Here is a 1,033,842-nt window from a genome sequence, read left to right as displayed (position 1 = left end):
ATAAATAAATAAAATCTTTTTAAAAATGCCACATACTTAAAAAAAAAGAAATAACCCTCTGGCTATCTGACTCCAAGCCTCTTACTTCCTCTTACACAGACTAACTCACTACTGAATCACCTGCCGGTCAGGTAAGTGGTAGCAATGGAAAGACACAGGAGTTCCACTGCCTGAGGACCCAAAGTCAACTCCAGCAACTAACTCCCCAAGCAGTACTGACTCCCCCAGTTTCCTGGTTAGTGGCTGGCCTACAGCACCACGGTGAGTCAGGGTAGAGCTGAGTCTACCCTTGCTTCTGGTGCCTCATCCACTCTTCACAAAAGATAGACATACATTATGCAGGAAGAAATGAAGAAACAAGAAGAAACTGAGCAAAGGTGAAAAAAGAGATAAAAATGAAAGCAATTTGTATAGGAAGGAGCTTAATTTTGTAGAAGAAAAAGTGCCACTTACTGTTTGCCATGGAAAGACTAGAGAGGTCACTGTGCTGAGAAATTTGGCAATTCTGACTGTTATTTTCTTGGCCTCTTTAGATTTCATCCTCAGGGGAGATACATCTTTGAACTCAAATTCAATATTTGACCAAACAGTTAAAAATGTTAATTAAAAACAAACACACCAAAACCTAAATTTTATGAAAATTTCCTTTTGTGAATTAAATTCACTTGGTAGTAAGTTCATTCTTGGAGTTAGATGGTTTCTTTTTTTTTATGAAGGCTCTACAAGCTTTTATTGGGTTGGCGAAAAAGTTGTTTAGTTTTTTTCCATATGCTGGCACTAGCACTGCTTAGTTGTCTTTAGTTCATTCAAAACAATTTTGTTAGATGTATTGTGACAGCTGTCATCTCAGCGTGCATTTAAAAGAAAGCATCAAAATGGGTAAATTTTTGTGCAACCATTTTAAGATTGAAGATAGAAGAAAATATGCAACATTTTTGGCATATTGTGCTTTATTAAGAAAGGTATTGCATATAACATGGTGCGGATCCAGGACAGACTTTAGTACAGTTTTCTACACTATATTGTATCCCTTAAAATAGAACTCTTCATCAGAAAGGAACAAGACTGTCAGGACCTGAATATCAACTTAAGGGTCCTTACCCAAAATAAACTCAAGCGGCCTTTAAAAGTGCTTGAAATTTCTGCTTACTCCACGAGGTCAACACTGAAGGTGGCTACCGCCATCACTCAAAGTGCGATTTTTGTGCTAACACATGCATTATTCATACTGACTGTCTAAGCACTCTAAATTGTTTTAAAGTTAGGTAGGCAAGTTCAGAGTTTAGATGATAATAGAATTCCAGAAAATGTCTGGAGCACATAGAGAGGCCTGGGGGAGGTGGGGGAAGGTGTTGTGGCAGGAAAGAGCCACGGTGAACTAGAAGTCAGCATTGGGGCACTGGATACTGTGGGCAAAGATAATGATAAAGGAAAGTAACATTTACAAAAACTAACTACACACCAGGCAGTGAGCATATACTGACATATGAGATTGAGGAGGAAGGAGAATTTTTGTGCTTATTTACAGTCATTGAAGCTGTATTCAAACATATTTTGTCATTTTATTATGTTATTTAAAATGTTTTTTAAAAAGGAAGAAAGAAAAGCAATGTTTCCCTTTCTCTAGGAAAAAGTACTATTCCTCTTGGTCGAAAAACCTGTGGGCTAGAGACAAATTATCTGTGCCCCGCACACCCAATACCCATGGTGGGGTAAACGGGACAACCACTGTGGACTCTCTAGTTCAGAAACAGAGAAAACAAGGTGTGCAGCAGTCTCTGGTCCACAGCAAATCCGACAGGCACATGTTGCTAATTCCTCGATTAAGATTCACTTCTACAGCCTGCAGTGATTCTCATCAGCTCTTGGCTCCATCCTTGGAGCTATCCTTCCTATTCCATAAAATACACTCTATAATTTAAGGTCAATAGTTTGATAAGCCTGCTTTCTGCCTACACAGGTTTCAGGGTCTAAAAGCTTTTCATTTTGAAGCCATCTTGGCCTTATAGTCCAAGCTAGTAGTATTTTTACAAGTATAATTTTCTTAAAAGCTTTTAAGTGTCCTACCTTATTGATCTTATTAGACTTTACTTCATTAGATAATACAGTCACATCAACAAATCTTGTCTACCTGGGGCTCCCTGGAAAGCTGCAGTGGATCAATACCTTTATCAGTCTGAGAATTCCTTTGTTTAATGGAACTGGATCCTTTAGCTTTTGTCTGTTTGCAAGGATTCAGGAGGCACCACCCTAAGTCTTTCTGGGGCCTTGATACTTTTAAAATTATACACTTAGCTCTCTCTTTACCCTGAGAAGCTTTTGTGACAGGGTCATGAATTTGACTTTTGTCCTGACATCTTTTTTTACTTTGGGAATATTTTGCTGGGAGAGACTGATCATCAGAAAAAGATTTTATTTTCTAACCCAGCAAGTCCTGACTCCTTTATATTTTCTCTAAATTTTGCTTGAAAACAGAGTAATTTCTTCTAAAGCTCCTCATTATCTGTATGTTATATGATACACAGCTATGAGAAATCAAATGCAACTTTTACCCTTTAGCCTGAAAAATTTTCAGGCTGATCCATTAGGTATATTCTCCGTTTCCACATTATCACAGGCAATAGTTTGATTAACAAGGACTTTTCCTCCAGCTTTAATTTCTCCTTCACTCTCCTGAAGCCCCACTGAGAGAGAACCTCAAGAGCCATCAGACTTCGGCTACTAAAATCTTCAAGGCCCCTCCAACTTTTGCCTACAGCTCAATTCCAAAGCCACTACCCTATGTTTTAGGTTTTGTTCTGTTAATATTCCATTTCCAGGTCCCCAAATCAGTTCTGGTTATCTACTGCTATGTAACAAATCACCCCAAAACTTTGGCTTAAAACCACCACCACCACATTATGATCTCTCACAGTTCTGAGGCTTGACTAGACGGTTCTCGCTGCGGTGTCTCATGAGTTTGCAGCCAGACAGTGGCTGGCGCTGGACTCATCTGAAGGCTTGCTCACTAATGTGCCTAGTCTGGGAGGGCTGAACTAGCCACAGGCAGGAATAGCTGGGGTTCCTCAGACATCTCTCCCTATCTCTATGTGATCTCCCCGCACGCCCGTCTCTCCAGCATGTAAGATTCCGGGTATCTGCTATTACTTGGCAGCTCAGAACTCCCCAAGTATGTGTCACAAGTGAGAGGAGGAAAAGAAGGTGAATCTCTACCACCTTTTATGACCCTATCTAAGAAGCCACACAAGTGTCATTTCCATCACATTCGCATAAGCCACTTACTTAGGTTCAGGAGAAGGAAACATAGACTATTTTTTTAATGAGAAAAAAAGTGTCAAACAATTTGTGGACATGTTTTAAACTACCACAATTGGAAAAGGCAAAAGAAAGGAAGGCTTTTAAGCATTTTGTGGAAACTGTGCTTTGGTAGTTATGGTCACAAATCAGAGTGACGATGGTCAAAAGCAGGCCAGGAGTCACATATATTCAAATGTATTAAATTATTCAAACCTTTTATTCTCCAGGAAAGGCCTGGGCTTTTTTTTTTCTTTAGATATTTGAGAGAGAGAAAGGAGAGTGACAAAGTTTCATCAGGAAAGTTATGTTCTAAAACAGAGGTTAGCAAACTACAGCTTGCAGACCAAATCTAACATATGGTCTGTTTTTTGTGTGGCCCCTGAGGTGAGAATGATTTTATGTTTTCAAAGAGGAATGAGGAGAAGGGGAGAGGAAGAGAGAGGTGAGGGAAGGAGGTAGAGACACAGCAGCATATACTATAGAGACCACATGGGAACAGCAAAGCCTAAGATTAGTTACTATCTGCCCCTTTACAGAAAAACCTTTGTAGATTCCTGTTCTAAAGCACTTCCAAATGTGTTTTCAGATGATTACCATAGGTAAAGCAGCAAATATACCTCTGGGATGCTTTTAATACATAGATTTTCCTTGTATGATACAGTAGATACTATAGTAACACAGGACCTTGTCCTATCAATTACCCCTTTTCTATTACATTTTCAATCTCGAATCTCCATATTCCCTCTCATTACCCTCCATCCACCTACCAACATTCTCACTTCCTCATAATAAACAACCCTTCCTCCGGTATTCCTCCCTCAAGTTTTTTGTATGCAATTTTCTTTTCCCCTTGAATAACACTTCTCTCCTCAAAAGCCACAAAAGTGTCTCTTATTCCTAACCAACAGTCATAAATGCAATCAACTGCGGAAAAAGATATTTGCAAATCACATATCAATAAGAGGTTAATACATAAAGAATTCATACAATTCAACAGCACAAATGGAGATGGGGCAAGGATCCAAATAGTTATCTTCCTAAAGAAGACATACAGATGGCCAGGTCCACGAAGAGCTGGTCCCCATCACTAATCATCAGGGAGATGCAAATTAAACCACAGTGAGATGTCACCTCATACCTTTTACAATGTCTGTTATCAAAAAGACAAGAAATAAGTGTTGGGGAGGATGTGAAGAAAAGGGAACCCTCATGCACTGTTGGTGGGAATGTAAATTGGTGCAGCCACTATTGAAAATAGTATGAGGATTCCTCAAAAAATTAAAAATAGAACTATCATATGATTCAGCGATTTCATTTCTGGGTATTTGTCTGAAGGAAACAAAAACACTAACTCAAAAAGATACATGCTCCCACCACCTGGTTCACTGTAGCATTATTTACAATAGCCAAGACATGGAAGCAACCTAACTGTCCACTGATGGATGAACAAATAAAGAATGTGTGATACACCCACACACAGGAATATTAATCAGCCATAAAAAAGAATGAACTTGCCACTTGCAACAACATGGATGAAACTTAAGTGCATTTTGCTAAGTGAAATGTCAGAGAAGGACAAATACTGTATAGTCTCACTTACATGTGAAAGCTAAAAAGATAAGAACAGCAGAAAAACAAATTCACATATACAGAGGACAGATTGATGGCTGCATCACAAGAAAAAACTGGAACAATGTGTGGTGGTGGATGTTAATTGGATTTACTATGGTTATCATTTTGCATTATGTACATACATACACATATCAAATCATCATGTAGTGTACCTGAAACTAATAGTTATATTCAATTATATCCCAATAACAAAACAGTCAACACTCCTTACTCTTGTAGGTTACTCATGATCTAGCCCATAACCATACTCCCAGCCTTTGTCTGTACCACCATCCATACCCCTAACCTCAGACCCTATATAATACCTATGTTAGACAGACTACATGCTCCTGGAAAGTCCATGCCTTTTTGTGTACCCACACCTTCTCCCATGCTACTCTTATATCCAGAAATACCCATTCATTCATTCGTGTCAAAGTGAAAATATGTCTATTCCTCATGTGTTCTGGGCTGACCCCCGACCATGAGCATGATGGACACTGACTGCTCAGTGTTCTGCGCCCCATGGGAGATTGCTGCAGACAGATATATGAAGCACTTGTCTTATTGTTTTCAATGATTTTTATATATGCCTATTTCCTCAAATAGAAAAGCTCCCATTCATCTTGACATTTATTTAATAAATACACAAATTAACAATTGTTTTAAAAAATTAATGAGTGAGTGAATGATCCAAGATCCTCTTTCATTTTTCCTGCCCACGTTCATCTGGGGATGCAGCTCTGGTGTTCAAGTTGATCTCTCCTTTTTCTGCTCTTATGGCTTTTCTATTCCCAGCACTCCTAAAATTCTGGGAGAAATCAGTCTGTATTCTTTCTAAAAATTTTATGGCCCCAGTTTTGTTAAGTCATTTTCTTAGCACTTTGAAACCCCATCTATCCCCCAACATGACTTTCCATTTAGCCTAGCTTGATTGCATTCATTTCCTTGTCTCACTCCTTCCAACAGTTTGCACAGTGCACAAACCACATGAATACCTACAAGGTCACCACCTTAATTTTCTTGCTTATCTTTTCTTACATTAAAAAAATAGGTAATACCTGCAGTCTCATCACAACCACCTTTATACATCCAACTGAACATAATTTGGGGGGGAGGGGAATATTATTTTTACCACACAGAGAAAGACATAAAATTATTCTATTAATTGAAAATAAGAAAAAAAAAAGACATAAAGGGAAAAAGATGGACACCAGATCTTTTGCAAGGTCAGTTCCAAAAGGTCATTTTGGAACTTGCACGCTAACTTTTGGGATGAGGAGTTTTTCTTGGGTGTGTGATTTCCTGGGACTGGCAAAGGACCTTTCTGCTTCTCCAATTCCTGTTTATGGTCTGATTTGACTATTGGAGAATTCCTAACCTTGGAAATGGTGGCTTTAATTCCCTAAAATAAAATGGCTACAAGAAACTTAATTAACAAGGGAGGGGTCATACTGTAGAATCAAGAAAAGTTTAAGGAATATTTAGTCAATTCAAGTCTAATGAACTCCATAGGGTTCATGGACAGTCACCAGAGAACACTAAAGGTACTAGTAATTGTAATGTCTACACAACACTAATAATCTATAGTATTCCTCTAAGACAATTGAAGTCCCAGGATTAAAATAGAAGATGCTCCAGTGTGTCTCCTATTAAACATTGTGTGGTTTTATGTGGGTTGTTACTCTTTCCTTTGGTTCTCCGTCACAGGATCCTTTCTTTCTCTTGTTTTGTTCGATTACTGTTTTGGTGGGGTTTTTTTTAGTTTTTATCATGAAACATTCCACACACACACACACACACACACACACACAAAGGTAGAATAGTATTAAGAACACCCATATGGCCCTGACTGGCGTAGCTCAGTGGATTGAGCTTGGGCCTGTGAACCAAAGGGTAACTGGTTCAATTCCTGGTCGGGGCACATGCCTGGGTTGCAGGCCAGGTCCCCAGTAGGGGGCACATGAGAGGCAATCACACATTGATGTTTCGCTCCCTCTCTCCTTCCCTTCCCCTCTAAAGATAAATAAATAAAAATCTTTAAAAAAAGAACACCCATATGCCCATCACCCAGGCTCAACAAATACCAACACTGGGGCACTGTTTCATGTGCACATCCACCTGTGCACATGTCCCCTCCATCCTATGGGTTATTTTGAAGCATTTAGCAAATTCCACACATCATATCCTCTCATTGATAAATTTTTCAGTTTTTTAAAAAGATTTATTTATTTATTTTTAGACAGAGGAGCAAGGAGGGGAAAAGAGAGAGAAGCATCAATGTGTGGTCCCCCCTCACACACCCCCAACTATGGACCTGACCCACAACCCAGGCATGTGCCCCGACTGGGAATCAAACTGGTGACCCCTTGGTTCATAGACCCACACTCAATCCACTGAGCCACACCAGTCAGGGCCTTTCGTTGTTTTTTTTAAAAAAAAAACAATCATAAGCCCTCATGGACGTGGCTCAGTGGATTGAGTGTGGGCATGGATTGGTTGGGCATTGTACCACAAAAGGAAAGGTTGTTAGTCGGGGTGCTTCTGAGAGGTAACCAATCAATGTTTTTCTCTCACGTCAGTGTCTCCCTCCCTCTCTTTCTCCCTCCCTTCCTCTTTCTCTGAATAAACAAAATCTTTAAAAAACCAACCACAATATCATTATCAAAAATTAACAATTCTTTAACTTCAACTATTCAGTCAGTATTTAAATTACTCCAGAGGTCTCATGTATTTTTGCAGTTGGCTTTAATTAAATCAGGATACAAACAAGTTCTTCTCATGGCAATTGACTGCTAAGTCTAAGTCCATTTTAAGAAAATGAAAACACTAGCTCTAAAGGATACGTGCACCCCCACACCCCCATATTCATTGCAGCACTATTTACAATAGCCAAGATACAGAAGAAGCCTAAGTATCTATTGATGGATGAATGGAATAAAATATGCAATGTGTTTGTGTGTATAAAATGAAATTTTCAGTCATGAAAACGAGTATCAGCATTTGTGACAGCATGGATGGACCCGAGGGCATTATGCTAAGTGAAATAAGTCAGACAAAAACTGGTACCCTATGATCTCAGCCATATATGGAATCTTAAACAAACAAACCACCAGAGTTCAAAGATACAGACAGCAGGTCAGTGGTTGCCAAGAAGAGTTGGATTGGGGTGGATGGAAGTAAGTCAACAGGTACAACCTTCCGGTTATAACATAAGTCATGGAGACTTAAGGTACAGCACAATGACTATAATTAACGAGTTAGTTAATAATATAATATATAATACTGTATTACATATTTGAAAGTTGCTAAGAAATTCAATCTCAAAAGCTTCTAGCAAAAAAAGTGTTTATGCATGCTGATGGATGTTGACTGGACTTATTATGGTGATTTCACACTATATACAAATATCAAATCATTATGCTGTACAGCTGAAATATAATGGTATATGTCAATTATACCATGATTTGAAGATGAAAAGGCAAAACAGAATGGGCTGATTATATGAGGTGATACTAGACCTAATAAGATGTAGAGACAAAAATTAGTCATAATGGGTGAGATATTATTAAGAGAAAAGATGTGAAAGTAAGGTTGGAAATCTCTAGTGGTCCACTAGGTAATGATTTTGGGCCAGAATATCTTAGTTGTTTCCAAAGGTATCAGTTATGGGTATGAAAGAGCCAGATGTTGACAACAGCCATCTCTTTAATATGTCCCTTAATTCACAAAGGTTTTATTTAAACTATAAAGAAAAAAGTCTGTGTGGATATAGAGGGACTAGAAGAGAACGACTGGAGAATAAAGTACATCCTCCACATGTTGCCTCTTTAGGCTCTTATGATTTAATGTGACATGATGTTAATAATTATGCATTTCCTCAGTTGTAGGTACAGTTCACCCTTGGACATGGGGGTTAGAGGTGCCAACTCCTACACAGACCAAAATCCATGTATAACTCTTGACTCTGCCCCCTCAAATTTAATTGAAATTGTGCCTTGGTATCTGCAGATACCAAAATCTGCGGATGCTGAAGTCCTCTATATTAAAATGGCAAAGATCAATGCATATGGCTAACCCTCCCATCTGAGAATTCCCAATGGTGGATAGAAAATACTGTCTTCATCCACAGTTGGTTGGATCCACAGGTGGAAACTGGGAACAGAAGGCTGGTTGTAATTTGAAAAACATCCTGTATAAATGGGTTGTAACTCCATAGTTCAAACCCATGTTCTTCAAAGGTCAACTATGTATTAGAAAGCCACAGTGAATTATTACTAGAACTATATATTTTTTAAAAATGTTTAATCTCTTTAGGCTCCCCTTCTCTTTTTTCTTGGAAGTTTTAAAGATCAGGTCATTTGCTCTGTGGAATTTGCTAATTGTACCTGGTGGTGATTTAATGTGTTCATCTGTATCCTAAATTTCTTATAAACTGGTGTCAGATCTAGAAGCTTGGGAAGTTCAATGATTTGAACTTCATGAATGGTGTTCTGTACTTCTACTGCATTGCCTCAGGAGGACGAGAATCTCTAGTGGTCCGTTTTTGTGACATCAAGATTGATCAGTGGGTTCGGGTGTTGTCAGACTGACACACACACAAAATAGCTCCCCATCAGTATTCCACCTATTTTATCAGCCACTGAGGAAACCTAGCTTGATTATTTCATTGGCTGTTACAAAATGTCAATATCCTATTTCTATCATACTGTCTGTATTTTTTAAAAGATTTCATTTATTTATTTTTAGAGAGAGGGGAAAGGAGAGAGGGAGAAAGGTCAATGTGTGGTTGCCTCCTGTGTGCCCCTTACTGAGGACCTGGCCCGCAACCCAGGCACCCGCCCTGCAACCCAGGCACCCGCCCCAACTGGGAATCGAACCAGAGACACCCTGGCCCACAGGCCAGCACTCAATCCACCAAACCACACCAGCCAGGGCCTATATTTTTAAGCTGGAATTATTCTATGATGAGAAAATACCCCTCACAACTATTTAGTTACCCTGAGATGCAGTTTGTATAAAGCAGGATGAATACTTGATCCTCACCGTTATTCAGTCCTGCAAGGCTCCTAGTCAGTTCTCCATGGCTTGTACCACCACCGTACCCTAACACTGTTACTGTAGGGAGATGCATTTTATGAAGCCAGCTCGACACCATACTCATGGGCAGTCTTCCTTCCTCCTTGAAACTCTTAGCGATGTTTAGAATGTGAGTCATAAAATGTGATGTCTGACTGCCCTGTGAAGAAATCAAAAGACTGTGCATAGCCAGCATCATATTTTGTGATGCTCTACTGGGACTGAACTATTTCAATTTTTTTAATGTAGGTACAATGATAACAAAAATCAATGGTAAAAATGGCTTTTGCTAAAAACACAACCACAATACCAACAGTGGTTCTGGAGCAAGGGCTTTAGAGTAGAACACAGGTTTGCAAACAATCTAGGCAGCCCACACCTAGTGCTCAATACATGTGTTAGTATTACAGTAGACAAATGTGTTCCTGTTAGAATATTTTCCATTAAGAGCAGAGATTTGTTCAGTTTAGTTCACTGTGTAGCCCCTGGTTATATAGTAGGTACTCAATATACTTGTTAAAGAAAATTAATGAATTTATCTGGAACATATTTATTCTGTATGAGTTTCATTCACTAAAAAAGAAATTAAAGTCAGATTCTTATTTTCCCTGATAACTTACCTAACCTTATGAAATCACATGTAAATGTTCTTTAAAACAGAAAAATGTATTTCCGTTCTATTTGTTTTTAGTTTAGTCAGCTTTCTGCCATCTACTTGGACAACATTGAGTTACTGTTACCACTACAATTAGTCCATGCTATGTATCTATATAATGCATTTCTGTTTAATGAGGCCTTTTAAACAGACTGTGTACAGAATATTGAAATAGGAACCTCTGAATCTTAATTTTTGGTAGTTATGTTCTAAGTGGTATGAAACACACACAATCTGGATCATGCAACTGTAGTTGGTTACTCAACCAGACAGCAGTTGAGAGTCTTCATTCCTAACAGAACACAACGTTACAAATATATGACCTAAACTGCCAATGTCTGTAGACAGTTTTTAGTCCCTAATTTACTTGACTTTTCTGTGACATTTAACACTATATGGCCTTTTGAGAAACTCAGACCCTCACGATAAAACACCTACAATTATAATGGAGCTTCTGGTATTTGAAATATGACTAAAAGCAAATGGTGTTATTTTCAGAGTGTTTAGATAAGGAGAAGTAGAAACTCATCCTTTAAAATCAACACGACATCTTAGGTTTGTTCATAATTTAATATAAGACAAAATTTGTACTGTTGGGTGTCGATGGTGCAGCTTAGAAGGATCCTTCCTCTTCACTTCAGCAGCCAGAAATCTGTGTAGGCACAATTCCATTACATCTCAACAAAACAGTTCTTTTAAAGAAAGGTAGCTGAAATGACAACTTAACTGAATATTTATATATGTATATAAATACTTGTGTATATGTGTGTGTATATATATAAACATATATATATATTTGTTTATATACAACTCAACTTAAGATATGAAAGCACACTATCTGTATTCCACATGGAACTAGTCATACTGCTTTGGAATTCAGATACAACCCCAGCATATTAGTAGCACATAAAACAAATTTAACATGTAAGCCACCCAGAGTATCACCATCAAGGACAACTGTATTGCTCATCTCTAAGATCTCAATTCCACTTTTAGAATGACTACTGGAGGTTACAAACATCAAGATAGCTCTCCAAACTCCATGTCTAAGTGTTCCAAACTTCTCTCCCCTCAGCTTTCACCCATTTTTTCCTGCCAGGTCTCAAAGCTTTCCTTATCAGCCTATATTATGCTTCTTAAGCACTTCATGTTACACCATTTCTGTGTTCCTTTGGGGCAGTAACCTAACCATACAATTGTTGCTTTTTCCACGGTATCTAACAGTAATAATGTAACAAACACCTAATGAACTGCATTAATCGTTCAGGTGATTTTAATATTTTTGCCACAATTACCTACGTATCGTGGCAACTATGGCTGTTTAAGTTTTGTTACAATGGAAATAATTTTCTCTTGGGTATTACTGATCTGTCCTAACTCACTTTTGAAGACAACTGTCCTATTTTCCTTTTGTTGCAGAAATTATAGAGAAGTATTCAGTGGGGGAAGTAAAGTAATATTAACTCTTGTGTCAGATTTCTGTACTATGGAGGGGTGAAGTGTAATAAACAATAGGTGGAGAGAATGCAGTTATGAAGAAATCACAGCTTTCTTGTTTCTGCTGCCATGTTCCTCTGGCAGGAATTCTTTAAATTCTACTCCGAAACACACAGTATGCATACATCCTGCATGCACCTCTTCTGGTCAGTCTTGCCTATCTGCCAAAAGGTAATTTTATTTTAAAAAACCTTATAAAGTGTGCGTGCATGTGTGTACACACACATATAATTAACAACAGGAACCTCACTTTGAGGCATGGACAAAACTGTTCCCCAAGAATATTCTACAGGTGGCCCATATAGAGTAACATCTATATTTCCAATAATTGCAGGTGACATTCATTAAAATGTCACTAGCATAATCCAGCTTTCCTTTGGTCTGGTACTAATTGAAAAGGGCATCCAAAATACTGCAGTATTCTTTCCCATGAGCGGCCTTTTGCTAATATAAATTACTTAAATGCTTGACAACAGGTCTTTAACACAGAAAGTTAACTGTGCCAAATAAATGTGAAAAATACCAAGATTGTAAAGTTGTACTTTTGAGCCAATTCATCTTATAGCAAATTGTCAATGGTAAAAACATTCAGTAGGTAATTTTCACTAGTGTGTAAAATAATGTCAAAGTGAAAGGATGACACATTTTAAGATTTGAGATTAAAGCAGAAATAGAACCATGGTACCAAAAACAAGCTGGCAGTAGCAGTGCGTTTTTTGGTAACTCAGGAAACAGTAACATCGGAGTACCTTACATGTGAGTAGCAACAACTCAAAAATGTTCCTACTAGGTGGGCAATATAGTTTTGGATGAGATTTACTTTATTTCTTAAAAATATTTTATTTATTTATGTTTAGAGGGGAAGGGAAGGAGAGAGGAAGAGAAACATCAATCTATGGTTGCCTCTCATGCATCCCCTGCTGGGAACTGGCCTGCAACCCAGGCATGTGCCCTCACTGGGAATCAAACGTCGATCATCTGGTTCACAGGCCCACGCTCAATCCACTGAGCTACACCAGCCAGGGCTTGAGATTTACTTTAAAAGCCAAGTGTAAAACTATGCATACTTTATCTGTATAGTGGTTTCCTATCTACTGACTCATTAGTGTAAGTTTATTGGAATAATCTGTAATACTCTGAGGTACAAAATAACAACTGTTAAAATGTAGTGGGAAAGATGATCTCTGTTGGATGAGGATTACCTTAATTGGATGAATATTTTGGAAAATGAAAGTTATTACAATTCAATTAAAATTTGGTGATTATTTCTCCATAAATCTTCTTTCCAAAAAGATTTGAAATAGCACCGATATTTTCATCATATTTAAGAACTGGCACTTAGCCCTGGCTGGTGTAGCTCAGTGGATTGAGCGTGGGCCTGCGAACCACACGGTTGAGGTTCGATTCCCACTCAGGGCACATGCCTGGGTTGCAGGCCAGTTCCCGGCAGGGGACTGACGAGAGGCAACCATACATTGATATTTCTCTCCTTCCCTTCCCCTCTAAAGATAAATAAATAAAATATTAAAAAAAAAAAGAAATGAAACTTCTAATCTTACTTGAAAACTTAAAAAAAAAAACTGGCACCTAATAAAGTCCTGAATCTACTTTGCTCTCTTGTATTAATAAACGCAAGCTCATAGAGCCAACATTCAAGTACTTCCTACATTTTAAGATTCAACATAAGGGTCTTCTTCCCTTGAGGCAGTTCCATCCAGATGAGACAGACTAAGATAATGAATGGCTAAACGCTCAACTAAACCAAACCAAATCAAGGCACACTTATTAGATCACTTTTGAATTACAAAAGCATCAAACTCCTATTGAAGGGGATGGAAAGGACTCAGTTTTCAAAGTTTTTCTTTTTGTAATATATGTGCCTTCTTAGTAGAGGACTGCCTTTTTCAATTAAGCATCAAAAATTAAACCATGGAAAGTTATTTGTGATTACATTACATTTAAAGCTGTAAGTCTACACAAATCAAAACCAGGTCAGTTTAAGTACCAAAATTTACAACCAATGAATCTCAATGAAATTCAAATTAAAAAAATACAATTTTCTTCTTTTCCACCCGGACTCCAGAGTACTTAAAACATCAAGTAATTTAATTAGCTCTCCAAATTAAATTTCCTTTATAAAAATTGTATTTTCCTATTTGGAGTAGTGGTACCTCAGGAATCAAAATGGGCGTTAATTGGATTTTAAGCCCCAATATCCAGAAACCGTACTTTTTAACTCTTTGCTAGATTCTTTCCGCCCATTAAGTGCAATGCAGAAATAAAATTATATAAAAATTTATCATGTAACATGAGAATCAAAGGCCACCCCCCCAACCACAGCATCAGATTTTAGGCCCCCGAAGTTAAACTAAAAAAGAAAAAAAATACCACTCGCAGCACACTGTAGAAAGAATTTATTTGCTTCATTTTAAAAAAAAAATCTCAATAATGCATTTAACTATAAATGTAATCTCATTAAAGGAGTTGCAAAGTTTAAATAGAAACTTTTAACTGCTTCAGGTTTATATTTTTTAATCTCTTAAATTTCCCGAGGGAACGCATCAAAAAGCCAGATTTAAAATGTTATAAGGCATAAACTTTATAATTAATGGGTCCACTATTCTGCTCCCAATGCCAGTTCTGGACGAGGGCAGTTCTCCCTACTCCGACCCACAGCTAAAGCATGAAGTAAATAGGTGCAAACCAAATCCTGCATCAACCACTGAAAGCAGCGTCGAAATTAGGTTGGAAAAGTTTGTGTCACGATCTTGCACAATTTCACTCCTACTAGAGTAAAAAGCAAACCCAAGGCTTGGCTCTTACACCAGCTTTAAAAATGTCCCCGTCCACCCCTCTCCCTGCAACTCCCTCCCCGCTCCAGGAAAACGCACGACTAACGGTGTCCGCGGTGGCCGGGCCTCCGGGGGGCCGGCCCCGAGCCCCGGAAAACAAAGGGGATTCCCAGCCATTGTCCTCCGCCGCGCTGAGCATCACCAGCACTAGCAAGGCAGTAGCTTGCGCAGTTATCTCCACAGCGGGCAATGTCACAACCCGACCAACAGCACAAACTACTACCTCAGCCAGGGCCATGGTGTCGGGGAGGCACCAGACCACGCTGAGGGCGAGCGAAGCGGCTCCGGCGCTGCTCCGTCTTCCCTCCGTTGCCGACGTCGGCTGGCACCCCCGTCCTTCCCCGCCACCCGCCGAAGACCCCGCCCAGCGCCGCGCCGCGGGAGCGCCCCGAGAGCTCCGGGGATCACAGGAGGCGCCGGGACCGGACTTTAATATGCAACCGAACGCTCTCGAAACAGAGAAAGTGCGCCCGGGTCGTGGCGGGCGCAGTCGCTCCCTCCGCTGCCGAGGGGAGCTCGTCCCCCGGGCCACTCAAAAGCAGGAAATGGGCGGCCACAGCGCAGTCAGATGCCACCTGGATCCGACGGTCTCCTCCAGGCGACGAGCCGGGTTCCCGCGCTCCGGCCTCCCGGAGCTTCGGGCCGTTCCCGCCGCGCTCCGGCCACGTCTCCGAGCTGCGCCGCCCGCGCCCCTCCACGCCCCAAGCCCACAGTGGGGGCTGGGCGGCGGCCGGGGCCCCGGCAGCGCCACGGCTCCCCACATCCACCGCCCGGCCGGCTCTCAGCGCGGGTGAACGCCCAGGGCGCTTCCCGCAGAGGTGGACACCGGCTCCGGCGCCGCGGCAAGAAACCAAGGCACAGCCCGGAAGTCCCCAGCCACACGGTCCCCACGACCTTTAAGGGGTAATCCCGTACACCTCTGCAGGAGGCGACGAAAAAAACAAAAACGCCGAAAAACCGAAACCGAGCCAGATGGCGGACGGTGGTGTCGGCGGCGGCTCCGCACGCGCGGACACTAGACCGCCTCGCGCTCCGCTGCTCCAGTGCGCGGGGACGAACCATAGAGCTCCCTTAAGGAGGCTCGCGCGCTACTCCCCGACACGTGACCGCCCCCAACACTTCTCCCCCCCACCCGCCGCCTGCGCCGCCATCTTACATCCGGGACAGAAGCAGCGTCCCTTTCCCTGTCTTGGCAAGCTTCGACGTGTCACTAGAAATCAGCCCCGAAAGAGGGAACCCCAATTCCACGTCACGAGAGTGCTGAGGTCGCGGGCCGCGCACCCCAGTCCGCTTAACTGGACAAAGTGAGATCCCTAACTTCTCCCGGTCTTTGCCGGCAAGGAAAATGGCGGCACTTACCGCCGTCTAAGTGGACACGTTGTACTCTGACGGGGTTTAAAGTTTCCGGCACCTCCTTTCCCATCCGGCGGGGACACAGCTCTTGGCGCTCCACCCCGCGGCGTGGCCACGGTGCTACATTCCGCAGAAAACCGGCGGGAAAGCGGCTGCACAGCTCGCTTGAATGCGCAGGCTCCCGGGGCTTGTGGGTTGCCTTTTTTCTTAAAGGCCAAGATTGGGAGAAGACCGACTTCTACGACCTAGATCTGCTGTGGTCCCGGGCAAATTACTTTTGCCTCCCACATAGGAATTTTTTGGCGTAAATCATCTTAAAGAAAAAGCAGACAGGCCTTGTCATATAAAACCAGAACGTCCAATTAAGTTGAAGTTTCAGATAAGCGAATACTTCAGTATGTGTGTGTCCCGTATATTTAAAAAATAGATATCTTAACTTATGCTCTAACTGGGCGTCCGGTATTCTTATCTGCTAAACCTGGCAATCCCATTCGTCATCTCGCTCCAGGAAACCTAGACTACCTTTAAGAGAATAGAGGAATTAGAGAGTTCAGATTGAGATTAACTGTAGGCAAAGACTTTGATCTTTTCATGGATGCCGGAGGGCTAAAGTCCAGACGGCAAAATCTGGCAACAAGCCATCAAGGGGCACCCATGTGAAACTCCTCTTTGGAAAAATAAGATCCCCCCCCCCGCCCCGCCCTTTAACCAGCACAACAGCTAACAGATCCTCTCTGCCAACAGACTTGTTGGCAATTAAAGATCGCCTAATACTGTCTTTGCTTTGCTTCTCTATTCTATATGGTATTGGTGACGGAACAGTTTCTTGAAGAACAAGTTTTCAAATTAAAAGCATCCTGCCTAACATGTTTCAAAATAAATGCCATATGCATTTATGAAAAAATACGTACCCTCCAACACATTTCAATGTTATGCTTATGCTTATTTTAAAGCAACTCCTGAAGGTAGTTTGCTTGGGATGTCCATTCTGAACTATTTCCAGGTAACACTATTTATTTATTTTTGTGTGAACATAAGACAAACCTGCAATGAAATGCTTCATATACAAAACTGTGCATCACAAAGAGGCTTACCACTAGTCTATAGAAACTTCACCAGTAGTTTCATTATGATTCACACCACCTAGTCCTGATAAGCAATGACTGGACTGGCAAAATATCACCCTTCACTGTTTCTCTCACTGCACCGTGGACCACATTATCCTGCACCATAGCAAATGTCATTAAGCAGAATGGTACAGATTTTCAAATAGCCTTTAAACAGTTGTTTGGTTGGCACTGTACAGATATATTACAGCAATGAAGTTTCCAACTAAATGTAGTCATTACCCTACTTTAATTGTATAAGGTTAATTTCCACAATTAGCCTGTTTTTGACAGTGCTAACACCAATGCACTCATCACCCAGACACAATGTGCTACTAGCAACTTTTTCTCCACCTATAATATCCAGAAAAGTATCCTTTCCAAATGTGACTACCTGCAGCTAATCAATCCTTCATCATGACCTCGCAGGAAGAAAATCGCAACAGCCTTCTATCTTAGCTTTCCCTACTTATAGTCCCTCCACTCTATCTTGCTCATAACTGCAAGTTTATTTTCCCTAGTTTTATAATTTATTCCTAAAAATAATCACTCAAAACTCCTGCCATCTCAAATCTAAAGTATTTTGCTTGGGTTTCTAGGGATTTTATGAACGGACCTCAATTCTTCACCGGCAACCGTGCTTCACACCGCATAAGGACATGTACTATCAGTTTTCTCATAGCTCACATATGCCTTGCTCACATTATTTGTCTTTACCTGACATATCCTGCAATATCCTTTGGAACCATCCAAAACGACCTTGCCATCAGGGCCCATTTTAAGTTCTATCTTCACCTCTGAGCTTTTTCATTTCTTCATTGATTTTCTTTCGTAATACTAACAATAATAACCTGAACCACAGAGGACTAGGCTGAGGTTCACTATTTTATGATTCCCTATTAACTTGTATGGTACTTGTTTTCCACAGTACTTTGAACGCTTGTTTAAGGCCTTACATTCCCTGCAAAACTGTAAATTCTATGAGAGCAGATGGTAAAACAATGACTAACACATGATAGGAATTAAAATGTTAATGACAGAAGTACTGAATTATATACAATCTTGTATTTAGTATTATTTTATGTATGTGGTTTCTTCAACTAGCTATAAGTGCCTGAGCAAACCTAAGGACTTCTGTTGCATACAGCAAGGACACAGTTGCATATAGTAGACTCTTAACATGCAGTGCTTGTCCCAGTAAAAGGCAAGAAATTGGTCCCTTTACAAAAAAGTATAGGTCTTCTGCCCATCTTTAACTGATATGTACCAAAAGTGTATTTTTTTAAAGATTTTATTTATTTATCTTAGAGGGGAAGGGAAGGAAAGAAGGAGAGAAATATCAATGTATGGTTGCCTCTGGTGTGTCCCCTGCCGGGAACTGGCCTGCAACCCAGGCATGTGCCCTGACTGGGAATCGAACCGCGATCGTGTGGTTCGCAGGGCCGCGCTCAATCCACTGAGCTACACCAGCCAGGGCCCAAAAGTGTATTTTATTTATGTGACACCCACCTAGCAATTACCATGTGCCAGGGACAGTGCTTCGTCACACTTCTTTTAAAATCCTAATAAAGAACTCTATGAGTTCAACACTACTATTAATTCCATTTCACATGAATAAAACAAAACAGGTTAACTAATGTGCTCCGGGTCACACATCTAGGAAATGCCAGAGGTAGGATTTGAACTTAGGAAGTCTGGCCCCAGACTAGAGTCTTAACCACAATGCTTATAACATAACACACAAATCAGTAAGCTATTTTAAACTGTCCTGGACCAATAATAAAAACCCAATGCAGCTCCAGAGATCAGTCATTAGACAATTTTTTTTCTTCATAGTATTTGAAGTTCTTTGTTATGTTCGAGTGTGTTTGTTGCAACACCCATTCATAGAACTAGTAGTTGTATAAACAGTTTTTAACTTTAGATATTCTAGTAAGACTTTCAATGGAGACTAGCACGTAGTGCAGAGAACTGCTTTTGAAGCAAGACATGCTAATCTACACAGACTTTAGCTGTTTGACTCTAGGCAAGTTATCTCAGCCTCTAAACCCTGACTTCCTTCTCCATAAACTAAGTATAGTAACACCTACCTTGCAGGATTTCTCTGAGGATCATTATTCATTATAGGGCTAATATAGGTAAAGCCCTGGCTGATACATACTAGGTACTTCAGAAAGATTAAAATTAGAACTTACAAAAATTATTATAACTACACCTGAGGGCTGGAAATATTTTGTACAAATTTTTCAGTATCATGCATTTACTACACAATTCAGGTTCTCGGAAAAAGATAATTTAAAACAAATGATTTTTCTTTGCAAGGTGGAGGGATGGTCTAGCATTGCTAGACAGGCAATACTAAAATTAGCTTCACTAAATTAAAAATAAATAGGAATGCTTGTAAAGCAAAAGAAATAATTATAAGTGTCTAATCCACTAGAGGATTATGTTCTTGACCTGACCTAGAATTTTTTTTAAGCTTAACGTTTTTTGGCCTGGAATTTTAATACAAAGTTTTATATCCGCTTTCTTTACTAATGATAGAGATCTTTCATAATGTCCTTCTGTGTATTCTTTTATTTTTTCATTTTATATATTAATAGTTTCAACAAAGTTCTCAAAAACACACCTTATTCTATCTTATAAAACTTCTTTCCAAATTAACACCATATGTAACCCATCTTAAACATATTTAAATCATTACTAAATCTTTGTTAAACAGACTCAGTGATGTGGGGTATTACTAATGTGTTGAACTTATTGAGGATGAGAAAGCAAACACGAAGTATATTAAAGAAAAAGTGAATCATTTATCATATCTGAAAGTGAATTCTCAAAGTGGTTATGATATTGAATTATACTGAGAAAACTAGCACTGGTAGACCATAACTAAAAATCTAGAGTCATGCTGAGTGGTAACTGTAAAGCAAATTAAGGATCTATACAAACACAGCTATAACTATGCAGTTTTTGTGGAAAAACTATCCTTGGCCAAAAAGAAAATCTGTGTTTGAGGCCAAGAGACTTTCATGATTATAATACATAACTGATACATCTCAACAACATAAAAATTGCAGGAGAAAGTGTAACAACAGCAGTATTACTTTCAAGAACTGCATTGGGAGCTAAAAAAGAAACTCACAAAATTAGATAAATATATCCAGTCTGACATAAACACCATATGGGTAACTGCATTAACAGACAGGAGTTGTATGTTTTATGTTAGAATTATGACACAGAAGTAGTAAAGGCTGGGAAGCAAGTGCAATTTGCACAGTTGGATCTGAAGCCTAGTATTTTATTTTATTTTTCTAAATAAAAAAGTAAGTGTGTAATATTATAGCTTTGGAATTTTCCTCATATGTTGTAAACTTCATAGAAAGCAGAGTTGTTATATTGCAATAGTTTCCCAAGTAATGGCACGATTTTTATCTTTCCTGCTTGTACTATTTATTAAATGTTAGTTTAAAATAAAACAATATAACTAAATTTGCAGCAACTGAAAATGGTATCAAAATTCAAGGGTACAATAATTTTTTTTCTTATCTGAGAGGCTAGAATCAATCCACCCAACAGTGTAATTAAAATGTTTCAACTACCCATCTCTCTCTCACCGTAAGCACAGAGAGCACGGACACCAAAGGCACCCTAGAAAGACCTGGAAGGAGCACTGTTAAACTCTAGGTCTTCTGTCAGAACGCTGCTCTGTAACAGAAACACTGAGGCAGCCGAAAGACATGGGCAATACGTTGCTTCAAGTCCTCTTATTTAGAAAACACAAGTCTAAATTAGTTCAAAGCATCTGCCTCCAAAAACAAACAAAAGATAAAAAAAAAAGAACCCTGATGTAAACTGATTTTAAAGGCTCCCTTTTGAGAACACTGCTATGAGCTCTCTATCCACATAACAAAGACATGATTATTCCAAGTTTAGCTGCTGAATTCATCATACTCAGAGCAACCCCATCCTCAGTGCTGAATCCTGTGGCTTTGAAAGATAGTAGGAGCTCTAGCCACACATTACTTTACCTTGTTCAACTATTTTATGTCAGGGAGACTTCAACTTTGCAAAGAAAAGCAACAGTGGCTAAAACAGAATGTATTACCAGAGTTTCATTCAATAAGCAGTTGGCAGTGGTTCACCACTAACACGTGATATCTCTTGAATAAGGTGTTGGTGGAATTAGAGGAAGAGCTCAAAGAGGCAAAGAATGTGGGAGATGAATGAAAGGAGAAAATGAGAAAAAAAAGTAAACATATAAAAATGAAGGTAAGATAAACATAAAAAAACTTTTGAAGGAAACGAACTGATGAGATAACAAGGGAGAAAAATATATAGTCAACGGTCTTAATTAGGATATAGTGTTACACTTACAAAAAACGACTTGACCCACCATGCTCCCAGAACGGGCCTCCTCTTCTCTGGTTGCCCCCGCGCCTCCCCCGCCTACCACGCCCACCATTCAGCAACTGGTGGGAAGATAGCACTTAGTGGAGAGCAAAGGCTTCAATGAGTACCTGAAGGAACCAGGTGTGGGAAAGGCTCGGTGGAAAACGGATGCCATGGCCAAACCAGATTGTATCATTACTTTTGACAGCAAAAACCTCACTGTAAAAACTGAGAGCACGTTGAAAATGACACAGTTCTCATGCAACTTGGGAGAGGTTTGAAGAAACCACAGCTGATGGCAGGAAAACTCAGACCATCTGCAACTCTGTAAATGGCACATTGGTTCAACAACAGGAGTGGGATGGAAAGGAAAACCAGAGGCACACAGGGTGGAACCGAAGTGTCTGGCATCAAGGAGAGAGTTGGGGGACAACCTTCTCACAGACAGAAAGGCAGGCAGAGGCCATCATCCCTTTTCCGAACCCTCCCAGAACAGAGCCAAAGAACTGACAGGTGGTGCTGTACCTGAGATCCCATCAACGTGGCTAACACTGCCCCACCCTGGAGATCGACTGTCCCACCTAGTTTACCAGCCTACTCAAGCTGTTAGCAGTGGGTTTTCCATATGAATAGCTGGTCTCAGCTCAGGCTTTACAACTTTCTAAATCCTCTCAAAGAAGCAACAGCTGGCCTCGGTGGGCTCCCAGCCCCTGTACCTCTTGCTACATGGTCCCCAGCCTGGTACTAGGACCTTCACAGCTTGACTTTGCCTGGAAAACTCCAAGCCCAGAACCAGTAGCAGCCATCTCAGATTGCTTTATAGCCCAGGCAGAGTGTCTCCGGACAAAACAGAGGTGGGGGCTGACCTTGCCCTGCACCACTTGGGAAACCTCAGAGCCTGTGCATCCAGTGGACAGCTACAGACCACATCAGAGCACCACCACCCTGCTCCTGCACAGCTGATCCTTCACAGAATTCTAAGGTTGGTGGTCAGATGTCACAGCCAGTCCTTGCAACTGACTGGCCTGGGTAAACCCCTCCCAATGACCTGCCAACAGCAATCAAGACTCAACTATAAGAGAAGGGTGTACTCAGCCCACACTAAGGGTGCACCTTGAATACCCAGCTTGGATGATAGGGGAGGCTGTGCCACTGGACCCTACAGGATACCTACTACATTAGGCCATACTACCAAGACAGGGAGTCATAGCAGCTCTACATAATTGGTAGAAACAAACACAGGGAAGCTGCCAAAATGAGCAGACAAAGAAACATAGCCCGGTTGCAAAAACAGATCAAAACTCCAAAAAAAAGAACTAAACAAAATGGAGATAAGCAATCTATCAGATGCAGAATTTAAAACACTGTTATAAGAATGCTCAAGGAACCTAGTGAGGACCTCACCAGCATAAAAAAGAAAGAGTCAGAAATAAAGGATTCACTAATTGAAATAAAGAACAACTTACAAAGAAACAACAGTAGAGTAGATAAAGCCAAGAGTCAAATCAATGATTTGGAACATAAGGAAGTAAAAAACAACCAATCAGAAGAAGAAGAAAAAAGAATTTAAAAAAATGAGGATAGTATAAGCAGCCTCTGGAACAACTTCAAGTGTTCCAACATCCACATCATAGGGGTGCCAGAAGGAAAAGAGAAAGAGCAAAAAACCGGAAATCTATATGAAAAAATAATGAAAGAAAATTTCCCTAATTTAGTGAAGGAAATAGACATGCAAGTCCAGGAAGTACAGAGTCCCCCAAACAAGACGAATTCAAGAGACCCACTCCAAGACACATCATAATTAAAATGCCAAAAGTTAAAGAATTTTAAAAGCAGCATGAGAAATGTGGAGTTACCTACAAAGGAGCTCCCATTAGACTTCCAGCTGATTTCTCAAAAGAAACTTTGCAGGCAAGAAGAGATTGGAAAGAAGTATTCCAAAAGCAAGGACCTGCAACTTAGATTTCTCTATCCAGCAAAACTATCATTTAGAATGGAGGGGCAGATAAAGTGCTTCCCAGACAAGGTAAAGCTAAAGTAGTTCATCATCACCAAGCCATTATTATATGAAATGCCAAAGGGACTCATGTAAGAAAAAGAAGATCAAAACTATGAACATTAAAATGCCAATAAATACATAACTATCAACAACTGAATCTAAGAAATAAATAGAAACAGAATCACGAATATGGAGAACACTGGGATGGTGGCCAGTGGGGAGGGGCAGTCTGGGGCAATGAGGGAAAAGATGAATGGATTAATAAGTACAGATCGACAGTTACAGGACAGCCAATGGTATGTTAAAAGTATAGAAAATGGAGTTGTCAAATAACTTACATGCATGAACCAGGGAAAGGAACCAAAGAGGGGGGGAAATCACTGGAGGGAGTGGGGGGTGCTGGGTGGAGGGGGGCAAAGAGGGAAATTGGGATAAGCATAATAGCATACTCAATAAAAAATAAACAAAATACTTAAGAAAAAACAACTTGGACACTTACCTTAAGTATGTCATGAAATCAATTCTGAAATCAAACTATTTTTTCTCCAAGAATTTTGTGAGAACTCACTGATTGTCATGTTTTAAAGATTAGAAAACAAAGCCTCTGAAAAGTTAACATGCCTAAAGTTAAATAAGATGCAGAGCCTCTGTTCCTCACTGCCTCACAATTACTTAAGATTAATAGGAACAATTGCATTCACAGAAGGACTAACTTCATGCTCCTTTAAAAAAGGCCAACATTGCCAGTGCATTCAAAATTACTAGATATGTAATGAATTGATATTTAACTCCTCTGAAATACTTTTCATATAAATTAAGATGCAAAGACATTCTAAGCTTTCCCCCCAATCTATAAATACTTTTCATTCAAACTTAGCACCAGTGTACTTCCCAGAGATACAAAAAAATTTAATTCAAGTGCTTCTGAAGTATTAACCATTTTCCCATAATATATAAATTGGAATACACCATGTGCTATGAACTCTCCTTCCTTCATTCTACGAATGGAAATTTTTTTTTAAAAGCAAAAGTCACTATAATAATGTAGACTAATGCAACTCAAAACACTAAGTATACATAAAAGGTGGCACTTTACACAAGATCAGCATATCTACTAAAATGCCAAACCTACTTAAGTAGAAATCTAAAGAATATACAAGGTAATGCTTTCAGGAGACCATTTTTGTCCACATCTGTGGCAGTTTCCTATTAAAAAAAAAAACAACAGAAATTCACAATATTCTTGGTCTGGACATTGATTCACTCCTAAATCTCCACTATTAATTTCTTCAGCAGTCGCAGGTAGGTAATTCCCTGAAAGTATTCTGCCTTCGCCAGACAGACTTCACCTACAGCAGTCCATCTTCAAGAACCTGGTCGCCCATTTAAATTATTCTACATTTAGTAAGAACATATTAGTCATTATATAATAACTACACTGTCTTTCATTAACACAAGTGTAATTAATACTTTTGAGTTGTTTGTTTTCTAACATTATTCAATAATTTATACTGTTTCATTCTTAGTTTCTCAACTAACACTAGCCAAATGTTTACCTGGGACCAGTTGTGACGATGAACAAAATTCTCTAAATTTAGAAGACAAATAACTTAGTTGTTTTGTTATCAGCTTGTTACAAAATTATGTATATGCTATTCTTTTTAAAAAAACATTTACTTATTTTTTTGAGAGGAGAAAGGAGGGAGAGAGGGATAGCAACATGACTGGTTGCCTCTCACACGCCTCCGACCAGGCACATGGCCCGCAAGCCAGGCATTTGCCCTGACCAGTAATTGAACCAGTGACTCTCAGCTTGCCAGATGACACCCAACCCACTGAGCCAAGCCAGTCAGGGCAAGTACACATATGCTATTCTTCAGAATAAAATATATATGCTTAATTGTTCACCATTCCCTTCTGTGTAACATATAATTTAAAAAATATAGCAAGAGTTGAGTCAATAATCGTATGGGGGAAAAAGGTAAGAAACAATACAGCTGTTAATACAATAAAATAAAAAATGAAAGCAGGTGAACACTGGTTCTCGCTAAAGCAGACTTTTATGCATTTTCTTTTTCTTTTGGCACCTAAACAGGTTCCTAGTAAGTAAATGTTACAAATGTAATACAGTAAAACTAATAAAACGTTAACACTGATTACAAAGGAGTACTAAATAAGACACTACAAAATGACCTATTCTTTTTCTTTTTGGCAGTGGAAGCATTTAAAAAGCCTTAAAAGTAAGCTATTCTTCCCTGGCTGGGTAGCTCACTTGGTTAGAGCATCATCCTGATATGCCAAGGTCACAGGTTTGATCCCCGTCAGGGAACATAAAACAATCAACCAATGAACGCATAAATAAGTGGAACAACAATTATTCCCTTCCTTCCTCTCTCCTTCCATTCCTCTCTCTCTCCTTCCCTTCCTTCCTCTCTCTCCCTAAAACCAATAAATTTTAAAATGCCTTTAAAACAAAGAAAAGTAAGCTATTCCAAGTTAAAAATTCTAGTTTGTTTCCTTTGTAACTCAATAGAAAAGTTTAATCCAATTGTTAGCAGATGTTCTGTTGTCTAGCAATTTATATACCAGAAGGGACCCCAAAAACTTGGTATTTATTTATAAAAATGTATGTATTTTTTTAAAGATTTTATTTATTTATCTTTAGAGGGGAAGGGAAGGAGAGAGGGAGAGAAACATCAATGTATGGTTGCCTCTCCTGAGTCCCCTGCTGGGAATTGGCCTGCAACCCAGGCATGTGCCCTGACTGGGAGTCAAACCCCGATCCTTTCATTCACAAGCCCACGCTCAATTCACTGAGCTACACCAGCCACAGATGTATTTATTCTTATATGCTTAAACTTCAGTCACCTTCAAAGTACTCTCCATTCGATGCAATATACCTACTACGATTTTCTCACTGCTCAAAACAGTTTTTGAACTTTTGACTTTGATGCCTTCTGTGCTTCTGCCATTTTGTTTCACCTCTTTGTTGCATATTAGCAAAAAACACTTCCCTTTAAGGGGAAACAACAGAAGAGTTGCCAGGGGATGTGACTGGGTGAATAGGGAGGGTGGGGTATGGGGGGGTCATGCCATTTTTGGCCAAAAACTGTTGAACACTCAGTGTGGTGTGGGGTGGTGCATTCATAATAATCCACCATGAATGGGCAAATGTGTTGTGTCTTCAAAAAAATTCACTGAAGCCAAACACAGCCTCTCACAACAGTGCGAGCTGGTACACTGATACAGATGGGTTCCTACAATACTCACCTAGTAGAGGAATCCTATACTACAAGGGGCCTAGCTCCACAAGATTATTCTGGTTTTTTCTGTGGGGTGGTCCTCCTTCATATCAGATAAGCACTATTAGTGACAAAAGGTATTATGTGGAGGCTTAAAAGTTATGCCTGAAGGACATTAGTACTACTGTTTCGTGGACTAATCAGGGTCTCAACTGTCCTTCAAAATGATCTCAGCTTGGGCAGCTTCATTTCTGAATCTCCTACTATGTGGTAATCTCTGAGAGCCCAGTTCTTCTAGACACTAAAGAACTCAATTCATATCAACAAGACAAGGGCAACGTGTTAACCTCCCAGGTATCAGGATATTTTAGAAGATGTAGCCTAGAAGACTGCTTGACTCAAGGGAATAAATTACCAGTAGTGAGATATTCTAGGGGGAAACACCTGTCAAATTATACCACCAAGAGGGTGGCCCAGTTTGTCTGTCATTAAGACTGCCACTGATTACTACATTATACGGTATTTATGCATTCACCAAATTTATGTATTGAGCTGTAGGGTATGGTGCTGGTATTGAAAGCTAATCCAATATTAATAAACCACTCAATTTGTATAAATCTATGTACACACCTTTGACTCACATTCAACTTCCACTAGAGTATAATACTAATTGCAATTGATCTGTTATTTCTCAAGAATAGACATATTTTTACTTTATCTAAATTCTTGGCAGTATTTTAAACATGTTACTGAACTGGTATACTACCCTTGCTATTCTATTTCAATGCTTTATCAGTGATATGCATTTTTTCTAATTTCCAACTTAACATATCCAAATACAGTAAGTAAAGTAAATACACAGTTTGGGCAACTATTCTTTACAACTTTCTTTTTTTTAAAATTTTATTTATTTATTTATCTTTAGAGGGGAAGGAGAGAGGGAGAGAGACATCAATGTATGGTTGCCTTTCGTGCATCCCCTGCTGGGAGTTGGCCTGCAGGGAACTGGCCTGCAACCCAGGCATGTGCCCTGACTGGGAATCGAACCTCGATCCTCTGGTTCGCAGGCCTGTGCTCAATCCACTGAGCTATGCCAGCCAGGGCTCTTTACAACTTTCTTTAAGGAAAATGCTGAAGACAGAATCTAGGAAATCCCATATTTTACGTGAAACTATAAAATAGAAATTCATTAATTCATGTAAAAAAGTACTATCCCCTCAAAAAAAGATCCAACCATGTGTTTACAGATAATAGAGCAAATTATTACACAACTATGATAGCCTCAAAGTTTTATCTCATTCATTATTTAATTCTAATATCCTCTCATAGTTTTATAAATATGCTGGAGAGGCCTTATTATTAAAATCAAAGGCCTCCCAGCACACTAAAATGAAGAGACCATTATGATTTTTATGAAAAATAATTATTTTAAATGTCCTTGAGTCTTAAATGATTATGAAAATTTAACTCAGAAGAAAAACATATTAGCATAATCCATAAAATAGAAAATAGAATAAGCTAGGTCAGTTTTTTTAAGGACCAGTTCAGTCAATGTACTCAGGAGCAATTTTCTTCACTAGGGTAGGAAAGTAAAACAAAATTAGCATATTCCTCCATAACAAAGTTTACTGTACTTCTAAATGCTTCTCTATCTCCAAAAATACACTTCTTGTTGCTTTAAAATACATATTCATTTTATATTTGTTGGTTAGCACAGTTATTTTTCTTCTTGAGAAAACACTACAAAATGAAGCACTGAAATGAACAAAACCTTACAAGTAAAATTTTCAGAAATCTGAAATCATTTTGCCTAATTCATAATTCAAAGGCAGTGATAAATGTTTAGTTAGTGGGGAAAATCAGTAGAAATATAAAATATGAAAGTCTTAAAATCCAGACAGCAAATATAAAAACAGACAGACTTATGTAAAAGCTGGGAAAGATATTTAAAGAAATGAGGTATGATGAAATCATAGTGCTACAATATATCTCAGTGTATTAAGTTAACAACCTGTACTTCAAAGGTGCAAAATCAGCAAATCATAAATTATTTGCTGCTATATTTACATGGCCTTTCTGGTCAGATGTAGTCACTAGCAACTACATTTAAAATAATCATTAAGCTAACTGCACGATCATATGGTAAGCACATGTGCCACTGAAGAAGGCAAATTATAAGTAAAAATGTAAGCAAACAACTTTATATCAATAATAAATACAGCATAGCATTTAACATTCAGTATTTTAAAATTTTAAATAATAAATGCAACTATTTTATACAGAACTGTACCATTTATTATACACACAAGTATATCAGTTCCTTTTGTTTACAAAGGCTGGTTATAGATAATATGGAATGTTACAGTACCATCTTGCATAAAATTTTATTACACTTTTGTATTTGAAAAAGGGCACAAAAACACCAGCCTAATAAATCTGACTGAATGAAATATCTTTTCTTTCTTTTTAAAAAGTACATCATTAACACATACAACACAAACTGTACATAAGCTCACTTTTAAATCACCAGTCGAAGATACGGTAGCAAGTATGTTGTAGTAATAACTATCCCTTTCGTCAGTTCAATTTATTAAAGGCTTATACTGATACTCATTCAGAAACCTTTGTTGATAAGCTTGTAATATGAATTACTGAACTCAGGTAAGTGCAGGTTAACGGAGGCCAACAACAGCTGCCAAGAATTATTTGTAGTAAGAAATGTCTTCTCACAGAAGACTCGCTGAGGAGCAAACATTCATTAGATATCTTCTTTAAATTTATTGTAGCTGGTCAGGATTCTCCATTTTGAACTTTGGATGCTGGTGGCTGCATGAAATCCTTGAAGGGAACTAGTGCCTCTTTAAGTGCAGAGCAGACTTCTGAGGATGAGCAGGTGATGCATTCTACTAGAGTTGGGTATAAGGCAATTACTTGTGCCCACGTATTTCCATCAACTGTAATGCAAACAATATAAAAACCTCAAAAATGTGGATTAAATATCAGAGGTAATCCAATGAACATAAACACAATCCTTTACATTCAATGTAAAGAAAAAGATTCTAAGTTATATGGAGACTCCACAATCTTTTTTAATCTCTAGAACATTTCCTGCAATATTTGATAAAATATGGTCAGTGGGCAGATACATCAATACCAACAAATTTGTTGCATTTTAAATAACACTGCAATTTTTGAAGGCCTTGGAAGCTAACTCAAGTAACCTAGATAATTCAAACCTTAGTCATTTTCAATACAACTGCCAGAGAATATAGTGTACATTTCAAGAACAATTAGAAAACAGTTCATTTTTGCCCTGGCTGGTGTAGCTCTGTGGATTGAGCGTGGGCCTGCGAACCACACGATTGTGGTTCGATTCCCAGTCAGGGCACATGCCTGGGTTGCAGGCCAGTTCCCTGCAGGGGACTCACAAGAGGCAACCATACATTGATATTTCTCTCTCTCCCTCCTTCTCTTTCCATCTAAGGATAATTAAATAAAATTTTAAAAAATCTTAAAAAAAAAAAAGACCTGGAACTTAAAAAAAAAGAAAACAGTTCATTTTTATGTAGTTATGTGATAAATATAAGCATATTAAATGATTTTCCCTGTAATGTCCTTGATATTAATTTTAATTTAAATGACCACACAGAGATTCATTCTTGTGCTGTTTGATAATCTTTGATGTGTATCATTAGACTTAAGTTGTAGTGGGGAGGGACTATCACTAGTACAGCTGAATGATATTTACAGAATGGACAAAATTGTTATATCGCAATTAGTTTGTAACTTCCTTATATTCTGAGATCACATATTGCACTTCTATTTTCCTATAAGCATTATACATATTATTGAGAGTTTAATAATAAAACATGATACATTTTTCTTACTTATGTATATGACACTGTGGAACAACTCTAAGTTTGGGACACAATATAGTATGAAAGCAAGAATACTATACTGTGCTTCATGAGCTTTGATTTTATTTTCCCCTCCAGCTTACTGAGTGTCTAAAAACCTTTGTGAAATAAGGCAGTGCTGGGGATCCCTAATCAAGTCATATAATTTCTGTTTATAACAACTTCTGCTATAGAATAAAGGAATGTAAACCAGTGTTCTTAAAGTGACTTCTTAAAAAATTCATAGTCAAGTAAGTTTGGCAAATGTCTATATTGGGGATTCATAATTCACATGAATTTGTTAAAGGCTTCTAGTAAAAGAACAGCTCTAACTTTAATCTAGGGTTTCCAAAGTTAATTTGATTATGAATTTTTTTCATTCAATACCTACTGACATATTTATCACCATTAATATTCGTTCCTTAGTACATATCCTGGGAAATGCTGACCTGTTCATTTCCTCCCTTCTCCACCCAAACAGCAGCTTCCTTGGAGTAGGGGTGGGAAGAAGAGGGGAGTGGGACTGGTGGGTATAAATGAGGGAGGGGATATCAGGCCAAAGCTGTTCTGATTCCATCTGCTTATATGTTGGGAATCCATATCAGATTTCATTTATAAAACGAATTTTGCTGCTTAATAGAAAACAAACAAAATATTTAATAACCACTGGTCAAAAAATTGTTATCCAGTCTGCTCTAGCTGCCTTCTGTGAAACTTTCCATCACTAATTTAACAAAAGACTGCATAGAGAGGGTTCGGAGGAAATGGCAGAGCAGGAATTACCAGAAATCCGTCACTGACGGAATCTGTTTGATGCGACTATTATGAATGGAACTCTGAAGTCTACTGAGGGCTTGCAACTTCCAGAGGAAGACTTGCCCAGTTTATTGCAGTTAATTTTGGTCAGTGTCAGCTCTTAGCCTACCCAGCCCTCTCCCCAGCCATGTGGTAGGCAGCTGCACACATGTTCCTGAAGCACCTCGCCCACAGCTTCCAGGAGACCAATGTGGATGAAAAGGACCACCCCCCAGCCTCCAAATACCATGATTTCTGTGCTCTGACTGCTGCTTTCTGATCACAGCGATGCAGACACAGACTTCAACAATAAAAAAATCAAGTAACTCAATTAAAAAATGGACTCGAAATGACATTTCTCCAAAGGATTTATATAAATGGCCAATAAAGCACATAAACAGATGCTTGACATCACTAATCATCAGGGAAATGCAAATCAAAACTATAATAAGATACCACCTCATACTCATTAGAATTGCTATAAAAAACAGAAAAGAACAAGTGTTGGTAACAATATGAAGAATTTGGACCCTTATTCATTTTTGGTGGAAATATCAAATGGTATAGCTACTGTGGAAAACAGTATCCTGGTTACTCAAAAAATAAAAAATAAAATTACCAATAACCTAGCAATTCCACTTCTGGATATATATATATACCCAGAAGAATCGAAAGCAGGTTCTTGAAGAGATATCTGTGCACACGTTTATAGCAGCACTATTCACAACAGCCGAAGCATGGAAGCAACCCACGTGCCCACCAATGGACGAATGGATAAGGAAAATGCAGGGGGGCGGATGTGTACATACACACAATGTAATATTATTCAGCCTTAAAAGGAAGAAAATTCTGCACTTGCTACAATATAGATGAACCTTCATGACATTATGCTAAGTGAAATAAGCCAGTCACAAAAAAACTAGTAATGTATGACTCAACTTATATGAGATACTCAAGAGTAGTTAAAATCACTGAGACAGAAAATAAACTGGCCACTGCCAGATGGGAAGAAGAGGGAATGAGGAGTTACTGTTTAATAAGTACAGAGTTTCAGTTACAAGATAAAAAGAGTTAGAGATGGATAATGCTGATGGTTGCACATTATGAATGTATTTATACCACTAAACACTACACTTAATAATGGTTAAGATGATAAACTTGATGTGTATCTTACACAATAAAAAACTGAAAGGAAAAAAAACTGCACAGATTGAAACCTATCTAGATTGCCTCAACGGTTCATTACAGGAAAATACAGAAATACATCATTTAAGATAACATCTTAAACTCTGGATAAGCTACTCAAAATTTTTAAATTAAAATATTTTTTAAAAACTCACCATAGATACTGGTGGGGCACTTTGGACTTAACTATCAAAACAAAAATGAACAAGCTGTATGTATTGATATGAAAGCTTCTTTGTGATATTTTATGAAGTGAAAAAAGTTCTGAATAGTAGGTATAATATGGGGCATATTCATATGTGTTAAAAACTAGAGGCATATTGAAGCACATATTTTGTATTTATATAAATTTATAATAAACTTAAAAAGGATCCAAAAACTAATAAAAATGGTTGCCTATGGTGAGGTCAGATATAGAATAGGGGAAAGATCTTAAGACTTTTAAAATTTTTCCTTCTATATCTTTTCATATTTTTGAACCATGTGTATGTTTACTCCCTATTCAAACTTTTAAAGAAAGATCAACTAAAAATGAGTCCAACAAATGCATCTTCTTCCAGCAGAAAACCCTAAAACAAATAACCAATGTGCTAAACAGATGTTGGTTATACACTGGTTCCAACACTGTAGCCATCCTCCTGAATTCATTTTGAGCTGGTTATGAGCAGCCCAACATATTTCTGCTGAGAAGGCCTGGCTTTGCCTAAGTTATTTTCTTTTTTTTCTGTTCTTAATGAAGCTTATCATACCTTTTTATATGTTATTATATCATCTTCATCATTTATGGTTACATTTAAATTAAATTTTCATTTCCTATGCCTAGAGGCATAATTCAAACTCTCTTAAACAATTTTTAACATTAATGACTACAGTGCCCTATCCATGGCCCATTGAATTTGTTAAAAAAATAAGAAAGTTGCTGAGTCTTCTTTCCTTCCCTTTTCTTCCTTTACACAAATTCTCGTTAAATTCTTAACAACTGTCTAAAGAGCATACAAAACAATGAAAGTACTATTCACTGAAATATATTGGTTATATTTAACATATCTATCACAATAACATGGGAAATAGAAAATTTAGAGAATTTCCTGTTTATGAAAATTATGTATAATATATTTTAAATAATCAAATTGTATCTTGTAATCTAATAAAAATTTTGCTGATTTCTAGAACGTCAATGCATGGTTTCCCTCTCTGAAAAATCAACCAGATTCTTTAAAATAAGAATTCAAATTTGAAATGATGTGATGAATTCAGGACATTGCTCCAGGGTTTTTCTTAGAAATTCCATCCTTTCCTTTAGGTTGAATAAATGTAAGTCTATTGCCTCTTACCATTTCATATCACACTCACCCTTGCTAGGCCCAAGTTACCAATGGATAGATTTTGAAAACAAAAGAATATATATTTATTTTAATTATGTAAAAACTGACCAAAACAAATACCTTGTGACTCACTTATTAGGAACTTCCTTTTTTCTTGGGTATTAAAAGAAATGCTGCTTAAAGTGCCAGCGAGCTAAGGTGCCAAAATGTATGTCAATACACTTCCTTATTTAACAAAGTCTGGTTGTTAAATAAGAAGTTTATAAAGAAGTCAGCTGAACCAGTGTGTTCAGTGACACAGCTGACTTATATTTTGGTGCTAGCTCTTTACCTTGTCCTGGAACGGTAGCAGACTCTTAAGATCTGTGGCTGGTCCAATAAATCAGTTGTAGAGGATTTAAAATACTAGAACAAAACATGGTCCAAAAAGCCTCTTAAAAACTTTTCAATTTAAGGATAGTGAATCATGTATAACTGTAATACAAATAGAGTGCTTCCTTTAAGGATTAAAAACAGGTTCAAAAGTGGAGTAATATTTGAATTGGGTGGATGTAGGCAGAAGAATGAAATAAGCAAAGGGTTGGGAATACCTGGGCATTCAGAATTTCCCACTAGTCCTGATGTACCCTACTGGGAGAGTAGGGCACATGAGGTCTGGTGGGAAATCAAGCATTAATTAAGAATGGAATCAGACAGTACTCTTCACACATTTGGTAGGTAATGGTAGGTAAAAACAGATGTTTTTGTTTTATTTTACAAGAATGAGAAAATGAATGGTCAGATACATTTTTGGAAAAATCATTTCTGGCAATAATGTACAGAACAGATTGGATAGGAATGAGTAACAGAAAGAGAAAATAAACGAGAAAGAGCTATAAAAATGATTCATAGTTATACAGTTTATCTCTACACAGTAAATCAGTACAAATCTGGAATGGAAGCATCCCCCACCTTAAAAAATAAACTGTCCATGCAACACCCTAAATTCAGACCAATTTATTTAGAAAAAAATAAAGAAGCTAAAACATTACAAGTTAATTTTACTTACTTTACATCTTTTTTTTTTAGATTTTATTTACTTTTAGAGAGAGGGGAAAGGAGGGAGAAATAGAGGAAGAGAAACATCAATGTGTGAGAGATACACTGACAGGTTGCCTCTCTCAGGCCCCCAATTGGGGACCTGGCTGGCAACCCTGGCACATGCCCTAAACAGAAACCGAACCAGCAACCTTTCAGTTCACAGGCCTGAATTCAATCCATTGAGCCACACTAGCCAGGGCACTTAACTGACGTCTTAATGGACTTGATTCTTAGCTGTCATAAAGACTAGAAAAAAGAAAGTCTAAAAGCTGTCATTCTCCTAAAATTCAGTTAACTTAATAATAACACAAAAGTACACCACGAATTGAACATAAGTGTTATAAGTTTAGAATAACTGTTTCTAAACACTTACCATTCTCAGGCTGAGTTTTCTTAAGTGAGTCAATGAGAGTACTGACTGCTTTTAAAACAAATATGATTTCAGTTACTTGTTGCCTAAAAAAGAAATAGGAAAATGTTCCCATCAAGATTTTAAGGTACACTATACGTGTTTTTTTACTGTGTTTATACAAATAGATGGACTTTGGGAAAAACAGAGTGTAATGCAAACTTAATGTGAGTTTTAAATTCTTATAAAAGAAAAATAATTTTATTAACATATATACTTTAATGTATGTGTAAGATATATTCTAACCATTATCAATTTTAAAAAGGGGAGAGGCAATCCACTCATGTAAATCTAAATTTATTTGTAAGATATTTCATGTAACTACTTAAAATTAAAGCATTTTTATAATATATGCTTTTAAAAGTTCACCGCAAAAGGTTTTTTAAAAAAAATTTTTCTTAGCTAATTAGTACTAGACGGGCTTTCCTAAAGAATAAATGGAAATAAAAGCTACTATTACTTCCTAGTACATATTTTCATCTCCCTGTTTAAAAGTATGTTTAAAGTTACAATAGTGTTTTTATTTCACATTCTAACACACCAACATGTTCAAAATCAGTTCTAAGGTGACACTAATGGGAGACAATTGCAATGAAGAATGAACTTGCACTAAATTAAAGCACGAACAAGAGTAGCTTGAGTCCCCTGTTTCTTCCTACAGAAATAACGTTCTTCTGCCACAGTATAAACAGTGCTGGCCCCATCCCTGGGAGCATCAGCGCTGTAATTCTACAAATGAGATTTTCCTAATGCTACCAAAGGGTACAGTCTCAAGCCACCCTTTGTAAGCACTTAAGTATTTTATCCTGTTGCAATGGAGCTTTTTAGAAAATAATGTAATGGTGACCGCATCATAGTATTATACAATATAACACTTCATAGCACAACTATAAATAAGACTCAATTAAAAAATGATAGAATACAAAACACTTAAAAATGAAGGAAAAGTAATTTTTGAAATCAGATGTTATAAACTAATAAATATAAATATTCCAAGCAAAGCAACTTTATTACTTTTTATGCAAGTATACTTCAGATCAATTTTGATAAATCAATTTTCAATCACAACTATAACCAAGTTACTAGTCTTTGGAATGCTTTTGTATATAAATCTGAGTATGAGGTATAATTTTTATGCCCCAGAAATTCAAAATACAATGAATCCTAAAAAATATAATGACTAATAAGCACTGATAAGTCAAAAACAAAGTACAGCATGTTACTATTTTTCATTCATCAAATTTGAAAATGTAAATAAATGATACACTGGCAAATAATTTTAAAATGCTAAAAATAAAAGAAAGGGACATTCATATACTCCTTGGAATATCTTTGCTACTCACTTTACTCAGTAGGCAATTTGTAATACACATCAAAAGCTCCTATAATGTTTCTATCTTTTGACAAGTTGATTCCAACCCCAGAAATCTATTATAAGTAAATAAGAATGCATACAAGGATTTAGGGGCTAGTGATTTACCTCTCTAGGACTACATTAGGAAATCAGACCCACAGTGATTTTCCTCCTTCCTGACTTTAATAACTTGTCTTCCAATATTATTTTGGTTGCTTCATTTGTTTTGGTTCAATTTGTTTAAATTCTAGCGTCCACATTAACAAGTAGATTGGCAGTATAACCCTAATCTATGAATGCATTTTTATGACTCTTATCTTATATCCCAACTTTGACTAGCTTTGGTTTAAGCAGGAAGGCCAAAAGCCCATTCCACCGTTATAGTTTGGTTAAATGAGAAGCAAATCAGTTTAAGCGCAAGGACATAAGGAAATTAGATAAAAGATCTATGATATAACTAGCTAACTTACAGAGAAACCTAGAAATGAGTGTTAAAACAAACTAGGAAGTTCCTATAGTATAATTTATTGGTTTCTGTCCGGAGAGATATATAATCATGCACTCATACAAATCCATAAGCCCTTATCCAGAAATCCTTGTGAAAATAGTATATTTTATAATTATAAATAGCCTCAGGTGAAGTTCAGATCAGTTATGAAAACACTTGGTTTTCAGAGTGTTTTTTATTATTAATAACTATAGTAGTATATTTTATTCTTCAATAAAATACAGTATGTACCTTGGAAGGGGGCATTTACCACTTAATCTTTCATCTTCTATATAGCGATGTAGTACATCTTGTGACCTCTTTAAAAGCACCGAGAGTGCCATTCGTGAAATGTAGCCTTCTTGAGGTGTTGTGACTTTATTACTGAACGAAAACTGGAGCAATGTTTCAAAACACATTTTAGAAAATTCTTCTCTCAAACGGATATCAATCTCAGCTTCTGTAAAATAATTTTTGATGGTTAATAAGTTAAATTAATATACCTTAATGATAACTCTTAGAATAATATGTGTGTGCATATGTATATATATACACAAACACTTCCCCCTAGCAGGATCAAAAACAAGGCAAGACCATCCACTCTCATCTCTTCTACTCAACATTTTTCTTGTCATGGCCCTTTTATACCCTTCAACAGCACAGTAGAATACCTATCAATAATATTCTACATGGTCAAACTTGCAAAGGCCTGTTTCTTTCTTTCTTATTTTTTCTTCAGTAACATCATTCCTGGAGCCTGAATTCTGCTCGTCTGAACTAGTTGCTCTCTAGACATGCTGCACACCAGCTATATCCTGGAACTAGTCTTTGCCCTCACCCTGTGAATTGTTTTTACTCTCTCTTGTATTATATATCCTACTTCCTAGCTCTCATGCCTTCCCATTTCTTGGTTTACTCTTTTGTTTTCATGGAGCATATTCTGCAATAGTTGAGAAAGAGTAAATTCGAAGCAAAATTTTTGAGACCTTGTATTTCTAAAAATGTCATTATTTTACTGTGATACTCAAAGTGTGGTTTCTAGCAGCATCCACATCACAAGAGAACTTGTTAGAAATGTAGGTTCTCGTGTTCCGTACCAGACCTATTGGATCAGAAACTCTGGAGGCATAACCCAGCAACTACTCGCCCTCCACTTGATTGTAAAGCATTCTGACATTAGAGAGTTACTGTTCTACACTCATACTTGGCCACAGTAGGCCAAGGAATAAAGTTCTACATTAAAAATCCTTTCTATTTATAACTGAAACCACTGCCTCAATGTCTTTTAGCATCCAATGTGGCTACTGAGAATTCCGACATTATTTTGACACAACTCTTTTGTATGGAACTTTTTTCTTTTCTTTCAGAAATCTTTTAGGATCTTTTATTCCTGATGTTTTGATATTTCATGATGACATGCTTTACTGTGGGTCCTTTTTCTTTCATTGTTCAGGGTCCTGAATGACCATTTTTAATCTGGAGATTTATTTCTTCATGTTGTTTCTTTAAGAATTTCCTTTCCTAGCTCTTCTCTACTCTCTTTATGGAAGACTAGTGTCTGATGTTATATCCCTTTATTCATTTTATTTGTTTCTTCCCATATTGCCCACATTTTTGTCTTTGCTGTACTTTCTGGGTTATTTCATTGTTTTCTTACAACCCTTCATTGAACTTGTTATTTCATCTATTACATTTTTAGTTTCTATGACCTATTTTAATGTTCTAATTATTCCCTTTTAATAACATTTTTCTTGTTTCATGGATGTAAAGTTTTCTTTTTATCTTTTTGGGCATCCTAATTACATCAATTGTGCTTTTCTAAAATGTTTTCTATGACTGCATTATCTTTTCCCTCCCAGTTTCTTTCACCCCACCCCTTCCTTTGTTTTGGTCTTTATCTTTTATGTTGGAGGAATTCCTCAAATGTCTGTGAGTTTTGGCTGTCAGATCATACTTAAGAGCAGGAGACCAAAACGATCACTAGAACCTCTGTGTTTGCAGATTGGTCTGTGAAGAGAAAGGAAGGCTCTTTACATATATGTTTAAAGAACACTCAAAGTCAAAGTCACTGGAAGAATGTCCATGTACCTTCCTCATCAGGGTACATTTAATAGTGTAAATGGCAAGAGACACCGTCAGCATACTACTGAAGAAGTATGCATGGTAAGTCAGTAGTCCATATTTAGCCTACAATATTTTTGCATGTAGTAATGATAAATATTGTTCTTAATGTGTATCTTATAAAAATGCTATCTAAAATTTTTCATATACTCAATAATAAAAAGTTGACTATGTTAAGATAAATGGACTTTAGCCCCGGCTGGTGTAGCTTAGTAGATTTGAGTGGGGGCCTGTGAACCAAAGGATCGCGGTTCGATTCCAAGTCGGGGCACATGCCTGGGTTGCAGGCCAGTTCCCCGCAGGGGACACACGAGAGGCAACCAGACATTGATATTTCTCTCCCTCTCTCCTTCCCTTCCTCTCTAAAAAGATAAATAAATAAATAATCTTATTTTAAAAAAGATAAATGGACTTTAAGATCTTTTTCTCTGAGGTTCCCGTGTGTGTTAAATCTGCACAGTTTTAAAAACTGTCTGGGCTAGGAAAAAAAACTAGTTTGTGAAGTAAGCAATAGGAGAGACATCTAGTGATCAAACTGTGCACGTATATGCTCTTTAAAGGGTTGAGCACAGACCTGAGTGGTGAGGCTGAGTGGATTGAGTGTCAAACTGTGAACTGAAAGGTCACCAGTTCAATTCCCAGTCAGGGCACTTGCCTGGGTTGCAGGCCACTCCCCAGTTGGGGGAGTGCAAAAAGCAACCAATCAATGTCTCTCTCACAAATCAATGTCTCTCTCCTTTTTTCTCCCTCCCTTCCTCCTAAAAGTAAATAAATAGTTTAAAAAAAGGAAAAGTGGTAAGCGCAGCTTGGTAGAAGTCAGTCATGGCTCTGGTAAATTCTGGGGATTAAAGACAGGTACTGATGGCATGTATTAATAATTTTTAATCATCTAACAGAAAAATCACGTTATGATGCCACAGTTACATTAAACACTTAAGAACAGGTTTAGACAAAGAGAAATAACAACAAAAAGCAATTTATATTATCTCTCAATAAAGCAGCATGATATAATTAAAAGAAGTATGTAGTTCTTCTTAAGGATGAACTTTGGTTTCCAGCCTTAAGATTGTGGGCAGTTTTTTCAAGCTTTTTAAACCCATTTCCCCTTTTCTAATATGGTGAAACCTATTTTCACAGAAAGATGTGAGCAATGAGATTAATATTCTGGCATAAAACCCTACACATAGTAAGTATTCACTAAGTGTTAAGTTTCTCTAACTAATGTCAAGCTATCTTTTTGGTTTAAATGGACTAACTCTGCATTTATAGTCCAGAAAAGCTGGTATTAATATCTTCATCTTACAGATGACAAAACTCAGCAGCGTTAACCAACTACGAAGTGGCAGAACACACACTTATTACCTCCCAATAATCCATGACTTCACAAAACTGGTAATTTGTGTCACCCTGCAAGACTTAAGTAAATTCCTTAAGTGTTTTGCAATTTAATTCTTTGCATATAATTCACAGAATACTTACCACATTCTCCTCTTGTAAAGCTTAGTGTTCTAAATCACATTCTTAAAAATTACCTTACTGTTCTCCCACATACATTTACCACAATCAAGGAGTAAACATTTTTACATTTGGTGTCTTCAAAAGTATTTCAATACTTACTAACATTTTTAAAAAGTCACTGAAATAACATACCAGTAAATGAAGATGACTGAGAATGTATGGAGCCCTTATTAAGCATGGTCATTATCTGACCAACAAATTCCTTAGGAATAAAATTGGCATAAGGTAGTATCTCAGTGCTGATAAGTTGAACTACCTAAAACAAAAGAGGCAAATTCAAATGCATTTTTTTCTTGAAAAAAACTTATTCAAATGATCATTTCTAAAAAATCAGTTAAAGACTCTTCCTTAATAGAAGTACACCAAGAGTTTAATATTAATATAAAGGATGACTAGTCAAGTCTGCTTCCCCCACCAGTCTTAGTAAATAACTATCACAAAGTAGTCAATACTATAAACTGTTTACTATGCAACAATTTTAGTAAATGTTGATCTTCAACATGCAAATAGCAATCTAGAGAAAGAATCAGCATATGGAATTTATCCATGTTAGAATAAAATATCCGAAAGAGGATTAAAATAAGATTTATATCACCTTTTAGAACCATAAAAATGAGCTTTAAGAAAATGCAAAAGTTATATTCATTTTTGTCCAATAGTTTATTTCTAATACATAATGTACTATTTTTTCCTTTTGAAGAAAAAGAAGGAAATTTTGAAAGGTTTACAAGAGCTTTAATATAATAACTGGATAAAAGGCAGTATTTTGCATTTATATGACAATGCCTATGCTTCTTATGTACAACACTTTAAAGTTTTTGATTTGATTTACTTAAAAGTTCCCCTATCCCCACTTAAAGGAAAAACAAACCAATGATTTCCTCAAACAACAAAAAAATCCACAATCAAAAACTAATTTTTTAAACTCCATTTATATTCAACAAAATATATTCTTTAAAACTCATTTGATTCAAGAATTCTAGAGGTGCCCTGGCTGGTGTGGCTCAGTGGTTGAGTGCCAGCCTAGGAACCAAAGGGTTGCCAGTTCAATTCCTGGTCAGGGCACATGCCTGGGTTGTGAGCCAGGCCCCCAGTAGGGGGTGCATGAAAGGCAACCACACATTGATGTTTCTTTCCCTCTCTTTCTCCATCCCTTACCCTCTGTGTAAAATAAATAAATAAAATCTTCTAAAAAAGAAAAGAAGAATTCTAGAGGCCATTTTTATGGCTGGTTAAAAACAAAAAAAATCTAGGCAACTGATGGATTAATTTGAACTACAGACATCTGATTTATTAAACTGTAGAGTAAGCTCTTTAATACAGCACATACTTGCTAATGGATTTATTTTACTGAATCAATGCTATTTAAAATTATTAAATGGACACAACTAACTACCTAGAAAACATCATATAACACAAGCTAACAAATATAAGGAACTCATTTAAAAATTTTCAGAGCTTTACAATTAACCTTTAACCTTTATGAAAGTTTTAATGTTTTTGGTTCAAGCTTAACCTATTACTTCACTTTATTCTTTTAGCAATTTTATAGTTTCAACATTCTAGTATGTGGTTTTCACAAATGGTCAAAGGAAAATGTTTTAAATAGCTTCCTTACCTCAACATCAATACTTTCATTTCTCTGAAATTCTTGAATAGAGAGGTTATCTGGAGGTATGCTAAAAAAAAAACCAATAATAAAACACTTATTTTTAAAGCTAAAATATTCCCTGGAAATACAAATAGAAAATAAATAGTATTCAAGTGACAAAAAATTATATTTTCACCAGATTGGGAAATTACCATTTATTTAAAAGAATAGTATTTTTTAAATTTTTTATTGTATTTTTTCCATTACCATTTTAAAAGAACAGTATTTTTAATTAAAGTCATTAGTATAAATTACTTATGAACACGAAATTCCAGCTACAAAAATACTTGATCCAATCCTGAACCAAATAGAATTTGTAATACTAAACTTTAGGTACTATGAATGCAAAAACAAGAAAAAGTAGACATTATCATCTGCAGGTATAGCAAAAAGTACCACTGTGACAATAACTGAATTCCTTTATATTTCCAGTGATTTAAGAGAGCCTTGGTCAGGTTGCTGAATTATTCACACAGAAACTATCCATAAGTCATTAATTTCAACAGATCTAATGTAATAAAGATCTTTACAATAAAAGCTAGAGACATCTTAAAAGAAGAGGACTGATTTGGTTTTCTAAAGCAGAGAATTGTTCCAGCAAGATCAGAAGAAATTGATAGTTCTGAGAGAACCAAGGTGAATTCCAGACCTTGTGGTTCATATTAAGAATGAGCACTTTTACAATCACCATGATCAGGAAGCAGCCCAAGTGTCCATCAGTAGTTAAGTGGATAAAACAATTGAGACATTTACACAATGGAATGCAACTGGTCCATAAAAAAGAAAATTTTACCCTTCATGACAGTATAAATGGATGTGGAGAACATTATGCTAAATGAAATAAACCAGTCAGAGAAAAGATAAATGCCATATGATTTCACTCATGTGGAATCTAATGAAGAAACTGAACTAACAAGCAAAATAGAACAGACTCATAGTTAGAAAGCAGGATGACAGCTAAGGGATTGGGGAAGACGGCAGGGGAGGGACTGAGCAAAAAGGAAAAAGGATTCATGGACATGGACAACAGTGTGGTGACTGCTGGGGGAAGGGGGGTATAAGAGGACTAAATGGTAATGGAAAAATACAATAAAGATTAAATTTAAAAAGCACTGTTCACAACTCAACAACTATCAACAACCAAACCTAAAAAAACAAAGACAGAAACAAACCAGGCATATTCTAGAACAGGGACAGAATCACAGAAATGGAGATCACATGGAGGGTTATCAGAGGGGAATGAGGGGAATGGGGGAAAAAGTATAGAGAATAAGTAGCATAAATGGTAGGTACAAAATAGACAGCAGGAGGTTAAGAATAGTATAGGAAATGGAGAAGCCACAGAACTTGTATGTACGATCCATGGACATGAACTAAGTGGATAGGAATGCTGGTGGGAGAGGGATGCAGGGCGGAGAGGGATGCAGGGCAGAGAGGAATCAAAGAAAAGAAGAAAATAAAATAAAATACACACACACAAATACCAACTGACTGAATATCAATTTTTTAATAAAAGCTTATTAGGACCATACACTAAAATATTAATAAATTGGGATCATATACCAGAAATACTTCATTGCATTTTTAAAATATCTTGTAATGGGTAAGAGTAGTACACAAAGCTAAAACTGTACCATCCTCTTCTAATCTTAATAATCAATAAAAGCAGAAAATTATTCAATTGTGCATATGTTGCATTATCTATCCCGGAACCCAAACTAATGGTGATTTATTTTAACTTATAGTTAGTACCCTTACTCGATACTTTGAGCATATCAAAAACACTGGTTGAGCTTGGAAACACACTGATGATTAGCACAATTTACCTAAAAATTATAAAGGGAGATGGTCAATATTGCAGGTACAAATGAGCCACATAAGATTTTTTAATTCTATAAATTTGAGGTGTACAGGAGTAATTTTTAAAAATTCTTTTCATTAGTCTTTATTTGAAATTTAAAAAAGCCTTGAAATTGATGAAGCATTATTTATATTTTCTGTTGGTTCTCTCTGTGTGGCACATTAAATTTTTTATTGATATATAATTCTAGCACCATAAACTCACCCTTTTAAAGTGTGTAATTCAGTGCTGTTCAGTATATTCATAAAATTGTGCAATGATCATCTCTAATTCTAGTGACTTCTCATTGTAGTCTCTCCTTATTCTTCCCTCCTCCCATTTTTGGCAACCATTAATCTATTTTCTATCTCTATGGATTTGCCTATTTTGGACTTATTATATGAATGAGATTATATAATATATAGCCTTTTGTGTCTGGTTTGCTTTGCTTAACATTAATGTTTTCAATATTCATCTATGGTGTAGCATGTATCAACATTCCATTCCTTTCTATGGCCAAATAGTCTGTTCACCAGGCAATGAACTTGGGGACTGTTTTAATTTTTCGGCTATTATGATAATACTGCTATAGACATTAGTGTACAAGTTTTTGTGCAAACATGTTTCACTTCAATTATTTGGAGTAGTACTTAGTGATCTTTTAACTTGAGGTGCACAGACCATTAACTGTATGAAGTCGTACTAGCCCATATGTCTTCCAGAGGACAAGTACCAAGTTTGGTACTCAAGAGTCTGGATAAATGAATTCCTAATGGACCTCAAATGTCTACCAGATTACAGGCCTTATGTTTTACATCTTTAATTGTGTTTCTTTTACTCATTTAAAATACTTATAATAGTCCTCAATGATGTCCAAAGCCTTTCTTCTATTTGATTACAGTTTTATTTGTATTTTCTTCATAATTGTACCACCTTGCCAAAGCAGCCTGCAGACCGAAATAGTTGTGAAACATCACAAAGGAAGGTATTCAGGGTCTCAGAATATGTGTCAATCAGGTTTATAAACTTAAAAAACAAAAACAAGGCCTCAGAAAACTGAAAATGTGCATAGTTTTTAAGTTCTCTTAGTGAGCACTTCATTTTTAGTATCAATTAACAAATGAAAACTTTCAATTTGGCCCTTCAAGTATTTTTGGCCTAAGAAACAAAAACTAAACTGGCTTTATCCATACCATGTAAGCTTTTATAGTTAAAAACATTAAAACATTAAAGCAAAATATATAAAATTGTGAACCTTTACAATTAATCTAATCAATTATTTCTTCTTACAATTAAAGAAAATGATGCCTAGTGAGAGAAATGACCAATTCAAGGTCAACAGAAAGTGTGTGGCAGAGTCAGGAGTAGTCCACAGGTTCTTTCTCAATACGGGGTCTGTTCCTGCCACTCCATGTTGTAGACAGCTTAGATTAGTCATTAGGGTAACCACAACTTAGAACGGGATTCTGTGTTACAGGATAACAGAATTTCATACACTTATTTTCTCTAGCCAAATTTAGAGGTAAATTTCCTGATCCAAGTTATTTAGAGTTTTGGTCTTTAAATTTTTAGTTTAAAACATGGCTATTTCATGAGAAAAGACATGAACAATGTCAGTTTGCCATTGAAGAAAATTTCGTAAGGAAAAGAAATTACCATAAAGAGGGTAACAGTGGTAGAAAGCATTTTAAAAGCATTTCTGTTCCAGGAACTATTCTGAGCATTCATTTACTTTAAATGATTTAATTTTCACAATAACCCTGTGAGATAGGCAGCATTATTGTTCCTACTTAACAGATGAGGGAAATGAGTCACTGAGAGATAAAAATAACCTGTCCAAAACATCACAGTTACAAAGTATGGCTGAGATTTGAATCTGGGTAGTCTTGTTCTTGAGTCAGTGCTTTTACCCATATGTGAGCTGCTTCTTAGCCAATGTGATTTTTCAACACATCCAATATACTAAAACTTTTAAAAAAAATTTTTTAAATTTTTTTTTAAAATTTAATTCTTGTTCAAGTACAGTTTTCTGTCTTATATTCCCAGCCCTGTCCCCCGCCCCAGTGCTCCCCACCTCCCTCCCATTTCCGCCCCCCCACGTTAGTTATTGTCCATGTGTCCTTTATACTTGTTCATGTGAGTCCATCCCCTTTTCTCCTGTGATTCTCTCCCCTCTCCCCTCTGGTCCCTGTCAGCCTGTTCCGTTTTTCAGTGTCTTTGGTCATATTTTGCTTGCTTGTTTGTTTTGTTGTTTAGATTCCTGTTAAAGGTGAGATCATATGGTATTTGTTTTTCACTGCCTGGCTTATTTCACTCAGCATAATGCTTTCCAGTTCCATCCATGATGTTGCAAAAAGTAGGAGCTCCTTCTTCCTTTCTGCAGCATAGAATTCCATTGTGTAAATGTTCCATAATTTTTTGATCCAGTCATTTACTGATGGGCATCTAGGTTGCTTCCAACTCTTGTCTATTGCAAATTGTGCTGCTATGAACATCGGGGTGCACAGGTTCTTTTGGATTGGTGCTTCAGGGTTCTTAGGATATACTCCTAACAGTGGAATTGCTGGGTCAAAAGGCATGTTCATTTTTAGTTTTCTTAGAAAATTCCATACTGTTTTCCATAGTGGTTGTACCAGTCTGCAATCCCACCAACAGTAAACTAGGGTCCCCTTTTCCCCACAACCTCTCCAGCACTTGTTGTTTGTTTGTTTGTTTATGATGGCCATTCTGACTGGTGTAAAGCGGTATCTCATTTTGGTTTTAATTTGCATCTCTCTGATAGCTAGCAATGTTGAGCAGCTTTTCATGTGTCTCTGGATCCTCTGTATTGTCCTCCTTGGAGAAGTGTCTGTTCAAGTCCTTTGCCCATTTTTAAATTGGGTTGTTTGTCTTCTTAGAGCAGAGTCGTGTGAGTTCTTTGTATATTTTGGAGATTAAACCTTTGTCTGAGGTATCATTGGCAAATATGTTTTCCCAAACAGTTGCTTCTCTTTTTATTTTAATACTGTTTTCTTTATCGATCCAGAAGCTTTTTATTTTGATGAGATCCCACTTGTTTATTCTTTCCTTTATGTCCCTTGCTCTAGGGGACGTATCAGTAAAAATATTGCTGTGTGGAATATCTGAGATTTTCCTGCCGATGCTCTCCTCTAGGGCTTTAGTAGTTCCCCGGCTTATATTTAAGCCTTTTATCCACCTTGAATTTATTTTGGTGTATGGTGTAAGTTGGTGCCCGCGTTTCATTTTTTTGCATGTAGCTGTCCAGTTCTCCCAACACTATTTGTTGAAGAGGCTATCTTTACTCCATTTTATGTTATTGCCCCCTTTGTCAAATATTAATTGACTGTAGAGATTTGGGTTTATTTCTGGGCTCTCTGTTCTATTCCATTGGTCTATGTGCCTATTTTTATGCCAGTACTAGGCTGTTTTGATTACAGTGGCCTTGTAATACAGTTTGATATCAGGTATTGTGATCCCTCTTACTTTGTTCTTCTTTCTCAAAATTACGGCTGCTATTCGGGGTCTTTTATGCTTCCATATAAATTTTTGAAGTGTTTGTTCCATGTCTGTGAAATATGCCATTGGCATTTTAATAGGTATTGCATCAAACCTTTCTTTAATGTAAGGTTACCTTTAATGTAAGTAGAGTTTCAGGCAAAAGACTCTAATAAAATTAAACTACAACTGCATTAACACATATTATAGTAATGTAAATTCTCTATTACTGGGTCTTTGATTCTACTGCCTACTTTTCTGTACAAAAAGTATTTCAGAAAACTGAAAATATATATATATATATATAAATGAAAACATGCTTGGAAATTAAAGAATGTTCCACAGGAAACTCGAAAATAAGAAAGATGGTGGAAAGACAAAAAAGAAATTCTTAAGTTGTACTCTGCAAAAATACAAGAAACAAAACCTGTCTAAAAGCTTATACAGAGGTGAAATCAGCACTACGAAGAAGTAAAACATTCTCTTTTTCTCTCCCCTTTTATCTACAATTAGAGGAACATCTGTAACTCAGCAAAGATTCCTGTGTTCAACACAGTAGGATGCGTGAGAGACCCACATAACTGTACATCTTAAGGTGGTGGATTGGAATGTAGAGGATAGGCAAGAATGAAGGAATGGTAAGGATAGTGCCTGTAACCGGGGTCCCCAGCAAGTGGTGGTGGTGACCACAGCCCTGCTGAGCGCTGCAGAAGTGGTAGAGATAAGGCTGCAACTCCAGCACCTCTCACCAGCACACTGTGCGTGGAGCTAAAAGCAGCAGAGGTTGTACACACATCTCTGACTACCCAGTCCAAGCATGGCCACCCCCATGACCCTGACAGCGTTGCCTGCAACAGCAAGGAAACTTACAACTGCAGCCTCAAGGCACCAGCAACCCTAGAGTCACAAAAAGTGAGGAAGACCGCACATTTGACACTTCTGGCAGAGAATGTAGAAACTGTTCCTCTCAGGTATAACTAGAATCAGCTCAGTATGAGAAACCAAAAACTTGTGCTGTAGTGCCACCTACTGGTAAACTAAAGAGAGGACTCTAATTATCAACCTGCTGAATTGTTAAATTAAAACAGTACCTAAATAAGAAAGGTGATTCCTTCCTCAAATGCACCAGCAGAGGAACAATCCATAAGGCACCATGAATAATCATGGTAACACAGTATAATAAAAAGAAAAGGACAGTTCCCCATAAACCAAGAGCAAAGTCACAGAATACTGTGATCTAAAGGACAGAAAATTAAAACTAGTTGTCATGAAGAAACTAAACAAGATACAAAAAAAACTCAGAAAAGCAGTTGAATGGGCACAGGAATACAATGAACAGAAGAAGTACTTTACCAAAGAAAATGAAACTCTAAAAAAAGAACAAAACAGAAATTCTGGAGCTAAAGAATTCAATAAATGAGATGCAGAATGCACTGGAACCTTGATAGGTATGGCTCAGTTGGTTGGGCACCATCCCCCAAAATGAAAGGTTGCTGGTTCAATTCCTGGTCATGGCACATGCCTGGGTTGTGGGTTCAGTACCCAGGTGGGGCACGTGTGAGAAGCAACTGATCAATGTTTCTTTCCCTTTCTTTTTCCCTTTCTTCCCTTCTCTCTAAAAATAAAAATTTAAAAAGCCTTTTAAAAAAGTACATTAGAAAGCACTGGAAATAGAACAGACCATATGGTAGAGAGAATTAGTGAGCTTGAAGGTAGAAACCTATAAATGATTCAGGTGGAAGAGAACAGAGAACGAAGATTTTTTTTTAAATGTTTTATTTATTTATTTATCTTTAGAGGGGAAGGAGAGAGGGAGAGAAACATCAATGTATGGTTGCCTTTTGTGCGTCCCCTGCTGGGAGTTGGCCTGCAGGGAACTGGCCTGCAACCCAGGCATGTGCCCTGACTGGGAATCGAACCACGATCCTCTGGTTCGCAGGCCCGTGCTCAATCCACTGAGCTACACCAGCCAGGGCCCGAAGATTTTTAAAAAACTAACAAACGCTACAAGAACTATCTGAGTCTATTAGAAAGGGTAACATAGGATTATGGGTATCTCAGGAGGAGAAATGAAGGAGAAGGGAACAGAGACATTTAAGGAAATAACAGATGAGAACTTCTCAATCCTAGAAAAATGAACTGGACATACAAACGCAAGAAGCTAATATAATACCTAATTAGCTCAATGTAAAAGACCTTCTCCAAGACATGTTGTTATACTGAAACTGTCTAAAGTTGATGATTAAAAAAACAAGAGTTCTTAAAGCAGCCAGGGTAGAAAAGACAGCAACCTACAAATGAACCTCAGCAGACTAACATCAGATTTCCCAGCAGAAACACTGCAGGTCAGAGAGAGTGGAAGGACATATTCAAAATAATGAAAGATAAAAACTGCCAGACAAGAATATATTCAGCCAAGTTATCTTTTGGATATGAAGGAGAGATAAGGGCTCTCCCAAAGAAAAGGTGAAGGAGTTCAATTCCTTGCTTTACAAGAAATGTTGAAGGGACTTCCGGCCAAGATGGAGGCGTAGGTGGAAACACTGTGCCCCCTCCCACAACTAAATTTAAAAACAGTGAAGTTTTAGAAACAAAAACGCAGCCAAAACAGTGAAAATTGAACTGTACGGAAGTCCGGCAACAACGAACCACTCAGCCAGACCGGTAAGAGGGGCAGAGTCAGCAGCGGAGTGGGGTCAGGCTGGAAAGATCCTTCGGTCCAATCGACCCAGGAGTGGAGGCAGAGGTGGTTGGTGGATCCCAGACGTGGGGTGTCGAGGGGTGGACCCAGTGAGGGCGCAGGGCGGCTGACTGACTGTGGTCACACATTCGTGCGCAGATAAACCAAGCGAAGGAGCAAACAGAGAGACAGACCGCTCAGGCTAGGGCCCCAGGGAAGGGAATTAGAACCTGAAAGCACCAATTGGAAAGACTTTCTCAGGGTTGAGGGGCTGGGAGAGGCTCCCAGGCTCACTGACAGTTCACTGGAGAGACCCACAGAGTCCTGGAGAGAACACGGGCCCACATACCCGGGAACCACCACCAGAGGGGCCCAATTTGCTTGTGGGAAGCCACAGAGGGGACAGAAATCTGAGAGAGAGCGAAAATGGAGCAAAGCGCCATTTTTCTCCTCTCTGACCCCGCCCCCACATACTGCGTCACAACCCAGCAACTGGGGCACCCAGCAACTGGGGCGCCCAGCCCTGGTGAACACCTAGGGCTCCGCCCCTCAAATATAACAGATGTGAACAGACCAAACATTATGACTCAAGAACAGCTCAAACCCTAGAGCCTATAATTCTTTTTTTAAAAGATTTTATTTATTTATCTTTAGAGAGGAAGGGAAGGAGAGAAGGAGAGAAATATCAATGTATGGTTGCTTCTGTGAGTCCCCTGCTGGGAACTGGCCTGCATCCCAGGCATGTGCCCTGACTGGGAATCGAACAGAGCCTATAATTCTAAGTGACCAAGAAATAGCCAATCTTTCAGATGCACAGTTCAAAAACACTGGTGATCAGGATGCTCACAGAATTGGTTGATTTTAGTCACAAATTAGAGGAACATATGAAGGCTAAACTGATTGAAATGAAGGGAAATGTACAGGAAACCAACAGTGATGGAAAGGAAACTGGGACTCAAATCAAGGGAGTGGACCAGAAGGAAGAAAGAGACAACCAAACAGAAAAGAAGAAACAAGAATTCAAAAAAATGAGGAGAGGCTTAGGAACCTCCAGGACATCTTTAAATGTTCCAACATCTGAATTATAGGGGTACCAGAAGAGGAAGAGGAACAGCCACAAGTAGAAAACTTATTTGAACAAATAATAAAGGAGAACTTCCCCAGTCTGGCAAAGGAAATAGACTTCCAGGAAATCCAGGAAGCTCAGAGAGTTCCAAAGAAGTTGGACTCAAGGAGGAACACACCAAGGCACATCATAATTACATTAGCCAAGATTAAAATGAAGGAGAGAATCCTAGAAGCAGCAAGGGATAAGGGGACAGTCACCTACAAAGGAGTACCCATCAGACTGTCAGCGGATTTCTCAAAAGAGACCTTCCAGGCAAGAAGGGGCTGGAAAGAAGTATTCCAAGTCATGAAATCCAAAGACCTACATCTAAGATTGCTCTATCCAGCAAAGCTTTCATTTAGAATGGAAGGGCAGATAAAGTGCTTCTCAGATAAGGTCAAGTTCAAGGAGTTCATCATCACCAAGCCCTTATTATATGAAATGTTAAAGGGACTTATCTAAGAAAAAGATAAAAAATATGAACAGTGAAAGGACAGCAAACTCACAGTTATTAACAACCACACCTAAAACAAAAGCAAACTAAGAGGACAGCTAGATCGGGAGTGGAAACATAGAAATGGAGATCACAAGGAGGGTTAGCAACAGGGAAGTGGGAGGAGGAGAAGGGGGAAGAAGATACAGAGAATAAGTAGCATAGATGGTAGGTAGAAAATAGACAGGGGGAGGGCAGGAATAGTATGGGAAATACAGAATCTAAAGAACTTGTGACACATGGACATGAAGGAAAGGGGGGGAATGGTGGGGGAGGGGTGTGCAGGGTGGAGGGGAGTGAAGGGGGGAATGGGACAAGTGTAATGGCATAATCAATAAAATATAAGAAAAAATTTTAAAATTTTAAAAAATGTTGAAGGGATCTGTTCCACTGTAAATGAAAAAACAAAAGGATATAAAACTTCAAGTAAGGTGATAGAATCAGAAAATTCTATTAGAAACCAGAGTCTCAGACGCTTAATTACAGCATGAAGGCTAAAGGGAAAAACAAGCATTAAAAATAAGAATAAGTACTTCAATTTGGTAGCTAACATGTATCATAAAAAAAGGGGTAATTTGTGACAACAGAAACATAAAAGGCAAAGAGGAAAAGAGTAGAACTTGTATAGGCAAATGAAAATAACATGCTATCAGAAGGAAAAGACTCTTTTATCTACAAGATATTTTATACCAATCTCATGGTAACTACAAAACAAAAATCACACCATGATCAAGTACAATTTATTCCAGAGAACCAAAAACAGTTCAACGTCCACAAATCAATCAACATGATAAACCACATTGACAAAATGAAAGATAAAAATCACAATTATCTCAATATATGCAGAAAAAGCATCTTATAAGATTCAACATCCATTTGCAATAAAAAAACTTTCAATAACATGGGTATAGAATGAAAAGTATAATAGCTCAACAGAATAAAAGCTAATTACAAAAAACACAGCTAGCATCGTGGCAATGATGAAAAACTGAAAGCTTTTCCTTTAAGATCAAGAACAAGACAAAGATGCCCACTCTTGCAGTTTTGTTGAACACAGTATATTGAAAGGCTTAGCCAGAGCAATCAGACAATAGAAGAAATAAAAGACATCCAAATTTAAAAGAAGTGAAATTGTCACTATTTGTGGATGGAACGAGTTATATATAGAAAACCCTAAAGACTCTACCAACAACAACCAAAAAAATATTAGAAATACTAAATGAATATAGTAAAGACGAAGGGTACAAAATCAATTTGTGAACGTCTGTTGTGTTTCTATACACTAACAATCTATCAGAAAGAGAAATCAATAAAAGAATCTCATTTATAATCACAACAAAAAGAATCAAAACCAAAGAGTATGTTTAACATAGGAGGTGAAAGACTTGGACCCTGAAAATGCAAGATATGAATGAAAGAAATTGAAGATGACACAAAGAAATAGCAAAATATTCCACGCTCAGGAATTGGAAGAATTAACATGTTAAAATGTCCATATCACCCAAAGCAATCTATAGACTCAATAAAATCCCTATCAAAATCCCTGTGGCATTTTTGCAGTTATAGAACAAAAAATCCTCAAATTTGTATACAAGCACAAAAGACCCCAAATAGCCATAGGAATCCTAAGAAAAAAGAACAAAGCCAAAGGTATCATGCTCCCTGCTTTCAAACTATTTTACAAGTGATAGTAATCAAAACAGCATGGTAGTGGCAGAAAAACAGACATACAGACCAATGGAACAGAAGTGAGCCCAGAAATAAACCCACATGCACAGACAGCTAAATATAACAAAGGAGCCAACAACACAGAATGAAACCAGACCACTGACTATCATACACAAAAATTAACTCAAAATGGATTAAAAACTGATGTAAGTTTTTTACAAAACCATACACTACACAGAAGACAACAGAGGTCCCTAAGCTCCTAGACATCAGTTAGCAACATTTTTGTGGATGTGACCTCAAAAGAGAAACAAAAATAAAAATAAACAAAACTACATCAAACTGAAAGCTTCTACACAGCAAAGGAAACCATCAATAAAACAAAAAAGCAACCAACTGAATAAGAGAAGATATTTTCAAATTACATTTCTGATAAGGGGTTGATATGCAAAAATATGTATGAACTCATATAACTCAACAACAAATAAACAAAAACAACCTGGTTAAAAAATAGGCAAAGGATCAGAATAGACATTTTTTCAAGGAAGACAAACAGATGGCCAAAGTGTATGAAACGATGTCCAACATCACTAATTTTTAGGAAAGCGCAAATCAAAACCACAGTGATATATTACCTTATACCTGTTAAAATAGCTATTATCAAAAAGACAAGAAATAACAAGTGTTGGAGAGGCTGTGGAGAAAAAGGGAACCCTTATACCCTGTTACTGGAATTGTAAATTGGTACAGTCACTATGGAAAACAGTATGGAGGTTCCTCAAAAGATTAAGAATAGAACTATAATATGATCCAGCTATTCTACCCATGGATATTTTTCTAAAGAATATGAAAACACAAATTCAAAAAGATATAATATGCACCCCTTTGTTCATTGCAGATTTATTTACCATAGCTCAGATATCTAAATAAACTAAATGTTCATCAATGGATGACTAGATTTAAAAAAGCTGGGTATTCAGGAATAACCATAAAGGACACATGGACAAAACCAAGGGGGAGGAGGTGGAAGCAAGGAAGGGAGGTGGGGATGGCTGCAGTGGGGGTGGGGGAATTGGTGGTGGGTAAATGCAGACAACTGTAACTGAACAACAATAAAAAAAACGACTGGGCACACTCACACACCATGGACTACTATTCGGCCACAAAAAAGATGAAGTATTGCCATTTACAGCACAGATGGACGTGAGGGTATTATGCTAGGTAAAATAAGTCAGATAGAAAGGACAAAAATTGTATGATTTCACTCAAATGTGGAATATCAAGAAAAAGGAAAAACAACAAACAAAAATAAAAGCAAACTCTTAGATAAGAACAGACTGGTAGTTATCAGAGGGGCAGGAAGGTGGGGGAGGCAAAATGAATAAAAATGGTCAAATGTAAGGTAAGAGGGAAACCATACTTTTGATGGTGAACATGCTATTTATAATGTATGCAGATATCAAATATAATGTTGTATGCCTGAAATTTATATAATGTTATAAACCAATGTTACCTCAACTTTTAAAAACAGCTTATTCAATTTGTTACAGGAGCAACATTCATATACAGAAATAACTAGAGGAAAAGAAAAGGTCTGAATTTCTAAATCTATTTGCTTTACATAAATTAACATTGTCAAAGAAGCTCAAATTTTCAAGGTTATTTTAAAGATAAAAACACGATTTGTTTCTTGCTAATACAAAGAGTATGTTTGCACTAGTAACAATTACATTTTTAGTGATGAGGAATACATAAAAAAGCAAAACAAAGATCGTTTTCAGAAACAGAAGTTAGAAGCACATATCATTAGTTCCAATTCTGAAATATCAGAGAAGCTTTTACAGAGAAAAAAGTAAATTAACCCTTCCACACTCTATAACTTTTATTTTTCAGTTACAATTGACATTCAATATTATTTTCTATTACTTTCAGGTGTAAAGTACAGTGCTTAGACATTTATATACTTTCAGAATGATCCTCCACAGTTGTACTCATCTGGCACCATATGTAGTTATCACAACATTATCGACTACATTTCCTACGCTGTACTTTACGCACCCATATTGTGTAACTACCAATTTATACTTACTAACCTATTTTACCCAGTCCCTTAGCCCCCTTCCCATTTGGCAACCATCAGTTTGGTCTCCTTATCTATAAGGTTGTTTCTATTTACAACATTTTTTTTTATGGACTAACTAAACATTAGAAAGACAGAATCTCTTCAGTTAAATCATTCTGTTGTGCACTCATCTGGATCATTACCAATGTGCTAATGTAGGGTTTTTTTCCTCAAAGATACCAAATTCATAATGTAAGTAACTACAAACTAATAATTTTAAATGGTTATATTTTATAATTTTAACAATGATTAATGGGTAGAAAAATTGAAAAAACTTTGTTGTCACAGAATTTCATTACCGTAGCGCAAAAGAAAATTAGATTGTAGAACTGAAGACTACCCGGCATTCACAGCTATTAAAGTGCATCGTTACTAAAGTGTCTCATTTTAGATCAGGGCTCCCAAAGGAATTTTCTGTGATGATGGAAATGTTCAATAATCTGCACTGCCCAACATGGCAGACACTAGCCATACATGGTAATGAGAATTTGAAACCAGGCTAGTGAGAATAAACTGAGTTTTTAATTTTATTTGGTTAAAAATATAATTAATAACTGTTAGTGAGTGCTATATTGGATAGTACAACGTTGGATAAATGGCAGCAGATTCCTCACGAAAAAAATTTAGTCTGTGTTCTAATTATCCCATGCTCACTCGGTGAGGGGTCAAAAGAGAATCCTTAGCCTACACCCTCAGTTGGATATCATAAAATGACAATTCAATTTTTCTTTGCCAAACCTAAACATTATACTAACTGAAGTAAGCCAGGTGATGAAAAGCAAATACCATGTGATCTCACCTATAAGGGGAACTTAATCAACAAAACAAACAAGCCAGCAAAATATAACCAGTGACATTGAAATAAAGGACAAACTGACAGTGACCAGAGGGGACAGGGGCGGGAACAACGAGGGAAAGAAGGGAAAGGGTTGTCAAGGAACGTGTACAAAGGACCATGGACAAAGCGAAAGTGGGGAAGGACTGAGGGTGGGAGGTGGGGGAAGTGATGGCAGGAAAATGGAGACAACTGTACATGAACAACAATAAAAAATCATATTTCATCTAATTTTTATTTCAGTATATTATTGTAATCATTCTCGTTTATTATTAGCTATCACTGTTAATCTCGTATTGTGCCTAATTTATAAATTAAACTTCATCATGAGTATGCATGTACCAGACAAAACGTAGGGTTTCGTATTATCTGTGGTTTCAGGGGGTCATAGACTAACTGTATTTCTGTTTTTAATTACTTAAGGAACTTCCAAAGCTAAACATCTTAAAGAACTGATCATTATGTATTCTGATAAAACACTGATACGACCAATGACACTCAAATATGGAACAGGCTGACAGGGTCCAGAGGGGAGAGGGGAGAGAATCATAGGGGAAAAGGGAATGGACTCACATGAACAAGTATAAAGGACACATGGACAATAACTAAGGGTGGGGGGTGGAAAGGGGAGGGAGGCGGGGAGCATGGGGCAGGGGGTGGGCAGGGTTGGGAATATAAGACAGAAACCTGTACGTGAACAAGAATTAAATAAAAATTATATTAAAAAAAACAAAACAAAACAAAACAAACACTGATTTTCTGAAATTGCTTTCCTTGTGTAATGCCAAACGGGCATGGTTTTTAAAAATGGACCTCTCTGGCTTCATGCAGTTAAAACCATGGTTCTTTAATCATGATGCTCTCACACAGTCTTTATATAGAGTCCTGTCTTACAACCAAAACCACTATAAAGGGCACAGTCTCCACTGCTCACAGATGATGTACCAAATGGAAAAATGCCTAATCCAGTTGTACCCTGTATACAACCTAGGATTCCCAATAAGCAAAAACTCTGTTAATGAATAATTAAAAATACTGTTTTTAGAGCAATTACAGGTATAATGTATACTTCCTGAAAGACTGTCCTAACTGCAAAAATAAATGAGCTGACCTTTTAGTAAAGAGAAAGTCTTCAAAGGTGCTGGCTAGTTCTGGCCACATACTGTCAAATTTTCCTGAAGAAGCATGTTGCCGGGCAACAGGTAGCCCAATAGAAAGAACTTTGAGGAGAGAAGATACTGCTAGCTTCCATGTGCTTTCGGAAGGGCAGGAATACTTCAAACTGAGAGGAACCCTCAGGGTCTGTGAAAATAAAGACAGTTTAACATAAGTATTCATTAAAACATGTACACATGATTTTAATTATTTTAAAAAATGACAGCAGACAGAAAAAATAATAGCATAGGCATTTTCATTTAAAGAAGGATGTTATTTTCTAGAGAGATCAATTCTCAGTCATGGTCCTCAAATCCTACTGTCTCCATTTTATAACCAACGACCCTAAAAAAGTAACAACCTTGTTGAACCTCAGTTTCTTGTCATAAAAAATACAGATGTTATCTGAAAAGTTAACAGAAGGAGTAAGAAACTTTAAACTTTGCAGCTTCCCTCAGCCTAATATTGTGGAACTAGAACATTCTGCCACAGTTCTCCTATCAAAAAAATAACCTGATAGGCAGGGCCCTCCCATCCAAGAAATATCAATACTGCTTATGCTTCCCCTCTGATGGTGAGGGGGGAATAAACATAGCCTAAAGTATCAATAACTCGAAGTCCTGTTTTAGCTCTATAATTCTATAGGTTTTATATTATACTTTAACATTTTAATGTACTTCTTTATTTTCTAAAAGTTTTAGGAAAACTGGTCATTCAAGAAGATGGTTTACTTTATGTTTAACCCTTGAGGAGACAGGTGTAGAGCATCTGTGCTGTGCACAGTGACTAGGAAGTTCAGGCTTACTTTTTAATCGATCAACTTTGAGACAGGTTACTGTTAACTGCGAAAGGACTAATTTGGTTGGTTCAGACTTCTCTGGTCACAGGTCTGTCATGCAACTAGAAAATCAGACTGACATAACTACCAGAGTGAGCTATCGCAGAGCAGCACCAATTAACAGTGTCAGCATACTGCCAGCTAAATTTCTTTAGAGTGAAAATTCTGCTTTTATAAAACAAATCTAGTCAGAGAAAGATAAAGAACGAAGAGATAAATTTTCATACGTCAATGTAATGGCATGAATATAAAACCCATTTCATCATTCTCCATCCACAACAAATATTACTGAATGCACATGTGAACCACTACATATTAGAACGAAATGGGCCTCCTCTACTAATAGATAATAGCTTGTCCAGGATATATTTATCCCCTTCCTTGCTCCATGCACTTTAGGGGAAGCAAACTCCACTTCCAGTTGGGAATTGGGGTAAGGAGATGACTAGGTCATTAAACTAATCTACTCCATTTCCCTGGGCCAAGCACCTGTTCAAGAATAGACATGGGACTAACACTGGCCCACTTAAGGTTAATTTAAGAAACTCATAAATAATAATGTAATAGAACCACACACATCCCTCCTACTGGACACATAATTCCATTTTTAGCCTACCACTATGAGGAAGAACACAGTTAAGATACAGTCGACCCTTAGTAAGCAGAACAGAGAGAAAAAATTTGGTTTTTGGTGATACTGCTGAATCCCTGAATCAACCGATTCTAAAGCACCCTCACTCCCATCTCTGAATTTTCCAACTAAGGCTGCCAATAAATCTTTATAGTTAAAGGTAGTTACAGCCTATGTATGTCACTGGCAAACAAGAGAATACTACATTATACAAGGGACACATTCTGAATTAATATTTTATAACTCAAGGTTAGATAAAAAATTGGTTTACTACTACAATTAATATTTTACTGAAATCAAAGGAACGTTAAACAATGCAGATCTACTCAATTTACATACTAAAAAAATAAAGCAACTAATACAAGGATTGGAGTATAGTTCATACTCAGTAAATGGATGTGGGACTGGGAAATTCAATGCCTGCTGCCATAAAGCTCCCACTTTTTGAGAAAGACAGAGCCTTGTGTAATTAACCACAATACAATGTAGTAAATGGATCAACAAAGTGAGTACAGAAAGGAATTTAAATCTTTTAAATATGCCAAACTGATTCATTCTACTCTTAAAAGTTCAACACTTCAATGGTTAAAGAATAAAATAATTCCTTATGATGGGTTATAAAATCCAAAAGCACCTTTTCAGACTTATTCCAGGCCTTGTCATCTCCTGAAACTGAATTTCTCAACATTTCCTTAAAATATATCGTGATCTTTTACACTGTTTAGTTTACGTATAAAACCTACCTTTCCCTTTTTATCTACCAAAATCTACTACTCCTTCTTCAAGAGTCCCTTCCATTAATCCTCGCCAAAATCCCCTAGCCAGTTTAGTTACTTCTTTGTCTAGGGGGGGAACTAACGTTTTACTCTACAATGACTACTTGGCAAATACTATTAAATGCTGTATCTGAACTGATTCTCTTTTTAGTTAACACATATAAGTGGTATTGGTATTATCCTTCTTTCACAGACGAGAAGCACCCTTGGGCTAGTTCATTTGTCCAAAATCACAGAGGAGCAAGTTCACTAATCTAAACCAGGTCTATCTGAATGCAGAGGTGCCTCCACTTAGCACTTAACACATGGCATTGTTATTTGTTACCATTCTATATTCCTTATATTAAATTATTAATGTAAGAACTATCTTATTCATTTTTAATCTTTACTATTTAATTAGTACCTGGCAAGAAAGGTGCTTAAAAAATATTCTCAATGAATGAGGAGAGAGGGAGAATGTGACGGGGTAAGTGGTGAGGGACAAAAAGAAGTATAACAAAAATAAAGGCAAGAAAGAGTTTTTTAAGAGGTAAGGGCAGTACCACATTACAGGGAAGATAAAAAATTAGAAAAAGATTTAGGATGCGAAGATTTGATGTTCTGTAACTTTGAGTAAGTAGTTTCTGTAGCACAATATGGAAGTAAGCCAGCATGCAATAGGTTAAAAGTGACTGGTGGCTAGGTGAAGGCCACAAGCCATTTAATGCAGTTTAGAAGTAAAGGAGAGCTGAAAGAGGATGGCAATTTGAGTAGGAAGTAAATTGAAAGTTCTTATTAGGCTTCATCATCTTTCCAGGATAAAGTATAAGAGGCCAAAAGGAAAATGAAAGAATTACCAACAAAAAAAAAAGATGGGAAAAGGACTGACTGAACACAATGAGAGGGATGAATCTTGAACAGAGAAAGGCCTTCTTCTTCTAGGGAGGACTGTTTTTATTGGCCTGTATTCGTTCTGTACTTGCGCTAGGGAAAGAGCAAGTTTAAGTCTGTCCTTCAAAATGGAGGAAAAGACAAAAAATATGCTTTCGGAGGAATGTAACACAGTCAACAAGAGTTGAATTTTAAAATAATTGTCAATACTGGAAACTAACATAATAGTGTATGTCTACTGTATTTGAAAAATAAAATTAAAATAATTGTTAAAAGCACGCATGATCAGATGAATCAATGGGCTGCACTTTGAATTTCTCACTGAATGCTCATCAACTTCAAAGTACAAGAAGTACTATCCCAAGAAACAGGATCATCAACTCATTGTCTTATGTGGCAAAATTTAAGAACTGTAAAAAATCTAATGCATACTGACTTCAAAATATTTTTCATTAAAAAAACCTTCTCGCCCTGGCTGGTGTAGCTCAGTGGATTGAGCGCGGGCCTACAAACCAAACAGGTTCAATTCCCAGTCAGGGCACATGTCTGGGTTGCAGGCCAGTTCCCAGCAGGGGATGCACAAGAGGCAACCAATACATTGATATTTCTCTCCCTCTCTCCTTCCCTTCACCTTTAAAGATAAATAAATGAAATCTTAAAAAAAAACCTTCTCATACTTTATAAAAACAGGTTCCTAAGTATTACTCATGAACATTGGAAAAAAGCCACTATAAACAATAATATAAATTATATTTTCAATTTATCTTAATATATGATAAAATATTATCTAAAGAGTAATTTCAACAATATTGTCATCATCAAATAAAAGTATACAATTTTTTTAAAAAAGAAATACCTTAATAATATTCTGGAGTACTTTCTCATTCACCACTGCTTTGTGACAGGCTGTTTTTTGGTATAAATCCACAACTACTTCTAAAGATCTTTCAGCAAATGGTACATAATTCAAGGCTACCCATTCCGCCTAAAAAGTAATATTTTCACAAAGAGTTAAAAATAAATGAGAGTAAATTAAATTGATATTGTTTTCAAAGAAAAAGCTTCTTTGTCTTAAAGTTCAGGCCTTGGTATTAGGTAAGACTATATTACATGCAAAGTTTTCAAAGAGATATGTACTTCATGAAATAATGATTTTAGGCCAGGCAAAAATTAAAACTATCAGGAAAAGCACATAGAGCATTCTATCAAGAACTGGGAAAGATATACTTTGCTGCTATAGGTTAGGACAATTTTAGGAAATTTAACTCACCGGTGCAAATAGTTGGATCTATTGTGATTCCATTGTGTTGCAAGACAAATAGAATGAAAAACGTTAATACACATTAAAACTACTTTTCGGACCATGTAAAATTATAGTTTTTATGTTGTTTGAACAAAATCAGCATGTGCATGCATTCAGAAATTTACTTTTGTTGTAAGCCAAAACAAAGTTAAAATTGGCCAATTATGGCTATAAGAATCTTTTATGTAAAATCCAACTAAATTTCACACCAGTAGTAGACTTCTTATATAACACACACAGATGTCTTCATTTTGCATTTCAGGATTTTATGTAAGATTAGGGTTAGGGACTGAGAAGCCATTTTGTAGTGCGAAGGGCAGTCAAGAATGAACTTCACAGAAGGTGTCCTACAGAGTAACACAAAGGCCAAACTTCCTGGAGAACTGCTTGGGAAACGGAAATCATACACAAGAAAAAAAGAAACACAGAAAAGAGCTTCCAAACAGTATTTCTTTTCAGCTAAAACTGTTACCAGACATATGAAAGTTTATTTGTGAATGAAAAGTTTCTGAGATAATCAGAGTCCACTGTGAGTGGAACTGACTTATATTTATAAGCCATGAAATATTACAGCTTAAATATAATTTAGAATAAATTACCTGATTATATTTTGCATTTGCAATGTGCTTTGTTTCCAGCTGTCCATATTGTGGTGGTTTACAGGAAAATTCTACAAATGCCAGTAACTGGTCAAATATTGCTGGATACATTATCTGCATGTTCTCTGGTCCTACACAGATGGCCTATAGAAACAAAATATAAACGGTAGAATGCATAATCTTAACTCCATTAAGTTCTTTACAGTTGTATGCTCTTGTTTAACGATAATCCAAAATACTGTCGTATTTTATGGATCATACAATCTTTTATAAGCCTAGAAGGATATGTAAGCTATTTTAAACTATTACTGAATAAGGTACATGCTAAATATATTAACCAACTAAAAATAAATTTTTTAAACAAAAACTGTGGTATTTTACTTCACAGAATAGAAAAAAGTCAAGCAATTAAAGAGAAGTTCCAGGCAGTCTTGAGGTTCTACAATCTGATCATTTGTTCAGTAATATAGCCATTGGACTATTAAGAATGCTTCACAGGTCAAGATGATACTGACTTCTATTTAAGTGACGAGATGAGTTCACTGAAATGACAGAGGACTTCTGCACCATGGCTGGTCCACTGACTTTAACAAATAATTATGTGCATTACATTTGGGAAAATAAATCATGTAGGAAAATTGTTTCTAAAAGAAATCTATGTATCACTTTTAATAGAATATTATATCTGTAGAAATAACTAACATACCTTAATATATAGGTTTGATTTTTAAATACTAAAATATTTTAACAGAGAATTAAACTTATTGTTACAAATAATTTGATAAAATGGAATAAAATGCATATCTTCACACTGAAGATTTTAATTATCAATTCAAATATGTCAAACGTACTTAAAATAAATCTTATGTTTTTATTTTTTCTAGCCACAAATGGTGTTTTCTCCTCTCACACATCCATATTTCCCTGTTTCAGTGTTTATTTTTCTCTGTGGGAAAAATATTTAATGATATTACTCATAAAATGTCTGAAACATATCTGTGCTCTACAATACAAAACACATGGTCACTACACTTCAGGGACCCTCAAAATACTAAGTCAAAATTCAAACCATTGAAATTTTTAAGAAATTTCTTTTAAAAGATATTTACATTTATATTTTTATGTAATCTATGGCTTTTTACCTGTCAGATAACAGATTAGTTTTATTTTTTCTCTCAGAAAATGTAGCAACTTAGCTGTAACTTAAGTTGAGGTAAAACTGTCCTGAGATAGAAAACAGTAAGCATAGTGCTGCCCATACCTTAGTTAGACCATCTTATAACTACAATGTAACAAAAAAATGACACCATCTCTCAATATTTAGCTCTTTTTACCAGAAACAGTGAATGGTGAACCTGAATGATTAAAAAAAAAATCTCTCTACTGACTGCTTTTAATAGTTCCATTAAAAAATTTTTTTTTTATCCTCACCCAAGGACATTTTTTTCACTGCTTTTTTTAAAGAGAGGAGGGAAGAGAAAGAAACACTGATGCAAGAGAGAAGCACTGGCTAGTTGCCCCCTATGCGCCAGGATTGGGAATCGAATCCGCAGCCTAGGTGTGTGCCCTGACCAGAATCAAACCCACAACCTATCAGTTATGGGACAATTCTCCAACCAACTGAGCCATACCAGCCAGGGCTCACCTTCTTCTTTATTAACTTCTTGCCTAGTCTGTAAACAAGCAATAATTACTATGAAATGAGACAATTATCCTAAGTGAATCACTTTATTTTTAATGACTGCAAAAACAAAACAAAAACAAAAACAAAAAGCCTTTGTGGATACCTTAGAAAACTATGTAAGTTGTGTTTCCATCACAACTTCTCTGGAATTATCTTAGCAGCAAATAATGACTTTGACTATATGCTGTGATTTTCTGTGTTTTTTATAAAAAGAAAACATAAATAGTGTTATAGAGTATAAAGCTATTCTGGGATCTTAAAGTACACAATACGGAGTTGACTTTTTTTTTTAAACAACAAACTCCACCTAAAAATATTTTATTATTGGCTTTTCTCCTTCAGTATTCTGAAGTCTGTATATCACAAAAACCTACCATACAAACCTGACAACAGATTTGAGTCCAAAAGCTGAAAGTAAATAAGCAGTCTAAACAGTATTTCCTATTAGTCTTTGAAAACAGTGTATGTGAAAACAAGGGGAAAAAAACTGGACATCTAACCTTCAGATGGTTCAAGGTTTCTCTCACTGAGTCATGTACAATATTTCATTCAGTACCTACCATGTACTAAGACCTTTGCTAAAGAACTTGATACAGATAGTAACAACTAAAGTAACATTTTCTTAATGTTTAACTGAGCCAGGCACTGTCTTACAAATATTATCTCATTTAATAGGGAAAAAAGATGATTCGCTATTTTTATTTTATAGATGAGGAATCTGAAGTATAGAGAGATTCAGAAATTTGTCCTGTAAGTAGGAGACTTGGCTTCATTGCAAACTCCACTGACGCCACTTCACACACAATGTGACAGTGTCTCCTGGAGCGCCACTCAGCAACTGTGACGATGGAGGCAGACAGGGTATCTAGCTGTTTACCTTTAGGAAGTTGGGCAATAAATAAGATGCAGTCTCCTCCTCTCAGATAATAAAAACAGATAATCAGATTATCAGGTCCCCCATGCATATCAAAATATCTTGGGGAAAAAAAAAACCACATTAGCCTACATAACTAAGTCAATTTGGTTGGGAACTAGTGACTTGAGAACTAAGAGATGACTGTGACCCTAAATATAAGGGTAAACATGATATCAAAAGTGAGTTTTTCCTCTAGGAAGGAAAATAGCATTTCATCAATAAAATGCTTTGCTGAATAGGTATTAAAGTCCCAAAGCAAAAACACTTTCCAATACCCTTGGAAGAAAAATATAAAAGCACTCTTAAAGATAATAAAATGTTAATTTCTCTCTATTAGAAAATTAAAGACCCCATGTTGTATTACTTTCAAGTATTATGCAACATCATTTAGATAACCTCGTAAGTAATAAACGATGCATACAGTGAAAATTATTAATACAAAATATTAATTGATATAAATAGAAAACAGTAAAGCTTCTTAAGTTTCAAGTTGAAAGTAAATGCTGTTTTGAAAGCCATTAAAAGCTCAGGACAAATTCCTAGTTATCGGGATGAAAGAATCCACTTACTGTCTTGTCGCTAAAGCAGAAGGTTTTTTAAAAAATTATATGCTTTTTTCCCTTGAAAATAATTTTGGGCATCTGTTGTTTCTTCTTTATCATATTCTACTTATATATAAAAGTTTGAACCCAACATCTTAATGAGAGTTGTAAATTACAGGCATCCCACAAGGCCTGTGATTTTTCTTTTCTTCCCTGATGGAGTAACTTTCCCATTCCCTCTAGAGCAGTCTATAAGCAACTTATGAGCATGATCAATCGAGGGGAAAAAAGTAATTATTGAGAAGCTACTTTTCTCCCCACAGCAATTAAAAACAGCTATTTTGATTTCAATTGTGAAAAACTGATATCCCTACAATACACATTTTAAATGTCAGATTATCTTAAATTTTAAGTTTCTACATAATTTATTCTTTCTGTATAATAGGGTTAAAGAGATTAAAGAATTACTGCTCAGCTATACTTCCTCCAGAGGCAATGAAGAGGTACTATCATGTAGCAGAAATCACCATTCTTACTGTAAAAGTTTCCATCCTTCCAGCTGAATACATGCAATCCCTTTTGTAGAAAACCTGATCTACATGACACAAATGGTTACTGATCATATCTGTGTTCCAGGTTCTAGTTCCATTCTAATATTGTTAGAATGTCATAAATCGCTGGCTCTTCAGCTGGCTTTTTATTTTCCTTTAGCATGTTGGTTATTGTGAATTACATTAACAATTACCTTAACCTTTAAAGAATTCTTTGATTTTGATCTGGTGTCATTTGCTAATTGGGATTTACTCAATGATTTTCAGGTCTGTTCTAGTTCTAGTAATTCTTTTTGTTCAAATATTATTTATTTATTTACATATGTATGTATGTTTAGAGAGAGGACAAGGGAGGGAGAAAGGGAGAGAAACGTCAGTTTGTGGTTGCCTCTTGTGCTCCCCCACTGAGGACTGGGCCCACAACCCAGGCATGTGCCTTGACTGGGGATTGAACCAGAGACCCTTTGGTTCACAGGCTGGTACTCAAGCCACTGAGCCACACCAGACAGGGCTGTTTTAATAATGCTTTCTAGTAACAAAACATGCACAAGTAAAAATAGAGCTTTATAAAATTTCTCTGAAATACTTTGTAAGTTTATCCTTACTTTTAAAAAAATAATCTCCCAACAATTCCAGAGCTAAATCTAAATTTAAGTGCAGATTTAAAAAAACAGCAAAGTATAATACCATTGCTTATTAATTTTTTCTTTTTTAAAAGATTTTATTTATTTATCTTTAGAGGGGAAGGGAAGGAGAGAGGGAGAGAAACATCAATGTGTGGTTGCCTCTTACATGTTCCCTGCTGGGAACTGGCCTGCAACCCAGGCATGTGCCCTGACTGGGAATCGAACCACAATCGTGTGGTTCGCAGGCCCGTGCTCAATCCACTGAGCTATGCCAGCCAGGCCTGCTTATTAATTTTCTAATTATATAAGTACTTTACTGAAATTGTTATTCTAAAAAGTATTATCCTTTTATGAAGACATGCATGAACAAATTGAAAATGCTGGTGAATAAAAGCAGGATGCAGGCAGTTTCTTAAAGAGTCTCAAAACAAACCTGAACTACCTTTTAAAAATACTACAGAAAACCCCATTTTTAAAATAGCTAGGTCTTTACAACACTGAATTTAACCCAAAGTACACATACACAACAATCTTGATGATTCAGAATTCATCCCCTCAAAATATATAAAAAAGTAAAAAATCCCAGAGAACCAAATGCGTTATTGCTCAGAGAGCCACTAGAACTCAATTACCTTTTGGAGAACATCTAAAGCTGTAAGTACAGCTTCCTGTAAACTTGTTAAAACTGCTTCAGTATAAGACGGAAGAATGAAGGGGGATGCATCTGAACTTATTGGGACTGAACCAGCACTGTGCAATATCACCCCCAATTTTTGCAAGTCATCCATGTTGAAACCACTTTTTATGTGTTGGTAGAGAGCTGGAAATATTTGAATTAAAGCTGTAAGGAAAGGCTGGCTGGGAATAAAAGTCAGTTTATCAAAAGTAATAGGAGGCTTAGTGCTTTCGGATCCAATTCTATACCAGGTATTCCATGCAGCCCACCAGAGATTCAAATCTTCAAGCTCATCGGTAACTATGGGTGGCTCAGAGCTACTATATTTTCCAAGTCTTTCTCCAATGGAATCTGTTCTTACAAATGGCCTGTTCAGGCCAGAGCCTGTTATGGACCCTATAAGGACAGGCACAGGAACATTAACTGCAGGTGGTGTCTCAGGCTTATCTGAGTCCCTGACAGGGGACACAATCTGTAAAATTTCCTGAAAGCTTTTCAGCGCAGCCAGAGATACTTCATTGTTTTTGCTGAGTGCTGCTGATTGTATATGGTCAAGAAGAACATCCCATGCTTGTGAAAAGTCTCCTATATTAGGAAGAAAAAACATATATATCACAAAAGTGATCAAATTTTCTCTTAGACATTTTAAATTCTATTAGCATCATTTTTCTGCTTAAATTTCTATGGAAGTAGGAAAAAACTGCTTAAGTACTAGGATATTAACAATGTGAATTAGAATCATTACAACCTGAAAATCCACAAAACATTTTTTCAGATACAGGAACAAAGGGCACGACAAAGCGATTACATAATGGATGTATCAAACAATGTTTTGGTCTTAAAAACAAAAACTATAAAAGTGAGTATACATGTTTATACTACCTCCTAGTAGTTCTGCCAAAGGACAACTGAAAAAACACTTAAGAGAGTGAAAACAAAAGCTTTTCTGTCTCATCTTTAGTCTATCTACCTACCTTTATTAATGATTAAGTAAACTGTTATTCTTAAACAAATTATGCTGTTATGAAACAAGTCATAACAGCATAATATATGTTTTTATAGGTCTAAATGTTTAAAACAAACTATGTTGTATTCCATTAAACCTTAACTTTACACTTAAGTTTTCATATTTAAATAATTCATAGTTGCATAACTTTCTTAAACATTTTCACATGTAACAGTTATTAAGTGCCAGAATAAAATGCACCATAAAGAATAAATGGTCCTTTTACGGTGAATGTAAATTTGTTTCCTTCAAGTAAAACTGAGTCTGCTGATCCATCAGCAGCAGAGCATGGGCTGAATGGTAGTTGCTGGTTTCCACTGATCAATTCAATCTCTTGCTCTGCACTTGTGCAACTAACTGAACACATTCATAATAAAGCTCTCTATGGCCAGGTGTAATTTGTTCCTATGAAGCCCAACAAAGGTGACCGTATTCCTAAGCAATCTAGACCAACGGTTTTGTTAATAGCCATTTTGATTTTAAGAGCTGCTTTAATGCCTATATACTTGCATTTAAAAAGTACAAAAATCACAGAATTGATATTTTCCAAAGTAGGGTAACTTAAGTAGGTTATGAAATATATAAACAATCGAGGTTTAAAGTCTTCTACTTTGCAAAGGCTACAAATGACTTATTTATTTATTCATAATGATTACTTTTAAAATTGTTCAATTACAGTTGATTCAATATTATTTATAAAGTTTCAGATCTACAGCACAATGGTTAGACAAATATAACTTACAAAGTGATCTCCCCAATAAATCTAGCACCCACCTGGCACCATACTTGATTTTTTTAAAAACAGATGAACCCATATACCCAGGGAAGCATTCACTTAACAGGAAAAGCTAGAAGTAGGTCTGGTATGAAACAGTAAGTACTACTCTGCCTATAGAAGACAAATCATAACGCCTTCCCAGATATGCACCTCTTCTTCTCTATACTCATTTCTGTTATTAAAAATTAAGGTATACATGTCTAGTCTTCAAGTTATAAAAAATTATCAAAGCAACACAAACTACTTAAATGTCTTCATTTCTAAAAATCTAAATCTATATCTATTAGTTCTCAGGTTTTATTTATTTTTTTTAAAGATTTTATTTATTTATCTTTAGAGGGGAAGGGAAGGAGAGAGGGAGAGAAATATCAATGTATGGTTGCCTCTGTGAGTCCCCTGCTGGGAACTGGCCTGCAACCCAGGCATGTGCCCTGACTGGGAATCGAACTGTGGTTGTTTGGTTCACAGGCCCGCATTCAATCCACTGAGCTACACCAGCCAGGGCAGTTCTTAGCTTTTAAAATAAAGTAACTATTATGCAGGTATTAAAATGATGCTTATTTTGTCAAAATTCAGCAAGTGTACAGTTAAAATTGGTACATTTCATTGTACATACATTTTTCATAAGATTTAAAGATATATATGTATATATGTATGTACATATACGTATATATGCACGTGTATATACACACACACACACACACACACACACACACACATACACACAGTCAGGCACAAATAATGCCCCTCTTTTTTATTAGAAAATCATAAGCATGTAATTCTGTATCATAGCAATATCACACTCAAGCATACCATATGACATTTTAAGCAAGATGTTCAAATTAAAACTATAAAATATTACACCATTATTATTACCCTACCAAGCACACTCAACAGGCATTATTACTTCTGCCAGACTATATATATTTCCTGTGTATATATAGATAGATAAATAGATAGATACATCCTTAAAGTGCAAGAGAAATCAAGCACTATAAGTTATTTTTGAAAAAAAGGAAAACTACACATGTGAAGAACATACAAAAAGCCTAAGTAAAGAGTAAATATGCTTTTGCTTTAACATAAAAAAAGACAAACATAAATAAACTAAAAAATAAAATAGTATGTATAACATGCTCACAATTATGTACAAAAGTATTTGTTTACTTTTTTCTATTACCCCTATCACTATCAGAATTGATGGTACTATAACCTACAACAGGGTTTCTCAATCTCGGTACACAGACATTTTGGGTTGGGCATTTCTTTCCTGTGGGGGCTATTCCATGCATTGTAATATGTGCAACAGCATCCCATGCCTCTAGTCCCCAGATGCCAGCAGGGCGTGTCCCTCCCCAGTTGTGACAATGAAAAAAACCCCCCACATCTCTAGACATTACCAAATGTCTTGAGGGGAAGAGGGGCAGAAGAACACTAGCCCTGGTTGCAAGCCACTGATTTACACTAGCAGCTTCCTAACTAGTCTAATAGGGTCCTGCCATCCTTGCCTGCTGCCATTTCATACTTTCCAAAGTGATCTTTTAGAACTGCCTATCTGATCATGTCACATCATGAATAAAATCTTTTAGTGGATCTTCACTGCTCTTTGGATGAAGTCCCAACTCATGAACATGACCTCCAAAGTTTGGCATGGTTGGCCTCTCTCTAACTTTACAATCTGGAATCACACTTTCTCCTGTTCCCTTTATTCCAGACCTTCAAATATTCTAGGGTCTTCAATGTCCCCTTCTCAATTTTCTTCTCTTTTACATGTCATTTCTGCCTATCTGCTCTTCACTTTTCATTTAACCTTAGCTTGATGAGCTACTGTATACCCTTCAGATCTCAGGTAAAATAATGCTTTCATAGGGAAGCCTATCTGGACCTCACTGACCTGGTTAAATACCTATTATAAGCTCACCATATAGCACTCCTTTGTAGCATTTATAATTGTAGCAATTTTGCACTTTTAATGTAGTTATACTTTTCCTTCATGCCCATGACAGCAAGGATGATGTGTATTTTGCTCATCATCGTATCCACCTAGAGGCTAGCCCATAATAGGTACCCAATACATATTTTCTCAAATGAAAATGTGCATACTTATGCACACACTACACATCAACACAAAGACTGGCAGTTAAGATTATTCTTGGGAATAGCAATGTATCTGAATTTCAAAAAAAATCTGTGTTTTTCAAATTTTATTTAACATCAATTACTTGTATTAGCAGGAAAAAAAAATACACACATACCTAAAGGTTGCAGTAAATATCTTCTAGTGTTGAAGATTCTCGCTACTCCAGCCAATGTTAAAACCCATGTCTCAGCCCATTGCTTCTCTGCCGTGTCCCTTGAATGATGAATGAGAATATTGCCACCTCCAGATTCAATCTTTTCTTTGTCTGCAGTGGTAGAAGATTCTCGAACTCGGTCCAATAGATGAAAGAGAACCTAAATATTTACAAAATACATATAGAAAATAACTGATAACATAGCATAGGAAATTAGGAATTGTTACAAAAATTATACCTGACTATCTGATCAATCCCCATATATTAGAAGAAACTGAACTGAGGTACTCTCATATTCTTAACTTATCCTTAAGATAATGGAAAATTAAAATAAATTGGGTAGAACATTGTCTAAGGCTGTTGAAGTATCAGTGGAACATTTACGGAGTAATGTATAAAAAAAGAACAAAACTAATAAGAAAGGTCTAGGCAAAAAAAAATACAATTATGAGAGACATCTAAATAGAAGTTATAACTCACACTTCAGGATTAGATGAAGATATTTGGAAAAATGAAACAGGAAGTAGTTACAACTTGGAGAATGTTTACATTTAAAGGGTAGATTCAGAGCAAGGAATAGGAACAAAACAAAAAGTGAACAGACAAGCAGAAGCATGCTATGAAACAATCCAAGGAAAGAAATTTCAAAGAGAAACTAATCAGCAGTGTTAAATCCTACAAAAAGATGAGTATACCAAGAATTTGGCAGTTAGAAGACCACCTGTAACCTATGAACAACTTGTGTGGTTCTCAAATATGGCCTCAGAATCAACAGCATTAGCATCATCCAGAAGTTAATAGATGTGCAAATTCTCAGGCCCCATACTACGGAGAAAAAAGAAACGCAAAAGGATAGGGGTGGTGGCTCAGCAATCTGTGCTTTAATAACTCATCTAGGTGATTCTACTATTTGCTCCTAAGGTTTAAGAAACTCTGAAGTAGAAAAATATGGAAATCAAATCATAAGAGATAAAAGAGGACAGGGGAGGTGAGGAAGAAGTAAATGACTGAGAATTAGGAAGCAAGATTAAGAATGAAGTTTTTGGCCTGGCTGGTGTAGCTCAGTGGATTGAGCGTGGGCCTGCGAACCAGAGGATCGCGGTTCGATTCCCAGTCAGGGCACATGCCTGGGTTGCAGGCCAGTTCCCGGCAGGGGCCAGTTCCCAGCAGGGGATGCACGAGAAGCAACCATACATTGATATTCTCTTCCTCTCGCCTTCCCTTCCCCTCTAAAGATAAATAAATAAAATATTAAAAAAAAAAAAAAAAAGAATGAAGTTGTTTGTTTCACCCTGGCTGGTGTAGCTCAGTGGATTGAGTGCAGACCTGCGAACCAGGGGATCGAGGTTTGATTCCCAGTCAGGGCACATGCCTGGGTTGCAGGCCAGTTCCCAGCAGGGGATGCACAAGATGCAACCGTACATTGATATTTCTCTCCCTCTCTCCTCCCTTCCCCTGTAAAGATAAATAAATAAAATCTTTAAAAAATTTTTTTAAAAAAAGAATGAAGTTGTTTGAAAGGCAAATAGGAATCAGAAAAAGTATCAGTTTGCTTTAAACAGTAACAGAAACTTAAGCATTTTTGTGATCTGGGGAGCCAGGGGATACAGTTGAGACAAAAGACACAGGAGGGAGCAGGATTTTCATTTATTTTTACTGGGGAAGATACATTATTAATTTTAAGAAGACACTTAGAAGATGACATTTAATAAAACTCAGAATTTTTTATGAATAAAATTTATAAAATTCTATGAGTTTTATTAAAATGGAACAGATGGAGCAAAAAAGGAAAGCCTGTGCTCACTAATTGGAAATGCTCACTAATTGGCTGCTGACTCTGTAATGAAGTTTTAAAAAGAGGATAAAAGAGAAGAACAAAAAATTGTATATTTAACAAACAGACATGTAGAATTAATCAATTGAAAGCTACTTTTGTTTGGTGATTCTGCAAGTAAATTTCACTGCTGTTGATATTCTTTTATTCATAAAATTCTTATTTGATTATATTATATTATTTGAATTATGTGTAGTGGTTAGCAACTCCTATTTTTACTTGGGAAACAGGAAAAAAGGGAAGGGCAAAGACAGAAATCAGAGACAGAGGTAAGCAATGAAGACAGAAAAGAGAGATAAGGTTTAAAATATTTAATGTTCTGTGTAAGGTGCAATTTAAAATATGACAAAGCTAACATTTTCTGTTTTGTGAAGTGCACAAATGCATGGATATTCATCTTAAAAAATAATAGGAACAAGTTTAATTCAAAAAGTGTATGTGTATACCAATTAAGAGCTGGTAACTCAAGCTATTTGACAATACCTTCCAAATAACGGTGTGCCATGTTGAATGCTGTAATAAGGTTCCATGTGCACCGATAGTTGAAAACAGAGTTTGCCCTGCACTCTTCCTGACGGCAGGACGGGGGTCCACACACAGTTCACCCAGTTTTGCATACAGACACAACCACAGGCAATCAAACGGTGGTGCAGGGTGGAACGGCCGGTTTAAAACCACTCCTTTCTCTTCCGCCTGCTTTTGCTGTGCTGCCTCTTCTTTATTTAATTCTTTTTCAATAGTTTCCCCTCTTTGGAAAAAATAATCTGAAATATTCCACTAAAAAGCAAAATAGAAAAAATACTACTTTATTCAAGATTTTATTTTACATATATAAAGAAATATGCAACCTATTGTTGTTCTACCTTTCAGAATAAAACACCTAAAAATTACTTCAGAAATCTAGTAGAAGGAATTTAATGAAAACATCTCTTCCTCTGTCAAGTGTCTCTATCTGACTGCAGAAGACTATAGGGGAGAAATCTTTTGCTAACATTAATATTTTAACATATTTTATTATGAAAAATGTCAAGAACACACAAAAAGTAGGGAGAATATATCAGTATGTTGATATACCCACCACCTAGATATAAAAATTGTTAATATTTTGTCATATTTACTTTTATGCCTATTTTATAATCTCTATGAGAAAGGGGCTTTAAAAAACACTACCCTGATGCCATTATCACCCTAACGAAATTATTACTAATTCCTTATATCACTGAATAATATTTTATAATTTCATACAAGAGCAATTAGTGCCCCCAGACATATCTTATGACTTTATTCTCGACCCAGGAAGGTGTATGCAAATTAATGAGAACTATACCAATGGTAAAAATGGAGTCCAAAAACTATGAACATGAATATAAAATAAAGGAGGCAATATCTAGCAGAAATCAACAATGAATTAAAACCACTGTTTGGGAGCAATTATCTACATATATAATATGCCTGTTATTTCCCCATGTTATATTTTTCATAGTAAAGTATTAAGTTATTTACCTTGTGAGGGGATTTAAGTTTGACTTTCAAAACTTCTGAGTTATGATATACATTTTCAAGTGTCTAAGTAATTGCTTTTAAATAAATTTATATTGACAACTCTACATGTTTACTTTGTGTAATATTTAACAATACTCTTAGATTTTATTACTTTTACATTCAAAATAAGTAAAATGAAGCTCAGAAGGTCAATAATTTAACAAGAAGCAGACAGAATTAAAATACATATATGAAGTCTGTCTGGAATAAGTCCAGCCATTGGTAATATGAGAACGGTTTGTGTGACACTGATGTAACCTGGCAGCCAAGAGAGCATGTGTGAACAATGACGACTCCACTGTACTAGTCAGTGGGGGTGGTAGATGCCATTGAGTGAGTGTGTGTACTGTGTGGCCATTGTTTCAAAATGAATGAGTGAGTAGAACAACGAATTTGCAACAGATTTTGTGTTAAGCTTGAACATTACTATGTGGAAACTATTTGGGTGATTCAGGAGGCCACAGCTAGGGGAAAGTGGTGATTGGCAGCTTCTTCACAACAATGCACCTGCTCATGCATCATGTCTCATGCAGAGTTTTTTGGTGAAACCAAATCATCCAGATGACTCAGCCCCATACAGCCCAGATTTAGAGCCCTGTGACTTCTGGCTTTTCTCCAAACTAAAACAACTTTTGAAAGGGAAGAGATTTCAGACTGTTGATGATGACAGAACAGCTGACAGCAATTGGGAAAACTATGTGAGGTCCCAAGGTGCCTACTCTGAAAACGACTGAGGCATCAGTGTCCTATGCACAATGTTTCTCGTATATTGGATCTTCTTCAATAAATGTCTCTAGTTTTCATAGTACGTGGCTGGATACCTTCTGGATACCTTCTGGACACCTTCTGGACAGACCTCAGATCTGTTTCTACAGTCTAGGCTCTTCATCACATGCTATCTCCTTACAGCTAACAAAGCAGTGTTGACAAACTATAGGACTCTGTAAAGCCTTGTATGAAAGTTTTATTTACTATATAAGTAGTATACAAAAACTTCCAAAATACTATTGAAAATCCATTAACCTTTATACTAGAGTCAACTGGCTCTCTTGCATGTACTATTATTTGTTTACTAAATCCCCCCAAACTTCATAAAAGCCAAATTTCAGCTCAATATATCAAACTGTTCAAAATAGTCTGCTATGAATGAATTATTTCTTCCCATGTCCCCTTTTTTTTAAAGATCCCTCCCACTCATTCAGTTTCAGAGAGAGGGGAAAGGAGAGAGAAAAAGAAGCAGAGAAACATTAGTGTGTGACAGATAACATGCCGCTAAGGGGAGACTTGGCCCACAACCCAGGCATGTGGTCTGACTGGGAATTGAACCAGTGACCTTTAGGTTTGCAGGCTGGCACTCAATCTACTGAGCCACACCAGCCAGGGCTAATGAATTATTTCTTAAGTGATGTCATTTAATCCTTTATGCAAGATATGTTTGGTATTTTAGGGTCATTCAAATGACTCCTATAGAGCCAAAAGCAAATTTACTTAGCATTCACTCTCAACTGCATAGTGCTCTCTAGGTTATACACATCAGAAGAAAAGCAGTGGTACTTACCAATAAACCTATGGAAGTTAAACTAATATTAAGTTCTTGGTTATGAAGTCCAAAGCTACCTGCAACATCCACAACTATCTGCAGGCAAGTGCAAGGCATGGTCGGTAGAAAATCTGTCACAACCAACTGAAGACACTGAAATGCTGTTCGTATCAAGGATTCTCTGAAAACACAAAAAGAAATCTATACCCATGCATTTAAAAGAAATGTAAGGGAAAATACATGCCTTAAGTAATCTGTACCATGTAAAATTTAAACAACAAAATCTTCTCTAATACAGGTTATATAGTACAGTTCTTCAATATTTACAGAAATTTTAGAAAGATATACTTAGTTAAAATAATTCATTAAAAACTTTGCAGGTATAAGAAATAAATGTAGTGGACTAGAAAAAGGAAAGGAAAATGTGTATCAATGCCATATTATTTCTATTTATATTTTGCATCAACTAGCCCAAAAAACCTTAAGACACTGAATGAGAAAGAAAATTGCCTATAGCTCCTTTCTTACCGCTGTATCCCCAATATCTAGCATGCCTAGCACATGTAAATATACACAATGAAATAGTCACTGAATGAAAGTAGGCTCCTTAGTTTCTTTTATCTATAGTGTATCTTATTTAAAAATTCTAATCTAGTCTATAAAAGAGTAACCGAATTTCACACAAAAAGAATAAGTATTTTGTTTTTAAGATAAATTCTGGTGGTGAAAAATAATGATGAAAACAAATTATAATAGCTAACATATTGAGTGTTTACTATGTCAGGCACTTTCTAAGAGTTTTACACATACTGACTTCATCCTAACAACAACATCCTATCTTATAACTGCACTGTAGGTTGGAAGAAGAAACTTCAGCTTCATTTAAATTTTGGCTGATCTTTTTACTTTAATCATTGCAATATTTTGTAGGACATAAAGAAATTTACTACTACAAATAAATTTTAAAAATTAGATTTCCATAATAGTCTCAAGCAACTCAATCATGTAAAATTTCCAAATTAGTCATCAAAACAAGACATTGTGAATCCTGCAGAATTATACACAAACACATCCAAAAGTCTGCTAACTCCACTGCAATGGTCAATTTTAAACTAAACAAATCCATACATTTACTCCAAATGTGCATTCCCTATTTAGTCAATGATACTATCATCCACTGAGCTAAGTCAGAATGTCCTATTTCTTCCTTTTCCCCTCCAGTTAATCTGTTTAGTAGCTCCTCCTCTCTATTTCTAGAGAGCACTGCAGGCTTTCCCATCCACTCTTCCACGCTGCTTGATACAGCAACACGTCTCAAATGTACATCAGATCACATCACTCCTCTGATTAAAATCCTAAAATGCCTCACAAATGTATTGATAGTGAGTCCAAATAGTTTATGAAAGCATATAGTATCCTCCATAATTTTGGCTCTGCACTTCTCCGGGGGCACAGTCCCTCCCATGGGAGTCCTATTCTTCTGCAACAGAAGGAATTACTCTCTCACTACAATATCCTACTTACAGAACCTGTTCCCTTTCCATAGGGTTCTACTTTTACAGCAGGAACTACTGATCTGTGTCATCAGAATGACTAGCAAGCACAGTATTTAGAATACATTAGGCACAGAATAAATATTTAATAAATTAACAAATCAGTGAAAAGGGTCACTTAAAAGCAATTTCTTAGACTATTTAATATATGTAAAGAGGTTAAGCCTTAAATGCAAATATTTAACAAAAAAGCCCAATCTTTGTATGTGTTATACAATTTGTTAGATTGATATATTTATCTTATTATAAGAACCTTGTATTCTTGTATAAATATCAAGTAAACAGCATTTTTTCCATCCTTCCAAAACATAGGTGAGCCCTGATAACTCAATGTAGTCACTTGAGGGTAGTGCTAAGAAAAACTATAAATCTTGAACTTAAGCAGGTAGGGCATACATAAAAAATTACCACTACTATAAGAATCCCCTTTTATATTACTTTTTGGAGTTAATTTTAAACACTTACCCTTGATCATTTCTGATTGCTCCCATGACTCCAAGCACTAATGGCCATCCAGGCCCAAGACTATCTCCCTGACTTTGAAGAATCTGCAACACACATTCTAACTGCTTGAGTCGAATATCTGGATGGTTAATACTGGACATCTCTTTTAATGGGTTCAGTAAAAGCAACTGGAGCCTCTGAAAAAAGGGCAAGACACTAATTAGGAAAAGAAACCCCAAAAGACAGAAAAGACTCTACTGTTGCTTTTTCCCCCCTGATTTTATTTATCTTTAGAGAGGAAGGGAAGGAAAGAAGGAGAGATATATCAATGTATGGTTGCCTCTCATGCATCTCCTGCTGGGAACTGGTCTGCAACCCAGGCATGTGCCCTGACTGGGGATCGAACCATGATCCCTTAGTTCGCAGGCCTGAGCTCAATCCACTGAGCTACACCAGCCAGGGCTGTGCTTTTTAAGTTTAAATTCACCTTCACTCAGACTGTAATGGTAAATAGAAATTTTTTTTAGTAAAGTAAACATTGATTATAATTTCTCTAACACTAATCATTAGAGGTTATTTTGTCATCTACATCTTTTTTAAATAAAAGAAAATAAAATTGATCTTTAAGATCTTAAAAGACCCATATAGAAATGAATCTCACAGATCCATATAGAAATGAATCTCACAAAAAGAAATATATCTAAACAATATCTAGCTCTTTTTGGAGAAAGGAAAACAATTTCCAATTCTAAAATTGCCTTTCATTTACTCTATGAATGTATACCATATATACTTAATTTTAAAATTCTCAATACTCCTAAAAAATGAATAACTGGTAAACAAAGATGACAGATAAGCACAAAATCTGCTGGAGAGTTAAAAAGAGGAAGGTAGGCAGGCAGGCAGGCACTCCATTCTAACGTGCAGCATCTGAAAGCACATGCTTCATTTTTTTTATCTTCACCTGAGGACATTTTTTTTTATTGCTTTTAGAGAGAGGAAGGGAGAGAGAGAAACATGGACTGGTTGCCTCCTACACATGCCCAGAATGGGGATGGAATCCACAACTCAGGCATGTGCCCTGACTGGGAATAAAACCCACAACCATTAGGTATAGGATGATGCTCTAACTGAATGATCCACACCGGCCAATGCGCACTGCTTCATTTTCAACTTTCTTCTCTCCAAAGAATCATTTATTTAGTTCATTGAATGCCACTTGATCATGGTATATGATCTTTTTGATGTATTGCTGGATTGCCAATATTTTGTTGAGGATTTTAGCCTGTAGTTTTCTTTCTTTGTTGTATCTTTACCCGGTTTTGGAATTAGGATTATACTGACCTCGTAAAGAGTTTAGGAGTCTCCCCTAAACAAGGGTTTTCTTTAAAAAAAAAATTAAATTGCAGTAGGCAAAAAAATGTGAGATTGCTAAAATAAAACCTCTATAAAAAATGTAGAACTTTTCTGTTTTGTTCATTATTTTATTCCAAAAGCTGAAATATTACCTGGCATACAGTATATGTTCAATAAGTACTTGATGAGTAAATTGGCAGAATGCCATTACAATACAGTAAGCTAATGAGGGCAATGGGAATAGTTATTAAATGCCACAATCCTAATCAATGTTCAAACAACAAAACTGGGGTATTTTTGAAAAACTGTGTGATGATTAGGTACATACATGTGAATGATTAGGTAAGTCCGGACAAAGGACTCAAGACTAATGTAAATGCTGAAAGTATAAAATAATTTTTCTGAAATCACTGAAAAATAAAAATCTATTTCACTGTGTTTACCTCCTCTATCATTTGTTTTCTCCCCATAAAAGAGTGATGACTGAGAAAAAAATCAGAGACAGGTAATCACCAAAGGAAAAGACTAATAATGTAGGGCATCAAAATGAGGCCTGAGCACTGAAACTTGTAGACTGAGAGAGCATTCTAGGTAGCTTATTAACTTAGTTCAATATCATACACAAGAAAGTTTTTACAGTTTTAGAAAAATGTAACCCCCCCAAATTAGGCATATCAACCTACCATAAGGGCTGCATAGCCTACATATAATAATAGATTATTAAGCAACAAAACCCACTTATAGAATATCAGCCATTTGACAGATTAAGAAAAAAAATGATTTCATATTAAATATTCTTTTTAAATAAGATTTTTTTCTACCTGGTTTTGTGAAAGTGGAGGTTCATGGTTAAATGTTAATCCTGCTTTAATAAGTGAAGTTAAAGCTTCTGCTCCCCATTCTCTCATTCGAGAATTTGGATGCTGGCAGACCTGCACGTAAATACATGGACCAAAAATTAAATATATAACATGTATACTTAAGCGCCCATATCAATTTGTGAAAAGAAAAGTGAAAACAATACATTTTCTATTCCTTCGCACTTAAAACATTACATCAAATATTCACCAATAACAGCTGAAGAAAATATTATATCCAAAATACAAGTAGGCTTACCTTCTGAATAATGGGCAAGAGGAAGCAATAGAGAGACAGAAGATAAAAGATGAAACTAAACAAGTCACAAAAAACAGAAGAATTCATAAAAGTAAATGACGTCATCAGAGTAAACAAAAGAAACGGGTACTTTTATCCCTAATTAGGTCCACCCTCATAAATAATGTGTTATAATTTGAAAAACATATTTTTGCCTATTGAGAATGTTCATAATAAAGAAATATGCGTATGACCTTTAATAGCTCATAAAAGTAATCCCAATAAAATGAAAAAAAGGAAAAGCATGGTACATTTGTTTTTCTTATTAAGAATAATACCTTTCTTTGGTTAGTAAACTAGTATAAAATGATCACAGCATCCTAAACCTAAACTGCACATACACATGTACACTGACAGGAGGAGCTGTTATTAAGCAGCAGCTAATTATTAAGAATCACCCTAACTTGAATACAAGAGCAAACAAATCCAAACCTAATCCCTTGGCATTATCTATCATTAGTTCATCAGTGACACTATACAGATTTTTCCCTTTGTAGAAGATCTCGAACATAATAATATGAAAAGCTGTAAAGGAGCAGAGTTTACTACTAAGTCAGCCCCAACTGCCTTGAAGTTTCAGAACTGATAATGAGGTTAGCAAAAGATTATAAAATAAAAGGGATCTCAATAGCTGAAGGAAAATGCAGAGATTTCATTGCTATATGGCCCATTTCCAGTCAAAAAGAAAAGGAACCTATTCCTTTACAAGGCAATGAACTTCATTTAGTCCCTGATATAGACACAAGTACAGGAACAAAGATAATTCTGATTTTCATATGGTTATCCAGAGTCACTAGCTCATTGTTTATGTCTTTATTCTTAAAAAACAAATATAATAATTTTTAAAAAGAGGTTACCTCAAGTAGATGGCCAGTTAGAGGTCTCCATAGAATTTCTATTCGGTGCATGTTAACTAGACCAGTTTCTAACAATTTAGCAACAGCAAAAAGAGATGGCTCCTAGAGTGAAAACATATTTTCATTTTAACATTAGAGAATCTGGGTAAATAAAACTGAGAGAGACTACGCTAAAGAGCATGACTATAATTAATGTACAATTAGCTAGCATAAAGTTAGCAATAAATATAACAAAACCTCAGCTATCATGAGACAAGTCTTTCTACCCACCTTAAGTATCTAGAATAGCTCCTAATCGGAAAATTTGTTGGAAAGAGGCTGCTTTAGTGAGGAGAAAGTAAATTCAAAAATTATACCAGAGACAGAGAATGGCTAGTCTTCTGACTAGAAGAATTCTGCTATGGGCGGAAATCTGTGCCCCTAAAACTGCTATGTCCAAACTCTGATGCCCAGTGTGACGGTATTTGGAGATAGAGCCTATAAGGAGATAATTAACATTAAATGAGGTCATAAGGATGAAGCCCTGATGCAAGAGGATTAGTGTCCTTAGAAGAGATACCAAAGAGCTGTACAAAAGAATGTATAGATATCCAGGCCTCTTACTCAAAGATTCTTACTCAGGAAGCCTAGAACGTGGCCCTGACATGTGTATTTTTAAAAAATCCCATAGCTGACTTTGATGCACACAGCAGTTACAGCCACGAGTGAAGTGGTTAAGAATGGAGCTCTGGAATAAGACATATATGGGTTCAAATTCAGCTTCACCAATTACAAAATACATGATCTCAGGCAGAGTACTTAAACTATCTCATCTATAAAATAGAGATACAACTGCTGAACCTTACAGAATTCAGTAAGAGAACATGATTAAGACAACTTACAGAGTTATCTTAAACAATTAAATAACATAATGTAAGTTAGTGTCTGACATATAGTCAACTGTTATTCTGCTTTATTATTACATATTATGCTTTATTCCTTTTGCTGTGTTATTTTTGTTACTGTTATGAGCATGGTAATATGCCTGCACTAGTATAATCAACATCACCTCCTTCTAAAAGAATTTACAGGCTTTACCACCAGCTACTTCCTCAATACATTAGCATAAATTCCTGAAATGAGGACCAAAATGAGATGACTGGTCACTTTGAAGCCACCACGAAATAACACTGATATATACATCCTTACTACCCATAATATTTAACTTACTCAAACAACTGATACTGATAAACTTTTTAAAATGTAGAAAAATGGAGAAGTTTCTATTTAAGTACCTGCATATTTATAATAATATTTTTACAAAAAGCACAGTTGAATAATAAATTCTCCTATGCCGCCACCAAAAAACATTTTTATAAACTTGACACTTGAATATTTTTAATTCCTTCCAGTAATTAGCAGTCTATTTTGCAAAATTAAAGCCTAAAATGCAGAGATGTAAACACATTCTCATGGAAGTCATCCCTATTCCAGTGTCCATTTTCTCACCATTTGTTCTCTCCAAGGACCTCTGAAATATGACACCTACTCCTACCACTCTAGGTTAATAATAAACTAATAATAATCAAATCTCATATTTTTTCATTTGTTATTGATCTTGACTCCTTTTTTTTTAAGGTTTTTGAAAATTGATTTCAGAGAGAGAGAAAGCTGGGACAAGAGAAGAGAGTGAGTGAGAGAGAGAAAAAGTGAGAGAGAGAAACACTAATTGTTGTTCCACTTATTTAGGCATTCACTGGTTGATTCTCGTGTGTGCCCTGACTTGGAATCAATCTCACAATCCCAGCATATCAGGATGATGCCCCAACCAACTGAGCAACCCAGTCAGGGCTGAGCTTGACTTCTTGCAACATTTTTCTCTTTTGATTTCCATTATACTGCCCTATCCTATCTATCTAAATCCTACCATTCTTTCAATGTCCAGCTCTAATTCATCTTGATAAATCTTAGTTTGGTTTAGTAGAAATGTGTACCAAAAATGTCTAAAATGGTAATAAGGATTCAGAGAATTAGTGTTACATCACTTAATACTATACTGTTTATTTGGACTGTTGCACCTTAAGTGCCACTTAACCATGAGCCAAGTAATTAATATGCTCTTTGAAAGTAGAAATCTTGTATTTTCTAGCAGTGTCATGTACATACTAAGCACTGTGCTGAGTGAATGCATAAATTCTTAAGACTCATCATATAAACTGGCTAAAATTTCATTAAAATAGTTTAAGATATTAAAAATACTTTACTTTTGTTTTAAGAATTACTCTTAAAGATATAGAATTATTAAGGATAACAAGAAACTTATTACTTCACTGTATTTTATAGTATCCTTGCCTTGATCTGGAGTAAACTATAATACATATTTTCAAACACCTGGATGTCTATGTCATTCTCTAGTGGTGTGCTATAAAACACTGCCTTACTAAGACCCTACTGGCTAATCTTTAAATGAGCCACGATGACAAGCCATAGTATACAGAATTATAATTAAGGACTGGACAAAATTATAATTAAGAGACACATGAAACACAGTTTATTTTTCTATTATTATTTTCCATACGAAGAACTATAAGCCTTCTTCTGCCTCATCCTGTAAATACTGGGACATATCATAAGCGAAATCATGTTCTCTTCACTACTCCCTCAGCAAATCACAATCCTAAATGATAAAAATGCAACAGAGTAGCATTAGCCTACAAGGTATTACTTACTAATGTCCCACTAGTAAAACATGACATCATAGTGAGTATACACCTTATTTACAATAACTAAATAATGTACCATATTTAAAACAAAAAGGTAGAATATCACACCTTATTATTTCCATAGGCCATATCCATTGCTTCTAGGGATAAGGAGCAAAGTGCATTTATTAAATGATGCAATGATACGTCATCAAGGTATCTGAAATAAAAAAATAAAATAAGTCATTCTGATCAAAATATACACCTAATAATAATGTTTCTATCAATTTAAAAACCTGATTCTTACTGTGAGCTTTCAAACAATCTGGAAAGGATGTTGGAAATCACTGGTAAATCTGTCATCACTGCTGTTGTTAGAACCTAAGAGGAAAATAAAATTAAATGTAATATGTAAACATTATGGAAAGCACTCATTGAGTAAGAATGACTAGAACTTACTGTACTGGGTCCTTCTACAGCTCTCCCAGGTTTCAGGGCACCACCACTACTAGGCTTTAATCCCAGAATCCATACAAGATGCTGAAAAAAATTTTTAAAAATCAAAGTTAATTTATAAACACAAAAATCCTAATAACTAAAATTAAAACCCAGTAGTAACTTTGCATAACTAAAATTAAAAACAGTGCTAGACTTCTAAAAACTAAATTTTAAATCAGTAATTAATGTATCTATAAAATATCTATTACATCAAGCATAAGCAGTAGAACTTAGGCCATTTTGAGAAGTGTTCCATTACTTCATATAATACAAACCATGTCTGCTTTCCTTTCCAACTTCTCTTTTTTCATATTTACTACCTATTCCTTCAGCCTGTTCAAAGTACCAATGGGCACTGCTTAGTTTATTGTTAGCTCTTAGATAGAAAAAGAATACTGACTTCTGACCTGGAGATTACGACGTACCTGTAGAGTTGCCAAGACAAGTTGCCATGATGTTCCAAGAACAGCCCCATGACAGTGTGCCAAGTTAAGTAAAGTCCTCATACACTGGATATTTTTGGAAGTTAACTATATTTTAAAAAGATAGAACTGTTATGCATTCTTGAAAATTAAAAGCTTGTAAAGAAGCATTAACATACTCAAACTGTTAAAAAATAAAAATATTAAGAAAATAGGTTTGGATGGTTTTATACAGAACAAATTCATTTACTTAAAGTTGGCTGTTTGATGGTTATGATAATGTCAACTGCATATTCATCTAATTTTTTCTAAGGATAACACCCAGGTTAAAGAAAGTAAATAAGTACAGAAACTAGTATAAAGGAGACATGGAGAACAACTAAGGGGGGTAGAAATGGGAGGGAGGTGGGGAGCACGGCGGGGGGTGAGCTGGGATGGGAGTAGGGGACGGAAAACTGTACTTGAACAAGAATTAAATGAAAAAAAAACTATGTTTTAAAAACAAAATAAAAAACAAGACTGAGAAAGCTCTAAAAAAAAAAAGAAAGTAAATAAGTATAAATTTTGGCAAACATACAACCACAGGTACAAAAGTTTCCCTGAAAGTTAATTGGTAACCAAAAAAAGAGCAAATACTTGACCATTACTGTTCCTTGAGGCTGGACTGCTAGGGGCTGACCCACGGCCACAACTTGCTGGTGAGATTCACTTGACGGACTTATCATCATAACATTTTGGCCCTGAATGGAATATGCTACACCAGAAAGAATAGCAAAATAATTCAAAAATACTTTTTATGTTGCATTCAAAATAATGTTTTATTTTAAATATTAACTTGATTGAACTAAGTTCAACTATGACACTTAATTCCCTATATACAAACATTTGTAAAACTCAGGAAGTGCAGAAACAAAGACAAATTAGGCAAATATTAAGTAATTTTCTATGTAACTATAACAATTAACAAAATTTTGGTAGATTTCTTTAAAAGCACTTAGAATACGACACTAATTTAAACATGTATTCTCAGTAAACTTTTCAATTAGAGACCAAAATTCACATTTTCAGTATAGAAACTGAATTATCATATTGAAAAAAATTTATATTGCATGTAACAAAGTAAAAGGTACATAATGAACTTGGTCATAGACCAGTATCTGCAATTTGTAAGGGACTACTCTAAATATAACAGAAAACTGTATAATATTGGCCTGATGCAAGAGATTAGCAGTTTGGGTCAAATGTACCCTCTGCATTTCCTAGTTTTCAGAGTAATTCTCAAATATACATATCACATCCGTATATAGGTAAATGTTATGTGTCAACAGGTTTTTTTGTAATCTAAAGCTTCCTTTTTTTAGCTTCAAACGGGGTCTCAACATTTACCCAAATCCTGAAAATTAACAAACTAATACCATATTAACATCCCAGGGTTCTCTTCCACTCAAGTGACAAATCTTTTCATTTCAGTTCAATACCCAGATGCCAAAATAATAATATTTATGGAAACCCCAGGAGTGTTGTGAAATAATCAATCAATCAGGCTCCCAGGTTAAAAGCAAATTAATTGATTGTACTTTTTATGAATTTGATTCTTCAGATTCCTAGGGAAGGCAGAACAGGGAGAGGGATCCTTTTGGAATACTCAGAGAACATAGTTTCTTCCCACAGCTGGCTACAAAGACCACTGGTGATTCCCAAGGCAACAACACTGTGAAGAAAAACCTCAGCACCCCTTCCACACCCCCCCCCCATCAATACTGCAAAGAAAAATCCCATAAATACTGCAAAGAAAAATCTCAGCCCCGCTATCAATAAGGCAAAGAAAAATGTTAATGCCCCCACCCAAATACCCCCATCACCCCCCTGCAACTCAATAGTAACTGTTAGGATGGTCCGGGTAGAATTGAATATGAAAAAAGAAATGTAAACCTTTGTGTTCTTATTTAAAGTATTTAACAACTGAGTTTCCTTTTCCACATAGTTAACAAAAGAACTATATTGATAAGGCAGGAGATGGAAAACTTTCAAAACATCACACAATTTTACAAAAGACAGTCTTACAAACTCCAATTATTTGTCAGCAATCACTTTTCATACCTGATGATATTCCCATAAATTTATGTGAAGACACTATGTGGCATAGAAGTATTCAACTTTTTATAAAATATTTTCATATATTTTATTGATTTTTTAAAATTTCACTGTTTAATACTTTCTACTAACAAGACACCTGGATCTGGGGTTTCATTATTTGGGCAGCAGCTATACATAAAAAATAAATAAAAATTTGTAAAACAAATAGTTTGAAAGTATCCCTCAAGAAAAAAATTTTCTGAATATCAACGTAATCTAAGTGGTTGCCAACATCACTGTTCTACAAACCACCGTTTCAAGCATATGTTATAATTTAAAAAGGATTTCCAGAGATCTTCTTTTATCCTCCCAATTATTTTTTTGAAGATTTTATTTGCTTATTTTTGGAGAGAGGGGAAGGGAGGGAGGAAAAGGACAGAAATATCAATGTGTGGCTGCCTCTTGTTCGCCCCTACCAGGGACCTAGCCAGCAACACAGGCATGTGCCTTGGACTGGGAATCCATCTGGTAATCCTTTGGTTCACAGGCTGGCACTCGATCCACTGAACCACACCAGCCAGGGCTTCTCCCAATTATTGTTTAAAATTGGTATTATTCTCCTCTACCCTCATTTCCACTATTTTAAAAAGATGAAAGAAGTTGAAGTTCGGGGACATTAACTTCTCACAGAGGTCACAGAGTCTATGAGTAGAAAAGCAGAAGCTTGAACTCAGAATTTCTATAATCTTTTCTCTATGCTATGTACCCCCCCCCCGACTAGATGAACAGAGCTCTGAGTAAACTGAAGACTTACATTTGTTGGAAAGTGTGGCTGCAGTGGTGGTATTCAATACTGTAAGAGCATAATGGGGAGGCAGGGAACCTTTGCATATTGCAGTTATAAAGGCATCTCTTGAAGTTACTAGACCCAATCTTCCACAAAGAGCAGCCATAGTCAGTTCAGCTTTTAAAATATTCTCAGTAGCAGCTTCATCTGTGCTGAAAAAAAAAGTATTTTATGTAATATGACTAATACGATTTTTAATGATAGGACAAACATTATGGGGAATTAGGTATTCAGTGAAATTTTAAGAAAATCTATTAATAATTGTCAAAATCAATATATTTGAAAGAAGAATTTTAACTAATATATTGGTCAACATTAAAAATATCAAGCATTTTAAAATAAGTGAATTCTGAGATTTTGAAGAAAAACATCAAAGAAATTGAAAAACTAATTATCATAACTATAAAGCAGCAGTTAGGCTTGAAATAATTTTAGTGTTGTTTACTTTTCCATTAAAATAGTCACAACAGTTCTGGTAGGGAGCAGGGCAAGAACAGGATGGGGGACAAGAATCAAAACAAAGAATAGCCCTGACTGGTGTGGCTCAGTGGGTTGGGTGTCATCCAGCAAATTGAAAGGTTGTAGGTTCGATTCCTGTCAGGGCACATGCCTGGGTTGCGGGGCAGGACTCGGGACGCTCTGGTGGGGTGCGAGACGTGACTGATGGATGTTTCTCTTCCACTCTTCCTCCCTCCCTTCCCCTCTTTTTAAAAATAAATAAAATCTTTTAAAAAAACACAAAGAATAATATTATACACAAATAAAACACTAAAATTAGAAAGGAGTTCATTTTCCCCTCTTTTTTAGGGAAAATTTAGGTAAACCATTTTAGTGGGGATGTTTTGTTCATTGTGACATGAAAAATAAAACTTATAGAGACTTAATACCTGGCATCAAGAAGTAGTGAGAGAGCAGCAAGTAGACCACACCAGCAAGCATTCACCATTTCTTCCCAAACAGCTCTATTAACTTAAAAAAAAAAAACCACAACACAATATTCGATGATAATTATGGATGATACCATACTTCACAATATTTCAAATTCTAAAATCTCCCTGGTCATGTGATAATATAGCAAATATTCCATCAACAACTCAATTATTCAATACTAAAGCTCTTACACTTAAAATATATCTGAATAAATGAAAACATAGAAAGCACATTATAGTTTCAGAATTCAATGTCTTAAAACAAAGTTATTTTAAAATGTCAATGGCAAGATCTTTTTGTATACTGATTAAGTTAACTGATACCGTGTATATGTAAAACAAAACCACTATTTCAAGCATATAATTTACAAAGGATTTCCAGACATCTTCTTTTACCCTCTCCATTATTGTTTAAAATTGGTATTTTTCTCCCCTACCCTCATTTCCACTATTTTAAAAAGATGGAAGAAATTGAAGTTCAGGGACATTAACTTCTCACTGAGGAAGTTATATACTAGATCAATTCCTATTCCCTTTCCCTTAATTGGGCCAAACTTTCACCCTATGCGAACAGCTGGGAGTGTCAATGTAATAAGCTGGTTCAGCTAGAAGATTGGTTACATACATTGGGAATTGAGCAAATAAGTAAACACATCGAGTAAAAGAGGACGAAATTTCTCACTGTGGAAGAAGGGGATTACAAATATGGAAAGTAAAATAAAAACCTTGACATATTAAACTGTAACTGGAAAAAATGTTGTCATCTCTTGGTGTTTAACATAAAATAATATTTTTTAATGTAGAGAGATGTGTGCTTATGTATGTGTATGTATGTGTATGTATGTGTATTTTCTTTTTTAAATGTATTTTATTGATTATGCTACTACAGTCATCCCATTTTCTCCCCCCTTATTCCCCTCTGCCCTCTAAACCCCCTCCCAACTGCATCGCCCCCTCCCCCACCCTAGTTCATGTCCATGAGTCATACATATAAGATCTTTGGCTTCTACATCTCCAATACTATTCTTAACCTCCCCGTCTATTTTTTACCTACCATGTATGCTAATTATTCCCTATATATTTTCCTCCATTTGCCCCCTCCCCCTGCCAGCTGATAACCCTCCATTTGATCTCTATTTCTGTAATACTATTCCAGTTCTAGTTCTTTGCTTTTTTTTAGGTTCAGTTTTTAACAGTTGTGAATTTGTTGCCATTTTACTGTTCACATTTTTGATCATCATCTTTTTCTTAGATAAGTCCCTTTAACATTTCATATAGTAAGGGCTTGGTGATGTAAGGCCTTTAACTTGATCTTATCTGGGAAGTACTTTATCTGACCTTCCATTCTAAATGAAAGCTTTGCTAGACAGAGCAATCTTGGATGTAGGTCCTTGCCCTTCATGACTTGGAATACTCTTTCCAGCCTCTTCCTGCCTGCAAGGTTTCTTTTGAGAAATGAGATGACAGTCTTAAGGGAACTCCTTTGTAAGTAACTGTCTCCTTTTCTCTTGCTGCTTTTAAGATTCTTTATCTTTAATCTTGAGTAATATAATTATGATGTGCCTTGGTGTGTGCTTCCTAGGGTCCAACTTCTTTGGGACTCTGAGCCTCCTGGACTTCCTAGAAGTCTAGTTCCTTCGCCAGATTGGGAAAGTTCTATATTTTTATTTTTTCAAATAAGTTTTCAATTTTTTCCTCTTTCCCTCTCTTCTCCTTCTGGCACCCCTATCATTGGGATGTTGGAACATTTAAAGTTGTCCTGGAGGTTCCTAACCCTCCCCTCATATTTTTTTAATTCTTGTTTCTTCATTCTGTTGTGGTTGAATATTTCTTTCTTTCTTCTAGTACAAACCACTGATGTGAGTCCTGGTTTCCTTCCCTTCACTGTTGGTTCCCTTCATTTCACTCTTCAAAGCCTTTACTTTTTCCTCTATTTTGCAACCATACTCAACCAATTCTGTGAGCATCCTAATCACCATTGTTTTGAACTGTACATTTGATAGGTTGGCTATCTCTTGGTCACTTAAAAGTACTGGCTCTGGGGCTCTGATTTGTTCTTCAGGTTGAGCCACTTTGGTCAGATCGTGCCTGTTACATACGAGTGGCGGAGCCTTAGGTGTTCACCAAGGCAGGGCAACCCAGCTGCTGGGTTGTGATGCTATATGTGGGGGGCAGGGTCAGAGAGGGAGCTTGCTCCACTCTCTCTCAGATTTCTGTCCCCTCTGTTGCTTCCTACAAGCAAATTGGGCCCTTCTGGTGCTAATTCTGGGAGGGCAAGTTTCTATACTTCTAACACCCTGTGGGTCTGTCCAATGAACTCTCCTGTGAGGCCAGGAGTTTCTCCCATCGCCACAACCCCCACAGATTCTTCCAGTCAGAGGTTTTGAGGCTTTATTTCCTCATGCTGGAACCCTGGGTTGTCTGGCTCAGTCCCCAGTTGTTCCTCCTGGTTTATCTGCATGCAAATGTGGGACCACTGCTCCATCAGCTGCCACCTTGCCCACTCCCATCCTCCAGCCACCACCTTGCCATGAGTCCTCTCTGCCCCGGCTGCCTGTCTCTGCTCCTCTTACCGGTCTGGATGAATATTTCCTCAATTCCTTGGTTTGGGGACTTATATATGGTTCAATTTTATTTCTGTTCTGGTTGTTTTTTGCTTTTAAATTCATTGTTGTCCTTCTTTTGGTTGTGCAAGGAAGCACAGTGTGTCTACCTATGCCTCTAGCCTGGCCAGAAGTCGTGTGTGTGTGTATGTATGTGTGTGTGTGTGTGTATTTTCTATGCAGGTACCAGAAAGCATACCTAGTGCCCCTTGTTAATTTCTAAATACTGTTCTGCACTAAAAGGAACAAGGGCTCCTGGAAAAAATAAGTGGGCAAGAAATATCCAAGATGAGCTCAGAAAATTTGTTGTATCACTCAGTAAAAGCATGTTCAAAAAATTTAAAAAAGAGCACAAGGATAGATTAAAAGGGCAAACAGGCTAGCTTGGGAAGAGTCCTCACTGGCCATGTCAAGGACAACTTGAGTGTCACACCAAGTAATGATATTCACAAAGTATAACCCTTTGAATAAAATAGGAATACAAGAATTCATACTAATATAAATAAATAAGTGAAAAAAATGAGGAAGAGGGGAAAGCTCTTTTATAGTAGAGGTCTCAAAGTATTTCTCCACATAAAGTTAAAACTTATCTTTACATTGAAGAAACATGGTGGACATATTAACCAAATAATAAAAGTTAACTTCACCAATAATGTGACATACTGATACTGTATATCTCCTGATATGTGGAACACAGTAAGAACAGCAGAGCAATATTTCTGCCAAAAGTGATTGAATTGAATTACAAAAAAACAGAAGACAAACCCAAACTGACTGGCCTATACTGTTAAAAAATGTCAAGGCCATATAAAACAAGAAGGAATTAAGAAAATTTTCAAGGAATTAAGAAAATTTAACTCTATACCGTTAAAGGACGGTATAGAGTCACAGAACTAAATTCAATATATGATCCCAGACCATAAGGATGTTACTGAGGCAACTGGAAAAATTTAAATGGGGTCTGGGATTAGATGGTAATATTAGATTGATGCTTAATTCTAACGGTGACTATACTCTGGTTATCTAGGAAACTGCCCTTATTTTTAGAAAATACACATTAAAGTATTAAGGGGCCTCAGGTCTCCAACTTACTCTAAAATGGTTCAAAAAAAAAAGGACAGTGACCTATATATAAACGGAGAGAATGATAATGCAAATAGGGTGTTGTTAACTACTGTGAAATGAGGGTGAAGAATACATAGGAACTCTATTATTTTTGCAACCTCTCTGTAAATTTCAAATTATTTCAAATTAGTAATTAAAAATATAGATCATAATAATATACCTCTTTCCTTATCCATTTGGTCTGATGTTGACTGTAATTCTGGCTGCTCTGATGACTGTGTTGGTGAAGAAGCTGCTTCACTGGTGGTCTGACATTCTGTTTCAATCTCTCCTAGCTCTCCTTCAATCATACTAGTGATTCCACGTACAAGGTCTAGCAAGCAATGGAATGCCACAGACATGGCATAACCTTCTGGTATAGTTGGGGGCTCGACTTTGTCCAACATCTCTAGGCTGAAATTATGAAAAAACCAGAACACTGTTAGAAGTCTCAGTGATAAAAATATATTAAACTATTACTATAATCTGTAGATTACAGAAATAAATTTTATTTGCTATTAACAGAATAGCAAAAGTAAATGAACGTTACTGAGTTTGTTTCCTCCTCCTTCATGGTATTCTAAGAAACTCATAGAAAAGTTATAGCCTGACCACTGCCATAACTGATGATTTTAATAATTTACTTTTTTGTCTCTCCTCAAATTGTGCCAATATTTTCGTGAATTGTTGATATTTAAAAAATCTTTTTTTGTCTCTCCTCAAATTGTGCCAATATTTTTGTGAATTGTTGATATTTAAAAAACCAAGATTTACATACAATGTAGAGTAAGGCTTATAGCAATCATAAAACATCTCAAACACCGACTTGGAGCTTTTTAAAAAAGGTGCTATCAAATCAAATCTCTTATAAAAAAGCAGATGCTTTCACACTGGGGAAAAAGTACTTATCATTGTGAGATATCAAGCTCACTTATCCCTGATACAATCTGCCAACATGTTAAGAATAACACTTAGAGTATCAATGTGTCAAGTTCAAATTTTAGAGGAATTTCTACCCATGGTTAGGACAAAGCTTAAAAAAAAGACATCAAATATTTTGTCTTAAATCGTGGCAAATAGGGAATTATGTTTTTAATTTCCCTAATTTCATAATATGTTGAGATAATTCACTGTAGAAAGAACAATTCAATGAGGAAAGAATTAATGGTGCTAGAACAACTGGATATGCACATATAAAAAAGTGATATTGGAATCCTATATTAAACGAAAATGTACACAAAATGAATCATTGATCTAAACATAAGAGGTAAAACTAAAACTTCTTAGAAGAAAACCTGGGCAAAAACAACCCCCGGGATAACTACAACCAAAAGACAGACAATGACAAGCATTGTTGAGGATGTGGAGAAATTTAAACTCCCATACATTGTTGCTGGGAATGTAAAACGGTGTGGTCACTTGAGAAAACAGTATGGCGGTTCCTCAAAAAGTTATACATACAGTAACTACATGACCCAATTATGTCACTTCTAGGTATGCATCCAAGAGAAATGAAAACCTATGTCTATGCAAAAACTTGTAGACAAATGCTCATACCAGCATTATTTATTGCCAAAAAGTGGAAACAATCCAAATGTCTATCATTAATAAAGAGATAAACAAAATGATATCATACATCAGAATATTATTCAGCCATAAAAAGACGTGAAGAACCTACAACATAGATGAACTTTAAAAACATTATGCTGAATGAAAGAAGCATGACACAAAAGAATATTTCTTGTGTGATTCCATATATACAGAATAATACACAGACCAGGCAAATCAACAGAGACAGAAAGTAGATTAGTGATTGCTTGGGGGTGGGGAAAGGGAGATTGGAGAATGAATGCTAGTGAATATGAGGTTTCTTTCTGGGACAAAAAAGTTCTGGAATTAGATGGTGGTTATGACTGCATAACTTTTGAGTATAACAAAACCATAAATTGTACATGGTAACAGGGTGAATTTTATGGTATATGAATTATATATCAAAAACAAAATTAAAATCACTACAAAAAGTTAATGAAAGTTGCTCAGTATTTCAAATTCTAAAAGTCCCTGAATCATAATCAAGACTAGATAAGGCAGAATGTTTATTAAAAAATGTAAAACTTTAAATAAAAAATAAAAACACCTATGAATAGCTATCATTTATTGACTCTCAACCTGGGACTCCTCAAGTTTTTTGTATATATTCTCATTTAACTCCTCATAAAAACTCTGAGAGACAGATGATGAAACTGAGGACTAAGGCAATAGTTAGTTACTAATCAGTTTTTAACACAAGTCACACTTAAAGCCTATCAATTTAACCTAAGCATTTAAAAAATTAGGTAATAAATTAAAAATATATTTACATTATTATTCAAGAAGTATAAGCTCAAATGGAGAGGTAAAATTTCTGGGTCTAATTTTTACCTGGGTAATTAGCCTTATAGAGCCATATACAAACTAGTAAGTGTTAAGCATCTTGTTAGACAAATCTCTATTTTTAAAGAACATATGATCTATTGGGAAACTACATTTGTAACAGATAAAATAATTCTAAATATCAGAAACTCTAATTCCCAAATTCTGTGGTATAGACTACAAGTGCTAAAACAGTTAAGAGACAAAGGTAATTTATACTTTTTATTTATACCACAAATGTAAAACAAAGCACACTTTCTGACCTCAATGTTTCAGTGCTATTTTATTAGAATTATGACATAATTCCATTTTTATAAAACATAACACACTTATTTAAATATTTAAAAGTTAAGGTCAAGTTGCAAAAACTGTTACAAGCTAGACTTTGAAAGCAGTCATCATTGGCTGAAAGAATATAGGACTTCTAGTCAAGATGGAGGCATAGGCAGATATGCTTTGCTTCCTTGCATGACCAAAAGAAGGACAGCAACAAATTTAAAAACAAAATACCAGACGGCCAGAAAATCAAACAACATGGAAGTTTGACAACCCAAGGAATTAAAGAAGAAACATTTATCTAGACCGGTAGAAGGGACAGAAATGGACAGCCAAGGTGGACTGGATATGCAGTAAGGCAGCAGCTGGAGGACAGGCAGTCCCATATTGGCACGGGGATAAATTGGGAGGCAAAACTGGAGAGCAAGACAGACAGCACAACCCAGGGTTCCATCGCAGGGAAATAGAGCCTCAAAACCTCTGGCTGTAAAAACCTGTAGGAGCTGCATGGGTGGAAGAAACTCCGTTTCTTAGCAGAGTCTAAGAAAGGAGGGACCCATGGGGTCCTAGAACATACACAAACCCACCTACCTGGGAATCAGCACTAGAAGGGGCCGATTTCCTTGTGGGCAGCTGAGGAAGTGACTGAAAGCCAGTGGAGAACCCAGCAAGCGAAGCAGCATTGTTCTCTCTTGGATTTCTCCACCACATACAGTAACACAAGGCAGTAACCTGGGTTGCCTCACCCTGGTGAATATCTAAAACTCTGCCCTTTACAAGAGAACAGGTATGCTGAGACAAAGAAATGAAGCCCAAATGAAAGAACAGATCAAAACTCCAAAAAAAGAACTATGCAACAGATGATAACTAACATATCACATGCAGAGTTCAAAACATTGGTAAACAGTATATTCACAGAAATGATTGCATATGGATGCAAATTAAAAGAAGTGAAGATTATATAAAGTGAAATAGAGAAAAATATACAGGGAACCAACAGTGAAGAGAAGGAAATGATGCGTAAATTAACAATATGAAACAGAAGGAAGAAATAAATATTTAACCAGAACAGAATGAAGAAACAAGAACTCAAAAAAATGAAGACAGGCTTAGAAGTCTCTGGGGAAACTTGAAATGTTCCAACATCCAAATAATAGGGGTACCAGAAGGAGAAGAGGAAGAGGAAGAAACTGAAAACTTACTTGAAAAAACAATGAAGAAAAACTTCCCCAATCTGGCAAAAGAAATAGACACACAAGTCCAAGAAGCTCACAAAGTCTCAAAGAAATCAGACCCAAGAAATCTCACCAAGACACATCATAATTAAATTACCCAAGATTAAAGATAAAGAATCTTAAAAGCAGCAAGAGAAAAGGAGACAGTTACCTACAAAGGAGTTCCCATAAGACAGTTGATTTCTTAATAGAAGCCTGGCTGGCAAGAAGGAGCTGGAAAGAAGTATTTGAAGTCATGAAAGGCAAGGACCTACAACCTAGATTACTCTATCCAGCAAAGCTATCATTTAGAATGGAAGGGAAGATAAAATGCTTCCCAGATAAGGTCAAGTTAAAGGAGTTCATCATCACCAAACTCTTACTATATGAAATGTTAAAGGGACTTATCTAAGAAAAAGAAGAAAATGAAAACTATGAACAGTAAAATGACAACTATCAACAACTGAATCTAAAAAACAAAAATGAAAACAAACTAAGCAAACAACTAGAATAGGAACAGATTCCCAGAAATGGAGACCATATGGAGGATTATCAGTGGGAAGAGGGAGAATAGGGGGAAAGGTACAAGGAATAAGTAGCATACATGGTAGGTAAAAAATAGACAGGGGAAGGTTAAGAATGACAGAAGAAATGGAGAAGCCAAAGAACTTAAATGTATGACCCATGGACATGAACTAAGAGGGGGAATTCTGGAGGCAGTGAGGCGCAGGGCAGAGGGGAACAAAAGGGGAGAAAAATAATGGGAAAACTGTAATAACACAATCAATAAAATATACTTTAAAAAAGAATATAATGTTATAATACTTATGTTGAGACTACTGTGTATATACCAGTTAACTTTTAAAATGATAACACATTTAAGAGTCTAAAAAGAACAGAATACACAATTAAGATTTATATGTGAGGCTTTAAGAAAGTAATGAAAATAATTTTACACTGAACTTCACAATGAATTAATGAAATACAACACTCAACAGGGAAGCTCCAACATGAACTTGCTAATTAATCCATGCGCAAAAGAACACCCAATGTTTTCTGGCTAAAAAGTTGATATATCATGCTCTCTTTTTATAGAAAAGGAAAATAAAATTTTAAAAAGTGAACTAATTTGCTGAAGGTAACTCAGTACTATTAGAAAACCTAAGTTTACAGGATCTGAAATCAAGCCATACACTTAAATCAAAACACCATATAAAATAGCTGAATAGGTCCCCAGGTAAAAAGTCACAATTTGTTTTATAATGCTGTTAATCTCCAAATAGTACAAAAAAAAAAAGGCCAGTCCTACCTAAGTTTCTCAAAATACAAGAAAATCAGTTCTAAAAATGTGTTAGAAATACTAGGTCTAAAATTTAAAATATAATAGAGTAACATTTTAGGACACAATATCATCCCCAACAATACCAATTTTTACAAAATAGTGCTACTACTACTTACTAGGTTGCTTTAGCACTGCCTTGCACTGTTATAGTCAGAATAGGTATCCAAGTTCCTCTATATTCAAATGCTGGTAGTAAAGTAACACCTCCACCAATCCCCAACATTCCTGAGTTAGCTGGTGCTGAGACAGTGCCACCTGCATTATTGTTTCCTATTATACAAGGGGAAGACAACAAAGATACCATTTCAGTACTTAATTACAAATCACTAGTAATCAAAGACCTGGTCAATTTTGGAAAGCAGTGTTATAGGCATGGGCCTTCGAACCAAAGCATCACCGGTTTGATTTCCATTCAGGGCACATGCTCAGGTTGCAGGCCATATCCCCAGTAGGGGGTGTGCAAGAGGCAACCACACACTGGTGTTTAATTCCCTCTTATTCCCTCCCTTTCCCTCTGTCTAAAAATAAATAAATAAAATCTTAAAAAAATACTATGCTATAATGAAATTTAACAATCCTATTAGAGACTCTACAGACAAACTTTGTAATACATCTTTCATCAGTCATTTTCTATTAGAGGTGGAGAATAAAGAATATAAAGCCACCAATCAGAAAATAAAAAGTAGGAGAAAAAGAAGGTAAAGGGAAACGAGGAGACATTGATTTCCAAAGTTAAATCAAGTTCACCTGTTTTGTTAAAAGAACAACTAAAAGATCTCCTGACATAGTAACTAGACTTTTTAAAAGAGAGGCAACAAATGAGGTTTCTTCTAAATAAAGATTAGCATCTAAACTTTTATTATTAGAGAAACTGAAAATATATCAGAAAAGAAAGCATATTCTGGAGAGGAAAACACAGTTGATTCAGTGAGATCAAATTATTCTTTAAATGTTAAGTCTTTACACTTATATATAAAGTAGAAAATATTATAAATAAATATTACATGTTATAAAGCAGATATAATACATTTAGGTAATCCAAATTTGTCTAGTCACAGGATTTCTATAAAACATCTGCTAGGACTAGTGAATATTGTAAATTATGACAGAAGATAAAAATACGAATAAGCCTTACCAGCTTGGTTTGCCGTAGCTGGATTTCCAGTAGGAGGGACAAGAAACAATGACTGGATAAAAGATCCCAGTGCATTCACAATATCACGAAAAACCTTGGTAGAATGTTGTTTCATATCATAGGACTGACAAAATGACCTGTAAAATAATTTAAAATGTTTCTGGGGAAAATATTTAGACATATTTAACATTTTGGACTTTTTTATATCAAGTAATGTTAATAAGTCAGTCTTAGTGCTATACTTAAAACTTCATACTCAAGTGATTTTACTAATTTAGTAAAATTAGGTTCAGACTGAGGCTAATGTTCTAAAAAAATTGTCTTGGCCACAATTTTCTGGTCAATGTTTACTGTTAACTCAGTAAATTCCGCCAATGGCTCTCACTAGCCACACTTTATGCCACTTTCTAGTTCTTTCCACACCCACACCCCTACCCTTCCCCCAAATGTACATAATATACATTTTTTCAGAAATCACTAAATATTTGGGAATAAATACTTAAACTCTTCCTACAGGCATAAATATGAACCTATACGTTTAACAAACTGTTGCTGAGGTTTACCTTAACAGCTGAGGCTGCACACAGAGTCTGTGTATTGATTCTACCGCAACAGCCCGGAGCCACTGTGGTTTATCTGCATCCAGAAATCTCACCAGAAGTGACAGAAATATCTCACATTCCGTTACCTAAAGAGTGTAAGATTTTAAATAATATTTCTTTAAATTTAAGTATTATAAATTGCATTCTTACTTTTAACTTGGTCCTATAGACAAATAAAATCTTTTAATTTTAAATAAAAATTCTGAATGGGGAGTAGACAAAAAAAGAAAAAAGTAGTTGTATATGGAAAAGCTAACAGTAAAAAAACAAAGAAAAAATAGTGTCTCTCTAAATATATCCCTAAAAACACACAATAGTGATCTGCTAATGTGATTAATTTATTATCCTTTTTCTTTAGAAAGTACTATGCACCATCATGCCACCCTCACTCCTGGCTGGTAAGTTGTTGATAGGGTATGCTCTACCCTTTTAATAATACCACATAGTTTTTCCATGTATTATTTTGCTGTTTAAAAACAAACAGAAAATAAGCCAAGGCACCTTTAGTGTATGTTTTCTAGTAGAAAAACAAAAAAGAACCTTCAGCAGTTGACTGGTATAAGATACATGAAATACCTAGAACAAAGCTTGGTACATATTTATTAAACATGTTATCATTACCTTTATTAATAACACAAACCATCTGTTCTGCAAGCTGTTTGTATATAAATAATGTTTAAAGCCCATTTCTCAACATTATTCATTAAATGTCTGATGACTAAATGAGTGAACAAAATGTAACCAATCTATCTGAGTTTAGAGGATTGTTTCTATTACATACTAGTTGAGGACAGACAGGACCTCTGGGAGGTAAGAATTAACCTGACATCTGTGATCACTAGGCTGAACTGAATCTTCCTTCTGTTCTAAGTGTGACAAGTTTTCAGGTGTTTTACCTAGGGGTGCCCTGAAATCAGTGAGTATACAAGGTCTGTCCTGAAAAAGTCCAGCCATTGGTTTGAGTGTCATGGATGCAACCTGTCAGCTCAGGAAGCGTGGACTGGAATGCACATGTGTGAATAATGAAGACTTCACTGTAGTAGTCAGTAGGAGCAGTAGACACCATTGATGAACATGTGTACTGTGTGGCCATCACATTCAAAATGACTGAAGAAGTACAGCCAAAAAATCTGCATCAAATTTTGCATTAGGTTTGAACATTCCTCCATGGAAACTATTCAGATGATTCAGAAGGTTGCAGCTATGGGCAACTGGTGACTGGCAGCTTCATGAGGACAACATGCCCACACATGAATCACCTCTCCTACAGTTTTTTTGGGAAACATCAAGTCACCTGCCCCCCCCTAGAGCCCAGATAAGGTGCCCTACAACTTCTGACTTTTCCCAAACTAAAATTACCTTTGAAAGGAAAGAGATGTCAAACTGTCAATGAGACAGGAAAATATAACGGGGCCGCTGATGATGGTTGGGAGAACTGTGTGAGGTTCTCATAGTTCTCTATCTGGCTTTGGAATTAGGGTGATGCTGGCTTCATAAAAAGAGTTGGGGAGTTTTCCCTACTTTTGGATTTTCTGAAATAGTCTGTGAAGAATAGGGGTTAGCTCTTCCTTCAAAGTTTTGTAGAATTCTCCTGTGAAACCATCTGGTCCAGGGCTTTTGTGTGATGGGAGTTTTTTGATTACTGCTTCAATTTCATCTGCTGTTATTGGCCTGTTCAGGTTTTCTGTTTCTTTTTCATCGAGTTTTGGAAGATTATATTTTTCTAGAAATTTGTCCATTTCACCTAGGTTTTCAAATTTCTTGGCATACAGTTCTGCATAGTAATTTCTTACAATCCCTTCTATTTCTGCAGTATCAGTTGTAATCTCTCCTCTTTCATTTCTGATTGTGTTTATTTGGGTCCTCTCTCTTCTTTTCTTGATGAGCCTGCTTAAAGGCTTGTCTATTTTATTTATCTTTTGAAAAAACGAACTCCTAGATTCACTGATCCTTAGAATTGTGCTTTTAGTCTCTATGTCATTTAATTCTGCTCTGATCTTGGTTATTTCCTTCCTTCTACTTGCTCTGGGCTGTCTTTGTTGTTCCTCGAGTTCTTGCAGGCGTCGGGTTAGGTTGTTTGTTTGAAATGTTTCTATCTTCTTTAAGTAAGCCTGTATCGCTATGAACTTTCCTCTCAGGACTGCCTTCACTGTGTCCCATAAGTTTTGGGTTGTGGTGAGTTCATTTTCATTTGTTTCCAGAAACTTTTTTATTTCTTCCCTAATTTCAATCTTGACCCATTCGTTGTTTAATAGCATACCATTCAGTCTCCATGATTTTGGGTGTTTTGGTTTTTTCCTGTGGGGTTAGTTTCCAATTTCAGTCCCTCGTGATCAGAGAAAATGCTTGGTATGATTTCTATTTTCCTGAATTTTTTGAGACTCGTTTTGTGTCCTATCATGTGAAAATGTTCCATGTGCACTTGAAAAGAATGTGTATTTAGCTTCTTTGGGATGAAGGGCTCTATATAGCCCTCAGAATTTTAGCCCAAAGTCTTAGCAGTTGGTAATCTTTTTAAAAAGATTTTATTTACGGAGAGAGGGGAAGGGCAAGAGAAAGACTGAGGGAGAAACAATGCACAGCAACAGACTGGTTGCCTCCCAAAGGCCCTCTGTTGAGGACCAGGCCTGAAACCCAGACATGTGCCCTGCCTGGGAACTGAACCAGCAACCTTTTGGTTCACAGGCTGGCACTCAATCCACTGAGCCATACCAGCCAGGGCAGCAATTCGTCATTTTTAACACCTTTCCATATTTTGAAATGGATGCTTAAAAGTAGGACATTATCATGAGGATAAAGAATGAGGGATAATTAAACCAACTTTATCCTTAGACTGCTCTGACTGGGGAAGTCATAAGGTTTGTCACTGTCCTAAACATGATGTAGTTGACAAGCAGATCCGAAGTCGGATGGCTCAGCTTTTGTAAACACCAACTTTGTGGATGACAACAAGCTAGGTAACCTTCTTTTAAAGGACCTACACCTTCCTGAGAAATAATATGAGAAAAATATGTTTTCAAACAAAGTGGCATGCAAATACAGAATGCATAATTTTTTTTTTTTTTTTTAAAGATTTTATTTATTTATTTACCTTTAGAGGGGAAGGGGAGAGGGAGAGAAACATCAATGTATGGTTGCCTCCTGTGTGTCCCCTGCTGGGAGTTGGCCTGCAGGGAACTGGCCTGCAACCCAGGCATGTGCCCTGACTGGGAATCGAACTGCGATCCTCTAGTTCGCAGGCCTGTGCTCAATCCACTGAGCTACACCAGCCAGGGCCAGAATGCATAATTTTTTTAAATGAAATTACCCTCTTTTGGTGAATAACTCTTAAAGAATCATGGGCAACAGTTATATATATGAGAGAATTTTACATTAGTAGGTCTTTCAAATTGTACTCTATTTGCTTTAGAGTGGAAGTGAAATATAAGCAAGGTGATATAATTGACAGCTTATCAGTTAGGTTTTCAGTCCAGAAAACAAAGGCTCTCAGAATCATTAAGTGTATCACAGCCAAAGAAATTACTAACCTTACAAAATTTGCCTTAAAGAGTGCATCATCTCTTCTGACAGAGTGACTCCAATTCAAATCAAATAATTACTCAATTTATGCTATAGCCACTGAAATACTGTGATCTGAGTAAAAGAGAGAGCTCGTTTCCTGAAGTCTAGAACTTTGCTCTCCCTTCCTTCTTGCCAAGTGTGAAAGTCTAATCAGAGAACTAGTGTTGAGGACACTGAATTGTTCTCAAGGGCATCAATGAAAGAACCCTATTTTGCAACTCTTAAACCTTTCCCCCTAGAGGTTGCAGTCATAGGGAAACAGGTATCAAGTTTAGTACCTATGGCTTAACTCCAATTGTGGTATGAAGATACTTCACGAACTCCATTATACACTAGCATGAAGGGTGATGAATGTTTCTGAATTTTTATAGTCCTTTGCTACTGGATAACAGTCAATAAATAATGGATATTTAAGATGAGTCAAAGTCATCCTGGTGGAAATACTATTAAATGCCTAATAAGGACTCATGTATATAAGATAACTGTTGGTCTATGAGAGGTTGAAGGAAGCAGGTGGAATATTTAAAGGCAGGAGTCATGGCATTACTAGTGATAAGATCTTCCGTTGGAGAAATATATGTGCATTAGAAAATGAGGTTGGACAAGTCAATTTAGCCCCTTTTATTCCTTTTCAGAAGCAGTAAGTCAAATTCAGAGAAGAGATATACTAGGTCTTTTAAACTGCTCTATTTCCTTTAGAGTGGAAGTAAAATACAAATGTGATGATATAATTGATGGCTCATCAGTTATAATTATGTTTCATAAATCCCTTAAAAATATCTTCCTTAAAAAGATATCTGGGCACAAAGCCTAAGCAATTCAGCCGGCAGAGAAGAATCTAGCTTAGATGTTAGAAAGGGTAAGACTATGGTTCAGTTGATGTTTCATCTGTACCTAATTGGCTGGGACATTCTAACTTCCTCTAGGCAATCTAGATATGTCAACAGTACTAACTTTTGAAGAGCAGTTGTCTTCAACTCTGAGCTACTCAACAGAACACAGTATGCTGATGAATACTGTGGAGGAACGCTGATTCTCTAGTGCAGGGGTGTCAAACTCATTTTCACCGGGGACCACATCAGCCTCTCAGTTGCCTTCAAAGGGCTGAATGTAATTTTAGGGCTGTATAAATGTAACTACTCCTTAACAGTTGAGCAAGAGCTTGGTGCTGCCCCCAGGTAGAAATGGGGTGCCAGGTCTGATAAAACAAGGTGGAGGGCTGGATTTGGCCTGTGGGCCTTGTGTTTGCCACAGTTGTTACCCCGCAATATTCATCAGCATATTGTTTATCAAGTAGCTCAAAGTTGAAGATAACTAATCTTCAAAAGTTAGTACTGTTAACATATCTAGATTGCCTAGGGAAATTTAGAATGCCCCAGTGGTTTAGTAAGTTGTGCTCTAGTGCACTGGTTCTCACAAGGAAGAGGGAGAGAACACAAGGTCTCCAGTGTCTCTTTCTGTAAGGGAACTAATCCCACCATGAGGGTCCTACTCTCCTGACCTCATATAAACCTAATTATCTTCCAAAGACCCCATCTCAAATACCACTGTATTGGAGGGGACACAATTTAGCACCAAGTTTTATGAAAATAGAAGATAATCTGGCAATTCCTGGTTTGGGAACAGAAATAAAATGTGAATTCTGCATTTGTTATGATGAAGATGTAAACATGTTACATTATTGCCGAGAACAGAAGACTTGGTTGCCATGACTGACTAGTGGAAACGAAAAGGAACATGAGGTCCTGGCAGGGTGGCCCAGTTGAGTGGAGTGTCAGCACATACACCAAAAGGCTGCAGGTTCAATCACCACACAGGGCACATACCTAAGTTGTTGGTTCAATTCCCACTTGGGGAGTGTGTGGGAGGTAACCACTCAATGTTTCTCTCTCTCCCCGTTCTAAAATCAATAAACATATCCTCAGCTGAGAATTTTTTTAAAAAGAAAAAGGAGGAATGACCTCTCTTTCTATAGCCTCATGTTAATTAGTTAAAGCAGCATTTTAGAGAGGGAAGAGAAAAATGTCTTCCTAAGACAACTTTGATAATATTTAAGGAATACCATATTTTGCTGTGCATAATAAACACTTTTTGCCCAAATTTTGAGGGGAAAATAAGGAAACACATCATACATGGGTAGTACTAATTCTCTATCTATAGAAATGTATCTAATTCTTTTATTTAGGTTTAGGTTTATGCATTAAAAGTGTAGCTACACAGGAAGAAGTATAAAGGACACATGTCAAAAAGTAAGGGGGGTGGAAATGGGAGGGAGCTGGGGAGCACTGGGGTGGTGAGATGGGAGTAAAAGACAGAAAACTGTACCTGAACAATATTAAATTTTAAAAATGCTTAAAAAAGTGTAACTCTAGAAAGTAATAATGATATCCATACACAAAACAATACCTTGGAATACAATAATCAGTTCTGTTTCTAAATACACATTAAAAATTTGAACTAAAAAATTAAAAGAAAAAATATTTTCCTGGAAGTTTGAGCCAAAAATATGGATCCACATTATACATCGAAGCATACTATATGCAGCAAAATACAATAAGTAGGGAAGTGACATATATTTGGCCTAGTCACAGACAATAAACTCTCTTAGTTTTTGTTTATCTGGGGAAGTCTTAATTTTACCTTCACTTTTGGAGGAAGGTTTTGCTGAATATAATATTCTTAGATGACCGCTCCCCTCCCCACCCCAGTACTTTGAGTATGTCATTCCATTCCCTTCTGGCTGAAGAGATTTCTGCTGAGAAATCTGATTAGTATCTTCTGAGAGTGCCCTTGCACTTGAAGAATTGCTTTTCTTTTGCTGCTTTAAAGACTCTTGTGACTTCTGACAGCTTGATTATGTATTAGAATAAACCTATTTGGATTAATTCTAGTTTGAATTTTTTTAAAGATTTTATTTATTTATTTTAGAGAGAGGAGAAGGGAGGGAGGAAGAATGGGAGAGAAATATCAATGTGTGGTTGTCTCTCACGCACCTCCTACTGGGGATGTAGCCCGAAACCCAGGCATGTGCCCTGACTGGGAATTGAACCAACAACCCTTTGGTTTGCAGACTGGTGTTCAACCCACTGAGCCACACCAGCCAGGGCTCTAGTTTGAATTTTTTAAGCTTCATGAATTTGTATTTCTCCTTCCTCAAATTTGAGAAATTTTCAGCCATTACTTCTTCAAATAGGCTCTCTGCCCCTTTCTCTCCTAGTCTCCCTAATGCATCTTGAAATTACAGGATATTATACAGATAGATCTCTGCACCAGACACAGAACTCCTAAAACCCTTTTACACAGGGTTCTAATATTTGGTCCTTGATGTTCAATTCCTGACAAAGATCACCCAAAATGCAGTTTCCTAAGTGATAGGAGCATCTGGCAGAGCTCCTAAATCTCTTGGATCTCCTGGGTGTTCGGAGCATCTTTTGTTCCAATGAGGTAACTTTCAGTGGAAGCCAGGATAGGGGTGTTTACCGCAAAGACCAAGCCATGATTAGAAGATTAGTACTTTTAGGACTACCCCCAATTCTCTGGGGAGAGAAGTGGACATTGAGTTAATTGATGCCTCCATGATAAAACCTCCATAAAAATCCCAAAAGTATGAAGTTTGGGGAGTTTCCAGGTTGGCAAGTATATCAACATGTTAGGAGGATGGCACGCTTCAACTTCATGAGGACAAAAGCTCCAGCTTTCAGGACCCTTCCAGACTATACCTTATGTACCTCTCCATCCGCCTGGTTATCAGTATTCTTTAAAATATCCTTTGTAATAAATCAGCAATACAGGTTACCCCCACTATCTAAAGTAGAGCATTCCTAAGAAAGTATTAGTAAGCCAAAATGGAGTAAAATTGAGTACCCCTACTTACCAATAGTTTGTATCACACAATTTTGCTTTCACAAAAGACCAACATTAGTACAGCAACAACATTTTTGATGAAATCAAAAATCCATTATATATTTCTTTCAGTTAACCAAAACAGGCACTAATGTATGGTCTCAGAAAAGTGAAGTAGCTTAACACAAACCTTCAGAAGGTAGGGGTATGCCTCTAACAAGTAAAATGTTTTCCTAGGTTCTATGAACCACTTTAGTAAATTATTTAAACCAGAGTATCACAGGAACCTCCCATTTGTAACCAAGTTAGACAGAAGTTCTGGGTTACCTGGTTACCCACTTTTATGGAATTGAAATGTAGGATATGCAGCTGTCAGAGGTTGGTAAGTGCAGGAAAAAAATCTCCACATCTGGTGTCAGAGGTATTGTATGAGTAGATCACAGTTCTTTTCTCTTAGACATGCATATATTGATCTGCTCCCATAAGTCCCTTAGGGTCTCTTAATTTTTTTCTTTTTGCTCCTCTGACTTGACAATTTCAATGCCCTTTCAAATCTTTAAATCTGTCAATTCTTTCTTCTGCTTGATCCAGTCCACTGTTGACCTGATCTGGTAAGTTTTTCACAACTGTTACTGTATTCTTTAGCTTCAGAATTGGCTTTTTTAAAAATACAGTTTCTATGATTTTGTTAATATTCTCATTTTGTTCATACACAATTTTCCTGATGTCATTTATTTGTCTGTGTTCCCTTTTAGCTCACTGAGCATCTTTATGGTAGTTATTTTAAATTCTTTCCAGGTAACTAGTGGTGTTCCCTTTCTTTAGGGCCAGTTTCTGAAGATTTATTTTGTTCCTTTGATTGTACCATGTTTTCCCTTTTATTTGTATGCAGCATTTTCTGTTTAAATTGGGTGTTTGAGAATACAGTCAACTCTGTTATTCTTTATGGATTAGTTTTATACAGAAAAGATCTTCACCAATCAATCCAGGTAGAGAATTTTGGGATCCTCACAAACCTTTTCTGCTGATGTGTCTCCTCTGGGTTTGTATGTATAATTTCAGACCTCAAGAGGTTTGCCTGTTTCTACTCAGGAGCTCCCCTGGTGTATGTGTGGAGTATTGCAGTCTGTGGTACTGTACCAAGCCTTGGGGCTTGCCTTTGTTTTCAACAGGCCCCCAGCATTCAAGGGTGCTTGCCACCTTTCCTGTCAGTGCTCCAAGAATTAGCCAAAACGAAACCCAGTCCCTTGGGTAGTACTGCAAAAAGTCAGAATGTTGGTTACACATTTTATCCTTTTTCTCCCACCTGAAGGAGAAGCCATAAATTTCAAACTTTCTCTTGATCATGCCTGTGCTGTGCTGTGCTTGTTCTGTGCTGTGCCAGGAATTGCAGGAGGTATAGCAAGTAAATGCAATGGGCTTTCCTACCTACTATAATGACCCTCTTTTCTTGCCCTTGCACTTGCATGGGGTGCTGTATTCTCTCAACTGGTTTCTGAAGTTGTCACAAACGCAACCTGGTACATATACACCTCTGTTAAATCAGTGTCTCCACGGGAAACAAATGGCCTGGAGCTTCCTATTCCACCATCTTGCTGATGTAACTCTGATTTACATGTTTTAAAAGTTTCTTTGTGTAATGAAACACACTATAAATAAATATAATACAGAAAATATAATAGCTGACATGTGTAATAGCCGAAAAAAAGCTTTTAATCTTTGGAGAAACTAAGCTATTTTTTATTTATTTTCAGCAAATTCTAACTCAACTTTAAAAGTTTCTAAGAGTTTTCAATGTAAAGACTCACAGAATTTCTCCTCCATTAAAAAAATATTTTTCCATTACATTTTATATTTAATATTACTTTTTATTTAGTTTCAGGTATACAGCATAGTGGTTAGATAATGATATACTTTACAAAGTGCTACCCTGATATTTCAAGTATCATACATAACTATTATAATATTATTGACTACATTCCCTATGCTGTACTTTATATCTCTGTGACTATTTTGTGACTACCAATTTGTAGCTGTTAATCTCTTCACCTTTTTCACCAAGCCCTCTAATCCTCGCTCCCTGCTCACAACCATAACTGTGTTCTCTGTATCTATGAGTCTGATTCTATTTTGTTTTGTTCTTCAGATTACACATTTAAGTGAAATCATATGTCTGAGTTATTTCACCTAGCACAATACTCTTTAGGTTCATCCATACTGTTGCAAATGGTAAACTTTCATTCCTTTTTATGACCAAGCAATATTCCATTGTGTGTATATACCACCACTATAATTCACTAATCTACTGATGGCACTTGGTTTGCTTCCATATTTTGGCCATTGTAAATAACATTGCCTTGAACATAGGGGTGTCTGTATTTTTTTGAATTAGTGTTTTGGGTTTCTTATTCTCCTCCATTTTAATTGTACATAATTACACAACAAAACCTTGGTTTTTAAAATCAATATAATTACTAGAAATTATATAAAGTACCTTATGTATTACAGGGAGTATAGATTATAATTTTTAAAAAGTTAATCTTTACAGAGAAAGATGGAGCTATGAACTAAGTTCATAAACTTATGTACCTACAGTTCATTTATAAATTGTTAATTTTGGTAGAACAAAAGTGCCCACCCAACAATTTTGAGTATACGAAAAGACTATTAAACCCTTGGCACCAAACCCTGGTAACTTACAGTATCCCTAAATAGCAACACATTGTAAAATGATTTGATTTTCTACAGATATTTCTAAACAATGCATTAGATACATCAACAGGAATTACAGATATATCCTGTGTGACTAGAAATACTATAAGTGCTTATAAAGATTCTTTCTAGATTCATTTTACGTAAATGGATTTGGAATATGAAAAGAAAATTTCTAACAAGTATACTGTAAATATAGAAAAAACTTTAAAGAGCTCTCCTTAGAATTTAGTATAAAAACTATCTACACTACCCATTAGCTTGTAATGTTGCTTATCTCTAACATTTAGTACGATCACTGCTCACAGTGGGTGATAAACCAATTATTTTTGTAAATTAAAATGAAAAATATAAATGCTAAAAAATTATACAATGCTAAATCTGACTAACCATAAAATTTAAAAAATATAATACACAATTTTCTCTGACAAATATTTTTAAATGTTTAAGAGTAAGCCATTATATTGATACAAATATGATCAGAAATATCACAACATATTCTGCACCCATAAATTTATGTGAAACAGGTACAATATGAACTGGAAGTCAAAACTTATGTCTAATCCTGGAGTTCACCAAATCTTTAACTTCTTAATTTGTTTATATACATGAAATAGTGTAAATGAAAACAGAGTAAGTTGAAGATACTGTATTTTAATTTTCATCAAATTATTTGCTTTCAGATAATAGGCCATGACTCTCCTTAATGTATATTAAAAATACTACATAAATATATTGATAGAAAGATTTAAGAAAGAAGAGAATGAACTTTTATACTCTCCCAGAGAATACCTATAGAAGAATACTTTTATGAAGAGAATACCTCAGAAAAGTCTGCTTAATAAAGTGAAACAGTTATATACACTATAACAGATCATCTTCAAAAAGAGCACTGCCTGCAATTACACACAAAAATGCATATGAAAATTTGCACTTACCAAAAGACTGTAAAATTGCTTAATCAGAACAGATACAACTCTCAGCAAACGCATGCAGATAGGAAAATATGGTTTTTCAACTGGTGCTGGAGAAGATGAAGTGTTGGAACCTTGTCTGAACTTTATATTTGGAGAAAAGAGCTTTATCACAAGAGGACATACTCTTTCTTTCAAGAGGAAGCTAAATTCCTGGTGCTATTTGCAAAAGAAATTTTTAAAAAGGAGAAAAAAGTAATTAACTTAGTTTGTACTTAATGCTAAAACAGTTTCACTGTTAAAGAAAACTTCTTAATAGTCTGTATAGTTAAGCTCTATTATATATTTATTATACTTTTTATTGTTTACAAGCAATTCTGAAATTAATATTGCTGTTTAAAAGTGTAAGAAAAATGACAATATTTCAATAGTTTCTTTTTTTAAGAATCTAAATTGAAAACATTTAATGACTGGATTTAGTGATGCTTGTTGCTAGGAATTTCAATTTTAGGACACTAACAATTAAAAAAATAAAGAACAGAAGAAAGAAAATAAATTACACCAACTCAGATAAAGCTTTTAAAATAGGAAGCTGAGAGAAACCTTGATAAATAAAGTAAATATAAAAGGCTATACAATTTATTGATTCTTTTGTGCAAAACTAATTATATTCATGCACGAATGCATTAATTAACATAGTACTTGATTCTACTTAGACTCCTTATACAGAACACAATAAGCTGATAAAAATACAATTTTTTAATCTAAAAAAAATCTTGCAAAGACTTCATACGTTTTATATATACTCATGGTATAGTAAGCAGAAAACCTCCCTTAACCTGTTAATTCCCTATGTAAGTAATACCATTTTACTGACAATATAAGGCCCAGTGGACATTTAATGTCTAACCTCAAATGCATATTATTTTGTTGTTTTAGTCATTCAAATGTTGTTGAGGCTAAGAACAAAGACTCAATCATAAATATCATTCATTCTAAAATATCATTCATTCTAATCTTTTATTTTTTTAAGATTTTATTTATTTATCTTTAGAGGGGAAGGGAAGGAGAGAGGGAGAGAATATCAATGTATGGTTGCCTCTGGTGGGTCCCCTGCTGGGAACTTGCCTGCAACCCAGGTATGTGCCCTGACTGGAAACTGAACCATGATCCTCTGGTTCCCAGGCCCACGCTCAATCCACTGAGCTACAACAGCCAGGGCTCAATCTAATCTTTTAATCTTACAAAAAGAGAATAAGGCACAGAGGAAAACCACAAAATTTTTTGCTCAGAATCACAAACTTTTTGCCCTGGTTGATGTAGCTCAGTGGATTGAGCACAGGCCTGCAAACGAAAGGGTCACCAGTAGGATTCCCAGGCAGGGCACAAGCCTGGGTTGTGGGTCAGGTCCCCAGTAGGGGGCGTGTGAGAGACAACCACACATTGATGTTTCTCTCCCTCTCTTTCTCCTTTCCTTCCCCTCTCTCTAAAAATAAATAAATAAAATCTTTTCAAGAAATCACAAAATTTTTAATGTATTTAAAAAATCAGATTCATTCAAGGAAAACGATCAGAGGGAAAAATCAGATTCATCTGAGGAAAAAATATGGATACGATAAAAAGCCTTGTATAATTTTACTTCCTGGAGAAAAATTAAGTTAGTCACTTTTAATTCAAATTCATTATTTCCAGACTTTTATATTCATTTTAATGTACTTTCTAATTCTCTCCACCCAAAATAGGATCTTAAGAGTTTAGTGATTTGAAATTCTACGCTCATATCTACAGTTAGTTTCTTTGACTGCCAAAATTAATGGCATATTGAAGGTCATTTTCACACTTTGCTAAATAATTTTATGTATTGGTTAATTTATGAATATTACAGACAACTCTTAAAGTCTTATCTATTCACTTTTATCCCTCACCATTCAACTGATTACAACTGATTTCCTCTGTAATCACCACGAACCACTCCAACTTCACTGAAATCATTCTCATTACATTCATCATGATATCTGTGGACCAAGAAACCTAGCCTTTACAGTCTTCATCTTACCAGATCTCTCCAAAGCACCTGACTTAACTGATTACTTGGTTCATCTCAAAGCTTTCTTTGCCTTTGTGTTTTATATGTATCGCTGTCTCAGATGCACTCACGTCTTTTTGGCCTTATGTTCTTGGTCTCTTTTACGGTCTTATCCTTTTATGCCTAACCATTTAACACTGAGATTCCTCAGAGCTCCAGAGTAGCAGGCCCTGGCTTCTTAGTCTATGCCATCAACATGGGTGATGTTATTCACTCCCATGTCTTACTATAGGCCACTGACATTTAAATTTACTGTATAACTTCAGCCCAAAACCTGAGCTCGAGATGCATAAATTCAACTAATACACTGCAGTATCTCTTTCTGAAGTATCCAAGTGTGTTTAAAACTGAATAGTTTATGCTTTGTAATGAAAATTTTACCCACAGATTTATTCCACCTTAGCAAGCAATTCACTGCTTAAGCCAGAAAGCTAGAAGTCATATTTGATTCATAAAGTATAGTAAGTTATATAATTCTCTGATTTTTTATCTTGAAGATGGAAAAAAACTGGCTTTTTCCTCATCTACCACATTTCATTGATTTATTCAGCAATTACTGGCTTACTGCTTAATATATATCAAAATCTGTGCTAGGGAAAGGGGTTCAGGGTTAAGTTTAATTTTGTCCCTATCCTTATTGAGCTTATTGTCTAGACACAGATCCTTTTTCAGGGTCAGTGCTCTGGAGTATTCTTTTCCTATTCTACCTATTTCTCCCAGCTAACTACTCCTCATCCTTCAGGTAAAAGCTTCATATATTTGATTCATCACCAACTCCCTACGAGGTTCGGTAGCTATGTTACTCATTCCCATAGCAGTTTTTATACTTTCCCCTCACAGCATTCATCACATCTTATCATTCAGTTAACATTTTCCTACAAATTAGACTTTTAATCACCATAGGGCCAAAATTTTATCTGTCATTTAATCTCTGTATCCTTGGCACAGAACACATAGACCAGCACACTCTTTAAGTGTTTGGTAAATTCTGGTTGAATTGAGTAAATGATGTGTGAAAGAAAACAAATATTTCTCCCTCAATGAAAACTTTACAAGAGTAAATTCTAGGATCTTACACAGAATAATTCTTCCCCCCACCCCCTGCATTACAACAGAAAGAATAAAACAGAGTGAAGAATTGTGTGGGCACAATAAATCTGAAATGTAAATCAATTTCAATTTTTCAAATCTTTTCCTACAAAATCAGGAAACACAATCCCAAGTACAAAAATTTCTAATTAGATTTATTTACCAACACATTCATTTGTTCATTCATTCATTCATTCATGTTTATCAAAGACCTGACATATGCCAAGCACTTTTACAAGCATCTGTAAAACAGAGAACTTCCTGCCTCATACAGCTTACTTTCCTATAGAGAAAGAGAGAAATTTAATGTACAAATACATATATGTCAGGAGGTAACACTGCTGAAAAGAAAAATAAAGAGGAGTGAGAAAGATAAGGATATTGGCATGAATAAAAAGTTGTCATTTTATACAAAGTGGTTGGGGGCGTTTTGTCTGCTAAGTTTAACATTGAGCAAAGACCTCAAAAAAGTAATAGAACAAGCCATATGGGAGAAAAGCATTCTGGACCCAGAGAACAGCACAAAGGCCTGAAGCAAGAGTCCACCTGGATCACTTAAGAAATAGCAAGAATCAGAGTGCTTTTAAAAAGTAATGGCATAGGGAAGACTGAAAAAAGATAAGACAAAAGAATTTTGGGGACTGATCATTAAAGGTTCCATACACCATTACTAGGACGTCCTCTTTTACTCTGGGCAAAAATGACATTTACAGAAACAAGTTTACAAAAGACTGAAGAGATCTGACTTGTTTTAAAAGACCATTATGGATGTGGTACGATAAGCAACTACAACAGAAATGGGCTAGTACAGGTGCAAAGAAACCAGTTAGTAAGCTAATGCAATAATTTAGGTAATCTGTGAAAAAAATTAAAGATTAATTTTGTTGCAAGATACTACAAGTAGCTTACTTGTAAAAAGACTTGTGGAAAATCATTCAGGACTGACTCAAGTAATTCAAGGCCAAATGTTCGAGTCATTTCTGTCATGCCTACTAGCCAGTAAGGAGCATCAGCATTAACCAACTGACAAAGGTCCTGGGAAAATAAGTCAAATAATAAACAATAAATAAAGAAAACACTCATATGCTGGAATAAAAGATGCTTTTCCAAACTCATAGTTCATAAAATTTTTAAATGTTATTTCTTCTTATACAATTGTTAGTTGTTTTATTACTCTTTAGAAACAAAGCATCGGTAATTCAAATTTCGACAAATTGGATTATGTAAGAAAACTTTTTAAAGAATCACGTAACTATCAACAATATAGTACAAAAAAATGAATCATTTAATTATTGACAATATATAGAATATACAAATAAACAAATAATATATTTGTACAATATATCTAAAGTACAAAGACAAATGGTTAATCTAATGTTCATTTAATAAAAATCCAGTTAACATGGCCTTTGATCAAAATCAATGAAACTTTCAGTACAGATGAATTTTATTTTACTTAAAAGATTTATTCATGACAAATAATGCAAAAATCAAGTATTTGTATATCAAATTATATTAAGTAGACCACTTATTACTTAGATTTTCTTATTAAAGAAATTATTTTATGTCTACTCATCTTTAATTTACCTATTTGCCAATTGTATATTTAACTTATTTCCTTAAAGTGAAACATAACATTTTATTATGTTAGTTACCTATATAAATGCTCTTTAAAGTTTTAAACTTTTTTGAAGTACTACTTTTGACACTTTAAAATTTGACAATTTAAAAAATTTACCCTTAAAAAAAAAGACATATAAAATTCCAAAATAAAAATTCAAAATTATATTCTATAATGAAAATTACTTCTATTAACTGAAATACCTGGAAAAGCATATATGCATCTTTAGCACAAGGTTTGAGGGTACTGACAGATCTTCTGTTACTATTTGCTTGGACCAGTACTGGTTGTTCTATAACATCTGCAATCAAAATAAAAGAGGTTTTAGGGCTTTATAATGACCTTTAATAAATGGATTATTGCCCTGGCTAGTGTGGCTCAGTGGATTGAGTGCCGGACTGCAAGCCAAAGGGTCACTGGTTCAATTCCCAGTCAGGGCACATAGCTGGGTTGCAGGCCAGGTAACCAGTAGGGGGAGTGTAAGAGGCAGCCACAGGATGTTTCTCTCCCTCTCTCTCTCCCTTCCTTTCTAAAAATAAGTAAAATCTTTAAAAATAAATAAAATGAGAGGGGGGAGCACGGGGGGGGGGGATGGGATGGGAGTAATAGAAAACTGTACCTGAAAAATAATTAAATAAATTAAAAATAAATAAATCAATTACTGCATCCTATTTAAAAGGTATGTTTAAAGAGAAATGTATACTTTAATTAAAAGTTCAGAACTATGCCTCCAAAATGAAAAAAAAAAAGGCAATCTATTTTTATACAAAGTGCCATAAAAATCACTGTTTACTGCCTTACATTCATTTTAATAAGTTTAGTATCTTTATCCATACATTTGATTTTCCCATTCTCCCATTATGCAGCCCCTTAATTCATAAATTTGAAATTTACACGATCTTTGAATGTGCCTTTAAATATCAAATATATAAAAGTTTACAACCACAGTTAACACCTATATCATCTTATCTTCACAAGAATTAACTGCTTGATCGGCCCCAATTACTATGGCAGTTTTAGGTGTTAACTAGTTAAAGTCAGTTGGCTTCCCAACTCAGCATTTCTTTGAATACTAATATCATTCACTATAAATATGAGAAGCATTTTTGAATAACTGTTGACTAAATAACTACTTGAAATATGTTCTATCTTATTAGAAAACATTAAATGAGATATTCATCTTTAGCGACAAATGAAAGTACCAATCTAGAAATTATATTGAAATTATGAATATATATGATATTCACATTGGAGAACTGCCCTGTTTTATCCTTAAACTTTAATTTCCTAATATTTCAAACTGCCAGAATTCCAACTATATTTCCTACACTAAAAATGCTGAAAAATCAAAATATCAAAGGCAGTGAAAATATTCTAATAAACCAACAAATTGAGAATACCTGAAACTAAATGTGAAAAAATATGACCAATGGTTCATTTCAGAAGAAGTGAAGTAATTATTAGAAAAGGCAGTATTACCAATACTTCACTAATACCTCCAACATTACCGGTATTAACAAAAAAATTAAGTAAAGGCCTGGCTGGTGTAGCTCAGTGGATTGAGCACCGGCCTGCGAACCAGAGGATCACAGTTTGATTCCCAGTCAGGGCACATGCCTGGGTTGCAGGCCAGTTCCTGGCAGGGGACACACGATACATTGTGTGTCCTTGGCAGAGGCAACCATACATTGATATTTCTCTCCCTCTCTTCCCCTCTAAAGATAAATAAATAAAAATATTTAAAAAAAAATAAGTAAAATGAAATATTGCATGATATCAACAGTTTAAGAAAAAAACAATATGTAAAGGAAAAAGTAGTTTAATCTTTTATTTCCTGACAACATAAAGCAGAAAAATTGCACCTTAATGTTACAACATAATGGTAGCACCTTATGATCTTTCAACTAATCATAAAAAAATCAGCTAATAAGGATGATATGTGAAAAAATAAAAATTTCTATAGCTAAAAGTCACCAAATTACAAAAGCTGGAATAAAGAGTTTATCTGTCAGCTTTTTGAAAGGACATGTTTCTAAAATTTTAGGAAATTTTTTAAGTTACATAAAACGATAAAAAATCACAATAGAAATATTTGATGAAAATAGAAAATGATTAATCTTTACAGTATATAAATATTCTGTATTAATACATATTAACAGGCAGACAAAAATTCACGAGGAAGTCCACTCTTGTGATTTACACTAAAAAAAACCTCAAATGGAAACAATATATATGAGACAGTAAATACTAATATGTCAAATACAATGTAAGTATATACTAACAAACTACTTCTTTAAATTACAGAATAACAACAAAAATAAGAGTAATATGAAAAATATGTTTAATGTAATGTTTGGCTAAAAATACATATGATGTTATGTCTGGTATAAAATGTGAAATTATCTTTATTATGAAATCATGCATATATTAGAAATGTAAATTAAAGAGTTGATTTCTGAGGTGACAAAATTGTGGGGGATTTATTTTTTGAATTTCTATTACCAATATAATAATGTTGCTAAAATAAATACTTTTTAAAGTATTCTCATTTTTAGGTAGCCTAGGTTCACAGGAATAAAGCTGAAAATTAATAAAAGAGAAATTATGGATATAAAAATCACCCATGGTCAAAAGAAAACAACTTTTGTCACTTTACCTCTGTACCGTTCATCTTCAGCAACCATCCTCTCAAAAACAACAGTAACAACTTGTCGCACTGTAGCAGCAGCTGTATTATTGGTAATATTATCTTTTGTGAAGTGTAGTCGAAAACAAAGAACAATTGCCTAAAAAAAAATTCATTTAGTGTGAAATAAGACAGAAGAACATGACTACTATATTTTATCTGAGGTAACTCAAAATTAAATAATTTATGTTCAGCTATCTTAGTCATAGATACTAAAAGTACTACCCTTTCGTACAATAAAATTACAAAAACCCTTCTATTTTTTAAAAAAGATGTATTTATTTGTTTGTTTGTTTGTTTTTAGAGAGAAGAGAAGGAAGTGAGAAAGAAAGGGAGAGAACCATCAATATGTGGTCACCTCTCACATACCCCCAACTGGGGACTTGGCTCGCAACCCAGACACATGCCCTGACTGAGAATCGAAGTGGCAACCCCTTGGTTCACAGTGCAGAGCTCAATCCACTGAGCCACACCTTCTACACCTTCCACAGCCACGCAGCCTTCTATTTTGAAATACTTCAAACTCTTAATAAATACAGAGCCACATAAGGTTACCTAAGGTTATGTGAAATACATCATTTACAATTTGGTTCTTTTAACATTTATATAATAACATGCTATGCTATATTACCCCAGAATGACTTGCTTTTGCAAATAACAAGTACTCAAAGTTTCTTATATCACTAAACCATCTGGAGAAATACTATATAGATTTGTTAAGCATATAAGCAGATAAAACTATAATTTTTTAAAGCAATCATTCTTCTTAAAATCAACTTCATTAAAGTATAACTTATATACAATGAACCATATCTCTTCTAAAATTAATAGTTGATGAGTTCTGACTGCTTATTCACCCCTGAAACTACTGCCACAATTGAGATATGAGACATTTCCCTCACCCTGACAGTTGCTTTGTATTCTTTTATAGTCCATGTTTATCTCTTTGACAGGCCATTTTTCCACTGCCCTTGGCCCCAGACAACTCACCCATCTGCTTTTTTCACTATAGATCAGCTGGCATTTTCTATAAATAGAATCATTCAATATGTACTCCTTTGTGTCTGGGTTCTTTCACTTGTAATACTTGTGATAATCATACATATTGTTCTTTGTATCAGTAGTTTGTACTTTTTATTCTTGAGTAGTATTCTATGGCATGGGTTTATACATTCTTGCTTATCCATTCACCTGTTGATGGCCACTTGAGATGTATCCATTTTATGGCTATTGTGAATAAAGCTGTATGAACCTTCATATACAAGGCTCTGTGAAGACAAGTCTTTCTATTTACCTTGGTTAAATAAATAAATATCTAGTAGTGAAATGGCTGGATTATATCATAAGTATTGGTTAAACTTTTAAAGAAACAGCTAGTTTTCCAAAATGGCTTTATAATTTTATATTCCCTCCAGCAGTATGTGTGACTTCATAACTATTCTACACCCTGAACACTTGATATGGTCATTCTTTTAAAATTTTAGCTATTCTAACGGATGTGTAATGGTATTTCCTTATGGTTTTAATTTGCTTTTCCCTGACACATATTGCTGCTGAGCCAATTTCCATCTTTTCCCTGACACATACAGCTGCTAAGCCAATTTCCATCCATTCTTTAGCCATTTGAATATCTTATATTCTGAAGTGTCTGTTGAAATCATTTGTCCATTTTTACTGGGTGTACAAATGAGTTGTAAGAATTTTTTATAAACTCTAGATAAAACTCTTTTGTCAGATATTTTAAAACATTTTCCTCCATTCTGTGACTTATTTAATGATTCATGGATTTTTGCTCTACCTAAGATATGTCTGTCTACCTAAGGTACAGTCTCCTCTATGTATTCTTCTAGATGTTTCATAGTTTTAAAAGAAACATTTTTGAACAAATGATGATAGTTTAAATTCTATACCTATTATATTAATTATATTAAAAGCTTCTAAGGAAACAAATAGCCTATCACTATCACTCTTTAAATTCCAAATGTATGAAAGCTTTCATATTACTCAATTTTGTATTATTTCTTTATCCTGATTATTTCTTTGGAACATTTTATTCCAAAATATTATATTTCTAAATTAGCCAACATACTAAAACTAATGTTAATATTTCTTTATAAAACTATAATCAGTTCTTATTGCTTTGATAGGTCAGATAATCTTTTACAAAATTAAAAAAGATTACATATATCTCAGAACAATAATCTGACAGCCAAAATGAAGAGGAACTACAACAATAAAATTATATACAGTATGTGGCAAAAGGAGATTTACAGTTATTTGTATGGCAAATAATACAGTAATTGATAAATAATAACACAAAAATAAACTCTGTTTCATATACAACTACAAATCTAATTTTGTCCAATCCTCTTTTAAAAATACATATTTTATAGAGCAGGTAGAGCTTAAAACAATAAACTACTTGTAATTAAATAAAACTTCATTATGGCTTAAGCACATCAAAAAATTACAAGAAATATATACTCTCTAGTGATTGTATATATAACCTAATCTGACAGTATGTTTTTCTACTTGGTAACCCATGCATTCTTAAAGGCATGCTAATTTTAACACAACTATTAGTAAAAGTTCAACAAATTCCTTAAACAATAAACCATTAATTGAAGACTGTTCTTTATGTTACTCTCTGTACTTTCTGTTCTTCAGACATATTTAATAATTTTCCAAAAGGTTTTAAAGAACAAAACAAATAGCCCTGGCTGGTGTAGCTCTGTGGATTGAGCGCGGGCCTGCGAACCAGAGGATCGCGGTTCGATTCCCAGCCAGGGCACATGCCTGGGTTGCAGGCTGGTTCCCTGTAGGCCAACTCCCAGCAGGGGACACATGAAAGGCAACCATACATTGATATCTCTCTCCCTCTCTCCTTCCTCTCTGAAGATAAATAAATAAAATCTTTAAAAAAAAAAGAACAAAACAAATAATAGACTAGCAATTATATATTCCAAAGAAGGTGGGAGTAGTAAGAAATGAGAAATACCTATCATACATGCAGCTTTATGTAGTATAAAACAGACAAAAGGACACATTCCAGCTATTTAATGGACAGTTTTAAACTACCTGGCTTACATATCATATATATGTGAAATTATTTTTAAAAAGGGGAAGGGAGCCCTGACCAATGCGGTATCATTCTGCAAAGCAGGGCACATGCCTGGGTTGTAGGTTTGGTCCCTTGTGAGGGTGCATGCAAAAGGCAACCAATTGATGTTTCTCTCTCCCTCTCCAGGTCCCTCCCTCCCTCTCTCTCTAAAAATAAATAAAATTTAGCCCTAGTTGGTGTAGCTCAGTGGACTGAGCTCAGGCCTGCGAACCAAACAACCGCGGTTTGATTCCCAGTCAGGGCACATGCCTGGGTTGCTGGCCAGTTCCCAGCAGGGGATGCACAAGAGGCAACCGTACATTGATATTTTTCTCCCTCTCTCCTTCCCTTCCCCTCTGAGGATAAATAAATAAAATCTTTAAAAAATAACAAGTAAAAATAAATAAATTTTTTTAAAAAGGGGAAGAGGGATAAGAGAGAGCTATCAGAGAACATACTCAGTTGTGGACAACACTGATACCTCAAAACACATTTTTCCCCTGTTACTTTCCTCTTTCTCTATTTTTATTCCAGTGCTATTTTTCCATTTCCCACTTATAACTAACCCTGTCATCTACACTCAAATGGCTTTTGCTTTGTCACCTTACCCTGATTTTAACTCTAATCTGAGGAAAATGAGGCACTGATAGTTTTTAACCTGCAATATCCTTTATCACAACTACAGGGAAGCTGCCTTTGGTTCAAATCAGGCTTTTCTCTTTCAGCCAGCTTATTCAAGTACTGTCTCAAAGCACTTATGAACTTGGTCAAACAGGATTCCTACCTTAGAGAGGGCCTCATCATGAACCACTGTATTAGTTGTTAAAAGAACAAGAACTGTTTGAAGTAGCTTAAGTTCTTCAAGACTATTTTCCATTAGCTGCCAAAGCATGTTAATTATATTTCCAGCTGCGGTCTGTAAAATAATTATTTAATTACTGTTAACAAATAAAACGTCAGTGCTTAAGTCCCTAATTAGGAAAGGTATACAAATATTACCTTACCTGGAGAGAATTTCTTGATCACAATAACAAAGCCCATGTTTCTATATACACAGATCCAAACACATGTCTCTCGACTAATTTGAGACAAAACCAATTACATTTCTTCTCAAAAAATGAATTTCTTTAAAATATAATGTACCACTTGAACATTTGCAAATAACAGAATGAAATTCTGAAATACCTAGTCAAAATCAAAGCTCATGTCTACAACAATAATTCATTTGTACACAAATATGGACATACGCAAATTACCTATGTGTCTGCTACAGCTTCTTATTTTTATTTCATCTACAATACCTGCCATTTAATTAACAACATACTTATAATCTCAATTAAACCTAACAGTATTTGGAATGCTACACTAAAAACAAAAAAACTTACCACTTCTATTAAAGTACCGTATGAAGTACAAAGTTAATAGCATTACATTTAAAAACAGAATGCAGATTCATAGTGGCAAAATGTTTTTCCTTGTTTTACCATCATAAGATTAGATACAACAATACACTTAATTAATGAACAACAAATATCACTGCAGATCATCTAGGAAACAGTCACGATTTTCCTTCCGACCTTTAAAATTTTTTATGCCTTGTATTCTTTGCAATGATATTAAAAATTTGCTTGTTAAAGTTGCAAATTATCATCTATATTACTGAACTGTGACTACTTAATAAATGATTTGAAGAAAATGCACTTTATCTTTTTATTTATGAGTGCTTAATAATGAAATAAGTTGCTAATCTTTTAAAATTAAGCCACATCCTTCAAGTACATTGCTAGTCATAAAACTGTTTTACATTAAATATCAGGTATGTTTCATTCTCCCCTATAAAAACTCCTGATTTGATTCTTAGGTACATAGTTCAGATAAAATCTTCACATTACCTCAGACACAACTTCATGTGACATGAGTCTTTGAATGGCGGCCAAACATAGCTGAGTGATCTTCGGTTCTTTGGTTCCACAACCCATGAGAAAAGGCTGAACAACTTCTGAGCTGTTCTCTTTCAATGCTTTATTTAGAACACATATAAAATAAATTATTAAATCTAATTCATAAACAGCACTACATTTTTATACTATTACAACTAGTAAAAACAATGAAAAAACACTTCATATAAGATAAACACCAAAATAAAAATCAAATATAAGAGTTAAAGTATTTCAAATAGATGATACAAACACAGTATCTAAACTATACCCCTTAACTACAGCTTTGCCATGCCTTTCTCCTGGCACTCTATCCTTTGGTTATTCTATCTTCTTTAAGGTCAACTTAAAGACTTAAGTTGAGAAGTTTCTCAGAAGTTCTGTGCTGCTTCAGAGAAGCATACTATTTCTTCAACAATGCAGAAGGAAAACTTGATAAAAATTCATATTATAGAGCAGAAAAAGTGATTTAAAATAGAATACACATCATCCCACCACACTTCTGAATGTTCAGAAACTCCCCATAACTTTATAATGTGCCTTGAATTTACATAACCTTAATTTCTTTAAGAAATAAGCTCATTAAAAACAACAACATGACTCCTTTTATTAATGAAATATTACTTTAAATTAATTGGGTACACATGCTATAATTCCAGATCTTACTTCAACTCCTTCTATCAAGCCAATTTCTTCAGCAATTTTAAAGTAGCAACAAAAAATGTAAAAGGACCGAAAAATGCATAAAGTGAATATACAGTTTATACATACATTGTTACCACAGACAGTCAGATAACACCATGGAGTCTTCCCCCATTGGCCAAGACAGCACAGGGGGAGGAGGTTCTTAGACGGAGCACACCAAAAGCTAGAAAGGACCTGAGTACACAAGCTAGCAGGAGGACTGGATAGAGAAAGCAAGCCCTCCTCTCCCTATCCCTACAAGAACTGCAGGCTTGAGCAGGAATATGAGGTGGTCTTTGATATGGGAATCCACCATTCTCCCAGGTCAGAAACTGAATAAACCTCTTTCATTTTGCACCAGCACCTGTCTCTGGAGTTTTCACTGCCACGCAGCCAAAACCACCTTGTTCAGTTTGAATATAATTAAGTGTATAAAATAAAATTAAATCAATACACATCGAATGGCTACACAAAGATGGATAAGAAAGGTCTGTCATCCTCAGGGAATATGAATAAATAATATGAAATTCTGAATCAAGAACTTATTAAACATGCATTTGGTATATGCTTTCAAAGGTGCTATACCCAGCAATTATTTTTTGAGGTCAAGACTTCTGATAAAGCATACAAATCTGAATTGTAGCATATTTTTCAAAAGAAATTCTGAGAATGTCATCCAGAATAGCCATTTGACAGTATGAAAACAATGTTAATGTTAATTTTATCACTTAAATCCCTACCTTTCTGTTCCCAAGCCTCCCTTTATGGCAGGAATGTCAAACTCATTTTCACTGGGGGCCACATAAGCCTCACTGTTGCCTTCAAAGGGCCAAACGTAATTTTAAGACTGTATAAATATAACTGCTCCTTAACAGTTACATGAGAGCTCAGCGCTGCTGGTACAAACAAGGTGCCAGGCCGGATAAAACAAGATGGAGGGCCGGGTTCAGCCCACAGGCCTTGTGTTTGAAAGCTACATTTTATGGTATGGCAAATTAAGACTACAGTTTCTTATAGCGTGCCTGTAAAGTCCCTCAGTATGACAATACAAATTACTGAGTTAGAACACCTAAAAGATGGCAAATATGACTTCCAAAGAAGTTTCCAAAAGGGCTCCTTTGCCTTATTTCCTTGCTTTCTTGTGCATAAAGGTTTTGACTCAAATACAGAGATATAAATTTTCAATAACAATGTTTCAAATCATTTATGAATTATTAAAAGACATCGATAAACTTCTAAAGCATTAAATATCCTGCCATATTCAATCTTGCCAAAATCACTGAAATATGAATCTAACCCTAACTCTGCTGAACATATTTTTTTCAAGTTGTGGTTTTCTTTAATTAAACAGAATCTTGTATCACATATGCCAGCATGGAGTTTGTTACTCAGACTTCACAGGCATCTCTCCATAGTGCGATTAGCTCTGCACCAAGCACAAGACAGGCAGTGGTGATGATGATGATGATAATATTATTATTAATAATAATATCAGGCCCATTTGCCACTATGATACAAATGGGAAGAATAAATCAGGGAAGCTTCCACTGGTCCGAGCCCCAGAATATTCCCACCAAGACAGCAACTCTCTTTTCAAAGGAACTGGAGTACAAGGTGGGTCTAGATTTAAAGAACTACAAATACAAGTTTCAGATTCTGCGTGTGACCCTCAGCAGAGCCCAGGTTCGAGGCCCTGCCCAGTCCCACCCCAGCCTTCAAATGGCCTTGAACTTGTTCATGCACTGCTTGGTATTGCCCCACTAAATCTGCCTCATGTTCTCATTGTGGAGTTATGGGTCCTCTTATTCTTGACTCTGGCCTGGGACAGCTCACTGGACAGAGTCATCAGCTGCTGCTGCACACGCTCGTTCTTCTCAGCCTTGGTGATCCGCTTCTCCTCATTGTGGTCATCCAGGATGCCCTAGCCCCATGCTATAGCCTGTGTACTCTGTGCCCTCCTCCAACGGTTCTCCTGGATACGGTAGCCCACAGGCTGGTGGGGGAGAGGGGGCGGGGATGTTGAGCAGATGGGGCAGGGGCACTGTCACCACAGGTACAGCTTCTCCTTGGTCTTTACCAGGTCATCCTGGACTTCCTTGGCCCAGAGTGAGGCCACTCCTCTATCTCATTCTCACTGTGCCTGCGCAGATCCTCCAAGAAGGTGATCTTGGCAGTGCACTCTGAGAGCTCTAGAGCCAGCTGCTCCCAGCTCTTTATCTGATCTGCCACCTGCCTCTCCAGCTCTTCCTTGGGACATAGCGTGGCCAGGCAGTCAGTCTCCAGGCCTTCAGTCCCCCCCTGGTGCCACTTCCACTCCTCTTCCAGCTGCAAGGCCCTCTGAATCCAGTCCTGGAGCTCCTTCTCTTAGTTTTCTCCTCATAGTTCTGGAGCCTGAGCATCAGCTCCTCCTCCTCCTGCATAATCTGCTCTTTCTCCAGTGTCTTGCCTCTTCTCATTTTCCAGCTGTTGCTGCTGCTCCAGCTACTTCTGGTGCTTCTTCCAAGCCTGGGTCTTCATCTGCTGCGCCTTGATGGTGCCCAGCTTCCTGCGGTGCATGTGTACAACTCGTGGTTCTCCGTGGAGAGCTGCAGTATTCTCCTACTGATGCGCAGGTGGAAGACACAGAACACAAAGTCAGGTGCCTTCTTATTGATGGGCTTAATGACAAACTTTTTGTCATTGAAAGAGATGCTCCTGCCCTGGCTGGTATAGCTCAGTGGATTGAGCTCGGGCCTGCGAACCACATGATCTCATTCGATTCCCAGTCAGGGCACATGCTTGGGTTGCAGGCCAGTTCCCAACAGGGGACTCACGAGAGGCAACCATACATTGATATTTCTCTCCTTCTCTCCTTCCCTTCCTCTCTAAAGATAAATAAATAAAATATTTAAAAATATATAAATAAATAAAATCTTAAAAAAAAGAGATGTTCCTGATTTCACTCCATGGGAAGCCAATCTTTGGGGCCAATTTATCATCTTTCCTATAAATATTTAGTCCAAGGGCATCCACCCCAAGCCAAAGGTCTGTTCCTCTCTCATTATTTTATCTCAAAATAGCTGATTCTGTACATTTCCAGGCCTTGAGCAATCTTCAGATATTCCAGCACTGCACTGTCTTTGAGCATATTGTGGTGCTTGCCATGCCACACCTGGATCCAGTCCTCCCAGTGGTCTCTGGTGAGCTTGTGCTGGTTCATGACTAGCTTCGGGATCAGCCACTCTGAGCTGAGGTACTTGGACTTGTGAGTTTCTTTGCTACAGTCTCCAAATTTGGCTTGCACCGCATAGAAGCCGAGGACCACCGTGGCCTTGGGAGGGCAGTAGATCTCATGGCTGAGAATACCATCCTTCACTTGGAGGAAGAAGAGCTTCTGTGTGATGTCCTGGATAAGCTCTGCAGACACATCTTCAAGGAAGAATTTGGTCCTGAACTTGAACTGGAGAGAGGATTCTCCTTCCTGACCCCTCCTAGGCTTACACATTTTTTATCAAGTTTCAACCAGGTAGGAAATCCTTTATTAACTACACACTGGAGGCCAAAGAACCACACTTCACGCAGGCCTACAGTCTTAACCACCTGATGAGAAAGTTGTTTTCCTGCTGTATTTGACTGGACAGCGAACTCCAGCTCCGCATCCATGACAGTAACTTGGGCATTGATTGTTTTCAGCATTTTCAGTTCCTGGTGGGTTTTCCTCAGTCCTCTGCAAACACAAGTTGCCAGTGGCAGCTGAAGCAGCTCAGCTCTCGGGACCTGCAGAGAACCGCTGTGTGCCTGACTATCAGTGTGTTGGTGCTGCGTGCCTGCTTGAAAATTTTTAATTATTAAATGTTGTTCAGACAAATAAAAGTTTTCAATAGTAACAAGTTACATCTATACTTTTTATGAATGTTAACATGTGTTTCTCATTTGAGTATCACAATATTGAAATAAAGTTAAAAGTGCATCACTTGCCCCAACCAACAGATAAGTATGTGGTATGGCCAGAATTTGAAACTATGTCTTGTAACTCCTGGTTCACTATTTTCCCCCACATTTTGTTGCCACTCCCTAAAGTAAATACAACTTGATACAAATGAAAATAACAAGTGTTAAAAGTATTTAAGAAGAACCAGTGATGTGCACTTTAAAGTTGTCTGCATTAAATCTTCAAATAAACAAATGAAAGGGCTCCTGTCTTTACAAAAGGAAAAGCAATGTACTTTCATTGAGTCACTACCGACAATAATTGTAAGGCACATCCATAATACAAACACAAGAAAGAAAATCAGTGCCAATTAAACGATGTTACAATGCTTACTAATCACTTAGAATTTTCATTTCAATTTCATCATCTAGGCCGGAGGTCCCCAACTCCCAGGCCTGTACCAGTAAAAGTCCATAGCCTGTTAGGAACCGGGACAGACAGCAGGAGGTGCGCAGCAGCAAGTGAGTAAAACTTCACTCACATTACAGCCTGGGCTCTGCATGCTGTCTGCCCCCTTCCCCACCCCCACCGAGTGTAGAAAAATTGTCTTCCACAAACCAGTCCCTGGCACCAAAAAGGTTGGGCTGCTGCTCTAGGCCATCAAGAGCATTGGCAATGCCTCATTTCGAGAAAGAGTACTTCACTACTGTCTCTGAGATCTTCTAAACCAATGACACCCATGTTTTGATGTTGGTGCTCTTTTTTACTTATCATAAGACATTAACAGAAAGTTTTGTGCAACAAATAAGATAACATTTTAAACAGCAAATTTAGGTGACATCAGAGATGCACATAAGCTGATATGAACAACTATGAAGAAGTTCAAGCCCTGGCTGGTGTAGCTCAGTGGATTGAGCGTGGGCATGCGAACCAAAGGATAGAGGTTCGATTCCCAGTCAGGGAACATGCCTGGGTTGCAGGCCAGCTCCCAGCAAGGGACTCATGAGAGGCAACCATACATTGATATTCCTCTCCCTCTCTCCTTCCCTCCTCCTCTAAAGATAAATAAATAAAATCTAAACAAACAAATAAATAAATAATCTTAAAAAAAAAAGGAGTTCACACATGCACTGACAAAAACAACTACAACACTACTTGGCCCACAGTGATTCTTAGATGCCATCAATTGTATAAAGCATACTAATTTGGAAAACATTAAAATGTGAAAAAAAAACTACATCCTCAAATGAGTAGAATAAGGTGAGTAATAATGAAATGTTATATATAGATCAGTCACAGTTATCCAGGTCTATAAAGCTGAGATAAACTTAAGATAGTAATAAAAACAATTTTTAAAACTTTATTTTAATGTAATTCAAAGGAATTGAACATCTATCTCTTGTCTCCTTCCCACATTTTTCCTCCGGTTTATATGAAAATATAATGGTCAACAGGGAAGTTTCTATATTATACGGAATAATTGATAAACAAAAAAATAAGTAAACCTATTGATCTATTCTGTCTTTTGAAGTATAGTGTGAACAAAAATATATCCTTCATATCCAAATCACAGTGGAGTAAGATAAAGATCACCAGGAAAAAACTACTGATTTTTTCTTCTTTGAAAAATAATAGCTGTTCTAAGAAGAAATTAATTTTACTCTTCTATATGAGAGATAGGTGCTCTACTTTTGTATACAGTAATTTTAATGACATACTATGGAATACTTAAATGTAGTTTTATATAAAAGCCTTACAGTTTTAGGCTCTAGAAATCACATGCAAGAAAAGGCTGTACAGCAATATAAAGACACCTAGCTTGTTTTAACCACTGTTTTTATCATCCCAGGAAAAAAGAAAATATCAACTTTTTAAAATCAAAATTCTCAATTTCAATATCCATTGAAATATAAGGATAGCTTTTGGGGGATAAAAAAGGGTTATTTTCTACTTAAGTCCCTTAATAAGCATAACTCCTTCAACAAATAACACTAGGTATTTGCTAAATATATTTTATTTCCAAATTTTATAGCTGTGAGATTAAATGATGCACTTTCACACACCTGAAAGAGGTCCAGCAGGTCCCCATATCCTAGGGGTTTCCTTGCTCTGAGGAGTTTCACTGCATAATTGCAGTTTTTATCCTGGAAAAAAAGAATTAAACTAGGATACCCCACTATAAATCACATTTATAGGGGCTAATAAAGGTTTTATTATGATAAATTTTAATGATCATTAAATAATGAACTACAGTTCTTGTGAAAGTAATATAATGTGGAAACAACTGCTATCCTCAAAACCCTTAAAACCTACTTAGGGAAAAGACTGACATTCCCAAATTAAAAAAAAAAAATTAATGGTTCAAAAAGGTCTGAAAATGTTTTAAATAACTTAATAATTGAAGGACAAATAAAAATATGGTCCATCTCATGTTAAAATATATATTACTTTTAAAGGAAGGATTATTCAACAACTGATGTAGGTACGGTTAGTAATTTTGCAAAGGAAAAAGTATAGATACTCAAGTTTTCCTATACATTATTTTAAAATAATTAAGCTGTAAAAAACTAGAAAAAAATTTTAAAATGACTATCAACTATGTGGTAGGAGATGGGCTCCCTAAATGGAGAGCAACAAATCGAAAAATTAGATTATGTAAAAATAAAAGGAATCAAGATAAAAAATTAAAAAGTGACTGACTTTCCAAAAATACGATATACACAATGGGAATTTATTATCTGCTCGATATAAACAACTCAAACAATTTGATGAGATACAAAAACTCCAACAAGTGTAAAATAAAAAAATAACTTAATCGGAGAAAAATAATCAACATGAAAAAGAAATGTTGATTAAAATGAGAAGTTATCTGTCCAATTACCAAAAAGATTTTTTTAAATAATAATCTGGCAAGGATGTTATTAAAATATATATTGTTGGTAAAAGCATAAAGGTTTATCTTTTAAGAAAGCAAAGTGGTGACATGTTCCAAGATCATGTTCATACCCTTTAAATAAATAATTTCATTTCTAGAAATTAATCTTAAAAAAGTATAAATAATGAAACATGCCTAACACAAAGGAATGATTAAATAAACTACAATTGCTTACTGAAATATTATAGAGCAACTTAAAAAGAATAGAAAATATGACATCAAAGAAAAGTACTTATGATATAATAAAAGGCAGGATACAAATTAAAATTTTAAAAAGTAAAAAAAAAAAAAAGAAAAAGAAAAAGTAATGCATAAGAACACACTATATCGTAGAGAAACTCTAGCCCATGAGGGCAAATTGTGAGCATGGCATTAGTTAAAGCCCCCTGTGTTTTCTAGCCTGGGTGATAAGAATAGCCTACCAACAGACTTCTGCCTTAGTGATGGTTCACGGAAACATATCTTCTGAACTGAGGTCAGAGTAATTTATATAAAAATATCAGTATGAATGTGTCACGTCTATGATGTCACACAATGGCAATACTTGAATCGTATATCCCAACAGACCAAGCTCAGGATGTTACACAATGGCAGCACTTGAATAGTGTACTCCAATAGACCAAGCTTTCTTATACCTCATGTATTTAAGTAATCTCCTTTACTTTTCTCTACTATACCTTATTTGCCTGTCTGTCTCCTTTTCAAGCTTCAAAACTCACCATCAGATTCTCAGGATGGATTAAGTACCCTCCCTAACTTCCCATAACAAGCCTGTCTCTATTTCCATCTGGGCACATACTACATAGTGCTAGAATTCTCTGTTTAAGGTCTATCTCCTTCATTATTCTGTTATCTGGCTAAAATAAACTAAATACAAAATTCGTGTACTTAAGTAATCATAACATAAAATTGAAGAGGTAGGAAAACATACTAGAGGCAGCACTAAGACTTATCTACAATTTTGGAGTGACTCAAGCATTAGCCTACATCTAATGAGGGATTACTTCACCAGAAATGTTCTAACTACTAGTAATATAAAGAAGAGTAAGATATTGATCCTGACCTCAGGAAACAAATCATCTGGAAGGGAGAATTTCTGGCAAAGGATTTCAAAAAGTAGGCAAGACAAACAGCATAAATGGCTCAAACATACTGTTCAAGTGTATTTCCTGTATTTCCATATAGATTGTAGGTGAACTATATTAACCATCTTTGTATCTCCCCTGGTGATTCTTACATAATTATTTCCTACTAAGAATATGCTGTATGATATTCTGTAAATGTTTATGAAATATCACAAGTACATGTACTGATAAAATAGAATATACTAAATAAAATCCGCAGATAAATTACCTTTTAATGTTTATACATTATTTAGTATATTCTATTTTTTAGTATATTCTATTTTACTCTTCTTGTTTTCTTATATACTTACTTATACTTACTATATATCTTACTCTTCTTGTTTTCTATTTGGGGGAAGTTCCAAACTATATTTACTCAAATTACTTAGAGACCTTTTAGTAATAAGACCATGTAAAAATGAAAAAGGTGAGGGAAACTGTGTGAGAAAAAAACACAAATTAAATATAATGACTATCTATGTAAAAACTCTATATGTATACTGACAGTAGTTGAAAGTAGCCATAGGTAGATGTAATCATTATGGTTTGGTATAGGGGTTAAATATACAGTTTTAAAATATATCACAACTTCATTGATTTCATTGTTTCAAAATATTTGCTCAAAAAGCAGATTCTTTGTTTATGTAATTTGTATAGAACAAGCCTGCTCAATTTCAAGTATATTGTAACATGGTAGTCAAATATAAGATTAAGGCATTCCGCCTCATAAACAAAAAAACTTTATGTTGCTACCTCTCACTTAACAGTTTTATCTTTAAAGAAAAAGGAAATTTTGAGAAAATGATCTGTATATTTGAATCAATGCTGACATTACCTGGCATAGCATTCCCACTTATGTCAGCATTCATGACAGCAGTGAAAACAAAGAAAAGTAAACATTAAAGGAGAATGCTTAAAAGAAGGGGAGATGTAAAGCAAAGATTTATTCTGCAATGTAAATAACCTTCCCTTGGAAAATAAATCTAAGGAAACTAAAGTTGGCTAGAAATTTATGCTGAGTATCATTAATCAGAATGATCCTAATTAAGTGTTCTTATTTATAGCAACCCTTTATGTTTTCTGAATATGCAGAGATATCTGAGAATTCAATATCTCATCTAATTTAAGACTCCTCATTGTATATCTTTCATTCATTACAGCATAAAATAGTAACTGATAGGAAATAAAAAAATATCAAGCTAAAATTTTTTCTCAGTATTAATTAAATGTATTCCAAATTAAGTAATTTAGAAAGTATATATTGACAAATTTAAACTCTGTTCTTAAAAGCCTTTAATTTTTCAAGATGACAATGGTCTAAAAATAACTAAAATTTGAGGTATCAATTGTTATAAATACTTGGTAAAAAAATACCAGGAGAAAGTTTAAATGCTAAAACAGCTGATCAGATACATGGATGGCTCTAGATACTATTGATATTAGAGCATGAACAATTAATTGCATATGCATAAAAATTGGTTCTACCTTGATTTGAATAAAGCTAATTGCATAGCCTAATAAAAGCTAATAAAGCTAATAGCCTACATATATACTAAACTCATACCGACTGAGACAAAATTTTTCTTACTCATCCTTAAGATTCACTAATTAGATATTTTACTTAGTATGCAAGTCTGTAATAGATATTGATCCTCAAAAAAATCAGTCTTTTAAAAATATCTTCCATCAACTACAGACCCAATGAAAACTTTTATTAATGGAGAATAATTAAGGACTTACCATAATATCAGCAATGATAGTAGCAAAAATAAATATTTACAATGATATTCTAATATATTTGGCCTGTCATGTCACCAACTTAAAAATATCCAGGTCATAATTTTTCTTTAAACATTGATTTTCTCACAGTAACCAATCCACCCAACATGCATCTTCCAAAATCCACTTGACCAACCTCCCACTCCAACAATACATGCCTTTGTCTTTACTTATCACTTTCACTATACATGCACACAGAGCATTACTCAGTGCTGTGAATAATGTTAGAAAACTATGTGGTGTTTTGACAGAATGTTCAAAATCAGAAAAGAGGCTGTGAGAAACAAGTGTAACTTAGGAAAGCTAACTTTAAGGGCAAATTTTCAGCAAGCTGAAGAGCCTAAATGAAATCCACTCTTACCTCCCAGCCTTAAGCTGTCCCCAAAAGTCTTCATTTCATTTGTAATACTCTTTGAAATTCTACCAATTAGGGATTTACTGGTATCCTTTTTTTTTCAAAATGTACAGAGATTTATGAGAATTAAAGAGATTCTTTACTAGTATTTAGACTTTGTGTAAATAAACTTATAGGACTGTTTTTCTCCCACAACTAGCTGAGACCAACAGCACTATTGGAACTGGAGGAGCAAAATGAATCAGTGAAGTAAGCAATGGTTAAGTAGAAACACTGGGGGCCAGGGGTGGGGGAGTAGCTGGTGTAGAAACCTCACAATACCGTGGGAGCACAATGCAGCAGGAAGAACTTAGCGCTGAAAAGCCCTGTATTTGAATCTGGTTCAACCACCTACCATGTGACCATAGGCAAATAACTTAATCTCTTTGCATCTCAACTTGCTCTTCTATAAAGAGTATTTCCCAACAAGGTTGTCTTATATAAAAAGAGTGGCACAAATACCTGACATATAACAAATTCTCAAAAATGTCAGTTTTCTTCTTTTCCATGTCATTATTGAGGCAAGAATAGGGAGGCACCAAAGAAAAGGAAGAAGTAAACTGTATCAAAATGGTGCCAAAGAGAAACTCTTAAAATTCCTTCTTGAACACCAGGTTCAATCAAGAAAATGTAAGAAAACACTTTTTTTCTTTTCTTTACCCCACTCCTATTCTTTCTTCATGACTATATTGTCTTAGCGTCAGAACTCAAAACTCATATAGTAGCACTAAATTTATTATAATACATTATGACTTGTTTATATTAAAGATAAAATAGATCTTAGAAGGTGGACTGAGAACCAATCTACCTTTCAACTCAATACAACAAATATGAATTGAATGTCCCACACAGGTAAGGTGTGTCTTAGGTGATTGACAAAAAGATGGAGAATGAAAAGATGAGTAAGAAAAATCCTGCCTTTAAGGAGTTGGTAGTTTTACGCTTTTGATTTCAGAGAATTTAAAGCATTCATCTCTGGGAAACCCAGTTAGTTAATAAGTTTTAGAAACTCTATGCTACAGAAAACTGTTTGTTTTTAAAGATTCTATTTCTATTAGTGAAATTTTCATTAATTGTTGAATTTTTAATGCAAAAAATTACCTGCCAAAATTTCGGTGTTTCGTGCAGCTATTGTTTTAACTTTTATTATTCCTGATTCAGCAGCCTGTAAGAATAAAAATAATTAGAACACAAACTTACTATCAACATGAATTATCTAGGGAAAATAAATCATATATAATAGAAAAATCTAGAGCACAATCACTATTGTTTGTTATTTCCAAAACTCCAGACACTAAAGCCTAGCAGTGATATATATATGTATATATATCTATACACACACATACATACATATATACACACACACATATATAGTAATATAATATCATTAATTTAATTGTTCACATGCAAGCTCTGCACTACAGCATGTTGCTTTCTCTGTGTTAAGGCACATCTGGAATACCCTAATTCCTCACAAATTCCAATGTTCAGAAAATAAAAAACAATAAAAGCAAAGCCTAATGAAAAAAAATATTTCTCTTCCCCCCACTATAAAAATGGCATAACACTACAATATCAAATAAAACTGTTTTGGATTAGAAGAGAATGGATAACCAAGCACTTGCTATACTTTTAAATTACATTTCTTTTAAAGAGCCAGGTTTCATAAGGTGACTAAACACCTCATCATAATTATATTTAGCTAGCAATACTCAGAAATCATATAGCATTTTATAAACCACCACCTAACTGTGATATCCAATACAACAGCCATCGGCTGTTGAGTCCAGGACATTGAGTTCTGACCAGGAATCAAACCAGTGACCTTTCAGTTTATGGGATGATGATGCCCAACCCACTGAGCCATACCAGTCGGGGATCTAAGTTTAAAATACAAACTAGATTTTTTTGAAGACTTAGTATAATAAAAAAAATGTAAACTAACTCTTAAATATTTATATTGAATGTTAAAGTGGCAATATTATAAATCTACTGGGTTATATGTTATTAAAATTATTTTTTTACTTTTTAAAAGCAATTTAAAATTATATATTTGGATTACACTTATGGCTCACATTATTTTTCTATTGGACAATGTTATAATATTGATATATAACTTCCATCAGAGAAACTCAGAACATTTTAACTATCAAGAAACATGCCTATTTTCCACATATACTGGTCTCTACACCTTGAAAAATAATACATAAATACTTGCAAGTTATAGGTCCAAGTTTCCCTATTAATTTTTTGCTACTAACTCATTTATTTTGTTACTTGCTAAGGGACATGTTGGTAGCATGCTGTATATGTCTAAAAACAATTGTGAAAGAATACCACTGTCCTATGGGTTCTTAGTTTGGGGACAACTGAATTAATATACAAACTGAATAACACTGTTGGCTATACTCTATGTGGTAGACCTTGTCATTTTTTCTGGCTTCCAACCAAGCCTTTGCCTGTGTTTGGAGAATTCCCAACTTCATGAGTTTTGATGCAAGACAGAGCCTATCTTGCACTATTGAAAACTGAAAATGCCAGATATGTACTTACTTCCCACATGCCCTAGCAGCTTACGCTTTTCTAATACATGCGTCTACCAAATGGAGACTAGTTCACAGAAAATGCAGAGAAAGAGAATTCTTTCTCAAAACAGCCATAGTGAAGGCAACATGTGCTTTCCGAGAGCAGTGGTGGCATGAACTAGTCAGGGCAATCAGTGGGGCAATGTGAGGCATCGAGTCACCGTGTCCCCGTTCAGCAGAAACAGCAGTAATGGTCTCACTGGCACGGTGTGCCATGGTTCTAGCTGTTCAGACTCCCTTTGTTCCTGTACTTTTGCTAAGGGTAGCTCCATCCAGCCTTCTACAAATTTCTTTCAGCTTAAATCAGCTAGCGTCAGCTTTCACTGCTAATAACTAAGGAGACTAATGGATACACTTAGGACTTAGTAAGTGGAAATGTCCCAAATTAAAAGACCATAGCTACTACAGAAATATAGTAAAAGTAAGGGATTATTTAAAATAAATAAAAATAAAATATAAAGGGTCTGCCTTAGGAAAGAGAACTTATTTTTCTGATTATTTGGGGGGCACTGCGTATTAGAAACACCAAGGTTTAAAAAAAAATCCTGATGTACAGGTTACAAACCCATTCCAATTAAATCAGAATGACTGCCAGTAAAAGCCAGGAATAAGAATTTTCTAAATCTTCAAATGATTTCAACAGGCAGCAATATTTAAGAGGCTATAACAGTAATATAAGCAAGAGATGATGATGGACAAGCCAGAGGTGATAGTGATTGAAATAGTAAAAAGTGGTCAGGTTCTGGATGTACTTTGAAGATGTACACAACAGCAAATTTACTACTGTAAAAACTAAAGAACACTGAAATTATTATGTATACTTTACATAATCATGTACACAAACATACCCCATCTCAAACTCTCTTGGGTAAATTTCTTACTAGACCAGTTGAAATTAATCTGCAGTCACTGAAACTTCTTCCACCATCATTTTCAAATGTTCAACCTCTTCCCCTTCTAACCACGGCCCTACATACCCCGTATATGCTCAAATTACATGTTTCATTCTGCTTCAGTCAAAAGACCATCAAACTGAACCATTATAAATGCCAATGTAATTTGTCCTAGTTTTCTGAATTCTAGTCATTATGACCTTTCTAAATCCCTGAAGTTCCCAAAAATCAGTCCTGTAGCATGCTAGATGTCAAATTTGCCAGACACTATTTTGATTTCCTAAGACAAATAAGAGTAGACTCATATATGTGTCATAAATAAATACCAATAAATCAAGTTATAAGTAAGTATACAATATATTTAACATATTTTTACAGATACACATAATAAGGAGTGGTTTTTTTTAAGTAGTTCCAAAGTAGTGTTTTTAAAGATGTATAACTGGTATTTTCATTCCTAAACTCAAGAACTATCCAAAGGACTGTTTATAGCCTTAGATATAATTAGACCTATCTCATAGCTGCTCATTTTTTACCCCCATACTCTGATTGTCAAATTTGAAACTGTAACACCATATTTTCATAGGCACCCTGTGTTGCTGAAAAGTTGAACTATCAATGTTTACTGACAACACCTATATATCAGGCCCCCCCCCCCCCTGCAGTCTAACTTCGTATCTAGGCCTCGTCCACATCTTCAAGTGTAGCCTCTATAAGGCTCTGGCAGGGTAGCTCAGTTGGTTAGAGAGTCGTCTTGATAGGCCAAGCTCGTGGGTTCAATCCCTAGTTAGGGCACATACAAGAAACAACAAATGATGCATAAATAAGTGAAATAACAAACTGATGATGTCTCTGTCTCTACCCCCTTCTCTCTCCCTCCCCCTACTCTTTAAAATCAAATTTTTTAAAAAAGAGTTATCTGTATAAACGGAAGTATTCAGATTCAGGCACACATGAACTAATTACTAAAACTCTACGGCACACCAAAAAATGTCTTTTCCTGACTAAAAAATTACATATAATTTTGATTCATTCACACTGGACAGCTGCTGTTGTGTTGACCATTGTAATTTCTGTATTTGACAATCTAAGTGGAAAGAGGTCAGTACCCCTGACTACGTAGCCAGGGATTGCATGCTTTAAAAATTCTTTTCCACTGGTTGAAAATCGCTGCCCTATGGCATAAAACTTGAAAGAAAGGATCCTGCTAGCAGCACCATGGAGTCTGGATCCACTAGACCGTTTCCAGTTTGCTTGGGGGTAGCAGGTAATCAAAGATGTCCGCTCTGTGATTCAGCGTGAACCATGCAGTCTTCATGACGAAGCACCTGAAAAACCGTTGATGCTGTCTAGCAGTTGTGTTTGACATCATTATTTTTCACCTTTTGAGCCCGAAAAAAAGAGTTCTAAGTTGATTCAATGGCAACAGTAAATTTGCCATTGAAACTTGTTCACTAACCCTACATCACCAACATGTCTGTGTCAAACCTGTGGCCACTCTGTATGCACTTTGTTTACTCTTTATACAAATAACTATACAATAGACTTCAAAAAAAGGGACATATTCAGATTCAGACTTCCTCATATTTGTCAAGGATTATGTGTGTGAAAGAGTCTTTTAACTTCTTGCTTTAAAAATATCCCTTATTCTGATCAGATATGTTGTAGACCCATAGGGAAATTACATAATTGTAAAAATAAGTATTTTCTTTTTTTTTAAATATACTTTATTGATTATACCATTACAGTTGTTCTATTCCCCCCCTTCATTCCCCTCCACCTGCACACTCCCTCCCCCACCATTCTCCCCCCCTTAGTTTATAACCACGTGTCTCAAGTTCTTTAGATTCTATATTTTCCCCACTATTTTGCCCTCCCCCTATCTATTTTCTACCTACCATCTATGCTATTTTCTGTGCCTTCTCCCCCCTTCTCCTCCTCCCACCCCCCTGTTGCTAACCCTCCATGTGTTCTTCATTTCTATGGTTCCACTCCTGATCTAGCTGTCCTCTTGGTTTGCTTTTGTTTTAGGTGTGGTTGTTAATAACTGTGTGTTTGCTGTCCTTTCACTGTTCATATTTTTCATCTTCTTTTTCTTATATAAGTCCCTTTAGCATTTCATATAATAAGGGCTTGGTGATGATGAACTCCTTGAACTTGACCTTATCTGAGAAGCACTTTATCTGTCCTTCCATTCTAAATGAAAGTTTTGCTGGATAGAGCAATCTTGGCTGTAGGTCTTTGGATTTCATGACTTGGAATACTTCTTTCCAGCCCCTTCTTGCCTGGAAGGTCTCTTTTGAGAAATCCACTGACAGTCTGATGGGTACTCCTTTGTAGGTGACTGTCCCCTTATCTCTTGCTGCTTCTAGGATTCTCTCCTTCATTTTCATCTTGGCTAATGTAATTATGATGTGCCTTGGTGTGTTCCTTCTTGGGTCCAACTTCTTTGGGACTCTCTGAACTTCCTGGATTTCCTGGAAGTCTATTGCCTTTGCCAGACTGGGGAAGTTCTCCTTTATTATGTGTTCAAATAAGTTTTCCACTCGTGGCTGTTTCTTTCCCCCTTCTGGTACCCCTATAATCCGGATGTTGGAACGTTTAAATATGTCCTGGAGGTTCCTAAGCCTCTTCTCATTTTTTTGAATTCTCATTTCTTCATTCCTTTCTGGTTGGATGTTTTGTTCCTCCTTCTGGTCCATTCCATTGATTTGAGTCCCAGTTTCCTTTCCATCGCTATTGGATTCCTGGACATCTCCCTTCATTTTAATTAGTTTAGCCTTCATATGTTCCTCTAATTTGTGACTATAATCAACCAGTTCTGTGAGCATCCTGATAAACAGTGTCTTGAATTGTGCTTCTGAGAGGCTGGCAATTTCTCGGTCACTTAGAGTTATCGGCTCTGGGACATTGAGTTCTTCTTGCGCCATCTTTTGGGCTGTTCGTGCCTGTTAAGTAGCAGGATCGGATCCCTAGGTGTTCATCAGAGCAGGGCAACTCAGTGGCTGGGTTGTGACGTTGTATGTGGGGGTAGGGTCAAAGAGGAACAATGGCGTCCCATCTGCCGCCTCCCAGGCCACAGCCACAGGTGCCGCAGCTGCCACCGTCACCGCTGCACGTAAGTGTGCCACCGCTGTCAGCCCTTGCCCCCTGGGGCCTGCGTGGTCCGTCTCACTATGCGCGAATGTGCAACCACGGTCAGTCTGCCCCGCACCCTGACTGGGTCCGGGCTACCTGCTTGCCTAGGTCTGGGGATCTGTCCTGCCTGACCCTGCTCCGCTACTGGCTCCGCCTCTCTTACCGTCCCCGTTGAACAGTTCCTCGTTGTCGGACTTCCGTATTATTCAATTTTCTGTTTTTTGGCTGTGTCTTTGTTCTCCAAATGTTTGTTGTATTCAAACTTGGTTGTGGGAGAAAGCACAGTGTTTCCAGCTATGCCTCCATCTTGGCAGAAGTCCAATAATTATTTTCTCTGAACTGACCCTCCTGGGGGGAAAAAAGCCCCATTCTGCAGACTTGGATAGAGTAAGTTAAGGTGAGCAGTTTCATATCTCTATTCCAGGGGGCAATATGCGAGTTGGGGGAGGCAAAAGTCTTAAATACACTGTAGTATTTAATCCTTGTTACTCTTAAAATTAATCTCTTGACAAATATTTTTAAACACATTTTATTGATTATGCCATTACAGTTGTCCTATTTCCCCTCTTCGTTCCCCTCCACTCTCCACATCCCCTCCCCCAACAATCCTCCCCCTTTAGTTTATGTCTACATGTCTCAAGTTCTTTAGATTCTGTATTTCCCATACTATTCTTGCCCCCCCCGACATATTTTCTACCTACCGTCTACGGTACTTATTCTCTGTACCTTCTCCCCCTTTCTCCTCCTCCCACTTCCCTGCTGCTAACCCTCCTTGTGATCTCCATTTCTATGGTTCCGCTCCTGATCTAGCTGTCCTCTTGGTTTGCTTTTGTTTTAGGTGTGGTTGTTAATAACTGTGAGTTTGCTGTCCTTTCACTGTTCATATTTTTTATCTTCTTTTTCTTAGATAAGTCCCTTTAACATTTCATAGAATAAGGGCTTGGTGATGATGAACTCCTTGAATTTGCCCTTATCTGAGAAGCACTTTATCTGTCCTTCCATTCTAAATGAAAGTTTTGCTGGATAGAGCAATCTTGGCTGTAGGTCTTTGGATTTCAGGACAGAATACTTCTTTCCAGCCCCTTCTTGCCTATAAGGTTTCTTTTGAGAAATCCACTGACAGTCTGATGGGAACTCCTTTGTAGGTGACTGTCCCCTTATCTCTTGCTGCTTCTAGGATTCTCTCCTTCATTTTCATCTTGGCTAATGTAATTATGATGTGCCTTGGTGTGTTCCTTCTTGGGTCCAAATTCTTTGGAACTCTCTGAGCTTCCTGGATTTCCTGGAAGTCTATTGCCTTTGCCAGATTGGGGAAGTTCTCCTTTATTATTTGTTCAAATAAGTTTTCCACTTGTTGTTCTTCCTCTTCCCCCTCTGGTATGTTGGAACATTTAAAGATGTCCTGGAGGTTCCTAGGCCACTCCTCATTTTTTTGAGTTTTTGTTTCTTCATACTTTTCTGTTTGGTCATTTTTTCCTTCCTTCTGGTCCACTCCCTTGAGTTGAGTCCCAGTTTCCTTTCCATCACTATTGGTTTCCTGTGCATTTCCCTTCATTTCAATTAGTTTAGCCTTCATTTGTTCCTCTAATTTGTGACTAAAATCAACCAGTTCTGTGAGCATCCTGATCATCAGTGTTTTGAACTGTGCATCTGAAAGGCTGGCTATTTCTTGGTCACTTAGAGTTATTGACTCTGGGGCTTTGAGTTCTTCTTGAGCCCTGATGTTTTGGTCTGTTCATGCCTGTTACATATGAGGGGCAGAGCCCTAGGTGTTCACCAGGGCGGGGCAACTCTGTCACTGGGTCCTGACGCCGTACGTGGGGGAGGGGTCAAAGAGGGGTATGGGCGGTCCCCTCTGCTGCTTCCCACCGCTGGGGCCTGCACGGTCCATCTCACTGCTTGCTCCTTCGCCTGGGTTTATCTGCACATGAATGTGTGACCACAGTCAGCCTGCTGCCTTGAGCCCTCACTGGGTCCGCCTGTTGCTACCCCACCCCACACCTGGGATCCGCCAACAGCTGCCTGCGTGCCTGGGTTGGTCCAGCGGATCTTTCCTGCCTGACCCTGCTCCACCACTGGCTCTGCCCCTCTTGCCAGTCTGGCTGAACAGTTCGTTGTTGTTGGACTTCCATATAGTTCAATTTTCTGTGTTTTGGTTGCGTTTTTGTTACTAAAACTTTGTTGTCTATAAACTTGATTGTGCAAGGAGGCACAGTGTTTCCACCTACGCCTCCCTCTTGGCCAGAAGTCTAATATTTTTTCTCTTTCTCAATATCCTTTGCTTACCAAAACAGACACACCCACCAGGGAATCTGAATAAAGAGGCCAGAGACACAGAAGAACAGCAAGGGGAGAGAATGCTGATTCCTCTTCCAAAACTACCTGGAATATCCCAGGCCTCACTTCTCACTAAATAAAATTTTCCTGGGCAAACTCACAATTCCGTGGTTTGAACTCTCTAAATTATGAAGACTCATAAATTATACTCCTCTTCCCTACCTATCTACTAAACTATAGGACTTTTTAACCTAGATGCTTGAAAAACATCATAAATTCAAAATATTCAAAACAGATGTCATCTCTCTTAAACACACCTACACCAACTTCTACCTCAGCACCAGAAAAAACACTGCTTTTTCTGCCCATAATCTTTATTTCTCTGAGCAGCAGCAGCAGCATCTATCAGATGTCACTGACCAGGACTATGGGGTTTCTCTCTCATCCTACAAATCTTATCAGCCAAGAGGGCCATGTAGTGAACATATATCTTATGTTCTTTTTCTTCTCAAATTCCATTTCTAACCCTTCAAATTTATTTTCTCACTAACCTAAACAAAGAGATTTCTCCACTTATAATCTCATCTTCCATCCATCCACTGTCTCAATTCAATGGTTCCCAGCACTCAGCCCTACTCATGTTTCTCGAAATTAAGTAGTGAAAGGACATCTTTTAAAAACTAAAAAAATCTAATGGATCTACCCAGTCACTGACAAATTTAAGTATGTATAAATCAAACTTAAAATAAACTCCTTATTTTTATAGTTCTTAAATTACAAAGCCAACAAATTTACAAATTAAATACAAATACAAATGAACACTAATTTAATGTAGAAAATAATGTTTTGCTGAAATTAAACCAATGCTAAAATTATGAAGACAGCTATAGAGTTCTAGTGCAGGTTCTTCTGACGTTGGCACTCTTACAGAACCATAAGCAGTGACAGAAGCCACTTCTTCCATCACTTTATTCTATGGTTACTACTGAAAAGACTTTACATCTTGTGGGCTTTCCATGGTTTGTCCCTGTAACATTTTATCCCATTCATATTACATACCTTTTTCTCAATTCTAGCTGCAAGCCCCATGAGGATAAAAAACATATTTCATTCATTCCTCCATATTACTAATGCCTATCACAGTGCCTATTAAACAGTTGCTACATAATAAACGTTTCTAAACAAATAAATGAAAATTTCTAAATAGAAGAGACTTTACTGCCCACTAATTGAAAAATCCAGGGGAAATTTGATCCAGAAACTCCCAATGCCATCAGGCCTAAAGTTTCACTTCTATGCCATTCTCTTGGTTCTCTGCTAGTCCATGGGCAAAAGTTCATCCTCAGGCTGCTTCCAATCTGAGCAATACAATTGGCTGTAGTTATTCTACACCTCACAATTTAATCTGACACGATCTAGAAGGAGAGAAAGTGCCTTCTGTAGTAGTTCTCAAGGAAGAAAAACAAAACTTTCCTTTTCCAAGAGCGCTTACTGGCTATATGTGCCTTGGACAGAAATTAAGGTGAAAAATGAAGAACAGAAATGACGTACTTAAATGAAATCAAACTAATCTAGGTACCCTGGAGCAAGAAATGAGATTAATGCATTTAAATCCAAAACGCTGAAAATGAAAGAAGTCTACCACTGAAGGAAGCAAGAGGGAATAAAGCTAGGCAGGGAATTAAAGCTAGGCAGGGAATTGAAACAAGCTAAGCATGTTTTAAATGCATGTGCAGCATGATATAATGGGAAAAAGGAGAGGAGTTAGAGATGGGTGGATGCACATGAACTCACATTCCAGTTCTTCCATCTTTTAGCTTCTAGTCCACTACTAAAACTATGTACACATTTATGCATATGAAAAAATTAAATGCTGCTTCCCTTTACCAAAGCTCCTATGGTAAGTTTTTTAAAATACATACATTTTTTCACATCTATGAGAATAGTCTCAAAATTAGAACAAATTTACCAAAGGACCAAATTAATTATTCAGAGGAACAGGATGAAAAAAGAGCTAAAGAAGAAATGTAAATTTCAATTTAGTAACAATTTGGATAGAAAAATGTACTCATGTGGCACCAGGGAGGTAGGATGCTGCCTGAAAACCTATGATTGCATATGGCAGGTGAAATCAAAAGACCTAAAGTCAAGCCCACACCTGGGAACACTTAACAGAGCTAGAACACCCTCTAGAGGACAATATACTCATAAAACGATTACTACACTGAAACTAGTAAGATTTTTTACTGTAAAATGCAATTAGTTTACAATCCCAAAGCCTTGAAAAATATTTACATAACAACAGCTGACAAAATAGAAAAAAAGGATAGGTGTGTTAGAAATTGCAGAGCTGAAAGGGACAGCTGACGATGAATAAAGGAGAGCTGAGCGAGAGAAGATAGCCAACTATGACTGAGGTAAGCAATAGTGATAAATACCATTTAACAGAACAAGTGAAATGGGAAGAAAGGGCACATTTTAAGAAAATAATTATAAGAAGTTCTACCTGAAGTATGTGAGACATACTGGAAATACAGGTTTACAGTTAGTGAAGTGGATTTAGGAGTCAACAGCATTGTGGTTAAAGCCAGAAGCAATGGGAGTAGATGACAGTGCAAAGGGGATGAGCAGGAAGAAAGAAGAGGTCTGAGGACAGGACGTGGGATACACTTATACGTAAAGAAAAGAAGAAGGAATACTGAGAGAGAGAAGAAATAGGGAGGTAGAGTGTTCCAAAAGTCAAAATGGAAGAATTCTAAGATGGAAAGAATGGCTTTTTGTCTTCAAATAATGAAGCAAGACATTGCTACAAATGAGAACAATGATAAAAACAAGCTAAGCATGTTTTAAATGCATGTGCAGCATGATATAATGGGAAAAAGGAGAGGAGTTAGAGATGCGTGGATGCACATGAATTCACATTCCAGTTCTTCCATCTTCTAGCTTTACTAACCACCTTATGCAAATTACTAAACCTCTCTAAACCACATGTGAAACTGAAATGGCATGTTGCAATAGAGTCAAGGATGCAAAGTCCCTAGCTTAGTGGAAAGACAATGTTAAACTCAACTTTGAGCTACCTTCATGAAGATAAAGGCATTTTCTCATTCATTTCTGTATTTCCCGCCATGCCTTACACTTAGGAAACTAATAAATTTTTATTAAATCATAATAGTTGCTTCAAAAAGAACAGCTGATAAAATCTGTGCTCCAAACCTTCCTCTCTTGCTGGAAACAAGGGGAAGTTATACACAACCATATTTCAAGGAGGTAAATACTGCTTCACAGATTCCAGTAGTTATTTTCAAAATGCACGAGGACTTTTTTCTTTTTGAGAGTCAATAACTCATAAGGAAAAAAAAGGAAAGTTATAGAAATTTATCAGCAACATTATCAATATTAGCAAGAGAAAATTGGAAACAAGCATTGTGAATGATGTTAAGTAAATTACTGTGCATGAACTATGATGAAAGATATGGCATTCATTGAAATGGTAATTAGAAGGACTTATATACATGGAAAATGTTTAAGCTAAAGTATCAAGTGAGAGAAAAACCACCAAATGTATGGACATGGTGATTGCAGGTCTATCAGTATAACTGGATAGATGGATGCCAACTGCAAGAGGAGGCAAAAATGAAAATAACAGTTGTGCAGAATCAGCTGGATTAAAGCAGGGGTCATAAGACCATCTTGGAATACACCTCGTGGGAACAGACCAAAGAGTTTTTCTGAACTGATAGCCTAGGAGCAAGCAGGGCATCAGAAGTTGGCTTAAGGGAACCCATAAATTGTCCTAACTGGAATCACATAATTTGACTATGATTTTTCCCCTTTGTTCAACATAACTTCAACCTGAAGAAGCAGCATGAAGGAACAGAAATAGGGCAAGGAGTCTGGGTTTAATCTCTGGGTTTAAACTCTGGTTTCATCCTTGCTCTGTCATTTATAAACTGAGTGAATTCAATTTTGTCATAGGTAAAATGGGCTTATCCTGGGATTTGAACAAGTCACTAACTGATGATTTTCTCCTCCTCCAAATAAGAATGTGAATAAAATTTAAATAGATGTGGGGGAAAAAATTACCCAGCTCTCATTCTTCACAGTCATAAGGTCCTGAAAATGAGATCTTCTCCCTACCAGAAGAGCCAACTGACTTGGGCCTCAGTCCCCAAAACAGTTGGCTTAAGGGAGAATCCTGTCATGGTAAGTAGAAGGCATCTTTTTCACCAAACAACCCCCTCAGCTAATTAGCACTGGACACTGAGGAACTCTAGCACAGGACTTTTTTTAAAGGTAAAACTCCCTGCCAACCAACTTTTATCAGGACTGAATGGGCAAGAGGAAACTTAGAGCACACAGCCTAGGAAGACTACTTGTACTTTTTCATTACTTACACTCTTACCAAGTCCACTTCATTAAAAGAAAAAAACATGTAAAACCCCATTTCTGACCACCTCAACTCAAATGACCTTCATTCCCTTTGCTCTTCTACCATCCACTCCCTGGACTTCATCATCCTCTAGGGCAGTAAGAACTACTTGGTATTCTAAAACCCAACATCCCCACTACTGCCCCAACCCCTATCCTTCTAGCTCTTTCCCCATCTCCACTGATCTTTGAACTAATTTGTGCTGCTAGTCCCTTAACCCTTCCATCTTCTTCCAACCAATCAAAGTTCTGATGCATTTCCTTCTTCAGGAATCCAACCTATATTTTATGATCCATCATCACTCAACCACTTTCCCTGTCAAGACTCTTAAGTATTCCAATAAATTTCTTCTCTAAAGTTACCCAGTGTTCCTCTCAAACTTCCTATCACTTTTTCCATCACTAATTAATCATAGCAATAAGCTTCTTTCCCTTTCTTACGAAGAAAAGAGGTCACAGGTCAAACTGTCCACAATTCCCCTCTCCATTATGCCCCTTATACAAATTTATCACATTCAAACCCATTTTTTCTTTTTCCCTTCCTCTGTCAGAGGAGAATATGTCCTGTCTCAACTTGAAAGCCAGTTCATACATTTATGCTCCTACAACTCCAGCTTTCTCAGGGAACTTGCTATAGCAAGTATTCCCTTTCTCTCCCATATCTTTAACCTTAGTCTACCCAGCTCTGTCCCTTTAATGCTTCTGTTTCCCTTTTTCAGCCCATCTCTCACATATACACTCTTCCTGGCCCATCTCATCTATTCCTATTGCTTCTACTATAACATATAAACCGATACTCCTAAATCTGAAATTCTAGACCTTCCTCTTCAGTACCAAACCATCATTTTCAAATACCTACTGGTCAGTTCCACTTAGATGTCACACATAAATCTTAATATATTCGTGACTACTTATTTCCCCCCAATATTCCCTCCTAAATTCTTTCTCTTCATGATCCACTCAGTTTCCCAAGCCAGAAACCAGAGAGGTATCATAGATTTCTCTCTCCACATATACAAAAGGTCACTCACTATACCTGACAAATCTCTTTAATCCATACTCTCTCTTTCACCCAGGTCTACCACAATGCACGCAACTTCCTGTCTACCTCAACTGTTACCTTATTGCGGCCAATCATCACTTTTAAAAATCTGCTCTCTCTGCCTCATTCTCGATCCCCTTTAATTCCTCCCTCCAATACTCTTACAGTCATGTTATTAAATATGAATTTGATCATACGCTCCTCTTAAAAAGCAAAAACAAAGATTAATGGCTCCTAATCACTTTAAGCATCACATTTATTTTACATGGAAGACAAACACGTCCTGTTTTCTCTGCCTACAATGACCCCCCCCCCACCTTCTTCTGTTGGCTATCTTCCACTCATGCTATAAAGACTCAGCTCAAGCTCTGACTGGTGTGGCTCAGTGGGTTGGACGTCGTTGGCTAGTGGCATGTAAGAGGCAACCAATAGATGTTTCTCTCCCTTCTTTTCTCCCTCACTTCCCGTCTTTCTAAAATAAATAGTCTTAAAAATAAAGAGACCCAGCTCAAGATTTACAAACTCTGACCAAGCTTCCACACTCAGTTAGAGCCCCCTCATCTGTTTCCACAGAGTTGTGCCTGCAAATAAGAAATGACCAAAAAGTTTTTACTCATTAAATACATAAACATAAAGCTTTAGAGGTTGCTGTTTCTGAAGGTCATTGAATACTGATTACATAGAAGTCGTTTTATAAAAGCTTTAAAGTGATTTTTAAGAGAAAAAACTTTCATGCAAATAGTCCAAAACAAATTAGCTAGTATATCTTTGCAATTAAAAAAAAAGTTACACTGCTGAAGTATGAAAGTTTACATTTAAGAACTAAGGAAAATAAGCAGGGCAAAAAAGGGGAAGGAATATATTACTGTTGTTATTTAACTCCTCCCCTTATTATAAAATGACAGAATCAATACTATTTAATATGCGAAGGATAGAGTTACAAATGAAAACAATTAAGATAGAGAAAACTATGTAGAAAATCCAAAGATAAGTAATACCAGTGAATAAGACACTATTCTTCACCAACACCCTTTTTCTTCTGTTTTCCCATCAGATTTGAAATTTTAAAAATATCCAGCTTACCATTAATTTAAATATATATATAAGCAAGCACTGTGGCCAAAAAAATAGAAATTACTAAAAACTTAAAGGACTAAATGCAGAATGCATTTCATTCTACCGTGTTTAAACAGCATTGGAGAAGGAGATACCTCTTCCAAAGCACATATGCGATTACCATACTAAGTTCGTGAGCAGCCTAATAAGCAATCCTAACAAGTATTTTCAGGTAATACATGTGAAGATACTGGGAGAGTGTAAACTAGCAAACTAGTATGCACGTGGAAATGCTTCTTATATAAAGAAAGGCTTTGTTTTAGAATCTGTCAAGCACCACTAACACACCCCCCAAAACAAGTAAAACTAGAAAATTTTCAGTTCCTTAAAGAACAAAAGCCAAAAGGTGGACTGCTATTAAATTCCAGGAAAAATTTAATTCAACCAAACTTATATAGTGTCTTGAAAGCTAAGCTCACTCCTAAAAAATCATCACTATCAAGCTAATTACATCATTCTTGTTTCAAACTTGTGACACAAAGTCATTTTTCAATTCCTAAAGTAGAGCCTTAATTGTATTAGAAATGCCATTGGTTAAGGAGCATAAATTCTTACAGAGCATGTACTATTTATGAAATTATGTATCAGAGATAATCACATTTACTTTTGCCATTACCTCAACACTAGGTGCAATTACTAACAGTCTCTTTTGCCAATGCTGAAGTAAAAAAGCTAATGAGCTCTTTTGAAAGTTCCTATATTAGAAATGAACAGAGTTCTGGAACTTGGTAAGTTACCTGTTTGGAAATCTGAATGCTTTTTCAAAAAGAAATAATGAAAAAGAAATTCCCAAACTAGAGGCCTACAATATAGAGGAAGCACACAGTTTTATATTAGTTATGAGAAGAATCAGTTCTATACATTATTGTTAAAATTATAAAATAGAACTTGACATTTTCTAAATAAGAGCATTTCTCTTATAACTGGAATAGCCTAATTTTAAAAATTACTTGTTATTACTTTCAACAGAAGATGATACAGAGAAAATGTAAAGCAGTATCAAAATGAATTACTGAATATCTGAAATAAAATCTATCATAATGGTCATCTTTCCCAAAGTGGTACATCTGGTTCCCATCACTGAGTACTATTTGCTTTAGTAAGCAAATAGTAAGTAAATACTAGATGGTGTTTGTTAAAAACTGATGAGACCAAAGCTCTTACAGAATGTTAAGGTTCCTTGGAAGCCTAAAATCCAAACTTTGGGTGGTAAGTTCTGACTTCAGACTCTTTATAATAAAGACAAAACATTTAAATAATTATTAAACTATTACACAACTCCTTGGTGAACGTTTAGGACAATTAGTAAACGAAATTGCAGGTATACCAGACCACATTAAACAGAAATAAAAATAATTGCCTCGACAAAAATGTCACTGAACTATTTCAAAAATGAGGAAAGGTATTGAAAAGTATTTTTCTTTTAAAGTTTAAGAGAAATTAAATGACAGCTTAATAGAAAGAGCCAACAATGACTAAATGTTAAAATTTTCAATTCAGGAAATATTTGCAGAATTTAATTCGTATATATTGATAACCTGAGCCTCTTTAGTAATAATATTTTTGCTCTGACATCTTAATCTTATCTATCCTATCATAATCTAATAAATCCACTCTTTGACCCTGTTTTGCGACTGAAATAAAACTGAAGCTCAAAGAGGTTGTATTCCCAGCACAAGCTCCCCACCACAGTACTGCTCATAACAAGGTTTAACATGGTTCTGCGGGTTTATCAATACATGTTGTAAGTTAGGTGTTTCTGGATAACTTATCAATGCTTCATGAATTGATACAGAATTAAACTGCATGACAAGATCACCAGGAAAGCTACTTCCAACTGGGTAACACACGATAAAGGTGAGGAGCACAGATTTCACCACACGATGAACATTAGCTTTTAGAAGCAACAATTTTCAGTCCTGGCTTGGCTTTTCCGAGTTTGAAAACGGCCAGAAAAGGCGAGGCCAGAAAGGGCTGAATCGGTTCACACCGCGAACTTCACTCCTAACTTCGGAGAACAGGAGAGTATAGAAAATCAAAGTGCCTCAGACCAAAGAAAACTATAAAAAGCGCTTGGGGAACAACCCACCGACTTGCAAACCCGGACAGGTGAAGGCCAAATGAAAATTAGGGCTGGAGGATGGCTGTGAAGAACTGGACTGGGTCAACCGGACCCGGCAAGTTCACCGTGCCTTCTCCAGACGTCGCCCGAAACTTACCTCCTTGACAGGTGGAAATTTCTTTTTGCATTCCAGGGACAAGGCCCTTAAGTCGCTCTGCATATTCTCCAGCAGCTTCTTCACCGCCTCGGGGCTGTTGGTGCCGGACATTATCCACCACGCTCCGAGACAATTTCAGAGCGGCGGGCGCAAACTCCGGCACTGTCAGGTCCTTGGGGCGTCAGGCAACTCCCTCCACGCACCTCTGGACCTTCAGGAGCCCGCTTCTGGGGCTCCGCGGGTACTCCGCTGGGCCTGGGATGCCAACCCAAGCGAGACCGAGCGGCCCCCGCAGCCTCCCCGCAAATCCCCCGATTCCTCTCCGCGGCGCCCCCGCAGTCTTCCCGCACTGCTAGGCCCCGCTGGCTCCGGCCGAGGAGCCTACTACGCGGGCAGGTCCCTCCCGCTGCCGCGGGGCCCAGCCACACCGGTTGTCAGAAGCCAGCCCGGCCAGAAGCCTCAGCGCTAGCTCCTCAAACCCCACGGAATCGCCAACGCCATTAGCCGAGTCGCCCACAATTCCGAGCGCTGCCGGGACACGTCAGCAGCACTTCCGGGCACCGCGGACACCGCCCCCGCCTTGGCCTACCGGGGCCGGCGAGCTGCCGGCGGGGCGTGGCCTGGGGCGTGGCCGGGCTCCCGGCAGGCTGGGTTCCGGAAGGGGGCGACAGCAACGGAGAGGGCTTAGTGCAGTTTGCCTAAGCAAGATTTGCTTCCTTTCGGTGAAAAGTGTCTGAACGGATTACCGGGTATTTCTTGTCGTATCTCTGTGCATATGTTTGTGTTAAGTTATAGCTCGGCGTAAACAGTTTGTTTCCTTTTNCCAGCCCGGCCAGAAGCCTCAGCGCTAGCTCCTCAAACCCCACGGAATCGCCAACGCCATTAGCCGAGTCGCCCACAATTCCGAGCGCTGCCGGGACACGTCAGCAGCACTTCCGGGCACCGCGGACACCGCCCCCGCCTTGGCCTACCGGGGCCGGCGAGCCGCCGGCGGGGCGTGGCCTGGGGCGTGGCCGGGCTCCCGGCAGGCTGGGTTCCGGAAGGGGGTGACAGCAACAGAGAGGGCTTAGTGCTGTTTGCCTAAGTAAGATTTGCTTCCTTTGGGTGAAAAGTGTCCGAACGGATTACCGGGTATTTCTTGTCGTATCTCTGAGCATATGTTTGTGTTAAGTTATAGCTCGGCGTAAACAGTTTGTTTCCTTTTGGATTTATCTTCATTTTCTTGTCCTTCGTTTATGCCCTCAAATCTCCGGGTTAGTGGCCCTAAATCAGCACCTACCTGCTTTTATTTTTTGGTGTATTTTTTTTTTTACCTCCGTAAGCATCGCCCTTACTGCATAATAGCCCCACTTATTTCTCTTATCTGGAGATAAATCTTCCAGACCCTTCGCTGGCTTTACATTTCACCCAAAGTAAAGGCGAAAATTCTTGATTTTTGCAGACCTGGCGCTGCGCGATCTGCCCCTCCCCCTTCACCGCCTATCCGCCTCCCTGCTAAAATGAAAGTTTTAGAAGCATTCGGATTTTTTGTTTGTTTCCTGCTGTATTTAGAGAGCCTTGGCACACAGTAGATAATCAATAAATACGTGTTGAACGAATGACTACCCTACTAAAAACAGAGTTTTGATGCTCAAATAAGGTATGATGTAAGTCTGCAGTGCCAAGTACGCGTGAGGCAAAGATAAACATAAAGTCGTCTGTGCTTCTCCGAAGATCCAGGTCAATATGCTTTTGTCCAAGACATTTGAGTAGGAAGTAGAGAGAGGTAGTGTGAAACCCTGAACCAGGGTACAGGTAGGAGATGAAGAAATAAACACCTTTAGACAACTGAGTTGTTGACACCTTTACAGAATGGAAGACTGAGATTGTCAGTGCGAGGCAGTGTTCAGCTGTAAAATAAGGACTTGCACCACAATTACTTTGTAAACAAAATTTTTTTTTTCTGAGAAGCAGCAAAGTAAAAATGGATGAAGGTAGCGCATGAGGTACGAGTAGTAAGCTCCTAGAAGAGGAATGTGGATCATTTGTGCCTATTACACAGCTCCCATGATAAAAGTTTTATATAGTAAAAACTGAATTTAGAAAAAAAAAGCTTAGGTGGAATACGTGGCAGGCATTATTCTTGAGGCCTCAAGGAGTTTTTTTAAAAAAAGATCTTATGTATTTCTTTTTAGAGAAAGAGAGGGAAAGAAACATCAGTGTGTGGTTCCTTCTCACTCCCCAACTGGGGACCTGGCCTGCAACCCAGACATGTGCCTTGACTGGGAATGGAACCAGCAACTCTGTGGTTCCCAGACCACCAATCAGTACACTGAGATCCACCAGCCAGGGCTCAAGGAGCTTTTAAAAATGATTTTCTGGTCCTGCCCGTTGTGGCGGATTCTCACAAAGACCGTATGTTGCTTCCCAATCAGGGCATCTACCCAGGTTACCGGTCTAATCCACAGTCAGGGTGCCTATGAGAGGGCCACTAAGCAATGCTTCTCTCTCTCTTTCTCTCTAAAAGCAATGAAAAATGTCCTTAGATGATGACTTTTTTTTTAAACTAAAAATTTTTTTTAATGATCTAATAATTGGCCCAGTAATCTAGGATCAAGTGTTTGCCCAGTGTCTTTCCCTATGTAACCACTTTTTCTTTTAAAATTTAATTTTTTATTAGTAGTAATTTTGGCATTATTGACTCAAAATCAACTTCCTTAGAGTCTTTTACATCTCTATTATATACAGTTGAAGGATTGCAATTGGAATTCATTCATTAAAAACAATATTTTCTTTTTTTCAAAAAATACATTTTATTGATTATACCATTACAGTTGTTCTATTCCCCCCCTTCGTTCCCCTCCACCTGCACACTCCCTCCCCCACCCTTCTCCCCCCTCTTAGTTTATAACCACATGTCTCAAGTTCTTTTGATTCTATATTTCCCCTACTATTCTTGCCCTCCCCCCTATCTATTTTCTACCTACTGTCTATGCTATTTTCTGTACCTTCTCCCCCCTTCTCCTCCTCCCACTCCCCTGTTGCTAGCAAAGGAAATAGCTTCCAGGAAATCCAGGAAGCTCAGAGAGTCCCAAAGAAGTTGGACCCAAGAAGGAACACACCAAGGCACATCATAATTACATTAGCCAAGATTAAAATGAAGGAGAGAATCCTAGAAGCAGCAAGAGATAAGGAGACAGTCACCTACAAAGGAGTTCCCATCAGACTGTCAGCTGATTTCTCAAAAGAGACCTTACAGTCAAGAAGGAGCTGGAAGGAAGTATTCCAAGTCATGAAATCCAAAGACCTACATCCAAGATTGCTCTATCCAGCAAAGCTTTCATTTAGAATGGAAGGGCAGATAAAGTGCTTCTCAGATAAGATCAAATTCAAGGAGTTCATCATCACCAAGCCCTTATTATATGAATGTTAAAGGGACTTATATAAGAAAGAGAAGATAAAAAATATGAATAGCGAAAGGACAGCAAACTCACAGTTATTAACAACCACACCTAAAACAAAAGCAAACCAAGAGGACAGCTAGATCAGGAGTGGAACCATAGAAATAAAAACAATATTTTCAATGATTGAAAAAAAATATTTACTTAAGGTGAAATTATTACCTATACCTAGTATTCTGTAAATTTATTTTTAAAAATAGTTTTCTACATACATATGCCCAGAGAGATGGTCCTACCCCAGAAACAATGCATGGTTTTATCCCAAAACCAAGCAAATTAGCAAAGGTAAAAACAGTTTTTGGTTTTATAATTTATGAAATGAGCTAAATTCAGTAGTTAGCATTCTAAAAACACAACCATGTCTCTTTTAGTAGCAGAAACAAAATTCAAATACATAGTATTCGTAAGTACTCCAAGAAGTACTTTCTTTTTTTAATTTAATCTTTATTATATTTTTCCTGTTACCATTTAGTCCCCTTAAAACCCCCATCCCCCCAATAGTCCCCACACTGTTGTCCATGTCCATGAGTCCTTTTTCCTTTTTTGCTCCATCCCGCCACCCCCTAACCTCCCTTCCAATAGCTGTTGTCTGCTCTCCATCTATGAGTCTGTCTCTGTTTTGTTTGTTCATTCAGTTTGATCATTAGATTCCATGTATGAGTGCAATCATACGGTATTTGGCTTTCCCTAACTGGCTTACTTCACTTAGGCTAATGTTCTCTAGGTCCATCCATACCGTCACAAAAGAAGTACTTTCAAAATCAAAACACACTTATAAATGTTGGTGTGAGTGTAGAATGGTCTTCTGTGGCTACAAAACCTTTCTTCATTGAAAATTACCTTAATAAATGCCTAATAAGCTTAATCTTGTCTTACTATAAGTAATGCTTTTATGACATTATCAAGTACTAGTTAAGCCTCAGGCCCTGAAGTCAAAAACTCTCAGTTTGAATCTCAGCCCTGTTAGTTACCTGGGTGATTCTAGCAATTTATTTAACCTCTCTAATCTTCAGTTTCCGCATCAATAAAAGAAGACGATACAAGTGCTTTCCTCTAAATGAGATATTGCTGGTAAGGTACACTGCCTGGCACACATTAATTAAGTATTGCAAGTATTGTGTATATGTTGTAAGTAGGTAGTAGAAAAGGATAACTTGTTGCAATCATTATTTACTCTCTCTTTTATTAACTTCTAACTAGACTTAATTATCAGCAAGATTTAACCCTCTAGTTGAAAATTCAGAAACCCATGTATATTTCTGAGCCTTTGGTATGAATCTTTTAGAAAATTTCTATAGCCCTGGCTGGTGTGGCTCAGTGGATTAAGTGTGGGCCTATAAACCAAAAGGTTCCTGATTGATTCACTTCCCAGTCAGGGCACATGCCTGGGTTGCGGGCCAGGTCCCCAGTGGGGGACACATGAGAGGCAACCACATACAGATGTTTCCCTCCCTCTCTCCCTCCCTTCCCCCTCTCTAAAAAAATAAAATAAATACAACCTTAAAAAATGTATTTTACCATGAGCAAGTGTTCATGTGTAACAAGAAAACTTGTCTAACATCTATGTCAGCTCAATGATGAAATACAAATATTACCCAGTCACCTTTCTAAGTTCTTCAGTCCGTCAGTTCTCACCATCATTCATTTACTCTCCTCTTGGGCTTTTCTCTCTTCTACCTACTCCTTGGATATTAGCATTTCCTAGAATTCCATTCTCTGCTTTCCTTCTTTCATTCGTCATCCCAGAGTGATCTTATGTACACTAGTGGCTCGATGATTGCCAGTCTATTGATAGCCCCCTGTATAACCTCCATATTGACAAATGCCAACAGAGTGTTCAGATTAACAGAGATACCACAACAGAGACACCACTTGGGTTTACTAATCTAAGGGACACAGAAAGGAATTTAGATGCAATATCTGCTAAGAGATAAAAATTAAAGCTTCCAAGCCTTCCAAATATTCAAACTTTCTGGAATATGTAACATCAGACCTGGAAACTTCACTTACCCCTCTGGTCCCAGCCTTACATACACAAAGGTAGCTTGGTGCTATACATAGCATTCTCTAGAAATCACCTCATCTAGGCAAGGTAGCTCATCAGTCTTATATTATATAATGCCCAACATAATAGCTATGTTGTAGTACAGAGGATATTCAGACATAAACAAATCCTTTATTCTCAGCTTCCCTAGACTAACACAGCCTAGTCCAACTATGTTCCTGGACTATGGGACTTAAACAAGAAACTGTTGCCAGATACCTAAAAAATCATAATATTACCACCCTGGCTGGAGTAGCTCAGTGGATTGAGTGCTGGACTGCAACCTAAAGTGTTGCCGGTTTGATTCCCAGTCAGGGCACATGCCTGGGTTGTGGCCAGGTCCCCAGCAGGGGGCATGGGAGAGGAAACCACACACTGATGTTTCTCTCCCCCTCTCCCTTCCTTCCCCCTCTTTAAGAATAAATAAATAAAATCTTTAAAATAAATAAATAATCATGATATCAAGTTCTTAAACACAAACTTACAACTTCAGAACTGTTACGAGAGATCCAGACATTGCCTACTCTACACCTTCACCTGCAAGTCTCATTGGCACACCCAACACTCTTCCCAGCAAATGGAGTTAGTCCTCTCTGTACACTACCAATGAAAGGCATCATCACCCACTGGCTGCCCAAACCAGGAAGCTAAGAATCAAATTGGACTTTTCCAGTTCCCTCAACCACTGCCTCTAAGGGGAATCAGTTCTGTTCATTCATCGAATTTTTCCCATTCTCAACTAGCTTGATTCAGGCCACCATCATCTCTTGTTTAAAACAAGTTTCCAAAGTACAATTCCTACCTCTAAGTCCATTTTCAATTTATTTTCCACACTGATCACAGAGTCCTCTTTCTGAAATGAAAATACAAAGCTCTTTTATGGTTTTCTATTATTTTCACAATAAAAGTTCAAACTCCTTTACATGGTGTACCCCTACTGCTAAAAGAATCTGACTTTTTAGCAGTAGGGGTACACCATGTAAAGTTAGACATATAGTCTAACTTTTAGGTATACAATCTCACTTTTAGATTCTTTTCGCATTAAGGGTTCAAAAAAATAATACATGAGAAAACAGAGGAAAGGAATTTCACAAAGCCAGGCCCTATGGGAATACAGAAAACCTTAGCATTACTAACTGCTTGATTAATCTCAGTGGTAGATATGCTTATGCTTGCTTTCTTCTCCCTTCTCTAGTACTTAAGTACCACCAAGACACATCTACTCTATGTCGCTGCTAAGATTCTCCTACTTCTGATAACCAATTACCTCACTCTTAATTTTATATGTATGGAGATTCTACTTTCCCATAGCTTCTGCTTCTTCATGTCTTTGGCTACCTCATGGCCTCTGCTGTTTTTTTTTCTTTCTCTGTGTCTATTTAACTTCTATCTCACTATCCTACCAACTATATACTTTGTCTTTATGTATTACATTTAGGTTTCTAAAGAAAAAGAATCTAAATAATTCAGAAAATAAAATATAGATGGTGTACTCTGTTGTGCTATGCTCTTTGCTAGACTACCTCCGAAGTCACTGACAAGAATACAGATTAACTGTCCTTGAAACATGGGACACCGTGGCTCAAACCATTGTCGGAAGGTCAATTGGTTTATGTGGTCAGGATAAGGGGGTCACATAGTACAGAACACAAGCATCTATAGTGAAGAAAATGTAACCGAGATCTGTAGTTGAATGAATTAATAAGAAATATCAAATGTGTTTACAGATGTTTTCTTACCCACTTTTTGAGTAATTATATTTTAAGTATTATTCTGTTTTTATGATTGAAGATTAAAACTGTTAAACTCATAATTAATAGGTACTATGAATTTAACTTTAGATTCACTTTAGTTAGTCTCATTGTATTATTTTTTCTTTGTCATCATTCTTTCTCTCTCTGATTTACCTTTCCTGAAATTAATTCATTTCACGGTTTTCTTTTTCAAAGAATTTTACTTAGTCCAGAAATGATTAGTCTTTAATACCTCTTGGTATATGCTGTCCATGTACTTCCTAAAATTTGTTCTCAAAGAATCCCTAAAACTTTAGTATTCAGAATTAGAAGTTATAACTTACTAACTGGTTTAAATTACATACTGACTGGAGATTTCTTTACGGAATAAAGAAATGATAACACAAGACAAATTAGGAGAACCTAAAATTTACTATTTCAAACTCTGTGTTCCTAGATGTAACAATAAGTTGTTTATATGTTTCTTATAGCTACTCTCCAAAATGATTTTGTAAACATTTTATTTCCTGCCTTTATCAGCACTGCTTTCAGGACATAAAAATGATTCTTGTATGTGGTACATCAGAGTCTGTTTTGCATTGGGTGGAATGACAGTAACAGTGAGGTGACAAAGAACTGGTTTACACTGCCTCCCTGTCTAGAGTATGTCCTACAGCCTCCGTTTAATCTGTTCTCCTATGACTGGTTCTTCCTGTTTCTCCACCTATTGCTTTTTCACCAAATGGGCACATACAGTTTCATACTCTCATCCTTCCTAGTTAGGCCTATCTTAATGCAGTTAACACATCTATGTCCAGCTGCTTGACTAGACACCTCAAAATGTGATTTCGAGTTAAAAGACATCCCATAAAGGCACTTCCAGAGGCAGGAAGTCATGTTGTCTTAGCTCAGTATTTCCTAACTGGCAAAATCAGGAGAGAGATGGTCTGTGCAAAGCAGCCTAAGTCCTCCTCTAAGTCTGAAGAGAGTTGCCATTTATGGAGCAACTGAGTGAGAAGCTCTCTGCTAAATGCATTTACTATTTCATTTAATTTAATCTTTGCAAAAAAAAAAAAGCCCTGTGAATTAAGAATCACTGTCTATTTTACAGATGGGGAAACACAGGCTCAGAGAGACTAATTCACTTGTTAAAGGTCCTGTATCTAGGGAGTGTGAGTCCGAATTCCACCTCAGGATTTTGAATCTAAATCATATTCTCCTGCTTTGGTATTTTAGAAGTGACAAGTTGTCCCATGAAAAATCTGGTGAAGCTTGAAGCCTGTCTCCTCCCTTAGTCTGTTTCCTGATTCTCTTACCGATTGGAATCTGTCTTTCAGATTGATTATTTGGTTAGAAGGAAAAAAAATGTAGGTTTTTCATAAAATTCAATACATTTCTCTATGTGGAATTACATATATCCCGTTTAACCGTCAGCTTATTTTTCTGTCTTCCGTGGAAAGGCCCTTGTTATTTACAGCTATATTCCTGGCAATTGGCATATATATACTCCAGTATATATTTGCTTTAGTTATATAGGTTCTCATCCTCAATCATAGAGGCACAAAGGTACTGAGAAGTTATTCAGACAAGGATGCAAGTAAAGGAAAACAAAGTAAAGGACTAGGGTATACACACTGGGCAGCTGCTCCCACCGAAAAGACTGGGGCGAGTCTGGTGGAGTGAAGGCTGCCATGTACCTGCCACCACACACCTTTCCCAAAAAGCTGCTTTCTTCCCTCAAGAAACATCGGTTAAGTGGCTGAGTGAATGAGTGATTGAGTAAGTAAATGACTGCTGTGACAGGGACGAGGTTTCTTCATTCAAATCTTCAGACCTCAACCGTTAAAATACCTGACCATTGTAAAAACAACCGTACGTAGCATATGGTGTGTGCCGGAAGTAAGTGTCTCAAGTCTTTGAAATAAAACCTGAGTAACACCCCAGAATTCTTCTGTGATCAACAAAAACATTGTAGATTCTTGACCAAGACTTGTTTGGTTTACATGCAGTAGTACATGAATTTTGTTGTCTAACTCCCCTCTCCCTCTAACTTCTCCCCATTCCCCCACCTGCAGTCCTCAATACCCCAGGACATGTTATCTGCTCGGCACAGCACAAGGAAAGAAAAGGAAATAAAAACGGGAATTTAATGGGGTGTGGTTTGGGGGGGTTCTCTTCCCAGCAGTCCTGCTTCTTGGCTGCCTGCCTTTTCAGCCTGCCTCCACCGTTAGCCAGATCTACCGCTTCAGAGTCATCCATATTAAAACAGGTACAGCACTGCATTTACTTCCCCCCGATTGATCCCTCCTTTTTTTTTCTTTTCAATGGTAAATGTACTCTGGTTCTTTTCAAGAAACAATACAAGATCTTTTTCGAGTTACGAGGGATTAGAGGTAGAAAGGATGTTAGAGATCATCTAACCCACTTGTTTTACAGAAGTGCCCAAGGCCGCAGATGACCCAAGCTAGTCAGTTATCATAAATGTAAAATTCCTAGCACATTGCTTGCAATAGGACTGGTGCTCAAAAACCCAGAACTCTGTGTCCTCTTAATACATAGCCAAGACTAGCCAGTGACTGTTTCCCCTAATTACATGTATGCACTGAATTGCACATTTTTATTGTGAGACACCTGTGGGCAGCTGGTTTTATTTTTTAAAAATTATTGGCAAGGCCAAGTAGGGAGCTCCCAGGGCCTATGCCTTCACAGAAACATCAAAAAATAAAAATAAAAAAGAATAAAACTCTCAGGATCACCTTTGCCAGAACTCTGAGAAGTAGTCAGAGTTTTATAGCAACCAACAGAATCCTGAACGAAGAGAAAAGTGACTTAAAGCAGCAGGAGAGTTGTGCGGAATTTTGGTTTAGCCTTGTCGCACCTACTTGCCCAGTTTAGCTGGAGGTCTTCTACATGGCAGTCAGTGTGCCTGGTGCCAGAGAGAGTGGAGGGGCCTCGTCCCCAAGGAACTGTGTTTGTCTGCGCTGATCTGTCTGGGAGGACTGGCCAACGCAGCTGCCTTTGTTTCACCCGACTCGGAACTCTTTCAGGGCGGAAGAACTGCCGAGCAAGGGCATTCTTTGAAAACATTGAAAGGCAAATGAACAAACTTAGCAATCTCTCTGTTGAATATTTAATATAGTCTAAATATTTATATGTCTACACATGTAAATATATGTCTATAAATTATATATATAGACTACAGATATAAAATATGTAGATATGCCCTGGCTGGTGTAGCTCAGTGGATTGAGTGCGGGCCTGCGAACCAGAGCATTGCAGTTCGATTCCCAGTCAGGGCACATGCTTGGGTTGCAGGCCAGTTCCCAGCAGGGGATGCACGAGAGGCAACCATACATGGATATTCTCTCCATCTCTCCTTCCTTTCCCCTCTAAAGATAAATAAATAAAATCTTTTAAAAAATAAATAAATAGATAGATATAATTTCCATATGTATTTAGACTGTATTTACATATATATGAACATAGAAGTATTTAGGCCACGAACTGCCAGCTGCGTTACAGGGTGGGTGAAGGAATCTGATCTTTCACCAGCAGCACATGAGGGTTCCGGTATCTCCACCTTCCCACTAACACTTCATGTTATTGGATTTTTTACCAGTTTGATGGGTTTAAAGTCTTGTCTCGCAGTTTTAATTTGTGTTTATCTTAGTAATGGTTTTTGTACATCCCTTTGTGCACTTATTGGATTTGTCCATGTTTCTATTGGGTTTCCTCATTTGTCTCCTTGACTAGGAGACCTTTCTCACATATTCTAGATGTTAAGCATCTCACCAGTATTGGACAGTGTAAGTGAGATCTTCAAATTTGCTGTATGTGTGTTAACTTTGTTCACAAGGTTCTTTGGTGAAAATAAATCCTTAATTTTGATAAAGTCCAACTTCATCCAGGTCTTGGCTGAGGAATTCTCCTTATTTTTTGTCATTACTTTAACTTAAGGTTTGTCCTCTCTGATGGTCCATTCTAACCTTCTATTTTTTTCAAATTACTTAAGCTGAAGAGCCATGAGCTTGCATGATGTGGATTTAAATGTACCAGCCCATGCATGGATTTTGGGAAAAGGAGCATTCTACCAATTAATATTGACATTCTAGAATAGGTTTTCAAAGTTCTGCAAAGCTCATTAACAAAACTGGTGACTAGAGTGGGCAGTATGTGGTCATCAGGATTAGGCCCGGGTAATCCTCCCAGATGTTTCCTAATAATATAATAGATACACCTGCAATATATCTAGTAGATAATTAAAACATACTTCTTTCTTTGTTATCTGTACTCTTGAATCCTTGACCAGTCCATTTTAAATGGGAAGGCCATAGGGGTGGAATCTAAGAGTTATTCTTTACTCTCCCTAACTGTATGATTGACCTAGGTTTTATTTTGATTTAATGAGGAGTCTTTGTTGATCTTTTCATACCAGAAGGAGGCATCTGCAGGACCCCCGGCACATTTGACTAATTGATAAAGGTCAGAAAGTCCAGGAGAATATGCCTCTAAAACAAGTCTGAACTGTGCAAATTATTGTTTGTTTTTGCATGGTTCAGGGAAGTCCTTTATCATATAAGGCAGATTGAGACCAGTACATAAGAAGACTTGTTGAGGAGGGACAATTGCGGGTCTTTGACTTTCCTTCCGTCCGGTCCAAGTACCAGAGGAGGCAGCTCAGCGTCTTGAGAACCTACAGAAAACTGGAGAATCAGCAAAGTAGGAACAAGTCTGGGGAAGGGTGGGGAGATACAAGGAGGGTCAGGCCATGGTCGAAGGGCAGACAGGAAGGACATACAGACCGATGAGGAGGGGAAAGGAGGCAGGTGTGAATGCCTTTGAGGCTGGGATAGATAAAGGAGTGATGGTCGAGGAGGACAAGTGGATCCTCCAGGGATTAAATAGCTAAAGGTGAAGCCGATTGAGTTTGTTGAATGGCATGATAAAAGTAAGACTGAGAAAGCCACTTTTTAGTTTCTTCATATCAAGAGAAATAAGTAGATCATCATTAAGAGGGGGTTCAGATACTTAGGATGCAAGGGCCTCCCATAAATGAACCTACCTTGGGAGAGCCCAAGAACCCCAGGAAGAGGACACAGTAGCTCCAAACTATCCTTTGTAACATTTTAACATTTTTGGACATGTTAGACTGGGTCAGTGCCACAGTGATGGAGCATATAGTCAGGAGGAGAGGAACACAGTGGAGTGAGAATTGCTCATGGAATCAGGCTGGTATTCAAATAAATAGGAGACCTCACAAAAGATCTAGGAGGGTTCCGACCTAACAGGAAAAAGCCAGGAAGAATTCCATTCAACAGAAAAAGCCAGGGATTGGGCCTACACTTCAAAAACAAAAACAAAAAGAAACCAAAACAAAGTAAAAAACACAAAAACCCAAGATGACTTTCATTCAGGAAAATTCTCAAACAGAGAAGAGCCAGGAAGAATTTCTCTCCAGGATTAAATCCCTACTCAAAAAGTGCTGAGATGTTTCTAAGGAGAAGTACAGCAGTTACTCAAAAAATTAAAAATAGAATTGCCATATAACCCAGCAATTCCACTTCTGGGCATATATCCAAAAGAACTGAAAGCAGGGTTTCAAACCTCTTTGAACTTATATACTTATTTGTACTTATCTGTACTTATATATTCATAGCAACATTATTTATAATAGCCAAAAATGTGGGAAAACCCCGCATGTTTATTGACAGATAAATTCATATTTGTACTTATTTGTACTTATATATTCATAGCAACATTATTTATAATAGCCAAAAATGTGGGGAAAACCCGCATGTTTATTGACAGATAAATGGATAAACAAAATGTGGTATATGCATACCGTGGAATATTATTAGCCCTTAAAAAAGGAAATTCTGACACATGCTACAACATGGATGAGACCTTTGAGGACATTATGCTGAGGAAACGAAGGCACTACAAAACAACGAACTCCGTATGACCCCACTTATGTGAGGTACCTAGAGCAGTCAAACCCACAGAAGCATGAAGTAGAATGGTGGTTGCCAGGGGCCGGGGAGGGGGGGAGGCTATGGAGAGCTATTGTTTAATTGGGATGAGTTTCAGTGTTTCAAGACAAAAAAGTTCTCAAGATTGGTTGCACAACAATGTGAATATTCTTAATACTTAAGTAGATTAAGCATATTAACCTATACTTAAAATGGTTCAATGGTAAATTTTATGTCATATACATTATACCAAAATTAAATTTCTTTTTAAATTCCTAAAAAAAAAAAAGATGACTTTTGTCCAGGAAGATTCTTGGCCAAACAGAAAAGAATCAAGAAGAGCCCCACTCAATAGAATCAAAGTAATTCATTATTGTGTTACAAGAGACAAATGTCTGAATGACCAAATTAGGAGCTGTAATTTACCACTGTGTTATTGGGCCAAATTTTTTCCCTTCAAAATTCCTGTGTTGAAGTTCTAACTCTCTGTATCTCAAAACGTGATGATATGAAGAAAAGGCCTTTAAAAAGGTAATTAAGGTAAAATAAAGTCCCATGGGCATGCCCTAATCCAGTTAGACTGGCATCCTTATAAAAGAAGAGGTTAAGACACTAACCCAACTGAAGGACAACCATTTCAGGACCCAGTGAGGAGGTGACCATCTTGTGGGCCTCGGATAGCAGTCTCAGAAGAAACCAAACCTGTGCATACCTTGATGTCGAACTTCCCAGCCTCCATTGAGAAAATAAATTTCTGTTGTTTAAGCACCCAGTTTGTGTTATTTTGTTATGGCAGCCCTAGTTGACTGAGGATTTCAATATCCTCAATAATACATCGTGAATGTCAAGTTCCCCAGCCTAGAAGGAAACAAACGACTTGAGGATCCAGCACAAATACGTGGTAAGAATAATTCTTCAAAGTCTCATTCATAGTATTATACTTTTTTTTTACTTATTGATCCATCTTCTCATTCAACTTTGCATTTCTGACCCCCCTCACCTTTTCACTACAATTTCTTACTTCATTAGGAGAAGTATCAGTTTCCAACTAAATAATCCACAATGCCCTGGAATAATGTTGCAAATTAGTAGCTGCCTCCTTTATACTTGCCATAACCTGGTAATCTTTTTGGTTTGAGGGGTGGGAGGGATGACTATGCCCCTTGAAGAACTTGCAGACTGGTATGTGATCATTTTCTGCCGCCTGGCTTTACATGTAGCTTTGCAATCTGGATTTGTATGTAGTTGTTATTGTTCACTACTTTAAGACCACTGTGTCTACTTGTCACTGTACAAACAATTCTGAGGGCTAATATAAATTTTATTAATACAAAAATAGTACTGTGAGAACTTGGTCGCTGGAGAAATAAAACAAATTGACAAAAAACATTGTCTGTCAAATATAAACCAAACTATCAACCAGTTATTTTTTCTTTTATTAAAAAAAAAGTCTTACAGCCAAGTTTGTGCAGCAAAAATACTTGCAGCAAAGATGTTTCAGGTGAAATTACCTAGAACCCCAGGTAAAAACCCCTCCGGGGTGACACCTACCACTGTTCTATTTGACAGCTGTTTGACAAGAGATGCCTGCAGAGTCCCAGCACCACTCACTGCTCTGTCCTCTTCTCCCTCATTTTCTTCCTTTCTCATTCCACCCTTATTTCACAACGCCCTCTGCCCTTACATCTTGGCTTTCATATCCGCCACCAGCCTTAATCCTACTTCTTGCAGGCCCTCTGACCCTGGCCCCATATTCATACTCCTGTCAACAGTCTTGTCTCCTCTGCTTCAAAGGTATCCCTTGCCACGTAGCTCTGTTCATTTTCCACTTATATTATCTCCTGCACCAGTTCTCATCTTTGCCACTAGAATCCTGTCATTAGACCCTGATTCCCTCCATTTCTATCTTTTCTCTTTCTTGAATGTGGGCTTCTCTCTGACACCTGAGCATTTGTTGCCTCTGGACCTGACAATGCTCTCACTTTCCTTACTTTTATCCTTAACTCTGGAAACTACTCTTACAACAGAAGTGTGTGGGTTTTTTTTTTTTTACTTTTGCCCCAGATTATACATTTGTAATAGACGTTCATTTACCTTCACAGCCTGCCTCTCCACCTTTCCCATGAAAACACACTCAGATTCTTGACCCTTCCCTCCTGAGACCTCACTTTGTAAACTATATCTTCTCACCTGCTGGAACCCTCTCTCAGAACACAGACATCTACCAGTCATGGTCCAACCTATGAATCCTGGTGATTCATTGATCTTCCCCAACCACTGATCCTTTCTACGCCATCACCAGCAGCTTCAACTTCCACTGTGGCTCAATCTGAGTTAACCCTCCCTGTTACATGGTGGTCAGCTCCACCAGCCCTGCTGACTGGCCTCTTCTCTCCCAACCATCTCAGGCATTGAGGGTTCAAGCCCGCTGTTTACAGCCCCACAAAGAAGGGAAGCATTCCCTCTGAGTTCAGTTTTTATGTCTGGAAGAAGTTGGTGGAGATGGCTTTAGATATTCTATTATGATCAAAGAGTCTGGGGGAAAAGTTGGAGAAAAGACCCCCGTGTTTCTTGGCCACAATCCTAGGGATCCCAAGCTGATGATCTGGAAAACTCAAAGAAGAAGGAGAAGAGGAGAAAGCAGAAGGAACAGAGGAAGAAGTAGTAGTTCTGAGTATATATGATGAGGCCTGTCCGGAAAAAGTCCAGCCGCTATTAATATAACAAGAATGGTTTGCACGACACTAATGTAACCTGGCAGACAAGGAGAGTGAACTGGAATGCACATGGGTGAACAATTATGACTTCGCTGTACTAGTTAGTCAGTGGATGTAGTGGATGCTGTTGAGTGAGCATGTGTACTGTGTGGCTGTTACATTCAAAGTGACTGAGTGAGTAGAGCAACAAATCTGCATCAAATTTTCTGTTGATCTTGAACATTCCTCCATTGAAACTATTCAGATGATTCAGAAGGCCACAGCTATGGGTGACTGGTGACTGGCAGCTTCATCACGAAAACATGCCCGCTCATGCGTCACATCTCCTGCAAACGTTTTAAAGGAAACATCATGTCACCCAGGTCACTCAGTCCTGCTACAGCCCAGATTTGGTGCCCTGAGACTTCTGGCTTTTCCCAAAACTAAAACCACCTTTGTAAGGGAAGAAATTTCAGACTGTTGATGAGAGCCAGGAAAACATGATGGGGCAGTTGATGGCAACTGGGAGAACTGTGCAAGGTCCCAAGGTGCCTACATTGAATGGGACTGAGGCATCGTTGCCATATGTACAATGTTTCTTGTATCTTGTTCAATAAATGTCTCTATTTTCCATATTACATGGATGGATACTTTCTAGACAGACCTCATATAGAGTTCTGAAACTAAGGACTTCTTCTCACCTCAAAGATTGTGGGCTTACCTTCATCCAGCACAGCCATGTCTCCACAAACATTGAGTTTTTTCTTTAGGGACAAAAATGTTAGCAAGAAAATTAGGGATTTCAGGGGTTAAAGAGACCCAGGAAATAGCCCTGGCTGATGTGGCTCAGTGGATTGAGTGCTGGCCTGCAAACCAGAATTGATTCCCAATCTAGGGAACTGCCTGGGTTGCGGGCCAGGGCCCCAGTAGGGGGTGTGCAAGAAGCAACCACACACTGATGTTTCTCTCACTTTCTCCCTCCCTTCTCTAAAAATAAGTAAATACATTTAAAAATCTTTTTTTAAGAGAGACCCAGGAAATAGTCAAGTCCAAATAGCCCCTTGTTTCTTAACAACTCACAGGAGACTGTAAAAACTAGTGACCTGGGAAATAATCATATGATAGATAGGCATCTATGTGGTCCAGGGGCTTCAGTAAGCAAGGAATTCCCCACACCACTAAGCACATTGATTGCCCAAGATCCACATTCAGGATAGCCATGCTTTAAAGAGCAGCTTCCTGGTGATATTGGACACAGAGCCGGAGAACCAGTCCAGGCCGAACCAGCCCAGGCCTGTTCGCATTGCCCCTACTTTCAGATAGTTTGGCTTCTGGATCTCTGAGTGTCATCTCAGAGTGGGGGCAGTAGCAGGGCCATTAGAGACTTAGCAGCTTCCCAGGTGCTTGCCATTGACAGGGAGGCCAGAGAGAGCAACTTATGCTTGTGGGAGCATACTCAACTTTAGGCTGCAAGAAAGAGCCAGAAGAAGAATGCAATCCCGATGGCGGAGGAGGGTGTGTCTGGGGTGGAAAGGATTGAAGGATTCCCAAACTCAGAGGGAAGAAGCAACCTGCCCAGGCCAGATCTCACCAGTTCTGCCATAGGCCAGACAGGGTCCTTACAAAGGAAAATGGAAAAATAACAAGTTATTTTCAGTGACTTTGGTTCCATAAAAAAGGCAAGGGGCAAGAAGGCCTACTGCGAAAAACCCAGTCAGTACCAGCTACTATGCAGAGCAAAAGTTCAGATGAAAGTAGAGCTGACATTATGGGCTTTCAAGATCCCGAAGCTTAAGAGGCACATGCAAAGTCTTGGGGTTAAATCATGGAAAGAAAGGGTCTTAGGTAGAACTTTACAGCATTTGAGAAAAGTCGGAACAATGAGGAATTCCAGTTCCAGGCATGGTTTTCACGTGGGAAATCCTGTGTCTACAAGGCCCTTATCCAGATCAAAGGAAAAGGGACAAGTGCCGAATCAAGCAGGCTCTGAGGATGGGGGTAGTCCTAGTAGGGACAGGGGTGACAATAACCCTGAGGGACATCCTGTTTCAACAGTCAAACAAAGGGAGAAGAGGTAAGTTTCCTGGAAAAACACAAAAAATCTGACTTTTTAACACAGTTGAGCTGAATCTGATTTCTGGGAGTGCCTGGCCCTTTGTTATAATGGTTGTGAGTGCAGAAAGCCAGGTGGTCAGAGAGCAAGGTCATACCCTTGCTTAGCCCTTCATTGTCAACTAGTCAGGTCCTCATAATGTCCATGGTCCTTGAAGGGTGTGGCTCCCTGGGTAGTCCTACATCACCTTTACTCCAGACTTTTCAAACTTCTTAAGCAAAACTCAGGGCAGCGAAATATCAAGCCCAAGGTTGCGGGGCTGGTGAGGCCTGATGCCTTGAGAGTATATGGTTTTCCTTCCAGCTCCTCCTCAGTTGGGAATATATGCTGAATGCCAAGGTAGAAAATTTTGTTCTTTGGAGTTCCCAGGAGAAGCCAAATCATTCTTTTGGGGAAAACAAAATGGACAGTCATAGCAGTAGAAACTCCAATTTACCTGTTTTAGCATGACAGTAGAAAGGTTCACTTTTGCTATGCATCAATTATACAGCTTAAAAAGTAAAAGATTTCACATATTTAATTAGGAGCACTTTTTTAATGTAGGTCTTGGAAAAATCGGAATAAATGCAGTAATTTCTACAGCTGGACACTCCTGCCCTCTGCTGGCTAGAATTGACTGCGACCAGACTATCTTGGTTTAATTGTACTAACAAAGTAATTCTTTTTTTAAATACTTTTTTATTTTTATTTTTTAAAAGATTTTACTTATTTATCTTTAGAGGGGAAGGGAAGGAGAGAGGGAGAGAAATATCAATGTATGGTTGCCTCTCATGCATCCCCTGCTGGGAACTGGCCCCTGCAGAGAACTGGCCTGCAACCCAGGCATGTGCCCTGGCTGGGAATCGAACTGCGATCGTGTGGTTTGCAGGCCCGCGCTCAATCCACTGAGCTATACCAGCCAGGGCTAACATAGTAATTCTTGATACCTGTCAACTTCTCTCAGAGAAGATAGCTAGTTCTTCCTCTATGTTGACCAGGAAATTTCTTAGTTTATTTCCTTCAAGAGCCGTATGTGGAGACAGAAAGAGAAATATTGAATTGATAGATAGGGAATAATTGGCATTTCTGCCTTCCCCTCCCCTCTCTCCACCTTATTGCATTGTCATAGACTGCTCAAATACTGATTTGTTTCATTATATTGTAATAAGACAGAAACAATGCTTTTTTGATTCAAAATATAATAGACCTAACATAGTACCTGGTATGTAAGACAGTGCTCAGTAAATTTATGTTGAATAAATGAGTGGCAGCCAGAGAGAAAACTGGAGAGAGGTTGAGAGAAAGGAAGAAAAGAGACAGGACCTATTATTTCAAGGACTCTTCCCACCTATCTTTGAGAGAAAGGTTTAATTCATAAATACTAATATCATACTTAGTATGGTCTAGGCATAGAACATAGAAACCCAATTAAGTTGGCACACATACACATTTGAAAAGTATTCTTCTATGGTCCCTATAATAACCCTATAAAATAAACACTATTATATTCATTTTACAGATGAGGAGACTCAAGGGGGAAGAAGTTAAGGTAAATTTTCTAAGCTAAATAGTTACTAAGTGATGTGGCTGGGATTTGAACCCAGGAAGTTTGGCTCCACAGCTCACACTTTCAACCAGCAGGATGGCGCCTCTCTAAAGGATGTGACAAAGAGGGGAGAGCGAGACAAAGAAGAAACATAGCTTCAGGAGTACTGTACCAATGTTTCCATGTAACTCACCGGTCGGCTGCAACATATTTATATCAGAGATGACATCACTATAGAGAGAATCAAATTAATCAATTCAGTGCTTCTCACACTTGATCACAAAAGGGGAATTATCACACAGGTGGGTAAAGCATCCATGGACTGGAGATTTGGAGGACCCACAGCAGTCTAATGGGAGAAATTTCTTAGTAGTTTTTGTGCTATAAATTAAAAACTTATTAAATCTTTTCACTTCTCACAATGGCTAGATCATCCAGACAGAAAAATCAGTGAAGAAACACTGGACTTAAACCACACGTCAGACCAGAAGGCCCTAGGAGACACTTACCGTACGTTTCACTCAGTAGCAGCAGAGCACACGCTCTTCTCGAGTGCACATGGGTCCCCTCCAGGCTAGATCTTAGGCCACAGAAGAAGTCTTAATCTATCCAAGACTGAAATCATATCAATGATCTTTTCTGACTACAGTGATACGAAACTAGAAATTGAATATGAGTGGAAAACGGAAAAATTCAAAAATATGCAGAGATGAAGCAACATGCTTCTGAAACATCAAGGGTCAAAAAAGAAATAAAAAGAAAAGTCACAAATATCTTCAGACAAAGGAAAATGGAAACACAGCACACTAAACTCATGGGATGCAGCATAACAGTCCTGAGAGGGAAGTTCATGTGACGAATGCCTTTTTTAGAGAAAAAGAATCCCAATGAACAACCTGTTTACACCTCAAGGAACAACAATGAAAACAATAGTCTAGGCCCAAAGTTAATACAATGAAGGAAATAAAATCAGAGTAGAAATAAATGAAATTGAGAATAAAAAGTTTGTGTACAATTAGTATTATTTCTTAAGTGTGTGGCAAAGAATTTAACAGTGAAACTTCGCTCTGGTCTTAGCACCATGGTCTTGGAAGTCTCCACACCATGAGAACCAAGTGGAGGAAGAACCAAATGCACAGGCCGAAGCACTAAAGAAGAAAGATGAGGCAGAGGTGCAAGTAAACTGCTAGCTTGTGTACCCATGGAAACCAAGGAGCAGAAATAAGGGAAGCCAGAGGCCAGGGACACTGGTACGACTGCAGACACTGTGGACTGCATGCCTGCTAGCTAGGACTGCTCAATGAGTCTAGAACATACATGCCACGTGATCAATGCGACCACCTTTTGAAAGACCCACCTACTCTTCCAAAAACAGTCCCTCCTGGTCCTATGCCCCGCACCTGTGACATTCTCGACTGGATCTGTTCTCGGTTGTGGCTGAATGTAGTGTGTACAAAAATAGACTCTTCTGTCTTAGCTGAAGGAAAAAACAGTGAAACTTCTTCAAAGCTGGCTCTTTTTTGGGGGGAGAGTTTTAAAAAAATTAGGTATTACATACAGTAAAATTAACAATATGTTGGTATATAGTACTATAAATTCAATGAACCAATAAATTAATTATGCTTTCATTTCTTTCAGGTAACTACCTAGAAGTGGGATTACTGGGTGCCATGGTTAATATCCCACTTTTTTTTTTTTATAAAAAAGCCAAATTCTTTGCTGAAGTGGCTATACTATTTTACATTGCCACTAGTAATGTATGCAAGTTTGAGTTGCTACACATCCTCACTGAAACTTAGCTTTTTTTTTTCTTTTTAATTTTAGCCATTCAGGTCGGTGTATAGTGCTATTACTTTGTGGTTTTAATCTGCATTTCTTTAATGACAAAATGTTGAGCATCTTTTCATATGTTTATGTTCCATCCATATATCTTTTTTGGTGAAATGCCTGTTCAAATCTTTCTTATTTTTATTTATTTATTTATTTATTTAATTTAAAAATATTTTATTTATTTATTTTTAGAGAGAGGGGAAGGGAAGGAGAAAGAGTGGGAGAGAAACATCAATGTGTGGTTGCCTCTCATGTGTCCCCTACTGGGGACCTGGCCTGCAACCCAGGCATGTGCCCTGACTGGGAATTGAACCAGCGACCCTTTGCTTCACAGGCCTGTGCTCAATCCACTGAGCTACACCAGCCAGGGAAATTTTTTATTTATTTTTGATTTAAAAATTTTTATTGTATTTTTCTATTACCATTTAGCCCTCTTATACCTCCCTACCCCCACAATCAGCACACTCTTGTCCATGAGTCCTTTTTCCTTTTTGCTCAATCCCTCCACCCTGTAACCAACCCCCACCCCAGCAGCATCACCCTGCTCTCCATCTATGAGTCTGCCTCTAGTTTGCTTATTAGTTCAATTTGTTCATAAGATTCCACATATGAGTAAAATCATATGCTTCTTTCCTTTCTGACTGGCTTATTCCACTTAGTATAATGTTCTTCATGTCCATCCATGTTGCTGCAAAGGGTAAAATTTTCTTCTTTTTATGGCTGAGTAGTATTCCATGGTGTAAATGTCCCACAGTTGTTTTATCCACTCATCTACTGATGGACACTTGGGCTGCTTCTGTATCTTGGCAATTGCAAATAATGCTGCTTATGTTATTTTGAATTAGTGTCCTGAGTTTCTTTGGATATATTGCCGGAAGTGGGACCCCCTGGTCAAAAGGTAGACCCACTTTAAATATTTTGAAGTATCTCCATACTGCTTTCCACAGTAGCTACACCAACAGTCTGCATTTTCACCAACAGTGTAAAAGTCTTCCCCCTTTTCCACATCCTCACTAGCACTTGATGTTTGCTGATTTATTGATGATAGCTACTCTGACAGGTATGAGATGGTATCTCATTGTGGTTTTAATTTGGAGTTCTTTTTTTAAAAATATTTTCTATTTATTTATATTTAGAGGGGAAGTGAAGGAGAGAGGAAGAGAAACATCAATGTATGGTTGCTTCTTGTGCATCCCCTCCTGGGAACTGGCCCCTGCTGGGAACTGGCCTGCAACCCAGGAATGTGCCCTGACTGGGAATCGAACTGCGATTGTCTGGTTCACAGGCCCACGCTCAATCCACTGAGCTACACCAGCCAGGGCCTTTAATTTGAAGTTCTTGATGATCAGTGACATTGAGCATCTTTTCATATATCTACTGGCCATCTATAGGTCCAGTTGGGAGGAAAGTTTATTCAGGTCCTTTGCCCATTTTTTTCATTGTATTGTTTATTTGGTCTGCTGTGTGTGTTGAGTTTTATAAGTTCTTTATAAATTTAGGATATTGACCCCTTATCAGATGTATCAGTGAATATGTTCTTCTATTCTGTGGGTTGTCTTTTTATTTTGTTGATGTTTTCCTTTGCAAACACATTTTAGTTTGATGAAGTCCCATTTCTTTTTCTTTTGTTGTCCTTGCCTTGGGAGGTATATCAGATAAAATACTGCTACAAGAAATGTCCGAGGTTTTACTGCCTATATTTTCACCTAGGATTTTTATGGTTTGGGGTTTTAATATTTAAGTCTTTATTTTAAAATTGTATTTGTGTATGGTATGAGAAGGTGGTCTAGTTTTATTTTTCTGTACATATCTGTCCAATTTTCTGAACACCATTTATTGGATAGACTATCTTTAGCTCAATAGTATGTGCATGCTTCCTCTGTTGAATATTAACTTGTGATAAAGTTGTAGGTTTACTTCTGAGCTCTCTATTCTGTTCCCTTGATTTAAGTGTCTGTTTTTATGCCAGTACCATGCTGTTTTGATTAATTGCTTCAAAAGTATTAAATACCTAGGAAATATTCTAACCAAGGATAAAAAAGACCTGTACTCAGAAAATTATAAGACACTGAAGAAAGAAATTGAAGAGGATACAAATAGATGGAAGCACACACTGTGTTCATGGATAGGTAGAATTAACATCATTAAAAAGTCCATACTACCCCAATAATCTATAGTTTCAATACAATTTCTATTAAGATTCCAATATTTCACAGAACTAGAATAAATATTTCAGAAATTTATATGGAACCACAAAAGGCCCTACCTAGAAACAGTGATTCTGAGAAAGAAGAACAAAGTTGGAGAAATCATCCTACCTAATAACAAATTATACTATAAGGCCATCATTTTAAAGGACTATGATATTTCCTATTGTTAATTATTTAGTTATTTTTATATTTCTGGGTACAAGTCCTTTACCAGGTATATCAGTTGCAAAGACTTTTCTCCCAGTCTGTCATTTGTCTTTTAATTCTTTCATATTTTTTTTGCAAAAAAGTCTTGCAATTTTCATAGTCTAAAGCAATAAATTTTTAAAAATTTCTTTATTTTTTAAAAGATTTTATTTATTTATCTTTAGAGGGGAAGGGAAGGAGAGAAGGAGAAAAATATCAATGTATGGTTGCCTCTCATGGGTCCCCTGCCGAGAGCTGGCCTGCAACCCAGGCATGTACCCTGACTGGGAATTGAACCATGATTGTGTGGTTCACAGAATCAATCCACTGAGCTACACCAGCCAGGGCTAAAGTGATAAATTTTTGTATCATGCTTTTGGTGTCATAACTATGATTATTTTTTGCCTAACTCATAGCAACAAAGATTTTCTTTTTTTGCTAGAAATTTAGAGTCTAATCAGTATTATTTCTAAATGTTTGTTAAAACTCACCAGTGGAGCTATTTGGATCTGAGGTTTTCTCTGTTGGGAGACTTGCTACTAATTCAATTCTTCGGGTAGCTATGGGACTGTTCAAGTTATCTATTTTGTCTTGAGTGAGGCTTTTTAGTTTTCCTTGCTGCGGTATTTGTTCTTTTCTTTAAACTTGTCAAATTTAAAGTTGTCTGTAGCATTCTTTTATTCTTGCAATATCTGTGTATTTGTAGTGATGTCTCCTCTCAATTCTATATTGGTCATTATTGTCTTCTCTTTTTCTTCATCACTGTTGTTAGAGGTTTATCAATTTTATTGAATAAGAATCAGCTTTTGGTTTTCTTTTCTCAATTGGTTTTGTTTTTCATTTTAGTAATCTCTGCTCTTAGTACTTCTTTCGTTCTGCTTCCTTTAACTTCAATTTTTCTTTCTAAACATTTTTTATTTTATTTTTGGTTTTTTAATCCTCACCCAAGGATATGTTTATTGATTTTGAAAGAGAGGAGTGGTGGGAGGGAAAGAGAACATTTCATATATATATATATCCTCTATCTATCTATATATCCTCTATCATATATATATATCTTCTATCTAGATCTAGATCTAGATCTAGATAGAGAGAAACATTGATGTGAAATAATTGATCGGTTGTCTCCCATACACACTCTGACCAAGGATTGCACCTGCAAGCCCTTGGTATGATAGAAGATGCTCCAACCAAGTGAGTCACCCACCCAGGGCAACTCTATTTTATACAATCGACTTTTAAAGTAGAATCTTAGATGACTTGACACGGCTCTTCTTTTATAAGCACTTAATGTTATAAACTTTTCCTAAGCCCTGCTTTAGGTATATCACCCATAATTTGGTATGTTGTGCTCTTTCATTTTCTTTCAATTTAATATATTCTCTAATTTATTTTTTAAAATGATCCTGTTTCTGTTCTCTTCTGTTTAGAATCAGTTGTTGATAGATACGTATTCATTGCCATTGTATTAATATTTTTGATCTTCTTAAAGAAGACCATTTAACATTTCATATAATACTGGTTTGGTGGTGATGAACTCCTTTAGCTTTCTATTGTCTGGAAGCTGTTTATCTGTCCTTCAATTCTAAATGATAGTTTTGCTGGGCAATCTTGGTTGGACCTACAGGCCCTCGGTTTTCATCACTTTGAGTATTTCTTGACAAAGTTTCTTTTGAGAAATCAGCTGACAGTCTTATGGGAGCTCCCTTGTAAGTAATTAACTGCTTTTCTCTTGCTGCTTTTAAGATTCTCTCTTTAGTTTTAACAGTTGGCACTTTAATAAGATGTGTCTTGGTGTGGGCGTCTTTGAGTTTATCTTGTTTGAGGCTTTCTGTGCTTCCTGGATTTGTGCATCTGTTTCCTTCACTAAGTGAGGGAAGTTTTCTGTCATCATTTTTTTTATCATTTTTAAAAATAGGTTTCCAATTTCTTGGTCTGTCTTCTTCCAACATCCCCATAATATGGATATTAGTACATTTGAAGTTGTCCCAGAGGCTCCTTACATTATGCTCATTTTAAAAAATGCTTTTCTTCTTCTTGCTCTTCTGACTAGTTGTTTTTGCTTCCTTACATTTCAAGTCAGTGATTTGGTTCTTGGTGTTATCTAGTCTACTCTTGATACCCTGTAAATTGTTCTTTACTTTAATTAATGTGTCCTTTGTTTCAGACCAGAATTTTTTGTGTGCTGTTGAGGACCTCACTAAATTCCTTAAGCATTTTTATAACCCGTGCTTTGAATTTTGCATCTGGTGGATTGCTTCTCTCCACTTTGTTTAGTTTTTTTCTTGGAGTTTTGTTCAGTTCTTTCATTTGGGCCATGTTTCTTTGTCTCCTCATTTTGGTAGCCTCCTTGTGTTTGTTTCTAAGTATTAGGTAGAGCTGCTGCATCTCCCAGGCTTGGTAGAGTGGCCTACGTAGTAGATGTGCTAAATGGTCCAGTGGCACAGCCTCCATTTACTCAAGCTGGGTACTGAAGGTATGGCCTTGCGTGGGCTACAAGAGTACATCCTCCTTTTATAGTTGAGCTTTGATTGTTGTTGGCCCATCCACATCAACCAGACTGTGCTCAGTTTGGGGTCACTCAGCATAAGCTACAAAGCAATCTGCAGATGACTGTTACTTGTGCTGGGCTTAGAGGTGCCCAAGTGAAGCCAAGCTCTGGACCAAGGCTGGCTGCTGGTAGTGCTGGACCTGGAGCAACTCAGCAAGAGGTATGAGGCTCACTGAAGCCAGATGCTACTTGTTTGAATAAATAGGAAAATCTGAAAAATGGGCCAAGACAAGTCACTTATGTGGGAAAGCACTGGAAACAGCTTGGGTGGGCTCAAAAGTGGAGGGGGAGGACAGTCCTCAGGGAATCACCAGGCTGGTGGAGTCTCAGATATGGTGCTGCCTGTCAGCTCTGTGGCTTCGTATAGAGAGGGCTCAGAAATGGTCTCTGCCAGCTATTTTAACTGGTAGAAAGCTGCCTCCCAGGTCTTGCCCTGATGCTGGGTGATTCATTTCCTCCCCGTAAGGCTATGATGCCTTTCAACCTGCTGCTCCCATGCTAGGACTCAGAGGGAATGAGTCCGTCAGTCTGTGCATAAGCCCTTTAAGAGGAACTGCCTGAGACTCCAGCAGTTTATCTCCCACAGCCTTAATCCCTGCTGGTGTTCTACAGCCAGAATTTATGGGGACCTATCATTCTGGGACTGGAACCCTGGGCTAGGGAGCCTAATGTGGGGCTGGAACCCCTTGCTCCTGAAATATCCCTCCTGATTCTTATCCGCTACCAGTGGGAGTGGTACCACCCTGTTCTGTGTCTCTACCCTTCCTACCAGTCTCAATGTAGTTTCTTCTTCAATTTTGTAGTGTAGGACTTCCATTCAGCTCAATTTCTAATGTTTCTGAATGATGGTTGTTTTATAGTTTAGCTGTGATTGTTTTTTAATTAAAAAAATTGTATAGGGGAAGGGAGGGAGAAAGAGATGGAGAGAAACATCAATTGGTTGTCTCTCACCTGCCCCCCAACTGGGGGCCTGGCCTGCAACCCAGGCATGTGGCCTGACCGGAAATTGAACTGGTGGCATTTTAGATCGCAGTGCAATGGCCAACCCACTGAGCCACGTCAGCCAAGGCTAGTTGTAATTTTGATGTGGTTGTGTAAGGAGGTCAGTCATACTTACCTACCCCTTAAGTCTATTTTCTAGTGTCCTTTGTTACTGCCTCTTAGACCCTTAGGTTATTTAGAAGTGTGTTATAAAATTTCTAAAATTTTAAAGTATTTTAAATACTTTTTATTGACTTCTAGTTTAATTATATTATGTTCAGAAAACATACCTGGTATGATTTAAATTTCAGAAAGTCACTTAAGGTTGTTTTAGGGACCAATATGTGGATTATCTTGGTGAATATTCTATGTGCACTTGAGAAGAATGTATATTTGACTGTTAGGTGGAATATTCTAAAACTATGAATTAAGTTGGTTGATAGTGTTACATTTATATTCTTATTAACCTCCAGGGTACTTGTTCTGTCAGTTACAAGAGAGGCATCATGGTATCTCTAATTATAGATTTGTGCACTTTTGATATAACTATAGTTACCCTGGTTTTCTCTCAAATAGTTATTTGCACAGTATATTTTTTCCCTGACATTTCACCTACTTAAAAATATTTTATTTTCAGAGATGGGGCAGGGAAAAGAAAGGGAGAGAAGGATCAAGTGGTTGCCCCTTGCATGCCCGCAACCCAGGCATGTGCCCTGACTGGCAATCAAACCGGTGACCTCTTGGTTCCCAGGCTGGCACTCAACCCACTGAACGGCACCAGTCAGGGCTCACCTATTTATGTGTGTATATTTAAGGCAAATTTCTCATAGGAAACTTACAGGGTTAGGACTTCATTTATTATCTATGATTTGATCCTTGATGGGTTGAATTGTGCCCCCTCCCCCCAAATTCATGTTGGTATCCTAACTAGTATCTCAGAATGTTACCATATCTGAAATAGGTTAATTGCAGATGTAATTGGTTAAAATAATGTCAAATTTTATACATAATACTGAATTTAGAATGTTATTTATTTTAAACATATTTGTCTAATGCCCAATCACAAATCAAACTGACTTTTAAGTCTTTAAAAATATGTACTCAGTGATATATCTGGCATGAAACAAAATCACAATAAACACAGGGTGGGGTGAAAGGTTTATAGTTGTTCATATGGAAAATAACACAATAAATAAATAATAACACAAGAACAAATTGCTTCACATAGTCACAGATGTAAACCAGCTTTTGCCCCATTCACCCTGCAGTGATGTTTCAGATACTGAGCAGATGTTTCAGATCTGTATATTTAATACAGATGTTAAGTTTCTTCATTTAATAACGAGCACATACCATGCCCATTTTGCCATCTATAAACAAGATTTTTCCACTGTATCATTTAGTCTGATGGGGGAAAACAGATGCAAAAATTATATCCCAAAGTGGCAACTGGTGTCAGGAAGACCAAGAAAGTATGTGTTGAAATAGGTCTTGAAGAATGTGTACAGGAGTTTGCCAAGTGAGATAAGACCGGTCATAAAAAACTGAATACCATGTGAGAAAACCGAGCCATCAAACTGTATGGTACAAATTTGAGGGAAGATGAGGAGTTGGGTAAGGGAGCACCAGTTGAACAGGCAATCTGGGTGAACTGTTAGCATACTCTTAGCTCACTTGCTCAAGAAGACTTATTAGCACTTGAGTGTGAATGATATTGAAGAGTGACCATTGCTGTCATTTGTAAAGAGAACAATTATTCCCACACTTGGGTTCTTCTTTATTCATAATAATACCTGCTGCATTCTTCAAAACGCTCCAGACATCATTTAAACCTCTCATTTTGAAGGTAGGAAATACTCAGTGCCAGGAGTGGGTGGCTCAGGTGGATGGGGTGTTTCTTAACAACCCTCCACAATTTAACTGTTCATTCTGAGAAAAATCATGGCTTGCTAAGCAAATACACAGCTGTAACAGAGTCTCACACTTCCTTCTAATCAGACAGTTCATTCCAAGCCCTCCTAGAAGGAAATCCTGGAGGTGCTCTAGTTTGTGAAACAGAGAAGAAAGAATCAGAGAGGTAACATGATGTGCAGAAAACTGGTACACCCAGAACGCAGGTGGTTTAACTCCTGAGTCTATGAGCCAAACTGCTCTGTTTTTATTCATGGAGTGGTTACAGGACTTCAAGCTAAAGAGAGGAATAGAATCTATTTTTCAAAAGATGGACATCACACTGGCTGAAGAATAGGCAATGGACTGAAGGAGGAAGGCACTGGTGGCCAGAAGACACAATCCTGGTGAGTGGATCCGATTGTATATTTTTCGAAAAGGGATGCCACATCTTCGTCTGCCATGGCATAGAGACTTACTTACTACTAGTTAAATTAAAATACCTATTATTACTACTCAGTATATCCAAACACAATAAAAGCCATCATCTCTGGAGTTTGGATTATTTCATATAATTTTAGATGATGACTTATGAAATTGGGGAAAAAGATAACAAAATCAATGTATGCTGAAGGCAGAGAAAAGAATCTAAATGTAAAAGCAGTGAAGTTAGGCTCATAAATACCTTTAAAAATCGTATTTGTTAGCATATAACTAGATTCTATTGCCCATGAAGAAATTTCAATTTTCAAGCTTACCAGCATACCAAGACTTCTGCTCCAAGTCTTTCATAGGAGCTAGGAGAAAAATGTACACAAACAAACAAATATTAATTTGACTCATACTACTGATTCTCTTGCTAAAAACATATATACTTTAATAATAACTTTAAAAGCTGGATCTGAGCCTTCCATTGAAGTCTTTTATGGGCAATAACACAGTCTTCAAGCTGTCCATGCTAGAAAACACTGCCTTATTTTGCAAAGCCTGGAAGTTCCTGCCTCCACATTCATTAACTCACTTAATCCTCACAAAAAACTAGTGTCATGGTTGAGAAAATTCAACCAAGAAATTCAGAAGCAAATGTCTTCTTTATAGCTAGCTGTGGTGACATGGTTCTAAATGTAAAACGTTTGCTACAGTATCTCACTGCCTCTCAGCAAACACTACCCAAGTGTCTACGATTACTGATGTCCACTGTTTGTTTGGATCTGCAGGATTATTTCAACTCACACAATAGAAACATGGCTCAAAACTCAACATAACTCTGAGTTTTATAGATTGAAGAGTTTTATCCTACTAGAGCCACTTGATATTTGAAAGTCCTGTAAGAATTACATTTTAAATTTTTTAAAATTGTAATTTTTCATATTTAACACTTATTTGGGTTTTCCCTAAATGAGAGCAACTCTAAAATAATCCATGTTTGTAGGTTATTTTATCTTAGTAATTTTCAGGACACTGCTAATTCACCACATGAATTCGGAAGTTCAGGGGATGAACCATTAATGACCTGGGCATCTTGAGCTTCTTGCAGGAAATGAGTTAAAAGGACATGATGGGATTAATTCTGTTGAACTCATAAAATTAAAAAAATTGCCCAGTTGATATAAATAGAAAGGTGGTTCTCACTAGGAAAAAAAATAAACTACTTTCACTACTTACAGAAAGAGGTCAAGGGCAGAAGCAAGCAGGCCTTGTGAGAGAGTGAAGGCATGCACCTAAGGCCAGACATAAGCAGAGCACAAGCTGAATTATTTAAAGCCTAGTGCCCCTAAGAGTCACTTCGGAGGAGGAATAAGGAGTTACAATGTCTGTTAACCTCCAGTGTTCCTTTATGGTTTAAAGGAGAAGTACTATAAAAGTTTTAATGTGACTTCCGTTTAACATGTTACAAAGTTTAGGAATCCTGAAAGACTTTAAATAAGAATTAAGAAGCAAGGTAACATTCAAGGTTTAAAACAACAGTTCAGAAAGTGTTAAGAATTTGTCATTACTGAGAAAAATGTTAAGAATAAACATGATGGGAAAAACCTGTTGGGATGTTGCCATATTTATTGTTTTACTTTTATTTGTATAAATTCCATTCCTTCACCCAACTATATAGAACAAGTCAAAAGTTCCCAATGAGGGAAAATTTTGAGCAAAATGAGCACCAACTTCGACCATGATTTTCTATAGCAGAACATAGTTAATTAGCAATACAACAGAAACACTTAAACGATTTGATTTTGTGCATATTAAAAATGTGCAGTCTTACTTTTCAGCATTTCCATTTAAAAGAACAATTTTCAAATAGTTGCATTTTTAGCTGCTTTGTATAGACATTTCTAGGAAAAAAAAGACATTAAATACATCTGACTGATTTTCTCTGTCCTTTGACAGTCTAGTCCAAAATATTACGTCAAATTTTGATTTTAACAGTTAATTCACTTTCTGGATTCCCTTAATAACCTGGAGTTTTTCCCTTTCACAACCCTGGCAATTTCCAGGCTCCCAAAGACAGAGTTGAGATAGAATATAATTAGCCCACGTATGATGTGGGATGAGAATGCATATATTTGTCAAAAATAACTTTTGTACTATTTCATATTATCCATTTTAAAATTCCTTTCCTCATTACTAGTGCAATGTTTTGAATATTGCACTAATATTAAAAAGTATTTGAATATTCAAGTATTTGAGTTCTTACCATGCACATTTTTTCTTCCCAATTCTGATATTTAGAAACCTATTCTGTGCATCTTATAAAAAATTGAATATACTAATCCAGTTTTGTTACCTGAGCTTTTTGAAAATTCCTTTGCTTAATACATAGTAAATATCAACTAAACACATGCAAAACATGCAAACTGAATTGAAATGTTCCCCAAGCTAGAATAATGCTCACAAAAAATTATATGTATTTTTCATTAGAAAAACCTGATAACAAAACAATATAACATAGCTCTGCAACTTAATACAGCAGGATATAAACCAACTTTTTTTCTTTTTCTGTCGTCTGGCACTTAGAAGAATTGTCAGTTATCAAAAAATTGTATTTTCAAGAGAAGTTATTTTTAAAAAGTTTATTTTATTGTAGAGTAAAAAATATGAATAAAGATTTCCAATATTCTTCCTTGGCTTTAAAAATGAAATTTTGCCTTCCTTCTCATTCTTCTGAGATTTTAGAAAACTTACTATTCCTTCCCCTAATGTACACGAATTCTTCACATTTCTACCTTAAAAACTAAACTGGAGAGAATGTGCTCATCTACATTGTACAAGCAAAGACCAGAAGCATACCAAGTAGGGGGTGGACGGAAAGCAAGCAATAAATGAAACGCCTCATCTGTAAGGAACTTAAATAGACTAAAACTTGGCCTGCTTTTGATTATCACAATGCACCAGTAATGTACATTCCTGGGGTTGAAGACTCCTACCATAATGGGCCCCCCCAGCTCCCTGAGACACCCCTCATCTTCTGAGTCTCCCTGTTTCCTTCTTATGTCATTGCCTCAGTGACATTGGTTGATGAAAAATCAGTTTTCATACCATACCAACGGCTTTAATGCTTACTGATCTTCATGCCCAAATCAGTATTTTGTGTCGTTTTCCTACCTACTTGCCAGGAAAGCAAAGATTAAAACAGGACTACTATGCAGATTATAGGAGAAGGCAAAATATTTGAGCAGCTTCTTTATAGAGTTTAATTAAAACTAAAGTACAGGTGCAGAAAAAGTCATGAAAGTCAGGGTTACATTTGGGGACATGTAAAGAAGGGTCAGGTGAACGCTTCCTTACATTTCGATGAACCCTTAGGTTAGATGAACAAGATAAGGAAAAAATGCCATATAACATTTAAATTATAATAAATAGGGAAAGGTTAATCAATATTTCAGCTGGTATCTTTCTTACTCAATACTCAAATATACTGAACTGCAGATAAAATCACTAAACTTCAAGATGACTTTCCATTTTAGACTGAAGAAATGAGGAATGAGTATACTGCATAGTTCCCAAAGCACCTTCCCCATAAACTACACGAGCTAATTTGAGCTTTCAACAACCCTGTGAGGCTGTCAACAGTGGGAGGTATTACATACATATGAGGACAAATTATTGGCTCCTCCACAGAGTCATCATGTGAGAACTTAGAGTTTACTTAACTGCTGTGTACCTTGGTTTCTCCATACGAAAAATGGGGATGGTGACTGTCCCTACCTCACAGCTATTGCGGCAAATGAGATAATACATATAGCATTTTAACATACTACCTGATCTGTGGTGAGTGCTCAATAAATGCTGCTCTTACTGTTATCATTATTTTACATGTAACGAAACAGACTAAGAGATTAAGTTTGAAGTCATATGACTACTAGGCAGCAAAGCCAGAAGTAGAATTCTGGATATATTCTACTGAATATATTATTACCACCCTGTATTACCATTGAATATCTACTTTTGGATTATAGATTAGCCTTTTGCAAGACTTTTACAGTTTATTTTTTGCAGTTGATAATGTCATTTTGGTTTGACAAATCCAATGGCATTAACATCATTTCCAATGGAAAAACACTTCTTTTAGTGGGAATGGAATTAAGGGCATTAAAAAAGAATGGTCTTTATAGATAATTAGGGTGGAAATTGGAATCTAGGGCTAGAAAAAGTTAATTTTGGCCTTTCTGTAAACCTCAGAAAAATGGAAAGACAGGTTATTCGCTGGTAGACAGCGGAAGACTGCAAGCTCTGTGACTGCAGCAATGTTTGTTTACTCAAGATGGCAGAAGATTAGTAGGTGCACAAACATCAGTTTACTGAATGTTTCAATTAAAAAAAATCAGCTTTAAAACATGTCCTTAACCACTAGGATTCACTGCTCTGATATGCCTTCTTTTCCATTTTTAATGACATGATAACTATAAAGTCTAGCATATAGTCAGTCATCTACCCATTTTATTCAAAAGATTCAGAGTAAGAAATAAAAGACTAAATAAGGCCTTGAATAGCTTTATTGAAATCTGTATAAATAAACATGCACATTTCAAATGTAAACTCAAGTGAACTCAAGTGCAGACAAAATTTTAACCTCTGTCATGCTGGAGGTTAGTTTACATTAAAAAAAAAAGAAAGAAAGAAAAAGAAAAGAAAAAAAACAAACAAACCCAAAGCAGCTTTTAAAATACCAGGATGAAAAACCAGCTTTAATATCAAGGTATAAAGCAAAGCCATGATCAACATATCTCATTTATTTATTATCCTGGTCAAATGCATTATTTTTTAAACTTTAAATGCTAACATAAATAAATAATTTACCAAAATGTGCACTCACAGAGTGAACTTTTATTTACAATACACAATTTATAATCTATTGTATTTGATTAGTTCAAGTGAAGAACATTATACTTTTTGCTTTAATAACAGTGGGACACAAAGCAATTTCTCAGGTAGTCGATATGTGAAATGTGCCCCAGCATTTAGATTTTCTATTAAAGGCAGTATCGTATGCCAATTGACAATACATTCTTTTGAACTAGATCAAAGGGAAAAAGCAGCGAATGAAAAATGTTTCAAATGTTCACACATATTTTTGGCATCCTGGATCCTTAAATGTGGTGAACTAAAATCAAATTCAAGGTTTGTATACTTTATATATTGTACAGGTTCTAACTCTGGAACATGCAAATGCCAATTCTCTTATAGCAAGTTACCTTCTGAGAAATGCTGTAAGGCTATGGTGAATTCCATCAGGAACACACAAAGAAAGTTAACAGACCTACCTTTAAAGCCAATTGTCCATTAATGATTTAAAGGCCAGTATATGAAAAAATTTCTCATCCTAACCTTGATGTAATTATTACTATGGATACAGAATACTATTAAGTCTGTCCTTACATTACAATAATTGGGAAAGCTAAAAGTTGCCAAATTACCAAAAAAAATGGGGTAGAGAAAAACAGACAGCAAAAATTTTAATTTTGAACACCAGATTAAAGATATGCATTTTAAAACATGTAAAGAATTTGAATATCTAAGGAATAGATCCCAATAGCTATAAAAAAACTTACATTGAACTGAAAAATTACTTTAGATGGGGTATGAAATCTAGAACCTGTTTCCACAGTAAGATGATATTTAGTAATACTACAAAAGGATATAACTTTTTAAAGATTGTTTCTTATATCATGATTTGTTTTTTTAATAGGCCCACACTGATTACCAGGGATAGTTTGAAAATTTGGTTTTCCAAGAATACTACTGCAGTATTTATGCCACATTGATACTGCAGTTAAATATCATAGTAGTATATGTGGCAGCCTAATGCACATGAACTAGATTATCCAAAAACTAAGTTCAGCCATAGTTTTCTTGCAGTATTATTAGAGCAAAATGACCAACATCCACAAATTTAACATTTGTCATCAATTAACTCACATCCAAAAAATTAAAGAAAACATAATTCATCAAAACAGCAGCAAACTTAAAAGGGATTTATTTGTGATTTCCTATATATATTTAGCTTGTAAATACAAGACTGTAAATGTATTAAGAGACAATTTCTGTTAAAGTTTTCATTGTGTTTCACTTCAAGTACTGCACAAGTTAAAATCTGATAAAGGATTTACATTCGGTTATCTGAAACGCCCCATCTCAGACTTTTGTTTAATGTGGTGGATGACTTCATTTCAATAGATACCACCAGCAGGAAAGTCTCTTTTATGGCTTCTAGGACTTTCATTAGTTAGTGTGCATACAGTTTTCATTTTCTATATCATTGTCATTATCATTGCTATCTTCATCACTTTCTAACGGGATGCCTGTGGCAGCTGAAGCACCTTTAGTTTCTCGATCAAGAGGGAAAAAGCCAGTTCCACTGAAAGTGTCTTGCCTCTGGTAGAAGAGTACATATGCTGCTTTGGACTGTCAAAACAAACAAAGGGTGTTAAAAAGGTCATGATTCTCAAAGGTCACATTAAATATAGTAGGGATTTTTAGCTGGTACCCAATTTTGGGGATAGGGCATACAATCAAATTAAAAAAACACACAAAGTCAGATGGAAGTTATGAACACTGACTAAATATAAGAGGACTTCTACTTATAAATGAAGAATGGTCACTGGAATTTTAACATTTTTATTCTCTTCTAAATTAGTTGGACAGATAAATAAATGCAACTATATTACAGATTAACCCAGTTATTCTATCATGGCATAGAATTCTATGCCTCCTTCTCTCCTGTCTCTAAGGAAAAGATAAGCTTTTTAAAATTCTAATCATAACATTCTATGTTTGCTCTTGAGTCCAACTTTCCTTCAGGCATCACTCTGTACCTTCATTGAGTCCTTATCTTCTAGAATTAAGTCTTTCTCACAGCCCGGCTTGTAGTCTATTATTCATCATTCACTCTTCTGCACACTCCTCAATTCAATATGACCTAACTGTTGCACCAACCATTTTAATGAAATAGTTTTCACGAGGGTCAATAATCTCCTATAAACAAATTAAATAAACGCCTTTTTAAAAGTTCTTTTAGTCCATCTCTCTATAGCATTTCATGTTTTACTACTCCTCTTTCCTACATCCAATGATTTTTGGCTTCTGTGATAGCACTTTTCCCTAGGTCTTCTATCTCTATGGTTTCTTCTAACTTCTCTGTGGGCTCATTAAATCCTGCACTTTAAAAAATCATCCTTAGCCTATCACTCTTCTCACTGTGTATCTTCTTAGTAGGCAACTCATTCAACCTATGACTTCAACTGCTACCTAAAGACCTACAACTCAAACTTACAGAATTTGGAACTCTAGTCCAACTACTTAAGGAAAATTTCCATTCACATAGCTGTCGCACAGGTATCTCAAACTTCAACAACAAATTTTTCCTATAGTTCATATTTCGGTGAATTGTGAAGTAAGAGTTTTCTTTAACTTTTTCCTCTTTGCATCTTTATATCTGTATCTTCATTTATATCGAAGCTTAATCAAGTTCTTTTAATCCTATCTAGTAAGTTTCATAAGTCCAGTCTCCATTTACTACCACTGCTTTAAATTTAGTGTTATTATTACTTAAAATGTTTTTCTTTTTCAATTACAGTTAACATACAATATTCTATGAGTTTCAGGTGTACAACATAGTAAATTTGGAAGTCCTTAACTGCTTAAAGTACATGACAGTGTCCTTTCTTTGGGGGCAGACTATGATGGCCTTTTTTGCCTTTCTCAGTGCCTTCCAATATATTTTCTAGTGTTCTCAGATAGATGTTAAGACAAAAATTTAATAATGTTCTTCTGTTGCTTAACAATCTATGCTTCTCAGATTAAAAAAAAAAGGTATAAGTAACCAAGAATGTCATCTTTCTTGATCTGAGTTCCAAATTTAGCTAATTTCTGCCCCATATCCCTAACAAGAGTCTTTTCTTTCAGTAATACCAAATTATTTGCCTCTCCCCTAAATGACATGGTCTGTCATGCCTCCTTACTTTTGTAGGTACTGTTCTTTTTGTATAGAGTATTTTGCTTCTTTTGTCTAACTTACTCCTCCTATTTGTTTCAGACTCAAGTTAAACACTACTTTCTCTATGTAAACTTCTGCTTTAACCCCAAATCAGATGTTTAATAGTGTTTATCATATATAATTGTTAATTTGCTTGTCTGAAATCTTTACATTATAAGTCTCTTAAAATCAGATATTTGTCTTTTAACCTTGAAAAAGTTCTAAATGTAGAAGGTGCTCAAATACTTGTTGACTAAATGAAGGAACACTGTTAAGATAGAAGTAACATATAATTCATATAGTATATATAAACAAGATATATTACTTATTGGAAGGCAAGTTAGGACAGTGCTGTCAAAGAGAATCTTTGAAGAAGGACAATTGGCTATTTTAAAATGTTTTGGTTGGGAGACTAAACAGGAAACAGAATTGAAAAGTGAGAAATATAACTTTAAATTAGAAGTCTTAGACAAATTGGAAATGTAGTAAATTTGGGCATATGCACATTTTAAAAAATATTAAGAGTTCAAGTCTGTTCTTTTTATAGCTATAAGGAGATAAGCAACAGTACAAAGTTTATATGTATATACATAGATTAAAAAATTTGTAGAAAAAAATGCAAAATTATGTCTGTTCAGCCAATGACAGATTAAAACCATGCCAATAAATGGGCTCAGAAGTTTATTAGTTTCTAAAGTTGAACAATTTAATGTGAAGGGTTTTAAAGGATTATAAACTAAAACAAATGCTAGTCTCTGTGCTCAAGGGTTATATAATTTAAACTTAGGGGGAAAAAGTAAAACAGTCAGTACTTCCCACATTAACAGACAATAGAAAATATCCCATGAGCAAATATTATAGTTCTCACTCTTTCTAATACTGTGATCAGTAAGTAAAACTTATAGAAAGGCCAAATTCATAGAAAAATAAACTATCAAGCAAGTCTTAACTTTGTTCTTAGAATATACTAGCCATCTTTTTTTATTAATCAATACCTTAAAAAATTTTTTTATTTAGTTATTTTTTAGAGAAAGGGTAAGGGAAGGAGAAAGAGAGGGAGAAAAACATTAATGGGACAGAGGAAACACTGATCAGTTGCCTCTCATATGTGCCCTGACCAGGGACCAAACCTGCAACCTAGGAGTGAGCTCTGACAGGGAATTAAACTGGAAACCCAATTAACTGAGCTACATCAGCCAAGGTAATCAATATCTTATAATAAAAAACTGCTCGAATGGGAAGCAAAACAAACACCAATATTTTGGCTGTGCCTGTGGCTGATAAACTGATGCAAGTGTGAATGAATGTAACTTCCTTATTTCTTTACTATTTAGAAAATATCAAAGTAACAAATACACAGGGTTATTTTTAAAACAAACCTATAATCTTTTAAAAAATATTTTATTTATTTATTTTTAGAGGGGGGAAGGGAGGGAAAAAGAGAGGTAGAGAAACATCAATGTGTGGTTGCCTCTCACGTGACCCCCACTGGGGACCTGGCCTGCAACCCAGGCATGTGCCCTGACTGGGAATTGAAGCAGCAATTCTGGTTCACAGGCCTGTGCTCACTCCATTGAGCTACACCAGCCAGGGCGAACAAATCTATAATCTTCTATATAATGTCATTTTGAGTTTAAGTGTTTAACTGTCATAAAGGATAAGACTTTATTTTTAAAATCACATACATGGTAAGGCCCTTAAAACTTTTTCAAAAAATCCTCACCTGAGGATATGTTTATTGATTTATTTGGGGGGTGGTAGGAAGAGAGGGGAAGGGGGAGGGGAGATGGAGGGGGGCAGAGAGAGAGAGAGAGAGACAGATATCAGTTGCCCATTGTACATACCCTGAATGAGGACCAAACCTGTAACCTAGGTATCTTAGGTATGTGCCCTGACTGGGAATTGAAACTACAACATTTTTTGGTGTATGAGAGAATATTCCAATCAACCGATCCACCCAACAGGGCAAAAATATTTTTTCTATATTAGCATTCTGATTTTAAGTAGTCAATGTCTAGATATATCTGAGCCTACTCTTGGAGGAAAATTTTTATTATAAAATAATTTGTTATTTTTTGTAGAAAACTCCAGTTTCCATGTTGAAAAATACTAGGAAAATTTCCATACTGCAGTTTATACTTTTGTTAGTGGGCAAATTCAGAAAACAAATTTCTACTTAGGGGACAACGTTACATTTTTAAAAATCAGAGCAAGTGTCTCTCAGCTATTAGAGTTGTTAGAATATGGACTATAGTGTCTTTTATGGGCTCCTTTTAACACTGGGTTCCTTGATTTTAGGAAATAAAAGACACACTTACCACAATCTGGTCTTCAGATGCAGTTGAGACACTACTGTCATCAAAGTAGTACCATTTTCCATCATCTTTATTTTTTGCAAAAGCAGTATCTAATGAAAAAATATAACCACTTCTATAACTGCAATTATTTATGGTTTCTTGGGGGGGGACCCTAAAATCTTAAAATCATCTCTGTGAGGAATACTTATTAAAATCATATGAGAATCATCTACACAAGGCCTATCTATTATTACCCATTCAACTGAGTCCATTGATTAAAGGTTTTTTGAATAATTTTCCACAATCTACAAGCCTAAAATACTTTTCATGTAAGATAACTTATGACTTTTTCATCCCAGTGATAAACAAAACCAATTTATTATTTTTTAATTCACAGGATAATATTAATGATAATAAATAGTAATTAACATTTATCATGTACCGGGCACAGTGCCATGCAATTTACATGCATTATTTATAATGAAGGTATTATTATTATCATTATTACAATTTTAGAGATGGGAAAGTGAGGCATTAAGAAGTTTAATTTGTCCAATAGCGCAGCTGTTACATAGCAGAGTTAGGATTCAAACCTAGGTATGTCTCTGACTCCAAAGTTTGAAACTTCAACAACAGTTTAAAGTTTCTATGACAAATGTTTTTGCAAAAATTCTATCTCACTAATTTGTATGGTTTTTACACCAAAATCATTTCAGTCTTAAACAAAAGTACAGAGCAAGAGAAAGGTACAAAGCAATTAATTAATTTCCACAGTTATTAAAGATTTGCTTCATCTTTAAGGTAAAAATCCAGCCCTTTTCCTATTCCATGTTCTATATAATATACCTAGGAACTGAGAAAACAAAGTAGCAAAATGTTTCCCAAACAATTATCTGCTGTCAATAGCTCCTAAAAAATGACACTTGATGCCTATCAAGTGTCAAGTGATGCCTATCTTCTAAATAATTCTAGCACACACACACATATACACCCCACACAAAGTTACTGGTCTTCTGGGTGAATGCTACTGTGGGCTGTAAGTCTGTCAATATGAACTCATGACTGCTGCTGCACTTACAAATTAAAAGAAACATTGTTAGACTGAATAAAAAGACAAAATCTAATAGCAATATGGTTTATAGACAATAAATCCTACAAAAAGGCTCATAGAGTTGGCAAAATAAATGATATCAAGAGAAAGCTAGACTGATGTTTATAATTTTGAGAAGACCAAAAGGGAAAAACAAAGGTCAACTCCTGGTAAAAGGAATAACAGAGAAAGAAAAGGTACCCATTATAAACAAAAATGCAACAAATACTGCCAAAAAAACTAGTAAAACTGTTAAAAGAAAGAGATAAATCAACACTTCCAATGGAAACCCTGACAAATTCCCCTCAGAAATGGAATGAACATGAAAAATGATCAGACAGTAATAATTTGAATTGATAAGGTTAAACTATTAGAGCAATATAGAACTCTGAATAGATAATACCTGTTTTTCAAGCACACAAACATTAAGAAACGGACTATTTATTAACCCACATGGATTAATAAAATACAGACAATGCCTTCTAATAAGTAAACAAGCAACAAAGGAAAGGTTTATTAAAGCCATTTAGAAAAGCATATAATTGAAAATTAACTACACTCCAAGTTTTATGGCATACAGATAAAGAAATATTTAGAAGGAAATTTAGAACTTTTACTATAGCCTTCAAAAAAGGGGGGAAAAAGCAAAAAACATTCCACCCCAAAAGTTGGGAAAAGAACAACAGAACAAACCAAAAGTAACAAGAAGAAAAAATACCAAAGGGAAGAGAAGAAATCAATAAAATAGAATACATACATGTAATAACAAATAGGAAAATTAATATAACAGAAAGCTAATTCTTTCAAGAGTAATAAGACACACCTGAGGAGATCAATTAAAAAAGATAAAAGGTAAAGAAAAATAGCATAAGAGTATCATAAACGGTTATTCTAAAAAATTGGAAAATATAGGTATATTTTTAGAAAAAATAGAAAATGCCATAATGTGTACATTTTGGAAAAAGAAAATTGAATAGACTTCAAAAGCATAACATAAATAGAAAAGTTTAAGGCTGTAGAGCCCAAGTAGGTGAATTTTTAAAGGTTAATTCGCCTAGACTTTCATGAATAGTTAATTCCTACACAATGCTCTGCTGCTTCAGGAAACATAGAGAATCTTAGCCCATTTTATTAGAGTAGACATTGCACTTAGACATTAATTGCAATAACCCTAGATAAAATTAATTAACCAAATCCAACTGGGCATATAAAAATACTAAAAGATAAGTAGGATTTTCCAGGAATGCAAAGATGGTTCAATAAAAAAATCAACTGAAGAGCGTGGACTGGTATAACCATCCTAGATAGCCATGGGGCAGTACTCAGGTACTCAGGCACCCAGCAATCTCACTTCTGGGAGCGTAGCTCAAAGAAATTCTCACAAAGGGGACCATAAACAATGATGTTTATCAGTCTTGTGGTAGGAAGTTAAAGGCAATTTGGATGTCCACCTTAATTTAGTAGAGAGATAATATATGATATATCTGAGTCATGAGTTTAGAAGCAACAGAATATATTGACACATGTTAAGTGTTAAGAGAAAAAGTTAAGATTTATAGCACAGAACCAATCGTGTAATTTAACAATGATGCATGATTTATAAGAGAGATACACACATGTTAACCACATTAGAGAGAGAAGGGGAAGGAGAATGGAGAAGAACAGGAGCCCTGAATAGACATGTAATATTCTTGTTCTTTTAAATAAGCAGTATGAATAACTCAATACTGTAATTCTGATGTCAAAGAACATTCAAACGCAGATTCATTCATTAATCAACATTTATTGAACAACTACTATACAATCAGATACATCTCACGTTTTCCTTTAAGAAGTAATAGATACCTTAAGGAAAAAAGTTTGCAGTTATCAGAACATCATAATTTTAGTAAAAAGAGAAACTGTCAACTTACAGTGTCCTCCTCCCATCCCTCCATAGTGGTTGGAAACAGCAATCAAATTATAGCGACAAGGACCTGCATTTGGATTAATTAGGAATTCCGACATATCCAAGTCACTGTTTTAAAAACAGATCAAGTTAGTTTTGTTTTCTCTAAATGTAATGCATTCTGTTTCCTACTATCAGTGTTGTTTGATATATATATACATATATATATATGTGTGTACACATGCGTGCAACCAGCTATTTATAATTTGTCATTCATGGAACTGGAACATGCCCACCTTCTAGCTTACGATTACTTCTTGTTATTCTTTTTGTACTTGCCTCATTAAAAAGCAATAATGAGTCTGAACTTCTAATGCATCTCTAATAAGTTCTACCTTATCATTACTTCCAGTTCTTCTTATAATTATATTGTCAAAATGTTATTTTCTTGGGAACTTTGAGGGTGCACAATTTTGCTAAAGAGAAAATTTTCATTTTTTGGCTCCATAGTTGCAAAACAACTTCAACTTCAAATTTATAATCACCAATTAGAATAAGCAATCCACAGAATGTTTTTAATATTATAGTAATTATTCCCTTACAATCACCTTCAGCATTTGTCTATCAACGTCCTTTTAGCAACATGGGAAAGTATGGACTTCTTGTTGCAAAATTTTGTTTGATAAAGTCCTTCCTGGACTACACAAATGAGAACACAATATTCCCTTTTGGTCCTTCTGAATTCTCGGTTATGCTTAATGAAAGCTTTAAAAAAGGACTACAAACATGTTATCTCCAGACTGCTTTCTACCTTCCTACAGCTATGATGTCATACTCCCAACAATGCTATAAGAAAACTAATGGGTGGTGACACAATAACACTACTGTTATTTTTCTAAGCAATTCCATTTCTCTGGTTTTATATATTACTTTAGTTATTTTTTAAAAAGAATACTTAGGCCCTGGCTGGTGTGGCTCAGTGAACTGAGCACCAGCCTGCAAACTGACAAGTCACTAGTTCCATTCCCAGTGAGGGCACATGCCTGGGTTGTGTGCCAGGTCTCCACAGGAGGGAGTGTGAGAGGCAACAGATCGATGTATCTCTCACACACTGGTGTCTCTCTCCCTCTTTTTCTCCTTCCCTTCTCCTCTCTCAAAGAGTAAATTAAAAAATTGTTTAAAAAAAGCGTATTTAGGAATGGTTGATGATTAATTATCAGGAAAAAAAATCACTAAGGTCCCATGAATATCTCTAGATTTATAAACAAGGTCAATGAGCCCATAATAATGTTTACAAGTATGTTTTCTTTTTGTTCTTTGGAAAAAAATCTCTTAAGTAGAAATAAAAATTGTTACTGATCCTTACAGATTGTCAGAATTACTGAAATATCCACTCAAAACCTGAAACTGGGCCCAATGCTACCTAACGTCTACAAAAAGTTAGAGTTGTCCAATGTCTAGGAAGTATAACCAAAACTTACTTGACAGGAAAATCAACTAAGGTATCCAACTTGTCTCTCATGTATCGACTGTAAGAAAATCGCTTGAGATGTACCACAAGTACTGGAGGCAGGGACCACAAATCCAATTTCTTTGTGGCTTGCTGATGTTCTTTACAATTTGGGCAATACCTAAAAATAAAAAGAAACATTTAAAGCTTGGTAGAGGCAATTAAAACACTATATATAAAAAAGTTTAAAAAGTTCTACTTTGTTTCAGTGAGCAGTTATTGTATGCCTAATACACACCAGACTGAAAGGAATTCCTGTTATTATCTTCAATACATTTTCCAAATAGATTTAACTGTTATAAACTAGTATGTAAGTAAGCAAATAAATGATTAGGGCTAGATTATTTACATTTCAGTATGTTAAAAAGATGTGGGTGCATCACAAAGTTGTGCTGAGTTAGATATATTAAAAAAATCTCAAAGTTTCTGGGCTCTAATGGAATAATATCACAAAACATATTATAATTTTCCTAAAACAGTCTCTCTTAAAATGGCAGCACAGCTAAAAATTCTCCAGAAAAAGTCACTCAAATGAATTATTCATAGTAAAATGGATATTACTTGAAATATAGTAATGGGTTTAAAGTAATGTTTATACTTTCATAAACATCCTCATCCCTCGTAATAGAGTATTATCATAAAGGAAGTACTTAGTATTTAAAATATGAAAGAGAATTTAGTAATCACCTTTCTAACTCCATGTAGCACATACCTCAGTATAAATTCTTTAAAAATATTAGAAGCAATTATTTATTTAACTTTGTTTCTTACCAAGGATCTTCAGCACCTAGCTTTTCTTTTGTTGTAAAAAGCTCAATGCAATCTTTTAATTTCACAAAGGGTTTTTTAGGCGGTTTATATTCCACACTTTCATGTTTTTCGAAATCCTAAAGAGAAGTATTTCTTGAGTTAAGAAAACAAATGAAACAAAACTCATTTTAGTGATACCATCTTACTATGAATAGTAATGAAAAACTCCTAAACTTTCTCAAGAGTCATAAAGCTTATTTCAGCTGAGATTTACACCACCCTTCTAAATAACTCTTGTATGTACACCTAAAAACAATTAGAAAGTATAAAAAGAAAGCATGTTCAAAACTAACACGTCTTTTCTAGTATATAACTAACCAAGTTTATACTGGCAAAATAAACACATCTGGTAGAAGCCAAAGAATGTTACAGAACAGTGGTGATCAACATGGAAAAAAAAAGAGTACGTGATGACTTACCTCAGCGGCATTTTCATCAAAGTATCTTTTTTTCAAATCAGGATCCCAATCCAAAGCAAGAAAAGATCTTTCTAAGGTAGAAAACATATTTTTTCTTTAAAATTTAATATGCCTTAATGTTAAAATCAGTGTATTTTAATGTTAAGATATATATAAGAATAAACAAATAGCAGTCATGCTTATTTTTATTAGATGATCAGGGCAGTTTCCAAGCCATTAAAATAGTTTAGGAGTTAAAAAAATAAAACAAAACCTAATAAAACACGTGTTTTAATATACAGAGAAATTAAGGCTTTTAAGATTTTAGACAGATATGTAAATATTAAAATTCATGTGTTGAATTTTGTGGTTTTCACCTAAAAAAAGGTAATGTACTTTGCTCAAATGCAGTGTTCTATCAAGCCATTTTTCACAAACACTTACCATCTAGCCTAAGCTGCCTATCATCAAATCTTATATGCCTGGTATCATCTTTGATGTAGTTGATATCAGTATTGCCTAAGTTGTTAAACTGGAATGTAAACAATCGTTTTTTGTGTCCTGTGAGTTGACCTTTGCAAGTTTCTTCAGTACATAATCCATTTTCAGAATCATTATCTCCTCCAACTGAATCTTCAGACTGACTGTTTTCATTCTCAGAGGGAAGTTCTTGATCTTGGCTGGATTCATCATCTGGTTCATCTGTTTCCATTTCACCTAATTTTAGATATTAGAAATCTTTAAATAATTTCATTTAAAAACTATTAATACTAGCATTATTTTTCTCAGGCTTGCAGATACTTTTTAGTTCCTCAATCCCCAACCTCTCAACTTTTCTCTGAGGCAATAATCCAAGTGAAGAGTTTTTACAGTTTAATGGGGAAGTCTTACTCGGTGAGCCTTCCTCATGGATGCCATTTGGGCCATTCCCATTAATATTTTGGTCCTTACAGCAGTGCAGGGATCCTTCAGTGTCTTCGGTTTCAGTAGATATTTTGACATATCGGCTTAAATAAAATTAGAAATCAAACAAGTTCAGTTCTGTAAAGGTAAGAACTTGAAAAAGTTTTCTTTCAATAAAACAAAACGTTTTAACACACTAACAGTGGTCATTTAGTAGACTCAAGGATAAGTTCGGTCATGATAAAATTCCACAAGTACAACTGACTAATCATTTCTTTTGATTGTCTTTATAAAAATTAATTTGTTGTTCTTGCATTTTAACATGTTTTTATGTGTTAAAATATGTGGCAAATATTTCCTCAGTTTAAAAAAGTATTGTACAAAAATCCTTATTTAGATGAAATATATATTATTGTAAGATCATTTATTGTCATATGATGCAATTTTTATGGGTTATATAGGACTATGATGATTAAAATAGGTATCTAAGAATACTAAATACATCAGCTATAAAGGATCAAGTGACATTCAAATCAAGGTTCAAATCAAGGTTTAACTTAAGATTCAAATCAAGGTTTTTGGAAGACAAACAGCAGTTGCCTTACAATACTATCAACCATGAAAATTTATCCTTTTAAATAAAACTATTTATTTGCATGCACTTTTGAACTAGCAGTCGGTATAAAGAAATAAAACATCTGATACTAGGATTTCAGTGTATACATAATAAACTTTTACTTTTTCCAATTGTTAACTTTTTGTGTAGAACAGCTACAAGAATTCATGCTTTGGGGCTTTGAAATTACCTTAGCAATGTTTTACATGATCGAGAATCTGGATCAGAGTATACTTGGGTTTTTTTCATTGCTATCTGTCCAAACCAAGTTAAGACAGTACAGACTTATCTGATTATATTTTGATAGTAGTTTGCACTATCTTTACCTATTACTATCTAGTACCTTTACTTTCTTTACCTATTTTATATTGTTAACGTAGAATCATCTGACACTTACCACATTCTCAAAAGTAGGAGATTATAAAGTTTATCTTCGGTATTGTTTCGTGGTACAGCCATAAGAAAAGGCTGACCAAAAAGTGAAGAACCAGTATGGTGGGTATAACTTGAGTGTCTAAATTTTTCTCTTAGGCAAACAGGAATAATCACATGCTCTGTATCTTCTGTCCTATTGATGTTAATTTCAAACCTACAAGGACAAAACTACCATAAATTCTGAAAACTTTTATGTTATTCTTTTGAATTTTCCTCAAGTAATATTTTACACAATGAATTTTATACTTACACATAAATTTCATCCCGCTCTATAATACTACTAAGGTTTTCATCCATTGCGAATATTCTGTGAAATCTATGATTGAATATATCAGTAACTATCATCTAAAAAAAAACAACATATTTCTATTGAGCTGGTTTTACAACACTGCAAAACTGAACTCAAACTTATGTACTTCAAACCCAGAAACATCTTACCTTATCTGCGGGTACTCCTGATAAAGCAGACAATGCTGTACAAAGATCAAGTATGTTTCCAATTTTGGGCACAACCACTTTGTACTAAAACACAAAAAAATTATAATGAATTGGTTACTTTGCAAAAAAAAGCTCAGTAGGTGAGAATGCCTCAAGTTTGCTTCCTCACATTCACTATGCAGTTGGCTCAGTGTCTCCAATCTTACCACCACCCTTGGTGACAAGGTCCATATGGGTTATTTGTACCTTATGTTCTCAGTTTTCCAGTCCAGCAAACTTGGCATCATCTTTGAATACTCTTCAACATTTTCACCTCCTATGTTCAACTGATTCACCTTAATGTTAAGAGTTCAAGCCCTTATCATCTGTCATCTGATCATAGCAAAAACCTCTTCCCTGGTCTTAGCCCACCCGATCTAAGCCTTTCCAATCCAATCTTTGCACTTGCCAGTCTTCCTTCTCAAATATAAATCTGGCCACTTAATCTCTCTACTTCATGATCCTTAATGGCTCCCTTAATCTTTAGGGTAAAGTCCAAACTTCTGACCATGACATCAAGGTTCTTTGTGATGGAGCTTCTGCTCACACTATTATTTACCATTTTCCAAAAGTGAGTCATGTCCTCTCTCTTTTGCCATCAGCTCTTTGTACATGCCTCCTTCTTGGTCTATAATGCTTGGATTTCTACCTTTCATGTGCTTAAAACCTAATCATCCTTCAGGATTCATACAGGAATCATCATCAGTTTGGGTAGGTTATTCTTTGTGTGTACTCACATAGCACCTAGTCATAGCCCTTTTACCACTGTATGAAAAACTTTTTGAGAACAAAGACTAAGAACACCTTTGTATTTCTAGCACCTTGCAAGTACAGCGTTTACTATATAATAAATATTCAATACAATGAACTTCAATGACCTAAAAAAACTCCAGTGATGGAAAAACACACGTTTTCCAAATTAGCTAACTCAGCTAATTTCCCTTTCCTCTCTAGCAGGTTGAAGCACAGGACTACGAGGCTGTCATTTGTATTTGTGTTGTTACTACTTCAAAGTGGAAAAAAATCCTAATTCATCTAGGCTGTCCATGGCTTTAACCTCCACAAATTTATATTTTTGGCCATCAAGTAAGAAAACAGGTAACTTAATGAAGTCCACATTGCTGAAAATATAATCCATAAATATAAATAAATCAAGTTACACTCACCTTACAGGATAATATGTAACTTGAATGTAATCTATATAATATAGATTATTTTATATTATTGGCATAGGAGAGTATGGCCTTTAACAAAGGTACTGTAGAGAAAGAATATCTACATTTATTTTTTTGGTGTTGTTAATAAAATTTTTACTCATTGTTTTATATTTTTCTTATTCTATTACACTTATTGGCATATATTTGTAAATTACAAATGAGAGGGGCAAGGGTGCAGTTTAGTATTGCTACAGTTTTTCTGCATTGAAAAATGGGTTAACAACCTTATACACATGTGAATAAATGTGAACACATCCCCTGGTGGGAAAAAAACAATAACCCAGGTCTCTACTGGCCCTGCTCATGGACAAGGGCAAGGGCCAGTCTCTCTTGCTCTCCACAACACTTTCAGCACTGCTGGATGAAATACTGACATGAGGGTACCAAATTTAATGAGTTCAGGAAGGAAACAAAAAGCTGCAGCAAAAGAAATGGGTGAAATTTGCTTTACTGAGTAAATAACTAGTCTCTACTAAACTTTAATTACTTTTAATGAAAAGACCATATTTTTATAAACATTTCATACACTGTACCCTTGCTGACAGTAAATCCAAACAGTTCCACTAAATGAATGATAACATCAAATTTGTTCAAAGTTTACCTTTTGAATAGATTTCATGAATATTGCTATGGGCTTAATTGTGTCCCCTCAATATTTCTATGTTGCCCTTGCCAGATGGCTCAGTTGGTTGAAGCACTATCCCGTACACCAAAAGGTTGCGGGTTTGACCTCTAGTCAGGGCACATACTTATTAGGTTGTGGGTTCAATCCCTGGTTGGGGCGCACACGAAGTCAAATGAATGATGTTTCTCTCTCATATAGATGTTCTTCTACCTCTGTTTCTCTCTCTCCCTCTCTTCCTTTCTCTCTAAAATTAATAAACATATACTCAGGGAGGATTAAAAAATACAAAACAACAGAGCTTGTGTATGTGCTTTCTCTCTCCTTGTTGTGTGAGGACACACTGAGGAAGCAGCTGTCTATAGACCGGGAAGAGAGTGCACTAGACATCAACCATGTTGGCTCTCTTATCGTAGTCTTCTAGGCTTCAGAACTGTGAGAAAACGAATTTCTGTTGTTTAAACTACTTAGTCTATGGTAATTTGTTATGGCATCCTGAGTACATTAATACAATTATTATGTTCCAGCAAACTGTACTATCTGGCTGGAAGCCTACACTGAGGATCTTTAGTAAACAATCTTCTGTATTAGGAAGCACATTGCTTTGTTTACCAGAGCTTTATACTAAGCAGGTGTCCAATACATAGATGAATGAATAAATTTTTTGAACACTACTACTGCAACGGAACTCCGATCATGAGGGCTGGAAATACAAAGATTTACAAAGTCCAGATATAATTACATATCTTCAAAGAACTCATGGTCTAGAGGAGAAAAGATCAAAGTATAAACCACAGTCATAATGACATTTGATAAATGCTCTAATAAGAATTTAGGGGAACAGAGGTAGAAGAAGGAACTACTTTTATAGGGTGGGTCAAGTGTCAGAAACAAATTAGCTGATAACTAAAAGAAGACAATACAGTGCTTTGCTCCACAAAATGTAAAATAATCCAATTATAACACTAGGAAATGAAATCAGGCAGACAATTGATATTAAGCCCTAGCATAGGGCTCTTGAATAAACAATATTTGATATTTCAAACTATTAAAAGATTAGTCAATTATTGAAGGGTGTATTTTTAGTCTATATTTCTACTTCTCTTCCAAGTTCTTAAGATATATAAAAAGTACATGTATTTAAATTTACCATTATTTTATATAATGAATCAAAATAGGAATTAGTTCTACTTCCAATAACAACTAGGAAAAATTATACCTAACATTAAAGAAATTTAAAGCTGGGAAATAATACTATGTTAATAATCTTTGTAAGCTAATGTTCACACTAACATTGTAAAATCAAACCACTTCCCATTTTTCTTTGATAAGAAAAAACCTTTGAGAATTTTGTTTGTACATGACAAATAATGATACTTTGCATATTGCTCACCCTTTCAAGTTTCTAAGAAGTTGTACTAATTTCCAAAATATCTACCTTATAAAATCTTACACAAACTTATTATTATTAGACTGTGCTGTGGCATAAGAAATAAATACTAATTTTTTATAAAAAATAGCAAATGCAAAAAAATAATCATTACGTACCTGCATAGGCTTGGTAAGTGGGTCCATTCTAACTAAATAAACTTCCAAGGTACGTTCTTTTTTCATGGGTAATGGAAGTGTCAAGTAACAAAAAGGATCAAATGTGACTGAAATCTTAGCACATTCAGGACAAACTAGAGTTGATTTAAAAAGGCCATGAAATATATCTACTATGATAGAATCATTTCTTTTTAAATGGTTTTCCCAGGCTTCTTCAGCAACTACCTATGAAGAAAACACACACATATTACACAGAGATATCACATTATTAAAACAATGGTGACAAGATCATTACATTTACCTTATCTGGCCTTCCATCAGCATCTTTTAATTGTATATATGGTTTTTTCCTAATTCTATTCAAATCCTCATGTAGCCCATCTAATAGGAAAGCTAACAGTTCCTGACAGTCCTGCTGCTGGTATCCAGAGAACTGAGGTGCAAAACGTCCTACTTGTGTCTGTAAGAAAAGCAAAACTATGAAATCAGATCCGGGGACAAGACTGATTAAAAACAAAGCAAAACAAAATACGTAGTCAATTCTCATTATTCATGAATTCCACATTTGTGAATTACCTTCTTGCTAAAATGTATTTAAACTCAAAATCAACTAATGGCATTTTTACAGTCATTTGCAGATATATTAACTATATAAATACATATAATTGTATAACTAAAAATATTTTTAAATAACTAATATGTTAGAAATGCTGACCTGAGGAAAGAATAAGGAAAGCATATAGTAAAGGTTCTTTATACAAATAATTGGCAACCACTATAAGATTAAAATTCAATAATATTTTTGGGTAACTAGAAAAAAGTTACAAAGATCTCATTCAGATTCTGTGTATAAAAAGAGGATGAATCCAACAGAGATAACAGGAATATTCATGTTGGCATATAATGTCCCTAGTCTTTGCAGCACTATGTATATTTTTAATGAGACTAAAAAACTGTGGGAGAAAAAAAGTCACATATCAAAAGCAAATTCACACAATTTAAAAAAAACAAAATCTAGCAAAATGAAACTCATGAAACTAATCATGGGTAAGGGTTGAGAAATGGTTTGTCTGAACTAGTTTGTCCAAAGTTTAGAAAGTTATGCAGAAATTTCTTTATTGTTGTTTTTTATTTTTAAAGAACCAATAGTTAATAAAATGTTATGTAGATGTTCTATATGAATGTCATTTAAGATGTTTGTATAAAATGGCTGAAAAATGCTTATGCTCTTCAAAATTTTAATGATGTTAAGCTACTTGAGATTTTATTGATTCTAAGAAGTAACCACTTTGAAAATTAGAATAAACTTAAAAGTTGAAGAATTATACATAACATTTGATAATTTTTCATTATATCATCCCTTTCCTTCCTACTCCCCAGAGACTTTTAAAGACATTTTAAAACTAATCATCTGTCCCATAGCCCGGCTAGAAATTTAATACCACAAATAATACTGTTTATCTACTTACGTGCTACAAAACCACTGCAGGGCTACAAACCACTGTAATAGCTATGACTGTTTACCCTTTCCCCCCAAAGCCATTTTTGTCCTCTTGGGGGTGATATAGCCATCTCTGAAAATATAATTTACTAACCTTAAAGGCTCTAGGTGTGACGTAGCTAAATTTTCCAGACCACATTTGCTTGATTAATTCAGCGTAAGATTTAGCTATTTCACCTCTCATTCCTAAGGGATTGTCAAAATTCAGTTCTTCTTGATACTTATCATTGAGGAAATATTCAGTAAGTGGAGGTGTATTGCTCAAACACTGCAAAGAATAAAATGTATTTTCAAGTCAAAGTAACCACATGTTAAACATGTTAAAAATTGAGAGAAACAAATTGATTTGCTATTACAGAGAAAAATTTAAGTGATAGCCTCTTGCACTAATAAGTAACTGATCATATAAATGCTCAAATGATGCACTCAACTATTCATTTCCCAAATTTCAAATCAATTATTTATAATAAATGATAATGCTAATATTTGTTGCTGTAAATTCTGCATTAATTTTAACCACAGCAAACTACCTGTTAACTGGGAGGGAAGCTCAGAGTTTTCTTTCCTTCTTTTACTTGATTGGTAGAAATTATGGATTGTCTACTCATCCCAGGCACCTGCAAATTAGCCTCAGTAGGTAAAAACTGAGATAGAGTGCAAGCACGAAATTAACTTAAAAAAGTATTCACTGCTTTCATTGTTAATTCCTTATCATAAAAGAGCAGCTTTTAAATTTTCCATTTGGTCTACCACTTTTAGATGAAATAGTACACATTAGATGAACCTAAGAAAATAAACTTTTGTTATGTGAATTCTGGCTGTGTTCTTAATTCTTCAAGCTCTTCTTCAATATCATAATCCAATTTTCCTTTATGGCAAGATTAAAACTATAAGCTACTTCTCCAACTCTTTTCCATTTTGAGTTAAATAATCTAGGATTTAAAATAAACAGAAGTACAGTTTTTCTACAATATTTTATTTTGGTTTTTAAATTTAATCTTTATTGTTTTTTTTCCATTATCATGTAGTCCCCTTATACCACCCTCCCCCCAGCAATCCCCACACTGTTGCCCATGTCCATGAGTCCTTTTTCCTTTTCCCTCAATCCCTCTAGCCACTAACGGCTCCCCTCCACCACCACTAGCTGTCATCTGGTCTCCATTTATTAGTCTGTCTCTGTTTTGCTTCTTAGTTTGGTTTGTTCATCAGATTCTACATTATGAGTGAAATCACATGGTACTTGTCTTTCTCTGACTGGCTTATTCCACTTAGCTTAATGTTCTCCAGGTCCATCCACATTATTGCAAAGGGTAAAATTTTCTCTTTTATGGCTCAGTAGAATTTCACTGTATTTCAAGATGGGATAATTTAAAGTTGATAATAACATACAATATAAATCCACTATAACTTTATCATTTAGAGGTCTAGAGTCATTAAGTGGAATATATAATGAATGACATAGACATACAGTCATATAGGTAACTTATGGTTTGCTGCAGGAAGGTATCTATCTTAGAGTCAGGTGGCAAAGTACTTTAAGTAAAGCTGGTTGTAGGTAGAGTAGTAGAAACCCACTCTTATGAGAACTTGAATTTACATGAATGGAAATCAGAGGTTTTCAGAGATTGCTCACCACTCATTTGGATTAACTTACATAATCTTGATAGCTATGAAAGGTTCAGCCCACTGAGTTCATGCTGATAACTGGGATGCTATGAGCTCTGACTATATACCATGTACTGTTTGGCTAAACATCTGAAATTAAGCATACTCAATTTTTTGAAATAAATTATTGCATTCTATTTTGTGGCTTCAATTATAAATCAGTTTATGTTTACTCAATTAACCATAATATCTATTTTGGTTTTTTTTATATCATAAAAATAACACTGTCCAAATTGGTAGTCGGGTCCCTATGTCAAGGCAAAAGGGAAGGGTGTTTATAATATGAAATTTGTTGTATAATTCTTAAGCTATGAAAATAACATAAACAGTTAAAAATATTTGGGGCAGGCTATATAAGCTTTAAAATCATTAACATGACATTTTCAGCAGAAAAAAATTTATGAGAGCAAGTAGAGGTAGGTTACAATACAGGAGGCAATTAGGGAAAGGGTACTTTTCTGTTTTCTTAATTCCTTTTAAACCTCAACCTTTCATAATGTTACATGCCCCCTGAGTTTCATTTTCACTTTTCCTTTTGATTGTTCTCTTATAAACCTAGCACTACAGATAGGGCCAGACAACCAAGAATATACCATGGCTACCCAGGATATAAATACCATCACTTAGAAGTATTATCTGATTTAATATAAAGAGGATCAAAACTAATAGTCAATGAAGCAAAGGGGAGGTCAGACAGCATTTCCAACAATCATCAATTCATTTTTCAAATCCTTACACTTGATCACAGCTCAGGGTTATACTAAGAATATTCCACTACTGTCTGTAACACAGTTATACAAAGAACTCAATTTATGGCTTTACAAAACACCTCAAAGAACCTAGTTGTGCAAAAATAATTCTTGAATGTCATTTTCACTTATTCACATGTATCCTTATCTTGCAAAGAGTTTCCAAATATAATTAAAATTTTCTTAGTTTTCTAGTAGCATCCAGAGTGATATTTCTAAAATTTACATCTAATCATGTTCTTTGCCATAAACCCTTTAATAGCAATTTCAGATTAAAACCCAGCTCTTTAGAAGAGTCTATCTTTTCCCACCCCTCATCCCAAGCCTCATCTCGTCAATACTTTCATTTTTAAAAACTCCATCCCAGCCTTAGTTGATTACTTGTGGCTCCATGGCTCCATGCATTCTTAAGTTTGCAACATTACTCTATGTAAAATGTCCCTTCTTTGTCTTGCTTCTACTTAGCCATCAAGATTCATGTATCCTGTCTGGAAGCCTTCCTTGACCCCCTTACAGTACTTCCTCCTGTATGTTTCCACATTGCTTAGCACTCACTTTCATTACATCATTTATTTTATAATACACTGTAACTTCAGTTTTTAGTTTGTCTGTCTTGCCAAATGGACTGAGACCTTCATGAGAGCAGAAATCATGATATACTTTATGTCTTCAGCACTGAGCACCCATGTCCCTTGGCATTTAGCATGTGCACAATAAATGTATGCTTGATAAAAATGTTTTTGCCTGTATTTACTAATGTATTTATCCTCTTGGTTTTTTTACTCTCTTCTTTCAGTGTTTGGCACAGAGTACGCTAATACTAAGTGAGGCAATAACGTATTTGCTTATAATAAATAATAGCAAGTTTCTTCAAGCCTGTCTATTTGAACACTATACCAAGAGAAGAACAGCACCTATTACCCCCCTTTGTTTGACTTTCATTCAATTCCCTATCATCTCTGTAGTGTGTCCACTTGGATTTTTAAAATGTCCCTGACACAGAGACTAGAGTTTATTTTCATAGTGACACATGCCAGTTTGTAAGTGAATATAATTACAAGCAAAACAACAACATAACACAAATAGTTTTAATGATAAATAAATTCCCATCAAGATATCATAACCAATATATTTTGAGATAAATCTTATATTTAAACTGCTAAGTCCTAAATGGCCCCCAAAAGCACACTATTTGAACATGTTTCAAGAAATTCACAAGGTACATTTTCTAAAAATGTATACAAATACTTATATAAATACAGAACTTCAACAGACAGTTTAATTGTTCTACTAATGCAGAGATCATAATAGTTTAACAAGTTAACTGATGTCAGACTGTTCTTCCTCATCTTGAAAATACCATTTTCTTCTTGAAAATAGCATTATTTTGTGGTTAGCACACAATGCAATGTGCAGATCTTGTATCACAGAAATGTACATTTGAGATGAGTTACTATATTCTTGAAATTATATAAAGACCAATTAAAATATTAAAAATTCTCTTATAATTTTTGACATAAATTTCATGGTATAATTGGAATATAGTTAAAACAACTAAAATATTTCCGTGCCCCAGGTGATATCAGTATTAAATATCATCACTCTGGTAGAAGAAGGAAGGCAGTTTCTTACAGTTGTTCATGAAGCTTTATTTGTAATTTATGTAACTCATTATTCAATATTTTAATATGAGGCTGTCTTAGAAAAACAGTTTTGACAAATATAAGATTATTGGATATGTAGCCTGTTGCCATTAAATATATTTAAGAGTAATTTTCATTAGTTCAATAATAAAAATCATGACCAGAGTTTGAAGCATCTCTCTCAAAGATTCTTCTACTATAAAAAATATCACTTTTCTATCTAGGACTATTTCCCAAACAATTCCTTTCTTAAGACATACTTATATCAAAATTCATACATGTGTGGACACAAGAACTTTCCTTTTTAACTTTGTGAGATATTTTGCTGAGTAATATAATATGGACTAGAAATCAGATGCAACGTGTTTTGCCTATGCAGATCTATCTCTTATTCTCAATGCTTCTTAAAACTGTAAATAGAACAAAACTCATCCATTCTTAACATGTGTTTTTTCTTAGCAAAAACTGAGAATAGACATGAATGTATCACAGAAACAAAATAAATTATGTAAACGTTATTAATGTTATTTTTGTAGCTACTTATGAGTTTTGTGACACTCCATGGGTCACTTATCATTTTGAACTTCTCCTTTGTTAATTCATTTGATTTCAACTGCCTGACACTGACAAATGCTAACTCTTCAATATTATAGGGAGAACTAGCTCTTATAATTCATCATGAAAAAAAATCCCATCCACATATGAATTAATATGCCCGATCATGCAATACACTACCTTACACTACCCATTTTGTTTATATCATAGTTAGGCCTAGAATTGGTCCTAAAATTGAGTGGAATTTGGTCAAATACCATGTTAAAAGTAAAGCAATAATCAGTTTAAAGAAAAAGATTCTGTACCAGTTGTTATAATTCTTAACGTAAAAGACAAAAAAATTACATTAATGAACAGTAAAATATACTCTTTAACTAGGCTAAATATTTCTTTTTTATTTTTTTATTTTTATTTATTTTTATTTTTAATTTTTTAAATATGTTTTATTTAATTCTTGTTCAAGTACAGCTTTCTGTCTTATATTCCCAACCCTGCCCTGCCCTCCGCCCCATGCTCCCCACCTCCCTCCCCTTTCCACCTCCCCCCCTTAGTTATTGCCCATGTGTCCTTTATACTTGTTCATGTGAGTCCATTCCCTTTTCCCCTATGATTCTCTCCCCTCCCCCCCCGGACTCTGTTAAATATTTCTATATTTAAATATTTTTATGATCCCTAGGTAGGTTAATAATGTACAAAACTGAAAAGAGCATTTGAAGATCTAAGAATTAAAAAACTAAATTTCATATTTATTATATGGTAGACTTTTGGCATTCATTCATTTAGCCTTCGTGATTTAACAACTAGTTGCATAACTGGAAGGTTCAGGATGTAAGATGTTATGAAAAGTTGCTGATTCATAAGAAATGATGAGAGGGCTGGTATATATGTGAGCCAATCATTTTGTGAGCAGACATGACTGCTAAGTGTTCTTCAAAGTGGCTTCATGGTTCTCTACTTGTGTTTATACATGCATATAAAATAGAAACTCTAAGTAATGAGTATTCTTTTTTTAATATAGAAGCCCCACCCTCTTTTTTAAAAAAGATTTCATTTATTTATCTTTAGAGGGGAAGGGAAGGAGAGAGGGAGAGAAATATCAATGTATGGTTGCCTCTCCTGTGTCCCCTGCTGAGAACTGGCCTACAACCCAGGCATGTGCCCTGACTGGGAATCGAACTGCGATCCTCTGGTTCACAGGCCTGTGCTCAATCCACTGAGCTACACAATCCAGGGCAGTAATGAGTATTCTTAAATGTTGATTTGAATTAGGATCTGAAGACATATTCTTTGGTTTAATGTATTAAGACTGAGCCTTAATGTACTCCTCCCCTTATTACAATGTGCTTATTCCTTTTTTAAAAAGAGTTTATTTATTTATTTATCTTTAGAGGGGAGGGAGAGAAACATCAATGTATGGTTGCCTTTCCCCTGCTGGGAACTGGCCTACAGGGAACGGGCCTGCAACCCAGGTATGTGCCCTGACTGGGAATCAAACTGCGATCCTCTGGTTCAAAGGCCTGTGCTCAATCCACTGAGCTACACAAGCCAGGGCACAATGTACTTACTCTTTTAACACTCATCACAGCACCTCTTATAAATGTTACCTCTTAGCACCTCAAGGAAGAACTAATACTCCTTCCTCTGGGGAAACTCTATATCTTGAACTCACTTATACTGAATTTATCTTAAGAGCAGAGTCCATGTCTTATTCTCCTTTGTACCTCAGGATCTAGCTACAGTGCCTGGCACATACCTCGGTAAAGTACTGAATGAATGAAAACTTGTATGGTATGAAAGGTTAGAAGCAGTCCTTTCAAGAGACTGAGAGCAGAAGGAAAACACTTGACTGAAGAAATTTGAATTGAACCCTGTTATATAATTATAACCTATCTAAAAGCTCTCCAATTCAAAATTAAAAGTCCAAATAATGCCAGAAGAGGCTTACCTAATAAGGAAAATAACTAGTATTGTGAATGCCTCCAAAACTGTCAAGATAAATCCATGTAAATAAAAGATATGTCAAGAAAAAATAGAAATATATTTTTATGGAGATTCTTTCCCCCAAATCTTCAATCTGGAACAAAACATAAAAATTCTAAGGAGAATTCTTTTAAATAACAAATGTCTCATTGAGCAGACGTTCTGCTATATAGTTCAATGTATACAGACCTTTAACCACTGCTACCATGAGAATTTTTAAATGTATACGCCATTCCACTATTTTGTAATGTTTTAATTCTCTATGAGAAACTCTCTAGTTATAAATTTTCATCTTTAACCCCTCTTAAAGTTAGAATATTGTACAAAATAAAATTCTCTTTCATTCTTTAATTACTTGGAAAAGCTACAGTGCTTTGCACATAACCTTTCCTTATACACACATGCACAGATCCCGCTGCTGGTACATTATTTTCAAAAACTGCCCTATTAAATAATCTTCATCAATAAAACCGATGTTTCTAGAGCTCTCTGAAAAAAGTGACCCATAGTCTTAATTTTGTATTTCACGATAAAGTTCTACATAGTTTTTTTTAAAAACTAATGAAGTGAAATAAAGTTCTACCATATTGTCAAATCTCAAGTTGGTAATCAACATGTTTTAGGAAATGAATAATTAGTAGCCATCCCAATAATTTGTAATGAATCTGGAATTTCCCCAGTACCTGGAAAATAGCCAAAGTAATCCCCTTCAAAAAGAGAAAGTTGTCTTTTGTAATGCTGAATTTGAACCACTCCCTTTCTGTTCAGGTGCTCCAGAAGCCCAATTTTCAAGTGATCATGTATGCTCACTATTTTAGTAAACCGGTAACTAGAACAGGAAAGAAAACAAACTTAATTTTTTGATTACCTAAAGCCTTTGAGTTGCATAACTCATTCTGTAACTGATCCAAATGTAATGCCCCTCAAAACTTTTTAATAAAAAGTAGCTACACCTCCAACTAATCAATACTAAAAATAAAAACCCATTATAAAATGAGGAAAACATTTTATTATGATTTAAAAAATAAAACCTGAAGTAATCCATGGTTCAAGTAACCTCAGAATATCCAAAATGATTATTTCTAGATTTTAAGATTAGATGAATAAAGAATTCTCATATTTGCCATGTTACTCTTTTTCAATTTGTCACAATGACTGTAAAAATATTCTGAACAAGATCTATATGATCCTGAAGCATTCTGTTAATATGGGGATACTGGCTATAGTTCTGTAATTAAATAGACGAAGCAGGAAACTATATAAAGACTTTTACAATGAAGAACTACAAATAGAAGCCTGGCCCTTCATCAAGAAGAATTTAAAAATGAGTTCTTTTTAAGACATCTGTTTTATCTTTTGTTACTTTTTTCCCTCAGAAAGGCAAATCTCAATATATTTGTGAGATCAATCCAGAAGCTTCACCACCTATTTTGAGAGAGCAAATAAAACCATAGCCCTGGTTTTCTATTTTGCACGGCCAAATCTCTCTTCAAGTTTTCTTTAAAGAACATATTTAGGTAAATAAAATATGTGAACATAAATATCCTTTTACTTATTTATTAAAATATATTTTATTGATTAGGCTATTACAGTGGTCCCATTTTTCTCCCCTTTATTCTCCACCACCCTGAACCCCCCCGCCAACCAGCATTCGCACCCTTAGTTCATGTCCATGGGTCACACATGTAAGCTATTTGGATTCTACATTTCCTATGCTATTCTCAACTTTCCCCTGTCTACTTTGTTCCTTATTTTAACTATGTTTACCCCTCCTCCGACTAGTCGGTGAAAAGAGAACTGCATATATTCTACTTAAAATACTGGAATTTTATATAAAGTAGTTTTAAATGCAGCATTTTTGAACTGAACAGGAATGTTGTAACATTATAAAATATATCATTAATATGGTCAATATATATAAGGCATGAATAAAATTAAACTTCATTTAAAGTTCCTGCTGTCACCCTCCTCTTCAAAGTCTACGGAATTTCTTCTCTACGCAAAACTTGAATTCAATAAAGAACATTATAAAAACTCTAGAAAATATGAGAACTAATAGGAAATGTTTTGTTGCCCAGCAAAGAAATGCCAGTGTTCCCTGCCCCCCTTCATCTAAAGAACTGAGGAAGGAGGATTCTAGGTATGTCGAAAAGACTAGTCTGTTCTTTGTCATGGGTACATCATGTAACTAGAGATATCGGTGTTAAAAAGCCACATTATGTAAAGACCACTGATTTCATTTTAAAACCTAAATGAAGAAACTGGACAGAAGAACCACTTTCAATACAGATAAATCTGAAAGCTTCTATGAATAATGATTACACCAACGACAGTGCTATAAAGTTTCTGGTATGTGTATTTCAATAAGGTTTTAAAATTACTAAACTATAACAGCAATTGTCTACTTTCTTTCCTTTTTTCCAGTAATGGGGTATTTAATGAGGGATTTTAAGTTTAGATATTCACTTCATGGGAAGCTGCTAAAACCAAATGGTCCTAATAATATTAATAAACATCAGTGTAAGTTATATTTATTTTAAAATCTAAAGCTTATGAATTCAATTTTAATGTTTAGTATCTTATCTACTGTCCCATTAATAATGCAAAACTGGCTAATAGTGAAATGAATGTCAATATTTTAGGTAGGCAAGATAGTCAAAAAGTTTAAGAAAAAACAACAGTTCCCCATCAGGATGGAAGCACAGGATGGAACCCCTACTTCCTGGCACAACCAACAGGAGGATAACAACCAATCTAAAATCTATAAATAACCAAAAACGCCAGAAAATCAAACTGCATGGAACTTTGACAACCAAGGAATTAAAGAAAAAATCATCCAGAACAACTAGATTGGTAAGGCAGCAGACTGTGTGGGCGGGGCTGGATGAAAGCAAAACTGAGACTCAGAGCTGACTGTGGACTTCGGGCAGTTGCCATGGTGGGAGAAACTCCCAGTGTCACACAAGAGTTGAAAAGTGGGCTAGAGCCGACAGGTGGGCCAAAGTAATGTGGCCCAAATGAAAGAACAGAGCAAAGCCTCAGAAAGAAAGCTAAGTGATAAGGACATAGCCACCCTATCTGATGGAGAATTTTAAAGCCCTGGTAATCAAAATGCTCATAGAACTGATTGAGCTTGGTGGAAAAATGAAAAAACAAATGAAGGATACCCAAAGTGAAATAAAGCAAAATATTCAGGGAACCAATAGTGACAGGAAGAACACCAGGACTCAAAGCAATGATTTGGAACAAAAGCAAGAATATAAACATCCAAACAGAACAGAATGAAGAAACAAGAATCCAAAGAAATGAAGAGAGGCTGAGGAATCTCTGGGACAAGGTGAAATGCTGCAATATCTGAATTACAGGGGCACCAGGAAGAGAGGAAGAGCAAGAAATTGAAAACTTATTTGAAAAAATAAAGAAGGAAAACTTCCCCAATCTGGCAAAGAAAACAGACTTCCAGGAACTCCAGGAAGCCCAGAGAGTCCCTAAGAAGTTGGACCCAAAGAGGAACACACGAAGGCACATCATCATTAAGTTACCCAAGATTAAAGATAAAGAAAGAATCTTAAAAGCAGCAAGAGGAAAGGAGAGAGTTACCTACAAAGGAGTTCCCAAAAAGCTCTCAGCTGATTTCTCAAAAGAAACCTTGCAGGCAAGAAGGGGCTGGAATGAAGTATTTGAAGTCATGAAAGGCAAAGACCTACATCCAAGATTATGCTATCCAGAAAAGCTTTCATTTAGAATGGAAGGGCAGATAAACGGCTTCCCAGAGAAGATCAAGTTAAAGGAGTTCATCATCACCAAGCCCTTATTATATGAAATGTTAAAGGGACTTATCTAAGAAAAAGAAGATCAAAACTATGAACAGCAAAATGACAACAAACTCACAACTATCAACAAAGGAACATAAAAGAAAAACAATGAAAACAAAAACTGAGCAAACAACTAGAACAGGAACAGAATCAGAGAAATGGATATTACACAGAAGGATTTCAGTGAGAAGGGGTAACGGGGGAATAAGGGAGAAGCGGTACAGGGAAGAAGTGGCATAATTAGTAAGCATAAAATAGATGGGGAGAGATAAAAATGGTATAGGAAACAGAAGACTCGAGTTATATGCACAACCCAAGGACATGAATTAGGGGTGGGGATTGCTGGAGGGTTGAAGGGGCAGGGTGGAAGGGGAATAAAGGGAGAAAAATTGGGAACTATAATAGCATAATCAATAAAAATACTTAAAAATAAGGAAAAAACAATAGTTCTTTATAATTTTGTGTGTTCAGTCTCTTGCCCTTAATATTCAGTAAAAAAAATTTTAAATAAATGACTATTAAGAATTGTGTGATTTGTTAATCTTTTAGTTCTCCTGTAGAGGCATGCAGGAGGAAAAAGCTTTTTTTAAGATTTTATTTACATGCTTTTAGAGAGAGGGGAAGGGAGGAAGAAAGAGAGGGAGAGAAATATCAATGTGTGGTTGCCTCTCATGGGCCCCCAACCGGGGACCTGGCCTACAACCCAGGCATGTGCCCTGACTGGGAATCAAATTGGTGACCCTTTGGTTCACAGGCCCATGCTCAATCCACTGAGCCACACCAGTCAGGGCATTAAAAGATTTTTAAAAGTTTAAGTGTTTTATCACATTCTTTAAGAGAAATCACTAAGTCACACACAGTTCTCTATCATTTCATTACCCTAGGCCTATATGCAATAAATAGTTAAGGTGAGTTGAAAAGGAAATTTAAAGACCATCTATATGAACAGCATGAACCATAAAGTCTCTTGATTAATTTCACAATCAAAAATAACTTTAAATTTATCTAAATAATCACTCAACAAATATTAAGAACAAAAGATTATTTCAAGAGTCTCAAGAAATACAGAAGTAATGTTCTTAATTTTTTTCCGTTCCATTCACTGAACTCATTCAAGGAACTATTTGCACGGCTGTGGTGGAGTATGCTGTGTGAAGCTGTTATTGATGCAGCAGCCCAATCCATGTGCTATAGGTCAGTTACACTGGTGGAACCTCAACTGTAGTATTTCTTGGACTTTATATGTATTGGTAGGTCTCTGACCCTTCAGTTGCAGTAAGTAAATATATATATTATGTGCTATAATTCTTTTTAGAATTAATGTGCTCCTCTGGAGTTTAAGAAAGCTCCAGAAATACCATTAATCTGGTACTGGTCAAGCTATAAACATTGCTGGCAAGTTTTTCTAATGCAGTATTTCTCGAACCATTTCTATGTGGAAGTACCTTTTGTTTTAAAAATTTCCAAATTGTCAAGACTGAGATACTTCAGTAAAAACAGTAACAATGAATCACTAGAGAAATAAAATAATAAAAAATACCCCCCCAAAGCTCCATTTTTAAAATTAGATTTAATAGATGTAAAATTATCCTGTCAAACTGTTATAAAAGTTTTGGATCACTTATCTTAATTTCTATACTTATTTTATTTCTGACAAGCACTGTCTCATTCATAGACACATTGTGAGAAACAATGTTCTAATATACTTACTATTATCTGAGAGAACACCGATCATTGGGGTTATAAAATAAAACCAAAGACAGTCTCTACTTTCATGATTCTCACTAAGGAATAAATATTTGTCAATAAAACGAGAGAGAAAAGGGTGGGGTGGGGGAAATGTAGGGAATTAAACTAATGAAGAGGAGACACTATACATAAAGAGGCTTGAAACTTAATTCCAAAAATATTCAGTTTTGGCTAAAGAGGTGAATAGCGTTTAGTTTGAATTTTATACTTTAGGTGATGTGAATGGGTTTTAAACAAGGAAGTAACATAATCATGTTTTCATTTGAAAGCAATGACTCAAAGCAGTCTTCTAAATGGAAGGGTGCAAGATAAATGATGGAACAAAGAGGTGATTTCTAGGTGTATTTCAATAGTTCACATCAAAGATGCTCAGGTATTCAAACAGTGTACTGACAGGAGAGGAGAAAATAAATGGAAGTGATATTTAAGAGGCGGTAGAATGAGCAGGACTTGCACCAGTAAGTCTCAGGTTTTTGACATGAGTCACTGGGTGGATGGTTGTACGTACAAGGGAATGTAACAAAAGAATGAGGTCTCTGTGGAAATATGCTCAGTCTTACTGAGTTCCAGTAACTAAGGAGAGAGAATTATGGTTGAGACAGATTTGTGACTTGTCAGTTCTAAGTAGACGTCAGCTTCTCAAAGGTAAAGAACCCAGCAAACAGTAGGTCAAAAGTAACCTTATAAAAAGCAATTTCTACGAGGTGGTATGACAGTCACAGTGATAACATAACAGCAGTTAACAGTTGTGTCCTGCTTACTGCGTGCCAAGTGCTTTACTCTCATTTAACATGAGGAGACTGAGAAGCATCACATCCAAAATCACACAACTAGTAAGTGACAGAACTAGGATCTGAACCCAAGCTGTCAGTACTACACTTAGTAACACAGTACACCTATCTTGTTGTTAACGATTTCCTTCTAAATTACTAGTGACATTTTGTCCAACATTTCTTTTTTTTTTCTTTTGAAAACAGTTACTGAAATCCTTCTTCTGGCCAAGTATATAATGCTCAGAAAAGCCCTGGTCAATTGCTAAATATTGATTTATAATACCTCAACTATATACCAAATCTGTAAAAATAGACACACACACATTCATGCATATATGAGGAAACCAAAACCCCCAGAATTTATTTATAAAAAATTGTGTATTTATTCACACTAGTTTATGGAAGCATCTTGTTTTATGGGAGCCATATATTTAGCATAAACTTAAAAATGATTTTCATGTTCACATGACAATGTTATTAAACTAAATCTCAACAAACTATACACTTAAAAATGGTTAAAATGGTAAATTTTGTTATGTACATTTAACCAAAATAAAACATTTTAAAGCATTTTTTGTAAGTTGATTAGTATAATTTTGAAGATCGGTTTTCTAAGAATGTTCTGAATAACAACCCAGTTTTAACTCATTAATTAACTTGTCTTAGTGAATAATTAAGTCACTTAAACTTCTCTTGCCTCAATTTCTTTATGAGTGAAACAAAGATACCTTATGCCCTTACTCAAACACTGCTGTGAAGAGAAATTAAGAAACAGCAATATGAGAAACTGTGCACTATGAAAAGAAGGGTACTGTTATTATCAGAGGCCACAGGTCCGTTACTGAGCTGTTAATATTTTCATGAGTTTATGAGAGTTAGTAACTTATTTTAAATATTATTAATTAAAGCAATGGTTTTCAGTAACCAAGTCACTGACCCGTACCTCTGCCCAGTATAGTTTACAAATTATTGTACGGAGGTGACTGCTAGCAGTGAGCAATGAATTTCCATATATGTACTACTAACAGAATATTGAACTAATCATTCATTATTGGCAAAGTGACAATACTGATAAAGTTAATCATGGGCGATATGCATCACCATAAACTATTTCTACTCACAGTCTAAAATATAAAGAAGATGATCTTAAGATAAATGACATTAAAGAAATACAATAGATGAGGGACTTTTAGTAATATATATAGCACCTTCAACTGGCTGAGATTTAAATTTATGTATCAATTTACATAAATGTGTGTTAAAACAAATACATAAAAGACAACAAAACAAGCCCTTAATGGGGATTTAGCATGGTTTTCTCTTTTTTTAAAGGCTTGATTAGACCAATATTCTGTATTTTCTAGTGCTGTCATTCAATAATACCAATTTAAAATTTAGACTATAAGACTGACACACTTTAGAAGGGTTCAATAATAAAATGTTAATGATGTTAGTATAGATTTTAATGAAGGAGGAAAACAGTAGATTTTGACATCCAAGAAAACAGCTCTGATTTTTAGGTAATAAAAGTAAATCCTGACCACTTTTTCATTCCCTTTGGTTTTTCGGAAGAGGGCAAATTTGCAGTTGCTATTATAAATTACAGATTTACACTTCTCATGTCTTCCTTTCAATTAAAAATCATTTGAATTATTAAAATTAACATAAAATACTTGTCTAATCATTTCAATAACTGTTATATGATTACTGTAATCCTAATAAGTGTATTTACATTAAATTAGTATTGACCTTTTGCAGCCAGAGGAATGTAAAACAGTTCTGTATTAGAACCATATGCATTTATTTACAACTCCTTGAAATAACTCCTCTATTTCCCTGTATTCTATACTCACGCCATTTCCTATTATAGAATTGGGGTCAGACAAAATATTTAAAAGCCACTATTATCAGAAAAAGAAGCATTAATCCTAGAGAAATTTGTATATTAATTCAGAAGAATGTGAAGAGCTCACAAAAAAGATTGTTTGCCCCTATATCTGAGGTTAAGAAAAGCATGTTTCCATGACAACAAAAATTATTACCCAAGTTACACGGGTGCAAGGCATTCTTTTAGAGACACAATTTCTCCCCTAGTTATAAAAATAAATACTTACAGAGTTATGCTATATAAACTCTTCCCCAAAATAATCTGCCTGAGAATTCAGATTCTCTTTTATCACTCCTATATCCCTTTTAAATCGATCCTCCTCCCTTACCCTACTTTAAACAATGGGAAAAGTAAAAACATTGGTATTTGTATTGAGAAACTGAATGATTCTAATACAAGTAAGGTAGTTTCCCTGTATTTTATCAAAATGGAAAGAAGACCTGATCAAGTTGTCATCTGACTCTAATTTAACATATTTTTGATGATAGTATACCATGTAATTTTTGGCACATGATATGGAAGAACTCAAATAACTGAGTTTAATTTTTTGGATTAGATCAAAATCTGCCTTTGGAAAAAATACTTAAAATTTTTAGCCAGCCACATTCTCAGTTTACCAGAAGGAGCAATTTTCTTCAAGATCCTGTTTTAAAATTCTTACATCTCAGGGTTTAAATGTTTCCTTTTTTTTGATGGAAACTATACTCATTTATTTAACTACAAGTTTGGTTAATTTGAATAAAATTAGAAAGCTTCATGTTAAACTGGCTTTCCAAGAATTTGTTCCAATAAATACAAAAAGAATGTCTTAAGGTGAGAGTAGAAAAGCATTACATTAAACATATTCAAAGCTATGAAGTACTGGAACACAGAAATAGTAGCTTTAATAATGATTTTCTCAGTTTTTACAATAAAATGAGAACCTAGTTTCTTAAAAGAATGTTATTTCTCTGTAGTATTATTCACTCTCTTTAATTAAGTTTTTAAAAAACTTTAAAACTTTCTATTTAACATTCTTCTGAATTTACTGAATAATTTTTTTCCTAATCCAAGAGCCCAGAGGAAAAAAGTGACTTTAAAAAATGCTTGATCCCAAGCATTTTACATTGTATGACAGGATAGGTCCTTGATTACAATCATTTTTTTTCAGTGACTTTCTAGAGTCTATTTAAGAAACATTATTAATTCCAAGTAAAAAGCTTGAAAAAACCCATCTTACGCCATGCTGGTTTCCAGTAGAAAAGACCTATCACTCCCCTGCTTCAAATCCATTTGAAGATTTGCCTCTTCCAGGAAGCCAATCATAAGCCTTGTAGGTCTTGACAATGAAAGGACAAGGCTGGAGTGCTTCATAATCTATTCAACTAATGCTAATTAGAATTACATCCAATTAGAAAGAACTAGACATTTTCTCAATGGAGTAATACATTTAGGGCACTAGAAAACTATTTTGTGAACTGTACCATGGGGACATGGCGGTGTGTGCCTGCAATCATAACTGCTCGGGAAGCTGATTGCAAAAAACCCCTGAACTCAAGAATTTTGAGTTCCTTGTAGACTGAATATTCATACACAGTTCCTTGTTATTATATCTCTTGCCTATCAGTTTACCTAGGGAGAACTAAACTAATACAGTTCAGAAAATTTATCATCTGATAAATACCATTGTTGAATAATACTAAGTGAAAAGAATTAAAAGTACATTCAAGTCTTTCTTCATTAAGTCCAGCCAAAGTGGAATAAGACCTGTAGGAAAGAATATATATAGGGGCTACGGAATTTAGAATTTTTCCAGAGTCACTCTGCTTAACTCCTTGAGTTTAAAAACACAAAATAATAACAACCTAATACATACCTAATTCTTTACGAGGTGCCAGTCACTATCCTAGCACCTTCATATGCATCAACTTACTTACCCACAAAACCCTTAAGGTATAGGTACTATTATTTTCCTCACAGGAAAAATGAGTTATAAAAATAACTCGTGTAGGATAACACAGCTAGTAAGTAGGAGAGACATGTGTTTAATCCAGGCAGTGTAATTTCATAGTCTGTGCTCCTAACCTGTATTATTAATTTTTGATGTGTTTTCTTTTTTTTAGTCAGAATATGGTTTTTAAACTATTCTTTAGAGAAGTGAGATCCCATGAGAATGCTTCTTGGGCCATTAAGTAATAGAAAGCAGATGGGACTCTGGGCACTTCACCCAACCAAAGCAATTTCACTACTTCTGTTTAAATATAGATGATACAAATAAACTTCTCACAGTAATAATTAAGAATCTTTGTAAATGAGAATCTATTGTCCAAAAGCATCTCACATTTTTACCTTAAATATTAACTTAATAAATTGAAACTATATGACAGTACTATACTCATCAGAGAAACAATACAAATACCATTATATCAGAGAAAATCTTAAGCACCAATAAAATTAAACTGAATAATAACATCCAAATGTAATGAGATTGGTGTTGTTTAGTTTTTAACAATGAGTGATCAAAGATTTCATTACTTTAAGGCTATTGATGGGTTAAGCATAACCTGTTGTCACATAAAAAATAAACTTACTCTTTATATTCGTTTATTTTTAGATATACCAATACATTCTGATATACTAAAATGTCCAGTCACATTTTTAGGATTTCTAAATTAACTTAAAAAATTACATTAAAATTTAAATTACCAGTATAAATGTTACTTCTTAATATTTTCTGATGTTCATTAACTGTCTTCTATTTCACAGAAGTTATAAAAAGCAAGGGGAAAAAACTACTCTATTAGTTATCTTTTATCATTTTCATCTGCTGACCTAAGAACGTGTGTTTATAAAACAAAAAAAGTCCACTACCACCATTTTATATTCCCTCTTATTTTCATTTTACATGTAAATCAATTAAAAATCATAGAAGATTTAAGAAAATAAAACTGAAGTACTGATTTTTCTAATTCTGGACTTTGATTAAAAGTCAAAAGTAGCAAATATAAAAACTCATATTTTCTCTTCTCCAATTGCTTGGAGAGTTTTATTTTAGAAAAATAAAATTTCCAACCAAGACACAGACATAAAATATATCTACTGCTCGAAATACTTTACTGAAATTTCATTAAAATTTTTTTTACTTTATGATTATTGCCAGAAAAGAACAAACTACCAGCCCAACAATCCTCACCCTCATGGTGATCTCTCAGCTGAAATAGCACTTGTGAAGGTGAAACATATTGAGAGCAAGGGATGGCATTACCTCTACCACTTATTGTACTGAACTTGCTGTGAACAGAGGCAAAGACTAATAAAATGAAGTCTGATATCTTTTTATACTCTTGTATAAAAGATGTACAAGAGGCCCTGGTTGAGTAGCTCAGCTGTCAGATCACCATCCTACTATGACAAAACTGTGCGTTTGATCCCTGGTCAGGGCACATAGGATGAGATGCAACCAAAGAATGCATAAATAAGTTCAATGACAAATTGATTTCTCTCTTTTTTCTCTCCCCCTTACTCTTTCTCTGTAAAATCAATAATAATAAAAAAATTGAAAAGGAAGTTAAATGCCAAACCTATCTCAATATAGCTGATTAGATGATTTAATTTCAAAATATTTATAATTCTATTTAATTATTTATTTAGAGAGAGGAAAGGAGGGAGGAGGAGAGTGGGAGAAACATCAGGTGAGAAACATCAATTGGCCTCTCACATGTGCTCAGACAGGGGCCTTAACATACACCCCAGACACATGCCACAATCTGTAATTGAACTGGTGACCTCTGGCTCTGTGGGACAATGCCCAAGCAACTGAGCCACACCAGTTAGGGTGGATATTTAACTTTAATACTTATTTTTAAAAATTACAGTTAACCATATGGAAACCAACAGTACATGGACTATATCAAAGGGACAGGAAACTAGAATGCAGTACTGCCTTAGAATGTAAGCTAGAGCGTCCCATGAATGATTAGCATGAATACCCTTGTTTTCTTCTGAAAGACTCAAGTATTTATTGCCTATGCTGTTAAAATATTTTCCTAATCTCTATGAAAAAGCACCAAAATTGGTTTTCTATACTAGAATACTAAACATAAACTCTCTAGGACCAAAGTAACTTTGACCATTTACATAAAACATCTTACAGAGATGGTACTAAAGATGATTTTCAGTGATCGGGCTGAGTAGTCCAACAGACAGATATAAAAAAAAAATTACAACTTGCCTGACCCATCCCTATCCCTGAAGTCTCAATACCAATGCCTTCACATTGTTATCTAAGTATAACTATAAGGATAATTTGCTTTGGCTTGCTCTTCTCAGATGAGTTCCCTTTCTCCTCTTCCAGAAAAATACAAATAAAAAAGTAATTATTTAATTAGTGCTAGGATCCTAGAAAAAACAATTCTGAATAAAATAACTCACATTGAGGTACAGACAATATTACTCATCAAAGAAAGTTTAAAGAAAGAGTTTATTAATGTACATAGTATATCCTGAACAGATAGGCTATTCCATGAGTGGTTCAACTGTAAACCAAGAAATCAAAAAATAATTATGATCACATTTTTTTTTGCATTTGGTAAACACTTATATTTCTTGTTGTACTAATAAGCTTTTCCTGTGTAACAAACTTTTCCTAAAACTATTTTTTCTTTTTTTTTAATTTGTTTAATTCTTTTTCAAGTACAGTTTTCTGTTTATTACTCCCATCCCATCCCATCCCATCCCCGTGTTCCTCCCGTCCCTCCCATTTCCACCCTTCTCAGTTGTTGTCCATGTATCCTTTATGTTCGTTCCTCTAAATCCCTCCCCTATTTCCCCTGAAATTCCCTCCCCTCTCCCCTCTGGTCACTGTCAGCCTGTTCTCCATTTCAGTGTCTTTGGTTATATTTTTGCTTGCTTGTTTGCTTTGTTGTTTAGTTTCCTGTTAAAGGTGAGATATGATTACATTTTTAAAAGACTGCTAACCCCAGGTCTGCAGAGTTATGACAGTTTAATTCTAATTTCCCAAGAATGCTACAAGGACAATGGTTAACTTACGGAACAACTGGATTAATAATAATGTAAAAAAGATTTACTTCAAATTCTTGATGGTGAACAGTCCTTTACTTTTCTCAGTCAGAAAGTTATGCAATAATGTCCTTATAATCCATACTCTGTACTTTATCTTTTTTAATATATAATCTTTATCATATATTTATTTTTCCCAGTGCCATTTAGTCCCATTATACTCCATTCCTCCCAGGAATCACCACACTGTTGTCCATGTCCCTGAGTCCTTGCTCCTTTTTGCTCAATCCCTCCATCCCCTAACTGCACCCCCCCACTAGCTGTCATCTGTTCTCCACCTATGAGTCTGCCTCCTAGGCATAGGAGATTCAGTACTAAATATGAATAAAGAAAGAAAAATAGCAAATTTAGAAATAAAAATTCAGAAAGAAAGAGAAGACTTAATAGAAAAAAATTTAAATATCAGAATCAGTATATCTTTATTTGAGGCTTTTGAAAAATAATTTTATTTGTGAAATGTGTAGTAAATAACCAGCTCTAATTTTATACATAGTGACAGTGATATTAAAATATATATGGATCTTGTTACTTCAAAATCCATCAAAGACATAAATATTTAACAAGTTAAGTTGGAAGAGGGTATAGACAGCAAGAAAAAAGGGAGGTTCCATGGAGAGACAAAGGGAAAAATAGGCAGTGATCTCTTATACCCCCCAAATTAAGGATCTCTAAGAGAAAGTGATATGTTAAAACGTGTAGATAAAAAGAGGTTCATAAAATTTTCTCATTTTTAAAATCTTAATTTCACAGTATGATAAAAAAGATTTAAAATAATTTTACTTAGAGGGCTGGTGACCATAAAATATTTATTCTCTAACATTCCCACCAATGTCCAAAAATACCCAACAGACTTCTATTCAATATGCAGATATCTCACTAGCTTTCTTTTCAGAGAGTCTAAGTTTTCTGTTTGGAATTACGTTTTTGCATGAACTGATATTTAGTCTTCTATTATGTGGTAATCGATCATATGCCACCTAATTGAGGAAGAAGTTGCTGATATTCTCCTACCAGCACTAGAATGAATGAGTCAAATGTGTATGCTTAAATATTCCACATAAAAAGAAACTCTCAAAGCACATATAATACTCATAATGTGACATGTAAAACCCAACTATACTCTTCTTATATCCCTGATTTCCACGAAACACACACGTTTCATATTGTTTGGAAATACCTACCTGAATAGCTGAGTTCATGAAACACGTGTTTCCCAAGTTACTTAGGCCACAGAGGCCTGGCTGCTCATTGTTTCTTCCAGGTTCTGAATAATCATAATTCTTATAAGTAGTATATGATGGGAGACAATAATTTGAGTTTTTCACACTGAAAGAAAACAAAAATATTTTTCATAATACACCCAATTATTTAGTATAGGTATAATGAACAGAGTATTTTAAACATATTGAGGTAGGTGGTCAGTCATTAAACTTTTTATAAATCACTTAACTCAAGGTCTTCTTAAGACATGAACCTAAATCAAAATACTCTATTAAGATATTACTCATGCAATCAACAAAATTACTGTGTCATATACCACACCAACCAAAACAAACCACTATTATATCTTTCTACCCTTGATTAACTGGAGCAGCTTCATAGCTTGCCCCATTCTTCATTGCTCCATCAAATTGAAAACATTCAGATTTTAAACACCACCCGCAGCAATAAATCATCTCATTTATGTCCCTTTTACATCCTGCTACCGTAAGAGAACAGTAGAAACATGAGGAGTTGTACTTTAGTTACAGGTGAGAGCAGAATTTACAAGGCCTCTGTGACATCACTGTTGTGCAGATTCTATTTATAGTTTCTATGCTAGATTAGCAAAATCTAGTATTCAAATGTGGAAAAAAGCCAGGGGAGATCAGGAATGCAAAAATAAAATGATTCTAAGCAAGTACATTACAGTATTACTTGGCTTTTCTTTCTATTAATTAGAATAATGCAGTTCATCTAACTAGATAAATAAAACCTCAGGATAAGGTTTTGTACTATCAGTATAATAAATACTGATCTTAAAAAACATACAATCTTCAATCTTAGTGAATGAAGGTAATTTTAGAAAAAAATAAGAAAAGTTAATCAATAAGTGAAATATTTTTTCTTTTCTTTCTTAAAAATATTCTATTTATTTATTTTTAGAGAGGGGAAGGGAGGGAGAGAGATGAAGAGAAACATCCATCGGTGGCTGGGCCTACACCCCAGGCTTATGTCCTAACTGGGAACTGAACCAGCAACGACTTTCTGCTTTGAAGGATGATGCCCAACCAACTGAGTCACACAGTTCAGGGCCCCTCTTTCTTTTTACATGTAAAAAAAATAATTTCCTGGAAAAGTATGGATTCTCCCTTAACTTTTAACAGATTATCTTATAAAATATTTATGATGGATACTTTGTATATAATTCAAAAACATACTTTCAATTTTTTTTATTTCATTAGTACAAACCTGAACAAGACTCAGTGAGGTCATTCGCTAAAAGCAAATGATTATGTAAATAAAAAGCAAAAAATATTACAAACAAACATGACAATCTCAATTTTTCCCAATGTATTTTCACAATTTGTTTATGACAGTTTTTAAAAGTTGTTTTTACTTTTAATTTCAAATTGTGCTGTAGCTTCTATACTCCCACTTCATTGTTTTAACAGCTTAAGTGGACTGTGCCACAGCTGTTCTAACAAAGCCTCTAGTCAACACACACACACACACAAACTCACCCCAACAAGCTAAACAGGTAAAACACACAAAACCACATCAACCAAAATTACACGCTCAATGCTAGCCCACTATTATTTTTGCATTAAAGAAAACATACCCCTCCATTAAAAACAAAAAGACTGACTCCCTGACTAAAAAAACAATCCACCCTGGGATTAACAAAAATAGCAGTATCCAAAGAAATACAACCTTGATCATGCAATTCAGAATTGCTAGTCTTGCAGCCAGATAGATGTACAAGTTTTTTAAACTTAAAAAAAAGTATGAAACAAATAGTACACAAGCATCTTCTGGTTTTTACAAATCATTAGACTTGTAATTAATATTTTATTTTATATTTCCAGTAATGAATAAGGTACAAGGCAACTATTAGCAATTCCAAATATGTTCACTCAATGACTGATGACTGAATTCTTGCATCTAACTTCAAAGACATGCAACAAAAAACTGAATCCTATTTTTTTAAAAAAAATTCTCTAACTGCTAAAAATCAAGGTCTGCTATATACTAACAAAGAGGCAAGGCCTATATTTTGTACACACTCTACACATTAAAAACACATAATTCTGAGTATTAAAATATAAAATTTAAGCAGTCTACAAGTATACAGGGAAGGTATGCCCCAGTGAATGCTCATGCCTATACCTACATACATGTATGCACACACATGCACATACACAGGTGCAAGTAAAAAGACTGAAAGCACTTTTTATTTTTAAAAAATAAATACTTATTCCATAAGTATATATTGAGTTATCTGTCTCTCTCACACATAACAAAAATGGGTGCTGGAAACTATATTATTCTTGTTTCATCCTGTGGCAACAGGATGTGATTTGCTGTAATTCCTTTTCCTATTTATTGAGAAATGAAAAAAAAACTTATTTACAAACGCAGTTTTTGCTTTTGTATTTTAAAACCTGAATCCTTAACGAATTTCTACATTTTAGTTTAAGTGACAGGGTAAGTCGGAGCGATTCCCAAAGATTCAGATTGTCTAGCTACACAATGACAAAAATTGATGAACTTAAAATACTTTAATACTATCTTGATTGGTCACTTACAACCTACATTATATGTGCTTTCTAAATCAAGTATTAAAGTATGTAATGGGAAATTACCAAAACCGGCAGTTCTTTAAATACTTTGCAAAGTACATGGAAACTTAGGCTTGAAAGACAGATTCTATTTTTTTCATGACTATTTCTGCTTTTTTCCTAAATAAAAGTATACAAGTCCTCCATCCTATAAAGCTATGCTACTTCAAAAATAAATACAATTGCCATTAATCTTAACAGAAATTTAAATACTATACTAGATTAATTCTATCACCTTAAATAAAAATTAAAAGTGTAACCTTTTTTTGTAAAATTGAGCCCTTATCATTCTATAAAAATTTCAGAGTGACTTTTCAATTAACACTTACATTTGACATTATAAATATTATACATCTATAATTTAATCCTCATAACTGTAATTATGCTCACTTTGCAGTTAATGAAATGACACTTGCAGCAAGTAGCTTGTTAAGAGCCAGATGGCTAGCTAATCCTGGCACTCCCCGAAATCCATGTCCTTTTCCTGGCTTAATTTCTTACAGGGAGTCATTTCCATTTCAAATAAGAGCTTTAAATGAATTAACAGAAAAATAGAAATGTGTTCTGATGTGGAATACTAAGAGTTGAGGCAATGACAACATTAAGAAGATTTTTTAAAGGCAGTATTGTTTTGAGGCAAATGTAGCAAAAGAGAAAAATGCAGGAAACAAAAAAAGAGAATGAATTTGGTACATATTAAAGATGTTCTTAAATTATAATTAGGGCAAGAACAAATGCTGTATGAACTAACAGGTAAAACAACTCCATAGGGTAAACAAACAATAGTCCAGCAACTTTTCTTCAGAATGTTAGTCCTTAATAAAATCTTTATTAAACATAAATAATTCCAAGTTTACTTTGTTATTACCTTTACAACCAATATTTTTATTTCTGGAAATGAAAGTGGCCTATCTCAGTATTGTATCAGTTTAATTCAAATCTTAAGTTTATAAATACATTTCATATAAATGTATTAAAACTACTAACTTTAATATATACTTTTACTTGTAGAATATCTCCACATACATAATTTAAAAAATACCCATAATCTAAAAAGGTCACTACTCATTTTACATATTTTTAATTAAAGAAACGATGCCATTTCCATTTGAAGTCTTAAGCTGCTACTTATTTCCACAAATTGACAGAAAATTAAGAAATAAATTTTAGGTGAAATAACTGTTTAGATATTTATGATAACATTTTTTGAAAATGGAAAAAATACTTTGCATATTATAAATATTTAAATTTTGCTCCTTATTTTAAAAGGCAAGTATAACTTTTAAACATGGTGATACCTCAGGAGCTACTTGCTTAAGGTTTCCTAATATGAAAGAACTATTTTAGTGCCTAAAATAGACAAATATAAAAAGTTAAAAATATAATCTATTCATAGGAGTAGAGTCATTAGTTAATCATGGTTTAAAAAATAAGAAGAAACACTCCAATTCTTAATATTTTCTGCAGAGTGGTTCTGAGATCAGATTTTACTCTCATAGTTTTCCTATGAGAGGGAAGTAAGACAAAACGGAAACACACCAGACCACATATACTAACACAGCGACTCTAGTCAAAACACAGTCCCTGTTCAATAGTCTATATACGTTAAAAATCTCTCTAAAGAGTAACTATAAATACATGCTATACCTGGAACTGAATTATTTTACAGTAAATACAGGAGACATCCACAATAGTAGAAACACAAGTAATATTTTATCTTCTACATAAAATTATTTTTGATAAATTTAATCATAAAATGTAGACCAGATTAAAGGAAAATATTCCTTTTTAGTCTTTTATCTGTGGCTAAACATTTTTAAATGGAAAAGAACACACTATACTACAATTCTGGATATTCACAGTGTTTTCATATTTCATTATTATACTACAATATATTGTTTATTATTACACTATGATGCACATATCTTTTTATGAATTACTGAAATAAGGGAATGAATGTTTCAAATCTTAACACACATGGCAAACTCTTCTCTAGAAAAGCTGAACTAGTACTTCAACCAAACAATCCTTATATAGATATGAATCACTTAATTTTCCCAATGAGATTGAGGAGGGAGAAAGTGGATAGAGATCTCTATGGTTTTAATTTGCATATCTTTAGTTACCAATGAATTAGAACATTTAAATTGTTTATACTTAATTCTTTTATTTTTGTTGCCCAGCTGTATCATTTCCCCATTTCTCTAATTGTCTTAGAAAATTTCTCACTGGTTTTTATGAACTTTATATATTAAGAATTTAACCCTTAGTATTTCATTTGCAGCAAGTATTTTTTCCATTTATTTGCCTTTTAATTTTTCTGTATTTGATGAAGAATAATTTAATTTAAAGTTTCAAAGGAAAGTTCCCAAGAGTGATTCAATTTTCCCTACACTTCCTGGTTAACTTGCTCTATTCTCCATCAGTCTTAGAATGTTTTCTGATTACATTAAACTCACTTATATATAAAGGTCTATTTCTGGACAGTCTTTTCTAGTCTACTTATCTGTAAGTGTACTAGTGGGTCAAGAGTATGCAGTTAGAGTTCTGGTATCTTTATAACAGGTTGTGATATATAGTAAGATGACTCCTTTGTCATAGTTCCTTTCCAAATTATTTGGGCTATTCTTATTATATATTTATAATCCAGATGCATATTAAAATAATTTTGTCAATTATCTCCATGGTCCCCCTAAATATGAATTTTATGGGAAAACTAATTAAACCTACACATTAAATTAATGGTGTTACTATAAAGATTATTCGTCCAATAGTTTAGTCTTTTGGAATTTACTCTTTGGGATAATCAGATGCCATTTATGAACTGGATAAGCAGTATAGATATTTAACTACGTAAATACTGTTAATACATAAATCACAATGTACTTAACCAAGAAATAAAAAGAGAACAGTCATGTCTGGATTCAAGTTCTTCCCATAATTTGACTAGACTAATTAAAATAAAGCCTTCTTTTTATCCTTTTCTATAAAATAAAAACCATGTCAATTTTCTAAGTAACACACCCATGTCAGAGGATCTGGTAAGGTCCAAGTGATTTTCAACTTTTTTTAATTTCAGCAATAAAGCACACACTTCCACCAACTTTTATAAATTCCAAGATTGTGAATATTATTCAGGATGGGGCAAGGAACCTGTTTCTCTGAATGTTTTAAAAGAAAAAGTGATTGCCTTTATGATGAACATAAAAACTTGTGTATGCTTTACAGTTGTAAATCACTGATAAACACTTTTTAAAAATGCTATATATTGCAGGTGATTACATATCTAGTTCTAAAATGACATCTGAAATTTACACTCCTAAAAAACTGAATTCTAGCAGATTTCTATAGGTATTTCAGTAAGTGTTTAGAATGTAAAATTCTAAAAGTGCTTTATTTCTTTTAGTAAATTACTGTATTAAATCAAGGGAAAGTTTATAATGTGTTCTTCCTTTAGAAGTTAGTACTAGAATATCTGACCAGTAATTTAAAAAAATCAGTTTTAATGCATTAAGACTTTTATCCTAAATTTTAGATACATGAGATTTTTTTGCAACCACAATAGGGCGATCAATTAAACAAAGAGTTCTTAAGATTCAGTGCTTACTTTCTGTTGTTGATGTTGTTATAATTATTTGACAGAGATGAAGGAGAGATCTTTGGTAAAGTTGAAAAATTGGATGCACCTGGGGACCTTTAAAAATATGAAAATGTTAAATTAGATAAAAAATGCGGAATTTTAAAATTAATTATGAAATAAAGAAAAGAACCAATAGATGACAATGTATGTAGTAAATGAATGCTGGAAAACAGATTTATGAGTAAAATCACTATATATCTTTTGGTTTTCAATTTCCAATGTATTTCTTATATAAAAAATAATAGTACAAAGGGAAGTACTTTCAAAAGGAATTTATGATATTAAATATACAACTTGATATTATTCCCAAAGAATTACTAACCCAATAACACTATGAGTTCAGGTAACCACAATGAATATACTACAATCAATAATTTCCTTACATGAGTAGAATTGAAATATTAGTATTTAAGGAAACATAAATAAAATGCATTTTATGTCTCAGTAGGTGCCATGACATTCTAATTATATATATCAGCACAGAGATACCTCTGATATACCAATTCTTTACAATGTAGGGAACAGAAAGAGAACAGCATAAGAATTCAAAACATAATCCCAGAAGTAATATTTGGCCAAAGTTAGTTCGGCAAACACAGAAGAGACATAAATATGACTGTATGTTGCATACCTCACTAATTCAGAATCTTTTTGGAGATATATCAGTTGTTAGCTTTTAATCAACTAATGCTTTAAAGGCATTAATTTAAAATCAACAAACCCCATTCACAAATCAGTAAATGTAATACACCACATAAACAAAAGCAAAAACAAAAAACACATGACCATATCAATAGATATGGAAAAACCATTTGATAAGGTACAATACCCATTTATGATAAAAACGCTCGGTGAAGTAAGAATAAAGGGAAAGTTCATCAACATAATAAAGGCCAGATATGAGAGACCTAGAGCCAACATCATACTCAATGGGCAAAAACTAAAAGCTTTTCCACTAAGATCAAGAACAAGACAAGGTTATCCACTTTTACCACTTCTATTCAATATAGTATTAGAAGTCCTAGCCACAGCAATCAGACAAGAAAAGGAAATAAAAGGCATCCATATCAGAAAGGAGGGAACAAAACTGTCATTGTTTGCAGATGACATGATAGTACACATAGAAAATCCTCCTATAGACTCCACCCAAAAACTACTCGACCTAATAAATGAATTCGGCAAAACAGCAGGATTCAAAGTCAATATCCAGAAATCAAAATCAAAGGCGTTTTTGTATACCAACAATGAAACAGGAGAAGCAGAAATCAAGAAAAAAATCCCATTCGATATAGCAAAAACAAAAATAAAATACCTGGGAATAAACCTAACCAAGAAGGTAAAAGACCTATATGCAGAAAACTACACAACACTGAAGAAAGAAATTAAGGAAGACACAAACAAATGGAAACATATACCATGTTCATGGATCGGAAGAATTAACATCATCAAAATGCCCATACTATCCAAAGCAATTTACAGATTCAATGCAATACCTATTAAAGTACCAATGGCGTATTTCACAGATATAGAACAAACACTTCAAAATTTATATGGAACCATAAACGACCCTGAGTAGCAGTTGCAATTTTGAGAAAGAAGAGCAAAGTAGGAGGGATCACAATACCTAATACCAAACTGTATTATAAGGCCACTGTAATCAAAACAGCCTGGTATTGGCATAAAAACAAACACATGGTCCAACAAAACAGAACAGAGAGCCCTGAAATAAACCCAAGTCTCTACAGTCAATTAATATTTGACAAAGGGGGCAGCAACATAAAATGGAGTAAAAATAGCTTTACTCTACTGGTGTTGGGAGAACTGGACAGCTATGTGCAAAAAAATGAAACTCAAGCACCAACTTACACCATACATCAAAATAAATTCAAGGTGGATAAAAGATTTAAATATAAGCCATGACACCATTAAAGTCCTAGGGGAGAACATTGGCAGGAAAATCTCAGATATTTCACACAGCAACATTTTTACTGATATGTCCCCTAGAGCAACGGACATAAAAGAAAGAATAAACAAATGGGATCTCATCAAAATACAAAACTTTTGCACAGCTAAAGGAAACAGTATTAAAATAAAAAGAGAACCAACTGTAAGTGAAAACATATTTGCCAATGATAACTCAGACAAGGGGTTAATCTCCAAAATATATAAAGAACTTACATGACTCCACTCTAAGAAGACAAGCAATCTAATTATAAGATGGGCAAAGGATTTGAACAGACACTTCTGCAAGGAGGACATACAGAGGATCCAGAGACACATGAAAAGATGCTAAATATTGCTAGCTATCAGAAAGATGCAAATTAAAACCACAATGAGATACCACAGTCAGAATGGCCGTCATAAACAAAGCAACAAACAACAAGTGTTGGAGAGGTTGTAGGAGAAAAGGGACCCTAGTTCACTGTTTGTGGGATTGCAGACTGGTACAACCACTATGGAAAAAAACAGTATGGAATTTTCTCAGAAAACTGAAAATGAACATGCCTTTTGACCCAGCACTTCCACTCTTAGGAGTATATCCTAAGAACCCTGAAATACCAATCCAAAAGAACCTATGCACCCCAATGTTCATAGCAGCATGATTTACAAGAGCCAAGTGCTGGAAGCAACCTAGGTGCCCATTGGTAAATGATTGGATCAAAAAACTATGGTATATTTACAAAATGGAATTCTATGCAGCAGAAAAAAAGAAGGAGCTCCTACCCTTTGCAATAGCATGGATGGAACTGGAAAGCATTATGCTAAGCAAAATAAGCCAGGTGGTGAAAGACAAATACCATATGCTCTCACCTTTAACAGGAACCTAAGCAACAAAACAAACGAGCAAAATATAACCAAGACACTGAAATGGAGAACAGGCTGACAGTGTCCAGAGGGGAGAGGGGAGGGAATTTCAGGAAAAAGGGGAAGGGTTTACAGGAACAAGTATAAAAGACATATTGACAAAAACTAGCGAGAGGAAATGGGAGGGAGGCAGGGAGGGTTGGGTGGGTGGGCTGGGATGGGAGTAAAAGACAGAAAACTGTACTTGAACAATGATTACAAAAATAAATTTAAAAAATCAACAAACCCACTATAAAGTACTTAAAAGTCAATAAAGGTTTAATTTCCATTTTAATTTTATAAACAATTTAAATTTTCCAGGCAACATTTAGCCATGGTCTGTAAAAAGACAACTTTTAGTCCAGTATCTCAGTTATCATAAATTTTAAATTGGTGAGGCCCAAAGTGATTAGTTTTTTAAAAATTATTTTATTTCCTCTACTCAGGTGCTAATGAACAATGAATGAAATGGCCCAAGGGCAGGAAAGTACAGCTTTCAGCAAACTGGATTTCTTTAAATTTACATACTTGGAATACATTATGCAGAATAATGGTGGGTAATACAATTTCTTACATATAAAATTTTTAATTTAATTTTTGACATTTTATATATTATAAAATCTTTGTAAAATTTTTTCTTCCTTTTAAAGGAGATTCTTTTTGTTGATGCAGGCTGTATATAGGTAGATTACATTGAGACATCTATTTAGGTGCCTTTTGGAAAAGAAGACCCTTACAACCAACCAAATTTTAATATAAAACAAGTTAGAAGACCTATTTAAAAGGTCATTTAATAATCTTAATATTTTAAGGTATGCTAGTTTTAAAATATTAATAAAAATATAGGAGTATCCAGGCAGTTTTCTTTTATGTTTGGAATGCTAAATTAGAAAAACACCCTACATTTATCAGACATTGAGGTATAATAAATTAAGGAGGTTCATTTTTCAAAATGTGACATGTTAGGCTTTATTTTAATTTAATTCATTACAACTTTTGAGGAACAAACATATAAACCAAAATGTATCCAGGGATTTTACTTATAGCAAAAATTATGAAAATAAAGATAAATCACATCATCTAATAAAGTGGCTGAGGTACATATACAGGGCAAAAGTAGGTTTTCAGTTGTTCATACAGAAAATAATACAATAATTAGTAATATAAGACTAAACTGTCTTGTGTACTCAAAGTTGTAAACCTACTTTTGCCTCACCCTGTATGTTATTTTTTTCCTGTCCATCTGTGGCCTTTTAACTGTTCGTTAACTACTCTATCAAAGAACAGTATTAGAAGTTTCAATGAAGTTAATTAAAACATTCAAGCACTGATTAAATAATTACCAAGACTTCACCCTTGGTAAGTGGTAGGAATACAAAGACAGACATTCTGACCTCAAAAAGCTTGCAAATTAATGAAAGAAAATGACACATAGGCAAAATAACTATGGAACAGTATAAAAACTATGACAAATTTTATAATTATAACAGAATATAAAATTTTGTGGGCAGTGACATGCAGTAATTTTAAAATTATGTGCACGGAGGGGTAGGGGGAGCTGAGAGTGTTTCAGGTAGAAAGGACAGCACATGCAAATATAGGGAACTAGAGATATTATAAGGTGTTTAAGGAGTTAATAAATTTAGCTTGGCTGAAAGAGTAGGAAGAATGTAGTGACAGGAACAGAAGTTAGGAAGGAAGGTATGATAACAAAGAACCTTTCATGTTCTATGAAGGAATTTGGATTTTATCCAATTGTGCTAGGGGAAGTAGAAAGATTTTAATAGAGAATCAAGGTAATCAGATTTGTGTTCTAGAAAGGTAACTCCTGGGGAAAAGAAAGGCTTAAGACTGAAAGATCATTTAGGAGACCATAACAAATAATAAAGGTAAGAATTAATAAAGGCTGGGGCTAAGAGAATAGAGTGGCAAGGGCCTTAAATGTTCAGGAAATGCTTCTCAAAGTACAGTCCAGGACGGTGTAAGATCCTTTCTGGGTGTCCATCTATGAGGTCAAAACTATTTTCATAACAATACCAAAACATTAGTTAAATGTTATCTGACCTTTTTCGCTGGGTGAATAATTGCAATGACAATATAAAAAATACTGGGTGAACTGCTGGTATATTAGCATGAATTGAAGCAGCAGCACCAGACTATATACTAGAATCAATGTATTCTTCACTACATCCCCAGCCCTGGAGTAGAAAATGCAGTTTCACTTAATTATACACATGTTGAAAAATAAAAATGATTCATTTTGTTAAATCATGACTCTCATCTTCTTTTAATATTGTATAACAAATTAGGAAGTTTTCAAAAAGCACATCTGCTAGATACTGAAGTAACACAGTTGTCATGAAAAGTAGTGTGATTACCTGAATTTCAAGCAAACTAGCCCTTCTCATGACACCACTCTTTCCCCTGTTTTACATAAAAGGTTATCTGGCAGACATTTTCTCAAAAATACAGGACGGGGGCCTGTAACTACAAGGAAAACAGCTTAAAAGTGTTTGTTGCCATGATCAAATTCAAATGTTCAACCAAAAAAAACCAGATCTTTGGAAAAGCTGACTTGGCCACAGTGAGCTTGATAGCTTCCCACTACTCAAACTTGTCTCATAAAATTGGTGATGTTATAACCAGTGTGATTTTTAAAATATATTGTATAATGAAATACATCATTTGGAATACCTGTGTTTCCCAGTGAATCAACATTCTCCACTGCATGAAGATTTTAACAGTATAAAAAGTTCACTGACATGACTTTAAATTCCACATTGTAATTAACCTTTCATCATTAAACCACCACCAGCTGAGTTCTGACGTGGTATCAATCATCTGAGAAACTTCTCCCTGTACCACCCATATATTTCTCTGAGGCTAGATACATAACCCAAAATATATATATCTCAATAAACTGAATGCAGAAGCACTGAAGAGAATTTAGCTATCTTCTATTCAGTAAGGTATTAAAGAAATCTGCAAAAAGGTAAAGCAATTCTGTTGTCCTCAGAAGATCTTTTCAAAAAAAGTTATTTTTACAAAATATGTCAAAATGTAATAGTTTTGTATTATTTATAAATACATATTTAAAAACTTATTTTGAATTTCTAAAATATATGTATCAACAGATATAAACCACATGACGGAAGTTCTTTGGGTCCTGAATTTTTAAGAATGTAAAAGGGTACTGAGATCAAAACATCTGAAAACTTTAGGTTTAGGAGGTAGAATCTGTAAGACTTGGTGATTAATCAAATAAGAGAAACAAGGTTAAAGGAAGAACTCAAGATGGTATATGAAATACAGAAGACGGGATATGGATACAGTTTAGGTTGAGGGGGTGGGCGAATGCAGGTTAAAAAGATTTCGAGTTCAATCTGACATGGTAAGTCCTACAGGACATTTAGGAAAAATCTGAAATTCAGAAGAGAGCTCCGCTGGAAATTTAGAAAGACACATCTGTGTCAGTTTGAGTTGCACAGGATTAGTGCACAGTCCATCTGCTGATTCTGACTGTGTTACGGTATGAAAGGAGAGGCTCTCAGATGGAAATTTGTGGAGTATCAATTCATTTAAAGCGTGAGAAGAGCTGCTGCATATGGTCAGTGAAACTGTATAATGCACACTGCCAAGGAAAGTCTTTCACACAGATTGCAATGCAAACAGTGCCCTCGAGAGCTGTGTAGTATACAACCTGTACAACTAAACATAGCAGCCCAGGCAGGAAGAAAGCCAGCCAGCCAGAGGATTGGTCAGAGAGGTGAAAATACTACTTGAAAAACTGTGGTATAGTGTATTCAAATTAAGAGAAATTCTTTAGAGGATAGTTACCAAAAGGAAGTTTTAAAGAGAAGTACAATATATTAGGTTTTAAAAAAAGGCCTAATATGGAATAGTTAAGTATGGACTTTTTTAAAGAAACTGGCTGTCAAAACAAAAACTTAAGAATGGAAGAATGGTATTTGAGGAAAATTTATGGGATTTTTTAAAAAAGATGGGAGACATCTGTTTGCATTTATAGGCCAGGGGAAGATGACTTTGGAAAAGAAACAAGAATAAGTGAGCATTATTTGACTGCCTACTATACTGTAGTATACCTATACTAAGCATTTGTATAGGTATGAGAGAAAAAGAAAAAGCAAAGTCTAGGAAGCACTGGATTGGGATAAATAACTGGTGGGGAGATCACTGTCAAGTATCATGGAGATTAGAGAGAGGAGAGCTGTGGTCCACAGGTCACTTTAAAATATGGTAACACTTTTTAAATGCTGTTGCAGATATTACTGATCATTTAGTTACTCTGATTTTCACTTCTGACCTACTACACATAGCCCAATCTACCTTTTAGTTTTTTTTAGGGGCTGACGAGTCAGTCTACAGATTATAATCTGAGCCTTTTAGCTCTCTTCCTTTGATGTAATTTGGATTATATCATTAAGAATTCTGCTCTAGTAGCTTTCTAAAGAGAAGATACAAAAATGTTTAGAATATTACACATAGCTATTAAGCCATAGATTAGATACTAAATTTAACTAACCTAGTGTTAAACTAATTTTTGCTAGTTTGAGGCAGATGTTAATATAAGGTGGTGACTTACTTCTTAACAAGACAAAAAAAGGTAAAACATAAATGTAGCTAAAATAATTTCATAGAGAAAATTAAACTTTATCCTTGACAACTGAACACACTATTTCAATTTCCCTATTCTCAATGTTTCAATGAAAAGCATGCAATTCAACACTAAGTTAAACTTCTTACTTCAAAAGAAAAATACAGCTTATTCTTGGTAAATTAACTGAATATTTAACATACTACTAAATCTAATACCATGCTGAGGAACCAAGAAACAAAAAAACAAAAAAAAAGAGAGAGAGAGAGTTTAAGTCCGAAAGCTGACACAGCAAAAACAAGTATTTAAAGTTTTTTATAGTTACTTTCAAATCTGACATAACAACTCAACTTTGTAAAATCTAACAATTATAAAACAAAATTATCTTTAAAAAACCAAGCACATTGAGCGCGGGCCTGCGAACCAGACGATTGTGGTTCGATTCCCAGTCAGGGCACATGCCTGGGTTGCAGGCCAGTTCCCGGCAGGGGCCAGTTCCCAGCAGGGGATGCACGAGAAGCAACCATACATTGATGTTTCTGTTCCTCTCTCCTTCCCTTCCCCTCTAAAGATAATAAATAAATATTTAAAAAAACAAGAGCAACTTGAAACTTTCCCAGTTATTAACAATTATGCTATGATAAATTCTTGGAGAAAAAATTACATTTCTTAAAAAATTAAACACTTTTACTGCTGTGAGATACAGATTAATTCAGTTCAATAAGCAGTTGCTACATTTGTCTCTGCTAATGTCAGAAAGGGTGTTAGGAAGTTAAAGATAAACAAAAGTGAGTTGAAGGGAATTTATATATAAATTGCTTCTTATAACTTTATTTTTGTTTATTTTTTGACTGCTAGTTACGGCATTTTTATTTTCAACTTATTATAGAAATTTCCAAACATACACAAGCCCTCATATACCCTGTATCAGTCACTCAGCTTCAAAAATCAACACTCTGTTACTCTTGTTTATAATCTCCTTAGCCTCCCTTCCCCCATGTCTTTGCTGGAATATTTTAAAGCAAATCTCAGGCATTCATAATTTCACCTGTAAACACTATAGTATTCAACTATAGGTAACAGATCTTTTTTTTAATACTGTTTGTTGGTCCCAATCTAATAGTCAGCTCATGTTCAATTTTATCCCAATTTTCTCAAAGTATCTTGTCTCCTGAAACTGGTTACTTTGAATCAGAATCTTTAAAAAGTGCATACATTTGCAGATTAGCTATATCTTCCAAAGCTCTTACTGCTCCTGTCAACCAAATTCTCCTCTGGCTTCATCTTATTGTGACTATGTTCATTTTCCATTTGTCCTGATTTCTGTATCTATTTCTATAATTAACTTTGACTTACACAGGTTACTGTAAATTGTTCATTTCCTTTTTTGAACAAATCTGGAGAGAAAGGAAGAAATAACATAGCCAAGAATTATCTGTGAGTACTTGTGAATATCAAGCATCTATGTGAGAAATGTGCACTTATATTACATTCACTCATAAAGTAACTGACTAAATTTTCTAACTTCAATTAAATTTGGAAATGACCTTTTTAAAAAAGATTTTATCCATTTTATTTTTAGAGAGAGGGGAAGGGAGGAAGAAAGAGAGGGAGAGAAATATCAATGTGTGGTTGCCTCTCATGGGCCCCCAACTGTGGACCTGGCCTACAACCCAGGCATTTGCCCTGACTGGGAATCAAAGTTGGTGACCCCTTGGTTCACAGGCCAGCACTCAATCCACTGAGCCACACCAGTCAGGGCCAAATTTATGTACTTTCATAGAAAAATTAAGAGTGTGATTTCTATGAATTATACCTCTTTTAGTATCAAAAACAGAACTGCATAACTAAATTTACTAATGTTCCAAATAAGCAGAGGCCATCATGCTTATAAATACTTAAAATGTCTCAGTATAATTTCTGTTAAAAAGAAAACAATACATGAGAGAAGTTTCCTTATATTTAATAATTTTCAATCAAATAGGTCTATCTACTATTTCTAAATCCATTTCTACAGTTATCTAGTAATTATGTATGCAAATTGGATTTAATTACTCTAAAAATTCTAAAGCATGGGGTAAGTTTTTCTATTCGTGCTTAAACAGGCATTGTACTATACGGAAACAGATAGTGTAAAAAAAAAACAAAACCCAAAACCAGAAACAATATTGCAGAGTCACCTAGGTGGTTATTATTTATCCTAACCCAAAGTAGTATGCAATGGTTTTATTTATAAAGTGCTCCCTCTCTCCAGGCACTCAGGGACAGAGTGCTGCAAAAATACTTAATGGCACTAGATACAGTTTATAGTTTATAGTTAGTGTTTCAGTCACCAAATTGGAATTCTGTTAATCAGGACAACACAGATGGTAGAGGGAGAAAGTGTGACTAAGACATTGGCTTAGTTTTCCATTTGATTTTTTCAGCCTCATGTCTTATCTGGTTGATTGGGTTTCTTTGTTTGTTTTCTAGCCCACAAAAACTGCCTTTTTACAATTAACAATGACCCTCACCTTTTTTTCACCAGATACTCAATAATGTATTTTGTCAATATTTTTGACCAATTAATGAAGATGTCTGAACTAAATCAACTTTCTATGATACTCTCACAAGAGGAATTTTTACTTATTCCAGAAAACCAGCAACATTTGCAATTTTTCTATAATGTTAATACTCTTTAAGGCATTCTTTGAAGTAACTATATCTAACTGAAACATAAGAAAAATAGTATAATTTAGTCAAAATTTATTAAAGTTTTACCTTAGTTAAAAATTATAGCTAAGGAAGAAGAAGGTGTTAACATTCAACAAATTTTTAGGAATGCTATTTAGTAAGGGATAATCTATTGATTAGTTTCTCCTCTATTTAATACCATCCAGTCTTCTACAACTATTCCACTTTAAAATAATGTTTTAGAAATACAATTTACTCTAGCTACACATCCCCAAGGAGGTTATCACCTGGTAACAAAATCTTTGGAAAATGGTCATACTTTAACAGAAAAGAAAAGCAACTTCAGAGGATTTAAAATTTTTCTAAGGTGTCATTAGAAATTCTGAGTGATTTTGAGAACTTATAAGAAATTACACACTTCAAAGTAGATTAGAAATGAAAGTTCTGGAAAAAACTAATCACTTGAGTATTTTTTAAATATAACTTAAATATAAAGATAAAAATTTCAAGTAACATTTTGATATCTAGCAGAAAAATCCAGACAGGAAACTTTTGAGTTTTTTTAAGGTAGGTTTTAGATTTCTAGTAAGATTTTTAGTTTTTTAGGTTATATACATTTTTAAAAGTTCAGGACATGTTTTAAACAAAATTATAGTCAACCCTAAACATTTAAAAATATGCAGCACTTATTCTCAGTTAAGTAGTCCAAAAATTTGTGCTTCAACTAAGGAGACATGATCAAAATGGGCCTAGTATACAACTTTAGTACCTTCAAAGCACTTAAGTTACTCTGTTTCCAGCAGTATAAAAAAGTCAGACAATTAAGATACTAACATACTTTCTCTTAAGCTTACTGTAGTGGTGTTCTTACATTTTGTTGTTCATAGTAGCACCTAAAATGCAGATTCCTGGGCCCATGAACAATTAATATTCTGCTGGTCAGGGGTGAGGACCGTGGAAGCTGCTGTCTATGGTGGTTTACATATCACACATTAAAAAACACTGCCTACAGAATTTCTACCAAATAAGAAATGCTTGGGATGGGTCTAGAAAACTGTGTTTTAACCAACTCAACAGGTGATGAGTTTCTTCTTTCACCATATTACAGCTTTTAATAACTTTTCTTCAACATTTGAAAAAGATTTTATTTATTTATTTTAGAGGGAAAGGAGAAAGAGAAGGAAACACCAGTGTGCTAGAGAAACATCGATAGGTTGCCTCTTGCATGCCCACAACCAGGGACCTCGCCTGCAACCCAGAGATGTGCCCTGCCTGGGAATCAAACCAGTAACCTCTCCATTTGTGAAATAAGGCCCAACCCACTGAACTACACCAGTCAGAGCAATTTTTCCTCAACTTGTGATGCTCTGTGTAGGAACTGGTTATGTGCTAAGCCATATGAGCACCCAACAGATCCCAGGTTAGGGATGTTTTATTGGAATTAGTGTCTCCACACCGTATTAAGGACAAGGAGTTGTCTCCTGACAGATATGGTAGAAATTTTGAGTGTACAAAACAGCCTGTTTTGTATCTCAGTATCTTAAAATTACTTTCTTGAGGGCCTAAAATTAAATGCCTTATGCTGGAGCTGAATTTGTCTAAATTACATGGGTTTATAATGTGACTTCAATAAATATACAGAATTCCACTTTTTTTTGAAACAGGTATTCATCCATAAAAAAAAAATTTGCATGCTTACCTCAATTATATACATATAAACAAAAAAAGTGACAATTCCTCAACCTTTTTCTTCTTTTTCTAACCATTACTCCAATTTTTCTCCACTTTAAGTGCTATTTCTATATTTTTAAACATTTTTATACAATATGTTCTATTCTTTAACATAAATGTACAGAAATGGCACTATATTAAACTTAAATTTACATAAATGGTATTAAATTAAAATCTCATGTTGTTCTTATTTTTTCCTCTCAATTGTACGTTTTAAAACCCATCCAGTTTTAAAGATTACACCGTTAGTACTTCTACCTGCTACACTGGTATCCAAAGTACACCACCATTCTTCTTTTATTGAATTAATTGGGTTGGCATTATTTCACAATACCATACAGGTTTCAAGTGTACAACTTAACAAAACATCATTTGTGCACTGCATCTTAATCACTATCAGTGACAGATACTTAAGCTAAATTATTTCCAAATTCCACCTACCACTAACACAAACAATACAGGTACAAAGACCATGCCATCGGGGACCTGTGTAAAAATTGCACTGAGTGCTGGGTCAGAGGGATTAAGCGTTCCTGATTTGACTGAACACTGAGTGATTTACAGAATGGTGGTACTAGTTTATATTCCCACCATTATACAGAGGACTTCTCTTACAACCCTCTAAACACTTTGTGTTGGCTATCTTTTAAATTTGTGTCATTCTGATGACCGTTGGGTTGTATCTCACACTTTATTTTAATTTTTCTAATAATGAGTGAATTTGTATATATCCTCATTTACCTGTTAGCACTTGGACTTCCTTTTATTTAAACTGTCTATTGCTATCTTTTACTTTTTATTTTTAATATATATGTTTTAGATTTTATTTATTTTTTAGAAGGAGGGAAAGGAAGTGAGAAGAGGGACAGAAACATCAACATGCAAGAGATACATCAATCGGATGCCTCCCGCCCGCCTCCAACTGGGAACTCTGCCTGAAACCCAGGCATGTAAACTGACTAGGAATCAAACCAGTGACCCTTTGGTTTGCAGGCTGGCACTCAACCCACTGAGCCATCCTAGCCAGGGTACTATCTTTTATTTTTTAAAAAAGTTTTTTTTTTTCTCTTTTTCTCTGTTGATTTATAGCAGTTCTTATATATTGTAAGTATTATTCCCTTGCAGATTTTAAATTTTTCAAAACTGACATTTCACTTTTAATTCTGTGTATGGTACCTTTAACGGAAATACTTAATTTTGATGTAATCTAATCCATCAGCTTTCACATTTGGTGCTGTGACCCCTAAGACATAGCTGGTCTCCAAATTTTCTTATCAGCTTTAAAGTTTTACGTTTCTTCTTTGACTCTTTATTCCTTCTGCAGTCTGTCTTAGTATATAATGTCTAAGATACTGATCCTGCTTTCTTTTTTTCCACTTTTAATAAAATCTAAGTACCTACCTGCTTTAGGAACCTGTTTCGAATTGCCCAGTAGTACAACTTATCAAGTTCTCATACACACACATAAGTTCCTCTGAGCTAACTAGTTTGTTCCAGTCTACTTGTCTTTTGCTAGCAGAAGACAAGTAGACTTTTATTGCTATAGCTTCATAGCGTTTCTTATTATCTAGTGGGTCTAGTACTTCCTCCTCTTTAGTCAAAATTTCCTTGGCTATTCCTGGACCTTTAAGGTGTATCTTAATTTCAAAACGCATGTGTCAAGTTTAAAAAAAATTAAGTTAGAATTTTGAATAGGAGGCACTGACACGACAGATTTAGAGAACAGGCATTACTAGGTTAGTGGGCAAAGGGCCTGAATAGACACTTCTCCAAGGAGGACATACAGAGGGCCCATAGGTATATGAAAGGATGCTCAGCATCACTGACCATCAGAGAAATGCAAGTTAAAACTACAATGAGATACCACTTCACACTGGTCAGAATGGCCTTCACAAACAAATCAACAAACAACAAGTGCGGGAGAGGTTGTGGAGAAAAGGGAACCCAAGTACACTGTTGGGAATGCAGACTGGTGCAGCTACTGCAGAAAACAGTATGAAATTTCCTCAGAAAACTAAAAATGGAACTATATTTTGACCCAGCAATTCCACTGATGGAATTATACTCTAAGAATTCTGAAATGCCAACTCAAAAGGACCTATGTACCCCAATGTTCAGGGCAGCACAATTTATAATACCCAAAAGGTAGAAGCAACCTAAGTGCCCATTGATAATTGGATCAAAAAACTGTGGTACATTTAACACAACGGAATACTACACAGCAGAAAGAAAGAAGGAGCTCCTACCCTTTGCAACAGCATGGATGGAACTGGAGAGCATTATGCTAAGTGAAAGAAGCCAGGTGGTGAAAGACAAATAACCATATAATTTCACCTGTATGGAATCTAATCAACAAAACAAGCAAGAAAATATAACCAGAGACAATGTCAAAAAGAACAAGCTGACAGTAACCAGAGAGGTAGGGGTAGAGGTATAATGGGGAAAGGAAGGGAGAGCGCCTAGTCAAGGAACATGTATAAAGGAGCCATGGACAAAGCCAAAGGGGGGTAAAATTGAGGGTGGGGGTGGGTGGTTTGGGGGAAAATGAAGACCACTGTATTTGAACAATAAAAAAGAAAAACATATATAATAATGCTTTTTAAAAAGGCATATAGTACATAATATTTTGTCTTTTAATAAAGTTAGACATTTTCCCCATGAAGATTTTACACATTTCTAATTAGGTTAATTTTCATTTTACTATTTTCTAAGTGGATTACTAATGGTATTTGCCAGAGATCAGAAATCGGTGGCAAGCCAAACTGAGTTTGCCACATGGTTTTGTAAAAAAATTTTACTGGAACACAGCCATACCCATTTGTTGACATAATATCTATGGCTGCTTTAAAGCCCTATTAGCAGAGTTATAGTTGAATCAGAGATCATATGATTCACAAAGCTGAAAATATTTACTATCTGGTTCTTTATATAAAAGATTGCTAACTTCTGTATAGAAAACGCCTATTAATTTTTACAGTATAACCTTATGTTAGAGTATCTTGCTAAATTTTCTTAGTTCTAGTCTGCTGACTGTATTTGGATTTTACATACTATAAACCTTTTATATACTATAGTAGTTTTTACATACTACTCACATAATATGTAAGTAGTAAATTTTATTATTTTAATTTCCAGTCTCATTTGGCTTGTGTTCAAAATTTCTCAATTATATACAATGTTTACTATATACTTTGGGCATTCAGGCTTTATCAAATGAGCAAAATTCCCTTTTATCCTTAGTTTTCTTAGAGTCTGCTCATACACAAATGATAATTTCAAAATTTTTTTATATTCTAACAAACTCATTTGACAATGACATATTGTTATATGGTATTTCTCATATTTTATAGTGAATGAATACTTAACTTTTCATATTTTAATATTTGGGTTCCCTATTAAACTGGTAATTCAGTGAATGGGACTTAAGTGTACTTTTGTGAATCTCTAGTGTAGTACACCTTCTTTTGCCATTATTTATTGCACATGTATTGTGTGTTGAGTATTATTTAAGAAATTGTGTAGTTTCTTAAATAACATTTTAGAAATATTCTTCTAGAAGTTTTATGGATATGGGCTGTATTTTTAAATCTTTAAGCCACATATCTGGTAAAGAATATCCAAAAAATGTAAGAAACTCCTACAATTCAATAGCAAAAGAAACCAAATAACCAGATTCAAAAAAGGGCCTATGACTTGAATAGACATTTCTCCAAAGAAGGCACACAGTCAACAGGTACATGAAAAGATGGTTAATGTCAGCAATCACTGCAGAAATTCTTATCAAAACCAGGAGATATCCCTGCACATCTATTAGGGTGCTATTATCAAAAGAACGAAAGATATGTGCTAGCAAGAATGTGGAGAAATTGGAATTCTTACTGTTGATGAAAATGGAAAATAATGTAGTTGCTATGAAAAACAGTAGAAAGTTACTAAAAAGTAAATAAAAATAGAAATACAGTATGATCCAGAAATCTCACTTCTAGGTATTTATCCAGAGGAACCAAAATCAGTATCTCATAGAGATATCTTCACTCCCATGTTCACTGCAGAACAATTTATAACAGTTAAGATACGAAAACAACCTAAGTGTCCATCAACAAATTAATGGTTGTAGAAAATGTGGTACATACATAGACTGGAATATTATTCAACCTGCTATGCGTGATAACAAGGATGAATCTCGGATATACTATGCTAGGTAAAATTAGCTTGTCACATTAGGACAAATACTGTGTGATTCTACTTACATGAAGTATCTAAACTAGTTAAACTCATAGAAACAAAGTAAAACAGTGGTTATTGGCAGAAGGAAGAAAGGAAAAGTTAGTGCTCAATAGGAACAGTTTCAATTATACAAGATGAACAAATTCTAAAGATCTGCTGTACAATGATGTGCTTAGAGTTAACAATGCTGTATTGTAAACTTAAAAATTTGTTAAGACGGTAGATTTCAAGTGTTCTTACCACAATTTTAAAAAAGTTAAAAGGATTTCTAATTTTTTCGCCCCTCATTTACTATCAAAAGCAATCCTTATACTCTTGTTCTTTAATTGTGCTTTTACATTCTAAAACATTTATTTTAATAAATACAATATTACTTTCACAGCAGAATCATTATGATAAAGAATGTTTTTTAACAGACACTTGAGAATATCACAAACTTAAAACAAAATATTAAACAAAATGTTTAATAGTGATTTAACTGTATTAGACAATGTGACATAACATTTATAACCCTTATACTGTACCTCAATCTTTAAGAAATTTGAACTGGAAGCCTTTTTAGTAATAGAATATTAATTAGGTAGAAATTTAGATAACTCCTATACTGAAAATAAAATATTAAAATATAACGAATATATGTACAGTACACAATTAGATTCTATCATTCTGGATTTCATCATCTCAGATCAAAGGCTTCTAAATCATGCAATATACCATAAAAAGTGGAAGCACTTACTTAGGAGCAGAAGGACCCCTTGGCCATGTTCCATCTTCATTTTTCTGTTCTATCACTAACACCTAAAAATATGACACAATAAAAGAGTGTTTTTCTTAACCCCAATGTTAAAAGAGTTTTAGAAGATTAGCTGGATTCACTGAGAAACTAAAGTAACCCTGTTGATTAATTAAAGGACACAGTAGACAAACTGAAGAGACATTTGCATTTTGGTTCCAAAGCTGGGCAAAGGAGACAAAAATTTTAGGAGTCAATTATAAGACGCAAGGAATTGCAAACACCCACAAAGAGATACACACACACAAGGAAGAGAAATAAGGGTCAGTCATTTTGGGAGGCAAACTCTTCAATAATATATTTTTGGTTTGACTCCCTAATAAGAATACTTACAATTTTAGTAAAAAAAATTAAAAAATCCAGGACAGTGTTTATTTTATTCATCATTACTCAAAAAGCAACTTATAAAATCTGGAAAACTTAATGCACATTTTGGGAAATGTTCCTATTTCAAAATCTGGTAAATGCATTCCTAGCAGGAAGATCAAATTATCTAAATTCCCAAAGCCTCAGTTTTCTAATGTACATGATAAAAATAATAATAGCCATTACATAAGATCAATCACTGAAAAGAGTTAAAGAAATAATACTATATATTTCAAATTGTACTGAGCTACCTCAAGGCCTGCTGAATGGATAACCAAGGAGAAAGATTTATGTCTATTGGCAGCCAAGAGAGAGAGAGCTGGCTGGCAAAAGGGGAGTGTGGACTAACCAGTCATGTTCCAAGTTCCTAACTTCAGCTTCAGTGAAGCAACTTTCCTTTGAATTGCAAAACATATTAAACTACATTGGAGCACCAGGCTCTGTGTTAAGTACTAAAAATAATAAAAACAAAAATAAATAAGAAAGTCCAATCAAAACCAATGCCTTATAGTCTAGTAGGGGAGCTCAATACATAAATAACTGCAGTCCATAATGATAAAAAAGACATACATAAATTATTATGGAAGTTAAGGGAATAACTTTTCCTCCAAACTAGAAAAATCCTATACCTTAAATAGATATTGATAAAAATAGATCAGAAAGGCTGAAGAGATGATTTTACATCTAAGCTAGAAATGAAGGACTAATAATCTGGTTACAGTGCATGACAGAACTAATGATTAATATGAATATTTTGATGGTTAAAAAACTGACTGCTGATTGGATGCAGGGATTAGGAAGAAGGCCTCTGAAACAATAGGTAGGAATGCACAAGAGGATGAACAACACAGTAATGTTGAGGGCACAAGTGGTTAAGTTTGGTTTTGTTAGTGTAAATCACAAAACAAGGATAATCTAAAGGTGATGTAAGATTGGCAAAAGGTCAAACCATAACCTACAAGCTGTGTTACAGTGCTTGGACTTTATTCTGTAGTTGTTAAGGAGCTAGGAAAGGTTTATGAAAAGAAAATAATAAGGTTTACATTTTAGAAAGAGGATTCTGACAGAGATACGGAATATTGAGAGTGGACATGCAAAACACCAGAGGCAGAGGGATCTGTTAAGAAAGACAGGGTCTGGGAATGACACAGATTAACTCAACAGACAATCAGAAGATAGAATCAGTAGGACTTGCTGATTTCTCAACACATTCATTATTTGGATTATATCATAAAGAAAGAAGAAGAGGTTGATACCTTCCCTGGGAGGTGGTAAACTACAGTTCACTGAGCTCACTGACTGCCTTTAGAAATAGTTTGTTGGAACATAGCCATTTCCTTGTTTACATACCCTCTCTTAATGGCTATTTTCCTGCCACCTCAACAGCAGAGTTGTAGTTGTGACAGAGGTCATATGGACAGCAGAGGGAAAAATATGTACTATTTGATTCTTTACAGAAAGTTTGTTGATCTATCTTATCTGCTGTTTTTTTTCCTTTTTAATGGAACATGATTTATTTTTTATATTCAAGTTCAAGAAGGGAAACGAAAGGTATGGCTAGTGTCCAGCAGGGAAAGAGAAGAAATGAGTTAGAAAAAGGAAGCCAGAGCCAGTAGATTATCAGGATAATACAGAACCCCATACAGATTATCAGGATATCCAAAAAAAGTTTGTGACTCCAGAAAGTTTCATGTATGATATGCTTAAGACAAATAGCACTGCTAAACAATACCTGTCCTTGGTATAACCCAGCATCCTGAATGGTGCTGTCTGGTTTATTCAGAGGTTCAAACGTATTACTCATGTATTTGTTCCACAATCTGGTCTCCTTTTCATCTGGAATATTGAAGATTTTTCTTATTTCCTTTTCAATTGTATCTAGATTTAAGGAGAAAAGATATGTAAATATAATAAACCTTTAAATATATACAAAGTATATATAAATATAAAATATATTTAAATTTTATAAAACAGAGCTAAGTGTTCACCAGCACAAAAATCCTAAATTTAAAATACTGATATGATAGTAAAAATAGATGAACAAATATGTAAAAAGAATACATAACAACCAATAAAGAAGGTGTGCTTTTTAAAGAATAAAATAATAATCATAATTCTGACAGATGATTACTTGGGGAAATTGAGATCTCAAAAGGTATAGGACTTCAATCATATAACATCACACTTTATGTCACACAAGACAAACTTTAAAATTATACACATTATAATAAATTTGTACTTTTATAATAAAGCAACATAATTTTTCTGATGATATATAGGAGTTAGAGGAAAATAAAGTATGATTCAGAGATGGTACAAATGAAAAATATTTTTAATTATAATCAATTTCAGAACAATTAATATTAAATTGACTATAACTTACAGTTTAAATAGCTAGCTAAAAATAGAATATATGGCCACAAAAGAAAGGGCCTTCTTTGACGGGATGTCTGTATTGGTCAAAATTCCTTGTTTTGAAGGTAAAACCATGTATTTTACTTATTTATGAATCAATTATCTAAGTGGAAAAAGTCTTTTTTTTTTTAAACTGGAGCAGCTTAACCTACTATAAAATAAGACAGGAATCTACATATGTGAGAGTACAAGTGCAATTAAGCTTCGGTACCATACAGTTAAATAAATCTTAAAAAAATTTAAGCATAAGAAAGAGATATTAGAAAATACTATTAAATCTATTGAATTCTGGTCAATAATTCCTTGACTTAGACTCAAGTATACTAATTAAAATATGAAATATGAAGAAATAGAAAATACCTCTAAATTTAAAAATACCTAATTAGTTTTGAAAAAAATTTTTTTACAAAATACTAAATCCACATTTTCTCTGAAGAAATATAAATAACTCTGCCTACTTTACATAATTAAATTTAGTCCAATGATACTGTTTATGTTCCACTTAGCAGTTAATAGTCTTATAGTCAATGAGATTTTGACTAGGGCATTAAATTAGCAGTAAATCTTATAGTGTAACTTAGAGCACATTAGTCAGAACATTTAAATAATTACATAAATATACTGCATGTTATTTTGGGGGAGGGGGTAATTTTTTTTATTAAAGTATAAATGTATACAGAAAAATACACAAAGTTATCAGTGTATTATGAAAAACTTCCAAAGTGGACACACAATGTAAACAGCACCTGAATCAAGGAACAGAACATTATGTAGGAAGGAGGATGTAGGAGAAAGCTGAGGAAGGGAAGTCACTGCAGTCTTTCTATAAAACTGAATACTTTTTCCTTACTGGAGAAATAATTCTTTTTTTTTAAATATTTTATTTATTTATCTTAGAGGGGAAGGGAAGGAGAGAGAGAGAGAAATATCAATGTATGGTTGCCTCTCGTGCGTCCCCCGCCAGGAATCGGGAACTGGCCTGCAACCCAGGCATGTGCCCTGACTGGGAATCGAACCGCGATCGTGTGGTTCGCAGGCCCGCGCTCAACCACTGAGCTACACCAGCCAGGGCTGGAGAAATAATTCTTGATCAGTACAAAACTCAGAAAATACAAATACATAGAAGTAAAATGTTTACCTAAAGATAAGTACTTATCTTACCTAAAGCTAAGTACTGTTAACATTTTAGTATTTCTTCTTTCAGACATTTTTATTAACACACAGATATTTATACACATCATATAAATGCACAAACATACTAGAATTTTTTCTTCAGGGAATTCAGCAATCTACTCATACATAAAGAACATTATAGGCAGAAGGTGTAATGCAAAGGCCCTGAGGTGGGAATGCATTTGGCATTTTTTAGAACAGCTTTGTGCACAAATGTGACTAAGTGAGAAAAGCAAGGTAAAAATGTGAACATAAAGGTACTCATGTAGGGTCATATAGAACCTTGTGAGGTATGAAATTATCCTACTTTCTCTGAGTAGAAGGAAAGCTGCTGCAGAGCTTTGATCAAAGTAGGGAAATGTTCTACTGACATTTTAAATGTTCATTTTGCTGTGAGTGAAGAACAAACTGGAGTACAGATATCAAGGGGGAGACATTAGGCTACTGCAGCAATCCTAACCAAGGAGGTAGTGGTGGGAGCAGTAGAAGCAATGTTAAGTGGTCAGACTAAGACTAGGTTCTGAAAGAACTGCTAAAAAAACATGCTCCTAGATTACAGGCAGAGTGAAAAATAAAAGAGTTTAATTTCATATTTACTTGGGGATTCTTGTAAGACACAAGTGAAGATATGGAATTATGGGAAAGTTTTGGATAGAAGACATACATTTAAAAGACATCAATATGCAGAAAATTATTTAAAGCCAGCAGATTGGAGGAAATAACCAAGAAAAACAGGGGAGATTCAAGGACAAAGCGGGAGACACTGTCTTGAGATCAGGACTATACACTATATATCTCACAATGGACCCTGAGAAGACGCAGCTAGTGAGAACATATGCCCTGGAAGCCACATGAACAGAAAGTGTTTATAGATGGCATGATGAGTATGTTAATTTCCCTGGCAGATTATACAGACATGGAAGACTCTGAAATTACTATGGCATTTATTAATGCAGAGGTATTAAAAATTATCACAGAAACAGGACCAAGGGAGTGGTAGGCTTGAATATTTGATGTATTAAGTTCAAAAGAGAATGGCAGCAGTGGAAGTGGGAGCCAGAAAGCAGAATGCACAAATTAAGATTTGACAAGTGCACCTTTACATAGTGACAGTCTATGGGAATTGGTGTCTGAGTCTGGGTGCAGATCAAGATCACTGGAGGGTGATTTCATTCATAGTTGGGATATAAAACTGAAACTGATAGATACAGATAATAGTATGGTGGTTACTAAAGGGTTCGGGGTTGGAGGAGCAGTGAAGAAAAAGGGGGTCAAATATATGGCGATGGAAGATGATTTGACTTTGGGTGGTAGGCACGCAATGCAATATACAGACCATGTATCAAAGAATGCACACTTGAAACCTATATAATCTTATTAGCCAATGTCACCCAATAAATTCAATAAAAATGACTATCAAGGCATTGAGAACAGGTGTATATTTTCCCCATATATTAATCTGATTGCATTAGGCAGTTCATAAAAAGCATACAGAGGCAGAAAAATATTAACACAGATAAGAGAAAACTGTGACAACTATTTCTAGCAAAAACATTTGATGTTAAAGTTAGGCAATTCTATTATTAAATCTGGTAAACATAAAGCATTTTTCAAGAAGTTTTATAACAATAATTATTTTTTAGTGTTATTCTTAAAGAAAAAAATAAAGCCCAAATTTATCTTTCTTATTGGAACATTCAATACACAAATATATTAATTTAGGAAGAAAAATATTCAAAGGCAAAGTATTTTGGTTCTGAGTGTAGTAAATTAATTAGATTCTGCTATGGCTACCATCATTTTAATTATAAATCAATATAGATAGTACCAGCTGAAAAAGGAACATTTTATTAATTAGGTAAAAACAAAAAACAGGTATTTATATTTCTTAATTCTATTTATATATTTATATAGCTATATTTTATGTACATAGCTATTTTGATCATTTTTAACCACAATGTTTAAAAAAGACTACAAAGAAAATAATACATTCCATGTTTTCTTTCTTACTATCCAAATTCTTTATTGTTTCAAAACTCACTTCAGAAAAACAAAATCAGCCAAATTAAAACTTGCACAAATGGTGTACAGCAGCAATTAAGACACAAGGTTCTGGTATAAAACCCCTCATTATGGAATTAAAATACTGGCTCTATCACTTAGAACCAGGGTGAACGTAAGTATGTTACACAACCTTCGGAAGCCTTAGCTTTACCACCCTGTAAGATGACAATACAGCGTTGTTGAAATTTAAATAAAAAACTTAATTTAAATTTCACTCTGAAGTTAAAACTCTGAAGTTCTGGAGTAAGTATTCAATAACTGCTAAGTACTATGATAACTATAACCATAAAATCTCTAAAATTCCCGACTGGGTTAACTTTAATAATTTTTACAAAACTTTTTGCACAGAAAGCAAAGTTGCTGTAATCTAGACTTTTAAACTTTTAAAACTAAGACTTCCGGGACGAATTTGTGACGTAGTATTCACATACACATATTGATTTTTCTATTGCAATATTTTCTATTCCAATCTCTTTACTTCACAATTTAATCACTAAGTATTAATAATGCAGTTTGAAACTATTGTGCTAATAACAAAAATATTTTACCTACAAAAATTCAGCTCATATACAATTTTAAGGCATATATTCAATATATGTAGTATTGAAAAATATTAGTAAATGTAAACCACACTGATTAAATCTATAAAAATCAAACTTTTTATTTATATATTTTATCCACACCCAAGGATAATGCTATTTGATTTTATACAGAGGGGAAAGAAAGGAAAGAGAGGGAGAGAAACATCAATGTGAGAGAGAAACACTGACTGGCTGCCTTTTCTACACACCCCTATCAAGACCAAACCCACAACCTAGACATGTGCCCTGACTGGGAATTAAATCTACAACTTTCGGTTTGCAGGACATTGCCCAGCCAAGCCACACTGGGTAGGGCCAAATCATAAACATTTCGACGCAGAAATTCTTTACAAATTGCATATTTCCTTAATAAATTCTTACTTAGAACTTAATATGAGAACTCAGCTTGTTCTGAATTTAGAAATCAAATTGCTAATTTTCATGTAAGTTTTAAAACATTATTGAGTAAACTAATGTTCTAAACTAAGGTTCTGATGATCTCATTTTAGATATAATTTTCCTACAGAAATGAGGTAAGAGGAGAAGAAAATATTAAATTTCAAAGACAGCTAAAAAACATTATTTGTATCAAGTATTTTAAGAGGTAGCTTCTCATTTATACTCCAATTGGCTGAACATTTCAGAGATTAGTCTCTGAATTAATTTTAATAGACTATTCTCCTTGGTAGACTTAGATTCTTATAGTGCACATTTTCATATCATGTTTAATGTAATTTCATATACAGTAGTCCCCTCCTTATCTATAATTTTGCTTTCTGCAGTCTGAAAATGTTAAGTGGAGAATTACGAAAATACGCAATTCTTAAGTTTTAGATTGCACGAGTTCTGAGTAGCATGATCAAATCTCATGCTGTCTGCTCTGTCCTGCCTAGAACGCGAATCATTCCTTGTCTGGCACATCCTTCCAGGATATGCTACCTGATGTCCAGTCGCTCCCCAGTTGTCTTAGTTATCGGATCAACTGCTATGGTAGTGCAATGCTTGTGTTTAAATAACCCTTGTTTTACTTAATAATGGTCCCAAAGCACAGGAGTAGTGATGCTGGAAATTTGGAATGCCAAAGAGAGCCCATAAAGTGCTGCCTTTAAGTAAAAAGGTGAATATAATACCATTAAATATTTTGAGAGAGACCACATTCACACAACTTTTATTACAGTATATTGTTATAGCTATTCTATTAGTTGCTACTGTTATTAATAATCCCTTACTGTGCCTAATTTATAAATTAAACTTTATCATAGGTAGGTATGTACAGGAGGAAACACAGTACAAGGATACATAGGGTTCAGTATTATCCCTGGTTTCAGGCTTCTACTCGGGTACTCAGAACATACGCCCCACGGATAAGGCGACACTACTGTATTATGCTGAAAACTTTCAGTATTTAGTATGTGCAAAAGTTTTCTTTTCCTAAATATGTTCCACATATCTAGAAGTTGAAAACTTATTTTTTCATTATAATATGATAGTTATATATGGAATGCCTAATATTTTAAAAGCATTCATTTAAAAAAGATGACTGAGTATATTGAAATTGCATCTCAAACTTATAAATGTGCTAAGATAAAAAAGATGGAGACAAAAAATTCATACATGACATTTTATTTGGTGAAAACATCAGGATTAACCAAGCACTGGGTATTGAAGGATGATATGAATTTTACGAACAATACAGGTGAAAAGTACTTTCCTGCTGTGAAATAGGTAAGTGGTAAAAAGTCATTTAAATGACTTACGAAAATTCATATATACATTTATTTTATTTTAATCAAAGTGTACTTAATGAGTGGTTCCACCAAGGGAAACTACACAGTGCTATAATTCATCAATGTGCTAACCTCGCTTCCTCACTCAGGTGTGCTGCATTAAGAGTTATCACCACTGTACATTTACAATTTCCAACGAGATGAAATTATTACCATCAATCTTGTTTTCCAGTAACTACCTCTTGTAATTTTTATTTTAGGATATTTTTATCAAAAAGTACTATAATTTTATTATTAAATTACTAAACACTTATTTAAAAATCTTTTTATTCAATATATTCTTGATCTGAAATTAAAACATAACTTTTAAATAGAATAAAAAATTTATGCATATTCCATTTACACATGTAGATATATGAATATATATAGATATATAGACACATAAATATAAAAAGGGAGCTAGGTACACTTATATTTGAGAGTGTAATTCCCCAATCTACTCCCTATAAAAGTTCTACTTTAATGTACAATCCTGTCACAAGCAAAATGCACATTTCCAATGCTAAACTAAAATTATTTGATTTTTTGAAAGTAAAATAGCATAGATGTTAAATTCATCTAATAATGTAAAACAGATTTAGAAACTATAAAAATTTCAACTCTAAGCTAACATATATTGCATCAGGCTTGGAAATCTAGAATGTTACATATAGACCCTTAAAATCATCACCATACTGGTAGAATACAATAAACAGAATTATAATTAAATTTCTAATAGCAATGATCTAACAGAGAGGATCTTGCTTTACCTATTGTGTCAGCTTTGCTAAATCTTCGGGTTACAACATTGTTCATGTTTCCATTTTCACAGAGCTTCAATTCTGTGAGATATACTTCTACTTTGCAGTGCTTGACAAACATACCCTGTTCGACCACCTAAAAAAACAAAACAAAACAGCGTCAGCTACAGTGCACTACAATTTCATTGTCTCTAACAGAATACATTTCTCTAAAGAGGCTATAGGAAAAAAATATAGATCTCCAACAAAAAACAGTAACTAGTAAAATATACCAATATAAGATAAAATATACTGAATATTTGAAAAAGAAACATTTTCAGGAAATTTAACATTTAACAGAATATGAATACTCATATTAAACACCAATAGTTTAGAAAGATATTCAACTGACTGAACATACTTAGGTGCATAATGAATACATTCAGTATTTATGATGAAAAAGTCTACTCAAAATATAAATATAGCTCTGATTAAAGATAGAGATATAACTTACAGCTTTTCATAAGTTATAAGTTTGATTTTACACAAAAAAACCTTGTAAAATTAGGTTTTATATAATTTAAGTTAGCAATAGTTGTATCACTCTTTATGGTGAAATATTTTAAAATAACTCCAAATTACTGCTGGCAAAATATTCATCTATGCCCTGTAACTGATATGTTAGTTTTTCATCCTAAGATGACTTTGTTTGACCTTTAAATGTACACTTAGTAGTTCTATGCAACACATTAAAAAAAAAGCTGCTAAGCATGCAAACAATAAAGCAGAAATACAGAAAATATGCATATATCAGGGTCACCTTTTTAATAAGTATATTTCCTTTTGATCTTCTAAAGGTTAACTGTAGGATTCAGTCATGAATACTGTTGCTGAAAATAGTCATCAGCCTGATATGTGATACATTAGACAAATATGGCAAAAGGGAGGCTCCAAACAACTCTCGTCCTCACAAGCTTAGCACTGATTTAGTAAGCAACTTAAAAATTTCTCTTTTACTTGTAGGGAAACTGTTTAAGATCAAAACATTCAAATTTAGTTTATTTAGCACTTAATGTTCAACTCAACACAATTTTTATGATACTTTGCCATATATATTCTCCTATTTCACTTCTAAAACATGTTAACAGCCTGTACCTCTCCTTCTATTAATTAACTTAATTCACATTTCACAAACCAATATGTAAATCATTTCTCTTAACTAATGTAATGTTTTATCTCTTATGCTCATTTATTTTTAAGTTAAGAACGTAGCAAAAGATATTGCTTGTAACTATATTTAAGTAGATAAACTAGAAATCAAATATTAGCATCAATCAAAAATTTCTCCTCTAAGAATCAATATCTGAGTAGCAATCCTAAAATATTATTATATTAAGATAGCTACTAATCTTTGACGAGTTGCTAAAAACTACAGGACTAATTTTTATGGGAAAAAATGAAATTAGCAACAACAGGTCAGGTAATGAAATAAAGAAACAGGATAAAATAACAATATGAAAATCCCACATAATGATTTATATTGAGGTATACAAAATATTTTTAAGACAATTTTCATAACACTAACAGATATTTTCCTGAAAAATACCTGATGATTTAACTGTCAGAAAGGCATTGTAAACAGTGAAAAAAACCCATCAGGATTTCAAAATCTATACTTCATTGAAATTCAGAATTTTTCCATTTTTTCTTCTCTGTAGCAATATCTTACATTACTAAACACTCATTATCACTACTTGGAATACTAACATATTTACTATATTACTACTTCTAGAAGTAGTGTATTAAAAAGCTGTTCTTTTAAAGAAAATATCTTTGTCCTCCAACTATTTCCATTTGAAATGGCCATACTATATGGATGACTGAAGCTTGAATACAATGGCACCATAACACAGAAAATAATCATCATATTTATGTATTAGTGTTACAGTTTTATTTAATTATTTGCTTATATATAATACCTCCTTTGTTTACATAAAGTCTCCTATGTTCATTAAAAATGTTTGCACTGAAAATAATCATTTAAAATAAAGTCAATGAAGACTAACAGAAAGAAACAGGCATACACAAATAGGAGATAAAGTTATATTTATCTATTATTATAATCTTTAAAATAATACATTTGAAATTCAAGACTAAAGGTGAATATTAAAATAGTTATGTTTCAGAATTAAAATGTTTTTTATAAGTGAATTAAAATTTATATTCCTACAAACAAGGAACAAGCACAAGATGAAATAGCTCCCTGTCCAAAATATAAGACTTATGGCTATATAAAAATATTTCCATTAATTTAAGGCCTGCATTCTAAGTGCCTATTTGTTCTCTTTTGGAAACAGAAAAGATTTTCTAAAGAAATATGTTACTCTGCAACAATTTAATAACACTAGGCCTAATGGACACATTTACTATCTTTGAGGAATTAGCTACATTCATTTCTGCAGCCCTTACGAAGCATCTATACTTAGTGCTAGGCATAACAGGTGCATTAGACCTAGGCTCTGGAGTCAGAGTGAGAGCACCTAGTGGTAAAGACAGAAAAGCACAGAAGATGTGCTTTTTTTTAATAACACAAAGATGAAATAATGGTTTTCAATGCATAACAAACCCTACATATTATTTTCTATCCACAAATATTACAGGGTGTGTTTTATTTTTCAAAAACAAGGACTGAAACATAACTATAATAGCATTATCACAACTAAAATAATTCAATTGAATCTCCTAATAATCAAATATATAGTCAATGTTTAAACTGTCTCTTGTCTCATTTTAATATACTGTTTCAATCAGGACCCAAATAAAGCCTACACATTACAAATAATGGATAAAGTCATTTAAATAGAGAACTGAACAGTTGATCATCCATCTCTGTATTCTTGCAATTTTTATTAAGGCTACTTCATAGATGGTAAAATATATTCTAAAGACGACACGGATGATATCTAGTTACCCCTTTTTTGTGATGGTGGTAGGCATAAATTAAACAGTGCATAGATCAAGGTGGGCAAACTACGACCCACAAACTAAATCTGACTCACCATCTACTTTTTTAAAATAACATTTTATTGGAACACAACCACACCCATTCATTTATGTATGGTCTATGGCTGCTTTTGCACCCCAAACAGTAGAGATGAGTAATTTCCGCACAGACTATTTTGGCCCACAAAGCTGAAAATATTTACCATCTGTCCCCTCACAGAAAAAAGTTTGGGGACTCCTCTGGCCATTAATTCAGTAGGTCTTTTTAAATTTGCTCTGTAACATTTTATAATTTTCAGTGTAGAAAAGTTGTTTTTGTTGGTTTATTCCTAAGTATTTTGATCTGTTGTAAACATAACTTCAAAATTCAACTTTATTTGCTGGTTATATCCACCTACCTGCTAAACTTAATTCTAATTGTGTATCGGTACAATTCTGAAATTCTGAATCAGTACAATTTCAGCAATTCTGAAACCCACCTGGGCAAATACTAAAAAGATCCTTTAATAGGACTCACTTCATAACACTAGGTTCTGCTTTCTGGGTCATGTCTTTTTCATAAAAAGCTAATACATATTTGCAGTTGAGTACATTCTTTGTCTGATTTCTGTTCGTATAAGTGTGGGAGGTCAAAAGCCTCTTTCATTTTACATTGCCTCTGTAGTTCAAGAGGGCAGTGGTTCTTGAAAACACTGTAGGTTTCCAGTGGCTCTCACTGGAGTTCATTCCATTAGACAAAAGTCATACACATAGAAGTCCTCTCTACCTGGAGTTTATGCTCACGACCACAAAGCCTTTAAGCTTCTTATGAGCCTTATTGTTCCTAGAAGCCCGAATGTTGAGAGATGGGTGAAATATACTCTGAAATTCTGTTTTTCTTCTACCAATCATGCAGCCTAGTTTATTCCATAAATAAAATGCAAGATGGGAGAAAAGGTGGGAAGGAAGCTGTAGATTAAAACAGACTTAAAATTAGGCATTTATATATATTTACCAATACTAAGTACCTTCATTACTAGCAATGTTTTTAAATTAAATTTATTGGGGTGACACTAATACTACTATGTAAGTTTCAAGTGTACAATTCTGTAATACCTAATCTGGAACTGCATGGTGTGCTCATCATCCACAGTTTAGTCTTCCTCTATCACCATATAGTTTACCCCCTTCTCCCTTTTCTTCTCCCCCACCCCACTTCCCCTCTGGTAACCTTCATATTGTTGTATGTGCCCATAAGTCTGTTTTGTTCATTTGTTGCTTTCTTCTGTAAAAAAACTAAGTGATATAAAGATTTACTCAAGGATCTTACAAACTGAGAAAACAGCTAGACAAAAACCCAGAAGTGTTCTGAAGAAGAAAGTTAAGAGTTCTTATAGTAAAAAGTACACTCGAAGGAAATTATCATTCTCGCATTCTTAGCTCTAGGGTTGGTCCAGGATGATTATCAAGTCAGATATCTGAAGGTCTAGTCATGTCCAGTGGTCTGGATAATAGATGCCAGAGGGGTGTCAGATGGCTTGGATACCTGAGTCCTTCTGAGGGTAATAAGAAGTTTATTTGAAGGTTAGTTTATGCCCAGATGTATATCTAAGTATTGATGCAGCATAGCTGTGTGCACTGTGACAAATCACTCCACCTTTGTGAGCCACAGTCGTCCCATCCAATGACATGCTCAAAGGTGACCAGAGCAGGCCTTAACCTGGAGAACTCAGGTGAGGTGTTCTCTCTTGCTCAGTTTCAGATCTCATATACAAGTGAAATCATATGTGTCTTGTCCTTTTCTTTCTGATTCATTTTGCTTAACATAATACTCTCAAGATCCATCCATGTTGTCACAAATGGCAGTATTTCATCCTTTTGTATCGCTGAGTAGTATTCCATTGAATATCTATACCACAACTTCTTTATCTAATCATCTATCAAAGGACTTAAGTTGTGTCCATGTCTTGGCTACTGTGAATAATGCTGCAATGAACAGAGAGGGGTACATATATCTTTATGAATATGTTTTCAAATATTTAGGTAGATACCCAGAAATGGAACTGCTGGGTCATTTGGTAACTATATTCTTAATATTTTGAGGAATCTTCATACTGTTTCCATAGTGGCTATTTCAGTTTCCATTCCCACCAGCAGTGTGTGAGGATCCCTTTTTCTCTATATTCTCCTCAACTCCTGTTATTTCTTGTCTTATTGATAAAAGCTATTCTAACAGGTGTGAGATGGTATCACATGTTTTTAAAATTTTTTTATTTACTTACTTTTAGAGAGTGGGGAAGGAAGGGGGAAAGAGGGAGAGAAACAGCAATGTGTCAGAGATACATCAGTCAGTTGCCTCTAGCACACCCCCAACCAGGGACATGGTCCACAACCCAGGCATGTACCCTGATCAGGAATCAAACCACACATTGGTTGGCAGGCCGATGCTCAATCCACTGAGCCATTCCAGCCAGTTCCACACTATGGTTTTCATTTGCACTTCTCTTTTAGCTAGTTAAGTTTAGCATCTTTTCAACTTCACTAGATAAAGGGGAAAGGCCTTTTGTTTGAATAGAGTTGTAAGGCACCATAACCAACTTTTCTGAGTCTTGTTTTTTTAATACTTTATTCATTTATTTTTAAAGAGAGGGTAAGGGAGGGAGCAGGAGAGGGAGAGAAACATCAATGTGTGGCTGCCTCTCTTGTGTACCTACTGGGGACCTGGCCTGAAGCCCAGGCATGTGCCCTGACTGGGAATCGAACCGGTCACCCTTTCATTTGCAGGCTAGCACTAAATTCACTGAGCCACACCAGCCAGGGCTGACTTTTCTGAGGTCTTAACAACGAGTTTTAAAATCACACCTAGGCTTCGACTTTAGACCATACTTTCCTGAAAGTGACTTGAGTTTAATCTTTGCTCAGAGAACTTCTTAGTTTTAGCAGTCTGTCTTCTGGATAGGCTAGAAATCTTCAAAACTAGGAGGTCTTTGTTCCTTTTTATTTACAGTCCTTTCTTTAGCTTCTCTCTCTTTTCTGACATCTGAATATAGCAGCAGAAGAGGAAACCGGGCAGTACTTGCAACATTTTGGCAGATTGTTCAGTTCATTAGATATATTTTTTTTACCTTTCAATTTATTACAATTATCATGTGGCTAAACTTTCTGCCACCTTATAACAGAGATCACTTTCTTCTAGGTTTTAATAAGACTTGTCTCATTTTCTTTTAAGTCCTCATTGGCACCTTCCTCCAATTCTGAAATTCTATTACCAATTAATTCAAGGCTCTTCAGGCTTTCATTAACACTCTTGTAAGTTCTAATGGCTTTTATCCACTGCCCAGTTCCAAAACCATCACATTCCAAGTTACATAGGCAGCACACTACTTCTACTTACCAAAATCTGTATTGCCTATCTATTGCTGCATAACAAGTTATCCCCCAACTTAGTGGCTTCACAAAGCATACATGTCACATAGTTTCTCAGGTCAAGAATCTGGAGCAGTTTAGTTGGGTTGTTCTGGCTTTGGGTTTCTCGTGAGATTATTGTCAAGCTGTGTGTGGGCTGGGGCTTCAATTATTTGGAAGCTTGAATTAGATAGGAGGATTCACTTCCAAGGTCATTCATGAATGTTGGTAGGCCTCTGTTGCCTTCTTGTCCAGTGATTTCATTTCCTTACCAGATAAGGCCCTCCACAGGCTGAGTGTGCAGATGAATTTTCCATATTGAAAAATGAGAGAGAGCATGAGGGTGTAAGCCAAGGTATCTTTTATAATCTTTTCTTTTTAAATAAGGTACAACTGACATAAAATATTGTTAGTTTCAAGTGTACAACATAGATTTGATATTTGTATATATTGCAAAATGATCATCACAGTAATTCTAGTTAACATCTGTCACCATGCAAAGAATTTTTTCCTGTGATGAGAACTTTGAAGATCTACTCTCTCAACAACTTTCAAATAAGAAATATAGTGTTTTTAACTACAGTTACCATACTGCACACTACTACATCCCCATGACTTTTTTGTAACTGGAAGTCTGTTTCTTTTTATCCCCTTCATTCTAAAAATCTACCCCTGACAGTGATATGCCATAACATCCTGCTACATGGTACTGGCTACACAGATCAACACAATACCAAGACCCTGGTACAGTGTTAAAGGGAACCACCCAAGGATGTGGACATGAGGAAGACAGGAGGTGAAGATCACCAGGGGTCATCTTGGAAACTACTATATTAGCTTATATGCTACAGTTGTTATGTACTTAGACTTTATATATATTTTCATCCCTGTAAGAAATTACTATTTTAAACAGGCTGCCTTAAGATTTACTCACAATATTTACTTTTATCAGTCTGCATTCTTCCTGTGTCTCCAAGCTTCCATATAAAGTAGTTTTCCTTCCATTCTGGAGACTGTTTTGTATTTCCTTAATTCAGGTCCCCTGGTAACAAATTCTATCAATCTGTCTATCTAAAAATGGCTTTTTCTAAAGGATCTTTTCTTTAGTCATAGAATTCTAGGTTACTGGTTATTTTTTCTCAGTGTGTTGAAAATTTTTTGCTTTCATTTCTCTTAAGAAATCATTTCTTTGCCATATCCTTACTTTGAAGGTAAATATTTAATGTATCTTTTTGCTGGCTACTAGAGAAATTCTTTTTCTCCTTCTCATTGAATTTATTGGGTGACACTGGTTAATAAAATTATACAGGTTTCAGGTGCACAATCCTACAACACGTCATCTGTATACTGTATTGTGTGTTCATTGCTCCAAGTAAGTCTCCTGTACATCACCTTTAATCTGCCCCTCCCCTCCTCCACCTCTTCACCTCCTCCCAGCAATCACCATACTGTTGTCCATGTCCATGAGTTTTTTCACTTTTCTTTCTTTTTTGCTCAAGTTCTCCACTTCTTGCAATCCAGCCACCTTCCTGACAAAAATACCTTTCTACCTTTGCTGGCTATGACTATGTTTATATTTACTGGCTGTGGTTTTATTTATATTTTTTTCAGTTCAGAATTCACAGAATTTAAGTCTTTAGCATGATAACCTTCATCTGTTTGGAAAAATTCTCAACTATCATTACCTCCAGGACTACTTCTACCCAATTCTTTACTCTCTTACTAAGAGTTCACTTATATGTATGTTAAACTTATTCACTGTATTCCCTGTGCCTTTGCCTTTTTAAATATTTTCCATTCTCTAGTCTCTCTAAGCTTTAGTCTGTATATTTTAAACTGATATTACCATTTACTTTACAAATCTGTCTTTGGTTCTGTTTAATTTAGTATTCTACCTAAATGTTGTCCTTAATTCTTAATTTTTTCACACCATTCAGTTTTAGAATTATACATGGTTCCTAACAGTTCTGTCCCTCTTTTCAACTCTTTTATATTTTTAAATGCAATATATACAGCATTTTAAAGTCTCTGTCTGATAACTCCATTATCTGGATTCTTATGAGTCTGTTTCTGTTGTCTACAGTTTCTCTTGGATTTTAATTTCATTGTATTTCCTGCACATTTGTCTTTTTTTAAAAATTGACTGTATGACATTAGAAATGGAACATTTTAGAGATGATTTGAAGCCCAAGAAGATGATTAACTTGTTTCTGCATAACAGCAAGGGGTATTACCAACCCTAGATTCCAATTAGAGACTAGTAAAAGTCAAAGTTGAGCTTCAGACCCCGTCCGAAAGCCAGTCTATTCTTTAACTAGTTCCACTAGCATCACAGTCATGAGGGGCATACTGTAAATGGAAATTCCCAGAATTATTGGTTTAATTTTGGAGGAAGACACATTTTAATAAAAACTCCAGGTAATTTTATGCACACTAAAGTTTGAAAATTACTTAACAGGTTGAGTAAATTTCACCTACTTTAAAAAAAAATGTATGATCTCCTAGCAGACTTGTTAGACGTTTTTCTTTCTACTTGTGTGAAGCTTTCATGATTCTTTTTCTTTTTTTGCTTAACTTTTCTTATCAGACACAGATCTCAAGAAATGCTAATAAAACCTATTTGAAAACGTAATGCCAATGAAGTTGTGGTTGATTTATTTACCATTAATAATAATGATTTGTACTATAGTATGCTACATTTATTTAGAAAAAAATGTATCATTCAGGTTAAAAGTAATGCAGTTTAAAACACATGAAGAAGATATTTCAGACACAGGTTTTCCTTTACCCCAGAAGTGAAGTTCTTCTAGACAGTTTTACAGCTAATTAGTTTATCCTTCCGATGTTCAAACACTCAATTCCCCAGCAATATAGATGAAACTACAGACCTTTCTATACGTATAAGGCTAGTACTCCTAAAAGAGAGGAATCCTAATTTTGAAATGACTACAAGAAAAGGCTGAATAAAATTAAGGAAGTAAACTAAATCAAAGGCATATTCTACTTATAAAACAACATTTGATCTTAACCTAAAGCATAAATATACAAATACAAATAGAAATAATTACTATAGCAATTTTGTAGCAGCAGTTCCTAATAAATCCAAATGTGGTTTGGTCTATCAGAAGTTTATACCTATATGTTACATAATTCATCTTTTAAATTGTTTCCATGTAGGGGGAAAACCCCAAATAACTATGTTCAGAGATTCTGGTTCTCCCTCCCACTTTTCCCGTCACTCCCCTCCTCACCCAAGTACATTACCAAACACTTGTGTAATGTTGGCAGATCTACTTTAAGCATTTGGTATTCTTTTACTATTGTAATACCCTCACTTTCACAGATGACTTTTTAGATCCAAAAAGTAAAGAAAATCATTCCTTTTAAAATCTTCTAGACTATAATTGTAAAGCTTTAAAATACAGAATGACAAAGATATATGTATTTTCAAGTTTTTTTAAAAAAATTATGCTGTAATATTTTTCTTCAAGTTTTAGTTTCTTATTTTCTAATTGTTTAATCAAAAAAGCTGTGCTGCCCTGGCCACTATGGCTCAGTTGGTTGGAACCTTGTCCCACATACCAAAAGGCTGGGGGTTAGACTCCAGGTTAGGGTGCAACCCTAGGTTGCTGGTTTGATCCCTGGTAGGAACAAGTATGAGAAGCAATCAATCAAGGTTTCTCTCTTACATCAATATTGCTCACTCTCTCCCCTAAATCAATATAAAAATCAATATATATTGAATTATCTCTAAAATCAATATATATATTTTATGCCCTGGCTGGCGTAGCTCAGTGGATTGAGTGTGGGCCTGCAAACCAGAGGATCACAGTTCAATTCCCAGTCAGGGCACATGCCTGGGTTGCAGGCCAGTTCCCAGAAGGGGACGCACGAGAGGCAACCATACATTGATATGTCTCTCCCTCTCTCCTTCCTTTCCCCTCTAGAGATAAATAAATAAAATCTTTAAAAGGTCTGTATGTTTAAAAAGAAATATATATATATATATATATTTAAAGTAGTGCTGAACAGTGGTTAAGAAAAGAGTCAGGTTGCCTTATGTGATTTTCTAAAAGGCCCTGAATCTCTCTACTTCCCTCATTTCCTCATCTATAAAATGGAGACAATAATACTAACTTCATAGGTTTTCTGTGAGAATAAATTAAATTAATAATGTATACAGTAGTCCCCTATTATCCAAGGGGGAAACATTCCAGGACCCCCCCATGGATGCCTGAAATCACTACTAGTACTGAACTTATACATACTACGTTTTTTACTATACATATGTACACACCTATGATAAAGTTTATTTATAAACTAGGCAAAATAAGAGATTAACAATAACCAATATAAAATAGAAAAAACAACATACTGAAATGGACATGTGAATGTGGTCTCTCTCTCTCTTAACCAATCTAATGACTGAAAGGCTACTAAGAGAGTAACAGGTAGGCAGCAAATACAGCAGGGTTATGCTGAACAAAGGGATGGTTCACATCCCAGGCAGAATGGAGTGATGATGTAAAATTTCAACATGCTACGTAGAATGGTATGTAACTTAAAACTTATGAATTAATTCTGAAAATTTTCTATTTAATACTTTTTAAAGATTTTGTTTGTTTTTAGATAGAGTAGAAGGGAGGGAGAAAGAGAGGGAGAGAAACATCAATGTGTGGTTGCCTCTCACACACTCTCACTGGGACCTGGCCGGAAACCCAGGCATGTGCCCTGACTGGGAATTGAACCAGCAACCATTTAGTCCACAGGTCAGCGCTCAATACGCTGTGCTAAACCAGCCAGCGCCCCTTTAATATTGTTGGATTGTGATTGACTGCAGATAACTAAAACCATGTAAAGTAAAATTGTGAATAAGGAAGGACTACTTTTATATGCTTATAATAGTGGATGGTAAATAGTAATCCCTCTATATGTGTTAGCTGTTACACAGTGTATGGTAACATTTTGATAATCTTTATCTCAGATATAATCGGCAGTGCATCAAAAGTCAGTGAATTAACAATGAAATGTGAATTATTTAAAAAACTTTTAATCAGTTATTTTTATTATATACCTTTCTTGCTATTGGTTCCTGACCTTCCATCAATGTGTACCAGCTGACAAGTTTATTCCAGCCCTCAGTTGGCAATAGTATGTAATCCAATTCATCAATAAGATGCTCCTTAAGTGACTGGGCATCACCATCTACAAAAGAAAAAACAAATTCAATATATAAAAAGAAACAATGGTACATACTTCTAAATACTCTGGTTACAGACATCACAAATTACTTAAATTTATGAATACTAATTTAAATATTTAAAAATAAATTTTGAAAAAAGCACACTGAAAAGATTCATATCTAACTTTACATATTCCAAAATAAACTGTTGCTTTCAAAAATTACAGTGGTTAGCATTAGTCAAGCAAGAGTTTAAAAACATAATTTTTCTTGTATTAGGCTCTTAAAAATATAATAAAGTGTAATTGTTACCCAAGCAACCTTGAAAAAGAGTGTTTCCCAAATATTTTAAGTATCAGAGAACCCTGATGTGGTAATAGTGGTCATTCCAGCATTAGCTGATGAAGGAAGCTCAAAACAAGTCAATATCCTATCACACTGACTCCAAAGCACGTGGAGCTGGAAACCATGATGGAAATCACAAAAGGACTTCTTGTGAACCAACTTATTATTCCAGAAGGCCCATAATCTAGACTTGTCCCCAGGGCTAAAGTGGAAGTAGTTTTTCAGATGTGGTTCTAATTCTATGATCCATTTTCAAAATGCTGTTTAAACTAAAAAATTAATACAGGGCAGGACAGAGATCTTGAATTATACTATAACTATATCAAAGTCCTAATCCAAGATTCATTTATTATAATCTAGTTCTTTACTTCAATTTCAAAAGTACATACACAGAAGTAGCTTATTAAGTTACATAAAACACAAAGGAGGTTTTCTCATTCTGAGACAGTCTTAAATTATCCAACATGGTAAAACAAATTGTTTTTGGTAGTATTTCAATAATAAGACCATACTATACTTATTAGACATAAAAATATAAATTAAGAAGGAAGAAAAATGCTGAAAGGATTAAGAGAAAGTTATTCATCTATGATTAAGTATAGTATGGTCACAGATTTATACTATACTTTGAGAAAATAGGTTTGTTTCATTTATAGCAGAAATGGGAAATCTCTGAATTTTATCATATGTACTTCAACAATGGATGCAAATGAAGCATCAAACTTTAAGCTCATGGGATTTCTGGCCAAGATGGACGCATAGATAGACACACTGTGCCTCTTCCCACAACCAAAGGAAGGACAACAATGATTTAAAAACAAAAACCAACCAGAACTGACAGAAAATCAAACTGTATGGAAGTCCGACTACCAAGGAGTTAGAGAAGAAACATTCATCCAGACTAGTAGGAGGGGCAGAGATGGGCAGCCAGGCAGAAAGGACTCACAGCAAGGCAGTGGCTGGAGGACCCAGTGAGGTGGTGGATTATGAAGTGGTGGTCCCACATTTGAGTGCAGATAAACCGGGAGGAACAACTGGGGAGCGAGGCAGACCACGCAACCCAGGGTTCTAGATGGGGGAATAAAGTCTCAAACCTCTGACTGAAAATATCGGTGGAAGTTGAGGCAGCAGAAGAAACTTCCAGCCTCACAGAAGAGTTTGTTGAAGAGATCCATAGAGTACCAGGACATACAAAAACCCACACACCCAGGAATCAGCACCAGAAGGGACCAACTTGATTGTGGGTAGCATGTGAAGTGACTGAAATTCAGCAGAGAGGGGAGCAAGCGCCATTGTTCCCTCTCTGACTCCTCCCCCCATATACAGTGTCACAGCTCAGCCATGTGGGTTGCCTCATCTTGGTGAACACGTAAGGCTCTGCCCCTTATATGTAACAGACATGCCAGGACAAAAAAAAAAAGGCTCAAATGAAAGAACGGATTAAAGCTCCAAAACAAACACTAAGCAATGACCAGATAGCCAACCTATCAGATGCACAGTTCAAAACACTGGTAATTAGGATGCTCACAGAATTGATTGAATCTGGTTGCAAATTAGATGAACAAATGAGGCTAAGCTAGGAGAAATACAGAAAAATGTACAGGGAACCAACAGTGATGGGAAGGAAACTGGGACTCAAAACAACGGTGAGTACCAGAAGGAAGAAAGAAACATTCAACCAGAAAAGAATGAAGAAACAAGAATTCAAAAAAATGAGGACAGGCTTAAGAACCTCCAGGACATCTTTAAACATTCCAAAAATAGAATTATAGAGGTACCAGAAGGAGATGAGGAAGAACAACAAATTATAAGTTTTCAAACAAATAATGAAGGAGAACTTCCCCAGTCTGGCAAAGGAAAGACTTCCAGGAAGTCCAGGAAGCTCAGAGAGTCCCAAAGAAGTTGAACCCAAGGAAAAACACACCAAGGCACATAATAATTACATTACCAAAGATTAAAGATAAGGAGAGAATCTTAAAAGCAGCAAGAAAAAAAGGAGACCGTTTGTAGACAGCTACCTACAAAGGAGTTCCCATCAGGCTGTAAATTGATTTCTCAAAAGAAACCTTGCAGGCAAGAAGGGGCTGGAAAGAAGTATCCAAGTCATGAAAGGCAAGGACCTACAGCCAAGATTAATCTATCCAGCAAAGCTTTCATTTAGAGTGGAAGGGCAGATAACATGCTTCTCAGATAAGGTCAAGTTAAAGGAGTTCATCATCACTAAGCTCTTATTTTATGAAATGTTAAAGGGACTTATTCAAGAAAAAGAAAATAAAAAATATGAACAGTAAAATGACAACAAACTCAGTTAACCACTGAACCTAAAACAAAAACAAAAACTAAGCAAACAACTAGAGCAAGAACAGAATCACAGAAATCGAGATCACATGGAGGGTTATTAACAGGCAAGTGGGAGGGGGACAGAGGGGGAAAGATACCGAGAATAAGTAGCATAAATGGTAGTTAGAAAACAGAGAGGGGAGGTTAAGAACAGTATAGGAAATGTAGAAGCCAAAGAACTTATATGTATGATCCATGGACATGAACTAAAGGGGGAAATGTGGATGGGAAGGGGTGTGGGGTGCAGAGGGGAATAAAGGGGAGAAAATGGGACAACTGTAATAGCATAATCAATAAAATATATTTAATAATATTTTAAGCTCAGTTTTTAAAAACCTTAGTTGTAATTTTTTAATTGTTGATGAAAACACAATTTGCAATATATTTTTAGGATGTTCTGAAGGTGGAAGAAACTTAAATATCCCAAACCCTTGTATGAGTAAATGTACTATGAGACATGATACAACAGATAACCATGTTGTCCCAGTCAATCATCAGAACAATCCTATAAAGTAGGTATCTCCATTTTAGATTAGAAAACTATATTCAGGGAAACTGAGTAACTTGCCCAAGATCATACATACAGAAAATTGCAGGTACAGAAAAAGATATTATTACAGAAAATAAACCATTATCTCAATTGATTTTTAAAACAAAAATTACTACTATGAAGTAATTATCTCCACTTCTATTAGTAAACAGATTCATGTATTGATCAACTTGCCCAAGGTTACACAGACAGAAAATTAAACAGAAAATTATGTTTAAATTGAAATACAAATTGTTTTACTCTAATATCCATTTTTTTGTTTTTACTTAATTGTTGTTCAAGTACAGTTTTCTGTCTTTTACTCCCATTCCAGCCCAACCACCAGTGCTCCCCACCTCCCTCCCATTTCCACCCACCTTAGTTTTTGTCTATATGTTCTTTATACTTGTTCCTGTAAACCCTTCTTCCCTTTTCCCCCTGAAATTCCCTCCCCTCTCCCCTTCTGGTCACTGTCAGCCTGTTCTCTATTTCAGTGTCTTTAGTTATATTTTGCTTGCTTGTTTGTTTTGTTGTTTAAGTACCTGTTAAAGGTGAGATCATATTGTATTCATCTTTCACCACCTGGCTTATTTTACTCAGCATAATGCTTTCCAGTTCCACCCATGCTGTTGCAAAGGGTAGGAGCTCCTTCTTTCTTTCTGCTGCATAGAATTCCATTGTGTACATGTACCATAGTTTTTTATCCATTCATTTACTGATGGGCACCTAGGTTCCTTACAGCACTTGGCTATTGTGAATTGGGCTGCAATGGACATTGGGGTGCATAGGTTCTTTTGGATTGATGTTTCAGGGTTCTTAGGATATAATCCTAGCAGTGGAATTGCTGGGTCAAAAGGCAGATCCATTTTTAGTTTTCTGAGAAAATTCCATACTGTTTTCCATAGTGGTTGTACCAGTCTGCAATCCCACTAACAGTGAACTAGGGTCCCCTTTTCTCTACAACCTCTCCAACACTTGTTGTTTGTTACTTTGTTTATGATGGTCATTCTGACTGGTGTTAAGTAGTACCTCATTGTGGTTTTAATTTGCATCTTTCTGATAGCTAGCGATATTGAGTATCTTTTCATGTGTCTCCGGATCCTCTGTATGTCCTCCTTGGAGAAGTGTCTGTTCAAGTCCTTTGCCCACTTTTTAATTGAGTTGCTTGTCTTAAGTGGAGTTGTGTAAGTTCATTGTATATTTTGGAGATTAACCCCTTATCTGAGGTATTGGCAAATATGTTTTCCCATACAGTTGGTTCTCTTTTTATTTTAATACTGTTTCCATTAGCCATGCAGAAGCTTTTTATTTTAATGAGAACCCATTTGTTTATTCTTTCTTTTATGTTCCTTGCTCTAGGGTACATATTAGTAAAAATGTTGCTGCATGAAATATCTGATTTTCCTGCTTATGCTCTCCTATAGGACTTTAATGGTGTCATAGCTTATATTTAAGTCTTTTATCCACCTTGAATTTATTTTTGTGTATAGTGTAAGTTGGTGCTCAAATTTCATTTTCTGGCACATGGCTGTCCAGTTCTCACAACACCATTTGTTGAAGAGGCTATTTTTACTCCATTTTATGTTGCTGCCCCCTTTGTTGAATATTAATTGACCATAGAGACCCGAGTTTATTTCTGGGCTCTCTGTTCTGTTCCATTGGTCTATGTGCCTGTTCTGATCTTTTTTTTTCACTATAACAGTATGACTTGGGACTTCTGGCCAAGATGGAGGTGTAGATACACTCACTGTGCCTCTTCACACAACCAAAATAAGGACAACAAAAATTTAGAAACAAAATAACAACCAGAGCTGACAAATAATTGAACTGTATGGAAGTCGGATGGCCAAGGAGCTGAAATAGACACATTCATCCAGATTGGTAGGTGGGGTAGAGTTGCGCAGCCGAGTGGAGAGGGGTTGTGGCACAGGAAGCCATGACACTGGACGCGCAAGGCACCCTGGGTATGCAAGACAGCACTGGGCATACCCTGGGTATGGGGTGGCAACAGGCAGACCCAGCAAGGCAGTGACTAAGAAGCAGGGCATCATGCACAAGGCAGTTTGCTGACTAGGCAGCAGTCCCACATTTGTGAGCAGATAACTGGGCAGTGAGACAGATCAAGCAACTCAGGGTCCAAATGCCGGGAAACAAATCCTCAAAACACTGATTGAAAATACCTGTAGGGGTTGAGGCCCAGGGAGAGACTCCCAACCTCACAGGAGAGTTTGAGGGAGAGACCCACAGGGTCCTAGCACTTACACAAGCCCACACACCCTGGAACCAGTACTAGAAGGGACCAATTTGCTTAGGGGAAGAGGCGGAAGGGACTGAGGTCTAACAGAGAGTGGAGTAAGTGCCACTGTTCCCTCTTGGACCCTGCCCCGACATACAGCGTCTCAACCCACCAACTGGGTTGCCCTGCCCGGGTGAACACCTAAGGCTCCACCCCTCATAAGTAAACAGGTGTGACAAGACAAAAAAAAAATGGCCCAAATGGGAGAACAGATCAAAGTTCCAGAAATAATACAATTAAGCGACCAAGAGATAGCCAACCTATCAGATGCACAGTTCAAAACACTGGTAATCAGGATGCTCACAGAATTGGTTGAATTTGGTCGGAAATTAGATGAACAAATGAAGGCTACACTAAGTGAAATGAAGGGAAATGCACAGGGAACCAATAGTGATGGGAAGGAAACTGGGACTCAAATCAATGGAGCGGACCAGAAGGAAGAAAGAAATAACCAAATAGAAAAGAATGAAGAAACAAGAATTCAAAAAATGAGGAGAGGCTTAGGAACCTCCAGGACATCTTTAAACGTTCCAACATCCAAATTACAGGGGTACCAGAAGGGACAGAGGTAGAGCAACAAATGGAAAAGTTATCTGAACAAATAATGAAGAAGAACTTCCCCAACCTGGCAATAGTGTTCCAGGAAGAACGAAAATAGTGTTCCAGGAAGTCTAGGAAGCTCAGAGAGTCAAAAAGAAGTTGAACCCAAGAAGAAACACACCAAGGCACATCAAAATTATATTAGCCAAGACTAAAGTGAAGGAGAGAATCCTAGAAGCAGCAAGGGATAAGGGGACAGTCACCTACAAAGGAGTACCCATCAGACTGTCAGTGGATTTCTCAAAAGAAACCTTACAGGCAAGAAGGGGCTGGAAAGAAGTATTCCAAGTCATGAAATCCAAAGACCTACATCCAAGATTGCTCTATCCAGCAAAGCTTTCATTTAGAATGGAAGGACAGATAAAGTGCTTCTCAGATAAGATCAAATTCAAGGAGTTCATCATCACCAATCCCTTATTCTATGAAATGTTAAAGGGACTTATCTAAGAAAAAGAAGATAAAAAATATGAACAGTGAAAGGACAGCAAACTCACCGTTATTAACAACCACACCTGAAACAAAAACAAACTAAGGAAACAACTAGAACAGGAACAGAACCACAGAAACGGAGATCACATGGAGGGTTAGCAACAGGGGAGTGGGAGGAAGAAAAAGGGGGAGAAGGTAAGTAGCCACACAAAGTAGCCACTTCTATGCTCTTTTCCATAATAAGTAGCATAGACAGTAGGTAGAAAATAGACAGGAGGGAGGGCAAGAATAATATCAAAAATGTAAAAGCTAAAGAACTTAAGACACATGGACATGAACTAAAGGGGGGAATGTGGGTGGGAGAGGGTGTGCAGGGTGGAGAGGAATGAAGGGGGGGAATGGGTCAACTGTAACAGCATAATCAATAAGATATATTTTAAAAAGCCTCAAAAAAATAAAATGAAGTTTAAAATTAAGACTTCTATGCTCTTTTTCATAATAAAAGTTTGAATAAGTGATTTTATTGTATACCAGAATCTAAATAGTTATTTGTATCCAGTGGACAAAATAACTTATTTTAAGGGGGGAAAACACCCATAAACTAAACATTGAACGTCTGACATTTGTTACTTTTGTGTTTACAGATATACAAATAAACTACACATATTTAAAATACAGCTTGGTAAGTTTTGACATATTGACACCAGTGTGAAACCATCACTACTCCCCAAATTATGAACATATCCATCACACACAGAGACATCCTGTGGCCTTTTAAACCTCTCCTTTCTGCCCATCCGGGTCTACCATCCTATTGCCAGAAAACCACTTACCTGTGTTTTACAACTACAGATTATTTTGCATGTTTTAGAATTTTATATGAAAATTTTGTCTGCTGTTAACTATAGGCAAAACTGCAGTTTCTATAGTCTTAGATGAAAATAATATGTACCGCTTTGTGTGGCTTCATTTATGCCGTATCATCATCTTAAGGTCCACTCATGTTTTTATGAATCAATAGTTCATTCCTTTCAATTGGTGAGTAGGATTTCATTATATATATATACTATAATCTGTTCATCCATTTGGCTGTTCATGGGCATTTTGGGTTGTTTCCAATTTTCTCTATTACAAATAGCACTGCTATGAACATTTGTGTACAAGTTTTCATATGGATATGTGTTTTCATTTTTCTTGGGGGAATGCCTAGGAGTGGAATGGCTGGCTCCTATGGTAATATGTTCAGCATTTTAGGAAACTGCTAGTGTATTTCATTCCCATAAACAATGTATGAAAGTTCCACTTGCTCCACATCCTTAACACTTGGTATGGGTCAGTCTTTTAAATTTTAATAATTTTAATACATGTATAATGGTACTTCATTGTGCTTTTAATCTTTATTTAATAACTTTATTTAATAATAAACTTTATTTAATAATGAGGTCGAGTATCTTTGCATATGCTTTTTGAAAACTTCTCAGTTGGTCATTTGTTCAAATCCTTTGCCCACATTTTCCATTGGACTTTATTAATGAAAAGAGTCAAGTATACATATCAGTGCTCCCTAACATAAATAAAAAATGTTGTATCCATGAGAAAAAACAATGTACAACAAGCACAACATTCCTCCTAAATAATAAGACAGTGCTTTCTAATTTACATTCTCCACTTGAAGGTTTAAATAATAAACCTTTATTACATCATAAATGAAAAAAATTTGTTACAGTACCAACTAATTTTGACAGAATAATTTGAGTTCACTGGGTCAAATCTAAAATACAAAGAAATGTCTAATTATTGATTTATCTATATTAATATTTTCTATATTACATGCATTGACTATAACATTGAAATGAACACATTACAACTTCACTGAAAGAAGCAAATAATACCTTTGAGAAGTCCAGAGTTATCAATGGGTCCAGGATACACATTTTGATCTCCCATCTGGTATTTGTCCCAACTGTCAAAGCCAACATATTTTTTCCACTGTTTGAACCAGCGACTATCAACCAGGTACCTAAAAAAACAAAAATCAGTAAAGGAAAATGAGAAACTATAGAACAGCACTGAAGCTATTTCTGATATTTCATTTTATATTAAAGTATGTGACTACTTTTAAGAGAATAATTTCAATGTCACAATATTTGAAAGGAAAATATTTTCACTTGTATAAAGTATTATTTCTATAAATATCTGCTACTAGAAGACAGGTAGTAACATACACATTCAAAAAAATTACTTATTAGTACTTTTAAATATGCAAGTAACAGTTCTTCATTAAAATAAGACAGTTCTTCCTTCATCTGCAAATTGAACAAAAATTCCAAAGATAATCATATAAAATCAAATTTTAAAATGCAATGTGATAAAATATTAAAAAATATTTTAATAAAGAAAGAAAGAGGACTTCCGCCAAGATGGAGGCATAGGTGGAAACCCTGTGCCTTCTCCCACAACCAAGTTTGAATACAACTAAGGTCTGGAGAAACAAAGACACAGCCAAAGGACAGAAAATTGAATTATAAGGAAGTCCGACTACATCTAACTGTTCAACGGGACGGTAAGAGGGGCGGAGCCAGCAGCGAGCAGGGTCGGGCAGGACAGGTCCCCCGACCTAGGCACGCAGGGCAGCCCGGAACCAGTCGGGGTGCGGGGCAGACTGACCACGGTTGCACATTCGCACACAGTGAGACAGACCACGCAGGCCCCAGGGGGCGAGGGCTGATGGCGGTGGCACACTCGTGTGCAGTGGGACGAAACGAGTGGGCCCGGTGACGGCAGCAGCTGCGGCACCGGTGAGGGCCACGGCGGCAGGCGGCAGAAGGGACACCATAGTCCCTCTTTGACCCCGCCCCCAAATACAATATCACAACCCAGTGACTTAGTTGCCCTGCTCTAGTGAACACCTTAGGGCTCCGATCCTGCTATGGAACAGGCATGAACAGCTCAAAAGATGGCACAAGAAGAACTCAAAGCCCCAGAGCCCATAACTCTCAGCGACCAAGAAATTGCCAGCCTCTCCGAAGCACAATTCAAGACACTGTTTATCAGGATGCTAACAGAACTGGTTGATTATAGCCACAAATTAGAGGAACATATGAAGGCTAAACTAATTGAAATGAAGGGAGATGCACAGGAAACCAATAGTGATGGAAAGGAAACTGGGACTCAAATCAATGGAATGGACCAGAAGGAAGAACAAAACATCCCACCAGAAAGGAATGAAGAAATGAGAATTCAAAAAAATGAGGAGAGGCTTAGGAACCTCCAGGACATCTTTAAACGTTCCAACATCCGGATTATAGGGGTACCAGAAGGGGGAAAGAAACAGCCACGAGTGGAAAACTTATTTGAACAAATAATAAAGGAGAACTTCCCCAGTCTGGCAAAGGAAATAGACTTCCAGGAAATCCAGGAAGCTCAGAGAGTCCCAAAGAAGTTGGACCCAAGAAGGAACACACCAAGGCACATCATAATTACATTAGCCAAGACTAAAATGAAGGAGAGAATCCTAGAAGCAGCAAGGGATAAGGGGACAGTCACCTACAAAGGAGTACCCATCAGACTGTCAGCGGATTTCTCAAAAGAGACCTTACAGGCAAGAAGGGGCTGGAAAGAAGTATTCCAAGTCATGAAATCCAAAGACCTACAGCCAAGATTGCTTTATCCAGCAAAACTTTCATTTAGAATGGAAGGACAGATAAAGTGCTTCTCAGATAAGGTCAAGTTCAAGGAGTTCATCATCACCAAGCCCTTATTATATGAAATGCTAAAGGGACTTATATAAGAAAAAGAAGATGAAAAATATGAACAGTGAAAGGACAGCAAACTCACAGTTATTAACAACCACACCTAAAACAAAAGCAAACCAAGAGGACAGCTAGATCAGGAGTGGAACCATAGAAATGAAGAACACATGGAGGGTTAGCAACAGGGGAGTGGGAGGAGGAGAAGGGGGGAGAAGGTACAGAAAATAGCATAGACAGTAGGTAGAAAATAGATAGGGGGGAGGGCAAGAATAGTGGGGGAAATATAGAATCTAAAGAACTTGAGACACATGGTTATAAACTAAGGGGGGAGAATGGTGGGGGAGGGAGTGTGCGGGGCGAGGGGAATGAAAGGGGGGAATAGAACAACTGTAATGGTATAATCAATAAAATATATTTAAAAAAAAAGAAAGAAAGAAATGTTTTAATAAAGAAATATTTTAATAAAGAAAAATGTCTCCTTTGCAAAAAGTTACAAATACAGTATATTAATTTATATTTTACTGTATCTTTTTTGGAGTAAGAAAAGCAATTACTAGAGGTTTGCAAGAGTGATTATAATAATTACCATCAACGTTTTTAAAAAATAACTTTAAAAATAATTAGCTTCCTTATCAAAAAATGTTAATAGCAATAATACTGTATCTAACTGTTTCTCCTACAGTAGTAAATCTAGGACAAGCATTTCTGACTGATTTCAAAAGTATTTACACCGAGCATTTTAAGCATTAATGAAACAATATTCATATTATTTTCAAATACCTAGGTTTAGTTTTTCATCAAATGACCAGTGACAGAAAAAGTAAAACAATGGTTCTTTAGCAAAGAGAACATTTAAAAAATCATAAATGTAAAGAACTTTAGCTCTGGCTGGTGTGGTTCAGTGGACTGAGCATTGGCCTGTGGACCAAAAGGTTGCTGGTTTGATTCCCAGTCAGGGCATACACCCAAGTTGCAGACCAGGTCCCCACTTAGGAGTATGCAAGAGGCAACCAATTGATGTTTCTCTTGCACATCAATGTTTCTTTCCCTTTTTCTCCCCCCTTTCCCCTCTCACTAAAAATAGATATAAACTCTTTTAAAAAACCTTAATAAATTTCATTTATTCCAAATACACTATATCTACTATGAAATACTACTTTGTTACTAGTTCATAATTATTTCAATTCTTTTCCAGAAACATTTCCCCATATTGAACCAAGTTTAATAAATGAAATGAAAGTTTTGATTACAAAATCAAAAGTAAAGTTTAATAAGATGTGTATAGCCCATATGTATTAATAACACAGGTAACCAAGGTTTTAGATCACCATTCTGATGTTCCTGTGCTCAATACACACAGCACTATAGGAATAATGCTATAATTATCTCTGAAAGTCTCTGAGGCAAATACATCAACCTAACAAAAACCCCAAGTTCTTACAGAATATTCATTAACTGTTTAGTTCCCTAAAAGTGGACATGGCAGAATTTCTATACCTGAGTACCCCAAACCCACTATTACAGATATGCAACTGAAAGCCCTCAAATTATAAAATCTGAGATTTATGAGGAAAAAAATTGAGAGACTAAGTCATAAGAAAACTCTGTTTCTAAAATAAAATAGTTTGGTCCAAACTATTTTAGTCCAAACTATTTTTGGATATATAACATATATATCAATTTAACATATAAGTTTATATATTAAATTGATAATGAAGAAAATTTTGCTAAGTTGTATTTCACCCACCAAAAATGTTTTACTTTCTCCACTGCAATTTAAACAAACTATTCAGACATTTCATCTGCTTTCTTTGCAAATAAATATCATACTAAGCAGACTTTCCCCTATTTCATTCATCTTCTTTTCTATCAGTGTTCTGATTTCATAGTCTTAATTACTTTAACCCTGATATTTTTCAGGGCAACTTCCCTCTGCTTGTTGTGTTGCAAATTGTCTTAACTATCTTTGTCCATTTGCTCTTACACATGAATTTTAGAAACAGTGTATCAAGTTCCACACAAACACACACACACACACACACAAAACAGCTTACGATTTTGATTGGAATTGTGTTAATTTATAGATTAACAATAATATGATTTAAAACGTCATTTATAAAACTTACCTTAAAAACTATTAGAGGTATACCATCAAAATTCTATTTTTATTTATTTAAAAGATATTTCTAAATGATGAGACTTTACCTCCCAAAGTATTTAATAATTCACAGTTATAGTGGATATTTGCATTAGGCAGTATACATCTGATGCCGTAACGTGATACCACTATTAAACTCTTCCCTCTGATGAATATTTAGCTGCTTTCAACACTACCTGTGATGGCAAAGGGGCATTGTACTTGTATTACAGGCCACCTATATCTCACTTGTGGAATTTTGTGGCATGGACATATGAAGGAAGTAGAAAATATAGGAGCATCTATTACAGAAATAATGTTTAGTTTTCTTATATTTACTCATGAAAGACAACTATAAGTAGACAAATACAACCTTTTATTTCAAGACATTAATACATAGATATGCTGACCTATAAAAACACTACCCCTAATCCATGAATCTGCCACAATCCCAATTCTTTATTTTTTAAATCCTCATCCAAGGATATGTTTATTGATTTGAGAGAGAAAGGAAGGGGGTTGGGGAGGAATAATAAGGTGAAAGGGGGAGGGAAGCAGGGAGAAAAGCAGGGAAGGAAGCAGGGAAAGAGGGAGAGAGAGGAGAAAGGGGAGGGGAGAAAAAAAGAGGGAGGAAGAGGAAGAGAAGAAGAGAGAGAAACATTGATTAGTTGTCTCCCAGACATGTCCTCACTAGGGATTGAACCCACAACCTTTTGGTGTATGGGACAATGCTCCAAAAGACTAAGCCAACTCTCCAGGGCCCAATTCTTCAATTAAAACTAATAAAAGCCTTAGAACAGAATCAATAGCTCACCAAGATGGCAAATGAGTGAACAGAGACCTGAATTTATACATTATCAATAGTACTTTTAATCTTTGGTTATGTTCTTAGGGTCCAGATAAGCTCAATTTTAGCTTGAGTTTCTCTTTTGGAAAAGTTGTAACTATTTGTGAAGACTGATATTTCATGTCTTTTATTCTTCACCAATTGTAATAATTATGATTAAGATGAAAGCTGAATTCTTAATATTGCCTAGTAAGTCTTACATGATCTGTCCCTGCCTACCTTTCTAGTCTCAGCTGGTACCATTTGTCTTTGTGGGGAGACTTAGCTATAAGAGCCTTCTTTCAATTTCTGGACAATGTCCTGCCATATGGCTCCTGCCAAGAATATTCTTCTATTGCTTTCAACACCTAGTTAACTCCTATCATCTTCTAGATAGCTTAAATGTCACTTTCTTGGGGCATCCTTCCACAAGCCTCTCCCTGTTTCCTTTCCATTTGAAGAAAACAAAACAAACAAACAAACCAAAAAAACCCCCACAAAGTGGCAATCTCGGTTTACTAGATATCAAGACTTTTATTAAATGACAGAAATTACTTACTAACATCTGACCTTTACTCTTGGGCCAGGCACATATTTCTAAGTATTTAACTATACTGTCTCATTTACTCTATCCAATGAGGTAGGCATTTTAAGAATTTCACAGGCACATAGAAATTAATTTTCCCAAGGCTACAAAGTTAGTGCCAGGTCTGTAATTAAGAAAATGTGATATTGGCATAGGGAAAAGTAAAAGTACCATTAAAAACAAAGAAACAAGAACCAGGCTCATATATGTGGAACTAAATGATGTACAACAAAGGCATCATTACAAACTAGTGGGGAAAGATCTGGCTATGTACATGGGAAAAAATTAGAGCTCTACCTTGCACATGTAGTCAGCTCTACTCTAATGCTTGTTTCAAACACTTGAATGTTTTAAAAGTGATTAACGTATTAGGGTGTACCAACACAAATTTCAGTGTTTCCTTAACCACTGTTTCATCCACAAGGAGGGATAGGATTAAGGTGAGGCAAGGAAGACAGATGTATGCCTAGGGGTCCTAACAAGTGTCTCCTTAAATTGTACACCCTAGGTGCTTTCCTTGCCATCCCCTAATCTCAACTCTGAAACAAAACTTAGGTGAATATACAAAACTACTAGGTGTACTGAGCCACACATGAATGCATAAAGCACACACACTTCAATCATCTACCTAAATTCACATGCATTATGAGCCACACACTCCACAACTGCAGTTAACAACTCCTTGACAGATTTCAGATAAACTTATCTCCACCAGTTCACAACTTACAAGCTGCAAACCTTTTGAATCCCACTTCCACAAACAAGCTTTATCTTTTTCAAAAATAAAATATATTTTTGAGGTACTTATGGTTTTAACCATTTAACATAATATATGTAAAACGGTGCCACCATTTTTAAGTATATATTATTTAATGTGTCATTGAAAAAAATTTTGGGTGTTGTGCACCAACCCCACTTTCCCCATATGCCCTGTGGCTTTTATTGCGTGATTTTGTATATATATATAATATGGAGATTTTTAGGAACACATGTTGTGTTACAGAAAAACTATGTAAAAATAAATTATAGTAGGATTAAAAAACATGAATGTGAAAGCAAAAGTATAATTTTTTTAAAAGATATAGGAGAAAGTCCTTGTTACTTCAAAAGAGATGAAGAGTCAAGACAAAAAGCAAAATGCCTTATACATAGTCTGAGAAACTTGCCAAGGTTAAACTGAAAAGATTCCTTTCAGCAAATACAACATCAAGCAGAGACAAGACACAGGAAGATACTTAACATCACACGTAACCAACAAAGGATTAGACTACACGAACTCCTTAATTTAAAAAAAAAGAAGGAAAAAAAGAGCAATTTGCAGAGCAGGGAAACAGAATGGCCTCTATACATATGAGATGTTCAATCTCATTATCAATAGGAAAAATACAAATTAACATAATACTGTATCATGCTCACGAAATTAGTGAACAGGCACATGCATGCACATGCATTAACAGTAAGAGTGAAAAAACGTGTAGGAACAGAAATGCATATACTGTCAATGGGAATATCAATTACCCTCACTTGAGAGAATAATTTGGCAATATCTTGATAGAATAATTTGGCAATATCTTGTAAAAGTTAAGATGTGCATACCATATAATCATGTATTGCTACTGCTAAGATTCATCCTACAGAAACTCTTGCACTTATTTACATGAGTACAACTATAAGAATATATACTGCAGAATAATTTGTAAGAATAAAAAATTGAGAAAAACCTAATACTCATTATTCATACCCAGAAATATTACACAAAAACTGAAATGAAAAATACAATTACATGTACTAACATGAATAAACTCTCATGTCATAAATAATACATATTATTTACAGATCCATGTATGTTAGAAGTATAAAATAAATAAAATAATAAAAATCAGTTTCAGGGTAGTGGCTTCCTCTGTCAGTGGGGGAGGGGATGGGATTAGGGAAACATAAAAAGATTCAACTGTATCTTATTGTTTTCTTTTAAACTAAGGTACACAGAGATATTTTGTTATACTTTTCATTGTACTCTTCTGTCTTTGTGAAATATAATATCACGTTATTGTTTTTTTAAACTAAGACATATACATATTTTGTTGTACTGTCTTTTGTACTCTTGTCTTTGAATATGACATTAAATATGATTAAGATTTTCTATTTAACATACAATAATGGTACATATATATCTTCACATACATGCACACATGTACACAGTATCAATAATGTTGAGGCCAATAAAACTGATAGAGTTAAGCGACAGTGAACAAATGAAGAGAAATATAAAGCATAAAATAAGTAAAATAACTATAAACACAGCTTAGGTTTTTTTAAACTGGGATAAAAGTATGTAGAGCAAAATATATAAAATGCATAGCTTTAGATTGACTTTATTTTGGAAATTTTCATAATTTTACATTACCTCATACTTATTTTTTATAATAAATTCTGTCTTCCAAACAGCTGAATTTGCATTAAGTTTTAATAAAAATTTACATAAGCCTTGAAGAATTTCCTTCGGAAAAGCATGATCTATCTGACTCTTTCTCAATGTATCAAATTATGATTCTGATGTATACTAATATATTCATTTTCAAGGAATCTTTTTTGGGAACTAGAGCAACCAGTAGTAAGCCAGAATAGTAAAAATACCTGGATGACATATCACAAGAAAAGCAAAGCATATAAAGTACAGGAAGTAGATTATTACTCTTGATATTTGGGAAAATAATATAAGCAAAACAATCATTCAAAAAAAAATCCCAAAACTGACATGGTAATTTTAGGCTGATCAACCTTTAGTACCAAATATAAGATAAACTATAGACTTGCAGCCATCTAAAATTCACCTAAATACTCATGTGCAAACATTTAGATGGCTTGAAACACAAAGTAGTAATTAACTACTTTATACAAATAGGCAACTTTTTTTTGCACAAAAGAAATCTATACTTTATGGATGAGACTAAAGGTGAAATATTTCTGAATAACACTGAGCCACCTCACTATGTCCCCAGTATAAAAAAAGCTATGAAGTAAATGTACTAAAATATGATCAAGATCACTTTATGACTGAGGCCTCTGGGTATGGCTTAATCAGTACCACTTCTCTTTGTTTCAGTGATTTGCAAGATTTTATGAGGGTGCCTCACACTTGATCATTACTTATGATCCCCATATAACAGTATATCAATATAAAAAGTTTTCTTATGTTAATATTATCTGAGTTCAAAAATTACTAAGGGAAATCTCATGGACATTAAAGATCTATAGTTTTCAACCTCTAAATTCCTTCAAAGATGACCCGTAATCCTTTAGCATATGTCCAGTAGAGCCTTCTCTACTTTATGCCTACTTTTCAAGGAAGTCAGAAGCCTCAACTTTTTTCATGTTCCACAACTTAATATTAACAATCTTACCTGATTCCCTTGTATATCAGTGCAGGATATAATTCTCCTTAAATCCAACACTAATAATTTTTGTTCCAATGCTCTGAATCTGATTTCCTTCTACCTTCTTGAAAACTTACCACAATTAACAGCCCCTACCTATTGTCTATCCCAGTATCTATTGGAAGTCCCTCCCACCCTCCCTTCCTCTCTTCACTCCTTCCTTCTCTCTTTCTCTCTCTTCCACCAGCATAAAAAAACAACCATCTACTTTCTCCTTCCTTCCAAACCACCTTCCATCTCACATACTTACTTCCTCCTCTATTTACTCCCATTTTTCTGACTTGTCCTTGCAGCCAAGTTTATCTTTTCTCAACCCTCCCTCTTCAGTGGTGTATGATAGGTCTTTCTACCTCAGTGGGCCCTCAAAAAGGCTCTCATAGCCCTGACTGTGTGGTTGATGCCCAATTGGTTGGGCGTCATTCTGCAAAGCGAAAGGTTGCAGGTTTGATCTGGGCACAAAGGAGAGGCAACCAATCAATGTTTCTCTCTCATATCCAGGTTTCCCTCTCTTTCTCCCTCGCCTCCTTTCTCTCTAAAAAATAAAATCCTTTTAAAAAAAAGGTACTCACAAAGCCACCAACTACTGCCCTAACAAATCCAAAGGAGCCATAATTTTATGTACCTTGTCAATCCTTTTAAAAAAGTGATTCCTGAGCAAAACAGGGATGTCTGTTTTCAAGCTCTTACTCAACATAGTACTGGAAGTCTTAGCCACAGCAATCAGACAGGGAGAAAAGTAAAAGGCATCCAAATTGGAAAGGAGGAAGTCATACTATCATTATTTACAGACAACATGATATTGTACATAGAAAACCCTAAAGACTACAGGAAAAAGCTGTAAGAATGAAGAGAAAGAAAACAACCCCACATACTACTGCAACAACAAAAAACAAGGTACCTAGGTATAAATTTAACCAAGGAGGTAAAAAACCTGTACTCAGAAAACTACAGGACAATGAAGAAAGAAACTGAGGAAGATACAAATAAGTGGAATCATATACCATGTTCATGGATTGGAAGAAGTAACATCATTTGAATGTCCATACTACTCAAAGCAATCTACAGGATTCAATTCAATTCCTATTAAAATACTAATGGTATATTTCACAGAGCTAAAACAAATATTTCAAAAATTTACATGGAACCAAAAGACCCTCAATAACCTCAGCAATCTTGACAAAGAAGAACAAAGTTGGAGGTATCACAATACTATCAAACTATACTACAAGACCACCGTGATCAAAACAGCATGAGAAAAGGGATAGAAATAGTAGGAACAGAACAGAGATCCCAGAAATCAATTCACACCTATATGGTTAATTAATATTTGACAAAGGAAACAAGAAGATACAACAGGATAAAGACAGTCTCCTCAATAAATGATGTTGGGAAAATTGGACAAATACATGCAGAAAAATGAAACTAGATCATTAACATGCACCATACACAAGAATAAACTAAAAAATGGATAAAAAATCTATTTAAATGTAAGTCATGAAACCATAAAAATCCTGGAAGAAAACATAGGCTGTAAAATCTCAGGCATACCTTGGAGCAATATTTTTTCGGATAAATCTCTTAGGACAATGAAAAAAATGGCAATACAGCAAAATGAAAAGAGTCTGAAAAGGGAACCCACTCTATGGGAGAACATACTTGCCAATGATACATCTGGAAAAGGGTTAACACCCAACATATATAAAGAACTTCTACAACTCAACACTAGGAAGACAAGCAATCAATTTTAAAAATGGGCAAAGGTCCTGAATAGACATTTCTCCAAAGAGGACACACAGATTGCCAAAAGATACTGAAAAAATGTTCAATGTCACTAAGCAGCAGCGAGATACGAATTAAAACCACAATGAAATATCACCTAACACCCCTGAGAATGGCTACCAGAAATAAAACAACAAACAAGTGCTGGTGAGGATGTGGAGAAAAGGGAACCCTAGTGCACTGTTGGTGGGAATGCACACTATTGTAGCCACTGTAAAAGGAAATAGTATGGAATTTCCTAAAAAGATTAAAAACTGAACTGCCTTTTGACCCAGTGATCCCACTGCTGGGAATATATCCTAAGAATCTCCAAACACCAATTTGAAAGGATATATACACTCCTGTGTTCCTTGCAGAGTTATTTACAATATCTAAGATCTGGAAACAGTCCAAGTGCCTTATCAGCAGGTGAATGGATAAAAAAAGGTGTGGTACACTTATACAATGGAACACTACACAGCTGTAAAAAAGAAGGAAATCTTACCTTTTATGACAGCATGCACTGACCTGGAGATTATTATGCTAAGTGAAATAAGCCAGTCAGGGAGACAAATAAGATGATCTCACTTATACATGGAATCCAACAAACAAAATAAACTGATGAACATGATAAAAACAGAGGCATGAGACCTGGAACAGATGAAGAGCTATCAGATGGAGGGCAGAGAAGGGGGCCAGATAAAAGAAGGTGAAAAGATTAGCAAAAGAACATATACATATAACCCCCAGACACAGGCAATAGTGTGGTGATGGCCAGAAGAAAGGGGGAGCTAGGGCTGAGAGGAGGAGGGAATAGTGGGGGGGAATGGGGAGATCTGCAACATCAGTGTCAAAAATAAAAATAAAGGAAAAAAGTAATTTCACTTTTTTTGAGGGGATGCTTTTTAAAAAACATTCTCTTCGTGTTTAAATGTTAGTAGATGTTCTTTAATTTCCTCTTCTTTTAAAGTCTATATTCTACAATAATACTGTAATTCATATCAGTAATTCCAAAATCTGTGTCCCCAGGCCAGTCCCCAAGTTCTTGAACCATATTTCCAATTTCTACTAATCCATGTCAACTTGGAATTTTCAGACATTTCAACCTTGAATCATCAGTGATCTTCCTACTTTCAAATGTACTTCTCTAGTATTCCTTTAATAAGTGGTGTTATAAGTAATTGAACATCCCTAGCCAGAAATCAGAAATATTCTATATTCCTCTCTCACCTCACAACACCTAGTAACTAAATCTGTCTCTTTCCTCTTCACTCTCAGAAAAGCACCTTAGTTTTGTATCTGCCCTTCCTCATTATTATTTATTTATTTATTTTTCAAATACAGTTTTCTGTCTATTACTCCCATCCCATCCCACCCACCATGCTCCCCTCTCCCTCCCATTTTCACCCTTCTTAGTTGTTGTCCATGTATCCTTTATATTTGTTCCTCTAAATCCCTCCCCCATTTCCCCTGAAATTCCCTCCCCTCTCCTCTCTGGTCACTGTCTTCCTGTTCTCTATTTCAGTGTCTTTGGTTATATTTTTCTTGCTTATTTGTTTTGGTGTTTAGCTTTCTGTTAAAGGTGAGATCATACGGTATTTGTCCTTCAACACCTGGCTTATTCCTTCCTCATTATTAATGGCATAAATTACTGTAGCAGCTGCCCAACTTGTCTCTGTTTAAGTTTGCCTTCTTCTAATTGGTTCTCCATTCTGATACATTTTATTTTATTATTATATTTTTTTAATCACAAGTTGCCAACAGCACTTCATTTTTTGTTTTCAACATCCTGTTCTGCAGCTTCCTTGGCTCTTTTTGCCTGGATTCCAAAGAATCAGGCATAGGTATAGGTCATGCAGAAACTGGCTAAACAGTTTCAAGTTCTCTTCTGTGATGACCCTGGCTTTCTCCTTGTAGACATTCCCTGTGGTCATGACTGGTCCTGTCAGCTAGGTGGCCAACCTGAGGTCTTTAGGAGAACTATTTTCCTTGTTGGGGCCATGGGCTCTCTGGAGAAGAGGATGAATAGAGCAATACTCCCTCAGCTGCTGTGCACTGGCCTGCAGGGACTTGGGTCTCCTTCGGCCTCCTCGGATCCAAAGAGATCCCAACGGTCTGGGTCACTGTTTTGTGGATGCCAATCACCCTCAACAGAGGCTGAAGCTCCTGCTGCTAGCACTTTAGTGTGGTACCTCAGCATCTCACTATGGACCAGATGGGTCCTGCCCCAGGGTGCACAGGACGATGGGCTCCTGGCTTGCCTGGCCTTGTGCCTGCAGACCTTCTGCACAGGCTGGTTAAACTACATGGCAATGAGCCATGGCCGGTCCTTGTGGAAGTGGGGTTTCAGGATCATGCTGTTTCATCTGGGTGCCATGGCTGCTGTCTACTTGCCTTCCAGAAGGACAACAGCCACCACCAGAAAAGCCACAAACATTTTAAAAAGAAGTATCAGTCCTCTATGTAAGTTAAAATTCTAGTATCACATAACTATACATGGTTTATATTTATATAAAGTTTTTCTCTATAGAGTGCTTTCACATTAATTACTTTATCATTAGAATAACTTTTACTAAGGTCACACGACACCACTGGGTGAGTATACAGGGCCAGTTTTCAGTACGTACTCTAGTTTTCAGATTCTAAGATTCATGCTCTTTCTACTGTATTCAACTTTATTTTAAATCCCATATATTTAGCAAAGACTAGAGGTATAACAGATGCTTGGTAAAAATCAGACATCACATCCCCTCTTTATTAAATGCTAAGGGTCCTTTTTATAAAGTAAAGTAGCAGAAAAAATACAATGTTATCAACAAGTTATAAATAAGAATGGACATACTTAATTAAAAGAAGTAGTCTAGAAATTTTTATCCATTTAACTTAAGAACAAAATAAGTATTTTCAAAGAGGGCCTATCAGGAACTCAGCAGTAAAGCCTGATTTGACAGTCATGTTTTCACCTCAATTAAGACTACATGAAAAAAACACTGTAAGAGTTTTTTTGAGTTGTGGTAAACACTAAATTTCAGATCAATTTTTTCACACCCATCTCCAATTTGTAGTCATAATTATTTTTTGCTTCTAAGTATCTTAACTGCTGAAATCAGACTTCAATAGATAGGAACTCCAAATTTACTGTAGAAAAGTACTGCACCAAAATTCTTCCTCTGACATTACTTGCTGTGAGATCTTAAAGGAAGTTACTCAGCACTAAAACCTCCAGATTGTGTATCTTAGAAATGGAAATTCATTCACTCTAAAAATATTTACCGGAGGTCTAATATGCTATTCCATACAAATAGGTGGTTATCAAAATAGCCCAGGTCCCTGTGTTCATGGAATTCAGAATCCAGGGGAGAAACAGTATGTTATTAAGATATATAGTAAAATACCATTGTAAATGCTGTGAACAAAATAGGAGCACAAAAAAGAGCTCCTATTTAGAAGGAAAGAAAGTCTCTTTGAGGAGACTTTAGCATATGAATAGGAGTTATTTCAGGAAGAGTAAGGGGAAAAATGTCTATACTGAAGGAACACTATGTGCTTGGGCCAGCACAACTTTGGGAATTTGGTATTTGGAGGAATTTACTAAATAAGGTTGGCGTTTATAGCCAGGGGAGGAAAAATCCTAGGCTGGAGAAGTGGTCTGGGGATAGACTATATACATAGTGCCCTTTAAGGTAATAATAAGGATTTTTTTTTATCCTAAACGTAATGAGAAAAGATTGAAGGGTTTTTAGAAGGGAAGAGATATGATTTGACTTGCATTTCACAAAGACCATTAGGAATATTTTATGTGATTGTTGAGAGGATCAAATACATGTGAAATGATTAATAAATAAAAATTCACATAAAGTTATATTATGAATAGTCTAAAAGGTCTAAATTGTATGGTGCTAAATACTCTGAAGGCATCAAGAAAGACAATTTTAGTGCAGTATGTATAGAATGATTAAATGGCTCCTGAGAGGCAAGGTCAATTTTAGTACTCCGAATAAATCTGAGTTAAGTTTTAGACAGTCTTCAAATGCAGAAAACTATGTTAAAAACTAAAAAGGCCAAATGTGGGAGGGGAGGGGAGGGGTGGGGGGGAAGACAAGAGAGTTTCAAAAGTTGTTTAATGTTTTTAGATACACTAGAAGCAAATTTAAGAAAGATATATAGGGACCAATAAGAAATGATTCAGAAATAGTCCTTGATACAGTTTAAAAGTAGACAGGGAAATGAGTAAATCCCAATAGCAGAATTTAGGAAACCACAGTTTTATTATTAGTATTATATTATTAGTATTATTATTATTATTAAGTATATGTTCACATGGATAACTTTCAGATAAGAAGTCCACAATGCTTAACTACCTAATATTGACATAAAATATAACATTGTTTACTTTTTAAAAATCCTACCTTCCTCTTAGCAAAGTAGGCATAAGATGGTCATTCTTTTACAACAAAAAAAATCCACAAAATTATCAACCTAACCCAATGTACCACACTTAATCTCAGAACAATATATATATAACTTTCTTATGCAAAATTAATGGCATAAACAATTCTGTATGTTATTTTGTTAATTCACTCTATGACTAATATTCTCATTTAATGAAATACTGTGTAAATTAAATTTGAGTAGTAATAGCATTAAACCATTTTTAATAAAGACATCAATAATATCTAGAATTTTACCAAATATTTCATAAAATTTTCTTTTAGTACCACAAACTAAAACTAAGATTTTCACTGTTTCAGTAAAACTTAACCAAAGAAATCCATGAAGTTATTTTAAATAAGCAAATGGCTTAGTCAATCATCCCTTCATATCTTAAGTTTTAGATTCCAAGCATTTCCAACCTATTTCCTGCTCTGCACATTAAATTCATGAATTAGCAAGAACTCATTTTTATGACCTCTTTTCTTCTTACATCTAAACTAAAACAGGAATAAGGAACTCTAGAAGGAGGCCAAGTAAGATTGTGAAAGTGAAAAGAAAGCCCATAGATAAAGAAGGAATTTTGCAATCATCCATTGGGTAATGAACTTGTATTTAGAATCTGTAAAGTAGTCTTGAAACTCAATAATACAACGACAAATAACTAATTTTAAAAATGGACAAAGGATCTAGACAGATATTTTGCCAAAGATATACAAATGGCCAATAAGCACACATGAACAGATGTGCAACATCATCAGCCATTACAGAAATGCAATTCAAAACAGCAATGAGAAACTATTACACACACACACACTAAGATGGCTATAATCAAAAAGACAGTAACATGCTTCCAAGGATGTGGAGAAGCCAGAAAGAAGCCTCATGCACTACTGGTGGCAATGTAAAATGCTGCAGTCACTTTGGAAGTCTGTTAGCTCCTCAAAACATTAAATATAGGGACTCAGCAATTCCACTCCTAAGTATATAACCAAGAAAAATTAAAACTATGACCACACAAAAACTTGCACACAAATGTTCGCAGCCAAAAAATGTAAACAACTCAAAGGTCCATCAATTCATGAAGGGAAAAATTCAATGTGCTCTCTCTGTACAATGAAATGTTTGGCAATAAACAGAAATGAAATATTGATACATACTACAACATGGATAGACCTAAAAAACATTATGTTAAATGAATGAAGCCAGACACAAAACTCACACAATTCCATTTATATGAAATACTCAGAATAGGTAAAGCTACGGAAGAGAATGTAGATTAATAAGTTGCTTAGACTAGAGCTGAGGGAGTAACGGAGAAGTTGGAGGACTACTAGTAAGTAGGGGTATCTTTCAGAGATGATAATATTCCAAAATTGATTGTGGTGATGGGTGCATGACTCTGTGAATATATCCAAACCTAGTGAATTGTACAAAAATTGTATGGTATGTGAGTTATATCATAATAAAGCTGTTATACATCTTTTCAAAGGGTAGGATTATTAAAAATGATTTTACAGAGATTAGTTTTGAGTAGGTTTTGAGGTTGGGAATTGGTAAAATGTATACAAAATAATATGAATGATGTATAAGGCAAGAATAAGTAAATAATTTGCAGGAAACAGGAACCACCATCTGTATATAATAAACTAGAGCTATATTAGTTAGAAATGAAACTATTAACACTAGAATGCTAACCCAAGGAGATCCAGAAAATTCTATAGGTTCCTCATATGAGTAACAGGTGAACATACTGTTTTACTAAATAACAAAGCTGTCACTTGATTTTAATACTTCCAAGTATTCATCCATCCAAAGCTGCTTCGGTAATATGGGTATGGCTCTATCACTCATATGCAGGTGGCACGGCTGAAAATGCAGGCTTTTAGAGTTGACTGGCTAAGTTAGAATCCCTGCTCTACCACTGACTGAGTATATGGCCATGTGTACTGAAATCTGTACCCCAGTTTCTGCAACTGCAAAATGAGAATACTCACTTATTTGATATATATAAAAAGCTGTTAACATAGTAAATGAGTGGTAGCCATAGCTGAAACTATATGGTCCATATAATACTTAGCTATACTTCCCCTGAGACTCAAGTTTCCTCAGCTTGAATTCCATTCAAATTTATGAATATAAGCTTTCTACCTATAAAGATAAATATCTTGATTAAACTGTTAAACTTTGTCATGCTGTTCAAGTATACTGTTAAATAATATAAAGCAATCCGAATGATCGTCTTTTTTTTTTTTACCACAATCACTTCACCCTTATCATTCCTAATCATTTTGTTTTCCACTAAAGGAACCTGATATTCTTTTCACTCAAGTAATTAATTTTGTCTTTAATGCTCTCAGGTTTTGATTTAACCAACTCTCTAAAACTTAGAATAGTCTTGCCTCAAAGCCACTCTTAGACTGGCTTGTAAGTCTTTGACTTCCTTCACAAAGGAAGGAAGCCAAAGCCTTTCTATGGCTACTTCTGCTAAACAATTTTCCCTAACAGCAAGGAATTATCCGATAATATCTGAATCTTCTCAGAGCTAAAAGGAAGGGGGCATCAGCATTCTTAGCTCCCCATACGGAAAAGAAGAGGTAGTTATTACCCTCCTTTTCTTTCTGGAGAGCTATAAGGAAAGAAATCTTCATGCACAATTGCACTGACAGAAGCAGAAGTGTTCTACGCATAAGGAAATACAGGTTTATCCTACAGGTTTTCTGCTTATGTTACAAGATGACCTCTTTACTTCTTTTTGAGGTAACATTTTCCACATTCTCTCAATACATCATTTTAATCTGTATCCAAAACTGAGGTCACTTAACAACAGTCTTATTCTAGGTTTCTTTAGTAGTGACTTCTATGTAACCTGGAAGATAAAATAAAAGGAACTACATTCTTGTTTCAAGAATAGATGGAGAAAGAATCAGGAGAAACTGCTTCAAAGGAATAAATTTAAGGTAGAATATGAATTACAGTGGTAAGTGAAGAAATGAAAATAAAAGGCACAAACTGAACTGCTATTACTCAAGGAAGAAAAAAAAACTAGCAACTGTTGAAAATTTCTATGTGGGGACTAACAAGGAACTAGTTCATTACTAGTTTAATGACTTAATGAAATACTGTTTGAGTTACATTTGAGTACTGACAAGCATGAAACATTTTTAATACTGAGATGTTAAATACCTAGTGTTTTAAATCACTATAAACTATGTACTTAAACCTAAACGAGCTCTGAAATTATCAAATAGCTACAAATAAGGGCACTTACTTCAAAGGCTACATAGTATAAAGCATTTAGTACAGTGGCTGGCACAGAGTAAGCATTCAATAAATGTTCTGTAGTGGCACAGAGTAAGCATTCAATAAATGTTCTGTAGTGGTGGTTTTATCACTTGCAAACCACATGTTAAACCTCCTGATTTCTCTCAGTTCAGATTCCTTATCTAAAAGAAAGGACACTTGACACTTATTTTGAGGATCAAATCAAATATTGCATATAAACACACTTCTCAACCATCCCTCCCCTTATCTCCCTGCCAATATAGCTAATGGTTTCAATTCACTTTTATAAAAACCATGGTTTATTAATAAAGGGATTCTCAAAATGAAAAGAAAATCAGTAAATTCATGTAATAAAATAGATATATCTAATGACTAAGGTGGAAAAACTGACTGTTCTACTAGCAGTAATGCTACTCAGAATGTCAGTTTTCCACAAGTATTAAAGAGGTATCAATAAAGTCATGTACCTTCTACTGTCTTAATTCAAGTGTCTTTTACTTTGAGAATTTACTCAAAATTACTTCTGAATAAAATCAGTTGGTAAACATGGAACATAAAATGCCATTCATACTTGCATTTTCTGGCTGGGCTGTTCCTCTGGACTCAACAGCCCAAAAAGAGAGACTTACTTTCAAAATAAGGGAAAGTACCAAAACAATATCCAAGTCCTTATTAACTGCTTGATATGTTATTTCTGTAAAACTATATAAGAAGGAGCCATGGGGTCCCTAACAAAAGCTTATGATTACTGATAAACAATTAACACCCAAAATCTCAATCACAAATGATATACAAGTGCAGTTTAAATGCACTTTTGGATCAAAATGACATTCATTCTACACATGCAGTTAGTCACCTATTAACCTTTTTAAAAAAAATATTTTATTTATTTATTTTTAGAGAGAGGAGAAGGGAAAGAGGAGGGAGAGAAACATCAATGTGTGGTTGCCTCTCGTGTGCCCCTCACAGGCGACCTGGCCTGCAACCCAGGTATGTGCCCTGACAGAATCAAACCGGTGACCCTTTGGCTCACAGGTCTGTGTGCAAGCCACTGAGCTACACCAGCTGGGGCACACCTATCAATCTTTAAACATACTTTAATTTCAAGAAGCAAGATATTAAGATTCTCTCTACATTCCGTCATACATAAAGTGAAGATTCACAGAAGATGAGCTAGAGACAGAATGGTAGAATTGTGCCACTAAACTAAGAGACTCCACTTACAGAGAAAGAAATAGTGACTTTTTTCTTTTCAAAGTGAAACTATATTTTAAAATGCATCTTGAAAATAAGAGGCAGTGTAGTACAGTGATTTTAGGGCCTGAATTAAAGTCCTAGACTAAGTACTTGGGTTCAAATCTCAGGTATATCACTGTGTGAACACCTCTCTTGAGCCTAGGATTCCTATTCTGTTAAATGTGAACTGTGGCACATTCACATTCTAGTGCACTAGAATTGTGGTTCTAAGTGAGTTAACATGTGTAGGTACTTAAAACAGTATGTAGAATGTTTTTAAATGTAATATTGTAGGCCAGGCCAGACAAACTTTTTCTTCTTATACTTATGTACAAGCTAGATTGTTAGCACAAAACCATTTTGTTAAAAGACCATTTATTTAATAACTTGCATGTGCTAATGGGACACGGTACAATGTAGAAAAAAAATTAAGTCTAGATGTCACTAAACAGATAAATAAAATCACTAGCTAAAGCTCTGGATCATCTTGGCACACAGCATATATTAATCTTGGATTCACGAACAATTCAGAAGTGATTTTAAAAATATATGAAAATTAAATTTAAAAAATGCTTTTCTCAATTTTAAGAAACTAAAATTTGAAAAATATGCTTTACTATCACTTTTTCTGCCCTTACTTTCAATAATTTACTAACACTAAGTTAGTTTTGCTTTCTGGTTTCATTTCCTGAAAATCATGTAATCAACAGTAATGTAAAAATTTCTTCAGTTCGTACTGATTAACAGTGTCAATTTACATTATTAAGTGATGTGATTATAGGTTGTTTTCTGTTAGTGTAAATCAAAGTTGTGGAACATAAGGGACCATATAAAATAAAGCCTCAAAGATTTCTAAGTAGAAGAGTATGAATGGAAGGAAAGTTCTAAAAATGAAATCAATGTCTCCTATCTGAAAACCTCATTGATCTGATGGACTATTCCTTGGCAATTTACTGAAACAAAAATATCATACAAATTTTAAATGACTCAATATAAATTACAGTTACTCTCAGACATGTAAAATTTAATTTGTAAAGTTAGCTATGTGCTATCACTGAACATACTTGCACATAAAAATTAGTGGAAATAATTGGTAAATGAATGACATTTAATAAAAGTGGGGAAATAAAGCAGAGATTTGGATGATTTGTAGTTATCTGTTTATTTACACATAATAGATGTTTTAAAAGATACCTCCAAAGAAATTATTCCATAACCCCCAATTTGTCTTTGAAACTCACTTATTTAATTACCATCCCTTTAACAATGTTCCTGTATCCCTAATATACTTACATAGAATTTTTTTTATGTACTTTAAACAAATTTTCCTTTTGTCTCATGAGGAAAAACCTCCAAGTATCTGAAGATTAAGTTATCTTATATTCATCCTAAACTAAATAACTCTAGACCCTTTACCATTTTTCTATAGTTCTTAAACCCTAACAATCTTGTTTATGGTAGCTGAAACCCAGATCAAGGAACAGCATTATGAGACTACTGCTTTACTCCTTCTAGTGGAAATTAGTGTTACTTTCATACCTTACCTTTTTAAGGTAACAATTTTGACTTTTTTGTCACTACAGAGTCTAGTATCAAGCACATCATAAAATTTGTTCTTCATCTCAGACCCCTGGAACGTATTTTCAGCTTTAGAAAGTCGGTTTTCAGATAAACATCATTCACTATTTACAAATAAACAAACTCCAAAATCAATTAATAAATTCTTTATTTACCCTTGCCCAGGTGTTAGTTTCCAGGGTATTACTAGACAGTCCTTATTTGCAAAGTACTCACAATGTAATAATAAAATGTATTCATTTTAATAATGTGACTATAACATCAAACATCAGTAATAAACTTTCAAGAATAAACTTATGGTAAAAGTACCCTTTTTTCTCAACAGTCCAAGCAGTCTTTCCAAAATGGTTATATACATATACCAAGGGGCATACAGCCCATTTCAGGTTAAAAAAATAACACAGGATTTGCCCAAATACCCATGAAAGACTATTTCAAAGAATGAAAAAATGTTAAAAAAAGAAATAATTTTTAATGTGTTAAATACTCATTTTAATGAGTTCCAAAAACATGAGCCCAAGTAACAACTAAATTATAAATATCTTTATCAGTTCTGTATTTGTGGATAATTAAATTATTCACCTTAAAACTCTGAATCAAACTTCTGTTCTACCTTAGTTTCTTGTTTTGATAGGTTTCATCTGCTAATTGCAAGTAAACTGGCTCACATGTAAACCACACCGGCCTCTGCAACTCCCCAGTATCATCTTGCTCCTGCATTTTTTCCCCTTCAAATATGTAGGGAAATCAGAGTGAGGATGTTACATACCCAGCACTAAAATTTATGGATTTATTTTATTTACTGTTTAAAATTATTTACTGTAACTCTGTCAAAAAACAAAAATACTTTATTTTAAGAATACCAAATTCCATCTCAGATGAGTAGATAAACAAGCTGTGGTACATTTACACAGTGGAATACTACTTGGCTGTAAAAAAAAAAAAAAAGACATCTTACCCTTCGCAATAGCATGGATGGACCTAGAGAGCATTATGCTAAGTGAAATAAGCCAGGAAGAGAAAGACAAGTACTACACGATTTCACTCATATGTGGAATCTAATGAACACAACGAACTAACAAGCAAAACAGGGACAGACTCATAGAGAGCAGGCTGACAGCTGACCATGGGAAGGTGGGGCTGGGGATGGAGCAATTGAGCAAAAAAAAAAGAAAAAACTCACAGACATGGACAACAGTGTGGTTATTGGGGGAGATGTGCGGGAGGTGGAGAAGGGTATGGGGGCATAAATGGTAATGCTCCCATACTTCTTAACTTGTAGTAGTGAACACACAATACTGTGTACAGATGATCTGTTGTAGAATTGTGCACCTGAAACCTGTGTAATTCTGTTAACCAGTGTCACCTCAATAAATTCAATAATAAAATTAAAATACCAAACTTTAAAAAGTTTAATGCTCACATATATTGCTATCATCTTGCAGTGCCAATAACAATTTTTAGTATTAACAAAAACATTGCATTAAAGAGAAGTAATAGACATATAATATTCATATTTTAAATTACAGATTTCTATTTTATGGAAATTCATGTTCATCTTTTTATGAGGTGGTAATAGTCCAGGTGAACTAAGAATTTTTAAGTGTTCTTTAACAAGCAATAGGAAGCAAGGACTGATTTAATCTTTAACAATCCACAGGCCAAGGTGTTTCATTAATGTCCTAGAAAATGTCCAATTTCCCCACAGTAATAAACATCTTAGGAACACTCCAATATAAGTAACAATTATTAAATTATATTTGTTGCAGCAATGCAACAAGGATATGTGTACATCCTTGGGAGATTTGTACATCCTTTGTACACACATCCTTGGGATATGTGTACATCCTTGGGAGATTTAAATAAATATAGTATGAAGGCTGACTAAATAAGAAAAAAAGTATCAAGACTTAGGTCAAAGTACTTAAATTTGAGTCCCAAGTCTGCCACCTACCAGCTTACTTAAAAATGATACTACAACCATAGCATTGTATCAAAAGTAAATGGCAGTAATAACAATGTAACTAAAATTTAATCTTATCTCATAAATATAACAAATCATGTTTTAAAATACTTCACTGAATCAAGGTTAAACCCATATAATGAAATTATGATAGTCCATTTTCACAGGTGAAGATACTTTAAGTGTAATGATTTAAGCTAACTTTCCTCAAAGTCATACTGCAAGTTAGGTGGTGGAACGAATTCGGGTCTAAATCTAATGCTGCTTCCACTAAGCCATACTGGGGTACACGAAAAAACTCTGTAAATTAAACACCACTCCTATGGTGAAAATGCAAAGTGAAAACAATTTTTAAAGAGGCACATTATCTTTCCTAATAAACACCACTTTCCGTTTATGTTACACATTCATATATTTGTTATTTTGGATATCACTTGATATAGCTGACAAGTATTAAAATCTCCACCATACTTCCCTCAGTATATTAAGTATATCCTTTGGTATTTCACAAGTTTGTATACTAGTAAGTGACTTAAGCCTCAAGTGCACTTATCTACTTTTTGCAGGCCCACGCTATGTTTCAAAAGGGAGGGAAGGGCTGCACTTCTAAGAAATGCTGCCAGTTTCTATCAAGCCTCTCCTAAAGCTCACGACCACGTGGTATCTCTCCGAAGCTTGAGGTTTCCTACTCCTTCCTCTCCTTCTTGACAAGGAATGAGAAACTAAGGTTTCCTTCTCTTCAGTGATGCCCTGACACATGCCACCTGTGTAGTACGAACCGCAAACATCCTGCAGCCTGCCTCCCGGAAGAATGAGAATAATAAGCAACTTGGATACCGACAATGCCGGGAAAGGAAATGACTGGAGAAGTACAGCGGGTGAGATGGTGATAAACCGCAGGATCAGGACCTGTCAAACATTTAGAGATTCACGCCGAACGCCTGTAACCTGTCGTTCGGGAAGGCCCGAAGTGGGAGCGGCACTACCCGAGGAAGGAGGGCGAAGGGAACTACACGAGCCTGAGCTACCGCCGCCGTTCCTGCCGCCGCCGCCGCCGCCGCTCCCTACCAGCTTCTCAGCCTGTCGGTACAAGCCAGGAACCCTGGCCCTCATCTTGGGTCCAATCTTTGCCCCAACATTTCCGGAGTGGCCAAAACCCTCTGCCCAGGGCGCCGCCGCCGGACCTGTCCGCACCTGTCACTAGCGAAAGATACCAGCCCTCAGTTCCCGCCCAGCTATCCACCATCCTCCGGCAACCGCAGCCACCTCAACCCTTTTCCCTCACCAGGTGTCCCCTTTCCGGAGCGAGGTTTTGAGCAGCGTCGCGATGTCAGACCGCTGGATGTCCAGATCTGCCGCTCCGCCTTCCGCCATCTTCTTCCACTAGCGGTAGCGGAGGCGGCAGCGACGGCGGCACGCCCCAGAGCATTGTGGGAATGGCGTCCCGCGGCCCCTCCCAGTCGGCAGGTCGAAACCAAAAGAGACGTAAGGGGGTGGTGCGACTCGGTTTCAGAGCTAGCCTTGGGAGCGAGTTGAGTGCAGTACTTTGGCCTGCTGCCCCCCTCGCCCGCCCCGGGCCTCGCCTGCCCGGCATTTCGCTTTGGCTCCTTCCCTATCGGGACCACTAGGTTTTAACTCTTGGTGGGGACCTTTGTCCTCTCTCTTTTGACCGGTGACCCTGCCCCGGTCCATCCTCGACTTCTGCCTTCTCATACCTTTTTACATCAGACGCCTGAAAACCCTTATTTGCGCATAGGGGAGGGTAGAGTCGGGGGGCGTGGAGACGGCTGAGCTATGCAAAAATTTGAACAGCTCCATAGCTAATCTTTTTGTTGCCGGTCACAGAACCTAAACTCGATTTGGCCCAAGCAAAAAACAATCCGAAACCAAACGCTTGGCCCCTTCCTGGGCTCCTTCCTGTCGTAGGTGGAGAGCTTTTATAGGCTCTTTGTGCCGCCTCTCCAGGCACACCCAGACAGCTAAGCTGCAGTGAAAAACATGTTCCAGTTGCTCCGCGAACACGGCGTAAAATATGTATCGAATAATGCCAGGCAGTAAAGGGGAAGAAAACATCTAAGAAACACTATCACCTGGATGTCACAAGTAACGTTTTCTTTGCCACACCTTCCCATGGTGTGTGTACACCTGAAAAGAGAATACCAACTTTTATTTGAAGTCAGTGGTGTTACAAATGAGGAAATCGAGTCTCTCAAAAATTTAATGCAAAGGTCACAAAGTAGAGGCAAGGTTTTAACCCAAGTTACAAAGCCCACGTGCTGTATATCCACTATAGCACACTCACTATTTCTTAGAAAAACTGAACTAAAATATAAACTGGGCTGCACTGGCTTTGTCTTTTTTTACCTAGGGGCTACCACAGAGCTGCCTAACATACCAACCACTTAAGTATTTGTTTAATGAATGAATCGTGGCAAAACTTTATCTCCAAACATAAAGATATACAGATATTTTACTTTAAGATAATAAAAATGATGTGAAAACTCAAAAGATGGATAAGAATTCTTGTATGATCTATATGTTTTTCTATTTCTAATGTCTACACCAACTCATTTGGAGGGAATGCAGTAAAGGTGGGTGGGTGTATTTATGCTAGTAAGATGTACTGAACTGGTTTAAATGAAAGCAGTGTATATAGAGAGGCATTACGATTTGTGCGTAACAGCATTATGATTACTTATTTTCTTCATAATAATAGTTTGCTTTATCATGTCATTCTTGATTTGAGGGTCTGAAAACAGCTTCCAGTTACTGTTATTTCTTATATTATTTGACTTTTCTTTTGACAGGTTAGAAAATTAGACTTTCTCTAACCAGGAGTACCACCAAAGAGTCACATTTCTTGCTTCCCCACCCCCCCACCTTCTTTCCCAGCCAAACTCTGAAAGATAGGTAAGTAAATTTCCAAAGAGGGACAATGTGATATGAGAAGAATATTGGACTCATGAACATGAGTTCAATTCTCACCTCATCCTCTACCTGCAAAGTACTTACTGTAACTTTTATTTCAGTCATAAAATCGAGGATAGTAATACCTACCTTACAGGATTTTTATGAAGATTAAATGAATCATGTATATTTATTGTACTATCTGGGACATAGTAGCCAGTCAATTAACATTTATATTGTTTACTGATGACAGGATGAATTACAACATACAGTATATAAATTATATCACAATAAAGCTGTTGAAAAAATCATTACCGACTTTGAAGGCAAAACCATGCTATCATTTTATAATCATAACTGAGAAGTGATGCCTTATGTACACTCTGCTGTCCAATTTCCTTTCAGAGAAAATGCATATTTGAAGTGCTGAAGCCTGTATCCATGCAACAAGATAAAATAACCTTTCCTTCATTTGTACCATGTTCAAGGCACAGTTACCTGGGTATAGATATGCAAGTTCAATGTCAATTTCAATTATACATCAGATTTATGAGGTCATTTTGTAGACCTATCTAATTATTTTCAGAGTCAGGAAAGACTCTGAAAAACAAAGTATTTTATCAATAAACACCTAACAAATAGCAACCCTATGAAGTATTATTATTATTCCCATTCTGTAATGAATCATTGAAGCAAATGGCAGAACCCAACTTTGAAACCAAGCAGTCTAGCTCCAGATTCTAGCAGTTTTTTTTTTCTACTGACCTTTATGATCTTTATTATAGCACTAAACTTGCTAATAATTTCAGGTTACTAATTTTTGGAAATTCTACTTATTTGACTTATGCTTCTTCTGTTGTCAATTATAAAAAGAAATAAGATATTGTTCATAAATACTAAATTGTTTAAGGTCCACATCTCTTAAGGAATAACTAAGTAAATTATTGATTAGGAATATGATTGTCCTTTGAATCACAAGGATAATTGAATATAAGCCAGAGGTTACATCTGCTTATTTGGAATGAGTGCCTTTTTTGATGCTTACCTTAGTAATTTTATAAGAACATGTTATTTGCTTGGTGACTGTCCTTACCTTCTCAGTCTCAGACTCTTGGTACCCTTCTTGATTATTAAAAATCTAGCCTATGGCTTTGAGAAAAGGAGCATGCCGAGTTCTTTAGAAATTGGCTTGATATGAGCAAAGTGCACCTTGCATAAAAAGATAGGATAGATTTTGAAATTAGAGGTGCTCTGGGAAGGATTCCTTGGTTTTCCAATTATTCCCCTCTTTGCTTACCATTGTTTAGCTTCCTTTCACAGAGGTTCTTGTACTCAAAAACTAAGAGGTTGGACTTCCATGTGAACACTCCAGGAGAGAGTAACGCTTAAAACTAAGGTGGCACATAGACCAATGGAACATATTAGAGAGCCCAGAGATAAACCCAAGTCTCTATGGTCAATTAATATTTGACAAAGGGGGCAGCAACATAAAATGGAGCAAAAATAGCCTCTTCAACAAATGGTGCTGGGAGAGCTGGACAACTATGTGCAAAAAACTAAACTTGATCACTAAATTATATCATACACAAAAATAAATTCAAAGTGAATAAAAGCCTTAAATGTACGTTGTGACACCATAAAAGTCCTAGAAGAGAACATGGGCAGGAAAATCTCAGATATTCAATGCAGCAATATTTTCAACAATTTGTCCTCTAAAGCAAGGAATAAATAAATGGGATCTCATCAAAATAAAAAACTTCTGCATGGCAAAAGAAAACTGCGTTAAGATGAAAAAAAAACCCCAGCCATATGGGAAAACATTTGCCAATGATACCTCAGACAAAGTCTTGATCTCCAAAATATATAACAAGCTCACATGACTCCACTCCAAGAAGACAAGCAACCCAATTAAAAAGTGGGCAAAGGACTTGAACAGACATTTCTCCAAGGAGGACATACAGAGGATCCAGAGACACATGAAAAGATGCTCAGCTAGCTATCAGAGAGATGCAAATTAAAACCACAATGAGGTACCACTTCACACCAGTTAGAATGCCCATCATCAATCAACAAACAACAAGTGTTGGAGAGGTTGTGAAGAAAAGGGAACCCTAGTGTACTGTTGATGGGAATGCAGACTGTTGCAGCCACTGTGGAAAACTGTATGGAATTTCCTCAGAAAATTAAAAATGGAACTGCCTTTTCACCCAGTGATCCCACTGCTGGGACTATATCCCAAGAATCCCGAAACACCAATCCAAAAGAACCTGTGCACCCCAATGTTCATAGCAGCACAATTTACAATAGCCAAGTGCTGGAAGCAACCTAAGTGCCCATCAGTATATGAGTGGATCAAAAATCCATGGTACATTTACGCAATGGAATACTATACAGCAGAAAGAAAAAAGGAATTCCTACCCATTGCAACAGCATGGATGGAACTGGAGAGCATTATGCTGAGTGAAGTAAGCCAGGTGGTGAAAGACAAATACCATATGATCTCACCTATAAGTGGAACCTAATCAACAAAACAAACAAGCAAGCAAAATATAACCAGAGATGCTGAAATAAAGAACAAACTGACAATAACCAGAGGGAAGGTGGGAGAGGATAATGGGTGGAAAAGGGGGAAGGGTTTTTCAGGAGCATCTCTAAAGGACAGATGAACAAAACCAAAGGGGGTAGGATCAGAGGTGGAAAGTGGGGGTTGCTGGGGTGGGGGGAGTGGTGGGGGCAAAATGGAGACAACTGTACTTGAACAGCAATGAAAAATAAACAAAAAACCCTGAGGTGTCAAATGAGAGCCACTTTTCAGCCTGGGATGGATGAGAGAAAGAAAAAAAGCACTGCATTTTTTTAGTGGCATTGAATGGAAGAATGTACAAAGAATTCCAGGACATGCTTTGCCTCCCTCACAATTTGGTTCGGTGCTGGTTACATTAGCCTAGGGAAGAATCTGCCGAATCAGCACAGCCCCTGAGGAACAATGATTGATGACCTAGCTGTCTATTTCTCAACTCTGCCTAACGTTGGTCTGCAGAATCCGCTGTTTCGCTTTTTCCTCCCACCTTGTGCTTTCTCTACGGTTATTGTCTCTGATAACTCCCTCATCCCCTAAATTTTATTCACCACTCCACAGTCTTCATTCTTTCCTCTTTTGTGATTGTATAACTCCTTTCTCCCTTAAACTCTCTGAACAACAAAAGGCAGTGGAAAGATGGGGGAGCAGTGCAAACACCAAAACAGCATGGAGTGCGATGCTAAATCCGGCAATGATATTTTGAAACGAGATAGGAATAAAATTCAGTGTTACCATGCAGTATTTAAAACTTACAAAAAAATACAGAGGCTCCTTATTTTAGACAAAGTCTAGATCCTGATAAAGAGGGAAAAAAAGCCGTGAAATGAATGCAGTGTCTTGTACAAAGGGCCAGTATACTTGGATTTTGACTCTGGCACAGTGCCACTAACTAGCTGGGTAGTGTTGGCCAAATTATTTAATCTCTGTTAGCATTAGTTTTTTTATTGAAAATAAGGTGATTAGACTCTTGCAGGGCTGAAACTTACATGTCTGCAAGGGTTAGATATAGTTAACATAAATGGGTGAAGCAAATCCATTGTAAGATGATAAGGAGTTGTGGGGACTCTGATGAACTGTCTGTCCCAACTAAAGCTTTATAAACTACAAAATAATAACAACATAAATGATATGTTTTTATCCTAAAGGACCTGGGAAGTTTCATTTTAACATGGCCATGAATTCTGCAAATTGATTCATCTGAGCTGTTCCATGATATTCTCTTGTTTTGGAAGCACATGCGAAATGCTATGGAAGGCGACACCACTCTGAAGGTTGATGTCAGTCTGCTCCATGGTGGATATTCACTGAATGGTAGTAGAAGTAAACTGAATTGAATGAAAGAATAAATCAAACAGTCTTATTGGTTTAGGATTATAGCAAAAAATTCCTTAACAGACAGTACATTTTTGGATCCTTGATATTTAAAATGAAATGTATTTGTACAGTGGGAAACTTTTCCAAGAGTTTGGATGTCCTATCCAACCAAGGGTGGTATATATAGATGAAATCAAGGTTGATAGTAGGAAAAATATACATGTTATATTTTTGTTATTTGTTTTACATATTATTGACAGATTTCAAGGTTAAATATATTATTTATACTTACTGACAAATTTCAAGGTTGATAAGAACCACTTCATGAAAAAAGAACGAGTATTAAGCAGCCTCTGGGTCCTTTCCTAAACTTTGTAATAATAGATGGACTTTAGAAAACTAAATTGTTTCAAACATGCTGACCTTTTGTTTTAAAGGACAAGTTAAATTACACAAAATGTTGATCTTAACTTTACACACTTGATCATTGTTACTTAACCTAGTTTCATGCAAGAGTTAAAATATTTTTTTAACGTTCTTGGATCCTGGAAATCTACACATCAAAGTGAAGTAGAGAGTTGTGCAACGATCTAGTAATTCTGCAACTATACAGATTCCAGAGAGATTAACTTGGTTTTCTTCCAAGAGTAGACTGAATTATTCAGGTTTTCTTTTTGGACACTCCTTCTCTTCATTTTCGCTTAGACAGCCTGAAGATTAAACTGCTTACAAAGAGTTTTAGAACAATATAAGAGCAGGGCTTAACATCTAACTGTATGTTCTGGGAGTGATGTAAACACTGAATGCGAAATTTTTTCACGATGTTATCTTCCAGGTATCTCTAAGCAGTAGGATGCTGCAGACCCTATTAAAGGGCTGTTAGAAGATGTCAGAAATGAAGATAAAACGAGTCTAGTGATTTCATAAATATATTTACCAATGCTTTTTGTTGCTAACCAGTATGATTCTTTTTAGGCCTTGTGAACTATGTCAATTATAGATTTATGATTTATTAGTGGTCCAATGATACTATGTGATACATGGGACCTAGTTTTTATAGTAAGGGATTCATGAGATGTGTAGGAAATAGTGATATACTTCTATCTATAATTTAAATTACTTAATGTTTATGGAAATTTAATAGAATATGGTGGAAAGATTATACATTTTAGAATCAGAAAGACCTATAGTTGAATGCCTCACTCTGCTTGCTAGTTGCAAAGCAACTAGCTGCTTTGTGATACTGAAAACTTTAGTTTTTTCATCTTTATAATGGGAATTATAGGCTTATTTTATAGGATTCAGTCAAAAGAGAATGAAATACTGAGTGTGAAACTCATAATAGAGCTAATGTAAAGTAGCAATAGTCAGTTCTTAATGGAACAACTTCTATGCCCAGCCCTCTAGGATTTTTTAATTTTAGTAAATTAAATGTACAGACTCTCATATAACTCTCAGGTACTGTAACTGGCATCACTTTATCTAAGATTTTTTTGTTATTAAAAATTATGATAATTTCTTCAGTAAAGATGCTGACATATCAGTGGATTGGTTACATATTCAATAATTTCTTCAATTTGATATTTCCACATTTGTTTATAGTCCATCGGGCTTCTTTTTTTTTAGTAGATAAACTGTATTTCTGTTAAAACACACAAACACAAAACACTAAGAACTGTATTTGATTGATGATAAATTTTTTTAGTAAAAGTACTTAATTTTTCTGAAAGAGAAGTACTGCCTATATAAAACACCTAATTTAAGATTTGTTAAGCTATTAGTGTTTAAATATATCATACAAATATATACTATAGCATATAGATTTTTATAATTAGAGATAACCCTTAAGCAGAGGGAATTAAATAATTGTATCATGTACCACACATATTTCCCTATGACAATTTAAATGTGTAATAATTTGCAGACTATCAAAATCTGTTCACTTTATATTTTTTAAGATCAGAATCTTTTTTTTCATTTTTTGTATTCACCCGAGGACATGCTTATTGACTTTAGAGAGAGGAGAAGAAAGGGAGAAACAGAGGAAATATCAATGTGAAAGAGAAACATCTATCAGCTACCTCTTGTGTGTGTACCAACTAGTACCAACTTGAGACTGAACCTGCAACCCAGGCATGTGCCGTGACCAGGGATTGAACCTTTGACCTTTCAGTTTACTGGCTTTTGCTCCACCCAACTAAGCCACACCAGCCAGGGCAAGCATCACAGTCTTTATTACTGCATTTAGGGATCTCCACACTAGAAAATATTACTATTAAATTTTATTTTATTTTGAAAACAATAAAAAGAGGAAAATATTTTTTTAGGCTACTGTCATGCTCAAACTTTAGTTACATAAGAATCAAGCCCTTACTATATGAAATATTAAAGGGACTTACCTAAGAAAAAGATCAAAACTATGGACAGTAAAATGACAGCAAACTCACAACTATCAACAACTGAACCTGAAAACAAAAATGAAAACAAGCTAAGGAAACAACTAGAACAGGAACAGAATCACAGAAATGGAGATCTCATGGAGGGTTATCGGCGGGGAGAAAGAGTGGGGAGAATGGATGAAAAGGTACAGGAAATAAGTAGCATAAATGGTAGGTACAAAATAGACAGCAGGAGGTTAAGAATAATATAGGAAATGGAAACGCTGAAGAACTTATATGGACATGAACTAAGTGGGAGGAATGTTGGAGGGAGGGGTGTGAAGGGTGGAGGGGCATAAAGGGGAGAAAATAGGACAACTGTAACAGTGTAATCAATAAAATATACTTAAAACATTAAAAATATAAATAAATACATTTCTATTGTTCAAAAGCCCCCCCCCAAAAAATACAGAAGGCATATGTAGAAACAGCACATTCTTGGGTACCTTCCCAAATCAGAAAATCAGGAGGCCAAAATTAGGAATTTTTAGTGTCAAAAGCTCCCTAGATGATTTTATGCAGTTAAGTAGTCCTCTGAGAAAGCTTGACTTTTATAGAGCAAGACTACAACATGTTTAAGTGAAAGCATAGGTAGTTATTCTTTTTGTGATGGTGGATCCTACCCCTATTCAACTTCAGAATGAGCTTAAATGGTCTTTTCTTCCTGGGCTCATGTTTCTTCTGTTAGCACAACATGCCTAAGGACCATCTTGGAGACCCACGGGATAGAAAACATGACTTTCCTGAAAAGTACTGAAAGTTCTTTTTTTTTAATATTTTATTTATTTATCTTTAGAGGGGAAGGGAAGGAGAGAGGGAGAGAAATATCAATGTATGGTTGCCTCTCGTGAGTCCCCTGCTGGGAACCAGTCTGCAACCCAGGCATGTGCCCTGACTGGGAATCGAACCACGATCGTGTGGTTCGCAGGCCCGCGCTCAATCCACTGAGCTACACCAGCCAGGGCTGAAAGTTCTTATGTATTGTTTATAAAACTAACTCGTTTGGAGCCTCATATTTTGACAGGTGAGAAAGGATGTGACATGAGAATCAAAGGAGTCTTGAGTAAACAAACTATTGGATAACACACAGAGACTATGGCAATATGAAGATGGCTTTTAAACTAAGAATGATTAAATATAATTAAGTTTAAGGGAAAAAAATCTAGAAAAATGCTATTTGGAGTTGCATGTCCCTTAACTGGAGACAGAAGGAATTGAAGGAATTTGGTTAGCAATAATTAAGATTTCCTGTTTGGGAGTTACTGCCAAAGAATTCAGGGAATCTCCTTTATTAATATATTTAAAATTGTAGTTGAATGTTTTCTTGTTTAAAGTCAGGGCTTTGGATTTGTCATCCTGATATCTAATTTACCCCTAATTGTCCATAATAAATGTTGAGGAGATAAACTCTCATTCACTTTTAGTACCTCGAATTGTAAAGGGCAAACTTTTGAAAGGACAAAGAAAATTAAGGATCAACTATTTGAAAATACGAAGTAAATATTATTTAGACAATATTTTAAATGGCTGATATACATGAAGGAGGCTAAAGGGGACAGTCTAAACAAATGCTTGATTATTGAAATTACAAATAAGGAGGAGAAAGATTCTTTGAAAACATAAATTTGTAGAGTCAGAGTCAAATGATCTTGGAACTCAATGGACCTACAGCAATTATCTTGTTTAATCTTTACCTTTTGGGTGAGCAATTTAATACCTAGAGAGATTGTTACTTACCAAGGTCGTAAAGCTAGTACAAGGTAGAGTGAAGAATAGCATTCAGATAACTTGGCTCTTATTTCATTGCCTTTACGGCAATATCACACTGATTCAGTCACTCTATATATGAGCATTCTTAATGTGATGTGATTAGCTACTAAATCGGAAACTGTACTGACCATGTTATCAGTGATAGTACCCCCTGTGGCGAAGATGTCTTACTTTCACTCTGTCTTGCATAGCAATAGGAATTTCAGCTAAACAACATGGCCCACATAAACACACACTATAGATTTAAACAACCATACATTTGACTCAATGTATACAATCTAATGCCTTTTAGTATATTCACAAAGCTGCACATCCATCACAACAGTCTATTTTAGAATATTGTCATTGCTCTCTCCCCAAACCCTAAATTGCTTAGCTGTAACCCCAAGCCCCTTTGACCCCAGTCCCGAATAACAACAAATTCATTTTCTTTCTCTGTAGATTTGTCTATTGTGGATGCTTCGTGTAAATAGAATCATCCATTATGTGTTACTTTGTGATTGGCCTCCTTGATTTAGCATAATATTTTCAATGTTCATCCAAGTTGTAGTATATGTCAGCACTTCATTAATTTAAATGTTGAAGCATAATAATAATCTCATTGCATAGATGTATATATCACATTTAATTTACCTGCAATTGATGAACATTTGACTTGTTTCCACTTTTGGTGTACTATGAAAAATGCTGCTATGACCATTTGTGTACAAGTGTTTGTGTGAACATATGTTTTCATTTCTCTTGGGTATGTACCTGGGAGTGGGATTGCTGGGTCAAATGGTCCCTCTATATTTGGTCATTTGAAGAATTGTCAGACTGGTTTCTAAAGTGGCTGCATCATTTTACATTGCCACTAATAGTCTGCAAGGGTTCCAAATTCTCCACATCCTCAGCAACGCTTGTTACTACATCTTTTTGATCATAGGCAACCTGGTGTGTGTGAAGTGGTAGTTCACTGTGGTGTTGATTTGCATTTCCTTGATAGCTAATGATATTGAGCATGTTTTCATTTGCTTATAGGCCATCTGTGTGTGCATCTCCCTCGGAGAAATGTCTATCCAGGTCTTTGGAGAAATGGAAATGTCCATTTTACAATTGGGTTATTTATTTATTTTTTGTTGCTGAGTTCTAAGTGCTGTTTATACAATTTAGATACTAACCCTTTTTAAATAGATGACCTGTAAAATTTTTCTTCCATTCCATAAGTTATCTGTTTACTTTTTTGTTGGTCCTAAAAGCAAAAAGTTATAATTTTGATGTCTAGTTTTACTTTTTGTTGTTCTTCTTGTGTACTATCTAAGACACCATTGTTTCATTCGAGGTCCTAAAGACTTATACCTACATTTTCTTCTCTGTGTTTTTTAGATTGGAATCTTAACATTCAGTGTTTGATCCACTTTGCATTAATTTTTGTACGTGCTGTGAAGGAAAAGCCCAATTTAACTGTTTTCTATTGTAGAAATCAGTTGTTTTAGCACCTTTTAATGAAGATATTATTTTTTCACCCATTTAATTGTCTCAGCACTCTTTTTGAAAGTCCATTAACCATAACTGTGGGTGCTTTTAATTCCATTCCATTCATCTCTATTTGTTATCCTTATGGCAGTGTCACGTTGCCATGATCACTCTAGCTTTGTAGTACGTTACGGAATTGAGAAGTGTTATTCTTTTAACTTTGTTCTACTCTGGCAAGATTGTTTTAGTCATTCTGGGGCCCCTTCCAATTGCAAGTGAACGTTAGAATGAGATTCTTAATTTTTGTGAAGAAGTCATCTTGGATTTGGAGAAAGATGACTTGGAATTTGTAGATCAGTTTGGTTGGTATTGTCATCTTAATGAAGTTTTCTTCCAATTCATGAACATGGGATGACCCCATGGTTTTGTAGTCTCCCTTGCAAGTATATGTGGCCACGATCTGGGTTACGTTTAATAGAATGTAGGTGAAAGTGACGTGAAACTTATTGTTCATGCTCTTAAAAGGAAAGATCATGTTTATCACATCCCCATTCCCTTTCCCCCTTTCTGCTGACTGAAAATCAAAGACAGTCATGGAAGCTAGAGAGTTGCCATCTTTTCCTGTACATTGGAAGCCCCCTATTGATAATGACAGAGCGTCCAGCTGCGCTGAACCCTGTGCCCCCAACTGTGTACATGGACTTCTAGGTCAAAGAGCAGTTTCTGTCTTGCTTAAGACACAATATTCTGGGTCATTTTTTTTACTGTAGCCTAACCTGTGTCCTACCTAATATATTCTCTTAAAAAAACACTCTTTGCTATAAGAGTGTCTCATTTCCATGTAAATTTAAATACAAATAATATTTTTAAAAGTGTAGTGGTTTATGATTTTCAAATTGTCTATAGATATTCATCTTATTTGATTTTAACTGTAACTTTGTAAAGTGTGAAGGAGTGATACTTTTGCATTTCATAGATGAGGAAAATGAGGCTTGAAGAGGTTCAGTGGCCTGTTGTAAGTCATTTAGCTATTAAGCATAAAGAACTACAATCTAGGTTTTCTGCTACTGTAATGCACTTTCCACCCTATCATACTTAGTTTTCTATAACAACTATATTATGTATAAAAAGAGAAATATTTATTCAATCAACAAATATTTTTGAATACCTGTTACTCGCTTTGAGTCCTAAGTCAACTATAATTCCTTAAACACAGAATTTCAAAGTAACATTAAAGTAATATTTACTTACTGATGTGTTCTGCATTGTTATTATTTGTTACCTTATTCATTTATCAATTAGATATATTATTCATTTATCAATTAGACCACTTTAATAGACCTTTATACTTGTCATTGGTGCTTAGATGATCAGTTATCTGTTTGCAACTTTCCTTTCTCAGTCATTCTAGAGAAGTGCTGTTTTCTTCCAAACATTCATTTACAACATAGAACTGAAGTAATATTCTAAGTCATAGTGCTGGTGCAGCGCTGTAATGCCTAAAATATCTGATTAAATAAACAATTCTCATACAAGAATCTGGAAATCTGGAAACTTTTGTCAACACAGTTTATCTAATCCATGTTGAACCAATAGAAGTGGTAGATGAGATTAGATCTAAAATCATTCAGTTATGAAAAAACCAGGTATCGTAAATCAAAACAAAAATAAAATATAAAGAATAATAGGCATGAACTATCATTATATAAGACCATTATACATGTATGGGGAAAGGATACAGATCAGAATGTAGAATCTGCTGAATGGAGGTTGTTAACCTGATGATACAGGAATAAGACAAAAGCAAGTGAGAACCACAAATACCAACATAATTGTACTCTAGCTCTCATGGAATACCATAGAAAAAATACCATCTAGATAACAGAAAATAATATAAAAACTTACAGTGTACTAGGAAAAAAACAACCACTTAAGAGTCAGCATACCCAACAAGAAAATTAGTATCCTAAAAACTGTAATGCAAAACCTGAAAGAGTCTATATAAATAAACACATTTAAAGTTATTATAAATGAAAGAATAGAAACTACAGTAAAAGAAAAGAATGTGAAAAAATGAAAACACAAAGTAAAATAACGAACCTCTAGACTTATAAAATATAGTTAATAAAATTAAAATCTCAATGAGTAGGAACCTTAGTCAGCTTGGGCTGCTGTAACAAAAATCCCAGAGACTGGGTGATTTCAACAACAGATGTTTTTTTACAGTTTTGGAGGTTTGAAGTCAAGATCAGGGTGGTCATGTCCTACTAAGGGCCCTGTTCTGGTTTGCAGGTGCCACCTTCTGCCTGTGTGCTCACACTGCTGGAAAGAGCCCTCCTGTCTCTTCCTCTTTTTACAATGACATTAATCCTATCATGAGCCCTTCATGAATTAATCTAGCCCTAATTACTTCTTAAAGGTCCCACCTCTAAATCCCATAAGAGTGGGGATTAAGGGTTCAACAGACAAATGGGGCACACTAACTTTTAGTCCATAGCACAGGTTAAGTTACAAATAAGATTCAATGAAGAAAACATTCATGTATCAAATCTTGATCTGAGAAAATTTTTCTCTGCTAATTGGCTTCTGCTGTTCAACCAACCATCCATATACTTGGTGGTATTCAGCAATTAAACATTCATTTATTTCTTATGCATCTATTGCAACTAGAAATAAGCAGATCTAGTTTAGACTCAACTGGCTTTGACTCTAAGATGCAAGTTGAATCCAAGTATGGTCTACATTTCTGTCATTACAAGGACTGGTGGCTGCCTGATGCATATTCTTCTGATGGGAAAAAATGGGGTGCAAGGGAGAAGGCCTGGCCATGCAGCACATCACAAGCCTTTGGTCCTGTCATGTCCATCAACATCCTACCAGGCAAGGATGTTATGTGGCCAAGCCCCAAATCTAATAGTGGTGAAGTATATTCCTCTTTGGAAAGGGGTAAAAATGACTATTTGTTGAACTGTGTTTTAAATCTAATCTACTACAGTCTGTCCTTTTAGTTGCAAATATTTGTTCATCAACCATATGTAAAATACACTTATTCCCATTTCAAGACACCCCCAACGTCACGTTCAATTATGACATCAGATTTAAACTTTAGAATCACATAATTTATACACAGTTTAGAGTAGTATCTTCTTGTGACTCAGAATGTAAAGGATAAAACATCTGCTTGCACACATTCTGTATATGACGGAACAAGCATATAGTAAACACTACCATTTTAAAAGGAGAAGAACTAATTAAATGCAAATTAAAACCACAGTGAGGTGTCACTTCACACCTGTCAGAACAGCTATCATCATAAATCAACAACAAGTGCTGGAGACATTGTGGAGAAAATGGAACTCTAGTGCACTGTTGATGGGAATGCAGACTGGTGCAGCCACTGTGGAAAACTGTATGGAATTTCCTCAGAAAACTAAAAATGGAACTGTCTTTTGACCCAGCAATTCCACTGCTGGGAATTTACCTTAAGAATCCTGAAACCCCAGTTCAGAAGAACCTATGTACCCCAATGTTCATAGCAGCACTATTTGTAATAGCCAAGTGCTGGAAGTGACCTAAGCACCCATCAGTAAATGAGTGAGTGAAAAAACTGGTACATTTACACAATGGAACACTGTGCAGCAGAAAGAAAGAAGGAGCTCCTACCCTTTGCAACAGCAAAGGATGGAACTGGAGAGCATTATGCTAAGTGAAATAAGCCAGGCAGTGAAAGACAAGTACCATACAATCTCACCTATGAGTGGAACCTAATCAACAAAACAAACAAGCAAAATATAACCAGAGATGCTGAAATAAAGAACAAACTGACAGTAACCAGAGGGGAAAGGGATAATGGGGGAAGATAGGTGATGGGTCATTAAGGAACATGTATAGAGGACCCATGGACAAGACCGAAGGGGGTAGGCCACAGGGCATGAGGCAGTGATGGGTGGGGTGGGAGAGCATAGTGGGGTGCAAATGGAGATAACTGTACTTGAACAACAAAATAAATAAATAAATAAATAAATAGAAAAAAGAAAAGGCAGGGATATTTTATAAAATGAGTAGAATGCTGCCAATGTGCAATAAGTACTAAATAATAGTTATAATGATGAAGAGAAGATTGCTACCTAGCCACCATCAATTTTCTGGATTTACACAGTGTAGTTAGTTTTTGCGAGTTCAAGTTCCTGGCATTTAATCACACAACCAAACAGATGATCAGCCCAGGAACGTTAACCTTTACAAACAATCATGGGTTTATACTGTTGCTTGGTTTAGTTGACTGAATGGTGTTCAAAAAAATCGCTTCATTTACTTGATAAACTGAAATGGTTATAGGGTTTCTTTCCAGCCTAAAGGTACGTGATATGCATTTGTAAATAAGGAATCATGCAGTTCTTAAAGCCAAATTTGCTAGTGCTACCTTGCAGGTCCAGCATCATAAGTACAAAAGCATATTCTTGCTATGCTTCCTTTGTCAGTAATATTACTAAGTGGAGCAGCTTCACATTCAAATGTAGTCTCTATATGAAAATATATAACGAAAATTGATCTCCTGGTAGTCTTTCTTATTATGTAAATTTTTCATAACTTTGAGTGTTTTTATTTTCTTAATATCTTAGTATTTATAATTTGAATAACTTATTTAAAATCTGAATAATTTAGCTTATAGTTTCCAAACAATTTTATGTAAAGCACGTATTTGTTATCTACTTTTCAGGTCACTGACTCATTAAAAAGGACTTTTAAATGAAAATGGCTCTTGAGAAGAAAGTGACTTATTTTTAAACAATAAGTTTTTGATGAGAGTTTTACAAGGTGGTTAGTTCTTGCTGCTTATAGATTATGTTCACATAGGATATGTAAATTTCAGTTTATGTGAACTTTGCTCCAATCAAAGTATTATATTCTCTCACACTAAGAAGACTTTGTTTTGCAGATTTGTAGTCACAGACAAGGTGGTTGTAATATTAAATTTTAAAGTTGAAAATATTTTAAAGATATAGGGAATTATACAAAGTAATTAAACATACACCTATGAAATGACTACAAAGAATCCTGAGTAATTAACATTTTGTCATATTTGCTTTCTTTTTATGATATAGTGACTAAAACACTGAGGGTAAGTTAAAGTCTTTGGCCCCCAATTCACTCCCATTTCCTTCCCCATTCCCCATAAAATTAATGTATGTTCTTCTGTTAAAATGTTGTTGTTTTACACATATAAAAATGTATTCAGATAAAATATATAATATTGTTTTATGTTTGAAACTTTACATAAATGAATTTATCCTGCGTAAGTGATTTTGTATTTAACCAGCATTGTGATATATTCATGTTATTATATATATATGTGTGTGTGTGTGTGTGTGTAATTAATGGATTGTTTTTATTTGCTATATGATATTCTGTCATTTATTTATTTATTTATTTTAGATTTTATTTATTTATCTTTAGAGGGGGAGAGAAGGAGAGAAATATCAATGTATGGTTGCCTCTCGTGAGTCCCCTGCTGGGAATTGGCCTGCAACCCAGGCATGTGCCCTGACTGGGAATCGAACTGCGTGGTTTGCAGGCCCGCGCTCAATCCACTGAGCTACACCAGCCAGGGCTCTGATGTTCTGTCATTTAAACGTACCATGTTTTATTTATTTATTCTCCTTATGCTGGATATTTCAGTTTTGGCCAATATTTTGCTTTTACAAACAATACTGTAATGAACATACTTACATATATTCCCTTGTAAACATGAATGAGTGTAGAGTATGAATCTAAAAGTAGAAATGTTCATGTTAACCTCCCTGACCCCCATTTACTTATTTCAAAAGTATTATACCCATATAATATAGTTAAAAATGAACATTGTTAAGAATATATTATAATAATTCAATTCTTTTTTTCTACTTTTTTCTGCTTCTCCCCAGAAGCCACCACTTTCAACTGTTTTCAGAGTTGATTCTGATATTTATTTCCATTAAATATTGGGTTGGCCAAAAAGTTCCTTTAGTTTTTTCCATACGATGGCTCAGGTAGTGCTCAGTTGTCTTTAACTTCATTCAAAACAATTTTGTTAGCTTATGTTGTGACAGCTGTCATATCAGCGTGCATTTAAATAAACATCAAAATTAGTGAATTTTTGAGCAGCCATTTTAATATTAAAGACTGAAGAAAATATGCGACATTTTTGGTATATTATGCTTTATTAATTCAAGAAAGTCAAGAACACCACTGAAAAAGCAAAAAGAGACCTGTGCAGTGTATGGAGAAGGTACTAGACTAAATGAATATGTCAAAACCATAAAGTGGTTTTTGAAGTTTCTTGGTACTACTGACATTTTGGCCAAATAATTCTTTGCTGTGGGCTGTCTTATGCATTGGAAGATGTTTAGCAGCACCCCTGACCTCTACCTGCTAGAAGCCAATAGTGGGAGACAGTCAACATACTTAAAATATCCAAATAAATAAAGTTATTGGTGAAAATGAAAAATGTGTCTTTTATTTTATAGACAAAACTAAACAGACTTTGTGGCCAACTCAGTATAATATGCACATACTGGCATTGCTTGATTATTAATTCTGGAGATTAATTGTCTTCTTGTTTAGGGACATAAAGACTTTAGTTCATTTACAGCTTCTCATTTCTTCCTTCTACTCTGCTATACAATTTTGTATCTCAACTTTGGATATTAAATTTCTACCTGTATAGAAATTTTTTGACTATGTAAATATTGATCACTACTGAGCTAAGTGTTAAACGATGCTTTTATTTCTATGTTGTCCTTCCCCCTCTTTCTCTGGAGTTAATAATTGCTTGATTTCTCATTTTCATTCATTGGTTTTCTTTGAAAATTTGGCCAATTGTTTCCCATAGAACCAAAATCTCCATAAAATATATCTCAATACCATTTTTGTTAGGCCTACACTTTTAACACAGTTTATTTGCTGTATTTTCAATGAACACATCTGCTGTCCTGCTAACTAGAATTGGCTGCAGTCTCTGCTTTGATGTTCACTGTTGCCTTGAAACTTCTCTTTGTCACCATTTTTGGAAATGCTCTTTGCTTTCCTTTCATCTTTGTTCTGGAGCTGGACAGAGAAAGGAGGAACAGGATCCCGCTGCTCAGTTTGAATTCTTTCCATCACCTTCACCTATGCCTGATAACCTTCAAATTGATACGTCTGTGTTTCCAGAAAACAAACACATTTCTCTCTAGGGACTGGGGAAGCCAGTCTGGCTTGGCTTGGCTTCCTTGAAGAAGAGGACATGGGGGTCTAATTACTAGCTGTACAGTCTCAGAGACAAACCTGTGTTTTCAGCTCCTTCTTTGCATCACTGCCTCCGATTCTTGAGTATCTCTGGGGTTCTGAAGGTAAGGCAGCTTACCTCTCTGCTTCTACCAGTATATGCAAGGATGTACTTTCTGTTTCTGTCTTTTGTTCTCTTTGTTGCTTTTGGTAATTTTCAAATGGGGAAGGAGAAACATCTTCCCTTCTTTCTGCCGTGGTATATTGGTTCTTCTAAGGACTGGGAAGTTGGACTTACATATTCCAAATAACTACTGTGACAACAGTTGGTGGAACCAAATTAGGAACTTGACTGAGACATCATTAAATTAGACTTGAAATTACCTGAAAACAACAAAAAACCCAAAGAAAATTTCTGTATCAGGCAGGATAAGGACATAATGTTGAAAAATTAAATGAGTGTAAAAATAAATAAAAGTATAATTGCTTTTCAAGATGAAAAAGACATTTCTGACTTCTACTTTTGAAAAGTCACCTCAAAACAACAAAGAGAAGAAAAACAATAAAACCCAACCTTTATCTTTGATGCAACTAAGAGACATTGGTATTTCCAAACTACAGTAAATGAAGACAGGAAGTAGGTCAAATCTAAGTGCTTTCAGTGGAAGTACCAACGGGCGGCAAGTTTGCTGGATGAGATGACCCCAATTTAATTTTACAAGTTTATATTTCATTACTTTCATACATGTCCTTCATGTTTAAACCAAAGTGGACCCTTCAGTTTCCCAGACTATGTTTTTATTTCATATCTTCATGCTATACAATAGCAGATGCTATTCTTACTGCATAGAATAATGATTTTTCAACCTTGGCTTGTGTGTTTTGGATGTGGGGGTGTTGAGAATTGAATATCCTTCTGGTGATCTAATATACACCGAGGATTCAAAACCACTGGTCTGAAATGTCCTCACCATTCCTTTTCTCTTCTCCCTACAGGCTTCTCTGTAGACAAATTCTACTCATTGTTTCTGGTCATCTCAAGAACAACCTCAAACTCTTCTGGCTCCTCCTCACCCTCCATTGCCCTATTCAGGTATTATTTCCTTCTCCACTGATGCTCTGTATCTCCTCACTTGGATGCTTCTTAAGGCAGACAGTGTGTTCTTCCACATGGAGGAATTATACTTACTCTCCATTTCTGTCATCTCCATCCTGTAGATCCTTGAACAGACTGAGCATTTATCTATTCATTTTTACATCTCTCAAAGCATCTAGCCCAGGGACTTACGTATAAATGGGTCCTCAATAAACATCTGTTGCATTGAGTAATTCAAATCCTTTTGATGAGGTGCTTGTTTTAAACTGAGAAAACGGAGATTTGAAGTCTCTGGGATGTGATAATAAGGGTGCAATCAGTGGCAGGTCAGATGCATGATTAATTCATGTCTGAATGTACAAGTTAAAATATTAAGAGTCTGGCTAGCTGTAATGCTTCCAACACAAAGCTACCTAATATACAAATCTTGAAGAGTTTACCCAAGTCTACAATTTCTAATTTCCTATGTTGGAAAACAACTCTCAAATGAGAACCACCTTTAATTATGATAGATTTCCACAGCCAATAATTAGAGAACCTATTAAGTAGTATTTGCTGACTAAAAAATTTCACACCATTGAAAACAGGAAATGATTCTGCAATGTATCAAAGCAATAGTCTCATTATTCATACTTCTTGAGCAAGCCAGCCTTTGCCTGTTGAGTCCATTTGGGCTGAGGGTTAGCTAAAAGCTTCCTGAATCTGAGAATTATGCTTGGCCTCTACTGGAGGTATACTTGGTGCTATAATGGTCATACTTTCCTTTGATTAGCATTCAAGACAAATTAGTCTTATAACATCACATTGGTCATAGTGATAGTTACAGTTAAATAACAATGACCAGCACTCTCAGTCTTCACTGCTTCTTTGTCCTCACTTGGTCCCAGGCTCCCTAGATCTTCACCAGTGTGCTGACCCTGATCGGCGTGCTGAAGAGGAAGCACAATCAGTTCCACTTTGCTGCCTGGTGCTGGCGGACACCAAACCGCAAATCGGACATCCTTCCTCAAGGCGCTTATCTAACACAGGGCATGGGTAGACAGAATAAATCTTTATAAGATACATTTTATAATGGATACACCCACTTTAAAGGCCAAAATTTGAACAAAATGATCAAATGAGATCTACCCAATTCACATGTCTATTTATCACAATTGCTAAAGGCTTTATTTTATCTCAGTAGTTAATGATAGTAATAAAAGTGACACTAACAATAATAATACATTGTAGTAAATTAAAAGCTTATGTGAGAGCATTACCATTCTAAACTATGGAATAAGCTACTTTAAATTTGCTATGCAGTAAATATATATATATTAAAATGTGTATATAAATATATAATATATATTAAATATATAAACACATATTTATTGCATATTGTATATTGTATATTATAGCTATTTACTACATATATATGTAATATGCATATATAATATACATGACTGGAAACTTTTTTTATAATCCTATCTTTTATGGAGAGTAGATCTTTAGTGTTGTTGAGACAAACATTAGATAATCGTCTTGGTTACTTTTTTCTGTGTAACAAAGCACCCCAAATCTGGTGGCTTAAAACAACAACTGCCGTTTATTTTATTCTTGAGTCTGCAACTTGGGCAGGACGCAGTGGGGGTGTCTGCCTCACACGCAGATACCTGCCGCCCGTCTGGGTGGCTTGAGCACTTCAGTGGCAGGGAATGCAAATCCTCTGAAGATGCTCTCACTCGTATATCTGACAGTTGACACTGGCTGTTGTCTGGGACTTCAGTTAGGGCTCTTGGTTAGAAGGATCGTTTACATATGCCCTCTCTATGCGACTGTTACTGAACGGCAAGTTGAGTCCTGCTGCCCACCACTACCCTCTAGGCAAACTTCTGGAGGCAAAGGTTTGGTGATAAAGGAAAGGAGTCTTTATTCAAAAGTTACCGTTTTGGAATAACAGCTTTCTACATGCATTAGTCACTTAGGCCTATCAATTTACTAAACTCTTTAACTCTTTAGTTAAACTTTAATCACTTAAACTTTTCAATTAAGGCTTAACTCTGGAACACCTGAGTTTTCCTGTTTCCCTCCCCGTTGGCTTTAATTATCTTACTTCTATAAGATTAGTTTACAAATAAAACAACATAAGATACAAAAGCAACATAATTTTAGAGGAATGGCAGGCTTCTTCCTCAGAGCCCATCCCTTCTAAAACACCCAAACAAGAATAACCCTGCCACCCTATGCCAGACCAGCCGGACCCTAGGCTGTGCGTGGTGGTTCTTCTCCCACCCAAAATCCATCCAAAATACCATCCTTTGAGACATGATGGTAGCTACAAAATAATCATCTAGGCATCCTTAAGGAAGAGACCCCCAGAGCCTGTCTCTGCCCTTCTTTTGTTTTAAATCTTCTTGCCTGTAATTCCATGCACTCTGGAGGCATTCAGTTTCTCATCCAATCCTGTTGTAGACTGTTTACCTTTGTCTTGAGCAACCTCTTCCTAGAGCCCCTCTCTACTTCTCTGGGGCGATCTGATCAGATCTCTCTGTGTCATGACTGCTTAATCTCCTCACAGCATTGTGGCCGGATTCAGAGAGAAAGGACTTCAAGAGGGCAAAGGGGGAATGCATATCATTTTTTAAAAATATATTTTATTGATTATGCTATTACAGTTGTCCTGTTTTCCCCCTTCATTCCCCTCTACCCTGCACACCTTCTCCCACCCACATTCCTTCCCTTTAGTTCATGTCTGTGTCATAAGTTCTTTAGCTTCTACATTTCCCATACTATTCTTGCCCTCCCCCATCTATTTTCTATCTACCGTCTATGCTACTTATTCTCTGTATCTTTTCTTCTTCTTTCCTCCTCCCACTCCCCTGTTGCTAACCCTCCATGTGATCTCCATTTCTATGGTTCTGTTCCAGTTCTAGTAGTTTGTTTTTGTTTTAGGTGTGGTTGTTAATAATTGTGAGTTGCTGTCATTTTACTATACATGTTTTTGTGTTCTTTTTCATAGATAAGTCCCTTTAACATTTCATAAAATAAGGGCTTGGTGATGATCAACTTCTTTAACTTGACCTTGTCTGAGAAGCACTTTATCTGCCCTTCCATTCTAAATGAAAGCTTTGCTGGATAGAGCAATCTTGGATGTAGGTCTTTGGATTTCATGACTTGGAATACTTCTTTCCAGCCCCTTCTTGCCTGTAAGGTCTCTTTTGAGAAATCAACTGACAGTCTGATGGGAACTCCTTTGTAGGTAACTGCCTCCTTATCTCTTGCTGCTTCTAGGATTCTCTCCTTCATTTTAATCTTGGCTAATGTAATTATGATGTGCCGTGATGTGTTTCTCCTTGGGTCCAACTTCTTTGGGACTCTCTGAGCTTCCTGGACTCCCTGGAAGTCTATTTCCTTTGCCAGATTGGGGAAGTTCTCCTTCATTTTTTGTTCAAATAAGTTTTCCACTTGTTGCTCTTACTCTTCCCCTTCTGGTACCCCTATAATTTGGATGTTGGAATGTTTAAAGATGTCCTGGAGGTTCCTAAGCCTCTCCTCATTTTTTTGAATACTTGTTTCTTCATTCTTTTCTGTTTAGTTGTTTATTTCTTCCTTCTGGTCCACTCCATTGATTTGAATTCCAGTTTTTTTTCCATCCCTATTAGTTCCCTGTGCATTCCTTTCATTTCACTTAGTGTAGCCTTGTTCATTTAATTTGTGACCAAATCAACCAATTCTATGAGCATCCTTCCTGATCACCAGTGCTTTGAACTATGCATCTGACAGGTTAGCTATCTCCATGTCGCTTAGTTTTATTTGCTCTGGAGCTTTGATCTGTTCTTCTGTTTGGGCCATTTTTTAAAATCTTGTCACACCTGTTTACCTGTGAGGGGTGGAGCCTTAAGTGTTCACCAGTGCAGGGCAACCAAGTTGCTGGGTTGTGACGCTGTGTGGGGGTGGGGTCCAAGAGGGAACGATGGCATTTGTTCAGCTCTCTGTCAGATTTCAGTCCCTTCTGATGCTTCCCACAAGCAAATTGGGCCCTTCTGGTGCTGGTTCTCGGGTGGGTGGGCTTGTGTACATTCTAGGACCCTGTGGGTCTCTCCAAAAAACTCTCCTGTGAGGGTGAGAATCTCTCCTGATACCTCAGCCCCCACAGGTGTTTTCAACTGGTGTTTTAAGGCTTTATTTCCACAAGCTAGTACCTTGGGTTGCATGGTTTGTCTTGTTTCTCAGTTTTACCTGGTTTATCTGTGCGCGAATGTGGGACCATTGTCTGGTCAGTCAGCTGCCTTGTGCGCCATGCCCTGCTTCACAATTGCAGCGTCACTGGGTCTGCGGATCGCCACCCTGCACCCGGGATCTGCCAGCTACTGCCTGTGCACCCAGGGTCCTCTTGCTTCAGTCTTGTGTTTGTAGGGTTTTTCAACTGCTGCCTTGCTCACCCGGTGACACTGCTTTTTTTTTTGTCGAGACCCTTTTCCACCCTGCTGCCACACTCTGCCCCTCCTACTGGTCTGGATGAATGTGTCTATTTTGACTCCTTGGTTGTCAGACTGCCATGCAGTTCCATTTTCTGTCAGTTCTGTTTGTTATTTTGTTTCTAAATTGTTGTTGTCCTTATTTTGGTTGTGCGAGGGGGCACAGTGCGTCTATCTCTGCCTCCATCTTGGCCAGAAGTCTCAGAATGCACATCATTTTGTGATCTAGCCTGGAGAGTCACACAGCATCACTCCCACTACACCCTATTGACTGAAGTGGTCATAACTATCCACTGAGTCAAACGAAGGGCTATTCCTTGATGAGAGGAATGTTGGTGTGATTCCATAATAAGATTTGCATAAAAGTGTGTAAAAGTTTGAAGATGAGAATCAGTGCTGAGGATTGGGGGTAATTAGCTTGCTGATGAGGCTCAGAGAGTAGATGGGATTGCTTAAGAAGATTTTATCAAGAAAAAGATGTGCATCAACAATGAACCCCAGAGCACAATGGTACTTAAGGGGTGGACTTCTGGGATAGAATATACAGGGGTGGGCAAAGTAGTTAATAATAATAAATAATGCAATATTAACTAATAAATAATAATGCAAGAATAGACTGGTTTGTGTACTCACAACTGTAGACCTACTTTTGCCAACCGCTGTATTGTGGTGGCACTCTTTGGAAAATGCAATCTGCCACAGTGAGGATGGAAGTTGAAGAAGGCTAAAGAACCACACTTCTCTCCAAGGTAGATTTAATAGTCAGGGAGAAGACTCTGGAGGGAGAGGTGACTGAAGTTGATACAGGGGGAGAAAAAGAACTGACAGGTCAGCTGCTGTGGAAGGAAAAAGCCTGAGAAATTTTTGAGGTTTTTAAAGTTAATTTGAAAAAGTTTCACTCTTCTGTTTCATAAAAACCTCTCTCTATAATGCCACTGGAATTGAAGTTTTATTTCGTGAATACTATGTATGTAGTTCTGCTATAAACTTCCAAATACAACTCATGAGAGATGGATTTAGATCAACAGACATTTAAAAGATAATTAGAATGTTCAGACAATGCTAGTGCCAGGTCTACTGGCAACTATAAAGATGAATAAAACATAATTCCTGTTCTAAATGTAGTAAGATGATCTTATTTATAAATTGGAATTTTCAATTAAAATCCTTGGAGATTTAAAGTTTGATTGGATTTTAGAGTTAAATGCCTGACTCTGGGCAAGTTGCTTCTCTCTCTTAAGCCTCCTCAGTCAGGTTCGTCATCTATAAAATGGGGAAGTACTATTTTCTACCTCAGCATGAAGTTGGGATGGTTAAATGAGATAGTGCAGGTAAAATGCTTAGGGCAGTGTCCAGTACATGAATATTGCTCACAAAAATAAATGATTGCTATATAATATGGTAAAATGATAAGAGTTAAGATGTCTACAAGTGTCCATGAGGACACAGAGGATCGGACACTTAAAGCGCTGAGTTAGTCTATGTTCAGAACTGGTGCAAGATGTAAATGTGGGGCCCTTGTTAAAAAATATTATGAATTAAACAAGGTGACCTCAGAGCATTAGACCAAGCCTGGGACCCTTCTAAGTCCGGGGTCTTGAACAGCCAGATAAGCTACATACCCATGAAGCTTGTTCTGCCCGTGTGGTACTTTTATGATAATTAGAAAAAGGTGCCCCTTCCACCAGGTAGTTGTCTGGCCCGACTTGTCTCCTCAGCCAGGAACGTCAGAGCAGTGCCTGAACTGCACAACTGTATACAGTAGGGCTGGACACTTGTTCCCACCAAGAGTTTCAGAGCAGGCTTCTGGGAGACATAATGATTGACTTGTGTCTTAAAAGATGAATAAGGTACCCTGGCTGGTGTAGCTCAGTGGATTGAGTGTGGGCCTGGGAACCAAATACCACAGTTATTTCAAGAAATCAGGAGGACTTATATTTGGAAGGGGGTGGCATAAATAGTTGGCATTTTCTTCTTCTGTTTCTAAAAACCATCTGAAAGCAATAAGGAGAATGAGAAAATAAAAGAACACAAACCAGGAGATAGCGAAAACTCCAATCCACAAAATAAATGGAAATGATGGCAAAAGCTTCAGAAATTGAGCAAAGTTATCTGTGAGAGGAATCAGAGACAACACTGTGAACATCCTGGAAAGAGCCAGCAAAGTAAACTCCTTGAAGGCAATAGTTGTAGCCTGGGGACCAAAATCTGAATAACTTGTTTGGGAATGGAGTGCATCCTGGTTGTCTGAAATCATCTGCTTGCAGGACAAGTTGCTACAAGTGGGATTGCTGAATCAAAATGCAGGAGCCTGGAAAATTTTGATAAGTATTGCCAAACTGTTCTCCACAGATTTTAAATCATTTACAGACCAACCACTAATGTATAAAAACACCTGCTTCTCTACATTCTTGCCAAGAATGTATTGTTACACTTTTTGACCCTTGCCAAACTTAAAAATGAAACTTGATATTTCAGTGTATTTATATGTTTTTTTCTTGTGATAAAATCTGTGCATCTTTTCATATTATTTTCCAATAGCTCATTTTTTTCATATTATTTCTATAAATCTGATTTGGAGAAACTTTAAATATAAAAGGGAATTAATAATTTTTCTGTGAATAAGTTGTAACTGTTTTCTTGGTTTGTTCTTTTAAAAATTTTTGGTAGGGTTTTTCATGTATTTAAAATAATTTTAGTCAAATTAATCAATCTTTTCTTTTATGGCTTTTCAATCTGGAAAGCACACTTAGAATTTCCTCATTTCGAGATCAGAAATTACTTACATGACTGCCTACGTGTTCACCTATCCAGCATTTGATACCACCCAACATATCCTGGACCAGCTATTGACTAGGAGCTGCTCAAGAAGGTGGTTCTCTTTTTCTTCCTGGGCTCCATCTGCTCTCAGGGGGATGAAAGAAGCTTGGAGCACCTGGCATCCATGATCTTTGCCATCTTCATGTAATTTAACAACGTGGTAACTGAGTCATCACCACTTACCTCGGGGACTCAAGTTTGACTGCTCAGGACAGGCTGGTGGCACTCTGGATCAAAGTTGCCAAGGAGTGCTGAGTCCCCTGAAACTTCTCACTTTACTCCATCCTCTGTTTTCTGAAGAGCTACTCAATTCATCGTTTGAAAAAGACATAGGGATAATTGTCCTGGTGCGTATGTCTTTCTCCATCAGAGCACCATAGTGACCACAGACAACTGCCACTATGGGGCTGGCAGTGTCCCCTCAGTGGTCTGGGACCTCCTGGGAGGCAGCAGACTGAGGACATGGATGGACAGACCTGATTGGGGGTCTCTGGCTCTTCTTGGGACTTTAGGTCAGTGGTTCCGCTTCAGGAATCAGCTGCATTAAATGTCTGACCTTGAGTTGATCTAAATTGGAGGTTTTAAAGTGTCTCCTTTGCAGCAGGAGAACTCTATCCAGGGGACCAACACTGGTCAAAACAGATCTGCTGAGTAGAAATGGAAATGGAGGTTCCAGGAAACTGTGGAAGAGCCCTCCCTAGTCTTATGAGAACTCATGGCTGTAGGACCAACTGAAAACACTCATGCAGGCTCTTTGGATCTTCAGGGTTCTCAAATGGGATTTCCCTCAACCTCTCCCCCCAAAAAAAAGACTTAAATGAAGAAGCAGAGCACACTTTTGGTTAGAAAGAGTAAACATATTAGTATAAATTTAATGTCACCCCATAAAAAATACTAACAAGATTTTTTGGAGAAAACTACGATTTTGTTGGATTTTTTTTTTGCATTACTGTTTATTCCCTTTCTACACACTTCTCCTCTGCAATCACCACACTGTTGTCCATGTCCATGAGTCCTTTTCTCTTTTTGCGCAATCCTTCCTCCACCTAACTGCCCACCTCCAGGGTTGTCAGCCTTATCTCTATCTATGAGTCTGTCTCTATTTTGCATGTTAGTTCAGTTTGTTCATTAGATTCCACATATGAGTAAAATCATATGATATTTGTCTTTCTCTGACTGGCTTATTTCACTTAGCATAATATACTCCAGGCCCAGCCATGGTGTTGCAAAGGGTAAAATTTCCTTCACTTTGTACATGTCCCATAGTTTTATCCATTCATCTACTGATGGACACTTGAGCTGCCTCCATACTTTGGTGATTGTAAGTAACACTTCAATGAATATGGTGGTTCTTACGTCCTTTTGAATGACTGTCTCAGGTTTCTCTAGATAAACTCCCAGAAATGGGATTGCTTGGTCATAAGACAGATCCATTTTTAATTTTTTGAGCTATCTCTGTACTGCCTTCCACAGTGGCTGCACCAATCTGCATTTTCACCAACAGTGCAAAAGGGTTCCCCTTTCTCCACATCCTCGCCAGCACTTGTTGTTTGTTGATTTGTTGATGATAGCTGTTCTGACCAGTGTGAGATGATAGCTCACTGTGGTTTAAATTTGCATCTCTCTGATGATTAGTGACATGGATCAATTTTCATATGTCTGTTGGCTATCTCAATGTCCTCTTTGGAGTTAGTTTTCATCTCACATTCTCTGATCACTAGGTTTAAAAAAATGTAAGTCTGTAGGTTAGCTTGTTGAGTAATTCCTGTGTTTTATATTTAACATGCTAGAAGTCATGGGGGTGTAAAGTACAGCATAAAAACATGGTCAATGATATTGGAATAACTACTTGGTGCTGGGTAGGGATCACTTCATAAGGTACATAAATGCCCAGTTGAGCGTCCAAGATGGCAGAGTAAGTGGAACTGCACTCACCTCCTACCATGATCACGTTAAAATTAAAACTAGATTATAGAACAACCAACCTAAATAACTGACTGAAGACTAGCTGAACAGAAGTCATATAACCAAGGATTTGCAGAAGAAGCCATGTTGAGACTGGTAGGAGGGGCAGACGTGCAAAATGGCCTGGCTCTCTATACCTATGTGTTATGGTTGAAAACCTGGAGACATATCTCAGCTACAGAAGTTCCCCCTGAGAAGGAGGGATCTCAGCCCCATGCTGAGCTCCCCAACTTGGAGCACTAGTGATGGAAAGAGGAGCCTGCATAACATCTGGCTGTGAAAACCGGCGGGGATTCTGTCTGCCTAGGTGAGGCAAAAAGTTGCTTTAAGAGGACAGGTGTCCTCTTTAAAAGGCTGCACACAAACTCTCACTCCTAGGCCCTCACCCTGGGCTTTGGTGAGGGACGGTGGCTCTGAGCGTGTCAGAATTGTATAGGGAGAGACTCAAGTACGTGACTTCAGGGCAAAGACTGGAGGGACATCCTCCAATACCACTGTATAGAGTCTTCCTGCTGCATGTCCCACAAATGCCATCTTTCCTCGGTTAAGCACTCTCCACACAGGGCATTATCCTAGTAACATAAACTAACTTCACCCTGATAACAGCTGGAGTCTGGCCCTGGCCAATTCACTCATGGCCGAGTTCTGTTAATGGCAGCCAGCCTGGGCCCAAGTTTCAGTCTTCCTTGAAAAGCTCGTGAGGAATTTCAGCAAGCTCAGGGAGTGCCAGAGACACACAAGGAGGAACTGAGTCTTACGGCTTCAGGGTGCCATCCTCCCACACAGACAACAGGCTTCACTCTTCCTGTGTTAAATCCTCGCTCTGCGAGGCCCAATATTAATCTGCCTTAGCCTGGCGAACTCTACTAGCTCCATCCTGAAGACTCCCTGAGGCCCTGCCCCACTGCAAAAGCTCCAGGTGGGTGGCGGCTGGCCTAGGTTTACCCTGAGACTTTTGCCGAGTGGCCTCAGAACCAGCACTGGTACTGGCTTTGAAACTGTATTAACCTGATGAATACCTCTTGCCCCTACCTGGTGACTCCCTGAGAACCTGTCACGTGCTACTTTCGTACTGCCTGAGACTTTCAGTGGCTGAGGCTAATGGCCAGCTGGCAGGTGGCAGTGGGTCTTGGGTGCCCTGAGCCTTTTGCTGACCTGCTCTAGGCTTAGTATGGGTGGCAGCCAGATGTCACCATGACAAAAAACCAAAAAGACAATGTACTGAATGGGAAAATATATTTGTCAATGATACATCTACTGAGGGGTTAAGAAGCACAATTTATAAAGAATTCATGTAACTTAACACCAAAAAAGAAACAATCCAATTTAAAAAGTGGACAGAGGACCTGAATAGACATTTCTTCAGAGAGGACCTATAGATGGCCGATAGACATATGAAAAGACAACGTCACTAAGCATCAGAGATACGAAAATTAAAACTGCAATGAGATATCATCTCACATCTGTCAAAGTAAATCAACAGATAACCAATGTTGGTGAGGAAGTGGAGAAAAGGAAACCCTCCTGCACTGCTGGTGAGGGTTTAGATGGGTGTTGCCACTATGGAAATCAGTTTACAGGTTCCTCAGAAGAGTGAAAAAGGAACCGACTTATGACCCAGTGATTCTGCTTCTGGGTATACAAGATCTGTCTGGAAAAGTCCAGCCATTGTTAATATGATGAGAATCGGTATATTAACAATGTAACCTGACAGCCAAGGACAGTGGACTAGAATGCACATACATGAACAAAGATGACTTTACTGCCCTGGTCAGTGGGAATGGGAGATGCCATTGAGTGGGCATGTGTACTATGTGGGCATCTTATTCAGACCGACTGAGCAAGTAGAGCAATGAATCTGCATCAAATTTTGTGTTAAGTTTGAACACCCCTCCGCAGAAACTATTTTGATGATTCAGAGGCTGTAGCTATGGGCAACTGGTAATTGGCAGCTTCATCACCAATGTTCCTGCTCACGCACTGCATCTCCTGCAGAATTTTGGGGGGACACATCAAATCACCCAGGTGACTCAGAGCCCAGATTTGGTGCCCTGCAACTTCTGGCTTTTCCCCAAACTGAAATCACCTTCTAAAGGGAAGAGATTTCAGACTGTCAATGAGATTCAGGAAAACCTGGTGGGGCAGCTGATGGAGATTGGGAGAACTGTGTGAGATCCCAAGGTGCCTACTTTGAAGGGGACTGAGGCATCATTGTCCTATGTACAATGTTTCTTGTATCTTGTATTTTCTTCAATAAATATCTCTATTTTGCATAGTATATGACCGGATACTTTCTGGACAGAACTTGTCATATATCTGAAAAAACCTGAAACATTAATTCTAAAGAATATATGCACCCTTACGTTCATTGCAAAGTTATTTATAACAGCCAAGATATGGAAGCAATCTAAGTGCCCATTAATAGATGAGTGGATAAAAAAGTAGTAGTATATATACACAATGGAATCTTATCATTTGTGACAGCATGGATGTACCTAGAGGGCATTATGCTAAATGAAGCAAGTCAGAGAAAGACAAAGACCATATGATCTCCCTTACACGTGGACTCTAAAGAACAAAGTAAACAAAGAGAAACATAATTGCAGAGAACAACCTGATAGTTGCCAGAGGGAAGAGGGATTGGGCAGGGGCAGTAAAAAAAGGTGACAAGCATTCAGCAGTACAAATCGGTAGTTACAAAATTGTCATGGGGATTTAAAGTTCAGCATGGGTAATATAGTCAATAATATTTTAATAACTATGTATAGTGCCAGGCATGTACTTGATTATCGGTGGGATAATTTTGTGAATTATGTAATTGTCTAACCACTATGGTGCATACCTGAAACTAATATAAAACAATATTAAATGTCCAACTGTTGTAGGAGACTGTTCTGCGTGGTGTGGACCCAGCAACTGAAAAAAAAAGTAAAACATAAAAAATAAAGTTAGCCCTGGCTGGTGTAGCTCAGTGGACTGAGTGTAGGCCTGTGAACCAGAGGGTTGCTGGTTTGATTCCCAGTCGGGGCATGTGCCTGGGTTGCGGGCCAGGTCCCCAGCTGGGGACACATGAGGGGCAATTTCTCTCCTTCTCTTCCTCCTTCCCTTCCCCTCTCTCTAAGTAAATCAATACAACCTTTAAAAATAAATTGAAAAAATAAAGTTAATATGTTAAAATTATTCATTTATTTTAATAATGTACTCAAAGAGACGACCCTCAGATGTAGATCTAACTTAGTGGGAAGAGTCACAGTATTTATGTACAGGGTGGTTCGTTTATAATATGAGCAGTGACGTTAATAGTAATTTGATTATCGAAAGTTTGGGGAGCAAATTCAACCCCCATGACAAATGCTGCTTACAACTTGAGGTGAAGAGAAGTTTTTGTTAGGAAATCTCAAATATTTCAAGTCAACAGTACTGGGAATTTACTATTAAATTAACTTTGAATATTTTAGAACAACTTTTTGTCCTTGGTACATGGAAATTCAGGTTTATATTGGTTTAGATTAAGTTTAGATTTAATTTATTTTGCAGTTGCTGTGTGTAAATATTCTCTAACCTTCTTCTGTATCCAATGCTTTGCATTTTCAAAAGCACTTGTGTTAATGACCTCTTCAAGTTTTCTATAAAATAAAACTGTGACCTATGGTGTCACTTATGATTTTCACTAAAGCTAATTTTTCATTCCCACTCTTCACATAACCAGATTAACTTCTTTTATTTCTGTATTTGAATTCTTATACATTAATGTACATATTTATTTTCAGAGCTGGAGCATATTTTCACACAGCAGTTTACATAGATATGTTAACAAGAGGAACTTTTACACTGTATTTTTCAAAAATGTTTCCCAGTGAAATTTTTCTTTTACTATACTCACTTTCACATATTCATTGTCAGTAATTAAAACGTTATTTTGTCCTCATCTTTTCTCAGTCACCAAAATCACAGTTTTCATGTCATCATTTAATCCCATCATCTCAAATCCAAAATGCCAAAATGTCTAGCTACTTTGCAAGTATGATATTATTGAATGTCCTATGTAAATGGGAAACTTCTTGGAAAATTGTCCTTCAGAATCTCTTTGGTACCTAGGAAACTATTCTAATTTCAATGTCCTTTTGGTATCTACTTTGATTACCATTGTGTTGCTGACTTTGACTTATAAAAAGGAACCCACAACATGTAAAAGGGAAGAGAATAAGTATGTAGGAACAACATAGGAACAGCGTTATATTCAAGAATATTTGAAGCATCTGTTTGATTCATAGATTTATTAGTGTACACAAAACTAACAGTACTATAATACAAAATATAGAATAGTACTTGATCTACTATAAGGTGCTAAATAAATATTTATTAAGTGAATAAATGAAATTCATATTTTCACTGAAGGTTAAAAACAAGTACAGTTTGGGTTAACATATTTAGCTTCTCTGATGAATAGCAAATGGTAGTACTTCTCTGAACAAATATTATCCTCCACTTTAGTAACTTGGGCAGTGGAAGCCTACCCAGTTGCCTATGTACATTTCAAGTGACAGGAGATGTGTCCATCAAGTGAGGGGGGCGGAGTCTCCTTTACCCTTCCTGTACTTCCCTCTCTTCCTTTCTTCCACTAATTTTTTTATAAATTGGAAATCAATTCAATTCAGATTAATTATGAGAAATCCAGAAGTAAAGCTTCTTTGTTCTCCTCCCACACTTTTGCCTAAGTCCACAGAGTTTTGATATGTATCTTTTAGGTAGGTTTGCTTTGGGAAAAGATTCTCAAAGGCAGGTTGGTTTGCAAGAAGTCTAAAGAAGAATGTCTTTGGGATCAATTCATATGGAGGAGCAAAGGAAGTAAGGACAACAAGGGAGGAGTTGAGCTGTGATGCAGCTGTGACCGTGGCCTCAGCCATTTCAAGGGGATCCCTGGGACAAGTACAGCTGTTCAGAGTTGCTCCACTTTCAAGGTAGTGCTGGGCCTTTACACCTGCTATCCCTGGTGGTAGGGAGGTCTCCTGAAAAGGGGCTTGATCTCACCCGGACGGTTCTCCTGAGCTGACAGAACCCCTCTCGTAACCATCGGTCTGGCCCACGGATTGCTTCATCTCCCATGGTCCGGTTCTCTGTTTCTACTAAGGTCCAGAAGCATTCCAGAGAGGGATTTTTTTTTTTAAATGGTGCATGACTCACTGCTGCAGATGGTAATAGTGTGATCCAGAACCCTGGGAGTCTACATTGTGAGTTTACTGTGGGGGCTTGCCATAAACTCTGCATAGTGTCTTTTTTCCATTGTGAATACTTTGAGTATTGAAGGGGCTTCCCGATCATATGATCCAAGCACTGAAACCTGAACTTACTGCAAGTCTCTTCCCTGCTTTGGGTCCCACTCAGACTTTCACGCTGCCAGGTAAGTTGGTCAGGGCAGTATCTGCAGGTGTGCAACACGTTGCTCCATAACCCAAATAGTAACACAAGGCGCTGTGCTTCTTTCTTTGCAGGGAGATACAAAGTATAATAATTTGTTCTTTGATTTAGAAAGGATGTCATGGCTTGTCCCAGACTGCTGGACCTCTCTCTTTATATGTTGCTTTATGCTATTTCCATGAGTCTTCATGGGATTTAACTTCCACTCTCTTGAACTAACATGTTATACGAACACTTGTTATAAATATTCTACTTCTTTTTCATAAAGTCCAATTAGCATGGTACTGGCAGTAAGGTGAGCAAACATGATATTTTGCCTTATGACCAGGTCAGGTTTCTCTCGACTATAAGTCAGTGGGTGAAAGAATTACCTTAGCTCTAGTTAAGACTGGACATATACAGGGTGGGGCAAAAATAGGTTTATAGTTGTGAGTATGTGAAACACAAGAGTTTATTCTTATATTCTTATTTATTAATTATTGTATTATTTTCCATACATACAACTGTAAACCTATTTTTGCCCCACCCTGTATACACATCTACTTCAAGTGAATTCAAACAATTTCTGATCTTTGTAATAGAGATGGAAAATGACATGTTCATCAGATCAGTGGTATGCACCATGCACCTGAGGCCATGATAATCTGCCCTAGCGAAGAGGCCACATCTGGCACAGCAGCTGCAATTGGATTACTTTCTAATTGAGGTTACTTCAGTTTACTGTCATTCTCCAAAATATGTCTGTTTTTGTCTAGGTTCCAGGCTGGTTAATTGAATGGGGATATGATGAGAATCATGGACCACACATCTTTAAGATCATTAAAAGAGGCACTAATCTCTTTCACTCCTCTTACTTACCACCGTCCCCCATCTAGAGATTAAAATATTTTTTAAAATTTATAATTTTGTGGGAGGGGCAGTTTCAGAAGCTTTTACCTCGCTTTCTCTACTACCTAGGTCTTATCCCACAATCCAAGGAACCAATAGAGGTTCTTCTGATTAACAGGTAGGCCCATTGTAGCTATAAGTTAGGGACAGGGTAATCGACTACTGGGTAGCTCTGTGGACCCACCGTTAGTAGGAATTTGGCCAGGCCTCCGTGCACTACTTCACCTGCATGTACTGGCGTTCTGATGGGGAACATGATGATACTTCACTGTCACCTCAAACCCTGTGCCCAAAAGCACTTGAAATATGTGGGCATTTTCTTAGCTGAGTAAAGGCCTTAGGTCATGTCCCTTTGGGGAAAGATTGAGGGAATTTTTAACTCATTCACTTGCCATAGTGAGACAGGTGCTGGGGACTCCCTCTTTCAATGGTTAAAGCTTGCTGGTCTTTACAAATAACAGTTCTGTTATAATTGCCTTTTGTGCTCTCTACCATCTTGTCATTAGGATAGCTGCTGTTACAATGACACCTTCACTCTACATTTAAGAAAACAGGGTTCAGGGACTTAAGGCTACACAAATAGTCTGTTATAAAACCTGTATTTGTATTGTGAAGTGATGTTCTCTCTCTTAAGCAAAATACTATCCTGGAAAGTCTCTGTCTGTGTAAATTTGCCCTGAGTAAGATTGTGTTCAGATAACTCTCTGTGCCTGAAAGTAAAGCCTAAGGGTGAAAGAAGAGGTGAAAATGTCATTACATCCCTAGGCTATGAGATGTGCTGGAAATTTTCTTACTCTTCTATTCTATAACCTGGTCTTTTTCTGATACAGAGTATTCTTATTGTTAGGGCAGCTACTGAGACAGGAAATCCTGAATGATGTAGCTAGAGAACACACAAGGATTCTTTTGGTGACTGCAGACCAATAAATACTTTATGAAAAACTGACTTATTGATAACTCCAAATGTGAGCAGGTGGAAACTGCCTTTTGTTTCCCAGTTCAGAAACCCAAGGGTATGATTGTCTTGGAAATTTTCATCCTCCTATGTGAATATAAAAGATACTTATGTGAAAATAATGATTTAGTTTTTTACTAATCTGTCTCCAGTGAGAGTTGTACGAATTCCTTCCCTTTCTAGATATGCCCATGTTTTGTCTTGAGTCAGGAGAGTAGGTCTAAGAACTGGTGCTGTGGTGAGAATGGGCATCCTTGTCTTGTTCCTGATCCTGGAATAAAGGGTTTTAACTTTTTACCATTGAGTATGGCATTAGCTTTTGGCTTATTGTAGATGGCCTTAATTACACTGAGGTACCTTCCTTCTATACCTAATTTGTTGAGAGTTTTTATTATGAAAGGGTACTGATATTTGTCAAATGCTTTTGCTGCTTCTTTGGAGATGATCACACCATGTTTATCCTTCATTCTGTAAATGTGATATATCACATTTATTGATTTGCTTATATTGCATCCTAGGGATAAATCCACCTTGATTATGGTGTGTGATCTTTTTAATGTGCTGATGAACTCGGTCTGCTTGTATTTTGTTGAGCAGTAGTCCCCAGTCTTTTTGGCACCAGGGACTGGATTTATGGAAGACAGCAGGGGTGGGTGGGAGACAGAAGGCAGAGCTCAGGTAGTAATGCCGGCGGTGTCCACAGACCTACCGGGAGGATGGGGGTTGGAGACCCCTGTTGTTGAGGGGTTTTGCATCTATATTTATCAGGATAGTGACCTGTGATTTTCTTTTCTTGTAGAGTCCTTGTTTGGCTTTGATATCAGGTAATGTTGATCTCATAAAATGAATTTGATGAAATTCAATGAGAGGAGGGTTACCTCCTTTTCATTTTTTTTGGAAGAGTTTGGGAAGGATTGATATTAATTCTTGAATGTTGGGGTAGAGTTCACTGGTGAAGTTGTCTTTTCTTTGTTCTTAGCTTCTCCTAGGTCCTCTAACTATGCCGGTTGCTTCGGCACTCTGAGTGAGGTGAGAGAGAATAAGTTCTTTAGGGATGCTGGAGGGCCTCTTCAATTCTTCTTTCTCCTGAGGGAGGATTTGCAGGCTGAGTGGATTTCTTTCAGTTCTGAACTGGGTGGCTTGAGGGAAGGGTTGACATGGATCCAATGACTCTCTTATTCATTTCAAAGATTGTCTTGGGTTTGTGCTCCACTGGGGTGTTGAAAGTTTTTAACTGGATTCTGGACATTTCGTAAAGGTAATTTGACACAAGCATTGTTTCATCAATGTCTCTATAGGGGAACAATGGCTGGGACTTCCTATTCTACCATTTTGCTGATGTCATTCAAACATCTAGATCAGCCCTCTTTAGCCGGTGTGCCAGGGTGGTTCAGGGGATCACTGCAGTCCTTGGAATAGGTTTTGGAATTTTAGGAGTATGAGCTTTCATCTGATTCTCAATGCTTCCCCCAAATGTTAAGAGTACAAATGGTGTTTATATACCAGTAGTGATGTCAATTGGGAACTTGATTCAGTATCTCTGAGTTTAATAGGGTTTTTTTCTGTTTAATTTTGGTACACAGATCTGGGTACCTCGTATCTATTTTAATTGTTGATTCCATGGGCTGGTAACATTCAGATTCCAAATAACATATGTAATCTTGAAAGACATCCCATTTGTGAATTGAAGCTGCCTACAGTTCGGATGAAAGATAATTGAGTTTAAGGATTTCAGTGTCTGACAACCATTTTTATTCTTTAGATTGAAATATAAATTCTAAAAGACCAGACCATGTGTGTATTAACAGAGCACAGTACCACACAAAGGTACTTAAATGGCAACTTGTACTTATAGTAATTATTAAATAAATTGATCTTATTCAAATTGTTCAAGTAATCATCCATAAAACTAGACAAATTGGCCATAAACAGAGTACAACCAGGGACTTCTCTGAATTCTAAAGCAACTCCTCCTTTCTACCATTTCCATGACTACATCCCTTACCCACATGAGGAGGGACTGAAGGATGTGTGGTGACAAGCAGCTGCCTGGTTGAAATCCAGAAGAGGAGCCAGATGTTTATAGTGGCTCCTGAATATAGGAACTGAGTCTGAAACAGGGCCTGGCCTCCAGACCTCCTGGGTTGCTGGTATAGGTTCTACTAATACAGTTATTTCACAGCTTTCAATATAATTATTTCCACCAAAGAGAACAAAACACATCATCTGGGGCCTTTGTTTTATATAATTCCATGGTTGTATGTTTTCTAGATTTAAAAAATTTTCAGGTATCTTTAGGCGCTCAACAGTAAGTTTAAATCTTCTGTAATTTTGGCTTTGAAATTTACATCTCTTGGACCCAAGCAGTTAAGTGTATTTTTTATTCTCCTTGACATAACTCAACAGTTAAGAAACCTATTGCATCTTCACAGTTGCAATTTATTTTTTCTATTGAGAGTTGGATCACACCTTTGATATTTTAGAGTGCCAAATGAATAAACAAGAAAGCATTTCAAATATCTCATTTTTATTAGTAGTTATTTTTTGAGGACATGGCATATCTCAACTACCCTGACAAGCTTTTAAAGGAAAGCAATTACATCTGCCAGAGAGAAGAACTGATGTTTAGAGAATGGTTATTAAGCAGAGAGAAGTAAAGTGGCCTCCTCTACAGGTGTCAGAGGACTTGCGTAGGCTCAGGTTGAATATCTTGTCAACTTTCAAAGTGTTTAATGGTGGCAGAGAGGTGTCCTAGAGGGTATGCTTGGACAATATCAAACTTGATAATAAGAGATGGAGACTTTTTTAAAAAAGATTTTATTTATTTATTTGTAGAGGGGAAGGGAAGGAGAGAGGGAGAGAAATATCAATGCATGGTTGCCTCTCATGCGCCCCTTGTTAGGAACTGGCCTGCAACCCAGGCATGTGCCCTGACTGGGAATCGAACCACGATCATCGGGTTTGCAGGCCCATGCTCAATCCACTGAGCTACACCAGCCAGGGCAGATGGAGGCTATCTTATTCAAACCTCACAAAAGAAAAAAAACCTAAAGAAATAAGTTCATTGTGAAACAGAGGGCTCAACCCAGCACCTCCCAGTGGTTTCTTGGAGAGATTGTTGGATTTCCATTACTGAATATTATAAAATAAGAGACAGGTTTGGGGTCTGAGACAGTTTCAAGGAAAACTTTTAGAATCAAATGAAAACTGAAAACTTTTGAAAACTTCCTTTCTAATTTCTATGATAAGTATATACCAAATCTTTTTCTATCCTTTTTTTTTCTGATTTGTTATATACCTTAAACCACAGGAGGTCCTTAAATGATGATCTTTAACAATATTTATTGTTTGACAACTGACTTCATACAATTGGATTGTTTATTATGAAGCAGGCTATTAATAACAAAGTTGCTACTAATAAAGCACTGAACTCAGGGAAGTATTTATTTTGAAATCCAAACTGGAAAAGTTATTCCTCTAACTATCTTTCATAATTGCCTTTTTCACTCACTTGTATTAGGTATGCTTTTGTCAAAGGATTTATAGGGAAGAAGCCAACATTTTTGAATAACCCTGATATATTTGTGAGAATGTTTTTTATTGTGCACATGGAAACTAATCAAAATGGTGAGGCCACTGATCTGTGCTACAGCCTTGTGCCCTGTGTGGGGGCTGCCACCAGAACAGGAATAGGGTTTCACAATGTTACCGAACAGCAACTGGGGTCCTGCTGCACACCGAGCCCTCTGGGCCAAATTCCAGAAGCAACGGTTTGGTGATAAAGGAAAGGAGTTTTATTCAAAAGCTGCACAATTTTGGAAGAGTAGCTTTCTGCTCACATTAGTCACTTAAGCCTATCAATTAAGGCTAAACTCTTTAACACCCGAGTACTATCATTCCCCTTTGTTTTAATGATCTTATTTCTCTAGGGTTAGTTTACAAACTAAAACAGCATAAAATACAGAAGCTACACAATTTTGGAAGAATGGCAGGCTTTGCCTCAGAGCCTGTCCCCTCTAGAACAACCAGAGAATAACGCTGCCACCCTCTGCCAGGCCAGCCTGATCCTGGGCTGGGCCCAGAGTTCTTCCCACACAAAGCACGGTCCCATCCTTTGGGAAATGCAGACCCCTGCAGCGGGATCACCTAGGCATCCTCAAGGAAGAGGGCTCACGAGCCAGAGGAAGCCAACGCCCACCCTGCTGGGAGTCCTTTTATTTCAAATCTTCTTGCCCATGACTCTGTGTGCTCTGGAGGCTCTCAGCTTGTCAGCCAGTCTCATCCCAGATGGTTTGCTATTTGCCTCAGCAAACTCCCCCTACAGCCTCTTCCTACTCTGATCAGACCTCTCCGTATCAACAATAGACGTCACCCCGGAGAGCCCAAGCACCGAGGCTGAATAATTATGAAAGAAGACACATTACCATTAAAGATCTTCCTTATATTCAGAATTCGATGTTTTTTAAACCTTTTAAATTAAAAATAAACATATACTCTATATTCCATCTCTAAAAAACACTCCTCTTTGCCATTCGTGTTATTGGATGAACAAACCAATAGCTTTATTTTGTGGGGATGTCTTCATTTTTGATTAATTAGATGGTGCGGTCTAAAGAGCAGGTGCTATCTATGTACAATTAAGTGTGTAGTAAATCCACAAAAGTGATGATCTCGTTCTAACACTGGCCCTTCCGGATCTCTTTCTGCACACTATTCACATTGGTTTGTCATTACCACTTGGCGGAGTTTGATTTCTATAGGTTTCCCATTGGTCGTCTAGCTAGGGATTTCGCTGAATACCTACCATCAACAGCAGCAATTCCACTAATTCTTTCTGTGGCGTATTATACTGTCTAATTAGCCTCTACATTAAAAAATGTGTAAAAACCCCTGAATGATTTCTTATGTAGAATTACATTTTATTATCTAATTTCTTTTTTCCTTTTTTATTTTTTAGCATTTTGGAACAGCACATCTTTATTCATGCTATTTAAATGTTTCTTTTAACAATCTTGGTTTCTCATTTTCATACACTTCTTTCTGTTGTGGGAATAACTTCTATGTGTATAAGACTTACCCCCCAGAGACTCTGGAACCCCTGTCGTGATTTATTTTCATTGTTGTGAAATAGGCCATATCTGGCTCATCTGTAGAACCATTTAGCATCTTGCCTGCAGTTGCTCTGTTTTGCCTCAGGATGGCCAAAATGCAGAGAGAAGTTGAATCTGGGTTAAACTTCCGTAGGCACTGTTTTGATCACATTGGATGGCAGAAATCATCCTATATCATATTAAAAATGGGAGAAGATTTTGAACAGGACTCCAAAGAAAGTTTGACTAAAGGAATTTTAGGGTTTGAGAGTCTGGAAATAATTAAATCAGAATAATATGTAGAGTGAAAAGAACACTCTAATATGGTCTGGGAAGTGGGCGACATGAGTTCTTGCTTACGCTCTCTAGTAAAAAGAAAAACCTAATTATAATTCTGGCTGCCCTCACTTTTTTAATGTAATTACTTGGACAAGTTAAACTTAACTTCCAAGCTTCAGTTTATGAGTCATAAAATCAGATAATATCTACTTTACACATACTATTTATAGTCTTAACTAATATCTTACATAACTGTTATCAGAAGAGATATGTTAGTTTTTTTAACCTATTTTGATACTTTATTTTTAATTAAAAATGTAAAACATTGCCCTCTACTTAGCTTTAGTTAAAAAATACTTTTTGATGTGTGGTTGGTTAGTTAGTAGATCTCATTCCTCTCCATTTTTGTCCACATTCTGTTGCTAAACAAAATTGTGGATTATTATTATCTATTTAGTTAGCAAATAATAGAGTGAGATGGGATTTTGAGTAAAAGGCTTGGGAGACCTAGTCTCTTAATTATGGTACTGAAAACTCACTTTCCTTCATCTTGGTCTTTACCTTCAGAATATATCTTGCTATGTGAAACGATTGGTTCCCTGCTAAAGAGACTGTCTGTTTCTACAATCATGCATTAGGGAAGTGGGAGAAGGAAAGGGGGCAAAAGGGACTGAGATTCCAAATGCAATCTAATAACCTGATAAACTAGGCAGGAAAAATGAGGACTAGAAGACGTGTAGGCTGTAAATGGTCATTACAAGTGTGAGAGTCAAGAGGGATCATCTGGAGCTGGTAGTGTTGGCAGTGGGTTCTGAAGGGGGCCAGTTCTGGGTAACTGTCACGAAAATCTCATGAATGAGGACAGACAATGAATTAAATGAGGCAAAGTTGTTGAAGACCCTGTACTTCCCACCTCACAGCAATGGATATTTTTATTTCTCATGGAGGAACAGAATGGTTATTAAGACAGTATCTTCAGTCCTGATGATCATGCCCTCTAGTCTATACTGCTGAGACTGGCATATTCATTATCTGGACCATTCATTTCTCATAGGTCTGGAGTCTGTCGCTTTTTGCCCAGAACTAGCCCCACGTTAGCTGTTCAGAATGATTCTATAGCAATGTCTGTAAATAGTTTTTCAGTGCTTCATACTACAACACTGAAATGTCCCAAAGGCAATATTCGTAGAACCTAATGTTTAGTCTGTTAAAAAATGGGTATGAACCATTAAATGCAACCAAGAAATAGTTTTATTTTTCTGTCAGTGCCTTGATGTCTCAGGCTACTATCTTGTGTAATGGCCACTTGGTCACTTGGTCAATATGTCTTTGGCCCATGAAATGATAGATTTTCCTCCTTTATCAGATGTCCCATTTTTTTTACACTACTGTTCTTGGCCAGTTCAGCTAGACTCCCACTTTTGGAATTTTTAGACAAAAAGAGGCACTTCTCTGTAATTTCATATTTTCCCCCCAGATCCTGGGAAACACATAGTACATTCCCTGAAGGGCTCTTTTTCTTGCTGGTCTCTGCAGGCATCCTGCCAGGATGTGACACCAGGATTCCCCATCTCACCGCATCACTTCCTGTGGCCAACCTTCATGTTTGCAAGGGACAGGATGTCCAGGTCCTAGACACCTGGGCTGGATACCATATGTAAGTTGTCCCAGGGAAGAACTTGTACTGTGTTCAGCATGAAGCTGATACTGGGTCTCTTCCTTACCTAGCTATTCTGGCAATGTAGCCACACCTTGGGAAAAAGGTCTATGTGCCTGCAACTTAAGAGTTAGTTGTGAAAATCTGGGGCTCCTGGAGTCCAGTGCTATTTTTTTCCTTGATCTGGGACTGAGTAAAACACTATGGAGAAGTGAAATTTCCCTTGTATCCTAGGAACCGCTGTTCATCTCTTGGAGCAAATCGGACTTCAGTTACTATTCTGAAATGGGGCTTAGAGCTGAAATGTGGAAGTAGCTAAATGTAGGAAACAGAAACAAGCAGGCAGGGCTCTGGAGGTCAGCAGGTCAGGAGAGACCTCGAGGAGTGCATTGGAGCTTCTTGTCTCTGGTGTGTGCATCTGTGCATGCACACTGCAGTAAAGAAGGCTAATTTCATAGACCATGGCAGCATTTTTCAGGATTGCCAGAGTCACTTGAGAATCTAATGTTTAGATACAGGTAATTCTTGTGGTCAGCAGGATGGAGGCTTGAGATCATTATTGTTGGATATTTAAATAATTGTGACCATATGTTATTCCACGGTCTTGTGAATTGACATAGTGATTACTCATCTATCCACTCATTCATGCCCGCAGCTTTACTAGATTAAAAAATATATACATATTGTATAAATAAATAAATAAATAAATATATATATATGACTGCATACTTTCGAGAGGTATATAGTCTAACGTGGGACAATCTATAAGACAACGAATCAATTACAACACAATGTGATCACTATTCAGATGGAGAGAAACATCAGGTATTTGAGAGCACAGGAAAAACAGCTAGTACAGTGGATTAAGAAAATTGTGATGATTTCTTAGAGGAGATACCATATTTTGCCATGTACGATATGCACATTTTTGCCCAAATTTTTGAGGGAAAAATATGGATGTGCATTTTACACAAGTAGTACTAATTCTGTATCTATATAAATGTTTTTAATTCTTTTATTTATGCTTATGCATTAAAAGTGCAACTCTAGAAAGCAATAACGATGTCTGTACACAAAATAATACCCTAGAATATGATAATTAGTTTTGTTTCTAAATGTAAATAAATAAAAAATTGAAATCAAAGGTTTTTTCCCTGAAAGTTTGGGTCAAAAATGGGGGTGCACATTATTCATGGAAGCGTATTATACATGGCAAAATACAGTAACTCTTGAGGATATCCTTAGAGGGAATAAATGAATGAGTTGGAATTAACTAGGTAAAGATTACTCACCGACATGGTGTGGTGGTGCCAAGGGTTTCCATCAAGTCCATTTGGGAAGCCATTGATAAGAGGTGTTATTTATCTCAACTCTTTGGCACATGGTAAAAAAATCAAGAAGTAAGCAAATAAAGTCTCTGACACAAACAGACGATGTCGTGTCAGTGCACTATAACACAATCACTGCCGTGTGAAAGTTGCTAGTCAGGTGGTATAATACCCATAAATCAGAACTGTAAATTGAAGACCTGGATTAATTCAATGACTGATGTGGCAGTATATCCAGTTCATGCTGTCTAGTGAGGTAAAGAATCACAAAGATACTTTCTACTGTGTTGGTGAGAGCTGTTGGATGGAGGGCTTTCAGGAGCATCCATAAAGGACAGATGGACAAAACCAAAGAGGGTAGGATCAAGGGTGGGAAGTAGGGATGGCTGGAGTGGGGGAAAAATGGAGACAATTGTATTGAACAACAATTTAAAAAGTAAAAAAAAAAACTGATAAAGGGAGGGAGTCCAGAGACTTGATCATCTGAATGAACTTCTTGTTCTTACCCAAGATGCATGTCCTTTAATCTGTAATGGGAATGTTCTGCTTCTCACAGGTCAGCTTGCAAGACACCTTGGTGGGTTAAGGCTACTGTGCAAAATACTGTTCTAAACTGCAGAAACCAAAACAAATTCCTTCCCTTTCCCAGGTTATTGAATGTGTTCTTACTGCTCTACTCATTAGGAAATGGAGTCTTTCTTCCCTGCTTGAGCATGTGCTGGCCCGGTGAGCTCTGTAGCCAAGGGGGCTGTAGCAGACACCGTGTCACCAGAGACTTGGAAAGTGCTTGGGTAATGAGGCTTCTCCTATTACTACTTTTGGAACATTGTGACTGCCACTATGTTAAAAAGCTAGGCAAGCCTGTTAGATGATCAGGGACATGTGGTCTAGTTAGCCCCCAATTCTCCAGGGCACAGTCTGCCAAAATGTGAGGGAGGCACTGCACTGCCCCTCGAGCACAGATACGTCAGTAAGCTCAGCTGCGTCTGGAGGAACTGCCCAGCTGAGCCTAGCTGAGCTCAACCCAAATTGCCAATCCATAGAAATGTGAACTAAACAAATGTTCTTTAAGCCACTAAATTTGGGGGTGGTTTTTGCCATTGTCTACACTACCTGGTACTTACAAGACAGTTTTCTTGCCTCTTTTCTTTCTCATATTGCTCTGTTCAGTAGTTCTCTTGATTTATTTCCACGATGTGCGTCTGCTCTCTTGACTTGTTTGGTTTCCTAATTACTGACCATAAAGTATTTATTATAGAGTATTTATGGTGTGTTAGGTACTATGCTACGTGATGGGGATACTAAAAGTTAATAACATGCCACCTTCGGTTATATGGAGTGAATTCTGCGCTTCCTTCTATTCACCTAATTACTTGGAAAACACTTAAAAGATGAGTGGCAGAAGTAATACTGAAAAAGATTCTTTGTGCCAAAGAAGCAAAACAAGAGGAGACAAGTGGGACTGAGTAGCTTATGTGTAGTACTCTTCTTCCCTTATGCCCTAGAAATCAGATTTTTGTTAATTTGTTTTAATATCCTACACCTTGGCAGAATGCTATAAGGAGCTGCCATTAATATTTTTCTCTACTAATAACTAACAACTTTTTTTCTATTATGAATGGACCCAGGTCCTCTGGCAAAGGCTTTTCCACATTCAGCTGTACATCGTTTCCAATTCCCTGGAATACAGAAGATAGCGTGTTTTAGCCATGGTGCTGGGGAAGGCAGAGGAAAACCAAAGCCAAAACCAAGCCAAATCAATCAAACTGATTTTAGATTTAGGTACATCTGGTTTGAATCCCTGTGCTGCCACTTAATGACAGTGAAATTGTCTCAATATTTTTCCTCTGTAACATGGGGTTATGTCATCTACTTTATGTGATGTTGTGGGAAATTGAAGGAAGGATTTGCGGCCACACAGAAAACCCCTAGCAGAAAGCTTGAAGCGCCCCAAAGTGACATTTGAGTAAGCCCTCGGAACACGGAGGGCTACATGTGGAGTTGCAATCCAGCGAAGTTTAGCATCCAATGCAACAATTTTTTACTGCTTAGACAGGAGGAGGCAGAGAAGTATTATCTCAAGATTTCTGTTAAACTAGGGAGGCATTTGCCATTTTTTTCCTTTGGGAGGGAAGAAAAGATTTTGTTTTAAAGTGTAGGAGGTGCCAGGAACAGGAATACCTTGATCTGAAATCATTGGGAATTACTTATTTGAATATTTCTAAAGAAATACAAAGATTATCAAAGAATTTTAGTACCACAAGACTTTGAATAATAAATTCTAATATGCTTTGCAATTAATTTATACATTCGTTACCTTTATTAACTTTTTATCATGTTTTGTACAAACAGACTGGATGTAATTAGAAAAATTTTATTTTAGATTTTGTAATCTTTACCCGAATATATATATATATATATATATATATATATATATATATATATATATAGACATACATACATACATATATTTTGCTTTTAGAGAGAGAGGAACAGAGAGAGAAACATCTATGCAAAAGAGAAGCATGGATTGGTTGCCTCCCAAACATGAGGGCGCTGGGGATCATTTGCATCCAGACTAGGAGTTGCATGAGCCTTCGCAAGAACTGGGGATCAAACCCATAACATAGGTATGTGCCTTGACCTGGAATTGAACCTGCAATCTCTTGATTACGGGCTCATGCTCTGCCAACTAAAGCCACACCAGCCAGGACCAGAAATAAATTTTTAACAATATGATAAAACTGTAGTTTTCCCACAACCACAGAAAGCCAATGAATTAGAAGCTAGGAGAATTACAATGTATGCTTTATATTTCTTATGAGAAAGGAAGGCCAGCATTCTAAAGTGATTTTTCTAAGTGTAACCACTTAGAATATTCTTCCCTGCACAGGGCCCAGGTTTCCAATGGTCATTCCTTTTTGGACTTCATCCCACTACTTAACATAGCAGACAGAGAATTACTATGAAATTTGCAATGAAATAGTAGTGCTAGGTGTTCTAAAATGTAAACTTTGCTCTCTGGGGAAATAAGTTAAGTGGGGATGGGGGGAAAATCTCTGATCACAAATCTTTTGAAAGAGATCATTTAAAGGAATCTCAAATGATAGCCATGTGCTAACCTGATTTAACTGTAGCACTGGACCCCTGATTTAACTGTACTATAGTACAACTAAAACAGTATAACTCACATAATATACTTTTGGCTCCTTGTTTTAAATTATTTCAGTCAGTCTCAGTTATTTCCTTATAAATTCTTTTCTTTCTTTAAGTCTATACTAAGATAGATTATCAGGCTAAAATAGAACAACCTCAAAAATTCAGAGTGAATGGTGAATGGGAAGGAGTTTAATCACAACTTTAATAGATATTTTATACTTTATAAACATATAGAAACACCTTGAAAGTAAAATCTAAATGTTGAAGTTATAGATGGGACCTAGATTGAACTTGACTAAAGTAACAACACATTATAAAATCTGTGGCACCACCTTTTATTAAAACAACCACCAATCTAGATAAAATATTTGGTGTCTTTTAGATATAAAGTATGGTTGAATTACATAGCATGTTAAGATAAAATCACTAACAAGGGAAACATATAGTACATATTTCTTTGTAAATATGATACCTAGTATTACTTTTATTTTCTAGCTGCTGGAGAGAACATGTGATACCTGTTTCATCAATGATTTCAGTGAATCAGAGCCATAAAAGCATAATACTTTAGAGCTGGAGAAATTTAGTTATTTTGACACTTACTAGTCTAGTTGAATAAGTGGTTTGAACATTGGGTCCAAAGCGAGATATTTGAGATATCCTTACTTGTAAGGGAACTGTAAGATTTCCTGGATCAGTATCCTATTTCTTGGCTTCAGATACTCTTTTCTTTTTCTAAAGCCATTGTTAGTACTTACTCATTTTGCATAATCTTCTAATCACTAGATTAAGGTTTTGCTCATTGCCAAAGCTGATCAAAGTGAGCCAAAAGAAGATTCTTTCTTCTTTTCTTTAATTTCTTTTTAATTTTAATTGTTGTTCAAGTACAGTTTTCTGTCTTTTACTCCCATCCCAGCCCACCCACCCAACCCCCCCTCACAGTTCCACCCCCCTAGTTATTGCCCATGTGTCCTTTACACTTGTTCCTGTAAACCCTTCCCTTTTTCCCCTGAAATTTCCTCCCCTCTCACCTCTGGACACTGTCAGCCTGTTCTCTCTTTCAGTGTCTTTGGTTATATTTTGCTTGCTTGTTTGTTTCGGTTTCTGTTAAAGGTGAGATCATGTGGTATTTGTCTTTCACCACCTGGCTTATTTTGCTTAGCATAATGCTTTCCAGTTCCATCCATGCTGTTGCAATGGGTAGGAGCTCCTTTCTTTTTGCTGCATAGAATTCCGCTGTGTAAACAGTACCATAGTTTTTGGATCCATTCATTTACTGATGGGCACCTAGGCTGCTTCCAGCACTTGGCTATTGTAAATTGTGCTGCTAAACACTGGGGTGCATAGGTTCTCTTTTTTAATATTTTATTTATTTATCTTTAGAGGGGAAGGGAAGGAGAGAAATATCAATGTATGGTTGCCTCTCATGAGTCCCCTGCTGGGGACTGGCCTGCAACCCAGGTATGTGCCCTGACTGGGAATCGAACCGCGATCGTGTGGTTCGCAGGCCCTCGATCAATCAATCCACTGAGCTACACCAGCCAGGGTTGTGCATAGGTTCTTTTGGATTGGTGTTTCGGGGTTCTTAGGATATAATCCTAGCTGTGGAATTGCCAGGTTAAAAGGCAAATCCACTTTTAGTTTTCTGAGAAAATTCCATACTGCTTTCCATAGTGGTTGTATCAATCTGCAATCCCACCAACAGTGCACTAGGGTCCCCTTTTCTCCACAAGCTCTCCAACGTTCGTTGTTTGTTGCTTTGTTTATGACAACCATTCTGACTGTGATATCTCATTGTGGTTTTAATTTGCATCTCTCTGATAGCTAGCAATATTGAGCATCTTTTCATGTGTCTCTGGATCCTGTGTATGTCCTCCTAGGAGAAGTGTCTGTTCAAGTTCTTCGCCCAATTTTTAATTGGGTTGCTTGAAGAATACTCTTTCTTTGAGCTCAAACGCAAACAGCTTAAACCAATACCCAATTTGGTCTAACCTGTAAGGACACGACCTTCCAGGGTCTTGCTATTACATTTCTGTAAACAGTACAAGGTCCTTTTACCAAGGACTCTGGTTACATAGGGCTGCAATGCAAATCGTTTCTATAAATCCATTACAGGTTGGAATTGGTAAAAATGCAAAATTCTCTGAAACCAGACACTTTTCTTGTTCTTTGTGGATAAATTGCCATCGTAGTTTCAGCCAGTTCTTTCTAACCTCGTTCTCCCTCTAGAGGGAGACATAGTCCAGCTCTTATGCCAATTGCCGCCCTCTCATCTTTTACTGTGTCTTTTTCTGCAGGACCACAGCTTGCTTTCGGCAGCGGCTGCGGCTGCTAACAAAACTGGCTGTTGAAAGGGAGGGGAGGGAGGCAACGCCCCCTGGACCTGCAGTCCCATTTTACTGCTTAACTCAGCTCGTAGTGTTGGGATCTTTTCTCTCCCTGTGTCCACCTTCCACAGTACGGGGAGGCCAGCCACTCTGCACTCCCTTGGGCAGCCAGGCTGAGTGGAATAAGGGGTGTGGGTGGAACAGCGGGTTCTGCCCTTTACGGTGACTTTTAAAAAGATATCACCGTTGTCTTTTGATAGTATAGGGCTGAGGAGAGGAGACTGATTATCAAACCTCTTTTTATTTTTCCTTCGGTAATTTGGATTTGTTTCCTCAGCCCCCTCCCTCGCCCCTCTTCCTCCCCTCTCGCCTTTAGCGAAGTGACCCGGTGACACTCGCTCGCTCTTGTTGGATGTTGGAAGCAGCACCTCGGTGGGTGACGTTGTCAGGTACTGGGGAAAGGTGGACGGCAGCAGTTGCCCTTCCTTCCAGCCCGCGATGCCTAGAGGGGCAGCGGCCGGGCAGCGTGGGGCTCTGCCAGCAGCACTTCTAGGAGGGTTTGAGGGGCTGCAGCTGGCTAAGAGTTGCTGCTAATTGGACTCGGCACAAAGTCCCGGAGAAGGCACCAGCTGGGACCTATCTGCTAACCGCCGGAACACGGGCGCCTGAACCGAGGAACTCGGGCACCTTGCGGGAGGAAGACTGCGGAGCTCAGAGCCTCTCCTCCTTCCTGCTCCTAACCTCCCCAGCCACTCCTCAACGTCGGAGACCCGGGACCTGCGAGAGCCACGGAACAGGAGAAGTGCGTGTAGGAGGCTGCTTTCCTGAAGGTGAATCATTCCGACCAATTGCCTTTCCCCAGAGAGCAAAAGGGAGGGCTGCTGGAGAGAAGCAACGGAGGATGTGTGAGTGTGCGTGAGAGGGAGAGACGGCGCGAGGCGAGAGGAAAAGTCTGTACTCGGCGTTAAAAGCAAACAAATCAGAGATGGAGTAAGGGCGGTAATTGCTGCAAGACCGCCTTGATTCTCCAAGTGGGGGGAGCTGAGCGCACCGCGCGCGTCCGGCGAGGACAGCGGGCGACCGCGGGCGCTGGCACGGGCTGTGGGACTTGGGCTTGTCCTCGGAAAACAAATCTTTCGATTACTTTGACACTGTGGAATAAAGAGGGGGGGAAGAAGAGACGAGGCTCACACGCTCCACCTTCCACCCGCTTTAAGGGGATTCTAGTGTGAATGTCAAGGGACTCCTGAGCTCCCTTTGCCATCGGAGGAGGAAATACACGCGCGCGCACACACGCACGCTCCGGGCCTCACTCACCAGCGCCCCCCGCCCCCCCACGAGCCCACACCACCGACTTCGGTTCCCTATGCCCCTGAACGGGGACGGCGGATTGGCATCTCGGAAGCGATGCGAGAGCGATAAGGCTGGCGCGGGCCCGCGGAAGCTGCTGGAGCATCGCTAGGTGTTGCCGCCACCGGGAAGCCGGGCTGCAGGTAAGTGCGAGCGGCGTCCCCCGCGGGCTCTGGGGACTCGGGCGGCAGCTGGAGCCCCCGGGGCCCGAAAGCCTCCCCTCCCCGCGGGCCCGGGGCTGTAGGGGCTCCTTGGGGGCGGGGTGGGGGAAGAGAGGTGAGAGCAGGTGCTGGTCGGGCAGCCGGCGCCTCCCTAGCAGGCGGTCGGGGTAGGGGCGGGGGTCGAGGGGCGCCGAGAGGGGATCGCAGCACTTGGAAGCGGTTCTGAGAGCGGCGCCCTCCCTCCTTTTCTGCCCCATTTCTTCTAACACCGCGAGCGACCCGGCCGACGATTAAAGTGGGTTTTAACTCGATCCCTCAACCAAACCCATCTGGCTTCGTAACCATTTTGAACTCCTAACAAACAGTTGTTGGGGGTCGCGTTCGAGGCAGGATCAATGTGACAGATGTGTCAGGTCGCCTTTCTGAAATCCCTACTTTCTGTCCACTTCTGATTAGCCAATTCTCGGGCCTGTCTGCAAACAGTGGGCGTTTCAAGGAGGCTCTTGATTTCTCCACCTCTAACTATTTTCATGAAGAATCATCTTGATAGGTTCCGGGGTCCCATCTATTTAAAGGTTTATTTCCAGTAAGGAACGGACGCTTTAATAAAGGTTACTACAAGAGAGCTTTAGGAAGAAGATCATTCATTCTACGAAGTGTTCAAAAAAGAAAAAAACAGCTTTGAGAAACTGATGGGTTTTCATTTCTTTCCAGGTAGAAGCCTCCCCAGATCTTGCTAATAGTGCACGGTTTTTCTGTCCCATTGCTTTAATGTCCCTTCGCCCCCCTGTTCCCAAAGGCAGGGCTCCTATCTAGAGGCGTTTTCTTTAAGCTACCGATCTTCACTTTCGTGTGGAGAACGTGTTGTTTCCAGAAACTGCTCCTGCAAAGGAAAGTTTGAGGTCCGCCGCCGGATTTCTATCTCCTAGGACCGCAGGCTGAGCTATCTAGCTCGTACTGGAAAAGGAGGAGCTGGGAGCGCTGGCAAAGCCCCTGGGGAGCCGCGACGCTTTCGCGTGCGGTACTTCCCTTCCTGACCGAGTGTTAAACAATTGCCTGAAGCGCTTGAAATCTAATGTGCAGTTACTACAGTGGCTGGCTGGCCTTTTTCCATCTTGTGCTGAGTGAGTTTGGCTTGTGGCAATGAAACAGCCAAGAAAATATCTTCCTTTTCTGAGTGATAAATCTCCTCTTGCATTTCGGAGAAATCTTTTTTTTTTTTTTTAACGAAAACAAACCTGTATGCAACTTGACTCTCAAAAGTACCTCCAAAGCAGCCAGTATAAGAGTCCTTCACTCGGGACAGAATGTATTTCAATAACAATTGACTGAATGATAGTTATCTGGTTCCTGTCTTCCCAACTAGATTGTTGGAGATGCTAACGTTAAGATCTATCAATTGGCACATTAAAACTGTGCTATTAAGCAATGTCAGTTAAGGCAATTGAGTAATCAGTTTTAGATATCTGTGTAAAGTGCTAAATGGCAATAACCGGCAGAAGAAATTGAAAACACTTCTAACGCCTTTCAAAACCAGAGCATTAAGATTATTTGTATTTATTCCAGCCTTTCTCTGTTTCCGTGTGTATCCTCAGATGGGTGAATCTTTTGCAATTTCAAATTTGGCACCTAAGAACCTTAAAAATAATCAGACACATGTAATTTAGTATTTTCTTTTCCTACTTTATTTTTTTATTTAATTCTTGTTCAAGTACAGTTTTCTGTCTTATATTCCGCCCCCCCCCCCCCAGTGTTCTGGTTCTCATCCTGGCTCAATTGTTTACATACTGACCTCTTTGGCGTGCTGATTTTCAACACCATCAATAGCCACGGAAAGTCCTTTGGTAACTACTACACTGGGACTTGTTCTATTTTGAAAAAATGAGATTGTGTCATTTATAGATATCATGCCATGAGAGCAGTGTCACAGCAGCTGAGAGCCCAGGCACGCTCTTTGGGGAGGCACAGCACATTTTTAGCATGTTGCTTTTTATTAGACAGTTTTTTGAGGTCAAAATTTTTATTCTTTTTTGCACCTTTAATCAAATTGTGTAGTTTAGGATGCTTAAATTTATATATTAATAATAGTGCTATGAGTGCTATGATATGTGTCTGTTAAAGAAGAACCCAAAACCTTGGCATTAATGCTACAAGTTGTGCTAAAAGGAATTGGAAGTTTCTGAGTTTGTGTGATTTTGAATCTGAACAATGTTAGCTATTTCAACAGTTGACAAATTGGGGAATGAAGATTTATTGAGATGCCCATGGATCTAAGTCAAAAGTGATATGTATTGCTTAGAGACAGCACTGTAATATTTACTAACCACCAAGTTATAAAATGAGATGACACAGCTGTACAAAGTTCTGTTTTTAGCCATAGTTACTTTTCCTTCTAAAAAATTTATGAGGTAATGAAACTTTGGTGGTAATACAACATTTCACTAAAATTGTTTTGTATATTGTTAGAAAAGTTTAGATGTTTTGGATCAGCATCTTCAATGTAGTATTTTAAGAAATTATTCTTTTGCAATGCGTTTTTGAACACTGAAGTGCCAAAAGTGTATTTTAAGGTTGATTTATCACTAATTGCATGTTATGTATTACCAGGTACAGGTAGAGTAAAATGCGTCTTTCCAGCATTTTCTAGGCATTTCTTATCATGGGCCCTAATAGAAGGCACTGTCAGATTCTGCCTAAGTTCAGCTGTGGCTACAAACTGATGAACATTTGCCTCTCTAATGCATGTCTTAAAGTAGGAATGTTCCAAAGCGTCATCAGTTATTTCTAATATATTTGAGAAGATGAAACAACCATAGTGCAAACAGTTCAGTGCCCAGGCTTTTATTTCTCCAGTATTTTATTAGGGATGCCTCATTAAGTCACATTATTCTGCAGCTGTTTTGTTCATTAAAGATTCAAGTAGAAATAAGGAACTTTACTGTGCAACGCAGTTTTGTGTTGTTGGCAAAAACCTGTAATTTGAAGTAAAAATAAGCATCTAACAGTCCCCTTTGATCTATGCCTGACATTTGCAAATGCAATTCATCAACCTGTTATTAGTAAGGCTCTATTGAAACCCAGAGAAGAAACATATTAACACAGATGCTGGTAGATATCAAGGCCAAACTAGCTGAATCAACCTCATATTTGGTCCACACACTTGTACAGTATTTCACATGATCTTGCTTATGAAGCATCGTTTTCATTTTTTAATGCTGTGTAATATGGTGAGTTTGCCATTTTGTTCAAAAATTCTCGGGTTAGCTTTATTTTGAACGATAATATTTGGAGCATGTTGAACTAAACCACTGGAAGAGGAGGGATGATTCAACAAGGAGTTTCTGTTAAGCCTTTTTAGAAAACTGTTTTCCTTTAAGTTTGGAGCACAGGCTGAAAGGGGAGATGGAAGATGGGCCTGGCAAACAGAGACCTAGAAGTTTGTCATTGACCACTGATTTATTTGGTAATTTTTAGAAAGTCTGATTCTATTCATTTGGCACAGGAATTCAATGTCCTTGACAGTGAAATAGAACTCACACTCTTCTACTTACTTTTAACGGAAATTTTAAGAATGTATAGATTTATTGGAACATGAAGGAAATGGCTATTTAAATACATTTCTCTATCTAATCTCCATATCTATACATATGTATGCACATGCATACCTATGTACAAATGCTTTTAATGGCACCTATACAAAATGCTGCTTTTGTATCGAAGGGGATGAGAACAATTTTTTAAAAATGTCTGCATTTTTAGGTACATAGTTTTTCACTATTTTACATGATATGACCAACAGTGTAGCTGTATCCGTGTTTTAACAAGGTCATTTATAATTGAGCTTTACTGTTTGAGCCCATGTTACATGCAGTACAGTTTTCCTCTTTAGTTTTTCTTTTGAAGGTATTTTTGTTAATGGTGAAACAGCCCTACAATGTTACTGGACTAGATTGGTTCAGCAACTTCAGTATTTTAGTTCTGGCCAAGAAAAATATTCAGACTCAAATACGAGCAAAGCTGGTTTAGAAAGTCATAGAGGTAGAGGAAGTGAGCAGTGGGAGAAGGAAAGAGTGAGCCAGCTGGGCTGGGTGGGCTCAGGAAATAAGTTACAGAAGCAAAAAAAAAGGGGGGATGGTTCTTGGAGCTTAAGACAAGGAAAGCAAGGATGTGTGTGCCTGGGGGAAGAAGAGGGTGAGAAGTCCCGGTGTTCTCCAAAGAGGGCAGGCACTGGGGAAGGAAGAGGGTAGGGAAAGGGTTGGAGTCATGGTCCCCACTGATTGGTAGGCACCAGGGCAGAGGGTCATTAGTCATTGAAGCTGGTCCTGATGCCATCCATGCTGGAGCCCCATCTGGCCTTACTGGTCTTCTAGGCCTGTAGCTGAGACACTGCTGAGGACTCGATGTTATCTGAAGTTTGACTAAAACTCTGACTCTGTGGTCAACAGACCTGAGGCATTGTTCCTAAGATTTCTTGATTCAAGTCAGAACCTCATTGTCCTGAGGGCTTAAGGCATAAAGGTGTGGTCATGCAAAGGGTTGTTTGGGAGTCATGTGAAGCTATTCTCTGGCTCCCTTGTTCTTTTAAGGGGCTCTGCAACATGACTAGTGACATGCAAGGGGAGAAGAGGTCTGGGGAAGGACCCAGCTGCATGACCAGTGATATAAGAGGTCAAGGGGTCTAAACTGAATGACCAGCAATATACTAGGGGAGGAAAGGTCACCTTGGGGGCAGAGCCCCACCCTATAGGCACCCCAGGTTTTCTGCCTGGGCGCCCACCGTCCTTGCTTTTCTAATGCCTGTCTAACTGCGTACTTCATTTATAGTTGTTAGGCTACAATTGCAAAAATAAACCAGTTTTGTCCTCTATGTAGGGATGCTTTGGGATGTGTTTATTGCCACTCTGACTGGGAATTTCAGCACATTTAAAACACTGAGTATATCTGTGTGCCGTCTTTATTAAATTTGCGCCTCCACAGTCCCAACATAAACCATGCATTACATTAGAGCATACTATTCTGGCTTACAAACGACATCTACACATTTTTCAGAAACATATTGATATTATACTCCAAATTTGTGTTAGATTTCCAAAACCCACCCACTTCCAGTGCGTATCCCACATGTATATGTTGGATTCCATTCTGTGTTGCAATGATAGGCAATCTAGTCCTTGAAATCAGTGAAAATCTGTCCTAGTTAGGCAATTAATTGTTATTGACCTTTGGAAAATAATATACTACTTTCAGGTTCCTGGGGATTTAGATGAAAAGTAAATGTATTAGCTGTAAGGAGAACATTCTATTTTGTTCACAGTGATCCATATGGGGTCTGAGAAATAACTAAGGAATCAGAGCTGATAGTACACTTTTATTAGATAAAACCCTTTTAATCACCTCCTTCAATCTCCTGAATTACTCCATAGTAGCTGTAATTGTTTTATGGTTTCCTCTGAATGACCAGTTAGTGAAGGTAAGTCTGTCTTCCTTTCCCCTAGCAATAGCACAAACATAGTCATTCAATTAAGTTTATCTTTGTTTTTGAAACTCTTTACTGAGAGATTGATGCTGTGATAATGTTGTATTCTTAGCAATCATGGTGGTAGTACGAATTTGGTATTTTGGTAAAGGGGGGACAAGCTGCCAGACAGGTCTCCTTTGCTTTCTATCTCCTTGTACTCTCTGAAGCTAATTCTTCAGGTAAAGCCCGGAGAGTGCAAAGTAGCTTTGGATGAATGCAAGGTTTGTTTTACTAAATATTTTTATGGTTTTATCCTGCTATGAACCAGTCACTGTATAATTGCACGCATGCGAAGGGGCAACTGTGTTGACCTTTAAAGGTCATGCAAAAATTCTAAACCTTTCCATTTACAGTGTTAATTGCCCATGGCCTCCTGTTGCTGCGTATGGAGCTTTCTGTTGAGTTTAATAACACAGAGTAATACTTTGGCTTTCTGGGGAGGATTATGCAGGTCTTTATAAGCACATTTATGAAGGTTTCCATAGTGGGAACTATGATACAAGATTTTGGAAAAGTGTATTTGTGCTTTGGAACTAAAGTTTTTAAGCTAGAATGGCCTGGGCTATGAGGAGATAGACAGAATCTTTCTGGGACAAAAGATCCATCATTCAAAATTATTATTTATATGTAAACATTGTGCATAGTGTTATTTCATTCTGGCTGAGTTTTTCTTCTTTAATGTCCTTCTTGGAAACTCCAGTGCGAATTGTACTTAGATATTGGAGGAAGGACATATGCTTGCTGTCCCCTGCTCCATTATGGAAAAGACTGTCCATCTGAGAGAAACAAGCGTGCCGTCTCTTCCACACTGCTTTTCCTTGGCTTCAGGTTCTTTGTCTTTATGGGTTGTAAAGTAAGTGAAAGAAAGGAAGTGAAAAAGGGTCACTTGGTCGTTGGAATCTTTTTTTTTTAAGATTTAATTTATTTATTTTCAGAGAGAGGGGAAGGGTGAAAGAGAGGGAAACATCAGTGAGAGAGAGAGACATCAATTTGTTGCTTCTTGCACACCCCCAACTGGGGACCTGGCCCATAACCCTGGCTTGTGCACTAACCTGGAACCAAACCAGTGATCTTTTGCTTTGTGAGAAGTTGCCCAACCCACTGAGCCACACTGGTCAGGGCTTAGAAATTTTAATAAAACCTCAAGCTAGTAGTAATTGAGCAGAGACTTTGTTAGAATGTATTTATCGTTTGAGAAGACAGTTTTTCTACAGCTCTAAAACTTGGTTCCCTCAAACAATACAGCTCTGTGTACTGATGCAGTGAATTTGTCACTGCTCAGATCCATCAAGAATTCAAATAGCCAATAAAAACCACTTGGGGGAAACAACATAAACACTTATATTTTTAATATGTATTAATTTGTGGACAGTTCCAAATTCATTTAAGGTGGAAAAAGTTGGTTATTTTTACCCTTTCTTTCTTACTTTAGTTTTACTTTGTTATAGGTGTATAGTGAATGCATGCTCAAGTTTGTTGGTATTGGAGAGTTCAATAAATTTCTTTTTAGAATGACTGTCAGACATATTAATATCAATGACCTGGTCCTGCTTTTGTTTGTACAAAGTCTGCCCAGAAAAAGTTCAGCCCAGCCATTGTAAATATAACGAGAATGGTTTGTGCCACATGGATATAACATGGCAGCCAAGGAGAGTGGACTGGAAAGCGCATGTGTGAACAATGATGACTTCACTGCACTAGTCAGAAGGGGTGGTAGATACTGTTGAGTGAGCATGTGTACTGTGTAGCTGCCGCATTCAAAATGACAGAGTGGGTAGAGCAATGAATTTGCATCACATTTTGTGTTAAGCCTGAACATTCCTCTGTGCAAACTATTCAGATGATTCAGAAGGCTACGCTATGGGCAACTGGTGACTGGCAGCTTCATCATGACCACATGCCCGCTCATTCATCACGTCTCGTGCAGAGTTTTTTTGGCAAAACTTTAAATCAGCCAGGTGACTCAGCCCCTCTATAGCACAGGCTTGGTGCCCTGTGATTTTTGGCTTTTCCCAGAAGTAAAATCACCTTTGAAGGGGAAGAGGTGTCAGGCAGCTGATGGCATTTGGGAGAACGTGTGGTCCCAAGGTGCCTACATTGAAGGGGACTGTGGCATCAGTGTTCTATGAACAATGTTTCTTGTATCTTCTTCAACAAATGTCTCTAGTTTTCATAGTACACAGCTGGATACTTTCTGGACAAACCTGCTATTTCCTCAGGAAGTTGAGTTTAGTTGAGCGAAAGAGCTTCAACTTTAATTCTCTTTTTTGGTGTATAAGGAGAAAGGAGGTAGATGCTCTCCCTTTCAGTCGGGTGATCAAAAGGCCAAGGGCATAGTGAAAGGGCACTTATAGTCTCAGACTCCATCAAACCTAATTGGGTAGTTTTAAGTTCAAGAAAAATTTTTAACCAAAATTTTTTCAGTTTTCTTAAAATGTTATATCACAGTGGTTTCCTGTTAAGATACATATTTAGTATTGTTGAAATCACCTTTTAGATTGATTGTTGATGTGTTTATAAATATACCAGAATTGCAGCCACATTTAGGTTTTGTTATTTGACTCTGCATTTGTTCATCCCATCATTTGCTGAGTGGTTACAATTCATTGGTTGGCATTTTGGCTAGCAGATAAATTTTGAAAGTGACTATTTTGACACCAGCATGATACAGTGGGGAGAGCTCTGGAGATGCTTTCGTAGTTCTACCAATAAAGTACCTGTAACCACAAGAAAATCACTTTATTTCTTTGTGCCTCAGATTCTCAGCAATATATTTTTCAGTCAAATCTTTAAGACAATTAAGAATTAAATTTTTTCTCCCTTGTATTCAGACCTATCAAGCAAACATCATGGCATGAGAGGTACAGTTACAGTACTGTAAGACGTACTTTTCAGTTGGGAAGTCAGGGACATCAGGCACATCAGGAAATGTTCCGTAAGTGCTTTTTAATAAGTGATTTGTAAAAGTTGTCCAGCTTTACAAGATTAGGATGATGACGATGATGAGAATGATGATTCTGGTGATGACTAAAGACTGTAGACATGGGGACATAAAATTGAGTCAGACTAAATCTTATAGTTCATTTTAGCCATTTTGTCTAGATAATATCATACTGTCTTGTTGCAAAACAAGCTGTAGTAAGCCATGGAATAGGCCATGGAATGGGCTTGTTAGGGTTACATATGTTTTCATAGTTGCTGAAATAAAATGAACAACCAAAAGTAGAGCTAGACTATCAAATGAATACAACCTTCATATACCTGTTGATGATTAAATACGTTCATTTAAAAGCTGTGTATGAATTCTTGAGAATTTATAATTCCTGGTAAAAGTTCATTTATTTATTCAATAAGTATTTATTAAAAATTTTCTGGGGGATTGGGAATCTGCCAGTCAATAAAAAACACAAAGATACCTGTCTTCATAGAATTTACCATTTCAGTATATTACTTGGAGTTTTGAAATGAATCTGGAGGAGTGGTTTAAGAATGTATTGGGCTGTGTCTGCTGCAGCTACTAATTCTTGTTTATGACTGTGAAGTACAGTATAGTTCTTACAATTTAACCATAAGATAGTTAAAATGTCTAAGTTGTAATGAGTTGTGTAGCAAAATAGCATATTTATTTAAAGTGAAGTAGTATGTATTTCAGTGGATCGATAAATTTAACCGTTAAATGGTTAAAATGTCTAAGTTGTAATGAGTTGTGTAGCAAAATAGCATAATATTTATTTAAAGTGAAGTAGTATGTATTTCAGTGGATTGGTTCCAGCTCAAAAGGTCTATGATCAAACCAAAGGTAACCAAACAGTAGCTCCTTTTCCTGAATTGCACATATGAAAGGATAAATTCAGAGAGGCTGAATGATTAGAGATCAGTGATGTGCTGCACCTTGGAGCCTCTTAAAAAGGTTGCAAATTCAAATGCCTGTGGGGTCTGGCTGGGAATGTGAATGAGTGAAGCAGACCAAATGGAAGATGACAAATGGCAACTGACACTCCGCCTCAGCTCCAGTGTTGGGGAGACCATAGGGAGTGGTGGAGATTCTGGCCAACATCTGAGTGGGACAGCTGAGCCTTGGCTCCACTTATTGCCATGCCCAGAACGCAGGTCTGATGTTGCCAGATTTTCTCATTTGTAGAAGGGAAGTTGGATGTGCAGATTATTTGATGCAAAAGTTCCAGATTTATAAATGATGGTAATGAACTCAAAATTAAAAATACTATGTGGGCCAACAGACATATCTGCAGTCCATATGCAGGCTAAGGGGCATGAGCTGTTGACAGGGATATGTGAGAACAGCTAGTTAGGGAGATATGTGTATGCCTGCCCTCTGCCATCTCTCACTGTAATCCTCCAACCCCTTGGCATCTCCGGTCAGGCTGGTTGCCAGTAAAGGGCTCAGCTGGAGCAGCTGAATGATAATGAGGAGTGCTTCAATCCCATCTCTCTGTTTACTTTTCTTCGTACTGACTCACTGGTACAGTTAATGCTGAACTCACCTCGAAGTTGGTGGTATTTTGTAGGGTTTAAGAGAGCTGCCGGGAATGCAGAAGTTTGAATTTATGCTGAATATTTGGAATGTGCTTTATAGTTCTCTTTTCCTTATTCCTTTAGATTATTGCGTCTTAAACTTCAAAATGCTCACAAGTCTTCTAGGGGAATTTTGCTAAAATGCAGGTTCTAGGGGAGGGTCTGAGATTCTGCATTTCTAACATGCTCCCAGGCCGAGCTCATGCTGTTGGCCTCTGCAGTGCAGTTGAGTTGAGAAGCTTTAGAGAGCTTTTTACCCTTAATTCCCATCCATGCATGCTGAAAAGTAGGATGCGTCCTACTCTGATGTCTCTGAGAGGTTTCTCCTTGTAGTAACAGCCCAAACCTGGCCACTGCCGCTCAACGCTTTTCTCAAAGGCTCTGTAATCTGAGCAGAGAATTTGTAAGTGATTTGCTCATTTTTTTTAGCTTTTTACTTAGAATACATGCTTTTCCCCCAAAGTATCACCAGAAATTGTCTGTTCCTCATATATTAATGTACGTTTGATTTACTTCCTATATGTTGAAGGAATAAGTTTTACTTCTTAAGTAGGACATTATAATGTACATGAATATATTCTGACATGCAAAATCAACTTTAGCTCCCTAAATCAGTTTTGGAATTTCAACAGTATTTCCTTCCTTTTAGGACTTCAGTGTAAAAGTTTTGGCCACAATGTGTAGATTTTTTTGTTCTGTTGAAGTAGTTGTTGTGAGTAGGTAAAAGGAAACACTTGAAAACCGGTGGTTTCCTATGCTTATTGGCCTTACAACTTTAGAGTGAGTATCTCTTTTTTTTGCTCTGTTAATCCTACCTGCCTTCCCACAGTGCTCTCTTTTGAATTGAAGACATAATGACTTACCTAGGGAGTTTAACTTCTTCATATGTCAGCAGTATTTTTTTTCTTAGACCAGTTTTACTAATGCCAAGTGTCATTGTTAGGCTTGTGGCTCCATTGTACTGTGGTATGGCCTGGACCTCATGTCACAATCTTATTTTACTGGGTGAACAATATTGTTGACAGTTTTATCAATGCTCTGGAAATTCTTATGTTTCCTATGCTGGCATATTAATTAGAAACTGAGATTGGATTTAGACATGTCAGTCTGAGGGAGTGAAGCAATTTGTTTTCTTGCAAGTTGTATGATTAATAGAGTTTGCAATAGTAATGCTATTAAAGCTTACTCAATTTCTCTCATTTAAGCATTTAGAAGTTTCTACTATATAAAATAGCTTTGCTTAAAGCTGAGTAACAGTATAAATTCATTTTACTCTGTTGGACTGACTGTGAGCTCTGTGAGGAAGAGCTGTGTATATCATCTTTCTGTTGATTCCCAGTGCTTAGCACAGTGTCTGGCACATAATAGATACTTCATAAATTTAATGGGAAGTTGATCAAGAGTTCATATTGATAAAATGTCTTTTTGTGTATTTCTTCAATGTGTAAGGATTTTGTGAAACATTGTCATTTATTCTGAGTGTTTATGTTGTGAGTGTGTGTGAGAGAACTTAGTGGAAAAGAGAGCGAGGTGGAGAGGATATTTATTTTGACCTGCCCTTGAAAGGTATTTTAGCATTGAAAACACATGCATTCTAGGCAAAACATGAACAAAAATAATATAAGCATGTTGACTGATATTCCATGATTTATTGTAACCTGGAGGTTTAGAAACTACATATGCTTGTAATTCTACTGTTGTATAAATTAAATAATGTTTGTCAATGTCAAATTTAAGTGTTGTTAATCACATATGGGACATACTTTGATTGCTCTTGTCAGTGACTGGACTCATCATTCATTAGGGAATTTAAAGCCATTTAGTCTTATCTACATAATTACCATTTTCATAATTTACTATGAACCAGATTTGCTTTTATTCACCTTCAGGAACACTTGTGACTGTGATACCATTGTTCTTGGCGTTAATAATATTTAAAATTATTGGTGTTATAAATTTGAAATGCTATTTAGTATGGATAGTATGCATTCAAATATTTTATTTGAGTCTTTCTGGGTCAAGTAAAGCTTTAAATGCTTACTGCCATAGAAGATTTTACAAAATTAAAACTCTTTGACTATATTTGATTATTAAGGGAACCCGTGTGTATTATATAACTAAAAAAGTCAACTCATTAGATCACAAAAAACTTAGTTGAATTTTTTGCGTCAACTTTATTTTAAAAGATTGAGTTAAACTGTATAAGCATCCCTATATGCTTAAAAAGTTTTAAAAAACCCTTTAATATTGTCTTCTTTGAAGTATTAAAGGTATTTTTGGAACTCCTCAATGAGTCAGAAGATAGGTTTTGAATTGAATGAACCCGTTTTTCCCTGTACTGTCCCAGAACACTGAGGAGCACACGATTAAGGCCTAAGGTTATTGGGCTAGGGCTGCTGTGGAACTCACTGCAAAAGATCTGGCTGTGTGCTGCCCTTTTGTGGCACCCACCCGCCCACCATGGTTTCTATCAGGAAGCAGCAGCAGCAGCAGCAGCAGCAGCTCTACTTTAAAGAGAGGTTTTGTGCATATTTATCCTAAAGCTTACAGTTGGAATTTTAAATAATTCATTCTGGACTTCTGGTCAAGATGGAGGCATAGGTAGACACACTTTGTCTTTTTGTACAAGCACAGGAAGGATCACAACTAACCTCAAAAGAAAAAACACCCAGAACTGCCAGAAAATTGAATTGCATGGAAGTCCAGCAATCAAGTATTTAAAGAAGCCATCTTCATCCAGACAGGTAGGAGGGGTGGAGATAGGGACTGAGGCACAGAGGATGGAGTGTGGCAGTGGCATGGTGGTGGAGGTGATGGGTAGAATGGGCAGTGCCACGTCCACATGTGGTGGATAAAAATCAGGAGGGACACGTTGGGAACAAGTGATCCCAGTCCCAGGCCAGACTGCATAGCACAGTGTTCCAGAGCCAGAAAATAAAGCCTCATAACGTCTGGCTGTAAAAACCAGTGGGGGGTTGGAGCAGTGGAAGAAACTGCCAGTCTCTCAGGAGAGTCTGTTTAAAGGGCCTGCGTGGTCCTAGAACATATGCAAACCTGCCAACTCTGGGAACGACCACGGGGGCAGCAGCTAGAGGGGCAGCGGTTGCAAAAGGGATGGGTTCAAGTGATAGAAATGAGGCAAGTACTGAGCAAGCCTCCAGCAGCCAGCAGCCAGCAGCATTACTCTTCTCTGAACCCTCCCTGACCCGGCCCACATACAGAGCCACAAAGAGGTGAAGCGAGTTGCTCTGCCCTGGTAAATACCTAAGGCTCTGCCCTGTATAACTCAACAGGTGCTAAGTCAGGGAGTCAAAGCAGCTCTACCTAATATACAGAAATAAACACAGGGAGGCTTCCAAATTGAGACAAAGAAACACGGCCCAAATGAAAGAACAGAACAAAACCCCAGAAAATGGAGATAGACAACCTGTCAGATGCATAGTTCAAAACACTGGTCATAAGGATGTTCAGAGAACTCCTTGAGTTGGGCAGAGGCATGAAGGAAGAAGTGAAGGCTGCATTAAGTGAAATAAACAAAAATCCACTGGGAACCACAGTGGTGGGAAGGAAGTCAGGGTTCAAATCAACAATTTGGACCATAAGAAAGAAATAAACAGTCAAACAGAATACAATGAAAAAACAAGAATTCAAAAAAATGAGAGAATAAGAAGACTTATTCTCTCTGTGGAGAGAAGTGGGGGAAGTGACCGAAATCTGGTAGCAGAGAGCAGAGCAAGCGCCATTGCTCCCTCTTGGACCCCTCCCCCACAGACAGCATCAGAACACAGCCACGTGGGTTGCACCGCCCTGGTGAACACCTAAGGCTCCGCCACTCACTATGTAACAGGTGCACTGAGAAAAAAAAAAGACCCAAATGAAAAACAGATCAAAGCTCCAGAAAAAATACAACTAAGCAATGAAGAGATAGTCAACCTATCAGATGCACAGTTCAAAACCATGGTAATCAGGATGCTCACAGAATTGATTGAATTTGGCTGCAAATTAGATGAAAAAATGAAGGTTATGCTAGTGAAACAAAGTTAAATGTACAGAGAGCCAACAGTGATGGGAAGGAAACTGGGACTCATATCAATGGAGTAGACTGGAAGGAAGAAAGAAATGACCAAACAGAAAAGAACAGAGAAACAAGAATTCAAAAAAAATGAGGAGAGTCTTAGAAACCTCCAGGACATCTTTAAATGTTCCAACATCTGAATTATAGGGGTACTAGAAGGAGAAAAAGAACAACACATTGAAAACTTATTTGAACAAATAATGAAGGAGAACTTCTCCAATCTGGCAAAGGAAATAGACTTCCAGGAAGTCCCTCCCGGAAGCTCAGAGAGTCCCAAAGAAGTTGGATTCAAGGAGGAACACATCAAGGCACATCATAATTACATTACCCAAGATTAAAAATAAGGAGAGAATCTTAGAAGCAGCAAGAGAAAAGGAGACAATTACCTACAAATGAGTTCCCATCAGACTGTCAGCTGATTTCTCAAAAGTAACCTTGCAGGCAAGAAGGGGCTGCAAAGAAGTATTCCAAGTCATGAAAGACAAGGACCTGTACCCAAGATTACTTTATCCAGCAAAGCTTTCATTTAGAATGGAAGGGCAGATAAAGTGCTTCTCAGGTAAGGTCAAGTTAAAGGAGTTCATCATCACTAAGCTTTTATTATATGAAATGTTAAAGGGATTTATCCAAGAAAAAGAAGATGAAAAATCTTTTATCTGATTGAACAGTAAAATGTGAACAGTAAAATGACAGCAAATTCACAGTTAATAACAACCACACCTAAAACAAAAGCAAAAGCAAACTAAGCAAACAACTAGAACCGGAGCAGGACCACAGAAATAAAGATCACATGGAGGGTTATTAACAGGGGAGGAGGAGGGAGGGAGGGGAAAAAGGTACACACAGAATAAGTAGCATAGATGGTAGGTACAAAATAGACAAGGGAGGGTAAGAATAGTATAGGAAATGTAGAAGCCAAAGAACTTATATGTATGGCCCATGGACATAAACTGAAAAGGTGGAAATGGTGGGAGGGGGTGTGCAGGGCGGAGGGGAATAAAGGGGGGAAAATGGGACAACTGTAATAGCATAATCAGTAAAATATATTAAAAAAAGAAAAAACAAAGTAATTAAAATGATCAAGGAAAAAATATACACACACACACACAATTTATTTCGATTAAAAAAAATATGAGATCATGTGGTATTTGTCTTTCACCACTTGGCTTATTTCACTCAGCATAATGCTTTCCAGTTCCATCCATGCTGTTGCAAAGGGTAGGAGCGCCTTTCTTTCTTTCTGCCGCATAGAATTCCATTGTGTAAATGTACCATAATTTTTGGATCCATTCATTTACTGATGGGCACGTAGGTTGCTTCCAACTCTTGGCTGCTGCTATGAACACTGGTGTGCATAGGTTCTTTCGGGTTGGTGTTTCAGGGTTCTTAGTGTATAATCCTAGCAGTGGAATTGCTGGGTCAAAAGGCAGATCCACTTTTAGTTTTCTGAGAAAATTCCATACTATTTTCCATAGTGGTTGTACCAGTCTGCAATCCCACCAACAGTGCACTAGGGTCCCCTTTTCTCCACATCCTCTCCAACACTTGTTGTTGGTTGCTTTGTTTATGATGGCCATTCTCACCGGTGTAAAGTGATATCTCATTGTGGTTTTAATTTGCATCTCTCTGATAGCCAGTGATATTGCGCATCTTTTCATGTGTCTCTGGATCTTCAGCAAAAAAGCAAGCAAAATATAACCAAATACACTGAAATAGAGAACAGGCAGTGACCAGAGGCGAGAGGGGAGGGAATTTCAAGGGAAAATGGGAAGGATTTATGGGAACAAGTATAAAGGACACATGGACAACAACTAAGGGGGGTGGAAGTGGGAGAACGGTGGGGAGCACTGGGGGGTGGGCTGGGATGGGAGTAAAAGATAGAAAAATGTATTTGAACAGCAATTAAATAAATTTAAAAAAATAAAGGTTAAAAAAGATTACCAAAAAGAAAAAGAAAAAAGATCTCTTTGTTTTTCAACTAAATCCCAAGTATACAATTAATAAAAAATTAAAGGACTTTAAAGAACTGAAAGACTTTCAGAATCAATAGATTTAAAGTCAAGCTTATTGTATATTGGTAAATTTTACCTTGGAGCAAAGTTTGTGTTACAGCTCTGGGAAGACTGGGTGAGCTATGTTCCCCCCCCCCAACCCCACCCCAGCCCCCAGTGTCTTTTCCTAGCAGCTAATTACATCTAGTCTTTAAGGTGGACTTCAGGGTTTGTGACTAATACTTCACTTTGTATTTTGAGAAATCTGCTTTCAGGTTCACTGGGTAGATGGTATGGAAGACTGGAGTGAAATTAAAGAAAAAAGACGACAATAACTGGCAGTCAGGGATTGAGGAGGTTTGCATTTTGTAGAATGCAAAATATGGATGGGAAGAGGAATTAGGTAGGGGTCAGATGGAGTGAAAATAGAGGTCAGAAGGGAAGTTTCTTCTAGCTAGCACTTTCATACAAAGGAAAGAGGAAACACTTGAGCTTTGAGAGAGGTTAGAAGTTATATGAAGAATAAGTGCAGTGCAATTGTTGGGGAACAAAGAGGTAAAGTGTCAAGGAATGGAAGTAATGCAATGTAGAGAAAAATGCCTGGCTCCAAACCAAGATTGCCCCTGGGTCTTAGAAAAACTCTATCCCAGGATAAGAAATTCTGTTCAGGGTACTTTACCAAACTAAAAGTCGGAAAGAATGTTACCGAACATTTTTGTCATTAGTTTCTCATTGATAAATTGGATTGAATGATTACTTAAATCCCTCCTAGCTCTGTAAGTCAGTGGTGACCCTAGGTCATCCTCCTATGCTTCTCTTCTGTCACACTAACATGCCTTGAACACTGTCCTTTCTCTCTGCTTCTTCCCTATGCTGTGAAATCCTAGAGGGCAAGGAATGGGTCTTACTCTTTGCTCTGTACCTCCCAAGCCTAATCTAGAATGGATTCAGACATTTCATGTTGATTTTATTAATTGACCTTTAATTTTTTGTTCCAAAATTTCAAATTATTTTCATCTTTCATTTCCATAATAAAAAACAAAGTGTGTTCCAGAGACACACATAATAAGTACATTTGCGTAGTGCTGTGTTGTTTACAAAGGTACGTTTACACACTGATTTCACTTGATATTGTAAAATAGTTTGGGGTTAGGGGTAAGGGATACCTTCACCTTTGGGTGAAGAAACTCTCATAGAGAGTGATAAAAATAATACAGCTACTGAGTGCCAGGAGGCTGGTTTGAATTAAAGCCTCTTTGCTGGGAGACACTTCTCCATGGGTCTCTTAAGACATTAACTGCCCTTTTCTTCCATAATATCTTTTTAAGGATGTTTAAAAGTGACCTGTCTTGGAAGATAATGTTTCCCTCTGAATCACAAGGCAAATTTGCTTACTGTCCAGTGTAACAAAAATGTCTCCCTCTAGGACAAAGGAAGGTCTGCTTTAGCCCATTATAAAATATTTGGGTTCACTTAGCTCAAGGTTCCACAAAGCAAGTAGACGTGACATGCACATGGGCTGGTTTGCATCATGCCTCTGGGACTTGAGGTCAAGGGAACCAACTAAAATATGATGTTCACGTTACTTGCTGTGCAGTGAGTAATAAAGGCTTTTTGTCTCTGACCCAGGAGTCTCATGTCTTCTGCCAGCAACCATAAATTATGGTGGGCTAACTTGTAAGAATGCAGGTAGGGTAAAAATCTCAAACCCTTCATAGTCCTTGACAGTGCAGTTTTCTGTCACATTGAATGATATCTCTTTTTCTTTGCCTAGTTCATGCCCACTTTCACAGCTATTCTAAAGTTGGAGCAAAAGTGAGTGACCTATATTACTGGTGGCAGCCTTTTAGTAGTGCCCCCCTGGGATCTCTCCTGAGGCCCATTTTTCCTCTGAAACTTAGACCCCTTAGTGGCAGTGTGGAGAACAGGTTCCATGGGGGTGAGGCAGAATAGGAAGGCAGGGAGACCAGCTATAGAGGTATCTTAGTGATTCTAGTGAGAACTGGAAAGAGTCTGAAGAAAAAGAATTAAGGGGGGAAAGAAGACACAATTTAGAGGTGGAAGATGGAACCAAGTGGTCTTAGAGACAGTGTGTGGGAGAGAGAAGGAAAAAAAAAATCAAGAATAGGTCCTGGCTTAGGTAGCTGGTGTTGTTTAGACAAGAAAATCCCAAAATCCACTGTAGTCTATCTGGATGAAGACAGCAGCTTTTATTTTAGGCATTTTGAGTTTGAAGTGCCCTTGGGTTATTGAAGAGGAAATCTAAATACATGGTGGTAAGTTTGAGTCTGGAGTTCAGGATAGAGGTTCGGGAGTGATCAGTGTACATGTGGCAGTCAAAACCTTCTAACTGGATAAGCCCTCCAGGAAGAGTGTGTAGAAAACACCAAGGAGAGACCCCCGGGGAACAATAATATATATGAAAGAATTTCTGCTCTACTTATTGTCAGCAGGAGGAGTTACCTTTCTCTCTGTTGTTCTCTCCTTCTCTCTGAGTTTTTGCCTCATTTGCAGCAACTTGACCCCATAAACCATGGACACCTGCAATCATCTGCCCGGAGAAGCTGATGATAGTAGGAAGAGAGAGCAACGGAGGAGGATGGGCAGCATGTTCAGAGTTCCCTATTTGCTTTTTCCCTCTGCTATGCCCTGAATACTTTATGTACCAAGGCTGCATCCCTGCATAGCTCTCACAGACAAGAACACTGTGAGGAGACAGAGATGGTTTCCCTGTATTCTTTGTAGACATCTATAGACATTTACAGAATTTAAAACTCAAGCCTTTACAGTGTGCCAGCCAGTGCTAAGCACTTTACATGAATTATCTCACTCAATTCACACAGTAATTCCAGAGAAAGGCACTACTGTTATCTATATTTTTATAAACAAGTAGCTTGACCAAGGTCACACAGATTGTAAGAAGTAAAGACAAGTTTTGTATTGCATACCCTCCCTTCAGACCTGAGTTTTAATCATACAGTACTGCAACGCAATCATACTGGTTGGAAAATGAGGCTCATTCCGCTTAACAGAAGTCTAGTTAGAGAATTGTCTTGGTTCAGATTATTTATATCTAGACATCCTAAGTGTGTCCTATTTCTTCAAGTTTAAAATTATAAACTACATTATAACATCCATAGCATTTTTGAATATGGCACAGACTTTCCATAAGTGACTTTTTAGGACTGTCCTATTTCATTTGATGAAAAATTTTAAGAAATGAGATATACATCTAGTATTCAAGAAAATTTGAAAAATTACCTACTCAAATATTTATTCCTTTGAGTTGAAAAACAAAACAAAACAACAATTCCAACTCCTCATCAAACATGAGCTAAAGTGTCTCTTTCAGGAATTTAAATTCAGACTGAAATATTCTATTCTATTTATCTTCCTGAAATCTCTCTTGGGCTCTTTGCTGTGTGGGAAATGGGGTCTTGGGGGCAGGGTGGGAACAGCTCTGCTGCAGCCCTGTTTGCAGCTCTCAGTTGCATTGGTAGAACCTCCGTGTGAGACTGAGTAGATGCTCAATGCTCAGTGCGTACTGAACATGGCAGTGTTCTAATTTTCTGATTAATGACAAAGCCTCACGAAAACATGAATCATATTGAAAGGATTTCAGAAGATCCCTTTTTGGAGTAAACAGTAAATATATCTGTAAAGAGACATTTTCCCTAATAATATTGTAATGCAGAAAGCAGACATTCTGTGGTAATGTGAATAGCAGGTTCCTTTATAGATGTTTTAACAATGATGACAACATCAGAGGAGGAGTACTGTGTTTACTGCCACATTGTCTTCTTTTGACTCTGTTCCTAGAACTCAGTGTTGGAAAAGAATAGGAACAGATTGAATCTATTTTCTTTTCCTTAAAAATGTTCAGTATAATGCAATATCTCTGAATATATATTGAGAATATATATATATATATATATAAAATATAATTTATATGTGTGTGTGTGTGCTTTTTGTATATGAGTCACTTTCTTGGTCTGAATTATCGTTGCTGCTTGTAGAATGGAGTAGTAATAGGCAATAATTTCCCTTAATTGCCAGTAGGTTAAGTGTTGCTATAGACTGTGCTCTAAAATTATACATGGAAACAAAACTTTCTAGATGGGGCTAAGAGAAAGGCCTTTGTGAAGCATAAGATTTAAAATCCACAAACAGGTGTAGTTTCATTTGAGAGTCCTCTTTGTTGAAGATGGCAGGACAGGTTGTTTTTTAAATGACTAAGGGCATGGCAAAATGAAAATGTGGTATAAAAGGAACTTATTGTAAATTAACAATAACTAGAACAAGAGAAAATGGGAAGTTTGAAGAAATAATATAATTAGAGCAGTAAGTAGGCATTTCAAATTTTTTTCTTTACACATTTTATTGTAACATTTATACTTGATTTCTCCCAACCCAATAATCTTAATTTTAAACCAGGAAAAGTCTTTGGGGTATATAGAATTCAAAAGCCTCACTCTATAAGTAAGGTCCCAAGGTCCAGAAAAGTAGCCCAGTTTGCTGAAGGGCAAAGAAATTGTGGCAGGCCTAGATCCGGAACCCAGGTTTCCTCACTTCCCAATGGAACGTTTGTCAGCTTTGCATAGAATCAAACTTGTGGAAGGGAGTTTGAGAGGCACCTGATCTGTCTTGCTTTCTTACACTGATTTAGAAAGTTGTGTGGATATTGGTCCAGTTAAGGGAAGAAGCCACAGAGAAAGGAATGGTAAAATTTCATTTGATAGTTTATTCTAAAGTTTAAAACTGTTTTCANAGGCCTAGATCTGGAACCCAGGTTTCCTCACTTCCCAATGGAACGTTTGTCAGCTTTGCATAGAATCAAACTTGTGGAAGGGAGTTTGAGAGGCACCTGATCTGTCTTGCTTTCTTACACTGATTTAGAAAGTTGTGTGGATATTGGTCCAGTTAAGGGAAGAAGCCACAGAGAAAGGAATGGTAAAATTTCATTTGATAGTTTATTCTAAAGTTTAAAACTCTTGTCAATATCTGTATTCATTTCATCATTATTTATGGAGCACCTACTATGTGCCAGCCATGGTGCTGTATACTGAATATACTTAGTCAAGCAGAGAGTGTCCCTCTTGGATTTCATAATCCAATGGGGGAGATAGTCAATAAAAACTATGTATTTAAAGTTTTTCATACACATTTTATTGTTGTTCAAGTACAGTTGTCTCCATGTTCCCACCACCAGTTTCTTCCACCCCACCCACCCCCACATCACACCCTCAATCCTTGCCCCCTTTGGCTTTGTCCATGTGCCCTTTATACACGTTCCTTGACTACCCTTCCCCTTCTTTCCCCTGTTATCCCCCTTTCCCCTCCCCTCTGGTTACTGTCAACTTGTTCTTTATTTCAGTGTCTCAGGTTATGTTTTCAGTGGCTTGTTTGTTTTGTTGATTAGGTTCTACTTGTAGGTGAGATCACATGGTATTCATCTTTCACCACCTGACTTGCTTCACTTAGCATAATGTTCTCCAGATCCATCTATGATGTCGTGAAGGGTAGGAACCCCTTCCTTCCTTCCTTCCTTCCTTCCTTCTTTCCTTCCTTCTTTCCTCCCTCCCTCCCTCCCTCCCTCCCTCCCTCCCTCCCTTCCTCTCTCTTTTAGCTGCATGGTATTCCATTGTGTAAATGTGCCATAGTTTGTTGATCCACTCATTTATTAGTGGGCACTTAGGTCGCTTCCAGCACTTGGCTATTTTAAATTGTGCTACTAGGAACATTGGGGTGCATAGGTTCTTTTGAATTTGTATATAAGGATTCTTATGTTAAGAAGCTTCTGCATGGCTAAAGAAAACATCAGCAAAATGAAAAAGGGAACCAACCATCTGGGAAAATATATTTCCCAGGGAGACCTCAGACAAGGGTTTGATCTCCAAAATATATAAAGAACTCACACATCTTCATTCCAAAAAGACAAACACTCCAATTAAAAAATGGGCAAAGGACCAGAATAGATACTTCTCCAAGGAGCGCATACGGAAGGCCCAGAGACATATGAAAGGATGCTCAGCATCACTAGCCTTCAGAGAGATGCAAATTAAAACCACAGTGAGATACTACTTTGCACCAGACAAAACAGCCATCATAAACAAAGCAACAAACAATAAGTGCCAGCGAGGTTGTGGAGGAAATAGAACCATAGTGCACTGTTGGTGGGAACGCAGACTGGTGCAGCCACTGTGGAAAACAGTATGGAATTTCCTTAAAAAACTAAAAGTAGAACTCCCATTTGACCTGGCAATTCCACTGCTGAGATTATACCATAAGAATGCATGTTCATCTAGCTTTGAGTGTGTAATCGGTATGCATTAGGCACCTACTTTGTGTTTATACTGAGCATTAGATGCAGGACAAAGATGAAGTTGGCCCTTGGCTTGAAAGAGCTTTTAACATATTGCCCACAGTCTTACTGAGCATGCTGTCCAGTTTATCATGAAGGTTGTGGAATAATATTTTAAACTACTCTGGATCTAAAATTAATACCTATAGTACCTCATTTTTTCTGCTGAATTGTAGTTACATGATTTTGTGAACTTCTTTTTGGTGCAGTGGTGAATCTATCATGCAGGTAATGCCAAGAGGGTCTCCTGTCTGGATGGAGCTGTTGGTGCCTTCTTTGGCCACTCACACAACTTTAGCTTACAGCTGTTCATGTAGCCAGCTTTTGTAATGGAATTACTTCTTTGTTTGCTTTAGTCACTAAATATGACTCTTGAGGGCAGGGACTGTCCTTTTTTTTTTTTCGTGGCACGTTGTCCCTTAGTAAATGCTTGTTGCGGATGAAGGAAGAAGGGAAGGAAGAAAAGCATCCTTGTCTTCTATTTCTTGAACGTATAATTTTGTCAAAGAAGAATATTAAAATTGTCTGAAATGTTTTCTTTTTTAAAGTATCATTTTACTGTATGATCTATGCCATTTTTCTTTTTGACAAAGACATTTTGGGATTTGTTTCAGTATATTTCCATTAAAGTATGTAAGAGAAACAATACAGTTGTATTCTGATCATCTTCCTAATTTTCCATGATTTTAAAAAAATGATAGATGTGGGCCTGTGGCCAATTTCTTAGTATTAAATAGACTTATATATTTATATTTTACTTGATCTTAGCATTACCAGTGTGCAGTGCATTAAAGTGGAAGGAAAGAGGTCTTGTAAAGTATCTTATGAAATTTTTGTCTTTTGGGGTGTGCCTTTTCTCGATGACTCATTACCTAGGGAATATCATGCAGCAGAAGTTTCTTGTTGTTGCTCCAACTTGGTTCTAGTCACAGCTGTAATTTTCTTTCAGTGCCCATCAAAGTACAGGGCCTATGTTTCAAATTTTGAATTTTTTGGAATGTAAAATTTTAGCAGAGAGGAGCTCAAAAATTGCACTTTGAGGATTTACTTATGTTTTCTCTCTCTTTTTTTTTCTGGTCAGATACTGTAGACCATCTGCATCAATCAGCTATCTGTAGAGGATGATGATTAATGTTAAAAATAATAGCAGTGATTAATACTCAAATCATAACAGCAGTAATACTACATATTGTTAAAGAGACTATGTGTTACCTTAAATGTTGCGGGCCACAGCAAAGTGAATAATAGAAAGTTGCTAGGTTGCAAACCACTTACTAGTTCCAAAGTATCAATCAAGAAATGCCATAGCAGCCTAATGATTTAACTAAGAATAAACAGTTTAAAAATCATGTGTATATATAAATGGTCTTAGGTGGAGCCACAATAATGGCCCCACAGCCAAGATAGTCTGCTACCTGATAAAACACACATTGCACTTGGGGTTTACAGCTCTCGATGGCCCCCATTTAGAAAACCCTATAGAGAAGTAATGAACAAATACATAACCCTGGTAGAGCAAATGTGGAAACAGAAGAACATAAAAGCAGAGTGATCTATCTCGGGAACCTGGCTGACTTGATGTGCAAGTTGGACAAGTTTCAAAACCAGTATTTCTTTCATGCCTTGGCTGCATTTCAGAGGGAGGTACATCTTGACACTAGCTATATCACTAGGAAATGTCTTTCCTCAAAGAGATGGTCTAAAGTACTCACCCAGTGTGAGGCTAATGCCTTAATGTAAGAGTCACCTGACTTAAAAATATCTCTACTTAGAATTACAGTGATGACTCTGGACTCGAACATATAGTGTCCTTTGGTGTTTTAAAAAGGGATAGCAATTATTTTAGGCCTCGAGGGTACCGTTAAGTCTTGCCCTGGGATCCCTGAGACTGCAGTTTTCTCTTCTGGTTTCCATAAATCACTGGCAAAACAAGACAGTTATGGTTCATGTATAGGAGTTAGAGAGCCATACAAGCTATGCATTGTTTTAAATTTTAATTTACTTTTTTTTAGATATGTGCTTATATTGTAAGCTCATTTTCATTATACATCTCAGACTCATTTCTACTATATAAATCTTATCTATTATAAATAGAATATATTAATAAAAACATTTATTTAAAAAACCTAGTATTTATTTAAAAACATCTATTTCTTGTGCTGTTTTCTAATTTACCACTCATCTGGTTAGCTTCATTCTTTATTATAGTCCACATACACTTATAAAACTTTTACTAAATGCATATTTAAGGCACAGAAAACCCTGCAAAGCTAACACACTAATACTTGTAGTGCAGGTAATGATTAATTTACAAATGGTCTGTGTGGTGATTTGAGAAATATCTCAGTGTATCAAATAGTTCATAGACTTTGGAACTAGACAACTAAGACTGGAGTTTTAGCTCTCTTGCCTTACTAGCTGTATGATAGTGTCCAAATCACCCAGCTACCACAAAACCTAAAGCTTTGGAGTTCCCATGCTCTGGGTACATGAGGAGGGAAGGAGAAGGTAACACAGAAGGAGTAACTAGAGAGCTAGGAGTTGGGTTGACGTGGTACCCCTCAGGTAGAGGTGATGGTGGTAAATGTAGCAGCAGAGAGGCTAACCGGAGATGAGACAAAGAATATGAGAAAAAGGCGGTCCATTCTGAAATCACAAGTTCAGAACAGGAACCAAGATGGCTTTCTACCTGGAGATAAGTGAGGCTTGGCTCTTCTCTGTGAAGATATTTTATATGACAAAGCAGCTCATTATAATTGATAAAAATATTTTCCCCGAAGTATTGGGAAACAGTAATAGACTTTTTGGGGGCTTGTGTTCTCACTGTAGCTCTGCCACTAGTGAGCTTTGTTCGTAATCTTGGGCAAATCATTTGATTTCCCCGGGCCTTGTCTGTAAAATAAACTGTTGGGTGAGGACAAGGGTGTATGATTACAACTGTTAATAGTCACTAATCGTCTATTAAATTGCCAGCTATTTTTTATTGAGTGCCTGGTGCTTGGCCATGTGCTAATTACTTTATACCTATTCTTTTATTGATGTGATATTTGACGTTGCTTTTATCTAGAATTTCATAATTTAAATAGGAATGTTCAGAAGCATGCACAGTGGAAACTACTCTGAATTAACTGAGATTATGTCTAATTTTTTTTCTGATTACTTTTTCTGATTTCCAATTGATTAATGACTGGATGGATTTAAAAAAATGATGATTTTAAAACTTGAGTGAATCATGTGTGTATTAATGTATAAGACCTGACCCATGGCTAAATTTTAAAGTTATGGATTCCCATGGGAAGCAGCACTTGTATTTTTAGGCATGTCCCTCTCACAAAGGTCAGACATGCTCAATAAGAAACTGAATGACAGTAGTCTAACCAGGCGGCACCTGGGAAAGTGACCGTGGCACAGCTCTTCCAACAAAGGCGCCATTGTGGTGATACTTATGAGTCGACTTTGCAAAGACCATCATCCAGGTGGGCTCTGTTGCTTCTACTTTTCACTTGTTCTCCTTCATTCTTTTCTCCTTGGTTACCCTAAAAAAATTGCTCAGATAGATGATTCCATACTTATTGTTTTCTTACAGTCCTCCTTAAACTGCAGACATTTGAAGTTATTACACGGCTGATACTCTCTTTCTGGGGAATCTGGACTCTGAGTCCTGAGAAATGAACATTGTAAGGGAGAAGGAAAGGAGATGATCAAAAGAATAGAGAGTTTCTGCATTAGATTTCAGTGTCCGCCAATTGCCAGTACCATCTTCGTGACCAATCATCAACATCCGAACCTGTAGAGAACTTTAATGAGCTTATTTGAGCCAAACTGGTGGCAAAAAAAGAACTAAATGAAGTATTTCTTTAAAAAGAACTCAGTGCCTCAATAAGTCTACCTAGCTTTTGTCCTCAAGTTCCAGCACATTGATGTCTTGAGTATAAAAATGTATCTTAAGTTCTTTAGGAACAAGATAGATGTTCTCAGGTTTGAGAGAGAGAATTGTTAAAAAACCAAGTGAAACTTTGGCTGCCCTTCAAAAACCTCAAGTTTACCAGATCACAGATCAATGGACTCAGTTTTTACTGAAACTTCTGAGAGCCAATACGGAAGGATCCATGGCATGAGCACAGATGTTCTTTGAACTGTGCTTGTGAAAAACAAATCAAATATGAGATTTCTTGTTCCACTTTCTTTGATTGCCTGAAATAAGGCTATTCATAACATTTTTTATTTTCTCTGCTTTCCAAAAATAAATTAAATCTCAGCTCCTCTTATAGAAACATCTGTTGAAGTGAAAATTCTTTTAATGAAGTCATGGTAAAGAGTTAAAATGCAAACTTCTCCCCCATTCCTCCTTGTTCCAGTCCGTGTGTTTTTAATATACCCATAAAAAGAAATATGACATGTTAATACAAATGATTATTGCTGATGTCCATTTCTCACTTGCCCAGCTTTTTGCAGATCCACTACAATTATGTTAGGCCACTGAGAGATTTACATTCCTTGGAAAACAAACAAATATATTTGCCTTACTTAAATAACAGCCTCTCTCTAACAACATCTGTCTTTGAAAGCAGATTTTACAAATGAAAGAGGACATTCTGTGGGTTCTTACATTTCCGTGATTGCTCACTTGGTTTCAACAAATCATCTTTAAATAGGCGAGACACCTCCCTGAAGATGAGAAGGAAGGTCAAAATGAAACTAGAACCACTGTCCTTAGCCACTGTGTGCATCAGCATCAGAAAAATGACAGCAATGATTGCTTCTGGCCCCGAAGTTGAGGAGTGGAGAACAGAAAAATGGTTGTTTTATTTGTTGTATTTTATTTTAAAAAATATTTTATTAAAACATTTTAAACAATTTATTTATTTTTAGAGGGGAAAGGAGGGAGAAAGGGAGAGAAAGATCAATGTGTAGTTGCTTTTCATGCACCCCCTACTGAGGACCTGGCCTGCCACCCAGGCATGTGCCCTGACGGGGAATTGAATTAGCAACCCTTTGCCTTATAGGCCGGCACTCAATCCATTGAGCCACACCCGCCAGGGCAAAAAAGCAGTTCTTTTAAATAGTCATGCCATCTTAATAACACCCCAATCTGCTGTTAGCTGGTATGGAGATAAAATAGATAATTGTGGTCAGATAAAAGACCATCTCCTAAGAAGTACAAGAAGATGTGATTCATGTTTTCTACTCATGTTTAGAGATTTGAGTGGAATGGAGGCTCTTGTGTACAGCATTGGAAAGGAGGGTGTAGCACTGAGCACACTCATTCATTTTTTCATGAAAGATCCTTGATAATTCATATATGTTGCTCCATTCAGAGACAAGCTAGGTAGCATTTTAACCATCTTTTTAAATATTTTAAACTGTTTTGTCTAGCATTGAGATATCTGCACTATTGTCCTCACTTCCATTACTGGCTCTGTCTTTCAAGCCCCTACACAGGCTGGACATTTTAATGGGATTAGACGTCTCAGTTTTCTTCACTCTTTGTTTCTCCTTCCCTGTGCTTTGTTCAACCTGTGTTTTCTATTGAAATGCCATTTTTTAAATTTCCATCTTTGGAGAAATCTTCCTCTTTCTTGGACCTTATAAAAGCAGGGCGCTTTTTTTGGTATAATGCCACATAGATTCATGTAGTCGGTGTAGAATTCTGTTAGTTGACACCTAAATTCCTTTCAAATGATTAGATTTCATTATTTATAACTTCAGAGACCAAGGAGGAATCCCAGCCAGAGGCACAAGCCAAATTTGCTGGGATAAGAGACAGGCTGCAATGGACAGGGCATTCCAGTGCCCATAGTTCACTCAGCATACTGTTGAGGAAATGTAATTAAAAACAACATCTCCTCTCAACAAACAAGAGAAAGAAAACAGTTTTGTTACTGAACGAGCATTAAATCAGAATTTAAAGTGCATCACGGGCAATCTGCAAAGATAGAAAGAGATCTCACTCTTGTGAGATAGCCAAGCAGATAGCAAATCACTGTGTGCATCTCCTCCAGATAAATGGTAACTAGTCTTACAAGTAAGAGGACTTGACAGCACCACTTGTCCACATGGTTCATCCTGTATTCACCTGGAATTGGGGTGAGCATCTGTGTTAGCTAATTGGCTATATTCGGAGGGGAAATAAACTTCTCATCTTCTTGACAGGAGGTGGTTTTCCAGCTTGACATATGGCTCCCACCAAATGTGCTTCCTGCCTTCTCCCACACTCTGGGAGAAAGGGCACGCTCTGTTCCTTGATATCAGTTAACATTTCAGGGAGAGGGCTCCCAGGTACTTGACAATGGTAGGTACTCCTGGATGGTAAAGCCAGCAAGAGGCGTATGTAGCTTTTAAAAGAGTTCTATGCACTGGGCCCGGCAGAAGTAATACCATTGAGTGTGGTTGGTAGGGTCCCTGAGTGTCTCTCACGAGATGGACAGCAGTTTGAACATTTCCCCTGAAACATCATATGGTGTGCCTGAGTGTGATATTGTTATGTTATGGAATCACATGCTTATGATTTTGCAATACAAGATTTTTATGTAATAAAAGGGGCATTATTTGTGCTAAACCTTGTATTTTGAAGAGACAAAAAGAAGTTGCAATGACAAGGTTTCTTAAGTAAATAAGAAAAGGATGGTGTGGGGGGGAAGATGTCTCTCCCCTTATTTTCTTCTATTTTTTTATAATTCAAAGATTTAAAACTTTGTTTAATTTACAGAAGAGTTATCCTTTGATTATTCTATTGCTGTATATACACATTCAGACATTCTTCATTCACAAGTAATTTTCTTTTCCAGTATACCTGGAAAAGAATGCTTTCCAGTATGCTTTTTTTTCTTTTATACCTGAGAATGTTGAATTTTTTTATTGTGGTAAAATATACAAATCATTAAACTTACTACCTTAACCATTTTAAAGGGTACAATTCAACGGTATCAAGTGTATTCATATCACCACCATTCATCTCCAGAATTGTTTTTTCATCTTGTGAAACTGAAATTCTGTACCTATTAAATACTAATTCCCATAATCCCTGCCTCCTAGCCCCTGAAACCCACCATTCCGCTTTCTCTTTTTCCTTCTCCCTTTTCTTTTTTTAAGTCTTCAGTTTCTCCCCATGGCCCAGATCCTGGTAACAACTATTCCACATTCTGTTCTATGAGTTTGGTGCATATATATATATATATATATATATAATTCACATTCCACATATGAGCATATATATGTCATATTCATAATCTCTATATAAGTAAGATCATGCAGCAATTTTCTTTCTCTGATTTATTTCACTTAGCATGATGCCCTCCAAACTTATCCATGTTATCACAAAAGGCAGAATTTTTTTCTTCCTTAAGGCTGAATAATATTCCATTGTGTGTGTATATGTGTATATGTACAATCTATATTTTCTCCATCCTTCCATCCCACATTTTCTTTATCCCTTTATCTATCAATGAACACTTAGGTTGTTTCCACAGCTTGACTGTTTTAAATAATACTGCAATGAGTGTGGGAGTACAGATATCTCTTTGAGATAGTGATTAAGGCTCTTATTTCAAATTTTTAGTTTCCCCTACAATATCACCCTGAGCACAAAAAGACACACTTTAGACCCCTTTCACAGTTGAGTAAGGGACACAGAATGGGTTAGGGTCACACCTACAAGAGACAGACCTGCTTCCCTACTTGTTCATGAACACTTGCAGCTGGTCATACCGAATATGTCAGAAACTGGCAGTAAGAACTTACAGCTTTCTCTTAAGACGCATTGCTTTCTGTCGTGTGTTAGAGCTACTCATGTGCATGCCTCATCTCCTTTGTATGACTTGAAGCCCACGGATGGTAGGGAGAAAACAATTTCTTATTTTTGAACTCATTTATGTTTAGTAATATCTATGTATGTGTATGTAAGGCTAGGGGTACAGAGATGAATATGGAGAAATCATAATTTATTAGAAGACACCCAGTAATTGCAATGCAACTGGCCAAGGCTTTTAAGAGAAGTATGAAAAAATGTTCTGAGACCTCAAAGGAAAGAATGAGTTATTCTGGAAAGATTCTTTTAGGAGTTGTGATCATTAATTTTATGTGTCAATTTTAAGTGAGCCATGGGTACCCAAATTAAGCATTGTTTCTGGGTGTGTCTGTGATGGTTTTTCTAGGTGAGATTAGCATTTGAATCTGTACTCATAAAGTGTGTTGCCCTCTCCTGTGTGGGTGGGGTGGGCATTATCCAGTCTTGGGACCTGAACAGAACAAAAGGCAGAGGAAGGAGGAATTTGAACCCCTGCCTTTTCCTGCCTCACTGCTCGATCACTTGATCTAGAACATAACATCTCCTGCTGTCAGACTGGGATTTATCTCATTGGCTCCACTAGTTCTCAGGCCTTTGGACCGGCCCAAATTATACCAATGGCATTCCTGGAATTCCTGGGTCTCCAGTTTGCAGCTTGCGTAGATCATGGGACTTCTCAGCCTTCATGATTGTGGAAGCCAATTCATCTATTAAATTGCCAGCTATTAAATCTCCTTTTATGCCCTAAAAGGACAAATCCCCTTTTATATTCTATTGGTTCTGTTTCTCTGGAGCACGGTGACTAATCTAGGAGGGTACATTGAACCTTGGTAGAAATCGCTATAGGCTGCCTACAAGCACACTCAGACATAATGACTTTCTTGTACTTAATCATCTTCTGGGTTCATAGTGCTAGTAGGAGAGAAAAAAAGACCAAGAGAGACCCTGGTGGGGGAAAAGACATTGCAGGGTTGAGATCCCAAAGGATTTTCAAAAGGAACATTAGATACAACCTCAATACCAACAGCTTTGCTTTTCTGAGTGCTAAAAACACAGGACTTGTTTCAGACCTGGCACACACAGGTTGTTTGGTACTTATTTCTTGGACTGAATGATGCAGGGAAGGATGGAGAGGTGGTGATAGGAAAAGCTTGATAGGCAAGGGGTGAGAGGCACAGAACTCCCCGGCAGGCATCCCAGGAGTGCAGAACAGTGGAAGCTAAGAGCATCCAACACTGTCTCTCTCTATTACTATCCTTTGATCACACTGGGCTTAGCTCAAAAGCTGGGATTTGATAGCAAATGCAAGCATTCAGATTCCACCATAAAATATTTATGGTTGCTTTCTATTAAAACAACTTGGAGTCTCACACTCAGAGGAGCAGACTGTTCCTTTTAAAAGATGTCCTTCAGAGTTGTAATTCCTGGTTGGGGAAAATGCATCTTACAAGATAACTCAAGAGTTTTATGATTTTCAGTGATTCACCATAGTCTACCCTGTTTATGGTGGCAGTTCAGCTGGTAGCTTGAATATTTTTTATTAATGGCTATCACATCGAATGTTAGTGTCTTCAGAATTATTAAAATCCTTTGCTTGGTTGTTTTGTTTCTTTTTTATTCATCCTCAATCCCACTTTTTGGTGAATGATTGACTATAGCACCATATGGGCCAATATGTTAAGGAAACAAGTTGAGCATTAAAAGTGTCTTTTATCCACATATAACACATTTAAAGAAACAGAGGCATTCTTCAGTGCTATGTCAAATTACACTGTGAGACAGGAAGAAATTATATTTCTTCTGTAATGAATCTTTTGACAGCCTGAACTCTAACAATTTCTTTTAGAATTCCATATTGAATTAAGAATTCAGTTGTCATACCTGTATAATGTGTAAAGTTATTACCTTTTACTTTTAAACTGTAGTATTCAATTAAAGATGAACATCTCCTTTTTCTTGCATTAAATGCATTGAATGAGGAATCTCATGTGTCTCTCACAATGCCTTTTCCTTTTCATTTGTTCTCGGTCTTTAGACTGTGTTTGGAGTCATGTGAACCTTGTTGAAGTGATGGAGGCAATGAAGGAGATGTACTTTCTGTTTTGCTTCTATTTTTAAAATGTACTTTATTGGTTATGTTATTACAGTTGTCCCAATTTTCCCCTCTCTGCCCCCCTCTGCCCAGTACCCACATTCCCTCTAGCAATCCCCTCTTAATTCGTGCCCATGGGTCATACATATAAGTTCTTTGGCTTCTACATTTCCTATACTATACTTACCCTCCCCCTGTCTGTTTTGTACCTACCAATTATGCTTCTTATTCCCTGTACCTTTCCCCCCATTCTTCCCCTCTTCCCTCCCAGCTGATAACCCTCCAGGTGATCTCCATACCTATGATTCTGTTCCTGTTCTGCTTGTTTGCATGGTTTGTTTTTTTAGATTCAGTTGTTGATAGTTGTGAATGTGTTGTGATTCTAATGTTCATCATTTTGATCTTTTTCTTAAATAAGTCCTTTTAATATTTCATATAATAGTGGCTTGGTGATGATGAACTCCTTTAGCTTTACCTTCTCTGGGAAGCACTTTACCTGCCCTTCCATTCTAAATGACAGCTTTGCTGGATAGAGTAATCTTGGATGTAGGTCCTTGCCTTTCATCACTTTAAATACTTCTTGCCAGTCCTCTCTGGCCTGCACAATTTCTTTTGAGAAATCAAAAGAAATTGCTGACAGATTTATGGGAACTCCTTTGTAGGTAACTCTCCGCTTTTCTCTTGCAGCATTTAACATTCTTTATCTTTAGTCTTCGGCATTTTAATTATGATGTGCCTTGGTGTTGTCCTCTTTGGGTCCAACTTGTTTGGGGTTCTTTGTGTTTTCCAGATTTGTATGTCTTTCCTTTGGCAAATTAGGGAAGTTTTCTTTCACTCATTTTTCAAGTAAGTTTTCAATTTCTAGCCCTTTCTCTTCTCCTTCTGGCATCTTTATGATTTGGATGTTGGCACTTTTGAAGATGTCCCAGAGGCTTGTTATTCTCTCCTCATTTTTTTGAATTCTTTTTTCTTCTTACTGTTCTGATTGAATTTTTTCTTTCTAACATTTCAAATTGTTGATTTGATTCTGTTTCATTCCCTCCACTATGGTTCCCTGTAGATTTTTCTTTACTTCATTTAATGTAACCTTCACTTCTGCCTGGGTCTTTTTTATGCTGTTACCATACTTAATGAATTCTTTGAGCATCCTGATAACCAGTGTTTTGAACTCTGCATCTGATAGGTTGGTTATCTTCGTTTCATTTAAATCTTTTTCTGGAGTTTTGTTCTGTTCTTTCATTTGGGCCATATTTCTTTGTCTCCTCAATTTGGCAGCCTCCCTGTGTTTGTTTCTGTGTATTAGGTAGAGCTGCTTTGACACCCTGTCTTAGTAGCATGGCCTATTAGAGAAGAGAAGGCCTGAAAATTGTGTGGGGCAGAGCCTTATGTGATTGCCAGGGTGGGGCAACCCGTTTCATTGCTTTGTGGCTCTATGTGGGGGGGGGGGGGGCGGGGTGAGGCTTAGAGAGGGAACAGTGCTGCTTCCTGGCTTCTGAAGGTTTGCCTGGGAGGAAGCTGCCTCCAGGCACTTTCCCTGTTGTCAGTCACTTCACTTTCTCCCCATATGCTGCTTGTGCCCTTCCAGTTGTTATCTTGGTATTGAATCCTAGAGGAGGTGTTTGTACATAAGTTTCAGTTGCATGTGGGCCCTTTAAGAGGAGACTCCTGATAATCCAGCAGTTTTTTCCACCCCCTTCAACCCCCAAATGCTACTGGTTTTTATAGCCAGAAATTATGGGAATTTATCTTCCTTGTTCTGGAACCCTAGGCTACTGGGTGGTCTGGTTTGGGGCTGGAATCCCTCGCCTCCAAGGTATTGCTCCCCATTTTTATCCACCATACATAAATGTGGGGCCATCCATTCTGCCAACTCTGCACCACTTCTGCTACCCCAGGCCTCTGTGCACCTCTCCACCTCTCTCTGCATCTCTGCCCTTCCTACCCATCTGGAGGAATGTGATTTCTTTAAATCCTTGGTTGTCAGACTTCTACACAGCTTTATTATCTGATGGTTCTTGGTGATATTTGTTGTGTAGTTTAGTTGTAATTTTGTCTGTAGTTGTGTGAAACAGTGAAGCATGTTTACCTACTCCTCCATCTTGACCAGAAGTCTAGTTTTTAAAACCAGAAGTTTGCTTTTAACTAGATATCTTACCTTTAACATCTTGTCTCAGAAACGAAATGACTATTCTCCCAAGAATAGTCATTTGTTGTTAAAAAAAGAAACGTCCAAAATAAGGTGTTCTATTATCCCAGTCACTTCTTCATAATTGTGCTGGGTAGGAAGGAACTGGATCGGAAGAACAGAGACCTTTGTCTAAGATGTGAGATGCAGATATAAGGGGACACAGCAATCTAAGAGTCTTCAGTCTAAGGAATTTAACTTAGAAATCCAAGAAGATTTACTTTTTACTTTGTTCCCATGGAGAGTTGACAGTCTCTGGAAAAATATGTCCTTATGTGCTCATAAATTGTGAGGAACTCACCAGAAGAATGTCTAGGTTAGCTCTTTACTTGTTTCCTTGAGGTAATTAGAATCCTTCTCTCAGCACACTAATACAGTTAGAATATTTTAATGAAATATGTGAAGAAAATTTACATTTATGGTTTGAGATACTGCCTACTATGCATACCTGTGTATAGCAGCTTAGTCCTTTCCAAGTGTCTTTGGTACTTTTCATATTTACAGATTAAATATAAAGTTTGAATTAATGCAATTCAGCTAATTGAGATCTACTATGTGTCAGATTCTGCCTGTTTGGATTATAGTAATTATAAAATACTGCTTGTAGCTTAAATAACTTATTTAGGATAAACCTTAAAAGTGTTGATTTTTTTCCAGAAAAGTTTATAGGGAATACATTTTAATCCATCAGACCATCAGAGCTACCATATATATTTTTCACTCAACAAACACTCATGGAGCACTTGCTTTGTGATGAACCCTGTTCAGGGTACTGGAGACAGAGCAATAAACAAGACAGTCCATGTTCCTGCTTTTGTGGAGCTTATATTCTAGTCTAGTGGGAAGGCACAGGAGAAACAATGAAATATGTCAGGTAATTGTAAATGCAATGAAGAAATGAAAGCAAGGTGATGTGACTTTAAAGGTGAGTGACTTTTAAGGTCAGGATGTTCAGAGAAGGCATCTCTATGGAGGTGACATTTGAATCAGCACCAGAATAGTGGGGAGGCAGCCATGGGAAAAACTGGGGAGGTGACAGCTAGTGCAAGCACCCTGGGAAGAGAGTGAGTTGGTGAGTTGATTCAGGGAAGCAGAGGTGTAATGATAGAAGTCAAGGGCAGGACTTGGCCACAGGGGTCTTCTTGGCCATGGTAAAGGTGTAGGTAGATTTAACTTTAGGTAAATGGAAGGTATTTTCTGAGGCTTTCCAAATAATTGGCTCCTTAGCATCACTGTTTTAATGTCTCTCTCTGCTCTAATATTCAACAAAAAGCAAGTTACTGTGCTAACTGCTTCTTCACGAGGCACAGTTATTATGTTGTCACTGAGACAGAATATTTTCCTGATTCCTCTTTCTTGAGTTGACTTTTTAATTAAAAAAAAACCCTTCTTTTTCCAAACTACTTATAGGATATGAAAAAAATTCACAGACTCTTGAGCGAAAAAAAAAGTGTCTATTTTATGTTCTTGACTACTGAACATAAAATTTTAAAATATGTGCTTAAAAATTTTTACAGTTCTTTCCATTTATTTTTTGAAGAAAAGCATAGTATTTCAAGGCATTTTAATTCAAAAACTACATGATTACCATTTTATTTTACCACATGTAAATAAGGTAAAGTCATATATATCCCATGTTAAGGAAATAAATAGTAAAAAGCTTTTATAATTTGCCTTAATATTATAAGTCATAATTGACTCACATGTTTTAAATTTATATTGTCTCAAATATACAAGAGGAAGAAACTCATTCCTCCTGTTTACTTCAGGGTATGTGTGCATGTGTGTGTGGTGAGCAAACTAACATAGTTTATATTAGGTAATATAGCCATCCATTGGTTAAACTATAATATATATTTTAATCTCAAGGTCTTTTTTCCATGATACTGTATGTGTGTGAAGATAGTATAACATTAATTGCACTTAAAAATCAAGATTATTTAGCTTTATGGTTAACAAAACACTTTCAAATGAGCTACATCATATAATCCTTATCACCTACTCTTTGAGAATATTGAGGGATGCGTTGCTAGTTACATATTCATCCTGTTTTCCTTTTCTTCACTAACATAACCCCGATTTTGACTGGACTGGCAATGTGTCCTGCTTTAAAAAAACCCTATGTTTTCTAACTGCCCTCTCCGTCAGTGGCATGTGCCACCACTCTAGTTAATGAACTACAAACACAAGTCTTACTTGGGTCTAGAGAGCTTTGTCTCTTCCAATAAAGTCTCTGCCCCGTTCACCTGTTCCCCTTCCTCCTTTTATCGCAGACATAATCATCAGAGCTGTCACAGGTTTCTTGGGACCAATGGAAAGGCCAAGAGAACCCTAGTGACCATGTCCCTGACATTGTGAAAACAAATAACCGCCGCAGTTTCTCTGCATGTACTATATTACTAATAAAACTATATTACCAGTATTCTCACGTTAGAGTTTCAGGGACTAAGGGCACGCAGCCCCAATTGGCAGTCTTGGGATTAAACATTAGTCTTTATACTCTAACACAGACTCTTTTTCACGATGCTTTGTTGTCAAATTAGAAACCTTGTCTAATTAGATGAGTATATTTTCTGGACGAGAGACTAACGTTCTTCTTTACCTGATACAATGAGGGGATGTAATCGCCTGGGGTCAGTGTGCCAAACATATGCAGCGATAGCGGGTGAATCTGTTTCTGCTGTAGTCGCCCCTCTGCTTTGGACAGCTACCACCCGCCACCTGTCTGAAGGACCAGTTGCCCGTCTGAGGACCCTTTACCTTCAAACTCACCTTTCTAATTGAAATTGTAGAAATTAGTGGCTGTCTGCATGCATTGTACATCAAATTATTGAATACCAAAGAAATATTAATAGATTATTACTACAGTATATGTTATTAGCATCTCTCCTTGGTTTGTCTGGATAGACATCAGTATATCATGGCACTTCGGCGGTTTTTGCCCTACAACAAGGTTTCCATACATTCTTGGAGCTTGATTAAAATTAAAACATGAATATTTTCTGGAGAACTGGCTCTATTGTAATATAGTTTGACACTTCAATGACCTTTAAGTCTGTATCTTTGGAGCCACAATTATGCTGTTGATTTGGGCAAAAGTAATTACCCATGCAAGTAGCTGCAGCTGTGTACAAATAGCCTAAAATTATGCACTGGCCCTGTCAGAGCTCCATGTCTCACTTCTGTAGGAGAGGAGCCCTGGATTTAAGGATAAATCCACACAGACCTTTACATAGAAGATGAGTTATTGTGCCAAGGAGAACATGGTCAGAATGTTCATATCTGTCCTTCATTTCCAGGTTAGACAATTTTGGATTCCAAGTTTTCAGAGAACTTAAGGCCTCTTTATGCCAGAGGCAATCAGCAAATGAGTACATAAACTCTTGAAACAGTGAATAGTTAGTTACATTTTATTGCCATCATTTGGGTGAAGAGTGAATTCTTGAGTTTGAGGAGCGTCCATGTGCCTCGCCTTCCTGGGGATCTTCTGACTCCTACACTTACACAGATTACCTGTGTCAGGCACTGACATCAGTTCACCTTTTCCCAGTAGTTTGCAGCAAATCATATTCAGTTTAAGTCTTTCCTGTTCTTTATTCTCTGTGTATACAAATCAGTAATCTGAGAATGTGAGTGTCATTAAAAATGCTCTCTAATGAGTGTGTGGCAGGAAAAACCTTCCAGATGTCATCTCCTTCCCCTGCAGATGCACTCGACTGCAGGTACAGGTGTCTGTGCATTTTCCAAAGCAGGATCATTCTGCTGTGTGTTTCACCAATAGGCCTGCTGTTCCAGAGGAATGTACTAAATCAGAAACGTCTGCTTTATTGAAAATATTTTGCACTGCAGCCTTGCATTGTGTTTTCTATTTCTCTCTAGAACCATAAACATCTTAAAGGCTAACATCACTTTGTTTCACTTGTTCACTGGCTAACTCCAAATGAAACATAACTGAAGAATTTATTTCTTGAGTCTTGTTAGTATTCCTAACTCTATAAATACACTTCTCTAAATAATAGTCTATTCTAATGTATGGCATAGAAGCCCCGTTGGGCTCAAGGGTGTGGAGAAATAGAGATTTCTACTCTATGTACAAGATACACAAATCTGCAAGAGAAAGAAATTAGCTTACTAACACTTTTATGGCTAGAAAAGTGAAAAACTGCAGTCAAAATCGGAGTAAACTGGGCAAAGAATTTTCCTCTTCAAGGCAATATATAATTGCATTACGAAATTCCTGCTAATGTCTTGCCATAAAGTGTCAGGTCTTTTGTACATGACACTAAGTATCTATACACATATCAGATATTGCAAACGGGACATATATAATGTCATTCTGGGTGATCTTCTGCATTTAAAGTAAGGAAGACCTTCCTTTTTATAGAGGGCACATTTTAGGCTTCTCTGCTTCTCTCTAAAATCCAGGAACACTATTTTTCTCTGTAGAGGCTTTCAGTTAAGGACTAAACTGCAAGAAGCGGTAAGAAGGATGCACTGATGGGTGGAGGACAGTCACCGGGCACTGCCTTCAACGCTGGCTCATGGGTCTGCGGTGTGCTTCATGGAGGCACTGTGGAAGGGTGCTGATTGGCTGCCAACCCTTGGACCTTGGTTTGCTAAGGGTGAGTTTGTAAAGGGTAAAAAGAATACCTTTCCTGCCTAAAGGAAGGAGGCCCATCTGTATCTCAGGGCAACTCCTGGAGCCCCTCTGGCTTTAGGAGTCAGATTTTGGGCACATTTGAAACCACAAATTGGAAAATGCAAATCAGTCCTCCCCTCTCCCTTTGGTGGTAGTGGTGACCTGAATGTGAACAAACCTGTGAAATAAAGTGAATAATCTACATGGTGGTTATACTAGATCCCAGAAGGGTAACAGGTAAGTGGAGCTGCAGGTGAAAGCATGCAAGGCCCCTGGGACTTGAGTGTGCCTATTTTAGTCTGGGAGTGGGTTACCCAATTCTGTGTCCCCCCATATACCCACATGGGGGGGGGACACAGAATTTGGGCAAGTTCCATTTTCTTTGAGACAAACGACCTCTGACTTGCAACTTTAAAAAATTTTTATTTTGAAGGCAATCTCTGTGGTGTGGCAATTAATATTTTTGAGTACACGAGTGACCGGATCGGCCTACCAGAAAAATTAATCTTATGATTGTGGGGTGGGTTTGGAGAGAGGGTCAGTCTGTAAAGTGATTTATTTAGACGGCTAAGTGAGAAGAATATAATGTTTTCTGCCTCTCTAGGCAAATTTAAATCAATGGTTTCTCCTTCCAGAACATACTAATTCAATTCATTTATTTACCCATAATACCATATCTGTTTTCAAAAACAAACATAAGACAGGTTAGAAATAAACATAGATATACAGAGAGATCATGAAAATTAAAAAAAAAAGAACACGAGGAATTTAACTGAGGTCTCTTCTAGGAAAAGTACCATGTTTTAGTAAGCTTGGTGTGTACATACTACAGGGCTTGGCATGGAAGTACTCAATGGATGTTGTCTGAATTTAATAGAGAGTGGGTGATAATTGATAATTGGGTTAGAAAACAGAGCATCTTGCATATAGGTCCTTTCCCCCAACCTTGTGCCTTTGAACACCAAATTTAACTTTCAGTTTACTAGCAGCTAAAAGCAAAACTAAATTACAAGTTCCTTGGCATCTTAAACAATGAAAATGTAAAAGATTTTTCTGTCTTTCTAAGGGGGAATTTATTGAATGTATTATTATGTAAGGGGCGTAGGCAATATCTTTCACAAACAAGGCAGAAGTATTTGTAATTGTGGTTCCTTATGTTGACCTCTATGATAAAGACCAAGGCATAATATTAAATTACAGTTTTGTGAAGCCATTTCTATGACTGAGTGACCGTTGAAGGAGGTTATTAAGTGTAGCTGGATACTAAAGAGTGAACCTCAGAAACGACTGTATTTTGGCATAGTTATTAACATACCGTTTTTTTGTGATCATGCTGTTATTGGTAAAAAGTTGAGTTGTTCCTTCAGGTAGCTTTTCTTCTTGTTTGGAAGGGCAGGAGGATATTCAGTTCATCAAGAAATTCATATAGCAAATATTTATTTTTTTGGCAGCGAAACTATTTTTTCCTCATAGAAAATCTTAAGCCTATTATACAAAGCAGATGAAATCCGATCTGCTTTGGTCGATAGTGTGTGAGAGAGAGTGGAGAGAGCCACACTTCCGAATCTCCCACCAACATGAAGCCTTCTGTGAGACCTCTATGTAATCTCAAGGCTCTGCAGAATCTGGTTTTATAACCTCTTTCTAAAAGTGTTAGAAACTTGCTTAGACCAATGTCTTATTCCTGTTCTTTTCCATTTATAGGACCAAATTTCAACTCTCAGGAGCCATTTTCTACACAAGCTGATTCTTCAGAAGTTGTAATAAAGAACTCAAAAGAATATTCCTGGGATTTAATGTCAAGAACACCTAGTGGGTTCATGTGTATTTTTGTCTTTGAATCAAAAGAAATGATAACAAAGGTTGTAAGTCTGTGCTAAGGATCAGGCTGAGGGTGTGTCTATTCTAGCTGAGGTTCATGAATTAGGCATGGTCTAGAAAAGAATCCCAAGTAACTCTGAGATTGTAATATCAGTTCATGGGATTATAGAAAATACGAATTTGGAAGACTCTCAGATTCAGGTGACTAGGTAACTTATGAACAGCTCGATAGGGAAAGCCCAGCATATACACTGATATTAGTTGATCATCTTTTATTGGGGAGGGGGCCATACTGGCATTCGAAGGAATGATTTCTCACTGGATGTGTCAGATAACCATGAAAAGTCCCTCTAACACTAACCACGATCAGTGAGACAACCCTCTACTGTCCCTACATGGCCTCGTGGTCCTATTTTAACAAGGGACGTAGACTTTTCCAAGAGAGAATCACACTCCAGATCTCAGGCTCTGAATAAACAATGGAGTTTTGGAGTTTTAAAGCTCCCAGAAGAAGATAATCAGGTCAGAGTCTGTATTTGATTTTCCTTTTGTTAATCCTGTGACATCTTAAAAATTTTTATTCTCTATCAGATAAATTCTAGAGAACTTTCAGGATGATGGAAAAGGCAGCCCTTTGCCTTTTACAGCCTTGGATCATGCTTCTACATGTAAGAGGATGTTGAGCGTCACTATTTCTTTCATCTGGGATGTAGGGGCTGGATCTCAAAGCTAGGGTCAGGAAGGTTAAGCTTCTCGTTCTTAAGAGAGCCACCGTAGTTGGGACCCAGATGCTTCACTTGGGCCTACGGGGCAGAAGTGTTGCTACCCCCAGCCCTAGCACTCTGCCCGCTCCAGTCTGTAGAGGAAGGTGGGATGGGAGAAGGGGGAGATTTGCAGACACACGGAGTAGCAGCCTTAGGTATGCAGAGCTGTGATGGTAGGAGAATGGTGCCAGGCTGAAATAAGGTACTTCAGCTTCTCAAGGTGGAATGAGAGGGACTCTGAAAAACTTCTTTTAGAGACTGGAGAGCAGGGAGGTGCTTGCAAGGAGGGAGAATGTTACTCCCTGTTAGATTTGACGAAGAGCTTTTTTGTATATCCCTGTGCTTATATTAGTAGAGGAAAGAAAAACGGGAGGGAAATATTAAGGCAGAGAGGAGGCAGACAGGGAATAGCCGTCATTCCCACTATGAGGCATGGCAAAGATGGGAGCATGAATTTCTCGTTGGTCACATAGATATCAAAGAGTAGCTAGGCTTAAGCTGTCTTCCCATACCTCACAGAACAAGAGGCATCCTCCAAGCAAAGGGCTTTGGGCCATACCATTGGTGGCAGGAGTTGAGAGCAGGCCAGCAATGAGGTCAGGCTGGAACTGTACAGTGAGGACACCTTGCAGAGTCAGCTAAGAATTCAGATTAGTGTTTCCTGGGAGTGAGGAGTTGAATAGTGTCTCCAGCTTGGCCATTTGTGGCCATACAGTTGGAGCCACTAGTGCCATACAAGTAAGTGACTCCTGCCCCTTACAACAGAAGAGGTAGAGACCCAGTAGGGGAGGGGAACGTTCCAGAGGGAGACCACTGATGTTCACTCCAAGGTAAAAGAGGAAGATGAGCTAAAGAATACATTTTCTCCACTCCTTGCAGTTTCCTTCTACCACAAACTGAGCAGTGATGGGAGCAGGAAAAGCTCTGAATCTGATAGAAGGTTAGAAATCAGACGGGTCAGCTGTTGCTGCAAAATGAGGTTAAGAAGTTATGGAGCCTGCCCAGGATACTGTTAAATGATCTGCTACACTAGGGAAGGGAGGAGACACTTAGGAGGCTTTGGAGAGAAAGAAAAATTATATTATGTGTATACCCTTCCAAAAAGAGGCTTTTTAACAAACTGGTACATGTAGTTGATGATTTACTAACACTCCCAAGTTAGACATCAAGGCCAAGTCCATGGAGCTGAGGCATAACTACCAGACAGTTTTCTTGTGAAATGAGAATATAGGCCTCCTTGACCAGCTTGTTATGAGAGGACTATGACTTAGTGAAAAACTACCAGCCACGAGCAATGACATCCAGGGACACTGCATGTAGGTGGGGCTCTACTTGGGGGTCTGGGATACTGTTTTAGATGATGCCAGATATTAATGGTATCTCATCTGGGGCTAATCTTAATGTACTTTTCGAATTAAGAAAAAGAAACAAATGTAGGACACCCACCCAGAGATGTAAATCAGTAAAGGATTATTCTTCTGCTTCTTTGTTCTGGGTCTAAAGCAATATCACACATTTATATATTACCACATTGGCAACAGTTCTCTTTGTGAGTTCTTTTTCTTAATTTTCCTAAAAATGTCCAACCAGATTGGGACCTGTTCCTTTTTTTTTTATTTGGTGGGGGAGGAAGAGGGACATTCTTTCATAGGGCATCAGTGATCTTAACTATTTGTTGGACTCTCCTGAACAGAAGTGATTGGCAGGAATAACATCCAATCATGATTACATGCCTCAATAGAGGTGGTTCCAGAGGCAGGCTTCTTTCCACTTTTTAAAAGTAGTAGCAATATCAAACACGAAGCTGGTATAATATTGGACAGAGATGTGTCTTACAGGAGCCTGGCTAGCATCTCATTCTCTCTGTATTAAAATGTATATTCCAGAGAATGACACAGGCCCGTCACTGAAGAACCACAAACAGCAGTCATGATCTGCCAGTTCCATTCGTTTCCCATGGGAGAGGAAAAAATGGTCAATTGTATAGTAAACATAAGGGAACTTTAGAAGTTTAAAGGACAGTTTGACTCAGGGTGTCCAAGAAGCAGATACCATCAAGAGGAGACTTGGTAAATGAGAGTGCGGGGCAGGCGGAGAAAACTGTCATTAAATTATGATGAGATGTGTGGGACTGCTGCTCACAGTGGCTCCAGGCGTGTGCCACCTGCCCAGGCAGCTCCCTTTTACGTAGACCGTGTGCATAGCGCCGGGTGGAGTGGTGCCCTGTGGCGGCTCTAGGGATCTCAACAGATTTTACAGAAGAAAAAAATGTTCTTAGTCCAGTACTTTTGGGCTGGTCAGATTCTTTGAGAAATTCAGCAGGTGAAAAAATTCCCCTATATGGTTTCCTTCTAAGGTCTAAGCTCTGCGTATCGATGATTTGCTTGGTAGAGGTCAGGCATGCCTTTAGTAATACCTGTTTCTTTCCTAAGTAAGTTTGTAAAGCAGTTAGATGGCTTTCTTCAGATGAAAAGTCATGTATGGGAGATTCTTCTACACAAGGGCTTTAGTATTTTGTGGGAGGTCTCGTCTTGGAAGACTGTGGGATTGTATGAGAGGGGAATGGGAGGCAACCCAAAATGGTGTGGCTCTCTCTTGTCGAAAAATGTTATTAGGTACAGTTTTAAACTGAACCTCTTCTTTGGTTGCTTTAACATCAAGAGAATCTGGAAAGACGGATCTAGAGAGATTGTATGGCAAGTGGTCTCTGGGGTTGGAATGCCTGGGGTTAGGTCTCGGCTGAGCCCTTAGTCCCCGTATAACTTGGAACATGTTCCTTGACCTTTTTTGTGTTTCACTTTTTTCTGCTGGGAAATGGAGATAATAGCAGAACCTGTGTACTATGGCTATGATGAGTATTAACGATGTTAATCCGTATGAAGTGGTTAAGACATTGCCAAAAAAACAGTTACAATTCAATAAATCTAAACGATTTAAAAATTATCTCAGGAATTCTGCCTTGACAAAAGGTAGATATGTTTAATTGGCTATCTTTGAGAATCTACCGGAAATGTAAGAGGGATTCTAATAATTTAGTTATAGACTGTTACGGCTTCTTCCGGCAAGTATCCTAGGTCAAACTGAGAATTTTGGTGAATGGTCTAACTTGCGTAGAACTTTTCCTCTACTTCCTTCTCAGCTGCTCTGCAGTCCTGGGTAGTCATGCGTGGGAGGCACTCTGAAGTTTCTTTGTGGAAGGTCTTCAGTTAGGATCGAACTTTTTCTGGAAGCATAACAGTGCCCTTATCGGAAACCTGACCCAGTGAAGTGAAAGGAACTTGGCATTTGGAGACTGAGAGACAAAGTTTGAATTCCTCGCCTGCTACCATCCATTGTGTAACTCTGGGTAATAATAATAGAGCCACCATCTGGCACGGAATGTCCTAGTTGGTGTTCCTATGGTATTTCCAATTCTCCTGACATTTAAGCCTAGTGACTTTCATTTATTCAACAAATCTTAATTGGGGGCCTAGTGTAGGCCAGTGAGAGCACCAGGCTCTGGGAGTTATTACTTTTTCCATTTTACACACACCAGAATTGGCTCGAGTAGGTTAAATAGCTTCCCTAAGATCATAAGCTTATAAAGTGGCAAGTTACTTAAACTTCAAATGCCCCAGTTCCTTCTTTTTATAAAAAGAAAAAAATAATACCAACCATAGCTAGTGCATATTTAGATTAAAATGCCTGTTTGGTTGGGTAATGAGGATAGTTCTAAAGTCTGGCTTTCATGGGCACTCAGTGAGTGCTTGGTGATAACAACAGAAACAACGGTGAAGGCATTTCCGTAGGAAACTTCACTTTACTAATCTTCTAAATGAACAGGATCAGGGGTTAGCATGGCTCTGACAGTCTGTCTGAGCTGACTGAATGTAGTGGTTACTAATGCTTGCCTAGGAATCCCCTTAAGGATATAGTGAAGTTTTGTGCAGAACTAACTATAGAAAATAAGCGATCAGTTTTTCCTGTTTGGGGCACTGCTCTCCTCAAAGTTGCTTTGCTTGCATTATTTTATTTGTATAGTTAAAAAGATTAAAAAAAACCCCAGATAATATAAGGCCAAATCAGAGATTATTCATGGGAAAAAAACAAAACCATGAAAATGCAACACATAGTCAAATTTAGTAAATATCAAAGCAGCAGTCAAAGGATGAGGCCAAGTTTCCTTGTTCCAATGCTGTGGTAGCGCGTCTTCAGTTTATCTGCTAAGTGGGGAGTAGAGGTGTGGAAGATTTCGGGGAAAGGTTCTGAAAGTCGAGGCTGGCTGAGAGCCCATTCACAGTGCTGGAAGCCGGATCCTTCCAGGCAGGCACCAACAACACTGAACCACTTCAGAGAAAAGCATCCTCATTAGCGGAGGTAAGTCAGCCCCGCTGCCTGCAGTGAACCTGGTCAGGCCAAACGGAACACACAGGCCTCAGCCTTCTCTGGATTTTCCATCAGCAGAGATGCTCAGGGGCTTTACACCTGCCTTTTGTGGGTGAGATGAGAAACTTTGTTCATTGTCAAAGGAATGTCAGGCATCGATGATGAAGTTCATGACCGTGGACGATTTATTCAGCTTCTCTGAGACTGTTTTCAAAACTGTAAAACCGGGACGATGAAAACCTACATGAGAAACTGATCACGACCAAACATGGACAGAGGGTTCTTGCCCGGTACCTTCCCATCAGGAGTCCGTCTGTTCTTTCTATAGTCGAGGCTGTTTTCACTCAGCCCCACGTGCTAACTTTTGATCTGGTAGAGCAGTGCCTATAGTCGTTGATTAGCTGGTCCCAAATGTCCTCGTTCCTATAGTGAATAGCCTATTTCTGATATTAGTCATACACAGTCATCAGGGGGAAATTGGTATGCTGGGAACTGGGCACACCAGAAGGGCCTGAGCTCTGGGGAAGCCGTGTTCTGCAGTTGAGGAGGATGTGAAGGAATGGAGAGCTGGACTTTTCCTTCATGTTGGGCAAGAGGAAGTCCCTGGAATTTCTACCACATATTCTTTAACGAAGAAAGCCATCATTCCTATTGCAGCCGCTTCCACACAAAACTGCTTATAATCTGCAGACATCAGCCTGTGGAGGCTGGGATAAAAATTTAATCCCACAAGTAAATAATAGGAAACTGCTAAAATATTTACAGTAAAATCTGCCAACCTCCTAGGACAAATCTCCTCATAAAACACATTTACCCAAGAGCACATCATGCTCTGGGGAAATAAACTACACATCGCTGCTCTGGTATTGTCTTTCTAAACTCTTTATATTAAGAAATACAAATAAACAATAACAAATGACAGTGTCCTTTTTGTCTTTCCTCCTGCTGCTTAAAGGAAAGGAAAACCAATATTTATTGAGTACCCACAATGTAGTGAAAAGGTGATTGGATTTGGGGTTAGGAGACTCTATTTCAGTCCTGGCTCAGTCACCGCATGACCTTGGGCGAGTCACTCAAATCCAAACCTTAATTATCTTGTCTGTGGAATGGCAACATTGGGCTGGATCCATCCCAGTTCTGGTAAGCTTATTATGACTTTTAAGTAATAAGAAAGCTTCTTCCCAAAGTGTTGGGTCCTTAGTCATTTTATGACATGCTTTATGATAAAGCATTTTATCTCATGCTACGTGTCAAGCAATGCTTGTTACTATGATGTATGTCACTGGTATCAACATTGGCTGACGTTTGCCTCTTCTCGTCCCCAACCAAGAGAAAACACATTAATGAATTCTTTCAAATGCTATGTTTGCTTTTTTGTTGAATCAGTGTGTGAACTGTAAAGTAGTAGGCATAATCCGTCATAAAATTTTGTATTTTGTTTTTCCAGTAAGAACAACTTATAGTGATGATACTCTGGGGTAGAACGCTTGTTTATCCCACTTTTTTTGTAAATCACCACCCCTAAGTATGGGAAATGAATCCTACAAAGTACTTAAGAATTTTATGACACTCAGCAATTTAATAAAGAGTATTCATTTTACAATGTTGGCTCCATAGGTTGTGGTAGCACTGAGTAATTATGATAATGACTATCTTGCTCACAATTAGTTTATTCAGAAGTATTAAAACATATGTACTTATTTGTATTTATTTTATTTCCCTTAAGCCCATCTTTTAACAAGAGATTGACAAGGCCTCTGCCTAAGTTCATATGAGAAGTAAACAGGTTTGAGAGAGGCCCCCCCCAAACCTACTGTTTAAGCACATCTAACAGTTTCATAAAATCATGTGATTTCTTTATTTATATGTCAAGTTGCTCCATGGGCAAGGACAGAAATTATATTTTCACCCCATTGCTTGTCTTTGGGTGGCATGGAATGTATGAGTTCTTTTGGCACTCATTACTGAAGTATGGATTCGGTTGGCATGCCTGTTTAAAATGTAGAGCTCACACCTCCTCTGAAAAAGGTTATTTTAAATTGAAATGAGCATTTCTGTTTCTATTGTTTTAGATGTCTTAAAGGGTGCACTGAACTGAAAAGAGGATGTGAAGCAGACGTTTGGTTGTACCAGGGGAAGCCAAACTTTGCTGAGCCCTGCGTACACACTCAAAGCCTCCATTTAATTGGCATGCAGTGGAGTGAGGCGAGACAGCCCTCCCAGTACAGCCGCCGTCATCCAAGTTGGGGTTAGGAGACCACAGGGTTCGCTGTCTTCTGTTGGTCTTTCTTTTTTTTTTTTCTCAATTTTTTTATTTAATTATTTTTCAAGTACAGTTTTCTGTCTATTACTCCCATCCCGTCCCACCCCCCATCCTCCCCCCTCCCTCCCATTTCCACCCTTCTCAGTTGTTGTCCATGTATCCTTTATATAGGTTCCTCTAAATCCCTCCCTTATTTCCCCTGAAATTCCCTCCCCTCTCCCCTCCGGTCACTGTCAGCCTGTTCTCTATTTCAGTGTCTTTGGTTATATTTTGCTTGCTTGTTTTCTTTGTTGTTTAGCTTCCTGTTAGAGGTGAGATCATATGGTATTTGTCCTTCAACACCTGGCTTATTTCACTCAGCATAATGCTTTCCAGTTCCATCCATGTTGTTGCACAAGGTAGGAGTTCCTTCTTTCTTTCTGCAGCATAAAATTCCATTGTGTATATGTACCATAGTTTTTTGATCCATTCATTTACTGACGGGCACCTAGGTTCTTTCGACTGAGACTGAAAGTGCCAGTAACCATTTATTTATTCATTCACTTATCAAATGGTGATTGTGCACCTACTAAGTGTCTGGCATCATCCTAGGAACTAGAGCTCCTAGTTCCAAGGCATTTCTTGCCTTGACGTGGACTCGACTTGAATATCTCATACTTCTGGTGCTTGGATCTTGGGCTCCCCAGGTTCCAGACCTATGAGAAATAAATTTCTATTGTTTATAAAGTACCCAGTCTGTGGTAGTTTGTAATAGCAGCCAGAATGGACTCAGACAGGGAATAATAACTAACTTCCAGGGTTTTTCTAAATAAAGATTTAATGTGGTAACATGGTGAAAACAACTTGTAGAGGGCTTAGCATATCTAAATGCTTCACAAGTATTAGTTCTCTTCAATGTATCATTAGCTTAGAGATGGTCATTTACAAAGTAAATTCATTAGATTGTGGCTTCTTTGTCCACAAACTATGAATTTGTTCCTCTGATTCTTTGGGCAGAATCTGTGCAGGCATTTCCCAGTACATCTGTCCTTGAGGAAGCAGGGTGAGTAATAGGAACTTGTCAAATAGCTGCAACTGTATTGAAGACAAATTTCTAATACATTGCCTTTTTCCCCTTTAAGTTTCAGCCCCATGTTTCAGGTGAGGGCCCTCTCCAAAGCAGAGGCTTCTCCTGAGGGACGAAGGGGGTATGCAAGGCGAGGCTTAGGGGCTGAAGGCATTCTCTCAAATTTTATGAAAATTTTACGCTTTAGCATGTTTTTTCTGGAACTAAGAAATGGAAGATTATAAGATTCTCAGAAGTTCATGAGCCTTAAAAGATTATCAATCTCTGTTCTATACAGTTTTACTGTGTTGTAAACGTCCCCCCATCTCCCCTCCCCCCTCATCATAAGAGAAATTGTTGCCTACTCTTGCTAAGTCTCTTAACAAATATTTCACCACAAAACACTTTGTGGTTAGAAGATGTTATCCTGGCTTCTTATATTTCTCAGTCCGTCAATATCTTCTGTCTTCAACTCCCCATCCACTGCTAATTATAAACCTCTGCATACCTACTGTTTACAGAAAAGGCTTAGGATGCCTTTATACTTTATACTTAGTGTTGTGAATTACAAGGATAGCTCCTTTTTTTTCCTGTGCACCATTCCCCCAAGCCCCGGGAGGGGGGTTCATATTCTGAAAAGATTTGTCCTCTAGTATTTGTATTTGTTTTCTTTTTAAAGATTTTATTTATTTATTTATCTTTAGAGGGGAAGGAGAGAGGGAGAGAAACATCAATGTATGGTTGCCTTTTTGCGTCCCCTGCTGGTAGTTAGCCTGCAAGGAACCAGCCTGCAACCCAGGCATGTGCCCTGACTGGGAATCGAACCGCGATCGTCTGGTTCGCAGGCCTGCGCTCAATCCACTGAACTACGCCAGCCAGGGCCTATATTTTTTGAATATTGGAATGAAGCAGTTTAAAGAAGGGAAAAAGCAGGTATCTTTTTTGAAAATTATCAGGGTTGAGGGAAGAATCACAGAGGAGACAAAAACTGCCACATGTTGTCTGACTCTGGATTTGTATCTAATCCATCTGTATCCATATTTATATTAAGTGATTCATAACAATTGTGGATTACTGCATTAAATAAAATAGGCCTTAAGATTCGTGGAGCTTCTAAATTGATGAAAAGGAATATGTTTTCTTCTCCTAACAGAAATCTCTGTAATTTAAAAACAAAAACCTGTCCACTTGGTAACTAGGAATCCTATTCCAAATACTGCTGTTTGCAAGCCAGTGAATTTATAAAGTTGAAAAGGTGCATGCAGAGTAAGTGTCTAGGCAATGATGAGTCAAATGTGGTCTCATCAGCATTCATCAATGCACCTCCGGCATGAAAAAGGGCATTCTTCTCCTGAGACACATGGGAAGCAGAGCGAAGTCAGTCAGGGTGAAGAGGCCACGGGTTCCTTCTGTCCGTACATGACTTCTCCGGAGATTTACATTGTATACAGTTCACAGACTGAGTAAAATCCTCATTCTTTAACTGGCAATTTAGCAGTCGACTTAAGCTTTTCTAATAGCACTTTATTTGTCCTTGCACTTTATCATAGAACTCAAGCTTTGTTACTAACTTAAATGAGCCAATGGTATCCATAAGTGGAATAATTCAGAGGTGGTCAATCAGCCTCTAGACTTCGTTACTTAAAAATAAAAGCTTATTTTATTGTTTAATTTGGTTGATTTACAATGATGTATAAAATCTATTTTTTACCTTTTTTTCTGATGTTTATTTTTATTTTCAAATAACCCTCCATTTTGTATCTGTAATAAATGTTTCAAATTTTACCTCATAGTAGTAAAACTCCTCTGGCTCTATAACCCTATGCTGAATATATTTTTACTTTTGTTGAGAAGTTGAGTTTCCAAAGCATAAATTGGATAATATTCTTGTGACACCTGTCACTGGGGCATTAAGCAATATATTGAACTGCCCAGTTCTTCAAAAGTGGCATTTTGTTTGATTTTGAGCTACATGAGTCGGATTTTGCTAGGAACGTGGCTTCCCTTGGGTCATTCGGAAAACAGCTGACTCTTTTTTTGTAATAGTCTCTGACTCACAACCTCAGATACCATACCAGCCTTACTGGAGTAGGAAAGGGTACATAGGCTTTGTTGAGTGACTACTATGTGCATTCAGCTGTGCCCAGGGTATAGTTCTTCCTTCCATAGAGCTCATAATTTACCAGGGAAAGAAGATAAATTATCATCATGGTACATGTGATTACTACTATCCCATGGCATTATTGCATTGGACAGTAGGAGTCTTAGTTTAGTATTTGGGGCCAGAAAAGGCCTCCTGGGTGAGAATGATGTTAAGACCTGACAGAACAGTAGAAATCAGACAGAAAGAGAAAGAGTATTCCAACCAGGACTAATCTTTGTGAAGAGTGTCTGGAAAGAGTGTGAGATGTTTGAGGCTCTGCAAAGAGGCATGTGTGGCTAAAACACAATAAACTAGGGGTAGTGTATTGTGAGATGAAGATGGGGAGGTGAGCAGGCAGAACTCTTTCCTCCATTTTACAGGTAAGGAATCTGAGAGGCAATTTGCCCAAGGTAACCCCAGGTAGTAAATGGCAAAGCTATGAAGGCAGTGCAGGCCTACAGACTCTGTGTTTGTTGCCCCGGCCTATGTTGATTTATTCATTCAACTAATTAACGTTTATTGGCAAGCCAGGAACATGCTGTGCTCAAGGGACACAATAATATTGTATTAGATAGTCCAGATCCTTGCCTTCCTGGGGCTGTCTTGCTTTTTTCCCTGAGTCATGTTGCATCCTTAGAGGGCGAGGGAAAAACAAGAGAGCTTCCATTTGTAAGTAGTAGGAAAACAAAAATCAACATGGCTTACATATTAAAGGAGAATTGCTTGCTTATATAACTGAAATAAGGCTTCAGGATGATTGAGTAAATCTCCATCTCTATTTTTCTTCCCTTTTCTTCAAGCAGTTTTGCCCAGTTCCAGATTTTGTATCCACATACTGCACTGTCCAAAAGGAGAAAGGGTTCCAGGATTTCCATCATAAGTCCTGTGTTTTGTGTTGACTGGGTTGACCTCAATAGAACCAGGAGAATGTTCATGCTGATTGGCTTCCATATTTATCCTTGAACTAAGTGTGCAGTAAGGATATTCTTACTGGGGAGTGGTATCGACCCTTGGGTGTGTGTGTGCATGGAAAATGAAGGAAAAGTATGTGGAGAAGAGTGTTGTGTTGTCACAGTGAAGGAAGGAGCAAAACTGACATTTAGTGGACAAGGGCCAGGGATGTAAGAGGCCCTTAATGCATAGGACAGGCACATACCACAAAGAATTGCCCCACATTCTGTCCACCGTTTGGATGTACTTTTGCACAAGATATCGGTGTGAAATTTTATGTGATCATTGGAACCTAGAACTTAACCGTTTCACATTTAAACACAGTGGGGCTTGGGGAGCACAATTATAATACATACTGAATTTTCAATAATGTAGGTGTTGTGTGTATTGCGCGAATATTGGACACTATGCAGAATTTTCCCAGGATTTGCTCACCAATTTGAAAAAAATCATGTAACAGCTGGGATGCTGCTTGGGTATATGAGTTGTGCATGTAATGCACTTCATTACTTGCATCCGTAGGTGCCTCATTCACGGTGATTCCATATAGAGGCATAGGCATTTGACTACATTATTGTGCCTGAATATTTACCTATTGAAATATATTTGTTTTATAAATTACTTTTATTTCTGCTTTATGTTTTGTTTTGACCACTATATCGTGTTTTGAAATTATATATGGCAATAATTATATTTACTTATGAATGCCACTGTAGTAGAGGAATCAACATTACAAAATATTTATTGCCTCAGGGGGCTGTTGGGTCTGACTGGGTTGAAATGACCGTGTGGGCCCCTCAGCACCCACCCCTGGAGTTGCGGGTGGGGTCAGTATCTGTACAGTGTGGTTCATGTAACAGATGTGAACCTTTCCCTGACAAGGGAAAAGGCGCAGTGGAGAGGGGGAGTTTCCACAATATGCCGGATACTCGGTTCATTTTTAAACATCAGCTTTTCTTAAGACAGAAGTGATTAAAACGTAATATGTTTCATGTTAGATGTACTCCGAGGAGAAATCCAGGTTAAAGTAACTTCCTGTCCATATGGGCTCACAGTATTTATTTTAGAAAGCAAGTTAACCTTTGATGAAATGCGATAGAAATTTTATTTCATGTTGCAGATTATATCAAGGTAGACTTGAGATCCTCTTTTCACTTACTTCATTTTTGTGTGGTCATCTCTCATCTATTCACTGTTTCAACACACCCCTACCCATCTTCATATTGTGAACTAAACACACATGTAAAAGCTGACCTGTCCATGAAGTTGTGAATAGGAATGGCTGAAATACTAATTCCCGGTAAAAGAACCAATGTTTCTATCCATCATAGAAACAATGAAAGGATAAAAATGGAAGGTAGCAAATGAAAAAAAAAAATGGGAAATAGTGGTTTGGTTAATTTAGCTGGCTAAATTGTTGGCATTGTAATTAACATTGGAGTTAAATGAACGTATCTGGTTCATTTAAAGCAGAGTTTAAAAAAGAACACTGGAAAAATGGCCATTTTAAATAATGGGACTAGATGGTTTCCCGCTGCTTTGAAATTCACACACTGAAAACCCTTTGTCTGTTTCCTTGAACTAAATGAAAAACCCAAAGGTGTTCCTACAGCTTTGGTCATCATTTGTCTGGTTCTGGGCGCATGTACCACTGGGGTGCTCCAGGAGTCCTAATGAGAGTCGTTGCCTTTTACAGAGGGATTTATGGGTAGCTACTAGGTGACAGTCCCAAAGCCCTTTATTTCCAGGACTTACCACTCAGTTTCTATTACATAACCGACCGGCACACCAAACCTCCTTTGAACAGGCAGGGAGCTACCTGCCTATTGCTGGTGGGTCAGCCAAAGTGCATGGAGAAAGTGCAAATGTTGCCTCTTTTTGCTTTCTGCCCATGGGTGGATGCCACCCGGAGTCCATACAGTTTAAGGGGTGGCAGGAGATCTCTTTATGTTGCAATTACTTACTGGAGAGCTGCTCTGACATTTTGCTTTTGTCCCCTAAATTTCCAGCTCCTCTGGTGAACTGCATTACACGCTTTTTCACTGCTTCCTGTGTGATATTTTTTTCCACAAAGCCAATGAGCTACACAGTGTTTTTCCTTTTCATTAGTGAGGTTTTCCATTTTTAACATGTTATTTTTTATCAGCTGGCCTTTTTTGCTTTTTGTTTTTTCCCCCCATCAGCATTTGTAATCAGCTAATGTTTTGTTCAGCAGTTTGTTGATGGTTATCACTTGTCAGGTTTTCAATTTGCTAACGGCTGACATGGTTTTCCCTTTTTTGTTCAGAAAAGGATTTTTACAGCCTAATAAAATGTTACCAAACATAGCATTTTCCCTCCATTCTCTTTTCCCTTTTTTCTTGACCCTAGTTTACCAGTAGGCACATCTCTCTCAAAGAAAACATGTATGTGAGACTCTGAATAACTAAAGCATATCAAATACGAGTCCATGGATGTCTAGTTCCACTTAGAGAAGACCATTATGTAGAGGGTGTCACACATCCGTGTAGGGAAGCTGTTGACCCCCTAGCATAGTGACTGCCACTTAGTGGCCTCTGAAAATGTCAACCGAGAGGAAATGAGGGACACATGCAAATAACCACTTTCTAAGTTTAAGTAATAAGAAACTCTAATTTTCACTCATTTTCCTACCACAGTATATCCTAGGGAGTGGGTTGGCCAGTAAAATGTCAAAAAGTGTGTTATTTTATTGGCAATATTAGTTTACATATTCACTTTATTCTGCATCTCTTTAACTTGTGTGTTTCATTTTTCTCACTTTAATTTTGAATTAAAATGTAATGTTTTTTTTCCTCCTTCATGAATTTGAGCAACAGCAGGAAAAACTCTGAAGGCTTCTTGATAGCAGTTGAAAAGTTAAAAATTACCATGTTAACTGAGAGTAAAAGAAAAGTTAAGGGGGTATTGTGCATGGCTGCAGCCGGGGTTGTGAGTCCTGCGGGCCTCCCAGCCACTTGGGACAGTGGGGCACTTTACCATGAGAACTCTCCCTTGTCTTCTGATTAAAAATAAACGCTAAAATAGAAGAAAGTTCATAAATAGTTAGCACTTTGGATTTATGTTTATCATTTTTTATGACATGGAAATGGGATTTATGGGTCCATTTAACATGTTGGTTAGTAGATTGTTACTAAAGCATAACACAGAGACTTCTGGTTTATCCAGAACGATTAGAAAGGGCAATATTATAGTATTCTGGATCTTTAAGAGTTGCCATACATCACACCCTTTATAGCAGTGGTTCTCATTTGGGCCAATTTTGCCCCCTAGGGGACATTTGACAATGCCTGGAAACATTTCTGTTTGTCCAGGGGGTGGAGGAAGAGGTGCTACTAGCTCTTAGGGAGTAGAAGTCCAAGGATAGTGCTCAGCATCCTACGGTGCCCGGGGAAGTCCTCACAGCAGAGGATCATCTGGTCCAATATGGCTGCGGTTCTGAGTTCAAGAAACTCTGCTCTGTAGGTTAGCGCTTTCTATCAACTTAGAATTTGAGAAAGTTCAGTTAAACTTAAAGATGACATCAAGCGTTTCTGGTGATTTAGATGATAATTTGGCATCTTAGAAAGATTCAATGTCTTTATCAATACTAAGTACCACTCAGTCGGTTGGGTGTAGAGGTGCAGACTACTGGTTGTAGGTAAAGATGCTATGCTGTGGTATCGTCGTCTGCAGGGGCTCCGCTGATTCTTACGTCGTAACAGTCATTTGAGTTGGAATTGCTACTGTTAGTTATAGAGAGGATTATATACTTTTTATATTACAATGGAATTGAAATATAACTTGATCTTTGTTCGTGAGCTTTAAATATACTTTAAAAGTAATAAATGACATTGTTTTGGAATATTTCAATCAGCATAGCTGTTATCACAATACCCAACGCATTTTCTTTAAGCCCACTGGGGAACATAGGAAAGAAGAAAGATTTTCCTTCTATTATTTGGGTAAAGTTTATTTGTGTGAACAATCCAAGAAAAACAGCCCCCTCTGGATAGAAAAACAGGAACCTGTTTATTTATTAGTTACTAAATTAAATATTTATTGAGGACTGTCTCATTCACATTCTGGGGCTAGTACAGTAAGTAAAGTAGAAGTTTTTATGATGTTGTTGACTGAATTATTTGTAAAATAAAAGTTGAGAGCATGAGACTAAATTTAGTTTTATATGTTTGTGGTAACTTCATGCACACACAAATTCAGATACAATGTGTGGTATTTACAACTATAGAGACTTAAATAACCAAAGCCTCCTATTGTGTGATCAGAATTTTATCCTTCGAACCAGTCTTTGAGTTATGGCGTGATTAAGTAGCTTATCGTTAGTAAGTGGGTTTATTCAATCAATGATTCCTTTTTCACTGAGCACATATTAAATACCCAACATGTGCGATGCTATTCTAGGAAGAAGGGACATGCGCATGAATCAGAAATAGTCCCTGCCCTTCTGTGCAGCTGCAGGAGGAGGAGGCGGGGCCGGGGGATGGAGAGGTAGAGAGGGGCCTACTCAGCGTGTTGAGTGGGATGGGAGCAGTGAGGAGCTGGGTCATGGGAATAGTCGTGTTTTGTAAGCAATAACAGATGATAAACAGAGCACGAAAGGCCTACAACCTGTACCGACCTTCTGGATGTATTTGTTTTTAACCCTTTCTCGCAGACACTTCTCTCTCTCACCTACGTTGCATGGCTAGCCTTGGAAAGGGCAGGGTAAACAAAGCTTAATTTACATCTGTTTTGCAACCTCTGAGTTTCCAAGGAAGTGAATTATTGGTGGACAAACTTGGTGCATTGATTTAGTCACACTTAACAATAACAGGGATGTGGCTTCCGGGGCCATTTCTCTGAATAGATTAACATTGAATAGGTGGTAAAAATGATTGAGCCTGCATATTTTGCAGTTTCTATTTCAAAGCATAATCCTAATTCAACTTTTAAATATTTTTTGTCTTGTTTTAGAAGAGAGTGATAAAAGGGGCCTGCACAGACTGCTGCGATAGAAGAAATAAGAATGTAACTCGGGCACCTTAATCTCAACATGTCCAAAGCAGAATGCATTATTTTCCATCATATTCTTGCTTCTTCCTCCCTACTCATTTTTCTTGCCTTGATTGTGCCTCCAGTATATTTCTTTTTTGTCGGTCTTGATACCTTCTAATATGTTCTCCACATTGCTGTCAGAGTGACGTACATAAACCACACATACGAAGGGGGTAATAATAATATTAGCAGATAACATTTAACTGAGTACTTACCATGTACTTGGCCTTCTTCTATATACAGTGATCAATATATAGTACATCTTTCAATTTTCATAATTGTATGATATCAGAAAAGAAACCTATTATACAGACAAGAACACTAAGGCAGCAGAGGCGGCTTTCTCCAGGTGACATGTGTATGGTAGTGCCGGCACGTAACCCCGGGTTTCTGACTTAGGAGCAGTGGGTCCTAACTGCTATGCTCTGTGCTCCTGGTGAGGACGTTTATTGTCTCCTCTGAGCCTACGGCAAAATGCAAAGTGCCTTACCTCTTCTTTAGTGACTAACTTGTTTAAAACCAAAAAACCCCATTGCTAAATAAAAGCTAAAAGTAAAAAAAAAAAACCTATTTTAATGAGAAAAATGATCATGAGTGCCATCCCAGCATAAGATACCTAAACACTCTTCTCAGGTAGAAAAGATAGCAACTGAACAACAAAAACAATTTTATATAAATAAAAAACAACACTTTGGAAGTGCCATCCCAACATAAGATACCTAAACACTCTTCTCAGGTAGAAAAGATAGCAACTGAACAACAAAAACAATTTTATATAAATAAAAAACAACACTTTGGAAGTAAGGAAATTCAATCCTTTCACAAAATGAAGGTGTATTAAACTCAGCAAAGGAGGAAGAAAGACTTGGGAGTGGGTAGTGGATGGTAAACGCAGAGGGAAATGGAATCAGTCTTCGGGAGTCTGATCTTCTTTCTGTACCATTTTCCTCACCGTTCTTCAAATTTTTCGGACGTATGATTATCTTGTACCTGAGATAATCATATAAGTGATAGCACAGAGGAACACCTCTAGGGCAAATGAAAGGCTAAACCCAAGACCACACCTAATACAGGAACCCATGATGGCACTAGTGCAGGCTTACACGCAGCAGACCCACGCTTTCTCTTCATCTCTATCAAAAAATGTTGGGGTTCATCCAAATGTGGCACTTAATCCAGACGTATTCAACAAGAGACTTGCTGATTAAAAACTTACTAGTCAAGGAAGTTGGTGAGTGGGTCTCCATAAAACAGTCACATCTATATATCGTGTCATACAGTGTATTTATTTGGTGGATTTTGGAACGCAAATGTTGCTTTATTAAAAAGAAAAACTCATTAAAAAATGGCATAACTTTCAAGAGCCACAATGGTGAAAAATCATTAGACAAACAGTCATCATGACGTAAGTTTATACGTGGCACACGAAGTCCCCCAAGGCTCCGGCCTCGCATAGCTCCCCAACCTCGCCATTCCCCACTGCCTGTTTCCAGCCTACTTATTGGCATTATTTATACTTGTGCATTCATATGCTGCTGTTTCATACCTTGGTTCCCTCTGCGTGAAATATCCACTTTCCCCTTCTGTACACGCGCAGTGGGTTTGGGGCACAATGAAAGAATTCCAAGCGTTGGAAACCTCAAGTCTTTGAAAAGGGCTGCTAACAAAGCTGCCCAGATGTTGCCCTGCAGAGACACATTATCTTCATTTTTCTGGTCATAAGGCACATTTGCCCTCTGCCGTGGAGAGAGACACTATCTTCCCAAGTGGTTTGGTACACAAGCATTCCTGAAAATTTAGTCTGAAACCAGGGGTCTGGGAAGGCCTTTGCTCAGCAGGTGAAGGAACAGGAGAGATTTGTGGGAATTGTCCCCCAGAGGTCATGGTGATTGGCACAGGGTATTAAGATTTTCCATTTAGGTGTCTGTTTGGTGAACTCGCTTACAGCAGAAATTAAATGAATAAATAAATGCCTTTAAAATTCTGGAGCACATGAGCTATACCAAAAGGTATTTTGTATAAAACAATTCATTAAACTAGACTAAGGACAACTGAATACTAAATACTAGGTAGCTCATAAACAATCAGCTTGTTTTTCCAGACTGATCCAGACTCTAATACATATGAAAATTTTCTTATATAATGCTAATATCAAATTTAACATTTATTTTGTGCCAAGCACTGTGTTAAACTCTTTAAGAGTGATGCTTCGATATATTTCCATAACAAACCCGATGAAGTAGTACTGTTATCGGGTATTGGAAACAAAGACTCGGAAAGCTGAAACAATTGTTCAGAGTCACACAGCTGCTCAGTGGTAGAGATGGGATTTGAACCCAGGCGGTTTGACTCTGGCAGTTGTGTTTTGTAACCACTTGTTACATAGCCCCTCACAGGAAAGGGAAAAAAAAATCTGCATGAGTGTAGGGGAGTCAGCCAGGCTCCCTCACGGGCCAGACAAGCAGCATTCCTATAACCTTGAGGAGGCCCACCTGTGCAGTCATGCTCTGTTACATAATATCGTGGCACCCTGCGGCATTATGTGTAGTTAGTATATAAGGGCGTTGGGACTCCCTGCTGGAGAGACATGTGGCTTGCAGCGTGGGCAGATCGCCCCACCCTAGGACAAAGGCGTGTCAGACATCCCGAAGCCTGGAATCTGTCCGGCCTTGAGAGGCTGCAAGAGAATGAGTTATCTTAGGTTCTCTCGACAGATGCTCTGTCTCTAAAACCGCATTTGGATAGACAACAAAATGTGCCCTGTTACCTAACAGGTTCCAGTAGGCATTTGAGGAACTAAACTGAGCCATGTTTGTTTTAGTGAAGATGTCTCTGTCTAGCCAAGGAGATTTTGTGAGAAAAGTGAGAGGATGTTAACGTTTTTGCCTGTGAGTGCAGGGAATGAAGGACCCATGAAGACATTACTGCTGACCTCTAGCCGAGCCAGGGCTGGAGCAGGCCAGCTTCATGGGTGTGTGACCTCCGTAGTCACGTGGGCCCTGCATTTAGAGGGGCTGTGCTTAGAAGGGTTTGTGTGGTTGGTTTCCTGCTCTGCTGTCACTGTCCTGAAATTTTTTTAAAAGATTTTATTTATTTATCTTTAGAGGGGTAGGGAAGGAGAGAGGGAGAGAAACATCAATGTATGGTTGCCTTTTGTGTGTCCCCTGCTGGGAACTGGCCTGCAACCCAGGCATGTGCCCTGACCGGGAATCGAACCACCATCTCTTGGTTCTCAGGCCCGTGCTCAATCCACTGAGCTACACCAGCCAGGCAGTCCTGAAATTTTTCATGCTGTCTGAATAATGTGCTGCTCAGATTTTGTAACTGGTCATGCGCTGAAGTCCTACTTAACCCTTGATGGCATCTGATTACCTGACAGTGGAGAAGGAAGATGAACTGGCAACACCAGAAGTGCTACTGGCAAAGGTCTTTAGTTAACCTGGGGTTCTGCCTGTGTCCACACTGGACTCTGGAGAGAGATGCTCTGGTCTCGAATTTCTAGGCTGCAGAATATCCGATTTCTGGATTATTTTGTGATTCTATAAAATCACCATGGGATTGATTTAAGATTGTTGTTGCAGAATACTAGTGTATTGTAAAGGCAAACAAAATATATTACAGACAGTGTTTTCCAGATTCTTAAAAATCTTAGGTCTATTTTCATTCTTATCCTGGTCTAATGGTTTATTTTAGGTCAATTTAACCATTCTCTTCTATAATAAGCAACAAATCAGTGAAATAAGAAACAATATTTCCTTTTAATAGGAAACACTATCTACCGTTTTTGTTTTGATATATGCATTGTGTTTCTATCGTCCTTGGTAAATGTGAATGCGCGTTGTGATTTGGGGGGGTGGTGTGGGTGCAAGTCTTCTGTGGCGTCAGGTTTGCTGGTGTGTAGTTCCCGTAATGGTGATGTTATCGACAGCCTTGATTTTTAATACTTTACTGATAATGACCTAGCTGCTGCTGTTTTTTCTTTATTCCCTCAGAAACCTCACTTTGAGACTTTATGTGGCCTTTCGTCATATTCAGCTGTGTTTGCTCCTGACAAACATGTACGTAATTCAGATCTTATTTATGTGAGTATTTTCTTTTGCGTAGTTTCACTGTCCTTTTTGCAGTCTTTGAGGTCTTCTGAGTTCTACCGTTCTACCACCAATAAAAAAAAGCAGGAGAAAAAACACTGATTTGTGTAGCAGTTTCTGAAAAACCACTCATCTTGATTTATTGTTACTATATTTTGTTGGGTATTGAGTTTAATTTTAGTTGAAACAGAAATTCTAGGGGAATGAGTTCTATAACCTCCAATTCTACAGAGTTGCATGTTTTACTGCTGCAGGCCCAGCAGAGGGAGCTCCAGTTAATGAAGGAATCGGGAGGTGTTTTGATGGCTCAGAACCAGTAATTCACAGTCCAAAGGTGACTGGGGGTGTGGGCTGGGTTGGGGTAGGGGGAAGTCAGGATATGTGGGTGTGTGTGTATGTAACTGTGTTAGAGAGGGAGTAGAAGGAAGAGATAAACTAGAAGGTGAAAGACATGTACGTTTTAAGGTGTACTTAAAATGGGGGAGATATATTACGTCTTCTGAAGGAAAATGACAGAAATGATGGAAAGAAGCATTTGATTTTCAGATCCTGAGAAGCACTTCAAGGCTAAATGTATAAATGACTTTCTTTTACTTACTTCTCCAGTTAGCCAATTCGCCCTTTAAAATTTTTTTTTTAGATTGAATCCTGATACATTTCCATTTCTCGCGATTTTTATACTTAGAGTAATTTCCCAGTAAAAGCTTTTTAAGTTTCCTTCTTCAGTCTGTTAGCTCTCTGGCCTGCATGTTGCGTGTGCACCCCTGTCTAAGCACAGAAAATCATGGAGGCTGTTGAAGTTTAGGCACATATTTATTCAATAGATTAATCAATTAGTTGGCCAACTATCCAAACAGTGTTTATTGAACTGCTGGTGCTATATGAAGTGCAGGGTGTCTGTGTGTGTGTATGGAGGAGGGTGTGTGCAGCCAGGAGGGAGAATCAAACTGCTCTCTGTTCTCAATGAACTTACACACAGCTGAATAAAAAAATATGTTCGGTAAAAACAAAGCATTATGCCACCAAATGCTAAGCAGTAGTTCAAAGTGACCCCCAAATAAACTGAACCTAAAGTAGGTGTTCCTAGAAGAGAGATGCATGCAGAATCTTGAGGTAGCCAGAAGAGCCCAGAAAGACTTCAAGGAGGACATGGCTGAGCCTGAATGAGGAGTGGTTTGTGAATGGTGAGAGGAGAAGGGAGGAGAAGACAGGGCTTTCCTCGGTGGAGAGGCAACATGAGAAAGACTGTGCGCAAGGAAGTATGGTTCATGGTGGAAATACGGGTCACTGTGTGGCAGTGTGCATTCTGGTACCCCTGAGGACAGCCATTCCTATCAAGTCTCTGTCAGGCTCTGTCACCTCCTGGAGGTCCCCAGTGCCTTGGAGTGAGCGCTGGGGTGCCTGTTATGTTGAACAGTGGTTCCTCATCCTTTGTGTGTTGAACCATCAATCACTGAGAGGGATCTATGAAGAGGCAGTAGAGCACGGTGGGTACAGAATGGACTGCGAACTCAGGCAGTCTGGATTTGAATCCTGGGCACCTCAGAAAGTAGATGGGTGACCCGGGATACATTTCTTAACCTCCGTAGGCCTCATTTCCCTCATCTATATAATGGCAAGATAATAAATGAGCTTACTGCCTGGAGTTGTAATAGTTTTAAATGAGGCAGAATGTCATCTGCTTAAAACAGTGCCTAAAGCCTAGTGAGCCCTAAGTTAAAGTGCCTGTTATTATCCAAGAGCTAATGTGTCACTCAAGCAGAAAAGAAAGCAAATATCCTATTTTTAAGTGTAGAAATTTGAAAATTCTGGGTCTCATCTAGACTACTTTGTCTTTTGCTTGGTGAGAATGAAGTAAATTACATGTTGAAGATTGTGCTGGTTTTGCAGGCTGATTTATGGAAACAAATCAGGTAGGATGGCCTTTGTTTCTGTAAAAAACAAAGATGACACCCTTCTGAGTAAGAGTGATACTCACCCAGGAATTTGGTGCTCGCAGTGTGTCCACATTTTCCAGCTGCTTTGAACCATGGACAGAATCGAAGCTCCATGAGGTCACGGCTGTACCTCCTGTGCCTAGCATTGACTCTTTTTTTTAAATGAATGTGTCATTGATTGAATGGAGGTAGGATTTTAAAAATGGCCCCTATCTGCTCCTATACATTTATTGGCAGTGCTATTCCTAGTGTAGGTGGAGCAGGCATGTCTGCAGAATGTCTGAAGGGGTGTCTAATTAAATGTCTTCTCTGCTGGCTTATCATTGCCAGAAAGTTAAAGTCTCTTCTATGTCAGATCACTTTATAGTATACAAATACTCTTATATTTCATGACTTTCCTACAGCATTCATGTGAATTTGTTATTATGCCTTCCATTTAATGGATTGAGTAGCTAAGCCTCAGTAGAGTTCAATGACTGGTTCAGTCTCATACACACATTATTTTGGACTTTGGACTTGATCTGAGGTCCCTTGACTGAAGATTTCCTTTAGGTTTTAATGGCACCATACTTTTTTTCTACCTGAAATGAAAGCCTCGTGATATATTTACTCCCCAAGGAAGGGTGGCGTCTACGTTTCTCATATTCATGTACATTATGTGTGAAATTAGGTTAGGATTGCTTTGGAAGATACCCTGAAGCTCACAGGGGTTGTGATACTGGCCAGAACCATCAGGTGGGAAAAACAGTGGGCCGAGTTAGAGTTTACCTTGAGTAGTTCATAGAAATTGTGATGCATCCATTGGACCTGGAAGGCCTGGATGGGATCTGTATATTTTATACAGAACTAATGGTTCTGGATAAGAGCAGTGAGAGTACGGAAGACATACAAGATAGGGAAGAGTGGAACATGGGGGACATAGAGCAGGCATTAAAAATCTTCGTAGTCTTATGTGGAGCTGATCATGCAGTTGGGTCAGGTGGAAACCTAAAGGCAAAACCTGAGCAGGCTGGCACTGGCTGGCCACGGGCACTCTGGGAGGGGAGAACGTGGAAAGACTCTGCTCTTCGTGCTTCCTCTTCCCTCTTGGCTTTGGACAACATCAAATATGTTGGCTACATTTATCATCTTTTTTATTATTGAAAAATTTTCCAATTACAGTTTATATTCAATATTATTTTGTATTAGTGTCAGGCATACAGCATAGCATCATCTTCCATGTCTGTGTTTATGTTCCCGTCTGAGGTACCCTCACAGATGGATTTTGCTTACCAAATTTTACTACTGTTGACTGTTTCAATTCTAAATGTCCAACATCATGAAATTACTAAGTAGACTCTTCAGAAAGAAATAAAAAATGCCTATGTAATGAGACCATTGAAACATACAATGCCATATTCTCTTAGGGGCTTAGTCATTATAAATATAATTGAATTCAGTCAACATTTGTGGGTACTTCTACTATAGAACTTATCACAGTCCCATTTTCAATTTATTTTTGGCTCCCTGATTGTATTAGAAAGCAAATTTATGTTCTTTCTATTATCTAGTGCAATGCTTTGTTCATAGTGGATGTTTAGTAGATGTTTGTTAAATGCACTGGAAGTTAAGCCCTTTTACTTGTATAGAATATAATGGTGGAGAAACAGAGAAATAAGAGCTCCTCTGAGATAATGGATATTTGGCATTAATTTACATTTTGGTGTGCCAGTTCTTCATTTGTGAACCAGTTATGTATAAGGTAGAGGTTAATTCAATTTTATTTTAGAGCAAAATTCAAAACACTATTATAAAAACGATTGTAAAACAAATTAAGTCATAGTAGGAATATGAAATGGAAATGGAAGTTGATGATGTGAAGCAATGACTGTGCTTGCCTTTTCTTCACTGGCCTTGTTTTCTGTGTATGGTGTGTGTGTGAGAATTTCAATTAGTCACACAGAATTTTAAATTGCAGCGGCGAGGGGATTGGAGACTTGGTCATCAGAAAAATCATCTTCATGTTTCTTTCCTTTTTATGGTCATTCCTACTATATACGATGGAATTAGCAACTTCGATCTCTATTGTGCCAGATTTTCTTTCATTTATAAAAGTATTGTGTAAGTAATTCACATCAGATTTTTGGGATCATTTGTTTTAGAATCATGTAATAAAAATTTTCTATAACTAGAGATCAATAATGACTATTGAAGAATAGTTCATTAAGTGTCAAAAACATGAAGTTACATCCTTACTTCACACTATATGTAAAAAAGCAACTACAGATGGATTAAATATTTAAATGTCAAAAGCAAAGCATTGAAAATTTAGTAACAAATTTAGATGAATGTATTTTAGGCCCAGGAGTAGGAAAGTATTGCTTAAAGAAGATGTAAAACATGATGTCTATAAAAGATAAGAAATAAGTTTTACTATATTTAAATTAAAAACTTTATCAGGAGACCACTTAAAGAAAATGAAAAGTCCTATCACAGACTAGGGGGAGATATTCACAACATACAAGAGTGTAAAATATCTCCTGCAAATCAGTGAGAAAAATGGGCCAAAATCCTTAACAGACATTTCATAGAAGAAAACCTCATGACCAGCAAAAATATGAAGAGATGTTCATTACACCACATCATACACTTTAGTGACCATGGAAATGCAAATAAAGATAATAATATATTATAACTTCATACTCTTGTAAAAACTTAAAAGCCTGATAATATAAATTGTTGAAAAAGATACAGATCCACTAGATGTTGATTGCTGGTCAGAATGCGTGTTGGTGCCATCACTTTAGGAAGTGAACATTTTAGAACAAAATTGCATCGTCATACATCCTGTGACTCTGGAATTCCACTGCTAGGTATTCAGTAAAACTCATTTACAGTTACAATAGAAAATGTGTACAAAGTTGTTTATTTTCATTCTATTTAAGCAACTACCTGGGCACAGTCCAAATGCATACCAGTAGCAGGTAGATGAATACACTGTGACATATTCACAATAAAATGTAACACAATAGTTGGATGAAGTACAGCATTTACAAAAAAGGTGAACCTTGGAAATATTATACTAAGTAAAAACAAAGCAAGCTCAAAAATTATTTGCAAATTGTCATTTTTATAAAGTTAAAACAACTAAAATATGTCTTAAAATACAGGTAGATATAATAATTCTGTACAAAGGGTTAAGCACATGATGACTACGGAATGCAGTGTGGTTATTGCCTCATGTCTGGGAAGTGAAAAGCATGTCACATAGGTGACCACGTAGCTGCACATGTGTGATATGTGATCAGAGTCCTTGTATTCCTTTTGGGTGGAGAACCTGATGGTTTCTTATTACATTATTAAAAATGAATAAATGAATAATAAAAGTGGGTCATGCAGTTATCAGTGATGAGAGTTTGTTTTGAGCCAAGGACTATGATTAATCCAACTTTGTGTACCTGAGGTACAAAGAGAAAAACAAAGGTGAACTAATTCCCAAAATATATGAGTATTTAGGAAATTCAGTATTTAACCGTATTTTAAGAGTTGACATAGGAGGCTACATTATATTGCTATTTGTTGTAATATTTATAAATGCAATTTTATATTATGTTTCATGAAAAACATTTTTAAGTTTATTTCCAGATTATCTGTATCTATCTCCTAAAAAGGAAACATAAGAATTATTCTATTTTCTTGATGCTTATTTTGATTATATTTTATCTACTTTTTAAAGAAAATCAAGACAATATCTGACCAATTTTTGCTGCAAAAGTATTTAAACCTTGTAAAGATGAGATAGTGGGAACATTGGAAGTGCTAAGCATTTAAATAATCAGCCTAAACATATCTGATAGAAAGATGTGGGGTCTTAGGCTGAATACTCTGGGTTAGTATGTGGAATATCAAAGGTAAACATTTTATTTCCTAAAACACATTTCCTAAATATATACAGATTTATTACATTTATAAAACAAAACCGAAAGCATCTTAGAATAGCAAAATTAAATCTATTGTGAATTATTGTAGATCTTATACAATACAAATAGGTGGCACATGCGAGATTCAAAACAAACATAAGAAGGAATCAGTAAAAGCGATAGGAATTTCAGCTTACAGAAATAACGGGCAGTTTTAAAAACAGGCAATCGTATTTTGTAATGAAACTCAAAATACTTACTCGTATTTTTATTAGTTTGCTAGGGCAACCATAAGAAGATATTACAGACTGGATAGCTTAAATAACAGAAATTAATTTTTTGCATAGTTCTGGAGTCTAGAAGTCCAAGAAGAAAGTGTTGGCAGGTTTGGTTTCTTTTGAGGCTTTCTCCTTGGCTTGCAGATGGCCACCTTCTCTTTGTGCCCTCATAGGGTCTGACCACTGTGTGGCCACATCTCGAATGTCTTTTCTTCTCCTTTTAGGGACACCGGTCTTATTAGATTAGGACCTCAATCCCACTGGCCAATTTTAACTTAATTGCCACTTCAAACAACTGATATCCAAATAAGGTTACCTTCTGGGGTATTGGAGTTGGGATTTCAACCCATGAATTTTGGGAGAACACTGTTTAACCTGTAACAACATGCTTCCCTGAGATAGTTAGTCTCGTAGTGAGTACCTGCTGTTTTCTAGGCCCTCTTCTAGGTGTTGGGTGTAGCTGTAAACCATAGTCTCCTCACAATGGCTGTAAGAAAGCAGCAAGGAGTGTAAATTAGAGGAAAAAATTTTAGGATATTAAATTTGCAAATGCTATTATTATCCCCAAATCCCTGTCATTTTTATTAAGGACTATAGGCTCTACCTCCTTAATTGTTTGGAAGAATCAACCACTCTTAAATATGTAAAGAAATCCAGGTTGCTCCTCGATCTGGAGACTAGAGCATGCTTTGTGGAGTTAAGCACATGGGAGCAGCCTAATTGCATAACACTTATGATTAGGGGCATCTGTCCTTGCAACAAGTGGTGTGGACTCATACTGGGAACCAGTGAGTTTTCTCTGCTGATGGACAGGTCATGCTTCATGCCTGAGGTGTGACTCTTCTAATTGTGGTCATGTGGACCTTCTTGACCCTGGTGTCGGATACTCTAGAAGATGACTGCTTATCTCTTTGGAGGCCAGCCTCTGTCCCTCAGAGGAAAATTTGGTTAAGCTGCATGGCACAGGTTCGAAATCAGAGTCTCAAGTATACCCTTCAATCTTTTTAAAGACTAACTTTAAGATTCTTGTGTCATATTTCCCAAACTAAAACCTTACTATACTTGTTTGACAACATAGGTCATTTTAAGACAGGAGATAGATGATGTTGCAGAAACGGAGACAAGTGGCTTGGACAAAACAGAAGCTTTTCTCCCACCTAATAGTGAAGTGCAAGCAGTCTAGGGCTGGCAGGGGAAGGGGCGCTGAGGGCTGCGTTCTCCCCTCACCCCCTAGCCTTACCCCCAAACTAAGAGAGCCAGTTTGAGCATCACAGAAGCATGGGACTAAATCCAATCTATGGTTAATTCAGTCACTTGCTTTTGGCTGTAAATGCTTGTTTAGAATGGCCAAGCAGTTTAGCAAAACATTGAATTACTTCATTTTGTCAAGAATGACCAGAGTCTTGGTGGCATCTCTGTGAAGTCACGAAGCATCCCACCTCTTTCCTCCCCTCTGCTCTGCCTTCTTCGTCACATCTATGGTTGGTCCTTGGACTTGCCACTTTATATTAAAAGAAGGCCCCAGATATCATATCCTCACACCAGTGTCCCAAACAGGGAGAATGGTCCTTTTCCTTTTATGTCATCCCTCCCTCCCTCCCTCCCTCCCTCCCTCCCTTCCTTTTTTAAAATGGGCACAAAAGTTTCCCTGAGACTCTTCAGAAAACCTCTGCTTGCAATGTTTGTTTTTTAATTCAATTTATTTAAGCTAAAAACAAAACAAGCACAGTTCACCCATTTTTCATCACTCACACCCCCACCTTTGGCAACCATCAGTTTGTTCTTTCTATCTGTGAGCTTGGTGCCTGCCTTCCTTCCTCTCTCTCCCCCTTTCTCTCTCTCTTTCTTTATTTCATTAGTTTCACATATAAAAAAGATCATATGATATTTGTCTTTCTCTGCCTGACAGTTCATTTAATGTAATGCTCTTGCAGTCTGTCCATGTTGTTGCAAATGACAAGATTTTGTTCTTTTTTTATGGCCAAATAATATTCCACTGTGTTTGCGTGTATCACAGTTTCTTTATTCATTCATCCATCAGTGGACACTAAGGTTGTTTCCATGTCTTGGCTATTGTAAATAGTGCTGCAATGAGTATGGGGTGTAGACATTTTCTGAGTTAACATTTTTGTTTTCTTCAGATGAATACCCAGAAGTAGAATTGCTGGGTAGGTTGGTAGTTCTATTTTTAATTTTTTGAGGAATCTTGATACTGTTTTTCATACTGACTGCAGAAATTTACATTCCCACCAAGAGCACAAATGTTCCCTTTTCTCTACATCCTCACCGATACTATTTTCTAGTTTTTTGGAAGACTCATTGTGATTTTGATTTGCGTTTTCCTCCTGATTAGTTATGTTGATTGTTTTTTCATGAACCTCTTATCCATTTGTGTGTCTTCTTTGGAAAGATATCTATTCAGATATTCTGCTCATTTTTAACTGGTTTAGGTGATTTTTATTTATTTTGGATATTAGCCCCTTATTAGATATATGATTTGCAAATAGTTGCCTTTTTTTGTTAGTGGTTTCCTTTGCTATGCAGAAGCTGTTTAATTTAGTGCAATCCCACTTGTTTATTTTTGCTTTTGTTGCTGTTACTTTTGGTGTCAGTTCAAAAATCATTGCCAAGACTGTTGAGGACCTTACCGTCTATATTTTCTTCTATGAGCTTTATGCTTTCAGGTCTTATATTCATGTCTTTAATCCATTTGTGTTAATTTTTGCCTGTGGTGTAAGATAATGGTCCAGTTTCACTCTTTTGCATGTGGCTATCCAATTTTTTCAACAATGTTTATTGAAGAGAGTGTCCTCTTCTAGTTGTATATTCTTAACTCCTTTGTCATATTAGCTGACCATATATGTGTGGGTTTATTTCTGGGCTCTCTATTCTGTTCCAATGATCTATGTGTATGTTTTTATGTCACTATCATACTTTTTAAATTGCCCTAGCTTTGTAATATAGTTTGAAATCAGGACTTCTGATACCCTCAGCCTTTTTTTTTTTTTAAGATTGCTTTGGCTACTTGGGGTCTTTTATGGTTCTATACAAATTAAGGATTGTTCTATTTCTGTGAAAAATGCCATTGGAATACTTCCCAAATTTTGTGAAAATTGGCTCAATTATTTTCATTTTTGGAAACAATGACAAAAACACTAATCTTTAATTTTACTTAAAAATGTGGTTGGCTGTTATTTTCCTAGATTAGTTAATGCATGCTTCTTCTCTCCATACTGTTTTTGTTTGGCCTATCCTATATTTGGGAGGCTAGACCATGAAAGAATGCAGAAAAAAATAAAGTCAAAAGATGTTGAAATTGGGGCCTCTAGAAGTGATGGGGCTCTTGTGGATGAACATAAAGGAATACCTGGCAATAACCTGTTTAGGCCAATGACCAAGGACAAGAAAAGAAATTGGATGTCTGAATGGATACCATTGCAGATAAATGACATTTGAGGGTCAGAATCATTTCCTCTTTCCTGGGTTGTGGTACAATTAGGTTCTCTCCACAGGGTAAAAATCAGACATAACCCTGGGAAACCAGGACTGTGGGGGAGGGTACATGAGGGTAGATGAGGGGATGCATCTTTAAATTTAACAAGGTGACATTTTCATCCATGCTTAAAGAACCATCCATATACAAAAAGTGGTATTCCTGGATCTCCTGAGTTTATTGTCTGTAATTTGGACATGGTGCTGTACTTTCCTTATACTTTTGTTTAGTTACAACAGCCTCTGCTAACAAGGACTGAAAAAGATTGAGCTGCACTATGGCTTGATCCAAGGCTAGAGACTCATGAACTGTAAAAATCTTACCATAGCACTTGTAATATGCTGTCATAACTTGAAAAAAATCAGTACAGTGTGAAATACTGGCCTTCTGCAGCAGCATAAAGATGATTTTATATATCAGCTTGGAAAATGGGGGCTTGGGGAGAAAAGCATGCATAGTCTTAGTGTAAATGGGAAGCTAAGTCTTGATGTTTTTCAGATTGGTGACATTCCATCAGAATGAATTTATTAGTTTTTCTTTTAGATTTGAAATTAAAAAATAGAAATGGAAAATAGCCAAATTATAGGAGAGGAATTATTCAAAGGAGGTCAATATTTTGAGAACATAGGTAAAAAGAAAGGTGTTGTGTTAGCTTTAGAAGTTTGCCTAAATGACCCAATTCACACTGCATTTCAACCAATCCATAATTAGATCAGCTCATGTCCAATTAAATGATGTCCTTGAATTAGAACGCACCCTGTATCACCACTATGACAAAATTATTAATATAAATAAAGTTCTTAGAGGTCTTTGGGGACTCTTAGAGTCATGAATCATGCCAAATAAAACAATATATACAATTGCAATCATGACAATTGATATAACTATACCTGGTAATATTAAGTAATGGTTAAAGTCCTGGGCTTTGGATTCCCATCCACACTGATTCAAAAGCTGCTCTACTATTGAGTGTTTATGTTACCCTGGGCAATGTACTTTGCCTTTCTGTAAAATGGGAGTACATTTTATAATTCCATAGTATTATTATAGATGTTAAATATGATTACATAGTTAATGTGCTTGACAATTGTCATAATTTATATTATTATTAAAAATTTTACTAATTGGAGGTATTTCTAGTAGCCAGACCTATGATATAAAATATTGTTCTTTGTTGGTTTAACCATATATGTTTAACTATTGAAACATTATAATTTTTGCATTTCCTAAATAATTTAATTTTGTTACACATTAGAAATTTTTTCTATTCAGAAGCAAAGTTTTACTTATTTACTTATTTTTGAACCCTGAAACACCAATCCAAAGGAACCTATGCACCCCAATGTTCATAGCAGCACAATTTATAATAGCCAAGTGTTGGAAGCAACCTATATGGCTATCAATAAATGAATGGATCAAAATACTGTGTATCCTTTACACATTAGACATTAATAATACATGATAAAAGCTTTCCTATGGCATTTCACAAAGTATGGCCAAAAATCCATGAAAAGACAGTGAATAAAACAATGAGATTTTTAGGCAATATTCTTTATGGCTTCTTAAACAACAGAGAGAAAAAAGAAAATTTTAATGGTGTCTAGCAGATATTAATGATAATAATAATGTAATAAATATTACAGTAATTCGTATTCTATTTGGTAGCATTCTTATTCCTTTCATCCAGGAGATTTTAACAAAATAAACTGGTGAGCTTTTGTATACTAAGTGAGGAAAAAGGAGGGTGTTGTTATGAATTTGCTCTGAGGGAACTATAAATGCAGAAGAATTAAGAATTATAGTAATGTCATCCTAATGAAATAATTCTTCTTTCAGACCTCCTATCTCAGTTTCCTCTTCAAATAAAAGACTTACTTGTAAAACTAATTTAAATTTCATTAAATCAGAATTCTGAAAATGTCAAGGTCCATAGACTAAACTGAAGAAAACTTGGCTTTATACATTTTTTAGAATTCACTTTTGAGACAGAATATGGTTTATTTGGAAAAATAATGCAAACAAAACTAGGATTCTGGTAACATTTATTTGAGGTTCTCTTTGGTTATTTTTCATCATTGCCTTTTGTCATTTTGAAGAAATAATTTCTATCTTTTTTTTCTATTAACTCTGGTGCCCATTCTTAACACTTTTATTATTTTTAACTCATAGATGCAAAAACAAATGGATGGCCTGTAGGTAGGAAGAGGTTGGGAGGCTGGGGGGAAAAAGGAAAAGTGGTTTAGAAGTACAAATGGCAGTCATAAAAATAATCATTGGGATGTAAAATATAATGGATGGAATATGGTCAATAATATTTTAATAACTATGTATTGTATTAGAATGTTATGAGATCTAAGATGGTGGAGGAGTAAGTGAAAGTAATATTAACCACCTCCCAGGACCAATCTGAATTACAACTAAATTGTAGAGAAATTATCCTGAATAACCAACTGAACATTAGCTGGAGAGAAGCCTTATAACCATGGACAGACAGAAGAAACCTCTTCACCACGATGTAGCATGTATGGAGGAGAGCTTAGAAACATTTTGGACAACATGAGGTGTAACAATGTCCACATTAGTGGAAACCAGAAGGACAATAGAGCAAGCAAGGGATCAAGAATCTATTTGAAGAAATAATGACTGAAAAATTCCCTAGTCTAGCGAAGAAAAAAAGACACACAAGTCCAGGAAGCTCAGAGAGTCCCAAACATGTTGGCCGCAAAGAGGCCTACACTGAGACACATTATAATTAAAACGACAAAGCTTGAATACAAGGAGAGAATTCTAAAAGCCACAAGAGAAAAGCAGGTAGTTACCTACAAAGGAGCACCAATTAGACTGTCATCTGAATACTCAATGGAAACATTGCAGGCCATAAGGGAGTGGTGAGAAATAGTCAAGGTGCTGAAAAGCAAGAACCTATATCCAAGGCTACTTTACCCAGCAAGGCTATCATTTAAAATTGAAGGAGAAATAAGGAGCTTCCCAGACAAGAAAAAAAGCTAAAGGAGTTTGTAAACACCAAGTGAGCACTGCAACAAATGTTGAAGGGCTTGGTTTAAGAGAAGAAGGAAATGAGAAAGAAAAAAAAAGGAGAAAAACATTTAGCAGTAAAATGGCACTACATATGTATCTATCAATAATCTATCAATAAACCCAATAATGTAAATGGGTTTATCAGGGTGTTCAAACTGCAGCCTGTGGGCTGTGAATGTGGTCCAACACAAAATCATAAATTTACTTAAAACATTATGAGATTTTGTTGTGATTACATGTTGCAATGTATTTAATGTGTCACCCAAGGTGACAATTCTTCCAGTGTGGTGCAGAAGTGCCAAAAGGTTGGACGCCTTGGGTTACAGGATGTAACCAAAAGACATAGGGTAGCTGAATGGATAAGAAAACATATATGCTACTTCCAAGAGACTCATCTCAGATGGAAAGATACACTCAGACTAAAAGTAAAGGGATGGAAAAAGATATTTCATGCAAATGGAAGGAAAAGTAAAGCTGGGGTAGCAGTACTCAGCCTGACAAAATAGACTTAAAAATGCTATAGTAAGAGACAAAGAAACACACTACATATTGATAAAGGGGATCATCCAATAAGAGGATATAACCCTAGTAAATATTTGCACGCCAACATAGGAGTAATAAATATGTGAAACAAATCTTGATGGACATAAAGGGAGAGATGGACAGAAACAGTTATTGTTGGGGATTATAACAACCCCCAACAATGACTTCAGTGAATAGATGTTTCAGGCAGAAAATCAACAAGGAGATAGTGGCCTTAAATGATACACTAGATCAAATAAATTTAATTGATATCTTCAGAGCATTTTACTCCAAAGCAACAGAATATACATAGTTTTCAAGTGCACATGGAGCATTTTCTAGGATAGACCACCTGTTATGACATAAAATAAGTCTCAGTAAATTTAAGAAGATTGAAATCATATCATGCATCTTCTCTGACCACAATGCTATAAAACTAAAAATCAATCACAAGAACACTGAAAAACACACAAAGACACAGAAGCTAAATAACATGCTATTAAACAATGAATGGGTCAACAACAAGATCAAGGAAGAAATCAAAAGGTACCTTGAAACAAAAGAAAATGAGAACACAACAATTCAAAATCTGTGGGACACAGTGAAAGCAACCCTAAGAGGGGAATTAATAGCATTACAGTCCTATCTCAAAAACAAACAAACAAAAGCTCAAATAAACAATCATCATACTTAGAAGAATTTGAAGAACAGCAAAAAAAGTAAACAGAAAGAAGGACATGATAAAGATCAGAGCAGAGATAAACAAAATAGAGTCTGAAGAAATGATAGAGAAGATCAATGAATCCAAGAGCTGGTTCTTTGAAAAGATAAACAGGATTGACAAATCTTTAACCAGACTCATCAAGAAAAAGAGAAAGAACCCAAATAAATAAAATCAGAAATGAAAGAAGAGAAAGAATAACTGACACCAAAGAAAAGAGGGAAGGGTTTTCAGGAACATGTATAAAGGACACATGGACAAAACCAAAGGGGGTAGGATCAAGGGTGGAAAGTGGGGATGGCTGGGGTGGAGGGGAGTGGTGGGGAGAAAATGGAGACAACTGTACTTGAACAACAATAAAAAAAGTGAAAAAAAGAAATACAAAGGATTTTAAGAAAATATTATGAACAACTGTATGCCATCAAACTGGACAACCAGGAGGAAATGGATAAATTCCTAGAAACATACAATCTTCCAAAACTAAATCAGGAAGAATCAGAGAATCTGAATAAACAGATTACACCTAGTGAAATTGAAGCAGTGATCAAAAAAGAATCCCAACAAACAGAAGCCCTGAACAGGATGGCTTCATAGGTGAATTTTAACAAACAATCAAAGAAGAACTAACACCTTTCCTTCTCATACCATTTTATAAAATTCAGGAGGAGGGAAGGCTCCCAAACTCATTTTATGAGGCAAGCATTATCTTAATTCCAAAACTAGATAAAAACATTACAAAGAAAGAACATTATAGGCCAATATCACTGATGAACATAGATGCTAAAATCCTCAACAAAATATTAGCAAGTCAAATACAGCAGTGCATCAAAAACATCATATACCACGATCAAGTGGGATTTATTCCAGGAATGCAAGATTGGTACAACATTTGCAAATCAATAAATGTCATTCAGCACATAAACAAAATGAAGTTCAGCACATAAACATCTACATCATAGATGCAGAAAAAGCATTTGATAAGCCAGCACCTATTTATGATAAAAACAGCAAGATGGGATCAGAGGGAACATATGAAGGCCATAATGCAGGCCATATATGACAAATCCACTGCCAGCACCGTACTTCATGGGTAAAAACTCCATTCCCACTAAGATTAGGAATAAGACAGGGACTTCTGCTTTCACCTCTTTTATTCAACACCGTACTGGGCATCCTAGCTACAAAAATCAGACAAGAAGCAATAAGAGGCATCCAAATTGGAAAGGAAGAAGTAAAACTGTCATTGTTTGTAAGGTAACCATGACAGTGTATGTAGAGAACCCCAAAGATTCCATCAAAAAAACTACTAGAATTGATAAATGAATTCAGCAAAGTAGCAGGGTACAACATAAATATGCAGAAATGAGTTGCATTTTTATATGCCAATAACAAACTAATGGGAATTGAGAAAACAATCCCACTGAGAACTGCTTCAAAAAGAATAAAATACCTAGGAATAAATCTAGCCAAGCATATAAAAGACTTGCATATGGAAAATTATGACACTGAAGAAAAAAATGGAAGCAGATATAAATAAGTAGAAGCACATACAATGTTCATGGATAGGAAGAATTAACATCATTAAAGTATCCATACTATCTAAAGCAATCTACAGGATTCAGTGCAATTCCTATCAAGATTCCAATGATATATTTCACAGAACTAGAATAAATATTTGAAAAATTTATATGGAACCACAAAAGACCTTGCATAGCAACAGCAATTCTGAGAAAGAAGAACAAAGTTGGAGAAATGCTACCTAGTATCAAACTATACTTATAAGGCCATAGTGTTCAAAATTGCATGGTTTTGGCATAAAAACAGACACATTGATTAACAGAACAGAATAGAGAATCCAGAAATAAACCCACACCTTTATAGTCAAATAATATTTGACAGGGGAAGTAAGCACATACAATGAACTAAAGATAGTTCATTCAGTAAATGGTGTTGGGAAAATTGGGCAGATAAANCACATACAATGTTCATGGATAGGAAGAATTAACACCATTAAAGTATCCATACTATCTAAAGCAATCTACAGGATTCAGTGCAATTCCTATCAAGATTCCAATGATATATTTCACAGAACTAGAATAAATATTTAAAAAATTTATATGGAACCACAAAAGACCTTGCATAGCAACAGCAATTCTGAGAAAGAAGAACAAAGTTGGAGAAATGCTACCTAGTATCAAACTATACTTATAAGGCTATAGTATTCAAAATTGCATGGTTTTGGCATAAAAGCAGACACATTGATCAACAGAACAGAATAGAGAATCCAGAAATAAACCCACACCTTTATAGTCACATAATATTTGACAGGGGAAGTAAGCACATACAATGAACTAAAGACAGTTCATTCAATAAATGGTGTTGGGAAAACTGGGCAGATAAATTCAGAAGAATGAAAGGCACAATAGACCAAGCCATCCATCAAGCGCAATTAAAGACTAGATTCATATCATGTCCACTGGCTAAATCAACGTGGCCAAAGTCAACATCAAAGGGGTCAGGAAGTACATGCCACCTTCTCCAGGAAAAGGTACTGCAAAGTCACATGACAAAGTGTACAACTGTGTAATTCCACCACATGGCAGGAGTGAAGGTTTAGGACAGTAGCCCAATATACCACAGATGGCTGCTGGGTATGAGCTGCTATGTGGTGGACCTTCTTCTTATACCACCTTCTTATACCACACACAAAAATGAATTCAAAGTGGGTCAGACTTAAATGTGAGACCCCAAACCATAAAAATCCTAGAAGAAAACCTGGGCAGCAAAATCTCAGACATTGCTCATAGCAATTTTTTGTCAAATATATCTCCCTTGAAAGGGAAACAAAAAAAACACTAAACAAATGGGATTACATCAAACTAAAAAGTTTTTGCATGGCAAAGGAAAACATCAACAAAACAAAAAGACAACCGGAAGAATGGGAGAATTATATTTGTTAATATACTATATTAACCCCTTAACATCTGATAAGGGGTTAATATCCAAAGTTTGTAAAGGACTTACAAAACTCAAGACCAGAAAAAACAAGCAACTTAATTAAAAGTGGGCAAGGGACCTGAATATATCTTTCTCCAAAGAGGATATGCAGATGGCCCATAGATATATAAAAAGATGCTCAATGTCACTAATCATCAGAGAAATGCAAATTAAAACCGCAATGTGATACCATCTCACACCTGTCAGAATGGCTATCATCAAAAATTAGCAGACAGCAAGTGCTGGGGAGGATGCGGACATAGGGGAACCCTTTTGCACTGTGGGTGGGAATGCAGATTGGTGCAGCCACTGTGGAAAGATGTATGGGGTTGCTTCAAAAAATTAAAAATGGATCTGCCTTTTGACTGTGATCCCACTTCTGGGAATATATCCTAAGGATCCCAAAATACTAATTCAAAAGGACATAACCACCCCTGTGTTCATTGCAGTGTTATTGATAATCACTAAGATATGGAAACAGCCCAAGTGTCCATCAGTAGGTGAGTGGATAAAATAGCTATGGAACATTTACACAATGGAATACGACTTGGCCATAAAAAAGAAGAAAATTTTACCCTTTGCAAAAGTATGAATGGACCTGAGAACATTATGCTAAGTGAAATAAGCCGGTCAGAGAAAGACAAATACCATACGATTTCACTCATATGTGGAATCTAATGAACCAAGTGAATTAACAAGCAAAACAGAGACAGACTCATAGATGGAGAGCAGGGTGACAGCTAGTGGTGGGGGGCGGGGAAGGGAGTGAGGTTGGAGGGTAGGGGGATTGAGCAAAAAGAAAAAGAACTCGTGAACATGGTCATCAGTGTGGTGATTGCAGGGGGGCAGGAAAGTGTAATGGGACTAAATGGTAATAGAAAAAATACAATAAAGATTAAATTGTAAAAAGAGAATGTTAATGGTCAATTGCACCAGATGTTAGGCCTCAGTCCTTGAACTTTGTCTAAGAAAGAATTCAGAACCAAGACTGAAATACAAGAGTTTATTTAGAAAGTCACAGAGGTAGAAGTGAGTCGTGGACAAAGAAGTGGCACAGCTGTGCACGGTGGACTTGGGAGACAAGTTACAGAGGTGAAAGAAGGGCCCTTGGAGTTTAGGAGAGAGGGAGCAAAGGCACATACCTTGAGGGAAGAAAGGGGGAGGAGAGGTGTGGGTAGGAAAGAGAGGGGGGGCAGATGGGGGAGAGAGAGGGAGAGGAAGGGTGGGAGAAGAGAGACACAGATTGAGAGAGAGCATACTTGGTTCTTTGTCTTTCATGCTTTTGTCTGGAGTCTCTGAAGGATCTCAAAATAATATTCATCAGCTTTTTTCAGGTGTGTCTCTTCAGGGTTATGGTTTCTGCTGATTGGTTGGGGCCAGGCAGGGGATCTTCAGTCATTGCCGCTGGTCCTGATGTCAGCCATAGTGTTGCCCTACCTGGCCTTGCTGCCTTGCTGGGTCTGGAGCTGAACTGAGGTCAGGAGTTATCTCTAGGGCTTAATGCTTTGCTTAAGGGAGGGGTCATGCACAGGCTTGTATGGGAGTTGTATGAGGCTCTTCTCTGGCCCGCTTGTTTCTCCTCTAAGGGGGTCTGCCGCGTGACTACAACATGCCAGGGAGGTAGGGTCAGGAGAGGATCCAAACCACCTGACGAGTGATATGAAAGGTCAGGAGTTCTAAACTGAATGACCTATGCTAGGGGAGGAAAGGTCAGTCTGGGGGCATGGTCCCAGCCGTTTTGCCTGTTGCTAGGCACCTTGGGCTTTCTGCTCTGGTGACTAGGTATGCTTGGCTTATCCTTCCTACTCTGTTCTTGTCTAAATGCCTACTACATCAAGATGGGTACTAGACTTATCAGTATGATCAGTTCACAAGGTATATAAATGTTTAATCACTATGTTGTATACCTGAGGCTAATAAAATATTGCATGCCAACTGTAATTAAACATAAATTAAAACAAAAAGAAAATACCAGAGCTATTTTACACTTTTGCCTGAACTGCAGAGTGACCAAAATTTTTCTCTTGCTGTATACTTTTTATGAATTAGTTTTATTATTGGTGGATCTTAACAGTATAAGAATGTGAAAGCAAAAGTCAATGCATGAGGAGCATTAAAAAGTCGAATGCTTCTTGTTAGGGATTTTGTCATGGCCTTGGTCAATAAGGAGAGCAGCAGGGAGGGAGAGAGTGAGTTAGTAAAGACAGGGTATCGTTTCTTGAGTCTTTTCTGGAGTCAAAGGGTAGTGGTGATCCTTGGAAAGTAGAACTCTACTGCAGTAAATGAGGCTCTTTTTACAAGCCCCCTCATTGCTGCTGTTATGCCTGACAGTGAAGCTATTTTAACTTTTAATTTGCTGAAAGGTAAATAAGGCAGCTGTCTTCACAGTAGGAAGTTAGGGGTGAGGGTTGGAGAAACAGCTTCTCCTTTCATATAAATTAGAGGAGAATGTACTGGAGAAAAGCTCACTGTTAACTCTGCAGACTCTCAGCAAGCAGGCCAGAGTGTCTTCTTTTGTGATTCTCTTACTGCTTTTAACTTGCCAAAAACACCTGAGAGCTGAGGGCAGATTTTAGATCAGCAGCTTTGTAACTTCCCTTCCCTTTTGTCTCTTTCTCCGCCTCCCCAGACACCGAAAACCAGAAGACTTTTTGGATGATGTCTGAATGTGGGATTCTATTTAGTGTTTTCATTAAACCTTTATTCTTTTCTTTATGACATTGGTTTTTATCAAGGCATTTGCAGGAATTGAAGCATATGTAACAAGAACCAAGATCCCACCTGTTTTCCACTGAGTAGCGGCCGTGTTAGCATCTTTGTGAGGGACGCATGTGATCTACTAATGGCCGCAGCTTCTGGATGGTTCCTTTTGATGTTGCCCTCTAAGGTCTCATCAGAGAGCATTACTCTCTGCATTTTCCCCTTCTGACTTCTGGTGGTTTTGTTTTATTTGGCTATTGATTGGTATTACACATCCCTCTTAATGCTAACATTAGTTCATGCTCTATAGGAGCACTTAGTGGAAAATTACTGTATATAGGTAGAAAGTTCATGAGATAGTTTGAACTACGTGTCTGGGATGCATTATCTGCCAAATATATATTCTAACTATAGGGCTGATTGGGAATTTTAGTAAGTTGATTCATTTAACCTATCTGTGCTACACTTTTTGTCTTTTGTAGGGTAGCATGCATTATTAGATCAATGCAAAACTCCCCTTTGTACTCAATATAATACATTTTTAATGACTAATGATCGCGTAGATAATCTCACACAGGGGAGCAAAAGTGTTTCTCTTTGGTTATCATTATAAATTTACTCCTGAGCAAATTAAAAATGAAATCATCATTCCTGTCAGAAATCAGTGGGGAAACAAAGGCTTACTAGGAATTCGCTTTCCCCTTGGTGAAATATATTACCAATAATCATTGCAGTCCATAATGCATGTAGTTTGGTATCGATTTGTGTGGATTTAATGATTTAGGAACCATTTTTGTTTTACTCTCTTTGATCTTTCCTTCCGGGGACTTGCAGTCACGTACCTGTGTGAACAAGTTTGCATTATGGTAATCATGCCGAACCTGTACTGTGTCTGGACAAATACAATAGGAGGCTGGGCTCTCCCTGTTGAAAATAAGGGGAGAGATTTCTCCCAACATTTTCCTAGGACATTTGCTTTAGCAAACTTGTCATTGTTAAGCACTTTCTCTGTCTTTCAAATGTATATGAATCCTGAAGACTGGATAGGCCCCTCCTCAGTTTATGGCCCAGGCATATTTTTCTCAAGGACCTGGGAGCCCTCTGTCCCCCAGTGCGTGGGGGAGGGCAGGAGCCACATTTGGTGGAAGGCTTGTGCCTCTCAAGTTGCAAAACTACTGTTTGTCATAAAGATATGAGAAGTTTGTTTTTCCTCCGGATAAAACCAATTACCAGGTAAATTTAAGATGAACTGTGCGTGACAAATGATGCTGTCATGTCCTCTTACTTGAGGACTGGTTATTGTTTATCTTGAAAATAGGTATGTAAGGATTTGTATCTGCTTGGCTGTATTAAAAAATGGGATTTACTTCCATCTTTTCAATCTCTTAGCAGATTGCATGTAATGACATGACATTCTGGTTTAATTCTTCTTCAGAACTAGAAGCTTTTCCTCTCTATTGCCTTCGTGGGGAGGATTCCTGTGTTGTGAGAAGATTTTATTTTTAGTTGTATTTCCCCAACAGTGGTCATGAGCTATTATAGAAAGTTAACATTTGACCAGTTTGTGCCTTTGGTTGTGCTGTGTCTTTTCTTTCTTAAGCAGATGTTCAATTCAGAGAGAACCTTCTTGGTTAAAAGCCCTGAGGACTAAACAGTATTATATACAAAGAAAACAAGACATTTATTAGCATTTTTTTTTGCAAAAGAACAGCCTCCCAAATTCCGCAGTGAAAGCTATTGTGCAGAGAGCATTAGCTAAATGGCACGTTTGTCACTTTGTCTTTTAATTATTACTTAATTCTCTCAAACAATCTATTTTAGGCTAATTTTATTCTATTCAAGTTATTGCTATTCATTTTAAATATCACTTGCTTTCAGTTATACAGTTTGTAGTATCCTGCAAAATGTTAAACTTGGCATTGCTAACTCAAAGGTGACTTGCAGCACAGGAATGATTTATGCCCGTGGAATTGCAGAGGTCTAAAAATAGGGCTTGATGTTACATTAATATGTACTGCGGTACGCAGGCACAATAGGGTTAGAGGAGGATGGAGTTTCATCCCTGACTCTCAGTTTGCTTGCTTTTGTCTCCACGTCTGAGCAGCACTGGAATAATTAGACATTGCTCATTTGTCATTTGTATCATTTCCTATCAGTGCACACCATCCTGCCCTGCCAGCTCCCTGGTGTTTACAAGGGAGCATGTAGCCCGTGAAGAACCATTCTGCACAACTCTAGTTGCTGTCTTAATTTGAAGATATCATTTGTAAATCGGACTGGACAATAACAGCCCATGGCTGCTGGGTTCTGATGGGGTAAGTACATGACTTTGACCTTAGGGTGAGATCAGAAATGAAAGTGTCCAGCTAGATATACAAGAAATATTATAGATTCCAGAAAGATGTTTCTGTTAGCAAGGTGAATGCCAGCAGTTCTGGACAAGCAGCATTTCTGAGTGGATGACAAACATTTTAGTCAATGTTTCCTCTGGTTAGATGCTTCTGATTTCAGATGTAATGAGTGTTAGATGATAGTGTTGACAGATGCTTCCCTTCAACTTTTCTGAGGATGAACTCTGATTAGATGTGAGGAAGTCATGTGACTGAGTTCACCCATCTTTGTTAACAGGGCTATAGGTTGCATTGACATAAGCGTGTCCTGTAGAGAAAGAAATCAAGGCTAGTACCACCCAGAATATATATGGGTGACTTAGGAATTGGATAGTTTCTCTCTTTGTTGGATGGACTATTAACAAGACAAAAAGATGGAGAAGAAACTGAGCTCAGGATACCCACGGAGCCTTCTTCAGTGAAATCTATGAGGATTGAACATGGTAGCTATGAATTTGCTTAAATATTATGAGTTGCTGGCTTAGTTTTTCTCTGGGTATATTTAATTATCTTTAAGCTACTGAGGCAGTTGGGTCCAGGATATATTACTGTCCCATAATAAAATAGTCGCTTAGATTTCGGTGGTAACCCTGGAATTCTGTAAAGCTGTGGTAATTTAGAACATTTCTGACACTGTTGTTTAGTAGGTGGCTCAGCTCTTGGTGTTTACTGGAAAAGATCACCATCCCAGCAATAATTTTCCATTTTTGTAATGCTTCTGTGTTGCTGTGCTGTAACCACGTGGAACAAGCCGTACTAGTCACCAGTTGCCAATTTGAATACAATTGGAAGATTAATCTAATTTTCAGGGAGTATTAACTTGATTTGAGTAAATGTTAATGCTTCATTTAATTGTGACCTGTAAATTATACTTTTTGAAGAAAAAAGTCATGTTTTCATGACATGAGCCATTGAAAAATCATGATAATGCAGCTGTTTTTTAAAGTGGACTGAGAAAAATATTTTAAATATAGCAGTAGTTTCTGAATCCAGACTGTTCCATTTTAATCTAAATAAAAACCCAGTTGATCTGTTCTGATTACCTACTTCATGCTCAAAAAGACACATAATCAGAGAAGGACAAAGCACTGGTTACAGTGAGAGCAGGTCACTATACTCTTACTCTTACAGTTAATTATACAGTGAGAAGAAGCTTGCTCCCAACAGCTTTACCTCCGCTTCTTAACTAGGCAAACTCCTACTTGTTCTTCAAGACCCATTAGTCATGTTGGCTTTTCTCCTCCTTGTGACTCTCTTCCCAACCTCCTATTCTATCCCCAGGCACAGATGATTACTCTCTCAGGTCTTTGTTCGTATTTTGTTAGCACTGCTATTTTATGTATGCTTTAGAATTTATCTATGTCTTTTCCTCCTTCCCTTGACTATGAGTTCCTTGAGGACATGGACTATTTCTTATTTATTCTAATATACTGTTGTCTAATGCTAAATCTCATATTAGACCTGGAGTAGGTACTCAATAAGTATTTAGTAAAAAATGAGGAATATAAATGGACTCCCAAACAGACTTCCAAAATGACCCGTCCTCGCTGTGTTGGAGTGAAACTTTCTGTGGAGGGTGGTGATGGTGTCTGCCTTCCCCGTGGTGGACTGCTCTCATGAAAGCTGCACCTAGGCGCCTGCAGCCCATCAGCTGTAGATCTACCTCGGAACCCACTTGCATTTTACAGTGCTTTGCCTTTCAGGAAAAGAGCCAGGTCTGGGTTTATAGCAGAACCAACTCTCAATCTAAGGAAACTTGATAACCAGCTGTTGCACGATGAGCGTGCATTCCAGGTAAATGCAATACTGTTAATATCAGTTCAAGTTTGTGATAAAGCATGATTATGGATCAAAGATGTTTCATTTTTTTTGCAACTTTAGATTAATTTAGGAGGTGGTGTGATAATCTGGTGTCAGCCATGACACTGTATGGGTCAAGTCCATGAGTTAAGTATGTACTGGCTCTTGGGGAACCTCAGGTGAACCTGGGTTATTGGTCAAGAAACCTAGATTGTAGCGTGCTGGCTTCTTAAGCTGCCCTATAATACAAAGAATCTCTGGAGTCCTTAGGACTGTCCTGTGCCTTGGTTAATTCTGGAGCACTCTTGAAAATCAGGCTCTGATCACAATTGTTATTGGATAACCCACCATTTTTGCATTGTGTTTGCACATGTGTATCTGAGTTTCTGCATGTATGAGTGTTGTCGTAAGTCACATTAGGCTTCCATTACAAAATATCATAGACTCGATGGCTTCAACAACAGGCATTTATTTCTCACAATTCTGGAGCCTGGACAGCTGATATCTGGTTGCCAGTGTGGTCTGTCTGGTTCTTGGTAATGACTCTCCTTTTTTGGTTTAGTCTTCTGGTGGTGTCTTCATATGGCAAAGGGAGAGAGAGAGTGAGTGAGAATGCAAAGTATTGTCTTTCTTCCTAAAAGGACACGAATTCCATTTATAAGGGCTCTACCTTCACACCTTAATTACTTCCTAAATACCTCACCTTCTAGCAGCATCACAGTGGAGGTTAGAATTTCAAGATAAACATTTTGGGAAGGGGGACACAAACATTCAGTCCATAATAGGTATGTCTTAAAGTGTCACAATGAAAAAGTATTCCATAGGAAACTGTAGGATGTAGGTTACCATGGTGATTAAGATCTCTTGTTTTGATTTATCCGTACCATTTACAAACTTTTCTAAACCTCATTTCCTCAGTTTCTGTAATAATGGTAATAAAGTACCTACCTTTAGGCCGCTGCATGAGTTTAGCATTGTCCGTCCTCAAGGATGATCATTCGTATTGTAGTTTATGTGATTAGCATCCTGATGTTTGAAGAAAACAATGAGTACAGCCACTAGCAGAAGACCTGCTTGGTTATGAGAATCAATGGCTCACTGCATGTCGAGGGCTCAGCGCCATGTAGGGCATTCAAAAAGCACACAACAAATGATTGCTTTCATCATTGCAGGAAGGTCCTCATTGTTCTTTTAAGAAGGTGGGGTAGGCATTTATGATAAAGGTACTCAGCAAAGTGGGAATAGAGGGAACATTCCTTAATATAATAAAGGCCATATATGAAAGACCTACAGCAACATCATACTCAATGGGCAAAAACTAAAAGCTTTTCCACTAAGATCAGGAACAAGACAAGGTTGTCCACTTTCACCACTTCTATTCAATATAGTATTGGGAGTTCTAGCCACAGTGATCAGACAAGAAAAGGAAATAAAAGGCATCCAAATCGGAAAGGAGGAAACAAAACTGTCATTGTTTGCAGATGACATGATAGTGTACATGGAAAATCCTATAGACTCTACCAAAAAACTGCTCGAACTAATAAATGAATTTGGCAAAACAGCGGGATACAAAGTCAATATCCAGAAATCAAAGGCATTTCTGTATACTAACAATGAATCAGCAGAAGCAGAAATCAAGAAAAAAATCCCATTCGATATAGCAAAAACAAAAATAAAATATCTGGGAATAAATCTAACCAAGGAGGTAAAAGACCTGTATGCAGAAAACTACACAACACTGAAGAAAGAAATCAAGGAAGACACAAACAAATGGAGACGTATACCGTGTTCATGGATTGGAAGAATTAACATCATCAAAATGTCCATACTACCCAAAGCAATTTACAGATTCAATGCAATACCTATTAAAGTACCAATGGCATATTTCACAGACATAGAACAAACACTTCAAAAATTTATATGGAACCATAAAAGACCCCGAATAGCAGCTGCAATGTTAAGAAAGAAGAACAAAGTAGGAGGGATCACAATACCTGATATCAAACTGTATTACAAGGCCACTGTAATCAAAACAGCCTGGTACTGGCATAAAAACAGGCACATAGACCAATGGAACAGAATAGAGAACCCAGAAATAAACCCAACTCTCTACAGTCAATTAATATTCGACAAAGGGGGCAGTAACATAAAATGGGGTAAAGATAGCCTCTTCAACAAATGGTGTTGGGAGAACTGGACAGCTACATGCAAAAAAATGAAACTCGAGCACCAACTTACATCATACACCAAAATAAATTCAAGGTGGATAAAAGACTTAAATATAAGCCATGACACCATTAAAGTCCTAGAGGAGAACATTGGCAGGAAAATCTCAGATATTTCACGCAGCAACATTTTTACTGATATGTCCCCTAGAGCAAGGACTATAAAGGAAAGAATAAACAAATGGGATCTCATCAAAATAAAAAGCTTCTGCGCAGCTAAAGAAAACAGCATTAAAATAAAAAGACAACCAACTGTATGGGAAAACATATTTGCCAATGATACCTCAGACAAAGGTTTAATCTCCAAAATATACAAAGAACTCACACGACTTCACTCTAAGAAGACAACTAACCCAATTAAAAAATGGGGAAAGGACTTGAACAGACACTTCTGCAAGGAGGACATACAGAGGATCCAGAGACACATGAAAAGATGCTCAATATCACTAGCTATCAGAGAGATGCAAATTAAAACTACAATGAGATACCACTTTACACCGGTGAGAATGGCTATCATAAACAAAGCAATAAACAACAAATGTTGGAGAGGGTGTGGGGAAAAGGGGACTCTGGTCCACTGTTGGTGGGATTGCAGACTGGTACAACCATTATGGAAAACAGTATGGAATTTTCTCAGAAAACTAAAATTGGACTTGCCTTTTGACCCAGCAATTCCACTGCTGGGATTGTATCCTAAGAACCCTAAAACACCAATCCCAAAGAACCTATGCACCCCAATGTTCATAGCAGCACAATTTACAATAGCCAAGAGTTGGAAGCAACCTAGGTGCCTGTCAGTAAATGAATGGATCCAAAAACTATGGTACATATACACAATGGAATTTTATGCTGCAGAAAGAAAGAAGGAGCTCCTACCTTTTGCAACAGCATGGATGGAACTGGAAAGCATTATGCTGAGTGAAATAAGCCAGGTGTTGAAGGACAAATACCATATGATCTCACCTTTAACAGGAAGCTAAACAGCAAAACAAACAAGCAAGCAAAATATAACCAAAGACACTGAAATAGAGAACAGGCTGACAGTGACCAGAGGGGAGAGGGGAGGGAATTTCAGGGGAAATAAGGGAGGGATTTAGAGGAACCTATATAAAGGATACATGGACAACAACTGAGAAGGGTGGAAATGGGAGGGAGGGGGGAACATGGGGGTGGGATGGGATGGGAGTAATAGACAGAAAACTGTACTTGAAAAATAATTAAATAAAAATATTGGGAAAAAAAAGGAAAAAAAAAGAAGGTAGGCTAGGATGAGAGGTATGACCTGGGCTATCACAAATAACATTTTAAAGTGATGCTAACAGGTAAGTAAGGGATTGAAAATATTCATTTTGTAATCACGGCTAGAGTGTATGTTTAGAAGTCAGCTTGTTTGCTAGGAATCGCACACCAAACTGTTAAAATATATAATTATAGCTGCATTTTATGTATTTGGGTGTGATTTTCTATCTCTAATCCTGCTTTCTGAGATGTCACTCCTTTAGAGTACAACTTTTACTAGTAGTGAGAAAGTAAACCAAGGCCTCTAAAAGAATGATTTTTAAAGTCCTTACTATGAAGACATAGAATTGACTTTGAGTTCTTCCAGAATTTTAATGACTCTCAATAAAGTTACAGTTTTTAAACAACATGGTCATCTTGTTTCCTGGCCATAGCAGATTGGAAGGGCAAACCTTCAGGGGGTGTTGTGTGTGTTTGTGCGTGCATGCGTATGTGTGTGGGGGGAGCTAGTATTCTGAAGAGGCAGTGCGTGCGGTGCACGCCCTATGCAGTGACAGCAAGTGGAGTCATCAAAAGCTTGAGGGGTAAAAAAGAAAATTTAAAAAAACACTCCATATTGGTAATTATCCCTGAGACGTTAAGAAAATGTGTTCAGTAGTTTCTATTTTAAAAGGAAATTCACATCTAAAATTCATTCTCATGTTATGACCATTGATTATCTAAAACATGATCTACATGAGAAAAATCTGGTAGCTGAGAGGAGGCAGAATGGTACAGTGAACACAGGAGTTGGGGTTGGACTGGATTGGCGTTTCATTGAGATTCATCTCTTCTGCGTAAAGGGTGTGGGCGTGTTACTTAATGCTGTGATCTTGGCTTTCTTATCTTTCTTGTCTGTAAAGTGGAAGTCATACTTCCCACCACGAAGGGGTGCTGTGAGGCTAGGATGACATTATATTGTCAAGTGAAGGCAGTAAGGGCCTGGCATATTGCTTCCTCTCAATATACTATGTGCCTCCTTATTTGCTTGGTGAAATGTATTTACCTGAAACACCCCATTCTCACTAAGATTTCACTACATTGCTGTTTCTCTGACTGGAGATTAGATTTATAATACACATCTCAAACAATAACTGGTCGTTGAACTCAGTAATTATGAACTTTGAATGATTTAGATATTGCTAAAAGCCTGCAGAGATGAGTTTGTAAAGTGCTAGGGTGGTTACGAGTGTTAAGAGTATGTGTTTTGTCATTTTGTGAAGTTTCTGGAATGTTATGACTTTCTAGTATGAAGAAGGAAAGATGAATTTTATTTATTGCCAGTACTACCGAAGTTAAGGAGACCGATCACATTCTTGGGTTAAATGCACTTTTAATATAGTTCGAGTAATGGTGTTGTGTTCGAAACTGGGCTGTGTTACAATTCAGTTTTCTTTTGTCATTCACTCTTTGGTGCTTCTTGTCATTATTATATATTTTATTGATTTGGAGGATATTCTGGAGACTTACACTATTGATTAGGCAGAATGTTTCTCTATTTTGTGACTTAGCAGTTTTGCTCTTTTTATTATTATTGCCACTAGAATCAAATTGAAAAGACCCACAGAGCCTTTTGTATCATGGAATTTTTAGTCCTTTATGACATATACAGGATTAAAGAATTTTATAAAAGCTGTCTAATTCCTTCAAATTTATCTAAAATATGCCATCTGCTTTGTAACCTCAAGTGTTCTTATGGTTTATTAGATTTATTATGCAAACATTTAATGTGTAAATGTAATTTAATAAGCTTCCCACAGGTGTCTAATTAAGCTTTAATTTCTGCCACTAGAATTAAATGCAGCAAAGTGTGTGTAGTTTTCTAAGTCATAGTGATATCTCTTAATGTTAACTGGTCAAATATGAATTTGTAACTTGGTTTAATTCTAATTTTAATATCTTTAAGTCCCTGGTGGATTTTGATATCAGATTACTACATTAAAGTGATTCTTTAGCTGTTGGGGGTATTTCTACAGCTAGGACTAATTCTGTTGCAAGTGACTGAGATGTCCAACTCCAACTAGCTTAACAACAACAAAAAAATTGATCAGCTCAAGTAGCTTGAGTGAATACTTGGAATTGGAGCAAGAGAAGGAAGAGCTGGGGCTGTAATGAGTGGATTTAATGAAGGAAGAAAGCTTTCTATACCTATTTTTTACTCATGATTTTATTTCTTTCTACATTTGTGCTATTTGGAAGGATTTTTTTCCCATAAGGCTGGGGCATGGCCATTGCAGCTCAAGCTTAGCAACTCCAGAGCAAAAACAACTTCTTTCCCTTCATGTTCATTTGCCGGGGCCAGGGAAGACTCTGATTGGCCAGACCTTGGCTGTGTGCCCATGGCCCTGAGAGGAAAGTTTGCTAGGCACAGGTAGGTTAACCTCATTCTTACACTTGGAACTTACTGAAAATCTTATGAGTATTAAAGACCTCTGCAGGAAAATCTCTAAGCACAAATGGACCTAAGTATTTGCGTATTCTTGCAGGAAGCTACTTTATAGTTTCTCTTTAGAGGTTTATGGGCTTCAAGTTAAGGACACTATGATAAAATGTTAAATGTGATTCATCACTGAAATGCAATTTTGGTACATGCATTTTTATGTCTTATATAGTAAATTCTTTCTGTTTGAAACAAAGTGTGTGTGTATCTCCAATAGCCTCAAGGAAATAACGCCTTGTCATATAAAGGCATCTATAGACACTGTCATCTGGGGATCAGCTGCAGAAGCTTAAAACATCTTTACGTTGTAATGACAAAGCTGCTTCTAAGAACAGTGAACACAGCTGAGAAGAACAAGAACTGATTATCTGATTTGCCACATAGAAGAAAATAGGGATTTCAGTGTCTCTAATAATTCAAGCTTTTTCATGAAAAATCAGAGTAGGGCATAAGTGCCTGGAGAAGATAGAAGAAACTCACTGCAAAGAAGTGGGGTCCACCTGGACTACTGTGTGCCCCTGTAATTGGTCTACTATCTTTCACTCTTGCCTTCTTGTCAATCATGTCAATACTTTTCACTGGCCAATCCTTGTGCTGAAAACACTTGACCCCTATAAACCATGATCTGGCTCCTGCTGCTTTCCCCACCTCATCGTATGCCAGCTTCACCTTCAGCATTGACTGGTCTTCTTTCTAGTCCTTACATGCACTAGCCTCTCTTGTCCTTCGACCTTTGCCTATGTTAAATCTTATTCCTTGAATGTATCTTCTCTACTCTTTTCTTGTCTCTGTCCTACTTAAGCTTTAGGTCTTGGTTTAATGATTACTTCCAAGGTCTTCTGGAACCGCTATCTAAATAAACTCCTGTCCTTCCCCCAGTGGTGTTGTATTACTGCAAATTGTAAGGATATATACATGTTTGTTTAATATCTCTCTTCTTTTTGCATTATAAGCACTATGCAATTTGGTATCATGTCTGTTTTGTTTGCTTAGTGCCTAACACAGTGCTTGGGATGTAATTCTAACTAAGTAAATGCTTTTGAATAATCAGTGAAGAAACAGAAAGGTAATAGAGGGGGTTAGAAACAGTTGTAACAGCAGAACATGAAGCTCAGAAATAGCGAGGGTGGGGTTAAACAACAGTAGACATTCTGATGGTGGAGTCTAAGAGAGCAATACATGTAAAACGCCCACAGAACAGCATTGTTGTCTGGACATGGCTTTGGGATTTCAGGCATGTGACCCAGGAGGACATGCACAGGCACATGTGCTTGCTGCTGAACCGCCCCTAAGCGACTCAGTGTGACATTGGGAGGCCTAGTAGGAAGTACAGCTTAGCAGCCTGGGGAAGAGTTTGCACCCTGCTTGTAAGAGATAAGCTGAGCCATTTGTGTTCGTAGTTCCACACAAGCCCCACTGCTAATTTGACTTTATTTGTAACATTGAGTTTTCATTATTGAAATATTGGAAATTGCCTTGTACACTTTAGAGGTATTTTCATTAACAATAATTTACCTTATGGGAATGTGGACAAAGGGAAAGACTCAGTTGTGTGTGTGGGCTCTGCCCACAGGGCCCCCTCAGCCATCACGGATGAGAATAAGTCTACCAAGACATGATCTGCTTGGGGAGGAAAGGTGGCCCATCTCTCAAAGGAGAAGGACAAAGAGCCTTTTCCCCAATGGGCTTTTATTGGGTTCAATTTGCACAGGAATACAGGTAAAGCTCATTGATCATTGTCAGGCAGTAAGAATCAAACAATAGATAACATTAAAAGAACTACGAGGCTTATTCAGAGTCAGGGTCAGTTAGCTAAGGGGCTATAAAACTTGGGAAACAAATCCATTTCCTGCTCAGACCTTTATCAGGAAATTGAGAACATTCTTAACAAAGCAGGCTTCACAGGATTTTATGCATTCTTTCTTGGGCCTGATTGCCCCAGAGAACCCACCTTTTTCAGCACAGGAGTCTCTCATTGTTTCAGGTTTAAGTCAGGCAGGGGAAGTAAGGCAGCCAAGAGATTAGGAAACTTCTTGCAGGCAGAATGAAGATTCAGAGTATGTCAAAACCCAGGGGCGAGGGTCCATTAGCCCCTTTTACAGTAGCCTCCCAAGTCCTTCCCTGGAGGCCCCTTCATGACTATGCCTGTCTTAGGTTGTTCCTCTCTTGAGGAATCTTACCCATCATTGGCTAACCAGTCAGGCTCAGGGCCAAGCAGGGTGAAGTAAGGGGGGCAGAGGTGGTTCCCCTGCCAGTGAGATAAGCTTTGTCTCCTTAGTAGCTTATGGTCCCAAGGTCTCTCACTCAGCCTTAGCCATAGTGGGGGTTACAGCTACTGAATCCAAGTAGGGCCGTTCCCAACACAGTTCTAATCAGGATTTATAATCCTAGATTCTGAATTATAATAATGATAAATTATTACTTATAATCATCACCTTATTCAGTAAACCCTTTTAAATAAAATTTATTCCCTGCTTTTCAGTTAATGTTTTGCATTTCTTTATCTATGAATAGGATCACATTGTGATTGGGTTATGTTTTTTTATGTCAGCTTTTAAAAGCAATTTTAAAAAAATTTTTAGAAAACATTTTTCAATTACAATTGACATACAATATTATATTAGTTTTAGCAGTACAACATAGTGAGTGATTAGGCATCATTAAATGAAGTAATCACCCCATAAGTCTAGTACACCTGGCAAGTATTACAATATTATTGATTATACTGCTTATGCCGTACTTTATACTCCATGACTGGTTTTACAACTGGCAATTTGTACACCTTAATTTCTTTCCCTTTTCCGCCATCCTCCCAGGTCCCCTCCCATCCTGAAACTACTAATTTGTTTTCCGTACCTATGAGTTTGTTTCCATTTTGTTTGTCCTAAATGGTTTCATTTTGATTCAGATATAGTTAGAGCAGGGCTCCCTCACCTTCCCCTGTCTTCTATATAATGCTTATATGATTTTAGTGTTTGCATTATCAGTGATATGTCAGTACTTGACTTTTGAGAGAGCACTACTCGATGTAAGCAACCTGTTTAACATCAAGGAATTTCCAAGTCCATATGGGGAATTGGGCTGTGCTTAAAGGTATTAAGACCCCACCAGATGATAAGATTCTCAAAGAAGAGACCCAAAGTTATCCCTCTGCTTCTTTTGATAACAGCCTCCCCATCATACTGTGGGATGCCTGCTTCGTGGTAGTAGGTTATGGTAATGTAAAAAGGTATTAAGAAAGATATGGCAGCATGAGAGACATTTTTCTAAGATCAGTTTTGCAAAAGTTTACTCTTTGAACCAGATCTGTAATGCTCTTTTTCTTGGGGATTTGCATAACTGGCTCATTGTCATCCTTTAGATTTCAGTTTAAATATCACATCCTCAGAGAGGCTTTCTGAGGTTGGCTCCTTCTCAAAGCCCTGCTTCATACTTGAGGATTGGCAGAAAAGGGTTCTTTACCACTGAGCAATGTTAGCATTTTTTTGCATTACCATGAGTAAGAAAATGACCATTGCAAAGGTGTCCATGATTTTAACAACTCAAGGGTGAGGATGTTTGCAGATTCCTGAGTAATAGAGCCTCACCCCAAGTTTAATACTGTAGAATCAAAGGTACTTTCAGTAAGGGGGATTTTTGGCCCTTTAACCATTTTTAGACTATGTGAGCTTTGGGCACCTCAACTCACAGGGATCTGCCTCATTAAAGGTGGTTTGTTTGAGCTGTGCCAACCAGAGGTGAATAGTGGAGTCACAACTTTTTCTTGCTGTGGCTTTTCTGCATTGTGTTTACTGCTGTGCCATCTGACCTTAGGGTTTCAGTGTGTTGGGCTTGACAGTGTTCTTCTAGACCTTTCCTAATCATCCTCTTCACTCTCTGCCACAGTGGCATGTTCACGTGCCTCATCAATGTGAGTAACATTTATGTAACTGGTTTACCTGTTTCTTGACTGTGGACCCCTCAAGATGTCAACTACAGCAGGGGGGCAATTATATCCCTTCTCTCAGGGGCAGCCTAAGTGCCCAGCCTAGTGTCTGACACTTAAGGACCTTACATTTCAGACTCCCATTGTATAAGGCTTATGATGCTTTTGTGATTGTATCAGGAGGTAGGGAAGTTTGCTGAGAGTATGCAAGCCAGATGCCTTCACTGTTTCACTCAGATACTTTAATGAGGTCTTGTGTATGAAGTCTGGGACATAGGATCTGTGGTTATGCAGGTATAACGATACTATTAGAAACATCCTTAGCATTTGCAAAACTAGGCCATCAAGGAGAATTTGTCGATGACTGATGTTTTATTGTCTCTCTGTATTCTTGCAAATTTTAGTACCTCTGAAACATGTATTTACTAGTTTGTCATGACAATTTGGCCAATATTCTAAGTAATATAGCACTGTAGTTCAGAGGTCAGGGCAGGATTGAATCCCCTGTCTTCCTTTCCTGGCTCTACATCTTTTGAGCTATGTGATGTTTAGTGGTTTCTTAATCTCTCTGATCTTAGTTTCTTCATTTTTAAAAGTGAAGCTAATTATAGAATGTATATTATAAGATTCTTGTAAAGATGAAGTGAATTAATATGTTCAATGTGTTTAGAACAGTATCTGGAAGAGAGTAAGCATTCAATTTTAGCCAAAATAAGTAAATAGATAGATAATGCAGGGATAAAAATTTAGATTTGCATTTGTTCTATTTTTCCCCCTATGTTATACGTCCCTTGGAAATTCTAAAAGGTAAATATATTTCTTTCTAAAATTCTTTCTTACTAAAGCCAAGAGCCACCCTAGACAATGATATAGATATATTTAAATTGGGAGACCAACCCTGAGAAAGATGGGGAAGGTTGGCTCTTAGGTACCTGAATCTACAAATAGCCACAGGAAGGAATTTTAAAAACACGTAAGTTCCTGAATGTGTAATCAAACTGATGGATCGCTCCCAAAGCATTCATCCCTGGAGGCTGCACACGTTTCATCCCTGTTGCAGTCGCTCAGTATGTGTTAAAATCTCCGCATTGGGACCTGCCTTCAGAACAAACTTACAATCTTTACGAAGACATCTGCCTTTTTATTTTGTAGTTAAATCTTGTTTTAGATTCAAGATGGTATTACTCGGTTTTGTCATTTACCTGATTTATTGGACTTGACACCAGATAATTTTGGTTCTCAAAAAAAATTCCAAAGTATGAACATGTGGGTCTCTGAAAACAATTAAGAGAGAGCGATGTGGACTTGAGTGATGTTTCTGAAGATGGAGTTCCAAAAATGATCTGAGCACATGGCACTATCACTGGATTATGGTACAGCCTTGCAAGATGACCACTTTGAGGAGAACAGCATCTATTTGAAATTTGGATGTATAAGTTCTAGTAATTATTATCTTTATAATTAAAATTTGTAATTAAAATGGAGAATCCCCAGAGGGTCTTGTTGTTCTTTGTTTTTAAGACACATAACAACTCTGAAGCCAAAATTCATTTGAGTGTGGGAATTCTATTAGTTTTTTTAAAAATTATATTAGTTTAAACAAATCTCTAGCAACCAATATGCAATCTAAATTTTGTCATTGTTGGATCTTACCATGAAACATTTGTCATTTTAATTACATGTTTGAAATCTTCGTTTTCCTAATCAATACTACCTTGATAAACCCATAGCACACACACAGAGTGGCTTATGTTAAAAACATAAAAATGCTTTCAGTCATTGATTTACATCACAACACTTTCTTGAAAATGGTTCTATAAAACAGACAATATTTTCCTAAAGGAGCAATACTGCTGGAGGTTTTTGGCTTCCAGCTGATGACAGAAAATCAAATAAAGCAGAGATGTAGCAATAATGCATTATAAATGCAAAATTATAACAGCCAAGCCCTTGATAATACCCTAAAATATTAAAATTGTGTACTAAGTTCTACCTGATGTCTAAAAATTTGCTGGATATATTGATTATAAAGAGGATATAAATGGACTATCAAGTTATTATATTGGAAAGAAAACCTCCATTGATGTGTATAATTGACTGGAAACAGATGTCTGGCCAATAATAAATAGTAATTATTTATTTAATTATAATAGTTTAAAATGGTATATAAGATTTGGAGGGAGATGATTTGCAGGACCCAAGTCTCTGAACCATCTAAGGAAATTTTAACATTATACATTTTTTCTGTTGATAGAATATTCCTGCAAACAGGTAGATATGTTGAAGAAAATCACACCATTAATCTTGGAGCCATTTCCTAACCTACTTTAGTAGATTTTCAATACATTTGTTAATGAGATTGACTGTTTGATTGATGGGTTTGATTCAAGAGATATATATTAGACATCCTCATATCCTGGGCTCTGTCTAGACCAGCAATTTTTAACCTTTTTCATCTCACATAAACTAATGACTAAAATTCTGTGGCGCACCAAAAAATATATTTTTTGCCAGTGTGACACAAATAGGTCTGATTTTGATTCATTCACACTGAATGGCTATTGTTGTGTTAGCTGTTGTCATTTTTTAAAATTTGATAATCTAAGGAAAGAGAGGTCAGTAACTCTGACTAAATAGTTAGGCATTTTATGTTTTAAAAAATTCTTGCAGCGCATTGGTTGTAAATTACTGTTTGTGACATGGGGGAGTTGAACAGGAATCAGTAAAGGAGGCTGAGGATGAGTTGAAGGAAAACCAGGTGAGTACTGTGTTGGGGAATTCAGAATGATACTTTGAGGGAACTGAGATAATTATTTGTGTCAAGTAATATGGAGAGTGAAAACTGACCATGGAATTGATCAAGATAGAGAGTCATTTATTGCCTTGAAATGGGTGGTTTCAGAGGGAATGAAAGGCTGATTGGGGAGCACGGGAGGCGGGACTCTGGAGAGAGGAGTTTGAACGACTCCTTTAGGGAGGTTTGCTGTCAAGGGTTGGCAAGAAATGAGGTGATGAGGAGATGGAGGTACCAGGGAATGGACTTGAGAAAGCTTTTTAAAAATTTAAATGAAATGGGAGAAATCACAGTCTGTTGGCATGTCTGTGGTAGTGATCTAATAGAAGGACAGCTCGCTCCTGTACGAGTGAGGGAGGAAGGGCTGGGTCCATGTTTCTGAGTAGGTGCGGGTGGGGGTGGGACTGGTGTGCCAATGGACAGTAGGTCGTAGCTGGAAGCACAGACTGGTCCTTGTTATCAAGAAAGAAGGTAGAGTCTGATACCAACAGGAGGGTAGTTGTAGCAGTGGGTATTATTTATCCTTTTAAAAATGATTTTAAATGTTCAAAGGACTCAGTGTTTTGGCCCGGTATCGCACCAGATAATGATCAGTTGACAATAATGTGTCACTCAACTTGATAGTCTGTTGACCGTGGTTAGAATGCTTTACACTACGTTGGAAACTCCCTAAAACACTTACTAGCAGCTCTTCAAATCTCCTTCCTGTAGAGCAAGCAGGTCTGAGACAGTTATGGAGAAGTATTGTGGTTGAGCTTGCTCTTTGCCTTCAGTTTGACAGTCTTTGAATATGAATAGGGAGGGACTGGAATCACCTAGGTGTGGCTGTTAACCTGGGCCCTTCACATTATATTGCACTGGAGATAGGCATAATGAGAAAAGATCTGAATTACTGGGTCAGACTTCCAGTAATTGCAGATCTATCTGTTCTTTATGGGTAGTTTGGCAATCCTCCTCTTCTCTACCCGTTAGTCATAAGAAGATTGTAAAGTGCTCAGCATAAAAACATGAAGACCTGTGTCTGGAGAATCATTATATAATGGATTTTCATGTGTTTGTATATAATTATGTTAAAGAGGGAGGCAAATTAACATACATCTTCTCTGAGCTAAGCCTGTACCAACCTCTGTAATGATGTTATTTAATGTCAAATGGACATTCACTGCCTTGAATTAAAATGAGAAATATAGACATTAAAGTTATAGTTGCTTAGAAAAAGGGAAAAAAATCACTATGGACTGGAATAGTTGCAGAAAATGTGGATGAGAAACATGGAACTTATTCTGGGACTTCAAGCCAAGTCTTTGTCTTGGCACCTGAGATAAGAAAAGGACGTGTCTGCACCTAGCAAAATGCTTGGCACATATTAAGCACTTAACAATGCCTGTTTGATTAATTTTGGTATACTACATACATGAATATTTAAATTTTTTGTTCAGATTTTCTGAAAATGTCAAAGTAATGGGGAATAGGCACAAATATCTGTATGTATGTATATATATATATAGTAATGAATCCAGCTTGGCTAGCATTATCCAGTCTTAATTATACATTGAATTCAGGCCCAAACTGGCTATCTTCTGAAGGATTTATGAAATGTTTAAAGAAAAGTGGCAGATTTCTGGAAAGGATTAAACAACAAAAGAAGAGATACCTTTGCTCATTCATCTTGCTCTCACTGAGAATATTTTCTCTGGAAAATGAAGGTTGCAATGGGATTGCATTTTTTTTTAAGAAAAAATATTTGTTCAACAAGAAAGAAAAGGGAATGATTAAATGGTTGTGGAAAAGAGGTAGGGAATAGACTAGTTTTTCAGTTGACCTTGTGGCTCTAGCACTTGGATTAGTGGTGACTCTACTTCAGCCTCCACTTTTTTGATTGTCCAAGGAAATTGTCTTATTCTCAGTCCTGAGGCAAGCTCTTTCTCTTTCTGAATCAGCAGATTGCTTAACGTGATGCTGACTGTTCTGCTTAAAAACCCCACTATTCTTTAAACTGTAAAGGTCTCTATTTTCCAAACTAGAAATGTATTTCATTTTCTGTTTTCTTTGATTTTGCAGTAAAATCTCGGTAACTTTGTGGTGGCATTTGAACATTTTCTATCAGATTATGCCTGTAGAAATGCCTGCCAGGAGATTTTGTTCAGAGTCCACATTCCTATAGCTAATCACTCATTTGTAGAGAAAGCTTTCAAATCAGTCCATTAATTGACATTTTTGAATTCTCCAGGAGTTTAACTCCTCTGGACTAGAGGTTAGAGCCTATTTTGAAGTCATGTTGAAATTTAATGCACTGAAAAAGGCAATGTGAACTGAATGGGAAACTAGGGAAGACTCTAACGTTAAGTAAAATGAGCAGTCACTGCAAGGGCCTGAAGGTAACTTTGAGTGGAACATAATATTCAGACAGTCTTGTGAAAACTGCTATTATTTAGGTAGGACATAACTCATAGAAAATAACATCTAAAAGATATCTGGCTTAATTTGGAGTCAGGATACAATGATGAGTGAGGTTTGATGGGTCTGTGGAAATATCTGTGGTTGAAGAACTCTGCTAAGGGAATAAAAGCAAAGGATGGTGCAAGATGAATAGTATTTGCATAGACAAAAGCCTAATCCAGCGTTACCCACAGCTGTTGATCTTGAAAACCTGAACAAACAGTGCACTTCACGTCACCTTCAGTTTTAATGATTCTTTAGCAATTACTTCATTCAGCTTAGTGGTGTTTAAAGATCATTCAGATACTTCTGTGAACCATATATATTTGAAAGATTGGAACAAGTCAACAGGAATATAGAATAGATTCAATTGGCCCAAAGGGATTCATATTATCTCTCCTTCCTTCCTTCCTCCTCGTGATGTTACAGCTGAATTTAGACTCTAGTTAGGTCCTGCTGCTCTTCATATCCTGTTTGGCTCATCCTGAGGCTATTAACCGACAAAACCAATTACCAAAATTAAAAAAAAATCAGCATCAAGCCCTCGGGCACTGCTAGGATTCTTCCATTTAGGGTAATACAGGAAACCCTAGCATGTGGATAGTTCATGAAATTGAGGCTTAAATAGCCTAGAAATTACGGGCAGCAGGGGAAGTACAGTTTCCTTTGAAACACTGATTTCTCTATTTGCTTTTTTACCCAGGTCATGTGAGCTGCGAGCCTCCAGTCAGTTATCCATCCCGTAAAAAATATGTTGGTTCATTTTGTAGTAAGAGGCTTTAGTCTTAACTAACTGGCTTTCAAATATTAGTAAAGGGAAGTGGTTCTAGTGGTGAGCTTTGGTGTTAATTTGGTTCAACAACTATTTCAGGGTTGGTTTGAAATTCTATTTTGGCCTTGAGGAAATCTGTGGAACTTTAGAATTAAGGAAAAACTTCAGGGGATTTTTTTTTTCATTGCTGCTGCTTTCCTTTGCATAAAGGGTAGAAAAAGCAGCACTGTTTTATAAGGGTTTTATCTTTTTGTGTGTGAGGAGGCTAGAGAGTGGGCAATCCCCTCAGGCCACATCAACCTGGATTTTTTCCCAGAATGCAAAATCATAATGAACCTGACATGCATTGACAACTTATATTTATCCATACATATTTCTTGACTTCTAACTTACACAGGATTTTATCCATCATGTTTAATTATCTAGATATAAGGTGTTCCTGTGCCATGATCCTCCTTCAGAAAAAGAATTCTTCTGTAGCCCTAGTTCCTTACTTTTTTCTAAAAAAGATTTTATTTATTTACCTTTAGAGGGGAAGAGAAGGAGAGAAATATCAATGTATGGTTGCCTCTCGTGAGTCCCCTGCTGGGAACTGGCCTGCAACCCAGGCATGTGCCCCAACTGGGAATCGAACCTCGATCCTATGGTTCGCGGGCCCACGCTCAATCCACTGAGCTACACCAGCCAGGGCCCTAGTTCCTTACTTTTGATGTTTTTGTTTATCCATTGCCAGTGCCATTTTCTGTGGAATAAAAAGTCTCTGTTTAGGGTTATTTTCCCTGAGATTTTTCTTGAGAGTCTTTCCTTCGACTACATTTAGTGGCATAAACCCATTGTGGGCTCCAGGTTCCAGGTTAGAGCTTATTCTACCACAGCCTTACCAGAGGAAAGGTGACTGTCCATGAATGTTGTCACTGCAGGAGCAGGAGGACAAGTGGGCATAGTGACAGCTACTCCTGTGTGTGCTGCTCCCTTCTGAAAGTTGCTCTGTTTTTTTTTATTTTCCAGTCAGTTATTTGAACTATCATTTACTTGGCTAATTTAATTTGCCTTACTTTTTTTTTCATCTGAAGTTCTCAGATGCATACATATCTACTGCATTGGAATAGAAGGCGAAGCATGGGATTGATGAACGACTGGACAAATATGGCTCATGAATGTAACAAATGACATATAAAGTTTTACCTATATTTTTCCTTCATTAATGATGTTGTTAACACACCATTTTGAAACACCAACACCATAAACTTCTTGTCAGTCAAGCAGAAGAGTCATTTTTGAGTCTTTTGTATTTAATGCCCCATAGCTAGGGCAACTATGTGGTTTATTGTCTAAACTGGGGTAAGGTTGAGAATAAAGAGGCCTAACTGTGCAGGGCACTGGGATAATGGGCAGACATCAGTTTTGTCACAGGTGGACAGGCAGTGTACACATATGACTACACTATCTATAAATAATTAAGCAAGACTTGTTGGCTTTGCAATCAAAACATGTGTCAGATGTATGTATTAGTCTCCATTTCCACTGCTATCTATTGCAAGATATCATCATCTTACTCTGTACTAACTCTGAGGGAATTTGCTTTGTTCTTGCCCTCCTATGATTTATTTTCTACACAATGGCCCAAATAATCTTTTTAAAAAAATTTATTTATTTCTAGAGAGAGGGGAAAGGAAGGAGAAAGAGTGGGAGAGAAACATCAATGTGTGGTTGCCTCTCATGTGTCCCCTACCAGGGACTGGGCCTGCAACCCAGGCATGTGCCCTGACTGGGAATCGAACCGGTGACCCTTTGTTTCATAGGCCCATGCTCAGTCCACTGAGCTACACCAGCCAGGGCTCAAACAATCTTTCACCAACTATTAGATCACATAATTCTATTTCTCCCAAACCTCCTAAGGTTTCAGGGTCCTTAGAAGAAAATTCACACGCCTTTTCTGGCCCTATGATGCTTACCTAGTAGGCCATCCCCTATCAGAATATTCCTGGGATTCCTTCCACTGTGCCTTCTTCCTAGTTCTTCAAATGCAGACCTCATGCATTTGCTCTTCTGTCTGCCTGAAATGCTACCCCTCCACCCCAGGTCTTCGGATTTTATCATTCAGTTCTCAAAAAAATGTCACCTCTTCTGAGTACTCTAACTCATTTGAATGCTGTCTCCATCCTTGTTCTTATCACTTTGCCCTGATTAGCCTTTCTCAATATCTGAAATTATCTTACTCTATTTTTAAAAGTCATGTTAAAATATACATGACATAAAATTTACAATGTTAATCACTTTAAAGCATGCAGTTCAGTAGCATTAAGTACATTCACTTTGTGCGGCCATAACCATCCATCCATCTCTAGAACTTTTTTCGTTTTCCTAGACTGAAATTCTTTTTTTTTAAATTTAGCTCTTGTTCAAGTACAGTTTTCTTTCTTGTATTCCCAGCCCTGGCCCACCCCCCACCAGTGCTCCCCACCTCCCTCCCATCTCTGCCCCCCACCTTAGTTATTGTCCATGTGTCCTTTATACTTGTTCATGTGAGTCCTTCCCCTTTTCCCCTGTGATTCTCTCCCCTCTCCCCTCTGGACCCTGTCAGCATGTTCTGTATTTCAGTGTCTTTGGTTACATTTTGCTTGCTTGTTTGTTTTGTTGTTTAGATTCCTGTTAAAGGTGATATCATATGGTATTTGTCTTTCACTGCCTGGCTTATTTCGCTCAGCATAATGCTTTCCAGTTCCATCCATGATGTTGCAAAAGGTAGGAGCTCCTTCTTCCTTTCTGCAGCATAGAATTCCATTGTGTAAATGTACCATAGTTTTTTGATCCAGTCATTGACCGATGGGCATTTAGGTTGCTTCCAACTCTTGGCTCGTGAATTGTGCTGCTATGAACATCAGGTTCATAGGTTCTTTTGGATTGGTGTTTCAGGGTTCTTAGGATATACTCCTAACAGTGGAATTGCTGGGTCAAAAAGGCACGTCCGTTTTTAGTTTTCTTAGAAAATTCCATACTGCTTTCCATAGTGGTTGTACCAGTCTGCAATCCCACCAACAGTGAACTAGAGTCCCCTTTCCCCCCACAACCTCTCCAACACTTGTTGTTTGTTGCTTTGTTCATGGTAGCCATTCTGACTGGCGTTAAGTGGTATCTCATTGTGGTTTTGATTTGCATCTCTCTGATAGGTAGTGATGTTGAGCATCTTTTCATGTGTCTCTGTATCCTCTGTATGTCCTCCTTGGCAAAGTGTCTGTTCAAGTCCTTTGCCCATTTTTTAATTGGGTTGCTCGTCTTCTTTGAGTAGCCAGACTGAAATTCTTTACCAATTTATTTTCTTGCCTTTGACTATTATTTTTCCCCTTTCTGGGGAGCTGAATTTCTCTCATAAAAATTGTTGAAGTCTCATGTCCAAACATTGCTCTCAGGTTTTGGCCAGCATTTTAAACTATGTGTTAGTAAACATGCCAAGAGATCCCTCTCACTTCTTGTGAATATGATTTTGTTCTGTTCTCTTCAGCATCATTTGTATCATGTCTCTACATTGGTACTGTACTATTACAATAAGAAAACAGCAAATGGAAACATGCTAATAATTGTCATAATTGGGTTCATTATTTAAACAAGTATTAGATAAGCTGTTAGATATTTAAGTATTAAGCATATAATGGGGGAGTGGTTTTGTGCGTTACAAAAGCTCTCCGTAAACTTGACTTGAACTTTACTGCAGGGGATGGCCTAGAGAAAAGTGAGAGAAAATATTGGAAGAATGTAGTGCAGTTGCTAGATGATTTTGTCTTTCTTTGCACACCTAGTAGAGATTCTGATGAAAGGTTGGCTTTTTTGAAAATATACTGTGTACTCATACTTAAGCCATAAATCTCTTGCATTTGGAGTTCAGTTTAGGAACAGCAGAGGAATACTGATGCATCTCTTCTTATACATATCTGTTGAAGTACACACATGAGAATAAAGCATTCTCCAAGTAACAGTCAGCAGTGTGGGAAGAATTGAAATTAGATGGTAAAAATGAAAAAATATCACATTCATGCTAAGGCTATTGAAACTTTTAATGCTCTAGATATTCTAATGACCAAGATAATCTTTTGAGACTCTAGTGTACTAAAGATACATCTATACTAGTTTATACACTGTCTGTCTGGCCATTGGTACGTAAAAAGTGTGTTTTAAAACATGTAAGACATACTTTTGTGCTTTATGCTAAAACTGTGGGAGACTGCCCTGATGAGTATGGCTTGGTTGGTTGGGCATTGTCCTGCAAGGTGAAAGGTCACCATTTCCATTCTGGTCAGGACCCATGCCTGGGTGGTGGGTATGGTCCCTGTCAGTGTGTAGGAAAGGCAACTGATCAGTGCTCTCCTCCCCTTTGTCTAAAAATAAATAAATGCAATTTTTAACAGAAACTGTGGGAGACAAACCAAAGTTATTAATGGCAGAATAAAATTTTATTTGTGAGGAATGTACAAGTCTTTGCAGTCAAATATGATTTCAGTTTACCACTATAAAAACTATTGTTCAGACTCCGATGTCTAAGTTTGTTTTGCACTGATGGTGGGGAAGAGAGGTATTATTCAAAGAGTTTGCCAAAGGTAAGAACCTGCTCTGTTTACCATGTACCCCAGAGAAATATTTAATTGTATTGTGAGTTGGGGGGTTGTCCAGTAAGCATTTTTCTACTTTCTGTAACTCCTGTACAAATAAAAACTTTCTTCTGATAACAGGAGTGTTAGTTAGAAGGAGGAAGTATTCACTGTCATCATGAAAGTTGTAACAACTGTAGCAGCGCATTCACTACCCAAAGAGATGATTCAGGTCAGATTGTATCATAGTCAGATAAGATTGCTGCTTCAGTTTGTACTAACCATTAATAACAAACATAAAAAATAAATGCCCAGTGCCTGGAGTTTAGAAGACACTCAACACATGTTTATTGAGGCAATAGAGTCCACCACTGCTTATGGACTTTGATTCTGGAACCACATTTTAAGAGTTTAAATTTCAGCTCTATTACTTATGCTGTGTGATTTTGGGCATTTTCCCCCTTTAGTTTCCTCACTTGAAAAATGAGGTTAATAATAGCACCTACCCTTAAAGGGTTGTTGCAGGGTTTCATGGGAAAAAAAAGCTGTAGAACACAGTGAACCCACAGTTACTGTTAGGTGTCAATTTCTTTTAGCGAGTGAGTAAATGACACATTATTCTTACTGACTGTATTACAAAATTATATTGGATATTCTTCAGAAGTCAAATGAAATGTTCCACTGTGATGAGTTTATGACGGGTTATTTTGATACATGATGTAATCACTGTCTCTAACTTGGTAGCCCATGCCAAGACTCTGTTCATGGGGCTTCAGGTTCTCTCTAGAGACCGAGTCAGAAATCACTCTTCTCAAAAGTCACGCCTGACCTTGATAAGCTTCACAAAGGCCAGGCTGTGTCTAGCATTGAGGTAGCCCCAGCGCTTCAGCCTGAAACTCTGCTTGGCACCCGGCAGTGTTCAGGATCCATAGCATCAGCAGGCGCTGCCTGTGCGAGGCCCTGTGCAAAGCCAGGTAAACAGAATATGATGTTTGTACACTTAAAAATAAGGCCGTTGCTTACTAACAAAGATGATGGAGCAGTGGTGGAATAGGAAGTGCCTCAGGCCAGATGAAAAGTAAATCGAAATCTGCTCTTCGTTCTGTTTCTAACTTTTAGAGGAAAAATCCTTTAACCTTTCCCAAATGTAGGCTTCTTTTTTCCCACCTGTGTAATGAGAAATGTAATATATGCTCTACGTGTTTTACATGGATTTTTTTAAATTGTAAAATTAATGTGACAGTAATTGTAGAGGTAACCAGAAAAGTTAAAATGATTAAATAATTGCAAAGACGTTATAATAATTCTATAAATACAAGCACTGTGTAGGGTAAGGCTTTGATGCTAAGAGCAAATAGACCATCTATCAAAGGTGTAGGACACTGCCTTTTCATGAGCTGTAGAGGTTGTAGAGGCTACTCTTTGTGAACATTAATATAAAGATGAGACCATTTTTTCTTTTCTGGTACTAGGTAAATTTTATAATATAAACATGTCATGTGTGAATGTATGGTCATACAAAGTGGAAGTCATTGTTTTATGAATTATGAAACTGGGCCAGAAAAATTCAGTTTTAATAGATCCACACTGAATGATGTATAGAGTATAACAAACATAAAATGATGTAAATCTAATGATGTATAGATTTTAGATTTTTTTAAAGTTCAGATATGTGGCAAATCAACAAAGCTGTAATAGTAGCACGGATTCTTCTCCCCTGTTCCTATGATTCCTGTTTCTGTTTTCTCCTGTGTCCTTGCCCAGGAGGTAATTCAATCTAGTTCATGCTTATGGGATAGAGGTTACATATCACATATATGTAATGTGATAGAACTGTTATAAGTAGGAAGGGTAATGTAGTAGACAGAATTTTAAGGTGTCGCACAAGATTTCTACCCTCCAGGCACATTGTTATGAAATCCCATCTCTTTAAATGTGGGCCTGAGCTGTGAATATAACAGGCTTTCAGGAAGGTAGATTACCTACCGTGGGCCTGACCTCATCAGGTGAGTCTTTAAAGAGCAACTGGATTTTTTCTAGAAAATAAAGTTCAGAGTGAGTCAAAATTGTTTTTTTTTTTTGACTTTTTGACACAAGAGAGACTATTTGTTGCTTGTTTTGAATATGGAGAGGGCCACATGGAAAGGAATGTGGGTGGCTCTTAGGAGAACAACCTCTAGCTGAGAGCCAGCAAAGAAATAGGGAACACAATCCTACAACTTCAAGGAACTGAATTCGGCCACATCTACATGGTCTTGGAAGAGCAGCCGAGCTCCAAATGATGGCGCAGGCGGGCTGACACCTTGATTTCAGTCTGCGAGGCCTGAGCACTGAAACCAGTGTCTTTGTGCTTGGACTTCCGACCTAGAGAACTGCGAGCTAATCAACCGGTAGTGTTTTAAGTGGCCAAGTTTGTGGTAATTTGTGATGTAGCAGTAAAAAATTAATGCAGGGAGATTAAGTCATTGGCTTTGTCGTTAGTGGCTACTTGATTTACTTTTTTATGAGCAGCTTCTTCTGAAGAAAGTGATTCAATTGGACCAGATTAATCTGAATATCCCAGAATTCATTTGAGTCAGGAATACTGATTGTCGATCATAGATTTAGTAACAACATGCTGTTAAACATTTACCAAACTGCAATACTAACTTTAACCCCACAGAACTTTCAGATTTTAAATAATTTGAAATTAATTGATAAAGTATATTTTTGTAAACTTTGACATTTTTAATTCATGCTCCTTTGCTTATGTCAGTGTATTGCCTCTGCAACAGAGATGCAGGTGAGTGAGAGATGATGGGACATGCAGACTTTGAGTTTGCAGATGTGTGTGTGGGTGGTGTGTGTGGATAGTGGAGAAGCGGCAGAGATCTCAAATATGTTTGAGACCAGCAGTTTGTCTAGGCTTCTGTTTGCATGAATAGGCTTTTTTGGAGAAAGTGTGGTTCCTGGAGAGCTGATCTTGGTGAGAGGGCAGTTGCAAATGACAACCTGACATTGGGAACAGAGTCTGAATCAGACTACCTGACTCAGCAGAAAGACTATAGTTGGAACTTTAGGAATTGTTTTCAAGAAAAGCTTGTGAAACATGCACATAAACCGGGCTTCATAGATCTCCAGAGGCCAGAGTGAATTGCAGTGGGGGATTTTAGGGTTCTTGCCTCTTCCTTGTGAAGCATGGCCTTGCTCTGGTGATGGGAAGGCTGAGGTACTCGCGAATGTACCCAGAATACTAAAGGAGAAGACTGAAACCAGTGGTTGAGAGAGAGAACACAGCAGGGCTAACATTATTTGTGTGTGTGGAGGTGGGGGGTAGAGACAATAAATTTGCAACATATCAATTTTGAGGTCCTTGAAATATAGAAGTAGAGGTTTTAAAAACATGCACTAGGCCACTAGCTGGTGTGGCTCAGTGGATTGGATGCCCACCTGCAAATCAAAAGGTCACTGGTTCGATTCTTGGTTAGGGCACATCCCTGGGTTTCAGGCCAGGTCCCTAGTTGGGGACATGTAAGAGGTAACCTGTTGATTTTTCTCTCCTTCTGTCTCTCCCTCCCTTACCCTCTCTCTAAGAATAATAACCTAAGAATAAATTATTCATTATTTAATAATAAATAAAAGATCTAAGAATCTTTAAAAAAATTCTTCCCCTTAAAAATATGGGCTGGGAGCCCTGGCTGGTGTAGCTCAGTGGATGGAGCGCAGGCCTGGAAACCACACGATCGTGGTTCGATTCCCAGTCAGGGCACATGCCTGGGTTGCAGGCCAGTTCCCAGCAGGGGACCCACAAGAGGCAACCGTACATTGATATTTCTATCCTTCTCTCCATCTCTTCCCCTGTAAAAATAAATAAATAAAAATCTTTAAAAAATATGGGCTGGGAAGTTAGAATGAGGTTTGTGTTGAAGATATGAATTTTGACAGTCAGCATATTGATGGCAGCTGAATTCATGGATGCAGATGAGACCATGGTGAGGAAGTACATAGGACAATCAGGAAAAGGTATGGAAACAAGACAGGCCATACTGAAAAGTACTGATAAGTTGTCAGAGTTTAGAAGAATTGGAAAAAGTAGGATCCTGCCAGCTAAGGGAGAAATGAGGTTGTATATCTTTATAAAGTCTCCTCAAGCTTCATAACATCTATTGCATAACATTGGAAGGATTTAGTGATCCAGTCCTTAAAATAAACTTCTTCTCAGAAATGAGCCACACTTATTGCTGATCCTCATTTCCTCACCAACACTATTATTTTCCTTTAACAATCCAGAAAGGAGTTAGCAAGCATTTCCTCTTTTGTAATTAAACAATCATTACTTGCTAATTTAAGAGTCAACTTTAAATTTTAATTTACTCTTGTGTAAAGATAGCTTATGCAATGACTTTGATCCAAAATATCAGTGAATATTTCTTCAATTAATGAAAGCAAATCACAGAGTAAAAGCATCTCCTTCAACCATGTACATATGTTTTGTAGCTTCTGAAATCACTAGTGTCAAATTAATTCAAAGAAATGTCTTTAAACTGTTGGTTTTAAGGAGAGACTTAGTCGACTCAGCCAACAATAATTCTCTAGGTTGCTAAGTAATGAATTTAATAATTTATCTAGTGTTGAATAATTCCTTTTATAGTTGATGGATTCATAAATAATTATCTAGGATTTGAAGAATATGCAATATTTTCATTTATATTAAATGTTTCAGAAAGTTAATCACCTAAATCTCGACTAATCTACTGCAGGAATCTGAAATTCCAGGAGGCTTCATTTCTGTCAGAATTCCACTTTTGAGCTCTTTTCTCCACTTTGGAGATTCCAGTTTCATATTATTTTTTCCCAGAGACTTTGATGTTGCCCTGAGCAGCTATTTACATCTTCAGGGCCTTCAGGAAAACTGTCTTATCTGAATTCTAGCCCACAGGGATACTTCTGGGGATAAAAAATAAATTATATCTTTATTCCTTCTGCTTTTTGTTCCATATAACACTAGAATAGCTGGTTAATATTGGTAGAAGTTGTTGTTTTCTTTCTTTTGAGAGATAGAGGGAATATTGTTTAAAAATGATGTGAGATTGGTGAAGAATGCTTCTGGAAGGTTCTGCACACATGGAATTATATACGGCATCCAACTGTAGCAAAGAATTTGGAGGAGTTGTGAGGAGAATATTAGATTTTATTGAGGGAGATATCTTAGAAAGTAGAAAAATATAACTGTCCCAACTGTCATGTTAATAATATAACTTTTCTGAAATCTAGGACAGAAATGTGATTTTCAAAAAAGTTATACAGATTTTTCATTGGAAATATTTATGTGTTTATTTAAGAAATCAATTTCTACTTCTACTACCTTAAATCTCGCTGTGTTACACTGTTAAAAAACCTAAAGATAATTTGGAGACTTTTTCCTAAAAGATTTTAAACTGTAAAATTACTTTTTTTGTCTGTTGCTCTACATTGGTCACTTGGATTTCAGAATAATACAAGTCGTAGACACAGACAACAGTGTGGTGGTTACTGGAAGGAAGGGGCTGGGGAGGGGAGTAAAGGGGCTCAAATATAGGGGTCAAATGGGTGGTGGGCACACAATGCAACAAACAGATCATGTATCATAGAAATGTACACTAGAAACCTATATAGTCCCATTAACCAATGTCATCCAATAAATTTAATTAAAAAAAGAAGACCACAAAGACATCAGACATACTCAAATATATGGAAGTAGGAAAGTCTGATTTAGCTAATTTTTAATTTAAAAACCAACTTCTTTGGGACCCTCTGAGCTTCCTGGACTTCCTGGAAGTCTATTTTCTTTGCCAGACTGGGGAAGTTCTCCTTTATTATTTGTTCAAATACGCTTTCCACTCGTGGCTGTTTCTTTCCCCCTTCTGGTACCCCTATAATTTGGATGTTGGAATGTTTAAAGATGCCCTGGAGGTTCCTAAGCCTCTCCTCATATTTTTGAATTCTTGTTTCTTTATTCTTTTCTGTTTGGTTGTTTTTTTTCTTCCTTTTGGTCCACTCAATTGATTTTAATGTGCATTTCCTTCCCATCACTATTGGTTCCCTGTGCATTTTGCTTCATTTCACTTAGTGTAGCCTTCATTTGTTCATCTAATTTGTGACTAAAATCAACCAGGAGGAACACACAAGTCACATCATAATTACATTAGCCAAGATAAAAATGAAGGAGAGAATCCTAGAAGCAGCAAGAGATGAGGAGACAGTTACCTACAAAGGAGTACCCATCAGACTGTCAGCTGATTTCTCAAAAGAGACCTTACAGGCAAGAAGGGGCTGGAAAGAAATATTCCAAGTCATGAAATCCAAAGACCTACAGCCAAGATTGCTCTATCCAGCAAAGCTTTCATTTAGAATGGAAGGGTAGATGAAGTGCTTCTCAGATAAGGTCAAGTTCAAGGAGTTCATCATCACCAAGCCCTTATTATATGAAATGTTAAAGGGACTTATCTAAGAAAAAGAAGGTAAAAATATGAACAGTAAAAGGACAGCAAACTCACAGTTATTAACAGCCACACCTAAAACAAAAGCAAACCAAGAGGACAGCTAGGTCAGGAGTGAAACCATAGAAATGGAGATCACATGGATCAGGGGAGTGGAAGGAGGAGAAGGGGAGAGAATGTACAGAGAATAAGTAGTGTAAATGGTGGGTAGAAAATAGACAGTGGGGAGAGCAAGAATAGTATGGGAAATATAGAATCTAAAGAACTTGAGACACGTGGACATAAACTAAAGTGGGGGAAGAGGGGAGAAGGGGTGTGGAGGATAGAGGGGAATGAAGGGGGGAAATGGGACAACTGTAATGGCATAATCAATAAAACATATTTAAATTTTTTTTTTAAAAGCCACCAGAAAAATTCACTTCTTTTGAAATGAACAGTTCAGATTAGGTGGATTTACCAGTGCAAATGTTAGAAATACTGGACCAAACAGGCTGTAGGTAGAGTGTGGTCTGAAGAGCCCAGATTCTGGTTGAGGGCCTCCTGTGTCGCGTCAGGGCTGTGTACTATCTGGCAAGTCACTTAACTGCTCTGAATTTTATTTTGTCTACAAAGTAAAAGAAGTATAATGAGGATCAAATGAAAATGTTATTGAAGTATTTTGTAAACTATAAAATTTTAGCTCAAGACTGTATAATTACATTATTTATCATTAATGATGCAATAATCAGAAAACAATAGTTTTATTTGTAGTTCATGTGGGTGTTCTTGGTAGTCTGGTCTGTACTCACTCTTATAGAACTTATAAAACCTGCAAAAGTAAAAGTAAAAGCCCCAGGTGGTTATTGACTACAAAACATACACATATATATACATGTGGGAGTGTATATACATACATACCTATGACCATATGTGTGTGTATGATCTATTAACTAGGGTAGGCTAAGCTGCTGCAACAAATGGACGTGAAAATAGTGGTTAACTAACAGCCGTAAATGTTCTTATTTGGCTGGAAGTTCTGCTGCTTACTTAGGAACAGGGCTGAAATGGCACCATAGCTTTAAGAAGGGGGAGAATCTAATCTTGGTCTACTGATTTCTACTCACATATTGGGGTGGGATTTGCACACATTGCTTCTATTTACATTCCATGTGAATTTAACTGCAAGGGAGCCTGGGCATATACAGTGTCTATGTTGGCATCTGTACACATTTAGGATTGAGAACAACTGATTTCACTGGACAGCTAGCATGTCCACCACGATGGCCACTGCTTTTTCCTTATTTCTCTTCTAATGGAATACCTAGTACATTAAATGATTGACAGTATACATAATACACCATGTAGGTAGTACATTTGTGTCTGGCGTATAGTAAGTACTCAAGTGATAGATAGCTGCTGTCATTACACAAACATTTCATTAACGATAATGAGCAAGACTGTTGTACTGTTGCTACAGGGCTTGGTAACTGAAAATATAATGGCACATGTCCATCTTTTATGTTTGACAAGCTTCCTGTAGACACTGAATACTTAAGATTATGCAAATGAAAGGATTCTGGATGCACTAGATGTGACTATTGCATATGCAAGCTTGCGTAGTGCTATCTGTCTGTGAAAACAAAGTGATGAGTGAAATATGTGACTTCAAAAGCAAGAGGAAAATAGAATTTCTTATTTTCTATGGATTTGTTAGTGATGACAGAACTTTGACACTTACTATTTTGAAAAATATTATTTATTTATTTATTTTTAGAGAGAGGGGAAGGGAGGGAGAAAGAGAGGGAGAGAAACATCAACGTGTGGTTGCCTTTCCTGCGTGCCCGCACTGCAACCCAGGCAAGTGCCCTGACTGGGGATGGAACCTGTGACCTTTCAGTTCGCAGACCAGTGCTCAATCCACTGAGCCATACCAGCAGAACTTTGATATTTATCATGTGTTACTACAAATGCTCCCAAATTAACATTTATCACCATCTATGAATATTCATGATATGCGTAAGTTCATAGGACATATCATTTCCCAAACAATTAAATTGCATTAGAGGCTGGAATTTGAAGGGATTAAAATTGTTTTTCCTTTTACATGAAGTCTTCTATTTCAAGATTAGGCAACTGTGAGTAGGAGAATTTTTGCAGTGCAAAAATATTCACTTAATAACGTATGCTGAAAAATCTCTCTGCGTGTGCTGTCCTGCTGACTGGAATGCCATGGTGCCTGGTGGTCTATATACTGCCCAGGCACAAAACTCTGTAGTTAATCTGGGCTTTGCCACACGGTCTCTCTCCCCGTCTCTTTCTCTCAAGTGGGGGAAATAAATTGGGCAGTAACACATAGACTTAAATCATTGTTGCATCTGCTAGTTATTGTACATTTAATGAAAGTAGACGTTACAAAATGCTCTGTTAGCCCAGTCCGTCAAATGAAAACAACTTCGAATGCACCAACCCAACCTCAGATTCAGCACACTTACTTTAAAAACATGTCTATCATAAACATGTGACATTGTTAGGACATAAAGAGATCTAATGTGTTTCAGCAATATGCAAATGTGTGGGCTGGTTCATATCACTATAAACAGTCCTTGCTTTCTCACCATTTTATAGGAAAATTCATGCTTGTCTGTATAGTCACCACACTGAAAGGTCTCAGTGCCGTCTGAGTCCACCTGCCACTCTCTAATGGCAGATAACTTAAGATGTGCTGTGTGCCTACTGTGTCATCAGAAATGTGTCTAGTGAATTATTAAAAAATAGCAAGGTACTGACATGAATTTTGAAGTTAAACAGACTTAAAGTGAAACCCTGGCTCAATCACTTACTGTGCAGTGCTATACATTACCTTCTCTGATCGTGAGTTTTCTCATCTACTGTATGATAATAATACCTACCTCACAGAGCTGATGTGAAGATGAAATGCAAGAAGACTAACTTTGAAAAATGTCTAGTATACAGAAGGAAGCAATACTGGAGTAATAGTGAAATCTTCCAGCAGGAGTGTTTAGCATAAGGTATTTGTAGCATTTCTTTTTCAGATTTCAGTTTCTCCCTCTCTCCCCCTCTCCCCCTGTCCCTCTGTCCCTCTGTCCCTCTCTATCTCTCTCTCTCTCTCTCTCTCTCACACACACACACACACACACACACACACATGCACACACAATTCGTCTGCGTATATCCTTTGAAGTTCACTTTTTAAAAAGAGCCAGTTCTATCAGTGTTTGAAAGAGATTAAGAAAATCTCTTCGCNACTAACTTTGAAAAATGTCTGGTATACAGAAGGAAACAATACTGGAGTAATAGTGAAATCTTCCAGCAGGAATGTTTAGCATAAGGTATTTGTAGCATTTCTTTTTCAGATTTCAGTTTCTCTCTCTCTCCCCCTCTCTCCCCCTCTCCCTCTCTCCCTCTCTCTCTCTCTCTCACACACACACACACACACACACATGCACACACAATTCGTCTGCATATATCCTTTGAAGTTCGCTTTTTAAAAAGAGCCAGTTCTATCAGTGTTTGAAAGAGATTAAGAAAATCTCTTTGCCATCCATTGCTAATTCTTATGCTTTATCGAATATACCTTTTAAACTCAAATTTCCAAACAATATTCTAAAAAATAAAGCAGCACAAGAAATAATACCTTAAAAAGAAAGAAAATTGACTTCCGTATCTTTGGGAGTCCCTCTAGTTTCTTGCTGAGAGCTAGCATCAGATGGCTCATAAAAGAATGAGTGAACAGAAAAATTGGTGTGCCTCCAAGACTAGCAAGTGAGTGTGTAAATGTCCTCAACAGGGAAGGCCACCTTGCGACGTTACAAGTATTAGAAAGAACTCAACATATATGCCACAATAAGCATGGCATGTAATCCAAAAAATTGTGTTTTAAGTGTGGTAGCACATCTTCACAACGCTAATGGGGAATGCTGCGGACATGCACATAGAAGCCGAAGCACCGTGCATGGTCACTGTTGTGTGGTTCCGGACATGTGGCCGAACTAGAATTCTGACAGCCGAGGGTAGCAATTGAGTCCAGAGTAGTGAAATATTATTTGTTTCCCTTTTTTGGGGGTATAAGAAACAAATACTTGGATGCCACATATATATGTTTACACATTTACCCAGCACTTACTTAGGAACTAGTGCCGTTATGTGATTTAAGGCATTTCTTCTTTATTGTTTGTGTTCCTGTGGATGTTTGTTCATGCTATTAAAATATACTTTGGGGCAGGCAGCTTCTGAAAGTGGCTATCTATTTAAGCCCAGGAAGGCTCTAGTTCAGTGTGCTGTTACTTTCGCTGTTGGGTGTATATAGAATAAAGAATCTGTTGCTCTCCCTGTCCCCTTGGGCTCATAATAAGAACACCAGAACAGTGATTTCCAGGAAATAAACAAAACACACCTTTAGAGTGGCCTCTGTTTTGGTTATTTCTTGCCCCTGTGCCACTAAGGATTTTGTTATGGTCCAAGTTGTATTACAAAGAGTGACAGGCTGTGATGGGACAAAAAAGGAGACAGCCTGGAGAGCAGGGGACCAGTGTGGAGCCTGGAAGTCACTTAATGGTGGCTTCCAATAACATAAGCTAATCTGTTCTGTGGAAATGGTGATACATAATTACTTTGCTTCTTTTGTGATTGAGGTTTTCAAGCTGGCTTTGTTCACTTCCAGAAAGTACGTGCTTTGTGATGTCCCCACACAGAAACTTTTCACACGTGGAGAAAATTGGTGACATTCAGGCTCACAGTTTCTGTGTAGCATCGGTGTATTTGTGTGGGTGCTGCTGTTGGGAACACTGACGAGTTCAATCAGTAAGAATTCATTATTTCTCTTTTTAAATGATTACCGACGAACATCAATACTTCTGATGGATGCAATCATGAGGACTGCAGGTTCACATTTCCCGGTGGTTCTTAACAATGAGTAGTGCACAATACCGGAAATCTTCTTTGTAAAGTCAAAGATAACATTTGGCTTGGTGGGGGAGAAATCCTCTAAATTCAATTTTTTGAATAATATTTGAAGCCTGTGAATTTTTTCATTTCCATATTCTAATGGAAAGTGAGCCCATCTGATTATATGACTGGCATGATATAGCAGTATGAGCCCCTGCTTACTATTGTGAGGCCTATTCCAAGGAGGCAGGTGGACGATGAGATAATTTCTTGTAAGGTGCCAGCATAAAAAGAGCTTAGCTTTGATATTTTGCAGCTTTTCAAAAGCGAGCAGAGGTGAGGTTATAGAGAGAATTCCAGCTCATCTCTTTTTCCTGCTGCCTCCCCGTACAACTTTGTTCGCGCCAAGACACCTGTGTGGTGGGTTTGCGCAGGTGACTGAGGATGTGCCCTTGGATTACACAGAGGCCACTGAGAGAACAAGTCGGCTCGTGTGGGGGTGTTTGTAATGTAACATTTCTTGAAGCTTCACTCTTGTAGTTTCTAGTTCCCTCCTTTCAATTGTATTTGTAAGGGCATCTCATTTGTTCATCACAATACTCCCTGTATTAGAAAGAAATTAAAGTTCACACAGAGATGTGCTCTGAATTACATCGATGTTTGTGTTTTCAAAGTGAGAGAAGGACATAAGCCTTATTACTTCTATTTCTGTAGAAACCAAGGGAATAGGAATTATAGTCCAGTGTCTATAGAATTGAGTCACTGTGGGACTGTGGAGTCTGCAGCGTTGAAGAGCTGATGCTGATCTTCCTTTATATTCAGAAGAACCTAAACAAATCAAAAAGTAACCCAAACGTTATTAAAAAGGAAAGTAAAAAAGAGACACATAGGTCGGTTGAAATGAATCAAGTAATATCATTAAGATGCAAATCTAACCGTGAAGTGTGAAGTTTGCTTTGCCTTTTTAATGATGCCTGGATACTTAGAAGACACCTGAATATTTCTGGAAAGTTCCTTTTGATATTCTAAGGAGAGCAAGCTCTTGTCTTATACTTTACTATTTAAAAAAACTAGGATATTTCAGGGAAAGAAGGGATCATCAGCCATTATTTGTATGGAGAATTCTCCTGTTTTCACTTTTCAGTTATAATTGGCAGTATCCTTTCTTTGTGAAAAATTAATTCCTAGTCTCACAGAAAGGACAGGATTTTTTCTCAAGCTTTTCCTACATGTATCGGTGCTCTCTAGATTACAGTGACATTAATACTTGCAGCCAACTGTTGTATAAAGTGGTGCTGTCTGTGGCTGTTGGTGTGTATGTTACTGACATGCAACAAAAAACTTGTTTTCTTTGATCATTTTGTGGATGGCAAAGTTGAACACTGGTGTAAAGATTATATTTAAGGTGAAATCTTGTATGTGCATAACTCAGAGTTCTAGGTTCACCCATATTGATCATATTTAATACACAGGCAGACAGATTTTTAAAAGCCAGTGTACATAATGCTTCTTTCTTAGTCAAACTGTATGATTTTAAACACTGGCCACACCTGATGATCTTTTGGATGACACAGAGGCCAAGAGAGTAATGGGCCTGGGGTCTAAGGGGACAACTGTAACTGAACAACAATAAAAAAACCCTAAAAAAATGAATGAAGTTTTGTAACACATAGCCTCTGGGCCTTTACCCAGATAGAACGGCACAACTTTCAGTCTGAATACTGCTTTTGCAAGTCTGGGTAGGATTTGGACTTTTCAGCGGCACCCGTCTTCAACATTGTCATGGCATTTTCATTGGGAAGACTATGCTGCAAAACAAGAGCCTTTTCCATTATGATCAGTGATTGTTTCTTTACAGAACTTTAGCCTGGAACATCTTTCTGGTTATTTGATTTTTTTTTAATTTGGAAATTTCTATTCCTGTTTACTTCCCATGTAAATATTGTTGATATTTTGACTGCTGTATGGTTTTTCCTGTAAATGAAGTGTATCACTTTAATGAGGTTTTCTTAAAGACATATGTTTTGTATTACTTTCTGATTTCATGCAAAGCTTGTACTCATTATGAAAATAACTTGCAGAAAATGCTTGTATCGTGATTGGATTTGGGAACTAAATTCCTTGGAGAAATAACAAGGCTGCATGATTTATTAATCTTGAGGGAGTGCTTCGAGGCATAGTGTTAAAAGATAGCAAATACAGCTATTTAAAGTAATATATGTAGCATTCAATTGTGGCATTGAATATTGTTAGTTAAAATAGTAAAATTAATATTGATGACAGAAAAATATAGACAACAGAAATTAGACTTCTAGTTCATATTGTGCAAAGTCAATAGAAGGCTTACTAGGAGGATTATCAGTTGTATTCCTACGGTCATAGTTATTGGAAGGCCTGTGAATTATATGGAAATCATGCACACTTAATAGTTGTAATTTACCACCACTGTTTCAAATTTACAGATGGATCGATATATAGTGAATGGATAGGTATCTTAATATCATTTATTAGGGAATACAATTTGGTGATATGAGTCAATGTTTTCCTAAAATTGTATTGTTTGTGAAACAAATGGAAAACTTAATGATTATATTGAATGAAAACATACTTTTATTTTATTTGGATAGTTATTTTTGGAATTGGCATTCTCTCTGTTGAATTCACCAAACGCACATTTGAAAAAAGAGTCCTATAGATTTGGGTGCTGCATATTTTTTCTTTTATTCCCCTTCTATTTTTTGGCTCCCAGGCTGACTCTGGGCTCTCTCTCAATGTGGTACTGGCAATATGTTAATAAGAAAGCGTAGGTAAGTTGTTTATTGTCTGACAGCTACAGTTTTTTAAAGTGACATATGAGCCTTTTTATGGCTATGTATACAGTGACACACATGTCAAAATTGTCTTTGTGTTCCAAAAGTATTCAAAATAAAAGTATCTTTCCCTCCAAATTTAAAAGATATTAGTGTTTCCAACTGTCAGTAAAATTTGTATAAATTTTAGAAATATCGTGAACTTTGAATTCAGACTCAGATTCAAAAGTCCCCGCTCTAATACTTGTTGGTTATTTGACTTAAAGCAAGTTTTAGAAATTGCCTCTGTACTTTAGTTTCCTCATTTCCAAAATGGCCATGCCACATAAATATCACAGGAGTTGTAAGGAATGTATCAGTGACATATATTAAGCATGTAGTGCTATCTCAGGTGCAGAGCAAGTGGGCAATAGCTCTCATTGTTTTCCATTGTTTTTCTGCAGAGTTGATCCTCTTGCTCTTATTGCAGCCGTCTAGTCCACATTGTGTGCGTCCAGCCACTGCTCCCAGGTGTGACCACCAAACACTATTGGCTTTTTTTGTATTTGGATTCATTTCTAGAAATATCTATGTGATTAACAATGATTAAACATTTTCCTAAAGGTTTTGATTATGGGGAATCTACATGATGCATCAAGCTAATATTTGATATATCAAAATAACTTATTCTTATTTGAATAACAAATAATTTTCTATGTGAATAGCATCCATTGGCCGAATAGACAGAAAAATAGAATCTGTTTAGCCCTTAGGATGAACATTTCATTGCTTCTGTATTTGTCTTTCTATCAAAGGTGCATTTTCTGGGTCTGCATTCTGAATGGTTTTCATTGCCATAAAAAGGTCCCAGGGGCACTGACTGAAAGTTAATCCTAGCTACACACGGTATGCATGTTGCCATTTACTCAGATAAGCTTTAGCAGGTAACTGAATAAGAATGATATGGTAAGATGTATCTCCTGGATTTATTCCTAACACAAAGTAGATACATAAATATCCCAATTATTATATTGACTTAGATTAGTGACAAAAATGCAGAAATATTTTGTGTTAAGATTTGGAAAAACCTTTAATAGTCAGAGATTATAACCAATTTTACCTTATAGAAAGCTACTCTCATAAGAAGACCAAAATGACTAAATAATACTCAGAAAGAAATTGATCTTCTAAGGGGTATAAGTAAATGTGCTCTGAAATCACAAAGAGCAATTCTTAATTTGCTATTTTGGGTTAAATTGATGGAAAACACTTATATCACAAAAAAAAAGTACAAGTATCCTGAAGTCACAAAGAACCACAAGCATACCCTTAGAGAAAGAAAAAAAACAAATGTGTTGTCATTATTCCAGTTTTTGTGGAACTAATATTTCCCTATTGTAACATGGTTAGGTATTATAGATTTGGATTCTTATTGTTTCATAAAGAATTTTAATGATATGTAGTGGGAACTTAGTATACATAGCTTGCAAAGTTATTGGTAGCTATGTATCTCAAAATAAGGGTACCCCAATAAAAGTTCTGTTCTGGTCACTTTAATTAGGAAGTTTATTTTTCTCTTGAAACTTCCTAAAATCAATTTTATATTACAGTTAATAAGTTAATTATAGCAATTATTTGAAACCTCCCATTTTGTACTATGCATGACCAAAAGAGACCATTAACAAAACTTTTGTCTTTTCATCCCAGCCCCTGTTTATAGCCAATGTATGTAACATTTCTGCTTAAGGACCACGGTGGAGCTGAGTCACTGGGGCTTGTGTAGTAGCAGAGTAACAGGCCCCTGAAGGCGTCTGTGTCCTGATACTCAGAATTGGTGAATACCTCGCCTTACGTGCCTTAGTCAGTTTGGGCTGCGATAGCAGAATAGCAGAGTGGGGGTTGTGGGGGTGGCTTATATATAACAGAAATTTATTTCTCACAGTTCTGGAAGCTGGAATTCTGAGATCAGGGTGCCAACATGGTTAGATTCTGGTGAGGACTCTTCCAAGTTTCCAATAACCATTTTCTTGTGTCCTTACACAGTGAAGGTGAGACAGAGCTTTCTGTAGCCTTCTCCTCCCACCCACCCCCTTAAAAAAATAAGGGCATTAATCCTATTCATGAGTCTGTACTCTCATGATCTCATTACCTCTCAAAGCCCCCCCCCCCCCTTAATACTGTTACACTGGCAGGTAGAATTTCAACATGAATTTTAAGGGGACATAGACATTCAGTCAATAACAATGGCAAAAAGAGGCTTTGAAGATGCGATCAAGGGTAAAGACACTGGGATAGGAGATTTCATTGGGTCACCTAGGTGGGCGCAGTCTAATTACATAAGTCCTTAAGAGTGCAGCAGCGCCCTGGCTGGTGTGGCTCAGTGGATTGTGTGTTGGTCTCGGAACCATAAAAGTGTTGCCAGTTAGATTCCCAGTCTAGGACACATGCCTGGGTTGTGGGCCAGGTCCCCAGTAGGGGGCGCATGTGAGGCAACCACACATTGATGTTTCCTTCTCTTTCTCCCTCCCTTCCCCTCTCTAACAAATAAACAAATAAAATCTTAAAAACAAAAAAAGAGTGTAGCAGACTGATGAGACAGACGCAGGGGGAGGAAAGCTTCCTAATGTGAGAGGGCCTTGACCCACTGTTGCTGGTCCTGAAGGCAGGGGAAGGGGCCAGGAGCTAAGGAAGTGGTGGTCTTTAAAAACTGGGAAAGGCCTTTACTTTACCAGCAGGAAATGAAGACTTGAGTTTTGCAAATGCAAGAAACTAAATTTTGTCAATGAGCAAGAAATGGCTTTTCCCTTAAGATGTTTCAGAAAAGAATGTAGCCTACCAGCACCTTGGTTTTGATATGTTGAGCTACAGAATTGTAAGGCGTTAAATTTTTGTTGTAAGAAGACACTATGTTTGTGGTAATTTGTTACAGCAACAAAGGAAATTAATACAGGTGGTTTTACATCTACATACCATTCCAAGCACAGGGCAGGTGATTTGTACTTGATTCAATTTAACTTCAGGCTGGAAAAAGCTAAGTTGGCCCGGAACCTTTATTGAATTCTTGATCATGAGGAAATTGGCAGATGAGATACTTTGATGTAATAACTCCTTTTGTTATTATAAATTTTGGCTTTAATCCACTGGCCCTTAAATTGGATTGAATTGCACATGAACTTCCAGCATCCCATGTTCTTCTGATGTAAAGCCTGGACGGAAAGCAATGTCCTAGTTCTCCTTGGCCATTTCCCCCAGTTGTGCACTTTGAACTACCCTTGAGGTCTTACTCCTAAGATGGTAAGATTAAGTAGGGAAAGGTGAACCCAAAGAAAAAGGTGTCATACTTTCTCCTGAAATTTAGAACAGGAATGGTCCAGCTGGCCCACTCACAGGTGCCCTCAGAGTGGAGTGGGGAGAGACCGTCCTAGCTAGGCAGTTTGCAGACTGCCTTTCCACTCCCACTGCATTGTAGCAAACACTTCAAAGTAAGACCAACAGTCAAAAGAGAAATAATAGTAAAAAAAGAAAGTGTTAAGAGGAAACTCCATGCACAGGAGAAAAGCTCTCTAACTTATGTCACATTGTAAGTCTATCTCCTAGTATTATTATTGCTATTATTTAACTTAATTTATTTAAATTACGTAACCCCCACAAAAAACAGCTCACCCATTTATCCTACCCTCCATCCTCCCATCTCTGGCCACCACCAACCTATTCTCTGTGTCTCTGTGCTTTAAAATTTTTTTTTTTAGATTCCTCATCTAAGAGAGAACATAGGGTATTTTTTCTTCTCTGTGTGATTTATTTCACTTAGCATAATGCCCTGGAGGGCCATCCATGTTATTGCAAATGGTAAGATTTCATTCTTTTTTGTGGCTGAATTATATTCCATTGTGTGTATAGGTGTGTGTGGCTGTGTATGACACACCAGAGTTTTCTTTATTCATTCATCTGTTAATGGACACTTAAGTTGTTTTCGTATATTGGCTAATGTAGATAACTCTGCAGTGAACATGGGGTGCATGTATCTTTTTTGAGTCACCTTTTCTTTGGATACTCAGAAGTGTAATAGCTGGATTGTTTGGTAGTTTTATTTTTAATTTTTTGAAAAAACTCTGTACAGTTTTCCCGAAAGTGGTTGCGTCAATAATTATTGTCACCAGTGGTGGGTAAGGGTTCCCTTTCCTCAACAACCTTGCCAACACTTATTATTTCCTGTCTTTGATAGCATCATTCAAACAGATGTGAGGTGACCTCATTGTGGTTTTGATTTGCGTCTCCCTGATGATTAATAGAGTAGAGCGCCTTTTCATGTACTTGCTGGCCATCTGTAGGTCTTCTTTGGAAAAATGTCTGTTCAGACCTTCTGCCCACTTTTAATCAAATTGTTTGTTTTTTTTTCCTATTGAGTTGTGTGATTTTTTTATACATTAGCTCCTTATCAGATGTGTCATATGCTATGATTTCTCCTATTCAGGAGGACACCTTTTCATTTTATTGATGGTTTCCCTTGCTGTACAGAAGCTTTTTAATTTGATTTAGTTCCACTTCTTTATTTTCCCTTCTGTTGCTTTTGTTTTTGGTGTTAGAGTTAAAAATTCACTGCCAAAACCTTTGTCAAAGAGCTTAGTGCCTATGTAGTTTTATGGTTTATAGCAGTTTTATGTTTTCATGTTTTATGTTTACGTCTTTAATTCACTTTGAGTCAATTTTTGTGTATGCTGTAGGATGGTGGTTCAGTATCATTCTTTTGCATGCGGCTGTCCAATTTTCTCAACACTATTTATTGGAGAGATCATTCTTTTCCCATTGGTATATTCTTGGCTCCTTTGTCCTGAATTAAATGACCATATATGCATAGGTTTATTTCTGAGCTCTGTGTTGTGTTCATTTGTCAGAGGAGATGAGAATTTAATCTTCTTATCCTTCAGTGCTCCCCACCCAGGGGCACGAAGCTTGAGTTTCCCCTCCAGGACATAGTGTGTTATTAACAGACTCAGCAAGCATTTTCAGATAACAGATTTGATTTTGAAAATGAAAGGTCAGATCTGATTCTAAGTGTCAAATAGGAGGATTTTGTGTTTTTATTTCATTTTTTTGAGCCTTCTTTGGGCTTCTTGGTATCACGTCTTTCCCACCATTACAAGAAATAGCTTAATGTCCTCAGGCCTACTAAAGTTTTCACTAGAATGTAAATTTCCTGTGGGCAAGGAAGTTTGTCATTTACATCTATTAAAATGTCACCAAAAGCTAGAGAATTGTCTGATCTGATGCCTTGTAGGTGCTCAATAAATACTTGTCAAATAAAATGAATGAATGACGAGAGGAAAGATGGCAGCTAGGTAAGAGGGAGTGAATTCCACTCCCCCCTACACACGGGAGAAAAACCTGGCCCATTTATGGAGGAACAGAGCAGACAGCCACCAGTACCACAGCATGTATGAAAATAGGCTATCAAAAATTGTAGCGGACATTGAAGAACCAGATGGTAAAGAGAGTGCTTCAGGACAATCAGGGCCGAGGGATCAGTGTGGGGACCAGGGAGGCTGCAGCCCCAGGTCCGGTGCCTGCTGGGCTCTTGGGAGAGAGCTGGGTTGCTGCTCCACAGCCAAACAGAGTTTGGGCAGCACCAGGACAGACCTGGTTGCTTGCAGTTGCAAAGAGGGGAGTAAGGACTGTGCGGCAAACACACAGGGGCTGTGAGCACCCACACATAGCCCTGGGAAGAGTGCATGCCCAAGCCTGTGTGACCTGAGGTGGCCTGACCAGGGGAGAGAGAGCTTTGTGGAACACCGGGGACCATACCTGGGGACCCAGAGAGAGCGCACCTCCACAAAATGCCTGGAGCTCATACCTGTGAACCCAAAGAGAGCACCTGTGCTCCTTGGGAGACCCAGAGCCTATTCCCAGGACCCTGCAGAGGGGCACCAGGCTAACTCTGGGGAGAGTGCGTGTACAAGAACTCGAGGAACAACAACAAAGACAGTCCAGAACTAGTAGAAGGAAGGAAATAACAAAGATCAGAGCAGAATTAAATGACATAGAGACAAAAAGCACAATTCTAAAGATCAATGAATCCAGGAGCTGGTTCTTTAAAAAGATGAACAAAATTGAGAAGCCTTTAAGCAGGTTCATCATGAAAAGAAGAGAGAGGACCCAAATAAACACAATCAGAAATGAAAGAAGAGAGATTACAACTGACACCACAGAAATACAAAGGATTGTAAGAAATTACTATGAAGAACTGTGTGCCAAGAAATTTGAAAACCTAGGTGCAATGGACAAATTTCTAGAAAAAATATTATCTTCCAAAACTAAATGAAGAAGAAGAAAACCTGAGCAGACCAATACCAGCAGAAGAAATTGAAGTAGTAATCAAAAAACTCCTGTCACACAAAAGCCCTGGACCACATGGTTTCACAGGAGAATTCTACAAAATATCTAAGGAAGGAAGAGCTAACCCCTATTGTTCACAAACTATTCCAAAAAATTTAAAATGATGGATGACTCTCAAACTCTTTTTATGAAGCCAATATCATCCCAATCTTAAAACCAGATAAAGGCACAACAAAGAAAGAAAACTTCAGGCCAATATTGCTGATGAACATAGACACTAAAATCCTCACCAAAATATTAGCAAACTGCATCCAAAAATACATTAAAAAGATCATATAGCATGACCAAGTGGGATTCATCCCAGGGATGCAAGGATGGTTCAACATTTGCAAATCAGTAAATGTAATGCACTACATAAACTAAAGCAAAGACAAAGAACACATGATCATATCAATAGATGCATAAAAAGCATTTGATAAGGTACAGCACCCATTTATGATAAAAACACTTAGAAAAGTGGGAATAGAGGGAGCATTCCTTAACATAATAAAGGGCATATATGAGAGACCTACAGCCAACATCATACTCAATGGGCAAAAACTAAAAGCTTTCCACTAAGATCGGGAACAGACAAGGCTGTCCACTTTCACCACTTCTATTCAACATAGTAGTGGAAGTCTTAGCCACAATCAAACAAGTAAAGGAAATAAAAGGCATCCAAATTGGAAAGGAGGAAAGAAAAATGTCATTGTTTGTAGATGACATGATAGTGTACATAGAAAATCCTATAGACTCCACCCAAAAACTGCTTGATCTAATAAATGAACTTGGCAAAACAGCGGGTTACAAAGTCAATATCCAGAAATCAAAGGCATTTTTGTATACCAACAATGAAACAGTATAAGCAGAAATCAAGAAAAAAAATCCCATTCGATATAGGAAAAAGAAAATAAAATACCTAGAAATAAACCTAACCAAAGAGGTAAAAGACCTATATGTAGAAAACCACATAACACTAAAGAAAGAAATCAAGAAAGACACAAACAAATGGAAGCATATACCATGTTCATGGATTGGAAGAATTAGCATCATCAAAATGTCCATACTACCCAAAGCAATTTACAGATTCAATGCAATACCTATTAAAGTACCAATGACATACTTTACAGACATAGAACAAACACTTCAAAAATTTATATGGGACCCTAAATGACCCTGAATAGCAGCTGCAATTTTGAGAAAGAAGAACAAATACCTGATACCAAAATGTATTTTACAAGGCCACTGTAATCAAAACAGCCTGGTACTGGCACAGAAACAGGCACATAGACCAATGGAACAGAACAGAGAGCCCAGAAATAAACCCAAGTCTCTACAGTCAATTAATATTTGACAAAGGGGGCAGCAAGATAAAATGGAGTAAAGATAGCCTCTTCAACAAATGGTGTTGGGAGAACTGGACAGCTATGTGCAAAAAAATGAAACTCCAGCACCAACTTACACCATACACCAAAATAAATTCAAGATGGATAAAAGACTTAAATATAAGCTGTGACACCACTAAAGCCCTAGAGGAGAACATTGGCAAGAAAGCCTCGGATATTTCACGCAGCAACACTTTTGTTGATATGTTCCCCAGAGCAAGGGACATAAAGGAAAGAATAAACAAGTGGGATCTCATCAAAATAAAAAGCTTCTGCATGGCTAAAGAAAACAGTATTAAAATAAAAAGAGAACCAACCATATGGGAAAACATATTTGCCAATGATACCTCAGACAAGGGTTTAATCTTCAAAATATATAAAGAATTTATAGGAGTCTACTCTAAGAAGACAAGCAACCCAATTAAAAATGGGCAAAGGACTTGAACAGACACTTCTCCAAGGAGGACATACAGAGGATCCAGAAACACATGAAAGGTGCTCAATATCGCTAGCTATCAGAGAGTTGCAAATTAAAATCACAATGATATACCACTTTGCACCAGTCAGAATGGTCATCATAAACAAAGCAACAAACAACAAATGTTGGAGAGGTTGTGGGGAGAAGGGACCCTAGTTCACTGTTTGTGGGATTGCAGACTGGTACAACCACTATGGAAAACAGTATGGAATTTTCTCAGAAAACAAAATGAATCTGCCTTTTGACTCAGCAATCCCACTGCTAGGATTATATCCTAAGAACCCCAAAACACCAATCCAAAAGAACCTATGCACCCCAATGTTCATAGCAGCACAATTTACAATAGCCAAGTGTTGGAAGCAACCTAGGTGTCCATCAGTAAATGAATGGATCTGAAAACTATGGTACATTCACACAGTGGAATTTTATGCATCAAAAAGAAAGGAGCTCCTACCCTTTGCAACAGCATGAATGGAACTGGAAAGCATTATGCTGAGCAAAATAAGCCAGTTGGTATAAGACAAATACCATATGATCTCACCTTTAACAGGAACCTAAACAACAAAACAAACAAACAAGTAAAATATAACCAAAGGCACTGAAATGGAGAATGGGCAGACAGAGTCCAGAGGGGCGAGGGGAGGGAAGTTCAGGGGAAAAGAGAAAGGGTTTACAGGAACAAGCATAAAAGACACATGGACAAAAACTAGGGGAGGGTGGAAATGGGAGGGAGTAGGAGAGGGCTGGTTGGGTGGGCTGGGCTGGGGGTAAAAGACAGAAAATGGTACTTAAACAACAATTAAAATAAAAAAAATTAAAAAATGAATGAATGATGGTGTCATCTTCCTTTATTTTCAGACCTTATCCCTTTTCAATTCCTGTGGTGTCTCCAGTTTCCAAAATTAATCCTTGTACTTTGTACTATAAGTAACTTCCTAGTGATGATCTGATTAAATTCTATTAAAAGATTATACTAAAATGTAGCAGTTTTTCTCCCTCACAATTTATGACTGCCCTTTCACCACCCCACTGTAGGATGTATTTAATACTATCACATTGTTAGAGGCAGCTGCCCATGGGAGATTCCATTTGATGGCATCCTAGGGCAGAGAAGAGGAGACACAGGCTAAGGCCCACCCACAGTGGGTAGTTTTAGAAACCAAAGCACTGCATCCTTGGTGAAACAGGAAACCAGTGGAAACCCACTGTGCAGAAGGACAAAGCAAGAAAATAAGCTTGTCTTGACATTGTTGTGGGGTCAAGAAGACAAAAAATCCTTCCTGAGAATTTGTAAAAACAACATGGCCCTCAGATGAGTTTGAAATTTGAATTCTTGCTACTCATATGGTTCTTAAAAATCCTTAGCCAGAAGCAAATTTCAACATGTTTTCAATGAAGTTTTTCCTAAGAAAGGATAGAAGCAAAGCTGTATCTTCTCTAGAGCTTTCTTCTATCTGTGTCTCTAAGAATTTCCTTAAACAAGGTAAATACAATGACAACCACAAAACCCTTAAAATTGAAACAGGGCCTCATGGAGAGAACCAGCTGAATCAACAGAAAACAGAATCAGACCAATGGAAGGCATTCTCTAGTGTGGCCTTGTGATTCTTGCTTCTCAATATTCACATCCTTGTATGTAGCCTTCTCTCCTTGAGCATGGGTGGGACCTTTGACTCTTAGTAAGATATAACAAAAGGAATGACAGATTATTATTTCTGTGATTATGGTACATAATATGATATTGCATATATTTTGAGGAGACTCTCTCCCTTGGTGGATTTGAAGAAGCAAGTTGCTGTGTGGTGAGCTATTCTGTGGAGAAGGCCACAGGGCAGGAACCTGAGGGCAGTCTCTAGCCATCATCCAGCAAGAAAGTGAGACCCTCAGTCTGGAAGACTATATAAGGAACTGGATGCTGCTAGTTACCCTGCGAGTCTGGAAGTGGATCCTTCCATAAATTGAGCCTCAGATGAGATCAGAGCCCTGGTTAACAGCTTGATTGCAGCTTGGGGAGACCCTGAGCAAAGAACTCAGCCAGGCCATGCCCAGAGTCCTAGCCCGCAGAAACTGTGAGATAACAAATGTGTTTTACTTGAAGTTGCTATGTTTGTGGTAATACTGTTAAGCAACAATAAATAACCCTCAAAACTTTAGATATTAAATTTGTCAGGTGCAAAATATATAATAAGTATGTTTATAATCTAGTTTGAAGCAATAAAGAATGGAATTAAAATATGAGCAAAGAACAGGAGACTATCAAATGATGGAAGATTTAAAAAGTAAATAGAACTTCTAAATAAAAAATATGAAAATTAGTCTTAACACTTTAGTGGACAGCCTAAATAATAGACATAGCTAAAAATGCAATTGGTGTCCCAGAAGAGAGAGCTGAGGAAATTATTCAGAATAAATTTACCTTGGCTCTTGCTCTTTCTCTGCCTGGAATTCATTCCTTCAGGTGAGTACATGGCTGCTGCTTCACATCTTTCAGGTTCTTGCTCAGGTGACACCTTACCTAGGAAGCCTTCCCCCCCACCCCCATCCCTGGCAGAAGAGCACCCATGCTTGCTCCTGCATATATGATATCTCTTGCCATGTTTCATTTTTCTTCATAGTATGCATTACTCAGTGACATATTACTTACCAACTTATTTGTTTGTTGTCTGTCTCCTCATATCCCACACAATACACTAATCTTTATATTTAGTACAGCAACCCTGGGCCCTAAAATAATGCTTGTCCCATAGTAGATGATCAAAATTTCTTGTGGAATGAATGAATAAATGAATGAAAGGGGCACAGAGGGTAAAAGAGATGACAACCCATGAAAGGTAGACCACAAGGTAAAAACAGGACTGTAAGACATACAATAAAGTACTTTTATTGACAGTTTATCTCATTTTATTTTTAGTAAATTTTATTGATTATGTTGTTACAGTTGTTCCACTTTCTCCACCTTTGCCCCCTCTGCCTGGTACCCCACATTTCTCTAGCACTCCTCACCCTTAGTTCATGTTTATGGGTCATGCATAAAAGTTCTTTGGCTTCTCCACTTCCTGTAATATTCTTAACACCCCCCTGTCAATTTTGTACCTATCAATTATACTTTTTTCCAATTTTTTAATTTAATTATTTTTCAAGTACAATTTTCTGTCTATTACTCCCATCCCATCCCACCCCCATGTTCCCCCCTCCCTCCCATTTCCACCCTCAATTATGCTTTTGAATCCCTGTACCTCTTCCCCGATTCTCCTCTTTCTTCCTTCTAGCTGATAACCCACCAAATGATCTCCACACCTACGATTCTGTTCCTGTTCTACTTGTTTGCTTAATTTCCCCCCCCGCCTCAGTTGTTGATAGCTGTGAATTTGTTGCCTTGTTAATGTTCATTGTTTTGATGTACTTTTTCTTTTTAAAAAAATTTTATTTTTATTTAATTCTTGTTCAAGTACAGTTTTCTGTCTTATATTCCCAGCCCTGCTGATGTACTTTTTCTTAGATAAGTCCCTAATAATGGATTGGAGATGATGAACTCCTTTAGCTTTACCTTCTCTGGGAAGCACTTTATCTGCCCTTCCATTCTAAATGATAGCTTTGCTGGATAGAGTAATCTTGGATGTAGGTTCCTGCTTTTCATCACTTTGAATACTTCTTGCCAGTCCTTTCAGGCCTGCAAAGTTTCTTTTGAGAAATCAGCTGCCAGTCTTGTGGAAACTCCTTTGTAGGTAACTCTGTGCTTTTCTCTTGCTGCATTTAACATTCTTTCTTTATCTTAAACCTTTGGCATTTTAATTTTGATATATCTTGGTGTTGTCCTCTTTGGGTCCAACTTGTTTGGGATTCTCTGTGCTTTCTGGACTTGTATGTCTTTTCTTCATCAAATTAGGGAAGTTTTCTTTCATTATTTTTCAAATACATTTATTTTAAGTTTCTTGACCTTCTCCTTCTGCCATCCCTATGATTCTGATGTTGGCACATTTGGAGAAGTCCCAGAGTCTTTTTATTCTCTTTTTATTTTCTCAAATTCTTGTTTCTTCATTCAGTTCTGGTTGAATGTTTATTTCTTCCTTATGTTTCAAATCTTTCATTTGAATTTTGGCTTCCTTCCCTTCACTGTTGATTACCTATAGATTTTTCTTTATTTCACTTAATGTAGCCTTCATTTCTTTCTTTAGATTATTTCCATACTCAGTGAGTTCTTTGAGCATTCTGATCACATGTTTTGAACTCTGTGTCTGATAAGTTGGGTACCTCCATTTTGTTTAGTTTTTTTCCCCTGCAGTTTTGTTCTGTTTTTTCATCTGGGCCATGTTTTTTTGTCTCCTCAATTTGGCAGCCTTCCTGTGTTTGTTTCCGCATTAGATAAAACTATCTTGACTTTCTGTAAAAGGTACCAATGAATTATGTGGGGTGGAGACTTAGGTAACCTAAGCTAAGATGGGACAACCTGCTTTACTACTTTGTGGCTCTGTGTGGTGGGAGGGCTCAGAGAGGGCATTGTGCCACTTCTTGGCGTTTGGAGGCTTGCTCACTACTCATCCTGTTTCCAGTCACTTCACCTCTTTCGGTGACTGGTGACCCTCTAGCTGCTGCCCTGGTGGTGTTTCCTTGAGTGGGTGGGTTTAATTTCATTCTGGGACTGTGTGGACCCTTTAAACAGATTCTCCCAAGAGACTGACAGTTTCTTCCAGCAGCCCAATGTCCACTGGTTTGTTACCATCAGAGGCAATAGGGTTTATCTTCCCAGTGCTAGAACCCTGGGCTGTGCGGTCTGGCCTCTGGCTGGGATCACTCGTTTCCCAAGGTGTCCCTATCCCCCCAATTTTTTTCCATCACATATTAATGTGAGACCACCCCAACCCATTAGCCACCTCTGATGCCTCTCCATGCCATCCTATGTCTCCTCACCTCCCTGCCCTGTCTCCACATCACCACCCCTTCTCCCTATTGGGATGAATGTTGCTTCTTTAAATCCTTGGTTGTTGGACTTCTGTACAGTTTGGTTTTCTCATGGTTCTGGGTTTTGTTTTGAGATTTAGTTGTAATTTCTTTTTGTGGTTCTGAAAGGAGGTGAAGTGTATCTACCTACACCTCCATTTTGACCAGAAGTCCTTTCTATAATGTGCTTATTAATTTACTGTCTGCCTTGATCTCTGAAACTTCTAAGGGCTTTGACTGTGTCGTTCTCTGCAGTATTCCTGGTGCCTAAATTAGTGTCTGACACCTAGTGAGCACTCTCTATGTATTGTTGAATAAAATAATCAGTGAAAGGTCTAACATCTATCTAGTCAGAGTTTTGGGAGGAGGGTAGAGAGAGAGTGAGGGAGAGGCAAAATCTGAAGAGTAATGGGAATTTTTCATAACTGATAAAAGATACTAATTGTTAGGTTTAGGAATCTATCAATTCCATGCCTGAGACCCATCCATTATACTGAGAGTGCAAATGTCTTATAATCAGTTCAGTGACAGGACAGAGTCCCAACAAGATAATGACATGGTTGAATTTCCAACAGCCAAGGATGGAAGCCAGAGAACAGTAGAATAAGAAATTATTAACAGGAAACAATTGTGTATAATTTTATATTCAGGAAATTACTCTTTCAAGAATAAGGGCCAAAAAATAGATATTCTTAAGCAATTAAAGAGGGATCTTTTCATCAACAGATTCTTTACTGAAGAAAATTCTAAAGGATTTAATTTAAAATTATTCATTAAGAGAGATTTGAATGCAGGTAGGAATGGTGACCAAAGAAAATCAGAAACTGTGGTTATAGCTAAACTGACTCAACATGAATCAATAAAAACAATGTCTAACGAGTAAGGATAAAATAATAGAACTAAAATATTTGGCAATAGCATTTAATTGAGGGTAGAATATGACAAGTTGAAGTATTCTAAGTTTTTAACATTTTTAGAATGGAGAGTAATAATACTGATTTACTGATTAATTTTAGATTTTTTAAAAGTGTACATAATAAACTTTTAAGAGTAAGACTCAAAGAAAATGGTCAGAGTATGTAATTTCCAAACTAGTTAACTAAAAAAAATGGAACAAGAAAGAATGTTTTTTTTTTAAATGTTAGGTTTTTTTTTTTTAGATTTTATTTATTTATTTATTTATCTTTAGAGGGGAAGGAGAGAGGGGGAGAAACATCAATGTATGGTTGCCTTTTGTGCATCCCCTGCTGGTAGTTAGCCTGCAAGGAACCGGCCTGCAACCCAGGCATGTGCCCTGACTGGGAATCGAACCGCGACTGTCTGGTTCGCAGGCCCGCGCTCAATCCACTGAGCTATGCCAGCCAGGGACGAAAGAATCTTAATAGTTTAAAATAAGGCAAGAAAGGAAGAAAGCACAGAAAATAAAAGGAAAATAGGAGGCACATTATAACATAGTAGGAATATACCTAAATATAATCACAATTCAGATAAGAAAACATTGTTTGAGATAGGATCAATACAGTTAAAAATTGTTTCTTTGAAAAGACTATTAATTAGAAGATACCTAGCAAGATGGATTGAGAGAATAAGAGAGAGCAAGAATAAAAATTATTAGGAATAAAAAAGGGGGACACAATTTTCTTAATTGTGTCTAATTTTCTCAATTAACAAGATGAGAAAAATATGCATAATTTAGTGGTAGTAAATTTGAAAACTTAGACAAAATTGAAAAATACTTTTTAGAAAATCACTTTCCACCAAAACTTGAAAAGAAATAGGAAAACTTAAAGAAATATATAAGCCTTGAAATAATTAAATTAATTCATAAAAATCTTCACACAAATAAAATACCAGGCTCTGATGGAATTATAGGTAAATTTGTCTTAATGTTCAAGGAATAAGTAATTCCAATATTCCACCACAGACTTTCTAGAGAATACCGGTGGGAAGTGTAGTGTTGCTATTGACAATAAATTGGGAAGGGGACAGTGTGAGGAAAGAAAATTGAGGTCGGGTCTTTCTCTCTCAGGAACTAGAAAGAAAGGTCTTAAACAAAAGGTCTTAGCTAATTTTATTTTGAGAAAGAATTAGAAACCACCCCATCCACCTTCTTCCAGTCCCCCTTCTAAGAAGCAGACTTTGCTTTTCGTTTTCGTTTTCATGTCTGGAGGTTGCATTAGAGGTTTAGCCTTCTAGGGGGGAGCCTGCGAATCAGTGGCTCCGAGGAAGGTCTTGATTTTCGTTTTTCCCTGGATGGCCAAACATTTGTGACCTCAGTGTTTTGGGGAGATCCTGCTTAAAGTGTCTGTTCATCATCCTCAGGTATTAAGATCTATATCAGAGCCAAAGTCTCCCGTGGTGGCCTTAAGTCAGCCCTCCAGACATGTAGATTGCGGAGATAGGGCTCCAGGAGAATGGGCATGTTGTGAGGGAAGTGAGGTTGCTAGGGGAGCCCATGGGCCACAAAATCCTAAGTCCTAAAGGTTTTAGGGCAACTTTTTTTCTGCTCATATGCTGTCACTGTGACTGGTTAGACCAGGTACTACTACTAATTATTATTATTATTATTACTATTATTATTTACTAATTATTATATGCCACATATCAGGGTAACTTTTGTAAGCTATGTTCAGGGATACTGGTTAATTACTTCGATAAAATAATACTTTGTACCCATTTTTGGGTACAGAGAGAATATCGATAATTATAAAAGCATATTGGTGATTTGAAGAAGGGAATGCTTTAAACTTCTAGGAAGCAAACAAGCAAACTAAACTGACATGTGGGTTGCCTTGTGCTACTTAACTTTAAACATCCCCTTCCTCCACCACCACCAAAATAAAAAAAAAGAAGTTAGGAAAGGGGAAGAGAAATAAAAATAAAGGCTTTATTTCAAGTTTACAAAAATGTAAATCATAATATTAGCAATGGAAATTTGAACTTTAATGCATAGAATTATTTTTCTACATTTGTTAGAACTTTAGATATTGTGGAAGTGTATTAAATTCTTGAGTTGAAATGGGAAATGAACTATACAGATAAATAGGCAAGAGTCAAGAGTTTTACATTTTACTTTTATACTTGTATTCGTGCATAATCATTCTCTACTAATTTACAAAGCTTTTTGGCAGTCACCTGTAAGAACAAATAGATTTTAATGGCAACTGAATATGAACACAAACACTCCTATAAGTGAAAAAGACATTTTATGAAAAGCTTTATTATTCATGTGATAGACTTAGTATTTCCATTCTTTTCTATTTTATTCTGTTCTGCCACTTAAGTTAAAAATGCAGGGTGTGAACTACGAAATTGACTTGGGGACACACTAATAGGTCACAATCTGCAGTTTTAAATATACTATCTAAAATATAATTAGATTGCTAATATCCATTTCTTTAGATAACTCTTGATCTTTATTATTGAAAAATATTTAGATACAGTCATTTTCTTTGCAATCTTTCTAGTTTCTCACTGAGATGGTGGCAGAACAGTAATTGTGACCTGAATAACACATAATCATCTTTGGTAGGTTTAATTCTGCTGCTGGAGGTTGAAATTAATGCCATTGGTAGTTGGAAGTGGAATTACCCATACTTACCACTGTAGTGAGTGGTCTGTGGTACGTTCATATAGACAGGCTCTTTTCTATTGTAGGAATATTTTATTATTCTAGAATATATAGGTTAAATAATAATTGGTACAGTGATCCAGGACAACTAATTATATGTGTGAAAGTAACTTTTGAAGCTTAAATATGTTTAGATGATGAAAGTGCTATTTAAAAATGAGGTTGTGTGGAAACCATGTTTTCATGCCTTAAATTGTGACACTTTTGTAATTTAGTTATGGTACCACTAATAAATGCTGTCCAGAAAACAGTGCATTTTAAAATGCCATGAAGTGTATCCAAGTGATACACATTTAGAACCCTGCTTTAAACAATAGAATGTTGTTTTATGTAAAGTAGGAGCTTTCACATTTCTAGTGTGTGGAAGAGCTTTATAAAGCAGTAAGTGTGAACTGCTCATTTTTATTCAAAGTTTATGAGATTCCAGAAGTACCATTATATTGCCTTTGCTTTAAAATGCAATTCACAGTAAAGTACATATTCCCTTCCTTTTTAAGGAAGGTTGAGTGAGCTACAGCTGCAAGCGACTCTCACCTTGTACGCGTATCTTTTCTGCCGAAGACACTGAGGTGACTTACATTTTGCACAGTCTGAAACTTAGACTTAAATGTTCAGGAAGTTTATTTTTGAAACGTTACTTTGATGCCAGCACAACGGGAAAGTCTTTATATTAAATCTCAGACATTAATGGTGACGAAGATTGAAAAGGCAAAGGATCAATCTTTTATTCTCATGACCATATTGGAGTTTGTATGCACGCACGCATGTTCTCTGTGTTTGAGATGGGGTTGTTAACCATAGAAACTGTCACTGCAGACACTTTGCTTTTTTGGCGTCTGGTCCGCTTGCTGTTTCTGGCTCCAGACTGCGCTGGGACCCTGCCTGCCCTGCACCAGGCCCGCCTGGAAGCCCCGCTACTTCCCAGAAGCCCACTGCTGTATTGAAGAGGTCGGGCTGTGAGGTCGGGCTGTGAGGTCGGACTCCGGTCCAAACTGCTGGGCACCAGTTTTCTTTTCTTTCTTTCTAGGCAGCTACAGACTTTTGTCCTTTGTGAGGACAAATTTTAGTAAATGAAATGATACAGAACCAAGAAAAATGAGCACATTATTGATAGCTAACATTTATTCAACATTTTCTATGTATTAAGCACTGTTTATAGTGGATCACAAATTATCTTGGATAAGTATTACATCAATCTTATGAGATAGGTTCAAATATTATTCCCATTTCACAACAGAGCAGATTGAGAACTAGAGAGGGTCTCATGCCAAAATCCCTTCAGTTACTAAGCGATGGAGGCAGAATTTGCAGTGGGGAATCTTGGTCTGCTCCACGGTGCCGTTTCTCAAGTTGCAAAAAGTGGAAAAAGGTAAAGAGCCCCTTCAACACGAATTGAGTTATGAAAGTATTTTTTGGCATTGTGAGTGTTTTGCTTTATTTTCTGTTAAAATATATTTTTATTAAATAGTATTTTAGATAGAATCATATTGAATAGTTTAAATTACAATTTTTTAGCTTGCTTACCAATTGGTTTCATTTCAAAGTTAGTAAATTATCCATGTTTATATCCATAAAGTGACCTTACAAGTTAGTTTCTCTACACAGAGCTTTTTCAGTTTCCCTACATGTAAGGGTACTCTTTCAAACTCACAATAAAAGGATAACTAAGAGTAGTCTGAAACATATGTATTTAAGGCAGCATCTTTACCTTTCAAACGTGTAAACATCTGCCACTGAGGAAATGCTAATCAGGTGTAGGGATCTACATGATGCTGGGAGAAAGGAACAATTGCTTGGGAAAAATGTGCTGTTTACTTTCTATAGGCTTTCATTGTTTTGATTTAAATGACAGCGAATTAAATTAACTCTCATTTTGGAAGTCTTGGTGGTACCACCAATAATGTATTTCCTAACTCCAGGAGATTAAATTTTGGATCTTGCAACATCTTGGTTTATTGCTCGATTCAGAAGTTTCTGTGCAATAAAAGGGAACACTGAACTTCCAACCCCTTCTTTTCTCCATCACCTTTTACTTCTTTTTTTCCAAAGATTTTATTTATTTATTTTTAGAGAGGAAGGGAAGGAGAGAGGGAGAGAAATATCAATGTATGGTTGCCTCTTGTATGTCCCCTGCTGGTAACTGGCCTGCAACCCAGGCATGTGCCCTAACTGGGAATCAAACCGTGATCCTTTGGTTCACAGGCCTGAGCTCAATCCACTGAGCTACACCAGCTAGGGCACCTTTTACTTCTTAAAGGAGCCAATGCTGGTTTGCTTAATTTATGAAGAAGTCATAATCAACTCAGTAAGCTTTCTCAGTAAACTTTCACATAGTATCCAAATATTCGATACCTAAAATAATTGCCTATTTTTGTTAATTATTATTAAATTTAATAATAAGTTCCCTCCTAAATAAGATTTGCATTAGCTTTTGACAAGAACATGATCAAACAGCTAATATGCTATTATAAATATCAAAAGTTGAACTAGACCCTTAAAAATATTTTTCTTGTTGTTCAGTTACAGTTGTCCCCATTTCCCTCCATTACTCTCCCCTTCTCTACCTATGTGCTGCCTCCCACATTCAATCCTCCCCCTTAACTGTTGTCTGTTAGCAAACCATAACCATCAGTGCTTGGGTACAATCTTCATTTGTAACTAATATCTCCCTGTAATTTTTCTTAAATACTACTTTTGCATTTATGTCTTGATTCAGACTCTGAAGTTCTTTTTTTTTTTGGAACAGACTTCTATTTATTTATTTATTTATTTATTTATTATTTTTAAAAAATTTATTTAATTCTTATTCAAGTACAGTTTTCTGTTTTATATTCCCTGCCCCCCCCCCAGTGCTCCCCACCTCCCTCCCATTTCTGCCCCCCACCTTAGTTATTGTCCATGTGTCCTTTATACTTATTCATGTGAGTCCCTCCCCTTTTCCCCTGTGATTCTCTCCCTTCTCCTCTCTGGACCCGGTCAGCCTGTTCCGTATTTCAGACCCTGAAGTTCTGAGTCAATAACAAGTGAGGTAGAGCAGCTTTCATCATTTTAATGGACTGATAGAACCAATTGCCTATACTGAAGACCTACTTTTTGCCTTTTCATTGCCACGTGCTAAGAAGACTGATAGAGGGTGAGAAAGTAGACTTTAAAATATTAATGTATGAAAGAGTCTAATCACCACTTATTTAGAGAGCATGTTAAGACAGTCTTCCTTGAATAAAGAGATGATGAAAAGGAAGGAGATATTTGTAAATGTCATAGACAACTATGAAGAGGTTTAAGTGAACTCAATTTTTAAAATTGAAATTGGGGTTGGCAAAGTATGGCCTATGGACCACTTCCAGCCCACTACCTGTCTTTGTAAATAAAGTTTTATTGGACCTTGGCACACTCAGTAATTTGTGTATTTTCTGTGGCTGCTTTCTTACTACAAAGGCAGAGTTAGTTGCAACAAAGACCGTATGGACTGCAAAGCCTAAAATATTTACTATCTGGTCCTTTTAAGGAAATATATGCTGACTCCTGGTCTAAATTATATGTGAAAATTACTTGCAGGGTTCATTCTAGATATCATATGTGTACATATAAATTAATGTAATTATCCTGTAGCTTGAGTATTGTGATTTAGAATGAAATCTTTAAAAATGTTATACTGAGTAATTGTTAAATTGTTTATGACATGAGAAGATATGCTCAGAAGCTATCTTTAGAAAAATGTATTTCATATTACTATAATTGTTTTAAGAACATATTCTGGTGTATTACTTTGGATGAAATGAACTTCTATTTTGTATAGAGATTCAATTCTTATCAATTGGTATTTTGATTGTCTTAATGTAAGTTGGAAAATTAGCATAGTTTCTTTTTATTTTGCTTATTGTATTTGTTAATGGGAGTTGGTATATATCAGTTTTCTCATTTACAGTAGATTTTCATTTATAATAAATTGCAAGATATCAATTGAACACTGCTTTGCCTTGGTAACAATCTGTGACTTGAAGGTGTGATGTAGGTAAGTTTATTGTTATATGACAGTCATTAACATTATAACAGACATCTAGTGGTTGAAAAAGAAGTGTTTGTTGGCCTAATTGATTCATCTTTTTTGAAGGGGGCAGAGAATTATTTTTGAGAGGATGCTAGTTTGGATATGTTTGGTTTTATTTAGTCTGGTTAAATATTTTTTTCTGGCCATATGTGATATAGTTCTAAGAACTGCTGAGTGGCCTCTTATAGGCAGCTCACTGTGTAGTGTAACTTCACTGATTGCATGTTCGCCTCTCACTGGGTTTCCATATCCTCAGGAACAGGGGGCAGGTATACGCCGTGCCTGGTTCCCTGGGGTCATTGGGCAAATGAATTGCATGGAGTTTAAGTAGCCATGCAATAAGAAGTTATACACTTTTGAAATTCTTCTGGAATTCCAAAATATTCTTTGCTGTTCCTCCTCTTATTTAAAATACAGTGGGAAGCAGCTACGCGTGTGCCTGTTTGCCACTGTATCTTGCCACTCGATCTTGCAACCTGACAAAAGGAGGGACTGTGCTAGATCCATCTATGTATTGCCCTCACCTGGCACAGGGCATGGAGGATATATTTGTGTAGCAGGGTTATTAGTAATATGAGTGGCATTCCATATCACAAACAAATTGGGCATCTGTCTCAGGATATGGATGAAGTCCTTCTGCACGAAGTAGGTAGGAGTAAGTATGCCTCACTGGGCTGAGGTCTGAATAGTCAAGGATTGCTGAATGGATGAATGGGAGAGTGGTAATTAGACTCCTAGCTGTCAGGAAGCAAGGATCTGAAATATTAGACAGGTACCAAAAGCTGATTTAGCAAAAAATTTTTTTTCCTGTGGTGTAATTTAGCAACGCTAAGGATGCTGCTCAGGTGTATTTCCTTAGAGAGAGTGAACTTTCTCACTTGAAAATGTTGGCAATTTGGAAGTCCTGGAGAACTCTTCCAGACAGAGAAGGGAAGGGATCCAAGTCTGCTTTTTATAGCCCTAAGGAAAGGGTACTATGGCAGTTAGAGGCTGATAAAGGTTTAACAACTGCTTTCTAGAAGGGGACAAAGACTTTGATTTGTAGTATTTTCCAGTTTCTGTGGTGTAAATACTCCCACCACGACTGATTTAATTTTTACTGACTTGGTATTACCGAACATGGAGTTGTAAAGAAATATACAAATCGACTCTTGGGAGTCAGCTCTCTAGTACAAAGCTCCTCTAAAGTAACTCAGCTCTTTGTTATAGGGGGGCGTTTACTGCAGGATCCCAGGAGCTAGATGGCAGTGTTTCACGTTATTAACAGTAAGTAGATGTGACTGTTTGCTTTACATACACGGGTGAATGTGGAATTGTGAAAAGTTTGTAATAAAGTTTCATTCGTTTTATCTTTGTGACTTATTGGCAAGAGATGGAATTATATTTTCAAAATTTATATCTCGGAAGGAGAAGAGGGCATGGTCTCAGGCATTTTTCTTGGCCCTTCAGTAGTGGTAACAGTAAAGACATTTTATCATTGTCTTTCCATAAGAATGGACTATCTTGAAGGTACGAGAAATAGATGGCTTTGGGAATTTTTGCTGTATTCCCAAGTGAGCCAGAACTGTGCGTTTGCTCTAGCCAGCATTAGTCTGGTTTTACACTTGTGAATCTACCTACACCTTATCTGAGGGTAATTCACACTTAACTGATGATTCATTTTTGACATTCAGGTGCCATCTTGAATGTTTTTCAAGACTGTTTTCTTTTACAGTTACAGGCAACTGGTAGCAAAGTTCCCCTCCAGCACCGGTTTGTGTGTTAGGTACGGAGAGTTTGTCTTTGTACTGTAGTTTCTTGGTAAGATTCTGACTTACCAATATTCTTTTTGTTTTTTAATATATCACTCAATAAACTTAATAGCATATGTGCATAATGTATATAAATCGACTTCATGTTGACAACCTGGTTTTCACATTCTCATATTTAACCTATATATGTTGACTTTCTTCTAAGGTTACTTATGACAATTGGAGATAATTTATTTTTTTGATTCAATTACTTATTTATATTTAGAAACAAAACCAATGATCATATTCCAGGGTATTATTTTGCATGTGGATATCGTTATCGCTTTTTAGAGTTACACTTTTATTTTCTCCATTAGGTTCTTTTTTTAATAGTTGTTCAATTATAGTTGCCCCACATTTTTCCCTTTGCTCTTCCCTGCTCCGCCAACCCCTGCCCCGCCCCAGCTCCCACAGTCAATCCCCACACCAATGTCCATGCCGATGGGTCCTCTATACATTTTTTCCTTGACTTGACCTTTCTCCTTATTTTCTCTGTTATCTTTCCCCCATCCCCCTGGTCACTGTCAGTTCTTTATATCGATGTCTCTGGTTCTATTTTGCTCATTTCTTTGTTTTGTTGATTAGGTTCCACTTATGGGTGAGATTATATGGTATTTGTCTTGTACTGCCTGGCTTATTTCACTTAGTATAATCCTCTGTAGTTCCACCTATGCTGTCATGAAGGGTAGGAAGTCCTTTCTGCTGTGTAATATTCCACTGTAAATATATGTAAGTTTCTTGTTACATGACAGTCTAACATTATAACAGACATCTAGTGGCTGAAAAAGAAGTGTTTGTTGGTATAATTGATTCACTTTTTTTGAAGAGGGCATAGTTTTTTGATCCACTCATTTACTGATGGGTGCACTCAGGTTGCTTCCAACACTAGGCTATTGTAAATTGTGCTGCTATGCACTTTGCGGTACATAGGTTCTTTTGAATTGGTGTTTCAGGATTCTTAGAGTATAATCCCTGCAGTAGGATTGCCAGGTACATTCATCTCCTTTGGCCTGTGTATGTTCATTATGCATATAGTACTCAGTTGAAATATTCTAGGCCTGGCTGGTGTAGCTCAGTGGATTGAGCTCGGGCCTGCGAACCACACGATCGCGGTTTGATTCCCAGTCAGGGCACATGCCTGGGTTGCAGGCCAGTTCCCAGCAGGGGACTCACGAGAGGCAACCGTACATTGATATTTCTCTCCTTCCCTCCCCCTCTAAAGATAAATAAAATAAAATCTTAAAAAAAAAAGAAAGAAATATTCACACGTTAGTGGGTGCTATCCTTTACTATGAAATAACTCAATTATGATAACAAGTTTAAGGCCTTGAGTTATGGAAATCATTTAGTTCTCTGTTTTTCTATTTCTGTTATTTGGATAATTTGCTTATTGTGTTTATGCATAATCAAGCTTATTTATAACAGTAAAATGAAACTAGTAAGGGCAAAAGTAATAATGAATTTGATATAAATAGCATTATGATTAGAGGTCAAGCAGTAAATAAAGGGTAGCTGATGACAAGTGAAGATTCAGAAATTTGGGAAATGTAACTAGAACAAAGTGAACTGCTAGGGAGTGTTTTACTTTTCAGTGTCCTTAGGGTATTGCTGCTGTCTTATATTTGCTTTTACTCAGACTATCCAATGCAGACATTTGAGATCTAATATTTCTTATTAGAAGCAATCTCCATTTTAAAGTGATCACAAAAGTCATTTGAAAAAATTTGCTTCAGGGATCACTTTATCAGAACACATTGTTTTATATAAAGCAGGACTGTGGGTGGTTTGAGTTTTTCATTTTTCCTGTGATATTTTGAAGAACTACACTTTAAGGACTCATGAAGAGGTTCTGTTCAGGAACTTTCAGACTGAAAAAGTAGCTGGATGTTTTCCAATTTAACTTCTTAGTATTTCAGAAAATCCAGAACTAGATGAATCTTGAAGACCAGGGGACTAAGTGGGGACGAATGGATTATTATTTATTTATTTTAAACAATCTTATTTAATTAGTAAAATGACAGTTTCTTTGCATTTGGGCTGTGTGTATTTTTTCTCAAGGAAAAAATTAATTTATTAGTTATCTGGTTAAATTAAGTTTTTCTGTTTAATAGGTATTTATAAAAATGCCAACTAATACACACTTTGAATAAATGTTTGAAAAATCTACATTGGAAATTGAATTAATGAAACTTAACAGTACTCTGTGATCAAATAAACCCAGCACCTAATCAAATATATTCTTCATTATTTCTTATTGCTTCCTCTCTTGATATGAATATTGGCAGTAAAAATAAATTTATATTATATAGGGCTTTATCATTGGTAAAATAATGTCACCAACACCATCTAATTTAATCACTGTTACGTTCCTGGAACATAAATGAAGCTTATATATTAAGAAAAAATTGAGGTTTAGAGAGATTATGACTTGCCACATACTATACAGTTTATCAGTGGCGGATCTAAAATCCAGGTATTCTGATACCTGGCCTTCCTTCATTCCTTCCTTTCTCCCTCCCACCCCCCATTCCTGCCTTATTTCCATCTTAAAGATATTGCTACAACTGCGATGCCGAGTAGTCATCAGAATTGATTAAAATCTCTTGCTGTGAAAATGTTCATCACCTATTAATAAATCAGCACATCTGTTGCTGCTTCAATTTCTGAACTAATTTTTATTATTACTCTTTTACCTCACTAACTAGAAGCTAATCTTAGTTTTCTTACATGCATTTTCTTTTTGTGTTAGCCTAAGGAGTAAAAATAAAAATATAATTTAAAATTCTCGGGAGTTTGCAAATGCTACATTGAAATATTAACATTCTCTAATAAACAGGCAGTAGTAAACAGGGAAGTATTAACATTCTCTAATAGAGCAGTATTCTGCCCCACCCTGTATATATGTTTTAAAGGATGAAGTATCAAAGCAAGACAAATCCCTCAATCCACATGGTGTTGGTTTTTCATGTTTTGATCCTGGCCAGTGTTCTTGCTGATTTTCATAAGGCATTGGCAATTAGAATGAGGTGGGACAAATAACAATTATAGTAATAATATTTACTCAAATTTGTGCAGTATTTTAATACTTATTTAAGTATTTTTATTTAAATAAGAATCTTTTAATATTGGATATGATTGCTATATGTAGGTAGGCAAAATAAGGGCATTTTAACCTTCATTTAAAAAGTATTTTTATCAGTTAGATAACAATACACCGAAATTGAGAAGAACCATTTTTAAATAGTAACATTTGTTTTTTTCCTTTACCACTGTAGTGATTTATAACCCACACTAAATTAGGTTCTGCATATCTTTGGGTACAGTCAGTTTCAGTAGAAGATTGGAGAAGTGTTAGCCTTTATAGTATTTTTTCTCTTTAATCTTTGTTTCTGATCAGTGAGCCGAGAGCTTCCTAATTGGATTGCAATAAATCAGCACAGGAACTGACTTATCTTGACTCATTTTTCTAACTCTGATATATAACAAACAAAGGAACAGATTGAATTTGGGGGTCAAATAGTATCAGAAACACACTGTAATTTTTTAGATCCAGTCTTAGTTTCTAAAGAGCAAATTATAGAATTGTTGCTTTCTGCATCCATCATTATGGCCATGGGCAACTTTGACCCTGTCTATCTGGGGCCTCTTATTTCTCTAGCTAGTTTTCTTCCTTTAAGATTTCACTGTTCATCCTGTTTTTCCTCAGATGTTCTTTGGATTAAAGTCCTTACTCTTAAATTCTTGGTTAGCTCTCAGATCCCTTGCTTTGGTTTTTCTTACTATAGGCAGTTTGCATTCTTTCCTGTCTTTTTTTTTGACTTGTTTGGGAAGCCTTCTTGCTGTCTGCTCGATAGGATGGTACAAAAGTAGGTTTACAGTTGTTTGTATGGATAAATAGCAATAGAAGACTAAACTGTGTTTTATGTACTCCCAACTGTACACCTCCTTTTGCCCCACCCTGTATATATGTTTTAAAGGATGAAGTTTCTCTCATGCTGTTCTGGTGGCCACTGTAATTTGATTAGTTTTGGAAAGGAGAAAGGAAAAGGAAAAAAATTATCATATTAGATCTTTTCATATGTAATTTCTCTAAATGTTTAAAAACAGGAACATTTAAAATAGCCCCAGGGTAATAGCTCACACCTCAGCATAGATTGCTCTTTTCTAATCGAAGACATGGCAGAAGTTTGTAGAGCATAATTTTGAAAGCATTATATCTTTACCCATAAATATTTTTTGAATATTTGATTTTTGGCTGAAATTTTCAGAATCTATATTGCTTTTGTAACTGGAAAAGACACTGGCATTTAGGCTGCTTGTCACTACCAAACCCAATAAACAATAACAGCAATTGAATCTTTTTGTTTATTTATTTAAAAAAAAATATTTTATTTATTTATTTTTAGAGAGAGGGGAAGGGAAGGAGAAACAGAGGGAGAGAAACATCAATGTGTGGTTGCCTCTCATGCTTCCCCTACTGGGGACCTGGCCTGCAACCCAGGCATGTGCCCTGACTGGGAATCAAACCAGTGAACCTTTGCTTCACAGGCCCGTGCTCAATCCACCGAGCTACACCAGCCAGGGCAGCAATTGAATCTTCGATGGGCATTTTATTCAGATGGCCAGCAATCTGAGAAGATGGTGGGTTCATACCCTAGCAGAACATCTTGCCTTCTCTTTTTAGGCCAGACCTTTTATAAGTGGGGGGAAAATAAACAAGGTGTGATGAGGGCTTTGAGATTCAGAAGCTGCAACATTCCTGTCCTGGGCAGTTAGAACACACAACTAACTTGTGTGTTCTGAGGTTGGTCCTCTGCTCTCCCTGGAACACACAAGGCCCAGATGCCTCCAACTTGTCCCCAGGCAGTAATCTCCACCAGTGTCCAAGGAAGTCGGCTGTTTTTCCAGGAGCTAGGATGGGCCTCATCTGTAGTGTCTGAAACAAAAGCTTTAACATACACATTACTTGCTAGACTTATAACTTTTTACCTTAAGCTAAAATTTTCCAAGTCTTGAGTCCTCTATAACTTTGAAAGAAAGTGATGAGCAGCTTCGTTTGAATGGTAACATCTCTCTGAGGAGTAAAATTGTGTACTCTGTGCATTGTGTAATGATATTTGTATTTGTCTCTCATAAGTTATTACTAGGGGAGCAAGAAATTTTATTACTTGGTTATATTTCAGCTAAAAGCTGTAGTATTTGATAATAACTAATACAGATAATTAACAGATTAAGAAAATGTGTGAGCCCAAGCATGAAGAGAGAGGTTGGAAAGGAGGTTATCAGCATTAAAAAAAAAAAAGTTGGAAATGAACAGGACAGCTAGAGCATGAATGAAATCAATTTAATTTGTGGGAACTTATATTTCTTTAGAATTACTATATATTCTTATTTCTTACTCTGTGTGACTTAGGCTGTGTCCACATTAAGTAAAGGGTATCTGTGTCTCTGATGTCCGCCAGATGGGCTTGTTAAGTTTCTCAAAAAAGAAACACATTGCAATATTGGAGGAATGGCTCATTCTGTTCTTCCCTCAAAAGAATTGTCGTCTCTGGTATGCAGGGTCTTAAAACATCAGGCATGGTGATTTTCAAAGGGCTCAAGGAACACAGATGCAGATCCTTTTCTGCCAAATGTGAGAATCAGAAACCACTCACCATCCTACGTCTTGTTCTGTTCTCACCTGGTTTAGAAGCTTGAAGGAGATTGAGTGCTGGCTGTCTTTCCGTTATACCTGGGAGAGATTTTTAGGCTCAGTTGATCAACTGGCATTTGTGTAGCAATACTTCAAAAACATGAAAGGTAGGGGTAAAAGACTCCATTTCTCACTGACCTTTCTAAAACCAATTGGCCCCCAAGATGTTTGGCGCGTAGAAAAATGTCTGCTAAAGACTGTTGATTTACTAGCAGGTAGGTAGCAGACATTGGAGCCAGACAAACGAAAGGTCAGGTCTGAGCTGAAAATAACTTGCCGGCTCCATGTTTATTAATGCCTGGTCTGTTGGCATGTGCGATGAAGATGCCCACCTGGTGTGAGCCAGGAGCCAGCTGTTCAGGCTTTCTCCACTCATGGCAAGTGTGAGTAATTGGCCTTGTTTCGTCCCCAGAATCTGGTGGTAGCCTTTCTTCCTTTTTGGTGGCACCTTCCCCGAGATCAGGTTTCTGGTATCCTCATGATCCATTTCCTCTGAGCAGTTTATTTCTACCTATAAAGCTTTTGTTACTCTAGATTATATAGAAACGATGGCAGCTTTAAAGTGTTAAAATTCTCAGATTATTGCCAGTTATACTAGTATTAAGAACAGAGACTAAAAAGCTTTGAGCAATTCAAACAATAGGAAATATAGGAGGAGGGGAACAAGTTTTGGGATCTGAGATTTCCTGCCACCTCAAAGAAGAAAGGAAAAAAGAAAAACCACAGCTCCTTAACACCTGCTCTCTTCAGAAGGAAGGAATCTCCGTCCTCATTCTAAGATCACACTGTGAGTGTGTCATCAAGTAACTGTAGCTGTGTCTGAAAGGATGCATTTCAAAGATAGAAGTTTTGCAAATTGTGTAGAACGCTATAAGTCTCATGAAAAATTAAAAGAAGATTTTTGAATTGAAGAGGGTTGCCTGGGCTTTAGAATGTCAGAACAAGTGCCGCTTGTAATTTTTTAGTGCTTTACTTTGTTCACTTTGTTTTTCCAAGGTAATTTTCATAATTGTTAGTACAACATTTAATTGTATGGCAGCAAAACATGTACAAATTTTGATAATGCCCCAGTACATGGTTTAGATCAATGTGTAGGGGTTTATAGATTTAGAATAGGATGGCACTATCAAGTTATAGGCAAGACAATGTAGTCCTTTGCTTTGAAGAACTTAAGACTCCCTGAAAACTACTTAATACATGATATATTTCCAAAATTATCTGAGGCAAAACAAAGTACCAACAAGTAAAATGAAAAAACTATGTGTAATTATTGAGATTACATTTTCATAATTTTAATTAATTGCAAATATTTATTCATCTGAAATAAGACAGGATTTAAAACATATGTTATAATATTATTAATTAAAAATGGCACATTTTAAATTTCTATTTTTGGAATGAGAACCAGACTACTTATAAATATTTGTTACTTCTATCTTTGTAATTTATGGCAGATAGCTTTATCTCCTTTTTTCTTTTTTTGAGGATCTAATTTTTACTAAATGATTGCAATCAGCAGAAATTATGAAGTTTTGAAGATGAGGACCCTCAAGAAGGGGAGGAAAGACAAGGTGCTGAGGGTTCTGCATTTGGGTGGACCCAAGAAGTGGTCACCACGAGAGATTGTGCTCAGGACTGAACTGGATATAGCACCAGCTAATTCTCCTTGGCAGAGCCGACTATACTTAAAGGCTACAGTACATTAATGGGGTTCAACACAGTTAATGAGGTGCAGAGCCCATTATCAAAAAGTATGGGCTCATCAGGGAGTTATAAGTGTTTTCACAGGTAAGATAAATTAGTATAATACAAATACTTAGGAGTCCAGGCAGACACGTAGGCTGGTAGGACTGGAGAAACCTTATTCAGCTGGTTGTAAGTTTTCAACCACTCTAGAATTCACGGCAAAACTCTGTTCCAGCCGGAAGACTGGCTAGATGAAGACAAAGTCACCATTCTGGAGGAATCCAGGCACTGTGTATAGTTCTGTAGAAAGACATGAGTGCAGGCACTAGAACTAAATCCAGCTGATCAAAATTGGGGTGTAAGCCCTGGAACTGAGATAGCCTCCAGGGAAACTTATGCTGATTCTGTTTGAACCTAAGTCTGGGGCTAAAGTTGTTCATAATGTTCCTCTATGAGATCAGGATTGGCCTGAACTCTGGGCAAACTGGAGTCTTCATGTGCTTTTGGTTGTGGGAAGGAGAGAGCTTGGGGACAGGTGGGACATCCCATGAACGACTCCCTTCTGTGCTGGAGATTCCCACTCAGACATGGAGTGGATGCCCCTGTTGAGGCAGCCCTCGTAGAGACTCTCCGTCTTGATCATTATTTAAAATACATTTACAGAAGGTCTTACGACTACAAGGATAAGTTAAATGCCTCTTGGACATCCCTTATAAGTCTGTGATTTCCAAAAACATTTCATATTAAAGAGAAAGCTATAGCATTTGCTCTTCTAGATTCTTGGACTTTAAGCAATATTGGAGTCTTCTTTCAGAACTTAAAGATAAAAAAAAGAGCCTTAAATGAAGTAGGATAATATTTGAAAACAACTTTCTAGGTCCTGTGAGAAATCTATATTAAACCATAAAGCTTTATTTAATCTTGGTAAGAAGCATAGTAAGAAAACATGCTGTTATTAAAAATGCTTAAAATTTATGCTTTATTAATGTACCATATGTTTTTTTCTCTTGGCCTGATTTTTTACTCTCTTTTAAGGAGAAGAATAAGTGAGGATATGTATACATGATTCTGATAGCAACCTCCAACTTCTACTTTGAGATTCCCTACCTACATAGCCAGTTGAAGGTGTTCACCTGACCAGAGAGGGCCTTTAATACACATGGGTGGGAAATATATTTTATTTTGAGAGCAATACACTCTAATTACTTCCAGGTGAACACTTTCTTCAGCTACTTTATGCATAAGGTTCTTTCAGATAAGAGAAAATATCTTTTAACTATTTCTATGCAGTTAAAAAGCTATAGTTTAATACACCCACTTTCTGTACTGCCGCATTTTCATAACTATTTCATGAAGCTCAGCCATCCACACGAGGGCAGTTATGGAGCAGGAGAAACAACCTGAGTTTTGGAGGCACCAGATATGAAGCTGAATGCATTTTTTTAAAAACCTCTTACCGGCTCTGGTCGTGGATAATTTACCTGCATTTGTTTGTTTCCTGACCTGTGAAAGATGGATAAGACACTTCCCTCTAATATGAAGAGACACATAATATGAAGAGGGTTGTTGTGGATACTCAATAAGGAAACCCTTAACATAATGGCTGCACATTTTAAAATTTCACTTAAAGTTTAGGGTTTTTTTTCAGCTTAGGCTTCTATTTACACTACATAGACAATACCTCCCTCGTCAGATTGTTTTCAGAACCAATGATAAAAATTGTTTTGGATAATAAGGCCCTATGGACATGTAAGTGGTCATTGTTATTCATTGCAGCTAACAACTGGGGTCTCAAAAGTGTGAGATTTCTTAATCATGAGACCAAAGTTGTTCACCTGACCAGAAAAGTCATTTCAGAGGGAAAACAGTTGTTTAGGTAATTTCTGTGAAAGTCTTACTTATTTCTCTTCAATCTGAATTCAATTTGGCCTCTTTCCCCTTTGGCCCTCGGGCACAGCAGTCCTCCCCCTGTGACCATGGCCTCTTAGCCTCCTTGGCTGGTGTTTCATTTTGTTCCAGTCAGGGGTGTCCAACTTTTTGGCGTCTGTGGGCCACGCTGGAAGAAAGGTTGTCTTGGGCCACACATTAAATACATTGTGACATGTAATCACAAAGTAATTTCATAATGTTTTTTAAAAATTTCATAATGTTTTAAGTAAATGTACCATTTTGTGTTGGGCTGCATTCATAGCCATTCTGGGTTGATGGCCTGTGGGACACAGGCTGGGCACCCTGGGTGCTGGTGCCCTAGGAACACTATAAAAAAAAACCCCAAACTGGGTGGCATAAAACAGTAGAAATTTATTGTCTCACAGTTGTAGTCACTAGAAGTCCAAAATCAAGATGTGTGCACTGCCTGCTGTCTCTGAAGGCTCTGGAGGAGACTTCTTCCTTTCCTTTTCTACCTTTTAGCAATGTTTGGTGTTCCTTACCTGGTAAATGCCATTATTTCAGTATGTGGCCACCTTCTCCCTGTGTGTCTTTATAATGTGTCCTCTTTGTGAATGTTGCCTCTGCATGCCCCTTTTTGTTTTTATTTTATTTTTTAAAATTTTCTTTAGTTTTTTTTAAATGATTTTATTTATTTATTTTTAGAGAAGGTAACGGAGGGAGAAAGAGAGGGAGAGAAACATCAATGTGTGGTTGCCTCTCATGTGGCCTGGCCTGCAACCCACGCATGTGCCCTGACTGGGAATTGAACCAGTGACCCTTTGATTTGAAGGCCTGCACTCAATCCACTGAGCTCCACCAGCCAGGGCAGATTTCCCCTTTTTATAATGAAACCATTTATATTGAATGAGGGCCCATCCTAATGATCTCTTTTTACCTTATCACCTTTGTAAAGACTGTTTCCTAATAAAGTCACATTCTGAATGACTGGGGTTAGGGCTTTGACTTATCTTATTTTGAAGGAACACAGCTCAACTCACAGCAAATGGTATTTCCAAAGGTTCTGGCCTCAGCCTCTTTTGGCTCCTCTTTTTCTCTGTAAGCAGTTTCATCTCATGGCTTTGACAACAACTGGGGTATAATAGGATAGACATGGTCTTTGGAATCAGACTGTATTACATTGGATCCTTATATTTCGCTTTCTAGTGAGACTAGCAATCTAGACATCGTATTTGTAGGGGTCTCTTGAGTGGCATTTTCCTATCAGGGTTTCTCCTGGGGAAATGCAGTCTGGAGTGCTATAATACAGGCTGGCACCTGGTGAGTTTGTCTTTAGCGTTCTTAGCTCATTAAGTTAATATGAAGACCTAGAAACAACCCTGAAATGTAAGAGCAGTCATAGAAAATCACTTGAAGCAATGTTAGCATTTGCATCACTGGGAGATTTGGAAATGCAGAAGCTTGGGCCCCATCTCAGACTACTGAATCAGAATTCTACAGGTGAGTTTCAGGTATCTGTTTTAAGAAGTTCTGTAGGTGATTCTTACTCATTTTTCAAGTTGAAAAATAGTCAATTTGACTGTTACAGGACTCTGTGGCTATGAGCCGTGGTGATGATAGTGGGCCTTATGGGTGATTGCACAAGGGTACATACTTGCATCTCAGAACTGTTTAAGCCACAGGTAGTGGGGCCACCCCTCTCCTGTAACCTCCCTTTCCTTGAGTCCTTAGCAGCCTTTCTAGGCATACTAATGGCAAAGATGGCATTGATATCAGGGCAATGTAACATTTATTTCATCTGAGTTACTTTTAAAAGTCCTATTCAAAGCTCCATTTAGCAACTGATCTCTCTTAACATTACTTAATGCCCTGCTCTCAACCATCAAGTTTCTGTTTTACAGCTGCTTGTCCAGAGTGACCAAGAATCCAGTAAAAGGCATTTCTTTTTTTTTTGAGGAAGCATGTTATGCGCATCAGCCTCTTATTATCCTCTCCAAAGGAAAATGTGCAACATATATTATAGTGATGTATTAGGAAAGAAGAACCTATTCTAGTGCCCTTACTCAGCAGTTTTCATGGAGTGCTCTGGAAGTAGAAAAACATTTGTCATTTTTGGACAGATTTAGAATAAATAAAATAGAGAACTAGTGCAAGGTGCATAGAGTTTACAATCAAAATATTTGAAATAATGTTATGTGGTTGCCAATATACACGATGTGGTTAGACTTGGGATGATTGCATCTGTGCTGAATATGTACAGACTATTTTTTCTTGTCATTTTTTTCACTAAAAATATAGTGGAACAGCTATTTACATAGCATTTGCATTGTTTTAAATGTTGTAAGTAACCTAGAGATGATTTGAAGTATATGGGAGAATTGGGCAGGTTATATGCAAGTACTATGCCCATGTATACAAGGGACTTGAGCATCTGGGGGTTTTAGTATCTGTTAGTATTTAGTATTAGTTCCAGGGGTCCTGGAACTAATACCCCTCTGATATGGAGGGATGCCTGTAATCTAATATCTTCCTGGGAGTTTTGTGTATTTTATGTATAACATGGTTTATTTTTATTTCTTTTAATAACTGAGACTTAAAATGCACTTGGGGTGGACAAAATGGGTAACAGGGATGCACATTTTCTTCCTAGAAACCTGGTATATTGCACTTTCATGCGTAGTATTTCCAAGGGATTGAATAAAGTAAAGCTCCTGGCATTTCATTTTTGTCTCTTCCTTTGGGTTTGTCTAGAAGTACTTATGTAAAAAATAAAATAAGAAGCCTGATTAAAGTGGATATTTTTGTATGTATACCTGTGTGCATGTGTTTATCTAAAACTCACTGAGAATTTGCTGTCTAACTGGATGTGGGGTACAAAGGTGATTAAGTCATTTTGTTTCCTCCAAAGAAATTTTAGTCTAGTAGAATAGACTGTGAAATCATCTGGGGTAAGAGAGTTTATCTTGTAAATTATAGTTCTCTAACTCTGAGCATTTAGTAATTAATTGTATAACTATTACTGATTTTTGCTCTAGTTTATAAAGTAGTTACTCTTGAGTTTTGGTGCACATCAGAACTTAATGTGCAGGTTCTCTTGGGGATCTGATGAAATTACAGATGGTCTGCCCTGTCTCTGTTTGCTCATGTTCTGTAAGTCTGTAGTATGGCCCAGCTATGTGTATTTGTAAAGAGCAGCATGGGCAATTCTGTGTACCAAAGCTCACGAACCTTTGCTCCAGGTGCTTAGGAGCAGGACTGATATACATTATTTACTTGTGGATTAAGAATAATGTGGTTTTATTCTTAATCCACAAGGAAATGGGAGGGAGGGGGGAGCATGGGGGGTGGGATAGGATGGGAGTAATAGACAGAAAACTGTACTTGAAAAATAATTAAATAAATTTAAAAAAAAGAATAATGTGGTTTTTGTAACACTCAGGAAATTGCCTGGAACTTTGAGTCAGCAGAACTCAAGTGAGGGCAGTTTAATGACAGATTTGGCTGTTGAGGCTTAACCTGCCTCATGGGTCAGAGCAACTCCACTGGCAGTGTTTTTCCATTCCAGCACGCTTGAGGACATTGGCGCTAGCTCCTTGGTTACGGGTTTTAATGGAACTCATCCTGCACAGATGGGCCATGGTTTGTGAGGACAGATGGAGAAGGAACTGTAAGTTCACTGGCAGAGCCAGCACGTGGGAAAGAGCAAGAGAGAAAAAGACAAGGGCTGGAGGTAGAGCGCTAAACAAAATGAACACTCACCTGGTCATTGTAGGAAATGCTTCCTTCTCTTAATGAATCTTAATAAGGGTGTACATAGCAGGTCTTTTAGAAATTCACCCAGATTTACCTTATATATGGCCTTTAAAATTACATAGTAAGTACTCCCAAGCATTCATTGAAATAAAAATAACTAACAATGCAGCAGAATTGAGGCCCCCCCCCCGAAAAACAACACAGTGACAAATTACACATTTTTCCTAAAGAGCAGAAGGAACTGAGTTAAGAAGGATGGAAATAGGTGACTAATTTTCTATTCTTACCAATAAAGTGCTCAAGTTAGTGTAGCCATGGACTTCTAAAAAAATAATGACTGATTCTGGTGGCACAACTTCTTCATTTTCAGCATTTCATGTTTGCTTTGGTTTTGGTATTTGATTATTTTAGTTGTGTGCTAAAAAATAGGCATATGAGGATATGTACTCAAAGGAGCATGAAGTATAATCATTGCTGCATATTTCATATTTTATACTCTTCATCTACACTTTATTCTCCATACTATTTTTTAAAAATCTAACTCCCATACTCTCCCCAGGATGCATTTGGAATTCCAACAATTCTTCAACAGATGTTTTATTTAGCAAACACAGTGTAGAGCATTACTGCCAGGCTGTATGGTGAAGGGTCTGCACAAATACAGATGCACAAATGACCCTTAAGTCTAAGTGATCCAGATAAATAAATACACGTGGGGGACGTATATGACAAGTGGTGTTGTTCCCATTTCCAAGGAGGCAGCTCACCTAATTCAGAACATTTTGGGAGTGGTTGACCTCTTCTGTAGGCCTGGAGAGCTGTCATTTCTCTGGCAGCTGTAGAATTTCACTCTTTTAATTAATTTCCTCTTGCCCTATACAGATTGTTTAAAAAATTAGTCATTTGCATACACTATTCAGTATCTTCTTTTAGGACAAAGGCCAGACTTATTAACATCACCTATAAGGCCCTGTGGCAGTGGTTCTTAATTGGAGATGAATTAGTGCTCAAGAGGACATTTGGCAAGGAGACATGGAGTGGAGACATGTCAAGGAGACATGTTTTGTTTACACAGGGTATCTAGGGGTGGGTCATGGGGCTATTGGTAACGAGTGTGTAGAGGCCAGAGATGCTGTTAAACATCCTATAAAGTATAGGTCAGATTCCCAAAACAAAGAATTATTGACCCCAAAAGTCAATAGCATTGAGGTTCAGAATTTTTGCCCTGTGGATTCTGGCCTCTCTTTCCTTCACCAGCCTCACCCTTGCTTGGGTCACCCTTTATGTGCTCTCTCCACTCCCAGCACATTAGCTCCTTTTCACTTCTTTGCATAGCCTCCCCATGCTTTTGTATTTCTAGGGATTTTGTATTTGTGGCTTGCTGTACCCGGACTCAGTTCCCACTCCTTTCATTTGATTAATGGGAGTTAACTGTGAATCCTTAAGAGCTCAGCTAATAACACTCCTCAAAGATGCCATCCGTATCTCTCCCGCTAGGTTAGACTGCCTTATGCTGGAAGAGCACCATGTATTCCTGTGCCTTTGACCTTATTAATACTCTAATGAATAATTTACGCTGTAATTGGTTGTTCACCTCTTACCGCTCCTATTAAAAGATAATCTCAAGAAGGCAGGGCCTATTCACTGGCATATCCTTAGGGCTAGCTAGCATAGCACTTTGTACTTAGTAGTCATTCAATAAACATCACTTGAATGAATGAGTTATCAAATAAGATGAAGACAGTGATTTATCAAGAATAAGACTCATGGCTATTTTTGACACATCATCTGGAAGTGATCTCTGACCTCTAAATCTATAAGGAATTTTTATTTAAACCAATATCTGATATTAACCATATATGGTTTTGTGTAATAGGTACAGGCAAAGTAGAATCCATTGGTTGTGGCTTTTTAGATGTCATTGCTTCCATGCAAGTGCAAAGTCACTCTCTTCTTTATCACTGTCTCTTGCTCTCTTTATTCTACTCCTCTCATTCCAATTATAGCTGACTTTCAATTTCTACTTCATTTTTACATTATTTAATATTTTAAAAAATTAATGAGTCTTACTTTTATGTTAAAAAAGATGGTTAAAATTTTAAAATTCTATTGGAATTGGACTGGATTCTAAGATTGTATCACCCAATTCCCCAAACTATAATTTAATAGGACTCTAATAATAATATTAAAATAACACATGGGTACTATTGACGAGGGGGAAATCTGTGGGAAATTTAATTAAAGATTAACAATGCAATTTGAGGTTGAGAATAAGGGGTCATACTGTGATTCAACATCCTGCTTGACTCACTGTGTAATAGATACTTAGTCAAGTACAGTTAGCATAATTAGGCAGCCTACACAAAGCAGAGATGTTCATCCTCTAGATTTTTCAAATGGAAAATGGACTGGATATCCTTATTAAATTGATTAATCTACTTATTACCTGAAACTAATTTGAATGAACATTACAGTTAAACAGAGTAATAAGAAAATTTGGATTATAGATCATTGTGTGTATGAATACATTCATAGAGAATGAGCTGACTGTGGTCCTTCCGGATGTAGGCAAGTCTAGTGAACACTTGCTCACATTCATGCGGTTTGTGTACTGAGTGATGCCTAACCTTCCTCCTGCCCCTACTCGGGGTGCAGAGCTGGTGAAGGGGGTTGGGCTCAGAGAGAGGTGAGGATGTGTACTGCCTATAGTGCTTGGTAATTTAGGAATGTGTGGCTTGTTTTTAGCTGCATTTTAGTCAATATGCATCAAATTGTTGCTTATAATACATGTTTGTGTGTTAACTGGATGTGATGATCTGTGAATACAAGGACTTTGTTCCCAACTTTCTTCTATCTCATGCTATTCAGTTAATTTTTAAAAATAAATTTATCATGTTGAAACATTTAAATTATCAATATTCAACTGCTTTTGGCCTATAAAGATGACATTTTTATATAGTTTAAGCGAAAGAATAAATGAAGTTCGAGTTCATTTTCCCCTGGAAACAGTGTTCTAATTAAGAGTGAAACAAATTTGAAATAGTACTATTTGTATTCTGGGTACATAGTGGTTCAACCAGATTTTTATAGGCAAGCCAGAAAACCTACCTATAATTGAAACCATTGATTCTGTAGGAAATGCATGTCAACCACAAACTCAACTTAAATATGGATGTTTGGTACACAGTTTATTCATAGATTGATTTCTTAAATCATCACACCTGTAGGAGTTACCTTTATATTCGGAAAGGATAGTTGATAGAAACTTCTTTCCTAGTCGTCTGGTTTAGGACTAGCTGTTAGGGATGGGTAGAGAACTAGGTCATGCTGTCCGAGTTGTTGGAGTCTGTGTCCTCTTCTTGGGGCATTAACTGACTAATAAAAAGCTTTGTCACTAGGGAACAGGAAATCTGCTGAAATGTAGGGAAGATGTGCAGAATTATACAAAGCAACCCGATTTCCTAGGGTCTGATATATTCTGTATCAGTGATCTTCAATGAATGAAGGTCATTTTTTATCATGAATTATTTTCTGATCTTGGAGTTTTGAGAATTCTTTAGCTCATGGACTTTCAGTTCTCCAGACACGCAGGGATGTATGTGTTTTCATGAAAAACCTCATGGTGTGAGTGGGCATCAGGTGGGGTTTCATAAAGAGACAGAGGAAGGGTGATATTTCTTCCAAAGAATGATGTAACCCACCATAATGTCAGTCTTGGAAAAGCAAGGGCAACAGCAGAGCTCATCCTGCTCCACGGGTAGGCTGAATAATTGTCTGGGTGCCGGTTTGCCGTGGCTGTGGGGGCGGGGGGGTGCGGCCATCTACGGACGTGTTTTTTTTTAGAGCAGGTTTTCAGTTGGGGGAGAGGAAGAGATAAAAATTTGGATCATAAACTTTTATTTACTTTTTAAATCCCCTGAAGATACAATAATAACACCATCAAAAAATAATAAAAATAATAAAAAACCATGAAGAAATAGGAATTATTGCTGAGGGAGAGGATATACTCAGGTGAGAATGTTCATTTCATTTCTGATTTTATTTTTTAGATAAATTGAGGACTAGGGGAGCTTCCACATATTCTGTTTCTGTTTGTCTGATTAATACAAAGCAAGAGAAGCTAACCACACTCTTGATGCTCATAAATATAAGGAGATACGAGCAGCTTTGTTAAAAAAGAGACCTAGAGATTTTTAATTAATGCATCAAGAAATCTTATATGAGAGGTTTTAAAAAGCAAGCAAGCAAACAAACAAACTATTAATGCCATGGAACTTAAACCATTAAAAAACAGATAATGAATAATACAATTGCAAATAAATGCCAGGGGTTCTTGAGTTTGTAAGCAGTTGATACTGGTCAGATTAGAAATAGTACTGAGGTTATTACTATCACTATGAATACAATTATTAATATAAACACAATGCTTTTTACTCCTTGTAGCCCTTTCACATACATTTGATGTGCAAAATAGTTCTCAGAACTGTTGTCATAGATATTGGCACAGTCTGATTAAATCAGTGTGCATGTGTTATCAATGTCAATATGGATTACTGGATAACAGCAGTGAAAGTTTGGGCCGAGTGAAATTGGGACAGGCCATATTACTGAATGAAGTTTTGTTCTATACCTTCTATCAGATGTGGTTCCCCCTCAAGTCCCTCCCCTAATTCTAGCTGTATCCTTTGGTTCATGTGTTCAACATTATTTTATTTGTTAAAATTACCAACAGAGATGTTCATAGTTGATTGTTCACCACTGATCTCTTGAACTAACACTTGCTTTGCATGTACAGGTTAGTATTATGCCATCACAACTGCATTTAGTACACTTCCCAGCCAACTTTTCAATGTTACTTAGATTATGGAATGGATTTTCCCAATCTGACAATAGAAGGCAAGCAGGGTCTAATTAAAATCCTTGCAAAAAAAAAAATCCTTGCTTGTCCCCTAGAGCAAGGGATATAAAGGAAAGAATACACAAATGGGATCTCATCAAAATTAAAAGCTTCTGCATGGCCAAGGAAAACAGTATCAAGCTAAAAAGAGAAGCAACTGTTTGGGAAAACATATTTGCCAATGATACCTCAGACAAAGGTTTAATCTCCAAAATATACAAAGAACTCACTCAACTCCACTCAAAGAAGACAAGCAACCCGATTAAAAAATGGACAGAGGACTTGAACAGACATTTCTCCAAGGAGGACATACAGAGGATCCAGAGACACATGAAAAGGTGCTCGATATCGCTAGCTATCAGAGAGATGCAAATTGAAACCATAATGAGATACCACTTAACACCAGTCAGAATGGCTATCATAAACAAAGAAACAAACAACAAGTGCTGGAGAGGTTGTGGGGAAAAGGGGACCCTAGTTCACTGTTGGTGGGATTGCAGACTGGTACAACCACTATGGAAAGCAGTATGGAATTTTCTCAGAAAACTAAAAATGGACGTGCCTTTTGACCCAGCAATTCCACTGCTTAGGAGTATATCCTAAGAACCCTGAAACACCAATCCAAAAGAACCTATGCACCCCGATGTTCATAGCAGCACAATTTACAATAGCCAAGAGTTGGAAGCAACCTAAATGCCCATCAGTCAATGACTGGATCAAAAAACGATGGCACATTTACACAATGGAATTCTATGCTGCAGAAAGGAAGAAGGAGCTCCTACCTTTTGCAACATCATGGATGGAACTGGAAAGCATTATGCTGAGCGAAATAAGCCAGGCAGTGAAAGACAAATACCATATGATATCACCTTTAACAGGAATCTGAACAACAAAACAAACAAGCAAGCAAAATGTAACCAAAGACACTGAAATACAGAACATGCTGACAGGGTCCAGAGAGAAGAGGGGAGAGAAGCACAGAGTAAAAGGGGATGGACCCACATGAATAAGTATGAAGGACACATGGACAATAACTAATATGGGGGGCGGAGATGGGAGGGGGGTGGGGAGCACTGGGGGGGGCAGGGCTGGGAATACAAGAAAGAAAACTGTACTTGAACAAAAGTTAAATAAAAAAAAATTAAAAAAAATCCTTGCTTAATGTTAAGAAGAATTCACTTCGGATTCTTCATAATATTCCTCATACTACATCCACTATGTTTTTTATCAGATAAGAAATTAAATTGGCCTGGAAAATCCATTCTGAAAATATTAGGATGCAGTTGAAAGTAAATAAGATTAACAATAAAGTTGGCCACCATACATATTTGAATTACAATCCAAGTGATACAAAATCTGTATCCCCCCCAAGTGACACTGTTTTGGGACATGAAGATCTTTGTGCTTTTGTTGAAGGAGCAAAACTAGTGCTATAGATGACCACTGAACTTTTGCTTCCCAAGCTCACAAGGTGTATATATGCAGGCCATGCGCATTATTCAGAACTTCCCGTGGATTTATCTGGCCTCCAGGACCTTCTTGGTAGCCAAGAAGATCTTGTCTCAATTACAGTTCCCACCCCTTGATCTTCCCCCTTTGCAACTACCTCTGTGTGAGTACAGATCCTTTCTCCCTAAAGCAGAGAAATGATACCCCATGGCTCGTTTGTTCTGGAGCTTTAAGGATAAAGTAGAGTTACCTCTGTTTCCCATTAGTAGTAAAATGGGAATGATAGTAGTACCTTGTACCTAGGTTCTTTGTGGGGGCTGGATGCGCACTGAGACTAAGCCCAGATCTCCCTAGTCCTTCCCTCTGTATCACTGAGGGTGGAGAGGCACCGGAAAGACCCGTCCTTCCTACCTGCCACACTCATAGCTTCACTTTCACCGTGTACTTTGAATCCATAGCGACACATCTTTTGTTCTTGATCTTGTTTAAGACAGTCACAGGAAGAACATTTTGTCTCCCAGGTCACCTCCCACCTTGTCCCATACTCTAATGATTTCAGCGTCTGTACATCCTCTATCCTGTCTCCTTATGATACCCTTCCCTGTCTTTTAAAATCCTTTTCTCATGTGTTCTAGATCCCATAGACTGTTATTAGCAAAATCTGTGATAGTTTCGGATTTTTCTCTGAATATTTCTTTTCCCTTGTTGTTCTGACAATTGGTTTCCCCCGAGGTTGCTGCTTTCACCGCAGGCCTGCCAGGAGGTGGCTGCTTGTCTCCTAGACCTCTGCTTCGGACCAGGCTGGGGGTGGGGTGGAGGCCTTCCTTGTGCCATTTTCAGACCGTGCTCCTGCCCTTAAGCTCCTTTAAACTACTCTTTCTTGTTTCTTTTGCCAACCTGTCCTTGAGTCTTCTTTCCCTCTTTCTCAAGAACTTCCTCCCCTATCTCTCTCAGCTGTTGATGGGTCTTTCAATATCCTTGATGCTTATTTTCTAGGAATCTATTTATCCACGTTCTTATCTTTGAATCTCAACCAATCCCTTCCACACTCACAACCAAGACTTTGTCTTTTCCTGTAATTATAACTCCTCCTTAGTCGTCAGATCCCTAAGGATTTGACCCAATCTGAGCTTCTCCTTTACAACAGTGAATAATGAAAGTGAAGGCATGGTGGGATTGAGCATTGTGAATCCATCCTGTAGGTTAAATTGGGTGCCTTTATGTTGCTAAAACACACCTAGGAGACACCATGGAGGAATTGTTGGGATGATTCTTTGTATGAAGGGTCAGATGAGACCTCAGGGGGAGGTAAGTGTAATGGCGCAAGTGGTGCCCTGTGTCAATTCTGAGGCCATTTTCATTTTTTTCAGAAAATGCTGAGCTGCTGCTGTTGCTATGTTTACGCTGATTCTCTGGAAACGTTTCTAGAATTTTGCATGGTGTATGTGTGTCTGTGCATTTGCAAGAAAGAGGTGGGGAGGGAGGGAGTGGAGAGAGAGTAAGAGAGAAGACCTCTATCCTCTTGAGGTTCATTTATGTGGCCATAATCATGCCGGGGCTGGAGTCAACTTTACTCACCTGTGTTCATTGTTGTTCCAGAGAAATCCCGACCTCTGCTCAAGTAGTGAGGTGATATAGACATACACAGTGATTGTACTTTCTCTTGACTTTTCAGTCCACATTTCTGTGCTTTGTTTTTTTTTGGGGGGGGGCAGGTAGGTGAGGGGGAAGAATAGTTTGTTAGTTTTGTTAATTTGGGATGTTCCGCCACATTGTCTGATACTTAGTCACTTTCTCATGAATATGAGTTTTCAGATATAGGACATAGAAACCATATAATGCTTATTGGAGTTTATTGGAGTTGGAAACTTTGCAAGTAGAAGTCCTGCTAATTATTCTCTGTATGACCTTAAATGAGTTGCTAACCGCTCAGACATATAACTTTGTAGCTGTAAATGGCTATGATAATACCTCCCTGTCAAGCATACTATTAGTGGTAAAAACCCTATATAGGTCAACCTGTCTAGCACATCAGAAACATGCTAGGTTTTCCATAATTTAATAGTTTTCTTTCTTTCTGTCATCAGCCAATTGCAACTGTGCCATTCCTGGGTGTTTCTCGTCTAGATTAGAAACCCTAACTGAATGGCTGAGATCATTGGTCTGCTTTCACTTGAAATAAACATACAGAAGGATTGTTTAAAAGCAATTAATTAAAAAGTTCTTAATTAAAAAGGACATTAACAAGTTCTTTACCTAACTTTTAATTTAAAAATTAAATACATTGACAGTATTTTTTCATTTTCAATGTGTAACATGTTATTTGGTCTTTTAAAATATTTGTCTTTATAAATTTTCTAATGCATATTTATTAATTGCACATTAAGTACACACATTTAAAAAGGCAATAATTATGCTTCAGTAGCGCGTCATGGTTATCAGACTGTGAATACACTGTCAGAGACTAATACAGTCTAAATATAGTGAATACAGAACGTGAGTACTAGGTGTCAGAGACTGCGTATTAGACAGAAGGGAGGGGTGAATGGAAGCAACCAGGGACTGGTAAGTAGTTTGGTCTATAGTTTGTCCTGTGTGGGGGTTATACTGGCCGCTGTGGCAGATGTCCCTTTTCCTGGTTAATAAACAAAGTGGATTTTGCTCACATTTGTTCTTGGCTTCTGCCTCACAACAGGTGGCCCAGTCAGCCTGTAGTTGATTCTGCAACTGCTGGCTGTCAGGAGCTTTGAGAACCTTCTGCTATGATTAAAGCAATAGTTTAGGAGAAACTTAGGAAAATTACCGGAGCTTACACAATTCGTGTAAACTTACCTGTGACTAAGGTGGATTCCAGCGACTCACGTGATGCTTTTATTATGCTGTGTTGACATGTTTGGCCATGGAGAACACTGGAATTCAGTCGTTGGCTCCAAAGGAGGGATACATACAGCTAGAATTGGGGTCATTAGGAAACATTATTACATAAATGTCTGTGCCTTGAGCTTCTGACCGAAGAGGTCTTTGTCTAAGATCTAGTGGATTTCTTTTCATGCAGATAGAGAAATACAGTTCAGAGGTTCAAGATGGGCAGAGAAAGGGTGACTCATTGTGAAGGAGCAAATGAACTGTGTCCCTGCTTTTTTTCCGGTCCAGCTCTTGGTAGGTAAACTAGGTCTTTGAGCCCCAGCCATCTCGCCGTAGCAGAAGGCCAGATTAAATCCATGGAGAACAAGTATGAATACTTGCTTTTGTACACATTCCTTGAGAACTTGATATGGTGCTAGATTAGCATACAAATATTTTGGGAGTTTTCCCCCTTACACAAATGAAAACATGAGGGAGATTGTTTTTTTTCCATCCATAACATGGGAATTGAACCCAGCCAGTCTGGCAACAGATCCTGCCTCTACAGAAGATGAGCTAGTAACTCCAGAGCTGGTCTTATAGTTCTAAGGGATTGGTACTGGAAAAGCATTAGAACATGGTGATTAAGCCCATGAATTCTACAGCCAGACACCTGGGTTAGAATCACTGCATTACCATTTTCTACCTTTGACAAGGAGGCAAATTAATTCGCCTTGTGTACTTCCATTTCTTTATCTTGAAAATGGAAATAGTATCTGCTGCACAGAAAACTTAGACTACACTTCAACCTAGGGCTGGCATTTGGCAAAGTACCACACGTGAGGTTAATTTTTTAGGGGAGGGGGTAGAATCACTTTCTATAAAGTAGGATAACATTGATGTTTTGTGCAAGAAAAACATCATTAGAATGTTCTGGGATTCTTATGATGAAAAGTGATGCACAATTATAAATGTTATTTATCATAACCCTAACAAAAAGAAAGTATGAGTATTTTTGTATTTGCTTGTTGCAATAAATTTCATTTTCTTAGAAATTTTACATTTATGTAACTTTTCTTGAAGATATTTTTTCTAGTAGCTTTTTTTCCTTTCCTGCTCAAATGCTCCATGGACAACATTTTCAGTTATTGACTTGTTTGAGTGTAAGTATTGTCCTCTTAGTCCCTATCCTGTGTCGAGGGCCATTCCAAAAGCCTGCGTGCTTCCTGCTCATTCTTTGTCTTGCAATCACACAAAATTCAGTTCAGGATAGTAACTTATATGCAAGTCTTTGGTCCAGCCTAGAAACTTTTTATTTACATTCTTCTAATTAGCCTGGTTTCACTTCAATGGTTTTGTCTAATTTTATAGTTATGAGCATGTGACTGATATGCCAGAAACCTATGTAATTATATTAACAAATGTCACTCCAATAAATTTAATAAAAATTTAAAAAATTAAAAAATATGTGGCTTATGTTACTTAGCTAAATTGAACCATTAGACATAATTATCGTAGAAATAGTGCTTTTATAAATGTCAATCTGTGAACCATGGGAGAGTTATTATTCAAAGAGAGAAGAGAATTCCTTGGAAAAAATGTGAGTGTTGGAGCTATTGGTTTTTAGAGAAAATACCCTAAAATTATTATGAAATCAGATCAAATAGAACTGTAATTTCAAGCTGTGTTCTGATTCATCTCATGCTGTTTGATATTGCCACATAAGTGATGCCAGCGTGGTCAAGCGTTTAAATGAAAATTTATAATTCTAAATGCTTTTCTATGTTGAAGCCATTTTCTTTAAGCTTGAAATCCCCAAAGGATGTATCATGATTTTGAGTACTTTCTGAAATGGAAAGATTTGATTAAAATAGAAGATACAGAGAATAAGCTGAGTAATAGCATTATTCAGCAAATTCAGAACCTAGACCATCTCCCAGGCTCCGCAAACCAAAACAGTTAGAAAAAATGGCGACTGCCTGCCAGATGATATGGGCATGAGCCTTGCTCATTATGAGACAAACGAGGAAGTGTGCAACTTGAAAGGTCAAGGCAAGCTGGAGCTAGAAGAAAGAAAAAATCAGATCAATAAGCAGATCAGCCTGTTCTAGTGACAAGTCTCTAGGCTTTGCCAAGAGACTGGAAATTCACCTTAGCAAGAAGGGAGAAAAATCTTTCACAAGTTCACCTTGGTGCTAATTGTGGGGAGGCCAGAGGGCATATACATACATTTCTTTCTTCTCTGTCTGCCTTCTTTGAATGGCTATATCCATCTACTTAGCATTCAAGAAAGGCTCACAGAGAAGAAGAAACCTTGAAACAAGTGAGCAATGAAAATCACACAAATGGAATACCTAGGCAACCATCCCATTTCACCAGTGATTTATCAGAGGGTTAGAAGAAAGGCAATGGATTACATTTAATGAATCCTTTTCATGGTTAGGGCTTATGGTTACCTAAAAAGGATGATGTGAGCTTCTCCCAATGATTATACTTAGTAGATTTTTTCCCTTTGGAATATAATTTATTAGTGATCCTCATTGAATGGGTTCCTGCATGTACTGAAATGTGCACTGTATTTTAAAAATGAAGTAGGATTAATTGTTTGCGAAGTTAATATGTCTTACCAGTTAATTTAGAGTCTTGACTAAACTACTTATTTATCTTGGGTTCTCTGCAGTACACCATAGTAGGTGTTCAATTTTTTAATTAGTTTTTCTTTAGGTAAAAACTCTAGTTTACATTGTAATCAAGATGAAACAACCCATTTTTAAAAAACAGAGCTAGAAAACGAAATTTAAATTAGGCTATAATTTGTCTCATAAAAATATATTTATTACTAGATGCCTTTCAAATTCAATGTTTCTTATGCTTCACTAAGTATGATACAAAGCAAATTAAAAACATATATATATATATTTACAGTAAACAACAGCAATAAAATGTTCTGTCTAAACTGTACCTGTTTATTTGGATATGGATGATGAATTTTATGTAGAAACTCTTTCCTTTATGTAAAAGCAGTCCACAGTAACATTTTTGGATTTATGCCATACTGAGAGAAAGCGATCAAATATTAGCTTGTCATGGTGTGGAAATCAGAATGGTTTCTCGTATGGAACATTAACTCTAGCTGCCAAGTAAGAGTGATCCACGGAGGCTGTGCCATGCTCAAGCAGTGGGCCCCGTGAACACCATCACAGAGTCATTTTAGAGGCAGTCATGTATGGTGAGACCCATGTCTCTTTCTAGACAATCATTCGTCTAGCTCTCCATGACTATTCATTTTTTATTAACATACTACAGTCAGGTTACTTAGGCTGTGGGTTTTGGAAGGTTGTATTTCCAGTGGTAGGTACCAGGTCTTTGCAGAAAGCTGAGCGTGAATGCTGAGATCAGGGAGCTGTTGATTGACTTTCCCAGTGGAACCAAGGATGATTATACCAGATTTATGGTGTGGGGAGGGGCCGGGGTGGGGTCGGAAGGAGGGATCTGCCTGACACCAAAATTCTCTCCACATCAGAGGCGGCCAGGAGAAATAGGGACAAAGAGTCTCTTCAAGCTGTAGAGCTAAGACGGCTGATCCTCATATTGGAAAACCTTTTACCGCATCAGACACAAAAAGACACTTTAGCACTCATCCTCACTTCTGACTTTTCACAACCTTAACAAATGTCTACTTAACTCTTTATAAACTTTCTAATAAGGTGACAGGTTAGTCACCCTCTGGCAATGAACATGATAATGTGCTGTGAAGAAAGAAAAAACGAGTGAGAGGTAACTATTGGTGGGAAGCTTGGAGAAGAGACCTGCAGTTTTCTCTACTAGAATTTTATCTTTCTTCCCCCCACTCCCATTTTAGAGCAGGTTCAGACTAGGAGGAGTGGATGTAGTAGTAGAGCTGTCCATCTGTATTGGAAAAGTAGAGATGGATTGGAAGAGTAGGGTGAATTGAAAAAGCACAGAGGTACGCAATGCTGGCATTCCTGCTCGGTGTTGTTCTCCAGTGCATCCGAAAGGTATGTGGATGGCATAGGGAACTGAGAAAAAAATAAGATACACGTCAGCCTTTTGGTTACAAAGTCATGGTTTCTAACCATAGTCTCGGTTTCTAAATCCTGTGCTGTGTGGGTAGTGCTTCAATAAAACAGTGACTTCCTTGTTTGTTATCTGACTTTATCTACTTTATTCATAAAGGGGTTGAGCTTATAAAACATTTGTTCTATAGCCTACATGTACTTATAATTATGAATTTAGATCTGAATTGGAAGGCAAATTAATTTAACAAAAGTGAAATAGTAGAGGTTCTTCCCTTTTTTTTGTATAAATGAAGGTAAATGCTGCGTGTGACCAGAGGGAGGTCTGCCTCTTGTTCATGCTGCCACGGTCACCCTTTTCTCCCCATGCCCATTCCCCTCTGTTCCTAAGACAGTTGCCCCACATAATAGTTCTTGTTATGTCATCACTATGTTGCTGGGAAACGGGCCCAAAATACCATGTATGATGTGTTGATTTCTGGTTTTTTTTTGCTTTGTCCTCATCACCAGTGCTTGTTAATTCTTTGTCTCTTTCTCAGTCTCTATCTGCCTCTCTCTCCCCCTCTCTTCCCCTTACCAGAACATCTACCCATGAAACTACATAGAAGGTGGATGCTTTAATGAAGGATTTTAGGGATCAGGTGAATCCGACAGTGTAATCCTGGGCCGATGAACGGCTGAGGTTGGGGGTGTGTTTGTTTTCCCACCCAGCCGTCTCCACCGTGGGAATGGGAACTACTTGCTAGTGCACACCCTGCCTGCCCAGCGGAGTTCTTGATCCATGACAGATAGTACACAGTTGTAGTGGATGAATTAGTGATTACTTAAATCCCTGCCTTGCTTGACAAAGGGATTTAAAGTTATACTATACCTGTTCAGTATATTCACCTAGGAGCAGAACACTCCTTTAAACACTGTCATGAGTGTCTTCATCCAGAAGAGGGTTAAATCTAACAATATTGTTCTATGTTTCAAGTTCACCAAGACTTACCTGAACAGGTCGTGTGAGTGAGGACTGAATTACTTCATACGTCCAAAGCACTTAGCAAGTGCTCGGCCCAGTAACACTCAAAAAGTAGCAGTTATCGTTGTTATTATTTTGTTAAGAGAAACAAAATAAGAAAAATGCTTACCTCAGAAGAATGTTCACCAGTTCTTCTCAGAATATATAATCCTTACGTCCCAGGGTTGTGTTCACTGTGCCAGAAAGCGCACCAAGTGAACGTAGATACCTTTCCATCAGGACTGCTGTTTTAAAAATACAAGACTGGCCATGTCACAGGCTCCCTGAGTCCCCGGAGAAGGCTTACCATTGTAGTTAGATTTGAAGTTTTCAGCATAATGGGTAAGGCTCCTTATGGTTTGATCTCTCAATTTAATCTAATTTCATAAGCCCTTCACAGTCTCTTGACACAGGCTGGCTTGTGTGCCTTAGCTATGCACTCCTACGATATTCTGAGATGTTTTGTACCTCAGGACTTATCATACTGAATTGTGTAGGTTGGCTTCCTTCGTCTCCACAATTAGACCTCATTATGTGTAGCTATTGTCTAGAAAAGGGATCAGGAAGCTTTTTGTCATTTGGTAAATTCTGTCTGTTGCGACTACTCAGTTCTGTTATTGTAGGTCAAAAGCAGCCACAGACAACATGCAAAGGAATGAACGTGACTGTGTTCTAAGAGAACTTTATTTGTGGACAATCAGATTTGAATTTACCATAATTTCTGTATCTCATGGACATAGTATTTTTTCTCTTGATTTTTTCATCCATTTAAAAGAGAAAAGTTATCCTTCATTTTCTACTTCAAAAACAGGCAGTAGGGACAATTTGGCCTCTGTCATATTTGCTGATCCCGGGTCCAGCAAAATGCCTGGCGCAGCAACGAGTGAGTGAGTAAAGGGTCTGTTTTCGTGAAGGTCACTTCCAAAGGGAACATAATCGGGGGATCAACTGCTGCCTCTGTTAGAGTCTAAACTCCTCAGCGGGCGCGGCACTGAAGAATCTTTACAGTCTGGTGGGTAGGCAGCTCATCTCCACTTTCATCTTACTTACCTGCCTGCCCCGTATGTCCCCTTCCCAGTGTCATCTATGCTGCATCTCACTGACACAAACGATTGACATTCTCTGAAACGATTTCGCCTGTCCCTACCTCTAAGCCATGTGTCTTGCATCTTTCTTTGTTGGGAAGGTCCTTTCCTGTTTGTTGTCTGCTGGAATCTTCTGCTGTTAGCTAGTGGTTCTTCCTCACGTATGGGGAGTGTCACTAGGGCACATTCCTCTGTGCTTCTGTGGAGCTCTGGGTGGATCACTAGTGTCACACTTTCACACTGTCGTGTGCGATGCTTGTCTTTGTGTGTGTTGCTCTTCCCCACCATGATCTGGAGTCGTATTCTGTGCTATGACCAGCATGGAACTTGGCACTGATTGTCGTTTGGTAACAATTAAATACAATATCTTCAAACGAAAGTACATTCCCAATATCCCATTAGACTGCTTGGCGTCAGTCTAATCCACAGTGATGACTGCCTTTCGTTATTTATAATGAGGTGCCCCCAGTGTTCACATTGGAATAAATACAAGTAAAGAATAAAAATGTAAGTATAAGGAAATAGAAAATAATTATATTGGAAACGCAAGAACTAAAAGCATTATGTGTGATACAAAGCATCAGTTTTATTTATTTTAACTTCAAGCTTAGTTGAATTGAAATCTCTAGATGTATTTAAAAATACTGTCGTTAAGCCTTTGCTTGGCTCTGTGTGGATACATGGTGATATCATTTATATATATATGTACTGCAATTCTTTCTTAGAAAGATGAAGGACGGTGGTAGTACCGGAGAGTTCATGGTGAAATGTAATGGATTTTGACTAGTGATTATGTTATTTCAGCAAGGTAACTGCTTTCACAACTTTTCTTTGATGGCGTTTACCTGGAAGCGATAGGAGGCTTTTTGCAACATACCTTATTTACTGTGTCAGATAATCTGTTAGCATAAATTATCCCAGACATTTTATACATGCTCAGTGCTTATTTACTGCAGGGACACCTAGGATCTTATATCATATATCATGCTATTTCCCTGGGGAAATTTCCTGCTTTCTCCCAGATTATACGATTTTCAATTGAGATCAGTGTTCTGGGTAGATTTCACCTTAGGTATCTTGGGAAATCTCACCAGGAATTGAAAGCACATTGCCATGTGAGACAAATAAGAAGCTTTTCCTTTATCAATCATTTATTTTCATTCATTCTGTGAATTATAACAGATAATACTGAGTTTGAGTGATAGTTTGGGTTGTCATTATAAACGGAATGTCTGAATGCTGGCTGCTTGTCTTTTACTGAGAGGATTGCATACCAGTGATTGGAAATCAGCATGTGTACAGTTGGTGCAGCTGTTTATAAAATATATGCCATATTAATGCGGAAAACGAGCAACCACGCTTGGGTGAACTTACTTGGTGTTTAACTTACATAAAGTCATATTTCACAGGGAAAAAGTTATCTGTCAGTTATGGGACAAAACAGTGATGGAAATTGTAACAGAATATACTCCTTAATGGGGCAACTCACACTGAGTCCCAATCCTTAGGCCATTGATTAGCTGACTTAATTTTCAAATAGAATATATTTTCTGATAAATTCACTAGGTTACCAACACCTTAATGTTAGGCACTTTGTCCTGTATTTTTGTCTACATTGAAGTGCCTGGTATTGTGTCTTATATATAACCAGAACACATATTTGCTAAATTAAATTGCATTTATAAACAGTTCAGACAGTATAATTTTAAAAAGTAGTGATGTCTAAAATGCTCCCTAGGGATAACTTTTCTAAATGTGTGCTTTTTCTATAAACATATAACAAGCAATGTTATCAGCCTTCTTAGTTATTTTTTACACATTAACTCTTTTAATTTTCCAAACAATGGTATGAGGTTGGTATTAATCCCTTTTCTCCCCAAGGAAACTGAGGCAGAGGGAAATTAAATAACTTGAGTTTTTGTGTAAAATAATAATATGTATAGAGTTTGTGAGGATGAACAGAGATGGATCATAGACCAAACTTCCTGGTGTGTGGTGAGCCTTCAGTGATTTAGCTATCATGATCAAGGTCATGCAGCTAAAAAATTGTAGAGGTGGGAACTGTCATGGATCTGTCTCCCCCCAGAGCCCATGCTTTTCTCATCATTTCATTCCAATGCCCTGGCCAAAATGTGCATCATATAAATCCTGGTGCTTCCTATTATGAGCTCCTGAAGGGCAAAGGAGGACTTTTTCTTTTGTGTCCTCTAGTGCCCTGTACACGTGATAATAAATGTTGTTGACAACTTGACTGGCTTGGTGGTAATACGCTGGTGTTTCTTCCCAGGTGAGTGATTGGTAGGATGGTTGATTCTGAGGAGAACTCAGAGGAATGTTACAGAGTGCCTTACATTTTATATAAAAAAAGGGTTTGTTTTCCCTCTCCGACCCCTCTCCCCCATACATTGCCGTAAAGCAGTGAAGCAGGTTGCCCTACCCTGGGGAATACTTAAGGCTCTGACTCATACAACTTAATGAGTACATTAAGACAGGGAATCAAAGCAGCTCTACCTAATGCACAGAAACAAATACAGGGAGGCTGCCAAATTGAGGAGGCAAAGAAATATGGCCCAAATGAAAGAACAGAACAGAATGCCAGAAAAAGAACTAAATGAAATGGAGATAGCCAACTTATCAGATGCAGAGTTCAAAACACTGGTTATTAGGATGCTCAGAGAACTCATTGAGTATGGCAACAAGAAACAGGAAGAAGTGAAGGTTACACTACGTGAAATAAAGAAAAATCCACAGTGGGCCAATAATGAAGGGAAAGAATCTGGGATTCAAATCAACAATTTGGAACATAATGAAGAAATAGCAATTTAAAAAAATGAGGAGAGTACAAGAAGACTCTGGGACACCACCAAACCTGCTAACATCCGAATCATAGCAGTGCCAGAGGAGAAGAGGAAGAGCAAGAAATTGAAAACTTATTTGAAAACATGATGAAAGAAAACTTTTCTAATTTGGTGAAGGAAATACATACAAGCCAGGAAAGCACAGAGAGTCCCAAACAAGTTGGACCCAAATAGGACCAGACTGAGGTACATCATAATTAAAATGCCAGAGGTTAAAAGTAAAGAGAGAATCTTAAAAGCAGCAAGAGAAAAGCAGAGAGTTACCTACAAAGGAGTTCCTATTTGACTATCAGCTGATTCCTTAAAAGAAACGTTGCAGGCAAGAAAGGACTGGCAGGATGTATTCAAAGTGATAAAACGTAAGGACGTACAGTGTAGATTATTCTATCCAGCAAAGCTATCATTTAGAATGGAAGGGCAGATAAAGTGCTTCCCAGACAAGGTAAAGCTAAAGGAGTCCATCATCACCAAGCCACTATTGCATGAAATATTAAAATAACTTATTTAAGAAAAAGATCAAAACGATGAACATTAAAATGGCCACAAATTCACAACTCTCAACAATTGAATCTAAAAAAACAAAAAAATAAAATCAAAAACAAATGAAGCAAACAACTGGAACAGGAATGGAATCATAGATACAGAGATCACTCAGAGCGTTATCAGCTGGGAGTGGAGAAAGGTAAAGGGATTAAGAAGTATAATTGGCAAGTACAAAATAGACAGGGGAAGGTTAAGAACATTATAGGAAATGGAGACGCCAAAGAACTTATTATATGCATGAGCCATGGACATGAACTAAGGGGGGAGGGGATTGGTAGAGGGAAGGGAGTTACCTGGTACAGGGAGGCAGAGGGAAAACGTTGGGACAACTGTAGTAGCATAATAAATAAAAGAAATTTAAAAATAAAGGTTTATTTCTTTTCCTCACTAATAATATCACCTGCATCTTGATTCTAAATTCTGTTGTCCTTGTGCCCGTGTGAACAAGGGACAGGGAGCCGTTAGAGGAGTGTTCAGGCAGAGTCACCATTTCTCATTTAGCTTTGCCAGTGTTTCCCCTTTTCATCCTGAAGCCATTCCTGGTGGTTAGGTCCTGAGAGTTTTCCAAAGTAAGGCTTTTTCACTTGAGGAGTGAAACTTTGTGTTTTAGAGGTGAGAGATTTTAAAAAAAATTGTTGAGTCTCCTAGCTCTGGAGAACTTTCCTGAAAGGGAATTAGAGTAAAAAATGAGCTGTCAGTGTCCTTGAGGTTTTTTGCTACTTGCATAATATGTATCATTTGTCAAATGTAGTTGTCTTTCTTCATTTGAAGAGCCTGCTGTTGGTGGTATTCCTCCAAACTGGTGCATGTGTAACTCAATAAAAAACTCAGGGCTAGTGGTTTTGCAAAGGGGTGCTGAATGACCACTATGCTATTAAAAGGTGTAGCTGTGCTGCGTGATTCAGGATTTTTTTTTTTTTTTAGATTTTTATTATGGTAAAGTATACCTGTCATAAAATCTATCTTGACTATTTTTCAGTGTACCGTTCAGTGGCAATACGTACACTAACATTATTGTGCAACCATCACCACAACCCATCCCCAGAAGTCTTCATCCTTCCAAACTGAAATCCTGTGCCCATTCAAGGAAGACTAATCTTTCCGCTTCCCACTCGGCTCCTGGCAGCCCCACTCTGAATTTGACTGCTTGTGTTGCAATAACTCCATGATTATTGCTTTAAATTGAGGTCTACTACCTTCTTTTTTCCCTGTTCTGGTTATTATCCAATTACTGGGATGATGTCCCACTGCTAGATCTCTGTGAGCAGGTGAGCTTAATGCAATTCTTTTACAGTGGATATTCTACTTTGCTTCTCTGTATAGTAACCCCTTAAATTTTATTAGCATGAGGGCGAGAACTGTGTCTCTTCTGCTGACCGCTCTATCACCAGTGTCTAGTACTTGTCTGCACTTTGTAGAAGGACGTGTGTATAGGCTAAACAAATGCTGTTGGTCTTTATCTTCATCACTAGAAAAATTATTTATGTAACAAGCCATTGAAACATTTTACTGAGATATTCTGTTATGTAGGCAACCAGCTAAAACAGGAACTTACTCTTCTTCTGTAACTCTCTCTCTGAAAATAAGTTATGGTGATCTAAACTAAATGACTGTAGACTTACTGTTACTCCTCCCCCAATAGTGTGTTTCTTTTTAAATGTGCTCATCTTTCAAATGTTTATTGAGTACCTGCCATATTTTAGGTGCTGGCTGTGCCATGAAGCAAAAAATGGCCATGACCCTTGAACTCATGGAGAAAAGCTATAAAAAAGTGAACACACCAATGACATAGCCATTGTAAATTATGGGAAGGAAGAAGTCTGGGGTGCTACCAGAAAGCTTGATCCTGGGCGAACAACTTTAAATTGGGGGGAGTTGAGATATGATAACTATTTTCATGTTTGTGGTGATGTGGTCTCATGCAGGAGAGCAGGAAGGCTTGTTTGACTCAAAGAGGTACTGTGATAGACATTCTTAGAGCATTCCTAGAACCCAGATTTTGGTTGCTGTGGAATGATCTGCTGATAGAGCTCTTCAGAGGTAACATGCATGGCCTTTTTCAGGTTTTCTGTCCACCACTGGGGCTAGCTGGACAGAGCTTTGTGAAGATGTTCTACTTAATCACCAGCAGGTTGTTTTCCAGACCTGGTTGGTCATCAGAATCACCAGTTTATGTGTGCAGGTCCAGCCCAGTGCTTGGTATTTAATAGTTCTGCTTAATAAATGTTAGTACAGTCTGACTTTGAGTTGCTTTATGGTACATTTAAGTAAGGCAGTCAAGATTAAAGTGACTGAAAACTGGAATTGGTTTTAAATTATTTTCAGCTCACAAACACAAAATTAATTACTCAGCAGCATTGGTTAATGTACTGTCTGATTAGGTCTGAACGCTGAAATCTTGCTGTCAAATTTAGTCCACTACTGTGCAAGGTTACACAGTAACCTTGAGATGTAGCTTTCTAATTATTTGCCTCTTGGTGCCTAGCAGAATCAAGATATGTGATGCTAATAGGGTCTTCCAACTTAATGTGCGTTTATAGAACCTAGTGGAGTAATATGCATGTTAAAGATTTGGTTAATTTGTTTCACAGTAGCTCTCTAAGGTATTTAGTCAATAATCAGATATCAAGTATTTAAGGAGCATCCACCGTGTCCCAGGCACTACTCATAAAACCTAGATCTAAGATCGGTAATTTCCAGTGTGCCTGTATTGATGAGACCCACTGGGTAGGCTTTGTAAGATGGAACCTGTTGACGTTGTATTGATTATTGTGCAAGTGTAATGGTGTTGTGGCATTTTATTATATTTGAAGGTGATTTTACATTATTGCTTAACTTACAACTAATTTATCATAATTACGTATTAAATCTTCAACAATGCCTACCTGTACGTGGTCCAGATTTGAAGACAGAAGAGGTGAGTGAATCAGGTAGGCTATCCAATGGGACAACTTGGCTTCAACGCATTTCACTGAAAAGCAATTTCATGTTACTGCAGTTCACTGAGTGATCCTACACAACTTACAGTACAGTTCATTATTCGCGCTGCACTACTAGGCTAATAATAAGGGTGATTTTTGCAGTAGAATAAGTCCCACAGAGCTACCACGCTGTGCAAGGATGATGTGTGTGGTGCTAAATGCCTAGGTGTAGTGTTTGCCTGAAGAATTAGATACTGGAATTTTAGATGCACTATGAACTGAAGCCCCACATGGCACCCTTGAGCAACCAGGAGTCTTCTCTTTCTTGTTGTGTGTTTATTAACATACATACTTTTAAAATGCATTAGCCAGGAAAATTGGGTTCTACTTGATCCTGCGTTAGTTCACAACTATGAATGTGCTATGATTAGAGACTTGTGGGAGAGTAGTGTGGGCATTGATTTCTATTGTGCCACACTTACCAGGTATGCCCATAGTGCTAAGCCACAGAGCTTGAATTTATCTCACTGATTTTCATGTAGAAAAATTCGACTTCATTTATAGTCTGGTAATCTAATCCTTCCAAAGAGGCCTATTCCACTGAATTTACTGATGTTTTTGTCCACAAAAATGCTTAATAATATGCTAAATTCGCATGACAGCATCTGCAGATAATCTAAATGTTCCCTTTGTGAACCTGCAGGATTTTAAATACAGGACCATGAATGGCTCTTGGGCAAGGCATTAATTCCCAGCATTCTAATGAGGAGGATGGGTAAGTGTAAGTGTGCGCTGAGGCTCTGAACTCCTTTGTTAACGGGGCCAATTTCAGGGCAGTGTTCGTCTGCAGCATGAGTGCACTCACATTATTTTCTGCAAACTACATTCCTCCAGTGTTGAGATTTAAGAGATTTTTTTTCCCCTAACCTAGCAGTAACTGGCAAAAGCAGATTTTCTTTTTTGCTCTTCTGAGTGCATTTTATTGTGCAATATTTAGCAGTATTAAAGTACCAAAACATACTGATCCTCTGTTATTGATGAGTTAAATTTCCAGCACTGTGTTTGAGAATGAATTCTCATTTCTCTGTAAATTTCTATATATCTGTTTGTTTAGAAAAATCACAGGAATAAGACAAAGAAAGGCTGAGTTGTTATAGTTTGGGTACAGTTTCAGTCCTACAGAGATTTTTCTACATTTGTGTTTTGAGAAAATCCAATAAGCGTAAAAATTATGGAAATTTGAAGGTATAATAAAAATGGGAAATATCTCCTTTTTGACCACGGGCACCTTCAAGCCTTCACAAAGAGTCTGCAGACATTAAAACAAGAGCAACAACAATGCTCTTATAAACCAATGGTTGGTTTTGGAGATGCGGAGATGTGGGGACGATGGCATCTGCGCCTCCCACTGGTTTCAACACGCTGCATCTGCTTAATGGAATAAAAATGAGTTGTTTTAATGTACAAAATGTTTTAGTTTTTTAATTCTTGCCTTAAGAGAAGTATAGATTTATTAGCTTTTAATTATATGACAGTCAGATAATTGATGTTCATTGGTGGTTCTCTGCACCCTGATATCTATCAGGTGGATTTTTGTTACTACTGCTAAACCACCTTTATTTAATGCCTGCTGGATAGTAGGCCTTTGAAATCCTAGATTTCTACAGATTCTAACTGCAGTATTGAGCATGCACTTAAACTATACACTGATGTGTGGTTCGTTTAGCATTCATGTACTGTGAGCTCAACTACGCATTCTACAAATGCGGTAGTGGGTACGAACGCCATTGCACAGATGAGGCAAGCTGAGGGTTAGTGAAGAGCTTGGCAGCGTTTCTCAGGTTTTAACTCCGGTCTACCTAATGTAAGCCCAAGAGCACACTGGCGCTCTTAGACTACAGTTTCAAATGCTGGAAAAATATGCTAGGACTATCCAAAAATAAGGGAGAATTAATGTGTTTCTGAGAATGTTACGAGGAGGCTGCTACCTTAATTGGCCAGCTGTCTTTAGTTTTCTATGGCCCTGGAGAGGTATTTGGGGGCAGTTTCCAAAGTTCATTGACTTACTTTAACATGCAACGCTTTGCCACTCAGGAATTCCCCTCAGTGTTTGAAGAGGGCAGTGGAAGGAAGATTAGTTTATTCTATATGGGAAGAGAAATCATTATAACAGGAAAACCCGTGGACTAGGAGCTGGCAGACAGGAGGTCAGGCCTAAGATCTGCCCAGTGTTTGGTATGTCGCAGTTTTCAGAGTGTTGGTTTCCTAATCTGCAAAGCGAGGCACATACTTCTTTTATTACTTTCCAGGGGTGACACATGGGTGGGATAACATAATGTATCCCTTCTGATGACTTAGTCATTTGAAATAATAGCAGTGTTTCACAGGGTTGTATTTTTAAAAATCTCGAGTGGCCAGATGAACTGCTCCATATCTAACACTTAGTGTCCGTTTGAGTTTTCTCTGAGAGCCCTTCACGATGGCGATGTCCCCAAATGAGAAGTCCTCTCCGCTGTGTTATTGCTTCCCAAGGGTTGAGAATGCATATAGCCTTTATATTCCCAGCAGCTGTTAGTTCCTGACACCTAGTAGGCACTGATGATATGTTTATTAACCAGGCAATGAAAGACCAATACCATATGATCTCACCTATAAGTGGAACCTAATCAACAAAACAAATAAGGGAGCAAACTAGAACCAGAGGCATGGAAATAAAGAACAAACTGACAGTGACCAGGGGGGACGGGGGAAGGGGATAACAGGGAAGGAGGGGGAAGCGTCAAATCAAGGAATGTGTATAAAGGACCCATGGGCAAAGAAAAGACAAGAGGCGGGGGAGGGGAGGATTGAATGCGGGAGGTGGGAGTGGGGAGGGCGGGGGAGATTAATGGGGGGGAAATGGGTATAACTGTAATCGAACAGAAATAAAAAATAAAATAAAAATTTTATTAAGTGAAAAACTGAGGAAATATGTATCTAGGGAATTTAAGTGTTTTCCCCTTGCTTTTTATATGTATATAAGAAAGATGGGTACCAGTGAACATGAAGATTTCAGGACCGAGGGGGCCTCTTGGTCTTTTGATATTCCTAAAATGTATTTAATTGATTTTAAGTAATTTGTTACTTCGTGAAATAGGACAAGGATCTGAAATGCGCATTCAATACGATTTCTCTACAAGTTGCTAGATACCGAAGCTCCCTGGGCTTTGCCTTTTTTTTCTTTAAAAGCTGGCTATCCATGCTCCAGGATTCCCCCTCATGCAATAAATACTTGTACGGGAGATTGCTACTGAGGAGTGTGATTAAATAACAGAAGTTTACTGGCTAGGAAGGCTGTTCATTTGAGAAGATGATTCGAGTGCGATTGCGACAACAGTCCCTTCTATGTATTTCCGTCGTTTTCTGTCTCTCTGTTCGACCCCGCAATTTTCTTTCAAAGGTCAGTTCTCTCATCGTGTACAATCTGGAGCCTAAAGTGTTGGCAATAGGATGGATAGTGTCAGGCGTTTTTCAAAACACCAAATGACTGCAATCATTTTGCTTGTGTGTAATCCCGACGCATCTAGACAGACAGCACTGCCGGAAAACCAGCCAGGAATGTTTGGACAGGTTGACGATTTCCTCATTTTGACTGCAGGCATATTTTTGATAACGTACAATATTTCTTTAAGATAATTCTAAGCGTATTATTTTTGAATGGATTCAGAAGCTATTATAGAGTGTCCTAGTGTGTTAAAATACTTCTGTTTTAATAAGGTTTGGCAGGGTCACAGTAGAAGTAGGTACTAGTGTATGCTTACACATTGAAATTTTATATCTGTATATATTCTGTGTTACAGTGTTTCCTTTTTTGTTCTTGAGAAGCATTATTCTATTATATACTTCATTTTAAGGAGTAGAAATTGTGTGAAACAGTTAACATTTAACTGCTTCACTGTTTTGAGGGATGTGCTATTTTTATGGCTATTTTTGGTTGCTGTGCTTTGTCTTCAAATGCTTGATCAAACAGAAAAGACAATAATCCAGAAGGAAAATATTTTACGTGGTAGTGCGTTTACATTATGAGGACTTCTGAAAGTATTCTTCCAGTAACCAATAGGAAGCGCCGGGGGTCTCTTTAAGTGAGATTTTTTTTAGTATTTTATTTATTTATTTTTAGAGAAAGAGAGGGAGAAGGAGAGCGAGGGAAACATCAATGTGTGGATACCTCTCACACATCCCCATCTGGGGACCTGGCCCGCAACTCAGGCATGTGCCCTAACTGGGAATGGAACTGGTGACCCTTTGGGTCTCAGGCCAGCACTCAGTCCACTGAGCCACACCAGCCAGGGCTGAGGTGATATTTCTTTATAAAATCACAGGATGGGGCTCTAGAAGTCATTAGACCACTCTCCCATCCAAAGCAGCAATGATCTCTGTAGTAACCCTCATAAGTTCATTTATTTATTCATTCAGCAAATATTAACTGATTACCTACTATGAACCAGGTGCTCTTGTAGTCATTGTAAACAGAGAAGTGAACCAAGCAGGTAACATTCCAGCCTTGCGGAGCTTGCCTCCTTGTGGGAAGCTGTGGACTATAAACAAAACGAAATCTCAGTAATGAGAGGAAGTGATAAATGCTAGGAAAAAAAGCAGGTTAAAGGAATTGGATTTTGTACATGGTGATCAGGGGAGATCTCTCTGACGTGGCGCAGAGCCCGAAGTGCACTAACTACAGGAACAGGCTGAGCGGCCACATTAAAGCCACTGCAGTCATAGGGGTCCGCGAGTGCCAGGGCCCGGGGGACACGGGGTGCTTAGCAGAGGTTCAGAGTCTGTAGCAGGGGAGAATGGTAGGAGACATGGTCAGGTGACAGGTCACATAGGACAGTCATCATCATGCTTCAGGGGCAAGACCTGTTTCTCAATAAGGAACGCATATAGGGTGGGCAAATGTAGGTTTATAGTTGTCAGTATGTGAAGCAGAGTTTGTCCTTGTATCATCATTTGTTATTTATCGTGTTATTTTTCCATATGAACAACTGCAAACCTACATTTACCCCACCCTGTGTTGTCCATTTAGGTCCACAAAACTACCTAGGAAAGAAGGAATATTATTTTAAGTTTATAGTTGTCAGTTTAAGTAACTTTCCCTGAGTCCAGAGCATAAACTTATAATGAACACTGCGTGGCCAGCTGGGATCTCTCTCTTTTTGCCTTGCAAGCAGATATTAGAAAGGCTGACGGGGAGATATTATTGAAGAACGATGACAGAAAATGGGTGGGGAGGAGATGGACCTTGGTGACTTCCATTAAATGACAGTGTCAGTGCTTGCGGTTGTTATTTTGCAATGGTAAGCAAGTGACAGTTTGCTTGGCAAAACATGATGAAAACCAGGAGTGGCTCCCTACCCGAGAGTGATTTCACTTTCTCTTCCTAGCTGTGGCCTCTGGTAGGCTTTATTTAGTAGTAAAGCAAAAGTAAAATGTCAAAATAAATGTAAATCTGTCATTCAATTTCAGTTTCCATGTCTTATAAATCAGTTATTTCCTTTCCAAGTTTAAGTGCCTGTATTATAACGTGATGATTATTTTAAGAGTCATTTATGCGTAACCTCATCCATTTTAGAGCTTGAGGTCACAGCAGTTATTTACGTAATTCACAGACTCTCTCTGGTTTGAAGTATGACAACTTTCCTCTTTTTGCCAGCAGAGGGCACACTCCACAACCCTGTTCGCCTTGGCCAACGAAAAGCACAGATGAGTTAGGAAGGTTCATCAAAAGACAGAACCTTTGGAAAACGATCACCTTTCAAATCCTCTCTACATTGTTTACAGAACAAATGGAAGGGAATTTGGGACCTAGTCAGTACTCCTATTATCAGGCTAGATGTTATACTGTTCCAAATTGTTTTTATAAATCAAAAGAAGAAAAATACAATAAATAATCTCTGCTATGAATCTTACTAGTATTAAAGAATAAACAGGTTAATTTTGCTAAATAGAGCTGGATATTAAAATAATAAATGAAAACTTTAATAAATTGAAAATTGGGGGGCAGATAGTGCAAGATTTGGTGGCTTCGAAGTTGTTCCTTTTCTGCCTGGCTGCCTTAGGTGGAGTGGGGGTGGGCATCAGAAAGAGCATCAGACTCTTGTCAGCCTAGGACCTCTGCCCTGTCCACACCTCAGGTTCCTTATTTGTGAAATGCACATAGTGATGCCTGAGTGACTGGCTTGTGTGGATTCCTTCCTGGAGAGGAAGTGGGATGGGCGGGGAGGGGAACTGCATTTTAGGCCCACTTTGTGACCTGAGGCAAATCATTGGCCACCTCTGGACTCATTTTCCTGCTCTTAAAATGAACAGTTGGGACCAGATTATCTATAATATAGGTGGTATGTGGTCCCTGAAAGCACTTTCACACCAAAATTTCACATCAAAATGGCTAATAAACTGGAAAGTGCTATATAAATGTCACTGAATAAAAAGCCTGCATTTCCCAATATTTAAAATTAAATTACATTGTGTGTACATTTCCAGCAACATATCTGAACTCTGAAGCCACAATGATCTGTATTTAAGATCCAATTGGAAAGAGAGAAAGAAGCAAGTCTAACACAGAGACAGTGCAGATACAACTAGAACCCTTAAAAGGTAGCCAGTGTGACTGGCCATCAGGAAATATAACACTTATCCCCAGGCACTTCCCTTCCAAGTGAAAGCAACCCTTGAATTATACATTCATGACTTATGAACTCATTTACTCATTTATTGACTCATTAATTGAACACTTATCTTGCTCATCCTGCTTATCCGGAAGACAATTTACACAGTGTTACATTTCCTACCAACTCGGAAACACTGGATTTCATTTTTCCCCCTTTCTGCTCATGTCTGAGCTGAGAGGATATGCTCCCTTCTCATTTATAATACACGTATTTTCAGCTAAAATATGTTTTCTTCTTTTCAACACCTTTTTGTTTGCCCCCTTCCAGCTGGTGCCTACTAATAACAGAAACACCTGCTCTCCTTCACTCTTTCCAACTCTTTTTATTTCATTTCAATGAGTCGAAAAGAATGTGGACTAGAAAGTAGAAGGGCAGTGCTGGTGATCCACTTGTAACAGGGATAAGGGAAACCACACTTTGAAGTAAAAATAGACATAGTAACACAGACTACAGTTCTGATAGCCTTGAAAGAGGTTATTAAATGGGGTTCAAAAGTTTCATCTTTCTTCTTACTTTCTTTAATTAAATATGGCTGCTCTTAAGTGTTGGTACTAAAGAGAAGTCTTTTCATTAGTTATTTGTTTTGTTTTCTTAAAAATAGCTTTATTGAGATACAATTGATATGCAAAGCCCGCACATATTTAATGTGTCCAGTTGATAAATTTGCATATGAGCATATTCCTGCGATGCCATAGCCACAGTCCAGGTAGTAGACACAGCCATCACTTCCAGAATTTTCCTGTGTTTTGTATCCCTGCTTAATTAATTGGTATTGAGATGGTTTAACTAGTTGTCATCCTTTATAATAGATAATATTTTAGGTAACTATAAATTAAATATAATTTTATAGACTGACTTGTGGGTTGACAATTAAAATATTCATTACTTATGGGAGGGAAAACATAGAAGTCAACTTTTTGAGAGTACCTCATGGGCCAATTAGGAACTATATATATTGTTTTTGAGCTCACTTCCTGTAGAAAGATTGCAAATGAGGAATCTGAGAGTTTTTACTCAAATCTGATTTTGGTTCTACTGAAATCTATCAAGTCACACATAGAGAAATATTTATGTTTATTTTATTTTAAAAAGTCTCTTGTGAATCTACCACGTACGAGGCTGTAGGTACTTGGCATGTGCACACGAACAAGACAGATCAAAACCCTCATCTCTCATGGAGCCTAAATTCTGGTGGTGAAGGTGGCAAGAGGAAGGTAACAACCATAGTAGTCAAATTATATAATATAGGAAATTATGGTGAAAAATACAGCAGGGCGTATAGGATTGTGAGTGCTAGGCTGTGGGGATTTGTCATTTTTAAATGAGATTTCAGAGTAAGTCTTATGTTAGAAGCTGAGACTTTTGCAAAACTTGAAGGCAAAGGAGGATGTCATAGTGATATCTAGGACATGAGCATGCTAGGTAGGGGAGATAGTGCAAAGGTCCTGAGGCAGGGGATTAGCTAGTGGGTTTGAGGGACAGTGAGGGGACTAGTGTTTTTTTTCTGGGAGTGAGAGAAAAGATTAGTGGGAGGCAAAGTCAGAGATAAGGGGCTTGGGCTATGCATAGGCTTGTAAGGGAACCGGTTAGAAGACTAAGACAATAATCCATGTGAGAGACAATGGTGAAGAGAGAGGAAAAGAATCAAGTATATATGCAAAGAGTGATTGTAATGATTGCCATGAAATTTCAATTGAGTAAGGGAGAGACATTGGGAGAATGGAGAGAGATGGAAAGGCTGAAGAGCAGTAAAAATTAGTAGGATCAGTGTTCTGTAAGTCCCTGTGGGGTTAAGCATTATTGGAGGGAATTCAGGTACTAGAAGGAATGAGCTTGAAGAAGGAAGTGGTCAGGAAGTGGATGTGTGAAATTTAGATTATGGAGGGTGTGTAGGTGGTAACGAGTTAAGTGACATGACTTAAGAGCAAGTGGCTAGGATAAGGTGTAGGGCATGATTAGTAGAGGAGAGAAATTCAAGAGGCCGGGGTGTTGGAAGGCCCATCTACATAGGAATTAAAATAGCCAAAACTTAGGATAGGAGTTGTGCTTTACAAAGTCATAGTGAAGTAGGAGCTACAGTTGTCAAACAGGGAGTGGGCAGGACTCAAGTATCAGTAGACGATACCAACAATGAAGGCTTGCTGATAGCTGATGAGATCCCAAGCTGGGGAATTTTATGGAGGAGAGAGGGAGAATGTAGTTTCATATAAGGAGAATGTAGTATGAGTGGGAAGCTGCAATGAGAAGCCCGGAGGACCTCATCTCCAGGCCCAGCTGTGTGAAGGTTGTAAGGGAGAGACCATACTTGAGACAGATGCAGGGGAGGAGCCAGGGTTTCTGCTGGAGAAAGTAGGTGAAGATTAGAGGAAGGAGAAACCAAGGCATGTCTATTATGAATGAAATGTATGCTTCATAGAAAACTTCCTTTTTTATCCCAAGAAATCAAATCCACAAGTATTAATACGTAACACCTGAAATATGTAAGTACTGTATTCAGTGCTCTGTGCAAATTCAATGATGTGTGAGCCAGTGCAAGACTTCATTGCTGTGACCTGCCCTACAATATCACTGTCAGTTCCCGACAGTGTTTCCCATTGGCTGGGTAACAGGGCACGTGATGTGGTCCTACAGGAGATGGAGAGGTTGGAGGACTGAGGGTGCTGTGGGCTGATGATAAAACCATCTGGCTTCAAGTTTTCTGGTAACCCTGTTCTGTTCATGGCATGACGGGATTGATGGGATCTTTTGATTCCAAGTTCTATTTGGATTAAAACCTCTTTACAATATCATCACTTAACAGCTAATTATAGCTCTTCCACAGTTTCTTCTGATGTTTAAATTGTTTTTAATTAGCTGTAATTATAATTTTGTTTTAAGTTTTAAATACAGTGTGAGTCACTCTATGCTGTGCTGCCTCGGGGATAAAAGAGATCACTATTTTTTGGCAGGTGAGGGAGCTCAGCAAAGTTTAGCCACTTCATAGTTCAAGGAAGCAATGAAACCCCGAAGAACATAGGCCAATGTTTTTTGCTAGAAGAGGGATGTTAAACTCGTTTTCATTGGGGCCCACATTAGCCTTGTGGCTGCCTTCAAAGGGCCAAATGTAATTTTAGGAATGTATAAATGTAACTACTCCTTAACAGTTAAGCGAGAGTTCGGCGCTGCCGCCAGGTAGAAACACGGTGCTGGCAGGATAAAACCAGGTGGAGGGTCCGATTTGGTCCTCAGGCCTTGTGTTTGCCCCCTGTGCTCCAGAATGTTCATACATCACTCTGCGGTAGGTAGAGGGAGAAAACAGTGGAGTACAGTGATGCTGGTCCTGAGGCTTTTATTCACAAAAGCATTTTTTTATTACTTGTATTCCAGGAGTCCCTCCTGTGTTTCTTTCCTTGTTAAATGCATAAAACTTTCTGAGAATATGCCCCTCTATCAACATGGAGGTGTAGGAAGAATCGATATCAGCCAAGATGCTACCTCTTTCCATACATGTGCCATCCAAGCCCCTTCTCCACCCTGTGGTGAGAGGAACTCAACCATTAGTAGACTGCTCTAATTGGGACGTTTTATTTTTGTATTTGTTAGATTCCTTTGTCCAGGCATTGTGCTCAATGCTGACATGCAATATACCATTTAATCTTCTCAGTAATACTGGGATATAGGTACTAGTATTAGCCTCATTGTATAGATGAGGAAACTGGTGTAAGGTGGTTAAGTAACTTGCTTGGGAGTTTCAAATGATTCTCTGTGGAGCTCTGTTGATTAGCATGGAAATGGGCACATGTCAGGTTTTTTGGTAATTGGTTCACTTTCAATGGACAAATGAATGGTCTGCTCTGGACTTTTATGGCGCCATAACCGCACACCTTCTCCACACTTCACCTACCTCTGTGATCCTATGCAAGGCATCTAAGTTCTCTGTCCTTTAGCTCCTTTCACTAGCCAATGAGGATACTGACAGGTGTTAAGTCTTCTTAGTTGGATTCTCATGAGGTTAAATATGGATACCGTAAGATAGCAGGCATTATTTATTAAAAAAAAGTCACCAAATTGTTTTTTTTGTGTGTGTTAAAGCTATTGCACAAATTGTTCGGAAATGTTTGGGAAGATTTCTTGGAATGAGAGTCTTAAGGCCACTTCTGAGGAAGAGAGCATGCTTCTGTAAATGGTATTTTGAATGGTATTTGTCATTCACTTAAGTTGGAGGAGAAAAAAACCCCCCTAGAATTAAATAAAATTGTTTCCTCTTCTATTAAGATCCTCTTATGGTAAGGGTATTTTTCAGTCTTTGCTGAAATCCCCTAGAATAAGAAGTAAGCAAGCCTCGTATTTGAAACCAGACCTTGCACACGCAGCTGAGTAAAAATCCGGCTTCTTTGGCACAAGGCCCTGGTATTACTTACTACAAGGGAGATGAATGCCTGGCTGCCACACGGGAAGAAAATCCTCCGAATATGAGCTGCTGCCTGTGATATACGAGGTGAATCGCACTTCAGGTGAGACGCTTGGCAGGACGAGAAGATGTCACTTATATGGGGAGATGCGTGTCCCCAGACCCACCCTCCTTTTCTCCAAACAGCGTCTGCCCGGTGCTGCTGCTTTCCCCTCCCGAGCAAGCTGCCATCTCTCCAGTGCGCTAGGAGGTGGTGTGTGCGGTGGTGGAGAACACAGGGCCAGGCTGCCTGCGTTTGAATGCTGGCTTCCAGCTGGGAGGCCCAGGCTAACATGTTTAACTCCCTTTGGGCCTGAGTTTCTTCATCTGCAACATGGGACAAATAATGCCTAATATAGTTGTGAGGATGAAGTGCTTTCATGGATGTGAAACACTTAGATGAGAGTTTAGCGCATAGTAAGTACTATGTATATGTTGGCCATTAACATACGGAGTTTTGTTTGTTAATGAGAGAAAAAGGCACCTACCTGGGCCATAAAAAAGTATTGTTTGCATTTTGACATCTGGGTTCAATCTTCACAAAAGCACTGTCATTTTTTTAAGATATAAGGGGAGTAGATGAGATAAATAAAGCAAAGGGTATTTTTAAAATACATTCTCTGGGCTCGGGCTGGTGTAGCTCAGTGGGTTGAGCATGGGCCTGTGAACCAAAGGATCACGGTTCGATTCCCTGTCAGGGCACATGCCTGGGTTGCGGGCCAGTCCCCAGCAGGGGCCAGTTCCCAGCAGGGGACACACAAGAAGCAACCATACATTGATGTTTCTCTTCCTCTCTCTTTCCCTTCCCTTCTAAAGATAAATAGAATATAAAAATAAATAAATAAAAGTATTTAAAAAAATAAAATACATTCCCTGGGAATATTTTAAAAATATGCTATTTACGATTATTTTAAAAATCTGAGGATCTGAAATCTTATTATTTTAGTTGAAACCTCAGATCCCCCTCATACCGATGTCCTGAATGACAGGAATTGGCAGTCATACTCTTAAGAAAAATTTCCACTCTCCTTTTCCTTGTGCTGGTTTACCTCTTAAATTCCTTAATTAAATGTATTCATTTAATTCCTTTAAATTTTTAATCTATAAAATAGCCTAGGATTTTTTCACTCTCCTGATTTGCATAATTGACATCTGACTTTTGATTTCTTATGGATTGTGATTGAGGGAGGTCTGCTCTAAATTCTCTCCTTAAATTAAGTGCTTAAAAATAAGACTTTGCTTTTTTTTGGGTAGTAGTATAAACACCATGTCATATTGCAGAACAGTTTTATCCTTTCTTATTTAAAAATTCATTTAAAGTTTGCTTTGGTTAAATACAGACAGTGTTTTATCAAAATGTTCGTTTGCAATAAAAACAGTGCTTGAGCAGGACTAACATGTTCATTTGTCTTCTAGGGGCTTCGTTCATTCGAATGCTTTCTCCTTCCCTCTGTCAGCAGCTGTTCTCTCTCGGACAACTGTGATAGCTTACAGACCCCCTGCTTCCGTCTCTGCGCTCCCACAGCCAGTTCCCCTCACAAGAGCTAGGATAATCTTACAGAAGTGTAAATTCAACCATGTCTGCCCCCTTTGCAATGCTCTCCAGTGCCTTCCTTTAGCTTTCAGAATAAAATCTACCGTCTGTCCCTTGGCCTTCAAGAGCCTCCCTGGCTATTTACTGCCATTCCCCTCCATGCTGCTCCAGCTCCAGCTATACTGCCTTCTCACTCTCCCTTGAACATGTCAAGTTCATTTCTAACCGCAGGTCTTTGCCCTTGCTGCTCCATTAGCCTGAGATGTTTTCTCCATAGTTTCAGGAGTCACTTTATTTCTTCATTCAGATCTCTGCTCAAATATCACTTTTTCAGAGATTCTTTCTCTGGTTATAACCTCTCCACTTCATTTGTTACCACTTTAGTCTATTTTATGTTTTATTATACCACTTATCACCACCTGGCCTATCATATATTTACTTGTTTATTATTATTTTTTCCTACTAGAATATTACCTCCAGAGAGTGTAGATCCTGTGTCTAGTGCTATATTTCTAGACCTTAGAAGAGAAACTGATTTGTAGTGGACAATCAGTATATGATGATGGAATGAATGACTTGTTGAATGAATTACCTTGTGTGTAGACCTGAGCAGAATGTATGGCTATCTTATATGATGGACATTATCCATGCTTTGGATGAAGGAGATTTGGTTCATCTTGGTTAGGTGATGAGAATGGAGAATAGACTTTGTGAATTGCTTGAAGAGACCCTCTCCCTTCCCAAAAGCAGAGCCTAAAACAGGGCTTTCACCAGGTAATAATGTGTGTATGTTGGAAAATGACCCCGGGATGAAGAAGTGGAGCACTTGGAAAAGAGAAGGATGAAAGAAATAACAGTATATCCAGTGTGCATTTCTAAGCTGTTCACTGCTGTGAGCAACTATGACTCTATCCCACTGGGCAAACTTTGAGAAGTGGTGCATGAAACACCTGAGAATTGTGCGTCTAAGATACAGAAGCATGGAGATGTAGACATTGGCTCCCAGGTGGTCCAGGATTGTGCTGGTTGTTACTTCCTACCTGCTGCAGGTTTGTACCATGTGTTTGAATGGCTGAGGAGTTGGTAGGTTACATCTGTATACTCCAGGTAGTAGCAGAGGGAGTATATGGATGTAACCTACTCCATGCGGTTGTAAACGCCAGCTGGAGGAAAGCGGTAGAGGAGGATGGGAGGTGGGTTTCTGATGCAGCGATCATCATTGTTTCTCTCTTAATCAACTTAGTCTGCATTGAATTGGCTCTTTGAACTCTTTAAGGGTGGGGTTAAGGCACTTTTCTTTTTGTTTACCTGTAATATCTTGCATGGTTTATAGTAGATACTGAATAAATACATCTCTACTCTTTGACTTCCTTGTTAGCATCGCCCCACATTCATTTAATTTTGACAGGACTCTTAAGTACTATAAAAACAAATAAAATATAGGGTGGTATACACTATTTTTCAGCATGTAAAAAAACAAATCAGTTAACCAGTGGATTAATCAAATGTATTCTTTTGATGGGGGGAGGAAACAGCGTCATTGGTATATGACTCATATATTATACAATCCGCCTATTTAAAGAGTACAATATAATGATTTTTGTATGTGTGAAGAGTCATGCAACCGCCAGCACAGTCCATTTGAGCACATTTTAATTGGCTCGCAGAAAAATCCTGGACTCTCTAGCAGCCGTCCTTCCCTCACCTACCTGCAGCCCCAGGCAGCCACTTGCCTCCTTTCTGTTTCTATTGATGTGCCTGTTCCGGATAGTCCAGATAAATGGAATCTTATGTAATCAAGTGAGCTCTCAAATGCACATCCACGTTCACTGACTATTAAACATGTATTTCCTGAGTTCCCACGATGAACCAGGCACCGTACTAGGCACTGGGCAGTCACAATGTTGAAAAAGGCAGATCTGGTCTAACACTACGTTCTAGTAGAGAGGACAGACAGGAACCAACAACCCAAACCTAAACAAACACATGAAGAATTGCTGAGTTAAACTGTAGTAAAAACAACATAGTATACAAGTAGAGGAAACTGATGATGGGGAAGGTCGTTTGATGGAATTGTGAAGTCATGAAAAAACGTAGCTAAGCAGGTGACCTTTCTCCTGAACTTGAAGGAACCAGCCATATGGAGATGGTGCAGGCTGGTCTGTGGAGATGAGCAGCATTTGTAAAGGCTCTGATACAGGAAAGAACATAGATTATTTGAGGAACTGAGAGTAAGCCTATTGTGACTAACAGAGCACAGATCTGTTAGTGTTATATGCAGATCATACCTAATTGAATCACCTAGAGAGGAGCAGATTTGTTGGTCTGGAGTCTTAGTTGCAAAGTGGTGGGCCATCCGTTTGCAGAGAGCAGGACTCAGTTGTGAGATGTCTTCCATGCCAGACAGAGAGGAGTAGACTTCATTCCCTGGGTAGCGAGGAGTGGTGCAGGGTTTCACAGCAGGGGAGTGATGTCAGGGTAGCGGTGTTTAAGGAACATGAATTTTTCATTTGCTTTCGGTGGAGATTGGAGATGAACAGAATGGAATCACTCAAGAGGCAAACAAACATTCTCTTAACACACATACTTTAGTTTCTCGTTAGAGAATTATTTAAGATCTACTTCAGTCATTTGTACCTACTCGTGATCATTTGTGGAGTGTTCTCAATTTACAGGTGAGGAAACAGGTTTAGCAGGACTGGAAAGGAAAATCCTGATCTATGAGATTTCCGTTTGTCTGAGCAATGGCTATCTATTCTGTGCTATTATGTCCTATGATAGGACTGTTTGAATGGCAACAATGAGGTGTGTAGCTTCTGACATCCAGGTACCTTGTACTCTTTTACATATTTGCGTGTCTCCAGGTTCATCCAGCCATCATTTGGGAACATCCTCAGTGGCTAATATATGAGGCAGAAAGACATTTTAATGAAATAGGTTTCAAAATAAGGTCTTGAATTGTATTTATTTGGGCAGATAAGGATAACACAAACATGTAGACAACTATGGAAAAACATATACACTTGAGAGCACTACAGTACTTCATAAACTTTAAGTGTTTTAATTTTAAGAATGGAGACAATGATACGAATTGGAATGATTCATATACATGAGTGGGGCAATGGAAAAAGAAATTACTTATACAAGGTCGGTTTGTAGTAGAAATCTGAAATCTAGGGTTGGGAGAAGGCTTTCCATGTATGGTAAGAACACAAGTGAGTAATAGAAATGACCGTGGACTACTTACTGAGCAGAGAGGCCTTGGGAAGAGAGCTCAGACTCTTCTTGTTAAAGCCTCAGTACTGCTTCTCTCCAGCCGTGTGATCTGGGATGTGAAATATAGCCTTCTGGGATTCAGCTTCCTCATCTGCATAATAGGGATAATAACGCTTATCTCTAGAGTTTTCATTGAAGGTTTGACATAGTGGAGGCATTGGACTTGACATTCAGTGTGTAGGCAATATTATTTATAGAACAACAGAGAGATTCATTAGTAATTCATTCTATTTTTTCAATGAATATGTGAATGTGCTAGATACTGTTCTTGGTTCAAAGGACACAGCACTTTATAAAACACGCAAGTTTTCACTCCCATGGAACTTACAGTCTTGTGGATGGATGTATGATGGGAGAAAGAAAGGAGCAATGTACTGAAGCTGGAAAGAAGGTTGAAAGAGTTGGTGAGGAATGATGGGTGAGGCCAGAGAGGAAGCAGCGGCCAGATCACGTAGGACCTTAGTGAGGGCTCTGGGGGCGGGGGCTGTAGTGGAGGTACTGGGTTTAACTGAGTGAAATGGGAAGCCGTTGAGATATTTTGAGGGGAGTGGTGTCATAGTTTGACTTACGTTAAATGCTCACTCTCACTGCTCTGTAGGAACAAACCAGAGGGAAATAAGGGCAGAAGCATGAAGGGTCTTGCAAGAAGTCCAGGTGAGAGGCAATGGGCTTTTGGGTTAGGTATTGGTGATCCATTTGAATGGATAGGTTACCAACAAGGAGTTGACATAATTTGCTGATGGATGGAACATAAAGTGTGAGGAAAAAGGATAATTAAGGAAGATTTCTTGTGAATGGAGTTTTCATTTACTGAAATTAGGGAGATGGAAGTAATAGCAGGTATGGGAAGAATAATCAAATTCTGAAGGACACAATAACTCCAGATTTTTTAGGCTTCCAAATGGAACCACTAACAGAAGCTGGATGTGTGCCTAGATTTTTGGAGACAAATCTGCACTTAGATAATATATATATATACATATATATATATATATATATATATGTGTGTGTATATATATATATATATATATTATTTAATTCTTGTTCAAGTATAGTTTTCTGTTTTATATTCCCAGCCCTGCCCCCCCCCGCTCCCCCCAGTGCTCCCCACCTCCCTCCCATTTCCACCCTCCACCTTGGTTATTGTCCATGTGTTTTTTATACTTGTTCATGTGAGTCCTTCCCCTTTTCCCCTATTATTCTCTCCCCTCTCCCCTCTGGACCCTGTCAGCCTGTTCTGTATTTGAGTGTTATTGGTCATATTTTGCTTGCTTGTTTGTTTTGTTGTTTAGATTCCTGTTAACGGTGATATCATATGGTATTTGTCTTTCACCACCTGGCTTATTTTGCTCAGCATAATGCTAAAAATTTAGTTATATTAGGTTCAAGAGAGAATGTAACAGGAGATTGAGACAGCAAGCACAAATAATTTTTTCAAGGGGTTTTGCTGTAAAAGAGAACAAAAAGAAATGAATTAAGATCAAGAAAAAATTTTTAAAGCTGCACAGCGGGAGGTGAGCTTGAATGTAATGCTCTTGAATTATTCTGAAACCATCCCCTGACCCTGGTCCTTGAAAAAATTTTCATCCATGAAACCAATCTTTGTTGCCAAAAAGGTTGGAGACTGCTGTTCTAAAATACAAATTTCTATGGGCTCCATTTATAGTTATTGCATGAGTGTTTTTAAAAGTTTACTATTTCCCTCACCTAAGTAGTCTGCCTCTCCATTTCTATTCTACAAATTATATTTTATTTGCTATAACGCAAATACATCATAACACACATGCCAGTGTGCATAATTCACACTCTGTACACACAAATTCTGCTTATTCACCTGTGCATCCCATTGATGTGGTGGTCAGGTGCAGATTGGGGCATATTACAGTGCTTTTTCAATGACAGTCACTTCAGGACTAATTGCATAGTACTTTATTGTTTAGTACAAAGCATCACATAAACAATTTCATTGATTTCTCATAACAACCCTGTATGTTAGAATAGATACAAATATTGTCCTTTAAATAAATGAAGTATCACAGCTGATGGGAAATGGCACAGTGCTTAGCTCAGAGTAAACACTTAATAAATAGTGGAATAAAAGAATAAATGAACAAATGGTCCATAGTCGTAGACACAGAGTTCAGGAGAACAGAGCAGAAGTCGAAAGCTGAGACTCCCGACCGCCAGTCTAGGGCTTTTCTCATTATACTGCTGTTGTCTCAAATTTTTCTAATCCTCATTTTTAAATAAAAGACTTTGGCTTCCAAGTACTAGCAGTTAAAATATAATCAAAGTGATGAGATGGGATTCTTAACTTGCTGCATCTCAGTTTAGAGGTTGTTTTTGATTGGATAGTTGTAGTGATTCCACAGGTAGCAGACGTTTCTCTGGGTCGATATTCAATTAATTTCTCTGCAGATTGCTAATAGAGACTGAATTGTGGGGAGTGCTGTTTTGGAGGTGAAGTGAATGATGAAAAGATGATTCTCAATTACTGAAATCATTGAAATATTGAGGGTAATGATTTACACATTTAGGGTGTATTAGTTGTTTGGACTTGGGCACACTCCAGCCTTGGATAATTGGTAGTTTTCCTTTGCGTGTCCTTTTCTCCATTTATTTTAATTGACTGTGAGGGCAGTACGCTTTCTGGCAGTCTATTTTGGAGCACTTCTATACATTTGCTTCAAATGAGTGGATCTGCCAGGTGCCACTCTTGAACTGTGTCTGTTCTGGGAGTGGGCAGAGGAGTGTAGCTTCTCCTGCCTCCCTTCGGACACAGCTGTGAGTTGGCTCTGGGTTCTCCTCTCTGAGAAGGTGGGCTGTGACGCTCTTTCTGGATGAGGAAGGCATTTCAGGGGTGGTGCTGAGGAGCTTGGGAAAGAGTTAGAAAGTGGGGAGCACATATTTTTATATTCCTGGTTAGCCAGGAGTGAGTTCACATAGCCAAGTAACTGTTGGAATGTTACAGGCATTTCCAAAGCCAATGTCATGTACAATTCTTAAAGTTTTGCTCTGTGGAGAAAAGTTAATGGGAGGACCTGTTTTATCAACAAGCCTTAGGCATAAGCCTTTTTTGGGGGAGGAGAGATAACAGCTCATTTTTCTGTGGTGTACACATTATTATTATCTTTCTCTATGGACAGCCAGGCATTTTTCCACATCTGGAGGAGAGGGCACACACAACTCGGTGTGAGAATCCTTTGCTGTGGCACCGAACCAGTGAGCACAGACTGAGCGCCTTCTTACAGCTCACTCATCTTGGTGCAGAGCGTCAAGATGGAATGTTCCTCAAAATTTGTCACAGGAAAGAGCACACGAATACACAATACTATTAACAAATATACACCTTTTCTTCTGGGCAAATACATCTGTCATGTACTATACGCAAATCACTGGAGTAGTTGAAAATATCCTCAGTTTTGAGAAAAAATCTGGTTCTGTCCAGACTCCTCAGCACCCATCCCTATACCAAGGTGAGACTGTTTCCTTCGAAACAAGGATGAAAGCTGTATCCCTAAGTGTTAAAGAAAAATGTCTCCATCAATTAAAGACTTAGCCTTTCACTTCCCGCGGTGCTCAGCAGAGAGCCTTGCTGGCGTAGACTGCCCCCTGCTGAAGGATGTCTGCAACGGTATTTGAGGACCATTGCTGTTCGGACATGTGTCGACTCTTCCATAAATACCGAATAGTTTCTAAATGCTGCTGCTAGGGCCAAATTGAATCACCAGAGTACAATATTCCTGGCTATAACCTTAGTTTTCTGGTAGAATGTATTTTGATGAGTATAATGAAATGTTCTGTCCTTGGCTTTGGTCAGACACCATGTTAAGAAACTGTTGTTTAAAGAATATTTCTGAAGCAAGAGTGCAGTGTACGTAGCAGGTGCTTTCAATAAGGAGGTGTTGGATTAATGAATGATTGGAAGACGTGGGATAGATCTTCGATGTGTTCTGCTTCTTAAGGTTCTCCCCAGCAAGCGTTACATGAAAAACTCCTCTAAGGGCTTATTACCAGGAGAGTTTATCTTTCCATATGGATTCACATGCTGCTTTTGATTTCATTACTCCCCAAATGGTTTCTGATCCACTTTAATTTTTAACTTAGTTGTTTGATGTGTTTTAGTATTATCGAGTTCTCTGGACTCTAAATCTTGGAGCATTTTAGAATTCATTTAGTCTATTTGACTGTCCGCTGTTTGGAATGCCTCAAATCCCATTGGGGAATGAAGATGGCATCTTATGATAATAAAAGAAAAACCAATGATAAAATAATTTCCCCCAGACAGCTCCTTCAGGAGAGAGAGAAAAGGAGGGTGCTTAGTTCAGTCTGGGGCACAGGACTGGGCCGTGCTGGCACCCACATATAACCCCCCCCCCAGAATGTGGGCACTGCCAGGGCACCCCCACAACCTGGCCGTAACTAGTGTGTCCATCAGAAGCACCAACTCAGTCACCATGGAAGAATCCTGAATGAAGAAGTGTTTATTATGATGATGATTTATAATCTTTGACTTATTTTCTTGTGATTTAAGCCTTAGGGAAATTTATTGATTTTCATTTGGTTCAGCAAACATTTGTGGAGGGTCTCAATTTGCGCTGGGCAATATGCAAGAGCCGGTTTTCCTCCGGAGCTTTCTGAGTACACTCTGTTATGGGGCAACATTTCCGTGTTTGTTCACTTCCTGCCTCCAGAGAGACCCTTCATAAGATGTCACATTATTTTATGTACCTATTTTGATCATTTACTTTAGGTGGAGGAGCAGCCTGAATAATTTTAGTGCTTTTAGATTAGCATATGTTGGGTTTAGATAGTATTGTGTTCATAGAAGTACAGCTTCCAACAGGTCACCTGCTTTTTTCAGGAAGGTGCAGACTTTCTTGGGTTCTGCAGGTTAGTAGCTTGCAGAGGACAATAATTCTAAGCAAGGCGATCTGCACTTTGAAAAGGCAAAATCCAAACTGTGCATGATACTTGTGATACTTTGAAAAGGCAAAACCCAAACTGTGCAACAGTGGGGCCCGGCCCAGAGACGAGTACGTTTGCTCAGTGATGATATGACCAGAACCATTCATTCCTTTGTCCTGGGCCTTGATGAATGACGGGCTTGAAATGCAGGCAGAGATCTGTAGAAACAGTGCTCATGCTAACAGAAACCAGTGGGACAATTGCTCATCCCTTATTACCTTTTTAAATTCAGCTACATGTAAAGAGGACACTGCAAGGGATCACATTGTGATTTATGTGTTGTGGAGCCTGCTGCCCTAAGATTCTTAAAACCATATTGCAAGCTTGTTTCCTTTGAATTTTGAAAAGAAAAAGCAGTATTTCTGTCCCCATTTATGAAACTGGGTGCTTAAAATGATAGCAAAATTATGATCATGATGACTTAGTTTATATTTGAAAGAGGAAATTCAGCTACATAAGATGAATTTCTGAAAGGAAATAATGTGTATGTTTTGTTTTAAAATATTCCCCATGGTGTGGGTCTTCTGCATTTTATTTTCCTGACCAGGACAATCACTTTGCAGCAGAGGATGGCTTTAGCACTGGGAAAGTTAGCCCATGACCTTGAACACCTTTTCCTCTTCTCCCTGCCTCAGCTTCTGTCAAGACTAGTTTATATAATGTCATATTATCATGTAATTATTCAAAATTGAAGGACTATAGTTTTCAAACATCAAAGGAAATTGGTATGCTTTTGACTCATACATTTATAAATGTTTCTTAGCATTTAAAAATTTCTTTAAAAATCTCTCTTGTACATACCCTCCTCCTAGAAGTCTGAGGGAAACGACTGTGCTGAGGGGGAGGTGAAAATTACTGCTACATTTGTAGCAACTTGTTTCCCCAGAGCATTGTTTTATAAAGACTGTATTTGACGTCTGCTCGGATGAATATCACATACTGAAGGTCTAATTACTTTCGTGATTTTATCACCACTGGTCAAGTAACTACACACACATTCTTTCCTACTATATAGAAATGACTTTTATCTGAGGCAATGACCTCTGTTGAGAAGGCAGGGTGAGTTTTACCATTGAAGAGGTTAAGTGATTTTTCCCCAGGTCTCATGACCACTGAGTGATGGATTTTCTTACAGACCGTAGAATCTAAGGCTTAGATCATTTATTTGACTTGGGTCCTGTCGCTCGCTCAGCCAGGAAATACACTGAACACGATACAAAAGATGGAGCGCCACAGGGCCACTGTGTGTGGACTGTTTAGTTAGTGGTTACCAGGGAAAGCCACTTGACTATTATTATTACTACCAAATTAGTTTTTCCCCTCAAGAGTTTAGGATTAGAAGACCACTGCCTAACACTTTGCCTTTACGGTTCCCAGGAGCTGAAGTGTACACTGGGCAAAATCAACTTCTAGTGAAGACTATTTGCAAAATATTTCAGTGTTCCTTTATTCACTCATCTTTAGTCTGCATTATACAAGTCAAAATAAGCCCAGTATTCCCCGCAACCCTGGGGCATGGACCCCTACACTCTCGATGTGGGAGCTCATCTGTCTGTGTGAGTTTCTCTCCCTCGACAGCATTGTCAGTCAGCAGGGGCAATAGGTTCCTTCTGGAGAGTAAATTGTGTGATCAGTCAAACTTCACATTCAAAGCCATGTTTGCCCTCTCCCTCAAAGGCCAGGACAGTGTTAAAAATTTCAGTTCCTTTCACTTTCCTCAAGTTTAGTCAAGGAGAGTCTGGTTTAAAATACAAATAGAGTATTCAATTCTGCTCCACTGCACATGGACTGAAGGTGTATATTCTAGCTTGCTTGCTCAACATGGTCACAATTCTAATATGACTTGGTAGATACTGCTTTCATTCTGTTGGAAAACAAGCATCATGACTTAATGAGGACAAGTCATAACCACTGAAGCATGTCCAAATGCTCAGTTCTGTACGCATTGTTAAACGACATCAAGTTATGTATATGTGTAAATTTATGTACATTGAATAAATTGCTCCTGTAATAATTTATTTAAAACCTAAGTAATATTCCGTGTATAAACCAATATAACCAAAGTTATGGCAACCAGTACAGTTGAGAGTTCAATGTCAAGTCCTGAAGATGCCACCCAAAGGAAAAAGTGATTCTGGAAAAGGCGGAAGTCGGAATGCAGCCTTGGGAGTGACAGTTCTGATAAGGAGCCCTGGGGTCCCAGAGGTGGTGGCAATGCTTTCAGACACATTCTGTGTGAAAAACACGGAGGAGTCAGGAAAGCCTTGGGAAAGTGAGAGTCTGGAGTGAGAGTCAGTGAAGTGGCTACCCCACACAGTGGAGACAAAGCCAGGCCGGGATGGGGCGCCAGGCTGGATGACCAGAGGGTCCGAGGTGGGACCATTTGAAGAAGCAGCCTTCGCCTCACCTGTAGGTGGGCTGGACGGGCCTGTGTTTGCAGACACTCCGGTTAAGAAGAAATTTGGGTATCATATTGTTATGGTTGAAGGGAGAAAATAAAATTGTATAGAAGACTGAAAAAAAAACAAGTGAAAATGCTTTTAGAATGCTGCAGTCTGTGAAGAGTCTTCGTGGCTACTTCCCCTTTTGTGGCCTCTAATCTGAATGGGTCTCTAAAAACACACGGAAAGGCTTTAAAGATACAGGACAGGGGAAAGGCAAGTAGCTCACACCTTTCTTTTCTCATGGTTGCTACTGTCTTCCCTTAGCTACCACTAAGTAACCGAACCCCAGCTTTTGTACCTCGTTCAGATGCAGCGCTCAGTCGGGAGACTTGAGCTTTGCGATCCTCACAGCCTATGAGTCTGTTTCCCCCGTGACAGTATGAGCTTTGTGAGGTCAGGGACTAGGCTGCCTTTTCATGATTTGATCTTCAACACCTATCATAATCTAAATTGATTGGATCCACTGATGTTTAATACCTTCTTTGGGCCAGGCTTTGTTCTAGATGCTGGTGATGGCACGGTGAAAGAAACTAATAAAGTCCAGCTGGGGCGGGGGGAGAGAGGCAGACAACTGTACTTGAACGACAATTTAAAAAAAAAAGAGACTAACAAAATTCTTGCTTTGATGGAAGTTACACTCTGGTGGGAAGATCTATGTGATTAAGTGTTTGGATGGATAGTGTAGCAGAGTGTGAAGGAGCTACAAAGATCGGTGGGGAGGCCCTTTCTGCTAAACCGACACTTGAGCCACACGGGGATGAGCTGTGTGAGTACGTGGAGAGAGGGAGTTCAAGGCAGAGTAAGAAGCAGGGGACCCTGGGATGGTTGACGTGGTCACAGAACAGTAACAATAATAAACATAAACAAAATGAGCACACCTGAGATCAGAGAGGTGTTTGTGTTAGTATTTGGGGCTATTAGCTTTATGCGTTTAATAGTGGCTTTGAGCTTGTTTTCAGCCTCTGAACGGGATATTGCCCTGACTTTGCTGGTTCTTGTGGGGCAGGGGCTTCACACTGCTTTCTAGAGAGCTGATCATTAATCCTAGGGACCTGGGACCTAACCCTTCACTCTCCCCAACTTTTATTACCTGGTGATAATGGCAGAAGGTGTCCCAGGCAGAGAATCAGTGGATATTTGAATTGCAGCTTTTGTTTGTGTTCTGCCCCAAGGGTGTCATTTTGGATCACATAGGGTATAAATGGCAGAGTGAATTTATGACAAGTGTAAGTTCTTGTAAAGGAAAAAATAGGGGGTCCCACAGAAGATGCACCATACTCCCGCATTGTGTCTTGAGCTTCCCATTGTCTATTCCAAGGCTGAGCCTTTGCAAACTATAGCATTTTTTAAATCTCTACTCCACCCAAATTACTGCATTCCCGCTGTTGACCTTGAGCTTTCTGAAATAAGCCTTTCTTCCGTCTTCTTTACCTGATTTGAAGAGTGTTAATCCACAGGGTGGGAAATATAGGTAAAGAACTTATAAATATGGAAATATTTAATATAAATATATGGAAAGTACCGAGGACAGAAAAACAAAATGAGACAATCAACCCACCCTTATTTCTCCCCCAATCACTGCTGGGGAATGTAGTCACGTTGTAAAGCAGTCTGATAGTATTTAGTGAAATTATGTGAGCACACACCCATGACTTCTCACCCAGGCCTAGGTGTACCCTATAGAAAATTCTAACAAAGGTAAAGGAATATACTTGAGGATTATCTTTCTCTCTCATCTATCTATTTTGGTAATGTTGGGAATAGTATTTGAGAATTAGAGGCAACAAGTGTCTATAACTAGGGAACTGAAGGAGTAGAATGTACAAGGTGTATTCTTAACAAGGGCACTTCGGCGCAACAAACTAGATATAAAGAAAGCAACATGAATAGGTATTAAGAAGTGGGAAAGGTATTACGAAATTAAGAAAAAAATGAGATGCACAGTCTAACATACGTTTGTAAATTAAACACATTCGTATAAACTCACTGTCTTTATAGAGAGATGGGCATATTTTAGGACATATCGCAAGCAGTTTAGGGATGGGGGTACTGGGACAAGGGAGGATTAGAAACAAGTTGGAAATTAAACTAACGCAACAATGATGACAGTGTTCTATAAACTGAGGAATATGATTAACTCACTTCCTTGCAGCTAAGTTTCAAAAAACAAGGGAAAATTGTGCTCCACTATTTGGAAATAGAAGAGTCTTTTCTGAATCTCCTGTACAGTATTATGATTCCAAGGGCATATTCCTATGGGGGAAAGAGTGTCTGGAGGTAATTCACAATTCGTTAGCATGAACTACGATGTAAAGATAACACATCTGAAGGAAAATAACGTTGTTTTCTATAGCCTATGCTTCTAGTCAGTGTGGCATGTAAAATATTTCTGCACAAAACAAAGGGCTGGTAAGGCTTGACTATGGGATATGGGGTGGGGAATAAACATAGAGGGCTGTTAACTTTTCCTTCCTTTTTATTTCTTTTTTTCCATGATGCTTCCTTGGTGGGATTTCCATTCTAGTCTAGTTCCCCACGTCTTCATCTTGGCTTCCTTCTGGGTGCCTTTACTGCAGTGATGGAACTGGCCTGCTGGGGGCACTGCTGTGCTCTTGCTAGTGCTTTTCATTTGAGATTATTTTCTTTTTTTTTTTTACATTAATACAATTTTTCTTTATTCTGAACATTTTTCTTTTTTTCTAAAACTGTATTTTAAAAAGCATGGTACTAATTTTTTGTAGAAGTTTTTAACTCAGAAATATAATCTTTTTCATGATCTACAAATTTTTTTAAAATTTATTTAATTATTTTTCAAGTACAGTTTGTTCTCACCTTTAACAGGAAGCTAAACAACAAAACAAACAAGCAAGCAAAATATAACCAAAGACCCTGAAATAGAGAACAGGCTGACAGTGACCAGAGGGAAGAGGGGAGGGAATTTACATGGACAACAACTGAGAAGGGTGGAAATGAGAGGGGGGGGGGCACGGGGGTGGGATGGGATGGGAGTATGAGATTATTTTCTTTTCTTTATTTCCTCTCACTTTCTTTACTATATCCTTAATGTTCTTTGAATGAATTGTGCTTGCTTTTCCAACTTCAGTGACACTTTACCCAATTCAGGACGTTTATGGGCAGTACTTCAGTGAGTTGCTAGAACATTTATTAATTACTTCCTTTTGCATCCTTCCTATGCCCTAGCTATATAAACTCACGTGGATTTTAGCATTTTTAAAATAGAAAGGGGGAACTGGTGGTGCTAGCTTTAAGTTCTGAAATGACGATACAGTAGATGATTCACCATTTCACTAAATTTTCTCTCTTTGACTTTGCTCCTTTTTTATTCGGGTGACACAATCTAAAACCCAGGACTCTTGAGATGTTCTTCAGTGGCTTAGTGTATAAGTCCTTCATTGAAGATCTGCTTTCTGTGTTTCTCCAGTAAGACAGTGATTACCTTTACCATCCACTAATTCTGCTTAGTTATTGGTTCCTCAACTGGTAATTACTGTTTATCTAATTATGTGGAAAGTGCTGTGTGGTGGCAGGGTGGTTAAACAATGTACCACTACAAAGTAACTGCAGTATTTTTGAGGAGTTTGTTTGACCAGAATTTATTTTAATGATAATTCATTTGATACTGAAAGAGAACAGCATCAAGTTATTTGTAGGAAAACGGCAAATGTTATTTAGTTTCACATTATATAACCTATTATAGTTTGGCGATGAAGAGGTGAAGTGTATTCTCCTGTGAAAATGAATTTGACACACTTTCCTGGTTACTGGAGACACCAGGCTCTAGGTTTTTCTGATGCGGAGGCAGTTGCACGTGTTGAGTGAGGAAGTGTCGATCTCCTCCGGGTGTGTCTTGAGGGGCAGCTGTAGGCAAGAACAGGCCAGCTCTAACAAGCACCGCTAATGCGCACTTGGGACATCGGTGTGTGGTTTCCTGCACCATGGCACACAGACTGTGGAGTCAGTCACAGCGGGGACTTTGAGCAGGAGGGGGTTCTTGTCGAATGTCAGTTTCTGGGATCTACCACCTCCTCCCCTCCAGAGGTTCTAATTCAGTAGGTCTAGGCTGAGGCCCCCAAATCTGCCCTCTATCCATGTAGACTTAAATGCTCTCCAAGTGAAATCAGGGCCTCTTTACTGTGAGAGACACCAAGCACCATGAGGACATTCGGGCCTAATGTGTGTGGCTGTGTTTGGACACCTGTGGCTGTTTCTTCTTCACTCACCCCTCCCCCAGAGTACTGCTGTCTGACGCAGGTGTTTGCCATTCCACCCTTGTTTCTTATGTAGGAACCTGTGTCATTTCTTTTCAATTTCCAAATGCATTTTCATTTTGGAAATTATTAAGCCCCTCAGTTAGAGTATTTGTCGCAAAATATTGAGACATTAATGGGTATATATCTTGGAATGTGGGGTGTGATGTATGTTATAAATGTAGATAAGGGTATTGGATTCACCAAATTCTTTTTGGAAGACATTTGGAGAGGATGGTAGGTCTTTTGGAGATCTTCATTCAATTCTGCTTTCCAAGTAAAGGTTAACTTTATTGGGCAATTACTCAGGTAGGTGAAGTGTTTTATATACATTGTCCCTTTTAATCCAACAACCTCCTGTAGAGAAGAAACATGACTATACTCATTTTCACATGGGAAAATATGGCACAGAGAAGCTAAGTAACTTTTCCAAAGTCACACAGCTCTAAACAAAATCTGGGTAATTCTGCTGTGGGGGAGGAAGAATAATTCTTTCTCTTCCTTAACAGGTTGTCGGCTCAGACACCTCCTGTAAAAAAAGATGAATTTACAGGAGAGAAACAAATAGAAATTTAATAAGATGTATACCTCCTGTATTCATGGGAGATACGCAGAAAAATAATAACTGCCCAAAGTGGCTCAAGCCGTCACTTCAAGTACTATCTCTAGCTAAAGACCAAAGAAAATGTTGGGGGAGTGGGGGACCCCAGTTATGGGAAGTTACCAGGCAAAGCACAGCAATCGAGGGTACGTTTGTTATGCAGATTTAAGTCCATGCCTTCTCCATTGATAAGAATTTCTAGAAATTTAGAGTCTTCCACTTCCAATACGGAAAGGGAGGCATTCTTACAAGTGAAGATTTCCCTTGTGAATGCAGTTTCTCAGTCTTCACAGCTTTTCTCTGTGCTGTTTCTTGACATTAATCAACCAAAATAATCCCTGGGCCAAAGACACAGCCCTCGGGGCAAAGTCTGCCCCCCTTCATGGCTCGGAGCACCTCGACCACTGCCAGAGTTGTGGGAATGTTTTTATGATTCTTATGAAAAAGAGTTCTTAGTCTGAAAGAAGGCAAATCCGTAACCTCCTGAAATCTGTGCTACAATTTCCTTCCTTTCCTCTTTGAGTCTCCCTCCCCCTCACCCCAGTCAGAGGGTGTCTGAGGCCTGATCAAAAGAATGGGGACACTGCTATGTGTGCATTGTCGGAGGCTGGCTGGAAGAAAGACAGCTGTCCTCAAAAGTGGCTCTTTTGCATTGATTTCTCTTGTGGTGAGAGAAACAAAGTAACAGAACGGCTGCATATTCCAGGCAAGGACAAAGACCTCTAGAATTAAGTGAATGCAACCAAGAGAAAACTAGGCTTTTAAAAAAGAGTGATGGTTTTCCTTCATTGGTCTACCAGCTGTAAGACATACAAATGTAACTGTATTCTTTTTAGAGGCAGGTACAGGTTACCGAGCGAGTTCCACAGAAGAGGGGTGTCAGTGAGAGAGGCCTTGCCGACAGCAGCGTGCCCATTATCCGGGCTTCCCCATGGAAGCCACCGAAATCAGTGCGTGCTTGCAGAGCAACACGGGACAGGAAAGTCAAACAATGAGGTATTTTTGTTTCATGATTTGTGAGAACTCTGTATAATCTTTTTAGCATGGATGTGAAAAACACAGACCATCTTTCAGGGAATGAGGTATTTAATATTAACGGTACTTATTCAGTATTAGCCACTTGGAACCATTTTAAAATTTAGAGAACAAATATTTTATTTATCCAAAGTTCTTGTTAAGAGCAGAATTGAAATGCTGATCACATCAACCATTTAATAAGGCTTAGGCAAAAAATTTTACTTGAGTCCTTCATTTGGGATTAAAGTATACTTAGTTTATAATGCAAATTTGTATGAAAAGTTGCAAAATGTTTTGTGCTTATAATGATTTTTAAATTGTGTCATTTACTTTACAATTGGCTTATAATACACATTGCTGACCAGTGTGAGGGGGAAGAAAAATTTCCTTGTTTTCCCTCCTAGTTTTTCTAGCTGGTGTAATGTTCAAATGAACATGATACAGATTAACAGGAGAGAATAACCCAATTATTCACATATGCGCATACAGGGTTCCACAAGAACTTGGGGTCTAAGGGCAATTAGGCTCATGCCATTCTGTGTGGGGAGAGGAAGGCAGAGGTCTGGGACTTCAGAGGAAAGCAGGCAATCCACAGGTAGGTGATAAAGAGCAAACAAACCCTTACTGGGTCACACAGACAGTGGAGCACAGAAGGGAATTGAGTGAACAGACTTTATACCTTTGTCCCTGTCTCCTGCCCGCCCTTAGTTCACTTTAGACTAAGGTGGCAGCTGCCTTCTAGGAGCAGGTTTTTCTACCTACAGTCCTTTAGCCAGGTAAGGGGGAGATGAAAAGCTCTTCTTGAGTTTGTTGGGCTTTAATGGTCTTCAGCTTGAAATAATCTGCATGCCATAGAAGCCCATTCTTGGGAAATTTCGTTCTGAACCCCTTCAGTTTCTTAAAAATAACTGATCAGCTTTAAATAATCAACATCCCCCAAACTCTGCTTTTCCTGACCAGATTCAAAGTAAAAGTTTCTTTAGTTGATTTCGGTGTGATTCTTTACATCTGCTAGGAGGGTACACTTGAAACTTGTTTCCATGATTTTCTTATTTTCAGAGTTATGTTAAAAGATAAGCTGAGCATGTTAAAACCTATGAGTTTAACTAAGCGAAACTTGATTCCAATCTGGCAGTGCCACACTGGAAATGGTTAGGAGCCGTCTACCTATAGGAACCAGGGAAAAGGCTTAGAGTGAAGGCGTGGAAACAAAGAAAGGAAATTACTTGGTTGGTTACAGCTTCTTGCCTAGTTAGCTGTTCGTGATTGGCTCTCCTTAGGTTTTGAATTCATGACCTCCAGGTATTTACAAGCTTAGATTTGAGTTTGCTTACTTAGCTCACTGTAGCCTTTGAGCCCCTCACTCTGATGGCCTCCTTGTTTGATTAATTTAGCAGCAACAACTCAGGTTGTTGGGAAGAGGCATTGTCTTTTGGTTGGTTAACTGGTGAGTGCAATGGTGGATCAATGAAGAAGCTGAAAAGACACACCACCTTTAACTTGTTTCACTGTAACAGATACTTCTGAGTCAGCGAAGGGGGCCCTGATTTTTAAAGGCTTGTCTTGATTCCCTCTTGGTGTTTCAGGGTAGGACTAGCAATGTCTAGAATTGCCCCTACCTCTGCATGAGAAACTGTGCGGTTTAAAAATTTGTTGGTTAGCCTGGCTTCGGCCTGGAGGTTTGCATTTGTAATAACTGTTGAATCCTCCCAATGTGATTCACTCTCTAGATGCTTTCACAAAACATTGTCTGAAGCACACTCTGTCATTTGGTAGTGCATGCTTAGCTGTTACTTAGATGAACCGGTGATAATGGATGCTTTTTCTTTTCTTTTAAGCAGGCAGTCGATTTGCAAAAGTTAAAAAAAGAAAAAGACCTTTCCCCCATTTATGTGGCATACAGATTTTTTCCCCAATGATTAATAATTTAAGTGCTAGGCTCCCTGCAAGTCTTTCATCACGTGCACTGTAGAGACTGGATTACATTCTGCTGTGAGCATTGCTACTGTAACAGTGTGAATTGCACTTTTAATTTTTCTTCCCATCTGACAGCATATCTAATTACACTTTGCAAAATCTGTTTTAAATGATACTTAAATCAGATCTAAGCTACTGTGAATGATATGACTATGAACATAGGGGTGCATATATTCTTTCAAATTGGTGTTTTGGGATTCTTAGGACATATTCCCAGAAGTGGGATCATTGGATCAAAAGGCAGCTCCATTTTTAATTTTTTGAGGAAACTCCATACTGTTTTCCACAGTGGCCGTGCCAGTCCACATTCCCCACAACAATGCATAAGGGTTCCCTTTTCTCCACATTCTTGCCAGCGCTTGTTAGTTGATTTATTGATGGTAACCATTCTGGCAGGTGTGAGGTGATAGCTCATTGTGGTTTTAATTTGCATCTCTCTGATGATTAGTGACGTTGAGCATTGTTTTCATATGTCTACGGGGCCATCTGTATGCCCTCTTACGGGGAGTATTTATTCAGATCCTTTGCCCATTTTTCTAATTGGGTTGTTTGTCTTCCTGGTGTTGAGTTGTGTAAGTTCTTTATATATTTTGGAAATTAACCCCTTATTAGACATGTATCATTCGCAAATATGTTCGCCTGTACAGTGGGTTCCCTTTTCATTTTGTGGGTGGTATCTTTTGCTGTGCAGAAGCTTTTTAGTTTGATGTTGTCTCATTTGTTTATTTTCCTTTTGTTTTCCTTGTCATATGAGATATATTAGCAAAAATATTGCTATGAGAGATGTCTGGAGTTTTATTGCCTATGTTTTTTTAAAAAATATATTTTATTGATTATACCATTACAGTTGTTCTATTCCCCCCTTTCATTCCCCTCCACCCGCACACTCCCTCCCCCACCATTCTCCCCCCCTTAGTTTATAACCATGTGTCTCAAGTTCTTTGGATTCTATATTTCCCCCACTATTCTCGCCCTCCCCCCCTATCTATTTTCTACCTACCATCTGTGCTATTTTCTGTGCCTTCTCCCCACTTCTCCCCCTCCCACCCCCCTGTTTCTAACCCTCCATGTGTTCTTCATTTCTATGGTTCCACTCCTGATCTAGCTGTCCTCTTGATTTGCTTTTGTTTTAGGTGTGGTTGTTAATAACTGTATGTTTGCTGTCCTTTCACTGTTAATATTTTTCATCTTATTTTTCTTAGATAAGTCCCTTTAGCATTTCATATAATAAGGGCTTGGTGCTGATGAACTCCTTGAACTTGACCTTATCTGAGAAGCACTTTATCTGTCCTTCCATTCTAAATGAAAGTTTTGCTGGATAAAGCAATCTTGGCTGTAGGTCTTTGGATTTCATGACTTGGAATACTTCTTTCCAGCCCCTTCTTGCCTGGAAGGTCTCTTTTGAGAAATCTGCTGACAGTCTGATGGGTACTTCTTTGTAGGTGACTGACCCCTTATCCCTTGATGCTTCTAGGATTCTATCCTTCATTTTGGTCTTGGCTAATGTAATTATGATGTGCCTTGGTGTGTTCCTTCTTGGGTCCAACTTCTTTGGCACTCTCTGAGCTTCCTGGATTTCCTGGAAGTCTATGTCCTTTGCCAGACTGGGGAAGTTCTCCTTTATTATTTGTTCAAATAAGTTTTCCACTCGTGGCTGTTTCTTTCCCCCTTCTGGTACCCCTATAATTCGGATGTTGGAACATTTAAAGGTGTCCAGGAGGTTCCTAAGCCTCTCCTCATTGTTTTGAATTCTAATTTCTTCATTCCTTTCTGGTTGGATGTTTCGTTCTTCCTTCTGGTCCATTCCATTGATTTGAGTCCCAGTTTCCTTTCCATCACTATTGGTTTCCTGTGCATCTCCCTTCATTTCAATTAGTTTAGCCTTCATATGTTCCTCTAATTTGTGACTACATTCCTCTAATTTGTGACTATAATCTACCAGTTCTGTGAGCATCCTGATAAATAGTGTCTTGAATTGTGCTTCTGAGAGGCTGGCAATTTCTCGGTCGCTTAGTTATTGCCTATGTTTTCTTCTAGGATTTTTATGGTTTTGTGACTTACATTTAAGTCTTTTATTCATTTTGAGTTTAATCTTGTGTATGCCCAAGGTCCCATTAGTAAATGAGTGGATAAAAAACTGTGCTACATTTATACAACATGGTACTATATGGCTGTAAAAAAGGAGGAAATCTTACCTTTTTTGACAGTGTGGATGGACCCAGGGATTATTGTGCAAAGCGAAATAAGCCAGTTAGAGAAGACAAATAGCATATGATCTCATTATTTGTGGAATTGAATGAATAAAATATATACACATTTCCAAACAAAATAGAAACAGAAGCATGGATACACAGAACAGACTGGCAGCTGTCAGAGGGGAGGGAGGAGGAAGTGAATGGATGAAAGAAGGTGAAGGGATGAGCTAAAGATCATATATGTGTACTCATAGACGCAGGCAATAGTGTGGTGAAGGCCAGAGGGAAGAGAGGGGAGTGGGGTGGCTGTGGGCAAAGGGGAGGGGAGGGGGACATCTGTAATTGTGTCAACAATAAAAATAAAGTTAAAAAAACAATACTTTAACCACTGAAAAATACTTACAAAAAAGCAAAGATTAAATAGACACTGCAAATTGTATCATCAAATCATCTTAATTCAACCACTTTTTTTCGCTGCATTTGAAATGTAATACATGTTTTGTTCTGACTGAGCTAATCTTCAACAAACCTGGAGTGACCAGGAACTTGGGATTAGAATGTTCGTGAGAGATGAGAGAAGGCCTTTTCGTGCTTTGAAGGTATTCAGTCACTTCATTTACATATCTGAGTACTTGGAAATGTTTTTCTACCACTGACATTCCTTTTGAATTTTCTTAGACTTACACATTTGGCAATAGTAGTGAGTAGGAAAGGAGAATATTCTGTTAATTACACAGAGATTGAAAGATTCAGTCACACATCTCTTAATGGCAATAGGTCGCATTTCTTTTTCGCCCTTTGTCTTGCTTGGTCCTTTTCTCTTTCTGCCCTCATTTTTTTTTTTTTTATACAGAGGGTAAGGGAGGGAGAGAGGCAGAGAAATGTGAATGTGTGGTTGCCTCTCATGTGTCCCCTACTGGGGACCTGGCCCACAACCCAGGCGTGTGCCCCGACTGGGAATTGAACCAGTGACTGTTCTGCAGTCCAGTGCTCCTCCATCCACTGAGCCACACCAGCTTAGATGTTTCTGCCCTAATTCTTAATATTGTTAATGTAATAGCTGGTCTACTCACTAGAGCTTCATTATCCTTACATACCTACTCCACATTCTGTTGTTTTCTCCCTTTTTTATTTTGGAGCATTCTAACAAGCATTTTTATTATATCAGTGGAAGGTCTTCTTCCAGACACCTAATGATTTTGATGACTATTACAAACTGTCCTGTAGGGTAACACATTGGTTTTCAAAGCTGATTGTACATTTGGAGCTTTAAGTAATGACTGATGGCTGGCTCCAGACCCTCCGAGATGATAATTTAATTAGTGTGGGGTTCAACTAAGGTTGGGGGTCCTTAGAACTGCTCAGATGACTCTGAGAGGTAGCAAAGTGTGAGAACTGCAGGGCTAATCTAAAGGGCTAATCAGGCTTTCTTTAAGGTAGTGGTGTCAAATACATTTTCATGGGGGGTGGGGCACATCGGTCTTGTGGTTGCCTTCAAAGGGCTGAAATCATTTTAGGTCTATGTAACTGTAATTACTCCTTAACTGTTAAGGAGTTGAAATTACATTTGGCCCTTTGAGGGCAACCATAAGGCTGATGTGGCCCCCGGTGGAAATGAGTTTGTCACCCTTGCTTTAAGGAATTCTCTGTTAACACGGTGGTTTCTAACTTGCCTGCCCATGGGGATCACCTGGGAGCTTCAAAAAAATAATACTGCCTGTGCCTCACTCACAGAGGTTGTAATTTAATTGTCTGGATTTGGAGCTTTAAACAATTCCCATGCGATTCTTATGTAAAGACAAGTTTGGGAAACACTGTGTTATTCTATAATTTAAAAAAGTCTAAATGATATTTGCGAAGGAAATCAGAGCTTATATGTGTTTGCAACATGTACTCTTGGAGGATGTGAACTTGATTAAAACAAGATATGCAACATTCTCCTAGACTGCTAGTGATATATAAGTAAGAAGATTGGAGGCACTTGGAACTCATAACACTTTTGTAGGGCACTTTTAATTTGCACTCATATGTATGTTCCTCAGTGGAGAAATGGACCCCAATGAACTTTTTTCTTGGTCTTTTTATACTTTATTATTATTATTTTAATTTTAATTGTTGTTCAAGTACAGTTTTCTGCCCTTTATCCCCATCCCAGCCCATCCCCCAGCCCTCCCAGATGCCCTCCCATTTCCACCCCCCTAGTTTTTGCCCATGTATCTTTTATACTTATTCCTGTAAACCCTTCCCCTTTCCCCCTGAAATTCCCTCCCCTCTCCCCTCTGGACACTGTCAGCCTGTTCTCTATCTCAGTGTCTTTGGCTATATTTTGCTTGCTTGTTTGCTTTGTTGTTTAGGTTCCTGTTAAAGGTGAGATCATATGGTTATTTGTTTTTCACCACCTGGCTTATTTCACTCAGCATAATGCTTTCCAGTTCCACCCATGCTGTTGCAAAGGGTAGGAGCTCCTTTCTGCTCCACAGAATTCCATTGTGTAAAAACCATGTACCATGGGTTTTTGATGCACTCATATACTGATGGGCACCTAGGTTGCTTCCAGCACTTGGCTATTGTAAATTGTGCTGCTATGAACATCGGGGTGCATAGGTTCTTTTGGATTGGTATTTCAGGGTTCTTAGGATATAATCCTAGCAGTGGAATTGCTGGGTCAAAAGGCAAATCTATTTTTAGTTTTCTGAGAAAATTCCATACTATTTTCTATAGTGGTTGTACCAGTTTGCAATCCCACCAACAATGAACTAGGGTCCCCTTTTCCCCACACCCTCTCCAACATTTGTTGTTTGTTGCTTTGTTTATGATGGCCATTCTGACTGGTGTAAAGTGGTACCTCATTGTGATTTTAATTTGCATCTCTCTGATAGCTAGCGATACTGAGCATCTTTTCATGTGTCTCTGGATCCTTTATATTGGACCCCAGTGACTTTTACTAACAGTATCTATACTTTATCTTTGATAGATGTGTAAAAACAAGCACTTTTAAAAATGGGTTTATGGGTTTGAAATGGAAGGAACAAATTGTTCTTTTCTACAGTTTATGTGATTATTTTTATCTGGGGTGGTAACAGAGTAAGGGTTCTGTTTTCTGGCGTTAGTGTTGGAATGGGATATTGAGGTATGCGGGAAAATCCTTTCTAAAGTCTGGGTGATTTGATTTGGGTCCCTAGGTTTCTGCGTCAGGCAGATTCTTTAGTTCCTAATCATGTTTTAAACTCTCTGCAATCCAGTTGACCCCAGTTTCCTGCTCACCTCTGTTATAAAAAAACAAAATCCAAGTGAGTAAATTTAAAGATCAAAGTGGCTTTATTTCAGTGATTCAGGAATTGGGCAGCCTTTCATAGTCAGAAGGGGGCAGCACAAGGAAGGAGAGGGTCACCTCGCTTTCCTGAGGCAGATGAGCAGGGGTCTGTCTGGCAGATGACCTCCCTAGGGCCGACCGGTGACGATTATACTGCTGAAGAGGCTGAGCCTGCACTTCGGTTGGTCTTGGTTTGGTGATTTGGTCTTAGAACAGGTGACTCCATTTGGCACCCTGTTACTTTTTTTAATAACTTCTACTTTCCTGAGATATTTGCTTCTCTCTTTTGAAAGGTCATCTGCTGCTGCCCAGCTGCTTCTCCAGATGACGTGCTGCTGCCATTAATCTGTTTCCAATGACCAGATTTTTTTTTTAGGGTACCGGTCCTTTGATCTTTGAAAAGAGGTCATTCTACTTGTTTTTCCTCTATTACAGGTTCTTCTGTCCCCCCTCTCCCCCTGCCCATTCCTTTCCCATTTCTAGCTTCCTTGAGTTATTCAGACCTAATTCTTTTATACCATGTTTGTCAGACATGGTTTAAGCAAAAAACCAGAATTCACTCTGAATTTCTAAGTATGAAGACATTGGTACAAGAAGGTAGGACTCATACAACTTTGGGAGGGCTGGAAAGGTGAAATGATCACCACTTGGGTGTATCTGCTGGTTAAACCAGCTTGAGGTTTTCCCTTCTCTCCTTTTCCTTCTTTATAGGCAATGCCGATGCCCTAGTCCAGCTGTTTAACCTTTCATTGAATCACCTTCTATTCCCCTATTAATTTCTTTTATCATAACAACAAATAGCACCAACAGACTTTGAATAGATTCAGAGTATTGTATAGTTTACCACACTCTGTGTGTCTATCTGCTTCCTTCCCATCATTCAAGACCCAGATACTCCCTCCAGCATTTTTCCCCCCAGGAGGACTCTGATCACCTTTGCCCATGTGATTTTAGAATGAGTGTTGTATAGCCATTGTGTTTGTGCCTTTGATTTCCACTCCTTATTTTCCTCTGCTTTTTATACCCCCCTATTTTCTTTTCTTCTTTTAAGTTTATAATGGCATGTTTAGCTATATCCAAAGAATTTTTTTCTATTTTCATTTATGTAGAACTAATGGGTCATGAGACATTGTGGGTTACTCTCTCATTTTTGAAATGCAGATATGCAAGAGAATATTCTTTAGCCTGCTGTTTTTAACCTATATATAATGAATCAGTGAGGACTATTTTTTCATCTCTTCAAATGCTCTTTGAGTTCTTTTCTCTCCATTCCCACTGCCAGCATTCTACACCTGGTGTTCATGATGATTTTTGCAAAAATTTGCTAACTGGTGACTCTTGTCTCTGCAACCACATCTCAATAACTCCTCTCTTCTGGTCCATGACAGTCATTTAATGCATGTTTGTTAACCAGTGAATTATAATAACTAATGAATAGTGCTTCTATTATATCATTTTCTTGTGGTAAAATGTAGTTTTTGTTACTGCCAAACTTTGACAGTTATAAAGTTCCTCAGACTCTGTGTTTCATCTGCCATTTAATTCTGTTTCTTTAAACTGATTTTACTTATTTATTGAAAGAGGGGAAGAGGGGGAGAAAGAGAGGGAGAGAAACATGATGTGAGGGACGAACATTGATCAGCTGCCTCTTGTATGCATCCTGATCGGGGTCTGAACCCATGACCCCGGCATGCGCCCTGTCTGGGAACTGAATCGGTGGCCTTTTGCTTTGTGAGAGGATGACCAACCAACTGAGCCACACTGGGTTGCCATTTAATTCTTAGCACCAGAACTTTTTTTGGCTCAGTTCGTTTATTTCTTATATTCAAGATGTGTTAACCCTCCTTTGTTGACTTAAATTTTGCCTGTGCTTTTCAGCCAGTTTTGTTCTTACCACATTTAACAAATTACAGCTTCTGACACTATATTTTTTCTGAGGTAGCTATTATTTCTAGCAAGTGTAGAATCTGGGAAACAAAAAATGTTCAGATGTAATAAATTTTACTAAGATCATTGGATTCTTCCATCAATTTGAAGTACCTAGCAGTTTTAGCTGCTGTCAGTTCTAGTCTGTTTGGTTGATACCTACCAGTGATCTCTACTATTATCAATTAAATCCTTGATTTTTAAATTATGTATTCTTTATTCTTAGCATCAAAATAAAAAGAAAGGACATTTTATCTCATATATATGTTTATATACACACACACACACACACACACAAAGAGAGGAATTTGTGTACCTAGGGTTAACATAGCAGAATAAAAATATTCTCAGGGTTGAAATGGTAGGGTCAAAACTTCTGTTTTGACTCTATGCTCCTAGCTTGGCTGTTAAGGTCTTTAACAGTCTGTATGTTCCCTTCCTGTCCTATCTCTGACCATATATCTTTATTTGCCCCTTGCTTTAGCTATATTGGATTTATTGATATCTTGTGAACGTATTACAACCTAATTTTCATGCATTTGTGCCTTTGGTCTGACAATTCCCTCTGTATGAAACATCCCTTTGTCTTGTTTGCCTTGTGAATTGTACTCTTCTACAAGCAAGGCCAAGATCAAATGTGTATTGAGTTCTTGATCCCTCAAGCTCAGTGAATATTGCCTTCATTTGTGCTGTTATATTGTCATTTTTGTATCCTTTAAGAAGTATTCACCACATTTTGTTATACATCTTTTCTCTATTAGACTGAGTTAATCGCAGTATGTCTTGATTTATTTTCCACTAAGTACCTAGTAGATCTTTTACTAGAGATGCTTTCAGATGTATGTCTTTTATGCGTTGCCCTGTTACACAACACATAAAATCAGAGTTTGGCAAGCAGACCAGGTCCCGTATTTTTAAACTAGTCTAACAGCCACAAACTGGCTTAGGATTCTCCTCTGTAGTCATTGGGTATGTCTCCAGACTGCCTATGTCAAGTAGTTACTTTTCGTATCTTTTGTATAGTCTCATTAATGGACAGTAGAAGATTTGAAATTTGAGAAGAGGAAAGAGTCTAAAGTAGCTCTTTAAAAAGGGATCTTTTTTAACCTTAAAACTGGTTAGTACATGAATATATCTTTTTTTCTTAATAATAAGAAATGTGTATTGTTCAGTCATAAAGCACTTATTGATTATTTATGGTAGCATTATTATACTAGAAACCCTAGAATACACCATCGCCATCAAGATATTTCTTGAGTTGAAGGGCATCTAATTCACCTAGAAGGAGAGGAGAAAAGAGATAACAGTTGACAAGCATTTCCTGTGCGATAGTTACTGTCTTTTGTATTTCATATACAGAGTTATTGTTAAAACTCACAACCATACTATTTCATTGATGAACAAACGTGCTTCACAGTAGTTAATGAACTCACTCAGGGCAGCCCAGCTAGTGAGGGGTGGAGAGAGAAGTTGAAGTTAGCCAGTTTTATGTGTCTCTAAAGCCAACACTCCGTTTCCAGATATCATCTCCAGTAAATGTGAGAGCGTATAAAGATAAGAATTTTAGGGCAAATTTTTTTAACTTCTTTTTCCCTATCAGTTTCCTAATATAGCTAGTTGAACTAATTATCTTCACCCAAGCATTGTTTCAGTGATTGACTAACATAATATGTGAAAAATGATTAGCATAGTGATTGGGACAGAGTAAACTTCTCTAAATCGGAAGCTACTGTAATTATTACCATGATTAATCACACTACATCTGAGAAACTAAAAGAGTAAAGCAGACCTATATAGAGCCAGACAAGCACAATGAGCTGATTGTGGGGTTTGAAACCGTGGTGCTGAGGTTGAGGCCTGTGTTCTGTGTCTCGTGTCTCTGTTTTGTGTAGTGGCCTACAGGAGCAAGCAGCTTTACTGTGCATGATTAAGGAGGATAAAAATGTAGCCGAAGCACAAGTTTAATTTACCACAATATATGTGTAGAGCACTAAGGGGGCTCAGAGGAGGTGGTCCTTGGCTTGAGGAATGGCATGAGTTAGGGAACATCAGGGATACCAACAGGGTCATTGTGTAAGTGCTGCTAGAAGGCTTATGGAAAATATGCCGTGTAGGTAAATGAGAGGCCCAGGAATTGGAGCAAGTTGTATATGGAAGAAGAAAATGAGGTCGGCACATCATAAATGAGGTTTTTAAAAATTTTACTTTCTAAGTTTTAGCCCTCTGTACTTCCACCTGGAGGAGCAGCTAATGTGGAAAGGAGATACAGGGAGCATGTTTTGAACATGTTTTAAACATGTTTTAAATGATAACAGGGTGCCCACTAAGTGAGGGATACACGTTGAACCCACAAGGCAATCTTATTATTCAATGCTCGACCCCCATGGCATTACCAGGCCAGGACTTAGATTGCAAAAATATGGGACTGCAGACCTGTTTATGGGTTTCATCGCTTGTGTGTGTATCATAGACGGACTCTTCTTTATTGGAGAATAGATGACAGTGGTGAATAAATCATCTTTATCTTCTCTCCCCATTGATATAATACTACTCAGAAGCAGGAACTCCATAAATTCTGACTTATCAGTTTACTTTTTTTCTGAGATATATTTACTCCTCTTGTCACTTCTAGATTGCTTTTCAAGTTTTCAATGGAAATATTTGGCATTTTAAAGGACCACACTTCTGTGAACATTGCTTTGAATAAATGAAGGAGTCGGGCCATCTTTTACTTCAGTTTCTAGCACCTTGCACTCTTACAGGGGGGAAGAGCTGTGCCATCCTGCGGGTGCTTCTTGGTGTGATGTAGGTTGCGTGCTGGGCATGTTTCGTTCACCGATGGAAGGAACAATGGCGGGCTGGTGTGTCTTCTGGCATCAAATGATCACACTAGATACATTTGGATGGTTCTTAGATTCCCTTTAACTTATCTTTTACAGTTACATTATTGCATTTGAGAACTTTGAACTTCCTCTGGTAGAGGACCTCTGTAGAATATGGGTGTTATTCTCAGTCTTTGTCACTCCTCGGGAACAAGCCAAGTTCTTGCATTTTTCTTTATAACCCAATGGGCCTAGCATAGTATTTAGGTTTAGCAGGTGATTAATTGGTGTCTCTTGATTGAGTTAGTGCTAGTTATAGTACACATGCTGTTCTAAATACTTAATAGAATATACGTACAGAGAAAAGGTACACTTAAATGTCACCTTCTCACTGACACCGAGATCAAGACCCCTGTTAATACAGCCCCTTAGCAATTCTCCCTTTCAATTTGAAGCAATGTGAAATTTATTTGTAATATGTAAATTTTTTCTCCATGTCCACAGAGGTATTATTTTTCTACATGTCTACTGATCACATGTAAACTTAATGAACAGAATATATGCATAGCAAAAGATACACATAGAAGAGTGACCGTTTCTTTGACTGGCAAAACACTAGGGATTACAACTTATTTTTGAAATTTCCCACTGTCATGTTGTGAATGTGTCCAGATAGTTTAAAACACTTCGGATGAATGAGAAAGTAGGAAGATAGAAGTTGTGTTAGCATAACTGCACACGAGAACAAAATGAGCTCCATTCCAAGCATCCTCGAGATGGAACTACACCATGCAACATGCATTAGTTTCCTCGGATGCTACTGGGCTGAGCTCTTTTCCAGTTAAATTCCATGAATATTTATTGCACATTTGCTCTATGCTCAGCCATGGACTTTCTGATGTGGATTATTAACTCACAGCCATTAGATTAAAAAACCCCAGAAAATAGCAAGTGTTGGTGAGCACGAGGAGAAATTGGAATGCTTGAGCGCTGTTGGTGGGAGTGTAAAATGGTGCAGCTGTTATGGAAGACAGTATGGTAGTTTCACAAAAAATTAAAAATATAATTATCGTGTGATCCAGTGATTGTACTTTTTGGTATATATCAAAAAATTTTGAAAGCAGGGTCTTGAGATTTTGTACACTGTGTTCATAGCAGCATTATTTATAATAGTCAAAAGGTAAAAATAATCTGTGTCCATCCATCGATGAATAAACAAAAATATGGTATATACAGTGGAATATGGTTAAGCCTTAAAAAGGAAGGAAATTCTGACATATGCTACAACATGGGTAAACCTGGAGGTCATTATGGTAAGTAAAATGCACTAGTCACACACAAACACATGAGAACTAATACTTCAATTTCACTTAAATGAGGTACTTAGAGTTGTAAAAGTCATGGATGTAGAGAGCAGACAGGTAGTTGTCAGAGGCCTGGAGGAGAAGGGAATGGGTATTTATTCATTTGTTTATTTGTTATTGTTCAATTACAGGTATCCTAATGTTTCTGCCATTGCTCTCCCCTGCCTTACTCACCACCCCCAGCCCCGCTCCCTCAGTCAGTCCCCCCCACCCTGTTGTCCATTACCGTGGATCCTTTATACATGTTTCTTGACTAGACTCTTCCCCTTCTTTCCTCCTTATTCCCCTCCCCAGTCCCCTCTGGTCACTGTCAGTTTGTTCTTTACTTCAGTGTCACTGGTTCTATTTTGCTTGCGTGTTTTGTTTATTCGGTTCTGCATATAGGTGAGATCATATGTTATTTGTCTTTTACCACCTGGCTTGTTTCACTTAGCATAATAATCTCCAGTTCCATCCATGCTGCTGTGAAGGGTGAGATTTCCATCTTCCTTTCTGATGGGTAGTACCCCACTGTGTAAATGTACTATAGTTGTTTGATCCACTCATTTAATGATGGGCACTTAGGCTGCTTCCAGCACCTGGCTCATGTAAATAATGCTGCTATGAATATAGGGGTGCATAAGTTCTTTTGAACTTGTGATTCAGGATTCTTAGGGTATATTCCCAGCAGTGGGACCACTGGATCCATAGGCAGTTCCATTTTTTGGTTTTCGAGAAAATTCAATATTGTTTTCCACAGTGGCTGCGCCAGTCTGCATTCCCACCAACAGTGCACTGGGGTTCCCTTTTCTCCACAGCCTCACCAGCACTTGTATAAATTGGTGGTTGAGTTTCATTTTTTGCATTAGTTGTCCAGCTCTCCCAGCACCATTTATCGAAGAGGCTATTTTTACTCCAACATGTCCCCTTTGTTGAATATTTTTTAAGACTTTATTTATCTTTTAGAGAGGAAGGAAAGGAGAGAAGGAGAGAAATATCAATGTATGGTTGCCTCTCATGGTTGCCTCTCAGCTGGCCTGCAACCCAGGTATGTACCCTGACTGGGAATCGAACCAAGATCATGTGGTTCACAGGCCTGTGCTCAATCCACTGAGCTACACCAGTCAGGGCCCCTTTGTTGAATATTAATTGACCGTAGATACATGGGTTTATTTCTGGGCTCTCTACTCAGGTCTATTGATCCATGTGTCTGTTATTATGCCAGTACCAGGATATTTTGATTATAGGGTAGTTGTTATTTAATGAGCCTGAAATTTCAGTTTTTCAAGATGGGAAGTTCTGGAGATTGGTTATAGAACAAAGTGAACATACTTAACACTGATGAACTGTATGCTTAAAAATGACTAAGGTGGAAAAATGTGTATTTTGTATATTTTACTGCCTCCCCAGATGATTAAGAAACAGTTCTACCCTCAAGTGTTTTGCAGTCTTTTTCTGGTGATGAACTGAATGAGGTTTTACTTATTTGAGCGGAAAACTAAAGGAAGAGTAGGAGCTAGCTGAATACAAAGAGGAGAAGAAAAATGCACTATTGACCACTTTACATGGAGAAACTAGATGCTTGGGTGGCCAAAGCTCAGAGAATGAGCCAGGCAGACACTGGTGTCAGGTGCACCGTGAAAGGAAGGTGGGTTCCCTGTTGTTCAGAAATTGCTAGGGCACATTATGAATTTTAGCCTTCAACCCAAAGACTTGTATTTATTGAGTGTAATTGAATATATCTCTGATGTGGTGTTCTAGGCATTGCACAATTTCATGCCACTCTCAGCTTCCCATAGTTGGGGCCACTGACCTCCTGCTTGCAACCTCAGTTTTGTTACTTCACGGGCCCCTTCTGCCTGGGTAAGGAGTAATAATTCCGTGATGTGTCAAAAGGCTCTTGGAAGTAGTCCATCCCTGATAATTGAATTTACTTGTTGCTCTGAGTTTCAGACCCATTCTGGATTCTAGTGTTTTCTCCCCCCACCAGTTTTATTGGTGTAAAATGGACAAATAAAATATTTAAAATGTATAATGTGATATATAGATATATATGTATGTATGTATATATATGGTGAAAAGATTTCCCCATTGAGTTAATTAACACATTCTTCATTCCACATATTTATATTTTTGTGAGAAGGTGTAAGTTCTAAAATCTTAGAACATTTTAATTACACAATACTGTGATATTAACTATAGTCACCATGTTAAACATTAGCTCCTCAACCTTATTCATCTTAAAACTGAAGTTTGTACACATGTAAATGATACCATACAGTGTTTTTCTTTCTCCTATTTTCCTGAAGATTCACCCATGTTGCAAATGGCAGGATTTTCCTTCTTTTTTTTTAAGACTGACGAATATTGGATTGGGTGTGTGTGTGTATGTACAGTGTGTATGCACATCTGTATTTCACACTTTCTTTATCCATTCACCCACCGATGGACACCTGGCTTGTGGCCGTGTCTTGGCTGTTGTGACTCATGCTGCTGTGAATGTGAGGCTAGAGCTCTCTCTCTGAGATCTTTATTTCAGTTGTTTTGGACATGCATTCAGAAGTGGGGCTGCTGGATCGTATGGTAGTTCTCTGTTTAGTTTCTCGAGGAAATTGCATATTGTTTTCTGTAGCGGCTGCACCAGTTCACACTCTCACCAAGAGTGTATGAGGGTCTCCTCTTCTATGCATCCTTGGCAGCATCTGTCCCCCCCCCGCCGTGTTTAATAATAGTCATCCTAACAGCTGTGCGGTGGTCTTTCATTGGGGTTTTGATTTGCTTCCCTGATAATTAGTGAAGACCGGCACCCTTTGATGTACCTGTTGGCCATACGTATGTCTTCTTTGAAAAGATGTCTATTAAGGTTTTCTGCCCATTTTGAAATTGGACTATTTGTGTGTTTTATTTGTGTGTTTTTCTGTTAAATTTTCTAACTTTCTTATATATTTTAGGTGTTCACCCCTTATTAACCCCTTATTGGATGTGTGGCTTACAAATATTTTCTCTCTTTCTGTAGGTTGCCTTTCGTTTTGTTGATGGTTTCATCTGCTGTACAGAAGCTTATTTGCATGACATATAATAGTTGTACTTGTTTATTTTGTTTTCGTGGGCTTAAGTATTTGAAATAAATTTGCTGGCATACTATTGTACAGCAACTTTTTTTAATACATAAAAGAGTAATCTCTAAAATAGTGATTAAGAGTATAGTAAGTCCATAAGCCAGTAGCAGTTGTTTGTTATCAGTTATTATGTACTGGTTATAGTGAGAAGTGCTCTATTTTGGTATGACTGGCAGGACAGTAGGTTTGTTTACACCAGCATCCCCTTAAACACGTGAGTAATGTGTTGTGCTTTATACCACTACAGTGGCTACCACTGCACTAGGTGATATGAAGGTTTCAGCCTCATTATGGTATTATGGGAGCACAGTCCAAGGGGAATGTCCTTTGGAGCACTGGACTGTGTGCTATAGGGGAGGAGAGGGCTGTTTAGCATGTGGTGAACTGAGGTCCTGGGGCACACCTCATAGAGGTTAGGGCATTCCGATAGCTCAGTGTGATCAGCTTACGGAAAGGAGATCTCTCACAAAGGAAAGAGAGTGGGAGAGAAGTAATAAAAGATGACCAGATCAAGATTTATGTGTAAAACTAAAAAATATTTCAGGGAGATAACTTACTCTCTTTGAATTGTGCTTTGATTAAACTCTGAAGCAGGTACTTAAATTACTTTTCAGGGATTTGGGTTAAAATATAAAGAGAAACAGGAATTCCTGCAAATTCTATATTAACTATAAAGCACATAATCTTTAATAGTAACCAATGAATGAATGAAGAATGAATGTGGCATTTCGTTGGTTTGAACGTAAGTCAATATAAGTAGTAAAAGTATTATGCTTATAATCAACAAAGTTCAATTATTGAATTCTAGTGAAAGAGAAAACTAGGAAATAGCTAAATATTATGCTGGGTAAAGGAATTAAGTATTCTGAAATCAAAGTGGAGTGAGTGCTAGAGCCCACTTGTTTGTGGTGCTGGAGTTGAGTGCTAGAGCCCACTTGTTTGTGGTGCTGGAGTTGAGTGCTAGAGCCCACTTGTTTGTGGTGCTGGAGTTGAGTGCTAGAGCCCACTTGTTTGTGGTGATGGAGTTGAGTGCTAGAGCCCACTTGTTTGTGGTGATGGAGTTGAGTGCTAGAGCCCACTTGTTTGTGGTGAAAGCACTAGATCTACTTATGTCAAGCAGGTAACAGATAAAACCAATTAGGGGAATCTTTCTAAGCAAAGCCTTATTGCTATAAAAGAGTTTCAAGCAAACATGGGAAGCTAGATACAAGACATTATCCTCAAAATAAATAAACAAAATCAAATATAGAGAGAACCTGAAATATGAGGTCTGTCCAGAAAAAGTCCAGCCGTTATTAATATAACAAGAATCGTTTGTGTGACAGTGATGTGACTTGGCAGCCAAGGAGAGTGAGGACTGGAATGTGCATATGTGAACAATGATGACTTCACTGTACTGGTCAGTGGGGGCAGTAGATGCCATTGAGTGAGCATGTGTGCTGTGTGGTTGTCACATTCAAAACAACTGAGTAGATCAGTGAATCTGCATCAAATTTTGTGTTGACCTTGGACATTCCTCGTGGAGACTATTGGATGATTCAGAAGGCCACAGCTCTGGGCAACTGGTGACTGGCAGCTTCATCACAATAACATGTGCGCTCATGCATCACATCTTGTGCAGAATTTTTTGGTGAAACATTAAATCACCCAGATGACTCAGATCCCTACAGCCCAGATATGGTGCCCTGAAGCTTGTGGCTTTTTCTAAACTAAAGTCACCTTTGAAAGGGAAGAGATTTCAGACCATTGATGAGAGTCCGAAAAATACGACAGGGCAGCTGATGGTGATTGGGAGAACTGTGTGAGGTATCAAGCTGCTTGCTTTGAAGAGGACAGAGGCATCATTGTCCTATGTACAATGTTTCTTTTTTAAAAATTTTACTTATTTATCTTTAGAGGGGAAGGGAAAGAGAGAGGGAGAGAAACATCAATGTATGGTTGCCTCTCATGCATCCCCTGCTGGGAACCGGCCTGCAACCCAGGCATGTGCCCTGACTGGGAATTGGACCGCAGTTGTTTGGTTCGCAGGCCCACACTCAATCTGTTGAGCTACACCAGCCAGGGCTGTTTCTTGTTTCTTGTTTCTTGTATCTTCTTCGGTCAATGTCTGTTTTTCACAATACATGGCTGGGTACATTCTGGACAGGCCTCGTATACCTTAGTACGTGTTGGGGAAGTAAAAGGAATCACTTGCTGAAATTCATGTCACAGGATCTGGTACTTTCATACTTACTCTGCTACTCAGTGTGATTGTGACCTTGAATGAGATGCTTATCCTTTGTAGACCATAATGTCTTACCCTGTGAAAACCACTGATGTTAAATTTATATAAAAACACTACAGAATATAAGCAATAATATTCAACTAAAAGTTCCCAGGAAACAAAGGTGAAACTTTAACTCTAGAATACAATTTTAATTAGATATCATATAATCTCATCAACCAAAATGGCCACAGTTACATAACATTAAGTCTTGGACAGTATATGTGCAAATAAAAATTATTGATCTGCTCTGGCTGGTGTAGCTCAGTGGATTGAGCACAGGCCTGCGAACTAAAGCATTGCTGGTTTGATTCCCAGTCAGGGCACATGCCTGGGTTGCAGGCCATATCCCCAGTATGGGGTGTGCTAGAGGCAACCATACATTGATGTTTCACTCCCTCTCTTTCTCCCTCCCTTTCTTCCTCCCTTCCCCATCTCTCTAAAATAAATAAATACAATCTTCAAAAAATTATTGCTCTAAGTTGGTAGTAAATACAAATAGGTAAAAGGTTCTATTTTGTTTCCTTTTTCATCAGGCTGTACATGCTTGTGAGATGTTCCTTAAGTAAAAGGCACAGGGTAGTGTTTAAAAAGCGGACTAGTGGTATAATTGGCACAATCATACCACCGATTAAATAGCCACACCCCGATTTCTAATTGGAGGGTGCACTGCTGTAATCACGTGGGTAACTGCAGTAAGCACATGGGAGGGGAAGTGGAAGACGAGGCTCCCGTCCTTATACAGTCATTCTCTGAGCTGCCCAGAGTCTGTTGCCTCATCTGAGAAATGACAATAATAAAACATTTCGTACAGGGTAGTTGTGGGGATAAACTGAATCAATGTAAATTAAGTGAACCATAAAACTCTAGTTAACAAACCTATTCAGTATTAAAAAGTGTCTAGCCTTGTGATAGTTATTGGGGATATAATAATAACTGAACATAGCTGCTTTCTTAAGAAGATGCAACGCAATGGCCTTGGCCAGTGATTTTCAGCCTACTTCATCTCACGGCACACATAAATTAATTACTAACATTCTGCAACATGCCAAAACTGTATCTTTTATTAATATGACTAAAATGTAGGTATACTTTTGATACATTCATACCAGACAGCTATTGTTGTGTTGGCTGTTGTCATTTTTTAAATTTGACATTCTAAGGGAAAAGAGGTCAGTGCCCCTGAACAACCCCTGTTGAAAATTGCTGGCCCAGGCACCTTATTATTGGTCTTAATGAAATCCTTGGCTGAGGACATTTTTATTGATTTTAGAGAGAGAAGGAGGGAGGAAGGAAGCAAAAGGGAGAGAGAACGTGGATGTGAGAGAGAAACATGGTGGGTTGCTTTTCCTCCATGTTCCCACTGGCAATGGAACCTGCCACCTGAGTGTGTGCCTTGACCAAAGATGGAACCCGCAACCTTTGGCGTATGGGACAACGCTCCAGTCAGCTGAGCCCCCTGGTTAGGGCTTGCTGCCACTTAATCAGAGATGTGTGCGAAGCGATCTTTGGGCAAAGGAAAGAGATTGTTGAAACCAAGAATATTTTCTAGAGAACAATCTGGAAGATAGAATCATAGTATAAGGTACTGTACAGATTTTAGTTATTAAGATTTATATCCATAGACTTCAGATGGTAAGGTAAATGATATTTGAATGTGAACTTTTAAATGTGAAATTGAAAATTAAATCAACAAATTCCAGCACATAAAGCAGCCATATTATTATTGTAGAGAAAAGTAATGCACTGAAACTTTTAATTTATGAAATCATTCCAAATGTTTAAAGAAAAAAACAGAAATTTTCATTTTTGGCTAAGGAAAAAAATGTGGGTAAAAACTGAGAAATAATACCTAAAATTAGTTTAATCAATCTACATATTTATTACATGTCTCAGAGTAGACGTTGTATTTCATCCACACAAAGGGATAATGGTTAGTGTCAATGTGATGGACACACACTCAGGATCAGTGCCAGGGCCTACACTGTCACTTCACTCCTTTGCTCACTAATGCACATCTCTAGACATATATTTGTACTGAATAAAAAGAACTGATAGAATTAATGTCAAAATTTGGTAAGTTGGCCAGTTTTGTACCACAGAAACAAAAGAAGTTGATTTTCTTATTTTAGCAAGACATACCTGTAAACACTACCTTTATAACAATTACAAAAGTATAAAATACTTAGAAGTAAATTCAACCAGGAGAGTAACAGACATATACATGTAGCATAATAGTATCTAATTAAAACTATAAAGCAAAATCTGAATATAGGCATAGATATATTCTTGGGTGGGGGAGGCAATGTCATGAGAATGTCAACTTTCTCCAAATTAACAGATTTTAAAAATTGTATAAAATGCTCTACATAGTGTATATGTTTTCTGATAGAAATAGCTTCTTTGAAAAGTCTCTGGAAAAATTGAAAATTGCCTTTTTGGGGAACTTATACCATGGAAATCATCTACATATAAGAAAATATTTACTATGGCAGTTTGTTCTTTTGAAAATCAGAAAATGAAGCACCCATCCGTAGGGTGCTTTGGAACACTATGCAGCCATTAAAAAGGAAATATTATATTTAACTGGATAATTTAGAGAGATTTCCATTAGGTGTTACTGTGTGAGAAAGAGGAGTTTAATAATGTGATTCAACTCTAATAAAACAATGAAAAGCAAATTGCATGTATTTATCTGTACACATACTTTCATGCACGGGCATCAGTACAGGATTACATGACAGGAAAGGGCAACCGGAAAGGGCACATAGCAGTTTGTGCTAATTGTAGGCTAGCTGAGGAGCAAGGCTGGGGCCCTATTGTAGATGCAGGCTGGTGAAGATGAGTAAAGGATAAGGGGACATGGGAATATAAGCTAAAAGGAAAATGAGAAAAAGAAATTTGCCCTTCTCGAAAGTGTGAACCATATTTGTGCATTCCTGTGTGTATATATGCATAATTTAAGTTAAAAGCATTAACAAACTAAAGAAGAAATTATCCAAATGTGAGTGAGAGAATGGTACTAACAGGTAACTGTTAATTTGCCTACATTCGCAAAAGAAGTCATTTGTCAATCTACTATTTTATTTTAAGTCACTTCAATTTGAGGAAGTGACATGGGGCATTTATCCTCGTAAGTTTGGGACTTACATTTAACTTCCATCACTGCCAGTGATATACCTGGGAAGTCAGTAAAATGAAGCTTGTAAAACTTTCTACCTACATATTTTATAGAAGTATTTGTGCAGTTTAATTAGCCAATGGTTGTAAAGTGATTTGAAGAAAGTTACTGCAAGTACATAATGCTTGGTTAGATAATGTGCGAGTAATTTCACAAAATCTGGGTAACTGTCAAGTAATTAAAGGCAAATGCACGGTAGATGCTGTTATGTGAGCTCCATTAGTGTTCATCAGAGGTTGACACACCCATTGAGGAAAAAAGCAGACCTCATGCTGTTCTGAAATGGTTTTTGAAAAATCCTTACTCCTCTTCAAATCACTCTCACCATCTGCTGGTGGAAGAATCGAGATGGCTGCCTGTGAATTTAGCAATTACATGTGCTAATACAGTAGCAGGAGAAAATGATTATCACACCTGTTTTTTGAAAAAACAACAACAAACAAAACAAAATTCTATTACCACCCCCAAACCAAAAACACCATCTGGTTTTCTGTGAAAACAAAACTTCAGATTCTTTAAAAAAAAATCAACTACTTTTTCAGGTATTGTTATGTGTACTGGAAATTTAGTCATTTCACCCTTCTTAATTCTTGGAAAAATTGAGGTTTTGAGGCAATGGGTTGTCTAACCAATATTTTTGTATCTTTTCATACCTTCTTTTGGATTTTGAGAAGATGGTGGAAGGGAAGAAAAATGAATGTGAAAGAGTTACTGTATTTCACTTTGCCAGTGAAATCCTAATCTACCTACAAAAGACAGGGTTATTTATTTGTCTCCATTTAAGAAGTATTAGTGTGTGAAAATTAACATGTAAAGCCAATAAAATGATATATTGCTAAAGAATCCTTTACCAAAGAATCTGCTGAGACAGAACACAGTGAAGTGGAGTCCTCTGACCCTGAGAGAGGTTACTAAAAATCTCTAGCATATGTAGGACCAAAATATTTTAAAAATTTAACTAGCTAGCATTTAATAGTGAGTGGGCCACTAGAACCTGGCTTTCTAATAAATGTTATTAATGTGTTATCATCCACAAAAATCTCATGTTCTCATCTTAACAGAGAAGTCATAGTTGAGACTAAATTTAAACATTTATGTGTATCATTAAGCTATTAAATTTTATTGTTACTAAAATTACATTATGAAATTGGGGACATTATGAGAGTTTCCTGATACCAGGGAAATTGTTATAAATAAAATCACCATAATTGTATTCACCACTGCATTGTCACTGAAACAAAGTAAATTAAGCAGTTTGTGAGATTCATGGATTTCCAATATTGTAGACCTTTGCAGAAAAACTCAGCCTTCCTCTTGACTATGTATTAAATTTGAAGTTAATTTGATTAAACTTATTTTTTCTAGAAACACCTATTGTATGAAGGTAAACATGGGATGATATTTTGCTCTGGTTTTTCATCTGAATAATGTAGTAAACATTATGTGCCTAACCAGTGTTAGTTAATACTGTCTCCAAATTAAGCAGTAAATATCAGCTAGCAAGTTTATAGCCCAGATATTGTTTTATTACTCCAATAATATGAAGAATTTAAGACACTATTTTTAGTAAAACCAATCTTATTTCTAAATAGTACAGTCTACTACATCAAAACATTCAAGATATACTTTACAAAGTTGATGAAATGTGCATATTCAGGATGGGTTATATTACCTTAGTACCTGGTAAGCTCCTAAGAATTATAACCTAAATGAAGACTTCAGGTTAATAAATCTCTTCCATGGTTTAATGATTTCATGTAGGTCAACAAACTCCAAAATAGGGCTTGCTATGAAAAAAAGTTCCTAAGTTGAAATATCTGTGTGGTAATGTCAAAGTTAGCGACTTCTTTTGGCTTGTTCTTGTTTCAAATAAAGTTGCTTGATGTCATTCCTTTACATATTTCTCTTTTTGCACAGAATTAAAAATTACACTGAACGTTGTAATAAGTTCACTGTTGGGAACTGCTCTCCCTGGTTTCAGGAATTGTAACTGCCTCCCAGGGCTAAGGATGAGTGAGCGACCTCCGGAATGTGAGCCACAAGGAGACAAAGCTTGTCTCTGGTAGCAAACGCTGCCTCTGCTTCTTCCCCCTGCCCCCAAAGCATGGTTGGATAGTCCATGATGGGTAAGACCCCTCAGAGGAGGGGCAACCTAAGCCAGACACGGTCACTTGGGAGGCCATCATGGAAAGACTCGGGGGGCTGCAACAAAGAGGGAGTGATGAACCCTCACCCCCCGGCTATTCTGACATAGCCCGAGTCCCCATGTCCTCTGGGAGAAGTGCTTCCTGGCTCCAGACCACTTAAGCCTGAAAAGCTATGATGGGAAAGGCGGTGCATCCCTTTGTTGGCTAGAGCAGGAGCCGGGAGATCAAGCATAAGAATGATCAGGCATGACTCTTTCACTCATATGTTAAGGGTCTGAGCAGGAAATGAGTATGTCTCCCAAAGTTTCTGCAATCCCCTTTCCTGACAGACACTGACTCAGACTAAGCCCTCAGATTTCTTTGATATGCTATCTACTGTTTGATCCTTACCACCTGTATTCCTGTGTGTTACAACCCAATAAAAGTCTCTTGNCAAGGAGACAAAGCTTGTCTCTGGTAGCAAACGCTGCCTCTGCTTCTTCCCCCTGCCCCCAAAGCATGGTTGGATAGTCCATGATGGGTAAGACCCCTCAGAGGAGGGGCAACCTAAGCCAGACACGGTCACTTGGGAGGCCATCATGGAAAGACTCGGGGGGCTGCAACAAAGAGGGAGTGATGAACCCTCACCCCCCGGCTATTCTGACATAGCCCGAGTCCCCATGTCCTCTGGGAGAAGTGCTTCCTGGTTCCAGTCCACTTAAGCCTGAAAACCTATGATGGGAAAGGCAGTGCATCCCTTTGTTGGCTAGAGCAGGAGCCGGGGGATCAAGCATAAGAACGATCAGGCATGACTCTTTCACTCATATGTTAAGGGTCTGAGCAGGAAATGAGCATGTCTCCCAAAGTTTCTGCAATCCCCTTTCCTGACAGACACTGACTCAGACTAAGCCCTCAGATTTCTTTGGAATGCTATCTACTGTTTGATCCTTACCGCCTGTATTCCTGTGTGTTACAACCCAATAAAAGTCTCTTGAGGAAGGGACTCCTGGCCTTTCTCCTCTGAGAGATTGGCCGCCTCTCCTCCCCAAGCAGATCATGTCTTGGTAGCGTTACTTTCATCAGTGGTGGATGGGGGACTTGGCGGGCAAAGTTGCCCCCACAGTTCGCCCAAATAGAATTGAGCACCTTTTGGACAAAGTGCCATAAAGAATGCTGATTACCTTCCTGTCCACTTTGCTGCCCAGAGTCATATTGTCTTATCAGCTCAGCCCACCTCACCCACCGATCCCTGAGCAGTGATACCAGGGCGACTTTTCCTATGTGTTTCAAGGTCTCTCACTGCAGGAAGGTGGTAGATGGGCTGGGTGAGAACGAGAGTAGCATCCCGAGACTGCTCTTCAGGGGAAGGGATCAAGGAACAAGTAGCGGCGGTCTTCTGGGTTGAGTTTAAGACACCTGAAGCTGCTGGGAGAAACAGCTGGCCCCAAGAAGGTGCAAGGGAAGGGGTGCCTTACAGTTGCTATAGCCTTAGACCTTGGAGGATGTGGGCCTGAGGCCTGTGGGTTGTGCAAGCTGAGACTGGCTCTCCCAGAGTCTTTCAGCCCTTGGAAGGCTATAGAGGCTATTGATTTTCTGCTGACACATGTACAGTCCAGTCTCTGTTATCTGGCTTTCATTCTGCCTCTCCTATGCTGCCTTTGGGCCACAGACCCTTCCCCAACTTGGCAGGTGCTCTAGGGTGAGTGTGGCAGTAAGATGTCCATGAGCACCGGGGTCTGAGTGATGGGTGGTGTGAGCCAGAGTCCTTATGGGCGAGTCTGGGATGAGGGAACTGCAGCCCCTGAGCACCCAGGTGTTTCTCTTCCCAGGACTCTGCTCCAGGTCCCTTAGATCTCCGGAGGCCCTTAAAGATGGGGCTTGTCCTGGGAAATGCGGCCAAGCCTACAGAGCTTTGGCCAACTCTGCCCTTTTCTGAGTCCCCCTGATGTTCAGTGCACCCCAGTCCATTCTCTCCTGGACCCTTCATCAGGACACAAAAAAGCAAAAGCAAACTTTATTATTATGTTAAACTAGGAATCTCATGTATATAGAAAAAATGTTAATAGGCAGTAGCCAAATCTATGCTCTATGTCTGAGAGGACTCTTATTTTTTAAAAGGAAAAGAAATGAACTCAAATTTAAACTTATGTATTACAAACTCCAAATGCTACATGATATGGATTATGTATTTGTCTCAATTTAAGAAGATTAGCAGAGTATGAAAATTATGATATAAAGCCAATAAAGGGATACATTGCTGAAGAATTCTTTATTTTACAAAAGACTCTGCTAAAACATGATGCAGTTAAGTGGAGTCCTTTGACCCTCCCCCTCCCTTCTACTCCAAAGATGAATGTTCTTCCTAGAATCTCTAGTGGACTTTATTTACTTTTAATTTTTTTAAAAGATTTTATTTATTTATTTTCAGAGATAGGGGAAGGAAGGGAGGGAGAAAGAGAGAAAGAGAAACATGAATGTGTCGGAGAAACATTGGTTGCCTCTTGCAGGCCCCCAACCTGGTGCCTGGCCTGCAAACCCAGGGATGTGCCCTGCCTGGGAATCGAACTGGGAAACTTTTGGTCTGCAGGATGATGCCCAACCCACTCAGCTACCCCAGTCAGAGCTGGACTTTGTTTTTCACACTGTTCTTATTAGTAGCTCTGTAGTTGCTTTAAAGTTATACTTTAACTTTAGCATTTCAGTTAAGCAGACATTTAAACCCTTGTTCCTAAATCTATTAAGGTAATGGTAGACTTCACTAAAATATGTACCCTTTTAATATGCTTTTCAAAAAATGCCTATGAATGACGTGTCATCGGGGAAATGCCTTATCTCTGTGCCTAGTTTGTCATACTTTACTCTGTCTTCTCTGTGTCCTTGTGATGGGTGGAAGGATGACTTTGTACAGCCATGCCCTGGTGGGTTTTTTTTAGATTTTATTTATTTATCTTTAGAGGGGAAGGGAAGGAGAGAGAGAGAGAGAAATATCAATGTACGGTTGCTTCTCGTGTGTCCTCTGCCAGGAACCGGGAACTGGCCTGCAACCCAGGCATGTGCCCTGGCTGGGAATCGAACCTTGATCGTGTGGTTCACAGGCCCACGCTCAATCCACTGAGCTACACCAGCCATGCCCTGGTGTTTTTTGAATGAAGTACTTCCAGGTTGAGGGGAGGCACAGAGGTAGGCTCCCCAGTTATACAAAAATCGTGAATCTTATGCCCTGTGTGTTGCTGACAAACATCTTCTTAGCTGGAGCCACTCTGCTTATTAATCACACAGTATTTTTTGTATAGGCTAAAATCCCACAAAATTGTAGCAAAAAATGATGATGAAAGCTGTAAAAAGTGAATCACTCAGTGATTGGCCATAGTTAATAGTTGCAGGGAAAAGCTGAATCATAGCTACATTCATTTGTTCTTATCCTATGATGTAACTTCACTGAAATTACACCTTTTCTGAGTTACTAATACTCAATTATTTTCCTGATTTAAAAGCTAATGCTGGCTTGTACTTATTTTGCAATAGATTGGTATTTTTTTTGTATCTAGCTTCTTATTACACAAATCTGTAGTTCAACTGAATTAAGCACCTGAGAAATACAGACTAGGTAGATGGTAGTAAGACAAAGTGTTAGGGCTTTTTTAATGGAAATGCCATTTTTTCATTTGGAATATGCAAGCAATGCCTTTGCACTGTGCTCCCAGGAGGAGACAGTGGGTTCTCAGGACAATGGGCTGGCTAACTCATTTGTCACTTGTCTTGACCTCCAGAAGGGTCTCATTGCTTCATGGAAAAAGTGGTAAAAAGCAGGAGATGTTATACAGAAGAGGAGATGAGATAAAGGTACACTTTATAGGTTTGCTTTGAGTAAGTTTCTGTGGCTCCTACGGACTATTAAAGTCTAGGTAGGCATTGGTCTTGCCTTGCATGCCCTGATACTATAAGTTCCAGCTGAAGTCCTGTTCCCAGCCCACCAATACACTCAGTGCTTCCAGTACATCTTTGCCTTGGTTTATGCTGTCGTTGGCATGTAGCATTTCCCCTACTGTTTTCACTTGTCACAATTCTTCTTACCCTGCGAGACCCATTTAAAATATCACCTCCTATATGAATCTCTTCTGATCATCTTTGCCAGGTACGTTCTTTCTTTCTCATTTGGGCTCCTATGATGATTTATTTGTGCCTCTTATGAACACGTATATTTCTCCTTATCTGCTGTTTATTTCTACTCCTGCCTCATCCCTCCCGATGAAATACTGCAGAATTCCTGAAAACAGAGGCCTTGTGTTATTCCTAGTTAAGTACCCAACTGACGGGAACCAAAGGCGTGGTCACCAAAGTGAAAATTGTGCATAGATGCATGCATCTAATAATGCCAGAAGATTCCTGCACACTAACCATTTGTGTCTAAAACTCACTCTCACTGAAGTAAGGTTACTTGGGAAAGACATAGCCTTGTGCTTTTCAGAATGAAATGGCACACTTAAAAATTGGCCTCGGTTTTCTGGGCTCTTTTTACAGATCATATCTTTCTATTTTTACAAAATATGAAAGAGGAGAAATGATCTAAAAAAGTTCATCTTGGGTGCAGAAACGGGCACTTGGTTCTTTACATGGCCACATAAATAATTCTATCTATAAAATCACATGTTTAGTCGGGTAGCTCACCTGATTCTGAGACATGGCAATGATTTCTCTTAAACTCTCATCCATCTCATATATTTTCTATAGCTTTAGATATGCAATTTTTAAGACAGTAAAAAGAATCCTAAAGATTAACCAATCGTAAGACCATGGTAATAGATACATGAGTTTTAAATGTATATGTAGAAATAAAACTGTCAGCTGCTTTTTCTTTTCTATAAATAGTCAAGTGCAAGTATTGTGTTTCTGAAAGCCTTTCTATTTACAACAGGCTCGTCTTTGTTAGTTCTTGAAGCTGTGTGTGTGTGTGTGTGTGTGTGTGTGTGTTGACACCAGGAAGGTAAGTATTTAACTACTAGAAATCTAAGAATAACAGTTAATTTGCATTAATTTAAATAACCACAAAAACAAGGAAAAATATATAAACCCCCTGAAAGGGGCATGCACTTTTAGTATTTAAATTTTACTTTTTTATAGTCCTGTTTTCACTGAAAGTCTCGTGGGTTCTTTAGCGTTATTAGAGAAAAATAATTGTCTGTGAAAACGTTGCAATATTGACTGACAGGTGGGGCATTTCTACGTTGGAGACTCTGTGGTGGAAAGTGGGTAGCACAGATACGTGCCTGGCTCTGTCTGACTGCTTTCCTGTCAATCACCAGCTCAACAGATGGAAGCATTTGCAGAGGCTCAGCACTAGGGATGTGCACACAAGAAAAGAAGTGGAAAAATATGTAGGGGTAGCAATGAGAAATCTTTTTTGACAGTCTGTATTCCTCACCACTGAGTCATCGGTAACACCAGGAAGATGTCAGGTTGCTGCTCTGGGTTTGGCCATTTGGGGTAATACAGCGGTCAAAGGGCTTTTCTCAAGTGTGTATCAGTTGAACTGTATTTAACTTTTTTCTTTATAAGATGCATTTTGCAGCTTCCAGAAATGTCAGACTGAAGCCTTAAACAATAAGATAAACTGGTTTCCATTGTAGGTACACCCTGGGATTGGTACAGCAGAGTTATACCTTACTAATTCCTGCATTTTGAAACTGGGATGATGGTTCTGTAAATCAGGATCCTAGGTTGTGGCATATTTGAAGTAGGAGAATTGCTGAAAGACTGTTTGGAGATGGTGACAAATGACAAAGTTGGAAAAGCAGTGACGTAACAAGGTGATAACCCAGAAGATGAACAAACTGGCCGTACCCACATAGTATGGCCGGAAGTGGCCTGGGTCTGCCTCTGGTGAAACTGCTGCGGGACCTACAGCAAACAGCTTAAGTTCTCTGAGTCTGTTTCTTTCTCTGCCACATGAGGGAGGTGTAAATGGCTTCTAGGGCCCCCTTTCTTTCTAAAATTCTGTGAATTGGGGGTCTGGGCAATTACACTGCAGGAGCAGGGGGGTGAATTTGGGGAGGTGGACAGCGGAAGGTACTTTGGAGTTCAAGATCCCTTTCTCCTTAAACTGCACCAGTGAAGATTATTCCAGCATCCTGCTTAAGGCAGATTTTATTTCCTTTGGACAGTAGAGCCTAGTTTTTATTAACCATTATTTTGTCTTAACATATACAGTTACAACTTAGGGTTTTATCTTAACCCCTACAGTTAGAGCTTGAGCTAAATCTTAAAAAGAGTGTTATAATCTGAACATCTTTCTTATGTTCAGATTCAAAGTTTACGCCTAGCAGAGAGCACCTCGGTGTAACTTGAAGTTTGTGTGGTTGGTGCCTTCTCTCTTCATTGCTACTCAGTCTGCCCCGCACTTAAACACACGGTAGCAAAGTTAACCAGTTTATTTCAACAGTCAGCCCAGAGACTCCTCATTTACAAAATTAGACAAGCCAAACTCTAAAGATTCATTTAAAGTTAATTTATTTTTGGCAAACAAAAGAATTTGTTCTATTGTAAAACCATGATCTCAGAGAGAGAACTAGTAAAATCTGCATAGCATTTTGTCAGGGCTCTGCTGCCCATTTTTAAATAGATATTTTAATCAATAAGCAATATTCTGAGAAAAGTGAAAGCAATTTACATATAATACACACACTTTCCATATGCCAGGCACTGTTTTAAGCATCTTATATATGTTACCTTATTTCATATTTACTTCAGATATGAAGTCTCTTTGCCAATTTACTTGCACATACATCTATTATTGAATTGATTTTAAGAAACACTTTTATTTTTAGCTAGTATTTTTCTCTGTGTCTTTCTGGGTGTACCTGATATATGGTACAGGTACTCAATGTAATTTATCTGAGCAGGTATTTTATTAAGAGAAAATAAGCTATAACAATGATTGACATGATTATATGTTACTACCAAGATTCCCTGTGGCTCCACACCCTATTCATTCACTGGGTGTCCTCACCTTGTATAAACCTGAAGAAGTGGGGTGTCTTTGTAGATCATCCTTTAAGGGTGCCTTAGGTGGCATTATTGACAGTCCAGACTCATGAATGAAAGGACGGCACATTTTTAGCTGTGTGTATTGACTTCTGGGCCTATTTTGAAATTCGTAGCATATACCTCAGTGTCTTCTGGAGAAGGAAAAAAGAATAAACCACATTTCCTTTGTGACACAACCTTTACCTTTCTCTTCCCTTCTGCACCCTTCATCTCCATCCCCTCTATAGCTTTTGTTTTCCAGACATGAGTCGCCAAGGCTTTCCCATGGGCTTCTGCCCTCCTCACCGCTCTGATGGTTTGTTCAATGTTTATTTCACATCTAGCAGTCAGCTGTATGATGAGAGCTACCATGCTAATACCTCCCTGTGTACTTTTATCGCAGAGATGCTCGTTAATGCTTTGTTTGTTATTTTCAGTCCATAATATATTCTGGGTGGGGAATAGCCCACGTTGCTGGTATTTCTCCTTTTTAAAATATCAGACTTCTTATATTTAATCATTTTGTTACAAAATCTTTTCTCAAATAAATCATATAATACATGTGAAGACAATGTAATTTAACCTTTTCTTGGTTAAATTACAAATGTTTGCAGAAATCACTCTTGCTCTGTGCAGTTCTTGAGGAAACCCACATGTGTGAGGCTGCCTTCTCCTGCATCAAATCTCCTGTCTGCTATTGACTTGATTCTAGTGCCTTCCTTTTTGTTTATTCCCACTTCAGCAAGCCTTATTCTTTAACAGCTTTCTTTGCTCTAATTTTAAGTATCTAATTGGCAGTGCTGGACACCTGGGGCAAAACTGTAAGTGTAGGAAAGGCCAGATGAACATGCCTGCTGAAGTGTGCAGCCAATAAGAAGTCAGCAGGCTGCAGTCCAAAGGCCATCCCACCTGTCTTATGAGTGACTGCTGGTGGTAGGAAGCTGGCTCAGAGCTCATGTCTACTCTCCTAGCTCTGTGGCATGCATTTATTCTTTGATTTTCAGTTCCCATTGGCTGGCTGCCTATCTATTGGTCATTGTAGTAGATTTTGGTTGTATAGTAGAGAAGAAATAGACATAGTTACTTTGTAGAACTCCCAGTAGTACAGAAACACCCAGAAACAATAAAGTTATCACTCACAAAAACAAAATAAATCACTTACCTAATAAAAATTAATATTCAAACTATATAGAGAACTCCTATAACTCAACAATAAAAATTCCAATAATCCAAATAAAAATGGGCAAAGGATGTGCATAGATATTTTTCCAAAAATGGTATGCAAGTGGCCAGGAAGCATATGAAAAGGGTCTTGACGTTTCTAATTATCAGAGAAATGTGAAACAAAACCACAGTGAAGTTATTACCTGACACTTATTCTGTTCATCACTAGGCTACAATAAAAAATAGGAAATAAGCATTGCGGATTTCTAGAAATTAGAAATTTTGTGCACTACTGGTGGGATTATAAAAAGGTGCAACTGCCATGGAAAATAGTGTGGAGGTTCCTCAAATTAAAGATAGGACTACCTTATGATCTAGCAACTCCATTTTGGGTATGTACCCAAAACAATTGAAAGTGGGGTCTCAAAGAGGGATTTGGACACCCATGTTCATAGCACTATTTATCATGGTCTGGAGTGTTGAGAACCGCCCTGCCTGCTTTCAGAAGATGTAACCCCTCATGGCTAAGGCTGAGTAAAGAGACCTTGGGACCATAAGCCATTAAAGACACAAAATTTATGTTCCTTGTAGAGGTGCAGCCTAAGAAAGAATGCATAAGATGCTGTGAAGCCTGCTTTGCTAAGATTACCCTCAATTTAAATGATAAGCGTCCAAGTATAGAATGAGTTTGTTTCCCCAAACTTTTATGGCCCTTTAGCTCTCTGACCCTGACTCAGAATAAGCTCTCATAGTTCTCTGAATGTCATGTGTTGTTTGATCATTGCTGCTTGACAATGATTGATGAACTTTACACATATATGTATGTATACATGTATGTACACATGTGTATATGTGTGTATATATGTATATGTGTATACAGAGGATTCCTAATATAAACATTTACAAATCCGAAAGCCAAAATAAACCAACTAGAGGTAAATCTTCTCCATAGAAGAAGCATACACAAGCAAAAACAAGACACCCCAAGAGACCTTGGAAATAAGGTAAAGATGATCAAGACATGGAAGTTTGCTTTAAAGACTGGTGAATATATTCAGAACGGGCCCATTCATACAAAGCACAAAACCTAACGAACAAAGCTACATTGCTTCATCATTCATAGTTAAATTATAAAAATATAAAATCAAGCAAATGACTGTCACAAATGACAGGATAATGGTTTCCCCTTAGGAAAAGGGAATTTACTGTAACCCCGGGGAGCTTCAGGGGTATTATAAATGACCTCTCTATTGACCTGGGTGGAACAACACATATTCGGTTGTTTGCATTGCAATTCTTAGTTAAATTCTCCATAAGTTTCATGCAAGGGAAACAAAGATAGTGGCACCTGCGCATCTTAGCTCTCATATTGGTCCTCTGATATGCCAGTGGGGGGAGGGGAGCAGAAGTTCGGTAACTGCCTGGCCCCACAGCTGAGTCCTGCTCATCACGCCTGTCTCACCTTAAATATCATCTCCCCACTTAAGCCTCTCTAATCCAGTTAAGTTGTCCCTCTCTGTCTTTTTTACCATCATGTACTGCTCAGCACTTATGATGGTTAAGTCTATGTCACCTTGACTGGGCCACAGAGTACCAGGATATTTGGTCAAATGTTACCTGGCTATGCCTGTGAGAGTACTTTTGGATGAGATTCACATGTGAATCTAAGGAAAGCAAACCCTAATGTGGGTGGGTCTCATCTAATCAGTCGAATCGGACTGAATAAAAAAACAACAGTGAGTCTTCCTCAAGAAGGAGGGACCTTCTTCCTGGCTCACTAAGCTAGAGATTGGTCTTTCCCTGTGTACAGATTCGAACTGAAGGATCAGCTCCTCTTGGGCCTCCAGACGGCCAGCTATCAGTGGAACTCACACCATCAGCTTTCCAGGACCCCGGGTCTTTGATGCATGCTGCAACTACACCATCAGCTCCACTTGGCCTTCCGTGTTAAGTGTACACTTCAGTAGTGTGAATTTACATTAAAGACCCATTATTTATTTATATCCATTAAATAACAAAGTGCCCTCCCCTCTCCCCAGCCCTTGGTAACCACACCATTCTGCTTTCTGCTCCTATGAATTTCACAACTTTAGATACCTCTCATTTAAGTTCTGTAATATAGTATTTGTCTTTTAGTGATTGTATTATTTCACTTACTATAATGTCCTTGAGGTCCACTCATGTTTCAACAGGGTTTCCTTCCTTTTGAAGATAGGACTATTTTATTACATGTATATGGCACATCTTATTTGTCCAGTCATCTGTTAATGGACATTTGGGTTATCTTCTCCTCCAGTGTGGGGGGGCTCCCCCCACCCCATCTACCACAGATGAGAATAAGTCTACTAAGATATGATCTGCTTGGGGAGGAAAGGTAGCTGATCTCTCAAAGGAGAAGGGCCAGGAGCCTGTTCCTCAGTGGGCTTTTATTGGGTTTGATTTCATAGGAATACTGGGCATGTATGTATAGATGTATATATGTGTATATGTGTATATATATATATATATATATATAACAAACTTGAATAGAGTTAGAGAGGCTTAAGTGGGGAGATGATATTTAAGGTGAGACAGGCGTGATGAGCAGGACTCAGCTGTGGGGCCAGGCAGTTACCAAACTTCTGCTCCCCTCCCCCCACTGGCATATCAGAGAACCAATATGAGAGCTAAGATGCGCAGGTGCCACTATCTTTGTTTCCCTTGCATGAAACTTATGGAGAATTTAACTAAGAATTGCAATGCAAACAACCGAATATGTGTTGTTCCACCCAGGTCAATAGAGAGGTCATTTATAACACCCCTGAAGCTCCCCGGGGTTACAGTAAATTCCCTTTTCCTAAGGGGAAACCATTATCCTGTCATTTGTGACAGTCATTTGCTTGATTTTATATTTTTATAATTTAACTATGAATGATGAAGCAATGTAGCTTTGTTCGTTAGGTTTTGTGCTTTGTATGAATGGGCCCGTTCTGAATATATTCACCAGTCTTTAAAGCAAACTTCCATGTCTTGATCATCTTTACCTTATTTCCAAGGTCTCTTGGGGTGTCTTGTTTTTGCTTGTGTATGCTTCTTCTATGGAGAAGATTTACCTCTAGTTGGTTTATTTTGGCTTTCAGATTTGTAAATGTTTGTATTAGGAGTCCTTTGCATTAAGGTTATACTTCAGATTTCAAATATTAGGGATTGCTTGGATTTTAATCTTGGCTTTGACACTTATTAGCTGTGTAATCTTGTGCAAGTTACTTTTTTGCTGTGTGGAGTGAGGGTTATGATAAAACAATACCATAGGGTTGTGAGGATAGAAAATGTTAATACATGTAATATGCTTACCACAATGCCTGCAAGTAATAACATTCAATAACTGTTAGAAGTTATTATAACAGCGAAGAGTTCTTGTGTAGACAAAATGAAAAAACTTTGTCAGGGTGCCTGTCTAGCACATAATAGGTACTTATTCATTCTTAGCCTAGTTTCTCTGTCTTCTTTTAGATTCTGTGGCTGCCTTTTAGATATTTGAGGTTTCTGTAAGTCTGACAGTTGTTCAAATGAGAGTTCCCCTAAAGTATGCTTGTATTTATATACTTATATATCTGTATTATCATCACACCCTGTTTACACTTTTTTATTCAACAGGTATTTTGGAGGCTTACCATGGGTCAGAAGGCAGGTTAAGCTCTCGAGACCCCCAAACGAATGATAGGCCCTTGCTTTGAAGTCAGGGAGTCCTGTAGGGCCCACAGTGACGAAAGTTGAATGTGCTAGTGCCGTCATCTGTGTACCGAGGTGACAGGGAGAAACTTGACTTCCAGGGGTCACACTGTAATTTACCTTCTTGGATCCTATACTGCTGGGGCAGAATTCTGCAGGGTGGATGGACACTGGCCCGGCGGACGCAGGCGGGGTCTTTCCCATGAGTGAGAAGAGCACACGTAGAGCAGCTCCATGCGGCCTCTGTGCATCACTGTTTTCCACCTGACGGAGAGAAGCCTGTGAGGAAATAGGAAACAAAGTTCTTAATTTTGGCAAAACTTTATTTTGTCTGCATTGTTGTATTAGATTGGTAATGGGCAATAAGTCACAATGTGAGCCAATGCTTAATTAAAAAATTCTAGTAGCCACATTAAAGAAGTAAAAATAGTTGAAATGTATTTTAATGATATATTTTATTTACCCAACATCTCTAAAACATTATCATTTTAACATGTAATCACTGTAAAATTATCAATGTTATATTTTAAGTTCTTTTTTGGTACTAAGTCTTCAAAAATTAACATCTTCAATTCAGACTCTAAATTTTCCTAGAAAATACTTGGTCTGAATTTAAATTTCATAAAATCACAGTTCAAATATAGATTCGTGTATACAGCTTGTTCAAGCATACATAAAATACTTTAAATAACTAAATAATTTAGAATGTAAATAATTACATTTAAATAAAATTAAAAATTCAGTTCCTAACTCACAAGAGTCATGTTTCTGGTATTGGATGGCCACACACCTAGTGGCTGCTGCCATCTTGGACAGCTCGGTTTTAAACTGTAGTCCCTTTGATTAATAAATAGTTTCCTTTAATGTAGCCAAGTGATAGTTTACCACTATAGTATTCTACGGGCTTTAATAGGTCATTTACAGATACGATCCGTTTTTCATGCTTCCTTTCTTCTGAAGTTACCATATTCGCCACCACTTATGGAGGCTCTACTCTCGCTTCCGTACGTCTGTCTCCAAAGTAACTCTCAGTCACCTTCCTGCCTGACCTCCGTGCAGCCGGTGATGCAGTGCTCTGTTCCCTCTCCCAAGCACGTTTTCCTGGTATCTGCGCCATCACACCCTCCTAAGTTTTCCGGTAACCTCACTAGTTAGTCCTCCTCAGTTTTCTGCTCCTCTTTAGTTTACTGACCTCTCACCTGTGGGAGGTTCAGGTTTCAGTCCTTGGACTGTTCCAGCCCTCATTCTTTGGTGCTCCTGTCCAGTCTCATCACTGTAAATGTCGTTAACATCTTGATGCCTCCCAAGTTTGAATCTCTAACACAGACCTTTCCCTGAACACCAGTCTACTCCACCACCTGGTGTGATGTCTCATCCACAGCTGCAGCATGATGCATCTAAATTTTTGATTTTCCCTCAAGTTCTGCCAGTTTTCTCTATGTTGTTAAACAGTAACTCTGTCTTTTCAGTTGCTCTGGGTAGGAACCTTGTCATCATTCTTGCCACCTCTTTTTCTTGTACACCCTCAAATAAATCTATCAGCAAATCCTACTGGCGTCATTTAAAAAATACATCCAAACTCTAACCGTTTTTTTTTTCTCGTGTTACTATCAGTTTTTTCATGTTACTCATCAGTTTTTTCCTGTTACTGCCCTGGTCTAGGCTACTGTCACCCCTATCTAGATAGTTAGAGTGGCCTCCCAATCGCGCTCTGCACTCTCACCCCTGCCCAATTTAGTTTATTCTCAGCCCAGAATCCACAAGATGATACTTTGTGCAAATCTCCAATGGCTTTCCTTGTCTGAAGGGAAACCCCAGTTCTGATAATGACCTACAATTCTATGTGCTTCCCTGACCTGTTCCTGTCTCCTGTCCCCCTTTCTGGGCTTATTTCGCCTCCAGGCTATTCCAGGAACCTGAGCCGGGCCGCTGTAGCCAGGCCTTTGCATTCACGGTTCCCTTAGTGTGGCTTCCTTGTTCTCTATTATGCACAACTGACGAGCTCCTCTTTTAGACCTTCACTTAACTGTCACCCTTTCAGGGAGGCATTCCCTGACCAGCTGGTCCGTTGCTAGCTAAACTGACACCTCTGTGTAAATAAGGAAGTGGCACCCACCTGGGGACATGGCTCTGTGATTCAGAGATGGACAAGTAGGGGATCCATCGAAAGATACTGGGAGCATATTATAATCTATGTGATTGCCGTGTCTAGAGCAGTGTGCCCAGAGCCATTTTTGGGCAAAGAAAAAGGACCCTTTCCTCTGGGCAGTTTTCAGCCCCCACTAGCTCCCTGAGCTGGACACCTTTGTGTAGTGCTGGAAATGCTGAGGCCCTCGTGACTCTTCTTCCCACCTCCCATGACACATCTCCCTATCTCCCTTCTCATTTTACTTTTCTCCATAGTGTCTACCACTGTCTGGGAAATGCAAACATGAGGCCCCTTGTTCAAAAGTATGAAGAATTTCAAGACCGTAACAACAGAGCACGTAAGGGAGCACAGGTCCTTCTGAGTTCGGGGCCCTGTGCAACTGCACAAGTTTGTGCCCAGGAAGCTGGCACTGCCGACATTTGAAAGACTATATGTTTTACTCATTTATTCTGTTAATTGTCTGTCTTCCTAGACTTGAATGTAAACTCAATGGGGCCTATGATTTTCCTGTTCGGTTCTGTTCTATCTGTGGCAACTGGAACAGATTATTTGTTGAAGAAATGAGTGGGCTAAGCGCTAGGCGATAGGCCTTAAATATATTATCTCCGAAGCCAATGTTACAGATGAGAAAGCAGAGTGAGACAACACTGTTAAATCTGCTGTCATAGGTCTGTGTGGGTGGGGGCAGGTAAGCTGTGCCATTTAAAAAGAATGAGATACTAAGGTTCAGGGAAACATCGTAACTGCCCAGGAGTGAACGTTTCAGTGCCAGAGTTTCGCTCTTTTCCCCTGGATCCTACTTCAGGCAACAGCTTATTTTTGGCTCTGTTGCTTAGAGTCGGTGAAGGGAACAGCCGCTCAAGGAGAAGCAGCCAACAGATGAGTTTTGCTGTTTATCTCCTTTTACTTGAAAATGCCCTTGATAATAACATGGCACGCTTTTTCTGGTCATCTCATAACTTATGTCTGTTCCACAAAAATGTCTGTGAAATAGAACTCGTTTGTTTCAAGTTTTTACTTTATAGATGTGGAATCTGAAAATCATAATGGCTAAGATCACCTGCCTTTAGTGAAGAGTGGGGCTGTCAAGACCCAAGTATTTTCTTATCTCTGTGTCTCTCTGTTTTGATCAAAGGTAGATTAAAAAAAAAAACAGATTCTTTTAATAGCAAATTTCTGTTATTGGTAAATGTTTACTATTTTTGTATTTCTATGGCATGAATATGCTACCAAATCTTATTACTTTTCTTACAACAGTGGTTTGTGTTAAGCTTGTGTAAACCTCATAATGAAAGTAAGTGTGTATCAAGAATTAGCGTTTCTGATACATGGGATGGAGCTGAACATTGGTGTGGTGTAGCACATCCACTTGATAAGGTGCTTATAAACTTGAAAACAGCTAGATGAACTATTTCACTGATTCAAGGATTAAATGGCAATTCACTCTGATGGCTTCTGATGAATTAGAGCAAGCTGAGGTTTTCTGAAGAACTATGATATAGGCAATTGCTTATGACCAATTTCTATCGATTGAGAAACAGATTGTATTTCTGGGAAAGATATCTTGAAATATTTCTGATCATTTTGGAACTTGGGTGTCTTTGCATTCACTACTGAGCAATTTTGGATAATGTCAGAAACCAGACATTCTAAAAATAAAACATGCTCTCATAAAATTAACACATTTTTTCAGAGGACGGAATGCTAGTAAAACATAGCACTTTGCAGCTCTGTTTCTCATCCTGATTCAGCTGATGGTGCTATCCAGTCAGTAATTAGTGATTCCATGCACTCGTGGCAGGCTTAGTTGGTGTTTATGAATTCAGCCAAGTGAACTCATTTTTTGCAAAATGATCTGAGACACGTAAGAGCTCTTTGTTTTTTAAGTGATGTGTATTTCCTCCAAAGGTCTAACTATGTACACAGAATCACATATTATATGTCCTAAGAAAGTGGTTATTTAAAGAAGTCCTTCTAAGAAGCTGAGAATCTTGCAAGATCAGTTTGTTTATTTAGAGTTTGGTCTAGCAGTTCTCTTATTACTTTCTTGAGTTGGATTCGCCCTGTGCTAACTGGCAAGGGTGAGAGTGTGGAAGGCTCCTCCGAGAGCAACTCTCGCCCAGCTGCAGTCTTTGAGAGGCAGCCTCCGGGATGCGGTCAAGTGTCTCTGTCAAGTGTCACGACAGAATGAGGAAATGGGAGAACATGAGGTCACTTGATCTCTGCTGTGAGGCAGGGTTTTCCCAGGCAAATAAGCATTTAGTTGGTATGTATTTGGTGGTCCCAAGGGTTTGTCTTATATCACATCTCAGAGTTCAGTGTAGTATGATAAAAAAAGTAAGTGCAGGAAGTGGCTTATCCTCCTCAGGTAAGAATTCGGTTCTTCTCTGAGGCATTGAATGGGACTTTTGTTGGCGTTTGAGCTCAACGTTAATTCCTGATGAGAAGGTTGCTGACCGTCAGAACTTACTTTAGTTCTCTAATTAGCATCCTCAGTGGTAGGAGGGTTAGGCTTTGTTCCTCAGTTCTGAGTTTCTGAGCTCTGCTGACAGGAGCCTTTGTGACCTTGGGTCTCCATCAGCCTACCTCTTGAGAACTTTCCGGTGAGTCTGCAGGCGCTGGTTTTCTCCTCTCTTGTAGGTATGGTATGACTGAAGCCCACTCCATGGGTTTTTGGTTAGGAGGGGTCTAGGAACGGTACCCATCTGCCAGTCTTGGAGTATGTAGCAACAGGATTCAAGGTGGTGAGTTTGTTTGGATTTAATCTACTTGGATTCCAAGGATTTCTTTTACTTTTAGGTTTTGGGATACGTGGTATAAACCAGGGAAAACTATTATATTTAAAATGAGCTCTGAGCAGTTCTTAGCTGTCAGAGCTTGGAGGAGTTACTAACTGTCCTCAAGTCAAATTTGATGCTCATTTGTCTGGTGGAGCCCTGACTCAAATCAAGGAATGGAATCTTCGGTACCTGTTGTTTTCTCCTCATTGTATGTGCCACTTAGTGGGGAGGCTTTTTATTAAATAACCATCATATTATAGGGTGTTTTAACGAGATTTAGAAATACTGTGTAATAGTTAGCATGGTTGCTGGCATATAGAGTTTCAATAAAAGGTCATTTTTATTGTTCATTTTATGTCTGCTTCTATAACAATGGCTGCTATCACTAAATTATTTTGAAGAGTTTTAGACCAATAAAGATGGGTGCTTGGATGAAAGTTCTGCACTGGGAACTTTATATACATTATTTTATTTGATCCTCACAACAAACTGATGAGGTAGGTCACTTCCCCATTACATACATATGGAAATGAGGGTTCAGTGCTACGAAGAATATTTTTGTTAAAAACTTTCAAGAAATGAAACTGGAATTTGAGCTCAGTCTGTTTGACCCCAAATTCTGTGTTCCTTCCTGTACCGCGAGCACCTGAGGTAAAGCTAGAAATGAAACACATTCAGGTCAGCAGACAGATTCCTTCCGGCATGGGCATGAATATTTGCACTTGACCTCCATGAGTCCTCTCACCTTGTAAAACTGGTTTGGGGCTCAGCTGGATAAACTCAATTTTCTGTCACTTTTATGCTTGTCTTTAACCTAGTTCAGCTTTCATAGTTTCCAAGTCCCAGCAGAGAGCAGTTTGTAGCCCAGGGAAGCCTCCATTTAATGTATCACTTGGTGGCTCCATGATGCAGCAAAAAGTCTATCACACACAATAATTTCCAATGGATGTTCATAAAATACTAAGGAATCCGCTCTCTGCCAGAAAGTGGAAGAATATGGAAGGTTAATGGAGCCACTTGGTTGCAGAAAATCTAGAGCCCTATTGAATAGCACAGAATTGCTTTGGGGGTCTGTTCTCGGGCATTGAAAGATGTAGGGCGTGCCTGATGTCTGTCCTGTCCTCTGTGGGCCTCCTCCACCTGCTTTTCACTTTTCACCTCTCCAGCCACTTCATTTCCCCGCCTCAGAAAGCACTTGTTATTCCCACTCTCACTCATGGCTCGCTGCCTTAAAGTATCCCTTCAAAACTGGAACCTGGGTGGAAAAGGAAAATCCCATGGCATCATGTGCATTGCAGACCTTGTCTTTTGCTGTTCAGGGTACCATCCTTGATGGGTCCTGGGGACAGCATTCATGGTGGCCCTTTAGCGACCACTGTCCATGCAGGAAAGTCTGCAGACTGTCATCCTCCCTTTCAGATACCACTGGGGTGCTTTTTGTGTGCGTATACTAATAATATACTTTATTTTACCTCCTTGGGTAAGAGAATGTGTTTTCTTGCACAAAATTTAATTTGAAATGATTCAATGTTATTTGATATAGCTAAGGTAAAGAAATAAAAGTATGAGGTGAAGGAGAAAATTTATGCTTAGGTATAATATTTGCAAGGAATAAAAACATTGGTGAAGCAACATTATCTTCAAATATATTTTTTGGAGCAACAGTCCTGTATACAGAATTTCAATTATCTATGGAAATTTCCTGGCACAAGCCTGGTACAAAAAAATGGTTTGCTGTATATTACTTTTTGCATTCCAGAAGATTTCCCAAAGAAGATAATTAATCTGATAAAGTTGCTATTTAAGCCCACTGTACAGTTTAATGCAAAAACCCTTGTTAATGAAAAAAAAATGTCAGTGACCACCAGGAACATACGCAGCTAGAGTGAAACAGGACCTTCCATACTCGAGATTAAAAGGGCTTGATTCTCTTCAGTTTTTGAGGTTCCTGAGAGAAGCCAAGCAGATCCAAGTTTTTTTTTTTGTGTGTGTGTGTGTGTCGTTTGCTCTTACAAAAGGCTGCAGGTAAGCTGCAACAGAAGTTCCCTGGTAGAAGCATCTATTTCTCAGTCACAGTATTCATATAATATGCTGATAGCAGAAAGGCATTAAAAGTAGCCAATTTCACAGCAGCTGGGCAGTGCTAAGTGCCCCACCCCCAAGCATAAGTTCAGGCATTGTGCCCTCTTCATTACATTGATTAAAATGGGACAATTACAGTATTTGCCTCAAAAGTTAAAGTAAGTATTTTTATGTATAAGATGAGCCAAGGTTTCTAAGACTTCAGTCATACAGCTGAAGGATTAATTGTGGTGTGTTTATAGCAGGAATTAACTTTGAGAGCGGAAAAACAGCACACAGAATGGGTTGGAGTGTCTGCTAATGCTACAGTGGAAAAAATGGTAATACACTTGAATCGGAAGGCCTTATGAAAAAGTGTAGCTATTTATGGTAATGATTACACAGATGGTGGCAAGAGGAGCAAACCATATTGAACAGTACAATTTCTTTAAAGCTACTTGGGCATGTAGTGAGAGGAAATACAGCAGTCCTCTCACCCACAGGGGCTACATTCCGAGACCCCCAGTGGGGCCCTGAAACTGCAGACAGTGTTGAACCTTATGTACACTGTGCTTTTTCCTATGGGTATATACCTTTGATGAAGTTTAACTTACAAATTAGGCACAGTAAGAGATTAACAACAGCAACCGATTGATATAAAATAGAATAATTATACTGTCATAAAAGTTACGTGAATATGGTCCCTTTCTCTGTCTCCAAAGACTCTGTGTACAGCATGAATGTGCTGGACAAAGGGGTGATCACGTCCTGGGTGAGGCAGAGCAGGCCGGGACAAGATAATAACACGCTACTCAGAATGGCGCATAATCGAAAGCTTATGAATTGTTTATTTTTGGACCACGGTGGATCACAGTTTGCCACAAGTAACCAAAACTGTGGATAGGGGGGACTGTTGTCCTTGATCCCTCCTCTGTCTGTGTAGGTATTTATTTTATCAAACTATCACTAGCTGGAAGTGGGAGGCAAGTTCTCAGTGTATTCACCACACTGCTTGTCATGGAATCCTCTTAGGATTTAGTGCCAAGGCTACGGAAGGCAGTCCGTGCTGCCACATGGACCATCGTGCCTCTCGGCTCCTGACACACTGGATTCGGGACATTGCTGCTCTGTGCATTACTTCCTTCCTACATCATGGAAAGTACTATTATCAGAGGGGACTTAAAATTTTTGAAAATATTTTCCAAGGTCTTGAGGAATTTAAATGTGGTGGAAAAATAAGACTTTAGGAAATATCCACTGAGTCTAATGGCCAATGGTAATGTCCTAAAATGTTGACGATATAAATGGTTTGCTGTGCTAGGCCGAGGCTGTACTAATGTTGATTAAGGTCAAGGACTTTGTATCCGGCAGTTTAAATCTTGGTTTTGCCCCCGAGTAGGTATGCGTTTTCATCTTTCTTGTTTGCAAAATAGAGCAAGTAATAGTGTTTACTCACAGGGTTTGTGAAGAGGAATGTGATGCTCCTTGGAAACTGTTCAGCGCTATGTGAATGTTTCTTACTATGATGGGAGTGGCTTGTAGCACGCACGGAGTGCAAAGATGTAAGCTTCTGTGTGTTTCCTTTCTGAACTTCGCTTAGCTCTAGAGGGTCTGTTTTTACTCTAGGGTAGGAGACTTGACCTTGCTGGTTTAAGGTTGTTCAGTGACTTCTGTTTTAAAACTGAAATCCATTTTGGCTGAATAGTAAGCTTCAAATTTCCTCTCCTCTCCCTCTCCCAATACCAATCCTAAACTTCAAGGGGCTTGTGGATGGTTTTGGCCACAAGGAAATATTAAATGGTGTGTGTTGCTTTTTATTTGCTATCTGCTGCTGCTGTTTTGATATTTTATTGGCCGTTCTATGTGGAACTTGTATGGTGACTTGGCCTGGCTTTGGGCCTCGATACTGAATTGCCCACCCAGTTCTACTGGCCTGTTGACCCCATAGCCCTCGCAGGTTGTGCTTAATGAGATTATCTTTGTCATTATGACTATTAATGATTCTACTCTTCCAAAAGACTATGCTAGAGATTAGAATAACACACACTGAATGAGGGTGCTAACAGGCAGCCGTGTAACCATAAATCTCTTTAGAGTCATGGTGGTCAGTGGGCAGTTGGTGATGAAATCTGTGAAAATAGGTTTGATTAAAAATTCCTATAGCTGGAATTTAACCTCAACTGCCTAATTCCAAATCCCATGTTCCTTTCACTGTTGCCATCACCACCTCAATTTTTTAAAGAAGATATACTTGTATTTGTACTAATTTCGACTGAATTTTAAAGGGGAACCTGAATTCCACCAACAGGAGGGCTAAGAGCACTGTGTTAACCAGACCTCCTCACTTCCACCTCAGGGCGAAGAGAGAACCCTAGACTCTTTCCCACTTCGCAAACACTCAGCCTCACGATCACGTTCTGCCTTGAGCTCATCAAGACTGGCTTCATTTGCCCTTTATTCCTTTAATGTTATTTCCCGCAAGAGATTCCAGATCTCTCCCACATTCTGATTTTCTTAGGTTTGCCTGTCTCCCATTTTGTCTCCTCTCACCCTTCCCTATTTTCCAAAGCTTTTCTACTGGGTCCTTCAAGGTCCATCGAAAGCGCCCTGAACCCCATATCCTCTGAACAGTTCCTTCACCATCTTGTACTAATGTTATCCTAGCTCTTCAGAGGAGCTTGCTTCCTCTGCGGATATCTTAAGTGGTGTCTTTTCTCATCCAGGAGCCCTCCTGACATAAAAGCTGGAAGTGGGGAAGATTTCCTGGCTTTTCATTGCCACTTTAGGATTATTCCCCCTTTGGTTTCCCCAAAATACCCTACTGTTGAATCTCACGTGGATAGACTCTGTTATAGTCTATCTTAAATAGGGGTGTCAAACTCATTTTCACTGGGGGCCACATCAGCCTTGGGGGTGCCTTCAAAGGGCTGGTTGTAATTCTAGGAATGCATAAATGTAATTACTCCTTAACCAGGGGCAAGGACTCGGCACTGCTGCTGAGGAGAAACAAGGTGCCAGGCTGGATAAAACAAGGTGGAGGGCCGGATTCGGCCTGCGGGCCTTGTGTTTGCCACCTGTAGATGTGATCCTCTCTCTCTGTGTTCTTATCAACTGATCCCTATCCTCTTGCATATTTCTTGATGATTTCAGCTCCTGACACTATCCATTACTATTCTTGTTTCAATTCATAGCAATTTTAATATACATGCACATAAAAGGGGGGCTGCCCCCCCAAACACAATTATTTTCTGGAGGGTAGGTGCCTTGTAGTACAGGATTCCCCTACCAGGTAAATGTTCTTAGGAACCCATCTGTATCAGTGTACCAGCTGGCACTGTTGTGAGAAGCTGCATTTGGCTTCACTGAATGTTTTTGAAGACTCTTTCAATGCATTTGCCCATTTTATGATGGAGGATATATGAGCACACCTGTTCCTCACCCTCTATTCATCTGATATCACCCCCGGCAACTTTTTTTGTTTGTTTCCCTGGGTGAAAAAACTCCTCAGAGGGAAAAGTTTTTGCCAATGTGGAAGAGGTGAAACAAAAAATGGCAGAAGCACTAAAAGGCATCAAAACCACAAGTTCAAAAGCTGTTTTGAGCAATGAAAAAAATAATAGGTATATTGCATCAAATGGACAGTACTGTGAAGGTGGACTGAAGTTTAAACATGTAAGAATAAAATACACATTTTTAAAATAAATAAATTCCATTTTTTGCACCACCCCCCCCCNCCCCCCCCCCCCCCCCCCCGCCGTCCCCGGAATCCTTACAATACCTTGGCAACTCCGCTCCTTGACCTCGCCTTCTCCGGTAGCCTTGTCCTGCTTCCTGCCTCAGCCACTCGATCCCATAGTGATCTTCTGGCCTTTGCGTCACTGATACCTGTAACCCATACGCAATTCCAATTTCAGCTGCAGCTGCTCTCTGACTGCCATTTATGCCTTTCTAACTGAAATCCTTTCACTATCCCAACATCCTTCTAATATTCTTTATTAATCCTTCAACCTCCGAAGGACCTTCAACCCATTAATCCTATCTTTTTTTAAACTATCCTTCAGCTTTTTTATTCTCTCAATCTTCTTTTCCTAATTTTAATCCCACAGGCAATCATTATTCTCACTGCCTTGCATACATTCCTGGCTCACTTGCCTTTCTTTCACAAAAGAATACTTATACTTTATACTTAGCTTGGAGAAACATAATCCTCTTTAAATCCAACTCCTCTGTCTGCACTTGTGCAGCTGATTGAGGCTAAAGTAAAATGGTTGGTGTAACTTTAATTCTGTAGCCATGTACCTCAAATGGGTCTGGAAGGCCTCTGTGTCATCATGCCGTTCTCTGCTGGCTTTATTCCTCTACTCTTGGAGTGCCCATTCATTTCTCCTCTCTCCTCAAAGCCCAGCACTTCTTCCTCATCATCACCCTTCCCTGGTGGCCTTTCTCCTGGTACACTGAGAAAACTGAAGGATCGACAGAGACCTGCCTGTGGCACATTGACCCGCCAGCAGCATCCTGTCCTCTTCCAAGCAGCGGTGGTTCTCTCCCCTGCAGACACAGTGGAATCACCTGGGAATTTTATATTCTACTGATGCCTCAGCTCCTGCACCGGAACAGTTAAATCAGAACCTATTGGTTGGGACCTGAGTATTGTATTTTAAGAGGCTTCCCTAGAGAAATTTCTGTCTGGCCAGCCTTTTGAACCATTTCCATAGAAGTATCCCTGTTCCTATCAAAAGCCAATCCCTCCACTTTGTTCATTGGATCCCTTTTCTCTCACCTGGAGGACGTGACTCTGGTGGTTCTCCCTCCTCTTTCCATCATCAGTTCTTCACTTCTCCGGCAGGTCATTTTCACCAGTGTACAAACATCATCTTCCCCGATGTTTTCTGAAAAGTTCTTTTCACTGCATTTTTCCCTTCAGTTCCATGATCACTTCTGTTATTTTATACCCCCTTTTCCCCTTCTCTCTTACAGTACATTTCATCTGTGTCACCGCTTTGCTAAGCCTGCTCTCATTAGAATAAGAAGACTTCCACTGGGCCAAGTCTAATACTCAGTTCTTCATCCCTGTCTTGATCTATGAGCAGCATTTGGCAGAGCTGATCACATACTTTTCCTTGATAAACTTTATTGCCCCTGACCTCTCAGTGTTGGCAGAGTCTTGAGTTTGGTCTTTAATTCCTTTCATATTTCTATATACTCAACCGTAGTCATACCATCTAGTCCTATGTCTTTAAATAACATCAACATGCTAATGGTTTCAAAACTGCTATTTGTATCCAGATCTTATCCTTAACTCTTCACTTATATATTTGAATTGCTTCATTCCACAATTTCACAGAGACCTGATAGATGTATAGGTTTTTCCATCTTAGATAGTGGTAATTCGGTCCTGCCATTGCTCGGCCCCCAAACCTTGGACTCATCCTTGAGACACCCTTTTTCTTTTCTTTTTGTTTCAAAATTGTATTGAGTTCATTGGGGGTGATATTGGTTAATACACTCATACAGGTTTCAGGTCCACAATTCTGTAATACGTCATCTGTATATCGTATTGTGTGTTCATCACCCAGAGTCAAGTCTCTTTCTGTCACCATTTATCCCCCTTTATCCTCTTCCATCTCGTCCCATTACCCTTTTCTCTGGTAATCACCATACTTTTGTCTGTGGCTGTGAGATGATTTTTTTTTGCTTATTCCCTTCATCTTTTCACCCAGCCCTGTACACCCTCTCCCCTCTATCACCTGTCAGTCTGTTTTCTGTATCTATGAATCACTTTTTATTTTGTTTGTTTCACTTGTTCATTAGATTTCATATGTAAGTGAAATCATATGGTATTTGTCTTTGTCTGACTGACTTACTTCACTTAGCATAATGATCTCTAAGATAAAATTTCCTTCTTTTTTATGGCCAAGTAGTATTTCATTGTGTAAATGTACCAGGGCTTTTTTAATCCACTCCTCTGCTGATGGACACACATTTTTTTCTCATACTCACATTCAATTCATCAGTGATTCTTATTGTATTTCCAAATTGTATCCTGTTTGTGGCCACTTCTCACCACCTCCACTGTTGTCACTCTGGCCTAAGTCACCAGTATTTTGGCCTGGATTATAGTGGTCCCCTGCTGTCTCCTCTCCCCTGTATAGCTTAATCAAGCATCCTGAGTGATTAACTTACCACCTAAGTCAGTTCTCATCAACCCTCTCTGCTCAAATACTCCTGTAGCTCTTTGTCACTCAGTAAGAGCCAATTCCTGGTAAATGGCCCGTAACTCCCCTTATGACTTGGCCCAGCGTTTTCTTTCCAGGTTGGCTCCTCTTTCCTTTTCTCCTGTTCTTCTGCTGCCACTCTGGTTTCTGCCTCTCGGCTTTCGCACTGGCATTTCGAGAGGGAATTTTGTCCTAAATATGGACATGGCTGCGCCCTTGTCTCGTTGTAGTCTGTATCCTGTCAATGAGGACTTCTCTGACAACTTTTCCTTTATTTTTTCATAGCATCTTAACATTACCACCTAATGATCTATGTAGGATGTTTATTATTAAATTATTAGAATGTTATTATACTATGTAGCATACTAATTAATAATTCAGTTATCAATGAAAAGAATGTATTTTTCCCAATTTACTGTCTCATTTAGTGTCTAAATTAATGCTGACTTATTATATCAGTTCTACATTGTAGTAACACTATAGATATTTTAATTTCAGTGCTTGATGATGCTTCAAGTACCACTTCAAATTGACTTTGTGATTATTACTTTATTTTAAAATTTTACGCATAATATTTCACATTTGTAATTAATTAATGAGACTGAGAAATTTTGTCATGTGTCAACATCAAGAAAGTAAAGTGGAAGATTGAGGCTATTATACTGATAAGCTGGGCCAAAAATGCAGTTGCCTGAATTAAGCAATCGAAACAGAATTTACAGTTTGGGGTTGAATGATTGACTGCCATTTATTGCCCCATTTCCTCATTTCCTCCTCTTACTGCAGATTTAGGCTTGATCAAATAAGAGAAGTGAAGAAATTGACCATTATACAATTCAAAAACAAAATACAGTCATCAGAAAGATTGCATCGGGGAGGTGCTGGTTAATCTGAGTGCTTCACAGATGGAAATTATTGAACAATTTAGAAAGGCAGAAGGACTTTCTAGGCAAAACATGCAGCATTGGCAGAAGGCTTGTACAAGAGAAATGGCAGTGAGAATACAGAGGTGGTTCTGGGAAAGGAGAAGTTGAATGAAGAAAGAGTTGAATAAGAAAGAATGAATAGTAAGTTAACAGGTCTTCTGTTAATTCCTCTATGCCCTATTTCCAGAGGTATCATCTGAATTTTAAACAGAGTATCAGAAAAAGGAAGCCAAGAGGGAAGTGTGGTCTTGAAAGCATAAATTCCCTGAGGGAAAATGGAAATCAATGCATTGTAATAATAAAAAGTAAAATAGTAATTGCTACAAATTACTTATTAGGCCATTATAGGTAGTGTGCTTTAGGCTTTACACCTGTTTTGTTATTTGATGCTTGTAACAACCTAAAGACAGTGCAGCTATGATCCTCATCTCCATTTTACTGAAGAGGGAATACGGGTGGTACTGGCAAACCCAGGTACTAACTGGAGTCTCTCAATCAGAGCTTTTAACCATGGCCCCAGTATTTTCCCAGGAGCCTCCCCTTGCTGAATCTGAAGACTTCTGGGCCGAACACCAGAGGTACTGAATTAGAATCGCCAAGAATGGAGCCGAATAGTCTGCATTTTAAATGGGCATGGTTCTTACACCCAGTAGAATTTGAGAATCCCCGAACTACCCAGTATGCCTGTCTGGAATCACATATGTTCGTAAGATTCCCAGAGCTCCTGAACAAAGAGTTGCCCTTGTTTCCAAATGTGGTTATCGATTCTGTTTCATGGGGCTAGACTCTGCTTGCCTGTTGTTCAAGTATTCAAGGATTTTTTTCCACATGGTTTCTTGGGCCTTTCTGTATATGCCTAACATGTGCCTTTGATAGACTTGTACCCAGGTGACAAACATATTTATCCTTTCTTTGGAAAGGAAGGACTTTTTTCCCCTATGGAAATAAGTGGCCTTGCTTAGTTTGACAGCAGGGTAAAATGCACTGTCCCCCCAAATCCGCCAGCTCCTCCCCTCAGTCTCCAACCTGCTGAGCTTTCTGATAGGTCGTTCTAGAGAGAACAGGCCAACGGTCTGAGTGGAGGGGTTCTGGAAGGTATAGTGATCGATTGAATAAAAGGAAGAAATGTTTAACCAGAAGAGATCTTCATCAATGGAATACTCTCCTTTGGGAGGTAGTGAGTTCCTCACCGGTGGACATAATCAAACAGAGTCTGGTCTAGATGCTTAATTGTCAGGGATACTGTACACAAAACTGGATTTGACTTTGTCCTTATGAAAGTAAACTAAATAGTTAATTTCTGATAGGTAAAAATTATGAAAAAAAAGCAATCCTTTTAGAATGCTGTCTAGATTTTGATTTGTAGGGGACAGTTTTATGCTTTTTCTTATTATTTTATTATGTCATAAGTGCTTTCCTAGTCAAAACAAAGTCTCCACGTCCAGTGACTTCAGATCTGTGGTGTTAAGGTAGTCCTGCAGGTTCTGCTGACAGTTAACCCTTGTGATCTTGCATCTCATCTTCCTTTCCCTCTCTTGTCCTGTATATTCCAATGGCAGAACTTGGGGCGGGGAGATCCATGTGACTCACTCTTTTTGCCTCACGCAAGTGTTCACTGCTCCCAGCTGGGCATTTAGGTTAATTGGACATGAATGACAATGATGTGAGTGAACTTATCATAGTTAATGCACCTATTAAGAATACATTTCCATGCAGCATCTGTACATAATTTGGATAAGGAAGCATAAAACCTGAAATATATCCTTCCTTAATTATTTTTCAAGCAGAAATGGAGAGCATCTGATATTAATTTGGAATTTTCACTGTGATTCTGTCAATTGGGAATAAGTGACTCATCTTGAACCCACACTGAAGATTTATTGTGACACATGGCTCAGGTGTGTTTGACTCAGAAATTTTTTCGAAATAAAAGTGGGATGAGAGTGAAAGCCAGAGGTGGGTGAGTCACCAAGGCAAGAAATCAGAGAATTAAAAAAAAAACTAAAAGCATAGAATTGCAACTAAAATGTGAAAAATGGGAGTCTTCAAGTAAATTTTACATGACTTTGGAGATGACTTGACAGTCATGCTCTAATTTGGGTCAGTCGGATTTCAGCTGGAGAGTAAAAGCAATAAACTATAAAAACCACTGCCCATTTATTAAACCCTTACTATGTATCCAATATCATACGGAGTATTATATGTTCTATATTACATTTAATCCTTACAATCAAGCTTTAAGGAATATAATGGGACATGCTGATCTCTAGTACAGGGAAGATTAGTTGAGGAAACAGACTCAGAGAGGTTAATTAACTTGCTGAAGGTCAAACAGCAGGCAGTTTTAGAGCTGGGATTCGAATACAAATATATCAGACTACAGGCCCATTTCAAAAATGATTATGGTACACATTCTCCCTTTGTTGTGGTTAGTTCTGGGTCTCAGGTTTCAATGGGGATGGAGACAAACTGGACCCTGTTCGGAAGAGAGTGACCTCAATGACAAAAAGAGTTTTATGTCATTTCATATGAGGAAGGATCAAAGGCCCTGGGATGGCAGACCGAGTGGTCGGGGGAAAGACGAGAGATATCCTCTGGTGTTTAAAAGTGTATGTATGAGGAATCTGAATTCACACGATGTAGGACCAGGGTCTACTGGGAAAATTTGTTCTGACTGGCGGGAGTGAGTTCCTTTTCACGGGTTATTTGGAGAAGGTGTGGGGCAGCCGCTTGGTGGGGCTCTTGTGGAGAAGACTGGATTGGAGGTCTGGGCTCCGAGTGTTTGCGGCCCCTTCCAAACCTTAACCACATCAATCTAGGCAATACAATGGGAAGCAAGTTATAAGTCATGTTCATCCTGTGACACGGCACTTTCCTATGCTACATGTATAAAAGAAAGTTTTGTGGGTTTTTTTTACCGTCTATCTTTACAACCAGAAAACAGCTTCTTGGAGAATAAAAACCTGTCTGTCTAATTCCTTGTTTACTCCAGATCTTTTGCCTCTCACACAACACATACTGAAATGCTTATCGAATAGTTCAGTGAATGGTATGTGAGAATATAATATAATGTCAGGACCTAGCAATGAGATATGTTTTAGAAATCTTTCTGAAGAGATTTGTCTAATGTTTTCTGTTACGTAATCTTTCCTTATTGACGAACCAATAGAGAGGCTTTAACTGAAATAGCACTAATCATTTTCATGGGACTTAGAGTGACTCATAATTTTAAATAACAAGGATGTCTAAATCAAGCATTTTCAACCTTATGGACCTTCAAGGAGATTGCTCAGTCTCCCGCACTTTTGGCCCTCTGAGCAAGCCTGGGTGGGAGGGGGCCCTGTGGTCAATGTAATACCTTATTTTGGGGCTCCTTCTCACTTCCAGAGTGAGGCTAGCTTTAGGCTCTTTACAGAAATTTTTATTTGATCCTAAGAAAGGAATGGACCATGGAAAAATTGTAAAGTCAATGAAGTTTGTCTTCAGTGTCTTCCAGCTGAACTTTTAACATTGTTTTCTCCTTATACTGCCTGGAATTCTACCCTTATTGTCATCACTTAGAGTAAAGATAGGGAACAAGTCTCCACATCACAGAATCTTAGAATGTTAGAGTTTTTTTTTTTTTTTTAAGATTTTATTTATTTATCTTTAGAGAGGAAGGGAAGGAGAGAAGGAGAGAAATATCAATGTATGGTTGCCTCTCCTGAGTCCCCTGCTGGGAACTGGCCTGTAACCCAGGCATGTGCCCTGACTGGGAATCGAACCATGATCGTGTGGTTCGCAGGCCCGGGCTCAATCCACTGAGCTACACCAGCCAGGGCAGAATGTTAGAGTTTTTAGGGATTTGAGTGACTGCCTAGTCTAACTCCACTAAGGTTAAGGGTCCTGCCTCTGCCAGAGGTTAACGGGAGTGGCGATGTAGGCGGGTCTTCTAAGCCTGTGCTTGTGTGATTACATACCACAATCACTTTCAAAGGTTCTTAATTAAAGTAGATATTTCTTTAGTTACTTCCATTCTGAATACGATGAAACCACAGCTCTTGTGGCTCAGATGTTCAGTTCTTATGAAGGGTTGTAAGGATGTGGCATCTAATTTCTTCCATCACCTGACTGCCTTAAGGTCTTGTTTCATAGCTACCTTAGAGGTGCATGTTCTTCTTTGACCAGATCATGACTTTCTTGCAGGAAGGATGTGGGCTCCTATAATTGCTCGCCTCATCCATTGGCTTCAGAATTGAATTACTGATAAAGCAAAAAGCACAACAAATATTAATACGAAATGTTACAAATACTTGGAAGTCAGAATCATGATCCCTCTACAGTTGCCCCCAGCAATGCACATCCTCCTGACTTTTGTCCCATGAAACAGAAAGAAATGAGGTCCATAGACTGTGGCCAGAATTGTAGTCAGGATTTCAAAGTGCCAGCTTACATAATGCAACTCTGAGTAAACTTCTTCCCCAATAACTCCCAGGGTTTTTCTTTGTTAACAAAAGCTGTTGAATTAGCATTACCTCCAGGTATGATTGGGCATAATAATCAATGCATACTAATAAAGTCTTTTGAGAGATGTTAGAGGCTTTATATTATAAATATCAATTGATGATGCAGACTTCTTGGATCCTATGTAGATGGGCACTTTATTTAGTAATCAGGACCATTTTATGTTCAGTTTCCTTTCTTTACACTTTCTTTTCAAGTGTTTTCTTACTTGGTTCCTTCTTAACTTTGCTTCACTCAGTGTAGTAAAGCCTACAGCCTCAAAACTGGGAGAAAGGGTTTTTCATGGTTACCTCCTCAGCAATTATTGCAGAATGTTTTTAAGATTTTCAAATTGTATACCTTTAGACAGGTATCACCTATTTACCATATCCACCCCCTATCTATTGTGCTACAGCAGAACCACCTCTCTTATTTATATAAGAGATAAAGAGTGTATAAGTGTTTAATTTTGTGACCACATGTGGCAAGAGGCACATATTGGACAGCATCTCTCTAGAAAGAGAAAGCAAAATGTTTATACATTTTATCCTTCCTTAATTATTTTTCAAGCAGAAATGGAGAGCAAAATGTATAAGCATTTTGCTGTGTATAAACATCAGTATAACAGCATATATGTAGAGAAATGAGCACTTTGAATCCCAACTCTGGCTCTTACTACAGGGGACTTTAAGGCAGTTACTTTACTTTTCTGAACCTTGGATTTCTCGTGCATAAAATAGATGCCTGAATTCATAAATGCCTAGACAGTTGTTTGGGGGTTTTAATAAGAATGTATGTGAAGTGCTTGGCCGGTTCTTGACAAGTAACTATCAGTACCATTATATCCCACTGGGGAGTCTGGGTAAAATTTTCTTTTTTCCTTTTCCTTTTGCTGAGAGAGAGAGAGAGAGAGAGAGAGAGAGAGGGAGGGAGGGAGGGAGGGAGGGAGGGGAATGTGCTGTTCTGCTCATTTATGCATTCATTGGTTGTTTCTTGTATGTGTTCTGACAAGGGTTTGAATGTGCAATTTTGGTTTATCGGGATGATGCTCTAACCAACCAGGGCTGCAGGAGAGTTCTGAGTAATCTCTTCAGTCTGGTTCCTCTTTTTTGAGGTTTTCTACATCCCAGTCAGTGTCCTATGTTGTTTGCATTTTGATCTCTCCCTTCCTTCATTACTTCCTGGCAGTTATTCCGATGTTTCACCTTTCAAGTTCTTGACATTTGCCACTTAGACTCTTGGTAATCAATCCTGCTTTTCACCCCCAATTCTATTTGTGACTCACCGTCTAGGCCTGATGCAGGCTTTCCACTTCCCTGGCACTGGCCCCGGGTTTTTTCTTGCTCTTCTCCAGAAAATAAACTGGGAGCGATAACCCTGCCCACTGACTGCATGAGAAGAAGTGTGGGCTTTCTCAAGACGGGCACTGTTCAGTCCCTTTACCTGAACCTGACATTGAAATCCTAATGGGATTTAATTTGGTAGCTAAGGCAAACTGATTTAAGTGCTGCGTGAATGTAAAATGGCATGGTTTAATTCAGACACGCAAAGAGTTAAACACAATTTAGCTTGGTGGTGCATGGAACTTGCTTGATGAGGAATAATAACAAATGTAAGAGAAACACTGACTGAGTGTTTGGAGGATTGGGCCAGTCCTCCTGCCCCTTTGCTGGGAACGCTGCCCTGGGCCTGGGGGAAGGTGGGAATGCAGAGTAGAGAATCTGGGAAGGGAACTTCCTGATGCTGAGTGACTATGACAGTGCTAATTATGCTAAATTGCTACGGTCTGCTGGTTTTTTTTTTAACGTAAAAGTTTAAACTCAAAGAAGCTTTCCAATCCAATCTTAAATGAATGGCTTCAGAAAGTACCACATAAAGTAAATATGGCTATTTTCTTCTGAAAATTCAGATGACAAGATACCAATAAATGCCACTTTGGTGAACATGTGTACATGATGTAACTCCTCAGCCAGGCAGGGAGCTTGTAGACAAATTACTTGTCCTATTTTTGCGGGTCCTAAAGACAAAGAAGCAGTCAAACATCTGATCTTTGAACAAATGCCTCCTAAAATAGAGCTGCCCTAATCATTGGCAGCATTAGGCCTGCTAGTTATGCGCTTTGGAGAAACACAGATGGCTCAGAGTTGCACAGGGCAAGTTTATCCACAGTAATGACAGAGAGGGCCCTAATCAGGATGGGGCCAGCTATTTTCTGCTGTGCTGTGTGGAGTCTTGACCTTTTCCTGGTTTTAAGACCCAGCATAATTCCTGCCTCTTCAACAGCTTTCCCTTAAACCCATTCTTTCTTGTTTGATTTTGTCTCTACTTTGTCTCCTCTTTTATATTCCAGACTATAGAATGAATTTGGCAAGAATTATGCACAACCCTGAACCAGCTCCTCTCTAGTTGTCCTGACCAGCTCATAAAATGTGTTATTTAAGGCTTCTCATGGTCATGTTTTATTTTCCAGTGAAATTGGAAGCTCCTTGAGGAAAGAGACTATTCCTTATGCCACTCTACCTCCGAGCCCTGCCCAAAGCGGGTGTGTTGATTGTGTTTTCCCTAGAGGCTGACTCTGGGGAAATGCCCACCACGTTGAGAGACAGGCCGTTCCAGCCTTTCAGCCGCGGGGGCTCCTTCAGCATCAATTGTCCTCAGCTGACTGGACTCTGTGCACGTCGGGAGTGAGGGACCCCTTCTAGCATCTCAAGTTACTTATGGAAGTTATGTACTAACATTCAAAGTATAATATCAATGAATAACATAGCAAAATATTTCAAGTTGTGATTTGTACCCTTAATTTTTATGAAGCATTTTATTTGTTCATGTCTTGTGTCCCGAGGGACTGAAAGAGAAAGGGGTGTGGATGGAAGAACAGAACTACCAGAACCCCCCCAACACACACCATACATACCACACATGCTTGCAGAGGACACACACCACACATGTGTGTACCACACACATACTACATGCAACACAGCACACATACACACACCACATAGGTGTACACACATACAAAATTCAAAATTCTTGTGACACTTTTTGGGGCCCTGTTTTGCATTATATTGGAAAAATATTTACACAATTGAATTAAAAAAATTTTTTTAAAAAATTTTATTTATTTATTTATCTTTAGAGGGGAAGGAGAGAGGGGGAGAGACATCAATGTATGGTTGCCTTTTGTGCGTCCCCTGCTGGGAGTTGGCCTGCAGGGAACTGGCCTGCAACCCAGGCATGTGCCCTACTGGAAATCGAACCGCAATCCTCTGGTTCGCAGGCCTGTGCTCAATCCACTGAGCTACGCCAGCCAGGGCTACACAACTGAATTTTTGTTGTCAGATCAGAGATTTGTCTTATGTTTCTTGTGCTTTCCCATAATACCCTTAAAAAGTATTTGTTGGATAAGTGTGGCATCTTTACATATTTAAATGGCAGTAAGTATATCATTTTTTCTTTTCAGTAGCCTAGGAAATTTTTCCTTAAGTACTATGCACTCAGTGAATATGCTAGAATTTCACCACTCTCTTCAAGACCATACTCAAAATTTCCACTTAGATTTTTCACAGTTTACTGTGCCTTTTAAGTTATGGGAAACTAGAAGCCATTAGGTGTGACCCCTCCCAAGTCCCCTTTCTTCCTTGTTCTATCGATATTTAGTGAGTGGTTTTCAGTCTCTTGGCTGCATTTGCCACTGCTATTTAATTCCTTCCCATGTGACTCTCTGTCCCCTTGACTCCATAGGTGGCTTAAACCTTGTGCCTTCCTGGCACTTCTCATGCCCCCGTGTCATTGGTGGGCATATTTTTCCTTTGCTTCTTCTAAATACTGGCAGTTTTCTGGAGATTTGTCTTGTACACCTCTGCTAACAATGAACTCTTCCCTGGTTGATCCCTTCATACTCTTAGTCCTAACTATCCTCAAACCCATGCTGTGACCCTCAAATGTGTATTTCTAAGGTAGATGCCTCTCCCTGAGACTCAGAACCTCACATAAAAACATCCTGCCAGTCCGCCATTCCCATGAGGAGGGCCTGTGTTTTACTTTTCCATGCACCCGAGGCACTTGTAGGATGCTCTGAAATTGCGTGATTTTTCTCACACTTTGGTAACTCACCTTCATTTTTACAAACAAGAAAATAAAACTTTGAGAATGTTGTAACTTCAAGGTCAAGATGCTTGTGATAGTTTTCGAATTTGTGACTGATGACTTACCCTGTGCAGAGCCGTGAATGCCTTCCTCTCCAGATTTCCTGATCTGTGACCATCCTTCCCTGCATGTATGGGAATACAAGAAATCGTCCTCTCTGCTGATGCACTGACCGTGGAAAGCAGGCACCCTCATGCAGAGCTTGCCTTCTGAAATCGTACCATAACACCTTAGGCCAGGGAAGAAACTGACTTTGGGGAAAGGTAGTGTCCGTTTGGCTTAGGTTTGCAAAGAATACAACATTCTGATCATACAGTGAACATAGGGGCTTGGAAAGACCGTGTATATTATCTAGTTTATGTCCTTATTCTCAGATATTGGCAAAACTAGGGTTACGTTGCTCTGTATAGAGATTTCCTTACATTTTCATGGAATAGGTTCATGTTCTTTAGTAATACTGTGTTCAGTGGATTATCCTTTGGTGTGCTATTTTGGGTAGCTGGGCCTATGCTTCCTGGAAGACTTGAAGTTCCAGGACTTTCTAGCACCAGATATCACTGGCTTAACACTTTCAAAATCCATATTCGTTGTATTTTCCAGAGCCTCCCCAGAATAAATATCCATATAGTAGGGTTTATGACATCCCCATAACCTGCGGACAGTGATATTCTGTAATGTGGTAGAATATAGATGACTCTTCTGTATTTCGAAGTTAACGTCCAGTGTTCAGAATAGTTACACTTGTTTCTGACAGCTCTTCAGGGACCGACTTCATGTCTCTGCTGTTACTCTGAAGCAGGGAGGATACTTTCTTTGTTAAAAGGGAGATCCAGCCCTGGCTGCTGTAGCTCAGTGGATTGAGCGCGGGCCTGTGAACCACACGATCGAGGTTCGATTCCCAGTCAGGGCACATGCCTGGGTTGCAGGCCAGTTCCCAGCAGGGGACTCATGAGAGGCAACCATACATTGATATTTCTTTTCTTCTCTCCTTCCCTTCCCCTCTAAAGATAAATAAATTAAATTTAAAAGAGGGATATCCAAGGTGGTCAGGATGTATGTTAACAACACGATTACTGCGTTTCGGCTTCCTGCATGCATTCTTAGGCAGACTGCTACAGCATGGAGAAAGGAGGAGCTTTGGGGCCTGTGTGTGCGAGATCTGAGTGCCTGGTAGCAGTACACAGACGTCAGAGGCATTTTGTTCAGAGACTTAGTAAAATGAGTACCTGCCTTTCAGTAATTTTCAAAATGCTATTACCCCTGTGTAAGAGAAAGGAATTTTGCATTATGATTTGCTTTCTTAACTGAGGAGGACAAAGAAGCCTTATTTATCTAGTTAAAAATCTCATTTCATACTAATTTGATATGAGGAAATTATTTTTCTGGAGACCTCAGTGATCTTTAGTATATGTGACAATGACCTCTCTGGCAATACTGAGACTGACTGGTCGTACTGATTCTACACATTTACTTCCTGCACTGCGGTTTGCATTTCCACTGAAGGCACAGTATCAAACTCTACCCTCAATGTTAATGAAATGATATCAAGACCACTTTACTTTTTGAGAGGTTAGCAATAAGTTTATTTTCTTTCATTTGGATCATTATTATTATCATAGCAATTTATAACTCTAAATTAGTATCTTAGTGTTAAGGTAATAGTAATGCTGGATTACTGAACTATAGTGTTAAAAGAACTGACAATGTATTGCTCTTTCATTTGTGGTATGTCTCATGCGATTTCAAGTAATTAGCAAACTTATCAGAAGACCTGGTACTGACAGGCTTTTGAACAATAGTCTCTTACTCCATGGGAAGACAAGAGACTGCCTTTTAAAGATACTCATAAAATAGTTCTATTGCCCTGTGAGAGTCCCCTCTACTGCTGAATTAGATGCATTAATTCTCTGCGAAGCAGAGTAACACCTCTTGGCTGTTTCCTAGATGCAACCAATTAATTGTCATGAAATGGAGAACTGTAAAGTGAAAAAAAAACCTCTTGAATCTTTCATAGGTCCTGAGTTCATACTTTTATCAGACTTCTTTTTAGTGTCTAATTTTTGATGGCAACCTACTGAAGATATTACATGAAAAAAAAACTTGGTAAATAAAATAAACATGGTAGATTTTTGTACTTTTCATTGAATCCAAGAATCGAGGCCAAAAGAAACATTTATTCCATAAACCTTTAGGCACACTAAGAATTTGTAAGTACAGCTTTTTTAGTAGTATTTATTAGGCTCAGGCCAATAGTTATATGTATGTGTCCTTGCCAATGGGATTGAATGAGTCTAAATTTTTATTCCAGATGTGTACCATTACTCACTAGGAGAAATCATGTAGGCCATGGATTGGTGTAACCTGGTTGAAAACGACACACATTAGAAGTTATTTATTGAAGTGTTTTGTGCGGAGGATGTTGCCTGCTTTATCTTGGTTGATGACTAGGTGGTTTATTGTCATTCTTGCTTTATCTAGGAGAACGTGCAGGCTCTGAACTAGGTCTATAAACTACTGCACGTGCTCACATGTAGGCCTGGCACCTAGTTCAGCCTCTGGCAGAACGAGTGCTCAGTGACTATTTGATGAAGGAAGGATATGGAATGTGCTCACGTGCAAACCGGTAAGAGGCACAGGCAGATTTTAACCTTACATCTTGAACTTCTCTACACTCTTACCCTTCTACTCTGTCTCTTACATACCTGGATTTTGGGGAGAATGTTTCCCTTTAGGAGAAAAAAACCAGTAGGATTTTTTTATTCAAATGTCCATACTTCTATTTGGAGATTGTTTACCTTTCAGTGGATATGGTGGCTGGAAAGCCAAGGGGCTCTTTGTGTGTGCTGTGTCTTTAGTTCATCACCATTAAATTGCCAGAGTGCATTCATACTCATCAAGTTTATTTTTCTTTCTCTTATTAGAAATAGAGTTGATATAGAAAGGCGCTTTGAAGTTCCCACTTATAACTTCTATAACATTGTGTCAGAATTTTTGGATCCCCGAAGCATGGCTTTGAGGACACAGAAGAAGTCTTTAGTAATTTCTGATGATGGGTCTTAAAAGAATAGCAGGACTTGGCAAAAGTAAGACATTTTTTAAAATCACTTAAACTATTATTATGCCATTGTCTGAGAGACAGATAATTTTATTGAGAGCAAATTACAATAGACTTCATGGAGAAGAGCTTTTGCTTTTGAATTTCTTTAGAAGTAAAAAGAAAGTAAAAATTTTGACTTTGGGAGTGCAATTGTATTTTTGACTCTTGTCATAGTTGACATACAGAGAAACAAGAGATTTTAAATGTTTCTTAAGACTAGAAAGTAACACACAAATCAAGCAATTTCTCCAAGACTATTAAATTTAACATGACAATAAAAAGAATTCAGGGCCTTATGACAGGTGGTGGTTATTGGGTACCAGGAGGAGGAGACTTTATAAAATGCATTTCTTTAATAAACATTTATTGAGTGCCCACTGTGAGCCAGCCACTGTTCCGGACCCAGGTGCTTGGAACACAGTGATGAACGAGACAGGAAAGGCCCCCCCGTGGAGCTTAGATGCTAGTAGTAGCAGCCGGGAAATAGACAGACAAGTATGTTGTTACTGATATTGATGTTCTTTGGATGGAAATAAACCAGATGTTAAGCTGTGTGTTATAGTCAGAAAATCCTCTCTGAAAATATTTAATTTGAACAGAAATCTAAAGAATGAAGGGAAACTTTCGGGCAGAGGAACTAAATACTCTAAAGGACCTGAGGACTTAAGTGTGGCATTTTTAGAAACAAGGTACGAGTGGAAGGGAGAAGGATAAGCAATGTAATGCAGAGGTGGGATGAGTCAGACCACTAATGGCCTACTAGGTCAGGGTCAGGAGATGGGCTTTTGTTCTGATAACAGTATATCGGTCGCGCATTGGAAACTTTTAAGTGGTGCAGTGGTAAGATTGGCATGTCAGAAGGAAATTGTGGCTGTCTGTGGTTTTGGGAGAAAAATGCTATGGTGGAAGCAGGGAGATCCAATAGGAGGTCATTGTGTAGCGAAGGCCAGGTGTGGACAAGAATGGAGGCAGAAAAAATGGGTGGATTTAATGTGCATTTAAGGTGTCGAGCATAGGATGTGCTGAAAGCTTAGAAGAGGGGGTCAGTGGAAGGGAGGAATCAAAAGTGACTTCTGAATTTTTATTTTTTGATTTTAATTGTTGTTCAAGTACAGTTTTCTGCCTTTTACCCCCATCCTAGCCCACCCCTAGACATCCCTCTTGTTTCCGTCTCCCCTAGTTTTTGTCCATGTGTCCTTTATACCTGTTCCTGCAAACCCTTCCCCTTTTCCCCTGAAATTCTCTCCCCTCTCCCCTGACTTCTAAATTTTTTGCTTCATTGGGTAGTGGCACAATAAAGAATGGGCCGGGAATAGTCAGCTGGAGAGAAGGAAGGAAATACATCGACCTAGCTTTTAAACTTGAGATATCGATTAGCCATCTAATTAAAGATGCCAAATTCTCAGTTGCATAGGAAAGTCTGGCTCAGGTAAGATGTCAGGGTTGGAGGAAAATGTTGTGAATTAACAGTGAGGAGATCATATTAATGCCAAGAGTCTGGATGAGACCATCTGGGGAGCAAGGGTGAACGGAGGCTTCAGCAGAGCTCTGAGATGCTGCGATGGCCATTCAGAGGTGAGTGGGGAGAGCAAGCCTCAGCAGGGCACCCTGAGGCTGAGAGGCCAGTAAGGAGAACAAGGCGAGCAGAGTGTTCAGTTCCTCAGTCCCAGAAGAGAGAATGGTGCTTCAAAAAGAAGGGTGTGCTCAGCTGTGTTCATGTTAGAGGCTGAGAAGGAGGAGGACAGTGAAGTTACCTGTAGCACAGGAGGTAGCTTCTGTGCTATTGTTTGAACTGTGTGTTGATGGATGCCATTTCTAGCTTTGCATTGGATGAGTATATAGAACGTACTCATGGTATTGATACAGTATTTTAAAGAGGGTAACAACTGGTCAGTGTTTTATAAGTACAGGTGTTACTGAAGTAATATAAAGGGATGAGCAAAAGTAAGTTTACAGTTGTTCGTATGGAAGAAGAAATGCAAGTTGTGATTATTACGTTAGCTTTATTAACTGAAAAGAATGTCACAGGGGCACAGCGCACTTTGGTACAGTCTTGTAAGTGCTCAAATTGCCAAGCTTCATTACTTACGTATTCATGTAGTCTTTGGAAATCAGCCAACACACCTGAATTTCAGTGACCTGGTTGGGTTAGCCCCACTGACCATGAGGTGGCTGAATTGAAACCTAGTTTGGCTACCCCTGTATATGTCCCAACTCTCACAGTTGAGCTAGAATTTTTCAATTGCTTTATTTTGTAGATTTAATAGGTTTTCAAGAGGCTGGGTTCCTATAGTACCATACCAGAAAAACACAGGTTCTTGAATGTTAGTGCCCCATGGCTCACTCAGTATGTTGTAATGAAAGAGTCTATTTAATTGCAGGGCTGCAGAGCTGGCAGCCCTATCCACAGCCCTAAAAAGGTAAAGTCATAGTTGCATTGTATTTCATAGAAGGTGTACTGTTATCCTTGTCATGTCAAGAAATAAGAAAAAGGTGCCTATTGATGAAAATATTAAAAAAGCAGACCCATTCTCAGAAATGGTGACAGAGCAGATCCCTGGCAGGAGGTGTGACAATGAAATCATCCTCATTAATGGACGTGGTTTAAGCATTTCGAATGCTCCCTCCATGCTGTGGGAGACACAAAACAACAAGACTGTGCAGACCCAAAATGTTGAACATTTCATCAGTGTGGCACCTTCAACCTTAAATCTCATTCTGTTTATTCTGCTCTTACGTGAGAAAATAATCAATTTTTATAGGCCATTGCACGTGCTTTCTCTAATGGCCTTTTGAAAAAATCAAGGTTTTTGTACTCTAATCACATGCCTTCTACTCAACGTTTAGTCTCATTCTGTTTATTCTGATCTTATCTGAGAAAAGTGATTTTCCCAGGCCAAGTACATACACTTTCTTCATATGGCTTTCTGAGAAAAAGCAAGGTGTTTGCACTGTAATCACATTGTTTATGTCTGTGTCTACTACGGGAGGGCCATGTATTTGTTTTGCCACATTTAGCAAGTGATAATAAAAATTTGAGAAGTTTTTACATTTCAAATGGGGGAAAATAGAATTGAAAATTATTTTAAAAGGTGAAATTGAAGAGCTAAAACTTGGAAAACAAGTTTGGCAGCACTCAAAAAACTCTACTTAGGAAATTGGCTAAATTCTCGGTAAAACTCTTAGTCCAACAGACACATAGGTAGGCATAGGCGTTACAAAGGTCGTGGGAGACCACACTTGCAGGGCTCGTTTCTATAGTTTGTTTTAGAGACCACGGGAAAGTGGCAGCAGTTCCTTAAGAGGAAACCTAGCATATACGTCAACTAGAAACTGGTAATCACATTCACAACTCAAAACCCCAAACTGGCTGGCTAATTTAATGAAAAACTGGATTAAATCTTGGTTCTTCAGTGGTGAAAACAAAGGAATGATAGTGGTGGTTTACTTGAAAATCTGGTAATTGTTCAGAAATTAATGGATACCAATGAAAGTCATGACATTAAAGACATTGGCTCATATAATGTTATATGTCAATCATATCTCAGTCTTTAAAAAAGCAAAGATATCCATCTTCAGTTGCAAGCAGGGGAATGCAAATTAGCACCAAGAATGGATACTCACTAGAATGCCAAAATGTAGAAGCCTTTCTATATTAAATGTTGGCAAGTATATGGGGTAATGGAAACCCCTACACTGCTGCTAATGGGAACGTAAACTAGGACAGCTGCTTTGTAGAAGCAGTCCCATATTACCTTGTAAAGTTAAACACATGCATGCCCTATGACCAACAATTTCTTTCTGATGTATTATATAAGTACTGGAGAAATCCTTAACACATATGAATCAGGAGACACATATAAGAATATTTGTAGCTGTATTATTTGCAGTGGTACAATACCTAGAAATAACTCACAGGATCATTGACAAGAAATGGATGAGTGTATTTTACTAAAATCACAGAAGAGATTAAACAAGTGTGAAAATGAATGAACTACAACTGGATGCAAACACATCTTAGAAATGTAATGTTGAGTGAAAAAAAATGTTTTATGGGATTACACATAATATAATAATACATTTATAAAGCTCAACCAAGCAAATTGAAATGATACATTGATTAAGGATGCCTACATGTGTTGTAAATTATTTTTCAAAAAGGAAAGTTAGTAAGTACTTTCAGATGAAGAGAAGCAGGTAGATAGCTCGGAAGGAGCACAAAGTAGATAGCTTTAAGAGCAGGGACAATGTTTTGTTCTTGAGGTGGTGATGGTTCACAATTATTTTATTATTGTGCTTCCTGACTGTGTATACATGACTTGTTTTTACATGTATGAAGTAGTATGGAAAAGTAATATTTCATTAAATCGATTACTGTTGGGATCATCTTTACTGATCTAAGGTGTTCACAGGTACCTCTGCCCTTCCTTTGCTATATATATCGCAATAGCCTGATGGCAAGCAAAAGGGAAGAACCCAGATAATCCACAGTTTCATCTCACTGTGAAAGCTTAGCTCAGGTTCGGAGGTCTCACAGAAATCAGAACGTATATTTACCATTTTTGTGGAAAACGAGACATGTTGTTCAATGCCTGCTGAGCCCTCTTTCTTTATTCTTTTATTAAATTTTAGAAGTGCTGGCGAGATAACAAAATCCAATGAATCATCTGGTAAAAGGCTCACCTGTAAAGTGTAGGCGGACAGTGTGGGAGTACTGATTAAAATAAGCAGATCAAAGCCCCGATAACCTAACTCTCTCCGAAGCAGGAAGATTGGCAAAGGAGGAGCGTCCAGCAGTTGAAGTGGCCCCCAACTACCAGGAACAATGGTGTGAATGTGAGTCCAAGCCCTGCTGAGTGCTGTGTGCTTAACTGAAGAGATAATTGTATGCAAGTCTATGGAATCCCTGGGAAGATGAAAAACATAGAGTTTAGTAGATGAATAAATATTTCATAATGTTTTTTTACTTTCATGAAAGTATAGTATAATTAGGTCTTGGCTTAGTTTTTGCTTTCGACTGCCATTGTTTTCTTTTTTTTCATTCCAGAATTTTATTAACTCCCCGCCCCAGAGTCATTACTTTCCTGTGCACTTTATATTTAGCTTTGGCAAAGTTTAAGGCTCCAATTTCTGTAAAAAGAAAGATGCAAAAAGTAAAATAAAGAACTGGCTCCTTTTGCCTCATCTATGAGCATAGACTCTCGGTACCATCCTTCTTAAATTATTTTTTATTGAGGTAAAATTGTTATATAATATTATATTAGTTTCAGGTGTTACAACATCATAGACGTTTGCATACAGCACAAAGTGACCACCACAGTGAGTCACTGTCCATCACCATCCTATTAACCCTCCTTACCTATTTGGCTCAACTCCCTTCCCCTCTGATAACTACCAATCTATTCTCTATAGCTGGGTTTTGTTTATTTAGATTCCACATGTGAGTGAATTTATATAGTATTTGTCTTTCTCTATCTGACCTATTTTACTTAGAATACTACCCTCAAGGTCCAGCCATGTTGTCACAGGTGGTAAGATTTCCTTTTTCATGGCTGAGTGGTATTTCACTGTACATATACCATATCTTCTTTATTCTTTCACCTATCTATAGACATTTTAAGCCATTTCCATATTTTGGCTATTGTAAATAATGCTGCAATGAACATAGGGTACATATATTTTGTACTTTTGTTTTCTTCATAAATGCTCAGAAGTAGAATAGCTGCAGAATGTGGTAATTTAATTTTTAATGTTTTTTTGAGGAAACTCAATATTGTTTTTGATAGTGGTTGTATGAATTTACATCCCACCAACAGTGTAGGTGGGTTCACCTTTCCCCACATTCTTTCCAGCAGTTGTTTCTTGTTCACTTGATAATAGCCATTTTGATTTGTATTTTCCTGATGATTAGTAAATCTTTGCATGTGCCTGTTGGCCATCTGAGTGTTTTCTTTTGAAAAATTGATATTTAGATCCTCTGCCATTTTTGAATCAACTTTTATTTGTTTTTTTTTTTTGCTCTTGAGTTGCTTGAGTATTTAAAAATATATTTTGGATATTAACCCCTTATCAGATATATGGTTTGCAACTTACCCATTTGGTAAGTTGCCTTTTTATTTTGTTACTGTTTTCCTTTGCTGTGCAGAAGTTTTTTAGTTTGATGTAGTCCCACTTGTTTATTTATGCTTTTGCTTCCTTTGCTTTTGGAGTCATATCCAAAACTTTAGTGCCATCACCAATGTCAAGGAATTTACCACCTATATTTTCTTCTTCTGTATGGTTTCAGGTACCACATTCAAGTATTTAGCCCATTTTTCAGTTAATTTTTGTGTATGATTTAGGGTAGTGATCTAATTTGTGGCTGTTCAGTTTTTCCAACCCCATTTATTGAAGAGACTGTTCTGTCTCCAGTGCATATTCTTGACTCTTTTTTCATATATTAATTGCCTATATATGTGCAGGTTTATTTCTTCTGTTCATTGAGCTATGTATCTGTTTTTTCTGCTAACACCATACTGTTTTAATTACTACAGCATTGTAATATGGTTGGAAATTAAGGAGCATGATACCTCCAGCTTTGTTTGTCTTACAATAGTGTGGTTATTCAGGCTCTTTTGTAGTTCCATATAAATTTTAAGATATTTTTTCTATTTCTGTGGAAAAATGCCAGTGGGATTTTTATAAGGATTGTGTTACATCTGTACATCACTTTGCATAGTATGGATATTTTGACAATGTTAATTTTTTCAATCTATGAGCATGGAATATTTCCCCATATATTTGCAAATTGCTTTCATCAGTGTCATAGTCTTCAGTGTACAGATCTTTCACCTACTTGGTTTAGATTTATTCCTAGGTATTTTATTCTTTCTGATGCAATTAAAAATGGAACTATTTTTCTTAATTTTTATTTCTGGTGGTTCATTATTAGTTTGTTGAAAACCAACTGATTTTTGTATAATGAAAGTTTATTGAATTCTTTTATTCTCATTTTTTAGGTGGAGTTTTTAGAGTTTTCTGTATATACTATCACATCTTCTGCTAATAGAGATAGTTTTACTTCTTCCTTTCTGACTTGGATGTCTCATTTCTTTTCTTGCCTACTTGCTCTGGCTAGGACTTCAATACTGTGTTGAATAAAAGTGGCAAGAGTGGCATCCTTGTCTTGTTCCTGGTTTTAGAGGGAAAGATTTCAGCTTTTCACCACTAAGTATGATATTTGCCTGTAGAAACAAAGAGGAGATTGGTGGTTGCCAGGGACTGGTGGTGGATGGGGGAAGTCAAAAGATTTTGGTCAAGTGTAAAAACTTCCAGTTATAAGATGAGTAAGTTCTGGGTGTGTAATATATACCATGGTGACTATAGTTAACAACACTGTATTATATACTTGAAAGGTACTATGAGGGTAAATCCTAAACGTTCTCATCACACACATAGTAACGTGCATGGGCACACACACAGAGGTAATTACATGAGGAGATGGGTGTGCTAACTTGTTTAATTGTGGAAATCATTTTTTAATATATATTTATATCAAATCACCCCCTTGCACTCCATAAACTTACACAATGTTATATATCAATTGTATCTCAAATCCCAGGGGGAAAATCTATCACCAGAGACTAGTGTATTATTGGGGTTTGGTGAGATGTTTTACTTTCTGAGTGTGTGAGTGGATAGATTTGGAGACGGAGAGTATATCCCTTACAGGGTGGAAGGATATAAAAGGACTAGGGTTTTTAAATGGAATTAAGATATTTGTCACTAACTTGTGGCTTTAGGGATGACAGCTAGTTTTTGAGAATAGTTGATATATCTCATTTTTCTCACTTGATTAAAAAACTGTATATTTGGGATCTCTTGACTGTCTGACTAAATTTCATAGCTTTGCTCCCCCATAGTTCTCTGGCCACCCATCCACACACCCACCCATCCACCCATCCACCCATCCACCCATCCACCCATCCATATTTTCTGAGTGCCTCTTGTTACCAGACACCGGGCAGTGTACATAAGGCCTCTCTATTTATTGAGTTTAGATTTTGCTCTGTCTCTGCTTCTCATGTTCATATAGGGAAACTGAGAAAAATATTTTCCAAAAATAGTAAAGTTGCCATTTGAAATTGTAGTAAACATGCCAAGAAAGAGGCATGTTCAATGTGGAAGGTATTGGCAATAAATAACTATATGTTAGTTGGTTTAATAATTATGATTTTTTTCTGCACCCATATTTTACCATTTCCAATACTAGTATCAGTTTGCTTTCAAATCCAGGATATGGATAGGAGACATATTTCTTTAAATATTCAAAAGGGTTGCATTTGCTGTGAGCTTTGTGTTAAAAATAACAGGAACCATGCAGACAGCCCTGGAATAAGCCAGGAAATTTTGCTTGCCAGACTGTCACTCTTCTGTTAATAAGAACATGAAGTGTTGTGGGCAAATATTTGTGTTCATTTACAGACATCATCAGGGCCTCAGGTAACTGACAAATGACTGCATGATACTTAGAAAAATGTTCTAAATGTATTATATCTATTTAAAAAATGTCTTTACTGTTTTCCTCTGTGCTCCCCAAAATGCAACACTGTCGCTTTGCTGCTGAGCTACACTTATAGCTGTATCATTGAGTACCTAATTTTTATTTTGGAGTAGATCTGATGCAAATGTCCACATTAATGCAACACATGCAAAGGTCAGAAGGTCCAAAATGTGGTTCCCACAGCAACTGACTTTTGTTTCTCTGGGGCTAGGCATATTTGCTTTCACTCTGGTTTGGATAAACTTTTCTATTAAATGATGTATGGGTGGAGCAGTTGTGGGACATGTTATTTAGGGATGTCTGATTTCCATCAGAAAAACTTCACTTTTGATGTTATAAAAGTCTAGAGGCTATTTTGTACTTCCCATATTCTTGAAAAATGAGGCAACCATGGGAAAGTAAAAGTGAACACTTTTTTGCTAAACAGCTATCTAACAACTGATTTAGCTATCACAGTCTTAAACCAAACCACTAATTTTGATTATGTTTATATGGGTATAAAATGGCTGGGCCATTTTCAGCAAACTAAAGTACAAGAAAAAGATTTTATTACAAGTGAAATGTTTCTGTGTAAATGTTTATGAATAGTCATTGATAAAACTTGAAACCAACAGAAACCACACTCATACTCACTATCTTCTTCCTGTTGAAATGGAAGAATTGTTTTCGCCACTGTCAAAAGTCAACACATTCAGCATGGTTTGCGTCTCCTTTCCTCCTAAGGGCGTTGGTGCCCCCATCTCCCCCTCTCACTCTCGACTCACGAAGCTTTCCCGCTGCACCAGATCATTCCCATCAGCATCCACACATCTTCCGGCATCTCTCCCTGACTCTGTGTCCTTGTAGCTACCGCCCTATTTTCTACATTCACTGTCTCCAGTTCTTCATCTCTTTATTCCAGTCCAGGGGGGCTTCTGTTCCTTTACTTCACTGCAGCTGCTGCTTTCAAGCTCAGCAAGGCTTGCTTCTCTGATGCCGAATGTCACAGTTACTTGTTGAGCTCATGTTATCCAACTCCTAAAGCACGGTACAAATTTCGAACTCAGTTGAGCACTTCTTTTTTCTTGGGGCACCTTTTTCTTTTGGTGCCTGTGACACCAGACTCTTCTTACTGCTTTTTTCTAAGGCTCCTTACAAATGCTTCCTAAACCCTTCTTCCTCTGATGTACTTATGCTGTAGCAGTCTGGAGTACACCCAGTCTTGGTCTTCCCTATTTAAAATACCGTTCTGACTTAGGGTTGCCAGATTTAGCAAATAAAAATATACAATGCTCAGTTCAACTTGACTTTCATATAACCTTTTTTTGTGTGTTGTGTGTTTCACATAACACACACATATTTACCTGTGTATCATCTATTCGTCTCATAAACTATTGGGATATATTTTAGTACAACTATGTTCTGTGCATATTCATGACATACTTATACTAAAAATTATTCATTGTATCTGAAATTCAAATTTAACTAGAGTTCCTGTATTTCTACTGTAACCTTACACAAGGTAAGCTTATTTAGTTGCTCAGAATTTAATGCTACTTCTATGCCCAGAATTTATCTCTCATTAAGTTCTAGCTTTGTGCTCTCAGCTTCCAAAGTAATATCTTGGATATATGTCTTCTCAAACTTATTATGTCCAAATGAGAATTACTTATTTTTACCCCCTCTTCATCTTACTAATGACACCAATGTTCTTTTTGCCAGCCTTTCATTACATCTTTGGGCAGGTCCCAAGGTTTATATGTTCAAAACGTATCAGAAGTATGAGTACTTTTGTTCATTTCTACTGATACTTCCTAGGTCAAGTCATGATGATAACTTGCCTGGACTTTAACTCCCGCTTCCTCACTGTTCCTCCTGCTTCTACTACATCTACTCCCCACAACTATTTATCTGTGCAAAGACACTCTTAAAGAAACTCTTTTTTTTCCAATTTTTTTATTTAATTATTTTTCAAGTACAGTTTTCTGTCTATTACTCCCATCCTATCCCACCCCCCATCCTCCCCCCTCCCTCCCATTTCCACCCTTCTCAGTTGTTGTCCATGTATCCTTTATATAGTTTCCTCTAAATCCCTCCCTTATTTCCCCTGAAATTCCCTCCCCTCTCCCCTCTGGTCACTGTTAAATAATGTCTGAGTGTGTCATTAGCTGTTTCAAAGCTCCCTCTACCTTCCATTTCCAGTGGCTTCTCACTGCCCTTTGAAGAAACCCAAATTCCTGGTTACAGCCGAGAAGGTCTCTGTAATCTGACTCTTGCTAGTATCGGTCTTCAGACTCATGCTTACCTGTTCCAGCCCTACTGACTACTGTGTTTCACTACTTCCCTACTTTTATTCCCCCTTTTTTCTCCCAGAGCATGCTTTCCCCTCTTTTTCTCTTGGTTTGATCCTTTGGATAATACCCTTCTTACCATTCTATCTGATGCTGATTTATAACTTCTATTCCTCCCATCACTGTCTCTCATATTACTCATTTTTTTATTTATCACAGTACTAATCAATACTTGAAATTGTCACATTGGTGTTTTTAAGTATTCATTTATTTTTTTCTCTTCTGGATCATAAATTCCAGGAGGAGAGGCACCTTGTTTATTTTTTTTAGTTATTTTATATCTACAGCTCCAAGAATAGAACATATTCTGTTAGACATATGGATGCCCAATAGTAGATACGCAATAAATATTTGGTGACATTGAATTAGTGGTTTTCTAAAATAGATTTGAGCTGTAGCGTGTCATGAAAACCCCTGCATCTTACCCTTCCTCAGCTTTGAAGGTACCTGTAGAATGAAAATATCTCTACTGCTTTTTCCCCACTGTATGCTGTGATGCTGAGTTGGAAATGTTGATGAGAAAACAGTAATCGCCTCCAATGCAAACACGGAAATGATTTCATCAGCTGGTATGAGCTGGCTCTGCCCCTGAGGAGAAGGCTGACATATTACAGCTGGTCAGGATCCTGCAATGGATTGTCTTTCAAAGTCAAATTTGAACCTGTCAAGAGGTGGAGAAAATGATTTGTGACCTGGAAAGATGGTAGATTAATATTTCTGAAATGCTGTGCACTAAACCCCCTGTAGCTACTTGTTTGTTCCACTATTAAGACTTCCCTCCCTCTGGTACAGGAAATGCTTTGCCAGAAACAGCGTCTTTGCTTTGTGTATAGACATTTCCTTTGCCCCAAGATGGGGTTTCCCAGTGAGGTGTAACATTCATTAGCCCCTTTGGACAATGCACTTGCTGAAACAGACTGTGTCTTTATCTCACAGCTGCGTTTTAGAGTCCAGAGGCACTGGATGTGGGGGGGAAGCTGTGATGTATGGCGCAGAAAGCAGATTGATTTTCCACAAGCTACCTTGTACCTGGAGTAATGAGAGTGGCAAATTACTTGCTCAGTGAGCAAACATGACAGGAATGTCATAAAGCAAATTTATATTTATGCAAACACACTGAGGTCACAGAGGTGGAACTTCCACAAGGTCACCTTATCCTCTGGAAGATGGCCCTCAAAATCACCACCTCGTCCTGGGAAGGCTATGCTTAGCAAAAGCTGCATAATAGCTGCTTAAGAAACAAATACTTCTAATGAATAATGGAATGCACACAGTACAGTAAGAAATAGGATAAATTGCCATGCCATTTTAAAATGAGAGTCTTCAGCGCACAGGCTATTTCTGGTGTTCATCTTGGATTTTGTGGCAGTGGAACATAAAGCATCTACTTTAATAGAGTAAAGGAAATGGAGTGATTTATCCTAGTCATGGTAGGCCTTTAGACCTCTCATTTGGTAATGGGAAAAAATCAGTGGTTGGTGGGGAAGCAGATAATTTTTCTATCTTTAGGCAGTCCAATGCGCAGCGAGCACACACGCATCTCAGAACATTTGGAACAGACAAAAGAATTTGAAAAGTCTTTAAGCGACAGAAGGGAATGGTGGTAATATTCGGTTGAAACATTTTAAGATTTCCATCTTAACGGCTTACACAATTTAAGAGGCAGTGCTGATGCTTTTAGCTGTAAGCTATTAAAAAAGAATGTTAAAATGATAATTTTGTTTTGTCAATGATTTCAGAAGTCTGCTGATTTTAAGAAGTAGTCCTGGAGTTAGAATAGTTTTTTTCCTTGTTTGATACTCAATTTGTTAATCTTTCATCATTTATTTTTTGGGATGAAGGTCTGTGCCTGGCTGTAAGTTACATGTAAGGTATAACAGAGATCAAAGGAACCATTCAGGTTCTCAAGCAGTTCATTCCTAGTAACCCGGATTGTAATGCAAAATAAATTCAGAGAAAATGAACCTTGTTAAGCTTAGTTGTGGAGACTGAGCACTGGCAAACACAACATTCTAATGTGTTTTTATCTTCTTTTGCCCCCACTGATTCCTATAATCTGGATTAGAATAGTCTGTGGGGTCTAGTTCATCAAGATAATTATAAATAACAAATGATTATGTCCTTTAACTTGATACCTTATGTGCACAATGGAATGTATATTTTCTATGTGTTGTGCACTGTCCTCAGTGTTTCATTTGTGGTGGCGAATTTAATAATCATGCTACTCCTCTTGGGTAGATTCCAGCATTCCAGCATTAGGTCCACTTTGCAGGCAAGGAGATGATTAGAGAGTGAGATGAGACCTTCGGCAAGGTCACACAGGTAGTTAGCAGAGAAGGCCGGTCTACCTGGCAGCCTCCAATAACCACAGGGAGTTGCATCAGAGGAGGAGGGGGATCAGAGGACCATTGGTTGAAAGTGACTGAATCTACATTTGAAGTAAGAAATATACTCTACCATAGGGGCCAGAACTCTGGCCTCAAAGCTTCCTTTCTTGGGCGCAAAATTTGAAGATTGATTGTTGTAATTGCCAAAGTTATTATAGCTTCTGCTACTTCCAAAACTGCTTCCATCATTACCAAATCCATTATAGCCATCCCCACTGCCACCGTATCCACCACCACCATGGCTGCCACCAGAGTTACCTCAACCACTGAAGTTTCCTCCATGACCAAACTCCACTGAAGTTTCCTCCATGACCAAAGCTGTCCTTCCCACCAACACCACCTCCACAACCAAAACCCAAGTTTCCAGAACCACTTCGACCTCTTTGGCTGGGTGAAGCCCTAGCCATTTCTTACTTAGATAGGGCTTTCCTCACTTCACAGTTGTGACCATTCACAATGTGATATTTCTGAAGGACAATCTTGTCTACAGAGTCAGGCTCATCCAAGGTTATAAAAGGGAAGCCTCTCTTCTTGCCGCTGTCTCGGTCAGTCAGGATTTCAATCACCTCAGGGTTCCCATACTGTTCAAAATAACCTCGCAGGTGATGTTCTTCAGTGTCTTCTCTAATACCACCCACAGCAATCTTTTTCACAGTGTTGTGGGCACCAGGTCTCTGAGAATCTTCTCTTGAGACAGGCCTCTTTGGTTCCACAAGTCTTATGTCCACCTCGTGTGGCCTTGCTTTTATGGCTGCAGCTACCTCCTCCGCAGTGGCGAACATGACAAACCCAAAGCCTCCGGAGCGCTTGGTGTTTGGCTCTCTCATCCCCACGCAGTGTGGGAGCGTTCCTCATTGATCATCATTGCTCCTCAGACTCTCGTGGGTTGTTTCAAAACTCAAACCTCAGATAAAGAGATTTTGCAGCTATTTGGGCTCTTTGGGAGACTCTGACTTTGACAGGACGACTGCAGGAGGGAAGACTTCAGCGATGCTTACTCGTCCACGGCCACTGGCAGAAAGGCTGTGGCGGTGGCAGAAGGTTTTAATTGCTGCCAGGAAACACAGCTTAGCAGGAGAGGAGCCGGAGAAGTGACAGGGAAGCTCCAGGTTACAACAGATTTGTGACAAGCCCAGTGGTGGCAGGGCCTAGCTTCTACAAAGAAGACATGATGTAGGCAATACTTGTGTGCATGGGCAAGAACACCCATGCACTCGAGGACTGCATTTGTGACTACTTGTATTACAGGTTATCTTAGATTCTGTTCTGCGGAAAGTGTAAAGCATTCCAACAGAGGGTTTTAATGTACAATTTTTTTTACACCCATGTTGTTAATTCGTGAGTGCAGTAGTCTGATCATGACACTGAATAAATGTGTCTTTTACAAAAAGGAAAGAAATATACTCTAGGTTTTAGTATGTGGCTGACTAAGACATTTTTATGTACAATTACAAGTGATACAGAGTGGAAGTTGGGGTTTCATCTCGGACCTAGGCACTGAGGATCCGGTAATACCCGCACCTCGGTTCACTCCGAAATTCTTGCTTTGGGTTCTTTTGATGATCTTTTGGGTCCGCTTTGTTCTTGCCTCATGCCAGTGTATGTCGGATTGTTGCATTTGTGCTTGGGGCCCCTAGTTTTTCTTCCAAGAGTCTTTTTAACCATTTGATCCTTTAAGGTGCAGGCTGTCACCGCATTTCTAAGGAAGATAGTGTCCCTTAAAAACTTTGTGAAGTGTGAGTTGCTATATGTACTTGTTGCCGTGTGAGGGAGGATGTGGCTCTGATTGCTTCCTTCTGATCCGAGTGGCCTTTCCATGGGGTGTGCTTTTCAGGCTGCAATTAAGATTTGAATTGACTTGAGGTGGGAAAAGACCTGATCGGACCGTAACTAACGACAAACTGCCCATTCGTCAGGAACATGGACAACTCAGGGCTCTAATCCCTTAGGGACATTCTGATTTCATCATTTCATCTCTCTGTTGTGTGGGTCACACAGTAATAGAAATTAGCTAACACTTAAGTGTTTTCTATGTGTCAGGCACCCTTTTGTAGGTGCTTTATAGGTCTTAACTAACTTAGTAACAAGTTCAATGCTATTGGATAGGAAACACTATTTTCTGCATTTAACAGATAAAGAACTTCCACACAGGTAGTAAGCTGTCAAGGCTGACCTAGTGCTGCAGACCTGCCTGCTAGACAGTTCCTGGTATATTGAAGGCAAATCCAGCTGGACCTGGGGAGGGCCGTAGAAGTCTTTGTTGATAGAGTTAACAGTCGATGTTGGTATAGCAATGATTTTTGTATTTGATCTTCTCTATGACTCTTGTAATTATGTGTTAGATATGGTAGCCAGTATTTAATAGTTCAGCATTTAGTATGAGTGAGGCCTTATTGTAAGAATGTCATATCTATCAATGCATTTAATAATCTTTACAACTCTTGAGAAAGGAATTGTTGTGTCCACATTGCATAGTGGAAGAAATTGAGGTATTTGTTAATTTTGTCCAATGACCCAACGTTGGTAAATGTCAAAGCTTGGGTTGGAATGCTGGAGATCTGGCTCCGGAGTCATGTACCTGCTATTCAGGACTGCAATTACTGTCAATGTCAAATGAGGTGGCCAGCATTATGGCTGGATAATGTATACCAGCTCATGGGCCACACTGTTTTATTCTTTGATGTTTTAGATGTCTGTAAGAGCTAACCATATAAAATAAGGAAAGAACTAGTCTTTTCCCAGGAGTTTTTTAAAAATCTACATTTCTTTTAATTAGACTATAAACCTCAAGTGATCAATACCAGCAAACTGACACAGATGGGGACATTTGGTACCCAGAACTCAACCTTGTCACTAGGGGGACCTGATAATAGAATTAGGCTCAGTTTAGGTCCTGAGGGAGGGTCCATTCTGGTAGGTGAGGCATGGTATTTAGGCAGTAAGACAAGAGCAATAGAGCCCAGAGCAGTCTTGTTGAGGCAGGAGAAATGTAAGTGAACAGTCAAGGTGAGAGAAGACTGTTAGGAGGTAGTAAAGACTAGGGCTGAATTTCAGGGCAGGCACTCTGGGTGTGTGTGGTGAGGGTGGGAGGCAAGAACCAAGTGAAGTCTTTTATAGTGGTCTGGAAGGAGGCAGTCCTGGGAAAATGGTAGAAGCTCAGGTTCTAGTACTGGGGCACCACAAGAGAGCCAGACTGTCAAATGTCATCTTAGTCCCATGGTATTGGGCCATATCTCTTTAAAAATTCATATTCCAACTACTAAGGCTTAGCCTAATTACTGGGAGGAGGTCTGCACCTAAGGAAGGGGGAGGCTTTGGAAAAAAAGTGATTTCTCCTCTATCAAGGGGAAGCCTTATGATATCCTCTTTCAAACGTTAACCAATTATTTTTCATAACTATGGCAATTATTTCTAGATTTAGGTACATTCCCTTGGTTGTGTTTACAAGGTTCCAAATTGGTTCTTGAGGCAGAGTGAAGACAGTATTCCTGGACATACTGTCTGCTTACGCAGAAATAAAAATTCTGAAAGGAGAGAAAAGTCATTTGTATCAGTAGTAGTATTCATTATCGGAGGTTGTCATTTAGTCGGGTTGGACATGGCATAACATCAGTGATCCGGATGCAGGCATGAACGGAGCAGAAGAGGGATGCGTGTGAGCCCAGACAGCAGGGAGTCCACAATGATTGCTCTTTGCCACCGGGGACCATTATGTGGTTTTCCAGCATACCCTTAACCCTTACATTCCTGAACCCTTACAAAAGAAAGAGTGAATGAATAAGTCAGGTGAACAACAAAGGCGAACTGAGGTGGAGGACACATGTTCCCCTGATAATTCACAATGCGCTAATGGCCCCAAGTAGACTAAAACCATTTTACGATCCCACACATTTGGTGTTCGTACGCACCCTGGTTCTGCATCATCCTTCCCTTGGACAAAATGGCAACTGATGTGAAAGCTGGGACCTCTTTCTATATTGTTCATCTCGTGCATGACACATCCACAAATGTTGCTGTAGGATGGTGATGTGATGGAAGGAACAAGGAATTTGTAATCAGAGGACCTGACTATGGGTGCTAAAGCTATTGCTTAGGGATGTGTCTCCAGTGGGCGAGTCCCTTCACCACTCTGAGCTTCAGTTTTCTTATTTTTGAAATGCCTGTTCCAGATGTAAGTCATTACTCTGTTCCAGAGTTTAGGATGAAGCCAAATGAGTCTGCTTGCTTTCCCTACTCCCTGTGTGTCCCAGTGTCTTTTTCAGACTGTTCCTTTGACATAGTGTACCTTTCTTTTTAATCATCTCTGCTTATTAAATCTTACCCATGCGTCAAGGCTTAGTTCAATTATTTCCTACTTCAGACTCAGGTCTAACACTAATTGAGTGTTTTCTTAAGGGGCAGGAGTAGTGAGCTGCTTCACATATTTTACCAAATACAACGACCGAGACTGTGCAGTAAATGATATTTAGATACATCTGTTTATTCTACCCTGAGTTTTTCAAAAAGGATTTGAGAAGACCAGAAGGGCCAGAGGTCAGTAATGTTTTATTTTATTTTTTCATTTTGTAGATAGTAAAACTGGGTTGAAACAATTTGTAGAACAAGAGTTAGGTAAAGGCATGATTAGATTCCACCTCAGAATTTTGACTACTGGTCCAGCTTTGTCGTATTTGTCAAAGTTTTATGAAGGTAGCTGACTCCTTAAGTTTGGTCTGTCTTTCTGTACTACCGTAATCCTTTAATACTCATGCATTGCTCTCTTATTTACATGATCTTACAAATCTTACTTGATGCCTCTCTCACAAGTCCTTTGAAGGAAGGAAGGAGAACTGGGGCTTGAGGATCTTAGTATTATAATGCCCCCCACAGAGACTTGCATAAAATAAACACTCAATAATAGCTGCTTTTCATGAATACCTGGTACTTCCCCAAGCCAAACTTTGAGTAAGCAGCAGCCATTTCCCCCACGTTTGTCTGATAGCAAGTGCATCCGTGCCCACGGTTTGGTAATCACTGTATACCAATGACACATATATAGTAAATAATACTTTATGTAATTTCAGGCTCAGTGTCTTCTGAATCTGATTAAGCTGTGCCATTACATTCTTTTCTTTCTGGAAATTAATGGAAAATAAGCAATACATTATCCTAAACTTTTTAAAAATTAGTTTGTTAGCTGAAAGATGAATTTTTTTGTTTATGATGTTATTGTCAACACTTGAATTAAGAATGTACGATATTAATCAGAATGTAGGAGCTATGTGTGTAGGGATCTTGCCTGTCATTTTCAGAGCTATATCACCAGTATTTGTAGTAATAGTAGATGTTTGAATGGGCGATGAGGCTGTAGTTTTCATCGGACGATGAACTATTTTTTAAATTTAGGATTTTATTTTTTTAGAGAGAGAGGAGGGAGAACAAAAGAGAGGGAAAGACACACTGATGTGTAAGAGAAACATCAATCCATCACCACCAATCTGCCCCCAACCAGGGACCTGGCCTACAACCCAGGCATGTGCCCCGACAGGAAGTCAAACCGGTGACATTTTGGTTTGTGGAATGATGCCCAACCCACTGAGCCACACCCCTTTGACTCTTTTGATAATATATTAGGATTAAATTTTATAAGAGACTATCATATAGGTTACATCTTTTGATCTACACAACCCTGTAAGTTACTTAAGAATTTTATTACTTTCATTTTACCAAAAAAAAAAGCTGAGACTCAAAGAGATGAAATGACTCCAGAAACCATCTACCTAAGCAGTAGCATGTGAACAAGACTTGAATACAAGTATTCTTTCTGCAAATTCAGCATTCTTTCCGTGTTTCACATAATTGGTAAAGAATATAAACATAGCATAGAATGTTGGCCAGGGCAGTCATGTCAGATACCTTTGTAAAGGCTAGAAAGCTACACATAATAAATTGAAGTGACTTTAGCATCTGAAAGATGGCACCCCTGAAGGAAGCAGTGCTATGGAGTTTGGTAAGAGAGCCTGGATTTGAGGCAATTCTGAATGGTCCTTTCAGCCTTACGCTAGGAGAAAAACTCAGTACAGCAACTTAATTCTTCACATTCTTCCTTTGCCCCTTATTTTCCAGCTTGTCTGAACCATAGGCTATTTAAAGCTTCCGATTTTTACCAGTCTTCTCAATGTCCTTTTGTTCTCTGTAGTTTTTATTCTTACCAGCTGAAAAGAACCAGCTGACTTCTTTGGTATTTTTATACCTTTGTGCTTTAGTGTTTTCTTCCAGCGGTTTCCAACTGCTGCCCAACTGCGTGTGCTGTGACTGCTGCTTCTAGCTGGAGACATCTGCTTCTCAGGAGGTTCTTTTCTTCCTCTCATTCCCAGTTATAATCTTTATGTGCCACTGCCAATGTACAGCGTCAGATCTTGTCCCTGGGAGAATGAAGGCTCTGTTTTCAGCCTCTGAATTCTCCCATGGAAGGTAATGTGAGTTTTAAGTTGCATTCATATATTAGATATCTTCAAGTCTAAGGTCCTTAATTACTCATAAAGCACAGTTGTTCGAGACCTAGCCAGGTGTCTCAGTTGGTTCGAGCATTGTCTTGTACTCCAAAAAGTTGTGGGTTCAGTTCTCTGTCAGGGCACATACCTGGTTGTGGGTTTGATCCTCAGTGGGGACATGTATGGGAGGCAACTGATGGATGTCTCTCTCTTCTCCCCATTGTCCCCCTTTACCCCCTCTCTCCCCCTTCCTCTCTCTAAAAGCAATGAAAAAATGTCTTTGGATGAAAATTAAAACAAAATAAAGCACAATTATGTTATAAAAGCACTCATTTGAAGCCCTATAAAGTCTAGGAATAATTGTCTATGGGGGTAAAGAAAAAACAGGGGAAAAATACTGGAAATAACTATTTCCTGTAAAGTCATTTTTGGCTTTACATGCTCCCTTCCTGCTTTTTTCTTCTGATCCAAGTCAGAGTTCACACAGCCCGTGACTGGACAGCACTGTCTCTTCTACAGCCTACCCAGAGGAATGATGGCTTGGATTGGACCAGCATCCACAACTGGCTGCCTGCAGGCTGTATTTGGCATGGATAATGTGCTAAAATAATGGAATTAACTGAGAAAATTTAAAGAGTGCGAGATTTCGGATATGATTCTGAGTTTCTGGCTTTTTAGAGAAAAGGGAAGGTATGGTGGAACATGGCTCACATTTTCATGTGTCATCAGTGCGCTGGGGCTGTACGGGTTCTGGGGGTGAACTGGAGGGTGGAATTGAACCCTCTCTGCACTTACATGCCTGACTGTCCCTACGGGCTCCCTCAGAGAGCTCCAAACAGCTAGTAGCTTCCTCCATTCCTACCTGTCTTCCTCCTTCCCCTTAGTATTATATTGGCCAATAGTTAGCTAAATTTATTTTCAGACATGTATAATTTGCCTCTTTTTGAGCATTACTAAAAACACCCATGGTCAAGGTATCTTTCACTATAAGCCCAGAAAAAATATAGAAGGAAATATTTTAAAGTGTTCTATTTTAAATTATGGAAAATATGGCATTAGCATCATTGTTTTCATTATCAAACTTTTAATGGAAGGAATTTTTGACCTGGAGCTAGAAGACCTGGTTTTGAGTTCTGGATTTTTCTACTTAACTACCTTTGACCTTGAGGAAGTCATTTAACTTCTCTGAACTTGTTTCCTAATCTTTGCAATGGGGATGTTTATGTGTGCCAGCCTCATGGTCATGTATATCACACATGATTATGGGTATGAAAGTTCTTAGTATGCCATAGGGCACTTTGCAAAGGTGAAATATTTTATGGAGAAGTGGAGCAACAGCACTTGGTTTCTTTGGGAGCTTGGAGTTTGGTTGCAGACACAGGACTTACATACAAAGTAGATAACAGCCGAAAGTATCCTTCTGCCTACAAAGTACGAAGGCATTAAATGTTATCAGACCTGAGAAAAAAAGTGCACAATTATGCACTTAAAATTAAAAAGACATGTATATTATTCCTTCTATTTATTAATTCATTTACTCCACAAACATTTCTTCTACATTTACTCTGTGACAATAAGGCATACTAAGTGCTGGAGATAAAGTATTGAAATGGAAAGCCTAGGCTCCTGCTATTATAGAAATTTATTCTAGTAGGGGGAGAGAGGGATAATAAACAGGTCAGTATAATTTCAAATATTGTTAAGTTTCATGAAGAAAATAAATATAGGTTTTATGACAGAGCTGATGAGCAGAGCCATTCTCATTATGTCTCATGCCATGTTGCTTTTTAAATTTTTATCATGATAAAATGCACATAACATAAAATTTATCATTTTAATAGTTTCAGTGGAATTCATTACATTCATAATATTGTGCAATCACAACACTGTACATTTTGAGAACTTTTTTGTTATCCCAAACAGAAACTCTATACCCATCAAACAATAATGCTCTGGTTCTTTCCCTCAGCTCCTAGTGATCTCTATTCTATTTTTCTGTCTCTATTATAGAGACAGAAATTTGTCTATTATAAATATCTCATATAAGTGGAGTAATACAACATTTTTACTTTTGTGCCTGACTTATTTCACCTATCACGTTTTCAAGGTTTATCCATGTTGTAACCTGTATCAGAATTTTATTCATTCTTAACACTGAATAATATACTGCACATACACATCATGGTGCTTATCTGTTCACAATATTACCTATTTTAGTATGATTTGGTAATAAGTCTAATTTGTGGAATACTTTACAGAGCACCAAAATATCCATTATACGTGCATGGCAAGAACAGTGCTAACTGAGGGGTTGTTGGTAAATTGTCACAAAACTGTGGTGGCATCCGATACAGCTGTTTTATATAGCGTTCTCTCTGATAAATCCTGAAATCTGGCTACCATCAGTGACGTAAGAGCATATGCATAGGGGAGAAGTAAGTTCAGTGGTTTCCAGCAGACATGAAGTGACAGTGGCTACAGTGTGGGCCACTCCTACCTGTCCTCCTACTGCAGGACTTTCTTCTACTTGAGGTATTTTTTGAATGTTTTTTTTCTAAAAAGATTTAGGTTCCATATACATTTTTCGAATATTTGTTCTAGATCTGTGAAATATGCCATTGGCATTTTTAATAGGAATTGTGTTGAATCTATAGATTGCTTTGGGTGGTATGGATATTTTAATGATATTAATTCTTCTTTTCCATGAACATGGTACATGCTTCCACTTATTTGTATCTTCCTCAGTTTCTTTCTTCAGTGTCCTATAGTTTTCCAAGTATAGTTCTTTTACCCTCTTGGTTACATTTATTCTTATCAATGGAACAGAACAGAGAGCCCAGAAATCAACCCATCCTATATGGCCAATAAATATTTGACAAAGGAGGCAAGAGCATACAATGGAGTAAAGACAGTCTCTTCAATAAATGATGTTGGGAAAATTGGACAGGTACATGCATAAAAACGAAACTAGAATACTCACTTGTACCATACACAAGAATAAACCCAAAATGGATAAAACACATACATGTAAGTCATAAAACCATAAAAATTTTAGAGGAAAAATAGGCAGTAAAATCGCAGACAGCTCTTGTAGCAATATTTTTGCTGATAGGTCTCCTAGGGCAAAGGAAATAAAAGAAAAAAAAACCAAATGGGACTATATCAAATTACAAAGTTTTTGCACAGCAAAGGAAATCACCAGCAAGTAAAAGACAACCCACTGTATGGGAGAACATGTTCACCAGTGGTGCATCTGAAAGTGATTAATTCCCAAAATGTACAAAGAACTTATAAAACTCCACTCCAGGAAGAAAAACAACCCAATTAAAAAATGGGAAAAAGACTTGAAAAGATGCTTCTCCAAAGAGGACATATAGAGGGCCCATAGACATATGAAAAAATGCTTAACATCACTAATTATCAGAAAGATGCAAATTAAAACCACAATGAGATATTATCTCAGACATGTCAGAATGTCCATCATCAATAAATCAACAAAGAACAACTACCTGTGAGGATGTGGAGAAAAGGGAACCCTAGTGCACTGTTGGTGGGAATTCAGGCTTGTACAACCACTGTGGGAAACAGTTTGGAGTTACTTCAAACAATTAAAAATGGAACTGCCTTTTGACCCAGTGGCCCTATTTCTGGAAATATATCCTAAGAACCCCAAAACACCCAAAGAATATATGCAATCCTAAGTTCATAGCAGTATTATTTACAATGGCCAAGATCTGGAAATAGCCCAAGTGCCCAAGTAGATGAGTGTATTAAAGAAACTGTGGTGCATTTACACAATGGAATATTAGGCAGCCATAAAAATGAAGGAGATCTTACATTTTGTGAGAGTATGAGTGGACCTGGATATTGCTATGCTAAGTGAAATAAGTCAGCCAGGAAATATATACCATATGATCTCACTTACATGTGGAATCTAATGAACAAAATAAGCTAATGAACAGAATAGAAACAAAGGTATGGGTACATGGAACAAACTGACAGCTGTAAGAAGGGAGAGGGAAGAGGGGACTGGATGAAAGAAGGTGAAGGGACTAGCCAAAGCTCATATATGCATAACCCATAGTCACAGACAATAGTGTGGCGATGGCCAGAGAGAAGGAGGGCTGGGGTCTGGGTGGAGGTGAGCAAAGGATGGAGGAACATGGGAACACCTGTAATAGTGTCAACAAAAAAATAAAGAAAAATAAAATAGATAATAGGCTTCTACTACCACCATGGGACATAATTTCACAGTTTAATCAATATTACCATTGGGAAAATTTCTTAAAGTTGCACAGATAACCACTTGAGTGCTACTTTGCAGCGTGATTGCTTACTGTTGGAAAATACTGGGTTGGCCAAAAAGTTTGTTTAGTTTTTTCCATAAAATAAAATACACATTTCATTTTCACCAATAACTTTATTGATTTGGATATTTTGAGTATGTGAGCTATCTCCCACGTGGCGTAATATTAATTGTTCTCAATTAATGTCTTGATTTTATTGCTGTCAACTTCAACTGGTCTGGAAAATCGTGGAGCATCATCCAGCAAGAAATCTCCAGCGCAAAACTTTGCAAACCACTTTTGACACATTCAGTCACAGCACCATCTACATACACTGCACAAATCTTTTTTTTCTTTTTTGCGTTTCACTTGTGTTTTTACTTTTCTTGAAATAATAAAGTGTGATATGCCAAAATGTTATATATTTCCTTCCATCTTCAGTATTAAAATGATTATATTAAAATTCACCAAATATGACACATTTTTTAAAAAAATGCATGCTGGTATGACAGCTGTCACAATACAATCTAACAAATTTGTTTTGAATGAAGTTAAAGACAAGCACTACTAGAGCCATTTTGCATAAAAAAACAAACAAACATTTTTTGGCCACCATAATACCTGCTTTTTGACTGAGGCAGCCAAGTTCATTCATAAACAAAATATTAGGAGTGGAAAGAAACAGTTGATGGCAAAGAGAAGGTAGAGTTGGTGTATACAATAGGCCCTCAAATAACATCTTTTCATTCAAGGTCATTTCCTTATAATGCTGATGAGATGCCATAGCTAATTGATTGTTCATATCAATTAGCCTTTGGTAAAATTGGTTTTGTTATATGTCATTAAGCTTAGTGTCACAGAACTTACCGCCTATGTCAGGTGAGGACTTACTGTATTTTGTGATTGATTTTATTCAGGATAGAAAGTCCCAGATGTTGGAAAGGGTTGAAAAAGTGAGATTTTGATAAGGACCTGCCATCTTGTTGCAAAGGAACAGGCTGAAAGAATATATTACAGAACTTTCTGTGGACCTGGGTTTATAGCACATAGTGGTTGCCACTTTTCTTCTTAGTTTAGCTCTGAGTTGCTTAAGCTATTAACTGAGAATTGGTTATAGTACTTCACTATGTTAGACAGTGATAATGTTCCATTTTTGCTCACAAGGAACTCAATGTATATGAGATTATGTACAAATATCAAATACATAAAAGAATGTGTGTAAATTATAGTTATAAAAACACAGGTGTCAGCATCATGCATTGTGAAGCTGTACTCGGAGGTTAATGCTGGTACACGTGGCTGTCCCAAAACATTACTTAAACTATTATTCTTAGAACAAAGTGCAGGCAGATTCTAATGAACTAGATTAAGCAGCCTCTTCTTGAACCTCTTTTTATTGGTTTCTTTTTATTTCCTCTATGTCTGAGGACATAGAATGGCACATCTTTAACATGTGGGTGTCGTTGTCCTTTCATGTCTCATTTGCTTTTATAATTTTTGATGGTAAGGTGGAATGGATTAATGTTTGTGCCTTTTGGGGCCTGAGGGGAAACCTTCATATTTTAGCCTTTCAGTTCACTTACCTCTGAGAAGGCTGTGTGTGGAGGAGAGGTAAGTTATTTGTGATGGTTTATTGGTAAAGGTGTCTTGTCTCCTGATTTCATGCTGTTACCTAGTTAGTGTCTGATGGCATACTGGCCATACTGGATGACTGACTTGATGGAGGGAAGAATCCCTCATACCTGTAGCTGTAGCCACAGTGAGAATAGGTATCCTTCTTGGACCACAAATTTTATTCTAATAAAGAACCCTTAGTCCTAGCTGGTGTAGCTCAGTGGATTGAGCATGGGCCTGCAAACCATACGATCATGGTTTCATTCCCAGTCAGGGCACATGCCTGGGTTGCAGGCCAGTTCCCAGCAGGGGACTCATGAGAGGCAACCATACATTGATATTTCTCTCCCTCTCTCCTTCCCTTCCCCTCTAAATATAAATAAATAAAATATTTTTTAAAACCCGTAAAGATTAATTTTTTTCATTCTCATTTATTCTCATTCTCATTCTCATTTATTCTTTGGCTCCTTTGCTATCATGAAGGAAAAGTGCTGGGGTGGAGTGGGTGTCTTTCGTGGTCTCATTTCCCAAGAAAATACGTGCTCTAAAGTAAAAGGAAGAAAAATATGTAACCAGTGACAGTGGTAATAAAGTAGATAAATATTTAGAATTGATTTCATGACTGTAAGTTATTTGCTTTAATAACTATAAAAGTTTTATTTAAAAAGGAAAGAAAATGTTTCATTATGGACCCTGTCTGTGGAACTTAGATATTGTGTGCAGAGCTAGCTCTGTTTTTTTTTTTTTGCCATAAGAATCACAAAATTCAATGCTAGGATTATGATTTAGCTACCTATATAAGGGTCCATAGGACTAAAAGTTTTCTTTCTTATTCTATTCAGCGGTACTCCATCCAGCCAAGAGTTGTGAAATGCAGCCATCTCTGTATCAGTCAGGAGTGGGTGCTTTGTGGGTTGTCTACACGTTGCCTGTCTCCTACCGCCTGTCACTGGCCACTGTGTGTGACAGAGCATCACTGATGCTGTAAGAGGGTAGGACCAAGTAAATCCAGATTGTTGTAGCTGTGGACATTGTGCCTGAAGTTTTTATAGGAGAGGAGATAGAATTGTATACACTAGGTTTCTTTCAATTAAATCACTTTATTACTTTTTAAATTTGAGTTTCATTACACTAAAATTAGCTTATGACTTATAGTTTGACATCATACATTGCTTGTAACAAGGGGCTTAGTATGAAATCTCATTTTGATTATACCACATAATCATACTATCTTTTTTTTTCCTTGGGGAAGAACAGATTTAGATCCTGGAAGCAATAGTTAATAATTAAAAAGAAAAAAGCAAATGGTAAGGATAGGGGCACTGAATACAAGACAAATACAGAGAAAGACTATAGTTTAAGGTTAATATTTTGAAGTGCAAAAAGATATAAAATTTAAACCTGAGAGATAAACTACCCTCAAACTACCTGCAATTATTTGGAAAGTAATGAAATGACTCAGCAGGGAATATATGAATGAAGAATGAGATTTGTGTTGTCTCCGTGATGCCTTGTAGTTCTTATAAGATAAAAACGGAGATCAGTCAACTGGTTATTCCTTATCGAATAAAGAAGGTTATCACAGAATAATTTTAAATAACTTCCCATTCAGAGCTAGCATTTCTAGATTGCTTACTATGTGTCAGGATCTGTGCTTAAAACTTCAAAATAAATTAACTCATTTAACAGCCCAACACCTCTCTGAGGCAGGTATTGTTATTATCCACATACAATGGAAGAAACTGAGGCTTTGGAAAATTAAACAGCATGTCCCTAACAGCTAGTATGTAGTGAAATCTTGACATTCAGTGGCTGAATTCAAATCTCATGGTGTTAATTGCCATACTAGACTAAATCTGCTACATTTTCAATCAGAATATACAATTTAGGATCTTCAAAATTAGCCAGCAGAATTGCAGGCAAATTGAAGACGTAGCTTTCAGACATCTCTTCTTGGACCTACTTGTAGAAGATACTCAACCATGAAATAAAGGAAGATTTCATTGTAGTCTCTACTGTTTTCTATGAAATTTTAAGCTTATTTTTCTCTAGATAAGCATGTTTCAATATAGAAGTCAATGTTTCTTGCTTAATATAATATAGTTGAAAACTAGAGTAGAGTTGACAGATTTGGCAACTAAAATTATAGGACACCTAGTTAAATGTGAATTTCAGATAAATTGAAGAAGGGGGTAATTTGTAAAGTATATAAGGAACTTCTAGAACCTAATAGCAAGGGAAAAATTTGAAAAGAATAGACATCTTTCCAAACAAGACATGCAGGTGGTCATTAGGTGCATGAAAATGTGCTCCCATCACAAATCACCAGGGAAATGCAAATCCAAACGACGAGGAGCAATCACCTCACACCTATCAGGATAGTTATTATTAAAAAAAAACCAAACATGTGTTAAAAGATAACACATGTTAATGAAGATGTGGGGGATACCAACTCCTTAGACTCTGCAGGAATGTAAAATGATGCAGCCACTAAGGAAAACAGTATGTAAATTTATCAAAAAATTAAAAATAGAACTACCATATGATCCAGAAGAATTGAAATCAAGATCTTAAAGAGATATTTGTACTCCCATGTTCACTGCACCATTATTAGCAGTAACTGAGATATGAAAACCGTCCAAATGTCTGTTGATAGATGAATGGATAAAGAAAATGTAGTATATACTTACAATGGAATATTATGCAGCTGTAACAAAGAAGGAAATCCTGCCATTTGTGATAACATGGATGAACCTGGAAGACATGCAAAGTGAAATGAATCAATCATAAAGGAAGAACACTACATGATTCCCCTTATATGAGATCTCTAAAATAGTCAAAGTTAGAGAAGAAGAAAATGGAATGGAGGTTGCCAGGGGATAAGGGGAGGAAGAAATGGGCAGTTGTTCGATGGGTATGAAGTTACAATTATAAAAGATGGATGGGTTCTAGAGATCTGCTGTACAACCTTGTGTGTGTAGTTAATAATGTGGTGTATACTTCAAAATGTGTTAAGAGTGTAGATGTCATGTTAAATGTTCTTAACTCTCCCCCTCCCTCTGCCACCCGCCACCCACCAACACACAGACAACAAAGGGATGCATAGAAGCTTTTGGAGGTGATTGATATCTGTGTGATATCTGATATGTGTGTGTATGCCTTGACTGTGGTGGTGGTACCATGGGTGTTTGCATCCTAAGACATTGACTTGTATATATTAAATATGTACAGTGTTTTTGCATGCCAATTATATCTCACTGAACCTATAGCAAAAGGTAGATTCCAATTTAAATGGGCATTCTGTGTTTTATCTGACAACCCTGTCTGAGGTTGCCACTTCGGCTGTAGCAGTTCCATTAGGTCTGATTTCAACAGGCTGTTGTCTGGTACACAATGGACACTCGGTTATAGATATTTCAACTCTTTACCAGATTATGCAGTGTGTATACATGGTAAAAGGCATGCCATTTAAAAAATAATCGCACCCTGGCTGGTGTAGCTCAGTGGATTGAGCTCAGGCCTGCAAACCAAGGGATCGCAGTTCAATTCCCAGTCAGGGCTCATGCCTGGGTTGCAGGCTAGTTCCCAGCAGGGGATACATGAGGGGCAACCATACATTGATATTTCTCTCCCTCTCTCCTTCCCTTTTCCTCTAAAGAGAAATAAATAAAATCTTAAAAAAAGAGATCACTATATAGTCCACAGGGCACAGTAATGAGATGCAATAGTATTTCCTTTGTCCAGTAACTTGGCAATTTTCTTTTGATAATTTTAGATAATTAAAAATTAGAATTTCATTTTAGCCTTTTTAAGTGCACACCTGTAAAAATACATCCCATACCTTTGGGACCCATCACAGAGTAGGCAAAGCATTTTCTAACCACTGTTGTGATGAGACCTGAGCCAATGGGCAGAAGATTTAGACTCAAGACTCTCCTCTGCCTCTTATTACTTGTCTCCAAATTATTTTTGCAGATTCTATATGTGATCTGGGAGTATTAATACAAACAGAACTTACTTTTATGAGAATTATTAAGAGCTATTATGAGGATTCAATGATATATTGAATGGACGAGTACAGTTTAGGCCAGTACATTTGAAACTATAAAAACATAAATAGTAATATTAATAACTTTGGTTATCATGCTGTGCTCTACATATCTCTAGAGGCATTTGAGCAATATTTGTTCTTATACTTAATGATTCTAGAATGCTGTACATTTATAGATTTGATGTCTATTCTGATATCCAAGTATCAATGTTCACTTTGCAGAGCCATCAGAGTACTGTTAAATAATCTTATTTCTTTTTTACCTTGTTGCTTCACATTCTTAGCTGCTAATTCAATAGACTTAGAATAGATTCATAAAAGTAGGTTCATTTTTCACTCATGATGAAAACACATGAGCTCTTTTATTTGTTGTTCAAAGACTTTTTATTCCCTACTCACGCCTAGCCAGGAGGCTGTGTTCCAGATATTGCTAATACTATATAATAACAGTTACAGTGTAAGTGTATATTCTGGCTTTGTGTTAAAGGCTTTATACACATTGTATTTATTCCTTACAACAGTCCTACCAGTGTAATAGTATTAATGCATTCCATGTGTGAGCATGAAGGCTCAAGTTGTTAAGCAAACTTGACCAAGCTAGGATCACACTCAGGCAGCTATTTTTGGCTCACAAGCCCATGGTCTAATAGGAGGACCTTTGAAGGAAGAGTGACACCTCTGATTTACCATATGTCTTCTATTAAGTCCGAACTGTCACATGACTTCTTGTTAATTATAATGACATTCCTCTATGAGAAAATAGGTAACATTCCCATTTTAGGGATAAAGAAGGAGGGTAAATGGTTCGGCAGTGATAACAACGCACAGCGCTGAGGTTTAGTTCAGCCCTGATCGTTTCAGCTGTTTTCCTAGTGCTCTCCTAATCTCAAATGATTGCTTTATTCTGCTTATGATGTTTTGTCTGTTTGGGGTATTAGCGCTTAGGGTTTTAGAATATTGTATGCTTCTGGAGAAATCATTTAAATGACAATACATTTCTATTTCCTATTATTATAGTCTGTAGGTGGCAAGGGCATTTGTATAAAATCAGCACTTTGACTGTACATTGCTGAGCATAAAGGAAAAGCACCCCGGGGCTTTTGTACTCACCCAAAGTGCAGTATTGTGGGGAAATAAATGGAAATATAAAATTTGGGTTAAGAAAGGAGGCAATTGTGGTTCTTAAATGAGAGTTATATTCGCTGCCGGTCAATCTTTAGAAATCAATGGAGATTTCTTGGCTAAATCTCCAGGGTTAACTTTTTAACAAAATGGAACCCGAAAAGTAGATTTATCATGAAACGATGTTGTATCAAAAAAGATGAGAATTTTAAAACAGTTGTTTCAATTCAGGAAAATTTCGACAAGTGATTTAGTTTTCAATCTTTGCTCTAAAGCTACCCAAGAAAATATGAACTAAGTGCTTTAATCAGATGGCTGACATATAAAAATCCAACTCCATAAACTTTTAATGATAATTTATAAGATGGGAAGTCCAGATTCAAATTGTTCAACAGGAAGATTCTAATTCAAATAATGTACATGATTAAGTGTGGTGTGGAATACTATAATGTGATGATATTGGGTGTATAATGTAAACTAAAAACAAAATGAATAAATGTAATAAAAATGACTAGACTTGATCACCTCAGCTTTTGTATAATATAACACACAATGTAGGATTATTGGTAGGGTTACATGATTATCTCTTAAATTTGTTACTGTGTGTTCTTACATATACAAAATACATACATACATGAGCCCCTTATATTTTGATACATATCTATCTCCACTTAACATCTACCTAATAACATCTACCTATCTAATACCATACTGATATTGCTGTCTACTTCAAAGATAATTGTTATTTCAGTAAATAACTTGGATGTATTAGATGAAGTCACAATCTCTATAATAAAGTAATAATCCAGTTGGATGTTATTATTGGATAAAATGAACAATGTAGTAAAACTTGTGGTTCTAGGTGTCCTATTTAGTAAGATTATTCTAATAACCTACCAGCAAATAAGGAATGATTTAGTTTTGGAAGATACACTTGTTTCTTTATAAAATGTGGAAATTAAAAGTAATAATAAAAATAACTTATTATAGAAGTAATAATAATGTAGATTTGTAGAATATAAATGCTTACAAAACCTTTTAATCTTCATAGTCTATTCTCACTTTGGAACCCTCACCTTCTCTCTTCCTTCTGGCTTTCCCCCATCATCTTGTTAAAATTTCTCCAGCTACCACTCTACCTTTGCTTCCCTTCCCTGCATGTTTCTTGAAAGATTATTCTAGACTTTTCCGTTTTCTCATCCCCCGCTCACTCCTCTTCTCACTTCATATTGTATCACTGCACCAATATGTGCACTGTTCTTGATGTTGTCATTCCTAGCTGATGAGTATAATAGAAATTTAATTGTTTAAATTAAAAGAAGTAACAAAACTTCAATATTAAAAACGATTCTATTCTGTTATGATTATATATTCAACACACACATGTCTTCATTGAAGATGTGGTACTGTTCTGCATTGTAAATACTGTTCTGTTGCTGGAACAGTGATAAATGGACAAGGGCTGCTCTCATGGAAGTTACCTTTTAGTGGAAAAAAAAAGGAAACAGCCCTGTCTGATGTGGCTAAGTGGATTGAGTGTCAGCCTGCAAACCAAAGGGTTGCAGGTTCGATTCCTAGTCAGGGCACATGCTGGAGTTGCAGGCCAGGTCCCCAGTAGAGGGCACACAAGTGCAACCACACATTGATGTTTCTTTTCTCTCCTTCTCTTTTTCCTTCCTTTCCCCTCTGTCTAAAAATAAAGAAAATCTTTTTAAAAAAGAAAAAACGCTTAAATATATAATATGTAAATAATGTAATTTCATGTTGTAATGAAGTACTCTGGGATATAAGGAGAAAGAAAGGTAGTGGAGTCGGTGTCTTTCGATGCTGGAGGGCAGGTGGTCAGGAGGTGCTGTCCGTGGAGGCAATCACAGACAGAAGCTCACCATGCAAAGAGCAAAGAGAGAGCCTTCAAGGCAGAGCTGAAATTTAGTGTAAGGTTTAGATCAAGCTTGGCACGAGGGACGGAAGGCAGGCCAGTGGGGAACAAGGGGGACAGGGATGTAAAGTGAGGTCAGAGAGGAGGGAGGTTGAGCCTTTCTGTCCAGTAAGAAATTTATAGTTTACTCTCATTTAAGTGGGTAGGTAAATTTTGGAGTTTTAAGCAGGCGTGAGGTAGGGTCATGTGATCTTATTTAAATTTTGTAAAGATCATTCTGGTCCCTGTGAAGACAGAAGGAACACACCTTAGGAAGTGAAGTGGGATGGATTCCCGTGCTAGTGTTGGTTGTTGAAACCCATGCCATTGTAATTAATTTTTTTATTGATTTGAGAGGGGGAAGAGAGAGAGAGAGAGAACAAACGAGAGAGAACTAATTGTTCCACTTACACATTCGTTTGTTGTTTCTTGTGTGTGCCCTGACCAGAGAGCGAACCCACAACTTTGGCATATGGGGACCACGTTCCAACCAACTGAGATACCCAGCCAGGGCATGCCATTGTACTTAGTTAACATAGGGTTGGTCTGACTGTTAGATCAATGTAAAGAAGTGTCCTAAAAAGACTTTTATATATATTGCCTTTTGTGACCTTTATTTTCACAGAAGTGCTTTAAGCTCAAGGGGAGGCCACGTGGTTGGATTCTAGCCCCAGCTTTTATCTCCTTTCTACATGAGTTTCTTCCCTATTTCCTTTCCACTTTCTCTTCTTTAGACCAGTTAAACTTGCTTTCTGTTTTTATGGGAAATGGCTTTTCTAGTCGCATAATAGAGTTCCAGTTCTTGTTTATTTACAACTAAATGCCCTTTTAGAATTGGTGGGGAGGGGAAGGGTTTCACTATATCCATAAGTCTAAATCTCAGTGAGTATAACTGAAACACAACACAGAAGAGTGGGAGGAAGTCTGGAGATTTAATTGTCAGCCCTCTGCTTTGACAACTTTTCACTTCAGCATCCTTCACTGCCAAGGTTACCATTTCTCAATTACCCTGTGTCCCTTGTGCTCCTTGCAGGCTGCAGGCCGCTGCTGCTGCGTGGGGAGCAATTTCAAGGTTTCTTTCTCTGTGTGTATTTATTCTTCAGTTTCCTGTTTCTTTTCTCCTCAGTTTTTGCTGTTAAAAATTTACTTAAATTTTGCTGTTTTTACAGAGGAATGTGACAGTTCTGAAAGTTCATTGGGCCCTTGACTCTGGTGGGAAATTTTGAACTGACCTGGGGGGTAGCATACTGCACGGAAGTGCAGCCCCTCATTCTGTGCCCCACTACAAGGTCAAGGGAAATGTGCCATTCAGCTTTGTCTTCCTTTGGGCTTTCTTCTTTGATATTGTCTTTTTTCAAAAATCCTCCATCATTTCATTATACTTCATTTTGCTCAAGCTTGATTGGTATTTAAAAATCAGAATAAAACTCATTAAACTGGATTTCTTCCTTATTTTATTTTCCAGTTTGCCTTTCTTGTGTCCCTTTTCCTACCTGTTTCTTATCTCTTGTTTTTCCTTTTGTAATTCTACCCTAAAGGAATGACACATACTCCTTTCTCCTCACAGTGACTACACAGTGTATTTGGTTCCAAGGCATGACAGATACTCATTTACCAGTGAATAAGCTCAACTTTGCAGGCCCTCAGTAGCCCCAAATGTATTGGGCACAGTCCCCATCTCTATGAATCTTAGAGTTGGAAATGGAGAGAAGTAAATAGAAAATTATAACACTGTGTGGTGAGTGGCTATTGTACATGAAGAAGGGTGATCAACGTGGTTTGGGGCAAATCCTGTGGGAGGAACTCTAACCTGCCCCCTGACCAATGAAGACAAGTTAGCATTTCGAAAAGTGGATGGGGGGTGGGGGGGTGGCTGATACCTTTCAAAGGTGAGACATGCTGGAAAGCACTGAGGACATTTGGTAGAGCTGAAATAGAGTGAAGGGTAGGAACGGCATAAAGTCAAATCAGAGACATAAAGAGTCAAATCATTTTTTTAACCCTGATACAGCATTTTAAAAAAGATTTTATTTTTTTATTTTTAGAGAGGGGAAGGGAGGAAGCAAGAGAGAAAAACATCAATGCTTGGATGCCGATCGTGCGCCCCCTACTGGGGAACTTGGCCTAGAACCCAGACATGGGCCCTAGACTGGGAATCGGACCTGTGACCCCTTTGCTTGACAGGGGTCAACCCACTGAGTCNTTCTTCCTTATTTTATTTTCCAGTTTGCCTTTCTTGTCTCCCTTTTCCTACCTCTTTCTTATCTCTTGTTTTTCCTTTTGTAATTCTACCCTAAAGGAATGACACATACTCCTTTCTCCTCACAGTGACTACACAGTGTATTTGGTTCCAAGGCATGACAGATACTCATTTACCAGTGAATAAGCTCAACTTTGCAGGCCCTCAGTAGCCCCAAATGTATTGGGCACAGTCCCCATCTCTATGAATCTTAGAGTTGGAAATGGAGAGAAGTAAATAGAAAATTATAACACTGTGTGGTGAGTGGCTATTGTACATGAAGAAGGGTGATCAACGTGGTTTGGGGCAAATCCTGTGGGAGGAACTCTAACCTGCCCCCTGACCAATGAAGACAAGTTAGCATTTTGAAAAGTGGATGGGGGGTGGGGGGGTGGCTGATACCGTTCAAAGGTGGAAAGCACTGAGGACATTTGGTAGAGTTGAAATAGAGTGAAGGGTAGGAACGGCATAAAGTCAAATCAGAGACATAAAGAGTCAAATCATTTTTTAACCCTGATACAGTATTTTTTTAAAGATTTTATTATATTTTTTATTTTTAGAGAGGGGAAGGGAGGAAGCAAGAGAGAAAAACATCAATGCTTGGATGACGATCGTGCGCCCCCTACTGGGGAACTTGGCCTAGAACCCAGACATGGGCCCTAGACTGGGAATCGGACCTGTGACCCCTTTGATGACAGGGGTCAACCCACTGAGACACACCAGTGACTTATATATATATATATTACAGGTTTTCCACTGAGTCACACTCAATCCACTGAGTCACACCAGCCAGGGCCTTATATATATGTTATAGGTTTTTATATCTTGTTATGGGTTTTGGCCTTTTCTTCACTCTGAATGTAGGGAATCACGTGGAGGTTTTATTCTTATGAAGGATATCTCATGATGATAACTATGTATTTGGCTACAGCGTAGAGAATGCCTTACATTCAGTCAACAGTATTTCAGTGCTTACAAAGTTCTAAATGCTGCAAATATAGTCATGAAAAAGGCAGACACTGACCCTGCCTTTAGTGCCCAAGGACAGCAACATTGGCGGCAGGAAGTCCAGGTAGGAGGCTGTGGCTGTGAGAAATATTGGTGATCTGAACTTCAGTGTTGCCATAGGGATGCAAAGAAATGATTACAGTTTAGGAGGAAAGGTTGAGGAAGTATTAAGTGAAGATGGTAACTGGCTGGTTGGGGATTGGGTTGGTTTGAGACAATGAAGGCAGGTGTCTTTAGACACTTCCAAATGTTGACCTTCATTCTGCTTCTTTTTCTAGTTTGACAGCCTGGTGACATTGTGGGTACTTCCATTGCCATACGTCTAGGTACCAGTTTGACCAGCTGTCAGTTTTGTCATCCCATTTGGTGGGTGCACACTGAGATGGCAAATACAATGGCCATTGACCTTGAAGCCGAGGCCATTTGCTATGGGAGATCTATTACCAAGAATTATGCTAAGCAGCTCTTCTTGTCAGATGAGTTTTCCCAAACTGCTCCTTCTTTTAGGTGATAGGTAGTACACAAAGGAGCAGGAATTGGATGCAGAAGGGGAGGTAGGGCGGTTGAAAAAATGTGCAAAAATAGTCTCATAGCAAAGCAAGTAGGAAGAAAGCTGAGGGGAAACAAAGGCAATAGGATGGAAGATTTCAAGTGGGCATTTGTCTGCCGAGCCGAAATATTAAACTGGGTGATTTCCCTTAAGAGGCTTCCTGAGGACACTAGCATCCTGTGTTACTCGGGAGGAAGTGTTCTGCAAAACTCGATATGCCTCCCATTAGAAAAGTCTGGTTAAATTTGGTGAACCTAGAATTTTACAAATATATTTGCCCCCACGTGTTCCACTAATACTCGATTAACAGTCTGTGGACCTGGTGTCTTACCAGGCACGCCTGGGGAAGTGCTGGCTAACTAAATTATGATCACAGTGAGGCTCAGCGTTTGTTATCTTCTGGCATTGTGTTAAGCCCTTTACATGAATTACCATATTTAGTCTTCATACTATGAGGTAGATATTATTATTATCCTAATTTTAATGACAACAAAAATACCGAGTTTTTAAATAAGTTGTCCAAAGTTATATAGTCAGTAGACAGGGAGCTCGGTTTTAAAACAAACAATCTAGTCTAAAAGGTCAGGCACCCCTTGACCTTGTACGTACGTAGAAAGGGGTACGTACAAAGGTAGGTACCTCTTTGTATATTGTTTCAACATGTCACTAGGGTAAGGTCCACAGAGGACTTCCAGCTGTTGATGCCACTGAAACTTCCTTCCTTCATCATGTAAATGGACTGTCCTCCCATGCTCTCGAGGAGTGAACATAACACCCCAGTGACTGAACATTCTCTAATCTCAGAGTCATTGATTCCTTATACATGCAACCCATAGGTCAGGCATTTTGATTCCACGATGCAGAAGAAGAAACTGAAGCAGGACATCCAGAAACCCACCCAAGACCACACAATTAGAAGCATGTAAAGCCTGGACTCAAATCCAGACAGCTAGACTCAAGAATGAATCTGCATTCTTAATTGTACAAAATTGCTTTATCGACATTTGAATGAGTGTTCATAACTTCCCTGGGCTAAGAAATGTTAGCATATATTGATTTTAAATATGCATAATCTACTAATTTATTTTTTCATGCATTTGTCAGTATGAAAGTCTCCTTTTTGAAATTGTATAGCCATCATTACTATCACTGAATCATGGTTTTGGAGTTGGAATCATTGGAAACGAAGGTGTGAGGAAAACGCTAACTTAGAGAGCCAAGGAGTAATCAGACTAGGTCAGGAAGTGATCTTACGATCTTGCCTGCAGTAGAACCAAGGCAAGAAGAAGGCACTGAGTGATGGACATATTTTTTATCTCCCTCAAACATGCATGTAGAATAATTATATTTTATATCAGTTTTGCTTACCTCTTAGCAATGTAGAAATGTAAAGATTTTAGCAGTAGGCAATTCTGGGTTTGAATTTTTATTCAACTGTTAAGTGGTACCTCAGGCAAACTTCCAAATTTCATCATCTGTGAAATGGGGATAGATATACCCACATCCCCACTTTGTTCTGAAGAGCAGTTGAAATGATATTCTATGAAGTGCTAGAGAAAGTAGGTCTTGAACTTTTGTTATAAGTAGCTATTATTTTATTATAACCTTGCTTTCCTGGGTTTTGTGGGCTCCACTTGAAAATGTTAACTTGGTATTTTTCTATCTGGTTTTCCATTTTTCTCCTGCTTTTGATAAGTACAGCACAGTGGAGTCTGTCAGTATTAAAGTGCCTGCCTGTGCACCTTCACAGTAGTGATGTTCTACCAGGTGATTTTTAAAAGCATGTTAGGAATAATAGATTTGAAGGGACTATATTCTGTGTAGAAATTCAGCTCATTTTGTCTAAACTGTTTAACCCGACCATTTGACTTGGCATTGAGGAAGGACTCTTTAGAAAGAAAGTAAAATAAGTCACTATTTAAAGGTGATTCGAATAACTGTGATTTTTGTGAATACGTTAAATTTCTGTTTATGTGTATGGAGAGAAAAATAGTACTCCTTTGCAACTGATTTAAGCTATTGTTAAGGGAATGAAGACTGACTGAGGGAGAACCTCTTTTATCTCTTGCATCGTGTGAAAGTACTTTGTTTGGAACCCTTTTATTTTGTTTCTCTTCCTAATTTATATGTAGTGAGCAGCATTTTAAATATAAAAAATGCATTTTTCAGGGGTTTAAATGAGTTATGGTGTCATGCAAAGCTTTCGATGTAGCAAGATTATGATGGAAAACCTGCCGTTTCACATACTTAGGATTTTATTTATTTATTTTTGCAGGATGAGTAAGAGATACTTACAGAAAGCAACAAAAGGAAAACTGCTAATAATAATATTTATCGTAACCTTGTGGGGGAAAGTTGTATCCAGTTCAAACCATCATAAAGGTAAGCTCTGTTTTCTTTCTCACTTATCTGTAGAAGGTGACTCTTCAACACAGACCATTGTGATCCGCCTTTACTAGGGTGTTCATTTCACTGGATATGTCCCCCAACCCCTGACAGTGATTCTCATTAAGTGAACATGCAGAGATGGTTATCCTTAATGTGGCTTTGATAGGGGAAGCATGAGTATTTAAATGTTTCCAGGATAATTGCCATTTCTGCAAATAGTTTTCAAAGAGTATGGAGTGGTGACTCTGACTTTCTCCTGTCATTTACGTTTTAAAGATAGTGATGTGAAAATGTCAAATTGACATGTAATAAAGATGAGTTTCAGATTGCAGCCATCCTGGTAATGAAAGCCTGTTTAATGATAAGTATCTTAATAATACATGTATATGAAAAATTTCCTTCAGTGCTTTTTGTAAATCATATTTCTTCAGGCGAGAGTACCTCTGTAAGCACCGTTTGGGCTCTGCACCTTGTGTGATGTTTAGCAGGCTCAGTTCTGCTATAGAACAGAGTGAGGATATTTGTTTTACACATCTCTTAGGCTTGACAGCTCCAAATTATGCCCTGCCTGGGCTCTTTCCTGAGCATCGTACTCAGAATGAATAATCGCGTCCTTCCAAATGAATTAAATGGGGCTCTTTCTGAACTGTCCCCACCATAATTGTGTATTTACAACCTGGGGTGTCAATTTAGATTTTTCTGTGAAATATGATTTTACAGTTAAATTCTCAGCTTCCCATAAATTCTAGAGGCTAGCAGCTTATTTTATTTGGGGGGCAAAAGGGTAGTTAAGACTGTCTTGAATTCCGGAACCCTGACATTAGTTACACACGTGCATTTAATTAGCATTACATGGACCATCAGCACCAGGGAGAGGAAGCTGTGGTGTGAAGCAGGTGCCCATGAGTCTATTCCCCCTGTGTTTGCACCGGAGCATCATCTTTCCAAGAATGACTTTTATAAAGAGGGTCTTCATATGTCATTGTCCTGCTGCTGTCCCTCTGTTTTATTGTAATTTTGAGAAGTTTCTTTCATACTCTACAGTGATCCACAAATCAAACTTTTAAATTCTCCTTAATAATTGTTATTAGTGTAAAATTAAAGAGATGTTGAGTAGGATGTCATTCTAAATTGACAGCAATGAACCAACCTTAAAAACGCAGAGTAGTATTAAATACTCACCTGTTAGAGAGAATTGAAAACCATGGGGCCCAGGCCTCATGCCTTGGGCTTAACAGAAGAAGACATGCCGTCTGTACTGTCCAGAGGGGTGGGCACCCTAGTGCCTCATCCCAGCTTAAAATAATCACCAAGAGAAGATGGGGCGACTCCCAGTAAATGTGGGCATCAGCCTTGTGAGGGAAGGGTTTGTGGAAAAAGATGCTTTTCATCTCCAGAGCTAAGTGATGAGGTTTCTAAGAGAACCATGCATGAAAACTGGCCCCCTGGTGAATATTACATACCATTTTTAAAGCTACTTTTGAAAATTTTTAAATTGTGTTATGGTCTATGCTAACTCCAAAAGTAAGATCTTGCTTTGACTTTTTGCCAAGAAAATACTTCTTGATCACAGAGGATTACGCATTGTCCCAGAAAACCTACTTAAAGTGCCAAACCCTGTCTATTGTACAAGGTAGAATTTTGTGCTTTTTTTGGCATTTCATTTCCACCCTGCCACTGGTATTTTGGATGAAGATTTTAGGAAAGATCATTCCATACCTTCCCCTTTTCCTCCTTCCCTTCTTCCTTTCTTTCTTTTGTACTTTTTATATAAAACATCCCTTTTGTTTAAAGTATTTTAAACTTAATAGTAAATATAATCCATATGTGCATTTCAGGGCACATCCAGAAAATGACCAGGAGTGTGCCCACCATCCAGCTGAGACATGTAACGTTTCTAATACTCTTTACACTGGTGGTGCGTCCCACTCTGCTTTTATTTCTTTGCCTCCATACCCTAGGTAATCACTATTCTAGATTTTGTGATTATAATTTCTTTGCTTTTGTTTAAAATCTCACCATGTACATATATATATATATATCTCCAAAATGGCATATTGCTTCATTTGGGTTATTATCTAATTTACATAATAGCATTATAAATGCATTTTTCTACTTGGCCCAATGGTATATTTGTGATATTTATTATAGTTGATGGCACATAGCTATAGTTTGTTCATTTAAAAAATTATTGCTCCATATTTTATTGTATGAGTCACCTCNAATGACCACGAGTGTGCCCACCATCCAGCTGAGAAATGTAACGTTTCTAATACTCTTTACACTGGTGGTGCGTCCCACTCTGCTTTTATTTCTTTGCCTCCGTACCCTAGGTAATCACTATTCTAGATTTTGTGATTATAATTTCTTTGCTTTTGTTTAAAATCTCACCATGTACATATATATATCTCCAAAATGGCATATTGCTTCATTTGGGTTGTTATCTAATTTACATAATAGCATTATAAATGCATTTTTCTACTTGGCCCAATGGTATATTTGTGATATTTATTATAGTTGATGGCACATAGCTATAGTTTGTTCATTTAAAAAATTATTGCTCCATATTTTATTGTATGAGTCACCTCAATTTATGTGTCTGTTCTCTGGTACGGAAACATTAGGTGTCCTATTTTCTGGTCATTATGAACAGTGTTTCTATGAACATTCTTGTGCTTGCCTCCTAGTGCTCACTGTATGAGGGTCTCTCAAGAGCACATTCTGAGGAGCAAAATTGCGGGGTCACTGGGTGTGCAGATAGTCCGTCTTACCAGGTTAGGCCGAATGCTTTTCCAAATGGTAGGACTTCCCGAGTTGTTCACGGTATTTTCCTGCTCTCTCTGTCATCGGCTGTCTCTGCAGTTCCATCTCCTGCTTCTGTCTGAGGAGTGCTCGTTTGGGTCCTATCTTTGTTCCCGATTAGTCTCCCCAGAGTTGGTTAATTGTATTACTTTTCGAAGGACCAACTTTTGTGTTTATTGATTCTCTCACTTGAATCTTCTTGTATCTCATTACTTTTTGCTCTTACCTAAATTTTACTTTTATTTATATAAAAACCACTGAAGTTGCACTTAGTAATACATACGAAGCACTTGTGCAGAAGTGAGACTTCCCTGGATTTCTCAGTGCTGTTGTAGGAAGCCCCAGCCCCCTGAGTCTTTACAAATACCACGTGGTTAGATCTATAGTAATTTGTGTCATTACTTGTTTTGATTCAAAAGGAGAATAAAGCTCATCTCCCCCTGAGGCCTAACTGGTTACAGATTGGATCAGACCCCTAGGTTGCGTTCTCAAGGTGCCAGAAAGGTTGGGGCACTGACTGCCTAGGTATAGAAGCCCCTGCCTTGAAGACCCTTGGGCGTTGTCTGGTTCTTGGAAAGATGTATTCATATTCCACAAGGTCAGAGAGATACCTAGTATCTTTTCCATCCCATTTCAAAGAAGCCACAGATTGTTTTCTCCTTTCGGAAGAGAGTGACTCTGTCTCTGGCATGTAAGTGGAAAAAATCGGTTCTCCGACACACTCCTGTAAAGTGTTCAGCTACTTGTGTAGGCCATCTGAGTAAGGCTTTCCATTCTGAGTAAGGCTTTAGGGCAAGGGATGGCTTTCACTTTTTTTAATCGTGAAATAATTAATGAGAAATCTGTCTCTGATCCAGAGCACCTTATGTGAGCATTCCAGATAAAAGTAATAAAGATGGGTAATAAAAACCAACAGCTTTATTCTAACAGTTTTGCAGACATCAACTCATTTAACCCTCATAACCATTTGTAAGGTTGGTACTGTTATTATTAAACCTATGTCACAGATCAGAAGTGTTTGCAAAGAAAGTTTAAATTGTCTGTCCCAGGTTCCCTAACTACTGGAGGCAGGAATCAAGTCTTGCTCCATAAAACATGATATGTATCTAGTTGTGAATTTCTTCTTATTTATATTCTTCGATATTAGTTGAGTTCCTGAGTCTGTGGATTGGTGTCTTTCATGAACTTAGGTGTATGCCAGCTTTCTCTTTTTTTTTCTCTGTGTATTTTAACCTTTATATTTTCCACCTTCAAGTCTCGCTGAAATTCTTCTGGGGTATTTGTCCAGATCTTCTTTCTACCACACTAATTCTGTGTTCTCTTGGGATTAATCTGTTTTTAATCCATACGGATTTTAATTTTATCCATTACATGCTACTAAAATTAGTTTTTTCTGTAAATTGAGTTGGCTATTGACATATTTTTGTTCTCATGTTTTCATTTCCTCTTTTTATACATTATATATATTGTTATGTGTATTACATATATAATAATATGATTGATACTATATAACATATGTATAATTGGATTTGTTGATTTTATGAGATTTTTGCATTTCCTCCCTGGCAAACGTCACTCATGATACTTTGCTTTAGAGTTGGTGATTTTTAAAAATCTAAGCGCTAATGTGTATTGTAATTATATTGAATTTTAAAGGCTTGTGCTTAGGACGCATTCTTCCAGAGGTGATTTGCGAATGCCATGTGCCCCAGGGGAGGTTCTCTAGGAGCAGAGCCACGTCAGGGGTTCTTGTTTATGTTATTTATTAAAAGAGTGCCTCAGGAAGAGACCGGGGGCAGCAGGCCACAGCAGGAGACAAAGCACAAGCAGAGTCTCAGCCAGAGCACAGCCTGGCCAGGTCCTGCGGAGGCTCTGAAGCAGGACCTGCTCCACAGAACTAGTCTCCCCTTGGGGTGAGATGGGCAGCCTCTTCTACCCTTGTGTCCACTTATCACTGGCTGTGGATCTGTTACCCACGGTCCAGGGGAGTCTCCCTGGGCAAGTGGCTACTCTTTAGCAAGAGTGAGTCTCCGAACAAGGGGGGAGCTGTGAATTTCGATCTGCTAACGTTCCCAGCAAGTGGAAGGAAGGTGCACGGCGGACAGAGAGGATCCTGGTAACAAACTGGCCTGTGTTCCATGGTGGTCTACTCCTTGTGCACCTCAGATCTGCTGCTTCTCACTTAAGTTCACTCCATTCAGGCAAAGCTTATGAAAGATTCAAATTGGTTGTAATCTCACAAAAAATGTATCCGAGGAAAAGTGGGGTCCCCACTAGTGCAGTTGTATGAGGGCCATTCCTAACATTCATCATCTGTTCGCATCCCTAGCCCTTTGGATTCCCGCTTCCTTCAGCTAGCACGCCTCTGCTCACTCTGGAGGCGTGCCTGGTGTTTTATACAGACTGCAGAACTGAGGGTTCTGGTCCCTGGGTTATCGTGCTCTTAGCCGTGGTTATGGTACTTACACATACATAATTATATGTGAGTTAGTCACGGAGATGCCAAGAAATGACCAATGGATCATTTGCGAGCCCAGCACCTTCTTCCCCAACCCAGTGCCCAGCAGCTACCCTCTTCTTTGTGATCATCAGGGTCCTTTACCCATCAATATCTGACTCCTTTTTTCCTTTCTGTCTGTGGGGTGACCAGCAGCAGCTGCAGCTTCTTCCTGTGTAGAGGGCTCTCACTCACTCTCACCCCTGGTAAAAGCAGCCCCTTTCTGGGAAGTAGTACTCCTAGACTCACAAGGTCTATTGGTAGTTTTTACAGAAAGATTTTAGACTGGAAAAACTTTTAAGTACCTACAATAAGGGCTGAGAGTATAGTAGAACATAAAAGAAGCAAACATTTTTGTCTTTATGGTGTTTTTGTCCTAGAGGTGTGAAGATAGATACCAAAGAGAAAAATAAGTTTTACAGTATATATGCTGTAGAAAAAATGAAGGAATAAAGAGGGATAAGAAGTGTTCAGGAGGGACTGTAATTTTAAATAAAGACTTTGGGTAAGACATAAAGTTTTCAGTTGAGCTCACCATAAATATATTTGGGAGAAGGATGGTCCAGGCAGAGCAGCAAGAAGTATGAATGCTTTCAAGTAGGAGCATTCTTGCAGACAATGAGAAATGGCGAGAAGGGTGGTATGAACAGAACAGAGAATGTAAGGATGAGAGGTAAGAGATTAGGTCATTACAGAACCGGTGAATGTAGGAGATGAAGGGACGAAATAAATAGCTCTTCAAAACACCGGCACATCAGCATTGTGCTTGCAAGAGCAACCCAGTGCAGAACTGTGTTCTTCTGATTTTTAAACATGATGTAGAAACACTTGTAGAAATTGAGAGCATCTGGATTGGAAAAATAATACATCTAAAAGCCAGAAAATGTCATCTCTGTAATACAATCTTCTGAGGTTCAGGAGCTAAAAATACCCTACACAGATGAATTAGTTTACTGTTCAAACAAAACACCACAGAAATTTGGCCCTGAGTTCTCACAATTGTTTTGAGCTGGGCATTTTGGAGGGATGGCGATTCACTCAGAGCAGTGTGACAGCTGGTCAGAAAGGATAAGCAGTATTTCCGCCTTGGAAGCAATTATATCAGATACAGCTTCAGATTCTGGGGATCAGAGAGGAAACAGTTCAGTTTAGAACTCCAAGTTCTCAATAGAATAATACTGTCATTAATCTTAGAAGGCTGATATGTTTTCTTGCCTTTTCTTCCTGTATCCATCATATCCAAATTAAATCTAAAAATCAGGAGCCATCATTGGATATTTGGGTTGGAAAAGGATCTGTGTTTAGTGTGTAAGACATGAACAGGTGAGAGTTCTACACAAAGAGAAAGCAAAAAAAAAAAAAAAACCCACCTTATTTTGATTAGCTGAGATTGAATATATATTCTTCTCATTTTCATACAAGGTAATTACTAATCTAAGTTACAACTTTTGAATGTAATTTTTTTCAGAGAAAAACAATTCAAAATCAATTCAACAATCAAAATCTTTGATTTTTAGTTCAAAGCCTAGATAAGAGAGCAGCCATTTAAATTTTTTTCATAACTCTTTATTTGCCTGTTGGTTCATTTGATAATTTACTCATTTATCCAACCAACTACTGAGTAAACAAACTATGTACTGTCTGTTTAGTGTTGGGCGTCAGGTCCAGTTCCCGAGACATTAAAGTGACCAAACCAACACAGTCCATGCCCTGTTGCAGCATACAGTATAGTTGGGAAGGAAAAACATTAATCTGATAATCAGACAAATGTTTACTCTTAAATGGTATTCAAATGCTGTAAAGATGAAATTTCCAAGATAAGAATTTATAGACGGTAAAATGGATGGAGAGGTATCAGGAAGTCTCTTCCAGGGAAGGGGCAGTGGAGCTGAGGTCTGAGTGGGGAGGGGGAGGGAAGGAGACAGAATGCTCTGGCTCTGGAAGTCACTGGAGGGCGGAAAAGAAGGACTGGGAGAGGGGCTGGGGCAGATCCGCTGGGGCCATATTCAGAGTGCTGGTTTGCTTACAGTTAAAATTCTTTGACCTAATTTAGGTAGGGTATTAACGGGTTCTCTTGGGCTGCTTTGTAGCTGACTATGATGCACATCAAAGTTTAAAAATCCTGATTTATAATTTACACTGTTTTAGGCACCTTTTTTATGAAAACAGTCAGATTAATGGCCTAAGAGAGAGGAAAATGGCCATAACATAAGCTTACTCATTTTTGGACTTTTAACAACAACATATTTTATAGCACATTTTATTAAATTTTCAAATTGATACCTGTTTATTTCAGTACTTTATAAGAAAGAGAAATATCAAGAAAAGAAATCAAGTCACCCATAATTTTTCCACATAGTAATAAGATGGCATTTGAGCATATTTTTTCTGTTTTAAGTTATGAGCATATTAAATGTATTAGGGATCTTGGTGTTCATTTGCTTATTTAATTATTCATACATTTATTGAGAAAGACTAGGTGTGTGAGAGACAGTGTTGCTCTGAGTTGGCGATTCTGCTTTAAGTTATGCAAACAGAGTGTCTGTTTCCTGGAGTTTATCCTTCCACATTTTTATTTTTTTCTTCTCTTTTTTTATTTTAAGATATCTTGTGCTTACAGGATAGTGCATGAAACCCATATGTGTACTCAAAAGAATAATTGTGTGGCAAACAACTGTGCAACTAAGAACCAGAACAAGAAATACAATATTATCAGCCCCTCAAAGCTCTTTATGCTTCTGCCTGATTACAGCCCCTCCTCCCTCAGAGGTCTGCTTTTCTGACTTGGTATCCTAGAGAGCAGATAATTGTTTTGTCTTTTTAAAAGATTTGGTAAAAGTAGAATTCTACCATGGGCATTTTTTCAGTGTGATTTTCTTCTTACCATCAACATCTTCTCTTGAGATTCATCTATGTTGTGACATAAGATTCCATTGTATGGACAGACAGTGATATATTTCTCACTTGTTGTTGAAGGTTTGGGCCTTTCCAGTTCGTCGTTGTTATTGACAGTGTTGCTGTGGACATGATTGTACGTGTATTTTCATTCATGTGCGTGAAATATCCCCAAGGTATATTTTAAGAATGAAATTTTATGGGTCATATGTTAAGTACATATTCAACTTTAATTTTTCCCATTTAAATGATGTTACTTTCTTACACTACATCTACAGACTATCCATTAACACATTTTAAATTGGAACATGAAAAAACATTATAGTAACATACTCTAAATTAGTTTTAAGAATCTTCGTTACGAGATGTTTTGAGATTATTTTATATGTTAATACTAATATGAAAATATTTGGACAATAGTTTTTGTTTGCATTTAATATTAAATTTATCAGTACATTCTGTTCATATTCAATTTCTTTATATACTCAACGCAAATGAGAATATTTGAGGTCAAAAAGATTGAAAGGGTGAAGTTTGTGTTGTTGAACATTCACTCAGGAAAAAGCAAATCACACTAGGGCAGTTTAGGGAATTTGTTATAAAAGTATTACAAGGGCTGGAGGAGGAACCAAGGAATAGCGATACTACAGCAGACACTGGTGACTGCAGACAGCTATCATTGTGCCTGGACCTGGAGGAGCAAAAAGAAAAGCAGTGGTACCCAGCCATCCGGATTGTGTTTGCTGCTGAGTTTGCAGAAGCACCACTTGCACCAGCACTGAGCAGGAAGCCTGGAATCGAGTCTTTGAAACTATAAGAGCTCGAGGGGCCACAGACCCTCTGCTAACTGCTAATGCCTACAGGCACCCACATCATCCCTCTTCGTACTTCTGAAGCCAGAACAAATGGATGGTCTTCTTCCCAGAAGCAGACTCCAAGAGGAAATTAAATGTGCAAGAAATGTTGGAAGAGAACCCTTTTGAAGTACAAAGTGGGAGGGAGCAACCATAGGTGGGGGGAGCCTTCAGATAGTAAGGAAGCTCTGACATCTATAAGAGATGAGAGAGTAGGAATGGAGAAGGGCTGAGTAGGAAGAGTCTAACACTTCAGTACAGTTCTGAAAAAGTCTTGGCCAGGCAAGTCTGGAGCCCTTGAACAAAGGTTGCCCATTGGAGAAAATCCCATAATGGGCAAAAAGGGCCAGGCTGTAGTTTCACTGCCAGGCTCCATCACTGACTGGTGGCCACACAGGGAAGGGCTGGCCACAGTGGGGTCCTGTGATGGGTCCAAAGGAGACCATCAGTCAGCTTTGTTCTTTACAGAATCCTTTGGCAAAAGATCTAAGCACACATCTTTGTAGTTGCCACACTTCATGGACAGAATCTGACCAGAAACCAGCTGGCAAGGGAATCTTAAAAATGTAGTACCTAAGCTTCTAGCCCTCTTCAATACAGAGAGGAATATAGAAAGATCAATGTTGGGGGACAATGACCAATATCTGTCACAGGAATACTTTCACATATTGTCGAATTACTTTATATTCCCACTCAGAGGTACACAAACTTTTCATCTCTCCACTCTGAAAATATTGGCTACTCATTTTCCATCCACATCTGTATCCTGTTGGAATTCTGTTCTCATAATGTAGGTAGAACATTCTGAAAATATGGCTGGTTCCATCAATCCTGGACTGGTTTCTTCTTAGTGTTTGTGGAAGCTGCCTAGATAGGCACTAGATACACGCATCTAATATTAGATTTGGTGCGGCTTCTTTTCTCAATATCTAAGACATTTCCACCATCTTCCAGATCCTGCTGCCTGTGAAGGCAAAGGAGAACACCATCGTCCTGTTGGTTTTCTGTTTGGCCTCTCAGAACAGCTGCTGTTTAGTTCTGAAGGCAGTGAAGGAATTCATGACAGCGTGCTCCCACGCCACAGCTTGCTCTGCTCCCTTCCCAGCTGTTGGAGCCAGAATCTTTGGAATCATGCTTGACGTCTTTCTTGCCACGTCTACTTGTATTCAATCCAGTGAACTGTAAAATCCTATTTGTTTAATTCCTAATTGTCTTTTAAATCTGAACATTGTTCTCCATCTCCATATCCTTTATTTCCTCTGAACCATTGCAATTTTCTGCTCATCCAAAATTTCCTGAGTGTAATCAGTTCTCCGTACAGTTGCTGAAGTGAGTTTCTAAAAATGAATACTTGATAACTTTTACTTCTGTACTTAGGACCCTTAAGATAAAGTTCAAAATTTATAAGATGCTTGACAAAGCCCTTTGTGATTTGTTGCTTGTCCTCTTCTATACGCACATTTCTCTCACTCATTGTGGTCCAGACACATTGTCTTTGGCAGTTTCTTGAAGGCCTGGTTCCCCTCAATGTCACACTTGTCTTGTGCCTTTTGCATTTTCTTGTTTTATTTGTCTAGCTGAGTGCAAGCCTTCAGTCGTATCTACTCTCGCCCTCAGGAAGCTTTTCTTATTCCTCTAGGTTAGTTTCTCTGTTACCTGATGACATAGCAGCTGGTGCCCTTTACATGTAGTATAATTGTAACTCATTGATTATTTGTATAATAATTTGTTAGTACTTACTTTTCTTCTTAGCTGAAGGTAGATTCAGGCACTTCCTGCTTGGCATCTCTTGTTCTTAACAGTATCTAGCATAAATAGAAAAAGGACATGGTCTTTTCCTTTAAATATGCTCTTAATTTAGATTTCATATTTCTTATTGAACAGATGTTGCTACAGAATTTGAGAAATCGATGGCTTTAGCAGGTATCCTTGTTATCTTCCTTCCAGTTTAAATGATAGTTGGTCTAATGTTCTGGTATTAAGCATAATGTTGACCTTTAAAAATAGTTTAACCTAGCTGGTGTAACTCAGTGGATAGAGCGAGGGCCTGCAAACCGCATGATCGTGGTTTGATTCCCAGTCAGGGCACATGCCTGGGTTGCAGGCCAGTTCCCAGCAGGGGACTCACGAGAGGCAACAATACAGTGATATCTCTCTCCCTCTCTCCTTTCCTCCTCCTCTAAAGATAAATACATTAAAAATCTTTAAAAAATAGTTCAAAAGTTACACCTAAGAAGTTTTTTCCACTATATATTCTCTAATTAGGTAAGTGATTGAGATTTGTTTTCAGCATAGAATATATTTGCTGGTATAGAATTAAGGAAATTCTGAATATTTAATGTTAAAACAATTGAAGTAACCCTGCTTGTTCCTCATAGGACTTCGGATACCTACTTTATTTATTTGGGTATGAAAGGGATATTCTTTCACTGTGGTCCCTCTGCCATTCATTCATTTGGGGGGGGCAGTAATGAATCCAAAGCAGAACAGGTCTGTTATGAATGGAGTGAATCTTACTATCTCAGAAAACTGCATCGGGTTTCTGGTACCGGTGGGTTTGACAGGTGTCGCGTGAAGCTGTGTCATTATTGCATATGTGCATGCCTTAAAAACAGAGGTAAAATCATAAAGCATTTCTTCCCCTGTGACTGCAAACAATTCCTTCATTGAAATACACTTAGTAATTTTTCACCATATACTGGTACTGTGAGCTATCATCAAGCGTTCCAGAACTTATTTGGGAGGATATATTTAATGTATTCCTGTGAGTGATCCTCATCACCTCACAATAATGAAAGGAAATAAAAGAAGTCTTGGATTTATTTAACTTAGGGTAGAATTTGATAATATGTGTTTGACTAGAGCTACATTTCTCAGCAGTTTTTCCATGCTTTTCTCTAAGGGGCTTTTTAGATATTTTTTTCTAATTGACCTCTACTGTCTTGAAGTTTTAATACTACAAATATACTGTATATCTGTTAATGTGCTGTATGTATCTGTGATTTATAGGTAAAGAAAAGCATTTTTCACTTCCCCAAACCAATTTTCACCACTTTATAGGGTAATATCACCCTTGTTGAAAATGTATAACCCATATATAGGTCAATTTTTGTTACCATGTAGTACCTGTTTCTTAGTTCTACCATTGCTTTGGGCCATTAGTCATCATTTAGAAAAGTCCCTAATAGCATATCAAAGAATAGACCTTAAGGACTTTAAGGAACTAATACAATCTACTAGATCAATAATCTGATTTTAATGAGTTCACATGACAAAATACTATTAAAAGCACTATCAATTCACATTTTGAAATTATATATATATAAGTATTATATAATTACATATTATATCATATTTGTTTTCTATATTATGATATATAAATATATTTATATAATTATGTCTGTGATGTGTTTATGTAATTATATATATATCTATAGATAGATATCTATATATATCTATATAGATAGATATCTCTCTCTATATATATATAGAGAGAGAGAGAGAGAAGAGCGAGAGCACGAGCCCAGATTGGGCATCTACACCCTTTTGGAAATATTAAACTTCAGCTAAAGAACAACAGTCAATCTTGAAAAATGGCAGTTTTAGGGCTGATCTGTATAGTAAGATCCTCAGTTACATTCATAGGTGCTCAAATTGCATGTTTGGAATACCAGATGAATAGACTGTTTTTCTGTATTTATGACTATATTATAAACATGATTGTGGCTTGACACGTTAGCATACTTTCTTCAAATTATTAATATTTGGGGCTCAATTTTTATTTCGGTCAAACAAATACACACCTTCATCTCTACCAGCATTTTTCTAAATGGTTAGTTCTACGTTAGAAATGCTTTTGAAAATTGAGAGAATCATTCTAATACTTCTGCCAAGGTGATACAGCATTTTTGTTAATGAGAAAAAATTTCAAAGCTTGCTGAGAACTCTGAACTCTGATAAACAAGATCACACCCCCAAAACAATTCAAGGGAGAAAACCATGAAGGAAAACTGTTTTAAATGTATCCATGATATAATGTTGACTTGATTAGAGCTATTGTCTTGGATTATGTAATTTGAATATTATTTCAATTAAAATTGAGACTTGATTTCTAATTAAATGAGAACTCTAATCACAACCTAAAACAACTGCTTGATTGAAGACAGCTCTGAGAGTGACAATTACAGTTTAGAAATTATTTATTGATTTTAGAGAGGAGAGAGAGGGAGAGAGAGAAACACCAATGTGTTATTTCACTTATTTATGCATTCACTGGTTGATTCTCACATGTGCCCTCATGGAGAAAGAAACTCACAACCTTGGCCTATCAGAATGACACTCTAACCTACTGAGCACTCGGCCAGGGTGACAATCACATTTTTGATAGATGTATTTAATTTTTTCCATAAAAAATACAAGGAGATTTTAACAACTGCTAAGTTAAAGCAGTGAAAGTTCTGCAATTTCAAAATTTGAGCTGTTACTCTAGGAAAACTGAAAACTTCCAGTTCATCTCCCAGGGGTATTTCATCAAACAAGTAATTGGTAAGCATAGCTTGCAGTTATTCTTCCCTTCTTACTTCCCACACAGATTTCTCAGACTGAGCCTAGCTGCCGTTCAGCCACCTATGCTTCCCCTCCCATTCAAGTCCTTTATTTATCCAGTCACCACATGTCATCCCCTTCATTTGCTGATCCTCTCAGGCTGACACATGTTCATATGCTTTCTAGTAATTTTACTTTTTTCCACATTAAGATGGTCTTATCGCTATAATTTCTTCTGTTGTTGGTATTATACATATGTACACATGCATTGTCCTTATCTGTTAGTGAATAATATCTTATTACATATTATGTTCATTCTTATTTCATGAGTTTGTGGTTATATTTTTAGTCATTGAGTTCTTTGAGAGCAAAATGATCTAATTTATTATGATGGTGTCTTAGTGCCTAAGTAGTATCTGGCATATAATAAAGGCTCAGCACATATTTGTTAAATAAAAGGATGATAAGTAATAACTAGGAAAAATATTTGAAAAGAAAGAAACCAAGAGAATTTGACATTATTTCAGAAACTTCATTGTATTCAATATTTGTCATGTATAAATTATTTTGAAAAAGTCTGTAATATGTGAAATGTATAACAGAAGTATAAGTTTGGATATAATTTTTCACATGTAACATGACTGACATAGGAAGAGTGAATTTAAAAAAACTTTAAATGAATTCATTTGCAGAGTTCAGTTAACATTAATTTAGGCTATATCTATATATCTAAGAAAAACATGCTGTGCCTGTCTTTGACCTCAATGTCTCCCAGTACCAGCATTCTAGAGAAGTGTTTGTACACTGTTTCAGAACAATGTTAGAGCAGCATATGTTTGTTAAACAAGAAGAGCAGTAGGGCGACTTTGTTCATGTAACATGTATTTTGAGATAAGTCACTAGCAGAGTAAGAAAAATAACAGATAGGCTGGAACTACTACACAAATAACCTAATAATAAATCTTCTATTAGTGGGGCTGTCACTTTTATCTATAGTTGACTTCCATTTCTCTTTATAACTCTAATGCAATTTGTTTCACATTAGGACAAAATTTTCAATTGATTGATTTTTTTCAACATTAATCTTCCAGTGAACTGGAAGATTATATAACTTGAAAATACAGTATTTTCAAGATTATGTAACTTGAAAATACTGGAAGATTTTATAACTTGAAAATACAGTATAAAACAGCTTTATTCTTTTACTACTAACAGGTAACATGCAATTTTCAAAGTGCCCCCATAGATACACATTTGCAAAAACATGTTAATTTCATGTATAGAACAAAATTAAGGGGCTAGTTATTATATGTATTACCGTATTTTTCAGGTCATAAGATGCACCTAGGTTTTAGAAGAGGAAAATAGGAAAAAAATTTGAAGCAAAAAATGTGGTAAAATATTTAATAACATAAATAACATAATATTTCACCAATGTAAATGTAAACACAACCCACCAGCAGCATTCACAACCAGTATTCCTCCAAAATTTGGGGGGAAGAAAAGGGAAGAAAAAAGCGTCTTATAGTCTGAAAAATATGGTATATTATATTTCAAAAAAGCAAGAAATTGTTTCCTAAATGACTCAAACTTTAATTTTATTTCACAAGAAATGCCTTTCAAAACTATCAATGTTTATAAAAAGTGCTATCAGTAAATTTTAATTTTTTGCATGTAGTAGAAACTATAATTTACATTTTATGGCTCTTTAAAAGAAATTTCATGTGTCTTACCATTTTTTCTATCACCACACCTAGCCAGTGTAGAAAAATGAGCACCTGTTATTCCCATTTTACGAAGAAACTAAATTTCAGAAGCGACCCTTTTACCCAAGGGCATCAAGCTTCAACCTTAAATTCTGCTGACTTCAGTTTGTCTTCTCTTTTCACCACTCTGATCAGATAAGTGTTTTAAATACCAGTTCAAATCAGTCTTTCCATTTGTGTCTCCTACAAATGCCATCTCCCACACTCATTGTGAAGTTTTACAGGGGTGGGCAAACGTAGGTTTACAGTTCATTTGAAAAATAATGCAATAATTAATAATAATAATACAAGAGTAAAAGAATAAACTCTTTTGCATAGTTATAACTATGAATCTACTTTTGCCAACCCCTGTATTTGAGGGAAAAAGTTCTTTCATATCTTACAGTTTATTTTATTCTTATTTTTTCTCAAGTATCATTAAGAAAAGATCATGACCTACTGAAGTTCTTAAAGTTATGTTCAGTCACACCAGCCTTTTAGTCTTCGTCCCGTGGAGGCCTTTGTTACCAAGTCAACAAACCGTAGTGTTCTGTAAGTTTTACAATAATACATGGTTAGGCCACTGGAAAACAGTTGTATTTTTTTTCTTTTTTTTAAAAATTTAATTATTTTTCAAGTACAGTTTTCTGTCTATTACTCCCCTCCCATCCCACCCCACATGCTCCCCCTCCCTCCCATTTCCACCCTTCTCAGTTGTTGTCCATGTATCTTTTATATAGGTTCCTCTAAATCCCTCCCTTATTTCCCCTGAAATTCCCTCCCCTCTCCCCTCTGGTCACTGTCAGCCTGTTCTCTATTTCAGTGTCTTTGGTTATATTTTGCTTGTTTGTTTGTTTTGTTGTTTAGCTTCCTGTTAAAGGTGAGATCATATGGTATTTGTCCTTCAACACCTGGCTTATTTCACTCAGCATAATGCTTTCCAGTTCCATCCATGCTGTTGCAAAAGGTAGGAGCTCCTTCTTTCTTTCTGCAGCATAAAATTCCATTGTGTATATGTACCATAGTTTTTTGATCCATTCATTTACTGATGGGCACCTAGGTTGCTTCCAACTCTTGGCTATTATAAATTGTGCTGCTATGAACATTGGGGTGCATAGGTTCTTTGGGATTGGTGTTTTAGGGTTCTTAGGATACAATCTTAGCAGTGGAATTGCTGGGTCAAAAGGCAAGTCCAATTTTAGTTTTCTGAGAAAATTCCATACTGTTTTCCATAATGGTTGTACCAGTCTGCAATCCCACCAACAGTGGACCAGAGTCCCCTTTTCCCCACACCCTCTCCAACATTTGTTGTTTATTGCTTTGTTTATGATAGCCATTTTCACCGGTGTAAAGTGGTATCTCATTGTAATTTTAATTTGCATCTCTCTGATAGCTAGCAATATTGAGCATCTCTTCATGTGTCTCTGGATCCTCTGTATTTCAATATTTCCTATAGTTTCTACTTTTTCTTACTGAGAGTTCCGTTTCTGTATCGTGAATGTACTGGATGTCTCTATAGTAGGAAGTCATTTACTTAGTAATTCAAATCTGGTGATGATATTTGGATGTTAATAAAATAAAAGAGGACACAAGACTAGATATTAAATTACCAAACAAAATGACTACTTAGCTAATCACTTGTGATGAACATATCTACTTCCCCATTAAATTGCTTACAGGGGTGAGCAAAAGTAAGTTCATAGTTGTTCCTGTGGAAAAATACACAATACAAGAGTAAACTGTTTTGTGTTCTCATACAAACTGTTTTGTGTACTTGACAGCTATGAAGCTGTAAACCTACATTTTGCTGACCCCATATTATCTTTGAAAGTAGAACAAAAGCTTATTTTATGTAATGAATCCTGTGGTTAGTTCAACACAACCATTTCATCGTAGTGTTAGTAAAGGGATTATAGTCTCATAAAATGGGATTAGGCAAATATTTATGTATTCTATCACTAGGAACATCCTGGACTCTTTCCATGTGGTATATTGTACGTTTTGTGATTTTATAGAACCTTGTTTTGTGGATTCTTTCTATGAGTGCTATTGACAAAGAACTTTAGAGTTATCAGTTGATTGCTTATGCCTCTGGTCACAACGGGGAACTTTGAATTGGGTACTCCTCCCACAAGGGTACTGACCTATCGCATTTCTCTAGGGAATTTTCTTTGTCTCAAATCTGGCTTTTCTCGAAGCCTTAATAGCAACTTTCCGTAGGGAAAATTTTGGCCACAAAGATCCTGTTCTTGTGAATAAATCAAAGGTTGATTGGAAAGTCACAATGCTTCTTGATATGGTGTTTCAAGGTCTCTGTGTCACTTGTTCTGTCCCTACAAGACAATTAGAAGCTTTGGGTCTAGGACACAGGTGGCAAACATAAGGCCTGTGGGCTGAATCCAGCCCTCTGTCTTGTTTTCTCCAGCCTGGCGCCTTGTTTCTACCCAGTGGCAGTGCTGAGCTCTTGCTTAACTGTTAAGGGTAGTTACATGTACACAGTCCTAAAATTATATTCAGCCCTTTGAAGGCAACCGTGAGGCTGATGTGGCCCCCGGTGAAAATGAGTTTGATACCACTGGTAGGATATTAGGAGCCAGAATCTGGGGTTGACCAAGTTCTGGTGCAAATTTAGAGTCTCCATATGCATTTCCTTTCTTCGAGAGACAATGTTTCTGACTGAGTAAGCAAGGTAACCTAGGTAAAAACTATTAAGAATAATGTGAATTAAAATTTAAACATTTATAAATTTTAGTCGTCTCACTGGATGGCCTGTATCACAATAAAGAGACTTCGGTAATTTTGTCAGCGCTGCCACTGCTGTGGATGTGATCGGCTGGGTCTCGCTCAGACACCAGAAGTTTAAACATTAACTCAACTATCTGAAAACTTTTTAGAACATCATTCAACTTTCTTCTCTTCAGGAAGTACCTTGGCTCCCTACTACTGGCTTTCCCAGGAACTCATAGCCACCGTGTGGCAAGCAGAGCATTTCACGGTGCTTCATTCCTCGTGACTTAGACTCATTTCTGTAGCTGATCCTGAGCTCAATGTGATAACAACTTTCTTTGAATTTCAGATACGTCTGTCTGTATTGTATTAACACATAAATACACACTGTGTGCTTACTTCTGAGTTTTGTGACACCGCCAGGGGTGGCTGCTTTGCGGAATGTTTTCACAGCAGGCAACAATATACCGTCTGGAGCTGAGAAAACATCCAGTTACCTCTCATAGACAAAGATGATTTTCTGTGAGCTAATAGGGGATTCTCATGGCTGGTCATTGTTCATGAGTCATGCTTTCTAGCCAATTTGTTATTCTCTTTGTAACTGTGTTTTGCGGTATCTTATTGAAACACAATGACTTCTTATTTTAGCAGAACAAAATTATTTCTGTTTACTTTCATTTCAAATTAGATCATAATGGAAATCTTTGGGTGTAATGAGGTTTAAAAACTAATTTCTACAAAAATGATCCATTTTAACCTAAATAATAAAGACCTTAATCTTGGTAATATAAATTTCTGTACTACAAAGAAATAATAACCATTTGAAAATATGTAGAAAATCCTGCCCACTTTTGTGCTATTATAACAATAAAGTAAGCTTTCCCTTCCATTTGAACAAGTGACTCCGTAGGTACAGTTCTGAATGTTGAAACACTGAAACTCTACTTGACCAGATTGTAGTCTTGCTAAAAATGCCTTGAAATATTTCTCACAAAACTTCTTAGATAAGAATATTTTCAAGCTGGGGTTGCTTGCCATTCTCAGTGTCAACCTTAAGCCTCAAAGCTGAAGTATTTTTTTATTGGCTAGAATTTAGAAACAATTTAAAGTAGAATTCTCATGAAGTTTCATTTGGTTGTCCCATGTACACACACATACAAGTGATGAGAAAATACAAGTTTCTAAAACCCCATGTTGTAAAGCACCGCCTGCCTCAATAATCTTCATTTATGCACAAATTATTAAACACTTTTAGGACTACCTCTTATAAGCCATACATGTGTTATTGTTCCAGTATTAGTAAAACTGAACATTTTTTCTTCCCAGGTAGCCAGTTAATCCAAAACTTCAGGATTAAAAAAAAATACTTAAAGATGACACACCTGTAATCACTGGTCAATGCGTGACTCCTGCCTATAAACTCCTGAGCAGTCTTCAGCCTTTCCTCTGTGTCATCACAGCTCACTCCTTCACAAGTCCGCCTGCTCCATTTTTTGAAAGATCAAATTGTCTGAACTTGTTTGAAAGTTCTGTCTCACATCTTTATATATTTACACACTTGTTTACCTATTTATATGTGTATATGTGCACTACTTCCAGAATGAGAAGTAATAACTTTGGCTGCAAACTTCAACCAATAGGAAATATCGACAGGTAAAAGGCATCACATGACAATTCTTTCTGTGTAATGGTCTTTGAAGTATTTTCAGACACCTATCTTGTTTTGGACCTATGTGTTGTCACAAGTAACATACCCCAATTTTTTCAATTAATCTTTAAAAATAGGTTTTTACCTTTAAGGCTCTTTAAGGATTTATCTCTATGTTTTACAGATTAGCTATGGATTACTGAAAACAGAGTAAAATGGGAAAAACAGTGTTCCGATTTTTTTAATCTATGGCTTTTTCTGCAATTGTTCAGTCAACCTCACTTTTCCACTTCTCTAAATATAATTTCCTCAGTATCCAGACTACTACTGCTTCCTAAACAGTATGCCAACTTTGTTTTAAGAACAGGAAGTAGAGCAATTCAGTAAAAAACTCAGTGGTCTCTGATCTGTAGGAAAAGAAAGAAAAGGCTGCTTCTACTCTTTTTAAAAGAAAAACCTTCTGAAATGATGATTCATGATTGCCATCTTCTTCCTCAAGTGCTTTTAGTGAGGTAAATTTGTTCTCAAGTTTGTCTCCATTCTGCAAGGCCTAAAGAATATACTCATATACAAAGGCAGGCAGCCATCCCCTTAGTCTCTCTCTCTCTCTCTACATGGTGACTAATCTCAGCTCGCCTCTGCATTTCTGGTCCTTCTTCCTTCTGTGAATCTGCTATGCCTCTCCATACATATGGCCACCCATCATCTCTGAAGTTTATACAGTATCCGCTGCAGCCACACACTGTGGCTTACATTTAACTATGACTTGTGTAGGGCATTTCAAAGGGAAAGAAAGTCTTCCTCAATGCTGAATAGGTCTTTGATTTGTCCCTGTTTTTCAGTTTGTGGCTTTTATTTTGTAGTTTTCACTTTTGATGATATTAAAATGTCATAAAATATTTAGGACTGCTCATGCTTTGAGGTATTGGAAACATTACATTTTCTGGACATAGAATGTATGCTTCAGTTTGACTTCTAGAAAGTATTTGGCTGAGCCCGGTGGGTCTTGATGTGGGAATCCTCTCAAAGGGCTCATTATAAACAGTCTCACAAACCTGCCTAAATTCAGGTTCTTAACTTGGCCTTTTGTTCTTCATACAAATTTATGCAATCCATTGTTTGTAAACTGAAAATGTCAGACAGTTCAGAGGATTCGTACCTTATATTGTGAAGGAAAACAGGCTTCAACTAAAAAAGATGCCAAGGACACACTGTGCCAAAATAGCCATTAGAATGAGGGTACTTAGCTGCACTTGATATAGGCCATTCGACCTCCCCCAAATAAAGAGCAAGTTTCCCCATGTTTGAGAAGGTTGTTGATTGAGCAAACTAGACAATATTATGTTTTCTTCTTTGTGTCCGTATGTGCTTAGTAAACCCATGCAGGTGGCTGAGAAGATTTGTGATATAGTGCTAAGTATAATTATTATCTATACCTTGCGAAAAACAAAACAAAACAAAACCCAAAACTTCCTATAACTATGCTATTAAAATCCCTGGTACTTTTCTTAAAGCTTAAGCTGTGTCTGGCACTGACTAGTCTTTAAGTTGAGGGCAAGAAACCTCAAACCATGACTTGGTGGACTGGGCTCTGTTGGCCCTTCCACCTCTCCGTGTTGTCTTTCTTGACCAATTTGGAAACCCTACTTATCAGCCAGTTGGCGTTTAAACTTTCTGCTCTTTGAATCAGGTTCATTCTGATTTGAATCAGTATATAGAAATATACTGGTTTGAAACAGGTTCTTCTACAATCTGTTTATTTTAGGGGAAAGCCTACTGTGACCGTTCACATTTTGAGTAAGGGGGGAGAGCCTCTGCTGTAATATAATGCATCTGATCTGCTGGGGTCAGCTTCCCTCTCGTCATGCGCTGTCCACGGCAGGCATAGTGCTCGTGGACCAGTCTACACTGAGCCTCACCTACTAGTCCAGACCGTGGCCTGCCTTATCTCGGGTGTTGACTCTTGTTCCAGCTAGGAACACAGATGTGCATGGTGCCTTGTGTGAGCTGGGGATTCCGTCAGTTTTTGCTGAGTAAATTGAAGAGACTTTGGGCCAATATAAAATCCTTTTTACAGCTGGGATCTGGACTCTTTCTTGATAATGGGTGACCTTGCTCAGCCTTGATTTCTGACACCTCTGTAATTTTTGGCTTCTGACTTCTGGTCTTGACCTTACCGCATTTTTCGAACTATAAGACCCTCCCCCCCTCCACTGCCCAAATTTGGGGGGAATGCTGGTCGTTAATGCTGCTGCTGAGTTCTGTGTATATTTACATTGGTGAAATATTATGTTATTTATGTTATTAAATATTTTACCACATTTTTTGCTTAAAATTTTTTTTCCTATTTTCCTCCTCTAAAACCTAGGTGCGTCTTATGGTCTGAAAAATATGGTAGGCTCTCCATCTCCCTCACGATTCCTGCTCATGTGTCTGTCTGTCTACCACAGCCTCACCTTCCCACTGTCCCGGTGTGACAATCTCAGAAGAGAACCTGAATTAAACCTTCATAGAAAAGAAACAGGTCGTTATTTTCCTTTGCTTCTGTCCTAGAAAGCTGGTGATGAAAATAGTAAAATTTTTGTTTACCTGGAGATTTTGAATATCTAAAAAGAGTGAAAAAACTTTAAGAAAAGAAAAAGCTTGAACAACTTTTAAGGTGTAGTAGATACTTAAGACAACAAGCTGTACTGGCAGTTACCTTAGGGACAGATAATTCTGTGGCAACTGGTTGTTTTGCTCTGTACTTGATATTTTTTTGGCCCGCTCATTTGTTCTGTCATCTCCGAACCAGACCCTTTTAAAAAGTAAGACTTTTCTTACAATCTGTGTGGCTTGTGTGTCTGCTCTCCGGTTGAAGGGTGTATCCTTGCAAATTAACATGTATATAAAATTGAAGGAAGGTTTGTCAAGGAACAATGGAGGTAGGTGTTTAATACATAGGGCCTTATAACCAAAGTGAATTTCAGAAGTTTTAAAATATGCGAGGTTGCTTCCTTGTCTCAGTCAAGCTGATTGGTTGTGAAACATGCCAAATAACATTATCGCTGATTTATCACACTCTAGATATAAATATGCAGGCGCAGTGAAATATAGCACTCTGGCACTTCAGGCACATATATAAAAATAGACTTGAAGCATATTAAGTCAGAATTAACCTAAAAATGCCACTGCTTCCGTCTTCACAACTCGGCCAGTCACAACTCGGCTTTGTTAACTTGTCTGCCGCAGCCTTGCACTCAGGCTTGAATTGCTGCCCCTCTGAGCACAGCAAGGACTTGCACAGCAAGGACTTACGCCCCCAGCATCATCTCTATTAGCCTTGCCTGTTCCTGAGCTGCTTCAGACAGCCTGAGAGCCTGACCAGGGACACTCCATATGCTCTCACAGCTCCAGATCTTTGCATATGAGGCTCCTTATACTTGAAATCTTCCCCCAAGTCTATGTCAACTTTGCCTTACTAATTCCTTCTCATTCTTCTGATACTGATACTGATACTGATGCTGATCCATCTCATCTCTTATTAGGCAGCAACTAAGACATCCCTTCCCAAGAAATTGTTCCTTGATCCCCTCAGACTGGGTTAGATATTCCCTGCATTGTCCCACAGGACAATGGTATGTTAGCATTTACAGCGTTGCTTTGTTCATGTGTCCCCCCACTAGACTGTAAGTTCCTGGAGGGCAAGAGGTTGAGTGCATCAGTGCCCCAGAGACATAGGCAGGTTTTGACCTCTGGCAGAACAAGCCTGAGGGAAATTCCTACTCTGTTATTTTCTCTCCAGTTCTGATCATCTTGGTATCACCTGGTTTTCTCTAAGGCTGGGTTTCTCAACCTTGCCAGTATTGATACTTGGGGACGGATAATTCTTTGTTGTGGGGCCATGTCCTGTGCACCGTAGGGTTTTAGCAGCATCCCTGATCTCAGCCATTAGATACAAGCTGCCACCCTCCAGGTGTGACAACCAGAAATGTATCCAGACATTGCCAAATATGCCTGTGGGCTGGGAGCTGGGCTTTTCCCCAGTTAAGAATCGCTGCTCTAAGATTATTTTCATAATCCTTATAAATGTATATTTCTTCAGAATTATTGGAAAATGTGCATTTCACACAATGTTTTCAGGGGAGTCAAAGGCTTTCATTCTTCTTGCAGCCCTGACCCCCTGCTCTGCTTCTGTAGCATCAGACGTATAGTAGGCACTCCAAAATGTTTGCAGACAGTGTTAAAGAGTGCTTGGGAAGCACACATTTATCAGTCATTGAATGACTTTTTGTTTGCTTCTTTTTCTGCTTCGGTTGGAACACTGTGAAAGTCCCCTATGGCCCGTAAGGCCCCACATGATTCCATCTCTTTCTATCCGACTAGTCTCATCTCTGATGATTTTTCTTTCCCATCTTGAAGGGTTCCCTCAGTGTGTCAGTCTTTTATCTGCTTCAAGCCTTGGTGTACGTTGTCTTCTTTGTCCGGGATGCACTTTCCTCCTTTCACTCACCTGCTAATGTGAATTAGTGTGCCTGTGTTGAAAGTTATAGAAATTAATATTCAACAAGCTTTGAAAACAAACTTTGAAAAAGAGGGTAAAAAGTTCCCCTCATGTCATTTTAAGAAAAGCAGGAGAGATCCAGGTTTTGCAGGCAATTGGCACAGGAAACTTAAACACTGCCTGCATCCCCTTTCTGTCTCTGCCTCCTCTCTGATGTCATAATTTCTGTAAAAATTATTTTACTTCGATGAGGGTGGGGACAGGGAAACATTGATTTGTTTTTCCACCTCTTTATGCATTTAAGGGTTGATTCTTTTATGGACCCTGACCGGGGATGGAATGTGTAATCTCGGCATATTTGGAATGATGCTCTAACCAACTGAGCAACCCGACCGGGTCTGAAATAATGTAATTTTCTTCTCCTACAACTTGTTTCTTCATGGGCAGAGAACAGAGGCACAACAATGTGCCAAGTCTCCCTCCATTGTTGACTGTTCTGTTACCAGAGAGGCATAGGTTCTCTTCTCCTAAGTTTAGTCCCCAGAACTAGCTCAAATGTACATGCATGTTTCAGTCACTTCTGGCTATGGGCTAAATTCACATATGACAGATGCAGCAATACCAAGTTACTTCCGAATTTTGTGAGCCACCCAGCCAACTCAGATGTTGTCTACTCTGCTGGCTAATTATTTCCAATCCTTCCACACAAATTTCTGATATCATTGCTTCAAATAACCCTAATTACAAGCTCTTATAGCACTTTGCACTTCTTCATAACACTTACTGAAATTATGATTACTTTTTTATTGGCATAATTTGTTTGCCATCTCTCTCTCCCACTAGAATGCAAGCTTTAGAAATGCAATAACCACGTCTGTCTGTTCTGTGTTATTTTCAGCAATTAGCACAGTCTTGCTAAGAGTACATATCTCATTAGTGGTATTGAATATAGAAATGAATTCCTGGACTCAGTCACAGAATACTGAACCTAGCAGATTAGACAGATAAGTGATGCAGTAGAGAAGAAATGTTAAACTATTTCAAATTATATTAAAGAAATATATATATTAGTGATTTCAAATAATACATATACTGTCTTCACCCAAATTATGACTCATATTTAAATACTATTTCTAAGGTGACTATATGTCAGAAGTGCTTTGCAATTTATGTAGGTGTAAGGTAGCACCAGTGGTTTAAGGGTTATAATGAGAATAAACAGCGACATTTATTTTTATTTTTGTGAGGAGACATGTTCAGCAGTAGAGACGGAATTACCTATGGAAATAGAAAGGTGTGCCATATCAGCTTTGGTTGTTGCAAACTCAAAGGAGTAATAATAAAGGAAAAAGGAAATAAAAAGAAATGAAAAGGGCTCTAAGAACAGAAAATCAATTGCAGTTCCTATCAAATCTGCTGGTTGTGACATCATTCACAAGATAAGTTAGGCTTAGAGATGAAAGACAGGGAATGATCGATATGAGTATATGAAAATTAAAAACTTTGGTCAGTTAATAAAATACCACAAATAAAATTAAAATACAAGAAACAGGCTTCAGAAATGTTTGTGACAGATAAAAGGGTAATAGCTTAAATACACTGAGAATCTTTGACATCAGTAAGAAAAAACCACAAACACTTTTATAGGTTAGCTGGAAATTCACAAAGGAAGGGATACAAATTTTTAATTAATATATAAACATATAAAATCGGTTCCATTTCACTATTAATTTGCTAAAAGCGTAACAGTGATATATATGTATAATTAGCAAAGATTCTGAATACTAAGTGCTAGCTAATTTATGGTAAAAAGACACTTTTGAACTAGTTTTGAAGGATATAATTAATTAGAATAGCTTTCAAAGAAGCAATTTGGCACTGTTTTGTAAAAGCTTTGCTTTTGTTAGGGAATAATTTACTAACTCAGTGTCACTGAGGCCAGCAGTGGTTTGGAAAACCACTTAGTCCAACAGCTGGTAAGGAGGAAGTTGTAAAATTACAAAGAAATATATGCTAATTCATTCAGCTGTTATGAAGGAATAAGGAGTTTCCTTTGAGGTGGGTCCTCTGAACAGAGTTTGGTTTTATCACCCCTGTCTGAACAACACATGGAGAGCATCATCTAAATTTCCAGGTTGGAGTTCAAGAATCTAAGACGCTGGCAGAATGATCTGTGTAGAATCTTTTCAGACGTCATTTTCCCCAATCTTTTGTGTTTTTTTCCTCTCTCACCTAACGCCTCAGAACTATGTATTTTAGTTATTTTCCTTTCTTGAATTTTACCAAAGCTTTCATTCAAACAGCATCAGTTTCATAATGGTCAATAAAATTATAAACATGCAGTAACAAGTACAATACAACTGATATAAAATGTTTGGGGGCACACAATTGATTTTTGGTAAGTACACAGTATAACCTGTAGGGTCAAGTAGCCATTATCCATCAAGCTACTCTTGATGTTGGGGGATCCATGAATCAAAGGCTGGGAACTGAGGACGTCAGATGATCCGCAGCTGCCTATGTGGAATGTAGAGGAATGTCTGCAGTACTTACCGTGATTTCAATACTGAAGATGGTAAGTACAACTCTCCAGTCACTGTGACATCTCCTGCTGGATTGTAGGCCCCTTAAGGAGGTGCTGCATCTTTTCCACAGCTGCGTTTCTAGGCAGGGGCTGGCACAAAAGAGGTGTGAAGCACTGCATTTTTAGCTGGAACAAAAAGGAGAAATAGAATGGTTGTGCTCTTTTATTCAGTACTTTAATTCTAGAACTTGTTCTTAGGAAAAATTCAGACCAGTATGAAAGATTTATGTTTAAGAATGATTATTCAAAGTTCTTTTTGACAGTTTAAAAATTACTGCAGGGTTATTCATTGAAGCATTGTTTGTAGTAGTAAAAGATGGAAAATATCCTAAACATGCAACAGGATGAAAAGAAGTAAATTCATTATGGTGTGCCTGGTAAAATATTATCTATTATTAAAAATATGTTTTTTTAAGTGTTAAAAGTCTCCTTTTTCAAAATATATGGGAAGTGCTCAAAATTTTATGTTTTTCAATATTCACAGTAAAAACTATGTAGAGCATTATTCTAATTTTCTAATTAATGTAGTTATTTATATCTATAAATGTCAAAGTCTGGAAAGAAAAACATGTTACTGTTAATAGTGGCTCAGTTTGGGTTGTATGTAATTTTTATTTTCTTCTTGATGCCTGTTCACAGATTTTATGTATTATTTTATAGTCAGAAGAAGAAAGTAAAGTTTGAGGTGAAACTGATTCTTTTCCCTTAGGCAACGAAGGAGAAGAAATGGATTAGCATTTAGTTAGAAATGCAGAAAACAGTCAAGACAGCAGCTGACACAACAAAAGCAATTACAGAGGATCATAGTCAACAGAGAAAGAAAAATTAGAAAATGACAGGTTAAAAAAAAGATCGTGCTCCAAAAATTGAGTTTAGAGTGACTAGAACCATGCAAGAAATAAATTATGTGATTTGATGTAAAGAATTATTGCTGTGGCTTTGATAAGTTATACAGCATTACTGCTTTTATTGGATAGGGAATGATAATAAAGAAAAATGGCTGTCACTTAACCCAGAAAGAATAAGAAACCAGTCAAATGACAAAATCAACTGATGGTAGGATTTTAAAGCTGGATATTTCTTGCAGGTTTTTTTTCCCACTTAATTTTTATCTACAGCATTTGTTCACTATTTGAAGTTCTAATTAGGATGGTCCCTCATGAATTTATGTCTTTCCCAAGAAGAGACTTGGGAAAACATGCAGGGTCCTCTTAGTAAAATATTGTACAAAGCTGCGTACACCAGGTCACTATACAACTGTGTAGACTTATGACCTGTGGGTGTGCTCTGTTGGAAATGGAGCTGCAGACTGGCCTGAAGGCACTGTCAGTCTGCCTGGTTTCCCTGTGCAGATGCCAAAGTCATTGGTGCAGGCTAAGGTCAACATTGTGAGTCAGAGGAGTCATTCATTGCTGAAATAAGAGTTGATGTGCGGGTAAGAAATCCAGCAACAAGGCACAACACCAGGCAGCCTGATGCTATTAATTTTACTGACTTCCTGCTCATGCTGCCAAATTCCCATTTCTCTTGAGTGGAAAGACGCCAGAGATCTCTATAAGCTGGACACATGTCTGCAGATGGGCCCAGGAGCAAAACCATGAGAGTAGAGAAAAAGCAGTATCGAAGCTATGCTGATTTATGATGAGGATTAAGTGAGCTAATGTGTACGAAAGCATTAAGATCACTGCCCAGCATATGGAATAAACACAGTGTAAGTGAGAAAGAGAATGATGAATTTTGGTGAGAAGGGGTAATGGTAAAGAGACATTCCCTGGATCTTGAAGGGTGAGTAGAATTTTAATGGGCTTGGTAAGTACAGTGATTTCCATCCTTGGTTTAGGGACTGACTTTGGCCGTGTAAGAATCACATGGGAAACTTACTGAGAATAGAAAATCTCTAGGCTGTACCCTAGATCTTGCAATAGGAGATCCATAATGTATATTTTCAACCTCTGCAAATTATTCTGATGCACAGCCAGGTTTGAGATCATTGCAGTTGGAGCCGTAGATGGAGTGTGAGGGCATAATGAAATGCAAGGGGCTGTACAGGTCTGTGTGATGTTTGGGGTAGGGAGTCACCCCAGTTATTTTCTCTTGGAGACTCTCTTTCTTAGTTCTCTTCTAATTCTATTCATCACCCTTCCTCAGTCTTTTTGACGGATCCTTCTCATCTTTCTAGCTCAGTCCTTGGACCTCTTTTTTTCTATTTCTAGACTTCCATGGTGTGGTCAGTCTCATGGCTTTGAATACTATTTATACAATCATGACTTCTAATTTTTAAAAATCTCTAGCTCCAACTTTCCCCTTATTTATTGGGTCGGCCAAAATTTTATTTGTTTATTTTTTTCCATAAAATGGCTCTAGTAGTGCTGGGTTGTCTTTAACTTCATTCAAAACAATTTTGTTAGATTGTATTGTGACAGCTGTCATATCAACATACATTTTAAAAAACATCAAAACTGGTGAATTTTTGTGTAGCCATTTTAATATTGAAGCTGGAAGAAAATATGTAACATTTTCAGCATGTTATGCTTTGTTATTTCAAGAAAGGTAAAAATGCAACTGAAACACAAAAATAAAGATTTTTGCAATGTATGGAAAAGGTGCTGTGACTGATTGAATGTGTCAGAAATGTTTTGAAAAGTTTCATACTGAAGATGTCTTGTTGGACGATGCTCCACGGTTGAGCAGAGCAGTTGATAATGATCAAATCAAGACATTAATCGATAACAGTCAATTTTATAGCACATGGGAGATAGCTGACATATGGGAGATTAGCCTTCCATAATCAAAATACCCAAATCAATAAAGTTATTGGTGTAAGTGAAAAATGTGTCTTTTATTTTATGAAAAAAAAACCATACAGACTTTTTGGCCAACTGAACACATAGTCACATATTTAAGTGACTTTTTTAAGTCACATATTTAAGTCCTTAAGTGACTTTCCCCATAAGTGACATCTAATATACATTTCAAACCAAAGTTTTCTAATAATATATTTGACTTCCTTATCTCCTGACTGTATTTTCCCTCAGTTTTCCCCGTCTCCACTCTCTGGTTGCTAAGATAAAACATTGGAATTATCCTTGACACCACTCTGTCTTACACTCAACATTCAATCTATCAGCATATCCTTCGATATTTTCAAAAGATGTTCTTAAATTTTTACCACCTGTACAGCTACCATTTGATTTTACCAAGACAGTCCTATTTCATGACTTTCAATAGCGTTTTCTTTTATTCTCAAAGGTGCCCTAATTTGGACACGGGTCATCTTAGTTACCACCTTAACACATTTCACTATCCTCTCTCAGACTTCTGCAATGGATTCTCACTGTCCTCTCTGCTTTTAGTCTTCTTTTCCTTAGTCTATTATTCACAAAATAGCCAATATGAGTGTATCAACATAGGTTATCAACTCACTTTTTGGCCCAAGCCCTCCAGTGCCTTTTATCCTTAGTGAATTGAAGACAGGCTAGATTATACTAATGAGATACATCCTGGTGGTGAACTTTCCCAAAGGATCTCACTCTCATACAACAGGCCCATTGTGTGTCTGGGGACCCAAGCGCATAGAGACTCGACCTTGTTGTAGCTCAGCCAACTGGAATATACACCCTTCTTGGTTGTTCAGGCAGGTGCAGAAGATACAGGCTGAAGAATCCTGCATGATATTTTTACTGCCTTAGCTCAAAAGTAACATGTGACTCTCACTCATATTTCATCGGTCACATCTAGTCAAAGGGTCTTACCCAAATGCAAAGTGTAATGTTCTGTGATCCCAAAGGAAGAGGAGAACTAGAGATCCATGAGCATATACAATGTGTCCAACATTATCTTACTCAGATAAAACCCAAAGCCTCTGTGACAGCCAAAAGATCCCATATAGTCTGCTTCCTGGATAACTCTAAGGCTACATCTTTTACCACTATTTTAATTCCTCACTCTGTTCCAGCTGCTCCTGCACCTTGCTGGTTTTGGACACTATGATTACATACCTCTAACTGGAATGATCTCTATGAAAGTAGGACTAGCTCCCTATTTTATATAGGTCTCTGACTAAAGATGTCTTTTATAGAATATCTTCCATTACCATTCTCAAAACAGTACTCCTCTGTCCTTTTCACCCTGCTTTATATTTCTTCATAGCACTTCATTCTTCTTGGGCTATTAAATCATATGGTAATTTATTTATTTTCTGTCTATTCTTACTATAATATATGCACCATCATAAGAAGAATGTTGTCTGGTGCACAGCTTTACATAATACAGTTCATAGGTGCTCAATAAATATTTATTGAATAAATGAAGGGATAATTTAAATCCTAACAGTAGCTGAGCTACTCAAGAAGAGATAGGGAAGAGGGCTAAAGAAATGACCTCTGGGAATGCCTTCCCTTGAGAGGTTGCTAGAGGAAATGAATCTGCCAAAAAAGAATGAGGTAGGGAAAGAAGAAAAATTTACTGTGTCAGGAATGTAAAGGTCAGGCTTAGATTTGAAGATGGGGAGCTTGCAAGGTTTGAAGAGGATGGAAAATTAGTAAGGGATATTGGTTTTAGTAAGTAATAAAGCCATGAATGTCCTGGTGATCTGTTGCTGCACGATCAGTCATTTCAATATTAGTGGCTAAAAAACCCCACCCTTTTGTTGTGCTTGTGAATTCCTTGGATCAGGAATTTGAATGAGACTTAGTGGGGATGACTTATTTGGGCTCTCATCTGGAAACACTGATTGGTGTGGAGCGGTTTGAAGATTGGGGCTGGAATCACCTGGAGACCTTTTTCCACATGCCCGGCTCCTGGTCTGGCATAACTTAAAAATAAGGTTCAGCTGGTACTGTTAACCCGCGTACCTATAGGTGACCCTTCCGTTGTCTGGGGCTTGTCACAACTAGGTGCTAGGGTCGTTCTGAGTGGGAGTGTCCAGAGAGGGAACATCCCATAAGTGAGCTTTCTAAGGGAAGCAGATGTAAGCTGTATGGCCTTCACTGATCTAGCTTAGGAAATCACACCATGTCATTCTGTTGCTGCCTGGTGTATGATGTTGGGTACAAGCAGGTGACTAAGACCAGAAGAGAGGATAATTAGAATCAAAGGTGAGGGGAATTAGATGCCATCTCTGGATTGGTGAGTGTCAAGGTCACACAGTAAAAAAAGAGCATGTGGGAAGGGAGATTTTATGGCTACCATCTTTGAAAACACCATTTGCCACAACTTATAATGTTTGCCAGAGCAGTTTATGTATGTATGTAGATTTCTCTTCAAGAAGTTTGGTGGTAAAATAAAATGAAGATGGAATAGATTAGAATTCAATGGAATATTTCAAACTTCTCATTTTTAAATAAAACAAAAACCAAGGAGTTTAACCAACCAAGTTAAGGGACCTACACAATGGCCTATACAATTTGGGGGGAAACTAGCTTCCAGAAATCGGTGCTGTGAAGTCCTTGTGCTTTCTGCTTTCTCCTCTACAACAGTAACCTGGAATTATGCAGGCATGGCTTGATCCAGAACCCTTGGTGCTCAGGGTAAAGGGGAGAGGAACAGGTTGATTCAGGGCCCTCTGTGGGTCTGCTTAGACCAGAGAAGCTCTGACTTCATTAGGTTTATATTGGGGTTCTATGTGAAATTTTATTTTGAAAATGAGTTTTACTGCTAAAAAATTTAAAAACCATAAAGCAGCCCTGGCTGGCATGGCTCAGTGGATTGAACACGGGCCTGCGAACCAGAGGATCACGGTTTGATTCCCAGTCAGGGCACATGCCTGGGTTGCAGGCCAGTTCCCAGCAGGGGACACATGAGAGGCAACGATACACTGATATTTCTCTCCCTCTCTCCTTCCCTTCCCCTCTAAAGATAAATAAGTAAAATCTAAAAAAATAAAAACCATAAAGCAGTTGTATTCAAGTTTCCCTTACATTTGCAACTTTCTATGTTTGTTTTTGTAATTTGGGGGGCCCAAAAAACTGACAATGACAGCAATTCCAAACATTAAATTCATAGGCAGAGAGAAGAAGAGTGTGGACAGTACCAATTATTGCAAATCTCTACATATTGAGCAACTGACGTCCGATGCTTAACATGTGGGAATCTCATTAAATCCTTTCACAGCTGCAAAGTGAATATTATTGTCTATAAATTAGAAGAAACCAAGCCTCGAATAATTTAAATTGCTTGTCTAGGGTCACTTGGTAACTCAAAACTAAAGTGTTTAGTTCACAAAGACTGTGTTCTAACAAAAATGGAGTTCAAAGCATTTTAAGAGCCAATTTGGAAAATATATGTGTGGACTGGAACTGATTGCTATGAATAAATACTTGTCTATATGTGAAACCTTTTTTTCTTTTTTAAAATTGTTCAAGTATAGTTGTTTCCATTTTCCTGCCATGGCTTTCCCCCTCCCTACTCACTCCCGCCCTCAATCTTTCCCCCCTGGTCTTTGTCCATGCGTCCTTTATCCATGTTCCCTGAGGACCCTTCTTCTTGTTTCCCCTGTTATTCTTATGTTTTACAGATGTGCCCTAGATACATAGTGGGCCCAGTGAAGCGAGGACAAAAGTTAAATTTCACAGTCAGAGAATAAAATTCTGAAATCTTATCAAATCTGAAGTTTTATAAATTTTGAAATTATTAAATTTTATGATTAAAATATCAAGCTCACAAAGTATCAAGCACACAGGGTCGGTGTTTAAATGTTCGACGTTAAGGCTCGGGAACGATAACTTCTCTGGACTCTCATTTTTCAGGAGGCTTCTGCAGACACTCTGCTGCATTACTTGTGATAGAAGGTAGATCCTCACCACCTCCCAAAGTAGGGGAGGGGAGCAGGATGTTTGGGGGTACTCCATTTTTCTCTCAAACCTTCCTCTTTGTACTCTGCGATATTTGTATTTGGGTGAATGATTTAAAATAATTGAAGATTTTTAATGTTATCAATGTTTATGAACTAGTTTCAGAGAGCTTAGAAGTATAATATAATTCTTATTATTCTACCTTTTTATTTATATTTTAAAAAACCTTCTGGTGTGACTCAGTTGGCTGCCCACCATCCTGTAATCCAAAGGGTTCGATTACTTGGCGGGGCACATGCCTGGGTTGCCAGTTCCGTCCCTGGAATGGGAGGTAATGGGTCAATGTTTCTCTCTCATGATGCTTCTCTCTCTGTCTTCCCTCCCTCCCCTTCTCTATAAGCTCTCGCTCCCTTCCTCTCCTTCTAAAAGTAATGGAAAAATGTCCTCAGGTGGAGATTTAAAAGAGATTTTTGGATCCTAAAGATGTGTTTTTCCTAAAGTTATCTAGCTAATATTTTTTCTTAATATCTACTAAATACATGTATTTTCCTATTTATTTAACACTTTAGATATCTTTGATCATTTTGACATAAAATTATCAGCTTCAACTATTAAATATTAGTTATTATAGCATTTTACTCTTACAAAAATAAATTTGCATTAGTGACTGGAATAATTTTTTACATATTACACAAGGAGATTTTCTCCAAGTTACATGTTTGTGTATTAACAACAGATCCAAATGACTCGTTGTCCTTCTTTAATTTATGTTAACATCATGATTAGAAACTATAAGTAATCTACCCATTGCATGCTTATTGAACACATACAATTTCATCCCACATGGCATCAAGTAGGCTTTGACCACTTGGCCTTCTCCGGGCCATGTGTGAACCAGGCGCAATAGCAAGTTTGAGCTTACTACCAAGGCTGGAGCCGGCCTGTGGCTCAGCCCTGTGAAGTGCCCATCTCCTTGCAGAAATCTAAGTGTCAACAAACAGTTCAAGGACCGAATGTATCCTGAGATCTTTTTAGTTTTAAGTAGAATTAATACTCACAAATATCTTACCAATGGGATGACATTTGAATGAGTTTAATTTGAACTTGTTACCGTGAAAATAAACATGAACATTATTAATCTCTTCAAGAGTATATTTGTCTTTAGAATCAAGTGGTCCATGTGGAGTCGTTCAACAGCTATTCAACAGTTTACATATTACTCAGTGCTCAGTGAAGTTACTATCAACTCCCTTTAATTAAACTTCTGATATTTAATTTTGAGAGCTACTATGGTGAGGCCCAGGAGGTGCGATTAAAATAATTTTGATTGTTTAAGCTTATTGAATGCAACTTTAAAGAAATCTTAGAACTTTCATATTTGGTTAATTTATGAAAATGTAGCAAACTGATTGAAAACAACTTGGTCACAAACAAATTGGCTAAACAACAATTTAATTTAAAAAATGGTCAAAACAATTTATATACACTTTTAAAAATATTGGTTATCTTGGTGAAAACAGTTTTTTTTAAAAGATTTTATTTATTCATCTTTAGAGGGGAAGGGAAGAAGAGAGGGAAAGAAACATCAATGTATGGTTCCCTCTCATGTGTCTCCCCCTGGGAACTGGCCTGCAACCCAGGCATGTGCCCTGACTGGGAATTGAACCGTGATCCTTTGGTTCGCAGGCCTGAGCTCAATCCACTGAGCTACACCAGCCAGGGTGAAAACAGTTTTTAATTTTATAGTTAGTAAGCTACTGCTACCCTACATATTACAATGTATGTTTGTATAAATAAACTTAGTTATAGTGTAATGCTACCATTTTGGTAGATTCACCTTATTTTTACATTTCTAAAAAATTATATGTCATCATGACTAATGAAAAATTAATGTGGCCCCTACACATATGGATTTGTGATCATGTAATAAGGTGATTATTATTGTTATTTTTAATTGTATAGTTTTCATTCCCTTTTAACACCCTTCTACTCCCCTCTCCCTCCTCCCCAGCAATGATTATTGATTAGTAGAGTGGATGTGGAAGACTAAATGTCAGTTTTAGTTATATACTGTATTTTTCTGTTCATAGGATGCACCTAGGTTTTAGAGGAGGAAAATAGGAAAAAAAACCTTTGAAGCAAAAAAATGTGGTAAAATATTTAATAACATAAATAACATGATATTTCACCAATGTAAATATAAACAGAACTCAACAGCATCATTAACAGCCATTATTCCTCACAAATTTGGGGGAGGAGAAGTGCATCTTATAGTCCAAAAAAGAAGTAATTTTTTGGCTTTGAATTTCTTGCATTTCTAGTCAAATGGCAAGTGATGAATGGCTAATCATGTTGGTTATCAGAAAATAATTAACTTTCTTTCAGTGATATTTGCTACATTATCAGATGATTGAGTGAAAGCAAGTTTTACTCAGTTTTCTCCTACCTCTCTGACGTGTGGAACTGAAATGATTTGATACCGCACTGCTCAAGGGAAATTGAAACACTAGGTAGATGGAGTATGAGTATCTTCCAGTGGGTTCATTGAACTTTCAGGTGCCATCACTAAACTGGGAAATAATCCTTAATACATTTTGGCAAAGGGGACTGAAGTCCAACAGGTGAACATGTACACATTTAATAGTACTAATTAATATCCACCTCAATTAATGTCCTTAGTTTCAAAAGTGAAAAGTTGGTGAAATGAGTCATCCTTTGAAGTAGCGAGTTTACCATTATTGGAATGTATCTAAGCCTGAATTGAAGAACTGTTTGTAGTAGGGACTTATGCATTATACAGTGATTTAAAATTCTACAAAGACTGATCCACAGAACAGTAATTATAAAGCATGTTTATATATTGTGTTTAAAATCTTTCTATGTTCCATTGCTAGAGGAAAAAGTTAACATCCTTCTTTTATTTTAGGAATACTCGTAGTTTTGATATGCTAATTTGGCCTATAAATCTTAAAAAGAATAAATTGTAGGCGTTTTTCAGAACTTTGCTTGCTTTGATGTCCTGTGTTCATATCTCATGGGACTACTGCCTAGCCAATTAAATTCACATCAGAAAACATCAGATTATATTTTACAGCTCTGGATTATTTGAATAAAATCATTTTTCAAAGTGGAACTTAAATGAGGAACTTAAATGAAAGGAAACTTAAATAAGCATGATATCCAAGAACAAATAATGGTGGAAGACCTCCTGTTATACAAAATTCTTTTGAAATCACAAGGATATAAGTTCAGCAACATGACAATATCCAAAATAGTACTGCTTTAAACAAGATTAAAGACCATTTCTTTCTCATGAAATTCTGAAATTGTATTGGAGGTCTTTGGCAAGAATTTATCAAGACAGAATTCTCCCCTCTTGTTGCTCTGGGCTCCTAGTGTAACCCCTTCATCCCTGTGGTTCAAGGTGGCAGAGGAGGGGAAGGTGAGGACAAGCTACTCTCCTATGGACACAATTTATCAATTACACACAATAGTTCTACAGACACGCCTTTCCCCCAAACCGAGTCCTACAGCTACCTGCACCCGCAGCTGGCTGCGCTTGATTTTTCCTGAGTGTGTGCCCAGCTAAAGAGTGAACATTTTCTTACTACAAAAGAAAGAAAACACAGATAACTGGAGAAGAACCTGCCATCTCTGCTGTATGCCATATTGTCAGTGCAGTTACTTCTGATGGCATATTTGTAGGAAACGTTGCCTCTAGAAATTAAGACCTCATTTCTTTACTGACCCTCTCTTACTCCTTTAAGTATGTATTATAAGATCCACGATCTTATAATAATTCTAGTAAGGTATACATAATAAGGTGGGGGATGAGGGGTAGAGAGAGAGAGAGAGAGAAGGAAGAAGAAGAGGGGAAGGAAGAGCACAGAAGGAGAAGACAGGGAACTTATGGTGGAATGAGGAGGAGAAAACAAGCTAGACCACACGTGATGGATCTTGCTGTGAATCAAAGCTGAGGGAAGTATTTTGCTTTTGGGGTGGGGTTCCCTGGCCACTGGGAAATGAATATGCACTGTGCCAAAAAGGCACATGGGCTGCCTGACTCATAGCCGTTCAGATATTCTTAAGCGATTTGCTTTTTGATGATGTTAACGTTTTGTATTTTTACATAGTATACGATTCTAAGATTAGAATTATTTCCCAAATTTCTTTTTTTTATTTCTAACCTTTTCTGTTATTCAACACTTCTAAGATTGCATGCTTTTTAAGTATTTGATGAGCAATCACTCGGCCAGCCATCTGACATTCATTTTCTCATTTCATACACAAATTCAAATTTATACATATATCTCTATGTATTTACAAATATTTCTAAATAGTTACAAGCACCTTCTCTGCAGATAGCTATGCTAAATGCTGTGGAAGATGTGAGAAAGGTTAGCCCTAAGTTACTGTTAGGTTTTGTGCCACACATATTTTAAAAATACAAATGATAGAAAACAAGGCAAATTTGTAAAACAAAATTATAGGACTAGTGGGCATGATGTTATCTGCTTGTCTGGATCTAACACTCATCATCAAGAAATAACTCGCTTTTTGTAGCTGAAAACATAGGTGTCATAATCCTGTATCTAAATGTAATTGCTCCAACTCAGAATGCTGGACTAAGAAATAGAAAGCCTGTCAGAAAACTGCCCAAAGAATATATTTATGAAATAACAATGTTTCTCTGAGCTTCCATCAGTCCTTTCACACTCATCACACTCATCACACTCATCAGAGACTTGCACTACATTCAGAATAGGAAGAGAGGGTCTTTTATTCCCTTTAATTTTCCCTAACAGAAAAAAAGAAGTTACTATGTTCCAGAGGGCGTGTGTGCCCAAAGCAACAATTATATTTTAAGTCTGTGCTTTGTGTATTTCTATGGATTGTTATTTCAAAACAATAAATACACTTCTTGTTTTGAAAATGTGCAAACCAGAGTGCTCCTTTTGAGCTGTAGTAAGAGAGATACCCTGAAAAGCATTTCAGTAACTCCAATTGCTTTCAAAATTCTCCATGTTTTTATTCAAGACCCTTGTTGTTTTGCCACCTTGAAAAGGTGCTATGAGTCACTGTGTCCACTTTACCGATACCAGCTTAGTTCTTGACATTCAACTGTAACTACAGTTGTACAAGGTTCCTCAGTCCTGGACCTCACTCTCCTCACCTTTCTTCTCAGTCCTCTCCTCTCACTCGCCCGTTAAATACAACATGCACCAAATGTAATCATTTCCTCCTCAGAAACCAATGCTCCCTCTTAACCCTCCTCATTCTGTTAATGATGCTTCTTTCTCCCCTCATGCATGGTTGGAGCTTCATTTTCTTTTTCTTTTTTTAAGTGTATTTTACTGATTATGCTATTACAGTTGTCCCAATTTTTCCTCCTTGCCCTCCTCCACCTGGTACCTTCCTTCCCTCCAGCAATCTCCCTGCCCCTCTTAGTTCATGTCCATGGGTTGTGCATGTAAATTCTTTGGCTTCTTCATTTTCTATGCTATTCTTAACATCCCCTGTCTATTCCGTACCTACCATTTATGCTTTTTAATCCCTGCACCATGTCCCCCCATTATTCCCCTTCCCACTCCCTGCTGATAACCCTCCAAATGATCTCCATACCTATGATTCTGTTTGGGTTTTGGTTGTTCGCTTAGCTTTTTATTTATTTGTTTGTTTCTTTATTTTTAAATATTTATTTTTAGAGAGAGGGGAAGGGAAGGAGACAGTGGGAGAGAAACATCAATATGTGGTTGCCTCCCAGGTATCCCCTACTGGGGACTTGGCCTGCAAGCCATGCATTTGCCTTGACCGGGAATTGAACCAGCGACCCCTTGCTTCACAGGCCTGCGCTCAATCCACTGAGCTATACCAGCCAGGGCAGGTTTTTATTTTTTTTATATATATATTCCATTGTTGATAGATATGAATTTGCCACCTTTTTAATGTTCATGATTTTGATTTTCTTCTTTTTATTGGATAAGTCTCTTTAACATTTCATATAATAAGGGCTTGGTGACGATGAGCCCCTTTTACTTTACCTGGTATGGGGAGCATTTGGTCTCTCCTTTAATTCTAAACGATAGCGTTTCTGGATAGAGTAATCTAGGTTGTAGGTCCTTGCTTTTCATCACTTTGAATACTTCCTGCCAATCCCTTTTAGCCTGAAAAGTTTCTTTTGAGAAATCAGCTGACAGTTTTATGGGAACTCCTTTGTAGATAACTCTCTGCTTTTCTCTTGCTGCTTTTAAGATTCTCATTCTATCTTTAGCCTTTGACATTTTAATTATGATTTATCTTAGTGTGGTGCCCTTTGGGTACAATTTGTGCTTCCTGGACTTATATGTCTATTACCCTCACCAAATTAGGGAAGTTTTCTTTCATTATATTTTCAAACAAGTTTTCAATTTCTTGCTCTTCCTCTTCTTCTTCTGGCAATTCTATGTTTTGGAGGTTGACACCTTTGGAGATGTCCCAGAGGTTCCTAAGCCTATCCTCACTTTTTTGAATTCTTGTTTCTTTTTTCTGTTCTGGTTGGAGGTTTGTTTCTTCCTTATGTTCAAATCATTGGTTTGAATGCCAGCTTCCTTCCCTTCTCTGTTGGTTCCCTGTGGATTTTTCTTTGTTTCACTTAGTGTAACCTTCACTTCTTCCTTTAGGTTGTTGCCATAGTCAATGAGTTCTCTGATTATCCTGATCACCAGCATTTTGAACTCGGCATCTTATAGTTTGGCTATCTCCATTTTGTTTAGTTTTTTTTTTCTGGGGTTTTGTTCTGTTCTTTCATTTGGGTCATATTTCCTTGTCTCTTCAATTTGGTAGTCTCCTTGTGTTTGTTTTTGTGTATCAGTTAGAGCTGTTTTTACTACCTGTCTTAGTAGCGTGGTCTATTGTAGAAAAGGCACCCGTGTGGGGTGGAGCCTTAGGTAATTGCCAGGGTGAAGCTACCTGGTTCACTGCTTTGTGACTCTATATATATTGGGGAGGACTTGAAGAAGGGACAGTGCTGCTGCCTGGCTTCTGGAGGTTTCCCCAGCACATGCTTCCTTTCTGGTTACTTCACCCATTTCCTGTACATGACTGGCACCCTTCCAGCTGCTGCCCTGGGGGTGTAACCCAGAGTAGGTGGGTTTGCATACATTCTAAGTCTGTGTGGGCCCTTTAAGTGGTGAAAATCAAGCAGTAGGCTTAACCCCCACTGCTTTTTACAGCCAGAGGTAATGAGGATTTATCTTCCTGCTGCTGGGACCCTGGACTGTGTGGTCTGGCCTGGGGTTGGGCTTGCTTGCTCCCAATGTATCCCTCCTGATTTTTATCCACCATACGTGACTGTGGGACTGTCCAATCCTCCACCACTGCTGCCTCTCTGCAAATATTTGTAACTCTGCCCTTTGTACCTGTCTGGATGAATGTGGTCTCTTTAAATCCTTGATTTTTGAACTTCCACACAGCTCAATTTTCTGATGGTTCTGGGTGTTAGTTTTGATTTGGTTGTATTTTTTGTCTGGTTATGCAAGGAGGTAAAGCATGTCTATCTATGCCTCCATCTTGACCAGAAGTCCTCTGAAACTTCCTTTTCAATTTCTCTCTCTCTATCATCTGTCTCATGCAGTCAGTTAACCTGCTTATTCTAGGGTTCACATCCACAAGGTCTTTCTTTTCTGTCTGGATCTTCTGTTCCATTCCAGTTTGGTTCAGGCTATCATTACTTTTTAATTGACAATATATTCTGTGTTCTTGCTTTTTTCAATGAGCTATGATGCCTGCCAAGACACAAATCCCTTGTTCTTTGAATATGCTGCCCCTTATTCTTACCTCTGAGAGCCTTCATTCACTGTTTTCTTCCATAGAATGTTCTCTTCCATAAATCCAGTTTTTGAAATATTACCCATCCATAAGACTCATGGTCATTTATCAGGAACCAGCATTTTGCCTTGGCTGGTATAGCTCCGTGAATTGAGCATAGGCCTGTGAACCAAAGGGTTACCAGTTTGATTCTCAGTCAGGGCACATGCCTGGGTGGCAGGCCGAGTCCCCAGTTGGGGGCATGTGAGGGCCAACCACACATTGATGTTTCTCTCCCTCTCTTTCTCCTTCCCTTCTCTTGTCTTTAAAAAAATAAATAAATGAAATCTTAAAAAAATAAAACAACTTAAAAAAATAAAGATGTTATAGATGGGTTCATACAAGCAATTTTATTTTGCTAAATGAATTTATATTTCTCTGTTCTAAAACTATCATCCTTTAGGATACATACTGTACTATACATAATTTAAACTCTTTCACTTGGATAACATTCTCAAAACTTAGTGTAACAAAGTTGTAACCTCTTTTAGGGTATAGCCATGTCTTATTCATACATGTATTCCCTATAACACTTATCACAGAGTGCATGAGTTTAAGACTTGTTACTATCAGTAGTAGTTGTCCCTAAATGTAAAGAATGGCCAAAGACCTAATAAGTTACTTTGAGAACAGGAAGTTCCTCATTCAATACTTAAGGTGTGCTTTATTTCAATTTTCTGGAAGAATAAAGGAGTATGACTTTTTTTGGAAATAAAATAGCTATATCGATTGTTTTGCTAGACACAATAAAATGGATCAGTATGATTGCACTACCCAAGTGTAAGGCACTAATGAACATCCTACACAAAATGCAGACATGAAAAGACCAAAATGACATTCACAGTTGTATTAGTGATCTATTGATTCATAACACTTCACCATAGCATAAAACAATGTGCTTTTATTATTTATTGATGCATAACACTTTAGCAGCATAAAACAATGTGCTCCCTTCCTTTCTTTTATTATTTCATGGTTTCGTGGATCTGGAGTCCAGACACAGTATAACTGGGTTCACTGCTTCAGGACCCCACTGGGCTACAATCCTGCTGCTGCCTGGGGCTGCAGTCTCATCAGAGGCTCAACTGGGTATAAATTTGTTTCCAAACTAACTCATGTTATTGGCAACTTCATCTCCTTGAAACCTAGGACTGAGGCTGCCCTCTGCACCTTGAGGCTACTAGCAGTTACCTGCAGCATGGGTTTCTATTTTGTATCAGCTTGCTTCTTTACAGCTAGCAAGGAAGAGAGACTCTAGAGCCATTCTGCTAGTAAGACGGACAGTCTTATATAACATAAGCATGAAGTGACATCCTGTCATTTTTGCCACTTTTTACTGGTTAGGAAGCAATCACAAGTCTTACCCATAGTCAGAAGGAGAGAAATCAAAGGCATGGACACCAGTAGCTGGTATCTAAGGGGCCAACTCAGTCTCACCGTGATGATGGCTTTTGGCATGTGGTTCCTGTTTGTCCTACCTTGGGTCTGATGTACATATTATTCTAGGAATCATCTCTTTTACCTCTTATTTTTTACTTTCATGTCTAAATTCTCACTGATAGGATAGAAACATCAAAGGACCTGATGCATTTTGAGGGGAAAGAAAGAGCTTTATTTGCTGTTGTTTCTAGTACTGAAACCACTGCAGGGTTTATATACAGATTCCTGAGGTGGAGTTAGACCAACACAGGATGCCATGAGCAGGACTGACATGCCAGGTCGTCTGGTTACAAGCACTCATCCTACTGGCTTGGAAGCAGAAGAGCTCAGAGGTGGAGTGATTTGCCCAGGATTGAATCTGAATATGTGACCTACCTGGAGACCCTGAGCTCCTAGATAGCAGTTAATGAGCTCCTGCACTGAAATGAATTCAGTTAAATATAGTTTACAGACATTGGCTTTGATTCAAGGAGCAGGTTTTGGAACATTTTAATAAACATTTTACAACTGGTATAATAGAGTGAAAACCATACAGATATTTTTATTTTGATATGCAAAGAATGAAATCAAAAGACTGTTTTATACAATTTTAAATGAATCTTTCATGCATGTGCTAGCCGTTAGATTATTTATTCTGTAAAAAATAACTACTATGGTATTTACTAACAGATATAGGAGAGGGTAACCCCCCAAACTGAAATTTATTTATAAAAAATTGTGCATTTATTATATGTTTACATTTCATTCAACTTCACAGTACTCCCCATTTGATGTAATACATCTATCAAGATGTTTTTTCCAGTGCTCAGAACAGTTTTTTACCTTGACAATTCTGATGCCTTTTAGTGCTTCTGCCATTTTTTGTTTCACATCTTCCACATTGACAACACATTTCTTTTTGAGGACTTTTTACATTTAGGGGAACACAAATAAGCAACTGGGGACAAGATTGGATGAATAGGGAGGGTGGGGTATGGGAGTCATGTTGTTTTGGGTCAAAAACTGCTGAACAATCTTATGGTGTAGGCAGGTGTGCCCGTAAATTACCCATCATTAAATGGGTACATGTGTTGAAAGAGTCTTTGAAAAAATTCACTGAAGTTGAACACAGCCCTTCACCACAATACCATCTGGTACACTGATACACATGGGTTCTTAGAACACTCACCTAGCAAGGAAAGCCTATGCTACAAGGGACCCATCATCAGAAGATAATTTCTGTTTTCTTTTGGGGGGTCCCCCTTGTATAACTCCAGAGAATGCATACAGAGTGAATGAAGAGTGAAAATCATCGATCATAAATACAGGAAACACCTTGATCTGCCCCTTGACTGTAGTCCCAATTCTTTTTCTGATCCTGGTTAGGCTCTACTCAGTGAATATGTTTGTGTTTCCCCCAGTGTGAATCATTCATTCATTTACTTAATTACATATATATATATATATATATTAAATATTTATTTATTTATTAGAGAGAGGGGACAAGGAGAAAGAGTGGGAGAGAAACATCAGTGTGTGGTTGCCTCTCATGTGTCCTCCACTGGGGACCTGGCCTACAACCCAGGCATGTGCCCTGACTGGGAATTGAACCAGTGACCCTTTGTTTCACAGGCCCGTGCTCAATCCACTGAGCTACACCAGCCAGGCTACTTAATTACATATTGGTGCAGTGTGTACCATATACTAGACGTTATATTGGCCCTAGGAATACCAAGGTCAAGTCTTAGTACTTTTAAGTATATCATGGAAGGAAGCATAAAGAAAACTATCATGCAATATACCAAGAGTGTGGTGGTATGACCTAATTGTTGAACAAATCCACAGGAAAGAACAGGTTCTGTGTCTGAAGAGTGGGAAATATCTTTGGATAAGTGATATTTCATACCAGGAAGGTGCACAATGAACAAATATGTTGTCCTCCCTACTAGTTCCTCGGTTTTCTGGAAATTTTACCTTATTTGCTTTTTGAGTCTTCACAGTTGCATTTTTATTCTGATGTAGGTGGCTTTGAAGTTCTGCTAGATTGGAGTTGGGGGCAGGGATGAAAGCAACATCATTCACTTGCTTTACTACTTGATACTTTTCATGATTTAATGCTATACACCACCTCATAGCAAATGGGCATGTGCGATGATAACTGTCTAATAGGTAGGTGGTTTATTTTAGATCGGTGGTGCTCAAGTCTGAAGATTTAGGAGGTGAGACAACCATTTCTCATTATCTTGAATTCATGTTTCCTTATTATCAGTGAAGAATAACAACATTTTTTTGCCAATAGTAGCCACGGATTGAATGGGTAGGCAAATTAATTTTATCATTTGGTACAAATGATTCCTTCAGATTGAATAAGAAATATTTGCATAGTACATTCCAGAGAGATTTTCCATGAAATCTATCATAAGTTTCCTTCATTTATTGCTCTATATTGATTTTCAGTTCTAATTCATTTTTTAATTAATTCATTTAGTCACTTGTAATTGGTTATCTGTAAAATGGGGCTAAAATGTCAATTTAATTCATAGGTGGGTTGTGAAACTCAGAAGAGAGAACATATAACAATTTCACATAAATTGAAAGCTCTACAGAAATGAAAAAACATTTAAAATTTGAAAAATTGAGCTTTGAATTTTTATCTAAGTTTGGAAACAAGTTTTTCTCTGAATTTAAATCTCATCAAATCAGTTTACATTTTTTATAATTAATGTTAGAGAAGCGCTGATAGAATTTTAAGGATGGAGGAGAAATACGTTCTTATTAGAATTCTTGCAAATTTATGTTATATGAGCCACAGTTCAAATGACACACAGACTTCCCTAGAACCGCTCTGAAGTCACACTTGTTCCGGAGGGTCTCTTTCTCTCCCCCCTTCATCCTCCTCTCCTCTCCCTTCCTTCCTTGTTTTCTTCTTCTCTTTCTTCCTGGCAATCCACTTTATTAAAAGATAATACTCCATAGAATCTCTAAAGGTGAAAACTCCAATTTAGGTTCTGAAGATGACTTTTTAAAATTTAACTGTAGGTATATTTTTGTTTTCTTTTATTTCCTAACCACTTCCTAGATTACCTATTAAAATGAACAAATAAAAACAGATTCTATCTAATAAAATTTGAAAATTTCAAACCGTATATTATAAATAATCACCACTATGAATATATCAACATTTTACCCTCCAGCTAGAGAAAATAAATTAGGAGATATGTTTGTCTTAATAGCAGTTTAGTTCAAATTACAATGAGATGTTTCACTATTTAATTGCATGGTGTGTATGTAAATCCAGATCAAATGATTGTCAACCAGTATAAGTGCACCTCCCTCCTTTCCTCCCTCCCTCCTTTTCTTCCTCCCTCCTTTTAGTATTACTTACTGTGATGGATATTATTCTGGATATTGGGAGTTCCTAAAACTCACAGTTTAGAAGATGATAGATAGATAGATAGATATGATAGATAGGTAGATAGATGGGAAGAAAGGGAGAGATGTAGGGGAGGAGAGAGGGAAGGAGGAAGGAAGAAGAAAAGGAAGGAAGGAAGGAAGGGAAGGAGGAAGAAAACATATTGCTTATTAGAGTTAACTAAGAATCATTGAGGGCTCTGGCCTGGTGCCTAGTTGGCTGGAGCATCATCTGCTTCACTGAAAGGTTTCGGGTTAACAGTCGGAATGCTCACCTAGATTGTAGGTTTTATCCCCAGCTGGTGCTGGGGCCTGGAAGGGAGGCAACAGATCAATGTTTCTCTCCCACCCTGAAGTTTCTTTTTCTTCATCTAGCTGTCTCTACTTCCCCTTCCTCTCTTTCTCTAAAATTAAAAAAAAATACCTTTGGGTGAGGATTAAAACAAAAATCAATGAGAAACCTAAATGTTATAGTTAACTTAAGCTTATATTTTCCATAGTTTGGGGGGGCATGCGAGAGAGATTTAGCACCGGTGGCCAGGCATTTGAACTGTCTGTGTCCACACTGCCATCTCATGAATCCCTGTGCACTATCACGATGGCATGATTGAGCTGCAGCGTAATGGAATTCCTTGACACAGTGAGGGGTGTTGGCAACTGTCATGGCATGAGCAACTGATGCAAATCCAGTTTACAAACTCAACAGTGACTAGGAAGGCTGTGTAAACTTGTTTCTTTCTTCACATTTTCTGTATAGGGTAGAGTATCTCTCTTTTACGAGACGAGAGTATCACTCATCTCTTTTTAGGATGAGCTAAACTTTCAACAAAGAGATTAAATGAAGTTTTATTATTATTCCACAAATTTGCCCACGGATTTTGGAAAGAAAAATGTACAATGATTTTGAAGCTTAAAACTTTGGAGGGAAAGTTTTTCTCTTTCCAGATGTTTGGAGCATTTATAAAATTTAATAAAAACTCATGAAAACGTGCATTGAAAAATGCCTTCCGGGACATTTGTCAGATTCCCAGTATTGACTCATGAAATGGAAACCAGAAGCTGTTCTGCGCTGTAGTCATTATATAATAGATAGTAAGCATGTGTTTTTGACAAGTGAATAGTTAGCAAATTAGGCATCTGGATGAAGTGGAATTTTGGATTCTAAATTGCATAATTCACCCCTGAACATCTGCCAGAGGAAAAAGAGCAAAGATAACACAGAATGGGAGGGAAGATGTGAGCTGATAAACGGAGAATGATAAGGCAGTATTTAAGTTTTTGAGTTCACTTCCCTAGTATGTCTTCCACAACTGTACTATTTTGGTAATTATCAAGGGATATTTGGATTTGCATAAGAGGTGTTCTGAGGACTTGGAATACATCTGTTTATATAGGAAGAAATCTGCTTGTCTTTACATTTCCCCGTTGGAAAGCTTTTGTAAGTGCTAGAAATCCACTATATTCTATGAACCTGAATGTATATCCTTTGAAATAATATTTTCAGGTTATCACAATTCTCTAAGACATTCTAAAGTCTAGGTTTGGAAAATGCTAACTTTATAAATGTATCAACACTATCTCTTCTGTTTTTCTTCTTAAGTCAAAGACATTATTTTTTTAGTGCTCTGCACAAATCTACTCCTTCTTGTTACTCTGTTTTTCACTAGGATAAGTAAATACAAAGAGCCATCATTGGTTACATGCTAAACACCTTGACAATAAAATATGTAAGAGAACATGATTAATCAGAGATGATGACTGGATGAGGACTAGGTGAGGAAGAGATGGTGTGGTTTAGCAGCAATAGACAAAAATGGAAAAAGCAAGGGTTGGACTCCCATCCCAGCCTATTCCAAATACGTAAAGTTAAATATGTTACTATCTCGGAGTCTCTGAGTCAGTTAAAAGTGACTGTGGTAGCATTATGGGGTGGGGGGGAGACGGTTGTGGATTGAATGAGATGTGGCATTTCAGTAAAACTAAAATTGACAATCAACAATATTATAGTTTCCTTGCCACTCAGTCTTTCCTTGCTATATAACGGTGTTGAATAGAATTGGCGAATATTAGAGCTAGAAAGGGACTTACTGATCACTTCGTTCAGTGATGTCATGTATTTCTTGGAGTCCTGTGTGTTAGAAATATCTGAGGAGCCACCATAAGAAAAGGTAACAACCCATCACAGGAACAGGGCTCCAGAATTCCATTCCAACCTGGATCAGCTGGTGCTCCATTTGGGGAGATTTGTTCTGTACATTGGTACACAATAGCATCTTAAGAAAGAATCTCACTATTTCATAAAAATCAAAATCCACTAATTTTAGCCCACCTGACCCCAACTTTACTGATGAGGAGATTGGGACGCAGGGAGGTTATATTACTCACCCAAAGTGAATAATTGTTTTTGGCACATTACTTATTAATCACAGTTTAAAGAATGTGAGCAGTGAAACACACAATTTTAATGGAATGGGGTTTAGCAGATTCTGTTTGGTCAAGGGAAAGAGATATGACAATACAGAACAGAGAGAATGAGTTGATTTAATGACGGATAAGGAAGAGAAAGAGAAATCGGGACCTTCAGAACAGTGATCGGAGTTAATGGGTTGAAGGTCCCAGTGGAAGAAGCTGTGGATTCCATTCTCACAGTGAGGATGGCAGACGTTCTGTGGATGATGAAGAAGAATGGACAGCTGGTGGGTGGACAGCTGAGCGCGTCTGTCTGGGCTCATTGGCAGTCCTGGGTGCTGCTGGAGGATGATGGAAGCAAGAAATGAAGGTAACTGAAACCAGAGGCTCCCCAGAGCCATCGTTGTGATTTAGAGCCTCTGAGAATGGAGTTTGGATCTTTTGAGGGAAAAAAATGCCTGGAGGAAGGCAGAAGTTGGTTGAGTGGACCACACAATTGTGTCAATATGTCATTTTGTGGTGTCTGATTTATGTTTATATTGACCATTTTATATATCACTGTTATTGCTTTTTGCTAAAATTTGCTCATTGTGGCCTTTTTATGGCTGCTCTGTGCTGCGCTAATCTGCATTAGAACTTGGAAGAGTTATAGCACCAGTCTTTAAAGACCCAGGGCGTGCCTGCTTTCCGCTTTAACAAAGAAAACAACTTTAAAGCACTAACTTTAAGATGACCTTTGGAGTAGGAAAAAATAAAAATCTTTCTCAGGGGAAAGAATTCTTGTCTAGGAATTGATTGTGTGTTTAAGATTTCCAGTAAGTCAAAGCTATATAATATACATTTTTAATATATTTTCTATTTCTAAAGTGTATTTCAGCACTTGAGTTTTTAATAATGTTTTCCTAATAACAATGAAAATATGCTATCCTAATTTGTTTTATTTTTACTATTATTAAAATGATTATCTTATTTTCATTTGTGCCTGATTTAGCCTTGTCACATGCAGATTAGGAAATTACGCCTCAGGAGTTGAGTTACTTGTCAAGGTCTCTATGTGCAAGGTCTGGTTTAAGATTTTTATCTTCTTACTGAGAGACACTTAGCCCTCACTTTGTGAGGGTGTCGTTGCATAGTAGTATATAATGGGGCAGTACAGGTCATGCTGCTTGAGGAATTTTTACCTTCTCAGTCACTGCGTTAGTATAGTCTCTTCAAATGGATTGTGAGTTATTGGAATGAGTGACAAAATCTTTTTTATTTCTCTCTGTCTTTGAAACCTAATAAACAGCAAATACTATTGCTTATAATTTTTGAAGACAGACATATTGTAATACACTTCATAACAATAGATATCTCAGTGCCAACTCTGCATACAAAAAAAATAGGCAATATGTTCGTCCAAGTGCATAGTCAGATGGGAGAAGACAGAGTGTCCAACAATGAGTGTGGCTGCTTACTTGTCATTCAAGTCTCAGCTAAACACTCTCTTCATGAAGACTTCTCTGTCCCCAGTATAAGGATGCTCCCTTCCCTAAATTCTAGTATGTCTTGTCAGTTCCTGTGCAAGAACTTTTCCAACTTCTTTATTTAAAATAGCCCTGAGACCCACACCGTCTTGTTTTATTTTCATGATAACACTTAGTCCAACTTATATTTTCATAAATTCATTTGGTTTATGATATATCTCTTTTCACTGGAATAAAATGAGAGGAAGGATGGTTTTTGTCTTGTTCACTGCTGTACTTCCCGATGTAGAAAGCAGATGGTTATTAAATATTTAGTGCGTGAAGGAATCATTTCATTTAGCCTCATAGTTGTAGATATCAGATATCTAACAACTGATGACTCACAAATTCTAAGTAAAATTTATATCTCCATCTCTTCTCCACTGAACCTCAGATGAATATATTCAGTTGCTTCTTATCCCCCCTCTTGACTGTCTAATCTGCATCTGAAACTTAATACTTTCAAAATAAAATGTTTTTCTTTCTTCTTCCTTGCCCACAGTGTTTCTTCTACCATTTTCTCAATTTAATACATGTCTTTGTTATCTATTTACTTGTTCAAGTCAAAACTCAAAGAACCAATTCAATGACTATCCTATCAGATCTGCCTAGAAAATATACAGATTTATCCATTCTGGGCTATTTACTGCCACTGCCACTTCTACTGTATTACACTGTCATCTTCCACATTAATGACTTAATGTAGAAGTCTTATGTATTAGTTTTCTATTGCAGCTATAACAAATGGTCACACACTTAGTAACACAGAACAACACAAATTAGTTATCCTGAAATTTTGGAGGTCAGAAATTCAAAATGGATCTCACAGGGCTAAAGCCAAGGTGTTGGCAAGGTTTTGTTCCTTTAGGAGGCTCTAGGGGAGAAACCATTTCCTTGTCTTTTCTACCTTCTGGAAGCCGTCTGCATTCCTTGGCTGCCGATCCCATCTTTTATCTCCAAAGCTATCGGTATAGCATCCTCTACGCTCTTTCTTCGTGTTTTAGTTGTCGTGTTACCTTTTATGACTCTGACCTTCCATCTCACTCTGGTATACACCTTTTGATTACACTGGAGCAACAAAGATAATCCAGAATAATCTCTCCATCTGAAGATCCTTGATCATATCTTCATAGTCTCCTTTGCCATGTAGTGTAACATAGTCCCAGATCCTGGGACTTAGAATGTGGACATCTTTCTGGGAGAAGTATTACTCTATTATTCATCATAGTTATTAATGATAGTTAGTAATGAATACCAAGTAATTTTCTAATAATGAGTATTGTTTGATACATTATTATCTAGTCAAATGATGGACTACTATACAACCACGATGTTTATGAGGGGTTAAAAGTAGGTTATTGAACAGTTAGTGTTGTTTGATGCTATTTTTGCAAAGCATTTTTCTGTGCATTTTTTTCAAAGGAAAATTAGGGAAGGAGATAATAGCAAACAAGTTATGAGGTTATGTTTTTGTTTCTTATTCATCTGTATTTTTGGATTTTTTTCAGTAAATATCTATTGAAAAGAAAGGCAAACATTAAAAAATAGCCATTACACTAACCCAGGGATAAAAAGATGACACTCTTTGTGTTCTAATTCCCCAGCCCAATTCATGCTCCATCCCTAGAATTCTCTGTCCAGTATAGAATGCTGCTAATGGCTTTTGACATATGCTTAATAAAGTCAAAGCTTATCTCAATATTCAAGATTCACTGTACAGTGATTCCAATGTATCTTTCTAGCTCTTATCCATTTTCTGTTTTTGATCATGCCGTGTTTTTGTCCACTTGAAAGGCTCTTTTTTCTCTATCTGTTGAACTGTACCCTCTCACAAAGGGCCTGATTAAGTACTTCAAAGCATGTGCTCTGCTAAAGTTATCTTTCTCATTTAAGCTCTCATAACATTCTGCAATATTATGCTGACATTTACCATCTACTGTATTTTATTAAAGTTATTTTTGTACATGGTTTACATACCCAACTAGTTTTTAATATGCTTCATATGATTCCTGTCCTTTACATATTCTTATTTCCCACAGTCATTAAATATCATTATGCCCTATAAATAAACACTTTCTTTTTTTTAAAGATTTTATGTATTTATTTTTAGAGAGGAAGGGAAGGAGAGAAGGAGAGAAATATTAATGTATGGTTGCCTCTCGTGAATCCCCTGCTGGGAACTGGCCTGCAACCCAGGCATGTGCTCTGACTGGGAATTGAACCGTGATCGTGTGGTTCGCAGGCTCGAGCTCAATCCACTGAGCTACACCAGCCAGGGCTAAATAAACACTTTCTAATTGAATGAACAGTAAAGTTATCAATTGGCTTTATGATTATTGGCTTGTGTTTCTTAATATTCTCTTTATTTACTAGTCTCATAATTGTTTTTCAATTAACGGGTATTTTAAATCGCTCCTCTACCAAACACACATAATCTTGGGCAAGTTGCTTAACTGTTCATGTTTTATATTTCTCAATGGTAGGATTTTTCAGAATTAAATGCGATAATGCATGTGGAATGGCACATTGTATGCAATCAAAAAATATTAGACAAATTATAAAAATAATATTAATGTGTGTTTGTGAAAAATAATTGTGTATTAATGTTTGCATTGCCAATCATTTAGAAATCTCCCTTTGAGATAAATGTTTGTTTTCACTCATATGTAAATTATATAGCTTTAATATAATTTTCATTTACTGTGTAGTAATTTGACTACATGGACTAGTTAAAGTTACTCTAGTTATGGTAGAAAATAAACCATGAAATCTCAATAGGTTAAGTCAATACAAGTTTATTCGCATCCACTGATAGTGGCAGGAATGCTGGTGGGTTGGTCTTTACTTCCACCCAATCTTTTTGAAGCCTCGGCTGGCTGAGGGGAGAAGAGAGAAAAATCCCTGAGGACTGTGCAGGAGATTCTTATGCTCCAGGGCTGGAAGTGCGAAACCTCCCTTCTGTCCTGATTCCGTAATGGCAATTTAGTCACATGGCCCCACCAAGACTCAAAGGAAGCTGGGAGAGGCAATATATTCTCTAGCCACAACTCCGAAATGAGGAAGGGAGCACTTGGGAGATAACTGGCTTTTTAGATAATGAAGCTATTTCTGCCATATAATTTAAACTTGATTAATGCTTAGATATTATTACCGCAGCCACGTTGTAGTGCTAGGAATCACATTATGTGAAGCAGCAATTCTAATCTGCTCTTGACTGTCAGCACTGCCTTCCTAATCATCCCGTCTTTATCTGAGGCTACATTTATTCTCCTTAAATGTGTTTCAGTATAAGTGGAAATATGGATATTTAAGACACAGGGTTCATGATTAAAAGTTATGTGTTTTTTTTAAAGAAACTCTAAATGATGGTTATAAGTCCTTTAAAACACTTTTTTTTTCTCCACTGGAGAAAAAGTAGAACTCATTTTTGGAAACTAGGTTTAAGTCTGACACACTGAAAATCAGAGGCAGACTTTCTTAAAGTATTAGGCAGGGCTTATTTCAAGGAAGAATACATGGGTGGGAAAAGTAAGTTCACAGTTGTGAGTACAAAACAAGAGTTTGTTCTTGTCTTATTAATTATAGCATAATTTCCATATGAACAACGATAAACCTGCTTTTGTCAACCCCTGTATTATAGTGTTTATTCACCAATATTTGGATAAATTATAAATGATAAAATAATAGGAACAGGATATCTGTATTTATTTCTTATAGAAAGGAAGTCTTTGATTAGATGGCAAAAGGCGACAGGAGAGAAAGTGTGGTTCCCAAGAACACTCTGACCCTCTCCTGTAATTCTCTGTGGACCCTGTTATTTCCACCATGATAATGGGGATGGCCTCTTATGTCTACAGGAAGCACTGTGGGATTGTGATGTTGTATGGAGTTAACATCTCAGAATGTTTGAGCTTATCGAATTTAAGTCACCTGTGCTTACAGGTCTTTCAATATGTCTTTCTGTGGTAGAGGTAACTATTAAAGCTGAGGAAATCTTTGTACTTTCTTTTGGTGACAACAGGGTACAGTAAGTTCAGAAACTTAACTCCAATAAACTTTTCTATACTCAACCATAGGTAAAAGTTAGATTTCCTCTAGTATAAAAAATTATAAAACTAGGAAGAAAATTTTTAGTTGAAATGTTTTTTATTTGGAAAAAACTTGTAATCAGCCCTGGCCGGTGTGGCTCAGTTGGTTCAGTGTCATCCCACAAAGTGAAGGGTCGGTGGTTTGATTCCCAGTCAGGGCACATCCCTGGGTTGTGGGTTCCATTCCTGGCTGGGGCATGTACAAGAGGCAACCAATTGATGTTTCTTTCTCACACGTATGTTTCTCTCTCCCTCTGTCTCCCTCCCTTCTTCTCTCACTAAAAATAAATACATTTAAAAATTATAAATATGATACTTGTTACTACCATGGGTTAGATAATGATGAGCTACATATAACACACTTTTTATTATGACAAATGTTCTGAGGCTTAGTAAACTGTCCCTGAACTACATGTGAAAAAACTACTTCCACATGAATTTAGTTCTGTGAATAAGAAGATAAATAGCCTCAAGAACAGTAACTAACATTTATTGACGCTTACTATGGATAAGACAGTTTGCTACGTGCTTTACTTTTATTGTTCCAACTAATCTCATAACTATCATTATAATGTCATTTTAAAGGTAAAGATGTAGTATCACTATCAGTATTTTCGGCATAAGAAAACCAAGGCTCACAGTAAGTAAAAAACATGCCCAAGGTTAGCTAACAAGTACAGTAATCCCCCCTAATCCAGTTTTCCTTTCTGTGGTTTCTGTTACCTGTGATCAGCTGCACTCTGAATATTAAATAGAAAGTTCCAGAAACAAACAATTTACAAGTTTTAAATTGGGCGCTGTTCTGAGCAGCAGGATGAAATCTCCCAGGGTTCTGCTCCATTCTGCTTAGGATGGGAATTACTTTTGTTGGGCTTCTCCACCTGGAGGCGCTCCTCACCCCTTAGCACTTTTAGTAGCCCTCTCAGTTATCAGATCAACAATCTCAGTATTGCAGTGCTTCTATTCAAATAACCCTTATTTTACTTAATAATGGCCCCAAAGTGCAAGAGAAGTGAGGCTGGAAATTAGAATGCACCAAAGAGAAGCCACAAAGTGTTTCCTTCAAGTGAAAGGTAAAAGGTTTTGACATAAGGGAAGAAAAAAATTGTATGCTGAGATTGCTAAGATTTACATAAGAATGAATCATCTATCTGTGACATTGTAAAGAAGGAAAAACAAATTCCTGCTAGTTTTGCTGTCAGGCTCAAGCAGAAAAATTTATGGCCACAGTGCGGGATAAGTGCTTAGTTAAGATACAAAAGGCATTAAATCTGTGGGTGGAAGACATGTTCAGAAAATGCGTTCTGATTGATTGCATCATGTTGCACCAGGAAACACCCAGCCTATACAGACTTCAGCACATGATCCCCAGGCAAGAGTGAGCACATACACAGAACTTCTACTACAGTATACTGTTTTAATTCTATAATATTGTGTTATTGTTGTTGATCTCTTATTGTTCCTAATTGATAAGTTAAACTTTGTCATAGGTATATATGTATATGTAGGAAAAAACCATAGTATATCTAGGATTTGGTACTGTCCACAGTTTCAGACGTCCACTGGAGGTCTTGGAACAGTTCCCCCAGGGATAAGGGGCCCAACTGTGTTAGGGCTGCTGTATGAGCCAGGCAGCCTGACCTTAGAGGTTGCCCACTGAACGCCGTGCCCTCTGCCTCTCCATAGTTGTGGTCTCACACACACACCTTTTCAAACTGTGTGCCTTCACATAGCTCCAGACTTGGGTGTTATCTGGGATTCATCTATTTTTTTTGTAACCACTATTTCTAGATGTTTTTATCAGACCCCTTTTCCATTTTAATGTGATGGTTCTTTCACGTATGCCTTCATTCAATAAACATTTACTAATTGCATATTTTGCTTCAGGCACTATGTAAAAATCGAGGCTTCTGTGGACATCGATCTGTTGACTTCAGTCTTACCTGTAACTCATCCTGCATTACTTGTTACAGGCCAACTGTCCTTCATTGTTGTTTTCAGCTGGGAAATAGAAAGTCTTATGTTTAATCTTAAAGGGTTTTAAAAATGTTGATCTAATATACTAAACTACATGTCCTTTCCTCTCATTCCTACCTCCATGGCTCTACACATTGCTTTGCTCCTCTGCTTATTTAAATCCTAATCATCTCTCAAGGCTAGTTTTCCCATGGGGTTACTGGTCCCCATGGAATGAGGAATGCACACGCACGCATATAATTATATACTATTTTTCTTATTGGTATACATTTACACAAAAAGTGTAAAATGCAGAAATAAGAATCAATAGGTGTTCATTGCAAAAATACAGCACAATGTGGGGAATTCAGGTAGCTCCTTTGATTTCTCCACTTCTAACACTCAGTCTTCCTTCCTTTCCTCTGTGTCTCAATTGTTGGGACGATATTGTAATGGGTTTGCAGTTAGTGCTCTAGATTTCTGAGTACACAGTAACAAATAATTTAACCTCTTAATTTGTTAAGTGCATCAAAATGAAACTATCAGAAACAGGGTAAAATCCCATCTCAGCCCTGGAGTCTGTGAACAGATTATTGTTATACTAAAACTACATTAATGAGTTCTGCTTATTGGTATATCTGTACTTTCAAAAGGTAAAGTTAAGTAAGTGACTGTTTGCACATGTGGTGAGTCAGTGCCTTACTTCTGCAGGTCTCTCTTAATTCTGGAAATCCAAGCAGCATTGCCTAGGGCATCTTGATGGGCACATCCTGGACAAAGTAATTACTGAACATGTAATTCTCTGAACATGGTGATAAAGCTGCCTCGATCTTCTCCCCTGCAGTATTAAATATTAAACAGTGTTTAATATTTGGGCCATACACAGAGAACCTTTTAAAAAATATGTGCTAGCTCTGGCCGATGTGGCCCGTTGGTTGGAGCATCATCCTGTATAACAAAAGGTCGTCATCATCCTATATAACAAAAGGGTTCGATTCCTGTTCAGAGCATGTATCTGGGTTGTGGGTTTGATCCCCTGTCAGGGTGCATGTAGGAGACAAGTGATCTATGTTTCTCTCTCACATTGATACATTGATGATTCTCTCTCTCTCTGTTTCCTCTGTTTCTAAAAGCAGTGAAAAATGTTTTGCCCTGGCTGATGTAGCTCAGTGGACTGAGCGCAGGCCTGTGAACCAGGCGATCACGGTTCGATTCCCAGTCAGGGCACATGCCTGGGTTGCCAGCCAGTTCCGGCAGGGGCCAGTTCCCAGCAGGGCATGCACAAGAAGCAACCATACATTAATGTTTCTCTTCCTCTCTCCTTCCCTCCCCTTCTAAAGATAAATAAATAAAATATTTTTAAAAAATGTTTTGGGGTGAGGATATACATACATTTGCCAAAATTGGGTGAGGATATACATACATTTGCCAAAAATGCACTTTAAGTGCATTTTTGTTTAAAATTAATAAATATACTATTCTAAGTGTAATATGTCATCTAATATGTAGTCCTAACACTTATTGCTGTTGGAGCTTTTGAATTAAAACTGGATGTTTCCACATACAGTCATGAATGCGGCAAGGTATGAAATCTCACTACTTTGTGCTACAGGTCTCATTTACTGAAAGAAACCAGTTGTTAGAAACGACAACTGTTAATTTGTCTTGAAAAGTGAGTATTTATTTAGTTTTATTAAGTGTCTAAATATCATGGCCAAATGTTATATATTACAAAGCGGTTTTTCCTTTATTCTATCCATTTGGTTTCTTCAAATACCATTTATTTTAATTTTTGAGTAATCTTTAACATAAAATTTCGATCATAGTATATGTTATCTATATCTCTAGATAGGTAAGTATAAGGCATACGCATTTTATGGGTATAGATATAAGACATATACATTTTATGGGTAGATAAAAATAGAATTGTTGGTTTTGTCCAAGGAATAATCTTAGCTTTCATGCTGTATGATAATAATGCTTTTAGGCTTAATTGGTCACATGTGAATGGTCATAGTAAGGCTTACCTTGCTCTCTGGTTTCCATGCCAGACCATTTTTATGGAGAAATAGGAATGCTGTAATAATTATATATGAAACTTTCTAAGTACCTCGGGAATTTTGAAATTTTGTTAATCTGGGTCTTGGTTCTTCCAGTTATGAGCTGTGTAATTTTATGTATGCTACCTCAGTTTCCTCATTTGAAAAGTGGAAATAGTAATAGGTGTAAGTGTGACAAGTTAATGTAAGGTTTACACGCAATAATGGACATAAAGCAGTTTGAAGAATGGGATGTAGAAAGTGCTTCAAAGTAGTTGGACTGTATTAATTGTTAAAACACTTCTGGGGATAATGATTCCACCAAGTGCTAGTTGTAGAAGCTTGTTTCCTACAAATTTAACTCGGCTCAACAACCTTGGCCCAAACATGTCTAAGAATTGTTGTAATACAAAATACAATTCCTGACTCAATTTTCTGCTCCAACTTCAATGCAATCTATTTCCTGGGTATTTTCATTAGCACAAGTTTGTATGTAGGGACTAGTTGAAGGACCTTTCTCCTGCCTTTCTCTCTTGGAGGAGTTCAGAGAGAGTTTGTCTGCTGAAGTAATTCAAGTCTTCCTGAATTTGAGGTGGTGGGAAGTGGGCAGCATACACCACATGGCTTTAATAGCAAGTTCTTGACAGATATGCTTGTGAATGTTTATAAGCAGTGGCATGTATCTGAAGATGGAGATAACCTTACATTAGCAGCATTATTAGGGAATTGGACACACTATTAATTGCTTGTTAAATATTGAAAGCTTACAACAGAGAAATATGAGTCATAAGCCTTCTAATTCAGATTGTGCAAAGCCATTGTATTGTAGTCCTGACAAGGACGGATGGGAACTGTGGATGGGAACTCCAGGTCTCAGAAGAATTCACGTTGTCAGTGTTATCTTTCTTACTTAGTTTGCCTAGTGAATAACAATGGATTTAGCAATAATACTTTTCTTATAGGCTTATTATGAGTACTAAAGAGTTAATATATGTAAGAGGCATGAGGTTACATTTGGTAGATCAGGATATGTACACCATAGCTATTGTTACTGGCATTATTCTGGAGTGTGTACTGTATTTTTGTTACTTCAGGGGTTTACAGTATAAATCTATTGAGAACTCACTTGACTGGCCATACATGAATAAGCTGTTATACTTTAGATTTTAAAAGTTATTAACATATTAATTAAATCGATCAATGAACTATAGCTATTTATTAAAATTGAGTAAAATTTAGAAAAAAATTGTGTTTATGTTCAACTCCGTATGCCAGAATAAGGGTGACCAATGTAACATATGTATCAGGGGATTTAGACTGACTTGTTATCAGTGAGATGTACAATTATTAACATAGTTTGTTGCTTTGAATCATAGAACATTCTTATTTAGTGTGTGTAGATAGAACAGAACATCAGTACTTAAAGCTGGACACAATGTTGGCTGCAGAATCTGAATGAAATCCACCCCATGTGAAATCAGACTTGTTCTGTGTTGAGAGTTGACTTTATATCTTTGCCATTAGTGAATCTTCTCTTATGATTTCTATTTGATCGCATGATAAACAAAACTTTCAGGTAACTTCTCCCTAGTCAGAGTCTTGGAACTAACAGAAACTAATCAGTCTTGCCAGCCATTTTATATACCCTTTGTTCTTATCAATTGGTTTGTCTTATAACATTTGTAGTCCATGGATAAAAGAATTGATCACATCTATATTCCACAAGCAGAAAAATATTAAATAGTTATTTTACTGATGGTATCCATTCTTTAAAAATGGAATATATCAAACTCAAAAACTGCTATTAAGGGGAGTTTGGAATTTTAAGTTACAAGGCTTGCAGTGTGGGACAATGTACTCATGGAGCTCTCTGAGACGGAACAGCCAGCTCAGTGCCTTTATAATTACATGTACTACAGTGACCCTGGCTGCTTTTACAGTGGCTAACACTGAAAGGGTGATCAATGGCATCTCATTAACTTTTATCTCTTTTGCTCTATGTGGAGTCTCTCTCTGACCCCATGATCTGTAAGTGTTCTCTTAAAGGTCAGCAAAGGGCATTTTGCCATAAGGGTCCCCCTTAGCCTTTCTAAGGTATTGGACACAGTTGCCCACAACCTCCTTTTTGAATCTTTCTTCCATTTCCTTCTCTACCTGGCCTCACCCTGCTTCCCCTGTGTCTCTGAACATTCCTTTTCTTTTGCTGCTCATTCTCCTTCCTTTCTAAAATTTAGCCTGCTGAGCCCTTATCATTGCTCATGCCCTCTATACTCCTAAAACTTCAGTGATTTCACTATGAGAGCAAAAGACTGCCCAGCTCACTTCCCAGGCCGATCAAGTTCCTGAATTGTCCATTCCCAAGTTCTTGATGAATTTTTCCAATATTGGGCTGCCAACCACTAATTCGATGTGCCCAAACCAAGTCCTCTCATGTTTTCCTGAGAGGAAAGTTTCTCACCTGCAGCTTCCTCCTAATAAATTGAATAAAGCTGTCAAATTTATCTTTTCAAAGCAGGTTTCCAATCATGCAGTTTTTTTTTCTTCAGGAAGTTTTAAACTAGGATACAGAGTTCCCAGCCAAGAATATTAACCACCTTCTTAGGGTTGTGGAGAGGATTAGAAGAGACACCGTGGGTAAAGGTGACTAACATTGTACTTGGCACGTAGGTAAATATTCAGAGTGTTATTATTCATGACTATGGCTAATTATATCACCTTCAGATCACTCATTGTATTACTTCAAAGGTATTTTTCTCTTTAAGTGTATTTTGATTAATTATAGGATATCTTCAGTTATCATTTACATAAAATCATCCATTATATACCATTCCAAATAGTAAGACTTATTTGTGAACAGTCTAACTTACTAAATGCTTTACAGTCTTACACTATAAAAAATAGGAAGATTAATACTTTCCAAGAGGGAAAGAAACTGCTAGAAACACAACACCTTTGTATTTGCCCCGCTCCTACACTTGGCTAAATCGCTTTACCTTCTGGATCCTTAGTTTTTTTACTTCTAAATTGTAGACATGAATATATCATTTAATTTATAGAGTAGATATGAATATATTTTTTACGTTATGGTGTTGAGGAGAGCCTTGGATAGCATAGTGGTCCTCCCTCCAGGGCTCTGGTTCCTTTGCCCCCATGGCAGTACTCTGTCTTTGGCCTCAGTTCTCATTCAAGCCCCTGATATTATAGCATGAAATCCCAATCGCAGAATAAGACCAACATCCTTAATGATGAAGTCTGAAGTATTGAGACTACTTATTATGTGACTTCTTCCCAAAAGTTGAAATGACAATGATGATTATACACTTCTATGCAGTGAAATATGAACAGCATGTTATTTTTTACAAGAAGATAAAGAGCAACAAACATATGCTGTGAGAATCACAAGTGGATTCTGTAATACTTTTTTCTCTCCTCAAAGTATTATTATCTGTCACATGAATTTAAAAGTGGAAAGTGTGTTTTACTCAAACGTTTTGTAATAAAGAGTATTTGCAAATTTGGTACAAGTTTTATAGAACCCAGTGGAGTTGAGAATGAAAGAAGCTATATTTCCTATCTACTACTTTTGTTTCTTGGTTGAAAGCTGTTCTAGGATATGACTTGCTGCTTCTTGCTGAGTCCAGACTATTGGCATTCGGCCCTGTGAAGGACAGGTAGGAATAAAAATCGCTAATGCTCAGTGTTCCCTCTGAAAGATCATATAATCCATTGTCTTAGATAGCATTCTAAAGACTATTTTAAATATCTAGATCTAGATGTATCTAGATCTCTGTATCACTGATCTTTACTATCTCTTTATAAGGCATTCAAAAATATAAGTTTGAGGCATTTGCATTTTGATGATAGATCTATTAGACCCTTATTCCTGTTTCATGTAAGCACCACACTTTAACAATGAACCACATATACCTAGACTAGAAAGTAGAAAGATGGTTGCCAAGGGTTTTAGAGGAGGGGGAAGGGAATGACAAATTATTTTTAACGAGTACCGACATTCGGTTTGGGAAGAGGAGAAAGTTCTGGAAATACGGGGTGCTGATGGTCACAACAGTATGAATGCACTTACCGCTACTCAGCTGTGCACTTGAAATGACTGAAATATTAAATTTTATATTATGTATCTTTTACCAGAATAAAAAAAACTCAATGTCAAGGGCAGTGTTTTTCAAACTGCAAGCCATGATACATTAGCTGGTCATGAAAGCAACTCCGTAGGTCCTGATCAGCATTTAAACAAACAAAAGAGAACAGAACAGAACACGTGGCTGCACTGCTCATAGTAAGCATTGTTTAGACTTGTGTTTCATGGTAATCTAGCCAGGTGGAGTCGGTATGGTGGTAATGGGTTGAATTGGCTGATGTCTTCGCCTCTTTGGTTGGTGCCCTGTTCTGATAGGATGATGCCTGTGATACACTGGTTGTTAAATATTTGGAAAATTACCTGTTTGTGTAGTATACACTGGATCATGATATAAAATGTATTTCTTCTTGTGCTTAAAAGTCAAAAAAATTGAAAGACAAAAATTTCAGATGGGAGGAAGTCTAATTAATTGACTAGCATGAGACTCTCGTGTCAACTACAAGTCCAGGGAACTGGAGTTCAGTACATGCCTGCAGCTTTAATTGCAGCATTAGCAAAAGAGGGGGTGGGTCCTGACTTTGGAGTGGTGTTGACTTTGTGGAAGATGATGTCATCTTTCAGGGAAACGTGCTTTTACTAGTGCTCAAGCACTGAATGAATGAAATGGGTCCCTGTAAATCCAGGAGGCTCAAATCTAATGGCTGAAAACTGGCTGGATCCTAGAGTTTCTACACAGAGGATTCCATCTGTGGTTTTATGGTTTTTTTTTAATAGATTTTTATGCCCAGCTGAGTCTAGGCCAATTTGCCATGTAATTTGTGTAAACTTTTTCCTGACCCAGCAGTTGTAAATTCATCCATCTCTCCATTGTATCCCTGGTAGTATTTGGGCTTAGCATCCCTGGATCTTCAGTGTATAACTCCCTCAATAATGCTTTCATTTTAGTTTTCCTTGATTTTTTTTTTAAGAGGAAAAGTCTTTCAAGATAGATGGTGGTTCCTGGTGGCTGATAGGCAAGCAGTGGATAGGAGCTTTTTACATCGGCACTGGGCGGGGATGCGTGCTCTGCAGTGGCGAACCATTCCTCAGCCTCGCCTTTCAGGGCTACTGAAGATGCTGTTGTGCCAGATGCTGTGTGAATGCTGCTGGGCATTCCACATGCAACTGGACTCAGTAGGTTAGTAGTTCAGTGGAATCAGCTCTTCCAGTTAGCTGGCCAACACCTCTGGAGTAAACACTAAGAATTATTCTTGTAAAGCCACAAATGCTCTGGCTGAGTTTTGTAACAGTTGCTTGAAGGAGGTATGACGAAGCATGTCCTCTTACCTAAACTACATATTAGTTGTTAGACATGTTACTGCATTTGTATTTATGTTAAACTTAGCAGTCAGAAAATTTCAGACCCACACAGGTCCTTGTCTTTTCTCATACTCTGGGAACCAGGAGATGCCGCTCGGCATTGTTTCGCACTACAGTTAAGACAAGTTTAAGGATAAGTTCATTTTGTCACCTACTCATCCCAAAGACTAAGAGCTGGACTTAAAACTGATAAGCACTCCTGACTTTTCCAGTCAAACCACACTTTTAATAGTAACAACTTTCAAATCTCATGTCTTGATTTTTTTCCATTTGAATAAGCAATTCCTTTTTTAGATTATGAGAATAATGTCATAATTTTTTACTTGTATTCTTAAAAATAATCTCTTCTCCCTGCCCCTTCCTACCTCATCATAGTTCCCAAGTCCCAGGCAACCACACACCTGCTTTCTGTCAGTATAAATTAGTTCGCATTTTTCTACAACTTGATATAAGTAGAATGATATAATACATACTCATTAAATCTGGCTTTTTTTCATTCACCATAATTATTTGGGATACATCATGTTGTTGCTTGTATCACTATTACTCAGGAGTACTATAATATGTGGTTATACAACAATTATTTATTTACTCACCTGTTGATGGCCATTGGGTTATTTTAAGCTTTTAATTTGAGTGTGTGTGGGTGTGTGTTTCTGCTCTAAATATTTATTTACAAGTCTTTGTATAGGCTTATGCTTTCATTTCTTTTAGGAAAATATTAGCGGAATAACTGGGTCATATGGTATATTACACACTTTAAGAAATTGTCCAACTACTTTCCAAAGCTGTTCTATTTTACATTCTCACTAGGGGTTTTTGAAATCTACTTCTTCCATTTTCTTCACATCATCACCAGTACTTGGTTTAGTCTTTTTAGTTTTAGCAATGCTAATAGGTATGTAATGATATTTCATTATTGTTTTGTTGAAATATTCCTAATGACAGTGATGTCGAACATGCTTTATATGCGTATTTGCCACCCATCTTTTTTGTGGTTGAATTGTGCATTTTGCATGCTGATAACTAATTTTCTAGCACTATTTATTGAAAGGATTCTCTTTTCTCCACTGAATTGCCTGTGCATTTTTGTTTTAAAATCAATTGCCTATATAGGTGTGGATGTTTTTGAACTCTGTTTTGTTCCTTTCATCTCTGCCTATCTTGACATCAGTACTACATAGTCTTGATTATTCCGGCTTTATAATAAACTGATGTCAGGAAGTATTAGTTATCCAACTTTGGTTTTCTTTTTCATAATTATATCCTAGGTTCTTTTCATTTCAGTAGGAATTTTAGAAGTTGCTTATAAAATTCTACAAAGTCTCTTGCTAGGCTTTTAGTACCAAATAGAACTGCAGTGAATGTAAAGGTAAATATAGAGAGTATTTATATCTTAATAATTTTTTTTAGTTTACGTTCTGCCAAAGTGAGCACTTGACAGTGTTGTTTTGATTCTTGACCAAGATACATCTCTCCATTTACTGATCTTTAGTTTTTATCAGCAATGTTTTGCAATTTTCTGTACAGGTCTTGCATATCTCTTCTCAGGTTTTGAAATCCCTAAAGTATTTCAAAAATTTGAAGCTATTACTTTTTTTTAATTTTGAATTGTTTGTCATATATACAAATACAATTTATTTTCGTATGTTATGTTGTATTTACAACTTTGTGAAACTCACTTAGCTTGAGTATCTTTTTTGTAGATTATATAGGGCTTTTTACAAAAGTGGCCGTGTTAGCAAATATAGTTTTAATAGTTTTCCAATCTGGATGACTTTTACTTCTTTATCTTGCCTGATTGAGCTATCTAAAACTTTCAGTAAAATATTAATAGAAGTGGTGAGAATGGGCATCTTTGTCTTACTCCTAATACTAGGGAGAAAATCTTCAGTATCTTACAATTCTATATGGTAGTTGTAAGTTTTCCATAAATATTTTTATCAAGTTTAGAAGGTTTTTTATTTCTAATTTGCTGAGAGCTTTTATTATGAATAAATGCTAGATTTTGTCAAATGTTTGTTCTGTATTTATTGAAATCATTTTCTAGTTTATTAATATGGCAGATTACACTGACTGATTTTCAGATCAATGCATTCCTAGGATAAACCCTACTTGGTCACTGTGTTGTCATTTTATATATTGTTAGATTTTTTTTGCTAAACAAATCTAGTATTTTGTTTAGAGTATTTTGTTTAGAATTCATAGAATTATGTTTATAAGGGATATTTTTCTGTAGTTTTTTCCTTGTAATGTGTTTGCTGTTTTTAACAGTGTAATGAGAACCTGAGAGGATAAGCTGAGAAACAACATCCTCCCTTTGATTTTCTGAAAGAATTTGGGTACAAGTGACATTTTTCTTTCTTAAAATTTTTATGGAATTAACAAGTGAAGCTATGTAGGCCTAGAATTTTCATTGTGGGAAGGTTGTTAGCTAAAAATTGGATTTATTTGATGATTATGAGCTATTTAGGTTATCCAGCTCTTCTTAAGTGAAATTTAATATTTTGTTTTTCAAGGAATTTGTCCATTTCATCTAAATTATTAAAATTATTGGCACAAAGTCATTATATTTATTTTTTCCTTTTTAGTATCTATAAAATATGTAATGATGTCACATTTCTCATTCTTATTATGCTTATTATTTTCTCCTAACATGTGTTCCTTATAACCAGGCTAGAGGTTTATGGATTTAATTGAACTTCTCAAAGATTTTATTGATATTCTCAATTGTTTTTCTATTCTCTAGTTCATTAATCTTTATCACTAATCTCTTATCTCTAATCTTCATTTCCTCTCTTTTGCTTACTTTGGGTTTAATTTCCCCTTTTGTAGTTTCTTTAAAAATTTTATTAATTAAAAAAATTTTATTGATGTTTGAATACAGTTGTCTCCATTTTCCCACCAGTACTTTCCCCTGCCCTACCCGCCCCCACCCTCAATCCTACCCCCCCTTTGGCTTTATCCATGGGTCCTTTATACATGTTTATTTACAACCCTTTCCCTTCTTTCCCACATATAATGTAGTTTCTTATGATGAAAGCTGAAGCAATTGATTTGAGATCCTTATTCTAAATAATATAGGTGCTTATTGCTATGTTTCCCACAATCCCACAAATTTTGATAAAATTATATTTTTATTTTTGTTTAAAATTTCAATCAAAAACAAGTTTTATTTTCCTTTTTGATATCCTCTTTGGACAATTTCTAAATATCTCTCTATTGTTGACTTCTAGATTTTTTTTGAAAAAAAAATTATTTTAATTGCGGTTCAAGTAGTTTTCTCTTTTACTCCCAGCCCAGCCCACCCACCCAGCCCTTCCCAACTCCCTCTCATTTCCACCCACCCTAGCTTTTGTCCATGTGTCTTTTATACTTGTTCCTATAAACCCTTCCCCTTTTCCCCTGAAATTCCCTCCCCTCTCCTCTCTGGACACTGTCAGCCTGTTTTGTATTTTAGTGTCTTTGGTTATATTTTGTTTGTTTGTTTGTTGTTTAGGTTCCTATTAAAGGTGAGATCATATGGTGTGTGCCTTTCACCAGCTGGCTTATTTCACTTAGCACAATGCTTTCCAGTTCCATCCATACTGTTGCAAAGGGTAGGAGCTCCTTCTTTCTTTCTGCAGTGTAGAATTCCATTGTGTAAATGTACCATAGTTTTTGAATCCATTCATTTATTGATGGGCACCTAGGTTGCTTCCAGCATTTGGCTATTATAAATTGTGCTGCTATGAACATTGGGGTCCACAGGTTCTTGTGGATTGGTGTTTCAGGGTTCTTAGGGTATAATCCTAGCAGTGGAATTGCTGTGTCAAAAGGAAGATCCTTTTTTGGTTTCTGAGAAAATTCCATACTGTTTTCCATTGTGGTTATACCAGTCTGCAATCCCACCAACAGTGCACTAGGGTTTCCTTTTCTCCACAACCTCTCCAACACTTCTTGTTTGTTGGTTTGTTTATGATAGCCATTCTGACTGGTGTGAAGTGGTATCTCATTGTGGCTTTAATTTGCATCTCTCTGAGAGCTAGCAATATTGAGTATCTTTTCATGTGTCTCTGGGTCCTCTGTATGTCCTCCTTGGAGAATTGTCTGTTCAAGTCTCTTGCCCATTTTTTAATTGGGTTGTTTGTCTTCTTAGAGTAGAGTCATGTAAGTTCTTTGTATATTTTGGAGATTAAACCCTTGTCTAAGGTATCATTGGCAAATATGTTTTCTCATACAGTTGGTTCTCTTTTTATTTTAATACTGTTTTCTTTAGCCTTGCAGAAGCTTTTTTTTTTTGATGAGATCCCATTTGTTTATTCTTTCCTTTATGTCCCTTGCTCCAGGGGACATATCAGTAAAAGTGTTGCTGCATGAAATATCTGAGATTTTCTTGCCTAGTTCTCCTCTAGGACTTTAATGGTGTCATGGCTTATATTTAAATCTTTTATCTGCCTTGAATTTATTTTGGTGTATGGTGTAAGTTGGTGCTCGAGTTTCATTTTTTTGCACGTGGCCGTCTAGTTCTCTCAACACCATTTGTTGAAGAGCCTATTTTTACTCCATTTTATGTTACTGCCCCCTTTGTCGAATATTAATTGACCGTAGAGACTTGGGTTTATTTCTGAGCCCTTTGTTCTGTTCCACTCATTCATGTGTCTGTTTTTATGCCAGTACCAGGCTGTTTTGATTACAGTGGCCTTGTAATATAGTTTGGTGTCAGGTATTGTGATCCCTCCTACTTTGTTCTTCTTCCTCAAAACTGCAGCAGCTATTTGGGGTCATTTATGGTTCCTATTGTTGACTTCTAATTTAATTCCATTATGGCCAGAAAATATGCTTTGTATAACTTGATTGTTATAGACTCTCTGTTATCGACTCCTTTTCCCTGTTTGTATTATTTTTATCACTGTTAATATTCTTTGCACTGAAATCAACTTTATCTAAAATTAATATTCATACTAGCTTTTTTGATGAGTATTTACATGGTGTATCTTTTTCATCCTATTATTTACACCTATTTGAGTCTTCATATTTATAGTTGAATTTCCATAGGCAGAAAATAGTTGCATCTTGGTGTTTAATTTAATTTGATTATTTATACATTTTAATTGGGGTGTACAGACTTTTTCATTTAATTTGATAATTTATATGGTTAAGTACAAATTACCCATCTTTCTTTTTGTTTTCTATTTTTTCTATCTGTTCATTTATTTTTTATTTTTTTATTTTTCTGATTTCTCTCAGAATTACAGTAAATTTTATGATTCATCTGTATCTTAATTGGTTTAGTAGCTATAACATTTTGTTACTGTAGTGGATGCTTTGGCATATGCAGTGCATGTCTTTAAATTTATATAACAGTGTACCTTCTATAGTGTTAAAATCTTATGATAGTTGTACTTCCATTTCTCTTTTCTTGTTTTTGTGCTGTCTATTGCTGTCACACATTTCAACTTTACATTTGTTATAAACTTCAAACTACATTGTTGTTATTTTAAGAAGTCTATTATTTTTTACAGAAAATTAAATTATCAGAAGAATCTTATAGACTTTTCCAAATATGACATCCAGAACTCTTCATTCCTTTGGATAGATCTATCTGTTCATCTGATGTCTTTCTCCCATCTAAAGGACTTTCTTTAATATTTCTTGTGTGTGGCTCTGCTAGAGATGAATTACTTCAGCTACTGTGTGTGTGAAGATGTCTTTATTTTACCTACAGTTTTAAAAAATATTTTTGCTGGGCAAAGAATTATGGCTTACAGTTTTTATCCTTCAGCCTTGAAAAGATATTCTACTGCTTCTCACTTGCATTGTTTCCAATGAGAAATCTGCTGTCAACCTGATCTTTGTTCCTTTGCACCTGGCAGTATTTCTTCTCTGGCAGCTTTTGTGATTTTCTTCTTTTCTCAAAATAATATGATTATAATGTTCCTTGATGCATTTTTTTCATGTTTCTTGTGCTTGGGGTGTTTTGGAACTTTTTTGGATTTTTACATTTAAATTCTTTTATCAATCTGGGGACATTTTATCCATTATTTCTTCAAATATTATTTATTCTTTCCCAGCTTCTCTTCTTTCCTCCAAAAACTCCAATTATTCATATTTTAGTCCCACAACTCAATGATCCTCTGTTTCTTTATTTTTTTTTAGTCTTTTTGCTCTGCTTTATTTGGAATATTTTAAATTACTAGATCTTCATATTTACTAGTATTTTTCTACAGTGTCTAAATCACTGTTAATCCTGTCCAGCATACTGGTACATCTCAGACATTGTTGTTTTCATTTCTCAGAGTTCGATTTGAATTCTTTTTATATTTTCCTTTCTGTACTTAACATGTTTATTTTCCTCCCCTCACCAACCTCTTAAACATATGGAATATAGGTACAATAGCTGATTTAATCTTTGTCTCTTAATTTTAATGTCTGGATCAATTCTGAATCAGTTTTAATTATTTCATTGTGTTTTTTCTTCATTATAGATTCTATTTTCCTGCTTCTTTGCATGTTTGGTAATTTTTGACTGAGTGAAAGTTTTTGTTGATTTTACTTTTTCAGGTGTTGGATTAAAAAAATTAATATAAATATTTTTAAGCTTTGTTCTGGCATATGCTTACTATTTTTCATACCATAAGATGCACCTAGGTTTTAGAGGTGAACAATAGGAAAAAATTGAAGCGAAAATAAAATATTTATTAACACAAATAACACAATATTTCACCAGTGTTAATGTAAACAGAAATCAGCAGCATCGACAACCATTATTCCTCCCAAATTGGGGGGAGGGGGCGGTGCATCTTGTAGTATGAAAAACACAGTAAGTTACCTGGAAATAGTTGTATCCTCTTTGGGTCTTGCTTTTAAGAGTAGTCAGGCAGGATCAGAGCAGCATTTAACCTAGAGCTAATTATCCACTCCTGAAGCAAGGCCCTTTGGAGCACTCTGTGCAGTGCCCCATGAATTACAAGGCTTTCCAGTCTGCACTGTTCCCAGGCTTGTGTGATCACTGGCTAGTGTTTCCTTTACTCCTTTGGGGCTGTTTCCTTCCCTTGCCTCAAGTAGTTTCCTCATTAGCATGTGCTGCTCAGCACTCTAACTGAATACTCAAGTTCTCCTCTCCTTTGTGGTAAACTTTTTCTTGACTCAAGCTGCTTTTTGTTTTTTTTTTTCCCTCCAGACTCACAACTCTGTCTCCTCCATTTGAGGAATCAATCAGGCTACATCTAGATTCTTCCTTACTATTTTTTAAAGTTTAATACTTCACTTGGTATGTGAAACTATCCAAAATAATTAGATTATGACTTTTCCTTCTCTCCTACTTCCTCTAGAGAAGGCTTTTCCCTTTTCCAGTGAAGGCTTCAGTCTCACAGGGGAAAGTGTGGCCACCCAAACAAACCTAGATGACAAGAATGTATTATTTTTATCATGTAGTTGTGATGTTCTTATGCCTTTGACTTCTATTTAATTTTCCACTTATATATAATCTAAAATTGATGGTCTGGGTTACTTAAGTAAAAATATCAGTGTATTAACCTCCTCTGACTAAATGAAATATTAGTAAAAGCCTTTAAATGGAACATAAATTCATATGAATATTTAAAGGACATGCTTCTTTCTCTTCTTAATAACATCGAATTTTCTTTTTTAAAAATATAAATATAGGATGCTGAATTCTGAAGTTTTCAGTGGGGTCTTATTGTTGATTTTGCTTGGAACTTAAGAGTCACAATGAACTAAATATAAAATAATTTAAAATTATTGCTTTGCTACTTTAAATCTTTTTGCCAACTTCCCTTTTCTAAATTCATTTTCTATTAATGAAATAATATGTCTGGGATAGTAACTGAAGACTGTTTTGTTAGCTTCCTGTGTGGCATATCCTTAGTGTTTATTATTTCCAATTCAATAAAGGTTTACTGGACTCTGTGCCAAATTTAAGAGGTCCTTGTCTTGGAGGATTTCAATTCAAAAGGAGACAGCTTCTTACAATGAAGTTTGATAAGTACATATATTGGTGGAACAAAAGAGAAGTTTTCACAAACTCTTAATTTTATTATCAGAAATAAACTTTATTCTTTCATGCATAGTCAGACGTGTGAAATCAAAGTGCATTCTTATTGCCAGGTGTCTCAGTTGGTTGGAGCATTGTCCCATACACCAAAAGATTTCAGGTTAAATTCCTGATCAGAGCACATACCTTAGGCTGGGATCCCACCCCTGGTCAGGGCACATATCTAGCTTGGTTTCAGGTTTGATCCTTGTTTGGGGCTGTTCGGGAGGCAACTGATCTATGTTGATCTCTCTTTCTCTCAAATCAATAAACGTATCGTGGGGTGAGTTTTAAGAAAAAAAAAGCAGCCTACTCACAATAATTTGTCTCAACCAAAATAGGGAGGCATTAAAAAATAATTCCATGTGAAATGAATGCTAATTTCTGCATTCCTTATAATATGCCTTTATAGCTTTGTTTCCATATTTCTGATTGATCCTCTGTGGCCTCCAAGCATTTGAAACTTCCTTGCCTGAGGCTGTCCATCAGATAGTTAATGATCTGTAACCAGTGTTTTATGTAATTAGTTTTCAAACAAGTTATTTACCCTTTGATATAAAAGTATTGAAAACTAAATATGTTAAGTATTTTAACATAAATTCTCCAAGAATAAATATTTTCCTGAAGCTTTAAGATTAAATCCTGGAAATTCTTGGGAAAAAATATAAATGTCAACTGTATTCTTTATTATTAAGAAATAAAAGAGCTCTTTGGAATGCTCCTAGGGGAAACACATTTCAACGCTTTGCTAGATACCTTAAATAAATAGGAAATAAATATATTTGCTTTACCTAAGCTCATAAATACTACATTACATAAGATGTCGACTTTAGTTAAAATCTCTTCCAAACAGTTCCTGAATTACTGAGGAGCTTGAACCGTATCAAATAACAAAAAAAGGTGGCAGAGGGGGTGGAGAGGGGAGCATCTTTGCATGCTTATTTTTTTAAGGCCTAGAATTTAAACTTATACCTGTGGGCTTAAGTATTTACATGGAAACACACTTTTTAACCGTCACTTACACCACCATGTGTAACACGTGCTCGCTCCTGGCCCCCAGCCCTACCGTTTCCTGAGGGAGACCCCAGTTTAGGGGGTACAAGAAAAGATGGGGTACACAAACATGTAGAACAGTTTTGTAGGCTTTATTGATTGGCAAATGGCATGAAATCTCATACATTTTTATTTTTATTGTTTTTTAGCAACTATCCCTAAGAAAAATGAAACTTTCCTGCTCTCTTTGATTTTTAATTATAGTTATTGTTGTTTTAGTTCAATTATTATGTTGGTGGTAGGTTAGGTTATTTAATAAAATAATTTTTGTAGCGATATATATTTGCATGACAATATTTATTTCCTACAAGACTCATTAATAACTTTAAGATATGTATATATTTATGATTCATTTCTAACATTCTTATCACTGAGGGGTGGTTTTGTTTCTTCTTTATAAATAGCATTATCTGTGATGGAGGAGAATCGGTAATGTTTGCTTTGCCTGAGGCTATAGCGTATATACATGTGCATGCACGCACATGCTCATTTGATGCATGCCATAGAAAGAAAAGTGGGAAAACAATGTCAGATTTCAAGTACCGTGATATTCTAAAATCTAAGCTACTTTACAAGTGTGGGGGCAACTTTGCCAGCAAGTCCCCCGGTCCGCCACAGATGAAAGTGAAACTGCCAAGACATGATCTGCTTGGGGAGGAGAGGTGGCCAATCTCTCAGAGGAGAAAGGCCCAGAGCCCCTTCCTCAACAGCTTTTATTGGGTTGTAATACACAGGAATACAGGCAGTAAGGATCAAACAGTAGATAACAGTTCAAAGAAATCTGAAAGCTTAGTCAGAGTCAGTGTCTGTCAGGAAAGGGGGTTGCAGAAACTTTGGGAGACATACTCATTTCCTGTTCAGACCCTTATCATATAAATGAAAGCCCTCTTAGCAAAGCAGGCTTCACAGGACTTTTAGGAATTCTTTCTTATGCCTGATCACCCTGGATCCTGCTTTAGCTGGGCAAGGGGCTGCACCGCCTCCCCCATCACAGGTTTTCAGGCTTAAGTGGATTAGAGTCAGGAAGCACTTCTCCCAGAGGACATGGGAACTTGAGCCATGCCAAAATAGCCAAGGGGCGAGGGTCCATCACTCCTTCTTTGTTGCAGCCCCCCGAGTCTTTCCATGACGGCCTCCCAAGTGATCATGTCTGGCTTAGGTTGCCTGCCCCTCTGAGGGGTCTTACCCGTCTCTGACTAAACTGACCAAGCCTTGGGGGCAGGGGATGAAGCAGAGGCAGCGCTGCTGCCAGAAACAAGCTTTGTCTCCTTAGTGGCTCGCAGACTGGAGGTCGCTCACTCAGTCTTAGCCATGGGGGGCAGTTACAACCCCTGAAATCAGGCAGAGCGGTTCCCAACATACAAGGAGTCAGAAGTGTTTAATAAAACAAACCCTGGACAAATTCATTAGTCAGGCCAAGTGTATCTTGTGTGTGCACCTGCGTGGCAAAAACACCTCAGCCCCAGCTTCCTTTTATCCCAGCCCTGTGGGAGGTAGATGAGGCAGACTCCAGGCAATGTGGCAAATCCTGTGACATTTGTCTTCACCCTCATTTGTCTGCTTTTTTTCTTCTCTACTTCCTCTCTGTCCTATTCTTTTCCTGCTCCTCAATCCAAACAGGAAAGGCTCTTATAATGACCCATTTATTCCTGTTATTATTTCCTCTGCAAGCTGGTGAAATTGTTTTTGGAAAATGTGGTAGGAGGAGGTCCTTTGGAGCTCCAGAACTCAGTTGTCCTAGTCAGGCAAATTTAATTTAGACCTTCTAATGTTTTAACAGTTGCTCTCCGGGAAGCCCCTGTGAAAGAATGACTGTACTGGACACTGGTTAAAAATGGCAAGGGAGACTTTATTCAAGACTGAGGCAAAAGAGAGATTGAACTCAACTCCATTGGAATAAAAGGCAGAAGGATTTTTAAACACTGGGCTGAGTTAGTGCAAAGGTCCTAGGGGACACTGTGAAGAGACTGGTCATGGTGATTAGATCATCTGAGCTTGCTAATAGGTGCCTATCAAACTGAGGCTCCACCCCTCCCAAAGAGGCTGGAAGGTGGTCTTTTTTGATGGTCCCATTTCACAGGGTTGGCTCTGGGGTGCTTGAGAAAGACATTCCTGGGTTTTAAGACTGGCAAGGGACTGAAAGAAGATTTACACGTCAGAAGGGAAGAGAAATTTTATGATTGCAGAATTTCTAAAGTAAATGCTATAAGACAAGGTAGGTCAAGGACCTATAGTTTTAAAAAAGGTGATCTCAACTTTAGTCAAACTGAGACCTTTAAGGCCCTCTTGCTTGTCCACTTCCTGCACTCTTTCCCTTTCTAACTGCACCAGCAAGCTCTCTGGTTCATTGAAAACGTTATGACTGTTTCTGGTTCTTACTGAATTTGGTGAAGTTGCCCTGATGTCCCCGCAATTTCAGCTTCTTCCGTTTGTGACAAATGCCCTGCCTAGCACAGACAGGCCTGTTGGCATTTGTCCCCTCATTGTGCCTTGTGTGTCCTCTCTCTTGATTTTAATCTGTTCTCTGTCACCTCTTCCATATGCCTTGTGGCTTGGAATCACATACATTTTGTTCTGGAATATTTGACATTGTTTTCATTTCATTTAATGATTTTTTCATATTGTAACATGCCTTATCTGATGTGCTGAGACACAACTCTAAGCACAATATTATTTATACCCCTGGCTATGGAGTTTTGCCTAAAATCAATACAGTTTGGGCTGCATTCCTTTTATTAATAGAGATGTTATCACAGTGAGGAATAATATTTGTAGTTGCAAAACAGAGGAAAATAACAGATCCAGTACAAAGACATCACAGATACAGCAGCATTGCCTTCTGAGAGTGAGAGGAAACCACATGCGTTGTATCTGGGCAAGCTCAAGCTATATACCGTATGCTATATAGACTTTTCAGAGAACGTGGAGGCCACGGATTTTTCAGAGTGCAAAATTGGTATCACCACTTAGGAAAACCTGTTCTCTACCAACTGACGTTAGTCTCCTCTAGGATTTTAGTTTCCCCTTATCCCCACCAGGATAGAAGTTCATAAGACTTAACTTATACAGCGTATTTTCAAAAGCCTGGGTATTTAGCCCAGAATAAGACCATAGTTAGTAAGAGCAGGCTTTACTAGAACAGTTTGGGGTGAGCATTGATGTGAACTACATGTTCCAATTTACATCCAGAGCAGTTAACTTCCATTATTGCAGCATAATTATTTATAGCAAGCTCTTTTACTCTTAAATGGGTTCTGATTTGCATAATAAATTGTATGGACATGAGCTTGAGCTTGGTCACTCCAAGTTTTTATCTCTTTTGAGGGTCCTCCACCAGTGTACGGTGAAGATACACCTTCACCGTACACTCTATTTAGCATTCAGATGTGTAGTTATTGGACTGAACTCTCTCGTGCTTATATTCTCTCTTCCCTGCTCTCTCCTCACACATACATATACAAATACTAGTAACTCCAGGGAAAAATGTAGTTCTCAGACCGACTACCTTTTCAGCATAATTTAAGAAGAAATTTGTTTGCCTTAAGTGCAATGTAATGTGCAAAGCTGCCCGCCTGCAGTGAACACACAGCTTTGAATTATGATGCTAAGCATGGTTCAGTCTCCAGGGACACTCATGGTTTTATTTTCAGAAAACAGAGATGAGGCCGTGGCCTTTTATTTACAGAAAGATCATCCAAAGCTCTGATTTTTTTCCTTTGTAACAGATCACATTTTAAAGCCAGCGATCCTTTCCCATCAGTCTTTGTAGGCAGAGGGTAACTGGTAAAATGATTTATTTTCTTTCTTTGGAAAAGGGGTCTAGAGCAAATTTCCAGAGGCAGGTAGGGAGTGGATGGTGATGGAGGAGGGTTATTTGTCTAGATGCAAGTGGATATTGGTTATTCACATTTCCCAACAGCAGAAATTACATATTCTCACCCTAGGTGAAAAGCCAGTTAGGCCCTGGGGAATAGATATAATGAGGTAGAAAGGCTTAAGAGTTGGGGTTTGGTGGCAAAGTAGTTTTACAGATGTTTCAGAGCAACTTCCTTGCCCCTTAGGCTAGAGGGACAGTGCAGGGCAATGGTCAGGATGTGGGCTCCAATTCAGGTTGGAGGGCTCAACACTTAGGTGGAGCCTTTACAGAAATCCTTACAAGTATGGAGGTAATCAGCTGCTTTCCACTCAGGATCCCATTTCAAACTTACAATGGTTTTGGGTGGATACTGCTGTTCCCGTTTTATGACTGAGTCACCTGACACTTTGGAGTGAAATGATCTGAATAAGGTCATGCCCAGGAGGTCAGCCTTCTAATTTGGGTCTTTCTGACCCTGGAGAATTAGCTCTCCATTTCCTTTTTCCTCTGGAGGGCTTTAGGAGAGTGCTTTTACCACTGAGGTAAGAAGTTACCATCAAGCCCACTTTGATGACATCACCTCCTACACCTCCGAAGGTGTTACGTGAAGTGTTATTTCTTCTTTTTTTAAAGATTCCTTTATTTACTTTTAAAGATGTATTTATTTTTTAGAGAGAGGGGAAGAGAGGGCGCGAGAGACATTGATGGGTTGCCCCCAACCAGGGACCTGGCTCACAGCTCAGGCATGTGCCCGGACTGAGAGTCAAACCAGCGAACTTTCGGTTTGCAGGCTGGCACTCAGTCCACTGAGCCACACCAGCCAGGGCATGCAGTGTTATTTCTATCAATAGCAAACATTTACAGAATATTTATTGTCACCAGATATTATTGCAAGTGCTTTATATATAATATATTAATTAATTAAATCCTTACAACACTGCTACGAGGCAGATACATTGCTTTTTCCTATTTTTACAGATGAGGAGACTAAGACAGAGTCAGGTTAAGGAATTTGTCAAAGGTTATGCAGTAAGTGGTGGATCTGTGTTTTGAATCCATTAGTATTTGTATTCCCATCTACTGTGCAAGTGTTTGTTATCTACTGACTCAGATAAAAAGATAACTTGCTGAGGATGTTCCATAAGTTAGTTTCCCTGAAAACCAATGCCAGCTGTCACGCCTCTCCTCCTGAAGAATGTTTTGGCAAGGATAAGAGTTCCTGGATTTGTAAGAATAATGATAATAATATCCAATAATCACTAAGCACTGTCTACATGCTCAACACAGTGCTAAGACCTTTACCTGATTTCTGTTAATCTGCTCAATAAGAAAACAAACTAGGTTTACCATTCTTGTTTCTCAGATGAGGAAACTGCAGCGTGGGTGTAATGAACTTGCTCAAAGTCACACAGCTACCAAGAGCTGTGTAAAAGCCTGCTTCTGTTTGATTTCCTGTGGTAACCACCAGACCCTCTGCGGCCTCCCTCCAGAGGCTGCTTTAGTCTTTGATTCATTAATTAGGTTTGCTGGATGGTGTCCATTGTACGCCGCCTAGGAGGGCATGTTACTGTACATGCTCACTTCACTTTCAAGAGAAAAAGGCAAATTACCAAAAGAACAAAGTAACACCAGGGACCTTTTCAAGATAATAAAATCCCAGGATGAAATGTGGTCAGGATCCACTTACTGCTACATTTCACACCATGTCTTGTTTGTTTTGTGCCTCTGCATAAAGCTACACTTCCAGCACGCTTCCAGGGCCAGGTGCTTCTAATCATGTCCAAGATTAATGCCTAAATGTCGAATGATATTTAAAGAAGCACGATAAGTCTTTTAAAAGCTTTATATTAGAAGTATTTTAGACCCTGGCTGGGTAGCTCAGTTGCTTAGACCATCATCCCTATTTGCCAAGGTTGCTAGTTCGATCCCTGGTCAGGGCACATTCGAGAATTGATGAATAAATGTATAAATAAATGGAACAAATGGATCTATTTCTCTCTTCCCCTCTCACCCTCCTTTCTTTCTTTATGAAATCAACAAATAAAAACATAAAGAAATATTTTAATGCAGGGTTTTGAGTAATGTATGAACAAAACACAAACATGTAACTTTCTCTATTGTTATTAAAGATGTGTGCAAAATTATAAAACTTTAGAACCAGAAGGGAAGTTAGAGGTCATCTAGTCCAGATCCTGAGACCGAGGCCAATGTGACTCAGCACACTTTCGGCCACCTTGCAAAATCCAGACTATATACCATGTTCTTTATGAATTCTTTCCTGATCTCTCTTCTTGTACCTGCCCCTCGCTGGGTGAACAATGACTTCTTGTTTAGTCTTGTTTTAAATCTTGGCATTTTGGGCAGTTATTTGCATCACGGCTCCTGTATCACTTTTACTTTTCTGTGCATGGCTCTCTTCCTGAACTGCCTTCTAAGCTCCTTGGAAGCAGGGATGGTCATTCCTTCAGCTTTATATTCTCAGGAGATAGCACAATGCCTGCATAGGGCCTCAAGTACATTAATATTTCCTCCCACCTTATAAGATCTGGCTTGGCTGATTTCCAAACTAACAAAGAGAAGATTAACAGGAGAAAAATCAAAGTTTAAGACACATGCGTGGGGAATTCACAAAGACATGATCACACCACGAAAATTTCAAAGACAGTGAAGCACTATTAGGCATTTAATACATTTTTGGACAAAAAAGGAAGGGCAAGGGGACATGGTATTATAGTACATACATGAGAATGAGCGACGTGCAGGTAGTTAAGGAACGGCGAACACACCTGGCAGACGAATTCTTAAGAGGCGACTGCAGAACAAAGGCGACTCTGTCCCCAAAGGCAGAATTTTGGTTCCTTTACCTCGTCCTTACTCAGTGATAGCTAGATCGTCAACCTGCGAGTGAGTTGGCAGGTGCCAAGGACGACAGATTTCGAACTTGCCAGTAACCAATGATCTTCCTACCGCACTTTGCTATTTGTCTGTTCCCATTTGATTTTCACATCATAAATGAATTATGAAGTTATTTTTAAAGAGGACATTTTCAGAAGCTATCAGCAACAAGAAAAACTTAATTGATATCACAGCATAAAATTCCTATGCAGTGAATGGGTGCTACAGAATATAGTTTCTCAAAAAAAAAAAAAAAACCCTACTAATATCTTTCTTCTAAAAACAAAAAAAACAAAACTTCCTCTAGGCTTCCTTAATAAGTTGACTTAGGATTTATATGCTCTTGATCTAGAGTGACACTCGGAACCCAGATACCTTTTACTGAAATTGCTGAGTGTAGAGGAAAGATAACCTATTTGCTTTTGATGTCAATCATGGGGTATGAAGCAAACTTTCCATGTGTGAAAAAATGTTGAAAGGCAGTGATTTCCTTCATTCTTGAATAATACTGATTTATTCTGTTTATAGGTGTCTTACTAGCTTCAAAGAATACCCCAGGTGGAGAAAACCTCTTACTACACAGAAAAGTATGGAATTATGAATCTGCACAATTAGATATGGGAAACAGAAGTTCATTCTTCCTTCAGGGGGTAATTATTTCCTAGAAGTAAATGACCCTAGTGCCTCTATCCATCTAGATTTGTACATAGCACACCGTATAATATATTCTTGGAGTGGGAAGGGAAACTTACAAGACCCTTCTAACTTTGTAGTTGAGGAGATTAAAGTTCAAATAACTAAAATGATTTAAAAAAGTTGTCCTGACCAATCTGGGGCCAAAAGCAAGATCCCCTGGGTCAGATTATAATGTCACAGTGCTTCTGTGATGGATGCGCTGTCATTGATACTCTCAGGCTTTTATCACAACGGACAAATGTTACTGGCTGAAATATTTTTAGCTGACATTACATTTTTTCTTTACTATGTGATGTTATATGTTCTCCTATCATATGTGACCAACTTTCTTATTGTAGAGATGATAGATTGTGATTTAGGGAGATTAACCGATTTACTAAAGATTAAATGGTCCATTCGTGGTGGTACTAGAAATAGAACTGAGGGCTTCTGATGTCTTAGTCCAGGGCTCACTGAATGTCTCTCTTCTCCTGAAGCCATCCTTGGCTCTGGGAGTGAACAAGTGAAGCACACATACACAGATATCCACAAAATTGCAAAGTCAAAATTTTTTTATGGCTTCCAGTAAGTTCATCTATGCCTGGACTTGAAATATAATTACTGGGTTTTTTTTTTTTTTTGAGAACTCTTGTAGCAAACCATTTGCTTATTCATTTATTCATTAAGCATATTGATTTTTCTTTGTGCCTCAAGCAGGGGAGTCAGAGATAAATAATCATGAACTTGGGCCTCACAATTTAATAGAGGGAAATAAAGAGCAAAATAGTAAACTATGACTGATATTGTAGAAAAATTAAGAAAATGTTAATTAGAGAAGAACGGCCCAGTCTACCCAAAAGTTGATCAATAGCTTCATAGAGTAGTCGGTGGTGCAATGTTTGAAACTGAAGGATGGGGTTCAAGAGAGAGAGAGAGAGATCACCTAAGCAAAGCTATAGAAAGGTTCTATTATAAAAGCTGTTTATATGACTTGAGTGTAGGAAAGTGAGGCTGTTAAAGTCAGAGATGGGCTGGTAGAGGCATGCTTGGGCCATGCCTGAAAATTTAACTTTATTCTGGGAACAATGAAGAGCCAAGAATAATTGTATACCCTGGGTTTAATTCTTTAAAAATAATTACCTTGGTAGCATGTGTGTTTATATGCATGTAAGGGAACAAGCTAGTAAGTAGGGAGACCAGTCAGGGGCCCCTCATGACTGTGCTAGGGAAAGTCACTAAGGATGCTCAGATTAAGTCAGTAGAGGAGGAGGGAAATTAAGTTGAATGGGAAGCAGAATGAGAGGAATTTGGTGAACAAAGTGATGTGGGAGTAGTTATGAAAGTAACACTGGGAATTAAGAGAGCTGAGTTCTAATTATGGGCCTTCCATATTCTTAACTCTGTGGTTTTGAATTAGTGAATATTCTAGATGTCTTCTAACCATCAATTTCTTTTTTTGTAAAATGGCAGAATAGGACTTTATTCTTTTTTAAATCTCTAAAAGTCAATGATTCTGAGGTAGCTGCATTCTATAAATAGATCCAAGGGTCTAAGTAAGGTTTTCTTAGTTGCCATAGTAATCATGGCTACCATTTACTCTATCAGATGCAAGCATCATTATGAGTGTTAACCCCATCAATCCTTATTTCATCCCTTTATAATAGGTAATACTGTAATTCCTATTTTACTGACGAGAAGTTGAAGCATAAAGAGGCAAAATAATTTTTCAAATTACATCCTTTTTGTTCTTGGCATGTCTTAGTCTGTTCAAGCTGCCATGACAAAAGACCAAACCCTGGGTGGCCTACAAATGAAGGATATTTATTTCTCATAGTTTTGGAGGCTGAAGTTAAAGAACAGGTGGAGCATGGTTGAGTCTGGGCCATCTTCTGGGTTGTAGACTTCATGTTGTGTCCTCACGTTGCAGAAGGTGTGAGTCTACCCCAAGGGGCCTCTTTTATGAGGATTCTAAACCTGATGGCTTTTCCAAGATCCTGCCTCTTAATATCATCACTTTGGTCACTAGGCTTTTATCATATGAGTGATGGAGAGACGCAAACATCCAGAGCATAGCACTGCATTTTCTCCTCAATGCGTAATTTCCCTTAGGAAACACTTAGACAGTATCTGATTCCTTCCTAGGTCCATTAATATGAATATTATTGCATGTTACATAATGTACATATACATTTATTTTTATTGGCTTAACAAAGCCTGAGTTTATTTCTGGTGTATATGAAACCAATTAATGTCAGGTGATGGATCTGTCCTCTTCACAGTCATTCAGGGACTGAAATTGATTGTGGCTTTTCAAGGTCACCATTGGCACTGACATCTAAGTTAAAGGGGAAGGGAGAATAGCTGATGGAGTGGGATTTTATAGGCCTGGTTTCCAAGAAAAAGTTATTGGGCAGTTTACTGTTGAGTAAATAGTAAACTTCCCCAATATCAGTTCTCATTTGACATGAGGGTGTACAAGATGTTCGTGTTTAAACTGAACTGAATCTAAAATTCTCAGAGGAAAAAATCTGTTCTGCCTCTTACTCTTAAAATAGACTGAGGGCATCTCTGCGGAGAGTTCACATTTATGAATAGAGACACTATTGTTATTAGGGTTATTCTTTAGTGGCAATCTGTCTTGTCCCAATAATTTTATTTTTTCCATATAAAATTGGAGAAGTTTCAGAAAATAGACTTTGTAAAAATGTCACCTGTATGTGACTATTTCCTTCCTGATTGCCCTGACTTCATAAATTATGCAATTTTTTTGAAATCTTATTGAGCTATTTTAAATGACCGTTTCTTTTAATGAGATTGCTTCACCAGAAGTCTAAAAATGTGCCCTATTTTCTCATTCTAATGAATTAAAGTGAGAAATTAGCTGTCTCAAAAAGTTTTTGTTTCAGCACATTTTTTCCATTCAAAGTGATTTACAGCAACCTAAATCCATTAACTAGCTTGCATTTTAGATGCTTATTTTGGTGCACATAGATGATACTTTATTTCTGCTTAGAGGATATACTGCAGACTCTCTAGGGAGCTAGTCAAATTGGGGTAAAAACTATTCGGTAGGAGTGTATGGAGACAAACAAAAATTCAGAATCAATGAGACAAATCAGAATGTAAATAAGAACTGAAATTCAATGGAGAGGAAACCCAATAGGTGCAAATTCACAACTTAAAGCTAAATTTACCCTCTCTGTAGCTTAAGTGTCAGACTCAATTGTTTTTACATATATCTTATGTCAACCCAAATACACAGATTTTTTGAAACATTAAAACTTTTTAATAAAATGTAGGTAACTTTCCCTAACAGCTGTCTTTGTAGTTTACATATGCTGCATCACTTTCATATTCATTGATTACTTTAAAAGTGAAAATTAAGATTAAATTTCAGTTGTTAAGCAATTGAAAAGTAGTTTCACACACATGTGCCATTTAGTCTTCATAGGGTCCCCGGGGAGTGATTTTAGGCATGAACGAAACAGTTCGTTGAAGGTGAATGGACTCGTTTAAAGGTTCATTCAGTATAGTACCGGTGAAAATAGGCTGGGACTGAGGTATTTTAGTTCCAGAGTCCCTGTCCTTTCGAGGCTACCAAGCATTGTATGTGGGGACAGCAGTACACTTCCTGCATTCCTCTACATCTTTGGGAACTGCAGTCTGTTGCACGTGAGGAACTCGATACAAAAGTCACTAGACAGTAGTGTTTCAGGTCCTGGTCTGCGAAAGCAAACTGCCCGGCTCTCACCTCTGGTTCCTGTCTGTTACTGGCTATGTTGTCTTGGGCGAGCTACTTCACATTGCTGTGGCTTGGTTTCTGCATCTGTAGGTTGAGGATAATTGTAGCTTCCCCTTTAATGGTTGCTGTGATGATAAAATAGAAACACGCTTGGCATACAGTGAAAACTCAATGAATGTTAGTAATTACCATTATTCCACACATTGTTCCCGAAGTGAATGAATTATTCTTATGTACAGAATGTGATATGCATAACTTTGCTCTTATTCACCTGAGGCCAGCAACCTCTACTCAAGGTGAATGCTTTGCATAAATATTATTCTGTTGTGAATTCATTTTGCATAATGGTATTTATAGAGGAATAAAATGTAACCATATTAACATATATAAACATGTATGTATACATACAATTATGTGTAGATAAATTATTTTAAAATTACGCATGCTTATAAATGAAATGCTATTTAACTCGGATTTTTCCCCTTATGGAGAAGTTCTTATCAGTAGGTAAAAAGTCATTTGGAAACAAAAAAGCACTTGGAAAAAATGCCTTATAGGACTTCACATGAGAATATAGTAGTCATAATAGCTTTGCAAAACATTTAGGAATCTTAAGATATGGTTTAAGCGGCAGTCTCCTAAGGCTTTATAGGGCTGGTAATCGCATCATTGAAATAAAGCATAAGTGTAATAAGCTCTGAAAGCACAATTAGGGCTGGATAAGACTCGGTATCCCTATATTTGTAAGAATTCCACTCATGTGTCTCTAGCGTCATTTTACCAAAGTGAAGGTGGCGACTTTGCGTTTACGCATCTCATCCAGAGAGGGCAAAGGAGCAGAATAACAAAAAGTTGTTTATTTTTTAACTTGGGAATTCTGACTTAAAAGACAAATTTGTTTGTTCTTTTTTTTTTCATTTAAATCTTCTCCGGTGAACCTTGCATCATTTTATTGTGATGCTAACAGATTGTCTGTGAAGCCTATTTTGTCAATTTGGAAAGCTCTAATCATCTATTTAGGTTAGTCTATCATGAGCTCCGTCTGAATCTGTGTAGACAATTCTAGTAACTGCCTAAATTTCTTACAGTCTCATTAACCTTTTGAAGGAAAACCACAGAAATCAGAAATTACTTTCACCTTCTTAAATTGTTTGCCATCTATTAAACACATAGATGTTTAGACTGAGCAGTTTACAGGAAAAAACTAGTCTTTGTCTACAAGAATTGAGTTATCATAAGAAGTTAAGATGCACACCAGACAAATGAGAAAACTATATCGTATGTCTACACATGCCATGCTTAGGTGAACTAAATTCTGCTAGAAGATCCCTTTTCCTGTTTTGGGGTATCTCACTCCCCTTGGCTTGTCTACCAGCAGATATGAATACTGGAACAGTCAATATTCCCCCTACCTGTGCCTTCAAACTCCATCAAGATCATCCATCTCTCCCTCCATCCATCCACCTACCTATCATCTATTCTGGTTTTAAAAGATTTATTATCCCTCTCAATAAGCTTTACAGCTCAGTTTTAATAAGAACAACAAAGGCTGAGAGATATTTTTCACAGGATTCCATTTACTAGAAAACAATATCTGTGTCTGAGTATTTTATTTATAAGCAATGATGAGAAAATTTGGGGCAGAAAAGCCTGGTGTCTGTCAGACCTGCTTTTCCTTGTCACTTTAGTTATTAGCCTCTTAATATTTAGTTCCATATTTTCTGAAGGGGGCTCATCTCTCTGTTTTCCCAGCATAGCTCCTCCCCATTCTTCTGTTCATTATACCGCATGGGCATCAGTTCACTTCCTTTCGTCTCCAGGAAGACGGAAGCACACTTTCTTCACCAGAGCTCTGACATACCAAACTTAGCCAGTACATTTATCCAGTTGTGGAATAATTATACTCCTTTGAAGTATATAGTTAAACAACTCTTTCTTTTTCACATTTATTCCTAATTGACTCAAATAAGGTTGAATGATCCAGGTTTTGAGAGTGCATACTTAACCGAATTATCCTCCAAGTAATGTATTTGAGAAATATACTGAACCATCTAGAAGGAGTAGAAAGTACTACTGCATAGCCAAGGTAGGCCAAGTTTGGGGGCAGTAACAAACAACCTCCAAATTTTAGTGGCTTGTAACAGAAATAAACAACAGAAGGTTTATTTCTCATGTCTAGGTCCCTAGTGCTTAGTGGGGACACTGTTCCATATCTTTCCACTTGGGGACTCACCTCCGTATAATCTCCATTATCATGACATGATTGGTTGCTCTGGCTGGTAAGGAGATCTGTGGTAAATTTCTACTTTTTTTGGTTTTAATTTTTTAAATTTATTTATCTTTAGAGGGGGAGAGAAATATCAATGTATGGTTGCCTCTCATGTGTTCCTCACTGGGAACTGGCCTGCAACCCAGGCATGTGCCCTGACTGGGAATTGAACTGTGATCCTTTGGTTCGCAGGCCCATGCTCAACCCACTGAGCTACACCAGCCAGGGCTTATTTTTACTTTTTAGTTACAGTTGACATACAATATTATATTAGTTTCAGGGGTGCAAATAAATTCCATACAGAATTTTGTAGTAAATGGAATCTTGTGAAAAATATCTCTCAGCCTTTGTTGTTCTTATTAAAACTGAGCTGTAAAGCTTATTGAGAGGGATAATAAATCTTTTAAAACCAGAATAGATGATAGGTAGGTGGATGGATGGAGGGAGAGATGGATGATCTTGATGGAGTTTGAAGGCACAGGTAGGGGGAATATTGACTGTTCCAGTATTCATATCTGCTGGTAGACAGGCCAAGGGGAGTGAGATACCCCAAAACAGGAAAAGGGATCTTCTAGCAGAATTTAGTTCACCTAAGCATGGCATGTGTAGACATACGATATAGTTTTCTCATTTGTCTAGTGATTATACATTTATATAATTCATGAAGTGATCCCCCGATAAGTCTAGGATCCACCTGACACCTATACAGTCATTACAGTATTGACGACTGTGTTCCCTATGCTGTACTTTACATTCCTGTGACTATTCTGTATCTACCAATTTGTACTCCTTAATCCCTCCACCTTTTTTACCCAGCACCCCTAACACCCATCCCATTTGGCAACTATCAACTTGTTCTCTGTAGTTATGAGCTTATTTTTTTGCTTACTTTTAATTTTTTTAGATTCCACTCATAAGTTAAATTATATGGTATTTTTTCTGACTTATTTCACTTAGCACAGTAACTTCCAGGTCTATCCATGTTCTTGCAAAAGGTAAGATTTCCTTCTTTTCATGACTGAGTCTATTCCACTGTCTATATGGTCCCTACCTTCGTAAGTTGGATACTTAGGTTGTTTCCATATCTTGGCTAGTGTAAATAATGCTGCAATAAACATAGGAGTGTGTATATCTTTTCAAATTAGCACTTTGGATTTCTTTGGATGAATACCCAGAAGTGGGATAGCTGGGTCAAGGCAGTTCTATTTTTTTTTTTTCTGAGGAAGCTACATTCAGTTCTGCAGTGACTGTACTGATTTATAATCCCATAAACAGTGAATGAAGATTCCCTTTTCTCCACATCCTTACCTACACTCGTTTGTTGATTTATTGATGGCAGCCATCTTACAAGTGTGAGGTGAAATGTCATTGTGGTTTTGATTAGCATTTCTCTGATGATTGGCGATGTTGAACATATTTTCATATGTGTATTGGCCATCTGTATGTCTTCTTGGGAGAAATGTCTATTTGGATCCTCTGCTTATTTTTTATTCAGACGGTGGTTTTTTGGTGTTAAGTTGTATGAGTTTCTTATGTATCCAAAATATTAATCCCTTATTGGATGTATCATTGGTGAATATATTCTCCCATTCATTGGGTTGTCTTTTCCTTTTGTTGATGATTTCCTTCACTGTGTGAATATTTTTTAGTTTGATATAGTCCCAGTTGTTTTTCATTTTTCCCTTATTTGAGAGAGAATATTTTTTTAAACAAACATTTCTAAAAGCTATGTCAAAGAATTTACTGCCTACATTTTCTTCTGGGAGTTTATGGTTTAAGGTGCAAACGCAGGGCCCATGGGCTGAATCCGGCCCTCCACCTTGTTTCTAGGTGGCAGCACCAAGCTCCTTGCCCATAGTAGCTAAGGAGTAGTTATATTTCTACAGTCCTAAAATTACATTTGGCTCTTTGAAGGCCACTGTGAGGCTGATGTGGCCCCCGGTGAAAATGAGTTTGACACCCCTGGTTGAAGGTGTTACACTTAAGTTTTTAATCCATTTTACATGTATTTTTGTATATGATGTAAGAAAATGTGTGGTTTCATTTTTTGCCTGTGTCTATCCAATTTTCCTAACACCATTTATTGAAGAGACTATTCACCCCATTGTATAGTCTTGCTTCCTTTGTCGTAGATTAATTGTGCACATAGACTGATATTTTTTGCTTCTTCTCATGAGTGATTCATGTTACTTATCTTTCATTTCATTGGCCTAAGCAAGTCATATCACTGCACTCTAAGCTCAATGGGGTGGAGAAATACAGAACTACCATGTAGCTAGAAAGGAGAGAGCCATAAACATTTGGTCAACAGCACTCGTGACCACTACAATCACTTTATCCTCTTAATTTTTTTCTTGTCAAATTTTGATGTTGGCATTGGGACAAAAAATCAGATAAAATGTTTTAACCTGTGATTCTTTTCCAATGTATGATAAAATCTTTCTCATAACGAAGTTGGTAAAATGACCTTGGTGCTGAAACGATGCCTTCTGCACTGTGTGCTCCTGGTCGCCGTAGCACTGTGGAAGACGGCAGAGCCCTGTGCCCCATCAGACTCTCTCTCTGAAGCTGTCTCAGCTCAGTGCACTGCCTAACAGCTTCACTATCTGAAGGAGCCTGAATAATATCTCATCTCCACCTGGCTTCCATTCAAAGACTTGCAGGATTAATCTCCTCATGATTAACATCTCTGTTTCCCTAAATCACTATAAAAAACCTAAGCATCCCAAGTAATGTGTCATCGCGGAGATGTTTGTCCCCATGCTGCTCTGTGGTTGCACCCCGTCTCCCACTCCACTGCGTCCTCTGCACTACACAGAGCACAGGTTACATCCTGTTCTATACTAAACATACTTCAATCATGACTATTTTCAATCAGGCCACTGAAAGGATTTTTGCTAAGTTCAAATGCTAGCGGTGGTAAAAGCCAACACAGTGCCTACTAAGAGGCAGGAAGTGTTCTAAATATTTTATACATGATAAAGCATTTACTTCTCATATGGGCCCTGTGAAGATTGTGCTGTTTTTATCCCTCTTTTAGACATGAAAAACTACTACTCAGAGCTATTGGGTAACTTGCCAATGTCACTCAGCTGCTGGGAGGAGCTTAGATTTGAACCCAGCTGCCCTGGTCATAAAGTCTATGTTCTTGACCACTAGATATTACTTTAAGAGATTATCATTTCTCTTTATTTATTGAAGCTTTCAGCAGCTTTTGACATAGCCAATCAATCCCTCCTGCTTGAAACATTTTATTCTTTGCTTTTCCATGTCTCTATTTGGGGTTCGTACCTCATGTGTAGCTCATCTCTTTTTTTTTTTTTTTTGCCACTTGTACCATTGCAGATCTAGGTTTCAGACATTCTTTGTTGGTAACCTTTCCACGGTAATTTGGTTTAGTCCATGGCTTGAAATATCACCTGTTGGTTAGACTGCCTGCGTGTGTATCTGCAGCCCATTTTTTCCCCCGAAGCTCTGTTTCATAAAGGATGTTGCCTGATTTATTTCTCTGCTTGAGTGTCTTTGAAAAATCTCACAGTTCACACAGGCAGAAGAGAACTATAGATATCCTAGCCCAACCTATCTTTTATCAAATTCCCCGTTCCCCAAGATTTCTCTATCTACCTGCACCACCAACCTCTAATTGCTCAGGGCAAACTTAGAAATAATCCTCAATTCCTTTTTCCCCTCACAGCTCACATTCTATCTCTTAGCAAGTCAAACCAACTGTGCACTGAAATACCCCTAACCTGCCACTTCTCCGCAAGTCTGCTGCTGTTAGTCTAGTCCAAGTTCCATCTTTTACCACTTAGACTCCAGCAATCTCTTTATAATTGGTTTCCCTGATTCCATTCTTTCTTTCTTCAGTCCTCTCTCGACAGGGCAGCCTGAGAAAACTTCTGAAGCCTTGAGGAGATAATACCATTTCTACCCAAAGACTTTCCTTTGCAATGAGAATAAATCCTATCGCCTTACTGTGGCACACTAGCCCCTACATCTGACGTTTTCCTCAACCTCTCAATTGTGCAAACACACTGGTCATCTTGCTCTCCTGAAAACATACCATGCTTTCCCCCATTTTGGTACCTTGTCATTGCTGCTCCTTCACTTTGGAATGCTCTTTCTTTCCTAGAGATTCATCATGGATGCTTCCTTCTCTTCACTGAGCTCATCATTTATGCACCTCCTTAGAAAGGTCTTCCTTAAGACTCTTGCTAAAATATACATTCTATCTTTGCATAGTTACTCTCAATAAACATACTGTATTTCCTTTAAGGTGCTTAAAAAACCTAATACTGTCCTATGAATTCATTAACTTAGGTATTTATTATTTGTTTTCTCCAGAGGAATATGAGCTCTTTGAGGACAGGGTCTATGTCCCTCGTGTTCACTGGTGCAGTCCCAGGACTTAGAATTATGCCTGATGTGTGGTATTGACCCAATTAAAATGTGACTAAGTACCCTATAGTAAGCAGGGTACTGAGTTGTGTAACACAAAACATTCAATGAATTAAAACAAATGGAACCATCCTTAGATAAACTATTTTCCAGAGCACGAGAGGACAGGAGCAGAAGTCTGACTTTTAAATATTTAGCTTTTGCAGCCATAGCTTTGTGTTTGAATCAAACATAGAAAAATTTCCATGTATACACAGTGGCAGAAAAATCTTTGACCTTGGAAATGGTACTTGCTTCCTGAAAGTTCTTTTGAGAATTACATGTCAAAACTATATGTCATACCTGAGTTTCTTGGACTTACATGGAGGTATGAGTTGGACAATATGTTTGATATACTCTCTCGGCCAAGAAAAATCTAAACAAGTGAGCTAACCTGAATTATTACAGAGAGTTTCCTCATCTCCCAGGGGAAGATAATAGAAATGCATAATGTGTTGATTTCATTTACAGTGGGTTTCAGTATGTTTATAACATTAAAAAATTCCAGATCTCTACTTTATTCTATTTAAATTTCTATTTTTATAGCAATCATGGTTTCAAAATTTCTGAAAGGATAGTGTTTCAACAAATGTTTGATTCAAAGCTATTTTTTATTTTTAGCAGGTGAAACTTTTGCTTTTTCACTTCACAGTAGGATTAATACTTTGAAGAAGAAATGCTGAAAAAAATAATGGTGACAGCAAACTGGAACCTTTTCCTCATGTGATAAGTCAGGTCCAAAAATTTTGATCACCCAAAATTTCACCTTCACAACCATCTTGCAAGGTGAATGAAAGGGGCAGGGAAACTCACAGCTTTTTTGGACTGGGTCTCTAGGCTAGGCATAAAGCCACCCAAGTTCTGGCTGTGCTTGATGCCATTTGGTGGCAGAAAGGATGATATTTGGGTCTGGAAACTGGCTGAAACTTTTGGGGAAATGATAGCAATTTAAAGAATCAACCAATTAGTTCATTTCCAGGGAAACTGTGCAGATGAATACCAAGGTTGAGGATTTGCCCCTTCATCATCATGTCTTGAAAATTGGTGTCCTGCCTAACCTTATACTCACCCCCAGAAGAACATAACCTTTATATCAACCCTTTGTAGTGTACCTTGCTCAAGGATTTAACTTACTTTGTTTAACATGTTGAACCAAAAGCTGTAAAAAGAAGTCACATGTGAATAAATAGGGTTTTTGATGGCACCAAATATTGCCTCCATATTTCAGAGCCTTCTAACAGCTTATTTTAATCTAGTCACTAATTGTTCCTGCTTCACCAAGCATTTACTGACAGAAATGGTCCTGCCACATTTAACAAAGAAATAAAATCTGCATTATGGAGCCAGCATCCTTGTATTTCCAGTTTCATGCATGGTGGGCCCCTTATAGAGCTATATGTAATGCACGTCTAATTAAAAAGAGGGAGGAAGTGTCTAATGCTTTCTCAGTGTTGTCTCATCTTTTGTTTTTGTTTGTACAGCTCACCATGTTAAAACGGGCACTTGCGAGGTGGTGGCTCTCCACAGATGCTGTAATAAGAACAAGATAGAAGAACGGTCACAAACGGTCAAGTGCTCCTGCTTCCCCGGGCAGGTGGCAGGCACCACGCGAGCTGCCCCATCCTGCGTGGATGGTGAGACGCTTGCATTGCTCATTGCGGTAGTATAGATGGGGATGCATAGGATGGGAACCCCACTATAATGCTGTTCACCGGGGCCAAGTCTGAGGGACCACATTATAAATTATTTGGAAGGAGGCCTAAAATCTTACGCAGTTTCGTAACAAAAGGCATTATACTGAGATTCCAACAAGTCTATGTGCTTCTTACTTTGATATCATGAACTATTAATTTGTCCGCTGAGAAATAAAGCAGATGATTAAATAGTATGAATTTGTAAACCTATGGATGGTTCTTAAGGATGAAAAAAAACATACATATGAGAGAATGTTTAGTTGTAAATAGAATTTGCATAAAATGCTGGTTAGTATAAAGATGCATCACAATATTAATGTTTTTACTTGAGTATTCCCATAATTACAATAGCATATAAGTCTTTATATGGGCCATTTAATTGATGCTATCATAAGTAATAATTTGAGTGTTCGTATTAGCATGGTACATTTCTGGTGATGATGGTTACTGCTCACAGTAAGAAAAATTGCATTAACTCTAATGCCTTCCTGTGGGAAATATAACATTTATTCTAAAATATTTACTCTAAATTCTTCAGGGGCTTATTTTCTTATGTGTTTATGTAAATCAGTGCATGCATACACACTCAGTTTCTTTCATGTATATTAGTTTTCATGAAGCCTATATATTCACATGAAAAATCCTTTATTAACGTGCTTATAGTTTATAATACTGTATTATACATTTAAAACCTTAAGATGGTAGATCTTATGTAGAGTATTCTTACCATAATGAAGTAAAATTAAAATATTCAGAAAATCGAGATTTAGCTTCTTTGGACAAAAATGAAGTAGACCTCAAAACGCAGTGTACTCATTGGTGGGAAAAAATTGCCTTTGTTTTTCTCTAAATGTGCAGAGAATTAGCAAAACCAAATGAAAAAGGCTGAATCAATTTTTCTATCTCCTGTAGCTTCAATAGTGGAACAGAAATGGTGGTGCCACATGCAGCCATGTCTTGAGGGGGAGGAATGTAAAGTGCTTCCAGATCGGAAAGGATGGAGCTGTTCCTCTGGGAATAAAGTAAAAACAACTAGGGTAAGTGGACAGCCAGCGTGGAGAGCAAAATGCCTCTGAATTAACAAAGTGCAGAATGTGTGTGCTGACACTTGTAAGTGGTGGTTGTAGAATTGGAGTGTATAGTTTTCCATGGTACATCTTCTCCCTTACTCGATTTGTTCATAGCACATTTTGACTTCATTCAGAATAACATCTATAGCTCGCCATCAACTGTCACATTATCTAATAAACAAACACTGTTTGTTCCTTTGTGAGATACTGACTGACAGTAATGTGAAACGCCCAAGGGTAGGTATTAAAAATGCTGGGAAGGAGACTCAATCCCTTATTCTTATCATGGATAGTTATCTAAATAGATTCTCAAAGTAAAATGATTTTACTATATGTATGGCTTAGTAAAATTTGCCAACTAAATTCTTTCATTTTTAAAAAAGTAGTTATTTTGATCTTTCTTATTTCTTATCAATAAATAGTTTTCCAATAGAATATAAATCTCTACATAGGCCCATTTAATTGATTCCCCATTTAAGTTACCATAAGTAACTTAAGTGCTCACATGAGCATGGTGTATTCCAGGGGTCAATATGTAAAGATTACTCTTTAGATGATGTGTTTCAGCTTGTAATGACTGACTTCTGGGAAATGGAAGTGAAAGATAGCATTATTCTTTAACTTCCTGATTACCTCAATGCATATTCCAGACTGGTAGACTTTAAATGCTTTTCTGTGTAGCCTCATCTATTAAAGTTCTGTCTTGTTTTCTTTCCCCTAAGAGCAAAAAGCAAGACAATTGATTAGAATTGAATAATTGGGGACTAGAACAGAATAATGGTATAAGGGGATGTTTTATTAAAGAAGAAAAAAGGTAATGTAAAACTAGGTACTGGTTAATTTATGATATTGTTTAGCAATAGCAGTTTTTATGAAAGCTTCTCTGGACATATTCAAAAGGATCATTTTATAATCCCATCAGATATATAATTCAATCTGCCAAGTAATGACTGTTCAGACACAGAAGTAACCAAATTTTCCATATCATAAATAACTTTATATTGTATCAAGTTATTTATGACTCTAACTTGTTGACCAAATGCTGGCAGTCCATTCCACCAAACCACAGAGTACATGATAAGTTCATTGATATGATTGTACCATCCCATTAGTGAGCATGTAGCATAATTACATATTGATTTATTTAAACTCTGGCTGTATACAGTTTCCTTTATACAATTTCCTTATAAGCCATTTACAGCATGAAAATGTATTTTCTTAACATTATAAATTCTTAGTCTGAAATAGCACTCATGGAAAGTCATTGAAGTTTTGAGATCCTAAAACAACATTTTTATGTTTTTATTACTTTAGTGGATATGAAAAAGCATTTTGGGTACTTAAAACATATGTCATATACTGAACAAAGTGCTTAATGTGAATTAGCTCATTTAATTCTCAGTAGCCCAGTGAAGAAGATAATATCTTCTTTTTACATATGAATAAATCAAAACTTCAAAATGTTCAGTGATTTTCTATGGTCATATAGCTAATTAATGCAGAAGCCAGGATTCAAAACACACAGTCTAATTTCTTAACCTGTAATTTATACTAGATAAATTAACTTATTCTTATAATAGTGATACACATTTTCTGTAGTTCTTTTCATATGAGGTAGACCTTTAAAAATAGCTTTTAACATATTTGACCTCAGAAATAAAAAGGTCAAGATGATGTCATCTAAATTCTCACAGTATATTGTTTTATAAATCTTGATTCCCTCCCAGTTGGGCCACATTCTCAATGGTCCAAACTTAAAATTGAGTCTCTGTGTCACAAATTCTTCATACTGTAATAAAACAAGATGGATGAACTGAGAACTCATGAGGGCTCAGAGACCACATCTAGGTCCTCTAGTTTGTTTAAGTTGGGTTACACTTCCTATTTTTTAAGCTATTTTGCCCTGGAGAATGGCTATTAATGGAGGACCTTATTAAATATATTATAGGGAGGATTTATGCAACAGTAGATGTTTGGATTAAATTACTCTTAACACTCTTCCAATTCTGAGAGTCTATGATTCTCATTTAAAAAGGAAAAATAATCATATATAGCAGAAGACAAGAAGGCATGAAAGAAGGAACTCCCTAGGTGTAATCAAAGTCAATTGTTGTCTTTTTTCTTTTTAACTTAACGAGAAAAATGCTAATGAAAATGAAGCTTCTTAGATATTTTTGACTGAAGGAACATGGCATCCCATATGCCTGAGCAAAAAGATGTGTAATTTTGAATGTTAGTCTAGCTCATGAAACAATCTAGATAAATCCCCTGAGGTGATAAAGAAGCAAGGGTTTGAGGTAATTCCAGTCCAGATGGTGGGTTGCCTCTTCTCAGAGCTACAACTAAATTATAGAACATCCCTCAATGAGGACAGAAGTCTTTTAACTAAGGATATAAAGAAGAAGCCATAATGAGAAATGGAATGGGCATGTTCCACCTCATGGTGTGGCAATTAAGAATCAGGAGGTATATTTTAGCTGTGGTGATCCCCCATGAGGAGCAAGGGGTCCCAGCCCCATCCTGGGCTGCCCAGCCAAGGGCATCAAAGCCAGGAAGAGGAAATGCCATATCATCTGGCCATGAAAATGAGCAGGGACTGCATCTGAGTGAGATTGAGGGCTTCTGGAGTCCCAAGCAGATGCTCTTGCTCTTGAGGGGCTACCATGTGGTCTCACTTGTGCACACACACACTAGCTATGGGCTCCAGCACAGAGGCAGCCGCTTGAAAAGTGCCAGCAACATAGTGCCTCAGGGAGGACCTGAATGAACTGGAGGGTGGGAGCTGGAGGAGCGGTGGTCAAGGCAGTTCTCTCCAGGCATGAAAGTGCTACAAGGCTCAATTGCTCCTTTTTGAGCCCGCCCTCAATATAGCTGGCAAGTGCCAAATACGAGCTGTCCAATAACCTGGCTAATACTGTTTGCTCCACCAAGGTGACTCCCTGAGACTCCACTCCACCCAACTAGTGTGCCTGGCTGAAACTGCTTCCAATGGCTTTTCTAGAGGAGCAGCCTGTCTTGGATCATGCTACATACTTTCCTGAAAGGACCACAAAACCAAATAAGCAGCAGATAACCTCAGCATGCCCTATACTTCTTGTTAAGTGGCCCCAAGCTCAACGTAAATGACGACTGGTCTCAACTTGCATTCCAACTTGTATCAGGTGGCCCCAAGCCTGGCGTAAGCTATGGCCAGTATTGGCTGGCCCCAGGGTAACCACTGAAGGATTCCAGGCTTGACGCAGTTTGCAGCCAGCCTTGTTTCACAGCAGAGCCTCTCCCAAGCCTACCAGAAGCAGCAACCAACTACAGATCATGCAGATCAACAACCAACTGGTAGCTCCCACCAGCTAGCCCCAAACTGGGCACAAATGGCAGCGGACCTTGGCCTGCACAAGAGCCCCTCCTCAGAAGTAGTAAAACCAACACACCATTTGGCCAGCTTCAGACAACACCACAGCAGCACCCAACCAGCTCCACAAATGACATAGCTGAAGGACAAACTCCTGGTCCAAGGCATAAGCCCCTGAACAAGAGCTTGTCTACGGTTGTCATTCTTAGCCCATACAACCAGTCAGCATGAAGATCAGTCCCACCCACTGAAGTGCCAATAGCAATCAAGGCTAAACTACAATGGGAGAGGACACACACAAATGAGCACCTGGAGCACTTGGCTCAGGCGAATAGGAGAATATGCTACTGGGCATCACAGGTGACTGCCAAGACTGAGAGATGTAACATATCTACCTAATCCATAGAAACAAACGCAGGGTGTCAGCCAAAATGAGGAGACAAAGAAACATGTGTCAAATGAAAGAAAAGGACAAAACTCCAGAAAAAGACCTAAATGAAATAGAGATAAACAATCTCCCAGATACAGAATTCAAAACACTGGTTATAGGGATGCTCAATGAACTTACGGGAAGAGGTGATGAACTTAGTAAGAACCTCAACAAAGTGATAGAAGCCATAAAAAGAACCAGCAAAAAAATGAATAACTGAAATGAAGAATACATTAGAGGGAATCAACAGCAAATTAGATGGAGCATAGAATTGAATCAGTGATAAGGCAGCACAAAACACCCAATCAAACAGCAAAAAAAAAGAGGGGGGCATTTTAAGGGATCTCTGAAACAATTGCACAGGGAGACCAGAGGGAGAGAAAGAGAGGGATAGACAGAGAAAGATTGAAAATCTATTTGAAAAAATAATGACAGGAAAGTTTCCAAACCAGGTGAAGGAAACAGACAAATAAACCCAGGGAATGCAGAGTCCCAAACAAGATGAACCCAAAGAGGCCCACACCAAGACATGTTGTAATTAAAATGGCAAAGGTCAAAGACAAAAATAGAGTCTTAAAAGTAGAACGAAAAAGCAGTTAGTTACTTACAAGGGAGCTTGCATTAGGCTGTCAGCTAATTTTTTTAACAGAAACAGTACAGGCTGGAAGGGATTCACACGAAATATTTAAAGTAATTAAAGAAAAGATCTACAATCAGTTACTCTACCTAGCAAGGCTATCATTTAGAATCAGAGGAGAGAGAGTTTTCCAGAACAAGAAGAAGGTAACGGAGAGCATCACCAATAAACCTGCATTACAAAAAATATTACAAGGACTTCTTTAAGTAGAGATCAGAAATATGAATTAGAAAATATAGGACATAAAAAAGTTCTCACTGACAAAGGCAGACACTTAGAAATAGCAATGGATCAACCAACCATAAGATCATGCAAAGATTAAAAAGTATGTGTAATTACATCACTAAGGGATACATATAAATGAAGTAAAGTACCAAAAACATGAATTGTAGGTGAGTAAAAATTGTAGTGATTTTAAAATGTGTTCAAACTTAAGTAGCCATCAACTTACATCTGAAGCGCATGGTGACAACAAACCAAAAATATATAAGAGATATACAAGAAATAAAGAAAATGATACCAATGTGACACTAGAGAAGGTCATCAACATATAAGACAGTAAGATTATAAGAAACAGAGAACTAAAATCAGAAAACAATAAAATGGCAATAATTACACACCTATCAGTAATTCCTTTAAACGTAAATGGACTGAATGCTCCAATCAAAAGATGTAGGACAGCTAAATGGATTTTAAAAATGAGACTTGTACATATGCTGCCTATGACACACCCCTTCAAATTGAAAAACACAGACTGAAAGTAAAGGAAGGGATGGAAAAGATATTTCATGCAAATGAAAATTTTTAAAAAGGCTGGCTTAACAATACTTAGACAAAATAGATTTTAAACCAAGGGCTGAAATAAGAAAGTTCATTTCCTATCAAGATTAATGCAACAAAAGGAATAATTTCCATAAACATTTATACACCCAATGTTGGAGAACCTTAATATATAAAGCAAACATTGACAAATGTTGATAGTAATACAGTTATAGTAGGCTGCTTGAACACCCCATTGACTTCAATGTGTAGATCATCAGACTGAAAATCAACATGGAAACTGTGGCCTTAAATGACATATTAAACCAGATGTGCTTAATTGATATATTTAGGACATTTCACCTAAAGGCAGCTGAATATATATGCACATGGAACATTTCCCAGGATAGACCACATGTTAGGCCACAGAACATGTCAGTAAAATTAAGACAATTGAAATCATATCAAACAGCTTCACCAATCACAATGGTATAAAACTAAAAAATACTCAAATGTGGAGGCAAATAATATTCTACTAAACAATGAATTGGTTAACAGCAAGATCAAAGAAGAAATCAAAAGATACCTTGAAGCAAATGAAAATATAGTGATGCAAAATCTATGGGACACAGACAAAGCAGTTCTAAGAGGAAGTTCATACCAACATAGGCCTACCTCAAGAAATAAAATCTCGGATAAAGAATCTCAAACTCCTAACAGAGTTGGAAAAAGAACAGCCTAAACTAGATATAAACAAGGAAATGATGAAGACCAGAGCATAAATAAATGAAATAGATCCAAAAAATGATGGAAAAGATCAATGAAACCAAGAAATGGTTCTTTGAAAAGATAAACTAGAAATAAATCTTTAACCATGCTCATCAAAAACAACAACAAAATCCAAGAGATGGCTGGATAAATAGCACCACACACATAAAAAGGACTACAAGNGCCTAAACTAGATATAAACAAGGAAATGATGAAGACCAGAGCATAAATAAATGAAATAGATCCAAAAAATGATGGAAAAGATCAATGAAACCAAGAAATGGTTCTTTGAAAAGATAAACTAGAAATAAATCTTTAACCATGCTCATCAAAAACAACAACAAAATCCAAGAGATGGCTGAATAAATAAAATTGTAAATGAAAGAAGTGATAAATAGCACCACACACATAAAAAGGACTACAAGGAAATACTGTGGACAATTATATGCCAACAAATTGGACACCTGGAAAAGTGGATAAATTCCTAAAAGCGTACAATATTCCAAGAAGATACAGAAAAAAATCTAAATAGAGTGATAACTGATAATGAAATCTAACCAGTAATCAAAAAACTCCAAACCAAAGCTCTGGACCAGATAGTTTTACAGGCAAATTCTAACACATTCAAAGAAAGAATACATATTCTCTATTCCAAAAAATTGCAGAGGAGGAAAGGCCACCAAATTTATTTTATAAGGCCAGCATTATCCTGATACCAATACCAGACAAAGACACTACAAAAAAAAAAAGAGAGAAAATTATAGGTCACTATCCCTGATGAACTCAGAAGCAAAAATCCTCAACAAAATAATAGTAAGCTGAATTCAGCAATACATTAGATCATACACCATGATCAAGTGGGATTTATTCTTGGGATTCAAGTTTGGTTCAATATGTTTAAATCAATTACCATGAAAATTCACATAAACAAAATAAAGGGTAAAAATTATATCAGTAGATGCAGAAAAAGCATTTGATAAAATCCCACATCCATTTAAGGTAAAAACGCTCACCAAATTGGGGGTAGAAAGAACATACCTCCACATAATAGGGCTTATATATGGCAAATGCACAGCTAAAGTCATGGTCAATGGTGAGAAGCTGAAAGCTTTTTTTCTTTATGATCAGTAGCAGAACACAGATGTCCACTTATTCCACTTTTATTCAACGTAGTATTGGAAGTCCTAGCTACAACATTCAGACAGGTTAAATAAGTAAAAGTCGACCGAACAGGAAAGGAAAAAGTAAAACTCATTATTTGCAGATGACAACACTATTTAAAGAGAAGCAGATAAATTCCAACAAAGAAACTATTAGAATTAATAAATGAGTTCAGCAAATAGGATACAAAATTAATATTCAGAAATCAGTTGCATTTTATACACCAATAACAAACTAGCAGAAAGAAAAATTAAGAAAATCTCATTTGCAATTGCATCAATAAGAATAAAATATGTAAAATGAATCTAATCAAGAAAATACCTCACTAATCAGAATGGGTACCATTAATAAATCAACAAACAAAAAGCTCTGGTGAGGGTAGGTAGCAGTGGAAACGCTTGTGTGCTGTTGGTGGGATTGTAAATTGAGCATAGCCACTATGGAAACAGTTTCACAATTTCTCAAAAAATTAAAAGTAGGACTACCATATGACCCAGGAATTCCACTTTTGGATATTTATCTGAAGTAATTAAAACACTAATTCAAAAAGATATATATACCCCTATGTTTATTGCAGCATTGTTTATAGTAGCGAAGATATGGAAGCAACCTAAGTGGTATGTCCAACAATAGATGATTGGATAAGGAAGTGTTATATATATAGAATGAAACATTACTCATCCAAAAAAATGAAAGTTTGCCATTTGTGACAACATGGTGGGTCAAGAGGGTATTATGCTAAGTAAAATAAGACAGAGAAAGGAAAGAAAGGAAGGGAGGGAGAGCTCCTACCCCTTGTGACAGCATGAATAGAACTGGAGAGCATTATGCTAAGTGAAATAAGCCAGGTGGTGAAAGACAAGTACCATATGATCTCACCAATAAGTGGACCCTAATCAACCAAACAAAGAAGCAAGCAAAATATAACCAGAGACATTGAAATTAAGAACAAACTGACAGTAACCAGAGGGGAGGTAGGAGGGGATAATGGGGAGAAAAGGGGGGAAGTGTTCTCAGGGACATGTATGAAGGACACATGGGCAAAACCAAAGAGGGTAGGATCAAGGGTGGGAAGTGGGGATGGCTGGGGTGGGGGGTAGTGGTAGGTGGGAAATTCAGACAACTGTACTTGAACAACAATAAAAAATCTGAAAAAAAGAGGACGCATACCATATGATTTCACTTATATGTGGAATCTAGAAAACAAAATAAAGGAATCAACAAATCAGAAACAAGGTCTCAGATACAGAAAACAAATCGATGGTTACTAGTGGGAGGAGAGTTGAAGGGATGTGTGAAAAAGGCAAAAGAATTAAGAAGTATAAATTTTCAGTTTAAAAAATTATAGGGAATATTGTTATAATTATGTATAGTGTCAGATGGTATGAGGCTTATCAGGATGATCTCTTTATAAATTATATTAAAGTCTAATCACTATGTTGTAAGCCTGAAACTAATATAATATTATATTTCAAACACAGTTGAAGTTTTAAATTTAAATAAATAAATGAAGTGTTCAAGGTTATCAGGTTATTATTGCTCTACCATCTCTATGGAAATAGTGTAAAAAGTGTGGGAAATGTCAGTTCTTGAAGTTGCTCTTATACAATTTGCCCAGGGTGGAAATATCGGATAGAGGTGGTTTATGCCATGCATAAATAGCAGAAATATTATTGAGGAGAAACCTGATTATTATTTTAATCATTGGCATTATTTTGCACTTGGTAGATTTGAATGAGGTCCCCATGGCTACGGTGAGCCAAACAGCCACTGAGGCACCAACTGGCTGGTCCCAGCCACAAATGAGATAGTCTAGAAATGAAGCAGGAATAGGTTACAAAGTGACTAAAAAGCTTTTCTCGTCCAAAAGGCACTTGCATTTCGTATGCATGATATGCTGGTTTTGTGAGATTATCACTGCAAGCAAAGTGGCCCCCAAATGATTAAACTTTGCAATAAAATATATCCTACCTTATAATTGCCCATATCCAATCAGGAGTGCTCCTGTAAGTCTAATGTTAGAGAAAAGCAATCAGCCAAAAACAGCAATGAGGTTTGCCTGGCTTCAGCAGAGATGTGTGGTACCTTCCAGAGCTGACTGCAGGTCATGCGCCGGGCAAATTCCTCATTCGAGACTAATTTGGAACTCACAGTATACTTTCCACCATAAATGTGAATTATATCCTCCTCCTGTCTTTGTACTGGGATCCAGGAAGCTAATTGTTCTGACCCATTTCCCACAAAAGGCAAAAAAAAAACCCATCCATATTTTGCAACACGTTCTTCAAAATCACCAATATTTAGTCTGTAGAGAAAGGAGGATGCGCGTTTGTTTCCCAAACCCTGTTTCTCATTGTGAAGGTGGAAACTGATGACTGCCTGTGACATCCTTAACCATCCATTTCATTACTTTTAAGAACTCCTAAGTTAAAAAGAAAGAAAGGAAAAGTCACAAAAGCCTTTTGATTTCAAACTCACTTTAAAGATAGATGATAAAGAACTTTGCACAGAGTCGTTAATAAAAGGAGAGCCTTTCCCGTGTGAAGGAGCACATAATTACATGCTAATTATGTAGTACTAAAGTCACAGGGGGTGTGGTGTTGTAGAGCTTGTAAGATTTGAGGGGCACAGATCCTTGATAACATTGTTGGAATCCTCAGGGAAATAGACTGTGATTAATTTCTTTTAATGTTTTGATATGGTCTCTCTGTGGAACATCTCCTAAAGGTGCTGCATCCCACTTTTAGGATTTACAGCCCCTTGGACATAGTGGGGACTTTGGACTCCAGTGGTCACGGCAGCTTTCATGTCTGATTCTTACCTAACAAAAAATGAACTTCATGTCATACGAGATTTTATATTGTCATTAGTAATATTATTTTATGAATCATGAATGCTATGTCTATTTATTTTTTCTATGCTTAAAAAGAAATTTTATGGTAATTTTTAACTGATTGGCATTCTTTCATCTTTAGTCATTTACTTAAAGTGCCTTAAGCAGACAAGAATTCTGTAGCATTTGGCCCTGGATGGCATAGCTCAGTGGATTGAGCTTGGGCCTGTGAACCGAAGGATCGCAGTTCGATTCCCAATCAGGGCACATGCCTGGGTTGCAGGCTGGTTCCCAGCGGGGGACCCACAAGCGGTAACCCTACATTGATATTTCTCTCCCTCTCTCCTTCCCTTCCCCTCTAAAGATATATAAATAAATAAAACAAAAATTTAAAAAAAGAATTCTGTAGCATTTGAATGTCTCTTCGAATATAAATGGATTTTCAGAACATCAAATGATTTTATTTTGTTGTATAATGCAATTAAAATCATATTAATAATTTCTTGTGCACAAACATTCTATAATAAGGCTCATCTTGAAATCTAAACAACAAAAACACATAAGAGAGTATTTACATAGTTTTTACAGTGTGCCGAGCACTCTGATAAGTGCCTTGTAGGTATTATCTGATGTAATTTCCCAGCCACAGTAGGCACTAACAAGAGTACAGAGATGTATGGCATGATCCCCCACCCCTCGTCTGCCCTTGAGTGGAAGAATGATTAGTGTACAGTTGCATTATTCTCTTCTTTATCTGTATGCACTCCACCAACAATACACATTGCAAGCACTGGTAAATATGTCAAGAGTGACATTGTTATAATAATGGGGATAGCATAAACCTTTAGTTAAGCTTCCTCGTCTGCAAAACAAAATAAAAATAAAAATGAGGAAGTGGAGCTAAATTCAATTTCATGTTCTTCTAACTAACATTTATTCTTTGGTTCCATGTGCCAAGGATATCTCTAACTTCCTTTCCAGCTAAATTTATTTGACACTAATAACTGGCTAATCTCAGAAGATAGATAGGTATTGGGTTTTTAGTCCTTTCCCTATAAGGGGAAAAAAATCCTTGTCGGAGGATGATTTGCTGATCAGAGCCTAAGCCATCCCCTTCCAGACGTTGCCACATTTTATACCAAGGATCAGTGACTGCGCTCTGTTGGCAATGTCCAGGGTTGCAATATCCAGCTCAAGGCAAAGGAAGAATGTAGCAGGAGGGGAAAGGTTCATTTCCTCACCTTAATGTGGTACAATTTGTGTGAATTCTTTAATCATAGTGCTCTCTGGTACCCTGTGCGTTTAATCATAGACTTAGGATAGTGTACTTCTTTCTTGACCAACCTTTTTAATAGACACATTCCCCATTCACTTATCTTCATCTCACCTCAGGTCAGGCCCTAAATGGCACCCTGGCCCACAGCAAAGAGCATGATGACCTTAGTGCTGTGGTTTTCAAATCACTTTGATGGCGCCTATATTAAGAATACGTCTCTCACTGTCGTCCGGCACACATGCAACAAGCACACAGACACTCAGACACCCCACACTGAAATTAAAGTTCTGGTGTTTGGGTTCTGTTTCCTTCCTTCCTGCCTGAACCCTATGAACGGACTTTGTGGCCTGCCAATAGGGTATAAGATACAATTGGAAAACCACTACTTTAGGAAGTGGAATTTGATGGCTTCCTGTGTCGGTTCCAAGGAAGCAACTGCCACCACTCGCCTGCAGATCTACGGACTACAGAAGAGACTGTTTTCAAATCAATTTAGCTTATACATTTTAAGTTTGAATATTTTACTTAAATGTTTTGGGGAAAATTTTTGTGTGATCTTTTGAAATATAGATTATGTGGAAAAGAATGTGTGTACTTACAGATATCCATTAATTGAACAAGTATTTGAGTGTTTGTGATTGTCAGGTGCTATTCTAGGTTCTGGAACACAGCATGGAAAAATAGATGAGAATTCCCACCCTCATAAGGCCTGTATTTTGAGAGGGTGCATGAGCTTTCTGCTGCTGCGATTTTAGTGACTTAGCACAAATGCACTGACTTAACACAACGTCTGCTCTGCAGGTCAGATGTGCAGGCACAGTCAGCTATTTCTCCACTCCGTATGTCACATGGCTGAAATCAAGGAGTATGCTTTGTGTTTCCCCAACAGGGCTGTTTTTCATTCTGGAAGCTCTGGGGGTGAATCTGCTTCCAGGTTCACTCAGGTTATCTGCAAAATTTGGTTCCTTGTGAATGTAAGAATGAGGTGTCTAGCCCCGTAGGGTTTGTCATCTGAGAGACTCTCCCCTCCTTCGGAAGGCCTGCCTTCCTCCTCGTCACACTGCCTGCTTCTTTAAATCTGCCACGGCATACTGGGTCTTTCTCATACTCTGACATCACCATTTCCCCTATCTCTGCTCTGCTTTACTCTTTGCATTTAAGGGCTCAGGCAACATCATTGGTTCTGCCCAGATAATCAGCTGACCTTAAAATAAGGTGATCATCCTATATTAACAACTTTAATTATATGGCAAAGTCCCTTCACAGCAGTGCTTAGTGTTTGTTTGAACAGGAGACAGAAATCTTGGGGATGTATCTTTAGAATTCTACCTACCAAACGGGGGGAGACAAAAAAAATAAAATAATTATAAGTCCGATAGTGATAGGTGCTATGGGAAAAAGTAAAGCAGGGAAGGAAAATGGAGATTGCTGAGCAAGAGAATTTGTGTGTTTGGTTGAGGGCTTGTGGGACGAGCCACAGGGCTATGTGGAGGACAGGTAATCGGAAGAACAAGTGAAAAGTATCCGAGATGGGAGATGCCCTGGGAATATCATGTTCAAGGGGAAGCAATGATGCCCCTGTGGCTGGAGGGAACAACACAAGTGGCTGCATTTAGGGTTAGAAAGGTGGTATGCGGCATGTCACTACTACCTTAAATTTTTGTGCTGAGCAAATGGAAGGAAGAAGTTGCCATTAGATGAGAGGCAGAGAACTATGGGAAGAACATGTCTTGTGTTTTACATTAATATCCACTGATTCTAGGTTATTTGACTTAATGGAAGCTTAAATATGGTATAACACCTTGAATTTGATATTTATGAAGAAAACTAGTTGAATTTTTTTACTATAGTAACAAGAAATGCAGGCATTGAATTAAATTCACATGTAGAAAAGATATAAAATCTCAAATGGTATGGACATTTGAAAAATACTTAAACTGTATAACTGCTATATTAAGCATTTTATAAAGAGATGTGACAGAAATGATTTTAAAAATTGAAGGTATTTTTATCCTCAATGGATATTGAGTCCAAAGATACGTAAGACACCACATTAGGTCTCCAGGAAATAACATTAGCAAAAGTAACACTTTAAACCTGGTGTTTTAAATTTAAGAGCTGCTTAATTAACAACAATTTAGTAGAACCAAGAGTTTCTGCTTTGGTATTTGTTTAGATTTATTGGAAATTCATACAAAGACTTTAAAAATATATCATCTGGGCTATATTTCTAAGATGTGGCCTATATTTTTACAATTAATGGACAACATAGGAGTGCTTTGACATTCCTGTAAGATTTAAATGCTTGTGTGGTATTTGAGTCAGGAGTTTATTTATAGGTGTTACTCTGAATATTACACTTATAATTAATTGTGACTGTTCACACATTGTAATGGAATTTAGTTTGGGCATAGAATTTCATTAGTAAAAATGAGGTACTTCTTTAGGCTATTGTTTATTTCCTGTGAATTAAATTTTGAGAACAATATCCCTCTTACGTGAGGTCTGAGGGCTAAACTCTGTCAGGGGTTTATTTTGAATGTTGAGGAGTTTCATATGCATTCAGAGGGAAGTGCTCCCGGGCGAGGCAGCACTACCAGCTGGTGTTCGGTGGCCTGGAGGCCTTACTGACAGAGCAGTAGTACCTCCTTGGACTTGAGGCTAGAACAGCAAGTTCAAGGGACCCGAGCTAGTGTCGCTTGCTTCCATGCCTGTTCCTTTTCCTGTGATGGTGACAGCCCTTCTGTTAAAAAATAGAGGTAACTGCCCCTGTATATATCTCCACAGCTCTTTCCCTCCTCGAGTCCTCACACATTTTCTGTGGAATTTAAATCCCTCAGTCAATGATTTCCGACCCAATTTTATTCTGTTTCTTTGGAGAGCAAAGTGAAGGTACAGCTGAGAAATGAAAACTAATATTCCCACAAGCTCAGAATTCTAGGTGCTCTGTGACTTGTGCTGATTGGGGAGGAAACAGAGCTGTGGTCTGATTCCCACGTGTCTCTGGGATGAGAGTGGATTCCAGCTCCCTGGCGGGTAATTTGCCTCTGAACACGAAGTGTGCCTCCTTCAAAAGCAGAGCAGAGCTTCACTCTGTAGTGATCAGACCTTCACTGGGGTACCCAGCAAATTTCTGGACACCGGCTCTGAGTGGGCTAGAAATAGGAGGCTTATGTAAAGGACTCTGTGGATATTTACCTCAGAGAATAGAAGCACTTGGGGTAACATGTTTTAGATTATTTGGAGATATATCATGTGAAACTAAAAATTAGACTTGTTCTGTGTGACTATTAAGAATAGTTAAGCCCAAAATTTACATCTCTGCTTGCTGGCCCTAGATGCTGTTGAATGGACTACCTTGGGAAATAATAAGTTTCTTATTTCTGGAGGTTATCAAATTGTGACTTGAAGTATGTGCAGAAATTCAGAGTTGACTAGTGCACTTTACCATACATGATGCCCCACACCCCACAAAACAGCTTATGGAAAGGCATGGGACTGTAGGAGATCATGACTTATTCATGGGGTAACTTCATGTGTGAGGGGCCCTGGGGTGATGGAGAGTCCCTGGGAGGGGAGGCATGGCAAGATGAGTTTTGTCATGATAGCTCTTTAACTGCCAGCCTAAAAGATTTGGATGTTATTCTCTATGCAATAGTGAACCACTGAAGAATATTTACTTGGAGAGAAGAAGCGTCTGATTTACAGTGTAGAAAGTCTATTTGGATGCAATGTGTCAATTGCAGGGAGTTAAGACTTGAGCTAGAAGATAATGGGCCTGAACTCAAATAGGAAAGTGACACAGTGGGGGTGTGGGGGGCTAGGAAGTAGAATCAATAGGTCTTGGTAATTAAATATGAATAGTGAGTAAAAGGAGCAAATCCAGAATTCTGGCTTGGATCTATTTGGTGATCTTAATGGATGGAGATATGATAAGGTAGATGTGAAGTAGGCAGTTTGAGACATAGCCCTAGAGATCAAGATAGAATTCTGAGAATTATCCCCTAGCTGGTGTTGAAATAATTCAGAGGGCTCCCTCAGAAGGAAAGTGTTGAAAAGGAGTATCAAAGATGCTCCAGCAGCTAATGTAGAAGCAGGTGACTACGAAGGAACATGCAGTGTGGGCAGAGGTAGGAAACCCGAGAGAGGCCAGAGTCTGAAAGGACACAGAAAGAGGGAGTTCCGGGGAACAGGGGCTGTCGATTGATATAAAAACATGGAAGCTACAAACAGATTAAGTAGCCTGTAAGTTTCTTTCTGAGCAGGATATTTGCAAGAAATAGTGAAAGTTCATCATCTGTTGGCTGAATGATATTTACTCAGTCCTATTCTTAAAACGTGCCTCCCAGTTGGTGTCATTGGTAACACACTGCGAACACTGCAGAACAGGTATCTATTTAACACAGGATGCTGTGTCAGAAACACTTCTAAAATAAGATAAATGTGAATCTCTTTAGCAAAATCAATACATTCCATTCAAAGGAAGCATGTCCATTTGTTCATTCATTCTATAAAGATTAACTTAACGTCTGCCATGTGGTTGTATGCCTGACATTGTGGTGGACTCTGGGGATTCAAACTTTGGAAAATCGCAACACTTTGTTGTCCAGAAGTTCACCTTCAAGTGGGTGGAAAGTCAGTAACTCACTCTCATCTACAGCAGTGGTAGCAAGAAGGTTCGCACAGGTGCCAGGGGTTACTGTTGCATATCCTTGCCCACCCGAAACCCACGGGTAACAGATTTTGATGCCATTGAAAGGCAATTTATTTAATAAGTTTTCTTAGTATATAGTGACAATCAAAATATTGAGTTTGTGATGTCAAGATGGAACTGTTTTCCACATTTGTATCTGATATTGTACTACCTGGAGAAAATAACCAACCAATAAAATGCTTCCTCAGCTAGATTGCTTTCCTAATAATGAACTAACTATTCATAGAAAAAAGGGCAACACTGAAGCAGTGTGTTTGGATTTGACTTTTAAAACATTTAACATTTTTTCTTTCAGTTATAAAATATGTGAGAGAAGGCAGGAGAGAAGAGGGGAGGAATTTTGTGTATGGGGCACAGTAATAACTCTATATTGAAAAGTATTTAAAATTACCACCGGCAAATGAGAATATTGGAACCTTATAACATTGCATATATTTATGTATATAAATATATATATTTATAAATGCTTGAAGTTTGTAAGAACACTATAAAAATCTGTAAGTAATGAGTATTACAGGAAAACCAGCCAACTAAAATGTGATCTAAGATATAAAACTTAAATTACCAAACTAAAAAATGAATAAAAATTTCTATAGTGTATACTAAGCCATTATATTCCAATAAACATTTGTTAAAATATTTAATATTGAACTTGTTAAAGATGAGGTATTTAGCTGTTGAATGTGCTTTTAACTCCTGTGGTTCAGCATTTATTGTGTTCTGCTCCTGTTAAGTAGCAATATTGGCTTCCCATAATTCATGGTGGGATTAGCCCAAAGTCAGTACAGGGCTATTTTGGTGAGGTTCTACTTACTCTTGGCTATTTACTTTGATTTTTTATTGCTTATTCTCTGCTGGTGGCAGACATATTTTGTCTTTACCTTGCCTCTCCTATTCTCTTTCCAGTACTGTTAAACGAAAAGTAGGAGTAAAAACTAGAGACCCAGATGAGGTTATACTGGGGTGGGGGAGAGGCAGTGCAAATTCATTTTCAAAGAATGTTTGCAAATAATTGAATGCAATCTCTGCTTTGCAACTTCAAAATACCCTGTCCTTGAAAGGGCTGTTTGAGTAATTGTGGGGAGAGTTGATTTGGTCAGCCTGTTTTCTCAGATTCATACACTGAGATGCCTTTATTCTCTCTTGAAAGAAATAAAATATTCTCAACAGACACTTTGGCTGACAGTCAGATAAATTTAAACAGGTATCATGACTAGAAATCTCAACCTCCAACTTCAATTACAACATATGATTGATTTGTGAGATTACTGAAGTCCAGTGTCTGGCCAGTCAACCATTGTCTGATATTAAATTTCACAAATGAAATCAACTTGTTGAGAGCTCTCCTGCATGTATAATAAAGAGGTATGCTCTCTGCTTCCCCATTATAACTTTGAGGATTTCTTACACCAGCTGTAAGGATTTGCCCATGTGATTAAAGTTTATGATAAAAGCTGTTCAAAGTAACTTTTGACAAATTCACATTTCCTCTATGCAATGCTCTAAGGAAGGAGACCCTGTTCCATGACATTTTCTCACATCACTGTATGATCCCAAAGGTAAAGGCAAGCATTCATAGCTTGAACAGGAAGTGCTGCTAAAAAAATCTAGGGGTAGAGGAATTTTCTCTGGTACTAGTAACCTCTCACTAAAAGTAGAAGTATTGCTGGTAGTGCCATAACCTCTCACCAGGGATTAGCCCTTTTGAGGTTACTGAAATTACAGGAAGGGGAAGACATCATCAAGATGCATCAGGCAATTTTAAATTCTCCACTTCCCCCAGCACGGCCACCAGTGCTTGCAGTGCAGTGATGTGAAGTCCACCCAAGTTGTCGAGGTCCCCCAAGGCCTTATCAGCCTGATGCTATCCTCCCATTTCTTCTGCACTGGGGTTCATCTAATTCATCCCTCGAATGTACACCAGCTCCATCTCCTGATAGTATGCTCAGCTCTTCCAGAGTGCTACTGGGTGAATTTTGCTAAGAGGATAAAATATTAGTGATGCCACCACCCTGTGCTTATGTATGTTTAAGTGTGTGTCACTCAGGTTGAGTCCTGATGATGATTTATGGTCATATCTTTGAGTTTGGAATAGGTGTACTTGATTCTCCGGGACAGTTCCCTTTTCTCTTTTTGTCTGATGCAAAACAAGAGTTCCATAAACAACCATGGAGACTAATTCCTGTTCAAAATTCATGTCAACTGCCTCTTTACAGGTTTTACAAGAGAAATGGTCACAATACAAATGTGTCTGTTTCAAGCTCTACTAGAAAGAAGTTCAAGAAGTATACACATTGTAGCTGTTGCTCAATCATCAAGTCAAAGAACCCTATTCATGGGCAATAAAATATAGGAATTAAATGTTTATTAAGTCAGAGTGAAGTATTACTTGGTGTAATGTGTCAACCTGGCTGGGCCACATGCACGAATATTTGGTCAGACATTACCCTGGGTGTATCTGTGAGGGTGTTTTATTTTTAGTTTTTTTTGGGATGAGATTTACATTTAAATCTGCAGACTCCACATAAAGCAAATTGCCTTCCATGATGTGGGTGGACTTCTTCCTGTCAGTTGGAGGCTGTCCTGTTGGTTCTGTTTCTTTGGACGACCCAGGCAAATGCATTTGGATATTTTGGTATTGTCAACAGTAGACAAAACAAGGTAGAAGTTCAAGGTAGCAATAGTAATAATTTTTATAATACTAATATCTTTGTTTTGCTTAATGATAATTTTTGCAAGGTATTATGTTATATGATCTAAACAAATATTTCTAAGAGTTATTCTAACTAGCATTTTAAGTCTTCTTGTTCATTAGTACGGGTGAGAAAAGAGGTTTGAGGAGTGTAACTTTCCCAAAACCGTATAATTAGTAGGTGGCAGAGGTTTGACACAGATCTGATTCCAAAGTTTACACTCTGTGCAATTAAACACATTGTTTCTTAAGAAGTGTAAAAAGTTGAAGTGTCATGCAAACTTTACAATGTAACTCTATCTTCTCCAATATTTTCTTGAAATGTTTCGACTAAGGGCATGGCCATCATGTGCTCTTCAAATGTAATAGTGACATAGGTACTATTCTTAGAGGTAGAATGTTCAAAACATTGTGTGTATGTGTATACCCTTCCATTTATAATTACAAAGGTAAAAAATCTCAATCCACCAAAAGAAGCCAAGGCATGTGTACAGTTAGAAGCCAGATGAAAGACTGGTGGCGGAGGGAGGGTCGCGGATGGTAACATAGAACAACCCTGAGCTCACCTTCTCCCATAGACATACTGAATGTATACCTGCATATAAAGTAATTTCACTGGAAGAACAACTGAGAGCTAACTGAACAGCTTCTGCACAACAAATGAGAGAGAAACCACATAGAGAAGGGTAAAAGAGATGGAGATGAGGTAATGGTAGGAACCCTACCCCCAAAGGACGGGCTTACAGTAGGGGGGTGTAGGGTGGGGTAGGGAGGTGTAGGGTGGGGTGTGGAGGGCTACCATTGAGAGGCTCCCATGGGTAGACTTGGGCACAGTGATAAAACAGTGGTTTAAAAGGACCCTAAAATTACCAAGCTTTGTACAGTGCTTTGAAATTAGAAATCAACTGCAAAAAGCAAGGACAGAGAGCAACACATATGTGAAAATTAAACAACATGCTACTCAAAATGATTGGGTCAAAGAAATAAAAGGTGAGGTCAAAATGTATATAGACAAATGAGAATGATGATACAACATATCAAAAACTTCTGGGATGCAGCGAAAGCTGTAATAAGAGGGAAGTTAGTGTCACTGCAGGTCTAATCTCAAAAAACAGGAGAAATCCCAACTTACCAACCTAATATCTTAAAGCAGGGGTGTCAAACTCATTTTCACCGGGAGCCACATCACCAAAGCAGTTGCCTTGAAAGGGCTGAAATAATTTTAGGACTGTGTAAATGTAACTAACTCCTTAACTATTAAGGAGTTGAAATTACATTTGGCCCTTTGAAGGAAACCCCGAGGCTGATGTGGTCCCTGGTGAAAATGAGTTTGACATCCCTGCCTTAAAGAATTACAAAGACCAAGGTGTGGCCAGTTCGATTCCCAGTCAGGGCACATGCCTGGGTTGCAGGCCAGTCCCCAGTGGGGGCCACGTGAGAGGCAACCACGCATTGAGGTTTCTCTTTCTCCCTCTCTCTAAAAATAAATAAATAAAAATATTTCTAAAAAGGATTAGAAGAAGAAGAACAAAAGCAACCCAAATTCAGAAGAAAGGAAATAAAAATTAGAGCTGAATTGAATGAAATAGGGAAGAGGCTATACAAAAAAAGTAATGAAACAAAGAGCTGGATCTTTGAAAAGATTAATGAAATTGACAAAACCCCAGTTAGATTTACCTAGGAAAAAACCATAAAAGACTTGTATTAACAAAATCAGAAACGAAATAGGAGAAGTTACCATAGACATCACAGATATACAATGGATCATACTGGAATACTGTAAAGACAGTCTGCCACCAAATTCAACAACGTAAAAGAAATGGGTAAATTCCTAGAAATATACAGGATCTGTCTAGAAGTCATCCAGTCATGTGATATGAAAAATAGAGACATTTATTGAAGATGACACAAGATATATAAGAAACATTGTGAATAGGACAATGACACCTCAGTCCCCTTCAAAATAGGCAGTGTGGGATCTCACACAGTTCTCCCAGTGGCCATCAGTTGCCCCATCGTATTTTGCTGAATCTCATCAATGGTCTGAAATTTCTTCCCTTTCAAAGGTGATTTTAGGTTTGTGAAAAGCTAGAAGTCTCAGGGTACCAAATCTGGACTGTAGCGGGGTTAAGTGACCTGGGTGATTTGATGTTTCACCAAAAAAAAAAAAAAAAACCCCTGCACGAGATGTGATGCATGAGCTGGTGCATTGTTGTGATGAAGCTGCTAATCACCAGTTGCCCATAGCTGTGGCCTTCTGAATCATCTCAACAGTTTCTGCAGAGGAATGTTCATGTTTAACTCAAAATACAATACAGACTTGTTGTTTTACTTGCTCAGTCATTTGAATGTGATGGCCACACAGTACACATGCTCGCTCAGTGCTGTCTACCACCCCCACTGACTAGTACAGTGAAGTTGTCATTGTTCATGCATGTGCCTTCCAGTTCACTCTCCTTGGCTGCCAGGTTACATCGATGTTGTGCAAACTGTTCTATTAACAAGGGCTGGACTTTTTCCGGGCAGACCTTGTATGTACAAATTCAGAGATTTTTTTTTTTTTACTCTGTCTGTTGTACCTCTAAAAGGATACGTTAGAATCAAATCATATCTGATTCATTATTTGCTAAGTATGCATTAAACATGTGTTCAGTGTTGGACACTGTGTGAGGAACTGGATATCCCCAGATAAATGCAGTCAAAATCTTTTTGCTGAATGGAGATACTATTTCAGATAATTCACGTTCATGTCTGATCTACAGGGGAGATTTTGACATAAATTTTATGACCTGCCTTTTCAGGGTACATATTATATCTATGAGATGCCACGTTAGTTTAGAAAGGGCTTTCTTTTGAGATGATATGTAAAGTGTGCAAGTAGTTAAAAAAGTTGTCATCCTAAACAATCTATGCCTACAGGACACATTTTTATAAGGAAAAAACCCTGTTATTACACCAAAGAAAATAATCTCATTCTTTAGTTATACCACACATAGCAGAACTAAGAACTGCAGTCATTTTTTAAAAGGCATTTTTAAGCTCTGTGCCTAGCTATTTAGCCCAATATGTAAGCCAGGAATTCTTGTTTCTTGGAAGGGGAGTAATAATCTATTATATGTTCAATTTAACAGGACTTTTTCAAGGAAAAGGGAATTCTAAATTGCTAAAGACTCCAGAGTGACTCCAAGAGTTCAATTAGCTTTGCCTTAATCACTCTCAAAAGATACATTACCAGAAGCACCCATCCATTCCACCCACCCACACACCCATCTATACATTATTACAATGGGTCCCATTTCCCTCAGTGAAAAATGGCTGCTGTGTTCTGTAGCAAATACCTTTAAGTATGGTGTAATGATTTAGAAGCCAGTCTCTGGAGTCAGATTGGTTGGGTTCACATTCCAACTGTGCCACTTATTAGTTGGCAGCCTTCAGCAAGTTACTTTTCATCTGTGCTGCTCAGTTTGCATATGTGTAAGAATGGGGCAATAATGTATCTACCACATAGTTTCCCTATGTGAATTAAATGAGTTAATGTTTGTAAACCACTTAACAGTTTCTGGCCAAATGTAAAGGGTGCTGGTTAAATAAATACACAAATCAAATATGTTTTTGAATAGGTTCATAAAATGAGCCACCTTTCTCAGAATTCAAGAATAAACATTATTATTCGGTGGTACTGGTAGTCAGTCTGGTTAAATAAACACTAATGTAGAGATATCACAAGACTTCCTTCACTACCTCCATTCATACTCAAGTGAGGGCCATAAAGAGAAAGTGCACAAGTACTTTGAAGCCTGGTCTGTCTGCACCTATTCCCTTTTGGATTAGTTACAAGCATGCACCCTAGACAGAGACCATAGAGATGAAATAAGTGGATTCCATCTATAATGGTTGCAGGATCTGGGTTGTTCCAGTCACCTATCACAGACGGGCCAGATAGAAACTGCTGTATTAATCCATTGCAAAGGCATTTTCCCCAGGTATATCCTGTAGGAACAGAAAAAGTTTCTCATTTATAGCCACCTGACATCAGCTTTTTAGCAACATCTCTTGAGGATTTATCAGAGCTACAAAGTGAAGGAGGCATTTTTTTTTCCTGGCAATTGCAATTGTTGGTATTTACCCAACTGGTATTTCTATATTCACAAAGACATAGTCACAAACAAGTATCCTTTTGTGGTTAAAATATTTTGGTAACTTTAGAGGGAGGGGTGTTATGCTGGGGCTTATACTAGGTTTGTGGGGATATATATATATTTAGTTTGCTGTATTTGTTCGCCTGTAGCAATTTAAGGTGAGGTTAGTTTGGAGCAGTTGGTGCAACCTTAAAGGACTATTTTATTGAATGCTAAGCTATCCATGCCCATTTGCTATTCCTAATACAACATTAATGTTCTTACTAAATCACACCATGCTGAAAGTGTTTATAGATATTATACAATTAGCAGAGGCCAATAATTCTTATTTATGGAAAAACAAATAAAACCTAAGTGATTTTTTTAACCTCAGTACATTTCAAACAAAATGTGCTATAAGTTTTTTGTTTATAGATTAGAAAATGTGTTAGAACTTATGTACATAATATACCATCTTTATAATTTATCACGACTCTACTATAACCTTTGAAAATACAGCAGACTGCACAGGAAATGCATAGCTGTGGAAAGGGCAATCATAGTGTCAAAGAGAAACACATTCATAATTAATGCTTCATAATTAGAGTTAATATTTTATAATAACAATGGAATAACGAGAATAATCTTGAGGATAAACTTATCTTTTTGAAAGTTTTTATTTCAAAGTACTATTTGAAAGTGTTTAAGAATTACTATTTATTGTATTCTCACTATGTACATTTTTGCACTTAATCTATACAGTAGTGTGATGAGATAGAGATTTTATGCAGGGAGAAAACTGGTTTTTTTTCTTTTTAAGGAAATAACAGAGCCACACAGATAATAAATAGCCAAGTCAGGATAAGCCCTTGGTTGGACGAATGCCTTAACCCTCTGCTCTTAACCCTTTCTTATAATTATTGCCTGCCTGCTGCCCTGAAATTTTTAAATTCATCATTTTATCATCATCATCAGTAGAGGACTATTTGTGATAAAAACCATTAAGGGAAATTAAAAGTCACAGGTAATTTTTATTTTTTAATTTTAGGCGGAACTGAAAAAAATTCATCATCATAGAATTTTTCATTATAATATTAATGTCAAAAAAATCCAGAAAAATGAACCCTATACTTGAGATTATTAGTGTTTTAAAATAGGTCTAGATTTTGTAAGGAGCATATTTGTCCTGTTTGTTATAACAAATCTTTGATCTCAAGGTAGTAGTGTGTGCCATGGCTTTAATTTGATCTTCAGAGTTCATGACTGTGAATTAGCACACTAACTGAGAACAGCATAGTCAGTCTTTCCCATTACCTCACCCACGTCTCATCTGTGTGATGAAAAAGTTGAACAAGCTACTACAGTGCTCTACCTAGGAACCTTTCCTAATGCCAGCCTTAAAAATGTATTAGCAACTTGATGGGGGACTTGATGAGCTTCAGAAATGTTTTACGCTTCAAGGAATGCTCATTTTTGCCCATTGCAATAGTTAAGATTCTTGTATTAGAAAGGCATTCATTCATAGCTTTAAGATTTCAACATTCATGAATTATTTACTAAAATTTAAATTTCCACAATAAAGGTAACTACTCTCTGTGGGCAATGATATAATTTATTGTGCATGCATTATTTCCAGGATAAACCCAATAGGAATGCAGAATAAGCCGTGTAAATCAGGTTTTCCTAGGCAAAATGGACAATATAGTCACCCCAAGTATAAGTAACTGCTAATTAACTTCTATTTTAATCATTAAATAGAGGCACTATGCAGGTGGAATATCAAAGACATTTTAAATATTACATAAATGCGGTGAATGAGTAATCAACACCAAGTTCATCAGTAAAACCAAACCCACATAACTTGACTTTCATTTTTGGTAATGGGTATTTAATAATATCATCAAAGTAACTCCTCTTCTACCCCTCCCCCTAAAGGAGACTGAGTGTTTAACAAAATAGAAGATCGTGTACTTGGAGGCATTGAAAAACCAACCAGAATGCAAAGAGTTACTACTGTTCCAGAATCTATGGGAGAATGAAGACTAAGAGATACTAGTTCAGTTTTGGGGGAAGCCATTACCCCGGAGACAATTGTAGCTGTTAAAGGGAGCACAAAAGAAGGCAAAAGAGAAATGTAAAAAGGAATCTAGAACAGGTGGAATAAAATGTACTTGGTAGATCTTAACTCAAATTTACAACTGATTATATTAAGTGTGAATGGCAAATTAAGAGGCAAATACAAAGATCGGGATCACAAAGTCAGAACACAGATATATGCTATTTATTATACTATTTAATAGAAGTTCATCTAAACTATAAGAACAAAGAAAAGCTGAACATAAAATATGAGAAAGATACACTATGCAAACACTAACCTACAAGAAGCTGATATGATAATATTAATACTAAGGCAAAAAATGTAGCAAAAATCATTGCTAAGGAGGAAACTTTCCCAATGATAAAGGTTTATTGCTTCAGGAAGAAACCATGTGATACGTGACTTTCTGAAGTTCTCTCTATGGTTAGCATTGTTATAAGCACTTAACACATATTAGTCCCCTTAATGCTCACCACCACTCCACAAAACAGGCTTGGTTATCTTCATTTTACACATGAGGAGACTGAAAAAGGAAGAGGTTGCCCAAAGTTACATAGCTAATTAGCACTGGATCTCAGATTAAATCCAGGCAGTCTAGCCTCCAAGACATGAGAATAAATATTTGAGTAGGAAACACCTAAATGGACCAAATAATTTTTGGCTTCCCCTATGCTACACATTTCAAACCAGTTTGCCGTGAAAGGGGTAGCACCTAAGATATTCTCTGCTTCAGATTTAGTTTAGATTCTTCTCCATCTCTTCTGTCAGGACCCTCCAAAATGGCAATATGGTATGTTCTCTCATGACTGAACTCACATTTCTCTTGAAATTCATTATCTCAAGAACAGCTGACTGGTTTGGGGAGAGGACAGGCTTCAAAGTGCCACTCGCACACAGGAAAAGCTACAAAGCTACAGTGAGTTACCTTTTTACTCTAGGTTGGTTTTTCTACGCTAGGGGATGTCTCCATCTAGCTAGATTATGAGTGAATATAATTCATGCATTCAGGATATTTTTTTGCCACCAGTCAGCTGAAAAACATTTGCCAGGAAAAATTTCTGTTGCTTCTCACACACATACTCATTACCCTCTCCTTTTTCCTAAAATGTTCAGTTCTTGGCTGTCAGAATGGAAAGAACAGTGGCTTCCAGGGCTTCTAAAACCATGTCTTTGTGTTTTCCCTTGTCCATTCAGGTTCTATCCAATTCCAACTTCCAGAAATAAGTCTGTGGAAGGGAGGGACGTATGAAGCCATGTGTGTCTGCTGGCCACAATGTAGCTCCCTGCGTGTGCAGTATGACAGCAGGGGTCACATCTGCTTCCCCCCAAGGTTTATCCTCAATAAGTAACGTGGCAACAACAACAAAACATTTGTTGAACAAACAGAAATAGATCAATGAATGAACAAACCTCTGCCCCCCTTGCTTATTTCACCACCCTCTTTACTTTTCTTGTCTCAGATCATTTGCACATGTGTTTCTTCCTTCTGGGTGAAATGCCCAGCTATCAGCTGGATTGGTTCTCTCACCTCTTACAGGCATTTACTGGCGTCTCCCTTTCTCAGCAAGTCTTCTCTAAGCTAACTAGGGATGCACATCCCTGCCTCAAAAACCCCTCTTCCTTTTGACTTTTTTTCTTTGCATGGCCTAACATACTTTAAAATTTTCCTTTTGTGTATTTGCCCCTCTAGATGGTCAGTTTCACAAGGGCAGTGATTTTTGTTTCTTCCATTCCTAGAAAAGTGCCTGACACTTCTTATGTGCTCAATAAATATTAGTTGAATGAATGGAAATGACAGATTTGCAGAACCGGTTCCACTAGGTTTGAAGCTTAAAATTGGGGATCTCTCCACTGTTTATAAGTATCTTTAAAAGGTTTCACTTAATTAATCGGTGCTTCTGTTTCTTTAACTTAAGGGGATGATAGTAGTTAGGAACAAAGACTAATCACAGTTAATAGTACATGGGGACAATCTCACAGAATAACTCTGAGGACTACAAGAGAACATGGATGTGTACTAAGTGGTCTACTGATGCCGGCAATTAAGATTTGAAAGGCAGAGCCATCTGAGGAGGGTTCCGGGTTTCCCTGAGCAACAGAAGGATCATTTGTCTTTGATGTTCTAGTCTACACTAGACAATGCAGGCTGGTACATTCTGCTAAGCAAAATTTAACTTCTCTTTGCCATGCAAAATGCTAGCCTCTATATTTTAAAAAAAATCTGGAGGGAGGGGCCACAGTCAGGCGTCCTGAACTTCAGTATAGAGTATGGAATTAAATACGGAGCACATGGGAGGAGGAGAGAGATGGCACACACCGTATTATTTGGGGTGAATCAGTCATGGCACTTCTTGTTGACTTTGCCCCATTAAGAAATCTGATAATTCATTTGCAGCACCGTACCCGATGTCAAGTGAGCATGTAAAACCTGGGTGTAGGATAATTGTCACAATGGGATATTTCATGAGAAAATTTTTCTGACAGTGTTGAGCAGCAGTATAAAAATTACTAAAGAGAACTGCATTTTTTAAAAATTAGGATCATTTCTATGTGAAATATTCACTGTAATGAATATGCCAGAATCAGCCCTAATGTATCTATTTGGACATTTTCCACATCCCAAGTGGTTAGTCTAATACCAATTAAAGCATCACAGATTGCTATTATCTTCTTGCATTATTATTTTCATGAATTAATTTTGTTTTAAAAATCAGACCTTTTCCAAATGAGAATAAATTTAAATATCTAAGGTGCAAATATAAAGCTGATGTCAAGACCCATGCAGATCTATAATTTCAAGTTCTGAAACCACAGAATCAGGGTATTAATCTTAAAAACATTAAACATGGAGAAACTGACCTTTTGGGTCACTTAATCATTCCCTTTGCTATTCATAGAGAATCCAGATAGTAGCTCTTGTTTTCCTTCTTCAAAATTGCCACTTACCCCTTACATTCATTCATTTGTCCATCAACCTGTCCATCCATCCATTGTTTCAATCTTTCATTTAATAAATATTAGGCATCATTTATGTGGTTAGCACCACGGAAACAAAATATATGCTAATGTTCCCTTTTTCCAATACATCATAGTTTAGTGGGAAAAGCAAACAGGTTCATAAACAATAATATGATAAAATACGTTATCAGAAGTATGGACAAAGTGCCGACTGGATGGATCACAAAGGCTTATGAAATATGAAGCGGTGACATTTCTTCCAGTGTTTGGAAGAAGAGTATTTCAGGCAAAGGTAAACTGTACACGAGGAAAAGGAGATATGAGTGGGCACATAATGTGGCTGGAGTCGTGCCCGCGTGTCTCTGAGAGGCCTTGGGGAGAGGGAGAGATGCAGCTGGGTGCACTGAGGTCTAATCCTGGAGGACCTTCTATTTCACCAGGAGGAATTTCTATTTCTTTCTGTAACAGGACACTGTCATAGATTCACAGGGTTTTGCTTTCAGGACAATGGTGGCAAAATGGAGGATGAATGTGAAGGGCAAGACAAATCAGGGAGACAACTTAGGAGGTTATTGCAACTGTACAAACCAGAGGAAATCAAGGTCTCAATGAAGACAGTGGGACAGAGGAGTGGGAGGAACTTAACGAGATGGGCAGGGTGGAGAAACTGATTAGAGATGAGGCATACAGAAAAAATTCGTGTTATTCTAAAAATATTCAGGGGGCATGTAGGAAATTAAAGAACATTAAGACTTTTTATGTTTTTGAACAATGGGAAGGAAACGGAGAGCTAGAAATGTTAAGGGGTATATTTTCCCAATCGCTCCATGCTATTCCTCAAGGATTTGAAGCAACTCTACATTCGCTCTACATTCGCTCCACCTTCGTCCTTTGTCTTCAGTTACGAGTGTCCATTACAGGGCGGCAAGGATCAAACGGTAGATAACACTTCAAAGAAATCTGAGGGCTTAGTCTGAGTCAGAGTCTGTCAGGAAAGGGGGTTGCAGAAACTTTGGGAGACGTACTCATTTCCTGCTCGGACCCTTAACATATGAATGAAAGTAGTCTCAGCAAAGCAGGTTTCACAGGATTTTTAAGAATTCTTTCTTATGCCAGATTTCTCCCCAAATACCCGCTCTAGCAAGGCAAGGAGCTGCACCCCCTCCCCATCAGGTTTTCAGGCTTAAGTGGATTAAAGCCAGGAACTACTTCTCCCAGAGGACATGGGGACTTGGGCTATGTCACATAGCTGGGGGAGCAAGGGTCCATTGTTCCCTCTTTGTTGCAGCCCCCCGAGTCCTTCCATGATGGCCTCCCAAGTGATCGAGTCTGGCTCAGGTTGCCCCTTGCTGTGAGGAGTCATACCATCATCAACATTGACCATGCTTTGGGGTCAGGGGAGTAAGCTGAGGCAGCGTTTGCTACCAGAGACAAGCTTTGTCTCCTGTGGCTTGAATTCCGGTGGTTGCTCACTCATCCTTAGCCATAGGGGGCAGTTACAATTCCTGAAACCAGGCAGAGCGGTTCCCAACAGCCAAGGTTAGCAGTGATTGGAAAAGGGGTCTGTTCTGGTTGCTAACAGACTCACATTTTTTCTCAAAATTGGGAATTAGCCTTTTATATTATGACATTAGTTTTTCCTTCATTAGTTTTAACTACTCAAATTTATGTAAGAAATGTTTTACTTTAGATTCATATTACCAAAGTCCCTTGTTATCTAATTCTAAATTACTAGCCACTCCTCCATATGATTGTTATTCATATATTATACTCTCAAATATTAAATTATTCAAATATTTGAAATTGAAATAATATATGCTTTATATAGTATCTGGAATACTTGGGGAAAGAGAAATCAGAAAACTTTTGAAAGTCTGTATCAGGGGTATCAAACTCATTTTCACTGGGGGCCACATCAGCCTTAAGATTGCCTTCAAAGGGCCGAATGTAATTTCAGCTCCTTAACAGTTAAGGAGTAGTTACATTCATACAGTCCTGCAATTATTTTGGCCCTTTCAAGGCAACTGCGGGGCTGATGTGGCCTCCAGTGACAATGAATTTAACACCCCTGGTCTATATCTATAAAATATAATAAGTTACAACTGAAAAATATTGTGGATCTCACTCTCAATCCTCTGGTAATGAGGATTTCACAATTGATATCAGAGAACAAAAAAGCTGGCTTGAGATGAGAATGCCCAGGGGTGCCTGGACCCCACCTAACAGGATTAAAGTATGTGTGAGTGAGGCCCATACTTTACCAAATTATAAATTACTATAGACATGGATGTCTGAGCAAGCCTCCCAGGTTTGCTCCCTGCAGTATCTGCTGAACAGGGGAGGAGCTGACATGTGTTTGTTCCTGAGGCAGACGTGTGAAACTCTTCAAGTTCAAATAGAGAAGTAGAAAGAGGTTTCTGCTATGCCTGATGACAATTTTTGTGTACCCACACTCAAAAAAGTCTGTCTCCACATGGGAGCACTAGTGTGAGGAATCCTATTATTGGTTGGATTCTAAGGGAGGGACAGAAGTTTCACTGAGGAGTAAAGATTCAAGCAACTCCAGAAATGAGCTCTCTCATCTCGGTTTATTTCTCACAGAGCAGCAGGTGTGTACGTTGTATTACAGGGTTAACTGTAACCTACTCTTCCTTATGGTTGCCATGGGCATTCCAGGCGCCCCTGATTTCAAAGGAAAGATGAACTCCATGTAGCTTTGGGGGTCAGAAGGCAAAGCCACTGCCTCTGTGGTCAGCAATGAAAGACACTGCATTACCTTTTATTTAAAGAAGGGGACATCATTCTTTGAACTGGTATGATACCCACCCATTGAACAAATTGACTGCAAATAGTCAATTGTCAGTGAACCTAATATTGTCACCTAGAATAGCCCTGCAGTTGACATATTGTTGTCCCAAGAACAGGTAGTGGATAAAGAAAACCCTGGTGTTAGTGGACCTCTGTCAGTGTTTGCTCTGCCTGTCGGTTTGGAAACTAGCATGGCCCGTATCAAGCCAGCAGGCTTTCACTTAGTGAAGGTACACCTTGTGTATTTGTCTGCTCCTTATTCAAAGAGCGGCACCACTGAATCTGCTGCCTCACACCAGCATCTCAGCCATTAGAAGTAGATAAAGATTCATAGTTTGACCAACTTGGAAGTCTGAGGCTACTAAATTTTGACGACTACTACTACTTTTAGAAAGACCCAGAGAAGAATATATCTGGGGGATAGAAGGAAGAAAAAAGCAAAAGCACCAACATATTAAATGTCACTGACCATATACTTCCCTGTCCTTCAGAAATGCATTTGGTTTAGCAATTTACAGAAAGGGATTTTTTCATAGACCTACCACATATATAATAACTCTCTCTAAACTTTATTTTGTGGGAAAAGATAGGAATGGAGAGGAGAGAGGATGTACAACTTCAGGCATGGTCCTAGCTTTGCCTTCAAGAAACATATTTTTTTTGACAGGAACCTCAAAGAAACATTGTTACTAGGAACCATTTGTGTTTCTAACACAAACCAGTCAGGAGGCTAAGAGAAAATGTTGCTCTCTTAGTTAATATGTAGGCTACTAAGATGAATTTCTTCCAAGTTTTAGCCCTTCTGCCAAAACATGTAACTTAAATCCAACTTTTAAGCATAATTTTTATTGTTTACCTCTGCTAGCCCTCAGATGTAGTGAGTCTGAAGTTCTTGAGGAGTGTTATACTTGAGCAGGCTTTAACTTTTAAATTAAGGCTTAATGACAGAGTGGGTAAAAGCTATCAATTCAAATTACACCTTCACAAATAAGAGGTGACTCTATAACATGAACCTGATATCACACTTAGCAGGTAAAGTACCTTTTAACCTAATTCAAAATCTCAACTGTCTCTCAGTGTGTGGACTATGCTGGTGTATGGAATACTATCATTAAAAATCTACTGAGATTTCCTCGAAGCATTCAAAATAATCATTTCCTCTTTTTAAGGCCTTTTTTTGGACATTTCTAAAGGAAACATAACTGAATCCCATTATACTGTTGTGTTTCAAAGCTATCTTAATCTTGAGTTATTTTTGACCTGAATAAACTGAAGTGTATGATGGGGGGTGCAGGGGAAGAGAAGGACAAGGAAAGTTTTAAGTTTGCTTACTGTCCCAAACGAAGTTTATTAACTACAAAAATCGAAATGAGGGAATGTTTTGCTAGCAGTGCACGTCATGCAGAGAGGAACAGTTGATCGAGTGGGTGAGTGTGCAGAGATGGCAACGCAAGCAGTCTGTTTTCCTGTGTCACGCAGGAGAGTTCGTGGCAGGCGCACTGTACAGCTTTGAAAGTTCCAAGAAGCAGTGCGGGTCCATCTGTTCGAAAGATTCATTTGCATGCAAGATCTCCACATGCACAGCATAGGAAGCCTAAAGCCATGGACAGATGTTGTATTTGTGGTAAAAGCTCACTAGTAATGCATTCTAATATGAGTAGGCTTTTTAGAAAAAAGAAGCCCACACAGGGCATATACCACTGATGAACTTAGGAAATCAGGGCCAATGTTTATCCGATTTGGAATTAGTCCTCCTTAAGAAAAGCCAGAGTCATTTGGATAGAAAGGGACGAGAAGTTCACTGGGTCCAACGGACTCACTTGGCAGATAGGAACCCTGGAGATTCGGAGATTTTTAAGTGACTTGTCCAAATTTCTAAAACTACAAGCAGGTAGTAACACTGGTATAAAACTCTTGTCAGGGTAAGGCCTCCTCTCTCTCTTCAGTTATGTTTGGTGTTCTGGTTCTCTCCGGAAATCTAGGAGACTCTATGCCATTTCCTGCTTCCATACCGAGTTATACCTAAATATAATTAGTTAGCTGCGTTTCACTCTTTGTTGTTTGAAATAACTATTGTCCCAGTCACCCGAGGTTGTTAAATTTTTAAAGAATTTATAAAACAGATAACAAGGTCATTTAGTGGGAATGCTAACTCTAGCTGAAGTATTAAACAAATGGCCTTTGGTGCCCCAAATGTTAAAATAAATGATCGGACCAATTTAGTACTAGTCTTTCTTAAGAAGGAAAATTAAACTGCAAGTTTAACTGAAAATGCAAGTTTTCAGAGCCTATTGGAAAAACCCCATCATCATAAAAGTAAATTGGATAGGGGGTTATTTTTTGTATAGGTGGGTATATTTGTGGAGGAAACATATTCATATGTCACCGACCTGCAGTGCCTCATTTATATGTAAAAACTGCCCAGTCAGCTTGCTATTGAGTGATTAGTCAGACTGACAGGTGGCTTTCATTTTGTGACACTTCACTGTATGAGGGGCTCTAAGCTCGGACAAGTGCATTCATGTGCAGTTATGGCCAACTCAGTGGCAGACTTTTCTCCAGCTTAAATGCGAAAACCTGCTTCTGCAGAGTAATGATGTTTTAATAGCACATTTAATGCACAAAATGTGAAGTAAGAGCTTAATTCATGTACTGGTAAGAGCTACATTAAAAAAATACATTTGCAGTGAAGCAGTAAGTATATTCCAAGCAAGGAAAAACGCATTCACATCAGCATTTAGGATTATGAAGGTGTTCTATTCTTCCTTTTATCTTTATCGAGTAAGTTAAATTCATCTATTGGAATGTTTCAAGTGGTGCCCGTGTGTGATATTATTAGCGAACTGTCTTGGAAAGCTGGGACATGCTCTGCATGTGAACCTGCCATCCCCTTTTGGAAATAGTGCTCCCTATTTTTGCCTTCCAGTTGTTTAGATGAAGTGTTCATCCGTCAAAAGTAAGTGTTTCCCTAATAACCTGGGTATCCTAATGAAAATGTAACTCTTTAAAAAAATGAAATTGACTTGTAATGTTCATAATGCATTGTGTGTGTGCGATCCATTTAACATTCACAGGAATGTAAATATTATTTAGTAGTTCCTCATAATAAGATTTTAATGAACACACTAAACAAGAGAATATATTTTAAACTAATAGAAAAGAAGATTCGCATTGAACTGTGGAAACTTGGCAGCGATTTTACAATTTTATGTGTACTGGCAAACTGAACTACTGAAGTTTTAAAAAAACTCAAAGGAAAAACAATATTGGAGCAACCATCAATAATGAAGAAGGAAATTTACAAATCTGTGTTTTGTTTTGCCATAATTATACCACATTTTTTATGCCTAAATAGTTAAAGTGTAGTGGTAATTTCCTAAATATTTGTCCTGCATGCAAAGTCTAATGGCAGATGGTCCATCAAAAAGACAAAGAATTAAAAAGAATGGAATTATGTGCCTTTGGAGACTAGTAACGTATGCTCGGAAATAATTAGGGGCAAACCCCAGGAATTTAGTGCAGTCTTATTTCTAGAAATGTACGCACATGAAGAATAATTACCACTTTTGTAGTGATTGCTATGTGCCTAGAACTGTTCTGAACACTGGTGCTTGTCACTTCTCTGCTCATACAGCTCTGTCTGTCCTAGACATTAATATTACACCTGTTTCACTCAAGGTCACATGCGGAGTTATCAGCAGAACTGAGCTTAGCTTAGTGTAGCTTCGAGATACATCCTTTCTAACCACTACCCTCTGTACCTTGTCTGAAAGACAATGTCTCTCCCAAAGTTGCCCAAAAGAGTGGTGCTTCACTCTAGGTACATGCTTTTATGATGGGCAAAAATATGAAATGATATAATTGCATGATCAGTTACAGTAAGACACAGAAAATTAACTAAGTCAATATTTGTAGAGAAATAAGAAGTGATGTCTCCCCCAATACATATCCCATGTAGTATCTTTTGTGTCTTTCTTTGGGAATTACTACTGCTACCACCTCTCAGCATTTAGAAAGCATTTAGCTAGACAGATACATTCAGAAATTATCTGACTTATTCACAGTCGCAAACATACGGGGGCTGATAATCCCACTGTCCTATTACACATGGGGAGACTAAGGCTCAGGGAGTTAAAGTTATTGAGCCCCACGGTGTTAGAAAGTTGTACAAGGCAGCTACCTGCATGCAGGTGCTTTTCCCGCAGAGCCTTCCCTATTTGTCATTAGGCCCCTCACCGTAATGTGGCGTCTCCCACTGCATTTCCCAAGATGGTGATGACCTCCTCAGCAGGGTTTAAACAGGGGGAGAAACTAGATTCCATAAATATGATTTTAAAAGCTTTGTAAAAGCAGCTTTTACATGTGGGGACAGAACAGTTTCTCAAATTTCCTTCCTTTTCAGTTGTTTTCATTGATCTTTTAACTTGAAGATAAGCAGTGGATGTTTCATAATGCTCAGAATATTAAATGAGAAATGTATAAAATAGTTGATGTCACTTGATGTGAATTGAACTGATATTATAGATGCCACTTACCTGGTTTTATTTTCCCAAACTGGTGATGTTACTATAAATTTAGTATAAAATTAAAAGACATGATCTTGGTATAATTTTTCTGAGAAATCTAATCAGGACCCTCTATGTCACAGGTGGCAAACACAAGGCTGGCAGGCAGAATCCGGCCTCCACCTTGTTTTATCCAGCCTGGCACCTGGTTTCTACCCGGCAGCAGTTTCTACCTGAGCTCTCACTTAACTGTTAAGGGTAGTTCCATTTACAAAGTCCTACAGTTACATTCGGGGACTGCGAGGCTCATGTAGCCCCCCGTGAAAATGAGTTTGACACCCCTGCTATAGGAAATAGATTTGTTGGATGGGGAGAAATAAATGGATGATCTCATCCTAAAGACTTAGTGCTTTCTTTTTTACCATTACCAAGATAACTGGGTGCTTGTGACTAGGAAAAGTGTTACTATTATTATTGTTACTATTATTATCTCATTTTGCATGTGTTCAGCAGCCAACTAGATTCATTTAACAATTGGTTAGTGTGAAGTACACACAAATAACATTTACATAAATGAGAATGGCTATGTAAAAATATTGTCTTTGGGAAAGCAAATTTACTGAGATGGTGATTACAGCGTATGAAGCTCCAGGCATAGCCATGGTTTCGGGACCATTTCTCTTCCTCGTGCAGTTTTTTATGTCTATTGCCCTCAGAACTAGGAGACAGTGCATTCATGGTGGCAAATGTTATTTCCTATCCTGCAAAACTGGTTTTGTTACAACCTCCTGCTTTGAGTCACTGAAAACTTGCTAAAAATCCTTCTTAGAAGGTAAAAATTTTACTATGTAGCCTCTTCCAAGAGATGGCTTGAGTGAAAGAGGGTAATATTTAGAAAGTAAGGTAATGCTTAACTTTGTGTATTAAAAATTACTTTTAAGTGAGAAAAAATTTAAACATTAGATTGTATTAGTATTGCTCAGGCAACTCTTCAGTATCAGGAAGTACCAGTGATGGTCTCATCGGTACCCCTGCCTCACTGGCACGCCAGGAGTTAAACTCTAGTCAGTTGGACTTTGTTTAATGAGTGTATAAATTGGAAAAAAGTTGTGATTTTTTTGTGTTAAATTTTAGACAGGAATTTTACTTTGAAATGTGATTTGGTTCTTACATATTAGGCGATGAAAATCGGTGATAACATACCTCCATTCAAAATCATGTTCTGTGAATTTTTAAATCTATGGTTTTGTCATTTCATTTGGTACAGAATCTGGAGGTTGTCACAGAGGGTGCTGGTTCATGTTCACATTTATGCTACATTGAAAAGGGAGAGTCATTACTTAGCCTTTGTTTGAATTCCTCAAGTTCCCCACCTGTAACTTGTCTGTTAGTGTGATCCTTTCAATCTATTTATTTTAAAGAAGGTAATTTTGGTTTTTTAAATTTTTTATTTATTTATTTTTAGAGAGAGGAGAATGGAGGGAGAAAGAAAGGGAGAGAAAAATCAATCGGTTGCCTCTCTCACGCCCCCAACTGGGGACCTGGCCCACAACCCAAGCACGTGAGGGAATTGAACTGGTGACCTTTTGGTTCACAGGCTGGCACTCAATCCACTCAGCCACATCACCCAGGGTTCAATCTGTTTTTAGTGGCTCTCTTGTCAAAGATTTATGTAATAAAAAAAACCTATGAAACTTGTGTTTTACAGTACTTCAGTCATCAAAGCTAGGTGTGAGGTTAACAGGGTTATCCCCTGTCTACGTATGGAAGAACTGAGGGCCCAAAAGTGGCACAACACACCCATCCTGTGTAGTGTTACCACCACACTGACCCGGATCCAGAATGCTGAGCCACGTGGTCTTGTGATTAAAATCAGGCAGTTTGCAGAAATTAAATCTAAAACAATTGTCCACTTTCATCTGATGTTAGAAATAACTTATTCACTACTCTTACTCTAATAAAATGTGCTAGAATTTTTTCAGGATTAGTAAACTAGGAATATTTTGTAAAATTAGAGTGTGAAAATTGTCTTACTTATGCTTCAATCCATACTTATTTAGACAGATACTTCTTTTAGTCCAGTTTCAATTTTGATTTTCTAGAGATTATTTTAGCTGATAGAAACTTATTGTAATAAGAATGTGTACTTATGATATTTCTGATGGTATAGGTGGTATAATTATGCTTATATGTGTTTATATGTTTATGTATATACTTGTGTTTTCTCTACTGAGATGGAGAAAAATTTGTTCTGTGTACATAAACCTTTGGTATTGTACTGTCAATTTGGATGTCTACTTGAGTGTGGCAAAGAAGGAAGAATGGGACAACTATAATAGCATAAACAAAAAAATGTTAAAATGCAAAAATAAAATTATTTGAAAACAGAGCTTTAATGTATAAGTAGTTGAGAGAATTACTCTGCAGATTTAAATGAAGCAGCAGAATGAAATACTTAGTTTAGCTTGGAATAACAATGTGAGAATGCATCTACCATACCCACCAAGCCCTTAGAAACTGGGCTTGAAATGACTCTGAGGACATGCCTCTCGTTTTCAGTCATGACACATGACCCCCTAGTTGCCTGTGCTGAATCCGTGCTGAACTATCTGTTCTCTCACAATCTCTCTTCCTCTCTGTATCACTTCCTCTTTCCCTGCCCTTAGTTTTAGAAATACAGTCTTGTATTGTGCTTCATAATTGTTTCTACTCAGCACTTTCAGAAGAAGCAGGTGGATCTTTGTCCGCCACTAGAAATCAAAGATTTTTAAAATTAATATTTATCAAGCAAGTTTATAATAATAAAGATTTTGTATTTTTCACAGTGATCAGAATGTACATAGAAATAGTCCTGATTCCTTCCCGTGTTCTTCTTGCACTGACCCCCAACCTGGAGGCCACTCCCAGAACCTGTGTGAAGTGACCACTGAATGGGAAGTTGATGGAGTTGCTGCCCTACCTACCATCTCCCCACCTCTGGGGGGCAGGGAGCCCTTTACATATGTGTTGGTAAACTTCCCCTCAATTCAGTTCTTCCCAGAGTTCCTCTCTTCATGGGACTAAGATGTTTCCAATACACAGGCAGACACTCCTTCCTGGGTAGTGAGAGCTGACTGGAGATACACAAGTATGATGGCTGCCTTCGTGCAGAAAGTACATTTTTGAATTTTACACCTTCCTTTTGTGGTAGAATTTGAGACTAGCTCTGGTAGAACAAAATCTAGAGCTCACTATTGTTTGATGTTTCTTTTTCATAGTTGGTCACTAAAACAGCAAAAACAGAGGAAAAGAAAAATAGGTTTTTGGTAAGTGATTCCTGAAAAGACAAGTTACTATGTCAACTAATGGAATAAAACCGAAGTATCCACAATAATTTTTTAAGAATGCTGTTTTGTTATAACGATTGCTCAAAATGAACTGTTAGGCAACTCTAAACATCCTCATGAATAATTAAGTTCCTGAAATAAGAGTCAAATAAGCACTCAGTTTTAAGCCATTTCAAGAATGGATTTTGTGGAGCCAATTCCCAAGGGCTTTCTTGAAAATGTGGTCTAACTGCATTCCTGTGAGCAAAGGTCTTTCTTCACTGAGCCCTGGCTTGATGTGTGTATAGTCTCGGATTATGTCCACTGAGCCAGGGCAAAGCACAGGCATTCCAGGATCATTCTTTGGGCTCGGCCAGGGCAGCTTCACCGGTTAAGATCTTCCTGGACACAGTTGGAGTCACTTAGATAATTGTGGAAGTGACTCTAAAAATGCTGTGCAGTAACAAAGAGAAAAATATGGGTGTATTTTCTATAAGCTGAAAACATCTGAATATGGTCATGGTAGTCTTTTAAGCTTCAACAATTTAATATAGCACATACCAGCATTTTGAATTACATATTAATTTCTAATACTAAATTGTGTTTGGAGTTTTAAGATTATAGCTATTTTATAAAATGATTATATTTTCTTCTTCCTTTCTAGGTAACCCATTAACTAAGAATAAATCAAGTGACCCTCAAGGCTGATTAAATTGAACATATGCATAGAAACTTAACTTCTGAGGTGATCTTGAAGGAAGATTTTTATACTGCTCAGAAGAGGCACTCCAGACTCTTATTTCCAAGGGATTTCATGGCTCGTAATCAGCATTTTCCTGAAACCAAGACTTTTAAAGAGTCAGACATGAACTTCCGTGTCATGAAAGGTTCATCAGATTTGGACTGTGTTCAGCTTGTAAAACTGCACTTGCTGAAAGAATCGGAAGTCGCCATCTGAAGAGCTGGTGTTTCCGGGTGATGTCAGAGACACTTGTCTTTTGGGCTCTTGACTCCAAATGTGACTGCTTTTCTTGTTTCTGAAAGTCTCCCAAGTGCACTGGCCTTCTGTCATGGATGTGTTCCTGGGTCTGGTCCTGTGTTCAGTGGCTAGTGGGACTGTATATGGCTTTAGTGACATTTCCTTTACAAATTTCTCCGGCATGGCGTGGACTGAGATAATTTTATTTGTATCCTAACCTTGGAGCTCTGAAAGCCTACTTGTTTTAACATCTTAAAGTCGCTTTTGTTAAAGGAATGGAAAAATATATCCAGTGATAATAATTATTGTTGGCAAGTAATAGTTACCTGAATACATCAATCACATAAGAATGTATAGACTAGCTGACATGTTCCCCCAAGGCTAACACACTACTGCAGCTCTCTGTCAGCTAAATAGGTAGTAGTTAGAACTGAATTACCATTTTCATTATATACTATTTTGTACCTCTAGAGCACTTTCCCTTTCCATTTTTTTTAAGTGGGCTTTTTCTTTTTCCTTTTTATGTTTCCTTCTTTCCTTCAGAGAAATCAGCAGTGAGCAGTCAAGTACTTAGGTAGCCTTCAGTTCAAAAATTGCCAGGGATGCATGTGGGTTTCTGATTTCTTAGCTTGGAAGTTATTTACAATACTTACATTTCTTCGAATTTTTTTAAGCTATCCTTTCTATCTCATTGGAGAAAACTGTCTCTTGCTCAATCCCAATGACTGTTTGAATGCTGTTTGTTCAGTCTGTTGATAAAATTGTTCATTTTCCTCTGTCTAAATATCATAAATGTTTGCTTATAGTTGTCTCATATGAACAATTCCTTAGTTCCGTTTTTGCCCACATTTTTTAGTCATTTTAACATTTGCGGTTTTCAGTTCTACTGGAAAATTTTATAAATATTTAAGGGCCTTAAACATGTATGTACCTTTTTTCCTAAGTTATTACAGAATGTATAATTTTATACTACATTTATTTTGGTTTGTTTATGATGTGAGGGGAGAGAAGAATGGAAATTGCAAAGCTGTTCTGTAATAATGTTGTGTAAACTTAATTTGAAGGAATATAAACAGAGGGATTTTCCGTGTTCTACTCAGACTAATGGGAAGATACTTTAGAAATCATCCTATTAGTGTTCCATTATGTAAGAGAAGGCGTGGACGTCCTTTGTATTCCTGAAACTCACGACATGGGCAATTAGGTATATGTTGGTTTCCACCTTGGAGGCTGAGACAGCCTGGAGACCACTGGTCTGTTAGTTGGTAGCAACTTTCAAAGACTGATACATTACCTAGAATCTTTCTGGGCAGAACAATTAAAAGTGTTAAAATTTGTTAGAAATTAAATTTGTAAAGAATGCTTTTGACACTGAACTAACGTATACTGCCCTATGGGTCAATGAAATGACTTCCTCCTTTCATTTTAATTATGCATAAAACTAATTAGATGGTTCACATGGATTTTGCAATGGTTCAATACTGTATGAACTCAAAGACAGGAATACCAGTTGTGCTGGAGTTTCTGCATTAATTATATCACTAGTATACTCGGAACAAAGGAAAAAAACATTATTTTGGAAATGATGAATTTGCCCTAGGTTTGTTTGAAATTATAGATCATGCCTCTCATTTATTAAACTATGTCCTTTCAAACAACACTGAAAATTCTGTATTATATATAAGTGTATATCATGCATATCAATAGAAAAAATAAATGGAATTTCAAATATACTAATTAGATTATCCCCAATAGATTAATGTTGTGACTATTCAGAAAAGGTTAATAAAATTGGGATATAAAATGGACTCTCTTTCATGAACTATATTTGGAGACTGTTTTCTAGTGTTTTATTTTAAAAGCACCAGTTACAATTGAGGAAAACCTCTGAATTCATGTGGAAACTGACACAAATTCTTCTATCTTTCAAAATAAAAAATCCATGGCAAATCTTGCCATTTACACAGGTGTCAATATTTGATAGCTTAAGATTCACAAGAAGTTAAGAAAATAGCACAGGGACTCTGAGTACCCTTCTCTCTCATCCCCCAGTAATGACATCTTATAAAACCATAGTATCATCAACCAAGGGTTTGATGTTGGTACAATAATACTGTTAACTCAAATACAAACCTTATTCCTATTTCACCAGTTTTCACATGTGCTTTATATGTGCTTATGAGTGTGCATGTGCTCTTATCCTTTTTGAGTAACTTAGTACCTAGCCACTGTAGTATGCCATGGTGTGGGTCAGGGCATGAAAGTATGCATCAATGAGTAACTAACTCATTGGTCTGTGATAACTTTTTGAGGTTCTCTGTTTTTGGAATAACATCTTATAGCTTTATTTTACTTTATATTCATATATCGTGTTGCCTTAACATAAAAACTTCCAGTTTTAATGCAAGGCAGTACATTTTATGATTTTAAGTTTGATATCAGGTGGTTTTAATAGATAGGAGAAGATCTAAGAATTTGTGTCTTTGGTTGAGTGATCCTCTTCTTTATTTGCATGGGCAAGTCCTTTGCTACTATACAAGACTATACAGGTGAACTGTGACTTGATGATGCACGATAGCGAATAGCGTAATAATGAAATTAGACTTTATAAAAGTTTTAATTCCTCACTTTATAGATGATACATCAACCTGAAAAAGCAATATATCCAAAGATATCAAATAGCATTTTTCATCATCCAGCCCTTTCTCATTTTGGCTCACTCCGTGTGAGAGAATCAGACTGACAGCAGACACTTCGCTTCAAGAACCTGAAAAGTTGGAGAGACACGTACTGGCCCTCTCCTGCTCCTTGTACCCACACAAAGAACTCAGAGCACGACTACCTGTATCAAGGTAAGAGCTGGCCTGTCTGCCTTCCTTTTCTTCTGTTCTTCCTTTCTCCCTACCTTCCTTTCATTTAGTTTTGTGTGTAAAATGCTTTGAAAAAGAGTATAGGTAGCACATTGCTTCTTCATTGCATTGACTTGTACTGTGTGACACTGTAAAAAGTACTGTAGTGTACAATTATCTGACATTTACTGCACCATCATTAAATTCTTATCAGGCACAAGCATATGAGATATTTGACTGTATTGAATTTTGGAGTTAGCTGAAATTTAGCTTTAAAAATGGGCTTTAAATTCAGTTCAGTAGATATTTTTCAGTTCCCTACTGGTTGAAATTTAAATTAGTTAAAGATTCTAAAAGTTATCCATGTACTAGTCTACCACCTAAGATTCTCTTAATCTGAGATTAGAGTCTGGGCATGGGTGCTATGCTAATAGCACCAATAGAAAGTGGGTACACGGAAAACTTATAAATATTTCATATTTCTTTTGACTTTTTTCACATATGATTTTCTTCATTATATTTTAAATTACTAAATAGTATGGACTATGTCTTAAGTATTTTTTTCTGGAATGTTCTGTTATACAAAATGGTTGAACTTTATTCTGTAAGTTATATGAGCAGGGCAATGCATGTCTAAAGTTGTGTTTTATAGATTTTAGCAAAAAATGTGACTGAAAGTCATAAGAGAGACTGTGAGCTTGAAGAAAAATGAGTGAGGACTAAATCCAGGGAAGAGCTAATGTGGGCCTGAGATGGGCTATATTACTCTGAGGAGGATGTGAAACAACAGGTATCAATCCTGGTTGCAATTTACATTAGTTGAAGATACTAAAAGTTATCCATGCACTAATCTACCCTGTAAGATTCTCTTAGTCTGGGATTAGAGTCTGGGCATGGGTATGTTTTTGAAAGCTCTCCAGGTGATTCTAATGTGTTTCTAGGGTTAAGAACCACTGATTAGGTTTCACCAAGGTGGAAATCAGGAGTTGGGTGAAAAGATTAGATGAGTGGAAAGGAGATAGGAAGAAAACTCGGGAAGGTTCTGAACCTATTAAAATGGAACAACAGTTTCAGTTAAGATAAAACCTGACTGTAAAACAAACTGAGTGACAAATGGAGAAAATGAGTTTATTTTTTAAGCATATTGAGTTTAAAGTGCCAATGATATGTTCAAAAAAGTCGTGTCAGATAAGTGAACAGGTTTCATTTGATTTGTAATGAGAGATTATAGTTGGTCTAGAAAAGAGCAGTTTCAATGAAGTGCTTATTGTAAAACTGAGATTTCAGTGGGTAGGAGAATGGATGACAGATTTGAAAGTAGAAATAGCTCAGGTGGACTTCTTGTTCACTGGGGATTGAGAAAGAAAAGTAGGGTAGTGGTTATGTAGGGGAGGCAGAATTGAAAGAGTGGAATTTTTTTAATATAGGAGAAACAAGTAAATGCTAATATATGCTGCAAAGGAGAGAGAAGAATGGGATTAAAAATTCAGAAGTGAAAAAACATTGATGAAGGCAGGGGTGTCAAACTCATTTTTACTGGGGTCCACATCAGTCTTGCAGTTGCCTTCAAAGGACTAAATGTGATTTCAACTCAACAGTCACCGAGTCGTTACATTTATACAGCCCTAAAATTATTATTCCTTGTAGTATAAGGAATATGCAGGACCAAATCCTATAGAAAATCTACTGGGACGTGAACAACGAAGAGGCGCTTGATGTGCAGGTCTTTCTCTGGGGGCTTTCCACAGAGCGGGGTTGGCATGTGTTAGACCCTGAGCCAGGGAGTGGTCATGGGGGTTGATTAGTCCCTGAGTGAGTTTCCGCTTGTACCAACAAGTGAGACTTACAAAGTTAATTATTCCAAGATCACAAGTAAGATAAATAGAAAAATTAACTTAGTATCTCAGTTTCCTTATTTATAAAATCAAAATACCTCACAGGATTGTTTTGAATAATTAATGAATACATATAAAGTGCTTAGCATCGTATCTAGCACATAGTAAATATTTACTAAATGATGGTTCTTCAGCTATGAAAGATGTCACAGTTCTGTTTGCTCTGCAGTCATGTAAAATCATAGTGATAGAAAATAATATATGATATAAAAGGAGTTGGACCCTGCTGGTATAAGTGTTAAATAGAAGAAGAAAGTATAGAGGCATTACATTTAAATTATCTATTTTTTCTCCCTAAAATTGAGTGGCTACAGGTAGGTAAAAGAGCAACCTTACTGACAGGCTAAGTACACACACACATAAATATAAATATAAATATATAAATATATATATATATTTGTATATATTTCTGACAGGACAGGACAGAATGGATTATAGGATGAGCACAAGGATTTGGCAGAAAATGAGAAAATGATGAAGAAAGTGACAAATGAATATCATCTTGGAAGAAGAAGAAATAGGTGGGGTGGGAGTATTCAGTGGAAGCATTAGTGTGGGTGAAATAACATTTCTTCTGTGAGACAAATGAACACAGATGAGTGAAGTAAAGAGAAATTTAAAATTGAGGCCCAGGGAAGTGGTGCTAGGGGTCTAGGGTGAGGAATAAGGAGAGATCCGTTAATTCAGTAACAAATATTTTTATTCTCCTTCCATGTGCCAAGAAATGTGTTAGATGCAGGAAAAAATATTAAATGGCAAGCTTTACCTACTTCCCAAGTGATACCCTTCTGGTATTTAGCTTAAGAATCTTCAAATAAATGCCCCAGATCACTGAGGTAGAGTAGCAGTTAGAGAGAGAGAGAGAAGCAGCTGAAAGTATAATGGGGAAATGGAAGAACAAGTAGGTCCAATACTTCCCAAACAAGCCTATGGATTTGATGAGGGTGGGCCATATTAATAATTAGAACCTCATTAATGCCTGAGTATGCTATAGAAGGGCTTTAAGAACTAGTTTATGTTTTTTATTAAGGGTTTATGTTTGATTTTTAATTTCAAATGGGGTGTTCTGTTATTGTGTTTGTTCATAAAGAGAAGACTTGTTAGTGTGTGTATCAGTTCCCCACGGCTATGTAATACACAACTCCAAAAACAGCAACATAAAATCACAATCCTCAATTATTGCTCCCCAGTCGGCTTGGGGGTTCTGCTCTTCTTGGTTGGCGGGGCTCACACCTGTGTCTACTGGGAGCCATGGCTGGGCAGGTAGTGCTGAATTGGTCTGGACTTTCTCACACATGTCTGGGGTATCTGACTGAAAGCTGATTGCAGATGATCTAAGCTGGAACAACTGGGCTACTACCAAGTGGTGTCCCCCCCCCGACAAGGTTGGCTTGTTCTCATAGCAGAGGAGGCAAGATGTTGAGAGAATGAAAACAGGCTCAGAAGACAGGCTCAGGCTCGTAACTGACACACGCTCACTTAGCTACATTCTCTGGCTGTTAAGTCACAAAGCTAGCTCAGGTGCTGGGGGTGGGAAAAGACTCCCTGCCTCTTGATGACATTTAGGTACAAGAAAGAAATAGAAAATGAAGCCATTTTCCAATCACTTACCACTAGTGACTTTTACTAGTTTTGCTCAATACAATATAAAATTCAGTGCAAACTTTGCCTGCTTATCCAAGTACTATTTTCAATCCTATTATGATTTTGATACACGTCAACTCTAAATTCTTCAATGGTTCCCCATTGTCCTCACATGGAACTCATACCCTGTATCAGAGATGAATGGCATTCCGCCATCTGACCCCTGCTCACTTCTTCATGCCCCCAATGCCCACACAGGGCCACTCACCCTGTCACACCCAAGTCCTTGTTTGTAGTTCTTAGAACGTCCTTGCTTCTGCAAACACTTTTGTCTCTGAAGCTGGACTAGCCTTTATCTTATCTCAGCTTTCCCAATCAGCTCTTTCTCGTACATGTAAGTTTAAATTATTAAACTCTATTAATAGTTCCACCATAAAGTAGATACACATTGAGATGTAATAAGATTATTATTGGTAAAATAGTTTCAAAACAGTCTTTCTAAAATCATACTGTTAAGAAAGACTTAGTTCAGAATTCAAAGATTAGGTTTTACTAAATATTTAACTTTTGCTGTATATACTTTCTGTTGATATTTTATAGTTGAATTGAAAACATTTTACATAGATTCTTTTTTAAAGCTGCTTGTGAGGAAATCTGTATTCCACTCTGAAGTCCTCTTTTTGTTTGTAAAATTATGTAAGGCAGAAAAAATACCTTAGTTTTTCTTCAGAAGGCTTGTCTTGGCCAAGTCTCCTCTGACACCCACAGGTGGACTTAGGTGACTTTTCTCTAAGCATGGTTCCCAATGCTGCCCTTTGCAGTGCTTACTTGTCTGCTGTCTAGCAGCTTCTGCAGTTCTAGTCTTTTCCTCTCTGTAATCTGAGGAGTCCCTGGAGTGCAGCAGGCAACCAAGACATCGCTTACTAAATGCATCATTTCATGATTTAAATGCGCTACACAGGCATGCTAACTAGTAACCAAGTTTGCTTCTTGTTGACTGACATATTCCTCACCCTGAAAAGCTGAGAGTCAGCTTCTAGAAAACATTATGACAAATGGAACATGACTGTGATTAGTAGTGGAAATGTCACGTGAATCTTTTTTGGTTTTCTGGCTGATAGTTTAATCTCTTGTGCTATGCATCAGAAAATGTCATAGCTAAACAATCTGAGGGATTAAATGGCTTCTCCTAATTTGCATGCTGGTAAGTAGCAGAAAGGTACAATCTAATCACTGTTGTTAGTCTTTGCTCAAGCATTCTCATGGAAGACATCATCTTTCATTTAAGAAAACACAAAATTTTGAAACCATAGGAAACATACTTAAATTACAATTTTAAAGTTGTTTGTTCTGCAATATATAAATAACTTACTGCTATTTCATTCTCAGACATTTCAGTTATTTTACTAAAAATCGCAATAACATTGGTCAACTTTTATTTTCACTTTCAATGTTTTATTTGTGAATTTCTTCTCTAACTTTTACAAAACTGATTTTAAAAATGTTTTAATTCTATGGTGTTTCTTCATGATAGCTAATAATGTATGTTGCCAATGTCTCTAAACACTACTTAAGACACTTAAATATTTTTGTTGGCTTAATTACTTCTTGTAGCATTCCTGATGATGTTATGTAACTTATTTGACCCTCATCATTTCACCTCTGGCTAACCCTTAAGCCTCTTTTCTTGCCTGGTAATTTCTACTTCATTTTCCAAAGTTAGAATGGCCCATTTTCTTTTTTAGAAGACTCATTACAGTATCCAGTTTCAAAGAGAACCGCTGAGCAGTTGTAAAGGGAGGGTGTGAGATATCTCTTTGTATCTCTTGCAGGTTTACTGAGAAGGAATACTTGAGAATGTATTATAGATAATTACTTCACAAAGAGCTTTGAAAAAAACCCAATTACAAGATTTCTAATTTAAGTGGAAAAATGGGAAAAAAAGTTTCAGGCTCACATAAATGTAATATGCACTTTTGCAGACTGCCCAGTCCATCTTGGAAGTTCAGCTATGGGAGGACTTTGTAACAGCACCCTGTAACACGATTCCACGGATAGCATTATGATGAATCTCCTGTGTGTGTTCGTTTAATTTCAGGGGTTGCTGCACTAAACAATAAACCAAATTTGAGAGGCTGAGTCTAGATATATCTTGTCACTTTCTTCCCCGGTCAGTTCAATCAAATGTCATTCTATTCCATTGAATATGGACAGCATGAATTTTCAAGTGAGAGAAAATTCAACCTGAGTGACAGATTTCCTCCTAAAGTTACTTTTGTTTGATTTCATTTTTGTTCATCTTTGCTGTGAAACTGCACAATGAAATGGAAATTGGGACATCAATTTCTGCAGCTGCTTGCTGCTTCTGACTTAGGTTTTTGGATCAGGGAAACTAGTCGCTTCGTATGTGCCTCATGGGGTGGGACCAGCTGGGCTCTGCAGTTCCGGGGAGCACCATTTACGTACACCACCACGTGAGTGTTGGCCCCCAGAGCTGTGTCACATGCCTCTGGCCCAGCTGTGCACAGAAGCTCTGCTGAGTTTCCCCATGTGAAAGGGTATCTGCCCCCTGCTTGGTTTCAAAGCAGTATAGAGAATACGAGGGACAAAAGTTTTTGATTTATGATTTAGGTGCTCTATGAAGGCATTATTACATGAAGGCATTGAAGGGAATTGGACCATGAACTTGATAAGGCGTGACCTTAAATGAACAAATTACTTAACCTCGTGGAACCTCAATTTTCTTATCTGTGAAAGATAAATAATATCTCGCTGCCCAGTACTACTGGAGAGATTAAGTGAAAGACCGGTTAATTCTCTGCAAAGTTAAATCAGCTAGGCAAATATGTTCTAATATTATTATCATCATTAGAATATGCCAGAGAAGACACACAGTCCTTGTTGCTTTGGTGAAATCCATCTAACAGTTTTTTATCAGTGACAGCTCTAACGTTAAAAGTCACGTCACACTGTGGTTCTTATAAGTTTTTAATATTGTAACATATGGAAACACACTGTCTTTGAAATGTTCATCGGTTTAAGTGAACGTTGCATTTGCGGGGCATTTTTATGCTAGCCTGAGCATTGAATTATATTTGACCTTCTCCCAATTATAAGTGAGATTATTTTTCTTTAAAAGGTCATCTTTAAATCAGTTAGCAGTATTGTTTTAAAGACAAAACTAAAATGACAGCTTGTTTTATTTCACAAGCAAGTATTTGCTTCACAAACATTTACTTGCATACATATGTTATGCACAGTTTTAAGCCCTTTACAAACTTTAATTCATTTAATCCTCATAGACTCTTCATGTAGCAGGTACTATTATTGTCTGTGTTTTGCGTAATGGGAAGCTGAAGCTGCAGTGGTTAAATAACTTGCCCAGGTCACATAGCTAGTAAGTGGTCGAGCAGAGTTCCTAGATGAGAACACACTGCCTTTTTGTGCCCAAACCAACCCGTATTTTTTCAGTCTGTGGAGATGAAGTCGCATTTACTGTCCCTGGTCTTCAGTGCTTCTACATTATTCACAATCACTCGATAATCGGCATTCGAGAACTTGGTGCTGCAGTCTCCTAACTGTCTCAGTAATTCTGAGAGATGGTCTGTGGGAAATGCTGGCCTGAGTCCACTAAAGGTCTCCCTGCATACGCTTCTGATGCCTTGTTGTTTCCGTTAATTAACCCTTGGCCTTCAAGAGTGGTTCTTTGGGGGAGAGTAGGCAGAAGTAAAATAGGAATTAAGGAAAGATTATTATATTTTAAAACACAGCTACTACAACACTAGACCTTTAATTTATTTGATTTTATTGGGTTGGCCAAAAAGTTCATTTAGTTTGTTCCATATGGTAGCTCTAGTAGTGCTTAGTTGTCCTTAACATCATTGGAAACAATTTTGTTAGATTGTATTGTGACAGCTGTCATATCAGTGTGCATTTAAAATAACATCAAAATTGGTGAATTTTTGTGCAGCTGTTTTAACATTGAAGATGGAAGAAGATACGCAACATTTTTGGCATAGTATGCTTTATTATTTCAAAAAAGGTAAAAACACAACTGAAAAGCCAAAAAAGATTTATGCAGTGTATGGGGAAGGTGCTGTGACTGATCGAACATGTCAAGAGTTGTTTGCCAAGTTCCTTGGTACTATTGACATTTTGGCCATATGTTTTTGCTGTGGTGCAGGTCCTATGCATCTGAAAAGGTTTGGCAGCATCCTTGGCTTCTACTCACTAAAAGCCAATAGCGGGAAATAGCTCACATGCTCAAAATATCCAAATCAATGAAGTTATTGCTAAAAGTGAAAGCATATGTTTTTTATTTTACAGAAAATACTCAACAGACTTTTTGGCCAACCCAGTATTTGATAACCACAGTCATACGAGGGTGTGTAGTAATCACTGTGAATTTACAGGGGGCCTGAATTCAGAGATATAAGCATCTTGGGACTATAAAATCAGTTAAGTGAAAGAGCTGAATTCCAAATCTAGTTCTTTACAGACTCCAAAATACTTATACTTTCCTTTATATTTTGCAGCATCCACTCAAGCACCATTTAACATACCAGCTCTCACCAAAACAGATACAGTTTGGTTTTCTCTGTAAGAAAAATTCAAGAGGTTATTTTGTTTCCCAAGAATTTCCTTTGTGTCCCAGTTTTTGATGTCCACTTAAATGTATACAAATCTGTACTATACAAATCTTTACTGACCTCATCTTTTGCACATATCTTTTATTTATTTATTTTTGCTTTCTCTTTTGTGGACATGCAGTGGTTGTTCACACTGCAGGAGAGTGCACCAGTGGCAGCCGGTCGGTGCAAGGGAGACACATAGGGCTTTTTATTTTTAAGTAATTGTAACTCACAGAGCTCTCCGTATAGTCACATCAATATTTTCAAGTGAATTCTTCTACCCCATTTTGAATTGTTCAGTCCTTCCTGAATCAACTTTTAGCCTACAGGGATCGAACACATCTTTGATTAAGGATTCCTAAAAATAAGCTTTGATCTACTCCAAAACAGACCTGAATCTTTTAACTATATTTAGAACTAATCCACGTGCTCTGGATTCCTTTGAAACATAAAATGTGAGAATTGATTGGAGTTTTGAGTGTTGCTTTAATGTAGAATTATAATTATGGGGATTAAAAACTTATAATGTTTGGCTAATAGTATTTTTTTCATGGAGGCTCTCCTCGAAAGATAATGATTATTTAAAGTAACATGAGGCCATTCTATTTTTTTAAAAACTGGATTCTAATTGTGTAGGTGCAATAAGGCACATACAAGATTCTAACCTAATTGGCTATTGTTTCATTTGGATCATTGGTAATTTCTTACATGATAAATTTATAAAATATATTAAAATATTTCATCAAAGATTCATGCCCCATTAAATAACTAAATAGAATTAGAAATATACTATTTGAAGACACAAACAAAATTATAAATGCAATAGGACTCATTACAATATATACCACAAAACACAGGTCCAGCAAAGTAACGCCTACATCAGTGTGGTTGTTAGGGTGATAATATGGATGTAATAATGTAGTTTTAACTTGAATATTTCACCTGAAATGTCATATGATATGCTTGAGTGAAATAGTGTTATGTTACAAAGTTACATTGCTGATGATTTTGTAATAAAAGATTTTTAATTAGAAAGGGGCATTATTTATGCCAGACTCTGTATATGGGATCATAAGAGACTAATATGAACAATTATATAACAACCAATTGGACATCTAGAAGAAACAGATCAATTCCTAAAAACATAAAACGTATCAAGACTGAAATGGAAAATCTGAACAGATCAAGAACTATAATTAGATCAACTCAGTAATCTAAAAACCTCCCCAAAAACAAATGTGAAGAACTTGGCTTACTGTTGAAATTTTAACAAACATTTAAAGAAAAGTTAATACAACCCTCAAACTCATCTGAAAAACAAGAGGAAGAAATGCTTTCAAAAACATTTTACAAGGCCAACATTACCCCAATAACAAAACCAGAAAAAAGACTATACTAGAAGAGAATAGGCCAGAACACAGATGCGAAAAAATCTTGACATACGTTAGCAAACCAAATTCAACAACACATTAAAAGGATCACACACCATGGTCAAGTGGGATGTACTCCAGGGATGCAAGCATGGTTTAATATTCTCAAGTTAATCAATGCAATACACCACATTAAATAAATGTAGGATAAAATCATGATCATCTCAAGAAATGCAGAAAAAGCAAGTGATAAAATCCAGTATTCATTCATGATAGAACCGCTCAACAAAAGATAGAGGGAACAAACATACTCCAACATAAAAGCCGTGCATGACAAGCCCACACCTAATATCATGATCACTGGTGAAAAGGTATAAGCTTTTCCTGGAAGATGAGGAATAAGACAAGTATTCCCACTATCACTATTTTATTTAACCTAGTACTGAAGTCTCAGACAGAAAAATTCGGCAAGAGAAAGAAATAGAAAGCTTTCAAATCAGAAAGGAAGTAGTAGAACTGTCTCTTATTTGCAGATGACATAATATTCTATATTAAAAATCTTGAAGATTCTACTATAATTAATATATTCCGTAAAGTTGCAGGAGACAAAATATACAAAATTAGTTGCATTTCTACATATTAATAATGAACTTCTAGAAAGAAAAATTAAGAAAATTATCCCACTTACAACTGTATTAAAAAGAATACCTAGGAATTAGTTCAACCTATAAGATGAAAGATATGTATATAAAAACTATAAGACAATGATGAAAAAAATAGTAATCAAAACAGCCTGGTACTGGCATAAAAACAGACACATAGATCAATGGAACAGAACAGAGAGCCAGAAATAAACCCACACCTTTGCAGTCCATTAATATTTGACAGAGGGAGCAAGTAAATAATATGAGCTAAAGGCAGTTTATTCCATAAATGATGCTGGGAAAATTGGACAGATATGTACAGATAAATGAAACTAGATCACCTCCTTACACCCCACACAAAAATAAATTCAAAATGGATCAAAGACGTAATGTTAGACCCAAATCATAAAAACCCTAGAAGCAAACATAGGCAGGAAAATCTCACACATTGCCCATAACAATATTTTATTGGATATATCTCCACAGGAAAGGGGTACAAAAGAAAAAATAAACAAATGGGACTACGTCAAACTAAAGTTTTTGCACAGCAAAGGAAATCATCATCAAAATAAAAGAACTTTTAGGCATCTTTTTAGACAACCCACAAATGGGAGAATATATTCACTGATATATCTGATAAGGGGTTAATAAGCAAAATTCATACAGAACTTAAAAACTCAATACCAAAAAAGCAAACAACCCAATGGAAAAATGGGAAAAGGACCTAAATAGACACTTCTCCAAAGAGGTCATACAGATGGCCAATAGACATATGAAAAGATGCTCAATATCACTAGCTATCAGAGAGATGCAAATTAAAACCACAGTGAGATATCACCTCACACCTGTCAGAAGGGCTATCATTAATAAATCAAGAAACAACAAGTGCTGGTGAGGATGTGGAGAAAGAGGAGCCCTTTTGCTCTATTGGTGGGAATGCAGATTGGTGCAGCCGCTGTGGAAAGCAGTGTGGAGATACCTCAAAAAATTAAAAGTGGATCTACCTTTTGACCCAGTGTTCCCACTTCTTGGAATGTATCCAAAGGAACACAAAACTCTAATACAAAAAAAAGCATAAGTACCCTTTTGTTCATTGAAATATTATTTACAGTCACCAAGATATGGAAGCAGCCCAAGTGTCCATCAGTAGATGAGTAGATAAAACAACTATGGGACATTTACACAATGGAATACTACTCTGCTGTAAAAAAGAAAAAAACTACCCTTTGCAGCAGTATGGATGGACCTGGAGAATATTATGCTGAGTGAAATAAGCCAATGAGAGAAAGACAAATACCATCTGATTTCACTCATATGTAGAATGTAATGAACAAATTGAACTAACAAGCAAAACAGAGACAGACTCAGATAGAAAGCAGGATGACAATTAGTGGGGGGTGGGGGAGAGGTGAGGGCTTGGAGAGATCGAGCAAAAAAGAAAAAGGACTCATGGACATGAATAACAGTGTGGCGACTGCGAGGGGGAAGGAGGTATAAGGGAGCTGAATTTTAATGGAAAAATAAAATAAAGATTAAATAAAAAATAATATATAAAAATATTGCTAATTAAAATTAGGGCTCTTTGAATTGGTAGTTATACGATAGTCAGGAGGATGTAAAGTGCAGCATAAGAAAGAGAGTGGATAATATTTTAATAACTATTATAGTACCAGATGGGTACTTGAAATATTGGGGGGAACATATTGTAAAGTATACGATTGTCTAACCACTGTACTGTACCCCTGAAATGAATACAGAATAATATTGAATGTAAACTGTAATTAAAAAATAAAATCTAAAAAATAAAAATATATTAAAAATGACATAAATGGAAAGATATATCTTGCTTCTGTACTGGCAGAATGAATATTGTTAAAACAGTCTATACTACCTGAAGTGTTATAGATTCAATGTAATCCCTATCCAAATTCCAATGTCATTTCCTATAGAAACAGAAAAAACAGTTCTAACATTTTCGTGGAATCACAAGAGGCCTCGAATGACCAAAGCAATCTTGATAAAGAACAAAACTAAAGGCATCACATTTTCTGATTTCAAACTATAGTACACAGCTATAATATTCAAAGTAGTAGCGCAATGGCATAAAAATAGACACATAGGTCAGTGGAACACAGTACAAAGTCTAGCAACAAACCCATGAATACATGGTCAATTAACTTACAACAAAGGAGCTAAGAACAGTCCATTGGGAAAGGGTAACCTCTTCACAAACGGTGCTGGAGAAACTGAATAGCCATGGGCAAAATAATGAAACTGGCTCTCTGTCTTACATCATATACAAAATTCAAATCAAAACGCATTAAAGACTTGAGGTAAAATCACAACATAAAATGCTAGAAGAAAAGTGGGTAAGCTCTTTGACATCAATCTTGGCAATTATTTTATAAGTTTGACATCAAAAGTAAAGACAATGGAACCAAAAATTAAAAAGCGGGATTATATCCAGCTTAACAACTTCTGTCAGAAAAGGAAGCCATCAACAAAATGAAAAGGCAACTGTGGAATGCGAGAAAATATTTGCAAATCTAATACCACGTACTCTTGAGGAACACAAGGGTAGGGGCCCGATTCCTTGTACCATTGAGAATCTGTGGATAATGTTTGACTCACCCCAAACTCAATCATCCCTCAATACCTGTGGGAGGTTGGCTCTAAGACCCACCACAGATATCAAAATATTCAGATGTTCAAGTCCCCTATATAAAATGGCATTAGATCCATACATGTAATTGGCCTTCTGCATCTCAATTCCTAACCATGATTGAAAATACTGTTTGGCAAAAAATTCACATGTAAGTGCACTGGCACAGTTCAAATCCATGTTCTTCGAGGGTAATCTGTATATGATTAAGAGTTATATTAAAATATATAAAGAATTCATACAACTTCATAGCAAAAAAAAAAACAAACTGCAATTTAAAAATTGGAAGAGGAACTGAACAGACAATTTTCCAAAGAAGGCATTCAAATGGGCAGCTGGTACATGAAGAGGTCCTCAACATCAGTAATCGTGAGGGAAAAGTGAATCAAACCATGGCAAGACACCACCTCACACTCGTTAAAATGGTTATAAAGAGAATGACAACAGATAACAAGTGTTTGCATGAATGTAAAAAAGGAAATCCTTGAGATTTGTTGGTGGGGATTTGGTGAGGCCACTATGGTAAACAATACAGAGATTCTTCAAAAATTAAAAAATAAAACTACCATATAATCCATGTATGGGTGTTTATGAAATCACTATGTCAAAGAGATAGCTGAACCCTTATGATCACTGATGCATTATTTACAATGGCCAAGACATGGAAACAACCTGTGTCCATTGGTGGATGAATGGATAAGAAAAATGTGATATAAAAAAGAAAGAAAGAAGGCCCTGGCTGGTGTAGCTCAGTGCACTGAGCGCGGGCCTGCGAACCAGACGATTGCGGTTCGATTCCCAGTCAGGGCACATGCCTGGGTTGCAGGCCGGTTCCCTGCAGGCCAACTCCCAGCAGGGGCCAGTTCCCAGCAGGGGATGCACAAGAAGCAACCATACATTAATGTTTCTCTTCCTCTCTCCTTCCCTCCCCCTCTAAAGATAAATAAATAAAATCTTTAAAAAAAAAAGAAATATTGCCACTGTGAAAACGTACATAAATGTGAGGCACTATGCTAAGTAAAATACATCATATGAAGAAAGAGAACTATTATATGATCACTTACATGTGAAATCTAAAAAAATATGAACTCGTAGGTACAGGTAACAGATTGGGGTTTACCGTCAGTGGGGTTGGGGCAGGTGGGTATAGTGAGTGAAGGTGGGAAAAAGTTATAAACTTCCTGTTGGAAGGTAAGTCCTGAAAACAACATACAGCATGGTGCCTGCAGTTAAAACATGGCGGTGTACACGTGAACCTCGCTGAGAGAGTAGATCTTAGAAGTTTTCATCACAAACAAATCTGTAACTGTGGATGATAGATGCTAATTGAACTTATTCTGGTAATCACTTCAAAATACGCACATATATCAAATCGTAGTGTGCATCTAAAACTAATATAATGTTTTACTTCAATTTTATCTAAACAAACAACAAGAAAATCATAGTAAAACACCAAGAATTCCAAGTAGAAAATGGGGCAAAAACATGAGTTTTTTTATTCACTAAAGAGAATGTGAACATGACAACTAAGTACCTGAAAACATTTTCGAAGTCATTAGCAGAGAAATTAAAAGCACAATGGATATTACTACACACGTTAATATGACCACACACACAAAAATACCGGCAAGTAGAAGTGAGCAGAACTGAACCAATGTCCATATTCTGGTTGTAATGTTGACTCTGGTTAGGTGTTACCACCAGGAAACTTGCTACAAAGCACAGGGGCTCTCCGTTATTTCTCATAATTGCTCGTGAATCTATAAGTGTTTCTATAAAAATTTCCATCCAAGTGTAATGAAAATGTATAAGTCACTCCCGTGAGAAAGGCCCTCTCACGGTCTAGCACACTTCAAATAAACTAGAGTAAATGCCATATTCCTTCCTCTAGCTGTTCCCTGTGCCTGGGAAGGCCCTCCTCCAGATCTTCACTTGGTTATCTTCCTACTTGTCACCCATGTATCTTCTCAGATGTTTTCCCTAAGATACCCCCTTCCCTAACCACCCTGTCTAAAGCAGGCAACTCCCTACTCCACCCATTTACCCCACCACTTAGCTTTATTTCATTGTCCTTAAAGTTTTCACCAAAACATCATATTATCTAGTTCCATTACATCCCTTTCTACCTTGCACCTTTTTTGGACTCAAATGTAAACCCACGAAAGTAACAATTTCTTCAGCATGGTTTCCTCAAATCCTAGAATAGTGTCTGGCAAGTAGCAGGTGCATACTGCTGTTTGTTTAAGTGATTAAATATGAAGGAGGGAGGAAAGGAGGCAGGGAGGGAGAAAAAGAAAGAGAGGGAGAGAGATGGGGGAGGGAGGGAGAGAAGGAACAGGAAGCTGGAATAGCCACTTACGTGAATAGCTGAATCACAATACAGGCCTGAATGATGACTATGTCAATGGTGTCAATTCAGTTAATGGCTAAACATCAAAGACTAAACTGGAGATTGGCATATAATCAGTAAATGTATATGTATTAGTAGGAAGCACTGAACACACAAAAGTGTGATGGACGGCAGTATGTAGTTGTCCAATCTAGCGATGTGCTCAGTAAAGCTTGTGAATGAGTAAACTGATGAGCGAATATGTCTGTGTGGCTGGAATGTGGGAGAAATGGTAAGATGCACAATTACTAACTTTGAGGATCCGGAAGGATAGAGGGTATCACTTTTCACAATAGTACATCTCTCTATTGAAACAAAACCTGTCAGTGTGCCAAGCCCTCAGGAGTATTTGAAGGAGCATGGTTAAAGCGCTCAGGCATACAAGAGAGCTTCGTAAATGGTGTGGAGCTGAGTGCATCGAGTGCAAAAGTCTTAATGATTCCTTTTACACAGTCATGAATTGAGTTGAGTGGCACAGAAATATGCCTACGGGATGGACAAGAGAAAGCATGTCCTCAGATTCTGACAGAAACGTTGCCTTTTCCCCATTATCAGTGCAGCACAGAGCTGGAAAGAACAGCCTGCGGTGTACAGATGAGAGCACAGCAGAACTTACAAGCAGAGAGGACAACTGTTCCAGCCTCCACCACCAGCTCATCTTGCTGCTTTGCCTAGAAATCATGGCACAGGGACTTGAAACCAATGTCTCCATATGCCACAGTTCCTGGCATTATTCCTCAGATAGATCCCTTGTCGTTTTTCAGATGGAGGAACTCATTAGACACCTACGGGAAAAACATATGCAGGGAAACACTGGCAGTATTGGTAGAAAGTGCTGTATAATTGTGTATTCTAATCTAAAAGGGATTCTGCAAGGAGCTTCTGAGAAATAGCAATAGCTGCTCCTTCGTGCAGTGGGTAGTGGCAGAATTCTGTCTTAAACACAAGCACGAACATATTTTCCATTAAAATGAAATACTTACTAGCTTCCTGGCCAGAGGGGTTGCCTTCTCTGATTTCTTTTTCAGTATTAAAAGTCTAGTTAGTGAATTTCAGAAGTATTATTTTTATAGAGAGAGGGTGCTACCAAATTTCCTGTAGCTGCGTTCCCTCTTAGCCCATGGAAAAAGACCTTAAAAGGCAGAGGTGTTTAGCTTAGCGGTTCAGAGCTTGGAGTCTGAAATCAGAAAGACATGGGTTACAGTTCCTTTGCATAAGTCATTGGTACTTATTGTCTCTAAGTCCTAATTTCCTCATCTGTAAAATAAGGGCAATGATACCTAACTCTGCATTTGTGAGAACCTAGTAAAACGATCATTCTCAAGCTTGTTCTGGCAGATAGGTTGTCACTGTTACTATCGTCATCATCACTGAGCAATTTCCCAACTGATGCATGTATTTTACAAGTACTTTTATACTACTAGTGGAACAGTGAAATAGGAGGCCAGTCAGATAATGGAAACTTTCCTTTCTTCACCAGTGGCATTTGCCAGAGTGAACAAATATATGTATCCAGGTTCAGAACCGTCCAGCTAGAAGTTGTAAAAAAGAACTCACTAGTTATTTACTGACCACTGACACCCTAATATTTGCAAGTAAGATTTGTTGCCTATTATTGTCATCTCTTTATATAGTATGAGTCATAATTTCTATCACTTACTCTACCAGGAGAACTTTCTTTGTGGTAACTTGTACTTTGTAGCCAAGGTCTTTGCGGTGGCACAATGGGGCAAGATAAGCCCTGCGAGGAAATGCAACACATTGGTTCACAAGAGCCAACCTGGATTTGCTGTTCATAAATTCTATTAATGGACATGCTTGCTCCCCCCCCACACACTGTCAATAAAGCTAATGGACAGCTTTCATAACAATAATCTCAGTTGAGAAATGAGTGACAGGAAAACAATCTAGATCTGAAACCAAGCTTTCGCGTAACTTTTTATAACATTTGCAAAGGCCAAGTTCCAAGAACACTATCTTCCGCGACTTATGCAGGGTTTTTTTCTAAGGTCCCTGTACATTTGGAGGGTAAGTTTTGTTTTCTTCTTTGGAATCTTTTTTTTGGGGGGGGATGGCAAAGCTGAGAAAAGTACAAATCTGTGAATTATGTAGTATCACAAATATAAGCTTAGATAAGGAATATGAAAATGAAAAGTGGGCTATCTGTATGACTATGCTTTGATCAGATTGCCCAAGCATCGGCCACATTTCCACCTTTTCAAATCTGTGTGAGGATGGGCTGTACGTAGATATGCCAAGAGACAAAACTCAAGTTTTCTTCCCTGCTGAGCACACTGAAAAAAATTATTGTTTCTAGTGACCCACTATACACATGAATCTTGATAAATTGAAGAAAGTTAGATTTTTCCATGTGTCAGTCTAGTCTATGGACAAGAGACCTAACACCATAGCCTTACATCTTAACCTGAACTTTTAAATCAATCCAGTAGTAGGTTAATAATCCCTGTATTTGTTATGTAGAAACAAGGCAATTGGGAGAAACATTGGGGCTACTTCTCATGGATCATGAGTCCAAAGAAAGAACGTCACCTACACAGAGATGGGTAAGCTTATTAACCCATGCTGAGAAATACAGAATTGAATTAACTATGCCGGTAGATTCTGCTAAGATGTACCTTATTGTACCTTTTGCTTTTCAGGTATAAATTAGCTTGGCAAAGGCAATTTCATAATTGTACATAATATTAAAAAACGGAGCACTACTTGCCTGAGAATAAAGGATTTATAATTTGGTAATATTCTGGTCAAACAATGCTGGAGGCTGATTCTTGTGTTAAATACCTTTTTTTCCTATAAAAGGATAAATTTTGTACTCAGAATTTATGGCATTGCTTCTGGAAGCAAAAATGATAATGCAGAGGAGAAAAAAAAGTCAAGGTAACCATCGGCTCCATCATATAACAGCAGCATATAGCTGTTTTATGGGCTTATTGTAATAGTTTTAAAAGGTCATTTCAATATGAAGACAATGGTCAGGTTTGGCCCTTTAATAATTTGCTTTCAGCAAAATACAGTAAGACTTATGCTGATGGAGCTTCCAGGACCAAACCGAGGCTTATAGTTAGATCCAGATCCAGTGGGGGTCCAGTCTGGAAAGGGGTAAACATTTCACCCGTTTCTCGGATCCTCTGGTTCGGGGCCATGGCTCCTCCCTGTCAGTCTGCTACCAGCCCCGCCAACAGCCTGCCCTGACGCCTCCCTGGGGGATGGATAACAAGGCCTAGGAAGCAAAACACCTCATTTTCTAAGAGAAATTCTGATTTTAAAATCCTATTTTCTTTATAAGTATATTTGCATGTGTCACAAGGTGCAGCATTATTTTCAGTTTTGGTACATAAAATCACCACTAATATGTACCGATAAATATTCAAAATACTTGTGTGGGCCAAAGTAGGTTTACAGTTATTTGTATGAAAAAGGTATGCAGGTTATGGTGATAATAATAAGAATAAGCTATGTTTTGCATACTCACAACTGTAAAGCTACTTTTGTTCACTCCTGTACTCAGCAACATACACACATACACATACACACATATGAAAATATATAGCACACAATTTTAAAATATTATCTCTTGATAATAGATATCTCTTTTCATCATGCTTTATATGAAAATAAATACTAAGTCCAACTAAAAGGATGTGAAAAAATTCCCTATAACCCAACACTTGGGAGAGAGACAGAGAAACACAGAGAGTAAGAGAAAGAAAGAGAATAATCAGAAAGAAAATGTAAGCATCCTATATATAGACCATAAATTCTCTGTGGAGAAGAACTATGCTGGAGTCGGCTTCCTAAAATCAGTAGGTTCTGGAAAGTGCACTGAGAAGTGGGTCACTTCTTAGTCACCTGTGATAGAGCTTCCTTGGTTTGCTTATATAGTCAGTGTGTAGAAATTTTACATATTTCTGGTCACATGGGACCTGAGTTTACTAAAGTGTCCACTAGTTGCTTCCATCAAAAAAAGCTATTCTGTGGCTATTTCATAAAGCAACTCAGCTTGCCCATTGGGGAGCTCTAAGGCTTTCTCCTGAGGAACTGACCTCAGCATCTTTCTCTACATTTCTACCACTTCCAGAAAAATGTCATGTGACAAATGAACAGCTCTTGAACTTAGACTTTGAGGCCTGCTCAAGTTGAATTTAATTTTAAGCAATAATCACCATGCCATTGAAAGTGTGATGGGAAATGTTAATGCATCAAAGCAGGAACACATTATATTTTATTAAATTTAGGGAAAATCTATTTGATAGGCAATAAACATTACAGTTAGGCTAAGAGTTTAAATTTTTATGAAAATTTTTTTATTTCATTGTTGGGTCATATAGTATTTCCTACCTAGAATTTAAACATCAATAACGTTGAACTGGCAGCTTAATTTCTGTTCAGATCATTAAAACAAAGTTGTTGCTTACACTAAAAGTTATAAATATCCTATACATTTGTGACTCAAAGCAGTTCTCTAAAAAAATAACTTTTATAATGCAAAGTGCTACAATTTCCTAGAGTGTATAAAAAATAATGGCAGTGTTCAAAAATGGCTCTACATTAGAGATGTCAGATGGCAATTTGATGTAATTATGTGTTTAATTCAGGGGAAGAAAGCTCTTTCTCCACTAAACTGTGTGTTAACGCAGCATACTTGGTTTTCCAAATTCCTCTTAGTGTTTATTTTTTCCCCCAATATCTATTTGATGAGCAAAACTCTAAATACTGGGTTGTCTAACATACCCAGTTTTCTAATACCTATTGTGGGCTATTAAACAATAACAACCACAAAAAAAACCCTTTAAGTAATCCCAGAATTATTTTTAATATATTTTATTGATTATACCATTACAGTTGTCCTATTTCCCCCCTTCATCCCCTCCTCCCTCCACACTCCCTCTCCCACCATTCCCCACCTTTAGTTTATGTCCACGTGTCTCAAGTTCTTTAGATTCTATATTTCCCNTATTTTTTCCCCCAATATCTATTTGATGAGCAAAACTCTAAATACCGGGTTGTCTAACATACCCAGTTTTCTAATACCTATTGTGGGCTATTAAACAATAACAACCACAAAAAAAACCCTTTAAGTAATCCCAGAATTATTTTTAATATATTTTATTGATTATGCCATTACAGTTGTCCTATTTCCCCCCTTCATCCCCTCCTCCCTGCACACTCCCTCTCCCACCATTCCCCACCTTTAGTTTATGTCCATGTGTCACAAGTTCTTTAGATTCTATATTTCCCCTACTATTCTTGCCCTGCCCCCTGTCTATTTTCTACCTACCATCTATGCTACTTATTCTCTGTACCTTTTCCCCTCTTCTCCTCCTCCCACTCCCCTGTTGCTAACCCTCCATGTGATCTTCATTTCTATGGTTCTGCTCTTGATCTAGCTGTCCTCTTGGTTTGCTTTTGTTTTAGGTGTGGTTGTTAATAACTGAGTTTGCTGTCCTTTCACTGTTCATATTTTTCATCTTTTTCTTATATAAGTCCCTTTAACATTTCATATAATAAGGGCTTGGTGATGATGAACTCCTTGAATTTGACCTTATCTGAGAAGCACTTTATCTGTCCTTCCATTCTAAATGAAAGCTTTGCTGGATAAAGCAATCTTGGCTGTAGGTCTTTGAATTTCATGACTTGGAATACTTCTTTCCAGCCCCTTCTTGCCTGTAAGGTCTTTTTTGAGAAATCAGCTGACAGTCTGATGGGAACTCCTTTGTAGGTGACTGTCCCCTTATCTCTTGCTGCTTCTAGGATTCTCTCCTTCATTTTAATCTTGGCTAATGTAATTATGATGTGCCTTGGTGTGTTCCTTCTTGGGTCCAACTTCTTTGGGACTCTCTGAGCTTCCTGGACTTGCTGGAAGTGAATTGCCTTTGCCAGATTGGGGAAGTTCTCCTTTACTACTTGTTCAAATAACTTTTCCACTTGTTGGTCTTCCTCTTCCCCTTCTGGTACCCCTATAAATTTGGATGTTGGAACATTTAAAGATATCCTAGAGGTTCCTGCGCCTCTCCTCATTTTTTTGAATTCTTGTTTCTTCATTCTTTTCTGTTTGGTCATTTTTTTCTTCCTTCTGGTCCACTCCATTGATTTGAGTCTCAGTTTCCTTTCCATCACTATTGGTTTCCTGTGCATTTCCCCTCATTTCAATTAGTTTAGCCTTCATTTGTTCCTCTAATTTGTGACAAAAATCAACCAATTCTGTGAGCATCCTGATCACCAGTATTTTGAACTGTGCATCTGATAGGTTGCCTATTTCTTGGTCGCTTAGATTTATTGGCTCTGGGGCTTTGACCTCTTCTTGAGTCATGATGTTTTGGTATGTTCACACCTGTTATGCATGAGGGCAGAGCCCTAGGTGTTCACCAGGGTGGGGCAACTCAGTGGCTGGGTTGTGACGCTGTATATGGGGGTGGGGTCAAAGAGGGGCAATGGCAGTCCCCTCTGCTGCTTCCTGCCACTGGGGCCTGCATAGTCTGTCTCCCTGCTCACTTCTTCACCTGGTTTATCTGTGTGCAAATGTGTGACCGTGGTCAGCCTGCCGCCTCGTGCCCTCAGTGGGTCCACCCACATCTGCCTGCGTGCCTGGGTTGGTCTGGTGGATCTTTCCTGCCTGAGCCTGCTCCAACGCTGGCTCTGCCCCTCTTACCAGTCTGGCTGAATAGTTCATTGTTATTGGACTTCCATATAGTTCAATCATCTGTGTTTTGGTTGCATTTTTGTTACTAAAACTTTGTTGTTTTTAAACTTCATTGTGCTAGGAGGCACAGTGTTTCCACCTATGCCTCCAGTTTGGCCGGAAGTCCCATATCTCAGAAATTCTTTAAAGGGTCAGTAATAAGCATTTCACTTATTTCTTAGTTTAGCGCCATTCTTTTGTAAGAGACCCCAAACTAACATTGATACTTTGCAGAATGCCCAGACTATAGCTTCCATTTTGTTTTTCAGAGTATGTGTATTTTATTATAATTGACAGGATATTAAAAACTCCCTGAATAGTTTCCTTGCTTTTTCTCCAAGCTGGAATACTATTTAGATGTATATTGTTTGGTGAATAGATATCGACTCACTCAAGCCATTCACAACAAAAGCTCCGATGCCATCAGCTGCTCCTGCCCCGGGCACAGGACCGTCAAGGTGACCTCCCTTTCTGCTCCAATCACTCAGTCTTGCCATCATTAACTGTTACAGTGATGGAAGGCAGGCGCTGCCCTCATTCACGGAGGGTGACATTTCAGGACAGGGAAGTCTCCCCCAGTGAGCGTGGAAGAAAATGTTACATTAAAGATACCAAAAAAAAAGATGCAAAGAAATAGTGGAATGACAAGATTCTGTTTTGAAAGATTTGAAAGTCACAAAACATCAACTGTTTCTAATAATTGATGAATTATTACCAGTGACTGGGGGTTAGCTCACTTCCCACCATTTTGTCACAGACACTCAATTTTCACTTTGTAAACTGGTGACATTTTTCTTATGCCCTTGAAAATAAGCAAGTAATGGAGCCTTTTAGATCTGTTTTTGCATGGCGTTTAGCTTGAAATACAATAGAGTTGGAAATGACGTTTGGAATGGGCTAATAAATTTCATTAAATGGCACTTTCAATAAGCTCTGTAAGCTTCATTACCAGTTTCCCAAGCAGACTGAGTCTCGGATGTTTTGACCATCAGTCACCACTGGAACACAAGAAAACATTATCTCGAAAAGCTGTGGAAAGGTACATATTTACAACCAATTTAAATATGAATGAAAGACACTGTGGATTGAAGACCTGAGAAGAGACCACAGCAGTATTTTGCCATAATTTGTAAAAGTAGCCAATGTTATTCTTAAACCCAAATCAGTCAAAGGCTGAACAGCAGTAAGTAACTGTCAAATGCTTAGTGACAGTTTACCAGGTGCCAGGCACTGCACTAACTGCTTCCCATATACGCTGTACTTAATCGTCAGACCATGCTACAAACTAAACACAGTAACTCTTTTGGAAATGAGGACACTGACCGGAGATTGTTAAAATAACTATCAAGTTCAGTATGTGCGTATCTACTGGCCTGCCTGCAAAACCATGCCTAAGGAGGATGTAAGACGACCTTCTTTATTTTCTTTACTGTGCTTTTCTACTTCATGCAAGTCACAGTGATATACAAATGGAAACTTTACTGGAAGACTTATTTTATAGGAGAAAAGGAACAGTTTCATGTTAGTGAAATGAACATAAAGCCCTAAGAAATACTATAATAGAAGCTCCCTTTAAAGGGGTGTCATCTTCTCTCTATGCAACTTTCTGCACACGCTGCCCCTGCTCACCAGTTCAGCAGAGCTCTAGAAACCTTCTATTTTTTGAGAATATTCAATTTCCTTTGTTTGGATGTTGCTGAAGTTGATGTGATAGGAAAACCAAAAGGTTTGTACTTGGACTGTATGTGACTCTCAATGATCTAGTTTTAAAAAAACTCACATTAAATACACTCTTTGAGCTCCCCTTCATGAGAGACTGTCTTATGATTGATGGCATGGCCCCTCCTATTCTCAGATGAGTCAGTGCTCAAATTGTTTGGCATTTTTATTATCTTATTAGTAAATAAATGGTAAATCTGAATGGGTCAGAGACACAAAAACAGGATTCTGGCCTGAAAGTGCATGTGTATAACAATCAATCCTCATAACCTCTTGAACTGTTTCAGGGAGGAGAGGAGTTTTAATAGGCTTTAGGAACAAAGATGGTTAGTGCTCATTCAAAAACCTTCCTCACCTCAAATACTAGTGGTTAGTTTGTTTCCCATTTGTAAACATATGTTAAATAAATTATGTAAATTTAAGATATATAACATGGTGATATATATATATATTAAAATGATTACTATAGTTAAGCTAATTAACATATTCCCTTACACAGTTATTTTTTTTGTATTGAGTGCACCTGAAATCTCTCATTACATTTCCAGTATTTGGTGTTACAATCTATGGCTGTCATGGTGTATGTTACCTCTCTAGACTTCATCCTATGTAACTGTGACTTTGTACCTTTTAACAAACATGTCTCCATTTCCCCTGACCTCTTAGCCCCTTGTAAACACTATTCTACCTCTGCTTCTATGAGTTTGACTTTTTTTAAAAAATATTTTTTAGAATTCACTTAGTAATTCTACATACAGTGTTTGTATTTCTCTGGCTATTTCACTTAGCATAATGTCCTCTAGTTTTAATTTTTGGAGGAAACTTCATACTGTTTTCCATAGTGACTATACTGCCCATTGACATTCCCGCCTACAGAGTACAAGGGTTCCTTTTTTCTCCACATCCTCACAGCGTATTTTATTACTAGTTTTGGGGGTGCTATATTTCTCAATAATGTATTACATATATACATATATATTGCACCTAACTTACACTGCTCACTATATAGAAAGATAGCAAACACAGATACATCAATAAGTAAAATAAAGATTGGGCAAAATGGCTGTAAATCCCAGGTAACATGGCAAAGGGAAAGCCTAGGGAAGCCCTGGTTTGAATTTCACTGGGCGCTGCTGCCGCTCACCTGCTCTCCTCATTCTCGTACTTCGACCTCCGCAGTCTCAGTCCATCCAGGTCAGTAGGGTTTTTTGAAAACAACGTAGGTGGTTGTTTAAACTCAGGACATTGTAAAACATAACATGTAGGACTAGGTAAGTGTCATTACACCAATTAGATCATATGAATCACACCGTATTTATATAACCATTAACAAATGGCAATCATCTACCCAATATTTATCCATCTCTCAAACCCCCAATAAAGTGCATCTTCATTAGTGTGCAGCCCTGCCTGATAGCTGTCCACCAAATTTTGCTCTGTCCTTCAGGAGAACTGAAGGAGCAATGGGAGAACTGCTCTGAGAGTTTGTAGCCTAGATAATTTGATGGAGGGGAGCCTGCCTGCTAGTTTATTATAGGAGAGAAGCAAACATCTATATTATATGAAGCATTGGTTGAGATTTTCAAAAAACCTCATTGACCTGGATGGTCTGAAACTGCAGAGGTCAAAGTGTGAGAATAAGGAGAGTGGGTAAGTGGCCATACCACCTAATGATGTTTAAACTGGGACTGCTCTAGGCCTTCCCTTTGCTAAGTTACCTGGGATTTATAGCCATTCTGCCCAATGTTAATGTTTTGTGTCTCCTTGCAATAGGAATTTGGATTTTACTAAAACCACTATACTCTTCTAATTTGAAAATCTGAGATATATTTAGACTACATTGCTAAATGTTTCCATCCCCATCCTTCCATGTATAATATGAAGTTTGGTACTTTTCGGATCCTCTGTCACGGTGAGTCCACTCACCACATGGTTGTGATCACCTCCTTGCGCAGCCTTGATATCCAAGGTGCAGACAGTTCTTGTGCTTTATGTCCGTCTGTGTATACAATTCAGACTTTATGGTGTGGAATCTCTACCAACTACGTTTATGTAGCACCAGCTATCTGTTCCTATTTGCTGTAGCACAGATCCATGTGACACTGGAACTAAATAAGGTAGCTTCCCTTTCTTCAAATCTTCACTCACTCTCCTGCAGTTGGTGGACACTGGCATTTCTCTGAGCCTTGGTGCGGTTGGTGTTTGAAGACAATAGTGTTTTTTAAATTATCCACTACTCTGGCTTGGGAGTGTGGGGCCAACAATAACTTCTCTTGAATCTGTGAAGAACACTATCTTATTATTATTCTTACTTCATACTATTTAATTTCCTTTGCTACTCTACTACATGACCTATTTAATAGGCTCCTGGGATAGATTCGATTATAGATATTTGGGCTCCCTTTGTCTGTTAAACCTTTTCCAACTGCTGTTATTCAATACCCCAGGAATGCTTAATAATATATGTATTGCATATACCATATATACACATTTGGTAGTGTATATGATATAACTATAGGATAAAAATTGACAAGTTTTTTAATGCTTTAATTAGTATGTAATTATTTTGGCAAATCAATGAAAAAATCAGGAACATTTCAATAAAATTTCTGATTGTGACCATGATAAAAATATAAGATCTAAACAGCCAAATTTTAGATTATTAAAACATTACCAGATCATAATTTTACAATAAAATAATTTTCACTGTTGTAAATTCCTGTGTCTTTAAAAGTAGGAGGAGAAAATCCACTGAACAGCATGTAGTTAGTGGAAGTCCCATGTTGCGGGGGCCAATAAAATGGGTAGGAATCACCGAAAGCTCGACACGACTGCTCTTCAAGGTGGTCGGGAGACGCAGCGTCTGAATGAACGGGAGGAGGAAAAGGTGGCCACCGAAACCAAGAAGATGAGCCAATTCCTCAGACGTGTCAGGACTTCTCAGGGTATAAGACCTGGCTCTGGCGTCCACTGAGAGAGGCTGAATGGGGAGGTGCCTCACAAAAAAGGAAAAGCGACCTCGCTCGGGGACCAGGAGTCTGAGTGAGGGACCCATGCCTCTGTTGCTAGAAGCGGGGCTGGGACAATGATATCCGAAACCATGTTACACTAGTTCACCAATGCTTGGTAGGAAAACTGGTACAAATGAAAAAAATGGCATTTCACACTTTTAAATAAATGCACTGCTGAATTGACATTTTGATTTACGATAATTCTTAAAAAGATTCTATATTTTCATTAGTTTTATTTGTTTCTTTTTATCTCAGATAACCCCTAAATACTGTATAGGTTGGGTTATGGGGAGGACACATTTAGGTATACTGGTTGGACAACTCGACAACAAACAAGGTCCTGTTTGCATTTTGCTACATATCTTAACACTCCAATACCCTGCTTATTAATTAGCAAAAATTCCAGTTTCATCCTGGCTGGTGTGGCTCAGTTGGTTGGAGTGTTGTCCTGTAAACCAGAAGGGAATGAGTTGGATCCCTGGTCAGGGCACATAACTAGGTTGTGGGTTCTGTTCCTGGAGTGTACAAGAGGTGACCAGACTAATGTATGTTTCTTGTTCTCTTGTTCTCTTGTTCTCTCTCTCTCTCTCTTTGGGTGAGGGCAAAAAGAATAATCAGTCTTTTCCTTGGTTTACTTTCTTAGATAGTTTCTCCAAATCCCAAAGATTCATTTAGGAAAGTATTTCTCAACTATAGGAGGGCCCTGGAAGTCAGTGATTCACTAAAGATGGAGCTCCCCAGACTCTGAGTTGGCCAGAGGCAGTGCTGCTGCCATCAACCAGCCCTTACTTGCCTCAGAAGTCACCAAGCCCATGGGAAAAGCCAAAAGTATGTGGCTGCTGGGGAAGCCAGAAGTCTACATACGTTGCTCCCAGTCACATGCCCAGGGTTTAGCAAAGCAAGAGAACGATTTCGCATCCATCAAAGTATGTCCTTTGGCAAGCTCGGGAGCCAACAGCTGTGTTCTCTCTCTGGGGCTTTTGTCTTTGATGCTTCCCTAAGATACACGGAACCTGCTAGGGACCCTGAGCAGCATGGACCCCACTGCAGCAGAAGCCCTGCCTTGATGTCCATTCAAGCATCCCCGTGTCCCCTGGTGCTGCAGCCGGGTCACAATTCCAGGCTGTGGTCCTTTTATGCAGACTTTCTTCTCAAAAGCATTGGTATTTCTTTTGAAGTTTGGTCTCAGTGGGCTTATTTCAGCTAATCAAGAATATTTTTTATATTCATAAACCTCAGAGAGGATCCTGATTTCCTTTTTTTCTGGGATGCTTTTCAGCCTCCCCAGGAGGGGCACTTACAACACAAACTTTCGAAGAAGAGCAGCACTCTGCTCCACTAACCAGTATCCGAGAGCCTAATAAAAATCATCCAGAGATGGGTGATGAGAAGGTTAGAAAATAGCCTTTAAGCCCAAAACATAAATGAGAAACTAAAAAGTACTACCATTTTAACTAACTGGAAACTTTGGGAGAAAATGCACCGAAAACAGTTTAATAAAACTTGGTACTTAGGGTCCCCTTCTCTAGTATTATTAAAAGTTATGTTGGTGTTTTAATCATCAACAGGTATTTATGAAATGTTCGTCTGAGCAGGACATCGCACCGAGTGTGATGTGGAGGGAGTGAGAGACACACCCAAGTACTTATGACTGTGGAGGAAAAATTTTTCTGGCTAAAATGTGCTTAAATCCGTTATTTTTGTCTCCACTCATCTTTATATCCATTCTTGTTTTTACTACTTAGAGAATTAATTGTTAATCTCCCCAAAGACTTGTATGTGGCTTTGCTGTGACTTAGAAGAGTAACTGAACAGGAACTACTAAGGCTGCACGTTAATTAAGAATGATATAAGACACAATTTAGAATGATGGGCAATTTACCATCTTGTGTGTGAATTATCATTAGCATAGTGTTATCTCATAAGGTAATAGTAAAAATAAAGTTATTATTTCCAGGAGAATCTAGATATGTGGGCTTAGGAAACAGAAGAGAAGAGAGAATGTATGGTTTTAAAGCCAAAAAAAAAAAAAATAAGGTACATTAAAGTAACTGCCGACTGAAATGAGATTTCAAATAATACTCTAATCTCTGCGGGTCACGTAGATGCAGTGAAATGTATGCAGTGACATTTCGGAAGTTTTGAAACCATCTGAGACAGTGCATTTCCATGTTAAATAGCAGAGACCCAGTCCACCCTAGCCATACCCGCTAAAACGTGGCCTCCCCTACTGTTCGCTCTCTGCTTCTTCACCACGGTGGTGTTGCTACAGAGAGGTTTCTGGCAGTCAGAATGTTTCTGTTTTTATAAAATGAGTTTTGAGGACAACCCGGAATTGTGTACAAGGAATAGTAACAGAATCTTTGAGGGAAAACACCAAGTATTTTAGGATAAAAGAGCTTTCTTTCCCCACCTCGGTGGTTAAAGAAAATGGTAATTTATATGTGGTGTTTGTAGTTAATGCGAATGAATTAGCAGGCTGACAACGTAAGAAAATTAACTCTTTAAATAATGACTCTCGCATCAAACTTAAACTACACAAAATATTTTGTCCAATTGTGTATTCTTCTTAGCTTTCGTCAAAAAAGGAAATGACAGAAAGTCGTTGTGAGTTAGGTCTAACAGAGTTCACCTGTATTGTTTGTGAGCCAAATCTCTCGCTGGTGTTGGGCCCCTCCAATGTCTTCTGTCTCTGAGGGCTGATGTTCTCTGTTCCGGCCACCAGGTCCTCACTTCTGCCCTTCCAAATGGTGTTTCACCTCTAGTTCTCTGTTGACTCTGTTCTCCTCCTCCAAGTCCCCGTGCAGACTTTCTCTTGTCTTGTCAAAGGTGAACGTGTGTGGGATGAACCTAATTCACAACTAAGCCCACCCTCAGGTACAACTGACAGAATGGCTCCGTGTTATTTCTTCAGAAGCCTTTGTATAAGCTACAGAAATAATCCGTAATGGTGGAAAAAACCATCTACACTAGGCCTGATGGCGACTTCAGTGAGGAAGATTTAGTCAGCCTCACCTCACACAGGCACTGCTGGGTCTATGTAAGGAGTAGGATGATCAAAGTTTGTAGTCTTTTTTCTCTTAGTTTACAAGAACTTCTTAATAGGCAAGGTCTTAGTGTTCACAGTGGACCTCGGGGTTAAATATTCTTAAATTCGTTTTACTGAGGGTTACACTAAGACACGCTGAGGTTTAGGGGTTTGTTTATACACCACAGGAGTTGGATTCGGAGCCAAGTGTGTAGACTCCAGAGTTTATGTTCCTTTTATTGCAGCACTGTATCAACACTACTCCTGCTGCTGTTCATGTTAGGAAATGACAATGTTGATGCCTACACTGACTTTTGTTACCAGTGACTTATAATTATCAAGTGCCTGGCACATGCCTGGAAGTTTACTAAGCATTTTGGACATTTGACACTTAAAACAACTCTGCATTCTCATCCCAATTGTTTTACACTGTTTTTAATCCTCACCTAAGCATATGTTTATTGATTTTAGAGAGAGAGGAAGGGAGGGAGAGAGGGAGAGATAGATGGAGGGGGGAGAGAGGAGGGAGACAGAGAGAAAGAGACAGGGACATCAATTTGAGAGAGAAACATCAGTCCGTTGCCTCCTGTATGTGCCCTGACCAAGAATTAAACCCGCAGCCTTGGTAGGTGCCCTGGTCTGGAATTAAACCTGAAACCTTTTGGTGTGTGGCACCACACTCCAAACAACTGAACTGCCCTGCCAGGGCCTCATCCCAATTGCCTGATGAAAACTGAGGCCAGAGACTGTGGGGAATGTATTTGTTCATGCTGACGAGATGTCATCCCACATTTGTGTTCCACATCCCTGGCTCTTCTCTTTTTGTTCCCCTAACCCCTTTATTCCTCAGCCCCTACCTCAAAACACATTACTATAGACCAAAGCCTTAGGACAACACACAGGGGATTGCAGAAACCTTTGGGATTGTTTCTCTGCTGACCATCAATTTCCAAATCCTGGAAGAGGTAGACTGGGATGGGGGTGGGGAAACTATGAATAAGTAGAAATTTTTAAAACCCTAAATAATATCAAGTACGTGGAAAGGTTAATACCTTGGGTCACCCTTCTTGAGATTCTCTCACCTCTTACTCTTTTTCCTTACATTATTTTTGCTGAGCTACGTAATTCTTGATTCATAGTTGTTAGAGGTTATTTATGCCAACCTCGCTGTTCCAGGCAATACAAAGCAAATTAAGGGAGGGCTTCAGCTTCATTTCATCATACGATTTCAATCACTGGACATTTTCTGCCGTTAACACTAACTCCTGAAAAACCTCTAATCACTTGGATTGTACAGACCTTTGAACTGATTTGTGTAAGAACGTAAACTAGTAACTTAATGCAACTGGCACTCGCAAGGAACACATGTAGATTCACTTCAGTAAAATCGTTCTGTTTGTACTGTCCGGCCTGCTTCCCTGGTGTAATTATGCTCCAACTTCGGCCATCCGTGCACGGCCTGGGAGCGCCTGCGCGTGAGCTGCCTGTAGGTACAGGTTACAGAGAAGAGAGCAATAGTGCTGCAGTGGCCTCGCTGGCATGTCGTCGTCACTGCTCTTAAAAGTCAGGTTTCACCCCCTAATTAGCCACTTATTAACATTATAAATTGCAAGCTTTGGAAACACCTTAATGCTCTCACCTCCTCTTATATATTTGTAACGCAGGAAACAAGGCTGATATCAAACAAAGCAGGATATCAAGTTCTTTAAATTACGTCAGAGTCTTTGAACACTAGCTATAAAATACAATTTAAGTGCTTTTTTCCATCATTTATTCTTGAGATGATAAGTGTGTGTCACTAGTGCCTGCACTTTTCTACTAGTTCATAGCAAATGTTACTAAAATCGATTGTATAGTAGTCTTTTCAAGGATTGTATATGTGTTTACACGCACACACACATTATATGTATACTCAGAGACCTTCTCAATGTAGCTCCCCAGGTGGCCACTACCAATTGCTCAGAGATGCAGACTAAGTAAACTTTATTCCATGTTTGGTCTGATAAAATTTCTTTTGTATAAAATAGATAATAAATATTCAATGGGTCAACAAGCACTTATTAAGTTCCTGAAAAGTTACTGGATGCTGATGATAGAAATATGAATATGGTATATTTCTATATTCTGGTATCTCTTAGTTTGATGGAAGAGCTGGTGGAGAAGTGAGTTATTATTATAGTAGGGCAATTAGCACTACAGTGGAGGAACCAAGGAGGAAGTGCTCACTTACCCCACTAAGATTAAAGATGTGATTAAAGCAGCCTTGTGGACTAGGTATGGATTTTCAAGGGTTGTATCAACATTTTCACCTTTACATGGACAGGTAACGAGGAGAGTGTCCAGTGCAGTCTATACTAAGAGTACAAAAGCCATTCCTTTAAATTCCAAGTCTTCTTGAAACCTACAGTGTGTACTCTGAAGAAATATTTAATAGTGAAAAGATATTAGGATAGTGACAGAGAGGTTATTAGAAGACCAGAGATGGAAAACCAAACCAACAAACAAAACTACCAGAAAGAAAAAGCCAATTTGCAAAACAGATTTAGATGACTGTAGACTCTGGTCAGCCCAGTTACGTTAGTGTTAATAATATTACTAAAGACATAAGGTTCATCCACATCTGTAAGAAGACTTCTTTTAAGTAGCATATTGCACAATAGCTAGACCTGTTCTAAAATTAAGTCGTAATGGAAATCTAGAATCTAACAAAAGTTTTTCAGTTGTTAATTTCAAAGAAGAATAACTTAAATGCAAAGTTAGCAGAAGAAAGAAAACAATAAAGAGTTAAAATAAATGAAACAGAGACCAGAAAGACAAAAGAAAAGATCAGCAAAAGTAAGAGCTGTTTTTTTGAAGAGGTAAATAAGATTAACAAGCCTTTAGCTAGAGTAAAAGAAAAAGACTCAAAAAACAAATGAAGAATGGACATTATAATACCACAAAAATACAGAGTGTAAGAGACCAGTATAATTATATGGAAATAAATTGGATAATATAGAAGAAATTGATGATTTCCTAGAAATAACCTATTAAGACTGAATCATGAATAGATAGAAAATCTGAACAGACCAACAATTAGTAAGGAGATTGAATCAGTAATCAAAAATCTTCCAACACATAAGCCCAGGACCAGATGGTTGGTTTCATTGAGAAATTGTACGAAACACTTGAAGAATTGATGCTGATCCTTCTCAAACTTTTTCAAAAAAAATTGAAGGGTAGAAAACAATCTCAAATTCATTTTATGAGGTCAGCATTACCTTGATAACAAATTCAGGTAAGAACACTACAAGAAAAAACTACAGGCCAATATTCTTAAATACAAATGCAAAAATCCTCAAAATATTAGCAAACCAAATTCAACAGCACATGGAATGGTTCAGAAATCATGACCTAGTGGGAATTATCCCTTGGATGCAAAGATGTTTTAAAATACCTAAATCAATCCATGTGATGCACTGCATTAATAGAATAAAAGATAAAAATCATTACCATCTCAACAGATGCAGAAAACCTTTAACAAAATACAACACCCTTTCATCATAAAAACCCTCAACAAATTGGGTACAGAAGAAGCTTAGTTCAGCATTAAAAAGGCCATTATAACTGCACAGCATTAAAAAGGCCATTACACTGCACATAATTGTGAATAGTCGGAGCTTTTCCTCAAAGATGGGGAGCAAGACCAGGGTGCCCACTCTCGCCATTCTTATTCAACATTTACTAAATGTCCTAACTAAAACAATCAAGAAATAAATGGCATTAAAATAAAAAATATGAAAAACTGCTTCAATTTGCAGATAGTATAATCTTGTATATTAAAAAACCAAAAGACTCAAGTGAAAATTTCTAGAACTAATCAGCAAATTTAGTAAAGTTGCAGGCTATAAAGTCAACATACAGAAATCAGTTGCATTTCTATGCATTAACAATGATATATCTGAGAAAAGGAAGAATACTATCCCATTTACAAATACATTAAAACAGTAAAATTTTTATGAATAAATTTAACCAAGGAGGTGAAATACCTGTGCAATAAAAACTAAAGGACTTTGATGAAGGAAAGAAAAAGACACGAATGAAAAGATAGCCTGCATCCACAGACTAGAAGAATTAATACTGTTAAAGTGTCCATACTTCCCAGTTATCTATAGATTCAATGCAGTAACTATCAACATGCCAATGGCATTTTTCACAGAAGTAGAAAAGCTATCCAAAAATTTGTATGAATGCACAAAAACCCCTGAATAGTCAGAGCGATCCTGAAAAAAGAACAACAAAGCTGGAGACACCACATTCCTGATTTCAAACTCTGCTATGAAGCTGTAGCAGCCAGAACAATATGTACTACTATAGAAGTGACACACAGACCCACGAACAGAAATGAACCCCTGCATATACACTCAACTAATGTTTGATGAGGGAGGCAAGAACCCTCAATGGGGGGAAAGAGTCTCTAATTAATGGGAAAACTGAATAACCATGTGTAGAAAAATTGAACCCATATCTTATACCATTAACAAAAATGAATTCCAAATAGATACAACATATGGAGTGGGGGAAATATTTGTATAGTATATATCAGAAAGGAGTTAATTTCTAACCTATATAAAGATTTCATACAACTCAATAAATGCAAAAAATAAAATAAAAATGGACAGAAATGAAATAGATTCCCCCCCCACAAAACAAGACATAAATGGCCAAATAGACAAAGAGGTTCTGAAGTTTATAATTACTAATCATAAGGAAAATGCAAATCAAAACCACATTAAGCTATCACCTCATATCTGCTAGAATGGCTATCATTGATGAGGACACTGGCCCACAGTGCCTGCGTCATTATGGATGAAATGAGACGTTCACACGGACTACTGAGTCTGGTGAAGGAAAAGGGACAGCCTGGGTTTTTTCTCAATGGGAGCAAAAGCGGCTGCCCTGGCCATGACCAACCTTTATTGGGTTTCTTAGCACATTACATGACGGCCTCATTTACTTTGCACAGGTTGCTTTAGGTGGTTACCTTTTACAGAAAACAAAGGAGTCAATGCTGCTAATCACATCACAGAAGAGGGATATTTGCAAGTGAAAAGGCCAAAAGTGGTTGGACCTGTTACACTGGTCCTAGGAAGGTTTAGCATGGCTTTTTAGGAAGTTATTTTGCAGAAAATGGTTGCCACAAATCTGGGTGAGGGAGCTTTTTAGCAAAAAGCAAGACTCAAAGTGGCCTAGGCACATTGCAGGCCTGATTACCCACAAGAGCGCTCCAATTTGCCTTCTTTGTTAATGCAGAACAATTTGATGAGGCCTTTTGTTGTATTGAAGGTTGCCAACACACCCCACAGAGGCTTAGTTTTTCCTCATGACTTAAAAGTGTGGTTCCTAATAAAAGGCATTTTTCTCTCAGAGAATTCTGCTAACAGCTTTCAAGTTAACACTGCTATACTTATTTGAAGATACAGTTCCTTAAGACAATGGAGTAAAACACAGAGTGAAAGAATGAGGTTATGAGGGGAAATAAGTTAACCTAAACTGGAAATGAGTGTAAGGTTCCTTTACAAAATGCACATCCTAAGACCCAGTCTGTTCTTGGAAAAGGATCAGGCATTTTGATTTTGTGCAAATTGATCATGCTCTAACCAAGGGGGAGGTGTACCGAAAGTAGCAGGAGAGCAAGCAGCAAACTGGGGCTACTGGCACAAGGCAAGGCAGGAATGCCGATTACGCTCGTTGGGCAAACAGCATTTGAGCTTCTCAGATGTAGAGGTCTGGGAAACAGTGCCAGGCTAAGGCCTACCAACAGTCCTGACGTTCAAGGAGCACAGGCAGATTAGACAAGCATCAGAAGGCATGGTGAGGACGGGTGAGCAATGAAGCCAGAAAACAAACTTGGGCCTGATCACGATGGTATGTGGGTGCCCATTGGGTGTTTAATACTTATCTTGAAGTCAGTGGAGGGTGGGGTTATTGAAGACTTTTTAATCAGGGGAGAGACCTAAACAGATTTATATTTTTAAAAGTTTCTTTCTCATATTCCACAAATTACAAGCCCTGTCTATAAATTACTTTTAAATTTCTTAATTCATAAGCAAAATTCTCTAAGCAGAAAGAGGGAATTTGTGTTCCTGGATATGTGTGTAGCTCTAAGCAAGAACTGTAGTTATAAACACTTTTTAAGTTAAACAGATTAAATTTATTTTAGGTAAACCTAACTTTTTGGTTATCAACAAAAAGGACAATGAAGTTTTGTTTATGGTTTAATTCTATGTTAAAACCAAAAAGTATAACATAAAAATATCATATTTGCTTTGAAAGCCTAGGTAACATGAGCTTATAATATTTATTATAAATGTTGTATAGGTCAGGTTTTGGACAATTCATTTATAAGTGACTGTCATCTTCCTTTCTGGAATTCCATAAGACCATCTCTTCTCTTTACTATGAGACTAACTTACTAAATTATTAGGTATTATTAACATAGTAGGTTGAAGGCTTGTAGCTATAAAAAGCTAATAAAGATCTTCTAAATGCCATATTTGAAAATTCTGTAATCTCTCCCAACCACAATTCAATTTTACTAAAAACCCAAATCAAGTACTTAATACATTCTGTTCCTAAAAAAGATTCTTTCAGCATCTTTGATGAAGTGAATCAATATGGTATTGTTCATGGTAACAGAAAATACCGCAAGAAGATGTTAACAATTTTCACATTCAAGTAAGAAATGGTTCCATGTTAATTATTTAATGTATCCACATTTCGTAAAAATTCTAGATTAGCTAGAGAAAAGGGTTAGCCAAGGGGAAACAGAAATTATTTCAGTCGAAAGGGTTTAAGACATTTATAATTGTGTCATGGGTATTGGGAATTGCTATTTGCCGAGACCAGAGCCCAGTGGGGGAGAAACAGGCTAAGAAGCGACACAGACACAGAAGGAAATGTACTCATATTGACATGGTATTATGTCTGAGATCCATATTTTTACTTCCTGACACATTATGCCAAATTTGAGCTAATATATCATTAAGAATGTTGGTTTTGCTAGGTAAAGTGAATTATAGCAGTATGGAAGGGAAAAGATGAATGGTGCACTGGCGAAGAACATGATTATATCATAATTCACTTTTTCTTACTGGTTTCTGTAGGTGAGGAGAGAAAACACATTAAGTGAAAGATTCTAGCTGCTTGTGTTCTCTTCAGAGGCAACTCTTTCTATAATAGATCGCCAGTAACAGTTTGGGCAATGTTTGAATTCATTTTTCTGTAAAATTTAAAGTATTAGGAAACGTAGGAAGCTAAGTTACATTTATGTAGACAGAACATCTGATATGGGCAGTAATTACTGTGAATGTGAATACAAATGCATGTTCTGACTGACACATGACCAGTGGTGTTGCCTATCACGTTTCGGTGGAGCACGATGGAGTAGATGGAGGAGGCTGGTCAAGCCCACATGCAAGGCTGAATAGTTAGTCTCCGCAGTGTCTGCCACACTGTGGTGTGGGATACCAGTGTGCATAGGGGATTAGCGACAGCTGAAGCCCCAGGATACTGAGCAAATCACACCTCTCTTTGCCTAAAATGAAGACTTGTTGTTGCTATGTTTAAAAGTTTGGGGAGCACTGGAAGTACACTTGGGGTGAACACAAGACAAGCTAAGGTGAGAAAGGCGTTTCTAGTCAAGATCACTAGAAAGAATCAGAAAGATCTGTTCGCGTCTCCACTCTTATGTTTGTGGAATCTCAGTTTTCTCATCTGAAAAATGGTATATGACATTTTATTTATTTCAGAGTTTATTTTGAAAATGAAAAAATGTATGAACACCACTTTGTAGAACCATATTGTGAACACAGGCAGCCTGATACTCTTTCCAGGTCCAATCACTGTTCAGAGCAAAATAGCATTGAGTGAGTGTTCGGCAACCGCTGCTGATAGATGAACTCTCGTGCAGGCTCCTTACTCCCGTCAGACTGGCAGCGCGGAAGAGTGAGCCGGCGGTGGAACAGACTCGGATTTAGATCTTGTCTCTAAATTGCCGTGCTATTTTCTGAACGCTGAATAAAACCAGGCAATTAAAATATACTTTGATGTGTTATTTATAATGTTTAAAATAATCCATCAACCATCTACTGTGTATTTATGTGTGCGCACACACACACCGCCTTCTTCATATGTGAAATGTATGTACCAATGCCTGCATGGCAAGATGATTGTGATAGCAAACACTAGAAATAACACATGGAATAATTAGTATTTGGTTGGTCAAAAAGTCTGTATGTTTTTTTCCATAAAATAAAAGGCACATTTTTGATTTTCACCAATAATTTTATTGATTTGGATATTTTGAGTATGTTGGCTGTCTCCTGCCTGGTATGACATTTGATTGTTCTCAGTTAATACCTTGATGTGATTGCTATCAACGTGAACTGGTCTACCCAACCGTTCGACTTCATCCAGTGAGAAATCTCCAGCATGAGACTTCGAAAACCACTTTTGATCTATTTGACCATGTTTGATCCCCAATGAGAGATAGTTAACAGCCGCTTTGTATCCTCCTTAAAGAGTTGCAAAGGATGAAGACCTCAGAAGAGGGTCCACAGAGGGAGCTCCAAAGAGGTGCCCTATTCCCTGGCAGAAAGTCTGTGCCATGGAGCAGCCGAAGTTTTAATGGTTTCCCTATTAATCAAAAATCTGACCTTGGCATCATTAACAAATAATGTCCTTATACTTCACCTATTTCTATCAATGCTTTTCTTCAAGGTAGATAACAGAAGGGGACACTTAAACCCTCTTTAGTGACTAGTGTGGGACCGATAATTGGACTCTTTCACTATCATTACCATATTATCATCATCATTATCATTTTAATGACATTGGGTAAATTGAATTAATGTTTTGATTAACTGATTAATTGATCTCTGAAATTAACTGCATTTAAGACTATCAAATGAGTGAAACCGAGAATAAGTTACAGTAACCTTAGATCACACAGAGCTGAAGTAAGACATAACACAGGTGGCACATTTTGCTAGTGGGACTAGGATAGTCCTGTCTACCGGGAGGTGGGTTTAGTTCTCGCTGCTATGTACTCCCAGCACCGTGACACAGATTGCGCAGCAGCAAGATTGGTAATCAACCCCCTACTGTGCGGCATTGCTTTCCAAAACAGAATCAGGACCATCCCCTCCCTAAGTCCCATTAGTACATTCTTACATTTTGGGGGACCTAAATCTCCTAGGAAACAACTGAGCAGGAAGTAGAAGATGGTGCATAGTGGGATATAGAATTCTGATACATATGATTTTCTTACAACAAGCGCTGTAGATGATAGGGGAGGACAAATTGTGTATGTGTAGTACAGGCTTGAAAATTTGGTCTTTCATGAACTCAACCTATGTAAGGAAGAAATACAGACTGTGTTGAATGGAAACAATTTGTTTTGTTTCAGATAGAGAAATCACAGTCAGGGCAGAAATATACTTTTGTTCAGCAAGGTTATGCCAGATAAATCCCCATAGATTAACACAAGTGGGCTATGTATCTCTTTTTATATCCATTTACTTTAAGCTTGATGGTGGTCATTTCATAATAGTCTAATAACTGAGGAGCAGGACGAAAGTTAATACGTTTTCTTTCTACTGATGATCCTAAGCCAGACTATTTTTCTCATATTAAAAAAAAAAAGAAACAATACAGTGATGTAATCAAGATCGCACAACAGCTGGTTCCTGACATCAGTCTCACTCCCAGAAAAAACAGCTAGTGACTCTCCATAAACAAGGCAGTTCTCTGAAAATCCCAGAATGGAGGTATTAGGCGGCAGTGCCCCCGTGGACAACAGAGACTGAGAAGAACCACGTTAGAAGGGTAAGAAGAGTGGTTTGACTTTGACCTCACTGCTCTTCCTCCAAGCCAGCACAGCACAACATCAAGAGGACCCCCTTCAAATTACTGTTTCTCTAGTGAGTAAAAGAGAGCCCAAGCTGGTCATATTGTATCACAATGTTGTGGGATACTTCCCAGGATCATTTGGATCTTGCCTCATGGAGATCACTGAGTATACCCTGTCCACCAGGGATCAGTTAGAGACAGAAAAGGGGGATGTGCCTTACAGCAACCAGTGTGTAGATATTGGAAGACTATGCTCCTGGTAGAGGTACCCAAGCATGGATCCCAGCTGATGGCCTCATTTGGCTGAGGAACAAGGTTGGCAGTTCTATCATGTTTGCATCCCCAACCAATGGCCATAATAGCTATGGAGCCCATTCTATGGCCCCACATGGACAAGAAAGCAAGTCAGCAGCTCTGTCCAAACGCTGAGCACAGCATCCAGTCATGTCCCACCAGGAAGTCTGGGCATAGACACAGTGAAGCTGCAGAACTTATTCCATGGCATGCTTAGGCAGGGAAGCAAGTCAGCACACCCACTCAACTGTTGGGGCCTCCTGCCCCATCTGACCAGGAAGCCCAAACAGTGATCACAGGCAGCTTTGAAGCCAGCCTAAGGTACTACCTACTCTTAGAGCTCAGCTTACAGCCCTACCTGACAGTAGAGCCCAACCATGGTCTTTCTTAACTGTTGCATACAGCTTATAGATCTTCTACACCAGGGAGTCTGGATAGCAACCCTACGCAACCACGGACCATATTCTCTAGTCCCACCTAACAGCAGGATACACCTGGGTCCCCCACCTGACCTGGCCAGTGATCTTGATTAACAGCCTAGCACAGTCAATATCTGACTGATGGTAGAGTCCAGTATTCAGCCCCACTCAACTTCAGGGCACAGCCCAAGGCTCTGCTCTGTCATGTTGCTGTATCTTCAACCCTGCCTGACTGCAGAATACAAACAGCAGTACTATCTTGGGGAGCACAGCCTGTGGTATTACCTAAAAGTAGTCATTGAGGACCCCAGCTTGCAGTACTGACTAATTACAGATTCCAATCACTGGCACCATTCTGTAAGGAAATACAGCCTGTGACCCCGTCCAGTGAGATGTGACTGTCAACCTCAGCTACTGGTCCAATTTAATACACGTTGTTATACTGTAAGATATTTTATGCAGCTTCATGGTAAGCACAAAGGAAAAAACCTGTAGACTAAACAAAAGACTAATATAAAGGAATGAAACAATCACAAAAAATCATGTCACAAAGGAAGACAGCAAGAGAAGAAAAAACTACAAAATAGAAAACAATGCCAATAGTATGTTCATATATATCAATAATTACTATTTGTCTATCAATAAATCCTGTCAATAAATTCTATCAATAATAAATAGATTAAAATTTTCGGTCAAAAGACAGAGTAGCCAAATGGGTTAAAAGATGCAAGATCTACTGCTTAAAGAGACACAATTTAGCCTTAAAAATAAACAATGGCTGAAATGAAAGGATGAAAAAGGATATTCCAAGTACAAGCTAACCAAAAGATATCAAAGGTAGCTATACTTATACCAGACAAACTAGAATTTAAGCTAAGGATGATCACAAGAGACCAAAGATTATATAATGACAAAGGGGTCAATTCATTAGGAGAATATAAGAATTGTAAATGTTCATCTAATACTGGGCCACATAAATATATAAAGCAAATACTAACATAACTGAAAGGAGAAGTGAAAACAACACAGTTGTAGTAGAAAACTTTAGTAACCCACTCTCAACAATGAAAAGTTCAGGCAGAAAATTAATATGGAAATAGCTGATTTAAGCAACACCATAGACCAAATGCACCAGACATATATAGAGCATTTCATCCCATAATATTTAACTATACATTATTTTCAAGTATACTTGGAAATGTTCTTAAGGATAGAACATTTTTTCAGCCACGAAATAAATGACAACTTGGAAAAGAGAAATTATATTGTGTCTAATATCATGAACATAATAGTATAAATAGAAATCAATAATAAAAGGAGAATGGAAAATGTACAAATATGTGGAAATTAAAACATTCCTGAACAACAAATGTTTCAAAGAAAAAAATGCAATAAAACATAGCACATCATACCAAAGTACAACAAATCAAAACTTGTGGGGAAAAGAGGGAAGTATACAGCTAAGAAGACTATATTAATAAAAGAAAAAATGTCAACCTTACACTGCAACTGAGGGAACTATAAAAATAAGAACTAAGCCCAAAGTTAGTACAAAAAAAAATAAATTACNGAAGGAGAATGGAAAATGTACAAATATGTGGAAATTAAAACATTCCTGAACAACAAATGTTTCAAAGAAAAAAATGCAATAAAACATAGCACATCATACCAAAGTACAACAAATCAAAACTTGTGGGGAAAAGAGGGAAGTATACAGCTAAGAAGACTATATTAATAAAAGAAAAAATGTCAACCTTACACTGCAACTGAGGGAACTATAAAAATAGGAACTAAGCCCAAAGTTAGTATAAAGAAAAAATAAATTACAGAATGGATAAATGAAATATAGATTAAGACAACAGGAGAAAAGATTGGTAAAACTAAAACTTTGTTTTCTGACAAAAGAGGGTTATGAACAAAGCAGAAAAAAACTATTAGCTAGATTTACCAAGAAAGGGAGGCTCAAATGAATAAAATTGGAAATGACAGAGTGGACATTACAACCAGTACCACTGAAACGTAAAGGATAACAAGACACTACAATGTCAAAGTATGTGCCAACAAACTGGAAAACCTAGAAGAATGGATAGAATCCTAGAAATGTACAATGTACCCAAACTGAATTATAAATAAACAAAATCTGAATAGATTGACAACTAGTAAGGGTACTCAGTACTCAAAAACCACCCAACAGTTGACTTGATTGACCTTGGAGCACCACTGGAGTCCTCATGCAGTATCTTGTCTGCTGTGGTCATGGTGAGCCCTCCTCATAGCCAGTCAGCCTTGGGGTCAGTCTCATCCACTGATGTGCAACAATGACCATGGCTCAACCACAACAGAAGGGCACATACAATCCACACAAGAGGCACCCCTAGAGCACCCAGCTCAGATGGTTGGGGACCCTGCGTCACTGGGCCCCACGGGGATGCCTACTATATAAGGCCACTAGGCCAAGACCCAGAGACATAGTAGATCTACCTAATACATAAAAACAAACACAGGCAAGCAGTCAAATGAGGAGGTAAAGAAACATGTCTCAAACGAAAGACCAGGACAAAACTCCAGAAAAAGAACTAAATGAAATGAGGACAAGCAATATACCAGGGGCAGAGGACATATATCTAATCCACTTATATACAAAAGATGCTAAACATCACTAATAATCAGGGAAATGCAAGTTAAAACCACAATAAGATATCACCTTAAACCTGTCAGAATTGCTGTAAGCCATAAATCAGCAACATGATTGTTGGCAAGGATGTGGAGAAAAGTTAACCCTGTGTACTATTGTTAGAATTGAAACTGATGCAACCACTATGGAAAACAGTGTGAAAATTCCTCAAAAAATTAAAAATAGAGCTTTCTGATGACCAGCACTATACTTCAGGGTATATATATCCAAAGAATCCAGAAAGGTATATGCACCTCTATGTTCATTGCAACTTATTTACAATACCCAAGATATGGAAGCAATTTAAGTGTCCAGTAGTAGATGAATGAACATAGAATGTGTTCTGTATAGAACTGTATAGTTGAATATTTCTCAGCCATAAAAAAGAAATATTGCCATTTGCAACATGGATAAACATAGAAGGTATTATGCTAAGTGAAATAAGTCAAAGAAAGGGAGCTACCATATGATTCCACTTATAGGTGGAATAAAAACAAAATGAAACAAAACAAAAAACCAGGCTGACAGGGTCCAGAAGAAAGAGGGGAGAGAATCACAGGGGAAAAGGGAATGGACTCACATGAACAAGTATAAAGGACACATGGACAATAACTAAGGGTGGGGGGTGGAAAGGGGAGGGAGGCGGGGAGCATGGGGCAGGGGGCGGGCAGGGTTGGGAATATAAGACAGAAAGCTGTACTTGAACAAGAATTAAATAAAAATAAAAAACCAAAACAAATGACCAAGAAAAACAAAAAGAAAATAGATACTGAGAACAAATTGATGGTGGTTAGATGGGAGAGGTGTTGGGTGATATGTGAAAAATGTGAAGGAATTAAGAGGTACAAATTAGTAGCTACAAAATAGTGATGGGGATGGGAAGTACAGCATAGAAAATAGGCACTAATATTCCAATAACCTTGTGTAGTGTCAGACAGGAATTAACTTATGAGATGATCACTTTGTAAATTGTCTAATCACTATGTGGTACACCTGAAACTAATATAACCATATATGTCAAATGTAATTAAAAAATAATATATAAAAATAAACATTCTCAACAAAGAAAGGGCCAGGGTCAGATAGTTTCAACAGTGAATTTCGCCAGACCTTTAAGAGGAAATAATACCAATCTTTCTCAAAGTCTTCCAAAAAATACTGAGTAGGAGGGAACACTCCCAAACTCTTTTCATAAGTCCATTATTACCCTGATATCAAAGCTAGATAAGTACACCACAGAAAACCATACACCAGTATCCCTATAAGTACAGATGTGAAACTTCTCAGCAAAATTCTAGCAACCTAAATTCAACAGCATGTTGAAAAGATCATGATGAATGAGAGATTTATCCTTGGGATGCAAGGATGATTCGGGGTATGTATTACACCATGTTAGTAGAATAAAAGATGAAAATTATGTGACCTTCTCAATAGATGCATAGCAGCCATTTGACACAATATAACATAATTTCATGATTAAAAAAACAAATACAACTTACCCTAACAAAAGCTATTTACAACAAGCCACAGCAGCATCATATCAGCAATGAAATACTGAAAATTTTACCTCTAATATCAGAATTCGACAATGGTGCCTATTCTCACCCATCTTACTGAACACAGTACTAGCTAGAACAATGAGGCAAGAGAAAGAAAAGTGAAAATGTCTGCTTGCAAATGATACCACCTTATATATTTAAAAAAACCTAAGGATTTAACCAAAAATAGAACTAAGAGACAAATTCTTTTGAGTTATGGGACATGAGATCTACTGTAACGTAAGTTCCTAAGGTGAACCTTTTGACTGTTGAGACATCTATATCAAAAGACAGCACGCCCATTAAATATGTTGCCAGGTATACAATATAGCTACTGGCAAAACAATCAGATAAGGAATGAGGCTACCCCCACCCACGAGGTTCCTTCTCTCAGAAAGCCATGGGTAACCTAGATCAATGACCACTTATGTGACCCCTCTTTTCCTTTCTTACACACTAACTTTTGCTCTTGTGCTTTAAATTAGCCATAAGGAATTCATCTGTAGAACTCTAGATACCCCATGCTTGGGACCTAATAAAAATGGGGCCCCACATCTGTGCTCTCCTATCCATGACCTTGCTGTGTGGCCCCCAGGCATGCCATGCATACTCTCCAGGACTTAAGAGTAATAAGTCTTGTTCCTCAAAATTCCCTAATAATTATGTCAAAGTATGTCCTGCTATCATAACAAGATTCACAATTACTGATGCAGCCAGAATATTGGCCTGGTGAGGGAAGTGTTGGTCGGGGCTTGATATGTGTGATGCAGACCCTGGGAGAGAGCCTCGGGCATGCCTACCTCGCCAATAGCATTCCTACCCGCAGGTTGGGACTGACCCAACGAGTAGGGTAGCTGGCAGGATTGCATGATCACACTTGCAGTCAAGCAAGGGGAAGGCCCTTTAGCTTGACTGGCTTCCTCACTGGCCAATTCAGGTGGGTAACACCATCTGTGAAAGCAAGACCACTTGCTATGTGCTGCTGCATATTGCTTCTGTTGTGTGTCCTGTGGTATCCATCGCAAAGTGTCAGTCTTGCTCTAATAACGCAAAGTGTCAAGTAGGCACGTAGGCTTAGAATAAATGGCCCCAGCACAACCCACTGACTCAGTGGTTGCAGGTGGTCTTCCTTGCCTTAGGCCAGGGAGAGTTAATTAGAATACATTGGTTCACAAGGCTACTGTCACTGCCAAGGCAAGACTTTGGGCCAAAGCACAAAGAAAAGACAGTTTTGTAGGCAAGGAGAGGGGAGACCACCTGCAACCACTGAGTCGGTGGGTTGTGCTGGGACCATTTATTCTAAACCTACATGGCTACCTCACTTGCTGCTGTCGCTCTTCATTCCCCCATCCAATTGGATATCACGGATCCAGTCCTGGTACGATGTTTCTCAGAAACTCATGGACAAATGTAAATGTCCTGAACATCTGGTGCCAGTGCCTCCTAAAACCCCCAAGGAGGTTCACTAGCATCTTGATAAATGCCAAACCCCTATGGAAGTTTTTTGGGCATTGATTAGTGCCTCCGCGTACCAGCACGCCAAGGCTCTTGTACTACACTCCAGAGTACTAGGGACTTTTGCCGAGACCCTGTATCACACTACTGCAGGCAGACTGATTCGTGGGAGGCCCATCAGGACATCCTGGAAAGGGAGGAGGCTGCATATGAAGAAAGCTCACTGAGACATTGTCAACAAACTTTCCAAATAACTTCACGTAAGATCAAGGTAACAGGGGAAGATTAGGAAATACAAAGTATGATCAGAAATGATACCTTAAATTCAGACTTTCCTTAAAGATTTTGGGCAGCATGAAAGAAGGGATCTGACGGCCTATTGCGTATATTTTTGGACTGGATTCTAGATTACTTATGGCTGCCAAAATGCACCAACTGGCAGGTATTTCTATAAGACCCTGAAATCCATAATGTGCTTTTACTTTTAAACATTCACCTGGACTACCTGACTGTTTCTTCCAGATGCCTCAGATCTTGAGTTGTTTCAGATTTTACCTGAAAGAAGCAGAACAGATGAGCTTACTTTGCAACACTCCCTTGCCACCAGGGAAAACGCTGACAGGGTTATCGTGTCCTCTCGGGAGACTGAAGAAGAAAACGAAGAGATAAAGTCCCCTAGAACCATCAATATTTGCACCAGGGCCCTTCCTCTGCACACCTGGATATTTACTGTCTGGTGTAGTGCACATCTTCAGAGTATGGTGATCACTGCTAAGGCTCACAGTGAATGGAAAACATTAACTGAGGTCCATTGTCTGCCATGTAAAATGGGCAAGATCCAAAGGCTTTGTCATTTCTATGACCATAGTGACCCAAATGATCCTCTCTTCATTTCTAACTCTGTGGAGGCCTCATTTGACCCTCTGTGCAGATAATTCTTTTTACAAGGTGCTCTAATTATAGGGTAGCACTACTACATTTTATGGGGAATATTGAAACCATTCAATAGGCACTTGAGGATGCTGATATTACTGTTAGACATGGAAGAGATTCCCATCTAAATGCTCAAGTACTCCAGACTTAGGTTCCTCTGCCCAGGATTGAGCACCACACATATTTGTTCTTTTCATGTTCTGGAGGCAATAAATCCATTCTCTCTTATAAATTCTTTGCTCTATATTTGCTATCACACACAAGTCTGTCACCTTCCATTGGGGTGAGATCCAATGATGAGCTTTAGAAGCTGCCCAACAGGCAGTTCAACAAGCATTAACCTTTAATCTCACCTGGCTCTGCATTTCAAGTTGAGTCCTTGGGCACATCTGACTATGCCTCTGAATCTCTGAATGAAACGTGAGTCAACCTAGCTTTCTATGGTGTTTCTAAGTGCCTACTCTCATTGACAACCTAACATACTAGCCTTGAGTGCCAACTTTTGACATCGTGTTGGGCTCTTTCAGAAATCAAGGCCCTAAGTGGCCCCTACTCTGTACTACTCTGTACACAACTTCTTCTAATGCCCTGGGTTATAGGTGCCTCCCAGCAGATTTCTCTACAGAAATCTGTTGCATTTCCATACAACAACAATGAAATATCTGAAAGAGAACCTAAGAATACTATCCTATTTGCAATAGCATCAGAAACAATAAAATACTTAGGAACAAATTTAACCCAGAAAATAAAAGGTCTATATATTGAAAATGATAAGACTTTGATAAGAGAAACTGAAAAAAGAAGCAAACAAATGAAAAGATAGCCTGTGTTCATAGACTGGGAGAATTAATATTTTTAAGATGTTTAGACTACTCAAAGCTATCTATAGATACAATGTAATTACTATAAAAATTCCAAAGGCATTTTCACAGAAACAGAAAAAAAAAACAATTCTAAAATGTGTATAAAATCACAAAGATCCTTGAATAGCCAAAGAAATCTTGGGAAAGAACAAATTTAGAGGCATCACACTTCCTATTTTCGAACGATACTACAAATCTCTAGTAATCAAAACAGTATTGTACTGCCATAGAAATAGACATATACACAAATGGGACAGAATCAAGAGCCCAGATACAAAGCCCCACATATGGTCAACTAACATTTGACGAGGAGGTCAAGAACACTCAATGGGGAAAAGATAGACTCTTCAATAAATACTACTGGGAAAATTTGGATAACCACCTGCTGAAAAATGAAATTGAACTTCTATTTTACAGCACTTACAAAAATTAACTTGGAATGAATTAAAGACTTAACCATTAGACCTGAAATCATAAAATTTCTGAAGAAAACAGAAAAAGCTTCCTGACATTGTATTCTTGGATAGGAGACAAAAAGCGAAAGAATAGCCAAAGTCAACAACTGGGAGAATACCTAAGTAAAAAGCTTTTACATAGCAAGAGAAACAAAAAATGAAGGATAACCAAATGAATGGGAAATATTTACCAATCACATATCAGATAGAGAATTAATATCCAAAGTATATAAAGAACTCCTGTACCTTAATAGCAAAACAATCTGATAAAACAGGCAGGGAAACTGAATAAACATTTTTCCAAAGACAACATCCAATTGGCCAACAAATATCTGAAAAGGTGCTGAACATCAGTAATTATCAAAAAAATGTGAATGAAAAACCACCATGATCTGTCACCTCTTACCTGTAGGGATGGCTATTATTGAAAAGATAAGAGCCAGTGAGTGTTGCGTGAATGCGGAGGTAGAGAATATTTGTGTGCTGTTGGTGCAGATGTAAATTGATGAGGACACTGAAAAACAGCAGAAGGATTCCTCAAAAGTTAAAAATAAAATTGTCATATGATCTAGAAATCCCAATCTGGATATGTGTCCTAAGGCAATGAAAAGAGGATATCAAAGATATATATGCACTCCTGTTTTCATTGCTGTATTAGTCCCAATATCCAAGACAGAGAAGCAACCTAAGTGTTTATCAGTGGATTAATAGATGACAATGACATTAACAGATAAAAACAGCTGGTATATATTTATAATGGACTGTAAATCATAAGACAAAAATTCATGCCATTTTCTATAGCATAGATGAATCATGGGGAAGTTAAGTGAATTAAATCAGACAGAGAAAGACAAATACTGTATGATGGCACTTGTATCTGGAATCTTAAAAAAAAAAAAGACTGAAGTCACAGAAACAGAATAGATTAATGGCTGCTGAAGGCAGGGCCTGGAGTTGTGTGAAATGCATGAAGATTGTCAAAAGGTACTCACTCCTGGGTATAAGATAATTAAGTTCTGAGGATGTAATGGACCACATGATCATACGAGTTAACAATATTAAATTGTATATTTGAAAGCTGCTAAGAGAATAGATCTTAAAACTTTGCATCACAAGAAGAAAATTTTTAACTATGTGAGAAGATGTATGTCAACAAAACTTGTGGTAATTTTACAATATGTACATAAATGAACGTATTATGTTGTACAACTTAATCATATATTATGCAATAATTATTTTAATAAAACTGGAAAATTAAAAAATGTTGTATGACAATCATTTAAAATATTATGGTACCATGAAATAATTTTTATGGAGAGCTTTTAATTGCATAGTGAATATAATAAGTAAAAATGAGTCTAGATAAATATAAAATATGTTTGTCATATATACACAAACTAACGAATTCATAGAAAAATATACAATATATTCTACAATATTAGCAATGGTTCTATCCACTAATGGTCATATATTTTTCTTTGATCTTATATGATTTTCCCATATTTAAAAAATAAACACATATGATATTTAAAAGTCAGAATTTCTTTTTTAAAGGAAATTAAGATCTTTTTTTCCTTGTATAATTTGCATGGAATTTGCCTTTTACTGAGAGTATGATTTGTGATACTTCAAATACCATGGCCACATTGTCACCACATTGGTATAAAATACCTTTAGGGAAGCATCAGAAGTGGAAGCCCACTCGGGGCAGCTGAGTGCATGTTCTTGGTGTGGTGTGATGATATTTGCTTTGAATGGGTTGTAATGCTGAAATGAGGAATCCACACACTGAACCGCTACATTAATGATTGTGACTTAAACATAGAATTATAAAGAGAAAAACTATATCAAGAGAAGGAAAAATAAACACCCTTCTTATGCTCTAGACTGAACTTCAGCCATATTGTAGGACGGGGTGCTTCTGAGGACCACTTCTATATTATTACTCTGTCACTGTCTAAATGCTAAAAATGGTTGTGGTGGTAGCAGAGGGTAGTAACGGGTGATAGTAAACACTGAAATACATTAGAGCTGCCTGGATTATTTCCATATGCATTCCCTCAGCTTTTTCCATGGGGCTGTTTACAATGGACGTGTGAGCCCATATGTTCACTGTATTGCATGCTTTGATTTTGTATTAAACTCCCTAAATCTTATAGTCAGAGTTGGACTGCAATTCAATAGTTCCAAAGCTGTACTTTTTGCATTTTTTGAATTTTTGTTCATTTGAATGCTAAGAGTTATTCAACTCAAGGGATAGATAAAGTGTGAAAGGCAGGATACTGCCTCAGGAAAAATCAAATTACATTCCTACTCAGGATCAATTGAAGGTTATATTTATCACCTCCTATGAGATAGCCTAGAAGTTTGAGGGTTAAAGTGGGATTTTTTTTGGTCAGGGCATCGACTCAGGCATATGAACTACGGGGACAGGAGTTAGGGCTGTGAATGGCTTGAAGAGTCATTCTCCCTATTATTGATCCAGTGCTCAATAATAGGTTGTTGAATAGGTTGTTCTTGGAGCAGAGTTGCCTTCGAGAACCAGTCCCATTTTTCTGGACAGGTTAATTCCTAAGGGGATTTTATCTCTCACCTTAGAGTCTTTTTTGATTGACATACATACACATATATACATATGCACACACACATATAGATGGGAACACTGCCTTCTCTTTATCATCTCGTGTTCTGTGGAAAATTTTAGTTACAGTCTTCCATTGGTTATGTTATTCTTAACATTCAAAACTTGAAATATTTGATATACTAAAGTGTCATTATTTGTTGTTCTCTAGTTTTCTCCATGCATTTCAGTTTGAAATACATAATACTTCTGTTTTTAAATCAAATAAACTATTCCATTCCTCAAACAATCCTATCAATGGCACAATTAAATGGTTAATATAAGCAATACCTTGAACTTCAATATTTATGGGAAGTACATTAGTGGAGTGAATCTTCATTTGACAAAGTATGTAGGTTTTAGTATTAATTTATCTTTAATTATGACAACAACTAACTTGATGGTTTTACTTATTCCTATTCCAAAAAGTTTGCAGAAGTTCAAAAAGATACACTAAATAATTTGGTTAATTCTTGGAACTCACTGATGTTGGTTGGTTGTTTTTCAATTGCGGGTGAAATTTTAGCACTATGCAGGTCTTATGTTTACTTTGTTATAAACTGATAGCAGCAAAAGCTTAAAGGGGTGTAAGGAATGAAAGCCACCTTTTTATTCGGATATGGCTATCACTTAAACCAGCGGTCCCCAATCTTTTTGGTACCAGGGACCGATTTTGTGGAAGGCAATTTTTCCAAGGACCAGGGGTGAGGGATGGTTTTCGGATGATTCAAGTACGTTAGCTTCAAGCTCACCTCCTGTGAGTGGCCGGGTTCCTAATAGGCCACGAACTGGTTTGTGGCCCTGAGGTTGGGGATTTCTGAGTCTTAACCAACTTAGAATTTTATAATTATAATCACTTAAACCACTTACCATGATTTCACAGGCTAACAAAAATATTATAGTAAATTATACCAGAAATAATATAATCCATAGTTATTTATCTATAGGGATATACATATATGTAGTATATATACATACAAACACAAATATATATTTATATATCTATAGGGATAGACATATAGTATATATAAATACAGACATATTTATATAACTGATATAACAAAATACAAATATATATAAGTGTATAAATATATTATAAATATAATAAACACATATGTTCATAACCTTTTAACCTTCTGATGTGTGTGTATATATACACACACATATATATACATATGTGTGTATATGTATATATATATGTATATACATACATATATATATATAGTATATATATATGTGTGTATATATACACACACTTCTATAGTATTTGATGGTAATATGGAAATGGCCTTTCCACATGGAGCCACAAAACATCTAAAACATCACATTCTTACTTTACAGCATACATTTTTGAGGAATTTGTGCATAAAATGTTTATGATTCCTAATGACTCAGTTTTAATTAACTACTCAGAAAGCACTGCTGTCAATATAGGAATGGACAGGTCAGTGTTGAAGATTTTCTGATAACTACGCTCAGTATTCTTTTTACAGTTTGATATTTTAAACATTCCCAGTAATATTTTCATATAGTATCAGGAGTAAGGGAGTTCTGTCACTGAAATTACTGATTTTCAAGTTTCTACCACCTGTCTCCAGAACATCCACTCACCTTACAAGGAGAGAACCCCCCAAACTGGTATTTATTTATAAAAAAATGTGTATTCATTCTGACATGTTTAAACTTCAGTCACTCTCACCATACTCTCAATTTGATGCAATACATCTATTGAGACTTTTTTCCACTGCTCAGAACAGTTTTTGAACTCGCGATTCTGATGCCTTTTAGCGCTTCTACCGTTTTGTTTTACTTCTTGCACATCAACAAAACATTTCCCTTTGAGGAGATTTTTCATCAAGGAAACAAACCAAAAAGTTGCTCGGGGTGAGATTGGGTGATGAGGGAGGGTATGGCACCGGGGTCATGCTGTCCTGGATCAAAAACTGCTGAACACTTAGCAAGTGTGGGCAGGCGCCCTTGTAAATCACCCATCACGAAATGGGCAAACATGTTGAAAGCATCTTCAAAGAAACTCACTGAAGCCTAACACAGCCTCTCCTAGCAACGCCAGCTAGTACATGGTACAGATGAATTCCAAGAACATTCGCCTAGCGGGGGAAATCTGTACTACAAGGGCTCACCCTCCAGAAGATAATTGCATTTTGTAGGGGATCTCCCCTAGTATTATTGATTTCCCGAAGTTTTTACTCCTCTCATTACTGTTTAGAGAGTGACTGAAGAACGTACCCTCCGAGTTCCATCTCTGGGACTAGGGCAGGCGTGTACATCTGCCCTGCTGTTTCTTCCCCTGTGTGAATAGGAGGCTATACCCGGAAATAATTTGAGCGTCAGAAATGTGATGCGGATACAGCAACAATTTGAGAAGGAGATTTGAGTCTGAACTGGAAAGAGATTTGATGAGGAGATTTCTCTAGGACTGACTGAACTCTCCACAGTCAGTAGGACACATTTCCGATTCTCAGATGAATAGTAAAAGGAGCAGGAGGGGGCAGCCATCTCCATGCCAGCAGAAACAGTACCTGGTCTCAGAACTATTTGTGAAAATCATTGAAATATTTTTTGAGAATTTACCATGAGCCAGGTTGTATGCTTTGCAATGGAAATAGTGATATAAAATACAGTTGCCATGTTAGAAAAAATGTACAAACATATGAAGGAGAACAGGGTTTACCATCCCAAATATACTTTTTGGGGATGTTGATTATTTTAAACTGGTTATTCTGAAGAAACAAAAGACTCAGGGAAAAAAAACCTTTGACCTTTTGCTAATTGCCTATAGAATAATTTGGATAGAGACCTTCCCCCGGGAGGGGAGCGATCATCAAAGATAACTATGGTTTAATATGAACTAGGTGATTAAGACCCACTTAATCAAAGTCCTCCCTGTCTCATTGCTAAAAGATGGTCCAGCAAACATTTATTTACCCGACATTTGCTTTTCTAGCTGCATGTGCATTGCCTTCGCACATGAAATACATGTGCATTTCTGTCCTTTGAAGTCCCAAACCACAATGCAGTCTTTCTCCTCAGTGTAAGGCTTGTACTCCTTGCTGCCCCGATTGTTCCCTGGTCTGATGTTCTTACAGAACAGCACATGAATGTGTATGTAACAAATTGGGTCATTTTTTTCCTGTTAATTTGACCCATGTTAATTTGATTATGAGTCCAGCCAGAAGAACTTAGGTTACAAAAAATTATTTTTCTTCCCCCACACTTGTGAGGAAAAACACAGGTAAACATATCACAACATGCATTTGTTGTAGCCTGTAGGACATGGAATGTATTTTTAAAATGTTTCTTTGCTTCTTAAACTGCTAATGATGTTAAACAGGAAGGTTTTTTTTCAGTCCAATAGTCATCAGGAAAGTATAGTTCCTGGCAACAAAACAGAACATACTTTCTTATTTCTCCCTTTGAGTGTATTTGACTACACACTTAGAGCTCCAGCAAGGCCAGGGCGTGATTCTGCCTCAGCCACAGCCACAGCCACAGCCACAGCCACAGCCACAGCCACAGCCACAGCCACAGCCACAGCCACGCACAGAGACTCTCACACAAGTAGCTGCTTGATAAAACTTCGTTGAGTGGTGTTATTGAGGAAAAGAGGTTTGGGGGCTAATACCAAGTTTAAAGGGTGTCTCCTTATATTATGTAAACATCTTTTATTTTTAAAATGACTTGGATAGACCCAGCCCCAGTGTGTGCTAGAAATTCAGCAACATTGGCCCATGGGAAGATGAGGCATTAGAAGAAAGAACAAACAAACAAAATAGAAACAAATTCACAGATACAGAGAACAATTTGATAGTTGCCAGATAGGAGGGGTTGGGCTGATGGGTGAAAAGGGGGAAGGGATTAAGATAAACTAAATGCCAGTTATAAAAAGTCATGGGGATATAAAGTACATCATAGGAAATACAGCAAATAATATTTTAACAATTACGTGTGGTGTCAGATGTGTGTTAGAATTACCTGGGTGATCACTTTGTGAAATACATAAATGTCTAATCACTGTGTTGTATACCTGAGGTGTATGTAATTGTAATTGAAAAAGCAAAAATTTTAAGAAAAACAGCAAACACGAGGCTGGATTTGAAGACAAGCAACAGACTTGGCTATAGTTTTTTAATTGCAAGAGTTTCATTTAGCATTGTTAGGAGAGTTGGGCTTGATTCAGACAGATAGATGTAATGACACAGTTTTGGAAAATATGAGCCAACCTGGAATATACTAGATGCTCAGTAAGTATCTGTTGAGTCAAAGAATGACTAAACCTGATGAACAGATCACAGATGAATCCAGGTGACAAGACGCACTTGAAGTATATTTATGGCCAGGCCAGGCTCTCTATAAAATTCATCCCCAAGGGACAAAGTCCAACAAGACCTAAACTGACAGTCAAAACAGTGAAGTGAAGGAGGTCTATGCAGAGACCTGAGGCAGAAGTCTGGCCACTGTACACAGAGCAAAGGTAAGGTTAGACTCCACTACGGAGAACAGTGTGAAGGTTCCTTACAAAATTAGAATAAAATTGCCTATGACCCAGTGATTCCACTTCTGAGAATGTATCTGAAGAAACCCAAAACACTGATATGAAAGACTATATGCACCCATATGTTCACTGCAGCATTATTTACAATCGCCAAGATATGGAAGCAACCCCAGTGCACATCAATGGATGAGTGGAGAAAAAAGGCGTGGTATTCAGTATGTAAACAATAAAATACTACTTGGCTATAAAAAACACACAATGAAATTTTTCCTTTGGTGGCAGCATGGATGGACCTAGAGGGTATTATGCCAAGTGAAATAAATCAGACGGAGAAAGACAAGTAACATATGTTTTTAATTATATGTGGGATCTAATGAACAATATAAACAAAATAGAAACAGACTCACAGATATATAGAACAGACTGGCAGTTGTTGGAGGGGAGGGGTTGTGGGGCCTGGGTAGACAAGGTGTGGGGATTAAGTACAAATTCGTAGTTACAAAACAGCCACAGAGATGTGGATTACAGCATAGGGAATCTAATCAGTAATATCATGATAACTATGTATGAGGCCAGGTGGGTACTCGAAGCAGCTGGGGGGCCACTCTGAAGTACGCAATTTTTTCACCACTTTGCTGTACACCTGAAGCTAATACAGAGTGACACTGAATGTGTCACATGAAACATGAATATTAAAACCAGCAAAAACTTATGAATAAACTTCACCAAAGAAGTGAAAGATTTCCAAATTGAAAAAAACAAATAAGTGAAAAATTGTGTTTATAAGATTGGAAGAATTAATACTGTTAAAATATCCATCCTACCCAAAGCCATCTATAGGCTCAATGCAATCCCTACCAAGATTCCCATGGCATATTTTACAGAAGTAGGAAAAAACAATTCTAAAATCCATAGGAAACCACAAAATACCCCAAATAGCCAAAGTAACTTAGAAAGACAAAGCTGGAGGTATAACACCTACTGATTTCAGACTATATTACAAAGCTGTAGTAATCAAAACAACATGGCACTGGCATAAAAACAGACACTAGACCAATGGTACAGAATCAAAAGTCCCAAAATAAATGCGTAAGTATATGATCAACTAATTTTTGACAAAGGATCCAAGAACACTCTGCAGAATGAGGGTGGGGTAAATGGGTGAAGTTTGAAAGGTATTCACTTTGAAAGAGGAGTTATAAGACAAATAAATTCTGGGGATGTAATGTACAGTATGAGGACTATAGCTGCAATACTGTTTTGCATATTTGCAAGCTGCTAAGAGAATAAATCTTAAATATTCTCATTGCATGTAAAGAGACATTTTAACTATGTGAGGTGATGAATGTTAACTTATTGTGGAAATCATTCCATAATACATACATATATAAAATCATTACGTTGTACCTCTTAAAATTATACCATGTTATAGTCAATTATATCTCAATAAAACTGTATAGCATGTAGTTTATTCATTAAAGTTAATTCCTCTGAGATTAAAGAGAAGTTTTATAGGACCTGCAGCTTATTAGAAATACAACTTCAGGCAGACCCCAGCTCACTGCCTCAAAACATGTGCACTGACAGTGTCCCCAGGTGGAGCTCACGCATATTGAGGTATAAGCACTGCATGTGGTCAGAGTCTCAGTTTGGCTCACACTGGACTCCATTGGTGTGTTTCATAACCTACTGATGCTTGGGTTTTATTTCACACATACAAACTTACTCTTTTTCTCCAGCTTTACTGAGACATAATTGACATACAACATTGTATAGTTTAAGGTGCAGAGTACAGTGATTCGATATGCATATAATTTCTGAAATGTTTGCCACATTAATACTAAGTTAATACTTCCCTCATCTCACATAATTATCTTTTGGTGGTGAAAAAATTTAAGACCTACTCTCTTAGCAATTTAAGTATACAATAGAGTACTGTCATCTAATTTGTACTCTTTGACTGAAGTCTCTCTATTTGCTCCACCCCCCAGCCCCTGGCAACCATTATTTTACTACTTCTAGTAGTTTATATGTTTTAGATTCCACATGGAATTGAGAATATATAGTATTTGTTTTTTGTAAGACTTACCTCACTTCCACTGAGTACTTCTTGATTATACATCTTAAAACTACTTCTATACTGCCATTCTCCATGTTCAAAAGCATGCACAGGTCCCACTTTCTACTTCAAATCCAAGCTGCTCTGTTTGGCTTTGAGAGTTTTCGATACAACCTTACCCTTCCCATCTGTCTTCAGTTTCTTCTATTCCTGAACCCAATCCTGTGTCTTTAAAAAACATCTTATCTTGAATCAGGACTTCCAGCCAAGATGGAGGCATAGGTGGAAATACTGTACCTCCTTGCACAACCAAATTTAAGGACAACAAAGATTTAGAAGCAAAAACACAACCATAACAGACAGAAAATTGAAGTGTATTGAAGTCTGACAACAAAGAACCATTCATCCAGACCAGTAAGAGGGGTGGAATTGGCGGCCGGCAGAGGGGTCCTGGCAGGAAAAGGTGGTGGTTGGGGCCCTGGTGCTGGGAGGAAACCAGCAAACCCAGTGAGACACAAGGCAACTGCACAAGGCAGTTGGCTGACCACAGCCACACATTTGCGTGCAGATAAAAGGTGCCAGTTTGTGGGAAGCAGCAGAGGGTACTGAAATCTGAGAGAGCACAGAACAAGCACCAATGCACCTTCTTTGACCCTGCCCCCACATACAGCATCACAACCCAGCAACTGGGTTGCCCCGCCCTGGTGAACAGCTAAGGCTCTGCCCCTCATAAATAACAGGCGTGACCTGACCAAAAATGGCTCAATCAGAAGAAGAAATCAAAGAGCCAATACTTTTAAGCAATCAATAGATAGCTAACCTATCAGATGCACAGTTCAAAATACCGGTGATCAGGATGCTTATAGAACTGGTTGATTTTAGTTGCAAACTGGATGAAAAAATGAAGGCTATACTCACTAGGTGAAATGAAGGAAAATGCACAGGGAACCAATAGCGATGGAAAGGAAACTGGGACTCAAATCAATGAATCAGACAAGAAGAAAGAAACAACCAAACAGAAAAGAATGAAGAAACAAGAATTTTAAAAAATGAGGAGAGGCTTAGGAACATCCAGGACATCTTTAAATGTTCCAACATCTGAATTATAGGGGTACCAGAAGGGGGAAAGAAACAGCCATGAGTGGAAAACTTATTTGAACAAATAATAAAGGAGAACCTTCCCAGTCTGGCAAAGGAAATAGACTTCTAGGAAATCCAGGAAGCTCAGAGAATCCTAAAGAAGGTGGACCCAAGAAGGAACACACCAAGGCACATCATAATTGCATTAGCCAAGACTAAAATGAAGGAGAGAATCCTAGAAGCAGCAAGGGATAAGGGGATAGTCACCTACAAAGGAATTCCCTTCAGACTGTCAGCGGATTTCTCAAAAGAGACCTTACAGGCAAGAAGGGACTGGAAAGAAATATTCCAAGTCATGAAATCCAAAGACCTACAGCCAAGATTGCTTTATCCAGCAAAACTTTCATTTAGAATGGAAGGACAGATAAAGTGCTTCTCAGATAAGGTCAAGTTCAAGGAGTTCATCATCACCAACCCCTTATTATATGAAATGCTAAAGGGACTTATATAAGAAAAAGATGATGAAAAATATTAACAGTGAAAGGTCAGCAAACACGCAGTTATTAACAACCACACCTAAAACAAAAGCAAACCAAGAGGACAGCTAGATCAGGAGTGGAACCATAGAAATGAAGAACACATGGAGGGTTAGCAACAGGAGAGTGGGAGGAGGAGAAGGGGGGAGAAGGTACAGAGAATAAGTAGCATAGACAGTAGGTAGAAAATAGACGGGGGAGGGCAAGAATAGTATTGGAAATATAGAAGCTAAAGTACTTGTGACACATGGACATAAATTAAGGTGGGAATGTGGGTAGGAGGGGTGTGCAGAATGGAGGGGAATGAAGGAGGGGAATGGGACAACTGTAATGGCATAATCAATAAAATATATTTTTTTAAAATCTTATCTCCATGCAGCACTTAGAGTTTAGAGGAAGCTTCAGAAATCTCATACTTTTCAAAATGAAGTGGGCATGATTACGTCTGCTTTGTAGAGACCCCAAAAGGTAATGCAATTTTGCCAAGGTCACATGAAACAGCAAATGGCAGAGCTCATTGCACTATGCTATAATATACCTTCTGATACTTCTCTTTCCTACATTGTTTCCTGTTTCTTCCCTACCTTTCTAAATGCTATTTCTTTTCCTCCATGCAGATACTCAAAATCTATTTTAGCTAACAGTCTTCCCTGTCGTGAATTAGTTGAATTAGGTGAAATTCATGTATTTTACTCTTCAGGGAAGAACATTTTACAAGCCATGATTATATCTTTATATTTTTGAAACCATTAAGATACTTTTTACAGTATGGAGCCATAGTTTGTGACTGACAATATTGGTTAAGTTGCACCGAACCAAACACCTACCATGTAATGGCCACGTGCCTGGCAAAGGGGTCCCTGCCCTTGAGGAAATTTTAGCCTAATGGGTTTGGGGAAAGAAAAGAATCACAAAAAGAAATAACTCTAAACTAGAGGGAGTAGGAGAGGTTCTGAAACAGAACTAAGTTTCAAGAGCAATGGGTATTCGAAGGAGAAAGATCATAGTAGAAGAGTTAACAAAAGCTTTGGGTTAAAGCTTCGTGGTATTTGAAATAGTCTTTGCAAGATGATTAGCAAAATACAATGAATGGTAGATCTGAAAGTTAAAACATTTGTTAACATAAAATAGTATTAATATTAAATATATAAATTGGGAATGAAACTCTCCCATGAATTGAAAAACCATATAAATGTTTAGTATTCATTCACTCATTTGACAAGCATTTGTAAAACCAAAAATATGTTCTCCACCTTCAGGGCCATAAGATCATTAGGGGGAAAAATTCAACCAAAGAAAACAGTGCAATACATTGAAAACAGAGGCTGGAAGGGCAGTGTGTGCGATGCATTATGGGAGCACAGTGGTGAGAGCCATTGTCTGTGTGTGTCAGTCACTCAACACTGTGGTCAAAACTGGATGGAATTGGTGGTGCAGCCATGCTGTTTCTTTTGCGTCTCAGCTCTCCAGACGGGTGGTTTAAGGTAATGTCTTCTGAGCAAGTGAAGTTCTCCAGGCAGACAGGTTGATGTACTGCACTGTCTTACTTTGCTAGCATCACATGTTCTCCCTCGAAGTGGAGCAGGAATTGAGTTCATAGCTTGGCAGAAGCTGTTATCTGAAGCTTGTTAACTTCTTGGATGGAGCCCATGAACATTTATGTTTGTGTGAGAGAGGTTATGAAAATATCTGTAAGTGAATTAAGTCAGTGGGGGTTTTCACCGAGTGAAGACTTCAGAAGCAGGCGTTCACTGAAGGGGCCTCCTGTGAAAAAGACTGTTTGTAAGAGCTCACTGATTTAATTTGAGACCATAAGCAGTGGGCTTAAAAGAAGAACATGATTATTGAACAATTTTGTCATTTTGTGTTAATTTAACTGGGATAATAGGATGTAAATGAAGCTTTGTGCTGGTTTTATTTTTCTGGCAGGTATGCAATAAATGGTTTCATATAAGTGTATGGTAAACTCAGCAAGAGGCTGTACAAATTCTCACTGGTTCTATTGTGGCCCAGCCTCTCTTTCCTTATTGACTACATAAACAATCTCAGACATAGTTCTCCTTTAACTGTGTGCAGTTTATTCAGTAGACTGAATTAGTGAAAACACATTTCATTCCAATTTAACCCTCAAATAATCAAATGCAATCCAAGAACTACTGGGAACAGAAAAATCCTGTGTTTTATTGTTAGTAAATGTATGAGCAACCACTATCCCCTGAAGATGATTGTAGAGTCACACCTTTGTTGCTGCTATTTTAAAAAAATCCTTACCTGAGGACATGCTCATTAATTTGAGAGAGAGAGAGAGAGAAGGGAGAAGCAGCGGTGGGAGGGAGAAGCATCCATAGGCTGCCTTCTGCATGCATCCCGACTGGGGATTGAGCCCACAAGCCAGGTATGTGCCCTATCTGGGGATCGAACCTACAACATTTTGCGGCATGGGAGGACACTCCAACACACTGAGCCACCCAGCCAGGGCCCTTGCTGCTATTCGGCCGGTGACAGAAACCTGTTCTTTTATATATTGTTAGAAGTGGGTCTGAACTGGACTAGCAATGCTGGTGTGGAAGCGTGCCTCGGCACAAGCACCCTCGTTCAGTGTGACCTTGGCCTGTCCCTCATTCGGCAGCTCACTGCACCTCTGAAACTGTGAAATGGCCTAAGATACGAATGAGATTAAAACAACATGTGAAAGAAAACTTTAGAAATACCACCCAAATACTGCACATTTCTGGCTGAAACAGCTTGGTGAGGTGTTCCCTTCCCACACCCTATCTATCTCCTGGTATGATGGAGGTGGTGCTGTAAGAATGTTACAAGGAGAAGGGCTTAGACTTTGATTTCACACTGCTGGCTCGTTAAAAGAAAGGGCTTTGGCCTGTGTTCTTTCTCAGCGTTAATGAGCTGGTGTGTCTATAGTCAGTGGAGAGAAAGGTACCAAATGTACCTGTTAAGTTATATTATCAAGTTATTAGCTATTTGAAATGACTGTAAGGAGCACATTGAGGTAAAATCAATGGGATGATACAGTTCCTGCAAGGCTTTTATACGAAAAGCAATTCTGAAACATAATTGCTAATAAAGGACCTATTAATACTGTAAAATACACTAATAGGTTCATTCTAGGGAGTGGTAAGGTGATAATTAGGAAACTGAAAGTTCAAATGCTATTAGGAGTCCTAGCAGTGTTCACTGCCTGCCTTGTAACAGGGTGCCCCATGCCACCTGTGCGCAGTGATACACTGCAAGTTAAAATATATATTGAAAAAAATTTAAATCAACGTTTTCCCCCCTTTTCAAATGGGCCACATAGAGTATAATTCCAGGCACCCCACTCCGATGGCCACCAAAGCAAAATAGGGAGCACAGATAGATGAGTCAAGTGCATATGGCGTGCATGTGCCAGAGTGTGTGTGTGAGTGTGTCAGTGTGCCCACACACAAGGGTTGTGAGCACACTCAGGTAGTGTGTGTACCAGATTAAAGTGAGGGTGGGTCTTTGCAGCAGCATTTCTTTCTGTCTCACCTCACACTGCTTGCTTTTCGATTTTTTTGTATCTGATTTCTTTGGAAACAAGGTAGGAGGCTGCCCCATTTGCCTCGTGGCTTGGCAGGGCAGGTACAGTCCGGGATTCCAGGAACAAGATTTTAACCTCTCAACTTCTCAACAGGTTTCACCTTTTATGTCTCTCATCTTCTCCTACCCTATGGAATCTGCCTCTGGCTTAAAAAAAAATAAGAAAGAAAAAGGAAAAAGAAACAAAGCAAAAAAAAAAAAAGTAAAGGGAAAAACCTAAAGCAAAGAGCATGACAAAATGATTGATTATGCTAACTTTAAACACTTGAGGGTTTCATACAGCTATTAAATTAAAAACATCTGCTAATTGGCAACAAAAGATTACCCTTCAAACACTTTCTTTCATGAAGTCTTTTATTTCCTCTTTGAGGTCTCTGACCTATCAATTTCTTCTCTGCTCTGAACCCCTGAAATGTGTCATATATTTCCACAGCCAAAGATCTGAAGATTGAATTCTCTGTAGGATTTTATGTATCTCCAGTTGGAATTACCTTCACTCACATCTCACACCCAACATAATGATTATATATTTATTCTGGAACAAGCTGACAAGCATTTTCGAGAAATTATCAGAAGCACTGAAATTATAAATAATACCTATGTATGTGTGGTTCTTTATACAAGGAATCTCATTTAATCTACATAACAACTGTGGGGAATGCATAGACCTCCCACTTTTCAGGTGAGAGAGGAAACAGCCTCAGAGAGCTTAGGTAACTTGTTCAAGGTCCCCCAGCTAGTAAGCAGCTGACTTAGAGCTTCAACTTGAGTTTCTTTGATTTTATGATTTGATCCATTACCTTTGTGGCTTGGACAAGTTACTTCTCATTCCCTTGATTCCTCGTATGTAAATAAAGACGGTGGTGCTAAAGTAAATTGCTTGCCTGCATCGGACACATGTGCTGAGTTGCCATTGCTATTATTCTGACCTGGAGCTTGCTCTCCATGCCTGGGCTTGCCAAACTTTAATGAGCACTGGGATCATCTGGAATCCCTGTGACACTGCAGGTCAGCTCTAGTAAGTCTAGATAGACTCTGTGACTCTGTCTCTGAAAGCCAGTCTGAAGGTTGTCCACCACTTTGTTTCATGTCAAAAAGAGTTACACTTCAGCCCTGGCTGGTGTGGCTCAGTGGATTGAGTGTCAGTGGGTTCAATTCTCAATCTAGGGCAAATGCCTGGGTTACAGGCCAGGTCCCCAGTATGGGGTGCTTGAGAGGCAACCACACATTGATGTTTCTCTCCTTCTTTCTCTTTCTCTTCCCCTTTCTAAAAATAATAAATAAATGTTTTTTTTAAAGTTACACTTCAATTGTTCACAGATAAAATAATGGAAGCCAAAGTCCCACTTCTTCTTTGGGAGAATGATTTGGTCACACTCTTTTAATAGGATACTTGTTGAGATGTTGAGATCTCAGCTTTTGCTTTTGTTTTCTACATATATTTGGTCTCCACCCTTCTCCCCTTCATGAGGTATCCTGGTCCTCTAACTTCCCTTGCCTCAATAGCCTTTCCAGGATAGGATGCAAAACTGTGTTGGTGATTTCCTTCATATTAGAATGAAATCAATTTCATTCTATAATATTTTCCCTGAAAGTCTGATGATATCAATTGCTTGGCTATGTTGGACACTCACTGAACAGATTAAGAGTCCTTCAGGATGAGCAGTAAATAATTACCACTAAAGAGAGGGAGGAGATCCACTCATTTGCTGATGGGCACTTAGGTTGCTTCCAGCACTTGGCTATTGTAAATTCTGCTGCTGTGGCCATTGGGATGTACAGGTTCTATTGGATTAGTATTTCAGGGCTCTTAGGGTATACTCCCAGCAGTGGAATTGTGGATTAAAAAACTACAGTACATTTACACAATGGAATTCTACCCAGCAGAGAGAAAGGAGCTCCTACCCTTTGTGACCACATGGATAGAACTGGAAAGCATTATGCTAAGTGAAGTTAGCCATGGGATAAGGGACAGATACCATATGATCTCACCTTTAACTGGAACATAATCAATGAAAAAAGCAAACAAAATATAACCAGAGATATTGAAATTAAGAACAATCTAACAAGAGCCAGAGGGGAGTGGGGAGAGGACAGTGGGGAGAAGGGTTTTCAGGAACAATAAAGGACACATGGACAAAAACCCAGGGAGAGGATGAAAGCAAGGGAGAGAAGTGGGTTTGGCTGGGCTGGGGGGAGTGGTGAGAAAATGCAGACAATTTTAACTGAATAATATTAAAGTAATTTATGAAAAGAAAAAGAAAGAGGGAGGAGAGAGGAGAGGGAGAGGAGAGGAGAGGGAGAAGAGAAGGGTAGGAGGAGGTGAAAAGGAAGGAGGAGAAAGAATGTGAAATCCCCAAATAGGAGGGTATAGAGCTTGGTGAATACCCAGATGAAGGTATCCTTTCCCACCACTCCCTCCCACCACTTTGGCAGAGATGAAGCAGATGGAGGTCCTATGAAGGTCTACAAACCTGTGGAGGAAGGATCCAAGAGAGGTCTGAGCATAAACTCTGTTCCTTTCTTGTACAGGAGCAGAAAGGTATTTTTAAGAAATCAATGGAAGAGAAGAGCAAATCCAAGTTGATTTTATTTGAATACTATTGCCAGCAACAGGGAAGAGAATACCTCAAGTCTGGATACCCAGCTTTGAGGAACCAAAGGAGGGTAGTTTTTAAGAGTAGGTGTTGGCAGGGGAAATCAGGCCATCCTTCTTTGCTAGTTGGCCTTATGCCAAAGAAACAAAGTTAAACAGGGGGTGGTTTTACATCTTGGAGCAAGGCACCCACAGAAAGTGGGGCCCCCATCCTCCCACAGACACTGGGGGACAGGGCCTCTATCTTCCTTGATGGTGCATTTCAAAGGGATGGCTCCCAGGTCCCTGAGAGAGATAATCCTGGTTTGCAGAACTGGTAAGAGGCTTTAAAAGAGATTTACATCTTTTCTTTTAGGTCTATTTGTTGATAGTTGTGAGTTTGTTGTCATTTTACTGTTCATATTTTCATTTTCTTTTTCTTAGATAAGTCCCTTTAGCAAAGAAGTTGGACCCAAAGATAAACGAAGGCACATCATCATTAAGATATCCAAGATTAAAGATAAAGAGAGAATCCTAAAAGCAGCAAGAGGAAAGGAGAGAGTCACCTACAAAGGAGTTCCCATAAGACTATGAGCTGATTTCTCAAAAGAAACCTTGCAGGCAAGAAGCAGCTGGACAGAAATACTTGAAGTCATGAAATGCAAAGACCTACATCCAAGATGACTCTATCCTGAAAAGCTTTCATTTAGAATAGAAGCGCAGATAAAGTGCTTCCTAGATAAGGTCAAGTTCAAGGAGTTTATCATCACCAAGCCATAAACAATAAAAACAAAAACTAAGCAAACAACTAGAACAGGAAGATAATAAGAGAAATGGAGATCTCATGAAGAGATTTCAGTGGGGACGGGGAAGGGAGGAATAGCGGTGGGGGGAGAAGGTACAGGGAAGAAGCAGCATAATTGGTAGGTAGAAAATAGATGGGGAGAGATAAAAATGGTATAGGAAACAGAACTCAAAGAACTTTATGTACAACCCATGGACATGAACTAAGAGGAATGCTGGAGGGTTTGGGGGTGCAGAGTGGAGGGGGGGTAAAGGGGGAGAAATTGGGAAAACTAATAGTATAATCAATAAAATATACTTGAAATTAAAACAGAAACAAAAAAGATTGACATCTTAAAGAGACAGAAAAAGAATTACAATTAAAGCATTCTGTGATACATGGTCTATGAAAAAGGAGGTGGGGGGTCTACAGTCAGGACAAAATCTATCTGGGGTCTAGCCAAGCCAAGGGATCATTAAGACTGTCTTGGTCAAAGGTTGTTGGATTTGATGAGATCCCTTTAACTCCTGTCTGGAGTTTTCTCTACCACTTCTTTTCTCCTTCAAGGCCCTGATATAAGAATCTCCAAATATCACTCCCATGTGTAGTAATTTACCAGGCCCAATTCACTGAACAAATTTGTTAGTGACATTGTCCTGTGCAGTTTGAAGGATTCTAAGAGGTATGTGTTGAGACCTCTGAGAGGTATGTGAGACAAATCCATATCCCAATGACGTTCGTTATTCTTTAGGGGTCAAAGCAATACATGTTATATGTCAGCACAGGTTTCAGATGAGTTAGTAAGCTTCCTGAAGGAGTCAGTGACAGTATAATCTTGTCTAAAAGTCCTCTCAGTGCCCACCCTTAATCACTTGATTACCTAAGTGAAAGTTACCTCACTCTAATGGGATCGCACCACTTCCTTCCAGAATCTGTTTCCTTTCCATCACTCAACCTCTGTCCAGATTTCTCATCATCTTATTTAAATAATAATAATTAGTTTGGCTGCTTTTTTTTTAAGTGAGTCCCTTTACTCTCTAGGAAGTCTACAATGTTGGAGACAGGTATTCTCTAAATAAACAGAGCAACATGATAAACACGTAGCAAGATTGCTTCAGACACAGAAAGTTAGCATCAGAAAGGAGAGAACTAGATACATAATATGCTTAAAATTTTTAAGAGTATTTTTTACCTGAATATTCCAAAATAGAAAAATTGGCAAAAGGTATGAATCAACATTTTATGGAAGAGGAACAGGAAAATTTCCTAAGTGTATGAAAAAATGAACATCATTGGTAATTAAACAAAATTTAATTTAGTATATGAAGTCTGTCTGGAAAAAGTCTAGGCATTGTTAATATGAGAATGGTCTGCAAGGCATAGATGTAACCTGGCAGCCAAGGAGAGTAGACTGGCATATGCATGCGTGAACATTGACAACTTCACTGTACTAGTCAGTGGGGATAGTAGATGCCATTGAATGAGCTTGTGTACTGTGTGGCCATCTTATTCAAAATGACTGAGTGAGTAGAGCAACGAATCTTCATCAAATTTTGTGTTAAGCTTGGACACTCCTCCATGGAAACTATTCCAATGATTCAGAAGGCTTTCAGGCATGATGCAATGAGGGAAGCATAAATAAAGTGTGGCACAAATGCTTCAAAGAGGGTCAAGAATCTGTTGAAAGTGATCCATGCTCTGAAAGGCCTACAACAAGTAGAATACCTGAGAATGTTGAGCATGGACAGGCTGTAATGCAATCAACAAAGATTGGCAACTGACAGTGTGAGAACTAGAAGCTGATCTGGGGGGTTCCAAGAACTGGAAAGAAGTATTCCAAATCATGAAATCCAAAGACCTACAGCCAAGATTGCTTTATCCAGCAAAACTTTCATTTAGAATGGAAGGGCAGATAAAGTGATTCTCAGATAAGGTCAAGTTCAAGGAGTTCATCATCGCCAAGCCCTTATTCTATGAAATGCTAAAGGGACTTATATAAGAAAAAGGTGAAAAATATTAACAGTGAAAGGTCAGCAAACACGCAGTTATTAACAACCACACCTAAAACAAAAGCAAACCAAGAGGACAGCTAGATCAGGAGTGGAACCATAGAAATGAAGAACACATGGAGGGTTAGAAACAGGGGGGTGGGAGGAGGAGAAGGGGGGAGAAGGCACAGAAAATAGCATAGACGGTAGGTACAAAATAGATAAGGGGGAGGGCGAGAATAGTATTGGAAATATAGAATCTAAAGAACTTGAGACGTGGTTATAAACTAAGGAGGGGGGAGAATAGTGGGCGAGGGAGTGTGCAGGTGGAGGGGAATGAAGGGGGGGAATAGAACAACTGTAATGGTATAATCAATAAAATATATTTAAAAAACAAAAACAAAAACAAAAACTCTGAGATTTTGATGCAGGACCTTGGTATGAAATGTGCTGTGTGGCAAAATTTGTCCTGTGGCTTCTGCTACCAGAGCACTGGAACATTGTTCTGCAGTTGCTAATGACACAGGGAGAACTGTGTGATGTCCCAAGGGGCATACTTTAAGGTGATTGATCCATTATTATTCCATGTAATATTTCCTGTATCTTCAATAAATGTCTCTATTTCTCATATTACCTGGATGGATACTTTCTGAACAAACCTTGATCGTACACTGTAGTTTCATGAGCACCACATATGGAACTACATATAGTACATTTATATAGTGATTTAGATCACTCAAGTAGTTTTGGTTGGCAGGATTTGATTCTAATAGTAATTAATAATAATAATAGCTTTGTAGTTTAAGGAAAGTGTAACTTTTCTATCTTAAAAAATAAATTTAGAGCTAATAGAGGAGGTCTTCCCAAACATTAAGTTACGTGTAGATTTGGATTAATGGCTCTTTCAAGTGTGAGGACATCCAGGAGCTAAGTAGTAATGTAGTATTTTCATTCACTATTAAAAGGATTAAGGCAGTAAAATAGAATCAATCCTAAGAGAAGCAAAAACCCAATATCAAGGAAGAAACCCTATATATCAGAGGTGCCAGCCAGAATGATCCAGAGATTAGTTTGAACAAAGAGGAAGAATTATTTGAGGAATTGTCTGCTCTGCAGGGTGCAGTTAGATCAAAACTTTTATTTGGGGGAAAATGTGAGATATCCCAATAAGGCCAAGAAGGTTTAAATATACTCAAATCCAGCCTACTAATGGGTGGAGGGTGCTTTCAGTTCAATACCAATAAAAAGGGGCTTAGCAACAGTTTTGTTGGATGGGTGCACCCCAGAAAACATAGGAGTTGCCTAAATTTGCAATTCTTTGAAATGTGGTTGTGTTCTTCAGCAGCATGCTGATTTGCAGGCTAGCTCTGTGGAGACTGCCCAGTGGTGCTACTGTGACTCTTATTCTGAGACAAATTAGACAATGTTTTAAAGCAAGTAGGTTTGGTACTGGCTCTACGGCTCCCCAGGACTCCACGTTTCTTTTTCCTTTTCAGATATAAGGTTAAGATGTATTACTGCACCGTTGTCACGAGCCCCAATAGGGTGTTGATGAGAGAGATCAGATCCCTCCTAAAGTTATTTCTATTCAAACGGGGGTGGGGGTGGGGGTGGTGTTACTGCAAAGCAAAAGTATGAGAATCTGTAGTACAGTGAATTTCGGTCACTGGCTGAAATGCAAATGGTGGTCTCACTGTGTTTCCTTCTAAGACCAATGCTGGTGCTATTTATTTTATAGCTATAAAACCTTCAATTGGAAGTTAATGTGATTAACGTCTGTGACTTACAAATTGTTTTGCAAGCAAACCCCAGCAATCAAAGCCACGCATTATATTAGAAAGGATACCTTTTCTCCCCATTTTCCCCTTAGGTTGAAACCAGGAAGTGAGAAATATTGAAAGGCATTGAGAAATAATGGCTCCGAGCTGCGGAATTTTAAATAGGCTTCTGATTTCCCAAAGCTGACTTTTCCCACTCCTGATGGATAGGCAGCTTTGGGACGCACAATGAAGAGGAAATGCTCTGTCATAAGCATTCACTGAAGAGGCTGTGCCCATGAAAGGGTCTTTTTTTTCTTAGTGAAATTCAAAAATTCTGAGTAATAAATTGTTCCAGAAAATCACATCAATAGCGTATAACAGCACCCTGGCTGTTTGTCCCCCTCATGGAGGATCATTATCTTCTAGGGCTTCCATTACTGCAAGGCACACGGCTGCGATTTCTCTTCCAGGTTTGACAACGAGACGTGAATTCATAGACCTGCTGTGTCCTACTCGGCTGAGGCCTCGACGCACCCGCTGTATCAGTTCGCTACCCGTGCAGTTCTGCAGGGGCCTGTGACATGATGATGGCGCAAAGACTAACCGATGGAAAGTCCGGCAATGACGTGAGACTATTTCCTGTGGCTGGCAACGGAACTACTCAATTACAAAGTAATTGAACTTTTAAAAAAGTTTTAGTATAGAAAATGTAGAAGCCAAAGAACTTATATGTACGACCCAGGGACATGAACTGGGGGGGGGGGGGGGTGCGGGGGGGAGGGAGTGAGCAGGGTGGAGGGGAATAAAGGGAAGGAAATGGGACAGCTGTGAGAGCATAATCAACAAAATATATTTTAAAAACTGGGGGAAAGTTTTAATTTCTATCAGACATCATTGTTTATTTAAAGTCTCATTTGAGACCCCTGCTTTCACCTTTCGTTTATTCTATTGCTTTTACTTTCTTTTGTGCACTCACTAAGATCATCTCCCCTACATTTTCTCCATGTCCCACCAAATCTGTCCTTCTCTTACTACAGCCCAGTTTGGGAAATGACGTGCCCTCCTAGCCTTCGGTTTGCACCCCGGACTTTGGTGTCATCATGAACTCTGCTTCTTTTCTTACTTCATACCTATTAGTTGGTTCCGTCAGCCCTTCCACAAACTATATTGTGAATCCAGCCACTCTATCCTACCTGTTTCCTTGTATCTAAGTCACCAAATTTCTTACTTAGATTGCTAATTGCCTTTTAACTACTATCCTTGTTTCTGTCATCATTTCCTACAGTTTCTTCTCAAAACAGGAGCAAGATCCTTTTAAAACACAAACCAGATTGTGCTACTCTTGTGCTCCAAACCAGTTGGCTTTTACAATATTCAAAATAAAATTGAAAGGTTTTACGGTGGCCTACAAAGCCCTACATAACCTCTGTCCTCCTCTCCTTCGACTTCTACCCGACTAGGGGCCTCCTTGTCTTTGCTGTTTTCTCAAACAAGTCCCTACACCTCAGAGCATGTGCCCACACTGTTGCTCAACCCATGGCAGCCCCTCCTCGGCCCTCCCACACCCAGGCTCATGGCTCATTCCCCATTTCCTTCATGTCTTGGTCAGATGACACCCCCCCTGATATCTGTACATGCTTATCATGCCTAAAATATCTATGCTGCCCACAACCCTCTCTATTCCTCTTTACATCTGTTCAACTTTCCTCCTGGCACACATCTGTCTCTACCTGTCATTACATTGTATAGGGATTTGTTTATTCTCTTACACTTTCTCTTTCACTTTAATGCAAACTGCATGAAAGTGGAGAAATTTTCTTTTGGGTTCCCTGTCTTATTCCCAAGACACCGGAAGCGGTGGTACTAAACAAATGGATATTACTTTTCTACAACACTTTTGTTTTCAAAATGTATTTCTCCTGGTCAGCTGATAAATTACATCTTTTAAATTCTTCCTCCAAAAAACAAATTGACAAAAAAATGCATGACATCTGTGTTTTGAAATACTGCATTCTAAATGTTCAAAAATCAAAACAAAGAGTCACTCAGTGGAACCCAACCTGATGAGATTAATGCTAATACATATATATGCCGTCTGAGCAAACCTCCTGAGCCGCTACATCTGTTTACAGTTTCACTCAGGTCACCCTCTAGGCTAGGCTATATCTAAAATCCAATTTTTCACTTTATTCAGAGATATTAACCCTACTATTCTAGTCATCTTGTTTTTTATCATCTCTCAAACATCTTATCTTACTGCCTTCTAATTATTTATGTCAAGCCCATTTTCTCATCATTTCCTTCTGAGCACTTGCTAATTCTAAAGATTTTTATTGTGCCCTGTCTTGAATACTGGAATGTTCTGTTTATTTCTAACCAGTCTGAAGTTCCTTAGTGGGCCATACAAGACCAGTTTTGTTCACAATTGTACTCCCTGTGACTTCTTCGGTCCCTGGCACATTAGAAATGTTCACTGAAGCAATTTGCATATTGGCATTTACTAATGTATTTCTCTGTTGTATGTCTTTTTTTCTGCCTCTTTTCTGTAGCATGTTTAAGGCATAATTCTTTTCGATGCTACAAAGAACAAGTTGAAAGAAATTGCACAGAATATGGTCCATGTTATCATCGGGTGGGCTCAGAAAATTATCTGGGAAAGGAATGCAATATCAATCCCCTAGACCAGTCTCATAATCAGCATTAGATTAGTTATAACCAGCATGAAGTCCTGTAAGTATTCAGGCTAGTAGACAATTTCAAGTAAATTGAAAATGTTATAAAAAGAATAAGACTTTTCCTCATATGGTATCGATGAGCACAGCTTTTATTCATTTATTAATGTATTTCCTAATAAGATAAAAACACATATGAGAAAAATGCAGGCATCTGTGAAACTCATTTTACAATGTTTTTAAATTTGTAAAGAATAATTTTAAATTATTCAAATAATTTGAAGTGATTTTAAATAAGCCCTTCCAAGTACTTAAAATAAATTTCCAAGAGTTCTGCATTTAACTTTACCTTCGTAAGTATGTTATTACCAGAGAGAATTGAAGTGTGAATTACAGTATTCATCTAATATTTGACAAAATATAATTAGTGGAACCTTTCATATAGATATAAATTTATCTGTTTTGTATGTTTCTGTCAGAAATAATTAGGGTAAAGAGACTCAATGTTTAGAAAATCTCATTTTGTTTTGCTGCCTATTTTCATGCATTTTTTGAGAACATCTTAGCAAAACATTTTAAACTGTTTTGGAAAAAATATAGTAGCCATCTGTAAAGTGTGTTATGTTTTTTCTGGTGGGAATGAGGAGTGATAGTGAGGTGATTAATTTGAGCTTCACCTGTCCTTTTCCTAAGACATAGGGGGTTTGGGGAAAACTACTTTATTCTAATAGTCTTGATTAAGAATAAATAAAAACCCATCTGGGGCCTGTCCTTATGAGAGTCCTCATGGTCACTATTTCTTGAGGCATCAGGGTGCTGACACTTTCAGTTATAACCCGAAAACACTTAAAGTTCTCATACTTCTTTTTGGTAATATATTTTGACCAAAAAAATGGTTCCTTTTGTCAAAGACATAAATGAATAATTGGATGAGATAGAATTTGGATAGTTGCTCAGTGTACTGTATATATAATGAGTGTGATAGCCATTATTCCTTATTACATTTAAGGTGAGGACCAATTAATTTAGCATTTGTCTAAATGCTAAATGCTCTACCACTTTTACCTTTTATCAATCATATAAATTATCATTTTGCTACTTCTAGTCTGATAATGCTTTCTCCTCAGGATAACAAATATTTTTACAAAATTGTTTTTGGCATATTCTTTGGAATCCAGCACAGTGTTGAAAACAGGTAATAGAAGTAGTAATAATAACAATAATGACAATGACAATGATGAAGCAGCTAATTGAATAAATGATAAATGAGTTAGAGGTATAATAGAAAGTGTCATTTTTTTTAGTAGCCCAGGAGAAAGAGATCATGGCCTTGAACTTTAAGATGATTTTTTAACTTCTGGCAAATAGAGTAAATGCACTAACAACTTTTTTGGGGGCCAGATTTTTGTTTGTTTGTTTTGCATAGGGTATCTTTCAGGGCTTCACCTTGTACTTGTAACTCATGATGTTTAAGATTTTTTAGTGCCTAATAAAATAACATTATCTGTACCCAGGTATACATTTACTAGGATCAGCTCCATGACACAAATTGGCAGTGTTTCTCTTCCCTGTTCTTTGGGTTTGCCAATGAAGGCTTAAAGAAATTAGTGTAATAATATTGTCTCATTCCAATTGTGAAAAAGTAATGTCTAAACTTGGCTTGATTTAAAGATGTAAATTTTATGTGTGGGGATGAATTTTCTCATTCATTCATTCATTCACTCACAGAAAAGCAGTCATGGGCAACCAAGTGTCACCACAGCAAACATGATACTATACCTCTTCTTAAAGAGCTGGCTGTCTCTTGAGAAAAACACTCATAAATGGATGGTGATCACCTAAATCTGATAGTATGGATTCTTTGAATAAAGCCTCCAGACAAAAGAACCTTGGTTTTGGAGAGGGAAAACTAGATTTGGAAACTGACTGTAACAACTGCTGGTCTGTGGGACTGAGCAAATGATATACTCTCTCGGGACTGCTGTGTGCTCTGACCAGTTTGAAGGAAGCTGTGAGGATTAAATGCGATTATGTAAGTCACCAGGCACACAGAAGATGGCTCACAATTCTAGCCTTGCTGAGCCCTCCTTATCTGCCCCTCTCTGAGTGGAGGCAGAGGTGGGGGCATGGGGAGAAGAGGGTTAAGAAATATAAGGGAAGGAAGAAAAAAGGACAAGGTTTTTCTCTGAAGCACACTCTATACTCACTAATCCTACCTACACACTTTTTGTGTGTAGTTAAATAATCACTTACAGTAAAAAATTTCCTGGATCTGGGAACAAGTTCCTGGAAGTTCAAGATTTACCGTGGAGGACGTCATATAATTACAATTTACATTTGTGAACATGTTTGCCTCAGATGAAGGGCAAATGCACTATGAATGCACTATATGAAAAAAGCACTGATGGAGCTCAGAGACTACCAGTGGGAAACTGAGTTACCATGATAAAAGAGTGTAAGTCGGCCAAGTGCAAAGAACCCATGCTGAAGTCATACTATATAGATGTTGTGACTAAAGATATCATAGTAAACCTAATTAAAACACCCAATGTGTAGTGTTTCATTAGTAGTAACCATGGGAGTAAATATTAAATGAATGATGTTTATTTGTCCGACTCCATCAACTATGAAACGAATTCCGCTTACTTCTAATTTAAGGGAGAAAAGTTTTCAGGGTTATCACGACTTTTCACGTTGGCTTTGAAAACATGCCTGATGGCCTTGGTTTGTAAGGGGTCCTTTTCTGAGTTGTCCAAAATAGCAAAGGGAAATGGGGACTATTAATGTGTTCTTACCAGAGATTTTCATAAAAATCCACTTTCTGTATGTTATCGAGTTAGAACTGGTAAGTGTGTTAAATATAGAACTAGACCTGAAGCTCCATCTTTTATCTATTAAACCTCAACTTTGGCAATTTAATTCCAGTGACACAACATCATCCATCACAGGAAACAAAATTATAACTATTGGTTTTGTAGGTTTTTAGTGTTTAATATTTCAATTTATTTCAGTTTCATAGTACTTAAGATGTGAAAATAAGATGGTTTTATGTCTGGTTTCATATTATGTCTAAATTTTAAGTCCTCTATGAAAAATTAAATTTTAACACCAAGAGTCTTTGAGATGTTTTTTGAAAGTGGTTTGTGTATTACTTGAAGTTTTAGAAAGACTGGCAAAAATCAATAACAAACAATAGCTAGAAGAATGCAATAAGCTGCTTACTTTATAAAATAGAAAAGGCAACATGTTCAGCAAAGCAAATTGTCTAAGGCTACCTTAATGTATGCACCTAGCTTCAAAAGAAACTGGGCACATCAGTTAGGCTATGGGAACTCCTTTAAAGTGATCGCCCAAACAAGAAGAGACAGCATTAAAACCCCTGGCTGAACCTGCAAAAGTAACTGAATAGGAAACACAATGATTCACTTCTTAGCATCAGAATCCAGTACTTTAAAATATAAGCCCTAGAAGCTTGAGTTAATCACATCAGGCCATGATAACCTTTGGCTCAGGTACCTCACTGTGCTTCATCTGTGGAGGAGACGTTAGAGAAGATCAATGGAATGAAGTGTGTAAAGGAGAAATTATCTCTTGTTTTTGAAATTCTTGAGCATCTTCACTTCTATTAATACATTGATTTTGGGGAATATAAGCTATGGGAATTTAAACGCTGTCATTCAAATTGATCACTACCTTTGCCTCCAATATATGATGCCTTAGATTTTTCTACATCAAGTTAGAAACATTAGCTAAGACTTATCTTAAAACCACCAGCAAGTGACCTGGAAATATTGACAGCAAATTAAAAATTGTCTTTTTATAGTACAGGGAAGACAATTGTTTTAAAATTGTGTCCTTTAAATCACCTGTGATGTTAGAGATTAATGAATCATGTTGCAGCTGCATTCATTTACAGAATGAATGTTTCTACTCAGACAACTGAGAGCAGCAGCATATTTTTGCATGTGAGATTATCAGTGATTAATAGAATATGAAAATTAGAGATTATCCACATAGGGTAGGAAGCCCAACTACATTTATCAGGCTTCTAAGTATAGGTAAGCTATAAGTTTACGTTAAGGTATTAGTCAATTAAAGTGTGACCATTTTTGATGTAACCAAGTCCCAACTTGTCTATCAAGATATTTGTTTCAGCTAGTCAATAGAAAACGCTGTATAGCCCTGACCCATATGCCTAGTTGGTTGGGTGTCGCCCTGCAAAGGGCAAGGCCACTGGTTCAGTTCCCAGTGAGGGTGCATATGAGAGGCAACTCATTGTTGTTTCTTCTTCCTTCCTTCCACTCTCTAAATTTTTGTAAAAAATAGAACACTGTATATCCTGCGTAACTATAGTTATTTTAATTACATTTTAATCTGCCTTATAAAGATCATGATTTGATAGTTTAATGACTTAAATTTCTTATATTATTTGGTTTTGCAAATGTTGAATAATCTTTAAAGTTTTAATTTCTTAAATCCCTCTATTTGACAATGGCAAGTTTCATGATATGAAAACAGAGGCACTTACCTAGGCATCTGTCTTTATTACCTAGTCTTTTTTTATTGTATAGGTCCAAGCTATTTAAGAATTATTTGTCTACTTTTGCTAGGTGTGGTTCTAGGCTTTGGAGACACAGAAGTGCATCAGAAGGAAAAGATTCCTGCTCTTATGGACTTGCATTCTAATACAGAAAGGTAGAAAAAATAAACGATGAAGAAAATGTCTGACACTGAATGATTTTATAAAGAAAATAGCAGTGGTTCCTACAAGGAGAAGTGGTTCCTGTTTAGACAGGATGGTGAGGTGACATGTGAGATTTGTCCCTAACTAAAAAGGGATGGATTATGCACCTAAGCCAGGGAGGGCACTTTTTCTGTTTGGTGGACAGCAGGCCTGTGGAGGAGTGCTTTGCAATTCTGTAGATCCCCAAAAGGAGGTAGGAGCCAAGCCATTTATACTCAGTTCTCCTTCCAATTTTTTGATTCAGTAATTAAAGATACCTCTGGGGGATGATTTTTAAATGGAAGAAAAGCCTCAGATATTTGGTGATACCCTTCATGAAACAGAGGAGAACAGACATATACTTCCTCCCCTTAAAGACATAAACAAAAAAAAATTGTGAATTTTATTCTAGGGTCAAAGAGGAGAAAGCATCTGCAAAAATTGAGTCAAGAGAGTTACATAATTTGCACTTTTAAAAGAACATTCTGGCCTCAGGGCAAAGATTAGATTGGAGGAGTGCAAAGAATGGTGACAGGGAGACTGGTTAGAAAACTACCCGAATGAGTGAAGTGAAGGATGCGGTGGCCAGCCCAGGATGGAGGTGATGGAGGTGGTCACAGGTGGCTGAATTCCATGCTAGCCACTCAAGTGCTATGGCCTTGTCAAGACTCTAGCAGCTCAGGTCTGAACCCCCCCAAAATGGAAACTTTAAAATGCATTCTGTTTTTCAAAGTTAACTTAAGGTAGAGATGCAGAGAAAGGGACAGGTTTTGTTTTGGAAGCTAAATGGAAAGCACTTACTGAGCCCCATGTTGTGGGGTAAGAGATAAAGAGTGAAGCTCTCCACATACACCCTCTGAGCCAGCCACCCAATAAAGGGCCCATCATCTCTGGTTACACTACCCCTTCTGATGTTTTAATGGCTTGCACCTGGTATTTCTGCTGCCGAGATCAACTCCTCCCTACCTTTCTGCTTGGTTAATACCTACTGATCCTTCAAGTTGTAATTAAAATGTCCCTTGCTCTCTAAAACCTTCCCAGTCTAAATTAGATACTCCTCTCTGACCTTCTGAAGACACCAGTGCATGTACTCCTCTAAAGCAATTGCCATCCTGAATGACGATTGTTGATTTAAATTCCTGACTCCCCTACACAGCCTGGTGTGGGAGTGTGTGACAGGGAGCAAGAAATGTTCCTTTCCTCCCTGAACCTCTGTTTTCTTACATTTCACCTCTAATGTGATAAAAACATTTATTGTGAGATTTAATAAACAAATTAATTCATTGGTACTGACTTCTAATTAAAAATTCATAATTTTATTGTGGTGGTGGTGGTTAGGACTATTTGAAAAATCTCCCCTCTCACTACTCTTCTTTAATTGTGGACATATTAGAGAACATGGGTATATTCATTTAGTAATAAGTTGCATAATTGAATGTTTATATAAAAGCAGAAGTTGCACTGGAAAAATTTGAACAGGCAAGGAAGACCCCATTCAAGATTATTGCAGGAAAGAGGCCAGAACACAGTCTGAGCTCAGCTAAACCGGAGCTGAAACAGTGCTCACAAGCTGAGATTGAAGGAACCTTAGGCTGCTGGTGTTTGCTAATTGGCCTCACGGAAAGAAAAGTAAACTTGCTCCACCTTTCCTGAAGGAGGTGGTTTTGCAACTTGGAAAAAGGCACCCAGAGTAAAAGGGCTCTGAGCTTCCTACAGAGATTGGAAAACAGGGGCTCGATCTTCCTTAGTGATTTCCTTCCAAAGGGATGGATGGGGGCCAGGTCCTTCAGAAAGGCGTCTTGAGGTTGCAACTCTGGTAAGTTTGTTAAGGACCTTTATATCTCCAAGTGATGAGAGGAAAGATTCACAATGCAAGTTTGCTTAGGTCAATCCCATATAAAAAGAGAAGTCAGGGCCTAGGTTCAAGAACAAGTCATTTTAAAAAAACCTTTGTTCAAGCAACTTTAGTCCAGAGAAACCTTAGGCTGTCTTAATCATATACCATTTTGAATATTATAGTTCCTGTTATGCTATCAGAGCACAAAGATTGTCAGATTACCGCTCTGTTAAAATGTAATTGTTAGTACATATGCTTTATATCCACTTATTCAATATCAGGAGACATGATAGCCATTTATGGTGCTGCAGAGAGAAACAGTATGATGGCTTTCTTGTCTGTGAGTGAGGTAGAGAGTCGGATCTATAGTTCTCAAAACTATGCGTACATGGTAGATTTGCTTGTGATGTTCCTAAAACTAAGCTGGCACAAAGTGAGAGTAAAGTCAGCCTCTGTAACTGCTGGGAGCTGTGGCATTTTCAAGATACCCAGAAATGATAACCACTGGATTCAAAGATTCTATTCTGTCGACAGAGCCTTTGGTGAAAATTTTGTTCAAACAAGGTTTTAGGCTTAGTCCTACTAAAACAGCAAAAAGTGAAATCTCTCTTAAAATTCAGAGCACAATCTCCTGCCATATTATTAAATATACTTGCTATTTATTATGGTGGCATACTTCTCCATTTTTTTGTTATGGTGTTTATAAAAGAGAGTGGTCTGGGAAATGCTTTATGTTCGTCTCAAATGTAAAAACTGTGACCTAGTGAAATAATATTTGTTGAATTCCCTTATCTCTCATTCTCATATTTATTTGTGGGAGACTCAGCACTTTGCAGGCTCATTCTGAAAACATTTTCATCTCATTAGCAAAGCACTGCTGTATCATCATTCTGGTATTGAAGGGCCAGATCGTGTGACTGATGGGTAGCTAAGGACCGCAGCACCGAGGCCTGGAAGCACGGCTTCTCATCTCATTTCACAGGAAAGAATGTTTGAATGAGACATTCCGATCGGATCTTTGGTCCTCTAGTCTATTTGATAAATTCTTTCGGACTTTACCTACCCAGAGGGTCTAAAGGGAAACCCGGAGGAGCCCCTAGACACCAAACAAAGACTGCGGGCAAGAGGAACATGAAAAACTATGCTACCTTGTTCGGCTAGACACCTCTCCCTTAGGAAAAGGGAGGGTTGGCATTTTTCAGTTATAACGTCATTGTTGGGGAGGGTGGAAATTAGTGCTTGCTGCAAGGCATCCACGAGAGCCCTGCCGCTCAGTGTGGTCCTCAGTCCAGCAGTGTTGGCATCACCTGGGAGCTCATTAGAACCAGAGTCTTGGGCCTCACCCCAGCCCAACTAAATCAGAAACTCAAGGCATTTTTTATGCAGTCTGAGAATCACTGCACCATGGATTAGACTCCTTTGCCTTATTTGTGAAATACAATAAGTAGATCATTAAATATGGCAACAAAACAACAGCCATATTGCATTAATATTTCGCTGAGCTTTGAGCAACAGAATAGCTGGTAAACAGATGTTTAAACAACTATGGGGTTGTGGAAACAAAGGAAGACCATCCAAATGAGGACAAACAGAGGCTACTAATTCAGAACTTTCTACAGCAAGGGAGTCACACACCATCATTTGCATCTGGCAAAGACTCAAAGTCAATTAGAGAAGTGGGGAAGCGCTGCAGGAGAAACATTAACGAGGTTGCACGTGTGCTCTGACTGGCGTGGGGAAGCTGCAGGTGGCCCCTAGAAGCAGGGCATCTTATGGGATTGGTTTGGAGGGAAATGCAAGCTTTCTCTGGTTGGTCCTGATGTGGACAGAGAAGAAGGAGTAGTATCAGTTGTCAGTCACCCTTGACAAAATCCTAACCATTCTGGGTTCATGGACACGGATTGTGGTTTGGCTTCCTGCGCTTTGTGTGTCGATCAGAGTTCTACTGTCACATACAGTCTGGCCTTGTCTGTACATTCAGCCTCTCAGGGTTAATCAGATAACAAGACGTGTAGAGTGGGCATCCGAGACGGCTACAGCCGTATGAGGAAAGTCATCAAGGAACCTGGCTCTCTCTATTCTCTTGCTCTGCCACAGATGCTGCTGCAGCCCCAGGCATGACATCTAAATTCTGGGCAGGGAAATTCAGTAAATAACATATGTCCTAAGCCATATTTCTTGTAATGATTTATCTTTTGATCTGGGGAGGGAAGCCTTCCAAAGAATCTCTGCCCCCATGTCATTGGCTAGCAATTGGTCTCCTGGTCATTTCTGGCTGCTAGAAAGTTTAGAATCCCAGTAGTAAGCACTCAAGCCTGTAGTTAAGACAGGGGGAAAACAATAATTGTATATTTGACCTAACCTATGATATCTTCCACACAATATGTAAAACCTTGGTAAAAAACCAATTTAACCAAAAATGCAAAAGTACCCCCAAATCACCTTGAATTTAAAATGAAATAAGCCCCAGCTTTCATAATACCTGAAGTTCAGTTGTTACTCAGAGTTGAAAAACTTCTTTCTGCTCAAAAGTTCCTTTCTGTGCTGAGTCATGACATATATCAGTAGTATTCATTCACTTGCCTCTACATTTAGATACATTCATATCCTTAGTTTATATGCTCACAACAACCTCATCAGGTATGTACCACAATTATCCCTTTTAACAGATGAGGAAACCGAGGCGAGTCAAGCTATTTGTCCAAGGACACAATGCTAGAAAGTTTTAAGGCAGGATTTGAATCTGGTTGGTCTGATTCCAGGGCCTGTGTTCTTAACCACTCCACTATGCTGTCTTTCATGAAATACATAGTTGCATAATGATGAATTCAATTTAATGGAAATAAATAAGTTCAAGACAGAAAAGTGTCGAGAACCATGAGCATATACAACGGGGGAACCTAGCCTAAGCTGTGGTGGTGGAGGGGGAATTTCTCTCAGGAAGCCATTACACTGGCAGCTGAGGGATGAGTTGGAACAGGGCAGGTGGAGGGCTGGAAGAATTCCAGAGACGGAAATGTCTCAGTGAAAGGCACGGGAATGAACATGCTGGAAATGAAAACATGTGTAGGGGCCAGTCCTAGGGCTGCCGGATATGCTGCATGACTTCAGGGGGCACCACTGTCCTAGACAGCAGGGGGAGACTCGCCATGGCCTGGCTGGGGCACAGCAATGGGGGCGTGATGTGAAGCTAATGTCCTAGGGATTCTGAATCTCAACTTCATCACACAGGCAAATCAGAGTTGAAGAGAAGAAATTCAAGAACTGAGATCTGAGGCTTTCCAACATTTAGTTTTTTTTTTTTTTTTTTTTTTTTTAAGAAACTGACAGAAGAGATTGAAAAGGAACAGCCAGTGAGGTGCAAATAAAACCAAGCTAGTCTGGTGAGGCAGGGACAGTCATTTCCTCCAAACTGGATTAGCCTTCTTTCTCACAGTGACGGGTCCTTCAGTTTTCACCAAACTCAGGGTTGCCTGTCTCTCTCCCAACAAATATTGTTCTTCCCAGTTCCTCTAGTAGGAGCGTGCTCTGGGTTGAATAGTACCGCCTTCAAAATTTACGTCCATCTGAACCCTCAGAATGTGACCTTAATTGGAAATAGGATCTTTGCAGATATAATAAGCATCTCCGGATGAAGGTTTGGGTGGGTGTGGCCTAAACACAGTGATTGCTGTCCTTAGAAGACCATGACTTTGCAGAAACAAAGACATGCAGTAGAAAGGAGGGCAGACAGAGGCAGAGACTGGAATTATTCTCACAAACCAAGAAACTCCAAGAACCACTAAAGAGCTGGAATAGGGATGTCAAACTCATTTTCACCAGGGGCCACATCAGCCTCCTGGTTGCCTTCAAAAAGATGAAATAATTTTAGGACTATGTAAATGTAACTACTCCTTTCTGTTAAGGAGTAGAAGTTACATTTGGCCCTTTGAAAACAACCGTGAGGCTGATGTAGCCCCCAGTGAAATGAGTTTGACACCCCTGAGCTAGAAGAAGGAAGAATTCTTTCCTAAAACCTTCACGTGGCCTTGTTGATACCTTGATTTGAGTTCCAGCCTCTAGACTTGTGGCAGAATCAAGTTCTTGAATTTTTCTTCTCTCCTGGATTCACCAGTTAGGTGATCTTTTCCAGGCACATGTATGTACTTTATTTTTATTTTTGGATAGGTAATATGTCCACAAAGCATAACATTCACAAAATGCAAAATCATATACAGTAGAAGGTTCTCTGTGGCCATTACCCTCAGCCACACAGATCTCACCTCAGGAAGCTACTGATGTCAGTTACTTTTGCACATAGTCTGTGCGTATACAAGCAAATGCATGCCTACATATGGGTGTGATGTGTGAGTGCACACTGTATATACACAGCAATATTGTTTTAAATCTTTATTTATTTTTAGAGAGAGGGGAAGGGAAGGAGAAAGAGAGAGAAAAACATCAATGTGTGGTTGCCTCTCATTTGTCCCCCTCTGGGAACTGGCCTGCAACCCAGGCATGTGCCCTGACTGGGAATCGAACCAGCAACTCCTTGCTTCACAGGCCAGTGCTCAATCCACTGAGCTACACCAGCCAGGGCTCACACCAATGTTTTTTTTTTTTTTTTTTTATCAGTTTCTAATTGTCCAGTATTTTATTTTACAAACCTGCAAAAATTCACATTTGTTGCAGCAGTTTCAGCCAATAGACATTTAGATAATTTCCATTTTTCAATTTATTATTTAAAAATTGAAATAATATTGTTTAACAAGTTAGTTTTGAGCCTATGTAAGAGTGTCTATTGGCTAAATTCTTAAAAAAGAGAATTATTGCTTGAAAGAGTATCTGGGTTAACTTTGATTATTACCAAGTGGCTTCCATTTACTGAAGGTTGTACCAATTTTGACTTCACACCAGAGAACAGCTGTTTCACCACATCATTTCAGTTTCAATGTATTTTTATCAGTGCTATATGTATTACAATACTACACAGTGATAAAACCAATACATTGATACACCTTTGATCTCTGGCAATTGGGCAGGTGAGATGAATATTATTCAGCATATTATATTCGAGTCATTTGTATTTCTCTATAGTTGAGAACTGTTTATTTCTCATTTTTCTATTGAGGTTTTAATATCTTTCATAGTAAGTTATAGGAGCTTTTTCCTTTAGGTAAATTAGCTATTATCTATAATATGGTTTTCTTTTGACTATCATAGTTTTATGATACATGTATTTAAAATTGTAGCTTATACTAATCTTTTATAATATATGATATCCTGATTCTGAAAATTGGTTATTAAAAGGGAATAATTTAACATTTTCTTGACTTGTCAGAAATCCAGAGAGTAACACATAGACCCAGCTGATAAAAGGAAGGCGGGAGAGAGGACGGTTTAGCGTTGTCATGTGTAAACTGTTATCCCAAAACATTTAACCTGACCTTAAGATTAGATCTAGCATTTTACAGAAAATATTGGGTTAACCAAAATATTCATTTGGTTTTTTCTGTAAGATGGTTGCAGCGGCATTTAGTTGTCTTTAACTCCATTCAAAACAATTTTGTTAGATTATATTGTGACAGCTGTCACATCAGTGTGCATGAAAAACAAGTTATCAAGATTGGTGATCTTTTGTGTAGCCATTTTAATACTGAAGCTGGGAGAAAACACATTTCAGCATATTATTTCAAGAAAGGTAGAAATGCAAATGAAACAAAAAATAATTGTGCAGTGTAAGGACAAAGTGCTGTGACTGATTAAATGTGTCAAAAGTGAACTTTTGCAATGTTTGTTGGTAATATTTATATTTTGGCCAAAAAATTCTTTGCTGTGGGGCTGTCTTATGCATTGGAAGATGTTTAGCAGCACCCATGGCCTCTACCCACTAGAAGGAGATAGTGGGAGATAGCGACTTAACTCAAAATATCCAAATCAATAAATTTATTGCTGAAAAATGAAAAATTTGTCTTTTATTTTATGGCAGAAATTAAATGGACTTTTTGGCCAATCCAAGATAAGGGAGAGACAAGTTAAATCACGAGGAAATAATCAAATAAGACCAGAAACAATCTAAGACATTCAGACAACTTGACCTGATTTTTAAAAAAATATCAGTGTCATTAAAATACATGTGCTCATCCAGATAAAAATTTGAGAGATGTTAACAACTAAATACAACCTGTCACATTTGATTTGATTCTATTCCAAAATAAAGCTGTATTTATAGCTTACTGACAAAAAGCATATACAAATTCAAAATTCTGTTATGCTCAAATTGCTAATATACCAATTATATTGAACAAATTCTTGTTTTCAGAATAAGCTTTTTAACAGAACTTATTTTATTTTCAATGCTTTAATTGGGACAATATTTTGGTCATATAGGCAAGTCCACTTATTTTTGGAGGGGCAGGATCAGCTACCTCGTGGTGAGGCCAGATCTTCTGTAACTCACGTTGAGATGACTGAGCACAACACAAATGAAGGGAAGTAACACGACAAAGCACTTAGAATTGTTTTGTCTAAAAACATTCAGTTTGTTAGCCAAGTTTTTTTCTTCGCTATTGCAGTTCTGAGCTCCCAGTCTCCTTGCTGGCTGTCAGCGACGCTTGTCCTGCCTGCTGCCACACTCCTGCTCCTGCTTCCCAGCCGGCCTCCCTGTGGCCAAGGTGGCCAAAACCCCTCACACTTCTAATCTCTCCAGCTTGTTGGGCCATATCACTAACTCCAGACAGAGGCAGTTTTCTGCTTTTAAAGGCTCTTGGGATTATGTTGGTTCTCCTGGGTAATCCAGTATACTCTCTGCATTATCTTGAAATGCATTACCTCAATTATATGTGCAAAAAGTCCCTTTTGCCCTATAAAGTGATATAACCATGGGAGCCAGGGATTAGAGTGTAGACATCTTTGAGGGGCCATTCTGCTTACCAACGACATATTTGAAATGTTAAGACCATACAAATGCTTCTTCACTACAAAATAATCACTCCCACAACGATAACAGTCTGCATTGTTACTGTCAGGACTTTAACAGTGTTTTTAAAAAAAAATATCCAAGTAAGTGTTGGGTCCACTTATTGTTTATTCCTTTCCTGCTTGCATGGGCTGCATAGAGAGGGGTGACATGTGCCATAGCCATGCCAGCATTGCCCATTTGTCCGAGGGGCAGGCTGCCACAGCGCTCTGGATGCAGAGCCTCAGCATAACACGTCATTTTCTTGCGGGATTTTGTACTTGAGTTTCAGCTTCACTTAAAGCAGAAAAAGCATTACTCGTTTTATGAGGGAATCTATTCAAGCTTAGTTCAGTTCAAAAATAGTGAATGCTCACTTTTAAATTTCTTCCCTGTACCTGCATTGGTTGCCTTATTATTATTTTTTAAATACAAATCTGACTGTTCTTTTTGTAAACTGAATTCTTGGGATACATTGTAAAGGCGGTTAGGCAGGAGGCCTCCTTGGATCCCAGCTTGCTCTTTATTTCCTTAATTAGAGCTTACTGGGGGGAAACTCTGGGTGATCAGGCAGGCCTGTGAATTATCCACAGTGCTCCGTCACAGCAAGTACTGCGACACTTAGAGCATCGGATGAGCGGCGTGGAGGAGAAATAAAGTATGAAAGACAGAGATACATTAATAGAGAAGGAAGATTTATGGGAGACCAAGATCCCCGGGGGATTAGCATGTCAGCAGAAATAAAGTACTTTTACAAACATGGTAGCGAGCACTGACATATTTCGGCAAATGAGAACATTCCATTGGAAAAGATTCAGGGGGAAGAAAGCATTCCCAAGACGATGCACTTGGCGTTGATGGCATATTTAGCAAGATCAGGGCTGAGGTCCAACTCGGCCAATTACCAAGGCTCCTCGCTCTTACCAAGCTAGAGAGTTTTGCCATCTACATACTACCTCGTACATGTTCAAATGCTACTTTTTTCTGAATTCAATCTTTGGCTTTGAAATATGTAAATGCAAACATCCCACATGCCTCCCCCCTCAACCCCAATTACCCCAGCCTGGGCTTGCAAACAATTTAGGGGCTTCCCATATAGCCTCGCGGTTTCCAACCTATGGAACGGACTACAGCCTCTTGCAAGAGACAAAGACACGCTTTACCTCATTTACAGTTTTGCTCATGGCTGGCCCTAGAGAAGGGATAAGGGAATTTGGTTGGGTTTTAGAATGTATTGATTTGGAAGCCAGGATTTGGGAAATGTATAGTATGTAGTAGAGATTTTACCACAGAAGTTAAAAAATCAGGATGTTTGGAGAGAGAGGTAAGCGTTTTGATTGGAAATGGAATAGTGTGAGCCAAATTTAGAACAGAGGAAAAGTGACTGGTGCACGTGTGCTTCGATGGACGTAATAGCATTGGCATATTCAGGGCCACACTGAGCCTCCTCAGTGGCGCAGCCGGGGCTGCTTATCAGGCTGCTTCACCAGGGGCTTTTCTTAGCTTGTCAGACCTCTTTGTATTCGTCTGTAATCAGGCTGCTTATCCCAATGAAAGCAAACCAAAGTCTCCTTGTTCTCCTCATTATTTTTGTTTCCTTCTTATTCCCTTCTTACCTTCTGTATTTTCCTTTTATTCTTCATCCTCATCCCCCTTACTGTCATGTTTTAGTTTTTGATAAAATTGAAAAACAATTTTACATGTTTCAGAACCATAACAAGAAACCATCAATACCCCCCTCACCTGAATTGAAACAATTGCCAAACATCACAAAAAAACATATTTTCCTTTTGAGGAACGGGCCAGACTTCCAGTAATATCATTTGATTTTGTTTTAGTATTTTTGAATGCTCGATAGAAATTCAAGATGTGGTGTTCGGAACACTCATTTGTTAATTCTTATAGCGACAATAGAAGACTATCACAAATTTTATGGCTTAAAAGAACACAAATTGATTACCTTATAGTTGTGCGGGTTAGAAGTCCAACACAGGTTTCATTGGTGAAGTCAAGGAGTCAGCAGGGCTGAATTCCTTTCCCGAGGCTCTGGGTGGGAGGAAAAGTTGTTTGCTTACCTTTTATAGCTTCTGTTGGCCAGCCACATGTCTAGGTTTACGGACCCCCTTCCTCCATCTCGAAAGGCAGGAGCACTGCACTTCTCTGATCCATTCTGTAGCTGTAGCTCCCTCTGACCACCACCCAGCCAGGTTCTCCACTTTGAAGGATTGAAGGGTTGATGGGGCCCACCTGGAGAACTCGGGCTCCCCCTCCCCATCTCCAGGTCTTTTGCCACAATCACATCTGCAAAGTTTTCTTTTTCCGTGTCAGGTAAATATTCACAGGTTCCATGGATTAGTATAAGGTGGGAGGGGACTGTATTCTGGCTGCCACAACTTTTATCAGAATCACCTGATTTTCTTGCAATTAAAAAAAAAGGGCAGTTTCTATATTCTATGATTCCCTTGATTGAACCCTGGGAATCTACATGCACTTCCACTTTTTTAAAAGAGTTTCCCAGATATTTTTATGTACACGTGTTCCCCATTTTATGTACAAGTCTTTATCTTCACCCATGTCTGAACTGAGTGGCCTTGGGAACCCTGAATAAATGTTCTCTGAAGGCTTTGTGTGTTGGTGGACTAGGTGGTTGGTCAGGGCCCTGTCCCAGTTATTTCCAACTGCTGTGCATGGCTGTGATATCATTTAAAAAATTCTAAAATTTTAATTTAGGATAAGAGTGTACCATGTTTCAATGAACTCACATGGAACAGATTCTTCAGCACAATTTCAAACAGTTTACATTGTTGCAAATGTGTAGAACTCTAGAGATACGGAGACCCGTCCAACTCCTTAACTATTAGTCTAGAATGTACCCAGTGGGCCCTGCAGCTATCAAGTGAAAAGAGTGAATGGCAAGTTCACAATATAGAATCAAAAATAATTTTTGTGCTCTACTACCTGAACACAGTGAAGCATATTAAGGGCCCAATTTTTCTATAAGTAGGAATATCTTATAGTAATAGATGTTATTTTCCTCATTATTGTAGCTTTAGCATAGTTAATATTCACTTAACATTTCATATTAATAATATGTGAGCACATTCATGTCCATACATTAGTATGCACTAAAATTCTGATAGTTATTTTTTCGGTGAACTTGTAACCTGAAGTTTTCACTGATGGCAAATCATAACCTTCATTTAGATTCAGAAGATCATATTTAATTACAGTATCAAAATAAAATAAAACTCAGCTGTATGTCAAGCAGTTTTTAGTATGAACATAAAAAGAAAACCATGGTCCAGTGGAAGAATGCAGCAAAGAACTATTGGAGAACAAGCAAGAACGAATGTGCTCCAAGGTCATCCTACTACTGGACACACCAGGCGATGCTGAGCCGGATCATCTGGGCTCAAGGAGGAGAGCCCCCGCAAAGCCCTTCTTCCCTTCCTGGAGGCATTTATTCAATGAGACTTTATGTAACGAGACATTTATTTTATTTCAAGGCTTGGGTTTTGACCTCTTGAGAGTTCCTTTAAACAAGCGCTCTTGGGAGAGATACCACACTAAACATCTAACAGATTAAACTGAGAAGCACAGGGGTGGCAAAAGGTAGGTTTATAGTCATGGGGATGTGAAATACAGAGTTTGTTCTTATATTATTATTATTATTTATTAATGTAGTATTTGTTTTCATTATGTGTCTTATTATTATTGTTGTTGTTATGTTATATCCTTAATTATTATTTATTTTTTAGGTGATAAAGGCTAGTAATTTGACCTACTTTTGCCTACCCTTGTATATTTGTCTGGTTTCCCCCAGGTAAACATCACCTGGAAGGAAACAAGTATTTGTTACAAGAACGAGAGGGAAGGCAGAAAATGGAGGTCAGGCATTTCTAAAAGCTACTTCTCAGTTTTGGCTCCAAGCCTAAACAAGATTCTGTACATACAGCCCCAAAGGTGATGGGAGATATTATCCCTCAATATCCATTCTCCTGTTCCTTGAAGTAACGAGCATACCCCCAGATATTGTGGCAACAAGCTTCTTGGAAAAAGCCTAAACGTTCCAGCCTCCTTTGTATCCTTGTGTGGCCATGCGACTACGGTCTTTGTACAGAGGAGGAAGTGATGTGTCCTCAGCAGAAGACGAATGTTTTTTCTTCCATTTCCTTCTCATAGCTCTGGCATGCAGATATGTCAGAGGTGGCTCTTGGCGGAAGGGTGGAATCCTCCTTTGAAGAGTGAGAGAGCAAAGAACAGAGGGAGCTCTGAACTGCCTGCTTAACATGAACAAGAGCTAACCTTTCTCCTCAGTAAAGCCACAGTTGTTTTGGATTTTCTGACACTGGTACCTGAGCTAAATACTAACTAAACAGGTACTTTAGTGCCTAATAATTTCTTTTACTGCTGGTTTAGAAGCAAACAGTACCTAAAAGTAAAAAACTATCAGGTGAGTTAGAAGCAGTGGGCAAGCATATTAAATAAAAGTAAATATTTCATTTGTCCTGTTTCTCCCCCTTCCTTTCAGCCATCCATTAACCCTGCTTCTCTCTTCTATTTTCTTGCATTCCACTGACCCTCGCAAGTCTCTTCACATCCCTGCTTACATATAGGCATTCATTTGTTTATAGACCATTTATTGAACAGCTACCGAGTTTCATAGCCCTGGGTAATACGAAAAATATACAGACAGGTTTCACGAGGAGACATAAATGTGATCGAGGTAGCCTTGGCGCTTCTTCACATTACAGGCTGCCATGTTAGAAATCAAGAGATCCAGTGCCCTCATTTCATGGTTGAGGAAGCCGAGACTTAGAGATACTCTGTGTGGCACAGCCTGTTGTAGTAGAACCGCTGAAACACGAGGCTCCCACCCTCGTCACCGGTGTTCTTTCCATGTGCCACAGTTTTATTTCAAGGTTTTCCACGGAGAGGGGACTTTCACTGCTTTTGTGGTGGACATTTAATTTTATGATTTAATTAAGGATAAAGAACTACGTTCTACAAGTTTGCCTTTAGCCAAGTATATTTGATAGCTCCACATAAACTCTGTCTCCACTAATGATGTTGCTTCCCAATAGCGTGCAGGTGTGTGTGTGTGGCGCTGGTGGCTTTGGAAGCTGAGATTTCAAAAGATACAGCAGTACTTTATTACCCTAATAGTAGTGAGTTTAATTGGAATTGTGCAATGGTGTACGGAAGACATAGCAATGCCTGTGTAGCCCGGTTAAAAATTGAGCTGCCAAACTGGAAACTAGGTTCAAATTTTCCAGCCTATAGGAGCCTATAGGTCTGAAATGAATCATTCAAAGTGGTAGAAACACCCTGGATTAATTGGGAGGTTTGAATACAGAAATCAGAGCAGAAACAGCTATTTTTCACACCCTGTGGCTGTGATTCTCCTGTTCACCTTGCCCCTGCAGTGAAGTTTTAATGAATTTCTATAAAGGGTGAGGTGGTTTGAATCTCAGGAAAGATAAAATCATTGGGCTCCAAGAAAAACAAAACAGATGGCATGCCTTAAAATTTTTGCTTTCATATTTCAATTATTCAAAAATACCTCCTGTAAAGCTGGTGTCTGTTCTGTAAAGGGCGTTTACACAGTAAGGAAGTTGCTAAATGAGTGGGGGAAAGCAAATTGAACTGCTGAAGGCATTTTATTTTTATTGCAACAGAAAGATGTTTTAATTAGTTATTTACAATATATTTCTGGCTTGGAACTGGGTGCTTATGTGGCAGAAAACACTCAACCTCCCTTAACAAGTATGGGCTGATTTCCATTATGTTGTTCTGTTTCGAATGCTATTTTAAATATTTAATGAAAGTTTGGATTTTGATCAGCTTTTTAGAGTGCCAAACTTTATTCATAATATTTTATATACTTTATACTTTACTGAATGCCTATAGCTGGTCCACAAGCAATTATGAGCACCTTTGCATGTAGTGTAAGGCTCTGTGCCATGTTCTGAGAATAAAGGTGTCACGATCTCAGGGAACTTAGAGTCACATGGAGAAGACACGAATTACTGAGAGAAGAAGGGGAATGGACTAGCCCACCTGGAGGAACAGCAGAAGTCTTCAGAAAAGAGTCCCCGCTTCGGCGAAGAGCTGAAGGACGACCCAAGATTTGCAAGGTAGATAAGATGAGAAGGGCCTGGATACAATAGTCTAGAAAGCAAAAATAAAATTATGAAACTGAGCAAGTACATGGCATATTTAAGCTATATTAATATTTTTAAGGTGATCGGAGAACTGAGTATGTGGAGGAAACTGGCAGAAAATAAACACAATAGGATGTCAAGAGAAAGACTTTTATTCTCCACCGAAACCATGCCTTTCCCATCTTGTCTCCTGAGCTTCCATTGCACCAGGCACCGCCCTCTCAAGTTTCAGCTCTTAACCTTGCTTCGCATTGCCATGAGAAAGTGGAAGTGATCAGACTGGCACTTCGCCTTACCATCAGCACGTCAACAAATACACCTCAGCCAATCTCCATCATCCTCTTTCATGACACTGGTTCAGCAGGCTGGTTCCCCGCCATTTGTTTTGGATCCATTCCCTTTTACCTTCTTACAGCATGTTGTCTTCCGGGTTTTCCTTTTCTGCTGCTTCTGCTTTTCTCTTTCTCCTTCTCCGACGATTCTCATCAGAGAAGAAATGTGTTCTAATGTCTTCCATCTTAAAAACCAACAAAAACATTGACCTTCACCCCATCTGCCGCTTCAGTTTTTGTGGCAAAGTAGTGTGTGTGTGAGTCCATTATTTCAAGTGCTCCCTTAAAATTCCTAACTTTTCTCGGCCATAAGATTAGTGCCCATGGATTGTGAGTGAAAGTAACATGTGACACCAAGAGCTGGTGTACCTTCTCCGCAGAGCCTTTCCCTGTCACGTGACCTTAGAGGCTACATGATCCAGATGGCATAGCTGCAGAATGGGGGTTCAGGAGGTCATCATGAATCATCAGTGAGAGTGACACACAAACATTTATTGTGGGCAGCCCTCGGATTTGTCTATTAAAGGCAGCTGGCTTGAACGACCCTATAATAGAGAGGCCACTCTATCCTTCCGCCCCTTTCCACTGAAGTCCATACAGATTTTTGCAAATGCTTTCATTTTCTTCACATGCATAACCCTTCCAATTCACTCATCTCCTACTAAGTTTACCAGTGACTCCCATAATATGGAAGAGGATGAATTTTTTTGTATTTATCTTACTAGACTTAACAGTATAATATTGCTGATGATTCCTCCTTGAAGCTGACCTTTTTTGTCTTGTAATGTTCTTTCTGCATTTCCAGCTCTTTTTCTTTCTCTCTTTTGGTGATTTTGAGTACTTTTCCAACATCTCAATAGCAGATGTTCCCAAATAATTAGTCTTAGATCCTCTTTAATTCTCTTTCTGTACTATTTTTCCTAGGTGGTTTAAGACATGGCTTATACTGCAATCTATGTAGTGGTAACTCTCAGATTGCTCCAACTCAGCCATCTGTTCTGAGTTTACACTCCTCACAGTTAATAGCCAAATATTTGCCATTTTCATTAGCACTTTTCAAACTTAATATACACAGATAAACTCTTGATATGCCCCCATCTCCCAAACTCTTCATTTTATCTTTCCACAAAAAAAGTTCTACCACCATTGGCATGATTTCTGAAGTCAAAAAGAGCAGAGTCCTTCTTGACAAGTATTCTCACACACTTCCAGTTTAGCCACAGTTTTCTACCTGTTAAATTCAAACGAATTTCAAGTCAAAGCCCTAAATTGTATCTCCCTCTTAGCTTCATCTTCTATTTCGTTTTCCATTCTGGAGTTATACTTCACATCTTTGAAAGTCTCTATTTAAGAGAATTTCATCTATTTGAAGATAACTTATAAATACAAAATACTGTTTTAGGGAGGATATTTTAAATAAGCCAGTAAGACAAATACCATATGATTTCACTTATATGTGGAATCTAATGAGCAAACTGAGCTGACAAGCAAAACGGAGACAGACTCATAGATGGAGAGCAGGCTGGCAGCTCTCAGAGGGGAGGTAGCTGAGGGGAATGAAGGGATTGAGCAAAAAAAACACCAAACAAACAAAAAAAGCGAAAGAATCATGGACAGAAGTACAGTGATTGTGTGTGGGGGTGGATGTGGAAGAGAGCATAGGAGGAATAAATGGTAATGGAAAAATACAATAAAATAATGTGAATGAATTAGAGGAGGAAAATAAACCAATAAAAATAAAGGTAATAAGGAGAGACTTTATGACTACATGACTAGGATGGTCAGGAAATACACATTTAGACTTTAGGCACAAAAACATTATTTAAAGTGCCACCAATGTGTCACAGTCTCAGTAGAAAGACTAAAGTTCATTATCTTCCCTAGCTTATGACTTTTTTATACAAGTAAAACAGATTACAGAGTATCTTATTCAGTTAACAAATTTCCATTGATATATTACCAATTACAGCAATCAAAGTAGAGCCCTTTGGTTTGACAGTGGCATATACTTACGTTTGCATGTTGCAGATGTTGTTCAATGTGAATGGTGAGTGACACAAGTTACCCAACACGAGTTATGCAATGGCATTGAGTGCCTGTTGCCATGAAGGCAATTCAATAGTCCCCATTAGTACTGAGCCTAACAAAAAGCAAAATTAATGTGTTCTCTAGATTACTATAGATTAGTTTTGGTAGTCTTGAACTTTTTAGCACTATGTCTAGGTAACAACGATAAACCTTATGGGAGTCACAGTTCAAATATGTTCCCCAGAAAAGTGAACACACTCACAAACACCTTTTCGTATCACTTGTGTTGCTCATTTTAGAGATTGCTGTAGTTCCAAATAGTTGGTTTTACACAGTAGTTTCCAAAGAGGAAGTGTGTGTGTGTGCGTGTGTGTGTGTGTGTGAGACTGTCCCTATGAATGTGCACTATCCCTGTTACTGAAATGGCATTTGTGACTCTCACTGTTCCTTATTTCCTAAGAAATATTCTTTTCAGTAGTTTAAAGAATTTAAGTCTTTTTAAAACCAAAGAGAGATATTACCTCGCACCTTCCAGAATGACTACTATCAAAAAGACCACAGCTAACAAATGCTGGCGAGGCCGTGGAGAAGAGAGAGCTCCCGTGCCCCGTGGGTTGGGAGGCAGGGTGGTGCAGCCACAGTGGCAACCAGTGGGGAGGTTCCTCAAAAACTGGATGTAGAACTTCAGTTCACCGTGCACAACACAGAGTTAAGCTGCATGGGCCCATGTATGCATGGGTTTTTTCAATAAATAACTGTATTATTTTTGATACATGGTTGGGATTATATGGATCTGAAAGGCTCATGGTATGTATTGATCTACACCACTTTATGTAGGGAATTTTATCCGCTGCAAATTTGGGTATCTGCAGGAATCCTGAAAAGAAACCCCCCAGATATGGAGGTACAACCTAAGTTCTGGGGGTGTCAAAAGTTCCATGTGAATTTTCAATTGCATGGGGGTGGGGCAGTGTCCTTAGCTTTCATGTAATTCAAAGGTCAACTGAACCATATGATCCAAAAATCCTACTTCTCAGTATATATCCAAAAGAAACTCAAGGATACATATGCATTCCCTCATTCACTGCAGAATTATTTATAAAATATAGTAGCCAAGGCATGGAAACAACCTAAATGCCATTGACAAATGAATGGATAAGGAAAATGTGATACACACACACAACAGAATATGATTCAGCTGTGTAAAAGAAGGAACTCTTCCATTTGTAACAACATGGGTGGACCTTGAGGGCATTACGCTAAGTGAAATAAGTCATATGGACAACTTATTTGTGATATCTAAAAAATCCCCTGAACTCATAGATACAAAGAACAGATTTGCGGTTGCCAGAAAATGGAGATGGGGGTGGGGAAAGGGGTGACTGTGGTCGAAAGATACAAATGTTTATTTATAAAACAAATAACTCCTGGGGAAAATGACTACAGTTAAAACAATATATTGCATATTTAAAGTTTCTGATAGAGTAGGTCTTAACAGTTCTCTAATCACAAGAAAAAATTGTGACTATGTGAGTTGATGTTAACTAAACTTAGTGTGAGAGGTAATCATTTTGCAATGCATGTATACCCATATCCAATCATTATGTTGTACATCTCGGACTAACATGATGTTCTGTGTCAATGATATTACAATAAATCTGAAAAAATAGCATGTAAGTCTTTTGCACATGAACAAAAAGAAAGCACTATAAAATGTATAAATTCAGATGCATTTTTAAAGGAAAAAAATCATTAATAAAGGATGCTGTCTGTGTGTTCTCTTCCAGTCTTGCAGCCCAGGCTGCAGTTTGTGGAAGAACAGACCTTGGAACCTGAATAAAGAATAACTTATTAAAATTGCTTTTAGAAACTCTCTCAAATGGTAGGACTACAAATGCTGCTACCACATTTTCCTCCCTTAGCAAGATTGTATTTCTGGATTCTGGTTTCAGGAATACAAATGTAGTAATAAACTTTCTTAGTGTGAATCGTTCAGGCTGATTAAACTTGTGAGCAACTTAAAGTCAGTGTCATATATTTCAGATTTACTGCAACTTTCAAAAAAAGCCAGTGTTGTTGGGTTTTTTACCTTGTTTTCTAAGAGCCCCAACCCCTAATATAGTCCTGAGATGGAGTTTGGGGGGAATGCAGCAGATATAAATTAAATTCATTCACCATGACCATGAGGCAGCTGGATGGAAGTGGTAAAGGCCCTGAACTTGTCAGAAGAATTAGATGTAAATCATGGTTTATGTTATTTATAATCAGTGAGAGATTTTTTTCTACATTCTGTGTGATTCTTATTTTTTAACTATGTAAAATAGGAACAATAATATGTAGTCCTTGGGATTGTTGGGGTGATAAAATGTCTAATTCTAGGAAAAACAATTGGCATAGTACCTTTTATTTGGGGGGTTCCCAACATATTTTACTAAATCTGGGTCAAAACTCACATTATTGATAGTAATGATAATTCAGGTTTGTGCCGTGGAGTTAGAATAGATCTCACGAAGTTTTTACTGATTCCTTTACTCTGCAGGACATCAAAGCCCGTGAATGGAGTTGCTTCAGATTGCACAGAGGAGGGCAGTGATAGGACTGAAACCTTGGTTTCCTGTGAGCAGCCCTGTGGGCTTTTCATCGGTGGACCCTGCTGTAAGAAAAGTGACATTTGTCACTGTGTATGACCAGGCACCACGTGTTGCAGAATGTGTTTCTCTTAAAAGAAGTAGAGCATTTAGCAAATGTATAGCAGTGGTATATGGAGAACTAGGTTCACAAATGGCTCCTTCGTTCACTGACAATGATTTCTGGTAAGTCATTTAACCCTGAGTAATGACCTCCACAATACACCTCTCACATAACTGTTGCTTCACTTAGATTAGAAAAAGTTATGTGAATGCACCTACCACAGGGTTTTGGAAGTAGAGTGTTCAAGAAACAAATATTTGTTAAATTTGTCACCCACATGGTAAACTCATTCAGTGTATTCTACCAATAATTTAGACAAGGAATATGTTTGCCTCAAATGATTTTCTCCCCAAATTACCTAAACAATCCTTTGAACTCTGGTCCTCAAAGCTTATGGAAGCTTAGCTATGATGAATTATAATAATAGCTAACTTCCTAAGGTCACACTTCTGGAATAGAAATTGAATTGCAATGGCCAAGTAGCTGACATGAGTCTCCTTAGGTAATCTATCTGTGATTATGGAACTTAATTCTATGCCTTCCATCCTACTTACTCATTCTCCTGAAAAACTATGGAAGGCTAGAGCAGTTTTTCGTTCTCCCCACTGAATCGTACTCATAAGACAGGCAGACCTGCCTGCCTGTCTTATTTTAAGGCCAAAGTGACCTCCACAAGGGTATTGCTTTTAATTGGATCTATTTATATTCTTTTCCATCTTGGCTGGGGCACTGACCCATGCCAAGAACACTTCTGCCCAGTGGCCTGCCCCAAATCGACACAGTACTTGACCTGTTACACTTCATTTCCTGAGCTCCAGTCCTGGTAGGCTCTATTTCCATAACCCTCAGAACCCTGACACCCTGGGAAGGCAGACTTTTCCCTTAACAGCTGTCTTCCCCCAAACTGGCTTCAGTGCACTACTCCATTATGAGCAACATAGTCTTTGTTGGCTATAAAATCATTTTGTGTTCCACACTTATGTGATGGTGGAGTATTTCCTTATGGAAGTCCTTTAGATTCAGGCTGCTGCTTCACCCTTACGCCTGCGAGGTGGTGCGGGACTCCTGCTGGAATTTTCCTTTCTTTCCTCCAATAGGCAGGCATTATACTCATTTTGTCCTGTTGTCTTTGGTGACTTTTTCACTAATAGGAAGATTAGTAGAAATGTAGTGAAACCTTGAGCAATACTCGGTTTATATCATGGACATGTGATGGTATGAATGGTTTCTAGTCTAAAGCAGGTTTCTGTGCTCTCTAGTGGGAGGTGGGAGACCTGTACGCCATGGAAAAACACAGAATTCATGTTGAGATATTGCTAAATGAAAAGGAAACCAGAAGAATATGCTCAGCAAAACTCATATTTGGCATACTCACTATATAAATGATGATTAAAACATAAGTGAAGAGAGAGAAAAAGACCCAGAAAGAATGCACATTCTGTCAACAGTAGTTATTTCTATGGTTAAGGAGAATTAACCTTAATCTATTAAGGTTAACCTATTAACCTATTAACCTATTAACCTATTTCTATGCAATTAAGGAGAATGTTCCCTTTCTATTTTATGTATTTCATAATAGTGTGAATATTTGCAATGACTTGCTCCTTTAGTAACTTTCTGAAATCAGAATGAGTTTTAAACATTAAGAATTAACAAAAGAAATGAGAAGGTTTAAGCAGTCACACATTTGTCCAACACGGTGCTTTGCTCTTTCTAGTGACACTGAAGAGACATGATCACATTCCGAATTAAGGCTCCTGAATGTTTAAATTTTGTTAAGTTTACCTATTATGGGCTCTTCCATCCATCCATTACATAAGATAATCATTTTGAACACATGTTTATGCAATTTAAAATATTCATGGTGTTTAGTTGGGCATATTTATGTGTGACTATTTTAGTCTATTCCAACATTAAATAGTTTTATCTGATGTAAAGGGGGGAATAGTAGTGGTTACATATACGTTATATTGTACTAAATATACTGTGGGGGCAACTTTGCCAGCAAGTCCCCCCAGTCCACCTGATCACCCTGGATCCCGCTCTAGCCGGCAAGAGGCTGCACTGCCTCCCCCATCATAGGTTTTCAGGTTTAAGTGGATTAGAGCCAGGAAGTGCTTCTCCCAGAGGACATGGGGACTCAGGCTATGTCAGAATAGCCGGGTGGGGGGTGAGGGTCCATCACTCTCTCTTTGTTGCAGCGCTCCCGAGTCTTTCCGTGATGGCCTCCCAAGTGATCGTGTTTGGATTAGGTTGCCCCCCGTTGAGGGGTCTTACCCGTCACTGACTAACTGACCAAGCGTTGGGGGAAGCAGAAGCAGCGCTGCTGCCAGAGACAAGCTTTGTCTCCTTAGTGGCTCACAATCTGGAGGTCACTCACTCATCCTTAGCCCTGGGAGGCAGTTACAATTCCTGAAACCAGGTAGAGCACTTCCTAACAATGTGCAACATATAAAGTTATATATAATAGACTTCCTATTTGGAGGTTCATGATATATTTTATATAATTCCACAGTGTAGTATTGTTGCATTCTGTTCTGCCAAAGTAAATATTTTAGATACTATCACTGAATCTTTTTTTAATGGGTAGGTATAAGCAGAGGGTGTCTTCAAGTTAGTTTGTAAAGAAGATTTTTTGTACTGGACACTTGTTAAAAAGAGCGAGAAAGATTTTATTCAAACTACTAAAGTAGGAGAAAGATTCTTCCTTATAGAGCTTAACTCTACTTTGAATATGGAAAATACAGCCAGGAATTTATAGCCAATAAGCAGAGTAAGGTGGTCCCTGGATGGAAAATTACAAAGTGGAACTTGATTAGATACCAAGGGTGGGAGGATTTCTGCTAACATGACTTAACAGGATTCTTGCTGAAGGCAGGTCACAATAGTCAGATACCAAGGGCAGGAGGATGCTTGATAAACTGACTTGGCAAGCTTGCTCACCTACACTGGGCTGGCAGGCAAGGGCTGAGGCCAGTTTGAGAAGGCTCGGAGGAACCTGACTGAAGTCTGTTCCAGGAAGGTGTCTCTATTTGGTCTCCTAACTGGTATTTTTCTATCGTGACGTGTCATATTATAATGGCCCCAGGAACAGAGATTTTTCTAGTAGGAAGTGCACCACAGTACATCGAGGGGATCCAGTTTTCTAACTAAGATTGCTAGAGTGTCCCGTGTAGAGCATTTCTATATCATTGCACCTGCTTATGAGAGGAAAGTGACGTGTGAGCTTCCTTGGCCCATACGAGGAATGCAGGGAAAGGATCCATTCAAGTGCTCCAAGGAAGCCCATGGTTCTCTGTGGACAACAGAGTCTGTCCCAGAGTGTTGACTCAGCAGCCAGGCTGCATCTGTGTCTGGGCTTTCCCCCCTGGACAGTCCCATGACCTCGTATGTACTACTCCTAGGCCTCTGTTATTTTGTTGATAAATAGGGACAGCAATGGTAATTATCTCATCATTATGAGTATTAAATGAGTTTAACTCTGTAGAGCACCTGTGGCCATGGTAAATCATCATAAAAAGTAGATACGTTTACAGAAATAAGTGTTTTTCATATTATCTTGTCTACGGTAAGTGTTCAATAAGTGTGTGCTCTTGAATATATAAATGCTATTTTTCTTCATAGTGAGTTTTTCTCAGGATCTATTTGGCCTTTTCCAAATCCTTCACTAGATCTATCTCTATACCCTCTCTAACAAGTCTAAGATTATTCTCTTTACCATTTCCAGGAGTAGATCTCATTTATTTTCTGTTTGAGGCCATCTAGAGGGTTTTTGAAAGGGGTAAAGCATTTGATTATTCTGAGGAAAGGGTAGGAGAGAATTAGGGTCACTATTTAATTATGGGAAATTGGGTTCCCATAGCACATATATTTGATTATTTCAATTTATTTATAGGAATATATATGCAAATGGAATCACATCGTTCAAATCCTCTGATACATCTTATTGTTTATACTTAAAGTTAACTCTCCATCAGCGTATAATATGCTGCATGATTTGAACTTTCTATTTTGCACATGCAAACACTCTAATCACCTGCCATATTGGGGCTTTACAGTTCATTCAGTTTGCAGATACCATTTGGCCTGGAAGCTTTTAGCATGTGCTGCTTTCTCTGCCTGGGATACATTTCTTTCCAAACCTTGTACGGAAGGGTCCCCCTCATAATTTTTGTCTTAGTTGATGAAATACTACCTTCTCAGAAAGACTGACCCTCACCACTCTTTATCATTCTCTATATCATTTCCTTTATTGGTGTTTTGCATGGGATTTATAATTTTAAAATGCATTATTGGTTTGCTTAATTGTTTGTTCTTTGTATCTATCACTGGAATGTGACATACATGGTTCAAATTATACATTTTAAATGATTATTAATGAATTTCCTCATTTTGTATTTTCCTATTTTCCTAGTCATAATAAAAGGTATAATTTCAAGTTTCATTTTGAAAATGAATTTCATAAACTTTAATATCAGTGGGAAAACTATCACTAATTTTTAAAACCAGTGGAAATTGTTTTCATTGGATCCACAAATTCCCTGCCTTGTGAACCCAAGAAAAATCTGTGCTGTGATCTAGAAGCAAAACTGACTGCTTAGAAAATGTCAATGAATCTGTCTATTTTCATCTTCTAGTTTGAGATAAAGGGGGGGAGAATGGTAAATCAAAGTAAACAGAATGTTTACTCTGCTTTCAGTTTTAATCATTAAACGTATTATTCACAATTAAGAAAATTTACTGACACACACCTTCCTTTCCTGCTTTTCCGTGATCCTCCATACATTTTGTTTTTATTTTCCCCAAACCTCTTTATGTCTCCCTCATCTCCTTTAAATAAATGAATCTACATAAATTTCTTTACATGTTTAATCGAACTTTTGTCTTCAAAGTCTTGTATTTGTTTATGTATATTTGTACTAATTCACAATTTATATTTGAGTCCTAATTATATTGTTTATATTTGATAAAAGTCTCCACTTTGTGGTGTCACATAGTTATGCTTGCTTTAAATTTCAATAACAAATCTGAAAATGTTTTCTAAGTATCTCCTGTGGCCAAGGCACTGTGCTGGGTGCAGAGCATATACCGATGGATTAAAAACTTACAAATTTTGAACAAATTCCCACTGAGATTCTCACTTAGTCACTAATCACCACTGGAAGGTCATGTGTAACTTACATGGCATCATTCAGGTCCTTCCAAAGATAATTTACTTTTTGTCTCCATCTGATCACAGGGCACACAGGAACTCTCACCAAGGCTCTTCCCACAGGGGAATGGACATCAGCATTTTCAGTCTTTTTTTCCAGGATGTAAAAAAACTCATTGCTATGATTTTTCATCCATATAGTTGGAGTGGCACTGATGTTGCCTTCTGAAATGGGCACCTGTCTCAATCCTGACCGAAGGGAGTAGAATGTCCTGAAGACCCAGTTTTGCATTTCAAAGTGGATATGAGTAAGCCAGGAAATCAGAGTTAGTCCCGGAGTTTGCTAGGAGAACTAGAAAATGATGCTCTCTCGCCATAGGGTTGCTTCCTGGTAGAATGGGAGAGAGACCTGTTGCCAGGAAACGAGGTCAACACAGAATCGAGTGTGACTTATAGGGTCCTGACTTCATTGCTGGCAGCTTTGTCCCCAGTCAGGCCTGAAGGAAGATTTTCCCTTGAACTTTTTACTCATTTGAACCAATGCATTCTCTGTTTAATGTAAGTGAGTTTTCTTTAAATTTTATAATCAAAGCTGCTTAGACCCCTGGCTGGTGTGGCTCAGTGGATTGAGTGTGAGACTGCAAACCAAAGAGTTGTTGGTTCGATTCCCTGTCTAGGGCACATGCCTGGGTTGTGGGCCAGATCCCAAGTGTGGAGTGCTTGAGAGGCAACCACATGATGTTTTTCTGTCTCTCTCCCTTCCCCTCTCTAAAAATGAATAAATAAAATCTTTTAAAAACTGCTTAGAAAAAATACACATAATAACTGTTAAATTCATATTGAGCCATTATCTCTAGAGAAACACAAGTTCATTGGGAACATGCTCAGAGAAGTTGTAACTACAGGTGACCCTTGAACAACGTGGGTTTGAACTGCACATGTTGAATTATATATGGATTTTTATTACTAAATACACAGTCAGCTCTCCAGATCCCTGGGTTTCATATGTGTGGATGCAACTAACAGCAGGTGCAAAACAATATTTTCAGTCCATGGTTGAATATGTGCAGATGAGCAATCCCAACTCTATGTATTGATCGGCAATATTTTATATAAGGGATGGCATGTCTGTGGGTTTGTTATCCTCAGGGGCCCTGGAGTGAATCCTCCACAGATACTAAGAAAGGACTATAAGTAAGTTTTGGGGGTGTCAAAAGTTATATATGGACTTTAGGGTGCATGGGGTTCAAATCAGTATCCCTAATCTCAGCATTGTTCGGGTCAACTGTATTTACTGGGATGACTATTTGTAGGAACTGAATGATCACCCAAGAAAGGAATGAGAAGAGAGAACTCACAAGACAACAACTGGAGTAAACAGCCGTGGAAGGTCTAGAGAACATCAAAGTAACAGCTACAGCCTTACTTACATTGACCGTTAGGAGGCAAATCTCACATGTAGCATGACACTTATCCTGCTTATAATTGCTAATAATTAGACATTTTAACAGGTGCATAATGATGTCCAACAGGCTAATTATATTGAAGAGGAAGCAGACTTGCTCTGTGTGCCTCAAGTAGGACAGTTGGGTCCAAGAACTGTGAGCCACAGAAAAGAGACCAGTTCCAGGTGAGGAGGAATTTTCTAACCAAGTTTTCTGAAAAGTAATGAACTTTTTTGAGGAGTGAATACTAGAACTTTTAATTTATATGCCAGATAACCACCAGGTGTGAATTTTGATAGGTGACTGGAGAACATAAAAAAAGGATATGAATCCTTTTCCTGTTCTGTCCAGCCCTGAGGTGTGAAGGGCCAATGCAAATGGTAACCTGGCTCAGTTTGGCAGTTATTCTACCTAGGCCATGGAAGCATCCTATTCTTCTAGGAAGGAGAGATTCAATTAATTATGTTTTCTATCTTTCTCTCTATTGAATACGCTAAGACATAGAGACATGACCCTCAAAGACATAGTGTTGTAATAGAATTCCTTTTTTATATTGAAATTACCAGTCTAAAACAAAACAACAACAACAAAAACCCTTGACAAACTTTCTCCACTTCAAAAGGAAAGGGAAATTTGGCCATCTTCCAACTGTTTTGGTCAATAGAGGCAGCTAGAGTCTATTGTGACTTGGATTTTTAAATCAACAAAATTAATTTTGCATTTAATAAATCCTCACACTCTATCATGTGGATCATTGTTTTTCACTTGCTATGTACCTTATATTGTGTAAAACTATTTTATAGTTAAATTTCTTTGTCTAATTATTAAAAGTAATAAAGACATGCTCTTCCAAGTGTATATAACAGAATAGATGTAGGATTCCTAACTTAAATACACGCTTCTCCTCCGTGGAGAGTACGCAAGGATGCAGCCTAACCTTGCAGTTCAGAGAGTAGACTTGGGCATAAGACAACTCTGGGATAAATCTTGGAATAATAGCTTTATACATACGTGACCTTGGGTAGCTTGTTAATTTTCCTAAGCCTCAGTTTCCCAGTGCTCACAAAATGTACCTATATTCCAGTTTTCTAATCGTGGTGCATTTTAACACTCTAGATATCTTAGTTTTATATTGTGTCTTCACTTCCTCGTATCTGTTACCATCTCTTTAAGTCCTATTCATCAGTGAGGGCTTTGCCTAAGGAGCTAGGTCCCAACCCCTAATCTTTGGTCACTGTACCATCCTCAACTGTTCCTTTACACTATTTTAATCGTAATTTTACTTTTCTTTCTTATGATATAATTTGAGTCTCTCCTTTCTGTATTAATTCTTCCTGTAAAATCATTTTCCCACATCATGCCTGGTACACAGCATCAATAAACATTTACAAAATGGTAGAGGACTTTTACAAAATTTCAATGAGGTAGTACACACAGAATCCTGAAACTCTGTTTTATTCTAGTAAGAAACTGCTGTTGATTAAAGCTTTGCACACTGGTCTCCATTACTCACCAGAATCTTATCATAGCAACTTTCCTTCAGAATATAAATAACAGCTGTAAGTTAATATCAATAGATATTTATGGAAATTATCTCACAGGACTTACCAAATTACATTCATAGAGCTACACCAAGAGCTCTATGGAGCTCTACATATAGAGCTATTTTGTAAAATAGAGTTCCCACCAAGTGACAGAGATGGAGCTTCTACCTCTGTCTGCCACTAGATTTTAACCTCCTCGCAGGTGGGGTCTACGTCTCTTGTTCCCTGTGGCACTGCCATTGCATTAGCTCCTTTGATAGCGTCCTGTCATGGAGTGTGAGATTTATCCTATGGGCAGTGAAACCCTTGAAGTATTACAAATGGGAGTGACAGCATCAGACTTGATAGCTTAGAGATGAGTCTACCTGCTGAATACTAGGTTAGTCTGAGTCAGACTAGGTAAGCTGTGAGGCCGTCAGACTAGGTCAGCTGTGAGGCTATTCAAGATTTTGTGCAAGGAACTGGAGTGCTTCAGAACTGGCTGGGTGGTAGTGGAGACACAAAGACAGGCACGAGGCATATTATGACGGTGGAATCAACATGGTTGGGGAATTATTACATGATGGTGGTGAAGAAGGGAGATAAATTGATAGCTACTAACAAAGATTAAAGTTAAATTCAGTTAGATTGTTGGTAGCATGTATGTGCTGGGAAGGAAGAGGTTATCAAACTAAAAGTGATAGAGCACCATCCCATAGAGAAATCAGAAATACGAATACAAGTAGCAGCTGGTTCGTAAGTTAGATTTTGGGCATTTTTTACCGCATCCAATATGAGTGGATAGGAAAGAGCTTCGAAGAGGAAGAACAGGGCCGTATAAAGGGCAGAGTCACTTTGCTCACGATCGTCTTGCTGTACTGAAGTAAAGGACACAACATATTTTTTTGATATACATGCACACTGTGAAAGGATTGTTTTTAAATTAACACATTAGTCACCTCATATCTGCACATTTCAATTATATAACAGCGTTATCCACCATAGTCACCATGCTATGGGTTTGATCCTCAGACCCTATTCATTTCATAACTGAAGGTTTGTGCTTTGTTTTCTGTGGGGCAGGGTGGGGCTTGTGGAACTGGTCAGTTAATAATTGTTTCCAGTCCAAACCACTGAGACACCCCCCTATTTCTTTCACTGTGTGCAGACACATGAGACAGGGGTCAGATCCAGGCGATGCACCTGTGGCCTGCACAGTTGGCATGATTGGCATGAGCAGATGAGGTAATTGACTTTCCTGAGACAGCAGCACTTGTGCAGAGAACAGATACATTGGAGAAAAAGAACTGGTAAAGAAAAAGAAACAAAGAAGCTTTTTGTGGGAGTGAGCCCAATTCAATGAACACAGCGTAAGGGAAACTAAGCTCAGTCAAAGTGCTAGGAACAGAATCTGAAGGCACGTGAGTAGGGTCCAGCATGGGGAAGATGGGAGAAGGACTGGCAGGCATGAGCCCTTACCTACTCTGTGGTGGGTGCTCGGCCAGGCGTTTGTGTAGGCTGTCGTGTTTCATCCTCATTATAACCCTTTAAGATGCCCGTCATTTTCATTCCCATTTCTCAGAAAAAGAACCAGATTCGGGCTACTTTTTTATTCGCTTATGTTCACACATTAGTCAGTGGCAGAGGTTGGACTAATTCCCAGATTTTTCTAACTCCAAGTTACATTATTCTCCCCTCCCCTCCCCTCCCCCTCCCCTCCCCTCCTCTCCTCTTCCCTCCCCTCCTCTTCCCTTCTTTTTCCTTCCCTTCCCTTCCCTTCCCTTCCCTTCCCTTCCCTTCCCTTCCCTTCCCTTCCCTTCCCTTCCCTTTCCTTTCTCTCTCCTTCCTTCCTTCCCTCCTTCCCTCCTTCCTTCCTTCCTTCCTTCCTTCCTTCCTTCCTTCCTTCCTTCCTTCCTTCCTTCCTTCCTTCCTAAACACATTATGCTACAATGCCCATGTCAGATTCTTTCACAGACAGGCAGGTAAGAGGAATGAGCAAAATTGGCTGGGGTGTGAGGCCTTGGGGGTGAGGACCACTTGGCCAACAGGGCAGCCTATTCTCCATTTAAAAGGGATAGCATTTTTTAGCTCCAGGAAGATACTGCCACATGGGGATGTGCTATAGCATCTTTGCAAGACAGAGAATTTGTGTTTTCATGTGAAATCTCTTAATTTGTAGATACTGCTAATGAATTCAATATTTTGGAAAGCCTTTTTTGGCTGGTCAAACAAAACTCTGAAGGCTGAATCCAGCCTGGTGTTGGCCGGGTGATGACCTTTATGTTACACCCTGCTGTTGGGGGCTCACTTGGCCATAAGCACTTTAAAGCCTTTTGTGAAATAATGGCTGGAGATTGTCTAAACACACAGGCAGCCAAAAGGCGCTAGTCACACGGAACCAAAACAGGTAATAAATGGGAAGGCAAAAACCAGGCCAAGGTAACCTGTGCCCCTGGCACTGGAGGGGTTCTGGTTAGAACCAGAGTGAAGGACAGGACAGCAACCTTGACCGGTGGTCCGTGGGGCTGGATCACACCAGCCCATGAGAACCAAAGGTTAAATTATCCAGGAACTGCATAAGCCAGTGTGAAAAGACACTGTAAATTCTCCCAGTTGGGGGAGAATTTACATCACAGAAAACTGCAAACACTAACAATCAGAGCTTTTTTCCCCCCAGAGGTGACCAGCACATCAATTCACTATAGTGTACAAAAACCTTTGATTATTTACTAAACAAAACCACTTAACGTTTATTTGTAATATCATTTGGTTAACCTAAAGAAGATTTTTTCTATTGAACCTGTACACAGGTTTAGCAACAGGTACAAGGGCTAATAAAAGTATCGAGCACTCCTGTATCACAGTGGGTGATACAAATAAAATTTCTCTCCTTTTTCCTTCTGAAGGCTGAAAATATTTCACAAAATCATTACATATACAGCATTGTCAAGTTACATCTCCACAGACTTGATATATCTTAATAAGAAATAAAAATAAAACACATCGTCCAAATTGACATAATAGGAAGCATTCGGGTGTTTGGAAACAATTTAAAAATTATCTCTTTTTTTTTCAATAAAACCTTTTTTACTAATGTTATGGTTTGAACTCGAACTCTGTACCCTTACAATGATTTTTTTCTTTGTAATTTCTGCCTTCCCTTTGAAAAAGAGAGTAAATTATGTAAGTTACCTCTTTTACATAATTAGTGTGGTGGGCCATACAATACCAGGTATTATAAATCCCGTATATCTTTATACTTTACTAATGTAGTTATGTGTTAAGCACCGAGAGGAGAACACATATTCAACTGTTACAGGAATTCTGCAAGGTGTTCTTGTTTATTTGCCTGTAAAGCTTTTCTGTAATGTTGCTTTTGCCTTTTAATTTCTCAGTTTGTATTTCTCTGAATACAAACTTCTATTACACTGATCACGTAAAAAGTTGCTATAAATACAATATTAATTTTGTACTTATCAAAATTATTTTAGGACCAAGAAAAGGAAGTTTACTTCCATGATTGGTCAGGTATACAAAGGCCTTATTTTATTTTATTTCTTTTTATTGTGTTTTTCCCATTACCATTTATCCACTCATACCCTCTCCCACCCCCGCCTTCCTCTGTTCTCTCCCACAATTACCACACTGCTGTCTGTATCTATAACTTCTCTCTTTTTCTTTTAGCTCCATTCCTCTATGCCCTAAAAGAGGGATAAATGCATGTCAGGTGCTAGGCCCAAGTCTTTAAATGAAGAGATGAGTCAGGACCAGACTTGCTGGGATGGCTTCAAGGAGGATGTAAGATTTCAGCTGCATCTTGCACGATGGATGTAGGTGCTGGATATACAGAGAATAGGAGGAAGGCGCTTCTAGATCATGTAAACAAAGATAGCACGATAGGAATCCATACTTAATGTATTCATGGCAATGGTGAGCCAGCCACTCTGGCTGACAATGGAGGACTCCTACTCGGTGCATGAGCCTCTAACCTCTTGGACAGACCAGGGAAGCTATGTTTTCCATTTCAAGTTATGAGATTCTGGAATTAATATCATATAGACCATCTGAAAGGGATTATTTATCTCTTCTTAAAGTTGTAGGCTTAACTAATCATGGGAAAACCAGAGCTGCAATCTAATGATTGATTTATTCAACATCTATTGAACATCTTAGATGTGCCAGACATCCTGCTATGCGCTGAGATATGAAATGGCGCAAATCTTAATCCCTGTCCTAAAGGAGTTCACCACCAAGTGAAAAATGGGACAGGTGAAAAAATAAATAGAGTAACTTTGATATGTATGTTATGTGTTTTGATCAAAGGAACATAGGGGTATGAAGAGGGGAGTGACTAATTTTGGACAAGATGGACTGGATGTCTTTAACAAGGAACTGATATTTGCATTTGACAAAGTGTATCTCAGAAAGAGAGAAGAGAGTGCTAAAGAATATGAGTTCAAAGCAGGAAGACCCCGTGCTAATGGTTAGAAACACATCATTGAGTATGGGTCAGGCAGAGGTGCAAAATAATACATGGCTCTTGTGTGTGTGCATGTGTGTGTGTGTGTGTGTGTGTGTGAGTTCACATGCATTTGTTTGGGGCTAAATGCACAGGAGGGGTAGTAGAGAGAAGCATGTGATAGTGTTATGCTGCCTCGTGATAACCTGCTTGGTTCTGAAGGCTCAAGTTAGACCAGCGCTGAACTCACTGTTAGAAGTAAATTGGAGATTGGACACTTCTGTTACATGTCTCTAATCATAAAAGCAATTTATTTGTCTCGTGTTGGAAAGTGATGCTGTCAGTGGTGTTATTTCCTTCATTGAACTTAAGATTGACTTTATGCTGTTCAGTTCCAAGCACCATAAACTCTCTTGTGACCTTGTGCTCTGGTCGCATGCAAACCTACTTAGCAGCAATCTGGATATTATTGACAATACATAATGCATTGCTAAGTCATTGAAAATACACCACAAGGCTCTGCTCCAGAGAAGTGTATTGCATTGCTCTATAGATGACCTTTCATTGCTCAGACTGCATTAGAAGATGTGAGCTGCTCTATTCTTCTCCCATACCCAGAGGGGTAGTGGTGCCAAGACCCTGTGGAGCATCTTTATGGGCTCTTTGAAAAAGCAAATAAATATGCAGGGTGTTTCTCTAGACCCTCAATGCTATGTAGGGAAGCTATGCCACATGTGATGCCCACCTGCTCATTCACACATTTCTTTTTTCAATAAGAATGTATTAAAAACCTACTGCATACCAGGCACTTTGCTCAGTACTAAGGAATTCAAGTTGAATAAGCCCCAGTGTCTTCCCTTAGAGTCTCTGGGTCAATGGAAGTGCATGATGGATCTGCACAGAATGTTCGCGGGGATAGGAGTGGAAAGCCAGACGAGTCTGGGGAACTGGTACACGGGGAGCTGCTGGGATTGAGGCTGGAATACAGGTGTCAGAACACATGGCCAAGAGATTACATTGTATATACAAGACAACCACAACATAGAAAGTTTTAACTAGGGGAGAAATAGAATTGAATTGAGTTTTGGAAAAATCATTCTAGCAATGGATTAGAGGGGGGGATAGAGTGGTCTTCTAGGCAGAACGGAGCCCAAAGAAGGCCAGTGCATGGAGTCAAGACAAGGGGGTGGGTGGAGTCAGTAGATATGAGAACATTTATGTGTTAAAATTAACATGATTTGACTAATTAGATATGAAGAATAATAGCAGGGGAGGTACTTAGACACCTATGTAACACGTTTAGGTATCGATTTCTGAATTGATTCTCATTAGCCCTGAATGGTCAGACTTAATTCGTGTACTTATGCCTAATGGGTAAATTCGAACAAAATTGCTTGAACCTTCAAACAACTTGAGCCTTCTGCCTTTCTTTTTCTGCCTTTACGGATATAACTTTCATAACCAATGAAACACTCAGGTGTCCAGTGGGTGATGGAGTGTTTNAGGCAGAACGGAGCCCAAAGAAGGCCAGTGCATGGAGTCAAGACAAGGGGGTGGGTGGAGTCAGTAGATATGAGAACATTTATGTGTTAAAATTAACATGATTTGACTAATTAGATATGAAGAATAATAGCAGGGGATGTACTTAGACACCTATGTAACACGTTTAGGTATCGATTTCTGAATTGATTCTCATTAGCCCTGAATGGTCAGACTCAATTCGTGTACTTATGCCTAATGGGTAAATTCGAACAAAACATTTTGTTTGAGCCTTCTGCCTTTCTTTTTCTGCCTTTATGGATATAACTTTCATAACCAATGAAACACTCAGGTGTCCAGTGGATGATGGAGTGTTTCACAACACCCAGGTGTACAGTGGATAATGGAGAAGGAGGGAGAGAGAGGGGGGAAGAGCAGCGGAAGGGAGAAAAGAGGGAGAGAAGAGAGAGGGAGAAGGAGAGAAGAGGATCTTTCTAGTGCTTGCATTTCCATGGTAAATAATTACTTATTCAGAAGTAGCAAGTTAACAAGTTTTGGTATGGGAGAGAAGGTGATGGTGAACAGTTACTTTTGGAGTGAGGTTAAGTTCTGAAGCTCAGCTCATACATTGTCTTATGGGCATTTAATCTGAAGCTTAGAAAGATAAACTGATGTAAGAAGTTAGAAGGTAAAAGTTGAAACCTAAAAGTTTACCCCAAACCTAGGGTATTAAAGAGAAATAAGGTGTTTTGTTTTGTTTTACAACAATAAATAGAGAAAATTGAAGACAAAAACCTGAAGAATTTTAATGCTTAAAAGACACAGTAGAAAAATAGTACATTGTTGTTAGAAGATGGGAGTCAAAAGGGGACACAAACACTATTTAGAGAGTTGACAAAGGCACAAATAAATTAGTGTCATAATTCCAAGTTCCATGGAATATACTTTAGAAGATCTATATTATAATTGCTAGTGATTAAATGGAACTTATTCTTTTTCTAAGATTTTATTTATTGATCTTTAGAGGGGAAGGGAAGGAGAGAGGGAGAGAAATATCAATGTATGGTTGCTTCTCATGTGTCCCCTGCTGGGAACTGGCCTGCAACCCAGGCATGCACCCTGACTGCGATCCTTTGGTTTGCAGGCCCATGCTCAATCCACTGAGCTACATCAGCCAGGGCAGAACTTATTATTTAAAAATAAGTCTTCCCTGAAAGAACGTAGAAGCAGACCTAGTAGTAGATACAGATTTGGGTGCATGCTACTTGTAATCTAATCTCTGGGGCATCAGTGGTAGACTGGAGAGTGAGGTAGGCTGGAGGAGGAAGCCCATAAAGGATGAAATAATGAGCATGTTATCTTTGTGGGAAACACAGACACCCTCTGGAACACAGTAAAGTCTGCCTGAGAGTTGTTGTACTAAGAGGGGAAGAAGCTAGCATATTCCTGCCCAACTTTTCTATTATTGGTTGAGTGCTCACAGGTGTATTGACTTTCAGGCACTTGTGTCTGCTACATTGACAAGCTGAAGACATTTATATGACCAGGGAAGGTTCAGAGACAGTCACAGTTTCCTGTAGTTGGAAGTTATAAGCATGCACAGGGTGTGCATATGAAAGGGTGTGTGAACATGGGGGAAGGCTGAGCCTCACCTACAGTCCACTGTTGCACTACTTAGACCTGCTCTGTCCCCACATTAACATGTTCACTGTTTTCTCATTGATTCCCCAAGATGGCAGCTGGCTGTAATTTAAGACAGAGAGAGAGAGAATATTAGAAAGTTAGTGAAACTAGTAGCAGTCACCTAGTTAAAGCAATAGTCCAAATACAAAGGCCTACCAAATGTGGGCATATGGAACCTCTTTCTCAATGAAAGGAAACCTTAAAAGGTGCAATAAACACCACCCTTTAAGTTGAGAGGAACCTTCATATGTCCCAGAACTCTGTACCCTAAAAATGTAGTGATATAATAGGTCCCTTGATCTTTGTAGGGTTCATCAGCTACCCTCTGTTTCACGTGTGTCTTACCACGGCATCCAGAATACTTGTAGTTTGCAATTTAGCAGGCTGAGTGGCTTAATATGAGTACTCAAGTTGACCAGCATGTTGATTTTGGGAACATCAAGATAATAAATGTCTAAGATGATCAAGGCCCTTTGGGCTACTCCATGTTGGAGAACAGGAGAGTTAACACAGCCCTAGAGTGAGACTATGAATGTATGCATTTCATGTGCATAAGTTCATGTTGGGTTTGAAAGATTTCAACTGCCGAATGTGTTTTTTGCAGGAGCCACAGTGGTATATTATGAAATATATAATTCTAGTCAGAACTAGTCAGAACAGCCACATCATCATTTTAGTGTTTGTATCAATCTAGGATTCTGCGCTGCCTTTGAATTTCTATCTTGTTGAGATGGGAAATTGTTTTAGGGGCTTCTACTTGGTCTTTACTACCATAATTAACCTGACTCCATAGGTCCAGAACGTGGTGAGGGTTCTACCAGGTACTGTGCATATCTGTCTTATTTCAGGATTTAAGAAAATGACTAGAGTGGGTGTGAGGACACAGTAGATTCAACCTGCTCTGAAATAAGCTTGGACAATGACTCCATTAATGATGTGGCCTTCATATATTCCCACCCTAGGGAGGGCTGTGCTGTCATTCTGGTATTGATAAGAACTACTATCCATTGTCCAAAAGCTCTCAACGTATTTAGATAGTCATGTGTCCTGAGTGGCAGTCACTGACGAATGCTTTTACATCATGTTGGGAAAGCATTGGAGGAATCACTGTATATAGGCTTCCTATAAAACTTCAGGGTCCTTCTTCAAGGGAAACTGGCATGCTCTTCCATTGAATGCTTTGTGTTTAAAAACTGGCTCAGGTCTGGAATCTAGATAAAGAATGAGATTCTTTTTTCCTTTGTGGCTGCTTACATTAAAGTTCTGCTTGCCTGATCTTGATCTTTTCTGATTAGTTAAGTAATACCCTCACTGGCTGAGCATGCCTCTTGCCTCTAGGGACAGCAAGGTTTAACGGACACAACCAAAAATTCCTGTGAGTCAAGGCAGTTTGTTGCCATTTAGACCTTACTGGCCCATCATAATAGTTACGTTCACCATGCTTTCCCCAGATGGGTAAGTGCAACACCCTGGCCTTTACTATTTCAGAACCCTACCACTGTTACTGAATGGAACCATGGGCTGGGGCTGAGGGTGGGCAGATATTGTTATTGAAACAAGCCCCCTCCCCTGGGGCATCTCTGTCACTGTGGATTCTTTGCCCACTGCCCTTAGGAATTGTGGCTCTCAATGCTAGAATTTGGTGAAAAGGAAAGGAACTATTTATTCAAAATTTACACAGGTTTAGAGTAATGTCAGAATGTTGCCGTTAAAATTCCAAAGTCCCTTAAAACACCCACAAACACACACAGTCCTTCCTTCCCCCCTTTGCCCATTCAGGCCACTAAGGGGCACCTTATCTCAGGAAAAGAGAGAAGTCTGTGGCTGATGTAGAATCCTGGTTCCTTCCAGTAGTAATCTGTGCTCTGCTGGCAGGCCTTCGGAGGTTCCCAGCACACTCAATCTCCAATCATTAATTCAAGACCCTGTGGCATTTTCTCATGGCCGTAAGCAGGGGTCCTTCTACCCTTTCTCTTCCCGCATAGCTCTCACATTGTCCTTTCGCATAGTCCTGCATTGTCTCTCTGCATCCTTTCAGACTTCTAAGGGAGAGTTCTGAGTGACTGCTACACCTTGCTCTCCTGCTTCCTAAACTGTGTGGCCAAGGGAGCCGCCTTTCCACCCTCCAAGCTACATGGCTAGAGACAACAACAAGAAAAAAACCCCAGCATGGCTGCTGCACCTGGGTTTAAATCCTGGCGTTATCTTCCTCCATAACCCCGTTTCTGACTCCTCCCACAATCAACAACTCACCTCCCGAATTTTTCCAGCCTTTCTGAGCTGCCTTAGTAAGTCTGAGCAGCCGTGTCCCTGTGGCATGGAGCGAACCATCTCCAAGCTCTCACATGGGTGCTGTAAACAGGGGGACTGCTTCCCAGTTACACCGCAGGTTAAAGTGAAGCCCATCTCCCCACCTAGCCTGCTATCGATATGCAAAATAAACTTTTTTGCATATCAGGTATGAAGCTGGCCAGTTGTTGATATGCAAAATAACTTCCAATGGCCCTCCTCCATGTCTCCCATCCCCTAGGGTGGCCCACTTTGTTGGGGAGGATATTCTATTTTTTTAATATTTCCTGAACACTCCAAGTTCTGGACCCCATTCCAAATCCTTCCTTTGGGGGGCCCTGGGATGTACCCTGTGACACCATCTCTACCAACATTAGGGAGCCCAGCTTCAGAGCATCATTTTCTATTATCACCCTTGTCTACGGAAGGCAACCTTCTCTGAGCCCATCAGTGATTCCAGTGCCCCCTCACTAGCGTACTACTGAAGTCATAAAAGAACATCCTTCAGGTCTTCCTGAGGAAGAGAATCAATTGTGGACTGAGTGTATTCAATAGATTTTTAGAAGCCATGGTAAAATGAACACTTCCCTGTATTTTTAAAAATCATTGCAAGAAACTTAACATAAGGTTTACCATCTTAATAAATTCTGAAGTGTACAATATCATATTACTTACGACAGGCACTACATTGTACAATAGATTTCTAGAACTTAGTCACTTTGCATAGTTAAAACTTTATACCCATTGAACAACTGTCCTCTCTCCCCATAGCCCAGCCCCTTGCTATTTTAGATTCCTCACATAAATGGAATAATGCAGTATTTGTTCTTCTGTAGACAGCTTATATCATACATTCAGCCTCATGGGCTCAGCTGTCATTTACTGCAGGTGCCCTTTTCTTAGGGTGAAATGATATCCCCCCTCTATGTATATACCTCATTTTCTTAAACCACTCACCTATCAATGGACATTTAGGTTGTTTCTATGTATCAGTCCTTGTACACAATGAAAAAAGTTTCTGCACAGCAAAGGAAGCAATCAATGGAATGAAAAGACAACATACAAAATGGAAGATATTTGCAAATTCTATATCTGATCATGTGTTAATATCCAATATATATATAAGGAACTTCTGTAACAATGACAAAAAACAAATAACCTATATTAAAAACAGGAGAAGGGGAGGCCTTTTAGGACTCTCCAAGCAGGGAAGGCTGCTCTCCTCTGACAATGAGAAAGGAGCCACTTCTTGTGGCCAGAGGCATCAGGATCATCTATATTTTAGCTACTTCAAACTCATCTCCTCCCCCACCCTAAACAGCCCCATCCTAAGACTCAGGGACTCATTTCTTTCCTGTCAAGTTTCTGGCCTTAGAGTAGGAGACTAGCCAGGGTTATGAATCCAGCTACTGTTGTAACGCAACTCATAACTAAATCTTGCAACTGATTTTTCCCAGTCTTTTTCCTGTCCACAGGAGATGAGAATTTCTTTTGAGAGTTGGTTCATTTTCTTCCTTCAGTGATTTTTGGCTAATAACAGCAGCCTACCAGCTTTATGATTGAAATTACAACACTCCCATGTCTTTCAAAGGCTAGAATATTGCATACGCCTGGGCATTGCCTTCCATTTGTACTCTATCCCAATTTAGCACAGGTAGGATTCTCAACAGTCTTGATTCTGTCTCTCGTCAGGCATTCTACTGCACAAACCAGCTTTGGAGGCCTTATTGCCATTTAGCCAGTGCATGCGTGATCTAGTTTAAGAATTCTACCTTGAAGGTTTGCTTCCCAGGGTTACCCAGGCATCAGCTGTCTTAGGTTGGATTCTTCCAGAAGCAAGCTATAAGAGAAGGCTTTCTGTACTTATGTACTTTATTTTGGAAGTAATCCCAGGAAGAGTTGGTAGGGGACTGGAAAATTGAAAGAGGAAAGGAAGTCAAATAAAGATGCGTCAACAGTTTATGTCTGTGGAAGATTAAGAATCAATCCACCTGGGAATGTTGCAAGATAGACTCAGAGTAGCAGCTCTAAAAATGGAGGAAGCTGGGGTAGTTAGTTTATGGCTATTCCTAGGGGCTATGCCTTCCAAGCATTGCTGACCTCCTCTGCTCTCCAGTGAACCATGCTCCTGCAGACAGAGACAGACTTAAGTAGAAAATTATAGGTGCTGGCAGTAGGAAGCCATAGGTGTGCATGAGAAGCATAGGTGCCAAAAAATAAATAAATAAAATAAATAAAGGCAGGGCAACAATATCATCTGTCATGCATGCTTGCAAATTCAAGGCTTAAATTATAACACAAGAAAACATATTTGATTCTACTGTCTCTGTCTGGAATGGTTCCATTCCTAGGCTCTCTAGGGGGGGGTCCCCTATAGCTTCAGGCTTACATGTTTAGCCTACCCAGTTAAGAGGGCTTAGCAGAAAGCTTAAAACCGGATCATTAGCTATACATGGTCAGACTCAGGGTAGATATTATCTCCAAGACATCCAGGATGAACACATGGGTGGAATGCATGTCTGATACAGGCTAGTACATATGTTCCACCCCTCAGCCCAGAGGGAGTCACTTGATACTAGAAGCAGAACATGGAAGTAGAGTAGGCTTCGGTCCCATAAGGCGAAATTTTTAAGAGAAGAGGTCTTGGGAGGTAAAGAGTAAAACCAATTGTCCACTACAACCTTGTTTAATAATCTCTGAACAACATCCGTATTTTCCTTACTCTTATTGGGGCTTACCTAATTAAAGTTATTAGTCAGCTACTTGTCTTACCTGCTTCAAATCTTCTATGATACACGTTAGATGCCATATTACTATCAATTATGTCACTTAGGCGTAGAGCAATTTTTAGTAAGAATGTTTTCTATCATCAGTGAAGGTTAACATACAACACACTTAACATGGATGAGATGATCAGGTGAATTAATCAGCACAAGGGCCCCATGGTTTGGGATATCTGAGGAAATTAAAAGGAAATGAGCATTTATCAAACAGCTGCTGTTTTCCGGGCTCTGTGCCAGGAAGTTTGCATTCATCATCTCTTTAATCCTTACCACAATCATATGAGCAGGATACAATGATAGCCATTTACAGACGAGAAGAAGAAGCCTTATGTGGCTGAATGATACCACAAAGCCCCTTTAACTAGTCTAAGGACAGTGATTCCACACCTTTGATCTCCACATGCTGGGTGCGCTGTGACGTGAACAGGAAGTTGGTAACTGTCGGACAGCCCATAACCATAAACATAGAATAGATGCAGCTCGTAATAATTCTTTTAGTGGCCAGTAGGTGTGTCTTTGGGGGAAACTCTAATGAGGCCCTCTTCGTAGGAATGAGCTAATGACCTTGAAAATTAAAGAGAGAGACTTTGGGAGTTATTTCTGTGTTTTTGGCTGCTATGAGAATGTGTGTTTAGTGCCCTCCAGTCCTGTGTCAGGAAAAGACTCACTATTTCCATTGAAGAAAAAAAAAGTTATAAGCATTTCCTCCCAGATAGTTTCTGTTGATTTAAGAAATGCCTTCCCCAAATACTCTTAGCATGTACGCATTCACGCACCTTGAAGCGTGTAATGCTTCTTCTCTGATAACACCCAAATCATTATTTGCATCACTGGCCTCTGAGCTACTTTAGAAGATAATGTGGGAGGATATGGGTCATATTTTACATATTGTGCTTCATCCTTCATATTTTTAGTGCACACTTGATGAAAACTTATTAGCTCTTATATTGGAGTACTTTTTATTTCTCCTTATTTACTTATTTTGCTCTTATAATTCATTCCCTCTTTATTCTCTCACTCACAGTATTATTAGGAGAGTAAGAAGATCACTGACATGTGACATCAGAAGAACTGGGTTCTCCTCCAGGCTAATACAAACAGTGATAGTATGCCAACTGCAATAATAAAACTACCAAATAGTTATTAAGCTCTACTATGTGAGCTTTGATGATTAATTTAACAAATATATATCGAATACCCACTATGTAACAGGCATCCAGGCAGTTTTATATTTACTGGGTATACAGCAAAAATAAAGCAGATACAAACTCCTGTGTCTACGGCCTACAGTGTGTGTGCAGGCGTATGCATGTGTGTGTGTGAGGGGTTAGGAGACAGATGCTATACAGAATTGTTAAAAGGTGGTGTAGATCAGAGAGTGGGAAGTATTTGGAGGCAAACACAGTAGGGTGGAGGTTGGAGAGTTCAGGAAGCCAGGAAGTGTTACCATGTAAAATTGGGTTGCTAGGAAAGTTTCCAAGATGATGCCTAATCAGAGAATTCAAGAAGGTAAAGAAGCTGGTCAAGCAAATACATGAGGTGGGATGGGCTGTCTAGGCAAAGGGGAGCTGGTCAAAGGCCTTGTTGTGCCTGGATGCTTGGTCTACTTTTTTACAGCAAGGAGGCCGATGTGGCAGGGGCAGATAAGGGCAGGAAGAATAGTTTCAGGTACAGTCAGAGATGGAATAAAGAACCAGATCAAAAAGAGCTTTTATAGGGCATGTCAGGACTTTGGTTCTAACTGAGTGCGATGAGGTTTCATTGGAGGACTTGAACTGTGGAATGACAGAATTAAATCTGTGTTTTAAAACTACCATTTGAGCTGGTGTGTGAGAAGAAACAGTAAACTAGGGAGGGACCAATTAAGAACCTATTGGAATAATTTAGGTGAGAGATAATCATGACTTGGCCAGGTGGTAGTGTGGAAGGAGTGAGAGGTATAGTTCTCTGCTAAGAATTTTATAGACACTTTATGAATTTGGTGAAATAGTTTAACAACTCCGGGTGTCATTTTTTTATCTTTAAGGTGGGAGCAAAACAAGTATTCTATTTCTCAGTATTAGTATAACAATGGACAGTTACAGCTCCCAAGCTGAAACTGATGGCAAAACTACGGGGAGTGGAGCAGGACAGAAAGCACAGGGAGGAGACCAGTCCATTGGAAAAAGGCGAGGCTGAAAGGGGAAGCTGAGTGAGAGCCTTTGCTGCCCGGGGAAACTGAATGTCCATGTCTAGAAGGGAGAACCCATCTCTAAGACTGGATCCGAGGTGAGACACAGAGAACAAAATCGGAAGAACCCTCGGATGACAGAACTGCAGAGCAGTGTAATCTGCCTGGTGGCCATGGAGAAGCATTTTATAACCTTTGTGATCAGAGCTATGGGGGAAAGAAAACAAAGCCTTGATATATACCTCTGGTATGACATTTCTTATAGAAACATCGATGAGCTAGTTGTTATGACAAACCAGCGTAGTTCATTCCCTAACAACAGAGGAAGGAAGGTAACGTCATCACTAGACACTAATGTTTTTTTCAGGAAAGTTTGCACTGCTTTACTGGTGAGGAAATTAAGAATCCATGAGAGGAACCAGAAACAGTTCTTCAGATATCACAGAGGTTACACCCTACACTGACTGTGCCTTCTATGTTCTTGGGAGCTGCCTGGAATCATACAGAGGTAGAGACTTTCACTCATGGGTTGCTGGGACCTAGCAGGTGGAGTTAAACTATGGGATAAATGGCCTGGAGTCAAATTTAGCTCTGTCTGTATCTCTATATTACTGTGGAGATGATTGTTAACAATAAATAGATAATTTGATATTATAAACATTTTATACACAAGTAGTATAATAATAACTAAATCTATAATTAGAACCAAAATGTGAAGATAGAAAAAAACTGGTATATGGCAACTTCGTCCCATCCTTTCGCGTCCGTGCTGCCCAGAGACCTCACTCACTAAATGCCTCTTTACTAGCAGGACCACAGTTTGCCGAACTCGGTTCTGTTTTCAAAATTTATCCCATCTAATACCTATTTTCTCCAAGTGTTGATTCTTACCAGATCTTAATAGTACCTTACTTTATAAACCTACCCTTCTGAGATTCTATTCAGTTGTTTTTTGTTGACAATAAGCACTTTCAGTTTTTTCTATACTTCTGACTGTTACTGTGGCATTTCCTTTACACTCTCCTGCTTTTCTTTTTCTCATTTCATGGTCCTGGTATATTACCTTTATTTTTATTACTTATCATTTAGTTGGAAACACCTAAAAGAAATCTGTAAGATGATGACAAATAGATTATTGAACATATGGGTCAATGGGCCTCAGACTCAGTCTGAGCTGGAGAAGCACATCGAAGAATCCTGAGAATGCATGGTAAATGCAGTCATCTCAGTAGAATGCATCAGCATGCAGAGAGTAGCCTTGGATGAGAAATGCTCCTTGGAGAGACCCCTGGGGATGCTCAATTTAAAGTTCAGGTAGAGGAAACTCAACCAACAAAGGATGCTGAAAACGCATAACCTTGGAGGTAGAAGGCTGCTTGTGAGAATCGGGTCAGGGAGGCAAAGACAGGGAATATAACAAGAAGTGGGGGGTGATCATCTGACCTGTGCTAAAAAGAAGTCAACTGGACAGTGTCTATTGGATTTTATGACATTGAAGTCTTAGGGGACATTGTATGGACACTTAATGGAGCTGGTGTAGGAGCAGAAGCTAGATGAGAGAGGCGTGAAGACTAAAAGGGAAGTGATGAAGTAGAGAAGAAGAGAATAAACAACTGGAAGTCTGTCTGTGAAGAAGGAGGCTGGCAGAACAATAGTTATGGGGAATTGGGGAATTGAAAGAGGTGTGAATTTAGGAGCATATTTAAATGCTGATGGAGTTTTGTTGAGGGAAGATAAACTGTTCACACAGGCTTACCTCCACTCCTTACAGAAAGCCAACTACAATGAGATTAAAGGGATTTTAAAAAGTGAGTATCCACATTGGTGATGACAAAAAAGAAACACACTTTTGAAAATCAGAAAGCAGATAGAGAAATGATCAGTCATTTGTGGAGCATGAAAATTTAGAAACCTCCCTCCCAACTGTAGAGGGAGGTACTGACTTTCAGTATCCCCAAGCGAGTCAGGGCCCTCCACAGAGCTTCAGGTCTTAGCAATACCATGTACCGTGGAAAGTGAACTGCAGGCATAGGAAGAAAAGGGAGGAGTCTTGAAGATCTTGTGCGTGGAGCGCCTGGGGCTGCCGATCCCCTGTCCGAGTCAGCATAACCAGGAGAAGCCCCCTCCCACTGCAATGCAGAGGACTTTTTCTCTATAGAAATTAAACCAAAAAGGCTAGATTTTAACCCTGGTCCTGCCTCTCCTAGTTTTGTTACTTTAATCAGTTGCATCTGCTTCCATGCCTCAGTTTCTTTATTATTAAAATATAACTAATAGTACTTACCTCACACAGTGAATGAGTTTTTGTAAGCACAACACTTGGAAGAGTGCCTGACTTAAAAATCCATATATGTCTCTCTCTCTCTCTCTCTCTCTATATATATATATATGTATAGACACACAGATGCATATATATACACACACATATATACATATATAAATTTAATACATACTTATATTAATATCCACCCATTGGTATTTAATATATAATTAGAAATAAGTGAGAAGTTTCTAGTAAATAAAATTTTATTATGTTTTATATTAATATATTAACACCAACATAATACTATTTAATATATTTTTATGTTATATATATATATATATATATATATATATATATATGGCCTGTGCAAGTTCAGGTTGCACAGGTTCTAGAAAAATGTGTAATCATTGGCTTCATCCAAGTTGTTGCTATGGTTGCTATGACTGGTGTTGATAATATTTGGTTTTCAGGTGCACCTGGAGAAGGTCCAAGAGGCAAGGAAGTTAAGTGCACTGACAAGTGATGGAAGTGAAATACTAGTGAATTTTAACTGAGCAGGGTAGAGAGTGAACATACAACAGGGTGCTTTCAAATAGGGGGAATAAGGTTGAGGTGCCAATGCTCTGGAGAATTAGTCGGGATCAATGAATAGGTGGAGAAATTAGGTGAAAGGCCAAGTTGGGAAACATAGGTTTAAGGTCAGAAGGGGGACATTGGCTTTAGTTCTGTTGGAGGCGCAGCTATTTGGAGTGCTGCCAAGGTCACCGTGACTGAAGAAAAGTGATGGGAAGTATCCGGACATGAAAAACTATCATAGTTAAACTTTCCATGTAGCCAAGCCAAAGAATAAAGAAAACTTACTGGATTATTTATACAGGGATAGTTGATAGCATAAACCCAAGGGCAGCCTGGCACTAAGACATGCTGTAAAAGTAAGTATAACACATTAATAATTCAAGTGATATTCTGTATTTTTTTTTTTGCTTGTGCTCAATGTTTCTGCTTCAGCATTCTCTCTCTGCACACCAGATTTCACTGCTTGGCGTACACAGAAACAACAAAGCCACTTCACAGGTCTACACTCTCTGTTCCATTGACTTGCCCCATTCTAAATTCTTGGGAGAGAGAATCTGATTGGCACAGCCCTGGTCAAACATCTTTCCTAATCTAATTAGCTATGTTCGGGAATATTTTACATTCTGCTAACGTGATTTCCAGGGCTCATATCCTTGCACACAAAGGTCAGTTCTTAGAGAAAAGGGACTAAGACAAGAGTAGATGTCTGTAGAAATGTCCATTGGAGAGGTTCAGGTAACTGCAATGTCAATGCAATGGTCGGGGCATCTAGTTTCCCCCAGGATGACGGCAGGTTTTGAGGGAGAGACACTGTGAGTGATGTGCCCATTTGTCACTGAGTGAGTGAAGTTCTCCAGGGTAATACTGTGGAACTTAACATAACATGAACTTGTTCAGTCATTAGTTCACTCATTTTTGTCAATAAGTATCTATCCAGTACCTAACAAGGGCTAAGCATTGTCATAATTATAGAAGATTGAAGACCAGTGTTGCAAACTGGTGAAGACTGAGAGCTTTGGAGGCAGACTTAGATTCAAATCCTGCTCACTATTTACTACTTGTGTGCTCTTGAACAATGTTTTTGCTAAGAATGCTTTTCCTTTTGAAAAATGGACAAAATTCCTATGTCTGACTTTCAAGAATTAAATGCTACAACAGAGATCTGGTACTTAGCATGGAAGCAGATATAGAAAGAGCTCCTAAAATGGCAACACAACGATAAATCATGAGTCAAATTGCCTGAGGATTACAGACCAGTAAATGAACAGTGAAAAGCTACCATAGATTTGTGCACAACAGATCTTTGGGGCAGAGAGATGAGAGAAACTTGGCGGGAAGGACCTGGGAAAACTTCTGGGAAATTCTGTGCTTGAGTACAGTTTTGAAAGTTGTGCTTGGTGGCATTAGCTTTACAGAGAGAATATTCAAAGTTACAGTGAACCATATGCCTCATTCACAGAATTCTAATTGGTGGAGTATGACTGTAGCAAAAGGCATATATACACATACACACGTATGCATATATATATATATATATATATATATATATATATATATATGCAGACACATGTGTGTGGGAGTTTCATTGTTGTTGGAGACGCAGGAGAGGAAGCTGGGCCAAAGACATGGGTATATACTGACAATAGCCCATGGCTTAGTGATGTTTAATGCTACCATGATAAATTAGAACTACATGGCATAGGGACAGTTAAAGCCCAATTATTAGACATAGGGTGGTCAAGGTGGGGTGGGCTTAGAGAAGGCAGGCATATAACGAGTTGGCCTTGTTACCATATCTAGTGCATAAGATCACAAAGAACTAGACAGCAAAGTACTTGCTGCTGAACCTGGAGAGTTGAGCTTGTGAGAGCCCCAACTTTTGTCCATGCTGTACATATATTTCCCCCAGGCTCGTCACAAAATACAGTGTAGCTCAAGTGGCTCAGCAATCCTAATGGCGTGGGAGGGGAGGAGATAAGGTGCTCAGGCCAATAATAAACAGAAATGAAACCTGATACATCCATTTCACCACAGCCAATCCTTCTAACAAGGAGGGTATGCTGGTGCCCTGTGGGAAGAAGCACTCTGCAGGCAGGGCTGCCTCAGTATTAGGGAGTAAAGCTGGATGTGTTCGTGGTGTCTGATCGCACAGCAAGTCTTCATTCATCATGAAGCAGCCTCAAACCAAGAAAGCACAGAGCCTGGAACCGCTACTATTCCATGAATTTTTGCTGAATATTATAGTTCATTCAAGTCTTTCAAGAATATATCAAGGGGAAATTGACAAACTTTCAAAAGGTTTCTTTTCTCCTTCATAAAGAGTTTCTTAATGACTAAAACTGAAGCACGTTAGAGGCTTTACTATGGAAACCAGAAGACAGGTGAAACTTATTTTAAATAGTACATGTGATTGGGGGAAGATGTATAGAAATATATTTCAGCATAGAGCATACTATATGAGGTCTGTCCAGAAAGTATCCAGCCATGTATTATGAAAAGTAGACATTTATTGAAGAAGATACAAGATACAAGAAACAGTGTACACAGGATAATGGCACCTCAGTCCCCTTCAAAGTAGGCACCTAAGGACCTCACACAATTTTCCTAATCACCATCAGGTGCTCCATCACATTTTCCTGAATTTCATCGATGATCTGAAATCTCTTCCCTTTCAAAGGTGATTTTAGTTTTGGGAAAAGCCAGAAGTTGCAGGGCACCAAATCTGCGCTGTAGGGGTGCTGAGTCACCTGGGTGATTTGATATTTTGCTAAAAAGCTCTGCACAAAATGTAATTCATGAGTGGGTGCGTTCTCATGATGAAGCTGCCAATCACCAGTTACCCATAGCTGTCACCTTCTGAATGATGCAAATAGTTTCCATGGAGGAATGTTCAAGCTTAATGCAAAATCTGATGCAGGTTCATTGCTCTACTCATTCAGTCATTTTGAATGTGATGTCCACACAGTACACATGCTCACTCAATGGTGTCTACTGCCCCCCCCCTACCTAGTACAGTGAAGTCATCATTCTTCCCACATGCCCATTCCAGCCCACTCTCCTTGGCTGCTAGATTATGTTGATGACACGCAAACCGTTCTCCTTATATTAACAATGGCTGTACTTTTTCCAGACAGACCTAGTTGTATAAAAACGAATTGTTTACAGGAGACCTCATGAGTCTCTTCATTGATAGTTTTCTTAAAACAAACAATTTTTATTTTATTTTTTATTTTTATTATAGATTTTATACCATTTCTCCCCCTTATAGCCTTTTCTATCTCCACCCACTCCCGTCCCCCTGTAATCACCACACTGTTGTCCTTGTCTGTGAGTTCTTTTTCTTTTTATCTCAATTCTTCTTCCCTCCCACCTCTACCAGAGCTGTCAGCCTGCTCTCCATCTATGAATCTCCCTCTGTTTTGCTTGTTAGTTCAGTTTGTTCATTAGATTCCACATTTGAGTGAAGTTATGTGGTAATTGTCTTTCTCAGATAGGCTTGTTTCACTTAGCATAATGTTCTCCAGGCCCATCCATGCTGACCCAGAAATTCCACTTCTGGGAATTTATGCGAAGAAGAAACCTGAAATACTAACTTGAAAGAATATGTGCGCTCCTATGTTCATTGCAGTGTTATTTACAATAGACAATATATGGAAGCAGCCTGTGTCCATCAGTAGATGAGTGGATAAAACAACTCTGGTACATTTACACAATGGGACAGTACTTGGCCATAAAAAAGAAAATAAACCATTTGTTAATTCATTTGTCTTTTTGGCTTAAGGCAACATCTTGCAGCTACAAAGACTATAGATATAGTAAAATATATTGTGTATTGACATTTTGAGAGATTAGATTACTGATTTTTTCTGTCCTTCTTTCTGGGGTTCTCTTTCCCCAACTTCCTCATACCTCTGAAATTTGGTCTCAACTCAGAACCAGGTATTTTCTTTATGTTTTTTACCTTACTGCAGTCAGGTCACATTCTATATATACTTTTATAGAAAAGAAAATTTTATTTTCTGATTGTCTGGAGGCACTTAGAATTGAATATTGAAAGTGCTGATTACTGGGCATCCAGTCAAGATGGCAGCGTAGGCAGACAGGGCTCACCTCTTTGCACAACCACATCAAAATGACAACTAAAATATGGAACAACCATCACTCGGAACTGTAGGAAATCAAGTTGAATGGAAATCTGACAACTAGGGAATTAAAGAAACCACATCCATCTACGCTGGTGGGAGGGGTGCAGACACAGAGTGGGCTGGTCTCACATCCAGGTGTGGTGGGTAAAAATTTGGGAGGGGTATCTCAGGGGCAAGGAGTCCCAACCCCATACCTGGCCACCCCCACCTAAGGTTCCAGTGCTGGGAAGGTAAGTCCCCACAATACCTAGCTACAAAAAACAGTGGGGATTGAGTCAGTGGAAGAAATTGCTGGAGCCCCAAGCAGCTCCTCTCAAAGAACCCACCCACAGACTCACTTACTCAGACCCAGTTCCTCTGAGCTCCAGCACCAGGATAGTAGCTTGAAAGTCACCAGTGGCACACAGGGAGAAATTGAAGTATCTGATACCCATCAAGGTGAGCAGAGACAATTTCCCCCTTTCTAAAGCCTTCTTCCACAGAGCTGGCAAACTGGTGCCATATCGGAGACTCCATCAACATGGCTAACACTGTTGGACCCACGTTGGAGATCCCGAGAGATTCCACCCCATTCAATTTATAGACCTATCCAAGCTGCTTTTCCATATGAATGGTTGGTTTTGGCTTATACTTCACAAATTCCTAAACCCTCTCAAATAAGCAGCAGCTGGTCTCAGTGAGCCACAGGCCGGGCACTAGCAGCAGCCAGCCTAGATTCACAGCTTGGCTGTGCCTGGGAATCTCCAAGCCCAGCACAAGTAGCAGATATCTCAGATTGCATTACCCCTCACACAGAGTGGCCCCAACCAAAACATAGGTGAGGATTGACCTTGCCCTGCACCACCTGGGAAATCCTAGAGCCTGTACACCCAGTGGACAGCTACAAACCATGTCGGAGCACCACCACCCTGTCCCTACACAGCTGATCCTCCATAGAGGTTGGAGGTTGGTGCTAAGTGGACAAAGCCAGTCCTTGTAGCTGACTGGCCTGGGTAAATCCTTTCCATTGGTCTGCCAATAGCAACCAAGGTTCAACTCTAAGAGGAGGGTGTACTCGGACCACACAAAGGGTGCACCTCAAGCACCCATCTTGGGTGATAGGGGAGGCTATGCCACTGCACTCTACAGGACACCTACTACATTAGGCCACACTATCAAGACATGGAGTCAGAGCAACTCTACCTAATACGTAGAGACAAACACAGGGAGGCTGCCAAAATGAGACAAATAAATATGGCCCAAATGAAAGAACAGAGAAAAACTCCAGAAAAGGCTAAATGAAATGGAGATAAGCAATCTATCAGATGCAGAGTTCCAAACACTGGTGATAAGGATGCTCAAGGAAATTAGTGAGGACCTCAATAGTAGAAAAAAGTCCAGTCAGAAGCAAAGGATACACTCATTAAAACAAAGAACAATTTACAGGGAAACAACAGTAGAGTGGGTGAAGCCAAGAATCAAATCAATGATTTGGAACATAATGAAGAAAAAACCACCAATCAGAACAAGAAAAAAGAATTTAAAAAATCAGGATAACCAGGAAAAGAATCAAGACATCCAACATTTTCACCATAGGGGTGCCAGAAAAAGAGAAAGAGCAAAAAATAGAAATCTATTTGAAAAAATAGTGAAAGAAAACTTCCTTAATTTGGTGAAGGAAATAGACATGCAAGTCCAGGGAGCACAGAGAGTCCCAAACAAGATGCATGCAAAGAGGCCCACTCCAAGACACATCATAATTAAAAAGCCAAAAGTTAAAGATAAAGAGAGACTCTTAAAAGCAGCAACAGAAAAGAAGTCAGTTACCAGATGGTTGCCAGATGGGAGGGTGTTGGGGAGAATGGATGAAGAGGTGAGGGGATTAAGAAGTACAAATAGGTAATTACAGAATAGCTATGGGGATGTAAAGTTCAGTATAGGAGATGGAGTAGCCAAGGAACTTACAGTTATGACCCATAAACATGAACAATGCCGTGGGGATTGCCTGAGGGAGTGGGGGGTGCTGGGTGCAGGTGGGCAAAGGGGAAAAACTGGAACAACTGTAATAGCATAATTAATAAAATATAATTTAAAAATAAGTGCTGATTACTAGTTTTTTAACATTTTTCTCTGAGGCCCTAAAAAGACCTAACAAAATGTAGAGATATTTGGAGGTGGTTTTTTTGTTTGTTTTTGCTGTTTTAGCTTTGAAAATGCTCTAGAATTTGAAAATGATGATTAGACTTTTAAACTATTTTTTTTCTCTGAAATCCTAAATTCTGATTTACAAAGCCCAGTTTAGTTTTGTCTTCAAAGGGTTGTGATTTGGGGAAAATCTTTTCTCCTTTTCTCATATACTAAAGCTATTTAAAAGGACTCAAAAAGGATTCTGTCCTTTTTCTTTTCATTTTTGAGTCATGCTGCATGGGCTTCCTCTTTTTCCCCCTCTTTGTGGTGCTCAGCTCCCCCAAATCATGTCTGGGACAAGAGTATTGTATCACATGATCTCTTTCATGAGGTCTTGTCAAGCAGCTTCAGTTGAAGTCAGGAGTACAGAGTGGTGTTTTACCCGCATGCAGCCTCTGAGTGATTTATTGTATTCATAGGTCTTAAAGAGCAAGGCTCCTAGATGAATGGAAAAATACCAGGGAAGGAGAATAGCTGGTTCCCTCATGAACCATTGCTGGCATGGGAAGTTGGCTGCAGAGGTAAATGAATGGAGCTTGATTAGTCAGATGAACAGTTTTGAGAATTCGGGTAGGATGTTATTGTATTTGCTGCTGTGTTAGAACACTGTACAAAATACTGTACCTTGTACAGGGAGGACTGACTCACTGTTCTTAACCCAAGAGCTCCGTTTATGTCACTGAGCAAAAGAAATGTTAAGTTGAGGGGGAAATGAGAAGAAACTGGCTTGGTTTTTTATGCATTCTGATAGCAAAGCCGGGTTTAAAAAATAGGAAATGATGGATTTGAATAGAAAAACATATGTCCTAACACTTAAAAGTTTATGTGTTTTTTCCTCTAAAAACTCATTCACTGAGCTTAAATGAGAGTTAACCTTTTTTAAATCAAATATTCTTGGTTTTAGGACAATCACTTTCAGTACTGTCTTACCTGAGGTGTGACTGCAGAACATGGTGTTTCAAAAAAGTAGTGACATTTGGCTCTCTGAGAAAAATTTTACATTTGGCCCTAGACCTTCCTCTCCTGTGGCAATTCTGGACCATTTTAGGAAACTTGTCTTTTTCTGTGATATCATTTGAATCAGAACTTTAGTCCTTTTTTTGCAGTGGTTCCAGGATTGCCTCTTTGTGTCTCTGAGTAACTGTCTCAATTTTCTTATAACATTTTCTCAATGTGTAGTCAGAGTCTCAACTGCATCAGTTGCCAGGGGTGCGTTGGGATGCAGTGTATTTCTGATGACTATACTAGGGCTCCGTGTTAGAATTGCCAGAAAGTAGAGACTAGGAATCTACATTATTATGTGCACCCTAGGAGATTTTAGGTACACTGGAGTGTTGAACTACTCTGGTTAAAAGATAGGGAAAAGAGCAACACGTTTGATGAGCGCTTATATTCTTGCCACTATTCCATGTGCTTTTTGTATATTAACGTTTTAGTTTTTATACATGATATAAATCAGTTATTATTTCACAGGTGAAAATGTTCAGCTCTTTTTGCCAAGATCACAAAGCCAGGAAGTGCAATACCAGGTTCACCTAGTCTAGCCTTAGAGCCTGTACTCTCTCTGTTAAGCCACTGATCTCTTCGTCATCGATGGGAAGCCGTGTTCCTGGAACTTCAGGTTGCCTTCTGCGATGAAGATAAATAGACACTCACCTCAGTTTTGTCTACTGCTAAGTCACAGCATCTCCTTTAGGGGCATTTCCAGGCATCTTCTTAAGCTCTCTCTCGCACATAGTTCAAACTAAAAACGAACTCAGGGTGGTTGTGTAATAGTGATGCGCAAGTACACTGCTCTGCCAACCCACCCGTGTGATTGTTGAGTGCCACTACAGCGAATGGCACAACACTACATTGACCTATCGACTCCCAATGTGTTTCAGTTTGTGAGATTTGCTTTTCTGTTTTGGGTCTCAGATGGCTAAACCCTGTGATGACCAGTGTTGTTCTTGAGGTTCAATCTGGTTTGCAGACTCGGGCACTGTCTCTTGACAGGATGTTTTTTATTCATACAGTGTACTCACAGTCAATTAAATGTGACATTTGAGGTCTGGCTTTGAAAATGTTGGATATCAACCTCTTGGTCAGAACACTTCCCTTTTATGGAAATATTTGGGAAACTAGACTTAAATGATGCTGTTTTGACTTGTAGTGTTGTTCTGAGACTCAGTGCCTTCCTGAAATATTTTTAGCAAGAAGGTAGAAGGTTAGGGGAAGACATACATTAGGCTGCTGAATTGCAAAGTGTATTAAATACACTGACTAAGTGGTGTTGCAAGTCATGAACCTCTAACTTAGCCTTTCAAAAAAGACCTTTCTCCTCTTTTGTTTCCTTCCCATTTTGATGTCACTATGTCCTGGGAGACCACCAAAAAGTTGGCTTAAAATGGGCTACTAAATTCTAGGTATTGCTTAAATGCATCCTCTTTTCTCTAACCCCTCAATCTTAGGGCAGACTTCATATTTTCTTCCCATAATTTTCCTGCACATGTTAACTAGTCTTATTCAAGATGTAGGCCTTGCCATCTTCAACTTCTCATATATGTTTCTAAAACAACAACCTTTCTGCCACGATTTTGTGTTCGAAGCCCTTTAGTGATTCCCTGTGCTTATGCCCCTCTCTCATTCTACCACGCCCTCTCTCGCTCTACCACGCCCTCTCTCACTCTACCACCCTTGTCTTCTACTACATTAACAGTCCCCTAATTGTATCAGTATCAGGTCTGGCCTCCGTCCAGACTTTATGTTATTCTAAAGGTAGTGCAGTATTTTGTAATATGATCATGTCGATTCTTACTTAAAACATATGAATGCCCTTAAAATCAACACACGGTTGTTAGTATGTCCTCCGGGTCAGACAAGGTCTGGCACCTGCCCTAGTACACGCCTTCGTCTGGCGCCATGTAGCCTCGCTTGCACTTCGCCCTCCCACCACACCACCTCCATGCGGCCGCATTCCATCTCATCACGTTGCCTTTGCACATGCTGCGTCCTCTGTCGAAAAAGTTGTTCTCTTCCTACTAGTTAACTTTTATTCCTTTTGAAAACATTTCATCACCACTGGCTGATCAGGAGTTCCTCTGGCTGGGAATTAGCTCCGAGTGGCTGATGAATTTTCTCAGTAGTCTTAGCGGCAGCGAGTTAGTCCTGTGTCAGCAGTCTGGGTGTCCAGGACCTCTCAGCAATTCCTGGCTTCCGAGCCAGCTCTAAGGTGTGGGCTTGGCCAAAAAGCTCCCATTGGGCACCCTATTGTATTCACTCTTCAGATCCCAAGGGGTGTTTCTTCTCACATCATTCATTCTCGTTCTTTTGGAGAAAGGCTAGGTTGAGTTGAATATATATATATTCATATATATAATTGAATAAATATCTTCACATGCATATATAATTGTGAAATAGTAAATATATATACATAAGTATTGGAATGTTGTAGTGAATACATACTCCCCACAAACATATACATATTTAAATATGTGTGTGTGTGTGTGTACACATACACAGAGTATTTCATTGTTTGGATAAGGGATGAGGACTCATCCCTCTCAGCCTGTTCAAAAGCAACATTAACAAAAAATACATTAATTCTTCACTAATTCCTCTCCTCCTTTCTCTGCTTCTCCTAATTATGTCTTATGTGCCAAACATTGTGATAAATGCTTTACATACATTGTTTTATATGACAACATTCTGATTAGCCTTGCTTTATAAATAATACTGAGCAGAGAGAAGGTAAAATTACATATTCAAGGTCACACAGTTGTTACATTGCAGGCCCAGACAAAAACTGGGCTTATTTAATTCAAAGACCCCTCCCTTACCCCCCAGGTTCTTGCTCTTTGATGTGTGGTACCCACAGCAGCAGCAGAAATGTCAACTGGGAGCTTGTTAGAAATGCAGAATCTCAATTCTGCTCCAGATCTACTGAAATAGAATCTCAAATTAAACTACCAGGTTGGCCAAAAAGTCTATTATGTTTTTTCTGTACAATGGCTCTAGTAGCGCTTAGTTGTCTTTAACTTCATTCAAAACAATTTTGCTAGATTGTATTGCAACAGCTGTTATATCAGTGTGCATTAAAAACAAGTTATCAAAATTGGTGATTTTTTGTGCAGCCATTTTAATATTGAAGATAGAGGAAAACATGTAACATTTTTGGCATATTGTGCTTTTTCGTTTCAAGAAAGGTAAACACAACTTAAATGCATTAAAATATTTGTGCAGTGTATGGAGTAGGTGCTGTGACAGATCGCATGTGTCAGAAGTGGTTTACAAAGTTAGCTGGTACTATTGACATTTTGGCCAAATAGTTCTTTACTGTGGAGCTGTGTTACACATTGGAAGATGTGTAGCAGCACCCCGGGCCTCCACCCACTAGAAACGAATAGCTGGAAATAGCTGACATACAAAATATGTAAATCAATAAAGTTATTGGTGAAAATGGAAAAATGTGTCTTTTATTTTACATAAAAATCATAACAGACTTTTGACCAACCCAATCATAATGGATTTTTGACCAGTCCTGCAGTAATTCACATGTGCATTAAAGTCTGAGAAGTACTGCAGTATGCTAGGTAACTTCTTCATTTTACAGGGAGACCAACTTCCTATTTTCACATTAATTTCTGAAGAGTATATCTTGCTTTAATAGTCATATATTTGTTTTCTTTCATATCAAGTATAGGAAAAATAGGCCTATTGAGTTCTCTTTGGACAATTGGAAGGTTTTATTTTTAGTTATTACTTATATTATTTTAAATATATAGTGCCACATTTTGCTGTGTATAATGTGCACCTCTTTGCCCAAATTTTTGAGAAAAAAATAGAATGCACAATATACATGGGTAGTACTTGAAATACCTTAAATCTGTTCTTGTGTTTTGTAATTATTTGTTACATAAAATTTCAGGAACCATAATATGTTTAAAAAGTAAATGCTAGAATTCCTTTGTAATACCAAAAATAAGAAGATGGCTGGGTCAGGGGAGTGGGAGGAGGATGGAGATAACTGTACTTGGACAACAATAAAGAAGTTAATTATAAGATAATCAAAAAATAAGTATCTAAATAGAAATAAATAAATAATTGAAGTAAAAAAATAAAATGAAAGATTTTTTTCTTGAAAGTTTGGGCCAAAAATGTGGGTGCACATTATACTCAATAAAATATGGTAGATCATAATTCACCTTACCTAAATAATACTTAATCTGTTAATACAGAACTTCCTAGGAGAGAGATATTTGAGGTATGTTTTGGGAGTGAAATTTTGGGAAAATCAATTACTGTAAATTGTTTTTGAACTAAGATGTTCGATATAAAAACAAGATTAAGCTGTAAGAACCCTTGTTCTGACCTGAAGTGATCTCTTCATGAAATACAAAGTTATCTTTGTTTGATGTTATGGTTGGATCTGGAGGCCTTTTTATAAAGAGGAGTAAATGTGAGGCTGAAGCGTGAGGCTGAGCATGAGGAGAACAGGAAGTCCTGGGGGCCTTCAGAAAATACTTTCTTCCACGGAAATTCTTGGCTGCCAAGAAGGTGGTTTTGAAAGGGAATGGTATTCTTTATAGTTTGGGGGATTTCTGGAGAGTCAGATCCCGACTTGGAATTTAAGCTGCACCAACCAGGGCCTTTATTTGCCTTGGCTTGAGTTTTGGTNTCTTCATGAAATACAAAGTTATCTTTGTTTGATGTTATGGTTGGATCTGGAGGCCTTTTTATAAAGAGGAGTAAATGTGAAGCTGAAGCGTGAGGCTGAGCATGAGGAGAACAGGAAGTCCTGGGGGCCTTCAGAAAATACTTTCTTCCACGGAAATTCTTGGCAGCCAAGAAGGTGGTTTTGAAAGGGAATGGTATTCTTTATAGTTTGGGGGATTTCTGGAGAATCAGATCCCGACTTGGAATTTAAGCTGCACCAACCAGGGCCTTTATTTGCCTTGGCTTGAGTTTTGGTTAACAAGTACCTTAGTTGGGTGCTTCTGCAATGAAGGCAGTTCATCTGGAGACTAAATGAAGATAATCTGAGCTGTGGTTTGGGGCTCTAACCTAATCTTTCAGGCTTGGAAATTTGAGCAGTGCCTGAATTTTGATTCTGCCATGCACTACTATGTTACTTTGGGCTATTCAGTTAATCTCTCTGGACCTCAATTTATATATAAAATAGAGATAACAATGAGCATCTCTCCAGGTTGTTGTGAGGATACATGGGGACATACATGAAGTGCTTAGCATGATGTCTGTCATATAGTTAATGCTTACAAGTCAAATTACTTCACCACCATAATTTTGTCTCCTATTTTTGCTAAATATGTTTTTAATGTAATTTATTTAGTTATATATTTTATATATAAATTAAATTATATTGCAAGCAACTTTTTGGTGTTTCTATATATACAAGTATATTCATTTATATGCATTAATATAAATGAGTATACAGTCATTTATACAGTCACAGTATACAGTCAGAGTATACAGTCTGGGGCAAAAGTAGGTTTATAGTTGTTCATATGGAAAATAATATAATAATAAGTAATCATATAAGAATAAACTCTGTTTCACGTTCTCATAACTGTAAACCTACTCTTGCTGCACCCTGTATGTGTTTATAGTGAAAGCCTACAAAGTGCTTGATTCATTGATCTGGAGAATGCTCGCTCTGGACAACAGGCAGCACAGGCCCATACAACAGCGTGGATTTTCAGATAGATGCAATATATAGAATATGGTCTGTCCAGAAGGCATCCAGCCATTGTGAATTCAGTGACTAATAGGACAAAAACACCTTCAAACACAATTTCCACTCATTCTCCCTACCCACTCCCCTGAAGGCCATATGACGAAACTGAGCTAAGTTCAGGAAGTTTTTGAATTGTATCTGACTGTGTTGGTTGCTGTGCCCACCACCTGCCTTCGGGCCTCATGCAGACACTAAGACTAAGCCCCATGCTTGACTTTTGATGTAACTGAAGTTGCCCTGCTCACTATCTGCTTTTAGAAATGAAAATAGGAAGACTTTATTGCCAAACCTCTTGCTGATAGACTGGCTATACTTTAGAGTGAGTGACTTTAAAATAGTTAGCTTTGACATCTTTCATAAAGTCTAAGACTTTTGTTTTTTGTTGTAGAGTACATGGCTTATTTTTTAAAAAGAAAATATAAGATTTAGGAGGCAGATAAGGCCTTTTGAAATACAGAATTTAAATGGGAGTGTCCTAAATAATATGGAATATACCATATTGGAATAATATATGCTATGAACGTCTTAGTTTACCCTGGTAAACTCCCCCTTCATTCAGGAAGCTGGGCTGGGGTCTCTGGCCTTGGGGCCTTTGTACAGGATGGCACTGGGCTTTGCAATCTCAGTGGATGGCCAGCTGCTTCACCTTCCTGCCTTCCTCCTCCCCACCTCACCTCTTCCCTTTGCTCTCTCTCATCTCCACCATTTCTATTAGCATTTCTTTTTCTGCCACTGTTCCAAATAGAGTTTGTATGTTACTTTAAACATATACACACCATTTTATCTGATACATAATATGATTACATTGTATCTGTAATGAAATATCATAGTGTATATGTACATATATATAATTTATATTTGTTATCATTTGTTAAGTCATTATGTGCCAGGCACTACGTACTGTACATGTCTTTTGTCATTAATTTAATGAAATAAGTACCATCATACCCTCTCTCAGTTGAGGACATTAAAGTACAGAGAGATTCACAAACTTACTAGGCAGATGGGATCCAATGATGACATGGTAAACTTAACTTTGATTCTTGACTTGGTAAATAATTTAATGGGAGAAATGGGCGTCTCAATAGGCACTACAAAGAAGGGGCATCTAAGCAAGGCTTGGGGGAGGTTAGGTGGATGCCTTTCCCAGTATGTGATGTACGCTGCAACCTGAACTCAACTGAAGTTGGCCTGCAAGGGCAAAGGGTAGACCAGAGTAGAGGTCGGGAAGAGTGTTGCTTTGTAGGAGGCGAGAGAAGTTTATAAAATTGGTATATGAGTTTCAAGGGGAAAGTGGTTATCAGGGGTCCTACGAGCCACTGATAAATTGAATTATATACCAGAGATAATGAGGAAACACTGCAAGGTTTAACTGTGGAGAATTATGTGATTAAATTTGTCTTCTAGAAGGATCAATTCTGATGGTACTGGGGAGAATCGTAAGGGAGAAGACTGGAGATAAGAAGTCTAATTAGGAGGCTGATTCAAAAAACAGAGGTGAGAAAGAATGGTGGAATTTGATTAATATTGATAGTAGAAAAAATAAGGGAGTTAAGAGATATTTTTAAAATAGAAACACAGGACTGGAGTCCTAATCTTAGAAAGTGAGTGTAGTCTATTTACTGAGTATGTGACCTAGGCACAGGGTTTTGGGGACCAAAGTCCACCTCCACCAACATAGGTGTATGTTGCCTTGGTAGAGTCACCTAAGTGTTAAATACTTCAGTTTCCTGTACAATGTGTTGTGGAAAGGATTCCCTAAGCTGATGGGTGTAAAGCATTTATTGGTATGCAACAACAATGAGCCCATAAAATATCTTAGATATCACTTTTTTTCATCACAATCTAGCCCTTTGACATACAAGCTCATTCATTGACCAAATTCGTGTTCAGTGCCTACCATGTCCCAGTGGTTCACTCACACTTTGCCCTTCAGTTTTCTCGTCTACAAAATGATTGCCTTGGAGAAGTGCTCTGGGTTACTCGCAGCTGCAATCTGATTGGATAAATGTTCATTAACACTGGGACTACCGTGCTGATTAAGTTGCAGCTAAGGGAAAACTGACTCATTTCACTAACCAGGCCTCTGTGTGTCATTTGTCAGTTCTTTTCTGTAGAGGGAAGCGAGGGAGCAGGATCATAATTGATTCCACAGCTCTGAGTGACTCTCTATGAAACGGCAGAGCAGGAGGATTTACTCCAGAGCGTTTAGTGACTTAGCAAGATTGCACCACAGGACAATGCGGTTTACCTGAGCTCACGTAAGTTTACTTCCTGAGATGTCACTGCAGTCCTCTAAACGAAGAGGCGCACATGAAGGACAGAACGTGAGTAACAAAACCAGCCACTGGGTCCGTGCCAGCGCCTCACGGGAGGAATAAAAGCACAGGAGGCCTCCTCGGCCGGAGATCATTAGTGCAGGTAGGCAGGTGGGGCTGGGAAACGTTCGAGTGTTCAAGGTGTTTAAATGGATTTTCCACCAAGTTGAATAATGCCAACTATAGCTTTGGTGTGAAACACAGTGTATCTTGTCCTCCAGTGGCTGGGAAAAGCACGATTAAAAAGTAAACACTTTACAACAAGATGTAATATTCGATCTCATTATTGAGCCTTTACTACAAGTCACATTTTGTTACTTCACATTTATGTTTACTCGAAGCCCTTATATCAATCCTTCAAGTTAAAAGTATCATAGCTGATTTTCAGGTGAGTAAACCACGGTTCAGAGAACCTACACAGTTTATCGAGCCCAGAGAGCTTGTGGTGGGACTCAAGATCAACACTCATCGAGGTCCTCCAATGCACTCAGTCTTTCTACCACTATGCATCTTACTTAAATCATCAATTACTTCATTTAACTAGTATATTTTCACTGATAATGAGAGTTATATTATAATTAATTTGGAAACAAAACACAAAAAGATCTGTAAAAAATGTCCGATCATCCCAACACAATTTAATTACTAATATTTTGAAGCATTTCTTTCTAGGTCACATGCTATCTATCTTTTAAAATAAATCTATTGACCTATGACTTATTTGCAGAAAGTTGTATCTATTTAATGCCTGTCACTCCATTTGTTTAGAAATAGTATATACCTGTGAAACCGTCAACCCTATCAGGGATAGGCATATTTGTCACTTATAAAAATTTCTAGCCGTTCTTTATTTATTTATCTATTTATTAATTATGGCAAGAACACATAATGTAGATTTGCCTCTTAGCAGGTTTTAAATATATACTACATTGAGCTATAGGCGTTATCCTGTGTGGTGGATGTCCAGAACTACCCGTCATGCGTAACCGACACTTTGCACACTTTGACAATTGCTTCCCCATTTCCTCCCCACCCCCAGTCCCTGGTAACCACCATTCTACTTTTTGCTTCTGTGACTTTGGTTATTTTCGATTCCACATACGAATGAGATAATACATTATTTGTCTTTCTCTGTCTGCTTTATTCACTTAGCATAGTGTCCTCCAAGTTTAGCCCTTCTGTAGCAATTCTTTAAGTACAAATCTTTTAAATGGTATATTTTTCTTTGACCTCCTCCATGACATTTAAAGGCAGAAATCCTCTCTATTAAAGATATTTTAAAATATATCTATTTTCTTCTCTACATATCCTCAATTACTCTTTTTTTAAAAGGGGGGAATTAGCAGAGAACTGAATGGATTGGATGGGGGATATTTTTCTTAGCAGAGTGGAGCTCAGCAGTTATTTTTTTCTGCCTCTCACAATGAAGAACACGAGTCCAGAAACTGCTACCTGGCCAGAAGTGGTGATGGTGAGGACAAGGAAGTGTGGCTACTTGAGGTTGCTAAGAGAAGAAGACAAGATGGAACTCATGGCCCTGGGGCCAGGGCAGAATTCCTTTGAGGCATGTGACCAGCAGTATCACTAATGGTCTTCAGAGAACCGGGAAACCTGAGATAGTACCTAGAGAAACCTCAGTCCTGGGAAGTAGGATGAGAAGCACACAGAGATTATCTAACAAAGAAGCAAGATACTGAAACTTCTGCAAATCTATGTAGGATTACAAACAAACAAACAAACAAACACAAAGACTGGTTTTCTAGAGTAGACACGGACTTGTGCCTTTCTCTTTTTGTTACATTAATGTATACACATGCCAATGCAGATCCCAAAACAGGCAGACATTAGGAGTAGCGGTTATATAATGCTAACAAAGCTTTAAGCAGAAATCTCCATCCATTAAAATCAAGGACTTAGGAGGAACACCATTGTCAGAATAATTTTTGAGGTTATTTTTATTAGTAGCCAACATGGTCAGTCCAAATTAAGCAGCTGGGCTCCAAGAGCAGGGCACTGCTAGAAAGGACTAGGATCAACATGTTACTTGATTGGCGGTGATAATGAAGAATGGTGTAGCTGTTGTGGAAAATGCTGGGACAAATACTAAAAAAATTAAATATAGAATTAGCATATGATCCAGCCATTTCACTCTTGTGTATATGAGGGGGCCCCCCCCAAAACCAGAATTATCTTCTGGATGGTGGGCCCCTTGTAGTACAGGCTTCCCCCAATAGGTGAGTGTTCTAGGAACCCATCTGTATCAGTGTACCAGCTGGTGTTGTTGTTAGAGGCTGTGTTCAGCTTCAGTGGATTTTTTTTGAAGACCCTTTCAATGCATTTGCCCATTTCATGATGGGTGACTTAGGAGTGCCCCACCCACACCACAATGAGTGTTCAGCAAAATGCATCAGTGTGACTATCATGCCCCACCTTCCCTACACATCCAATCTCACTGTGAGTGAATTTTTCATCTCCCTGTTTGAAAAAAGTCTTCAAAGAAAAAGGTTTTGCTGATGTGGAAGAAGTGAAACAAAAAAAATGGCAGAAGCATTGAAAGGAATCACAATAAAAAAGTTCAAAAACTGTTTTCAGCAGTGGAAAAGAAGTCATGATAGGTGTATTGCGTCAAATGGAGAGTACTTTGAAGATGACTCAAGTTTAAACATGTAAGAATAAATACACAATTTTTTATAAATAAATTTCAGGTTTTTTGAGGTCCCCCCTCTCATATACCCAAAGGAAGTGAAAGGAGAGACACAGATATTTGTGCAGCAATATTCATAGCAAAATCATTCACAATAGCCAAAAGGTGGCAGCAACCCAAGAGTCCATTGACAGATGAATGAATAAATAAAATGTCATACATACATACAACAAAATATCATTCAGCCTGAAAGGAAATTTGGACACAGGCTACAACATAGATGGAATGTAAGGACACTTGACTGAGGGAAGTAAGCCAGTCACAAACAGACAAAGTTTGATTGTATTTACATGGGGCACCTGGAACAGTAAAATGCACAGAGTCAGAAATTACAGTGACAGTTGCCAGGGGCTGGGAGAGAAGGGGGGTTGGGGAGGGAGTGTTTAATGGACACGAAGTTTCAGTTGGGGAAGATGAAAAAGTTCTGGAGATGGTGGTGGTGGTTACACAAAAAAGTGAGTATATTTAATTCCACAGATCAATACACTCAAGAAATTACTACAAGGGTAAATTTTGCTATGTATGTTTTCTCAGTAAAAAATGTAGATATATGTATTTTAAACTCAAACTTTCATCATAGAAACACATATACATCATACTTACTTTGAAAATATTATTTAGTTTAGTAGTAAGACAACCTGTTTAATTAATGATGCAAAATTTAAAATTATTGGTTTGCTAGTTTTATAGTTTTTTGTTTGTTTAAAGATTTTATAAATTTAGAATAGCTATTCATATATAAAGTTTATGACTTCATATAGGTTATATGTTTGTATAACAAAATAGTTATAGGTTAGGTTTGTATAACAACATAATTTAAGTTAAAAAAGTGTAACTTGGGCCCTGGCTGGTGTGGCTCAGTGGATTGAGTGCCGGCCTGTGAACTAAAGGGTTGCTGGTTCGATTCCCAGTCAGGGCACATGCCTGGGTTGCAGGCCAGGTCCGCAGTAGGGACATAAGAGACAACCACACATTGATTTTTTCTCCCCCTTTTCTCTCTCCCTTCCCTCTCTCTAAAAACAAATAAGTGCGATCTTTTTAAAAAATGTAACTTGGCACTTGTAAAGAGAAGTAGATTTGAAGCCCAAGATTTGTTAAAGTCACTATTATTGTTATACATCCAACACTTGATTCTGTCATCTCTTATCTATCTTTTAAGACTTTTTACAGTAACTTCATGTTTACAACAAAATTGAGATCTTCGTTAACTGTTTACTGTTTTATTAATTTATATCATTAATCAATGAATATGTTAGGCTGTAAAAAAATGAAAAGGTCATTTTGGTACCTTCTAGAATTTGAATCCAGGAGATGCAAATTCAGGTAGCAATCCAAACTGCGCTCTGGGGAAGACACAAAAAGGCAGATATAGGAAGGCACAGTCCACACGGTGCAATTCTTCCATACAAATGAAGGACTGCTGACTAGGTTAACAGGGGTTGGTTTGTTCCAGGGTGGAAACCAGGGAGGCGGTAACTACAAAAAGGAAGTCAAGTCTGAGTGTGTTTAGGCAGCAGTCGTTCTAGGATGCCTGTGGCTGGGCATTGATCTGAGTTTAGCAACAGGGTTAGCAGTTTAACAGCAGGCTGGAAACTGAGGCGGGCTGTGCACAGGGCCCACTTCCCTAGCAGCCTCTTGGCTCTACTTTATGTGATTCTCTAAGTAATGATTATCCCATTTCATTTTTCCCATTATTCATGTGTAGTTCATCAATTATGATGTTTTGGGTTATCCTAATTATGTCCTCTATCTCCTGAATTATATTTAGGGATTTGAGTTGAAATTTCTGACAGTTTGGATATAACGCTCTCTGACTATATGTTTGCCTGGGAAAGTACTAACTTAACCGAATCAGCCAAGTCCCCACCGGTATGAGCAGGCCCTAGTGACCCTTGTGGTTGTCATTAGAAGTTGTCCCGCCTGTGGTGACCCCATCTCTCAAAGTGTCCCACACACAGTGCTTGTGCCTGATTTGGCTGCCGCACACTGGTTCTTACAAAAGTTCCCTGCAGGTTGCACCTAAAATCCTGATTGAGGTAAAGTATGTTTGTTCCCCTATTTATTTTCATTCTTGCAACCTGACCGCAAAGTATAAGAAGGGGTGAACTTATCCAAGTGTGTGGGCCACTATGAGCACTAAAATGTTTCAGAAAACCCTGCTGCTAGCCAAGAGGAAGTGATTGCAGCCATTATTTGTAAGTGATTTTTTTAGACAGGTTAATGAAAATGTTGCACTTTTCTTTAATGACTTTATTTTTACTGATGACATTGAGTGACCCCAGCAGTCCAGAAATTACTAAAAAAATGTAGTAAAAAACAAGCCTAAGACTCTTGTTTGTCACTGATTTTCAATCAAGATAGTGCAGGTGACAACTTTAAATGTAAAAGGAAAACTAAGTACCAGCTCTTAAAAAGTTAACAGATAATATTAACGATTAAAATGTGGGCTATTCTTCACCATAGTACTTACCTATTTTATCTGGTCCAAGTCAACCTGTATTTGGGGTTTGCTATGCTGTGATCAATTAGAACAGATAAATCTTTTAAAACTATATTGTCACTTTGGCCAGTACACTAGTACCCTGTAGTAACACTACATGTTGTACAAATTGGAAACAACAACAAAGGAAGAGTAAGAAATGCATCAGCTCAGCAGCTAGAGCACGTGAGCTTCTGTCACGGTACATCAGCAAGGCCCGAGGGTATCACCTGCCCTTTCGGAGCCTATATCTTATCAGCTGTAAAATAATCATATTTGCCAGTATTAATAGAACCACCAATAAGAATTTCTAAAGTTATAGTAAATAGCAACCTTTTAACAGATATTTACTGTGAACCCTGCATTTTTCTGGGTACATTGCACATTAAGTCATTTTACTCTCACAACACCCTTTCCATTTAAGTCGTTTAAAAAAGTTGAAGCAGCGGTTCTTCTAAGATTTCCATTGATCTGTAAGTGATGTATGGTGAAGGTTGCCGCACAGAATATAGAATGCTTAGTTAAGTTTTAATTTAAGATAAACAATGAATACTTTTTGGTATGTTTTGTCTCAAATATTATATGCAGCATACGCTGAAACCTTATGCTGAAAAATACTGTCTATCTGAAATTCAAATTTAGCTGGGTATCCTATAATTTTATTTGCTGAACATAGAAACCCCCCTATATGGTGATGAAACATTTTTCATGTACTCTGGGCTAGAAGAGGGGTATTTAGTCTCAAACACCAGTTAGTTTCAACTTAACAAGGTTGAGGTTAGAAGAATAGTGATGAGAGAAAACAGATGTAGTAGAGTAGGGGGAACATCACCACGAGGAAGTGGGATCAAGAACAGAGTGACGTTATCCTTTCAAAGGTAGATTTTTCCCTACTTTATGGTTGAATAAAACAAGACAAAGAGATAAAGTGTTACAAATCATACAGTTAATTAGTGAACAAAGATTTGAACTGAATCCAAGTTGGGTTTTTTTTTGACTCATAGCTGGGTATATTTTTTAATTGCCATGAGGTTTTCCTCCCTTCAAAGGAAGATGGAGAGGAAGAATGGGTCTTCTTCCTCTGATAGAAGGAGAAGGGTAAGAGGGTGATTGAAATGGTGAGAAAATTTGAGGTGAACAGGTAGCAAGATGGAGCAGCTCATTTCAGAACGCTTTTCATCAAGTTATAGGTGGTATCATCAGAGGAAATGAAGATGATAGAATTGGGAAGCAGAGCTTAAAGAAAAATAGAAAATAAAGAAATAGCTACGTGGATACTGTGTAGATATCAACTGAGATATTTCATGATCAATTAGTATTGTGAAACAGCTAGTTGAAAGAAAATGATTAACTTTGTAGTCAGGATGAAGGACTATTTCTGATTCAGTTAGAATGATACAAAGCTCAGGAGAAGAGCAGTTGTGGCTTATGAGAAGGGAGAAAGGGGATGGTCGTAGATCTGTGGTCGTAACGTCGTCCACATGGCGGAATCTAGTGGGCAGTTCCAGAATTCAGTAGAAAAGAGCAAGGTTATAGAAAGTCAACTATAAAAGAATGAAAAGAACAATAAAGCAAATGAAATAATGAAGTGGCAACTTATTCACTCTATACCATGTGTGGACATTCTCTATATGCCTCTGATCATCCGATAACTGCAGGTGTTGTGATCATTTAGGAAACACAGTTATGCCTAATAATGTGACAGATTTTATATAAATATCTATTGTCCGAGACAGAGTTGAAACATGGGTGCCTCTGTGTAACAAGCAAGTGTTCTTTGGAGAAAGTGTATGGAGGAAATACATTATATACTGAAAGGATGTTCTTATATATGTAAGGGCTAAATAAAAGGGGATAAGAAAAGAAGTCAGAAATATAAGGCAAATCAAAACATCTCTCTAATGTAGATTTATTTACTAAATTGAGTGGGGTGACTTTTTCACAATATATATATATATTGAATCACCAAATTATATTCTATATATGTATGTCTACATATATATATATATATTTGACAACTATATATATACATGTGTATATATATGTGTGTATATATATATATATGTATATATATATAGTTGTCAAATGTACATGAATTTGAGAGAGAGAAAGAGACCACTAAGCCAAAGATGTGGAGAAGAGACTGCTCAAGAAGGAAGGTTGGTCAGTAGAGTCTACTAATGTGTCTGTATTTCATATATAAGAAAAGAGAAGTAGAGACATGATTTCTCCACTAAGTCATTTGATGGCGTCTTAGAGATCAGTTTCAGAAGGCTCATGTAAGAAGTCATACTGCAGAAAGTTGTGGATTTAAATATAAGTGAGGAGGATAAAATTTTAGGTTTAGATTATTCTTTTAAAGTAACAGAGAAGTGTGTGAGTTTTGGAATTTGGCATGCATAAACCTGCTGCTTTAAGAGGAAACAGGGTTACAACAGACGGGCTGTGAATTGGTTTCATGTTGCTGCTATAACAAAATCCTGCAAGCTTAGTGGCTCAAAACAACACTAATCTATTATATTGTTCTGGAGGTCAGGAGTCCAAAATGAGTTTTACTAGGCTAAAATTAAGTTGTCATTGTGGTTGTGTCTCTTCTGGAGGTTTGGAGAGAAGGTTTCCCTCGCCTTCTCCAAGTTCTGGAGCAGCTTGTATTTCTTAGCTTACGATCCCTTCTTCCATATTCAAAACCAGCAGTCTAGCATCTTCATCTCTCTCTCTGACTCCGACCCCGTGCTTCATTCTTTGTTCTATAAAGATCGTGAATATATTAGGTGTACTCAGGTAATCCAGCATAGTCTTCTCATTTTGAGACCCTTAACTTAATCACACACACAGAGTTCCCTTTGCCATAGAAGGTAACATATTCACAGGTTCCTAGTATTGGGATGATTAGGACATGGACATATCGGGGGACTATTATCCTACCACAGTGTGATTTGGTTTGGGGGGCGATAAATCTCCTAGGAATAGCTCTCCTTCTGGGAACAGTTCTCCTAATTCCATGCCAATGAGCACTAAGTAAAGTGTTATATTCTTACATGAATTTGCTCCCTTGATCATAGTTAATTGGTATATATCAGGCTCCCAACCCAGGCCAAGCCACGCCCTTGGAATGTAGAAAGCCCAACGAATTGCTTAATGCCAAAACACCCAAACATAAACCTTGAGGCCTATGGGAAACCAGATGCTTTTCCATGCGTGCAGTATGTATGGAGGTCTGTCGTGAGAGAGAATGAGGAAACTGACATGCAGGAGCGAGCGGAGCTCAGGCTCGGGGATAACGCGGCGGGGGCGGAGCTCTTGCTCCTCTGGTTTCTGTGGTCCAGCCCGCACGACTGCTCTCACGCAGGAGCTCGTTTATTCACTTGGTTTGGCGTTCAACTTTTTCACGGGGGACTGGAGTTTCTATCCAGTCACACTCCCCTTTTCTGTTTAACCTATCTTGAACTGGGTTTCTTTGCAATCAGCACATTCCTTATTAATTCAAAAACCTGAGTAAATAAGGTCTTTTAGAATGGGGGATCTTGTTAATAAGATTATTAAGAGCTCCTAGAGAGATTCCTTTTTAGTCAAATAAATCAGATATCTGCGTATTGTCTCAAACCACATTTCTGATTTTATTTTCACTTGCACTAAGAGTGTTTCCTTCAGAACCATTATTAGGACCCTCAGACCGTTTCTTCTGTTCTTCTAGTACAAACAGAGGGGGAAACTATCTTAAATGATTCACATATGCTCAATTTTTCCTTCTTTTTATGAATAAAACTTACTGTATAGCATGTCACACAGAACATCAATAAGCTTCAGTTCTTTGAGGCTCTAATTATGGGTTTACCTATTCCCTTTGCTCCCAGAATCTCCTTGTAAGTAAAAGGCTCCCCTTTCCAACTCTTTCTTCTTAAAGATTTCTGAGGCTTACAGATTTTGTAACTTTTAAAAATAAGAAACAAACAAAATTGCCCCATCCTGAGAAGCAAAGGGAATACTTAAAATTTTCCAGAATTCTTTTTAAAATCTTATTTTAAGTGATTTACCTTCAACTAATGACAGCCTAGATGCTCACGATGCCACACAGTCCTTATCAGCCCAGCGGAGTTCAGCAGGGGTTGTCAGAAGGCCCTGAGTTTCCCTCACATGAATATGACAATTAGTGGCAGAGTTGTATTGACTATCCACCACCCAATTTGCAGAAACAGAAAGATCAGTCACTGTCTGTACAAATATTGCTGTCTCTGCTGCTTTAAAAACTGGTGTTCAGAGCGGCTGGATCCTGGACTCACCAGGTTCCTCGCTCAGATCAACTCCGTGACTTTTTAAACTTCCCTTATCACATTAACTCATCTATTCATTTTTTAAATGTTTGCTAAGGACATACTATGTGCTGAATGCTGGAGATGTAGTGATGAGAGATGTGGTTTCCTTTGCTATGGAATTTAACGTTGAGCTGGACAGGCAAGCAAAGAAAGGTGCCAGAGAGAAGTTGTTACAGGTCTCTTCCAAGATCTCAGAATGTTTGAGAGCTTCAAAACCACTAAGGGAGCCGGGTTTGCTACCGCTGAGCTGATGGCTGAGGATCCAAGGGAGTCTGAGAATAGCAAATACAACGCGAAACTTCACTGTGCCCTTGTGCAGAACAAATGTTCCATGAATTACATGCATGAGAACTAGGCAAGATAGTTCCCACCGACCCAGGACCCGAGGATCCCCCTGGTTCTAGGACATATGCTCAGTTTTCTACTTTATCATATTGTGTTAGCATCTGGAATGATGTATGTGTGTGTGTGTACAGTGTAATGCAGACAAACTGTTGCATGAGCTGTAGGATATTTGGAAATTTACTCAATCTTTCTGTTCTCATTCTACTCACTTGTATATGAGAGAATCTGTTGTTTCGGTTTATAGCCAGAGACACTTATAGCTCCAAGAGGACCCATCTTTAGATTTTTGGCAGTATTTCCTGCACAAAACCTATCTCCAAGGCTGGCCTTAAAAAAGAGGGGGAGAGAAATGCACAAGCAATAATATGTGTCTTTCTCCCCCCGCCTCTACTCGATTTTGGAGAATTGCAAGAATTACTATAATAAAAAGAAAATCTGTTTGGCATTACCTAACCAGGTGCTTCCCAAATTTATTTGCCCAGTGAGTCTTTTTCTTTCCCATTTAGAACAACTCCTGTCAAAATTTAAGAGCTGGCTTTCCGCAGATCTCGGTTTGGGAATTCCATCAGGAATTTCCTATCAGGAAAGAACAGACATAAATTGAGAGCCTATTACGGGGTAGCACTCAGATAGTAGATGAGGACACTAAAATAAAAACAGTGAGCCTTACCCCCATCAAATTCATAATTACCAGTGGGAGATAAAAATCATGAATTACAAAAATGCAATTTAAAGGACAATTTTGACAAAATCCCAATGCTATAAACTTTCTCTTACTATACAGTGGTAGCCAAAAGTAGGTTTACAGTTGTTCATATGGAATGAAAAAGTAATAATATAAGAATTGTATTTTGCATAATCACAAATGTAAACCTATTTTTGCTATCCCCTGTGTAGTTGCATAAATACATATGTATGTATATATATATGTGTATATATATATATATATATATATATATGGATTCAACCAATATGGGTATACACCTTTATGTACCATCTTGTTTAATCCTCATAGTGCCATTAGAAGGTAGATTTTATTATCCTTGTGCACTGCTCAAGGGGAAAGGGAGGCATCTTCTTAGGCTCAACTAACTATTCAAACTTGCAAAACTATCATGGGTCCTGACACTGAGGTGCTCAGAAGGATATGCACAACAGAAACACGGAACGCCTGCAGGGAGGCACCATCCATTTTCCTCCTGCCACAGACCACGCAGCTGTCCAGCAGGCAGCTCAGGGTTGAGGAGACACGATTCATCAGGAGGGTGAAAAACGGGTCTGAGGTGGAAGCCTCATACTCCACCACAGTCACCAGCCCTGAACAGCTCCACAATCATAGTTTGCAGGGTTCTTGTAAGGAAGACGCTGGTTGCAAGAGTCTTTACATTTAGGAAAGGTCATACCTGTGATTTCCCCATAAAGTGTTCATAGTGTGTTGATAATTCCTCCCTGTCCAGATGAGATTTACCACGGAGGAGTCATTTGGCTGAAGTTGACCAATGGCCAAATTTCCATGCCATGGAGAAAAGGGTTTTGTAACCCTCTTTACCTACAGGTGCAAGGTGATTGAGTAATTTCCCAAAGGTCACACCTTGGGGAATTAGGAAGCAGTGAGTTGTAGTTTGAATGGAGATCTGTTTATGCCTCAAAGTGAATCTTTTTTTCAACTCTTTACAATGTCTACCATTAGAGAAGCACTTCTCTAAAGAATGCAGCAGCAGGTAGAAGCAGACTAGAGATAGAACCATTAGCCATAAAGAAGACCGGGGATAATTTCTCTCCTGAAACAGGAGGGAAGGAGGAGATGAGAAATTAATTTTTAGATGATTAAGAATTGATGATGTTATTTTCAAGATTTATGAGTTTTAGAGTGACAGGCATCAAAACATCTTAAGATCTGTTTTAGTGACAGGCAGAATAATTCCTCAATGTAAGGCATTTATTTCTAATTAACTTCAGCAAAAGTTAGTTTCTCCATTAGCAGAATAAGTGGCACTAACTTAAAATTAGAAGTTATAAACCTCACTACATAAACAGTAGTTCAAATCTAGTTTCTTTCCTGTGTGAATGGAAGCCACAATCCATTCACAGTACGAGTTGTACATATTTGGTAATAAGCTACACCCAACAGTCTTCAGATGTTCAGTATAATGTATAAGGTCACTGGGCGCAATAAAATATTTGAGCCAACTTAATACATTTGGTTTAGAGCCGCAGAGGAAGGAGGTTTGTAAACAAAAGGTTCCTTTAAAAAGTGGTCATACTACATTGTCATCTCGAGTTAGTGTAGCGGAGTCTGTCCGTTTAGGAAAGTTGAGAATCTATTTTGCCAGATTTGGTCTCTTTCTGGGCACTGAGGGGGGTGGGGGAGGCGGGACAGACTCCGTGAACACTGTTATGGCTCTCAGGGATTGCCCCAAGTGCTCACGCTTTTTCCTATAGATGCTTATATTCAATTGAGGAAATTAAATGTGTGTAGTGGCTTAATAGGAAACAGTGGTGTTTAAAAATGCTGAAATGTGTGTATTCAAACATGGCTTGGTTTAAAATGAAACTGCAGCCGTTTTCAAAATGAGCTTCCTACTCTATTAAAATGCAAATAAACAAGGTCTTCTTTCCCCTGCCATCTTCCCAGACATGCCAGCCTAGTTATAAAATGTCTTTGAAATACATTAGGTCCTGTCATTGCCAAGAAATGAATTTTTGGTGCTAAAATTTATTAACAAATTATCAAAGATATCACCTTCCTTTTTTTGTTTGTTCGTAGACGGACTGGTCAGATAATGTTTAAGGACTGATTTTTTAAATTACAAATAAATAGAGGAGATTCCTAGAAGAAATATTAACTCATAGTGAGTAAGAAAGAAGTAAAGCCTCCAAAATCTAAAGAGCTGGCTTTCTCTGAGAACTGACAGCCGTTGGCTGTGTTAGGCTTTCAGCTGATTCCTTTCATAATGCGACCGTATCTTAACTCCCCTGAATGAAGTGGAGAAGTGAAACTCCTCTTTGCTGACTGCATAGATGTAAACAACTAAAACTAATTTCCATTTCAGGCCAAGTTTTTTTTCTTTTAATTCTCCATATGCTGTTTGTATCTATACATGGTGGTGTTCAGTTCTTTGCAGGTGTCTTATTCTTATTTCTCGGTGGCTAGACGCAGTGAACAAGGTGTTACTGTGATTGAGGGTGCATTACCTCTCTGTATCCAGCCTTCCCTCACCTTCCCTCTGTCCTTCCTGCTGCTCTTGGTGTGAGTCCTAAGGTGACGCAGGGATGGGATCCCTACTGCCAGTTGTGGCCACTCTCTTTCCTTGTCAGGAAGCACCATGTCAATGCTCTTGTTCTACTGTTGGGTTACATTTGAACGACTTTCGCTAACAGACTTGAAAACTGTGATTTACTGAAATCACTTCCAAAATGGTTACTCAACAGTGTACTGAAGGAGTCTTCCAAGGTATAAGTCCCGATGTTGCCACACTCTTTATCAGAAGGCATAGTAAGTAGATGACTCCAGGGTGCAGTGCGGACCTTTCCTGGACTCATCTACTGGTGCGCATGGTGTCCACCTCACATGGGCACTTTGGAGTCTCTTTCTCTCTCCCCCCTTCTCTGTGTGCTTCTTTTTGTAATTTCCACCACTAAGTCCTCCTAAGACTGAGACGGTGTTATTCAAGGTTCTTCTGTTTCTCTGTGTTACGGACGCAGAAGAAGCAAGGGATCGTCGTGGTCCTTATCCTGCCACTGCCTGGGTGTGATGGGGAAATCTAGCAACTTCACCTGTTCCAGGAGAAACAACCACAACACCAGTCATACTTTATTTTGCTACTTTTGACTGCTTCTCTTGGCTACTTTTTATCCATTATAAAGCAAATTGGGGTTCTCTAATTTGTTTCACCAAAACCTTGCTTATAGGAAGAAGTGTAATAAAACCAAAACCCTTCCTTGACATATGTCAAAAGTATCTATCGTGTCTGTTATCTATTACTTGCAACCAGCTACCCCAAAGTTTAAGGGCAAAACAAACAATCAAACAAACAAACAAACAAACAAAAAAACCTCCCACTGTTTTCTGTTGTTCACAGGTTCTGTGAATCAGAAATTTAGAAAGTGCACAGTGGGGATAGTTTGTCTCTGTAAGTTTGAGGCAGAGCTGGGAAGACCCAGAGGACTGTCACTCACTTGAATGACTGGAGACCTCTTCACTAGTATCTTGGGGTGATTCTCCTGGTGGCTTTGGGTTTCTTTATGGTACAGAGACTTCCAAGTAGTGAGACGAGGAGGTTGGGGCTTCAAAAATGCTGTTCCAGTAAAACAAGACAGAATCTTCACATTTTGCATGAACTATCCTCCTAAGTCATATGGAGTTAAGGTACATCACACTCTATAATTGTATCAGTCACAACTTGCACTCAGATTTGAGGGGACGGAACACATTTTTGATGGGGGGGTATCAAATTTGTCCATGTTTAAAAATTACGATGCTTTCATATTTTTAGGACATATTTATTTCTTTTGGTTTGTTCTTTTTTTTTGTTCAGATCAACTAACCTCTTCCTAGGAGCCAGGCAAGGCATGAATGTAAGTAAAAAAAAATACCCCATTACATTATGTTCAGAATCATGTATTCCCTCAACTTTCATCCAATTTTCTTCTGGCCAGCTTTGAGTGTCTTGAATTGACCTCCCTCTATGCCACTTGAAATATTAAAAGGGAGAAAATCATTAGGCAGCAGCTTGGGGATTTTTCCCCCCAGGGAGTTGCTTGTCTTCCTCACTTGTTCAGCCATAATATCTCTCCCAAGGACCCAGACAAACACGTCTAAACTGACTAGATGCCATCACGTAGGGTCTTGCTGGAGCACCTTTGCCTCTTTTAAATGGGAACATTATATAATTAATGCTAACAAAACAAAAATAGTCAAATTCCTATGTAAACTAGAAGAAACATTACCAACCTAAGTTGTTATGCATAGCTGCATGTACGTGCATATTATATTCTTGGATCACTGGAGGAAAATCTCTGCCCACTTTTTTAGACTGAGCATTATTGATATTATGCACAGTGTAACTAACATTTATCAGTAACTTTAATACAAAGGATGGCGAACACTATAGTATTATCTTTTATTATTCTCATTAACTTTTTTGATTAATTGTATTAGAGAAAAGTATATGATCATGACTTTATGAATTTTGGAAATAACATGGCATTTTCATATAGAATTGTATTTAGTAATGCAGCGAGAGGAAATCTTATTTAGATTATGCCAGATACATATTGTGGATGGTGAAATATCACTAATATATACAATGACTAGATTTTTCAAAATAAAAGCAGGAAGCATGTGCTGACAATGAAATACGATATTTAACATTGGGATTGATCGGGCAGGTTTGGGTGGTATGGTCTCTACGGCTACGTGGAAGCATCACGTGATGGTTTAAATATATCTTCAGGCATAATTCAGCCTCAGCTAATTTGATGGGAAGCTGTATTGATCCTGAGCATAGCAAGTGATTAATAATAATACTTAACCATATTCAGCAACTTTTTAAAATGACTATTCAAAATGATTCCAGCACAATGCTTTTAGTTGCTCTTACCTTGGGAGATAACAGGCAAGAATAATTACAGTTGATAATCAAAGGCAGACATACAGAAATGTGCTGTAAATCTTTTTTACCATAAATGACAAACTTGGAGCAAACACATATGCAAATTTTTGTCTGTTTTCAGTCTAAAGCTTATATTTCCTTTAAAATGACTAGTCCCTCTAATATTTTTACTCTTTTACTGTATCATTTTTACTCGGCCCTAGGGTGTTCCCGCTATTCAGGACCCTATCTGTGAGCAGAAATAGTGACACTCTTGCTTCTTTTTTTCTATTATCAATAAATACAGTGTATTGCTGTATTTTTTATGTTTTTACATATTGAGAAACATCTATAAAACCTGCACAGGACATAACTGAATTATCCAATATACTATCCCTTGGCTTATTTCTTGGTTGTAGGTAGATATTGCCAATTGGATAGATTGTTGAATTGGCCATCCATCCTATCCTGGATCAGAGCTAATTAATTTGGCCATATAGAGACCTGGCATAGGATTGATTGGCCCTTATTTCATAAAATTGCTGATTTCTGGCTTAGGCTCAAATTGCCAAACACAGGGCAAAGTTATCTGTGGGTCAAGAAAAGGAAGAAAATACTTAAAACACTATACTCCGAATAGGGCAATTTCCCCCACATCCCATTCACTTCCAAGATTAGTGAGTTGGAGAACGGTATGAACTCCGTGAGGTATTCACATGAGGGCAGAAATACAGTCTTCAGGGATGTACCCATCCCTCTATGTATCATTATTTAGAGGAAAACAAGGAAGAGAGTTTTTGCCTATAGAGCCATGAAATCTTTTCTTGAACTATGTTTTGAAATTGTTTTTGCATGACCCTGGGGGAGAGACTGCTTGTGGACTTTCTCTCTTTCACCGCGGGAGGAGGTGAACTGAAGTGTGTGTGTGTGTGTGTGTGTGTGTGTGTGTGTGTGTGTGTGATATGTCTGTATGTGGGGCATACACCTCCTGAGAGGGAAAAGGAGATAGATTCATACATCACACATTTTCCTAAGATTTAAAAATTGTTTTCCAATTTTATACATTGTAGAGATGGTCCTTTGTGCAAGTATTTCATGGTAACAACTTATAAATTTTATGTGTGGATGATCATATATTCAAAATGGTTTCAAGATTAATGGACAAAAGCATGCATTGTGGATATATTTCTCTACTTATTGAATACAGTTTTGTGCCTGAATTAATCAACTAATTCAGGTTATGTGTTTTAATTAAATTTATCTTAACCCTTTGGCACCTGCACATATTATAATATGGATTCCATTTAAAATGTTAAAATAAAAGTTTAAAAATATTTTTAAATGCCAATATATGCTGCTGGTAATATTAGTGTGTGATTTGGGTATGTCTATAGAAAAATAAACAAGATAAAGAGTAACATAAAAATATGAATCAGTTGTAAGAAAAGATGATTATTAGGCGGCCACCTCGAGGACCTAGAACAAGGATATTTGATGAATTGTCCCCATCTCTTTATGTCTTTAATCAATACTCTATTAACTAGTGCTACCTTTTATATATTAAGTTTAAGTCCATCAGCTTTGTTTTGCATTTCATTTTCACCTTCACTAGCCAGAAAATAATGCTATTTGCTTTTTGCAGATGAAGTTTTTTATGTACCATCTACATAAAATCCTCATTATTCACAAAGTTCATTTCATGTTATAAAAACTCATCAAGGTAATAAATGGAATAATTGGAACCTTTTCAATTTTCCCTTTTCAATTCAGCAGAATGGGCCAAAGAGCCCAGAGCAGTGTGTTCTGCATTTTTCATTTGTGTCCAGTAATAGCCTCTACAAAAGAGCTTCAGATTCCATCTCTCCATTAACATTCTCTACAATTTCAATCTCTATCAGAGAGCGTGTGTTTGAATAGGCCGCGTGTGACACATGCACTCGCCATTCAGCCAGGCAACCAGGCAGAGGCAGGGCACGCTTCTGCCTTCCAGCTTGTGTGTTTTTTAAGAAAACAAAATAATGGGTAATCAGTGATGTAAGTTTCTGTCATTTTATAATGAATATTGTTGCCTGAGATAATTTAATTTACTTTTCTACATGATGACATAATCTTACTCACCATCCCTCTCCAAATCAAAGCCTGATATACAGACAGAGGTGTGAGTTATGTTGGTTGGTGGAGAGACACGCTTTTGTGGGCTAGGGAAATTTATAGAGGAGCTCTTACTAATCAACTATTTTGCTCAAGAAATACATACATATGTAAAATACATCAGTATAGAGTATATATTTGCATTTATAAATACAGGTAATTTTAAAAAAGAAAGTAACAATAAACCAGTGATCTAATTTTAATGTGTGCGAAACAAAACAAACATTAGAAATACAATAGAAATCTTTTTTGCACATCAAAAAAATTTTTTTCAGCACGGCTACCTCAGTGTATAGGGTGGGGCAAAAGTAGGTTTATAGTTATGAATATGCAAACAGAGTTTGTTCTTGTATTATTATTTATTAATCATGGTATTATTTTCCAAATGAACAACTGCAAACCTTCATTTTCTCCACCCTGTAAAATGGAACATCTGTAGTTTGCTTTAAGAATCAAATACAGTTTTTTTTTTAATTCAGTAAGGTAAATGTGAATAATTTATTATTAGTTCAGAGAAAGTTGTCGAGAATCTGTACTGTACAAGTCATTCGATAACTCCAGGAATTCCTTGCAGAATATAGACAGGAGGAGAAATGTTTTACTCACTAGCATTTCTTATATGCTTAAATCATCCACTGTGTTCTTTTGATATGAATACCAGTTAAGGCATTTGGATCAGCTATAACATGTCATGGACGGATACAACGATTCAAAAAGAGGATACTCTGGGATGACTCAGCGTCAAGATGTTCTGCCCCAGATGCTGCAGTCAAGCCATATACGCTTAGTAGGTTCGATGGTACGATTCTGAATTAGCTAGTTTCCCGCTGGACACTTCGCTGCGGGAGGGATGATGCCGCTACTGGGTCTCCGCGGAGGTCATGTTTCAGTAATGGTGGTGGCGCTGAACCCCACAGTGGTAATCAAGAGGACATGGAGTAAAGTCTCCATTCAGGTAGAATTAAATTAATTAATTAAATTAATTGATTAAATTAATTAAAACATAGAATACATGACTAGGTAGGGCTGGCAATATTAATTAACACTGCTGAAATCATGTTTTACGAAAGAAATACATCTACTCCCAATATAATGCCTTTAATTTGTTTCCTTCCAAAGAAGTATGAAGTGAAAAAAGGCAGCTCCTGAAATAACTTTCACCATGATGCCATTCTGTTTAAAAGTGCTGTTGGTATCAAATCCACAGTTAAAAGTAAACCTTTTCGCACCATACCACACACAAGGAAAATGACTGCTGTGGCTGCCGATTCTCACTTTCTCATCCCCTTCTGCCGAGATTTTCTGAGTCTTTTCCAAAGAGGATGTTTCTCTGTGTTCTTAGAATTACTACACCCCCTTTTACAATTTCTTTTTGGGACCATTTTCGTGGAAGATGGCAAAGATAATATTTCACACGCAGCCATACACGAATAAACCACCCCGTGTTTGTGTGCGTAAGCACCAGGCGAAGCAGGCACCGATTTCCGGTTGGTGCTGAATCCAGGCACCATTGGGAGTTTCTCTGCAGGGGGCCCAGGCTGATTAGGCAGAATATTGTGGATGGATCCAGAACTTAGGTTTTATTTCTGCCTTGTATTGAGACAAAATTTAAAATGGGCACAGGGTGCACTTATTCAGAAGCATTATTCCCAAAATATCAATGCTTGTCAAGGAAAGGAAATTTATAGAGGTAAATGTCTGGGTACTTACACAATTTTTTTCGCTAATAATTGCTTTCATTGTCTTAGTCATTTCAGCTTGTGGTTAAAGACCATGAATGGAATACTCACATTTACCTTTATTCTCTGTACAGTCCCATTAAAAATAGAAATGGGATTTATAACAAAATATGAAACCACTTCTGTTGAGAGCACTGGACCTAGAGATCTGTGGTTACAAGTTACTAACTTGATGGATCAGACATATGATTCTCAAGGCAGTGGTAGGAAGATCTGAGAAATAACCTAAAGTAGAAATTTGTTTAAAAGGAAGTTTAGGACTTTTGGACATAAACAACAGTGTGGTGATTGCAGGGGGGTGTGGAGTATAAGGGAATTAAATGGTCATGGGAAAATAGAATAAAAATGTAAAATTAAAAAATAAAAACAACAAAAAATAAAAGAAAGTTAGACACCCAGGTACTATCTCTAATTTAGCTCCTCCCTTCCAGACTGAACATGAAGTTTGTCCTCCACAAAGCAGAGTTGTAGAAGAAAATACCTTACGGAAATTTTTAAATGAAAATTTAAACTGAAGGTCAAAATCCCCATCCCCCTTTTCTTATCAGGCAGGTAGGTGTGTGCTCTTCAGCCCAGAGATCTGACAGGTTCCACACATGACGATGACATCCGGGGCTTCTCAACTTAATGGTCTGCAGCGAAGGTTGCAAATGGAAATGCCCTTGACATGCACAGTGTTTCCAGGCATCTTTCCAGGGCTCCAGAGCATACAGTTTGACATCATTAGGTATTTCAAGAAATCATTTATGAGTGGCAAAGTCGAAAACTACAGTTGGAAAAAATAATCAGCTTCTTATGCAACATAAGACATACAGAGCTTACCTCATGCCAAGCGCTGTTGTAAGCACTCTATAGGTAACAGTCTGTAGTATTCAGACCAATGCTATCATTTATAACTTTTATAGATAACGAAACTGTGGCACTGAAAGGTTAACTAACCTTCCCAAGGTTACATGACTACTAAGTAGTGAGGCAGGGACTGGAATGAAGACACTTAGTTACCATGCCAGTAACCACTGTTATATGGTCTCTCAATTTAGAATAAATAGGGGCTTTTAAGGGAGAAGAAGAAAATATTTAAAATATCATTAATATTTTTCAGATCAATAAGAAAATATACTATATTCATAAAATTAGGAAGATATGCTAGAAAAAGTAACATTTAGCTATAAGAGTGAGCTCCTGAATATTAAAAATATTATAGAAATAAAATACTTCAATGAGAATAAGAAGATAAGATTTGGAAACTTGAAAAACTAGGCAGAAAGAAAAAAGATATGAAAAGCAAGAAAGAATGAGATTAAATGAGAAGTCCAGGTTGTCCAATGCAGAATAGTGTGAATGCCAGAAAGAGAGAAAACGGTATGAGAGTCTTAAAAAAATTATCAAAGAAGCAACTTAAGAAAACGATGGAGATATGGACATCGTGCCAAGAATGGACGTTCCCTGACCACGGGTACTGTGCATTGGATGATAGAGACCCATTGGGATGCCCACCGCTCTAAAATTTCTAAATAATACTAACAAGAATATCCAAAATTTCAACAATCAGACTGTAATTAGATAAGCTCAATAGACACTTTGGAAATTGGTAGATAAGAGAGCAATGGCTTAATAATTCTGATAGAAAATTACTTCCTATCTAGATTTTTTATTTCCAATGAAGACAATGGAATAAAAAAACACAGGACTCCAAAACAGAAGAGGAGCAAAGGAGAAGCCCGGGATATCAATGAGAAAAATTTCCAAGAAGAAAACAATGTGTCAGGTTCAGAGGAAAGATTTATTATAACAAGGAAAATAACACAATGATTGTTTCATTGTGTTCAGGAGAGAGTCACACATCTGGAGAAGATTTTGGGAGTTAAAAGGTTGGTAAGTACAAAAAACTAAGCAAATGAGGACAAATATTAACCATAGGGGAAACAAAATATTGTTCAGGAAAGCAAAAATAATCATAGTAGAGAACATAGTTCAGCTGTGACTTTCATGAATCTAGTAAAATAAAACCAAGAATATTTATCTTAACCAAAGTCAGAGGTTAGGGGGTTGGTGCATGTGAGTGAGTGTGTCCATGCTTGCTTGTGTTTGTGTGTTGGGGGAGAAATTTTCTACTCACTTCACAGTGCCTAAAAATGGGGAAAAATTAAAGCATCACTATGAGCAATTATTTAAGAATAAGGGAGTAAATATGTAAAGATTTAGCTAAAATGAATTCTCTGGAGAGAGGAAATGGGGCACAAAAAGTGTTTTTATATCTTTAATCCTTGTGTTGTAGGTGGGAGTTAGGCCCTTTGACAGGCTTGTGAATGCAGCATTTCGAGGACCCACACAGTGCTGATTGTGGTGTGGCATGGATTACTCATGTCGAAGGCTGCCCCTCCAATGTCCCACCTCTGCGCATCCTGCCATGGAGGATCAGGGCCAGAAACAGAGTCAATGTCCAGAGATCTGTGCGGTATTAAAGCTCAGTCCAGTCTAGCATCCGGCTAGTAGAGCTTGTGTTCCCGGCTGCAATCCTTTGCTGAAATATTTGGGGAATCTCCTGATCGTAGTGTTTGCACAGCCATTGGCCACATGGCTGCTAAAGCCACGTGTGTGTGGAAAAAGGACACAGGAGTGCACGGCGGGGGAGGGGAGTGAGGGTCACAAGTGAGAGAGAGAGAGAGAGAGCGAGCACACAGCTTTGTTACCCTGTGATTACATTAGGTTGAGTTTGGATGGACCAGGTACTTTTTCAACAGAACCAATCAACTTCCCAAGTTTTCATGGGCTTTTGGGAGGGTCAGCCCCCTAGGTAAAATGACAGTCCTCTTCCGTGAACTCCTCCCCCTTTGCCCTCCAACAATCTGGTGTGGGAGCAGGGGAGAGAGGAGTATTAATCCCCTCAGTGGCTATAATCCCTGGAGATACAAAAAACTAGCTTCCTGGTGTGGAAAACAGGCTCACGGTCCCCACTTTATTAAACTCAATGACTAATTCCCTTTTCTTCTCTTACTTAATAGTTAGTTCAGTACTGCTGGTAACACTTGTAGAATTTCGTCTCTTTAAATTATGGGCATACTTATATATCTTTGATAAAAATAAAGCCACATTAATAAAAAATGATTTCACTCTCATATTGTGATGCCTAAAAGGCAAGATACATTTGAATATTTCCATGATCAGTTCATGAAAATGAGAAACCCTTGGACAGATCTACAGTTCAGTGACTTGTTTGTTTTTCTTGAAATTAATGTAGCTATTTCTTCCATCTTATTGTCAAAATCCTTCTTAGTTTAAAGATGTCTTTGGAGCTTTAGGTCAGTGCAACATCAGAAGTTTTTGCAGTTCCATGTAGCCAGACCCATAGGAATTTTAGTGCAGAGAATAACTTGGGACTGTTTTCTCTGACATGTGGATGATTTAATAATTTCAAACATGTTTCAGCTCCCTGTCTTCATGGCTTTATTTTGCCTTTTATATAGTTAAGTGAGGAGAAAGAACCGCTGTACTTCAGAGTGTTGAAGACAGTTTCAGTTTCCTTAAATGGGAAGAAATCTCAATTTTTTTCTAGCTCTTTCCAAGATTTTTCTCTCTCTGTACATCAATATTTTAGTGTGAACTAAAATTTGAATGAATTTATTTCCATAGCAACCAAAACTTTTACAATTTTCTTATGACAAAGCTGAAAATGACAAACGATTTACCCTACCAGACATAAATCTCTGAAAAAAACAAAGTACCTTTTGGTATTGCTAAAATGTTAGAAAATTGAGCTGTAATCCCAGCATCCTAACATAATTTTTAGTTTTATAAACTAACTGATAGTCTTTGGGTTTTATGTAGTATATAATTACAGTCAGAGTGTAAATTCCTTTCTTCATTTAATTTGATTTTTATTCTTTTTCTGTTTACATCATAAATTTTTTCTGTGTGTCTACACAGTCTTCAACATTATAATTTTTGTATTTGTACACTATTTCTTTCAGGGTGTATGCTGTGTGATCCTGAAAAAAAATATGAGGAGTATGTGTGTGTGTGTGGTTATTATTTGAGAATCTGCGGTGAGCTTTTTCTATCTTTGGATTTTTTCATTCAATTGTCTTTATAATAAATTTCCAGAGGTGTCATTCCTGGCACAATATGGACATTTTCTGTACTTGCTATAGCTTGTTATATTGCTTGTCTAAAGAGTTTTCCCAACTCAAATTCAATAAGCATTTTATTAGCATATCTGTTTACTACATAAATAGCTCAGTGGAACACCCCTCCCCACAACTTAGTAGGATTGAAATGGTATTTTAATTGATTTTATATGCATTTCTAAGTTTAGCAATGAAGATGAACTGTTTTCACCTTTACAGTGTTTGTATTTCCTTGGTTGCTAATTATCTATTCATAATTCTTGCCTACACATCCCTTGAGTGTCTTGATATTTTTCTCATAAATCCAAATGCTATCTAAGCATAATACAGGATGCTAATTAACTCTTTGTCATACATAAACACCTACATGCACCAGGCTTTTGCTTTTCTTTATGACTTGGTTGTGCTGGTCTTCATTATAAAGGTGCTTCTGGAACTTTGAAACTGCCCATCTTTCAGGACTTTTATTTTTTCAAAGCTGAGCAAATTGTCACTAGTCTCCAGGTCTAAAAAATATTTATTGGCAACTTTTCTAAAATTTATATTTGTATTTCAACATTTTAATACATTGGTGATCAGCTTTGGAGTATAACCAGTAAGAAACCGGAGTACAGGATCCCCTGTATCCCACAAATGAGAGAGGGGGTACTACTGCTTAAAAAGAGAACATCTCTGTAGCTGATTCTGGGGTGGGGTTAGGGTATTTACTATCTCATTTACAGGTAAGGTAAGTGTTATATTATAATATGCATCAGTTGACACAAATGCTTATTCAGGTGTGGAACACTTCTCAAACAACTCTCAATAAAAATATCTAACTCCCCCAAATCATTAGGGGAATGGCTTTGGCCCAAGTGAGAGACCTGAGCAAAGCTTTGGAAATACACTGGAACAGTCAGTTGATAACTTGAGATAATGGGAGATGTTGAGTGTCGAGTAGGGAGGGCAGAGAAGAGACTGAACAGACCTGGCCCAAGTCCTCCACCAAAAGAAAGTCAGGAAGACAAAGTATCTATAATGAGGAGCATGAATGACTCATGCATTTGCAGAACTTGGTGGTCATTGGCATTCCCTTGGCACTTAAAAGTATGTCTCTCTAAAACTCTTATTGAAGAAACATACCACATTATACATAAAACTCATAAAATTGAATAATTTCCTGGGCTTTCCATTTTTCCAATATAAGCAAATTAAAGTAAATGCATAGATAATCAATATTCTAAGAAATACTTAAAGTAGTTTAACTCCAGATAATTTATTGAGATATGAAAATTCTCTGCAATGATGCACTCACTCTTCAGTTACGAGTGTTTATAGTTGCAGATTGTGCCCGTTACCAGTTTACAAACTCCTCACTCAAAACCCACACCTTTCTTTCCTGCTTTGTGATATAGCAGCTGGACTTTGCAGTCCTTCTTGATTTCCAGTGAGCACGGTATTTGCCTCCCTGGGGTAGTGGGTGCTGGAGGAACCATGCAAGAAGCAGGAACCTCTTCCTCTTTCCCGTGTTTCTGTTTTACTTCCTGGTCATACGACATAGCTGCCGGCAACACAGCTGCCAGGTGTGGTTTCACTGCTAATGACAGGCAGACTCAGTGGTACACACAGTCCAGAGTTTCTCTCATAAACCTGCTAGCTGTTTTCCGCTCTTCAGCCTCAGCCTGTAACCTTCAGCAGCCTTCTCTGACATCCAGAGGACCACAGTTTCATTTCTTAAGAGGTCTGCGTCTCAGCCTGGTGGAGTGGGACTCCTACAGATTCCTTCCTGCCTTGTGAGTTCTCCTTTAGCTTAAAGTTAGTGGTTTCTTCCTATCCCACTATTCCTGTGTTCTTTAGAAATTTTTGTACCCTTATTAGTTAATGTCCTATTTTTAGTTAACAATTCTTTCTATTAAGCTTCCCTGTTCAAATGGCAGCTTATTAACTCAGTTATGGGTAATTTAAGCTCTGCATCTTGGTTTCTGTATTTGTAGGTAGAAAAAAATGGGAATTTCATAGTACTATTTTGAAAATTAAGTGGAAAAATGTATGTAAATTCTTTACTAAATAATAAAATTTAATTGTTTTTGTTCTTATCTTTATTATTATTGATGGTGATGAATACCTCAAGAATGCTTTCAATTAAGACCTTTGCAGTAGCCATTTCATTCTATTGCATTTCTTTTTTTCCTTTTGTTTTTCTCCCTGTCAACATTTTGTAGAAAATTAGGTCTATTGTCTAAATATTTGAGAAATGGTAAGCTATTTCCCCATCAGTTCCCTTTTCTGTGCTTTCTCCTCCTTTATCTATTTAATGTGAAATTATATTGATATTTGCCAAGACACTTTCAATGACCATAAAACCTCTTTTGCAATCAATTCCCAGAATAATATAAAAACAAACATTGAGAGAATTTGCTCCTAATTTTAATCCCTTAGATTTCCATGAACTCTTCTGTGAAGCAGATCTTGGACAGTTAAAAGGACTCTCTCTGAGGCGGACAGTGTGACGAGGAGCATGGTTGTCTGCTCACAGCCATCCTAACTGGGCATNTAAGCTATTTCCCCATCAGTTCCCTTTTCTGTGCTTTCTCCTCCTTTATCTATTTAATGTGAAATTATATTGATATTTGCCAAGACACTTTCAATGACCATAAAACCTCTTTTGCAATCAATTCCCAGAATAATATAAAAAGAAACATTGAGAGAATTTGCTCCTAATTTTAATCCCTTAGATTTCCATGAACTCTTCTGTGAAGCAGATCTTGGACATTTAAAAGGACTCTCTCTGAGGCGGACAGTGTGACGAGGAGCATGGTCGTCTGCTCACAGCCATCCTAACTGGGCATGGCTTCCCCAGACGTGCACAATCACGGTTGAGATAAAAATCTACACATCCTATGTTTTCCAATTATTTTTTCTTTTCTAAGGAGTGTTACTTGTCTGTTGCAGTAAAGACTGTTGAATAGAACCATCAATTGTTTAACATATAAACTGTGCCACCTATAGTTTCACTTAAATATTTTTCTCTCTCTTTTCTATCTTAACTGGATGGTAATAAATGACAATAGTTTCCTTCTTTACCATCTTGATAGAATGCCAAAGAACATTTGAATTGACTGGACATTTTTGAGTTCTGAGGCACCACAAACACACTAGAAGAAATGCCTTTGAAATATTTACAGCTTACTGACAGATTAATCAATCAGCTGTGGTCCTTCAGGGAGAGGAATCATTGACAAACGTCTGTAGGAATAGTTTTCCAGTGGAAACAATCAGGGTGAGCAGATGTCACTTGTGGATGAGTTTTAGAGTCATTCTTCTGTTAAACTGACCCATACCTTGTTTCCTCAGAAATTTTTCCTTTCTCGCAGCTTATGTTTCCCCATTTAATTCTGTTTTCTCTTTGTCATTTTCTGTAGGTTTGCTAATTTTATGCCCTCCTTATTTTCTATTCAGAATTTTGCAGGTTGCTGCAGTGTTTTCATTCCTTTTATTTTGAATTTTGCATTTAAGATCCATCGCATGTGCAAATATAAAAGAGTCTGTCCTGAGAAGAGAAAAATTTATTATTAATGGTACACAGAGGAAATAGATATTTAGGACAATTTTATTTATAAGTGCAGAACACTGGTTTTGCCTCAGATGCCGGCATCACAATCCCAGCCCTCAGAACATTAAACTGGTTTGCCACTTAAGAAACAGAAAGAATGTTAGTATCTTAAAATGCTTGAAGATCTTGAATGTAAAACTGAAGTAACTTGCAATGAAATTTTAATGATCAGGTTCATTTATGAAGTAACATATTTTCTCTCTCCCTTTTCCCTCTTGCTCTTCCTGCCTATCTCTCTCTTTCCATTTCATACTCTTTTTTTCTCTTTGTTTCTATATGTTATGAACACTAATATATGAGAAAGAGAAAATAATGACATCAAGTCTCTGATTGGGGTCAACTTGCATATTTCCAGAAAGCTGATGTTTCCTTTGAATTATAGTTATTACTGCTTATTAGTTAAAAAGTTAAGTAAAAGAAAATATAAACTGCACACTATCTTCTAATTTCAGCCATGGCCTATCTCTAACCTTAACTTTATAGAATGACAGTATAAAAACTCATGGAGTCAAAAATCAACAAGGTCTATTCAGATTTTTAGGGATAATGAATAAATAATCTTTAGATGTTGGTATTTAACACATGTCTATACCCACTCTAAACTTCATTTCACAGTGTTTTGGATATAGACTTTGGGGGATTTGAATGATTCCTGCATAATTCCGTTTGATTTTAATGACTTATTTTCATGAATTTTTACTTTATTCTTTACTTTCCATTTTGGTTCCTTTCACTCATTGTTCTGTGCTTTGGGTTCTTATTCCCTTCTCTTCTTTGCACGTAAGAGTCCACTCACTCTCTCACATTTTTCTCCCCTTGTCCCTGCCCTCTTTGGGATTTTTCAGTGGATGAGCCTGCATCATGCCCTATAATGTTCAATTGCAAATTAAAGCATACTTATCTCTGAGGTATGAGCCAAAAAATAGAAGTCCTGACAGACCTGTCCATGTGGAATTGGTCTCAATGTAGTATTTCCATATCAGATCTCTTAAAATTAATTGCTCCAGATTTTGGTGTGGTAAGTAGAGATGTAGTGATGGGAATTCTGATTTTAATCAGATCTCCTTCATCTCCACTTTAGATGATAGGCACTCTTTGTTTGACTTCAAGGTTATTTTCTTTTGCCTGAAAGAACTGTGAGACTATTTTGCCATTCTAAATGTTTCCAGAGAGATTTAAAAAAAGGAAGAGGAAGAAAAAATTTAAAAGGCTAGAGCTGATTTCCTCTATGGAGAAGATGTGATACATGATGTGAGAAGATTTGGAGTTAATTTCTTCACTGTAGTAGGAAATTATACATGTTCTGAAAACAAAAGGAACACAACTTTGTTGCCTTCCTCTCATATGCTTATATTAGATTTATTTCATGCTCTTAGGAGAAAAGAACATTTCTGTCATTGATTCCACACCTTATTTTCTAAAAATAAATACTGTCAGTTATCAGGATTTTGAGTATCCTGAAGGTTTCCAAAGCTCAACAGAGGATGTGGGGACTAAGACATTTGCGAGACACCCTGAGACGAAAGAGTGTAGTCTGGACAAATGCAATTAGACAAACGTTAGCAAAAATAGTCCTAGTTTCTGTGCTTGCCTTTTCATCGGCACCTGCCAGCTCTGCTCTCTCTTTGTTCCTCTGCATCTCATGTTAGTTCCTCTCAGATTTGCTGCTATATTTAGGTGTGATTTCAGTGAGTCGAGGCCCTACATTTTACTCCAGATGACAGACTTGAGCATGCCAGCTCCACTGACTCAAGTATCTGAGACACATCACATTGTTTTTGGCTCTACTGCTCCAGTGTGGGCTTGGAAAAATGTGAGGGAGCCCAACCAAAGATCTGGTATAAAACAAGAAGGGTTATGTTGTTCATACAGAAAATCTTCTCCCCTCTGTGTAAACCTATGGGAAACATTGCTTATGTAAGGCTGCTGTGCTGTCCAAATAGTATACATCTTTAATAACAGAGTTCTTAATAAAAACACCCTGGTTTTTGCCATCCTAGCATCCTCTTTCATTTAGTAAATATTTAATAAGTTTTTAGTAAATGCCGTGCACTATGCAAAGTGATACATATGCAGTGGTGAGCTAAGCAGCTAAAATTTTCACTTGGTTAGTGCTTTATTTCTCTTTATTAGCTCTTCTAACCTATGGGGGGGGGGCATCCCTCAAAATCCAGAATTTATTTATAAAAATTTGTATTTACTATTACATCTGTCTCCTTCAAAGTACTCTCCATTTGGTGCAATGCACCCATCCAGAACTTTTTCCCACTGCTCAAAACAGTTTTTGAGCTCATTGATTTGGATGCCTTTTAGTGCTTCTGTCGGGTTTTTTGTTTCACCTCTTCCATATCAGCAACGTGTTTGCTGTTGAAGACATTTTTCAACTGGGGAAACAAAAAAAAAGTTGCTTGGGGAAGATCAGGTGCATAGGGAGGGTGGGGCATGAGGGTCATGCCATTTTTGGTCAAAAACTGCTGAACACTCAGTGCCATGTTGGCAGGTGCACTAGGAAATCACCCATCATGAAATGGACAAATGCTCTGAAGGAGGCTTCAGAAAATTCACTGAATGCAGCCTCTCACAACAACACCAGCGAGTACACTGATAGAGATGGGTTCCTAGAACACTCACCTAGTCAGGGAAACCTGTACTACAAGGGCCCCAACCTCCAGAAGATAATTCCAGCTTTTTTGCCCCCTTCTTGTAGTTGATGATAATTGGGGAATTGCTAGATATATAGAGCTTTGTCATTCTTCACAACTCTGGCCACAACTATAAAGTAATTCATTATATAATTAGTAGTTGCACATGTCTGTCTTCTGGTCCCCAAAATGTTTTACACAAAATGTGGAGTTTGTGCAAATAAGACTATATCAATCTTTATTTCCTCTGAACTCCCACTTGTGAGCTCACTGCCTTGAGAACAGCAGTATTCAACACATGTGTGGTGAATGACCAGAGGAATCCCTCAGCCTGTCATTAATGAAGCTCAAACTCATGATCAGTACGAAAAGGTGCTAAGGAAATGCTGCTGCTACCCATTGCACTGGACAGAAATGGCCCTTGAATTTTCTTCGTAGCAATGTCTAGTCAGGATAAGCTTTAATCTAGTGACCAAATAGTAAAATCTTGGCCAATACTCTATTATTAAAACTGTGAAAATTCAGTTCCAAAGAGGCAATGGAAATCGTTTCTATTAACCCAGTAAGGTTTATCACACACAAGACAGATTCAGCAGATGCACCCCCTGAGAAGGGCAGCATCCCTAACTTCAGGGAAGCTGAAGGTTTTCGTCAGTCACCACACCATTCAGGGTGCTGTATTTTCTGAGGGCAGAGAGGGTGTTGAGACTTGTTTCCACTCTTGATAGGGCCCTGAAAAGTTGGTTCTGTCCTGTCCAATCAGAGGAAGGAAGAAACTTTCTTAGCATTGTGGTAGACATAATTGTCCACCAAAGATACCTGTGTTCTAATCCCTGGAACCTTTTCATATGTTGGGTTACATGGTAAAGGGGAGTTATGATATCAGATGTAATTAAGGATGCTAATCATCTGACCTGTAGATGCAGAAATTATCCTGGATTATCTGGGTGGGCTAGATGTAATCGTAAGGATCGTCATTAGTGGAAGACGGAGGCAGAAGAAAGAGTGCCAGAGACATAGGAGTAAGACAAGGATTCAACTCAATGTTGTGGGTTTTGAAGATGGAGGAAGGGGCCACAAGCTGAAGAAAGTAGGGAGTCTCTAGTGGCTGGAAAGGAAAGGAAATCAATTCTCACCTAGGACCACCAGAATAAAAATGGAATATGGCTAAACCAACCACTAGTCTCTGTTCTCTTAGTGGCATTTCCTCAATATGTTTAATACAGAAATTTTACTCTGATTTGTTTCATGTCTGTTTCCATAATTAGACTGTGAGAAACTTGAGAAAAAGCATATTTTATTATATATTATTGCTTCCCTGGCAATACACCTAGTACAGTGTCTGGCACAATGCAGGTCCTACACAGTCATTTTTTGATAAATAATGTTGAACCACATGTTATTGATCATATTGGTACTTCAGAGAATGGGGAAATTGATATGGGTTAGAATGCTAATGAAACCTTCACGAAGAAGAACTAGAGGAGGCTCTTGAGGGAAGTGCGTAAATACTTCCACCACCAAACCCTATGTGAATAAAGGAAAGGAGCCAGTCTGAGATTGGCTTTCTGCAGAGAAGACATAAAGGACAAGAGTATAATGAGAATAAAAAGTTTATGTTGAGAATATAAGGTTTTGCTATAGAGGGCACAAATGTACTTAATATTGATACTATTTGAATCACTTTGAATTTCTTGTGCCAAAAAGACTATTTTGCTTGTCCTCTCTGACCCTTTTGAAGTCTTGGCCTTTTACTTTTCTGCAAGCTCTGCATATTAAATATTTTAGTACATGCTCAAATTATGTGTATCATTTCTATTTCAGCTTGTCTCATTTGGAAGAAAATATTCCTTGCTGAAAGCTGACTTACTCAGTTATTCAAGTTTGGTCACATCCTGTTAGACATTTTTAGGTGTGTTCTTAAAAAATTTGAGTAAAATATAATCTTTAAATGCTTTAAGAACAAAAAACAAATAAAGAAAAGTATAAACCAACAATGTTTTGAGGTTCAATAGCAGTTAAAACTTTTACTATTTTAAGAGTTAAGATATAGCTATAGTTACGTCTGTTCAGTCAATAGGTGTTTCATTAGTGAATACCAACTATTGAAAACATTTGCAAGTATTCTAATCAACAAAACAAACAAGTGAGGAAAACAGAACCAGATACATGGAAATAAAGAACAAACTAACAGTAACCAGAGGGGAGGAGGGACTGAGATGACGAGGGAAAGAAAGGAAAGGGGGGTCAAGGAACATGGATAAAGGACCCATGGACAAAGTCAACGGGGGTCGGGTGAGGATTGAATGTGGGAGTTCGGGGTGGGTGGGGTAGAGAGTAATGGGGGAAAATGGGGACAACTGAATTGAACAAGGATAAACAATGAAAAAAACATAAAACATTTGCAAGTATTACGTGTACAATGGGGTACTATAAATTTCTTTTTACTATTTCCTGCAATAAGAATGTAACAAAACACAACAAACTCGAACACACACCTTTCTGGGTGTAGTGCTTATAAACGTGCGGACCTACCGCACTCTTTCTCAGACCGAGGCACCTGCCTGCCAGAGCGTTCCTCTTCTCTTCTGCACACTAACTCCTCCCTCTCCTCCTTTCTCAGATTAGACCTCACTTCCCCAGAGGAGCCTTCCCTGAAAGCCCTGCATTGCCTGCTTCAGCAAAAGCTTGAATGGCCAAGGAGCCTGTCAGGCACCCTGGGCTTACAACTAAAGTAGTAAAAATTACATCCTGTGTTGTAATTGCTGGTTTACTTGTATGAAGACTGAAATAACATTCATTTTATGCCATCAGCATCTAGTACAGCTCCTGAAACATATTAAGCATTGAAAACTGTTGTTGAATGAATAATTAAGTATTGGTTGAGCAAATTTTGCTCTACAGCAGAATAAAAAATTCAGAGTAATTTATTGGTTTGGAATATAATACTATGCCAATTACATCACACTTTTGTTCTTTGCTTTTATATTTTAAAATATTTTTATTTTATAGATATTTATCTTGGGAGTTATCTCAAATATAAACAAAGGCATTTAAAAATGCTTCTTCTATCTAGCAGTATAATTCAATAAGCTATAACATGAGAAATTGTACACTACTGTATTATATCTAGAAATTTCCTAAAAGAGTTAACAAAAATAGGGATTGGCTTTGATTCTATGTTCTTTTTTCTCCTATATATTGAAAATTTTTTAGCATGAGGCAAGTTAGAATAACAAATAAGACTAAAAAACAAAGAGCTTAGAATAAATTATTATTTACAAATTGTAAGGACATGGAATACATTTTGGATTAAGAGCTATCTCCAGCCACTTGAAGCATGTTTGGTAGTTCCCCGAATTATTCAGGCTCAAGCTTAGTGTACTTAGTTAAGTTTTGTTTAACTAAGTCTGAATCAGATAGTTTATTTCATATCTGCATGACCCATTCTCAAATAAAAATGTGCAGAACTGATAGGAAGAAAATAAAAACTTTTCTAATGTTCTGAATTACTTGGATAAAATACGTGCTTTTTTGGGAAATAAATATTGAATCTTATAAAATATAAATATTCTCCAAACAAAATTATAAATGAAATGTATTCCTAATCAAATATCTGCTTGAACTTTTTGGAATGTGATATGTTTACATGACAAAATTTATATGCAATAGTATTTAGGAAAATTATAATAAAGGGCAATGACAGAGTGTTTCAATGACATAATAGATTATCTTACAAAGCTACAGAAGTCAAAGCTATGTAGTAGTAGTATACATTGACAGGAATCGATGTGGGGGATCACATACAAAACAGTGGTTGAAAAATGCAACATTTTATAAATACTGCTCATACAACTAGCTGATCTTAGGGGAAAATTAAGGTTTGATTCCAATCTCAATCCTTATACAAAAGTAAATACCAGGTAAAGAAATGCTATGTTTATTTTTAACACTTTTATATTTAAGGTTTTATTGTATTAAATACTGTGCTCAAGTTGCACATGGATTTTGTTTTCAAAATTTTATCCTTGTCAGCAGAATTACCACTTTTAATGGTCTGATCCATCCACTGTTTCCTCTTGCTTATGTAAACATTCACAAACATATAAACCCTTACAAATGCTGCTCTTATTTTTATAATTGTTTATTTTTATTAAAATAATACCATTTAGTACACATTACATTGAAACTTCTTTGTTCCTTTAACAGTTTATGTTGGGAATTCTTCCATGTGAATAGCTATTGATTAGATGCATGTTTTAAATAACTGTTCAATACCCTATTGAATAAAAGCAATACCATGGATTCAATCATTTACCTCCTATGGTCTGTTTTGGCTGTTTTTTTGTATTAGTTTTTCCAGTGGATGATGCTATAATACCTGTCCATCTTCATGTATGCACACACATGTATATGTGTTCTTATATGTCATTTTTTTTGTGGGGATGCTTCCTAAACTGGAAAAACTCAAAACTTCCATTTACTATTAATAGCTAATTACCAGACTAGTCTCCAAAACGATGTAGCAGCTTACACTTTGATGAGTAATGAATTAGGATGTACATTTATTCATGTTCTTACTAGCACTGAATGTTGCATCTTAAATTTCTGCCAATCTGATGGTTTAAAAACACCACCTATTGTTCCTTTTATCTGCATTTCCAAAGCGATGCATAAACTTTGGAATTCACAGACTTTATGGAATATTTAAATTTCTTCTATGACACTCTTTTGTTTGCAGGCCTGCACTCAATCCACTGAGATACACAAGCCAGGGCTCCAAGACACTCTGGATTTTTAAAACATTTTTAAAAGATTTTATTTATTTATCTTTAGAGAGGAAAGGAAGGAGAGGGGGAGAGAAATATCAATGTATGGTTCTCTCTCATGCGCCCCGTGCTGGGAACTAGTTTGCAACTGAGGCATGTGCCCTGACTGGGAATTGAACCATGATCCTTTGGTTCGCAGGCCCGTGCTCAATCCACTGAGCTATACCAGGTGGGGCTCTATGACACTCTTATACATACCCTTTGTTGATTTTTACGTAGGTTGTCTATCTTTTTCTTCTTAATCTATAGCCATTTGGTCACTATAGGATTATTAAGGTTTTACTGTCCTGTAATTTGCCAATATTTTCTCAATTTGTTCTGTCTTTTAACTTTGAATACAACATATTTATCATACACTATTCCTTTGTATAGTCAAATATATCTATATTTTTTCTTTATACACTTTGGGTGTCATTATCTTTGTAGGAAGATTTTTGTCATTTGAAATTACACTAATAATCCTAACTTTTCTTCTAGCATAGGAGAACTCAGTAAAACAAATAATTGCATCAACAAATACATAATTGCCTCACTCCTTCAATAAAAAAGAAACTAACATACTGATTTCTAATTTCCATTAGAAATTCAATTTTTCTTCATTTTATTTTTAATATATTTGCATGCTACAAAACACCTACATTAATGATACTATAATCTGAGCATAATTATGTTTTGATAAATGTCTATAACTGTTCCTCAAAACAAAATAGCATCTCATTTCTTTAAGCTTGTGAAAATGTTTTCAATAACATTCAGATTTGCTACCATTTTATTAATTGTTAATCTGACCAATCCTCAAATGCTTATTAAACATCAACAACCAATTTACAGGAAAATGACAGTACAGGTGCAAGAAAATATCAGAGAAGAGCTTGTGGGAATTTGTTTAAGACACCATGTTTGAATGCCTATGTCACCCGTGTCTCTGACTAGGAAAGGTTTTTAATTTTGTACCGTGGATATTCAAATACAGTTTCTCTGAGATCTGCCATTCAGGGCTTTCCCAGGATTCCTCTCAAATGGAGAGCGACGCTGGTAGAGCTCCTGTAGATGTAGGCCACAGTTGTTCGCTCACCTACCATCTGGCACTTTCTTTACTTTTCATGTTGGGCTTCTCTTAATTCTTGAAACACTCTCTGCTTTAAACTGACGTAGGCAGTGCTAAGAGTGAAGTCCTTAATAGATAGCTTGTGCTCAACTGCTAAAGACTATGGGGAATATTATTCTCTGCAAAGTTAAAAAGTCAGTGTATCTGAGGATGTTCAGAGCTCACTAAAACATGGCGGACGGAGTAGAAAATGAGCTGCGGTGGGTTCTGCTTATGTGGGTAAGACGCTCACATTCACTTTGCGGAGGCAGAGACTAGAGTTCCAGGATGTGCTAACGGGTTGAGGACTAGAGATTAAGAACTGGATAGGCAGGGCAGAGTGAATACATTTCTAGGCCCTGAAGTTTAGCAAGGATCATCGTCCCAAGAGGAAAGATATCTGCAAGAAGGTTGAGAAGTCATTGGGTTGTAAATCCCTAAAGGACCGGAAAAGCTTGTAAGTGTCTAAAATTAGAGTACAAATCTAATCTAATTAGTAGAATGCTTAAAGCCAATAAGAACAACAACAACACTGGGGTCCAGGGTTACACTACTGATGATGGACCCCAGAAAATAGGGCCACTGGTCAGGATAAAAGGAAATATTTAGAATCATATTTGTCCAAAGGCAGGCAAGTGCTGTTTTATGTTCACAGGGCAGTTGCGGGAGGGTGGACCTATGGCAAAATGGTCCTGCTTAATGATAACTAATACGCTGGCTTCATCTTAGGAGACAAAAATGAGAATTTATATAATTCCTGGTAGAGTAGAATCCAATTTACAAAGGTGCCTTTTCTGGAGCCCAGAGCCAGAGGTAAGGAAGTAGTAGTAACTCAGTGGAGAGAAAAGTAAGTGATTGGAGGAGAGCTAGCTGTTCATCAGTTAATTCTAATTGCTGTTCCTTAGAAAGTTATTGCACCTACAGCAAAATTATATTCAGTAGTTCCTGCTCAAAGGCAAACATTTCCACAGAATATCTGATGTAAGTATGAGGAGGTGAAGTTGGCATTGCTTCTTCTTCCTGAGAATTTCCCCAGAGCAACAAGAATTATTAAATAGGAAACTAACAAATCCACTTTTGTGAAACTAGACAGCAACAGAGCCCATGAGTAGAGACTGGATGGTAGGGCTGACACAGCCAGGAGGACTGAGTGGGAGAGTGCTAGGCAGGGGTGGGGAAGGAGCACCATGTCCACACCCTCCAGAAGAAGGGGTGCACATGATTCTGGGAACCCAAATCCTCTGTTTATGACAGCATGAGCAAGTCGCTTGCTTGTTCTTGCAGTTGAACTTCCCCTCAACCCAGTTAAATCTCTAAAAGCAGATGAGAAAGGGCTTTCTGAGATGCTGTACAAGCCATCTCTGTAGGATTCCATCTGTCTCTTTGGCACCAGGGGCGGAGAGAATTTTGGCACTGTGCACAGCTCCACAGCCGAGGCTACACACACAAAACCCTGGGTCATGGGGAACAATCCAGCCAGCTAGAATCATAACCTTAACTCATCCCCAAATGCTTCATTGGACCCATTATGCACTTTTTATTTAGAGAGTCCAAAGTACTATTCAATAGGCTCAGTCATGATTTTAAACAAGTCAAATACAAAAATATCTAAAGTTATTAACCCTGGCTGGTGTGGCTCAGTGGATTGAGCACTGGCCTGTGAACCAAGGGGTCACTTGTTCAATTCCCAGTCAGGGCACATGCCTGGGTTGTGGGCCAGGTTGGGGCAAGAGAGGCAGCCACACACTGATGTTTCTCTTCCCCTCTCTCTCCCATCCTCTCTCTCTAAAAATAAATAAAATCTTAAACAAATAAAATTACTGTAATTGTAATTTTTAATCTGTTATTTGTGAAAATATAGATATAGCTTCAGGTCAAAATGTTTTATTATCTCAAGTGAATGTAAATATTCACAAAATATTACTGAATATGGATTTTTCCATAATAAAAACTTTATATATGTATATATAATCTATATATATATGTTTTTGTGTATACATGCACACATATTCTGTGAAAATACCTGTTTAGTTAAAAACCCAAGCAAATGAGATCTTATTAAGTATCTGTTATATTTATAAAATAGAAATACAAATTAAATGGGAAGAATAATAAAAATGCTTCCTTTGATAGCTCAAGTCTTTATGATCATGTCTCAGTTCACAAACACCTAAGTGCCTGTTCTATACACGTTTGATGAAAGGACACGATATCATTCTTGGCTTCAAGTAGCTCACACTTGAGAAATTAAGGCGTTTGCACACATACACATTTTTAAAAGCGTATTTACATATCAATATAGAATCTCTCACACAGTGGTGTAAGAAAAGGGATCAAGAGCTACTCATATTTTTTACCTCCATACTCTTCACTGCATGCAGGTAGTCTAGTCATTCTACTTTTAAAATGCTATTTTAGGAAAGGAAATTCGAATTATCATGTTTCATCAAAGCTAAGATGCCATTCACTTGTGGTAGGAGGTACCACGATGTCAGAGACGGTAAAATGTGGAAAACGATATGCATCTAGAAATACAGCATTACGGCTCTTGGACCCCTGGGACTTTTCTTATGTTGGCACAGTGTCCAGCCAACAGTGGGGTCTGGGAGCATTTGCTGACTGAGGGGGTAACTGCTTTCTAATCTGATACTATTCACACTCACCTACACTGCCTTTGGATGGGCTGGGTAGTTAACAACAGCCTGTATGGGATTGGAGGACTGACACAAACCTACAGTTTTCTTGATACAAGGATTAAACAGAAACCAGATTGTTTCTGAGCAAGAAATATCTTGTTATGTATATATAGTTTCTCCTCTAACTACACTCATATATTTGCTGAATGTGTTCTAAAAAGATGAATAATGATAAAACAGGCAAAGTCTCATTTCATAAGTAAATTTTTGATAGTGTATGCAATTTCTGTGACTTCCCATTGTCTTGAAGTATTATATAATTTAACACTTTCTATCAAGTATGTGGTTCAGGGAGACATAATTTATGTGTGTTGCTAGGAATTAATGTAAAAGGAAGAAAATTTTGTAAGGCTTATTTTTTAAAAGGTCAAAACAAATGGGAAAAATCATACTAGTTTTAAAACATTTTGTAGTTGGATTTATTTAAAATCCCTAATAGGTAAATTTGTATTTATTTTACTTAAAGGTCAACTTCTCAATAGTACTCTTTATTTATTTAAAGTGACAGCCTGGTAATACCTTTCTTAAACAGCTCAAAGCTCTGGATAACTAATAATGCATTATAATTCAGGTGCTTTCTACAACTTGTATATGCAGCTTATTAATATAAAAATAGTTAAATATTTTTAAAAAATGAAATGGGTTCAACTTTGATAGAAAGTCAGGATGTCCTGACAAGTTGGCTATGTGTTGTCCTTCAAAGCAAATGGTCTCCTGTTCAATTCCTGGTCAGGGCGCATGTCTGGAGTGTGGGTTTGCTCCCCAAGTGGAATGTTTATGAGAGGCAACTGATGTTTCTCTCTCACATCAATGTTTCTCTTCCTCTCTTCCTCCCTCCCTCTCTTCCCCTCTCTCTAAAAATAAAAAAAATGAAATCTGAAAAAATCAGGACTGTTCCTTTATTAAGGCGTTTGCCTTAATATCTTGGTTTTCTTTTACATTGTGATGAGTGGGAGGGCATTCCAACAAAAAAGCCAATTGTTAGTAATAGGCATTTGGGTTAAAAGCATGAGATGTTTGGGTGTTTGTACTTAAAAATTCCGCAGCAGGACTAACTGGGACAAGAAAGAAAGACAGTACATTTTTTAAAAATATAGAAGCCTAAAAATGATATTGGTTGTGATTTACTTAAAATATTTTTATTTGTGACAAATAGCAAAGTTCAATCTCTACAATCATAATTTAGAAGGAATCAACTTCTTTTTTTTTTTAGTTTGTACTGACCACTCTGACACATAGAGGATCAAGATGAATGAAATTTAAGTAACTGATTATCACCATGAGGGACTGAGAAATTGTAAAAGACATTCAGTTTTTAATAGGTGCTTATATATGAGAAGTGATACAAATAACAAATGACATTTTCTACAGCATACATTATCAGTTTGACCTGAATACTCCTGTGAATAAATTTGGAAGGGCAGAAATTAATACCCTAATTCTATCTCTGGAAAAATTGAGATTAAGAGAAGTTCTCATTTACATAAGGTCAAGGTATTTGATATTATTTTTTAGACTAAACTTAGAACATTTATCTCAGAATAAATTTAAATAATGATAGAGGAAGCCTAAACAGTAATATCCTAATCCTTGAACCTTATTCTGAAATCTATGTTGTCAGATGTCAGAAATAAACAGAAGGTAATTTGAGGAAATTTGGGAGGTGAAGTAGAATTAATATCTATTTTCTGTGCCCATCTGAAGAAGCAAATGGGAGCAACAGTCAGAGAGGTAGACATGAAATACCACTTTCATGACCTTGAAAGTGGATTGACCTTCAAAACATATCCAGAATCTAAACACCCTCTTACCAATTCTGCTCCCACTCTAGTCCAAGCCATCAGCATCTCTTCCCTGTGTCACTGTGCTAGGTTCCTATCCGCCCCCCCTGCTTCCTCTTTTCTCTCTTGCCACACCATAACATCAGGAGCAAGAGCAAGTGTTTAAAAATATTACGAGTGGCTTCCTTTGTCACTTAGAAGAGAAGCACAATATCCTTATGATGTCCTATTACCTCTCTACTGCTTCGTTATTCACCCTTTAGTCACCTTAACATTGTTTCAAGATCACACTAGGTATTTTTTTGCCTCGGGGTATTCTATTTGCTGTTAGCACTGCCTGGAACACCTATTATGCACACAACTCGGTCCTTCACCTCTCTGGGATCTTGGCTCAACTGTCTCCTTTTGAAGTAAAGCCTTCCCTGTCATCCTAACACTGTAGCCCTGCTGCCCTCTATTTGCATGTTTTTCCTTCCCAGCACTTATCACTGTTCAACATACCATCTATTTCACTAACCTATCTTGCCCATTATAATTCTGCTGCTTAACTGAAATCTTACAAGGGTGGCAAGTTTTGCCTACTTTATTCAGTGTTGTATCCTCAGAGCCTAGAATGGTGCCTGCCATGCAGAAGCTACTAAATATCAGTTAAAATATTTCAATTGGTAGTCATTAAAGCTGTATCAATGCAAGAATGCAAGGGGGTGGGGATTAGATGAAAGTTTCACAGTAAATGGCTGTTGCAGCATTGTATATTTGAAGATTGGTATTACTGCTCTCCCGTCTTCCTTCAGGAGCAGTCTCAAGGCCACGTGACACTTCTTACAGTCAGTCTACCCTCCCAAATCCCCATCCTCCTCACTAAACTTTCACCCTGTGGCTGACTTCTTCAGTACTAACTGGAAACTGTCTCAGATGCTTTTTCCTAAAGAAAATAATGGCTTGTAACATGAATTGAGCACCTATTATGCAATGTATTAATCACCTGATACATATTATCTCAGTTTATTACATTTTACTCTTTTTTTTACAAATAAGGAAGTAGATTTCCCAAGCAATGTGACTGGGATTTGAACCCACAGTCTTTCTTCAGATCTCCTGCTTATAATAATGGTATTATTCCTCCTCTAACAGAGGACATTTGGCATGATCTCCCAAGTGTCCCTACACAATCTTTTCTGTCTTTCTAGCTTAGCAGAAAAGTTGTTCTTTTTTTCTATCCCAAGTTGATCATACCACCCATATTTTAGAAGCCCATTCTTCTAATAATTCATCATATATTCATGAACCTTCAGCCTGCTCTATACCCTGACTCCCTTTAAGCAAAGTACTGACCTAGGTTTCTCCCATCTAAAATAGAAACAGGAGAAAACAAAAGTAAACAAAAACTTGCTTCATCCTGCATGGACGCCTTCTGCATCCGTCACCCTGTGCTTACTGGCTTTGTGTTCTACCCCCCTTTATAACAAGTATGAACTGTATGTCTAGATCATGCCTGGCCTATATATCGCCATCATCACTGTAATTTCCTTATCAGTTCACCCCTATTTAGCCCCGCTGAGTTTGTGTCCAACATTCTGCTGAAAGTACTCATACTTCCTAATTGTAAATGACTCATTATTTTACATAGTTTTATATACCATTTGCTGTTGCTTAAGTCTCTTTTGGGATCTTCTCCTGCCTTATATGACAATAATCTCAATCTCTCCTAGACCCATTTCTCCTTTTTTTACCCTTTAGTCTTCACTCTTCCAGGGCGACTCCGCCACCACTTGCCCCATTCACAAGGGGGTGACCAGGGCACAGTCCTCAGCTTGAAACTGCCTTGTCTTACCGCCCCCGGGCATTCTCTCTGTCATCCTCACAACTATAAGCTCAAATTTTATGACTCCTATTTACGACTCCAAGTTTTATGACTCAGATTTATATCTCCACCATCCCTCACTTGGACCTCCCTGTCTCCTCAGACCCACATCTATATCCATCATTGCCTATGAGACCTCATGAACACACAACAGACATCTCAAAATCTACATGTCCAACAATAAACCCGCGATCTGTCCTGTCACCCTTCTTCCGGTCAAAACAAAACTATGCTTCCCCTGTTTTTCCTGAGTCTGAGGATGTCCACATTTCCCATTCAGTTGCACAACTCGGAAATAAAGATTCACCAGAGAGCTCTTGCTTTTACTTACATCCACACGAAGTTGGTCCCCAATGCAATTCTACCTCTTAAGAATTTCTTAAGGGACTTTCTAATCCCTCATTTCCTATTTTTCTTCACTTGTTTTACTGTGGAAAAATATGCATAACATAAAATGTGACATTTTACCCATCTTAAGTATGCAGTTCAATGGCATTAAATTCATTTACATTGTTGTGCAACCATTACCACCATCCATTCCCATAAGTCTTCATCTTGTTCTCATTTTATCTTTTTCCATTTATTTTTATTGTATTTTATTTTTTAATTTTTAGAAATATTGTTTTTCCCTAATATTTATATTCTTTTCTTTAGATTTATTTAATTAATGTTCAAGTACAGTTTTCTGTCTTATACTCCTATCCCAGCTCACGACCCCCCAGTGCTCCCACCTCCCACCCATTTCCAAACACCTTAGCTTTGGTCCATGTGTCCTTTATACTTCTTCCTGTGAATTCTTCCCCTTTTCCCCTGAAGTTCTCTCCCTTTTCCCCTCTGGTCCATATCAGCCTATTCTTGATTTCCATGTCTTTGGTTATATTTTGCTTGCTTGTTTGTTTTGTTGTATAGGTTCCTGTGTCTTTCACCACCTGGCTTATTTCACTCAGCATAATGCTTTTCAGTTTCATCCATGCTGTTGCAAAGGGTAGGAGCTCCTTCTTTCTTTCTGCTGCATAGAATTCCATTGTGTAAAGGTACCATAGTTTTTGGAGCCGTTCATTTACTGATGGGCACCTAGGTTGCTTCCAACTCTTGGCTATTGTAAATTGTGCTACTATGAACATTGGGGTGCATAGGTTCTTGTGGATTGGTGTTTCAGGGTTCTTAGCGTATAATCATAGCAGTGGAATTGCTGGGTCAAAAGGCATATTCATTTTTAGTTTTCTTAGAAAATTCCTTACTGTTTTCCATAGTGGTTATACCAGTCTGCAATCACACCAACATTGAACTAGGGTCCCCTTTTCCTCACAGCCTCTCCAACATTTCTTGTTTGTTGCTTTGTTTATGATGGCCATTCTGACCAGTGTAAAAGTGGTATCTCACTGTGGTTTTAATTTGCATCTCTCTGATAGGTAGTGATATTAAACATCTTTTAATGTATCTCTGGATCCTCTGTATGTCCTTTTTGGAGAAGTATCTGTTCAAGTCCTTTGCCCACTTTTTAATTGGGTTTCTTGTCTTCTTAGAGTGGAGTTGTGTAAGTTCTTTGTATATTTTGGAGATCAAACCCTTGTCTGAGGTATCATTGGCAAATATGTTTTCCCATATGGTTGGCTCTCTTTTCATTTTAATACAGTTTTCTTTAGCTGTGCAGAAGGTTTTCAATTTGATGAGATCCCATTTGTTTATTCTTTCCTTTTTGTTTTTTTCTCTAGGGGACATATCAGTAAAAATGTTGCTATGTGAAATATCTGAGATTTTCCTGCCAATGTTCTCCTGTAGGACTTTAATGGTGTCATGGCTTATATTTATGACTTTTATCCATCTTGAATTTATTTTGGTATATGGTGTAAGTTGGTGCTCAAGTTCCATTTCTTTGCACATAACTATCTAGTTCTCACAACACCATTTGTTGAAGAGACTATTTTTACTCCATTTTATGTTGCTGCCCCCTTTGTGAAATATTAATTTCCCATAGAGAGTTGGGTTTAATTCTGGGCTCTCTGTTCTGTTCTGTTGGTCTATGTGCCTGTTTTTGTGCCAGTACCAGGCTGTTTTGATTGCAGTGGCCTTGTAATACAGTTTGATATCAGGTATTGTGATCCCTCCTACTTTGTTCTTCTTTCTTAACATTGCAGCTGCTATTCAGGGTCTTTTATGGTTCCATATACATTTTTGAAGTGTTTATTCTATGTCTGTGAAATATGCCATTGGTACTTTAATAGGTATTGCATTGAATCTGTAAATTGCTTTGGGTAGTATGGACATTTTGATGATGTTAATTCTTCCAATCCATGAACATGGTATATGTTTCCATTTCTTTGTGTCTTCCTTGATTTCCTTCTTCAGTGTTGTGTAGTTTTCTGTATACAGATCTTTTACCTGTTTGATTAGGTTTATTCCTAGGTATTTTTTTTTTTTTTTGCTATATTGAATGGGATTTTTAAGTTCATTTCTGCTTCTGCTATTTTATTGTTAGTATACAAAAATGCCTTTGATTTCTTGATATTGACTTTGTAACCCACTGCTTAACAAATTCATTTATTAGGTTGAGTAGTTTTTGGGTAGAGTCTATAGGATTTTCCACATATACTATCATGTCATCTGCAAACAATGACAGTTTTGTTTCCTCCTTTCCAGTTTGGATGCCTTTCATTTCCTTTTCTTGTCTGATCGCTGTGGCTAAAACTTCCAATACTACATTGAATAGAAGTGGAGAAAGGGGACAACCTTGTCTTGTTCCCGATCTTAGTGGAAAAGGTTTTAGTTTTTGCCCATTGAGTATGATGTTGGCTGTAGGTCTCTCATACATGGCCTTTATTATATTGAGGAATGCTCCCTCTATTCCCACTTTGCTGAGTGTTTTTATCATAAATGGGTTTTGTACTTATCAAAAGCTTTTTCAGAGTCTACTAATATGATCATGTGATTTTTGTCTTTGCTTTTGTTTATGTGATGTATTACATTTACTGATTTTTGAATATTGAACTATCCTTGCATCCCTGGGATGAATCCCACTTGATCATGATGTATGATCTTTTTAATGTATTGTTGGATGTGATTTGGCAACATTTTCTTGAGGATTTTAGTGTCTATGTTCATCAGCGATATTGGCCTGAAGTTTTCTTTCTTTGTTGTGTGTTTATCTGGTTTTGGGTTTAGGATGATGCTGGCTTCATAAGGAGAGTTTGAGAGCCTTCCATCATTTCTGATTTTTTGGAATAGCCTGTGAAGAATAGGAGTCAGCTTTTCCTTAAATGCTTTGTAGAATTCTCCTGTGAAACCACCTAGTATAGGGCTTTTGTGTGTAAGGAGTTTTTGATTACTGCTTCAATTTCCTCTGCTGTTATTGGCCTGTTCAGGTTTTCTGATTCATCTTCATTGAGTTTTGTAAGATTATATTTTTCTAGAAATTTGTCCATTTCATCTAGGTTTTCAATTTTTTGGCATACAGTTCTGCATAGTAATTTCTTACAATCCTTTGTATTTCTGTGGTGTCAGTTGTAATCTCTTCTCTTTCATTTCTGATTGTGTTTATTTGGTTCCTCTCTCTTCTTTTCTTGATGAGCCTACTTAAAGGCTTATTGATTTTGTTTATCCTTTTAAAAAACCAGCTCCTGGATTCATTGATCCTTAGAATTTTGTTTTTAGTCTCTATGTCATTTAATTATGATCTGATCTTGGTTATTTCCTTCCTTCTACTTGCTCTGGGCTGTCTTTGTTGTTGTTCCTCGAGTTCTTGTAGGCATAGGGTTAGGTTGTTTATTTGAAATGTTTCTATCTTTTTTAGGTAGGCCTGTATTGCTATGAACTTCCCTCTCAGGACTGCCTTCACTGTGTCCCATATGTTTGGGGTTTTTGTGAGTTCATATTCATTTGTTTCCAGAAACTTTTTGATTTCTTCCCTAATTTCATTCTCGACGCATCATTGTTAAATAGCATGCTATTCAATCGCCATGATTTGGGGTGTTCTGGGGTTTTTTTTTGAGGTTGGTTTCTAGTTTCAGTCCCTTGTGGTCAGAGAAAATGCTTGGTATGACTTCAGTTTTCTTGAATCTGTTGAGGCTTGTTTTGTGTCCTATCATGTGGTCTGTCTTTGAAAATGTCCCATGCGCATTGAAAAGAATGTATATTTAGCTTCTTTGGGATAAAGAACTCTCTCTATATATATCAGTTAAATCCATTTCATCTAGGGTGTTGTTCAATGCCACAATATCTTTGTTGATATTTTGTTTGGAAGATCTGTCCATTTTTTTTTCCAGTGGGGTGTGAAAATCCCCTACTCTAATTGTGTTGCTGTCAGTATCTTTCTTGAAGTCCTCTAAAAGTTTCTTTACATATTTGGGTGCTCCTATGTTGAGTGCATATATATTTACAATGTTTATGTCTTCTTGGTGGACTCTTCCCTTAAATATTATGAAGTGACCTTCTGGGTCTCTCTTTATAGCCCTTTTTTGAAGACTTTTTTTGTCTGATATGAGTATTGCTACCTGGGCTTTTTTTTTTCCTGAGTGTTTGCTTGGAAAATTTGTTTCCAGCCCTTCACTTTTAGTCTGTGATGGTCTTTTGTCCTGAGGTGGGTCTCCTGTAGGCAGCATATGTGTGGGTCATGCTTTCTTATCCATTCAGCGATTCTATGTCTTTTGATTGAATCATTTAATCCATTTATGTTTAAGGTTATTATTGATCCATACTTATTCATTGCCATTTTTGTACCTGTGTTACTCTGTTTCTATCTTTTCCTTCCTTTCCTTAAAGCAGTCCTTTTAACATCTCTTGCAGAACTGGTTTGGTGGAGGCATATTCTTTTAGGCTTTTTTTTTGTCTTGGAAGCTCTTTATTTGGCCTTTTATCTTGATTGAGAGCCTTGCTGGGTAAGGTAGCCTTGGTTGCAGGCCTCTGGTTCTCATTATTTGGCATATTTCTTGCCATTCTCTTCTTGCTTGGAATGTTTCCATTGAGAAATCAGTAGCCAGCCTTATTGGGACCCCCTTGTATGTTACTTCCTTTTTCTCCCTTGCTGCCTTTAGGATTCTCTCTTTGTCTTGGAATTTTGCCATTTTAATGATGATGTGTCTTGAAGTGGGCCTCTTTGGGTTCCTCTTGATTGGGACTCTCTGTGATTCCTGGATTTGTGTGACCTTTTCCCTCATCAAATTAGGGAAGTTTTCCATCATTACTTTTTCAAATAGGTTTTCTATCCCTTGCTCTTCTTCGTCTCCTTCTGATATCCCTATTATTTGGATATTATTATGTTTCATATTGTCTTGCATTTCTCTTAATCCCTCTTCATTTCTTCTGAGCCTCTGGGTGTTTTTTTCTACTTTGTCCTACAACTTAATGATTTGATTTTCTGCTTCATCAATTGTGCTTTTGATTCCTTCCACTGTGTTCTTCAGTTCAGAAATTGTATTCTTCATTTCCTCCTGGTCCTTGCTGATAGTTTCTATTTCCTTTTTCATGTTGATATAGTTTGCACTTAGTTCCTTGTAATTCCCCTGTAGTTTCTGGTAGCTCATTGTTAGCTCTTTGAATTTCCCGATAAGCAGTGCTTTGAATTAAATATCTGATAGTTAACTTGCCTCTATTTCATCTAACATTCTTTCTGAGGCTTCCTCCTTTCCTTTTCTTTGGGGACTGTTTCTTTGTCTTCCCATTGTTTGTGAGACTCTTCACATTAGCTTCAGCTTCTTAAATTGATTTGTTCTGGCTTCTTGGCTTTATGGTATGAGCTTCTGTGGTAAAATACCTGTGAGCTTTGGTGGTGTAGTCTCCCTGATCTCCCAAGTTCACTGGTCTTGGGCTGTCCTTTAAGTTGGCTCTATGTTTGTCTTTGGGTTTTGGGTGTTGTGGGGTCTTTCTTTTGTGGGTCCTTCCCACCAGCTGGTTAACTGATGGTCCCTCTGTCCACCACCTGTTTTAATTTGTTGTACTGGTGAGGGCAGGTTGTGTTGAAGCTAGTTCTTCTGTGTGTACGAGGTTTTGAGGATTCTGTTTTGCTCTTGTTCAGTTGTTTGCACTGGGTAGTTTCTCCACTGGTTAGTTGTTTTTTCCAGATAGGTCTTGGATTGAGGTTTGTGTGGTTTTTATACCCCCTTCCTCCTTCTTCACCTTCTTTTGTTATCTGTTGGTGGTTCCTTTGTTGTTGGTTTTCCTATTCCTTTGAGTATCCTGGTGTTCAGCACTTCCATCTACTCTTTTTTTGTGATCAGTTGGAGGGGGAGGCAAAATAGTTCATGACAGCAGGAGAGTATTCTATGATATTTACAGTAGCAGCCGGTAGGGAAGAGATAGGAGATCCTTTGGGTATGTATAGTAATAACCATAATCTTCAACCCAACTAGCAACTTAAGAAAGGATAGAAAGAAGATAAGGCTCTCGTTGGGGAGAGAAGGCTTGTGAGTTGGATCTAGAAAGAAGTGAGGTTGTGGGAGGTCAGATTTTGAGGTAAGGTGAGAGTAAAGTATAGTAAATAGGTGTAGTGTGTCAGAGAATAGAGTTAACCACTACAGTAATAGAGTTCAGGAAACTGTGAAGCGGGCTAAGATCCAGGGGGGGGTGTTGTGAAGTATTTACAGTTGTATGGAACAGCTGTCATCTACAATAATATTAGAGCAATAATCATATGGCAGACTCTTTGTGATCTGGATAACATGAATAGAGGGTATAGAACTTTGACTAGTGTGCTAAAAGAACACAAGTGACATGAAGTATAGAAAATTATTAATACACTGTGGAGGAGAGAACAGGGGAAACCTGTCAAATGATACAATATAACCAGCCAAGGCAAAGAAGCCTATACAGAAAGAGGAGAAATACAAAGATACTATTAAAATACAAAGGATAGATAAACTATGAGAATAATGAAAAAATAATAATACATATATGCAGCAACTTGTAGCTTCTCTGCTCTAGCAAAGTAAAATTTGTCTCTCTGTCTCTACTGTTGGGATTTCCCGTCTTTGGGTCCAACTCTGGTCTATTCACAGTTCCAAGTTGTTTGTCTCACTTGTGAGTTAAAAATGAAAGGCAGGAGAAGGGGGGAAAACGTGATAAGTTTGGAAAGAAAGGAAGAAGGAATAAAACAGGAAAGAAGAAAAGAGAGGAAAAGGTATTAAAAGATAAAACAATAATAAAATTTAAAGATAAAAGATTACTTTAAAAAAACAGAAAAATAAAAACATCTCTTGTTGGTCTCAAACTGGCCAAACCCTTTGTTCTGGTCTCACTGCCTGCAGCAGGCAGAGGGGCTATTGGCGTAGCCTTTCTGCCAGTGCTCTCCCAACAGCCAACCTGGCGCCTCTCCCCAGCTCCCCATGAAGGGGGTCTAGGTGCTCTTCAGAGCACTCTTTCCCCGGGGGCCATTGCTATGGGCCAGGGTGTGGGCGCGTGCATGCTTGCCCGGCTGCCTGGGTGCCACGGGTTCGGGCACAGACCCTTCCCAGTTCCATGAGGGAATGCAAGGCCTTCTGCCCAACATTGGGATCACTGCCAGGCTGGGTGGAGAGCAGGCCAAGCGGCTGTCGCAGGAGAATCCTTCGATTTAGTTTCCCCAAAATTTCTCCTTAAGAAAGCCTGCTGCTCAGCACAACCCAATGCCCCAGCCAGACCAGTGACTATCGGAGTCAGAGCCCAACACTGTGCCTCTCAATTCTCCCAAGCTGGCAACCACAGACTCCGTGGTTGATCATGGCCTTTTGTCCTTATTACCCTCTCTGCAACCTCAAGCAAACAGGTTTCTCCTGGTGGTGTTGCCCAGCCTTGCTTGGCTGGGGAAGGAGGGAGCTGATGACCCGGCTCTCTCCCAACAACCCTGAGGCAAGCCCAGGGCTCCCAAAGAGTCCATGGTACACCCGCCAGGTACCCGTCACAGGACGAGACTGCTGCCTCTCCTGTCCTTGCTCTGGTCCCTGAGACTCTACTGTCCTGCAGCCGTCTCCTTACTGTCTGTTTCTTTAGTGTTCCCTACAATTTCTGGTCTCTTATTTTCATATATGCTAGGGAACTGTTAGCTGTTTGCACTGTTCCTCTGTAGATCAGCCAGGATTTTCTTCCATGTGTACAGGGGGGAAATGGAATCCTCTCCATCCTACTCCGTCGCCATCTTCCTTCTCCTAATTTTTAGAAATCTCTCTTCCATTTATTTTTATTGTTGACACTGTTGCAGATGCTCCCATCCCCCCTTCTGTCTGCCTCCACCCAGTTTATTGCTCCTCCTTCTCTCTGGCCACTACCACACTGTCGTGTGTGCCCATGAACCATGCATGGTGTTCTCATTTTCCATTAATGCTTTTTGGTAATCCTCAGCTGAAGCACAGGTTATCTCTTGATTAAATTGTTGTAGTATCCAAGATCTTACTGTTTGGCTGAATGTCATTCACATCTCTTGCCAATTCATCTATCCTTCATTCAGGTGTCAGAGTAAGTTTTCCCGAAACCCTCATTGTTCCTCTAGACTGACTCTTGACTGTCATCTAATCTCTGGGTTAAAGTTCAAATCCTCTAATTGGCCATACAAAGTCAGTTTGATAGTGCCATTCCCTACTTACCCCTGTAGCTTCATATTCTCGACTTTCCCACTTCCACACAATGCATACAGCACAAACCCCATACAGGAAAGTGCATACACACATATGCAACTTCATATTCCATCCATACTTACATGAAACACAGGTATCTGATGCATCAGATTCTGTTTCTTGGCTGCATATATTTCTATTATGCCCATAATATTTCTGTCATGCTTGTTTTAATCCTGAACACACAAATGCACAAACACAATCCAAAGACAACAATTTGCTATTAAAAATTCTGCTGTTTGTCCTAGAAAGAATGAGCATTTGTGTTCATGATGGACTGATTTTCAGCCCAACTGAATGTTTGGAATGTGCCTCTGCAAACCATTAAAAGAGCTGTATTGTTTTTATAATTCTTTTGCTTTTGGAAAATATTAACATGTGGTTTTCCATTATCTCCTTTAGAATGTCAACTAATTTTGCAATGGATGCTCCAATTTCAGACTTTTCTAGGCATCATGAATCCTATCAGTACCTGAATTCACCATCCCATTTTTGCTTGTTAATAATGGGAGAAAGAGAGGACTTACTCAGTAAGCGATGCAAGAACAGTTTGAGTGATTGTCCTCCACTTCTGTAGAAACCATGATTCTGCTTCAAATAAATACACGGTAGGAGATCCCAAGATCAGAAACAATAGATGACTCATGTATAACCTCACTGAACTTGCACCAGCCTTTGATTTCTCTTTCTGAGCTGATCTCAAAAGGGCCAGATAGAAGACCTTAAATACTTCGCAGAAGTGTCAAGGAGAGCAAGAGCTGACAGCTTGCTAAGTTTCCAAACTAGAGACAGCTTTTTCCTTCTTCTTCATTTTTTAATGCGTGTAAGATATTCTCTTGCACCAAGTGACTTAATATTTAAATGTATCATTAGTTACATGCAAAGGTAAATCCCTAATAAGAGACAGACATTAGGAGTTGCATTTGTTTTTGGCAAAAAAAGAAAATTTAACTCAATGGTTCGAGTTGGAATAAAGCAAATACAGTTCCTTGCTATGAGCCAGAGACAGGTGCGCCCTCTCCCTCTTGATCTACTTGCATAAACTTTCTATAAAGGCTCAGGTTCCATGTCATTGTTACAGAACAGAAGTCCAAGGGCAGGCAATGTTTGGCCCACCCAGGGACACCAAAAACTGTTACAGAACAACAGGGCCTCCCACCCCAAGAATGGTATACTAATACTGTTCTGACCACATCTACTGGGCTCATCTGTCCACCGCCAGAGGAAAGACATCTCTCAATGCCAGAGACTTGTGAAAAGGAAAGGAAAGGTTTGTTTAAAGCTATACAGACTTAAAGTAGTGACCCAATGTCCCCCGTTAAAATATCAAACTCCTTTAAGATAACCACAGATGCCCACCATCCTTCCTTCTCCCTCTGCCCTAATTCAGGTTACCATAACTCCGGAAAAAAAGGAAACATCCATGTTTACAGGCTGCTGGGACCATCAGCTGTGTCATCATCCAGGCAGGATCTCTGATTACTCCAAAGTCATGTGGCACCTTTTCATGGTCCATGGGCAAGAGTTCTTTGTACCCATTTTTCCAGGCAAAGTGTCTCCTGCTTCCCAGGCCACGCGGCCAAAGGGAGCACCCCAAAGCTGTGTGGGCCTCCTGTACCAAAGCTGCAGGGGTCTGCACTCCACCAAAAGTACATGGCTCTCCTCTTCACATGGCTGCAGGGGTCCCCACTCTGGCAAAACCTTGTGGTACTCCTTCACCTGGCCAAGAGGGGATCCTCACTCTGCCAAAACTGCATGGCTCTCCCTCAATGGCTGCCATGTCTGGGTTTAAATCCCTGTGCCAATCTTCCTCTGTACCCCCATTTCCAACTTCCACAGTCAGTTACACCTGCCAGCATTCCTGTATTATTTCAAGCTTACTGTGCCGCCATCATGAGTCTGGGCAGGTGTGGCCCCATGGTGTGAAGCCAATCATCTCCGAGCTCTCACACAGGCACTGTAACTCAGGGGACCTGCCCCCAGTTATATCTTGGGTGGAAGTCACTTCCATTCCCCTGGCTCAGAGCATGGCCACAGCTATTTAACATATCTATGAAACCAGTTAAAGGTTATAGATATGATAAATGACCATTCTAGAGGTTATCTGAGAAACGTTGCTATGCAAAACATCTATCAATGGCCCTGCTCCATTTGTCCCTTCCCCCAACTGACACCTGGTATGGGGCTAATGGGTGAGGACATCTTATTTGTCTTTCTAATATTTCCTGGACACCCTGAGTTTTAGACCCTATTCCAAATCTTTGGGGGGACCCTCGTGACTGCACCCTGTATCATGATGATTGCTTCCAGAGATCCTTCTGTGACTTTATAATCTGAATTAGGAAAAAAGTGGAAGGACTGCCAAGGAACATGTATACAGGACCCATGGACAAGGCCAAAGGGGAGTAGGACTGAGGGTGGGACGTGGGGGTGGGTAGGGCGGGGAAAAGTGGTGGTGGGAAAATGGGGACAACTGTACTCGAACGACAATAAAAATAAACAACAAAAAGAAACATTTTTCTGTGATGCCGCTGTGCATATCTATCACGACATTAGTATACTTTAGTGTGACATACTTTTTTTTTTAACCAGGATGAGAAAAAGAAATTTTATTCATCTTTTGTCTTAGAGTCAAGAAGTATACCTGAGTGCAGTGTATAATCATTCATGAAATTAAAGAGCAAATGACATAGGGAAGTGGGGAGAACAGGAAAAAAAGTGAGATGGAAGAAAGTTAGAAAAATGAATTTATTTATTGAGGATACAGTAACTTTTACACTTTAGCTTCCAAGCTGTCATGACAGGTAAATTTCACCCCTATCATGATAATATCTTGATGTCACAAAATGTGGAAAATTACTCCACAGAACAAGAGTGAGCTGCTAATTCTGCTCTCCAGTTGATAGTTGATAGTGATTCTGTGACAGTACAAAGAATTCATAATTGTAACTAGATATTAGATTACATAACTATAACTCTACCAGAGCAACCATTGTGGTCAATTAGCTGAGTAATTACTTTTAAAATTCATTAAATAGTTTAATAATGGACATTAATTGCTCCTTTAGAGCTATTATATGGATCAATAATTCATATTTTAAAAATGTTCAAACTATATATTTTTACATTATTATGGCTTCCTCAGTCAATATCTTCTGAGAAATAGATTTACATATCTGGCAGTTTTACAAGTAATTCAATATATTTCTGTGTCAATCAAAAAACTATGATAATTAAAATTACAAAATTCATTTCCTCCAAACCTATTTGATTGATCACAGAAATAACAAATATGTAGAAACTGAAAATGTTGAAAATTTTTATACTTTATAATTTTTAATACATAATATATTTAAATAAATAATAAAGCTCATGTTTCTGGTTGCTCATTAAATATTTATTGAAATAAACCTTTTACACAATTTAACGGAGTTTTAAAATCCCTTTGACTCCTTACTTAATTCCTGTTGGTTTACATATTTTATTTGGGGTTGTTCCTATTGCATTTCTACGAATCATGATATTTTGGGATTTAGCAAATGTTTATTGATTTGCTGAACTATGTGAAAGATATTATGTAAATATATTTTTATTGTTCAGTTACAGTGGTCCCCATTTTCCTCCATTACTCCCCCTGCCCTGCCCACGCCCATCTTCCCCTCTCAATCCTCCAAATCTTTTAATTCAGAAATTCTTAACCAGCCTAAGAACCAAGAATGGTTGATATAGTTATCTTTTAAAATTTCCTACTGAAGAAACTGTGGCGTTTCTTCAGAGGGTGTTACAGAACAGAGGTCCAAGCGTGGGCAATATTTGGCCCACCGAGGGATGCCAAAAACTGGTACAGAGCAATAGGGGCTCCCCCCAAGGACAGTATACTAATACCATCTGGACCACCTACTGGGCTCATCTATCTGCCACCAGAGGAAAGACATCTCTCAATGCCAGAGACTTGTGAAAAGGAAAGGAAAGGTTTAATTAAAGCTATACAGACTTAAAGTAGTGACCCAATGTTCCCCATTAAAATATCAAAGTCCTTTAGGATAACCACAGATGCCCACAGTCCTTCCTTCTCCCTCTGCCCTAATTCAGGGTACCATTTCTCAGGAAAGGAGCACATGTCCAAGTTTACAGGCTGCTGGGACAATCAGCTGTGTCGTCATCCAGGCAGGATCTCTAATTACTCCAAAGGCATGTGGCACTTTCTCATGGCCTACTGACAAAGAGTTTTCTCACCCTTCCTCCAGGCAGTCTCTTCCTTCCTTCACCAGAGCTATGCAGAGGATAGGGTTGCCACTCTGGCAAAGCCCAGTGTTAATTCTCTGCTAAAGCCACCTGGTGATTCTCTCTACCCCCAGCTGCGGGGGTCCCCACTCTGGTAAAGCTGAGTGGTACTCCTCCAATGGCTGCTGTGTCTGGGTTTTAAATCCCCGTGCCAGTCCTCCTTTGCAGCCCCAGTTCCACCTCCTCCCACAATCGGCTACACCTGCCAGCATTTCTATATATTCCAAGTTTACTGAGCTGCCATCATAAGTCGGAGCAGGCATGGCCCCGTGACATGGAGCCAATCATCTCCAAGCTCTCATGCAGGTGCTAATGGGGCTGGGAGTTGCCTCCCAGTTACATTCCCTTCTCCCTGGCTCAAAGCATGGCCACAGCTATTTAACATATCTATGAAACCAGTTCAAGGTTATAGATATGTTAAATGACCATTCCAGAGGTTATCTGCGAAACTGTTGCTATGAAAAATATCTCTCAATAGCCCCTCTCCATTTGTCCCTTCCCCCAACTGACACCTGTGGGGGGAGGGTAAAAGGTGAGGACATCTTATATGTCTTTCTAATATTTCCTGGACACCTTGAGTTCTGGACGCCATTCCAAATCCCATTTTGGGGGGCACCGCCTCTTGGCTGCACCCTGTTACAAGGGCTTTAAATGACTCTGTCATGATCACTTAGAAGGTGATACCAGAACTTGGATTTAGTCTTCTGACCCCAGGTTGAACATTTTTCCCTGGTCCAGAGCTGCCCATAATCACTCGCTAGTATCCTACAAACATTGACAAAACTCTGGCGATCATTCCCAGGCAGATAAAGGATCTGGGACTCAGACTTGTCACACATTAGCTCTGCTTTTCTATTTGAACAATAGCATTAATGCAACAGGTTGACTTTCCTAAAGATTTCTCAGAAGTGTCTATTGCACATCTTAACACCATTTAAAATCTTCCACTTGTTCTTCCTTCCAAATGTCCTAATCACCTATCACCTGTGCCAATTCCATTTTAACATCTCCCTTCTCCCCTTAAACCTGTAGTTCCTTCCTTATGTGAGTGCTTACATGCGCTCTCCTCCCATTTTCTTCACCCTTCCCCCACCTCTTTTTCTGCCTTTCTTCTCTCTTTCCCTTTGGCTTTTGTATTAATTCTTTCTCTTTATCTTTTTTTCTCACTTTCTTTGTCTGTTCTCCAGATACCATTCTCTCTTAAGATCTCCTAATTCCTTATTCATTATTACATAGAGCAATCAACCCAGAGTTACCTTTTATTGCTACACGGTAACATTGAAACTCATTGAGGTCACTAAAAACATTTAAAAGGACCCTCCATTTAAAAGTACAAGACTCCTAAAAAACAGTCTAAATTGTGCTGCTATGAACACTGGGCTGCATAGGTTCTTTGGAATTGCTGTTTCAGGATTTTTAGGATATAATTCCTGCAGTAAGAACTGCCACATCAAACAGCAATTCCATTTTTAGTTTTTTTGAGGAAATTCCATACTGTTTTCCACAGCGGCTGCACCAGTCTGCATTCCCACCAACAGTGCACTAGGGTTTCCTTTTCTCCAGAACCTCACCAGCACTTGCTGGTTGTTAATTGTTTATGATGGCCATTCTTACTGGTGTGAAGTGGTGTCTCATTGCGGTTCTAATTTGCATCTCTCTGATGCAAATTTAATTAAAGTATCATGGCTTATGATGCTTAGTGTCCTTTCATATGTCTGTGAATAATATGTATGTCCTCCTTGGAGAAGTGTCTGTTCAGGTCCTTTGCCCATTTTTTAATTGGAGTGTTTGTCTTCCTGGTGTGGAGTCATATGAGTTCTTTATATATTTTACAGATCAGACCCTTGTCTGAGGTATCACTGGCAAATATATTACTTAGCATAATGCTCAAGTAAAATAAGCCAAGTGGTGAAAGACAAATAACATGTGATCTCACCTATAAGTGGAACCTAATCAACAAAACAAACAAGCGAGGAAAATAGGACCAGAGACATGGAAATAAAGAACAGACTGACAGTAACCAGAGAAGAGCAGGGAGAGGAATAACAGGGGAAGACAAGGAAAGGTCATCAAGGGACATATATTTTAAAATCTATGGAAAAAGACAATGAAGGGAGGAGGACTGAATGTGGGAGGTGGGAGTGAGTAGGGCAGGGGAGAGTAATGGGGGAAATGGGGACAAGTGTAATTGAATAATAATAAAACATAAGAAATAAATTAATTACAAAAACACAGTTTATTGGCACTCTTCTGTTACACAAAATAATTTTGAGGTAGCTTAGCTCTGGAAAAAAAAACAGAAAGAGAGAGAAAGAGTTGGTGGGCTGGAGAGAGAGGAAGGAGGAAAGGGAGAGACGGAGAGAGAGAGGGAGGAACAGAATTCCCCAAGAAAGACATGCAATATTAGTGAAGGTGTGAACAAAAGGGATTGCAGTGCAAACTGGGATAATATTTCTTTTAAAAAAATGTTATTTTAATTGTTGTTCATATACAGTTTTCTGTCGTTTACTCCCATGCCAGCTGGGATAATATTTTTTGATGTGACTACTTCTACATGCATCTAAGGTTTGAAAAGTTATGCATATTTAGACCCAGAAATTTGATTTTAGTCTTTGTGGTAAAAAAAAATTCTCAAATAATGAATACAACTGCATTGTCTAGGAAATCACTGGAGCATTGCTTACAAGTGAAATTGAAATCAACTTAGTTATTGATAAGTAATTGGTTATATAAATATGATATAATCTGATAGATTATGCTGCATTATTAAAGTAAGAAGCATATTTATTTATTTGTTATTTTAAAAAAAGATTTTATTTATTTATTTTCTAGAGGGAGGGGAAAGGAAGGCAAAAGAGAGGGAGAGAAACATTAATGTGTGGTTGCCTTTCATGAGCCCTCTACTGGGGACCTGGCCTGCAACCCAGTCATGTGCCCTGACTGGGAATTGAACCAGCTACCCTTTGGTTTGCAAGCCCACACTGAGCTATACCAGTCAGGGAAGAGCATATTTATTTTTTGATATGAAATATATATGTACAGTTACATGCTGTATAATGAGATTTTTGTCAATGACAGACCACATAGACCGTGGAGGTTCCTTAAGGCTTTAATGGAGCTGAAAAAATCATATCACCTAGTGATGTCATAGCTGTCATAATGTCATAGTGCAATGCACTAGTCACCTGTTCATGTGCTACTGATGTAAACAAACTTACTGCACTTCTCTTTGTATAAGGGCATAGTGCATATAATTATGTGCAGAACATAATACTTGATAATGGTAACAAACTACAATATTTCTGGTTTATGTGTTTTCCATACTATATTTTATTATTATTTTATTGTGTACCACCTCTATGCACATAAACATGTTTGCTGTAAAACGGTGTGCTCTGATACACAGGGAGCAGCCTAATCCGTCTTGTGCTTAACATGCCCCTTGCGCATCATGTTCTCATGTGCTTGATTTAATCACTTTTTTAGAAATCCTCACCTGAGGACACTTTTGTATTGCTTTCAGAGAGAGGAAGGTGGGGGAGGGAGAGAGATGGGGAGACACAGATGTGAGAAACAACAACCAGTTGCTTTCTAATATGTGCCCCAGCTGGGGATTGAACCTGCAATGTAGGTATGTTGCCCTGACTGGGAATCAAATCCATTACCCTTTGATCTGGGAATGACACTCCCAGCAGCTGAGCCACACCAGCCAGAGAAATCACGTGCTTTTTGAAATTGATTCTAGAGAGAGAGAGGAAGGAAAAGAGAGAGGGGGTTAGGGAGAAAGGGAGAGAGAGAGACAGAGAGAGGGGGAGAGAGAAAAACACAGATTTGTTGTCCACTTAATGCATTCATTGGTTGATTCTTGTATATCCCCTGACTTGGGTTTGAACCTGAAACCTTGGCATATTTGGAAGATGCTCTTAGTAACTGAGCTACTGGCCATAGCATGTGCTGCTTTGTCCAGTAAAATGCCAGACAGGCTTGTAGCATAAGAGCAATAGGCTATACCATATAGGTTAGGTGTGTAAGCAGGCTATACCATTTAGGTTTCTGTAAGTATAGTTTATGATATTCATACAACAAAATTACCTAACAATGACTTTCTCAGAATGTATCCTCATCATTAAGTAGTGCATGATTGTATTGAGAATCTATTTCCATAGTTTTTCTTTAAAATCATGTTTGAAAAGAGTAGCTATCGTATGGTCCATTTCCCTTTTCATAATAGGTACTCGTGTGTGCATGTGTGTGTTCTGCATGGAAAAAGCCTCAAAGAAATGTTAACAAGTTACCTTGGTAATGATATTATAGATGCACTTTATTTCTCTTTTGTGTATCAATTGCATGAATATTTCCACAGAATTTGCATTATTCTTCATAATTAGCCAAAAACTATAAATGCTCAAATAACATGATTTCTTAATTAGTAGCAAGGTAGAAATCTAAGAGACACTTTTTAGTACAAACTTAAATAAAAGAAGATTTATTCTACTCGGAGATAATAAATCTAACTGTGTCTTCAGCAGGAGACCCTAAAACTAATGGCTGACATAAAAGCTTACTTTCAAATAGTTTATTTGAAAAGTGATCCCAGGGAGTAAAGGTGAAGGACAGTGGGAATGAATAGAAAAGGAGAGAAAACAGAAGGATCCTTTATCAGGCTGTCCACCATGACTGGTGCTCAGTCCCATAGCACCCTCTGAACAGCAACAGAAAATATGTCTCAGACTGTGTGTGCCAAGCAGATGAAATGATGAAGATACATCCACCTGTTCTCAACTCTTATAGTTAAGCGGGCACTGTAGCATTAACCCTTTCACACTTATGGACTTGGCTGCTATGTGCTAACAGGGTGACTCTGGGGGTCCTGTGCTTGCACACCACAGAAGACCCCAAACAAAAGGTTCAAGGCACAGCCGGAGCTGGGACAGTGAATATTACACTGCATGAGCCAGGTATGTCCTGCACAAAGCTGGTCCCCCACAGCTGCTCAGTAAAAGGTGGGCCCAATAGAATCTGGAGTGGTGCTTTGTGTCCTTCACTGAATCCTCAGTATTACTGAGTCCTCTTTAACTTGCGCTGATCATATACTCTATAAAGATGTCATATAAGAAGTTTGCTGGAAGAGCCCTGGCTGGCATAGCTCAGTGGATTGAGTGCGGGCCTGCGAAACAGGATCGTGGTTTGATTCCCAGTCAGGGCACATGCCTGGGTTGCAGGCCAGTTCCTAGCAGGGGACGCATGAGAGGCAACCATATATTGATATTTCTCTCCCTTTCTCCTTCCCTTTCCCTCTAAAGATAAATAAATAAAATCTTGAAAAAAAAAAAAGAAGTTTGCTGGAAGAACAGTTTCTATGGCTGCAGTTGGTCCAGAGACTGTAAATAATGTAATTCACCTCCCTTCTTTATTAGTCATTTTAGAGATCCCTCACCTTTGACTGGCACACTGTCTTGTTCAAGTGTTTGCCTAGTGGGATAGCCCCCAAAAATCAGAGGAAGGAAATGTTATGTGGATACCATGCCAAGAGATCAGGCATTCCGTAAACTCTGGTGCCGCTGGCAGAAGTACTGTGGGCAGGGAAGGTAAGCACACCTCCAGGGCAGGGCTCGGTTTTGGTAAAGATGTATCACCACCTCTTCCAGGGTTGAAGGGGCTCCATGCAATAAATTCACTCCCAAGGGGTTTTGTAATGTCCTAAGACAGGAGTGTCAAACTCGTTTTCACGGGGGGCGGGGGCTACATCAGCCTCTAGGTTGCCTTCAAAGGGCCCAATGTAATCTTCAGACTGTATAAACATAACTACTCCTTAACCAGGGGCAAGGAGCACAATGCTGCCCCTGTGGGAGCACAATGCTTCCCACAATGCTGGGTAGAAACAAAGTGGCCAAAACAGGGTGGAGGGCTGGATTTGGCCTGTGGGTCTTGTGTTTGCTACCTGTGTCCTAAGGAATGGAAGCATGTTGAAGGCTCATTGGTAGCCTTTACTGTGGGATTTGTGACCTCATTGGTGGTGGCAGCTACGTCAGCCTTGGCAAAACAGAGCCAGTGCTGCTGGGCTCACGCACGGCTGCTCCCTCTGAGGCTCATATCAGTCCAGTCATGGGCCAATAGCACCAGTGCTGGGGCGACTGAGGAGAGCAGGTGGTTGTGTCATTTTGCTCCCTGGATTTGGTACTGCCTCTTCTGTGTTGTTTGTTGTGTGGTGGTATGGACATGATACACAGAGATCCTGATTCTTGGACCTTTTCTCAGATGTCTTATAACATGCCTCTTCCCCACAGTCCCTTCTCTTAGATCTTCTAATATTTTCAGCCTCTTAACCAATCATTTTGCTACTACCCAGAGAACCTATCTGACCTAAGGCCACTCCTTCCACATTGGAGGATCATATGGGCTTCCCTCAGTTCTTCCGATTGGCAGAGGGCGGGGGTTCCCCTTCACTGCTGGCCCTTAGGCCCACTTCTGACAGGGTTCTAGTAGGGCAGCACTGCATGAAGGCAATGACCACGCACTGTGTGGACCTCTCTGGGAACCAGACAGGCGTTCTTTAAATCCTGGTGCCCCTGGCAGGAGAACTGTGGGAAGGCAAGGTAAATACATATGTGTGGTAGGTGGCAGTCTTAAAAAAGCTTTTTGTCTTCTCTCTCCTCTATGAGTTGGATATAGAAAATCCCTTATGAAGCCAAATGACTAAGTGGAAAAAGGTGTCAGCACAGCAGAGATGGATGACATGGAAATCTGGGCTACCTGTTTGATGCAAACACAGGCCCTCAGTGTCTGCATCATTATGGATGAAATGAGGCATTCACATGGACTACTGAGTCGGGTGGCGGAAACGGGACAGCATGGCTTTTTCTCTCAAAGGGAGCAAAAGCCACAGCCCTTGTTGTGACCAGCTTTTATTGGGTTTTATTGGGTTTTATCATGTAATGATGGCCCTCATTTACTAAGCACAGGTTTGCTTTAGGTGGTTACCTTTTACAGGGAACAAAGGAGCCAATGCCACTAATCACATCCCAGAAGAAGGATATTTGCAAATGCAAGGGGGAAAGTGGTTGGACCGGTTACACTGCTCCTAGGAAGGTTTAGCATGGATTTTAGGAAGTTACTTTGCTGTAAGTGTTTGCCACTGGGGGCTGGGCCCACGCTAGGCAGAATGGTCTCCTATACCTGTTCATGTGATCTAATCATAATTTCTATACTTATTTGGACCAAATTCTAAATTTACAGTTTCCCTGTACAAGGAATTGCTGTGGAACCTGCCCACCACTATGACTTGGAATCATATGGCATGGTATAATAATGCCCAGTTCCTAGTCATTTTTGGCTGTGACATGATCCCATGCCTCATGATCAGACACTCTGTCTTTACTAGAGTGTAACAGCATAACTGGAACAGTTTTTTTTTTTTAACAGTGAACTATTCTTTGGAAGAGAAAGCATGGTCATCCTCCAAAATCCTAGGGGTGTGCTATAAAATTTTCATATTCAGGCTTGTCAGAAACTCTACAGTCCCCTACCTAGTATGGCTGCCTTTCTCACTAACAGACTAGCTGGCCACATCGCCCAAATGTCAAAGCAGCAGGCAGAACAGACTGAATCTGCTGTAGGGCCTCCTTTTCTCTAGGTCCTAGTCAAAATAGGCAGTTCTGTAGGTTACCTAAAAATGGATATAGCACTATTCCAAAGTGTGTTATGTACTGCTTCCAAAATTCAGGGAGACCCACCAAGTGCCTTCTTAGTGGCCGGGTTGTACAAGTTGCAACACTTTGTATGTACTCTTGTATCCTCCAGATTATTGCAAGCCTTAGTATTTCACCAACATGGCAGCCCCAAGTATATTTAAGATTTATCTCCTACCTACTGGTATGCATTTATCTTATTAGGGCATCTAGAGAGATTCCATATCTGCTCAACAAGTCCTGTTAGCATGCTGTTATCAATTTAGGAACAACATGATATTCTGGGTTATATGAAGATAATTAAGGACTATATTATGACACAGCAGAAGACTGAAAAAGGTAATGGAGCAAATGGAGTGTTTTTTTCCAAATCATTTTTATTGTTATTATATTTCAGTTGTCTGAAAATTTCCCCCTTTGTCCTCCTCTGCCATCCCACCCCCCACTCCCACAGTCAATTCCCACAATGTTGTCCATGTCTGTGGGTCATTCATATATGTTCTTTGTCTAGTCCCTTCCCCCTCTTTCCATGATTGTCCTCCTTATTCCTCGCCTTTGGTCATTTTCAGTCTGCTCCATGTTTCCATGCCTCTGGTTCTGTTTTGTTCATTAGTTTATTTTGTTCATTAGATCCCACTTATAGGTGAGATCATATGGTATTTGTCTTTCACTCACTGGCTTATTTCACTTGGTATACTGTTCTCCAGTTCCATTCATACTATCTCAAAGGGTGTAGGGGTACCTTCTTTCTTTCTGCAGCATAACATTACATTGTGTAAATGCACCACCGTTCTTTTCTCCACTCACTTACTGATGGGCACTTAGGCTGTTTCCAGCACTTGGCTGTTGTGGATAGTGCTGCTATGAACATAGGGGTGCAGAGGTTCTTTTGAATTGGTGTTTCAGGATTACTGGGGTATATTCTCAGTAGTGGAATATCTGGGGGAAAAGGCAGTTCCACTTTTAGTTTTTCAAGGAAATTCTATATTGTTTTCTACAGAGGTTGCACCAGTCTGCATTCCCACCAACAGTATGCTAGGGTTCCCTTTTCTCCGCATCATCTCCAGCACTTGTTGTTTGTTAATTTATTAATGATAGCCATTCTGACAGGTCTGAGGTTATATATCATTGTGCTTTTGATTTGCAGCTTTCTGAAGGCTAGTAATGTTGAACATCTTTTAATATGTCTATGGGCCATCTGTATGTCCTCTTTGGGAAAGTGTCTATTCATATCTTTTGCCCATTTTTGATTGGATTGCCCATCTTCTTAGTGTTGAGTCATATGAGTTCTTTATGTATTTTGGAGATCAAACCCTTAAGGCAGTGTTTTTCTATGCAATAACAAAGAATTGCTTTTCATCCTCATTACTGATGAAGATTTAGAAAAGTACCATGTGCTTCACTATTCTGTTCAGTGAAGATACCTTACTTGGTATGGCTGTTATGTTTGGGGCAACCATCTCACAAAATTTATAGAGCTCAACATCATCTGGAATTATTCATGCAGTTTTTGTAGGGCTCCATTAATTGAGGATATAATGGGCATTACTACCCTAAATCTCTGGTGATGAACTATATCCTTACAGTTTCTTTGGGACGTATTATTGCTTCTGATTTACTGTATTGATGGGAGAGGACTTCCATTGATTCAGGGACTTCATAAAGACAGTTTCATACTTTTTTCAGGTCAGAGTTGTTACATTCACAGTTACAATAGAACAAGAGAATATTGAGTGATCCAATTGGATCACTTGGATTCAATTGGATCACTTGTGTTTGATTCACATTTCTTCCTGAGGCCATTGTGTGAAAACAGCACTGTGCCCTCTTGATGACTAGGTAAATTACTCTCCAAAAGAAGGTCATTTCCCTTTGACACTGGTTCCTGGACACAAAGAGCATAACGTATCTTGGTTGCCCCATAACTTATAGTTCAAAGGGAACTTTATTGTGTCCTCTGGCAAAATTGCACCTCCTTTGGAAACCAGGATATCTAATCCCACAGAGCCCAGCGTTGTGGGAATGGTAACTGCGTTCCTCAGTGGTCATTGAATTATTGGCCCACTCCTGCTCCTATCCTTTTTTCCTGGATTCATGGTGTCTTTCTATTGGGGAAGTGTCAGATATGTCTCTGATTTAATGCCCATTTCATATTCTGAAGCATGGCATTTTGTCCATTCAGATTGTGCTTTTGAACTGGCACATCTGCTATGTATTTGGAAGGGTGTCCAGGTGCTGCATGAGGCTAGCTTCTTCTGGATGGTGCAGTATGTGATACAGTCACTTGATCCCATGTTAGTGGGCTCACTCCCATACTTTTCTGTGAAGCACATCCCCTCATAAGCTGCTGTGTTGTTCAGATCACATATTTGTGTATCGGGCATTCCATAAGCCCTGACAGTGGTGTTGGCTAAGTGTCTGAGGGCAGGAATAGCAAACACCTACCTGGACTCAGTAGTTATTTATACGATCATAAACTAGCCTTTTCATACAGAGGAGGACCAATTTGATCTACCTGCCACTCTACCAAGGGCTCAGTGATGGTGTCTGTTCTTGACAGGTGGAACACTTAGAGGAAGCAGGATTAGACAGACCTTGGTACCTCACAGTCCCTGCTATGGGGCCCATGCATAGCCTCCACATCTGCCACAAAGGATGATCCATTCATCCACCCATTATGCCAGTTCTGGGGTGCTTATGATGAAAGATGATGAATCATTTTGTCTATTCATCTGTTTAGTGCCTCTTCCATCATAGCTGCTTTCCAGTTATACAGAAATCTTTATGCCTTGCCAACTCTTATTTGTCCATCTGTATCTCTCTACCCAGACTTCCTTATCTCTGATCTTCCAGTCTTCTCAAGCACCTGCTCAGATGACCAGATCACTGACTACTTCCCAGGGTGATTTATATTCTCACGCCAGGTTTCCACTTCTCCCATACAAAATGTCTTTTCACATGTAGGAGTGCCAGGAGGATTCTAGTGGGTGTCCTGCAATAAAGTATTAGAGAGCCTTGGGACAGAAAACGAGAAATGCTTGGTGCAGAGCTGAGGAAGGGAAGTTTTAGATTTCATCTGATCAAAGCTTACTGTTTCATAGAACTTGTAACTGCTCCAGTGACTGGAATAAAAGATGGGACTGGGAGGATTTGAGGTGGTACCCAAGAAATGTTCTGATACACCACATGGAACAACCAACACCAAAAACTGCACAGAAGCCCTATAATGCAAATGCCTTTCTGAAAGATTAAAAATTTTGCCATCACTAACTAAACTTAAAATTAATCACTAGCATGACTAATCTAGTTTTCTGAGTACAAGGTTCTATTAATAAAATCTAGGGAAGGTCCATGGAGAGAGAATGGGAGCAGTAGTATGGATGAAAAGGGCACATGTTGGGGAGAAAAAATAATGACCTTCATCAATATTAGAATTGTTTTGCCCAATTTATCTGTCAATAATGTTATCACCCCTTTTTATGCTCTACTTGTTATTTGGGTAACTGAGGTTGGTATGGGAATTTCATGACAAAATAGATATGAAAGTCTATGGAAGAGTTCTAATTTCATTTAAGTTTATCCAGGGATGATTTAAAAAATATATTGATAACATTCAAAGAGAGATAGGTGAATCCTATAGTACCTAGTGAATTCACAAAATACCCCTTGAATAGCCAAGAATAGCTTGCATTTTTGCCTTTTTCAGATGGTCATATAATCAATGTGAGTATGTCAGGGTTTTCAGAAACTTTGAGGTTATTGGTTTTGACAATGACTTCCAATCTTTCTACATTGTAAGTGGGATCAGGTAAGTGAAATGACAGTTTTCACTGGGTTTGGAGAGAATCTTTCCATCATTTAGCTTTTCCCTGGGATATCATAATTGTCATATCATTTAGGTCACACTGCTTCACAGAAATTCAGTTAATTAATTCTGACTGGTTGCAATCTGAGCATTCAGAAGAATTTGCATTTGGGGGCTTTTGGAAGACAATATCACTAAAGGCAAAGGTAACTTGGGTTTTGTAAAAGGGAAATAAATATCTCAGATGCACTTAAGATTTTTGTTGAGTTTCACCTATACTAGTTCTACATTGATGTTCCTTTACCAAGCAAACTTCCTACTAGAAGTACAGACAGAGATTTTTATAGTGTGTTTGAAAACAATAGTTCTCAGTGAAGATGGTAGAAAACATTTTTGTGAGACAATTGGTCCCTTGAGATAGCTGGAACAATTCAGGAGTTTTGATGTCATGTCCTCTTTGTATAAGCAGCTTACAGAAGTTTGGCACAACTGCTGAAAGAAAAAAATAACTGGCCTGACCTCTATGAAGTGATCTCTATTGGCAGGTCTAGCTTTTACACTGTGCAACATTATTGATGCTGCACTGAACCAGCTCACAAGCAACTGGGGCTTTTTCCTTTTGGAGGCTGGTGTTATATAGAAGTATGCTGCCTGGTGGGGGCTCCAAGCAGTGAGGATCTCTCCTTTCTCCTGCTCTTTTTGGTCTCTGAAATTTTGTACCAGTAGTGGAAACCTGGATCCTATGGTTACTCTAGTTATAGTATGAATGAGATAGTCTATTTGAATGCACTTTGCATTTTTATGCATGAGGGAATACTTATGCATAATACTCATGCATGAGGAAATACATGAGGGAATACTCTATAAATGTCCAAAGTTTTATTTGTTGTAGATTCAGCTCTTTTGTAGATTCTTTGACTCTTTTGTACACATACCACGTAGAGCCAAACAACCTGAAAAAGTGGTAAGCAGTTATATTAAGTACAAACAAATAATCTATGTGTTTTACAGTATTTTATAAACATGTTTATGTTGAAATTTCTCTATAAACAAGATAGACTACAATACTTTGGGCCATTAGAGATTCCATTATGCTCTCAAATACTGAGCAAGGAAATAACTCTCTTTTATCAAATGGGCCAATTGTGAAACGAATGGTGTCAGTAGGTTCATTTGTTTATATGTGTTTGATGAGTAATAAGATGTTAAATTGAGTTCAATGGAAAGTTTACTAGAAAGGTTGGCTTTTTGTTGTAACCTGGATATTGTCTGCTTTCAATAGTCTTGTTCTGGCTGAATTGAGGGAAAGGCCTGTGTTTCTGTACAGCTGGCTATTCACATGTGAGCAGCGCAAGAGACCTCTAGGAAGCATTTCTTCTTCAGTCATTGAAAACACCAAATATTTTTCATCTCTTTTTCTTATATAAGTCCCTTTAGCATTTCATATAATAAGGGCGTGGTGATGATGAACTCCTTCAACTTGACCTCATCTGAGAAGCACTTTATCTGTCCTTCCATTCTAAATGAAAGCTTTGCTGGATAAAGCAATCTTGGCTGTAGGTCTTTGGATTTCATGACTTGGAATACTTCTTTCCAGTCCCTTCTTGCCTGTCAGGTCTCTTTTGAGAAGTCCACTGACAGTCTGATGGGTACTCCTTTGTAGGTGACTGTCCCCTTATCTCTTGCTGCTTCTAGGATTCTCTCCTTCATTTTAGTCTTGGCTAATGTAATTATGATGTGCCTTGGTGAGTTCCTTCTTGGGTCCAGCTTCTTTGGGACTCTCTGAGCTTCCTGGATTTCCTGGAAGTCTATTTCCTTTGCCAGACTGGGGAAGTTCTCCTTTATTATTTGTTCAAACAAGTTTTCCACTTGTGGCTGTTCCTCTTCCCCTTCTGGTACCCCTATAATCCGGATGTTGGAACATTTAAAGATGTCCTGGAGGTTCCTAAGCCTCTCCTCATTTTTTTGAATTCTCATTTCTTCATTCCTTTCTGGTTGGATGTTTCGTTCTTCCTTCTGGTCCATTCCATTGATTTGAGTCCCAGTTTCCTTTCCATCGCTATTGGTTTCCTGGACATCTCCCTTCATTTCAATTAGTTTAGCCTTCATATGTTCCTCTAATTTGTGACTATAATCAACCAGTTCTGTGAGCATCCTGATGACCAGTGTTTTGAACTGTACATCTGAGAGGCTGGCTATTTCCTGGTTGCTTAGAGTTATCGGCTCTGGGCCTTTGAGTTCTTCTTGAGCCATCTTTTGGACTGTTTGTGCCTGTTATGTATCAGGATTGGAGCTCTAGGTGTTCACCAGAGCAGGGCAACTCAGTCACTGGGTTGTGACACTGTATGTGAGGGCGGGGTCAAAGAGGAGCAATGCCAGTCCCGTCTGCCGCCTCCCACCACCGCCGCCGCCACCACAGGTGCCGCAGCTGCCACCGCCACCAGGGCCTGAGCGCTTTGTCTCCCTGCGCACGAATGTGCCACCGCTGTCAGCCCTCCACCACTGGGTTCGCCACTGGGGCCTACACGGTCCGTCTCACTATGCGGGAATGTGCGACCGCGTATAATTCAATTTTCTGTTCTTTGCCTGTGTCTTTGTTCTCCAAACCTTTGTTGTATTCAAACTTGGTTGTGGGAGAAGGCAGAGTGTTTCCACCTATGCCTCCATCTTGGCGGAAGTCTCTAAGTATCACTTGCTTTTAAATGTAACAAATACTCTCCAATACGTGCATTTTGTTTTTTCTCCTTGGAAGATGAATTCCCATTTCCAGAATTAAATACATAAATACAAATTATATATTTGGTACTGTGAAAAACAATTCCATAATATATATGCTTTGAAAACAGGAGTTTTTTCTATGTAATAATATTAAAAAGTTATTCATACCTTGCAGTCGATTGTCTACTCAAATTTATTTTGACATGATAAAAATGTGAGTAATTTTTTTAGTTCATATCAGTAATATTTTTTTAATGTCCAGTGATCTAAACTGAATGAAGGAGACTTGACTTGGGGTGGTGAACACACAATACAGTATACAGATGATGTATTATAGAATTGTACACCTGAAACTTACATAATTTTATTAATCAGTGTCATCCAAACATGAAATAAATAAAAACAGACTGATTCTAAATAATCAAGTCCAAAGAATGAAGTTAGGCTAAATGGTCTTCTTAGTGACATAAACATTTCTTTCCAGACATATATGCACTATGCAGACAAAATAATTAAATGATGATTTTTCATTAGGTTTTCCTCTTTCACTGCAATACTTTATTTCCAAAACTGTCCAAATCAAATGAGTAGAATGTGGTGAAAATGCAGTAGGTCATACCCATAACTAAATGAAGCTGCAGACATGATGTCGCCCACATCACAGCACTCAGGATATATCCAAACTCAGTTTCTCGTCTTCCTTTTTAAACCCATATGCTTGATCTTTTGAATGTCCTCTCACTATCTTATTTTACTGGCTTAAGCCTGGTTTTCACTTCTCAGCCTTGCCTCAGATTGAAGTCTGTTTTCAAGTATTTGATCACTTCCTGACCAGGAGGTTATCTCAGAGACAGTCTCGCGCACTGCACCCTGCAGTCTAGACCCGATGCCGCCCCTTGGAACTGGCACTTGATCTTAGAGTCCCAGCTGTAAAAGAAGGGGCTATTGGCTAGGATCTTATTCCTTCCAACACCTAAAAAAATCCTGCAACTATGGCAAACCAAACAAATGTTATGACACTTCGATAAATTATTAAATTATCCAACTGTGTGTGTGCCTCTCTGAGCAAGTCCAAAAGCAAGTTTCACATACTTAGAATGTGTATCCTTTCTCTCTCTCTCTCTCACACACACACATGCACTAGCAGACACACTCCCAGGCACCTGCTGATACACACTCACAGATACACATAACCTGACACATACTCACAGACATATGCCGCAAAATCATAAGTCTAGAATCATAAGTCTTCCCTGCTCCTTGCTTGGGAGAGTTGATTTCTGAAGCCAGTAAAGTGGCCACTGTTTTGGGCCTGTTGGGGATATCCAAGAGTTGCCTCAGCAAAAGTCAGAGAATGGGGGTGAACTGTTCGATATTAGTGGTTCTCATCCCTGGCTGCACATTAGCATCACCTGGGGAACTTTTAAAAATTAATGTCTGGACCCAACTCCAGACCAATTAAATTAGATTCTCTGGTGGCAGAGCCTGGATATTAGCACTGTTTTACTTAAGAGCTCTCTAGGTAGCACTAATTTGCAGCCAGGGTTGAAGACTGTTATGTTACTCTTCTATAATTCTAATTCCATTGCCTCCAGTTTTAACCCCAGCCAGGACTGCAGCAGCAGCAACCGCGTTCTTCACTGACTATTGCGTAGACACATTTGCAATTGCATTCTAGCTCGCTAATGATTGGTCAGTAAATATTAGTGAGCACCTACATATTTGTAGCTCTGAGGATAAACAAGTAAATGAAATAAAGACTGGACCTTTTTGAGCAGCAAGAGAATGCAGACAATAAACAACTATACAAATACACATAATGTGCAAGTGGTAATAAATGCTTTGAAGAAAAATCAAGCAAGATAGGGATGGAATGAGAGGAGGCACTGGGTATATGTTATATAGGGTATCATGGAAGGTGTCTTTCATAAGATGCATTCCAATACAGATTTCAAATAAGTGGTGGTGTGAATCTTGCTATTTTGGGCAGGAACACAATAGGAAAAAAAAAATAGACAACTTAAAGATCCTGAGGGAACAGACTATTTTAAGTAGTTTTCAGTGAAAAAAATGTTTAAATGATACATCTACTAAGAATGTAGGTAGTCTTTATAAAAAATTTGACAACTAACTTAAAAATATCTTTTAAGTTTATTGGGGTATAATTTACATGAATAAAATAAACACATATTAAGAGCATACTTTAATAAATTTGAACAAGTGTATGTGCCATTCAATTATTACCAAAATACAGATTTAGAAAGTTTTCTTGTGTTCCTTTTCACTCACATTTCTCGCCCCTGCCAGCATCAATCTTAGTTCTATCACTACAGATTTATTTTCTCTATCTTAAAACTTCATTGAAATAAAATCATACAATATGTGTACTCTTGTGTCTCTAATTACTTTCAGTAAGTATACTTATTTTGAAATTCATTGATAGTAGTGAATATATAAATGGTTGTTTCTTTTTCTAAGTTTTCTTTAATCAGCATTTATCTACCCTTCACCCTCGTCTACCTCCCATGCTCACCTTTCCCTCTAGTAATCACCATGCTGTTGTTTATGAGGGATTTTTTTTGCTTAATACTTTCATCTTTTTCTCACCCCTCCCACCTACTTCCTCTCTCTGACACCTATCAGTCAGTATGTATGAGTCTGTTTCTATTTTGTTTTTTAGTTTATTTTGTTCATTAGATTCCACATGTAAGTGAAATCATATGGCATTTGTCTTTATCTGATTGGCTTATTTCACTTAGCATAATACTTTCCAGGTCCATCTATGGAGAGTATTATGACACAACATTTGCTGTCACAAAGGTTAAGATTTGCTTCCTTTTTATGGCTGAGTAGTATTCCATTGTGTGTGTGTACCATAGTTGTTTTATCTACTCGTCTACTGATATGCACTCAGGCTTCTTCAAAATATTGGCTCTTGTATGTGGGGGCGACTTTCCTCTCAAGCCCCCCCCCCCGGGTGCCACGGATGAGAGTAAATATGACTGAGACATGATGTGATCTGCTTAGGGAGGAGAAGTGGCCATTTTCCCAGAGGGAAAAGGCCGTGAGCAGTGGCCCATTTCTCAGGGGAAAAAGGCCAGCAGCAGCCAGTTTCTCCAAGGAGAAAAAGGCCTTGAGCCCCCTCCTCCAGGGCCTTTTATTGGGTTCTAATACACAGGAATACAGGGCAGCAAGGATCAAACACTAGATAACATTTCAAAGAAATCTGAGGGCTTAGTGTGAATCAGAGTCTGTCAGGTACAGAGTTTTAGGGGTTTTTGCTTGAACCCCTAACACATGAATGAAAACACTCTTAGCAGAGCAGATTTCACAGGTTTATCAGGAAGTCTTTGTGACGTCAGATTTTCCCCCAGGACACTCTCTAGCAAGGCAAGGAACTACACCCCTCCCCCACCAGGTATTCAGGCTTAAGGGGATTAGAGCAAGGAAGCGCTTCTCCCAGAGAACATGGGGACTCAGGCTTTGTCAAAGCTGGGGAGCGAAAGTCCATTTCTCCCTCTTTGTTGCAGCCCCCCGAGTCCTTCCATGAAGGCCTCCCAAGTGATTGAGTCTGGCTTAGGTTGCCCCACACTGTGAGGGGTCTTACCCATCATTGACTTCCAACCAAGCTTTGGGGGCAGGGAAAGGAAACTGAGGCAGCGTTTGCTACCAGAGACAAGCTTTGTCTCCTTCAGCTGTCATTCCAGAGGTCGTTCCTCGCCCTTAGCCACAAGGGATCCAGATACAATTCCTAAAACCAGGCAGAGCGGTCTGCAATACTTGTAAATAAAAGAATGCCGTAATGAACATAGGGTGCATATATTCTTTTGAGTTAGTGTTTTGGAATTCTTCAGATATATTTCCAGAAGTGGAATTCATTGGTCATAAGGCAGTTTTCTTTTTTAATTTTTATGAGGAAACTCCATACTGCTTTCCACAGTGGCCACACCAGTCTACATTCCCATCAACAATGCACAAGGGTTCCCTTTTCCCTATATCCTCACCAGTACTTGTTGTTTGTGGATTTACTGATGATAGCTATTCTGATAAGTGTGAGGTGTTATTTCATCATGCCTTTAATTGCATTTTTCTGATGGCTAGTGATGCTGAGTATCTTTTCATATGTTTATTGACCATCTGTATGTCCTCTTTGGAGAAGCGTCTATTCAAGTCCTTTGCCTAATTTTTAATTGGATTTGTTTTTGGTGTTCAGTTTTATAGTTTTTTATAAATTTTGGATATTAACCCCTTATCAAATGTATCATTGGCAAATATGCTTTCCATTCAGTAGGTTGTATTTTTATTTTGCTGATGGTTTCTTTTGTTGTGCAAAAGATTTTAGTTTGACATAGTCCCATTCATTTACTTTTTTTCTTTTGCTTCCCTTGCTCAAGAAGATATATCAGAAAAAAATTGTAACAAGAAATATTGGAGATCTTATTGCCTGTTTTCTTCTAGGAATTGTATAGTTTTGAGTTTAGCATTTAAGTCTTTATTTTGATTTGATTTCTGTGTGTGGGGTAAGAAGGTAGTCTAGTTTATTTTTATTTTCTGCATTTATTTGCCTAATTTTCCTGATACCATCTATCGAAGAGGCTATCTCTTCTCCATTGCATGTTCTTGCCTAATTTGTCATTTAGTAATTGACTATAATGGTATGGATTTATTTCTGGGCTCTATTTTGTTCCATTAACCTATATCTCTGTTTTTGTGCCATGTTCTTCTGATTACTATAACCTTTTAGTATAGTTTGATATTAGGTACTGTGATTCCTCCATCTTTGTTATTCTTTCTCAAGATTGCTATTGCTATTCAGGATCTTTTGTGGTTCCATACAAATTTTTGGAATATTTGCTCTAGTCTGTGAAATATGCCATTGGTATCTTGATAGGAATTGCATTGAATCTATAGGTTGCTTTGGATAGTATAGACATTTTAATGATGTTAATTCTTCCAATCCATGATCACAGTATATGCTTCCACTTATTTGTTACTTCTTCAATTTCTTTCTTTAGTATCTAATAATTTTCAGTTAGGCCTTTTACATCCTCAGTTAAATTTATTCCTAAGTATTTTATTTTTTTGTGATGTAATTATAAGTGGGATTGTTTCCTTGGTTTCTCCTTCTGGTACTTCGGTGTTGGTATATAGAAATGTAACTGATTTCTGGATATTTATTTTGTCTCCTGCTACTGTACTAAATTTATCTGTCAGTTGTAGTAGGTGTTTGGTGAAATCTTAGGGTTCTCTATATACAGTATCATTTCATCTGCAAATAATGACAGTTTTTCTTCTTTCTTTCCAATATGGATGCTTTCTATTTTTTGTGTGTGTCTGGTAGTTATGTCTGGAACTTATAGCACTATGTAGAATCAGAGTGGTGAAAGCAGCCATTCCTGTCTTGTTCCCAATTTTAAGGGAAATGCTTGTAGTTTTTGTGCATTTAGTATAATGTTGGCTTTGTGTTTCATATATGGTGTTTATTATGTTGAGGTATGTTCCCTCTATCCTTACTTTGCTAAGAGTCTTCATCAGAAATGGGTGCTGGATTTTATCAAGTGCCTTTTCTGCATTGATTGTTATGATTATATAATATTTACCCTTCATATTTTTATGTAGTGTACCACATTTATTGATTTGTGGATATCGTACCAACCTTGTATCCCTGGAATAAACCCCATCTGATCATGATGCATGGTCATTTTAACATATTTCTAGATCCAGTATGCTAATATTTTGTTGAGGTTTTTAGCATCTGTTCATCAAGGATATTATTCTATACTTTTCTTTTTTTGTAGTGTCTTTATATGGCTTTGCAATTAGGATAATACCAGCCTCATTACACAACCTTGAGATTCTTCCCTTTTTTACTTTTTTTCTGTAAAATTCACCCATGAAGCCATCCAGTCCAGAAGTTTCATTTGTTGTGAATTTTTTTATTACTGTTTCAGTTTCACTAGTTGTAATCTTCCTGTCCAGATCCTCTGATTCTACTAATTCAGTTTTAGAAGATTATGTCTTTCTAGGAAATTATCAGTTTTGTCCAGAATGCCCAATTTGTTGGCATATATTGTTTGTAAATTTTTTCTTACAATCCTTAGTATTCTCGTGGGGTCAGTAGTTACTTCTCTTTCATTTCTGATTTTATTTATTTGAGTCCTTGTCTTTTTTTCTTGCTGTATCTGGTAGAAAGTTTGTCAATCTTGTTTATCTTTACAAAGAACTAGCTCTTGGTTTCTATAATCTTTGAAATATTTTAGACTCCACTTTATTTATTTCTCTTTTTTCAATAGAGAAAATATCTTTGCTTTCAGATGGTAAAACTGCTGCACCGAGGAGGGGCCTGATTAACATGCAAGTGGCAGAATAGGTCGGAGTTGAAACCCAGAAGTCTGGGTACCTAACCCCTCTATTTACTATCTCAGCAACTGGATTAATCATTTTATTTAGAAAACAACTGCCTTTGTATAGAAAAATATAGCTAAAGAACCTGAGTGAAGGTTGTAAAGCAAAATCCTCAAAAAAAAAAGTTCTGAATCATCATGTAAAAATTTAGGAAAGGATTGTTATTTTTATTGTTCCACAGAGGTATATAGAAAGAAAGGGAGAAGGGATGCCTGCAAGTGTCACGTGACTAATTAGAAGAACTTTACTGGGACTCAATGAATGAAGGGCCATTGAGACTCCACTGGACAAGATGGCTGAAAGACATGTGGAAAGCAATGATGCCTATTTTTCCACAGAAGTTAATTGTGTTGTTATCAAATACACTCACACACATCCCCCCTTACTTTGTATAATGCAACAAGCTAAGGGCTAGGAATGTACCTTTATTAATAAATGTTTCCATGACTTTTATACCTAGCCAAGAAAGTAAATAGTGACCAGATTTACCCTTCCACATGAAACCACTAAAAAATTGGAAAACAGTATAGCAGACATCTATTTTCAGATACTGGCAAACTTCATAAATGGAAGAGGTTTAGTTTAGAGTCTAGGAAGGCCAAGGTAGTTGTAATTCACATAGCAGAGTACAGTGTTTCATATTGAATAAAAGAGAAAAAAAGGAGAAAGTGAGTTTCACAGATCTTCAGAAAGTCTCCTTAGGGTCTTCGGCTGAGCTCTAAGTAGAATTTGCATGTGAGGAAGTTGCCTACCCAAGGGCAGTTAAAGAACCACCTGAAAGGAACAGAAGGAATATTCCCTATAAGCTCACACACAGGTAGAAATAGTTTGCATTTCCGCTAGCCATAGTGTAAAATTTTGAAATTCAGTGTGTATTATATGGAGTACTCTGAGTGGTAGCACCTCAATAGTAAAATAAAATTATCTCTAGACCAAACACTGCTCTGCTTCTACCTAACAAAATGTAAAAACAAGCTTAAAAAGGATAAAACTGTTTCTATGTTGCATAGCCATATTCTAGAAAACAGCTTAAGAATATTTATAGAGCCCTGGCTGGTGTGGCTCATTGGACTGAGCCCTGGCTTGTGAACCAGCTAGGAATCACCAGTTCAATTCCCATTTGGAGCTTTTCCCTGGGCTGTGGGCCATGTCCCTGGTGGGAGGCACTCAAGAGGCAACCACATATTGATGTTTCTTTCCCTCTCTTTCTCCCTCCCTTCCCCTTTCTAAAAATAAATAAAAAAATTTTTAAAAGCACATTGTTTATAGAAATATAGGAATATAAAATTTATAGGAATATAAAATTTCCAGACCCAATAAGTTAAAAGCCAATCAAATATTACTATGCATAAAAGGAAGTAGGGCAATACAACCCATAACAAGGGGAAAAATTATCAATGTAAAAAAACCAGAAATCACAAATTACAGCATTAATAGACATGGGCACTAACAGTTTTATACAATTTTACATCTATTCAAAGTACAGAGAAAATATTGATTACATTAAGATAGCCAACAATCTAATACTGAAATTCGAGAGATGAAAACTATAGTGTCTGGGATAAAAAAGTGTATTTGAAGAAATTAGCAGTAGATTAGATGTAGCAGAAGAAAAATGGATACAGTTGAAGAATTAGAAAGGAAAGCTATCAAAAATGAAATAAAAATTAGGAAAAGAACATTCCAAGTTCCAAATGCAACTGTAAGCATTTTACATATATTATCTCATCTAATCTTAAATTCCCAGGAAGAGACTATTCTTGTTCTAATTTTACACATGAACACATTTCAGAGAAAAATTAATGAATTTGTCATACAATGTCACACAGCAATCCAGTGCCTGGGCTGGTGTCACCACACACAGTTGGTGGCGGTTGGTCAGAGCCTCAGGTCTTGCTGAAGGCAGAGTGAGTCAGGGAAGAGTTAGTCTTAAAGTAGAAATGGGAACTCTGAAAGCAGCACTTAAATTCCATATACTGAGCAGTATACAAACTCAATGTATTATGATATTTTGGATTGGTGGTGGTTTTTACCAAGAGCAGATCTCTGAGTCGTGTTCTGGGTGAATTCTTTAGTACTACATTCCCATTTATTAATTCTCTTGACTGTGCAAGTATGGAGTTTTTCAAATTACTTTTTAAAGCAATAGATTTATTTTTATATGTATAATTCCTAGTGATTCTTTATCATCTCTATTTGCTATTAGATGATAGTGTTCTGATTTTATTTTTTATTTTTATGATTGTCATTTTGTGATTGGCAATGCTTCTTCATAACTTTTACTTTTTAAAATTAAATTTCTATAGGATGATTATAGGAAGGAAATAACAACAACAAAACATCTAAATACCTCTCACTATCATTCTATAAGCTGTCGTTCACTTTTAGAAGGCCAGGAAACATTTTGGGCATATAGATAATTGTCCATATAGCTGTGTACATGCTTATATACATCCTAATGTGCATATACATGAGTTTATTTAACATATGTGAGTAACAGTGGAATTTGCTGGCATCTGATATGTGCATCTTCACTTTACTAGACAATGCCAAAAAGTTTTCCCATGTTATTGTATCAAGTACTTGTATACTCCTCCAGAGGTGTGTAACGATTCCTGTAGATCCACACTTTCCACAAAACTCAGGATTTTTATACTTTGTCCATTTTTTTTTGCATTCTGTTAGTGTACAATAGTGCCTGACTATCATTTTATTTGCAAGTTGTCTTATCTTACCTTTGTTTACCCAGATGCTAAAACGATTCCACTGAGATTCAGTTGGCAATCGTTGGGTCTTTCATCATTGAATAGATTCAGGTTTCAGTACTGGCTGATTCAGAGAATGGTGAGACTGTTCATAGAAAAAAAGAGAAAAGGGGAGAAATATGATGAGATTGTTTCTGTGAAAGTATAGTAAGATTAAACAAAATAGATTAAAAACTAGTCTTTCTATGGTACATTTACACAATGGAATACTATGCAGCAGAAAGATAGAAGGAGCTTCTACCCTTCACAACAGCATGGATGGAACTGGGGAGCATTATGCTAACTGAAATAAGCCAGGAAGTGAAAGACAAACACCATCTGATCTCATCTATAAGTGGAACTTAATCAACAAAAAACAAGCAAGCAAAATATAACCAGAAAAACCATTGTTTTTAACCAATTAAAAACAAACTGACAGTAACCAGAGAGGATAGGGGAGAGGGATAATGGGGAGGAAAGGGGGAAGGGTTTTTAGGAACATGTATAAAGGACACACAGACAAAAGGAAAGGTGGGTAGGATCAAGGGTGGGAAGTGGGGATGGCTGGGATGGGGAGAGTGGTGGGGGGGAAATGGAGACAACTGTACTTGAGTGACACAAAAATGTAAAAATAAAACTAGTCTTTCAATGGAAAAATACAGTGGTCATGGCAATTTTAAAAAGTCATATGTTACAGCTGTCTTTTCTTTGTATTATTGGCTCACAAAAGTCAGTCCAGTAAGAAAAAATTATTTGCTACAAGTTATTTGCTTAAGACTAATTGTTTTTTTTTCAGAGTATAGAGTATATGAGGGAAATAATATTATCTTACTCTAATATTTTACAATTTGGAAAGAAAGCATATAAGTTGTGTGTGTCTTTATAGCCATCACTGATATTGTCATTGAATTTTCACTTATGATTAAGACTGCATGCTGAGTTAAATGAGTCATTTGGAAGAAAGCTGTCCTGATGATGAATCACCCACTATTTCAAAGGGCAGATGTAAGCATTGCTAATGCATACTTCAATGTAAGAACTGTTTTACTGTAAAAAAAGAAGTGGCCTTAGAAGTAGAAAAAAATAAAACCAAAAACCTGAAGTCATAATAAGCTGACTTAGTCATTACCGCTTATAAAGCAAAGCAGAGTTTTATGATTACCAGAGGATTAATAAATGCTTATGTAACTGGAGATTTTAATTCACTTAATATATTTAAAATGGCTATGTGATGAGCTCTATATTCAAGGAGTAATTGCTCAGACTTTCACTTTAGTTTGGCTATGCATTCCTAAGCACTCTAGTATTTTAATACATCATTCAAATTGTCATTTTCACACAGATACATACATTTTCTTTTGAAAATAATGGTTTAAGAATGACTTGCAATTGAACTTTTCAAAATTGAAAAGAAGGATTCTCTAAACATATTGTATAAAGTTTTGTATAATGTTGAACCAAAATTGTAAACCTTTTGAATACTTAGGTAAGAATTAGAGTTCTGTATAGAGTCAAGTTAGTGTTTGGCACGAAATGCGGTACTCATTTATTTCACTGAAAGATATATTTAAGTTTGAGGAATAAAAGCCAGTTTTGTAAAGGTTCTTAAGTACTTGTACCTGTCCATTTGTGTATTTATGTAATTGGCTTATTAGATTCATTACAGTGGGCAAAATAAATTTGAATTTCATAGGACAAAATAATGCAAAAAAGAAGGGAAACTAATAGAAATCATACTTTCACACAATTGTTCACATATCTTTTCACTCTTAATATCTGTCTTATGAATTTACTAAGTTTCTATTGTACTCAAACTTCTGTGTTAGGTAGTGTTACATGTTCATTTGTGCCCTTGCTACCTCACCCCGCAATTCATATACTGAAGTCTTAACCCTCAGTAGCTCTGAATGTGACTTTATTTGGAAATAAGGTTATTGCAGATGTAATTCAGTCAAATTAAAATGAGGTCATATTGGAGTAGAGTGGCCCCCTAATCTAATATCACTGGTGTCTTTATAAAGTGGAGAACATTTTGGTACAGACCCGTACTCAGGGAGAATACTCTATAAAGAAAGATTGGAGTTATGCTGCTGCAAGCCGAGGAGCTACCAAAAGGGAGGAGAATAGAGGCCTGGCAGAGATCCTTTCGAGGAAGCATGATCCTTTTGACACCTTGATTCCAGACTTCTGTGCTCCAGGTCTATGAGATGCTCAGTTTCTGTTGTACTAAGCCACCCAGCTTGTTGTAGCTGGTTATGGCAGCCCTGGCAAACTAATATAGGTGAGGAATGCATTATAAAGAAGTATTCATCTCTTTTAAGGAACTAAAAATATAAAATTAACTGAAGACATATATAACATGGATAAATTGCTTAATAGAGTGGTATAGAGAAGAAAAGTGAACGTAGAAATTACTTCACCTCCAGAGAACCCAGCTAGGTATACAGGATGGTATTGGGATGCTTGTTTTGTACTTAGAAATAATTTTACTTTTTCTCAGAAATTAACTTGATTTTATTTTCTAGAATTTTTTTTCACTTTTAGTCTGCTGGAACAAACTCTGTGGCCCAACTACAACATGTTTATTGGCCTTTGCAGCACACAATTTTTGCATTTCCTAACTCTTTTAAGAGTCCCTGTCTTTTTTATTTTCTGTCTTCATTCTCTCCAGCTTTATGTTCATTTTACCTTTATGATTTTTATGTGTCTTTAAAAGACCCTCTTAAGTCCACCCTTAAATATGAGGTCAGATTTGGAAGCATAAATAAAAGCTAGAAATCAAGTGAAGTCTGGAAGAATCAAAAAAAGATACAAGAAGTTACAGAACAGGGTAGGTATGCCCTGTGCACTGTTGTCACAGGGGAGCAAACACCAGGCTTCCAGGGGAAGTACTGAGTGTTTATTCAGGTCAAGAACAGCAAAATGTTCACTGCAGCACAATTTACAATAGCCAAGTGCTGGAAGCAACCTAGGTGCCCATCAGTGAGTGGATCAAAAAAGCGGTACATTCACATGATGGAACACTGTGCAGCAGAAAAAAGGAAGGAGCTCCTACCATCTGCAACAGCATGGATGGTACTGGAGAACATTATGCTAAGTGAAATAAACCAGGCAGTGAAAGACAAATACTGTTTGATCTCACCTATAAGTGGAACCTAATCAACAAAACAAGAGAGCAAAATAGAACCAGAAACATGGGAGTAAAAAACAGACAGTGACCAGAGTGGGGGAAGGAAGAGAATAACAAGGGAAAGAAGGGTAAGGATCAAGTCAAGGAACTTGTATAAAGGACCCATGGACAAAGACAACAGGGTGGGGGAGGACTGAATGTGGGAGGTGAGGGGTAGTGCAGGGGAGAGCAATGGAGGAAAATGGGGCCAACTGTAATTGAACAATGATTAAAGAAAAGAAAAAAAGAACAGGGATTACACTGTAGCACTGGGATTACATTTCTGTCTTCCATAACAGGTACCTAATAATATTTTTCCCTCTTATTCCATTGGATACTACAATTCTTTTTGTCAAATAAGGCCTACAGATCTCAATTTATGAAAGACAGAAAACTTCATTTTCATCTGTGCTGAGATAAAACTGATTAGGGAAGAATATAAAGCATCTATAGGATTAGGTTAAGGAGAAATCAAGCTAATAAACTTCAGAAAAGTTAGTGGAGAAAAGCAGTTAAATTAGAGAATTAAAATATGCATAAATGCCCTAAATATTTCATTTTAACCTAAGAAATGTGAATGTAAATTTATTAATTTTTGGATATCTAAACTTCCCTTTTTCACAAATTGTAATTTAACATCATTCTTTTGGCATAAACCACACACATAAGGCATCACTTAATATTTTCAGTTTGAACATTCTTAAATACATATATTTATACTGAATAAATAATTCTAGATATCTGTGATATTTCTCCCTCAGTCAATAGCATTGTTTTTAAATATAAATCCCACTTATGAAACTCTTCCATATTATTCAAATTAGTTATCACAGAAACAACAATTTTTCCCTTTACATTCATATCATATTTATTTGCACAGTGATAAATTAATGTGTGTAATGACACTGACAAGTCTAACTGGTAGAAACAGATCGGGAAACAGTGCTCTCAATTTCCTGAGAGAAGCAGTCAATAGGAACGGCAGCACATGGTCTAAGAGCTATGAGGTTTGGTAACCTTTAGACCTCAAACTTTATACAGGGAAAAAATGACACTGATCAATCTAAAAAGCTGAATGAATAGACTTATTAAAAGAATTTCTACTAGTATTTTAATAGGGCAGAAGTGTAAGAAAAGAAGTTGGTGAGCAGAAGCATGGAACAAAATTTATAGTAATTGACAGGTATGAATTAAGTGCACAGGCTCTATCCATTGCGGTTTCAACAAGGAAGGAAATAAAGTTCCTAGTCTCAAGGAGTTCATATTCTTTTTAAAAATATTCTGTCTAATCATTCTAAGAGAGTAATGGAAGGAGAAAGAGAGGGAGAGTAACAACAATGTGTGGGAGAAATATCAATCTGTTGCCTCTCGTGGGGAATGGCACCAGTGACCTTTCAGTTCACAGGCTGGCACTCAGTCCCCTGAGCCACATCAATCAGGATGAAGAGATTATATTCTTTCCTTTTTTTTGACTGGAAGGTAATTTTACTTATTTTTTGTCTTAATATAAACTTTTTAAATTTATTGTTTTCAGGTACAGTTGTGCCATCTTCTTTCCCATTGCTCAACCCAAAGCTGTCACCCCCCACTCCCACAGTTAGTCCCTCCCCCATTGTACTTGCCCAGGAATCCTCCATTCTTGTTCTTTTGCTTGCCCTTCCCCTTCTGTCACCCCTAATCCCCCTCCCCTCTGGTCACTGTCCAGTTATTCTTTACTTCCTAGTCTCTGGTTCTGTGTTGCTCATTTGTTTGATTTATTGATTAGGTTCCACTTATAGGTGAGATCATATGGTATTTGTCTTTCACCGTCTGGCTTATTTCACTTAGCATAATGCTCTTTAGTTGTATCCATGTTGTCATGAAGGGTAGGAGTTCCTTCTTTCTTTCTGCTGCTGTGCCACAGTTTTTTGATCCACTCATTTACTGATAGGTGAATCAGCTCTTTCCAGCACTTGACTATCGTAAATAATGTAGCTATGCATATTGAGGTGCATAGGTTCTTTTGAATTGGTGATTATGGATTGTTAGGGGATAGTCCCAGGATTAAGATCACTGGATCAAAAGGCAGTTCCATCTTTAGTTTTTAAAGGAAATTCCCTACTGCTTTCCACAGTGGCTGCCCCTTACCTGTCCATGATTATACCAGGTGATTCCCATCTCTGCCTGGAAAGATTGTCTTCCAGGTAGCCTTCTGGATCACTCCTTTAAATCTCACCTTATCAGAGAAGCTCTCTTTAACAAACATCTAAAATAACACTCATTTCCTCTATCCCTTTCTGGTTTATTTTTCTGCTCAACCTATATTAATCTAGTTATGATTAATCAAGTTATGATGCAGGCTTTGATAACACCAACTTAAAATTCATTCTTGACTTTATTTCTCATTGCCCACATCCAATCAGCCACTAAGACCTATCCTCTTCTGTTCATTTCCAATGCTGTTAGCTGGTCTAAACTAACCTCATCTCAGGTCCCTAACCCACGTTCCAACATCTGTTCTTGCCTCACTCTAATATGTTTTCAACCCAGCTGCCACAGTGAAACTTCAAAAGTATACATCAGAGTTTTCTAAAGTGCATTTCATTCTCCTGCTTGAAAAACCTTCTCTCTTAAAACCCATTTTTCTTAATATAAAGACCAAAATCTTTAAGTGACCCACCAGGCCCTTCATTCTTGCTTCTCTTTTCTCACCTACCTCTGAAGCCTTACAGCTGGATACTCTTCTCTTTCTGTTTAGTTTGTAGTTACTATTTGGTGTCCTCTGTTTTGGTAAATGTTCTAATACCTTCCCTGATTTAAGTCATTCCACTTTAGCATGAGAGCATCTACTCCCTTTAGTCTTTCCTTCTTTTTAAGTCATATTCTCTAAATCTCAGTTTTATTATTTTATGATTCCATCAGTATATGTGGACCTGGATTACACCTACGTTTCCACTAGAGTGTGTAGATAGAACCTTATGCACTGTAAGCTCTATGAAGTCACAGGACATATTTCCCTTGTGTCCCCAGAATCTGTCAATGTCTATGCACATTGTGACAGAGTTCAGTATAAGGTAGTGAATGAATAATTAAAATTGCTCCCTCTCATGCTATATTAGCAGTATTTACTGATAATCTTTCTTGATCATGATAATGTTTGGTAGAAAAATTTCTTTCCTCTGTGAAAAAACCAGATTTTCTTTGTCATTATTTTTTCTGAAGGTCTGTTGTACAAAATCAAATCCTGAATTCAAGATTATAGTATATTGGGTAATACAAATATAATAATAACTATCATGCAATGCATTTTCTTCTTCCTCATCAGAACACTGGAGAAGGGATTGAAGGACATGTTCTCTATGCCTTCAAATCTTTGCTTAAATAAGACTTTCCAGTGAGCCTTTTCCAAAAATAGCCACCTCCCACATATCACAATATTCTAGCCAGCTCTTGACCTTTTCCTAATAGTCCTTTCCCTCATTTAGGTAAAATTCATAGGTTACTCTGGGCTCTACCTGACCTTCTTCCCTGTACTTTTTGTGTATTTCCAACCCTTGTTCTTCTACGTTCCTTAATTTGCTTTCTTCAGACCTACAACCAAGCCTGTGACTTAACTCTATATATCAAATTCTTTTTCACACATGACCTCTAACTGTATATGATAGGTCAGGGAGATCCGAGTAGCTCTGCCCACATACTTGTGTTTTCCTGGCTTCTAGTCCCCAATGCTCACTAACCATTCACCGAATGGTCGACACATTTGTACTGGCGATTTATGTACTAGATGCCTGGCCAAGGCTAAATCCTGATAGATGGTGTTACACTTACTGTATGATACCTTTTCTAGCCATTATTTTTCACCCATATGTTTATGCTTTAATCTAGTGGTATATATTACTCATTGGATTTATTGAGTGATCCAAGACATAGGACTGGGAAGAGTTAGATGGGACTGATTGTGGCACTGAGATACATTAGGTAGCAATTGTGGAGATGCCTGTCTGTGGAAAATGAGGATCTGGTAGGTAGAAGCAAATAAGGTCTCTAAAACAGGAACAGAGGCAAGAATTATAGAGCAACCCTGTTGGAATGAATCAACTCTTCAGCTTTGAAAAGCTTCTGATGGGCCAGATCTGCACTGTTGTACAATTTCATAGAGGCATTATCAATTAATCAGTCATTCTAGTTTAGAGTGGTTTCTTCCTCTTCTATTAGTCTATTGTTGGTTGAGTTGTTTTAATATTTAATTCTTTTAAAAGTTCTTGTGGAATTATATCTTGCTTCTTCAATTGTAATTTTTGAAGGTAGGCAAACCTCAAGTAACAATACATTTCACCTTATAGTCATCAAAAAATAAATACTGTATTGATTCAATGCACTTCTGTGATAATAGTGACTGTAGTGCATTGGGAGATAATTGGAAGTAACATTTTTAAATGATATCAAAGATTAAAACTGAGCATTATTACAGTTAACATAATTTTATTCTCACATTTATATATGTATTTATACATGAACACTAAGAAATACTATTCGGGAAATGTCACAAGGTCACTTAGAAAGCAATTCAAGGATAGTTGGGACAAAATGACTTACTCATATTTAAAGGTGCAGAATTTGATGTGTTCAGTGCTTTCCTGAAGCAAAATTCATTGTATGTTTTTTTAACTTTCCAAGTAAAATATGATAAAAGCACCAAACCTTCATTTTTGTTGTCATATCACTTATCATTTTGGGGGAAAAACTTAGGCCAAATTTAAAGTTAGGAGAATATGTAAGCAGTTCTAACTTATCCCACAGTAAATCTGTGACCTCTATGCTAGTCAAGCTAAAAGATATAGAACACAGGTTGTCTTAGTTCAAATTAAAGAAGTCCTGTCTCACTGACAGGTTGCAAAGAGGCATTCTGTTGACTGTGCAGGTTCTTTAATGAGAGTTTGCCACTCATCATTCTTGCTTTTTCCTTCATTGATTTTTTTAATGACAGAAATGCTTTCAAACTTCTGCCAGAAAATGAGTTTCTTCAAAGGACTACAAAACTCCCTTGAGTATCACATATAAGATATTTGACCAAGATGCTATCAGTGGCCAGAAAAGCATGTCTTTTATTGCTTTTTACCATTCTTGTCTATTGTAATGTTTCTGTGCTTCCAAGTACCTTTCTTCAAATTTAGAATAACACCAGAAGAGATCTCATTGCAAAGTGAGCTACTGCCTTACAGAGCACTTGAATTCTCAACCCAGAAAATGAATGCTAACTGATACAAAAACTCTATTAAATCCCTTTTTCAACAGACACCTTAACTTCCCTTCAACATGCTTTATGTTTTCTCACATCTTTCTGTAATAGTTTTCATCACTGGCTTGCTGCTCTTTTCTCTCTGTATATCCCTTCCCTTTGAGACCCCTTTTATTCACAAAGCTTTGGTCTCACTTCTACACATACGGCTGTAAAATCTTCATCAAAAACAGCATTCTTCAGTACTACAAACACATAGTTATATTCACATATAGTCCTGCATAGCTACATTAACTTATATTTTTATTTCCTAATTACTTTTGGTAATATTGAGGTGTGTTGTGGATCAAGACAGGGACAATGGGAGAGAAGGTATACTGAGCCAGTCCGACGGTATCAATATGGAGTGAAATGCACAAGGAAGTTCTAAAACATGGCCAACTTAGCTACTACTGCTATGTGTCAGGAGTACACCCATTCTCTTTATCCACCAAGCAGTGGTGATACCTTCCTTAATAACATCACTTGTATTGATCTCTCCTTTTATCTGAGTCCACATGTACCCTGTGGTTTCAACCATCACTTGTTGCATCTACTGAAACATGACACTGACAGCAAAGAAAGTCAAGAACCATCAGATAATGTTTTTAGCTGAATACAATTTTTGATAACTATCTAAAGAATTAAAGTTTGCCATCACTCCTATATAATGTCTCAGAACCAGAGTACATTGTCCTGTGACTTGCTTTTTAAAAAAAAATGTAGGTAGAAATATATCCAGCATTTTCTCATGGTATTATATTTTAATAGTGAATATTGTTCTACAGATACATTCTACTTACATTCACATTATTAGATCAGTCATGGAAAAGGAAAATTATTCACCATATTTCATAATAATTTCAAATTCAAATCATAATAAGTAATTTTCTGTGAATTTGTACATATTTGCCAGGCACCAGCAAGATGTAACAGAAAAGTATGCTGGCTATACGCAGCAGATCTGGCTTTAAGTTTTAACTCTACCAAAAATTTCAGTCCATCAATTACTTAAAGAATAACCTCAGACAAGTTATTTAACTATTAATACAAGATATCTTTATTTTTGTAATAAGGTTAATAATGTCTATCTTACATGTTTATTTAAAAAGTTAAAGGTAATTTGTGTAAAGTAACCTGAAGACAAAGGATATTGAAATAAGAAGACCTGTTGTTTTCTGAGGTCAGTGGTATTATTTATATTCATCTTCGAAATTGTTTTTTGGTAAATAATAATTATTATTTTGTTCATTATGAGTTTTTATCCTATCACATTCAAGAGGTTATCCATTTTTCGGTCACTTATTCATTCGACCAACATTTACTGGGCACAGGTGTGTGACAAGAAATATACTAGGCAATGGACAAAAAGGACTCAAATTTTTCTCATAAAAGAGCCCTGAGGTCAAGTGGGACTACAATAGGAAGATACAATTAAATAAAATAAACATCTAGAAAAAATATGATACTTAATCGAGGCATTCACAGGGTTACTATAACATTTAAAAGAATAGATTTACCAGGACTGTTTAAACATTATCCTGCTGCTGATTACTCAGGTCTCCTAGCAAAGTAATTATTTCCAGGCTTCAAGAGAAATTTTTCATTCTAAGTCATAATTTTTCTCTTCTTCATTTGTAAGAAATGACTGAGAAATGTCAATTTTGTTTTTTCATTAGTGAGTACCGTGATTCACACTGAGTCAAGGTCTGGGGATGGAGAACATCCATCATCTAGTAAACTTTGGGAGTTATGTTCAAACTGAATCCCCTGACATATTAAAGCATCTTTACTGAAGTATATCTAACACATAATAAACTATACATATATAAGTGTATAATTTCATAATTTTAAAATATGTATATTTGATAAACCCTCACTGGAAGTGCAATAATGAAGATGCTGATCATATTTAAATTTCCTTCTGTCTCTTGTTAATCCCTTCCACTAGCTCCTCACTCCCCCTCACAGTCTCAGGTAATCACTGATCTGCTTTTTGTCACTTATACATTAATTTAAATTTCCTAGATTATATAATGAAATGAGTAGTACATACTTTTCTTGTCTGGGTTTTTCATTCAGTATGATTATTTTGAGATTCAGTCATGTATTTGCATGTATCTATAGCTCATTTATATTAATTAATAATATTCCATCCTATATATAGATCACAATTTATTTATTTATTCTAGGTTGCTTTCAGTGCTTGGTGATTATAAATGAAGCTGCTCTAAATATCCCTTTAAATATCTTAGTATATATATATATATATATATATATATATATATATGCTTTCATTTATTTTGGATAAATACCTTAAAAATGCAATGCTTAGAACATACAAAAAATGTTTAATTTTGCAAGATGCTGTTGAAGTATTTTCCTAAATGGTAGAATTTTACATTCTACCAATAGTGCAAGCATTCTAGTTGCTCCACATTCTCAACAACACTTGGTATGGTCAGTCTTTTTAACTGTGGCTACTCTAATAGAAATGTAGTGACGTCTCATACATTTTAATTTATAGTAACCTAATGGGTAATGATGTAAAGCATCTATTCAAGAGATTATTTTTCATCTGTTTCTTAGGTAAAGTTCTTTTAAAATTTTTGTCCATTGTTTATGTTCTCTTGTTTCCTGGATACAAGTCTTTTATTCAGTATATAACTTATCATTATTTTCTCCCAATCTGTGGCTTGTAGGTATACTTTTTGAAAACAAAATTGTTAATTTTGAAGTCCAACTTAGCATTCTTCAAACAAGATAAACCCAAAAGTCCTATACCAAAACACATCATAGTTAAAATGACAAAGGTTTAAGACCAAGAGAGAATCTAAAAAGCAATGAGAGAACAGCAATTAGTTACATACAAGGGAGCCTCCAGCTAATTATCAGCTGATTTCTCAACAAAAACATTGCAGGTCAAAAGAAAATGGCATAAAATATTTAAAGTGATAAAAGGAAAAGACCTACAACCAAGATCACTCTATCCAGAAAGGCTACCATTTAGAATAAAGAGCTTTCCAAACAAGAAAAAGCTAAATGAATTCATCCCCACTGAGTCAATACTATAACAAATATGAAAGGGACTTTGTTAAATTTTTAAAAATTAAGAAATATGGAAAAGAAAATATAGAAAAGAAGAATTTCTCACTAACTGAGGCAAACACTTAATAAAAGAAGTGGATCAACCAACTAGAAAGCTGGCACAAAGGACAAAAAAACATTGGGTAGATCATGTGTAATTCTAACAGTAAATTAAGGAGTACATGTTAGCACACACATGCAGATTAAGTACAAGATTATGAGAAACACATAAACATATAGGGGGCAAGTAAAATTGTAGTGATTTAAAATGTATTCAGATTTAAGCAACCATTGACTTAAAATACAATGCTACAAACATAGCTTGGTGTATATGAATCACATGTACGTATATAACCCACAAGCCTAAAATCTATTAGAGATATATTAAACATAAAGAGAAGGAACCCAAACAGAACATTTTAGAAAGCCATCAACATACAAAAGAACAGGAAAATATGAAAGAAACAGCAAACTACTAAAACAATAAAAAACAATTGATGAAATGACAATAACTACATACCTATCAATAATTACTTTAAATGTAAATTGACTAAAAAATGTAGGATGGCTGAGTGGATTAAAAATAACAAAAAACAGAAGACTTATTGGGAACCACTCTGCCTGTTTTCAGGAGTTGTAACTGCCCCCCATGGCTAAGGCTGAGTGAGCAACCTCCGGAATATGAGCCACTAAGGAGACAGAGCTTGTCTCTGGCAGCAGCGGCTGCTTCTGCTCCATCCCCTACCCCCAACACTTGGTTGGTTAGTCAGAGAAGGGTAAGACCCCTCAGAAGGGGGGACAACCTAAGACAGACATGATCACTTGGGAGGCCCTCAAGAAAGGACTCCAGGGGCTGCAGCGAAGAGGGAGTGATGGACCCTCTCCCCCCAGCTATTCTGAAATAGCCTGAGTCCCCATTTCCATCTGGGAGAAGCACTTTCTGGCTCTAATCCACTTAAGCCTAAAAACCTACAACTGGGAAGGTGGTGCAGCTCTTTGCCAGCTAGAGCAGGTTCCAGGTGATCAGGCCTAAGAAAGATATGTAAAATCCTGTGAAACCTGCTTTGTTTAGAATGCTGTCATTTAAATGATAAGGGTCTGAGCAGGAAATTAGTATGTCTCCCAAAGTTTTTGCAACCCCTTTCCTGAGAGACACTGACTCAGATTAAGCCCTCAGAGTTCTTTGAAATGTTACCCACTGTTTGATCCTTGCCACCTGACATTTATTGGTGAGCTTTACCTGTATTTCTATGTGTTCTTAACCTAATAAAAGCTGTTAAAGAAGAGGTTTTTGGTCCTTCTCCTGTGAGGGATTGACCACCTCTCCTCCCCAAGCAGATCATGTCTTCGTAGTTTCATTTTTATCCATGGCAGACAGGGGAACTAGGGGGCAAAGTTGCCCCCACAAAGATTCATATATATATATATATATATACATATATATATATATATATATATATATATATATATATATATACACACATATATATATATATTACAAAAACACACTTCAGATCAAAAGGGACACATAGAATTAAAATAAAGGGATAGAATAAGATATTTAATGTAAATATAAACAATAAAATAAATAATAAAACTGGCGTAGAAATACTTATATCAGACAAAATAGACTTCAAAACAAAAATTGTAACAAGAGACAAAGGGGGGATTTCATAATGATCAAGGGATTATCCAACAAGAATATGTAACTGTTGCAAATATCTACATACCCATAGTAGGAGCACCTAACTATACAAAGTCAATATACATTTAGGTATACATATTTATGCATAAATAGTATATATTTATACATAAAGGGAGAGATCAACAGTGATTCACGACTAGTAGAAAACTTTAACACCTCATTGGCATCGATAGATAGAACATCTAGACAGAAAGTCAAAAAGAAAACAGTGGCCTTAAATGACACATTAGACTAGATAAATTTAATTGATGTTTTTAGTGTGCTTCACCCTGAAGCAGCAGAATATACATTCTTTTCAAGTGCACATGGAACATTTTCCAGGATAGACCACATGATAAGGCCACAAAACAAGTCTTAGTGTATTTATGAAGACTGGAATAATATTAAATAACTTCTTGATCATAATGGTATGAAACTAGAAATCAATTATAGGAAGAAAACCAAAACACATGGAAGTTATATAATGTGCAATTAAACAATAAACAAAGTAACAATGAGATCAAGAAAAAATCAAAAGGTACTTTGAGAGAAATGAAAATAAAACACAGTGACCCAAAATCTATGGGACACAGCCAAAGCAGTTCTAAGAGAAAAAATCATAGTGATTCTAATCACCTCAATAAACAAGAAAAATCTGAAATAAATAATCTAATCTTATACCTAAAGGAACTGGAAAAGAACAAACAAAGCTTAAAATGAGTAGAAGTAAGGCAATAATAAAGTCAGAATGAAAGTCACTGAAATAGAGTCTGAAAAAACAATAGAAAATGTCAAAAAAAACAACAACAAGAGCTCGTTCTTTGGAAGAATAAACAAAATAGACATCTTCACCCAGACTCATGAAGAGAAAGAGAGAGAGGGCACAACTAGAATTAGAAATTCTAGAGAAGTGGCAATCAACACTACCAAAACACTAAGAACAAGTATATGCCAATGCTGAACAAACTGGACAAAATGGATAATTTACCACAAACAATACATTATTCCAAGAGTGAAGAAAATCCAACAGACCAATAACTACTGACAAAATAGAGTGAGTAATTTTAAAACACCCTCAAGACCAAAAATCCTGGGCCAGATGACTTCACAGGTGAATTTTACCAAGTAGTCAAGAAAGAATTAAAACCTGTATTTTCCAAACTATGCCAAAAATGAAGAGGAAGGAAAGCTCTCTAACTCATTTTTCAAGTCTATAGCAATATCTTGACAACAAAACTATACAAAAATATTACAAAAGAAGAAAAGTATAAGCTAATATCACTGATGAACATAGGTGCAAAATTCTCAACAAAATAGTAACAAACCAAATTCAGCAACACATTTTACAGATCATAAACCATAATCAAGTGGGCTTTCTTTCTAGGATGTGAGGTTGATTCAATAACCTCAAAATCAATTCATGTGATACACTCAAAAAATAAAGATAAATTTTATATGATCATATCAATAAGTGCAGAAAAAGCATTCGAAAAAAAATCCAACATCTATAAATACTCAAGAAGGTGGAAAGAGAGGAAACATAGTTCAACAAAATAAAGACAATATATGACAAACCCAAAGAAAATGTCATACTCAATAGAGAAAAGCTGAAAGGTTTTTATTTAAGACAAGAAAAAAGACAATGGTGCTCACTCTCCAGTTTATTCAACATAGTATTGGATGGCTTAGCCACAGCAATCAATCAAGGAAAAAAATAAATAAAAGGCATCGAGTTTGGAAAGGAAGAAGTAAAACTGTCATTATTTACAGATGACATGATACTACACAGAGAAAACACTAAGGATTCCACCAAAAAGCTAATAGAACTAATAAATTAATACAGTAAAGTAGCAGAAAACCAATTAATAATCACATAGCAGTTGTATTTTCATACACCAACAATAAACTATTAGAAAGAGAAATTAAGAAAACAATCTCATTTACAATTGCATCAAAAAGCATACTGTACCTAGGAATAAATTTAATGAAGGAGGTTAAAGATCTGAACTCTGAAAACTATAAGATATTGAATAAAGAAATTGAAGGAGATAAAAACTGAAGGCTATCTTGTGGTCATATAAATGTCATTTAGCATGGTTAAAATGTCTATACATCTAAAGCAATTACAGATTCAATGCAATTCCTAATGAAATAACAATGTCATTTTTTGCAGAATTAGAACAAATGATTCTCAAATTTATATGGAACCTAAAAGATGTAGAATAATCAATGCAACCTTGAGATAGAAGAACGAAGTTGGAGTTAGCATACTGCCTGATATCAAACTATACTACAAGGCTTTAGTAGTCAAAATAGTGTGGTACTGGCATATAAACAGACACATATGTCTATGGAATAGAAGAGAAACCCCAGAAATAAACCCATGCCTATATGGTAAATTAATTTATATCAAAGGAGGCAAGAATATACAGTGGGATAAAGACATCCTCCTCAGTAAATGTGTTTGGAAAACTGGACAGGTACATGTAAAAAAAAGATGAAATTTACCATTTCTTACACCATATACAAAAAAAAACCTCAAAGTTTTAAACTTAAATGTAGACCTGAAATTATAAAATTTTTAGAAAAACAACATATCACACCTGGCAATATATGTTTTTGGATGTGTCTTCTCTGGGAAAGTAACCAAAAAACAAAATAAACAAAGACAAAACCTCAACAAACTAAAAAGATTTGCAGGACTAAGAAAAGCATTAGAAAATGAAGAGGCAACTTACTGTGTGAAAGAAGATATTTGCCAATGATACATTCAATAAGGGGTTAATATCTGAAATACACAAGAAATTCATATAACTTAATACCAGTCCCACCAAATGTTTAAAAAATCAGCAGAGGACCTAAATAGACATTTTTTCAGAGAAGACTACAGATGGCCTATATATGAAAAGATGCTCAATATCACTAATTATCAGAAAAATGCAAATTCAAATCACAATGAGATGTCACCTAACACCTGTCAGAATGGCTATTATCAATAAATTCAAACAGACCAATGCTACTAACAAGTTATTGAAAAAGAAGTGGAGAAAAGGGAACCCTCAAGTACTGTTGGTGGGAATACAGATTATTGCAGCCACTATGGAAAGCACTATGGTGCTACCTCAAAAAATTAAAAATGGATCTGCCTTATGACCCAGAGATTCTACTTCTGGGCATTTATCTGAAGAAACCCAAAATACTAATTTGAAAAGATAAATGCATCCCTATGTTAATTGCTTCATTATTTACAATAAACAAATTCATAAGGAAATGTACATACAAGATGGGGCAAAAGTAGGTTTATAGTCGTGGGTATTCAAAACAGTTTATTTTATATTACTATTTGTTAATTATTATATTATTTTCAGCCTGAACAACCATAAACCTACTTTTGCCCCACCCTATATGTGCAATGAGATATTACCCAGCCATATAAAGAATAAAGTCTTACCAGTTGTGACAACAAATACCACGTGATTTCACATAGATGTGCAATTTACATAACAAAATAAATGAACAAACAAGCCATGAGCAAATTCACAGAGACAGAGAACAAAAAAACTGATAGTCACTAGATCAGAAGGGGCTTAGCAGGATGGGTGAAAAGGGTGGAAGAGATTAAGAAGTTAAAAAATTACACTTATAAAAATAGTAATGCTCATGTAAAATATAGCATAGGCAATATAGTCAATAATATTATAATATGTATGATGTTGGATGAATATTAGACCTATTGGGATGATCGCTATGTGAGGTATATGTGTATATCTAGTTACTCCAATACTAACATCTGAATCTATTTTATCTGATCCCATTCCCACACACAGAGACCTTAAGAAAACCTAGTTCACCCTCTAAATTTTTTACAATGTCCCTCAGCCTATTCAATAGCTCATAAGCTGGGTTTTTTTTTGTTTGTTTGTTTGTTTGTTCTGTTTTTTAATCTTCTAACTCTCCTTCTTCTTCCTTAATAAGCTCTGGTCTCTCATTAAAATCTTATAAAGAAGAGAGCTCTGGTGTCTCAATATATGGCCACTTCACTTAGCGAGTGTTCACAGTCTAGTGTGGTGTAGAAAAGCTAAACACTTATGCACACACAGTGCTGTAAGAGAGGTGTGCTCAAACTGCTAAAGAAAGAGAAGTACCAACCCACTGCCTAGAGAAGAGTGACTTCTGTGAGGACAGAAGTCTTCACAATGGGGTAACATTTGAACTTTAATGACTAGGAAAATCTGACATCTGTCAGGGATGACATCTGCCCTGCCCGTATCTTTCAATGTATGGAATTTGATGAAAAGTTATGGCACGTTAGAGAAAAACTGACTCCATGGTGGATGAATGAAATTTAGAGTTCATGAAGAATAATGCTGGAAAACAAAGTAGGAAAAGAAGATGAAAACAGAGTGTGAATGATCCTGTACAGTATGTAAATACTGTGGCAAAGTAACATATCCATTACATAAAACGGTTTATTATTACTGCTCCACAGAACAAAAATTCCTACTTTATTTTGTTGATACTGGTTTCTGCTATCAAGATATATTTTATAACCTAAATTTAAACACTTAATTCATTGAATCTAATGAATATTTTCAGTCAAGCATATTACTATTTTTTCTATTATGATGCTGTCATATAGGAGAAAATCTTCACAACCTTGGCTTAAGTAGTAGTTTTTATTATAGAATACCAAAATCAAAAAAAAGTGGTAAGTTGAGTTTCATAAAAATTGAAAAATATGTCTTTCTGTTTTAATTTTTTAAATTTATTTTTCAAGTACAGTTAACAATATTATATTAGTTTTGAATATACAAGGTCTGTTCAGAAAGTATCCAGCCATGTACTATGAAAAATAGAGACATTTATTGAAGAAGATACAAGATATAAGAAACATTGTACACAGGACAATGACATCTCAGTCCCCTTCAAAGTAGGCATGTAAAATCTGATGTAGAGTAATTGCTCTACTTGCTCAGCCATTGTGAATGTGACAGCCACACAGTACACATGCTCACTCAATGGTGTCTTACTGCACCCCCGACTAATACAGTGAAGTCATAGTCATTCATGCATGCACATTCCAGTCCACTCTCCTTGGCTATCAGGTTATATCAATGTCGTGAAAATACTTCTCATTATATTAACAATGATTGGACTTTGCTGGACAGACCTTGTCTTTCAAGTCACCATAGTGAGGCATTTGCTTTTATATAGTTAAAATTGGCTGAAGTAATGATACATTTAAGAGCTTATTCCTGTCAACAGAGTTTGTTCCATACACATTCTGTAACTAGCTGGCGGAAATGTTAACAGATGAAGTCAAAACATTTGATAAGTTTAGAGAAAAGTTCGTTAAATTTGGAACTCTGAACTCTTCATTCAGACCTTGTCCAAGATTTGCAGCTGTTCTACGATGTCTCTCTCTTCCCTTCTCTTTCTCCCCGTCTTTCCTTACTTTATTTCCCCCTTGCATTCCATTATATTCCATTGCACTGCCATTACCAGGAATTAAAGGAAATAATTGTAGGGATTAATGCAATTCAACTTCTTAATGGCCATTTCTACACCTAATTCATGTCTTTTCTGATTTAATGTTTACAACAGAGAGAGGTCCTAAAGAATTTCTATGCCCCACTCAGAAACCTTCAGTGACTACCCTTTGACTCCAGATCAGGGTCAGTGACTGGGAGTTACTGCTCCCGGACTAACTGCTTCTCCACTCACCACCTCATTCGTCTCACTTCATCTTCACAACAGTCCTATGAGGTACCAGTAAGGTCCTTTTGTTTCACTGGGGAAATATGCCCGAGGCTATTTAACTACTGCATGCTAAAGATGGGTGGTCTGGTTTGATTCCAAAATCAAGCTGTTAAACATTCTTTACCTTCTCTCCAAGCACCTTATTCTGGTTCTCAAAAACTTTATGTTGTTCAAATTATTTGTCCATCTTGATTCTCCACTTTTTATTGCCCTACATTAACTAATTTCAGATGAGTCAATCTGTTCACTAATCCTTGAATATTTTTCATATAATATGATACTTTGCTTGCTTTTCTAACTTTAGTTTTCTCTTCTGTAAAATAAGTGCAATAATATGGCATACTTCATAGGGCTCTTGTGTGGGTTAGATGAAAAATTTTATATGAATCTTGACTAGGCCAAACAAAT

General features: G+C 37.7%; 3 protein-coding genes, 1 long non-coding RNA gene and 2 pseudogenes across 14 annotated transcripts; 2 read left to right on the top strand and 4 right to left on the bottom strand.

Annotated features, from left to right (window-relative positions):
• Positions 1-28,364: 28,364 nt before the first annotated feature.
• MON2 (MON2 regulator of endosome-to-Golgi trafficking) lies at positions 28,365-153,413 on the bottom strand. Of its 7 annotated transcripts, none has more exons than XM_037063054.1 (36): positions 152,886-153,413; positions 136,286-136,349; positions 124,314-124,441; positions 123,206-123,337; positions 119,292-119,421; positions 116,839-116,936; positions 115,924-116,049; positions 111,864-112,058; positions 100,771-100,895; positions 100,208-100,344; positions 99,189-99,342; positions 94,010-94,242; positions 90,080-90,161; positions 89,160-89,344; positions 86,911-87,023; positions 86,273-86,377; positions 85,809-85,889; positions 85,657-85,730; positions 85,479-85,569; positions 82,669-82,770; positions 81,773-81,775; positions 81,478-81,588; positions 79,322-79,497; positions 77,322-77,484; positions 74,705-74,998; positions 72,349-72,547; positions 68,266-68,894; positions 63,315-63,458; positions 62,683-62,700; positions 62,269-62,397; positions 58,254-58,444; positions 42,869-42,929; positions 41,383-41,506; positions 37,864-38,071; positions 35,735-35,817; positions 28,365-30,034 (listed from the first exon to the last, which is right to left on the bottom strand). In XM_037063054.1, the coding sequence occupies exons 1-36, from the start codon at positions 152,994-152,996 to the stop codon at positions 29,871-29,873; spliced, it is 5,163 nt and encodes a 1,720-aa protein (XP_036918949.1). In that variant the 5' UTR covers positions 152,997-153,413; the 3' UTR covers positions 28,365-29,870. The 7 variants fall into 7 exon arrangements, with proteins under 7 accessions (XP_036918949.1, XP_036918956.1, XP_036918954.1 ...); XM_037063061.1 differs by lacking the exon at positions 152,886-153,413 and adding an exon at positions 131,016-131,096; XM_037063059.1 differs by lacking the exons at positions 136,286-136,349; positions 152,886-153,413 and adding exons at positions 131,016-131,096; positions 133,847-133,869.
• A 33,613-nt stretch (positions 153,414-187,026) lies between these two features.
• Positions 187,027-303,679, bottom strand: USP15 (ubiquitin specific peptidase 15). Of its 5 annotated transcripts, XM_037063050.1 has the most exons (22): positions 303,542-303,675; positions 279,160-279,287; positions 270,621-270,751; positions 259,190-259,316; positions 252,153-252,298; positions 249,998-250,059; positions 233,139-233,225; positions 226,892-227,036; positions 205,930-206,103; positions 204,636-204,794; positions 204,335-204,559; positions 200,909-200,992; positions 200,721-200,815; positions 200,433-200,624; positions 199,408-199,523; positions 198,961-199,233; positions 198,538-198,608; positions 198,080-198,195; positions 197,280-197,429; positions 195,824-195,927; positions 192,842-192,930; positions 187,027-188,953 (listed from the first exon to the last, which is right to left on the bottom strand). In XM_037063050.1, exons 1-22 carry the CDS (start codon positions 303,628-303,630, stop codon positions 188,771-188,773), a joined length of 2,946 nt encoding a protein of 981 aa, XP_036918945.1. In that variant the 5' UTR covers positions 303,631-303,675; the 3' UTR covers positions 187,027-188,770. The 5 variants fall into 5 exon arrangements, 3 of the variants coding, with proteins under 3 accessions (XP_036918945.1, XP_036918947.1, XP_036918948.1); XM_037063052.1 differs by lacking the exon at positions 233,139-233,225; XR_005068929.1 differs by lacking the exons at positions 187,027-188,953; positions 192,842-192,930; positions 195,824-195,927 and having other exon boundaries at positions 197,286-197,429; positions 198,080-198,211; positions 303,542-303,677.
• Positions 303,680-353,512: 49,833 nt separating this feature from the next.
• On the top strand, positions 353,513-797,056 carry TAFA2 (TAFA chemokine like family member 2). Its single transcript, XM_037063049.1, has 5 exons — positions 353,513-354,898; positions 662,319-662,425; positions 754,576-754,728; positions 755,701-755,825; positions 794,934-797,056. Exons 2-5 carry the CDS (start codon positions 662,320-662,322, stop codon positions 794,943-794,945), a joined length of 396 nt encoding a protein of 131 aa, XP_036918944.1. The 5' UTR covers positions 353,513-354,898; position 662,319; the 3' UTR covers positions 794,946-797,056.
• On the top strand, positions 555,266-555,673 carry LOC118998711 (peptidyl-prolyl cis-trans isomerase NIMA-interacting 4-like; annotated as a pseudogene).
• LOC118998853 (heterogeneous nuclear ribonucleoprotein A1-like) lies at positions 597,799-643,132 on the bottom strand (annotated as a pseudogene).
• LOC118998712 (uncharacterized) lies at positions 671,143-886,219 on the bottom strand. The gene is made up of 3 exons (XR_005068928.1): positions 885,988-886,219; positions 673,220-673,284; positions 671,143-671,316 (listed from the first exon to the last, which is right to left on the bottom strand). It is a non-coding gene; the product is annotated as an uncharacterized LOC118998712 (long non-coding RNA).
• Positions 886,220-1,033,842: the final 147,623 nt, after the last annotated feature.

The sequence above is a fragment of the Sturnira hondurensis genome, unplaced genomic scaffold (assembly GCF_014824575.4).
Source record: "Sturnira hondurensis isolate 20B ecotype Veracruz unplaced genomic scaffold, ASM1482457v3 Scaffold0014384, whole genome shotgun sequence".
NCBI classification, from domain to species: domain Eukaryota; kingdom Metazoa; phylum Chordata; class Mammalia; order Chiroptera; family Phyllostomidae; genus Sturnira; species Sturnira hondurensis.
This window is presented reverse-complemented; position numbering and strand designations above follow the sequence as displayed.

Coding starts and splice junctions, on each gene's coding strand:
- MON2 (XM_037063054.1), bottom strand. CDS start 152,996: ATGTCCGGCACCAACAGCCCCGAGGCGGTGAAGAAGCTGCTGGAGAAT. Junction 136,350..152,885: donor AATTTCCACCTGTCAAGGAG/GTAAGTTTCGGG, acceptor TTATTCTTACAG/GCTGCTGAATCAGGAATAAT. Junction 99,343..100,207: donor AGCTACGGCAAACCAAGCTG/GTAAGGCTTATT, acceptor CTTGTATAATAG/GAAACAATAATGCAGGTGGC.
- USP15 (XM_037063050.1), bottom strand. CDS start 303,630: ATGGCGGAAGGCGGAGCGGCAGATCTGGACATCCAGCGGTCTGACATC. Junction 270,752..279,159: donor TAACTCTGGACTTCTCAAAG/GTATTATTTGCT, acceptor TTTCTTTTGTAG/ATGGTGATGCCCAGTCACTT. Junction 195,928..197,279: donor TTAGTTGATTTTCCTGTCAA/GTAAGTTTTGGT, acceptor TTTTTAAAACAG/TGACTTGGATATGTCGGAAT.
- TAFA2 (XM_037063049.1), top strand. CDS start 662,320: ATGAGTAAGAGATACTTACAGAAAGCAACAAAAGGAAAACTGCTAATA. Junction 662,426..754,575: donor CAGTTCAAACCATCATAAAG/GTAAGCTCTGTT, acceptor TTGTTTGTACAG/CTCACCATGTTAAAACGGGC. Junction 754,729..755,700: donor TGCCCCATCCTGCGTGGATG/GTGAGACGCTTG, acceptor TATCTCCTGTAG/CTTCAATAGTGGAACAGAAA.